This window comes from Dasypus novemcinctus, chromosome 8 (genome assembly GCF_030445035.2).
Source record: "Dasypus novemcinctus isolate mDasNov1 chromosome 8, mDasNov1.1.hap2, whole genome shotgun sequence".
NCBI lineage: Eukaryota > Metazoa > Chordata > Mammalia > Cingulata > Dasypodidae > Dasypus > Dasypus novemcinctus.
Genome location: NC_080680.1, coordinates 30,887,184 through 32,037,960, shown reverse-complemented (window position 1 = coordinate 32,037,960; position 1,150,777 = coordinate 30,887,184). Strand labels below are relative to the sequence as shown.

At 39.3% G+C, this 1,150,777-nt stretch overlaps 5 protein-coding genes, 1 long non-coding RNA gene, 4 other non-coding genes and 2 pseudogenes across 15 annotated transcripts; 7 read left to right on the top strand and 5 right to left on the bottom strand.

Moving 5' to 3' along the window:
* The first annotated feature begins 4,313 nt into the window (after nucleotides 1–4,313).
* Nucleotides 4,314–5,603, top strand: FOXB2 (forkhead box B2). The gene has a single exon (XM_023584395.2). The coding sequence runs from the start codon at nucleotides 4,314–4,316 to the stop codon at nucleotides 5,601–5,603; it is 1,290 nt and encodes a 429-aa protein (XP_023440163.2).
* A 31,558-nt stretch (nucleotides 5,604–37,161) lies between these two features.
* LOC101419937 (replication factor C subunit 5 pseudogene) lies at nucleotides 37,162–43,981 on the top strand (annotated as a pseudogene).
* Nucleotides 43,982–90,245: 46,264 nt separating this feature from the next.
* LOC101412919 (histone H2A.V-like) lies at nucleotides 90,246–90,632 on the bottom strand. The gene has a single exon (XM_004477522.1). The coding sequence runs from the start codon at nucleotides 90,630–90,632 to the stop codon at nucleotides 90,246–90,248; it is 387 nt and encodes a 128-aa protein (XP_004477579.1).
* A 101,192-nt stretch (nucleotides 90,633–191,824) lies between these two features.
* VPS13A (vacuolar protein sorting 13 homolog A) lies at nucleotides 191,825–484,917 on the top strand. 6 transcript variants are annotated; one of them, XR_011649379.1, is made up of 73 exons: nucleotides 191,825–192,127; nucleotides 228,920–228,963; nucleotides 229,445–229,487; nucleotides 231,937–232,032; nucleotides 232,283–232,384; nucleotides 237,318–237,427; nucleotides 238,168–238,227; nucleotides 240,890–240,949; nucleotides 241,169–241,246; nucleotides 244,779–244,836; nucleotides 249,168–249,295; nucleotides 249,503–249,609; nucleotides 250,361–250,532; nucleotides 252,013–252,075; nucleotides 252,547–252,676; nucleotides 253,543–253,637; nucleotides 253,977–254,119; nucleotides 269,059–269,248; nucleotides 269,332–269,446; nucleotides 271,164–271,300; nucleotides 273,035–273,167; nucleotides 275,633–275,750; nucleotides 279,470–279,608; nucleotides 291,016–291,100; nucleotides 292,582–292,727; nucleotides 293,137–293,293; nucleotides 296,372–296,451; nucleotides 297,567–297,626; nucleotides 297,845–297,998; nucleotides 299,583–299,699; nucleotides 299,779–299,882; nucleotides 315,602–315,769; nucleotides 317,252–317,556; nucleotides 324,579–324,726; nucleotides 328,259–328,409; nucleotides 339,703–339,830; nucleotides 340,260–340,429; nucleotides 340,972–341,189; nucleotides 343,530–343,762; nucleotides 364,315–364,407; nucleotides 365,839–366,195; nucleotides 368,245–368,346; nucleotides 369,770–369,928; nucleotides 370,105–370,360; nucleotides 373,262–373,422; nucleotides 381,799–381,902; nucleotides 385,141–385,423; nucleotides 388,557–388,952; nucleotides 389,224–389,328; nucleotides 389,454–389,600; nucleotides 402,826–402,954; nucleotides 404,019–404,152; nucleotides 411,296–411,425; nucleotides 418,214–418,446; nucleotides 421,388–421,541; nucleotides 422,117–422,263; nucleotides 422,476–422,557; nucleotides 423,468–423,537; nucleotides 425,180–425,285; nucleotides 431,061–431,174; nucleotides 437,198–437,343; nucleotides 438,533–438,614; nucleotides 439,419–439,532; nucleotides 440,226–440,301; nucleotides 440,389–440,552; nucleotides 440,857–440,902; nucleotides 440,994–441,117; nucleotides 450,965–451,079; nucleotides 457,681–457,867; nucleotides 466,166–466,251; nucleotides 470,935–471,058; nucleotides 477,849–477,923; nucleotides 479,770–482,703. XR_011649379.1 is itself a non-coding variant. In XM_058301627.1 (72 exons), exons 1-72 carry the CDS (start codon nucleotides 192,028–192,030, stop codon nucleotides 479,818–479,820), a joined length of 9,510 nt encoding a protein of 3,169 aa, XP_058157610.1. In that variant the 5' UTR covers nucleotides 191,825–192,027; the 3' UTR covers nucleotides 479,821–484,917. The 6 variants fall into 6 exon arrangements, 3 of the variants coding, with proteins under 3 accessions (XP_058157610.1, XP_058157611.1, XP_058157612.1); XM_058301627.1 differs by lacking the exon at nucleotides 457,681–457,867 and having other exon boundaries at nucleotides 479,770–484,917; XR_009186770.2 differs by lacking the exons at nucleotides 477,849–477,923; nucleotides 479,770–482,703 and having other exon boundaries at nucleotides 457,767–457,867; nucleotides 470,935–470,969.
* On the bottom strand, nucleotides 209,364–209,550 carry LOC111760264 (U2 spliceosomal RNA). The gene has a single exon (XR_002794010.2). It is a non-coding gene; the product is annotated as a U2 spliceosomal RNA (small nuclear RNA).
* Nucleotides 213,600–214,097, bottom strand: LOC101412489 (sorting nexin-24 pseudogene; annotated as a pseudogene).
* On the top strand, nucleotides 368,618–368,780 carry LOC111760260 (U1 spliceosomal RNA). Its single transcript, XR_002794006.1, has one exon. It is a non-coding gene; the product is annotated as a U1 spliceosomal RNA (small nuclear RNA).
* Nucleotides 484,918–486,325: 1,408 nt separating the features above from the next.
* Nucleotides 486,326–723,297, bottom strand: LOC101412058 (guanine nucleotide-binding protein subunit alpha-14). The gene is made up of 7 exons (XM_004477521.5): nucleotides 722,155–723,297; nucleotides 613,225–613,409; nucleotides 511,387–511,541; nucleotides 502,888–503,016; nucleotides 491,011–491,140; nucleotides 488,580–488,733; nucleotides 486,326–487,377 (listed from the first exon to the last, which is right to left on the bottom strand). The coding sequence occupies exons 1-7, from the start codon at nucleotides 722,276–722,278 to the stop codon at nucleotides 487,187–487,189; spliced, it is 1,068 nt and encodes a 355-aa protein (XP_004477578.1). The 5' UTR covers nucleotides 722,279–723,297; the 3' UTR covers nucleotides 486,326–487,186.
* LOC111760262 (small nucleolar RNA SNORA32) lies at nucleotides 709,022–709,146 on the top strand. The gene has a single exon (XR_002794008.1). It is a non-coding gene; the product is annotated as a small nucleolar RNA SNORA32 (small nucleolar RNA).
* On the top strand, nucleotides 709,951–710,071 carry LOC111760261 (small nucleolar RNA SNORA25). Its single transcript, XR_002794007.1, has one exon. It is a non-coding gene; the product is annotated as a small nucleolar RNA SNORA25 (small nucleolar RNA).
* A 48,447-nt stretch (nucleotides 723,298–771,744) lies between the features above and the next one.
* LOC101411610 (guanine nucleotide-binding protein G(q) subunit alpha) lies at nucleotides 771,745–1,080,300 on the bottom strand. Its single transcript, XM_004477520.3, has 7 exons — nucleotides 1,079,870–1,080,300; nucleotides 976,474–976,658; nucleotides 870,448–870,602; nucleotides 852,218–852,346; nucleotides 849,625–849,754; nucleotides 783,507–783,660; nucleotides 771,745–777,033 (listed from the first exon to the last, which is right to left on the bottom strand). The coding sequence occupies exons 1-7, from the start codon at nucleotides 1,080,003–1,080,005 to the stop codon at nucleotides 776,843–776,845; spliced, it is 1,080 nt and encodes a 359-aa protein (XP_004477577.1). The 5' UTR covers nucleotides 1,080,006–1,080,300; the 3' UTR covers nucleotides 771,745–776,842.
* On the top strand, nucleotides 1,031,480–1,056,462 carry LOC105744613 (uncharacterized). The gene is made up of 3 exons (XR_001117610.4): nucleotides 1,031,480–1,031,709; nucleotides 1,045,820–1,045,916; nucleotides 1,056,334–1,056,462. It is a non-coding gene; the product is annotated as an uncharacterized lncRNA (long non-coding RNA).
* Nucleotides 1,080,301–1,150,777: the final 70,477 nt, after the last annotated feature.

Below are 1,150,777 nucleotides of genomic sequence, written 5' to 3'. Positions count from 1 at the left end.
GTCCTGATTTCTACTTATTTCGTAGAAGGAAACTGAGGTTCAAGAAAGGAAATTAAGTCTCCAAGGTCATCCAACCGGTGGCGTCTGGGGTGGGGCTGAAAGCCACGCGTCCCTGCCCCAGGGCCGACTACCTCCCACCCTCTTCCCCCCCTCCCCCCCCCCCCCCCCCCCCCGCGGGGAGAGCGTTTGGAAAAGGTTCGCGCCAAGGACTCCGCTGGGGGTCAGGCGACAGGCGGGACGGGGTGACTGGGAAGAGTCCAACCGTAAGGAACCCGAGGAACCAGCACACCGGAGGTCACCGGGTTAGGAAAAAATCCAAGGAAATCGAGACGCGTGTGTGTCCCTTTGCCTTACTACTCCTAGTCCTGCACGTGGTCCTGTCCCGGTCGGTGACCTACGCTCCTCCTCTACGCTGCCAGCAGCTGTCCGCGGAAGCCTGCCGAAAACCTGGCCTAGAGCCAGATTTAGGAGTGCGTGGGACCCGCCGGAGGCCGGGGGATGGAGGAGAGAGAATTTTTAAAAACCCGCTCCTAAAGTTCCACATCTTTCTCTGGCAAATTTTACTCCCCTCCATAGAGGCAATTAAACGCAATAAAACCCTCCATGGGACCCCTCTCCCTAGCAAAGCTTCACCAACAATTGCCTAAGGGGTAAACCAAATACGCCTGAGATAATTGCACTAAACCCGGGGCAATGATTTGTCTGCCAGCGTCCTTAGCGCCAGCCAATATTTGGATAGTGTAGTGGTTGTTTAAAAAAAAAAAATTTTACACAGGAAACTTGAAACCGACTGGTTGGTGCCAGGGTGGTTACATGATCTGTTTTTCTAGAGCGAGGGTCTGCAGGCAGCTGGAGTGCGCGCGCACCGGCCCCCGCCGGCGCTGCTGCGCGCTTGCAAAACTTGCCGGAATTAAATCAGCCTCGGGGGAAGGAGGGGGAGGTTGGCAGAGCGCGCCCCCCACAGCGGTCCCTGCAGGGCTGCGGGGCCCTGCGCGGCGCCCGTAATCCCCCCGGATCGTTGGCGGCGGCGGTGGCGGCGGTTGTCTGCCCCCAGCCAGAGTGGGCGTGAGTCCCCGCGCTCCGGGTCTGCGCTCTCGGCCGCAGCTGCGGTCTGCATCGCCAGGGACTGGCTGCGACCTCAGTGTCAGCCAGCACTTTCTACTGGATTGAGCTCACCCTGAACGCTGCAGCGTGAAGCTCGGGGAACTTCGCTCGGCTATGGTGGCCCCCAAGTTGCGAGGAGCCGTCCCGCCAGCCGCACTCGCGGCTGCGGAAGGGACTGGCTGCGTCGAAACCGCGGTGACGGTGGCAGCCGGCTGCCGGCTCTAAAAGCTCACCCGAGGAACGCCGGATCACAGCTTTCGCACTCAGGATAGCGGGAGAGCCCTTGAAACGCCCCTCCCCTTGCCTATTGGGTCCCTAGACGCCGAGCAGCCCACTTGCCCAACAGGAACCCTACCAACTTGCTCCAAAGAGGAAGAGTTACTGCTCTTTGGGAGCTTGCGGCCACTCCCGAAGAAGATATTCTCGAGAGGGGTCAACAAAAGATCCCTTTGCGGGAGACGCGCGCGGGACCTGAGGCAGCAGAGCCTTTGAGCTGGGCGCTCGGAGCTCCCAGTATCCGTCTTACCACCGTCCAGGGCGGGGACGGGGCTATCCTCGCACCGCTCGCCACCGGAGAAGGGGCGGCCAGACCCCAGCAGGCTGTAGGTGTCATCGTAACGGTGGGCTTCTCCTCGGCTCCTTCAACTGTCTCAATGACCCAAAAATCCCCCCAGAAACTCCATTGACGGGGTAACAGTCCCAGCATGGAGTGACAGCAAGAGCATCCTCGTCTGAGAGGACCTCTTGCCTCAGGACAGACCCAGAGACTGCTCTTTTTCTGGGGCACTCTTTGCGCCCGTCATCTTAGCACCTATTGTACTCGTCAGCTGGCCTAGAATGACTGGCCCCAAAGCAGTACCCAGAAATCTAGCTCCTGGCTAAAGACTGACACTTTTTGTCTGCCCCGCCCACCACATTTGTGCGACCGGGCAAAGGTGCTTCCGATGGTCATCCTGGTTACCCTCCCTTGGTACAGCTTGGGAAGGGTCAGAAGCTGAAAACGCCGGATCTGATGTCGCCGAGGATGGGGAGATGGAAGGATCTTCCCAAGCATGCTGGGCCTTCTGCCTTCGGGGTTAGACACGTCAAAGAACTTAAAAACCAAGTGAGCCACGATCACTGTTATTGTTTCCTCAAATCTCTGAACTGGAAAGGACCCGTGAATTTTCCAATTTCAGACACCTTGTCACAAATAAAGAAACTGGGGCCCAGGAAAAGGAAGCGGGTGTTTTTGTTTCCCAACTGTTTTTCCTCCCAGCCTAAGGACAAAGGCAGCCTTTCAGGTTCTCCCTGCGTCAGTTGCGCTTCCCCGCTGGGTGCCCGGGTGAGTGCAGAGCAGAACCTGCTTCCCGGACCCGGGCAAAAAGGGAAACCTCAGGGCTGCGGGCACCGCCTTTGCCTCACAGGTCCACGAGGGCACTGTGGGTGATAATTTTGACTTCCTATTTCATTTTAACTGACTGCCTTTCCTTCGAGGAGCTCAGAAGAACAGCAGAAACCTAGTTCCGTCCCACCCAGGAAATGGGACCGCGGAGTCCCAGCTCCTCCCTCCCTCCCCAGCTCAGAGATCACCACCCCAGAGAAACACCTCGCCCTATCCTGTCTACCCGCTCCTGGAAAGTGCAACGGAGCTTCCGTCCTCCAAGCCCTTAGTATGCATTCCAATATTCCGGGTATTGTCAGCCTCTCCTAGACCGCTGTCCTGGAGCACGGCGAGAGCGTCTCGTGCCTCCCTGTACCTGGCGCAGAGCACTGGACCTTACAGGTAGTTGGCACGCAAATTGGGCTGCACTTGAGTTTTGACCAAGCCGCCCCGGGGTCTCCCACACTAGCCCTTCTCTCAACCCTCTGGGCATCGGGGCTTTTGGGCAAAAAAAGAGGCCTCGAGGACACGGTGCTGCGAACTTGGCTCCGAATAGCTAGTCTAGGAGAAAGGGAATATATAAGGGGGGGAGAAGCTCAGTGCCGGGAAGAGGGGAGAGGAAAGGAAGAAAAAGGTGAAAGGGCGGGGATGAGAAGGAGATGCAGACTAAGGGGAGAGAAAGAGCCGTGTCCTGTCCCTCTCCGCCGAGCGTCGCGGCCCGCGTGGGACGCAGCGGCGAGCCTGCACTCTGCGCTTTGCCCCTCCTTGCGGGCGGCCTGTGCCCTCACCCCACCCGCCCCGGCGGGGGCTGCAGATTCAGCTGTGACTGCTGGGCGCGGGGTGGGGGGCGAACAGCGGCAGAGGAGGGGCGGGGGAGCGGCACAGCGCCTTCTTGCCCCTTCTTCGGCGAGCGACGCGGCGGCAGACACTCTCAGCCTCGGTCATGTGATAGTCTCGAAGCGCGAGCTGCGGGGGTCTCGGCGTCTTGGGGACCATTACAAAACGCAACCAAGAGAGCGCGTCGCTGCCACAGCCGCCGCCGCTTTTCCTCTTGGAGCCGGGGCGGCGAGAGCGGCGCCAGCTGCAGCGCGGCCGGCGGGGCGGGTCCTGGCCAGCCCCGCGCTAGCCCCGCATTCGCAGACACCCCCTCCAGGCGGCCGCTGGCGCCCGCGGCCGGCACTCTTCCCCCGCCCCTCTGCAGAGCTTGCGGCTCCGCGGCTGCACAAACCCCCAACTTTCCGCCCGGGCGACCACCTAGAGCTCGAGTGTCTTCCATCCCCGGCTCCGCTGCGAGGCGCCGGCGAAAAAGAAGGCGCTGCGGAGGGGCGGAGCGGGGTGCCCCCTTACTTCGCCTCTCCCCTGCAAGAAAACGAGAACTCCAGCGCGGACTGGCTGAGCGCCTGGCCCCGGAGCAGCGCGCAGGGCGCACGCAAGTTCCGCCGCCCCGGCTCCAGGCCCGAGTTCCCACTGCCCAGTCTTTCCTCCCAGCCGCTGGGCCTGGGCTTCCCTCCCACCGAGAAAAAGGGAAGTGGCCAGAGGAAAAGGAAGGCGTGAGCCTCCGCTCACTATTCCGCCGCCAGCCCCACTGCCTCGCCTCTGACCGCCCGCGGCGAAACGCCCAGAGCGCAGTGGCTGGAGCGCTCCTCCCACGGCTGCGAGCGCCGGTCAGTGACCGTCGAGGCCAGAAGTTGCGGACGCCGAGACCCCAGGGAGCTCGGAGAAGGCGGGGAAACGGGGGTGGGCGGGCAGAGTGAGGGTTCGTGAGGGCAGTCAGGCCCCGGGAGCGGGGCGCCGGGCGACGCTGAGGCCCGGAGTGGGCCGGAGGGCAGCGAAGGCGCCGGGGGCGATGCCGCGCCCGGGCAAGAGCTCGTACAGTGACCAAAAGCCGCCCTACTCGTACATCTCGCTGACCGCTATGGCCATCCAGCACTCGGCGGAGAAGATGCTGCCGCTGAGCGACATCTACAAGTTCATCATGGAGCGCTTCCCCTACTACCGGGAGCACACGCAGCGCTGGCAGAACAGCCTACGCCACAACCTTTCTTTCAACGACTGCTTCATCAAGATCCCGCGGCGGCCAGACCAGCCCGGCAAGGGCAGCTTCTGGGCGCTGCACCCCGATTGCGGCGACATGTTCGAGAACGGCAGCTTCCTGCGGCGCCGTAAGCGCTTTAAGGTGCTGCGCGCGGATCACGCGCGCCTGCACGCGGGCAGCACCAAGGGCGTGCCGGGCGCCGGGCCCGGTGGGCACCTGCACCCCCACCACCCGCACCACCACCACCACCACCACCACCACCACGCCGCCGGGCACCACCACCACCACCACCACGCGCCCCAGCCGCCGCCGCCGCCGCCGCCGCACATGATGCACTACTTCCACCAGCAGCCGCCTCCTGCTCCGCAGCCGCCGCCGCATCTCCCGTCGCAGCCGCCGCAGCAACCATCCCAACAGTCGCAGCCGCAGCAGCCGTCCCACCCCGGCAAGATGCAGGAGGCGGCGGCCGTGGCGGCGGCGGCGGCGGCGGCGGCGGCGGCCGCGGTGGGCAGCGTGGGGCGCCTGTCGCAGTTCCCCCCCTACGGGCTGGGCTCGGCCGCCGCCGCCGCCGCGGCAGCCGCCGCGTCCACGTCGGGCTTCAAGCACCCCTTCGCCATCGAGAACATCATCGGCCGGGACTACAAGGGCGTGCTCCAGGCCGGCGGGCTCCCCTTGGCGTCCGTCATGCACCACCTGGGCTACCCTGTGCCCGGCCAGCTCGGCAACGTCGTCGGCTCCGTGTGGCCGCACGTCGGCGTCATGGATTCGGTGGCCGCGGCCGCCGCTGCAGCCGCCGCCGCGGGGGTCCCTGTGGGTCCCGAGTACGGGGCCTTTGGGATGCCGGTCAAGGCCCTGTGCCACTCGGCAAGCCAGAGCCTGCCTGCCGTGCCCGTGCCCATCAAGCCCACGCCCGCGTTACCGCCGGTGGCCGCGCTGCCGCCGGCGCTCACGGTCCCCGCGGCGGCGCAGCAGCAGCCGCCGGCGTCCACCCTGTGCCCGGCGACCGCGGCCTCGCCTGCTGCTTCCTTGCTGGAGGCCACGGCCCCCAGCGCGGCCGAGGGCAAGGGCGGCGCCCTGCACTCGGTGCTGGTGCACTCCTAGGGCGCACGGAGGGCGGGGCAGAGACGCCCTGTCCAGGACCGCCCGAGACGGAGAGGGCGCCCTGGTGAGACCAGACAGTGCCTGCGAGCCAGAGCCCTTGCGGGAAAAGATATTCCAACAGACAAACCCGAAAAGTGGATTCTCCAGTGTCTGAATAAATATAACATTTCTGGTGTCTGTGTTTATACTTTGTGGTACAATCAAATTAATGAAAACCAATTTTCAGGTAAGAATTTCTTTTGTAATTAATATAAATCAATAAGTTATGGGGGAAGGCGTGAAGGTGGTGGGAAAAGCCTCATTGGGTGACAGTTTGGAAATGGATTCCGACCCTTGTTCCTGGGAGCAGAAGCCGGCGGAGTTAAAACCTCCCGGGAAGAAATCCAACAGAGTGACGCCGAAGCGGGTCTCAGCCACCAAGTTTCTCTCCTCTAGTCTCTTCCTTCGCCAGCCGCCTTTTGGGACATTCAATACAAAATTGCTTTTCACTAAAGAAATCTCGTTTTAATTAAGAAGGTAAAGAGGGAGGGTTTTACACCGTCATATTCCGGCCAAATGGGTGAAGACACGGTGTCATAAATAAAGTCGCTTTGGAGCGGGGGCAACCCCACGAAAGATCTTTGGGGAATGCAGTTATGTGTCTCAGCTCTGACCCGGGGTCGGGAAGGATGGGAGAACCGCTAAAGCAATTAGTTTGCACAAAAGAGAACCACAGCGGCTTAAAGAGTAAAGCCCCAGATTCCAAAAGTAAAGTTCGGAAACGCATCCAAAGAGACAATAGAGGCGACTTTCCACCTGCAATTCGTTTGAATACCAATCAGATGAAACCGATAAGGAGCCCAAGAATAATGTGAATTACCATGATCCGTTCAGTTTGGATTTTTAAAGAGAAAAATCACTTGATCAAAGGACGTGCTCCTCTAATTCATGATTGCGAGAAAAACCTGCCACACTGCTGGGCACTATTGCAGGGGCGTTTCCTGGCGATTACCTTCCAGTCTCCTCGCGACCAAAGCGAGGTGATGATCCCGTCACCTTTGCCCCCTGCGATCGATTTGGTACTATTTCGTGTTCTTTTGGGGCGCGTATCTTTTTCAGGCGAATTCTTCTGTTTCAATTCAGGACTGGGAAAGAAACTTGCCTTGTTACTGTTGGCGTTGCCCCTTTCCCTTCTTTGGGCCGCAGGAATAGCACTTTACTCGCAACAAACGTTTAGGAACTAAGTGGGACGGGGTGGGGAGGAGGCAGCTGCCCTTTCCTTTAAGTCACCTCTGGTTTGTGTCCGCGCGGCGTTCGGGTTGTGACTTTGTGACTGGTTCGTATCTGCCGGTGTTGTTTGCTGTGTTTTCCATTAAAGCTTCTGTCTGGATGTGCCTGTGTGAAGGTGTTTCGCTTCCCAGGAGACAAAGTCACAGTTCGAGTGCCCACAGGTGGTTTAGGGGACTTTGCAAACCCCACCCCCGATTTTAGGTCTTAAATTCCGAACTTTAAATGGGTGAGTTCACAGGCGAGCCGCCGAGAGAGGCGAATTTCCTCCATAGCTCCTTTAATCCGTTGGCATAGTTGTCTTCTTTTCTACCTTTTTTTTTTTTTTTTTATCATGATAGTTCCTTAACTGAGCTCACGTTCACCTCGATGCTGGAGACTGAATTAGTAAACCTGGCAGAGTGATTTTTCTTTTCCTCTTCCCGACTGAGGTTCGTTTCATCGCGCCATCACCGCCATGGACCAACCCTTGCTTCCCTCTCCAAGGTCCTTGGGGGCGGCCCACAACTCGGCTGGGTTCGGCCAGGGTCTCGGTGCTAGCGGGCTGAGTGCCGGGCTGCGCCCCGGCCCCCTGAAGCCTGCGGACAGAGCCCCGGGGCCGGGAGATAGGCGCCGGGAGCCGCCACTGCAGCCGCAGCAGTTAATAACGAGATGCGCGCCAGGCCGCGGCCAGGCAGGACCTGTTGCGCGCCGCGCGGGGCGGCACCCTCGGGAAGGTTGGTCGTAGCCACTGCAGAAAACTGCGTGGCTAGCCGGTGAGAGGGTGCGGGCCGGGTGCAGGGGTACCCCACCGCGGCGGGGCTGGGGGAGCCAAGCCCTGGCCGCCGCCCTGCGCCTTTGGGCAGGGCTCCATCTTGAACCAGCCGCCCTTTGCGCAGCCCAGCCCAGCCGCAGCTTCCTCTGAACTTTCACCAGAAGGAAAGAGCCAACAAGGTGACTTGACATAATAATGAAGCCGGCGGGATTTTCATTGTATCTTATAATAGGTATTTCCATGCAACCTTTATTAAAAGTCCCATTGCTGCAGGCCTGTAAGTTTTGGCATCGCTTGGCATGCGCGCCTTAGCTTAGGCCACGGCTTCCTTGGACGCTCAAGCAATTAGGCGTGCTTCCCATTCTTCCGGTTTGGGACTCTGCAAGGTTTCTTGAGGAGTTTTCCTCTACATTTGTCTGAAGCTGTTGAAAGAAGAAAAAAAAAGGGAGAGGGGGAGACACTGATATGGGGTCACGTTTTTTGGGGACTTGGGAGTCTGGCTTCTCAGTCCACCCCCGGTGAGTTGGTGCCTGGAAGCCCTGGGCCCAGATCGAAGGAGAGCTGGATGCCCAGGGTTTCTTTAAAAGAAGATCTCTTTTTCTTTCCCCACCTGCCGGAGAGGGCCAAAGTGCTCTTTACTGGAGCCAGCGGTCCCGTTTCCGGGAGAGGGGCACGGCTTGAAGTGACGTTTGTCCAAGTGACAGCCCCTCCCGAAAAGAGAGGAGCGTGTGGGCCTGCGGCCGCAGCGGCTGGCCAGGATGAAGACTTGATCCTCACCCTTTCTCCCGACCCAGCCCTGCGGTGGAGCCCCTCCTACCACAGTTTTTGTTTTGTTTTGTGGTAAGGAGAGAAAGAAAGGAAATGGGAAGGCAGGGTAAGTTTAGAGGTCATTTCATCCTGGAGGGAGGCCTTAATACCCCAGGGAGGCACAGAGTTTGGACTGGAGAACATGGGAATTCATGTAAATAAACAAAGGGAGAAGGGCTTTTCGGCCAAAGCCTGGATCCCAAGGGAGGCCACATGTAAAGTACTTAGCACCGCCCTGAAGACCCTCTTGACTAAGATGGGATCTGCCCGTGACCCTTACTGCATTGTGAGGGACTTCATTCCCATAAGTAACCTCTGCCCGGGTTTCCAAGCCCGGAACCTGACTGAATTAGTCTTGGCAGACCTTTGGGAGATGCTGGAAATGGGAGAATTCCAGGCCCGGGCCCACTGCCCACCAGAATCAGATTCTTAACCCTTTGTGCCCAAACTTCCAAAGTCATTGGAGGCAGAATCAGTGCTTGTTTTAAACATGTTCATAGGATTCGAGTCATTAACAAATTATTGTCCTGACAATCATAAAACTATGTAGAGAACCACCAAAACTGATACAAGAAGAATTAATTAAGACTTATATTTTGGTAACTCAACTGAGTATCGATCTAATCTGATCCCACATGTATCCTCTCTACGGTTATATGTTGGAATGAAGGGAAAGTAAGTTCTGGACAAACGTGAGAGGGAAGTGCCTCATAAAATTAGGACAATCTCAGTTCACAATTTTAATAAAAATCACTCTTGGTAGACTAAGCACTGGTAGAGGCCAACATGAAATTATACTCCTTGCTTCTAGAATGATAGAAAAGACTGGAGTTGCTCACCCTGTATCCCTCTTAAATGAATACACAGAACCCATAGACATGTAGAGAGAACCAACCAAGAGGAAGAAAAGTTTTATTGTAGATGTTGCTAAAATAATGGTAGAAGAAAAACAACTTGTAATGACCTAATTGATTCTCTTTCCTGGGGAAGCTGAGAACAGAGCTAAGGGCTAAGGAAGGATGAAGGGATTTCAGCCGTGGTTCCAAGGAGACTAGGCCCTCTTGCAAAGGCCAGGACTGGCACACTTGGCATCTGGTGCTTAGGAAGCCTGTCAGTCAGGGCTGGCTCATGGTCAATTATCTCTTTAAGTAGACTGGCATTGGTCCAGCCAGGGAGGAGGTCTAGCTGCATACCGAGGAATCAGAGCCAGTTAGTTGGAAGTGGCACTGCTGAACTCCAGGCATCTTTTGCATTGAAGGGTTTGGAAGACTGATCAGCACCTCTCCTGGGATTCAAGGGTGTCACTTGCCTGCTTGGCTCTAGTACACAGAGACTCAAGACAGAAAGGAAAGAGAATGAATGCCTTTGGAGGAGAAACCTTCATCATCAAAGCCGCTGATTCCCCTTAAATTTTACTCGCCTGACAAAATTGCCATTTCTGATGCATGCAAAATTATGCAGAGATCCTTGTCAGTCTCAGTGAGATTAAGATGCTCCCTTGGAGAAGAATTCACGTTCTGCACTGTCCCCAGTTGTGAAATGGGGAGAAAAGGATCGTTTGGGGGCATGTTCAGGCGTGAATGATGTAGCAGGGGTTTGAAATGGCATTGCTGTTTACCAGGGGGTGTGTCAATGATTCTGGGCAGGGGTGGGGGGTGGGAGGTAGAGTTTGTATTGAAAATGAGAAATTAGGGAAATGGTTTCAAAAGCCAACCATAACCACTCTGTGGGTGAAAAGGCAGAGTGGGGATCCTAGTGTAGGTGGGAAGGACTTGCAGACAAAAGGCAAAGCAGTTTTTTCAAGTCCAATATTCTCATTTTGCTCATTCCAAGTATTTTCATTAACTTTAACTTTCAAAGCTGAAATGCCACCTTGTACCCTCTGAGAAAGATTGAAGAGATCTGCTAGGGATTTGAATTCAGTCTTAAACCACTGTTTCAGTGGTATGAGTTTGGCAAAATTCCAGAAGTGCTCTGTCCCAAGCACTTTCCCCCCTAACTATCCCATGTGTATTTTAAGGAAAATTTAAGCCATATGTTGTTCTTTCCCCCTTGCATCCACTTGTAGTTATATTGAATTTTAGCATTCTCCATGAAATTCAAATTCTGAGTTTTAAGCCATAATAGATTCATATGATCTCTACACAGTCACATGATATACACATATATCATTAAGCAGGATAAAAAGCTTTTGGGAACTTCAGTTGTATTATTACAGTAACATTTCTTTAGAATGAAAAGTCATACCAAGAATGCCATATTAAAAACAATTGCATGCAATTATCAAAAATTTTTAAAAAGCTAACTTAGTGACTCATAAATGTATTTTAAAAGAAAATTGCTAAGACCATATTTTTTATTATATTCTACTTGATCCGAATAGTTCCTTCCTGTCACAAGGTACAGGGTTTTTGGTGCACATGAGACACCCCAGCTTTGCTTGTAAGTCACCAGACCTCATTACTGCGACATCATTTTCAAAATGCCTTAGAATATGATTTCCCATCTGAGCCACTTCCAATTCTGTCAGCACCTCCACAGACAGCGTGTTTTTACTGGATGCTTAGTGAGAAGGGAGCTGGAGAGCTACAGTTCAGTCCAGCTGAACTCAGATTAATTCCAGAAGGGATTTACAATCATTAAAACACACATGAGGGAGGGAGGGAGGGGGGAAGAGGGGAGAAAGGAAGGAAGGAGGGAGGGAGGGAGGGAGGGAGAAAAGAAGGAAGGAAGGAAAGAAGGAAGGAAGGAAGGAAGAAAGGAAGGAAGAAAGGAAGGAAGAAAGGAAAGGTTTCTTAGCTAGAGAGTACAGTGCACTATTTAACTCCCTCAGCCTTATTTATAACCTAAAAAGCTAAGGCTTTAGTCTCCTGAAGAATTCATCCCAGGTGAGGATTTTGCTACATTAACCTTGTGGCAATTTATTTTATACAGATTAACCTAAATACCCAGAGGGAAATATTTAGATAAATTATGCTATTTATATACTATGGAATATTGTGCAGCCATTATAAATAATGTTTATGAAATTTTACTCATGTAGAAAATGTTTATAAACTCCCATTGAGGGAACAGTATATACAGTATGATCTCAACCACATAATGTACATTAAAAATGCACTGGAAGGAACCACATCAAATATTAACAGTAGTAGCTTTAGAGTGGGGAAATTATAAATAATTTTATTTACTCGTTTTCCATATGCTCTAGATGTTTTTAGGTTGCCCACACTGATCATGTTTTCCTTTTATAATTAAGGAAAGAATTATTCAAAAGTCTATCCAGTAGGGAAGTGGACTTGGCCCAGTGGTTAGAGCATCCGTCTACCACATGGGAGGTCCGCGGTTCAAACCCGGGGCCTCCCTGACCCGTGTGGAGCTGGGCCACGTGCAGTGCTGATGTGCACAAGGAGTGCCCTGCCACGCAGGGGTGTCCCCCGCATAGGGGAACCCCACATGCAAGGAGTGCGCCCCAGTAGGGAGAGCCCCCAGCACAAAAGAAAGTGCCCAGGAATGGTGCCACACACACAGAGAGCTGACACAACAAGATGACACAACAAAAAGAAATACAGATTCCCATGCTGCTGACAACAGAAGCAGACAAGGAGATACAGCAAATAGACACAGAGAACAGACAACCGGGGTGGGGGGAAGGGGAGAGAAATAAATAAAATAAATAAATCTTTTTAAAAAAATCTATCCAGCCAGTATAACTAACATTGTAACAAATTTAAATTTAAGGGGGTGGGGCATGAAGAATTGGCTGATTTAAATATATTTTAAAACCAAAGAGCAACAAAAGCAAATGGAGTGGTGGGGGGTGGGGAGCAGGTTATATGGGAACCTCTTATGTCTCTTGTTTTTTATGTTTTTTAATGTAACATCCCTTGTGATCTATTAATTTTAATTAAAAATTTTTTTAAATAAAATTAAACAAACAAACAAACAAATAGAACTGTGCCTTGCTGCTGTGCCTGACTGGAGTTCCAATAGAGCAACCCCTTCTGGAAGGAAGAAAAGGAGGCTGTCATTTTAAACTATGACCCAGGACAATTTCTGAGAAAAAGCGTCCCATAAACCAGAGAGGGAACATGTAAAATTGTTAAAGTTACAAAGGGGGCTTGCCAGAGAATATATCTCACATTTTTTATTACCTCTTATATTAGTTCTTCCCTTTTCATCTTTGGTACTTCATGAACTTTTTGTATTAATTTTTGAAATCATACAGATAATTTTTGAAGCCATATAGCTAATGAACACAAAGTGAATTGTATTCTACAAGCTTAGGCATTTCCTTCTGAATGAAGAATAATTGTGCCAAAAATAGTAATATAACTTTTCTTTTTCCTCATTGACAAACTTTTTGTGTAGTGACAAGATTTTCAAGGGAAATATTTTAGATACTATTTGTATGAGTTTAAGTAAACCTGTAGATGTCTTCCCTATCTACCCTATCTATAGCAAAGTAGCTTAATTTTTTAGAAAAAGCAAGAGTCTACAATTACCCAGAATATTGGGTAATTCGGGAGATTGACCCTATCTTGATTTTTATGCTAGAACTCTGACAACCTCCAAAAAAATGACTACTACATAATTGAGATTTGGGAGTTTAAATAATTTTGGAGAACTAAAATTGTTGAAATAATAAGACCAAATTTCTAGCCCAAGGGAACCAGAACATAATCAAATATATCCTGCATCGCTAACTTGGAGTACAAAATAAGATCCTATTTCTTTGATATACAAAAAGTTTGAACCCTTATCTCAGTTACTAATAGAAGGTTTCTTCTCCTCTTCCCCAAGTCAGAGAACCACATGAATTGACATACACAATTACTCCAGCCTTACAAAGAAAAAGAGAAAAAAAAAAGGAAAATCTAACAGTGCTAGCATTGCTTCTCAAACTTTAGGAGCAGAGGAATCATCTGGAGGGGTTTCTAAGACACAGATTGCTGAACCCCACCCTCAAAGATTCAGTAGGCATGAAGAGGTTCCTGCGATTCTGCTTTTCTAATAGCTCCCAGGCAATTTCTGGGTCCCTGGTCACACCTTGAGAAGCTCTGTGCTAAAGGTTTCCTTTCTCTGCTTCTGCTCTCGCTAGCACATGGGGGTTTCACCTCGACGATGGAAGCAATTCTTTTTTGTGAGGTCCCCTCAGCTGTAGCCATTTCAGTCCATCAGAGATATCCAAATAGCTTTGAACATCATAAGAAAGGTGTTCAGACCTCCATTCCTTTTTTCTCAAAAGCTCACTGGTGGGAGCAGATATGACTCAGTGGTTGAGCGCCAGCTTCTGGCATACAAGGTCCCTGGTCAATCCCCGACCAAGAAAAAGCTTGTTGGTGCCTATCAAATTTACCCCTCCCCTCCCCAGAACCTCATGAGTACTATATATTAATGCACAGAAGGAAAGCATAGAAAAACCCCATATGCCCTCCCCATTGTGTCACAAAAAGTCATAGAAAAGTAGAGTGGAAGAATAGCTTTCTCATTTCATCAGTGAGAAAACTGAGGCATAGTTACTTGAGAAGCAAGTAAGTGAAAAATAAACCCAGAAGTCAGTTCAGTCTTCTTTCCATTCCTGTATGTCATGGGTCTTGTCTTTCCATCATAAGCCAGCCATCATAAAAGCATTGTTTTAATCAATGGCCTTAGGGAGCTGTTATTTCACTTCTTTCCTTCAAGTGGTGCAATCATGATGTTTGTATACAGCCATACTTACAATACGTCTCATTCTTTAAGGCTGAGGCACTAAAGAGTGTGCATTCTAATAAGTGTTACCAGGATAGGAGGTAGAGTCCTCCGATCTTTGAGAGTTCATGACATGATCTAGAGCCTCATCCCATGTGCTGTGGCAGACTCACACTAAAAGTCCTTCTGTCATGTTTGCCAGGAATTTCTCCCTGGTTACCTTTCTCCATTCACTCTAGTCTTCCTACAGGTTGCTTACCTCCCCACTGTCTTCTTCCACTGTCTGACTCCCCAGCCCACTCCAGCTGCTTGCTTTGCCCCTCATCCTACTCCACTCCAATTCCTGTTAATTTTTTATGAAGTTAATTAATGCTTTCTGTTTCCCTCTTTCCAGACCTTTGACATGGGACTTCACCTTCTACATTGAAAGTAGTCTACCAAATTACTTTCCTACAGGAAGCCAGCCCTTTCCTTAAGAACTAAGCTGTTAGTTATTAAAGTCTCATTTTAAAATCCAACTGTATACACATATTCATTCTACAAACATTTATTTCAGGAACTTTGCCAGGTGCTAGGAATAACATATGTTCCCTACTGTGGCAATTATTAAACTATTGTCTCACATCTCCAAACCCACCCCTTTGTACTCTGCTCTGAGATACTGGAGCTGGGACCCTGCAAAGCACACTTCTGATTTGCCCAGCTGGTTAATTTTAGATCCTGGCAATCTGGGGCTCTGGAGGGAGACAGCAAGGTGAGAGGAGAAAGGGATTTGCTCCTCCCTGTTGTTCCCTTTGGGCTTCCTCTCCACTTGCCATCCTTGAGAGCATCACCCCCAGTCAGGCTTCTCCACCCTGCCAGCTGCAGTTCCTTCCTGTGGCAGCAACTGAATCCAACACTTACGGAACCAGCTTCATCATCCCCCTGTCAGAACCACCAATACCAGTCAGCAGGCACCCCCTGCAGTTCTGGGTTTAGCTTGTGGGCATCTGCTCTAAGTTTCTAAGTGTTAATAATTCTGACCTCTCCCCTTTGTTCTCTCTGCCCTAGGGTTTAGCTGCTTCCTGCAGTTGCTACTACAGTGATAACTTAGAGTTCTCTTTTTACCTTTTCAGTTATTAACACCTTTACATTTTGTTAACAATTCAATGTATTAAATTCTGTTAAAATACCTAGAGTGGTTGCTGTCTCTTGGCTGAACTTTGTCTACCCTCAAGGACCAGATAGTTTGAAGAGAAGATGGTCTCTTCTGGCAAGGGTGGATGCAAAGAAAGCACACGAGAGCATGGGAGGAGAAAGTTAAGGTTCAAATTTATAATATGAAAAAGCATGCATAGATATAGATGAGTTAATATATATCAACCAACAAAAAATGTTAAAGCAATTTCTTCATCTTTACAAATAAGATGTACTCTTTTTTTTTAAAGATTTATTTTTATTTATTTCTCTCTCTTACCTGCCCCCCCTCCCAGCATCATTGTCTGCTCTGTGTCCATATGCTGTGTGTTCTTCTGTGACCACTTGTATCCTTATCAGCGGCACCGGGAATCTGTCTCTTTTTGTTGCTGCATCAGCTTTCTGTGTGTGTGGCACCACGCCTGGGCGATCTGCCCTATTTTTGTGTGGGGCGTCTCTCCATGGGGGGCGCACTCCTTGCACATGGGTTATCCCTACGCGGGGGGCACCCCTGCCTGGCGTGGCACTCCTTGCACACGGCAGCACCACGGGTGGGCCATAAAGTGTTTTAGCAGTGTGCTCTTGTGTTATCTCTGCATGCATTATTGCCTCCTGATTGTGAAAACTTTCATCTGCTTACAGGTAGATTCTGTAATCTCAGCAGACCCCAGGAGCTAATTTCCCAGGGTGAAGCTACTCCAGGCCAAACTCATTCATCCTCATCCTCTAAGAATCAAGGAGCAAAAAGGATGCAATTCTTCATGGGAAGGTAGGAGGCTAGAGAGAAAAGTGGTGAAAAACTCACCATTGGGAGCAAACCAACTAATCAAATAAGTGGAATGGAAATAGGTGTTTTTCAAAATTTCCAAATTTGACAGTTTCTGCTTATAGATGTAATATGAGTATATGAAAAACTTTTGTAAGTATTTACAATAAAAAGGCAAGTATTTGTTGAGCTCCTACTGAGGTAAATGCTTGACAACCCAAATCTCATTTAATGTCACAGCTCTTTAATTTAGGTGCTTTTATTAGCCTCATTTTCCAGATATGAGAATTGAGGCTTAACAGGTTCATGTAACCACTCAAGACCATGCAGCCAGTAAGCAAAGGAGGAATGGGAATAAGAATTCAGGGTGTCTCAACCCAAAGCCAGAGCTCTCCTTTGGGATGGATGCTGGATACTTTTAGCTCTTTAAGAGCATCAGAGAAAAGAATAGTGAGTTGCAATGAACACACTCCAGGGACTTTTGCACCGTTTCCTTTGAGGGCAATAAAGACGTGTTTAGAAATAGTAACTTTGAGGAATGTATTCAAGTGCTTAAAAAAACTAAGTAGCTAATGAATGAGTTCAAGAGAAACTTGAGCAATATGGGGTCCATGTAAGATTTAATTTAGTTGTCAGAGACCAGACCGACACACTGCATATTACTTTGCTGATCTGATGTTGGTATGTGTGGAAATGTTTTCAAAATTTCTGAAGCTATTTATCATTTTCATTGTCAGTGCCTACTGGTATAATACCCAGCTCATGGTAAGTTCTTAGTAAAGGTTTCTTGAATCAAAAAATATTTTGTTTAACACTTACCTCCATCCTAATTTAAGAAATAGCCAACTGTGTGGCCTATCTGCCTAAATTGTTAATTTGAAGGAACTTAGGTGATTAACTCCTAATAAGCTTATAAGGCTTTAAGAGGGACTTAACAGAAATTCGGCTACTTTGCAAAGTCAAAGAGCAAGTTTGTACTCTAGCCAGGACTGAATCTCAAGCCTAGCTCTTATCCAGTGTTACATACCTCTTTGAAAAGTTTCTTAACTTCTCTGTTTCTCAACTTCCACATTTTTAAAGCCAGACAAATGAGACCTACTTCATTATATTTAATTTAAACAATAAATAAAATAAAATATGTTGACCACCAAAATTGAAATTCATATTTTCAAAAGCCAATTGAAAAAAAAAGAGAAAAAAAGCCAATTGAGAAATGTTTCTTAGTAATAGGAGACAGACTGAACAACTCTCTTAAAAATTAATATGATTCAGAAAAAGAAGCCAGCTGAAAAAAGGAAATTGTTTTAGACAATATATTATTGTAAAAACTAGATCCAGGCAATATTTCTTACAACTTTTCAAAGCTGTGTGATGATTTTAAAATCATATTTATAGAAACAATTTCCTGGATTTAAAATTAATTTTGGCATTATATAGTATATACTTAAAAGTAAGTTTTCCTGGTTTCAAAAATATTAAAAACATATTAAAACAAAAATCATAAAATGATTTGAAAGTTATTTAAAATGAAAATGAAATTTTAGACTAAATAATGGCAAGAAGGCAAAACTTGAAATTGACTGTAATTGAAAGTTCATGTGAAAATGTGGATTTACCCAAAGATGATGAGTAACTACATGCCATATAAATTATAACTGCTGTCAGCACCCCAGGCATATGTTCAATTCTTTCTCCCTCCCTCCCTTTCTCTCTCTCTCTCTGGAATTTGATTCTATTGAATTTTGCCTTTCCTTCAAAGCCCAACTTAAAGTCCAGTTTCTACAATGCCTGATATATTATAGGAACTTGAACATTTCCTTCTGCCTTTCTTCCCAGTTTTCCACCACCCTCCTCTAATCTCATTATTAATCTCTGCTTTCTTCATTCTTAGAGCTTGTTATGAGAACTGTAGCACAGCGTGCCTTGATTTGGACTGTGTATATCACTTGCTCTCTTGACAGAATGAACTGCAGGATTGGAGGGACTTTGTCTTTGTGGGAACCTTCATATTTGTCAGTGCATGTGTTTTCTATACAGCATGGGCTCAGTGAGTTTGTGCTTTTTTTTTTAAGATTTATTTATTTTCCCCTCCCCCACCACCCTGCTGTTTTTGCTGTCTGTGACCATTCACTGTGTGATCTTCTGTATCTATTTCTCTTTTTTGTCTTCTCTCCTTATCTTTCTCCTCTAGGATTCACTGGGATTCAATCCTGGGGACCTCTGATGTGGAGAGAGATTCCCTGTCAATTGCACCAGCTCAGTTCCTGGTCTCTGCTGTACTTCACTTTGACGCTCCCCTTTGTGTCTCTTTTTGTTGTGTCATCATCTTGCTGCATGACTCACTTGTGTGGGCACTGGCTCACCATGTGGGCACTCATGTGGGAACTTGGCTCACCATATGGGCACTCGTACAGGCACTCGGCTCACTGCATGGGCACTGGTTCACCGTGCAAGCATGCTTTCTCTTCTTCTTTTTCACCAGAAGGTCCCAGGGATCAAACCTGGGTCCTCCCATATGGTAGGCAGAGGCCTTATCACTTGAGCCACATCCACTTCCCTGTGTATGTGCTTTGATAACAGAATTACCCCTTTGCCTTGGTCTCTCAAAGCTGATTGCTACAGATACAGGAGGATTCTCTGTTGCCTAGCTCCATTTGTATCTCCTGTGCTCATATCATGCTCTGCAAGATGAAATTATGTAGAACTGATGGCCACTGACAGGACTCAACTTAAGGTATTGCAGGTATCCCAACGGTAGTTAGGCAACTTGCTCTGCTGCAGATTTAAATTGATCAGAAAAATCATTTTAAAGTTCTAATCCCAGATGTCTGGCTCTTGTCAGCCTTATCCAAAGGGCAACATGGCAATGAGAACGGCTTAAAGCTTGAATTCCATCTCTAAAATTTACTAGCTCAATCACTTTAATAATTTATTCTTTACAGACTAATATGAATCCCCAAAATAATCATATATAGTAGCTCCTAGTCTCCACTCCCATTCCCATTTTACAGGTTAGGAAACTGAGACTCAGAGGTTCACTTCCACTCAAGGCTACATGTTTGTGGCAGGATTGGTACTCAAGGCAATCAAATTCAATTCCACTCTTAACTTCAATGTTATATAATTTGGCAAGCTCCTTAGCCTCTGTTTCTCTGTTTGCTCATCTTAAAAACTAACAAATAGTTTCTACATCATAGGGTTTTGAGGTAGAAGACAAATAAACAGTAGCTCCATTCACCTGGAATTGTGCAACTTCATAAGCTAAACCAATCTGAATTAAAACTGTTGGTAGAAAGAAAGGAACATTCTATGTAATGCCCTTAATCTCATCCCCCGTTTTTCTGATTATTGGTTTCCCAGTAAACCAGATGCTTTGTGGATGCAGAATTGAAACTCCAATGGAGAGATGCCTTCATTGCTTCTTAGCAATTTACACACTTTTGCTGTGAGTGATAGAGGCCTTTTAAAAGAGTGCTTCCCACATTTTATTGACAATAGCTTTTTCTTTTACAAATAGAAACAATCGTGTGAATTTACATACCTATCAACCTGAGATGGGTTAGCTGTGTCTAACTGCTGGTCAGGAAACTCAAGTCTAGAAAGGAAACTGTCTTTAGTTTCACAAAGGAGAGGAAATCTTGTTGCTGCTTCCTACTGTGACAAAGAATGGATGTAGAAAGTACAAATGGCCTACACCCACACTACTGAATTCCTTACCCCTTTTCCACAGCAAATGATCAACATCCAAGGGCAATATTATTATAATGTTCATTTTTAAAAAATAGTAACGCGCCAGGATCATCAATTTTTGTTTCCTTTTTTCTCTTTTCCTCCTATGTGGTGATTTAAAGCCAATAAATGTATACTTTGATGAATCATTGACTTTTGATCTCTCTATCATTCAATCAAGACACCATAGCACCCATTCTATTTTGTAATGTATTTGTTGTGGAAGCAGAGAGAGTCAATGATCATGTATTGAAGGCCAGGACTCAGGAATATTCCTGAGAAGGAAAATTTTTTTTTTTTTTTTTAAAGATTTTATTTATTTATTTAATTTCCCCCCCTCCCCTGGTTGTCTGTTCTTGGTGTCTATTTGCTGCGTCTTGTTTCTTTGTCCGCTTCCGTTGTCGTCAGCGGCACGGGAAGTGTGGGCGGCGCCATTCCTGGGCAGGCTGCTCTTTCTTTTCACGCTGGGCGGCTTTCCTCACGGGCGCACTCCTTGCGGGTGGGGCTCCCCCACGCGGGGGACACCCTTGCGTGGCACGGCACTCCTTGCGCGCATCAGCGCTGCGCATGGCCAGCTCCACACGGGTCAAGGAGGCCCGGGGTTTGAACCGCGGACCTCCCATATGGTAGATGGACGCCCTAACCACTGGGCCAAAGTCCGTTTCCCAAGAAGGAAAAATTTATTAACGACTGGCTGGGTCCAGGGGCTCAGCTATTCAAAGCGAGCCCTGAATAGGATTTCTGCTTTTATGAAAAGAGGACTTTGCTTCTTTAGTTTCTTAGAGTTTTAAGTGTTTGTTTGAGTACCAGATAGACCTTGAATTAACATGTCGCCCACATTCCAGGTAAGCTTGAATTAACATATCATGTATCTTCCCAGTAAGCTTGAATTAACATATCTCCCACATTCCGTCTGGATGTAACTTTGAATACACTTTCAGTCTACATCCTTTCTGAAAATTAAAGCCTATAGGGTCTTCATTACTTAATTGGCTTTTTAGAAACTAGATACACTTGGATACAGTGTATCCACTTTTTAGAAACTAGGTACACTTGGATACAGAATTAGATAATTTTGAATTCATGCACAGGCTATATTATATTCCCCCCTGTGAGGCCAAGTTTAATTTTATTAAGGTTTGGCATCACTATTTCTGGAGTTATGAGGTAGGCCACTGTCTGTGTTTTTACTGCATTATTTATTAAAGAGTGTACTCTAGTTATTATTAAGGGGATGAAACAGGGAAGTATGATGGGAGCATGGGAGGAGTTTCTGCGGTTTGCTGTTTTGATTGATTACCCCACCTATCAATCCCTCAGTGGGGGCCCAATGATGAAGTCCTTGGGGAACATCTGGGGCTTTCCATTGCTCTCAGAAGAAGTCTTTGTTCTGGATAGCAGAGTCCTGGGGGTGGGGGTTTTCCAGCAGCCATCTTGGGGGTTACTGGTGTCCATGTGGACTCTTTGCCAGGTTCCAGATCTGTCTATTAATTCCCTAGCTTACTAGCCTGCTTTATTCTCCCCTCAAAGAGTTTACACCTTTAATCTTAAATGGGTGCTGAAGGGAGATGTTCTTTCTTCTGCAGCTACTTCCTGTTGGTTATGGACTGTAGTTCCTACCTGACAAAGTGTAAAAAACTCTGTTATTCTATTTTGGTTGGAGGAAGATGGATCTGGCATCCTGTATGAAGCTGGAGGAAGTTTTCATATGGTTAACAAGATTTGATTCTGGAAGAAATAACCTTAATTAGAATTTTGAGAAAATATGGTCTCACTAAGAGGACACTGGACCATAGTAGAAAAAGTCCGGTGCCTGCAAAGGTGGCATTTTCCTAAAGTTGGTGGGAAGCAGTATATATATGTTAACTTCAGAGAGAAACTGCAATAGACAACGGGGTTAGGTATAACTTGTCAATATTAGTTTTTATAGTAGAGGAGAGGAATGAGAAGAGGCATTCCTTTTTTTCAGTTAAGCTAAGGAGATAAAAAGAGGCAAAGTCTTTTAAAGGGAAGTCTGATTTGCCTTTTTTTAGCAATAGGCATTTGGGTTAGAGTTAAAGGAAACAGTTGATTTTGATATAGACACTACTTAGCTCTGTCTTTTGAAGAGGCATCTCAGGCTGTCTAATGACTGGCACTCATTTGTTCCATCAGGCGCTTCTGGTGAACCAGCACTTTTGGGTAGCTGACTTTATTCAGGGTTAGTACACCAAACTGGATATTCCTTTAGCTTTAATAGCTGTGGGAGTGATCAGAACGACAGAGTAAAGTGTTTGTATTTTGGCTTTATTTGAGCAACTCCTGATAAATTTTTTTGTTTTTACCAGGCTTTGTCTCTTGAAAACCCGTTTGGCTAAGCTGGTTAGGGCATCCCTCCCCAGATGAGTGCCTTGGTGAAGTTCATGAAGGACTTTTCACTGCACTGCTCCTGGCAGGTAGATCTGAGCATTTCCAACAAGCTACCCATCAGTTTCTAGGGTGAACCCCAAGCTAGCTGCCCTGGTTTGGTTACCTTGGGTACACTGTGGAGCTTTAAGAACTAGTACAGGTGCTGGAGTAAGGTGTAGGAGGGAAACCTGGGTTGAGAGTTTGACACACCTTTATTTTCACCTCAGGGGTTTCTAGTAATTGAGCCTGTAAGCCACTGGTGGCCCTGGGCTCAAGCACATTCTTTACCTGATATGCGGTGAAGACTGTGAGAGGTTGCCCCCAAGTTAATTTGATGGCTTTTTCAATTTGAAAAGCTGTTGGTTTCACTGCTTTTAGGCAAGGTGGCCATTTTTATTTTATAGACGTATTCATTAACTATTCAGAAAACGAAATTGATCAGGACTTTTAACACATGTTCAATGTCCTTTTGCATATGATTTACTAGAAGTATTCCCATAGTCACCAAATACATATCTAGAATAGGATATAGGTACAGTATTCAATACTAAATAACGTATTACTCAGTACATAAGTCTTTTCTTGAGCTGCAGTTAATACCTTTAATTTCAGGTTTGCAATACCATGCCGGTTATTTCTCCATGGGAGCAAGCTATAGTGCCAATTGTGTTTAAGTTCTACTTACAGTATTCTAGTATTCATTGCTTTACTTTGTCTGTTCTTCACAGAAGCTGCAGCACCATTGGCCCTAGAGAGAAACTAGGGAGCAGATTTTACTGGCCTGGTGCATAGCACTCTCTGGCACTATGAAACAGTGCCAGTCTGGAGATGATATCCATTGTACATTTGGCTGTACTGAGCCACTGTTGGCTGCTGCAGGAGTTTGAAACTGCAAAGGAATAGTTCCCATCCACTTCAGGAGCACGACCAGAGATGTAGTAGATACTTTTATTGTTTTAGGGGTCAGTGACCAATCTAGCCAATAACTCATATGGAGAAGTACCCTGCAGTGTATTGGATGCCCGGTTTGAATGCACAAGAGAGTTTGATAATGCTGAAGTTTATCTCTTGATTTTTATATATCTTTTAAACATTTTTAATACAATGTGTTATATATTAAAAGAACTTTTAGTACTTTGCTTTTTACTTTTATACTTTTACCATGAAGATGTTAATTCCACAGGTATTTTATTTTAGCAGTAGAGGAAAAAACATTTTCCTTATTTTTAAAATAAAAATTGAAGACTCTCAATGGAATCAAGGTAACTTTTCACAACCACCACTTGAATATGCACAGTGAGGTGACTTCCAGACGGGTTTTATTGTTATGAAGTTACTTTTTGCCATTATTACTAATTTAGATTTTTAATTAATAATGGCTTTTTAAAACTGGCCATTCAAATACCTTAGTTTGGAAGATGCTCTTACAAACTTTCTATACTTAAACACAATTACATAGACTGGTTAATTTACCTTAGATTACAATTAGCAACAGATGGATTTTACTTTACATATTTCAGAGAGGGCAGATTTACATTTTTTTAAAACTCAATTTCATTAAACACGAACATACAGTTTTTATAATTTTAAAGATCCAATACATATAATGTTAACCTATTAATCTGGCATCCCATAAACCAAAGAGATAACAGCCAAGCCAAATAAGTTGAAACGGTTATTGTTTAAACAAAGAATGTTGTTTTCTTTTTTTCTTCTTTCCTTTACAGGGGTTTAAAACCTCTTGTCTTTGATAAAATTTAAAAACTGTGAATAATCTTAGAAGCATACTGACTTCTAGGCTCTGGAATATAATATAATTATTTAACTTGCTTTAATTATAATTTAGTAAGGATTTTTTCATAGCTTTTAAGGACTTGTCCTTTACTTACTGAAATTCAGTAATAGAATTAGTAATTACCCTTATTTAAGGCTGTTAAAAGTTTTAAAATGGAGAACTACAGGAAAACCTGACTTCATTCCCCAGCCTAGAAGAGTCTTAATTCATCAAACCTGGCCCCTCCCTCAGTGCTCTTGCAAAGAAAGGCCCTTGGGGGCTGGTCAGGTTAAAGAGCTCAGAAAAAAAATTTTTTTAAACAATTATTTGTTAATTTGATATTACCACCCTGATATATGAAGATACATGCTGAACAAACAGGCAGACATGAATAGTTTGACACAAAAGTGCAACTTAGTTGCTTAAAACTTTCTTTTTTTTACAAAACAAGTTTAACTGTAAAATAACACTTGAAAGATTTCCCTAAAGGCTTTCTTTTGCTGGCTTCTCCAGACTGGGGGTTCTTGGTTTCCCCCCTTTGTAGCTTTCTTAATTAATGGCTTATAATAAAAATGTTTTCAATGCTATGATGCAATTTTGCTTTGCTTTAGAACCATAAGCAGAGGCGAGGGGTGGGCCAGACTTGCAGTAACCATAAGCAAAGGCAAACACAGTTTATAATTACCATCACAACAGTTGAAGTCTAGGGGTAGGTGAAATTAGTTACAAGATAACCATAATTAAAGGTAAGTTTAAGTTATAATTACCATTACTATAGTAAGCACTAGATAGACTTGAAGTAGCCATAAACGAAGGTAAATAAGTTTAAGAATACCATTATAATAGCTGAAATCTAGGTTACATCTACTCCACTATAATAATTTCAGTTATAATTATTTTTTTACTGTTTCATTTATAAAGGTACTTATACAATGATTTCAACTCTTAGCTTTTAGAAAGTTTTTACTTAAAATTAACTTGGGCACCTTTATTTATTAACTATGCAATTAAAACAATTTTATTAGTAACAACTTTGTGCAGTTCTTCCACCTTTCCAGCAATTAAATAAATTTCACTCATGAGTTATGCATTAAATCCACTAGTAAGACAGCATTGGCATTTAAAGATTCATTTTTAGGTTACCTTTCACCATTATTCAACTTGTAACAGGCAAGCCCCAAATCTGATTTCCTAGGCATAAGCAAACTGACAAAGTTAAATACAGATTTCAAAGTTGAACACAAGGTTATGCACAGATTAAAACAGAAGAATTTTATATTTAGCATTTCTAGGAATTCCTTGACCTTAATTGATGGCACATGAGGTTTTTTTTTTTTTTTTTATCACTATTCACACCTTTTATAGGCATGACTGAGTTTAAACTGAGAAGTATAAGGTTTATTTCCTCATTTTTTTTAAGAAGACATGACATGAGGTTTCTAGGTTTCAGATATATTTATTCCCTTTTTTTCCCATTTTTACACTGGTTTAACTGGATTTTAGGGTTCTACACAGAGGCTGTTTTTTGGCTATGTGGACCAGCAGCAGGCAGAACTTCCCCATACCTGAGAAGAGACTCCCATGGGGAGCCCGCTGGCATGCCAGAAGCTGTTCTTATCATTCTAGGAAGAGTGAAGAGGCACCCTTTCAGTCAACTGACCTGGCATTCTGTAGTTCCAGCCTAACCAAAGTTCACCATTTCACAAAATTCAATACCACCATCCAGAGGCATGAAAATATACACTGGCATCGAATAAACAGACAAACACTAAAGAGCCATGGCACACAGACAGAAACACAAAGCCCATCAATTTGACTCATAATTTCCATTTCTTCTGTATGGCCATTTTTGAGCTACAACTTGTTAATTATCGCAACCTTAGTGAGGGGAACTTCTAACAGGATTCTTTGTCTACCTTGCTGTTTACAAAACAAGCTCATTTGCAATCCAGCACCAAAACAAAGACCTATTTCTGGTCAAATATTTTCATTGCTCAACTCATATTCAGACCAAGCTTTATTACAAAAAACAATCCACTTTTCTGTCACCAAGATTTTCCAAACCCAGACCAATTTTTCAGGATGCATTCCACTGGAAAGCACTGGGATACTGACGTGTTATTTTCTATGGTGGCAGAAAGGGGGGGGGGGGGGGAGAGACAGAGAGAGAGAGACAGCAGCCAAAATAAAGGCACAAGCTGCAGGAGGCCATTTTTCCTTTTTTTAAAGTAAAGTAGCAAGCAGGACTTAAACCCATCAGTATCTCTCCCACTGTAGCCAAACCTTCACTATTTTAGTGAAGGTAAAACCAGATGCCAACCCCCAGTTAGTTAAAACCAAACATCAGGCTTTTTTCCTTTTCTCTTCAGACCTGGAGAAGACAGCTTCCCCTGAACTTTTGGAGGTACTAGGGTCCTCTTTGGGAGCTGATCAGGTCCCCATTCTATGTTTAAAGTTAGGCTTTCCTGACACTATGCTCCCTGGGGGAGTCTTACCCATCTGGAGTGCGGAGATTTTTTTGTTCTCAGGATTTCTTTTTAAACCCTTGATGTGTCCAGTTTTGTTTTGTTTTTTTTCCCAGGAGGGTTCCGGTGGAGCCCACAACCTCTTTCTGGACTAAAAGGAGTTCAGGGGTGCCCTGGATTGGGGATTGACCTGGGCCCTCCCAGCTTCCTTGGAGGTATCCAAAGGGGCAGCAAAATGCTACCATCTCTGGCCTTTGTTGAGATCCCTGATGAGCCCCCAGGAAATGTTGTGGAAGCAGAGAGATTCAATGATTGCGTATTGAAGGCCAGGACTCAGGAATATTCTTGAGAAGGAAAAACTTATTAATGACTGGCTGGGCCCAGGGACTCCTGTCCAAAAAGCTGAGCCCTGAATAGGATTTCTAGGGTCCCTTTTATACAGAGGATGTAGGTGCTTTTATGAAAAGAGGACTCTGCTTTGTTAGTTTCTTAGAGTTTTAAGTGTTTGTTTGAGTACCAGATAGGTCTTGAATTAACATATCACCCACATTCCAGGTAAGCTTGAATTAACATATTGCCTATCCTCCCAGTAAGCTTGAATTAACATATTGCCCACATTCCATCTGGATGTAACTTTCAATACACATTCAGTCTACATCCTTTCTGAAAATTAAAGCCTATAGGGTGTATGTTATTTAATTGGCTTTTTAGAAACTAGGTACACTTGAATACAGAATTAGATAATTTTAAATTCATGCACAGGCTATATTATTGAGAGAACATAGAGCTAGGGCCAGCAATTCCGTTTCTGCCTGTCTGGTACTGGGAAAACTGCAGGACTTCTCTGACCTTTAATTTCCTTATTTAGCAACATTACTTCCACAGACATTTAGCAAGTACTCTTTATGTAACACACAGTATGCTCAGGATTATGTGATGAGGATAATGACACTGTCTTGCCTATGATACACAATCTTGGCAAAGTGCCCAAACTGAAGCAGGCTAGTAATATAGGGAATTAATAGATGGATCTCGAACCTGGCAAGAAGTCCACATGGACATCAATAACCCCCAAGATGGCTGCTGGAAAACCGCCACCCCCGGGATTGTGCTATCCAGAACAAAGACTTCTGGATGCAAAGAAAAGCCCCGGATGCTCTCAAGGAACTTTATCAGGGAAGCAGACTTGGCCCAGTTGTTAGGGCATCCGTCTACCACATGGGATGTCTGTGGTTCAAACCCCGGGCCTCCTTGACCCGGTGGAGCTGACCCATGCGCAGTGCTGATGCGCGCAAAGAGTGCCCTGCCACGCAGGGGTGTCCCCCGTGTAGGGGAGCCCCACGTGCAAGAAGTGCCCCCCATAAGGAGAGCCACCCAGCGTGAAAGAAAGTGCAGCCTGCCCAGGAATGGCGCCACACACTGTGAGCTGACACAGCAAGATGACACAACAAAAAGAGACACAGATTCCCGTGCCACTGACAACAACAAAAGTGGACAAAAGAAGAACACGCAGCAAATCGACACAGAGAATAGACAACTGGGGTGGGGGTGGGGGGGAAGGGGAGAGAAATAAATTTTAAAAAATAATCTTTAAAAAAAAAGGAACTTTATCATTGGGTCCTCACTGGGGGATTGATGGGTGGGGTGATCAATCAAAACATCAAACAGCTGGAACCCCTCCTGCCATTAGCAAAGGGGTAGACTAATTAATAGTTTATAAAGCAAACCACGAGTCCTGAGGGCACCCTCGCCCTGCTTTCTTGCCTCTGGACCCATTCCTGCCCTCTGCATGCCGCTTTCACCATTCTTCCTCTGCCATGTGGCCATGCAAGTAAAACCTGGGCACGTATAACCTATAATGGGGAATTGTAGCCTGCAATCAGCCCTCTTTATCCCTTTCCACCTGCTTTCTCTCTACCTTTTTTTTAAACATATGATATCAATACAGCTTCTAAAAACAATCCCAAGGCATTATACTCTTGTATATTACTATCATTCTTGAAATAAATATAATTGAGGTTCCTGAATATCTAAATTACATGGTGGTGTGTATAGCATATCATGATTTATACTATTTCAAGGTTTAGAACTCTATAGCCAAATACCCATGTCATTTGATACAGTGATGTATCCTTGTGAATACAATCAGTCTGGATAAGAATCCAAAATAAGACTTAGATCAAAATTTTTAGATTGACACAAATCCAAATGGTTAATATCAGGTGTATGTATTTGTTTCCTGTTACTGCTCTAATAAATTAGCACAAATTTAGTGGCTTAAAGCAACACAATTTTAAACTCTTGTAGTTCTGGATATCAGAAGACAAATCCATTTCACTGGGTGAAATACATGGTGTTGGCAGGGCTGGTTCCTTCAGAAGGCTCTGAGGAGAGAATTGGTTTCCTTGTCTTTTTCAGCTTCAAGTAGTCATCTGTCTCCCTCCATCTTCAAAGCCTACTTTCATCATCATATCTCCTTCTCCTCTTCCATAGTCAAATCTTCCTTTGCCTCCCTCTTATAAGAACACTTGGGATAATATTTAGGGCCTCCTGCACAATCTAGAATGATCACTCCCTGTAGAGATTCCTAATCACATCTGCAGAGTTCCTTTTGCCATTTAAGGTAACAGTCACAGGTTCTGGGGAATCCGATGTGGCTGCTCTGGAGGGCCATTATTCTGTCTGCCAAAGCAGGTTGAAGTTGGCAGATAATGGATTCCTCTAGGTTCTTAGCTACATTACATAAAAGAATTTAAGAACATGCCAATAACTAACTGAGAAATGGGAGAAAAGTACAGAATTACACACCTAAATCTATAGATGTGGGGCTTCGAGGCAGAGAGACCCGATGGGCCTGTGAGATGACCTCTAGTAAACTATTATTTATTCCTCCCCTTCCTAATGTTGGAGGAGGGGCCTCAGCTGTTTGCTGTTTCTGATTGGTTACCACACCTGTTAGTTTCCCAGGGGGCCAATGGTGAGGCCTTTTGAGGGGATCCGTGGCTTCCCATTGAGCCCTAATGGGATTAAGGGGGTCTTGCAGGGTCTTGCGGGCTTTCTTCTTGGTGGTGGTGGTTCCCTCCAGGAGTCTCCAGGCAGGGTTTCACAGCTGCTCGTCTCCCGGCCATGTTTTCTGGCAGGTCTCAGACTCGTCTTCTTCCCTTTTCCTAAACTAACCTGCCTCAAGGTGAAGCACCCATTAATTTGAGGTTATACAGACCTCATGCACATTTCCTACCACGTGAAAATAAGACAATTTTTAATTTCATGTCTTGTTTTGTTCATCGTGGTGAGTTCCATGGAGAACTCCAACTAGAGCAGCTACCATTCAAGATGATGAGAAGCAGGAAAGAATAGAATCAAAGAGAAATTATTAACTAAAACATCCCACTCTACAACCTTCCAATTAACCAAGGACAGGATGATTTTCAATCCACAGGGATCCGTTGCTTGCTTTCAATTTCCGTCTCTAATTAAAAAGTCACTTGAAGCCAATGGGCAACATCCTTGTGCTGAAAAACTTGAGAAGTAAGACAAGACAAATGTTACTAAATGAAGATGTGTCAGTTCTTTTTGCAAGTGGTTGCCCCGGGAACAATTTTCTTCTAGTTTTTAATACTAATATAATATGAAAAATCAAATCAGAAGTCTAATTCAGAACAATTGCCTTAAAACAAGCTAAAAATGTCAAGAATAACTACTTCCTGGAGCTTGATGGGTTTTCAAATATCTGGACCAAATGTGTATAATCTGACTAGTCTACAGAACACCCATGGAGCGTGTGTGAAAGCCCCTAACAATCTGATTAGGGGTGAACAATAAAGATGTTTAAACTTACTAGGAAAATGGAAATCTATGACAAGAGAAAACTTCATTTGATCTTTGAACAAGATAGGGAGAGTTTGAAGCTTCCAAAGTTTAGGATTTCATCTCTTAAGAAAAGGGGGGAAATCTGACCTAAACAATATCACCATGGGTTTGAGGGCCTGATATCCTGCCCTAAGTGTCGATTACCCAAGAACGGCATGGAGAGGGGAAAATGGGTAGGGATTGCTGTCCTCGCTTCACTGAAAAGGCAGAGGTTTATACTGTTTATATGTCATGCACATCTTCCCATTGCCACTTTTAAAAGAGAGGAAGGCAATAAAGCTCAGATGTGCTATTTGTTTGTTTTAGGAAGAGTTAATCCTACATGGTTGATACTAAATGCAAATTCCAGCAGTTCAAGTGACAATACCTGGTGACTCCTTTATAAACCATTTGACAGAGCAGGCATGTATAGGAAATAAGGCAAAGTTTAACTTTTGTAAAATTGTACAGGAGGCTATTTTATTTTCAAGAGGCTTTATGACATGTGCTCAAATAATATGGATCAGCTAACATAAGGCCTTGTTTTCTACCTGTCTTCATTATTAAGCATGTGGTGAAAATGTTTTAAATTCCAAATAGTGCTGTTTTTTTGCTCAGTGCTAAGTATCCTTTCCAATAATAGCATAGGATATTGTACTTGACCGTCTCAATAGTTGTGTTCCTGAAATACAAATTACATTTTATAATATTGAATTGTAATATTCCCAGACTCACTACTATGTAAAGGAGCTAATATATGTATGTTTAAAGCAGAACATACATATATTATACATTATTTCTCATAATAGAAAAACTGAGGCACAAGAAGGATAAGTGATGGATGCAAAAATACCAGCAGACAATTGTAGCACTGAAAAGAGACACTAGACATTTGACTTCCGACCAGAACAGTGAAAAATACACCAACTTCCCTCTCCAAAGCAAGCAATTTTTAATTAATACTATTGACTGCAGATTTAAAGTATAAAAATTACAAAGAAAAAAGGGGCTTTTAAAAAAACCCTTTAAGACATTGTTTCAAGCACATATTACCTGGAAAATTACTTTAATTGTGTGCTTCATTGTGTCCTGTGTTGAACGAGCCTATTATCAATGGCTTTTGTTTTGTTTTATTATTTGATTGATTCTCATCCGATCCTTCTCCCTGGCAGTCAGGGGAATCATCGGTTTTAGATGGAGCATTTAGATTTGCTACTTTTTAACTCATGAATTAACTCTGCATTTGGGGAATCTTTGTGTAGCATCAAATCCACCCTACAGAATTCTGTGATTTAATTTCACTTATGAATTTAAAGGGCTTACAGCTGACTTCACAGTTAAATGCGGATTTACTGAGATGTTGCCCTCCCTGTGGCAGAGACAATTCCCCAACCAGCAGGACTTCGGCGCTCCCAGAGGAAGAGGGTTTGACCAAGGAGGATGAAATTAGCACACACACACAAAAACGTACCATCTGAGACTTTCAGAAAATGCAGATCCAGAGGGAAATCTTAGAGCATAAATTACTTTGAGGGTTTCTTTTTTTTTGCTAAATCTTAGTTGGAGTGATTTGTGTTCTTTCACATGCACAGCTGTGGAGTCTCTGGGGGAATTTCTTGCTCTTTTCATTTTTGCATACCAGCCAAAAACCAAAATCTAAGCTCCAAATGTAGTATCATAAGCCCACATCTGATACGGGTGGATTTCCCAAAGGATGCTGGAAAAGGAACAGATTAAAATCCAAGGGGGCATATTCTGACAACTAGGCTGCACCCTGGGTGGCGTGACGGAGCTGAAAGAAAGCTGAACAGGTGGGATCGAGGGCTGTGAGCTGTGGTTGTGATTGTTATTATTGTTTGTTTGTTTAGTTCTTGTTCTGGCTCTAAACATTGCCAAATTACTGTATCTTTTGTTATATCAGTTACACCGGTGAAATAAATATTTGTTGCATGAATAAATCAGTAAACAAACCTGAGATTATTTCTTGCTCTTCCTGTAATTACTAATGTGATCTCGGCCAAGTGATTTGATCTCTAGTCTTTTAATTTTTTTATCTGAGAAATTAGTCTAAAGTAGTTCTAAGGTTCATTCAATTTCCACTTATTATGGGCTGGGCACTGTTCTAAATATTTCCATGTACAAACTCCTTTCATCTTCACAATACCCTTAGAAAGTAGGTAATAATATTACCCACCTTTAACAAACAAGGAAGCTAAGACCCAGAGAGGTTAAGTAACTTGACTGATGTCATGCAGTTAGTGGCAGAACCAGGATTTAACTAGAAAGACTGACTCCAAAATCCACTTTCCTACCTATAATTCTATACTGCCTCTCTGAAATTCCATGGGAAAAAAGTGAGGAAGAGCATTTTTAATGTATTCCATCAAACCAAGCCTCACCAAAATGCGAACATTTGGTTTTTATTAGCAAGTAAAACATAGCCTATATTCTTGAACCCCAACCCAGCCTTAATGCTCAATCCTTCCCAACTTTCCTAATGCATCATCTCTTTCTGGGTTCCAACCTTTTATGACATCTCTTACTTTACCCCATCTCTCACCCTTATCCTGGTCTCTGTATGTGACTTGGAGATGACAGGAGAGAAGGCATTGCCCACATCATTTGGAAATAAGCAAAAACAAAAATCTGAGTATTGTACTTTGGGGTGTGCATAGAAATGTTCCAGGTGTCAGATGAAAGCCCAATAGAAAGGAGATGATGCATTTGAGTTCGAGTCATCAGGAGCGTTTATTTATAAAGGGACAATTTATGTGGGGTTTAGGGAGAACCAACGCGGCAATTAGTAGCAACAGAGCTGTTACCACCCTTAGGGAGGAAGTGGTTACCAGAACCGAGGAGAGAGTTGTATTGAGAGCCACCTTTGGGGGAGCAGTGACCTTGGAGGGAGGGACACAGCCAGCCTGAGGCTGTCCTCCAGGGAACGGACTAGGGCAATATACACCCTCACCTCACTTTTCTCCCTCCCTGTGATCTTCTGCCACAGGTGGTACTGGACAAACCAAATGGGAAACGATAAGGCAAAGGAGTCAGTTTGTGTAATCCACACAGGTTAGCTTTCTGGGGAAAGAAGTGTGGACAAGAATGGAAAGCATATACGGAGGAGCAAAAGAAAGATATCTGATGGACCTACCCCACTTGGTATTCACCAGAGAGAGAGCTGCTGTGTATCCAGGGAGGGTTAGACTTACCCAGAAATAAAATTTGAAATCCAACAGGTGGCCCCAAACTACTTGCCCAAGTCCCAAGAGCCCATAATTCATACCATCTGCTTTGGTTTCCTTTTCTAAAAATCATCTTTTATCTACAAAACATCTATTTTGTAAGAAATTTTGAAAAAAAAATTCTTCCTTCATGCTCTAGTCTGGAATCGAGAATTTAAAATTTTATAGTTTTTCCTAAGAACATTGTTTGGTTAAAATTTTCAATGGAGTGACAAATGTGACCTTCATCTCAAACCTATCCCTCCAACAGACCCTTGACCGAGTGGCAGTGTATAGTCAATTACTAGTTTTCTCATATATATATTGAGAACTTTCAAAGAGAAAGAAACAATGTGCACCCATCAGTAAAGCACCTAGCAGCTTCTAACTTTTCCATTCAAAGTACTCGTCATCCTTTTATTAGTGACTCCCCTCATTTTTTTCTTTAAAGTAGAGCAAGGTTTTTCTTTGTCTTTTCCACAAAAATTGAAGGGCAAAATGGTTAGGTGACTGCCTAAAACCATGCAACAGAAACAAAGGTGGGAGATGAAAGAAATCTAGGAGTCTAATTAATGTTAAACATCCATAATACCTCAAAAAGCAACTTCTGACACTAAGGTTCAGGATGATGGTTGACAGAATAGAGTGTCTACTGATTTAGAAAACAAATAGAATGTGAAGCATGCGTGTTGGAGAGCCCTTCAGTTTTATTCAAAATGAGCTAAGCAATGCTGCACTAACAAACAAACTAAAATTGGAGTAGCTTAACCCTGAGCCACTTCTTACTTTCACAAAATCTTCTGTGGCTCTAGCATCTTTTTAGGGCAGTTCCTTTATAAAGTGGTGAGTCAGGGATCCAGGCAGTTTGCTTTTACTTTTTGCTATGTCATCTGAAACATGGACATCCACATTGCCATAGCAGGGAAAGAGAACTTAAATCTTTAGCTCAGACATGAACACATCACTTCCACAGATCAGGACTCATCACACAGACCTGCCTATCTGCTGGAGCATATGGATATTTGGTGAGAAGTAAATATTTCTGTGACAGCCCTTATCTCTGAATAGTTATACAGGTAGAATGGGAACTGCTGGTATGAGTCAGGGAGGAAGGGCAGGAGGGACCCTTAGGTACATAAGGAAAGGATAATTTTAAGTAAAGGAGCCTTGTTCTCTCAACCTTGCCTTGGGTCTAAACTTCTTTTCAGAAAGAAGCTGAGAAATCGCTATTCTTATTCATGTAAATCATCACTGAATATTGCTATTGGAACAAATAGGTCAAAATGACAAAAGCACAGGTTTAGAATCAGTTACTATAGCCTCACTCTGTCATGTACCTTCAGCATGATCTTCTCTGAGCATCAATTTTCTAATCTATAAAATGAAGATAAAAATGCCTCCTCCTTAGAGAGATTGAGAGATGATGAGGGTTTTTTTGGTTCATTTGTTTGTTGTTTTTGTTTTTAGCAGACTTGGCCCAGTGGATAGGGCATCCATCTACCACATGGGAGGTCCACAGTTCAAACCCCGGGCCTCCTTGACCCGCGTGGAGCTGGCCCATGCGCAGTGCTGATGTGCGTAAGGAGTGCCCTGCCATGCAGGGGTGTCCCCCGCGTAGGGGAGCCCCAAGCGCAAGGAGTGCACCCTGTAATGAGAGCCACCCAGCGCGAAAGAAAGTGCAACCTGCCCAGGAATGGTGCCGCACACACGGAGAGCTGACACAACAACAAGATGAGGCAACAAAAAGAAACACAGATTCCCGGTGCCACTGATAAGGATAGAAGGATAGAAGCTGATAAGGATAAGAACACGCAGCGAATGGACACAGAGAGCAGACAACTTGGGGGGCGGGGGGGGAAGGGAAGAGAAATAAATAAAAAATAACTCTTTAAAAAAGTAAAAAAAATTTTTTAAAAAAGGGAAAATGAGCAGACACAGAAAGCACACAGTGACTGGACAGAGGGCAGACAGCAAGTGCAATGGGGGTGGGGGAGAGATAAAGAAATAAAAATTAATCTAAATATATACATATATCATTCAAAGGTAAAATCAACAGGACTTGGTGGAAAATGGGCTTAAGGTGTTGGGAAGAGAGAAGTGTCAAGAATAACTACTAGCCTTTAGCTCCCCCAACTGGATGAGCAGTAGCAGCAGCCCCTGACGTTAACCCTGGAAGGGGCAGGTTTGGGATATGGGAGGAAGATCAAGAGTTCGTTTTTGGAATTTTGATTGTTTTTGTAGTTAAATGGATAAGAATTTTCCCCAAGGTGTAAATTGCCTAGTGTAGTTCCTGGCAGTCAATACCCAGCCATCAATGAGTATTACTACTACTATGACGATTTTCAGGAACTTTCACAACCTGCCCCAAGTGAAACCATACTATTTCCTTGCAGGTATAATTTGCTGTCCATTTCCATCTATTCTATTTCCAACCTACCCATTCTTTTTTTCTTTTCTTTTTTTTAAGAAAATCTATTTATTCTCATTAGTTCACAGATCATAATATCACAGCAACTGGTTTAAGGAGGCCACACGAACATTTGTCCGGCCCCAAATGTAGACCATCTCAGTGGACTTCTACACAACAAGGACACCCTCTTCCCTTGTGATTCCGAAGCAAGGAAGCTGTTATTGACAGAGAGGTTTAACTGGCGGTTTGACACTTTACACTTTCATGATCAATTATAGTTTTACATTAAATTAGCTTGGCCATACTAGGAGATTTTCCCTTTCTTCATTTTCCACTTCTTGACTAGGCTAATCCATTTTGTAAACGTACACCGCTTCCGCACCTCTCTCAAGCCCTCACTTCAGGTCATCCTGGCTCTGCGCATGCTCCACAGTTTCCTCTCCTGGTGGTAAGGACCAGACGCTCCCTGAGGCGCTGCTGAGTGAGGTCAGGTTTGGGGGCTCAGCGTCCTCCCTGCTGCAGCCCCGTGACTGACGGCAGGGCCCACAGCCACCCGAGCCGCAGGGCTTGCCGTCTGGTCCAGCAGACCCGGCTGCAGAGGCGCAGCCGCAGGTGAGCCACGGGCAGGTGCAGCGGCTGCTGCTGGCCGCAGAGCTGCGGGCTGGGCCTGGGGACAGCTCTCCCCTGGGGCTCCCAGCTGCGGGGAGGAGCCAGGCGTGAGGTGCGGCTCGGGCTTCCATGTGGCATCACAACGATGTGGCAGCTCGGCTTCTGGAAGGGCGAAAGTCTTCTACCCATGACACGACGGGTTGATGCATCAGACTGGTGCAATGAGGAGACACAGAGAGGAGGCACAATGAGAGACACCGAAAGCAGGGAGATCGCTTAGTTCGGACGTCCCTTCCTCCATGCACAAAGCCTTTTCTTATTCCCAGTACTAACCTCCAAGTGGTCAATAAAGCCTCCAGCCTCTGAAATCCTGCAGAAAGTTGTTATTCTCAAATTTTGGATCTTGGCGTTATTCCAATTTATGCCACTCCTTAGCCAGAACCCCATATCATTCCAGCTCTCCCTCTGGGTTGTTTCCTCTTAGACAAGGGTTGGCTCTCCAGTCCCCATATTCCCTCTATTTTCCCTATCAGCTCTTCTTCCCATCCTCCCTTCCTTCCCTACAATCATTTCAATCACGTTTTTGTCAGCACACACAGTCCCTTTGCTTTTCAGTCTTTCTGTTACAACTATCTAGCAAAACCTATGCCTAGATGGATCAAATCATCCCCAACTCCAGGAATTTACCTAGGCATGTGAACACTGCTGGAGAGAAATTACGCCACAGTGAGACAGTCAGTAGATTGGTGCAACTGATTGGTTCCACCCTATTATCAAGTAATTCTTAAATTTCCCTGACTTTTAACCTGTAGCCTCCCCAGCCTTTAGGCTATAGGCATATGCTTTTGTTTTCACAGGCAAAAAATTAAGGCTTCTTAGGAGGCCTCCGCACCTCCTGAGGCAAACTCACAGACATACCTGAGTCCATACTTAGAACTTCATTTTCTCAGGTCATAAGGGATGAAAAGGTACCACCGTTAGAAAACTACCTGGTATATGAACAGTTTTCCACCACAACTACCACCCTCAGGAACTTAGTCAATTACAATTCCCTCATCTTTATCTTCAGCTTCTTCCTTTTTTTTAAGATTTTTTTTTTTTGCATTTGTATCTCTCCCCTCCTCGCTCCGCACCCCCGCCAGGTGTCTGCTCTCTGTCTCCATTTGCTGTGTCTTCTTCTGTTTTGCTTGCACTCTTGTCAGGCAGCACCGGGAATCTGTGTCTCTTTTTGTTGCGTCATCTTGCTGTGTCAGCTCTCCATGTGTGTTGCACCACTCCTGGGCAGGCTGCACTTTTTTTGCATGGGGCGGCTCTCCTTGTAGGGCACACTCCTTGCACGTGGGGCACCCCTACACAGGGGCACCCCTGCGTGGCATGCCACTCCTTGCACGCATCAGCACTGTGTGTGGGCCAGCTCACCACACAGGCCAGGAGGCTCTGGGTACCGAGCCCTGGGCCTCCTATATGGTAGGCAGACACTCTATCAGTTGAGCCACATCCGCTTCCCCAGCTTCTTCCTTTGTACAGTCTACCTCTTGTCATTATTTAAACATGCCCAATCCTCTCGCAGTTTTAAGTCAAAACAAAAAACATTGCCTTGCGGTCACACACACACTCAAAACACCTCCTTCTAGTCCTCCCTTTCTCTACCATCTCCCCTCCCCAGCCTCACTCTCCATTTTATTTAATCTCTCAGAAGTATTTGATCCTTCTTAATGTCATGTTCATGGCATTGTATTCATCTAGTTTTCACTTAAATTCTCTCAATCTCCACTGTGAGCTGTTCCTTAAATGACAGTGTTGAGTGTTGTCTGAGGCCCACTTCTCTTCTAACTCTGTGCATTCTCTTTGGGCAATCTTATTTACTCAACTGAACATTACAGTCTGTGGGCTAGTGGTCCCTAGTGCAAAACTATCGCAAGCTCCGATCTCCCCTTTCATATTCATTCAGCCATCTCCTGGACATTGCTAATTGGTTGTAACCAAAAGAAACTTCAAGCTTATTAAGAGCATTATGTATTCATCATTTTCCCCAAACCGGTTCTTGCTTCTGTTTTCCCTACTTCAATGTATGGCCGTGCAATTTGTTGCAATAGAAAGTTGAACATCACACTTTTGTCTTTCAGTTTCTGAAGGCAAGAATCATGCCTATTCATCACTATATCAAGAACCTAGGGCAGTCCTTGGTATATACTGGAATGAACTGGTAACTCCTTTCTCTCTCTTATTCTTCACACTCAATAAATCACCAAGTTCTGTCAATTTTTCTTTCTAAAACTCCCCTCAATCCTTCTTATTATCAAGCCATGATAATCTCCTTAATGACCTCTTAATTGATGCCTTTGCCTCCAATCTTGTCCTATAGCAGAAACTGCTAGAAATTCCCAATACCTTTTCTCCCTTCTCCCTTTTGGTAGAACTGAGCACGATGCCTCCCAGCTAAAGACTACACTTCCCAACCTCCCTGGCAGCTTGATGTGGCCATGCTACAATGTCACCTGGCCAACTCTGGTCAATGGAATGAGAACGGAAGTGATGTGTGCCCCTTCTGCACCACATCCTGGGGAGAAAGATGCTTGTTCTCTTCTTTTCCTTCTCAGTGGTCTGCTATGTAGATGAGATGGTGATGAGTCTGGTTCAACCAAGCAAGTGAAGAGGCACCCTAGGGGACAGAGAAGCCACAAGATAAAAGGAATCCTGTACTCCTGGACTCCTCACCCCCTCAAACATTTATGTGAGAAAGAAATAAATCTTTCTTGTTAAGCCACTGTTATTAGGCGTTTGCTAAAACAACCAAATGAACACACTAATGATTAATCCCCTTTCTTTCCCAGCCAGAACCCATTTTCTGCAATCCAACTCAAATGATAGTTTTACATTGCAAAGCTGATCATGCCATTCCACTTTGTCTTGCTTTTTGTAGTCTTCAGAGGGTTCAGCGCATGGTCTTCTTTATATCAAGCTCTCAATAATGTTGGTTGATGGTTGACTGATAAATTACAATGAAGTGCATTTTCTAGTGGTATCTAAATTACTAAAAAAATAGCTTCTAATTGTATGTGACATTATCCATAATCAGTGGATGAGATAGTGTCTTGAGACTTCAGATTCTGAAATCACCCGACCTGGGCATCACCCCTGCCAATTCCATTATTCAATGATTAATCAAAGGGTCAGCAAGGAAGAAATATCCATGTGTGCCAGTGGCCACTCTAAGAAAGGGAAGGAAGATATGAGAGAGAAAAAAGGAGAGAACAGGAGAAGAGGGGAGAAAAAGAGAATGCAACACAGAACTCTAATGAAAGGTAGTAGAAAGTCATTAAATATTTATTCACAGTAACTTGGTGATGTAGGTTGTATTTGTGGCCACTGCAGACTAAGCCATAATAATTTTGGGCATTGCATTTCTATTAGGAGGAGCACAGCAAATTTAGATTCATGTCCAATTAACATTTGTCAAGGCCCTACTGTGTGGCAAGAATTGTGCATGGGAAAACCTCCTGAAATTGTTCAGTGTTTGAAGTTCTACTTGCCCTCCAGAGAAGGTTTCTAGACTACGTGAGGTTTGGCAGAATCTTCCAGAATAAGACCATATTCTAAATTTCCTACATGAATCCCCCTTGAGATCTAATCAGTTCAACAACTACAGTTAGGTTAAAATGGAAACAGTGTCAGAAATTCCATCAAATTCAGAGCTGCCTCCTCCCCCAAATGTTTTAAAAGGCTTTGATAATCTTTCTCCTAGTATAAAGTATCTTAAATTTGGTAAGCATGAGTTGTCAGTAAGACTGTATCAGAGAATACCATCAATATGGCAGGTTTTATTTTTTTTCCCACAAAGCAATCCATTATACTTGTCATTTTAAAATGAAAGTCACATTTTTACTTGACATAAAAATAAATTGCATCAGACAGATAAAGGCACCTGGGCAAGGGATGACTTCCTCTGGGTTCCCGCAATTTCTTATTATTTTGCATTTATTTTCTCTTCCTTCTTTTTTTATAATCAAACTTTGCAACTCAAAATAAATGAAATAGATGTCAAAAGATAACAAGAATCATTTGAATCCAAAGTGTCCTTGTTCACTGTGAAGCTTTTATGTGACACGAGTTTTTGTTGTCTTTCCTGTCAATTGTAGTTCATATGGCAGAGAACAAGGCAACAAGCTTTAAGGCAAAGCAAATAATTCAAATGCATCCAATTCCTGAATAAAATGGAGGGTGCTTTTTAAAAATTGACCTCATCTTTTTCATATATACAACATAAAATTTCCCCCTTAAAGCACATTTAAATATATAATTCAGTGCTGTTAATTATGTTCACAATGTGCTACCATCACCACCATTCATCCTCAGTTTTAAGCCCATTCGAGTTTTGAAAATACCTGTTGACCTGAACAGAGGAAACACCTGAAGGCTTGAGGCATAGTTGATTTTTGAAGAAAAAAACATCTTCTTCAGGAATTTTTTAAGGTACATGTCAGTTTTCCAAACTAGCCAGACAGCTCATGTTTACTTTCACCATAAGTCTTTTGAATTCCTTTTTGGGGGGGCGGATCTCAGGTAAGTTCTGACCAGTACACACCTGCTTCTCTGGTGAGCAAAAGCACAAAACTCTGAAAGACAATGAGATCTCCAAATCTGGAAGATAAAATGTTAATAATAACAGCTGCTAACATTTCTTAAGTGCTTTCTGTGTAGCAAGCACTGTACTAAACCCTTTATCTAGATTATCACATTTTTAACCATATCAACACTTTGAAATGGGTGCTTTTACTCCTGTTTTAGAGATGAGGAAATGGAGACTTGGTGATATTAAGTTACTTGTCAATATTTCACAGCTCATAAGTGATGAAGTAAGGATTTGAATGCAATATGCTATTTAAATTCCTAATCTAAGAAAAATTCCCTTAGCATTTGGTATTTTACTGCTGGTCTTATTTTTACCATGTATTTATCTCATGTATACCAACTATACAGTAATAATAACAATAAAAGCAATAATAAAAGTATTTTGTTGACTACTACCATATATTCTTTATAGTCATTGTAATAGACAGAGTAATAACCTCCCACCCAACAAATAATGTCCACATCCCTAATTCCCAGAGCCTGTGAATAAGTTATTTTATGTGGCAAATCAGAATTTGCAGGTATGATTAAATTCAGAACCTTGAAATAGGAAGATTATCCTGGATCAGCCAGATGGTCACAATCTAGCCTTTAGATGTGAAGAATCCTTTCAGGCTGTGATCAGAGGAAGATGTAACTTCAGAAAAATGATCAGAGAGATATGACATTGCTGGCTTTGAAAACGGAGGACAGGACCACAAGCCAAGGAATATGGGTGGCCTCTAGAATCAGGAACAAACTAGGAAATGGATTCTCTCTTAAAGCCCAAAAAAGGAACATAATCCTGCCAACACTGATTTTAGCCCAGTGAGACCCATGTCAGACTTCTAACCTACAGAATGGTAAGATAATAAATTTGTATTGTTTTAAGTCATTAAATTTGTGGCAGTTGTTTCAGCAGCAATAGAAAACTAATACAGCCACAATTTCTGCTATAAAATATTCTACTCAGATTCTATCATCTATTATAATGAATCCTACATTGTTGTCTATTTAGGTTCATTTTCCAATTGTTTCTCCTTATTAGTTAAAATATTTTGAACATTTAGCCTTAAGTGTATCAATACATAAATAAAATGGACAGCATATAGTAAGCACTCTCTAAAATTTAGTTGCTATTATTTCCTTGAGATGGAATCCCAAAAGTGAGACAATTGAGCCAAAAGATACAAATATTTTGTTTTACATTTCTTGATGCATATTACTGATTTGCTTTTCAAAGAGATTAAACCAATCGATGCTGCCTTTCATTTTCAAAATAGCAAAAATTCTAAGGAATAATAACTGTAGGTAAGAGTGGATGTTTTGAGATGTCCTGTTGAATTGTGGAAAAATGGGACTCATGGGGGGATTGATTTTCATAATAATTGAATTTGGAGGATAAGAGTTATTTACAGTTTTTCCCAAGGGGGAGAACTTTGATTAAGTGATGTTATTTACATTGCCTTTTGGTAACAAGGGAGAGCATTTCATTGTGTGTTTTTTGTATGTGTTTTGTTTTATATATGTGGGAACTTAAAATTTAAACTCCGGAGAAGTATTATTATTGGTAGTATATTATTTGAGCCATGCAATGGTGTTATGTTCATGTAATATGACTAGTGAGCTAGACTGGACAATTTAGCAGGGCGTAGTTCAGGTGGGGAAAAATACAATAAATAGCTAGCCCTAACATTATAGCTTAATCTTATAGTTCCATTAATTTATGTCCTATTTTGATGGAAATTTCTGGAGTCCATCTCTGATATGGTCTTCTCATTGTACCCTAGAGGATAGGCAGAAGCAGTGATAAATTTTGGGAAGGAAACCATAGGAAAGTGGGGACAAGATATCCCTGAAGGCAGAGTTATCTCTCCCTTCAAGGTGGTCAGCCACATATTGGTTGATCAGACTAATAGCTAAAACTTATTAACTCCAATAAGTTTAGCTATTGGTGATTAATTGTGATTCAAGGGAATATTATATAGCCATTAAAATTATTGTGCATATTCCTTTTTTGCAAGAGTTTCATAATATGTTGGTAGAAAAAGTAGGTACTAGGATAGATTATCCAACTTTCGTTTGGAAAAATTTGGAAGGATATATACCAAAAGTTTACAATAGCAACATTTTTGTGGTATGAGTTCAGGAGAGGATTTTTTTACTAAATTTTTTAAACAATGAAAGTGAACTCATTTATGCTATTTAAAAAATACAATTTCTCAAAGTATAACAAACACTAATGTAAAGGTTCCAGAGTTAGGTTTCCATTAGTAACTATGCAAACACATTGGCAATACAACAATTACCTTAGAACCGTTTAGAAATGGTCATCCCCATTGTGACCCAAAGTGGGAATCTGGTTTAGCTTGAAAAATGCCAGCCACATTTTTTATCAGGACATCCTGAACACCCTTCAAAAATTTGTCAGTGAAGGTTGACTGCTGCATCTGCTTCTCGATGGTTCTCCAAAACATCCACCGTCCTAGCCTGTGCTAAACAACTATATAATAATAAAGAGTTCAACTCCATGGTCTTGGAGGAATAGATATTGTTCAAAGACCATTTCTGAGCTTTGCTAGAACAGGACAATCTTTAAGAAAGGCTTTAAATTGATGTTCTTGATGAAGCTAATGCCATGACTCAAGGTACTCGGAATGCCTGGAGCAGAGTGATTGTGATGTTTATGGAGAACTCAGTATTTTGCTTTATTTGTATAATAACTATCTGTCAAAGGTCATACCTGCATTGTAGTCCTGTTGTATGAGGTTCCAAGTTAGCTGTTTCACTCTTGAACTCATTTCCTCGATGAGACGTGTCACAGAAGAAGAGAAAAATGACATAAGCGACGATGGATTCTAGACCTACCATAAAGCTAAAACTACAGGCCTAAATAAAAAAACTCCTAGGAAAAAGAACTTAAGAGAATATCTTCATGGACTTGGGTTAAACAAAGACTTCTAAGAGAGGATACAAACAAGCACTAATCACAAATGATAAATTAGACTTCATGAAAGTTTAAAACTTCTGCTCATTAAAAGAGAGGAATGAGATTCCAAGGTGAAGAATTTTCTTGTTTATTTGCTTGTCTGTTTTTTGTTTAATATTATTATTACTGAAATAATGAAAATGCTCTAATGATTGAAATGATGAGTGCACAACTATGCGATTATACTAAATACCATTGATGGTAGCTTTTGGATGAATTGTATGCTTTATTAATATGTACCAATAAAACTTGTTTTTTTAAAGAAAAAAAGAGGTGATGGATTGGAGGCACTTTAATTCTTTCCAGTGGAGATATTTGAAGAGCTCTGTGACAGTTTGAAGCCGAGTGGACTCCAGAAGATCAAGCCCTTAGAGCTATGCCATTCCTGTGCATGTAAACCTATTGTAGGTAGGAGCTTTGGATTAAATGACCTCAGTTAAGGGCCTGTATGACCTAGGGTGAGTCTCATTCCTCTTACTGGAGTTCTTTATAAATGGAAGAATAAAAAGCCCCAGACAGAGGGAGAAAGCCACAGAGACAAAGTAAAACCTCCAGAAGTTGACAATTCGGAAAGAGGAAAAAGCCACAGATGGAGCAGTCCAAGGCTGAAGGCAACAGGGCCCGGAGAAGAGAAGAGAGAGGAGCAGTCTGGAATTGTGCTCCACCTCGTGCAAGAGCCCAGGGTCGCCGGCAGCCAGCCTTCCGAGAGAGCTTTGCCTGATGCCTTCATTCGGACATTTTTCCCAGCCTCCTAACTCTAAACTTTCAACCTAATAAATTCCCATTGTAAAAGCCAACCCATTTCTGGTATATTGCTCCCAGCAACTTTTAGCAAGCGAAAACAGGCTCCAAATGCCTTGCAGAGTATAATTATTGGGAAGGGAACAGAAGAGAGTGCAGATATGCAGGAGACACCCCCTCAAGTCTGACATTGTCAACATTTTGGACTGGATATTGAGTCAAGACCTAGCCACAGCCTATTAAAATATTATAACGGTGAAAACTCTGAAGAGGTTACAATTATAGGATAACCTGAGAATCACTTGTTTGTACAGGGAGTTGACTTTCCATCTCCAGTTCAAATACATTTATTAACTAAAATGGCAGGTATTGAATACAGCCTTTCTGTTGGCACCAACAAGAAGATTCACTCGACTCATTGCTGCTTTTCAAGTCACAAAAAAACTAGGTTGTTGCAGAGGCTTGGACTTCTAGCTACAATTCACAGGACCTAGCAGTAATTAGAGAACAAAGGACACCAGTATGTGATTGTATTGAGAAATGGAGTTCAAGGCTAGAGTTGGCAGAATTTTCAAAACTACTACCTTTGTGATGTAGCAGGGATATAGAAAGCAATATCTGATTATACTAGAATCTTATTTACTGCCTATATGTATTTTATGGAAAAAAGAACTTCCATCAGTCTTAAGGCTTTTTTAAAAAAAAGATTTATTTATTTATTTATTTCTCTCCCCTTCCCCCCTGCCCCAGTTGTCTGTTCTCTGTGTCTATTTGCTGTGTGTTCTTCTTTGTCACACTTCTGTTGTTGTCAGCAGCATGGGAATCTGTATTTCTTTTTGTTGCATCATCTTGTTGTGTCAGCTCTCTGTGTGTGCGGGGCCATTCCTGGGCAGGCTGAACTGTCTTTCGCTCTGGGCAGCTTTCCTTATGGGGCATACTCCTTGCGCGTGGGGCTCCCCTATGCTGAGGACACCCCTGCGTGGCAGGGCACTCTTTGTGCGCATCAGCACTGCGCATGGGCCAGCTGCACACAGGTCAGGAGGCCCTGGGTTTGAATCGCGGACCCCCCATGTGGTAGACAGACGCCCTAACCACTGGGTCAAGACCACTTCCCCAGTCTTAAGGCTTTCACTCTTCAGTTGCTTCGATGAAAGGAAATTGGTCCAACCCATTCTAGTTTGGAATATAAAGCTTTCAAGTCTAAAATGGTCAAGTGTCTCCAGACCCAAGATAAGCAAGAACATATTCAAAATTAAGTTTAGAAATATCACCTTTGGCACTGTCTATATCTACTGTGAAATACGAGTTACTGGATTTGTGACCAGAACTATTATATAATTAACCCATTTGTAATTTTTCTTTTCTCTTCTTAAAATAGAAGAGTTACCAGTAGCTCTCTGATGGTGGAGTGAAAGGCAGACAAGATAATTAAATTTATGTATAACTTACAACTAGCTTCCAGATGATATAATTTGGTACCTCTGATTATACAAAATTCACTTGCTTAATCCAAAGTACTTGAGACAAGCTGGATTCTAAACCTATAACTGTTGAGGAGAATGGATATTTTGTACAAACTTAGCAGCTTATTTTACAGCAATTATACTGCATTTATGGGTTTTTTTTTTTTTTAAAGATTTATTTTTTATTTTATTTAATTCCCCTCCCCTCCCCCGGTTGTCTGTTTTCTGTGTCTTTTTGCTGCGTCTTGTTTCTTTGTCCACTTCTGTTGTCGTCAGCGGCACGGGAAGTGTGGGCGGCGCCATTCCTCGGCAGGCTGCTCCCTCCTTCGCGCTGGGCGGCTCTCCTTATGGGTGCACTCCTTGCGCGTGGGGCTTCCCTATGCGGGGACACCCCTATGTAGCATGGCACTCCTTGCGCATCAGCACTGCGCTTGGGCTAGCTCCACACGCGTCAAGGAGGCCCGGGGCTTGAACCGCGGACCTCCCATGTGGTAGACGGACGCCCTAACCACTGGGCCAAAGTCCGTTTCCCGCATTTATGTTAGTGTTCTTGGCAATTTTTAAAAATTAGCAGGTTTCTTGTTGGTTCTGAGCGATGCTTTTCTTTCTTAGGGAGGCAGTTATGAAGATGCTGTTCTACACAATTTGCATTTTTATTAAAGCCTTCCTAGTGTTCATTCTCACACAATACTTGAGGTAAGTACTATTGTTATTTTCATTTACCTGTAGGGAAAATGGTTTAAGCAGTCCTTTTTTATACAGTAACCAAATGGTGGTGCCAAGCAGCCAAGCTCTCTGGCCAGCCCTCTTAACCACTAGTCTACCCAACCTCTCCACTCCAAAACCGAAAAAGTATTCATCATCCTTGAAAATTTTACAGATCATAATTATGCTGTTCATCACTACCAACTAAGTAACCACATCACATCCTTTAAGGGATTCTCTGGTTTTATAAAATGTCTCATTCTTGCCCAAGGCATAAACAGTGGGAGTACTGAAAGAAGGGGGTTTTCTCGCCAATGGAGATATGATGCCTCTACAATTAACAAAGACTGAAAGGTCCCTTTCTGAAGCGTTTGCTTGGGGGCCTAGAATTAAAACGTAGTCACTGAATCTTGTCTCTGGGTGAAGATCCCTCTCTAGACAAGCACCAGCTTTCTAGGTCTTGAGTTTCCTTTCCATGGCTCATCTGAGGCAGTCCCTGATGTAGACTCCCTGCCCTAACTTTCATACTGCTTCTCAAAACTTGATTTTTTTCCTTTTCCAACTGTGTATTATGAAACACTTTAAACATATAGGAAAGATGAAAGTATTTAAAAAGTAGTACAGGGAGCAGATGCTGCTCAAGTGGTTGAGTACCTGCCTCCCACATAAAAGGCCCTGGGTTTGGTTCCTGGTACCTCCTGACAAAAACAAACAAGTAAAACAAATGAAAAAAACAACCCAGGAAAGTCGATGTTGCTCAGTGGTTGAGCTCCAACTTCCCACAAGTCCTTCCACAAGGTCCTGGGTTCTAACTCCAGTCATGGTACCTAAAAAAATAAAAAATAAATAGTAAAATGAACAGCCATGGATCCATCACCTAGATGTTAACACATTTTGCTTTTTCTCTGAATATATCTATTTATCTATTGTGGTTTTATGACTTTATACTCCTAAATACTCAGCCTACATCCCCTGAGAAAAAGAAAATTCTCTTACTTAACCCTATGATCACACATATTCAAGAAAATCAGCAATATTTCCCTAATATTCTATAATACCCAGTCCAAATTCAGACTTCCATATTAGCTCCAAAATGGTTTTTCATGGCTGACTCTTAAATGAGTTTAGATTCTCTTAACATACAATTAACCATTTTAAAGCACACACTTCATTGGCATTTAGTATACTCACCCTGTTGTTCAACCATCACCTCTATTAGTTTCAAAACACTTTCATCAGCACAAAAGGAAACCCATACCATTGAGCATTCCCCATTCTTCCCTCTCCCCAGCCTCTGGGGGCCACTAACCTGTTTTCTGTTTGTAAGGATTTGCCTATTCTGGACATTTTGTTTAAAGGAATAATACAGTATGTGGCCTTTTGTGTCTCACTTTTTTCACTTAGTGTGTTTTCAAGGTTCATTCACATTATAGCGTGTTTCAGTACTTCATTTTTTATGGCTGAATAGTATTCCATTGTATGAATATACCACAATTTGTTTACCAATTCATCAGTGATGGACTTTTAGGTTGTTTCTGTCTTTTGGTTATTCTAACTAGTGCTACTATAAACTTTTGTATATGAGTATTTGTTTGAGTACCTGTTTTCAGTTCTTTGGGGTATATAACTAGGAGTGGAATTGCTGAATCATATGGTAATTCTATGTTTAACTTTCTAAGGAGCCACCAAACTATTTTCCACAATGGCTGCACCATTTTTACATTCTCACCAGCAATGTACAAGGCTTCCAATTTCTCCACATCCTTGTTCAAGTTTTTGAGATTTTTTTCACAAGTTTTTGAGATTTTTAATAAAAATTATTGCTGATTTTAAAAACAGGTATTAAAATGAGGTGTATGGGCGGAGGACTTGGCCCAGTGGTTAGGGCGTCCGTCTACCACATGGGAGGTCCACGGTTCAAATCCTGGGCCTCCTTGACCTGTGTGGAGCTGGCCCATGCGCAGTGCTGATGCACGCAAGGAGTGCCGTGCCATGCAGGGGTGTCCCGGCGTAGGGGAGCCCCACGCGCAAGGAGTGTGCCCCATAAGGAGAGCTGCTCAGCACGAAAGTGCAGCCTGCCCAGGAATGGTGCCGCACACACGGAGAGTTGACGCAACAAAACAAGAAACACAGATTCCCATGCCGCTGACAGCAACAGAAGTGGACAAAGAAGATGCAGCAAACAGACACAGAGAACAGACAACCTGGGTGGGGGGGGGGGGAAGGGGAGAGAAATAAATAAATAAATCTTGAAAAAAAATGAGGTGTGTGCATTGCATTTGGTTGCTCTATCACTTTAGGCTCTTTTAGTCTAGAAGAGTTGCCCCCACTTTTCCTTTTTTTTTTTCATGTCATTGACATTTTGAAGATATCAGGAAGTTTGTAGAAGGTCCCACATTCTGTATGTGTTCAATTGCTTCCTCTAAGTTTAATTAACTTGTTCCTCTAGAGCTACTATTTTCTGTGAAATGGAAAATTTTGATTAAGCATTTTTGGGAGAAATACTTCATAGGTGATGCTTTCATGCTAGGAAGACTCAATGTCAGGTGTGTCATTTCTTCTGATCTAAGTTTGTTCACTGGTTATGGTGGCAAGAAGGAGACATCTCCTTTATAAAGATATTCCCTTGGAAATTAGCAAGAATTCTGAGGTGTTATTCTTTGGCACCATTAAAACATACTGTTCCAAAACATCTTGTCACTAAAAAGTTGTTTGTTTGTTTGTGTTTAGGAGATACTGGAGATTGAATCTGGGACCTCATACTTGGGAAGCAATCACTCAACCACTGAGATACATCTGTTCCCCAACCACCAAATAGTTTTATAATCCATTGATGATTCTTGTCAAAACCAATTATTTCATAGGGTTGCAAATGATGATTTTTCTATTTACCATTTCATCTTCATTGGTTGGCTTGCATTCTGAAAAGAGCTAGAAATAATTCTCTTTCTCTATATAACTATACTATTTGATAAGTTTATGTGTTTCTTAATTTAAGTTTGCTTTTTCTTTCTAATTTTATTTTTAAAATAAAAATTTATAGTGTTCAAAGTTAAAAAGCATATGAAAATAGAGGACGCAGGGCAAGATGGGGGCTGAAGAAGGAGCTCCAGGAGTCAGCTCCTGTTGCAGGGCAGTTAGTAAGCACCCAGAGCTACTTCTAAAGCACCTGTCTGGGGAGCCCAGGAGACCAGAAGAGCATCCTGCAACATTCTCGAAAGAATGGAAGGAGACTTTCCGTCTTCAGAGAAGGTTTGTGAGTAGAGCACTCCATGCTATGGAGACTAATGCCCACCCTCCGCTGGTGGCGCAAGCCACCTCAGGAGCTATTCTAAGGCTGGAATTGGAAGCTCCATTTCCTAAAAAGAAGAGACAGTTGGCCACCAACTTTGGCTACTGATTAGTAAATTTAGCTAGCTAAAATATAATCCTAAGAACAGCTAAATTTGAACCTGTCCAAGTTAGAAAGAGGCCAGTAGCTGCCATTTTAATTTCGCCCCCAACATGAGGGGAAGCAAGGCTGATTGAAAATCACAGTGATGTGATAAAATCACAGGGACTGGCTTCTTTCCACCCAGATTGGATTGCAGCCCTAGCCTAGGCCTCTGCCCCACTTCTGGCATAGAGGAAGCTGACAGAACCTGCACCGGCCTCTGGTAACAGCAGGTGCTTCTGGCCTACACACACTGATTAGTTAGACAAGTGGGGCTTCATCCCCACACCCCAAAAGTGTTAACCCTATTGTTTCCTTGGCCTCTCTGGGAAACTCTCAGTGGTTTGGGCCTGTCCCACAGGAACTGGTTTGTTGAGCTCTTTGATTCCATCTCTACCTCTCCACCCCATAGAATAAGAGGGGTCTGGTGTTTCTTCAGCTTCTCAGGGCAATTTCAGCACTTTCCACCTGCCTAAATTTAACTGTTGGGTGCCTGTGGCTCCACTCCCACCCTTGACAGGACAAGAAGGGACCAGTTGTTCCCCTGCCTCTCTGGGTAACTGCAGATGCTTTTGGACCACACAGATTGAAAAGTCAGACACCTGTAGTTCCATCCCTGCCCTCAAGTAGGATGGGAGAGGAGCTGTGTTTCCTCAGCCTGTCTGGGCAATGGCAGGCATATTTGACCTACACTGACTGAACTGTTGGGTGACTGTAGTTCCATCCCTACCTCCTAAAGGGCAGAAAGGACAGTAATCCATCAACCTCTCATGGTAACTGCAGGTACATTCAGCCCTCATGGATTAGATTCTTGGGCACTTTGGAGGGTCCATCCCCACCTCTGGCAGGGGAGGAGGTGGGCCAGTGCTATGTCAGCCTACCTGGGCAACTGCATGGCATGGATTGCTGCCCAAACTTGCAGCTCCATACCCACCCATGCAGGAAAGGAAAGGGCATGAAGCTTTATCAGTCTCTCTGGGGAGCTATAGACTGTCTTGGCCTGCACAACTTTGGATTATTACACATGGCAGCAGTTCATACCCTACATCTGGCAGAGGATAAAGGTGGGATAAGCGTCATCAGTTCCTGGACCAATGTGGGCAGCTTTACAGTACCATCTACTCCTTGGCTCCTACTACACAACCAGCAAGGGACAAAGGGCAAGAAAGCCCTAATTAAAGAGAGAAACTGTGTCTAGTATATAAACATCTATAGAGTCAGATGCCAAGACACCAACAAAAAATTACAACCCATACCAGGAAATGGGAGGATATAGCCCAGTCAAAGAAACAAGATAAGTCTCAAGATGACATAAAGGAGTTGAGACAACTAATCGTAGATGTTCAAATAAATCTCCTTAATAAATTTAATGAGATGTCTAAAGAGATTAGATGCTGGGAAGACACTGGGTGGGTATGGAGAGGAATTTGAAAGCATACATAGAAAAATAGCATATCTTATGCAATGAAAAGCACAATAAATGAAATTAAGAATGAACTGGAGGCATGTAACAGCAGATTTGAAGAGGCAGGGGAAGAGATCAGTGAGCTTGAAGACATGGCCTCCAAAAGTGAGCATATAAAAGAACAGATAAAGAGAAGATTAGAGAAAATTGAACAGGGTTCCAAAGAACTAAATGATGGCAGGAGACTTGCACACATGCCTATTGTGGGTGTCCCAGGGAGAGAGGAGAGGAGAGAAGGGGCAAAAGGAATATTTGGAGAGGGGATGGTAGAAAAATTTCCAACCCTATTGAAGGGCATGTATGTCCATGTCCAAGAGGCACAATGTACACCCATCCAAATAAATCCAAATGGGCCAACTCTGGGACACAAACTAATTAGAATGCCAAGTGCTGAAGACAGAGGGAGGTTTCTGATTGCAGCAAGAGAGAAATGAAGCATAACATGCAAGGGATACCCAATGGGACTGAGTGCCAATTTGATGTCAGAGGCTGTGGAGACAAGAAGGCAGGGGTATGATATACTTGAGATACTGCAGGAGGAAAATTTCCAGCCAAGAATCTTATATCTGGCAGGATTGTCTTTCAAGGATGAGGGTGAGTTTGGAATGTTCACAGATAAACAGAAACAGAGCATTTGTAACCAAAAGGCTGGCTTTACAGGAAATAAAGGGAGTGCTACAACCTAAAAGGAAAAGACAGGAGAGAAAGGCTTAGAAGACAGTCTAGAAATGAAGATTATATCAGTTAGAGTAGCTAAAAGTATAAGAAGAGTGGTGAAAATGAAGTATGATGGATAAAACTCAAGGATCAAAGTGGGTGAGGTGAGAACTGCTTTACAGTATACATTGAATGTTGATGGATTGGACTTCCCAGTCAGAAGACACAGACTGGTGGAATAGATAAGAAAATATAAGCCATCTATACAATGTCTACAAAAAACTCACCTTAGACACAAGGATACCAATAGACTGAAAGTGAAAGGCTGGAAAAAGATATCCCACGCATGCAGTAACAAAACAAACAAACAAAAAAGCTGGAGTAGCTGTACTTATATCAGATGAAATACACTTTAAAAGCAAAACTGTAATTAGAAACAAGGAAGGACATTACACATAAATAAAAGGGACAATTCATCAGGAAAAAATAACAATCATAAATGTATATGCACCAAACCAAGACACCCCAAAATAAATGAGGCAAACACTGGCAAAACTGAAGGGAGAAATAGATATTGCTCCAATAGTGGTTGGAGACTTCAATACACTACTCTTAGCATTGGATAGAATATCTGGGCAGGGGATCAATAAAGAAACAGAGAGATTGAACTATATGATAAACAGACTAAACCTAATAGAGATAAACAGAACATTGCATCCCAAAACAACAGGGTATACATTCTTCTCAAGTGCTCATTGATCTTTCTCCAGGATAGATCATATGTTGATTCACAAAGCAGAACTCAATAATTTTAACAAGATCGAAATTATACAAAGCACTTTCTCTGATCATAATGGAATAAAGCTGGAAATCAACAAGAGGTGGAAAAAGGGAAAATTTACAAATATATGGAGATTAAACAATGCACTTCTATATAATCAGTGGGTCAGAGAAGAAATTGCAAGAGAAATCAATAAATATCTCAAGATGAATGAAAACAAGAACACAACATATCAGAACTTATGGGATGCAATGACGATAGTGCTGAGAGGGAAATTTATAGTCCTCAATGATTACATTTTTTTAAAAAAGTTAAAATCAATGACCTAACTACACAACATGAGGATTAGAAAAAGAACAGCAAATTAATTCTAAAGCAAGCAGAAGAAATGTAATCACAAAGATCAGAACTGAAAAAAATGAAATTTAGGGAAAAAAATAGAGTGGATTAACAAAACCAAAAGTTAGTTCTTTGAGCAGTATAACAAGATGACAAACCCTTAGCTAGACTGACAAAGAAAAAAGAGAGAATGCAAATAAATAATATAAAAAATGAAAATAGGCTATTACTACAGACCCCACAGAAATAAAAGAGCTCATAAGAGGATACTATTAACAACTGTATGCCAACAAACTGGACAATGTAGATGAAATGGAAAAATTCCTTGGAATGTACAAACAACCTACACTGACCCTAGAAGAAAGAGAAGACCTCAACAAACCAATCACAAGTGAAGAGATTGAAACTGCCATCAAATAACTTCCTAAAATGAAAAGGCCAGGACCAGATGGTTTCACAGGTAGAGTTCTACCAAGCATCCAAAGAAGATTTCATACCAATTTTACTTATTCAAACTCTTCCAAAAAACTGAACAAGAAGGAATGCTACCAAATTTATTCTATTAGCCAATATCACCTAATACCAAAGCCAGATAAAGATATTACAAAAAAAGAAAATTACAAACCCATTTTGCTAATGAATATGGATGCAAAAACCCTCAACAAAATAATTGCTAATCGAATCCAACAACACATTAAAAGAATTTTTCATCATAATCAAATGGGTTTTATACCAAGCATGCAAGTGTGGTTCAACTCAGAAATCAATCAATGTCATACACTCCATTAACAGATGAAAGAAGAAAAACCAGATTATCCTATTGATTGAAGCAGCAAAGGCATTTGACAAAGTACAGCATCCTTTCTTTTTTTTTTAAGATTTATTTTTTATTTATTTCTATCCCCTCCCCCTCCCACCCCAGTTGTCTGCTCTCTCTGTCCATTTGCTGTGTGTTCTTCTGTGACCTCTTCTATCCTTATCAGCGGCACAGGGAATCTGTTCCTTTTTGTTGCGTCATTTTGTTGTGTCAGCTCTCCGTGTTTGCAGAGCCATTCCTGGGCAGGCTGCACTTTTTTCGTGCTGGGCGGCTCTCCTTACAGGGCGCACTCCTTGTGCATGGACCTCCCCTACGTGGGGAACACCCCTGCGTAGCACAACACTCCTTGTGTGCATCAGCACTGCACGTGGGCCAGCTCCACACGGGTCAAGGAGGCCCAGGGTTTGAACCACAGACCTCCCATGTGGTAGGCGGACGCCCTATCCATTGGGCCAAGTCTGCTTCCCCAGCATCCTTTCTTGATAAACATACTATAAAAGATAAGAATTGAAGGAAACTTTCTCAACATGATAAAGGCCATATATGAAAAACTCACAGTTAATATTGTACTCAATGTTGAGAGACTGAAACTTTCCCACACTGCTGTGCAATATAGTGTTAGAGGTTCTAGTTAGAGCAATCAGGCAAGAAAAGATATAAAGGCATCCAAATCAAGAAGGAAGGAAAACTTTTCCCCTTCACAGATATGATTCTATACCTAGAAAGTCATAAAAAACTACAACAAAGCTGCTAAAGCTAATAAACTGTTTTAGTAGAATGTCAGGATACAAGATCAATATGCAAAAATCAGTGGTGTTTCTATACATTAGTAATGTACAATCTGAGGAGGAAGTCAGGAAAAAAATTCCATTTATGGTAGCAAGTAAAAGAATCAAATATTTAGGAATAAACATAAACAAGGATAATAAAACAATTGTATTCAGAAATCTGCAATGCATTGCTAAAAGAAATAAAAAAGACCTTAATAACTGGAAGAACATTCCTGCTCATGGATTGGAAGATTAATATCAATAAGATATCAATTCTACCCAAATTGATATACACGTTCATGGCAATCCCTGTAAAAATTCCACCAGCATTTTTTAAACAAATGGAAATGGAAAATATAATTTATGAAATTTATTTGGAAGAGTAAGGGGCCCTAAATAGCCAGAAACATTTTAAAAAGGAAAAGCAAAGTTGGAGAACTCTCACTTCTGCACTTTAAATCATATTACCTAGCTACAATGCTAAAAACAGCAAGGTACTGCCATAAAAATAAACACATAGACCAATGGAACCCAATTGATGGTTCAGAAACAGACCCTCACATCAATGGTCAAGTGATTTTTGAAAAGCCGTTCAAACCCAGCCAGCTGGGGCAGAACAGTCCATTCAACAAATGGTGCTGAGCGAACTAGACATCCATAGCCAAATGGGAAAAAGAGGACCCCTATTTTACACATTTCCCTAATAGCTAGTGATATGGAACATTTTTTTCATGTGCTTTTTGGTCATTTGTATTTCCTCTTTGGAGAAAGTTTATTAAAGCCTTTCGCCCATTTTTAATTGAATTGCTTGCTCTTTTTGAATAAGTTGTATGATCTCTTTATGTAGAATGGAAATCAAACACTTATCCGATATGTGGTTTCCAAATATTTTCTCATATTGAGTGGCTGCCTTTTCACCTCTTGATGAAGTCCTTTGAATTACAAAAGTGTTTAAGTTTGAGGGGGTCCTATTTATCCATGTTTTCTTTCTTTGCTTGTGCTTTCCACGTAAGGTTTAAGAATCCACCTCCTACCAAGAGCTCCTGAAGATGTTTTCCTGCATTTTCTTCTAGGAGCTGTATGGTTCTTACTTTTATATCTAGGTCTTTGATCCATTTTGAATTAATTTTTGTATAAGGTGTGAGATAGGGGTGGTATGCTGGTGAAGGGGTGTTGTATGGGAATTCTACATATGTGCATGATTGTTTTTTAAGTCTGCAACTTTTATAATAAGAATATATTTTAAAAACATGTGAAAATATATATCAGATATCTCACTTTCATCCCTTTCCCCTCTACTTCCAAAGTGACTATTTTTATTATTTTCTGACTTCCTTTCTGAGGTTTCATTTTGTAAAGTTAAATAAATACATATGTGTATTCTATATCCTCTCCTTTCTTACACTTAAAGATGGCCTTTTCCCCCATAACTTGCTTTTTCACTGAATATATCCTCAACTTACACCAAATCTATATAAAGAAATCTTTTTTATTCTTTTGAGGAGCTCTTTATACTGCTCCATTGTATTCCATTGTGTAGATGTCATAATTTATTCAGCCAGTCTCCTATTAATGGATATATGTGCTTTTTCTAATCTTGTGCTATTATAAATAATGTTACAATGAATAACCTTGAACAGATAAATAGTGGCTTGGAGCTATGAACCCCAGAATATATGCTTTTCCTTTGTGTCAGTGTGATCTCTTCAAGACGTTACTTCAGTTAAGGTGTCATCCAACAGAATCAGCTTGGGCTTTAATCCAAATTACTGGAGTTTTTGTTAGTGAAGTGAAAATCAGATAGAAAGCAAGCCAAGGGGGAAAGCCCAAAGTCAATGGAACCCAGAGAAGTCAGAAGAGACCGCTGTGTGCATTGATTGCCATGTAACAGAAAAGCCGAGGACCAAGAATTGACAGCAGCCAGCCCCAGAATGCCACGTCTTCTGGGAAAAAGCATCGCCTTGATGATGCCTTGATTTTGGATTTCTCCTAGCCACAAAACCCATGAGCCAACCCATTGAATGGTATTTGCTCTGGCAGCCAGGAAACTGAAACAATATGTAATTTCATATCTGTGGAAGTATGTACTCAGGGTAGATTCCTAATGGTGAAATTAGTTGGTTGAGGGGAATAGTCATCTACATTTTTGTTACACACGGCCAATTCCTTTTCATAGGGGTTGTACCATTTTGCACTTCAACCAGCAGTCAGTGACAGTGCCTGTTTCACCATAGTTTTGCCCCAGTGGAGTGTGTTGTCCAGTCCACGTAAAAAAACAGTATCTCAGTATATTTATAGTTTACATTTTTCCTATTATAAGAAAATGAAGCATCTTTTCAGGTTTAACAGACTTTTGAATTTTTTTCTGTCCATGTCTTTTGACCATTTCTGTAATGGCTTCTTTTAATCTTCTTCTTCTTTTTTGAACTATTTATTTCTACACACTTTTCTGCTTGTCTTCTCTTTAGGTGGCAACAGGAACCGATCCTGGGAACTTCCGGAGTGGGAGAGAGGTGCTCAGTCTCTTGTGCCCCCTCAGCTCCCTGGTCTGCTGCATCTCTTATTGTCTCTCCTCAGTGTCTCTTCGTTGCATCATCTTGCTGGGCCAGCTCTCCACTCAGGCCAGCTCGCTATGGGGACCAGCACTCTGCATGGATCAGATTGCCTTCACCAGGAGGTCCCAGGAATTTAACCCTGGACCTCACATATAGTAGACAGGAGTCCAATCACTTGAGCCACATCCACTTCCCTTTCTTCTTTTTAATAGTTTTTTACATAACAAAGAGATTAGCCTTTTGTCTTTGATATAAAATACAAGTATTTCACCCAACTTTGACACTTGTATTTTTTTTAATAAATGAATTTTATTGTTACGTATTAATAAAGCATACAGGGAAGTGATGTGGCTCAGGTGATAGGGACTCCTCCTATCATATGGGAGTACCTGGGTTTGATCGCTGGGGCCTCCTGGTGAAAAAAAAAAGAAGAGAAAGTGTGCCTGTGCAGCAAACCAGTGCCCACATGGTGAGCCAAGTGCCCACGCTAGTGCCCGTGTGGCGAAGCAAGTGCCCATGTGAGTGCCCGCGTGGTGAGCCAGTGCCTGCGTGGTGAGCCAGTGCCCACATAAGTGAGTCACGCAGCAAGATGATGACACAGCAAAAAGAGAGACAAAGGGGAGAGTCAAGGTGAAGCGCAGCAGAGAGCAGGAACTGAGGTGGCGTAACTGACCAGGAACCTCTCTCTACATCAGAGGTCCCCAGGATAGAATCCGGTGAATTCTAGAGGAGAAAGGCAAGAAGAGAAGATGACAAAGATAAATAGATACAGAAGATCACACAGTGAATGGACACAGACAGAAAATACATCAGGGAGGGGGAGGGGAGGAGGAGGGAAAGGGGAAGAAATAAAAAAGAACCACTGTGTTACAGCAACAGCACTGATGACATATAAATAAATAAACATCTAATTCTTCTTTTTTAAAAATAAATAAAGCATACAGTTCATCCAAAGTGTACAATATAATCACATGATTGTGCATTCATCACTTCAATCATTATTAGAGCATTTTCATTATTTCAATAATAATAATAAACAAAAACCAGACAAACAAGAAAATTCTTTATCTCTCAATCTCTCTCTGTTTCTTCTGATGTACACAGCTGCTATTTTTTGGCTATACTTGCACATTTATTTATTTATTTATTTATTTATTTATTTATTTATTTTTTTTTTTAAATTTTTTTATTTTTTATTGACTTTGTAATAATATTACATTAAAAATATATATGTGAGGTCCCATTCAACCCCACCCCCCCACCCCCCCTCTCCCCCCCCCCCAACAACACTCGTTCCCATCATCATGGCACATCCATTGGACCTGGTAAGTACATCTCTGGGCACCTCTGCACCCCATATACACTGGTTCACATCATGGCCCACACTCTCCTCTACTCCATCAAGTAGGCCCTGTGAGGATCTACAACGTCCGGCGACTACCTCTGAAGCACCATCCAGGGCAGCTCCACGTCCCGAAGACGCCTCCACCTCTCATCTCTTCCTGCCTTTCCCCATACCCTTTGTCCATTATGTCCACTTTTCCCAATCCAATGCCACCTCTTCTATGTGGACACTGGATTGGTTGTGTCCATTGCACCTCTATGTCAAGAGGAGGCTCAGATTCCACCTGGATGCTGGATGCAATCCTCCCATTTTCAGTTGTAATCACTCTAGGCTCCATGGTGTGGTGGTTGTCCTTCTTCACCTCCATCTTAGCTGAGTGTGGTAAGTCCAATAAATCAGATTGTAGGTGCTGGAGTCTGTTGAGGCTCAGGATCTGGCTATCACATTGTCAGTCCAGAGATTCAAATCCCCTAAATATATCTTAAACCCCAACATTAACTGCACCTCCAGCACATTAGCATGAAAGTCTTATGAAGGGAGATCCCATCTGAGTCCAGATTCATCACACATAAACACCATTTCCAAAGAGGGGCCATCTGCCCTGGTAGTTAACCCCATCGGCCATGACCATAACTCCCATGGGTCTCTTTAGCCCTCAAAGGAACCAATATCTGGGGGTTGTATCTGCTTTATCTGTCTCTCTGACTCTGCTCAGTTGTGCATGAGGGCAAACCTTCTGCCAGCCTCCAGACTCTTTTTTAGAAACTCGTAGCCATATAAACTCATTTCTCCTTTCCATTTCCCCCTTACTTTAGGTCAAACAGCATTTTAAAGTCATGGTATTTTATGTAGACATGGATATTCTGCTGATCCGCATTGAACCTTCCGTATAAGGTCATTTTCCAGTTGCATCATCAGTTGGTAGTTGATAGTGGTCCCTCGTTGCCAGGGAGGCTCATCCCCGGGTGTCATGTCCCACGCTGGGGGGAAGGCATTGCATTTACATGCTGAGTTTGGCTTCGAGACTGGCCACATTTGAGTAACATGAAGGCTGACAGAAGGAAATTCCCAGGCACAAAGTTGCTCTAGGCCTTGTTCTTATTTTGGGTTTATCAGCTCACAAGCATAGTCATTAGTATCAGGGGCTCACTGTTGAACCCTCACTCCCTCCCGGTCCCCACCACTGTACCTGGGAGACTGTCGCTGCTCCCCTAGGGACCACGACAGAGCACCACTGGCCAGGAACCCAGTACCCCCCCTACTGTGGTTTTTAATTGTTGCCACTATGAGTATATCCAAACATTACCATGCACCCTGGACATATGTTCTGTACAGCTCCCTGTCAGTCATATATCACCTGTCATTGGTATCCCATACCAGTATCCCTCCATTGCCATTGTTGAAACACTCTGTGATCCAGAACTCCCCGAAATTTGAAGCCCAATATAATGTCATGGTCCCTTACTAGGGAATGGCATATAGCGATGAGTTTAAAGGATAGATAAAGAACTTGGATAAAGTTAGATAAAGAACTTAGATAAAGAATGTTGACTTGAAAAAATTCCACATCCTATTTTTTTCTTTTTTTTTTTCCCCCCCCCCCCTAATTATTCAGCTTTTCTTCACAGGAGTCCTAGACCACAGCAATGTATATATATAATATACAGCACTCCCACACATCCACCAGAAAACCTTTTCCCTTCCACAGTGATACTCTTACGCCCTATTCATATCATATTTACTTAAATTGATGTACAGAGTCTGAGACATTAGCTTTCTAACAAGGTGACATCTGTGCTTACATTATGGTGCATTCTTTAGGATACACAGTTCTTTACATTTTTAGTTATCCTATGTTTTACATTATGGTTTACATTATCAGTCTGTCATCTCCTATATGTTATGGTGTAATATTACATGTTTTATATCCATCCTTGTGTACTCTCAAGAAACTCCTCTCTTACCCCCCATTTACTTTGGTTCCACACATTTAACGTCCATTTTCCCTTCCACCTTGGTGCCCTCAGTGATAGCCAACCTCCGTTTCCTGAGGAGCCACTTCCAGAGATAGATGGAATAGTGTTCAGGGCCTAACTTGCTCAACTGCCCCAATGCCCTGGGAGCCACCCTTTCTCTCGAGGGATACAGTTCCCTCTATTGGATGGCATTAGTCCTCCCCAGGATGTGGGTCCACCCCCACTCTCACTACTTGGGTTTCTACCCCATGGTGTCACCCACTCTGGCAGAATGAGCATTTAGACATTCCCCAGGAGCCCGTCCTGCATCAGACCCTCCCCTCCGAGCATTCTAAACAGGTAACCCTCTTTATAATATTTTGATATGATTTTCTCGGCATTTTACTCTCCACCAACACCTGACCCTCTCCTGGTTCATATGCTACCCCTCCCTCCCCCCACTTTTGGGCAACGTTACCCACCCGTCCCTCCCCAGCCACCCTCAAACCCGCAAAGCCCCAAGCAAAGGCAACCCCTTGCCCCCCTTTTATCTCTTCTTTGTGTTCATACTTACCACCATCTCGTCTTAAATTCCACCCCTGCAGACATCGGCTCATATCCTTCCTCCACCCTCCGATTTCCTGCAAGCCTATCGTTCAGTCTCTTGCTATCTAGGGCAGCTTGTTTATTTCATATCATTGAGGTCATGTAGTATTTGTCCTTCAATGTCTGGGTTGCTTCACTCAACATAAGGTTCTCAAGATTCATCCATGTTATCACATGTGTTTGTAGTGTGTTTGTTCTTACAGCCGAGTAGTATTCCATTGTGTGTATATACCACATTTTATTGATCCACTCGTCTGTTGATGGGCATTTGGGTTGATTCCAACTTTTGGCAATAGTGAACAATGCTGCTATGAACATTGGTGTACATATATTGGTTTGTGTTCTTGTTTTCAGTTCTGCTGGGTATATTCCCAGCAGTGGTATTGCTGGGTCATATGGCAAATCTATGGCTAGTTTTTTGAGAAACCGCCATACTGTTCTCTAGAATGGTTGGATCCTTCTGCATTCCCACCAGCAGTGGATGAGTGTTCCCCTTCCTTCACATCCTCTCCAGCACTTGTATTCTTCTGTTTTTTTCATAGCTGCCAATCTTGTGGGTGTAAGATGGTATCTCATTGTGGTTTTGATTTGCATTTCCCTGATAGCTAGAGATTTGGAACATTTTTTCATGTGCTTTCTTGCCATTTGTATTTCTTCTTCGGAGAAGTGTCTGTTTAAGTCTTTTTCCCATTTTTTAAATGGATTGTTTATCTTTTTATTTTCAAGATGTAGGAGTTCTTTATATATGCAAGTTATAAGTTTCTTATCAGATATATGATTGCCAAATATTTTCTCCCACTGTGTGGGCTCCCTTTTTACTTTCTTGACAAACTCCTTTGAGGTGCAGAAGGCTTTAATTTTGAGGAAGTCCCATTTATCTATTAGTTCTTTTGCTGCTCGTGCTTTTGGTGAGATATTCATAAATCCATTACCTATTACAAGGTCCTGTAGATGTTTCCCTACACTGCTTTCTAAGGTTTTTATGGTCTTGGCTCTTATATTTAGGTCTTTGATCCATCTTGAGTTGATCTTTGTATAAGGTGTGAGATGGTAATCCTCTTTCATTCTTCTACATATGGCTATCCAGTTCTCCAGACACCATTTGTTGAATAGGCCACTCTCTCCCAGTTGAGAGGGTTTGGTGGCTTTATCGAATATTATGTGGTTGTATATGTGAGGTTCTATATCAGAGCTTTCAATTCGATTCCATTGGTCTATATGTCTCTCCTTATGCCAATACCATGCTGTTTTCACCACTGTAGCTTTATAGTATGTTTTGAAGTCAGGTAGTGTGATTCCTCCAATTTCGTTTTTCTTTTTCAGTATGTCTTTGGCTATTCGGGGTCTCTTTCCTTTCCAAATAAATTTCATAGTTAGTTTTTCTAGTTCCTTAAAGAAGGCTGCATTGATTTTTATTGGGATTGCATTGAATGTGTAGATCAATTTTGGTAGGATAGACATCTTAATAATGTTCAGTCTTCCTATCCATGAACAAGGAATAGTCTTCCATTTATTTAGGTCTTCTTTGATTTCCTTGAACAATCTTGTATAGTTCTCAGTGTATAAGTTCTTTACCTCTTTAGTTAAATTTATTCCTAAGTATTTGATTTTTTTATTTACTATTGTGAATGGTATTTGTTTCTTGATTTCCTCCTGATCTTGCTCATTATTGGTGTACAGAAATGCTACTGATTTTTGCGCATTGATCTTATAACCTGCGACTTTACTAAACTCATTTATGAGTTCTAGAATCTTCGTTGTAGATCTCTCAGGGTTTTCTATGTATAGGATCATATCATCTGCAAATAATGAAATTTTGACTTCTTCCTTTCCAATTTGAATGCCTTTTATTTCTGTTTCTTGCCTCAGTGCTCGAGCAAGTACTTCTAAGACAATGTTAAATAGGAGCGGAGACAGTGGGCATCCTTGTCTTGTTCCTGAGTTTAGAGGGAAGGAGTCTAGGATTTCTCCATTGTAAACAATATTGGCTTTAGGTTTTTCATATATACTCTTTATCATGTTCAAAAAATTTCCTTGTATTCCAATCATTTGGAGTGTTTTTATCAAGAAAGGGTGCTGTATTTTGTCAAATGCTTTTTCTGCATCAATAGATATAATCATGTGATTTTTTTCCTTCAATCTGTTTATATGGTGTATTACGTTGATTGATTTTCTTATGTTGAACCATCCTTGCATACCTGGGATGAATCCCACTTGGTCGTGGTGTATAATTCGTTTAATGTGTTGTTGAATACGATTAGCAAGTATTTTGTTAAGTATTTTTGCATCTAGGTTCATTAGAGAAATTGGTCTGTAATTTTCCTTTCTTGTGATGTCTTTGTTTGGCTTTGGTACTAGGGTAATGTTGGCATCATAGAAGGAGTTGGGTAATGTTCTTTCTGTTTCGATGGTTTGGAATAGTTTCAGCAGGATTGGTGTCAGTTCTTTCCGGAATGTTTTATAGAATTCACCTGTGAAGCCATCTGGCCCTGGGCTCTTCTTAGTTGGGAGATTTTTAATAACTGATTCTATCTCTCTGCTTGTGATTGGTTTGTTGAGATCATCAATTTCTTCTTTTGTCAATATGGGCTGCTTATGTGTTTCTAGGAATTTGTCCATTTCCTCTAGATTGTCATTTTTGTTGGAATATAGTTTTTCAAAATATCCTCTTATGATAGTCTTTATTTCTGTGGGGTCAGTGGTGATATCGCCTTTCTCATTTCTTATTTTGTGTATTTGCATCTTCTCTCTTTTTTTCTTTGTTAGTGTTGCTAAAGGTTTGTCAATTTTGTTAATCTTCTCAAAAAACCAGCTCTTGGTCTTGTTTATCTGTTCAAGTGCTTTCTTATTTTCTATTTCATTTAGTTCTGCTCTTATCTTTGTTATTTCCTTCCTTCTTCTTCCTGTTGGGTTACTTTGTTGTTGTTTTTCTAATTCCTTCAAATGTGCAGTTAGTTCTTCAATTTTTGCTCTTTCTTCTTTTTTGATATATGAATTTATGGCTATAAACTTCCCTCTCAGTACTGCTTTTGCTGCATCCCATAAATTTTGGTATGTTGTGTTATCATTATCATTTGTTTCAAGGTAGTCATTGATTTCTTTTGAGATTTCCTCTTTGACCCACTGTTTTTCTAAGAGTGTGTTGTTTAATTTCCAAATCGTGGTGTGAAATCTGGGCTTCTTTCCCTTGCAAATCTCCAGCTTGACTCCACTGTGGTCAGAGATAATGTTTTGTATGATTTCAATCTTTCTGAATTCGTTCAGCCTTTCTTTGTGGCCTAGCATATGATCTATCTTGGAGAATGATCCATGTGCGCTTGAGAAAAATGTATATCCTGCTGTGTTTGGGTGTAGCGATCTATATATGTCTATTAGATCGAGCTCCTCTAATATACTATTCAGATGTTTTGTTTCTTTGGTGATTCTCTTTTGAGATGTTCTGTCCAGAGTTGATAGTGGTGTATTAAAATCCCCCACTATAATTGTAGATGTATCTATTCTTTCACTTAGTTTTTCCAGCGTTTGCCTGACGTATTTAGAGGCACCCTTGTTAGGGGCATAGATATTTATGATTGTTCGATCTTCTTGACAGATTTTCCCTTTGACTAAAATGTAGTATCCTTCTTTGTCTCTCACAATTGTTTCACATTTAAAGTCTATTTTGTCTGATATTAATATAGCTACTCCTGCCTTTTTTTGGTTATTGTTAGCTTGTATGATTGTTTTCCAGCCTTTCACTTTCAGTCTCCATGCATCTCTGGGTCTAAGATGTGTCTCTTGTAGACAGCATATGGATGGGTCATATTTCCTTATCCAATGTCCCAGTCTGAATCTTTTGATAGGTGAGTTTAATCCGTTGACATTCAGTGTTATTACTATCAAGGAATTATTTGTGTTAGCCATACTTTGATTGGATTTGTGTTTGTCATATTTTGTTTGTATATTTTTTTTTGTCTTTTTTGTTGTTGTTGTTGGTCTTATACTCTCCTCCAACTTTGCCTTTCCTGTTTTTTCCTTTCTTCCTGCAGCACTCCCTTTAGAATTTCTTGAAGGGGAGGTTTCTTGTTGGTATACTCTTTCAGTTTCTGTTTGTCTGCAAATATTTTGAACTCTCCATCATATTTGAATGCTAGTTTAGCTGGATAAAGTATTCTTGGTTGGAAATTTCTTTCCTTTAGTACCTTGACTATATCATACCACTGTTTTCTTGCCTCCATGGTTTCAGAAGAGAAATCAGCACTTAATCTAATTGAGCTTCCCTTGTATGTGATGGTTTTCTTTTCTCTTGCTGCTTTTAGGATTTTCTCTTTGTCTTGAGCATTGGATAATTTGACAAGTATATGTCTTGGGGTGGGCCTGTTGGGGTTTATGACTTGTGGAGTGTGCTGTGCTTCTTGGATATGTACATCTGTCTCTTTCAGTAGATTTGGGAAGTTTTCAGCCATTATTTCCTGCAACACTCTTTCTGACCCCTTTCCCTTCTCTTCACCTTCTGGAATGCCTATAATACGTATGTTTGAGCGTTTTGCATTGTCATTCAGGTCCCTAAATCCTAATTGGATTTTTTCTATCTTCTTATTGACCCCTTCTACTATCTGTTTGATTTCTGATGTACTGTCTTCCACGTCACTAATTCTCTGCTCTGTCTCTTCTAGTCTGCTGATATTTGCTGCAAGTGTATTTTTGATTTCTTGAACTGTGGTGTTCATTCCCATCATATCTGTTATGTTTTTGCGTATGTCTGCAATTTCCCCTCCAAGTGATGTCTTCATGTTGTTAACCTCTTTCATTACTGCATCAAATTTGTCGGTGATAAATGTTCTGAGATCTTTCATTGCTTGTGCCAAGTTTTGCTCCCCTTCGTGATTATTGGTTTGTTGATTGGATTCAGCCATGTTTTCCTGATTATTGGTTTGGTTCGTAGATTTTTGTTGCTTTCTGGTCATCTCTTTATTTTGACGAATTTAATCAGTTCCTTAGCTTCTTTGTCTGCTCTTGGAGGTTAATTAGTTGTTATTTTTGCACAGGTGTTATATCTTCTCTTTGTCACTTTTTTCTTCTTATTCTAGTTACTTGTTGTTGGTTAAGTTCACTTTAGAGGAAAGTATTAGTGTTGGGGAAAGGCAATTGTGTAAGCAAGGGAAAAGTGTAAAGTTGTATTGGTGATGTATGTTAATAAAGCAGGAATATGAGATCTGGAAGGATGGAGGTTAGATTCATGTAGATTGTATAGAGTTATAGCTGTAGGTAGAGTACCTTTTATGAAGTTGATGACTGAATTTGGGAGGAATATGGTATGAACTACACAGCTATTGTTTTCATGAGAGAGGGAAAAAGAAAAGAAAGGTAATAGTTTCAAGAGTGGATAATAGACAGAAAACAGAACAAAGGTATTAGAAATTAAGAGTTAGACACTTTGTGGATCAAAGAACGGGAGGTGGGGGGTGGAATATAGGAGAGACAGTAGATGATAGTGGATATCAAGATGCAGGGGAAGGGGGATAGTGTAGGTAGCCTAAATCAGTTCACACAGAAATGAGGCAGTGGAGGATGGGAAAACCCAGCAAATGTGAGGTGTTCCCTGTAGCACCTATTGTATACTTCCCTCCAAATCGATGTCCAGACACCTCCGGACCAGCAAAAATCCCAAAACAATCCGGTCCCAAAGAGTCTCCAACGCCGCCCAGCCGATTCCCTGCAGAAGACTCTAACAGGGATGTTCACTCAGCCGCCATCTTGCCCCCTCTCAGCCGCCATCTTGCCCCCTCTCTCAGCCGCCATCTTGCCCCCTCTCTACTTATTTATTAAACAGTTTTATTGAGATATAATCACATACCATACAATCTACCTAAATTGTATAATCAAGGCTGTTAGCATAAGCACAATGTTGACACTTGCCTTTGGATTTTAGTGATAACGGTGTTTGTTTTGTACTGTTTTGTTTATTGCCATGCAAAGTTTGTATGTGTGCGTCTATGTGTTTGAATCATCACATTTAGACTTTTCCTTTAGTGCTTCTAGATTTTAAGTCTTAGAAAAGTTTTCTTCCATTCCAAGTTGTAAAGAATTCACTCATATTTTCTTTTAGTATTTGCATGTTTCATTTTTACATGTGGTTCTCTGATCTGTCTGGGATTTATCCTGGTGTGTGGTTGTGAGATCCAGCTTTCTCCTTTCCTGATGGCTATCTGATTGTACCAACACCATTTATTTTCAAGTTCATCTTTGTCTCAGTGATCTGAGATCTCAACTTGTCATACACTCAACTGCCTAAGTACTTGGGCCCATTTCTTATGTTTCTGTAACTGCTACCCAGAATTCGATGCTTATAATTGTCACACTAGTTCCTTTTCAAAACTATTTTAAATGCTTTGTCTTAGTTTTCCAAGGTAGCTATGACAAATATCACACACTGCTTTGCTTAAAAATAGAAATTTATTGTCTCATGGATTTGGAGACTAGAAGCTCAAAATCAAGGTGTTGGCAAGACCACCTATCTCTTCTTGTATCTGCTCTTCCAGTTTCTGCTGACTTCTGGCTTCTTCCTACAGCTTTCTCTAATTCCATCTGAATTTCCTCTCCTCTAGCATTTCCAGTCATATGGATTAGGATCCATATTCAATTTTGTCATACCTTAACTAATAATAACATCTACAAATCTCCTACTTACAAATGGGCTCACATCTACAGGAACATGAATTATAACTTGAGCTTGTCTTTATGGGGAACATGATTCAATACCCAACACACTGTTAACTGTTTAAACCAATTTTATTTATGCAGCCTTTTATATTTGCCCTTCAGAACCAATCAAAGAGTGTTTCTCAGAAACTTTTCATGGGGCTGTACATAATATTAGCTTGTAATATTGTATCCATGTCTTGCTACTTTACTCTTTTAAGTTCTTAGTACTAGATTGCATCTCTATAGATTTCTGCTCAACTCGTTCCTTCCTTTTACATAAAGTAAAAACAAGATGTCTTACTGAATGTAAGCTACCTCAGAGACTACTATACCCATGGGGGTGGTAGAAATTTCTTCTGAGATCATAAATTGTAAAAATGGGTATATAATTTTCATAAACTGAATTGTATTTACTCTGGGCAAAGCTCCAAGAACCATGATCACAGCTTCTTCCTTCTTTCTTCATCTTGCTATAAATAGCAAGTTAGTCAACAAATCTATCTAGTCCAAGTTTTTACTGCACACTAGTACTTCTTTCTTTCTCCCCATTGCAAAAGCAAGTGATAAAACAATAGACTGTAGTTAAGTAAATGGGATTAATAGTTTCATGTGTTTAGATCTAAGATACAAAAGCTATCTTTTCTTATTGATGGAAACAGGGGAAGTTGCACAAACCTTCTACAGGAGACTCTGGTAAATTTTGAACTGTTACCCAAATGGAGAGGATTGCTGCTGGTAAACACATTCATGCAAACATTATACTTCTCAGTCTTGTTAGGAAGCTCAGTTTTAGATTTTGATAACAATTATCAATGGTTTCTAATTGATATTAGTCCTTTCGTCAAGGTCCCTACAGGGGTGTGCATTTTGTATTTCCTAATTACACTGATAGTATAACCTTAGGAATACAACAAATGTTTTCTTATTCAAAGTTAATGCAGATAACTCCAAAATACATGAAGCAAAACCTAATAGAACTGAAAGGAGAACTAGACAAATCCACTGTTACAGCTGGGAATGTCAACATCCCTCTCTCAATAATTGTTTATTAAGTGGACAGAAAACTTACATAGAATCAGTGGAATTGGAGCTAACTAAGCAACCCTTATTAATGGTGGCTGCTGCTTTACTTAGGTTCCAGTTGCTTTGACTACCAATCTTATTCCTATGCCTGATATCTGGCATAGAATGTGCTTAAGGTGGCCTCTCTGTTTCTGATAGGTTGAGAACTTGGGAAAATGAGAGTGTGAAAGCTGCATAACAGCAATCCAGGGTTTCTTAGTTTGCCACAGGTTGTTGATGCAGAGTACCAAATATGGGTGGGCTTTTATGATGGGAATTTTATTTGGAGTAAAAGCTAATAAATAGTTCAAGGCTCTGAAATGCCCAGGTCAAGGCATCATCAGAGATGCTTTGTCACCCGAGTCAGGTATGATCCTAGCCCCGAGCCACATGGCAATCAGGCAGAACAGTGGGTCTACCACTCTCTCTCTCTCTGTTTTCTCCTTGAACTCAGCTGTGGCCCATCAGTCATCTTTCCCTGGGCCTTGGCTCTTTGAGCCTTTTGGGGCTTATTTCCTTGAGCTCAGCTGTGGGTGAACCTTGAGTCCTTTCTCTTACATGGCTGGGTCAAATATGGCAGCTTTCTTTCTCTCTGTGTCTCTCTCTTTTTGTTTCTCCATTTATATCAGACACAGCAAGAGGGTAGAGACCAAACCTGACCCATGCGTCACTGATGTAGTCCAATCAAAAGACCCCACACCCACAGGAATGGAATAGTTCAAAAATATAATCTTTTTCTTTTGGGGATTCATAAAAGAACTTTAAACTGTCATGCAGGGTATGGAGAACATGTTAAACAATCAAATGGTCCTTCTATCTGAAGGCTTGTAGAATTTCCAAGACCTGTGCTGATTGCAGAAGATTTCAAGGGACATGTCCCATGACTACTGTATTAGAAAGCCAAAGGGGTATTGATGTAAAGTAGAAATATGTTGGCTTTTATAAGAGATATTTATTTGGGGTAAAAGCTTACAGTTACAAGGCCCTAAAGAGTCCAGCTCAAGGTTGTTTTCTCACCAAAGTCAGTTGCATGTGTTGAAGCAAGATGGCAGGCAAGCTCTGCAAGGGTTCAGCCTTGCTGTATCTCAGCTACAGGCTGGCACAGGGCTTGTTTCTTTCCAGCCTTCCTCAGCTTCTCAGCTGTGAAATATCAGGTGAATGGCTCACCTCTCTTCCTGGAGCTGCAGGATCACAGTTCTCTCCTCTGCCATGTCTATTGAGCTCTCTTCCTGTGTCTTCTTGAATGAGTATATTAGCCCACCAAGGGGGTGGGGACTCAACCTTGAATCACATCAGTCATACTGATGTGGTTCAATCAAACACCCTAAATTGATTTAATTAAGTAAACTTAAAACCTTTGAATCTAATACAATTAAAGAGTATCATACTCTTTAAGAGGAACAGGTCAGTTTACAAACATAATATTTCTTTTTGGGGAGTCACAAAAATAATCTCAAATTGCCACAACCACCACCACCATAAAGTTTCAGGAGGGCCACTTGGATCTACTGTGTTACAAGGACCTTCAAGGACCTCTTGACAAATCGAAGTTGCTCCCTTCCTTGAGGTCCTGGAAATTACCCACCAAGGACTTCAGGAATGAAAACCATTGTCTTTATTTAGGTAGGAATTTTCACAACACCAACAATGCCCAAAACTGGACAGGAGGAATATACCCCCCTTTTTTCCCCTTTATTTATTTATTTAAATGTGACATTCAAAAAATATCAGGTTCTCATATACCCCCCACCCCACCCCTCAACCCACTCCTCAAACATCAACAACCTCCTTCATCATTGTGGCACATTCACTGCATTTGGTGAAAACATTTTGGAGCACTGTTGGGCCACATGGATAATAGTTTACATTGTAGTTTACACTCTTCCCCAGTCCATTCAGTGGGTTATGGCAGGATATATAATGTCCAGCATCTGTCCCTGCAATATCATTAGGACAACTCCAAGTCCTGAAAATGCCCCCACATCACATCTCTTCTTCTCTCTCCCTGCCCTCAGCAACTACCGTGGTCACTTTCTCCATATCAATGCTACAATTTCTTCCATTACTAGTCACAATAGTTCTATAGTAAAATATCATTAAGTTCACTCTAATCCATATTTTATTCATCCATCCTATAGTCCCTGGGATGGTGATGTCCATTCCACCTCTATATCGAGGGGGAGCTTAGATTCCACATGGATGATGGATGTAATTCTCCTGCTTGCAGTAGTAGGCCCTCTCAGTTCCCTGTTGAGGTGGTTGACCATCTTCACCTCCCTGTTAGCTGGCCTGGGTAAGTCCAATGAACCAGAGTGTAGAAGTTGCAAGTCTGCTGAGGCTCAGTGCCCAGCTGGCACAGGGCCAGTGCAGAGATTCAAGTCTCCTGAGTATACACCAACTCTAGCACCAACCACAGGTTCAGTAAAAGTGACAGAAGAGGCATGTGTAGAAAGGTCACATCTGAGTCCAACTCCATCACACTCAGGAGCGCAAATTCCAAAGTAGGATCAGCTGACAGGGCACTGAACTCCAGAGTCATCTGCCATGACTATAGAACCTGTGGGTCTCTGTAGTCCTCAGGAGAACCAGTACCTGGGGTTGTATCTACTTTGGCTGTCTCTGGGGTCCTGCTGAGGTGTGCATAAGCATGACCCCTCTGATGACCTCCTGGCTCTTTTTTTGAAGACTCTTAGTCATATAAACTCATTTGTCTTTGCCATTTCCCCCTTTTATTCAAGGTCAAAAAGCAGTTTTTAACACATGTAGGCTGAGATATTCTGCTGGTCTGAATTGATCCTTTTATTCAAGGTCTTTTTCTAGGTACATTACCAGCTGGTGCTTGGCAGTAATCCCTCAGCACCAGGGAGGCTCATCCCCAGGAGTCATTTCCCACACTGGGGGGAAGGTAATGCATTTACATGCTGAGTTTGCTTAGAGAGTGGACACATTTGAGCAACATGGAGGTTCTCAGGAGGCAACTCTTAGGCACCCTGCAGCTATAGGCTTAATTGATATTTCAGGCACACAGGCCCATAAGCATAGTCATCAGTGTCAAGGGCTCATTGTTGGACCATCCATCTTTGTTGGTCTTTGCCATTGCACTTGGGGGATTATTGCTGTTCCATTGGGGAATGTGATAGAGCTCCCCTGGCTAGGAACTCCCTGAGTTGTCATTTGTAACTATAACTACTATGAGGATATCCAACATATATCCAAACATTTTTATGTACCCTACCTACATGCCCTGGAGAAATCCCTCCCAACCATGTGCTCCCCATCAATAACACCCTACACCAGTGCTCCTCCCCTATCATAGTTGAACCTCTCTGTGGTCCACAACTTTTTCAAAAATGAAGCCCAATATATTGCCAAATTCAATTAATAGGAAAATGAAATATAGTGGTGGGTTTAAAGATTAGAAAATAGAATACATACTAATTTTGAAAAACTAAAATAAAGTAAAAATAAATTGGAGTATTTAAAAATGAAAAATATTATAAACCTTTGTTTTTAACATTTTGCCTTTCATCACTGCAATAGATGTTACCCTGTATGTACAACAGTGGCAAGGCAACCTCCCTCATCCCTTCCCCGGTTTCTACATCCTTTCTTTTTTCTTTTGTTTTTCTAATTTTAATTTTTTTCTAATTTAAATTTTTTCTAATTTTAATTTTAATTTTCTTTTTTCTTTTTTTTCTAATTTTAATGTATTTGTTCTTTTTTTTTTTTTAAAGATTTATTTTTATTTATTTAATTCCCCTCCCCTCCCCCGGTTGTCTGTTTTTCTGTGTCTTTTTGCTGTGTCTTGTTTCTTTGTCCACTTCTGTTGTCGTCAGCGGCACGGGAAGTGTGGGCGGTGCCATTCCTCGGCAGGCTGCTCCCTCCTTCGCGCTGGGTGGCTGTCCTTATGGGTGCACTCCTTGCGCGTGGGGCTCCCCTACGCGGGGGACACCCCTGTGTAGCACGGCACTCCTTGCGTGCATCAGCACTGTGCTTGGGCCAGCTCCACACGGGTCAAGGAGGCCCGGGGCTTGAACTGTGGACCTCCCATGTGGTAGACGGACGCCCTAACCACTGGGCCAAAGTCCGTTTCCCTTCATGTATTTGTTCTTCAATGCCTGGCTTGCTTCACTCAACATAAGGTCCTCAAGATTCATCCATGTTATCCCACGTGTTTGTACTGTATTCCTTCTTATAGCTGAGTAGTATTCCATTGTATGTATATACCACATTTTATTTATCCACTCATCTGTTGAGGGGCATTCGGATTGATTCCAACTTTTAGCAATAGTGAATAATGCTGCTATGAACATTGGTGTGCATATATACGTTTATGTCCTTGTTTTCAGTTCTGCTGGGTATATACCCAGCAGTGGAATTGCTGGGTCATATCATAAACCTATAGCTAGTTTTTTGAGAAACTGCCAAACTGTCTTCCAGAAAGGCTGAATCCTTCTGCATTCCCAACAGCAGTGGATGAGTGTTCCCATTCCTCCACATCGTCTCCAACACTTGTAGTCTTCTGGGTTTTTTTTTTTTTGTTTTTTGTTTTTGTTTTTTGATAGCCACCAGTCTAATGGGAATAAGATGGTATCTCATTGTAGCTTTCATTTGCATTTCCCTAATAGCTAGTGATTTTGAGCATCTTTTCATGTGCTTTTTAGCCATTTGTATTTCTACTTTGGAGAAGTGTCTGTACAAATCTTTTGCCCATTTTTTAAACGGGTTGTTTGTCTTTTTATTTTTAAGATATAGGAGTTCTTTATATATGCAGGATATTAGTCTCCTGTCAGATATATGGTTACCAAATATTTTCTCCCATTGGGTAGGTTGTCTTTTCACTTTCTTGACAAACTCCTTTGAGGTGCAAAAGGATTTAATTTTGAGGAAGTCCCATTTATCTATGTGTTCTTTTGCTGCTTGTGCTTTGGGTGTGAAGTTCATGAAGCCATTTCCTACTACAAGGTAGATGCTTCCCTATGTTGTTTTCCAAGGTCTTTATGGTCTTTGCTCTTATATTTAGGTCTTTGATCCATCTTGAGCTGATTTTTGTATAAGGTGTGAGATGGTAATTCTTTTTCATTCTTTTGATATGGATATCCAGTTCTCTAGGCACCATTTGTTGAAGAGGTCATTGTCTCCCAGTTGAGTGGGTTTGGTGGACTTGTCAAATATCATATGACTGTATATATGAGGATCTATATCAGGACTCACAATTCAGTTCCATTGGTAAGTGTGTCTATCCTTATGCCAATACCATGTTGTTTTCACTACGGAAGCTTTGTAGTATGCTTTGAAGTCAGGAAGTGTGATTCCTTCAATTTCATTTTTCTTTTTCAATATGTCTTTGGCTATTCAGGGCCTCTTTCCTTTCCAAATAAATTTCATAGCTAGTTATTCTAGTTCATTAAAAAATGCTGTGTTGATTTTTATTGGGATTGCATTGAATCTGTAGATCAGTTTTGGTAGGATAAACATCTTAATAATATTTAGTCTTCTTATCCATGAACAGGGAATATTCTTCCATTTATTTAGGTCTTCTTTGAATTCCTTGAACAGTGTTACGTAGTTTTCTTTGTATTAGTCATTTACATCTTTAGTTAAATTTATTCCTAGGTGTTTGATTTTTTTATTTACTATTGTAAAAGGTATTTGTTTCTTGATTTCCTCCTCAGATTGCTCATTATTGGTGTACAGAAATGCTACCGATTTTTGCACATTGTTCATATGACCTGAGACTTTACTGAACTCATTTATAAGTTCTAGAAACTTTGTTGTAGAATTCTCAGGGCTTTCTATATATAGGATCATGCCATCTGCAAATAATGAACTTTTGACTTCTTCCTTTCCAATTTGGATGCCTTTTATATCTAGTTCTTACCTCAGTGCTCAAGCAAGTACTTGTAACACAATATTAAACAGAAGGCATGATAGTGGGCATCCTTGTCTTGTTCCTAATATTAGAAGGAAAGATTTTAGGATTTCACCATTGTGAATGATGTTAGCTGTGGGTTTTTCATATATATCCTTTATCATGTTCAGAAAGTTTCCTTCTATTCCTAACTTTTGCAGTGTTTTTATCAAGAAAGGGTGCTGTACTTTGTCAAATGCTTTGTCTGCATCTACAGATATGACCATGTGATTTTTTTCCCTTCAGTCTGTTTATGTGGTGTATTTCATTAATTGATTTTCTTATGTTGAACCATCCTTGCATACCAGGAATGAATCCCACTTGGTCATGGTGTATAATTCATTTAGTTTGTTGTTGAATACAGTTAGCAAGCATTTTGTTGAGGATTTTTGCATCTAGGTTCACTAGAGAGATTTGTCTGTAATTTTCCTTTCTTGTGGTGTCTTTGTTTGGCTTTGGTATTAGGGTAATGTTGGCACCATAGAATGAGTTAGGCATTGTTCCTTCTGTTTCAATTTTTTGGAAGAGTTTAAGCAAGATTGGTGTTATATTTTTCTGGAATGTTTGGTAGAATTCACCTGTGAAGCCATCTGGCCTAGGGCCCTTCTTAGTTGGTAGGTTTTAAATGACTGATTCTACCTCTTTACTTGTGATTGGTTTGTTGCAATTGTCAATTTCTTCTTTCATCAATGTAGGCTGCTTATGTGTTTCTAGGAATTTGTCCATTTCCTCTAAATTGTCCTTCTTGTTGGAATATAGCTTTTCAAAGTATCCTCTTATTTTTCTTTTTTTTTTTTTCTTCAAAGTATCCTCTTATGATAGTCTTTATTTCTGTGGGGTCAGTGGTGATATCCCCTTTCTCATTTTTATTTTGTGTATTTGCATCTTCTCTCTTTTTTTCTTTGTTAGTCTAGCTAAGGGTTTGTCAATTTTATTGATCTTCTCAAAGAACCAGCTCTTGGTTTTGTTTATTTTTTTGAGTGCTTTCTTATTTTCTATTTCATTTAGTTCTGCTCTGATCTTTGTTATTTCTTTCTTTCTTCTTCCTTTGGGTTTAGTTTGTTGTTGTTTTTTACTAATTCATCCAAGTATGCAGTTAGTTCTTCAATTTTAGCTCTTTCTCCTTTTTTGATGTATGAATTTATGGCTGTTAATTTCCCTCTCAGTACAGCTTTTACTGCATTCCATAAGTTTTGATATGTTGTGTTATAATTTTCATTAGTTTCAAGGTAGTTATTGATTTCTTTTGAGATTTCCTCCTTGACCCACTGTTTTTCTAAGAGTGTGTTGTTTAACTTCCAAATATTGGTGCCAAATCGGGGTCCCTGGCCCTTGCAGATTTCCAACTTCATTCCACTGTGGTCAGAAAAATTATTTTGTGTTATTTCAATTTTTCTGAATTCATTGAGGCTTTCTCTATGGCCCAGCATGTGGTCTATCTTGGAAAATGATCCATGTGTGCTTGAAAAGAATGTATATCCTGCTGTATTTGGGTGTAATGTTCTGTATATGTCTATTAGGTCCAGATCCTCTAATATATTGTTCAAAGTTTTTGTTTTTTTATTGATTCTCTTTTGAGATGTTCTGCCCAGTGTTGATAGTGGTGTATTAAATCCCCACACTATAATAGTAGAGGCATCTAGTCCTTCACTTAGTTTTTCCAGTGTTTGCCTTGTGTATTTGTAGGTGCCCTTGTTAGGGGCATAAATGTTTATGATTGTTCTTTCTTCTTGAAAGATTATTCCTTTCACTAATATGTAGTGTCCATCTTTGTCTCTCACAATTGTTTTGCATTTAAAGTCTATTTTGTCTGATATTAATATAGCTACTCCTGCCCTTTTTGGGTTATTGTTTGCCTGTAAGATTGTTTTCCTACCATTCATTTCAATCTCCTTGAATCCCTGGGTCTAAGATGTGTCTCTTGTAGACAGCATATAGATGGATCATATTTCCTTATCCAATCTTCCAATCTGTGTCTCAACAGTTGAGTTTAATCCATTGACATTCAGTGTTATTACTTTCAAGGAATTACTTATATTAGCCATATTTTCTTTGGATTTGTGTTTGTCATATTTTGTTTGATTTTTTCCTCTTTTTGTCTTTTTAGTTCTTCTTACACTCTCCTCCAACTCTGTCTCTCCTGTTTTTTTTCTTTCCTCCTGCAGTATTTCCTTTAGTATTTCTTGAAGGGCAGGTTTCTTGCTGGCATACTCTCTTAGTTTCTGTTTATCTGAGAATATTTTGAAATCCCAATCATTTTTGAATGCTAGCTTTGCTGGATAGAGTATTCTTGGTTGGATTTTTTTTTTTTTCTTTTCATACCTTGACTATGTCATACCACTGCCTTCTTTTCTTCATGGTTTCAGATGAGAAATCAGCACTTAATCTTATGGAGCCTCCTTTGTATGTGATGATTCTCTTTTCTCTTGCTGTTTTTAGTATTTTCTCTTTGTCTCGAGCATTGGATAATTTGACAAGTATATGTCTTGGGGTAGACCTGTTGGGATTATGCTGTTTGGTGTGCCTTGTGCTTCCTGGACATGTATATCCCTCTCCCTCAATAGGTTTGGGAAGTTTTCAGTCATTATTTCCTCCAACACCCCTTTTGTCCCCTTTCCCTTCTCTTCTCCTTCTGGGATGCCTATAATGCATACATTTGTGCATTTCACTTTGCCATTCAGGTCACCAAGTCCCTGCTGGATTTTTTCTATCTTTTTATCGATCAATTCCACTATTGGTTTGATTTCAGATGTACTGTCTTCCCCATCACTAATTCTTTCCTCTGCCTCTTCAAATCTGTTGTTATTTGCTGAGAGTATATTTTTGATTTCTTGAATTGCACTGTTCATCACCATCATATCCATTATCTTTTTGTGTATGATTACAGTTTCTTCTGTTTGCTCTCCAAATTTTTCTTAATTTCCTTAATCTCTTCCTTCACTTCATTAAATTGGTCCCTGATATATGTTTTGAGAGCTTTGATTAGTTGTTTGATGCTCTGCTCCTCTTCCTGGTTTTCAGTTTGCTCATTGGATTTGGGTATGTTTTCCTGATTATTGGTTAGGTTTGTAGTTTTTGGTTACTGTCTGGTCATCATTTTGTTTTGATAGGTTTATTCAGTTGATTAACTTCTTTATCTAGTCTCAGGGTTTAATTAGTTGTTGTTGTTTTGTATGTGTTAAGTCTTCTCTTTGTCACTCTGTTCTTCTTATTCTATTTCCTTGTTGTTGGCTAAGTTCCCTTGAAGGAAAATATTAAGGCCAGAGAAAGTAAAAGGGGTAAGAAAAGAAAAAGTACAATAGTAGAGTTGATAGTAAATGTTAGCAGAAGAACCATGTGAGATCTAGGAGAATACATATCAGACTCATGCAAGCTGTGTAGCGTTATAACAGTAAGAAAAGTGGAATACCTATAATGAGATAGTAAACTGAATATGGGGAGGATATAATATGAATTAAAAGGCCATTATGGTCAGAAGAGAGGGAAAGAGAAAAGAAAGGACAACAATACAAAGAGTGAATAAAAGATAGAAAACAGAACAGAGGTATTAGAAATAAAAAAAATTAAAAAAATCGGGGGCTAAACAAAGAGAGGGGGAATGTAAGAGAAATAATCAACAATGGAGGATAGAAAGATGTAAAGAAAAGAGGGAAGTATTGGTAGTCAAAATCAGTACACTCAGAAAAGAGGAAACACAGCAAATAAGAAGTGCTCCCTGCAGCATATAGTATTAAAAAAGAAAAAAGAAAAAGAGGAAAAAAACAAAAAGGGGGGACGGGGGAAGCAAGCAAGAAAAAGGAAAAAAAAGATAAAAGGACCATGGGGGAGATGTAGAAGAAGGAAAAACAGGAAAACAAACCAACATAAAAGACCAGACAAGGCTTCAAGCAAGGAATCCTTTTGCAGTTAAATAAACCACTTAGGAGTCTGACCTTTCCCTTTTCTCCCTTCCTCACTTCCCTCTCCCCCAGGGCAGCAGGAAATCTGTGTGATAGGTCCAGTAAGAGATTCATATGGGTCCCTGGTGAATTAACTCACCACAGAAAATAATGACTCTTAATTTCTTAAGAGAGAGCACCCATACCTTGCCAGGAACACTGTATATGCTACTAGAAGCCTGCAAAGCACATTCTACTGTCCCTCTCCTTTAGGTGTGCTACAGAAGGGCTAGTTAATTTTCTGACTCTACCTTCTCCCAGACCAAGTTTCTTGTCCCAGGGTGTTTAGGTAAATTTGGTTTTCTCAGCAGATTTGCCCCTCCTTTCTTCCTAGGCACTCCCCAAGCCAGGTGGAATGCTCCTCCAAGCTCAAAAAGAAAAGAAAGAGGGGGAACCAGAAAATTGAACCTGCACTTGTCAGGCACCTCTGCACCTCCCACCAAAACCTTCCCACTCCCAGGTTAGTCCAAGACTAGAGCACTAGGGAGATCCCAGATTTTGGGGAGCGCTCTATTTGGGAAATGGAAGCCCAGGATATTGCGGACTTGGGCTACGGGGGTCTATGGAATGTGGGTTACAGGGGTCCAGAGAACACAGACTTGGGGATCACACATTTGGGGAACATGGGGCTTGGAAACGCTGCCGCAAGACTATCAGTTTTCAGGGAATGCTGCAGCCCTCAACCCTAGGGAGAAGGGTTTTGCCTTCCCATAACTTTTGACTTTAGTGTTAGAAACCCACCATTTTACCTTTTGCAAGCACTACTTTTGTTGCAGTCTCTCCAAATCGACATCCAGACACCTCCTGCTTTATAGGAGGTTCCCAAAACAGCCTGCTCTGGCAATGTTCTGACCTCACTCAGCTTGTCCTTTGTAGGAGAGATTATGTGGGTGTACTCACTCAGATGCCATCTTGTCTCCCCTCTCAACCATATACCCTTAATGGAACATCTAACTCTGGTGATTATGAAGTCCAAAATCTCCCCCCTCTAAATTACTCTGGTTCAAATTCTTACATCTCAGAGCTGTTCCAGTTATTGGGGAAATAAGAGAACTCACGATGCATTCTTCTTCTCTTGTTGTTCCCACTAGTTAGCAAGTACCAAGAAGCAGGCCTGGAGGAAATACAGTGAGAGACAATGGCCCCATGTATGAAACATCTGGAAGAGAACTACTGACTCAAAGCTGTGATTCAGCAATGGGCCTGCAAGCAAACATTACAGCCCTAGGTTCCCACCAGAGTTGTTTACAAAGGCTAAACGTTTACAGAGGCCAGGTGAAATGATTCATATGCAATACCACTGAGGGTTTATGAGGAAAAGGGATAGAACTCGCACAGGTCAGGTTGTACCTTGGCAAATCAGTCCAGAACAGAGAGAATTGTGAAGATGAAAATGGGAAATTTGGTGATATTGACATTGAGCAAAAGGACAAGTTTCTTGACTGAATATTTCGCAGAAACATGTCTCTTCTACCAGTTTCTGGTATTGGATGCATATTCTAAAAATGCAGTGTAGACCATTTTGCCACCATTTGCATGAGCTTTCAAGCTTTGGATGGTGCTGATTTCTTAAACAGCTTTGAAAGAGGAAGTAAGGAGGCTGACATTTTTTTTAATAGTATAAGTACATGATTGACCTTGATCATATTTGACCAAATAACCTTTAAAGTAAATATATAAATTTAAAGGTGAGGGAGCATGTAAAGAGGAAGACTGAGGCTGCTGTGAGTCATCTGGGGCTGCTCAGACTTAAAAGCCATTGCATTCCTTAAATTTCCTTCTTAGAGTCTGACTTTTCTAGAAAATGGTAAGATCCACGTCGACTATCGACCCTTTGAGTAAACTAGGAGATTTACATTTTTTTCTGTTAAACTTGGGTAAATATAAGGAGATTAAAGACCTCTTCAGCTGTTGGCAGAGCCATTGTTCAGAATGGAACATACCACTTGCTTGGTGTATTTGACTGTCCAGCCTTCTCCTCTTGGAGATGTGCCAATCATAGTATATAAAAAGCAATAATAAAAATCTCTATGAGATTCCCAACTAAGAAGGCTGGGACTACAGAGGGGGACAAATAGCTTTTCATGGTTGTGGAACCTAAACAACTAAGTTTGCCAAACAAAATTGTAATGTCTGCTGCCTTCTTCCCTTAATAAAATATTTCAGTTTGTTTTATTATTCACTTCAAAGTCTACAAAGTCTACAATGTAGGAGAAAAGAAGAAATTGAGGAGGGAATCTCATTCAGTGTATTTTGTCTAAAGACTGTATTTATACCTCAAGCTTTCTAGGCTTAGTGTTAAATAAAGTGTTTTCCAACAGTTAGTCTGTGTTACAAACTAGGCCAGAGCCCTTCATTTTGGCTCTTGGGAGATTAACCAACCACTTGAATGCTGATATAGTGCTTAAAGAACTACAGACTTTAAAAGTCATGGGCTTGTAGCTTGCAGAGTTTTGAAAATAAATCTTCTCGCAGCAATCCCAGGCAGTGCAGCTGCCTACATTTTTAAAGGGCCAAAGTTTGTATTCATCCCAAACTATTTCCATGAATTCCAAAGTAAGACAATGGCATCAAATTATAGTATAGGAATTATTTTATTGGAAAAACTGTAAAGTCTATCATATTACTGTGCATTTATCTGCTCTATCTCTCATTGGTACAGAGTGAACACAAACACCATACTTGGTTTGGAGGCAAAAATTTGGTTGACAAATAACATTAAAGGAAATACTTGTTAGTGTTGTTGAAGATAGAGATCATTCTCCTTTCACAGACAAAAAATTCTGCTCTAGTCTTTGCTTATAGAAAAGAAAACCTAGTTAAAATCTCATTAAAGAACCATCCTAACATCATACAGGCATAAAAGAAAGACTTTACATATTAATTTGCAGAACAAAGCCAGCCCAAGCCCACAAACAATCTCTTAACACATTTGGCAAAGCACGGCTTTAACACCCAGTTATTCCTACAACCTCAGGAGTCCCGGGTCTCCCTGCAGTCTTCCTCCCACCCCATCCTCACCCAGCCTGCCCCCAACCCCTTTGCACCTGGACCCGGTTTTTGTGTGTGTGCTATGAAGAGGGTTATTTTGCCGTAGAGAGGAGGACTTTCATGACTTCAAACATGGACATTAGATCAAGTTTTTATCTTCTCCCATAATCCTGTCTTTGATGTCACCAGACTGAAACCTCTCAGAATAGAAAAGGGGAGCTGTGAAAAGAGGCCTAGTTAATTTATATGTTTAAGTGCTGCTGCCCTAATTCGCCTGGGTAGCATTTTCATTGTCTTCTGCTTTGCATCCTAAAGGCAGGCTTACACCAGGCAATTATGAATGGCCCCTCTGAACAAATAATTGAAATTCACAAGTTGTAGGGTACGGTTAAACAACGTCTGGGTTGGAGGTGTGAGGTCATACATCTTCCCTCTGGCGTTATTGAAGTTACAGGCACTTTCCTCATTGGGTGAGTATTTGCCTTACATTAGCTTTAATGACAACTAATCAGGTAAACGAAATACTAAGTAATCTAGGGATCTAGGGCTCCTTTATGCAGTGAAACCAGCAAATTCTCCAGGAAACATGGGGTTCCAACATGGTCACCCAATTTCAAAACTGGAGATGAATATAAAGTGGATTTAATTTCCAGGGAAGAAAAAATTATGTTAAGGGTAAGAAAAAAATGGCGACACGGGGAAATTCTAAGAGTTCTACAATTACAAGAATTCTTCCTCAAATACATTCACCTTTTCTCTTCCTCACAGACAGGCGAGTGTCATCTACACAGAGGGTTCATGGTGAATGTTTGGTGATGAGTCTATTTGCTCATGTATGTTCATTCTCACACATCCTTAGCTGACTAAATACAAATTAATTACTCCAAGCCTAATCCTGTCCTCTGCTATGCGTATCCAAATTGCTTAATACAGTGGCACATTCTCCAAGGAAAAGATTTGTGCTGGCATATAGAGCACAAGAGAACCTTGCATTAACACAGGTATTTGTTCTAAAGATGAATTCAGTTTTAAGGTAGCACAATACAGTAGTCTTGAATGGGCCCTGTTCAGTAAAGGTCTATAAAAATCTCTTCCTAAGGTAAGGGACTTCCATTTCTGAGGACGTCCTATCCCCAAAAAACTCCAGATTAACGGCCCCTGATATCAAATTTGGGTGGAAAATCCAATATATGTGACCAGGTCTGTTGTAATATTAATAATAAACATTGACAGGGAGTCTTGTCCTTCCTCCAACTTCCTAGTAAATGTGAGATACTGTAGAGTGAAATGAAAAAAAACCACAATTTGGAAAGCATGTAATGACAGTATCTTTTGATAAAACAAGTCAAATTTTCCAGAAGACTCCAAACTCCTTCAACCGTATCTATGTGAAAGATTTCCAAGCTTTCTACCAAGTTCAAGATTTGTTGTGTTCTTACAAGAGTTCCTAGAGTTAAATGTTAGAGCAATATTAATTCAGGTTCTTTAGAGAATCTCCAGAATCTTAATTAATATTGTGATCTTCTCAGACTAAATTCTATTTTCTCTTCTTTTTCCCCGGAAGAAATCTCAGAATTAAAAAGTAAGGACTGGACTTCTTGGACTTTATAGTCATATCTGCAAGATGTAGCCATACAGGTAAGCAAAGGTAAATAGATGCAGAGATAGGTGCTCATTGAAAAATTGTTTGTAATCATAAATTGGAAATAATATAAATGTCTGTTTTAGTTTGCTAAAGGTTGCCAATACAATATACCAGAAATGGGTTGCCTTTTATAATAGGGATTTACTAGGTAAAAGTTTACAGTTTCGAAGCTGTGAAAATGTCCAAAGCAAGGTATCATCAGAGATGCCGTCTCACCAAATTGCAGTTGAGGGTGATAAGGTATATGGCAGTGTCGTCTAAAAATGCTTTCTCTCGAAGCTCAGCTATAGGCGTTCAAACATATGGCAGGGCATAATAGTGGCCTGCTCTTCTCTCCTCGCCCCTTCAGGCATATCTCTTTCAGCTTTGAGATGGTCTGGGGCTTAGCCTCTTGGGGCCTCCCTGCTGCAGCTTCGGCTGTTCTGCTGACTCCAGCCTCTGGCCTCTCTCTCAGCCTCTCGATGTTTCTCTGTCTTTCTGCAGCTGTAGACAATCCTAGACTCCTCTCTTACATTGCAGGGTAAAATGGCAGCTTTCTTTCTCTGTGTTCTCTTTAGAGAAGACTCCAGTAAAAGGATTAGGACCTACCCTGGGTCCTGTAATCCAATCAAAGTTCTTTAACTGAAGCAATGTAATCAAAGTGATCTAATCAAAAAGTCTCTTGACTGAATCTAACCAAAAGACCTCTCATAAAAGAGGTTTACATGTACTAGAATGGGTTAGCTTAAGAAGATAATTTACTGGGGTCCACAAAAGACTCAAACCAGGACATGCCCATTTATAGAGACAGGTCAAATATGGTACTTCTGTGAAATGATTTTACCCATTAAAAAGGAGTTAAATTTAGAGATGATTTGAGAACTGTAAAGCCCCAAAGACTGAAAATATTACAGTGTGGTCCCAATATGAAATTTCAATTAAAGATAAATTCAAACAATAAAATTAAAAACTTCTTAGGAAGCGGATTTGGCACAGTGGGTAGGGCGTCCACCTTCCACATGGGAGGTCCGTGGTTCAAACCCTGGGCCTCCTTGACCCATGAGGAGGTGGCCCATGAGCAGTGCTGATGCATGTGAAGAGTGCCGTGCCATGCAAGGGTGTCCCCCGTGTAGGGGAGCCCCACACTGTAGGAGTGTGCCCCATAAGGAGAGCTGCCCAGCATGAAAGAAAAGTGCAGCCTACCCAAGAATGGTGCCACACACATGGAGAGCTGACACAATAAGATGATGCAACAAAAAGAAACACAGATTCCCAGTGCCACTGATAAGGATAGAAGCAGTCACAGAAGAATACACAACAAATGGACACAGAGAGCAGACAACTGGGTGAGGGGGATGGGGAGAGAAATAAAAAAAAAAAAAATCTTAAAAAAAAAACTTTTTCCATGGTCAAATCAAAATAGCTTCTGTCTAGATTTCTCAGATTCTGAGACTATCATGTAAAAGACTTTGTATATGCTCATGAAAGGTTTCTCTTTTTCCTTTATTATTTATTTATTTGACCCATGTCTGGCCAGTGCCCCAGGTATGTGCCTATCGATCTATTCAGAATTACATAGATCTATAGATATTTGTAGGTGACGTGGATTGAATTCTGTAACTCAATTTAGACATTTTCTTGGTCTTGGTCTAAATTTGGTGGGTGTGGATCCATTGTAAATAGGATCTCTTCAAGATGTTACTTCAGTTAAGGTATGACTCAGCTGAGTCAGGTTGGACTTTAATCCAGATTACTGGAGTCATTTGCAAACAGAGTGAAAATCAGGCAGAGAGAAGCCATGGAGAGCAGCCAGAAGCTGAAAGCCAATGGAACCCAGAAGAGAAAGAAGACATCGCCATGTGCATTGCCAAGTGGCAGAAAAGTCAAGGACCAAGGATCACCTGGCAGCCAACCCCAGAACACCAGTTTTCTTAGAGAAAGCATCACCTTGCTGACACCTTGATTTTGGACTTCTCCTAGCTTCAAAACCATGAGCCAATGCATTCCCATTGTTTAAACCAACTCATTGTATGGTATTTGTTTTAGCAGCCTGGAAACTAAAAAAGTAGAAACTGATATGTGAACTATATTAAGATAAAAAACAAAACAGGGAGGACAACATGTATAGTTGATGACATTTAGCTAAAAATATTAGTTTATTAATGTCCAGAAACATTTATAGAGGCACTGAGAGGCAACTGGTAAGAGTAGTTAACTCTAGGAAGTGGGACAGGATTGTGGTAAACATGAGGTAAAGGAATGTTCTTATATTTCACTTTACACCCTTTTTTACTGTTTTAACTTTTTAAGTTATAAGCATGTATTTCTTCAACAATCTAAAGAAAAATAGAAAGTTTGGGGAATTAGGTGAGGGGAAGTTCACTGGAAGTATAAAGTGAAGAAAATCCCATTGGTGTCGCTACAGCTGTCTTAGATGAGGCTCCCAGGCTTGGGGCTTTTTGATCAACCAACACTCAACTCATTTGAAGATGATTAAGAATCATGAAGTGAATTCTTCCAACTCCAATGAACAAAACTCATTTACTCTGATGCAAAAGTTGGGGGTTCTGTTCACAATGTCAAATGACCTTGGTTCTAAGAGGCAAAAGTTTTAATGATCCTCAATTTTCTTACAAAAAGAACTAGTGTCAGCAGTGGGGAGCAGAGGAGAGCAGAGAGTGGTTAAAAGATGCGCTGCCAGAGAGCCTCAGTTTGAATCTTGCCTTCAACTCTCACTTAGTGAATTGTGATAAATTACTTACTCTCCCTTTGCTGCCTGGCCCTCCTCTGTAAAATGGAAATACTAATAGTTAACATTTCAAAGGTAATTGGGAGCATTAAACAAGATGATGCAAAATGATGAGCACTAGGTAAAAGTGTTTCACAGTAATAATTACTTAATCAGGACTGGCTATTATTAAAGATTTTTGACCTCTAATTCCTGGTAGAAGTGATGCTCTCACATACAGAATCTGACCCAATCCTCAGAATAATTAGTCAAGAAGTTTAGAGACCTGGGTTACAGTCTATGCTGTTGTGCTTACCAGCCATGGGACCTTTTTATGTATGTATGTATATATGTATAAGAACAGTTTTATTCACATGCCATACAATCCATTCAAAGTTTATAATCAGTGGTTCCTGATATAATCACAGAATTCTGCATTTATCACCACAGTCAATTTGAGAACATTCTCATTGCTCCCCACAGAAAAAATCCCATACCTCTTATACTCCATATTATTGAAAGTTAGCAGTGGTACCATGGAACCTTTAAAACACATATGTTATTCTTTGGTTTTCTACAGATTCTGAATGTGCTCATTAAACAATTTGACCTTTCAAGACCCTCAATGATTAAGAGCCTACCATGCAGATAAACAGGTTCAGCACAGAGGATTCCCTATCAGGGCAGGGTGGGGCAGCCACCACAGGATATAAGATTCACAGCTGAAAATCTTTCCTTTGGTGAATTTACCAAGACTTAGATTCAGAAACTTGATTCATGTTTTGTTGGGAAGAATTCCCTTTAATCAAACTCTAAAACCTGATATATAAAATCAAACCATGGAAAATTTAATGTGGCACTGGTCCATGTGGGGGATCCATGAGGTCCAACTCAAGTGATAATTCATCCTATAGTAATTCCTCCTCCTTAGACCAAAGCAGCACCTTGGATCTCTGATAGTATAAAAAACTGCATCTTAGCCTAGGTAGGTTCAGAATTGGGCATTCAGCAGCAAATATTTTATGTGAGGAGTTATCTCACATTTTGTTTATCTATTCATTTGTCAATGGAACCTTGAATTGTTTCCACCTTTTTGGCTATTTTTAATAAAGCTGCTTTGAACATTGTTACATGAGCATTTTAGTCCCTGCTCAATTCTTTGGGATACATATTTAGAAGTAGAATTTGCAGGTCACATGGTAATTCTATGTTTAATTTTTTAAGGACCTGCCAAAATGCTCTCCACATGAGCTGCATCATTTTATATTCCCACCAGCTATATATGAGGGTTTCAGTTTTTCTGCATTTTTGTCAATACTTGTTATTTTCTGGGTTTTTGTTTGTTTGTTTGTTTTCAACAATAGCCATCCTAGCGGGTATGAGGTAGTATATCATTGAGGTTTTGATTTGCATTTCCATAGTAGCTAATGATGTTGAGCATGTTTTCATGTGCTTATTGGTCATTTGTTTATTTTCTTTGGAGAAATGTTATTTAACTCCTTTGTCCATTTTTTAATTGGGCTGTTTGTCTTTTTGTTTTTGAACTATAGGCATTCCTTATGCATTCTGGATAATAAACCTTCATCAGATATGTGATTTGCAACTGCCCGCTACAATTCCATAGATTGTCTGTTCATTTTCTTGATAATGACCTTTGACGTACAAGATTTTTAAATTTTGAAGTCCAATTTATCTACTATATTAGTCAGGATTCTCTAGGGAAACAGCATCAACAGGAGATATTTGTAAATAGTATGAGATTTTATAAAATTCTCCCATGTGACCGTGGGAATGCACAAGTCCAGATTCCACAGGCAGGCTACAAACCAGGGGCCCCGATGAAGGTCTGATGAAGGTCCTGTAAGAGTTCCCTGGAGACGTTGGCTGTCCAAAGACAAGCTGGAAAATTCTCTCTGAATGCTGAAATCACTTCCCCTTTTAAGGTATTCAACTGATTGGATAAAATGTCACTCATTGCTGATGGCAATCTCCTTTGTTGATTGTAGATGTAATCAGCCATCTATGAGTAAACTCACTGATGAGTAAAAGTCAATAATGTCCTTGTATTACAATTAGCCCAGTGCTTGCTTGACCAAACAACTAGATCAAGTTGACATATTAGCCTAATGATCTCATCTAATTTTTCTTTTGTACTTGTGCTTTTAGTGTCTTATCTGAGAATCCATTGCCCAATATAAGATCCTGAAGGTTTTCTTCTAGTAGTTTCATGAATTCAACTCTTATATTGACTTTATGTTTAGGCCACTGATCCATTTTAATTTAAATTTTTTTTTTGAGAGGTATCAGAGATTGAACCCATGACCTCATACACACAAAGCAGGGATCCAACTACTGAACTACACCTGCTCCCCGTGAGTTAATTTTTCTATATGATGTAAAGTAGTGGTCTACTTTTATTCTTCAGCATATTCATATCCAGCTTTCCCCGCATCATTTGTTGAAGAGACTATTCTTTTCCCCATTGAGTGGACTTGACCCTCTTATCAAAAATCAGTTGGCTATAGAAATGTGGGTTTATTTCTGAACACTCAATTCTACTCCATTTGTCTATATTTCTGTCCTTGAGACAGTATCACATTCTTCTGATTAATGGGCTCTGTATTAAGTTTTAAAATCAGTGGACCTGGGATATTTAAACAACAACTCCCACCAATCATTAGTTGAAGGCTGCTGGAAGTGGGGTGATGTAATTCCAAATATTTTGGCTTGCTGCTAAGGAGGGAAATCAGCTCCTGTGGTCAGAGAGAGTTCTCAGGCAAAGAAATGCAAATGCTAGCAGTTGTAGATTTGGATGCTGTGAGGGATATGGCCAGGGCACCCATAGCAAATGCTGCACGTCTTATTTATTTATTCCCCCCCCCCACCCCGCCGGTTGTTGTTTATGTTCACTGTCTGCTCTCTGTGTCTGTTCATTGTGTGCTCTCTGTGTCTGCTCGTCTTCTTCTTAGGAGGCACTGGGAACCGAACCCAGGACCTCCCATGTGGGAGGAAAGTACCCAATCATTTGAGCCACATCAGCTCCCTGCTTGTTGTGTCTCTCATTGTATTTCCTCATTGTGTGTCTTCATTGCACCATCTTGTTGCATCAGCTCGCCATGCCAGCCTGTTGTGTCAACTCATTATCTTGCTTATTTTCTTTGGGTGGCACTGGGAGCCAAACCCGAGACCTGCCATGTGGTAGGCAGGTACCCAACAGCTTGAGCCACATTTGCTTCCCATACGCGTGTCTTATATTATGATTTTTGAGTGTAGGCTTCTCTTTTTTTTTTTTTTTTTTTGTAGAAAATGGTTTAGCAATTCCATTTTTGTATAAAACACACGGTTTCCAGAAACCTAACCAAACCACACACAATTGTTGCCACATGAAAAGTTACTTTTATCAAACTCTGAATCTAAGAACATACAAATGTTTCATTATCATGTCTACGGTAATTGCCTACCCTCTTCCATTTAACTATTTTAGAAATTCCACATATCCCCATTATTTCCTCTGGCCCAGTTACAGTACAATTGACAGGGAAGAAGAGGGTTGGCCAAAACAATTCTCTAAACAGTTTTCTGCTGTCCCTTCTTTCCAGTCAGAGATTTGTGGGTGTGAGGGATCATACCATCCCCAGCTATGGCCGCCTCGATAAGAGAATCCAACTCTTCGTCACCACGGATTGCAAGCTGCAAGTGGCGTGGAGTGATAGGCTTTACTGTGCGATCCGTTGAAGCATTACCTGCCAGCCCCAGCTCCTCAGCAGTGAGATACTCCAGAATTGCAGTACTATGCAGTGCAGCAGGGGCACCGACCCTCCCACGGCTGGTAGTATGAGTCTTCAAGTGTCTGTGGATACGGCCCGCTGGAAACTGGAGTCCAGCTCTTTGTGAGCGAGATACTGCCTTAGCCTTCGCCTTTCGGCTTTCGTTTCCAGCTTTGCCTCCAGCCATGGTCTCGGTGCTGCTCCCGGCTTGCTGCTTTCACCCGTCAGCTCTGACGCGGTGCAGAATCCGCTCCGCCGGCCCGCGCGCTGCACCTGCTCCCCATCCCGGGCCGCCGCCTCCGTTATCGCAGCCCCCAGTGTAGGCTTCTTGAGAGTACGGGTTATGGTTTATCCAATTTTATATAAGGCATGTGGTAAATATATGCTTCCAGAATGAATATAATATAAATTCACAGTGTTCACATATGTGATTTTCTTACTAGATATAAGGTAAATAGGATACCAGCTTTCATATTTCAGAATGTGTTAGTAAGTAGATTAACTGTGTTTTTCTTTTAATTGAAGACACGCTTTGGCTTTCTTGCAATTAAGCACAACCAGATCATTAAACTGGCTGCATATCCTTGGATAGATAAACTCTATGCAGGTGGGGTGGATGCAACTGTTCTAGCCTGGGTAGTGCTTCTCAAACTCCAGTGCATACACAAAATACCGAGTGTCTCGTTAAAACCGCAGACTCTGATTTAGTGGGTTTGGGATGAGGCTTGAGAGTCTGCATTTCCCATCAGTTCCCTGGTGATGCTAAAGCTGCTGGTCCTCAGACCATACAAAGGCTTAGGTAATAGAATTAACTAAGTGACCCCTTGGGTTACTGGCCCATCGAATATCCTTGCTTTTACAACACCCCAAAGGCTGCAGCTCCACTTCCAGTGGTGCACACATCAGTCCCCAAGAGCCAGTTAAAAGTTCAGGAATTTTACAAGCCAGTTGTGAACATCATTGATAGCTTGAAATCAGCCATGGTGGGAATATTTATACTATGGAAATTAGCAAATGCTACAAATCAGGGTTGTTGTTGTTTTCCAGAGAGCTGTTTAATCAGCATATCCCTGCTGGCTGTTGCCACCCCAGAATACTACTCTGTCCTCAGGCATGTAACCAGAAGTTAGACTTTGAAGAACCTTTGGTTCTGAGTTAGTAGAAATTAAGGAGGAAATACAGGGATAAATTTTTATTATAAGTTATTTCATTCCTGAAAATGTTTCACCAAAGCAAAGTTTTCTGTTATAGAATTATCTATAAAAGTAGAAAGAATATATAATAATAGTTAACATTCATTGCAAATTACAGGTAAAAGGCACTATTCTAGGATCTTTATGAGGATTAGCTCATTTTATCCCCACAGTGACGTATGCTAGGAACTCTTCATATTGCCATTTTGCAAATGAACAAACTGAAGTGCATGGAGGTTTGCCCAAGAACAAAGTTAGGTTTCAAACCTAAGCCTTCTTGACCTCAGTAAATTCTTGACCTTGGTAAAATTTTTGCAAAATTTTTTAAGAAACAATAATCCCTTCTGGAGCAAGGAAGATTCAGCCATAATAGAATAACAGTTTTTCTTCTTCTTTCGTTTTTTAATCAGCTCTCACTGTGAGTGAAAAGTGCAAAACTAAAGTCAATTTGTAATCGACTTGACACCCACTCCCTGGAAGAAATCAGATCAGTGCTGAGGTCTGAAAAGACTTCCAGGCTCCTCCTGGGGAAGAGGTACCCTGATTTGGTTCTAGCGTTTTTCCTTGATCTCTCTATGCATCTTCCTAGTTGCACAGTTTAAGCTTAGGATAAAACTGCCACATCCAACTCCTCTTTCCTAACGTTCTTCATCTTCCGATGGGGATGACTAGTACCCCATCTGTCCTAGTGCCCTCAGTTGACTGGGAGGGCAATGCGAGGTGGTTATTCATTCAACAAACTTTTCCATGAGATCTCAAATTGCGTAAATTTTAGAAAATGTGTGATGTAAATATAAAGTATAAATCTTTTCATATACAGCTATACAAGAAACTTTGTTCAGTGAAATATCATAACTTTTACAATGACTAGCACAAAAATTGTTTTGTTGAATATAGTGGACAACATTCCTAATCTTATTTTCTTTTAAATTCTAGAATAGTAAGAATATCTCCTGATAAATAATTTACTTTGTGTTAACGTAGTATGAAATGAATGAAAAAATAGTGTGATTGTATTACTTCCATTTTAAGATCCAAGTGGTGTTTTTTTCATTAGTGTCAATATTCAATTTCACAAATAACTGCATAAGTGAAACAGAAATATTATCATAATAAAATTGGATACAAGCATTACAAAATAAAGAGGTTTTACAATTATCTGTTGCTTAGATTTCATTGTCAGTTGCACTTAAAATTCAGGCTAAAAACCTTTCACTTCAAAACAAAGTTCAACCTAGTTAAAGTTGGTTTTTGCAAACAAGCCTTTTTTCATTTAAAAACAGTTAAGCAGAATTGACTATCTTTGTAATTCTCCAGCTCCAAAATGCATATAAATGGCTCTCTAGGTGCTCCCTGTGTTGTGTTACAGAACCTACATCCTTTTCACCCCTTTTATAGACCCTTTTATGGCTATTAATTTTTAATTCTGGAGACATAGTCACTGTGTTTCTGGTTCTCTGGTGGGAGATAAATGTGATTTAGATCTTGTTTTATATGTGCATGAGTTGATGCTTCTGATTGTATCTCTTTCCCAAGAGAAAAATTGCTGGTTTCCCACAACCCTTTTCTTGTTGGTCATAAAACAAATATTAAATAATGGCAATAAGCGACAAAACTCCCGTAGTTCTCTGATTTTTAGTGAACTGATTGCTAATGAAATATGATGGCATACAGATAGAATTCAAATGATGTACCTAATATGTTGACCATACATACTACTTGAGCCCTTGAGACCTACTAGTGCATGTACAGAATAGGAACTATTATTTTTCAAGTCATATTTTTGTAACTTACAGACTTCTGGTATGTTCATGGGAGCATAGGAACTACACAAGTTGTCTTCTCTCCAAACTGGATTTCAGATTCCCAAACAAAACTGTTTTTGCCACTTAAGATAAACAAACCTTATAAATCTGTTACAGTTAATATGTTGTCTATTCCCTACCAGATATTTGATGTGAGGAGTGAAGCTTTTATCACCTTCAGCTCTTCCATTATTTTTAGGAATGAGTCTACAGAGTTAGAAGAGTTTAAAAATTCATGTCTTCATCAGATTCTGGAGTTTTTCTAGGCAGATTGTATTTTAATCACTGATTATTTAATTTAAAGAAGTATAATCAACTCAATGTTTTTATTGTCATTATCCCACAAATTCTGCAAAGATATTAGCTAAAATATATAGTATCTACCCTAAAAAACACCAGGAAAATATTTAAGTAGGTGTTAGGATCTAATTATAAGTGTGCTTGTATGTAGTGTTCTGTCCCCGCACCCAGCATGCACCATATTAAATCAAATAGAGAGCCTTCCACTGTTAGATACTTATTTTTAAAAAAGATTTATTTATTTATTTATTTATTTATCTCCCCTTCCCCCCTGCCCCTGCTCCAGTTGTCTGTTCTCTGTGTCTATTTGCTGCGTGTTCTTTGTCCACTTCTGTTGTCAGCAGCACAGGAATCTGTGTTTTCTTTTTGTTGCGTCATCTTGTTGTGTCAGCTCTCCGTGTGGGTGGCACCATTCCTGGGCAGGCTGCACTTTCTTTCGTGCTGGGCGGCTCTCCTTATGGGGTGCACTCCTTGCGCGTGGGGCTCCCCTACGCGGGGGACACCCCTGTGTGGCACGGCACTCCTTGCGCGCATCAGCACTGCGCATGGCCAGCTCCACACGGGTCAAGGAGGCCTGGGGTTTGAACCGTGGACCTCCCATATGGTAGACGGACGCCCTAACCACTGGGCCAAGTCCGCTTCCTACATAGACTTTTTAACCTTTCTAAAGACCCACTGGATATGGCCCTCGCTCTTCTCAAACCTTCACAATTTATTCGCCCCCCATAATATGTTATTATATTTCTTTATAGGAGCAAAAACGTTCACAAACTTTAGTGCAGATTTAAGAAATAAGCCAAAGCTAAGATTTAACGTAGGATTGCTTTTCGGTTTGCTACTGTGCTGCGTATTCACTTAGCTGATTCCAAATATGCACTTCGTTTATATCTATGCAATAGTAACTAAATTGGGTGATGAACATCCTGCAGAGGGAGAGGCCTTTCAGATAGATTCAAATATATGATTTGCAAAGAAGCATCAAAAACTGCTCTTCTGGAAGCAGATGTGGCTCAGGCACCCAACTCCCACATGGGAGGTCCCAGGTTCAGTTCCTGGTACTTCCTAAAGAAGACAAACAAAAACAAGCGGACAATAAACAGACATCTAGCAAAAACAAAGAACAGACAACAAGCAAACAGCAAGCAGACAGTGAGCAAAAACAAACAAAAAGCAAGCAGGGAGCAGATGTGGCTTAAGCAGTTGGGTGCCCACCTCCCACATGGGACATCCTGGGTTTAGTTTCGGTGCCTACTAAAGAAGAAATGAGCAGACACAGACAACAAGCAGACAAGGAGCAAAACAGACAAGGGAGCCATCTCAGGGTCAGGGTGTGGGGGATGTTAAAAAAAGTAAGCAACTGCTCTTCTATTCAGAGCTGCTCCACAATAGATGAATGTGGGGTGCATTATTATAAGAAAAAAATAAAATATTTGCTTTGACTGACTTATGTATCATTACAAAATATGAGAAAAAGAAGAAAGAGAGAGGAAAGAAAGAAAGGGGCGGGGAAGGGGAAAAAAGAATCCTTGAAATATTTGTGATGAGGTGAAAGAGAGCTGGGTTGGGGGTGTAAAGATTGGTAATTTTTATTCCATTTATGGTGTCACTTTGGGAGAGTCAGTTCACCTTTCTGAATGTGAGCTTATTGTGCTGAAAATAGGAACAATAATATCCGTCTTGCAGAGAATGGAAGCATTTTACATATAATTGCTTTGGAAACCATATACCTATGTAAACATGTTGATTTAACTTCTGTTTCTCTCACCTCCCCTGGGTAAGAAGTAAAAAGCTTTGTTTCTCAATTTAGTTGAAACCTATTTGTGATATGATGGTCTTGAATCATGTCCTAAAGAGATGGCAGTTTTAGGCATTCGTCCAGTCTGCTATGGATCAGTGTTTCTCAAACATCAATGTTTTCATTAATCACCCAGGGATCTTGGTAAAATTCAGGTCTAGGGAGAGGCCTGAGATTTTGCATGGTAACCAACTTCCAGGTAAGGCCAATGCTTGCTACCCGTGCTTGGTTCTTGATAATATTAAGAGCTGCTTCAACACTTCACACACTTAACACACATTATTTGTTGGATCAAAGCAGAGTTGTAAGTGCTGCTGTTGATGTCATTTGAGTTTTTTTCCACGGTGATAAATACATCCCCTGGGAATGATTGTGGCCAACAAAGAGGACTGTAAACTGAATGACAGGGTGAGGCAAGTAGGGAGAAAAGTGATCCACAGAAGAGTCTGCAGCTTCTCCTCCTCCTCTTGGCTGTCACTCATGATGAATGGCTCTATGCAGAAAGGTTGGACTCAACTGCAGTGGCAATTTGCAATTAAACTCCCTATGCATTCTTTCTACTTGCTTCATTAGCATACTGTCCATAATACATATCATAATTACTGTCCATAATTCATACCATATCAAGGTGGAGCCAAATCTTCCCTCTGATAAGTTGTTACAAACTAAAAGACTATGTCTTTTTATCAGGGAATTTAATTTCATATCTTAAAGCTTAAGTTTGGCTTCATAACATGAAGTTAAGTAATATAAGACAGACAGCTGACAAATTAAAATGAAAAGAACAGAGACAAGACCATGTTCACTAAAACTATTTACACACCATAGTCTCCATTCTTTAATCCATTCATTCATCCAACAAATATTTACTCAGCCCCTACAGCATGCCAGAAATTCTCTGGGCTCTAGGGATACATAAGTACATAAAATAAACTCCCTGCCTTGGTAGAGCTTACCGTTTGTATAAGCAAATAAATTCAGACTATGTCAGGTGGAGATAAGTGATGGAGAAAAAAGATAACACAACACACAGAAGAGAGGGAAAACAGATGTGGGTGTTCTATTTTATATGGGGAAAGGAGCAGAGGGGGCCTAAAGGGACTGAGTACAAGCTATATCAGTACCCAGGTAAAGAGATTAGATTATAAGGTAGAGGTTTCAGCAATTATCATGTGTGGCATGTTCTAGACAAAGCAAGAGACCCATGTGGCTGTAGTGCAGTAAGCAGGGGAAAGGTGGTAGAAAATGAAATAAGAGACTTGGAAGAGAGGATGACAAGAGTGATGTGGGAAACATTAGAGGGTTTTGAGAATAAATCACAATCCATCTTATAAAAGGACCTTGCAGACAGCTGTATAGAGATTAGACTATGGAGGGACAAGGGTAGAAGTAGGGAGACAGTTAGTGGATCATTGCTATAAAACAGATGATAGTAATTGGGACCAGGGTGGGAACCTTGAGAGGTAAGAAGTTATAGGATTCTAGAAATATAGGGTTTTTAAGTCAGAGATGACAAAATCCACTGATGTCTTAAACGTGGATGTGAGAGAAAAAGAGGAATCAAGAAGAACTCCAAGATTTTTTTCCCTGAGCAACTACAAGAATCGGGTTGCCACTTTAATGAAAACACTATGTGATAAAAAATGAGCCTAGTATTAAAATATTCTGAGCACTATTATTCTAAATTAAACTATAAATTCAATCTTAATTTGATAGGGAAAAGAGGAGAAAAAGTAAATGACACAAGTGTATATGAAAATCCCCAAATAAGTGATCCTCTTTAAAATATATGTGTAGCAGTTTGATGTGGTTATGAAATCCGAAAATAGATATTGGATTATGTTTGTAATCTGGCCTGTACCTGGGCATGATTAAGTTATGCTTAGGGCTTTGATTGGGCCATGTCATTTGGGCACCCCACCAAGGGGTGGGTACTCACAGATAAGAGGCATGGCAAAGGACAGAGTTGAGGGGTTTTGATGTTGGAGTTTTGATGTTGGAGTTTGATGCTGGAGCTCCAAGAAGTAAGCTCACAGAGGAAAGAGAAGCAAGCCCTGGGAAGAGAGGAACCCTGAGCCCAGGAAGAAGCAAGTCCTGAAAGAGAGGAACCCTGAACCCAGAGAGAAGCAAGACCCTGGAAAGGAGGAACCCAAGAAGCCTGAACCCTCGCAGACACTGGCAGCCATTTTGCTCCAAAATGTGAAACTAGACTTTGGTTAGGGAAGTAAATTAGGTTTTATGACCTGGTATCTGTATGCTCCTACCCCAAATACCCTTTATAAAAAACCAACTAACTTCTGGTATTTTATATCAGTACCCCTTTGACTGACTAATACAGTATGTCAATGATTCTTTTTTTTTTTTTGGACTAGAGAATAATCAGTTCCATTTAAGTTATTTTGTAAATAACTGACAAGTATTCCTTTAAATACACAAGTTTTCTTTAAAGTTTTTAGGTAATAGCCTATATTCTATTACATATATCCTTTTAAAAATCAGTACAATCTACTTATTTAGAACATCTGGTAACAATCAACAATATATATACAGGTCAAATCAATACATCAAAAGTATAAACAAAAAAAATCATGTCAATAGATGTAGGAAAAGTGTCTAGTAAAATTCAATACCAGTGACTCCACTTCAGGGAAGATTGAATAAATGTACTTTTCCTTATTTCTCTCATTAAAAATTCTGGATGTTATCTATAAAACAAATATCGGATGACTCTAAAAGGTGGAGAGCAGGAAAACTAATAGGGAGGAGATGATGAACAAACAACATACCAAGGAACCAAGAGTGCCTACAACTGCAAGCAAGAGAGCCCCATCTATCAGATGTATGGGATCAAGGGCCCTTCTCAGTTATTGGCAGAGTGGGCACCACCATCCCAGAGTCCTCAGGATTGGGAAATGAACTGTGGACTAAAATAAATCTACTAGTATTCTACTACAGACTCATTGTGATTCTAGCAATGGGAAAAATACCATTGTTGTGGAGGCAGTGATCCATGGATGTTCTGGGGTTAGGGTGAGGAAAAAACAGGTGTAACAGGGAGGCGTTTTTGGGACTTGGGAATCACTCTGAATGCCATTATATATCCAGCCATAACCTACAGAGTTAAATGAGAGAGTGTAAACTACAGTGTAAACTATAATCCATGCTTAGTGGCAATGTTCAAAAATGTGTTTATCAATTGCAATGAATGTACCACACTGATGAAGGATGTTGTTAATGTGGGAAAGTATAAGAGGGCATGTGAAAATCCTCTATATATTCTCTGTAACATTTATGTAATGGAAGTATCTTTTAAAAAATAAAGAAGTGAAAAAAATAAAAAATAAAGGGTAGAGAGAATAAAAGAGACTGGCTAAGTATATCAGGACATGATGGTGAGTTCCCTGGGTTTTCTTTTTGTCTTATAAATACCAGACTTGTAGCTGACAAGTGCTGTCACAGATGCTCATGTCACAGACAAAAAAAATAAAAAGACATCTCCAACAGAAACTTGTTTTCTCTACCCAAACTATCAAGAAAGGGGCAGTTTAATAATACAGAAAACTTTTAGGCAAAAGCCATCCTGCTGCACAGAGTGGAAGTAGCTCAGTGGTTGAGCACCTGCTTCACATGTACAGAGCCGCAAATTAAATCCCCAGTACCTACTAAAAAAACAAAACAACCACAACAACAAACTGCTTCAATCAAACACCACGAAAAACAACTGACCCGCCATCACCCTCACTAACAAAGGCCAAGTGGGGAGCCTAGACTTCCACCCCCATGAGACAGAAATAAGACATCTAACACTGCCATCATGATGGTATCAGAGAACAAATAGGGAGCTCAGACTCATCCCTACTGGCTGGTAATAAGGCCCTCCTCACCCCATCACCCCATGATGTCAATGTAGACCAAGTGAAGAACCTGGACTCCTACCCAAACCCAGCAGTAAAGAGAAACCCCTTTCCCTCCTCACTGGGGTAGTGCCAGGAAACATTAGTGAAGAGTCAGGATTTTTACCATTGCCTAACAGTAATGAGGCTACCCTTATTGCAGAGTTAGTGGAGATCCACATGGAGAGCTGCAAATTCCACCCCTACCCAACAGTAATAATAAGCAGCACACCCACCTCAATTATCAATAGAGGCTGAGTGGGGGGAATGAGACTTCTGCATCCACTGGTTAGTAGTGAAAGGGAATCTTCCCCCTACTCTGCTGGTGCAGTGTCAAAGAAAGTTAGCTAACACAGAAAGTTTAAACAAGATACAGAGTTTCATAACATAATATGAAAATGTCTAGGATTCAATAAAAATTACTCCTCATACCAAGAACCAGGAAGAGTTCAAACTATAAGATAAAAGGCAACAATAGATGTCAACACTGATGTGAGAGAGATGTTAGAATTATCTGAAAACCAAATGGAAAATTTAGAACTGAAAAATACAGTGATTGAAATTAAAAGCTCAGTGGATGGGCTCAACAGCAGAATTGAGAGGACAGAAGACTAGACTATTAGAAATTGCTTTGAAGAATAGAGAAAACAGATTGAGAAAAAAGTTAATAACCTTAGCTCTAACATCACATCATCAGACTCCTGGGAGAAAAGGAGCAGGACAGAAAAAGTACCCAAAGAAGTAATGGCTGAACAGTTCTCAAATTTGGCAAGAGACATGAGCCTAGAAATTAAAGAATCTGAGTGAATCCCAAACAGGAGAAACCCAAAGAAATATACAACAAGATACATTGTAAGTAAACTTCTTAAAACCCAGAAGAGAAGAGAAAAAATTTTGAAAGCAGCCAGAGAAAAACGTCATCTTACCTACAGGGGAAAAAAACAATTAGAATTATAGCATATATCTCTTCAGAAACCATGGTGGTCAGAAAAAATTGCATAATATTTTTCAGGTACTGAAAGAAAAGAACTGTCAACCAAGTCCTAAACCCAAAGAAAATATACTTCAAGATGAAGAAGAAAATCAAGACTTTCTCAGATGAAGGAAAACTAGAATCTGCTGACAGCAGATTTACCCTAAAAGAATGGCTTAAAGGAGTGCTCTATTCAGGAAAAAAAAAAAAAAAAAAAAGATAAAAGAAGGAAACTTGGAATATCAGTAATGAAAAAAAAATGGTAAGAAATATATGGTTGCATACAATGTACTTTCCTTTTCCTCTTTAGTTTCCTAAATTATGGTCATCATATTTATAAAATGATATGATGTGATTCTAAATGTATATAGAAAAAATATTCAAAACAATTATACTATAAATGGGGAATGGTAAAAGGATGTAAAGGGAAATAAAATTTCTATACTTCACTCTGACTATTTGCAGATGACATGACTGTCTACATAGAAAATTCCAAGATCAACAAAAAAATCTTCCTAAAACAAATAAGTGACATCACTAAGGTCTCTAGACACCAAATAAATATACAAAAATCAATTGCATTTCTATATAGTAGCAATGAATACCTAGAGATTGAAATTAAAATATACAATGCTATTTACAATTGCCCAATAATAAAGAAATGCATAGATATAAATTTAACAAAATATTTACAGAATTTGTATGCTGAAAGTTATACAACACTGTTGAATGAAATTGAAGAAGATCTAAATAAAAAGAGACATAGCAAGTTCATGGATCAGAAGAATCAGCATAATAAATATGTCAATTTTCCCTAAATTCCAGCAAGATATTTTGTAAATATGAAAAAGATTTTTATAAAATTTATATGGAAAAAAAAGGAACTAGAATAGCTTGAAAAAAAGTTTTGAAAAAGAAAGATAAAGTGGGAGAAATCTGTCTACCTGATTTTAGGACTTACTTTATAGCTACAATAATCAAGACTCTGTGGTGCTGTAGGTGAGATAGACACACATATGAATTGAACATAATAGAGAACTGAAACAGACCCACAGAAACATGCATGAATTATTTTTGGCAAGGGTCAAAACAGATATATTAAGTGAAAAAAGAAATGAAAGCATATTTATTTTTCTACATTTTGTGTAAAAATGAAGAAGCAATGTATTATATATTAAAAACTGAAATAAAGAGAAGCTAGAGCAGAAACTAATGAGAATTGTTACTTATAGGTGATCAGTGGGAGTACAAAAGTAGAGATAAGGATGGAGAAAGTCTTCTTAAGTATTATCTTTTTATATCGTTTTGACTTTTGACCCATGTAAGTGGTTTACATACTTGTAAAAATTAAATTAAATTGTAAAATTTGAAAAAAAGAAACCCTGACATTGAAAACAAACAGAACTTAACTGAACATAAATTTGAAAACATAACAAAACAGAAGAAAAAATTAAGTATTATTTGAACATAGATTCTGACTGAACATTCTTAATGTAATACATTCTAAGGACAAAAATAATTACAAAGTAATCTTGAACTTGACTCAGTTGTTAGTTGTATTGGTGGAGTAATTCTAGAACCTATAGAACATGTGTAAGATAGAACAAATGAGTAAACTGATGTTTTGTGGAACTAGGTTTCTCACTATGGGAAAAGAAGATATAGATATGAAAAGGGGGATATGAGAGAGAACACTGTGATGTTGGAATTGAATGAGAGAAATCAGTATAAACTGAGTTCCAGTACCAGTAAGCACGCCCAGACCTAGAACTTGGCTTCTAAATGCCTTCCTCACAAAAATGAACAGCGCTTCTTTGGGAAATGGCTAATTCCAGGTATAGGGTAGGAAAATTACCAAGTGATCTTGGCACACCTTTGCCCCTGGAACCCGCAAAAATTAGAGAAGTTGTACCAAGACTTGAGAGGACATGCAGCAAATACACGAGCCAGGTTGAAGGAGCACTTATTGGCCAAACTTGAGACAATTTGATCATCAAAACCAATAATTTAAAAAAGAATCTTTTAGTGTAGAGTGATAAACAAAAAATGAACGGCAGAAAGGAAATAACTTCTTTAGAGAACAATGCAAACTAATAAATATAGAAAGAAACATAGAATCAGAAAACCACTCTCATGCAACCACCTTTACATAATAAATGAGTGAGGAAAGACTCATCAATGAAACCAAAAAAAACTTGGCAAAAGGTTATGAAACAGGATATTCACACAATCCCAAAGTAACACCCCACAGAATCTTCATTAATTCTAAAGGAAAATACACATCTTCTCAGTGGAGAAATCTCAAGGACACCACCTTAACCAAGTGATAATATTGATATTGGCATTATCAATAAGGGTATACATCGACATTCTGTACTTTCTTGAATGGTATAATAGAAAGAATCCATTTATTACTCGTACCAAAAATATTTAAACCTCGGGAAGCGGACTTGGCCCAGTGGATAGGGTGTCCGTCTACCACATGGGAGGTCCACGGTTCAAACCCGGGGCCTCCTTGACCCGTGTGGAGCTGGCCCATGTGCAGTGCTGATGCGCGCAAGGAGTCCTGGGCCATGCAGGGGTGTCCCCCACGTAGGGGAGCCCCATGCACAAGGAATGTACCCCATAAGGAGAGCCGCCCAGCGCGAAAGAAAGTGCAGCACACATGGAGAGCTGATGCAGCAAGATGATGCAACAAAAAGAAACACAGATTCCTGTGCCACTGACAACAACAGAAGTGGACAAAAAGAAGAACACGCAGCAAATGGACACAGAGAACAGACAACTGGGGCTGGGGGCAGGGGAAGGGAAGAGAAATAAAATAAATCTTAAAAAAAAATGTAACCCTCATATAATCATGAGGAAATGATTTTACAGACTCAAATGATGGGACATTCTATAGACAACTTATCTGGACTTCATGTCTTTTGACATGAAAGACAAAAAAAAGGCAGGGGGTATTGTAATATATTTAAATAAGACTAAAGGAACATGGCAACTAAATGCTATGCATAATCCTTGATTAGATTCTGGATTTTTAAAAAGTGATATAAAGACATTTTTAGGGAAGCAGACATGGCTCAACTGGTAGAGCATCTGCCTACCATATGGAGGGTCCAGAGTTCGATCCCCAGGGCCTCCTGACCTGTGTGGTAAGCTAGCCCATGCGCAGTGCTGCTGCGCACAAGGAGTGCCCTACCACACAGGGGTGTCCCCGCATAGGGGAGCCCCACGTGCAAGGAGTGTACGCCGTAAGGAGAGCCGCCCAGCGCGAAAGAAAGTGCAGCCCACCCAGAAGTGGCCCCACACACACAGAGCTGATGCAGCAAGATGACGCAACAAAAAAGAGACGCAGTATCCCAGTGCCACTGGATAATGCAAGCGGACACAGAATCACACACAGCAAATGGACACAGAGAACAGATAACGGGGGGGGGGGGGGGAGGGAGGGAGAAGGGGAGAGAAATAAATAAAAATAATCTTTAAAAAAAAAGGCATTGTTAAGGCAGTTGATAAAATCTGAATTTGAATTATGTATTAGATAATATATCAATTTAAGAAAATATCTTGGGAGTGGTAATGGTGTTGTGATTACGAAGGAGAACTGATGTTGACTTATTTAAAGATGATGTATCATAATGTCTGCAAGGTACTATCAAATGATTCAGCAAAGAGTGTGTCTGTGAGTGTGTGTGTGTGCATGTGAGACAGAGACAGAGAAAAGAAAGCCATATGGCAAAATATTAACAGTTGGTGAACATAGGTGAAGGGCATAGAGGAGTTCTGGTTATTTATTGCTGCATTTGTGGTAGTGTAAAAACACATATATAATTTCACACTCCTCTTATCAAAAGGTGGAGTCTAATTTCTTTCCCATTGATTGTAGGCCTACCTCAGTGACTCACTTCTAATCAATAGCATGACATCTGAGGCTAGGTCCTCAAAGGACATTCAGTTTCCCCACATTAGGACACACTCCTTGGGAGCCCTGAATGGACATTAAGAACCTTGTCTACTAGGGTGACCAACTTTTAGAGAGTCAAAGCAGGACATGACAATGCAAGATTTTTTTAAAAAACGTAATTATATAGTATATATAATAAGTAACTATGCATGTGTGTGTTGTTACTTTAACATAAAAACATGAGTGTTGAAATTATTCTGTATTGTTTACTCTTATGCTATATAAATGCTATCATTTAAACAAAGCAACAATAGGATGAGTTAACAGTGGCAATAAGTAGTAATTACTAGTAGGATTAATTAAATAATATGAGAAAATGTATCAATAATTCACAATGTTTCTATCTGTCCTCTGATAAGCAATTTGTTGGACCCCTTTTTTTAAAAAAGATTTATTTATTTATTTATTTCCCCCCCTTCCCCTCCTCCTACCCTGCTGTTTTTGCTGTTCTGTTGTCTTCTCTTCTCATTTTCTCTCCTCTAGAATTCACGGGGATTAATTCCTGAAGACCTCTGATGGGGAGAGAGGTTCCCTGTCAATTGCACCACCTCAATTCGCAGTTTCTGCTGCACTTCACTTTGACTTTCCCCTTGTCTCTCTTTTGATGAGTCATCATCTTACTGCATGACTCACTTGCGCAGGACACTGGCTCATCACACGGGCACTCACACTGGCAGGCACTCATGCAGGCACTAACTCACCACGCAGGCATGCTGTCACTCATGTGGGCATTGGCTTGCCATACGGGCATACTTTCTCTTCTTCTTTTTCACCAGGAGGCCCCAGGGATCGAACCCAGTTCCTCCCATATGAGTAGGCAGAAGCTCTATCACTTGAGCCACATCCGCTTCCCTGCTGAGCCATTTTTTAACTTATTTTTAAGTTTTTCAGGTTATATTATTATGTACTCTTAAGATACATAAATGCAATACTTTTTAAAAGGAGAATGCAAATACAATAGAACCAATAAAACAGACACTACCTTTTTAAATAAAAATAGCAAAGAGTTGTTTCTTTCTGTCCCATGATACCGTAGGATATTTTTGCTCCTTTTGCTTCCTTTTCCAATAATACTTCACTGAACTGGCCAAAGCCTTTAAGATTTCCATCTTTTCTTTCATGTAGAGATAAAACTGATCACAAATATAAATTTTACTTTGACTTGTAACTCTGTTCTTATCAAGTGCACATGACACTGACGGCTGGTATCAGTCCAATGTGATGCATCAAGCTAAACATCCTCTCGATAAACAGTTGAGCATGGAATACTTAGGATTTTACTTAATAGCAATAGCAGGATTTAGATTTGTAGAAATTAGTTTTCAGCTCCCCCAAAATGCCCTTTTACTCTATATCTCTACGTTAAATTTGATAGACTAACTGTTGTCAATCAGGTCCTTTGCATCTATGAATTCATTGTATAGGCTATTCTTGTCTAAAATGGCCATCGTTTTTAAACACTCTAAAGCACATTAAATGTCATCATTCATTAAGTCTCTCCTTCTCAGGGAAAATGGTTTTAAAGCACAGAGCTAATTGGAACTCATGCAGTCAAAGATAGATTCCACATAAGTTACAGTTTTAGTAAAGAAATTCAAAAGGTCCTGTGTAATTTAGCTACCTTTTTCTGATGGCAACTAAAACTCACTGTATCCCACCATCAGGTACAGTTGATTCATCCCTTTCTAGGCTCCTTATGACTTCTTCAAAGATCAAAGAGTTTGGAGAAACAGCGAATAAATTTGTTTTATTATAATCTTTTTCTAATTTTCATTTTCAATGTATTTCCAAATAAAGAATGACATTCTTCTTGTCCCACAGTTTGAAAGTATGATTTTACAACAGGTCAGCATTTTACCATCATATCAAGGACGGCTATCGTATAGGTGCATGTCTCAGGAGTCCAGCTTCCTTCATTTCTATAAAGTAAAAAAACAAATAAACAACAACAACAACAAAAAATCACCTCAATATGTGCTTCTGCACATTTTGAGGAAACTGAAAAGTGACCAATAACTTTCATTATGAAAGCCTCAATATCACAGGTAAGCAAATCACACCTCTTTGTTGTGTATAAGGTAAGTTCTTTTTGTTTTCTTTCATAGGAAGTTTATAAATTGAATTGGATTTGCCAAAATACACATTTGCCGAGTCTGCCAAATATGCAGCAGATGAGCAAAGTCTAGATTTAATTTGAGTAACAAATCAATAACTTTTAGTTTTATGTCTTCTGTGGTTTCATTAAAATCTTCATTGAAGTCAAGAAGATGAGTTGAAGTACAAAGGACCTAAAAGCTAGGTCGGTTATATTTTTGTGGTGGTTCGACACATTTAGAGTTTATAATAATACTAGTTAAGGATTTATATATATTTTTACATTTGTCTAGCCAGTTGCCTTAATATTATTTTTTAACTAATAAATATTTTACCCATTGTGGTGACTTTGTACTGTGTCTATTTAGATAAGCTGGAACTTGTGAACTGTGCTTTCCATTACTTTTTTCTTCAACAAATGAGTTACTCTTTTAGCTCAGTTGATAAGCATTCAGAGATCTAGACTACACAGCACTAAATCAGATTCTTTTACAGTGTTCACCAGCAGATCATGAAGCACATGTGATGATAAAGCAAAGCGTTCTTTGATTTCATCCTGAAATTGGAATGAAAATGAAGTTCTAATTTTTATTCCAATTTTGTAATAAAAAGAAATCAATTCATAGAGAATGGCTTCACCATTAAAAGAACAATTTAACAAAACAAATGCAGGGAAGTGATATGGCTCAAGTGATAGAGCTTCCGCCTACCATATGGAAGGACCTGGGTTCGATCCCTGTGGGTCTCCTGGTGAAAAAGAAAAAGAGAAAGCATGCCCACATGACAAGCCTAGTGCCCGTATGAGTGTCCACGTGGTGCACAAGTAAGTCATGCAAGGTGATGACAAATCAAAAGAGAGACAAGGGGAGAGTCAAGGTGAAGTGCAGCAGAAACCAGGAACTGAGGTGGTGCAATTGACAGGGAACCTCTCTCCACATCAGAGGTCTCTAGGATCCCATCCTAGAAGAAAGAAAATGAGAAGAGAAAACAACACAGGGAAGCGGACTTCGCCCAGTGGATAGGGCGTCCACTTACCGCATGGGAGGTCGGCGGTTCAAACCCTGGGCCTCCTTGACCTGTGTGGAGCTGGTGCAGTGCTGATGCGCGCAAGGAGTGCCGTGCCACGCAGGGGTGTCCCCCATGTAGGGAAGCCCCACGCTCAAGGAGTGTGCCCCATAAGAAGAGCCACCCAGTGGGAAAGAAAGGGCAGCCTGCCCAAGAATAGCACTGCATACACAGAGAGCTGACACAACAAGATTAACAAAAAGAAACAAAGATTCCTGGTGCCGCTGATAAGGATAGAAATGGTCACAGAAGAACACACAGCGAATGGACAGAGAGAGCAGACAACGGGCGGGGGGGGGGGGAGGAGAGAAATAATAAAAAAATAAATCTTAAAAAAAAAAAAGACGACAACACCACAGACAGCAAAAACAGCAGAGTGGGAGGAGGGGAAGGGTGGAAAATAAATAAATCTTTAAAAAAACAACAAATGTACATGTTCACCTGCGTATTTGTTGAGACTTAAGTTGAGATTGGTTTTAGCCCAACAAAGTTTTTACTTTTTATGGATTCATATTTATTAATATCTTACATAATCTACTCCCATGTTAATTTATATAGGACTTTGTCATGTTTCTTTGCCTTTGGCGCTTTAGACATTCCAGTACTAACTAGCTCTTACCACCAAAGATAGATAGAAGAAATGAGAAAACTTGGCATAAGCACATCAGTTGTAACACAGTGTCTGGCACATAGTAGTGGATCTATATTTATGAGTTAGGTTCACTTATTTGAAATTTAGAGGGTTTGAAGAGGTGGAAAATGATGGTTAATGAAAAATTCTGGTTTATCTCTGGCTTTCAATTTTCTATTTCCTTGATTATGGACACACCTAAGTTAGTTCTGGCTTGTTCATAAATGACAACTGAAAACCTGTGATTAGCACATTAAATGTATTTCTAAAGCTACTGGTTTATTGTCGATAGGAAGAGATAGCTGTTGATGTGTTGGTTTAAGTGATGTAATTGTCACTCTCATCAAAGGAATCGTCTCTCATTAGATTTAGCCTCATTCTTGAGTAAGACATCATCATAAATATGATATAGGATTCATTTCAAAAGATCAGACCTATTAAGTCAGTACTGGAGACTGCTAGAAGATATAATTTTTAAGTACATTAAACACTCTTAAACATATGACCCTCCTTCCCCAGATACCTCTGAGAAAATGTAATTAAAATGTAGTCCATTTTGCACTATTTTTTTGACTGGAAAACTCATCAGATCTTTATAACATTAGAATATTGCATACCAGAGTGTTTGACTTTATTCCACTGGATTTGACAGTAAGTGCATGGTACTTATCTCTGCTTATAATGGAGAACTTGAAATGTGTGAAGACATGCTTCACATGATGAAGAAAATGTAAATGCATCTAGTTTAAGGGGAAATGGACTCTCTGCTAATTGCTTCAAGAATTGAGTGATTTGGAAGACCTCGGGAGAGGGTTCATTTCTCTGATTTGCATACACTTCGCTCTTGCTACCTGGCTTACTATAAATGCTTTGATGACGCTGTGTGTAGAGTGCTCCTCATCAAACCAGAGACTGAAGAGGAACCAGCGGCTCTGGGGACCAGAGAGCTTCTCCCTCTACAGAAGCTGCCTCTCCTTGATATCCAGCCCTTAGGAGAGCAGACTTCACATTTGATAAATGACCTGGTTTCCTTACAGTCCATTGTTACTATTATTATTATTATTGCCAGAAATTAATTGGCTTAATTTTCATGGTGGTTCCACTGAGCTTATTAATGAATGTAGCATTTTATGCTCTCATAGAAATTTTTATCTTGGAGAGCCTACTAATAAAAAAGGATAGAAAAAGAAGTAATTTTATCATTTTTATTTCATCCTAGAGCTTTTAACAGCTGGTAATGTAAATAATCCAGGACTCTTAAAACCACAAAATCAAATGCAAAGATGGCTGATAGCCTGCCTTCTATGCAAGTGGAGAATACAGACTCCCTTGAGGGGGATGAAAGGGTTTAGAAAGAAAAAGGTGAGAGAGGAAAAGGACAAAGAGAATGGAAATGGTGAGAAGAATATATCCATAGAAAATGGGGACAAAGCAGAACTGCAAAGAAGGGAATAAAATGAAGATGGAGACAAAAATTAAAAGAGGGTATAAAATGGGGACAGAAATAAGGATGAGAACAGAAACAAAGGAAAAAAGAGAAAACAGAGGAGGGGAAAGTATGTAAGGGAAGAAAACAAAGAACTAAAAAAAAGAAGAGCCTGATAACATAATAAACCTAACCTAATATAAAGCACAAAATATTTGTTACCACTAAGGCAACAACAACAATAACAACAAAGCTTTCTGTATTTTCCACAATTTATATAGAGACTGCAATAAGAATCTGACCTTGCATTCTAATACATGATTTTTTGAACTTCATAAACCTGCACTTTCCATATTGAGAACATTAACAATACTTGAGAGAATTAAACTAGCTCTTTCCATAGCAGGAAAAAAAATGTAAACAATGCCTTAAAGTAGCAGCTTCTAGGTATATATGGGGATAATCAAAATGTTAGGATTTTTCATTTATCTTGAGTACACAACCATGATTTGAAATAGTATAAAGGGCCGAAAAGCATGTCAAGGATAAAATGCACTTTAAAAATGAAAAGATTCACAAGGTTAACATTCATTTCGGAGAAATCTGTTAAATATGAATGTAAAAATGAATAAAATATAAGGTCATAGGCAAATTATCCTGTTTTCATGAACCTTGATCATATAATAGAAGTTACATTTGTTACTGAAATGTGAATGAAGACGGAATTCAAGATAAGATATTAATCATAATTAGAATGCCTATGACAGGTCTGTGGTGACAAATACTTAACAAGTAGTAAGAATGCTTATTCATAACAAACCTCTTAATTCATTAAATTCTTCATTAAAAGGGCAACCTCTTAATAAGTTCAACATAAAGTTGGTATAACATGCTATTTGCATTTTCTCTCTTTTTAGTTCCATTTTAGGGGTGTATTGTTAATAAATTGAGATAAATCATTTAAAACATATAATTACTTGGACATAGTCACATAGTAATTCCCTAAACAATTGCATGGTTATAAGTTGTCAGTGTGCATATTAATTTATCATACCCACCAGCCTCATCTTCATTGATTTGCTACGAGCTGTTAGAAAAACAGATTAAGGAGCACATGCTGCCCTTCTCTGAAAGTTTCATTGAGGCACAAGTAGGGCAAACACTGCTTTCCAATTAGAATCCTGCTGTTTGCCAGGACTTGACAATGACTAATTACAGTCCTAAATGACTTAATATGTTTGAATGCATGATTATTTATAAATACATTTTAAGAGCTGCAGAAAATAATTGCTCCTGGTTTAAATATAAAAGGCTGTTTTTTGTACAAAGGGCAAAGACCTGTTGAACATCATGAGTTAAAGGAAACAAAAAGTTTTAATGTTAATGTTAAAGTTCACTTAGGTAACCACTACCTATACAAAGGGGAAAAGAAGGAGTGAGTGACGTAGGATAATGAAACAGTAAGAGAATAAAAGTTAGGTTTAAATCTTAGCTCCATAGACTATAAAACCACAGAATTTTTGGAGGGCTTCACTGTTCTTAAAATATACATAGTTTCCTTCTTAGGGTTGATGTGGTAAATAGTTGAAACATGTGAGAAACTTTAACCAGTGTTTGGGACAGAATAAGCACTCAAAAATTTTAGTTTTTTTTAGCCTGTGTCTGGGTGACAGTAGAAATCATCAACTATATGGCAAGTCCTCCTAGCATAAAGCTAGCATAGAATTCAGGGATATATAACTGAATTGGATTTTTGAGACATTTAAGGCAATTCATTTGATAATCACTCACTCACTGATTAGCTTCTATGAGTCAGACATTGTGTTAGGCATGGGAAACATGATGAACCCCTTTGCCCACCACTGAATGGGGTTCCAGTGAATTGCAAGTCATGAAGATGATGAAAATAGAGCAAAGTTATTTGCCAACTACTTTTTAAACTTAAAACATTTGAAAACATTCAAACCATGTGTAATAGTAGAGAAAATAACTTAAACACCATATTTGCACCCCAAAGTTTAGAAAAATCTTATTTTTTTTTCTATATTTTATATACATTTCTCTGGTGTACAGACCCTAAGGTGGCCCACAGTGATTTCCCGACTCCTGGTGTCCATGCCTTTAGGTAATTTCTCTTCTTGAGTGCAGGAAAGTCCTGTTACTTCCTCTTAACAAGTATGCAGGTGATGGACTATCGCCCCCTGGGATTATGTTCTATTATGTAAGATTCTATGATAGCGGAAGCAGTGACAGATTCTTCTTACTGCCTTGATGAAGTAAGCCTTGATGTTGAGGAAGTACATATGGCAAGGAACTTCCAGCAGCTTCTAAGATCTAAGGGCAACCTGCAAGATGACAGCTTGCAAAATTCTGAGGCCCTTAGTGACACAGCCACAAAATGAATTCTGGTAACAACTTGCATGGGCATGGAGAGGATTCTTCCCCCACTGAGCCTCCAGATGAGAATACAGCCCATCTGACACCTTGATAGAAGTCTCATGAGACCCTGAACAGAGGACGCAGCTAAGCTATGACTGGACTCCTGACTTAATAAACACACGGTGTCCTAAGCCACCACATTTACGGTAATTTGTTACACAGCAAGAGAAAACTAATAAGCTTCAAATGGTATTACAAATACCTCAAGAGGCAGCAGACATGGCCCAGTGGTTAGGACGTCCGTCTACCACATGGGAGGTCTGCGGTTCAAACCCTGGTCCTCCTTGACCAGTGTGAAGCTTGCCCATGTGCAGTCCTGATGCGCACAAGGAGTGCCGTGCCACGCAGGGGTGTCCCCCGCGTAGGAGAGCCCAACGTGCAAGGAGTGTGTCCCATAAGGAGAGCCGCCCAGCGCGAAAGAAAGTGCAGTCTGCCCAGGAATGGTGCCACACACACGGAGAGCTGACACAAGATGACGCAACAAAAAAAAACACAGATTCCCGTGCCACTGATAACAACAGAAGCGGACAAAGAAGACTCAGCAAATAGACACAGAGAACAGACAACCAGGATGGGAGGGTGGGAAGGGGAGAGAAATAAATAAATAAATCTTTAAAAAACCCCAAATACCTCAAGAGACAGTATAGCTCTTAGCTTACCTGCACATACAAAAAATTTTAGAGGGGCAAAAGATTTATTAGGGACATTGCATCTGGCCTTTAAAAAAGGGCAAGGTTTAAATTATCCTCAGAGGGATTTATCCAAATCATAAGAATAGGCCCAAAATCTTCCCAAAGGATCAACCAAATGTTTAATATGTCTTCCTGGCACATAGATTAGTATGCTATCTAATCTACAGAATTAAAACCCATTTCATTATATTCCAGGACTCAAAAAACACACTCTAAATAGCTGTTTTCTTGTCTAAATAGTATATACTTCATACTCTGGAATTATCATCAATCATCTTGTTCTCTAGGACTAAGATTCTGATTATTTAAACATTCTTTTGCTCTATGATCTGTTTCTTTATGATTTTTCCCATTCTCCTCTGGAACTTCCTGTGTTAGGCCTCTTCTTTGCCTTTCCAGATTTACTCTTCACCCTTCTCCATTCTACTCTTCTGGGTCTCAGGAATTGACTTGGGAGTACTGCAGCGATGGGTGGCCTTTCCCATTGGCTTCCAGCTGTGATGATGACAAATGCTCCAGCAGGAAGTTAAGGTGAAGAAGAAGAGAGACCAAGGGAGAAAGCACATGCACCCCAACCGCCTGTACTCGCACTGTAGCAAAGGCTCACTTTGCCCCCTCACCCTTAGGATAGGAAAGGTGCCTGCCTTTACCAGTCGCAGGATACGACATTATCCTTCGTTGCTGTCCTTAAGCCTTATCTGCCTCTTCGTAAATGGTCTCTGCATTAACTTTGCTTAATTACCCAGTTTAATATACCATCTGTTTCTTTCCTGGACCCTAACACTCTTATCTAAGCAGAAAAAATTAAAGATAGTTTTTAAATTCCTTATGATAAAAATTTCAAGCATACACAAAAGTAGAGAAGCAAAATTCTATATGGAATCCTCTGTACTCGTCAGCCAGCTTCAGCAGTTTTCAACCCAGAAATCATCTGGGTTAAAATAATCCCAGAAATCATATCATTTCAGGGGCAACCTTTTACAAAAACATGGTTTCAGAGTTCAGTTTAATTCCTTTCCTGTTAGAACAGCTTGGGTTTAGGCTCTCATCAACTATTGCGCAGACTGCATCGGCCACTGTCTCCTATGAACACCTCTCAGTTTCCATTCTCTCCCAGTTTCAGCTCACAAGCAGTACTGTTCTCCAAGCTATTTCCTATACCAGACAGGTTTCTTGGTGCAGGCAGCAGAGAACAAGGCAGCTGAAGAAAGCAGAAAATGAAGATTGTCAAGAAACAGGATACGACACAAAGGAAGCTGCTGAAGAGCTGAGGGTGCCGCCAAGATCACAGCATCTCCAGGCAGTCTGCTCAGGATGCCACTCCAGCCCAGGTTCTCAGCTCACTTTTATGGCTGCAAATTTTCCCCCCCTCACTGTTTTATGCTTTTAGGAACAGTTTAGTATAGCACTTATGAGCATTTAGAAGTAGTCTGCCTGGATTTTAACCTCTCTGTGCCTCAGTGTCCTCATTGTTAAAAGAAATGTAATTCCTACCTCATTGGACTTCATTTGAAGTCAGTCTACCTAGATTGTTTAGTGGCACTAAATGTGGGTTTGCTATTATTCTCCTGGTCTCCCCCTTAAAATTCAGTTTCACACAGGAGCATTATAGGGTCTTGCCTTAAGTGCCAGGAACTGGGAGAGAGGATAACCCTTACTGGGGAGTTCCCCAAATAGAAAGAGTGTTTGAGTGCACAGTTTAAAAAGGACAACTAAATAACATTTCATCCTCATCAGTCAACTACACATGTCACTCTCCTACTTACAAGCCTCCCCTAGCCCTGCCAAGCCTATCAGGACTGTCCAGGTCCTTAGCCCAGCCTCATTTTCCCTGTGACGTACTCTCAGGCTCCGGAGGCACGCTTTGCTTTAGGCACCTTGAATGGCTCCCATCTTCCAAAGCCTACTGAGCAGCTATTGTTCTTACACCTGCTGTCACTACTATTGGAAACAGTTCCCTGGCCCCTCATGTTTTTCACCTGGCACATGCCTAGCTTTCATTCAATTCAGAGCTGTTCTGAAGTCATTTTTAGATTACTGTTCTGAAGTCATTTTTTAATTTTCCCTTTTTTTTGCTAGACTCCCATAATAACTTGTCTTAGGTTAAGTCTTAAATTTAATTTTTGTTTTTATCAAAGTAATATAGCATCTGGTTTAAGAAGTCAAGTAGGCTTATGAGGCTCACAATAAAAAAGCAGTGGTCCCTTTCCCAGGTCTCCCCACTTTAGCAATTCTAGTATTTTCAGTCTTTAGGTATTTTTGGATTGATGCCCAACAATGAAAGATGAGATTTTGATTTTCATGCCCACCACTGACAACACACATTTTTATGCCCCAACCAAATAAATTATATATAATAATTTTTATTAGATCAGTATTCAGTGTTTACATTATCATAACTATATAAATGCTTTTCATGTTGTAGTACACAAATTCTATGATTACCTTTCCTATACACTTCCTTCCTTCCCCTAGAGTTGCTGATTACATCATATTTTTGTCTGTATTTTTTCATTTCTATGAATCACTTGCAAGCTCATCTCCAATCTCTCTAAGTGAGGAAAGTTGATCTTGTGATATGTTTAAATACATCAAATATAAATAGGTTAGCCTTTTTTTTTCTTTCTTAAACACATCCTTCCCAGAGCTCAGCTTTCTCCTGCTCTATTACGGACTACTATTTTCTAGGCTTGCTGCATAGCTGTCATCCTGGGAATCTTCTTTTACCATCTTCCTGGAGATTTCCTTTATGCTTTCATGTCTTGTATCCCCATTTTGGGGGATCCCATGTCCCTTCTTACTTGGTTTATTTTCTTGTTTTGGTGGCTTACCTTTTTCAGAAGCTTTCTGATACTTTGTGAGAAGTTTTTGTTTGTGTACTATAGCAGTTTGATATGGTTATGAATTCCAAAAAATATATATTGGATTATGTTTGTAATATGATCTGTACCTGGGCATGATTGAGTTATGATGGCATGGGGAAGAACAGAGTTGAGGGTTTCTGATATTGGAGTTTTGATGTTGGAATTCGATGCTGACGACTTAAACTGGAGCCCCGGGAAGTCAGCATGCAGAGGAAAGAGAAGCCAGCCCCAGGAAGGAAGGAACCATGAACCCAGAGAAAAGCAAGCCCCAGGAACATAGGAACCCAGGAAGCCTGAACCCTCACGATGTCAGCAGCCATCTTGCTCCAAACAGACTTTGGTGAGGGAAGTAATTTATGCTTTATGGCCTGGTATCTGTAAGCTCCCACCCCAAATAAATACCCTTTATAATCCCCAGCATATTTCTGGTATTTTGATTCAGCATCCCTTTGGTTGACTAATACGCTTACACTAAAAAGTTTTCAGGATCTTCTCTTTACCCAAAGTATTGAAATTTCATATTCATATACCTTGAGATTGAATGGATGGATCTTTTTTTCATTCATTTTGCTGGACCTTTAATTGAAATTTTTCAATCTGGACTTATGTTCTTCAATTCTAGGAATTAAAAATTGTTTTGTGTGTTATATAGTGAATATTTGTGTGTGTGCATGTACATATATACATATATATGTATATACATATACATTTTCCATCATAATTTTAATTTGCTGATATTATCTACTAGTAAGATTCCTTTTTGATTAAAGTGATAAAAGCACAATTATGTGATTATACCAAATACCATTGATTATACACTTTGGATAGATTGTATGCTTTATTAATATGTATCAATAAAATCGATTTAAAATTTTGTTTTTTAAATGTAATCCCATCTCTCTTCTTTGTTCTTTCAAGAAGTTCTTGAAAGTTACTTAAATATAGGACTGCACAGGTTTATGCTCTATTTTTGCTTTACTTTCTGTGTTTAACATCTAGGATATTTCCTTGACTTTATCTTCAAACACTTCTTTGAATTTTTAATTTCTGCTATCCTATTTCTTAATTTTCAAGAGCACTTTTTGAGGACAGAATGCTTCCCTTTTATAGCCTCCTGTTCTTGTTTTATGGAAACAGTGTCTTTTCTTACTTCTCTGAGAAAAATAACCATGGGTTGCTTTGAACACTCTTTCTGCCAGAGTGTTTTATATCTATATCCTCTGAATTCCACTATATTTCTTTATTTTGGCCTCTATGTTTCAAATTTAAGACTTTCCCTGACTATCAGCATGAGGCTCTGAAATATCAATTGAAATCTGTGAACATGAATGGGGCTTGTCAACTGATCAGAATTTGGGTAGATTTGGGCACTCCCAAATATAAATATATGTAGAATTTTGTCCTTGGTTAAGTCTGTTTCCTCAGAAAAAATTTCTCCAATATTCCACATTGGAGTATATATTCAAATGCCAATATCACAGGCCTAGACTGGGAAGATGATTAAGAAGTTTCACTCTTCTGTATGTCAAACTTGTCTTGATCCCTCTGCTTTCAATATAGCACCTAGCACCTGTTCACAGTTGGCCCTGATGTTTCAAAGTCCAGGGCTTTCCTGATTCAAACTCTTTATAAAATATGCTGTCTTCCTCTAGAATGGCAGAAGTGTAGTTTTCTGGCTCCTTGGGGCAAAGTAAGTGAAGGATATCTAATTCAGCCCTGTCCAATAGAAATATAATATGAGGCACAAATATGAGCCTTACATGTAATTTTAAATATTCTACTGGCCACATTAAAAAAGTTTTTTTTTACATGAATTAATTTTATCAATATATCTTATTTAAATCAATATAACCAAAATATTATTATTTCAGTATGTATGTGAAATATATTAATGAAATGTCTAGCATTCTCTTTTTCACACTAAGTCTTCTGGTGTTTATTTTATGCTTACATTATGTCTCGGGAAGCGGACTTGGCCCAATGGATAGGGCGTCTGCCCAGCACATGGGAAGTCCGCGGTTCGAACCCCAGGCCTCCTTGACCCGTGTGGAGCTGGCCCATGTGCAGCACTGACATGTGCAAGGAGTGCCCTGCCACACAGGGTTGTCCCCCGTGTAGGGGAGCCCCACGCGCAAGGAGTGCACCCCATAAGGAGAGCCGCCCAGCGCGAAAGAAAGTGCAGCCTGCCCAGGAATGGCACCGCGCACACGGAGAGCTGACACAGCAAGATGATGCAACAAAAAGAAACACAGATTACTGCTGCCGCTGATAAGGATAGAAGAACACAAAGAAGAACACACAGCGAAGGGACACAGAGAGCAGACAACGGAGGGGGGGGTAAATAATTAAATAAATCTTGAAAAAAAAAGTACATCTCAATTTGGACTAGTCACATTTCAGTTCCAATGGCTATGTAGTAAAACTATTAAACCTTTAGCAAAAAACATAGGAGAAAATCTGTGCAGGCTTGGGTACACAGAGATTTCTTAAAAGGAAACAAAAAGCTCACACCATAAAAGAAAAAATGCATAAACTGAGTCTCCTCAAAATTAAAAAGCTTTCATCTTCAAAAGACTCAATTAAGAAAATGAGAAAGTGAGGAAACATTCACAATTCATATATTTAACAAAGGGCTTGTTTCCAGAATATGCAAAGAGCTCTTACAACTCAGTAAGAAGACAATTCCTTAGATGATTTTATTGCCTACAGTCCTAACATTTTCAGAGTTCTCTGCTGGGCTTAACCTACTTCTTTTGGGTTTCGATTCCTGTGGGTTTAGGTTTCCCCTTGCTCTGCCCTGCTAAATAACTTAACGCTGGTTACCCATCCTCTTTCAATTTCAAAAATTTTGTTATCTCCTGCACCTTCTTCCCATCTATTCTTTGTTCTTATGAATTTTTTACTACTTTACTATCATTTTCTTGAGGTTTCGAGAGAGTAGAGATAAATGTACATGTCTAATTTACCATGTTTAACTGGAAGTCCTTTCATAGATGTGTCCTTTACAAAATATTGTAATGTTTTTGTTGATCCATCTTTCCAACCAATTATGAGCTCCTTAAAGAGTAGCAATGTTATTTTATTCTTTTCTTCATCCAGCCCCAGCACAGAGTGGTTACGCAATAAACGTTTGTTGATTGAATTAATGAATCAATGAATATCCATTTAATATTTACAAATTTATTGTTTTCTTTTTCCTCTAGAATGTAAGGGATCTTGTAGATTTTTTTAAAAAGATTTATTTTTATTTATTTCTCTCCCCTTCCCCCCACCCCGCCACCACCCCAGTTGTCTGCTCTCTGTGTCCATTTGCTGCGAGTTCTTCTTTTTGTCTGCTTCTGTTGTTGTCAGCAGCACAGGAATCTGTGTTTCTTTTTGTTGCGTCATCTTGTTGTGTCAGCTCTCTGTGTGTGGGGTGCCATTCTTAGGCAGGCTGCACTTTCTTTTGTGATGGGCGGCTCTCCTTATGGGGCGAACTCCTTGCACATGGGCTCCCCTACACGGGGGACACCCCTGTGTGGCAGGGCACTCCTTGCGTGCATCTGCACTGCACATGGGCCAGCTCCACATGGGTCAAGGAGGCCCAGGGTTTGAACTGCGGACCTCCCATGTGGTAGACGGACGCCCTATCCACTGGGCCAAGTCTGCTTCCCCTCTTGTAGATTTTATTACCACAAAATTCCTATTGCCTAAACAATGCCTTTTCATAGTGAGAAAGATAGTTGAAGAATGAAAGAATGAATATATATATGTACACTTGTATAAGGTTGAACACATGTATTTCATTTTTTCATTATAGTTTACTGTTTTAATTTAATTACCAGGAATATACACATTATACACAATTTACTTCTAGAGACTAACATATTTCATGAAATTTTCTCCTCAATGTCCGTGACTGGGTTTATGTACTTTGTCAGTTTTACTATTCAGAAATTATTGCTGTGTCCTCAGTCACACTAATAAGTGGTAAATGCAGTCAGTTCATTAGCATGATTCAAATAATGAAACAACTGGTCATGAACTCAGAGTTCAATCATTACAGAGGTCAAAAAAGAAAGAAAAAGGAAGAAAGGACAAACGAATTTATCATATAGACAAGACCTTAGTTACTCGGTAATATTGTTGGGCATTCAAAGACTTATATTTACTTAGGCTATCTCAGGGCCTACTGTAGTACAATGGAACACACCTCTTAGCTATGCTAAGTTTAATTCATCTAAGTGCTGTTAAGAATCCTAATTTCTCTGCCAGCCTTCTGCAAGATCCTATCATGATTTTTTTCTTTGTAGTATTTCTCAGGAAAATGGGGAAAATACTGCCAACTATTCTAAGTACACATTCAATTTCATCCCGTTAAATCGCTTTTGCAGATGAAAGCCATTCTCTTTCATTCATTCACATAAACAAGTACCAAAAGGGGCCGGGGAATGAATCCAGGACCTCGTACATGGGAAGCCGGCACCCAACCACTGAGCCACACTGGCTCTGAAAAAAGTCTTGATGGTTTATGTATTGTCACTTAACACTGTTAAAAATTCCCAAACTCTATTTTCTTCATATGGTTTAAATGATAGATATATTTAAAAACACTTTGAGTAGTACCTTTCAAGCAAGAAAGTTTTCACGATTTTGCTTTCTTAAGTTAATATAGTGATTTAATTAGCATGAAAGTTCTAAAATCTCAGTAAGGTAAATTGGTCAGACAGGACAATTGAGATTTTAGAGTTAGATAAGATTTTGCTGGCTTGGTTTATCCTAAAAAGAAGTTGTTATATCAGCCATGCACAATTAATTTTAAAAATGGACCAGATATCTTAAGAGCTTATTGGGATATTTCAAAGATTTCCCAAACTATTTTATTTATGAGCTCGGAACCTATTCTTCCTTTATGTAATAATTTCTTCAATCCCAAACTGTAGTTCTCACTTATCTTGACTGTCAGGTTGTTTAAGATAAAATTTGATGAGTTACATACAAAGAATAAATCTTGCATCAAAAGCTGTCCTATTAGAATGTACTTGTAGAACAAGGTGTTTATAATCCTATAATACTGTATATCCCACAATTTTGGTTTAATCCCATGGTCACAATTTCTCTGGGCATACAGTATGTCTCTAAAGTATTGCCTTATTAAATTTGGTTAAGGGAAGCAGATGTAGCTCAAGCGATTGGGTTCCCATCTATCATACGGAAGGTCCCAGGTTCGGTTTCTGGGCCTTCCTGGTGAAGGCAAGCTGGCCTGCCTGTAGAGCTAGCACAACAAAGAGAGACACAGAGGGAAAAACAATAAGAGACACAACAAACCAGGGAGCTGGGGTGACTCAAGCAATTGAGTGCCTCTCTCCCATGTTGGAAGGTCCCTGGATCGGTTCCCAGTGCCTCCTGAAGAAAAGATGAGAAGAAAAGACAAGCAGACACAGAAGAATGCATAGCGAATGGACACACACAGCAGACAGTGAGCACAAGGGGTAGGAGGGAATAAATAAATAAAATAAATCTTTAAAAAAATCTGATCTTTTAGGGTTTAAATTTACTGACAATTTCTAATGAGCAAGAAAACCTATATCTAAAATGTTTTTCTTTGGTCTAGATAAACATATTTGCACTTCAGTTAACAAATTGCATGGTTACTTTTCTGGTTCTTTTCTCTTTACACAGTTTATTCTCATTTTCTTCTTTCAAAGAGGAAATTTTGGATTTTGCAGTTTTGCTATGTGCCTCCCAGAAGCTGAGGTAGAAATGTTATCAAAGCATGCATGGTTTTGGTTGAAAAGGAAGAATCCAGAATTTATAAATGCCTCAGGTATTTCTAATAAATTGGAGGTCACCACAAAATATGTTAGGATTATAAATCTAGCCTCTAAGTATATGATCCCTTTACCCAGTGGGAGCCTCCTGGGATCATTTGTCTGCTGTTCATTATCTTGTCTGCATTATTCAACAGCTCTGTTCTTGCTCAATGGGCTTCAGAGAGCTTTTAACAGCTGCAGCATCCTTCAATTTTTACTTAAATTCTCTTTCTCTTTGCAATAGGAAAAAAAAGGAAATCAGGAAAAGAATGAAAACCTGTCTTTGAGGCCTAAGAGCTACCTGGGTAATTGAACCAATGTCAGAACTGAGCTTTGTTTATTTATTTCACATTTACTCTAGTAGTGTTACAATGTATTGGGGGGGGCACATGCAAAAGAAAAAGCTTACATTTAAATATTAAGTTTACAAGAATATATGTATATATCCCAAAACATCTAAAGACTACAATGAAAAGGCAAAAACAAACAAAAATCACAGCATTTAATATCTTGGGGATATTAAATTAAGTTCTGTTTTAGGAAAGATTTTCTTTGTACACAGCAAACCAAGAGGTTTAAAAAAAATCATAAAGACTCTACTGCATGATTGAGAAAGAAAATGAGCTTTGAAGAAAGGGAGGAGCCAGTTTACTAGGTTACCCAGGTAAAAAACCTCAGCATTTGATTTGTTTCAGTTAGGACATACTTAGCTGGTCCTTCAAGTAAGGTGGTTTTCGGAAAGGTTGATATCATGTCATGACAATGATCCAACTAAGTAGGACTCTCTTGGATTTAACTAACGTGAAGCTACTGTTGTAAAATAAAGTGTGGTGTTGTATTTATCACCCAGATGATAGATCCAGTATAACAGTTTTCCAATGACCAAAAGCAGAGGACCTACTTGAAAATAAAATCACCTGATGAGTAATTGCTAAAAATAGGCAGAAGGACTGGACAGAACAAGCATTGCACTCACAAAAGGAGATGATAGAAGCACTAAGGTATTTTTCAAATCCTGACTAGCCTAAGTTATGTGAGATTCAGAAGACGAATTAATATTTTCTAATCAAGGCTATGAAGAAACACTCTGATCGGTTTGTACTGGTTGCAACTGTCTTAGGCAAGGAATATAAAAAAATCTTGGGTGAATGGAAAGCTTACAAATGAAGCAGCATTTTAAAATAATTCTAACTCATACAGTTAATAAGGAATTATTTAGTTATCCAACAATAATAATAATATGATTTGTAATTAGGTGCTGCATGAACCACACTTTTTTCTATTAAGGCTATGCTCTGGGCTAAAATATGCTCAGATTCGAAGTGGGGAGGAAGGAATACTTGTGGACAAAAAAAGACATTTAAACTTGCAACTGTGGCCCCAAGACCCTCTGATCTTTAGCAAGAGAATAAGGTCTACAGAGGTTACAGTCCACATCCAGAATGGAATGTCTTGATCTGTGTATAATAATAAGGGACTGCAATTTCCTAGCATTAGATCATCATATTAAAAACCAAGGGAGCTTTTCAGCACCACCATTTAATCAGATTAAGATCCTTAGTTTTGTGCAAAATACAGCTCGTTAGCCACCCAAAGTCTGAAAGCATCGCTAAAGTGTCATAGAAATGCTAAGTAGTCTCAGGCACCTGGACAATGCCTGACATCCAAGTAAAAACCAAAAACCTCCACAATTACCAGGATATTCATTACTGGAAAATAATCTAGATAACTAGATGAATCTATTATTGGAAAATGTCTAAACAAATGTCTGAAACTTCTATCTAAATCCTTGAAGTCATTTTATCTTGACATACCAAAGAACACTAAATGCTGTAAAAGTAAATATGATCTTTGTCACTTGCTTTCTAAGACACAACAAAAGTATAAAATCTATATACTGCCTCTCAAAATCATTTTCTGAATTATTAAACATCCCAAATCTGAAGCTGCTTCCTTACACTATTAAAACTCAGCATGTAAAAGCAGCCTTTGCTCTTGAATATCAGATCCAAATTTCCATTGCTTTATATATTTATGCCCTTTCTTAGCATAAACTAGACAGTCAACCTCATAATTCAGTGATTCTCATCAGTACCTCCCTTTGGTATGCAGTCAGCACAAAATGAAAAGTTTAAAATAGAGTGCATTTTAAAGCAGCTCCAATATCACCAAGTAGACACCTAGAGTGGCTTTGCAAAAATAATTTCAATGTGTTGTTTGGTTTTTTTAGTTTTTTTTTTTTTAAGATTTATTTTATTTATTTCTCTCCTCTTCCCAAGCCCCCCAACCCTCCCTGCCCTGTTGTTTGCTCTCTTGTGCCCATTCGCTGTGTATTCTTCTGTGTCCAGTCACATTCTCGTCAGGTGGCATGAGGAATCTGTTTCTTTTTGTTGCATCATCTTGCTGCGTCAGCTCTCTGTGTGTGCGGTGCCACTCCTGGGCAGGCTGCACTTTTCACGCCGGGTAGCTCTCCTTGTGGGGTGCACTCCTTGCACATGGGACACCCCTATGCTGGGGGCATCCCTGCATGGCTTGGCACTCCTTGCATGCAGCAGCACTGCATGTGGGCCAGCTCATCACACGGTCCAGGAAGCCCTGTGTTTGAACCCTGGACCTCCTATATGGTAGGTGGACGCTCTATCAGTTGAGCCACATCCACTTCCCAGTTGTTTGGTTTTTAATTTCACCTCTGCTAGAACAAAGTTTCAGATTTCTACTCTCAGGCCAAAGATAATTAGTCAATATTTTGGGAAGGCTGATTTCCATATTATCTGCTAACCAAGATAATTTGTATAACAAACAAACAAACAAACAAACCACACTCCCCTAAATATATAATTTACACCCAAACATCTATGAAAAAACCTTCAATGTTAAAAAAAAAAAAAGCTGTGCTATCAATTGTATATAATTAGGTAAAAAGAGGACAATAGGTAGATATTTTTTAAGTATTAGCAAAGCACATGATTTTAAACTAAATTTTTCATTTTTGCAGATTTACAAATTGCTATCCTTAGTTTCACCATTCACTCTTTAAAAAGGTACCAGGCTTGAGAGTAACTGAAGCATTATTGCTCATTTGCAATATTCCTTATTTCATGATGGTGATTTCTGCTTTAATCTGACTTCCAGATCAGTCCAAGAGAACCAGAGGAGTTATTTTTGGGTGTCCATGAGACAGTTCATGCTTCTCTTCATCTATTAACTTTTGGCCAGATAGGTATTTGTGTGTGAGCATCTTGTTGACAAAAATAGACATCATCAGTGTAAAATGAAGCCCAGAGATTCTGGCATGAAACTGTGGCTAAAGATGCTGCTAAGTAAAATTCAATTTCTATCCATAACATTGTTCACCCATGAGAAATAATTGTTTTTAAAAGGGAATGAGGCAGAGATATGGGAGCATTAGTCATGTAATATACTCATGATTAACAAACTATGGTCCCTGGGCCAAATCTACCACTCCACCTGTTAATTGGATGCCAAGTAAGATAAGAATGGTATTTAAATTTTGAAATCATTAAAAAAAATAAAAAGTAATATTTAACATGAAATGCAAATTCCAGTGTCCATAAAGTTTCATTGGAACGTAGCCACTCTCATTCACTTACATGTTGTCTATGGTTGCTTTTGCACAATGGCAGAATAGTTGTGGCAGAGTAGCCTGAAATATTTATTAACTAACTTTTTACAAAAAAAAACTTTTGCCAACCCCTGGATAGACTTGGGCTGGTGACAATATGTTTATTATTACATTTAAGCAGTTATAACACCAAAACATTTTAGAAATTCTGTTCATTTCCCTCCAATGCTTAGTCATTCATCTATTTTCATTTCATTTAAAGAAGGTTCTGGGAAGAAGATGTGGCTCAAGTAACTGGGCTCCCGTCTACCATATAGGACATCCAGGGTTCAATGTCCAGGGCCTCCTGGCGAAGGCAAGCTGGTCCATGTGGTGAGCTGGCCCAAGTAGAGTGCTGGCCTGTACGGAGTACTGCCCCATGCAGGAGTGCTGCCCCACACAGGAGTTCTGGCCCAAGAGACACAGAAAAGAGATAATAAGAGACACAGCAAATCAGGGAGCTGAGGGGCCGCAAGAGAATGATTGCCTCTCTCCCACTCCGTAAGGTCCCAGGATCGGTTCCCAGAGCCGCCTAATGAGAATATAACCAGACAGAGAAGAACACACAGCAAATGGACACAAAGAGCAGACAATGGAGGGAGGGGGGAGAAATAAATAAATAAATCTTTAAAGGAAGGAAGGAAGGAAGGGAGGGAGGGAGGAAGGAAGGCTCTTCTTCCTGAAGAAATATATTGCCAATGTCAACAATTTAAGATTTTATGATTGTTATAATAATAGCACAAAATGTTAGTGCCTTTCTTTTCCTTATTTTTTGTCTTTTTAAAAAGCGTATTTCTTTTTCTCTGCTTCTTTTTATATTTTATGTAGTTGCCCACTGTAATAGTTGGAAAATTCCACAACCCTTAGAAATGAATCAAAAATGTTAGCTCCTTCTCAGTTAGTGCCAAGAGTCCTTTAATATATATAGTTTCTCAAACAAGGCTGGCAAACGTGGCCACTGAAGCAGCTGTAAAAATGGAAATGCAATCACAGAAGGAGTTATCAGCCTTATGAATTGAGGCGTCTTGACACTACTTGACATTCATTCTCAATTACCAAGTTCAGGCTTCTTGCCTTCAATGAGCAGCTCTACAGAGCACCTCACTATAAATGAGTGGGCTCTGGGCAGCCATGATGGCAGAAGGAGCGTGCTTCACTTCTTCAAAGGACTTGGGTCAGCCAACAAGGCGCTAAGCATTAAATTATTTCTGACAGCAGCCACAGGCTATTAGAATGTAACCCGCCTCTCTCTCAGATGTTTATCTTTGAAGAAACCACTTCCATCTTTATTGTAGTTGTAAAGTCTGTTGTAATGGTAAAAATAAAAAAGACATTTAACCTGTACCTACACACTGGAGCAGGACTCTGGATGTATTAATTGCCTTCCCTCATACTTTCTTCACTTCTAAGTTATCATGTAAGACTTCTGGAGAGTTCACAATGGAGAAGGGCTGCCATGGAGTCTAATAGGATAGGAGCTAGGGATGTATCAGATAACTTGTCTCCCCATGAATACAGATGGAAATGAACAAGGAAAGCTGTGCTTTGTCCAGATATGTATGATTTTGTTGCAAAGTGTTTATAATAACTTCATGAATTATAAAATATAGAAATATCTAAGGCTTCTTTGGAATTTGACACTTGATAAAATTGAGCTGAAAGGAATTTATATTTTATATATTCATCTCTTTATTGAGCGTTAATAAATGTCAGACGTTGTGTTAAAAAAATACATATATGACTACCAATTGTGTTCAGTGCTATTAAGGAAAAGAACCTATTACTTTGAGAGTTTAACAGGAGTGATCTATGTTAGGCTGGGTGGGGGATCGGTAAGTGTCAGGCAAGGTTTCTCTGAGGAAAGGCATTTAAACCTAGATGTGAAGAAAGAGAAGGTATCAGCCAGGTAGTGTTCTGGGGCCAGCAGCCAATGGTGAGAAAGAGTGTGGTTCTTTCAAGGGAATGAATAATTCCACTGAAGTTTAGAGATGCATTCTGTAAATTTTGATCCCACAAATACAACCAACTCCTTTTCTCAGAGAGATTTACTGATAGAAATTGAAATTTTCTTTTTCAAGAAAGACAATTATTTCATTTGTAATTGTTCATTCAGTTTCCTAAATCATGTAGCTAATAGGAAAATGAAAGTTCTGGTAAGTGCCTGACATAAAGTCAACTAAATATTTACTATCTGAATTTTCTCAGCTGTTTTGGTATTATCAAAATGATAAAAAGAGGTTATAAGGTAAGGGAATGCAAATTTGCTTCTACTATCTGGGCCTGCATTACCTTGACTAAAATGTTTTGGTACTAGAAACTATTTACCCAAGAAAAAGTTCAAGAAGACACAAAAGTTCCAGGCTAAAGTTGCAGCTTTGTCTTCCATAAAATCACATTTGGGGGAAGTAGATGTGGCTCAAGCAAATGGGCTCCCGTCTACCTTACAGAAGGTCCAGGGTTCAAAGTCCAGGGCCTCCTAGCAAAGGCACACTGGCCTGTGCGATGAGCTGGCCCATGCAGAGTGCTGACCTGTGCAGAGTGCTGTCCCCACAGGAGTGCTGGCCCACATGGAGAGCTGGTGCAGCAAGATGACACAACAAAAAGAGACACAGGGGAAATGGATGTGGCTCAACCAATTGGGCTCCTGTCTACCACACAGGAGGTCCAGGGTTCGATGTCCAGGGCCTCCTGGTGTGGGCAAGCTTGCTCACATGGCAAGCTGGCCCATCGAAGTGCTAGCCCACACTGGAATGCCACCCTGCACAGGAGTGCCCACTGGGTGGGAATATTGCCCAGCACAGGAAAGCCACACTACACAAGAGTGCTGGCTGATGCACAGCAAGATGATGCAACAAGAGACACAGAGGAGAGAAATTAAGAAGTAGCAAAACAAGGAGCTGAGGTGGCACAAGAGAGTAATCACCCTTCTCCCACTCCAGAAGGTCCCAAGATCGGTTTCCAGAGCTGCCTATTGAGAATATAAAGGAGACATAGAAGAACACACAGCAAATGGACACAGAGAGCAGACAACAAGGGGAACGGGGTAGGGAAAAAATAAAGAGAAATAAATCTAAAAAAAAAAAGAGACAAGAGGAGAAAGAATAAGAGACACAGCAGATCAGGGAGCTGAGGTGGCGCAAGAGATTGATCACCTCTCTCCCACTCCAGAAGGTCCCAGGGTGGGTTCCTGGAGCCACCTAATGAGAATACAAGCAGACACAGAAGAACACACAGAGAATGGACACAGAGAGCAGACAAGGGAGGGAGTGGGGAGAAATAAAATAAAATTTTAAAAATTAAAAAGAAAACCACATATGGGGAAGTGGACGTAGCTCAAGCAATTGGGCTACCGCCTACCACATGGGAGGTCCATGGTTCAGTACCTGGTGCTTCCCAAAGAAGCTGGCATGATGGGCAGGCATGGCGAACTGACATGACAATATGACACAACAAGAGACACAAGAGGAAAAACATAACGAGAGACAACAAGGCAGGGAACAGAGGTGGCTTAAGCGATTAGGTACCTCTGTCCCACATTGGAGGTCCTAGGTTCTGTTCCTGGTGCCTCCCAAAAGAAACAAAGAAGATACAGCAAGTGCAAACAATGAGGTGCTGGGGAAAGATAAATAAATGAAATAAATCTTAAAAAAAAAAACAACGCATATGACAAGAGACTAATTTCTTTCTCTTTTTTTTGTAGTGATCTGATAAGTATATCACTAAGGAAAAGACCAACAATCCAATAGGAAAACTTGGAGGAGGGCTATATGTTGGTCATTTTTTTCTTTAAACACTTTAAATATTGCATTCTATTCTCTTCTTGTTCACTGGTTTCTGAAGGGAAGTCTGATGTAAGTAATTCTTACACTCGATCCTTTTATAAAGAAGGTGGAGGTTTTTTCTGCCCTGGCCTCTTTCGAGATTTTCTCTTTGTCTTAAATTTTCTGCAGTTTGAATATATTATGTCTAGATGTAGAGTTTTTGGTATTTATACTGTTTGGTGTTCTCTGAGTTTCCTGAATCTGTCGTTTTGTCTCTGTCATAAATTTTTGGACAGACTTTAGATCAGCTCATGAGAAATGCATAAAAAAAGTTCAACCCCTACTGTCGATTGAAGAAATTCATGTTAAAACCAATTGAAATACCATTTTTAGCTACTCAATCAACAAAGATTAAAACATTAGATAATGTAGAGTCATGGCAAGGGTGAGGAGGACTTTCACATATACCATTGGTGGAAATGTAAGCTGATATTCTCTATTGTGGAACAATTCAGTAATATCTATCCAAATGAAAATTCACATACCTCTTGACTGAGAAATTTCCATTAAAATTTTTTTTTCCTTATGTATATATCTTTCCTGGTTAAAAAAAAAAAGTAAGTTATGAAGATATTTATGGCAGCATTGTTTGTAAAAGAAAAAAAAAATAGCAGCAGCCCAAATATTCAATAATTGGGTTCTGGTTAAATAAAATACAGACTATCCAGAGAATGAAATCTTATGTAGCCCCAACAAAAGAAAGGTAATTAGTTAGTTGATATGAAAAGATCATAAAGATATAGTAAATGGAAAAAAGCAAAGGACAATGTGCACGATAAGATTCACTAGTGTTTTTCTAAAGGAAATATATATATATACACATAGGGCATTTCTGATCATTTATACAATATCAAACCATTGATAGTGTTTTTCTTCAGAGAGTGTGACCTAGAGATCTGAGGTGGGAAATAGACTAACTTTTGTACTGCTTTAACTTTTACCAGGTACATCAGCATAGCATCTTCAGCATTAGCATCACCATCAAGTATTTACTAGGAAAAAAAAAAAGATCTGTCAGTGTAGAAATTTCACTCTCTGAAGACTATTGTACCAGGCATTTATACTTCCAGTCTCCTCTACTGGGAGACCTTAGACCAAGGATTCCCTCCATCCAACCATTAAACATAACATCCCCTCACTTATTCTGAATCCTCTATGCCATGTAAATATCTGAAGATCATGAGCTGGTTAGTCCTGATAAGCTGGACTCTTTTCCCTTTTGGGAATCCATTTAAAACTTTCTCAAAATATGTCAATACATGTTCATTGGTATTAGTCAGTATTAGTCAGCTAAAGGGATGTTGATGCAAAATGCCAGAAATCTGTTGGCTTTTATAAAATGTGCTTATCTGGGGTAGCAGCTTACAGTTACAAGACTCTAAAAAGTCGAACTCAAGATTACTTTCTCACCAACGTCTCTTGCCAAGTGTTGAAACAAGATGGCAGCCAATATCTGCAAGGGTTCAGCCTTCCTCTTTCCTTTTAAGACTCCATGGTCCCAACTCCTTCTGATCTCAGCTGTAAGCTGTAGGGTTCACTGCTTTCCGGGCTCAGCTGCTCTGTTCTCTTCACAAGGTCAGCTTTAAAATATCAGGTGAATGGCTCCTATGTCTTTCCAGGGCCCCAGGATTAAAGTTGACATGTTCTCTCCTCTTCCATGTCTCTATTTCTCTGTGTATCTTCTTCTTTGTTCTTGATTGAGTTTTTATATAGGCCACCAAGGGGGCGGGGCTCAACCCTTCATGCCCTAATGATGCAGTCAAATCAAAGCTGTAATCTTGATTTAGTCAAGTACACATAAAGCCTTTGAATAAAAATCAATCAAAGGATATTATGCTCAGAGGAACAGATCAGTTTACAAACATAATCAGTATCTCTTTTTGGAATTCATGAATAATATCAAACTGCCACAATCTCATAGCCAGTAAGTCCAAAGAAGGAAATGATATCTGAGATATTGGGGTTTCTTCACAAACAGAATGACAGTTATTTTACTTTGCTAAGCTGCTCAAAGCAAATTCCATAAAATAATTGACCTTTTCAGTGGGAGTTTATTAGCTTATAAGCTTATAATTTTAAGGCTGAGAAATATGTCCAAATCAAGGTATCATCAGGCAATGCTCATGTATTAGTCAGCCAAAGGGGTGCTGATGCAAAATACCAGAAATCTGTTGGCTTTCATAAAGAGCATTTATTTGAGGTAGAAGTTTACAGTTATCAGGCCATAAAGCATAAGTTACTTCCCTTACCCAAGTCTATTGCCACATGTTGGAGTTAAGATGGCTGCCTATTCAGGCTTCTTGGGCTCCTCTCTTCCTAGGGCTGCATTTCTCTCCAGCTCAGCTGCTGTGCTTACTCTGCAAGGTCAGATGTAGAGTTCAGGCAAACAGCTCTGTCTCTCTCCCCAGGGCTTCTGCCATGTGTAAGGAGCCATCTCTATTCCTCTGTGTTCTCCTGTGTGTTCACTTCCTGGGCTCCAGCTCAAAAATTCTAACATCAAAACTCGAATGGACAAAACCAATCCAAGGTCCACAGGATGGAGGAATAGAATAGCTATAAGAGTGGACTTACTGATATTCTATTCATGAACTATTGTGGTTAGTAATCAAAGAAAATGTGGCATTGATGTGGAAAAAGTGGCCATGGTGGCTGCTGGGTGTGGGGAATGGGAGGAAGAGATGAGATGTGGAGGCGTTTTCGGGACTTGGAGTTGTCCTGGGTGGTGCTACAGGGACAACTACTGGACATTGTAGGTTCTCCCATGGCCCGCTGGATGGAACATGGGAGCGTGTGGGCTATGATGTGGACCATTGACCATGAGGTGCAGTGATGCTCAGAGATGTATTCACCAAATGCAATGAATGTGTCATGATGATAGAGGAGAATGTTGCTATGGGGGGAGTAGTGGGGTGAGGGGGGTGGGGGGTACATGGGGACCTCATTTTTTTTAATGTACTATTTAAAAAATGAATTAAAAAAAAAAACCTCCAACATCAAAAATTTTAACTCTGTCCTTTGTCATGTCTTTTATCAGCTAGTCTCCACCTACCAAGGGGCAGGGACTCAATACTCTACTAACGTGGTCCAATCAAAGCCCTAATCATAATTTATTCATGCCCAGGTATAGACCAGTTTATAGACATAATTCAATATCTATTTTTAGAATTCATAAATCATATCAAACATAAATCATATACAACTCTCTTCCCGAAGGCTAGCTGCCAGCAGTCCTGGACTCCTCTGTCACATGGCAAGGTACATGGTGGCATCTGCTGGTCTCTCCCTTCTTTTCTGAGTTTCATTGTTTCCAGCTTCTTACTTCCATGACTTTCTCTTTTTCTCTCCATATTCATTCCATTTATAAAACACTCCAGAAAGACTACTAAGATCCACCGTGAATGAGGTGGGTCACATCTTAAGATCCTACTCACCAAAAGATCCTGCTTACAGTGGGCCCGCAGACTCAGGAATGAATTAACTTTAAGAATGTACTTTTCTGGGGTACATACAGCTTCAAATCATATAACTGTTTTCCCAAGTAGCAGAATTATTCAATTGAGGCTTGGTGGGGAAAATGGGAGAGTGGAAATTTGCACAGGTGCAATTTGGACTAAATACTCAAAAGAATATTTTAGTCTGTAATCTGGTACCAAATGTGATGCAGATGGTTACTATAATAGAATGAGAAATGTCAGGGACAGATGATACAGTAAGGACAGGAAAATTTTGTAGACTTGAGCAGAGCCTGGAAAGATGGACAGAATTTTAGAAGAAGCAAAAGAATTTGTAGGCAAGAGAAACATGGAATCATAATGTCAAAGTCCCACTCATGGCAGGGCAAATATGACAGGGGCCTCAGCTCCAATGCTCCTGCCAGGAGTGTAAGGTCCAAGGTCAGACCAGTGGGCAGGACAAATCTCAGAGAGGCCACTGCAAGGCAATGGTGGGTGAATGATCACTTGGAGGAAAATCAGAGTTAGAGCTAGAAGAGCAGATCAAGGTTTCTGGTCTGATAGGCAAGGTAAGCCATAAATAAAACAAACCTTATAGTCAGAGGCTAAGTAATTAGAATAAGAGGTAGGGGGAAAAAATGAAAGTCAGTTTAAGGCAAAAATTCAACTAGAGGTCATGAGCAATTTGAGGGTTCAGTAACCCCATTTTTAGGTGATACCCTGGAACAAGCCCCCCAGGTTAAGGGGCTAGGTGGGATGAAGCATTTTATAATCAGACAGGGTCTTTTAGTAACACCCACTTGTTTTGCAGAAAAGGAGCTGATGTAAAAAGAGGCCGACTTCCCAACGTCATGTGATTTGTAGCTGAGTATGCAGAGCAAGAAGAAGGAAGATGGAATGACCCATTGTAATTTTGTTTGTTTGGAGCATTAAGGAAATTAGTTTAACTACAACTAAGTATATGTATAGGAAAATAGTGGGAAGTAAAGGGGTTCCTGATTTTGGGACCATGAAGCAGAAAGCATAGACATGATATAAGAAAAGAGCAACGACTTCAAAAGCCAAGAAGATGAAGGTATCCCTAGGAACAGAGAGGAAGATGCAGTCATCATGTTGTGTCGTGTGTGCGTATAGCTTATGTGGATTTTAAAGTTGAACAGAATTATTTTTTACATAGGTAGTGCTGATTGAGTCTCTGCCAAAGATACACCCTGAAGGGAGAAGATGGCAAAGAGGGGAAGAGAAAGAATCATTCCACTTTGTCGATAAAGGTACGTGTCAAAAATTTCCTTGAAAAGAGAAATAATTTAAGATTATCCTGTATGATTGTAACAGTATCATTCCGATATTTGTGTGTGTGTAAATGAGTTGATACTTTTTAAAGAACACACGAAAATATGAGCTATTTGTATTAAGGTAGGTGGTAATTACAAAAGTCTATCTGTAATGGCATATTGTTTCAATGGTAGAAAAATAAAATAAGTTCTTATGAGAGGGTCCTCTTGAGGATATATATGTATTTGCTCTAAGTAATAACTGAGGCTGGTAGTTGACATAAATAATTTTTAAGTTATGGTTGTTTTTTTTTTAAGACAGTATTGTTCTTTGATGATAAAAATGCTTACGGCAAGATCTGATTTAACTGTTAGGGACAAATTAATGCCATCTTGGTCTTCAGTTTCTATAGGGATTCAAGATTGTCTTTACTACCTACAACCACTACTTCTGCCCCCACTATTATTTCTAGGAATATATGTTTATATCATGTGATCACTGCAGCCATAAATTATGTTGTACTTTGTAAAACATTAATGCTGGTAGGTGATACATAGAGATCAGAATTGTATGAGTTTCTGAGCATTTACTTAATTTAAGTTCTAAATTTAAGCTTTCTAAATTTAAGTTCATAATTTTAGTGACTTATAAAGCTTAAGAGATTGCATGAAAGTCTTTATGAAGACTTTCCCAAACTTCTAGCCATTTACTTAGTTAACAACATAACTTTATGATGTTTTTAAGCATTTTCCAACTAAAACAAAAAAACTCTTAAGTTTTAGATTTTTTAGAAGTGTGAAGTTGCTTTATCTATGTATAAAACCCAGGAAATCTATAACATGCCAAGGAAATGCCATAGGTGAGGTCAAATGGACTGGGAGACCAGCTGAGATGTGACTGTGATTTAGTGGGGCAGAGAACGCTGAAGAAAGTGAAATTCATTGGAAATGAGAAGAAAAGAAAAACTGCATAGGATTAATAAAGTATCACCACTATTTGTAAATTATTACTATTTGTAAATATTCAGCAAATTATAATGAACCCTGGAAGAGTTTAACATAGGAAACATTATCATAACTTAGCTCTGCGACCACCAGTAGGTACTGTTTTCATGTGACACATTCTTATTTCACTGACCACAAATAGGTCTTTTATGATCAGAAGAAGATAATGTCCTATACATTTGACATTTTCAATTATTCGTAATTAAAAGGTACAGATTTCGGATTGAATTGGTTGGTATCATCTGAAATCTGCATTATTTAGTCAGACTTCAGTCACTGCCTCATTAAGTGATATATCTGGGAAGAATAAAAATGCCGATTGTGCCCATAACACAGTAAGTAAATAAAATACATTAATATTTCATTGATGATTATCAATAGTTCATGGGCTGTGTTGTGTTCTAAAATTTACAGTGTTTCCCCAAATATGGTCTGCCATCCTTTCAGTAGTTTGTTTTATATAGAGAAAATGAGATTTAGAGGGATAAAGTGGTAAGGTTGGAACCAGAATCTATTCCTTCTCTTTGCAAGCCGAATGTGTTATCCCTCAAACTATACTGATGTGCTAAAAAGCAGGCCTTTTTTTCTAGAAGTACGACTGTGTCTGTTCTATTTGGCAGAGTACCCACTGAATAACTCCCTTGCTTCTAAATGTATTCAGGACCAAGTTTCCAAGGTTGTTAAAACAGTACAGGGTATAAATCCATTCTGAATATTAACTGCATAATGTAAACTTAATCAAGTGACTTTTCTGACATTTGTTTGATGAAAGACACCACTGCTGAGCTACCAAATAAGCATAGGACATTAGTCATTGGAGCAGGGATTTTTTTAATTGAATATGCACTATAATAGCAGGATGAAGAAAACTTAAATAATTCCTACAATAGAAGGTAGCTTTTATCATTGGTTTCTCTATGCAGCCCTGCAATCATATTTTACATGGCTATACATATTTTTCCTTATCTCTACACAATTTTTCTAATCATATTTCAATGGTTGCATATTATGTTAATATATATAGTTGTCATTTTAACTATGGCATTATTACTTTAAGGTTTAATGTAATAGTAAAAATATGTGATTTCCAAACCTCATATATTTGAATTTGCAAGATACAAGCCACTAAAAACATTGTTTGTCATTTTAATAATTTCGGCTCTTGAAAATTTTGTAATCCTAATATACAAACTTACTTAATTCAGCTCAAAAAAATGTGAAAATGTACCTTGAAGGTGCAGATTACTTTTACTATAAATACCAAATATTTTGTATTTGTTTCATGTAAAATTTAAATCAATATTGCATGTTTGTTTAGGGAATGTTTCTACATTATTTCTGTGGCACATAAAGAAAATATGTCAACTTGGGTAAAACTAAAATACAGTGAATTTGAAATTTAAAAATGAAGCATATTCATGGCCACTATGTTATTATAAATCATATAATAAAATATCCAAAAATACCACATGGATATTCATGCTATACTGGCTATTTAATACTTCGATTGCCCCTTCTGCTTCTGTCTATAGAGTGTGCTTTTATCCTGAGGTCAAATCCCATGCGAGCACAATTTACAGAAGCAAATTTTATCCCATCAAAGAATAGTGTGTTCTGCCAAGCTTCTTCATGCCAATACAGATCATTTAGTGTATAATTGGCTGCGACTGGCACTCGCACAAGCTGTGACATTTTCCCACCAGCAATAAGATAGCATTGGGAAAGCCAAAGAAGCAATTACATGCTGCAGAAGATAACCTGATTTGGGAAGGAAGGAAACATAAGACAGGTAAACTCTTCTACTTGAAATAGGCAGTGAGGACATTACACTATCTGTCATCCTTCTCTTGTCTGCAAAATAGACCATAAGAAGTCAAGGAAAGAGAAAATACTGGCTTGGGAAATAGAGAAAGAAATCATTTGGGGTCTTCCGTTTAGAGAAAGAAAAAGGAAAAAAGAGAGAATATTAATTAAAGGGACCCAGAGCCCACCTAATATTAATATTAATGACCTTGACTTATTAAATATCATTCAGGTGATAAATTGAGGAGAAAGAGAAAATTAGAAGGTGAATGGAAGAAAAAAGAATGAAAGAAATAAGGTGAGATAGGGAAAAATGATCTTTTAAAAAGAAAATAGGCCAGAAGCATACAGGAAAATACAAAGCTAAATGAGGAGCTGTGGCATGAATCTATTATTTTAATGTTTGTTTTCTCTAATAATTAAATAAATGTAAACTAATATAGCAACAATGTATAATTTTTGCCTATCCCATTAGTAAAAGTTTGTAAAATGTTAATATCCAGTTTGGGCAGGTATGTGGGGAAACAGCTTTCTATGCTATTATTTTTAAAAAATAATTCCTCCCTAGTAAATACCGATGATACTTTTTTTACTTACTTATCCTCCTCCCCCCAGGCCATCTGCTCACTGTTTGAGCTTGCTGTCTGCTCTCTCTGTCCATTGGCTGTGTGCTCTCTGTGTCTGCTCATCTTCTCTTTAGGAGGCACTAGGAACCAAACCTGGGACCTCCCACGTGGGAGATAGGCACTCAATCACTTGAGCCACCTCAGCTCTTGGCTTTGTTGTGTCTCTTATTGTTTTTCCTCTATGTCACCTTGTTGCATCATCTTGCTACATTATCTTGCTCTGTCACCTTGTTGCATCATGTCTCTGCCCCTGCCCATTGTCCCTGCCCATCGCACCTGCCCATCACGCCAGCTTGCTGTCTTGCTTGTCTTGCTTGTCTTCTCTAGGAGGCACTGGGAACCAAACCCAGGACCTCCCATGTAGTAGGTGGGAGTTCAATCACTTGAGCCACAATTGCTTCCCCTCCTATGTTATTGGTGGAAATATAAATGAACTCTGTATGGTGCTAATGGGTAAAACTTTATTAAAATATTCATACCCATTGACTCAACAACTAGCCTTATAGGTAAAACATATATAAGTATTATATATATATACACACACACATATTCATATACATATATATGTATATACACACACACATATATGAAGATGTTCCTGCAGGGAAGTTTGTGGTCGCAAAAAATTGGAAAAAACCTAAATGTGCATCGCTGGAGCACTGGTTAAATAAATTATGGCCCATCCAAACAGTGAAAGTCTATACATAAATTTAAAAGAATTAAGAAAATTTTATATTAGTAGAATGCCCAATTCAGTGAAAACACAGCTATGGTTTTAATAGTATATTTATAATAAGAATAACCATAGTGAATAGTTAATATTTATTGAGAGCTTAGTTTTCATGCTACACACATAAGCCCTTCATGAGCATTGCCTCATTTCTTATAATCTTTCTTTTTCAATTCTGTCATCTATTGTAATTTCTGAGTATTCACTTTCCCTCTCTGTCCAAATCCATATTGCTTTTTTTATTAGAGAAGTTGTGAGTTCATAAAACAATCATGCATAACATACAGGATTCCCATATATCCCCCCACAGCCAGCACCTTGCATCGTTGTGGAACATTTGCTACAAATGATGAAAGAACATCATCAAAATATGACTGATAACTTAGTGTATAGCTTACATTTTGTGTTTCTTTCCTATAAACCACTCTGTTATTAAAACCATGTATTAGAGTTGTATACTAGTTATAGTTCATGAGAGAACCTTCTCATATTTGTACCAGTAACCACAGACCAGTATGCACCACAGAGTTCACTGTGTTATATGGTCCCGTGCCTTGTACAGTCCATCCAAAGTGTACACTCAGTGGCTCTCAGTTTCATCACAGAGTTGTGCTGTCATCACCTCCGTCTTATTTCATTATTTTTCCTTTTGGAAAAATCCCATATCCCCCCATTGTTAACGCTTAGCATTGATATAGTACCTTGTTTGTCATTGATGAGAAAACACTACACTATTATTGTTAACTATAGTCCATAAGTTACTTTGGTTGTATTTTTCCCATGTATCATCATATTCTTACCATCTTGTAATAGTGACGTACATTTGTTCTAATTCATAGAAGAACATTATTGTATTTCTACTATTAACAAGAATCCTCATCCACCACTGAGTTCACTGTGTTACATAGTCCCTAGATTATCCCCTGGCTTTCTTTAAATGGACATTTACATTCCTAGACTACCCCTTTCAGCTACAACCACATCTATAAATCAGCAGTGTTAGTTATGCTCGCTACAATGTGTTTCCATCAATATTATCCATTTCCACACATTTACAATCAGCCTTCCTAAAAATCTTACATGCATTAAGCATCAGGTCTCCCTTCTCAACTCTCACGCTATCTCCTGGTAACATACTCTAAAGTTTAACCCTGTGAATTTACTCATCATGTTTAGTTCAAATTTGTGAGACCGTGCACTGTTTGTCTTTTTGTGTCCAGCTTATTTCACTCTACATAATGTCCTCAAGGTTCATCCACGTTGTCATATGCATCCTAAGTTCATTTCTTCTTACAGCTGAATAGTATTCCATTGTACGTATATACCACATTTGTTTATCCATTCATCAGTTGATGGACAGTTGGGTTGTTTCCATCTTTAGCAGTTGTGAATAATGCCCCTCTGAACATTGGCATGCAAATGTCTGCTCACATTCCTCTTTTCAGTTCTTCTGAATATATTCCTAGTAGCAGATTGTCAGATCATGTGGCAGTTCTATATTTAGCTTCCTGAGGAATCACCAAACTGTCTTCTACATTCCCATCAACAGTGAAGGAGTGATCCTATTTCTCCACATACTCTCCAGCACTTGTAGTTTTCTTTGTGTGTGTGTATGTTTTTAATAATGGCCATTCCATAAGATGTGAGATGATATCTCATTGTAGTTTTGATTTGCATTTGCCTAATACCTAGTGACACTGAACATTTTTTCATATGCTTTTTGGCCATTTGTATTTCCTCTTTGGAAAAATGTCTACTCAAGTCTTACCCATCTTTCAATTGGGCTGTCTTTTTATCTTTGAGTTGTGTGATCTCTTAAAATAACATGGAAATTAAGCCCTTATCTGATATGTGGTTTCCAAATACTTGCTCTCATTGAGTAGGCTGCCTTTTCGCCCTCTTGACAGAGTCACTTTTAGCACAAAAGTGTTTAAGTTTGAGGAGGCCCCATTTATCCATTTTTCTTTCATTGCTTGTGCTTTCAGTGTATGGTTTAAGAAACCACCTATTACAGGACCTTGAAGGTGTCTCCCTACATTTTCTTCTAGAAGTTTTATGGTTATATCTTTTGTATTTAGGTCTTTGATCCATTTTGAGTTAATTTTCATATTCTTACAAGAATCTGATGATGTACATAGTATTTTTATCTGTATTTAACAGATGAGGAAACCTGAGACTCACGGAGGTTAAATAACTTACCCAAGGATGCTCATAAGATGCAGAGCTAGGTCCTGAACCAAGTTGTGCCTGGCCTCCAAGCCCAGGCTCTTAGCGGAGTGCCTGGCACTTATTGGACTCCCACATCCAGGCTATTAATATATATAACCAATGTTCAGGCTCCCAAAGTAAATAATGATCCAAGTTTTTAAAGAAAATGTAAAAAAAAAAAAAGTCAGGTTATTCACCAAACTGATATCCTTCTTCTTGAGGGGGAAATTATGGGTTACATTACATTCTACTTTATTTCTACAATGTTTCAACGTTCTTATAATTTAAAAAACAATAAAATATCTCAAATGCTTGCTTTCTGAAAGTTGATGGCAAAATAGCTCTCTAAAGTGACCGAAAATATCTCCTTACAATGTTCAGAGAACTTCCTAATGCAAAAATTCCCAAGTGCTAATCCATTAATTGAACGCATAACCACCTAAGGAATATTTTATTGTACACACGTATTCCTTGGGCCTCATACCCCATTCTAACCAGTTCAGTACATCTGGGGTGGGATTCAGAAATTTAATTTTTTAGAAACTCCCCAAGGGATTCTGATTCCCAGCAAGATTTGAGAATCACAGTCTAAGAGAAAACAATTTATGTAGATCAAAAAAGGAAAGAGAGAAAGTGCAACAAACGATATGTTAACTCTTTGATTTCATTTGGAGGTGGTTTCACAGGAAAAGGGTTTCTATGTAGTCAGTATATGTAAGGTGGCACATGCCTATATTCCTGCAAATGTGCCTACAACTTAGTTTATTCATCTAAAATATGGCAATAATTCATATTTACCATGAGGTGAAGTTTTATAACGGATTGATTTTAACAGTGTGGCACTGCTTCAGGTACAGATATCTAAATGAACCGAACATTTAAAAAAAAGAGCACAGAAACATATGCAAGCTTAGGTGGGGCTTTTGTTTATTGCAGGGGTGGCCGTAGATCAATGGGGAAGGATGGCATTGGGCATCAGGCTATGTAGCTGTTCAAATATAAAATCTTTACAGCAAAATGTCAAAGTTCTATATCAGTGGCAGCACTCAGGCAGAAGCTAGATAAACATTGACCAAAGACAAAAAGAAGGAATTTCTATAAAAAACTCTTGGGGGCTGAAGGCTAAACTAGGAATATTCCACCTGCCTTTCATCTGTATGATTCTGTAGTTCTAAGATGCAATCCATAGCAAAGTTGTCTTATAATAAATTATTTTAACCTCGCAAAGACTTTGATTATTTCAGAAATATGGCATTTTAGTATCTCCTTTTAAGTACAACCAACTTATACCTAAATTCTGCTGACATCTGCAGTAATTCCTCTGTCTCACGTTGGCACCCCTCTTACTTGCTATGTTGCAGTAAGTTTGTCATATTTCTCCCTTCACAGCTTACAGAGATTTTAGTTCACATTGTATAAAACTTTGAAACATGAAGAGGGGAAATAGTTGTTTGTAGACCTAATCCCTTCTAATGCCTGAATTACTTTATGGTATATGATTTCCTTTTCTCTTTGAAGACATCGATTTATTCTACACTGTTGACATAAAAAAAAACTCTCAAAAATAGTTACATTGCTACTGTCCATAAGATAATGATATAACACGAGTATTCCTAGTAACTTTTCCATTATTTGCATTTCCAGGTGCGTAAAAGGATGCAATACATTTTTAAATGAATGGTTTTAGGCAGATGTGAAAGAGTTCATAAAATAGTAATAGGAAATGTTAACCATTTTCATTATAAACCTGTATCTCTACTTAGACACATTAAACATATTTGCAGTCTTTTATTAAGAGCAGCCCTTAGAGTCAAGATTAAATAAATAATCCTTGTTTGGTGGTATACATTAAAGGTTTATGTCTTGGCTCTCAAGGAATAAGGCAAGACCTTTGTTCCTCTATTTATTTCCTATGGTCAGACTTTCAAAAGGTTAAACCAGGTCTAAAATGGATTAACCTTCTTGCTTCTCAGCTTGCGAAGTAATGAGTGAGGCAAATATAAATAACTTTCATTGTTTTTGTTGACCCAAGTCTAAGAAAATGCGTCAAAAACGTCAACAGGGTGTACCTTGGTTCCCTAGTCCGTTCAATACTTGCTGCCATCTGCTGGTCAAAAGAGAAATCGACAAGGAATGGACAAATGTGTAAGGAAGTTTACGATGTTTGTGGCAGGGCATTCGTAGACCGCAGGACTTAATTATCCAGAAACGTGCGTTTAAAAATACCGCCCACCCCCACCTCAGAGCCAGCCCCTTCCGACTTGCAGAGGGGCGGTGAGGGCCGAGGTGGCTGACGCGCTGCTCGCGCTAGGGTAGTATTTACAGTGGTCCAAGGCTCGCCTGCACCCTCATCTCAAGCTTCCCTTCCCTCACCTTCTGTTGCAAAGCTATAGAGTCCATTTCTTATTGTGTGGCCAAACATTTCCCAAAATGCTGACCAAGGAAAACTAGCTCTTCTTGATCAGACATTGCAAACTGGAAGTTCAATATGGATTGCAGAATTTAGACACAGAATTTTATGAAAATGTGGGTGATGGTTTTAAACTGAGGAGAATTCACATAAAAATATGGATTTTTAGCTTATCTTGAAAAATAGAAAAATCAGACCACACCACATGTCTGGAGCTGGGTGTGGCTGTACCCCTTAAATAAGGAAGTCCCCTCCTGCTTATCACAATTCCCACCATTTCCAATTATCTCTTCAAATGAAGCTGAAGGGTCCAGTTGCATTTATCATCCTTAATATATAAGTATTTTTTAAGTAGAGACTTTACTTTTGTGAGGCAGAGTTTTGTAGTTACCTACTCTTGCCCTGACCCCTTTTTTGTTAGTAACTGACATGTACATTATTAGGATGGCATGTATCCAACTAAAAACAAAATTTCCCATCATCTCTTGCAGTTAGTAGTGGCCAAAGAGATACATGTGGAGTTTATGGGCAGGACTTCTGGTAACATCCCACCCGCCACCCTGCACCCTCCCCTGATAGCTCCCCTGTCAGCTCGTTGTCTGCTTGCTATGTCTGCTCATTCATTAGCTTGCTTGTTGCATCAGCTTGTTGCATCGCTCATCTTCTTTAGGAGGCACTGGGAACTGAACCCAGGACCTCCCATGTAGAAGGCTGGCGCCCAACTGCTTCAGCCACATCTGCTCCCCTGGAAAGGTTTTAAGATAGCTTACTCAACTGCAAGGCCATCACTTTTTTGTCTTTCCACTTTTCCTTATTCTTCCTGCTCTGAGTGCAGACATGATGGCAAGAGCTTCAGCAGCCATGTTGGATCCTGAGCTGACATGAGGCTGGAGGTCAAGGGCCCAACATGGTGAAGAAGAAAGATAGAATGAACCTAAATCTCTGATACTTATGGAGCCACTGTAACAACTCTGGACTGTCTACCATTGTTTAGCGAGAGAACAATCAAACTCTATCTTAAGTCATTAATTTGGGTTTTCTCTTAAAGCAGCAAAATGCATGGTTACCTGATATACTATATCTCTAACAAAACTGGAACAATGAGAGATAGACTGACTGACAGGACAGTGTGTTTCAAGAACAATAGGAACAAGTGTATATTTTATAAAAATGAAGTCCGTTTCTTCATATTTAACATGAAAAAGTGTGCTTTAACCATACACCTGTCCTGATTTCTTCATTTTATTGTTATCTAGTCTTTGGAAACATTTGAATCCTTGACTCTTGCCCACATATTTCAGGGAAGATTTTGTGGTCAGATCAGTTTGGTTTCTCCTTAGAAAGTCAAAATACATGCTAGAAATCCTGAGGAAAGGAAACTTGTCTTATGCATATTTTAGCCTAGTTTTTCCCAAACTTATTGAGCATGCAACCCATTTTTTTGTTAATCCTTTATGGACATTTTGCAGAATTAATGTTATAGAAACACTCGGGGAATGCTGGTCTAATGATGCTTGCTCCCATTTGCTATTAATAACAGTACATATCAGCACTGACCAAGATAATATCTCTGCTTTTTTAAAAAGAGAGGAAAGATGCTGTTTTTAAGGATCATTCTATTCTGTCACTTTTTTACCAAAGCAATCTAAACCTCTTTGAAATTTTTTCCATTTACAGGTCACATAATAACATAGTAGGAAAACCCTACAAAATCAATGATAAAACTAACTGAAACAAATAAAGAGCTCAGCAGGGTACCCAGATGTAGAATTAATATGCAAAAATCAATGGCATCCATATTCACAAATAATAATCACTGGTAAGAAATAATAGATTAGAAAACCCCATTTACAATAGCAACAAAAAAAGATAAAATGCTTAGGAATAACCTTCAAAAATACAAAACCTATATGCCAGAAACCATAAAATGTTCTTGAAAAGCACAAAAGGCATGGAAAGACGTATCTAATTTCTTGGTTAGAAAAATAAAATAGTCATTCTCCCTCTTAAAGCTCTCTTTTACTTTTGCCCTTTTCCTCATCCCTGCTGCTGCCTTCTGTTGGGCACCAACACCTTTTGTTTGTTCGTTGTTCTTATTACTGGATCAACTTACTTATTGGTCTCCCTGTCTCCAGCCTTGTCCTCACATAACCTGGTGTCATCCCTCTCTTCTGAGTGATTTTTCTAAAAATCAAATATGGTTAGATTACTACCCCTGCCCCCTCCTAAAACTCTTTAGTAGCCACCCATTGAATTTAGGATAAAATCTAAACACTTTAAATGTGCGAGGTTCTCAGCCACACTGGCTTTACTCAGAGGCTCCTATGTGAGGCAAGCTCCTTGCAAACTCAGGTACTTCAAGAATACAGGACCCTGTGCTCACTATTCTCTTCCTCACCTTCTTTGCCTGGAAACACCTACTATACCTGTGGAGCTCAGTTTAATGTCACTTCCTCCAAGAAGCCTTCTGTGATGCTACAAGTCCGAGTTGGTTGACCTTCCCTTTTGCTCTCATTGTACTCTACCCTTCTGCACACCATATTGTGTGATGGGTGCTCGTTGCTTGTTTGACCAGATGACATCTTTCACTGAACTTTAAGATTCTTGAGGGCTATGCTATTCTCCATTTGTTCTCAGTACTTGGCACATGGTAGGTGCTCCATAGGTATTTCAAGAATGGGTGGATGGGCAGCGGACTTGGCCCAGTGGTTAGGGTGTCCGTCTACCACATGGGAGGTCCGCGGTTCAAACCCTGGGCCTCCTTGACCTGTGTGGAGCTGGCCCATGCGCAGTGCTGATGCGCAAGGAGTTCCCTGCCACGCAGGGGTGTCCCCCACACAGGGGAGCCCCACATGCAAGGAGTGTGCCCCGTAAGGAGAGCCACCCAGCGCGAAAGAAATAGCAGCCTGCCCAGGAATGGCGCCACCCACACGGAGAAGTGACACAACAAGATGACGCAACAAAAAGAAACACAGATTCCTGTGCTGCTGACAACAACAGAAGTGGACAAAGAAGACGCAGCAAATAGACATAGAGAATAGACAACGGGGGGGAGGAGAAGGGGAGAGAAATAAATAAATAAATCTTAAAAAAAAGAATGGATGGATGCATGGATGGATGAATTCAAGAACATAGTTAGCTGCTTATATCTGGAAATAGCCAGGTTTATATGGTGATAGCCTGATTTTAAATGAATCTAGATAGATGTTTATAAAGAGATAGCCAAGAAAGTAAAGGGGAAGGAAGATTAAGGATGGGGTATGTCAGTTAGGAAGGCTTTTAACTTCTGATGTTTATTTTGGGAAAACCAATAAGTAGAAAGAGATTGAGAATGGAGGAAATAGAGTATCCCTATCACAATTACCACCTTCACTGCTTAGTTCAACCACTCAAATACTGAAAAAAGAGCCAATTTAATATAGGAATTAGAAATGAAAATCCAGTAATGTAAGGAAAGAAACCAGTCTGGCAGTCTAGATGGAGTGAGATGGAGAACAGAGGACACAAGACACCCAAAGTAACTATTTGAATTAGCCTAATGGTCTGATTCACAGGTGAAAGTTTTATTCATTCATTCATTCATTCATACCATTACTGAATACTTTGAGGAATATGGAGGAGGTTATATTTTGGGTTTGACTTCAAATACAATGGAGGTGATATTTTATGGTTTCTATGGCATCTACCCTAGATCCCATGAATTCCATTTTTTAATCAATCAACTGAACATGTCCAAAAGCACAGACTTTGGAATTTTCACTAGTACAGAAGATAATAAGTTATTATAGGCTAACTTACTCACATACAAAGGAGATCCAAAAGAGTTGGATCTCTGTCAAAATAATTGATAAAGTTAATTTGTTTACTACAGTCACTTATATACCTCTGATATAATTTCCACAGGGTAATGTCTTAATAGAATATCCATCTATGTTGAGTGCTATATTGCAACAACTAGAAAACCACACATCTGTGGTTCTAGTCTTTTAACTACTAGGTACCTCAGCTTTCTGAAGAGCAGGGTTACTTATGCAATTAAACAGTTAGGTTATGAAAATCAGCTCAATAAAATTTTCCTCAATGAGTGTCTTTTGTTCCTTTGGGACAGGTGGTGTTTTAAGTCAGATGTTCTGGGAAACAGACTCTGAGATGGTGATTTGCATGCAGAAAGTTTACAAGTACAATATCTGGAAGGGAATGAATAAAGTAGAATTGGCAAAGGAGGAAGTCAAGCTGCAGAGCATCTGAAATGGAGGTCTCAGCCAATCCTACGAAAATTTCTGGAGCTGAAATTGCATGTCAGTGGCCGATGGGGTTAACTACCAGGGCAGATGGCCCCTCATTGGAAATGGTGTTTATGTGTGATGAATCTGGACTCAGATGGGATCTCCCTTCATAAGACTTTCATGCTAATGTGCTGGAGGTGCAGTTAACGTTGGGATTTAAGATATATTTAGGGGATTTGAATCTCTGGACTGACAATGTGATAGCCAGGTCCTGAGCCTCAACAGACTCCAGCACCTACAATCTGATTTATTGGACTTACCACACTCAGCTAAGATGGAGTTGAAGAAGGACAATCACCACACCATGGAGCCTAGAGTGATTACAACTGAAAATGGGAGGATTGCATCCAGCATCCATGTGGAATTTGAGCCTCCTCTTGACATAGAGGTGCAATGGACACAACCAATCCAATGTCCACATAGAAGAGGTGGTATTGGATTGAGAAAAGTGGACATGGTGGACGATGGGTATGGGGAAAGGCAGGAAGAGATGAGAGGTGGAGGTGTCTTTGGGACATGGAGCTGCCCTGGATGGTGCTTCAGAGGCAATCACCGGACATTGTAAATCCTCACAGGGCCCACTGGATGGAATGGAGGAGAGTATGGGCCATGATGTGGACCATTGACTATGAGGTGCAGAGGTGCCCAAAGATGTACTTACCAAATCCAATGGATGTGTCATGATGATGGGAACGAGTGTTTTGGGGGGGAGAGGGGGGGTGGGGGAGTGGGGTTGAATAGGACCTCACATATATATTTTTGATGTAATATTATTACAAAGTCAATAAAAAAAAAAAAAAAAGAAATTGCATGTCAGAAGTTGTCCCATTTCAGGACAAGCAGGCGCGGGCTTTTTACTCCTTCGCTAACCAGTCATGGGATGTGGGCTCCCCTGAGGGAGGCAGCTTTCTTCCACCCAGGGAAGTGCCAAGGAAAGGACTCAGCTAAGAGCCATCAGAGTCATCAGAAGCTGGTTGATGAAATCTCCAGTCTTGAAGGAGAGCCAGATGGTGCTCTCCAGCCGCATTATACATAGCAAGATATAAATAATGTGCTTCAAGTATTGCATATTATTCTTATTACAATTATTTTCACTTCCCAATGCGTCAGAACTAAGAATATTCCTGGCCTTTAGCTGTGTGCTTTTGGATAAAAGACTGGGCAGATTTACACCATTACTAGGATTAGTGGCTATGAACAGTCAAGCAGAGTAAGTAAAAAGCTCAATGTGTTCTGTCCTTTTAGGGGAAGAGAAAAATGACTATAGGACTAAACACAGATCATTCTAATTATGTAATTGGAGGGGCAGGTGTTCATGGCAGGCAGATACCAGTAATATGAAGCAATCAGGGACAAAGGAGTAGGTCTTTTCTCAAAGCAGGTGCCTCCTGTTGCCTCCCTGCAGTTTCCATAAGACTTTCCTAATCCTTGATGAGTCCCTTACCAACCATCAGTGATGACTGGCATGGTGCCCCCCTGGCTTTCCTTACAATGCTCCCAACTGTTCTGCCAAAATGATTTGGGTATCAAGGTAAAAATCACTATTACTTTCATTTGAGACTAGTGATAAGAGAAGTAGCTTGGTTTTGTTGTTGTTGTGAGCTTGCCTGCCATATAGGTGTTAATTACAGATTCATGTTAGTGCATTGATTTAAAACAAGGGAAATTGAATATAGCCGTGTTTTCTGTTGGTCCCATACAGTGCTCTGTAATTGCTTGCAGGGACTCATTTAATGGTTTCTGTAATGTGTAATGCTGAACATAACCCTGTAAAGTAGGTCATTTGGGAAAATAGAAATTTAAAGATTGAGAAGGAAATTATGGTTGAGTTCACAGTGATTAGTACTGAATTTTCTTAAATAATATTAGAAAGGGAAATTGTTAAATTGTTCATGAATTAAAATAAGTATATACAGACATATTGTAATTTTTAAAAAGGATTGGGACACTGAGGGCTGTGACCTAATCAAGATGGCAGAGTAGGATGACTCAGGGTTCTGTTCTTCCAGAGAAACTTTGAACAATCAGCAAGAACTGGCAGAAACCTCTTTCTCAAAGCTCCAGAAAGGTTAAAGGACCTAGTAACAGGGCAAGCACCGAATTTTGAAAAAGGCTACTTCATCTCCTGGTGCCCTGACTGGCTGACCGCTCTCCCACCCCTCACTAGCATGGCTCAGAACTGGCACATGCTCCCAGTACAGACAGACCCCTGGTTCCAGTTCCAAAAGGAGCAGAGTGATCTTTTGGAACATGTATGACTGGCCAAATCTGTTTGGTGATGGCCTGAGGGATTTGCCATCCCACAACATGCCCTGAGTATAAAAGGTGGCTCACAGAAGTTTCCTTCAGAATGCTGTAGGAGAGTGGTCAAATTGTGCTGCCTGGGAGTAGGATAGCTGACCGTAGGATATACATCCTTATTTATTTCTGTTTTTCCAGAACCTCTCCTCTCAAATCCATGAAATCTTCTTGATTCCCCCAAACAGTCTAGGATGCTCCTTATTCTAGATTTCTGTTGTACATTGGACATGTTTCCATCATGGCGATTACTATATTGTAAATTGACTGTGTCTCTTCTTTTGTACAAATTTAATGCTTCTTGAGGGAAAAGTATGTCTCTATATCTTTATATTACCTGGCACATAATTAGTGCTGAGTAAATATTTAATAAAGTAAAAATTGGTCTGGCTTACAGACTCCAGGGAGGATTTCTAGACATCAATATGCTTGCCAGTATTATGAGGGGAGATGAGACATGTCCAACCTATCCCCAGATATTAAACAAGAATTATAGAAATCAGTAAAACTTTTCTTCTATTGCAACCCTTTATTATTCTCCTTGAGATCATCTTTCCTCACTCTGCCACAACAATGTACATTTCATTAAGTTGACCCATATGAAATTGCTGATAAACAACTATATTTTTTACCTAGGAAGATCAACAATATCATATGGCTCAATCTAACAGCATCAGAAAAGATGGGAGGTGTGAACCTGCCAATGCATCTATCACTTCCAGAGGTATCAGCTAATCTCCTATAAGCTTTAGGCATATTCTCACATATAGAACCTTCTGCCTTAGAACCAAAGAGTTTCCATATGGACTCAGGTTTCCTTGGCATCTTTGCACTCAGAATTTCACTTGGCTTTCCTCCTACATGTACAATATCAATAGATTATCAAGATTACAAGGGGAAAGGTGAAGATAAAATGCAGGTTATCACTCGGTGGATTTGTTTGGTAGACAGGGACCTGGGTGATGTTAGAGGGCTGTTATTGTACCTAGTCTGGTGAAAGAAATTCTGATCAATATTGTGACATTAAGGGTATTGTAGAAAAAAAGAATGGAGAAATGTGTGTGTTTTAATTTTTTATTTTATAACTTTCAGCAATTATATATTTTTTTACAATTACATTTATAGGCAAAAAAGAGGGGAAAAAAAGTACAAAGAAGCAAGATCTCCCTACTCAAAAACGTAATGCTCCATTTGTGTTTAATAGAGCAGAGCAGCTGCTAGGCTCCCTTCGAACTGTGAACAGCAGTTTCACCGACATCGCTGCAGTGACCAGTCAGTGGTAGCAAGGTCAAGCATGGCGACATGAAGTCCCTGGCACAGTCATGAACCTCAAAAACATCTTTCTGCTACCAGGAGCAGGCAAGGAGGCAGGAGATGGGCTCAGTGTGACGGACTTTGGCAAACAATTTATTAAGGAAAGAGCTTGAGCCACCAGGATCCTTCCAGGAGCAGGGAGAACATGCTAGGATATAGGAATTCACCTGGTAAGAGCTCAAAAGAGTCAATTGTCACTATAAGCTATATTCTTCAGGCTACCTCCTTACCACAGGCAGGAGGAAAATGAGGAAGCATGGGTTACATGTGTAAAATATATTAGAGAAATCAGAGACCTCCTCCTGTTTGGCTGCTTTTATTTAATTTTATGGTCTTCTGAAATGTCTCAGACATTTGAAAAACCAAGTTGTGACCTCAAAGACTTTATTAAAAAAAAACCTACAAAAAAAAGGATATGATAGTCATCTTTGGAACTGCAGAACTTTATATTAAAAGATAGCAGGTTTAGGAAGATGGAGGCATAGCACACTCTCCTGGCCCATGTGTGTATCAAAACACTATGAATGATCTTCATATCACTCGTTTCTTAACGTGCAGCTTGCAAGAGTTCTCTCTCTTAGTTTTAAAGTTTTTTTCTTGATTTTAAAAAAAAAGTATGTCCACTGAATTAAATTCAGTCATTTCAAAAAACATAAAAGGAACACAAATATTACCCCTAATTACACCAATGGGAGATAACCACTGTTACATTCCAGTGTTAAGTACCCCCTGACTATTTTTTATGCAAATTCTCAGTGTTGAATAAATGTCTGTGAAGAGTCTAGACCACAGCAAGTGCTCAAAAAAGTCAGCAGTCATTATGAACACTGTTTTTCTACCCATTATTTAACTTAATAAGATCTTCTGAACACATTTTAAGATTTATGTCATCAATTGAATGGATGCAATTTACATGATAATTTCCTTATTATTGGATAATGCTATTTCCTACTTTTCTCTGTTATAAACTTTGCAGTAAACATCCGTGTTCTTGCATATTTGCACATTTATCCTTTTCGTTTCTAAACATTTGCTAGACTTAGGTATAAACTCCTGTTCCAACTGGTTTCTGGCTTGTTGCTAAAGCTTTCTAGATATTAATTTACTCATCTGTAGAAGGTGGTAATAGCATCTGTATACAAAGTTCTTATAAGAATAAAATACCATTGAGTATGTAAAATGCTTACTGCAGTGCCTGGCTCAGAGGTAAAATTCAATAAATGGTATATTTGCTGTAGAATAATCCACTAAAAGTGACCTTCATTGACTCAAGTTTAAAAACATTTTAAAGACTTTTGATATGCCTTGATTTCTGGAAATGGCTTTCCAGAAAGTATATACCAATTTCTGCTTCCAGAAATTGTCTGGAGGTTACCCATTTCACCATTTCCTTCAGAACAAGTGCTATCAGTACTTCGAAATCTTAATCATTTGATAGATGACATTTTCCTTTTTTAATTTGCATTTGTTTTGTTACCTGGAAATTTGAATGTCTCTCATATTTATTGGCATTTATATCTCTCCTTTCATGAAATATCTGTTCAAATTACTTGCACATTTTTCACTTGGAGAATTCTTTAGATTTATGAGTGTCTTATGTATTAACAACATCATAACTTTGAAAATCTTTTCCTCACTTTACCATTTGCCCTTAAGTTCCTTGGAATACTTGGCTTTAGTGTCATGCTTTGAAAATCTTCCAAGATACCAAGATTATATTATGTTATGATTCAACTACGTTTCCTCCTAATAATTGTATGGGGTTTTTTCCAACATCTGAAACTGTGGAATATGTTTAGATGTAGGATGGGAAGTAATTTTTCCTTTTTTTTTTTTAAAGATTTATTTTATTTATTTCTCTCCCTCCCCGCCCCTGTTGTCTGTTCTCTGTTTCTATTTGCTGCGTGTTCTTCTTTGTCCACTTCTGTTGTTGTCAGCGGCACAGGAATCTGTGTTTCTTTTTGTTACGTCATCTTGTGTCAGCTCTCCGTGTGTGCGGCACCATTCCTGGGCAGGCTGCACTTTCTTTCACGCTGGGCGGCTCTCCTTATGGGGAACACTCCTTGCACATGGGGCTTCCCTACACAGGGGACACCCCTGCATGGCACAGCACTCCTTGCGTGCATCCTCACTGCGTGTGGGCCAGCTCCACATGTGTCAAGGAGGCCCGGGGTTTGAACCGCTGACCTCCCATGTGGTAGGCGGATGCCCTAACCACTGGGCCAAGTCTGCGTCCCATAATTTTTCCTTTTGATGACTCAGTTGTCACAGCAGCATTTACTAAATCATTTCCCCCTCCATTTCCTTTGGTTCTTTTGCATTTTCTATCATATCAATATAATATCCAAAATGGTATTGCTGTCTTTCCCTTTGTGAAACTTATAGCTTTTATTCATTTTTATTTCTCTTATTGCATTGTCTTGAATGGAGCTGTCCAATAGAACAATAATGCGAGCCATAAATATGAGCCACACAAGTAATTTACAATGTTCTAGTAGCCACATTTAAGAAGTAAAAAGAAACAGGTAAAATTAATTTAGTAATATATTCTATTTAACCCAACATATCCAAAAGATTATAATTTCAACATATAATCAATGTAAAAAACTATTCATGAGGTATTTGTCTATTTTTGTACCAAGTGTTTTAAATTCAGTGTGTACTTTACACTTACAGTCCATCTCATCTTGGTCAAATCACAATTCAATTGCTCAATAGCCTCATGTAGCCAGTGACTACCTATTGGACCTAGACCTTTCTAGGAAAAAAATATTGATTATTAGCAGAGAAAGTAGACATACTTATTTCATTCTTGATTTCAGTGGGAAACTTCTTGTTAAATATTCATTGTTTTTTATTGAAAAATGTTTAAAATTATTTTAAGAGAACATCTTTCTGCTATTATTTCACTAAATTCTTTTTAAAAATCAAGAATAGATATTGAATTTTACTAACAGCCTTTATTTTTTTATTTTTTTAAAGGTTTATTTATTTCTCTCCCCTTCCCACCCTCCACCCCAGTTGTCTGTTCTCTTTGTCTATTTGCTGCGTCTTCTTTGTCCACTTCAGTTGTTGTCAGCGGCATGGGAATCTGTGTTTCTTTTTATTGCATCAGCTCTCCATGTGTGCAGCACCATTCCTGGGCAGGCTGCACTTTCTTTCACGCTGGGTGGCTCTCCTTACTGGCGCACTCCTTGCGTGTGGGGCTCCCCTACGCAGGGGATACCCCTGTGTGGCACGGCACTCCTTGCTCGCATCAGCACTGCGCATGGGCCAGCTCCACACGGGTCAAGGAGGCCCCAGGGTTTGAACCGCGGACCTCCCATGTGGTAGACGGACGCCCTAACCACTGGGCCAAGTCTGCCGCCCACTAACAGCCTTTAGATCTAAGACAATACTCATATGGTTTTATTCCTATGAACTATATTGGGAAAATGCTACTTGATTCTGCTTTTAAAAATAAATTGCTGCATTCAATTATTCTACATGTTTTATAGGATTTTCATTTTGATATACATAATTGTCATTAGTCTATAGTTTTAGTTTTTGTGATATTTTTGTCAGGTTTTTGTATCAAAGTTTGTTAATCAGGTATTTTGAACTGGAAATCTCTCTTGCTCTCTCTTTCTCTTGCTCCTTTACAGCAGTCAAAATAGAAAAGAATTAATCTATTCCTTAGAATATTTATAGTAATCAGTTTATAAAGCTATCTGGATCCAACATTTTTTTCGGGAGACAATTTGATAGTTTTTCCATTTCTTTCTTGGTTACAGGTCTATCTAGATTTTCCAATGATTTATTAATTATTTATTCAATAATTTAAAATGCTATACTACATACCTCTGTACACAAAATTATTTTTTTAAAGTTTTCTTCTTTAGGATCACATCATTGAAGTAGAATTACTGAATCAAAGAATATGTACATTTTTTGAGGAACTTCATGCAGTCTGATAATTTGTCCACTCTAACAAATATGTTAACTTTAATTCATACCAGAGTTTCTAATTTATAGCAACTATGGTTCTGAGTACTTTAATTTGTGTATATGGTAGGTGAAATAAGATACTTTTAGTGACTGATAACTTACTGGAGTGGAATTGATTGATAAACACTCTTTATAGATTAAGGATATTAGTTTTTTTTTTTTTTTTTTTGAGGAGAAAAGAATTTTGTTAACAATCTTGCAAGAATGGCTGTACTCCCTGGATAAAATGGCCAGTGCCAAGGATATTAGTCTTTTAGTTAAAATATCCGTTTGCAGATATTATTTTTCTAAATTTGTTCTTTGCATTTTATAGTATTTTATACTATTTCTTACACTGACTTCTAGAAGAAAGTGTAATCAAATCTGTGAAATGGTAGTTTTCCGATTTTTTAAAAAGAATTTATTTTATTCCTCTCCCCTTTCCCTGTTTTCAGCTCTCTGTGCTGTGTGTTCTTCTGTGTCCACTTGCATTATCCCGCAATGCTGGGAACTTGTGTCTCTTTTTTGTTGCCTCATCTTGCTGTGTCAGCTCTTCATGTGTACAGTGCCGCTTCTGGGCAGGCTGCCCTTCTTTCATGCAGGGTGGCTCTCCTTGCATGGCACACGCCTTGCGCATGGGGGGCCCCTATATGGGACACCTCTGAGTGACATGGCACTTCTTGTGTGTGGCAACAGCACTGCACGTGGGCCAGCTCATCACACGGGTCAGGAGGCCCTGGGGATTGAACCCTGGACCCTCCATATGGTAGTCGGATGCTCTATCAGTTGAGCCATAACCGCTTCCCTCTGATTGTTTTAATTTTTAAAAAGAGGTAAGCGTTACATGACTTTACTACCAAAAATTATAAAAAGACACATAATGAGAAGTATCTCTTCCATCTTTGTAACCTACCTACTCATTCTTCTTCCTACTACCCACTGGTAGATACCAACCTGAGTTTCTTAAACTTCTTTGAAATCTGCTATGTATCTACTAGCAAATATGAGTATAGGTTTGTATTCCCTACCTCCCCTTTTACACAAAATGTAGTATGTTACGTATTTTATTCTGTAATTAATTTTTCATTTAATTATACTTCTTTCCAGATCAGAGCACGGGGTATTCCTCAATCTTTTTTTTTTCACAGCTGCATAATATTTCACTGTATATATGTACCATAACTTATTTGACTAGTCATCTATTGATGGGCACTTGGATTGTTTCCAATATTTTGGTAACCAGACAATCTTATATGTTCTAATGAATAACCTTATATATGCATATTCCCTATGTGTGCAAGTATATGTTAAGGTTTAAATTCCTAAAATGGAATTTTAGTGTCAAAGATTATATGTATTTGCTATTTTGATATTTCCAAATTCCTTCCATAAGGATTGTACAATTTATATTCTTAAGCAGTGTATTAGCATGCCTGTTTACTCATCATCTCACTTTCCATCAGAGAACATTATTGAGGTGAGGAGCCCCCGCTTCTCTAGACAGGGGGCTCGGGGTGGGGAGGCGCAGGCGTGAGAGGACGCACAGTGGCTCGAAGGACAACTGCGGAGACGAGGCGGATGGCGCAGGTCTACTTTATTGAGGAAGTACAAGCAGTTTTATAGAGTATGAAGAGAGGGGATTGGTGGAGGGTGATTGGGTTCTGATAGGCTAGATTAGCTGTTGTTACCTTATAAGGGCATAGAAGCAGAACTCGTCTACTAGGCTGGTCAGTAGTTACTAGGGAGAGCTTAAATTTGAGAGGGCTGAGCTGGATAGCTCGCTGATAGGTGGAAGAGAGCAGGCGTGTCTTTACGAGGTAGGAGGCCCTGAGATTGGCCCAGACGGAGGTGGTGCGAGGGGGCTTGCGTGAGTTTCCCCTGCGGGGAGGGGTAGGTGCATACCTCGTCCCGAGGGGCCAACCAAGGGAGGCGTATTTCGTGCCTCAGACTTCAGAGGCGGCCAGTTCTGAGAGCCAAACTTTTGCATGCTTGCCCTCACATTATCAAACTGGATTCTTAACAAAATAGGAGGAAAAATGGTATCTCAGTGAAGTTTTAATTTGCATTTCTTTTATTATGACTTTTCATATGCTGAATGTCAATTTACATTTCCTTTTCTTTGAACGGTCGGCTCCTATCTCATGCCCATTTTTCACTTGAGTAGATCTTTTCAAAATCACTTTTTAGGAGCCCTTTATATATTAAGGAGACTGGATCTTTGTGATGTGAGTTGTTAATATTTCTTCTACTCTGTCATCTCTTGTTTGCGTAGGTGTTTTTTGCTTAGGTGTTTTTTGCCAGGCAGAATTTTTGTGTGTGTTTTTTAAAACTTTTTAATATGGAAAATTCCAACATGAAAATAACTGAAAAGAATAGTATACCCGGCACCCATCACCAACAAATATTAACTCAAGACTAATCTTGTCTCTTATGTATCCTCCACTTCCAGGGTCTTCCCCATTATTATGAAGCAAATTCCAGACGTCTTATTATCTCATAAAGAAATATTTCAGAATGTATTCTAAGAGATAAAGACCCTTTAAAAAACCATAGCCACAACATTATTATAATACTGAAACAATAACAATAATTCCTTAATATAATCAGATTATAGTCATTGTTCAGATTTTACCAACTGTCTAATAGCTTGTTCAAAAGCATTAAAGTCTATACATTGCAATTGCTGATCTGATTCTTGTTTCTTTACTCTATAGATTCATCTGCCCTCCCTCTTTCTCTCTCTCACTTATTTTTTCCTCCTGGCTACCTCCCACCCTGCGTCCATTTGCTGTGATATCTTCTGTGTCTATTTCTCTTTCTGTCTTCTCTTCCCATTTTCTCCTCTAGTATTCACTGGGATTCAATCCTGGGGACCTCCGATATGGAGAAAGTTTCCCTGTCAATTGCCTCAGTTCCTGGTTTCTGTTGTGTCTTGCCTTGACTCTCCCCTTCGTCTCTTTTTCTGTTGCATCATCATCTTGCTGCATGGCTCTCTGTGTGGGTAGCCAGGCATGCACTGACCCTCTGCTCGGGCATTTGGCTTGTCTCTCAGGCACTAGCTCACCATGCAGGCATTCCTTTACCAGGAGGCCCCCAGGATCAAACCTGGGTCCTCCCATAGGATAGTCAGAAGCCCAATCACTTGAGCCACATCCGCTTCCTCTTCTTTCTACTGTTTCTTGCAGTTTATTGTTGAAGAAACTGTCTATTACAGTTTCCTGCAGTCTGGAATTTTGCAGTACAACTGTGTTATATTCTATAGTGAATTTATCAATCTTTTCTTCTGTGATTTCTGAATTTTAAATCATAATACAAAGACCTTCTCACCTCAAGTTTATAAAAAATTTTCTCATTAGAGTCAAATATTTCAATGACTTTGTTTTTCACATTTAATTTTTTTATCCATTTGGAATTTCATATTCAAGTATAAGGTATAAGCTATGGATAACTTATTATATTTCAAGACGTCTACCTGTTTTTCCAAACATGATTTATTTCAATTTCATTTTGTTTACAAATAAAATAATCTAAATCTATGAATTTGCCTTTAAATGAAACTTTAAATTGGAATAATCTTGGAGGCTTAATAATACCTTTGTGGCCATGTATATAACATTATTTTATAAATGTTCTATAGATGTATAAAAATAACACACACAAACATACACACATATATATACATACACAGCTACAGCTATATAACTAATTTCTCAACTATGATATAACTCCTCAAAATCTTTATTTCATTTTGTACATTTTTTTGTTAGTCGGCCAAGGGGGTGCTGATGCAAAATACCAGAAATTGGTTGGGTTCCAGAAAGTGTATTTATTTGGGATGGAAGCTTACAGATACCAGGCCATAAAGCATAAGTTACTTCCCTCACCAAAGTCTATTTTCATATGTTGGAGCAAGATGGCTGCCAATATCTGTGAGGGTTCAGGCTTCCTGGATTCCTCCCTTCCAGGATCTTGCTTCTCTCTGGCTTCAGGTTTCCTCTTTTCCTAGGGCTTACTTCTTCCTGGGATCAGGGTTCCTCCTTCCTCTGTGAGCTTACTTCCCGGGACTCCATCTTAAGGCCTCTGCATCAAACTCCAACATAAAATCTCTAACATCAAAAACCTCCAACTCTGTCCTTTGCCATGCCTCTTATCTATGAGTCCCCACCCACCAAGGGATGGGACTCAACCCACTAATGATGTGGCCCAATCAAAGCCCTAATCATAACTTAATCATGCCCAGGTACAGACCGGATTACAAATATAATCCAATATCTATTTTTGGAATCCATAACCATATCAAACTGCTACAATTTTAATCTGTCCTTCAGAAAGTGTCTTAAAGCTTCTCACTCTGCTTGTGGTAATGTCAAGTTCTTCTATTTTATGATGCTATGTAATTTGGTGCATGAAGTAATATAATTGTTCCATCTTCTTTGTAGGTTGTTACTTTTCTCCAATTAAAGTTTTTTTGTAACCTTAACTCTAGTTTATTTGATAGTACTTTTAGCAACATGACTTCCCTTTTGCTGGCATTTTCTTCTTTTATCTTTGCCTATCCCTTTAATTGTAATCTTTCATGTCATTTTTTAGAGGAATATCTTATAATAATATAGAGCTATTTTTGTTCTTTGACCCAATCTGAGTCTAACAGAGAAATTGACCCACTCACATTCATTATACTGACTGATATGCTTAGTTTTAATCTTGCTACTTTATTTTATGATTTTGGTTTAATTTAATTTATTATTTTATCCTTTCAGAAACTAATTTCCTTTGATATAGTGATCAAGTTTTATTTGCATTTATTTCTTAAGGTAGAATTAGTAGGTTTATCTCCTATTTCTCCTACTTATTCTAATAATGGATACCTTCAATTTTTTGAAATATATTTGAACCTATTTTTCTTTGTCAGTGTCAAAAGAGAAATCTGAATAGTAGCAAGATACTCAGATTAGCCTCGGCTACCTTACCTAACCTATAATGTTCCTGGCTATAAATGGTATGAATTGCAACTCTTCATGCTTCTGTCTCCTCCTCTGTAAAATGTGAATGATACTTTACCTATTTCATAGGTTTGTGGTGAGGATTAAAAGGGCTATATAAAAAGCAGTAGGAGGAGTGCCTGAAATCTAGAAAGCTATATGAAAATATTATTATTTTAACATTACAAAAAATCACTGTTTAAAATATTGCTTCTAATAAAAAATGAGTTCTGATATACTGCTTTTGATCCTGGAAACATTGCATTGAGTATGAAATATATTTTTAGATTCTATTGGGGGTGTTAGCTGTGGACTGTGAAGGCCAATAGCAAAAATTCTTCAGATCATAACACTTCTGAGCACTAATAAGTACAGTAAGTATCTTCAGTCCCTGATTCTGTGGGCCGGAATCAGTTAAAGGCTGACACTTATGAACCCCTTTAAATTATTTATGAAGAGGAAGACATAATTGGTGAAAATAGTAATTTCTTAATGGACTACATAACAGTAACCTGTGGAGTAAATCAGAAGTCTGTTTTGGGTCTTTTTAGTGCTTTGTTACATTTCTTAGTTGTTGATCTAGGGTTTACAATATACATTTTTAACTCACCATAGTCTATCTTCACCAAATTTCCATTTATTTAGATCTTGTGTAGTTTAAGCATTCAAGTCCTATACATAGTTTGTTAGGTTTATACCTAAGTACTTTTTTTCTGAGAACTTATAATTGTTTTACATTTTAAATACATGTCTATGTGTTCCTTGCTAATATATAGAAATCCAATTGATTTTTGCATATTTATATCATATCCTGTGACCTTGCTAGATGCACTTATTAGTTCCAGGAGTTTCTAGTAGATTCCTTGGGATTTTCTACATAAATAACCATGTCTGAATATAGAGACAGATTTGTTTCTTCATTTCTGATCTGTATGCCTTTTATTTCCTTTTCTTGACCGAATACCCTGGCTAGAACTACCAGCACTATATTGACAAGAATGGTGAGAGTAGACATCCTTGTCCCATTCCTGTTTTTCATCATTAACCATAATGTTATTGGTAGTTTTTTTGTAGATGCTCTTTATCAAGTTGGTGAAGTTCTCTCTATTCTAATTTTTCTGAGATATTTTTAAAATCAAGAACGAGTTTTACATGCATCCATCACTTCACTTAAACAATTATCAATTCATGGTCAATCTTTTTTCCTCTATATCCCCACTCATTGCAACACCAAATATTTTGGGTCGAATCGCAGAAATGTCATTTCATTCATAAGTATTTTAATATATTGCAAAGTTATCTAGTTTTCTTTTCTCTTTAAAACAACCACAGTAAGGAAGGACTGTTGAACTTGTTATAATTTTTTTTTTAATTTTAGGGGCAGGCTTTTTTCCTTCAAATAAAAATATCCATATTGTTTTTCCTGATTATAAAAACAATACATGCTCCTGCAAAAACATGAAGAAAAGTACAAAAATGTAAAAAAAAAACCCAAAACCATAAACCTTAAAATTCCACTACCCAGTTATAACTACTAATAGTATTGTTTTGTTTTGTTTTGTTTTAGATTTATTTATTTATTTCTCTCCTCCCACCTCCCCCGTGTTGTCTGCTCTCTGTGTCCATTTGCTATATGTTCTTCTGTGTCCACTTGCATTCTTGTCAGCAGCACTGGGAATCTGTGTCTCTTTTTGTTGCATCAGCTCTCCATGTGTGCGGCACCATTCCTCGGCTGGCTGCACTTCTTTTGCGCAGGGCAGCTCTCCTTGAGGGGTGCACTCCCTGTGCATGGGGCTACCCTATGTGAGGGACACCCCTACGTGGTACAGCACTCCTTGTGTGCATCAGCACTGCATGTGGGCCAGCTCACTGCACTGGTCAGGAGGCCCTGGACCTCCTATATGGTAGGTGGCTACTCTATCAGTTGAGCTAAATCAGCTTCCCTACTAATAGTATTGTGCATGCTTTTTTACAAACCTGTATTTCTCCCCTTTGCTTAGTTAAGATAGATATTGCAGATGGCTTTCCATATTGAGAAATCTGTCTCCTGCTTTTGAGTGGGGCATAACATTCCATTGGGTGATGGTTTTTGTAACAACTTCATTATTAAGGCAAAAACATATATAGTCAAGTGCACAAATCTTAAAGCGTACAGCTGTGTATACCTGTGAAATCATGAATGGAAGACTTTTTTATTATTAGAGACATTGTAGGTTTATAGAAAAATCATGCATGCCCCTTTGGGGCTGCCAAAAAAAAGTACAGTGTTCTCATAAAACACACTATTATTAATATCTTGTATTAATGTGGTACATTTGTTTACAAATCATGAAAGACTCTTTTTATAAGTGTCCTATTAACTGTTGTCCATCATTTGGATGGAGGCCTTTTAAAAGCCATTTTTGTGAGGACTAAATGAGATTAAGTGAAGCTGCTTTCAGCGGAACTAAGGGAGGTCAAGGTCAAACTGCAGGAGGCTAAGGGATGACCATAGGCAGCAAGGGAGGAGAGATCCCAAGGGGAAGTGAAAGGTGGTGATGGTCGAAGGGGACGGTGGCATTTCTTTTACTGCACACTTACTGTAGAAACAGAACTGGTGGCTGGAAAATGGAGGTTAGTGCTTCCTTTGCATCTTCACTTCTATTGAGACTTCTAAATTTTGTTTTCGTTTGAGTCAATCAATTGAGCTATTGGGAACAGACAGGTGTTGTGATAAGCTTTTTGTAAATGCTGACTTTTAAATCCCTTCAGGGCTATTACAGCTGCACTGCAAAAATAAGTACTAGCTTTTAAACTACTCACTATACATCTCCTTTTTCTCTAAGACAGTGATGGAACCATGGCCTGTGAGTCAAATCCAAGCCTACTGACTGTTTTTTTTTTTTTTTTTTTTTTGTGGTATTTAGCTTTTTTTATTGTTGTCAGGTCCACGAAGGTTATGCTTCTGACTGCCATACATAATGTAACAGGCAACCATATGTTCCCTTTAGTTCAGATCTTATAAGTATTTTGCATTTTATGGGTGACTATGGTATCAACTTAGTATGTTTGGCCACTATATAGTATAAACCAGAAATAAAAATATAATACCCTTATGCCCCAAAACTGTATGTACATAACAAAAGCAGAAATACATTAAGGAGCAAAAACATTTTAAATAATTCTAGGAAACAATAAGATCAAGATTCCCTCTCATGAAAATAAATACAACATACTGTTAACCACAACTAGACAAGCATTATTGTACAAGTACTCCATTAGGTATAAGAAATAAACTGCTAAAGCCAAGTCTTGATATTATTCTCAATATCAAACCAGTTGAAGCCACTCCATTAAGTGCAATAGGCTACTGACTGTTTTTGTATGGCTTGCAGACTAAGACTTGTTTTACATTTTTAAATGGCTGAAAGATCAATAAAAGTAACATTTCATGAAAAAAAGAATGCATTTTTAATTTTGTCAAATGGTTTCTCCATCAATTGATATAACCGTGTAATTTTCCCTCTTTAGCCTGTTAATATGATGAATTACATTAATTGATTTTCTAAATATCAAAGCAGTCTTGAATCCCTAGAATAAATCCCACTTGGTCATGAATATATAATATGTAATATGTAATGTATAATGTAAGGATATAAAATTATTTTTATATATTGCTGAATTCTATCTGAAATTATCTTTTAAAGGATTTTTGTATCTTTGTTCATGAGGGACATTGGCTTATAGATTTCTTTTTTTGTTCTGTATTTGTATGGTTTGGGTATCAGGGTAAGAGTAGCTTAATAAAATGAATTAAGACAATATAGGAAAACGGATGTGGCTCAACAAATTGGGCTCCCATCTACCATATAGGAAGTCCAGGGTTCGATGCCCAGGGTCTCCTGGTGAGGGCAAGCTGGCCCATGCCACAAGCTGTCCCATGCGGAGTGCCGGCCCCTGCAGGAACGCAGCTCCACGCAGGAGAGCTGCCCTGTGTAGGAATGCCACCTCGCTCAGGAAAAGCAGCCCCTCACAGGAGTGCCAGCCCTCGTGGAGAGCTGGTGCGGCAAGATGATGCAACAAGAGACACAGAGGAGAGAAAATAAGAAGATGAAGCCGAACAGGGAGTTGAGGTGGTGCAGGAGAGTAATCGCCTCTCTCCCACTCCGGGAGGTCCCAGAATTGGTCCCCGGAGCCGCCTAATGAGAATACAAGCAGACACAGAGGAACACACAGTGAATGGACACAGAGAGCAGACAATGAGGGGAATGGGGGGATGGCAGAATGGGGGAATGGGGAAATGGGGAAATGGGGATGGGGTGGGGTGGAGCAATAAATAAATAAATAAAAATTTTAAAAAGAAGATATAAATAAATAGAGAGGCATACTATTTGCTTAAAAGACTCTTCGTAGTAGAGAAGTTTTTCCTCCTAAACTGACGCAGAGGCTTAATGTAATTCAAAATTTCAACTAAAATTATTTATAGGTGTGTGTGTGTATATATATATATTTAAAGTTTATTCTGAAATTTACACGGAAAAGTAAAGGAACTAGAATAACTAAAACAGCTTTGAAAATAAAGAATAAAATGGGGGGAAGCAGACTTGGCCCAGTGGATAGGGCATCCGTCTACCACATAGAAGGTTCGCGGTTCAAACCCCGGGCCTCCTTGACCCGTGTGGTGCTGGCCCATGCACAGTGCTGATGCGCGCAAGGAGCGCCGTGCCATGCAGGGGTGTCCCCTGCCTAGGGGAGCCCCACACACAAGGAGTGCGCCCCGTAAGGAGAGCCGCCCAGCGCGAAAGAAAGTGCAGCCTGCCCAGGAATGGCACCACACACACAGAGAGCTGACACAACAAGACGACACAACAAAAAGAGACACAGATTCCCGTTCCACTGACAACAACAGAAGCGAACAAAAGAAGACGCAGCAAAATGGACATAGAGAACAGACAACTGGGGCGGGCGAGGGGGGAAGGGGAGAGAAACAAATAAAATGAAAAAGAAAAGTTGAATCTTTAAAAAAAAAATTTAAAAAAAAGAATAAAATGGAAGGAATCAAGTCTATTGAATTTTTTTTAAAGATTTATTTATTTATTCATTTATCTCCCCTTTTCCCCCACTCCCTGCCCCAGTTGTCTGTTCTCTGTGTCTATTTGCTGCGTCTTCTTTGTCTGCTTCTTTTGTTGTCAGCGGCACAGGAATCTGTGTTTCTTTTTGTTGTGTCATCTTGTTGTGTCAGCTCTCCGTGTGTGCGGCGCCATTCTTGGGCAGGCTACACTTTCTTTCACGCTGGGCGGCTCTCCTTACGGGGCACACTCCTTGAGCGTGGGGCTCCCCTATGCAGGAACACCCCTGCGTGGCAGGGCACTCCTTGCGCCCATTAGCATTGCAGGTGGGCCAGCTGCACTGCAGATGGGCCAGCTCCACACAGGTCAAGGAGGCTGGGAGTTTGAACCACAGACCTCCCATGTGGTAGACGGACGCCCTAGCCACTGGGCCAAGTCTGCCGCCCCAGTCTACTGAATTTCAAGACTCATATAACTACAGTTTTCAAGGCTGTATGGTTTTGGTGGAGGGAGAAACACACAGGTCAATGGAACAGAACAGGAAACCCATAAAAAGACTCACAAAAATATGCACAACTGATTGTGGCAAAAGAAAAAAGGCATTTTGATAAAGAAAGGCTAACCTTTCAACAAATAGTGCTGGAGAAATTGGACATCCGTAGGCAAAAAGTGAACCTTGCCCACATCTCATACTTTATATAATAATTAACTAAAAATGGAGATGGAATTCAATATAAAACATAAAACTGTGTAAAGCGTAAAAAATAGAAGAAAATCTTCAAAATATTGAGTTAGGAAGAGGATTCTTAGACTTGACACCAAAAGGGAAAATTGAGTAAGTGAATTTCATCAAAATTAAAAACATTTGTTATGTGAAAGACCTTGATAAGAGGATAAAAAGATAAACTACAGACTTTGAGAACATGTTTACAAATCACATATCCAACAAAAGACTTATATCTTGTGTATATAATTTTAAAAACCTCTCAAACTTAACAGTAAAAAAGCAAGCAATTCCAATTAAAACATGAGCAAAAGGTAGGAAGAGATATTTCACCAAGAAAGATATATAGATGGCAAATAAACATGTGAAAAGTTGTTTCACATCATTAGTCATTAGGGAAACACACACCTATCAGAATGGCTAATATAAAATGTACACTGTCAACTGCTGATAAGAATGTGGAGAAACTAGATCACTCATATAGGGCTGGTGGGAATGTAAAATGGAACATCTACTCTGGAAAACAATTTGGTAGTTTCTTTAAAAGCAAACATATTACCATATGACTCAGCAACTGCACTCTTAGGCATGTATTTATACCACTGAAATGAAAACTTTTGTTCACATAGAGACTGAACATATATTTTTTTCTTTATCGAGAAGTTGTGGGTTACAGAACAATCATGCATAAAACACAGGATTCCCCATATGCCACCCACCACCAACACCTGGCATTGCTGCAGAGCTTTTGTTACAATTGATGACGGCTCATCGTAATAACTGTACTATTAATTAGCATCTATGGTTTAACTTACAGCTCCCTGTTTGTGTAGTATAGTTTTATGGATTAAAAAAATGGATTCTGTTACCATATTTACAATCTAACATTTCTCCTTTTAATCATGTTCAGATATGTATTTCAGTGCTGTTAACTAAGTTCACGTTGTTAAGCTACCTTCACTACCATCCCATTACCAAAACATTTCCATCACTCCAAACAGGTACCCTGTACATTTAAAGCCTCAGCTTTCCATTTTCTGTCCCTACCCCATCACCTGGTAGCCTATACTCTAGATTCTGACTCTTTGAGTTTGCTTATTCTAATTATTTCCAAATAATGAAAGCATAAAATATTTGTCCTTTTGTGCCTGGCTTATTTCCCTCAATGTTTTTTTCTTTAAGATTTATTTTTATTTATTTATTTATTTATTTCTCTCCCCTTCCCCCGCCCCCCCAGTTGTCTGCTCTCTGTGTCCATTCGCTGTGTGTTCTTCTGTGACCACTTCTATCCTTATCAGCGGCACCAGGAATCTGTGTTTCTTTTTGTTGCATCATCTTGTTGTGTCAGCTCTCCGTGTGTGCGGTGCCATTCCTGGGCAGGCTGCACTTTCTTTCGCGCTGGGCGGCTCTCCTTACAGGGCCCACTCCTTGCGCATGGGGCTCCCCTACACGGGGACACCCCTGCGTGGCAGGGTACTCCTTGTGCGCATCAGCACTGTGCATAGGCCAGCTGCACGTGGGTCAAGGAGGCCCAGGGTTTGAACCGCAGACCTCCCATTTGGTAGACGGATGCCCTAACCACTGGGCCAAGTCCGCTTCCCTCAGAATGTGTTCTAAGAGATAAACACCCTTTTAAAAAACCTTTCTGAGGAACCACCAAATTGACTACCACAGTGGCTGCACTATTTTTACATTGCCACCAGCAGTGAACAATGCTGCACCCTCTCCAACACTTGTTATTTTCCTTTTTTTTAAATAGCAGCTATTCTAATGGGTGTGAAATGGTATCTCATTGTGGTTTTGATTTACATTTCCCTGGTGGCTAATGATGTTGTGCATTTTTTCATGTGTTTTCTGGCCATTTGTATATCTTCTTTAGAGAAAAGACTGTTCAAGTCTTTTGCCCATTTTTAAAAGTTCAGTTTTTTTTTCATTTTGTTAAGTTGAGGAAATTCTTTCTATATTCTGGATATTAATCCTTTGTCAGATATGTGACTTCCAAATATTTTCGTCTATTGTGTAGTTTGTCATTTTACTTTCATGATAGTTCTTTGAGGAACGAAAGTTTTAAATTTTGATGAGGTCCCATTTCTTTATTTTTTCTTTTGTTGCTTGTGCTTTGGGTGTAAAGTCTAAGAAACCATTGCTTAATGCAAGGTGCTACGGATGCTCCTTCCAGGAGTTTCATAGTTCTAGCTCTTATACTAAGCTGTTTGTATAAGGTATGAGGTAGAAGTATTTTGTTTTGCAAATAGAGATCCAATTTCCTAGCATCATTTCTTTTTAAAGATTTATTTATTTTACTCCTCCCCTTTACTTATTTCTCCCCTTTCGCTGCCCATTGTTTTTGCTGTCTGTGTCCATTCGCTGTGTGATCTTCTGTATCTGTTTCTCTTTTTGTCTTCTCATTTTTTCTCCTCTAGGATTCACCAGGATTCTATCCTGGGGACTTCTAATGTGGAGAGAGGTTCCCTGTCAGCTGCACTACCTGGTTTCTGGTGCACTGCACCTTGACTCTCCCCTTTGTCTCTCTTTTTGTTGCATCATCATCTTGCTGCATGGCTCACTTGTGCAGGCCCTGGCTCACTGTGCGGGCACTCGGCTCACCACATGGGCACTGGCTCACCACACGAGCACTCTCATAGGCATTTGGTTCACCCTGTGGGCACTGGGCTCACACATGCACACAGGCACTTGGCTCACCACACGGGCACTGGCTCACCACGCAGGCACACTTTCTCTCCGTTTTCACAAGGAGGCTCCAGGGATTGAACGCAGGTCCACACTGGCTTCCTGCCAGCACCATTTTTTTGAGAAATAATGCTTTTCCAATTGTGTGGTCTTTGTCACATTACAAAATATCAGTTGCCCATAAATGTGAGAGTAGATTTCTGAGCTCTCAGTTCTATTCTATTTTTCTATGTTTGTCCTTGTGCCAGTACCATGCTGTTTTGATTACTGTGGCTTTGTAATAAATTTTAAAATCAGGAAGTATGAGCCCTCCAACTTCATTCTTCTTTTTCAAGAGAGTTTTAGCTATTTGGGGCCCTTTACCATTCCATATAAATTTTTTTTTTAAGATTTATTTTATATTTATTTCTCTCCCCTTCCGCCCTCCCCCACCCCCATTGTCTGTTCTCTGTGTCCATTCTCTGTGTGTTCCTCAGTGTCTGCTCCTATTCTTATCAGCGGCACCCGGAATCTGTCTCTTTTTGTTACGTCATCTTGCTGTATCAGCTCTCCATGTGTGTGGCGTGCCACTCCTGGGTAAGCTGAACTTTCTCTCACGCTGGGCGGCTCTCCTTACAGGGTACACTCCTTGCCCATGGGGCTCCCCTATGTGGGGGACACCCCTGCGTGGCACAGCACTACTTGCGCCAGCATCAGCACTGAGCGTAGGAGAACTCCACACGGGTCAAGGAGGCCCTGGGCTTGAACCGTGGACCCCCATGTGGTAGGCAGATGCTCTATCTGTTGAATCAAGTCTGCTTTCTCTCCATATAAATTTGATGATTGATTTTTCCATTTCTGCAAAGAAAATTGTTGGAATTTTAATTGAGATTTCATTGAATCTATGAATTGCTTTGGGTAATATTGACATTTTAATGATATTTAGTCTTCTAATTCATGAACACAGAATATCCTTCCATTTATTTAGGCCTTTATAAATTTTTTTTAGCAATGTTTTGTAGTGTTTGGTGTACAAGTCCTTTATATCTTTGGTTAAATTTATTCCTAGATATTTGATTCCTCCCTAGATGTAGTACAGTGTTATTCTGCCCTCTGGAGTTGCGAAATAGTTGTTTCAGACAGTTTCTACTTGTTTAATAGTTGTTTCAGTTGAAGGACAGAATCCTAGAGCTCCCTACTCCGCCATCTTCCCTGGAAATCCTCCATTATGATTATAGTAATTTGATTCAAAATAGCCCCAAACTGGAAACCACCTAATATCCCTCAATAGGGGAGTGGTTAAACAAAATTAGGCACATTGATACCATGGAATACAACTCAGCAATAATAAGGAATGAACTTTTTAAAAAGATTTATTTATTTATTTATTTCTCTCCCTTCCCCCCACCCCGTTGTCTGTTCGCTGCGTCTTGTTTCTTTGTCTGCTTCCGTTGTTGTCAGTGGCACTGGGAAGCTGTGTTTCTTTTTGTTGTGTCATCTTGTTGTGTCAGCTCTCCCTGTGGGAGGCACCATTCTTAGGCAGGCTGCATTTTTTGCGCTGGGTGGCTCTCTTTATGGGGCGCACTCCTTGCGCGTGGGGCTCCCCTACGCGGGGGACACCCCCGCGTGGCAGGGCACTCCTTGCACGCATCAGCACTGCGCATGGCCAGCTCCACACGGGTCAAGGAGGCCCGGGGTTTGAACAGCAGATCTCCCATGTGGTAGACGAACACCCTGACCACTGGGCCAAGTCTGTTTCCCAAGGAACGTGATACATGCAACAAACTGGATGATTCTCCAGAGAATTTTGCTGAGAAAAGCCAATCCCAAAAAGGTTATATACAGTATGAGTCCACTTACATTATTTTCTTGAAATCACAAAAATTATAGAAATAGAGAATAGATTATGGTTTGCCAGAAGTTAATGATAGGATGGTGATGGAAAGAGAGAGAAGTGGGTGCAGCTGTAAAAGGGCAATTTAGGGGCTCCTTGTGGCTAAGGAAATGCTCTGGATCTTGACTGTATCTATGTCAATATCCTGGTTGTGTGTGATATTGTACTATAATTTTATGGTTATACCATTGGAGGAAACTGGATTAAGTGTACATGAGCTCTCTGTATTATTTCTTATAACTACTTGTGAATCTACAATTATCCCAATATAAGAAGTTTAATTAAAAATCATAAAAACTTTATCCAACAATTATTAGCTTATGGAAGTGGTTATTATCCGAGGAATTTTTACCCCCCTGTGGGACATTTGGCCATGTCTGGAGATATAGGGTATGAGGCCAGGCACATGTATGTAGGACATTTTGCACAATGTCCTACAATGCACAGGAAGCCCACTCCCCCCCCCCAAAAAAAATTATCCAGCTTTAAAAGTCAATAGCGTGAAGTTGAGAAAACCTCGTATAGAGCTAATCATTTTCTACTGCAAGGAAATTCAGTCAATTTATTTTCAAGTGACTATTTAGGAGTAGCAAGTCTCAAAATTAGACATTTAATGGGAACTTCATTAAATCCTTTTTAAAAATGGCTTGGGTGACAATTTGGTGATACCTCTCTTTTAAACATTTCAGGCTAAAAATATTGTAGCTATGCTCTTAGTCACAGAACTTTAGAATCATGCTTGCCCGTTCATTTTTGCTTTAAAGCTGGCACAAAATGACCCCTTGAAGCACTCATGGTCTTGACAGAAGGTATATCCTGAGCCCACCTCTCTGTGGAGGTGTGATGACTTTCTTACCTTTCCTTATTAGGCTACTTAATCACAAAAGGAAGTCAGTTCTAACTCTACCCCATTCAAGTTTATCATTGCAGCATTTCACTGTGCACTTAAACAGTTAACACTTAAAATTTTTGTCAAAGCTACCACACTAATGAAAGTGTTAATAATAGGGGAAACTCTGTATATGATGGGGGAGCATATGGGAACGCTATCTTTTCTGCATGATTTTTCTGTAAACCTACAACTTCTCTAATGAAAATAAATAATTAAAAAATAAAATCAATAACAAAACAAAATTCTTGGAATGATACTAACCCTGAGCTCACAACCTTTAATACTTATCCAAAGCTTGGTTGAGAAAAACATTTTTGGAGAACTGTCTATTGGATATGTACCCTATCCATTTCTGTCCATGTTATTACATCTATCCTAATATAAAGACAGATCATCAGAAAAGTTATTACTTAAGCTGTAATATATGGCCTCCTATCCCATCCCATTAATTCATTCATCAAATATCAACTCGTCAGGTAGCATTGCTGGATGCCAGCGATGTCAGTGAACAAAAGGGGCAAGTTCCCTGCTTGCATTCCAGAGGAGGTTGGACTAATTAGTTGTTGCTATTTAATAAACCACCTCCACATGCAGTGTCTTAAAGGACAATTATTATTATTAGGGTTCACAAATTGCAAGGTTGAGGGACAGTTTAACTAAGCCAGCAGATGCTACTGGGGCAATTCTGGTGACTTGGAACTGCTCCATGTATTGCTCATCCTCCAGTAACTCAGATCAGGAGTTTTCTCATTGCAATGACACAGCTATAAGAGAGAGCAAGCCCAGCCATGCAAGCACTTTTCAAATTCTGCTTGCATCAGTTGCCAAAGCAGGTCAAAGTCACATGATTGAGGCCAGAGTCAAAGAGTAGGAAAGAACACCTAGAGTGGGAGAGTGCTAAAGAGAGAAATGGCAAAAATGGATGAAATGGGTAAAGGATAGGAACTAATGGTGAAATTATCAGAGGGAGACATAAAATAAATGAATGCATATTTATATGTATATATGATGAGAAGTAATAATGGTAAGTACTCTAAGGAAAAACAAAGAAGTCTATGTAAATAATGACAAGGGGTAGAGTTGGAAGTCAGGGGATGGTGATATTTTAGATAGAATGGTCAAGAAAAGCTTCTTTATTTAGGAGATATTCGAAGACAGAACTGAATCCAGAGAAAGATCCTTTAGGGAATTTGAGAAACAGAAACAAAAGGAAAAAAAGAAAAAAATAATGAAATAAGGGAATACACAAAGGAAAGTAAAACGAGGACTCAGCTGGTATATTAGGCAGCCAAAGGGGTGCTGATGCAAAATACCAGAAATTGGTTGGTTTTTATCAAGGGTATGTATTTGGGGTAGAAGCCCACAGTTACCAGGCCTTAAAGCATAAGTTACTTCCCTCACCAAAGTCTTTTGCCACTTGTTGGAGCAAGATGGCTGCTGATGTCTACCAGGGTTCAGGTTTCCTGGGTTCCCCTCTTCCTGGGGCTTGCTTCTTTTCCAGCTCAGGGTTCCTCTCTTGGCAGAGCTTGCTTCTCTTTCCTCACAACTAAGCTCCTCTGACTGCTTACTTCCTGGGGCTTCAGCTCAAGATTCCAGTATCAAACTCCAACATCAAAATGTCCAACTTTGTCCTTTGCCATGTCTTTTATCTATGAGCCCCCACCCACCAAGGGGTGGGGACCCAACACCCTACTGATGTAGCCCAATCAAAGCCCTAATCATAGTTTAATCATGCCCAAGTACAGATCAGTTTACAAACATAATCCAATATCTATTTTTGGAATTCGTAACTATATCAAACTGCTACAGCTGGAAACGATGAACTTGTATTCTCACCACCCCATATGGTTGTAAAACCATGTTTATGCATTTATTAAAAGCTTTCCCAGGACTGAAGAGACACATTAACTTCATTTTGCTTCTCACAGCATTTATCAGACTTCTACTAGCAATGATGACAATTAAATCTGTATCTTAGTCTGAGGCAGTCACTTTCATACTGCATGCATTGATGATTTTTATGCAATTAGGGAAAAAGTCAAATAATTTATATTAGGCATGGCCACTAGAATATAAATTGGGATTCTATACCTAAAAATTTGTGCCTTCTCAAAGACAAACTCCAGTGCTTGTCACAGCCAGGGAGTAGAATTAAACCTTTTTTGTTTGGGAAATGACCCCTTAACAATTTAATATTGGGGAAAAACCCAAACCAAACTTGTATTCTTTTTTTTAAGATTTATTTTATTTATTTATTCTACCCACTCCCCTCATTTTTTGGGCTTGCTGTCTGCTCTCTGTGTCCATTCAATGTATGCTCTCTATGTCTGCTTGTCTTCTCTTTAGGAGGCACTGGGAGCTGAACCTGGGACCTCCCATGTGGGAGAGGGGTGCTCAATCGCTTGAGCCATCTCTGCTCCCTGCTTTGCTGTTTCTCATTGTGTTCCCTCTTCGTGGCTCCTTGTTGCATCACCTTGTTCCATCAGTCACCATGCCAGCTTGCTGTCTTACTTGTCTTCTCGAGGAGGCACCAGGAACCCAACCCAGGACCTCCCATGTGGTAGGCAGGAGTTCAGTCATTTAAGCCACATCATTCACTTTCCCAAACTTGTATTCAATAACATAAAATTGCAACCAGTTAAGCCTTCCTTGAAAATGTATGAATCCGTATGAAAAGTAAGAAAATCCTTAGTATGCCAAAATTAACACTTCGGAGGATAAATCAATTCAGTATTTAAATTTGTTAAAATGCCATAAATTAACATAAATTTTGATTTTCTAACCATAGTTAAATTGAAAATATTTTAGTATTTATTTTAGAAAAAATAAAAATTAATTTATAATCACTATCATTTAAAAAGAATGTTTGTTTGGAATTTTGGTGATTAATTTGAAGATGAATTTTAAAGGCATTTGTGTTAAAATGACCACTAGATGGTGCTCTTTTCACCATGAGGGAAAGCTGAAGAAGTTTGGTGGCTCATGCCTGACTCAGCTAATTTAAAGTTAATGAAACTAAATTAGAGCATCTGACTCAGAATTCCCTTGGATATAAAAAGCATGTATAATCTAAAAGCAGAATAGATATGATAATTAATTGATGGCAACTACTTTTATTAGCAGTGGAAAAATACCATGATTACTTTCAAGGAAGAGATTCTGGGAATTTATGTACATGTTCTTTGGGAAATAAGATTTTATAAAATACGAACATTGGAAAACGTTAGACATTATCAGGTTGTATTTAATAAGTTATTGTGTTTTTTTTAATTTTTAAATTTTTAAAATTTTTATTCCCCCTGTTGTCTGCTCTCTGTGTCCTTTCGCTGTGTGTTCTTTGTCTGTTGTATTCTCATTAGGTGGCTCCTGGAACCCATCCTGGAACCTTCCAGAGTAGGAGAGAGGTGATCATTCTCTTGCATCACCTCGGCTCCCTAGTTCATTGTGTCTCATATTGTGTCTTCTCTGTGTCTCTCTTTTTGTTACATCATCTTGCTTGCATCAGTTCTCCATGTCGGCAGCACCACTCCTAGGCGGGCTACACTCCTGCACTGGCGGAACCTGTGTGGGGCAGCTTTCCTTGCATGCAGCAGCACTTCATGTGGGCCAGCTCACCACATGGGCCAGGAGCCCTGGGTATCAAACCCTGGAGCTCCTATATGGTAGGCAGAAGCTCTTTCTGTTGAGCCATATCCACTTCCCAATAAGTTATTGTTATGTTGAATTAACATTTGAAATGAAAACACTACTGATATACATGAGGCTCAAAATTGCCAATAACCTCTTTTTTTTGTAATTAAAATCTATCCTCTACCTGTGACACAATATGTTAATTTTGTAAATGTAAATTAAAATACATAAGCTATCTCTATATGACCCAGACAACTTTATTTATTAAAATATTGAGCATATCACAACTTCTGCATCACACCTGCGTGTGTGTGTGCCCATAGACATATCAGCAAGGGATTTGTTGTTCCCTCATAGCCCAACAACACATGCTATGATGTCAGTAATGATATGTCTTTCAAGATTTATAGAACTACAGAAACTTAGAAACTTTTTTTATATAGTTTGTAAAATATCTATTTACAGATCAGCATATTTCTAGGCAAGTAGCTATTTAAAAATGTAGAGCCATAAACTGGGATTGAAGCAGTCAGAAAATAGGAAATCTGAAGTAGAGTATTTCACTTTTTATGGAACATTATGATTCTTACTGGGAATGATTTTATACTGTGATAATAAAAGCACTAAAGTTAAATTCTTCAAAAAACAACAAATAATATGTACATATATTGAGTTAATGTACGTATATTTTAATTATATGTACATTTAAGCATTTGGTAAGTAATTGTTGACTTGAACTAAATTTTCTAAATATAAACATACTACTGGTAAACACAACATTCAAATTTGCTCATGTATATTTTTGTTATTAAAATCTATTCCCTATTTGTGACTTTTTAAGTGACAGACATCAGACATCTCTTTTGTAGGTGAATCAGAAGACCTTGGAAATTTTCCCTAACAGCTAAATTCAGTTGATCTTGTTCATTTTTTTATCTGTCTTAACATCTGTGTAGCTTTGATATTGTTGATCTTCTTCTCCTGTCTTTCTTGGATTTCTGTGTTACCTCACTCCAGTTACACTAGCTCCTGTCCTAGACTTTCTCCCTCATACTTATTTGGTTCATCCCCAAAAAGTTTTTCTCCACAGTCCAGTCCTTGGCCTTCCATTTTCCTTTCTCTACATTTCTTTACTCCAAAGTCAGAGCCACACATTGAGTATCAATGATTGCTTTTGTGTGGAGAGCTTTCACGTGCCCATTTCTTGTTTTAGCCTCTCAATGGAACCCCATTCCTTACTTCCAGCTTTTGCAGATATTTTCTTCTGAATTTCTGATTATACTCTGCACTAGATGTTTCCCCCTAGATTTCAAATCTCATGGAACCCATCAAAACCTAATTCCCCATAAGCTTCTATATAAACAATGCCTTGTTTTCACATTCCAGTTATTTGAATGACACAATCTTGAAATTATTTTATTTACCTCATCCTCCATAGTAAATCCATTTCCAATACTCAGAAATGCCACCTTTATGACTTCATGGCAATTTATGCCTTTCTATGCATTTAGACTGTCATGGCCTTGTTGGACTTCATAATTACTTCCTGTTTAAATCTCAACTCTGGCCTCTTGGCTGCTCTAACTCTTGGGCTTTCCATGTCACTCCATTCTGGACAGTGTCTGCTATGTTTCCATTTATATCCATTAACAGATGAGTCTGGCAGGGTACACAAGGCAAAGTGACAGGGGCTGGATTTAGAACTGCACACTGAGGAGACCCAGGTTCTGGCAAAGGGCTTAACAGAAGTACAACCTACATGGGGGTCCAGAATCTTGGGTTCAGCCAATGGTTCACAACAGGCAGAAAGAACAGAAGCAGAAAATCCAGAGAGCGGGTATTCACAAGTCCAGATTGGCAGAGAGTTCACATCTGGGAGGTCTTTCCAGGATTCTTTCAAATCCTGTCTGTTTTAGTCAGCAAAAGGGGTGCTGATGCAAAATACCAGAAATTGGATGGTTTTTTGAAAGGTATTTATTTTGGGTAGGAGCGTACAGATACCAGGCCATAAAGCATAAGTTACTTCCCTCACCAAAGTCTATTTTCACGTGTTGGAGCAAGATGGCTGCCGACGTCTGCCAGGGTTCAGGCTCCCTGGGTTCCTCTGGGCTCAGCAACTCTGGTTTCTCCATAAGGCCAGCTATAGACTGTCAGGTGAATGGCTCTGTCTCTCTCCCCGGGGCTCCAGCCTAAGACTTGAGCATAAAACTCCAGCATCAAAACTCCAACATTAAAAGCCCTCAACTCTGTCCTTTGCCATGCTTTTTACCTGTGAGTCCCCCCACACCAAGGGGTAGGGACTCAATGCCCTAATGACATGGCACAATCAAAGCCCTAATCATAACTTAATCATGCCCAGGTACAGACCAGATTACAAACATAATCCAATATCTATTTTCAGAATTCATAACCACATCAAACTGCTACACTGTCTAAATCAAGGTTTGCTCCAGAATGGTGGGAGGTGGGTGGAGTAGGGGGAGGAGAGAGAGGGGTGGACTGAACAAACAAGAAGGGGTGTGGTATCAGTTGGTTCAGCCACCTAACCCCACTGTCCCTGTTAAGAACAGATGCCCAGCACTTCCTAGGTATAGCCCATCTTCTGTAGCCTTCACCTTGAAGCACATCACACTTTGCTACCTGACCTCTTTTGATTATCCGAGCCTCTGGCCCTTGGACTCATTATCTATTTATAGTCTGGCAGTTGCTGTTAGTTCTGACACTTAATCCACTCCTCTGACCCTAGCCTCTGGCTTCCCTCCTTACAATTTGTATTCACTCCCTTTGATGACACTCTGAGCCAAACACAGCTCTCAGTGCAGACTCAAGTGCAGGTCCTGACTCCCTGCTCCTGAGGTTGAGGTATATAAAGAATTAAAAACATATAAAGTTAACTAGTGAAAAGGTTGAAAGGGAGCTCTAAAGTATCCAGGAGGTAGTTGGTACTGGAAGCAGATACTACCTCAAGGACTGAGTGAGCAAAGGGACAGGCTTGGAAACTGAGAAGAGGGTTTCTTGGGGCTGAAACTCAGACCCTGAAGGAGGGGGTGCTGCTGGACTTGTGCTGGTGTCTCGTAGTTCAGAGAAGCTCTGTGAAATCAAGAACCAAATTTCTGAGGAGAGAGCATGATGAGACTCATCCTGATATCTCTGAGACGGTTAGATGCTGATTCTGCGACTGTTGGGAAAAAAATGCAAAATAGATTCAGCTGTTGTAAAAGAACTCTTCCCCTTGAGCAGCTTACATTATATGTTTGTACATACACACACAATGTATATATACACACACATACATCATATATGTATATAAATATATATATTATATATGTATATATATATAATATATATATATGCTGGTTAGGTTCATATGTTAGCTTGGCAAGGTGATGGTTTCCAGATGTTTGTTCAAACAAACTCTGAACCAAATGATATGCTAAGGGCATTTCATGAATTTAAATCACCAATCAGGTGTTTGTATCTATGGCTGAATATATCTACAATCAGCCAAGGAGGTTGCCTTCAACAATGAAAAACATCTCATTCAATCATTTGAAGACTTTCAAAGGAGAAGTGGGGAAGTGGATTTGGCTCAACTGAGCACTACCACATGGGAGGTCCAGGGTTCAAACCCCGGGCCTCCTGACCCGTGTGATGAGCTGGTCCACGCACAGTGCTGATGTGCGCGAGGAATGCCCTACCACGCAGGGGTGTCCCCACATAGGGGAGCCCCACGCACAAGGAGTGCGCCCTATAAGGAGAGCCACCCTGCACAAAAAAAGTGCAGCCTGCTCAGGAATGGTGCCACACAAACAGAGAACTGATGCAGCAAGATGATGCAATAAAAAGATACACAGATTCCCAGTGCCACTGGCAAGAATGCAAGCAGACACAGAAGAACACACAGCGAATGGACACAGAGAGCAGACAATGGGGGGAGGGGGAGAAGGGGAGAGAAATTAAAAAATAGTAATAATAAATAAATCTAAAAAAAAGTTAGCTTGTTAAAAATAATCATAATAAAAAATAAAAGGAGAAGTGAAGACTTCAGCAGTCAGAAGAGAGAATTTCCATTTCTCCTTCAGCCAGCCAGCTTTTCCTAGGGGGAAGTCATCAAGGACCTTCATTGTAGTTCCTCGTTTGTAGCCACTCCTATAGAATTCGGACTTGTGCATCCTCACAGTCGTATGAAACTTATAAAAATCTCATAATATTTACAGATATATTCTGTTGCTTTTATTTCCTAGAGAAACCTGACTGATACAATATATAATGGGAGAGACAGATGGATAAAAATTAAGCATGGTGGCAAAATCTTTCAGAGAGTGATAAACGACATGCAGAAGACAACAGAGCAACGTGACTGCTGGCTACTTAAGACTGAGCAGTCAGGGAAGAGCTATTTGATCAGATGGTATGTATTTGGGCAGACAGCTGAGTGACAAGGAGTCAGTCATGTAAAAATGAGATTAGTAAACCTGATGGGCATTGGTATTTGGGATCCCTCTGGGAAGAGGATATTTAGAGCCAGAGGAAGGTGCTTGAAAATCACTAACAGTATATTCCTCATTCTCGTATCATTCCAGGGACCACAAAGTAATTAATATTTTTAACACATTTTAATAAGACACTGCATTCAATTTCTTCTCCTCCTTGAATCTTTTACTTTGCACCCTTTTTTCCTTTATTTTTTTAAATGATACTCAGGTTACAAAAGTGTTACAATAAAACAATAGGACATTCCAATATGCCCCTCCTACACTTTCCCACATTATCATTAGTGTGGTATATTTTAAAAGATTTATTTTTCCCCCTTCCCCTCCTCTTGCCCTGCTGTTTTTGCTGTCTGTGTTGACTTCTCTTCTCATTTTCTCTCCCCTAGGATTCACATGGATTTGATCCTGGAGACCCCTGATGTGGATAGAGATTCTCTGTCAATTACACCACTTCAGTTCCTGGTTTCTGCTGCGTCACGTTGACTCTCCCCTTGTCTCTCTTTTGATGCATCATCATTTTGCTGTGTGACTCACTTGTGTGGGCACTGGCTCACCAGCTGGGCACTTGCATAGGCACTGGCTTACCACGTGGGCATGCTTTCTCTTCTTTTTCACCAGAAGGCCCCAGATATCAAACCAGGTTCCTCCTATATGGTAGGCAGAAGCTCTATCACTTGAGCCACATCTGCTTCCCACTATTTTGTTTTAAGACCTTCTAATAGGTGTGTAGTGACATCTCATTGTGGTTTTAATTTGCATTTCCCTAATAACTAGTGATGTTGAAAACATTTCCATGTACTTATTTGCCATCTGTGTATCCTCTTTGGGAAATGTCTGTCCACGTCTTTTAGCAAAGACTTTGAGTGCTATATTGACATCTATTTCAGGTCTCTAACAATGCTGGGATCATGTTCACAAACTTCAGTTGGTTCTAATTCTAAGGAGAGAAATTAGTACACATGTATATTTAATTTTTCCAAAGAGTTATAAAACAGTATATAAAATAGTAGTTTTATGTTATGTCCCTCTTCACTAGATTAGAGAAATAAATTAAGTTCACATCTTTTTATATGTTCCAAGGGTACAATTTATTGTTAAATGTAAGATAACTATTTCCTTTTCTGAAAATCTCTAAACCTGATTTTCTTTAGACAAAGAGAATTTCAATTAGTAAGATATAGTGAGGATTTTATATTTGGTTCCTTGTAATCTTCTTCCCTTAAATAACTTTCTTACTGTAAATAATAAACAGATAAATGTAGCTGAGCGAGAGGGTTTCGTCCTCGCTCAGGCCCAAGAGTCGGGGGGGGGCTTGCTCCTGCCGAACCGCCGGCGGGGGGTGCTCCAAGAGGGAACACCGGTTCTCCAGGCGTGGGGGACGCGCGGTTGAGGAAAAACCACAGAGACCGCTTGAGCGCAAGAACAGGTCTGCTTTATTACGGAAGTACACTTAGCTATATAGGGTTGGGTAGAGGGAGGGGCGTGATGAAGGGAGGGTTGGCTAAGGGGCGGCTGTGGACAGGCTGAAGCTGATGGATAGACCTGAGGTAAGCAGTTACTGGGGAAGAGGGCAGATTGTGGGTTGGCAATATGGGCGGGACTGGCGGGAAGGACGGCGGGAGCTGGAAGGGGAGGAGGGGTGGAGAAAGGCGGCAACAATTGCTCCTTTTGTTTTTAAAAGGAAATAGAGGCAACAAGTTTTGGTGCGCACTGTGGGTGTGAATAACTCGGTGTGCGCAGCAACAAAAGACAAGGATTATGAGGAGGAGGAGGAAAAGGAGGTTATAAGGACGGGTACTGGAATAGGACGAGGGGTGGGGGGAGACCACGAGGACCGGCTGGCCGTGAGCGGACGACATAGCATCTGGCCAGGACGCACGTGCCCGCCATTAGGGTCGGCACACGCCGGCGCCTGGCGCGCGCCGAGCCTTGCCAGCGAAACGGGCCCGTGATGCCCCTGAATCCCTCGCCCGAGGGGGAGGAATAGTTGGGGAGAAGTGAGGGGAGGAAGACAAGAAGCTATAGGTGTGCGGTCTGGAGTAGGTGGCGCGGGCGGAAGGGGCGAGGTGGACGGCTGGGGGGGGACTCAGCGGTGGCGAGGCGTTGGTAGTGGACTTGTACAAAGGAGAGGACAGTAATAGTGCACTGGGTCATGGCATCCTCTGGCGGAGGATGGGCACATGTAGAAACCTATGGCAGCGGGGTTGTGTCCCCCCCACTCATAAGACGGAAGGTTCGTGCGTCCAGTGAGGTTGGCGACATCAGTTGTGAAAGAGGGGGCGGAGGCGGTTACGTTCGAGGCGAGGAGTCTTTTTTGTTGCCAGAGGGAGAGCGTCCAATTGAAGGGCTGGTGACTCGGGTTGGCGGCGGCTGGGAGAGCGAGGGAAGCCAGGACGAAGAGAACGGCTGCAAGGCTGTGTAGAGGCATCATCTGACGGTGCGGCATCTTGATGATGGCTGTTGCTGGATCCGGGTGAACGGGGCGACCTCTGGGCCGTATCCACTGTCAGTGTTATCTCTCACCGAAGGCATAGGGTGCTGATCATTCGGTGGAACTAGTGGGTCAGTGGCAGGCCGGATGCAGCGCCCAGGAATCCAGAGCGGCTGCGCCTCAGACTCTGGAAAGACACAAGCAAAGCCCCTCCCCTGTGCTAGGAGGGGAGCTGGATCTTGCCAACGATTTGTGGCAGGGTCTTTCCAATGGACAAGGGGAACTTGCAAGGGCTGCCACATGGGTCCCCAGTGCTTATGGGTGGGGGAGAGTCCATGGTCATCGAAGGTTAGGAGATTGTGATGAATGAGGCAGGCAGTCACGACGTCGGCGGGGGCCTTGTGGGGAGAAGAGGCCCTTTCTTTTTGAATAAGTAGCTTGAGCTGTTGGTGAGTGCGCTCGACGATTCCTTGCCCCTGTGGATTGTATGGAATGCCAAAATGATGCGTGATGTGATACATCTGCACGAAGCTGGCAAAGGCGGCACTGTGATATGCTGGTCCGTTGTCTGTCTTGAGATCCCATGGAATTCCCATGAACAAAATAGCTTGGCGAAGCGCCTGGACGCAGTGTTTAGCACTTTCCCCCGCAAGAGGGACTGCATAGCACAGATGTGAAAAGGTGTCAATTGCCACATGAAGATATTTGAGGCGGCCAAATGCACTGACATGAGTGACATCTAATTGCCACCTTGAGTTTGGGCGGAGGCCGCAGGGGTTAACACCCTGAGGCTGCAAAGGCCCAAGTGGCAACAATGGCGCGCAAGTCTGGCACGCGCGTACAAGGTGTTTGCAAGTTTCAATGGGAAGGTCTGGGAAGAGCTTCCGGATGGACCGCGCAGAGAAGTGGAATTGGGAATGCAGGAGCTTGGCTTGATTAACAAAGTCTCCAAGCCGCGGCCCGTCGGCAGGGTTTTCATGTAGGAGGACTGGGTTTACCTGGCGGCTTGACACAGAAGCATCAGCGAGGTCATTCCCTAGAGCCAGCGGTCCTGGTAGGCCAGAATGGCTTCTGATATGAGCAATGAACCAGGGCTGCTGCCTCGCCTCAAGCAGTCACTGTACGAAGGCGAGCGCCCGATCGATGTTTGAGTCACCTGGTAGGAAAGTGGCAAGCGGGAGGCTGCGACACACCTGAAGAGTGTATAGGCTGTCAGTAAAGATGTTGAGAGGCTGGTCTGGGTGGAGATTGAGGACTGCAGCGACAGCTAGAAGCTCGCCCACTTGAACAGAGAAGTCATTTGTGAACAGCAGTTGCTGTGGCTCAGGATTTCCAGGAGTGTATATAATGGCTGCAAATGCCATTTTTGAGGCATCTGTGAAGGCAGTGATGGCTGAGGGGATTGGGTTCCGCGCAGGCAATGGATGGAACAGGTTGGAAAACGCCAATTGAGACATTCCCTGCAGCAATCGGTGATGAGGATAGTGGTTGTCAAAGGAGCCGCGAAAGAGCTCTACCAGGCTCTGCATTTGGGCATTGTTCATGATGAGGGAGGTAACTTCCTTGGCATCTAAAGACCAGACAATGGTGTGTGGCGGGATGCCATACGTTTGTATGGAGAGAAGTACTAAGTCAGTGGCCAACGCGATCCAGGCCCTTGTAAAAGGGCAGATTTTCGGGAGTTTGCTCTTTGACGTATGCAGAAAAAGGAGAGGGCCATCTTGCCACAAGAGACCTGTGGGAGTGATTGGCGTTGGCAGAACTAAAGCCAAGATTGGAAGGGTGGGGGAGAACCGCTCCAGGCGACACTGTTGCAGGGCGGCGCTGACTTGTTGGACGGCTTCTCGAGCCTCTGGAGTGATGATGATGCTGCGAGTGGTCGCCGTTGGAGGGCTGTCCCTTGTCTGCAAAAGCTCGAAGAGAGGCTGCATTTGCGCTGTTGTGATGGGAAGCGCCGAGCGAAGCCAATTGATTTGCCCGCAGAGCTGTTGGAGCTCAGTTAATGTCATCTTCGGAGAGAGGTGGATTTTTGGGCTTGTGGGCTGGATAAACCGATGAAAATGAAAGCCTAGGAATTGAAAAGGAGGCTGGAGGTTTATTTTGTCTGACTGCACAGTAAGCCCGAGGCTGGAGAGGTTTGTTATTATCGCCGAGAGCAGATCATTGAGGAGCGCACTGGAGCTTGCTGCTAAAAGGAGGTCGTCCATGTAGTGGAGGATGTATGTGTGCTCCGGATTGAACTTGGAGTGCAGCGGCTCAACAGCATGGTTGACATACAGTTGGCACGTAGTCCGGCTGTTGCGCATGCCTTGGGGCAATACGCACCACTGAAATCGCTGAGCTGCGCCTTGGTTGTTGATGCGTGGAACCGTGAACGCGAATCGTGGACAGTCCCGGGGGTGAAGAGGAATAGAGAAAAAGCAGTCCTTGATGTCAATGGTTGCCGCATGAAAATGCTGGGGGACTGCGGTGGGATGCGGGCATCCTGGTTGAGGTGATCCCATTGGCTTAATATGTTTGTTGATCTCACGGAGGTCGTGGAGAAGACGGTATTTGCTGGTGTTCTTTTTGCTAATGACAAAGACTGGTGAATTGTAGGGACTAGTGGACGGCTCTATATGCCCTGCTTGTAGCTGCTCTTTGACGAGGGCAGAGAGAGCCTGCAATTTGTGAGCTGGCAAGGGCCACTGCTCGACCCAGATGGGCTCCTCTGTGTCCCATTCCAGAGGGATAGGGTCAGGTTTTGAGATGGGAGCAGTGGCCCCTAGAAGGGGGGGGGCAGCGCAGCTGAGAAGGCTTCTGTGGTGATTCGGGCCTTTAGCTGGCTGAGGACATCTCTCCCCCATAAGATGGTTTGGACAGACGAAAGGACGAGTGGGCGAATTTGGCCTTCGTGGCCTTCTCGGTCGCTCCAATGCAGAGGCTGGGATGTTTTCCAGGAGGTGGTGGCCCCAGTGGCGCCGATGACTTGAGGGCCAGTTTCCAGAGGCCAGTGATTGAACGCAGCGACTTCGAAGGGAACACAGGAGACTTCAGCGCCGGAATCCAGGAGCCCATCGAGCCATTGCCCATCGATTTTGAGCTCTAATGAGAGTCTCTGGCAACGCGTGATGGGCATTGTCCACATTATGGCTTGGGAATTCTTCTGAGGGCCTCTTGGGGGTGGGGCTGAGGCCTGCCCCGCTGGGAGTTTAAAGGCTGCTGGGAACCTTGGGTGGAACGGCAGTCGCGGGCTCAGTGATATCCTTTCCCACAACGCGGACACGGCGTAGAAGGGCCCCTTGGCCGTCGCATCGGCGGGTCTGAGCAAGGCGCTGGGCCTGGCTGGGAGCACTCGCGGACGAAGTGGCCGGGCTGGCCGCACCGAAAGCAGACGGAAGTGGGGCCGGATGAAACAGCCATGGCAGAGGCAAAGGCAGTAGTGAGTGTTCTGACTTGTGGGTCAACGTCACGGCAAGCAAGGACCCATTCGTGCAGAGCCTTGTCGCGTATGGGAAGGACTACGGCCCGGAACAGCGCAAGGCGCCCGTCAATGACTAACTCTTTGGCTAACGCAAATTGGGCATCCTCGCTGGAAATTTTCCGCTGACAAGCTTCCAGGACGCGGGCGACAAATGCTGGGAAGGTCTCATTGGAGTCCTGAAGCAGCTGCGTGAGCTTGGTGGGCTGCTTGGTGGAAACTAGAGAAAATGACCGCTGGACGAGGACCTTTACCCGGTGCCAAAACCCTGGGTCAATTTCGAGATAAGAACGAGGGTTTGCATAATTGTTGGTGCCCGTGTATGCTTCGGAGGGATCAAGGACGCCAGCCTGGGCATTCTCCACGATTTGCCGGTCAACAGCCGCTTGGTAATGGGCGCGCCATTCAATGAATTGACCCAGTGTTAAGATGGCACGGGCTAGTGCAATCCAGTCATATGGGAGAACGAGTTGGGTCCCCAACTCCTCAAGTAGTTGCTGCGCATAAGGGCTGCCAATCCTGTCTTCCTTTACAGCTTTGCGGAGGGTTCTGACCTCTTCCGCTGTAAAGGGTAGCCAAGTTTGGGGTCGCTGTGGCGTAGGCTGCGGATTCAGCAGATACAGCTGAGGGGTTGGAGAAGGTGTGGCACCGGGGACCGATGGAGCAGCCAAGGCAGGTGAAGGACTATTGCCGTACGGCGGCGGCAAGGGATAAGCGGAACACGGGTGAGAAAATGGCGGCTTAGCGACTTCCGGGTGACAACAAGATGGCGGCGGGACCCTTCTGGGTGCCGGCCAAGATGGCGGAGCAGCCACATCCGGCAGCAGACAAAATGGTGCGAGGGGCGTTTCCGGTTTAGCGGAAGATGGCGACCATGCAGTTTCCGGGCCCGAACCGGATGCTGACTGGGCAGGAAGAGGCGGGTAGAGGCGGGAGGAGGAGGATACTGGTGGAGAAGAAGCCGGATGCGCGCCATCTTGGGCAGAAGTGGGGGAAGAAGGCGGAAGTCCGCCATCTTGGGGAGTGGCAGGAGTGGTTTCTGTCTGCTGCGGGGAGCTCGGGCGGGGAGGTTCGCGCTCGAGAGCAGCAGCAAGTTGGTCAGACAGAGAGTCATTGTCGGCAGGTTCATCGGGATCACAGTCTAGAGGCCGTTTGGGAGAAACTTCATAAACGGCTTCGGTCGGAGCGCCAAGGAGACAGGCGCGAATGGCAACGAGAACGGGTGAGAGGCCTGCTGGGAAGGTGCGTTTCTCGTGCTCCATGGCGGAGGTGACTCGATCTATGAGTCGCGAGTATGTGTCCGGGCTCCAGAGTTGGCAGGTGGCGAGCCACGGATTAAAAGGGAGCAAGAGATCCCAGTACTTTTGGAGCTGCCGCAAGGAGACGCGGACTCCGTTGGCATCGAGCAGGGCAGCGAGGGCCCTGACCTGCAGCGCCTGACGCAATGACAAAGAGGCGCCCATGACGGGATAGGGACGGGACGACAGCGAGGGGTCCCTTGGGGCTCGTCCGGGCGAGGGGTCCCTACCTGGAGAGGAGGACGATCACAGCAGCAGCAGCAGCAGCAGAGAGGGGCCGGGGGAGGAGCTGCCACGTTGGGCGCCAGTTGTTGCTGAGCGTGAGGGTGTCGTCCTCGCTCAGGCCCAAGAGTCGGGGGGGCTTGCTCCTGCCGATCAGCCGGCGGGGGGTGCCCCGAGAGGGAGCACCGGTTCTCCAGGCGTGGGGGACGCGTGGTTGGGAAAAAACCACGGAGACCGCTTGAGCACAAGAACAGGTCTGCTTTATTACGGAAGTACACTTAGCTATATAGGGTTGGGTAGAGGGAGGGGCGTGATGAAGGGAGGGTTGGCTAAGGGGCGGCTGTGGACAGGCTGAAGCTGATGGATAGACCTGAGGTAAGCAGTTACTGGGGAAGAGGGCAGATTGTGGGTTGGCAATATGGGCGGGACTGGCGGGAAGGACGGCGGGAGCTGGAAGGGTAGGAGGGGTGGAGAAAGGCGGCAACAGATAAACTTTAAAAAACAGAGAAAATACACATTACCTAAAGTTTCACCATCTAGATGTAACCACTGTTAACATTTGGTAAGCATACTTATAGGTTTCTGTTTTAGTTTCCTTGTTGCTAAAGCAATACCATGTGATGGGTTGGCTCATGGTTTTGAGGCTAGGAAAAGTCCAAATCAAGGTGTCATCAAGGTGATGCTTTCTTCCCAAATACTGGGGTTCTGGGGCTGACTGCCGGTGATCCTTGGTCCTTGGCTCTTCTATAACATGGCAATGCACATGGTGTCCTCTCCCTTCCTTTCCATGTTCCTTTGACTTTTACCCTCTGAGTGTGCCTGCCTTTGTGACATTTTTTGTCTCTCTGTGACCTTCCCTATAAGGGCTTCAGTAATAGAATTAAGACCCATCCTGTGTGTGGTAGTTCGAGGCTGTATGTACAGCAGAAAATCACATTCTTACAGCTGGTCCATTCCTGTGGGTGTAAACCTGTTGTGGGTAGGACCTTCTGATTAGGTTATTTCAGTTGAGGTGTGGCCCAGGATGAGTCTTAATTCTTTTACTAGAGTTCTTTCTAAACAGGATGAATATGGAGAGAGAGATCAAGAGAAGCAGGGAGAAAGCCATGGAAACCAGAAGCTGAAAGTAATGAAACGTGGATGAGAAGGGAGAGACAAGTAGATGTTACCATATGACTTGTCATGTGACAGAGGAGTCCAAGATTGCCAGCAGCTGGTCTTGGGGAGAGAGCATCACCTGATGATGACTTGATTGCATATTTTTATGGCCTCAGAACTGTAAGCTTGTAAGCTAATAAATCCTCATTGTAAAAGCCAACCCATTTCTGGTATATTGCATTTTGACCGCCTACACTGGGCCATACCCTATCTGAAGTAACCTCATCTTCCATTAGTATAGATCTTCATTATTATTTTTAATGTCTGTATAGTAACCCATGTGTGTTTGTGTGTGTGTGTGCATGTGTATAATTTACTTAACCAGTTTCCCTTTCAATGGATTTTTAGGTTATTTACTTTTTTTTTTTTTTGCTATTACAATGCTTTGAAGAGTGTTCTTGTACAAGTGCCTTTTTGAGTTTTTATTTTATTTTCTTAAGGTAAATCTTTAGAAGTGGGATTGCTAAGTCAGAAGTCATGAATGTGTGTGCCTTTTAGAAAGATATGTATTTTAAGTTTAGAGCAGTGCTGTAGTGCTGTGAAGAAACATTACTAACAATTTTCATAAGATAAGGTAACACCTAGTTTCATGTATTGGAAGGAAAGCAGGATTGTTTTCCTAGGGCTATAGTGCCAAAGTGAAGAATGGTTTTACCAGAAGACCATTTGGAAAGATCTGGGTTTTTCCACAAGAAAAGGCCACTGTTTAAAAGAATGAATGTGGAGTCTCATATCTGGTTCCATTATCTCTGCTTTAACTTTTTGATAATTGACTCAATAAAATCATAATATTCATTCAACTGTCATTCCACAAATATTAATTGAGGAGCTTTCTAGGGCCCTGAATAAAAATGGTGAAACAACAAAACAAAACAAAATAAAAAACAACCCCAGTGTCTCTGCCCCTCTGGAGATTACATCTCAGTAGGAGAAACAGCAATAAATAAGACAAAAATGAGTAACAGTTTGGGGGGTTAGCATCATAAAGAAAAATAAAAACTCAGTGGTCAAAGAAGACTTTCATGATTAGTTAACACTCAAGCCTAGATCCGCAGGAAATAAAGATGCATGTCAATCAAGTCAAGGTGGGAGAGACCTTATATATCTGGTACTCTTGTTATTTTCCTGGTCCACTTTCAACTATGATCCGGGTCAAGGATGGTGTTTCAAGTGCCTTTACATTTTCTGTAGCAGTGCCACATCTGTGTAGAGTTAACTGGTATCTGGGGTAAGTGTACGAATATTGGCTGTCCTTCTCCAGATCATGAAGGCAGCAGGGGATCTTTCAAGGTTCTCAGTCTTTTTTTAATCTCCCTTCCAACAGATTTTCTTCTTTTTTTCAAGGATTGGAACACATAAACCAAAATTACATTTTGCTGTTTATGATTTTGAACCATTAACTAAGAAGGAGTGCAGGCCTCTGTGAGGCAGGGCCAGTTAGAATTGTCCTGTAAAACAGACATCTTCTAGACTGGTTCCTCCAGGGTATCTTTAAACGTGGTCTGTTTTAATGCTTTTGTTATTTGGCCTTCTAGCCTGCGACCACAATGCTAATTTTGCATGGGCAGTGATGAACGGACAAGCAAAACACCAATGACATTCACTTGTGGGCAGAGAGTTGGGATTAGGAGGGAAAACTTATTTAAGGTTACTACTAGCATGCCAAAAATTCAAATATGAAAATCTTATGGCCTGTAAACTAAATATGAGAAGCAAATGCTACTTGCAAAGTTAGAGATTTATTGTAAAATTGGATGATATTGCAGTCTAAAAGTTACTCAGGAAGATGGGTGTCGAGGTCTTCGTACTGCCAGGAAACTCTGTAGCCACCGACGGGACCAGAAGTGGCATGATAAACAGTACAAGAAAGCTCAACTGGGCACAGCCCTGAAGGCCAACCCTTTTGGAGGTGCTTTCCATGCAAAGGGAATTGTGTTGGGAAAAGTAGGGATTGAAGCCAAACAGCCAAATTCTGCCATCAGGAAGTGTGTCAGGGTCCAGCTGATCAAGAATGGGAAGAAAATCACAGCCTTCGTACCCAATGATGGTTGCTTGAATTTTATTGAGGAAAATGATGAAGTTCTGGTTGCTGGATTTGGTTGCAAAGGTCATGCTGTTGGTGGCATTCCTGGAGTCTGCTTTAAGGTTGTCAAAGTAGCCAATGTCTCTCTTTTGGCTTTATATAAAGGCAAGAAGGAAAGACCAAGATCATAAATTTTGATGATACAGCAGTAGTAATAAATTTTCATATGCCAAAAAAAAAAAAAAGAAAAAAATAAAGTCATTCAGAAGCTTATTTTTTCCCCCTTCAATTGATCATCAATTGAGTACAGCATTTTAATTATGATCTGGAGAGAGAACATGTTACATTGACATACCCCCAAATTTGAAACTTGAACTTTTTTTTTTGGTAGACGCTGGGCTTATTTCTTAAGGTGCAACAGAAACTTAGTTTAATGGGTGTATCTATTCTTTAACATGATGGCATTCATGTAGTTTTGCTTACAAGCTTCCTCAGAGTGATTACACACAAGGACTGAGTGCAAAATTGTATCTTTTAGTAATCACATGTTGTGTTCATAACACCACCAAACACTAGATAATTACAATAAATATCTTTTTTGTTCTAACACTTCCTAAAACAGAAGTTTTTTCATTGCTCTCCAACAATTAAATTCTTCTTCTAATTTTTCAGTCTGTCCCTCCTTGCCCTGACAATACTACAGGAATTTCCTGGATTGTAAAATTAGTATGATGTGTCTGCAAGGGACTTAAGATGTGTTTTTGAAGTGAATTCTGGGAATTCTCGTAACTTAAAATATTGTACTAGATAAAACAGTGGAATTTCATAACTGTTAGTATATATATACCTTATTGATATTAGAGTGGTAAGTGGTAAACTATCTCATAATATAGAACTTATCCTTTTTCTGGACATTTTAGCCTCTATTAGTTTCTCTCTACACATATCCTAAAGTAGGTTTCTAACATCGTCAGCCACAAGCAAAAGGACAGGGTGGAGCCCTTTCAGAAGAATTGCCAGGTTCTGATGTGGGCTATGGGTGGGAGGCTCTTCATCTCTTTGTAGATAACCTAAGCTGTCTGTGACTTGTGGGCGTGGGACAGTAAGAGGCTGCAGTCCTGCCCTTGGTGACCATGGCAATGAATCCAGTCCCAGGAAACAGTTTAGCAATGCAAACTCTATAAACTTCAAATATTCAGGGAAAATGCAAACCAAATGTGCTAAAAGCTTATCTAAAATGTATAAGGTCCATGCTAAAAGCTTACCTAAGATGCAGAGGATATACGCTAATTCAAACCTATTGAGCACTGAAACAAAGAATAATTTAACCCTTCTTCTCTGTAAAAATGGAACTCAAAATTCTTGTTCAGGGCTCGGGTTTGAAACAGAAAGCTCCTGAGTCCAGCCGTCTGTCAGTCAATAAATCATTTTTCCTTCTCAAAATCATTCCTGAGTACTGGCCTTTTTATACGCAAATAATTTAACCTCTCTCAACTTCTACGGAGTTCCAGCTCCCCTTTCTGCAGAGCAATAGCTGTGTGACATTGGGCAAATTCCTAACACCTCAGCTTCCTTCCCAGGGGGTTAAATGGGTGACTACTAGAGGCCCTTCAAATATAAAATTATTTAATAATGACTTATAAACTCACGTAAAAGAAGATTTTACTTGGTTTTTACCAGGCATTCTACTTTTGGGTAAACCTTAAATCTTTAATTTTTAGGAAACCTGCGTGATCAGGCATAAAAAGGTATTAAAATGCTGCTGACATTAGCCGAAACTCATCAGAGACATTCATTTGCCATGTTCAAAGGACATTCCTACGTCTTAAATTAAGTGATGACTTGTACTTCTCTAAACCTCACACCTAGCGTCTCTGCGACTGGCCTTTGGGCCTATTGCTACATAAAACCAAACAGGTGTGGACGAAAGAGCTCTGATTTTCCTTTATTTCAGGTAAGTCTGTGAAGGTTCAGGGATGAGAATGTAGTCCTGTCAGTACTCCTTCGAGGAAATCAGAGGGGAAACATGCCACTCTATGGGATAAAAGGCTGTTCTTCGTAAATGACTTGACCAAAAAAAAGGTCGTGCCCATCTCAGACACAGGGAAGGGGGGTGGAACTTTACTCCCCAGTTCACTCTTTCTCCCTACGATTTGCAGCTGGGAAAGCTAAGTCGACCGCAGATCCGACAGTCCGTGCCTGCCCTGCGCTCGGAGGTCGGGGCGGCAGTTCCTGGCGCCCATACACCCCCACTGGCCGGGGCCAGGAAGCTGGCGCCGCCCGGGGCGCCGCCTCCTAACCTGTAACAATGGGTGCGGGGGTGCTTCCTGCGACACCACAGCCCGAAGCCTCCCGCCTAACGCGAAGGTCCCTGCGCAGATCCGGTCCGCGCTCCGGCGCCAGACCCACGCCCGCACGCAGGGGAGGAGCGCCCCCGCGGGGCCGTAACCGCCGCACCCCCCACCCGCCGCCAGTCAGGACTTCGGTCAGCAGGAGTAGGGGGCGGGGCGGCATCGGGAAAACCTCGCAGCTCCGGGCACGCGCCCCGTTGCCAGGCGATTGGGGAGGAGGCAGGGCCGATGGGAAGAAGGAGTGCCCGGCCGCGCCAAAGGGAGCACGCGCCGGCGTTGGGGCCGCGCAGCCTCCCTCGTCCCTTTCGGGCCGGCGCGCCCAGGTTGGCTCTGGCTGCTCCACGCCCCGCCTCCGCGCTCGAGCCCGACCTGCGCACGCGTCGTGCGCGCGGCCGGCTCCTCCCCTCGCAGGGCTCGGGGCAGGGTTACGCGTCTAGCCGGAGTGAGTGCCTCAGTCCCCGCCGCCCGGGAGCCGGTGACCGGGCGATCTCGCGGGAGTGGCGCGCGGGGAGGCGCAGGAAGAAAGTGCAGGGGACGGTCGCCGTGCCCGACGCGGCTGAAGAAAATGGTGTTCGAGTCGGTGGTCGTGGACGTGTTGAACCGGTTCCTGGGGGACTACGTGGTGGACCTGGACAAGTCCCAGCTCACTCTGGGCATCTGGGGAGGTAAAGAGACCGCCGCCGCCCCTCAGTCTCGCCTTCCTCTCGGGCCCCTGGCGGCCCCGGCCCAGCTTCCTGGGGCCCCAACCCCCGCTCGCCACCTGCCGCCGCTTTTCTCGGGGGCTTCCGGGGCTCTGTTTTTTCTTTCCCGGGTGGGTGCGGGATGAGAAGGTCACGCTTTAACGAATGGAGAGGCCGAAGGGTCCTGCTTTGGGCTCCGTGGGTCTGGAGTGCAAATGCTGCCGACGCGCACTTACTTCCCCGGTCCCGAGCGGTCGGGTCTCAGCCGCTGGGCGAGGGGAAGCGACGAGAAGCCCCCCAGGTTTGGTTTCTTTCCCGTCGTTTTCCCCTTTGGGTTATGGCGAAGTTCCCAGAGAGCCCACGGAGTGTCGCACGCTGCCCCGCACGTGAAGGGCGGGCGCTGTGACAGGAGACGTCCTCCTCTTTCCTTCCCTCGCCGGGTTCTGGCTAAACCGAGGGTGGTTTCTCAGCTCCCCCTTCAGGCCGCACCGTCAGGACCCTGGGTTGCTCCCCCGGGTTCGGCTGCTAACAGACAGCGAAACTCGAGTGCACAGTTAACTCAAACGGTTGTGACTCGTTTGTAAGACTTTTTGTGGGTCAGAGTGAATTATTGAGTTAAAAAAAAAATTAGGTAGGCTTGTGCAACATCTGAGAGGAACAAAAGATGGAGGGATAAAGATACACTGACATGTGGGCTGACCGGAGTTACTTTGTGTCTGTTTACAGTGGTGATCAGGTTTATTTGAACCTTATTTTAAATGCTTCCATCCATCTTTGCATTATACCTTGTAAATACTTAATAGAAATTAGACTGCTTTTTATGAAGCAAATTTCGCATGCCAAATTTAGGATTAATTTTTTGCATGAAGAGTGTGTATATATATACACACATATGAAGTGTTTTTTTGAATATGCATATACTTTCAGCCTTCTAAAATACTTATCTTGATTTTTCTGGTTTATGAAATAGTGTATATAGGTAATTTAGTTTAATTAAGAAAACGTACTCTTACTACTGTTGGTATCTAGTACTATGAGGGTGGACTACAAGAACTAGAGACATAAATACTAGCTCAGCTTCTCAGACTATTACCGAAAACCTTCAGATTGTTTAATCTGTACTCTTCTCAGTTGCAGTTTAAAAATAATAGGACTTACCTCCACCCCCCTCAGAAGGAAGCCTTGAGAATTTGCTTGTACATCACATGGAAGCTCCAAAGAATGTGATTATCAACGGATTTAAAAAAATTGCATACAGTAAAATTAACTCATAGTGTTCACTTTTATGTGCTGACAAATGCGAAGAGATTTTTCCATTATTACAATCATGACACAGTAAAGTTCCCTCTCCCTCAAAATTTACTCTGCTTTCCCTTTGCAGTGTCCTACACACACATCCTACCCCCAAGTCCTAGTGACCTCTGATGTGTTATCCAACCCTTTGGGTGTGTCTTCTTTCACTTTCACAAAATGCATTGAAAATCATTCATGTGTTGTGTGAATTGGTATTTCATTCCTGTATTTTTGAGTAGTATTTCATTGAATGGCTGTATTGTAACTATCCATTCAGTAGTTGAAAGAATATTCTAGCGTTTTGTGGTGGTAAATAAAGCTATTATGTAAACATTTGTATATAGGTTTTTGTTTGATGTAAACATTTGTATACAGGTTTTTGTTTGAAAAGAAATTTTCATTTTGTGTAAATACCTTAGAGTCAGATGCTAGGGCATATGGTAAATGAATGTTTATAGGAAACTGCCAAACTGCTCTTCAAAGTGACTGTACCATTTTGCAACCCCACCAGCATTGTTTGGTCCAGTTGCTCTGCATCCTTGTCAACAGTTGCTTTTGTCATTAAAAACAATTTTTTTTTGTCATTCTAACAGGTATGTAGTAGTAAAGTGTGGTTTTAGTTCATATTTCCTTAATTATTAATAATATTAGCCATCTTTTCATGTAATTATTTGCCGTGCATATTTCTTCTTTGAAGTATTCAAATCTTTTGCCCCTTTTAAATTGGTTTGTTTTCTTTTTTGTTTCTTTTTTTTTTGAGATATAATTCATATTCCGTAAAATCCACCCTTTTAAGGTGTACAGTTCAGTGGTTTTTAGTATATTTATGACATTGTGCAACCATCACCATTATCTAATTCCAGAACATTTTTAATACCCCCAAAATAAACCTCATACCCGTTACCAGTAACTCCCCATTTGCCCTTGCCTTCAGCAGCTGGCAACCACTAACCTTTCTGTCTCTATGGATTTACCTTTTCTGGAGATTTCATTCAAATGGGAATTGTGCAATATATGGCCATTTGTGTTTGACTTCTTTCACTTGGCATAATGTTTTCAAGGTTCATCCATGTATCTGTGTACATCCATGTATATATGAGTACGTCATTCCTTTTCATGGCTAAATAATATTCCGTTGTATGACTGCACTACATTTTATTTATTCTTATTTTTTTTAGGAAATTGTTTTTCTTTAAAATTTATTTTTATTTCTCTCCCCTTCCCCCCCACCCCAATTGTCTGTTCTCTGTGTCTATCTCCTGTGTGTTCTTCTTTGTCCGCTTCTGTTTTTGTCAGCAGTACAGGAATCTGTGTTTCATCTTGTTGTGTCATCTTGTTGTGTCAGCTCTTCATGTGTGTGGTGCCATTTCTGGGCAGGCTGAACTTTCTTTCGCGTTGGGCGGCTCTCCTTACAGGGTGCACTCCTTGTGAATGGGACTGGCACAGCATTCTTTGCCCGCATCAGCGCTGCGCATGGGCCAGCTGCACACGGGTCAAGGAGGCCTGGGGTTTGAACCGTGGACCTCCCATGTGGTAGACGGACGCCCTAACCACTAGGCCAAGTTCACTTCCCTGTTTATACATTCATCAGTTCGTACATTCATCAGCTGTTGAGCTGTTTCTAAACTGGTTTCTTATTGTTGAGTGCTGAGAGTTCTTTTAAGTATTATTGGTAAAAGTCTTTCGTTAGATAAGTAACTTAAAAGTAGATTCTCCTACTTAGTCTGTCTTTCACAAAGCAAATGCTTTTAATTTTGATAGAAGTTCAGTTTGTCACAGTTTTCTTTTATGGATTATATTTTCGGGTTCTTATCTAAGAAGTTTTTGCCTAAACCCAAGTCAGGAAGATTTTTTTCTATGTTTTCTTTTAGAAATGTTGCAGTTTTATGTTTAGGTCTCTGGTCCATTTTTTGTGTATGGTATAGGTTGAAGGCTGAGGTTCGTTTATTTTTTCATTTTTATTTTTTTTACATATGCACATCCAGTTGTTCCAGCATTGCTTGCTAAAAAGACTATTTTTTCTCCATTGACTTACTTTTACACTTTAATCAAAACAAAACAAAAAGTAGACTTTGTGTGGGTTAATTTTTGGATTGTATTCTGTTCCAACAATCTGTATCTATCCTTTAACCAGAATCACACTGTCTTGATAACTGTAACTTTATAGTGCATCTTGAAAGCAGGTAATGTGAGTCCTCCAGTGTTGGTCTTTATCAAATGATTTAAAAAATCCATGTCGAGTGTTTTATGTATAGAAATTGATTAAATTTTGATAAATGAAGCTTTAAATAGAGTACTTTTTAAAAACATCCTTTGAGAATTTCAAAAGTAGTAACTCAATAAATTTAGAGGATTTAAAAAAAACATTTTTTTTGGAAAATTTTAATAATAGAAACTAGATGCTGCATAGGAAAAATTTTAAGAGGGTGGACTTAGTATTTTATGGTTTAATATCAGAATGACCTACTAGTTGCAAATGTGTGCTTTTGCTAGGTTTCTCTATTATAATTAAGTTAATTTCACCATTGGTATGTTAATAATACTCAGCAGGTACTTTGATCTCAAACTTAATAATAATGGGTAGTGCTCTAAGCATTTGTTTCTGAGATGTTTTGTTTTTGAAATCAGAATCCCTTTTCCCTTAGAAGCATTGTTATTTATGAATGAAGAGTTATAATGTAGCAGAAGAGTTATGATGTAGGAAAATAGTACTGTTCTACTGAGTTCTATATAGTAGACTGGAATCATCAATCCTGTAGAAGGAGACAACGAAATTGAGTTTCATTCCAGTACTGACTCTAGGGAAATTTTGGTGTTATGTATACTTTTTATACATTTCTATTTACAGTTCTCCACCCCTCCCCTGTATTCATCCAGTTAAGAAGGTCCATCATAGACTCATCCCCCAACTTTTCTAAGTTATCTACCACTTTGTGTATTTCCTTCAAGGGCTAGGCTGCATCAGAGTCAGCTGTGGATGCTTGTTATGAATACAGATTTTTGAACTACTCCCCAGAGATTATAATAATTCATTTATCTGTAATAGGATGACAAAGTTTTTTTTTTTCCCCCTCAATAAATGACACTGGAGATTGTGATGCACAATCAGATGCAATTTAAGAGGAATTTCAGCATGAACGTATTAGAGATACAGAGGAAGAAGCAATAGAAAGAATGGTTTGTGTGATAGGATTATCATTTGTAAGACGGGGAGTACCTGTGCGTTATAGCTCCTTATCAACTTAGTCTTCTACCTTCTTGCTCTTTTGTTTTCTCCAAAATTACAAAACCTGACAGCTTTTGCAATTTTTTTTATGTCTGACATCTTTATATAACACTAAGATGCTCAGATTTCTGTTGTTCTGTTTCATGATTTTAAATTGAGGTCAGTTTTACATAACATGCAGTTAACCATTTTAAAATGAAAAATTTATTCAGATTTAATGTGTTCACAATGTTATATAGTCACCAGTCTCTCTAGATTCAAAATATTTTCATCACCCAATAAAAACGCCTTGTGCCACTCTCTAGTCACCCTTTCTACTATCCTCTAGTAACCTCTAATCTACTTTCTTTCTATATGAATTTGCCTATTGTGGATCTGTCATATAAAAGGAATCAGTATGTGAACTTTTGTGTCTGACTTCTTTAAATTAGTATGTTTTTGAGGTTCATCTTAAGTTTTAGTGTGTATCAGTGTATTCCTTTTTATTGAATGATGTTTCATTTATTTTTGTGCCACAGTTTATGCATTCATCTGTTGATGGAATTTGGATTGTTTCTAACTTCTGCATATTTTGACTACTGCTGTAAACATTCTTGTACCAGGTTGTGTGTGGACATATCTTTTCATTTTTCTTGGATATATATACCTAGGAGTGAATTTGCTGGGTTGGGCAGTTTAAGTTTTTGAGAAAATACCAAATCTTTTCTACAGGGGCTGTACCATTTACATTCCATGAGCAATATACCAGGGTTTCTATTTTTTCATATCCTCCCCAAACCTATTTTGCATTGAAAAAAAAAATTAAAATGGTTCTAGTGAGTATGAAGTAACAACACTTTTTTTTTTTTGAGGTACCAGGACTAGGTATTGAACCTGGGACCTTGTATGGTGGGAAACCAGTGTTCAATCACATTGACTTTCCTGAGTTGGGTTTTTCATTTGTTTGTTTCTTGCTTTTTCTTGGTTTTTTTTTTTTTTTTTTTTTTTGGAGGCACCAGGGATTGAACTCGGGACGTCCCATGTGGGAACCAGTTGAGTTGAGGCACTCAACTGCTTGAACCACATCCACTCCCACATTGTGGTTTTAATTTGCATTTCCTAAATGATCAGTGATGTTGAGCATCAAGTGATTTGCTTATGTATCTTCTTTGGAGAAAGGTATATTCAAGTCCTTTGTCCATTTTTTTTTAAACACATCAATTTTATTGATGCATATTAATAAAGCATACAGTTCTTCCAAAGTGTACAGTCAGTGGTATTTGGTGTAATCACATAGTTGTTCACTCATCACTTCAGTCGTTATTAGAGCATTTTCATTGTTTCAATAATAATAAAAATAATAGACAAAAAACAGACCAAAAAGGAAATTCTTCACCTCTCAATCTCTCTGTTTCCCCTGCTGTACATAACTGGTATTTCTGGTTATTGTGCATTTATTTATTTATTTATTTATTATGGAGTTTTATTGCGATATATTCACAAACCTGATGATCTACCTAAAGTGAATCGTCAATGACTTTTAGTATAATCACAATGTTGTATGTTCATCAGAACAAATTTTAGAATTATTAAATTACTTCAAAAAAAGTGAAACTCCAGACTCCTTAGCAAGCCTTTCCTAGCCCTACATAATCACTAATCAAATTTCATCTTTATAAGTTGATTTATACATACATTTTATATAAATGGAATCATACAATGTGTTACACAATATAGTTTATAGTAACAGTCATATGGTATTTGTCCTTTTGTGTCTGGCTTGCTTCATTCAACATAATGTCCTCCAGGTTCATCCGTGTTGTCATATGCTCTAAGACTTCATTTCTTCTTACCACTGCATAATATTCCATTGTGTGCATATACCACGTTTATCCATTTATCAGTTGATGGACACTTGGGTTTTTTCCATCTTTTAGCAATTGTGAATAATAGTGCTGTGAACATAGGCATGCAGGTTTCTATTTGTGTCACTGCTCTCAGCTCTGCTTTGCCCATTTTTAGATTGTTACTTGTATTTTTGTTGAATTGTAAGAGTTCTTAGTATATTCTGGATAGTAAATTCTTATTAGATATATGATTTGCAAATATTTTCTTGCATTCTGTATGTTTTATTTTTCTCAGTCTTGATAATGTCCTTTACACAAAAGTCTTACATTTTATGAAGTCCATTTTGCTATTTTTTTTTCTTTCTTTTTTTTTTGCTTGTGATTTGGTGTCAAAACTAGGAATCCACTGCCAAAACTCAGGTTATGAAGATTTACCCCTCTGTTTTTCTCTAAGAGTTTTATAGTTTTTAACTCTCATATTTAGGTTGTTAATCCATTTGGAGTTTTGTGTTATGGAGTGAGATGTGGGTTCAACTTCATATATTTCCATTTGGCTAACAAGTTGTCCCAGCACCATTTGTTGAACAGGCAGTTTTTTCCCACTGAATGATCTTGTCACCCTTGTCAAAAATCAATTATAGATTTATGGATTTATTTCTGGACTCTTAAGTCTGTTTTATTGGTCTGAATGTCTATACCTATGTTAGTACTACACTGTTTTGATTACTTTAGCTTTGTAGTAAGTTTTGAAATTGGGAAGTGTGAGTTCTATTTTTTAAATTTTTTATTTCTTTCAATATTGTTTTGGCTAATTGGGGCCCCTTAGAGTTCACAGTGAATTAGAGAATAGGCTTTTTCATTTCTGCAAAAAGGCAATTGGAATTTTGGTAGGGATTGTCTTGAATCAGCAAATCGCTTTGGTAGTGTTGCTATGTTAATAGTTAAGTCTTTCAATCCATGAACATGGGCTGTCTTTTCATATACTTAGCTTTCCTTTAATTTCTTTAATTTCCTTTAAGCAATTTTTTTTTTTTAAAGATATGGATAGCTGGGATTGAACCTGGGACCTTGTATGTGGGAAGCCAGTGCTAAACCACTGAGCCACATAGGCTTCCCTGAGTTGGTTTTTTTTTTTTTTTTTTTGCGTGTTTTTTTTTTTTTTTTTTTTTTCCCAGGAGGTACTGGGAACTGAACCTGGGGACCTCCTGTGGAAGGCAGGTGCTCAGGCACTTGAGCCACATCCACTCCATCAGCAATGTTTTATAGTTTTTAGTGTACAAGTCTTTCACCTCCTCAGTTAAGTTTATTCATAGGTATTTTATTCTTTTGGATGCTTTTGTAAACAGAATGTACTCTTAAAATTTTTCAGATTGTTAATTGTTAGTGTGTAGAAACACAGCTGATTTTTGTATTGGTATTATACCCTGCAACTTTGTTCAATCTTTTTATTATCTATAGTCTAGTTGATTTGGGGGGATTCTATGGAATTTTCTCTCTATAGAATCATGTCATTTGCAAATAGAAATAGTTTTACTTCTTTCTTCTTAATCTGCATGCCTTTCACATTTCTTAATCTTGCCTGATAACTCTGGCTGAAACTTCCAGTACAGTGTTGAATAGCAACAGTGAAAGTGGCCATCTTTTTCTTATTTTTGATGTTAGGGGAAAAGCTTTCTGTCTTTAACCACCAAGGATGATGTTAGCTGTGGGGTTTTCATAAATGCTCCCTATCATGTTGAGAAAGTTTTCTCCTATTATTAAAGTGTTTTTAGCATGAAAAGCATGAATTTTATTAAATGTCTTTTTGCATTGGAGATGATCATATGGTTTTTCCCTTTTCTTCTATTAATACGGTGTGTTGCATTGATTGGTTTTCTTATGTTGAACCACCCTTGAATTCCTAGCATAAATATCCTGTGGTTATTGTGTATCATCCTTTTAATGTACTGTTGGATTCTACCTGGTAGTAGTTTGTTGAGGATGTTCATGTCAGTATTCATGAGGGATATTAATTTATAATATATTTTTTGTGGTATCTGTGTCTGGCATTGCTATCAATTAATGCTGGTCTCATAGTATTGATGGGAAATGTTCCTGCCTCTTCTATTTTATGGAAGAGTTTGAGAAGAATTGGTGTTTAAATATTTTGTAGACTTTACCAGTGAAGCCATCTGCTCCTGTACTTTTCTTTGTTGGCAGGTTTTTGATTACTACTTCTCTCTCTTTATTTGTCATAGGCCTGTTAAAGTCTATTTCTTCTTGGGTTTGTTTTGGTAATTTATGTTAAGGAATTTGTCCATTTCATCTAGATTAATTTTTTTGGTATACAATTGTTCATACTAATCTCTTATAACCCTTTTAATTTCTGTGATGGCAGTAGTAGTGTCCTTTCATGTACCTACTCACAATACAGTGCTGCTATAATTAGAATGAATTGGGACACATATGAGGGAAAGCGAGTCTGAATGAAAATCAAAGTGACAGTAGAGACTGGCTTCTTTCCACCCAGGTGGGGTTGCTGCCCTAGCCTAGGCTCCAGGTCTGCCTCCAGTAGGGAGGAAAATGGGAGGATCTGCTCTCAGGCGCATCTCTCTTCCCGGGGCCTCTGCCATGTCTAGTAAGCTGTCTCTCTTTCTCTGTTTGATCTGTGTTTCCCTAATAGCTAGTAATGGTCAGCATCTTTTCATGTGCTTTTCTGACCATTTGTATTTCTTCATTGGAAAAATGTCTGTTCAAGTCTTTTGCCCATTTTTGAATTGCATTTTATGTCTTTTTGTCACTCAGTTGTGTGATCTCTTAATATAACAGGGAAATCAAATTCTTATTGGGTATGTGGTTTCAAAATACTTTCTCCCATTAAGTAAGCTGCCTTTTCACTCTTGACAAAGTCCTTTGAAACACAAAGGTGTTTAAGTTTGAGGACGTCACATTTATCCATTTTTTCTTTTGTTGCTTGTGCTTTAGGTGTAAGGTTTAAGCGCCCACCACCTACGATCAGGTCTTGGAGATGTTTCCCTATGTTTTCTTCTAGAAGTTTTATGGCTCTAGCTTTTATATTTAGGTCTTTGATTTGTTTTGAGTTCATTTTTGTGTAATGTGTGAGGTAGTGGTCCTCCTCCTTTCTTTCGTATATGGATATCCATTTCTCTGAGTGTACATGTTGAATAGACTGTTCTGCCTCAGCTGGGTGGGTTTGACAGCATTGTCAAAAATCACTTGATCATAGATATGAAGGTTTGCTTCTGAACTATCAGTTTGGTTCCATTGGTCTTTATGCCATGCAGTCAATGTTGTTTTTACTACTGTAGCTAGATAATATGATTTAAAGTGTGAACGTGAGAGTCCTCCAACTTCATTCTGCCTTTTAAAGATGTTTCTGGCTATGTGGGGCCCCATACCTTTCCAAATAAATTTCATAATTGACTTTTCCATTTTGGGAAAAAAGCGTCTTGGAATTTTTATTGGGATTGCATTGGATCTGTATCAATTGGGTAGAATTGATATTTTAATGATGTTTAGTCCAAGTCATGAAAACAATGCTTTTCCATTTATTTAGGTCCTTTTTGGTTTGTTTTAACAGTGCATTGTAGTTTTCTGAATATAAGTGATTTACGTTCTTGGTTAAGCTTATTTCTAAATATTTGATTCTTTTAGGTGCTATTGTAAATGGAATTTTTTTCTTGACTTGCTCCTCAGAATGCTCATTACTAGTGTATAGAAATACTACTGATTTTTTTTTGGCATATTAATCTTGAATCCTTCCACTCTGCTGAACTTGTGTATTAGCTCTAGTAGCTTTGTTGTAGAATTTTGGGTCTTTCTTGGTATAGGATCATATTATCTGCGAATAGCAACAGTTTTACCTTTTTCTTTCCATTTGGATACCTTTTAGTTTTCTTCCCTGACTGTGTTAGCTAGAACTTCTTGCACTGTTTTGCACAACAGTGGTGACAGTGGGCATCCTTGTCTTGTTTCTGAGCTGAACGGGAAAGCTTTCAGTCTTTCATCATTAAGTACAATGTTAGCTACGGGTTTTCACTATATCGCCTTTATCATGTTTAGAAAGTTTCCTTCAATTCCTATCTTTTGGAGTGTTTTTATCAACAAAGGATGCTGGCATATGTCAAACACCTTTTCTGCATCAGTCAAGATGATCATATGATTTTTCTTTGATGTATTAATGTGATGTATTACTCTGGTTAATGTGGTATACTACACTGATTTTGTTATATTATGGTTACTGGAGAGGCTGGTGCAGGTCCCCCCAGTTTCCTCCCTGCCGGAGGCAGGGCTGGAGTCTAGTCTAGGGCAGCAATCCAATCTGGGTTTAAAGAAGCTGGTCCCTACTGTCACTGATTTTTCAGGCAGCCCTGCTTCCCTTTATGCTGGAGGTAGAGTTAAAAGGAGGCTACAAGCCTCTTTCCAGCTTGGACAGGTTCAAAATTTAGCTGTTCTTAGGACTGGACTTCAGTCAGCTGAATTTACTGATCACTAGCCGAAGTCGGTGCCCAACCATCTCTTCCTTCCCAGTTTTTGGGAAATGGAGTTTCCAATTCCAGCCAGGGAGTAGCTTTCAAGGCCTCTTGTGCCACCAGTAGGAGATGAGCAGTAGCCTCCACAGCTCATGAATCTTCACTTCATATGGGTAGTCTTCTCCTCTGTTCTTCCAGGCATGTCTCAGGATGCTCTTTTGTTCTCCTGAGTCTCCCAAACAGGTGATTTAGATAGCTCTGGGTGATTACCCACTGCACTGTAAGAAGAGCTACTTTTGGAACTCCTTACTCTTCCACTATCTCATCCCTTCATATATTCCTTTTTTTTTTCCTTTAAACAGATCAGTTATATTGATACATGTTTCCAAAGATTTACAAACAACCTTTTTTACCAATTCTACACAGGTTAATCCTCAGCTTTCCATTCTGTATCCTCATTCTGTTTTCTGGTGACCTTTTCTCGTCATTAACTCCACAAGTTTACACAATGTATTTAGTTCATAAAATACAGTATTTGTCCTTTTGTGTCTGGCTTGCTTCACTTAACATAATGTCCTCCAGATTCATACATGTTGACATTGCTTAACGACTTTGTTTCTTCTTACTGCTGCATAATGTTCCATCATGTTTATACACCACAATATGTTTATCCATTCATTGGTTGATGGACTCTTGGGTGGTTTCCAACTTTTGGCAATTGTGAATAATGCCACTATGAACATCGGTGTACAGATGTCTGTTCATGTCACTGTTCTCATTTCTTCTGAGTATATACCTAGTAGTGGTATTGCTGGGTCACATGGCAAGTCTATATTTAATTTCCTTAGGAATTGCCAGACAGTCCTCTGCATTGGGTGTACCATTCTGCATGCCCACCACCAGTGAATAAAGCTGTCTCTCCACATCCGTCCCAGTACTTGTAGTTTTTGGACTTTTTAGTAGTGACCGTTCTAATAGGTGTGAAATAATATCTCATTGTAATTTTGATTTGCATTTCCCTAATTGCTAGTGATAATGAACATTTTTTCATGTTTTATTTTTTTGCCATTTGTATCTCTTCTTTGGGGAAATATCAATTCAAGTTACACTTGAATTAATTGGGGAATTTTGTCTTTTTATTATTGAGTTGTAATATTTTTTTATATATCATGGATATTAAACCATTATTGGATATGTGATTTCCAAATATTTTCTCCCATTGTATGGGAGAAAGAGAAGAATTGCTGCCTTTTCCCCCTTTTGACAAAGTCCTTTAAGGTGCAAAAGTGTTTAATTTTGAGGAGGTCCATTTATCTATTTTTTATTTTGTTGCTTGTGCCTTGGGTATAATGTTCATGAAATTATCTCCTACCACAAGATCTTGAAGATGTTTTCCTACATTTTCTTCTAGGTGTTTGTATTAGTCAACCAGAAGGTGTCCTGGTGGAAAATACCAGAACTCTGTTGGCATTTATAAAGGGTTTTTATTTGGGGTAGAAGCTTAGTCACAAGGCTCTGAAGAGTCTGACTCAGGGTACCATAAGAGCTACTTTCTCACCCAAAGTTATTTGCCACGTGTTGAAACAAGATGGGGCAATGTCTGCCAGGGTGCCTTCCTTCTTCCTCTTAAGGCTCTGTGGTTCTAGCTTCTTCTGATCTTAGCTATAGGCTGGCATAAGGCTCATCTCTCTCCCCAGGGCTTGTTTCTTTCTGGCTTAGGTGTTTTGTTCTCTTCACAAGATCAGCTGTAGACTCTCAGGCTCATTTCTCTTCCTGGGGCCTCTGCCATGACTAACAAGCTGTCTCTCTCTTAACGAGCTGTCTCTCTCTCTCTTTCCATTCGTCTTCTCTGTGTGAGTGTCTGCCCACCAAGGGGGCATGGACTCAATGCCCTACTGATGTGGCCGAATCAAAGCCCTAAATTTAATCAAGTAAATGTAACCTTTGAATTTAATATGATCAAGGGGTGTCATGCTCAGAGTAACTGACCAGTTTTTTCAAACATAATATCTCCTTTTCTGGAATTTGTAAGTAATATCAAACTGCTACAGTGTTGTATGGTTGTCACTTTTATATTTAAATCCTTGATCCATTTCAAGTTAATTTTTGTCTATGGTGTGAGATAGGCAGACCTCTTTCTTCCTTTTGGATATTATGTTAGTCAGCCAAAGGGGTGCTGATGGAAAATACCAGAAGCTTTCTGGTTTTTATAAAGGGTATTTATTTGGGGTAGGAGCTTACAGTTAGTAGGCCATAAAGCGTAAGTTGCTTCCTGCACCAGTCTATTTCCATGTGTTGAAGAAAGATGGCTGCTGACATCTGTGAGGGTTCAGGCTTCCTGGGTTCCTCTGGGCTCAGCTCCTCTGGTTTCTCCACAAGGTCAGCTGTAGACTATCAGGCAAATGGCTCTGTCTCTCCCTGGGGTTTCTGCCATGTCTAAGTAACTGTTTCTATTCCTTTTTGTTCTTCTCCTGGCTCAGGTCCTCTCTTCCCAGGACTTGCTTCTCTTTCCTCTGCATGCTTACTTCCTGGAGCTCCAGCTTAAGACTTCAGCATCAAACTCCAACATTAAAATTCCAACATCAGAAACCCTTAACTCTGTCCTTTGCCATGCCTTTTATCTGTGAGTCCCCATCCACCAAGGGCAATCAAAGCCCTAATCATAACTTCATCACTCCCAGGTACAGACCAGATTACAAACATAATCCAATATCTATTTTTGGAATTCATAACCATATCAAACTGCTACAGATACAGATATCCAGTTCTCCTAGCACCATTTGTTGAATAGACTGTTCTGGCCCAGTTGGGAGGGCTTGACAGCCTTGTCAAAAATCATTTGGCCATAGATGTGAGGATCTATTTCTGAGTTCTTTTTCTATTTTTTTTAAAGATTTATTTTTATTTATTCCCCCCCCCCCACCCCTGTTGTCTGCTCTCTGTGTCCATTTGCTGTGTGTTCTTCTGTGTCTGCTTGTATTCTCATTAGGCAGCTCTGGGAACCGATCCTGGGACCTTCCATAGTGGGAGAGAGGTGATTACTCTCTTGTGCCACCTCAGCTCCCCTGTTCTGCTATGTCTTCTTATTTTCTCTCCTCTTTGTCTCTTGTTGCCTCATTTTGCTGTGCCAGCTCTCTACATCGGCCAGCTCTCCTGTGTGGGGCCGCATTCCCGCATGGGCCAGCACTCTGTGTGGGCCAGCTTGCCCTCACCAGGAGGCCCTGGGCATCAAACCCTGGACCTCCTGTATGGTAGACAGGAGCCCAATTGGTTGTGCCACATCCATTTCCCATCTTGTAATTTCTTCTTTAAACCACTGACTATTTAAGAGTATGTTGTTTAATCTTCATATATTTATGAATTTTCCATTTTTCTGTTAATTATTGATTTCCCTCTTCATTCTATTATGATCAGAGAAGGTGTTTTGTATAATTTCAATTTTTTAAAATTTATTGAGATCTGTCTAGTGACCCGATATACAGTCTATCCAGGAGAAGGATCTATGAGCATTTGAAAAGAATGTATATCCTGCTGTTTTGAGGTATAATGCCCTTTAATGTTTGTTAGGTCTAGTTCATTTATCATATTATTCAAGCTGTTTTTTAATTTATTTATTCTCTGTCCAGATGTTCTATCCAGTACTGAGAGTGGTGTATTGAAGTCTCCAAATGTTATTGTAGAGACATCTATTTCTCCCTTCATTTTTGCCAGTGTGTACCTAATGTATCTTGGGGCACCCAAGTTAGGGGCATAAATATTTATTATAGTTATTTCTTCTTGGTGAATCGCCCCTTTTGTTAATATATAGTGACCTTCTTTAGCCCTTATAACATTTTTGCATTTAAAATCTTTTTTGTCTGATACTGGTATCGCTATCTTTTTCCAACCTTTCACTTTCACCCAGTTTGTGTCTGAGGTGAGTCTCTTGTAGACAGCATATAGATGGCTCATAATTTAAAAATTCATTCTATCTGTCTTATGTCTTTTGATTTGGGAGTTCAAACCATTAACATTCAATGTTATTAGTATAACACCCATATTTTCCTTTGGCTTTCTGTCGTCATACCTTAACTATTGTCTGTGTTTTTACCCTTTAATTTACCCTACCTAATAATCTTTCATTTCTACACTGTTCTTCACGTATCTCACCCTTGTATTTTCCTTTAAGGTTGCAGCACTCCCTTTAGTAGTTCTTGTGACACAGGTTTTGGATAATATACTCTTTTTGTTTGTGAAGATTTTAAACTCACCCTCCTTTGTGAAGGACAGTTTTGTGGATACAGAATTCTTGGCTGCCAGTATTTCTCTTTCAGTACCTTAAATCATACCAGTTTCTTTGTTCCTCCATGGTTTCTGATGATAGGTTGGCATTTAATCTTATTGAGGTTCTCTTGTATGTGATGCTGTGCTTTTATCTTCCTTCAAAGTCCTCTCTTTATCACTCATATTTGTAGTTCTGAATAGTAGGTCTCTTGGAGTAGGTCTCTTTGGATTTATTCTCTTTGGGGTGAGTTGTCTTTCATAAGGGTTGGAAAGTTTTTTGTCATTCTTTCCTCAAATATTCTTTTTGCCCCATTTCGATTCTCTTCTCCTTCTGGGACACTGATACTGCATATGTTCGTGCATTTTGCATTGTCATTCAATTTCCTGAGACTGTTTCATTTTTTCCACTCTTTTCTCTTTCTTTTCTCCTGTCTTTTCCAATTCAGGTGTCCTATCTTTGAAATCACTAATTCTGTCTTTGAGCAATTCACATCTATTATGTGCTTGTAACACATTTTTTCAAAAAAACTTACATATTTACTCCCCCCCCCCATTGTTCATACTCGCTGTTTGCTCTCAGTGTTCATTTGCTGTGTGTTCTCTGTGTTAGCTTATCTTCTCTTTAGGAGGAACCAAACGTGGGGCCTCTCATGTGGGAGAAAGACACTCAATCTCTTGAGCCACCTCCGCTCCCTGCTTTGTTGTCTATCTCATGGTGTTTCTTCTGTGTGTCTCTTGTTGCATTATCTTGTTGTGGCAGCTTTCTGCGCCAGCCAATCTGCCAGCTCGCTGTCTTGCTTGTCTTCTCTAGGAGGAACTGAACTCAGGGCCTCCTGTGTGTAGGTGGGATCTCAATCACTTGAGCCACATCTGCTGCTCTCTAACATATTTTTATTCTCATCCATCGTGTTTTTCATTTGCATAAGGTCTGTACTTTTCTTTGCAGACTTTCAGATTGTTCTTTATGTTTACCCAATGTCCTTTTAATATCCTTTATCTGTTTAGCTGTATTTTCTTTTAAATCTTTGGATTGATTTAGGAGATTAGCTTGATTATCATTGATTAGCTGTCTTAAATCCTGTAGTTTGTCAGGATATTTGGTTTATTTCTTTGACTGGACCATCTCTTCCACTTTCCTAGGGTGGCTTGTAATTTTTTGCTGATGTCTAGGCATCTGAATATTTTGGTGAATTTACTCTGATTGTCAATTTCTGTCTCTTGCCTAGTTTTTTTTTTTTTTTTTCCACAGCTCTTCTTTGATTTTTGGTTCAACTTAATCCAAGTCTTTAAAATTGCCTAACTTGTTATTAAAATCAGGATAGGGACTCACTAATGGGGTGCAGATTTTCTTCCAGGGGTTGGTGCTAGAGAGAAACCTAAAATCAGTTTTTCTCCTTGCAGTTTCCTGGCCAGCCAGTAGATAGTGCTTATTGGCAAACCTTTCCAGGGAGGTGTTTCTGTCAGTGTCCGCTTTCCTGTGTTTCTGATCTGGCCACAACTAAATTCAAAGTGGGCTCTGCTGGCTGAATTCACTGAAGAGAAACAATCTCTGTCCCTGGATGCACCCTCCTTCTTGTCTAGTAATAGCTGGCAAGAAGGAAGACATTTGTTCCTTTGCAGTGAGTCAGGGGTTTTATCCAGGCTTAATGTTCTGTGGATAGGGGATGGGGCCCTTTCAGGCCACTGTGGGGGTTTAGTAACTCAAGTTTGTTGTTTCAAGTTCTTTGTCTCTCTGACCCTCGCTCTCCTTTGGGTTGCGCAGCGCTGCCCTGGTCTGCTGACCCCCAAAGCAGGTCCCTTGGACAGCTGTTGGCACTTTTGCCATTGTTATTGTGAGAGAATCTAGCTTTGCCTCCTACTCGGTCACCATCTTCCTGAAACACTCTTACTAATTCTGTTCTTTCTTAATGTAGGTTTTTGCAGCTATAAATTTCCCTTTGGTTACTGCTTTTGTTGTATTCGATAAGTTTTCACATGTATTTTTATTTTCATGCGTCTCAAGCTTATTGTTTATTTTCCTAGTGGTTCTTTTCTTTCATGCATTCATTGTTTAAGATGATAATTTTCTGGGTTTTCCTCTGTTATTGATTTTTTAGCTCCATCCATTGTGGTTAGAAGATACTATGTATGAATTTTTTTTTTTTTGGTGCACCACGTTCCTGGAAGTACTACAATACCAGGTCAAATGCATGGAGTGAACGGACAAGCCCCCATTCCCTCTCCCAGCTCCAAAAATCCATTTAATATATTGTCCTCGGATAGGGGACGTATCAGGTGTCAAACTGATAAGAACAGATACTCTGTGTATGATTTTGACCTCTTAAATTTACTGAGAATTATTTTATGATGTAACATATGGTCTGTTCTAGAGAATATTTCATACACACTTGAGAAGATGTGTATTTTGCTGTTGTTAGGTGTTCCATTATGTCTCTTAGGCTTAATTGGTTTAATAGTGTTGTTTAAGTTATTTTTTCCTTATTGATATTCTGTTTGCGTGTTCTTTTATTTAAAATGGAATATTGAAGTCTCCAACTTATTGTAGAATTGTCTGTTTCTCCCTTCAGTTCTATCAGTGTTTGCTTCAGATATTTCGTGGCTCTTCTTGGTATATATGTGTTTATGGTGGTTGTATTTTGATGAAGTGTCCTTTTATCAATATAGAATGTGTTTTTTATCTCTTTTAGCAATTGACTTAAGACTATTTTGCATGATGTAAATTGTGACAGTTCCAGTTCTTTCATGAATCCCCAAAAGAAAAAGATTGTTTTTAAACTAATCCATTCCTGTGGGTTTGGGGCTATTTTGATTGGACTACATCAGTGAGTTATGACACAGCTGCAGAAAGGTAGAGAAGCCCCGGGAGGCTGAGATACATGAGCCCTGCCTGATCACCACATGACAGGATGCCAGGATCACTAGTAGCTGACTTTGGTGAGAAAGAATCTCTGATGCCTCCTTGGTTTGGATATTTCACGGTCTTGGAACTATAAGCTTTTACCCCAAATAAAATTCCCATTATAAAAGCCAACCCATTTCTGGTACTTTGCATTGGCAGCCTCTTGGCAAACTAAGATGCTAATATAGCATCCATTTTCCCTGTGGTTACTATTTGCATGGAATATTTTATTTCATCCTTTTACTTTCAACCTGTTAATAGCTGTGGTGGTTTGGGGTTTTATGAATCACAGACATGTTCTTAAACATCATCCATTCCTTTGGGTTTGAACTCATTGTAAGCAGGACCTTTTTTTTTTAAAGATTTATTTATTTATTTATTTCTCTCCCCTCCCCCCCCTCCCCCGCCCCAGTTGTCTGTTCTCTGTGTCTATTTGCTGTGTGTTCTTCTTTGTCCGCCTCTGTTGTTGTCAGCGGCACGGGAATCTGTGTTTCTTTTTGTTGTGTTATCTTGTTGTGTCAGCTCTCCGTGTGTGTGGCACCATTCTTGGGCAGGCTGCACTTTCTTTTGCGCTGGGCGGCTCTCCTTATGGGGCGCACTCCTTGCACATGGGGCTCCCCTGCGCAGGGGGGCACCCCTGCATGGCACGGCACTCCTTGCCCGCAACAGCACTGCACGTGGGCCAGCTCCACACGGGTCAAGAGGCCCAGGGTTTGAACCGTGGACCTCCCATGTCGTAGATGGACGCCCTAACCGCGGGTCAAGTCCGCTTCCCAGGATGGGTCTTAATCCTATCACTGGAGTCCTTTATAAGTGGAATGAAATTCAGCCAAAAAAAAGAGAAAGCCAGAGAGAGCAGCGAGAAGCTGAATATCAACAGAACATGTAAGAGAAAGGGAGAGACCAGGACACCCCATGATTTGCCTTGTCATGTGACAAGCTAAGGACAAAGGATCACCAGTAGCCAGCCCCAGAATGACACAGTCTTCAGGGAGAAAATATTGCCTTGATGATGCCTTGATTTGTAATGTTTCCTAACCTCAAAACTGTGAGCAAATAAATTCCCATTGTTTAAGCTGAAGCCTTTCATGGTATTTGCTTAACAGCTTAGGAAACTAAATTGTCTTTGTGTCTAAAGTGAATCTCTTGTAAACCATATATCCCTGGATTATGTTTTTAAAATTTAAAAGGCAGATTCTACTAATCTGCCTTTTAATTGGTAAGTTTAATCCATTTATGTTTAAATTATTGATAGGAAAAGACTTAATTTCTACCATTGTATTATTTTTTTTCTAGATGTCTATTTTTTTTGGTTCCTCCGTTCTTCCAATACTGCCTTTTTTTGTGTGTTTGATATTTTTAGTGTACCATTTTGCTGCCCTTCTCATTTCCATTTCTCTATATTTTTTAGTTTTTTTCTTAGTGGTTACCATGGTGAGATTATAGTTAACATCCTCAAATTATAACATTTCTGGTTTGGATTGATACCAATTTATCTTGATTAAACTGCATTAATTCTGTCCCTGTCCATCTTCATTCCCTCTACTCTTTGTGTTGTTATTGTCACAAGTTACATTTTCATACATGTGTGCCCATTAACAAAAATTAATAATTTCTCCTTTATGCATTTATCTTTATGCATTTGTCTTTTATGCAATGTAGGAAATTAACAGGAGTGACAAGTAAAAAATGTTTTGATGATAGCTTTTATATATGCCTATGTAGTTGCCTTTATAAGTGATCTCTGTTTTTTTGTATGACTTCCAGTTACCCTTTAGTGTCCTTTCATTTCATCCAGAAGGACTGCTTTAGCATACCTTATAGGGTACTATACCTTTAGCATACCTTATAGGGTAGTTGTACTAGTAAAGAACTCCTTTAGCTTTTCTCTCTGTGGGAATGTCCTGATTTCTCCTGTGTTTTTTTGTTTTTTGTTTTTTTACAGGTAGCATATATGTTTTTATTCTTTACCACTCAATGTATGAGTGTGAGATATATGGTGGAGTTATCATAAATATATTTAGCTTACATTAATTCAATATATGAGGTCAGTGAAAAGGAAACAATAAGGCCAACAAAATTAAATGCTGTTGTAATACCATCTATTCAATGAATATCCCTGGATAAACCAAGGTGAGTGTTATTATCTAGTATACCCTCAGGAATTGTCAGTTCACATCTGCCTCTCAGAGGGCAAGCATCTTGCAGGGCTGTGTGTGATTCTCTTGTTTAAAGGTATGTACTTTTTATAAAATGGTCCCCCTCTCTCCCCAAAGAAAAGAAATCGAACATCTTCATTTGCTTTCCAACCAAAGAAACAGTCATTTCTTCCAACTTTGGGGAGAAAACTCATTGTGTTGGATATATAGATTTACAGTATGGCACATTTCTAAAGGACTTTCAAGGGAAATCTTGATAATACTGCATTTTACCTGATTTACTGATGTTAGAAGCTAATCTCTGGGTGTGATGGAACCTTATTGTAATTTAAATAAATATGCCATGATTTAAAAAAAAATGCCATGATACTACCAATATATTTAAATCCCAAATTAGTTTCTTCTTCATATTTAGCATAGTGTGTTTCTGTGAATTAAATACTTTCCTGATGCTAGTACTTAAGAATGTACTTATCACTAACATAGAAAACCTCAGAGTAGAAGGATTAGTGCAGACATTTACCACAGTTGACTAGTCTTAGTATGATTCAGGATATAACTTTGAATTGCATGTGGTGCTATTGAAAGAGTGAGTAACTTTGTCACACTTAGTGCTACCAGGGACCTTCTGTAGCCCCTTTTCATGGCTTTCTAAATTAACAGCTATATTCTATTTCTTAAACATTTGACCTTAACCTGACCCTGGTTTATTTTTAAAAACACCGTGTAGGGAGGCGGACGTGGCTCAATGGATCGGGCATCTGCCTACCACATGGGAGGTCCACGGTTCAAACCCCGGGCCTCCTTGACCTGTGTGGAGCTGGCCTATGTGCAGTGCTGATCGTGCAAGTAGTGCCGTGCCATGCAGGGGTGTCCCTGCGTAGGGGAGCCCCACGCACAAGGAGTGTGCCCCATAAGGAGGGCTGCCCAGCGCGAAAGAAAGTGCAGCCTGCCTAAGAATGGCACCACACACACGGAGAGCAGACACAAGATGACACAACAAAAAGAAACACAGATTCCCGGTGCTGCTGATAAGGATAGAAGCGGTCACAGAAGGACACACAGTGAATGGACACAGAGAGCAGTCAACTGGGGGAGAGGGGCAGGAAGGGAAGAGAAATAAGTAAAAAAATAAATCTAAAAAAACAAAACAAAAAAATACCATGTAATGGAAACATCCCTGCCCTGAATTAAGCCGTGACTGTGTTTTACCACTAGTTAGGACTGTTATGTTACAGAGTTTAGGTTAATTTGGTAGATACAGATTTTCTTTTCTACATCTTTGAAACTTGTTTCAGGATTTTAACCACGTAGTATTTCTATCTCGGCTACACTTGAGGGTAAAATATCCCATGGATAACTCCTTCAGTAATCACATTTGGAAAATTGCTGCCTACAGGCATTATATATGTATCCCTGAGAAACAGCAGCACTGGCTGGTGGGACAGTTTGTTTGACTTTTCAGATTCTGTCTCATCAAAAGATCCTTAACACTCCGCTTTTGGCAGAGAGAGCAAGTGTTGCACATTTAAGAAATCAAAATCTCTTTGGGAAGTTCTTCATTTTCTAAAATGACAGCCTGTAAATGTTTTGCAGCTTTGTTGTTTTTGTTCCAGTACTTTTGAGACCCATTTACTAACATGTTTAGCAGGGATTTCAGGAGTTTTTATATATTCTTAAGTTTTTTGTGCAAGGTATGAAACTGGCTTTTTCCAACAAAATATTTTCTTCCATTCATTAACACTTCTTTCTTAAACACTGTATCTCAGCTCCAAGTCACTCTTACTGTAGTGAAAGGAAGGCATGTAGACCTCCATGGCTGCTCCAGTCAACCAGCAGATAGAGGGCTGAAAATAAATGGGGGTTAGGCTCATGGCTGTGGCTGCCAGCCTCCCCTTACTTTACCAGATATAGAATTCTTGGCTGACAGTTTTTTTCTTTCAGCACTTTAAATATAGCCTCTTTCTACTTTCTGGTTTCCATGGTTTCTGATGGGAAATTGCCTGTTACTCTTATTGAGAATCACTTGTTTGTGATTGTTTGCTTTTTTCTTGCTTCTGAGATTCTCTTTCTCTTTTTACGGTTGAATATACTGTTGATGTGAATTTCTTTGAATTTTTCTGGCCTAAAGGTTCCTGGACTTTTTGGGTGTGTAGATTCATGTCTCTTTTTAAAAAAAAACAAATTTGGGGATTTTTTGGCCATTATGTTTCTTCAGTTTTTTTTTTCCAGACTTGTTATCTCTCATCTTCCACTAATATCATAATGCCTATGTTTGATGGTGTCCATAGGTCCCTTAGTCTCTGATAATTTTTTTTTCTTTGCTCCTCAAACTGGATAATTTCAGTTGTCCTGTCTTTAAGTTCTCTGATTCTTTCTTGTGCTTGCTCAAATCTACTTATGAACCCCTCTTGTGAATTTTTAACTTTAGCCATTGAACTTTTCAGCTCCAGAATTTCTATTTGATTTCTTTTATAATTTCTATCTCTTTATTGATATTACCTACTTGTTCATTTATTCTCCTGATTTCTTTTGTTTCTTTGTCCATGTTCCTTCAGCTCTTTAAAGATACTTATTTTAAAGTCTTTTTCTAGTTAGACCAATGTCTGGGCTTCCTTGGGGATGGTTTTATCAATTTCCTTTTTTCCTGTGACTGTTTCTTCGTATATTTTATAGTCTTTTAAAGAGGACTGGAAAATTGAATATTTTTAGGTGTTAACTCTGGAAACTAGATTTCCCCCTTTCCCTGGAAATTACTGTTGTTACTTGCTGAAGCATACAAGTTGTCTGTTTATTTAATGACTTTTTATAATACTCTTTGTAAAGACTATGTACTTTTGTTGTATGCACTGAAGTTTCTGTTCCATCATCTTTGCATTCAGCCAGTGATGGCTGAATTCCTTGATTTCCTTGATTACTGATAATGAATAAGAAAAGAAAAAAAAATAGAGAGAAAAGGTTCTGGTTCTTTAAATCCCCTCCACTAATGCCCTTTAAGATAACACTTCAGCCTGTGGGGGTTTAAACAGTGTTCAGCCTTTGGGCCAATTCTTCATTGAGTAAAAGCAGTGATCAAAATACACAGCCTCAGTTTGGAGGACATTGTCCTTATTGCCTACTCTGGCAGCAGCACAGCATGGCAGGAATGTGGGTCATTGTCACTATGACTGCCTGCCATGGGACTGGGGGCTATGAGATAATAGCCTTTATACAAAATGCAGAAATTCCCTGAAATTACCAGCTTTCTTCTTCATCAGGCTCTAACTAAGTACATGTTTACCTAGTCTCCAGAGTTTCAAAATAGTTGCTTTAGCCAATTTTCACTAGTTCATTAGTTTCCATGTCAGGACTAATTCCGGAATTTTCTTATTCTACCATCTTCTTTGATGCCACTCCTGCATATTCTGTTTTTGAAATGTTAATCTCTCAGCTTTCTCTTTATGATATGGTCTTGTATACAGGGGTCACTTACTGCATAACCCCTTTATATGAGGTGTTATAGAGGCAGGTGAGTTGCAGTCAGGACCCAGTTCGTGATTTTAAGGAGTTGCTTTTCTGTGACAAGAATACTGTGAGGGAACCAAACAAATGATTGTTACCATCTAATGTTAATTATCGGGATTCTAATTCCTTAAATATAACTTTTAACTCCAAGTTCTAAGGTATTTTCATAGGACTTTAGAGCTGAAAGGGAACAGTTTATTATGAAGTGTTAGTTATACAGCAATGCTGCAAAATACTACACTTAGTATTCATCTAGATTCTACATATTTTATATGTAGATTCTATATATTTTAATAGCTCTTTTGGGCTTTAATTGACATACAATAGAATGCACATAAAGTCTACAATTTGATAGTTCTGACACTTGTACATCTGGGAAACCATCATTACAGTCAAGATAATGAACATATATATCCATTATGCCCAAAAGTCTCCTTTTGCCCCTTTGAAATTCTTTCATCCTAGCTCTCCTTGCCACTCCACCCTTCTTATCCCCAAGCAATACTGATCTACTCTGTCATTATGTATTAATTTAAATTTTCTAGAAATTTATATAAATGAAATTTATAAATATATACTCTTGGATTGGATGCTTTCAATGTGGTTATTTTGACGTTCCTCTACGTTATACCATCAGTAGTTCATTCCTTTATATTGCTCACTGTAGCAGTTTGATATTATCGATGAATTCCAAAAAGAAATATTGGATTGTGTTTGTAAACTAGTCTTTTCCTCTGGGCATATTAAAGTTTATTGGGTTCAGGGGTTTTACTTCTACTTGATTAAATAATGATTAAGGCTTTGATTTGACCACATCAGTAGGATGTTATATCCCTGCCCCCTTGGTGGGTGGGGACTCGCAGAGAAACTGTACCACCAAGAAGGGAAAGGGGAGTCTTGAGCTGGAGCCCTGGGAAGTAAGCACACAGAGGAGCTTGGTTGTGAGATAAGAGAAGCAAGCCCTGGGAAGAGAAGAACCCTGAGCCTAGAGAAAAGCAAACCCCAGAAAGGGAGGAACCTAGGCAGCCTGAATCCTGGCAGGCGTTGGCAGCCCTCTTGCTCCAACATGTGGGAAAAGACTGGTAAGGGAAATAACTTAGGCTTTATGGCCTGGTAACTGTAACCTTCTACCCCAAATAAATACCCTTTATAAAAACCAACCAATTTCTGGTATTTTGCATCAGCAGTGCCCCTTTTTGGCTGACTAATACACTGACCATATCAAGTGATGGCAAGGACATGGAAAAACTGGGACTATCATATGTGGCTTGTGGGGATGTAAAAGGTACAATCACTTTGGAAAACAGTTTAGCAGTTTCTTAAAAGCTAAATATACACCTACCATATGATGTGATGCAGATATTCCAGTCCTAGATATTTACCCAAGAGAAATAATAGCAGATGTTCACACAGACTCATAGAAGAATTTTCAAGGCAGCTTTAATTATAATGGTAAAAAATGGGAAACAAGCTGAATTTCCATCAATAGTTTAATCCATAACTATGTTTTATCACTTGTCTATCCCAATTTATTGTATTTTTAAGTGCTTTTCAAAGTAAATTGGAGAGATCAATTCATTTCCCCCTAAATATCCAGTATGCATATTATTAATTAAAGTCCAGTATTTCAATAGATTTTTTTTTCCTTTTGAGGTAAAATTTGTGTGCAAGGAAATGCACAAATCTTAAGTGTATATTGATTTTGATAAATGGATAAACCTATGTAATCAAAATTTCCATCAGAATATAGAGCATGGCTGTCACCCAAAAATTCCTTCCTGACCCTTCCCAGTCAATCCATCCCACTTCCCAAGGGTAATTACTGTTCTGATTCTTTTCTGCCAAATATTAGTTTTGTCTGTTTTTAGACTTCATTTAAATTGAATCATATAGTACGTTTGTACTCGTGTTTTTGTGTTTTGAATTTGGTGCCTCCCAAAAAGAAAGAGTATGCTTTTGAACTAATCCATTCCTATGGGTGTGGGGCCCTTTCGACTACATCAGTGAGATGTGACTCTCAAGTTGTGTCTCTACCCTCTTGAAGGGGTTTTATATTAATGGAGACACAGAGGCTCGCTGAGAAAGGAAGCTTCTGTTTTTGATCCTGCCATGTGAGACAGGACTCAAGGATTGTTAGCAGCTAAAACTTAAGCACTAAGCCCCCAAGAGGCTGGGCCCGTGGAACAGCTCAAGGCTGAAGAGATGAGCCATATGCCTGATGGCCCACAGTGAAATTTGGGAAGAAAGCAGAGAGAAGAGGGAAACGGACTTTGGCCCAGTGGTTAGGGCGTCTGTCTACCATATGGGAGGTCCGCGGTTCAAACCCCGGGCCTCCTTGACCCGTGTGGAGCTGGCCATGCGCAGCGCTGATGCGCGCAAGGAGTACCGTGCCACGCAAGGGTGTCCCCCGCGTGGGGGAGCCCCACGCGCAAGGAGTGCGCCCGTGAGGAAAACCAGGGGAGGGGAGGAAATTAAATAAATAAAATAAATCTTTAAAAAAAAAAAAAAAAAGAAAGCAGAGAGAAGAGGCCTGGAAAGTGACAAGCAGTGTGCCTAGTCCACAGCTGAGCTCTGGATGATGGTAGATTCTGAAGGGGAAGGCAGGGACCGTGGCAGAGATTGGGTGCCATCTTGCTTCACTGCATGGCAGGCCCTCAGGATCACCAGTAGCTGACTTTGGTAAGAAAGCATCTCTGCTGATGCCTCAGTTTGGCCATTTCATGGCCTTGGAACTGTAAGCTTTTACCCTAAGTAAAAACCCCACTATAGAAGCCATTCCATTTCTGGTACTTTGCAATGGCAGCCAAAGATAACCGGTATGTTCCCTTTCATGTTTGAGGATTATTCTATATGTTAAGTATACCACAATGTGTTTACCCATTTTAGAGATGGACACCAAAGTGGTTGGACTATTATGAATAAAATTCTATGAATATTGTTGTACAGGTTTTCTTGTGGACATATGATTTTATTTCTTTTGGGTAAGTAAATACTTACGAATGGAGTTACTGGCTAATAACTATGTTTTATAAGAAACTGAAAGACCTTTTCCCAGAGCTGTTCCATTTTGTATTCTCACCAATAATGAATGAGAATTTTGGTTATCTCTAACTGTATGAACTTTGTTATTGTCAGTCTGTTTAGTTTTAGTCATCTGGTTGTGTGTGATGGTATTTTAATTTTTTTTTCAACTTATATACAACAAAAGCATTCTTTTTAAAAAATATATATTTTTAAAAGATGTATAGATTACACAGTGTTACATTAAAAAAAATCAAAAGCGTTTTAAAGTGTAAAGTTCAGTGAGTTTTGACATATCTGTATACCTTTATACCCTCTACCACAAGATTTCATCACCCCAAAGGGTTTTCTTGTTCTCTTTCCCAGCCAGTACTGTCCCTTTACCATGCCTTACCCTAGCCCCAATAGCCACTGAGCTACAGTCTCTGTAGATATTATTATTCTGGAAATTTTCTATAAATGGAATCATGATAATATGGTCTTTTGAGACTGGCTGCTTTGATCTAGCATAATGTTCTTGTTTTTTTTTTTTCTTAAAGATTTATTTTTTTTAAAAATTTATTTCTTTCCCCTTCCCCCCCAATTGTCTGTTCTCTCTACCCATTCACCATGTGTTCATCTGTGTCCGCTGCATTCTTGTCAGCAGCACGGGAATCTGTGTCTCTTTTTGTTGAGTCATCTTGCTGCATCAACTCTCTGTGTGTGCGGTGCCACTCCTGGGCAGGCTAGACTTCCATTCGCACTGGGTGGCTTTCCTTACAGGGCGCGCTCCTTGCGGGTGGGGCTCCCCTACACTGGGGACACCCCTTTGTGGCACGGCACTCCTTGTGCATATCAGCACTGCACATGGGCCAGTTCCACATGAGTCAAGGAGGTCCTGGGTTTGAACCACGGGCTTCCCATGTGGTAGGCGGACACTCTATTCATTGAGCCAAGTCTGCTTCCCAGCATAATGTTTTCATGGTTCTCCCATGTTGTAGCATATATCAGTATTTCATAGTTTTTATTGCCAAATAATTTTCATTGTATGGATTTACCATGTTTCCTTTATCCATTTATCAGTCGATCAACATTTGAGTTGCTTTCGCTCTTGGTTTCTATAAAGCCATTATGAACATTTCTGTACAAGTTTCTTGCATGGACATATGTTTTCAATTCTGGATATTACCTAGAAGTTAAGTTGATGGTTAATGTGGCAATAATAGGGAAGTGGATGTGGCTCAAGGAATTGAGTGCCTGCCTACCACCCGGAAGTCCCTGGTTTGGTTCCCACTGCCTCCTAAAGAAGATGAGCAAGACAGTGAGCTGATGTGATGGGCTAGCATGGTGAGCTGATGCAATAAGATTATTCAAGAAGATGATGCAACGAAGAGACACAACAAGGAAACACAATGAGAGACGTAACAAGCAGGGAGCAGAGGTGACTCAAGCCATTGGGCACTTCCCTCCCACATGGGAGGTCCCAGGTTCAGTTCCCAGTGCCTCCTAAAAAGAAGGTGAGCATATAATAAACAGACACAGAGATCAGACAGTGAACAATGGAGAAGTGGGGAAGAAATAAAAATCTTTTAAAAAATACATATGGCAATTATATGTTTAACTTTTTAAAAGATTGCCATTCTGGTTTCCAAAGCAGCTGTACCAATTTATGTTCTCACTAGCAATGTTAGGAGGCTTGCGAATTTTCCACATCCTCATGAACACTTGTTAATATCTTTTTGATTGTAGCCATCTTTGTTGAGTGTAAAGTGGTGTCTCATTTTGGTTGTGATTTGAATTCCCCATGAAGCCGGTGATGTTGAGCATCTTTATGGGCTTATTGACCATTTGTATTTTTTATTTGGAGAAATGTCTAATCAAATCCTTTGCCTATTCTATAATTAGGTTATTTATCTTTTTATAAAAACTGTTGATTTGTGAGAGTTTTTTACATATTCTAGATACAAGTCTCAGATATATGATTTGCAAATATTTCTCTGTTCTTTAGGTTGTCTTTTCATTTTGATAGTGATCTTTGAAACACATTTAAATTTTGATGAAGTTAAGTTTATCTGTGGGTTTGTTTTTTTTCCTGTATCATTGCTTGTACTTTTCATGTCTAAAGGTCATGAAGATCAGCATCTTATTTTCTTATAAATCTTTACTGTTTTAGCTCTGATATTTAGATATTTGATCTATTTGTAGTTAACTTGCATATGGAAGTTCATATTCATTGTTTTTTATTTTTGATGCTATTTTAAATGGGATTTTAGAAAATTCTTAGACTTTATAAGAGCATTTTTAGGTTTAGAGAAAATTGAGTAGATTGTTTAGTTTCCCATGTTCTACCACACCTACAGACAATTCCCCTTATTGTCATCTTTCATTAGTGTGGCATGTGTCATAATTGATGAACTGATAATGATAACATTATTATTAATTAAGCTCATCGTTACCATTAAGAATCACTCTTTGCCCAGTACAGTTTTATGAGTTTTGGCGATTGCAAAATGTCATGTATCTACCATTACAGTCTTATACAAATAGTTTCACTGCCTTAAAATCCTCTGTGCTCTACGTATTCATCCTTTCCCTGCTTCCCTCCAAAACCTTGGCAACTACGAACCTTTTTGCTGTCTTTATAATGTAGTCTTTTCCAGAATGTCATATAGTTGGAATCATATGGTACATGGTCTATTCATACCAACTTTTTTCACTTAGAAATATGTATTTAAGACTTTTCTGTGTTGTTTTGTGTTTTGATAGCAGATTTCTTCTTATCCCTGAATAATATTCCATTGTATATATGTACCACTGTTTGTTGGTCCATTGCATATTGATAGACATCTTGGTTTTTGGCAAGTGTAAATTACGCTCCTGTAAACATTTGTTTATAGGTTTTTATGTGGAGATCAGTTTTTGACTCATTTAGGTATATTCCTAGGAGCATGATTACTGCATAAATTATCTAAATTATCTAAGATAATTATCTAAGTTATCTTCCATAGTGACTGTACTTTTTGCATTCCCACCAATAATAAATAAGATTAGAGTTTCTGTTGGTCCATATCTTTGTGGCTTATGTTCTTCAGTTTTCATTCTAATATATGTCTAGTTGTATCTTGTCTTAATTTCAATTCTCTAATGGTATATGATGTTGAGCATCTTTTCATATGCTTATTTGCCGTTGGTATGTCTTCTTTGGTGAGGTGTCCAGATAATTTGCCCATTTTTTAATTGGGTTATTTGTTTTCTTATATTTGAGTTGTTTTTTTTTTTTTAAGATTTATTTTACTTAATTCTCCCCACCCCCTCATTGTTTGCACTTGCTGTGTCTCTTTATCTTCCTTGTTTCTTTAGGAGGTACCAGGAACCAAACTCGGGACCTCCAGTGTGGAAGGAGGTGCTTAAATGCTTGAGCCATCTCTGTTTCCTGCTTTCTTGGGTCTCTCATTATGTTTTTCTTCTTGTGCCTCCTCTCGCATCAGCCTGTTGTGTCAGCTTGCTGCAACTGTGTGTCATGTCAGCTTGCTGTCTTCTTTAGGAGGCACCAGGAACCAAAATGGGACTTCCGTGTGGCAGGTGGGAGCCCAAACATTTGAGCCACATCTGCTTCCCGTATTTAATATTTAAGAATACCTTGTTAATTTTGGATAGAAGTTCTTTATCAAATATATGCTTTGCAAATATTTTCTCCCAATCTGTGGCTTATCTTTTTTTTTTTTTAAGATACATATATCACACAAAATGTTACATTAAAAAATATAAGAGGTTCTTATATATGCCACTCTCCACACCCCCCACTCCTCCTACATCAACAGTTTCTTTCATTAGTGTGGTACATTCATTGCATTTGATGAGTACATTTTGGAACATTGCTATACAGCAAAGATTATAGTTTATGTTGTAATTTACACTCTCTCCCAGCCATTCACTGGGTTATGGGAGCATATATAATGTCTTGCATCTGTGTGTGGCTTATCTTTTCATTTTATTAACAGTGTCCTTCATAGAGCAGATGTTTTTAATTTTAATGAAGTTCAACTTTTCAATATTTTCTTTTCATGGATTGTGCTTTCGGTGCTGTATCTAAAAAGTCAGTGCCAAACTCAAGGTCACTTAGATTTTCTAAATTACCTTCTAGAAGTTTTATAGTTGGATTTTATATTTTAGATCTGTGATCCATTTTGAGTTACTTTTCATGAAAATTGTAAGGTCTGTGTCTTATGTTCTTTTTTTTTTCTTTTTTTTTTTTGGCATGTGGATGTCCAGTTGTTCGAGCACCATTTCTTGAAAAGACTATCCTTTCTCCATTTAATTGCCTTTGTTCCTTTTTTCAGAGATCAGTTAACAGTATTTTTGTGTGTGTATTTCTCTGCTTTCTATTCTATCCCATTGATCCATTCATCTATTCCTTCGCTATTACCACATGTCTTCGTTACTGTAACTTCTTAGTAAGGTTTGAAGTGAGTAGTGTCAGTCCTTCAACTGTGTTCTTTTTCAGTATTGTGTAAGCTACTCTGGGTCTTTTGCCTTTCAATATTGTAGCAGTTTGATATAATTGATGAATTCCAAAAAGAAATATTGGATTATGCTTGTAATCTGATCTGTACCTGGGCATGACTGAGTTATGACTGGTGGGTGGGGACTCACAGATAAAAGGCATGGCAAAGAACAGAATTGGGGGCTTTTAGTGTTGGAGTTTTGATTTTGGAGTTTGATGCTGAAGACTTAAACTGGAGTCACGAGCAAGTAAGCTCACAGAGGAAAGAGAAGCCAGCCCCAGGAAGGAAGGAACCTTGAAGCCAGAGTAAAGCAAGCCCCAGGAACGTAGAAACCCCGGAAGCCTGAACCCTCGCCAGATGTCGGAAGCCATCTTGCACCAAATAGACTTTAGTGAGGGAAGTAACTTATGCTTTATGGCCTGGTATCTGTAAGCCCCGAAATAAATACCCTTTATAAAAACCAACCAATTTCTGGTATTTTGCATCAGCACCCCTTTGGCTGACTAATACAAATATAAACTTTAGAATTAGTTTGTCAGTGTCTAGAATAAGTTGCTGGAATTTTGACTTAGAGTGCATTGAATGTATAGATCAAGTTGGAAAGTACTGACATCTTTACAATATCAAATCACCCTAGCCATGAACATGAAATATATCTCCATTTATTTAGATCTTTGATTATCTCTATCACAGATTTGTGATTTCTCTGTTTTAGAATGTACACATATTTTATTAGTTTATACCTAAGTATTTCATATTTTTGGTACTAATGTATATTCTGTGTTTCAAATTTCAAATAATTGCTTATTAGTTTCAGTAGGTTTATGTTGTTTTTTGGTATTTCTGCGTAGACAAGCATGTCATCTGCAAAGGCAGTTTTAGTTCTCAATTTTATGTATCACTTATTTCCTTTTCTTGTTTAATTGCATTAGGCAGGATTTTTAGTACAATTTAAATATGAGTGGTGAGAAAGGACAGACTTTCCTTGCTCCCTCTCTTAGGGAAAAACATCTAGTTTCTCACATTGTTTGATGTTAGCTGCCGCTTTTTGGAAAGCTCTTTATTAAGTTGAAGTGTCCCTCTATTTCTAGTATGTTGGGAGTTTTTTCATGAATGACTGCTGACTTTTTTTTCCAAATGCTTTCTCAGCAGTTATTGATATGGTCATATAAAATTTCTTCTCTATCCTGTTGATGGTATATGGATTATATCAATTGATTTTCAAGTCCCAAACCAGACTTGTATTCCTTGAATAAATCTGATTTGGTATAATTATTTTATATCTTGTTAGACTTAATTTGCTAACATTTTGTTGAGGATATTTGCATCTGTATTCATGAGAGATACTGTTCTGTAGTTTTCCTTCATTTTGTTGTCTTTATCTGTATTGTCTTTAGAGTAATATGTGACATCAAGGAATACATTAGGAAGTGTTGCTCCTCTTTTATTTTCCAGAAGAGATAATTGGTATAATTTCATCCTTAAGTGTTTGGTGTAATTCACCGTGAAACCATCTAGGTCTGGTTCTTTTTGTTTTGGATGGTTATTAAATGCTGATTCAATTTCTTCAATGGATTTAGGCCTATTCAGATGAGCTATTTCTATTTATGTAAGCTTTGTAAGAGAATATCTTTCTAGGGATTGGTTCCTTTCTTCTTAGTTGCCAATATGTGAGCATAGAACTATTCATAATACTGCTTTTTTATCCTTTTAATGTCCATGAGAGTAGTAGTAATGTCTCCTCTTTCATTTCTGATAATAATATTTGCCTACTTTATTCTTTCTTTATAAGATTGGCTAGAGTTTTATCAATTTTATTGATCTTTTATGGAAACTAACTTTTGATTTTCTTGAATTTCCTTAATTGATTTCCTGTTTTCAATTTCAGTGATTTCTGCTCTAATATTGCTTTTCTTCTGATTGCTTTAGATTTATATTACTCCTTTTTCTTTAGTTTCCTGAGGTTGAAGCTTAGATTATTTATTTTACACTTCCTTGTTGTTACATATATGCATTTAGTGCTATAAATTTCTCTCTGTATTGTGCCTTTGCTGCATCCCACAGATTCGGTAAGTTTTATTTTCATTTTCATTTGGTTCAAAATATTTTTAAATTTCTCTTGGAGTTCTTCTTTGACCCATGTATTATTTAGATGTGTGTTGTTTAGTCTCTAAATATTTTGGGATTTTCCAGCTGTTATTCCTTTACTGATTTCTAGTTTAATTTCATTGGGTCAGAGAGTATACCTTGCATGATTCTTTAAAATTTGTTTATGTGTGTTTTATATCCCATAATATCATCTATATTGGTGAATGTTTCATGTGATTTTGAGATTGTGTATTCTGTGGAAATGTCGGTTAGATCCAGTTGATTGATAGTACCCTTCAATTGAACTGAAATTGAATAATTTTACTAACTGTATGCCTGCTGGGTCTGCCAATTACTGATAGAAGGGTGTTGAAGACTCCAACTATAATAGTGGATTAGTCTGTTGCTCCTTGTGGATTTGTCAGTTTTGTCTCTCATGTTTTGATGCTTCGTTGTTAGGTACATACACATTAAGCATTGTTATATCTTCGTGGAGAATTGACACCTTTGTTTTCATATAATGTTCCTCTGTATCTACAATTTTCCTTATTCTGAAGTCTGCTTTGTCTGAAATTAATATAGCTACTCCAGGTTTCTTTTTCAATTTTTTTAAAGAGTTATTTTTCATTTCTCTCCCCTTCCCCGGCCCCACCCCCAAGTTGTCTGCTCTCTGTGTCCATTCACTGTGTGTTCTTCTGTGTCTGCTTGTATTCTTATCAGTGGCACATGGAATCTGTGTCTCTTTTTGTTGCCTAATTTTGCTGCATCAGTTCTCTGTGTGTGCGGTGCCATTCCTGGGCAGGCTGCACTTTTTTTTTGCGCTGGGTGACTGTCCTTAAGGGGCGCAGTCCTTGTGCGTGGGGCTCGCCTATGCAGGGGACACCCCACGTGGCATGGCACTCCTTGCGCGCATCAGCACTGTACGTGGGCCAGCTCATCACGTGGGTCAAGAGGCCCTGGGTTTGAACCTTAGATCTCCTATGTGGTAGGTGGATGCCCTATCTGTTGGGCCAAATCCAATTCCCCAGGTTCCTTTTTTTTTTTTTTAAAGATTCATTTTTTATTTTATTTCTCTCCCCTTCTCAACCTCCCAGTTGTCCGCTCTCTGTGTCCATTACGCTGTGTGTTCTTCTGTGTCCGCTTGTATTCTCAGCACCAGGAATTTGTGTCTTATTTTTGGTTGCATCATCTTGCTGTATCATCTCTCCATGTGTGCATCACCACTCCTGGGAGGCTTCGCTTTGCTCATGTGGGGTGGCTCAATGTGGGGTGCACACCTTGCACGTGGGGCTCCCCTACATGGGGGACAACCCTGCATGGCACAGCACTCATTGTGCGTGGCAGAGCTGTGCGTGGGCCAGCTCACCACACAGGCCAGGAGGCCCTGGGTTTGAACCCTGGATCTCCCATATGGTGGGCGGATGCTAAATCAATTGAGCCACGTCCACTTTTCTCCCCAGGTTTCTTTTGATTTATGATAGCATGGTAATCTTTTTCCAGCCCTTTAATTAATCTCTCTGTGTGTCTAATAGTTTATTGTTAGGACTTATTTTTTCCCCCACTGTCAGTTTCTCTATTCATTGGTGTATTTAGACCATTAACATTTACAGTGAGTATTGATATATTTGGATTAATATCTATTCTATTTGTAATATTTTGTATTTTTTGTGCTTGTTTTTTAAATCATTTTTTTTCTGCCTTCTCTGGTCTTAATTGAATCTTTTATATGATCCCATTTTCTCTAGTCTCATATCAAATATATTTGGTTTAAAAATATTTTAGTGACTTTCCTATAGTTTGTACTATTTAGTTTAAGTCTACTTTCAGATTAAACAGTGCTACTTCATGTGTAGTGCAGGTGCCTTAAAACAGTATTTATAATTCCTCCTGCCTGCCCCTTATAACTTTGCTTTGATTTATTTCACTTATCGATAAGCTATAAATACCCAGTACATTGTTGTTTTTATTTTGAAGTTCCCCATGAGATAATGAAGAATAAAGAAAATAAAAGGCTTTTCTTCAGTTATTCCTTCTCTATTGCTCTTATTTCTTTATATGGCTTTTCTTTTCTTTGTATAGATCAAAGTTTCTCACCCATATCATCATGTTCCTGTACTCTGAAGAAGCTCTTTTTAAAATACACATTTCTTGTTATGCAGGTTTATTGGTGACAAATTCCCTGAGTTTTTGTTTGTCCAAGAAAGTCTTCATTTTTCCTTCATTTTTGGAGTATGTTTTTGGTGGATACAGAAATCTAGGTTGATGACTTTTTTCTTTCAACAGTTTCTTTTTTTTTGTTTTAAAGATTATTTATTTCTCTCCCCCTCCCCCCCCCCCCGTTGCCCCATTGTCTGCTCTCTGTGTCCATTCACTGTGTTCTTCTGTGTCCGTCTGTATTCTTGTCAGCTGCACCCAGAATCTGTGTCTCATTCTTGTTGCGCCATCCTGCTGCGTCAGTTCTCTCTGTGTGCAGCTCCATTCCTAGGCAGGCTGCACTTTCTTTCACGCTGGGTGGGTCTCCTTATGGGGCACACTCCCTGCACGTGGGGCTCTCTTACGTGGGGGACACCCCTGCATGGCACGGCACTTCTTGTGTGCATCAGCACTGCGTGTGAGCCAGCTCATCACACAAGTCAGGAGGCCCTGGTTTGAACCCTGGACCTCCCATGTGGTAGGCGGATGCCCCATCTGTTGGACCAAATCTGCTTCCCTCAACAGTCTCAATATTATATGCTACTCTCTGCTTGCATGATTTGTGAAGAGAAGTCTGATGCTATTCTTATATCCTTGTTCCTCTGTAGGTACGATTTTTCCCCATTCTGGCCTCTTTCCAGATTTTTTTCTTTGTCTTTGGTTTTCTGCAGTTTGCATATGATATGCTAGGTATCAATTTTTGGTATTTATCTTTGTTGGCATTCTCTAAGCTTCCCAAATCTGTGGTTTGGTGTCATTAATTTTAGAAAATCTCAGTGATTATTCAAATATTTCTTATGTTGCTGTCTGTCTTCTCTTTATAGTATTTATTTGCATTACATGTATGTTATGTATTTTGTAATTGTACAACAGTTTTTGGATATACTATTCCTTTTCCTTTCTTTCTATTTGTATTTCAGTTTGGAACATTTCTGTTGACATATCTTCAAGCTCACTGATTCTGAATTATCTTTAAAATTGCATTTTTCAATTGCTCATTGCATGAGTATAGAAATATAATTGATTTTTGTATATTGATTTTGTATTCTGTTTCCTTGCTGAACTCATATTGTGTGTATAATTCTGATAAACATGTTTGCTTACTTTATCATTGAGCTACAACTACAGAGGTCAAACTTACATTAAATGAAAATCATAGTAGTCAAACACCCTCTTACACTGTTAATATATGAAGGTGAGGTAATCAGGTATCATAGCTGGCTTTTACTTTCCCTTATGGATATTATCTATAAGTATTTTTCCTTAGTATGGTTTATGAATTATACTTAATTTTTTAACATGAACGTTATTTGGATATTTAAGTTCAGATTTTTAATAATTTATTTTAGGAGCTGTGGCCCTAAAGAGTCTTGAAATTAAAGAAAATGCCCTGGTAAGTTTTGACTATGAAAAATTTGTAAAAGATGCTACATTTAGTTATTTAAAGTTTTTCCTGATTTACATTGTCACCTTAAATTATTTGTTTGAAAATGGTATTGAAAGTAATCATCACAAAATCTGAATTTTGCAAAGTGGACTTTTAATTTCCCTTAAAGTACAAACTGCCAGTGAAATATTTCTACTTTATTTGACATTTTAAAAGTAGTGATGATTCTTGTATGGGTAGTTTTAATGGCCTTTATTATCGTAGTACAAATTTCCCCATTCGTTATAAAAGGATCACACTCCCTTAATTTCATAGATATGTCAATACTGATGGAATTACATATGTATTTATTTAAGTATTGAAGGTAAAAAGAATGTGTAAGTTTACTTTTAAAAAAAGCAGTAGCCATCTATGCTGGGCTCTACATGTACTTATATATGTACTTATACATATTCATAGGCAAATATATATTATTTTCTTTTTGTAGAGTCAATTGGATGTACCGTTTAAAGTTAAAGCTGGTCATATAGGTAAGTTGAATGTCTTTTTTTAGTTGAATGTTAGTGTGTTACTTGAATGTCTTCCTTTCTGGACAGGAAAACACAATAACATACTTAGTTTCTCTGTTGGATGATATCATTAGTGCTTCTGAGTATTATTTGAAAATAATCATTGTATGTGTTCATCTAGGTAGAGTTCAGTTGCACAGTTTTTAAAATAACATGGGGTCCATATATCCTTTCTTCAGCAATTGATACTTGAGAAATTACATATTTAATAAGGTGTTCTTTTTATAACATCTTGAATATAATTGAGAGCCGAAGTGTTGCATCTAATAGAGAGCTTAACTGAGTTTCCTAGATTGTGAGTTATCATTGCTGTGTTCTGATTGGTCATGGAATATGTGTTAAGGAGTGGCCAACCCAACAGTGCAACTAAGGCCCATCCAAAAATAAGAGGAGGAATATGTCACCCATTGTTTTCCACCTTTTTTTTTTCAAATATTTCTACCTGGTTGTTAACATACATATGCTTAAAAATAATTTTATTCATACTTGACAATTTTTAAATTCTTTTTCCTTAGTCAACACTTAAGATGTCCCACATTTCCACGTTGATTTAACCTCATTTATTTTTATGATGGTGTAATAATCCAACAAATGCATATTTGGACATTGCAGAATAATTCCATTTTTCTGTTAGTACAGTGAATATCTTTAACGTGGTTTTAAAAAATTTTCCCAAAGGCATTGAATTTTACCATTATGATTGCTGTATTTCACTGTATGTAAATTTTACTTCAATTCCAGAAAAATAAAAAAATTATGTCAGGAGAGTAGATAGATGTGATTTTCTTTAGAGCCTGCCTCTGCCTTCCCTCTTCTTTTTTTTTTCCCCCTCATCTTGTTTAAAGATGATTTATGTTCATTTTAAGTGGTAATATAAGATGGTGGAAAGCACTGGACTAAACACCTAGTTCACAAGATAATCTTGTGAGGTTCAAGATGTTTGTGTATCTGGCATACGTTAAGGTCTCAGTTTGTCGATTGAAAGAAGCATGTATTTCCAAATGGGTGGTATGGTAGTAAAACAAATTTTGTCTACTTGCCATTATTGGGTATTGCTAGTTTTATTGTTTTTTAAAAATATTCCTCATTTAGAATGCAGAATTACATATATGTCAAATGTAAATACATATGTGCTATTTTAATAGTGGTTGTCTTTGTGAGGAAGGTTTTTGGGAGTAGTTTTCTTTATATTTTCTTGAATTTTTAAAATTTTCTACAAGGAGTCTGCATTTTACGATGACAGGAAAAACAGTTTAGTTAAAAAGATTTTGCAGTGTGAACAGTATATTAATATGTGTTTCCTTGATTACTTAAACTATTTCGCTACTGATATCTATCCTCTTGTTCTTTTTTTTTCGGATTATTTGTATGGGTGTGTGTTTTAAACCATTTGCTTGATACGTTTGTCAAAAAATCAACTATCATATTTTCACAAATTTGGCAAGTTAATTTTTGTTATATTTTGGGGTGTACAGAAATTTGAAATGGTTATCATGTTCTGTAATTTTAAGGCTTAGAATGTTATTTCTCTTTAGTGCCATATTGTTTGTTTTTCTCTTGATTGTCATGACATATTGAAATTTATTTCTTAATTGGGGGTTTTATAACCTGGAGTTTTGAGATATATAATGAGGTATGGATCTAAAGTGTTATTTTTCCCTTCCCAAATTAGTAACCAGTTATCACAACATATAGTATATATTGGCTGATCTTTCTCTTCTTCAATCATGGCAACTATTTCTAAATCTAGAGACACATAACTTGAAAAAATTTTTTAAATGTTTTAAAACTCTTTATTATGGAAAATTTCCAAATACCTAAAACTCTAGTATGAATAGTATAATGAACCCCATACATACTCTTTATGGTTCAAGAAACTTAATGCTTTTAAAATACTTTGCTATTGGATTGTAGTAAAAAGTTTTTATTAGTTTGAATAAATTTCTAATATTTCCTATGATCTTTGATATTACCATATGAGTATATATGTATGTATAACATATATGTATGTATTTATATATGAAAAACATATACAGACATACATAAAGTACATAATGGGTCTTTAAGAAAAGTACGGGTTTAGAGTAAGAACTTGGAAAATTCAAAGTTATAAAGGAATGTTGCTGAAAGGAAGAAGAATATTATCTATGTGGTAGGATTATCCGTAAATAGACATTTATAAATATTTAGCATATAGTTTTCTAGATTTTTCAATAATACTGATATAATTTCAAATCATTAAGAAAAAGGCCTGTTCTTTTTGTTTGTGAAATAGTTTTCTTTAAAGTGACTGAGCTCTTAAGGACTAAGTTCACTTTGTAATTTCTTCTAATGCCTGGTAGAAAATCAGCTGACAGTAAATGTAAATTGAATAAATAATATATATATATTTCCCCCCCAAAATATGTAGGTAATCTTAATCTTGTAATTCCATGGAAGAACCTTTATACTCAACCAGTTGAAGCTGTATTGGAGGACATTTATTTACTCATAGTGCCTTCTTCTAGTAAGTCAAATTTTTTGTGGATGGAAAACATCTTTATAATTTTATAACTGTATTTGTTCAAAATATCTTTGGGGAGTTTTTTGAGATGTTTTAATATTTAAGTTTGGTATTTGGTAATTCAAATTAAATTGGTTTTTACTCTAAATTTTCACTTTAAGTTTTTTAGTAATTTGAATTAGTGGTTATTTTCTATGATATTTTGCAATGAATATTTTAAATTGAAGGTTACTAATATTTATATTTCCTGTAGTAATAAAATATGATTCTTTAAAAGAAGAAAGACAACTTTTGGAAGCAAAACAACAAGAACTAAAAAGAATAGAAGAAGCAAAACAGAAAGTAGCTGATCAAGGTAAAGAAAACAAGTAAAATGGTAATAGGATAAATGGAAAAGACCTAATATTTATCATAATAGAATATTATTTATCTTGAGGCACTGAGATTACTTAACAATTATGAATATTATTACATGGGGCATTTTTATGTTATTTACCTGTGTTTAACATATTTACAGAAATTTTACCTTGTTATAGGACAAATAATATGTCTACTATATAAGGGTAGTGTTAGTTTTTACTATAGTAATTGATTTTCATTAAGTGTATTTTCTTTTTCAGTCTTTGCTTTTTTTATTCCCCTTATGTGAATTCTTTGTTCTTATGGAGATTCTTAGGCTCTTGATATATCTATATGTCTCCCAGTTTCATATTTACTCTCCAGCTGCACATACTTTCATATACAACCTAGACCACATGTCCATTACTTCAACCTCTTCTTTCATCAGTTGAAGAGGTGTCCTCCTGCAGAAATAGAATTCTTTTCCACCTGTGCTCTGGTCACCATCTTTAGCTTTTTTACATTCTGACACTAACTTTTTCCTCTAATAAGTCTTTGTTCATGGTGTGCAATTGTATTGTAGCCTTTCATATCTTAAAAAATAAAATCATTTTTCTCACCTACTTGTATATGCTATGCACTGGTTTTGTAATAAACAAACTCCTCTATTTTTTTTTAGAATTTTTATTTCTTTTTTCCCCCTTCCTCTCCTCACCCCCTGCTGTTTTTGCTGTCTATGTCCATTCGCTCTGTGACCTTCTGTATCTGTTTCTCTTTTTGTCTTCTCTTCTTGTCTTTCTCCTCTAGGATTCACCAGGATTCGATCCAGGGGACCTCTATTGTAGAGAGAGGTTCCCTGTCAATTGCGCCACCTCAGTTCCCAGGCTCTCCTGCGCTTCACCTTGACTCTCCCCTTCGTCTCTCTTTTGTTGCGTCACCATCTTGCTGCGTGACTCACTTGTGCGGGCACTGGCTCTCCACGCAAGCATTCACACAGGCACCCGGCTCACCACATGGGCACTCGATTTGCCATGCGGGTATCCACATGAATACTCAGCTCGCTGCGCAGGCACTTGGCTCACCGTGTGGGCACTTGGCTCACCACATAGGCACTCGACTCGCTGTGCAGCCATGCTTTTTCTTCTTCTTTTTCACCAGGAGGTCCCAGGGATTGAACCTAGGTCCTCCCGTATGGTAGGTGGAGGCTTTATCACTCAAGCCACATTTGCTTCCCAAACTCCTCTGTTAAATGTTTTACCTGTTGACAAACATTAAAGGAAATGTCACACATAATTCCTGGCAACACTTCTTATACTTCTCTTTCTTCTCTGTCACAGTTCTTTTATCCCTGTCTCCAATTTGTTTTTTCCTAAGCCTTTTTCTTTTAAAAGTTAACTTCATATATCTATTGTCTTGATAAGATAAAAATAATTTTTAAAGTGATAAAGCTCATAATTTAAAAAAAAAAAGTTTCTGAACCCTAGCTTAGTTTCTCTCCGTACACTCTAGCGAATTATTTTCAACTTTCAAGGTGTTTCTTTTCATGTTTTTATCCATATTGCTAAATAAGATGCTTGAACTCCTGCTTCTTGATTTAAAAGGTTTAGACATATAGAATTTCTTTTATGGCCAGTGAAGATCTACCTCATTCTTCTATCTTCCTGATAGACTTTTATTTTTGGTTAAATCAATATTCATTGTATTATCATGACTATATATAAATGTTCTGTACTGCTGAGCCAAATTGTATATTCTGGGTACATTTATTTCCTGGCACAACTTTGTTATATTCTAGGCAATAGTAATCGTATTGGGTATGGGTATGATTATTATGTATACTTTTTCTTAATTTCCCTGTTTTTGGTATGGTGATTCTCCTTGGTCTTCCATGTACATGGTATCTGAGTCTAGACCCTGTCAAGTTTATTTTCTCCAGAATAAACCCTTGCATTCCCACTGGGGTGGGAAAGGGATAATTGCTTGGCTGTATGGGCTGGAGAGGGAGGAGACTGTGATGTCTAACTGCTCATTATACAGATTTTAAAATAATCTTCTTATCATCCTCTCTCTCATCATGAACCCTACTTGCCATTTTTGTTTTGTGTGGTCTCTAGTTCCTGGATCTTTCCAGGGTTCTTTTTCTTGAATCACCTTGTGCTTCATTAACATCTGCATCTGTGGGCTTTTAGGATTCAGTTTAGCAGTTAGATTTAGCAGATTTTCTGCTAAATCTGCTAAATCCGTATGCTTTCTATCTTCCAAAATTTTGCTATCTCTTAATCTGTTCTTTTTCCTATCCTCTTTCTTTGGGCCTTGGGGGTTTACCTATCTTTTTCCCTTTACTTTTGGCTTAATGGGGTTTTTTACTAAGAAATAGAGAAATGTGTGCTATCTACCACATTTAATCGGAAGCCTCTCTTTATACTGAGGTATAAAGTGTAAATGTGATTTTTACTGCTATGTTTAAATTTCCTCTGATACCTTATTGTAATTAGGTTGAGGTTTTAACTCTTCAGCTTGATAGATAAAATCTCTTATAATTTAAATACTGCCTACCTCTTTAGCCTACCCTGAACATTTCTTTTTCCCCACTTACCTAATTTTTAAAATGTAATTTTATCTAATCTTTTTGTTGTTTAGTTTGCATGTTCTTTATCCTGGATATTAAACCTTTATCAGATATCTGATTTGCAACTGTTTTCTACCATTCTGTAGGTTGTCTTTTCACTCTCTTGATAATGCCCTTTGTACAAAAGTTTTTAGTTTTGGTTAAGTCCAATTTATCAATTTTTGTTATTGTTGATGCTTGTGCTTTTGGAGTTATATCTAAGAATCCATCACCAACTCCCGTGTCATAAAGGGTTTCCTCTATGTTTTCTTCTAAGGGATTTATGGTTTCATATCTTATATTTAGGTTGTTGATCCATTTTTAGGTAATTTTTGTATATGTTATGAGGGTAGGGTTCATTTCCTTGTTCTGCATGTGGGGATGCAGTTTTCCCAGCACCACTGAGCAAGAGACTATCCATTTCTCCACCCTTTTCTTATCTCTTCTATTCTTTGCTCCAGCCATATTGAACAACTTGTAGTTTACAGAATGTGCCAGATTCTCTGTGCTTTATATCTTCATTCCTGCATTATTCAGTATAAATTTGAGAGTTATCAGCATTTGGATGATAGTTAAGGCTATAAAGTATGGGTGGGACTACCTATAGTGGCAGTAGAGAATGAGATGTGAAACAATCCTAGGACTGAGTCCTAAGGAAGTCCAACATGTAATCGTTGTATAGAGAAGGAAGACAGACAAAGATAAGGAGTGGCCAGGTAAGTAGAGGAAATCTGGGAATTTCTATAGGAAAAGGGTGTTTTAAGAAGCAAGGAATGTATCAAATTCTACTGAGGTATCACTTAAGAAGTATTAAGAAATGTTCCTTTTATTTATGAAATGGAGGTCATTGGTCACTTTGGAAATATCTGTTTTGGTTGAGTGATAATGGCAGGGCTGTAGCAGCTCCATATTTTACAAAGCTGGAATCAGGGTTGCTAAGAGTAAGAAGAGCAGTGGGAGGATTTGTTGATGCTTTGTGGGGAGGTGAAACAGAGTTTGAAATAGTTGTTCTGGAGTGTTAACAAATTAGCCAGAGAAATTAATAAAGTTGATGATCGATTGAAGATGGTAATAGCTAGTTTACTGTAATTCCAGTCTGTCTTGTTGTGACTTTAGTGGTAGTCAACTGGCAAGGCATATGTATAGGCATGTTTTTATATAAAGTGGGTAGTTGGGTTTTATTCAGGACTGGGCTTTTATTGCCAGGAAAAGGAGAAAAAAGAATTGCTAAGGATATTAAGTTGATGAAATGATGTACCGTAGATTCTGAGCTGGTTAAGGAAGTCAGGAGGAAGCTAGTGAATAGGGAAAGAAAGATTTAGTAGTTAACTGAGTGACTAGAGGAACTGATAGACAAAAGATTTTATGAGGTACTGGTGGGATTCAAAGAGCAAAATATACTCTCATTTCTTCAAAGAACCTATATTTCATCCTCTTCTAATCTCTGCTTTACTCTACATTTCTTGATTCTATAGACCTTTTATATTCCAATATATTCGTTTAACTCTCATTTACAATTCCATTTTAGGTAAATGTGATTGATATCTTCTTCAACTTTCTTTTATCCAAAGCTAAATTAGGGAATAGTAGGTGATTTCTGGGTAATATGGATATACAAATGGAACAGGACTAGAAATATAAAGGAGGTAACTTTCATTGCTTTTTTGTAAGGGAGGAAGGGAAAGGATATTAACTACAAGTTATCAAGATGAATGTATTTCAAAAAAATTCAAGAAAATTCTTTATTCTTTTTATTTCTCTGTCAAATATTGAACCTAGAGGCAGTAAATACCTTCATTAAATGAAATAGAGATGGTGAATTTCATTCATCCTTGCTTGAAGGGAATAAAGGGGGAGGATCCTAAAATTTTCTTTTGTGTATCCATCAGAGAGAGAAGCATATTCAACTAATGTATACATCTAAGCATAGGCAACTTATGACTTTCACTAACGTTAAGGGAAATTCCTTCTTTGTATCTATAACTGGCTTTTCTAATTTAAATCTTTTGTAAATCTTACCTAATAATCTTTGTTGTTTTCCATGTCTTTATGAACTCAGGCATAGTTAACAGGAAGAGATACATTACAAAATTTCATGCCAATAAATTCTACTTGATTGTCTTTAGTGTCATTGAACAAGACATGGGCTTTTGAAAAATTCTCGCGTTTACTTCCCTTTGAAAATCTTTTGGTATGGAAGACTTGAAAAGCAGACTCTTAGTGTTCCATCTACAAATATATTTTTTTTAACGAGGCAACTTTTGTACGTTAAATCAATGTGTGGGTATTTATTGAGTACCTTTTTTAGTCTAGTTAATAAAAAGAATGTTTGCAATTGTAGAACAACCTCAGGAGGAGAAGCAGCACACCTTTGCAGAAAAATTAGTTACTCAGGTCATAAAAAATTTACAAGTGAAAATTTCCAACATACATATCCGCTATGAAGATGATGTAAGTATTTTAATAGGTAATATTTGTTATTATATTTGTATGTAAGCTATTTTACTTTTTATTGACACCTCCCCTGTTGTGATCAACCTTATTAAAATGCTGGGAGATAGAGGGATATAGTGCTAAAGATGTATAATTATAGTTGTAATTTGCAATTCGTAGCAGTGAGTGCTTGGTCACACTTTAATAAAAATGTTCAAACATTAGCTAATGAAAGAAAATGCCTTTCTTAAAATCATCTTTGATGAAAATACCTTTCTTATAATCATCTTTGATAATTGGGAGTTATAAATTAACAGTTATGTACTTAAAAAAATACTTGAAAATATCCTATATTTACCTCTTGATACCTACTGCCTACTTCTCCCTAATTTAGCTGTGGACAGAGCACTGGAATCAGTATAGCTAGACTTTAATTATTTGACCTTGATTCAATCATTTGTTCTCTCTAAAATCCAATTATTTGCTTCATTGTACAACTTTGAGGGTCAGTCATTTTTTTATGACCTATTTTTTTGTAGTCTGAAAAAATTATGCAGATGTAGTGTTATATAACAAGAAAACAATGGTACTTAATATTTTAATTTGTTTTAGGAAAAATATAGGAGTAAAAGTTATGCAAAGTAGTAAAATGTTTTCACATGTTCAAAATAGGATATTTCTGAGAAAGTGTTTTCTTATAAAGTGAATTTTGTCCAACTATTAAAAGTCTAAGTGAAATTTACATGATTTATTTTTAGATCACAAATCGAGACAACCCACTGTCCTTTGGTATTTCTCTTCAAAATCTCAGCATGCAGGTACTTTGTTTAAAAAAGAAATTTAACCATATTTAATTGTGAATTATTGTTAGTTAAACTGTGGGTTACTCTATATGTATGTCAGTGTCAGCAATACATTTCTTTTTTTTTTTAAGGATTTATTATTTATTTATTTATTTCTCTCCCCTCCCGCCCCCAGTTGTCTACTCTCTGTGTCCATTCGCTTTGTGTTCTTCTGTGTCTGCTTGTATTCTTGTCAGTGGCACCTGGAATCTGTGTCTCTTTGTTGCATCATCTTGCTGCGTCAGCTCTCCGTGTGTGCAGTGCCACTCCCGGGCAGGCTGCACTTTTTTCTCACTGGACAGCTCTCCTAATGGGGCGCACTACTTGCACGTGGGGCTTCCCTATGCGGGGGACACCCCTGCGTGGCACGGCACTCCTTGTACGTATCAGCACTGCACGTGGGCCAGCTCATCCCACGTATCAGGAGGCCCTGGGTTTGAACCCTGGACCTCCCATGTGGTAGGTAGATGCTTTATCCCTTGAGGCAAATCCGCTTCCCAGCAATACATTGCTATACAGGATTAATATAGAAGGGGTATAGACTAGATTAGAACTAAAGTTGGCAGTTTCTACTTCAAAATGTGGTGGATATTCAAACTCAGTTTAAAATATGCAGGTCTATTATTATGTGCCAATTATAATGTTACACACTTCTGCTTAAAAATCTTTTTCAAAATGAAAGTATTATGTTCATTTCAGAAGCTTTTGTAAATAATGAAAACCATAATTAATATTCTTCCTATGTAATTTTTGAAATGAGGAATTTAAAAAATTTAGACACATATAGCAAATTATGAAACATCTGCTTGCATCCAGAATGGACTCTTGTTGAATTTGTCATTTGATTTAAATTTTAAATATTTTGTTTATGGGAATAGAATTTCACAGATAAAATTGAAATTCCTGTTCTCTATTCCTACTTTCATCTCCCACTCCAGAGAAAAGTATGCTAACTTTCAATGGTTATTTTATATATTCTCTAAGTTCCTCTTATCACTTCATAATGTTTTATCGTGTTGCTCCATGTAATAATATTGATTCAGCTTAACTGCTGTATAGTATTTCGTTACAAGCTTTTACTTGTTATATTTACTGGGTTTTTTTGTAAGACTCATTTATTTTTACTTATACATGATTTAATGAATAAAAATTACATTTAATCTGTATGATACCATGATTCCACTTATTTAAATTTGAAATAGGCAGAGCTAATCAACAGATCTTACATTTAATCTGTATGATACCATGGTTCCAGTTATTTAAGTTTGAAACAGACAAAGCTAATCAGTGGTGTTTGAAGTCTGGATAATGGGTTACTTTTTGTGGGGATGTAGTGATGATAGGAAGGAAACTTCTGAGGTGCTGAGAACATTCTCTTTCTTGGTTTTTGTTTTTGTGCTGGTGTTTTAGTTTCCTAGGGTGCTGAAAGTAGTCTTAACAATGAGAATTTATTAGCTTACGTTTTGAGGCTGGGAAACATTTCCAAATCAAGGCATCATCACGGCGATGCTTTTACCCTGAAGACTGGTTGCTAGCAATCCTTGACCTCTGCCACATGGCAAGGCACGTGGCAGTGTTACATTTCTTTCCCTTCTCTTCCAGGTTTTGTTGCTTTCAGCTTCTTGATTATATAGCTTTCCAAGATTCATTTTTATAACATAGCTTTACTACAAGCAAGAAAAAAAGAAAAGCCAAATGAAAAATGTTACTCAGTAAAGGTCGGTGGGGTAGACTATGCCAAATGCTGCTAGTTGAGTGAAAAATAAGGATGAGAATTATCTATAGATCTTGAAATGGGAAGATTTGGTAACCATGTTAATAGTGGTTTTGACTATCACCTTTCACGGTCATTGAAAACTTCACAGTGAGACTTATTCATTTAGAAACTTTGGGGAGAGGAGCCCAGCAATCTGAATTGTAAAAACGTTCCACATGTTCCTATTACATGTGGGAACTTGTATGAGTGGTTCTCATACAAGTTTGAGAACCACTGTTGTAGTTCTTTCAGTTTTCAACACTAAATAAAAGCCATCTTTCTAAAATTAGGATCTGATCACTTTATTCTCCTCAGTGGCTTTTATAGTTCTTAAAAGTCCATAGTTTTGCCCTTAAAATATATTATAAACCATTTATAATTAACCCCACATAACATGTGTTTTCATCCCTTGTCTTTATCTGTTTTGCATTCTTCTCTTATACTGAACTACTTAAGTTCCCTATATATATCATATGTTTGCATACCTTTGGGCCTTTGCACCAGCTCTTCCTGCTTTGAATCACATTTTCTACTGACTTTAGCGGGAGTAATTTCTACTCATGTATCGTGTCTTAGGTTAGACATCACTTTCTCTACCACATGCCTTGAGTTTCATGTCCATGTCATGTTCTCCCCGCATACTATATATTTAACTTCTATGGTGACATTTATCCATTGGTAATTGCTTGTTTACTTGTTTGCTTTTTTACCAGCAATGATCTCCTTTAAAGCAGAGACTTTCTTGTGTCCACTAGTATTCTTTGGCTGAATGATAAGTTTTCTAGGGTGTTTTTGTAGAAAATGGGCTAGGTAGGAATGATAGATACAATTTATCATTCTGCCATTTTAAATGTAAGTGACATTTTTCCTCTTCCTTTTCAGACAACTGATCAAGACTGGGTTCCATGTTTACTTGATGAAACAGAGAAACTTTTTCGTAAGGTAAAATATACAAGTATTACATTTTGTCAACCCATGGGCTTGATGGAAGAGAGTGTTTTTAGAAAGGCAAATGATAATATATAGATAAGGATTTATGTGAATTTTGTTTGTTTGTTTACCTCTGTGATATGACTCACTTAATTCAGACTGCTAAACATGTTAAAGATCTTTCAAAAAAAAAGGAAAATGAGACATGTAATCAACTTGATATATTTTCAGTTGATCCGATTGGATAACCTTTTTGCCTACTGGAATGTGAAATCTCAGATGTTTTATCATGATTTTGATGAATCTTTGGTAAGTACATTTTTTTTAATGTGTATGTACATATTTGTACTATAGTTCATATAAGGCTTACTTCATCAATTAACATAATGTAGCCATTAGTCTTTGTTTTCTAAGCAAAATCTATTAGCATAATTTACAGAAATATCTACCTATAAGAGAACACTCCTATATCTTAATGCTTAGTTCTTAGATATTTTATGAGATATTATTTAAACCACTTTAATATTTTGCCTTAGCCTAGTCCTCCTTGTTTTATTTTTAATTTTCAACATGTTTCTTTTGGATATAATAGGATTTGGCAAGATAAAGGATATATGGACATAAATATAAATAAAAGCAAATTTTTCAAAATTTTTTATTAGAGCAGTTTTAGGTAACAAAAATCATGCAGAAAGTACTATTTCCCATCCTTGCTTGCTTGCTCACTTGTTCCCTCACTCACTCTCTCACATACACACAAAGTTTTCCCTATTATTAACATTTTATATTAGTGTGGCACATTTGTTACAATTGATAAAACAATATTATTACAATTATCCTATTAACTACAGTCCATAGTTTACATTAGGGTTCACTCTTTGTCTTGTACAATTCTATGATTTTTAAAAATCTTTATTTTTAAATAAATGTAATATATATAACCTAAAATTTCTCATTTTAAGCACTTTCAAATGTCAATTAAGTGGTGTTAATTACGTTCCCAGTGTTTTGCTACCATCCTGTTGTGCTACCAGCATTACCATCTACAGGCATACTTCTTTTTATTGTTCTTCACTTTATTACATGTTGCAGATACTGTGTTTTATTTTATTTTTTTAAACAAATTGAAGGTTTTGGAAGAAGATGCCATGTGTTTTAGTTTGCTAAAGGCTATCAATGCGAAAAATACCAGGAGTGTGTTGTGTATTAGTCAGCCAAAGGGGTGCTGATGCAAATACCAGAAATTGGTTGGTTTTTATAAAGGATAATTATTTGGGGTAGGAGCTTACAGATACCAGGCCATAAAGCATAAGTTACTTCCCTCACCAAAGTCTATTGTCATGTGTTGGAGCAAGATGGCTGCGAGCGTCTGCAAAGGTTCAGGCTTCCTGGGTTCCTGTGCTCCTGGGCTTACTTTTCTCTGTTTTCAAGGTTCCTTTCTTCCTGGGGCTGGCTTCTCTTTCCTTCATGAGCTTACTTCCTGGGACTCCAGCTTAAGTCTTCAGCATCAAACTCTAACATCAAATCTCACAACATCAGAAACCCTCACTTCAAAAGTTCCAAATCTGTCCTTTGCCATGCCTTTTATCAAGGGGTGGGAACTCAATGCCCTAATGATGTGGCCCAATCAAATCCTAGTCATAACTCAATCATGCCCAGTAATAGACCAGATTACAAACATAATCCAATATCTGTTTTTGGAATTCATAATTATATCAAACTGTTACAGATTGACTTTTATAATGGGAATTTATTAGGGTAAAATCTTATAGTTCCAAGGCTGTGAAAATGTCCAAATCAAGACATCAGTAGAGTTGCTGGTTCACCAAAGATTGACTGCTGTCAGATCCTGGACTCCTGCCAAGTGGGAAGGCAAAATGATAGCTGGTCTTTGTGTATTTCCTCCAGACTCACTTTCTTCCTGAGCTCAGCTGTGGTGTTGAGGCACATGGCTCCTCTCTTCCCTTCCCTCCAAGCCTTGTTGCTTTAGCTTCTGCATGCTCTGGTGATTCCTGCCTCTCACCTTTCTCTTGGTCTCTTGAGGTTTCTGTTTTTTTGTGATTCTAGCCTATCCTGGGGTCCTGTCTCACATGGCCTGGGTGAAACTAGCCATTTTCTTTCTCTGTGTTTTTGCTTTCAGTTCTTTGTTTATATAAGATATTAGCAAAGGGGCCAAGACACATCCTAGGTCACACCTCACTGAAATAGTCCAAGCAAAAACCCTAAAGCTATCTAATCAAAGGGTCACTTTATTGTGTCTAATCCAGTCAAAGGGTCCTACACCAACCGGAATGAATTAGCTCCAAGAACATACTTTCTGGGATTCACAAAAGCTTCAAACTGTCATACAATCTAGGACTTTAATAGCTAGAGAGAAGAGCTCAGTGCCTGGCTTCAAAGCTTCAAAGGACAGGCAGATGCTTTTGTTAGGGGCTAATGCTAATCCTAGGTCTCTTAAAGAGTTTTGAAAACTTCTGTGCCTGACATCTATAAATGGAACAACAAAACTTGGATGACAGCACATCTGTTTAAAACATGGTTTACGAATATTTTAAGCCCACTGTTGAGATCTACTGCTCAGAAAAAAAAAGATTCATTTCAAAATATTACTGCTTATTGACAATGCACCTTGTCACCCAAGAGCTCTGGTGGAGATGCACAATGGATTAATGTTGTTTTCTTGCCTGCTAACTCAACATCCACTTTGCAGTCCATGAATCAAGGTGCCATTTTGAATTTCAAGTTTTAGTGTTCAGGAAATACATTTTGCAAGCCTATTGCTGCCATAGATAGTGATTCCTCTCATGGATTGGTGTAAAGTCAATTGAAACCTTCTGGAAAGGATTCATCATTCTACATGCTATTAAGAACATTCATGATTCATGGGAGGAAGTTAACATTTCAACATTAACAGGAATTGAAGAAGTTGATTCTGATCTCATGAATGATGTAGAAGGGTTCAAGACTTCAGGGGAGAAATAACTACAGATGTGGTGGAAATAGCAAGAGAACTAGAATTAAAAGTGGAGCTGAACATGTGAATGAATTGCTGCAATCTCATGATACAACTTGAACAGATAAGGTGTTACCTCTTATGGATAAGCAAAGAAAGTGGTTTATTGAGATGGAACTCAGTCCTGGTGAAGATGTGAACATTGTTGAAATGACAACAAAAGATTTAGAATATTACAGAAAATTGATATATCAGTGGCATGGTTTGAGAAGATTGACTCCAATTTTGAAAGAAGTTTTATTGTGGGTAAAATGCTATCAAACAGCATTGCATGCTATGGAGAAATCTTTTGTAAAAGTCAGAGTCAGTCAGTGCTGCAAACTTCACTGTTAACTTACTTCAAGGAATTGCCACAGCCGCCCGGCCTTCAGCAACCACCACCCTGATCTGATAGCAAACATCCACACTGAGGCAAGCTCCTCCACCAGACAAAAAATTATGACTTGTTGAAGACTTAAATGATGGATGGCATTTGTTTTTAGCAAGAAAGTATTTTTAAATTAACCTGTGTACATTGCCTTTTTTAGACATAATGCTATTGAACACTTAATAGCCTATGTATTGTGTAAACATAGCTTTTTTAGACACTGGAAACCAAAAAAACTCCTGTGGTTCACTTTATTACAATATTTGCTTTATTGCAGTGTCTGGAACTGAACCTCCAATATCTCTGAGGTTTGCCTGTATTAGCAAAACTTTCCCTTCAATCTGAACAGAAACTCTCTACCAATTAAGTATTGAACTCCCCATTCCCTACCCTCATCCTGGTTCCTGGTAACCTGTATTCTAGTTTTTGATTGTGAATTAAAGCAAATTTTTTTTTAATAGAACAATTTGAAGAATGGCATTGTCAAAGAAAATGTTGTTCCAGAAGGTTATGATTCAGGTGAGTATATGTCAAAAAAATATATATAATTAAAAGTTGGTATAAATTTTAAACTTAACATTGGTAATATTGATGTGATATTTCATATTAAATTTTCTCATATATTGTTAATACATTTAAAATACATATGAAAAAGTTAAAATATTTTTTTCTACATAATTTGTTGTGGGGGGAGATTTTGGCTATTTTTCAAAACCATAGAAATGAAAAATGTGCAATATAATTTAGCCGTAATTCCCTGTTCTCTACCCTACCTCATCCACTAGAGTCTGACTGTGACTTTGCTTATTCTAATTATTTCATATCAGTGAAATAAAAAATATTTTTCCTTTTTGTTTCTGGCTTATTTCACTCAACATGTCTTCAAGGTTTATCCATGTTGTTGCATGTATAAGAACTTCATTCCTATTTATGGCTGAATAATATTCCTTTGTATGTATATAACACATTTTGTTTATCCATTCATTAATTAATGGCTACTTTCTTTGCTTCCATCTTTTGGCAGATGTGAATAATGCCTTATGAACTTTGCTATACAAATAGTTGTTTGAGTCGCTGCTTTTAGTTCTTTTGGGTTATATACTTAGTAGTGGAATTGCTGGGTCATGTGGTTATTCTATATTTAAATTTCTGAGGAACCACTCAACTGTCTTCCACAGTGATTGTACCATTTTACATTCCTTTTGGCAATTACTGAGTGTACCTGTTTCTTTACATTCTCGCCAACACTTGTAATTTTCTGTTTTTTAAATAGTAGCCATTCTAGTGGGTGTGAAATGATATCTCACTGTGGTTTGGATTTTCATTTCCCTAAGTGGCTAATGGTGTTGAGCGTCTTTTTATGTGTTTTTTGGCCATTTGTATATCTTCTTTGTCTATTCAGGTCCTTTGCCCAGTCTTTTCATTAGGTTGTCTTTTTGTTGTTGAATTGAAGGATTTCTTAATATATCCTGGATATTAAACCCTTATCAAATATGTGGTTTCCAAATATTTTCTCCCATTATGTAGGTTGTCATTTTACTTTCATGATGAAGTTCTTTGAGGCACAAAAGTTTGTAATTTTGTTGAGGTCTCATATATCCATTTTTTCTTTTGTTGCTTGTGCTTTGGGTATAAAGTCTAAGAAACCATTGCCTAACACAATTTCCTGAAGATGATTCCTCAATGAGTTTGATAGTTCTAGCTTTTATATTATAGTCTTTGATACATTTTGAGCTGACTTTTGTATATGTGTGTGGTAGGGGTCCACTTTCATTCTTTTGCAAATGAAGACCTAACTCCACAGCTCCAGTTTTTTTTTTTTTTAAAGATTTTTAAATTTATTTTTTATTATTTAAAAGGTTTTTAATTTACCCTCCTCTCTCCCAAATGGTTCTCTCGTCTGTCTGTCCATTGTTTGTTCAACTTCTCCAGGAAGCACTGGGAACCGAACTGGGGATCTCCCACATGGGAGGCAAGTGCCCAACAACCTGAGCCACACCCACTCCCTGTGGGCTGCAGCAGTCTATTGACTTGTGGCATCTGCTCATTTATGCATCTTCTCACTGCAGTGGTGTGACATCTAGCCAGCACTAGTTTTTGGAGAGACTATTCTTTTCCAATTACATGGCCTTTTGCCCTTTGTCAAAAATTAGTTGGCCATGAATGTGAGGGTTGATTTCTGAGCTCAGTTTGATTCCATTGGTCCCTGGACTCTCTCAGTGGTCTTGTCTTCCAGTTTGCTGATTCATCTTCTGGTTCTGGTCTGCTGTTGAAACCCTCCTAAGAATTTCTCATTTCAATTATTGTGGTCCTCCAGTAGCTCTGTTTTGATTCTTTTTTTTTTTTAAAGATCTGTTTTTATTTATTTATTTATTTCTCCCCACCCCCTTGTTGTTTGCACTTCCTGTGTCTGTTCATCTTTCTTGTTTGTTTAGGGGGAACCCAGGACCTGTGATGTGGGAGGGAGGTGCCTAATCACTTGAGCCACCTGCATTCCCTGCTTTGTTGTATCTCTCATTATGACTTTCTTCACGTGTCTCTTGTTGTTTTATCTTGTTGAGTCAGCTTGCTATGCCTGCCTATTGCATCAGGTCGCAGTCTTGTTCTTCATCTTTAGGAGGTACTAGGAACCTCTGTTCCCTGGTTTGTTGTGTCTCTCACTATGTTTTTCTTCTTGTGTCTCTTGTTGGGTCTTCTTGTTGTGTCAATTTGCCTGCCTGCCCATCACACCAGCTCTGTTTTCTTTAGGAGGCACCAGAACTGAACCATGGACTTCTCATGTTGTAGGTGGGAGTTCAATCTCTTGAATCACATCCACTTCCCTCCTTTTTAAAATATCTCTTTATTGAGATTTTCATATTTTTCGTTATTATTTTCCTGGTAGCCTTTAGTTCTACCTCTGTATTTTCCTTTATCTCCTTGAGCATGTTGAAAATCATTTTTTAAAAATCTTTGGTATGTCCACAGACTGGTCTTTGTTGATGTTTTTTGGATTTTTATCCTCTTCCTCTGGGTGGGCCATCATTTCCTATTCCTTTATCTTGTAATATTTTGTTACACACTGTACAGTATTTGAAAATGCTAACTCTGGGTTTTATTCTCTGCGATGTCTGTTTCTTGAGTTTGTAACCAGCTGGTGATATGACAGATTTTCTTGAATGCCAGCCCTCCTATCAGGAAGTTCCACTCTAGGTGAATGCAGTGTAGGCTCCTTTCTGTTTTTTTCTGGGTCTTTGTCTTGTCCTGGGCTTGTGCTTGCTAGTGGCCTTGTTTGAACGCCCCCTTTACGTCCCTGGAGACGACCTTTTCTTTCTCCTGGATATTCTACTGAGGGACTAAAAACAGGTAAGCCATTGCCCTAGATCTTCCATCTCTATTGATTTTTTACACTACTTCTGTTGTCTCAGGCTGCTTTTGTCTGGAGGGTAGATTCTGGGAGAGAAGGATCATAGAGGAGGAGTTCCCAGATCAGTCTTTCTCAGATGGAACAAGGCTAGGGATCCACAAAGAGGGTGCTGACTGCTCCAAATCACTATTGAAAGGTTTGGGAGAGCCATCAGGAAGGGCGCCAGGGGTATCTTATGTGGTTCCTCAAAGCTGTGCTTTCTTGACCTGCCAGCAAATACATTTTTACTATCTCATTATAATAGACTTCTATGGTTAAAATATTTTAAAATGGAGTTTATTTTGGGGATATTTTAAATAGTATGCTTTCTCTGACTCTTACTGACGGTGGGTTTGGTCCCTGGTGATTTGCTTCTTAATTCATAGGGAGTGGCTTTATGATATAGGAACCTCATACCCTGATTTTAGGTTAAAAATATTTTCAGGTCTCAAATGATTTATTTTTTTAAATTAAAAAAATTTTTTTATGTGCATTCAATATAAAGTAATGTTCTGTTTTCTGGCTCTATGAACTTAAGAGTTTCAGGGATAATAAAATGAATGATTTAATTTCCAAATATTCTGAGGTTGCCAGGGATCCTGACTTAATATGGTTTTGGATCATTTTTTTGTTGCTTGTTTCATGTTCTTGGTGATCCCTACAGTAGGTCCTGAATAGCTACTATCACTAACCACTAGATTTATTTATTTTTCCTACCACTTCACTGTAAGATCACAGAGCAAGATCTGTGAGCATTTATTTCTATAGAGTATTTTTGAATGCTTATAAGTATAAAAACTTAAATAGGAGAAATGTATCTTTATATAAATTAGTTTATAATTTAATAGTTGATCTCTGTAGATTTTGCTATTACTGGTTTCTCTCTACATGGTGCTTGTCCTTTTGGGCATTAAGTACGAAGGGTTGAGAGGAATTTTATCTTATTGAACCAGGCAGGTAATCCTGGATAAGCACTCATCTTCTCTCCCCTCCTTTTGTTAGTTAAAAGGGAGAATGAATACAGAGAAACTTATCAGAAAATCAGAAATTATAAATATATAATGAAAACCAAGGATTAAGTACAATCTTTTTTTTTAGCATTTCTATTTACATTTATTCCCTACAACTGTACCTTTATTAAAAATATTTTGTGGGACCATATTGCTTTTTAGAGACTTTTCCTGCTTTTTAAGATATATTGTTGTTTTGGAGGGAAGACCAGTTAGCCTTTATGGTACTTTTTTGGGAAGACAACATGAAATATAGGTAGGAAAAAGATAAAAAGAATCCTCACCGCTAATTAAGGGACTGACAATTCATCTGATCAAATTATGGCAGTGTGGACATCCAGGAATTGGTTAAAGGGTAAAAGAGAAATGAAAGTCATTGTTTTCAGCTTGATCCATCTAGCACTGCGAGATTCTTAAAATATAACTTAATTTTTTCAATTTTTGTTATTTTTCAGTATTTCGTCCCATATCTGCTAATGCCAAACTTCAGATGAATCATCGATCAGATTTTGACTTTTCTGCACCCAAAATAAACCTGGATGTTGAATTATATGAAATAGCAATTGAATTTAATAAACCACAGGTGATTTTTTAAATGAAGTTTTAAATTGTGAATTATAGTTTGACAAGAGCAGACCTAAGATTGTCAGTGTATTTCAGAAATTCATAATGTTATATGGAAACATTTCTTGCATAACTTGTAATGATGTTAATAATTTAGACTTTATATTCAATAATGGAACAAAAAATTCTGAAACATTTAAAAACTTTTACTATTTTCATTCCTTAGTATTTCAGTGTTATGGAGCTTCTTGAATCAATTGATATGATGAAGCAAAATCTTCCATATAGGAAATTCAAACCTGATGTATCTCTTCACTATCATGCCAGGGAATGGTAAAATGTCTTTTTTTAAAATTTAAAAAATATGGCACAAAACTGAATTTCTTTGATTTAAAAATAGTTTTTAAAGATACTTTTATATGGTATGATGCATACTATAGTTTGATTTGTGGCTAGAAACATGAAGCTGCTTATAATGGTAATGAAATAGGCTTAAGGAATTCTTTGTAATGGATTTTCGACTTGAGATGCTACAATACCATAGCTATTGTTTACTATAAAGGGATCAGTTTTTTGGTAATTGCTAAAAAAAAAAATGACCTGTCAGTTTGTTTCCTAGCAATGTTTTTTTCCCTATATTAGGCATAGTAAACTCTATTTTTTTCTAGTTAGGGGATATGAAGTTCTACCTTTCCACCACCCCCCTCAATTGAAAAATACTATAATTCCAGGCTTAAGCTATTCTCTAGTTTCTAGAAGCTGCAAATACTCTTTCAGTTGTCTAAAGTATAATTTACCAATTAATGTTATAGTAGGACTTGTGAAAAGTTATAGATATATTTAACAAAATTGAATGAGTTTGCTTATTTTCTCTTAGGGAGGTGGTAAGATTAATAATTAATGGATCAATGCAGAAAGGATTAGAAAAAAACCAACAGCCCAGCTAATAAATCCATTTTCATAGTCCCTGTATTGAAAGTTCTGTATTATAATTATGTATGTTGCTAAAGTAGAAGCAATATCAGTTATATTTTATACTGTTGGCTTATGGGTGTTAAATGTGTAGTTTTTGTTTTTTTTCTAGGTGGGCTTATGCTATAAATGGTGTTCTTGAAGTAAATGTTTGTCCCCGCTTACGGATGTGGTCATGGAAGCATATTAGAGAACATAGGCAAAAAGTGAAGCAATATAAAGAACTATATAAAAAAAAGTTAACGAGTAAGAAGCCAACTGGTGAAATTCTTATGTCTTTGGAGGTTAGCATTTAAAAAAAATTTTTAACAGTATTTTATATTGCATAAGTCTTCCTTAGCCTTTAGTGACTAACAGTTCCTTCTTTATTTGCTATAACTTTGACAAACCATTCTGTCTCTTTTACCTGGACTTTTTTGTACTCCTGTTTTACTTCAGTTAGAATTTCACTTCTCCTTTGAGCTTTTGAAATTTGAAATTGTTCTCAGTCTGGTAGGATTTGGGTTCATGCAAATAGTTTGAAGACTCATGTTATGATGTTTTTAACTTCAAAAGCTTAAAATGTTATCTGTCAGCACTTCATTTCTCCTGTGTTACCATCTGACTGTGCATTAATCACATATCTATCCTGGCTTCCCGTTTCATTCTCATTCTTATACCTTTGCTCATATTCCGTTTGCTGTCTCTCTTCTCTCTGCCTATCCCACTTCTGCTCATCTTTTAAGTCCCATTTCTTAAATGAAATTGCCTGAGTTTTCTGCCCAGTCAGAGCTCTTTTATTTCCCTCTTTATTCTTGTGTCGTTTCTAGTCTTTTACCAGTAATTTAACATTTAATTGTCAGTCTTGAGTGTTCTCTAAGTTTTAGTCTTACCAAGTAACGGACCTTTTAAAATTATGGAATACCTAGGTAGGGACTATTTTACAGATGGGTAATAAACAGCTTAGAGAAACTTAAGTGGAGTTAGACTCTTGAACAAATCAATGTAACCGTTATGAATCCAGGCGTTTCCATATAGGAAATCCCTAAAGATTGGGTTTTACTTTTATTTTCAAAGTGAGGTATTTCCTGAAGACCTAGGGATATTAGGAATGCTTAAGTTTAGAAATTTTTAAGGATGTTTTCAGATTTCCTTATTTACTTTGGATCTTAACCCCAATTCTCCAAGTCTGTTGGACAATAAAACCATGGGTTAAGTTTTCTTCTATATAATTCAACATTGTCATGATTATTTCTTTGGGGGGAAAAAGTGGCTTGAGCATGACACTCTTGAAAATAATCATGGGAATATATAGGTCTGGTAAAAGATTTAGCTTATCTTAGTTTATCTCAACAGCCATGACAGCGTTAAAAAGCATAAAATTTAAAAACAAGTTTTACGTGTATCTAGGCGTACTTGGAATATCATAATGACGTGTGAGCCTATACACATAATATGGCAGATTTATAATTGTAGTTGAACATGGCAATGCATTTATCCTTGGCTTTAGTTAAAATGCAAATAAATGACATTATAAATTATGTATGGTATCTGTGTTTATAGCTCTTGTAGAGTATATGCAAAATTGTATGATTTTTTTGTTCAAAAAGTTACTCTACCATTAATTTCCAGGATTATATATATGTAAGCATTGCTTCTCAGAATTTAACAGATGGTAATAATGGATGTTCTGCTTTCTGCTTCCAAAAATATTTCTTTTGTATAGCAATTTGATTATATATTAAAGATTTGTGAAGTTAACATGTTTAAAAAAAATATTTTCAGGAGTTGGAAAAGATCCTGGATGTATTTAATATAACTTTAGCAAGACAACAAGCAGAAGTTGAGGTAATTCCAGATTATCTTTCATTTTATAAAAATAAATCTAAACTCCATAATGTCATTAATATTGTGCTATTATGTGCTGTTTCCTAAAAGGGGCTCACAATTTAGTTTCCATGTGATAAGAAAATATGATTTATCGTTCTGCATATTGATTTGAATCAGATAGAAGTTTCTATGAGAAAAACATTCTTTACAAATAATGAGTTTATCAAATACTCAGAGGTCATGTGAAGGTGAAAAGCCAACGTTTGCCTGTGTGTGATCATCAGCTCTTTTAAACAGTGGGAGAATTACATGGTAATTGTAAAGTCTCTGTTTGGCAAAAGATGTAATTACTGTGTTCTGCTGTCAGTGTTTATATACTGTTTATATTTATTCACTCAACATGTAGGATTTGGAAATATGCATTTTTATTTTTGTAAATTGCTAAACAAAAGTTAATTTGTCATTTATTTGAAACGGCATTCATTTTAGGTAAAGAAAGCTGGATACAGGATTTACAAAGAAGGGGAAAAAGAAGCAGAGGATGATAAAGGATGGTTTAGCTGGATATGGAGTTGGTCAGAAACAAATACTGAAGAGCAACCACATGTTAAACATGGAAGTATGTTTTCTAGTAGTGGACACTTAATCATTAGATTACACAAATCATTAGATTTTGGTTGTGTAACTGTTCACCTGATGTGAAAGTCAAGTTTTGCAGAAAATTTTCTCTGAAATTATAATAAATATATATACATATCTGTATTGTTTATACTAATACTTATAAATAAATATAAAATTGATCATTGTATAATTTGATATAAAATGATATTAATGAAATGTGAAACAAGTAATCAAATGAAATAAACTTTTTTCATCTAATTAAGCTTTACAAAAGAGGTTTGTGCCCAAAGGATTTATTTGATGTATTTAGCAAGTAATTTTGATAAAATAAAAATTGCAAAATGGCATAAAGCATTGCCATTTAAGTTTTTGTTGAAATTGTTTCTTGGAAAGAGTTTTGTTTCCTGATCATCTAGTATAGATAATATATAACCGGATGGTTAAGATCACATTTTTGGAGGCTTAAAGATTTAGGATTGCATCCTGGATTTTAGCAGTCTGGCCTTGGTAAGATAAACTTGTTTATCATCTATAATATGGAGGAAAATTATGATATTAATATTATCTACTTTGTATGCTAAATATGTTGCCTAGTACAATGCCTTTAAATGCCTAATACACTTAACCATTTCTTTAGCTATTTCTTAATGCAAACATTCAGAAATTTAAGTTTATATACTTGGTTTTTACTTTTGGAGAATAACTTCTAAAATTGCAAATGCAATTTTAACATTGATTTGTAATTCCTTAAAACCATCATAAAAAGAAAGTAAATTTTGAATTTTATTTATTAAAGGCAGCTAAATTACGAGTTGGTTTTATTTTGTTATCAGTTGCAAACACAGAATACTATATGATTTGTAGGTCTTGAAGAAATGTTGACTACTGAAGAAAAAGCTAAGCTCTACGAAGCAATTGGCTATAGTGAAACAGCAGTTGATCCAACCTTGCCAAAAACTGTGAGATGTTTTCTTGCCTTATATCTGGGAGTTTAATGTTTGACATGCCTATTTTTAAGTCTTTCAGAAGAAATTTCAGTGATATATTTATTACTGATTTGAAACTGTTTTGTTCAGTAATCTTTCTGTGGGTCTGTAAAATATTACATTGGCTTTCGTTTTTAAGATGGAAAGAAAAATTGTCACCTACTTTTTGCTTTTATGTGGTGATTCTTTAGTAGGTAAAGGGTCATTTTTAGAGTTTTTGTGTTTTTTGGAATGATTGAAATATATGAATAGGAGTATCTGATGTGTTTACATGTATATGTTTTTCATTTTATTCTTCTGAATATTCTCTAGTATGAAGCCATGAAGTTTTTTGTTCACTTGAAAAGTATGTCCATTGTTCTAAGAGAAAATCACCAAAAACCTGAACTATTAGATATTGTAGTAGAAGAATTTAGCACCATGATTGTACAAAGACCTGGAGCACAAGCAATAAAGTACGTATTCATTTTTTTTTTCTTTTACTGTAAGAAAAAAATTTAAACTGTGAGTTTGGAAGTTAGATGACAATCTTAGTCTTTTATGAAGAGTATTAAGAGTTTAACAATATTCTTTTGTAGTTCTTTAGGAATTAGGTTTTTCTCCCAGTAATATATGAAATTGTTAAAATAATGCATGTTCATTAGAAAGCTGCAAGCTGAGGAAGTAGAAAGACAGTTAAGAAAAATATAGTGATTGTCAGCACTCACACCACATGAAAAGAAACACCTGTAACAATCTGGTTTGTCTTTATTTCACTTCTTTTATTTAACAGTTTTATTGAAATATATTTATACACCTTATAGGTCATGCATTAAAATGTACATTCATTCATTAGTTTTTAGTATATTCACAAGATGCTCAACTGTCACCACTATCTTACTTCCCAGAACATTTTCATCACCCCAAAAAGAAGCCCTATATATATTAGCAGTCATTCCCAATTTCCTTCTCCCCTCAAAACCACTAATCTTTATCTTTATGGATTTGCCTATTCTAGACATTTGTATGAGACCTTTTGTGGCTGTCTTTTTTCACTTAGCATAATATTTTAATCCATCTTGTAGCATGTATTGTACTTTATTCCTTTTTATTGCCAAAAAATATTCTATTTTATGGATATACCACATTTCATTTACCCATTCCACAGGTAATGGACATTTTGGTTATTTCTACTCTTTGGAAATAATGAATAATGCTGCTCTAAACAGTCATGTACCAGATTTTTTGTGGACATATGTTTTCATTTCTCTTGGGTCTATACCTAGTAATGGAATTGCTGGCTAATATGGTAACTTCTTTGTTTAACCTTTTGAGGAATTGCTGGATCATTTTTCAATGTGGATATACCATTTTGTATGGCCACCAACAGTGTATAAGGGTTCCAGTTTCTCCACATCTTCATCAATGCTTGTTATTAATATTATCTGTCTTTCTGATTATTGCCATCCTAAGGGGTATAAAGTATTATCTCATTGTGGGTTTTTTTTTCACTCTACCTTAATTTCTTCATCTCATTTACTATAATGTATAATTAATCTGACTTTTTTTTTTAGAGAAGTTGTGAGTTTACAAAACAATCATGCATACCATACATGATTCCCATATGTTGCCCTACCACCAATGCCTTACATTATTGTGATACATTTGTACAACAGTATTGTTGTGAACAAGGAACATCATCATAATATTACTGCTATCTGTAGTCTGTAGTCTATAGTTATATTTGGCGTTTTTTCTCCACAAACCATTCCATTATTAGTTCCGTATATTAGTATTTTATATTTGTTATAGTTTATAACAGAATGTTCTCATTTTGTACTGGTAACCACAGTCCACCATCTACCATGGGTTCACTGTGTTGTATGGTCCCTAGATTATCCTGTAGCTTTCTTTCAGTTGACATTAATCTCCCTAGACTACGCCTTTCAGGTACAATCACATTTATAAATCAGCAGTGTTAGTTATGCTCACTATAATGTGTTATCATGAACTCTTATCCATTTCCATACATTTACAATCACCCTTATTAAGCATTCTACATACATTCAGCATTAGCTCCCCCTTCTCAATCCACATTCTATCTCCTAGTACCCTATACTTAAAGAGTTTACTCCGTGAGTTTACTCATTGTATTTAGTTCATATTAGTGAGACCATACAATATTTGTCTTTTTGTGTCTGGCTTATTTCATTCAACATAATATCCTTAATGTCCATCCATGTTTTCTTATGCATCCCGACTTCATTTATTCTTACTGCTGAATAGAATTCCATTGTATGTATACACTACATTTTATTTATCCATGCATCAGTTGATAGACACTCGGGTTGTTTCCATATTTTAGCAATTATGAATAAAGCCACTGTGACCATTGGTGTGGGAATATCTGTGTATGTCCTTATTTTCAGTTCTTTGGAATATATTCCTAGTAGCAGGATTGCTGGAACATATGGCAGCTGTGTATATTGCTTCCTGAAGAACTGCCAGATTGTCTTCCACATAGGCTGCACCATTTTTACTTTCCCACCAACAGAGGAGTGCTCCTATTTCTCCATATCCTCTCCAATACTTGTAGTTTTCTGGTTTTTTTTAGTAATGACCATTCTGTAAGACATGAAATTATATCTCATTGTAGTTTTGATCTGCATTTCCCTAATAGCTAATGGTGTTCAGCATTTTTTCATGTGATTTTTTGGCCATTTCTATTTCCTTTTTGGAAAAATGTCTATTCAAGTCTTTCACCAGTTTTTAAACTGGGTTGCTTGTCTTTTTACCAGTGAGTTGTATGGATCTCTCTCTATAACATGGAAATCAAACCTTTACAGGGTATGTGGTTTCTGAAAATATTCTCCTTTTGAGTAGACTGCCTTTTCACCTTAACAAAGTCATTTGAAGCACAAAAGTATTTTATTTTGAAGAGGTCCCATTTATCTATTTTTTTATTTCATTGCTCATGATTTGGGTGTAAGGTTTAAGAAACACCACCTACCACAAAGCCTTGAATATGTTTCCCTACATTTTCTTCTAGTACTTTTATGGTTTTATATTTAAAACTGTTGATCCATTTTGAGTTAATTTTTATATAAGTTGTGAGAGAGAGGTTCACTTTCTTTCTTTCTTTTAGATATGGATAACCAGTTCTCCCAGCACCATTTATTGAGTAGACTGGTCTGATCCACCTGGTTGGGTTTGACATACTTGTTGAAAATCACATTGAATTCCAAAGTAGGGCCACTGGCACGGTACCAAACTCCTAAGCTGTCTACCCTGCCTATAATGTCTGGATGTCTCTGGAACCTCAGGGACCCTGCTATTTGAGGCAATATTTACTGTGTCAGTCAATGAGATCCTTCTGAGACATTCATAAGTGTAACTTCTAGAATAACCTCCAGACTCTCTTTGAAATCTCTTAGCCGTAAAAACTCATTTTCCCCCTTTTGGTCAAGGTTTTTTTCTGGGTGCATTGCTACTTGGCACTTGGTAGTATTCCCTCTGTGCTAGGGAGACTACCCCTGGGAGTCATGTCCCACGCTGGGGGTGGGGGTGGGGAAGGTAATGTATTTATATGCTGAGTTTGGCTTAGAGAGAGGCCACATTTGAGCAACAAGGAGGCTCTCAGGAGATAACACTTAGGGAGCATGCAATACTTGGCTAAGTTTCAATTTCAAAAGAAAAGGTTCATAAGTACAGTCATCAATACGGACCCATCACAGTGGTCAATCCTCCTTCACTGGGTACTGCCCCTGTACTTGGGGAATTCTTGCTGTCCCATTAGAGAATGTGGCAGAGCTCCCCAGGATGGGAATTTGATATTCTTTCAGTTATTGTGTGGATCTCCACCTGCTGTGACAGTGCCCCATGAACACTTGAATTCATTCATATGCCTTAGCAGTATGCTGCAGGTGAACCGCCTTCCATGCATCCGCCATCACTGACATCCTGCACCAATGATTCTTTCCTGCCACAGTTGTGACTCTTCTGTGATCCAAAACGTCTTAAAAAATGAAACCAATAAAATAACTGAATAACATTAATAAGAAAATGAAATAATAATGATAGTTTTAAAAAGAAGGAATAAAAATTTAAAAATTAGAGAAAATTTGAAATAAAAAAATTTTTTGACATTGTCTTTCATCACTTTACGATCTGTTGCCTTGTATGTGCAGTGACATTTTCTTCCATATATTCCTCTAGTCTTACTTTTTTTCATTTTATCTTCAAAGGAGCTTTAGGTTACAGAAAAGTCACAGAATATAGGGGATTCTCATATACCCAGTATCCTCCTTCCTCCCTCTTTTCCCTCTCCCCTATAAATACATTATTCATTTGTTACAATTAATGCACATATATTGAAGCATTGCTACTAACTATTGTCAATGATTTACATTATGGTTTACATTTTGGACCATATACTTTTATAAATTATGATGAAATTTAAAATGGCCTGTATCTATTATTGCAAGATCATGTAGAACAATTACAGTGTCCTAAAAATGCCCTATGTTCTATCTGTTCTGTTCTTCCCTCCTCTTCCCTTTGGGACTTTTGGTAACCACTAAGTTTCGCTTTTTGAAGAATAAGATTCATAGTTGCTTGCAGTAATATTGAGGGCTTGACATAGTGGTCTGTTTTCTTTTATTAGACACCAGCTATGTTCTCAAGAGACTCTTGCCCCTCTATTTGAGAACACAGCAGGATTCCCCAGGATGGGAGTTTAATATTTTCTTGTTTATTGTTTGGGTCTCCACCCACTGATACACACGCTTTGGCAAGATGAACACTTACATTTTCCATAGAAGCCTCTCCCTCCCCACATCCAGCACCCTACAGCAGTAACCCTCCCCCACTGTATTTGCCAAAAGAGCATTCTCAATGTTGTAGTTTTTAACAACAGACCTGCACATCCCCAGAGTTTACCGGTTCCTTCCCAACCCTTCCCCTGGTTCCATGGATAATCCAACCCAATCATCCACCCTGTCCTCCTCACAGACCAGCACCACTGAACCTAATAGCATCACTGCACCTGTGTCATACCCATCCATTGCACAACTACACCCTTCCTCCTTATCATAGTTTTGCCCATATGGGCATTGGCTTACAACTCTCTACTCCCATTCTGTCTCCTGAAAACCCCATTCCAGACTCTAGCTCTGTGAGTCTCTCATTTTGCTTAATTCATATCAGTGAGGTCATGTAATATTTGTTCTTCAGTGCCTGGCTTGCTTCACTCAACATAAGATCTTCAAGATACATCCATGTTATCCCATATGTTAATACTGCATTTCTTCTTATAGCTCATTAACGTACAATTGTATGTATATACCACAGTTTGCTTATCCATTCATCTGTTGATGGATATTTGGATTGTTTTCTAGCTTTTGACAATAGCAGATAATGCCCCTGTGAACATTGGTGTACATTCATTTGTTCATGTCCCTGCTTTCAATTCTTCTGGATATATATCCAGCAGTGGGATTGCTGGATCACATGGCAGTTCTATAGTTAGCTTCCTGAGGAACCACCAAACTGTCCTTCACAATGGCTGCACCATTTTACATTCCCACCAGCAGTGGATAAAGGTTCCCTTTCCTCCACATCCTTTCCAACACTTGTAGTCCTCTGTTTTTTTAACAGCCATCAGTCTAATGAGTCTAAGAAGTCATGCTTCCCAGTGTGACACAGTTGGACTAATTTGTGGTTTCCCTACACATGGCTCTCCTGCCCCTTCTATTTGAACTTACAGTTAGTACTACATTTGATAGGTGTATGTTCCAGAGACTTAAATCTTTGGGCTGTCTGTGTGCCAGTTGGGCCCTGAATCTCAAGAGTTGTACCATCTACTCTCTAGTTCATTGGACTCAGCCAAGACAACTGACAAGGAGATGATGATGGACAATGCCCATCCCAAGGAACAGAGAGAATGTACAACTGCAAGTAAGATAGTCTCATCCATCTGCCCCATGGGATCTAAGCCCCTTTTCAATTGAGGCAGAGTGGGTGTCAACATCCCAGCATCCTCAGGATTGGGGAATGATCAATGGACTAGAGTAGACTTACTGTTACTCTACTATAGACTTACTCTTTTTCTAGCAATGGAAGAACTTTTATCATTGATGTGGAGACAGTGGCCACTAGAGGTTCGAGGGGAGGGAGAGGGAAAAACAGGTATAATATGGGGACATTTTTGGGACATTGGAATTGTCCTAAATGACGTTGCAATGATGGATGCAGACCATTATGTATATATTTTGTCATAACTTACAAAATTGTGTGGTACAGAGTATAAACTGTAATGTGAACTATAATCCATGGTTAGCGGCAGTGCTCCAATATGTGTTTATCAATTGTAACTAATGTATCACACTAATGAATGATATTAATGTGGGAAAGTATGGGAGGGGTAGAGAGTGGGGCATATGGGAAGTGCACTATATTTTTTATTTAACATTTATGTGATCTAAAGTATTTAAAAATAATTTCTAAAGTATTACAAAAAAAAGAAAAAAACAAAAATCACATTTACCATAGATGTGAGGGTCTATTACTGAACTCTCTTTTATTGGTTAATATGTCTGTCTTTATGCCAGTAGCATGCTGTTTTTAACCCTGTAAGTAAAATGATTTAAAGTTAGGAAGTAAGAATTCTCCAACTTCATTCTTTTTTTAGAGATATTTTTAGCTTTTTGGGACCCTTTACTCTTCCATGTAAATTTGATAATTGACTTTTCTACTTCTGCAAAAATGGATATTGAAATTTTTATTGGGCTTACACTGAGTCTTTAGATCAGTTTGGATAGAAATGATGTCTTTATGATATTTAGTCTTCCAATCCATGAACATAGAATGTCCTTCCATTTATTTAGGTCATCTTTAGATTCTTTTAGCAATGTTTTGTAGTTTTCTGAATATAGGCCTTATATGTGCTTGGTTAAGTTTATTCCTAAATATGGATTCTTTTAGTTACTACTGTAAATGGAATTTTTTTTCCTATTTCCTCCTCAGATTGCTCACTAGTAGTATATAAAAATGCTATTGATTTCTGTGTATTAGTTTGTATCCCTCAACTTTGCTGAACTTGTCTGTTAGTTCTAATAGCTTTGTTGTGGATTTTTCAGTATTTTCTAGGTATAGAGTCATATCATCAGCAAATCCTGAACGTTTTGCTTCTTCCTTTTCTATTTGGGTGTCTTTTATTTCTTTTCCTTGCATAATAGCTCTAGCAGTAATTTCCAACACAATATTGAGAAACAGTGGTGACAGTGGACATGTTCCTGATCTCAGAGGGAAGTTTTTAGTCTTTCACCATTGAGTACAATGTTAGCTGTGGGATTTTCATATATGTATTTTATCCTGTTGAGAAAGCTTCCTTCTCTTCCTATCTTTCTGAGTGTTTTCATCAAGAAACAATGCTGTATTTTGTCAAATGCCTTTTTGTGTCAATTGAAATGGTAATGTGATTTTTCTTCCTCAGTTTATTATTGTGGTGCTTTTATTCCTGGTGTCTAATGATGTTGATCATCTTTTCATATGCTTATGGGACATTTGTAATTTTCCTGGATGCATGTTTATAAACCCACCTTTTAATTGGTATTTGTCTTATTGAGTTGGAAAAGTTCTTTATATATCCTGAATACAAGGCCTTCATTAGATATTTGACATAAATATTTTCTTTCATTCAGTGTTTTTTTTTCTTCCATATTCTTTATGGAACCTTCAAACTACAAACACTTTTAGTTTATCTGATTTTTCATGTGTTGCATGTGCTTTCATCGATGACTAACCCAAGTTAATGAAGATTTATTTCTGTATTTTCTTCTAGAGTTTTATAAGTTTAGCTCTTACATTTAGATTTATTATCCATTTTGAGTTAATTTTTGTGTATGGTATGAGGTATAGGTCCAACTTAATTCTTTCACATATGATGTGCAGTTGTCCCAGCACCATTTGCTGAAAAGCCTATTATTTTCTTGCCTGAATAATCTTGAGATCTTTGTTGAAAATCAGTTGACCATGGATGTATGGATTTTATTGTTTGATTCCAAATTCTGTTTCATTGGTCTTATCTGTTCTTATGCCAGTACTATGCAATTTTGATAACTGTAATTTTGTAGTAACTTTTGAAATTGGGAAATGTGAGTCCAACTTTGTTCTTTTTCAAGATTGCATTGACTATTTTGAGTACCTTGAAACTTCTGTATAAATTTTGGCATTAGCTTGTCTATTTCTCTAAGAAAAAAAAATTGCCAATAGGAATTTTGATGTAATTTTAGGGTACTGCTATCTTAATGATGTTAAATCTTCTAATCCATGAATATTGGCTACCTTTCTATTTTAGATCTTCATTAATATTTCTATCATATTTAGTAATTTTCAGAGTATAAGTTTTACACTTATTTGGTTACATTTACTCTTAAGAATTTAATAGTTCTTGATGCTACTAAAAATGGAATTGTTTTCTTAATTGCATTTTTGGATTGTTCATTGCAAGTGTTTTGAAATACAATTAATTTTTTATAGAGTTGTGGGGTTTTTTGCTGTTTTAAGTTTACAGAAAAATTGCACAGCAAATACAGTTAGTTTCCATATGCCCCCTCTACCACCTCTTACCCACCATCCTTCACACAATTTCCCTATTATTATTATGTTGCATTTGTTACAATATTGATATATCATACTTTAGGGCTTATTCTTTTTTTGTAGAGCTAGATGGTTAATGTCAAGTATCCACCATTACGGTGTGTTCTCTGTTCTGTCCCATTGATCCATTCATCTGTCTGTTTTGCTAATACTGCAGTGTCTTAACTATAGAAAGGCTTGAAGTTTAGTAGTGTCAGTCCTCCCAACTTTTTCCTTTTTTAAGATTGTGTAACCTGCTCTGGGTCTTTTGCCTTTCAATATAAACTTTAGAATCAATTTGTCAGTGTTCAGAATAACATGCTGGCATTTTGGCAGGGATTATGTTGAATGTATAGATCAAGTTGGGAAGAACTGACATCTTCACAATTTTGAGTCTTCCTATCCAGGAACGTTGACTATCTCTCCATAAATGTAGATAATTTGATTTTTTAAATCAGAGGTTTGTAGCTTTCCTTATTTAGATTTTGAATATATTGTGTTAGATTTATACCTAAGTATTTCATATTTTTAGGTGCTAATGTACATGGTTCTTTGTTTCAAATTTCCAATTCCAACTGTTCATTGTTGGAATGTAGGAAAACAGTTGACTTTTGTATGTTAACCTCATATCCCGTAACCTTGCTTTAATTGCTTATTAGTTTCAATATGTTGACTTTTTCCTATTTTTTATGTAGACAATACAATCATTTTCTGTAAACAAAGATAGTTTTATTTCTTCCTTCTCAATCTGTATACCTTTTATTTCCTTTAGTTGTTTAATTGCATTAGCTAGGATTTTTTCTAGTATGATTTGAATATGAGTGACAAGAAGGGACTTCATTCCTTATTCCCTGTTCTAGTTTCCTTAGATTCTCCAGCAAATAACATGTAATGGGTCAGCTTAAACAATGGGAATTTATTAGCTCACGGTTTTGAGGCCGGGAAAAAATCCAAATCAAGGCATTAATAAGGTGATGCTTTTTTCCCGAAGACTGGCATTCTGGGACTGGCACCCAGCAGTACTTGGTCCTTGGCTTCTTTGTAACATGGCAGAGTACATGGTGACCTCTCCTGACCTCACCTTTCTCTTCCAGGTTTTGTTGAATTTCAGTTTCTTGCTTTCTGTGGCTTTTTTCTCCTCTGTCTGAATTTCATTTCACTTATAAAGGACTCCAGTGATAGGATTAGGCTTGCCCTAATCGAGGTGGGCTACAAGTTAACTGAAGTTATCTTTACCAGAAGGTGCTATTTACAATGGATTCACACCTATAGGAATGCATTAGTTTTAAGAACATGTTTTTCTGTGGTGTATATAAGTCCAAACTTCTGCACTATCTTAGGGGGAAGTGTCTAGTTTCTCAGCATTAAGTTTGATGTTAGCTCTAGAATTCATCAGTGAAACCATTTGGGCTTGGTTCTTTCTGTTTTGAAAGGTTATTAAATTATTGAGTTCATTTCTTTAATGATATAGGCTTATTAAAATTCTATTTCTCCTAGTGTAAATTTTGTTAGATTGTGCCTTTTAAGGTATTCTGTATCTCATTGGTGTAGTCAGATTTGTGGGCAAACAGTTGATAATATTCTTTTCTTTATCTTTTAATGTTCCATGAATCAATAGTGATGCCCCCTCAATTGTCTCTCCTTTTTTCTTTTTTAAGCTTCATTAGTAGTTTATCAATTTTATTGATGTATTCGAAGAACCAGCTGTGTTTTTTTTTACACATACATATTTTTTAATTTGAAAAGTTGTAGGTTTATGGAAAAATGATGCAGAAAGTAAAGCTCCCGTGTACACGCTTCCCCCTATTTTAACACTTGACATTAGTGTGGTGCCTTTGTTACAGTTGAGGAACAAATATGGTAATTGTAATATTCACTATTGTACTATTAACTATAGTCCTTAGTTTACATTAGGGATCACTATGTTATATAGTCCTTTTTAAAAAAATTTTATTCTAGTAATACATATACTACCTAAAATTTCCATTTTAATGACTTCCAAGTATACAATTTAGTGGTGTTACATTCAAAATCTTGTGCTGCCATCACCACTGTTCATTACCAAAACTTTTTCATCACCCCAAATGGAAATGCTGTACCAATTAAGTTTTAACTCCTCATTCTCTTCTCCCACCCTGTCCCCTCATAACCTGGATTCTAGGTTCTGACTTGCATGGATTTGCATATTTTAATTATTTCATATAAACAATATCAGACAATATTTTTCCTTTTATATCTGGCTTATTTCATTCAACATGATCATGTCTTCAAGGTTCATCCATGTTGTAGCACATAATAAGAAATTCTAGAAGTTCACTCTTTTTGTGACTGAATATTCTACCATTGTATGTGTATACCACATTTTGTTTATCCATTCTTCTGTTGATGGATATTTGAGTTGCATCTCTCTTTTGGCAATTGTGAATAATATTGCTGTGAATGTCACTGTGCAGGTATCTGTTTGAGTCCCTGCTTTCAATTCTTTTGGGTACCTACAATGATATTTTTTAAAAAATATTTTCTCCAAGGTTACTTTAAGGCTTACGATATATCTTAACATTTTAAAGAGTATTTTTGATTTGTTCTTATTTAACTCATATAAGATATAGAAGCTTTACTCCTATATGGTTTGATTCTCTCTCCTTTTTTGTGCTGTTATTGCTATATGTATTAAATTGTTACAGCCTGCCAAATAGATTGTTATAGTTGTTAATTCACATAATCTAATGACTTTTAAATAAGCTAAGAAAAGAAAGGAGAGTACAAATATGTTGTTCATTTATTTCTTTAATATTAACCTTCTTATATATCAATTTTGGTCCTTTTCATTTCTTCCTATGCATTTGAATTACCATCCTTACTCCAATATAACTGAATTCCCACCCTTGTTCTTTGTTTTTTAAAAATTATTTCATATATTACCTTTCTATGTGTTTTGGGTCCCCAGATACTTTTCCTGACCCTTTTCTTTCTCTCTTCTCTTGATTTTTCCATTATGTGCATATTGGTACACTTAGTGATGTCCCATATTTCTCTCAGGCTCTGTTTATTAATCTTCATTATTTATTTTCTCTTCTGATTGCATAATCTCTATTGCTCTGTCTTTGAGTTTGTTGGTTCTTTCATCTGCCATGTCAGATTTACTGTTGAGCCTTTCTAGAGCATTTTACACCTCATTCTTTCCAACTCTGGAATTTACATTTAAAAAAATACTGCTATCTCTTTACTGATATTTTCTTTTTGACAAGTCATTGTTAGTAATATACTGTTATTTAAACCTTTAAACATAGGCTCTTTTCATTCTTTGAAAATATTTATGATAAAACACTTTGAAGTCTTTATCTGTCGAGTCCAGCATTGGACCCTAATTGGTGTCTCTATTGTCTGTTTTTTTCCTCTGTGTTTGGGTCACACTTTTCTCTTTCTTTGCATGTCTTCTAATAAATATTGTGTTCAAAACAGGATATTTTAGATAACATAGTGTTATCCTGGGGCTGGCTTCTTTTTCCTCTGTGAGCTTACTTCCTCGTGACTCCAGTTTAAGTCTTCAGCATCAGGCTCCAAAATCAAAACTAACATTAAAAGCCCCCAACTCTGTTCTTTGCCATGCCTTTTATCTGTGGCAATGCCCTAATCATAACTCAGTCATGCCCAGGTACAGATCAGATTACAAGCATAATACTATATTTCTTTTTGGAATTCATCAATATTATTTAACTGCTACACTCCACCTTCTGAATTCCAAAAAGACTTTACAATATTGGAAAAAAAACCTTAAATCAGTAACAGTGCAAGTGCTAATCATATCAGAGTCAACTTAAAAGAAATACAGTTTGCCTTGGGGCAAAGTCCTCTGAAACTTACAAAACAATTTATCTGTTTCCAGTACACAAATGGACAGACATAGGATAAACATTTTCATAACAATAAGGAGAAATTGGGAGGGAAACATGAGTCACGGGTCCTCTACAGTTCAGTAAACCTGCAAGGCAGCCTCCATTTAAACTAAAGATTGTTTCTTCTCTTTGGGGCGATATGAGGACCCACCTTTTCCACATGCTTGACCAATGACCATTTTCTTGGTTCCACCCTCATCAAGCATCTGGGTGTCGACCAAGCTCCAGACCTCTCCCTCCAAGAGTGTTGGGGTGATTGCCACACGTCACCCAATCTTTGGGTTAGAGTCTTAATCCCTCCAGTATAATGATGTGAAGACATCATTCCCCTTAACCTTTGGCATACAGGCTCAACCCTCTCAGAGCAATGAGTTGACCACCTGGCCTTCCCTAACCTTTGGGGGACAGGTCCACCCCTCTCAGACCTGTGGGGTGCTGACCTTAACTGCCCTAATTCTTGGGTATGTACTCTACCCTCTCTGTACCCTGGGGCAACAAAACTCCCCTAGAACATTGGGCAGGAGCATCCACCCTCTTCAACTGCTGGGGCAAACTCGCCCCCTCTGTACACATGGGTGGGGTTCCTCTCTTGGCTCAAGGTGAAGTTTTAATTCCAGATCTCAGCTTCCATGATTTTCCTCTTAAAGCTATTTCTCCTTCAATCTCTCCTTTCCATGTCCTTTTTATTCCATGCTGACGGTGGTTTTGTTCATACGGCTCTCTCAAAAACCTTGTTGGTTTAGCATGCAGGAAATGGCTCCAAGCTATTAGACAATAAGACTTTCCACAAGTCTTTCTGACATTAACTGCATCTTCCATCCTGATTTACAAGTTCCAAGTTTAGTTAAGTTTTCCAATGGGACACTTTGATCTGGGAGCCTAATTTCCAGAGGCTTGAAATTTTCAGAATCAGTTTCTGTTTTCTTGTGCCCAACAAATCAGTTCTCAGCTTATCTCACTCATCTAGCATTTTGCTATAAGCTTCAAGGAGACAAGCTGTATTCTTCAAGTTTACTTTGGAAAGTTTTTCAGCTAAATGCCCAGGCTTGCTATTTTCAAATTCCATAAAGCACCAGGAGTTAATCTTGCCAAGTTCTTTGCAACTTTAAAACACGGATCGCCTTTCCTCCAGTTTCCAATAATAGTTTCATCACTTACTTCTAAGGCATCATAAAAAGTCTCTTTAGCATCAGTATTGCTATCAACAGTCTCTTCAAAGCACTGTAGGTCTTTTCTTCCAAGCATCTCATAATTCCTCCAAAAAATACCCCTTACCCATTTATAAAATCGTTCCGGCATTTCGGTAATTGCAAAAGCACTTCCCCACTCCTCGGTACCAAATTCTGTATTAGTCAGCCAAAGGGGTGCTGATGCAAAATAGCAGGAGTTGGTTGGTTTTTTTTTTTTTTTTTAATTTTATTTTATTTATTCATTTTTAAAAAAATACTACATTCAAAAAATATGAGGTCCCCATTCACCCCCACTGCCCCCACCCCACCACTCCCCCCACAGTAATACTCTTCTCCATCATCATGACACATCCATTGCATCTGGTGAGTACATCTCTAGGCATCACTGCACCCCATGGCCTGTGGTCCACACCATAGCCCACACTCTCCCACATTCCATCCAGTGGGCCATGGGAGGACATACAATGTCCGGCAATTGTCCCTGCAGCACCACTCAGGACAACTCCAAGTCCTGAAAATGCCTCCACATCTCATCTCTTCCTCCCATTCCCTGCACCCAGCAGCCACCATGGCCACTTTTTCCACACCAATGCCACATTTTCTCTATTATTAACCACAATAATTCATGTATAGAGTATCATTAAGTCCACTCTAATCCTTACTGTATTCCTCCTTCCTATGGACCTTGGCTTGGTTGTGTCCATTCCACATCTATGTCAAGAGGGGGCTTAGATTCCACATGGATACTGGCTGCAATCCTCCTGCTTTCAGTTGTAGGCACTCTAGGCTCCATGGTGTGGTGGTTGACATTCTTCAACTCCATGTTAGCTTCCCACGAAATCGATGTCCAGACACTGGTTGGTTTTTATAAAGGGTATTTATTTGGGGTAGGAGCTTACAGATATCACGCCATAAAGTATAAGTTATTTCTCTCACCAAAGTCTATTTGAGTCTATTGGGGGAGGGGCAGTCTTTCTTTTTGTGTGAATTGGGGGAGGGGCAGTCTTTCTTTTTGCTGTGTGGCCTGTATTAACAGCTTGGTACTGTTTCCTCCCTCTTTGAGTGATAGTAGGGTGGCGAAAGCAAACCCCTGTCCTTTTGTACCTGCCTGGAATTGAGTTTTCTATAATATGCTGCTGGAATGTGGGGGATGAGAAATGTGGACTGCTTACCCCTTCTGTGGTAAAACTGAAGCCCTAGACTTGGAACTGAGGGATGAAAGAGCTTCCACATTCATGGCTGCATCCACCTGATATAGACCTTTTATAACACAGCACTGGGGCTCAGGATGGGAGAAGGTTGTATTCAAATGCCATAGACTGTCCCAGTTCTTATCAAGATTTAATATATTTTATTGAATAAATGTCTTTCTGTATGCCTTTAGGTCAATTTTCAGAGACTGTAATTTTCACCATTTGATGTTAGATTGTATCAGTAAGCACAACTTACATTAGCTTTTTATTGCTTTTTTCTTACATATAATAGAAATATACATGCGAATAGGGTCTTTGTGCATTAGTCTGTATCACTTCAGATGAAAAAGTTATATATTTTATTAGATGTTAATGCAATGGAGTACCAGGAAATGCAAAGTGAAATTATTTTCATTTGTTTTTATTTTATCATTTTCAATTTGAAAAATGCTTTAAAATTTTATTGTTTGCTAATTTTTGTGCTATCTTTTTTATGCAGATTTGAAACCAAAATAAACTCATTTCATATTACTGGCTCATCAGATAATTCAACAAAACCTCGCCTTCTGTCTTCATTGGATGGTGCTAAATCCCTCTTCCAAATTATATTTGAAATAAATCCATTAGATGAAACTGTGGATCAAAGGTGTATCATAGAAACTGAGCCTTTAGAAATGATATATAATGCAGTAAGTATTTTCTAATTACCAAGTTTTAAAATTTCAGTTTGCTTTGAGTTTGTATCTCATGTCAGTGATGCTTATTTTAACAGAAGACAGTCAATAGTATAGTGGAGTTCTTCAGACCTCCGAAAGAGGTACATTTAGCACAACTGACTTCAGCGACTTTGACAAAACTTGAAGAATTTCGTGATAAGACAGCTACAGGTAAATACCAGTATTAATTTTGGTGAACTAAATACTATGTCTTATGCCAAGCTTTTATTTATGTAAATAGTCATTTTAATAACGTTTAAATTTACTGTATTTCTAGACTGAATATAGTTTAATGGAAACTAATTTGATACTTTTATCTTTTAAAGACATTTACAACAATAATCATTTATTCCACTCCAGGTTCATACCTAGTATTCACATTTAAGTTCATTGCAAAATTTTGTTTAGGGTTTTTGGACCTTTGTTTTGTGACCATCTTCTCTCTGAAAGAAGATTACATTAATTATTTCAATTTGTCATATCACATACCCAAAAAAAGCAGTTATGTCTTTGCTTCCTTAATAATGAAGTTCTGCTCTAATTGAAATTAAAAGTCCCTACTTTAAAGCAGTAAACTTTTCCCCCAGTACATTCCAAGCATTTAATTGTACTGACATTCTTACAGTTTAGTACAGTTTTTACATTTGTCTTTGGTAATATGCTCTTCCTTTTGTGCATTTCTCTTTAAACTATGAGATCATTGGAGAGAACATTCTTTAGCTACTTTTATTTTAATTCTTAGCGCAAATTCTCATTGGAGCAATTTCCAGTTATATTGGCAAAACTTTAGTTTTAGAACCCAGTTTTTGGTAAGTGTGAGGTACATCTTTATTTGAACTCAGTTTGTTCCATTTTGGCTGTCACAAAATCTGACATGAAATTGTCACTTTTTTCCTCCTGTTTCTTTTATAGTCACCGTATCCTTGTTGATAAATACAGCTACGTCTCATTTTTATCTATTCTTTGCATCTTCTCTCTCTCAAGAGAAAATATCTTATCCAAGTAAATCATGAATTCATTTCATGCTTTGGTAAGACCTTTGGTAAATGTCGAATTAGTTAAAACATTCTTTTGTTATGCTGTCTTACCTCTCAGTTTTACAATACACATCTTGAATACATTATTCATTTTCCCTTTTCCACAGAGAGGTTTGCTTTATATTCCTCAAAGTATACCTGTTTTTCTTCTCTGGTTTTTACTCATTTTTCCCCCATTGTTTTCTACATATATAGGTTTCAAATTTGAGTGCATATAAATACATTAACTTTAAGAGCCTCGATTTACCCCCCATTTTTTGTTAAAATCCCAGATTCCATTTATAGGCCAAATTCTGTTTATTGGTAATAGAAGTCTTAAGCATACAGTCAGGTATCTTCTCTAATTCATTCCTCCTTTGATTTATAGAGACTGTTATTCATTATAGTTAAATATAAATATGGTAGAAACCTACCATAGTTATTCAGATTTAGAATTTATTTTCTAAGATTTGTTTTCCTGAGCTTTTATTTTTTTACCTGTAAAAAATTACCAATATAGTAAATATCTACCACATAAAGTTCAAATGTTACAGAAGTGTTTTCCTTCTGAAGGTAATGACCTTTAACAATTTGATGTATATTCTTCCAATTCTATTTTTTTCTCTAAATATATACTACCATTTATTAATAATAAAAATGCTAAATTATAAAATAATTGATAATACTATGTAATACTTTTATAATTAATTTTTAAAATTTAATATATTTTGGTTATTTATCCAACAAGTTAAGATTTACGTATTTGGAAAGAGCCTCATGTCTCTCTTATAGCTTAAGTCTTTTCTTTCTTTGTCACTCCTTCTGGGTAATTTGTGAAAACTGTTCATTGTGAAGATTTAAATTTCTTACAGGTCTACTGTATATTATTGAAACACAGAAAGTTCTTGATCTCAGAGTTAATTTGAAGGCTTCATATATTATTGTCCCACAAGATGGGATTTTTAGTCCTACATCAAACCTACTTCTTTTGGATCTTGGTCATCTCAAGGTATGTACTTGTAATATTTTTTTTATAACATGGCATTTCAAGGTGTGTTCTTGTTTTAAATATATTTTGTTCTTTAAATGGTATATTCTAGTGTGTTTAGTTTTTAGATTTATGGTAGATATTGACATTTGAGAATTTCTCCTTTCTGTGAATAAAGTGAAATTTCATTTAATAGTTTTCCTTCATTTCTAAAGGCAGAATGACCATTTGAACTCTGCAGCTCAGGTATGAGCATATGAATTACATATATATACATTTTTGGAGTTGTGCCTGAGGAGTTTATTTGCTTTTCTGTTCAAATCTGTTGCTTGATTGATTAAAGTATATAGAGTGGGAAGGAGTTCTGGAAGTAATCAAATATATCTTTCTCCTTGGAATTTTTCATATGTATAATTCTTTAGATATTGGTGCTTTTAATATTTTTGTTTTAAAAAGTCATAAATTGAGAGATGATTCTTCTCACATTTAACAAAGTGATTTGCCTTTCCTTCAAATTATGTTCTTTTTTTCCCTTCCCCAATTTTGAGTAAAGAATAAAGTATTTTCTGTTTTCTAGATCTCCACTGTTCATTATGGTAGCCACTAACCCCATATGGTTATTTAAATTTAAGTTAATTAAAATGAAATAAAGCCAACAATTCATTTCCTTAGACACAGTAGCCACATTCATGTGCTTATTGTCATAGGTGACTAGTGGCTACTGTATAGGACAGAACAGACATGGAACATTTCTGTCATTGTAGAAAGTTTTGTTGGACAGCACAGCTCTGGATCATTAAATGTGGAGGAATAGCTGCAACAATAAAAAAATCCAAAAGGGATAGCTACTTAATAAATATGTGCCTTTCCTTAATAATGACATTCTGCCTTATTCTCTTTTTTACTCTTCATTTGATAATTATATAGACACCTCTGAATATATATTTATAAGAAAATGTATGCAACTAGTTATTCATATTTGAGGTTGGTTACTGAATTGTTTCAAGGGCTGTGTGGTATAATGGAATGAGCATAAGATCAGGATTAAGGGTATCTGTCTAGTTACGTGACCTTGGGCAGTTTGCTTAACTTCTTGTCTACGAGTCACTATTTTTCAAACAAGAATAATCATTCTTTGTCTACTTCATATGTATAAAGGGATAAATAAGATCTTTATATACTGCAGTGGAATCTCCAGGATGTTTAAGTGACAAAAGTTGTATACATAGTATGCCAAGAAAGGGGGATACAAATATAACTTGCCTGGTGTTCATAAATGATAGAATTAGGATTAAAATGTAGCTAACCTAGTATTTAATCCTGGATTCTTCTGCTTTTTTTTTATTTAAAGATTTATTTTATTTATTTCTATCCCCTTCCCCCCCCTTCTGCTTCTTATTATAAAGTTTATCTTAAGGTCCTTCATTGTGCCATAGAAATGTTTTATAAGCTAAATTTGTCTCTTTATCTTGCTTTTAGTGAAAATTCTTATCAGATTTTAAGAATTCCTCTTTTAATATAATTAAATGGGTATAGAATTTAATATGTAAAATTTCACTTTATAACCTGGTCTTCTTATAAATGGATAAAGATCTAGGATCTGTCCTGGATAAAGATATTTCTAATAGCCTTACAATGTATGCCAGCTTGTAAGTTTATCCTCTCCTATTAAATTTTTATATTGTAGTCTGAAATATAAAAACTTAAACTTTGAAGTATTTTGGATAGTCTAAACTATTAAAATTAACTTTAAAGGTGATAAGTAAAAGTCGTTCAGAATTACCAGATGTGAAACCAGGTGAGGCCAATCTTGAAGAGATAATGCATAGAGCTTATGATTCCTTTGATATTCAGCTTACGAGTATACAACTGCTTTACAGCAGAGTTGGTAAGTATGAAATATATCATTTATTGATTGATTTTGCTGAAATGGTGAATTAGATTTTTAGACACTCTGTGGAGATGTACATCTTTAACATGATAGAACTTTTATATTCTTGAATTAGAAGTGATATCCTACAGTACATAGGACAGTTCTCTAGAACCAAGATTTATCCAGCCCACAATGTCAATACAGTTAAGAAATTCTGATCTTGTCCACAGTTTTCCAAACTTTGGCCAATTTTGGAAAACAAATGGAACATATTGAAAATGATATTTGTATGGCATACTGGGATAACCAGAAGAGGCTGCTCAAGTTCTTTAACAGCTTCAGGCCATAGACAGTCTCACAAAGACTGAAGAGTATCACTATTCTAGGCACACTTTTACTCTGTTAACTATTGTGAACCACACAGTCATCTCTGCTCCAGATTTAGTATTTTTAGATGAGATCAACAAAGCTAGAAATTCACTTTACAAAGGTTATTAAATTAATTAGTTGACTGAGCTCACCTTGTCTAGTTCAGCCCTCTTTCCCCTGATTCACACTGCATAAATAAGTATTAGTGAATGTTCAGATAATTCAACGGTTTGGTTGGAGGCTGTCCTTAGAGATCTTGCTTAATAAATATATGATTAAATTTTAGTTATCTGAGCCTGTTGGTATAAGCAGAAGCAGCAAGAATCCAAACTATTAGCTATTAGAAATATTAGTTTTATATGACTGGAATATTGTGGTTTTATTTCTCTGTTTGCTTTAGGATAATGAACTTAGCTTCTATTTTTAACACATTCCAGTTGGTATGAAGGAGCACAGATGTATAGTGGGTGGCAAATGGAGATTGTTTTTAGAGGAAATCCATAAATTCTTTTTCAGGAATTAAATTACTGTATTTTGGTATGTTTGATGCATTTAGTTGCTAGTTTTTGAAGTCTATGGAATCATACCTAAGTTAATGTTTAATATATTGAGATGCTTTTGGGAAAATATTTTTTAAACTATTTTTATAGTTGTTTGATGATTGTTTATTAAAAGGTTTCCACAGAATTTTTTTGAAAAATAAGCATTAAGTATTCTTAAAGGATTGCATCTTTTATTGAGCAGGGCTTTTGACATTGTGGTTACTTTATATAATTGTTTGTCATGGACTCTCTGATAAATAATGAAACACATGCTTCCAAGTATTTTTTTTTTTTGGTTAACTTTCAAATTCACAAAAATAAAAGAACAGAAAAAGGCAGCTCAACAAGTGATGGAGACTTTAGTCCTGAAAAATTCCTTTTCAGGCACTTTTATCTCTTCTAATTCCAATTCCTAACTCAGTTGTTCCCCTAGTGTTCAGAAAATAAAGAGATGAACACAGATTAGTTAAATGACATAGTCACGATCTCCTTATTAATGAAAAAAAGAGGGAAAAAATGCTTAATCGTATTCATATCTCACAAAACCAAACTCCATATTCCTTTTTTTTACCTTTAGAATTTATATAGTACCAACTTCTGCTTTTGCTACAAAAATATTAAAATGTTCTTGTTAACTATAGTCCATAAATTACACCAGCTATATCTTCCCATGTATCACCATATTCTTAATACCATGTAGTAGAAGAGCATTTTTCTTTATGCTATTAAGCACAGTCCTCATCCATCTCTAAAATCGTTGTTATACATTCCCGGTATTATCCTTTAGCTGTCTCCTTATCTCCTACTCCAGAAGTCTAACTTGTCCCTGGCCTAGTTTTCCTTGACTGAGGATTTTATATCACTCTTAGAATTATTAGGTTCAAATGAAGTAATTTATATGAAAATGCATTGTATTAGTCAGATCCCATTAATCTTGTTATACATTTTAAAGGTTTATTTTCTGATTATAAAGTAATACATGCCTATTGAAGAAAATTACAGACAAAACAAAAAAATGATCATCCTTTATCATACTGCTTAGACATCAAAACTGTTTATTTCAGTTTGTAGCCTTTTATTAGTGTTTAATTCAATACCTGTGCCTATGAATGTATGTGATATGCCTGTGCAGTAATTATATATGTATATATGTTTGAAATCATTTTTTCCATGATTTATATAGTTTTATATCCTGATTATTTCTAAAGAACCTCACTTTCCCCTATCGTCTTCATTACTGCTTTATAGCCATGTTTGGGTCAGGTTGGTGTGGTGAATGTCAGTGAATGTATATATTTGATTAAGGCTGTGGTTTTTCTTTTCCTTTGGTAAGCATTTTCCTATTAAAGTATGTCAAGTATTGTGAAGCAGAAGGAGGATAATGATGGAGGAGAAAGGAATTTATTTGTAGGTTGTGTGTACCTGGGAATGTAGCTTTAGAATTAGCTAGATATGGGAAAATTTCCCAAATAAGGGAGTTTGTGACTGTGAAGTATTAATAGTAATTTAAAATCTTATGTGTTTTTCAAATTTTACATGTAATAAACACAACCCGTTTTCTGTAAATAGGGGATAATTGGAAAGAGGCACGCAAACTCAATGTTTCTGCACAGCATATTTTGGTACCTATGCACTTCAATGTGGAACTCTCTAAGGCTATGGTTGTCACAGATTTAAGGATGCCCAAGTATGTATTGTCTGTCACTATGACTGTAGATTTTCTCAGTAATTTTGTAGTTAAATAAGTGCCATATTTCATTAATTCTTAAGATGATAATATAAGGTATAACATTAAATTTTTGCTTCACTAAGGAGACTCTTCATAAAACTGGGTCACCAAAGGATGGCACCCTTATTGTAAGAATAAAAAAGAAATAAATGGTGAAAGGAACAGCAAATGTGGAAGGAGAAAAATTCTCCAGGAAATTAGTGTTGAATTAGCTGTGTGGTCCCAGAACAGCTCCAGCAAAGAATTTTTGAAGTGCTGTTGGATTATTAGTACTGCAGGGCAACTGGCAGAAGTAATATAAATCTTAAGTACTGGACTTCAGTCATGTCTCTAGTGATTATAATCAGCCATTAAGTATTATTATTTTAAAGATTTATTTATTTTATTTCTCCCCCCCATGCCCCACCCTAATTGTCTGTTCTCTGTGTCTATTTGCTGTGTGTTCTTCTTTGTCTGCTTCTGTTGTTGTCAGCGGCATGGGAATCTGTGTTTCTTTTTGTTGTATCATCTTGCTGCATCAGCTTTCTGTGTGTGCGGCGCCATTCCTGGGCGGGCTGCACTTTCTTCCACGCTGGGCGGCTCTCCTTATGGGGCGCACTCTTTGCACCTGGGGCTCACCTACTTGGGGACACCCCTGCGTGGCACGGCACTCCTTGCGTACATCAGCACTGCGTGTGGCCCAGCTCCACACGGGTCAAGGAGGCCCGGGGTTTGAACCGCGGACCACCCATGTGGAAGACGGACGCTCTAACTACTGGGCCAAGTCCACTTCCCATTAAGTAATATTAATTGCAATTTCAGAAATATTAAAATGTAAAAATGAAGTGGATGAAATGAGATTATCTGGTTAGATTAATTTAGGTAGTATCATATACTCATGATTTTTATGATTTATATATTTATGTATTTAATCAATAAACATTTATATATTTAATCAATCTTTATTGATTAAATCAATAAACATTGGCAACAGTGTCTTGCTAAATACTTATTTTGAAGTATATATTAAAACTTCTTTATGAAATATACCTTTACTAACCCCTAAGATTCTTAACAAGGTTCTCAGTTTTAATTAATCTCTTAATTCTTAAAGTGAACCCCTCCTTTATTTTGCATACTAACCTGAGACCTGGATAGCTCTCAGACTCTAAGGTTGTGGAAGGGAGAGATCTAAGAGAGACCTATGCTCTTCTTTGCTGATGTTTTAATTCGTGGTGACTTAATCCACTAGCAAACATAGTCCAGAGTTGTTGTTATTTTTTTTTTTGATGTACTGTGGCCGGGGATTGAACCCGGAAACTTGTATGTGGGAAGCCAGCCCACAATCACTGAGCCACATAGGCTCCTGTGTCCAGAGTTCTAAATCTCATTTTCCTGGTCTCCCTTCTCCTAAAAAATCAAAGTGGAATCTGAGAGTATTGAGGCAGAGAGATCAGAAATTTGGCTTAATGAGAGAGAAGGAAAGAAAGTCATCCTATGCATTTGTTTTTTTTTTTTTATTATGTAGCTGTAGTATAGTTTGATGTCAGAGATAAGACTTAGATTTTGTTGTTTTTTCCCAAGTACCTGACACCTGCCCATTTACTGTTGTCTAATATTTCTTGTGAAGATTTCCAGTCTGTGATGATAAAGACAAAGTTGTATGTGTTTTCTATGGTATACACGAGTGTGAATTGATTTTTTTCACACTCTTGTAATTGTATATACTTTCTTGTTTTAGTAGGTAAGTATGCTAGAATTTAGAAAGTTACAGGGTACCAGAAAAAAAGGTGATATTCCTCTAAAGGAAGAAAAGAATAACTTATTTTGCTTTGGGTTTGCTCTGTCAGTATATAGTTAGCAAAAGCTTAAGTCCTGGATGCAGAGAATTTGTATATTTTAACAGGAATTATACTAGCGGAATAAAAAATATTTATATACATAATGGAATGTGAGAGTGTAAGGTATAAATTCATTGTTAGGGTAGATAAAGGGCTAAAAAGTAAATATTTTAGCCTTGAAGGGCATACCGTTTCTGTCACAACTACTCAACTCTGCTACCGTAGCATGAAAGCAGCCATAAACAATACATAAATGAATGGGCATGGCTGTGCTTCTCTAAGTTTATTTACAAAAATAGGCAGTAGGCTAGATTTGTCCCACATGCTGTAGTTTGCTGACCCCTGGTCCAGTACATTGCAGCCAAACGTGACCAATAAAATTAAAAAACACCTAGAAATTGTGCTCTTAACGATGCTTAAATGAGTATAGAATAGGACTAGAGAAATGTAAGTAAAAATAATCACAAGCCAGAAACCACAGTGATTGAAGAAGATGAAATCTTATTGTCATTTGTTTTAAATTTTGTAAAGTTGTGAGCAATAGAAAATGAATATGGTATTATATAAAATCCTGGAACTCTGCAAGTATCAGGCACCTTCATTTGAAGTTTCAGCTGAATAAGTTTAAAACAAATTAAAGGAAGTCCTGTGTTATTCAGCAGGTAGTATTCTTTTGGTGCTTATCATCCTCAGGTGACATATTTAAAGAAATTCAAATTTATTAAATTAATTTATGGTACTGATCCATAATGTGTAAGTAACTATTTTAAACTAGTATGTATGGTATTATTTCCAAATATTTTGGCTATTAGAGGTAAAAGAAAGTTTGTAATTTTCTGTAGACATTCAGCTATGTTTTTAGAAAGATAATATTAGCAATCAATGTGAATAAATTAGAAAAGTAAGTTTCAAAAAAATCCAGGATACCAATAATGGTGAATAAAACTTTCTCTCTTTTTAATTCTTTTTTTTTTAAGGTTTAATTAATTAATTTCGCTTCTACACCATTGTTCTACACTTGCTGTCTGCTCTCTGTTCGTCTTCTTTTTAGGGGACACCAGGAATTGAACCTGGGATCCCCTATGTGGGAGGGAGGCACCCAATCATTTGAGCCACCTCCGCTCCCTGTTTGTTGTGTCTCTCATTATGTTTCTTTGCTGTGTCTCTTTGTTGTATCATCTTGCTGCCTCATCTTGCCATACCAGCCCATCACATCAGCTCGCTGTCTTTCTTGTCTTTAGGAGGCACCGGGCACAGAACCCGGGACCTCCCATGTGGTATGTGGGTGCCCAACTGCTTGATCCACATCCACTTTCCTCTTTCAAATTCTTTATCTTGAATCTGTAAGCAAAGGAGACTGCCAAAGCAATGAAAAGATAGATTACTAAATTGCTCAGATCTAATTGTGAATCATGGTATATAATGTCTGGTCAATTTATCTGAATTTGCTAAACCTGGGTTTCCTTACCTATAAAGGGAACAGAAATAGGTTATCTCACAAGTCATGAGGATAATTTATGACGATACATTGAAAGTTCTTTGCTTAGTGCCTATCACATAATAAACACTTGGACTTTATAAATATTGTCAGCTCTATTTGACACACAAGAGAGGGAAAATAAATGTAATGACATTAGAAAATAATGAGGTTAGCTTAATAATGAGACTGGTCAATATGGTAAAATAAATACTGAAGTAGAGATTGGGGGGTAATTTGACTTATGGGTTATAAGGATAATTTTTGGTCCTTAAAAATAATTTTGATTATATTTGGATGGGGGAACAGTCTTCTTTTTAATTAATGCAGTAAATCAGAATGAAAGTTGCTTTCTAATGATTCCTGTCTTTTTTAAACAGATTCAAGATTTTTGGAAAATTACCTCTTGTTTCATTACGAGTTTCGGATAAAAAACTTCAAGGGATTGTGGAATTAGTTGAAAGTATTCCAAAATCTGAACCTGCCCCTGATATTCCTGTTCCTGTTAAATCATTTCAGGTGATGTTGTTTTCAAAATTAATAGAAACATAAATTAAAAAAGAAACTCCACAAATAGTATTCAAAACAGCCAGAGAAATTTTGGATAAAACAATTTGCAATTATTTTTGAAAAGATATTTTAAAATTACCTTTTGAAAGAGAAATCAATGACATGGTTAAAAGTGTGAATGGTAGAGAAAGGTATAAAATGTTAAGTCTACCTCTCCTCCCTTTCCAGCTGCCAGTGTCTCTTCTTCTGTGGTATTACTAGTGTTTCTCTAGTTTTTCAGAAAATGTTTGTGGCGTATACTAGTACACATAACACATACAGGTGCATGTGTATATAGATATATTTATGCACATTCTTATGTATCTTCTACCACCTCCTTCCCCAGGATGGCTCCCTCTTCTGTCTGTTGTTTCAACTTGTTATCTCCTTGCTGTGTCTGCTCACAGTGTCTGCTCATTGTCCATGTATCTTCTTTTAGAAGGTGCTGAGAACTGAACCTGGGACCTTCCATCAGCTCCTGCTCATTGTGTCTGCTTGTTGTGTCAGCTTGTTGCATCTGCTTGTCTTCTTTAGGAGTTATTGGGAACTGAACCTGGGACCTCCCATGTGGGAAGTGGTCACCCAACTGCTTGAGTCACATCTCTCCCAATTCTTAAGTATTTAAAAATTTACATAAATGGGTTCATTATATTATTTATTACTCTGAATCTTTATTCTCTTCATCATCATCATATTATTGTACATCTTAAGGTTTTTCCATATCACATAGAGATCTTTCTTTTCTTTTTCATGGTACTGAATTGTGAATTTTGCCTAACATGTCTCCTTTTATGGACATTATATTGTTATTGGTGTTTGCAGTTATAAAAAAATACTGCTTAGAACTCCTTTGTACATGTATTTGGATATACTTCTAGAAGTATATCCATGAGATAAATTCCTAGAAGTGTAATGCTAAGTAAAATACATTAATTTTAAATTTTGATGAATTTTACCAAATTTCCCACCAATAGTGAATGGTTATTTGTTTCTCTTTATTCTCACGTTTTTTTTTTTTTTTATTCTCACTATTCTGGAGTATTTGTAGACATTAAAATTTATTCAGTTTATTCCGAGAAAAAATCTTTTCTGGTTTTGATTTGCTTTTCATTATTAGTAAGATTGAATATATTTTCATAGGTTTATTGGCTATAGAATTTCTTTTTTTTCTAACTGCTGTTCATATCTTTTATTCTTTTTCCTGTCTTGTTATGATTTTTAAGGGAAACCAATTTAAGAAATTAGCTCTGTCATCTACAACTGCTTTTTTCCAATTTGTTGGTTTTTTAAAATTTAATTTATATTTTTTTATTTTTGCCATACAAAAGCTTTGGTTTTTTACATAGTGAAAGTTATCCAGTTTTTCCTTCTTGATTTCTGGGTTTTGTATCATGGCCTATCCTTTTTCCACAAGAATTTACAGAACAAATCATAACCTACTAGTTTTTTCTAGTATCTTATTCTGGTTTCTTTTTACATGCTAATTTTTTTGTTTTGTTTTTATTTTTTTAACAAATTTTATTAACACATAATAATAAAGCATAAATCCATCCAGAGTACACACCAGTGGTATTTGCTATAATTGCATAGTTGTGCATTCATCGTTCCATTCATTTTTAGAAGATTTTCATTATTCCAGTAATAGTATTTATAATAGTAATACTGAAAAACAAAAATCAAGCAAACAAGCTAAACTATCATCTCTCAATCTCTCTATGCTTCCCCTGCTGTACATAGCGGCTATTCTGTTTCCTTCTCTCTAGTATATTTGCATTTATATTTTGTAAAAACAGTTTTATATATGGGATATAACCATATTTGTATTTTACATGAGGCTTCACTATGTTATACAGTCCCATGTTAAATTTTTTAGCTTTCCTTCTAGTTATATACATGCCTGTAGGCTTTCCCTTTCAACCACTGTCATATATCCATGTAAGAGCCCTGCTAATCAAAAATAGCATGATGTGCTCTTATTTATTTCCAAAGATTTACAAAAAACCTTTTAACCAATTCTGCACAGATTAACCATCAGCTTTCCATTCTTTACCCTCATTCTATTTTCTGGTGACCTATATTCTAATTATTAATTCCATGAGTTTACATAATAGATTTAGTTCATAATAACATGCTAAATTTTTTTATCTTTTGAAATAATGTGAGACTTACAGAAATGTCGCTAACCCACTATAGGGAACAGTTTATCCTAGATCATTTGAGAGTAGGCTACTTGACATGATGTCCCATTATCCCTGAAACGCTAGTGTTCTGAAATATCTTTTATTAGGCTATTGTTCATCTTTTTACTTTTTTTGTGTCTTTTGAAGAGCAAAAGTTTTATGCTTTAATGAAGTTCAGTTTATCTACATTTTATGATTGGAACTTTTTGTGTAGTGTATAAGAAATCTTTGGGAAGCAGATGTGGCTCAAGTGATAGAGCTTCTGCCTACCATTTGGGAGGACCCAGGTTCAATCCCTGGGGCCTCCTGGTAAAAAAGAAGAATAGAAAGTGTGCCCACATGGTGAACCAGTGCCTGCGCAAGTGAGTCACACAGCAAGATGATAATGCATCAAAAGAGAGACGAGAGTCAAGGTGAAACACAGCAAAAACCAGGAACTGAGGTGGCACAGTTGACAGGGAACCTCTCTCCACATCAGGGGTCTCTAGGATTGAATCCCGGTGAATCCTAGAGGAGAGAAAATGAGAAGAAAAGACAACATAGACAGCAAAAACAGGAGGGCGGGAGGAGGGGAAGGGGGAAAAGTAAGTAAATAAATAAATCTTAAAAAAAAAAAAAAGAAACCTTTGCCCAATTCATGGTCAAAAAGATATTTTAAGTTTTTCATTCTAAAAGTTTTATAATTTAAAAAGTTTTATATTTAAGTCTATTTTTTTTTTTTTAAATAATGGTATATAGATAGGTTGTGATGTATTTTGCATCTGGATTTCTAATTTGTTTCAGTACCGTTTATTGAAAGCACTTTCCTTTATCCATTAAATTAACCATATATGTGTGGGTTTGTTTTATTTTCCAAAGACCTGTATATCTATTCTTTCACCAATACCATAATGTCTTATTTACTATAGTTTCATGGTAAGTCTTGAAATCAGGTAGGGTAAGTCCTCTAACTTCTAGTTTTCCTAAAATTGTTTTCTCTAGTTCCTTTGCTTTCTCATAAAAGTTGTAGAATCAGGTTGCCAATTTCTACAAAAATTTCTGCCACAGTTTTGCTAGGGATTATGTTGTATAACAGATTTAGGAACCCTTGAATTGAACAATATTGAGTCTTCCAATCCATGAACATAGTTTAATCTCTCCATTTATTTAGATTTTTAAAATTTCTTTCATAGTGTTTTACAGTTTTAAGCATACATATGCTGCATATTTTGTTAGATTTATACCTGTTTTTCTTTTTTCAGATGTAATTATAAATAGTACTTTTTAAAAAATATTCAATTTCCAGTCATTGTCAATATATAGAAATACAATTCATTTTGTATATTGATCCCTTATCCTGAGTCTTTGCTAACCTCACTTATTGTTTTTAGTAGCTTTTTATAAATAGGGGATTTTCTGCATAATAATTGTCATCCAGAAATAGAAACCATTAATTTTTTCCTTTCCTCTCTCTATGACTTTTTTTAATAAATTTTTTTATTTTTATTTTTTAAGGAAACTTAGATTACATAAATGTTACACAAAATATAGGGGATTCCCATATGCCCTGCTCCTTAGCCCTCCCACATTTTCCCACATCGACAACATCCTACATTAGCCACAGTGGATGAACACATCTTGGTGCATTGCCACAAAGTGATGATTATAGTTTACATTGTAGTTTACACTCTTTCCTGCACAATTTTTGCAAGTTATTATAAGATATACAGTGGCCTATATTTGCCATTCAGAGTAATTCCCAAGTCCTGAAAATGCCCCCAAATTACACTTACTTTTCCCTCTCCTTCCCCTCAGAACCTCCAGTGGCCACTGTCTCCACATCCATAATAAAAGTTCTTCGATTGCTAAAATCACAGTAGGTCTACAGTAGAACAGCTGTAAGTCTACTCTAGTCCATTGGCTTTTCCCCAATCCTGAGGATTCTCTGATGGTGATGCCTACTCCACCTCTAATTGAGAGGGAGCTTCTCTATGACTTTTATTTCTTTTCTTGCCTTATTACATAGTTAGGAATTCCAGTATGATATATAGTAGGAGTGTGAGAGTACACGTCCTTTCTTTGTTTCTGATCTTAAGGGGAAAATATTTAGTCTTTCCTTATTAAGTATGATATTCTGGGTGGGGGAGATTTCTTTTTAAGTTTCAAGTGGAGAAGAGTTCTTTCTGTTCCTAGTTGGCTAAGAGTTTTGTGTCCTGAATAGATGTTGAAGTTCTGTAATGCTTTTCCTGCATTATTGAAATGATCATGTTTTTTTTTTTCTTTTTTCCTGTAATCTGATTAAAGGGTGAATAATAAATAGTGAATGCTGTTTGAACTGGCCTTGTATTCCTAATGTAAACCTCACTTGCACACATGATGTTTTATCCTATTTTGTATGATTTTAATCTTTTTAAGTTTATTGATACTTGTTCTCTAATGTAACATAGGGTTTAGCCAAGAGATTGTGGCATTTGCACTTGAAAAGAATGTGTATTCTGCTCTTTAGTGGTGTGTTCAGTATATTTCTCTTAGGTCTAGTTGGTTGATAGTGCTATTTAATTCCTCAATTTCCTATTGATCTTCTGTCTCCATATTCTATTCTTTATTGAAGGTGGAGTATAGAAATCTTCAACTATTGTAAAACGATTTCTCCTTTCAATACTATCAATGTTTGATTAATATATTCTGGGGTTCTATTTATAATTGTTACAGCTTTCTTGATGAATTTACTCTTTCATCAATATGCAATGGCTTTTTTGTTTTCTTGTAACAATTTTTTGATGTAAACCATATTATTTCTGGTCCCCAGCTCTTTTCTTGTTACCATTTGCCTGGGATATCTTTTTCTGTCCTTTCATTTTTAGTCTGTTGTGTCTTTGGATATAAATTCAGTCTTCTGTAGCCAACAAATTGTTGAATCATATTTTTATTCTGCCAGTCTTTCTCTTTTGATTGGATAAGTTTAGTCTATTTACATTTAAAATGATTACAGATAAGGAAGGACTTTCTTCTTCTGGTTTTATTGTTTGTTTTCTTGTGTGTTATCCCTTCCTCCTCTACCATTTCCTCTCTTACTGCCTTCTTTTGATTTTATTGTGTTTTTTTTTTCCTTGTGTCCAGTTTTGATTCCCTTCTCATGCTGTTTCTGTATATTTTTAGTTTTTTTTTAGTGGTTTCCATGGGGATTACAATTAACATCTTATAACATCTTATATTTGTAAGGAAGTATTATAATGAACTAGTTTGAGTTGGTTCCATCTAAACTTCAATAATATGCAAAAACTGTGCTCCTATACAATTCTGTTCCCTTTTATCTTCTTGTTTTCAGAGATTACATTTTTATACATTGTGTGTCCCTTAGCCTTTATTCACTATTATTATTTTGTCTTTTAAATCATGTAGGAAATAAAATCAGGTACAAACTAAAAATAAAATAACACTTGCTCTTATATTGATCTGTATAAGTTACTTTACGAGAGTTCATTATTTTCCTATGGTTTTGAGTTATTGTCCAGCATTCTTTCATTTTGAACTTGTATACTTACTCCTTAGTATTTTATAGGGCAAGTCTCCTGGTAAAGGGCTTTCTTTGCTTCTATTTATCTGGGAATATCTTTATTTCTCTTCTGTTTTTGAAGGATATTTTTTCAGATATAGAATTCTTGGTTGACAGTAATTTCCTTGAAGCACTTTAAATCTATCATCCCACTATCTTTTGGCCTCCATGGTTTGTCATGAGGAATTGGCTATTAATCTTATTGAAGTTCTCAGGTACATAATATCACTTTTCTCTTGCTGCTTTCATCAGTCTTTCTTTCTTTTGACTATTTAATTGTAATGTGTCTCAATATGGGCCATACTTGCTTGTTTCTTTGCATACATTACCACAATAACTTATCTGGAGAAAGGAAGTAGGAAAGAAAACTACAGCCTAGTATATTTCAGGAAAATGGATGCAAAAATCTTTAAACATGTATTAAAACTGAATAATACATACCAATAATATTTAAGAAGTATAATTCACTAATGCCAAATGGAGTTTAACCAGGAATACAAGGTTGGTTTACAAATCAATGTTATTAACCACATTAATAGAGTAAAAGAAAAACTATGTGATCATCTTGCCAAAAGTGCAAACAGCTTTTGTCAAAATCCAAGAAACACCCATGATTAAAACTTTCAAAAGACCTAGAATAGGAGGAATTACCTCAATCTGGAAATGGGCATCTAGGAAAAATGTACAGGTAATATCATACTTAACAGCAAAAGACTGAATGCTTTCCTCCTAAGATTGGGAACAGTACAAGGATGATTTCTCTCCTTTTATTCAACTTTATTCTAAATTTCCAGGCCCTGCAGTAAGGCAGTTTTAAAAAGGGAAAAGAGGGAAGCAGACTTGGCCCAACGGATAGGGCGTCAGCCTACCACATGAGAGGTCTGCCCCCTTGACCCGTGTGGAGCTGGCCCATGGGCAGTGCTGATGTGCGCAAGGAGTGCCCTGCCACACAGGGGTGTCCCCCCGCATAGCGGAGCCCCACACACAAGGAGTACGTCCCATAAGGAGAGCCGCCCAGTGCGAAAGAAAGTGCAACCTGCCCAAGAATGGCGCCGCACACACGGAGACCTGACACAACAAAAAAAAACAGATTCCCGGTGCTTCTGATAAGGATAGAAGTGGTCACAGAAGAACACACAGTGAATGGACAGAGAGAGCAGACAACTGGGCGGGGGGCAGGGGGAGAGAAATAAATAAAAAATAAATCTTTAAAAATTAAAAAAAAAAAAAGGAAAAAGAAAAGCAATTGGAAATAAAGAAGTAAAAGTATCTATTTGCAGATGACATAATCATTTATGTAGAAAGTCCTCAGAAGTGTACAAAAATACTCTTGTGATTGGTGAATTTAGTAAACTTACAGGGTATAATATTGATATAAAAATCATTTTATCTAAAAATGAAATGAAGAAAAACATATTCATAATAGCATCAAGAAGGATAAAATACTTAGGAAAAAATTTGACAAAGAGTACAGCCTGTACTAAAAACTAAAATATTCCTTTGATAAATTAAATAAGACCTAATTGAATAGTGTGATAAACATACTGAAGAATGGGAAGAATCAATTTATTAAGATGTCAGCTATCTTCAAATTATTATTTAGATTTCTCACAATCCTAAATAAAATAACAGCAGACATTTCATGTGAAAAACATCAAGCTTATTATGAAATGTACATGGAAATACAGAGAACAGATAATAGTCAAAACAATTTTGGATAAGTGTAAATTTGGAGGATTTCTACTATTTGCTTTCAAAACTTCGTATAAAGTTACTGTAGTCAATACTGTGTGATATTTGCATAAAAATTGATATATAGAACAATAGAACAACAGAGTCCAGAAATAGATCCAAACATAAATGGTTAGTTGATTTTTGACATTTTTGACAAAGGTGCCGTGATGGCTAGGTTCATATGTCAACTTGTCCAGGTAATGGTGCCAAATTATTTGGTTAACCAAGTGCTGGTCTAATTGTTACTGTGAGAACATCTTGTGGACTTAAATCATTGGTAAGTTAATTGCATCTATAGCTCCTCACATCTATCATCATCTGATAAGATTGCCTTTAGCAATGAGCAATGTCTCATTCAATCAGTTGGAGGCTTTAAAAGGAGAAGTGATGATTTCAACTGTCAAAGAGAGAATTTTCATTTCTACTTCAGCTAACCAGCCAGTTTTTCTTGGGGGAATTAATCGAAACCTTCATCAGAGAACCCTGCTTGCAGCCTGCCCTGTGGAATTCAGATTTGTGTATTATCCCCACAGTTGCATGAGAAAATTTTATAAAATCTTATGATATTTACAGATCTCTGCTGTTGGTTCTGTTTCCATAGAGAACCCTGATAAATCCAGGTGCCAAGGTAGTGAAGTGAGGGAATGATGATCTTTTCAACAAATATGCAAAATAACTGGGTTTTCATGTGGAGAAAAAATGAATCTCAACTCTTACCTCCTACCAAACAGAGAAATTCACTTGAAATGTAACATAGACCTAAATATAAATGTTTAAACTATAAAGCATTTAGAAGAAAAGACATAAGAGAACATTTTTGATTCCTTGGAGTAGGCAAGGAGATCTGAGGATGCACAAAACACAAACCATAGACAAAACCAGGATAAGTTGGACTTCATCAAAGTTTAAATTTTCACCTCTTTGAAAGGCAATGTTGGGAAGCAGATTTGGCCCAGTGGATAGGGTATCTGCCTACCACATGGGAGGTCTAAGGTTCATACCCCAGGCCTCCTGACCCGTGTGATGAGCTGGCCCACGTGTGGTGCTGATGCGCGCAAGCAGTGCTGTGCCACGTAGGGGTGTCCCCCATGCAAGGAGTACACCCTGTAAGGATAGCCACCCAGCGCAAAGAAAGTGCAGCCTGCCCAGGAATGGTGCCGCTCACATGGAGAGCTGACGCATCAAGATGACGCAACAAAAAGACAGATTCCGGGTGCCACTGACAAGAATACAAGTGGATACAGAAGAACACACAGCGAATGGACAGAGAGCAGACAACTGGGTTGGGGGGAGAAGGGGAGAGAAATAAATAAAAAATAAATCTTAAAAAAAAAAAAAGGCAGTGTTAAAAAAAAAGTAAAAGCAAACTGTATACTGGAGATAAATATTTTCAACATACGTATCTGACAAAAGACTTGAAAAAACCAACAGTCCAATAAGAAATGGGAAACATGCACATGAAAAGATGTTCAACTTTATTACTCATCAGGGAAATGCAAAGCAAAACTCCGCTACATATTTCTTAGAATGACCAAATATAAAAAGAATGATATTATCATATAAAGATGTTGATATGCTAGGATTTGGAGCTCTCATATATTGTCGGTGGTACTGTAAAACCATAACCACTTTGGAATATAGTTTATCAGTTACTTATAAAGTTAAACATACATTTATGATTTGACTTAGGAATTCCATGCTCAGTTTTTACCCAAGAGAAATGAGAACATGTGCTCTTTAAAAGAATTGAAAAAAACTTCAAAGCAGTATTATGCATAATAATAAATCTGAAAGCAATCCATTTGTTCATCAGATGGTGAATGGATTAAAAAAAATAGTAGTATGGCCATACAAAAAAAATAAAAAATAACTATATGTGTTTTTAGAGGAAGTAAATATTGATACATGCAGCAACATGACTGTGTGATGATTAGGGGGAACTTTCCACAAAAATACTTCCGGGTATGTTAGAGAATGGAAACAAGGAAATTGTTAACTTGGTTCTCTAAAAGACTAATGAAACCTGTGTTTTGAAACCTAACAAATACATTATAAGAGAGGAAAATAGTAAGCCAATTTGTTTTATGTACAAAAATTTCAAAACATTAACAATTGAAATGCAGACATAATAGTGGTTACTTTTCTCAGGGGTACCCAGTGATTAGGTGGATGATGAGGGAGGCTTCTGAGTTGCTTGTAATATTCTATATCCTGATTGAGGTTGTGGGTCTACAGGTGTGTGTGGCTTTTGAAAATGGATTGAACTTTATATTTAGGGTTTATTTACTCTTGTGTAGGAGGCTGTATTTCAGTAAAAATATTACCACCCTCCACTCCACAAAATGAACAGGATTTCAGGGAAGGTTAGACATAAACACACACAAATAAACTTAAAATAATTAGGAATTTGTGAGACTCAAAATGAGTGTGAAATTGCCAGTGAGTTTGGCAGCATTTAAAATAATTGAAAACAGTAAGCATTAGTGAGGATATACAGCCAAACACACTCTTATTTACTGCTGATGTTAGTATAATGTGTTACATCCACTTGTTTGGTAGTACTTAGTACAAGTGAACATAGGGAAGCAGATGTGGCTCAGTCGATTGTGCGCCCATGGAGAGCTGATAGCCTGTGCCCGCAGAAAGCTGGCAAAGCAAGATGGTACAACAAAGGGAGACAAGCAGACACAGAAGAACATGCAGCTAATGGATGCAGAGAGCAGATAGCAAGCAAGCGGTGGTGGGGGGGGGGGGTATAAAAAAAAAGTGAACATAAGCTATTCCTCTCTTTGATATATACAGCATAGTAGCTGTTGCACATGAGCAATGGAAGCATGTTTAAGGATGGTTGTAGAGGTTATAAACCCTCTGGGAAAAATACCCATATTCTTTGACAATGTTGTGGATCAATAACTAGTGGTATATTCATCAACATAATATCATATAGCAATAAAAAGGAATAAACTATCAGAATAAATACATTGTAAGGATACATTGTTTTGTGAAAGAAGAAAGTACCAGGAAAATGTTTGCAATATTCTCTTTTTCTCTAATTCTGAAACAGGTAGAAATAATAATACATTATTTAGAGAATCACTCATGGAAGGTTAAAAAAAAACACTAAGTAAGGGTACAGAAGGTGGTCAGGAAGAGTAAGTATGATGCTTCTAAGCCAGGTTATGATAATGTTTTTATTTCTTGGCCTGGGTGGTAGATACAGGGTGTCTTTTTATTATTTTGAAATTACGTTGTGGGAAGTGGATATGGCTCAGGTGACTGGGTTCCCACCTACCACATGGGAGGTCACTGGTCTGGATCCCGGTGCCTTGTAAAAAAGACAGCAAGCTGGCACCTCCCTCCTACATCAGAGTTCCCAGGTGCCTCCTGGTGCCTCCTAAAGAAACAAGACGAGCAGACACAGCAAATGAAAAAAACAGTGGGGTGGGGAGAAATAAAGTAAATCTGAAAAACAAAGAAAAAAAACTATGTCGTATATTTTAAGTTTGTCATATTTCCCAGAAAGGTAAAACTGTAAATTTACTGAAATATCTTTTAAAAAATTAAAAAGGAAACCACAGATTCCCCAATCCTAAAGGACTTAAACATTGGGTCTTGTGGCTGTTTCTCAAGGGTGCCCTGGAAGTGGTATCCTTATTTATTAAGATGTTGAGTTAAAATGTATCTGAAATCTTTTTATACTCAAAGATTGTCATCAAGGAAATTATTTTAACAATTTTACAGTTTATAAATGGCATTTAATTTCTGAAACCCACTTTAAAGTGCATATTTTATAATTGTCTAATTCAGATCTGTCTACTCAGTTAATTCGGATTGAGTGGTTTCATATTGTCTGCTTTTGTTGAAATTGTCTTAGAACTTTTAAATAAAAGTCTTTTTGCTAATTGATAGTGAATTACTTTTCTTTCAGATTCAGTCATCCACTTCTTTTGGAACATCACAGGTTTCACAGAAAATGTTTCCTCTCTTGGAACGTCCGTCCATTACTGACGATGGTAAAATGAAGCTGCTTAAGAAAATTTTCCTTATTACATGTATATTATAAAAATAATTGTCATTTTGAGGCATATTTTATTCAAATGGCCATATAAGAAATTCCTGGCAATAGCAGATATTTGCAGATTTTCATAACCTTATTATTAAAATTCCTTTAAAACAAAATTTGGATATTCCTTAAGTTGATTTTAACTTGAATTTTTTTTTAACTTAGTAAATTAATCATCATTATCCTGCTCTGAGCTTAGAGAACTCATGAAACTGTGTAGAGGTCTAATGTATAGTGTGTTGTGATTTATTTGAATAATTTTGCTGTAGAAAATGTTTTTTGTTTGGTTTCTTAACTTTTTGAATAAACTTTTATAAAGGAAAAATTTAGTTCTTAATACCTACATTTATTTATCGAAACTTGTAAATTTGTGAATATATAATATCTGCTCTTTATTGGCCATATTGGAAAGAAAAATAAATGTATTTTTCTATCTTTTTAAGACTTCAAAAATTGCTAAATGTTAGAACACAGAAATTGCCATGTTGATCCTCGATTTTCTAGAGGATGTTTTTCCTGTGTGTGTGGTAGCTGGTGAAGGGGAGGGAGATGTTATTTGTGAGGTTACCTACTCTTACCTTCTGCCTTAGATTAGTAGAGGTATGTTTCTGATCATTTTAGTTTTCTTCAGTCATCTTTCTTTATGGCATTAGTAAGGGTTGAATGCTTTTTGCTTTTTGTTTTTTGTTTTTGAAATGTACAAGATTTTACTCTCAACACCTAGAAATTTATTATCATATACTTACAGAAAAAAATGAAATAGCACATGATCTCAGTTTGTTTCAGACTTCAGGACTTGCTCTCTGTTTGCAGAGTTTACAACTAAATCCTGTTACACTATACAGGAATTTTTTTTGAGGAACCAGGGACTGGGAACTGAACCCTGAACTGCGTATGTGGGAAACTGGCCCTCAACCACTGAGCCACATCGGCTTCCCTGAGTTGGTTTTTTCATTTGTTTTGCTTGTTGTTTGTTTTTAATTTTTCAGGAGGCACTGGGAACTGAATCCAGGACCTTCCACGTGGGAAGTGGGCACTCAACCCTTTAGCCGCATCCATTCCCCAGTGCTAGATTTAATTGTAAACTAAATTACTATACATACATTATCATGTTCCTTTGAGTATTCATGACAAATATATTTATTCATCGATATTGTTACTAGGTGTAAAATTTCTTAATCAGTTTTTAAATAGAATAATGATTTTTAAAGGTGATGTTCATTAAGCTAAAGATTACATTTTGTAATTTTCCATGCATTTTTTGGTCAACAAGCGTATTATTTGTTCAAAGGAATCTATACTCTATTTAATTTTCATTTTTAAAAATAGACCCTTAATGTTTTAATGTTCATCTCTATTTCAGAAAAATTATAAAAATGTTATAATAAATTGATCATTTCGATTATTGACTTAATGTTCTATGAACTTTAGACTCAGAGGAGGAATTTTTTGATGCACCATGTAGTCCTTTGGAGGAACCTCTTCAATGTCCAACTAGAGTTAGACACAGAAAGTTTCAAAAGGAGGATTGTTCCAAAAATATGACTGAGTATAAAATAAGATTTGAATTACCAGAGGTATGTATGATGGCAGAATTAATGTGGCTTATTTAAATAGTTTGTCATTTTTCCTCTTACAACTTATTTGTGTCTCATTGCTGATAGGCACGATTGTTTTCACCCTGTTTGAGCTAAATCCAGAATTTGCTGCTCTTTTTTCCTCTCTCTGTTTTTTACTTCCTTAACTTCCTCAGTCAAGAATTAGGTATTTACATGAGAATTGTAGGTATTTAATACATATTTATTGAAAATGATTATATAATGTGTCTGTTATATGTGTCTGTATGTAAGACCTCTCCTAAATATTAAATACATATTATATGCATTCACATCATATGTATACCTTGTATATCCTTATAAAATCACCAGCCACATAAAAAATGTTCTTTTTTATGTAGTGGTATTTTCTTTTTTCTTTCTTTTCCAGGTTTTGATTCAGTTTTATCACCTTGTTGGAGATTGTGAATTACCTGTGGTAGAATTTGATGTTTTAGGATTAGGGACAGAAATTGAGCTTAGAACATTTGATGTGAAAGCAAAAGCCTTTTTGAAAGAGTTCTGCTTAAAATGCCCTGAATACTTGGGTAAGAATCTATACTTTTAAAAATAAGTATAAATTAATTTAATTGTTTGAGCACCTACTGGAGACAAGGCTTTGTATCAGTGCATTTGCTAAAACATTCTCAGAGCAAGATTACGTTATGAATTAATCTTTAACTCTTATTTTATAGTTGGGTATCCAGAGGGGTAGACCAGAGAGCAAATAAAGATAATTTTTTTTTCATTAGGGAAATTAAATATTCATGGTTCAATATTAAATATACCCAAGTGAATACTAGAACACGGAATTAGATTTTATTGCTGCTGTCACAATTTACCACAAACTAGTGTTTTAAAACAGTACCATTTATTATTTTATAGTCTTTAGGTCACAAGTTTAGTATTAAAATTAAGATGTCAGTAGTGTTACATTCTGTTTTGGAGGCTCTAGGAGAGAATCCATTTCCTTGCTCATTTGAATATTGGCAGAAGTCAATTCCATGTAGTTTACATTTCCATTTCCTTGCTGATTATTAGGGGAAGGCCTCTTACTTCCTAGAGGTCTTTTTCTGATTCTTGCACATAGTTTCCTACATCTCAGAATCAGCAACAGGGTGTCCAGTCCTTCTTATCTTGCTATTTCTCTGACCCCCTCTTCTGCCTTTCTTTTCTACTCTTAAGAACTCCTTTGATTAGATTGGATCCCATTCCTGAGATAATCCAGGATAATCTCCCCATTTCAAGGTCCCTAACCTTAACTACATCTGCAAAGTACTGTTTGCCATATAAGGTACCTATTCTCAGGTTTTGGGGGATTAGAGCATGGACATTTTTAAGTGGTTATTTTTCTGCCTATGACAAACACTGTATGTCTCTGAATCAAAATGAATATATGATATAATCTTAAGAAAATATTTATTTAGAGTTAGGCACTGAGGAGGACACTGTTTATATTTCTTCTTTTGCTCTTTTGGGTTTTTCCTTGAAAGTTCTGAATGATAGAGGGAATTGTTAAGGTGGCTAACTAATAGTTTGAAAAAACTCCTTTGCAGCATAATATTATATATGATGTAGAAGTGATATTAAAATTTTTTAGAGGGAAACGGACTTGGCCCAGTGGTTAGGGCGTCCGTCTACCACATGGGAGGTCCGCGGTTCAAACCCTGGGCCTCCTTGACCCGTGTGGAGCTGGCCCATGTGCAGCGCTGATGCGTGCAAGGAGTGCCGCGCCACGCAGGGGTGTCCCCCGCGTAGGGGAGCCCCACGCGCAAGGAGTGCGCCCCATAAGGAGAGCTGCCCAGCGCAAAAGAAAGTGCAGCCTGCCCAGGAATGGCACCGCCCACACTTCCCGTGCCGCTGACGACAACAGAAGTGGACAAAGAAACAAGACGCAGCAAACAGACACAGAGAACAGACAACCGGGGGAGGGGGGGAATTAAATAAATAAATAAATCTTTAAAAAAAAAATTTTTTTTTAGAAAAATTAAAGGTTGTAGTGCTTAATCTTTCTTTTTGAGACAAAAGGACTGTAATTCTTATGTATACATAAAAGGTATTTATTTTTGGCTGTCCTAAATTCCAGTGTACCTTTGAATGACTTACTAATGTTTATAGTTTATTCATTTTTAATAGAAGCTATCATATAAAATATTTTAGATCCACTTAGGAAGTTCTCTCCCAGCAGTTGAAATATTGAAAATAAGGGAGTTATAGAACTAAGCTAAAAGTGAAAATTTAAATATTAATTTACCTATGGGGAATTAAGAAAGGTAAAGAGTATTCCTATAAACATCTCTGGGATTTAAGTAGGCCATCCTTTCTGGGAACCCATTCTCAGGCAAGGAAGTCAGTTTAGTGTCATGAAAACTTTCTTTCTATACTTTGGAGCCCTGGATCAAATCTGATCTCTGTACTTAAGGATGCATATTAAGTAATGTGGCCTGAAGTTTAGTCTGTGGATATTAGTTATGCATTTTGGATCCATATTCTATACTTGTGCTGAGACCTTGAGTGTGGTAAATTATATTTATGGTTGTCTGTGCCAAGGAAACTATCATACATTGTTATACTTTTTATAGCAATAAAAAATTTGTGATAATAGGAAAAAAATAGTGAAATAACTTTCAGTTTCCCGTAGATATCCAGAGATACTAGATCAGTTTTAAATTTTTTGTTTTGTTTATTTGTTCTCCCAGTTGTAAAGGTTAGGAAAACCCTTGCTCACAGAATACAGGATATACAATTATCATAGCATCTATTTCTCTAATGTACTTGCTTCTGTGTTTTCAGAGGGAGTGGGAATAGTACAATTTCTTGCACAAAGTAAATGATTAGTAAGTAGTTGTTGAGTGAATGAATGTGTGAAAAAAGTGGAATCTTCTTAGGAATTGATGGTTCTTAAGGGTCTAGTACTTGCAGCAGAAGGCTGGGATATGTGCGAAAACTTTTTACATTTGGAGGATTCTGGAATTTATTGCATTTTTTTCTCAAGGAAAGTGCAATTAGTATGTAGTCTTTTCTTCCAGAATCTAGAAATTAACTTTTTGCTGTCATAAGTAATTTAGTGATAATAATTTTAAAGGCTTTACACAAAATACTGTTCCTCAGCAGTTCCCGTTTATTTTCTTAGATTGTGAACAGAACTAGTATACAATCTCTGAAGACTGATTATGTGTTCATAGGCTTTATTGTAATCTAAACTAGTATACAGAAAAACTTAATTTCTCATCACATACCTGATCTATCTTCTCAACAACTGACTTTCCAGGGACTTCCTAGCTATTTCTGTGCCTCAGGGCTAGAATTCTCTTCATAGCCTTTCTTTGTTCCTAGTAGTAGCCATTCTGATTTTTCTTTTATTCCTACTTTTCCTTTACCCCTGCCTGGCGATAGTGGGGTTTGAAACTTTAGATTTGTGGCAGATGATAAATGAAAGAAATTGCTAGTAGTAGGTAGAATTTTAGAGTTTAAAATAAGAGGGACCTGACTTGGGTAAGATAGAATACAAGACTCAAAGCAGACATAGGAAAGCCTTCTTTCTCCACTCTATATTCATTTATATTGCTTACATTTATTTTCAATTAGTTTTCCTATGAAAGGATATCTTTAATATTTAATTTTAGATAAAAACAAGAAGCCAGTTTATATAATTACAACACTTGATAACACAATGGAAGATCTGCTAACACTGGAATATGTGAAGGTAAGCAGTTCCAGTTACTTTTGTTTGATGTTCTAAGTACGCTACTGAAATAGTATAATCAAGTTCTGTAAATTTAGTAATATTCTGCATTGCTTTCAATTGCTTAATCTTCATTCAAATGTGATCTCTGTAGCTCCTAAAACTTTTAAGTGTTTTTTATCACCCTCAATTAAATAGTTGTGATTTTTAAATACTTCATATAGCAAAATAATAAGAATCTTATGTTGTAAGTAGGAATGACCTACTGTTTGCTTTTTTTCTCTATCACGATATTAAAAAGAAAATTTTTTTTTAGTCTTAATGGACTTTATTATGATATGTGCTGTGAGATGGGACTTTCACTTGGTTTCCTTCCCTTGTCTAAAGTTACTTAATTTTCCTAGTCAGTGACTCCATTCCTTTCCTATTGGTATAAGATATCCATTTCATCACATAATAAGTTTTTTTATGTACATTGGTCTATTTCTATTTATTCCTTTTTTCCATCAGGACAATTATTTCTATTTCAATTTATTTCTTGTTTCCACTAGGTCAATTATTATTGTGTAACAATTTATTAATAGTAATTACAGTTTTATATAATTAATATTAATTATTGTAATTTAATAATTACATTTAAGGCTATTTTCCTACCTGGTATTGATATAGATAAGCACTTTTGGCTTTTTGTTGTTTTGTTTGCATTAAGTAGCTTTTAGATTCCAAAAGAGCTATACATCTAACGAAAACATGGGTATTTGAATACTTCGTATATGATTTTTGTCATAAATTTTTGCATTTTATAGGACAAATTAGGAAGGACCTTACAGATTTGTTGGTGACTGATTGTTCTCTATGCTTATAATATTTAGCATTTTCACTCTTGATAATAAGAATGAAAATATGTAACATTTATTCAATGCTTGCTTTGTGCCAGAGGGCCCCATATTTACCAAATTTATTTTGTTCTGGTGAAGCCATTTTGCTTTTTTAGGTAATTTTGTATGTGTGCGTGTGTATGTATATATATATATGAACAACTGAAAAATTATGTGAAGGTGTACTAGGACCATTATGTAGTTGTATATACATATGTATTCCTAAAATATCCTAACATATGTTTTCTCTTTGGATAGGCTGAAAGGAATGCATCGAACTTAAAAAGTGCCTATAACAATGTTGTACAACTGGTTAAGGTATGAGTGGAAAATAATGTTTTTGTTTGATGTTGTATCTCTCTTTCGAAGTTGATGTGTTACGAGAATTATTTCCTAGCTAGGATTGTAAGATCCTTGAGGATAAAAATGGAATATTATGCAGTATATCTTTTATATTACAATGCCTATTATCTTATGCAAAGCAGGCAAGCAAATATTTACTGACCTATTACTAAAATTATCTTTTTGTTCTTTAGGTGAATTTTTCCTCTTTGGATATTCATTTACATACTGAAGCACTTCTGAATACAATGAATTATTTTAATAATATCCTTCCACCGTCGGAGGAAAAATTAACCCCAGTTTATGTTGCAGAGAATGAAGACAAAAGTGATATCATTAAAAAAAAATGTATGTTTTGTTAATTAAACTTCACATTTTTTTACCAAGTAGATTAATAAATTTAGGCTCTAGCATTCTTATTGATGTACAATATTGTCTTCAGAATTCTAGTTCCTAGATTAAGATCTAGAAGGAGGGAAGCTGATGTGGCTCATCCAATAGAGCTTCTGCCTACCATATAGGAGGTCTAGGGTTCAATACATAGGGCCTCCTGGCCTTTGTGGCGAGCTGGCCCACGTGGAGTGCTGCTGTGTGCAAGGAGTGTTGCCCCACACAGGGGTGCCCCCTGTGCAAGGAGTGCAGCCCTTCACAGGAGTGCAGCCCACCCAGGAGTAGTGCTGCCCACATGGAGAGCTGATGCAACAAGGTGACGTAACAAAAAAGAGACACAGAAGAGACAATATGAGATGCAGTGAACTAGGGAACTGAGGTGGAGCAAGAGAATGATTGCCTCTCTCCAACTCTGGAAGGTTCCAGGATGGGTTTCTGGAGCCTCCTAATGAGAATACAACAAACACAGAACACACAGTGAATGGACACAGAGAGCAGACAAGGGGGGGGGGGGCCGGTGTGGCGGGGGGGGAATAAGAAAAAAAAAAAGATCTAGAAGGATTCCTTGTATACCAGTTTAATTTTAGAAAATAATGGTAAAAGAGACTGATTACTTCTAAAGAAAATGTGGTTTTTATCATAGAATTGGTTTTAGTTGAGTATTCTGCTGTAGAATAATTTGATTTAGATTAAAATTCATGCATTTAACATTATTTTAGAGGAGAAAAAGTCACTAACAAAAGGTTGAGTTACATCAGTGTACTTTTTTCCCTGAATACTTTTTAAAAAAAAATTTCTCTCCCCTTCCCCGCCCCGCCCAGTTTTCTGCTCTCTGTGTCCATTTGCTGTGTGTTCTTCTGTGACCGCTTCTATCCTTATCAGTGGCACCAGGAATCTGTGTTTTCTTTTTGTTGCATCATCTTTGTTGTTTCAGCTCTCTGTGTGTGCGGCGCCATTCTTGGGCAGGCTGCACTTTCTTTTTGCGCTGGGTGGCTCTCCTTATGGGGCGCACTCCTTGCATGTGGGGCTCCCCTACGCAGGGGACACCTCTGTGTGGCAGTGCACTCCTTGCGTGCATCAGCACTGTGCATGGGCCAGGTCCACACAGGTCAAGGAGGCCCGGGGTTTGAACCACGGACCTCCCATGTGGTAGGTGGACACCCTGTCCATTGGGCCAAGTCCGCTTCCCCTGAATACTTTTTAAGCAGTGAAAAGTTGCAGTTTTCATAATATATATATCACCTAGTAATCATTAAATCTGAAGATTTATGATCTTGCAGTTTTAATTTTTTAGTTTCAAATGTTTAGACTTCTCTAGGAAGACTGCTTGTCTTTTTTTAGTTGATTTTGTTTGCCTTTGTTTCATTAGATTTGTTTGTCTTTTAGGTAGGGAATATCTCACTTGCTTTCAATTCAGTTGAAAATCAGGTTTTTCTCTAGTATTGCCATTTTTTTTGTTGTGATATTTCATTTACTTTATAAATATAGTGAGGTTACTACTAAAACTTTTCCTTGTGTTTTACACTATGATATTTTTTGTAGCTTCTAAACTATCCAGGAATGAAGATATTATCACCTTGCAGATTTTAGCAGAATTATCATGTTTACGGATCTTTATTCAAGATTCGAAACGTGAAATTTCTGAAATTAAGATTGAAGGTAATTAAATTCAGAAAAACATTAATTCACAACTATTAAATGAAAGAAAAGGCACCTAATCATCCTTTTCTTCCCATAGGACTTGATTCTGAGGTGATTATGAGGCCATCAGCAATGGAAATAAATGCAAAACTAAGGAATATAATTGTTTTGGATTCTGATGTAATGGCTATGTACAAAAAGGTATGAGTTCCTTTTTATTAATTAATAGTATATCATTAAATGTGTTTATCCTTTAAGACTGGTTGTAGGTATAAGTTACGTGGAAAGTTGTATGATTTTGGCAATTTTGACTTATTGGAAAATACATGGACTCTGGAGTCAGACATAATTGCATTCCTATTTCCCCTCTGCTCCTTACTAGTTGTGTGACCATTAGCAAGTTACCTAATACTTATTTCTTCAACTGTGAAATGAGGATTACATTATCTCATAAATGAGATAAATAATGCTTTTGGAACATAGTTGGAGCAGGGGAGGAATTAATGCATTTTCACTTTGTTACTTTTCTTCAACAACTGTGAATTTTGTAATATGAAATATGAAAATATTTCAACATTGGAGGATTTCAAGTCAGATTGAAGAAATTAGTGTTTTTTGTTTGTTTTTTTAGTTTATTTTCATGGCTACTTACTGTTACAGCTGTTATAATATTGTGAGTTCTTTGAACTGGATGGCTAGTGGGTGAAAATCTACTGTGAACAAGGCAGAAAGGGTCCTAGCCTAGATACTGCTGTGAAGTTGGACAGGTAATTTTTGAACAATGAGGCATCTAGTTAAAATATTTAAGGGAGTGAAGAGATTATCAAATACTGGTATCACAATAAGCTGAGAGCATTGGTGGGGGCAAGATGGTGTCTGAGTGAGTGCACCTCATAATCTCTCCTGCAAAGAAGCAGCTGAGTAGGCTTGGAGTCCTGCTGGACCAGGCTGTTTCAGGTGTTTTCAGGGCAGGAGGTGTCTGTACGTTGATTTGGTGGGACAGTGACAGAGGAGATTCTTGCAAGAGGTAGAATTTTTGGGTCTCTTTCATGGAGGTTGGGGTTGTGGAACAGACCCTTCCCCCTGGGGCCGGCGGCTTGGCAGCGGCAATTTCTAAAGGCTTTGCTGCGCTGGGGAGTTCCCAAGCCCTGAGTGGGCTGTTTCGGGGGCTTGCAGGGTGGGAGGTGTCTGGAAGTCGATTTGGTGAGACAGTGACAGAGGAGATTCTTGTGAGAGGTGGAATTTTGGGTTTCTGACTCGGAGGTCAGAGGTTCTGGATAGAGCTCCTTGTCCTAGGGCTGGCAGCCGGGCCGCAGCGATCCCTGGGATCTTTGTCATGTGGGGAGTTGCCAAACCCTGAGCAGGCTGTTTCGGGGGCTTGCAGGGCAGGAAGTGTCTGGATGTCGATTTGGTGAGACAGTGACAGAAGAGATTCTTGCAAGAGGTGGAACTTTCAGTTTCTGAGACAGAGGTCAGAAGTTCTAGGCTGAACCCTTCCCTCTAGGGCTGGCAGCCCGTCCGCGGCAGTCCCTGAACTCTTGTAGTGCAGCGGCGCACCCAGCAGGCTGTTTCGGGGGCTTGCAGGGCAGGAGGTATCTGGATGTCGATTTGGTGAGACAGTGACAGAAGAGATTCTTGTGAGAAGTGGAATTTTGGGTTTCTGACATGGAGGTCAGAGGTTGCGGGCGGGACCCCTTCCCCTAGGGCTGTCGCCCAGCTGCGGGGATCACTGAAGGCTGTGTTGCGCTGTGGTGCTCCCAGGCCCCCTGTTAACTGGATGCATGGTTCCCAGGTCTGTGTCCCCTAAACCCTGGTGGCCCACACTCCAGAGATCACTCACCTTGAGTCTGCAATATCACAGACTTCCCATCCCTGAATCCACCGCACCCTGAGGCCACCTGAGGTCTTTGATTACCCTAGCCCTCAGCTTTTGTGTTTTTCCTTTTTATTTTTTCTTTTTGTCTTGTTTGCTAATATTGCACTGTCTCCTGGTCTTTTCTCCCATTTTATCCCTCAAGGTCCTTTTTCATTTATTTAGTTTTTTTTCTCCTTATCTTTTTCTTGCTTGTTTCCCTCCCTTTTCTTTGCCCACCCCCTTTTTTTCTTCTCTTTTTTTTTTTCTTTTCTCTCTTTCTCTTCTTCTTTTATTATAATAGGTGCTGCAGGGAGCGCTTCACATTTGCTGTGTTTCCTCATCCTCCATTTCCTCTTTTCTGTGTGAATTGATTTTGGCCACCTACACTATCCCCTTTCCCCCACATCTTGCTATCCTATATTATCTACTGTTTCTCTTACATACCACCTCCCTTTTTTTGGCCCCCAAATTGTCTGACTTTTAATTTCTAATACAGCGGCACGGGAAGTGTGGGCGGCGCCATTCCTGGGCAGGCTGCTCTTTCTTTTCACGATGGGCGGCTCTCCTCACGGGCACACTCCTTGCGCGTGGGGCTGCCCCACGCGGGGGACACCCTTGCGTGGCACGGCACTCCTTGCGCGCATCAGCACTGCGCATGGCCAGCTCCACACGGGTCAAGGAGGCCCGGGGTTTGAACCGCGGACCTCCCATATGGTAGACGGACGCCCTAACCACTGGGCCAAAGTCCGTTTCCCGAAAATGCTGGCTTTTTAATTCATACTATATTCCTTCCCATATTCAGTTGACTATCTCATTATAGGTACTCTACTTACTGGTAAAACTCTACACAACTTACATGAGTCTAATATTCATTCTCCCAGATCTCACATTGTTGCTCTGTTAACATTTATTACCAATACTACTTTCCACATTTTCTTTTCTTACTCATTTTGCTTTCCCTGGCCCTAATATTTTCCTTCAAAGTGAACTTAGCCAGCAACAAGAAAATAGAGTAAGAAGAACAAAGTGACAAAGAGAAGACATAACATTTACACAAGAACAACAACTAATTAATCCATAAGACTAGACAAAGAAGCTAAGGAACTGATTAAACCTGTCAAGATAAATTGATGACCAGACAACAACGAAAAACTACAAACCAAACCAATAATCAGGAAAACATGGCTGAATCCAATGAACAAACTAAAAACCAGGAAGGGGAGCAGAACATCGGACAAGTAATTAAAGATCTCAAAACATATATTAGAGACCAACTTAATGAAGTAAAGGAAGAGATTAACAATATGAAGAAAACACTTGGAGAGGAAATTGCAGAAATAGCAAAAAGATAACAGATATGATGGAGATGAACACCACAGTTCAAGAAATCAAAAATACACTCTCAGCAAATAGCAGCAGATTAGAAGAAGCAGAGGAGAGAATTAGTGACGTGGAAGACAGTACATCTGAAATAAAACAGATAGTAGAACTGATCGATAGAAAGATAGAAAAAATCCAGCTAGGACTTAGGGACCTGAATGACAATGCAAAACGCACAAACATACGTATTATAGGCATCCCAGAAGGAGAAGAGAAGGGAAAGGGTACAGAAGGGATGTTGGAGGAAATAATGGCTGAAAACTTCCCAAATTTATTGAGAGAGATGGATGTACATGTCCAGGAAGTACAATGCACCCCAAACACCCTAAATCCCAACAGGCCCACCCCAAGACATATACTTGTCAAATTATCCAATGCTCAAGACAAAGAGAAAATTTTAAAAGCAGCAGGAGAAAAGAAAACCATCACATACAAGGGAGGCTCCATAAGATTAAGTGCTGATTTCTCATCTGAAACCATGGAGGCAAGAAGGCAGTGGTATGATATAGTCAAGGTACTAAAAGAAAATAATTTCCAACCAAAGAATACTCTACCCAGCTAAACTAGCATTCAAAAATGATGGAGAGTTCAAAATATTCACAGATAAACAGAAATTGAAAGAGAATGCCAACAAGAACCCTGCCCTTCAAGAAATACTAAAGGGAGTTCTGCAGGAAGAAAGAAAAAAACAGGAGAGGCAGAGTTGGAGGAGAGTGTAAGAGCAACAAAAAAGGCAAAAAGAGAAGGAAAAAAACAAACCAAATATGACAAACACAAGTCCAAACAAAATATGACTAACAAATAATTCCTTGAAAGTAATAACACTGAATGTCAATGGATTAAACTCATCTGTCAAAAGATTCAGACTGGGAGATTGGATAAGGAAATATGACCCATCTATATGCTGTCTACAAGAAACACATCTTAGACCTAGGGATTCATGGAGGTTGAAAGTGAATGCTTGGAAAACAATCTTACAAGCAAACAATAACCAAAAAAAAAGGCAGGAGTAGCTATATTAATATCAGACAAAATAGACTTTAAATGCAAAACAATTGTGAGAGACAAAGAAGGATACTACATATTAGTGAAAGGGACAATCTCTCAAGAAGAGCGAACAATCAAATATTTATGCTCCTAACAAGGGTGCCTACAAATACGTGAGGCAAACACCAGAAAAACTAAGTGAAAGAATAGATGCCTCTACAATTATAGTGGGAAATTTTAATACACTACTATCAACTTTGGAAAGAACATCTCAAAAGAGAATCACTAAAGAAACAAAACTTTGAACAGTATATTAGAGGAGCTGGATCTAATAGACATATACAGATCATTACACCCGAATATAGGATATACTTTTTTCTCAAGGGTACATGGATCATTCTCCAAGATAGACCATATGCTAGGCCACAAAGAAAGGCTCAATGAATTCAGAAAGATCGAAATCATACAAAATAATATCTCTGACCACAGTGGAGTGAAGCTGGAAATCTGCAAGGGCCAGAGGCCCAGATTTCACACAAAGATATGGAAATTAAACAGCACACTCTTAGAAAAACAGTGGGTCAAATAGGAAATCTCAAAAGAAATTAATAACTACCTTGAAACTAATGAAAATGATAACACAACATACCAAAACTTAAGGGATGCAGGAAAAGCAGTACTGAGAGGGAAATTTATAGCCATAAATTCATACATCAAAAAAGAAGAAAGAGCAAAAACTGAAGAACTAACTGCATATTTGGAGGAATTAGTAAAAAAACAACAAAGTAACCCCACAGGAAGAAGGAAGAAAGAAAGAACAAAGATAATAACAAAACTAAATGAAATAGAAAATAAGAAAGCACTTGAAAAGATAAACAAAACCGAGAGCTGGTTCTTTGAGAAGATCAATAAAATTGACAAACCTTTAGCGAGACTAACAAAAAAAGAGAGAAGATGCAAATACACAAAATAAGAAATGAGAAAGGAGATATCACCACTGACCCCAAAGAAATAAAGATTATCATAAGAGGATACTTTGAAAAACTATATTCCAACAAAAATGACAATACAGAGGAAATGGACAAATTCCTAGAAACACATAAGCAGCCTATATTGATGAAAGAAGAAATTGATGATCTCAGCAAACCAATCACAAGTAAAGAGACAAATCAGTCATTAAAAACCTCCCAACTAAGAAGAGCCCAGGGCCAGATAGCATCACAGGTGAATTCTAAAAAACATTCCAGAAAGAACTAACACCAATCCTGCTGAAACTCTTCCAAAAAATCGAAACAGAAGGAACATTACCTAACTTCTTCTATGATGCCAACATTACCCTAGTACCAAAGCCAAACAAAGACACCACAAGAAAAGAAAACTACAGACCAATTTCTCTAATGACCCTAGACACTAAAATCCTCAACAAAACACTTGCTAACCATATTCAACAGCACATTAAACGAATTATACACCATGACTAAGTGGAATTCATTCTGGGTATGCAAGGATGGTTCAACATAAGAAAATCAATCAATATAATACACCATATAAACAGATTGAAGGAAAAAAATCAAATGATTATATCTATAGATGCAGAAAAAGCATTTGACAAAATATAGCACCCTTTCTTGATAAAAACACTGCAAAAGATCGGAATACAAGGAAATTTTCTGAACATGATAAAGAGTGAATATGAAAAACCCACAGCCAACATCGTTTACAATGGTGAAATCCTAAAATCCTTCCCTCTAAGATCAGGAACAAGACAAGGATGCCCACTATCACCTCTTCTATTTAACATTGTCTTAGAAGTACTTGCTCGAGCACTGAGGCAAGAACCAGATATAAAAGGCATTCAAATTGGAAAGGAAGAAGTCAAAATTTCATTATTTGCAGATGACATGATCCTATACATAGAAAACCCTGTGAGGTCTACAACAAAGCTCCTAAAACTCATAAATGAGTTTAGTAAAGTCGCAGGTTATAAGATCAATGAGCAAAAATCAGTAGCGTTTCTGTACACCAATAAGGAGCAAGCTCAGGAGGAAATCAAGAAACAAATATTATTTACAATAGTCAATGAAAAATCAAATACCTAGGAAGAAATTTAACTAAAGATGTAAAAAACTTATACCCAGAGAACTACACAACACTGTTCAAGGAAATCAAAGAAGACTTAAATAAATGGAGAATATTCCCTTTTCATGGATAGGAAGGAAGACTAAATATTATTAAGATGTCTATCCTACCAAAACTGATGTACACATTCAATGCAATCCCAATAAAAGTCAACACAGCATTCTTTAAGGAACTAGAAAAACTAGCTATCAAATTTATTTGGAAAGGAAAGAGGCCCCGAATAGCCAAAGACATATTGAAAAAGAAAAACGAAATTGGAGGAATCACAGTACCGGACTTCAAAACATACTACAAAGCTACAGTAGTGAAAACAGCATGGTATTGGCACAAGGAGAGACACACAGACCAATGCAACCGAATTGAGAGTTCTGATATAGATCCTCATATATATAGTCATATAATATTCAATAAAGCCACCAATCCCTCTCAACTGGGAGACAATGGCCTATTCAACAAATGGTGCCTGAAGAACTGGATATCCCTATGTAAAAGAATGAAAGAGGATTACCATCTCACACCTTATACAAAAATCAACTCAAGATGGATGAAAGACCTAAATAGAAGAGCCAAGAGCATAAAGACTTTGAAAAGCAGTGTAGGGAAGCATATACAAGACCTTGTACTAGGAAATGGCTTCATGAACTTTACACCAAAAGCACAAGTAGCAAAAGACCAAAAAGATAAATGGGACTTCCTCAAAATTAAAGTCTTCTGCACATCAAAGGAGTTTGTCAAGAAAGTGAAAAGAGAGCCTACACAATGGGAGAAAATATTTGGTAACCATACATCTGCTAGGAAACTTATAACCTGCATATGTAAAGAACTCCTGTATCTTGAAAATAAAAAGATAAACAACCCATTTAAAAAATGGGAAAAAGATTTAAACAGACACTTCTCCAAAGAAGAAATACAAATGGCTAAAAAGCACATGAAGAATGCTCCAAATCTCTAGCTATCAGGGAAATGCAAATCAAAACGACAATGAGATACCATCTTACTCCCATAAGATGGCAGCTATGAAAATGCTGGAGAGGATGTGGAGGAATGGGAACACTCATCCACTGCTAGTGGGAATGCAGAAGGATCCAGCCATTCTGGAGGACAGTTTGGTGGTTTCTCAAAAAAATAGCCATAGATTTGCCATATGACTTAGCAATTCCACTGCTGGGTATATACCCAATAGAACTGAAAACAAGGACACAAACCAATATATGCACACCAGTGTTGATAGCAGCATTGTTCACTATCGCCAAAAGTTGGAATCAACCCAAATGCCCATCAACAGATGAATGGATAAATAAAATGTGGTATATACATACAATGGAATGCTACTGGGCTTTAAGAACAAATACACTACAAACACATGTATTAACATGGATGAATCTCGAGAACCTTATGTTGAGTGAAGCAACCCAGGCATTGAAGGACAAATACTACATGACCTCGATGATATTAAATAAGTAATCCAAGCTGCCTCAGAGAGCTAGAGACTGGATGATAGGCTTACAGGAAATTGGGGGGTAGAGGAAGGATGTAAGCTGACACCTACATGGGTGAAATCTATGATAAGCTGGAGGTAAGTATGTGTACAAGGAAGAGATAAAATAGGGGCATAGGGTTACCTTTGGGTGGGGCTTTGTGGGCTTGAGGGGGGCTAGGGATGGGAGGATGGGTAATATTGCCCACGAAATTGGAGGGAGGATGGGGCAACATACGAACATAGGAGATTGTCAGGTATGTAGTTGAGAGTATAATGCTGAGAAAACCTTTTCAAAAATATAATAAGGAAAGTTACCTGTTTAAGATGCTTAAAGGGGATAATCTGACCCAGGACAGGCTCCTAGGGAATATGTGAATGCTCATTTTGCCATAGTGGGTTACGTCATTGGATAGAGACCCATATAATGAGAGTGAAGGTATACCCACATCCTGGGGAGGACTGATGCCCTCAAATAGAGGGAATTGTATCTCTCAAGAGAAATGGTGGCTCCCAGTGCATTAGGGCAGTTGAGCATGTCAAGCCCTTAACACTGTTGCAAGTGTCTCTGAACATGGCCCTTTAAGCAATGAAAATTGACTGTCACTGTGGGACCTAAGGGGAGGGGGAAAGAAGTGTTGAATAGATGGAACCAGTGTAACTGTGTGGGCAATAGAAGTGTTCCACAAGAGTACGCAAGGATGGATATAAAACATGTAAAATTACACCAAAAATATATAGGGGCTGATAGGCTAAAATGTAAATCATAATGTAAAACATAAGGTAACTAAAAATTTAGAAAATTTTATAGTCTAAATTATAAACCACAATGTAAACACAAATGTTACCTTGTTTGAAAGCTATTGTCTCAATATCTGTACATCAGTTTCAGTAAATATAGTATGAATATGTAAAAAGTTTATTGCTGTGGAATTGAAAAGGTTTTATGTTGGATATGTGGGAGTACTGTATATCGTATATATGAATTACTGTGATCTAAAACTCTTGTGAAGATAAGCTTAATAATTAGAAAAAAGAAAAGAAAAAAATAGGACATAGATACTGAGGAAAAGACGGAAGTAGTTGCCTTGCCAATTTGCATACAGGGCAACACTTATTGCAGTGATGGAAGGAAAAACATCAAAAACAAAGCTTTTGCATTTTTAAATTTTTTGTTAACCCAATTTATTTTACCATAATTTTTCCAAATTAATATGTATTCTCTATCTAACCTTTAAACTCATCACTATATTCCCTTTTACTATTAATGAAATCTGGCAATATATTGGGCTTCACTTTTCAGGAAGTTTTGGATCACAGAGAGGTTCAACAATGGCAGCGGAGTACTGGTGTGGGATGTTATTGATAGGGGACACATGGTTGGCAGGTAATTCTCCAGGGCATATATCCAGGGTACATAAAAATGTTTGGATATTTTCATAGTGGATAAATTAAAAACAACAACTGAGGGAGTGCTGAGTTCCTAGCCAAGGTAGCTCTATCACAGACCCTAAAGGAACAGCAACAATCCCCCAAGTGCAACAGCAAAGACCAAAAAAGAATGAAGGTCTAGCAATGAGCCCTTGATACTAATGACTGTGCGTATCAGCCTGTGCACCTGAAATAAGAACATGGCCTAGAGCTGCAGGGTGTCTAAGAGTTACCTCCTGAGAGCCTCCGTGTTGCTCAAATGTGGCCAGTCTCGAAGCCAAACTCAGCATGTAAATGTGTTTTGTTGTCTTCCTCCCAGTGTGGGACATGACTCCCGGGGATGAGCCTCTCTGGCACCAAGGGATTACTACCAAGTACCAGCTGATGATGTAACTAGAAAATGACGTTGAATAAAAGGTTCAACTCGGACCAGCAGAATATCTCAGTCTGCTTATAATACCAGGAGTTAAAAATGCTTTTTGACCTGAATCAAGGGGGAAATGGAAAGGACAAATGAGTTTATATGGCTATGAGTCTCCAAAAAGAGCCAGGAGGTTATCAGAGGGGTTGCCCTTATGCACACCTCAGCAGAGTCCCAGAGACAGATAAAGTAGATACAGCCCTGGGTATTGGTTCTTCTGAGGGCTGCAGAGACCCACAGGTTCTATGGCCATGGCAGATAGAGTTCAGTGCCATGTTAGTTGTCCCTTCTCTGGAGTTTGTGTTTCTGTGAGATGGAGCTGGACTCAGATGCGATCTTTTTTCTCAAGCCTCTCCTGTTACTTTTACGAGAACTGTAGTTGGTGCTGGGGTTTAATATATACCCAGGGGACCTGATTCTCTGGACTGACCATATGATAGCCAGACCCTGAGCTGCAACAGACTTCAGCTCCTACACTCTGGTTTATTGGACTTACCACATTCAGCTAACATGGTGTTGAAGAAGGTCAACCACCACACCATGGAGCTAAGAGTGCCTACAACTGAAAGCAGGAGGATTGCATCCAGAATCCATATGGAATCTAAGCCCCTCTTGATATAGATGTGGAGTGGACACAGCCATTCCAAGGTCCACAGGATGGAGGAATAGAATATGGATGACAGTGGACTTACTGATACTCTATTCATGAACTATTGTGATTAGTAATCAAAGAAAATGTGGCATTGGTGTGGAGAAAGTGGCCATGGTGGCTGCTGGGGGTAGGGAATGGGAGGAAGAGATGAGATGTGGAAGCGTTTTCGGGGCTTGGAGTTGTCCTGGGTGATGCTGCAGGGACAGTTACTGGACATTGTATATCCTCGCATGGCCCACTGTATGGAACGTGGGAGAGTGTGGGCTATGATGTGGACCATTGACCATGATGTGCAGCAATGATCAGAGATGTGTTCACCAAATGCAATGAATGTCTCATGATGATGGAGGAGATTGTTGCTATGTGGGGAGGAGTGGGGTGAGGAGGGTAGGGGGTATATGGGGACCTCATATATTTTTTGAATGTAATATTAAAAAAATAAATACAAAAAAAGAATAAGATTAGGTACTTATTAATTCAGGAAGTCATAATTTGGAATGTAGAGGGGAAAAGGGCGTTAGATGAGTGGGCTTAACCAATAATTCAGACAAGATATAGTGATGAATTTATTGAAAAACAAAATCCTTCTTCCTTAATTTTCTTATTATGCCTTATTAGCTTGAGGTTAAAAAGAGTCTCAAGATGTCAAATGATATGACTCAAAGGAATATAAGTTTTCTGGAAGCCATGGTTTGATTTGTTTCTAATATTTTTTTTAGAAGTTAGAGTATTAAAACCTTTAAGGAGCAGATTGTTCATTTTATTTGTCATATCTATATATTAACTAAAGAACACAAATAAAATGATCTACTAGAAGTCATACAAGTAGTTAGCAGTGGAACTGATGTTATAAACTAAGCCACTGACTCTTTTCTCTTTAATATAGCTACAAGCTTAAAAATTCAAGTTACTAAAAGGTTGTAAAATGAAAACAGTCTTTTTCTCACTTCTGTATTTTTTACCCTAATTCCTTCTCCTATTCCTTTACTTTGATTCCAGTATACACATGCTTTTTTTTAACAAACTACCTTGTTCCATAATTCTCCACATGTCAAAGAGCTAGAGAGACATTAAGTTTTTTGTTTTGTTTTGTTTTTCTGTCTGGTTGCGTCATTGTCTTTTTGGTGCATCGCTTAGATGGCCTCTCCGTCCTGCGTGGGGACCTGTGCTTCTCCTCCACTCAGGTCTGGGACGCCTTTTTTCTTTTTTTTTATTTGGAGGTCCCGGGGATTGAACCTGGGTCTCCCATATGGTAAACGGTAGCTCAATTGCTTGAGCCGTAGCCGCCTCGTGAGACATAAGGTTTTGCTCTTAGTCTGAACTTGCTGATCATTGTGCCATGACATACTATTGTGGACTGAATGGGTTTTTAGATACACTAATATATCAAGCCCCTTAGCCTTCTGAGCAGTTGTGTAAAGACTTGCATACCTGGAGTTTTCAGACTATTTTACTCTTATCCTAGAGCAGCATTTTCTATTACCCTAGTACCACTGTGCAGTTACTGTCATTCTCTGTGTGTATTATAAGGTGAAAAAGATTGGGGAATCACCATTCTTGCTGACCTGACATTCTCATGAAATAAGATATTATAATAAGTTAGTTTCTTATCTTTTCTATAAAAAAAGAGTTTTGAAAGTGAAGACTTAAAAGAAAATCCTGTTGTTGTTTTTTTTAAAGATTTATTTATTTTATTTCTCTCCCCTTCCCCCCACCCACCCTGGTTGTCTATTCTCTGTGTCTGTTTGCTGCATCTTCTTTGTCCGTTTCTGTTGTTGTCAGCGGCATGGGAACCTGTGTTTCTTTTTGTTGCGTCATCTTGTTGTGTCAGCTCTCGGTGTGTGTGGTGCCATTCCTGGGCAGGCTGCACTTTCTTTCGCGCTAGGTGGCTCTCCTTATGGAGCGCACTCCTTGCACGTGGGGTTCCCCTATGCAGGAGACACCCCTGTGTGGCAGGGCGCTCCTTGCGCGCATCAGCCCTGCACATGGGCCAGCTCCACATGAGTCAAGGAGGCCCGGGGTTTGAACCGCGGACCTCCCGTGTGGTAGACGGATGCCCTAACCACTGGGCCAAGTCTACTGCCATATGTGTAGTACTTTTATGTCTTCTTAGTGAATTAATCCTTTTTAAATTATGTAATGTAAATTATGTAAATATTCTTCTTCTGAAGTCTTCTTTGTCTTAAATTAATATAGCCATTCCATATTTTTCTGATTAGTGTTTGCATGGTGTTTCTTTTTCTATCCTTTAACTTTTAATGTGTCTTTATATTTAAAATGGGTTTTTATAGACAGCATATATTTGAGTCATGTTTTTTTATTCAATCTGACAATCTTTGACTTTCCGTTTGTATTTAGACTGTTTTTAAAATCAAATTGAAGAAATTGTTGATTGATTAGCTGGATTAAAATCTTCCATTGTTACAGTTGTTTTCTGTCCTCCAGTTGTTTTGTTCATTCTGTTCTTTGTACCTTTTTTCCTTTTTTCCCCCCCTGATTATATTCATTCTATATCATTTCATTTTGATTTCCCTATGAATATATACCTTTAATCACAGTCTACCATCAGATGTTTCTTTGTAGTTTCAAATATAGTATAAGGATCTTATAGCACTATAATTCCAGTTTCCTGTCTTTCATGTGCGTCTGTCCTATGTTTTACTTTTGCATATGCTGAAACAATATATACTTTGTTTTTGGTTTAGATAGTTTTCTTTATTATGAATAAAAATTTTAAAAATATATTTTAGGTTTACTTTCTGGAACTCGTTTCTTCATATGGATTCAAGTTTCTGTCACTTCAATTTTTTCCCTGGAGAACTTCTTTATCAGTTCTTGTAATACAGTTCTGCTGGTGTTTTAATTTCCTAGGCTGCTCAAGCAAAGACCATGAAATGCATTGGGTTAAGCAATCACAGTTTGAGGCCGGAAAAATGTCCACATCAAGGTTGTTATCCAGTTGATGCTTTCTTCCCCAAAACTGTAGTTTCCTGGGGCTAGCTGCCAGTAATTCTTGATCCTTAACCTGTCACATGGCAAGGCATATGGTGGTGTCTCCTTGTCTCTCCCTTCCATTCCAGCTTCTGCTAAATTTCAGTTCCTTGCTTTTGTGGCTTCTTCTCTCTGTTTCTGAATTTCATTGTTTATAAAGTACTCTAGTAATAGGATTAAGTCCTCTCCTGACTGAGGTTGGCCACACTTTAACTAAAATAACTTCAACAAAAGATCCACTTTCAGTCAATTCACATCCTGAGTTGTTTTTTTTTTTGGTTTGTTTTGCTTGTTATTTTTTGTTGTTGTTTATTCGGAAGGCACTGGTAACCAAACTCAGGACCTCCCATGTGGGAGGCAGGCACTCAGCTGCTAGAGCCACATCTGCTCCCCCAAAGATATTCTTAATTTCTGTTACTTTAATATTTCTTTTTGACTCTTTATTCTTGTTTTCATATCTCTCTTGATATTGTCTATTTGTTCATGTGTGTTTCCTACCCTTTCCACTAGAATCTTTTTATCATATTAATCATAGTAATTTTAAATTCCCTGTCGGTCTTTCCAACATTTGCATTTTATGTAAGTCTGGTTCTGTTGCTTGCTTTGTTGGTTATTTCTTGATTTTATTGGGATGGCTCATAATTACTGATTGAATGCCATACAAGTGTAGAATAACAGAGACTGTGCTAAATAATATTCATATGCCTATTTTCTGTCAGCCCATTATCCTGGGAGGTTGAGTCAATCTAGTAGAGAGGGGAGTTGGCTTTGCATTTTCTTATTTACTATGGTTACCTTCAGTGCACCACAGACTTCAAATTCTTTTGACTCTATATTATATTTAGGGTAGGGTCTGTGTTGCTTGAAAGGGGAGAGAGATAGTTTGCAGTGTTTCAGCTTCATGTTCAACTTTCTGCCTTTCTTCTGTTCCTGTACCTCTGATGGTTCTCTTTCCACATTTTTGGTTCTTTCAGTCTTAGAGACTGTTGCTATCTTGTTTCTCAGTGCTCACTAGAGAAAAAAGCAGGACTTGTAGTTTCAGTCTAAGCCAGGCCTTTTTCACTAAGCCTCAAGATTTTGGTTATCCTGCCCTTCCTTCCCATGGCACCCACCTTCATATCTTTGGAGGATTCCATGTGGAAGGGAATATTCTTCCATATACCTAACTGAAGGGGACTCTAATAGTCTAGTCACAGGAGGGTTTCTGGTTCTTACTGCAAGTGTAGAGGGATTTTAATTTAACTGTATCCTTGGAGCATTGGGTCTTCACCTGTCTCCTGAGGGTGATGTAGTTTTCTGCCCTTTCCCCTGTGTCTTAAAGCTTTTCTTCTAAGAGGAGAGTAATTCTTGTGGGGCTTTGGGCCTTTCTTGCACTGGAAGCTTTCTCCTCTTTCAAGCTTTCTCTTTTCTTCTGCCCTACTTGCTGTCTTTCTCATGAGTTCCCATTGGAGGCCCATGAATTGCCTGAAAGTGAGTGTGGACTCTTTTGGGGCTATAGCTGTCAGGGAGCCTATGACTCACATTAGCTCACAGTTAGCTTTTAGTAATTAACTTAAAATCTTGGTTGAAGTCTTCTTAACTTTCTTGTATGGTACCTGATGTCTGTTTTTACTGTCCTCTTGTCCTCTATCCTCAGATGAGCTAGTCAGTTCTCATGTTCTATCTCCTTGATAGTGCCTGTTTTTCCTTAGATTTAGTCCACTTGGTTGTCCTTTGAATTCAGATCTCTATTGGTTTCAAGAAAAGTTATGAATTTTGTAATTTCTGCATTTTTTGTTGTTGTTGTTGTTAGAGTTCAAATGGCCTTCTTCCCAGGCAGAAATGGAACCTCTAGACTCTCTTCAGCCTCATCATGTACCTAAGCCTTCAGAGATTGGAATTAATTGGCGTGTTGATGGCTTTTCAGCTCCCCGTCCTTTCTTCTAGCATTTAGGAGACTGGAGAAAACTGTAAACTAAGTTAGTTAGTACTCTCTCCATCTTTCAGAATTTTCTTAACAATTCACATCTGCTTTTATCCCCACTATTTCTTAAACTGGTATTTCAGAGATTGAGATTTTAAACCATTGTAGGTAATTCTTGGTTGGCAATTGAGATAGATATTCACAAACTAATAAGGAACAGAAGTATAGAGATGAGACCCCTCTTTTAGGTACCTTTTCAGGTACCTCAAATCAAAAGAAATAAATTTCAGTAGGTACAGTATTAGTAGAAGATAGTATTTTTCAAACTTTTTTGATAGTGACCCAAGAAATGCATTTAAGGTGACTGTCAGTCTGCAAGTATACACACTAACTGAAAATATTTATGCCAGTATTTTTTCTTCTGTTCTCTGTTTAAAAAATTGCTGAGCCAGATCTACTGAACTGATTTCATGATCTAAAAAGAGAGCTGCCACCACCAATTTAAAAACTTTGCAGTCTAAGTTCTACTAAGGAATTAAAATTGTTTCCTCATTTGTACTTAGCCCGAATGACTGAAAATTTTCCAAATATGTGTTTTTTCACCTTTTTGCTCTATTTATTTTTGTGCTGAAGGCACATCATTTCAGCAATGAATTCTAAAAATTTAATTTTTCTCTCTTTAAGGCTGTTTATATCACTGGGAAAGAAGTCTTTAGCTTCAAAATGATTTCTTACATGGATGCAACTGCTGGTTCCGCATATATGGATATGAACGTAGTTGACATTCAGGTTAATTTAACTGTTGGCTGCATTGAAGTAGTTTTTGTCACAAAATTTCTATATTCTATATTGGTAAGTATGGTAATATTCTATTTTTATTTTTATACTGGTTGTAAATTGCTGTGTATCAAACATAGATGAAGAATAACAAGAATTCTTGTCTTGAATTTTTTTGCATGATTTTTCATTTTTTTATGGGTAACATTTATCAGAATGACTAAAATGTATAGTGGCCTATTTATATAATACCACATGGGAATATTCCAATTAATTGAAATATATATATTAAATATTAAAAATATTAATCACATGTATGTATGTTAATTGAATCCTTCATTTTGTACATTGTTGATTTAAATCTTGGTTTTACCTCACTTCTCACTCTAACTTAAAAAAGCTTAGTATATAATTGAGTTTTGTTTTGGCCTCAGGTCATCATTAAGAAAATTATTTTTCCTCTTGTTTTTCTCTTGCTGTAAACTGACATTTTTTCCTGTGAGTGGCATACTTGTCTCTATGACTTCAATATTTATTCCTCTATAATGCTGTCTCCAATTGTTTTTGTATAGAAACAACATAATCAAATGTAAGGATCTAATGGAATAAGTATGCCAACTATGGCAATAAATACTAGCAAAGAGAGTAAATATATATTTGCATATATTTGGAGCATGTATAATCCTCTTTTATTATTTTCTAATTTCAAGTTTATTCAGAATGAGGTTTCTGGTTTCATTATCTTTTTAATTGAAGTTGAAATATGGTTTTTTTCTATAGTTGTAAATTCTTTTTTTGTACACAGAAAAGTAAAAATGGACAAGTATTTCTTGCCTGAATTATTTTATAATTCATAACCATGTTATTGATTGCTTTCTTGATAGCTTTATACTTCGAAATTATTTAATATGAAATGTCATTTTTTTCCTCTGAACATTGAAATAACTATAGGTAATTATATTTTATGTCATTGTAAGTTTTTTCCCCTGGAAATGAGAACTTAGAATACTTGATTTAGAGTTCTTGAAGAACCCTACTTTATATTTTTTTATATTATAATATGTATATATATTATAATATGTATATATATAATATAAAAAATATATTTTTATGGGTAACATTTATATATGTATATATATTATATATTATAATATGTATATATTATAATATGTGTATATATGTATAATATGTATATATGTATATATTATAATATGTATATATATAATATAAAAAATATAAAAGCTTTTTAAAATTATTTTTTGTTTTAGAGAAGTAGGTTGCAGAAAAATCATGAATAAAATACAGAGTTCCCTATATACCACCCTATTATTAACACTTGCATTAGTGTGGTGCATTTGTTATAATTGATGAAAGAACATTTTTAAAATTGTACTGCAATACAGTCCATGATTTACATTAGGGTTCACTGAGTTGTACAAGCCTATGGATTTTTTTTTTTTTTGAATTTTTAATTCTAACATATTTACTACCTAAAACTTCACTTTTTTAACCCTACATTCAAATATATAATTCATTGCTGTTAATTACATTCTGTAGGCTTTTATAAACAACTTTCAAATGGCTAAACAAGCCTTGACTGAGGCAACTGTTCAGGCAGCAGGAATGGCTGCTACTGGTGTAAAAGAACTGGCACAGAGGAGTACCAGAATGGCATTGGATGTTAACATCAAAGCCCCAGTTGTGGTCATCCCACAGTCTCCAGTTTCGGAAAATGTTTTTGTTGCTGATTTTGGACTAATTACAATGACAAATAAATTCCATATGATAGAAGAGAACCAGAACAGCCCTCCACCTGTTATAGATTTGATAACAGTAAAGCTGAGTGAAATGAGACTATACAGGTAATCTTCACACAAGTATATATTTATGGTGTAATCTTTTTTCTACCTTGTTTGCAGCTAAGTCTTCTGTTTACAATGGAATTTTATTTTATCATTTTATTATAATTGCACTAAATTTTTCGGCTCCCTCTCCAAGTATTTTTTTGGCTACTTCAATTTTAGTCTGATAGCTTAAAATCCTGAAAGTGTTTTGAAAATTGCTACTCAGGTAATGAGGAAAACTATACAATTTATTATTTGAGGAAGTTTATTTCTACTTTTTTTGTAGCTCTTTATGAACTATCAATCTATAGAAGAGATGGGGGACTGTAATATACTAGATTTCTTCATTTTGCAAACACAGCTTACCAGCTTATCAGTTTTGTGCTGTGAATTTGATGCTCTAAAATTTTTTAAAAGTAAAGAGTACAATCTTATGTAGTCATTGAGCGTTAGATTAGTAATTAGAGAAATAAATGACTATCCAGATAGTTACAGAGCTTGTTTAAAAAAAAAAATACATATATATATATATATATATATATATATATATACATACACACACACACACACTGTGTATTCTGTGTTTCTATCCTACTTCTAATCATTTGTGCTGGATTTAATGATGCTAAATTTAGTAACTCTAGGTTTATTTCTGAACCCTCAATTCTCTCCCATTGGTCTAAATGCCAGTACCACACTGTTGTGATGACTGTGGCTTTGTGGCAAGTTTTGAATTTGAGAATTCTGAGTCTTCCAGTTTTGTTCTTTTCCATATTGATTTGGCTGTTCAGGGTCCCTTGGGATCCCTGTGAATTTGAGGGTTGCCTTTTCATTTCTGTAAAGAAGACTGCTATTATTTTGAATAGGGATTTCATTGAATCTTTTGATCACATTGGATAGTTTTGACATCTTAACAATAAAAAGTCTTCCTATCCATGAGTATGGGTTACATTTATTTAGATCTTTTCTAATGTTCTTTCAGCAATGTGTTGTAGTTTTCAATGTACAATCTCTTCACCTCCTTGGTTAAATCTTGGTTAAATTTATATGTAGGCATTTTATTCTTTTAGATGCTATTGTGAATGGAAGTGTTTTTAAAATTTGCTTTGTATTATTCTTTGCTTGTATATGGAAACACAGATTTTTGCATGTTAATCTTGTACTCTGTAACTTTGCTGAGCTCATTTATTTGCTCTAATAGTTTTCTAGTGGAGTTTGGATTTTCTATATAAAGGGTCATAAAAATCTGTGAATAGAGATCATTTTACTTCTTTTTTTCCCATTTGGATGCCTTTTATATCATTTCTTGCCAAATTGTTTTGGCTAGAGCTTCCAGTACATTCTTAAATAGCCAGTGGTGGAAGTGGGCATCCATGTCTTTTTCCTGACCTCAGGGGGAAGACTTTCAGTCTTTCACAATTGAGTATAGTGTTAGCTGTGGGTTTTTCATAACTCTTTACCATGTTGAGTTAGGGTCCTGGTATTCCTAAATTTTTGAGTGTTTTTATTATTAAAAGGTTTTGGCTTTTATCAAAATGCCTTTTCTGTTGCAATTGAGATGATCATGCAATTTTGTCTTCCTGCATTTTATTAATATGGTGTGTTACATTGATTGATTTTTGTATGTTAAACCACCCTTGCATTTGTGGGATAATTTCCACTTCATCATTGTATATAATGCTGTTAATATGCTGTTGAATTTGATTTGCTGGTGTTTTGAGGATTTTTTGCATCTATATTCATAAGGGAAATTGTTCTGTAGCTTTCCTTTCTTGTGATTTCTTTATCTGAGTTTGGGATCAGAGTAATGTTAGCTTCATAGAATTAGTTAGAAGGAGTAGTCTCTTTCAGTTTTTTGGAACTGGTATTCTTCTTTGAATGTTTGGTAGAATTCACTATGAGGTTGTCTAATTGCGGACTTTACCTTGCTGGGAGGTTTTTGATTACTGACTCAACCTCATTACTTGTTATAGAGCTGTTGAGCTTTTCTATTTCTTCTTGAGTCAGTTTAGGTAGTTTGTGTATTTATAGAAATTTGCCCATTTCCTTAACATTTTCTGTTTTTGGTGTGTTTTTTTTGCATACAATTGTTATAGTATCATCTTACCCTTTAATTTCTGCAAGATCCCCACTTTCATTCTGGAATTCAATTATTTGCCACTTTTTTTTTCTTGTCAGTCTAAAGGTTTGTCAGTGTTATTGATCTTTTCACAGAACTAACTTTTGATTCGTTTATCCTCTGAATTTTTTTTCTTCCTCTATTTCATTTATCTCCTCTCTTACCTTCATTTCTTTTCTTCTGCTAACTTTAGGTTTAGTTTGCTGTTCTTTTTCTTTCTAGTTCTGCCACATCAAAGTTAGGCTATTTATTTGAAATCTTCTTTTGTAAGAGGCGTTTTTAGACATAAATTTCACTTTGAGTACTGCCTTCATGCATCCTACCAGTTTAGGTACTTTGTATTTTCTTTTTTGTCTCTAATTTTTTCCCTCAGATTTTGTTTATAGTAAATTCTCCCTCATTTTTGAAGGACAGTTTTGCTACGTGCAGATATTTTGGCTGGCAGTTTTTCTAGTTCAGCACTTTAAATATGTTTATGACTGCCTTCTTGCCTCCATGGCAATGATTTAATTTTTTCTCTTGCTGCTTTTAGTATCGTCTCTGTATCTTTGGTCTTTGACAGTTTAATTACAGTGACTTGGTGTGCTCTCTTTGAGTTTATCTTATTTGGAGTTTATTGCACTCCATTTCTGCACCGATTATGGAAAGTTGTTGGTCATTTTTCCTTCTAATATTCTTTCTTCTACCTTTTCTTTCTCTTCTCCTCTGAGACTTCCATGATGTATTTGTTGATACCACCACTAAGATGTGCTCTTTGTCTCAGTCACTCTCTTTTGCCAGACCACTCCGCTCCACTTTTCTGTTCTATCTTTCTGTTATGGCTCTGTTCCAGTACTCTATTCCACTCACCTTTCTGCTTCACTGTTTTTCTTTTCTTTTTTGTGTGTGCTGTTTCTTCATTCTAATTTAGGGGACTCAGACATCTGCCCTGAGCCAGTTTTCCTCAGCACTTTTTGGAGCTGATGTACAAAGACTCTCAACATTTTTGTTTAGGACTGGCAACCCATCAACCCACACTTTGAATATATACAGGCCACCAGTCTGCCTCTGTGGGTCACACAAACTGCTATGCAGAACCAAATTGGGGCAGGGGCATAAACAAATAAACTTTTCCCATGCCTTTCCTGTTTTTAAGTTTTCGTTTCTTTTGTTTTTTGGTTTCTGATCCAGCATTTGTTGAGTTGTTTACCTTTAACCATCTTCCAGAACTCTTCAGAAAGTTGATTCTGACAAATTTTGTACTCAAGGGGGTGCCATTTGCCAGGGATATCTTATACTGCTATGATATATCTTCTTCTATTTCTTTTACTTTTAGCTTATTTTTGTCTTTATATTAGAGTGAATTACTTGTGGATATCATATAGCTGGATCTTGCTTTCTTATCCATTCTGATAATCTCTGCCTTTTAATTGGAGTGTGTATTAGCTTGGGGTTCTCTAGGGAAACAGAATCAACAGGATACATCTGTAAATAGGATGAGATTTTATAAGATTCTCACATGTGACTATGGGGATGCACAAGTCCAGATTCTCCAGGCAGGCTGCAACCAGGGGCTCCAATGAAAATCCAATGAAATTCCTTGATGGGTTTCCAAGTGATGTTGGCTGTCCAAAGACAAGAACTGGGAAATTCTCCCTGAATGCTGAAATCACTTCCCCTTTTAAGGAATCCATCTGATTGTACAAAATGTCACTCATGCTGATGGCAATCTCCCCAGTTGATCATAGACGTAATCAGCCATTTATGCAGTAAACTCATTGATGACTGTATTAGTCAAAGGGGTGCTGATGCAAAATACCAGAAATAGGATGGTTTTTATAAAGGGATTTATGTGTTAGCTTACAGATACCAGGCCATAAAGCATAAGTTACTTCCCTCACCAAAGTCTATTTTCATGTGTTGGAGCAAGATGGCTGCCAACGTCTGTGAGGGTTCAGCCTTCCTGAGTTCTTCTGGGCTCAGATTCTCTGTTTTCTCTACAAGGTCAGCTATAGACTATGAGGCTCTCTAGATTTTGCCTCTCTCCACAAGGTCAGCTGTAGACTATCAGGTGAATGGCTCTGTGTCTCTCTCTGGGGTTTCTGCTGTGTCTAAGGAACCATCTCTGTTCCTCTGTGTTCTTCTCCTGGCTCATATCCTCTCTTCCTGGGTCTTGCTTCTCTTTCTTCTCTGTGCTGACTTCCTGGGGCTCCAGCATAAGACTTCAGCATCAAACTCCAATATCAAAAGTCCAACATCAGAAAACCCTTAACTCTGTCCTTTGCCATGCTTTTTATTTGTGAGTCCCCAGTGATGTGGCTCAATCAAAGCCCTAATCATAACTCAGTAATATGCCAGATTACAAACATAATCCAGTATCTATTTTTGGAATTCATAACCTTATTAAACTGCTACAACGACTAAAACTCCTACAAAGCCTGTAAATGTTCTTGTGGGTTTTTTTTTATTATTTATTTCTCTCCCCTTCTCCCCTCCACCCCAGTTGTTTGTTCTCTATGTCTGTTTGCTGTGTGTTCTTTGTCCACTTTTGTTGTTGTCAGCGGCACGGGAATCTGTGTTTCTTTTTGTTGCGTCATTTTGTGTCAGCTCTCCATGTGTGCAGCGCCACTCCTGGGCAGGCTGAACTTTCTTTTGCGCTGGACAGCTCTCCTTATGGGGCGTGCTTCTTGCACGTGGGGCTCCCCTGAGCAGGGACACCCCTGTGTGGCATGGCACTCCTTGCGCGCATCAGCACTGCATATGAGGCCAGCTCCACACAGGTCAAGGAGGCCCAGGGTTTGAACTGCGGACCTCCCATGTGGTAGACGGACACCCTAACCACTGGGCTAAGTCCGCTTCCATTGGCTGATTAGTAATTTGGCTGTTTGCTTCCTTAACCAAACAACTGGGCATAGTTTCCTGGCTGAGTTGACACATTAGCCTAACTATCATAGAGGGCTTAGACTATTCATAGTTTTGTGATTATTGGCAGGTTAGGTTTGAGCTATCATCTCGTGATTTTATGTTTTCTCATCTCTTTTTTGTTACCTTTTCCCACCTTTCTTTGGATTAAATGAATATTTATTATAGTCTATTTTATCTCTGTTTTTTGGCTTATTAATTATTATCCTTTTGTTAATTTAGTGATTATGTTAGAGTTTATATTGTTACCATGAACTTGCTATCTTCAAGTATTATTGTATCATTTCACATATAAAAACCTTCCAATAATGTATTTTCATTTCTCCCTTTACAGCCTTTATGCTATTATTATAATGTGTTTCATTTTTACAGCTTTATAAAGGTCACTATACCCTTCATTACTTTTGTCCAGTCAGGTACCTTTTAGAGAGATTTAAATAATAAGAAAAATACCTTATGTATTCAGCATATAGTTACCATTTATGATGTGCTTTTTTCCTTTATGTAGATCAGATTTTATCTGGTATCATTTTCCTTACACCTAAATGATGTCCTTTAACAGTCTAGGGTAAGTAAGTGAGGTAATAGAGAGATAACCAGTTTTGACAGATTTTGAAAATAGAACTAATAGTCAAGCATCTCTTGAGAGTCAGCACTATTATAACAATCATATCTAGACAAGATTGGCTATAAATATAAGTCTTGCCTGAAGCCTCTCCTACTTCTGAACTTTCTGGTTATATAAACCAATAAAATTCCTTTGCTGTATAAAGAAAAAAAAAATCTATGTAACTGCCTGTTAGTCCAAATACCCTCTTTCATGGACATTATTAGGATACTTTTTCTTATATGTTGACTTGCATTCTCTATACTTTATACATATATTACTATATTTCCTTAAGACCATATATTATCTTAGACATTTAATTACGATTGTTCCCTTTGCATATTGGTTATTTTCTGTTCAAGTTTGTTTGAGGCTGTGCTCTGATCACCATTGTATTCTTTTTTGGGGGAGGCACTGGAACTTGGGAAATGCTTTATCAGTGCTGTATAAACTAGATCTCATCTGTTTATCTTGATTTTTTTGTTTTAAGTTTTATAGGATGATATTCTCTGACCTTGTCTCAAGTTTTTACAGAATGCCTTAGTTAGTACTTTTAGATTCCTCAGCTTACTGCCATTAAGAGAAAATTGCAATCATGTATGTTGGCATGTATGTTTAGAGTGTCACTCTGTAGTCACTTTATAAAATGGTATAATATGAAATGTTTTTATAGATCCCTGATGAATCCCTTATTTCTCTCTCATTGAGAAAAATTTCTCTAATGATAAATTCATACCTTAGTTTAAGGATTTGCTATAAATCAAAATGTAAGTATCTTATTGAGGAGTAACACTTTGAGATTTTCACTTGAAGGTACAGTGGAATCTTCTGTGGTCACATTTTTTCACTTAAAGGGATTCAGTACTCCTTCCCTTTTCTTCATTCTTGAGCATCAGTCCTTCTGTATTAGTGTTTGGAAAGACAAATGAGGTTCAACCTAATATGAAATTGTTAGTATCTAACTATTTTTGATCTACAGAAAAGAAATTTAACATGACGCAACTCTGTTTCTTACAAAGTTAGGGGACATATGGTGTTCTGCCACATATCTGAATTAAAAATGTTTTTATGATGAGGTAAGATATAATTCTCATTTTAAGAGTGTTGTCCAACATATGTATTTTTGCCACTTTTTAATGCATTGCAAAATCCTATTTTAAATTTCTCTATAATAGTATTTCTCTATACTGCGATACTTCAGTTTGGAGAAATCACCCAGTTATTTACTGGTATGGGACAGCTCTTGTTATGACATGGAAAGCCTGCTAGGATTTTTTCCTTTTCTTGTCACAGACAAAAAATTACCAATTTTTACCTCTTGTATATTAAATGATAAAGTTGATCTTCATTTTTCGTATTGTTTTTACTGAGTATATATGAAACAATTCAAAACAATTTTATTTCTAATTATAGGTCTCAATTTATTAATGATGGATATCAGGAAGTACTGGATATACTGCTGCCATTAAATCTTGAGGTGGTTGTCGAGCGAAATTTATCTTGGGAGTGGTACCAAGAGGTACCTTTTTTTAATATAAATGCACAGCTAAAACCCATGGAGGTAATTTTTTGAATGCTTATTGATTTCTTTTTTGTTGGTTGAGAAACATTACTTGGGGGCACAAGACATTTTAGTGGAATAAGTTGTATATTATTCACCTTGGTCACAATTTAAAATAGCAGCTATATTACCCTAGAATTAATTTAATGTTCTCCATTCAAGAAATTTTTGAGTGCCTACTATGTACTAGGCCCTATGCTAGGTTGGAGAAAGAGCTGGAAGGAACATGTGATACAGTACTTGCCTTCATAAGTTTAGCAGTCTAATGCAAGGGCTGGTAGTGATGATGGTCAAGTATCCATGCATGGGAAATAGACAGTAAATAAATAAACAGATACATAATTAAAATAGTTATAAGTTGCAGTAAATTTTATGAAACAGGTTACAGGAGAGACCATGATAAGAGAGTGAGGTAGTAAATCAGTATTTAGTTGACGTTTAATCTGAGACCTAAATTAGGATGAGAAAGATGAAGACATGTATTAATTCAGGGAAATACTTAAGTAGCCGATGCTGAATGTGCAAAAGCCCTGTGGTAGGAAAGAGCTGGGTGGGACTCAAAGAAGGCCAAAGGTAGACAGACATGAGATGATGTTAGAGGATAGGAGCTAGATAATGCAAGGTCTTAGCACATGATGATTGTATCAAGCTTGGAATTTATTTTAAATCCAGTGGAAATATACTGAAGGACTTTTAGTAGTGGACTGATGAGATCCTATTTAAGTTTTATAAGGATTGCATTGACTTCTGTTTGGAGATTGGATTGAAGGTCTAAGGGTAGAAGTTAGATCCCTTAGGAAGACATTTCATTAGTCCAGTTGAGATAAAAGTAGGTTGGAATAGGGCCATAGCCAAGAGATATAGCAGATTTAAGATATAATTTGTAGCCATAAGCAGGCTATGCCACTGGATTGGGAAGGAAAAGAAAAGAAACAGAGATGATAGATGGCATTTAAAACTGTAGGAATATATGAAATGATCTGGAAAGAGAGTGTAAATAAGGAGAAGAGTGCAAATGGGTCAGTTTAGCTTTATCTCCCTGTAGCTTTACATTGCTTCATAGATCTTTAATTGAACTATTCACAAGTTCTCTCTTGACTGGATGGGAATCAAAACCATATCACATGCTTTGCTGTTGTGATAGCAACATATATGCTGGGAGGTTTCTTCAATAAACCTATGTCAGAAATCCTCTTTCCAACCCCCTATTCTCAGTTTCCCTCTGAGTCTCCCTATTCAAAAAGAGAAAACTATCATTTGAGAGATTTAGACTTTTAATTAGAAACTATATTGAGGGAAGCGGACTTGGCCCAGTGGTTAGGGCGCCCGTCTACCACATGGGAGGTCCATGGTTCAAACCCTGGGCCTCCTTTACCCATGTGCAGCTGGCCCATGTGCAGTGCTGATGATGCACGCAAGGAGTGCCCTGCCACGCAGGGGTGTCCTCCGCGTAGGAGAGCCCCACGCGCAAGGAGTGCGCCCCGTAGGGAGAGCCACCCAGCGCGAAAGAAAGTGCAGCCTGACCAGGAATGGTGCCACACACATGGAGAGCTGACACAACAAGATGATGCAACAAAAAGAAAGATTCCCGTGCCGCTGGCAACAGCAGAAGCAGACAGAGAACACGCAGCAAATAGACATAGAGAACAGACAACTGGGGGAGGGGAGTAAGGGGAGAGAAATAAATAAATAAATAATAAATCTTAAAAAAAAAAAAAAGTAAGTATATTGAATATTTAAAAACATGATGGTGTCAATTTAAAATCTTTTAAATTCTGGTGTGTAGGATATGGATTCCTTAACATATAGGACCAAATATATAATTTATCTTGTTAAGATAAATAATTGAAATCCCTTTATATTGGTAAGACAATAGATAGAAACCTCTAAAACATAAGTAGCTTGAGTTAGGTGCACATGGATTTAATCTTAAAACACAAGATTAGTATATCACCTTTGAAATGCAATCAGAACTTGCCTAATACACATAAAACTCACTTTTTGTGGGATTATCTCCTTAGGATTCTGACAGCCAGAAATACAAGTAAATTGAAAAAAAAAAGTTTTGACATTTAGGAATGAGCCAAAATGGATTTTATTTATTTATTTATTTTTATTTTTATTTTTCTCCCTACCCCCGCCCCAGTTGTCTGCTCTCTGTCCATTCGATGCAGGTTCTTCTGTGACCACTTCTATCCTTATAAGCGGCCCTGGGAATCTGTGTTTCTTTTTTTTTTTTTAAGATTTACTTTTATTTATTTCTCCCTTACCCCTCCACCCCGGTTGTCCGTTCTCTGTGTCGATTTGCTGCATCTTCTTCTTTGTCCGCTTTTGTTGCTGTCAGCGGCACGGGAATCTGTGTTTCTTTTTGTTGCGTCATCTTGTTGTGTCAGCTCTCCGTGTGTGCGGCACCATTCCTGGGCAGGCTGCACTTTCTCTCACACTGGACAGCTCTCCTTACCGGGCGCACTCCTTGTGCATGGGCTACCCTATGCGGGGAACACCTCTGCATGGCAGGGCACTCCTTGCGCACATCAGCACTGTGCGTGGGCCAGCTCCACACGGGACAAGGAGGCCCGGGGTTTGAAAAGTGGACCTCCCATGTGGTAGACGGACACCCTAACCACTGGGCCAAGTCTGCTTCCCTGTGTTTCTTTTTGTTGCGTCATCTTGTTGTGTCAGCTCTGAGTGTGTGAGGCACCATTCTTGGGCACACTGCACTTTCTTTTGCACTGGGTGGCTCTCCTTTGTCCTTGTGCACGTCAGCACTGTGCATGGGCCAGCTCCACATGGGTCAAGGAGGCCCGGGGTTTGAACCACGGACCTCCCATGTGGTAGGCGGATGCCCTATTCATTGGGCCAAGTCTGCTTCCCAAAATGGACTTTAAAAATATTAAATATAGCAGTTACTCATAGGTCTTTTTATACAGTTGCTCTCAAGACAGGCCTTACACTGTTGATTTTAGGCTAAGTTGGCAACATATGGGATTCGGAGTTAGCTCTTAGAGTTACTTCCTTGTTTGAAGTATGTTGGATTTGAGCATGTTATTTAACCCTATAAGACTCAGGTTTTTATAAAATCAGAATTATATTCTTTATACCCAGGACTTTTGTGAAGTAGAAATAAAATTTTGCATGTATACTAAAAATAGTATATACAAATGTAATGTATTATTTTGACTGTTCTATATTTGTAAATTGAGGTTTTTACTAACGAAAATATAAGTAGCTAGATGATTACTTAAGATTAAAATTTATTTCAAAGGTTTAAAATTACCAGATGCCTTGGAACATTCATAATAATACAGTTCAACATTGTAACTTTATTGGTGCTAGCATCTAGTTCTGTAATTCACAAGATAATTAAAAATCATATGGTCATTTAGAAAAATAATATTCGGTTAGTAGAAATCTTCATTGCATTAAAAACCACTTTTGAAGAAGACTGAAAGGGAAGTCTTTCTTCATATGAGTATTTTAATAACTGTATGAAGCAGCAATACTAAAATAAGCATATTTTATTTTTTAACAGTTTATTCTTAGTCAAGAAGATATTACAACTATTTTTAAAACACTGTATGGCAATATATGGTATGAAAAAGGGGATAGTGCCTCGCCTGCTGTAATAACAGACCAGTCTAATGTTACCAGTGGACTTCCAAATGCTTCACACCATTTAGGAGGTATGTACTTAACCTTATATTAGGTTTCCCCTTCCTCCCTCCCTCTCTCCTTTCTCCTTTTAGTTTTGGAGAAAGTAGGATTTATAAATCTTTTTCTAGTCAGCTAATCCCATTCAGGTGTCTCTAAATTGCCTGATATTAGTTATTTTGTTCATATTTTTCCTTTGAAGTTTCTAGTCCTATTGCATCAAAATTCCTTAGTATTTGTTCTCATTTCACTAACTTCTCCATAAGTTCTTTTTTTCCTTCAGTTTTTTTAGAATAAAATTTTATTGAAGTTTATCATTCATATATGAATATGCATAAACAATAAATGTGTAGTAAAATTTGTGAATTTATAAAACAAACATGCATATCATACAAGGTTCTCATATATCTCCCTTGCAATTGTTATGAAACATTTGTTACAAACTCTAAAAAAGCATTGTTAAAATATTACTACTACCTATAGCCAAAATCTTACATTTGGTGTATTTCCCCTTAATCCACCCAATTATTAATACCCTATATTAGTTTTATGTATTTGTTACCATTTAGGAGAAAATGTTTTCATGTTTGTCCTGTTAACCACAATACTTCATCTACCACTGGATTCCTTGTGTTACACAGTCCCGTGCTTCATACAGTCCACTCAGAGTGGCTTTCATCACAGAGTTGTGCGGTCATCACTTCAGTCAATTTTAGAACATTTTCATTACTCCAGTAAGAAAAATCACATACCCTTATACCTCTATATTGTTGTCTGAAGGGAAATTTTTAATAAATTGTTTTGCAAGCCAGAAATGTAGTAGTATCTTATGCCTTAGAAAGCCTGGCTGTAAGGAATTCTAAGTGAAAAATTGAGCTGTTGGCTCTGATACATCCACTTGGATTTTTGTGTTGTAAAAAATAGGTTAAGAAATACTTAACCTTTGTAAAATCTAGGTGCTGGGTCATTAGGTGTCTTTTATTTTCATCACTGAAAACAAATAAAAAACCCCAAAATAAACTAAACAGTCCAAAAGATAAGTGCTGACTGAGGTCATATTCTAGGGTATGCCATCTAGACTGAACACAATAGACCCTTCTTAAGTTTCTTTTTTTCTTAAATCAATTTTGTTAGTGTGCTGAGACCAGCTCAGCAATAGGTTTGCACAAAGGGAAGGCAACACAGAACTTAAGAAATAAAAGGGCAGAAAGAAAGACAAAAGAGAAAAAATAAGACCAGCTCAGCAATAGGTTTGCAAAAAGGGAAGGCAACACAGAACTTAAGAAATAAAAGGACAGAAAGAAAGACAAAAGAGAAAAAATAAAGATGGGACCAGGGGACTCAGCAGCTTCTGGAACTGAGAGCCTTGACCCTAGTTTCCACAACATATTTATTAGAAATTACAAAGCAGTAGTTATCTGTGTTTACTTTCAAGGCTGCTTGTTATTAAGCTGCAACACCTGCAATACTAGGAAACAAGCCATACAAAGTTCAAATGCTTCTCATGCAGTTTTGTGCTGCCCAGACAGCGTTCCATCTAGTTAAGGCTGGTGTTCCTAAGCCCACACTTTTTATCTGCATTATGGAAACGTTTCAACTTCAAGCCAGGTTCCCACATTCAAACTCAAGCTATTTTCCCACATTAGTGCATATTAATAAAGCATAAATTCCTCCAAAGTGTACACTGAGTGGTAATTGGTATAATCACATATTTGTGCATTCTTCAACCTCATTCATTCTTAGAGCACTTCATTATTCCAATAATAATAATAATAAAACAAGAAGCAGACAGAACTCATCACCTCTCCATCTCCCTATTGTTTCACCTGTCCTTAGGTTATTTTCAATTTTTGTCTTCCTTCCCTCATTTATTTCCTTATCCCTAGTGTAATATATACCCTATGTAGAATGTTTTATATTGATAGTAGTAGTAGGAAAATATTAGAGGTATTAAGAAGGAAGGTCATTAGTGGATGATGGATTTAACAATTATCTGGCAAATAGGAAGATAGATGGAAAAGAGAAGAAGGGAACCATAACTCAAGAAATGGTCTACATCCAAAGTTAGATGCAACCAGTGATGGTGGAACATGGCTGGGATCTTAGTTCAGCATCAGCACATAGAGTTTTGGAAATTTGAGCTGCTGTGATGATATTACTTCATAAGAATTAAGTTCTCCTTATTCTGACATTTTGGGGGAATCCCATGCTAATGGTTGACTTTCATCCTACCCATCTCAAAGTGAAACCTTCTAGTTCATAAGACCCATCCTTACAAAGCCCTGAGATATTACACAGCTTTTCCACTGGTAGTTTTTCTAACAGAGAAACAATTCTATATTTACAATATTATAGGAAACCCAGTACTTACTAGTTAAAATAATCATCCCAATCCTTTGTTAAATATGAATGGTCAGACTAGTATCAAAGCTATAAAGAAAATCAATAGAGACCAAGCATGAAGAAACCAAGATAAACAGAATAGTGTTTCTACTGGGGATAACAGAGAAGAATATAAGCAAACTTGAATTCCAATTTATATTCTCAGAAAATTTGAAAAGATAATATAAGAACTGGACCCTATCCATCACCCCCAACAAAAAAGATTCAAGAATAGGTACGAGTTCTTGAAAATCAAAAGTATATTGCTGAAATTTAAAAACAATAAAAGCAAGGAATGTTATGTACTGAGTTGGAAAATATGGTTGAAGAAAACTCCCATGACTTAGAAAAACCCACAGAGAAGAGAAATGAGATGATTGAGTGATAGCACGGAAGGTCAGAATGTCTAATGGCAGAAGAATAAGTATTTCAGAGAAAGAACGGAAAATAGAAGAAACTTTGAAAGAAATAATCAAGGATCACTCCTCAGAGCTAAGTGAATATTGGAACAAACTCTTCATTCAGATGTAGAGTCCACTGAATTCCAAGGAGATTAAAAATAAGCAAAGACTCCCAATATAGACACATTTTCATGAAATGACAGAACATCAGGATTTTTAAAGTTTTAGAGAGAAGAAAATAAATAACTGGCTGCCTATTAGAAACCTAGTGAAAGTTTGGAATCAAATTTTTGATCAACAAAACTGGATGGCTGAATGGTAGAAGACAATGGAATAAATATATTCAAAATTCTAAGGAAAATGATTTTGAGGCTAGGATTCAATGCACAGGCAACCATCACCCAATTGTGAAAATTAAATCTCATATTTGCAGTAACTCAAAGTTTACTTACCTCATACCCATTACTAAAAAATTAGTTTGAATATAATTCCAGCAAAACGAGGAATCTAGGAAAGAAGAGAATGTAGGTCCGAAACCAGTGGGCTTAGTAAAGGAATGCTTTGGAGACGAATCCCAGGATTATGTATGTTTCTGAGCTAGGAAGTAATTGGTCTCCTGCTGAGACCAGTTCAGCAATAGATGCAGAACTTAAGAAGTAAAGGACAGAGAAAACAACACAAGAGAGGAAATAAAGATGGGACCAGGGAACTCACAGCTTCCGAAATAGAACCTCGACCCTAGTTTCCACATCATATTTATTGGAAACTACAAAGCAGCTGTTTGTCATCAGAACTGCAACATCTCTAATAGAGAACAGGTCATACGAAGTTCAAATGAAATTTAAACTATTTTCCAACAGTCTTCATTAAAAAGGAATTCAGCTTGCTTTCAAATAGAATGTCTTGAAAAAAATAGCATGAAATTCCTTATATAGAATGAAAAAATAATTATATAATTTAAGTGATATGAGGAAGAGACATCTGTTCCTTTTTAAATTTTTTAAAATTTATTTTTTAATTATTTTTTAAAAGATACTTAGATTACATAAATGTTACATAAAAAGTGTAAGGGATTCCTATATGCCCCACTCCCTGTCCGTCCCACACTTACCCACATTAACAATATCCTTCATTAGTATGGCACATTTGTTACAATTGATGAAAACATATTGGAGCATTGCCACTAAGTGTGAATTATTGTTTACATTATAGTTTAAACTCTCTCCCACACATTTTTGTAGGTTATGACAAGATATATAATGGCCTTTATCCATCACTGCAGCATCATTCAGGACAATTCCAATGTCCTGAAAATGCCACCATATTAGACCTAGTTTTTTTTTGTTTTTTTGTTTTTTTAAAGATACTTAGGCTACATAAAAGTTATATAAAAAATGTAGGGGATTCCCATATGTCCCGCTTCCCATACCTCCCACATTTTCCCACTTTAACAACATCCTTCATTAGTGTGGTGTATTTGTTACAATTGATGAACACATTATGGAGCATTGCCACTAAGCATGGACTAAAGTTTACCTTGTACTTTATACTCTCTCCCACCCAATTCTGTAGGTTATGGCAAGATATATAATGTATTTATATGCTGAGTTTGGCTTAGAGAGAGGCCACATTTGAGCAACAAGGAGGCTCCCAGGGTCTCTGTTGTTAAGAGGAAAGAAATCTGTGCATCATGCAAAGTGAATGAAGTGGACTAAATTTTGCATGATTTGAGTCATTGTTAGAATGTTAGAAAAATAAAATTTCTTTTATTGAATGATTTACTGGTTGTGACATTGTAGCAGTGGGGAAAGTATTATAAAAAACTATGCGTCTCTTCATTGAAAAATATTTACATAATCATAGTTAAATGATGCATGGCAGAATTACTATGTAAATAAAATTTTAGATCTTATGAACATGGTGATATAAAAATATATGCAACTAACCAGAGCTGACAATAGGAAGATGACAGGATAGGTGGAGGAAATGCTAAAGGCATTGATATTCTCAGCTTAGATTGTGGGTAGTGAAAAGGTAATATGTGAAATCAATGGAACAAGAAATACAGATTTCCATATATTATTTAAATAATTTTCTTCTGGAAGTTTTCACATACACTGAAGAAAAGGGTATAAGGTGATAAACCCACATGCACCTATCACTGACTTTCAACAGTCGGTAACATGGGTTTTTTTTTTTCTTTAAATTTTTAAAAAAAATTTCTCTCCCCTCCCCACCCAATTGTCTGTTCTGTGTGTCCATTTTGCTGTGTGTTCTTCTTTGTCCGCTTCTGTTGTTGTCAGTGGCACAGGAATCTGTGTTTCTTTTTGTTGTGTCATCTTGCTGTGTCAACTCTCCATGTGTGCGGCACCATTCCTGGGCAGGCTGAACTTTCTTTCCGCTGGACGGCTCTCCTTATGGGGTGCACTCCTTGTGCATGGGACTTCCCTATGCGGGGACACCCCTGCATGACAAGGCACTCCTTGAGCGCATCAGCACTGCTCATGGGCCAGCTCCATATGGGTCAAGGAGGCCCAGGGTTTGAACCACGGACCTCCCATGTGGTAGACAGACGCCCTAACCACTGGGCCAAGTCCGCTTCCCATATGGTTTTATTTTCTTGCTACTATAGCCTTCTTCTTACCCCTGCCGCACCAGATTATTTTGAAGCAAATCTTAGATGTGCCATTATTAATTGCTATAATACTTATCTATGAGTAATCAGGACTTTATTTTTTAGCAATTAGCAGTACTTCCTTAAAATCATGGAATATCCACATAGGATTTAGATTTCTTTTAAGTATCATAAAATGTGTCTTTACAAGATTTTTTTTTTTTTAGCTTAATGATTAATGGTGTAGTAGTCTGCTAAAAGGGTGCTAATGGGTAGTAGCAGAAAGCTTCTGGCATTTATAATGAGGATTTATTTGGGGCTAAAAGCTTACAATTCCAAGGCCAAATCCAAGGTATCATTAGAGATGCTTTCTCACCAAAGTCAACTACTTTTGAAATCCTGGTGTGCTGCCACATGGTGAAGCAAGATGAACTTGGATCTCTGCGAGGTTTCAGCTTTCTGGACTTCCTCTCTCAGGCTCAGCTTCTCTGCTTTCTTCCCAATTTCAGTTGCAAGCTGACATTGGGCTTGTCTCTTAGAGCTTCCTCTCTTTCCTGGTATAAGGCTTTTTTCTTTCCAGGCCTTCTGTATCAGTCTTGGCAGGTCTGCTCTTTTCCTGATTTCAGCTGTAAGGTATCAAGCAAAATGACTCCTCTCTTCCCTGGGCCTCAGCTGTTTGAGCCTTCTCCTTTTTTTTCACATGGCAGGATCAAAAATGACAGATATCTCTCTTGTATCTTTCTCTCTGAGTAAGTCCATTTATATCAGACCCAGCTAGGAGATGGGAACTTAGCCTGACATGGTCCAGCAAAAAGCCCTAATCTTAACAGGTAATCTAATCAAAGGCAACTCAGCTGACTTTGGTGCAGTCAAAGGGTAGCATACCAGAGGAATAGATTAGTTTACAAACATAATCTTTCTCTTTTTGGGATTCATAAAATAATCTCAGACTGTCACAAAGGGGTTCACCAAGATGATATAACAATTTCTAAAAGTGTACACACCAAATAATGGAACCTCAAAATATATGCAACAAAAATTGACTGAACTAAGGGGGAAAGTAGACATACAGAATCATATTGGGGATTTTAACATACCATTCTTAGAATATAGACAAAAAAAAAAAATCAAAGAATATAGAATGTTTGAACAATACTAACAATGAACTTGACCGAATTGACTGTAATATAATACTGTACCCAGTATACACTTTTCTTTAAGGGTTCCTGGAATGTTCACAAAGACCATATTCTGGGCCATCAAGTTTTCTGATCACATTGAATTAAATTAGAAATCAATAACAATAGGATATTTTAAATGCCTGAAATATCCAGACATGAAACAACTTTTAAATAATTTAAAATAAACGATAAGTGGAGCAGGGTAGCTCAGTGGTTGAATACCTGCTTCACATGTATGAGGTCCTAGGTTCAGTCCCCAGTACCTCCTTTAAAAAAAATGATAAGGGATATTAGAAAGTTGTTTGAAGTGATTGAAAATAAACATAAAAAATCAAAATATATGGGATGTAACTAAAGCAGTGCTGAAAGAAATTTGTAGCTTTAAGGAATTATATTTAGAAAAGAAATTTTTATAATAAAAGATAAAAACTTCCAACTCAAGAAACTAGAAAACAAAGAGCAAATTAAAATAGAAATAAACTGGATGCTTTAGTATAGATGAGAATAGAGATAAATGAAAGAGAAACTGACAATAAAGAAAATTAACAAAGCCAGACTTTTTTTTTTGGAAAGGTGATTAAGAGTGATAAAATGAAGACTGATGAGAGAGAAAGGAGAAAACACAAATTACCAATATTAGAATTAAATAGATCACTACAACTCATCACCAGGATAACGGATTATTTTATGAATAATTTTGTGACAAATTTTACAATTTGGTTGAAATATACAGGTTTCTTTGAAAGCAACCTTTATCTGTTAAAGGAGTTAAATTTGTAATAAAAAATAAGTTTCCCACAAAGAGCATTCATGGCACAGGTGGTTTCACTGGCGAATTGTATTAAATATTTAACTAAGACACATTACTTGTATTAAATAAACTCATTTGGAAAGATGGAGGAGAGAGCACTTGCATTACCCTGATACAAAAAACAGAATGGCATTTCAAGAAAAGAATATTATATCTCATTATCCCTCATGAACTCTGACATGCAAATGCTTAAAGTCATATTAGCAAATTGAATCCAACAATGTATAAAAATATTTCACATAGACCCTGTGAGGTTTATTCTTGAAATGCATAATTTGATTGATATTCAGAAATCAATTAATATGACTCTCCATATTAACAAAGTAAAGGAGAAAAATCATACCACCTCAATATATGCAGAAAAAGCATTTGACAAAATTCAGCCTCTGTCATAATAAAAACTAGAAATATCTAAAGGGCATATACTAAGTGGTGAAATGTTGAAAGCTTTCCCCATAGTATAGAAACAAGGCAAGGATGTCCACTTCTTACCCATTTACTGAAGGTCATTGATGGAGCAATAAGGTCAGGAAAAGGATGAAAAGGTCTAAAGAGTATACAGGAAGAAGTCAAACTCTTTATTCTCAGACAGCATCATTGTGTAACCCTGAGAAATCTCAAAAAAACAAAACAAAATAACAACAACAAAAACCCTCCTAGAACTAATAAACAAATTTAGTATTTTAACAGGATAAAGGTTAAAATAGAAAAATCAATTGTATCTGTAACAATCAAAAAGTTTTAAAAATACTATTTGCACTAGCATCAGAAATGTAATATTCTTATGAAGAAGTTTAACATTCATTCAAGACCTCTGACAAATATCAAACACTGATGAGAGAAACTAAGGGAGGCTCAAATGTACACCATCTTTCTAGATTGAAAAACTGAGTATTGTTAAGGTGTTAAGTCTTCCCAGATTGATCTATACATCCAGCATAATTCCAGTCAGGTTTTTTTAGTAGAAATTAAAAATTTTCCTTTGGTATTTATATGGAAGTGCTAAGGATCAGGAATAGCCAAAAACAATATTGTGAAGGAGAAGAAATACTCTACCTAATTTCAAAACTTAGTATAAATCTACAATAATTGAGTCAGTATGGTATTGGCCTAAGGATAAACAAATACACCAGTACAACAGTGTATAGAGTCCAGTAGACACAAAAAAATACAGTCCGTTGCTTTTCAACAAAGATTAGTCATTAATGAAAGGGTAGTTGTTTTTTTTTTAACGTATGGTGCTGTCAGAACTAAATGTGGGAAAGATGGAATCTTGTGCCTTCCTACCTTATGTAAGATTAATTTGAGATGGATCAAACGTGTAAATTTAAAACCTAAAACTAAGTGTCTGGAAGAAAACATTAAAAGAATATCTTCCTGACCATTGGGTAGCCAGAGATTTCTTAGAATGGATACAAAAGCACTAATCATAAAAGAAAAACATTATAACCTAGTTTTCATTAAAAAACTTAAAAACTTCTCATCAGATCATAGCATCAAGATAATGAAAAGACAAGCCTCAGCCTAGGAGAAATATTTGTGATATATGTATCTAAAAAATTTCTTGTATCTAGAATACATAAAGAACTAAAAATTAATAACTTTAATAAAACAAAATAATGACCAATATATTTGCTCCTAAAAAAGGATGATATACAAATGACAGTTAAGCATGTGAAAATTATTTATTAGGGAAATACAAATTAAAACCACAATGAGAGTCAACTTCACAATTTACTAGAGTAGTTAAATTTTGAAAGACTGATAACACCAAATGCTGATAAGAATATGAAACAATTCTTACATTCTGCTGTTGGGATTGTGATGTAGTATGGCCACTTGAGAAAGGGTTTGTCAAACTCTGACATATCAATTCCAGGGTTAATTATTGTACACATTCCCCTTTCCCGCCATTTGAGTGCATGTGTCCACAAAAGGACTCATTTAAGAATATGTACAGATTTATTTCTAATAGCCAAACTCTGGAAACAACCCAAATGTTCAGCTGTAGAAGAATGGGTAAATTGTTTTTATTTTCATACTGTGTAATTTCATAGAATGGATGACTACTTAGCCATAAGAAAGAATAAACTTCTTACCTGCCACAATATGGATGAATCTCAAAAATAATATGTTGACTGAAAACCAAACCATAAAAGAGTACAATTTATATTACTCCATTTATGTGAAATATAAGAACCAACAAAAATCTATGGTGATTGACGTCAGAATAGTAGGGAGGTTGGGGATTGACTGGGAAGGAGTATAAGGGAACTTTCTGGGGGTGACACATAGGTTCAGTATCTTAATTGGAGTGTTAGTTGAAAAGTTTAGATAGATCACTCTATGTAAATTTTATCTCAATTAAAAGAAAGTCACCTAGCATGGTGGTCCTTGTCTCTGCAGTTGGGTAGAATGAGAATGGGGAATTGTGTTTTCATTATTAGCCTTTTTTTTTTGTAGTCTCAAATCTCTTTTTATCGTATTATTACAGTTTTTAATTTAAGAAATCTGAGTTTTGTTACGTACATTTACATACTTGGATCAATTTCTTATATCAAGGTTGTATCACTTAGCTACAAGGTTCCAAGTAGTCGGGCTTTTGCTTTTTACACAGTGGTCTCTGTGTGTTCTCCCAACAAGAATCACTACAACAGTTTGTGCTTTCCATCATAAGAAAAACACTGTATTTTAATTACCTGTTTATCAGCCTGCCATTAGTCTGAGAACTCATGGTGCAGGGACTGGCTCACCTCCCCTTATAGAATGTCTGGTACACGTAGCTACCAAATTATTAGCTAAATGAGTAATGAATAATCATTCTATTTAAATGGTCGAAGTACATTTATCATTAATAACCTCCAAATATCCTATAGTATGATTTAAAATTCTCAAGTTTAAACAGTTGTAACAAGGCTTTGTGCCAAATCATTTCTTACAAATTACAACTTTGAGACATTTTATTATAAAAAGTTGGTAATCGTAGGTAAATTTATATGAACTTAAAATTCATCATACATTTACTTCATTTCTTAGCTTGACCTTCTAGTAAATCTTTAGCTGCATGGATTTTGGCTGCTAAATAAGGAGGTCCTCCCTTGTCTGGGTTTTAAGAGCATAATTCATCGATGAGCATTTCTTATTTTTCCTTTATTGGCAGTAGGGCTTACACCTAGTATTAATGCTGCCTCCCATTTTGTCATTTTGGGCTCAAACCCACCTTTGTAATAGCCACCACTGAAGGCAGATTTGGGGAGACTTTGAAAAACTTGTTTTACTTGAGGCTCCATATGCTTCTTGACTTGCAAAACATAACGGCCTGCAAATCCTGCAGCAGCAATAGTCAGTCCAACTGCTATCACCGTACTGGCCACAGCTCCGGCTTGGCTCTCCTGCCTCCTGTGGGAGTGTGGTTCATCCCAACCCAAAGGCCACGGCCACCCACGCCTCTACCAAAAAGTGACCATTTATTAGCCCTTTTAATATATACCATTTGCATATAATATTTGATTGAAGATATAAAATGTAGAAAAACAAAATTTGGATCTTTCTGTTTAACCGAACAATTTAAGACATAGCATCTAAAATATCTTGGTTGGTTTATTTTTTTAAATAAAATTTGAATTCTAAACCATGTGCCATGACTCTATTGTGTATTTTACACATGCTGTTTTTACTTAATCCTCAAAACAAACCCAGTGTTTGGTTCTCTTATTCCCATTTTAAAAAGGAAACAAAAGCACCAAGTACCTGATTAATAATCCCAAATTATGATGGAGTCCTAAACTGGAGGTTACCGAGTACAACATTTGAATTGAAAATTGAATAACATTTTATTATACCCATTAAATGAATTCTGCTAAATCTATTTCAAAGTTTTAATAAGCTACCTCTAGTGATATACTTTTTTATTCAATGTCTTTAATTTTTTTCAAGGAACAACTGTAGTGACAGCTGCCGTGGTAGAGGTGCATTCACGTAACTCTCAAGTTAAGACGACACTAAATATGAGTTTTAGAACTGACTACCTCACCATGGTATTGTACAGTCCAGGTCCTGAACAGGTAAGTCAATGAGGAAAAGAAAATATATTTTCACTTGGTTGAAAATTATATAAGTAAATATTTACTAAAATAACAATTGTTCATATTTCATGTGTATACTGTAGTATCTATTCCTCTGAGAAAAATGGTTGACCCTTTCACATTATACTAATATAAAATATTTTAACCATTTCTCATTTAAGCGAATTATCCTTCATATAACCAGTTATATGAAAAATAATTCATATAACCAGTTATATGAAAAATAATTTTTTTAAAGTTGAAGTTACTGTCTGTTTTTAATGTTTTATTAGAGAACCCTTTGGAAATAGAGAATTTTGATGTTTCATATAATATAAGCAGAAGTGACAATTTGCAGTAACTCATATCTTAAAATATGCAAGAGGTCTATGTTTTGTATAATTTTTGTATTGATTTCCTTTTCTATAGACTTCCTTTACAGATGTTCGGGATCCTTCTCTGAAACTTGCTGAATTTAAATTGGAAAATATTATAAGTACTTTAAAAATGTTTACAGATGATTCAACATTTTCTTCCTTCTCATTAAAAAATTGCATTCTAGATGATAAAAGGCCTCATGTCAAGAAGGCAACTCCTAGGTATGTATTGTAATGGTTTTCTGAGTTTTTATATTTTACAGAACTTATCTCCAAGTTTACATCTTCATTTTCTGGGTATATTCTAATAACTTCAGAGCCTCAATTCATATGAGTCATGGTACTTAGCCAACATTTTAAATGACATGGTTAATTGCTATTCTTGCTGGATGATTGAAGAATTGCTTCAGTAAATAAAATAATCAGTGCATTTAAATTAGGGAGAGTATATTTCAAATTAATCTACATTCTCTAATGTAAATTTTTATGTTAACTCGTGCAAATTGTAATGGGAAGTGCATGAAATACAAAGAAGAAAATATACCAAATTTCAAAATTCGAAGAATTTCTTAAAGGCATACTTCTTTATTTGTGAAACACTTGTGCTCTACAAAGTTTTTAAGTCCATTGTTTATAGTATTTTGTTGATCTTGAGAATACTGGTTTGCTGTCAGTGAAAGGGATAAGAGGTCTCACTGAATTGTATTATATGTTTAGTTATTTCTAAAATACTCATGCATAAGAAATATTGTTTTGTCTTTCAGAATGATAGGACTGACAGTTGGGTTTGACAAAAAGGACATGATGGATGTAAGATACAGGCGAGTCAGAGATGGTTGTGTGACTGATTCAGTCTTCCAAGAAATGTATATTTGTGCAAGTGTAGAATTTCTGTTGACGGTTGCAAATGTCTTTCTTGAGGCCTACACCACAGGCACAACTGTTGAAACCAGTGTTCAAGCATGGCCTTCTAAGGAAGAAGGTTAGCTATTGATTTTAATACCTAATATCTGTATTATTGAAGTACTGTAACATTACTTACCTTGATTAACCCTCTTCATGATATCATGCGCCTTCCTCCCTCATGATTACCACTTGGGTAAGTGCATTATTTAGTTTTCAGAGTAAGAGGAAAACCTTAAATGTTTACTGGGTGGGAGGATGCACAGTTTGAATTTTTTTTAAAAAGCATGAATATATGTTGGGTTCAAAGATTATGATACCTGCATTAGAATAAGTACTGTACTTTTATTGTACTTTCTGCAGGCAGCAATTTGAAATAATATGTTAACAGAAGAAAATAGGCAGGAGAATAATGAATCCACTATTCTTTTTTTTTTCCTTTTTCCAACATCATATTTCTTTGTTTGTTTATTTTAAAGAAACTTTAGATTACATAAATGTTCAATAAAAAATATAGGGGATTCCCATATGCTCCACTCCCTCCCCCTCCCACACTTTACCACATTAGCAACATCCATCATTAGTGTGGCACATTTATTACAATTGATTGAAATATATTGAAGCATTGCTGCTAACCATGGATTATAGTTTACATTATAGTTTACCCTCTGTCCCACACAATTTTGTAAGTTATGACAAGGTAGATGATGGCCTGTATCCATCATTGCAGTGTCATGCAGGACAATTCCAATGTCCTGAAAATGCTCTCATATTATACCTATTTTTCCCTCTCCCTCCCTATCAATGATAAAAATTCTTCCATTGCTAGAATAACAGTAAGTATAGTAGAGTAATAGTAAGTCTACTCTAGCTATTGCCCATTCCCCAATCTTGAGGATTTGGGGATATGGTGATGCCCACTCTGCCTCTAATTGAGAGGGATCTTAGATCCCACGGGGCAGATGAATGGAACTCTTGCTTGCAGTTGCAGATTCTCTCTGTTCCTTGGGATGGTCATTGTCTATCATCATCACCTTGTTAGTTGTTCTGGGTGAGTTCAATGACCTGGAGAGTAGGTATAATTCTGTTGAGATTCAGGGTCCAATTGGCACATGGATGGACCAAAGATTTAAGTTTCGGACATATACTTATCAAGTCTAGTACTTACTTACTATAGGTTCAGATAGAAGGGGCAGAAGAGCCATGTGTAGGGAAAAGACAAATAGTCCAACTCTGTCACACTGGGGAGCACAAGTTCCAAGGTAAGGCCGTTCCTTTTCATAATTAAATATAGTGTTTTAATTTATAGTACTTATTTATTTTTTGTTATATTTATTTCTGTTTTAACATTTGGTTTTTATATTATATTTTTACTTATTTCATTCATTGTGGCATGGTGGGAAGAGTGTCAGTTGAGAGTTGGAAACTATTAAATTTCTATTATTTAAATAATGAAGATTTTTTCCCACATTTTGTAGTGTTCTTATGGCTACAACTTCTTTACATCTTTATTAAGATTCCTTTGGGATCTAATATTTTCTTTTCTTTATTTTTTAAAGGAGCTTTAGATTACATGAATGTTACATCAAAAATATAGGGGATTCCCATATACTCCACACCCTCTCCTCCCCCTTCTACACTTTTCCCAATTAAAAACATCTTTCTTTGTTATGATACATTTGTTACAATTGGTGAACATATATTGAAGCATTGCTAATAAGCATGATCTGTAGTTTACATTACGTTTTACACTTGGTACTGCACAATTTTCTAGGTTTTCACAAGATACATAATGGCTGTATCGTCATTGCAATATCATGCACAACTATTCTAATGTCTCAAAAATTCCCTTTGTTTTACCTATTCTTCCCTCCCCCTTCCCTCAGAACCTCTGGTGACCACTGTCTTTATATTAATGTTACAAGTTCTTCCATTATTAGAATAATAATAAGTCTACTTTAGTTCATAGTTGCATTCCATCCTTGTTTGTTCATTCCTCTATCTTGAGGATTTTGGGATGGTGATGTCCAATCTGCTTCCAATCGAGAGGGGACTTAAATCCCATGGGGCAGATAGATGGAACTTTCTTGCTTGCAGTTGCAGATAACTCTTTGCTTCTTGGGATGGGTGTTGTCCATCATCATTCTTTTGTTAGTTGTCCTGGCTGAGTCCGTGAACTGGAGAGTAGGTGTTGTCTGCTGAGATTTAGGGTTCACATGGCATATGAACAGCCAGAAGATTAAGTCCCTGGGACATACATTTAATGGGTATAGTGCTAATTATAGATTCAAATAAATATTCTTTTTTATTAATTTTTACTCAGTATGAAAAGAATATTTTCCCAAAAAAATTATTCGTAAGTAATGGCAAATATTTATAAATATTTAAAAATACTAATTGTTTTTTATTTCTCTTTTAGTACCTGTACAGGAATCAGAGAAATGGGAAATTAATATTATTATTAAAAATCCTGAAATTGTGTTTGTGGCTGACATGACAAGAAATGATGCCCCTGCCTTGGTCATGACAACACAGTGTGAAATTTGTTGTAAAGGTGACCTTGAAAGTAATACAATGACAGCTGCAATTAAAGATCTCCAAGTGAAAGCATGCCCATTTCTTCCAGTCAAAAGAAAAGACAATATCACTACTGTGAGTTTACTCTTTAATTCTCTGCTTAAGTGTATATTTTATTTTGGATTTGGTATGTACCACTTCAGGAAATTAAAACTATTTACATACTTTCCAACCTTTCTCTGTAAAATGTCTTTTTTTGTTTTGAAAACCTAATATAGATTATTATTACTCTAGCTTTGAAACTCTTTTTCATACTTTCAGTTGATTTTCATTGTTCTCTCTCTCATGTGTACCTGTTGGAGTATTCTCACTAAAAATTGTTTTCATTTTCAGCACTTCCTTATCAGAATCTAACTATGACTTTCTATCAAGTCAATTCCAACTGCTCTTTAGCCTTGATTATTACTATGTTGTAATTTCAGTTTCAATTATTTTTAATCTTTTATTCTCCCATCTGGACATTTTTGGTCACATATGTATTTTTCTTTTATCACTGTGACTTAATTTGAACTATGACCATTTGGTTTGGCTCACATCACATTTATATTTTACTCTCATGTAATCCCATGACCTTCTTCCTCTTTATAACTATGCTTAAAATTCATTTCTTAAAAGACATCTTTTTAAGTTAACTCTCTGATTCCTGATACTCTTAAAAGTACTTAGAAGCCATTTAGGCTTCTAATGGAGTAATTGATGCATAAATATATAAATATTACCAAAATCAAAATATAAGCTGTTTTTTTTGTTATAAATAAATACATATCTATTGGTTCGGATATAGGATAGAAGTATATTGTTGTCGGAGTCACGGACCCGAAGGGTATCGGGAATGAAAGACAAAGAGTGATTGGGATCAGGGCATCGCGAGCATTGATTCCTCAAGCTCATCAGACAGGTTTATTAATCTCAGGGGCTTCTTTATATACCCCAAGCAGTTGTGAGAACCAACAACTATTCTAGCTAACTATTCCCATTACCTCATTCACTGTGCACACAGTGCACAGTGGATAAGATAGTTACCAAAGCTCATAATGTTCTATTATACTATTGAAACAAATATACTCATTAATCTTGTTGCCCGGGTTACTTGCGATATCGAGTCTGTGTTCTGCTGGAATGTTATGTTTCCTGGAGAGATTAGCCTGCACATATATCTCTAGGGGCAGCATGACCCAGTGGTCAGAAAGTAACTTGCTTCCATGGAAACAACATGCCTTTGTTTCCCACATTTCCTCTTTTTTTTTTTAGTCAGGGTGGCTGTGCCTGTCTTAGGTTGCCCTCCTCTGAGAGTCTTACCCGTCATTGACTACCAGCCAAGCACTCTGACCATGGGGAATTATATCAGGGTTTTAGCAAGTACCAAATTATTAGCTTGTCCCATCGCGTCAACATGGTACAGTCTTCGGCATACTTCTCGTCCCAGGCAAGCGACAACAATGAGCAACAAGATTAATACACAAAATCCTATTCCTAATGCTGATAAAAAATGTTGAGACTTCCACTAATCTACTGGATTAAATTTATTAAAATGAGAAATTAAATCATTAACGATATCTTTATCTTCAGCTACATAAATCTGATTATGATACATTTCTAATATCTTTTTCTGTAATTCTTCTATTTATAATGACATATTACCTTTATGACCTATCAAATGATTTTTAATCTTTTCCCAATCAAATATAGAATTATTATAAGCAAGTGGAGTAATACAAAAGTTACTTTCATTCCAATCACATTTCAATCCCCTAAGCAGATTTAAGTTCTCTGTAATATCACATTTTAGATATCACTTTTTAAGAGTTCTTTTGGAATCCATGTTGCCTGTAACATGCAAGCTTGTGCTTGGAAACATTTTTATTAGTTATCAGCAGTCAGTTAAGATAACTTGAGACAGACCGTTAACACACATTTTTGGATTATTACTCTGTAAGATTATACTGAGACTTGAAGTTCAGGAGTAAACTATTGATTTAAAACTGAAAATTCCTTTTTAAACCTTGATAAAAATTTTGTACTAATTTTATTATCTTGGTTAAATAAGCCCAATTATAATTAGCATGGAAACAAAACAGAACACCAATGTTGTCACGTTTTTCTCTTTTTCCAGTGGCTTAACTCTATTAACCCCAACTAGCCCACAGCTACATTGTCATGTAGACAGCAGGGGGGTTGCAGAGTTGCTGCCAGAATAGTTTCCTTATCTTAGTTAACACTTTAACAGAAAGCTTTCTTACAAGCCTGATTTCACTAACAAGGACTTTATTTAGTATCTTTGCCCGTTTTAAATCTTTCAATAGTTTAAAAGGTCTTGGCTCAGGATGAAACTCGACACCCCCTTGCAAATTATTTGTATCTGGTGGTATCGCATGTAATGTTACAGGGAAAGCAGATAATAATTGTTTAACATAAGGCAAAGCATCGGCAACATCTGAAAACATTTCTAAATTAGGCTTAGTAACAGAAGGCAATTCAGTAGGTGCAGAGGGTTGTACTGGATACACAGAAGATATTTCATTAGGACACTTCACTGAGCTTTTGTCGATGAAAGGGTTAATATCAGGATGAGGGGGAAAACCTGATGGTTCCCATTCGCCTCAAGCTCCTGTTTTTGTTCCAATTTACTTTCTTTCATTTCAGATTTACTTATGGGCTTAGAAAATATAGTAATTTCATCTTTCCTTCTTTAGACTGTAAAGGATCTAAGGTGGCAGCAATTTACTGGCACAAAGCCCGCACAGATAAAGGAATGGATTCCCCTCTTTGATATACTCTTTGTAAAGCTTTCATTACACATTTCCACTGTTTCAAATTTAAAACATTACGCCCCTGAGGCTGAAACCAACCATAATACTTTTGTATTAAAGCAAACAATTCTATTAACTCACAACTTTTTACATGCACCCCACTAGCTTTCAATAAAGTTTTTAACACTTGCAAATATGCTTCCACACGTCCCATTTGATTACCCATTACCCTGATGACTTTACGGAATTGTTACTTTCTTACTTAATCTTGAAGACTTGAGTCACTCTGCTTTGGACGTCACACATGACCCTCGATGAGGTCTTTTCTTAAGTTCCCGATACTGATATGGAAGCCTCACTAACTTCTTCGGGCCCCATGTTGGGCGCCAGATGTCGGAGTCACAGACCCGAAGGGTATCGGGAATGAAAGACAAAGAATGATTGGGATCAGGGGATCGTGAGCATTGATTACTCAAGCTCATCAGACAAGTTTATTAATCTCAGGGGCTTCTTTATATACTCCACGCAGTTGTGAGAACCAACAACGATTCTAGCTAACTATTCCCATTACCTCATTCACTGTGCACACAGTGCACAGTGGATAAGATAGTTACCAAAGCTCATAATGTTCTGTTATATTATTGAAACAAATATACTCATTAATCTTGTTGCCCGGGTTACTTGCGATATCGAGTCTGGGTTCTGCTGGAATGTTATGTTTCCCAGAGAGATTAGCCACCTGCATGTGTATCTCTAGGGGCAGCATGACCCAGTGGTCAGAAAGTAACTTGCTTCCATGGAAACAACATGCCTTTGTTTCCCACATATTGTCATTTGAAAGACAGCAAATGTAGATGGCTCACCACCACATCTAATTTCTGGTTGTGCAAAAGGAGAAAAAGAAAGGAGCTAGAAACTGGAGGACATACCAATTCTTATAGGTTGTGATTTGGGAATTTTTACATATTGCTTCTATTCACATTCTTTTTGACTTGAACATAGCTGCTTCGCCACACTGAATTGCGGTAGAAGTTGGAGAGTTTGATCTTTTTTCTGAACTTCCATATGCTTAGATAAGACTTTCATTACTATAAAAAAGGAGAACAGGTATTAATTGACAATTAGAGGTACCTTCCACAGTCCCCCTAAAGGTTTCTTCCTTTGTCCATATAAATATATCTTCACACAGAGTCCAACTTGGGCCAATTTATGGTAGGGCATTTATAAGAGGTCTCATGGGCTCCTGTAGATGATGTGTAGCCTAAGATTGCTTCTTTGTAGGAGACTCCATAGCAGCAATAGTGAAAATGACATATAATAGAAAAGGCAACAGTATGGCAAGGGTGGGAGAAGGAGGAAGAGAAAAATGTTAGTTAAACAAGGATCATCGTGGGTGTGGTTGGAGACAGGTAAAAATGATACCAGTAGGAAAATAATTCCAATAATTGTACAAAATTAAGTTGAACTATATGCAATGTATTATGGACATTGTCTACATATAATGTCCCTTTGACATGAATATGTTTAATGCTAAGAACCAGCTGCATTTTCAATCCTAAGTAACTTAACTTGACTTGAATATATAGAAATTTCATAAGGACCGAAGCATACTTTCACATTTATTTTGAGGAGGCTTAAGTAAAACCCTTAACTGGACCAATACCAATTGAAAATTTTGACATTATAGGAAAGCATTCACACATATTTATAATAGTATTTTTGGTTTTTGTTTTGCTCTTGTCTTCCTCAAGATGAGATAATTTACATTGCAAATCTAGGATTTTGTATTGTAATATAGTCATAATTCCCTATTCTTGAAATTCAGAAAAAGAGTATACTAAATTTTTAAGTCATGTACCAATTGATCTTGCTGATTTATTAGAATAATAGTAGATTTTGTATGATTGACTTTGTATGATTTCTTTGAAAGGGTGTGTTGTATGTCACTTTTTTCCTGGTTCATTTTCTTTGTTAGTGTGGCAGAATTCTAAGAAATGACCTGCAAGATTTCTACCCCCTGATATATGTGCCCCGTCTAACCCCTCCCTAGAGGAAGATGCAAGACCAGTAAATATGATTAGGTTTCTAATCAGTTAACTTTGAGATAACAAAAGGGAGATTATCCTCAGTAGGTATAACCTAATTTAAAAGAAGGTGAAACATCAGAAAGATGCTCTTCTGGCCTTGAAGTAGCAAACTGCCATGTTGTGAGAGGGACATGTGGGAAGAACCTACTAGCAACCTCAAGGAGTTAAAAGCAGTCTCTGCTTGACAGCTAGCAAGAAAATCGTGATGTCAGTGTTATGGCTAGAAGAAAATGAATTCTGAATACCTTAGCAGCTTACAAGCAGCTCTTTCACCTCCATGTGAGAATGCAACTAACTGGCAGTTAATTTCAGCTGGATTCCTGACCCACAAGAACTGCAGGATATTAACTGTACAGTTTTAAGTTGCTAAGTTTGTGGTAATTTGTTACATAACAATAGAAAATGAACACAGCTTTTCATACCAGAAGTAGAATGCCAGTGTAACAAATATCTAAAATGTGGGAGCAACTTTGGAACTGATCAGTGGGCAGAGGCTGGAGAAATTTTGAGGCGCATAATAGAGAAAGCCTAAATTGTGTTGAACAGACTCATGGTACATATATGGTTGTTGAGGATGCTGCCAGTGAGGGCTTAGAAGGAAGGTAAACAACATGTTAATGGAATTTGGAGGAAGGGGGCCCCTTGTTTATGTAATGGCAGAAAGTTTTGCAAAACTGGGTCATGTAGTTATAAGGAAAGCAGAACTAGTAAGTGACAAACTTGGATAATAAATAGCTAAGGAGTTTTCCTTTGAGAGTGTTGATGGTGTTTGCTGCCTGGTTTCTTGCTACTTAACAGTAAAATGCTGGAGTAGAGAGATAGGTTGAGGAAAGAAGTATTAAAAAAAAATTAGGACCTAATGATTTTAATAATTCTCTTCCTTTCCAAATGGCAAAAGATGTTAAAAGTCAGAAATGGCTGCCCAAAGTGTAGTATAGAAAAAAGATTGTGTTACTGTACAGTCTTTTGCTGAAACATCAGAAAGATCAAAAGTTCACAGTATTCATTCACACAAGGACTGTTTGAGAAGATTAATGTGTTTGACAGATCTCAATAGAAAGTGTAAGGTACCATCCCTCTGCCTTTTCAGCAGGAGGCCAAGAGTACCATCAGCAGTAGACCAGATTGGGATTTTGGATTCTGAAATGATGAGAGTCTAAAGAAATTTAAGGCTTGAGTCAGAGAATGCTTTAGTTGAGATATATGATGAGCTATAGATTTGGAGGATAAGGTTTCAGGGATTTGAGTTCTAATAGAATGAGATTGATTCTTGAGAACTTTGAGAAGGCATGAATATATTTTGCATTTGGGAGGGACAGGAATTATTGGAAACTAGAGAGCAGAATTATACGTATCACATTTAGGAAAAATATAGTTAATTTCTTATTATATTATAGAATTATTTAGTAAGTCTTACATATTTATAATTCATTTCTAAACTTTTTTTTCAATTTTTAAAAGATTGAAGTATATTACACATGAACATACATAAACAATAAGTATATAATAATAGTTGTGGGGAAACGGACTTGGCCCAGTGGTTAGGGCGTCTGTCTACCACATGGGAGGTCCGTGGTTCAAACCCCGGGCCTCCTTGACCCGTGTGGAGCTGGCCCATGTGCAGTGCTGTTGCGCGCAAGGAGTGCCGTGCCACGCAGGGGTGTCCCCCGTGTAAGGGAGCCCCACGTGCAATGAGTGCGCCCATAAGGAGAGCTGCCCAGCGCGAAAGAAAGTGCAGCCTGCCCAGGAATGGCGCCGCCCACACTTCCCGTGCCGCTGACAACAACAGAAGCGGACAAAGAAACAAGACGCAGCAAATAGACACAGAGAACAGACAACCGGGGGGAGGGGGGAAGGGGAATAAAATAAATCTTAAAAAAAAAAAAAATAGTTGTGAACTTACAAAACAAACATACATAGCATCATATAGGACTCTCATAACTCAACCTACCACCAATTAAACTAATGATTAAAGAGCATTGTCAAAATATTGCTACTAACTAAATAATAATAATACTAAAGTATTTTCCCCCAGCTCACCCTATTATTATTATCATTTTTGTATAATTTATATGTGAACGTACATAAACAATAAGTGTATAGTAAAAGTTGTGGACTCACAAAGTAAACATGTATAACATTATACAGGGGTCCCATACATCAACCCTCCAATAACACCTTGTATTGTTGTGAAACATTTGTTGTATAGATTTTGAAAGAATATTGTCAAAATCTTACTCATTATAGTCCTTATCTTTGGTGTATTTTTCCCCAAACCCACCCTATTATTATTTTTTAAGTACATTTTTTATGATGGAAGTTGTAAACTTATAGAACAATCATGCACATGTGCAGAATTCCCAAACAGTGTCCATCTATCAACACACCACACTGTGGTGGAACATTTGTTACAGATAAAATAATATCATCTGATTCTAACTATGTCCATAGAACACATTCTCCATACTGCCCCATTATCAACACAGTATCTTTGGTGTAGATGCAAGCATATTACATTATTACTCCTAACCACAGTCCATAGGTCACGCCAGTTGTATTTTTCCCATGCTTCTCTATATTCCTGCCCTGCAGGAGTGATGTACATTTCCTGTAGGTCACAAAGGACACTCTTGCATCTGTACTATCAACCACAATTCTCATCCACGTCTTGGTTTACTGTGCTATTCAGTTCCTAGATTATTCTGTCATTCTATCAATTGGCATTTATATCCCTAGACTACCATTTTCAGCCACCTCCCCATTTGTAAACTAGCTGTTACTCACTAATTGTTACCATCCAATCTGCACATTTCCTCACTTTTACATTAAAGCTAATTAAAACTTCTACATACATTAAACATCAGTAGTCCATTTCAGTCCTCCTCTTATCTCCTTTAAGAATCCACCACCCACTACCAGGGCTTGAAAATAGTTTCCTACAATTTCTTCTAGAAGCTTTATGGATTTTGCTTTTATATTTAGGTTTTTGATCTATTTTGAATTAGTTTTTGTATAAGGTGTGAGATAGGGGTCCTCTTTCCTTCTTTTGGCTATGGATATCCAGTGCTTTAAGCACCGTTTGTTGAATGGACTGTTCTGCCCGAGCTGTGTGGGTTTGACAGGCTAGTCAAAAATCACTTAGCCATATGTGTGAGTCTGTTTCTGAACCATCACTTTGGTTCGCTTGATCTATATGTCTGTCTTTTTGCCAGTACCATGCTGTTTTTAGCACTATAGGTAATATAATTTGAAGTCTGGAGATGAGCATTCGTTTTTCCTTTTTAAGATGTTCCTGGTTATTCAGGACCCTTTACCCTTTCAATACATTTGATAACCGTGTTTTCAGTTTAAAAAAAAAAAAAAAAGCTGGTGAAATTTTTACCGGGAGTGTATTGAATCTATATATCAAATTGAGTAGAATTGATGTCTTTATGGTATTTAGTCTTCCAGTCCATGAGCATGGAATGTTCTTCCAGTTATTTAGGCCTTTTTTGATTTCTTTTAACATTGAGTTGTAGTTTTCTGAATACAAGTGCTTTACATCATTGGTTAAGTATATTCCTATTTGAGTTTTATCTGTCATATTTTATTTTCCCCACTCTTTTGACACTTTCAGTTACTTTTATTGATGTAATCTTCATTTCTAGACTCTCTTCCAGGCCTTTCTCTCCTGTCTTTTCTTTTCAAGCTGTAGCACACCCTTTAGCATTTCCTGAAAATCTGGTCTCTTGGTTAGAAATTTTTTTAGTTTCTATTTATCTGTGAATATTCTAATCTTGCCCTCATTTTTATTTTTATTTTATCTTTTTTTAAAAGATTTTTTAAGAATTTATTTCTCTCCCCTTCCCTCCCATTGTTTGCTGTTTATGTCTGTTTTCTGTGAGTTCTTCTGTATCCACTTGCATTCTTGTCAGCAGCACTGGGAATCTATGTCTCTTTTTGTTGCGTCATCTTGCTGTGTCAGCTCTCTGTGTGTGTGGCACAAGTCCTGGGCAGGCTGTGTTGTTTTTTTTTCCTGCTGGGGCGGCTCTCCTTGCGGACGCCCTCCTTGCACGTGGGGCTCCCCTACACAGGGGACACCCCTGCGTGTCACAGCACTCCTTGTGTGCATCAGCACTGTGCACGGGCCAGCTCACCACATGGATCAGGAGGCCCTGGGTTTGAGCCCTGGACCTCCCCTAAGGTAGGAGGATACTCTATCAGTTGAGCCAAATCTGCTTCCTATCGCCCTCATTTTTGAAAGAAAATCTTGCTAGATATAAGATTCTTTGCTGGAAGTGTTTTTCTTGTAGTATCTTAAATATATGCTACCATAGTCTTCTTGGTATCTATGGTTTTTGGTAAGAAATCAGCACCTAATCTAATTGTGTATTCCTTATATATTATACATTGCTTTTCTCTTGCTGATCTCAGAATTGTCTCTTTGTCTTTGGCATTTGACATTCTGATGTGTATGTATCTCAAAGTTGGTCTGTTAGGATTTTTTCAGATAGAAATATGTTGTGCTTCTTGGACATGGATATCTATGCCCTTGGATAGGGTTGGGAAATTTTCTACCATTATTTCTTCAAATAGTCCTTCTGCCCCTCTTCCCTTCTCTTCTGGGACACCCATGACATGTAGGTTTGCATGTTTTTTGCTGTCTTTAAGTTCCCTGAGATACTGTTTTTCCATTCTTTTCTTCATCTGTTCTTTTGTATGTTCACTTTCAGAGGCCATTTCTTCAAGCTCACCAATCCTTTTTTCTGCCTCCTCAAATCTGCTATTATATGATTCAAATGTTTTTTTAATTTTATTTATTGTGCCTTTCATTCCCATAAGATCTGCTATTTTTCTTTGCTTTCAAATTCTTCTTTGTGTTCATTCAATGTCTTAATATCCTTAATCTCTTTAGCCATCTCATTGAATTTATGAAGGAGATTTGTTTGAACATCTGTGATTAGTAGTTTCAAGTCCTTTATGTCATCTGGAGCCTTATCTTGTTCCTTTAACTGTTCCATAGCTTCCTGTTTCTTGGTGTGGATTGTAATTTTTTGTTGGTTTCTTTGCTTCTGGCTTACTAGAGTATTTATTCTGGGTGCAGTTTTTCTCTTTAGTTTAGGGCTTCTTGCCCTTTCTCCCTTGCTGGTGCGTAATAGGAGCCAAGCATGTAGTTGGTGCTATAAGCTGTGGTGGCTCAAGCTGCTCTCATTGCGCTAGGGACTGATGAAGCTTCTCCCAACTTACTCCTTTGCCAGGGGTAGGACAGAGTCACAGCTGTGTGGAATAATCCAGGTTGTGCAGGTTGTGCAGTAGTTGCCCAGAGAGACTGGTGAAGCTTCATGCCCCTTTCTCCTCTGCCTGGGGCAGGCATGGAGCTGCAGGTGTAGACAGCAGTCTGCAGTGCAGGTCCAAGATGACCACAGTTGACCCAGTAGACTTCTTATTATTCATTCTGTGCAAACTAAAAGTACCTGCAGTTACCTGGATAGGCTGGTACAGGGCCCACCAGCTTCCTCCCTGCCAGAGGTGGGACTGAAGCCTAGGCTACGACTGCAGGCCAATCTGGGTGAAAGAAACTGGTTCTTCTCGTCACTGTTTTTTTTGGTCAGCCAGGCTTCCTCTCAGGCTGGAGGGGAATCAAAATGGCGGCTAACAGCCTCTTTCTGAAGTGGAAGTATTCACACCCTAGCTGTTCCTAGGGTTATACCTTAGCCAGCCAAGTCTACTAATCAGTAACTAAAATCAGTGGCCAACTGTCTCTTCCCTCCCTGTTTTTGGGAATGGAGCTTTCAATTCCAGCCACAGAATAGCTCCTGGGGCAGCTTGCGCTTTCAAAGTAGGACAATTACTGGCCTCCATGGCTTGGCCAGTAATTTGCCAGAGAAGCTGGCGCAGGTCCCCTCAGCTTCCTCCCTCCCAGAGGTGGGGCTAGGGCTTAGGCTAGACCTACATTCTGATCTGGATGGAAAGAATCTGTCCCCACCAGCACTGTGATTTCAGTCTGACCTGCTTCCCCTCATGCCATTAGCTGTTCTCAGGATTATACTTTAGCCCGCTGAATTTACTCATCAGTAGCAGAAGTTGGTACCCATCCTTCTCTTCCTCCTCCATTTTTTGGAAGTGGAGCTTTCAATTCCAGCCGCGGAACAACTCCCAAGGCAGCTTGTGTCTCCAGTGGAGGATGGGCACCGGCCTCCGTGGCATGGAGTGCTCTACTTATCAGTCCTCTCTGCAAATGGGCAGTCTCCTCCTTCCATTCCTTCAAGGATGTGGCAGGATGCTTTTCCAGTCTCCTGGAGCCCCCAAACCAGTGCTTCACCTAGCTTCAGATAGCTCTAGGTGTTTACTAACTGCCCTAGCAAGAGCTGACTCTAGGAGCGCCTTAACTCTGCCGCCATCTTGCTGGTTCCCCTATCAACTTTTTAAGCTTTTCCTGTGTGGATTAGTTTTTTTTATTTCTTTTTTTCCCCTCATTTTTGATTGTAGCACACATAACATAAAATTACAATTTAACCATTTTTAAGTGTACAGTTTAGTGGTGTTAAATACATTCACAATATTTTGTACCCATTATATCTACTTCTGGAACATTTTCATCATCCCAAACAGAAATTTTGTGCTTGTTAGTCAATAACTATCTGTTTTTCTCCTTCCGACAGCCTCTGGTAATCACTATTCTACTTTCTGTATCTGCGAATTTGCTTAGATACTTCATATAAGTGGGGTCTGAAAATAATTGTTGTTTTGTGTGTGACTTACTTCACTTAGCATAATATTTTCAAGGTTCTTCCATGTTGTAGTGTATATCAGAATTTCATTCCTTTTTATATCAGTCTTCCAATTTTACAATGGAAAAGAAGACTATGATAAAATTTTATTTGAGTGCTAAAATAAAATACAGTGTATCATACAAGTTGTCTGGGTTTTTTCATACTGAGAATGCTGTTTACTTTAATATTTTTCCTAGTATTATTGCTAAAAATTTATTATAAATAGTAAATAAAGAGGATCAGAGAGAGTATGTTATAAAATCACTTGTTTTTTAAACTTTTTTTTTAATTATTAGAGAAGTTCTAGTTTACAGAAAACTCACACAGAAAATACAGAGGTCCCATGTGTCCCCCCCTCCCATTAACAATATCTTGTATTAGTGTACATTTGCTACAATTGATGAAAAAATCTTATTATAATATTAACTACTTTCCATAGTTTATATTAGAGTTCCCTTTTGTTTACAGTCCTCTGGACTTTTAAAATTTATTTTTATTCTAGTTATTGAGTAACTTACATACAAACGAAAATTTTCCATTTTTACCATCTTCAGATATATACTTCTGCTTTGCAAATTATTTTCACAGTGTTATAGTACCATCCCCACCATCTATTACCAAAACTTTTCCATCACCACAAATAGAAACTGTACACTCTAAGTATTAAATCTCCATTCCCTACTCCTATCCTGGTCCATGGTAACATATATTCTAGATTCTGACTCTGTGAGTTTGATTATTTTAATTATAGAATTTTAAGATCAGGAAGTGTGAGTCCTCCAACTTTAGCTTTTTTTTCAAGATGGTCTTGGCTATTTGGGTCCCCATACACTTCCAAATAAATTTGATGATTGGCTTTTCCATTTCTTTAAAGAAGGCTGTTGGCATTCTGGTTGGGATTGCATTGAATGTACAAATCACTTTGGGTAAAATTGACATCTTGACAACACTGTGTCTATTCCATCATCAAGGAATGTCCTTCCATTTATTTAGATCTTCTTTGATATATTTTAGCATTGTTTTGTAGTTTTCTGTGTGTAAGTTCTTTACATCCTTGATATATGAATTTATTCCTAAATATATTTATTTTGTTATGTGCTATTTTAAATGGAAATTTCTCCTTAATTGCTTCTTCAGATGGTTCATAACTAGGGTATAGAAACACTACTGATATAAGCCATATTGCTAAATTCACTTATTAACTTTAATAGCTTAGGTTGTAGATTGTTGGTATTTTCAATATGTAGGATCATGTCATTTGGAAATGGGGGAAGTTTTACTTTTACCTTTCCACTTTGGATGCCTTTTTTCTTTACCTTGCTAATTTCTTTGGCCAGAACTTCCAGTACAATGTTTTGAATAATAGTGGTGAAAGTGGGAATCCTTGTTTTATTCCTGATCTTAGAGTAAAAGCTTTCAGTCTTTCACCATTGAATATGAAGTTAGTGGTGGTTTTTTCATATGTACTCTATTATGTTGAGGAAGTTTTCTATTCCTAGTTTTCCAAGTGTTTTTCAAGAAGGGGTGCTGAATTTTGTCAGATGCATTTTCTGCATCAAGATGATCATGTGGTGTTTTTCCCATCATTCTGTTAATGTGTTGTATTACATTAATTGATTTTATGTTGAATCATCCTTGCATGCATGGGAAAATCCTACTTGATCATAGTGTATAATTCTTTTAATGTGCTGCTGATTATGTTTGCTAATATTTTTTTGAGGGTTTTTGCATCCATATTCATAAGGGATATTGGTCTGTGATATTCTTTTCTTGTGTAACTTTACCTGGCTTTGGTATTAGGATCATGCTGGCCTCATAGAATGAGTTGGGAAGTATTCTGTTGTCTTCAATTTTTTGTAAGAGTTTGATCAGGAATAGTGTTAATTATTCTAGGAATATTGATAAAATTCACCAGTGAAGCCATCTGATCCTGGGCTTTTCTTTATTGAGAGGTTTTTGATTACTTTTTCAATCTCTTTATATACTTGTTATTGGTCTGTGAAAAGCTTTTATTTCTTCTTGAGTCAGTGTATGTAATTTTTTTGTTTCTGGGGATTTGTCCATTTCCTTTCTAGGTTATCTAGCTTTTTGGCATATAGTAGTTAATAATATCCTCTTATAATCCTTTTTTTTTAAGCAAATCAATTTTATTGATACATGTTAATAAAGCATACAATTTTTGGTATTTGGTATAATCACACAGTTACGCATTCATCACTATAATCATTATTAAAGCATTTTCATTATTTCAATAATAATAAAGAACAAACAAGAAAATTCATCACTTCTCAATTCCCTGCTGTACATAGATGCTATTTCTGGCTATTCGTGCACAGTTATTAACTTGTCTGTTAAGCCATTTTATTGAGATATAGTCACATACCATATGATCTACCCAAAGTGTATAATCAGTGACTTTTTTTTAGCTGTTAAAAAGTCCTTTATTGTAAAATTGTAAAATAATTAGAAAAATAAATTGAAAGAAATTGCAAATTTGAAAAGAGAGTGCAAGGCCAGGTTAGATTTAATATAATCAATTATAAAAAATAGCATAGCAGCAAACCTTTATAAATGTAAATATTAGTTCAAATATAATAGAAATGAATTATAACATTCTAATTTTTATATTACAGCTCTAACTATTGGACATAATAATCTCTAAGAATGAAATAAATTATTGGTTTAGTTCTTTAATTTCCATTTAGGCTGCAATTCTTTCTTAGATAATCAAATTCCTATTTGTAAATTCTTTACATCTTATTGGAATGAGTTACAGCAGGTAATAGTTTACCAACTAATAATTTTATGAAGCAGAAAAACTCAAAATCTTGTTCAGTAGTAGTCATGCTAAATCATTATTGATCCATATAGATTCTTTTAGAGTACGAATAAGAAAGGATTAAAGAAAAATGATGTATTCAAAAATATATCTTTTCTCCACTCCTCCTCAGTTAAAAGCAAGTGCTTATTTTGTATGAAAAAAATTACAGAATACTGATCCCAGGAACAATTTGCCAGTTGTGCTGAGTAATTATTGTTCATATACTATAACGTTATTTTACATTTATCTGATCTACTCCAACTCTTTTTTGGTTACTATTTGCATGCAATACCTTCTTCCAACCTTTCACTTTTAACCTATTGTGTTCTTACATCTGAGGTGGATCTCTTACAGACAACATATAGATGACTCATATTTTTTTTTATCCATTCTATCAGTCTATGTCTTTTGATTGGATAATTAAACCATTAACATTTAGGTTTAAGTAAAGACATTATGTATTTCATCCCTTTAGTCTTTTGGCTCTCTGTTGTCATGTTGTTCCATTGTCCATCTTCTTATCCTTTAGTTTACCCTTGTTTTAGTTACCCTTGTTTTTTCCTTTCAGAGCGCAGCATCCCTTTATTATCTCTTGCAAATGTAGTCTTTTGGTAACATATTCTATCAGTTTTTGTTTGTCTGGGAAGACTTTGAACTCACCCATTTTTGAAGGCCCGCTTTGGCAGATACAAAATTCTTGGCTGGCAGTTTTTCTCTTTCAGTACCATAAATACATCACACCACTTTCTTATCTCCCCCATGGTTTCTGATGAGAGGTCAGTGCTTAATCTTATTGCATTTCCCTTGTATGTGATGCTTTGCTTTTCTCTTGCTTCTTCTGGACTACTGTTTCATGTTTGTCATTCTGAATAATAGGTGTCTCAGGGTAGGTCTGTTTGGATTTCTTCTGTTTGGGGTGCAATATCCTTCTTGGATATTGATATTTATATCCTTCATGAAAGTTGGGAAGTTTTCAGTTATATTTCTTCACATATTCTTTCTGCCCCCTTTCCACTCTTTTCTCCTTCTGGGACACCAATATGAATGTTTGTGCGTTTCAATTCCCTGAGGCTCTGTTCCATTTTTTCCTTTCTCTTCTCTTTCTGTTCTCCTATCTTTTTTAGTTCAGATGTTCTGTCTTCAGAATCACTTAGTTCTGCCTTTAAGCAATTCAAATCTGATCTTATGTGCACCAAATGTTTTTTTATCATCTCCTCCCCGCCCCCAGTGGCTTGCTTGCTGTCTACTCTCTGTATCCATTTGCTGCGTGCTCTTCTGTGTTTTTGCTTGTCTTTCTTTTTATTGCATCACCTTGCTGAGTCAGCTCTCTGTGGCGCTTGTGGACCGGCGGTTCTCCGCAGCACGCGGGCAAGCCTGCCTTCACAAGGGATGCAAACCCAGGGCCTTCTATATGGAAGATGGGAGCCCACCTGATTGAGCCACAGCTGCTTCCCTGCAGCTAATGTATTTTTAATCTCATCCGTGGTGTCTTTCATTCCCATAAGTTCTGTTACTTTTCTTTGCAGGCTTTCAAATTGTTCTTTATTCTCTCCCAGTGTCTTTTTAATATCCTTTATTTATTTGGTCATATTTTCTTTAAATTCTTTGGAGTCATTTAGGAGAATTATGTGATTGTAACTGATTAATTTTATTAAATCCTGTATCTCTTCAGGATATTTGGTTTGCTCTTTTGGCTGTGCCATGTTTTCCTTTTCCTAGTATGGCTTGTAATTTTTTTGCTGATGTCTAGGCATCTGAATATGTTGGTGAATTTACTCTGATGGCTAATTTCTCTCTCTTGCCTATTGTTTTGTTATTGTTTTTTTCCCACAGCTTGTCTTTGATATTTGGTTCAACTTATTTCTAAGTCTTTAAAATTGCCTAACTCAAGTTTTCAGAATCGGGCCAGGGACTCACTAGCAGGGTGCAGACTTTCTCCCAGGGGTTGGATACAGAGAGTGCCAACAGTTTTTGTCCATGCAATTTCCAGAGCAGCCAGCAGATAGCATTAGTCAGTGCACTTTTCAATGGAGGTGTTTCAGTCTCAGCTTTCCTGTGTTCCTGTGTTGACTCTCCAGATTGGAGAATCAAAGTGGGCTCTGCTGGCTGAACTCACTGAAGAAAAGCACCCTAATCCCCCACCCCCTTATTGCCTTGAAATAGCTGACAGGGAGGAAGATGTCTGTTCTCCTCTCAGTCGGCTGGAGTAAGCAAAGTGTTTTACCCCAGCTTAATATCTTGGGGGTGGGGGAGAGGAGCCCTTTCCTGCCACCACTGGGGCCTTGGTAACTCACGTTTGTCATTTTGGCTTCTTTATCTCTCTGTTCCTCACCCTCTTGGGAGTTGTATATCACTATCCTGGTCTGCTGCCCTGAAAGCAGGTCCTTTGGACAGCTTTTGGTTCGCTCTTTGTTATTTTTGTGAGAGCATTCAGATCTGCCTGTTAGTCCATCACCATCTTCCCACAAATTCTTCTTATAATCCTTCTAAATTCTTTGGGAGGCATACTAATGTTTGTTCCATTCATTTCTGACAGCAGTTATTGGCATCCTTTGTACTTTTTTTTTTTTTTGTCAGTCTCACTAAAGTTTGTGGATTTTATTGATCTTTTCAAAATCAACTTTTCATTTTGTTGATTTTCTGTTGTTTTTAAATACTGTATTTCATTTATCTCTGCTCAAATCTTTATTTACTTCCTTATGATTATTGTATTTAGTTTGCTTTTCTTTTTTCTAGATCCTCCAATTGTAAAGTTAGGTCTCTGATTTGAGATCTTTATTCTTTAATGTAAGCTTTTAGAAGTATAAAGCACCGCCTTTGCTGCATCTCAGAAATTCTAGTATGTTTCATTTTCATTTTCATTTGTCTCAAGATGTTTCCTAATTTCCCTTATGATTTCTTCCTTGATTCGTTGTTTAAGTGTGCATTGTTTAATTTCCACATATTTATGAATTTTCCAGTTCTCCTTCTTTTATTGATTTCTGGCTTCATTGCATTAAGGTCAGAAAAGATACATTGTATGATATCAATATTTTTTAATTTATTGAGACTTGTTTAGTGACCTATTATCTGGTCTATCCTGGAGAATGATCCATGATAGAAGGTGTATTTTGATATTAGGTAAAGTGTTCTATATATATATATCTTAGGTCTACTTGGTTTAGAGTATTGTTCAGGTCTTCTGTTTCCCTATTGATATTCTGTCTAGATGTTCTAGGCATTATTGAAAGTGGTGTATGAAGTCTCCCATTATTAATCTTAGAAACATTATTTTAGCTGAGTACAGTGGCATGTGCCTATAGTTCCAGCTACCTAGGAGGCTGAGGCAGGATTGAAATCTGTCAATATTTGCTTCATGTATTTTGTGACTCTGTCATAGGTGAAAATATATAATTGTGTCTTCTTGATGAATAGACCCCTTTATCAATATATAGTTATACTCTTTGACCCTCATAATAGTTTTTTACTTCCTAGTTCATTTTATTTGATATTAGTATAGCTGCCAAGCTCTCTTTTGGTTATTATTTGCATAGTATATATTTTCAGCCTTCTTGTGTCTTTTAGGTGAGTTTCATGTAAAGAGCATTTGGTAAAATCATGCTTTTTTATCCATTCTGCCCATTTCTGCCTTTTGATTGGAGAGTTTAATCCATTTACATTTAAAATAGGTACTGATATATGCAGGACTCTCTTCTGCCATTTTGATATTTGGTCTTTGTAAATCATTTTACATTTTTTGACTCTCAGTTCTTCTGCTTTCATATTTATTTGATTCTTGGTACTGTATCATTTTCCATTCTTCCTCACTTTTTTCTGGATATGCTTTTCATCTTTTTTCTTTGTGGTTACCAGAGGGCTAAAATTTAACATTCTAAATCTGTAACAATCATCTTTGAGCTGATACCAGCTTAACTTCAGTAGCATACATACACACTGGTACTATATCCTTCTGTCTCCCACCTTTTTGTTATACTTGATATATATTTTGTTTCTGCATATTATGTCCAAAATCATAGATGTATCCTTGCTTTTTATGTATTTGCATTTTAGAACCTGAATGCAGTAAAAAGTGCAGTTGCGCACCAAAATATATATTACAATAGTACTGGTACTTATAAATTACCTAAATGGTTATCTTTACCAGAGCTTTTTGTTTCTTTATGCTGCTTTGATCCACTTTCAGTGGTGGTGTGTGCTTTCCTTTCAGTCTGAAGGTCTTCTTTTAGCATTGCTTGTAGGGCAGGTCTAGTGATGTCTTCCCTCTTATTTTGTTTATCTGGGAATATCTTAATTCCCTATTTTTGAAAGGAAAACTTGCCAAATAAGTAATTCTTCGTTGGCAATTGTTTTCTTCTGGCACTTTAAATATTTCATACCACCCCATACTTCCCTCCATGGTTTCTGATGAGAAATTAGCAGTTAACCTTATTGGGAGTCCCTTATGCATAATTTGTTGCCTTTCTCTTGTAGCTTTCATGACTCTTTCTTTGTCCTTGGCATTTGACAGTTTGATTACTCTGTCTGGTCATGGTTGTCTTTGAGTCTATCCTGTTTGGGGATAATTGCATTTCTTGAATACTTGTGTCTTTTGTTTAATTTGGGAAGTTATCTGCCATTATTTTTTTTGAATATTCCTTCTTCCACTTTCTTTATTCTTCTTCTGGAACTCCCATATTGTGCATTTTGGTCTGCTTGATAGTGTCCCATAGGTCTACACACTGTATATTTTAATATTTTAAATTGCTTAGTTCTGGGATTTAGTCCTTGAAATGTCTGTTCTTTAAATTTGTATCCAGCTTTGTTAGTCAGGGTTCTCTAGGGAAACAGAATCAACAAGAGATATCTGTCAGTAGGATGTGATTCAATAAGAGTCTCTCATGCAGCCGTGGGGATGCACAAGTCCAGGTTCTGCAGGGAAGCTGCAGCCAGGGGCTGCAGTGAAAGTCCAGTGAAGGTTCTTGATGAGTTCTGGGAGATGCTGGCTGTCCAAAAACGAACTGGAAAATTTTCTCTCAATACTGGAATCACTTCCTCTTTTAAGGCATTCAAGTGATTGGGTTAAGCATCACTCATTGCTGATGGCAGTCTCCCTGACTGATGTAATTATAACCAGCTATCTATGATTTACCACTGCAGTAAAGTCAATGGTGACTAAAGTCCGTAAATGCCCTTGTATTACAGTTTAGCCCAATGCTTGCTTGACCAAACTGGGCACAATTACCTGGCTAAATCGACACAATTGCCTAACCATCACACCAGCTAATGATATGATAGCAATTTCCTTGAGTGCCAGGAGCTAAGAAAAAGAAACAGACCAGAGCAAAATGCACCTTTCACAGTCTTAGCAAATTAGGTCTGCTCTGGCTGGTGGTTTCCTTCCAAGCTTAGCCCTGCTGTCAAGATCAGCCCAAGGTTAATGCAAAGTATAGCGTCTTCTCTGTCTAATCAGAGCATAATTGGAACTATGGACCCTGCTTCTTTTCCTGGGTCTATGCTTGCCATAGGAATTCCCCCATTCAGTTTATAGGAGTTCAAATGCCCCGTCTACTCCCCTTGAAACAGACCTTCATCTCTTCCTGGGTGCTCTACTATACAACTTAATGCAGGCAATACTTTCCCCCTGGCATCTTCAACTCATTTTCTGACAGTGTTTTAGCTGTCTGCAAGCTGTTTCTCTGCTTCTGGACAAATTCTGGGAGGGAGAGTTTGTAACAAGTTTCCTGATTCATTCTTTCAGACTTCCACCAGGAGATTGGCACTGACATATAGCTACCCTTGTATGTGTGTAGGGGTTACTCTGCTCCCTCTAGAGTAGTGTCAGGCACCCACAAATGGGAGCACAGGCTGGCTCCATACTGCACTGATTAAGGGTTATAGGAGTGACTAGCAAGGGCACTATGTGCTTCGCCTACTATTTTTCAGGCTGCTTTTTCTCAATTTGGCATTTACCCAGTTACTGCAACTTTATTTTCTAGAGTTTTGACAAAGATGACTCTGCCAGTTTTGGTAGTTTTCACAGATTCTCGGGTGTGGGGGTGGCACTCTGGAGCATCTTATGCTGGTATCATCTTGATTGACCAGAAGTTCTGAGACAAAATAAACAGAAGTTATTTTGACTAAATTGTTCATTTAGCCTAGTTATTCTTAGAAAAATCTTTAAATAGAAATATTTTAAGAATGATGTTAATTTAGTAATACCGATTTTTCTCTCATCTAGGTTTTGCAGCCCTGTGACTTGTTTTATCAGGCTACCCAGATAGGTACAAATCCACAAGTGGTTGATGTATCAGTAAAATCCCTGACACTAAAGGTAAGTTAAAATATTATTGTTTGGGGAGCAGATGTGGCTCAAGCAGTTGAGTGCCTTTTTCCTACATGAGAGGTCTGAGGTTCGGTTCTTGGTGCCTCCTAAAAACAAACAAACAACCAGCAAAACAGATGAAAGGGCCAACTCAGGGGAGCTGATGTGGTTCAGTGGGTGAGCACCAGTTTCCCACATATGAGGTTCCAAGTTTAATCTCTGGCCCTTGATACCTAATAAAAGAAATAAAATTATATATATATATATATATAATTCAATTGTTTAGTGTACTTCTTCTGTAGTTGATAATATCTGGAAACAAGTATTATAATAAGTCAACTGGTAAATAAGGAAAATAAATGGAGATTTGTTTTTGAAAAAAATGCTTATAGGATGCAGTATTTACAGAATTATATTTAGTAATAATACATTTTATAGTGAAAGCTGTCCTCTATTATACTTTTGGTGTGTGCCCACTTTTTTAGTTAATAGGTAACTTCCCTGTAGTTGGTATGGTTGGAATTACACTTGATCATTTTAATGTCTAGAAGGTTCATGTAAATATTTTACCAAATTGATATTAGTTACAGTAATTAAAATTTTTTGTAGCCAGTAAATTGTATCTGCTATTTCATTGTAGTAATGTTAGTTGGTTTTTTAAAAATTTATTTTATTTCTCCCCATCCTCTCATTGTTTGCATTTGCTATATCTGTTCATCTTCCTTATTTCTTTAGGTGGCACTGGGAACCAAACCCAGGACCACTGATATGGGAGGGAGGCACCTGATTGCTTGAGCTACCTCCTTCCCTGCTTCGTTGTGTCTCTCTTATTATGTCTCTTGCTTCGTACCTTGTATCAAGTTGCTGTACCTGCCTGTTGTGCCAGCTTGCTGTCTTTAGGAGCCACTGGGAACTGAACAAGAAACCTCCCATATCCTGCCATTAGGCAGGAGCCTAATTCCTTGAGCTCACATCTACTTCCCAATTAGTTCATTATTAATTCCTTGTGATCCTTCAGCAGATGTATTTATTTTATTTTATTATTTTTTAAAGATTTATTTTATTTTTTTATTTCTCTCCCCTTCCTCTCCACCCCCTTGCCCAGGTTGTCTGTTCTCTGTGTCTGTTTGCTGCGTCTTCTTCGTCCGCTTCTGTTGTTGTCAGCGGCATGGGAATCTGTGTTTCTTTTTATTGCGTCATCTTGTTGTGTCAGTTCTCTGTCTGGGCAGCGTCATTCCTGGGTAGGCTGCATTTTCTTTCGCTCAGGGCGGCTCTCTTTATGAGGCCCGGGGCTTGAACTGCGGACCTCCCATGTGGTAGACGGACACCCTAACCACTGGGCCAAGTCTGCTTCCCTATTTATTTTTAAGTATCTTTGAGACTATGTATAGTTTTTTTAAATTAATTTTTTGTTAATTTAATTAATTTTTTTCCTTTTAGGTTTCACCAGTTATCATTAATACTGTGATTACCATAACTTCAGCACTTTATACAACTAAGGAAACTATCTCAAAAGAAACTATTACTTCTACAGCACTTTTATGGGAAAAGAAGGATACAAAGAATTTAAAAATGTGGTTTCTTGAAGAACCAAATGAAGCTGAAAAAATAGCTCCCACAACTGAATTGGTACCCAAAGGAGAGACCATAAAAATGAATATTGATTCTATATTTATAGTTCTTGAGGCTGGAATTGGTCATAGAACAGTACCTATGCTTTTGGCAAAGTCACATTTTTCAGGGGAAGGGAAAAACTGGAATTCCTTAATAAATCTCCATTGTCAGCTTGAACTAGAAGTAAGCATAAATATATATATATATATTTGCACTTTGCAACAAGTAATAATGCCACAAAAGGAATACTACAGGAATATTATTTATACATTTAAAATAAGCTACTTTCAAATATGTTGCTTGAAAAAACTTTTGAATGAATGTTTACAATTTATAATTAATTGAGCATATATATGGTTTAAATTGCTAGATGATTCACTTGATATAGTTGCTTTTATGTGTGTATTAGTTTTACTTTTAGTATATATAGACAAAATAAGTTTATATTTCAGTTCACTTTATCATCTTTAAGTTTGGTATTAAAAACAGTTTTGATTAGATTTTAAATTATTTTTAAGAATTAAAATGGAATACCTTTTTTCTTTAGAAGGATATAAAGTAGATTTCTGAAAATATGTAAATTCCTTCTAAAATACTAATACAGAGAATTAAAAGGATATGCCTTATACTTTTATGTAATGGAGAATCTTTATATTCACCTGTGTATACACCAAAATCTTTAAATTTTCATTAGAGTACTTTAAAAACAGTTTTGTTTTTCTTTTTAGTTGAGATTATTTTGGAGGTATTTGAATTGAACCAACATATTTTTTTTGTTTCATATTTTTTCTACACATAATCATCCCTAGGGATATTTTCATACAAGTTAGAGTTTACACATATCAAAAAAGTAATCTGATAGTCTACTTTATAACAGTATGAAAATTTATGAGCTTCTATAATGTTTGTGGTAATACAAAGTTATGTACTACTATAGGTCTAACTGATTATGACTAGTTTTTAATTTTTCAAATTTGCTAGAAGCATATATTTACCTATTGTTATCTTAGTAATTTTGCTCTATGAAGTTGAGGATCACTGAATTTGAGAATACTGGCCCAATATCCCTGGGGGCTTATGCCTCTGCAAGCCTCTGGTCGCAATGTTTATTAGCCAATGAATACCACATTGTCTTATTATGTGTGCGTTTCTATTTAAAAGCACCTTATGTCTTTTGCTTCCTATTTAAATTTGTGCATGTTTCTCTTTTTGTTTCAACAGACTTCTATAGACTGTTCCATTTAACCCAATCTAGAAACAGTGTCATTGTTTTAACACTTCAGAGCAACATTTTTACAGTCTCTAAACATAAATTTACTCAAATTTAATCAAATCACTTTGAGGATAGGTAATTGGAATTCATTAAATCATGTCTTGATTCAGTAACAGTGAATTCACTGTCAACAGCATTATAGTCATGCCTGAATGAAGTTTATATAACTCATGTATTTTCTCCATAAGGCACTTCACACATTTTTGCATTAAGGAGCACTGGACAGCACTTTACCAGTCTGCTTAGGGACCATTTTAAACAGCAAAATCACCAATAAAAACACAGAAATGCAAAAAATGTGCCACTAAATGTACTACAAAAAGTGCATTTGTTTACAGTATGATGTGAAGTAAGAAGGCAAAGTGTTGCCTTGTTTGACCTAAGCTGGAAATGTGTATATCAGACAACTCAAATGTTTTGCTGCTGTGCACATGCCCATGAATACTGATTTTGAGGTTATAAATAATGGTTTTGGTAGGCAAATTTGCAAAAATGGAATCCACAGATAATGAGGATTGACTGTATCCATTGTTCTGCAGAGGATTTCATCTAGAATGCCAAGAATTTCAAAGCATTCAAATAAATAACTTCTCATTGAATGATTCGGTACTTCCCTTCAAAGGGCTTTCAGTCTGTTGAGGAAGACAGACATGTTAAAAAGTCAATAATACTTGATGGGTGAACACAGTATTTGATGCTTAACCTAGTCTGGAAAGATGGTTAGAAATAGAGAGTTTTATCTGGACAAAATTTTTAAAAATAAATAGGGCTTTTGAGGTTACCAGTTGAGGAAAGTATTTAGGGAGTGTGCATAAGCAGTTAATAAATAGCATGCGGAACTATTTTCATGTAGAAGAAATAACATAGCCAAAAGGCATGGTTGTGGGAAACAGCATGGAAGATCATTTTAGAAAATGTCAGAATGTCTCATTTTTTAAAAATTTAAATTTTCTTTATAGGTACATTATTATAATGAAATGTTTGGTGTATGGGAGCCTTTGCTTGAACCTTTGGAAATTGATCAGACTGAGGACTTTAGACCATGGAATCTTGGATTCAAGGTATATTGAAGTCTGAAAAAAAAAAGAAAAAAACTTCAAAAATTGAGGATTTCCACACTACACTAGATACTTTAGTTCATTTTAATCACAAAGTTTAAGTTTTTTCTTTATGAGGCTTGTCCTATACCCTTCTGTTTTAGTCAACGAAAGGTGTGCTGAATGCAAAGTACCAGAACTCCATTGGTTTTTCTAAAGGGTATTTATTTGGGGTAGAAGCTTATAGTTACAAGGTCCTGAAGAGTCCAACTCAAGGTACCACTGAGGTAGTTTCATACTTACCTGGCAGGGGAGACATCAGGATCATGAAGGTAGTTTTCCCAGGGCGAGACTGATCATTGCAATGGGGACCAGCTGACCCCTGCGATTTCCTTCATGGGGGAAACTAAACTGCAATAATTTGTGTTGGTGGGGGACTGCATCCGTGCTTCCCCCCCACACACACAAAAAAGGGGTAGTTTCTTACCCAAAGACTGTTGCCACATGTTGAAACAAGATGGTGGACGATGTCTGTGAGGGTTTAGCTTTCCTCTTTCCTCTTTAAGTCTTCGTGGTCTCAGCTTCTTCTATTATGTTCAGTGTCTCCATATCTTTTTGTGTAGTTTGTTATCCTGAGTTTCCTTTGTTCTCTGAGGGTATTTATAGAAGGAGGTATATTATTATCAGTTTACAATATATTGTGAATTTATTTAATCTGGAAAATTGGAGCCTTTCATTTGAAGAAATTTTGTTTCTGAAGAAAACTGCAGATTCAACAGTAATGGTTTAGTCAACCTGCAGATAAAATTTCAGTGGCTTAATGCCAGTTAAAGTAACAGGAAAGTTGGCTAGTTGGCATGACCAGCTTTTTAAAATTAGACCTTTACATTTGATTTTTTAGACATTTCAGACAAAGGATTTGATGAAGTAACTCCTTTGGTGGTTTTAAGGTCAGTGTATACACTGAATTTTTTAATCTTGAAAAGAGGTATTAATTCTCATGAATCCTAAGTTTGCCGTACTGTTCTGTAACTAATTGTCTGACATGGTAAGTCCCTAGGTTTTTAGTTCTTTGTTATAGTATGATCAGTAGACTAAGTGACCTCTTTTCTCACTCTAAATTTCCATGTTACTGTCATATAGGTGCTTCTACTTTCCATTCAGATGCCACATGCACTTAGTAATTTTAGTTTTTTTCTTCTGATTTTTGCAAACCATTTTAGTATCACCAAGGATCCAAATGTGTATTCCCTATTGATTGCCCCTCTCCTGTGTGACCTTTTGTTGGCTGATTTCCCAGTAATTCTAGTAAGGCAGTGGAACTGATAAAATTCATTGCTCCATCTAATGTTAATGTTTGAATTTGTCTAAAATTTGTTTTTACCTTGTAAAATGAGCTATGTTGTACCCATAGGAATAAATTTTTCTTAAATATTTTTCATTTTAGATGAAAAAGAAAGCAAAGAAAGCCATTGTTGAATCAGATACTGAAGAAGAAAACTATAAAGTTCCAGAATATAAAACTTTAATCAGTTTCTATTCAAAAGACCAACTAAACATTACATTATCCAAATGTGGCCTTGTAATGTTAAATAATTTAGGCAAGGTAAGAAAATAAATTTTAAATGCCGGAGTACTCATCTGAATTGACCCTTTTTTTTGGTTAAACAATAAATTTACTGTTGACTTAGTTTTTTGTCATGTGTCCATTAGTATTCTTGTCATTTAGTTTCTCACATTTCATTTCATCATACTTTATTTCTGATTATTTTTCCTTGTTAGGCATTTACAGAAGCTGCCACTGGATCTTCAGATGTTTTCACAAAGGATCTAGCACCATTTATGATTTTAAATTCTCTTGGACTTACTCTTTCTGTTTTGCCAAGTGATTCCTTTAGTGTGCTCAACGTTTCTATGGCTAAGTCATATATATTAAAAACTGAGGAGAGTTTAAGTATGGATTATGTCCGAACCAAGGACAATGATCATTTCAGTGCAATGACCAGCCTAAGCAGCAAACTTTTCTTCATTCTTCTTAGTAAGTGATATATTACTTTCCTAGAGTTTTAATTTCTTTTAAATTAATTGTTCATGTCATTTACTCACTAGGGGTATCTCATGGGTTTTTATTTCCTTCCTGTTAGGTTGGGATTATTTTTTCCTTTGCAGTGCTTTGGTTGCTGTTGTCAATATATTGTTATATTCTAAATTCTGACATTCTTTATCTACTCACTTAACTAGAGCATTGTAATTTACTGCTTTTTGTTTTGGAGAGGAAAAATATATCATCCTCACTCAGATTTTGCAGACTGTAGCGGCTGTTATAACCACATTTAGTATAGCTCAGTAGTATTCTGCCAGTTTTGCAACTGAATGAATTAAAATTCAAGTTTGAATTCATGAAGATAGTGTAGTAGCAGAGAGAAGTTGGGTGTACAGAGTATTGAAGGCCAGGGCATACAAAGGCATACAACCTAACAGGGTCCTAATTTGTGTGTTTCCCATGTTTCCACCCTGTGCCAACTCTGCACAACACTCACTTAGCCTTATGCTTCGTCCATCTCCCGCCGTATCTCTCGTGGGAGCTTATGGCACCTCTTAGCCATAGCAGGTTGGTACAAACCCCTGACTTGGAAGAGGGTCCCTTTGCAGGGAGGCCCCCCAGACTGCCCTTGACCATATGAAGTCGCCACGGAATTGCAGATCAGGGCTCTGCACTGGCCCTGCAAAGTGATTTTCTATATTTCACTGAGTCTCCACAATCATAGGCACACAACCACCCCCTTTTCCTTTCTCGGACCTAGAGAGAAGATGGTTTCCTCCCTTTTTTCAGGAGTACTGGGGACTCCTCTCGAGAGCTGATCAGGCTCCCCTTCCGATTTGGAATTAGGCTTTTCCCACACTATGCCCCTGTGTGTTTTATCCTTCTGGTGTGCAGAGCTTCTTGCTTCGTTCTCAGGGTCTCTTAAACCCTGTGGAGCCTCTGTTTGCTCAGAAGGACTCCAGCAGAGTCCACAACCTCTTTCTGGACTAAAAGGGGAGTCCAGGGGCACACAGGGCTGGGTTTCGCCCGGGCCCTCCTGGCCTCCTCAGAGATGTCTGGGAGGGGCAAACAACTGTTGCTGCCTCTCATCTCTGCATAATTCCAGATCAGCCCCCAGAAATGTAGTAGCAAAGAGAAGTCGGGTGCACGCAGTATTGAAGGCCAGAACACGAGAATTCTGAGAAGGAAGATGATTTTTTTTTTTTAAGATTTATTTATTTATTTATTTATCCCCCTCCCCCCACAGTTGTCTGTTCTCTGTGTCTGTTTGCTGTGTTGTCTTTGTCCACTTCTGTTGTCAGCGGCACGGGAATCTGTATTTCTTTTTGTTGCGTCATCTTGTTGCGTCAGCTCTCTGTGTGGGTGGTGCCACTCTTAGGCAGGCTGCACTTTCTTTCGCGCTGGGCAGCTCTCCTCATGGGGCGCACTCCTTGCACGTGGGGCTCCCCTACGCGGGGAACACTCCTGCGTGGCAAGGCACTCCTTGCACACATCAGCACTGTGCATGGGCCAGGTGCACACGGGTCAAGGAGGCCCGGGGTTTGAACCGCAGACCTCCCATGTGATAGGCGGATGCCCTAACCACTGGGCCAAGTCCGCTTCCCAAAGATGATTTATTTCGACTGGCCGGACTCAGTGGACTCTTGTCCTGATAAAAACTGAGCCCGAATACAATTTTTGGGTCCCTTTTATACAGAGGATATAAGAGTGGGGAGTCAAACAGTGCTTGTATGCAAAAGGACTTTTTTTTAGTTTCTTCAAGTGTTTATCTGATATTAGATAAGTTATTTCCTCCAGGTAACCTTGAATTAACACATATCCCCCACATTCCAGGTAAGCTTGACACGTTTGGTTTGCATCCTCCCTGAATAGCCAAAGCCTATAGAGTTTATATTTCTCAATTGGCTTTCTAGGCTTTTTTGGATATAGAATAAGTTTGAATTTATGCACAGCCTATATTAATAGTACATTTGAAATGTTTTTTTGTTATCTGTTGAGATGGAAGCTTCTTTCCTTTATCCTTTCTGCTTCCTGGACGTTTTTCATTTTTATGAAGTGATGAAAATAAATTCTTAAATTATCAGAGTACCTAGTCTTTTGGAAGTTAAATAGTTTCAAAGCCTCACCACACAATTTCTTATTACCCAGACATTCAAATTGCTATTGAGAAAGGCAATTGGAAGATTAGTAAGATATGGGGAGAAGAGTACTAAAACTGATAGTGCTTTGTCCTCCTCTATGCAGCAATGGCTGGCCTTCAGGGGTTTTCAGAACCTTGTCAGGGAACAGTTCTTAACAATTTTGCTTTTGTTTATTTTTGAGCTAACATGTTTATGGATGAGAGGTGGGTTTATGCAAATAAGTAATTTTTTCCTAATACAATATTTGTCTTTTAGACAAATATCCATAAGACTATGTTTGGTCAAACCCATGATATAATTTAAAGTGTCATAGGTAGTTGGAAAAATTAAAAATGGAAAAATTGAAGATTCCTTGATAATTGCCTCTTACTGCCTAAAGATATTAGGCTCTGGTTGTTGTGACAGCCAACAAGAAATCTGTATTCTTATATTTTATAATTATTTCTCTCATTATTTTGTCACTTAAAAAGGTTTGTTATTGTCATTTTAGCTTAAACTCCTGAAAGAATTTTTAAATTTTAATTAATGGAAAAATGTTTTCTTTTGTTTTTGATAAAATGCTCTGATGAATACTGTGGATGTACATTGTGGCTTATGAAAGTATTCGTTTGTATAGATTATATCCAAAAATTTCAGTTACTGTTATTCATAAATTTGACAGTCATTTGGTATTTCTGGTATTAACATGTACTTAAAGTTAATATACAGTGAAATATCACAAAAATTTTAAAACATGTCTATATATTTAATTCAGCACCGGTTAACCACTCTACAACTGATAAGATTCCTTTAACAAAAGTGGGACGACGTCTGTACACTGTAAGACACAGAGAGTCTGGAGTTGAAAGATCTATTGTTTGTCAAATTGATGCAGTGGAAGGAAGTAAGAAGGTAACAATTCGCTCTGCAGTGCAGGTATGAAATGATACAATTTTTGTAGGACCACAATGTGCATGTTTGTGTACTAAAAAAAAACACACACACAAAACAAAAAACTAAAGCAAGTTATTACAAAAAAAAAAAACCAAACTGTAATAAAAAGTACAACTAATATAAAAAGGAAAAATTTTATGGGGAGAGTGGATGTGGCTCAAACAGTTGAGCATCTGCTTCCCACATGGAGGTCCCAGGTTCAGTCCTCAGTACTTCCTAAAAACAAAAAATGAATGAAAAAACTTAATTCAGGGGAGCTGATGTGGCTCAGTGGTTGAGTGCCTGCTTGCTACATACGAGGTCGTGGGTTCAATCTCCAGTCCCAGTACCTAAAAAAAAAAAATTTTTTTCCCCCAGTAATTGCACCACTCTAATATGAACAATGGTAGGATTCTGTTGAATATATTTATTGTATATGTTTAGAGGACTACTTTGTAAAATCTTTTTGGAGTATTATTTTGTTAAAAGATAAGGTACCCATCAATATTTTTATTTACATCTTTGTAACTTGTATATTGTCTTTTTCTGTAAATTAGACAATGTAATGAGAAAATTTTTATAGCTTCATTGAGATTTAATTGACATACAATAAATTGCAGGTATTTGAAGTGTACAACTTGATGAGTTTTGACACAAAATGATACCTGTGAAACTGTCATCACAATCAAGATAATGAATATATTTAACACTGCCACATGTTTCTTTTCTCGCTTCCCCATTCCCAGGCAGCCACTCACTGCTGTACATTGGTTGCACAGTCTAGAACTTTATATAAATGGAATATCATACAGAATGGTGTCTGGCTTCTTGGACTCACCATAATGTTATTGCATATATAAACTTTTGTGTGTCATTACATGCAATTACATGTTGTTGCTATGTCCTATTATATAGATAAACTGCATAACCATTTTGAATGAATTTTTGTACATGCTTTGAGTGTGGCTGAGGTTCCTTTTTTTTTTTCCCAAAGTCTTTTCAGTCATCCCAGCCAAGATTTATGCTTTCCTCATTAAATTGCCTTGTCACCTTTGTCAAAAATAAACTGAACATATATGTGTGGGTTTATCTCTGAATTCACTGTTCTGTTTCATTGATCTATTCTATTTATCATTAAAGCAGTGCTATACTATCCTGTATCATAAATCTTGAAATCTGCTAGGGTAAGTTAGTCAATTTTGTTCTTTTTGAAAGTTGTTTTGGCTATTCTAGGTCCTTTCCATCTCCATATAAATTTTAGAATCAGTTTGTCAACTTTTAGCCAAATTTTCATGGGGATATTGACTCAGATTGTATTTAATGTGTAGATAAGTTTGGAGGAGAACCGACCTTATTTACAGTATTGAGTCTTTCAACCCATGAACACAATATATGTCTCCATTTATTTAAGTCTTTAATTTCTTTCAGCAGTGTTGCATATTTTTTGACAGATTTGTTTCATGTTTTCAATGATAGTGCAACTAAATGTTTTTAAACATTTAATTTCTGGTTATTCACTGCTAGTATGTAGAAATGATATTGATTTTTATATATTAACCTTTTATTCTGTACCCTTGTTAGATCTATTCTAGTATCTTTTTTGTAGGTATAGACAGTTATGTCTGCAAATGAAGATTTGTTTACTTTTTCTTTTCTAATCTTGATGTACTTTAAAAAAAATTTTATTTCTTTTTTTTTTCTAAAGATAAATACATCACACAAAATGTTACATTAAAAAACATAAGAGGTTCCCATATACCCCTCTCCCTCTGCCCCCTTGTTCCTCCCACATCAGCATCCCCTTTCATCAGTAAGGCACATTCACTGCATTTGGTGAATACACCCTAAAGCACTGCCACACTGCATAGACCTTAGGTAACATTGTAGTTCACATTCTCTCCCAGTCCAACCAATGGGTTATGGCAGGATATACATTGTCCTGCATCTGTCCCTGCAGTATCATTCAGGACAAATCCAAGTCCCCAAAATGCCGCATATCACACCTCTTCCTCCCTCTCCCTGCCCTCAGCAACTCCCGTGGCCACTGTCTGCCCATCAGTGATACAGTTTCTTCCATTGCTAGAGTCACAATAGTTCTATAGTAGAATACCAGCAAGTCCACTCTACTCCATATTTTATTCCTCCATCCTGTGGACTCTGGGATGGTGATGTCCACTCTACCTTTAAATCAAGAGTGGGCTTAGATCCCACATCACTGATGGATGGGATTCTCCTTGATGTGCTTTTTTTTTTTTCCTTTTAAAGATTTATTTCTCTCCCTGCCCCACCCTGTTCCACCCTTTGTCTGCCCTCTGTGTCTGTTTGTTGTGTGTTCTTCTGTGTCTGCTTATCTTCTCATTAGGCAGCTCCAAGAACTGATCCTGGGACCTTCTGGAGTGGGGGAGAGGCAATTACTCTCTTGTGCCACCTCAACTCCCCATTCTGCTACATCTTCTCATTTTCTCTCCTCTATGTTTCTTGTTGTGTCATCTTGCTGTGCCAGCTCTCCGTGTCTGCTGGCCTCCTGTGCATTCCGGCATGGGCCAGCACTATGCGTGGGCCATCTTGCCACATGGGCCAGCTTGCCCTCACCAGGAGGCCCTGAGCATCAAACCCTGGACCTCCTGTATGGTAGATTGGAGCACAGTTGGTTGAGCCACACCCATTTCCCTTGATGTCCTTTTTTTATTTTTTTAAATTTTATTTTATTATTTTATTTTTTCCTTTTGTACTGGCTTGAACCTCCAGTATAATTTGAATAGAAATAGCAAGAGCAGTTGTTTTTGCCTTATTCCCAGTCTTAGGGGAGAACGGATTCCTACTTTTACCATTAAATATGATGTGAGATGTAGTTTTCTTATGTAGCTGCCCATTCTCAAGTTGTAAAAGCATTTGCTTTTATTCCTTTTTTGCTGAGAGTTTTTATCAGGAATAAATATTGGATTTCATCAAATGCTTTTTCTGTGTTTATTGAGTTGGTCATATGGTTTTTCTTGTTAAATTCACAATATTGCAAATCATGTTACCTGATTTTTTCAAATGTTAAATCAGCTCTGCATTCCCAGGATGGATCCTACTTGGTCATCAAGTATTATTAACCTTTTCACATCATGTTGTATTTGATTTGTTAAAATTGTTAGAATTTTTTCATTTATGTTTATGGGGGATATTGCTCTAGAGTTTTCTTATAATTTAGTCTTGTGGGAAGGTTTTTAACTACAGTTTCAAATTATTTAATAGGGCTACTCAGGCTTTCTAGTACTTCTTCAGTGAGCTCTTGCAATTTGCCTTTCATAAAACTTTTCCAGTTCATCTAAGTTTATATTTATTGGCATTAACTAGTTCATAGCATTCCCTAATTATTATTTTAATATCTGTTGGTTTGTAGTGATATCATTTCTCTTGTTCCTGATATTGGTAATTTCTGTTTTTCCTCAATTTTTCCTGGTCAATTTATCAATTTTATTGGTTTTCTTAAAGAAATGCCTACATTTAATATTTACCAGCACGTTTTCTAGTTTTCAGTGATCTCACAGAACAAATGTGCAGGTGATGAATTCTTTTGAGTGTTTATTTCACTTCTATTTTAAAAGATATTTTCACTGAGTTTCACTAGAATTCTAGGTTGGTAGGTTTCCTTGCTCTCTGTAAGATTTTGGCATGGCAGGGTAACGTTGTTTCTGACCAGAAGTTTTGACATTCTCTTCTTTGTTCCTCTTTACAAAATGTATTGATTTTTTTCTGTAGCTACTTGTATGATTTTTGAAATAAATTTGGTTATGATACATGTTAGTATAATTGTTTTCATGCTGCTTATGTTGGGGTTTATTGAGCTACTTCAGTATATGGGTTTTCACTTTTTGCCAACTTTGGAAATTTTTTTGCCATTGTTTCTTCAAATATTTTTTTCTGATTTCCCCCATCTCCTCTCTTTCAGGGACCACATTACGCACATAATAGTATATGTTGTTTTCATTTTTTATTAGCTTTTTTTCCTTTGTGGTCTTTTCTTTTTTTATAGTTTCTATTCCTATGTCTTCACTTTCATTAATCATTCTTTTTCACTATCCAATCTGCTATTATTTCCATCCAATATATTTTTATCTCTAAATGTTCCAATAGGATCTTTTTTAACTTTTATGTTCTCTATGTCACTCTTTAATATCCTCAGTCTTTCCTCTAACTTTTTGAACTTATGGAAATAAATGCTTTACTGTCCTTGTCTGTTTTTTCTGTCAAGTGTGTCATTTTGTTTTCTTTTTATTATGAGAATTTTTTCATTCTCTTGTGTGTGCTAGTAATTTTTTATTGGGTATCTAAAACTGAGAATTTTACCTTGTTGAGTATTGTATATATTTGTATTCCTTTAAAAGTATTCTTAAAGTTTATTCTGAACATGATTATGTTAGTTGGAAAGTGATTCTTTCAGTGTTTGTTTGAAAACTTTTTACGTAGGACCAGAGCATCCTTTAGGCTAGGTTAATTTTGTCTTACTAGTTTGGCAGAATTCCGAGTATTCTACCCTGTGCTCTCTATACTAATACAAGGTTTTAGGTGTTGCCACTTGGCTGTGGGAAAAGGAACTTTTTGTCAGCAGTGTGTGCCTTTTATGTGGCTCTTTACTAAACCTTAGATAGTTTACTTACATGCATGCATGTGCTGATCATTACTCAACTGAAATCTTGGAGCAGAGGTTGTCCTTTCTCAAATCTCAGGATTTCCCTCTCTGAGCAACTCTTGCCTCTCTGTGTGTCTCTTTCTTCTTTCATCCAGTGCACTATCAATTTCACTCACATTGGCCTTTTCAAATCTCAACTCTGTCTCCTCAATTCAGGCAGACTGGGATCTGTTTAACTGCTACCTCCCTACTCTCCAACCTGGAAACTCTCCAGGCAACAAGCTAGGGAAATCACAGGATACCTAATTTTTTCCCTATGTGACGCGTATTGTCCAATGTCTGAGAACTGTCATTTTATACATACACATATAAGTTATACATATTTATTAATTGTTTAAGGTGGAAAGATATCTGGTACCTGATATTCCACCATGGCCAAAAACAGAAATTCCTTCTCTTTCATTTTGAGTTAAAATTAACTGTTTAAAAAAATGACTATAAGGCAACTCTCATTCATGTTGGTATTTTTTTCTATTTCATTAAATAGTTAAACATTAATATTGATGTTCTTAAAGGTTCTACTTGTACAAATTAAAATACGTTTTGATCAAATGGGTGGACACTTCATTTGGAATTTAAAATACATTACATGTAAGATTATCCACTTACGAAATTCTTAGTTCCCCTTACTCAGCATGTTTTATATATTGGCATGGTCATTTAAAAATTTAAAAAAAAAGATTTCAGTAAGAGATTGAAAGATTATAATAAGATTCTTTTATTAACTAATTTGTTATTATCTATTCCAAAGGTAAATATAAGCATTTGGAGGTTTATTTAATGATGTATATTAATCATATAATATTTACTCACCACTTTTTACATCACTGTTATGTGCCTACCATGTATAAAATATTCATCCTGCACTCTCAATTAATCTTTAAATAAATCATGTGAATAGTATTAATTCTCTTTTTCATATGCAGAAGCTGAAGTCCTAAGAAGTTCAATAACTTGACCAAGATATCTTTTTATCTGGTTTTTTTCAGGAAAGCTTTTTGGAATGCAGGTCACTGAGAAGTGATGTTTTGCAGGGATAAAATTAAACAGATTAAAATTTATTTCAAACAAATCTATTAGCTACTTATAACATTGTGTTGGCTGTCATTTATTCACTATAGCTTGTGACATACAAACCAATTGAGAAGTCCAGGTTATTAACCATACTTTTCAGTATCAATAAAAGTTAGAGACAATATAAATATCTTTTTGTAAAGGATCAGTTAAGTGTTCTACAGAGACCATAGAAAATAAGAAAGAATTCTTAATGATAAGGGAAAGTGTTCAAGACATATTGCGTAGAGAATGTCATAAAACAGCGTATATACCATGTTTTTGTATGTGTACAGATAAGCAAAAGACTTTAAGGATAATCATCAAAGTGTTCTTTATGAATAGTGATGATTTTTACTTTCCTTTTTGTGGTTTTTTTTTTTGGTATTTTTAAAATGCCTTGTGTACAAATTCAATACTTTTGGTAGTCAGGAAGATGGTGTTATTAACTATAATAAAGATTTGCCCAAGGTAATGCCTCTAATAAAGAGAAATGACGGGATTTGGTCTCAGGTTTGTTTCACTTTTCAGTCCAAATTCTTTCTAATTTTACACTGCTTGTTGTGTGGTTATAGATTTGGGGGTTTCTTCCATTAGGATTGCTTAGCTGTAGTATGCTTTCATACAGATGCTTGCTGTCTTCTCTCCCACCCCCCTCCCCACCATCTCTCCAGGTTTATTCCCCTTCCTTTTTCTTTGGCCTTGTCTCCAAATTCCAAATCACTGTTTTATTTTCTACTTCCATCCAATTTGGTAGAGAAAACAACAGAACCAGAAAGAAGAGGAAACAAACACAAAAGACACAGAAAACTTTAATAACTAAATATCTTCATTCTAAATAGGCACTATTGAGTAGCATGTAAATAACCTCCATTTACATCAGTGTTAAGTGGAATGTAAAATCTATTTGAAATTTTATTTATAATCAGTAAAAGTGGTGATAAAACTTCTACTTACGCTCTGATTTTTTAACAAACTGAATGTTGATCACTGATTTGGTATGGATTCCTTTCAACATTATTCAATGTTACTTTTTATTTTGAGATGTTTATTATAATAGACTTTTCTAGCCACACCTTAGAATATCTCAAGTGTCATTTTAGACTTTTTGCTTCAGATTTTTAAAAATAAGGTGTAAGTGAAGTTGAAGTCAACTATTTGTCTTCCTCTTAGTCCTCTTTCTCGCCTCCATTATCCCTAGAGGTGCATTTTCATTTTTACTAGGTTTTTGCAAAATTATTCTCCAAAGTGATTTTATTAGTTTATTATTAGTTACCACCAGCAGCATGTGAGAGTTCCTCTTTATTCACATGCTTTTCAACTGTTGATATTACATGTTTTTAAAATTCTTTTTAAAATTTTTTAAAATGTTTTTTTGAATTTTTAACTTTGAAAATATAATTCCAAACATACAGAATAATTACAAGTATAGTACAAAGCCGTTGTATATATCCTTTACTCACATTCAACAATTATTTACACTTTGCCCTGTTTTTCCCTTTATACTTTTGCTTTATTATTCTCAATCTCATTTCCTCTCTCTGTACACACACACACTCACAAATATTGTCTTCTGACTCGTTTCAGAAAAAATGGGAGAGACAGCCCCTTTTTATCTAAATACTTCACTATGTATTTCCTAAAACAACTTCTGATTTTTTGTCAGTTCTGTTGGTATGAAAAGACACCCTATGATTTTAATTTGTATTTTTTTAACTACTAGGGAAATCGAGCATCTTTTCATTTGTTTTTAGTTATTTAATTTTCTATCCTTATGAATCATTTGTTTTTATTCTGTTCCCATTTTCTCTTGATTACAACTTTCTTAATAGCTTTTATGAATTCTTTGTGTCTACTGGATATGAATTCTTTGTTGAATATCTTGCAAATATCTCCCGTTTGTCATCTGTTTTTCACTTTATCATACATTTTTTATTTTGATATAATGTTTTTCTTATGACTGTTTTTCTATTTGCATCTAAACAAATTATTTCCTGTAAAATAAATATAAGAAAAAATATATATATATTTTAAATTTCTCTCCCCTTCCCCCTCCCCACCCCAGTTGTGCATTCTGTGTCCATTCGCTGTGTGTTCTTCTGTGTCTGCTTCTGTTCTTGTAAGCAGCACCAGGAATCTGTGTCTCTTTTTGTTTCGTCATCTTGCTGCATCAGCTCTCCATGTGTGCGGTCACTCCTGGGCAGGCGGAACTTTCTTTTGTGCTGGGCAGCTCTCTTTATGGGGCACACTCCTTGCCCGTGGGGCTCCCCTATGGGGGGAACACCCCTGCGTAGCATGACACTCCTTGCGTCCATCAGCACTGCACGTGGGCCAGCTCCACATGGGTCAAGGAGGCCTTGGGTTTGAACCGTGGACCTCCCATGTGGTAGGTGGATGCTCTATCCATTGAGCCAAGTCTGCTTCCCAGAAAATACTATTTTATATCCCAGAAGGTTTAAAGTTTTGTTTTAGAGACTCCTTTTCTTTAAAAGTATGGGAATTTTCCTTGTAGTGTTTTTATTTCTAATTTTTATAAGCAAGATGAATATTACTGATAGTTCTTTTATTTGGTTATTTAGATGGACATAACTTTGAAATGCTTTTAGATTATTAGATTAATGATACTAAATATTGTGTTTATTTCCCAGATTAGAAATCATTTTTCTATCCCAATGGCTTTTTATGAAGGAGATGTTTTATTGGGAACTGCTTCACCTGAAAATGAATTCAGCATACCATTAGCATCATACCGGTGATTTTTAAAATCTTTTTGTTTGCACTAAGATCTTTTATTGATTTTTAGTTTTTGATTCTGTATGGATATTAATCTTTAATTTTGAAACTTTGATTAGATCTACCTTGTTAACCTATCATACTTTTCTTATTTAGATTTCAGAGCAGTTAGAATTTGTGTGAGTGAAACATCATTTAATGTATTTAATTATACCATGTAAATTACTTGTGCTTTTACTAGTGAATATGATTATTGCATGTTTACAATATAACAGTCCTTACCATGCTCCTATGTCATGATTTTTAAAAATGTCTAAGTGAGCATGATTGGTGACTTTGGAATTTATATATACAATTAAGTTACACTTTTTACTTTTTATTTTGAAAGAAGCTTTAGATTACATAAATATTAAATAAAAAATATATGGGGATTCCCATGTAACTCTCCCCATCCCTCCCCATCACACTTTTCCCCATTAACAATCTTTTTCATTTGTATGATACATTTGTTACAAATGATGAGCACATATTGAAGCATTGCTACTAACCATGGTCTGTAGTTTACACTTCGCAACGCACAATTTTATATGTTTTGGCCAAATATATAATGACCTCTCATCTGTCGTTGCAGTGTCATACAGGATGATTCCAATGTCCCGTGTTACACCTATTCTTCCCTCTCCCTCCCCTCAGAAAAAATTCTTTTGGCCACTGCCTTTATTTTAATGTTGCAAGTTTTTCCATTGGTAGAGTAATAATAGGTCTCCTTTAGTACATAGTTGCATCTTCCCCCCTTGTGCTTGTTCATTCCTCAGTCTTGAGGATTTGGGGATGGTGATGACCACTCTGTTTCTGATTTTGAAGGGGCTTGGATCCCATGGGGCAGATGAACGGAACTGTCTTCTTGCAGTTGTAGATACTTTGTTTTTTGGGATAGGTGTTGTCCATCATCATCCTTTTGTTAGTAGTCCTGGGCGAGTCCAGTGACCTGGAGAGTAGGTGTTACAACTCTCCTGAGATTCAGGGTTCAACCGGCATATGAACAAACCGAATATTTAAGTCTCTGGGACATATATTTAATGAATATAATGTTAATTATAGATTCAAATGAAATGGGGAAAAGAGCCATGTGTAGGGAAATTATAAATGACTCTAACATGAGTTAACATTGAGGAGCATATATTCTAAAGTAAGGCCCACTAACGGGGTGCCGAATTCCTGAGATTGTCTGCCTAGCCTATAATGTCTAGATGTCTCTAGAGCCCTCAGTGAGATCCTGAGATGTGCATAAGTGTACTCTGGAATGACCTCCTGACTCAGAGTTTTACTTTTTGAAGGCTTTATAATAGAATTTTTTGAAATTCCTTCAAAAAATATAAAGTATTTTATCTTTTTAACTATATGTTTATCTGTTAATTGTTAAGGTTTAGAGCTGTAAACAGATGTACATAATGCATTAATCTTAAACATCTAAAGTAGTCAGATTAAACTTAATATAAACTTTTATGCTAAGTAAAGATGAAGATTATAACAATACTAAGGGCTAGCCTTATAAATATGGATTTAATATAATAAAGCATTGTTCGGAATATTTAATCTGGAGTTGAAAACAATCTCTTCTACAGTGATTAAACTCTTGAAATTAAAATCTTCCCGAGAATTATGCATACTTAGTTTGTCTAAGTACTATCTCAGGTGGGATTTTAGTGCTTGAAGGCACCTAGCTTTTTAGTTACGGTTTAATTGCAGTGTATTGTACATGATAGAAAATGAAATTTGAAAAATAGTTTAAAGTTCACGTTGACGTATACTTGCTCCCTCATTTTCTTTCCCCCATTTTTGTATATTTAATCCCCATGTATTAATATCATGTCTCTTCCTTCCTATTTTAGAAGATTTGTTGTTCTTAAGTTTCAAGACCATTTATTCCACATCTTCTCATTCAGAACTTCTTGGGATTAATCATCTCTTTCTCTCCAGTTTTCTCTTTCTCATTTATATCTTAAACATTCCTTTAACTTTGCATATTTCTCTAACTCAGATCTTCTTTTCAGAACTAAACTTTTTTTGGGAAAATTGTCACCTTCGCAATATGCTGCACTCTGGCTAGAAAGAGGGGACCACATTCTCATGCCCTTACTTGGTCATATATATGGTATTTTGGTACCTATCAAAGTGCAGTAATCTTTCAACATTATGATTCCTAACTGTGATCTCTTTGAGTTTAAGGAATGTCATACTCATTTTTGTATTTCTGTTTTTGCCTTCTCATTGGTACATTATCTAGTGTTTTGATGAACTAGAGTGTATTGGCATTAATTTAATTTGTAGAAAATTGTTTTTAAGTACTAGAAGAACAGAAAGTAGAATGAATGTAAAGGTAGAATAGGCTTAATTTGGTGAAATGATTTGACAAATAATTATATAGGTGGGTTATAGGAAAGGAAAAGGAAAATTATTTCAATGTCCATAGTATCTGTAGCTGGAACTCTCTGACAAGGGATAGGAGAGAAAGTAAGTTTGGTGTGTTTATTCAGGAAAATTTAAGGTACCATCAGACATCTTTACAAAACTATATAGTATATATTTAAGACTAGAGCTTAGGAAAATAATCAGGGCTGCAGATAGTCTTGACAAATTACTCATCTGTAAGGGACAGTGTTTATTCTTAGATCCAGCTTTGGTTAAAAAATTATTAAACCTAAAAATATAATTGAAATATTAACAGAGCAAGTGAAATTTAAATGTAAAGATTAAGCATTTGTGATACCCAGTGATTTTATCACCATTTTATTGCAGCTGCTTCTGCAACTGTGCCTGATATTTCAGTAAAATGTAGTATCTGTTGAAAGGTTTCACTTCATTAACTTTGAAAAGCTGGTTATTAAATTTTTCAATAGAAATATTTTTTCAGTATATGAACCTAATCATGATATGTCCCTCCTAATAGGACCACATATCCAGGAAAACCAGCTTCTTTCAATTAAGTGTACAGAACATCCCTGATAGTTGCATATGGTTTGCTTTGTGTGTCTGACCTGTAAGATACTGTTGTTGTTTTTTTAAAGAAACAAATTATTAACCTTGTAAACACACTTTTAATGCTGTAAGTATATATGAAAATATCAACCCATCCATCTAATCTGTCTCTAAAAGAAACATGAAAGTATAAAAATTTGTTATACTAGTATGGAAAGATATAGTTTTCTTATCCTAAAGCTATAATCATATAATTTAATATGTTTTCTTTTATGTAGGTCCCTTCTTTCACTGAAGCCAAGAGATGAGAGCTATCACGTGTGTAAAGGAATTGACTTCGAAGAAATTATAAAAAATGATGGAGCTCTTCTAAGGAAGAAATGTAAACCTATAAGTCCTTCTAAGAAACCATTTATCATTAATATTGTCCCAGAAAAAGATAATTTGACTTCTCTGTCAGTGTATTCAGAAGATGGTTGGGACTTACCATACATAATCCATTTGTGGCCACCTATTCTACTCCGAAATCTTCTTCCTTACAAAATTGCTTATTATATAGAGGTATTCTGAATATTTTTTAAATGCCTTCCTTTTGATTTTATAACTTTAGTTATATAAAATAATATTTTAAAGTTCTAATAAAAATTATAGTTCTGCTAAAGAATAGGAGTACACAGACACAGAAATCAGACAGCAAGCACAAACAATGAGTGTGTGTGTGTGGAAATAAATCTTTAAAAAATAAAGAATAAGTAACAGATATTCTTCAAATGAAAAAAAAAGTGTTTTAATCATATTGTATATTAAAAAAGAATTTTAAAAAATATTTTTCAAGGGTACATAGTAACCTTAAAAGCAACCATGAGAATTAACATTGAAATAATATATGCTAGACTTAAACTAAACTAAGATCAAGCACTATATGACATTCTTTTAGTACTAATTTTCTAAAAAGATAGTATGTCCTATGAGATAACTTTTCTTTTAAATGATCTTTGCTTTAACAGACTAGGTCTGGTTCCTTCTTGTAATAACATAGGAATTTCTTCATATTAAGATCTTAAGTAAAAATGAAAAAAAAAAAGATCTTAAGTAAATACTCCATTTGCTGTGCTTATCAAATGAAATGAAACAAGTTTTCCATTGTAGTCTGTTAATAGTTTATTTTACTTAGAATTTACTATATGTTTGAAATTATCTCCCAAAAACTGTAAAGCACATATACATGCATACCCCTTCAAGAAACAGTTCCACATCTGTGATTCTACTCTAACAAGAAGGAACTAGACCTAATCTGATAAAACAAAGAATTGCAAAAACAGTTTCCATATACGTTTCACTTAGCTTTTTCCTGTTAACCTCTTGCACAACAGTAGAGCATATATCAAAACTAAGAAATTAACAAGACTATTAATTAAAACATTACACTCAGATTTCATCAGTTTTTCCACTATCATCCTTTTCCTGTTCCAGGATCCAATCTAGTATCCCACATTACATTTAGTTGTCTTGTTCCAAGAGTCTTCTCAAACTTAGACAATTCCTTAATTTATCCTTTTCTTTGATGATCCTAACCTTTTTGAAGAGTACTCATGAGTTATTTTATAGAATATCTCTCAATTTTGGATTGCTTAATTTTTTTTCTCATGATGAAATTGAGATTTTGTATTATTGGGAAAGACTTCAAGGTGGTAATGTACAGCTCTTGGTGCATCCTCTCACGGAGTGCATGATGTTGATACGTATTATTGGTGATGTTACCTTTGATCACTTGGCTAAGGTGTATCTGTCAGAATTTTCCACTGTAATCTTAACTGTTTTTCCCTTTGCCTTTACTAAATATTTTAGAATAGACACTTTGAAACTATGCATGTATACTGCTTCTGTTTCAACTTTTGCCTACATATTTTAGCATCCATTGATGGCAATTGCCTATGGCAGGTGTTACTATTGTGTTTAAATGGTGATGTTCTTTTTCCCTCATTCCTTCTACATGCATTATTGGCAATTTTTCTGTAAGGAAGAGTTGCTATTCTGCCCCATTTAAATATTCAGTTATTTATGTCAGTGTGGACTCACAGGTAATTATTTTATTCTTTGTTTCTAATTCAATACTATATTTTTTATTTTGTTTCTCAATGTGTTCCAAATTTGGCCATTGGGAGATTTTTCAGATTAACTCCTGTGCCCTTTTAATAAGCATCCATCTCTTTTATGAGTACTTCTTGACTTCCTGGTACCTCAAGATATTTCAGGCTTACCTTGTATTTTCCCTAGTTCAGCCCCAGAATCAATCAGTTTGCCAAGGAACTCTGATTCCTTTTCTTGGAGAATGGTATTTAGAATCAAGAATTGAGTGCTGGGTATGCTCCTTGCTACACCTGTAGTTGCAAATGCAGTTTTACTGAAACTGCTTGTTCTGCTTTTTTATTTACATTTTGCTTAGATTTCTTTTCTATCCTTGAAATTCTTTTCTTTGAACCACTAGAGTGGCAGAATTGTTCTACATGATTGATAGTCAGTTTTATTCCTACAAGCTTGTGTCCATTTCTGCATCTTAGCTTATGCTTTGTCTTTTTCCCCAACTCTCTGTCCTGTGAAATATAAGTGTGTTGTGTGAAGACTGTACATTCATTTCATCTCATAAACATTTAGCGAGCATCCACTGTGTGCCAAGTGCAATGTAGAAACTGAGGATTAAAAAGTAAACATGACCCCTGCATTCACAGAACACAGTACCTGGCTCATATTCGAGGTTATATTCTAGTCTAGTGGGTGAGTCAAGTAAATAAAGGTCATTTATTGTGATTATCCAGATAAGAAACATAACTTTCTTCATATTACCCAAAGTTCAAACATGTAGTAAATAGAGAATGTTTATTAAAAGGTCAGGGGATCAGAAAAAGAGTAGAGATGCTAGGAAATCTGGTGAGATACCCACATATGCTACTTGCTTAAATTCCATTGTCACAGAACTTTCAATTTAATTCTTACAGGTATCCCATTTTGACAGTTTCCAAAGAATGGTGGTGTGATATCAGATTTTAGAAAGACAGTTCAGCTATGTTGTAGAGAAGGAATTAGAGGGGGGCAAGATGAAAGAGCAGTTAGGAGGCACAAAAAGTGAGAGATCACAGTGACTTAACTAACATGAACTAAGGTGATAGGGGGTGAAGAAAAGTGAACAGTTTTGAGAGATACATAAGATGTAATATAAACCTTTATTAGAAATGGGGATGAGGGATTGTTAAAGATCAAGAATGGGAATTAGTATTGCTTATTTTGGATTACCATCAATTTCGTATACATTTTTCATAATTTTGTAGTTTTCAAAACTAAAATCACTGCTGTATATGATTGTTTCTTTCTTTGTAAATTTACTACTTGCAATATTTTACAATGTTCGTAATTTCCAGTAGCATTTCACATTATACTATTCAATATAATCTTTACAATAGTTCTTTAAAGTAGGTAATTTTAAAATCTACTTGACAGATTACTGAATCTTAAATCTCAAATATTTTACACACATTCACATAGTTGGCAAACTTACAACTTATATTTAAGTCTTCTAACTCTGAGTGTATTATTTGTTCTTATAGAGATATTTTGTGTAACATATTTAGAATAATTAAATATAATTTATGGCATATTATTATGGATCGTTTTTTAATTTTTTGTATTTTTATTGTAGGGGATTGAACATAAAGTTTTTACTCTAAATGAAGGTTGTTCAGCCCAGATTTTTACTGCAGAGATGGATAAAGCCAAGCTACATTTAAAGTTGCTTAATTACCTTAATCATGATTGGAAAAGTGAATATCATATAATATCTAATCAGCAGGACATTGGTTTCATCAACTTTACCTGTGTTACAGAAATAGAAAAAACTGATTTAGATATTGCTGTCCATTTGACTTATAGTATTGGCCAGGTAGTGGTGGCATTTCATTCTCCTTATTGGATGGTTAACAAGACTGGTCGATTGTTACAGTACAAGGCAGATGGAATTCATCGAAAACATCCACCTAATTATAAAAAGCCAGTTCTCTTTTCTTTTCAACCAAAGCACTTTTTTCATAACAATAAGGTATGTACATTTAAAATTTTTTCACTATTCTTTAGCTATTTATCACTGCCTTTTGTTTTGTTTTTTAGAGTTCTGAAGAAAAAAATATTATGAAACAAGTAGAAATACTTGTTAAGCATTTGAGGTTGAAAAGATTAGAATTTAATATTGGGAAAGATATTCAGTGTATTAACAATAATAGTTTATGCTAAAAGAGTAGAAAATTTGTTACTTTAGGTAGGAACTTTTAAAGTTACCTAAATTGAAATATATTTGAAATATTTTTTTCTAGGTTCAGCTTATGGTAACTGATAGTGAATTATCAGATCAGTTTTCAATTGATACTGTTGGTAGTCATGGAGCTGTTAAATGTAAAGGCCTGAAAATGGAGTATCAAGTGAGTTAATTCTATGCCCATTAAAAAGCTTATTTATGTTGTGCCTGTGTGTACTATTTGATTGATTTTTATAAGGATGTTATGATAATTTAACTTTTTGAACTGTTACTTTTTTTTTCTCCAAGGTTGGTGTCACTATAGACCTCAGCAGTTTTAATATTACCAGAATTGTGACATTTACTCCTTTCTATATGATCAAAAACAAAAGCAAGTATCATATATCTGTAGCTGAAGAGGGAAATGATAAATGGCTCTCTCTTGATTTGGAACAGGTAGGTAGATGAATTTCAAAAATGTACCTCTCTAGATTTTCTTCATTTCTTAACATTAGATACCTGAAATGACTATGCCATATTTTAACTACCTCCCACCCCCAATTCTGATTGAGTTACATGAACTTTTATTGAGTATTTATGATATGCCAAGCTCTAGATAGTTAATTATTGAAAAATGTACTTGCGTTGCCATCTGGGAATGCATATCTTGATAAGGGAGATAGAGGTTCAATAATTACTAACCAGTTATGATAAATATAGTAGCAGAAAATTAAAGAAAATGATTTATTTATCCAGTCAGCTGCTAGGACTGCCTCCATAGTATAGATTAAGCCTGATTTCCATTAAAGTTATTTGTGGAAGGTAGAAAGACAGAGTGTAATTTTCATTCTACTCCATCATTTAGCTCTTAAACCTCTTGATAAAAGGTTTCTGAAAGACTTTCTGATATGATAAGTATTTTAAGACAGTACCGAGTTCTTAACATGTTTTACTTTTTAAGAACTTTTATAGATTTCCTTTAGAGCTGGTTTTGGAGGTAAATAACATCAGTTTGTATTTATCATTCTCTTTATTTTGTGATCTTTTTTCTTGATAATCCTAGATTGACAGGTGTTTTTTTCCTCAACATGTAGATTTTACCCCACTGTCTTCTGATTTCCATTTTTGCTGAAAATTCTCCTGTGATTCTGTCATTTCTTTGGAGATTGGTCATCTCCTCTTTCTCTCTGGCCATCTTCAAGGTCTTTTCTTTGTCTTTGATATTCTGCAGTCATACTACTATGTTTCTAAGTGTGTGTGTGAGTCAGCCAAGTGATGCTGATGCAAAATACCAGAGATGGGTTGGTTTTTATAAAGGGTATTTATCTGGGGTAGAAGCTTACAGTTACCAGGTCATAAAGCATAAATTACTTCCCTCACCAGTCTTTTTGCCAAGTGTTGGAGCAAGATGGCTACTGACATGTGCCAGGGTTCAGGCTTCCTGGGTTCCTCTCTTCCCTGGCCTGCCCTCTCTCCAGGCTCAGCTGCTCTGTAATCTCTGCAAGGCCAGTGGTAGACCATTAGGCAAATAGCTTGTTTCTCTTCTGGGACCTTCTGTTTTTCCTTACAACCGGACTCCTCAGTGGCTCCAACTCAAGACTCCAACTTCCCTTCTCTGCAGTGCAATTTCTCTGTGAGTCCCTGCCCACCAAGGGGGCAGGGATGCAGCATCCTACTGACGTGGCTCAACCAAAGCCTTAATCATTATTTAATCAAGTAAAGTAAAAGCTCTGAATCCAGTACATTCTAATACACCCAGAGGAAAAGGCTAGTTTATAAACAATCAAATATTTCTTTTTGAAATTCATCAATAATATCAAACTGCTACAGAGTGGGTATATTTTTATTTGTACTACTTGGAATTCTTTGTAGATCTTTGGCTTCATGTATTTCATACTTTCTTTAAATTTGCAACTATTTTCTCTTTAAATATTTCTTTTCCTCCATTCTGTTTTCTCCTTCTGAGGCTCCAGGCACTTGTATGCTAGACCTATTTATTCTATCTTCTGTGTCATTTTTTGTATTTTCCATCAGGTTAAATCTTTGCTGCATTTTGAATAAATTCTACACATACAATTCCTTTCACAAATGCTCACTTTTACTATGTCTAAACTGCTATTTAAGCCATCCACTTTTTATTTGAGCAATTAATATTTCTCATTCCCAGAAGTTCACTCTCTTTTCAAGTCTACCTGCTCATTCATTTTTTCAACAAATATTTATTATGTATCTTTTGTTGGAGTACTTAATAATATCTTACGTTTCTCTGAAGCTCTTTTTCCTATTTCTTCTTTCTTTCTCTCCCTTTTTTGGTTTGCATAATCTCTCTTACTCTGTCTTCAGGTTTGCTGATTCTTCTGCCACCTCAGCTTTACTGTCGAACCCCACTAGTGAATTTTCCATTTCAGTAATTGTACTTTTCAATTCTAGTATTTCCATTTGTTTTTTTAATAATTGCTGTCTTTTTAATGATATTTGCTGTATGATGAGACCTCATTCTTACACTTTTAGTTCTTTAGACATGGATTCCTTTAATTCTTGAACATATTTAGAACAGCTAGTTTAAAGTCTTTGTCTAGTGAATCCAATGTCTAGAATATATCAGGGACATTTTCTATTGACTGCTTTTTTTTCCCTGTGTATGGGTCGTAATTTCCTGTTTTTTGTGTGTCTCATAATTTTTGTTGAAAACTGGACATTTTAAATAATATTTCAATCCTGGAAATCAGATCTTTCTCCTCACAAAGGAATTCTCTTGTCTCCATGCCTAGGTTATATAAGCATGTCTACCAGCATTTTGAACAAAGTGATAAGATAGGGGAGGTATATTGAGTCTCTAGTTCAATTTATACCCTTGTTTTCACCACGTTTCACCCCTCCCCCAGCTATGCCTGATATCCCTAATTCAAAGCCCTTAGGCTTCTACCTTTCCAAAATACAAATCAATCTTATTCTTGGCTCTATAGATTGAGGAAATGACCTGAGAATTAACTGCTTCTTATTTAACTTTCAGTCAATACCCTATTTTCAGCTCTACTTTATTCCCTGTACTTCATCATACCTGGGTTTCTCAATTCCTGATCATCTATTCTCTTTGTATATTTTACACTTATTCTTTTGCTCCATTCTCATGGGATTTTCAGGAAGTGCAAGAGATTAATTCATGAATAAGTTAATCACTTATAACTTCAACTCCTCCCCTTCTTTTTCTGTTAATCTCCTCCTTTGAGGCAAATATTTAGTATTCTTATACTTGCCTTGGAAACCTCCTTTTGGGATTGACTTTGCCTTAGCAGAAAGACTCACTGAGTAATTTTTTATTATTGAGTTGTAAGAGTTCCTATATATTCTAGATACTAGACCCTTATCAGATATGTAATTTGAAAACATTTTCTCAAATTCTGTGGGTTGTCTTTTACTTTTCTTGATGGGGTCTTTCGAAGCACAGAGTTTTCAATTTTGTTGAAGCCCAGATTACCAACTTTTTCTTTTTTTTTTTGCTTGTGCTTTCAGTCATATGTAAGAATCTTAGGCCAAGTCTAGTCATGGAATTTTACTCCTATGTTTTCTTCTAAGCAGTTTTATAGGTTTATATTCTTTTTTAAAAAAAGATTTATTTATTTCTCCCTACCTCCTCATTGTTTGCCCTTGTCGTATGCTTGTCTTCCTTTTAGGAGGCAGCAGGAACCGAATGAACCCAGGAACTCCCATGTGGGAGGGAGGCACTCAGTCACTTGAGCCACCTTCGCTCCCTACTTTGTTGTATCTCTCTTTTTTTAAAGATTTATTTTATTTCTCTTCCCCTGCCCCCGTTCCCGCCCTTTGTCTGCCCTCTGTGTTCATTCATTGTTATGTTCCTCTTTGTCTGCTTATATTCTCATTAGGCGGCTCCAGGAACTGATCCCGGGTCCTTCCAGAGTGGGAGAAAGGCGATTGCTGTCTTGCGCCACCTCAACTCCCTATTCTGCTACACCTTATTATTTTCTGTCCACTGTGTCTCTTATTGCATCATCTTGCTGTGCCAGCTCTCAGCGTCAGCCAGCACTCCTGCGCTGGGCAACTTTCCTGTGCTGGGCAGTATTCCTGCACAGGGTGGCATTCCAGTGTGGGTCTTCACTCCGTGTGGGCCAGTTTGCTATTGTAGGCTACCTTGCCCTCACCAGGAGGCCCTAGGAGCCCAATTGGTTGAGCCACATCTATTTCCCTGTTGTATCTCTTATTATGTTTTCCTCCTTGTGTCTCTTATTGCATCAGCTCACCTGCCAGCCCATCACGTCAGATCTCTGTCTTGCTTGTCTTCTTTAAGGAGGTGTCAGGAACCAAACTTAAGTCATTTGAGCCACATATGCTTCCGTATAGTTTTTATTCTTATATTTAGATCTTTGATCCATTTTAAGTAAATTTTTGTATGTGGTGTGAAGTGAGTGCCCAACTTCATTCTTTTGCTTGTGGATATCCAGGAGTCTTAGTACCATTTATTGAAAAGAACCATTTTTCCTTAATTGAATAATCTTGGCACCTTTGCCAAAAATCAGTTGTCATAGACATGGGGTTTTATTTCTTGTGCTGGTACTGTACTGTCTTGATTATCACTGTTTTGTAGTACATTTTAAAATTGGTAAATGTGAGCCCTCCTGCTTTATTTTTCTTTTTTCTTAATTGTTTCATCTTTTTTCTGGGTCCCTAGCAATTCCCAACGTAAATTTTAAAATTAGCTTGTCAATTTGTACAAAGAAGTTGACTGGAATTCAAATAGGGATTTTATTTAATCTGTAGGTAAGGTTGCAGAGTATATCCATCTTAAAAATATTCTGATCCATGAACAATATGGGATCTTTCCCCTTTATTTAAATCTTCTTTAATTTCTTTCAACAGTGTTTTGTAGCTTTCAGAGTATATCTTTTGCTAAATTTATTCCTAATCATTTAAGTCTTTTTTATTCTATTGTGAATGGAATTTTTTTCTTAATTTCATTTTCAAATTGTTCATCATAAATATATAGAAATACAGTGGCTTTTTTTGTTTCTTGGTTTTTAGGAGGTACCAAGGATTGAACTCAGGACCCTCGTATATGGGAAGCAGGTGCTCAACCACTGAGTTATATCAACTTCCCAGTGACAGTTGTTTTTTTTTTGTTTCTTTTTTTATTTCTCTCCCCTTCTCCCCCACCCCCAGTTGTCTGCTCTCTGTGTCCACCCACTGTATGCTCCTCTGTGATTGCTTCCATCCTCATCAGCGGCACCGGGAATCTGTGTTTCTTATTGTCGCGTCATCTTGTGTCAGCTCTCCATGTGTGCGGTGCCATTCCTGGGCAGGGCGCACCTTCCTTCACTCTGGGCAGCTCTCCCTATGGGGCACACTCCCTGCGTGTGGGGCTCCCCTGTGCAGGGGACACCCCTGCATGGCACGGCACTCTCTGCACGCATCAGCACCGTACATGGCCCAGCTCCAAATGGGTCAAGGAGGCCCAGGGTTTGAACCGCAGACCTCCCATGTGGTAAGTGGATGCCCTATCCATTGGGCCAAGTCCGCTTCCCTGGTTTTTTCATTCATTTGTTTGTTTTGTTTTTAGGAGGTGCCTGGGAAGCAAGTGCTTAACTACTTGACCTATATCCACTCCCCCAGTTGTATAATAACGTTGTATCCTGCAGCCTTGCTAAACTCATTTATTAGTTCTAATACCTTTTTTTAGTGAGTTCCTTAGGCTTTTTTATATACAAGATCATGTCATCTTTGAAAAGAGATAATTTTACCTCTTGGTACCTTTCATTTCTTTTTCTTGCCTAAATTCCCTGACTAGAACCTCCTGTATAATGTTGAATAGATGTGGAAAGAGTGGACATCCTTATCTTATTCCTGATCTCATGAAGGAAAGCTTTCTGTCTCACCATTATAACTGATGTTACTTATATGATGGGTTTTCATAGATGCCCTCTATTCAACTGAAGAAATTTTCTTGTGTTCCTAGTTTTAGTGCTGTTTTTTCCCCATCAAAGTGTGTAAAATTTTGTCACATGTTTTTCCTGCATTGTTATCATGTATTTTTGTTTTATCTTTTAGTAATGTATATTATGTAATTGATTTTTAGGTGTTAAATCAAACTTTCATCCCTAGGATAAATCCAACCTAGTCATGTTGTATACTTCTTATTATATGTTGCTGGAATGAGTGTGTTAGTACTTGTTGAAGATTTTTGTGAATGTATTCATAAGAGACATTGTTCTTATGATGTCTTTGTTTGATTTGAATATCAGAACAATACTTGTCTCATAAAATGATCTGGGAAATATTCCCCTTATTTTATTTTTTAGAATAGTTTGTTGAGAATGAGGTGCAGTTCTTCTTTGAATGTTTCATAAACTTTAACTGTGAAATTATCTAAGCTGGGGCTTTTCTTCATGTTTTTTGATTACTGATTCACTCTCCTTTATAGGTCTGTTCAGATTGTCTCTTTCTTCTTAAGTCTGTTCCAGTAATTTGTCTTTCTAGAAGTTCATGTCTTTCTCAGAATTTATCCTTTTCATCTAAGTTATCTAATTTATTAGCATACAACTGTTCATAGTATTCCTCTTTCATATATTTTTATTCCTTAAGGTTGGTAGTAATGTCCCTGTTTCATTTCTGAGTCTAGTAATTTAGTCTCATTTTTCTCTTGATCAAACTAAAGGTTTGTGAGTTCTGTTTATAATTTCGAATAACCAACTTTGCTGTCATTGATTTTCTCTACTTTGTTCTATTCTCTGTTTCATACTTTTCACTATATTCTTCATTATAGCCTTCCTTATTCTTGCTTTAGATTTAGTTTGTGTTCCTTTCTCCAGTGTCTTAATGTGGAAGCTTAGGTTATTGAACGGAGACTTTTTCTTGTTACTATAGGCATTTATAGTATGAATTTCCCTCTAAGCACTGTTTTATGTGAATTCCTTACGTTTTGGTATATTGTGTCTTCATTTTCATTCATTTGAGAGTATTTTCTGATTTCCCTTTTGATTACTACTTGACCCATTGGTTAATTAGGAGTATTTTTGTTTTAGATTTTAATTTCCATGTGTTTGTGAGTTTCCCAGATTTTCCTGTTAATTATTTTTTATTGCATTCCATTTTGGCCAGAGAATGTACTTGTACTATTTCTAACCTTTTAAGTTTATTGGGGTTTGTTTTTGGCCTAATGTATGGTCTATAAGAATGTACTATGTACACTTGAAAAGACTATATATTTTGTCGTTACTAGGTAGAATGTTCTATAAATTTCTGTTAGGTCTAGATGGCTTATAGTTTTCCCTGTTCTTTTTGTTTTTTCTGTCTAGTTATTCTATCCATTATTGAATTTGAGTATTGAAGTCTCCAGTTATTATTATTGAATTGTCTTTTTCCCTAATTTCTGTTAGTTTTTTGCTTCATGTATTTTGTTGCTCTGTTGTTGAGTACGTGTATGTTTAAAATTGTTCTATCTTTCTGGGATTAACTGTGTCATCATTATAAAATGTCCCTGTTTATCTCTGATAGCATTCTCTGTTAACATTTATTTTGTATGATTTATTAATAGTATAGCAATTCCTTTTCTGTGGTTATTGTTTGCATGATGTATCTTTTTCATCTTTTACTTTCTACCTGCTTGTGTCGTGTGGCTCCTCTAGCAACCTATAGTTAGGTCATGGTTTTTCATATGGTTTGGCAATTGCTGCCTTTTTATTAGATTGTTTCATTCACATTTAATGCTATTATTGATACAGTTGGAATTGTGCATGCCATCTTACTTATTTCCCATGTCATTTATCTTTTTTGTTTCTTTGTTCCTTTTTTATTGGTTTCTTTTGTATTGAGTGAATATTTTCTAATGTAGCATTTTAATTCAGTTAATGATTTCTTTAATACACTTTTTTGAATTTTGTTTTAATTGTTGCTTCAGGTTTTGCCAGATACAGGCAAACTTTGGAGATACTGCAGGTTTGGTTCCAGACCACCACAATAAAGTGAACATCTCAATAAAGCAAGTCACATGAAGTTTTTGGTTTTTCAGTGCATATAAAATTATGTTTGCACTATACTGTAGTCTATTAAGTGTGTGGTGTGATAGCATTATGTCTAAAAATAAAACTGCATGTCATATCATTAAAATCTGACACAGAAACACAAGCTGTTGGGAATTGGCACTGATAGAATTGTTTGATGCAGAGTTACCACATACCATTAATTTGCATAAAACACAATATATCTCTGAAGTCCAATACAGCAGAGCACAATAAAACATATATCTTTACATGTTATTATCAGAGTCAGCTTCATATTTATACTAGCTGAATTCCAGCAATATATTAGAAACTTTAGTCCCATATAATTCTCTCTTTTTTTCCCTTTATGTAATTGTTACATGTATTACATCTTTTAGTGTTATAATTCCAACAATGCACTGTTTCTTTACTACCTGTCCTCATTCCTTGGCCTATTACACTGCTCATCCCATACATCTCCTTTGTGTTGTTAGTGGCAAATGTATTACATTTTTATGTGTTAAAGGCATAGCAATACATTATGTACATATTATTTTATACAGTTGCTTTTAAAATTAGTTAACTGGAGATAGGTAAAAATATGCATTAATAATTTCTTTTATAATTACTTGAATAACTTTACAGGTGCTCATTATTTTTTCATAGTGGATTCATGCTACTATTTGAGGTCTCTTGATTTCATCCATAGTAACTTCTTTTAAGAGTTTGGTAAGGCAAATCTGCTAGCAGTATCATCTCTCTGTTTTTATCTGATAAAGTCTTTGTTTTCCTTTCAATTTTTTTTGAGTTTGTTAATTTTATTTAATTCATATTAATGGGATCATACAATATTTGTCCTTTCGTATCTGACTGATTTCACCTGGCATATTGTCCTAAAGGTTCATCATGTTGTCACGTGGATCAAGATTTCATTTCTTCTTGCAGTGAATAATATTCCATCATACATATATACCACATTTTGTTTGTCCATTCATCAATTGATGGACTCTTGGGTTGTCTCCCAAAAACAACAATAGAGAGAATTAACAAAACCAAAAGTTGATTCTTCAAAAAGATCAAGAAAATTGAAAAACCCTTAGCTAGAATATCAAAGAAAAAAAAGAGGGAAAATGGAAATAAATCAGTACTGAAAATGGGGACAATACTACAGATTTCACAGAAATAAAAGAGATCATAAGAGGATACTATGGGGAAATATATCTAAGCATCTCATTATGATGATAAGTATACTCTGATGGTCAGTTTTTCTCTGTTGCTTAGGATTTTATTGTTGCTTGTTAAGGCTCTTGTTTGATTCTTAGTTCATCTTATACTATCTCCTTAAAATTGCCTGTATTTAACTGATCAGAACAGGGCCAGGGACTCATGAATGGGTTGCAGACCAGTTCCAAAAGGCCCTGGAGAGAGGGACAGGAAAGACACCGTATGGGCCATGATGTGAACCATTGTCTATGAGGTGCAGAGGTGCCCAAAGATGTACTTACCAAATCCAATGGATGTGTCATGATGATGGGAACAAGTGTTGTTGGGGGGGGGGAGAGGGGGGGTGGGGGGGTGGGGTTGAATGGGACCTCACATATATATTTTTAATGTAATATTATTACAAAGTCAAAAAAAAAAAAAGCCTCTTTTCCTTTTCCTTTTTAAAAGAATTCCCCACCACTACCATCCTTGAATTCCTGGGGTTGCACTTTCCTGGCCTACCTGCAGATGGTGCTCTTTGGCAAACCTTTCACTCCAGCCCTAGTGGTCAGTGTATTTTATCCAACCTCCACAGGGTGGTATTAAAGCAATGTCCCCAGGAATTCCCACAGTCCATAGTCACCAATCAGAAGCCACACTTGGCTCTTGACTGTGCTGGCCCTTGACTGTGCCTTCTTTTTTTCCAGGGAGGGAAATCTCCACTCCCCTCTGCCTCAGCAGCAGGCAGTCCTGGGTGGTCCTGAGGTTGCTTGCGTCAAGGATGTGGGATGCGAGCCCTTCCCTGCTGCAGGGATGATTCATTTTTTTTTCTTTGACTTCTCTGTCTCATTCCACTCTCTCCTGGATGGTGAACAGCACTTCCTTGGTCTGCAGATCTCTAGAATATTTGTATCAGACAGTTTCTGCCTTTCCTCTTGCTGTTTTTGAAAGAGAGGTGAGCCCTGCATGTCTTTATGTCACCATCTTTCCAGAACTAAACAACTGCTTAGTTATAATAATGGAGTAATAAGTTGGTCAGATACAAGATAACCATCTTGAATAAAAGCTTTCTACATGTCTTTGCTCTGTTTTTTTGCTTCTTCCCCATCACGTGTTAGTGGCACTTGTGGCCCAGGCCCCTTTATTCAGTCTCTCACAGACTCACTGTACTATAGCTGATTTTGGTTTCCTCTCAGCTCTGTTCCCCCCAGGGCTACCATCCCTCTCACCCAGGTCTCCACCTGCTTTCAATCTTGAAAGAAAACTTTGCTGGAATAGGACTATTAATTGAAAAAAAATTGTCAATTTTGAATATCATTTTATCATTTTCATTGTTTCTGCTGGGAAAGTCAGGTTTTAATTGTATTGGAATTTTCTTTTAAGCGATGTGTTGTTTTTCTTAAGTTGATTTCAAGTTGTCTCCTTGGCTTTAACTCTCAGCATTTTTATTATGATGTTTCTGTTTGTGCATCTCTTTGTGTTTATCCTACTATTTCCTGAATGCGTAGGTTATTGCTTTTTGATAAATGTGGGAAATATTCAGCAGTTACTTCTTCAATAACTTTTTGCTCTTTTTTCTCTCCCCTCTCTTTATGGTACTCTTATTATATGTATGTTACTGCCCTTAATACAGCCTCACTTTTTTCTAAAGGTCTCATCATTTTTCTTCATTCTTTTTTCTCTCTTTTCTTCTGATTATATGATCTCTGTCAACTAATCTTCACATTTGCCAATCTTCTCCCAGTTCAGATCTACTCTTGAGGCCCTTTTAAAGTGTTTTTTTTTTTTTTAATTGTGTGTTTGTATGTGTGTTCACACTTGGGAATGAATCTAAAGAATTTTAAAATTTCAGTTAATTTTCTTTTCTATCCCATCGTTTTCATTTATTTTTTAAAAACTTCTTTCTATTAATATTTCATATTTGTTGCAGCATTGTCACCATACCTTCCTTTACTTTTTTAATCAAACTTTACTTTAGTTCTGAACATGTTTATAATGGCTACTTTGAAATCTTTTTCTAAGTCCAATATCTAGTTGTTCCCACAGATTGTTTTGTTGCCTGCTCTTTTTATTTGGTGTATGAGTTGTTCTTTCATGTTTCTTTGCAGGTATCATAAATTTTTTGTTGGAAACTGGATGTTTTCCATAGCATATTGTTGGAACTCTAGGACTTGGTATTGCTATTTGCAACTGGATGAACTATTAATGAAGTCTATTCCCTGCCACACACACACACACACATTCATGCGAGTCTTATGTTGCTGATGAGGCAGACACAGCTTTTGCTGTGCCTGTGCATTCTGGGATGACAGTGGTACTGCTGGGCTGCTCTTCCATTCTTTCCCTGACCACAGTCAGCTATTAACTCCACTAATTGTTGGAAGATTATCTATTGTTTAAAATAATGCCTTGGGCCATAAATTCCTCTAAAACTAATTAATCAAATTGAAGCTCCTTGAAGAAATAATATTTGAGGTCAGTGCTTATTTGTTCTGACCCTAGGTGGGCTCCTCTTAGTTCTCCTATTCCCACATTCTTTCCCACAAACTAGCCTACAGCACAGAATCTAGACCTGCAGACATTAGATTCCCAAGTCTCTCTCAAGTCCTTTACCACAACTTCCACTGTTTTTGAGTCCTTGTAGGATTAAACTTCTCCAGGCTTTGTTGCAAATGAAGTTATTTCTTCTGGGAAGAGATTAGGAGCTATCTATTTTATGGCTTTCTCTTCTACCCCCAACCCCTGGCAGGATCTCTGAGCCAGCGCTTGGGAGCTGGGGTTCAGGTGATGACATGGTTTTCTCTGAGTAACACCCCCACTCTAGGAGCTGAGTGCTGGGGGTCAGGGATGAGCAGCAGTAACCTGTGGTTCTCTCAGCTTGCCTACCTAGCATGAACCACTGCCTCACAAGCTGGAGGAAATTACTCTTAGGGTTCCAGTATTCTCTGTATCCCATGCCCAAAGCAGACTCTGTTCTGTGAATGGGGATTGTGCAGAAAAAAGTAGCTCCCCCTCTTTACCACACTCATCCAGGACTTAGCCTTAGCATCAGACAGCTGGGGGCAAGCTGAAATGGTGATGTCCTGCTCTTCTGGGAAGAAAGCCCTCAACTACAACTGGGAACTAAAGGAAAGGGAGCCCTGTATTCTTGGCTGTGCAAGTCTGGAAAGGAGCTCTCACAAAGCTGGGAGGGGTGAGATTTAAAAGTAGCTATTATAAACATGTTCAGAACTGAAGTAAAGCTTGGTTAAAATAATAAAGGAAAGTATAGTGACAACGTTAAAACAAATAGAAAATAAAAAATAAAACAAGTAGCCTTGGTTCAAATACTGTACTTGCCTTTCTTGCCAAATTTTTATAGATTATCTTGAATATATGTTTCTTCTTTTGCTTTTTGTCCTTAGGAACATTTCAAGAAACTTTACATGATATTCTTTTCTTTTTTCATTATTTCCTCCAGTTTCAGTAGGTAGCCAGTCAGCAGAGCTCCTCAAGCTGTCATGATGGAAGTCGGTCTCCTAATGCAGTATATATTGCTAAACATAGATGCTTTTTTTCTTTTTTTTTAAGGCTGAGGCTACCAGAAAGTAATACGCTTGAGGATGTTCATAAAGCACATCATTTTTAGTCCTTTTTCGGTTCCTCATGGGAAATAATCATGGACTGGTGTTGCTATTTTGACTCTCCTGGATAAGTTCTTCCTAGGTTTCAGGAAGCCTTGAGTTGGAATATTCCAAGTCTCTTATCCCATATCTAGTTGATAAATTACTTTGTATGGTCGAATAACACTGCCTTTTTTATTATTGTGTATTTGTTACAGTTCATGAGAGAATGTTCTCATATTTTTACTTTTAAACACAATCCATTGTTCACCACAGGTTCAGTGTGTTATATAGTCCCCTGCCTTGCATAGTCCATCCAAAGTGTACATTCAGGGCTCTCAGTTTATTATTTTACCTTTATCTGACAAGGACTCTGGATTTAAAATAACTGTTCTGACTCATTATTTGTACTTTTTTTTTTTTTCTTTTTTTTTTTTACTTCTGCCTATATACCAAGTGATACCAGACTGATTTTGATTTTTGGTACCTAGATGTACCCTTGTTTTAAAATGGTCACCTGGTTCCTAACCTGGTTCAACTTATGTGCTGATGCTGATATATATATATATATATTTTTTTTTTTTCCCCTTCTTTTAGATCTGGACCACATTAAAGTCTTCTCCCCAGCACTCTACTTACCTTAGCTTTTTAACTTATAACTGCTTTTATTCTTCTTGCCCACAATGATGACCTGCATCTTGTTGAAGATGTATAGCTGTTTCTCTAAGCAACCTGATAAACAGAAAAGAGCTTTTCTTAAAAGTTTATATTAAAGTGAAACTTTTAAAGTTTACTTAAAGTCTACTCTTGGCTTATTAATGATACAGGTATTTACAAAGAAAGCTGTTTATCTTAATATTTATGCATATATATAATATATTTCAGTGTATCCCCTTTTGGCCTGAGGATGCTTCTAGTAAACTTCTCATTAAAGTTGAAAGGAATGAAGGTCCTCCCAAAAAGATATATTTTAACAAGCAAGAAAATTGTATTTTATTGCGTCTGGATAATGAGGTAAGTGGGTTTTATTTGTGTGTCATTTCAAGAAGCTAAAATATACTTACTTTTGTTTTATTTCTTTCGAATGATTCTATGGTGATTTTTTCCTTTTCTCCAAAAATGAACAAACTTTTTTTTTTTGTAAAGGGAAAAGTTACCTGTATTAGCCAAAGGGGTGCTGATGCAAGGTACCAGAAATGTGTTGGCTTTTATAAAGGGTATTTATTTAGGGTAAAAGCTTACAGTTACAAGTCTCTAAAGAGTCCATCTCAAGGTACCATCAGAGGTAGTTCCTCACTCACAGTCTGTTTCCAGCTGTTGAAGCAAGATGGAAGGTCCTGTCTGTGAGGGTTCATCCTTTCTCTTCCCTGTTAAGGCTCCATGGGTCCAGCTTCTTCTGATCTTAACTGTAGGCTGGCATAGTGCTCGTCTCTCTCCCTGGAGCTCATTTCTATGGGCTCATCTGGTCTGTTCTTTTCACAAAGTCAGCTGTAAATTATAGGCAAATGGCCATTTCTCTCTTTCCAGGGCCTCTGCTATGGCTATGGAGCTGTCTCTCTTTTCTCTGATATCTGCTTCTGTGTCCTTGATTGAGCGTCCATTTATATAGCCCACCAAGGGGGTGGGAACTTAAACTTAGTTGTCCTTAAGACATGGTCGAATGAAAGCCCTAATCTTAACATAATTTAATCAAAGGTATCTCAGCTGAATCTTATACAATCAAAGTGTATCACACCCAGAGGAATAGACCAGTTTAAAAACATAGTCTATATCTCTTTTTGGAATTCATAAATAATACCAAACTGCCACAGTACCCAAGGGGAACAGAGACATAAAACAATTTAATTGTTACACAAAAAGTTAGTTGGAGTACCAGAAATACTAGCATATGGCACATCTTGGATTTTATCCATCAACATAAAATATTTGAGATTCAAGGTGACCCAGACATTCATTATAAAGTGTTAAATTGCTTTTTGAATTTTTAAAAAATTATTAATTTAGGAATAGTTTTATTATTGAATGTTAATATTCTTGTGGAAATTATCACACTGTAGAGTATTTTCTTTTCCTTCTAGCTTGGAGGCATAATAGCTGAAGTTAATTTGGCTGAGCATTCTACAGTTGTTACATTTTCAGATTATCATGATGGAGCAGCTACATTCCTGTTAATAAATCATACCAAGAATGATCTTGTTCAGTACAAGCAAAGGTAAGAAAAGTATAACAAATACTGTAACTCTTGGTTTTAGCAGCATCTATATGAAAAGATACTGAATTTATAATGATTTCTTAAGAATATAAACAGTGATAATAACATTATGGCTATGTCATACAATGTCCCCATTTTTAAAGAAATGTACACTGAAGTAAAAAGGAGTAAAAAATGATACAATTTCTAAAATTGACTTTTTGAAAACATTTATTGAGATAATTGACATAACATTAAATACCATTTTTTAAGTGAACATTTCAGTGATATTTAGAATATTTACAATTTTGAACTACTAGCACCTCTCTCCTAGTTACAAAACGTTTCCATCAGTCCAAAGTAAAACTCCATACCCATTAAGCATCCCTAGCTCCTGGCAAACACCAATCTGTATCTGTCTCTAAAATTTTACCTATCCTGTATATGGAATCATACAATAATATGACATTTTGTGTCTGGCTTCGCTTACTTAACGTGAGGTCTTCAGGGTTCATCCATGTTGTAGCACATATCAGTACTTAATTTCTTTCTAAGGTTGAATATAATATTCCATTGTGTGTATATATATATATGACAATTTATTTATCCAGTCATCCACTGATCAACATTTGAACTATTTCCATCTTTTGGTTCTTGTGGATAGTGCTATTGTGAAAATGTGTATGTGTATACATATATATATTTAAGTACCTGTTTTTAATTCTCTTGAGTGCATACCTAAGAGTGAAATTGCTGGGTCATAGATAATTCTATGTTTAATAGAACTTGCTTTAAAATATTTTTTTTTAGAAAGGGAGGGGGGAAATGCAAGCACTGAAATAAAAGTGTCACAAAACCTTGATAATTATTGAATCTTGTGAGGAATATGTCAGGATTTATCATGGGAGTAACTAAATTTTGTGTATATTTGAAATTTTTCATATTTTCAATAAGCATATGTAAATATTGAAACCAGAGTATTTTCAGGCAATGGATGCCTTTTTCTCACTGAATTAGGTGAGAAAAGGACTCCTACACTTTTAGCCACAGTAAATTCCATGATTAAATCTTGATGATTCAGACTTCTTTTAAGATGTTTCAGTTTGATGTAATGTTGTATCTTTCTAATGCCACTGTATTTTGTGTAACTGTTTATTCCTCTGCTTTGGTAATCCTAGGCTCTTTTGAATTATCTGCTTTTTTGGTTTCCACCGACTGTTTGTATGTAGACCTATATTTACCAGAGCAGTTATACTTTCCTTTCACTGCTAAGTGTGTAGTTTCTGATCATTGATTAAAATCACCAGGCATTGAATAAGGACCTACCCAGGGATGGGCTCTCTCAAGTACCTAGAATGCCTGAATAGCCTTTGCTAACCAGCATTCACAGAATTACACTCTACAGAAAATGACTGAGGTTCTTTCCTCAATTCTCTTAAGGATGGCATATAACTAGTAACATTCTAGATACAGAGGCATTAAATTAATTCTTAAGTACTTTGGATGGCTTGGGGCATTATATCTTAATTCTTTTGCAAATGTGGTTTAGGCTAACCAAGGAGAAATTTAGTCTTTTCTTTGACCTTTATCTTACAATTTTCTTCACAGTACAGTTCAAATGTAAGATTTTAAAGATCTTATTTACTGCATTGTTATAAATGTATAAGTAAGGAATAAGGGGAATACTGCAATGTGATTCTGCGTTAAAAGTTTGAAACTTAAGTTACAATCTTAACGGAAACATAAAATTAAATATCTGAAAGAATGAATACTGGATTTAGATTTAGATTTGAAGTTAGTTCTTAAATCAAGAACCTGAAACTTTAGTTTAGACCTAAGAACATTGATTTAACAGACTATTGAGGGAAGCAGGTGTGGCTCAAGTGATAAGGCTCCGTCTACCATATGGGAGGACCCAGGTTCAATCCCTGGGACCTCCTGGTGTGAAAGAAGAGAAGGTGTGCCTGTGCAGCAAGCCAGGGCCCGTGTGGTGAGCCATGCAGCAAGCCAAGTGCCCATGTGAGTGCCCGTGTGGTTAGTCAAGTGCCCTCATGGTGAGCTGAGTGCCTGTGTGAGTGCCCACTTGGTGAGCCAGTGCCCACACAGCAAGCCGTGTCTGTGTGGCGAGCCAGTGCCTGTGCAAGTGAGTCACACAGCAAAATGATGACTCAATGAAAGAGAGTCAAGGGGAGAGACAGAGTGAAGTGCAACAGAGAACAGGAACTGAGGGGATGCAATTGACAGGGAACCTAGGATTGAATCCCTGTGACTCCCAGAGGAGAAAGACCAGAAGACAAAAAGAGAAATAGATACAGGAGATCACACAGTAAATGGACACAGGCCACAAAAACAGCAGGACACAGGAGGGGGAGGGAAAGGAAAAAAAGACTATTGAATCCAGCATCAGTCTGACAGGTTGCTATTGTTCTGACCACTCCTTTTTATCTCCTTAGTTTCGTTCTTCCACACTCCTTAAATATTGCAAGGTGAATTCCTAGTCCTATGCTGTTTATATTCTGTATGATCTTTGTATAATCTCATCCATACCAATGAATATTTCAGTTATCTCTTGTGTCCTGCCAGTCTCCAAATCTTTACTCCAACCTAGGTCTCTCTCCTCATTATGACAAAGAAGCATGAACTGATCCAAAGCTGACCTCATTATTTCTCTCACAACATCTGTTCTTTCTCCTTCTTATCCTTTCAGTGAATATCAGTGTCATCTACCTCTGTCATCCTAGATTTCTCCCCTCTTTTTATATTCTCCTCCTCTCTAATCTCTCCAGTCATTATTTTAGTGCAGGCTCCCATCATTTTTTTAATCTATTTAAGTAGACTTTTGAGCTATGTATCTCCAGTCTTATCCCCTCTAGTAAATCCTTTTTGCCACCAGAAGTAGGTTTCTAAAAATATTAAATATAATTGTATCTCTCTCCTATTTAAAGTTCCTCAATAACTTCCCATTTCTTTTAAAATAAAATGTTCCTGGGCTACCATTCTAAACTCTTCTCTTGCTGTTGCCTGTTTTCCTATAATTCAGACAAATTGAAGGCTTTGTTTCCTGAATGCTCTGGGTTCTTCCATGTATACCTTTATAGGTATTCCTTTTTGCTAGGAAAACTTTACTTCCCGTGTGATTCCTGTCCTCACCACCCCAATCTACATACCAGTCTTCCGTAACACCTTTGTATACATAGATTATAGCAGTTGTCATTTTCATGTTTTCATCTTCTTGTGAGTTTAAGATATGCACACTTAACGTAGTCGATATTCAGAATAGTTTGGTTAGTTTTTCTTTTCTTTGAAGTCCCATTACTCACCTAGAATAGCCCAGTAAATTTCTGCAAAAGGAATAGTCTGTAGTAAATTAAATAGATTAAATTTTATATGAATTAAAATATTTCTAAATATCTTTAAGCAGATTTACCTGATAATCAAAAAAATTTACATTTGATTTTTTTCATGGAAATATGAGGATTTGTATCCTCTGACTTCCCTTTCATTGACTTTTTACTGACAGCTTTTAAAAATATAATTATTTCCTGCATATAAAAATAATAACTGTTTAGTATTTTTTAAAATCTTATATTTATAGAAATTTGTTAAAAGACAGCCACAATCGCTGTAATCTCATCATTTAATTTTTTTTTGAGGTTTATTATGGTTTTTTTCCCCAAATTCTACTCAATTTATTCATTTTTTAAAAAATATTACATTAAAAAAATATGAGGTCCCCATTCACCCCCACCGCCCCCACTCCACCACTCCCCCCACAGTAATACTCTCCCCCATCATCATGACACATCCATTGCATCTGGTGAGTACATCTTTGGGCATTGCTGCACCCATGGCCTGTGGTCCACACCATAGCCCACACTCTCCCACATTCCATCCAGTGGGCCATGGGAGGACATACAATGTCCGGCAATTGTCCCTGGAGCACCACCCAGGACAACTCCAAGTCCCGAAAATGCCTCCACATCTCATCTCTTCTTCCCATTCCCCACACCCAGCAGCCACCATGGCCACTTTTTCCACACCAATGCCACATTTTCTCGATTATTAACCACAATAGTTCATGAATAGGATGTCATTAAGTCCACTCAAATCCTTACTGTATTCCTCCTTCCTGTGGACCTTGACTTGGTTGTGTCCATTCCACATCTATGTCAAGAGGGGGCTTAGATTCCACATGGATACTGGCTACAATCCTACTGCTTTCAGTTGTAGGCACTCTAGGCTCCATCCATGGTGTGGTGGTTGACATTCTTCAACTCCGTGTTAGCTGAGTGGGGTAAGTCCAATAAACCAGAGTGTAGGAGCTGAAGTCTGTTGAGGCTCAGGGCCTGGCTATCATATTGTCAGTGCAGAGATTCAAATCCCCTAGATATATCTTAAGCCCAGCACCAACTACAATTCCAGTAAAGTAGCATGAAAGTCTTGTGAAAAGAGATCCCATCTGAGTCCAGTTCCATCACGCAGAAACACTAGCTCCAAAGAAGGGCCAACTGACATGGCAGTGAACCCCATCTACCATGACCATAGAACCTGTGGGTCTCTTTAGCCCTCAAAAGGACCAGTACCTGGGGTTGTATATACTTTATCTGTTTCTGAGACTCTGCTCAGGTGTGCATAAGGGCAATCCTTCTGACAACCTCCAGACTCTTTTTTAGAGACTCATAGCCATATGAACTCATTTGTCCTTTCCATTTCCCCCTTACTTTTTAGGTCAAACAGCATTTTTAACTCCTGTTATTATATGTAGACAGGGATATTCTGCTGGTCCGCGTTGAACCTTTAATTCAAGGTCATTTTCTAGTTGCATCATCAGCTGGTACTTGGTAGTGATCCCTCGGTGCCAGGGAGGCTCATCCCCGGGTGTCATGGCCCATGCTGGGGGGAAGGCATTGCATTTACATGCTGAGTTTGACTTCAAGACTGGCCACATTTGAGTAACACGGAGGCTGTCAGGAGGGAACTCTTAGACACAGTGCTGCTTTAGGCCTTGTTCTTATTTTGGGTGTATAGGCTCACAAGCATAGTCATTAGTATCAGGGGCTCACTGCTGGACCCTCATTCCTTCCTGGTCCTTACAGTTGCACCTGGGGGACTGCCGCTGCTCCCCTAGGGACCACGACAGAGCCCCCCCCCCCCGGCATCACTGTTAATTTTTGATGCATTTCTTTTCACAGTCTTAATTTTTACTACCATTTATGTATACAGGTGTGAATCTTGTCTTTTAACAGCTATTATGACTATGTAAATTTGCTTCAAAAATGTAATTTTTAATGAATGAATGATATTCCATCATTTAGATGCATTATAATTAAACAGTACTGTAATGTTGAGAATTTCGTTTGTTTCCAATTTGTTAGAATTTTAACAGGAATCTTTAACCCACTTGTAATCATTATAAAAACTAATTTATTATTTTGTGTCATGTATTTTATTTTTGTAAGTATGGATTTTCTTCTAATGATTATTTGGAAAATACATATGCTGTTTCTGTTAGCAATAGTTACTTTTTGGTTCTTACAGATTCTCAAATCATTTTTACTCAATTTACAAAGTAAAACAATGTCTGCTAACTTACCCATGAAAAATTGAGAATGATTTTACATTTTTCACAACCTCTCTTTCCAAATGACCAGTTTCTGGTGAATAAAATAAGGAATTTTTGACCCAGATTAATATAAAATTTTTGGTTTTTTAAAAGTATGTATTATTTTTTCAAGACTTTTTGACATTTGTATTAATGTGTAACATAAGTTGACTTCTTTTAACTGGTTTAGTTTCTTACAACCAGTCCTTTAGTAGATCTTCACCCCAGTTCTTAAAATTTTATTTTAAATTATCTCTGGATTGGTTGAAAAAAGTCTTCACCTAATTTTTTTTTTTTTTTTAAAGATTTATTTATTTTATTTAATTTCCCCCCCCTCCCCTGGTTGTCTGTTCTTGGTATCTATTTGCTGCGTCTTGTTTCTTTGTCTGCTTTTGTTTCTTTGTCCGCTTCTGTTGTCGTCAGCGGCACGGGAAGTGTGGGCGGCGCCATTCCTGGGCAGGCTGCTCTTTCTTTTCACGCTGGGCGGCTTTCCTCACGGGCGCACTCCTCGCGCGTGGGGCTCCCCCACGCGGGAGACACCCTTGCGTGGCACGGCACTCCTTGCGCGCATCAGCGCTGCACATGGCCAGCTCCACACGGGTCAAGGAGGCCCGGGGTTTGAACCGCGGACCTCCCATATGGTAGACGGACGCCCTAACCACTGGGCCAAAGTCCGTTTCCTCACCTAATTTTTTCAGGAAGAATTTGTTAGTAATGTGTTATATAATTGCTTGTTTGAAAATGTCTTACACTTGCAAATTAATGACAACTTGGTGTAATTTTTAAGTCATAACTTTTTCCCTCAAAATTGTGTAGATTTTGGTCCCTTGTTTTCCGGTGTTTAGTATCATAGAAAAGTCTTAGAACAGCTTCATTTTTATTCCATTATGGGCAATTATGATTTTCTAGATACTTATAGAGCAGGGGTAGGGGAACATCTCTGTTTTCTTAAAATTTAAACATTTTACAAAGATATATTAGGATGGATGAATTCTCATTTCATTAATTTTGCCTGATACCCTGAACTCTTAATATGTAAACTTTAGCTCCTTTTCAGCTTAGGAGAACTAAATTTCATTAATTCCTTTGTTTTTAACTTCTCTAATGTTTATTTTTCTTTCTGGGAATCTTTTTGGAAGTTGATTGAAGTAGTTAACTTCATATCCCATGTCTCAAGATTTTTAAAAATAATTGAGCTGTATTGTTTTGTCATAGGAAAATCAATACTTAAGAAAAGGTTATCAATTAAATTCTTTTAACTTTAGTATAGAAAAGATAAAATAAGGAAATTTTTTCTTCCATAATTGATTTGTATTAAAATAAATTTGGCAGAGTAGTTTGAAAGACTGAAAGATCATTATTTCCTAAGTAGGATAACTATTTCCCTAAAATATTTTCATTATTTTCTTGGCAAACTCTTTTTATGTTATATTAGGGGAAAATTTCTGTCTAATCATAATTAGAACTATCACAAATCTCAATTATAAGGCTAAAATAATGGATTTTTTACACACTTATATATTTTCATTTATTTTAATGTATATTTTTGCTGCTTATGCCAGTTCTCTCCATGAAATAGAAGACTCCCTTCCTCCTGGAAAGGCAGTATTTTATACATGGGCCGATCCAGTGGGCTCTAGAAAGCTGAAGTGGAAATGTGGAAAAAGCCATGGAGAAGTAACGCAAAAGGATGTAAGTATCTAGTTATTATCATGCTCTCATTAGCCTTATTTTTTTAAAAAGGTATGCTCTTTAAGTCTTGTTTTAAGGACTGTTTTTGTGCATATAGTTCTAAAAATCAGCCAAAGATTTTAAAAGCAGTATTCAAACTTTAACATAACCAAAAATGTTAAAAATGGTAAATAGTCTTATGTCTACATAATATCTGCTTCTAATTTATTATAAAGAGTAAAGCAGTGTTTAGAGAAGTGCTTTCAGCATTCATCTCCTAAGAAAAGTTATTTTTATTTCCTGCCTCTCATTGGTCAATGTTTCTTTCAAAATGTCCTTGAAAAAGTGAGCTTTTAGAGGTGTACCATTTTGAAATATATTGTTACTTTTTGCATTTATTGGTTTTAGTAAAAATTCAAAGTGCCTTACATTTGTTTCTGTCAACATCTGTGTCATTCAAAGACAATGATGAATTATACTGATGATGTCTTAGTTTGCCGCAGGGCTACTGATGCAGAGTACCAGATGTGGGTTGGCTTTTATAATGGGAATTTTATTTGGGATACCAGCTTACAATAATGAGGCCATAAAATGTCCAAATCAAAGCACCATTAAATATGCTTTCTCACCAAAGTCAGCTACTAGGATCCTGGCATCCTGCCACATGGCAATCAGGCACATGGCAGGACTTGTCTCCTCAGCCTTGAGCTATTCCTTGGGCCCAACCCTTTGGGGACCTCTTTCTGTGCCTCTGCGCTCTGCTGATTCCAAACTCTGTGCCCTTTCTTAGCCTCTCAGATATTCTCTGCCTTTCTGCTGCTAAAGGCATATCTGGCATCTTGTTTTTCTCACATGGCAGGTCCAGGATGGCAGCTTTCTTTCTGTGTGTGTCTCTTTCTGTGTCTCCATTTATATAAGACCCAGCAAGAGGGCCAAGACTTGGCCTGAGTCATGCCCCACTGATGTTAGTCCAGTCAAAAGGGTCTCACAGGGAAGGAGACTTGGCCCAATGGATAGGGCACCCACCTATAACATGGGAGGTCCACAGTTCAAATCCCGGGCCTCCTTGACCTGTGTGGAGCTGGCCCATGCGCAGTGCTGATGCACGTGGAGAGTGCCGTGCCACGCAGGAGTGTCCCCTGTATAGGGGAGCCCCATGTGCAAGGAGTGCGCCCCATAAGGCGAGCTGCCCAGCACAAAATAAAGTGCAGCTTGCCCAAGAATGGCACTGCACACACAGAGAGCTGACACAAGATGATTCAACAACAACAAAAAAAGAAACACAGATTCCTGGGGCCACTGATAAGGATAGAAGTGGTCACAGAAGAACACACAGCAAACACACAGCAAATGCACACAGAGAGCAGACAACTGGGGGGGGGGGGAGAGAAATAAATAAAAAATAAATCTTTAAAAAAAAAATTCCAAAGTAGGACCCACTGGCAGGGCACCAAACTCCTGAGCTATCTGCCCTGACTGTAGTGTCTAGATGTCTCCAGAGCCCTTAGGAGCCCTGCTATTTGTGGTAGTATCTACTTTGGCAGGCAATAAGATCCTGCTGTGATAAGCTTAAGTGTAACCTCGGAACGACCTCCCAACTCATTTTGAAGTCTCTTGACCATATGAACTCATTTGTCTTTATCTATTCCCCCTTTTGGTTCAAGGTCTTTTTACAGTTACATGGCTAGTTGGTGTTTGGTAGTAATCCCTTGGCTCCGGGGAGGCTTATACCTGGGAGTCATGTCCCATGCTGAAGGGAAGATAATGTATTTATATGCTGAGTTCTGTTTAGAGAGAGGCCACATTTGAGCAATGAGGAGGCTCTCAGGAGACAACTATTAGGTACCTTATAATACTAGGCTAAATTTCAATTTCAAGAGTAAAGATTCATACGCACAGTCATCAATATCAAGGGCCCATCAATGGACCATCCTCCTTCACTAGTCATTGTCCGTGTACTTGGGGGATTCTTGCTGATCCATTAGAGATGTGGCAGACCTCCCCAGGATGGGAATTGGATATTCCTTCAGTTATTGTATGAATTTTTATCCACCGTGATGATGCCCCATGAGTATTTGAACACATTTACCCAGTGTCTTTTTAGACTCAATTAAACATTCTGACTCTGAAAATTACCATAGGCTGCAATTTGTAACTGCTTACTCAGGAGGATATAGGCCAGGCAACAAGCCTTCCAGCTGGGAGCATTAGTCATTCCTCTTGGATGGAAGTCCTTACAGCAGTCCAACAGTTTAGAAACTAAATTCAAATAATGGCTTCAGTGTGAGGGAACCCAAGTTTCACTTGGTTGAGTTAGGTGCCACTCTGACTTAGAAGCCCCCTACCCTATCATAGTAAATAACTCTTGTAACAACCCATGAGCATAGCTTATAGGTTCTCTGCAAGGGACATAGAAGCATCATTACATTAAGAGAAGCAAAACTGTAGTTTCCTATCACATTGTTATAATGTATTCTTGACTTTTTTAAAAATCTGCTGTAAATTAAGTACTTATAGTACTTCTCTAGCAATGCAAAGACTTTAGAACTCTTTGACTCCATTTTGCTTCCTTTTAATTGTATAGTATTATGGATTTTATATCTAAATATATGATAAATTTTATAAAAGTTATTTTTTTCTACAATTAATATTCCATTTAGATTCACCTGCATAGTTTTCCTTTTTGCTGTTTTTTATTCCTTTCTGCATCTCCATGCTTCTATCTAGGCTCACTTTCCTTCTCAAGAATTTTTCTAAAGCCACTCTACAGCTGACAAATTCTGTAAGAATTTTGTTTGTCCAGAAATGTCTTTATTTTGCCCTTTTTTGTGTGGTGATTTTAGCTGGAAGTCCAATTTCAAAGTTGACATGTTTCCCACCTTCTCTTTCCCTGGCTATTTTCATGGTTTTCTCTGTTTGTTGGCTTTTATCAGTTTTACTATGGTGCTTCTAGGTATGGTTTTCTCTGTATTTATTTTTTTGATTTTTTGTGCTTCCTTATATAGTACCTTGAAGTTTTTTATCTGACTTGGAAAATTCTCAGCTATATGTCTTCAAATAATGTTGAGAAGTTTTTTATCTGACTTGGAAAATTCTCAGCTATATGTCTTCAAATAATGTTGATACCTGCTTCTTTCTCTTACCTTAGAATTCTACAGGTACTATACTGACAACTAAGTAAAAGTCACATGGGACATTATAAAAAGGTTTTCTGTATTGTTTTATTGTTTTTCATCCATGCCTCTGTACGGGTATTTTTTTCCGATCTAACCAGTATACTTCTTTTGCTGTATCAAATCTTTTGTTAAACTCATACTTTGAGATCTTTAATTTCAGTTACTAAAATTTTCAGTTCTAGAGTTTCTGTTTTTGGAAATTTCTGATCCAAAATTCTCTATCTTGTTATTTAATTCCTTGAACATATTAATCAGTTATTTAAAGCCTATATGAGAACTGTTATATCTAGATCTCTTGTGGATCAGTTAGTATTTTTCTCTTTTTCCCCTTAGTCTTCACTCAAATCTGTTCTCATTTTTATATTTGCTTATTTTTTAAGTACTGGATATTGTATATGAAAAATTGTAAAGATAATTTGAGGCTTTGTAGGCATTCCCTTTCTCTTTTTTTTTTTTTTTTTTTTGTGTGAATGGTTTTTTTTTTTTTTTTTTAATTTTTTTATTTTTTATTGACTTTGTAATAATATTACATTAAAAATATATATGTGAGGTCCCATTCAACCCCACCCCCCCACCCCCCCTCTCCCCCCCCCCAACAACACTCGTTCCCATCATCATGACACATCCATTGGATTTGGTAAGTACATCTTTGGGCACCTCTGCACCTCATATACATTGGTTCACATCATGGCCCATACTCTCCTCTATTCCATCATGTAGGCCCTGTGAGGATTTACAATGTCCGGTGATTACCTCTGAAGCACCATCCAGGGCAGCTCCATGTCCCGAAGACGCCTCCACCTCTCATCTCTTCCTGCCTTTCCCCATACCCTTTGTCCATTATGTCCACTTTTCCCAATCCAATGCCACCTCTTCTATGTGGACACTGGATTGGTTGTGTCCATTGCACCTTTATGTCAAGAGGAGGCTCAGATTCCACCTGGATGCTGGATGCAATCCTCCCATTTTCAGTTGTAATCACTCTAGGCTCCATGGTGTGGTGGTTTTGCATTTGTCAGGCAACTAGTCTAGAGGAAGAATGCTGTAATCCAAGTGCCAGTTGAAATGATTTGAAACTGGTCTTCTGTCCTTATGAGGACAGGTTTATTTCCAGTTCACGCTTGCACCTAGGGTTTGGAATTCTGCTAAGGTGTTAACCTCTTCTCTTCAGCATGCCCTGTACTCCACTGTTTGTCCCTTCATTCCCATGAGACTATCCAATATCTGCTGAATTTTATGCCTCTCAGATTCTGCTTCCACTTTGAGAATTGAGAATTGACTTTTGGAGAAAGTGGCTCCAAATGCCAAACTCACCTTTATTGGCTTTCTTGCTTTCTCAGTTCTTGGCCCCATTGATTTTCACTGCCTTTTCAGCTTTTCTGTCTTTTCAAACATATGTCTTACGTTTTATATTTTGTCCAGCTTTTGTTTTTAGCAAGATGGTTGGTCAAAAACCACCTGTCATTAATGCCAGGAGTGAAAACTCATGGTATATTTTAAAATTAAACTTTCTTTTTAGTGAACAGAAATTCTTGGGCATTTATTTGTTGAGTATCCGGTAGACTTACCGAACTCTTTCATTAATATTATTTCTATTTTCCTTTCTTTGTAGACAGTCATGACACTAATAATTAAGAGTTTTGTTTTCTCTTTTCCAATCCTTTCATCTTTAATTTCTTCTTGCCTTCCTGAACTGGCTAGGACCTCTATATACTATTGAATAAAAGTAATAATTGCAAATAATTTTGTCTTTTTTCTGATCTTAAATTAATGTCTTTGATATTCATCATTAAGTATGATCCTTGTTGTAGGGTTTTATTTTGGGTTTTCTGTTTTTTGTTTGTCTTGAGATTTCCTTTAAGAAGTTAAAGAACTTTCCCTCTAGCCTTAGCTTGCCGAAATTTTTTTCAGTACTGGATATTGAAGTTTATAAAATGTTTTTCCCACATAGCTTCTATTTTACTTACATAACATTCCTTTTTGTGCTTCAGATCTCCATCTTGGCTCACTTTCTTTTTGCGACTGGTTAACTCTTACTGTAGAATTTCCTTGAGTGAGTCTGTTGATGATGAACTTTGGTAGTGTTATTTTTTAGTAAGTATATTTTGTATGCCTTTTTTCATTGAAGGATATTTTTATTGAATGAGGAATTCTGGGTTTACTGTTATTTGCTTTTAGCACATTAGTGGTATTTTTTTCATTGTTTTCTAGTATTGATATTGAGGAATCTGGTGGGAGTGGATTGTTGTTTTTTAGTGTAATAGTGTTGCCTATAATTGGCCTAACTTTTTAAATTCTTGATTTTTGGATTTAACCAGGAGAAAAGATTGTGTTTTAATCTAAAAATAATCTTACTCATTTGATCTGTTTATTAGTAATTTTGTATTATGTGATAATTGAAGTTTATTATCTGAAATTCACTGCAGATAAAAAGACTTCTGAATTATTTGGAAATGAGATATTAATTCCAAGGTAGTTTTAGTGCTGTATATTTTATTTTACAAAGTATTTTAAGTAACATGACTATTCTTAGGTACTGATTTTATGCTAACACCTCCACTTTTAATCTCTGAGTTGTAACATGAACATGTACTACATAATTTCCAATTGATTAGAATATTCACTTAATAGAAATTCATGGCCAACTGTTTTAGTCAGGGTTCTCTAGGGAAACATAATGAACAGGAGATATCTGTAAATAGTTTGAGATTTTATAAGATTCTCTCACTTGACCACAGGGCGGGGATACACAAGTGCAGATTCCACAGGCAATCTGGAACCCAGGGGCTCCAATGAAAGTCCAGTGAGTTCCTTTAAGAGTTTCTGGGAGACGTTGGCTGTCCAAAAACTAGCTGGGAAATTCTTCCTGAAACTGAGATCACTTCCCCTTTTGAGGCATTCAACTGATTGGATAAAATGTCGCTCATTTGCCGATGGCAATCTCCCTGGTTGATGCAGATGTAATCAGCCATCGAGGCAGTAAAACTCACTGATGACTAAAGCCTATAAATGTCCTTTTATTACAAATAACCCAGTGTTTGCTTGACAGAACAACTGGGCACAATTACCTGGCCGAGTTGACACATTAGCCTAACCATCACACTGACTATTAATTATTAGAATTTTGCTATATTTATCTTGTATTGGACCTCAAGATCCTTATATCAGCACAATGCTTGTATAAGAGCTTGTACCAGAACTGATCACATAGTGAATATCCATGATTTTTAGAGCGTGCAACTGAGGTGTTAGATTATTTATTATTTCTGATTGAATTTGCCACAGTCTTAGAGTAAAGCAGAGAAAATTATACTTTGTGTTAATGATTAGCTTTATTAATGTTAATAATACTTTGTGTTAATGATTAAAGACTAATTAGATTTCAGTAAAATGTTAAAATAAAGGAAATTAAACATTTGACCTATCTTCTTGATTAATAACTCATAAAAATAGTATTAACTAACATCAAATGGTTACTCTGGTGTAAAATTACTATATTAATTATATATTCATTTAATTGCCACCCCAGTCTTATGAAATAGGTGCCATTATTCTCATTTTATAAGTGTGGAAATCAGATTTCATGTTGATTGGAACTAAATACTAATTCTTTTTTTGGTCCTTTTGTTTTAGGATATGATGACTCCTATAAATTTGGGGAAGAAGACCATTTATTTAGTTTCATTCTTTGAAGGCTTACAACGCATTATATTATTCACTGAGGATCCAAGGGTATTTAAAGTGACTTATGAAAGTGAGAAAGTGGAGTTAGCAGAGCAAGAAATTGTGGTGGCCTTACAAGATGTTGGAATTTCTCTTGTCAATAATTATACAAAGCAAGAAGTAGCCTATATTGGCATTACAAGGTTAGATACAATCTGAATAAATTTAAACAATCAGTTCTTAAGGAATGATGGTTATTATTAAATGATTGTAATATCTAAAGTAATTTAGTATAATTTATTTTTTACTATTCATTGGTACAAAGGTAATGCTACCTAAAAGTTCTTTGGTAATTTTTTTTGGCCTTTTGAGATAAAGACATAAAATCAAATTCATAAATTCCTCATTAAGTTATTAATCTCCTTCCAGCTCTGTTAAAAGTTAGGTTTATTCAGCTTGCCAAAAGTAGTACTTTTAAATTTTAATAAGTCATAAAATATGCTTAATTGTTGTCCTTTACTTCCTGTCACAGTGTGGGATACGCTATAGATATTCCATAAATAGTTTTAGGGGATTGAAAGTAGAGGCCATCACGTTCTAGCTTGACCGTGGCACTTGAAGCTTTAATAAGGCAATACTATATCATTCTCCATGTAGGGTATCATCAGTAATACTTTCCTTTCTCTTGTGCCCTTATTTATAAACACTTGAATTAGAATTAATTTCTATGTATTAGTGCCTACTTTGAGAACATTTCTTCTACTTTATAACCATGGTAATGTAGTTTTATTTATTTATTTGAGATAAATGCTAGAACAAATAATAAAAGGAACACGATACAGATTTAAATTTAGTTTTCTATGTAAATTCATCTGACTGTAAATGTTCCTTATCTTTTGTTGAATAGAATCAATGCTATTTTAAAATAAATTTTTATAATTATTTTACTGGAATTTAAAAAGGCAAGATTTCATTATTTAAAAAGATCAAAAAAGGAACAGATTTTAAGACTGTTATGCCTATCATTTCTTTCTCCTATGCTAAATGTACTTTTCTGAAAATTTATTAAGTGAATATAAAGTTTTGGAAGGAATAAACCCAGATAGAATAGAGAGAACAGTAAGAATGAAATAACTTCAGAGTAGATAGATTTAATTTAATTCTATATTTATGCCTTTCAGCAATGTAAGGTCAATAGATTTGTTCCATTCACTAACTCTCTTAGATTACTATTTCATAGTTTTTCTCTCCTCAAACCTCCAATATCTCTTCTCTCTTTCTCTCAGCCTGCATTCTACTTCATTAAGAAAATTGAAACTGTCAAAACAGGACTTCCAAAACATAACCCCTCCAAATACCACAACTTCCTACCATACCCATGTACTTCCCTGTAGTTGCCATTGATATACATATATGTTTCTACTTAAACAAATTTTTCTACTTCTTGCACCACATTCCATTCCTTCTTGCCTTGACATTGGGACATTGATCCAACAGTTCTCTTCTCTCTCTCTCTTACACCTGCAATTTTTGGCTCTGTACTGGATTATTCCCATCAATGTTATGTCTCTTAAAAAAAATTCTTTTGAGCCTACTTTTCCTAAGTACTGCCCATTTTTTGCTTATTAGGTTTATAGCCGGACTCCTCCAAAGTGTTGACTGTTACAAAAGAGTTTTAAAATGTTAACATCCAGTAATCCTTTTTCACCCATTTTCTCTTAAACCACTCCAGAAAGGCTTTGTACCCAATACATTATACCATGAAACTGGTCTTGTCAAGATCACCATTGATCTCTGTTACCAAATCTAGCGTACACTTCTCATTTCTCATATTACTCGACTGCATATTTGACACATTTCTCCTTGATACAGTTTCTTTCACTTGATTTCCAGCACCATCTTGATTTTTCTTCCTGTCCCAGCATTCCCAGTGTCCTTGTTGGCTCCTTGTCTTCTCAACTGCTTAATATTGGGTACCTCGAACCTCTCAGACTTTAGTCCTCTTTTCTTCTATCTGTTTCAGTTTTATGATTTTAAATACCACTTCCATACCCAGAATTCCCAAATTTATATCTTTGGCCAGACCTGTCCTCCCAACTCCAGACTTGCATATCCAATTACCTACATAAAATCACTGCACAGATATATAAGTGATTTCTTAAGTCTTATATGTACAAAACCAAGCTCATTTCCTCCTCCTACCTAAAACTGGTTCTCATCTGACTCTTATGACAACTGCATTCTTCGTACTTGCTCTTCCCAAAAACTTTGTAATCATCTTTGATTCCTCCCTCCCACACATCAAATCTAATCCATTCAATAGTTCTGCATTGGCTCTACCTTCAAAATAACATGGAATCTGACCACTAAACTTCTTTCCTGTTACCACCTAGTCAGATGGAATATATCCATCACCATTTCTCTTCTGGTTACTGCATTAAGCTCCTAACAGGTTTTCCTGCTTCTAGCCTTGACACCTCTCTTTCTTTCTCCTTATACCACTAAGCAGTGTATTTTTAAAGCATTAGTCAGATCATGTCACTCATCTTCTCATAATCCTTTTATAGTTCCTCATCTCACTTAGAATAAAACTCAAAATCCTTATAATGTCCTATAAAGTTTTACATTATTTGCTCTTGCAATACCTGTACCTGTCTTACTTCATCATTTAAATCCTCTCCTTGCTTAATGTATTCAAGCCATGCCAGCCTCCTTGCTCTTCTTCACATGTGACAGGTGTGTTCCTGCTTTAGAGTCTTTGCTCTAACTGTTTCCTCTACCTGAAATGTTCCTCTCCTCTTATCTCTTACAAAATGGTCTCACTTCCCTTCAAACTTGCTAAAATCTCACCCTCTTACTGAGGCCCCAGTTGACCACTCTGTTTTAATAACGAAACCCCCACCACTTCACATATCCCCGTACTCCAGATCCTCCTTTTATCCTGGCTGATTTTCTTCTTGCAAAGGCATTTTTATCTTCTTCTATATTCAGATTTACTTATTACTTTTACTATTTATTGTCTGTCACTTCCCAGCTAGAACAAAGCATGAAAATTTTACTGAAGATTTTATAATTCATGTGATAAACCTGTTAAAATGAAAACATGTATAAATTAGTCCCATGATTTTTGCTTTTATATGTAAGTTCTGATGTTGTTTGGGAGACAAAGCCCAAGAAGAAGGCAAGGTGGAAACCACTGAGTGTAAAGCAAACTGAGAAGTTAGAGAAAGAATTTAAGGAATATACTGAGTCTTCACCTGCAGAAGATAAGATTATTGAGTTGGACACTAACATTCCGGTAATATTTTTAGTACTTATTTGAATTTTTAATCTTCATCTGTTATAATTACATGAATTACAAGTAAATTTTAAAGGAAAGTTAGGTTGCCTTACAAAGCAAATTGAACATAATTAATCCTATCAAATGTACTTCATATAAAGGGGTGCTTATCTATTAAGTTAGCACACTTTCTCTTCAGATGCTAATGATCTGTTCCTTGGGGTTTACAAGAAACAATAAATTATTTTATTTTTATTATATAAATTTGTTCATTTTATTTTTAAAATTGCTTTTATTTTGTCTTTTATTAATTTTAGTAAATTTATTCAAAAAGTGATGTAGCCCAGCTGTAAGGATTATGTAAATATGTGACTTTTATGGAATATGGATCTGAACGTAATCAAATATTTCCCCTACTGTTTTAATTAATATTATCCTTTTTTTTTTTAATATTAAAAGGTGTTTGGGGGCGTGGTTTTTTTTTGGTATAATTTCTAATTTCAATCTATTATGGATAAACATAATTTCAAATTATTATGGATAAACAGAAATTTCATGGTTTTTTTGGTGGGGGGGTGGGACATGTTTTTCAGGTACGCTTAACTCCTACTGGTAGTAACATGAAAATTCTGCAACCACATGTAATAGCTATCCGAAGAAATTATCTTCCAGCATTAAAAGTGGAGTATAGCACATCTGCACATCAGTCATCATTTAGAGTTCAAATTTACAGAATACAGGTTAGTCTTCCTGAAACAGTAGGCAAATAATATTCTGAAAGAAATATAGTTAGACACTGAATATATTCCTATGGTCTGTTTTATCTAGTTCTTCAGTTTCAGAGTTGTACTAGACTTTTAGATTCCTTATACTTCTTAAATCTCGTTATTCTAGTTAGCTAGTATAATTAACATACTAATATACTGTCCTGTTTTTTTTTTTATTTTCTTAGATCCAAAACCAGATACATGGTGCTATATTTCCATTTGTGTTTTATCCTATTAAACCTCCCAAGTCAGTCACTATGGATTCAGGTTCGTTTTTATTTTTTGATCGCCATGAAAACAGTTGTATTAGCTATTTTATTTAGTTAACTATAAAAATATGAAATGAAACCATTCTTAAATTTCATTTCTGTAGGATCATTGGAAAATTAAATTGCTTAAGAAGGGCGAATAAGGGTTCAACTGACTTTATCAAAACTGAGTGAATATGTACAAAAGATTAATTAGAAATATATATTTAAATTTTATAAATATTAATTGAATAAAAACCAGATTTTTCATTTGCAAAATTCTGATTTCATTAGGACCTATGAATAAATAGTGAGAAAGTTCAAATATAGAATGTTTTCAAACAACAGAAATTCTTAATGTTCTCCAGTTGGAATAACTGACAAGTCCTTTCTTCTACACTCATCTTTCCTGTTGTTTTTTTTCTTTCTTGACTGTCCTTCTTCTCCCCACTTTACCTTCCCCCCGTTATTATAGTGCACTCCCCTTTGCTTTGCTTCCCCTCCCACATCCCCCTATTCCCCACCCCCACCCCACACCACTGGTTCTTAACTATCTAGAATGTGCTCTTAATATTCAGCTTGGAAGCTTTTTTACCTGTGTATATGCCCAAGCCCACCTGGAGGTCTGGAGCAGGACCCTCACATCTTTATTTTTACTTAGGTTTCCCTGATGATTATAATGCTTACTTTCATTTTTAAATCTCTAATTAAAGAATTAGTTGCCCTTACAGTGAATACAAATAATTGAAAATATAATCCTGGAGACTAAAATTGAGATAGTAGTGAAGCTTGCAAATAGTAATTTAAATTGGCACTCATGATTTAGTAAATGAATTTATTGTATATTGTGATATACAGTGTATTGCAAGAAAATGTTCATCCTTTGCTTAATGCATCATGTGATTAATCATGTTTATTAACCTTTACAGCACCAAAACCCTTTACAGATGTCAGTATTGTTATGAGATCTGCAGGGCATTCCCAGATATCTCGTATTAAGTAAGTGTCTTAAAAGGTTTGTTCATTTTCATTTAAAATTTTGATTTAAATATATTGTTAATTATACTCTTAAAATAAATTTCAGATGAATCAAAGATTTATTTATTGTTTATTTATTTATTTCTCTCCCCTTCCTCCCCTGCCCCCAAGTTGTCTGCTCTCTGTGTCCATTCACTGTGTGTTCTATGTCCGCTTGTATTCTTGTCAGTGGCACTGGGAAACTGCATCTCTTTTTTGTTGCATCATCTTGCTGCGTCAGCTCTCCATGTGTGCGGTGCCATTCCTGGGTAGGCTGTGCTTTTTTAGTTCTGGGTGGCTCTCCTTACAGGGCACCCTCCTTGCACGTGGGGCTCCCCTACGCAGGGGACACCCCTGCATGGCATGGCACTCCTTGCACGCATCAGCACTGCGCGTGGTCCAGCTCAACATGGGTCAGGAGGCCCTGGGTTTGAACCTTGGACCTCCCATGTGGTAGGCAGATGCCCTATGCATTGGGCCAAATCTGCTTCCCTCAAATTTAAATATACAGATTAAAATTATAAATGTCATAGAAAAAATCTATTATTTTATAATCTGGAAGTGTCAGAGAGTTCTAGATGAAACGTATCTAGGTATTAACTGTGTATTTTTCTGGGATATGGATATTTTATTGTTTTCTTTTTTGTTAGTATATGTCTGTAGTGATGTATACTATCTAAGGAATAAGGTAGAAATATTTTTTTCATATTAATTCACCATCCAACATTGACAGTGATCACCATCTTTTTTTTTTTTTTTTTAAAGATTGATTTATTTATTTAATTTCCCCCCCTCCCCTGGTTGTCTGTTCTTGGTGTCTATTTGCTGCATCTTGTTTCTTTGTCTGCTTTTGTTTCTTTGTCCGCTTCTGTTGTCGTCAGCGGCACAGGAAGTGTGGGCGGCGCCATTCCTGGGCAGGCTGCACTTTCTTTTCACGCTGGGCGGCTTTCCTCACGGGCACACTCCTTGCGCGTGGGGGCTCCCCCACGCGGGGGACACCCTTGCGTGGCATGGCACTCCTTGCGCGCATCAGCACTGCGCATGGCCAGCTCCACACGGGTCAAGGAGGCCCGGGGTTTGAACCGCGGACCTCCCATATGGTAGACGGACGCCCTAACCACTGGGCCAAAGTCCGTTTCCCACCATCTTTTTATTACTCTCTTACCTCTTACTTCCCCTACTCCATCACCAAGATAAGCACCATCCTTAATCCCTTGCTTGATAAAATAAATAGTTTTATTTTGGCTGTGTGTATGTGTCTAGACATAATATTATATAGGTTTTGTTTGCTTTCAGTGTTTTAAAAAATTGTTTCAAGCTGTACAAAGGCTCCTGGGACTGGTTTTTTTTTCATTCAAATTTTTTACTAAAGTTTATTAATGTTTTATGTAGCTATAGTCTGTTATCACTGATGTGTAATTTTTGTGTGTGTGACTATATACCATAGTTTATCCATTTTCTCTCTATGGGCATTTGGGTATTTCTAGTTTTTTGCTATTATGAACAATATTGCTCTGATTATTTTTTATTCACTCATTTAAAAAATTTAATACTTTTTTCCTCATTTAGTTATCTTAATGCAGTTAATCCACACTTTTCAAATGTTTTCTACTTTGTAATATAGGTATTTCAAAGTGTTGATCCAAGAAATGGATCTCAGGTTAGATCTTGGATTTGTCTATGCTTTAGCAGAACTTATGGCAGAAGCTGAGGTGACTGAAAAAACAGAGGTAAGACTTACCATCGTAGTGCCTAATGGAAAGGATTAAGGAAAGGAGAGGACTAAGAAATTTAATGTTATTATAAATTCTTGAAGGCATCAAAATGGTTTTGGTTTAAAATTTTAAATATTTTAGTATGCTATTATAATGATACATTGGTAGATTCCTTTTATCAAATTATGGAAGATAGGAGGACAAATAACAGCCTTTGCAAGGTGAGTTAGCAAATAGGAGGAAATGTTTTGGGCCAGCAATAGAGGGGAGAGTGTAATTGGTCATGTTCACATCACTGCTAGTCTTATTTTTCTTTATTGTCTTGGGTTACTTTGTAGGCTTTTGCTTTGATTAATTATTTAGAAGTTTGGGTAAGACTAGGATATTTGATGGGAGAAGGGGTAAGGCAATAAAAGATAATTATCTCTTCATGTCTGATCAAAAGACTATAAAATCACAGCAATAGAGCAGCTGAAATATGGTCTCTTTTTAAAACATACCCTCTGTAGCAGTTTGATGTAGTTATGAATTCCCAAAATAGATATTGGATTATGTTTGTAATCTGGTCTGTACCTGGGTATGATTAAGTTATGATTAGGGCTTTGATTGGGCCACATCATTAGGGCTTTGAGTCCCTACCAAGGGATGGGGACTCACAAATAAAAGGCATGGCAAAGGACAGTTGAGGGTTTCTGTTGTTGGAGTTTTTTTTTGTTTTGTTTTGTTTTTTAGGATTTATTTTTTATTTATTTCTCTCCCCTTCCCGCTGTTGTCTGCTCTCTGTGTCCCTTCGCTGTGTGTTCTTCTGCATCCACTTGATTATCTGATGGCACTGGGAAACTATGTCTCTTTTTTTGTTACATCATCTTGCTGCATCAGCTCTCCATGTGTGCAGTGCCACTCCTGGGTGGGCTGCACTTTTTTCACGCAGGGCGGCTCTCTTTATGGGGCGCATTCCTTGTGTGTGGGGATCCCCTACACAGGGACACCCTGCATGGCAGGGCACTCCTTGGGCACTGCAGCACTGCATGTGGGCCAGCTTACCACATTGGTCAGGAGGCCCTGAGTATTGAACCCTGGACCCTCCATATGGTAGATGGACTTTCTGTCAGTTGAGCCACGTCCACTTCCCTCTGATGTTGGAGTTTTGATGTTGGAGTTTGATGTTGAAGCCTTAAGCTGGAGCCTCAGGAAGTCAGCATGCAGAGGAAAGAGAAGCCAGCCCCAGGAAGAGAGAACCTGAGTCAGGAGAAGAACACAGAGGAATAGAGACAGCTCCTTAGACATGGCAGAAACCCCAGTGAGAGAGACAGAGCCGTTCACCTGATAGTCTACAACTGACCTTGTGGAGCAATGGCAAGTCTAGAGAGCCTCATAGTCTACAGCTGACTTTGTGGAGAAAAGAGAGGAGCTAAGCCCAAAAGAACCCAGGAAGCCTGAACCCTCACAGCATCGGCAGCCATCTTGCTCCATAACTCTCTAGGATCACTTGCTTTCAGCCTGAAGAACTTACTTTAAGTCAAGTCAGCAACAATTTTCCTCAATTTTTGTTTATCTGGTGATGTCTTCATTTCACCTTCATTTTTGTAACACAGCTTTGCTAGATACTGGATTCTTTTCTCACATTTTTTTTCTTTGAGCACTTGAATGTTATCCCACTGCTTACTCACCTCCTTTATTATTTTTTTTTAAGATTTATTTTTTATTTATTTCTCTCCCCTTCCCTGTCCCCCACCCAGTTTTCTGCTCTCTGTCCATTTGCTGTGTATTCTTCTGTGACTGCTTCTATTCTTGTGAGTGGCACCAGGAATCTGTCTCTTTTTGTTGCGTCATCTTGCTGCATCAGCTCTCCCTGTGTGCAGCGACACTCCTGGGCAGGCTACACGTTTTCTGTGCTGGACGGCTCTCCTTATGGGGCACACTCCTTGCGCATGGGGCTTCCCTACATGGGAGACACCTCTGTGTGGCACGGCACTCCTTGCATCCATCAGCACCGTGCATGGGCCAGCTCATCACATGGGGCAGGAGGCCCTGGGTTTGAACCCTGGACCTCCCATGTAGAGGGCAGATGCTCTATCCGTTGAACCAAATCCGCTTCCCTCCGCTGATTATCTTAATGCATTTAACTTTTAAGTGATGAGTTATTGTTCATTTGCTGCTTTTCAAGATTATGATGTGTCTGTCTGACTTTCTAGGTGTTTTTTCAATTATCGCAACTTCGCTGAGCTTCCTGGATGTGTAGATAACTGTTTTTCAATAAATTTTGGGAGATTTCAGCCACTATTTCTTAATTTTTTCTGCTCCTTCCTCTCTCTTCTTGCTCTCTGGTACTCCCTTCACTCATGTGTTGGTGTGCTTATTGGTGTCCCATATTTTTTGTGCCTCTATTCATCTTCATTCTCTTTTTCTCTGTGTCCTGTGGCTTATATAATCTCTATCCATCTTTCTTCAGTTTGCTAATTCCTTCTTCTGCCAGTTTAACTCCACTGTTGGGCCCCTCTAGTAAAATTTTCATTTCAATACTGATTTTTCAAATCCAGAATTTCCATTTGGTTCTTTCCTAAAATTTTCCATCTCTTTATTAATAATATCTCTTTGCTGAGACATTATTATCCCTTCCTATATGTCTTTAATCATCATTTCCATCACTTCTTTCAGCACATTATAATGGTTACATTGAAGTCTTTTTCTTTTAAAGCTGACATCTGGTTAATCTCACAGGAAGCTGCTTTTGCTGCTTTTTTCACTAGTTTGGTTTATGAGTCATACTTTCCTGTTTCTTTGCATGTCTTAGTTTGTTGGAAACTGGGCATTTCAGATAATATAGCAATTCTGAATACTGGTCTTCTCCCCCTCTGGGGTTTTTAATTTTTATTTGATTTGTTTAGTGACTTAAAGTATTATTTTAGTGAAGTCTGACCAACCCACCACTCCTAGCCTTGCTGCTCTGTTACGCCTCTGATATTTTAGGGGAGGTACAGCTTTGGGCATGCCCACAGACACCCTGAGATGACATTGGTTTTGGCAGCTCTCTTTTCATCTTTTTTACAACCAGTCCCCTGCATCTAATTGCCAATTGATTGTTCCATTGTTTTCAACGGTGTGTTGGAGTATACATTATTCTACAGCCAACTCTGATCAGATTTGGACTCCTTTGAAGGAATAATTCATATCTGCCTTTGATATTTTTTCTGATTGCAAGAGGGCTCTCTCTGTTGTCTCTTTCCCTGGTTTTCTCCTGCAAACTAGCTGACCTCAATTTTATCATGTATCTTAATTGAATCTACAGCTCTCTTCCCAACTGCTTTTCACCATATCCTCCATTACTTTTTCTCTTTCCTTCCCCTGCCCTACTGTTTTGGGTTTTTTTTTTTTCCTTTTTGTGTGATCTTTTGTATCTGTTTCTCTTTTTTTTGTCTTCTCTTCTAAGATTCACCGGGATTCAATCCTGGGGACCTCTGATGTAGAGTTTCCCTGTCAATTACAGCACCTCAGTTTCTGGTCTCCGCTGCACTTTACCTTGACTCTTCCCTTCGTCTCTCTTTTGTTGCGTCATCATCTTGCTGTGTGACTACTTGCACAGACACTGGCTCACGGCATGGGCACTCAGCTTTTGCTGCACAGGCACGTGGGCACTGGCTCACCGTGCAGGCACTGGCTCGATGCGCAGGCACTCACCTCACCACATGGGCACTTGGCTCACTGCATGGGCACTCAGCTTGCCACGTGGGCACTGGCTCATGGCACAGATACATTTTCTCTTCTTTTTCACCAGGAGGCCCCAGGGATCAAACCCAGGTCCTCCCATATGGTAGGCAGAGGCCCTATCACTTGAGCCACATCCACTTCTCCCTCCCTTATTTTTGAGAGCACCCTTAATGGTGAACATCTCCATACTCTGTTACAAATGAAGTCAGTTTCTTTGGGGAAGAGATTAAAAGCCATCTACCTACTTTTCCTCAAGGCAAGATCTCTGAGCTAGCTTCTTGGTGACTATAGGAGCTTGAGTGCTTCAGGAAGGAGGGCATCTTTGAGATCTTCTCTTCTTGCTTCTCTGGTATGAAACTACTGCATTAGGAGCCAAGACAAAGTCTGTCAGAGCCTGAATATTCTCAGGGGTGCTGCATCAAAGATAGACCAGCTATTTCATGGGTGGGGGCTAAGCAGAAGAAAGGAGCCCCACCTCATGACTGCACTTCCCTGGAACTTAGCCCTAGAAACAGGTAGCTGGAGGCAGGATGAGAAATGCTTAACATCCTCATCTTCCTGTGAAGGAAGTCCTCTGACTAGGAGGTGAAGGGGAGAGGGAGTCCTATGTTCATGGGTGCAGCAATCTGGAGTAGAATTTTCTGCCTCACTTAGCTTAGAAGATGGAGGAAGAGGGCAGTCTTAATTCAGATATCACAGCTTTCAATTGTCTTACTGAATTTTGTATTGATTTCTTAAATAGATATTTCTTCATTTGCTGTTATCCCTTTAGGACCATTCCCAGAGTCTTTAAATTGTTTTTTTATTGTTGTTAAATAAAACAACAGAGCTCCTCACAGTGTCATGTCAGAAGTTCATCTCCAAATATACTTCTTACAAGGCTGTCAGTTTAATATATTATTAGTAGGTTCACAAAATATGAATATAAAAGGGCCAATTCTTAACACATAGAAAAGCTTAGATCTGTGGGTGTTTAGAAAATAAGTGTTGATTATCAAGAATGATGTACTAATTGCATCATGTGAAATTGTTAGCACCTTCCCCCACTTTGATTATATTACTGGTATTTAGATTTCAGTAAGGCATTTCCCAGATAGCTCCAAGAGGACCAAATAAGTGTGTTTAAAGAAACAAATATTCCAAAGAGAATGTTGATTAAAATGGATTAGGGGAGCTTGGTAATATAATCTATAGTAAAATGAAGATCTGTATGAACTTATAGTAACATGAAGAAAAGTTTAGTGGCTTCTTATAGTGGCCTGAATGGAAACCCTAAGAGGTGTGCTTATCAATTTGTGAGTGGCAGAGAGACCTCACAAGTAGGGATAGTAATTTTCTTTGTGAGATGATAGCTTTCCCATCATGAGAAATGTGTTAAGTATTGTTTTAGTTTGCCAAATGGCTGCCAACACAAAGTACTAGAAATGTACTGGCTTTTATAAAGGGTATTTATTTAGTTTGAAAGCTTACAATTTTAAGACCATGAAAAGTCCAACTCAAGGCACCGTAAGAGGTGCCTTCTCACCCGGGTTAGCTGCCATGTGTTGAAGCAAGATGGTGGGCAATCTCTGCCTGGTTTCTGCCTTCCTCTCCAGGCTATACCATCTCTCAGAGCTCAGCTGAGGGCAGCCAGGCAAAGTGCTTGTCTCTTCCTGGGCCTTTTCTCTCAGGCTTGGCTGCTCAACTTTCTTGCCAGTTTTACCTGCAAGCTATCAGGCAAATGGCTCATCTCTCCCTAGGGCCTCAGCTGCTTAAGCCTTTCCTTTCTGTCACGTGGCAGAATACGAAATGACAGAGATCTCTTTTCCAGTGTGTCTGTCGTTTATTAGACCCAGCAAGAGGACAGAGACTCAACCTGAGTCATACCTCACCAAGGTAATGCGATTGAAAAAAATGTCTTGCACCCACAGGAGTGGACCAGGCCACAAACATAATCTTTCTCTTTTTGGGATTCACAAAATAATTTCAAACTGCTACAAGTATGTATATTATAGAGGAATTTTCTGAAATATGTGGAGTATTAATTTAAATTGCTCATGTAGATTGGTCTCTTCATTTCTTAGCATTTTGTGTTCTTTATAGGTTGAACTTTTTCATAAAGATATAGAAGCTTTTCAAGAAGAATATGAAACAGTTTCATTAGTAGATACATCACAAGTCAGTCTCTATGAATACTTTCATATATCTCCTATCAAGGTAAGGTAAAAATAAGTCATTTTCATTGTCCTTGCTAATCTAGGTAATAAATAGCAAATTGATTTAATCGGATGTGGGCAGTATAGAAATTAAATTATGCTCTTTAATAGAATATAGATACTGTATAGATAAATAACAATTGGTCCTTTTAATTTTTTTTCCTTCTAATAATTTTTTAAAAGATTTATTTATTTATTTCTCTCCTCTCCCCCCCAGTTGTCTGCTCTCTGTGTCCATTTGCTGTTTGTTCTTCTGTGACCGCTTCTATCCTTAATCAGTGGCACCCAGAATCTGTGTTTTCCTTTTTTGCGTCATCTTGTTGCGTAAGCTCTCCAGGTGTACAGCGCCATTCTTAGGCAGGCTGCACTTTCTTTCGCGCTGGGCAGCTCTCCTTATGGGGCACACTCCTTGTGCATGGGGCTCCCCTACACGGGGGACACCCCTGTGTGGCATGGCACTCCTTTTGCGCATCAGCACTGTGCATGGGCCAGCTCCACATGGGTCTAGGAGGCCCGGGGTTTGAACCACGGACCTCCCATGTGGTAGGCAGTCAGATGCCCTATCCATTGGGCCAAGTCCGCTTCCCACTAATTATTTACCATGTGAAAATAACAGTGGAACCACCTATAGCACATGTTTACATCTTAACTTAACATTATTTTATCTTAGTTTTCCTTTTAGCTATTTGGGGCAATTTTCAAGATTTGTATATTAGGTATATATTATTTTTCAAATTAATTTATAAAGTAGCCTTGATTTAAGAATTAGATATCAGGGAAGCAGATGTGGCTCAAGTGATAGAGCTTCCGCCTACCATATGGGAAGGCCTGGGTTCGATCCCTGGGGCCTCCTGGTGAAAAAGAAGAAGAGAAAGTGGTCCCATGTAGCAAGCCAGTGCCCCCCACAAATGTGTCATGCAGCAAGATGATGATACATCACAAGAGAGCCAAGGGGAAAGTTAAGGTGAAGTACAGCAGAAACCAGAAACTGAGGTGGCACATTCAACAGGGAACCTCTCTCCCCATCAGAGGCCTCCAGGATCAAATCCTGGTGGAGGAGAGAAAATGAAAAGACAACACAGACAGCAAAAACAGCAGGGCAGGAGGATAACCAGCAAGATGGCGGCCGAGTAAGGAGCTCCTAGAGTCAACTCCTGCTACAGGGCAGTTGGTGGACACCCAGAGCTATCTGAGCTAGCTGAAGCACCTGTTTGGGGGCTTTAGGAGGCCAGAAGGGCATCCTGAAACATCCTTGTAGGAATGGAAGGAGGAGACTGCCCATCTGCAGAGAAGACTTGTAAGTAGAGCACTCCACACCATGGAGGCTGGTGCCCATCCTCCACTGGAGGCACAAGCTGCCTCGGGAGCTGTTCCATGGCTGGAATTGAAAGCTCCACTTCCCAAAAACAGAGGAGGAAGAGATGGTTGGGTACCAGCTTTAGCTACTGAATAAATTCAAAGGACTAAGGTATTATCCTGAGAACAGCTAGTGTTTGAGCCTATTCAGGTCTGAAAGAGGCCAGAAGCCGTCATCTTAACTCCATGCCTGGCTCGAGTGGAAGTGGGGCAGATTGAGAATCCCAGTGCTGGTGGGGACTGGCTTCTTTCCATCCAGGTCAGATTGCAGGTCTAGCCTAAGCCCCAGTGCCACCTCCGACAGGGAAGAAGCTACAGGGACCTGCTCCACCCTCTCCAGGAAATTGCCAGCCAAGCTCTGGATGCCAGTGATTGTCCTACTCTAGTGGCGCAAGCTGCTGTTCTGTGACTGGAGCTGGAAACTCCATTTCCGAAAAACGGGAGGAGGAGATGGTTGGCTGCCGATTTCAGCTACTGATTGGTACACTCGGATGGCTAAGGAATAACCCAAGGAACAGCTGGGGTGTGAATCTGTCCACATCAGAAAGGAAAGAGGCCAGTGGCTGCCATTTTGACTCTGCTCCCAGCCTGAGGGAAAGCCCAGATGACCAAATATCATAGTGACAGTAGGAACCAGTTTCGTTCACCCAGATCAATCTGCAGCCCTAGCCTAGGCTTTAGCCCCACCTCTGCAGGGAGGAGGCTGGCTAGCTCTGCACCATCCTGTCCAGGTAACTATGGATACCTTTGGCTGGCACAAACTGAATAATCTGTAGGCTTTCAGGGCAACTGCAGTCATCTTGGACCTGCACTGCATAGACTGCTGACCACACCTGTAGCTTCATGCACCTTTCTCATCAGTCTCTCTGGGCAACTACAGTCTAGGCCTGCACGACTTGGATTATTCCACACAACTGTGACTCTGTCCCTACCTCTGGGAAAGAAGAAAGTTGGGAGAAGCTTCACTGGTCCCTGGGGCAATGAGGGCAGCTTGAGCCTGCATAGTTTATAGCACCAATTACATCCTTGGCTCCTACTGCACAACCAGCAAGGGAGAAAGGGCAGGAAGCCCTAAACTAAAGAGAAAAACTCCACCCAGAATAAATACTCTAGTAAACCAGATGCCAAGACACCAACCAAAAGTTACAATCCACACCAAGAAACAGGAAGATATGGCCCAGTTAAAGGAACAAGATAAGCCTTCAGATGACATAAAGGAGTTGAGACAACAAATCATAGATGTTCAAACAAATCTCCTCAATAAATTCAATGAGATGACTAAAGGGATTAAGGATATTAAGAAGACACTGGATGAGCACAAAGAAGAATTTGAAAGCATACATAGAAAAATAGCAGATCTTATGGGAATGAAATTTAAAAATCACTGGAATCATATAATAGCAGATTTGTGAAGACAGAAGAAAGGATTGGTGCACTTGAAGAAATGGCTTCTGAAAGTGAATGTAGAAAAGAACAGATGAAGAAAAGAATGGAAAAAAATGGGCAAGGTCTCAGGGAACTAAACAACAGCAAGAGAGGTGCAAACATACATGTCATGGGTGTCCCAGAAGGGGAAGAGAAGGGAAAGGGGGCAGAAGGTATATTAAAGAAATAATGTTAGAAAATTTTCCAACCATATTGAAGGACATAGATATCCATGTCAAGAAGCATGACATACTCCCATCTGAAAAAATGCAAACAGACCAACTCCAAGACACATACTCATCAGAATGTCAAATGCCAAAGACAAAGACAGAATTCTGAGAACAGCAAGAGAAAAGCAATGCATAATATATAAGGGATACCCAGTAAGATTAAGTGCTGATTTCTCATCAGAAACCATGGAGGCAAGAAGACCATGGTCTGATATATTTAAGATACTATGAAAGAAAAACCTCCAGCCAAGAATTTTATATCCCGCAAGACTGTCTTTCCAAAATGAGGGCAAGATTAGAATATTCACAGATAAACAGAAACTGAGGGAATTTGTAAGCAAGAGACCAGATTTTCAGGAAATGCTAAAGGGTGTGCTACAGCCTGAAAAGAAAGGGGCCTGGAAGAGAGTCTAGAAATGAAGATTATGTCAATAAAAGTAACTAAAAGTGTCAAAAGAGTGGTGAACATAAAATATGGTAGATAAAACTCAAATAGGAATAAACAACCAATGACGTAAAGCACTTGAATTCAGAAAACTGCAACCCAATGTTAAATTTAAAAAGTCCTAAATAACTGAAAGAATATTCCATGCTCATGGATTGGAAGACTAAGTGTCATTAAAATGTCAGTTCTACTCAAATTGGTATACAGATTCAATGCAACCCTGATAAAAATTCCACCGGCATTAGAAAAATAAATTGAAAACACAATTATCAAATTTATTTGAAAGATAAGAGGTCCTGAATAGCCAGAAACATCATGAAAGGAAAAATGAACCCTCATCTCCAGACTTTATATCATACTACCAAGCTATACTGGTAAAAGCATGGTACTGGCATAAAGACAGACACTTAGACATCAATTTGAACAAAATTGATGGCTCAGAAATGGACCCTCACTTGTATGGTCAAGTGATTTTCTACCAGCCTGTCAAACCCACACTACTGCAGTGTGTTGGGAACGCATGAGAAAAATACAACTGGAGTGAACTATGGACAGTGTTTAGTGGTAATATAATATTCTTGCATCTATGCCAAATATATACTGTGTTGGCAATGGGGCAGTATGGAAAATGTGAGACAAATGGATACTATGGACATTGTAACAATCAGATGATATTATCTTAACGTGTAACAAATGTTCCACCACAGTGTGGTGTGTTGAAAGAGGAGTTTGTTTGGGAATTCTGCACATGTGCATGATTATTTTATAAGTCCACAACTTCTTTCATAAAAAATATATTTAAAAAATAATAAAGGGGTGGGCTGGGGGGGAAACACAGTCCATTCAGCAAAATGGTGCTGAAAGAGCTGGATGTCTATAGCTGAAAGAAGGAAAGAGGACCTCTGTCTCACACCTTATCTAAAAATTAACTCAAAATGGATGAAAACCTAAAAATTAAAGCAAGAACCATAAAACTTATAGAAGAAATTTTATAGGAAAATATCTTCAAGCCCTGGTGGTAGATGGTGGATTCTTAACCGAGATAAGAAAAGGACTGAGATGGACTACTGATGTTTAATGTATCTAGAAGTTTTAATTAGCTTTACTGTAAAAGTGTGGAAATGTATGGAGTAGATGGTAACAAATAGTAATAGCTAGTTTATAAATGGGGATGTGGCTGAAAAAAATGGTAGTCTAGTTATGTAAATGCCAATTGACAGAATGCTAGAGAATAATCTAGGAACAGAATGGCACAGTAAACCAAGACATGGATGAGAACTGTGGTTGATAGTACAGATGCAAGAGTGTCCTTTGTGAGCTAGAGCAAATGTACATCACTACTGCAGTGTGTTGGGAACGCATGAGAAAAATACAACTGGAGTGACCTATGGACAGTGTTTAGTGGTAATATAATATTCTTGCATCTATGCCAAATATATACTGTGTTGGCAATGGGGCAGTATGGAAAATGTGAGACAAATGGATACTGTGGACATTGTAACAATCAGATGATATTATCTTAACATGTAACAAATGTTCCACCACAGTGTGGTGTGCTGAAAGAGGAGTTTGTTTGGGAATTCTGCACATGTGCATGATTATTTTAGAAGTTCACAACTTCTTTCATAAAAAATATATTTAAAAAATAATAAAGGGGTGGGTTGGGGGGGAAACACACCAAATGTAAGATAAGGACTATGATCAGTAGTAAGATTTTGACAATATTCTTTTGTAATTTGTAACAAACATCTCACGACAATGCAGGGTGTTGGTGGAGGGTTGATGTATGGGACTCCCCTGTATGAGTTTATGCATGTTTGCTTTGTAAGTTCACAACTTTTGCAATACACTTAATTGTTTATATATGTTCATATATAAATGATATAAAGATAATAATAGGGAGGGTTGGGGGAAAATACTTTGGTTAGTAGTAAAATTTTGACAGTGCTCTTTAATCATTAGTTAAAAAGGTTTAACAACAATGTGAGGTGTTGGTGGTAGGGTGAGCTATGAGAGTCCTGTATGATGTTATATATGTTTGTTTTGTAAGTTCACAACTATTACTGTACACTTATTGTTTATGTGTGTGTGGGTGATATATTTAAATAAATTTTTTAAAAAATAGGGCAGGAGAAGGGGAAGGGGGAGAAATAAATCTTAAAACAAAAAGAATTAAAGATCACAATGGAAAAAATGTAAATTAGTTCTTAACACAATTTCTGTGTTAATTATGTAATACTTGAAAATTATACAAGCATATATATCGTATCTATATACAACATAAAATGGTTTTTATCAGGCTTCACATGAATTTTAGTAGTTCAAATGTACAGTTTTTGAGGTAAGAGTTTTCAGCAACTTCAACTTCTAGTTTTTAATATTATTAATGCATAATCTTAAATTTTTGAATTGCAAATTTCATAAAAAGAGCTATAGTATTATTTCTACTTACATGCATAATTCAAGTAAATTTGAAAATATGGTGTAATGAATTTAAAATTGATGTTTAAAAATTAAATTGTCAATATTAAGAAGATACTTAAAATATTTCTCTCTTTATCTCTTCAGTTGCATTTAAGTGTTTCACTAAGTTCGGGTAGAGAAGAAACTAAAGATTCAAAACAACATGGTGGACTTATTCCAGTTCGTTCTTTAAATCTTTTGCTGAAGAGTATTGGCGCCACTCTTACAGATGTACAAGATGTAGTTTTTAAGTATGTGTAATATTCAAATATATAAATTAATGAAAAGTATACTTTCTGTAAAACTCTTTAGCTGAGAGTGTAAATATGTTGGAGATTGTAAGCAAAATTAAGTTTTTACTCTAAATGAAATACTATTTAAATATTAACTATACCAAAAATACTTCTTATAAACCCTTAACTAATAAATAACAGAATAATTGTTAGATAATTTCCTTGAGCAAGACCATGGACCATGCAAGTTTGTGCATTATGTAAGGATACTGTCTTTCTGACCTAGGGAAGGATTCTTAAGATATATGTACCCAAAGGTATGGTGCTTGAAAGATGTGCCTTAGAGGCCAATAGGATCCTTCAAGTGTTTGTGACTAGAACAGAATCAATGTGGTGATAAGAGAAATAAGGGGTCAGATTAAAGTTGTAGTCAAGAATTTTCATTTTATTGTGAGTCATAACGGGAAGCTATTAGAGTATCTAAACAAAAAGACTCAAAGGTCTGAGACTATAGAACAGAATGACCTTTTCAGATAACATCTAGAACTGATTCAATTGAGAACCAGTATCAGGACTTAATGAGTCAAGTAAAAGGTAGCTAAACCTAGATAAAATAAGATAAAAGTAAAATAAAATAAGTTTGAAGACACCAGAAATAAGGATACTAATTTTGTTGACTTTGAATCCCTTAGCATAGAACTTCCCAGTTACTGGATTGGGTAAATGCTGTGAATACGTTACAAGGACACTGAGCTGATTCTTCAGCTCTTGGGATGACCAGACAGGACCTGAAGCAACTGAGCCCTGTCATTCTTGAGTAACCTCTTCCATTTACCTCAATGTGTCAGATATTTTTTACATGGGCCTTGACAAACAGTTGTGAAATACTTCTATAGTGGTGGATAAATGGGCTTCAGGGGCTCTTAGAAGCCCTTTAAGTTATATGAAAAATTGTGTATATGAGTGGTTTATCTGATAAGAAGATCCAAAGCATGTATCAGATTCTTACTGTTTTTTTGATCAAAATGTGCAGAGATATATGTAAAAGAGTAGATTTTTTTTATTGATGTGAGAAAATGTACTAGAAGGCAAAGATGAGGAGAAAAAGTTTCTAGAGAAAATTAAACCATTTGTTAATGTTAACATTCTTTCTCTCTTCATTCGCACACACACATACATATGTGTGCATTTGTTTGGTTTTTTTCAGGCTTGCATTTTTTGAACTCAACTATCAGTTCCATACAACACCTGAACTACAGTCAGAAGTAATAAGACACTATTCAAAACAGGTTCGTCTGAGATTATCTTACAAAGGGACAGTGTGATATAGACTGGTGAAATTTATATGTGTACACATATATATAATGTAGATTTAGAAAAGCAATAAATAGTCATTTTTAAAAATATAAACATGTTTAATAGGAGGAAAAAATTGAGTCCAAGCAGTATTTTGATTTTCTTTCCAGAAATCATTTTCTGGGTCAGTGTGGACTATAAATAAATAAATCTTTAAATAAAATATTAATTTACCAGATTTATTTTGAATTTAAAAGTGGGTTCAGTGAAAACTATTAATTAGTAACTAGTTGATGAGCACAGGGCATTTTCCATGTAATTGATTTCTTTAATTAGCTATATAAATTATTTTAATGGAATTCACTTTGGAAAGATTACTGTATTTTATGGTATAACTTAAAAATTATCTGAAGCAACTGTGGCTTAGTGGACAGATCACTGAGCATGTTCTCAGTTTGGGCATTTACTAGCTCTGTGACCCTGGGCATTATTTAACCTGTATGTTTCTCCGTTCTATAAAATCACAGTTAGTAATAACTTTCACACAGAGTTGTAAAAATGAACATATTTTAAATATTCTAAAGCTTTATATATGTTTATTGTCATTATCTCCAATACTATAATACCAAATTGCTTTTTTAAAACGAAGAATTTTGATGAATAAGGTGAAAGTGTTTAGTTGTTAAAGTTGGTGATAAGAATGTTGGATTGAAAAAACTAGATCTGCGTCCTGAATATCCATAAGAAAAAATATTAGTTTTGATTATATTGATTAATGTTCATATTTCATTTTTTAGGCCATTAAGCAGATGTATGTACTCATTCTTGGACTTGAAGTTTTGGGAAATCCCTTTGGCTTAATCAGAGAATTTTCTGAAGGTGTAGAAGCATTTTTTTATGAACCTTATCAGGTAAAATAGTTCTCTTAGAGTTGTGTGACACATCAGCTAATATTTTTGAACTGAATGATAATGGATTCCTGTTTTCAACTTGAGGTGTTGGTGTAAATACATTTTGGAAAACATGCAAAAAAAAAAAACACATTTTCCTGCAAACAAAGGTAGTTTTGGGGGTGTGTTTAATTTTTGCCTTTTCTCTCAAAATTTAACCTTAAAACTTTGCTAAGATATACTGGATTTTAATGTTGTGTTAGATTATAAGAGGTAGATAACTTCAAGCTACAACATAAGGAAGATCACTGTGTTCTCTTGCTTTGCACAGTTGTAGGGACCATAAAAATAACCACACAAGCTTGAAACTGTGCAAAGCATTTATTTATTAATCACAGAAAAATTGTTCTGTGACTCTTAAAAATTTTTGTCAAAATTTTAAACCTTGCTTATTCTTGGTTACACATGTATAGGGTAATGAAAAAGTATAGCTCAAGAGATTGAGTGCCTACTTTCCACACATGAGGACCTGGTTTCAATGTCTGGCTATTTCTAAAAACAAAACAAACCAATGAAAAATCCAACCCAGGGGACCCAATGTACCTCAGTGGCTGAGTGCCAACTTCCCACGTTTGAGGTCCCGGGTTCAATCCCCAGCCCTGGTACCTAAAAAAAAGTAATATATACAACTTTATATTCTTTTTGATCCTTTAGGGAGCCATTCAGGGTCCTGAAGAGTTTGTGGAAGGAATGGCACTGGGACTAAAGGCACTAGTTGGTGGAGCAGTTGGTAAGAAAAATAATGCCTACCAAGTATTATTGTGCTAGAAAGTAATGACATATTTGTTTTTATTAAAAATACTGTAATTTCTGCTAGGTGGATTAGCTGGTGCTGCCTCCAAAATCACCAGTGCTATGGCTAAAGGGGTAGCAGCTATGACTATGGACGAAGACTACCAGCAGAAGAGAAGAGAAGCTATGAATAAACAACCAGCTGGTCTTAGAGAAGGCATCACTCGTGGAGGAAAAGGCTTGGTTTCTGTAAGAAGTTTCACAGTTAGGGATGTTTTAGGGTATATCTTTTAAACCTGCATTCTGTGAATAAGAAAAATAGACATATAATTCTCACTTCTTAAAGTATTATTTAGATGGTAGAACAGTGGGTGGTATATATATAAAATGTCAATAGCCTCCAAAATCTTTGTTTAAATAAAATATGTAGGAAATATATTAATTCCTGTGGTATCTAGATAGCAAACTCCATAATTTTTATGTAAGCCAGAGTTGGTTCTTTAAGGCATCATGTGAGAGTATTGTAAATTTTTCAATTGTGCTTTCTTTCTAGGGTTTTGTAAGTGGTATAACAGGAATTGTGACAAAACCAATTAAAGGCAAGTATAGTAGTACTTTGGATTATGCATATTACCATGTCTTTCCAAGTTATTTATTCTTGTTCCGTGTGTTTAAAACTTTCCCCACTAGGAGCTCAAAAAGAAGGAGCAGCTGGTTTCTTTAAAGGTGTTGGGAAAGGTTTAGTGGGAGCAGTGGCAAGACCAACTGGAGGCATCATAGACATGGCTAGCAGTACATTCCAGGGAATAAAAAGGTAAAAGCAAAGATATTGCTGTGTAATATGAGTAAAATGCTTAGGTAATTAGAAATTAAATAAATCTGCCATTTTGTTTGGGGCACTGAATTATAAGCACTATATATAGTATGGCAGGTTTCAAATGATCTCCCTCATTCTTTTTTTATACTTTTTAAGTTGCCATTACATGATTTCAATTTTATAAAGTTCTCTTTTATTTGTTACTAATTCCCAGCAGCCTTGGCAGGAAGGGTTTGTCATGTTAGGCAAGCTTTTCAGTTATCTTGTATATTTGTCATCCAAAGGGGTGCTGATGCGAAATACCAGAAATTGGGTGGTTTTTATAAAGGGTATTTATTTGGGGCAGGAGCTTAAAGATTACCAGGCCATAAAGAATAAGATGCTTCCCTCACCAAAGTTTATTTTCATGTGTTAGAGCAAGATGGCTCCTGATATCTATGAGGGTTCAGTCTTCCTGGGTTTCTCCCTTCCAGTGTCTTTCTTCTCTCTGGATTCAGGGTTTCTTGCTTCCCAGGGTTCCAGCTTTAGCATCAAACTCCAGCATCAAAACTCCAACATTAAGAACCCTCAACTCTGTTCTTTGCCATGCTTTTTATTTGTGAGTCCTATGATTCACCCTATGACACAAGAGGTTTACATAATTACATAATTACTTAATCTAGTAAACCTATGAGTGATATCAAACTGCTGCATACACTACTGTAATATATTTCAATCAAGATATAGCAGTTTGATACTATTGATGAATTACAAAAAGAAATATTGGATGATGTTTGTAAGCTGGTCTTTTCCTCTGGCATATTAGAATGTATTGGATTCAGAGGATTTACTTCTACTTGATTAAATAACAATTAAGGCTTTGCTTGGAACATATCAATAGGATATTACATCCCAGCCACCTAGGTGGGCGGCGACTCACAGATAAAAGACGTGGCAAAGGACAGAGTTGGAGTTTTGATGTTGGAGCTTTGATGCTGGAGTCTTGAGTTGGAGCCCCAGGAAGTAAGCGCACAGAGGAGCTTCCTTGTGAGGAAAGAGAATCAAGCCCTGGGAAGAGAGGAACCCAGGAAGTCTGAATCCTGGCGGATGTCAGCAGCCATCTTGATCCAACATGTGGCAAAAGACTTTGGTGAGGAAAGAAACTTATGCTTTATGGCCTAGTAACTATAAACTTCTACCATAAATAAATACCCTTTATAAAAACTAACTGATTTCTGATACTTTGCATCATCACCCCTTTGACTGACTAATACAGTGTAACAAAATATGTCATTAATAAAATTAGTAAATATTCTGTCTTCCTTTTTGAAGAAGAATAAATAAAATAAAGAATGGCATTTTATATTGTTCATGTCAAACTCAGCTTGTTTTCACTCTTCTTTTATTGGTCTTATTCTGTTTTAAACTGTTAAATCCATTCTCCTTATTTCTCTTCATTTTTGCAATTAATTTTAAATATGTTCCCTCTTCCTCCAAATTAAATTTAGCCAAGACTGACATTTACTGGTTGCATTATTGTTTTCTCTGTCCTAGAAATTTATGACACATACTATAAATAAATAAATTCATTCTAAGGCCTCATTTGGAAAGTTGGGTGGTTATATCCCTAACCTTTTTCTTTTCTGTTTCCTCTTGCTTACCATTTGATACAGATATGTATTGTCTGTGGGGATAAGATTGTCATCTTACAAGCTGCTTTTCTTCATAGTGTACAACATAATTGAGTATTTATGTTTTTATCATTTAGAAATAAAATGGGAAAAAAGGAATCAATCTCTCTACTTAAAACTTTACTTTTATAAATATATGCTGAATCAGATTCATTACAGATGTTCAAAAGTCATCAAAGCATAAGAAATTCAAAACATATAGGGAGTTATACAAGCTTCTGCCAAGAGCTGCCAGTATTACCTAGTATTTATCTCAAATACGGTTAATTAAATGTTGACTATGTAATAAAGATATGCAAAGGTTTATAGTAGGAATTTACCCAAAGTAAAATTGAATATAGATTTCAAAAATATTTGGTTTTAAGGATGCAAAATTTTATATGAAAATGAAAAAAAATCAATAAAATTAATTGTCTTATTGGACACACTTGAAACAAAGAAGTTTGAAAATAAAATGGAGTTCCAACTTCATTTATGAGCTGAAATGTCTCATAATAAATGTGTAGAAATGCTAGGCAAATTTTTTACAAATTTTGGAATATGACTAAACTCATAAAATGAGCTTAGGGAAGGGGAATTTGACAGATGTTATAAACAGAGAAGGGACTATGAATCAAAGAGGTAAACGCATGAGCTTTAATATCATGGAGGCTTGGTTTTCTATTCTGGAATAAGCAGTGAGACACTTGGGTCTTTATCAGATAGGGAGTGACTTTTAAGTTCATGTGTCAACTTGGCTAGGTTATGCTATCTACTTGTTTGGTCAGGCAAGCACTGGCCTAATTATTACTATGAGGATAGTTCATGGATGTAAATTATCATTCAGTTGATTGCATTTATGGCTGATTAAATTACAAACAGCTGAGGAGATTGCCTTCAACAGTGAGAACATCTCATTCATTGAATTGAAGACTTTAAAAGGAGAACTGATGATTTCAGCAGTCATAAGGGAGAATTTCCATCTCTGTTTCAACCAGGCAGCTTCACTTGGGGAATTCACCAAAACCTCATTGTAGTTCCCAGCTTGCAGCCCACTTTACGTAATTTGGACTTGTCAATTCCTTTAACATATCTTATCAGTTCATTTTCCCTGGAGAATCCTTATAATATACCAGGTGTTGGTTCTGAAACCATTGTAGAAAGCCAGTCTTAAAAGATAAATTAGAAGGTAAAAAAAATCTACCTACTTGCAAAGGGAGACAATAGGAAAACTTAAATTTGTTTGTTTGAGTTTGAGAGATGTAGTCTTCCCTGAGATGGTGAAACTCTAGGCTTGAATCTAAACATAATCTGGGGTTGAAATGTAAATTTCCCTTTGGGTCCAGTATCCATCAAGCTGAGGACTTTGTAGAATATGACAGTGTCTGGCATAAACAAAGAAATACATGTCTTCTATAAGGATCCTCCCATAGTCTGTGCAGCATAGGATTTCCATATGGGAAACATAACAATAAAGAACAAGGTTCTTCAAAGATGAAATCTAATTTAAAAAATTAGAAAACACATAAGGAATTGACTTGCCAAGGACCACAGCAGAAACAGGAGAGGACTTAAGAAGCTTTTGCAGTAATCTAGGTGAGAGATGATGGTTATTTAATCACTGGACTAGTGGTTGTTTGAAAAGGTCATGTTCTACATCTATTTTGAAGGCAATGACAACAGATTTTGTAGATGAATTGGGGGTGTATATAAAAGAAAGAGAACAGTACAGGGTGACTCTAAAGTTTTTGTCTGAACTACTAGAAGGATAGGGGTGTCATTCCTTTTATGGAAAGTGGGTATTAGTTCTTTCATTTTTAATGTATTAAGCTTAAGATGCCTCTTAGACATCCAAATGGAGATGTCAAGTGGTTGTCGAATATAGAGAATTGAAGTTGAAGAGAAAAATCCAAGCTAGAGTTAAAAAATTGAGATTCGTGAGACTGTAGTGGATGTTTAAAGCTGTGAGTTTGGACGAGATGACCTATGAAATGAGGACGGAGAAGAGAAACAAAAGAGAGCTAACCATACTAACATTTAGAACTTGGGAGAGTAAGGAAGAACCAGCAAAGGAGACTGAAAATGAAAATCAGATATGGCATTTATAATGGAAATTGTTCTCACTTCCTGACCATTTGCAGTCCCCTCTGCTTAGAGTACTCTTCCCCTAGTTGTAAGTATTGCTCACTCCCTTTGTTCAAATGAAACCTTCAACTTACCCCATATCTCTCTTCCCTTAATTTTTTTTTCCCTTAGCTCATTTCTATTTAATATACTACATATTTTACCTTATTTGTATGTCTCTCTAACTAGAATGCAAGTACCACAAAAGCAGTGTAGTCTTATTTATTTATTTAAAGATTTATTTCTTTATTTCCCACCCCCCTTCCTCTTCTCCTACCCTCCTGTTTTTGCTGTCTGTGTTGTCTTCTCATTTTCTGTCCTCTAGGATTCACCAGGATTTGATACTGGAGATCTCTGGTGGGGAGAGAGTTTCCCTGTTAATTGCGCCACCTCAGTTCCTGGTTTCTGCTGTGCTTCACCTTGACTCTCCCCTTGGCTCTCTTTTGATGATCTTACTGTGTGACTCACTTGCGCGGGGCACTGGCTCACCATGTGGGCATTCATGCAGGAACTGACTTGCCGCATGGGCACGCTTTCTCTTCTTCTTTTTCACCAGGAAGCCTCAGGGATCGAACCCAGGTCCTCCCACATGGTAGGCAGAAGCTCTACCACCTGAGCCATATCCGCTTCCCCTTTTTTATTTTTAAGTGAAATTTTTATTGATATAATTGTAAATTCACATGCAATTGTAAGAAATAATGCAGAGAGTTCCCTTGTAAACTATGTTAGATTCCTGTGGCCTTTTAAATAAATTTCCACAGATTTGGTGACTTAACAGAAATTTATTCTCTCACAGTTTTGGAAGGCAGACATTCAAAATCAGTTTCACTAGCCAAAATAAAGATTTCAGCAAGGCCACATTCCCACCAGAAACTCTAGGGACAAATCCATTCCATGACTTTTCCAACTTCAGATGACAACTGGCATTCCTTGACTTGTGACCATGTTACTCAAATCTCTACTTCCATGGTCTTATCACCTTATCTTCTTATGGCTGTGAAATCTCCCTCTGCCCTTCTCTTATAGGATACATTGTGGATCCACAACCACACTCAAAATACTGAACTGTTCCAGAACCACAGAGATATGTTGCCCTTTTATATAACCATGCCCACCTCCCTTCCAATGCCCCCATAATCTGTAATACTGCTTCTCTAATAAAGTATTTTATTAATTGAGATAAAATTCACCATTTAAAGTGAATTTACAATTTAGTAGTTTTTGGTATATTCACAAGGATTTTCAACTGTCACCACTATCTGATTCCAGAACATTTTCATCACCTCTAAAAGAAACCCTGTGTCCACTAGGAGTCACTCAGCATTTCCCCCTTCCCAGCCAGCAATAACCCCTAATCTACTTCTGTCTCTATGGATTTGCCTATTCTGGATAGTTTATATAAATGAAATCATACAATATGTGGCCTCTTGTTTCTGGTTTATTACACTTAGTATTATAATGTCTTCAAGATTCATCCATGTTGTAATATATGTCAGTACTTCTTTTTATGACTGGTTAGTATTCCATTGTTTGAGATATACTACCTGTAGCAGTTTGATATAATTGATGGATTCAAAAAAGAAATACTGGATTATGTTTGTGATCTGATCTGTACCTGGGCCTGATTGAGTTATCATTAGGGCATGGAGTACCCACCCAGTCCCCACCCCTTGGTAGGTGGAGACTCACAGATAAAAGGCATAGCGAAGAACAGAGTTGGGGATTTCTGATGTTAGAGTTTGATGCTGAAAACCCAGGAAATCAGCACCCAGAGGAAAGAGAAGCCAGCACCAGGAAAGAAGGAACCTTGAACCCAGGGAAAAGCAAGCTCCAGGAACATAGTAACCCAGGAAGCCTGAACCCTCACAGATGATGTCATCTATCTTGCTCCAGATAGACTTTGGTGATGGAAGTAACTTATGCTTTATGTGGCCTGGTATCTGTAAGCCCCTACCCCAAATAAATGCCCTTTATAAAAACCAACCAATTTCTGGTATTTTGCATCAGCACCCCTTTGGCTGACTAATACAGAATTTGGTACCAGGACTGGGGTAGTGCTTTTGCAATTACCAAATGCTGAAATGGTTTTATAAATGGATAAGGGGTATTTTTTGGAGGAATTGTGAGATGCTTGGAAGAAAAAACCTACAGTGCTTTGAAGAAACTGTTGATAACAATGTGGATGCTAAAGAGACTTTTATGATGCCTCAGAAGTAAATGATATGTCTATTATTGGAAACTGGAGGAAAGGTGATCCTTGTTTTGAAGTTGCAGAGAATTTAGCAAAATTAACTCCTGGTGTTCTATGGAAGGCAAAATTTAAAATGGTGAGCCTGGGCATTTAGCTGAAAAATTTCCAAAGTAAACCCGGAGAATGTGGCTTGGATTCTGCTTGCAGCTTATAGCAAAATGCTAGTCGAGAGAGATATGCTGAGGACGAAACTGTTGGGCTCAAAAAGACTAGAAGCTGATTGTGGAAATTCCAAGCCTCTGGAGATTAAGCTCCCAGGTGAAAGTGCCCCATTGGAAAGCTTAACTGAACTTGTAAATCAGGATTTAAGATGCAGTTATGTTGGAAAGAATTGTGGAAAGTCTTACTGTCTGATGGCTTGCACCCCTGTTTTCTGCATGTTAACCAACAGACTTTTTGAGAGAGCTCTATGAACAAAACCACTGTCAGCCTGGAATAAAAGGGACATGGAGAGATTGAAGGAGAAAGAGCTTTAAGAGGAAAACCATGGAAGCTGAGATCTAGAATTAGGACATCACCTTGGGCCAAGAGAGGAACCCCACCCTTGTGTACACAGAGGGCAAGTTTGCCCCAGCAGTTGAAGAGGGTGGATGTTCCCACCCGATATTCTGGGAGAGTTTTGCTACCCCAGGGTACAGAGAGGGTAGAGCACATTCCCCAAGGATTAGGGCAGTTAAGGTTAGCAACCCACAGGTCTGAGCAGGGTAGACCTGTCCCCCAAAGTGGTCAGCTCATTGCTCTGAGAGTGTTGAGCCTATATGCCAAAGGTTAGGGGGAGTGTTGTCTTCACATCACTGTGCTAGGGGGTTAAGACTAACTCAAAGATTGGGTAAGGTGTGGCAATTACCCCAACACTCTTGAAGGGAGAGGTCTGGAGCTTGGTCGACACCCAAATGCTTGATGAGGGTGGAACCAAGAAAATGGCTGTTGGGCAAGACCGTGGAAAGGGTGGGTCCCCATATGGCACCAAGGAGAAGAAACCATCTTCTTAAGAATAACCCTCAGACTTTAAAATCGAATGGAGGTTGCCCTGCAGGTTTACTGAACTGCAAAGGACACGTGACTCATGTTTGCTTCCCAATTTCTCCTTATTACAATGAAAACGTTTATCCTATGTCAGTCCATTTGTGTATTGGAAACAGATAAATTGTTTTGTAAGTTTCAGAGATCTATAACAGACAGGACTTTGCAGCAAGACAAACTGAGTTTCTTTAAATTGATTATAATATGATTTAGCACTTGCATTGTAGCGGATTTAAGGCTTTTTTGAATATTGTAATAACTTTTTGGAATTCAGAGGGTAGAATATAGCTGTTTGATATAATTGATGAATTCCAAAAAGAAATACTGGATTATGTTTGTGATCTGATCTGTACCTGGGCTTGATTGAGCTATCATTAGGGCATGGAGTCCCCACCCAGTCCCCACCCCTTGGTAGGTGGAGACTCACAGATAAAAGGCATAGTGAAGAACAGAGTTGGGGATTTCTGATGTTAAGAGTTTGATGCTGAAGACCCAGGAAGTCAGCACCAGGAAAGAAGGAACCTTGAGCCCAGAGAAAAGCAAGCCCCAGAAACATAGGAACCCAGAAAGCCTGAACCCTCGCAGACGTCAGCCATCTTGCTCCAGATAGACTTTGGTGACGGAAGTAACTTATGCTTTATGTGGCCTGGTATCTGCAAGCTCCTACCCCAAATAAATGCCCTTTATAAAAACCAACCTATTTCTGGTATTTTGCATCAGCACCCCTTTGGCTGACTAATACACCACCTTTGTTTACCTGTTCTTTCTACTTTTTTACTATTATCAATGCTGCTATGTGTATTCATGTTTGGCCATGTGTTTTCAGTTCTTTTGGGTGGAATTCTAGGAGTAGAATTTCTGGGCCATATTGTAACTCTCTTTAACTAGGTAAGTGTATTAGTCAGCCAAAGAAGTGCTAATACAAAGTATCAGAAATCTGTTGGCTTTTATAAAGGATATTTGTTTGGGGTAGAAACTTATAGTTACAAGGCCCTAAAGAGTCCAACTCATTGTACCATAAGAGATACTTCCTTACCAAAATCTGTTGCCATGTGTTGAAGCAAGAGGTGGATGATGTCTGGTAAGGTTCAGCCTTCCTCTTTCTTAAAAGAGGAAGAGGGTCCAGCTTCTTCCTATCTCCATAGGGCTTGCCTCTCTTCCTGGGCCTAGTTTCTTTCCCAACTCAGCTATTCTCTTCTGTTCACAAGGTCAGCTGTAAACGAACAGGCAAATGGCTCCTCTTCCTTGGGCCTCTGCTGTGTCTATGGGGCTCTCTCTCTCTTCTTGCGTGTCTACTTCTGTGTTCCTGATTGAACGTCTGTTTATATAGCCCACCAAAAGAGCGGGGACTCAACCCTGCTCACCCTAATGGTCAATTCAAAGCCCTAATCTTGATTTAATCAAGTGAACATAAAGCCTTTGAATTTAACACAATCAAAGGGTATCATGCCCAGAGAAAAAGAGTAGTTTAAAAACAAACTCTTTTTGGAATTCATAAATAATCTCAAACTGCCGTAGTAAGGAACACTCAATTGTTTTCCTCAATGGCTAACCCCACTAACAATGTAGAAAGTTCCAATTTCTCCACATCCTCTAACACTTTTCTTTGCTCTTTTTTTCATTATCACCAACCTGGTGGGTACTTTTTAATTAGAGAAGTTATAGACTTATAGAACAATCATGCACAGAATACAGGATTCCCACATACTGCCCTATTATTAACACCTTATATTGGTTCATTGTAGTTTTGATTTGTGTTCCCTAATGACTAATGATTTAAGGATCTTTTCATGTGCCTGTTGGCCATTTGTATATCTTCTTTGGAAAAATGCCTATTCCAATCTTTTGCCCATTTTTAAATTGGATTATTTGTCTTTTTATTTTTGAGTTATAAGAGTTTGTTATATGTTCTGGATGCTTGACCCTATTTTCTCCCTTTCTGCAGTTTGTCTTTCACTTTCTTGATAGTGTCTTGGATATATTCATACATATAGATATATTGTGTGGTAGGCTCCTAATAAATATTTGTTGAATGAACAAATAAATAGATTAGCCATTCTCACTTATTACAATAAAAAAGTTAAATAAAATATTCAACAATTCATGTATTTGTTTAAAATAGTACACATCACCCCACGTAGAGTTTATGAGGAATGTAAACATATTTGAACATTAGAAAGCCATGTAATATAACTTATAACATTAATAGACTTTTAAGAAATAAATCTTATGATCACGACAGTGACCAGAAAAAAAATTCTTAGTTAAAATTCATTGATCATTCAGAATTTTTTAAAAATAGTAACAGTAACTAAGGACCAAAAAAGCAAAGTAAGAGGAGAAATGAACTTTCTTGGCTTGATAAAAGATGTCTTTAAAAAACAAGTAAAACAAAAAGGTAGCTTTATGTCTGTACTTCATGGAAAGTTTTAGAAACTTTTACTTAAAGTCAGAAATGAGACAAGGATGCCGGCAGTCTTTTGTATTTAGTATTGTACTGGGGGAACTAGATGGCATATTAGGACAAGAATAAAAATAATTGTTTAACTGGGAAAATGAAGTAAAACTGTTATACTTGCTGATTTTTTTTAATCTTGAAAGTAAGAAAATCTATAAGCAAACTTTATAGTTCTGCATTTTTCTAGAGAACATTTATTTATGACAAAAAAGTTTAAAAAAATAGCATAGTGATGTGATGTTCATATTTTAGCTAAAAGAAAATCCCTTTAAGTGTATTTTATAGTGTATTTGAGGTTTTAAACAAATTTTAAAATAAAGTTACATTTTTTTCCTATAGAGCTACAGACACATCTGATGAAGTGGCAAGTCTGCGACCCCCTCGGTTCTTTAATGAAGATGGAGTTATCAGACCTTATAGGTTGAGAGATGGTACTGGAAATCAAATGTTGCAGGTGAAGAAATAGCTTATATATTAAGATTAGTTTAGTTGCATTAGGTTTTTTTTGTTTTTTGTTTTGTTTTTTAGTAACTATATAGTGCTTTAAATATATAATATATAATAGATTATTTGGGGTTTTATATGTTTTGCTTAATTCCATGTATAAATTTCTTACATTTACTTAGATATACATTTACATTTATTTACTATAAGATTTTTTTTTCTTTTTTACAGGCCTCAAAAAGTTTGATATGAAAACAGTTAATGCATGACTTTGCAAGTGAAAGCCAACAGTAGATTTTAGTCTTAAATTTACAAACTACGTACGGCTGTTTCAGTATTTTGGGTACAAAGAAAAGCTTTTGGTAACTTTTTATGTAGGACTTATAGTGAATCTGGTCTTTTTATAGGGTATTCTTAGCTCTACACTGGATTTGTGAGATTTGTTGAAAGGCGATGTTCTTATATACCCTCATAATTGGTGGTGCTTATTTAATTAGGCAGTTTCTGTTCAGATTACTTATATTTATCAATCCCCTGATAGTTCTATAGTAGATATAACACTCATGTCAAATTAGGTATGAATGAGGGGAAAAAATCAGAACCACTGCTATTGTAAATTATTCTTGGGTTCATATGCTTTCCAGATATTTCTTTTAAAGATGCTAAAATGGCCATGGCCCTTGTGCTTTATTCTTGTATAATCTATATGTAAAACCTTGTAGAATTTGATAAGCAGTTCACATGAAAACCAACTCTTTTAGTAAGGAAAATTAGTTTTGTAATAATAGTTTGAGGATAGACTATTTTATCTGTTTAACAACTTTCTTACTTGGTAAATTGGAATTTTTAAAATATGAACTATGGTGTAGGTAACAGTAATCATACACTAGGCTATACCGTTTTAAAAGCATTTTTGTGGTTTCTGTACAGAAACCATTTGTTTGAAAATATACAAATAGTCATTATATTGTATAGACTTGAAAATATTAATGGTAATAATACTCTGTGGAGAGTTGGTCCTTCCTTCAATAGCCTTGATATTTTAAAATGTTGTCATGTTTAATGTTCAGGGTAAAAATTTAAAGCTTTAATATTTTTCTCCACTGCAAGTAGAGCATATAATTTTACATAAAAAATACTTACAAATTCTTCTCTGAGTCTTCCACCTATTAAAATAGAACATTTCCATATATTTAATAGACAGTATGTTGTAAAGTGATTTTATACTGTGTTCAGAATGTTTCTAAAGCATCAAAATAATTGCATCTTGGTATACAACTAGCAATCCAGTGAGAGGCTGTACTCAGGAGCACTTGTGCCATCTCCACAATGACAGTATATCATTGTCTCCTGTAGCTAATATAGTTGAAACACATTTCTACCTTCCTCATTAGAACACAGTTGGTATGTTACATTTTATAAGACTGAATGCTAAATAATTTTCAACTGGCTTTTTAAAAAACTAAAAATATTTCTTGAGAAGCAATTTTAATAAATTTAGGATGAAGAGAGGATGAATGGTGAGGAGAGTTTGAAAGTACATCCTCATTCTTAGGGAACAGGTTAGGAACTGATTTGTTGTTTGGTGCATGTGATGCTTTTTGAATCAAAACCCTGTTGCTTATATTTGGAAATATATGAATTACCAGTACTGTGGAAAAGGAGTTGATAGCATGTAAACAGGATTTAAAATGCCCCTGCCTTGGTTTAATCTAAGTAATTTAATGATAGTGTCCTTAGAAAATGAGAAAAGCTTCCAAATGCTTCCCCTTTTTTCTCATTTTCTAAAAAATAGGTGCTCTCACTGTTTACTAAATTATGTGTCCACATGTAATAATTTTAACATAACAAACTCTTTTGTTGTATATCTTTCTATCCCAAAAACAGCACATTATTGTGCCTTCTAGGTAGTCCATGAAAGTTGCCTACTAGAGATATATAGAATGATCATTTTAATTTGTTCCTAGAATACCTTATTGGTATCATCAAACTGTTTTATACATTGAGTTAAACCAAGCAATTAACTTTAGTCTTATTTATATTAAGTAATGGAATATTATTCCCATAATTACACCTGAGTCACAGTTTAAAAATCTGCTTTGAAATTTTTCTGACTTCTTAAACACAATTCTACCTGTTTTCCAAGCAGTTTGCCATATTTAACTAACCTTTGTGCTTCTCTTTTCCTTTACCATGCTTACAGAAAATTCAGGCCTACAGGGAGTGGATTATGACTCACAGTAGCAGTAGTGAGGAGGAGGAGGAGGAGGATTAGTCAGATCTGAACTGTTAAAATTTATATGTTCTTTGTTGTTTTATTTGGAATGTTTCATTAACATGTTTGTATGACCGCTACCATAACAGCTTGTGTCCATTTTTAGGGAGGTTAATATTTTTTCCTTTTAAAATGTTTCCTACACATCTTCAAAAAGCAAAATATTTGCATTGTTTGGGCACGAGAAAAGTGTATTTTACATCCAAATTAAGGCAACTATATATTATAGCATTTGCTTGTATATATCTTAAAGCTTTGTAATACAGTTTGTCTTTGAGATTTAAAATTAGATTTGAAAACATTTTTTAATGTTCACTAATTTTCTTTTATTTTAGATTATTTGCCCATTTGTTAGCAAAACGTCTTTCTTAATATTCTCTATGTACATTTTCTTGGCTGTAATGTAATGCCATTGTGTAAAAAAAAAGATTAAGATTAGCCAATGTTTTATATTTATTTAGCATTTTTAAAATATTTTTGTCAAATTTCTTTCAATAATAATAAACTTAATATGAAACAATCAATTTGTTTTTCTATTCCAAAATTGTATAGGTTGTCAAACTATTATTATAAAAAGTATTCATGATTTGTCATGGAAGATTAGATTAGGTGAAATAATTTACAATCTGAGAATGAAAAAAAAAAGATTCTTAGATTCCTTTGGTTCACTTTTTATTGTTTTATTTTATATTTACATATATATTTTGTGAAACAATGACAAAAGATGTTTTTATAGTCAATTTATTTAACTTATATAAGTATGATACATTCCTATTATTAAAAGTTATGACTTAAGTCATATTAGTAGGAGAATTTTTATAGTAAACATATGTTTTTTCAGAGTAATGGGAAAAATATCTATTTCTCTGAAAGATCTATGATCAAATCTATTTTATGTTTTGAATGTATACTGAAGCTTTTTAAAATTTTCGTATTGTATGAAACTGTCTTGTCCTGTTTCCTTAGTATATCATCTGTACTAAAAGAAAAACCTCTTAAAAAGGAATGACTATTAGTAATTATGTTATTTAATCCCTTATGATTACTGTACTTTAGGATCAACAAAGGAACTATTTACTTCAACTTATGTTTAACTTTTTTCTTATATTAAGCTTATATTAGGTTATAGTAGATAATTGGTTTAACTGTTGAACTTTTTATTTAATTTGTTCAGCCCATTGGTTCTGAGTCTCTTCTCATTCTTTGGTTGACCAGGTTTTTATTTCTATAAATCATTAGTCTTTGAAAATGACTTCTAGATTTTAAAATATTGAACTTACAAAAAACAGCTAAAAATTATATCTTCTTTTAAAATTTCTGTCTGCCTAGCATTCATTCCATATAAATAGAAATCAACATCTTGTATACTAGGATTAAGAAATATGTGAATATCCAAGAATTTGATTATTGCTTTTATCACAATAGTATTCTGATCTTTTTGTAATAAGTAAATAAATAAAAACAGTGACTATTAAGATAGTCATTATTGTTATCAGAGGTTGAATTTGTATTTGTCATGCTGCTACTGCGCTCTCCCTTGCCATAATCAAACAAAACCTGCTGCTTATACTAGAAGCTAGAAGGAACACAGCCTATTGAGGCATATTTTGTATATCTGAGAAAGAAAAAGTCTGAAAATGTCTTCATTAGCTTTTACATTCCAGCTTTGCTTAGGTGCAAGACCTTTCTAAAAGGAAAAATGTTAAACTACTTGTTTGCAAGATGTTTGCTGAGTTTGTAATGGTTGATTAGCGTCTACTTGATATTGTGTAACATTGAAAACTGGCAGGAGGGAAAATTTGTGAAACTCCTGAAATTGGGGACATTTATCACTATGGATAAATAATCTAATTTATAATAGCCTATACATGAAATTAAATAGGGGCTTACTTTAGATAAAGATATAACAAATGTAAATCTAAAGTAATGTTGCTAACTTGCAGTATTTCTTATACAAAAGGAAAATTAAATTTTAGTTTATTTCTGTATTTAAAATATTTAGGATTTCATCAGTTTTACCTTTTGAATTAGTCCAAAACACATATCACTGATAATTTTAAGGTCATGTTATTAAAATTTATAGGTGGAGCTATTGTAAATCTGTGACTTGGGACCTCAGTGTTCAACATGAAAAATATGCTACTGTATCTACATCCCAAGATCACAAACACTAAAGAATGGCTCCTATACATAGAAGTCACTATAGTTGTTTGCCTGACTTAAATCCTATGATGAAGTTTTGTGTTAATTGATGATGGGAAGAGAACCAGAAAGAGCCATCCCACCTTGTTGTTGGGTACTTTGTCTAGTGCACCCTCAAACCTCAGTTTTTGTCTTACAAATTTTCTTGCAAATGAATTTATTATAGCTCAAAAGCAATAATGGTCCTATTGAGTTTAAATAAGATGTTAAGTGTGCACACATTATTCACTTAGATCAAGTAATAATTATGATGGGTATATAATAAGAATGTCAGTTTCATCTTTCTATACTTGTACCTTTTAGATAAATGGAAATCATTGTTAAAAGTTTGAAACTGTTAGTCTTTAATTTCAGTGGATGTATCTTTGGATTCATGAAGTGCAGTGAGTACAGTCAACATTATACATTATAAAAAGTCCTGAGTCAAAGGATAGTAAAATACAAGATTTCAAATAGGTCTGTATTAGGGAGTGAGAACAGTTTATGATTTTTATATATAGGGATTTTTGGTTTCTTTTGTTTTAATTTGGTAGACCATTTTCATATCCATAATTATCTCTCAGTCAGTGCAATGAATTTATTTGGCAATTCCATATGGGCCAATATGTATAACAGTGGCATACCTTAAAATATTAGCTTTTAAAATAAATGTTTACTCTATTTGTAAAATTGACTTCTACCTCCTTTCATTGTGTAAATGTTCTAAACAATTGGTCACAAAGAGTTCTACTAAATTGCATAATTCCATTTCTCTGGATCTAATTTGGAAACCCTCAAATATGTGAACATCAAAATATTATAGGAATTATTTGAGTGTTTTTTTAAATAATCAGGATAGCCAGAGATTTGGTTAAATATATATAATTTTTCTTAATTGTATATATTTTATTTTATATTATAAATGATCATTTATTAATAACCTTTCAACTACATTGTCTACAAAGATTTTCTTAATGTACAGGATAAAAATTGAGTTTCTGTGAATAAGATAAAGCCGAATCCTCCTTGTGAATAAGTTTACTGACATTGATTCTTATTCTACAATTTTGGCATTGTACTGAAGAATAAAATATAATTTTACAAATTAAAGTAGTAGATTATATTCTGTTTTTTAAGCAATATTATGCCCATTAAAGTAGGATACTGTAGAAAATAAAAAAATTATTCTTTTTCTCCCCACCATTTTTAGTGTATTAGGTGTTTCTTTCTTTCGTTTTTTTTTTGTGAGGTAGTGGGACCGGGAATTGAATCCTGAACCTCATGTGTGGGAAGCCAGTGCTCAACCACTGAGCCACATCTGCTCCCTGTGTTTCCTTTTTAAATTTTTTATTTAAATGGTTATGATCCCAACATTCATTTCATTTTATACTTTATATCTTATTATAATATTTCATAAATTTATTAACTTCTAAAATTTTTAAAAGTATCCCATTCATAAAGTAACTCCCAATATGGGAAACCTAGTACTTATTTCTGGAGCACATAAATAGCCAGCAGGACCTTTTTATTTTTATAGTTGATGTAGAGGGCTTTTCTTTTTCTTTGAACAGATTACTTTTGACTTACATCTTTTTAAATAATTTCTTTCCCTTACCACAATATAAAATCTCTTAAATTGAAGTGTGCATGTGTCCTGCATTAAGTATGCTTGTTGCCCCGGGTGGGTGATCCTGTAGGGACAGATGCTGGACATTGTATGTCCTGCCATGGCCCACTGGGTGGACTGGGGGAAAGTGTAAACTACAATGTAAAAACCATTATCCATGTAGTGCAGCAGTTCTCCAAAGTATGGTCACCAAATGCAGTGACTGTCCCATGATGATGAAAGAGGTTGTTGATGTGGGAGGAGTGGAGTGAGGGGGATGGGTATATGGGGACCTCTTATATTTTTTGAATGTAACATTTTTTTTGAAAAAAGAAAATAAGTAATATATTTTTTAAAAAAGGTATGCATGTTGACAACTGGGACATCCCATGGAGGTATTATATTCTTAATGATCTTGGATATTTTTTAAATTTTGTAGATAAATCTGTATTGTCTTTTAATCTCTTATAAAAATATCATAGTTGTCATTTTATAAGTTGTTGTAGAAGGGACGCTGTTTTTGTTTGTTGTATATTTCTTTTCTTTCAGACATTTATAATTAGCTTCAAATACTGCCTTAATAGCAATTGGAAGATAACTGCCTTCAGTCGACGTGGTCTTTCCCTTTACTTCAGGAGGACAATTACAACTGATATGGAATAAAGGGCTTACCATAGGCAGTCAGATCCACCAGAGTAGTGCTGAACATTCTTCCTGGCTTCATCTGAAATTTTGAGTAAGTGAATGAGAACTAGGAGACAAAGGCTTATTGGATATCACTCTTCATTTTGCAACTCTTCCTCTCCAGAATACTACTTCTGAATGGGATGAGAAAGCTGAAGAGAGCCAAATTATTTTATTCAGGCAAATTAGAGTTCTTAGTATCTAAGACAAAGCAGATCATATGGAAAAGGAGACTACATATCCAACTTAGATACCATTCTCATCCCTAATTAAGTTTAGCAGTATTCTCTTGGAGAGGCTTTTTCACATCAGTTTTGAAGCTTCAGGCTTTTGAACATTTAGTAGTAAGTCCCAAACTTTTTTTTTTTTTTGGACCAAATGATATGCTTCATCCCATATAGAACCTTCCAGTATTATTCAAAAATACTTTTGGGGAAAAAAATAATACTTTTTGAATGAGACTTGACTATAGTTATATCTTCCTCTGGAGGGGATGATTTCACTTGAGGTAGAGACTTCCTCTCAATTCTAAAATGTGTTTATTAAGACTCTTGGAATGTATTCATTTGAATGAAGCTCATTTGATTTCTAAATCTCTTTCAAAAGTTTGTCTTCCTTACACCCCTTAAATTTGTAAATATATTAAGGAAAGATAAATATTAGAAAATTCACTTCATTTTAGTATTAAAAGAAATCCCACATTTTAAGCTCAAAGTAGTTTGAACTTGAGTCTTTTCTCTTACCAAGGACATACAAATAGAGCTAAAATAGGTCTGCAGTAATTATTAGTTTAAAAAGCCTTAATTAACTAAAGGTGTGAAATTCTAACCCTAATACTCAACTCATGACTTCTCTTTTGATGTGTTAACTTCCCATGATTACTTTGAACATAAAAGAGAAATAGCGGATCCTGAGCTGAGTAAGGCTCAATCAGATTTTGTGTATGTGCTCAAACAATAATGTTAGGAGACTTTAGTATAATTTAAGAAAATTCTACTTTTTATTTGCCACATGTCCTATGAAAGAAAGGATCTTCTCTTGCCAAATGAAATAATTCGTTTTCATACAGAATTGGATTGAAGACCTCTTTCATTCATTTAAAAAACAAAATTTAATGTCATCTATGAAACAAAGAAGCACTATGTATACTTTTTTTGTTAGGTAACAGTCTTTAGTTATAAATTCAAATGAAATTAATACCCTATTCACTTCTGATGATTAAAGAGCTCCATAGAAAATATTGTGGAGAAATACACATGTAGACATTTGGTGGCATTTTGAGTCTGAGGCAGTCATTTTAATTAGAGATCTCATGAAGTTACAGTATTGGAATATAAATATGGGAAGCTATATGTTTGATGTAAGGCTAACCTTTCTATAATAAATTGCCAGTCAAATTTGAAATACAAAATTGCCAGAAGCGCAAAGTGCTTAATTATATAGGTATAATTGAAATTTTGCTGGCTCGATTTAATAGCATAGTTTGTATGAATACAAAGAAAATTTCATTCTGCAAGTATTCATTAAACTCCTGTTATGTATCAGACCCTCTTCTAGATATTAGGGTTACATCCTGAAGAGAGCAGTCAAGATTCCTGCTCATCCCTCATGAGTTTATAATAGTAGTGAGGGTTATTATTACAGTGGTTGAGGTGCCACTTTAGAGGCCAGCCCTATATCAGATCTTGCTACATGCAAGACTGTAAGAATCGTTGGACTCCGGAGATGTATAAGACATTCCCCATCTTCCAAAGAGATAACAATCTCTAGTTATTACATGAAATAGAAGCATTGCAAGAGGTATGATACAGCTGGTGGAAAATCTGAATCAATATTCCAGTGAGCTGTTAAAATGGGATCCCACTGCATTGACTAAAATATATATAGTACTGTGCTAACTTATTTTGGTAATAAAAATTGAGATACAGCAATACCCTGTGGCTCAGGGCCTGGATTTTTGGCCCAAGTAAACCTGAGTCCATTCCAGCCTCTTCCTTTGACTAGCTTTATAATCTGGGGACATGTATTATGCTTGTCTGACCTAAGTCTCTAGACTGTAAAATAGAGTTAATAGTAGTGCCTATCTTTGGGTGGTTTCTAGAGTTAAAACATATGAGGTAACATAATTATTATGAAAGTGCCTAATAACTCAATAAAGATTGTATTGTATTTATTCCAGATGCCAGTTTGTACTTAATTCTTGGTCACCATTATATAAATCATAAATTTCTCATGTGTCTCTCTTTGCCAACATAAAAGTGTCTTTAAAATCTTACCTTTTTCCTTTCCAGTTAATAGAAATTTTAGTTTAAATACTATCCAGGGAGTAGGTGTAGCTCAGTGGTTGAATGCCTGCCTCCCATGTATGAGGCCCCAGGTTCAATCTCCAGTACCTCCTAAAAATAAAAGAAAGAAATACAATAACAGTTTCCACACACCAATTAATAAGCAGTAGAAACAGTAAAACCTCAGAGATTTGGACACCTGTGAATTATACAGTATTTTAAAAGAAATGTTTTTGTTTCCTAGTATACATAGTATTATGGATCAATAAGTGTTCAATAGTGGTTCTCCTGTAACTGCTTTAGTGAGATTTTTGTAACTTTATACTTACATGATTCTTTATCCATGCGCTTTTGCCCTACTTCTGGAATTAAGTAGGTTAATTAATGATGTGTTATCAGTGCATGTGATTATATCATGAGCATAATTCTACCCCCTCTCAAGACTCTTTTGGTTGAACCAGTTAATGACAATTTATATCTCTTATGATATAATAGTTTCCTTTTTTTCATTTTATGTCAGAGGGTTATGTTCTGGTTTCCTGGCCTGTCTAAGCTATTAAGATAGTCTATGCTATGGCTAACAATTGAAAAGCTCTTTAGCAGTGTAGGAGACAAAGTTATGAAGGGTTAAGTAAAGGTTAATTCTTCCATCAGATTTGATGACATTTAGTAATTTTTTAAAAATCAGTTTACTTCACAAAATAAGCTAAGCACTTCTTCATGCTTCTGCCAGTTTATTATATATGAAATCACTGAGCTTTGCGGTAATGAAGTTCTACTATATTTGATCACAAAGCTTGGTTGACTATCTTTTACCTGGTCTTACCCTCAAGTCTCTCATATTCAAAGTGAATTCGCAAAATGGTTCCCTAAACCTTTATCAGGTAACTATAAGGAAGTTACACTTACTTACTTCATAAATAATTGAGAATTGATGGCATTTACCATTTTAATTTAGTTACTTCCCTGTAATTTGTTGGTTTTAAAAGGAAGTGTAATTGATGAGTTGAATCTATTCATAACCCTTTCCCTTTGCCCCATCATTCTCCTGATCATTCAAATTAACCAGTCTATAAAGCCATTTATTTGTAGATTTTCTTCCTGGATATCATTCTTACTCTTCCTTTATTGTACAATTAGATTAATTTCATGTTCATTTTATCCCCAACATTGCTATCTTTTTTAAAAAATCTCACTTCTCTGAAGTAATTTTGTCTTGGAAATGAGTTAGATGTTGGTGAAATTTTGTTTACTTAGCTAGCTGAAGTATACATTCATGTATCTTTACTTGATTTCTTAAATATATGTCTGCATGAATGAATAGCACTTTATATTGTATGGGACTTAAGCCTTACATGTTAGTGAGTTGTTCCTAACTGTCCTTTCCTAATATGCTTTAATTACTCAGAAATGTTTGTTATGAAACTCTGCTATTTCATGAAATTTGGATTTGATATTTATTAGCATTGTTTTCTGCATTACTGTAGTTTCCAGCTTCTGTTCTCTTTCTAAAGTATTGGGACTTACCTGACAGGAAATATGGATGAGAGTAACCTTGAATCCACTGTCCTTCAATCTCCTCTATTTTTCATGTATTTCTAAATATGTGATTATTTCATTTGGATATTTTTTATATCTAATAAACTAAGGTTTATGTACTCATCTTTTCTCAATGCAAACAGTACCCTTTTAACAGTAACCATATATTTTAAGAGTTGCCTACAGATTTTGGCAGTTATATGTAATGAATTCAATTTCCCTTGTTTTTCTCTGTTTCTTTTAGATAGTTTTCAAACAATGGTAGGTGATTCATGTATACATTTAATGAATAAGGTAAAAATCATTTTTCCTTTAACTCTAAAGCATATAAATGAGGCTACAGTGTCTAAAGTACTGGCTATTGTTAATCCCTTATTTCAGCCATATCTTTGTCATTAGGCAAAAGCCTTGTACAGTGATTGTTAGCCTTGATTTTGTTAATTCTCCATTTACTTTAAAGGGTTTTACCAACCATTTTAGTAGAAACATGCATTCTTAGCATGTGTTTGGGATAGGGAAAGATAGAATATTAACACTAAACTGTTTGAGCATTGTTGACCTAAAAAAATTCAGCTAGCCTGAGCTGCCTTTAAAACCTCCTTTAAAAACCACCAGCATCCAGGGATATGGAAGACATTTAATTTACCATGGGGAAAGTATGGGTGACATTATTAGAGGAAATGTTGTTTAGTGGGAAAAGCACTGGAAATAAAAGTAACCAATTTTCTGAGGCCTAGTTTTGCAACTGACAATGTGACTCCTAAGCCACTTAACTATAATCTTATTTAATTATACAAGGTTGTTGTAAAAATTAGATGGCTAAGATACGTATCTGATCGTCTTTTTTTTCGTGTGTAAAGAAAGACTTGTTTGGAAAAACTATAACATTCCTTTCAGGTCTAAAATTGTTTATTTTTTCCCCTGAAATAATGTGTAATGATTCTTTGAAATGTTTGTAATACATTTATAAAGTCAAATAATAAGGAACAAAATTGTCGCCAAAGACATGGCATTTGCAGTTTCTTTATACAACATGATAAAAGATGATCATGGTTGATAAGCTAGCATCTCTCTTGATTTAGTTCCAGATATTTTAGCTTCTGCTTACAATGCTGTTCTTATTCCAAATACATACGCTTGTAATAGAGAGTGACCACTAAAACTTTGCTCTGTAAGGAGATATCTTTGAAGTTTATTCAAATAAATGAACACTTCAGTAACAAAGGATACAGTTTATTATAATCAAAGCAGACTGCCATGGCCATAATGTCCAATCATCTTTCAAATGTTGCATTTAAGCTGTGTGATGGACTCTAGAAGGTATTACATGAATTACTTTTTTTTATCATTTTGTCCTGGAAACTCTTGTGACTACTGAAGTTGATTTAATTGCTTATATGCTCAGAGTAGAATAAGTTAAATCTTAAAAGTAAAAAGTAAGGAGAGACCTGCTGAAATGCAAAGCCCAAACTTTGAATGAGATGAAGATAGGTACTTTGGGTTGAATCATGGATTTTAAATTATTAGATGGTTATTATCCATGAAGTATAAAGACTTGACTTGTAGTAGTGGTCGTGTTTTTGAGAATATCAACATTTGTATTCTTTATTTTTAAATTTGGCTTATAGAACAAAAGAGAATAAACACAAGCTAATTTATTTTCAAAGACAAAAAACAATGATAAACAAAAGGATGCAAAGTTAAAAATAATGGTCTCACTCCTACCCCACAATTACCTTTCCAAAGCTCAGAGATATATACTGTTAACAGATTGGTGTGTATACTTCCAGAAGTTTCCTATGTTTATGCAAATGTGTGTATATTTGTTTCCTCTCTTCTCCCTTCAGTTCATTATGTTCTGTAATTTAATTTTTTCACAATATGTTTTACACATCTTTTACAGCAGTATACACAGATCTACCTCTTTCTTTTCCATGACTTCATAATGTTCTATTGTATGATTATACTATAATTTATTCAACTAGTTCCCAATTAATGAGCATTTAGATTTTTTGCTTTGATATAATATTGCCATGAACGTTTTACGTGCATGTCTTGGCTGGAATTGCTGACTCAAAGGACATGTTTATTTTTTATTGATAGGCATTTTATTTTGAGTTAAGTTGGACATTTTCCCATGTTTACTCGTTAGATATTTTTGCTTATGCTGAATACCTGTTCATATCCTTTACACATTTTCCCGTTGGTTTAGTCATTTTTCATCTATTGGTTTAGTCAAATTGCTAAAATTCTCCATACTATGAAATTAGCTCTGTATCTCATATTGATGGATATTTTCCCAGTTTGTCCACTGATTTTTGTGTTGTTTTACTTTATTTCTGTTTATTTGCTTATTGTTTTGCCATTCAATAGTCTTTAATTTTTATGTATTAGCAATTTTTTATGTTAGTTTATGGATTTTGTGATATATTTAGGCTTTTTCCACTTCAAGATTGAAAATATTTGCTTTGTATACTAAAATCGTTGATCCATATGGAATTAATGTGATATGGAAAGATAGGAATACAGCATTAGCCAGCTATTTAATAGCTGCCAGAAGCACCATTTGATAATATATGCTTTTATCCACTGAAATGCTTTCTCAATTTCATAAATCCTATATTCAGATATATAGGATTTTATAAATTCATTTAGACATTTTGGGCAATTTCTGGAAACTATATTCTTTCCATTGATTCTACATATAAAACTTCTGCCAAGTGCCAAACTTTTTAACTGCTGCAGCTTTATAAAGTGTACGAATGTGCGTTAAGATAGTTTTTCTCATTCTCCTTTCATAATTTACTTGGATAGTCTCACATTTAGTTTTCTAGATAAATACTAAAATCATTTTGTCAAATCATTCTCACCATCCCCCCCCTCAACAAAAAATATTGGGATCACATTGAAAATGTGTGTGTGTATGTATATATATAAACTGGGGGGTAAATAACATCTTTGTAGTAATGAATTTTTATATCTAAGAACAAGACACATTTCCATTTTTAAATTTTCTTTTCTCAGTAGTGTTATAAATCTTTTATCACATAAAATCAGTACATTATTTTATAAACACTAATTTGGAAAATGGAAGAAACAGTCCTGTTTAGAAGAGTAATAAAAAAGATGAACATTTACACATGAGCTTAATAAATAAAGTGACTGGTTTTTATGTGCTTGGTTTTTCCAGATATACTGCCATCTGCAAATAATTTGTGCCCTTCCTTCCAGTATTTGATGTTTCTTTCTCTTAATTTATATTTTCTTAAAACTTGATATAATTCATCTAGTTCTTCAAATTTTTGCGTAGTTATAAATTATGTAATTCTTAATTCCTCTGAATCTTTAGTTATGTCTGTAACTAAACACATTTGTAATCCAATGTATTTTTGTTTACTTGCCCTACCTATGAGACAATAAATACTAAAGATATTTTCTCAATATTTTATATTTGAAGTTAGAAAGTTCTCCCATGTAGTTAATCTGTATTGTTTTTATTTTACTTCTGCTGTTGTTGTTTTTTTTTTTACTTCTGTCTCCAGTAGAAATGAAGACTATTCATATCAGTTTCCTAAACCAGGATTATTGTGAAGTCACTGCTTAACTTTCTTCTAAGCTAAATAATTGTGGTTTGTTGATACAGCTTCATGGAACACAAATTTCTAAACTCTATATTCTTATTCTCTTTTGGAATTTCCTCAAGATTTCTAACATTTTGGCTGACTTCTTAACATACCCCTACTTAAGAGATTTACACAATTGCTTGCCTTTAAAAAAATCTGTATAGCCTACTATATATTTGGGTAATGAAATTAACTCCATCCTCCGAGCAAATAATATATAAAAAACGGAATAAAAATGGCAAACATGTATTTCATTTATATGGTTATCTTTCTATTTTCTGGAGCAACAAGTAGTTGACAGACAATGTTGTAGATGAACAACGTTTCAGCAGTCTTGAAAATAAATTTACAAGTAAAGGCTGTTCTAGAGACTAAGTAGGCCTGGAGATTCCCCTATTTGTCGAGAAAAATCTCTGCCCCTTTTGAATGAACTGAAATATTGACAAAGAAAAGCATGTCTGTAGAGTAGATAAGGAATTTCCAGGGAAAAGGTAAGGCCAGGGGCTAATAGTGATTTGTGTGATAAATATGTTTACATGTGTTTTTATATAGATGTGATCAAACACTAATATATTTTCCAAGATAAAAATAATATAATAGTTCAATAATAACCTCAATAGGTTCAGTTTAAACTTTGTAAGAAAATAACAGTATCTTCTAAAAGTCTAACATCAGATGACTGCAGTGGAAGAATCTTGAATAAAGCAGTACATGTAGATGCTTTTAAAAAGGAAACAAATGTTTTGTGAATATTTAGTCAATTTTTTGATGATATGCGTATCCTTAGTGAATAAAATATGTTAATGGTTTTCCCCCATTAAGAGATGGTGTTTAGAGTACTGTAAGGCATCACTTGCATTACAAAGGAATATTCTCAATTTTTCCCCTTTACTCATTTTTTAGGTCATGGAAAATGGAAGATTTGCAAAGTACAAATATTTTGCCCATGCCATGATCAATAAAACAGATATGTTAATGATAACCAAAAGGTAACTTGCTTCATTTTTCTCTAATGTAATTTGATGAGTTAACTGACAGCCACTTATGAGATGAAGCCATTGTTATTCATCTTTTGTTTTCAGATAGTCACATTGATTCCTGCTAATTCTGGTTCTTTTATCCTACAAGCCTTGATTCTAAAACCTTACATAGGGAAGTGGATGTGGCTCAAGCAATTGGGCTCCTGTCTACCATATAGGAGGTCCAGGATTTGATCCCCAGGGCCTCCTGGTGAAGGCAAGCTGGCCCGTGTGGAGTGCTGGCCCACGCAGAGAGCTGGCACAGCAAGATGACACAACAAAAAGACACAGAGGATAGGCGATAAGAGACGCAGCAGACTAGGGAGTTCAGGTGGCTCAAGAAAATTATCACCTCTGTCCCACTCCGGAGGGTCCCAGGATCAGTTCTCAGAGCCGCCTAGTGAACCTACAAGTGGACACAGAAGAACACACAGTGAATGGACACAGAGAGCAGACAGAGGAGGGAGGGGGAGAGAAATAAATTTTTTTTAAAAGCAACAAACCTTACATAAATACACAGCCCTTTGCATGCATGCAGATAAACACAGAGGCATGTACAAACATTATATAAAATACTAAAATAAAAGTACTAAAATTCCCACAAAGCTATTCTATCAGGGATCACTCCTTTCCCTCTGAAAAAGTACATGATATCAGGTTATCCAGAAGGCAACAGTCTTCTGGTGGTGCCTACTCACTAGAATACATATATATTCACCCACATAGGTAGACACAGTAAAAAGCAGATAATTTCCATATGAATATGCCCAGCTACAGCCAATTCTTCAGGTAGACCTGTAGACAGTAGAAGGATATGTGATAAAATACACCGTGGTGCATAGCCTCAGAGGGGCAAGTGTTCACAAGCCTTATAATTGTTCATCTGGGGAAAGGAATGACGTGTAGTATGGTGGGCATTTCTGGATGGCAGAGAGTAAATATGTGGCTGAGGGAGAGCAGTTATGGCTAGATAGAAAGGAGTGGTCAATAAATTTGGTTTTGCTCACTATTAAAAAGGTAAAATTATATAAATATTTTGGTGCAAGATGACTATTGTACTTAGACAGTTTTCATGTTTTTAAACCTAATTTCTGAGTCTAAAGTTTCTCACTACCTTAATTTTATTTTAGAAGTAACACAAAGTATAGAGAATCCACAATATTTTAGAAGGTATACATTTAAAAGCAAGTCTCCATTCCATCCCAGATACCCTGTCCCTCTGTTCTTCTTCCCAGAAGCAACCACTTTTACCTGTTTCCTTTATATCCTTGAAAATTTTTATGCTTATTCAAATTTACCCATATCTAAGTGTATTTTAATACTTATACAAATATACTTTTTTATTTTTATACTTGAGGTCTGTAAGAAAGAAAGATGACTTACCAGAATTAAGAGTCAGTTGCAAGCTGGTTAGCTTCTGAATCTTGCCACGTATTTTAAGTTGTCTTCTTTCACATGTTGGACCTCTTTAAATGAGGCTACATGTACTTTTCAGAGTAAGGGAAGCACATTAGTTGTTGATTGAAAGGTAAGTTTACACATAGAATTTCCTTTTTTCCAACTCTCAGGTTTGAGGATAAAGGATCTTTGAATCAGGGGAGAGAAGTACTAGGTACCTGCTAGAAGATTAGCCTGTCTTTTTCTGACTATGGTTTAATTATGTTTCTTGAAATTGTACCCTATGTTTGCCTGCTGAAATTTACAGTAATAGGGCTTGACTTTACTCATGAAAACCCCAAGCATCTCAACATGTTGGTTCTGTGTTCAACATGACTGGAAAAGTTTCTCTTCAATGTAGGTTGATAAAATATGTGCCCTGGAGCCTTAGTAATAAAAACACGTATTTCAAAGTGTTAACTACTTGAAGTTCACCAGAATACTGTCTGGTTATTGGTTCTGTAAAATTTCCTGTTTCTTATAAGTTTCATCAATATTTGACTTCAGTTTTCCTAATTCAGACATTTTTTGCTACAAATTTCCCTCTAGGCATTGCTTTAGCTGCATCTCGCAAAGTTTTTAACTTTTTTGTTTTAAATAATTTCAAACTTAAAAGGACAAATACAGTGTAATACAAATATAATACAAAACAGTGCATTGAATTCCAGTATACTCCCTAGCCATATACTCAGATTTACCAACTCTTTGCCACATTTATTATATCATTCTATTGATCTGTTTTTTAAACAATAAGTATTTAAAAACATCATGCTCCTTTAACAATACTTCCATGTATATTCCCCTAAGAACACAGATATTACTTATGTAATCAGTTTACAGTTATGAAGTTCAAGAAATTCAACCATATAAAACATGCTGTCTATATTCCAATTTTTTTCACTTGTCCCAGTAATATCCTTTTGGGCATTTTCTCCTTCATTAATAGGTCCAGTGTATTGTATTTAATTGTCATTGTCTCTTTAGTCTTTCATTTCTTTAAAAATTGTGGTACCATAAATTTCCCATCTCAATCACTGTCAAGCATAGAATTCCGTGTCATTAATCACATTAAAATGTTGTGCTACCATACCCGCCATCTATTACCAAAACTTTTCATCGCCCCAAACAGAAACCCATTAAGTATTAACTCCTTATTTCCCCTGTCCTCTTTCCCTTGGTATCTTGTGCTCTAGTTTCTGTCTCTATAAATTTGCATATTTAGGTGAAATCATACAAATTTATAATTTTGCATCTGGCTTATTTCACTCTGAAATTTTCCAGGTTCTTCCATGTTGTTGCATGTGCAGAAATTCATTGTTTTATAGCTGAATAATAGTCCCTTGTATGTATATACCATATTTTGTTTATCTAGTCATGTGTTGATGGACACTTGAATTGCTTTCACCTTCAAGATATTGTGAATAATGCTGCTATGCATACAAATAGCTGTTGAAGACTCTGCTTTCTGTTCTTTTGAGTATATAACAAGAAGGGGATTGCTGACCCTTATGGTATTTCTTATATTTAACTTTTTTTTTTTTTTTTTTTTTTTTTAATTTTTTTATTTTTTATTGACTTTGTAATAATATTACATTAAAAATATATATGTGAGGTCCCATTCAACCCCACCCCCCCACCCCCCCTCTCCCCCCCCCCAACAACACTCGTTCCCATCATCATGACACATCCATTGGATTTGGTAAGTACATCTTTGGGCACCTCTGCACCTCATATACATTGGTTCACATCATGTCCCATACTCTCCTCTATTCCATCATGTAGGCCCTGTGAGGATTTACAATGTCCGGTGATTACCTCTGAAGCACCATCCAGGGCAGCTCCATGTCCCGAAGATGCCTCCACCTCTCATCTCTTCCTGCCTTTCCCCATACCCTTTGTCCATTATGTCCACTTTTCCCAATCCAATGCCACCTCTTCTATGTGGACACTGGATTGGTTGTGTCCATTGCACCTTTAATATTTAACTTTTTGAGGAACCACCAAACTGTTTTCCACAGTGGCTGAACCATTTTACATTCCCACCAAAAAAGTACAGGGGTTCATATATCTCTAAATCATGGTAAGCACTTATTTTCCATTTTTTAAATAGTAGCATTTTAGTGGGTGTCAAGTCGTCTCTTGTTTTGATTTGCATTTCCCTAATGGCAAATGATGTTGAACATCTTTTCATGTGCTTTTTGACCATTTGTGTATCTACTTGGGAGAAATATCCAAGTCATTTACCCATTTTTTAGCTGGGTTGTTTGTCTTTCTGTTGTTGAATTTTAGGAGTCCTTTATATGTTCTGAATATTAAACTCTTGTCAGATAAATGGTTTCCAAATATTTTCTCATTCTGTAGGTAGTCTTTTTACATTCTTGATAATGTCCTCAGAAACGCAAAAATTTTCATTTTGATAAGGTCCCATTTATCAATTTTTTATTTTGTTGCTCACACTTTCAGTGTAAAGGCAAAGAATCCATAGCCTAATTCAAGATCCTGAAGATATTTCCCCATGTTTTCTCCTAAGACTTCTATAGATTTAGTTCTTATATTTTGGTCATTGATCCATTTTGAGTAATTTTTGTATATGTAGTAAGATAGGAGTTGACTTTCATTCTTCTGAAAATGAAGATCCAATTTTCCCAGCACCATTTATTGAAAAGTTTATTCTTTCCCCAATGAGTGGACTTGGCACCCTTTGTCAAAAATCGCTTGGCCATAGAGGTGGGTTTATTTCTGAACTCTTAGTTCTGTTCTGCCAGTAACACTATTTTGATTACTCTCTGATTTGTAATAGGTTTTAAAATCAGGAAGTACGCATTCTCAAACTTTTTTCTTTGACAGGATGGTTTTGGTTATTCTGGGCCCCTTACCCTTCCATATGAATCTGATGGTTAACATTTCCATTTCTGCCAAGAAGGCTGGTAAAATTTTGATTGAGATTGTGTTGAATCTGTAAATCACTTCAGGTGGTACTGACAGCTTAATGATGTTAAGTCTTCCAATCCATTAGCACAGGGTAGCATCTCATAGACTGACTGATGTTATATTTTCATTTTATTTAGTTCAAATATTTTCTAGTTTCAATTCATTCATGATGTAGAATATGGTCTGTCTTATTGAATGTTCCATGTGCTCTTACAAATGTGTATCTTGCTTTTATTGGGTATAAATATCTCAATTTTAAGGGGGTTCTTTTTTATTGTTTTGTAGTGGTGTATTGTTTGTCACCAAAGGGACATTTGGACAACTTACATGTGAGTGGCAGTATAGTTTTGATGAGTTTACCAAAGAGCCATTCATTGTTCATGGGAGAAGATTGCGCATTGAAGCCAAGGTATGTTGGATAGATTTTTTTTTTAGATTAGAACTGAAAATAATGCATTGAACTAGTCTTCCTTACTTTTTATAAATTTTTCACCTCTTTTATAGATGTATAATCTTGACATGACTTAACACTTGCTCTCATACTCAGATGTAAAGAAAAAAAAGCTACGCCCAGAAAAAATGTGCTACTTTCTGTGCTAGGACATTGGTAGTAGCATACCTGGGCCTTCATTTTATATTCAGTGACAGAACTGCTGTCCAAGATACTAAAATGAAATACCATTTGTATACCTCAAATCCCTAATAGTCCCCCATGTTTTTCCCTAAAAATAGTCCCCCATGTTTTTCCCTAAAAATCTAGCCAAAGAACACTTGAAAAGTTAAATCTCTTCCAGTGAACTGTTGCTAGTTCTTTTTTTTAATTGCTTAATATTTTATCTTCCCAATTTGAGTATAATTTTCTTGAAGGCAGTAACCATTTCTCACTCTTCTTTGATTACTAGTAGTTAGTACTTGGGTATTGAGATAAACCATAGTGAATTGCTGGTGATTTTTAAATCAGCAGAGACTCAATATGCATTTCAACCTTTAATGAATGTACTAAGTGGCTTAAGTGATAGAAAGGACTGTAAAATAATGTATTTAGCCTTAAGGTATTTGACCAGATAACCTATGTGTAGGGCCACCTTGACACTGGCTATATTAGTCGGAAACATTTTGTTTTTCTGGTGACCCAACTGAAGTAAGTTTTGTTTTTGTTTTGTTTTTGAGAGATTTTATTGGCTCATGTAACTGAAAACATGTAACTTAGATATGTCCAAATAAAATCATTAGCAATTATTCTTCCTCCCTTTCTCTGCTCCCATATACCCTCCTTTGCCCCCCCCCCCCCTCCATCTCTAGGTTCTACTTTCTTCTCTGTTGCCTTCATTCTCACAGGCTATCCTCTGGTGGTAGGATGGCCAGCAAAAGTTTCAGGCTTATATCCACTAGCTCAGCAGAGTGAAGGCCTCTCACTGGGTCTCACTGGGTGACCTTTGGTCACTTACTCATTTCTGAACTAATCAATTTGACCAGTGATGGAATGGGCCATTTGATCAGGCGTGGCTCATGGAATTACCCTGATGTTAGCAAGAAGGTGTGGTCAGCTCCATTTGAGATATTTGGAGTGAGAGAAGATAAGAAATAGTTACCCCCAAAGGAAAACCAAAGTTATTAACAGAAGAAGAAGCAAGGGACACAGGCTGGGAAAAACAAAGATGTCTTCTGGGCTAGCCTTTAGAGCAGAACTGCCCATGGGCCTTGTGTTCAACAATGAAGACCATATCTCCAGTCCTATCATTCATTCCAGAGACATGGGGAAGCTCTTGAATAGACTGAATATTAGTTCTTGAGGATCCTAGACCAACTTACTCATTGATAATTTCTCTAATTCACTCAAGAAATAAAAGGCCCTAAACCATATATGAAATGATAGATAGTAGATATTAGCCTTTTCTCTAGCCTTTACTGCTTTCTTGGCTCTTTAATTTACATAATTACATAAACATATATAAGCAATAAGTAATAGTTGTCAACTTAGAAAGCAAACATACATAAAACATCATACAGGGCTCTCATATCTCACCCTACCACCAATACCTTGCATTGTTGTGAAACATTTTTAACTAATGATTAAAGAGCATCCTCAATATATTTCTACTAACCAAAGTATCTTACATTTGATGTATTTCCCCCCCCCCAACACACCCTATTGTTATTATTATCATTTGTGCAGGAACATACATAAACACTATGTGTGTAGTAAAAGTTGTGAATTCGCAAAGCATAACTTACATAACATCATACAAGGATCCCATACATCAAACCACCAACACCTTGCATTGTTGTGAGACCTTTGTTACAAATTGTGAAAGAGTATCATCAAAATATTACTACTAACTATTGTCCATATCTTATATTTGGTGTATTTTTCCCCAAACCCAGCCAATTTTTTAAAAATATTTTTTTATTACAGAGTTTGCAAACTTGTAAAACAATCATGCACATGTGCAGAATTCCTATATAACACCCCTCTATCAACATACCACACCATGGTGGAACATCTGTTATAGATGTGAGATAATATCATCAGACTACTACCACTGACCATGGTCCATAGCATACATTTGGCACACTTTTTCCATACTCCCCCATTATCAACACAGTACATCTTTGGCATAGATGCATGAATATTACAGTATTGCTGTTAACCACAGTCCATAGGTCACTCCAGTTTTATTTTTTCCATGCTTTTCCACATTCCCACTGCCCTGCAATAGTGATGTACATCTGCTCTAGCTCACAAAGGACACTCTTGCATCTGTACCATCAATCACAATTTTCATCCACCTCCGGGTTTACTGTGTTATTCAGTACCTAGATTATTCTCTAGCTTTCTTTCAATTGACATTTACATCCCTAGACTTACCATTTCCAGCCAGCCACATTTCCATTTATAAACCAGCAGTTACTTACTGTAATGTGTTACCGTTAACTATATATTTCCACACTTTTACAGTAAAGTTAATTAAAAATTCTACATACGTTAAGTGTCAGTAGTCCATCTCAGTCCTCCCCTTATCTCCTTTAAAAATCCACCACCTGCCACTAGGTCTTGATGAAGTTTTCCTACATTTTCTTCTGGAAGCTTTATGGTTCCTTTATAATTCGGGTTTTGATCCATTTTGAGTTAATTTTTGTATAGTGTGAATAAGGTTCTCTTTACTTCTTTTGGCTATGGATATCCAGTTCTCTCAACACCATTTCTTGAAAGGACTGTTCTGCCTGAGTTGGGTTGGTTTGACAGGCTTGTCAAAAATCACTTGACCACAAATGTGAGTGTCTGTTTCTGAACCATCAGTTCAGTTCCATTGGTATCTGTCTGTCTTTATGTCAGTACCATGCTGTTTTTACCACTGTAGCTAGGTAGTAATGATTTAAAGTCAGGAAATGAGAGTCCTCCAACTTGCTTTGCTTTTTCTTTTTAAGGCATTTCTGGCTACTGGGGACCCCTTACCCTTCCAAATAAATGTGATAATCGTGTATTCCATTTATTTTTAAGATGCTGACAGAACTTTTATTGGGATAGCATTGAAATCTATATAACAACTTGGGTAGAATTCACATCTTAATTAGTCTTCCAATCCATGAGCATGGAATATTCTTCCAGTTATTTAGGTCTTTTTAAATTTCTTTTAACAATGCATTGTAGTTTTCTGAATACAAGTGCTTTACATCATTGGTTAAGTTTATTTTTAAATATTTGATTCTTTTAGTTGTTATTGTAAATGGAATTTTTTTTTCCTGACTTCCTCCTCAAGTTGTTCATTGCTTGTGACTTTTAAAGTCTATTTTATCTGATATAAGTACAGCTACTCTGGTGTTTTTGTTTCATTTTGTTTTTGTTGGGGTTTTTCGTTTTTGGGTTTTTTTTTTTTAGGTTTTTTTTTTTTGGTTACTGCATTTATGTAATATCTTTTTCTAGCCTTTACTTTCAGTCTATTGGTATCCTTAAATCTAAGGTGAGTCTCTTGTAGACAACATGTAGGTGGCTCATATTTTCTTATCCATTCTGCCAGTCTCTGTCTTTTGATTGGGGAGTTTAATCCATTAACATTCAATGCTGTTATTGTAAAGACAGTTCTTATTTTGCCCATTTTGACATTTGGGTTTTATCTTTCATTTTTTGTTTTCAACACTTTTACTTAATTTACTGATATAATCTTCATTTCTTGACTTTCTTCCAAGCCTCTCTCTCCTGTCTTTTCAGAATATAACACTTTAGTGTTTCCTACAAAGCTGGTCTCTTGGTTACATACTCTCTGTTTCTGTTTATCTGTGAATATTCTAAACTTGCTCTCATTTTTAAAAGACAGTCTTGCTGGATATAAGATTCTTGGCTGGAAGTTTTTCTTCTGCAGTATTTTAAATATATCATATCCCTGTATTCTTACCTCCATAATTCCTGAGGAAAAATCAGAATGCAATCTTATTGGGTATCGCTTATATGTTATGCAATGCTTTTCTCTTGCTGCTCTCAGAATTCTCTCTCTCTTTAGCATTTGACATTCTGATTAGTATGTAAATCGGAGTTGGTCTATTCGGATTTATTCAGATGGGAGTACATTGTACTTCTTGTACATGGATGTCTATGCCCTTCAATAGGGTGGGGAAATTTTCTACCATTATTTCTTCAAATATTCCTTCTGCCTTTTCCCTTCCCTTCTTCTGGGACACACATGACATGTATGTTTGCACATCTCTTGCTTTCATTTAGTTCCCTGAGACTTTGTTCAATTTTTCCCATTATTTTCTTCATCTCTTCTTTTGTACGTTTGCCTTCAGAGGCCATTTTTTCAAGCTCATCAATATTTTCTTTAGTCTCCTCAAATCTACTGTTATATGATTCCAGTGTATTTTTTTAAAGAGTTATTTTATTTATTTCTCTCCCCTTCACCACCGTTGTCTGCTCTCTGTGTCCATTCACCGTGTGTTCTTCTGCGTCCACTTGCATTATCCCGTGGCACTGAGAAACTGCATCTCTTTTTTGTTGCATTGTCTTCTGCACCACCTCTCCATGTGTGCAGCGCCACTCCTGGGCAGACTGTGCTTTTTTCACGGAGGGTGGCTCTCCTTGCAAGGCACACTCCTTGCACGTGGGGCACCCCTATGTGGGGGCGCCCTTGTGTGTCACAGCACTCCTTGCGCATGGCAGCACTGCGTGTGGGCCATCTTACCACACAGGTCAGGAGGCCTTGGGGATCAATCGCTGGATCCTCTATGTGGTAAGCAGATGATCTATCAGTTGAGCCACATCTGTTTCACCCAGTGTATTTTTAATTTGATTTATTGGACCTTTAATTCCCATAAGATCTGCTATTTTTCTATGTATAATTTCAAATTCTTCTTTGTGCTCATCTAATATCTCCTTAATAATCTTAATCTCTTTAGTCATCTCACTGAATTTATTAAGGTGTGTTTGAACAGCTCTGATTAGTTGTTGCAACTCCTTCACATCATCTGGAGACTTATCTTGTTCCTTTAACTGGGCCATATCTTCCTGTTTCTTGGTATGGATTGTAATTTTTTGTTGGTGTCTTGGCATCTGGGTTACTAGATATATTTATTTTTGGTGCAGTTTCTTTCTTTAGTTTAGGGTTTTCTTGCCCTTTCTCCCTTGGTGGTTGTGTAGTAAGAGCCAAGGATGCAGTTGGTCCTGTAAGCTGTGGAGGCTTAAGCTGCATTGCCCCAGGGACTGATGAAACTTCTGTCTTTCCCATTTGCCAGGGCTAGGGACAGAACCACAGCCATGTGTAGTAATCCAAGTGATGCAGGCCTAGACTGTAGTTGCTGGAGAGACTAATGAAGGCATGCCCTTCCTCAACTGCCTGAGATAGGGATGAAGTTACAGATGGCAGCAATCTATGTCGTGTGGGTCCAAAATGACCACAGTTGCCCTGGTAGACTTGCAACTATTTAGTCTGTGCCAGCTGAATGTACCTGCAGTTACCCAGAGAGGCTGGTACAGGTCCCGCCAGCATCCCCTCTGTCAGAGGTGGGGTTGAAGCCAAGGCTAGGGCTATAATCTGATCTACATTGAGTGGAAAGAAGCCAGTCCCTACCAGTACTGGGATTTTCAATCTGCCTACTTCCCCTTATGTCAGGGGCAGAGTTTAAATGGCGGCTACTGGCCTTTTTCTGACTTGGACAGTTTCAAATTTTAACTGTTCTTAGGATTATACTTTAGCTCACCGAATAACAAACCAGTAGCTGAAGTTAGTGCCCAACATTCTCCTCTTCCCCCATTTTTGGGAATTGTAGCTTCTGATTGCATCACAAAATAGCTCCTGAAGCAGCTTGTACTGCCAGTGGAGGATAGGCACCAGCCTCTGTGGACTAGAGTACTTTACTCCCGAGTCTTCTCTGCAGATGAGCAGTTGCCTTCTTTCATTCTTTCAAGGATGTTGCAGGATGCTCTTCTGGTGTCCTGGAGACCCCAGATAGGTGTTTTAGATGGCTGTGAGTGATTACTAACTGCCCTGTACCAGGAGTTGACTCTAGGAGCCTCTTACTCTGCTGCCACCTTGTTTGTTGTATCTTTCTCGACTTTTTTATCTCTTTCCCTCTCCAAGGATAGCACTTCCTCTTATCTCCTTGATTTCTTCTCCTTCCACCTCTTCTGAGGCCTTTTATCAGCAATCATCATCTTATTACATGACTGGCTTAAAATGTCACAAGTTACATAGACACACACATTCATATGTATGTGTTGATGTGTATGTATGTATACACACAATCGCAGGTGTGTTTATATTGTTTCTGAGCAAGATTCAATCATGAGACCATGGCCAGCTATCAAATATGGTCTGAGAAATTATTTGGAGAGAAAAAACAGTGGCACTGCTCCTGTCCTTTGTGTCAACCTTTGTGGCTTTAGCAACCAAAGTCTCTTCTTCAGCTTTAATGATAACGGATGTGTTAGAATTTAGTCTTGTTTTTTCTATATTCTTGGTTCCCCACGCTTGGCTTTTTTAAAGATATATGATTTGTGTAAGATGGATGCTTTAAGGATAGATTTATAAAACTGTATACATTTATTTAAAATTTATCGTATTTCTACAACTGGATTTCTTTTTTTTAAATTTTTTATTGAAGTTTAGCATTCATGCATGAGCATTCGTAAACAATAAGTGTATAAGTTGTAAACTTATAAAACAAACTTTTTTTAAAAATAGATTTTCTTATTCTGTTGTTTACAGGAACGGGTAAAGTCTGTATTCCATGCCAAAGAGTTTGGAAAAATAATTAACTTCAGGACCCCAGAAGATGCTAGGGTAAATATAATGAATCTTTTACTTAAATAGATCTGAGCTTCTCATTTCAAAGTCATGTAATTGGACTGTTTTTTAAGGCAAATAATTTTTATTTTGTTTTTGTTTTGGCACTTTTAGTATATGTCACTAGATGCTTTTTCCCCAAAACTGATTTTCACTAGATTGAATTCAGCAAATCAGATTGCTCCATGTGTTTCAAGTCCTAACTGTAATACTTTTTTAAAGCTCTTAAAGAAATGACTTCATTCTAGTGTCAACCTACCAGCTCCCAGCTTAGTGATTAAAAAAAAAAAAAATTCCTTAATGCATCGTGGGACAAAGGGAACTAAACCAGAAGTCAGAAAACCTGGATTTGAATCCTGGTTCTGTCCCTTCCTGACTATAGAACCTTGAGGAAGTCACTAAACCTCAGTTTCTTCAAAATGGGAATGATAGGAACTGAAAAGCATTATACATCTTTAGGGTAATAGCAATTACAAGGATGTTCACTGTCAAGAAAGTGAAGATTATGAACTGAGTATCTGACTTCACTGATCAAAACTAAGACTTTATTCCTGCTACTGTGAATTGTACCCACTGGGTCTGTGAAACTTATAATGAGAACATAGTGCTCTTTTACTTGATTACTGGACTTCTTGCCAAGCTCAGAACATGTACCCAGCTTCCTGCCCTCATACTGCTCTCTCCATTGGTCCTGGCTCAGTATGATCCTTGCCAGTTCACTTGTCATATCTGGACCCCAAACCAGGGACCTCCCTCATCCACACACACATATCTTGAACCAATTAGCACATACATTGCAAGTTTTTATCTAGACATGATGATATGTAACACAACACTGACATGCTAATAGTAGAAAACTAAAAGGAGTTCGAGTTATAAAGAAAGAGGAATTGAATAGCTAGAGCTTCAATATGCATATCACCTGAAACAGTAGAGCATGATAATAACATGGCTTTTAGGCCACCTTCTTTCATGTTGCCAAAGAGCATTACCACTTATTTCTGTTCCTTTGTAGTAAGTTTTCCACTTAATACCCGTCATGACTTTATTCCTGAAGATTTCTTTTTATCCTTCTCCTGTTCTGCTGGAAACATCCGGAGAAAGCTACTGGCTGTTTTCTTTCTCTACTTATAACCACTCCCACCAGGTTCTTCCTAAATTAAAGAGCCTAAGTATCTCTACTAAAGCTTTTCATAGTGGAATAACCCTGGTATCTCATTCAAGGCTTTTATCTGTCATACAGACCGAGTAATAATGGACATTGTTGATAGAAATGTTTGCACTACATTGTGTTTTATTTTTGTGATTTCAAATTATTTTAGAATAGGAAATATATTGTGAGAACGTGTAAAATGCTCAAGAATATTGCTATGCTGCTATCCACTATAGAATTGTATGTAATTCAATCAGTAGAATCTTATATCTGGAATCATGGAGGCTTGGTAATACAGAATTGACAAGAGAGTAGAAGGGATTTTTCAGAGATAATTTTTATACCATGCCAGAGTTATTCAATTCACTTCCAAAATTATCCTCTCTTTTACTGTTACTTCTTTTACTTCTTATTTTACTTTCATTCTGAAGGTGAACATCCAAGTTCGAAGAACCTTAGAACAACATTATTGCTATTGTTAAATTGTACCCAGTCACATTATCCCTGAGCCATTTGGTCCATTTAATTGAATGCAATCTCTTGTACAGGATGAATTGTTTGTAATGATTGAATAATTGGTATATACATAACTAAACTGGAAAGTCATCTTTTGGATTTCTTTTCATTACATTTGGATTTCATTGCAAGTTCATTGAAGTAAGCAAATGTTGGTTTATTTCCTTATAACAGTGGATCCTCACAAAGCTAGAAGAAGCAAGAGAACCTTCCCCAAGCCTCTGATGGAGAAAACTAGCTGAAGACACACAACAATAAATCAACACAGCTTCCAGCATTTATCTTCCAAATCCTCTTTAGTACCCATTCTAAAACCTGTTTGGGAAGCATATTACAAAAGTAGTTTTAAGTACCTATATGCCAGATGTTAAAAAAAAAAATCAGGTAAATAGCTATGTGATTAAAATATGCCAACTTTGGCAATCTATTCTATTAGTTTTCTTAGCTTGAATCATGCATCTGGTTAAAATTCTAATTCTTTCAGAAAAGTAGAAACATTTATTTTATGAATCTTAAATACTTGCTCTGGGTGATTGTCTTCAGCGGTGGAGAGGTTGCCCAAAGTTAGTTTCCACATGTTGCCAAGTTTAATATTCCTAGTTCACTTTTTACACTTCTATCATGCTTTCTTCAAACTGCCTGAATGAGTGATGGGTAAATGAGCCAATCAACATTGCCTCAGTTGTATCAAGAGAATTTTGTTGGTGGTTTCTTCTTAAACATGATGTTCTTTTTACTGAAAAAATATTTTGCTATTATTTTCCTTATTTTTTAAAATAAAGAATAGGTTTGAATTATGTGAAAATTCATAACATAATTATGAAAAAAAATCTTTTTTATATAATATGATATAGACTGAAAAATACCCCTTCATTCCTCACCTTATGAAAAAGGCTTGAAGAAAGAAGTACCATACCCAAAATGGGAAAGCTCCTCTTAGAACTTAGAATCTAGGAATGCTTCCTCTCCTCAGGCCAACTCCATCGGTTCTACTTGATTTATCCAGGCCATGTTTTTAATAGACTGCTGATTTCAAAGAAAAATTCCTGAAGCCTTAACAATACTGACTTTCCATTCATTCACTGGTAATATGAAATAAAATTCTCAAAATCTTAGATAAAATGAGTTATGCTCTAGAACAGACAGCTCCCCTCACAAGTGAATATACCCTGAAATCTAATACCGCAACATGTCCTACTGACATTATACTTGAAAATTTCTGGTTTGCTTTTTCTACATTTATTCAAGTGAGAATCACTTTTTTCAGTGTACAGCCCATCAGAACAAAAATCATGGGCTGCACAAAAAATAAGGCCTTGAGTTGGTCTTTTTTATGGCCAAGATTTTTGCACCTTAATATTAATGTACTTTTTCATGTGAATGGGACTGAATATATGATTGTGAAACATGAAGAAAATGATGCAGTATCTTATTTAATTATTGAATAATACAGAGTATTTGATGCATGTTGTATGTGCTGCCAAATAAGTATATACTGTTTTTGGAATTGGGGATTCCGTATAGTCAAAATGTTGTGAAATTCCTCAAACCCTTGCTTTGTTGTAAAAGCTAAAGTAAACAGCATGCCAGATTGTAATTGTATTTATTTCTGACTAAATCCTGCCTACTAAATACTATTGCTTTTCCTCTGAAAATACAGTTTATTATCAGTAGTTTTCTTCAGAATTTTTTTCCTTTTCTTAGCATAAATTGAATTAAAAAATTATAAGTTTCAAACCCTGTAAGAGTGTGTCCCCCTGAAAGTTCAGAGTAACAGACATTTTCTCTGTTGCTGAGCTCTTCTAATTTTGCATATGTCAGAATAAAACCTAAGATCAGAGGTAGTCAGAAAGTTCAAATTGTCCTCATCACAGGTGTTATTTTACTGGCATTCCGTTCAGTGCCACTAGACAAGCACCTCATTGCCTAATTCAGTTTCATGATTTCATCTTTTTCAGAGAAAGTAAAGATCACAACTCCTTGGGTACACAGTGGTGATAGGGAAAAGCGTGTGTAAGCATAGAAACTCTTTTACTATTCTCTAAAGGCCAGCATGAGTGAGTTCTATAACTAGTACACATACAAAGCCAGTGTTTTCTTATCCATAAGAACCTAGAAATCTTTTTTCCCATTCTTCCTCAAGCAGTCATCTACCCATCAATGCTTCCCCATCACTTCCTCTTTTTCCAAAGTAGAAGGACCATAATTTCAGGAGCTGTAGTTTATCAATTGTTTTAGAAGGTTGCCTTCATTTAAACAAAAAACTAAGAACATCAGTATATCACTAGATAATGAGTCAGTCTTTTTAACTTAGCATTTTATGATTTATTTATAAACACATTATAAAATGTGTTCGAGTCTATATTCCATTTTCTTCAATGTTAGAAAGTCCAGAATCTTAACTGTATTTGAAAACAATCTTCTATGAATTATATTTAACTACATTTAATAACTCTCTGCTTGAGACTTTAAGCTGTGTTGGTTGTTTGGTAGTTGCTACAGAATGAGTATTATGTCCTTTCTCTCAGTATATTATTTGCTATAGTCCCAGGCTCTTAATTCTATTACAGCATATATTCTGGTCCATGATAATTTTGTGAAGCCCAAGGCAGAATGTTTGTTTCCTGCCAGTTTTTCTCTGGAAAGTATGACATTAGAAATAGCAACTTTGAATTCTGATACAAAAAGAAGCTTGTGATTTCTTCACATTTTCAAAGTATTCTCTCTCTGGAACTTCTGCAGTGATTTCCCCATTGCCTTCAAAAAAGAATAGCGTATGAATTTGTTACTTCTTCCCTAGGGTAGCAAGACTCATTTTAGTATAGCTGTTTTCTGATCCCTAAATAATCATTAACACCTATAGGTAGTCCTTCCTTGCCCCTTCTCTCCTCCATAATCCTAATCCATCCTAAAACTATCACTCCAAATAAGAAATTTTCTCTGAGTTTGTTATCTTTTCTATCATAATTCTCTCCCTTGATTTTCTGATAGTGAGTAGTAGCAATAATATTATCCCAAAAATTATCTATGCACCTGGCTCATCTCAGAAACATCCTGCAAAATGGTGTCCTAGTCCTATCTGGTTAAAAAAATAAAATCTTTACCTCAGGACTGGATTTTCTGTACTTTAGTTATTCCGTCATCAATTGCCAATGTTCTTCAGACTATGCCCAGTGCTTCCTGCATAGGCCCCTGCATTGAAACAACTGGGGCAAGTTACTGGGTCAGTTTGCCTATAGGAGCTGAAAGTGTGTGCCAAATACACTGAAAGTGGAAATCTGGCATCTGGGGCAGGGCGTTTTCATGATATTGCCAACACAATTCAGAAAAATCTGAATTCAACCAAAATCCTTGAAGACAGTGTTTTTCAACCAGGTCTTAACCCATTAGTGAGTCATAAAATCAATTTACATACTCATGACCAGCATTTCTTGAAAGTGGAGTAGAGGAGAAAACAGCAGAGAGCATTGCATTTAACAAGGGTTTCCTGAAATATTGTCTTAAATACTGTAGGTACTGTGTCAACTGAGTCACAATTTAAAATATTTCCTATTGTGAATTGCAGTTTTTAAAAAGTCACTGCTCTAAGTTTTTAGGCCATTAGTGATTGTTGGGACAGTCTGGATTATGTGGAGCCTGATCTGAGAAAAGGAGCAGCAGATGAACAACCATTCAGGCAGTCTTCCAGTTTGTCTCTGGAGTGAAAAAACAGGGTAGCTCTATTTGGGCTTATAAAATGTTTTCCTTTCCTAGTGTGTATCAGAAATTCTCATATGAGTCAGTGTGATCAGACAAAAACAGAAATATGGTTTTCTTTGGTGCTATAGTATCACATACAGCTCCTTTACAGATTCTAAAAGGGGACCCATTCACTCTCCTGTCTCATCCTTCGAAATACACTTCCTAAGCTCCTTATTGCTAATGCTAACCTATAAAATTAGCATTAGGAAGTTAAAGTTTTATGATTCTTGTAATCTGTGTTTTCAATTATTGGCCAGTCCAGATATTAGTGCAAACTTTTTTCCATGCTTTTCTTCCACATTTGGGATAAAAGTAGTATTTGTTTCAGGGCTAACCAAAATGCAGTCCAGTACATTCAGTGAGAAGATGCTGGATCCTACTCTGACATAAACCTTATTCAAACCTTTTTTAAATTGAAACTCTTTTTTCACTTTCTCTTTTGTAAAATAAATTGTTCCATGTCTCATTCAAAGAAATAATTTGTCTGTTTCAAAATTATGGATTAGTTCTACTTTTTAAAAATATTATGGAGTTTTCAGAAAAATAATTTTAGTTTCTCAAAGGGCTACTCAAGAAATGTAACTTCAGGTTTTATAGGTTGATATGTATATTTTAAACATTTTTATTACTTTATGCAAATACAAATTAAGTAATTTGTATTATAGTTTAACACTTGCTATGATAGACATCAAACTAGCAACCAGAAAATCCCTGTCACTAAACACCAATCATTTAGAATTGCTCTGATACCTCACAGTAATGTGTTCCTTCTAATGATGTACTTGTAACAAGAAACCCTATAAGAATGGTATAATACAATCTATATGTATATATGTAATATACAATCAAAAATATACTCAAAGTAGTATATAACATGTTAGAAACCCCCATTTCCTTGGTATTCCATCATATTGTCAGTGTTCCATTAGTTAACCTAAAAGTTCCCAATTTGGGGGCTGAAATACATTCAAATAAAAACGTAGCCTGGATATCACTGAAATTTTCTCAGTTTTGTTTTATAGCCACACTCGCAAACTATCAGAAATTGTATCTAGGATTTGTTACAAGGTCAGATTCTTATAGATTTTTTAAATATGATCATCTCTGTATGTGACCATGTGTATTAGGTATAAAAATGAATTTTGCAGGTAATGTGCACTTTTAAAGTACATTCTCTTACTAATTTTTGTTTTGATCAAAAAGTTTATGCTTCTTTTTGAATGCTTATTCTTTGGTGGAAATGTGGTCATTGACAATGACCTTTAAAAAAAAAATTTTCTGCATTACTGCAGTATTTCCTTCACGTTTATCCTCGTATCTCTTATGTGGGCCTCCTATGTGGTCTCTGCCTTGGTTTTGTGTATTCTGGTAAAGTAATTTATAAACACAAACTTTTACAGTGAAGTTCTTTCTTTTGAAACTGTGACAGGCTTTTTTTCCCCCTGAAAATTGGTTGGCCATGCTCAGTAATGACTTTTTCTAAACAATGATAATTATTTCTTGGTATAGGTAGGTTTGGATTGCCTGTTTAACCATGTATACCTTTTTCAAATAAATTGAGTCACAGATTTCTCATCTTCAGACTGTCTCTGTTTTTTAACTATTGAATAGTACTAGAAGCATTATCAACAACCTCCCTCTTGCCTATCTAAACCACCCCTTTGGAGCCTGAGTAACTGTGGATAGCTAACAGATTAACCAAGGTCCTGAATTTCAGTCAAAGCTCATGGCACTCAGCCCACTATGATCACTTCCTTGAGTGATAATACTTCCAAAATTCTTAAACAACAAACTGTGCCTGTCAATCTCAGAAAACTTCAAATGGATCATTTCCTCAGTAAGTAATGAGTATTATTTGGAAGATGGATTTCTACTTGCAAAAATCAGTATGGCTGAGATAATATAATTCACCTCCTATTTGGAGAGTTCAACCTTTCCCTGACTTGAAATACCTTATAATTACCAAACTCTTTTTTAGTGATTTATTTGACCACCCTCCTACTACTAGAGGTGACTGAAAACAATCATATACTTTTCGTGCTTTTAAGTGTTGGCCAAAGATAAGTTAAAAAAAACAACTAATGTTAAAGTACCTGGAATAAAAAATTCCATGTTGTTTAATTTCCCTGATTATTGATTCAAATTGAGCCTTTTTATATTTTAATTGGCTATTCAGAACCAATTCATAACTTTAGCCCTTCTGGTGGTGAGGGGAGACAAGGGGTGTTTCCTTTTTGTTGTTGCTGTTTGTTGGTTATGTTTATGCATATTCTGAAGAGCTGGTCCCCCATCTTTTTATCTTGTACAAAATTATCTGACTTTTCCTGGACCTTTACTGTTCCAGATCAGTTTTAACCTCAGTTTGTCAAGCTCCACAAAAATTACTGCTACTAAATTCAACTCTTGAGTGAGGATTAGCTTTTAAAGCTTGATGTTGCTATGGTAGTCACTAGATATAATTCCTGTCCTTTCTTCTGTTCTTTAATAGCTTGCACTTAGAATTCATCCAATAGAATGAAAACCTGACAAATCTACTACCTGGCTGATAAAGGCATAGTGCAGCTATAGGATGCTGATGCATTGTTCTATAATATGTGAACAACTCAGGTGTATTTTATAGATTGGTTTGAAATAAGCCATATCACTAAATCCCTAGTAATGTGTGCTTATATATATACACACATACGTGCACTTATACATATGCGGTATTTGTGTATATGTACATGGGTGCACACCTTCATATAAAAAGAGGAAACAAAACCATCTTGGGTTCTTAGTTTGAAGCACTCTTTACTTTGCAGGGGATTCTGCCTTTGCTTTACAGAGCTAGCTGCTAAAGGATCTCTTCCAAAATAACATGATAGAATGCAGACTTACCTCAAAAGGATGAAATTTAGGAAAGTTTCTAAGTTATTAACTATGAAGATAATAGCGTTTTTCTTTTTAGGAGAACCGCCATCAACCATAAGCTCAAAGAAACACAACAAAATTCAACGCTAATGGTATAATGTTATATTCTTAGCCTTCTCAGAAAGGCACAACATACATAGTTCAAGCCACAAATCTGTGGTGACCACAGATTTGGCAGGGGTTACATTTGTTAAATAGTTGGGACTTTTAGCCAGTTCATAAGTTTACAAGACCTTGGAATATACATTGGAATACACACACACGTATATTTTATACCAATGCAACATAGATGTTCTCAACCCATTTACCATATGTCACCTTTGGCTCCAATGTGATCAGATTGTGGCAAAACTAAATTAGACTGATAAATTCATTAATTTGGCTTACGAAGTTAACATTCAGAAAGAACTATGCCGTTTTCAAAAAACTTTGGTGGCATGGTAAAGAAGTCATACTTCAGCATGAGAGAAAAATACTCAATAAAAATATCTCTAAAATGCAAGATTTAACAAAAAGCTTCAAACCCATTAATATTCTTAAAAAAGAAAAGGTCACCCAAATTAATCCTCTCGAGGTCTTGGGCATGATCTATAAATTAACAGGCCTCTTTAGGTAAAATATGTGATTTCAATGGGTTATTATTAAACACTTAAAAAAAATAAATCACAGTAGCTTTTAAAATTCTATAAAATCTCAAATTCTAAAACTACAGTCTTAAAGCCAAAAGTCAAGAAAAGAACTATAAAAACAATCTGAGAATAAGGACTTTAAAAAGGTTTTTGTTAACTCAAATACTTTCCATTTTTGTCCCTGTGGCCTGTATGATATACTCAGTGCCTGGCACAGTGAGCCAGGCCACATGATGTCAGAAGCATTTGCAGATAAAACAAAAGTTTGTAAATCACATCTTCTGTTATGGCAAAGGAGAAGGCAGCAGCTTTTAAACTAGGTTGAATTCCCTCAGGTTTAGTTGTAGAATTGTATCTTTGACAGCAGCAAACACAAAGCGGATATTCTCTGTGTCTGTGGCACATGTGAAGTGGGAATAGATGACTTTCTCTTTGTCAGGATTCTGGTCTTGATAAAGCTTCAGGATAAAGTCTCTGGCAGCTTTGACATCCTGCTTTGGTCCTAGTCATGAGTGCAATTAGAGAAATAAAAGAAGAAAGATACTCATTGTCATGTCTTTCAAATCATTTTTAATATACTCCTATTCATTTTGGGGATCCTTCTTTGATATAATTTTATTTCCAGGAGTTGGTTTACCTAGGGCATTATTTTTATTATGCCTCATTATTAATCCATAAAGTAGTATTTTAAGGTGTCCATTGATATCTGAAAATTGTACTTTGTTATTTTCTTAAAACGTGTGTCCCAAATTTGAAGAGACATAATTCTTAACTCATACAGACACAGAAGTGGGTTAGGAGAGAGAAAAGGAAAACTTTGAGAATAAACATTATTATGTTTTCAAGTCTGATGTTAAAGCTTGAGAGCTCCATACTACACAATGTGGTTAATAAAAAGTAAATGGAGAGTGTTAAAACACTAATCCTCTAAATATCAATGTCAAACTTAGTAATATTTGAGATTTCCTTTACCAGAAAAAATTAGCAATAGGCCATAAACTCTCCTGCCTTGGATAAGTTATGTATATAAAGAATTTTAAGGGAAGTGGATGTGGCTCAAGCAATTGGGCTCCTGTCTACTACATAGGAGGTCCACGGTTCTATGACCAGGGTCTCCTGGTGAAGGCAAGCTGGCCCATGTGGTGAGCTTTTTTCTTTAAAAAAAAGGAAAAAGAACTTTAAGGTCTGCCCTGTGTCTGGTAAAGGAGATGCTACACTTTAACCTGCACTTAAGAAGTGCCAGGTACTCTGACTGGTACTGCAAATGCAAAGATAAATTGGGCACAGAGCTGATTGGGAAGATAGCTGAGTGAACAGACAACACTACACAGTGTGATGAAGGCTAAGAGAGAGTATATTCAGTCCAGGCCACAAGGGAGTACAAAGAAGGCACAGCTAATACAGATTATAGGTGAGAGGCAGGAGTGTGAGGGCAAAGATCAGAAAGACTACAAAGGAGATGCTGGAGAACAAAGTGGAATTAGCTAAAGGAGTTCGTAAATGTAATGAAGCACTGAGAAAGCATGTGTGGAGGTGCTGAGGTGAAAACACAATGATGGAGAGTGACTGGAGCTTCTATTCAAAGGTAGGGAATGGTGAGAGGTTGTTAGAGGCAGACGATGAAGGCATTGTAAGCCTTGGTAAGAACTTTGGATTGATGTCAGGGAACTTGACAAAACATCCACAAGATGGACTCTTACTTACCTTTGTATTCTGGGAAGTAGCTAATTAGATGAGAGTACATGATTTTCTCTTCTAAAAGGTCCTTCTTGTTTAAGAACAAAATTACAGATGAGTTCAAAAACCAGGGATAGGTAATAATTGTTTTAAATAAGGCCTTGCTTTCTTCCATGCGATTCTAAGTGAGAAACAAAACACAGAATAAACTAGATAGTAAAAGCAGTACTTTGGGAACAATAGGCCAAATTGCCTGTTCCTTCCATCTATATTTTTCTCACCAAGCTGCAGTCTCTTGGTCACAGTCTTGCTGAAGCTGGGGTGCAGGAGGAACCCCACAGGGCTAGCCTGCTGCTTCTATTTTTCCCCATTCCCACCAGCTCATGAGTTACACCTTCCTACTGCCTCCTGGTTCTCCTACACAGATCTCTCCTGTAGTCCCTAACTAATGCTACAGAGCTCCTTCTCTATGCCGTGCTTTGCATGCATGTAATACAGGTGAGCTCTATAGAGGAATAGGATCCCTGTTTTTATAATGAGCAGAAAAAGTAACCTTCCCAGACCTGAACAACAGTGGAACCTAGCTAAGGTTATGTAGAAGCACAGTACAATAATAATTTGTAAACATTGACAAAATATTAAATACTCCTAATTTATGGAGAGCAGATAGAATATACAAATCTTATCTGGTAATTGTTCTTGATAGGATACTGCTAAGTATTCCTAAGAGAAAGGAAATAAGGTCTTCCTTTCAGAGAGACATTGTCAGGTTGAAAAAACATCAAAACCCAGCACATCTGCTCCAGAAGGACATGCCATAAAATCTCTATTTCCCTATAATTCCCAGAACCCTGGGTTCTTTCTCTCTCACAATATGTTTTTGGGATTAAAATCCAGGATTTAATTACTAGAGTGGGAAACCCTCACTCCAATTCTGTTTTGAAAACTTATTTAAAATTTATTATGACATTATAAATAATGATTTCCAAGGAAATATATGGGGAGAAAAAAGTCCTAGACAGCATGATGAGTAGTTGCAGTACAGGAGTGGTTGCAACCCAGGAGGTAGAAGTCTAGATGGGAATCATTTAATTTTTCTCCAAATACCTTGTGATTTTTATGGGAGGAGAAAATTTTAATTTCTAAGCACATCAGGCTTAGATATTGGCCCCTTGTACACTGACAAATCCTTTGAGTCTCCTGAGAAATAGCATGATAATTCCTAAGACAAATTTGGAGATGTTAATAATTTTTCATATTGATAACTGGATGCCTTTGTTTTTTTTTAAAATCTGCCCACTTGGAAGGGCTGGGTGGTAGCCAGGATAACTGTTCTGTGCACAATGACACAAGTAAATGGGTTAATCCTCCACTAATTAGATAATGTCACTGTGCTCCTCAGAGAAGAGTCTGCTTTCAAGAAATAAAAGGTACAATTTATTCGTAGTTATTGCCTAATCCTGTGCAGAATTCTTTATTGATTTACTTTCATGCCGTGGAAACAAGATATTTTTATAAAAGGCCAAAAAGTCTTGGGCAAGTTAAGCAGAAAAGACTTTGGGGGAGACCATGGGTATCCTGTAGAAAATACCTCTAACCCCTGAAAGAAGCGGCCATGCCTGTCCTCTTTACCTTCTAGGCAGATCTGCGATAACAGCTCAACCCTGCGAGCTCTAGGAAAACTCTGCAGGGGACAGAATGGTTGACTGGGACACATCAGTCAGCGCTGCCTTGAGCACACCCCTCTCTGAGGACGTAAAGGACCCAGGGGTACTCAGAAGAGCTCCCAGCATCTGGCGTCACCCCTCAGGCCAAATCAGCTAGCTTCCTGTGGAGGCAGGGATGTCTGTGCGCATATCAAGTTTACTAAAAATTGTTTCTCAACCGTGGTTCCATATTAGAATCCCTGGGGAGCTTGGAAAGCCAACAATTATGAATCTCTGGGATAGGGTCCATAAGATAGCATTTTTTAAAATTTCCCCAGGGAATTCCAATATGTAGTTAGGAATGAGAACCACTACTTTTGAAAGGTTTTCAGCCTAAACAGTGTACTAGAATTACCTGAAAGCTTTTAAAAATCCCCATGCCCAGGCCATCCCCAGTACCAATTAAAACAAAACCTCTGAGGGTTTTCAGGTAACCCAGGGAATTCCACGATGCATCTAAGTTTGAGAACCCGGATTCCAAGTCAGCGATTCTCAAACTTTCATATATATTTTAATGACCTGGGCTCTTGTTAAAATGCAGATTCTGTTTTGGTAGGTCTGGGTTGATTCAGGAAGTACAGTTTTATAAGAAGTTCCCAGGTGATGCCTATGTTGCTAGTCTCTGAAGTCCACTGTAAGGAGACAATTTAACCTAAGGAATAGGGCCTATTGCTAGAGCTGGCTGGTTTCTTGGAAACTGCAGAAATAGATCTCTGTCTTCCACAGCTATTTAAAGTCCCTACCCAGCATACCTCATTGTCACATTCAGCCAGGACCTGGTCATATTCACTCAAAGCAACCAAGAAAATAATGGAAGTGACACTTTCAAAGCAATGAATCCATTTCCGCCTCTCAGATCGCTGGCCACCAACATCTACCATCCTGTTCAATAGAAAAAGAGAGTATCAAAGGTTGGAGTACATAACTGGGGAAAAAATGGATGGGGATTCATTATACCATGGAAATTGGGCTTTGGGGGATCCTTAAAAATATTTAAGACTGAAAAAGTGTTCTGAGATTAAAATGTTAGAGCACTACTACTTCAGGCAATGAAGAACCACTGGATGTTTCCTAGCAAAAGAACCACAGAATAGAAATGAAGTTTCTAAAGACAGATCTAGAGATGAAAGGTTCAGCCTGCTTGGAGAGACAAGTTAGGAAATGCCTACAGTAGCCCAGGCAGAAAATACAAGTATTCACTTGGGGTTTGCTTCAACAACCATAGGATCCCAGGATACTAGACACAAAACGGAGGTCCAAAATAGTCATCTAGTTCCACCTGGCTTTCTTTAGACCCTGGTCCATTCTTGTTTTCATAGCTGCTCTAATTTTTGCACAAATCCTTTCTGCATTAGCTAGATCCCACCCCTTCTTCCCTATAAAGACCCACGTTACCTTTATAAAATATGGAAATCCAAAGCTTTTATCTGTGTCTTTGGGAAAGATTTCAGGGAATGACAGCCAAGGCATCCAAAGCTCAAATGCCCCAGAGGTCAGGCAGTGTATGTAAATGAACCAAAAGGGCCTGTCCTAAGTAGAAAAACAAGCAGAGTGCTGGGTATCCTTTTAAAGGGATGGCTGTTAAACACTGCAGCAAACCACAACCACTGGTAGACAAAAACAGGCTCACTATTACTAGATCCTCTAACTTCTAGGAAAAACTAGGAGCCAACTGTTTTACATGAAGCAACACAATTTTTAAACATCAGCTTAAATTTCTTTGAAACACTGAGATCCAAAGAGGGTACATCTGAGGGTACATCTGGGCTAGATGCTGCCCAGAAGATGCCAGGCCATACTTCTGTGACTGATCAATCCCTGAGTTTACTGGACCAGTGTGGTCAAGTGGCCCACAGACCAACCCCCATGACTGTTGTCAGGAAAAGTGCCGAGAAGAAAATAAAAAACAATGCTGCCCTTGAACTACGTCATGGCAGTGTAACCACAAGTGCAATGGAATGTTCATGACCAGCTGTCCCACATCACAGGAAGAAGCAGGGAATGGAGCTAGAAAGGAAAAGTGAAATTGTCAAGAGGCTAGGGATTCAATTTCCAAGACCAGAATTCTCCAACTGGAAAAATCCCACTGGAGCAGAGGGTACATCTTAAGCTGTAAAATAATAGAAATCATTGGTGGGTGACATCGAATTCATTCGCCAAACTCCAGAAAATAAAATGAAACTACTCATCAAACCCTGAGAAAGAAGAAATTTAACTTTTTTTTTTTTTAATCTTGGGAACTTCTTATTATGAGGGGTTTTGGAGATTGCCAGTAGAAATTGATTCTGAAAAAGGTTTACATAAATTCATGGGCCACAGGTACAGAGGCTACTATCAAAACTGGGGATATGCTCACCCAGATGGAGAATATCAAGGCATCTACACCAGAAGGCTCCCCCAATATTACGGTTCTGAAGAAGCAGTGAGGGGTATACAAACAGGACCTGGATGAGGGAGGACTGTACTTTTGTTGTTTGAAGTAGAAAGTCTGCATAATAATTTTTAGGGGAAGTAATGGATATAAATTTTCAATGCTATGTACATGTACCATATTATTATTTTTTACTATACTTAAATGTATTGAAGATCTATTTAAGTCATCCTAAAAGTAGTTCTTATATATGTAAGTAGAAATCCATATATTTTTACAGTTATAAATAGTGTGTGTAATGTGATTTTAATATACTTCTTAAAATTAATTCTTATCCTCTTTTAAGAAGGACAAATCTTAGAGAAGGAAGTAGAGGAAAGAGTGATATTATTCCTCCTTAGGGAAAAAACACCAGTAGTCAATTCAGGGGCAGGTCACAGAAGTATACATCTGTGTGCATGTTTGTACATACAAAAATTATTCCAGGCAAAGTAAGAAGACTCCCCTCTAAGGGTAACAGAAAGGTAAGTTCCCCTCCTTTCTAGGATTTGAGACCAGCTACTGTTCTAACTAGCCTGTGATAAAGAGGGCCATTCTCCCCTACAAGTCATAACCCCTGCTTAGAAGTAACACAAGTCATTTAAAATTCCATTTGCGGGCCCCCGCCCTGATCAAAATGGTAGAGTGAGACACTCCAGGCTCTGCACCCACCACAGAAGTTTTAAACAATCAATATGTGGCAAACTATCTTTCTCAAAGCTCCAGTAAACAGTAATAGGTTATAAATAAGAGGCTAAGTGTTGAGTCAAGAAAAAGCCAACTTAAAAATGGTAGGATCCATGAGGTGCAGCGGTGCTCAGAGATGTATTCACCAAATGTAATGAATGTCTCATGATGATGGAGGAAGTTGTTGTTATGGGGGGAGGAGTGGGGTGAGAGGGGTGGGGGGTATATGGGGGCCTCATATTTTTTGAATGTAACATTAAAAAAATAAAGTGAAGGCAAAAAAAAATGGTAGGATCTCATATTATCCTTGCTGATTCCTCCCCCATCCCTGTACCAGTTTGATGTGGAGCCAGCCAGCCTGCACTCCCAGTGTGAGTCCCTGGTCGCAGTTCTGAAGGGAGAAGAAAGATCCTCATGTATATATTGGGTATGTGTATGTCTATGCCACTCTTTCTGGTGGCAGCCTGAGGGACTGAATCAGGACCCTTCTCATGGACTTGCCATCACAAATCCTACCTTGTGCCTGGAGATCACCTATAGAGCTCTCCTCAGGAGAGCTGTGGGAAAACAAGTATATTGCAGCAGCCTGGGCTAAGTACTGCTGATGGTGGGACCGAGAATGTGGCACCTAGACCATAAGGAAATGCAAAATGTCCTAGGGGGAAGGGAACATTCAGATCCACGTAAACAAGGGAATTCCCAGGGCCATGTGTGCATGCCCAGACAAGACACCACAGAAAAGACTGGAGAGGACTCTATGCTTTTCTCTAGGCTATTCTCTAAACTGGTTGGTAGGGCAGCTAAGTTTGGAAGGACAGCACTCAACAGGCCAATCTGTGGACTGGAAAAGGTTTTTGTGGGGGGTTTTTTCTTCTTTTTTTCCCTCCTTTACTTTGGTTAGCTCCTGGCATTCAAGAAAATCTCTCTCATAATAGTAGCTGGATACAAACTTTTTCAAGGAACAGACACCACAATGTCTCAATTGTAGAGAAAACATGAAAATGGCAAACTGTCCAGGTTGCAACAAGACATTATAAAACATATAAAGAAACAGGAAATAATGATCCATGCAAAGGAGCAGGATAAAGCATTAGAATCCATCAAAAAGGAGGACCAGACATGAAATACATCAAAGACTTTTAAAAAGTCCTAAATATACTCAATGAGCTAAAGGAAAACAAGGACAAAAAACTAAAGTAAATCAGGAAAACAATAGATGAACATGAGGAGATTATTAATAAAGATAGGAATCTTGAAAAGGGACCAAACAGTTGAATACCACAGTAACAGAAATTAAAAATTACCTGGAAGGCTTCAACAGCAGATTGGACTTGGCAGGAGAAAGAATCAGTGAAGTTAAAGATCAGACAGTTGAAAGCATTCAATCTGAGGAATAGAAAGTAAACAGAGCCTGAGCAACCCATGGGACACCCTCAAGCACAACAGTATACACATTGTGGAAGACCCGGAAGGAGAAGAAAGAAAGAGGTGGAGAGAATATTCAAAGAAAGAGTGGCTGAAAATTGCCCAAATTTAATGAAAGACATTACTATACACTACCAAGCTCAGTGAGTTCCAAACAAGATACATCCAAATAGACCCACACAGAAACATATCATAATTAAATTATTGAATGCCAAAGTTAGAGAATTCTGACAGTGGCAGGAGAGAAGCAATGTATTACATACAAGGCATCCTCAACAGAAACTTCTCATTGGAAACCATGGAGGCAAGAAAGCAGAAAGACCATATATTTAAAGTGCTGAAAGGAAAAACATACCAACCAAAATTCCATATCCAGTGAAATTGTCTTTTTAAAATGAGGAAGAAAAAAAATGTTTAATAAATAAAAATAAAAATGAGGAAGAGATTAAGATATTCCCAGATAAAATCTGAAGGAGTTCATTATCACTAGACTAGCCCTACAAGAAATACCTAGAGGAAGTTCTTCAGGTTGAAAGGAAGAAGACACTAGATATTAAATCAAAGCCACATGAAAAAGTAAATATCTTCCAATAAGGTAGCAACATGGGTAAATATAAATGCTGGTACATTTGTATATTTTATCTGTAATTCCCCTTCTTACATCCTACAGGATCTAAATGACAAATGAAAAAAAGTCAATGGTTTTTTATTCATACTGTATAAATATGCAATTTGTGACAAGAACTACATTAAGTCATGGAGGGATTTAGGAATATAGTTTGTGTTTGCAATTGAAGTTAAGTTGAAATCAAACCAAACTAGATTGCTACAGATTTATTATGTTAATTTTAAGCCCATGGCAGCTACAAAGAAATTATTGGAAAAATAAGACAAATGGAAAGGGGGAGAAATTTCTAAAGGATTCACTATAAAAGATCAACTAAATACTGGGCAGTAAAATAAGTGAATCACTCCTATCTCAGAGGAGATATTAAAAGTTTTAAAAACCAGAGGTGAGGAATGATGGAAAACTCGGACACAAGGCATACAAAAAAAAAAAGGGTAAGAATGGTGAGAATTATGAATCAAATTAGTTTTATGTTTCTGTTACATGTGTCTAACTTTCTGTTTCTGTCTGTTCAATGTATATTTTCATATCTCTGGATGGCAATATCAAATTAACACATGAAAATTCTTAAGAGAGCTCTATTCAACTTGCTAAAAATTAAATAAGTACACATATAATTGTAAATGAGTACTCCTGGAGTCCCAAATTAGAAAAGTCAAGCCTCTGATACTCTTTTAAACTTACAAGTTAAATACTCAGACTTTGGCCAATTAATTTTTCAGGATGAAAAGGTCATATAGAAATCTGACTAGAGAAAGTATTTGAAAGAAAAAAGAAAAACTAAAAAGCTTTTAGTTTTTCCTTCAGTCTTTTTATCACCTATCCCTACCTCCACAGCTTTTACCAAAATGTTGACTGAATTCAGGCCAAGACCAAGACAGTCAAAGAAAGGAAATAAACTGGTTGGGGAATCTATGGGGGAAGGGAGTTTCCCCAACCAATTTCTGGATGTAGAAAAATGGGGGAGATGTGAGTTTAGCTTAGAATTCTTTCTACTAGGCTGGAAATTCCAAATGAGAGGAACAGAGCGAATATTACAGAATAAACCTTGGTTTGCATAATTTGTCCTATAATTCCCTAACTGAAATTTTTCACAGCCTTAGGATAAAAGTAATTAATAATACAATTGCCTAATTTCAGTAAAGTAAAATGTCCTTGAAACTATGGAAAGGTTTTTCTAGATTATGCTTAAAATGAATTAAACAATAGTACTATATTCTCTAGAGCCTGATAGTATGCTTTTGACATTGTTCAAAATTTTAGAATATTATGGAAACGGGTTTTATAACCTCTTATGGAGGAAGAAAAAACCATTTCGGGCATAAACTACCATTGTTTCAATTTTATTCCACTGGGTATAATTTCTCTAGGTTTATACACATACTAATAAATTAGCATTATAACCCTTTGCTCTTTAAGATGATGAAAATTGTAAATTTGCATTTAATGAAATTAAGTTAAAGAAGAGAATATAGTTCTGAACTAAAGTGAAATGGCTAGTTTTTCACAGAACTGAATGAGGGCTGTAAGATGAGACTTAAATGGATATGGAAAGTAGTAGAAGATCTGTGGAAATGAATTATATTTGTCGTAGTCAATGGTGACTATAATTTGATAAGCTTGCTTAAGGGGGTATGTTTTTGTCCTAAGATAAAAAGGCTAGTTTTCATAGAATGAGAGGCAGAAATATGTAGGACAATACCTGAATGGAAATAAAAAGTGTTAGAGGGTTATAGAAGTAAATTTTGTTTGTTGCTGACTATAATTTAATAAGCTTATTTAATGGTGAAATTTTGTCTTAAGGTAAAACAATTGGTTTAAATGATTATAAAATGTAATAGGAAGTTATAGATTGTAGGAAGTTTAGAAATATTTCCTAAACTGAGGGATTTCAATGTAAATGACTGATTTCTAGGAAGCCAGTATTAAGTAGAAATCTGTGAGTTGATATTGATAACAAAAAGTGTAACTTCATAGCAGAGAAACCTTTGAGAAGCCATCATCATCTGTTGTGATTGATACTAACTAGGATTTGATGAACTTTTTTCTTGACTGGTACACTCACCCGTTGATGGTTACTTCAGATTGGCCTCACCCTTGTGTATACTTGCTATTGTGATGGTTATGCTAAATTTGTCCCACCTTTGTCTATGCTTGTACCAAATTGGTTTTACCCTTGTATATGAATATTCCTATTAAAATGTTAACCACTCCACCATCCGCTTTGCAGTCCATAAGAAAAATCTTATAACTGACTCTCCTTCTGTACCTACCTCATCCCCAGATGCCCTGATCTCTAATGATTGTCTTGGGCTTGTAAGAGCTTTCTGACTCACATGGGTTATGGACTCAACCCCCATCCTGTTCAGCCCCTTAATGAATGAAGGAACCTGAGCCAGCCCCTCCCCAATTACTCATTAGCATAAACTGCTAAACCTGGATATAAACCTGGAGGCAGTTTTTGAGCCCTTAGGCCACTGTCCTCCTTTGCTATGTGCAAGCAAATCAGCTCTTTGAAACCCTGATAACTCAGGATTGGTCATTAATGAAGTACAGTGGGCAAGAACCCGCTTTTACTTTGTATTAAATTAGTTAAGAAGATAACAATTATAAATGTGCGTAACAACAGAGCCCAAAAATATATGAAGCAAACATCGACACATATGAAGGAAGAAATAAATAGTTCCTCATTAATGGTTGGAGACTTAGATATACCACTTTCAGTTATGGATAGAACATATAGACAAAGACCAGTAAGGAAACAGAGGACTTGAACAATACTATAAACCAGTTAGGCCCAATAGACAAACACAGAACACATCATCTAACAACAGCAAAGCACACATTCTTCTCCAGTACAAACAGAACCTTCTCTAGGATAGTCCATATATTAGGTCACAAAACAAGTCTCAGTAATTTTGAAAGATTAAAATAATAGAAAGAATCTTCTATAACCATAGTGGAATTAAACTAGAAATCAATGGCAGAGGGAGAACAGGAAAATTCACAAATACGTGAAGATTAACAATAGACTCTTAAACAACCAATGGGTCAAGGGAAATTAGAAAATACCTAGAGACAAATGAAAATACAACATACTAAGACCTTTAGGATGCGGCAAGGCAGTGTTGAAAAGGAAATTTGTAATTGTAAAATGTTTACATGAAAAAAAAGAAATATCTCAAATCAGCAGCGCAGCTTCACATCTGGAAGAACTAAAAAAGAGTAAACCAAATCCAGAGTGAGAAGGAAGGAAAAAGTAATGAGATGAGATAAATGCAATAAGAAACTAGAAAAACAGAATCAGTGAAACAAAAAGTTGGTTCTTTGAAAAGATGAATGAAATTGGAAACATTTAACTAGACTGACAAAGAAAAAGAGTAAAGAAACATAACTAAGGTAAAAAAAATGAATGGGGGCTTAACAACATTACAGAAATAAAAGGATTATAGGAGAATACTATGAACAAATATACACCAACAAATTAGACAACATATTGAAATGAACAAATTCCTGGAAACCCACAGACTACCTTAACTGAATCAAGAAGAAGTAGCTCTGTCTCTGGAAGCAGATATGGCTCAAGCACTTGAGCTCCCACCTGCCACATGGGACATCCCTGGTTCAGTTCCCAATGCCTCCTAAAGAAGACAGCAAGCTGGCACAACAGGCAGGCATGGCAAGCTGAATGCAACAAAATGATGCAACAAGAGACACAAGTAGAAAACTAAAATGAGAGATGCAACAAAGCAGGGAGCAGAGGTTTCTGGTACCTCCTAAAGAAGACAAGCAAGACTGTGAGCTGATTTAACAGGCAGATGCAGCAAGGTGATGCAACAAGATGACACAATAAGAGACACAAGAAGAAAAACATGAGAGACACAACAAAGCAGGGAGCAGAGGTTCCCAGTGCCTCCTAAAGAAGACGAGCAAGCTGACACAAGATGATGCAACGAGACACAAGAAGAAAAACATAATGAAAGACACAACAAAGCAGGGAACAGAAGCAACTGGGTGCTTCCCTCCACATCAGAAGTCCTGGGTTTGGTTCCCAGTGCTTCCTAAAGAAACAAGGAAGACAAACAGACACAGCAAATGCAAACAATGAGGAGGTAGGAATAAATAAATAAATAAATCTTTTTTTAGAAAAGACAGGATAGCTCTCAACAGACCAATAATAAGGAAAGAGATTGATTGAATAAGTAATCAAAAAACTCCAAATAAAGACAACTCCAGGACCAGATGGCTTCACTGGTGAATTATGATAAACATTCCAAGAAGAATTAACAACAAATATTCAAAGTATTCAAATAACTGAAGAAGAGAGAAGACTTCCTAAATCATTCCATGAGGCCAGCATCACCCTAATACCCAAACCAAATAAAGGTAACTCCAAAAAAGAAATGTCAAAGGATTTTATGCCATTTTCTAGTGGAATTTATCCCAAGAATGCAAGTGAGGGTTCACATATGAAAATCAATGCCATACATAATATGAATACAAAGAAAGAAAAACACATTATCATCTCAATTGACACGGAAAAGGCATTTAACAAAATCCAGCATCATTTCTTTTTAAAAACACAAAACTAGGACTACAGGGAATGTTTTCAACATAATAAAGGCATATATGAAAAACCCAAAAGTAGCATCGTCTTCAATGGTGGAAGATTGAAGCTTTCCCCTAAGATCAGGAACAAGAATGCCACTGTCACGACTATTATTTCAACATTATACTGGAAGTACTACCCAGAGCAATTAGGCAAGAAAAAGAAATAAAGTTATCCAAATTGGAAAGGAAGAAGTAAAACTCTCTGTATTCACAGATAATATTATCATATATATAAAAAACCCTAAATATCCACAACAAAGCTAATAGACCCAATAAATGAATTCAGCAAAGGGTAGGGTACAAGATCAATATACAAAAGTTAGTCATGTTTCTATACACAAGGAATGAACAATACAAAATGGAAATCAAGAATAGCAACTAACAAAATCAAGTATCTAGGAATATATTTAACCAAGGACTTGTATACAGAAAACTACGAAGCAATATCCTGGATTGGATCATTAAGATGTCATTACTATCCAGAGTGATTTACAGATTCAACCAATCCCAATCAAAATTCCAATAGCCTTCTTTGCAGAAACAGAAGAGCCAATTATCAAAATCATATCAAGGATATGGGGCCCCAAATAGACAAAGCCATCTTAAAAAAGATGTACAAAGTTGGGAGACTCACATTTCCTGATTTCAGAATTTATTACAAGCTACATTAAAAATAGCATGGTACTGGCACAAGGACAGACATATAGACCAATGGAATCAAATTGAGAGTTCATAAATAAACACACATGACTAAGTGATTTTTTGAACAAGGGTTCCAAGTCCACATTTAACCAAAACTATAAAATCCCTAGATAAAAACAGGCGGACCTCTTCAGGACCTTAATTGCCCTTCAGACAATGGCTTCTGAGACTTTACACCCAAACCATGAACAACAAAAGAAAAAAATGGTAAATTGGACTTGATCAAAATTAAAAATTTTTGTGCAAAGGACATTATCAAGAAAGTGAAGAGACAACCTACAGAATGGAAGAAAATATTTGGAAACCATCTATCTGGTAAGGATTTAATTATCTGGAATATACAAAGAAATCCTACTACTCAACACAAAACAACAAACAACCCAATTTTTTAAAATGGGTCAAGGACCTGAATAGACATTTTTCCAAAGTAATTATAAAAAGGGCCAAGAAGTGCATGAAAACATGTTCAACATCAATCACTATTAGGGAAATGCAAATTAAAATGGAAATATAAAACCACAAGAAGATACCATTTTACACCCACTAGAATGACTATTACAGAAATGGAAAATAACCACTGTTGGGTGGGATGGAGCAAAATAGGAACCCTTGTACATTGTTAGTGGGAATACAAAATGCAGCCACTGTGGAAAACAGTTTGACAGTTTCTTAGGAAGTTAAGGATAGAATTGCCATATGTCCCAGCAACCCCACTTCTAGGTATATATGCAAAATAACTGAAAGCAGGGTCCCTGAGATATACCTGCATAGCAATGTTTATATCAGCATTATTCACAATATAGTCAAAAAGCAGAAGCAACCCAAGTGTCCATCAATGCATGAGTGGATAAACAAAATGTGGTATATACATGCAATGGAATGTTGTTCATCCATAAAAAGGAATGAATTTCTGATACATGCTACAATATCAATGAACTTTGTAGCACATATCAGAAATTCATGTTGAGTGAAATAAGCCAGACAGAAAAAGACAAATATTGTTTGCTCTCACTTACATGAAATAACTAGAATATGCAAATTCATAGAAAGTGGAGCACTGGGGACAGGGAAAATGGGAAGTTAATGTATAATGGGTATAGGTATCTTGGGTTATGGGAAAGTCCATGGCGATGAGCGTAGTGCAATATTGTGAATGCGGTTGATCCTATTGAATGGTATGGTTGGGACGGGTTGAGAATGAAAAGCTATGGGGAAGCAGACTTGGCCCAATGAATAGGGCATCTGCCTACCACATGGGAGGTCCGCGGTTCAAACCCTGGCCTCCTTGACCCGTGTGAAGCCAGCCCATGCGCAGTGCTGATGCGCACAAGGAGTGGCCTGCTACGCAGGGGTGTCCCCCGCATAGGGGAGCCCCACGCGCAAGAAGTGTTCCCTGTAAGGAGAGTCGCCCAGCGCAAAAGAAAGTGCAGCCTGCCCAGGAATGGCACTGTACACACAGAGAGCTGACACAACAAGATGACGCAACAAAAAGAAATACAGACTCCTGGTGCCGCTGATACGAATAGAAGCGGTCACAAAAGAATACACAGCAAATGGACACAGAGAGCAGACATTGGAGGGGAGGGGGGAGAGAAATAAGTAAAAAAATAAAACTTATTAAAAGGAAAGAGAAAAGCTATGTTGTACATATGTTTCCATAATTGGAAAAAAAACCAAACAACTAAGGAAATAATTAAGCATGACCCTGGATTGGAACTAATAATGGACGAGAAAGGCCTAAAGGGACTTTTTTTGACATTTGAAAAACTAGAATATAGACTGTAAGCTTTTTATAAATGTTAAATTGCTTGAACTTGACAACTATACTTAAGGTTACGTAAGAATACCTTTGTTCTCGGGAAATGTCCTTGAAAATGTGTTCAAGGAGCATGAGGTACACAATTTCAAATGCTTAGGAAATGAATGGCTGACTGAATGGATGAAGAGAATCATATGGCAAATGTGGCAAAATGTTAGAAATTGGTGGATCTGGGCATCTAGGTGGGGGGGTGTTGGAGTTTTCTGTATGTGTTTTGTATTTATTTTTGTAACTGTCCTATAAGTTTGAAATGATTTTAAAATTTAAAAGTTGTGGTTTTTTTCAATCCATTTAGGGACTTCCAAGTCTAGATAGACATATTCTTAATGTTAGGGAGACAGTCTTACCGAAAGATGATGTTTTCCAAGTTGAAAGGATACTCGATGATGCCAGTGGTGGGCACTCGGACACGGAGCACATCTTGCTGGGTTGGCACAAACGACGGCATGGCGATTCGGTCAATGTCAGTCAGGTAACTGTGACATGAGAGAAAGGGGCTGAGACTCCTTTAGGGAAGGATGAAATGCCCCTCCTATGGAAGGGAATTCACTCCCCACTCACGGAAACCCCCACAGATGCACTGATCCCATTAATAATTGACACTTTATTGACAGAAGCTTTGGGCCAGGCCCTCTGCTGGCCTTCTGCTCCTGGGTTCTGGGCAAGCCCTGATCAGTCTATTTGGCCAGTAAGAGAAATGGTGGAGCTGGAAGGAATAGGATGTTGGAAATGGCTCTCTCTGACTCCCCATCTGTTCTCCCTCTCAAAGTCTTTCTCCTTCCCACTCATCCTCATCCAAGAACATGAGATGATGTAAATGCACTTCTCTAATGCTTGTGCTCAGTGAGTTAAATAGAGTTCCCAAAGAAAACATACATGCATAAACGGGGAATTCTTTTAAAATAACACACAAAAAAGGTTTCCTGCGAAAGACATTGGGAAACTAAACATCTCCTAAAATAACCCAAACTGTGCCTGGAATTATTTTGGCAATATACTAAATCCCTGTGCTTAAAACATTTCACTTTTTCTGTGTAGAATCGAAGATGCTTTTTTTTTCCACTTTAGCTTTAATTCAGGCCCTGGCCAACAATGGAGTTGGTGATTCTAAGACCCCTGCAAAGGCTGACTTGCCTTCTCCCAGCACAGATACACCCCATCCTAAGTGGGCCTGGGGCAGTCCCAGTATCAGGAGCTAGACAGGTCAGGATGAAGCCAAGCCAAGAGGTAACTGGTAACCCCCACCCACCAGGTGGCCCTCTGCTCAAAAAGCAAACCATGGGGCAGGCTTCTGTTAACACCCCTCCCTCCTGCTTCCATGCATGTTTCCCGAGCTTATTGCAGTTACTGTAGGACTTTGATGCATGTGATTTTTTTTTTTTTTATATCTCTTTCACCTCACCAGACTATGTTCCATGAGGGCAGAGAGCATGTCTATTTTTGGTCATATCTGCAGTTCTTACTGCAATGCTTGGCATGTAGCAGGCACTCATCAAATTCTTGTTAAATGAGTGAACAACCAAATAATCCAACATTATCTGAGAAGTGCTTTTATCTCTATTTTCAGTTTGGTTCAAGCAGCATCACTTAGTATCTCTCTTGTAGAAGGGATGAGTTGGGCAGTGCACTCAATAAGAAACCTGCTCTCTAGAAGTTCATAATACTAAGAAGAAAAAATAAAGAACTTGGTAAATGGAAGATGATGTAAGATGAATAAGATAACACAGTCCAATTCAGAGCATTTACATGTGTCCAGCACTTTACCTACTTTATCAGTATCCCCAAAACAACCCTAAAAATGGTCATCACCAACCTTCTTGTATATCTAAGTAAACAGGTTCAGTAAAGGCAAATGATTTGCTTTAAGATAGAAAAGGACAACATAGGAAACTGGCAAGCAGACAGGCAAAACTCAGACAGGCAAAACTACCAAGTATCCTGTATGTGCCAGCATTATTCTAAAGGAGGAATTGGCAAACTTTTTCTGTAAAGTGTCGATAGTAAATATTTTCAGCTTGGGGGACACATATGGTCTCTGCCACAACTACTCAACCTTGCTTTTCTAGCACAAAAGCAGCCATAGATAATTCATAACTGAATGGGTATGTTTGTGTTCCAATAAAGGCTTATTTACAAAAACCAACCCTAGTTCTAGATGATGGGAAAACAGCAGTGACCAAGGCAGGCCATGCTCCTTCCCTCATAGGACTCAGATTCTAGGTCAGGGCTTGTAAGCAAACAGTAAGTAAAACTTTAGAACTAGTTTCAGATAGCCATAAATATTTGATCCATGCATGTCATGATCTTTTCTTTCACCTACCATTCTCTACAACTGCCTCACAACCATTGGTGAGCTGTGATTATTTGTCAGGGACATCAAAAGTGGTTTGTTACTTATAATAGTACCAGAGGGGATAAATTTTAATATCAAGGAAAACAGATTTGAGTTTCTCCCTATCATCACGTTTTTCTCACACATTTGCCTCTCATTTCTTTCTATGAATGAAAAAGAACTGGATGGAGTCCCTGAGAACTTGTGGAGAACTCCAGGTAGCCTGTGGGTATGTCACTTATGTGACCCCTGCTGGGATTTGTGTCATCATATTAGAGGCTGTTCCAGAAAGCTCTTAGGAAGAAGAGATACTGGGAGAATGTCACATTTGCAATGAGACTTGAGTTTCATGATTTAGGAGATAAAGTGGTGAGACAGGCATTGCGGGCTGACAGCCCAGCAGAAGCAAAGGGCAGGAGGTAGGAGCGAATGAGGATGATTTGACTGGAGCATTGGGTACGAGGGACTGGAGGTTGGCAGGAAGAAAATCTAGAAAAGGTGGCTGTGTCTGTTTGGGAGAACCACACGAAAGCAAAGTGAGGCCTAATCCTCTCGGAGACCATGGGCAGTGTCTAAACTGAGGAGGGATGAACACAACACAGTCCTTGAGAAGGAACAGTGCTGCCGCTGTGCTCCAGAGGATGGACACTGAGAGGTTAGGAGCAGCTGCCTGGAACAGGCCAAGCAACAGGGGCTTAATGTTAGGCTTTGGCCGTAGGTAGGGAAAGGATTGAAAAGACAATGGAGGTGAAACGGATGTGGCTCAACCAATTGGACTCCTGTCTACCATAGTGAAGGCAAGCTGGCCCAAGTGGAGTGCTGGCCCATGTGGGAATGCGGCCCCATATGGGAATGCTGCCCAGCCCCGGAAAGCTGCCCTATGCAGGAGTGCCAGCTGACATGGAGACCTGGTGCAGCAAGATGATGCAACGAGACACAGAGGAGAGAAAATAAGAAGACGTAGCAGAACAGGGAGATGAGGTGGTGCGCGAGAGCAATCACCTCCCTCCCACTCCGGAAGGTCCCAGGGTCAGTTCCTGGAGCCACCTAATGAGAATAAAGCAGAACACACAGCGAATGGACACAGAGAGCAGACAAGGGGGAGTTGGGGGATAAATAAAAATAAAATAAAAGACAATGGAGACAGTGGCCACGGAAGTTGCTGAGTGTGGGGAGAGGGAAGAAGAGATGTGATGTGGGGGCATCTTCCGGACTTGGAGTTGTCCTGAATGATATTGCAGGGACAGATCTGGACATTATATACCCTGCCATAACCCACTGAATGGCCTGGGAGAGAGTGTAAACTGCAATGTAAACTGTAATCCATTCTGTGTAGCAGTGCTCTAAAATGTATTCATCAAATGCAATGAATGTACCACACTGATGAAAGAATTTGGTAATGTAGGAGGAGTGGGGGGGGGGTAAAAAGTGGGAGTATATGGGAAGCTCTTATATTTTTTCATGTAACATTTTGTATGATCCATGTATCTTTCTAAAAATTTTTTAATAAAATAAATGAAAAAAAAAAAGAAGACAATGGAGTAGAGCAACAGCTTCCACGTCTCATTATTTGACTGTGTCTTGCCTTCTTTTTCCTTGATTGCTTCAAAGGGACACAGAATTCATTGCTAGAATTGGAAGCCACCTGCTTGAAATGGAATCTTAAAACTTTCATGTAGGCGGCGGACTTGGCCCAGTGGTTAGGATATCCGTCTACCACATGGGAGGTCCGCGGTTCAAACCCCGGGCCTCATTGACCTGTGTGGAGCTGGCCCATGTGCAGTGCTGATGAGCGCAAGGAGTGCCCTGCCACGCAGGGGTGTCCCCCGCATAGGGGAGCCCCACGCGCAAGGAGTGCGCCCCGTAAGGAGAGCCGCCCAGTGTGAAAGAAAGCGCAGCCTGCCCCAGAATGGCGCCACACACAGAGAGCTGACTCAGCAAGATGACGCAACAAAAAGAAACACAGATTCCTGTGCCGCTGACAGCAACAGAAACAGACAAAGAAGATGCAGCAAATAGAGAGAACAGACAACCAGGGTGAGGGGAAGGGGAAATAAATAAATAAATCTTAAAAAAAAAAAAGTTAAAAAAAACCTTTCATGTAAACCCCTATTTGGCCACTAGCTTTGCTAAGTGCCTTCATTCATTCAAGTAGATCTTTCCAGTCTTTCCATTCCAAGCCTTTAAGAACACCTCAAAGCACTCCCAGTTACCTACACCAGAGTTTCTAACTTTGGTGACATTTTGCACTGGATAACTCTTTGTAGGGGCCATCCTGCATATTTTAGGGTGTTGAGTTTCACTCCTGGCCTCCACCCACTAGATAGCAGTTCTCCTAGTTGTGACAAACACAATGTCTCCAGACTTTGCCAAATATCTGCTGGGGTGGGGGATGGGGAGTGTGGAGCAAAGTCACCTTGGTTGAGAACCACTGTTCTAGACGGAGAAAAAGCAAAAGTACCTCAAGTTTTGCCAGTTCAGGAAGCTGGGCAGTTTTCTGGGTTTACGAGAGCCATTTCTTTTCCTGTGGCAGCTCTGTCCACCACCCTGGCCAACCCCCAGACTCTCTTAATGGACTTGACCTAGTTTTCAGAGCTCCACTGAATTCTGCAGCAGCTCTGGTAAGCATCTCTCCCAAATGGACATATATCTCAATTTTCCCTGAGACAGCCTAGTGCTCTTTCCTCCTGTGAGGTCCTGGGGATTGGCTGGGCTGGGTTTTATATATAAAAACAAGGGATGGATATCTTGGCAGACTTTGAGATGTCCCTGATTCCCCAGGCTGTCAAAAGTAGCTTGCCTTTCTCTTTGGGACACTTCTTTCCATCCCTCCTTTATGCTGAACCAACACCTTACTGGGGACTGCTTTTATTTCCTGAGGATGCTCTCTTGCATCTAAATGTTCCTTCAGTCAGACTAGTTATCCCAACCTGGATTAAGAGCATTAAACAGCCTGAAAAAGCACCAAAGGGAGGATCGTGAAACAGCAAAAGGTAATATTTCCAGTCTCCTTTTCTGCCGATGGCCTTGCTCAGGCAATAAGGGTAAACCACCCCCTCAAAGCTAGTTTGGAGGGTGATACCAGCACCTAAAGGAAGGGGGTGGGTCTTAGAAGAGGATTTCAGGGCCCTCAGAGGATGGAAGATGATAGAGGCAAGGTAGAAAGAGCTGAGCTGCAGAGGCAGGGTATCAGATAACTTTTCAAGGAAGGACCATTTGCCCAGTAACCTGGCTAAATGAGGCATTGCTGTAAGAATTCTTAAAAACAAAATTCTGCAATCTCTGTGGCATAGTTAGCATGTAAGACCATCTATTTCTTTTTGCCTTAAGGGACAAATGATTTAATATTAGAGTTTTATGTCGGATAAAGATACCACAAGAAAAGATATTTACAGATCAACATATTCCTTATGAATATAGATGCGAAAATCCTCCACAAAATAGTACCAAACCAAATCCAACATCATATTAAAAGAATTACACACTACCATCAAGTGGAATTTATCCCAGGAATATAAGTGTGGTTCAACATAAGAAAGTCAATAATGCCATATACCACATTAATGGAATGAAGGAAAAAACCACATAATTATCTCAACTAAACAAAATTCAGCACCCTTTCTTGATTAAAAAAAACAAACAAAAAACATTTAGAACACTAGGAATAGAAACTTCATCCCCATGATAAATGGCATATATAAAAAACCCAATAATGAAAGACTGAAAGCTTTCTCCTAAGATCAGGAACAAGACAAGGTTGCCACTGACACCATTGTTATTCAGCATTTTACAGGAAGTTCTAGCCAGAGCAATTAGGCAAGAAAAAGAAATAAATGGCATCCAAATTAGAAAGGGGAAAGTAAAAGTTCTCCTATTCACAAATGATAGGATCGTATAATAGAAAATCCTAAATTATTTACAATAAACTCACTAAGCTAATAAATTAATTCAGCCAAGTGGCAGGGTACCATACCAACATGCAAAAAATCAGGGGTATTTCTATGTACTGGGAATGAACAATCTGAAAAGGACATCAAGAAAAAAAAAATCCATTTACCATAGCAGGTGAAAGAATCAAATACCTAGGAACAAATTTAACCAAGGATGAAAAGGACTTGGATATGCAAAACAACAAAAAATTGCTAAAAGAAATTAAAGACCTAAATAAATGGAAGGACATGTCATGTCAAGTCCCCCCAAAGTGATTTACACTCCCAATCAAAATCCCAACATTCTCCTTTGCAAAAATTGAAAAACCAATCATCAAATTCATGTGGAAGGATAAGGAACCCCAAATAGCCAAAGCCATCTTGTAAGAGAAGAATGAAGTTGGAGGACTGATATTTACTGATTTCAAAACTTATTACAAAGCTGCAGTAATCAAAACACCATGGTACTGGCACAAAAAAGACATATAGACCAATGGACTCAAATTTAGAGTTCATAAATAAAGCCTCACATCTATGGCTAAGTAATTTTTGACAAGGGCGCCAAGTTCACTAGATGGGAAAAGAATAGTCTTTTCAATAAGGGGCACTGGAATATCTGGATATCCACATGAAAAGGAAGGAAAGTGGGCCCCTACCTGATGCCATATTCAAAAATGAACTCAAATGGATCAAAGTCCGAAATGTAAGAACTAAGCCTATAAAACTCCTAGATAAAAACATAGGGAACCATCTTCAGGATTTTGGATTAGGCAGTTGTTTCTGAGAGTTTACACCACAGAATGAACAACAGAAGAAAAGAATTGACAAATTGGACTTTATCAAAACTTTTGTGCAAAGGACATTACTAAGAAAGTGAAAAGACAAACTACAGAATGAGAAAATATTTGGAAACTATATATCTAATAAGGGCTTAGTATCCAGAATATATAAAGAAATCCTACAACAACAACAACAACAAAATTTAAGAATGGGCAAAGCAATTGAATATACTTGAATAGACATTTCTCCAAAGTAGTTATAAAAAATGACCAAGAAGCACATAAGATGTTCAACATCATTCACCATTAGGGAAATGCAAATCAAAACCACATTGAGATACCCTTTCACATCCCCTAGAATGACTATTACTAAAAAACCCCCCCCCCCAAAAAAACAAACAAACAAAAAACCCGGAAAATAACCACTGTTGGAGAGGCTATGGAGAAATAGGTACCCTTGTGCATTGTTGGTAGGGATATAAAATGGTTCAGCCACTGTGGAAAACAGTTTGGCAGTTCCTCAGAAAGTTAAGGAGAAACTTACAAGATGACTTGGCAATCCCACCTCTAGATATATACCCAAAATAATTGAAAGCCTGGACTTGAACAGATATTTGCACACAGATGTTCATAACCACATTATTCACACAGTTGCCAAAGGATGGAAGCAACCCACAGGGTGTACATCAATGGGTGAATGGTTAAACAAAATGTGATATATACATACAATGGAATATTATTCAGCCATAAAAAGTAATGAATTTCTGATACATGCAACAACATGGATGAACCTTGATGACATCATGTTGAGTAAAATAAGCCATACACAAAAGTACAAATATTGTATGGTTTCACTTACGTGAAATAACTAGAATGTGCAAATTCTAAGAGTCAGAAGTTAGAATATAGATTTCCAGTGGCAGGGGTTGGGATGGAGAACTGGGAGTTAACCTTTGGTACGGAGTCTGTTTGGGGTAATATAAAAGTTTTGATAATGAACGGTGTTGATGGTAGCACAAAATTGTGACTATAATTAACACCACTATATTGTATACTCGAAAGCTATTAAAATGGGAAATTTGTTTGTCATATATAGGTTATCACAGTAAAAATAAAGGGAAAAACATAGGACTGTACTACACAGAGTAAATCCTAATGTTAATTGTATAATAATATTGGATCATCAATTGTAACAAATGTACCACATTAATGTGAATGGTGAGAGTAGTAAAATGGAAACTCTATTGTACTTTCTGCATGATTTTTCTATAAACATACAACTTCTCTAAAAAGTTAAAAAAAAACTAGAGCTAGTGCGTAGGCCTTGGGAGATGGTCAGCAAGGGACTGAGCCTGCTTCATCTGCTGGGGACTCAGTACCTACCGCTCCCACTAGAGAGCAGCAGGAGATAAGCAACTAACAAGACGATGGCACGCACTGCTGGTCTAAATTTTCTGATTTGGAGGCAATTGGCTCTGCAGAGAAAGAGAGCACATGAGGAGGAAAGTGGAAGCCTGAAGCAGGCATATCCTGTTTAAATCAGGTAATTACAGCAACCCAGCTAAGATCAATCCCACTGACCTATCAGCCAGTTTGACCGAGCCTCTCGTTGAAAATGAGAACACGGGGAGAAAGGGTGGCTGTCCGCGCGGGAGAGATGGGGGGCCACAGGGTGACTGAAGGGTTTTATAAGGTTTTAAGATAAGGCACCAAGAAAGAAGAGGGGGCTCCACCCACGCCACCCCCGCAGCCAGATTCTTCTTTATAACTGAAAGCACGAGGTTCAGGCCGGCGCCCTGCGCTCACTATTTGGCGGAGTCCGAGAGCTGGAACTCCCTCCTCCGGTCGTAGCACTCCTGGATGCCCGCGTCCTGCCAGAGCTGCTTGATGGCCTCCACCTGGCTCCTGGATAAGGCGCAGACCTTGTCAACTTGCACTTCTCGGATTATCTGGGCATTTTCCTACTCAGAGGAAAGAGAACCTTCATTAGGCAAAGGAAAGGAAGCCAACACACAGGTGGTTTAGGGACAGCACTCGGTCCATGGGTTAAGGAGAATCACACAAGATAGGTGCAGGGGGCGTCCTCCGGGGGGCTGCTCATTGCCAGCCCCTCAGCAGCAGCCACTGGGCACAGGCGACCGCCCTGCTCAGCTCAGCCTGCAGCCTGGGGTCCCCGGCAGTAACCCTGGGGCCTTTTTCACCAGGATTCACCATTCAGTCCTGAATAGAGGCTGCCTGGAACTACCACCCACGCTTACATACTTTCCTTCCTTTCTAAATAAGAATGATTTGAAAATCTCCTAGCCGAGTGAGCGATTTTCAAATGACCTTTACTATTATCGGTGGCATACCCAGGGTGAGGGTGTGGACGCGGTCCACCTCGGTGCAGGCAGTAAGGAGATGAGTCCCCTTAGAGAACTGAAAAACAATATTAACACGGAGTAAATGTCAGGCTGCTTTTCAAGTTTAAATGATGAAAGGTTCCTTCCCACCAGGTGGACCACTGCCCTTCCCCCACGGTACACTCTATGCTGTATTATTATTATTGGCGTGATTCTTAAATAATGATTGCTCTATAACTACAATAGTTGTTAAGATCATTATTACTATGTTTATACCATTACTGCAGTTACCATTTATGGGCTACTTCCTATTTGCCCAGGGCTTTACATACATTATCTTACTTAATCAATGGGAATCAGCTTGAAGCCAGAAACCTGTCCAAACCTCAGAAAGTGAAAATGATACAGTTGGCCTGAATCCACATGCCCACATGTTGGCACACAGACTTAGCACCTCTTTCTTGGCTGCAAGTTGCTGCAGACCAGCAAATCCTGATGTGAGACACAGCCCTGCCTCTTCTTCCATCTCCCCCATCTCCCATCTCTCAGCATCTCCCAGCAATTAAATCAGGCAGAACGGGTTATTCTCTGCAGCTGTGAATCAGCCAAGTGCCCACTTGGCAGCAGCTATCTCAAGTGCGTATGGTAGCCCTTGAAAAGTTACACTTGTCCTGTATTGTTAACAGTCCAACAGGAGGCTGGAGAAAATGGGGGTCATATAGATTCACTTGGCTCAGGGCAAAACCTAGCCTGTGACTAAATCAATGTGACTTTGCCCCATATCAGTCACAAAAGTAAAAATAAAGTGAGGGGGAGTCTTCAGTCAAGGTATACGCAGGACAGATCAATGGGAAGTTCCCTGAACCAGGAATCAGAACCCTGTGTTCTAAGTAGTTGAGCTGGGACTTTTAAGGACCCTAAGTTTCCTGCCTTAGCATCTTCCTTTGTAAAATGAGCCAGTGATTTTCAGGGGAAGTATCAACCAAATGTAAACGGAATTAGCAGATGCCTAATAAATATTTCTTGTTTGGAAAAACAGGAAAACATCGACATCCTTTAAACAATGATTTATAATCCTGCCCCACTGCCACAATTTGCATCATATGCCCTATTCTTAGCCAAAGAAATAACGAAGAGTTAGCACACAGTTTGTACGGAGAAGGGCTGTCTCCCATCTCCTCTAGCCACTCTCCCTCCTCCATGAGAGCATCAGATGGTCTCTGTTCACCCTGGGCTCACTTCCCTCTGAAATCAAGGGTTACTACTCTGAGTCAAAACACCTGTTTTCCTATCATCTTCATAACAAGTCAGGAAATGCTGTGACGGCAGAGCCAGGGTATTTGTCCTTCTATACCAGAACCCAGCACAGCACCTGGCAAATGGTAGGACTCTTATTAAAGCATGTGCTCAATAAACATTTGTCATGCATTGAAAATATACCTATCTAAAGTAACACTTTGTCTCTTCCAGGGAGAAACTTTAAAGAGCCAGTGAGTAATTCACCACTTTCTCTTTCATTTGCCATGGTGATCTTGGAAGCATGTGATAAGATGAAGCCTCTATCACCAGAGTTCCTAAGCAACTACAATGAGTCAAGGCTCTCTAACAAACCATATTGGGTATATAGCATGAGTGAGAAATCAACCTTTATTGTGTTAACTAATCTGAACTTTGGGACAGCTTGTTACTAAAGTACAAGCTATTCTATTCTAAATGATACATGTTCTAATGGATAAACCCAGCCTTTGGCTCTTCCAGTCAAGAAGGAAAGTGGATTCCAGTGAGAAGCCACAGAGAATGAAGGCTTCTACGTAGGATACTGGAGGATGGGGATTGGAGAGAAGATAAAGACTTGAGTGCTCAGGTAATCAGGGGAGCTTAGCTAAGAGAAGAAGACATACTGCCAAGTGAGAAGAGTTTGGGGGGTCTATCTGGAAAGAAGAGGAAAACTCAGGCTCCTTGAAAAGCCCAACAATAGGACTCAGGTTTGGAGCAGCTTTAACTCAAGCGGCCCAGAAGTATTCTAAATCCAGAGGTCTCTTCTGTTATTGGCTCCTTCTGACAGCATTTGAGCCTTTCAGTCTTTTTCCTTTTATAAGTTATTTTGAAATAAGACATGCACGAATGAGGGGTAAATGTTACAGAGTTCTCCTATGCCTTTCAAACTTGCCCAGATATGAACATTCCCTTGCTCCATCTTTCACCACCTCTCCTTCTGTGTTGTGCATATACATATACACACTCACGCACAGCTACATACATGTATTTTCTTCTGAGATAATTGAGAGTAAGTTGAAGACACAATGCTGCTTTATCTCTAAAGGCTTTGGTAAGATTTCCTAAACACTAGGTCATTCACTTACATAATCACAGTGTAATGATCAAAATCAGGAAATTAAGGTGGACACATCATTATTATCTATTCCTCAGACTTTATACAAATTTTACCATTTGTCCCAGTAATCTTCTTTATCTGGGCCAGGACTCAGGATTCCGGTTGCCTTTAGTTGTCATGTCCAGATAAGTGTTGACTTAACTGGGAAGGTTTTTCTGTCAGAGAAGTTGATTTTGTCATTGAAGAAGAGTGGTGTGATTTTAGGCACAAGTCATTACGATGGTGGCTGGTATCGAGAGTGGCACAGAGACCACAGCTGAGGCAGTATCAGCAAGGACAGAAGAGCAGGCACAAGAATGATCTGTACCTTTACTCAAAAACATTTATTTATTGACGCCTAGAGCACGGATGACTTCTGAACACCAGCGATAGTATCCCTGTACAACTAACAGCAGGTTTTTGTGTGCATTCCCTTCTGGCGTGGTTAGTTTCCTGTCCAGGCACCTGACACAAGGACACGGGCATACTCCAGCTACCTCTGCAGTGAACACCTCTCTCAGACTGAGGCGTCTCTCGTACAACGTGGAAAACATTTCGTGCCATTTAATACCAACGTCTTCATCTCATGGAAAGAGGGGAAGAAAGGTTGGGAGAGGGTCAAGATTGGGTGGTCCTCCTTGGTAAGGGCATGTGGAGTTGGAGGTGGGTGGGCAGGTCCTGGGTGGAGAGGTCCAGAACTCAGGCAAATAAAGCGGGTCTGTACTCATAGGAGAGTCCCGAGGCTGGGGACATAAATGGAGTTGAAATCGCCTGACAGATTTGTTTACACGAAAAGAAAAGAAAAATCAAGGGCCTAAATGTAACGGGGCAAACCTAACAGGTATAGACACACGAGCACGTTCTCAAACCCTGAGCTAATATCAGGACTTTCCTCTTTGCCTTTCTCAAGCAAACCACCATTCTCACCGACCTGAAGAGTGAACACAGGAAACACGTCCTGCATGTGTGATTCAAACATTCCCAGAGGAACAGTAAAGGGAGCAGCTTCGGCAGCAGCGCCGTGTGGTCACCCACGTGGACCCGCAGCCCCGGCTGACAGGCCCGTGGAGCACTGGGAGCCCTCTGGCTGGGATCCGGGCCCTGCTGGACAGCTGCCCACCTCCACAGACGCACAGGGAGCCTTCGCTCCCGTGACCGCCCCAGGAGCAACAGGGCCCAGCAGCTGTCCCTCCACGGCCGACCTTCTACTGACTCAGGGGGTTTTTCCCCCAGAGCCAGGGAGCTAGAGTTCTTTTTTTTTTGGGGGGGGGGGGGTCAGAAATTAAGTATTTTCATTAAAATGTGTATTCATTAGCATATTCTAGCTGATTAAAGCTTAAATTAAAAATACATCATGTGTGTACCATGGTACGTAGTACTTATAAACCTCCTGAGCTTAGTGAAAAGAAGTGGGATACAGTTATATGATAAAGGGAAGTGGATGTGGCTCAACTGATAGAGCATCCACCTACCATTTGGAGGGTCCAGGGTTCGATCCCCAGGGCCTCCTGACCCGTGTGGTGAGCTGGCCCACGCGCAGTGCTGCCACACGCAAGGTAGTGCTATGCCATGCGGGGCGCCTCCGCGTAGGGGTGCCCCATGCGCAAGGAGAGCCACCCCACGTGAAAAAAGCACAGCCTGCCCAGGAGTGGCGCCGCACACACAGAGAGCTGATGTAGCAAGATGATGCAACAAAAAAGAGATGCAGTTTCCCAGAGTTGCTGGATAATGCAAGCGGATGCAGAAGAACACACAGCAAATGGACACAGAGAACAGACAATGGGGGGCAAGAGGAGAAAAATAAATAAAATAAATCTTTAAAAAAAAAAAGATCTGATAAAAATGAAATTTCTCTCTGATCCTGAATTTGACTTTCATATAATCACCACTACTCACTTTAACAAATACACAAAGATCCACGATTATTCTACATATTCTAAGTCAAAATGATGAAGTAAAATTTTCATGCTCTATAACCAACAACTTTAAAATGTCTCAAACATGACCTTGTAAAGAAAATACCAGGAAACTATGCTAGAGAAAGTTTTTCCTGTACAAAATAAAGAAGGGTCTTATGCTTCTGCTAAAGGCAGACTAGGAAATTTGGATCAACTCTCCTAAGGACAACAAGAAATGGTGGACAAAGTATTTTCAAAAATATGCATGAAGTATTAGAAAGCTAACAAGATAGTAATCACTGCTGGGCCAGAATGTAGAAGAGGATGATGCCCACGGAGTTGCTTGTCTTTCCCCTGGGCTTCTGCCTAGTCTGGGAAAGACACCTGTGAGTCGGAGCAATTCCTTTGTCAACGTGACAGGGCTAGGGTGACAGGTTAAAGTTTAAGGATTGGCAAGAGCAAAAGACCTCTGGTTTTGGGTTGGGATTCCCAAGGGCAGCTTTTAGGGGGCTGCAATTCTGCTTGGAATCATCACAATCTCAGAAACTGAGTAGCCCCAGACGCCTGGCAGAAGAAAAGGAAACTCCTCTTTGGAGTTTCGAAGGTAACCGTTTCCCTACCCTCAAAGTACTTTTTCAAATATGTGTCCAACACACCATCAAAAATAACCAGGCATGAGAAGATAGGACAACGAAAAATGGCAAGTAAAAAGATGGCAAAAGCTATACCCTTAAACGCTAACCAAAAGGAAGCCGGATTTGCTCTATTCGTATGAAAGTAGGCAAAGTAAAAAAGCATAACTAGGGAGAGAGAAGGATACTCAAACGACAAGTTCAGAAAGACATAACATTTCCAAATTTCTAGGTAGCTAATGACATAGGCTCGAAATACATAAAGCAAAATTTGACAGCTCTTAAAGGAAAAACAGATAAATCTTCGATCTTGGGGAAGAGTTTAACATAGCTCCTTTAATAACTGATAGAATACATACACCTAGAGTAAAGGCAGACAATGGAGACAGCATGACCAGCAAATTTGGCCTTATGGACACATACAACTCGGCACTCAAAATAACTGTAGGATACACACTTCCTTCCAAGCATACCTGTAGTATTTATAAAAATGACCATTTGCTTATTAAGATTTCATATAAAAATGTGATTTTCCAGCTTCTCCAGCAACTCTTAGCTAAAACAGGGACATGCTCTCAATTGCCCACCCTTGCCACCAACCCTCCCCACTCACTCTGCAGATATTTGAATACTTAACCACTGGTCAAAGCCAAGATTTTTCCACAAAGAGGTAATCTTCCACCACCCTCTGAATAGAAACTGAGCTTTTCTAACCCAATTCAAGATTTAATACCTGTTGAATCTTTTCCTATAAATGTCATTTATCCTCCACTTTTTATCTTCCTCTGTCTCCTCATCTTTTCTCTAACAAAACTAAATAACAGAGTTCACTTGCCCCAAACTGTTGGCTGAAAGGCCAAGTTATGAAATCTTTTCTTATTGGTCAAAATTTCTGTGAGTTCTGCTAAGAAAAAAGAAAATTTTAAAAATGTTAAAAAGTTCTTCCCAAAGCTCCTGTGGTAAATTATTTTGGTACAGATACCTGCAGTTACAATGATTGTTAATAATGCCATTGAGAGATAGGATGTGTGCCCTTGTACCGTGTCAACTTGGCTAACCTGCAACTCTATTTCCCACAATTCCCTTCCCTGGACTCTCCTGGTTTAGGGTGGGCTACAAGAGAAATCTGAAGAGATCTGGAAGGCAAAGTGAAGCAGCAGTCGTTAAGCTCTGAGGGTCACAGCAGCCCGGCTCCTACCTCGACCTTCCCCTTCAGCTTCTCCAAGTCCTGGGTCAGCTTCTCCATGTAGGGCAGACCCGCATGCGGGTCTGGGGCAAAAGCCTCCAGCCTCTTCTACACGTCACCTTTGTTGCTGAGATCGGATTGAGCGAGATGCAGGTTCCAACCTATCCTCATCCTCCCGAGGCCCACTTTGCCTTCGTGGGTTCTGGTTTGTCTTTGCAGGTTTCAGTTTGTCCTCTTTCCGCTCTGTCTCACATCTGCTTTTCTTCCTGCCTGCTAACCCTCCTTCCTGGAGAGACCCATCGCCAGACACACGCAGAGGCAAGAGCCTTCCAGTGACTTCTTCACAGCCACAACAGTTAGACAAGTTGGAATCCCGATCATAAAGCCCTTATTCCGTGTCACTCTTAGTGGCTCTGATACCCTGATCAAACCCAAACCGATACACCAGCAATTCCATTCTGACTCATACACTTCTACTTGGGGGCAAAATTCCCTATAAGCTTAGCCCAGGGGTGAGGAGCCTCAAGTGGGGCACTGGCAGCCGGACACATTCCTCCTTCAGGAAACGGGATCACACACCTGCTCCGCGCCGTCGCTCACACGGGCTGCTGGGAGTAACGGCAAACAGGACCATGTCCCCGCCCTTGTGGATGTCAGAATTACAGCGGTACATTTTGGTGGGAGCTACAACAGACTCACCCACAAAGGCTGAGGGATCAAAGACAAGGGGAAAGTTCAGTTGGGAGTGGGGGTGGGGCGGCCTGAAGGAGGTAAGGGGAAGGGGCTGTGTCCAGCATTCTCGCTGTGGGTGGGGACTCCCGAGCGCACCTGCCAGCGATGGCACGGCTACAGCGTGGAGGCCAAACTGGCTCTGCGATCTATCACCTTTCTTTCTTTTTTAAAGATATTTCAGTATCATTTTATTTATTTATTTATTTTTTTAAGATGTACTTTATTTATTTCTCCCCCCACCCCGCCTCGTTGTTTTGTGCTCAATGTCTCCTCTCTGTGTTCTTCTGTGTCTGCTTGACTTCTCTTTAGGAGGCACCAGCAACTGATCCTGGGACCTTCCAGAATGGGAGAGGGGTGCTTAATCTCTTGTGCCACCTCAGCTCCCAGGTCTGCTGCATCTCTTATTGTCTCTCCTCTGTGTCTCTTTTTGTTGCAGCGTCTTCCTACCCCAGTACTCCACATGGGCTAGCACTCTGCATGCGCCACTCCTATCACCTTTCTGTGAGGTGCTCTGGAAAGCAACTGAACCCTCAGGTCCTAGGGCTGAACCCACTCAAGGTGTAAGACAGCAAGCAACATCCTGGAAGCCCCCCGACCAAGCTGGGGGCAAGAAAGGATTGAGTATATTTGGCCAATTGAAGCTGCCTTTCAGAAAATCACTTGTATGGGGTCAAGCTGAACTGCATATGGCCAGAGGTCAGATAATTCAGGCAAGTTATATAGCAAGACGGGGGTTCAGACCCTGTCACCGTCGTATTCTCCCTCCTCTGCTCCCTCCTGCAAGGAGCTTTTTAGCCTTGCAGCACTTCATCATTTCGCTATACGCCTGTTTATTTTAGCAAGAGGAGAGCTGTCTCTTTTGTACAAGCACCTATCTGGAGAAGCTGCAGCACCTGCTGCTGTGCGGGACGCCAGGGTCTGTGCCACAGCCCACCCAAGTTCTCCCCAGAAGGGCCCACAATGACTGTATGCACAGCCCTGATGTCAAGAAGGGCAGGAGAGAACGAGAGGGCCCCAGGGAAAGGCAGAGAGGCCAAAAGGGAAGGAGACCAGAGATGCTGGGCTGGAGCTCTTAGATCACAGTCCTCTCAGCACGTTCAGGTATAAACACTTTTGCTCCCTCTGCTGGCTCTGTGTAAAGTCACAATCAGCTGCAAGAAATAAGGTTTCTCTGGTATTAGAGTGCCCACAGCCCCTCCAGACGACGCTGTGTAACAAAAGCTCACAGTAATGAACTTTTCAGTAATGAGCTTTTCTCAAGTCAAGAGCAGGTTGGTTTCAAATATGTGTTTGAAATGTCAGTTGTTAAGAGTTCAAATGATTTTTTTTCAGTAAGATGGAGACTACTATGGGTCCACCAAATCCTGTTTTATTTTCCTACTGGGCCCCTGGGTAGTGCTGTACTTCCCAGCTTCCCATGCCGTCAGGTGAGGTCCCATCACAGAATTCTGAGAGATGGCATTGAGGCTAAAGTGATGCTTGCTCCCAGCAGGCCTGGTTTTTAAGAACCTCCCAATGCAGTCCTCCACTCTTTCTTTTCCCATTTCTTAACTAAAAGGAGAGGCCAAGAGGAAGTGGAGCTTTGAGAGAAAAGGAGCCTGGATCTCTGAATGATTGTGTGGAGCCAAGTCACCTGTACCCAGGATCCAACTCACAGTGGATTGACATGCATGTGACCGAAAAATAGTTTTAGTTTGTTAAAACGCTGAGGTTTTGATGTTGGTTTATTAACAATAATACCCAATTTTTTTCTTTATTAGAGTAGTTGTGGGTTTACAGAACCATCATGCATAAAACACAGGATTCCTATATACCACCTTATTAGTAACACCTTGCATTATTGTGGAACATGTGTTACAATTGACAGCACATTTTAATAACTGTGCTATTAACTACAGCTCATGGTTTACCTTAAGTGTCACTGTGCAGTGTAGTTCCATGGATTTTTTAAAAAAATTTATTTTGTCACTATATATACAAACTAACATTTCCCCTTTTAATCACAGTCAGATATATATTTCAGTGCTGTTAATTACATGCACAATGCTGTGCTACCATCAACACCATCTGTTACCGAAACATTTCCATCATTCTAAATAGGAACCCTGTACAATTTAAGGCTTGGCTTCCCACTCCCTATCCCCGCCCTGCTAACCTATATTCTAGATTCTGACTCTATGAGTTTGCTTATTCTAATCGTTTCAAATCAGTGAGAGCATACAATACTTTTCCTTTTGTGTCTGGCTTATCCCACTCAGCATGACGTCTTTAAAGTTCATCCATGTTGTTGCATGGATCAGCACTTCACTCCTTTTCATGACTGAATAATATTCCTTTGTGTATACATACCACATTTTATTTATACATTCTTCGGTTGATGGACACTTGGGTTGCTTCCATTGGTTGGCAGTTGTGAATAATGTGGCTATATACACCGGGATGCTAATAGATGTTTGTGTTCCTGTTTTCATTTCTTTGGGTATATTCTGAGTAGTGGCATTTCTGGGTCATATGGTAGTTCTAACTGAGCTTTCTGAGGAACCACCAAACTTTCTTCCCCAATGGCTACATCATTTTACCTTGTCACTAGCAATGAATGACTTCCAATATCTCCACATCCTCTCTGATACTAATTTTCTTTTTTTTTTAAATTGTTGTCATTCTAATGGATGTAAAATGGTATGTCATTATGGTTTTGATTTGTATTTCCCTGATAGCTAATAATGTTGAGCATCTTTTCATGAGCTTTCTGGCCATTTGTATATCTTCTTTGGAGAGATCTCTATTCAAGTCTTTTGCCCATTTTTAAAAATTGGGTTGTCTTTTTGTTGTTAAATTGAAAGATTTCTTTGTATATTCTGGGTATTAAGCCTTTATCAGATATGTGGTTTCCAAATATTTTATCCCATTGTGGAAACTGTCATTTTGCTTTCATGATAAAGTCCTTCGAGGCTCAAGAGTTTTCCACTTCGATGATCTTCCATTAATCTATTTTTTCTTTTGTTGCTTTTGCTTTCAGTGTAATGTCTAAGAAACCATCTTCTAACACAAGGCCCTGGAGATGCTTTCTTTTGTTTCCTTCTAAGAGTTTGATAGTTCTAGCTCTTATATGTAGGTCTAGGATCCATTTCAAGTTGATTTTTCTATAAGGTGTGAGGTAAGGCACACATTGTTTATTTGTACCCTGACAGCAAGTGAGGACAAAGAGCCTGGAGCAGTGCACTGGAAGTTTTATGGACCAGGCCTGGACACAGGGGCCTTCACTTCTGGACACCATCCACAGTTACATGGTTCAACCCGACGGCAAGGGAGGCTAGGAAATGCATCTTTCTGGGTGCTCAGGTGAAAAGTGAAATGGGATTTGGTGAATATATTACATTGACTCTGCAACACACATATTATCATGGACTCTTCTGTTTCACCACAATGATTTCTAGGTTTGTAGGGTACTTATGTGTACTTCTGTATAGATCAGTGGTCAGCAAACCATGTCCTGTGGACCAACTCCAGCTCAGAGACCTTTTTTTTTAAAAGATTTATTTTATTTATTATTTCTCCCTACCCCCTCATTGTTTGCACTTGCTGTGTCTGTTCATCTTCCCTGTTTCTTTAGCAGGCACCAGGAACTGAACCCAGACCTCTGATATAGGAGGGAGGTGTCTAATCACTAGAGCCACCTCTGTTCCCTGCTTTGTTGTGTCTCGTTGTGTTTTTCTTCTTGTGTCTCCTGTTGCATCACTTTGTTGCACCAGCTTGGTGCATCTGCCCACCATGTCAGCTTGCTGTCTTGCTTGTCTTCTTTAGGAGGCACCGGAACCAAACCAGGGACCTCCCATGTGGTAGGCGGGAGCTCAATTGCTTGAGCCACATCTGCTTTCCTCAAAGCCCTTTTTGGTTGTTGCTAATTTTAAACTTTTTATTTTTAAATACTTTCAAACTTACAGGACAGTTACAAAAACAATACAAATGCCATATGGACAACCCCAACATACCCCTATCCCTCCGGATAGCCAGATCACCAATTTTAACATTCTGTCACATTTTCTGTATCATTCTCTCTCTCAATATCTCAAGCTACCTATCTATCCATCTTTTTATCAACCCATTTTCTGAACCACAGACTGTCTAATAAAGCTTTATTGGAACACAGTCCCACTGTATCACATTGTCCTGCTGCATCTACACTACAATGGCATTGTTAAGTCATCACAAAAGAGACTTCTTGGCCAGCAAAGCCAAGATATTTGTTATCTGGCCCTTTACAGAAACTTTTGGGAAGCAGATGTGGCTCAAGTTATAGGGCTTCCGCCTACCGTATGGGAGGACCTGGGTTCAATCCCTGGGGCCTCCTGGTTAAAAGGAAAAGAGAACAATGTGCCCACATGGTGAGCCAGTGCCCGCTCTGTGAGCCGAGTGCCCACATGAGTGCCTATGCGGCAAGCCAGTGCCCACACGAGTGCATCACACAGCAAGATGATGACGCAACAAACGAGAGACAAAGGGGAGAGTCAAGGTGAAGCACAGCGGAGACAGGAACTGAGGTGGCGCAAGTGACAGGGAACCTTTCTCCAAATCAGAGGTCCCCAAGATCGAATCCTGGTGACTCTTTGAGGAGAAAAACAAAAAGAGAAGTAGATACAGATCACACAGCGAATGCACATGGACGACAAAAACAGCAGGGTGTGGGAAGGGAGGCAGGAGGGGAGGGAAAAAAAAGTACAAAGTACCTGTGCGATATTTTAAAAAAAGAAAAAAGAAAATGTTTGCTGGCCCCTGATACAGACAGATAATTTCTAATGAGCATCTATGTAGAACACAGCTGGAATCTTAGCCCTCTCATTCACTGATTCATTGGGCATACAGTTATTAAGCCCCAACTTTTTGCCAAGCATTATGCTAAATACAAGGAGACGACTCTGAAAAAAATACTACCTTTCCCTCAAGCTTCCAGTTTCCACTGGAACGATGTTAAGAAATGAAAAGGGTATGGAAAAAAGAACCCTCTAAAAATTCCACTTAAGTGAATTTCCTCAACTCTTTGGAATTTTCAAAGGGCAATGCCCACACCTAATTTAGATAGTGGACATTCCCTACGACTGGAAGCAGATTGTAAATACCAAACAAAAACACCACCCAGTGGAAAACGTTGGAATTGTTCTCTTTCACAAAATTCATTTTCCCATTTCTTTTTTTCCCCTCTTAATTACTTCCTTAAGCAGGTCATTTCATTCTGTGCTAGATCCCCTGAGGTTTAATATTACATTGTTTTACAAAGTTTATGCTGTGTCAGCCAGCAGAAACTAGAGCCAAGTGATCAGACTTTTCCAGAGAATCTGAACTCTAAGATCAGCTGGTCCGAGAGTAAATGGACATTCCTGTATTCTTCCTGGGGTGCTGCTGTCAAGGGAAGCCATGGGCAAATATATACATGCATACATATCGATATCCATCTCTATCCATCTACATTGATATTCTCTAAGGCAACTCCAAAAAAAAAAAATCCCCCTTGTAATACAGGTTTCATATTTAAACAAATGCAAATAAAAGGAAATGCCAGATTCAAGCATTAGCTCAGTCACACCACTAGACAGGTGCATCCAAAGCTGAGCTGAAGAACAAATATTAAGAAATAAGGTTCCTGGGATGGCACTGAGCCAGAGCTTTATCTGTATGTCTCTCTTTAAAGGCCACCTTAGGTCCAGGCATATTTCTAGAAACTCCCTGTTTGTGCCTCACAATGATTCAGACGCTTTCCCTCCTCCCTCCCCAGGCATGAACATTAGAAACAGCAGAGGACTTGGAAAATCAGGAGGATTAAGTGGTCCCAGACACACTGGAAACTAGGGTTGGGAGGAAGGGCATTTGGTATTTCAAGGCCCTTTGCATTCTCAGGGTATTTGGCCCAGGGATGGCAGAATTCTGGGACTTTGGAATTCTGTTTCCCAGTGGGTCAGACTAAATTAAATGCTCTTCTGTGCCTCCGCCCTGGATTCTTCTGGCTCACTGGGCTTGAGTCTTGATTTACACGATGGGATACAGCAGGGTAAGATGAGAGGGCTCTTCTTGTGTCTAAACATTTCTGTTCACTAGGGCACAGAGTCAGCCCCAGGCAAAATATAAAGGGTTTAGCACAGTGTCCAGACTCTCAGTAGAAGGTAGCAGTTGTCATCCTCGTCCTCGTTCGCTTTCCTTGGGTCTGCCTAATGCCTGTACCTTCACACTGCCTCAAAATAGTTAAGCAAGGGAAGCGGATGGAGCTCAGGTGATAGGGCCTCTGTCTACCATATGGGAGGACCCGGGTTTGATCCCTGGGGCCTCCTGGTAAAAAATAAGAAGAGAGAGTGGGCCTGCGTGGGGAGCCAGTACCCCTGTGGTGAGCCAAGTGCCTGCACGAGTGAGTCACGCAATGAGATGATGACTCAGCAAAAGAGGGATGAAGGAGAGCGTCAAAGTGAAGCACAGTGGAGACCAGGAACTGAGGTGCTGCAATTGACAGGGAACCTCTCTCCACATCAGAGATCTCCAGGATTGAATCCTGGTGAATCCTAGAGGAGAAAGACGAGAAGAGAAGGCAAAAAAACCCCACAAAGAACATAGAGACAGAAGATCACACAGCGATTGGACACAGACAGCAAAAACAGCAGGGCAGGGGAGGGGAAGAAAAAAAAAGTTAAGCAATACTAACCCACTTGTTAGTGATTTAGTTTAATAATAGCTTAAGCCCCAAGTGTGTCTGCATTTTTAGAAAGGATGTGTAGAGAGGAATGGACTCCTGGAAGAATAAATCCCAAGTATCCAAAGATCAACCCATGCAGATTTTTTTAGATCCTAGAGATTCCCGGAAAACCATGAGATCATCCTGGAGGCAGCTGTCAGCTGTGCTTCTTGGGGCTGTAGAAACCTGCTGCCACATTCCTACCATCAAGCCCTCCGGATTCAGCTGGGGTTGGGGTGGGGCAGAGGAGAAGCATTTGATCTGCAAGGTGACTGCTGGGCATGGCTCCAGGTGGCGAAAATCCTAGCTCTGGTTCAGCCCTTTCCCACGTTCATCATTAGGTAACCACAGAAGGCACTATTTGGGTGGAGTGGGAAGGGGAAGAGAATGATGAGAAGCACTGGGAATTTTGAGGCAGTGATACACATCAAAACATCCTTTGATAATTCCACATTCCCTTGGCACTGGTATACCCACCTCAAGCTTTCACACCTAATGGAACACAGCTGCCAACACCCTTGAGAAGTTAAGGGACTCAGAATATGATCTCAGCTCATCTACCAATAAGGAGCTTTAGATAATTCATCCTGACTGCAGGGCCTAGATTTCCTCATTTGTAAAATGGGGTGGGAGGGAAGCAGCTGTGGCTCAATCAGCTGGGCTCCCGTCTACCATATGGGAGGCCCTGGGCTAGCGGACCGGGGCCTCCTTGTGAAGGCAGGCTCACCTGCACGCTGTGGAGCGCTGCCAGTCCGGGCGCCGCAGAGTGCCAACTCAGCGAGGTGACGCAACAACAAGGGAGAAAAGAGGGGGGGGAAAAAAAAACATAGAAGAGCACACAGCAAATAGACACAGAGAGCAGACAACAAGCAAGCCACAAGGGAGGTGGGAATAAATAAAATAAATATAGACACAGAAGAATGCACAGTGAATGGACACAGAGAGCAGACAGCAAGCAAAAAAAGCCATGGGGGGGGGGAGCATAAAAAATGGGGTGGGAAAGGGTATATGTGTGATCTTTGCAAGAATAGCATTCTATAATGCTGAAGAATGCTTTCTTTAATTATAAGGTTTCATCAACATTTATTCTTGTGAACACACTTCCTTCAAATTATAAAGGAAAACACATCCACCAAAAATGTTCTTTGTAGAGAGCCCCAAAGCAATCATCACACATTTTAGGGAATGAGAGTGAATTATACCTATTTGAGGACGTAAAGAATTGACACCATTAAAGAACAAGGACCTCAAGTCCATGAAGTTGGAATGTCCTTCCATTTTTTGAAAGTCTCCTTAACTTTCTTTTATCAATGTTTTATTGTTTTCTGAATACAGGTCCTTTATGTCCTTGGTTAAGTTTATTCATAAATATTTGATTCTTTTAGTTGTTGTTATTAATGGAATTTTTTTCTGATTTCCTTCTCAGATTCCTCATCAGTAATGTATAGAAATACCATTGATTTTTGCATATTAATCTTGTATCCTGTCACTTTGCTGAACTCATCTATTCTAGTAGCTTTGTTGTGGATTTTTCAGCATTTTCTAGATATAGGGCCATATCATCAGTGGATAATGAAAGTTTTACCTATTTCTTTCCTATTTGGGTACCTTTTATTTCTTTAATTTAGCCTAATTGCTCTAGCTCGCACTTCTAGCATAATATTGAAAAACAGTAGTGACAGTTTTTCAAGATAGTGGGCATCCTTGTCTTGTTCCTGATCTCAGCAGGAAAGCTTTCAGTCTTTTACTGTTGAGTACAATGATACCTATAGGTTTTTCATATATGCACTTTCCCATATTGAAAAACTTCTTTTCTTCTTTTCTAAGAGTTTTTATCAAGAAGGGTTCTTTATTTTGTCAAATGCCTTTTCTGCATCAGTCAAGAGGATCATGTGATTTTTCTTTAATTTATTAATGTGGTTTATTACACTAATTGATTTTCTTGTGTTGAACCACCCTTGCATACCTGGGATAAAACCCACTTGATCATGGTGTACCATTTTTTAAGTGTGTTTTTGGATTCAGTTTTCAAGTATTTTGTTGAGGATTTTTGCATCTATATTCACTAGAGATATTAGTGATTTACAGATTCAACTCCTAGAAGAAAATATAGAAAAACATCTTCAAGATCTTGTGGTAAGCAGTAGTTCTTAAACCTTATACCCAAAGCAGGAACAACAAAAGAAAAAAAAAGATAAATGGAACCTCCTCAAAATTAAACACTTGCATCTCAAAGTATGTCAAAAGGGTAAAAAGGCAGTTACTCAATGGGAGAAAATATTTGGAAATCACATACCCCAAAAAGGTTTAATATCCATGATATATAAAGAAATACTAAAATGCAACAATAAAAGACAAAGACCCAATTAAAAATTGGGCAAAATACTTGAACAGATTTTGTCCAAAGAAGAAATACAAATGGTGAAAAAACACAGGAAAAATGTTCAACGTCACTAGCAGTTATGGAAATGCAAATCAAAACTACAGTGAGATATAATTTCATGCCTATTAGAATGGCCACTATTTAAAAACTCATAAAAACTACAAATGTTGGAGAGGATGTAGAGAGGTAGAAATACTTATTCACTGTTGGTACAAATGTAGAATGGTACAGCTACTGTGGAGGACTGCTTGGCAGTTCTTAAGGAATTTGTATATAGACTTGCCATGTGACCCAGCAATACCACTACTGGGTACATATCCAGAAGAACTTAGAGCAATGACATGAACAGACATCTGCACACCAATGATCAAAGAGGTATTGTTCACAATTGCCAAAAGATGGAAACATCTCAGGGATCATTGACTGATGAAGGGATAAACAAATTATGGTGTATATGCATGATGGAGTATTATGCAGCTTTAAGGAGAAATGAGTCATGAAGCATATGACAACGTGGAAGAACCTGAGGACATTATATTGAGTGAAGCAAGCCAGACACAAAAGGACAAATGCTGTGTGATTGTGCTATTATGAACTAAATATATTGTGTAAACTCATGGAGGTAATATGTAGAATATAGGACACCAGAAAATAGAATGAGGGTAGAGAATGGAAAGCTGAGAACTACTTTGTGCAGAATTGGTAAAAGGTTGTTTGCAAATCTTTGGAGATGAATAGAAAAGGTGAAAACACATCATAGTGTTTGTAACTAACCGAAGTATTATATGGTATGACAGGGGTTGAAAGGGAAAGTCTAAGGCCATGTATAATCCTAGAAGGAAAGCTAAAAAACGTAACATGGGACTGTGTAACATAGTGAAACCTTGTGTGAAATACGAATATGGGTAATATTGCATATATAAGATTGTTTTTACAAAATACAAAAACAAACTAGAGAGATAGAAACAGCATAGCAGCTATGTACGGGAGGGGACGCATAGAGAGATTGAGAGTTGAGAAGTTTTTTTTGTTTATTGTTATTGTTGGAATAATGAAAATGCTCTAATAGTGACTAAAGTGATGAATGCACAACAATGCAACTCTACCAAATACCATTGATTGTATGCTTTGGATGGATTTATTAATATATACCAATAAAATTGATTTGTGAAAAAAAAAAAAGAAGAATCAGGACCAGTTACCACACAGAACTAAAGAGGTGGGAACATTTCTGTTGCTGGGCCCCAGGGCCAAGGCTGCTCTGACCCTGGGTGTCACAGGACGCGCAGCTCTACGTGCTGGCCCTTCTCTCTCCTGTTTCACACACAGCTTTAGAAGAACCAGGAGGACAACATCAAAGGCAGTTACCCCAAAAGACACCATCTCCCTCAAATCTTTCCTCTCCTTGCACCTTCATCGGTAACCCTGAGGGCTGCAGACCCCCAGGCCCACCCTTCCACTCCAGCAGGACTGGGCCAATACATCACAAAGCTGCCCCCTCCCCTGCTCACAGAACCACGGGAGACTCTATTGTGAAGGAGGTGAAGGAACCCTGTTGGGATCAGTGCAAAGGGTCCCTGTCTTTAAGCATCTCAAAGTTTTACAAACAACCAAGTTTCCTAATATATTCTTTTTAAAAAACCCTGACTGAGCAACCAAGTGAACATGTCTAAGTGACAGGCATGGCCTCTTAGAGTCCCCACAGTCCAGGAACACTGTATTCCCTAGCAGATGGCCAACTCACCACATGGTGGTATCCCGCCAGGCCCCAGGACACGCAGCCACAAATCTACAGAGCCTGATTTGGGAGAGCCACTAACCAGAAAGGGACAAAGACCAGTGCAGATCTAATTAAGACATTACTTGATCCAGAATGACTGAGAAATACCCTGGGCTTTTCTGCAAGTGTGGGATAGATATCCAGGCAAGCAGCAGTCTCCAAGGCCTCTGAAGTCACCAAAGCCTTTACATTTGATGTGGGAAATGTAAGAATTTGCTTTGCAAAGCATGGCTGCACGCCAGAGCCCGGTGGAGGGTTTATCAGTCATGTCTCTGCTCTCTCACCCATATCAAATGTTGAAACAAATGATATTTATGGACAATTTTTCTGCAGTATGCATATTCTGGCTATGTCTTTATCAGCATTTCCCAGAGCAGGTGATTATATAGAACACTACTTCACAAAATGTTGGTATTGAAAACAAAATTCCTCATCCAAATAACTTCGTCATCCAGGTTTTTAAAACCACAGAACTTCTCAGAACTTGTGTGTATGTTTATGTGTGTGTGTATCCCTCATGCACAGAAATCTTAGTCTCTTGTTCATCAACGTACCCCAAATGCTTAGAATGGTGACTGGTACATCAACACTGTTAGAATAAATAAATGAATGTTCCATTAAAATCTTTACACTTAGTCAATAAAGATAAACTATATATAAGTCAAGGAGCAATGTGCATTCACGGGATGCAACAGTTCATGGATATATGCAACTATGCACATCAAGTTCTTAAGAATTTGGTCACCTAGAAAGAGAATGCACACGTGCATAATAGGGAACAAAAGGAAACTACAGCAGGCTCTTATCAACAAATGCAACGTTTAGCGATTACTTGCCAAACTGAGCAAACATAGGCAGTCATAAGTCTGTAGCTACAAGACATACAACAACATCAAGTGGGGAAGTCCAAGTAGGTCAGAACCTTGAATGTGCTAATTTCATTATGAGTTTCCAAAGAGGGGGTTTAGGATACACTACTTGCCAAATTCATGTAGCTTAAGTGGCAGATGGGCCCCATTTTCCTTTAGGGTATAACTGCCTCAGACCTCAGCTAATTCCATGGCTTGTGAACCTCAGAAGCACTTCCACAGTTTCTGCTCATCCCCAGGGGTTAAATCTTCATGGCTCAGTATCTTCTTCATTTGCACAGGCCCAAAACTCAGCACTTCTCACTCTGAGCATCCAATCTGTTCAAAATTTTGGGTTTCACCAAGAAGGGCCACACTGCAGCCTTCTACCATCTCAGCTGTTCCCTCTTCCCTCTCTACTTCTCAGCCACCGCTCCTGAATCTTTGGCCTTTAGGGGCTCCAAATTCTTCACCTTGTCTTAAGGGAATCACTTCCCCTTTCCTCTCACCCCCAGGCATAGGGGAAGAGGGCTGGGATTCTACCCCTAAACTTGCAAACCTAATCCTGCTTTCAAGATCCTCCTTTGCTTTTGGATGGTCCACCACCCCTTTTCCTTCCTTTGATTATAATTGTCTTGGGGAAATTACCTTTCTCTCAACATGGGAACCCTGGAGAGTCTGTTGATTGAGGTCTCCTGCTCTCTGCTGGCTAAGTGCCAGCCCACTCAGACTTTACCGAGACTTTGACTCTTCAGCAGAGTTATGAGATAACAGGAACAACAGGGGGATAGGAGCAGAGCAAATTGTTGCATAATTTTGTGGCATGGTGCGATCAAAGCTTTCCTTGGTAGTGGCACCCCAGCAACTTCAGGGACTGAAGTTGGACTTCTCCTAAATTCCATGACTTCCACTACAGCCTTTCCATTCTTCTACTTACATTAGCCAGCTTATTTCTGTTGCTTTGAACCAAATAACCTTTCTCCCCAACCAGAACAGACGCCTTCTCTCTAATACAAATAGTTGGGTCTGTTATAAAAGTTTTCCTCTCCTCATGGTACATCTATTAACATGTCCCTCTATTAATTGTTATATTAAGGGTACTTTAGGAAATACACTTGATGTTCTAGGCTTTATTTCTCTATCTATCCAAAAGCTGTGGACTTCAACCATATGGTCAGTATTAGTTTTCTTTTGCTGCACAACGAAAATTCACAAACTTAGCTTAAAACAAACCCTTTTATTATCTCACAGTTTCTGTAGGTCAGAAGTGCAGGGGAAGTGGATTTGGCTCAACTGATAGAGCGTCTGCCTACCACATGGGGGGTCCAGGGTTCAAACGGAGGACCTCCTGACCCATGTGGTAAGCTGGCCCACACGGAGTGCTGATGTGCTCAAGGAGTGCTGTGCCATGCAGGGGTGTCCCCCACGTAGGGGAGCCCCATACGCAAGAAGTACGCCCAGTAAAGGAAAGCCGCCCCGCACGAGAAAAGCACAGCCTGCCCAGGAGTGGCACCGCACACACGGAGAGCCAACGCAGCAAGGTGACACAACAAAAAGACACAGATTCCTGGTGCTGCTGACAAGAATCCAAGCAGACACAGAAGAACACACAGCAAATGGACACAGAGAGCAGACAATGGGGGGGGGGGGGGGTAGGGAGGGGGAGAGAAATAAATAAAAAATAAATCTTAAAAAAAAAAAAGTGCAGACAGAGCATATGTACCTGGGTTCTCTGCTCAGGGTCTCAAAAAGCTAAAATCAAGATGTTTGCCAGGTTGCATTCTCTGCTGGAGGTCAGGCTCCTCTGCCATGCTTATTCGAGTTATTGGCAAAATCCAGCTCCTTTTCATCAATGGTAACAAATGTTCCATACCACTGCAGGGTGTTGGTGGGGGGACGGTGTAGGGGAATGTGTTTTATGCATGATAATTTAGTAGACTCACAACTTCTCTAACAAATAAAAAAAATTCAGTTCCTTGCCGCTGTGGGACAGATGTCCCATTTTCTTGCCAACTATCACCTGATGGGCCCTCTGTGCTCCTAGCCATGGGGGTTCCTCACAGCACGGCAGCCTGCTTCAGAGCCAGCAGGAGAATCTCTCTGACCTCTCGGTCTCTTTTAAAGGGCTGATTAGGTCAAGCCAGCCAGGATAATCTTCCTTTCGATTAAAGTCAACTGATTAAGGACCTGAATTACATCTGGAAAACCCTGTCACCTTTTTCAATATAATGTAGCCTAATCAGGGAGTGAGAGCCACACTCAGGGGGAAGGGGTTATACAGGGCGGGTGGGTGTGGGCAGGAGTCTTGGCCCCACACTAGAATTCTGGCCCCCATATGGGCTTGCTCACAGCTCTGAGGAGCACAACCGCCTCTTTTCCCCCCTTTGGCCTAGAGGAGTGCCTGTGACACCCACTGTAAAGCCGTGGTTGGGGCTAGGCTATGACATCATTAGCATTTCCCATATACTGCCTCACATAAGAAATGCTAGTTTTTAGAATTAAGGACTGAGAACAAGTACGTGTCCCTGAGAGTGGTAGGTTTTGCCTGATGGTCCATCAGAATCCTATTAGTGAAACTGATCCTTTTTTTTTTTAGGAAGTACCAGAGGTTGAACCCAGGACCTTGTACATGGGAAGCAGGTGCTCAGCCACTTGAGCGCTCCCCTATGGTTTCATTTTAGCTAGTGGTAAGCACAGAAACAAACATTTGGCTAAGTCTAAGCAACTCAGTACAAGTTTATGAAGACTCATGTCCTATAATAACTATGTTCTATTCCACCAGCACCCCCAGGCTTTTACTTTTACCTTAATTCACAAATTTTTCTGGCAATGGGATTTTTTTAAAGGTACATATTCTTATAACCTGCATCCAATGTTTTCTGTAAAGAATAGGGAATACAAATGATTTAATGAAATAATAGCAATAGCTAATATTAGCTGAGCCATTATTCTGTGACCACCTGGTATAAGCATTATCTCATTTGATCATTCTGACAACCCTATGAGGTGAGGTTGTTTTTAATGTCCCTATTTATCAGATGGGGAAACTGAGGCTTAGAGATGCTAGGAGGCAGTAAGGTTGGAACAGTCATTCTTGCCTAATCTGCTGGATGCTAGAGCCACTGGTCTTAATCAACATGCTCTACTGATTTAAATACATTCCCATTTGAAAGGGAGGAAGAAGTGCTGGCTGCGGTTGCCTGTGACCATTGAGACAAGTTAGAGGTCACGCTACAAGCGGGGAGAACCAGAGGAACGGTTTTCTACGCTCCTAGTCTGGCAGCTGCTCGTCTGCCACCTAAAATGATGTTCTTTGGAATTCAGAACGTAATCGCCAACCTCCTTCTCAAAAGACAGGGAGGGAGGGACCATACATAAGATTTCCAAATAGTCACCAAGTAACTAGGAGTAAAATGGGTTCACCTTAAAAGAGAATGTGGAAAATGAGAATTAGTAATGCCCAGGCCTGGTATTCTTTAACCCTTACTCTAAAGCAGGGGTTCTTAACCAGGGGTCTGTGAGCTTGAATTGAAATTTTTTAAAAAACCACTTTTATTCTTGAGGGGACATGTTGGTACAGGCGTGATACATTTATTAAATAATACAAAGTATGGTGTGGACTTGTAAGGGGTCCGTGGTTTTCACTTGACTGGCAAAGGGGTCCAGAGGGGAACAAAAGAGGTTAAGAACCCCTGCTCTAAAGGATATTGCTTATACAACAAAGTTCCTAAAATCAGTGAAGAACTGTTGAGGGTAGTTTATGTCAGTATCAGTGTGATGTTCATAGGAAAATAAGCATCGTCGATTAGATTACATACTTACCTAGGTCCACAAATAGCCATGCCTGGGACAGCCGGGCCTTGGGTTGAGGTTGCTCGAATGGGGCAGCTGCCCTACCTGCAAGGCTACTGACAGTGAGGCAAGAGCCTCGAGGGCCCGCCTTTATACTGCACACCTGTACAGTTTCCAGCAGAACGGCTGGATTTTATCTTGAAGTCAACCTCAGAGTTCATATGGAAGGAAAGACCTAGACAATTTGTTTGAGAGTGAGAGAGAGAGATTGGATAGTTTCATGGAAGGCACATCTTTGCTGCTACTTTCTAGCTAGTAGAAGATTAACCACCAACAGAGTCCCTTGGAGGAGAGTATCCTATAAATTAAAATGTTATTGGTATGTCCTTTGAAGTGTATGAAAATTCACGAGAGGTGAAGTTTCTTCCACTAGTCATAAAGCAAATGAGCAGTAAATGGACTGAACCTAAGCAGCCGCGTCCCCAAGCTTTCCATATTACGTCATCTGTGCTCTGAGAGCTAGCTCTGCATGGCTAGACAGGGAGGCCCTTCCAGAGGGGGAAAGCAGCCCAGGAGGCAGCCTGTTTCTCTGGTATGTAAGGAACTACCTGAGGTTTTCCTCCTGTTTTCCCTGAATTTTAACCACATGTTTCCTGTGGATGGGACTTCCATTCCAAAGCATGTTCATCTGGGCTATAGACCCCCTTTCCTTCCACCCTTTAAATGCCCAGAACATGGTCCAATGAGGCCTAAAATCAGACTCTGTGGTACTTCTCTCTCCACACTAAAGCTTATTTCTGAAAATAAACCGACATGCAACTCCCAGAGAATCACCCAACAATATCCCTTGCTCTGTTTTTGTTTGGTTTGGGTCTGGGTTTGGCGTTTCATCTCCTCCATTCTTTTTTCCATAGCCTGAAAAAGCTTCAGCATACCACAACAAATATCTGGGTCACAGTTTGCTTTGAGGATGAGCTTTCGAAATGGGGGTTTTTACCCTGGATGTGTTTCTGGTTCCTGTTTTCCTTCTGAGGGAGCCGCAGCATGTCTGCCCAGGAGCAGCGTTAGGACAGTAGGCTGCCGGGAGTCCCTAGGGGCCCCCTCAGCCTCCGTGGTCCCGTAACAGCCCAACCCTACGATCTGCAGAGCCTGCATCTGGGTTCTCTCCGGATGGGACTGGGGAGAAGGAACTGTCCCTAGGGAGGCCCTAGACTGGCCCACATCCTCATCTCTTAACCGTTACCCACTTCTCTGTAGATAAAACCAGGTCCACGTGGACAAAGGGGTCCCCCGAACTCCCAGGAGCTGGAGAGACCTGTGAGAGCAGTTGGTGCTTTCCTCGGCAGCACACGTGGCCCAGCAGAGTGGGGGCCGGGACGGGCTGGCCACGTGGACACAAGCCTGAGGTGTTTCTGACGGGGTGTGGACTGGTTGAGAGAGACCCTACCACGACTGAGCTTCAGTTCTGAATCTAACTAGTCAAGGTATCTAAGGCTCATCAGAACAGGGTCGCCAACATTCAGATGATTTTGAATTCCAGATGTACAACAAATAATGCTTTAGCATGCCCCGTGCATTTGAAAAGAACTTACTACGAAAGAAAGCACCTTTTCAGTTTACTCTAGGCCAGGGTTCTTAACCTTTTTTGTGCCACGGACCCCTTTGCCAGTCAGGTGAAAACCACAGACCCCTTACTAAGTCCACAGTCTACGGTGTATTACTTAAAAAATACATCACACCTGCACCAACACATCTGCCCAAGAATTACGTTCTTTTTTAAAATGTCAATTCAAGCTCACGGCCCCCTGGTTAAGAACCCCTGCTCTAGTCCTTCATTGTAGTAGGGTCTTGGTGTTCTGTATCAGGGGCTGTTTGCCAACACCAAATGCTTTTTCCTGGCTTTCGGAGCAAATTTGGCGTTTGCAGAGGGGAGAAAGAGAAAGCAGTGCCCATCTACCCCGGAATGATTGCTCTGCTGTGCCAGTGTTCTAGAAATTCACTTCTCTGCAGAACCGAAGTCCTTTTTTTCATAACGGGGGGGGGGGGGGGCGGTGTGCCAACCTTTGCGCCCCTTCATCCAAGACTCCAAGCCCACCCCCAAGGGACTCTTCCGGCACCAACATCCAGCACTCCGGCCCTCGTCACGCTGCAGCCTTCGCACAGGGCCTGTTATGCCCCGGCTGCAAAGTCTCGGGGCTCCTCCTGACTGCAGAACTCAAGTCACGCCAAAGGCGGCCTTCTTACTGCGTGCGCACGCGCCCTGGAGCTCAGCTGCCTGCGACCCCGCCGCCTTCCCAGCTTCTGGCCTGGTTCTTCCCATTGCGCCCCTCCCCGCTCCCATGATCCTTCCCACTGTTTCAAGCCTGAGGAAACCGGTCCACTCTCAGCCCCTCAACTCCAAGGACCGCCTGCAAACCCTCTCTTGACGTCTTCCTCGGTCCAACCAAAGGGGGTGCAGGGGAGGGCTGCGCCCGGATTTCTTCTGCTGTTTACGAAATATTAGCAATGCCTGATCCCTCAACAATTTCATTTATTTTTTTCCAAGTGTCAGATCAGCTTCTCATTAGCCAAGCACAATAACGTGTCCTCATTCCACCCCAAACTCCCCTGCCTTACAGGTACAAAGCTTTCTCACAACGCACGGGGCTGACAAAGTGCCTTTTTATGCTCCTGGCATCACAGGGCCGCCCTCTGGCAGGCATTGCCATGCTCCGCCCCGTACCCCTCCCTCACAGGGGCCCAGGCTGGCGGGACCTGGCCCCGAGCCTGCAGGGGTCCCGGTGAGGCCCCCAAGGAGCCATGGAGGGGACGCCCTGCGGCTCACACGGCCCTGCCGGGAGCGCGCTGCACCCCGACAAGTCCGGTTCCTTTTCTGCTTTGGGTTCCCTGATGCTGTTTCCCAGACGCTACACAGCCCCTGTCAGAAAGTTCTTCGGAACCAATTAGCTTTGAAACTCTGGGTTGAACATCCTGGGCACGGGGGGCCGGGGAGCGAGCCTGCGCCACCGGGAGGACCGCTCCAAGCAAATCTGAGCAAAGTCCCTGCAGCTCCGCCTAGGAGCCCCTGAGGGGGGGAGGGGCTTGGGGACGAGGCCCACACGGCAAGGAAAGTGAAGGGACGCAGGGGCCAAAGAGCACAACAGCCAGGTCTGCCACCCTACCAACCCCAGGCGGTGCCTGGGAGGGCGGAGCGGAGGACAAGAAGAAAGTGAGTCGTCGTCATCTTAAGGCTGTGGGGCGCGGACCGCCAGATCCAGCGCCCCTGACCTCAGTGGCTCTTAGGAGTAAAAGCACTGCTCTCCATGGGCCCGCAGGAGAAGCAAGTCAAACCAAGCCAGGGAGAGTGTAAATGAGCTCCAACGTTATATATATATAAATATACATAATTTTTAAGACATAATTTTTATGTATATTTATATACATTTGTATGTAAATACAAATTTGGCTCAACTGATAGAGCATCTGCCTACTGTATGGAGGGTTCAGGGTTCAAACCCTGGGCCTCCTTGACCTGTGTGGAGCTGGCCCACGCCAGTGCTGCTACATGCAAGGAGTACTGTGCCACGCGGGGGTGTCCCTGCGTAGGGGAGCCCCACACACAAGGAGTGAGCCCTGCAAGGAGAGCCGCCCCGTGCGCAAAAAGCACAGCCTGCCCAGGAGTGGTGCTGCACACACAGAGAGCTGATGCAGCAAGGTGATGCAACAAAAAGAAACACAGATTCCCGTGCCGCTGACCAGAATGCAAGTGATAACAGAAGAACACACAGCGAATGGACACAGAGAGTAGACAATGGGGCAGGGGGGAGGGGAGAGAAATAAATAAAAATAAATCTTTAAAAAAAAATTTTTTTTGGGGGGGGTCCAGTGGGCCCTGCCCTGGCTGCCCCTCCCTGAGGGAAGCTCGGCCCGCAGCCACCTGCATGCTGCAGGACACAAGTAAAATGTCACAGATCTCCCCTCAGGGAAACAACGTACAGATGGTATCACAGATATCATTTGCTCGAGGCTGTACGCTTCCTTCCTACAGTAGCATCACCAGACCCCACTGGAGTGCTTCATGTGACCCTAGAAAAACTCTGCTATGCAATGCCTGTGTTCTGAGACCCTACAGATGGCCCCTCCACTTCCAGACTCTTTGCAAAGCATATCTTCATTCTCCAAACCGCTGCCTTCGGAGACCCTCCCCTGTCGGTAAGCCCCAATAAATAAAGCTTATGCCTGACACTGAACCAGGTACGTTCTTTGGTCTTGCAGTGGCCCCAACTCTGTGCCCCTCAGGAACGGGGTTGGAGCATGTATATATAAAAGATATAGAGCATGTACATATATAATGGATAGAGTTCCACTGACCCAATAAGTCGCAAATGCCCAGCCTTCATTTATGTCAATGGGCCAAAGAATTATCAGATCCTAACTGCAGAATGAACGTGTACGCACTGTTTTCCCCAGGCCTTGGAGGCAGGGCTAGAGGGCGGCACACACTGAGACTCGCTTGGGAGCTGGCTGGAAATGCAGAATCTGTCCCCTCACCCCCACCTCCTTCCCACTCACTCAGAGTCTGCATCTCAGCAAGACTCCCCAGGTGGTTCATTTGCATATTAAAATTTGAGAAACCCTAGAATAAAACAAGGTCTTGCCCTCAAGCGTGATTCTTAAAATATTGATCTGAAGTAAGTATTATCTTCTTTTTAAAAATGGGAAACTTGGGCTCAGAAAGATAGGATCATTTTCCCGAGGTCACACAGCTTGCAAACAATCCGCAGGATTTAAATTCTGACTCTAAACTCAATCTTCTTAACTACACAACATTTACAGAAAGGGCAAAGTGACAACATAGGACACACTTGCATCAAAAGAATCAGGAAGCAAACTACAGTCCTCGTAGTTTTATACTCTCTTTTTATTTAAGGATTTTTATAATATATACCCCAAAAGCGTTTCTTTTAAATCAGTCTGCATTTCCATTTTAAGACAATGCACAAACAATATTACAACAGCAAACTGAGGATGGCTAGTGAGATAGGGAATCAATAGATGGATCTGGAACGTGGCAGAGAGTCCACGTGGACATCAGTAACCCCCAGGATGGCTGCTGGAAGACCCTCTCCAAGATTCTGCCATTCAGAACAAAATTTCCTCTGGAAGTCAGGAGAAGCCCAGAATATTCCCCAAGGACTTTATCATTGGGCCCTCACAGGGGACTGGTGGGTGGGGTAATCAATCAAAACAGCAAACAGCTGCCATTAGCAAAGGGGTGGAAAAATTAATGGTTCAAAAAGCAGGTGCAAGGCCTGAACTCACGCCCTCTCACCTTTGGACCCCGATCCTGGCCGCCTTCTCCCTCTGCATGGATTAACACGCTCTTAAACCTGGGCGTTTATAATCTATAATGGGGAATTGTAGTCTGTGAATCAGCCCACTTTATCACTCTTCAGCGCCTTCCTCTCTACCTGGGACCCATGATCTGTTATTTCCTCCCATTTCTCTTCCCTCCCTATCTGAATAAATTACTGGCCTAACTCACCCAACATGCTCTTGAAATTCATTTCTGCAACATAGCCAAGAACCTAGACAAAATCTGGTAATAAAACCATCTGTCCCTATAAAAGGTACAGGGGATTGTTATTCTCCTGAGCAAGTTAAAAAAAGCCAAAGAACTTACACATTTCTTCTGTGCTATGTGCTACTTTACTTTACTTTTTGGTTTTTTTTTTTTTTTTTTAGAAAATGCTACTGGGGTATCATGGAAGGAGATGAGAAGTATTAAATCATGTGGTTACTGCTATAGGTCTTTTAGGATGAGACCCCCAGCTAGGCCTGAAAAGCTGAGATTGCCTAACTGTGAATTCCTGCTTAGCATGCTGGAGCACAGCATGTTTGAGGCTCCTCTTCAAATAACTGTTGACGAGTAAATTTTATTCAGAAACTTGACATGTTATTCGGATGTCCACCCATGCCCTCCAACAACTCTCTGCCTGGTATGCACGTGTCCAGCGAGGCTGCTCTGGCCCCTGGCTGTGCCTCAGGTGAGCAGTGATCTTTCTCTGTGAGCTCACGGGGGCTCAGTTCTGGCCGCTGCAATAAGAGGTGCAGGGGCTCGAGCCCTGTGTGCTGGCTGCTCTCAGCTCCCTCCTGAGATATCTGGATGGAATCTTTCCAGAGGTTCCCTGGCTTCCCTACATTCCTCCTCTTTGGTTAGGAAAGACTCAGCTCGCCCTTCCTGTAGCCCTTCTTCAGCCTTTCAGGGTTCAGGGAGAACTAGCAGTCTCGACTGTGACTTGTGGGTGTGGGACGGTAAGAGGCTGCAGTCCTGCCCTTGGTGACCATGGCAAGGACTCCAGTCCCAGGAAACAGTTTAACGATGCAAAGTCTATAAGCGTTAAATATTCAGGGAAAATGCAAACCAAATATGTTAAAAGCTTATCTAGAATGTATAAGGTCCATGCTAAAAGCTTACCTAGGATGTGGACGATATATGCTAATTCAAGCCTACTGAGCACTGAAACAAAGAACAATTTGACCCTTCCTCTCTGTATAAAAGGAACTCAAAATTCTTGTTCAGGGCTCGGGTTTGAAACAGAAAGCTCCTGAGTCTGGCTGGCCGTCAATAAATCATTTTTCCTTCTCAAAATCATTCTTGAGTCCTGGCCTTTCTATATGCAAATAATTGAACCGCTCTCCACTTCTACAACAAGGGGAGTGGGGTTTGGAGCACCAAGCTTTTAAAATCCTCTGTTCCTGTACAAAACACGCCATTTTGGAAAACAGAATTGGATTGGATCCTATATAGTTTCTAGAGTAAATGACAGTAGAACATAGGAATCAAAAAACCCTGACAGTAATAGATAGGTCTCTTTTACTCTCTGGACTAGAAAAGATAGTACAGATCCCGACTGTAATTGCTCACAGCTACAATGCACCTCAAACAGGTGACACTGGGAAGCGGATTTGGCTCAACTGATAGAGCATCTGCCTACCATATAGGAAGTCCAGAGTTCGAACCCAGGGCCTCCTGGCCCATGTGATGAGCTGGTCCACACACAGTGCTGGTGCACGCGAGGAGTGCCATGCCACACAGGGGTGTCCCCCACACAGGGGAGCCCTATGCGCAAGGAGTGCGCCCCACAAGGAGAACCGCCCTGTGCAAAAAAAGCGCAGCCCACCCAGGAGTGGCACCACACATGGAGAGCCAGAACAGCAAGATGACACAACAAGATGAGACACAGATTCCTGGTGCCGCCGAGAATGCAAGCAGACACAGAAGAACACACAGCGAATGGATGCAAAGAGCAGAAGCTGAGGGGTGGGGAAGGGAAAGGGGAGAGAAATAAATAAAATAAACCTTAAAAAAAACAAACACAAAAATCAGCTGACACAATTTAGCAAAGCCAGTAATAGTTCTCCAGTGAAGATACCCATGACCCAAGGCTGCTCATGAAAAAGGTTCGGAATCAGTTCACTCTGATAACATAAAAAAAAGAGATTGCATTCTATGTGGACTGGTCAGTTCTTAGACAGATGCTGACCTTTGCTTGAAAAAATATCCCTGAGAAGCACAAGGCAGAACAAAGGCCAAGGAGATTATATCTGAGAAAATGTACCTTTATCCTTAACCTTTATGTTTTGACTCCAGCCAAACATTTCTGTCATTTAGAAAGTGTGATTAGCTTTTACGTAAGTTTTTTAAAATTCAGCAGAGAGCATGTTTCTCAACTAATATAAAAAGCAAGTAGAGATGCCTCAAAAAATGATTATTTAGTTTCCAGGTTAGGAGTGGGTAGTAGTAGAATAATGCTAGTTTAACGGTCCAGTGAGAACGCATGAGCTCTAAGGCCAGGGAATCTCAAGATCAGACAGCAGCTTGGAAGTTGAACAGAACCAGTCTAACTGATGGCTAAAACTCAGAAGGAACTTGGGGTCCATCCTGGCTTCATGTAGTAAAAGTACATACATGAATTCCTCTCTTTTATACAATAGCTTTTTACACCAGCAAGGAGAAGAAAAAGAAATATATAATTATACTTTTATCATTACCTACATAATTACTTTTACCAGAACCCTTTTTTTCATGTGGATTGGAATTACTGTCTGTTGTCTCTAACTTCCTTCAGAACTACTTTTAAGAAAATGTTATTAACCATGAATTCTCTCATTTTTAAAAAATCTAGGGATGTGTTTCTCTTTTTTTATACAATTTTGTTTAGATGTTCTTCACTTAGTATGTGATTCATCTGAAGTGCACAACTCCTTGCTTTTTAGAATGTTCACAGAGTTGTGCAACCATCACTACAATCAACTTTAGAATATTTTTATCACCTCCAAGAAAAATCCCACACCCTTAGTGGACACTCTTCTTTCCCTTCTAACTCCACCAGCCCTGGACAACAACCAATATACTCTCTGTCTCAATGGATTTGCCTATTCTGAACATTTCATATAAATGGACTCATGCGGACCACAATATGTGGTCCACAATATGTGGTCCTTTGTGACTGGCTTCTTTCACTTAACATAATTGTTTGAAGGTTGTAGCATGTATCTTTTTACTGTCAAATAATGTCCCATTGTATGAATATATCACATGTATTTATTCATTTATCAGTTGATGGAGAATTAGATTTTTTTCTTTCTTTTTAGCTATTTTGAATAATGCTTCTATGAACATTCATGTGCAAGTGTTTTTGTAGACATGTGGTTTCATTTCTCTAGGGTATGTACCTAGGAGTAGGATTCCTGTGTTATATGGTAACTCTATGTTTAACTTTTTCAGAAATTTTCAAACTGTTTTCCAAAGCAGCTTCACCATTTTCATTCCTATGAAGGTCACCTTCATTTTTGAAAGATAGCATTGCTGTTTATCAGATTCTTGGTTGGTTTTTTCCTTCTTTCAAACCTTTAAATATGCTGCCTCACTGACTTCTGTCCTTCATGGTTTCTAATGAGAAGTCTGCTACTCATTACATTGGCATTCCCTTGTATGTGATGAATAGTTTATCTCTTGCTCTTTTCAAGATTTCCCTTTATCTTTGACTTTTAACATTTGGCTATAATGTGTCTAGATGTAAATCTCTTTGCCTTTATCCTACTTGGGGTCCTTGAGGTTGTTAGGGATGTATAATAGTGTTTTTCGTCAAATCTGGGAGGTTTTCAGCCATTATTTCTAATATGTTCTATATCTTTCTCTCTCTCCTGTCCCAGTACTTTTATTATGCACATGTTGGTGCACTGAATGGTGTTACACATTTCTCTGAAGCTCTGTTCAATTTCTTTGTTCTTTTTTTTGGTTGTTGTTCTTCAGATTGCACAGAAAGATCTGTCTTCAAGGTATCTGATTCTCTCATTTGTCAGTTCAAATCTGCTGTAGAGTCTCTGTAGCAAATTTTCCATTTCAGTTATATTTTTCAACTCAATAATTTCTACTTCATTCTTTTTAAAATAACAATTTCTATCTCTGTTTTAAATTATTGTTATCACATCTTCCTTTAGTTCTTGATGCATAAGATTTTTTAGTTCTTTGAACATATTTATAATAGTTGCACTGATATCTCTGCTAAGTCCAACATCTAGGCCCCCCCAAACCTTGCATTTTCTTCCTGTGTATGGATCACCTTTTCCTGTTTCCCTGCATGTTGTTTTAGTTTTCTTTAACTGTTCAAGCAATACCATGCAATGGATTGGCATAAACAATGGGAATTTATTGGTTCACAGTTTTGAGGTAAGGATAAGTCATCAAGGTGATGCTTTCTTACCAAATATTGGCATTGTTGAGCTGGCTGCCAGTGATTCTTGGTCCTGGGATCCACTGCCATATGGCAATGCACGTGGAAGCCTCTCCTGGCCTCTCCCTTCTATTCCAGGTTCCACTGACTTTCAGCTTCTAGCTGCTCCCTCTGTGGCTTTCTCTCTGTCTTTTTAAGCAGTAATAAAACTGCTTAAAAAGACTTCAGTAATAGGATTAAGACCCATCCTGATTGAGTTGGACCATACCTTAATGGAAGTGACCTCACCAAAAGGTTCTACTTACAATGGGTTCATACTCACAGGAAAGGATTAAGTTTAAGAACATGTTTTTCTGGGGTTCCAAATCAGAAAAACCATCACACATGTCTCATAAATTTTTTGTTGTTGAAAACAGGTCGCTTTAGATCAAGGGTTCTTAACTAGGAGTCCACGGACCCAAGAGGTCCATGGAAAAATTTCAGGGGGTCCATGAGCTTGAATTGAAAAAAAATCAACATATTATCTTTATTTTCTAAGACCTCTAACTGAAATCTAGGATTGCCTTCACTTATGAATATATGCAATAAATAAGTTATAGTAGTATTCATTTCACCTGATTGGCAAAGAGGTCCACAGAACCAGAAAAGGTTAAGAATCTCTGCTTTAGATAATAAATGCAGCAACTCTGGGTATTAATCCCTCCCTCTTCTTAGGTTTAGTCTGGTTTCTTTGGATCAGCATAAGCTGCTTTTAATCAGAGGTTGTGTTTAAGCCTCCTTAGCCAGTTAGAGTTTACCCTCTGTCACTGGATGTGTGAGGCTTGGAGCCTGCTTCTACATTTCAGAGTGTTAACAATTTTGCCCATGTTTATCCAGGGTCCAGGGACTAGTAGGTCAGAGGGTCTCTCTGGGCACCCCTGAGAGGGTGCAGCACTAGGCATGCACACAGTTGTCCAGATCACCAGAAACATGTGTGATTTCATTTCTAAGCACTGCTTCCTAGGAGTCATCCCTGGGTCAGAGTAGCTTATTGTTTACCCAATGTTTGGTCAGAAGTTGAGTTTAAGTCCCGTGAGTCCTCTAGAAAGTCTTCCACATTTTAGTGATAGATTTGTGTGGCCTGGAGAATTCTTTCAAGTCTCCCACACCTGCCTCTGAATCCTCCTTATTGGGTACAGTTGAGAGCAGGCACACAGCCTTCTGCACCCCTTAGGATGACTGTGATTCCAGGAGGGCGAGTCTTTGCTTTCTCATTCCGTTTGTCATTTTGCTTGTTGCGAGTGGTATTGTGGAACTACTGGAGTTCCCCACCTTAATTGCTCACCATCATGCTCTCCATTGTTTTTGACAGTGCCCTTAGGCATGAAATTCTCCGTGTTATATTCCAAATAAAGTCAGTCCTCTTTGGGAGAGCTGCCTGCAGAGCCCTCCACCTTAACCGCCTTCATCCCTCCCAGTCAGAACCTCTGTGTTACTGTGCCAGAGCTTGTGCTGAGATTTGCAGCCCCTTTTCCTCTGCTCTATATGAGGCCATTGTATGTGGGCGTGTGTGTGTGTGTGTGTGAGTGAGAGAGAGAGAGAGAGAGAGAGAGAGAGAGAGAGAGAGAGGTGTGGATAACCCCTGATCTTGTTGTCTTGCCCCTCCTAGCATGGAACTTCCGACTCTATGAGCACAACGGGAAGGGGGAAATTGGGGCCACTATATTCTTGGCCTATCATGCCTGGGGCAGCGCCCTTGCTTCTCAACCACACATGCCTGAATAGCGCCTCAACACAGGACTGGAGAAGATGAGATACCTTGGCAGCCTGCTTCTCTCAAAGTTAAAATCTAGTCCTAGACTAGAAGCTGAGGGGAGATGCAGCCTCCATCTTCTGGGCTGCATCCTCCGTGTTTTGTCACATGTTTCTGTAGGGAGGGGCATGGGAACGGATTATGGCTCAAATACTACAGACTTTCGATGTCCTCACTGATTTATAGTACATTTTCTTTTCTTTTTTTTTTTTTAAAAGATTTATTTATTTCTCTCCCTTCCCCCCCCACCCCAGTTGTCTGTTCTCTGTATCTATTTGCTGCGTCTTCTGTTGTTGTCGGCGGCTACATTTTCTTTTATGAATGTTTCTCCATTTGCTGTATGTCCTCGGGTTCAGAGACTTTAAATAGTTATGTTTTGCTGGTTTGCTCTTAATAATTTTCACCAATTAAATGGAGAGAGGGTCTACCAAGGTGCTGACACCACCATTCTGAAAGTCCTAAATCCTCTCTTCTGGTTATCTGCACAGCATCAATCCAGTTCTCCTTTACACTACTATCGTAGGCACCTTCAAAGATCTGAAGTGGCTCTACTGACCTTGCACCATGTTTATTATATGGGGTGGACATTGCTAGTATTCCTCAACATTTCAAGTGCTTCTCTTTTGCCAAGATAATCGTTCCCTCTGTGGTCTGCTGTGGCCAATCAAATGCAAGAAATTTGTCACTTCCAGTGGAATCATTTAATTGCTATTGCATGCTTCTCTATTTTCCCTTCCCTGATGTATACAACAAACCCTGGAGCTTCATAATAAACTGACAGCTTCATAAAATGGGGAAAGCTCTGTTATTCTGGGTCCTGAGTGATAACTATGTGGGACAGAGACTTCATCCCTCCAGTTGAACATGTGGTGTGAGCAGAACATAAATCTTTGTTATTCTAAGCCAGAGATTTTTGAGTATGTCTGTTTCTGCACATATCTTAGCCTATGCAGTACCATTTTTCTGAATTCTTCTGAATTTCAGGAGATGCCAATTAAGGTGATGTTTGCCTATAGTACACGTATAAAATCTAAGCCCTTTAACAAGTACACAGGATGCTCCATAGTCTGTGTCCTGCCAATGTTTCAGGCTCACCACCTCCTAGGATGCTTTACCTCACCCTTTCTTTTCATGTCCTAGGGAACTGCATGTGGCTCCCCACCACCATAGATGCTACTGGCTCCCTCCCTTCCTTCATCTGCAAACCACCATCCATCCCTCCAGAATCAGCATGTGAGAAGAGAGTAAATGAATGCAATAATGCATTCCTGCTCAAGTCGGATAAAAAGAGGAGCAGGACAGAAATAGTCTTAAGATGAACTGTGTTTTTAAAAAGAATTCTCCAGACAAATTATTTCCATGCATGTGTCACAGATGTATTCTAAGCTTTCTGCAAAGAAAGGGATTTTAAATAGGCCAAGGCAAAGATTTCTCTTTTAGTAGAGACATTTATAGGGGGAGAAAGGGGTGGCTTAGTAATCTATTTAGATTGATAACAAGAAAAGTCTGGTTAAAGATTATTAGGTTAGTCAGTCAGTTAGGTGGACAACTCTAACTTCCCAGAAGTTCTTAATCATTTAGAAGAATCAGAAAATTGTTCAAGCATTTAATCAGGAATGTGAATTACTTTCCAGAAGAAGGCTGTGAACTATATCATGCAGAAAGTTCTGCCACAGACTAGGTTTATGCAATTTTTCTTTCTCAGGAGGCTATAAAGAGACAGTCTTGGTCTGATTGGCTATGGTTCAGTCACCAGTTTCCTCTTCAGAACTAAAAAGCATTCCTGGATTTTGTTTTCATTCATTCAAACATTTGTTGAATACCTACTGGATGACTACGTCCTGATGTTATAAAGATAAAATGAAACTCCCTGCTCTTCAGGGAGTTCACAGCCTTTTGTAGAAAAAAATATGTTCATACATAATTTTATAAAAAAAAAAGAAAACTGTTCCTGGTAACTGTATGTTCAGAAGGCTATATGGACACTGTAGAGGAAGCAGGGAGTGGTCTTTGGATTCATGGCCAGGGCAGGAGAACGTAGGAGCACAGAATAGGCTTAATGAAGAATTATTTATGCTTTGAAGGACAGCAAGGAGTTACCAGAGTATGTAGACACTGGGGATGTGGGAAAAGCTCCGGAGTCTAGCATGGACATAACATATTTAGGATGCCCAGTGTACCTGGGAGGGCATGGGGAGTCAGAGACTGGAGGGCCAGGAGCTTAGATTGAGCCTTCAGTACATCAGGTGGCATGAAATAATACTAGTGGGGTGTGGATGTAGCTCAAGCAGTTGAGCACCTGTGTAGTAGTTAGCCAAAGAGTGCTGATGCAAAACATCAGAAATCGGTTGGTTTTTATAAAGGGTATTTATTTGGGGTAGAAGCTTGCAGTTTACTACGCCATAAAGTATAAGTTACTACCCCCCACCAAAGTAAGGCCAGGTGGTCAACTCATTGCTCTGAGAGGGTTGAGCCTGTATGACAAAGGTTAGGGAGGATTTTGCCTTCACCTCACTGTACTAGGGGGATTAAGTCTTTAACCCAAAGATTGCATAAGGTGTGGCAACGAACCCAATGCTCTTAGAGGGCAAGGTCTAGAGTTTAGTACACCGAGAAGCTTGATGAGGGTGGAACCAAGAAAATGGCCATTGGGCAAGCCTGTGGAAAGGGTGGGATCCCAAGGAGAAGAAAAACCATCCCCTTAAGAATGACTCAGACTTTAAAATTGAATAGAGGATGTCCTACATGTTTACTGAACCATTCTGGACCCATAACTCATGTCTCCCTTCCAACTTCTCCTTATTATAATGAAAATGTTTGTCCTTTGTCTCTCCATTTGTGTATTGGAAGCAAATAAATTGTACTGTAAGTTTTAGAGGTTTATAGGGTACGGGATTTTGCCCCAAGACAAACTATATTTCTTTAAACTGATTGTGATGTGATTCTATTCTTAGCATTGCTACTGATTTGTTTGTTTGTTTTTTTTAATATCATAATGTCTTTTTGAAATTTGGAGGGTGGAGTGTAGCAGTTTGATATGATTCATGAATTACAAAAATAGATTTTGGATTTTATTTGTAAATTGGTCTGTACCTGGGCATGATTAAACTATGATTAGGGCTTTGAGTGGGCCATGTCAATAGGGTGCTGAGTCCCAGCCCCTTGGTGGGTGGGAACTCACAGATAAAAGGCATGGCAAAGGACAGATTTAGAGTTTTGATGCTGGAGTTTTGAGCTGGAGCCCGGGAAGTGAACTACAGGAGAACACAGAGGAATAGAAACGGCTCCTTAGACATGGCAGAAACCCCAGGAAGAAAGACAGAGCTGGTTGCCTGACAGTCTATAGCTGATCTTGTGGAGAAAACAGAGGAGCTGAGCCTGAAGAGAAATGATCCCTGGGAAGACAGGGACCTAGGAAGCCGGAATCCTGGCAGACGTCAGCAGCCATCTTGCTCCAAAACATGCCAAAAGACTTTGGTGAGGGAAGTAACTTAGGCTTTATGGCCTGGCAACTGTAAGCTTCTACCCCAAATAATTACCCTTTATAAAAACCAACCACTTTCTGGTATTTTGCATCAGCACCCCTTTGGATGAATAATACAGACTGCTTCCCACATACAAAATCCTGGGTTTGATCTCCAGTACCTCTTAAACACAAACTACAAACAACAAAAAAAACAAAAAAACAAAAAACAACTTGGGGGAGCTGGTGTAGTTCAGTGGTCGAGCACTAGCTTCTCACATACGAGGTTCTGGGTTCAATCTCTGGCCCCAGTACTTCACAATAATGATAATAATAATAAAATAGGAAGGAGAGTGCCTTGACTGGAGAACTCTAGATATTAATAGTATCTTCAGTGGAAATAAACCGGGGAGAGATGATCAGGGTCTGATCCAATCAAGGAGCAGAGTCTACCACGTTGGCTGAAGAATCCACCCTCATGGATTCAATGAACATACATTTCCTAGGAAAGAGCTTACAGGCGACTGGGGTATTCACACACCTAAAAATATAACTAATTTATAAGATTGGAAGTGGCAAATGCCTAAGAAAGCCATATCTAACTTTAGCTACAGAAGTTCCAAAAGTATAAGACATACTACTAATTGGAGAGATCAAAAAAGGTTTCAAAGAGTAGCCTTTGAAATAAACATGAAAGAGCAAGAAGATGAATGGTGAGAAGGGGAAGGCATTGAAGACTGAAGAGTTAGCAAAGATCTTGAGTAAAAACTAAAAAGAGAAAAGAATGGAAGGTATTGAGGTTTGGTCCCAGTGAGAGATTAGATGGGACAGAAACATGAGCCAATTCATGGAAAACATTGTGTGCAATGGAATTTGGGCTGAATTTTATAAGCAACAAGGAGCTGTTGAGAGGGTTTGAGCAGGAAGGTGATGTGATCAGAGCAATGCTTGAAGGCTGGTCTTGTAATAATTGAACACGGATTGAAGAAACTGATGAACAGTAGCCACTCTTGCCATCTGAGTCATTCTGGAGGGGGCAGGAAGGGGAGAGGGCAGGCTGGGGAGGGTAGAGGGGCCTTGAGAATGCAGGGGGAAGGGAGGGTGTGCACATTAGAAGGAAACCAAGCTGACAGAATCAACATGACCCATTAAAGACTAGATGAAGGCGGCAAGGGAGAGGAGGCTGTTGACAATAGGGAAACCTGGGAGACTGTCAAACAGTATAATGGCATCATTATGAGAAGCTGGAAATTTTAAAGGAAGAACAGTCTAAGTAGGGGTATTAGGAGGTTCCATTTGCTTTATATTACGTGTCAAGTGTCAGGGATGTATTTTCAGGGAGATGTTCAGAAGGGAGATGAAAATATAGGAGAAAACTTAGGGCTGGGCCTGTAGCTTGGTAAATCATTCACTAAAGCAATTCATCACATCACGAAGAAGGATGAACTACCCACGCCGGCTGAATATCACATCACACCAGGTGTTTAAGGATGTGTAAAGGTAGTAAAAGAGATCTCTTCCCTCAAGTATAATGGGAGGAGAAAGTACATACCCACAAAATTATTATAAGTTTAAACAAATACACAAAAGACAAAGTAATGTGCTGACTGCGTCAGTAAGTAAGATGCAGTCTATTCCACCTGTCTTCCCATGTACTCCACACGTTAATAAAGTTAACACCACTGGGGAAGCGGCTGTGGCGCAATCAGTTGGGCTCCCGTCTACCATGTGGGAGGCCCTGGGTTCACGTCCCGGGGCCTCCTTGTGAAGGCAGGCTCACCCACACGCTACGGACAGCTGCTGGCCAGGACACAGCAAAGTGCCACCAGCATGCAAAGCACCGCAGAGTACCGCTCAGCCCGCAAGCGCTGCAGAAAGCTGACTCAGCAAGGTGACACAACAAAAAGGAAGACAAGCAAAAACAAAAGAGCATGCAGTGAATGGACTCAGAGACCAGACAACAAGCAAGCCACAAGGGAGCGGGGGGAAATAAAAGAAAAAACAAAATACAGACACAGAAGAATGCACAGAGAATGGACACAGAGCGCAGACAGCAAGCAAAAAGCCATGGGGGCAGGGGGGAATAAAAAAAAAAATTACCACCACTGGCTGAAGCACCAAGAATGAGATTTGTCTTCTTCTGGGTTGTAAAAAGTGCTGAATTTGTCAGTTTGTCCAAGTGAACCCCAAATGACTGACAGATAAAACACCTCAACAAAACTGTGCTCTAGGATTTTCACAGAAAAAGTGTCGTAATTTGGAAAACGGATAATAACCCATCAGCACTTTTCTGTTCAGGCTGTTTTAAAATGTCATCACAGGAAAATACGTTAACAATCTGGTGCCATACAATTCCTTATGTGCAGCTTTAATTCACATTTTTATTAACTAAGAGCAGAATCCTGATATCATCAGTTTCACAGAATCGTCCACGGAATGGCCTCAATAAAAGTGAGGGAGCACAGTGGGAAACGCACATGTATCCTTAGCCTTCCTCTTCCAACTAGAAAGTTCCACTTTGTGCAGCACACTCCCTTCCTGTCTTGTTTCCTGTCTCTGGTCTAGAAATTACAGAGTTTAACTTTTTAAAGCTACCAAAAAGATATTAAACATCTGTGGCGATGTCTCCTTGTGATGCAATCAATCTAGTATTTTTAAACTTCTTTTTCTTTTTGGCATATTTAAAATATTGAAGAACATGATAGTTTGGCTCTTTAAATATCCAAAAGGAGGGCTATTTCACTTTAAAGAAGGGGTCCTAGGGGACTAAGGTGGAAAACTCCTTTTAAAAGGTAATTTAACCTAAAACAAGAGATCTCTTTAGCAATTTTAAAACTTTCCACAAAGGAAAGTGTAGGCCCAGATGGCTTCACTGGGGAATTCTACCACTCAGGGAAAAATTAATATCAATCCTTCACAAACTCTTCCAAAAATAAAAGAGAAGGGAACACTTTTCAACTCATTCTATGAGGCCAGTTTACCTGGATACCAAAATGAGACAAAGACATGACAGGAAAATAAAATTACAGGCCAATATCCCTTATGATTATAGACACAAAAGTCTTCAACAAAAAAGACTAGCAAACTGAAACCAGCAACATATAAAAAGGATTACACACCACAACTAAGTGGGATTTATCCCAGGAAGTATGGTAGGCAGAGTAACGGACCAATATCCATAGCCTTACCCCCAGCACATGTGAACATATTACCGTATATGGCAAAAGGTACTTGGCAGATGTAATTAAGGGAAGGGGTGATTATCCTGGGTTATTTCAGTGAGCCCAGTCCAATCACATGAGTCCTTTAAATCGGAGAACTTTGCCACTGGATTAGAAAGAGGAGAGGGGAGGAGAAGGGGAGGAAAGTGAAGCCCTCTGTTCCAAGCTCTGAGGACGGAGGAAGGGTGTCTAGAGCGAAGAAGTGTGGATGGCCTCGAGAAGCTGGGAATGGGCCAGCTGACCGCCCACAGGACATGAGCTCTCAGTCCTACGACTGCAAGGAACCAAGTTCTGCCAACTTCCTGAGTGAGTAGGAAACATTCTCTCCCAGAGCTTCCCTGAAGGAACACTGCCCTTCCAGCTCCTCCATGTCAGCCACGAGAGACCCATGTCAGACATCTGACCAAGGAACTGTTAGATAATAAATTTGTATTTTTTAAGTTCCTAGGTTTGTGGTAATTTGTTATAGGAGTAATAGAAAACGAATACAGGTCATTCTGGAGGTAACACTTAGCAGGTCTGAGCCAGACGCCGCTAACGACCACGGTAAGAAAGCCACAAACGGAAGTCCAGCAGACACGCGGGCAACGCCTGCCCTCCAGCTGTCCTGGACAACTAACAAAACAATGATAGCCCAAAAGAAGGAGTAGCTTCAACTGCAAGCAAAACAATTCCTTTCCCTGCTCCATAACACATATGTCCCTTCTCAGCCCGAAGCAGTCAAAGTGGACATCATCCCAAATTCCACAAGACTGAGAAAGGAACAAAAAAAAGAGGAGGGTGTAAATGCTTACTAAAGCAGTTGTATTGTTATTGTAGTTGTTGACTGTGTTAACTGAATAATGTAACATTGATATTAAAATATTAATATTAATAAAAAAGAACAAAAAATTAATACAGCAAGATTGGTTTAACATTCAAAAATCAATTAATGTGATATACTGTATTACTTAAAATAAAGGCCAAGATCATATGATCACAAGAGATGCAGAAAAAGCGTCTGACGAAGTCCAAAGACTTTTCTTAATTAAAATGCTCAACAAATTAGGGATAGAAGAAAACTTCCTCAACCTGATAAAGGCATCTACCAATAAAACACACAGTCAATGGTGAAAGGCTGCATGGTTTCTCCATAAGATCAGGAACAAGACAAAGCTACTCTTGATATTTTTATTTAACATTTTTCTGGAGCCTCTAACCAGGAAAATTAGGCAATAAAGAGAAATAAAAGACTTTCAGGCTGAAAAGCAAGAAGTAAAACTATCTCTATTTGCAGATGACATGATCTATGTAGAAAATCCTAAGAATTTTATTAAAAATTATTTAGAACTAATAAATTCAGAAAGGTTACAGGATACCAGATCATTACAATAGCATCAAAAAAAAAAAAAGGTACTAAAGAATAAATTTTAAAAAGCAGTGCGAGAATTGTACACCAAATACAAAACACAGTGTTGGAAGAGATTAAAGAAAATCTAAATAAACGGAAAAATAGCCCATTTCATGGATCAGCATATTTAATATTGTTACTCCTCAAAATGATCAATATATTCAATGCAATTCTTATCAAAATGGCTTTATTTGACAAACCAGTCTTAAAATCCATATGGAAATGCAAGAGACCCAGAATAGTCAAAACAATCTTGAAAAAGAAGAACAAAGTTGTAGGACTCACACTTCCTAATTTTAAAACTTACTATAAAACTAGTGTAATCAAGATAATGTAGTACTGGCATAAGGATAGACACATAGATTAATGGAATAGAATCGAGAGTTAGAAATAAACACTTTCATATATGGTTAATTGATTTTTTAGTTTCAAATATTTATTGGGCTCCTTTTATGTGCCAGGCATGGTACAGGGTGCTGGGATATAAAAAAGAATAAGACAAAGTTCCTCAAGGAGCTAACAGTCTAATGGCAAACTACAAGGCAAACTGAGACACAGAGTCGTAAATGACTTATTCAGCGAGGTATAATAGAAATGGCTAGGTACCTGGAAATGTGGGAACAGAGTTGGGAAGAGGGTAGGGTGCAGCTCCTTATAAGTATATAAAACCTCTTTGAACAGCAGGTTGCAGGCTTACAGAAATACACTGCAAAAGTTGCTTGCAAAGACCTTTAAAATAGTTTCCAATTCTCAACATCATTGAATTCATTTCTCTCAATGAATTAAGTCATTACCTAATGGCATTTCTGCACTTAGCCGGAAAGTGACCAGGCGGGTGAGACACCACAATATGTAGGCCACCTGAAATCAAGAAACATCAGACTCTGATTTTAGCACTGCGAATCATATTAAAATGCTTTAATTATATTCATGAGTTTTAAATGTGTAAGCACATGTATAACACTTATACATGTAGAAGCTTGAAAAGTCTCTCACATTTGGAGGATTTGAATAAGTAATAGACACCACAGAAATTAGAGAATTTGTCAGTTATTAATACTTTCCATATGCACATTGTTTTGTCTGTATACGGTAAAGTTTTACTTATTCATTTGTCATGAGTAATCTAAACATTATACAGATACCTGCAAAAACATCATATTCAGATTCATTGTATACTGCTGTTCAATTTACAACAGCTAAAGGCAAACATGAACCAGGGCAAGGTAATTTCTTTTTCTATCATACACATTTTCCTTGAAGAAAAAGGGTAGAGGCTACAAAGAACTATCCATTTCAGGTCTGATCATCTGTTTCAGTGATATTCTTTGTGAAGAAGTTAGTTCAGTAGGCAAGATGTCTTTTTCACTGACAAAAAGCAGTGAATAATAAAAAAATTGCTTTCTCATGCATAAACCATAATTATCCATGGATCTGAGCAGAGGACTGCACAGAGATACTAGTGCTCTGAATGCTGCTGCCTTAAGAAGGTTACTGTCTGGGAACAAGACAACATCGGAAATGGTTTATTGCTCTGAGAATCAATTGGATGCATAATTCATCCATTTGGACATCACCCCAAAAACTAGTATGTGAATTCTCAAATACTATAGGTAGTCAGTGGCGTACTTCAAGTAATTCTTCACTTTGCTAAGGATGGTCAATTGATTTTTGACAAGACAACTCAATAGAAAAAGAAGAGTCTTTTCAACAAATTGTGTTGGGACAACTGGGAATTTACATGTAAAAGAATGAAGCAGAATCCTTACTTCACATCATATTAAAAAAGTAAGTCAAGATGGACTATCATGTGAAACGTAAGAACTAAAACTAGATAACTTTTAGAAGAAAGCAGTGGAATAAATCTTTATGACCTTACATAGGCAATGGATTCTCTTTTTTTAAAGATTTATTTATTGCCCTCCCCACCTCATTGTTTGTGGTCACTGTCTACTCTCTGTCTATTTTCTGTGTGCTTACTGTGTCTGCTCATCTTCTCTTTAGGAGGCACTGGGAACCAAACCCAGGACCTCCCATGTGGAAAGAAGGTGCTCAATCACCTGAGCCACCTCAGCTCCCTGGTTTGTTGTGTCTCTCACAGTCTTTCCTCTTTGTCTCTTTTGTTCATCAGCTTGCCTCCCCTGCCTACCGTGCCAGCTCGCCTTCTTCAGGAGGCACCAGGAACCAAACCTGGGACCTCCCAAGTGGTAGGCAGAAGCCCAGTTGCTTGAGCCACATTCACTCCTCAAGCAATGGATTCTTAAATGTGACATCAAAAGCAAAGCAACAAAAGAAAAAAACATAAATAGAACCTCATCAAAACCTTTTGTACTTCCAAGGGCTACCAAGAAAGTGAAAAGGCAACCCACAGAATAGGTTAATATATTTGTAAATCATATACTTGATAAGGGACTTCTATCTAGAATGAAGAATTCTTACAACTCAATAATAAAAAGAAAAATAACCTAATTTAAAATTAGACAAAGAATTTGAATAGACATTTCTTCAAAGAAGATATACAAATGGCTGGTAAGCACATGAAAAGATGCTCAATACTATTAGCCCTCAGGGAAATGCAAATCAAAAGCACAATGAGATTCCACTTACATTCACTAGGATGGCTAGAATCAAAAGGTAGATAGTAACAAGTGTTGGTAAGAATGTAGAGAAATTGGAACCCTTATACATTGCTGGTGGGATTATAAAATGGTGTTAAACATAGAGTTACAATATGACCCAGAAATTCCACTTCTAGGTATATATCCAAGAGAATTGCATATGTCTATGCAAAGCATGCTCATGAATATTTATAGCAGAATTATTCATAATAGCTAAAAAGAAGAAACAACTCAAAGGTCCATTACTGATGAATGGATAAACAAAATGTGGTATAGCCATAAAAGGAGATATTATTTGGCAATAAAAAGGGACAAAGGAGGAAGCAGATGTGGCTCAAGTGATAGAGCTTCCACCTACCATATGGGAGGACCCGGGTTCATTCCCTGGGGTCTCCTGGTAAAAAAGAAGAGAAAGAGCGCCTGCATGGCAAGCCAGTGCCTGCACAAGTGCCTGTGTGGTGAGCCAGGGCCCACGAAGTGCCCACGTGGTGAGCAGTGCCCGCACAAGTGAGTCATGCAGCAAGATGATGGCTCAACGAAAAAAGAAGCAAGGGGAGAGTCAAGGTGAAGCAAAGCAGAGACCAAGAACTGAGGTGGTGCAGCTGACAGGGAACTCTCTCCACATCAGAGGTCTCCAGGATCGAGTCCCAGTGAATCCTAGAGGCTAGAAAATGATAAGAGAAGACAACACAGACATCAAAACAGCTGACACAGACAGCAAAACAGTGGGGGAAATAAATAAATAAATAAATAAATAAATAAATAAATAAATCTTTGAAAAAAAAGAAATGAAGGGAATGGCTGTATTTCGAGCAGTTAAGTGCCTGCCTCCCATATGGGAGGCCCCAGATTCAGTTCCTGTGTCTCCTAAAAGTCAACAAGCAGGCAATAAGCAAAAAAAATAAAAAGGAAAAAAGGAATGAAGTACTCGCATATGTTACAAGGCGGATGAACCTTGAGAATCTTATATTAAGTGAAAACATCAGTCACAAAGGACCATATGATTCAGTTATAGTAAATGTTCAGAATAGTCTAATCCATAGAGAAAGAAAGATCAGTGGTTGTGAGGGGCTGCAGAGATAGGAGAATGGGGAGTTACTGCTTAATGGGTACAGGGTTTCTTTTAAGGAAGACAAAAGTGTTATTAAAAACACTGAATTGTATACTTTAAATGGGTGAATTGTTTGGTATGTGAATTATAACTCAGTAAAACTGTAAAATAAAAAATGAGAGTTTATAAACAGGCATCAGAGGACAGGAAGGATGTAGAGATCTGGTCCATGGGAAAGCCAGGTGAAGGAAAAAACCAAGAGTGAATGAGGTTGGTGCCATCAGGGCGCACACTCCTCCTGCTCAGTTATTCAGACGTGAATTCAAGGCATGGATTGTGGCTTTCTCTACTCCAGTGTTTCCCAAAGTGAGCTTCAGGCAGCTGCAGCAGCTGCACCTGGGAACCTGTCAGAAAAGCAAAGTCTCAGGCCCCACCCCAGTCTTAAAAATCAGAAACTCTAGGTGTAGGATCCAGCCACCAGCGGTAGAATAAGTGCCCCAGGTGAGTCTAAGGCACCCTCAAGGTCGAGGACCTCTCAGAAGGTAGGAATGCCATTCCCACGGCGTTTGTGAGAGGCCATGCAGGCCCGTGGGCAATCGTCCAGCGATGGAACGTCAATCACAGCACAGAAGGGCACAATGCAGACAGGCAGCCTGGCCTGACCAGGGAATTTGCTAATTTGCTAATCACCCAAACCCAAGTCAGGATTGGTTTTATAAAAATAAACTCTCCTTACCAAAAAAATATGGTCACCAGCACCAGGATTTGCAAAGGCTTAAATGGGTGATAGGACTTACAACCTAAAATTTATCCCAGGATGTAGGGCTCAGATCCTAAGAGAATGGCTCTGCTCTTTCAGTAAAAGAGTGGAGGGAGCAGAGAGAATTTGACTTTGAAGGGAGTAAGTAGACTGGCTCCAGGGGAGGACCTGGAATTGAGTTTGGGAATTTCTCTCTTTCACTATTCTTTTTTTTTTCTTTTATATCCTCCTAGGGCCAGGACGTGGATGAGGCAAGTGGGGCATTTGGGGCACACAAATTAAGGGTGCATGCATGCCCAGGTACCTGCAGGCCCCATGGGCCTAGCAGAGCCTATACCGTACATCTAGCCTTGGGAGGCTGCACCTGCAGAAGAGACCGCTTAGGCTCTGGCAGCAGCTCCATGCCGTTAGGGGGACTGGGTTCCTGATACACATAATTGGTCTTGAAGCAGCAGTGCAGGTTCCAGTTGGGCATGTCCCCTTAGCTCTGTAAAATTCTCACCTCCTGAGGTGAGTCATGACAGGAGCAGGCCCAAGAGAGGCTTTCAAGCTTGAAACTGAGTTTTTGAGAAGTAAATTGGTTTGGGAGAAATACATATGCTTAATAAATATAAGAAGAAATGCTCCACTTCATGAATCATTTAGAAAATGTGAATTCAAAAAATAAAATTTAGCTTAGGAGGTTTTAAACAGGGGAGAGATGTGGTTGGGATACTTCAGAAATGAAAGAATTCGATACCAGTGGCCAACTGACCAAGCTGGTGATACAAGATGCTACAGGGTTCCATTTCCCCACAGAATCGCTGAACAACTAGCGAAAACCAACAGAACTCCAGAAAACAGCTAAAGCGTTGCAGTAACTGGGCAAGTGCCAAGTTGAAAAAAATGCACTTTAAAAAACCAAGGAGAAGCTTATGGTGTCCTTGCTGACCCTTCCTAGCATAGGATGTCACAGGTCTAGGCTCTCAATATGGGTCCCCAGCCCTGTTTGGTGGTTGCAGACTAACCCCTGTGCAATCCCAAGAGGAGAAAATGACCTGGAGATGTATAGAAGTAAGGACAATATTTTGGGGAATGGAAAGCAGATGTCAAATGAATGAGAGCTAATCACTTAACAGAATAGAGAAAGAAAGAAACTTCATACCTGCCAAGAGAGACACCTGAAAGAAGCAAGTGGCTTCATACTTCGGAATGACAGAGAGGCTACTTGGTTGAGGGGCTCATACTTAGAACAGAGGTGCCTCTGAAGGCAGTGGGGTTGGCTGGTGGAAAGTCTCTATGAGTAACTGCAGGGTTCCCACCCTCCAGAATCATTCCACCTTGATAGAAATCTAGAGTTTTCTCCCTCAGGCAGAGGACACAGGAGCACCATATATAGTGTGTGTGTGAGGGGCGTGCATTTTGAAAGCAGATGTATTACATGAAAACCTACACACTGAATGGTGAGCTCTCCAGCCTCATTCTCCTGCTCAGGATCCTGGAAGCTGGACCTAGGATGGGAACATTCCTCTCTGGGCAAACAGACCCGCCCAAGAGGAAAGGTATAGAATTTCAGGCATTTGAAATCTCCTAACAAAATAGTCAAATCACCATTTAAGCTCCCAGACATGACTCAGAACTTCCTATCATCATTTATAGATCCTTACCTGAAGAAACAGCCAGACAATACAGATCCAGTTTACATTCCCACCAGCAATAAATCCACATCTTCTCCAACAAACAAACAAACAAATAAATAAAGACAATGCAGAGAACAGAACAATTGTATAAAACCTTATCATTTATATCTTCAGAAATAAGAGGAAAATCTTTAGAACAAGAACAGAGTGCTAAAAAAAAGGGAACATTTGGCAAACAGAAATTTCAATAGATAGGTGGAGAAAATTAGAGCAATTCTCCCAAAAAATATACTTCAAAATGAGAAAGATGTAGAAAAGAGGAATGCAATAAGAAAATTAGAGGATTAATCTAGACAGTTTAATATCTGGTGGATAGAAATTCAGAAAGCAATAGAAACAATGGAAAGAGAGAGACTTTTTCAAAGGAATGCCAAATAAAAACATCCCAGAATCAAAGCACATAAAGGTTCAGATTGAGAGGGCTTTGGAGGACCCAGCCCAATGAATGAAAACTACCACCTCAGTAACAGTAGGGATAGAGAAGATGCCAAATTCTTTGAGAACATAGATCATGTACAAAGAATAAAGAAATCAGGGGAAATGGACTTGGCGCAGTGGTTAGGGCGTCCGTCTGCCACATGGGAGGTCCGCGGTTCAAACCCCGGGCCTACTTGACCCGTGTGGAGCTGGCCCATGCGCAGTGCTGATGCGCGCAAGGAGTGCCCTGCCACGCAGGGGTGTCCCCCGCATAGGGGAGCCCCACGCGCAAGGAGTGCACCCCATAAGGAGAGCCGCCCAGCGGGAAAGAAAGTGCAGCCTGCCCAGGAATGGCGCCGCCCACACTTCCGTGCGGCTGACGACAACAGAAGCGGACAAAGAAACAAGACGCAGCAAATAGACACAGAGAACAGACAACCGGGGGAGGGGGTGAATTAAATAAAAAATTAAAAAAAGAATAAAGAATCAGAATGGTATTAGATTTCTCAAGAGCAAATGCAGGGAATTGGATGTGGCTCAAGCAATAGGGTCTCCACCTACCATATGGGAGGTGGGTTCAATCCCTGGGACCTCCTGGTGAAAAAAAGACGAGAAAGAGTGCCTGCACGGTGAGCTAGTTCCCACATGATGAGCCGAGTGCCCATGCGGTGAGCCGAGTGCCCACGCAAGTGCCCACATGGCAAGCTGCGTGCCCACGCGAGTGCCTGCGTGGAGAGCCAGTGCCAGCGCAAATGAGTCACACAGCAAGATGATGACACAACAAAAGATAAACAAAGGGGAGTGTCAAGGTAAAGCGCAGCAGAGAGCAGGAACTGAGGCGGCGCAATTGAGAGGGAACCCCTCTCCACATCAGAGTTCCGCAGGATCAAATGCCTGTGATACCTAGAGGAGAAAGATGAGAAGACAAAAAAAAAAAAGAGAAATAAATATAGAAGATCACACAGTGAATGGACACAGACAGCAAAAACAGCAGGGTGGGGGAAAAGGGAGGGGGAAGGAAAGCAATAAAAAAAAGAGCAAATGCAAGCTATGCTAGAATAATGCCTTAAAAATATGGGGAAGGGAAGTTTTCATCCTAGAACTCAATACCCAGGTGAATACTGATAAAATATAAGGGTAGAATAAGCATACTTTAGACATTCAAGAGCTAAAAAAAGATGAACTGCCATGCCCCTCTTCTTAGGAGGCTATTGCAGGTTATGCTTCAGGCAAAAAAGGAATGAACCCAGAAAGAAGATATAATGCCTGGAACACAGTAAAGAGGTGAAGGGAAGTTTTGTGATCCGAGCTGTGAGCTGCACAACAGAACAATCATTCCTGCTTGGAGAAGGAGAATGGCGGGCTTGGCATAAGATGTATCTGAGGGATAAAAATGAAATTTATAGATGATATGAAATATAATCATGGTTATATTTATGAATATTCATATAATTCTAATATAGAAAGTGATACATGATTTTACCCTAAAGTATTATATAAGGAGACTAAGAGTGTGTGTGTATGTGTGTGTGTGAAAGGGTTATAAATGGTTTCTATAATAGGATACAAATCAGAGTATTAGATTAAAACTTCAAAATATGGAGGTTAACAAAAAAAATCCCAAAACTTTGAAAACGATCACTTCTGTATAGTATAATCAGAAATGTCAGGGGTTGCTCTTTTTCATTTTAAGTCTTATAGTATAGGATTAAAAATATTACGTACGTGTATTACTTTGATTTAAAAGAATAAAAATACTTGAGCAGTTGAAGAAACCTAAAATAAAAAATTAATATTTCTGAGCCTCAGCTTATTGATAAAATGGGAATAGTATTATTTTGATATTTTTGTGATTGCTAAATAAGCCAGTAAATGAAAGCACACTTTGTAAACCACAAAGCTACATCCAAGAGACATAGAGGGGAAGCAGATTTGGCCCAACAGATAGGGTGTCCGCCTACCACATGGGAGGTCCAAGGTTCAAACCCCGGGCCTCCTGATCAGTGTGATGAGCTGGCCCATGAGCAGTGCCGATGCACACAAGGAGTGCCGTGCCATGCAGGGGTGTCCCCCACATAGGGGAGTCCCATGCACAAGGAGTGCACCCTGTAAGGAGAGCCACCCAGTGCAAGAAAAGTGCAGCCTGCCCAGGAATGGTGCCACACACATGGAGGGCTGACACAGCAAGATGACACAGATTCTGGGTGCCGCTGACAAGAATACAAGTGGGGAAGTGGACTTGGCCTGATGGATAGGGCATCCGCCTACCACATGGGAGGTCTGCGATTCAAACCCCGGGCCTCCTTGACCCATGTGGGGCTGGCCCATGCGCAGTGCTGATGCCCACAAGGAGTGCCGTGCCACATAGGGGTGTCCCCCATGTAGTGTAGGGGAGCCCCACGAGCAAGGAGTGCGCCCTGTAAGGAGAGTGGCCCAGTGTGAAAGCAAATGCAGCCTGCCCAGGAATGGCGCCGCACACATGGAGAGCTGACACAACAAGATGACGTAACAGTAACAACAACAAAAAAGAAACAGATTCCCGGTGCCACTGATAAGGATAGAAGCGGTCACAGGAGAACACACAGCAAATGGACACAGGGAGCAGACAGCTAGGGGGGTGGGGTGGGAAGGGGAGAGAAATTTAAAAAATAAAATAAATAAATAAATAAATAAAACCTAAGATGAAATAAAGTTGGCTTTAAAAAAAAAAAGAATACAAGCAGACACAGAACACACAGCAAGTGGACACAGAGAGCAGACAACGGGGTGGGGGGCGGGGGGAAGGGGAGAGAAATAAATAAAAATCTTGGAAAAAAAAAAGAAATGGGAACAGGAGGACCATGTTACTTTTTTATTCATACCTAATACAGATAGGAGCTATAGAGTTCTATTCCAACGCACGTCGTATTCTGTACTCATGCACACACCACATCCACTGCTTGTAACTGAGCCGTTCTCGTTCATTAAAATTACTAAATAAAAAATTACTAAATAAAATTTAGTAAATAATTTAGTAAATTTTAGTAAAAAAAAATTTAGTAAATAAAATTTAGTAAAAAATTACTAAATAAAAAATTACTAAATAAAAAAATAAGCAGTTTTACTATTAGCCATCTATCCATTACGATTTTAAAAGCACTACAGCATGAGAAGCACCTGACCCTAAGCCAGCCTGAGCATGATCTCATCTCTTTTTGGAGCTTCAGATGGTGCTTCCAGGTCTCAGTCTTGTAGAGTCATTATTACGAGCATTATGAATGGGCTGAACAAACCCACGCTGGGCACTGGAGCCAGTTAATACAGAGCTGGAAAGTCTAGTTAACATCACAGTTTACACCAGCAATGCCATCTAAAAAGGGGCATGGATAACTTGGAGGATTTGGAGAAAAAAGACAAAGCGGTATATTTTAAAAGGTGTTCCACAACACCCTCTATCAGTCCTGCTCTCTGAAGGAAAATTCCATGATCAAACATACTTGGCAAACACTGCAGAATTGTGCTAGGGAGTTGTCAGAAAACAGATGAGTTTTAGTTTGTCAAACACAGTACTTATCAAACATATTTGACCATGGAACCCTGTTTTATATTTAACATTTATTTTAATCCAATTGTGGGAACACACTTTGGGAAGTGTCGATTTAAAAGAGCTGGAGCGGAGGGGATGTAGCTCAGTAGTTGAGTGGCTGCTTTGCACATACGAGGTCTGGTTCAATCCCCAGTACCTCCTAAAAAAAAAAGTATTCCAATGTACCTCTCTATACCTTGAGCATGTCTGAGTGTGTACTTCCCCCTTTGTTAAACTCTATTCTAACTTTCTCATAGAAAAAAGAAGCCAGAAATTCACATCTACAAGGCACTATTTAACTTGAATATTTAACTTAAAAAGAGAAAATGAAAGAGAGTAGGGGAAAAAAAAACAAAAGACACCAGAAAGGGGCTCCAAATTTGCAAAAAATGATTTTATAACGATTGGAAACTCTTACATCACTTGAAGAGAAAACATGAGAAAATGGGGACTCAAAAGAGACTTAGGTTAGACCAAGAGAAGAACTATGTAAGATCTCATTTTGTAACAAAAGGGAGTGGGCTGCTTTAGAGGAGTAAAAAATTCTCCTTTTTAAAAAAATGAAATGTGGTAGGCGTGGCTAATTAGCCAAGGAAGGATTCTTCTCAACTACCATGGTATAGAGTTGTTGCTGGGAAATGCCCTTCTTGGCTAATTAGCCCCCTCTGCACAGGAGATAACCATGGTGACAGTGGGAAAAGCACAATATATTACAAATGCTACTAAATCCCTAACTCACAACTTGGAGGAAAGCTGCCTGACTGGGTACATGAACATTGCATGACTGAGAAATAAACTACCATGTTGAGGCAATGAAATTTGCGAGTTGTCTGTTCCAGTAGCAAATATCAGCTACCCTATTTGACAAATATGGCAAAATGGTTGTGACAAACCTGAGTCATAGGTACAGAGGTATTTATATTCTCTACTCTTCGCTGCATGATTAAAGTATTTCATTATAAATAAGAAACCAAGATGCTCGACATCTTCAAGCATGCTGAGAAGCCCACTGCAAGACAGAGTTTGGAGGAGGAAGGAAATGGGAGGGAGAATGGGTATAGAGGAGTGTCAACTGCATTTTAATGCTCTATTTCTTTAAAAAGTTGTTCTGAGACGAGTTGAGGGCTATGGGCTCTATGAAACAATTAAAAATCTTATTGCTTAATCAATTGGCTTTTGGCCCAGAGAGGATAATGTTTCATGAAAGGAATGGGGAATGTGCCCAATGCCGAGGAGGTCCTGGATGTGCTCTGTGAGGAACAGCTCCCGGGCAAGCAGGAGCTCCGCTGAGCTCTGCTGGGGAAGTGCTCTAGGGGAGGTAGCATATCCACGTGGTCCTTGAAATCTTTTATTGTATTCTCTGAAGATGAGTAAATAGGGAAGGAATTCACTGGTTTTCCTTCCTCTGGCAAACACTGACATTTCAAAGCATGATGGTGGAAAAGTACTCCTTTTGAAACAGTTGTCTTTTAGGAAACTGTCATGTGATCTACCTACAGAATGATCTAAACCTGCAGGTACAAGAGCCAAAGCTTTAACAAGACATAAAATAGGGGTTCTTTAATTGTTACTAACTGCCTTCAAGAAGAGTTTCACGGGAAGTGGATGTGGCTCAAGCAACTGGGTTCCTGTCTACTATATAGGAGGTCCAGGGTTTGATACCCAGGGTCTCCTGGTGAAGGCAAGCTGGCCTGTGTGGCAAGCTGGCCCACGTGGAGTGCTGCCCTGTGCAGGAGTGCTGGCCCACGTGGAGAGCTGACACAGCAAGATGACGCAACAAAAAAAAAGACACAGAGGAGAGATAAGAAACAGATGCAGCAGACCAGGGGACTGAGGTGGTGCAAGAGAACGATCGTCTCTCCTGCTCCAGAAGGTCCCAGGATCAGTTCCCAGAGCCACCTAATGGGAATACAAGCAGACACAGAAGAACACACAGCAAATGGACACAGAGAGCGGACAACAGGGGGTGGGGGTGGGTAGAGGGAAGAAATCAATCAATAAATCTTTTTTTTTTTTTTTTAAAGAAGGGCTTCTCAAATGTTCCTGGATGCCCTCCGGGGCCAGGGTGAGTGGAATGACTGTGGGTGAGTGTGGCAGCCCCGCCTCTACCTGGAAGGGCATCGGCTCCTTTGACAGCATCAGTTCCCCTGCAGTCACGCTGGTGCTGAGATGGTGCTTGGAGCTCACCTCCTTCCAGTGACTTCTCATTTTACATGACACCAGTGACACACCCAAGAAAGTTAGATCGGAAACTCTCAGAGCTAAAACTACTTAATGACTGGCTTCCATATCTGGCCTCAAAGACTGCTTCTTCCACTCAGCAAGTGCTAACCGAGCACCCATCTGTTAAGGCCCAGGGCCAAGGCTGGCCAGGTGCAGAGAACTAAAGTGCATGGTGTAGTAGGGACACATTGACTTAGATCTGCCAAGTATGAGGTACCAATCTGTATGGCAAGAATTCAGGGGCATGTTTTTCAGTCAGGAGGGAAAATCAGAGAACTTATCCTGGAGGACGTGGCATTTGAACTGAACCTTAGAGTAATAATGCGCCTCTTCAGGAAAGGTCAAGTTTTGTGAATCAGCAATGCACTTGCCATGGGCTGGGATTAATCCACGTTTTATGTCCCACTCATGTTATCCTTTCTGTTTTTCATGGAATAGTTCAAGCATACAGAAGCATATAAAGAATATTATAACTGATGCTCTTATGCCCAGTAACCTGTTTTGTCAAATCATGATATTGTATATGACATTTGCCTCAGGTCTTAATATCACATAGAAGCTTTCTTTGTATCCTTGATTTCATATTCCTCTCTTTCTCTCCAGCAGTAAACTGTCTCTTGAAAACGGCCCTCATTTTTTCTGTTTTTCCTCTGCTTATTCTTCCCTCCATGGCAAATGCTGTTAATTGACTAGTTGTTCTTTCCCATGAACCACAGAAGAGTTCTCCACTTAGGACTACTCCAATTGAGTAAGGCTGGCTTGAAAGAAAATCTGCTGGCCTTGCTTCTAACTCCAGCTTTTCCCAGAAGACTTGGTACCCAAGAGGCTGAGGAAAGAAAGAACTGGGTATGATCTTTGCCCTTTGGCTCCTCAAGTTGTCCAGACACTGATCTAGGCCTCAAGTTGGCACTCTAGAAATTGCATCTCTGAGGAGACAAAGGAAGCACTAGACCAACAGGCAAAAATCCTAGCTCCTCCAGCTCCTCCAGCTCCTCCAGCTCCTCCAGCTCCTCCAGCTCCTAGCAATATGACCACAGCAGGACCCTTAGGCTCCCTGAGGCCAGGTATTTACTTGCAAAACCAGGACACCACACCCTGACCTGCAGGCCTACTGGAGCCAAGTTGGGTGTTCTCTGTATACTTCCTCGGCACCTTGAACTTACTCTGTTAGAGCACCTCACAAGTGTGTAATAATTATTGACCATGTACTAGGTGCACAATAAAATTGGATGAATTAGACTGATCAAACATTAATATATTTTATGAGCTAACATCTATACCCATACAAATATATGTGTTACCTTCATTGGCATTGGCCATCAGTACCACCCCACTTTGGTATTAATATTTTTATCTCTGGATGTGGAAATGCCTCTGCTATGGTGACTGATCCCTCAGCTTCAGGGCTGAAACACAGGCACCGCCATTTACTTGACATAGCAAACTAATTAACCTTTGTTTCTCACTTTCCATCTGTAAATCAGCCCAAATGAAAACAAGCTCGACAAGGGCAAGGATTCCAGTGTGTTTATTCACTAATGTTGCAATGTACCTTGAATAAGGTGGGGCCTGTAGCAGGAACTCAACCTAGATACTGAAGGAATGGCTACCAGACTTACTTCTAGGGTTATCGTAGGGGTGGTATGGCTTAATGTGTGTGGAAAGTGCTCAGCATGGCGCCTGGAGCAGCACACACTTTTAAAAAATCTTAAATACTGATTTTGATTAGAATTTCATAGCTCTGAGAGAACGCCATATCATTCAGTCTTGATTTTGGTCTCATAGTCCCCAGATTCCCCTGGGCTGAAGGGTGCCAGGAGCTTGACTCTTCCTGCAGCTTAATGAGCAATCTCAGAGCTCTTGAGGGGACTTCACTGGCCCTCCTGGCTTTATGTGGTACAGTGTCTTGGAGAACGAGATGAAAAGACAGACCACAAGGCAGTGGGCATCTGCCCTAGCACTCCTTCACCTTCATCGCCATTCTAGAAAGGTTCCTGGACATACAAGTGTCCAGAAAAATCTACCAACTGCCTGAGAAATGCTAACAGCTCCGAGGAATTCCATGAGTGGAATGATCAGACATTTTGGTCTTGTGTCAGGAAAGCAAATATCAAGCATGTTTCAGGTTGGGGTGAAAAATCCTACTATGTGGGAGAATTCCACAAACATATTGGAAGCATACAATAGTCTTAAGAGAAGGGTAATTTAGTCTTGTGGTTACCCAAATCCCTTTTGGCATTGCCATATTGGGAATACCCACTTCAGTCCACTGATCTTTTTAAATAGCACTACAATTTTTACAAAAGTTCATTGTAAAACGGTGGAAAATACCAGAAGAATGATTAAGAATCATAAAAATTTCACCCCCAGAGATGACCATTGTTAACATTTTGGTAACTCTCCTTTGGTGTTTTATAATTTATACACTACATTTTAAAAATCAAACTTGTGACCATATTGTTAAAATTTGAGTATAGTGTTTTTTTTTCTCACTTAGATTGTATACATTTTACCACATTACTAAATAGACTTCAAAAATTTTTAGTTTTTTTACTCTGTTGTGAAATAAGGCATGCATATAAAAGAGACTACACACCATATAAGTACGTTTAAAAATAAGAATAAAGAAAATAAACACCCTGGGTAGTACTTAAACACATATATGTACCATAATTTAAACCTTCTCCTGTAAAACGTTCTGAATTTTTGTGAAAAGCCTCTGATTATGCCATTAGGATGAATTTTTGGAAGTGAACATACTGAGGCAAAGGATATGTAATCACTTTTTAAAAATTAAACTTTTGGTATAATTTTAGATTCACGTGCAGCAGTGAAAAATGAAAAGAGATAACCTTTCACCCTCTTCCCCCCAATGGGAACGTCTTCCAAAACTATAAAATGCAATATCGCAACAGGATATTGACAGGTACAGTCAAGATACAGACCATTTCCATCACGAGGATCATTCCCGTTGATCTTTTATAGGGAAAATCACTTCCCTCCTGCCTCAACCCCCTTCTTTAGCCCCTGATGACCACTAATGTGTTCTCCACTTAACAACTTTGTCATTTCAAGAACACTGCATAAATGAAATCCTGTAGTATATAACTTTTGGGGGTTGGCTTTATTTACACAGCATAATTCTTTGGAGTTTCATCCAGGTTGTTGCATGTATCAAAGTTCCTTTCTTGGTAATACTGAGGAATATTCCATGATATGGCTGTACCACAGTTCATTTAACTAGTCATCCTTGAAGGATATCTAGGTTGTTACAAGGTTTTGACTCTTACAAATACAGCTGCTATAAGCATTCATTTACAGGGAAGGGAATGTGGCTCAAGCAGCTGGGTGCCAGCCTACCACGTGGGAGGCCCCAGGTTCCCTGTGCCTCTTGAGGAAGAGGAGCAAGACAGCGAGCTGACATGCCGGGCTGGCGCGGCAAGCAGATGCAACAAAATGACAACACAAAAAGATGATGACGCAACGAAATGATGATGCAACAAGATGACAAAGAGACACATTGCAGACAGTGAGGGCAAAAAGAAAAACAACGAGGGAGGAGAAATAAATGAGTAATTTTTTAAAAACATTCATTTACAGGTTTTTTTCATGTGCAAACTTAAACCTCATTTCTCTTGGAAAAATACTCAGGAATACAATTGCTGGGTTATATAATAGTTGTATGCTTAGCTTTTTTTTTTTTTTAATCATCCCCCTTGCAGTTTTTTGTGTGCTGTCTGCTCTCTGTATCCATTGACTGTATGTTCTTCTGTGTCTATATTTTTATTTATTTTATTTTCCTTCCCTCCTTGCAGCTTGCTTGCTGTCTGCTCTCTGTGTCCATTTGCTGTGGGCTCTTTTGTGTTCTCGCTTGGTCTTCCTTCTTTTTGTTGCATCTCCTTGCTGAGTTGGCACCCCACGTCATCTGCGGGCCAGGCAGCTCTCCAAAGTGTGTGGGCAAGCCTGCCTTCACAAGGTGGCCCAGGACACAAACTGAGGGCCTCACACATGGTAGACGGGAGCTCATCTGATTGAGCTACAGCTGCTTCCCTATGCTTAGCTTTTAAAGTAATTGCTAAACTGTTTTCCAGAGTAGCTGTACTATTTTATATTCCCACTAGCAATGTATGAGTGATTCAGTTTCTCCATATTCCTACCAGCATTTGGTGTTTTCACTGTTTTTTTTAAAATTTTACTTATTCTGATAGATGTATAAAGATATTTCATCATGGTTTTAATTTGCATGTGCTTATTTGTCACCTATATATCTTCTTCAGTGACATGTCTTATCATGTCTTTTCCCCATTTTCTAATTGAATTCTTTTTTTCACTCTTTCATTTTGAGAATTTTTTATACATTCTGGATCTAGACCTTGATTGGATATGTGGTTGGCAAATATTTTCTCTCATTCTGTAACTTGTCTGTTCATTCTCTTAGGGTGTTTTGCAGAGAAAAAGTTTTTAGTTTGTTCAATTCCCATTTATCAAATTTTGCTTTTATGGACTGTGCTTTTCTTTTTTTGAAGATTTTATTTACTTATTCCCACCTCCTTGCCACCCACATTCACTGTCTGCTCTTTGTGTCCACTCACTGCACGATCTTCTATGTCTGCTTGTCTTCTCATCTTCTCTTCAGGAGGCACCAGGAACCAACCCTGGGACCTTCTGACATGGGAGAGAGGTGCTCAATTGCTTGAGCCACCTCAGCTCCCTGGTCGGTCGTGTCTCTCATTATCCCCTTCTGGGTCTCTTTGTTGCATCATCTTATTGCACCAGCTCGCCACACAGGCCGTGGGCCAGCTCACAATGTGGGCCAGCTTGCCTTCACCAGGAGGTCCTGGGAACTGAACCCAGGACCTCCCATATGGCAGATGAGAGCCCAATCGCTTGAGCCACATCTGTTTCCCTGGATTGTGCTTTTGGTGCCGAGTTTTTTGTCTGTTGTTTTTTTTAAAGATTTATTTTTTATTTATTTCTCTCCCCTTCCTCCCCCAACACCCCTGTTGTCTACTCTCTGTGTCCATTTGCTGCATGTTCTTTGTCCGCTTCTGTTGTTGTCAGCGGCACAGGAATCTGTGTTTCTTTTTGTTGCGTCATCTTGTTGTGTCAGCTCTCCATTTGTATGGCGCCATTCCTAGGCAGGCTGAACTTTCTTTCATGCTGGACGGCTCTCCTTATGGGGTGCACTTCTTGCACGTGGGGCTCCCCTATGCGGGGATACCCCTGAGTGGCAGGGCACTCCTTGCACGCATCAGCACTGCGCATGGGCCAGCTCCACACGGGTCAAGGAGGCCTGGGGTTTGAACTGCAGACCTCCCATGTGGTAGACGGATGCCCTATCCACTGGGCCAAGTCCAATTCCCTTGTGCTTAGTTTAAGAAATCCCTGCCCATCCCTATGATTTCTTTCTAAAAGAGTTATAGATTATGATTTACATTTAATGCCACAATCCATTTGAAGTTAATTTTTTTGTAAGGCATGAGACTTAGGTCAAAGTTCATTGTTTTGCCTATGGATATCTAGTTGTTACAGATGCATTTGTTGAAAGGGTAGGTTTCCTCCATTGAATTGTTTTTGCACCTTTGTCAAAAATTACTTGATTATATTTGTGTGGGTCTATGTCTGTGTTCTGTATTTTGAACTATATGTTTATCCCTCCACCAACACCACACTCTGGATTACTACAGCTATATAATCATTCTTGAAATCAAGTAGACTGGTTTCTCCCACTTTATTCTTCTTTTTCAAAAATTTTTTAGTTCTAGTTCCTTTGCCTTTTCATATTATAATGTAAATGGTATGGTCTTTTTAATTTCACTGTACACATGTTCATTGCTAGTATATAGAAATACACCTGATTTTCAAATATTGTATCCTGAAACCTTGCTGAACTCAGTTATTAGTTCTAGGAAAATCTTCCTTGGGATTTTCTACAAAGACAATTATGTCATCCACAAATAGGGACAGTTTTCTTTCTTCCTTTCAATATGTAGGCATTTTATTTCATTTTCCTGCTTTGTTACATTGGCTAGATCTTCCAATAATATGTTGAATAAGAGTAGTGAGAGTAGACATCCTTGCCTTATCCTTGATCTTAGAGGGAAAAACTGAATGTCTTTCACCATTAAGTGTAATGTTAGCTGTTGGCATTATTATATGCTCATTATCAATTGAGGAAGTTCCTCTCTATTTCTATTTTTCTGAGTTTTTTTTTTTTTGTCATGATGGGTGTTGAATTTTGTCAATTGCTTTTTTTGCAAGAAGTGATATCATTTATTTTCTTTTTTAGCCTATTAATATGGTAGATTAAATTGATTGGTTTTTTAATATTGAATCACCCTTGTATCCATGGAATAAAGCTCACTGTATCATGGTACGCAATTCATGTTATATATTGCTGAATTGTATTTAATATTTTGATAAGGACTTTTGCACCTATATTCTTCAAGTATACTGGTTTATAATTTTCTCTCTTTTTGTATACTTTTTTTATCTGGTTTTGGTATCAGTGTAATAGCCACTTCATAAAATAAATTAGAAGGTGTTCCTTTTTTTCTGTCAGGCTTGCCAGAGGTTTGATTTTATTGATGTTTTCAATGCATTATCTCTTTGTTTCATTCATGTTCTCTTTTGCTTTTCTGTTTTCAATTTCAATGATTTTCCTCTTACCGTTATTATTTCCTACCTTTTGCTTATTTTAAGTTTATTTTGCTGTCCTTTTTCTATTTTCTTGAGGTGGGAGTCAGGTTTTTAATTTGAGAATTTCCTTTTTTAAAACACATGCATTTGGGGAAGCAGACTTGGCCCAGTGGTTAGGGCATCCGTCTACCTCATGGGAGTTCCGCGGTTCAAACCCCGGGTCTCCTTGACCCGTGTGGAGCTGGCCCATGCACAGTGCTGATGTGTGCAAGCAGTGCTGTGCCACGCAGGGATGTCCCCCGCATAGGGGAGCCCCAAGTGCAAGAAGTGCGCCCCATATGGAGAGCCGCCCAGCGTGAAAGAAAGTGCAGCCTGCCCAAGAATGGCTCCGCCCACATGGAGAGCTGACACGACAAGATGATGCAACAAAAAGAAACACAGATTCCCATGCCTCTGACAACAACAGAAACGGACAAAGAAGATGACCCAGCAAATAGACACAGAGAACAGACAACCGGGGCGGGGGGGTGGAGGGAGAGAGAAATAAATAAATAAAATAAATCCTTAAAAAAAAAATATATATATATATATATATGCATTTAATGCTATAAATTTCCCTTTCAGCACTGCTTTAACTGTGTCCCACAAATTTTGTTAGGTTGGATTTGCATTTTTCATTCAGTTCAATGTATTTTATTTCTCTTGAAACTAACTTCCTCTTTGCCCTGTGGGTTATTTGGAAGTATCTTGTTTTGTTTCCAAGTGTTTAGAGATTTCCTGTTTCTTTCTGTTGTTGATTTCTATTTATAGTCCATTGTGGTCAGAGAAAAAATGCTGTATTATTTCAGTACTTCTAAATTTATTGAGGTTTCTTTAATGCCAGATTATGGTCTATGTAGATATCTTTCATGAATACTTGAAAAGAATGTGCATTTTGTTGTTGTTGGGTGGAGTGTTATATTAGTGTCAATCAGATCCTGATGGTTGATAGTGCTGAATTCTTCTATATATTTGCTGATTTTTGGTTTATTTGTTCTATCAATGTTGAGAGAGGAGTGTTGAAGTTTCTAACTACAATTGTGGGTTTGTCTATTTCTCCTTTCATTTCTTTCAGGTTTTGCTTCACATATTTTGAATCTCTGTTGTTTGATGTGCACACTTTTAGGATTGCTATATCTTCTTTGTGGGTTTACTCTTTTTTTTTCATAACTTTTTTTCCTTCCCCTCCTTTTCCCTGTTCTGCTGTTTTTGCTGTGTCCATTCACTGTCCATAGATCTTCTGTATCTATTTCTCTTTTTTGTCTTCTCATCTTTCTCCTCTGGGATTCACCGAGATTCAATCCTGGGGATCTCTGATGTGGAGAGAGGTTCCCTGTCAATTACTCCACCTCAGTTCCTGGTCTCTGCTGCACTTCACCTTGACTCTTACCTTTTATTACATCATCATCTTGCTGTGTGACTCAGTTGTGTAGGCACTGGCTCACCACACGGGCACTGAGCTTGCTGCACAGGCACTTAGCTCACCACGCAGGCACTGGCTCGCCACGCGGGCACTTGCATGGGCACTCGGCTCACCACTCAGGCACTGGCTTGACACGCAGGCACACTTTCTCTTCTTTTCACCAGGAGGCCCCAGGGATTGAACTCAGGTCCTCGCATATGGTGGGCAGAGCCCCTATCACTTGAGCCACATACACTTCCCACGGTTTACTCTTTAATCATTTTATTATGCCTCTATATATTGTTGGTAATTTTCTTTGCTCTGAAATCTACTTTATCTGATATTAATGTATTCATTTTGGCTTTCTTTTTGATTAATGTTTTCATGATACATACTGTCCCACCCATATCATTAGATATGGTTATTAAATGCTTTTTAATACACTTTGCCAGGAAGCGGACTTGGCCCAATGAATAGAGCATCTGCCTACCACATGGGAGGTCTGCGGTTCAAACCCCGGGCCTCCTTGACCCATGTGGAGCTGGCCCATGTGCAGTGCTGATGCGTGCAAGGAGTGTCCCCCGCGTAGGGAAGCCCCACATGCAAGAAGTGCACCCCATAAGGAGAGCTGCCCAGAGCAAAAGAATGTTCAGCCTGCCCAAGAATGGCACTGCACACACGGAGAGCTGACACAACAATATGATGCAACAAAAAGAAACACAGATTTCAGGTGCCGATGATAAGGATAGAAGCGGTCACAGAAGAACTTGCAGTGAATGGACACAGAGAGCAGACAACTGGGGGGTGGCGGGGGGAGGGGAAGTGAGAGGAGAGAAATAAAAATAAATAAATAAATCTTTTTAAAAAATACACTTTGCCAATCTGTATTTTAGTTTGTGCACTTAAATGATTTACATTTGACATTGATACATTAGAGCTTAAGCATGTCTTTTTGTCATTGTTCTGTTTCATTTCTGTTCTCTTTTTCCTGTCTTCCTGTAGGTAACCTGAATAATTTTTAAGAATTCCATTTGTTTTATCTATAGTGTTTTTGAGTGCATTTTTTATACAGATTTTTTTACTGGTTGTTCCAGGTATTAGTCTACTGGATTTATAATTTAATGAGTTTGAGTGAATGTAGGAATCTCACCTTTTTTATAGTCCCTTATACTTTTGTTTATAGTGTAAGTGCCTTAAATATTTCACCTACATATATTTAAATCCACATCAGGGAAGCAAATTTGGCTCAATTGATAGAGCGTCTGCCTACTATATGGGAAGTCCTGGGTTCAAACCCAGGGTCTCCTGACCTGTGTGATGAGCTGGCCCATGCTCAGTGCTGATGCATGTAAGGAGTGCCGTGCCACACAGGGGTGTCCCCTGCATAGGGGAGCCCCATGTGCAAGGTGTGCACCCCTCAAGGAGAGCCGCCCCACGAGAAAAAAGTACAGCCTGCCCAGGAGTGGCGCTGCAAACATGGAGAGCTGACACAGCAAGATGATGCAACAAAAAGAAACACAGATTCCTGGTGCTGCTGACAAGAACGCAAGTGGACACAGACAGCACACAGCTAATGAACACAGAGCTGACGGTTGGGGGGGAGGAAGGTGGCTAGAAGGGGAGAGAAATAAATAAAAAATAAAAATCTAAAAAAATAAAACAACATCAGATACTTGTAATTTTTTAATTTAACCATTGAACAAAATTTAGGAAACTCAAAAGGAAAAGGAAACTCTATTGTATTTTCCCACATTTTTGCTTTCTTCCTTCCTGATTTCCCAAACTCCCATCTCTTATCATGATTCTTCTTTGTTGCTTTTTAAAAGTTTGGCTATAATATGTCTTAGTGTGGAATTTTTTTGTGTTTCTCCTGTTTGGAATCTGCTCACTTTAAATCTGTAGATTTATGGCTCTTGCCAATTTTGGAAGTTTTCAGCTATCATTTCTTTGAGTATTTTCTCAGCCCTGACCTCTTTCTCCTTTCCTTCTGGAACCCCATGGCACAAATGTTAAATATTTTGTTATATACCCTCAGGTCTATTATTGTTGTTTTTAAAGTCTGTTTTCTCTTTGTTGTTCAGGTTGAGTAATTTCTATTATCCTATCTTTCAGTTCACTGATTCTTTCCCTGTCCTTTCATTCTGCTATTGCATCCTTCCATGGGATATTTTGCTTTGGTTCTTGTATTTTCTAGTTCTTGAATTTCTACTTGGTTCTTCTTTACGTATTTTATTTATTTGCTAATGCTTTCTATTTTCTCATCTGGTTTAAACATGTTATAATTGCTCATTGAAGTATTCTTATCATGTCTGCCTTAAAATGTTTGTCAGATAATTCTAACACCTCTAGTTAATTTGTTGTTAACATCTATTAATTGTCTTTTTTGTTCAGTTTGAGCTCTTCCTTGTATTTGGCATAATAGAGTGATTTTTTTCCCATTTAACCTGGATATTTTGCATATAATGTTAGGAGAATCTGGATCTTATTTAAACCTTTGGTTTAGCTGGTTTACTCTGACCCTGCCCTTGTAAGGGAAATAAATGCATCACCTTGCTATTGCCAGGGGCTCCTTGGTCTCTTCTGATATCGAGCCAGTGGGAGAGAAAAAGACACCTCCTTGCTGCCCAGCAGGAATGAAAGTCCCAGCTCTCTACTTGACCTTCCCTGACACCACCTAGGTCAAGGGGTTGGTGTCACAGCCTGGTTGCAGTCTGATGAAGGTGTAAGTCTAGGCTCCCTTTTGAGTCTTTGCTGGCATATCCTGGGGTTCAGCCAAAATTTGACTGGAGTGGGGTGGTTATTGCTTAAAAGTTTTCTCTCTTTCTAGACAGCCCTAATCTGGTACTTTGGTTAGAGCAGAATTTTGCTGTTGTTTTTGTTTGTTTGTTTGTTTTTGGTCTTTTCCAGTTGCTGTTTCCAGGTCACTGTCATCTTCAGTTCCAAGTCTGGGATATATGTGGCAACAAGAAAACTCAGGAATCTTACCTCTGTGTTGTTCCTTGAGTCCTGGGGACACTATTATCTTCCTATTCTCTCCACTTTTCAGAGTCTTCTTACATACAATGTCTATGGGCTATCATTGCACTTAGAAGAAGGAACAGGGAAAAGTATGTCTATCCCATGTGTCTGGAAGTGGGAATCCCAATTTCCTTTTTTTTTTTTTTAAAGATTTATTTATTTATTTAATTTCCCCCCCTCCCCTGGTTGTCTGTTCTTGGTGTCTATTTGCTGCGTCTTGTTTCTTTGTCCACTTCTGTTGTCGTCAGCGGCACGGGAAGTGTGAGCGGCGCCATTCCTGGGCAGGCTGCTCTTTCTTTTCACTCTGGGCGGCTTTCCTCACGGGCGCACTTCTTGCGCGTGGGGCTCTCATGCGGGGGACACCCTTGCGTGGCACGGCACTCCTTGCGCGCATCAGCACTGCGCATGGCCAGCTCCACACAGATCAAGGAGGCCCGGGGTTTGAACCACGGACCTCCCATATGGTAGACGGACGCCCTAACCACTGGGCCAAAGTCCGTTTCCCCAATTTCCTTTTAATGTAGGAAGGAGACCTGATCTGTTCGGAACACCAGTCCTCATGGATTGATCCTCAGAAGTTTTAGAAAGAAATAAAGATGTAAAAGGTATGGAGCTTAGATGGAAGGCGCTCAATAAATGCTTTCATATTTACTGAACCAATGGTGTAAAAGCAACAATGATTTCTACTGAGCTTCCTATAGAAATATAGAAGACCTTGCTAAAAGAAAAGCAACTTGGAAAATATATGATGTTAATGCTTTCCCCCACAATTTCTCTGGATGTGAACTATGTACATGTTTTAATTTCTGTAAGTATCCTATGGAAGTATAACAAATGTGTGACTTGACTGATAAAACACACAAAGACATTGCATCCCATAACTGCCAAAACACTAGAATTCCAATACAGAAGGCAGTGGAAGGGATGTGTATAAAAACAAGCAGGAAAAGTTACCTCCAGCAAGATCTTACCACCTCTCTAAATGACCAAAAGTTATCCCATCTAACAGGCTTCATTGCCCACTTTTGTTAAGTTTCAATTTGAGAAGTGAGAATTTAAATGATTCCCATCAGGGCCAATTTAAGCAATGAATAATAGAAACAAATCTTTTTCACCACCTCTGATCAGAATTTCTTTTCAAGGACCCTTATAAACAGTGCAATTTTAAAAAAGCCTTAAATATTTGATCATTTGTTTGAGACTATAAAAACCATGTCTTCATTTCATAAGATCTGCTTTGTGGTGAACCTGCTTCTTCTCACAGAGTTTCAGCTTGCAAGGTAACATTTTAAGACTGCACAGAATTTTCTCCTGGAGGATAAACACCAAAAATGTTTAGAGAAAAAAGCTCCTCAGAAGACTCATTACAATGACCACGCTTTCAACCTGTTCCTAACTAAAAGAAACAGCCTGCAAAAATATGGTCTTCCTTTTCAAATAAGAAACAACCCTTGGGAAGTGGCTGTGGCCCAATCAGTTGGGTTCCCATCTACCATAGGCCCTGGGTTCATGTCCTGGGGCCTCCTTGTGAAGGCAGGCTTGCTCATTTGCTATGGAGTGCCTGCATGTGCCATGGAGAGCCAAGTCAGCAAGGTGACGCAACAAAAAGGGAGACAAGCGAAAATGCAGAAGAGCGCACAACGAACAGACACAGAGAGCAGACAGCAAGCAAGCCGCAAGGTGGGGAGGGAAAATAACAAAAAAAATACAGACACAGAAGAACACACGACAAATGGATACAGAGAGCAGACAGCACACACAAAAAAGTCTCAAAAGGGGGATAATAAAAAACAAAAGGAAACATCCCCATATTTATGGCACCTGAAGGCATCCTCAGTTAGGGAAGGCCGTGGCTCTGTTGGGCTCCAGGATTCTGGCAAATTCTGGCAGACTTAAAATTCTAATTCACTGCATCTTCTAAAGGTAAAAGTCTCTGATTATCAGTATTCACCACTGCAAGAGATGATGTGGAATTACAAGTATGAGCCCAAACTGAGAATCTCAAGGGAGAACCACTCCCTAATTACAAGGCAGGTTTTAGATATATTATTGGTCACTGGCAATTAACCCACGTCTGCTTTGACAAGAGTGGGTCTGGCCAAGTTTTGTGGACAGATTGAATTTGACATATATAGACACAACCTGATGAATAAAGAATATATATTTATAATAAACCTCTTTTTAAAGTCTAGGCTGAATAAGAAATATTATAGTGTTTATATATATTTGCTGTCTTTCAATCTCTTCAAAGGAACTTGGCAAAAGCCTCTTTGAAAAATAGCATGAATAATCAAATTATGAATTATTCAAAAGCCAACTCAAGCATTAGTTGCCTCTCTCCCTTCCCAGTTACATTTTGCACAGAGCTCTAGGCCAGTGCTTACTGTACAATATAATAATTACTAGCCTACATGGTTGATTCTCTCTTCTTCTATCTCTCCATGGACCGGAAATTTTTAGACATAGGACTGAGGTGTAGTTCATCTTTGTAATCTGAGGATTCAGCACCATGTCTGAATAAAACTTGTAGAAAGAATAAAAATAAATGGGTGAATGACCAAATAAACAAATAAGGAATAAGTGGACAAGATTTTGAGTCACATGCTCTTTGTTAGTCAGAAATTTCCAGATACGACAAATGCTGGACATGAACTAAAACTCAGTTTTCCAGGAGAGAGAAAGGAATACAGGAAAGCAAGGCACAGCAATTTTTGCCATATTTTTACATAAAGCTTTGAAGTACACAGCTCTATATGAATATATGACAAGCTGGCAAAACAGCATTCTTCTTTTAATCAGGTAATAGATTGACATTTACAAATACATTTTCTTTACTTTTTTGGTTTTTGCTTTTTTTGGGTGAAAATAAAGCAGAGCAGCACTGTCCAATAGAAATATAATGAGTACCACTTATGAAATTCAAATATTCTAGTAGCCAAATTTAAGAAGTTAAAGGAAACAAGAGGAATTAATCTTTATAAAATATTTTAGAAGACTTTTGGGAAGATGGCAGACTAAAAAGACACGGGACTCTCTTCTCTGTCAGAAAAATAGCTACAGGACAGGTTACAATGGCCTGGAAAAGGATCTTCTAGGGTTTAGGACACCAAGCAAAGGTTGGACACTGCCCAGAAAAGAGAGGGACAAAGGAGGGAAATTGAAACATCCACAAAGCTGTGAGTAGAAACCAACTGCTGCTACTGCCTTTGCCCTTCCCCACACTAAAGCCTCTGAGCTGCCCAAGACAGGGGGTTCCAGGGAAGGGCAGAGAGAGCAACACAGGCTAATGCTAACTCATTCTGACCCACAAATTTGGCCTGCTGTGTTCCACCAGCCTTTCCAGGCCAGGTGGAAACATACCATTGCTTACCCTGGGCAAACTGATTGTTGACAATGCAGAGGGGAGTGGAATTATTTCCTACCTGGGAGATGGGAGGGGGCTGCCAGAGAAGGCTGGAGAACTGTCTCTGAGAATGTTTGAATTACAAGGCTCTTAGCTTCCAGGCAGGAACCTCTATCACATTGCTCCAGGGTCAGTGTAGCAGCAAACACACTCCCGACCAGACATTGAACTGAGAGGGCTGCCAAAGGGCACCATCTGCTGGCAGTCTAAGGAAGTGCATGAGAGAAAATGAACAAGAGAGGCTGTTTAGGCCTTTATTGTCTCCCTCCCCAAAAGTTCTAGGAAGCAGGTCTATAACCCATTACTGGGTCCAGAGCCCAGTTTTGAGCAACTAACAGGGACAAACCCAACAATCCAAAGAGATTCTTACAAAAGAGATAGAAATTGGGCATCTGAGTAAACTACCATCCTAATCAGATGCCTAGACATCAGCAAAAAATTATGAGCCATACTAAGAAAATGGAAGGCATGGACCAAGAAAAGGAATATATCAAAGCCCGGAAAGAGATGCAGGATTTGAGACAGCTAATTAATGAGATGAACAAAAATTTCCAAACTGAAATTAATGAATTGAAAGACAATATAGCTAAAGAGAAAAACCACCTCAAGAAGACATTGAGCAAGCACAAAGAAGAATTTAAAATCCTGCATAGAAAAGTAACAGAGCTCATGGGAATGAATGACACAATAGGTGAGATCAAAAAGACATTAGGGGGAAGCGGACTTGGCCCAGTGGTTAGGGCATCCATCTACCACTTGACCCATGTGGAGCTGGCCCATGCACAGTGCTGATGCACACAAGGAGTGCTGTGCCATGCAGGAGTGTCCCTCGTGTAGGGAGCCCCATGCACAAGGAGTGTGCCCCATAAGGAGAGCCACCCAGAGTAAAAGAATGTGTAGCCTAAGAATGGTGCCGCCCACAAGGAGAGCTGACACAACAAGATGACACAACAAAAAGAAACACAGATTCCCGTGCCACTGACAACAGAAGTGGACAAAGAAGAAGACACAGCAAACAGACACAGAGAACAGACAACCGGGGTGAGGGGGAGGGGAGAGAAATAAATAAATAAAATAAAATAATTTTTAAAAATTAAAAAAAAGACATCAGGGGCATACTACAGCAGACTCAAAATGATAAAAGAAAGAACATGTGATACCAAAGACAGAACAGCTGAAATTGAAGAAAGAAATGAATGGAAAAAAATGAGCAGGGCTCATGTTGAATGACAACATGAAACACAACAACATATGTTTCACAGGAGTTCCAGAAGGAGAAGGAAAAAGGGGCAGAAAGAGTATTTGAGGAAATAATAGCTGCAATTTTCCCAACTCTCATAAAAGAAATGAATTTACACATCTAAGAAGCACAGCATACTCCAATCAGAATAAATCCAAATAGACCTACTCCAAGACACATACTACTCAGAATGTCAAATGTCAAAGATGAGAGAAAATTCTCAGATCAGCAAGGGAGAAGCAAACCATAACATACAAGGGGTACCCAGAAAGACTTAGCATGGATTTCTCATCAGAAACCATGGAAGCAAGAAGACAGTGGTATGATACAATTAGGATATTGAAAGAGAAAAACTGCGAGCCAAGAATTCTTCATCCAGCAAAATTGTCCTTCAAATATTAAGGTGAGTATAAAATATTCACAAACAGAAACTAAGGGAATTCATAAAAAAGAACCCACCTTTGCAGGAAATATTAAAGGAAGCCTTATAACCTGAAAGAAAATGACAGGAGACAGAAGCTTGGAGGAGAGTATAGAAGAAAGAATAGCAGAATGGATAACCAAAAGAGTAAAAGACAGACAAAAACATGATGTAACATATGAAAACAAAAGAAGAAAATGGTTGAAATAAATAATGCATTTACAGTAATATCACTGAATGTGAATGGGTTAAACTCCCCAATCAAAAGATATAGGCTGACAGAATGGATAAAAAAAAATCAATCATCCATATGCTGCTTACAAGAGACTCATCTTAGACCCAGATACACAAATCTGCTGAAAGTGAAAGGTTGGAAAAAGATACTGCACACAAATAGTAACAAAAAAAGAGCCGGGATATGTATACTAAATCATACAAAACAGACTTTAAATGCAAAAAGTATAAGTTATAGGAGATAGAGAAGCCATTATATATTAATAAAGGGGACAATCCACCAGGAAGATATAAAGGTCATAAATATGCACCTAACCAGGGTGCCCCAAAATACATGAGACAAACTCTGGCAAAACTGAAAAGAGAAATATACTTGTCTACAATAATCATTGGAGACTTCAACACACCACTCACATCATTAGATAGAATAACTAGACAGAAGATCAACAAGGAAACAGAGAACCTGAGCCATATGATAAACATATCAGACCTAACAGACATATTACAGAATGCTGCATCCAAACTCAGCAAGTATACATTCTTCTCAAGTGCCCATAGATGCTTTTCCAGGAGAGACCCCATGTTAGGTCTCAAAACAGCTCTCAATATATGTAAAAAGACTGAAATTATACAAAGCACCTTCTCAGATCATAATGGAATGAAACTGGTAATCAATAATAGACAGGAAAAAGGTAAATTTGCAAATGTGTGGAGGCTAAACAACACTCCTAAATAATCAGAGGGTCAAAGAAGAAATTACAAATGAAATCAGTAAATACATTGAGACAAATGAAAACGAGAACACAACTTATCAAAACTTATGGGTTATAGCAAAGGCAGTTCTGAGAGGGAAATTTATAGCCCTAAAAATCTACATTAAGAAAGAAGGAAGAGCTAAACTCAAAGATTTAACTGAACAACTAGAGAAACTAGAAAAAGAACAGCAAACCAATCCCAAAGCATGCAGAAAGAAAGAAATAATAAAGATTAGAGGAGAAGTAAATGAAATTGAGAACAAAAATACTAAAGAGAAAATCAAATCAATAAAACAAAAGCCAGTTCTTTGAGAAGATCAATAAAATTGACCAACCCCTAGCTAAAGTAACAAAGAAAAAGAGAGAGAAGATGCAAATAAATGCAATCAGAAATGAAAGGGGGGAATTTATAATACAATTGAACCCACAGAAATAAAAAGGGTCATAAGTGGATATTATGAGAAACTTTATGCCAAAAAACTAGACAACCTAGACAAGATGGACAAATTCCTAGAAATGCACAAAAAGCCTTCACTGAAACTGCAAGAAACAAGAACTTAACAAACCAATCACATTTAAAGAGATTGAATCCATCATAAAAAATCTCTCCCCCAAAAAAGCCTGGGACCAGATGACTTCACAGGTGAATTCTACCAGGCATTTTGAAAAGAATTAATACCAACCCTGTTTAAACTCTTCCAAAAAATTAAAGAGGAGGGAAAATTACCTAACATTTTATGAAGCCAACATCTCCCTAATATCAAAGCCAGATAAAGACACTACAAGAAGAGAAAATTACAGGCCAATCTCTCTATGAACATGGAGGCAAAAATTCTCAACAAAATACTCACATATTGAATCCAACAGCATATCGAAAGACTTATACATCATGACCAAGTGGGATTTATTCCTGGTATGCAAGGCTGATTCGACATAAGATTAATCAACATAATACACCACATTAACAAATTGAAGGGAAAAAAAAAATGATCACCTCAACTGATGCAGAGAAGGCATTCAACAAAATCCAGCAAACTTTCTTGATAAAAACTCTTCAAAGATAGGAATAGAAGGAAAATTCCTCAATATGATTAAAGGCATATATGAAAAACCCACAGCCAACATCACACTCAATGAGGGAAGGTTGAAAGCTTTCCCTCTAAGATCCGGAACAAGACAAGGATACCCATTGTCTTCACTGTTATTCAACATTGTACTAGAGGTTCTAGCTAGAGCAATTAGACAAGAAAAAAAAATTAAAGTCATCCAAGTAAGAAAAGAGGAAGTAAAAATCTCACTGTTTGCAGGTGACAAGTTCCTATATTTAGAAAATTCTGAAATTTCTATAACAAAGCTAGTTGATCTAATAAATGAGTTCATCAAAGTGGTAGGATTCAAGATCAACATGTAAAAATCAGTAATGTTTTTGTACACTAGTATTGAACAATCTGAGGAAGAAAGCAGAGAAAAAAATTCTATTTACAATAGCAACAAAAAGACTCAAATACCTAGGAATCAATTTAACCAAAGAAGTACAGGACCTATATGCAGAAAACTACAAAACGATGCTAAAAGAAACCAATGAAGATGTAAACAAATGGAAGGACATTCTGAGTTCGTGGATTGGAAGACTAATTATCATGATGATGTCAATTCTATCCAAACTAATTTATAGATTCAATGCAATACAATCAAAATTCTAACAGTTTACTTTACAGAAATAGAAAAGGCAATTACCAAATTATTTCGGAAGGGAAAGTATACCTGAATAGCAAAAAGCATTCTAAAAAAGAAGAAAGACATGGGAATTTCACTGTTTGACCTTGAAACATATTACAAAGCTACAGTGGTCAAAATACCATGGTACTACATGGCTCTTCTACCCCTATTATTTGAACCTATAATTAGCACTACACTTGATAAATATATGTCTCAGAGACTTAAATCTTTGGTCCATCCACGTGAGAGTTGAGTTCTGAATTTCAGCGGAGTTACAACATCTACTTTCTAGTTCATTGAACTTACCCAGAACAACTAAGAAGGAGATGATGCTGGACAAATGCCCATCCCAAGGAACAGAGAGTGTCTGCAACTGCAAGCAAGATAGTTCCAACCATCTGCCCCATGGGATCTAAGCTCCCTCTCAATTAGAAGAAGAGTAGGCAGCACCATCCCCAAATCCTCAAGACTGGGGAATGAACAATGGACTACAGTAAACTTATTATTATTCTACTATAGACATTATTATTTTAGCAATGGAAGGACTCTTATCACTGAAGTAAAAGCAGTGGCTACCAGAGGTTCTGAGGGATGGGAGAGGGAAGAATAGGTGTAATATGGGGGCATTTTGAGGGGCATTGGATTTTTTCTACATGAGATTGCAGTGACAGATACAGGCCATTGTATATTTTGTCATAATTAACAAAATTGTGTGGGACAGAGAAAACTATAATGTAAACTGTAGTCCATGGTCACTAGCAAGGCTTCAATAAGGGTTCATCAATTGTAACAACTGTACCACACTAATGAAGTTATGTTGTTAATGCGGGAAAGTGTGGGAGGGGGAGGGAGTGGGGCATATGGGAATCGCTTATATACTTTTTAATGTAGCATTTATGTAATCTAAAGCTTCTTTTAAAAATCATTAATTTTAAAAAATGACATGGTACTGGCATAAAGACAGACATATTGATCAGTGGAATAGAATTGAGGGTCCAGAAATAAACCCTCACCTCTATGGCCAACTTGTTTTTGACAAACCTACCAAGACCGTGTTAATGGGACAAAACAACTCCTCAATAAACGGCATTGGGAGAACTGGATATCTATCACCAAAAGATTGAAAGAGGACCCCTAACTTACTCCCTATACAAGAAATAACTCAAAATGGATCAAAGATCAAATATAAAATCCAGAACCATAAAACCACTTGAAGAAAATGTAAGGAAACATCTTAAAAACCTTGTGGTAAATAGTGGTTTCTTGGACCTTACACCCAAAGCATGCAACAAAAGAAAACAGAAAAATGGGACTGCCTCAAAATTAAATACTTTTGTACCTCTCAGGACCTTGTCAAAAGGGTGAAAAGGCAGCTGACTTAATGGAAGAAAATATTTGGAAATCACATGTCCAATAAGGAATTAATATCCATGATATAAAAAGAAATGTTGCAACTCAATAAAAAGACAAACAACCCAATTAAAAAATGGGCAAAAAAACTTGAATATACATTTGTCCAAAGAAGAAATACAAATGGCAAAAAAAAAAAAAAAAAAAAACCACATGAAAAAATGTGCAACATCATTCATGATTAGGGAAATGCAAATCAAAACTATAATGAGATATCATTTCACACCTGTCAAGAATGACCACTATTAAAAAGACAGAGAGGGAAGTGGCTGTGGTTGAATCGACTGGGTTCCCATCTACCATATGGGAGGCCCTGGATTCATGTCCCAGGGCCTCCTTGTGAAGGCAAACTGGCCTGCGTCCGCAGAGACCTGACGGCCTGTGCCTGAGGAGAGCTGGCACAGCAAGATGACCCAGCAAAGGGAGACAAGCAGACACAGAAGAACGCACAGCGAATGGACACAGAGAGCAAGCAAGCAACAAGAGGGAGGGGAATAAATAAATAAAAAATAAATCTTAAAAAAACACAAAAGACAGAGAACGACAAGTGTTGGAGAGAATGTGGAAAGATAGGAGTACCTATTCATTGTTGGTGGAAATGTGTAATGGTACAGCCACTGTGGAGGACTGGTTGGCAGGTCCTAAAGTAGCTGAAAATAGATTTGCTACATAACCAGCAATACCACTACTGGGTATATATCCAGAAGAACTGAGAGCAGTGACACTAATAGACATCTGCACACCTATGCTCATAGTGGCGTTATTCACAATTGCCAAAACTTGGAAACAATCCAGGTATCTATCAACTGACGAGTGGATAAACAAACTGTGGTGTATATACACAGTGGAATATTATGCAGCGGGAAGAAGAAATGAAGTCACAACGCATATGACAACATGGATGAACCTGGAGCACATTATGTTGAGTGAAGCAAGCCAGACACAAAAGGCCAAATAATGTATGATTACGTTACTATGAACTAAATATATTGTGTAACATATCGTATGATTCCATTTATATGAAATGTAAATATAAATCAATTCATAAAGATGAAATTTGATCAGTGGTTATGTAGGCTAGGAAAGGTATGTAAGGGGTGTGGAGTAATGAAATAATTCGAAACTTTTTTGTGATGATGAATACACATCATTGTGATTACACTAAAAGCTGTTGGATAGATCATAGGGTTTGTGAATATATCTCAATAAAACTGCTTATTAAATAAATAATTGCACAAGAATAGCCAGAAACGGCAGCTTTATACAGCAGGGGAAACAGAGAGAGATTGAGGTGAAGATTTTTCTTGTTTGTCTGTTTTCTGTTTATTATTACTATTACGGAAACAATGAAAATGCTCTAATAACGATTGAAGTGATGAATGCACAACTATATGATTACACTAAATTCCAATAATTGTACACTTTGGATGAATTATATGCTTTATTAATATGTGTCAATAAAATTGATTTGTTAAATATTTTATTGAACTCAATATATCCAAACTATTATGGCTTCAACATGTAATCAATATAATCCTGAGGCTATCAGAGTGGTTAGAGATGTACCATTTCTCATATGTCATATCAAATCTTGTTTTGGAAGTAAAAAGGGCACAAATTCTTAGTGAAAAGAAAAACAGTATGTTTTATCCCCACTTCACAGTGAAAGAATTGAGGTTCCGAGCCTCACATGGCTAGTTCGTCTTAAGGCCGTAACTAAAACCCAGGATGCTCACTTGAGCATACCTGCACTTCCAGCTCACCATCGTCCTTTGAAATCAAAATCCTTAGTAGCAGGGGAAAGCTGCCTGAGAGTTAAGTAATGAAGAAAAAGAATCTCTCATTTTAATATGCTTACTCAACTCCTACACAAAAGTCCAAATGGCTTGCTGGGGTGAGAAAGAGGTTAGGTCACAAAAGGAAGTTATTTCCCCAACTTGAAAGAGGTGTTTGGTTCTCTTCCAAAGGCAGGAGGACCTTTTAAAAATAAATCAATTCCTCATTTTAAGAACCACCATGTAGAGCATGTATGTTAGATCAAATGCCGCGTCTGAGGAAATGTCACCATCAAAGCCAAGTACAGCACTGAACCCGCCAAGCAGGATAAAATCTTACCGGAATTCATAAAAAACAGCTGTCCTGCTCTCTATTTTCATTGAGTCTAACCTTATGTATTACTTCTTGTTTAAGTAAACACACAAAGCATTTAGCGACTCTAACAGTAAGAAAACCAGATTCTTAAAAAAAAAAAAAGCTTCCTCTCGTCCTCTTACACACCTCGCTCCTACTTAGTGGGTTTACTCGTGTGAGAGCTTTAAATTTTGGAAACACACATACACCCTCTCTTTATTCCCCATGTCTGTCCCTGCCACCACTGTTTCCTCAACCCCAACCACCCCACCAAGAAAAGAAGGACAATAGCTCCAGAAGGTACGTTTAGCACTGTCGAAAATCAAAAGATACGAACCGATTTCTTTAATTTTTTAAATGATTTGTGGTGTTTGCATCATAAATCTGAAATTATTTTGTGTACTGAAGGATAGGGCAAATGAGTAAAAATGCTGTTAATCTTGGGAACCAGAGTTGACACTGTGGAAGAAGAGAGCTATAATAAATATAGACTGGGGCAAGGTGGGGAGAAGTGTCATGTTGGCTCTGAACTGGAGACTGATTAAAATGTCGATCTGAATGTATGTGTATACCTCTGTATGTATCTGTCTAAACATGTATTTGAGTGTATGTCTGTTATTCCCAGTTCTGAAGTGTGAAAAGTCAATGAGCCAGGGGCAACGAGCACATCCAAAATAAAGATCTTGGTTTCTGGCTACAATTCCCTTAGAAAAATGGCTGTTTCCAAAACTGGGACAGGGGAAGTAAAAAGAAGTCTGAAACATCTTGTGTCAGAAAGCAAGGAAGGACTCATAGAAAAAGGGGGTACACAGGGGCAGCTCGGCAAGGAAGGACTCACAGAAAAAGGGGGCACACAGGGGCAGCTCCAGGGGGCTCTCGCTGGCTAAGTGCCATCATCCAAAAAAGTCATTAAGACGATGGATTGAAATAAAAAGGAATAAATGAAAACCTAGTATCTTCAAAGAGGAGGAAGGAAAACTTCCTGTACAGAAAAGTGCCACCTAACAACTGTGAAGGAGAAGATGTTTAGAAATCACCATTTTGCAAACATCTCTGTAACAGGTTTTATTGGCAGGGATCATCGGTGGGTGTTAAACCACTGGCTGGTAGGTTGTTGGGGAACAACAGTCCCGCCCACGCAGTGGCAAGGGATGTCCCCTCAGATTACTTATTAATCGAAAAGGGAGAAGGTACTTTTCCAGCAAGATCTGGCAGGAGCCACCTTATTCAAGCTTAGCATCCACAATAATGGCACAAACTGGCTTTAAGTGCCTGTTAGAATGCCCAGGGGGAGAGACACATCGCCACATTAACAACAGCTTATTGAGATAGATTAATAATTCATACACCTACACACACCATACAATTTAAAGTGCACAATTCAAAGATGTTTACTATAAACACAGAATTGTGTAGCCATCACCAAAATCGATTTTAGAACATTTTCATTCCCTCAAAAAAAACCCTGTACCAATGAGGAGTCACTGCCCACTTCCCTCAACCTCTTGCTGGCGTATCCCCCACTTCCAAACCTAGGCAACCATCAGTCTCTTTTCCGTCACTCTAGGTTTGTTTACTGTGGGCATTTCATACAAACAGAATTACACACCAGGTATGGTCCCTGTGCCTGACTTCTTTCACTTAGCATAATGTTTTCAAGGTTCACCCATGCTGAGCACCTATCAGTATTCCATTCCTTTTCATCGCCGAATCACATTCCATGGTATTGCTGTATTGTACTTTATATATCCATTCTTCAGCTGATGGGCATTTGGGTTGTTTCACTTTTTCTCTACTGTGAGTAATCCTGCTGTAAACATTCTTTTACACATTTTTGTGGGCTTTTTTTGTTGTTGTTGTTGTTTTGTTCTTTTGGTTTTCAGTGCTCTTGGGTAAATACCTAGGAGTGGAATTGCTGAGTCACACGGTTACTCTATGTTTAACCTTTTGAGGAAATGCCAGACTGTTTTCCAAACTGCTACACCATTTTAGATTCACTGTGAGGTATGTATTTTTTGCCAAAATGTTTAAATCTAATTATGAGAAATCAAAAAACAAATCCAGATTGTGGCAGATTCTACAGGACAACTGACCTGTACCTTTCAAAAATGTCAAGTTATTAAAGAAAAAAAGAAAAAAAAGGAGGGGTAGGGTATATGTCATACTAAAGAGAAGTGGCAAATATAAAGCAGCAGACCTAATTTTCCTGGCTTTAAAAAACAAACATCGGGAAGCAGACTTGGTGCAGTGGATAAGGTGTCCGGCTACCACATGGGAGGTCCGCAGTTCAAACCCCAGGACTTCTTGACCCGTGTGGAGCTGGCCCATGCACAGTGCTTATGTGCACAAGGAGTGCCGTGCCACGCAGGGGTTTTCCCCACATAGGGGAGCCCCACGTGCAAGGAGTGCGCCCCCTAAGGAGAGCCACCCAGCGCGAAAGAAAGTGCAGCCTGCCCAGGAATGGCACTGCACACAGGGAGAGCTGACACAACAAGATGACGCAACAAAAAGAAACAGATTCCTGTGCCGCTGACAACAACAGAAGGAGACAAAGAAGAACACGCGGCAAAATAGACACAGAGAACAGACAAATGGGAGGAGGAAGGAGGGGAGAGAAATTTTTAAAAAAACATGCAAAAGCTATAAAGGACATGGAGACATCTGAATGTTAAAACAGATAATAGTACAGTTACATAGTAAGCTTTCTTGGGTATCGTGATTATATAGGAGAATGGCCTTGTTCTGAGGAGATAAATGTTCAAGTTAATTAGGGTGACTTATGATATCTGCAGCTTGCTTTTATTTACTTAAACTATATGTGTGTGTATATGTGTGTGCATGCAAGCATAGGCAAATAGAGGAAGAGAGAGGGAAACAAATATCACAAAATGTTAACAATGGGTGGAGGGTATATGTCTTAATTTCCAGGCTGCTAAGTAAGACAAATACAACACAATGGGTTGGCTTAACAGGAATTCACTGGCTCAAGGTTTTGGAGGTGGAAGACTTGCTTCCTCCAGGGGTCCAGGAGCTGCCTGGCCAGCAATCCTCGGTTTCCATGGCAATGTCCTCTCCTTTCTCTTCCTGTTCCCTTGCCTTCCTGCTTGCAGCTCCTCCCCCTGGCTGTCTCTAGAAGGCCTCCAGCTGTAGACCAAGACCCATCCCGATCCAGCTGGCCACACCTTAACTAAAAATAACATCTTCAAAAGGTCCTGTTTGCAATGGGGTCACACCCACAGGGATGGATTAAGATTAAGAACATATTTTTCTGGGGCTCATAATTCAACCTACCACAGAATGTAGCTGTTCACTGTGTTAGTTTTTCAACTGTGTTTCTGCTTTTGAAACTTTTCTTTTAAAACTTGAGGGCAAAAGTTATGTAGGGAAAAAAAACAATAAGAAATTCCCCATCCTACAGAATTGAAAAATAGAGAAGAGAGAGAAACTTTTCAGACATCTCCGTTTTTCTAGTATGAGCTTAAATGGCTGACAAGCTGAAGTTAAAATATTCGGAACCTTGTTTTAAGACTCATGTTTAGATCCATGATAGGTTGACATGAAACAGAACCCTAAAAAGAGTCTTTTCTAATTTCTCCCCTAACGTGCCTTGGGCACATGACAAACTCTTTTGACCTAAGTTTGCTAACCTGTGAAGAGATCTGGGTTGACCTACAAATATGTGAGGGTCCATTTGAGTTCTGAAATTCTACTCTGCAATCATACTTCTTGGGTAGGATTCAGAATGACTTTCCCTTTCAACACATATTTATAGAGGTGGCACTTTAGGGCTTTTTCTTCAAAAAACTTCAGATGGAAAGAGGGCTTTATTTTGGTATTAATCTTCAAACCCACTTAAACAGATGAACCCAAACTTGTTAGGAACATCCTATGGTCCTTTATGCCAAAACACCCAGCCTTGGATAGGTCCTGCGGCACATTTAGGGTTTGTTCCCAGTCAATGGCCTCTGGCATATCACCAAGGAGCCAGGCTGCCATCCCAACCCAGGATGCCCCTGGGACTGCCAGGGTGGCAGCAATGGAATGTTCCCTTTGGCCCTTTCTATATCAAGCTCCTAGGACATAATTAGGAGCTTCTCCCAAGATAGATGTGTAGGGAGTTAGGCTGGAAAGTGTCCACAGAGAGAATTAGGGGAAAGAGCGGGAGCAGACTGTTGCCTGGAGACAATTTGTGATTCTAAGAGATTCTAAGAACTAGCAAAAGTGAAGGAGGGGACCCAAGTCTCTCCATTGTAGCACTGCCCAGTAGAGTTGAATCTCAACCCTCAAGACTGCAGGTTTCTCAGAGCATTCAAGAGGTATCTTCCCATCTCAAAAAAAAAAAAGTTTATTTTTTAAGGCAGGAGGGAATAAAGGTTTAATGAACATTTCCAAGGGTTTGTTATGATCTTATGAATTCACAGGTTTCTCTCATTTGTATTTGCCAATTCTAAGACAGGACCTCCATTCCTCCCCAGGTCAGATCTTAAAGATCTGCTAGTCCAGTTCTGTCACTTTACAAACAAGGAGCCACATTCACGGAGGGCCATGACTTGCCCAATTTACCCAGCTAACTAGGACAAAGATGCAATTCCAACTCCTGCTTTTCTCCCTGAAAAAGACTTGCTCTGGGGAAGTGGATATGTCTCAAGAGATTGAGCTCCTGCCTACCACAGGGAGGTCCATGGTTCGAGTCCTGGTGCCTCCTAAAGATGACTGTGAGCTGCTGCGATGGGTAGTTGTGGCGAGCTGACTCAACAAGAGACACAAGAAGGAAAAAAACATAATGAGAGATACAGCAAAAGCAGGGAGCAGGAGTTCCCAGAGCCTCCTAAAGAAGATGAGCAAGACAGAGAGCTAACATGACGGGCAGCATGGCAAGTCGGACGCAACGTGATGATGCAATAAGAGGCACAAGAAGAAAAAACATGAGAGGCACAACCAAACAGGGAACAGAGGGGACTCCCTCCCACATCAGAGGTCCTGGGTTTGGTTCCTGGTGCTTCCTAAAAGAAACAAGGAAGACTAACAGATACTGCAAGTACAAATAATGAGGGGGGTAGGGAGAAATATTTTTAAAATAAATCTTAAAAAAAAAAAACAACACTTGCTCTAAGATCCCAAGAGTGCCCAGAATATGCCAAAGTTCGTAACGCTGCAGAGAAAACAGATGACACCCCCCTTTTCCAAACAGGTCCCATGCCCCAGCTCTCCTGAAGAATTAGAACGAGGGCGTTACTCAGTGAGACAGAGAAATTGAAAGTGCAATATCCATGTGCTTTTTTTTCTTGGAGGACTGGAGAGATGGTGTTCAAAGCCTCTTCTTTGTCCTCCTGTGTCTTTTCCAGTTGAATTAAACCAAACTCATGAGACAGGTCTGGAAGTAGGAAGAGACTGGCGCAGAGGGGGTCAGGAGTGTTAAAACTTGTAACGGCGTTTGAGTCAAAATCAGGCCAAATCCCAAAGCAGCCACGGGCCCCACAGGCCCTCGGGTCTTCTCTTCTTCTCCTGGCCTTTGGCCCTCCCTCCTTCAAGCCCACCCACTCCCATTTCTGTCTCTCTCAACAGGAACACCCATACCTGGGGCCCCGGTGGGCTGCTGGTCTGACTAAAGTAATTCACATCCAGGCCTGCGTGAAGCATAAACACGAGTCTGGAGCTTGCATTTTAGGAGTGCACTTAAACCCAAACATCCAAATACTAATACAGGGTGTTAAGAAGCGGGTGGGTTGGGGGAAAATACACCAAATGTAATATACAGGCTATAGTCAGGAATATTCTGATGATGCCCTTTCATAGTTTGTAACAAACGTTTCAAAGCAATGCAAGGTGGTGGTGGTGGGGTGAGGTAGGGGAGCCCTGCAGGATGAGATGCACGTTTGCTTTGTAAATTCACAACTTTTACTATACACTTATTGCTTATGTATGTTCATGCCTGAATGATAGACTTCAATATAATTTAAATAAGAAAGAATGCAGTGAAACCATAAGGCCTCTAACTGGTCACGTGACAGAAGCTCCCCAAAGGCACGGGGTAGAAGCACAGGAAATGTCTGCTGAGTGAACGCTGGAAGGACGGCGCCTGTGGGTGCTTCTTGCCTGCGGGCCCTGCCAGGCTGCTACCTCGGCACTGCACTCGGACCTGCACTGACCCTGGAGCAGGCCCCTGCCTCTCGGGCCCCTGCTCCTGCCTCATTTGTCAAGTGTTTCCACTCCCATGTAAATATGGACTCAGAAGCACACATATGTGTACATTTTGTATACATATGAACATAAAAATATTTCCAGAACATAAATATAGGATTTATTTGCAAAAACATAAATTATACCCCTGATGTGGGCTATGGGTGGGAGGCTGTTTGTCTCTTCTGTGGATAACCTAAGCTGTATGTGTCCTGACCTGTGGGTGTGGGACAGTAAGAGGCTGCAGTCCTGCCCTTGGTGACCATGGCAACGACTCCAGTTCCAGGAAACAGTTTAGCAATGCAAACTCTATAAACTTTAAATATTCAGGGAAAATGCAAACCATATGTGCTAAAAGCTTATCTAGAATGTATAAAGTCCACGCTAACGGCTTACCTAGGATGTGGAAGATAAATGCTAATTCAAGCCTACTGAGCACTGAAACAAAGAACAATTTAACCCTTCCTTTCTGTATAAAAGGAACTCAAAATTCTTGTTCAGGGCTCGGGTTTGAACCAGGAAGCTCCCGAGTCCCGCCGGTCATCAGTAAATCATTTTTAACTTCTAAAAATCATTCCTGAGTCCTGGCCTTTCTATACGCAAATAATGGAACCTCTCCCAAATTCTACAACACCCTTTTCCTAAACTAAGTTAATAATGTGGATTTAAAGTAGTTGTTAAAGAGAATGGATATTAGAGCCTTCTTTTTCCATGATAATCTGTTTCCTTGCTACCTTGCTTTGGTTTAAGCAAACTCCTTTCCCTCCTTTTCTCTTAAGTGCAAGCATTGCAGGAATACCAAAAGAAGCAATGTTTGCATTAGTGATTTAAAAGCCACAATATGATTGCAACATTGTGATTGCTAAATGAAAATTTGGGACTTCTGAAGCAGACCTAGTTGCTTATGTCTGTCTCTTTGGGAAGATCAGGGAATTTTTTTTTGCTCAGACTTTTTCTGTGATCCAAGGATGCTAAATTTTGGGGCCTCTTTGTCTTCTGTCCTCACGTTTGGAGCAATTATTAGGGTGAAATTGGATGGTATGAGAATTGTAATTGCCTTGAGCTGTGGATTATGGTATGTAACCCCAATTACGTCTCTTGACTATGTGGAAGAATTGGTAGGGCAGCAAAAATGAAAATGGTTGTCAGGATGGTGGAGTTCCTGTAATTTAAGTGCATGCACCTTCTTGATAAAGTTTACATTTACTAGTGTTTTTCATTTCTATACCTTACCTCCATCCTTTCAGAATAATACACATTTTTCATTTGTAAGTATTTCAACCTATTTTATTTATTTTTAAAGATTTATTTTTTATTTATTTTTCTCGCCTTACCCCTCCCCGCCCCAGTTGTCTGTTCTCTGTGTCCATTTGCTGCATGTTCTTTTCATCCGCTTCTGTTGTCGTCAGCGGCACAGGAATCTGTGTTTCTTTTTGTTGCGTCATCTTGCTGCGTCAACTCTCCGTGTGTGCCCATTCCTGGGCAGGCTGCACTTCTTCCACGCTGGGCAGCTCTCCTTACGGGGCACACTCCTTGTGCATGGGGCTCCCCTATGCAGGGGACACCCCTGAGTGGCAGAGCACTCCTTGTGTGCATCAGCACTGTGCATGGGCCAGCTCCACACGGGTCAAAGAGGCCCGGATTTTGAACCGTGGACCTCCCATGTGGTAGACAGATGCCCTATCCACTGGGCTAAGTCTGCTTCCCTCAACCTGTTTTAAGACTTGCTAAAGTATTTTAATTTTTTTCATTGGCAGTACTTTGTGATTATATTAGTGTTATTCATTTAAGTATATTCACAAAAGTAACTCAGCTCTTCCAGGTTTTTAAATACTTTCGTGTGTCTTTACACACTGTTCTATCTGCTCAACTCACTCTGCTTTCTTGAGTAATCTAGTTCTTTGTCTGCTGACATAGACATTACCTTGCAAAAACTTCCCTAATTATCCCTTCTCAATTTTCCAGTCTGGTTCAAACATTACCGTACAAGGAAGGGTACTGGGTGTGGGCTCCGAGTTGGCATCCTGGGGTAGCTTTAATTTTTTTTCAAACTATTTTGAATATTAATATATTTATATAGCCCCAAAATGAAAACGTTGAAAAATATTAAATAAAAAAGTTACCAACCTGGAAAAAGAAAAAAAGAGGATGGAGGAGTTTGGGTCACTTGTTTCACAGGTACTACCTGTAAATTCTTCAATTGCTGATATTTATTTATTTTTAATTTTTATTTTTTAAAAGATTTATTTATTTATTTACTCCCCCCTCCCCCTTTCCCCTTCTCTGTGCTGCTGTTTTTGCTGTGTTGTCTTCTCATTTTCTCTCCTCTAGGATTCACCCAGATTTGATCTTAGAGACCTCCGATGTAGAGAAAGTTTCCCTGTCAATTGTGCCACCTCAGTCCTGGTTTCTGCTACACTTCACCTTGACTCTCCCCTTGTCTCTCTTTTGATGTGTCATCATCTTGCTGCATGACTCACTCGTGCGGGGCATTGGCTCACCACGCGGGCATTCGTGCAGGCATTGGCTCATCACAAGGGCACTTGTGCGGGCACTGACTTGCCACACAGGCATGCTTTCTCTTCTTTTTTCACCAGGAGGCCCCAGGGATCGAACCCAGGCCCTCTCATATGGTAGGCAGAAGCTCTATCAATTGAGCCATCTCTGCTTCCTGCTAATATTTATTTTTTTAATTAAAATAGAGTAGATAGCATTTTCTAATGCAGGGAAATAAAAAGAAGAAAACTAAAGTGACCCATACATAATTATTCTACTGGGACAACGTCTATTCATATTCAAAAGCAAACCAGATATAATAAGAGAAAAATTCAAAATTTACATGTGAACAAAATGAAACGTGTAACTGGCCCTCCCTACTGCAATCTTCCTCAAAGGTAACCATGTTTATAGCTCATTGTTGTTCTTTCTTGAAAAAGTAATATATAAGTAGGGATCTATTTAGGTCATTTTTTTTCAAAAGGATCTTACTACTTTTATATACACAAACACTGCTTTCATATTTTGGTAATCTTTCCACTACTGTATATACAGCTATACATTACTCTTGTCAAAAAATCAAAGCATCTGAACACTCTCCATCTAAACTAATCCCACTTATACCACTGTCAGAATAGACTCTTCAGATTTTATTTATCTATCCTGACTCTCTGACATAGGCTAGAAGGTCATTGTCATGTTTTGGCTGTTTAAATTTGCAAAATAAATTTGAAATCATCTCTGGCTTGTTTACTTCTCTCCTCCAGGGAAACAAAATTTTAAAATGTTCTCCACACAACCATTTCAAGTCCATTCAACTGAAAGCTCTTCAATCCTTAGACTTCATCCAGCAGAGGTGCTAATCCTGATATTTCTATTTTGTTTTGTTTCTGTTTTTTGGTTGTTGTTTTGTTTTGTTTTTTTTTTTGAGGTACCCGGAGTTTGAACCTGGAATCTCATATGCGGGAGGCCAGTGTTCAACCATTGAGCCACATCAGCTCCCGTGAATTGGCTCCCTCGTCTGCTTTACTCCTTGTTTTGGCTCTTTGTCTACTCATTGTTTTTACTAGTTGTTTGTTTTCTTTAGGAGGCACCAGAACTGAACTGAACCCAGGACTTCCCATATGGGAGGTGGGCACTCAACTGCTTGAGCCACATCTATTCCCTATTATTTTTTTTTAAAAGATTTATTTACTTATTTATTTCTCTCCCCTCCCCGACCCCCACCCTGATTGTCTGTTCTCTGTGTCTATTTGCTGCGTCTTCTTTGTCCGCTTCTGTTGTTGTCAGCGGCATGGGAATCTGTGTCTCTTTTTGTTGTGTCATCTTGTTGTGTCAGTTCTCCGCGTGTGCGGCACCATTCCCGGGCAGGCTGCACTTTCTTTTGCACTGGGCAGCTCTCCTTATGGGGCGCACTCCTTGCGCGTGGGGCTCCCCTACGCAGGGGACACCCCTGCGTGGCAGGGCACTCTTTGCGTGCATCAGCACTGCGCATGCGCCAGCTCCACACGGGTCAAGGAGGCCTGGGTTTGACCCACGGGCCTCCCATGTGGTAGACAGACGCCCTAACTGCCGGGCCAAGTCCGCCGCCCCCTATTATTTTTTTATTATCTGATCCCTTTGTGGAAATATTGATGGAGATACACTGATCATTTTATGAGCTAAATGGATTTCAGCCAGACAGAAGGGAATTAATGAAAATGGCCAGGTGTAGTGATTCTGAGGCAGTAAACTCTCCATTCATTCCATTCAGTGCTTTAGTAATCAAACCTTTAAGTGACAACCCAGGACTGCACGTGGCCTTCCATTACCCACGAAGAGTAACAGCAAGGCAGGGAAGCAAAGTGGCTGACGGCTCTGCCTCGGAACACAGTTTTCAGCTCTGACATGTAATAACTGTGTGATGTTGGGGAGTTATTTATCCCCATAAACCTCAGTTTCTATATCTCTAAAGTGGGGGCAACTATAGGCTCCATATTGAAGAAATGTCTAGTATAAAATGATATTATTTTCAATAAAGCCTGTCCGATATTGCTTGGCACAGATTCACTTTCATTTTAGTCCCCAGTAGTATTTGCAGCCCTAGCTATTAGGGAGCTCAAGAAGCATAAGAAGAGACACGGTTCTAGGTTCCAGATATGGTTATATGACTCGGGTGACAGAGAGCGCTAACGCTTCTTCGGTACATGCACTGCTTTTGTGGGGAGGCGTGTCAATGGGCTAATGCCTCTGCTGCTGTAAGAGGCCATCCTGGGGGCGAGGCCTGCAGCCTTTCGGATCTAACGCCCTGATGAGTAAGTCAATCCCGTTCTGGAGCTTAGGAGATAGGTCTTGTGGCTCCAGTTACCAGCCACGTTCTCTCCTTTCAGCGTCATCACTAATAAACATGATATTTTGGTTGCCACATTTCTTACTTCTTTGTGTTATTTCCTAATCACTTTAGAACTTGGTTGTGAAGAGAGTATTATTGACTGAGTCTCTCTTCTAGCTCACAAACAAGCCATTCTTCCCTTCAGCACCATTTTTTCTTTGGCCCTGTGGGATCCCAAACAGCTGCCTGCTGACTCAGCTAGAAAGGGGCCCTCACGGTGGAGCTTTCACAAGAAGAGACATTTGCAGTTCACGAAACACTCCTCAAGAGCTTATCTCGCCCATGCCCAAGCTTTCCACTCTGGATTTAGAGCCTGAGACCATGCAAGGCTTTCCTGATTGCCCTGCAACTCAATAGCAATAGCTAATTTCCAAAAATTTCTTTGGAAAAAGGAAAAATATGTCCATGTGGACTCCTTTTTGCTTTCTGCCCAGTATCACAGTCCCAAAGGTAAAGAGGCAAGTTCAACATGATATCGTGTAGGAGATCAGCTGAGCCATCCCCTGAGATTGTGGCTTTCACTCCTTGGACAAGGTCTCAGACAGTTTTGGACTTACTTATTTTCACACGGGCTTTAATGTCACCTCACAAACAGTGATGGAGCCCAAGGGGATGCAAAGATAAATAAGGCAGGATTCCTGAAGTTAAAGAACTCTTAGAAGTGGAGCAATACATAAAGAATTTTAATATACTATGGTAGTATAAGGTATTACAGGTACTCTGAAAAGAGTACCTAACCCAAGAGAGGCTGGAAGGGGCAGGTTGTGACAAAGTTTTCTATGGGATTGAATGTCCTATTCAAGATGAATAAATAAAGTTAGTTATTTATGAGTGTGAGGGCAATAGGTGCCAGAACGTCCCAATAAATGGAGAACATGACCATATAGAGAGGCATCAGCTATACAGGAAACTACAATCCAATAGGGAGAGGAGATGAGGCCGGAAAGTTTGTCAGAGATGTTAGACGTTAACATGAATGCCCAATAATGCCTAATGGTGATTTCCACCTAGAAAACCCAAACCACATACATGGTAGTCACTTCTTGAATGAATTAAATGAATGGTACAAGATAAATGAAAAGTTGAGTCCAAGAAGAGATAAAATGGACAAACTACTCTAGAATCCTAGGGCTTCAAGGATTTAATTATTTGTTTCCTTTGAAGATGAAATCCCTGTTCTCTGAAGGCTTCCTGGGTTCCCAAGTCCTCAGTGACTCTGTCCCCATCGCCCCCAGGGCCTGTGTCTCCTGCCTGTCATAGGTCTCATCCCACCCCTTCCTTCCATGACTCTTTCCCACCCCGACTCAGCTCCTCAAGGGCATTGCTGTATCTACCCTTGTTTCCTCTAGCTCTCAGACAAAGGTGGTGAAAAAATAGGTGCTTGGTGATTGAACAAAATATATAAAATTATAAGAATCCTAGTTTCAATCTTTATTTAAAAATGGGATTTTATAACCATCCTCATCTCTCTAAGCTTACATATGTTTTCTTAGGCTGAATTCATACCCCCTTTGGTCCACTTTAAATACTTTCTTCTCTCAAGGGTACATGCTACATTGCTGAGTATCACAAATGAGGCACTTAAGACCCATTCATCCTTTTCCAGATGGATAATTCCAAATCCTCAGGTCCTTTCTCAAGATCACCTGCTATGTTCAGAGGGAATTGTGCAAGGAGTGCCTCATCGTCCATCTCTCCCAACTGGCCACATTACCTCTTTTTACCCCCTCCTCTTCCTCTCACTGCCTTGCTGTGTCTCAGAATGAATCACTTCTTTATTAGCTCCAGTCTCAACTGAACCACTCCTTCCCTTCAGCAGGTGAGACCTATTACTCCTGGAAGAAGTTCCGAGGAGTTTTCCCTTCTTCACAATGACAAAACCCAGCCCCCTGCTTTTGGCTGCACAGAAGGGAGTCATGAAAGCCATCAAGATAAGGATGGGGGCCATGATGACATTACAAGCAGCAAGTGCTCAAAGATCTCATCAAAGATTCTTTCTCCAGTCCTTTAGTCTTTTTACATCCTCAGTTTGAAAGGAAGCAAGCTACCTAGAGGACACTGCATAAATTCTTCCTCATCCTCCTGTCCCTCGGGCCTGAGGTTTCTGAGGACCTTCTTGCCCACAGATGCTTGTTCTCCAGATTGGAGATGTGTGAGCAGGTGGAGACATCAGCCTCCACAGGAAGTGGGACGATTCATTCAAAACCTAACTATTAAGAACCCTCTCTCTTCAAGACATCAGATTAGGCTAAGAAGACATGATCATAAGTAAAGAGGCCCTTCTTTGACCTCAGGAAGTGTATGGAGATGAATCTGCAAACACCTGTTTGTGGAACATGGATTTCTTCATTGCAAGCCTGGTTTATGTGTCTTTCCAGTTCTCATCCTTGTACAAATGTACCATATTTGAAAAGAGCACTGCACTTGATGTAGTGTGCTTTTTATCAGGAAGTTCAATAAAGCATCTTAGCTCTCAAAGAGAAGATTTGATTTGGTATAAAAAGTAAGCTTTTTTCCCCCCAGGATACAGCAAAATATGATTTTTTGCTTTTGAGGGTAAGTTTCCTATAGGTGTAAATTTTTTGTAGTGTCACCAGGAACCAACATAGACTTTAACTGTGGAAGGAAATAAACACATTAAGAGCTCTGGTGACGTGTCCAAAACTTGAAGATTTAAACGACAGGACAAGAATTCAATTTTTCTTCATCTGTTGTCCCATCTAGTACACCAAGCGCAAACTTGACCTTAGAAAGAAAGACTTTCTTATCTGGCCTATGTGGCAGTTTGAAATTCTTTTATGAATCCCAAAAAGAGAATGATTATGTTTTTAAAATAATCCATTCCTGTGGGTATAAGACCTTTTTGATTGGATTTTGTCAGTAAGGCGTGACTCAGGGTGAGTCTCAGCCCTCTTGCTGAGTCTGATGTAAATGGAGACACAGAGAGGGACACAGAAGAAGGCAGCCACCAAATTTGATCCTGGAATGTGAGAGAAAGGATTCCATTTTCACCCACAGCTGAGCTGCGAGGAGAAAAGCCTCTGAGAGGCTCAAAGAACTGAGGCCCTAGGAGAGATGAACCATATGCCCAGTAGCTTGCAGCTGAACTCAGGAAGAAAGCAGAGCAGCTGACTGATAAGAGACAAGACCTATGCCTAGTTGCTCATGGCTGAGCTCCTTAAGACGGTAGATTCTGGAGAGGAAAGCAGAGACCTCGGCAGAGATGGGTGGCCATCTTGCTTCACCATATGGCAGGACCCCAGGATCACCAATAGCTGATTTTGATGGGAAAGGATCTCTGGTGGTGCCTTGATTTGGATATTTCATGGCTCAGAGCTGTAAGCTTTTACCCAGAATAAATTCCCTTTATAAGAGCCCACCTATTTCTGGTACTTTGCATCAGCAGCCTTTGGCAAACTAAAACAGGATAATCACTAATATTGTGGAGGGCTTTCCTACAAACTAATCCAATAACTAACATGATGATGATGATGATGATGATGATGATAGTAAAGCACCTAAATGAAGCCTCCATGCACCTCAACCGGGAAGACATTCCATATTAAAGTGAGAGACAATATGATGGGCAAGAATTGTGGGCTTGGGAGAATTGGTGGACGTTGGCCAACCATAATGGGCTCCTTCATCTGCCATCATTCAACCACTCCTACTGCCCTTGGTTTGAAAGGAAGGGAGTGAACTCAGGAATCTAAATACAAGCAGAGTTTTTCCTACCATCTTCAAATTCTTTGCAACTAACTCCACCTTGAATAAACAATGAAATGATTAGAAGACAAGTATTTTTTAGAAAATTCAGAAAAATCAACCATCTTCCTACCCTCAATAAACTGTACAGTCACACACACACACCAGTAAAAACCCTCCTAACCTGAAAATGCCCAAGTAAAATCAGTGTGCCCAGACAATGCCAAAATATTTTAAAATTTGATTCAGGGGCAATACAAAGCAATACAGACAATATGAAAGCTATTTACATTACTTTAGATGACTCTTAATTAAACCTGACAGAATTTAGGTGTCAGAAATCAAAAATATGTGAGATAAAGTATCTCAAAGCTCCCTGAAAACATTTTACTTTTTTCACTAACACTTTATTTTAAACTGTTCTGGTGCCTATTGAATAGGCTTTTATCCTAAAGGCAGGTTTATTGCTAAAGAATCTTCTAACAATCTGTTTTTGTTAGATTAGTTACTTTCTTAGTTTTCCAGCTAACACAAATACCATACAATGGATTGGGTTAACAATAGGAATTTATTGGTTCATGGTTTCATAGACTAGAAGGCTTGCTTTCTCCCTGGGTATCTTTTGACTGGCTGGTAATCTTTGGGGTTCCTCGGCCTTTCCAAGGTCCCTGGCAGTGTTTTCCCCTTTCTCTTCCGAGTTGCTGACTCCCAGCTTCTACTGTTGCTTCGCCCTGTGGCTCTCTCTATAAGGCCTCCAAAAACAGGACTGAGACCCCTCCTAATTCAGCTGACAACAATTTAAAGATAACATCTTCAAAAGGTCCTATTTACAATGACTTCACTCCCACAGGAACGGATTAAGATTAAGAACACATTTTTGGGAGGTACATAATTTAACCTACTGAAGTTACTGTATCCCCTCTATGCCTCAACGCTCCAAATAACAGAAATGATGCTTTCTAGAATATTTTGCCTAGGGTAATATTGCAGAGCTCAAATCAGTTAAGAAAATCTGTCTCTAACTTCAGAATTACCAGAGGAACACATGGATTCCTTGGCAGGACTCTAGTACAAACCTGTGGGGGAATGCACCTCTTGGTGCATGCTTATGCCATCCATTTACTGGTTTAGTAACTGGGTGTTTAGAGGAGGCAATTCTGAGAGGAAAGGTAACAGGAATACTTCTATTACCTCTCTACCATCAAAAAATGAGAGTGCAGGATTCTGGATCTAACAAGAATATTATCAGCATCACCAATGATGATACTAGCCCTCATTAAAGATTTTTGAGTCATCATAGCATTTCACACAGTACCTTTTATAGTTTAGGTTAACATTAGAGTTAGCAGAGTTAGATACAATTTAAAAGACTTAGGACAAATATTTCATGTATGTTGGATTGATGGATGACAGATATTCAAAAAATGGATGTTCATACTTGTTTCTGGATTCTTTGTAATTTTGTGGAATTTCCTCTTTTCAACAAATTTTGGATGTAGTAGGTTCGTATATAGTCATGAGGTATGGGGTGAAATGAACATCTCCATGGCCAAATCAATCTCATTACAAATCATTGGCCCCAAAATCTCATTTCCCAAAGCCAAGATAAAAGGGTAGTAGGTGGTCAGATTCAGTTGTAATGGCAATTAAGGACAAAACAGTTCTTCTTCATTCCATTCTTTCTAATTTTCCAAACGTCTACAATCTAAGCTCTGATTATAGCAATTTTCACACTAAAGTAAACACTGATTAGAGAACTATAGGGATAAATGGAACAACTCCAGTCTAGGAGCTTGGTGGAGAATTTATTGTTGTTGTGGTGTTGGTATTCAGTCACCAACTAGAACTCCAAGTTCTTAGTAAGGGGAAAAATGTACCACGCAATTTTTAATATCTAACTGAACATGGGAAGTAGGGGCCTGAATTTGACATTTGCCAGTGAGCCAACCACTCTGAGCTAAAGCCAGAGTCTGAAAATCAACCTCACTGTTCCCAAAGCTTCATGCAGACTCTGGCTTTTCAAATCAGATGAGGAGGTGGGTCAGAAAACTATATTTAAACAGATATTTTAAAAATTAGAAAATAAGAGTACCTTAAAATACTTCAAGTCTTGAGAAACTCCTCTATTAAAAGTGACATGAATTGACCATTTCCACTTTATTGTATTTAAATTACCTCACATGAGTCATTGACCAACTCTCCTGATTTCTGAGAATAAAAAGTTAAGTTGGAGATTTATCTATTAATAGATATGAGACTTTAAGACTCTTTTCATTAAAAAAAAAAAATGCACTCATGATGTAAAGGACCTGTATGCCAAAAACTACAAATGATTACTGAAGAAACTGAAAAAGACATAAATAAATGGAAAGATACTCCATATCCATTGATTGGAAGAATTAATATTAAGGTGTTAGTACTACCCAGAGCTATACATTTAATCCAATCCCAATCAAAATTCCAACAGACTTCTTTGTGGAATGGAAAAGCTATTCATCAAACTCATATGGGAACACAAGGAACCATGAATATCCAAAAACATCACAAAAGAAAGAACTTTGGAGGACTCATATTTCCCAATACAAACTTACTATGAAGCTACAGTAATCAAAACAGTGTGGTACTAGCACAAGGACAGACACATAGACCAATGGAATAGAATTGAGAGCACAGATTTAAACCCATACATCTATGGCCAACTGATTTTTTGAGGAAGGTTGTCAAGTTCACTCAATGGGAGGATAGAACAGTCTCTTCAACGTACAGTGCTGGGACAATGGAATATCCACATGCAAAAGAATGAAAGTGGATACTTACCTCACACCATATACAAAAAGTAATTCAAAATATATGAATGAGCTAAATATAAGAACTAAAATTATACAATGCTTAGAAGAAAATTGAAGGAACTATCTTGTGTTAGGCCATAGTTTCTTAGACTTTACACCAAAAGCATGAGCAACAAAAGAAAAAAAAATAGATAAATTGGACATCCTTCAAATTAAAAGCTTTTGTACAAAGGACATTTCCAAGAAAGTGAAAAGATTACCTAGAGAATGGCATAAAATATTTGGAAACCATATATCTGATAAATATAGAGAATATATAAAGATCTATAACTCAATAACAAAAAGATAAACCATACAATTAAAAAATGGTAAAGGATTTAAATGGACATTTCTCCTAAGAAGATATACAAATGGCCAATAAGCACATAAAAAAGATGTTTATTATCATTAGCCATTCGAGAAATGCAAATCAAAACCACTGTGAGAGCTGAGAGGTGTAGCTCAATGGTCGAGCATTTGCTTTGCATGTATAAGGTCCTGGGTTCAATCCCCAGTACCTCCTGAAAAAAACAAAAAATAAGCCACTATGAGATATCATTTCACACCCACTAGATTGGCTACTATTAGAAAAAAGGAAAATAACAAGTGCTAATGAGGATGTGGAGAAATAGAAACTTTAGTACATTGTTTGTAGGAATGTAAAATAGCACAGTTGCTATGGAAAGGAGGTTGGCAGATCTTTAAAAAGTTAAGCATAGAACTATCATATGACTTAGCAATCCCACTTCTAGGTATACACCCCCCAAAATTAAAAGCAGGAACTTGCACAAATACTTGTATACCAATGTTCATAGCAGCATTACTTGCAATAGCCAAAAAGTGGAGGCAACGTATGTGTCCATCAGCAGATGAATGGATAAACAAAATGTATATGCCTTCCATGTATGTGGGTAAAATGGAATCCCTAAAATGAACTTCGGATACATGGTACTATACAGTTGAACTTGGAGACATCATGCTGAGTGAAATAGATCAAACTCAAAGGACAGATATTGTATGATTCCACTTAGAGGAAATAGCTAAAATATGCAAATTCATAGAGACAGAAAATAGACTACAGAATGTAGGGGGAAAGAGAATGGGGAGTTAACTCATGTTGGGTACAGGGTTTCTGTCTGGAGTGATGGGAAATTTCTGGTATGGATGGTGGAGAGGGTAGCACAATATTGTGAATGATTGATCCCACTGAATGGTATGCTTGGAAGTGGTTGAGATGGGGAAATTCAATGTTGTATATATGTTTCTACAATTTAAAAAAAGAGAGAGACTGAAGAGACAATAACTAAATGCAAATCAGGATCCTGGAATCTGATAGTGGAGAAGGAAAAGCCTAAGAGGATATTATTGGGACATGTGAAAAAATTGGAAATAGACTGTAAACTTTCTATCAATGTTAAATGTCCTGAACTTGATAGCTGTACTGAATATGGGTACAGAATGTGAATATCCTCGTTCTTAGGAACAATACACGGAAGCATGAAGAGTTTAAGGAGCACAAGGTATACAACTTACTCTCAATGTTTAGAAAATAGATAAAAAGATGGACAGGCAGTGAAATAGAGAGAAAAACAGAGAGAGAGAGGATGAATGATTTGACAAATGCGGCAAGTGCTAAAAGGTGGTGGATCTGGGTATCTGGGTGGTGGTATGTTGGTATTCTCTGTATGGGCTTTAGATTATTTTTGCAAATGTCCTGTAAACTTGAAATCATTTCATTCTAAAATGTTTGTTGATGGAAGCAGACTTGGCCCAATGGATAGAGTGTTCGCCTACCACATGGGAGGTCCATGGTTCAAACCCCGGGTCTCCTTGACCCATGTGGAGCTGGCCCATGCGCAGTGCTGATGCACGCAAGGAGTGCCTGCCACGCAGGGGTGTCCCCCGTGTAGGGGAACCCTATGTGCAAGGAGTGCACCCTGTAAGGAGAGCCACCCAGCGTGAAAGAAAGTGCAGCCTGCCCAGGAATGGTGCCACACACACAGAGAGCTGACACAACAAGATGATGCGACAGAAAAAAAAACAGATTCCTGGTGCCGCTGATAAGGATAGATGCGATCACAGAAGAACACACAGTGAATGGACACAGAGAGCAGACAACTGGGGGGAGTGGGGAAAAGGGAGAGAAATAAATTTTAAAAAATAAAATAAATTAACGTTAAGAGTTTCTCAATTTCAAAGAGATTTGATGCTACCTGATGAATTACTATTTTAATAAATACCTGTTAATGACAAGTCAAAATATATAACTACTTAATCTCCTAATGTCATGTCTCAACTCAGAAAACAAAATTATAAGACATTTTTATTACTAAAAACCTACATTAGGCATTACCAAGATAACCTGCATCCTAATTTCTTTTCTTTACTGATCAAAAATTAAAATTTTTCCATGGTAGCAACAGTAGGAAAAGGAGGGAGAGAAGGTACCACTGATGTGTCCGCAAGAGAATATGATACAGCTCCTTTCTCTGCCCTCCTCCTTCACTGAAAGCCACTCAGCCTGGTGCTGTGCTAGGCTCTGGAAAGACTCAAAGAAACCAAATGCTCTCAATTCAAAGCTGCCACCTGGAGATGTTATCAAGGCTACTGTTGTGTAATCTAACTAAGGCAGCCCTGCATGGCTGAACAAAACAAACATCCTCAGTGCTGACCACTCAATTTACCTTTGGGTGGAGATTAATTGGGTCATTCAGCAGAAAAAAATTGCCAGAAGACTCCTGCTGGTATCAAATTGGTTGCTTGGAACCATTTGGAAAGGTTGACCGGAAGGCAGTATCTAAAATGAACACCTCTAAATAATGCTCAGATACATGTATCAGTGGTTCTCGCCCCTGGCTGCACAATCAGTATCACCTGAGAAAATTTTTTGTTTTAATCACTCCAAATGCACAGGTTGCATTCCAGGGCACTTAATTTGGAATCTCTATGGTGCACAGAGGTGCACCTGGTGAATCTGGGTGATGCACTGGCCATCAGCATAAAAGCTCCCCAGGGGATTCCAATGTGCAGCCAAAGGGGTGAGCCACTGTTTTAGACTTTCTGTTGACTGATAAACTCTGCATTAGGAGAGAAGGAACTCAAGGGCTTGAAACTCAAGATCCTGGAGGATGACAAAGGCATCCATTAACACCTGCAAAGCTTCTAACAGAGCAGGCAGAGGCCCTGAGAGTCGATTTCTGACTCTGGAGAGTCAGAAAAAAAAGACTCTGTTGTGGTTGTGTTGTGGTTGGCTGGTTGGCCCATGTTCACAGACTCAACTGGGATTCTGAATTCAGCAAAAGCTTCTAAGGGAAGAGGGAAATGCTTTCTGAAGGGAAATTCAAACCTCAGACTTATAGAAACACTGATGTCTAAATCAGGTACTTTCAGTGGAATGGCAGCAAAATTATCCTCTTTTGTTTCTTTTTGTTGCTGTTGTTTTTATTTTTGAGATGAGTCCTTACAATTAAATTTGGGTAAATTGCAGACAAATACAATGTGATATCAGTGGAGTTAAGAGTTACTCAAGCCAATAGGGCAGGGAAGAAGGTGGGCTCAGCTGCTGAGATTGTAGACCACCTTCTTTTTTCTAGAAATCACTACCTTTTGAAAAGCCTGGCAAGCCTATTCTTTGCCTTTGGGAAATTCTGTTTCTAAATTATCCAAGCAGATTCTGCAGAACCTTTAAGGGGATTAATAAGATTTCCCTCACTGCAGGACAAGACTAGAATTAGAATTGTCCAAGTTCCAGACATTGCAAACTGCAAAGAATACAGAGCTCTGGGGACTTCAGTGAACTCGTCACCAGTAAACGTTAGTTATAAGCTAACTCAGACTTAGGAGCTTTGTCACTTTGAAATATTTATTTGAAAAATCATAAATTCTAATGTGCACACATAACACACTCTGGTGGAACTTTCATAAAAATTAAAGCTTATCAACAGAATGAGCAAATATGTATGAATCATTTCTTTAAAAAAAAAGGAAAGAAAGAAAGAAAGAAAAAGAAAGAAAGAGAGAAAGAAAGAGAGAAAGAGAGAGAAAGAGAGAAAGAAAGAGAGAAAGAAAGAAAGAAAGAAAGAAAGAAAAGCAGGCAAAGGATAAGAAATAATCTCAGGGCCATATCTTAATTGAAAAAACATGTTGGTTAAAACCCAAATGCTGAAGTAAACTTCTGATAAATTTCCTTTAATAAGCCGCCTTTTAACTAACAGGCAAAGATTTTCAGCCACCTACTTGAATAATACTCTCACTAAAATTAAGAATAAATCCCTCTATAGTCACTTAATTCCCTTCTACATACTTTTAAGAAAGTATTTCTGGCTCTGAAAGAAACAGATCATTGGAAAAAAATTCTCAGTAATAAGAAATGAGGGAAGGATTGCACCACTATGGAAATAAAAGCTATTTAAGGTTTTTTCTTATTCCTGTCTTAACCAATCAATACTTTGTAAAGAAGATAGCGTATTATGCTTCTTGTACTAATTGCTTGAAGCTCCTGGAACACTAATAATTTTTTTAGCATACTCAGAGTGCAGACCCACCTTGTCACATTTTTATGGCCCGAATCAGAACTAGGCCAGAGAAAATTATGTGGGAAACAATAGAGAAGGATGAGATGAAAATGGCCTAAACAAATAATAGAAGCTACAATGAGACCATGTTTTGGTTTTGAACTTGTTCTGGTACTAACCTTCTATTTCTCCACTGCCTTTTACTTTGTAAAGCACTTCCTTTTGCTCATGCTGGCTTGTGAAGTAGAGGGAGCATGTGTTATCTGAATTTGATGGATGGGGAAATAAATAAAAGACCAGAGAGGCCATCGGGCATCCCCTAGGGCCATGGTTGGCCCACTATAGTCCTTGGGCCAAATCCCCTTATGGCCCGTTTTTGTACAGCCCATGTAAACAGTTTTTACATTTTGTAAATAAAGTTTACAAACCATACCACACTTTTCCCGCTGGCATATTATATGTGGCTGCTTTTTGTGCTCTAGCGGAAAAATGTTTACTCCTTAGACTTTTGGAGGAAAAATGTGTCGACTCCTGCCCCAAGCCCACAGGGGAGCTCTGAGCAGAGCCCAGATTTTTGGGAACCAGCCCAGTGTTCTTTTCACTCAATCTTCTGCCTCTCCATAAGCCGTTTCAGAATGTGGTTCATTCCAGGCATACGTTTGAGGGATGAGAGGAATTTATGGAGCATGAATCTAAGCGCTGGCAGTAGAAGGAAAGAATGCCTTGAGATAGGAGGCAGCTTCCGCAAACCAGGGCCCAAGAGGTCTGACTGACAAAAGCAAGTGGACAAGGCCTTTTGAAGAATAGTTAAGATCAAGAGGAAAGGAGAAAGTGGTAGGATGCCAAACCCCATAAGCCTTTTTAGCTTAAAACATAAACAGAGTACCTCGAGAAGGCCTTGAAGACTGGGTGGGGAACCAGGGGGCTTGATTACTAAATCTGATTGGGCTTTACAAACATGCCGCTAAATCAGCAGAGCTGGCTTACATTTGAACCTTTTCTTCCCAGCAGGTCTGTTTACAAGTAGTTTTCACTTGTGACTGCCAAGCCTCTCCCAGTCACCCCACCAAAACTGGCAAACAAAATATGTTTTACAAAGGAGAGGAACTGACATCACCACAAAGGAGATCCTCTTGTACCTCATCTCGGAGATAATCTTAAATCTCACCAGAAGACCTAATTCTTAAAATATATTGTGTAAGACAACTAAAAAAACAGTGGTGTACTTTCAAAAAATATACAACGCGTGTGCCCAAAACCAACACAAATGAATCATTACCATCACTTCAAGAATCTTCCAAAGGTTCCGTATGTCACCTTCTGGACCGTAGGAAACTTACCTTTGGAAATTTTTCAGTTTAACATTTCCCCCACCCATCCATTTTTGTTTTTATTTTTGGCATAATACTATTGAAGGTTGAGACACAGACAAGATATGTTCCTTCATTTCCTCAAGATGGTGAGGAAACAACAGTAAAGGCATGAGGTTCTACACTTAAATGTATAGGTAAGTCTATAATTTGATGCATACTCTGTTTTCCTGTGTAATTCAGTTACTTAGTATTAAAAAATTGAAATTGATCAATTGTTTTGAAATAGTTTATACTTCCTATACATAAAATACACATTCATGCTGTTTCCACAAGTTCATGATGAGGTTGCCCTTTTGGTCCACACTAAATTCCATGCCATGCTGGCATTTTCTTAGCTAAATTATTTTTTAAGATTTCCATGATAGACCCATCTTCTATAGAATTTCTCTTTTTGTCATCATGTCATGTTCTAATGGGATCAATTATTTCAAATATACTCTTTCTAATCTAGATTCTTAATAAACCCAGACAGTATTATGTTTCTATGATTTGAATTCCAATGTAACACATAAATTTTTACTTGCCTCCTCCTCCCACGCTTATACCTCATTATTTTCCTATCACCCTAATCAGATTTGTAGTGTAAATAATTGGTAGTGATAGGTAAGCAAATTCTAGCTTAACACCATCATTTTAGAAGACTACTTTGCTAGTTGGGTTATAAACATTGTTCTCATAAGCTATCCCTTAGTTTCCAAGAAGGGCTAGCTCCCAAAATAAACAAACAAAACCAAATGGTTGCTCTGACTAGACAACAGGGCATTTATGAAAACAGTTCCTAAGACTGGGAATTCTTGAAAAGCTGGTCATCATAACCCCAAAACCACCATTGCTCCATTGAAGAAATTAACTCCATATCTTAGCTGAAAGAGAAAATATGTATTTTTCCCTTTTCTCCACACCTGAAATAAGCAACAGAATGACTTATAACATCACACTGCCCACCATGACAGAAATTCTGCAGAAATAAGAACACTAGAGCCAGTTAAATTCATCAGAGTGAGGCTGGAAAACAAAGCTGCTCTCTCTGCATGCCTCTCAAGTGTCTCCACTCAGAAATCTGAGCTCAAGAGCTTCTTTTGGTGTCTTACCAAAGGATTCAGTAGTTCTTTCTGCTTAAAGACATGCTAGCCAAAGTGGAAAGACAGGTATTCACAAATGATGCAAACATCCCTGAAGCACTTTACCTTATTCTGCTCACACACGTATTGTATCCTTAGGTTGTCCATCGCTCTGATCATGGCTTGCATGGCGGTGAATATGTTTTGGTATACCAGCTTTGTGAACCCCTTTCTGTCTTCATCACTGTAACCACTCCCATGGATAATTCTCATCTGCTTGATAAAGGTGCTTTTCCCACTTTCACCAGTACCTGTATAGAAAACACAAAGGAAAAACTCAATCAGCAGGCTTCAAAGGGAACACTCTGAGAAAGGAAGGCTGTTCTGCCTGGGTTGGCTCCAAAGCTCAATGAACACGTTGACAGTGTGGCCTTGAAAAGCACCTGTCCAATGCTTCTGCAGTTTCAGGCTGCAGAGTAATATCGGCCAAAGACCCAGGCTAGAGGGGTCCTTTCCCTGGACCCTGCAGTTTATTTATTTATTTGTGGACCCTGCACTTTAGAAGGTCTGGAATATCACACACATACACACACATACACATGATGTGCTAGGGGACACGTGAGCCTCTCTGCCACTTGGGGAAATCCTAAACATCAGCTCTTGTGATTAACACTGTCTAGGCCCCAGGGAAATGCTTTCCCACTTCTCTTGCCCAAATTCCTTAAAATAGGCAACTGTGTCTGAAAGCCTTCAATGTCTGAGGGTTTTGCCGCTGCTTTGCATCAGCCTGCAGGGAGGATCTGAGCAGCAGAAACACTTCGATAAAAGAAAAGACTAATGAATCTGGCAATTCCTTCCTTTCAGATATCTGACCATAACTGATCCTTGTACAGTGAAGCAAACTTTCCCAGTTGTGTTGAGCGTCTATCTTTTTTATTCTCTTCACATTCCAATTTGCAGTTCAGGAGCTTCTCAAAAAACTCACAACACTTGCAAATGGCAGCTGAGGAATTTCATTTTACAATTTTAAACTATTCACATTGAACTTAAAATTGAATATATGTAGGTCCAGGCATAACATGTGTGACATATGATACCAACAGTTTACATTAATGTTAGTTCTACATGTTTACCATCTTTTAGATGGTAAAAATTGCAATATAAGTGACAGAGATTTCTATGATGGGATTAAAACATCTTCTAAAATTATCTGTGAAAAAGAATTATGTTTATCATGTGTTTGGATCATGATATAAACAATTCATGGCTTATTTCCAAATCTGAGTATTGCTTTAAGAATTTTTATTGACAATTTAGGTTTACATGCTCTCAGAAGAGCAAAGTTTCTTCAAATTGATATTAATGAAAAACTATCTCAGTACAAAAATGACTGAAGGAAAGTTGTACATTTTAAATGGGTGAACTTGATAGTATATGAATTATATCTCAATAAAGCTTTAAAAAAGAAAATTTGTCTAACAGCATTTATATTAAAAGAGCACAAGATATGTGAAAATGCTAATTAGAACAACATAATTAATGATTTTCCTATAATGAAGGCCAAAAATTATGGGATATGAAATGATTTATTATAAATTTTCCTATTTTTTAGTTATTCACATTTCTTTAGCTCACCAACTAAATACCAGACTGTGCAAAACTTAAGTCCAATCATCTTTGCTACTTTGCCAACTTTCAGTCCTATAAAAATGACAGTTGTACACATAACATAGTTACAAAGACATGTTTGTCAGGGTAGGAAGGTAGAACATATGTATAATAGCTCATTAGCTAGATTACTTGCAACCATTTAGACTTCTGAGACCTTGGCCTCCATTTGTACTCTTACTGAGGCCCTCAAATATCAGGGTGAAATCTGTTACAGGGGTCTTGGGACACTTATGAGACTGGCTCAACTTCAGCATGTCAATAATTGAGATAAAAATTGTTAGTATCTGGTAAGTGGCAATTTACGAGTCTTCCTTGTAAGAAAAAATGTGCCTTCAGATTGAGCTTTCAAAAAACAAGCCTGTCTTTTGGTCCATCTCCCCATCCTCAACACAGAACCCTTAATAGGTTTCTCACTCTGCTCCAAAAGAAAGACAAAACTCAATGGCTGAATAGGCAAAAGCCCCTACCACCTTCTCCTGCCTCTTCTCACCACGCATTTTCTTTTACCTCTATGCTCTAGCTGCACTGACCTCCTTTCAGACCCTCCTTTCTAGGAGCCTTTAAACTCTCTGTCCTCCTCTTGGGAAGGTCCTCCCTTCTCCTGCTCCCTTTCTTGGCTCAATACTCATTCAAGCGAAGCCTTGCCTGGCCTCTCTGATGAGGCAAAATCCCCATATTATAGGTTGTCATAGAAACCACAAATTATTTTTTGTAGCACTTGTTCCAGCTGCACTTTTGCTCATTAATGTGATTTTCCATTTAACATGTGTCACCCTGACCAGATTATAAATTCCACATTTGTTTTAATTTGCATCATCTCCCTTGTGCTGGGGACAATGACTGACACTTGGTATATACATAAGTATTTGGAAAATTCATGAATCCAAGTAATGATAAAGAATTCGCTATACTCACTATTTCCACCATGGATATGCCATCTCTCAACCACCCAGTGTGCTTTGTAGGTAGAACTGACTTCAATCATGACATAAACAGACATACACATACTCAAAGCCTAGAAGAAGTCTTATCCTGATTCTCTGTGACCCTTTATGGGTTAATCACCAGGTAATGGGTAACAATGGCCAATATTTGAGTTCTTACTACAGGCCAGGTCCTCTATACAGTTTATTTCCTCTAACCTCACAGCCACCCAATGAGGTGTGCACTATTATCTTTATTTTATGGATAAGGAACCTGGGACTTAGATTAGTCATCTCTACAATATCACATAACTAGCAAGAGAAAAACGGATTTCCTCAGGCAATCAGACTCTAAGGACAGACTGTTATTCAGGAAGAAAGTCTAGGCCATGACTGAAAGGATTTAGCTATACTGGTGCTAATGAGGACAAATTTGGAGTTTACAGACACATACTGAACTCTGACCCTGGTTGGCCTGCCATCTTGTAGGCCACATGGCTGGTGTGTGAGGAGGAAACTTCAGACAGGCAAATGTCCCTCACCAGCCATCTCACTTCAATCTGCAGGGACAGGAAAGGTAGCTGCTGTCTTCCCATGTCAGAAATGGGGAAGTTGGCTGGGAATCAATGAGAGGCCCAGGTTGGGCATAAACAGACCTGGGGCTAGAAGCCAATCTGCTGATGCCTTGGCGTCCAAGTCTACCACAAACACCACCTCCCCTGGAAAGACTTATCTTCCACCGTGCCCCTGACAGGTCTATGCCCTTCGCAATCCCAAGGTGTCTGTGGGTACCCCAGTGGCAGCATGTAAATGTCCCCTAATTAATCGTTTGCAGACATGTCTCTCATGACACCCTTAGTCCAATGATGGTAGAGCCTGAGAATCACGCATTTGGGTTCCATGAACCCTCTGCCTGACACATAAAAAGCACTCAAAGAATTTTTAAATGAAGGAAGGAAGGAAGGGAACTAATGTAATAAGTCACAGTTTTCCCTTCTAGGTCTTATATCATGGACAGCGTCAGAAAGATGCAATATGGATTGTACAAGGATGACTGTGATGAGGCCAAGTGCCCCTGGAAGCCACAGTTTCACTATGACTCTTAGCTGCCCAGAACCCAAATGACAAGGAGGATCTGTAGGAAGGCCTAATACAATCAGCGTTTGGTCCAAAGCCCCAGATCAGATTAGATCTTGTGAAAGTTAATTTTATGGGTCATCTTGGCCAAGTAATGGTACCTGGTTGTTTGGACCAAATACCAGCCTAGTTGCTACTGTGGAGGTAGTTCATAGATGGGATTAGCATCTATAATCACTTGACCTGATTACCTGATGTATTAGTCAGACAACGGGGTGCTGACACAAAATACCAGAAATCTGTTAGCTTTTGTTTAGGATAGAAGCTTATAGTCACATGGCCACAAAGCATAAGTATCTCCCTCATCAAAGTCTGTTGCCACATGTTGGAACAAGATGACTGCCGATGTTCAGCCTTCCTCTTCCTCTTAAGGCTCTGTGGTCCCAGCTTCTCCCACTATCAGCTGTAGGCTGAGTTAAGTCTTGCCTCTCTCCCTGGGCTTGTTTCTCTCCAGGTCCAGCTGCTCTGTTCTCTCCACAAGGCCAACTGTAAACTATCAGGCAAATTGCTCATCTCTCTTCCCACGGCCTCTGCCCTGTGTCTAATGGAGCCTTCTCTCTTTCTCTGTGTTCTTGTCCTGTGTGTTTACCTCCCAGGGCTCCAGCTCCAAAACTCCAACCTCCCTTCTCTGCAGTGTGGTTTTTCTGCGAGTAGGACTCAACATTCTACTGACATGGCCCAATTAAAGCCTTAATCATTTTTTAATCAAGTAAAAGTAAAACCTCTAAATCCAGTATAATTGAATAGGCCCAGAAGAATAAACCAGTTTACAAACATAATCCAATATCTGTTTTTGGAATTCATGAACAATATCAAACTGGTATACCTGATAATCAGTTAGCTCAAAGATTACCCTCCATGTCTTGGGTAGGCTTCATCCAATCAACTGGAGGACTTAACAGCAAGAACTGAGGATTCCAAAGGTCAAAAGAATTTTCTGCTTCAAGACTTCAACATCAACTTCTACTAGAATTTCCAGACTGATAATTTTTCCTAAGGTATTCAGACTCAGGACTCCAATATCACCTTCATGGGAATGTTCAGCTTGCTTATAGATTTACTTATAGATATATAAGTAAATCAAATACCCTGTTGGTTCTGTTTTTCTGGAAAACCCTGTCTGATAGAGATTTCTAGTTTTGCAGAATTTGGGGAATCCCTGCTTCACCTCCTGAATACGATACGATCAATATTACCATGGTAACGCCTATCTCACTCCAGCAGGATTGAGCTCTGGCCCAGTACTACCTTTCCCAAGCAAGCATTAATATTTCTACATCTTACACATGAAGAAGCTGAGGTAAAAAGAGAGATTCTGTAAACTACCTCAAGGGAAGTTTGTGATTTTAGCTCTGAAGCCAGAAAAATCACTCAAGACTCAGCCCCAAAATTCTAAACCAAGATGGAGATCCTTCTTGGTAATAAGGACCACTCACTTGCAAGAGGTTAAAGCCAATCCCATTACCAGATCCAAATATGCAACAACTTTTTTTAAAGCCATTGAATTTTGCCCTAGGACATTGATTATTTCAAAAAGAAAATGTTAATAAGTGATTTTAAGGATTAATAAAAAGAAGATATAAATGCATGTGTTAAATGCCAATATTTGAAAATATTCCTCCATTCTATAGTATGGTTATTTGAAGAATAAAAGACCAAGCCACGGGAAACGGACTTTGGCCCAGTGGTTAGGGCGTCCGTCTACCACATGGGAGGTCCGCGGTTCAAGCCCCGGGCCTCCTTGACCCGTGTGGAGCTGGCCCACGCGCACTGCGCGCAAGGAGTGCCCTGCCACGCAGGGGTGACCCCTGCGTAGGGGAGCCCCACGTGCAAGGAGTGCACCCATAAGGAGAGCCGCCCAGCGCGAAGGAGGGAGCAGCCTGCCGAGGAATGGCGCCGCCCACACTTCCCGTGCCGTGCCGCTGACGACAACAGAAGCGGACAGAGAAACAAGACGCAGCAAAAAGACACAGAAAACAGACAACAGGAGGAGGGGAGGGAAATTAAATAAATAAAAATAAATCTTTAAAAAAAAAAAAAAAAAAGACCAAGCCAGGAGCAAAACAGGGAGGTTAAAGGCAAGAAGAGAGATTGAAAGACACACCACCAAGGGGCTGAGGTTGAGAGAAATCGAGAGAGGCTCAAGTGTAGGGAGGGCCCCGCAGCTCTCATCGCAACCCAGTTAGTACGTTATCTTTTCCGGAAAGGCAAAACTAAGAATCAGAGAGACTCAATAGCTTGTTCAAGGTCACTCAGGTTGCAGGTGCTGGGGCCTGAGTCCAGATCCAGGTAGGTCTATATTGGTCCATGCACTTCCGATGTTAACACCATGTGCTAGTTTTACACTAGTATTTCCCCAAATAAACAACCCAAGTCCCGCTCTTATCTGCTTAAGCTCATCTTCCCTGGGACTGAGATTCTAACATCTGGGTCTTTGTCTTTAAGCCTTCAGAACCACGCTCTAAAGGAGATGGCTCCAGCAGCAGGTGTGAGTGGTGGGCAATGGCACTATCATGCTCTTGGCAAAGACAGCTGTGACCAGGGCCACAGGCACCAGGTGATATCAAGTTGAGGATCTGTGTTTCCTCACTGTACTCAGCAGAAACTCAGCTCTGGAACATGGAGTACAATGACTTCATTTATTCAATAAGAGTTAGAGAAAAATCTAAAGGATGTGATTTTTAAAACAAAAATGATTGGTGATTTGAGGATTAGATGACATCCTTTTACATTCCACCTAATGACATGGCAGAGCCTGGGGTTTGGGTCTGCAGCACGGGCCCACTCTGCTTTACCTCTTTGTGAATACTCTCTTAATTGCCCCCCGACAAAGTAAACATGCTGACGGGGGCTCCCCTACAGCCACAACCACCAAGACGAGGAGACTGAGAGCCGCCCTGGAGCAACTGTGTGGGGCACCAGGAGGGAAAGCCTTTTGGGTGAGAGATGAACTTAGGGGGGCTGGTTACCGAGGCAGGTACTCAGGTGGGATGGGGCAGTCACAGCCCAGAAGGTCTTTCACTCCTGTTCCCCGCACTGGGAAAATGCAGGGCAGGGAAAGGAATAAAATTATAATTCTGTTTCTAGATTATGTTCCAAATATAAATAAGGGAAAAGACTCTTCTCCTAAATTTATTTCTTGCTTCACTTTTTATATTTTAAAAAATCCAATGATGGCTACAAGTCTTTTTAAACATTCCTCATCATGAAGGGTATGCTGTGTTTGAGGTATTTGGCTTATCCTCATCCTATACTAAAACTGCCCTGTGTAATAAAATCAAGGGATAGATTCTGGGTAAGACACTCTGACTTGCAATATTCTCCAGAGAACCTAATGCTTTTTTTTTCCCTGCTGGAGACAGAACTGCTTCTTAAAATTCCCTCCTTCCTTATGGTACAAGGCTTGCAAATTCTTTCACATCCTCTGTCTGCCAAGCTCTTCCCTGGGTCCTATACCTCGCCCAGCTCCCTAAACTTGGGTTATTTTCTTTGACAGAGTAGATGCCCAACCACTGGTTAAACTGAACATACTTATTTTGTGACCCTGTGCGGTTAGCATATGCAGGTAATCTGCCTTCTACTTTACATTAAAGATCCCTTCCACCAGCTTCCTGCTTACAGTGAGTAAAGGGTATGCATCTTGCTGGGCAGGGAGCTTCCCCACTTGCTCCCAGAATTTACTCAGTGTTTCCCAAACTTCAGTCATTACTGTTATCATACCATATGCCAACTCTATGATTATTTAATATTTGTCTTTATTTTTTATTTTAAATAAGCTTGTTATGGAAGGAAACTTGAATGTCATAAGTGGAAAACCAGTACCATTTGCCATGAATAATTAAAATAACTTGTAATAAAATCAATATGACTTCAGTGATAGTCCAACTAAAAGCACTGTGCCTATCACTACAAATTATGGATACCACAATTTGAAAGCACACTATGTACAGATTAGTGTCCTCTTTATGTGAAATGTATCTTTTCCTTCTCCATCCTTAAAAGGGCTTCTTTTCCCCCGGGGTAATATGGAAGCTTCTGAAACTCTACCCATGAATCTCATCTAGACACAAAATAACTGAAAGAGTTGAAACTCGTGTAACTGAAAAATTACCAACAAAATGTCTTAACCATAAAATTCTGGGAGTGAGAAAGCAATGAGGCTAAAGTTTCAACTAAATTTTAAATACACAGAAAAACTCATGAAAAAGGGGGAAAAATTTTAAAACCAACAACAAACTGTTGCTTTCAGGAGCCAGGACTGGTGGCCAAAGCAAAATAAATTCTTTCCAAGGGACAGACCAAGGACATCTCAACAGAAAGCCAATTGTTCTACAAACTAACCTACAATTCAGAAACACCACCTCCGTGAGAACCAAAGTGAGCAACTTATGAACCTTCTCAGATGGGAGCAACCATCTCCAATCATATGATGTCTTCTGAAACTCTTTGGAAAGCCATTGTTTTTAGTTCAGTTTTATAGAAGACAATGTAGTGTAGCAGTCCAAACATAAATGAGAATACAATTCTGAATGTTGGTCACACAGTCTAAATTATCTATGCAACCAACACACAAAAGTTGTACAGACATAACCAGTGTGCCCAGTCAGTTGTCTAAGGACAGGGACCTTGTTTCTTTTGTTCCCTGGTATCTTTGGATAAATATAGAACAGATAAACATAAACACAAAACAGAACATTGTAGGAATGTAATAAAAATTCATGAGAGGGTATTTATAGACCGCCAGGATAATTACAGTTTGGGAAAGCTCTAAGGAAGTGGGTTCGCTGAGGGCTGATTGGATAAGTCATTGGAGGAACCAGTTTCACACAGAGGCAGGAACCTGCTCCTGCCTTTTCTGATGAGGACGTGTAAGATACCGCAAGGTAGCCCCATGGGAAGGTTCAGCTCTGATAACAAGGTGTCCTGGTTGTGGGGACGGATGAGTTAAGAAAATTCCTCTTGGAATCTTCAAGCAGGGGCAGTCCTTGGCAGCAAGGAGACCTGCCCGGAAGAGAGGGCCATGACTCTGGGGCACTCTGGGGGTTGGGCTTAGATCTTGACCCATCTCAAGGGCAGCTGACCTTGGACAGTAACCAAAGCACTCTGTGGGCGCTTCTCCACCGAATGTGCTGGAATCCTAGTGCATATTATTTTAAAGATACCAATTTATGAGAGAATCTGGTTAACATTGGGGAAAATTCCAAATGATTCCCTACACCAGAGCAGAGTAGAATCCTCTCTGTGGCGGATGGAAGACTCTTTAAAAATGTTCATCTCTGGGCCACTCGGTTCTAGCAATCTGACTTGCCCTTGCAAGAGCTGGGAATGTGTATTCTTAGCAAGCACTGGCAAGGTCTGACCCACCGGGTCCTACTGACTGGGAAGCCCTTTTCCCAGGCCCTTCCAAGGGAAACCTCCACTAACTTTATGTTACCCAGTTCTAGAATGTTCAAGCTTCTACATCCAGTCGGTTTAGCTGGTGATTTTTTACATTAAGTTCCTATTTCCTTTCCACAGGAGATATCCCTGTGGGAGCTCTAGTTTAATTTCCAGGCGGAAAACATGTTTACAGCACCATTAAGATCCACTTATTCAAGTCAGTCCCGCCGGCTCTGCCCAGCCCCCACATCACCGTCCCCACCATGTCACCTTCCCGGCCTCTGTTCTTGCAAATAGAGGAGATTCTGTCTGCGCCATAAAAAGAAAAGCAGCTATGTTCCAGGCAGCAAAGGAGTGGAAACAATTAGAGATAGGGTTCAAGGCCCTTGCCATAACAAAAGAGGTTGATACAAGGCTTTCGAAACAAAAAGGGAAAGCTGAAAGAAATTAAATGATGAGGCTCCGTAGACAGTTTGAGAATTTTTTTTAAAGACAACAATGGAGCAGGATTCAATAGAAGCTGTATTCTACACGATGGTTTTTTTTATTTATTAATCTGCAAAATTACTTTTATTAACTAGCCAGGAAGAGCAGAGATTCCAAGTATTTCCTGCTACTTTTCTGTCATCTTTGGGCCTCGTTTTGATCAAGAAAGTATTTTCAAGACCAAGCTTGATTTGCAAGTGGTTCTTTTATAATGGAAAGCCAAAAGATCATGTGTGGTTAACAGTTTTTAATCATGAAGAATATTTGAATAATTTTCTAATTTGAGATATCAAAAGTAATATACTTCTCATGTTTGTCAAAAGTACAATTCAAATTTCAAATTCAGTGATGCTATAAGGCTCATTTTTACTCTAACTTAATTGGAGCTATTTATCTATACAACCAAATTTCTATTACTTAAGTGCGGTATTCTTAAAATGTAGAACATTCAATACAAATGATCCAGAAATCTTTGTGACTGACTAAACATTGTAGTTGACCTTTCCACAGAGAGTTACACAACTTTGCTTATTCTATATCAATAGCTCATCTGTATAAAATTCCAGAAAAGTAACAAAATGTACAGACTCTTAAGAAGCAAATGCTTGTTGTGATGAGACTATTTTGGAAAGTGCCCTGGACATCAGTTATTTTCCTTAAAAATGAGTGACCCACAGAAAGGCTAGGGAGGACCCCTCACAAATAAGCTCTGTGGCTTACCACTAAAATATTAGCGATTCTGTTAGAAGCACAACTCATTTTACTTCTAAGGAGGGCCATGAGATCACTTTCTGCTCTATTAGATTCTGACTCATAATTGTTTTACTTTCTAAAAAAGCAAATTGTAAGCATTTTCATAAATGGTTTTAGAGTCTTCCACAGTTCACTGCTGCTTCTGCAAATGAACACCTTCCCTGTTCTTACAGAAATGTTCACCAAGGAATCTTAACAGCAGGCACTGGTAAGACTTGGCTCCTCAACCTTTGGAAGAATATGGGGAGTGATAGAACGCTAGAATGCTTAACAGATGAGTGAACCTAAGGCCAGAACTCATCCTTGCACAATAGTTATGGATTTTGATTTTGGTCATGTTTTTTAAAAAAGAGACACAGAGAGGGAAAAGGAGTAGAGAAAAGATAAAAATTACTTAGAGGCAAGGGAAGAATCTCTAAAAAGAGACAATTAACTTAAAATCCTTAAGTCTCAATCAGGGTAGACAAGGAGACAATATAGCATTTTGAGACATTAAAGAATTTTGCTGAAACACCAGCAACTATAGAGTAGCTGACCCAGTCCCCTAACCATCCTTCCCCTACTCCTAAAGGCAAAATCAACTGAATATAAGTGAAATGTTAATTTTTAAAAGTAGTTACTAATGCAATTAAATATAGCATCAGATAAAGAATGAAAACAAGAGAATTCAAATACCATATAACTTTAAAAGTACAATACACTATTATCCACCTATCTTGGGTAGTTAAGAAATTATTTTCAGCATTCTGGCAAGATACGAAATTAGATTTAATATATATACACACACAAAGAGACACTGTTTTTCAGTCTACTACTGTAATCAAACTATGACTTTGTGCTTGAAATGCCCAGTTTAAGAACCCATGGATAATTAATAGCAAGATACTGGCAAGGTTACTTCAACCACTTTAAACTCAGACCATGTCATGTCCTGTCTTCCTTTCTCTACTCCAGGAGCCCTGCTGACCCCTGCCAACTCCTCCAATTCATCCTGCACACATCTCCAGCATCACTTTTTCTATGAATCCTCTTGAAATCTCAGGAAAACTCATTCTCTTCTCCCTGTTACTATTCTATAATATTATTTATATTCTATTATTATTGCATTTTTCACAAATTGTAATTATGTTTTTATATCTTCTCATTAGTCTGTGAGACCCCTCCAATCAAGAACTGTCTTCTCTGCCTTTAAACCTCAGCATCTTGGACAAAACTTGCTTTTGACAAGGTGCTCAATAACTGGCTGAATATTTGAAGACTTACCTATTTCCATCTTACATAGCACTCTTCACCTAACACCACATAGCCTTGGAATCTTTCTTACCATATAATGTATGTGAATGTACCAATGTAAATGAACCTTGCTCTCCTTCTTCAACTCTCCTCTCAACCCCCAACTCAACCAATGAGTTTGTGCCTAATCAAGTCTTTGGATTTCTCATCAAATGGTCTTGAGTAGGACTGTATCCTCTAAAAGAAAGAAACTTCTTTTACAGCATACAGCTGTGAACCAAGGGTTCACAATCCAATTCAGAATATGCTTAGAGTCTTTCCAATAATTATTTATTGAACATCTATTAAGTGCCTCAGCTGGGCACTAATTCTACGGTAAGAGCTGCCACCCAAGTAAGAAAGATCATCCCTCCAATTATCTTTGCTCCAGGCTGAGATTCCATTTGAGATTCAGTCTCTCAAGAACCACAAGTTCCAGAATTTTTCAATGTGTCTTTTATTGGGATTCAAAAATTTCCTTAAATATATTTCTTTTTAAAATATCCAAGGGGCAATCTAATGAGTCATGACTGGTCATAATCTCCAGCACCACTCATCAAGATCTCTCTATGTGGGTGGGAATGTATTTTCAAAAAGAGGCTGGACCCATCATCTCTAGGGTAGGTTAAGCATAACGGGATGACTGTATCTTCTAGTTGCCCAGGACAGTCCTAATGTATACCTATTGTCCTGAGGAAATTATTAACAGCACCCTTTTTCATCCTAAAAAGTGTTCTGGTTTGGACAATAAGGCATATATATGGTCACCCTAAGTATAACTCTGGCTTATTAGGTAGGGGAGAATTTTCAGTCCCCTTCCAGCATTAAAATTAATTCACTGTTTGAACATACAGTCCAAGATAAGAAAATCCATGACCAACCAGCTTTTCCTTTTCATATAACCTCCACTTTGAACAGAATTCAGCTTTTCAGTAAGAAAATTATGGGAGTTGCTGACATGTTTCTTGTATTGGGAGGGTGTACTTTTTGATCTTGTTAAAATCCGAGCTGAACAATATAACCTAACTAGCTGCTCTGTTACAGAGAGTGGGGGAAAGCACAGCAAAAGAGATCATCTAAACTAAAAGAAATCTGTATATAAGATAGCCATTATTTGTATTAATCATATCACCAATGACATATTTATGATGAAAAAAAAAACTTTTCTACTAAAAGCCAGTTTGATATATCTTCCGAGACTGTAATTAAATGTAATAGAAATTCTGTTAAAAGAAAAAAAATGCAGAATAAGATCTTTTCTTCTTTTACCAGTTATTATTATTGCAGCAAAGATGTCTCAAGAATTATTCCTTCAAGGTGTAGGGAAGCAGAGGAGAATGATTGGATTAGCCTAATTTACCCCAATATACAGATATGTTCTTATGGCGTTTTCCTTTGGAACAATGGAGAATGTGGTATGGCCACGTAGTATACTATGGCACTCTATTTTTGGGATGAATATTTTTTTTCTTGGAGTTAAAGGGTCTATACATGCTGGAGTTCCTAGTTAACTCTATGACCTAAAACAAGTTACTTAAATTACCTGAACCTCAGTTCCCTCATCAATTAAGCGGGTAGAATAATACTACCTCCGCCATCTATTTCTCCCACAATTTCTTGTAAGAATTAAGAGTACTTTAAAAGCACTTTTGGGAAGCAAATGTGGCTCAAGCAATTGGGCTCCTGTCTGCCATATAGGAGGTCCAGGGTTCAATGCCCAGGGTCTCCTGGTGAAGGCAAGCTGGACCATGCAGAGTACTGCCCCGTGCAGGAGTGCTGGCTGCACAGGAGTGCTGGCCCACTTGAAGAGCTGGTGCAGCAAGATGACATAACAAAAAAGAGATACAAAGAAGAGATAATAAGAGAAGCAGCAGATCAGGGAGCTCAGGTGGCGCAACAGAATGATCGCCTCTCTCCCACTCCAGAAGGTTCCAGGATCAGTTCCCAGAGCTGCCTAATAAGAATACAAGCAGATACAGAAGAATACGCAGCAAATGGACACAAAGAGCGGACAGTGGGGTGTGTGTGTATGTGTGAATAAATAAAGAAATCCTTAAAAAAAATAGCACTTTTAATTCTAGAAAACATGCAACTATACAAATAAATCTTTTTTAAAAATAAAAGGACTTTTGGGAAGCAGACATGGCCCAAAAGATAGGGCATCTGCCTACCACATGGGAGGTCTGCGGTTCAAACCCCAGGCCTCCTTGACCCGTGTGGAGCTGGCCCATGCGCAGTGCTGATGCGCGCAAGGAGTGCCCTGCCATGCAGGGGTGTCCCCCCGCGTAGGGGAGCCCCACACGCAAGGAGTGCACCCCGAAAGGAGAGCCACCCAGCGCAAAAGAAAGTGCAGCCTGCCCAGGAATGGTGCCGCCCACATGGAGAGCTGACACCACAGGATGATGCAACAAAAAGAAACACAGATTCCCAGTGCTGCTGATAAGGATAGAAGCGGTCACAGAAGAACACAGAGCAAATGGACACAGAGAGCAGACAACTGGGGGTGGGGACGTTGGGGAGGAGAAGGGGAGAGAAATAAATGAAAAAATAAAAAATAAAAAAAATATAAAAGGACTTATAATTCTAGAAAATATTAAACTATTCCTTGTCAGTGATAAGGATGATAACTATGGAAAGAGAGAGGAAGAAGGGAATGTGGTGTTTTGGAAGAGTGAATGGATTTAGGAAACAAGGTTAGAAACAAGAATTATAGCTGTGAAACAGGAACTTGGTGGTGTGTCTTATAACAATGCGGAAGTTAGTAAAGGTACCTGTTTGGGAATGATTACTGGCTCCACTCTCAAGGAGCCTTGATATAATAACTACTGGTAGAATTTTTACAAAAATGAAGAGGGGCTTCCTACATATAGTCTAAATAGCAAACTTTTTATTAGCCTCCAGCATCATTCCCACTTAGCTTCAACACCATCCAGACTGTTCCTAGAGGTGTTTATGGTTTTTTTTTACAGTCCCCCCTCACACTTATGTTCTCTTTGAAGAAATATCCTTAATTAAAGTTACTTTATTAGGAATAAGTATAGGTAAACAATCAGGTTAACAAGTTTCTGCATCAATGTAGAAGCATTGGTTTAATTTCTTCATTAACAACCCCAGAGTTGGACTCAGGAAACCAATTCCCATGTTATTTTGTCAATACATTGGTAAACTTTTTTTTTTTGTTTGAATGTTTTTTGGTGGGTGTTTTTGTTGTGTAGCTGCTAAAACAAATACCATACAAGGGGTTGGCTTAACAACAGGAATTTATTGGCTCAAGCTTTCAGAGGCTAGAGGACTTGTTTCTCCTGGGGTTGGTATCTTCTAGCTGGCTGGCAACCTTTGGAGTTCCTTTGCTTTTCTGTCACACAGCAATGCACATGGCAGCGTCTTCTCCTTTCTCTTCTGGGTTCCATTGGCTTCAAGTGTCTTTCTTCTCTGGGTTCCCTTGACATCCAGCTTCTTGCTTCTCCTTTTCCATACCCAGTTTCCTTTGCTTATAAGGACTTCAACCATACTGGATTAAGGCCCACCCTCATTCCAAGTGGGGCAACCTCAACTAATAACATCTCCCAAGGCCCTGTGTGTGTCCACATTACAGGGGTTGCAACCTGAATGTGCCTTTTGTGGAGGACAAGATTCAATCCCCAAATATGGAGTATACATTCTCTATTTTGACACAAATTCTTCACACTCTACACACTCAAAAAGTCCTTTTTGTCTTACACCTGGGCCTTTCACTCATTTATGGAACCTGCTGTACCCCTGAAACATTTGAGTTTGCCAGCCCTGGACCCCATGATCTCCAACATCCTACAGTACTGAAACCAGTCTTCCTTCTCCAGCTAGGACCATCACTTTACTCCATTTCACCAAAATTTCCCTTAATTGACAATTACGGACTAAAAATTTTCCCTTGTTAATCAGATGTTTTGTAATTATTCTCAGTTCAGCTTTTGTCACCCCCACAACTAGATTAAAAATATCTTTGTGTTTTGTATCCTCCCACAACGTCTAGTGTAACAATCTGCACAGAACAAACATTCAAATGCTTCCTGGCTGAAAAAAGAGAGGGCCAGTGAGACTACACCCTGATTATTTTCATTCCCCAGAACTCAATGCAGTACTGGCCCTAGAGTTGGGCAAGGAGTCACATATTTCAGATGGCCTAGTTCTAGCCATTTTAGTCATCTCCCCACCCAATGGGGTGAGGAGGCCATAGGGCCAAGGGGACACATCCACTCGTAGTTCATGCCCTCCCCCAAGGTCATGTTCTAGGAACTTGGGGCCCTGGAATTTTACTGCTCAGATGGCCCCAAGCCCACTTCCAGGGCTTATGTGGACCCTTCCCCAGTCCATCCTCCTAAAGGCCTATGTGCCACTGGTATGCACGTCCCCAAGTCTGAAGGGTGGTAAGGCATAGACATAAGTGAAGAGGTGTGGACAGGACTTGGATGTGCTGACCAGAGGGCATATAAAGCCCTTTGCATTGTGGTGGGGAAGTGGGAAGTCAGGGGCTTCCATCTTCACTCTTTCTGGGCCCTGCAGCAGTTAAGGGTTTCCTGGCTCAATATACACTCAGGATAGGAAAGGTAAACATCCACAGCAAAATACTCCTTTTCCCACTTTTCCCCAGGGTTCACTCCCCTAGCCTGGATGTATTTTATTTTATTTTATTTTAAAGATTTATTTTTTATTTAGTTCTCTCCCCCTTCCCTCCCCCCCCCCCCCCCCCCCCCCCGGTCAGTTGCCTGCTCTCTGTGTTCTTCTGTGTCCGCTTGTATTCTTGTCAGCAGCACCAGGAATCTGTGTCTCCTTCTGTTGCGTCATCTTGTGGCATCAGCTCTCCGTGTGTGCCACACCACTCCTGCGCAAGCTGCACTTTTTTTGCACGGGGCGGCTTTCCTTACGGGGCACACTCCTTGTGCATGGGGCTCCCCTACGGAGGGGACAACCTGCATGGCACGGCATTCCTTGCACACATCAGCACTGCATATGGGCCAGCTCACCTCATGGGTCAGGAGGCCCTGGGTTTGAACCCTGGACCTCCCATGTGGTAGGTGGACACTCTATATGTTGAGCCAAATCTGCTTCCCTGTATTTTAGTATAGATTGACCTAGGAGAGAAACATCTGATTTTTAGTTATTTGCTGAAAGAAGAGTTTTTTGAAACAAAAAACTATTCATCTTCACCCAGTACTTTTAAGAACTGAAGGAGACTTTGCAAACATGTAAGAATGGTATATATTATTGATTAAATGTGCTAAGGTTCAGAAAACAATTTGGAGTGATATCATGTGATCATATGCACATCAAAATCCACCCTGAAATAATCCTTATCACAGTATATATCTAGTTCCAAACACATGTATTATCATAAAATGCATTCAAGTTAAGCATTACAGTAAGAAATTGTTTCTTACTAATTAATTAAAATACTAATTAAAAATGCATTTAAAATATCTTCAAGTAGCCATTTATTCGCTTTACATATACCCTCCTATAATCCAACTGTTGCCTACTTGCTGAAATCCAAACAGAATTAAACGGGAGATGGAAATTAATTAAATGGGAGATGGCCTTGGCAGAACTTTGCCAAGGTCAGGTTTTCAGTAAGGAGAAACAAGATAACATACAGACTACCATGTGCATATTTAAATGGTCACTTTACGTATTCATTCTCATACACTGGAATTTGGTGACACCAGGTGTCAAGATCTGACTTAGGATACTGTGGGCTCAGTTTCCACTTTAAATCCCCTATGGAAATGAAAATTCAGTTCTGATTTTCCTGGTGAGAACACTGAATATTTCTGACAAGTCTGCTTAGTCTTCTCTTGCCCCACACCCATACATGGATGAACTTCTTCCCGTCATAGATTTAAAAAGAAAAATGTCAATGTTTTTGGCAGATTAGCCAAGAATTTTCATTATACTTTATACTGAGCTCAAGTACTTGCATACCCAGGGATGAGCCTCCCTGGCACCGAGGGATCACTACCAAATACCAGCTGAAGATGCAACTAGAAAATGACCTTGAATTAAAGGTTCAATGAGGATCAGCAGAATATCCCTGTCTACATATAATAACATGACTTTAAAATGCTGTTTGACCTAATGTAAGGGGGAAATGGAAAGGCGAAATGAGTTTATATGGCTACGAGTCTCTAAAAAAGAGTCTGGAGGTTGTCAGAAGGATTGCCCTTATGCACAACTGAGCAGAGTCTAAGAGACAGATAATGTAGATACAACCCCAGGTATTGGTTCTTTTGAGGGATAAAGAGACCCACAGGTTCTATGGTCGTGGCAGATGGAGTTCACTGCCATGTCAGATGGCCCTTCTTTGGAGCTGGTGTTTCTGCGTGATGGAACTGGACTCAGATGGGATCTCTTTTCACAAGATTTTCATGCTACTTTACTGGAATTGTAGTTGGTGTTGGGGTTTAAGATATATTTAGGGGATTTGAATCTCTGGACTGACAATATGATAGCCAGGCCCTGAGCCTCAACAGACTTCAGCTCCTAAACTCTGATTTATTGGACTTACCCCACTCAGCTAACATGGAGTTGAAGAAGGTCAACCACCACACCATGGAGCCTAGAGTGCCTACAACTGAAAGCAGGAGGATTGCATCCAGTATCCATGTGGAATCTAAGCCCCCACTTGACATAGATGTGCAATGGACACAACCAATCCAATGTCCACAGAGAAAATGTGGCACTGGTGTGGGAAGGGTGGCCATGGTGGCTGCTGGGTGCGGGGAATGGGAGGAAGAGATGAGATGGGGAGGCATTTTCGGGATTTGGAGTTGTCCTGGGTGGTGCTTCACGGACAACTACGGGACATTGTAGATCCCCCCAGGGCCCACTGGATGGAACGTGGGAGAGTGTGGGCTATGATGTGGACCATTGACTATGGGGTGCAGCGATGCCCAGAGATGTACTTACCAGGTGCAATGGATGTGTCATGATGATGGGAGAGAGTGTTGCTGTGGGGGGAGTGGGGAGTGGGGGCGGTGGGGTTGAGTGGGACCTCATATTTTTTGAATGTAATATTTTTTTTAAAATGAATAAAAATAAAAATAAAATAAAATAAAATAAAAAATAAAGAGTCACAACTTTAAGAATTTGCCTGATGTTCTTTGACACAGTTTGATGGGCATTCTCTATTCATTCTTTTCCTCCTCTTCTTCCTCATTCTTCTTGAAATTCTGAACTTTCTTGGGTTCCTGGAGGCTTTGATTTCCATTCATCTACTAATTCTTTTACAACCTAGACTCTATCCTGAAGATAAGCAGGGTCTTTAAACTTTCTTCATCTAGATTGTGACATCTGCTCAATCACAGGCTAAGATAAAGTGCACCCTTCTGTCCACCCCAGCCTGGCTCCTGCTCCTGGAGAAGTATGTCTGCGGAAAACACAAAACTATTCAATAGACTAGAACAATTTGTATTTATTGATATATGTGCACCCATATACTCACCCACCCACCCTTCAAGTGTCCCCAAATTAATAAGCCATCAGGTTCTAAACCTGCCTCTGGCTTGAAGCTGAAGCCTCTTTCATTGACTTCTAGAGTCTGGCTAATGCCAGCCCCACAGGAGGAAATACAGTGAAAACTACACGAAAGAATATTCTCCTAACAAAACCAAGTAGCATCTTTGGAAAACAAGAAACAATAAGAAAAAGAAGATGGCAGAGTACTCTTTCCTTCTAAAAGGGTAAATTGTTTTTATTCTTCTTGGATTATTTGGTAGAGAACTTCTGCAATGATTTTAGAATAGCAATATTTGCACTACAGCCTTAAAAGAAAGAAATTCAACACCAGAAATCAATTATTTCCTAAATTTTCAAAAATAAAATAGAAAGACTCTATGATATTCAGATTTGGGGTGGTGGGGGTTGTTATTTGCTTGTTTGTATTGTGAAGCGTGAAGGAGAGTTGAAGGGGTAAGTGGGGAGAGATGTGCAAATCTGAGAAAAATATTCATACATTAAAATAATGAAAGGAAAGTCATTTTGAGCCTCTGAAGGTTTTTAAAGCTTTGGTTTCTGGCACAAAGCAAAGACTGCTGATTAACTTCCCTATCTAGAGTTGAGCTGACAATCCTCTATTGTGCTATTGGAACTGTCTATCTTCCAAGTTATACCAACTGGTGAACTCGATTATCTTTTCTGTTATGGTATGTTATTCATCATAATTACATGCTGTTTCTTTAAGTGTTCTAAGACACCCTCACAAAGATTGATTACTCTGTGGTAAAGAACAAAAACAAACAAAAAAAAACCCCCAAATGCAACAAGATTAACCATCATAGCTCTATTTAAGCCTTACTGCACCAGAGAAACAAGAATTTAAAAATCACGATTATTTTAACTTACTTTTTTTAAAAAAACACTTCAGATGTTTGGGTTCCTGTAACCAAATACAATTAGCCCTATTAAGTACCACAATTAAAATGCCCATAACTATCGTATTCTAACTTATTTTCCAACTAACATGAAGCAATGGAAACCTTGCCAGCTAATGGCCACCAGAATGCACTCCGACAGGAGAAAAGAAAGGTGGCTCAAAAGGGTTTTCTAAAGATTGCGATGTGCTGCATCTTTATGAGCCCCCTGATGAGAGGATCCATTCCCATTTACCTAGTGATGAAATGACCTGCCTGAAAAACGCATCTGGGGAAATAAAGTATATCAAAATTCCAAAATAGCTTTATGAATGCCAACAACGCTCGTGTTATTCAAAGAAGCTTCATAAGCATGTATCATTAATGAAATGATGATAGTTCAATGACTAGTATTGCCCAGCCCCAATTCTTATATATTTCAATGCTCCTTATGCAGTCAGTACCTCTGCCTAAGACTCTGCAAGAGACTGAGAAGGTAGAGAGTAAGGAAAGGCATGTTCATGGAAGAACGGTGTGTGCCAGGGCCTACACCACCCATTTATAAAATGGCACCTCCATGAACGATGTTGGAACTAGATCTCAACCACATGGGAAAAAAATCAGGTTTGAATGGCAGTAAATCCCAGATGAATTAAAAATTTAAATGTAGGGAAACGGACTTTGGCCCAGTGGTTAGGGCGTCCGTCTACCATATGGGAGGTCCGTGGTTCAAACCCCGGGCCTCCTTGACCCGTGTGGAGCTGGCCATGCGCAGTGCTGATGCGCGCAAGGAGTGCCGTGCCACGCAAGGGTGTCCCCCGCGCAAGGAGTGCGCCCGTGAGGAAAGCCGCCCAGCGTGAAAAAGAAAGAGCAGCCTGCCCAGGAATGGCGCCGCCCACACTTCCCGTGCCGCTGACGACAACAGAAGCGGACAAAGAAACAAGACGCAGCAAATAGACACCAAGAACAGACAACCAGGGGAGGGGGGGATATTAAATAAATAAATAAATCTTTAAAAAAAAAAAATTTAAATGTAAAAAAAACTAAAATGATCAACATACATCAAGAAAATAAAGGTGAATAGTTGTTAATATTGCATTGGGAAACTCAGATTATTTTAATGCAAAAAAGGGTAAAAGACAGCATAAGGGGAAAAAAACATGAAAAGACAAAGGCCGTGCTAGGGGAAAAACTTTTCTATCATAACCAAGAGTATATAGTCTTTATTTAAAGAGCTCTTTCAAGTCAATTTTTAAAAAAACATCAGTAGAAGAGAAAACATAGGAAATGCAAGGACGGTTCACAAAATTAAAATACCAGTGGGCATGTGGAAAATATTTGACTTCATTTACAACAAAAGAAATGCAAATTTAAAAATGATATATATTTGCTCAGCTAAAGGGACAAAATTCCATGTTGGTAGGAATATAAGAAAAGAGACACCCATTCCAATTTATTCCTGAAGCAACAGTGCCACAACATTTTGGAGGATAATGACAATTTGGAGGATAGTGTTTTAGAGGAGAATGATGTTTAAACATCACTCACAAGGTGATATTATCTCATCCAGAAATTCCAATTCTAGGATATGCAACCTAAAGAAATAGTTGGACAAGTGACCAAAGGTATATTTAATGGCACAGCTCTCACAGTACAATATGCAATAACAAAAAATAAATGAGAACAAATTAAATACCGGCTAAATCAATGAACTGAGGTGACTCAATACAATGGAATAGTATATGGTCAATAAAACTGATGCAAATGAATACTCACTGACACAAAATTATGTTTACAGTACAGTAGATGAAAACATAATGCATAAAAACCTACTGCTCTGGAGGGAGTGCAGGAGAGGCTTAGAAGGTTGATTGCCAGCTCTGAGACTATAGGTCTGCTGCCTGACCATGCCCAGGCCTCAATGTCCTCAGCTCTTAGACCAGCCTTAGCAGGTAGAAAACCCTCCCTAGCTGTTAGTGTTAATTTAAGGTGAAGCTGATCTAGAGTATTTTTATGCATGCACACTCAAAATAGACATTAGAAGTTTATTCACCAAATGTTAATAACAATTGTTGGGCAATAGCGACCCAACGTCTGTTTTTATTACTTATCCATGAGAAAGTAAGCAAAATTCTATCACCATTTGGTCATGGGCATATCATATCTATTGGTTCTCAAGAAAATTCAAACCTAAGAGTTTTCTCAAAATAAAAAGACAAAATCTTAGTATCAATTTTACCTGTCTGTCTATCCTCAACTTGAGTGCTTGGAATCCTGTAGGCAACTCCAACCCTGAAGTTAGTTGTTTTATATGAATTTATAATTTTTAAAATATCATTGAAAACATTTCGGATCCCAAGATAATTATATCAAAACATTCTCTGAGAAGCAGATGTGGCTCAAGTGATAGAGCTTCCACCTACCATGTGGGAGGACCTGGGTTCAATCCCTGGGGCCTCCTGGTGAAAAAGAAGAGAAAGTGTGCCCACGCAGTGAGCCAAGTTCCCATGTGGGTGCCCATACAGCGAGCCAAGTGCCCACGTGGTGAGCCGAGTGCCCGCACAAGTGCCCGTGCGGTGAGCTGAGTACCCATGTGATGAGCCAGGGCTCATGTGGTGAGCTAAGTGCTCACACAAAAGCCAAGTGCCCACACAGTGAGCCAGTGCCTGTGCTAGTGAGTCACACAGCAAGATGATGACACAACAAAAGAGAGACAAAGGGGAGAGTCAAGGTGAAGTGCAGGAGAGACAGGAACCGAGGTGGCAAAATTGATAGGGAACCTCTCCCCACATCAGAGGCCCCCGGGATCGAATCCATGTGAATCCTAGAGGAGAAAGAAGAGAAGACAAAAAGAGAAATAAATACAGGAGATCACATGGTAAATAGAGAGAACAAAAACAGCAGGGTGGGGGAGGGGAAGAAAAAATCACACATGGGGAAAAAATATTCTTTGACACGATTTTTGGCTGAAAGGTATGCATTTTAAAAAATTAAGTACTGAACTGCATTATATTTCCTTCTTAAATCCTCAGAAAAAATATAAGTATTGTGCTCTAATTGCTCACAGGCATAAAGCTTATAATTCTATGTTGGGAGCCAAACTGGGATCCCATTTAGAATTAAAGATAAAATCTTGTACTTGAGTTACATGTTGTGACTGAGTTTTCTTTTTAAAAGGGCAAATGTAAAAACAATACTTTTTACCCATCTGACTAACAAAAATTAAAGTTAGATAAAAAGTTGGTGAATGTGTAGGGAAAATGAAATTTTCATACATTACTCTTATAAACAATAAATTACAAAGATGCTTTGGAGAAAATTTCACAGTATTTACAGAAATAAAAATATTCATATCCTTGATTGGCTAATATATGATATTTGATACTGTATAATTATTAACTTTCTTATGATATGATATGTATGATAATGTATTGTGGCAATAGAAGAGAATGTCCTTGTTTATAGGAGATGAATGCCAGAATATTTAGGAGTGAGATCTAAAATTTTCCAAAATTTCAGCAAAAAATATATTTGGGGAGAGAGAACATATAAGGCAAAAATAAACAATTAAATTGAAAGTGGATAAAATATAATATTTTAGGTTATATGTTACCAGAAAAATGAAGAAAAAACACTTATAGAACTGTACAACACAAAGAGTGAACCCTAATGTAAGCTAGTAGTTTAATTATAATAATGTTTCATTAGTTTTAACAAAGATAGCACACTAATGCAAAAAATTCATAAGGAAAATAGTATGCGGGGTGGAAGTATATGGGAACTCTGTACTATCTGCATGATTTTTCTGTAAACCTACAACTGTTTTATTATTTTAAAAATATTTAGTGAAGCAGACATGGCTCAACTAATAGAGTGTCCACCTATCATACGGACAGTCCAGGGTTCAATTCCCAGAGCCTCCTAACCTGTGTGGTGAGCTGGCCCACAAGCAGTGCTGCCACGTGCAAGGAGTGCCATGTCATGCAGGGGTGCCCCTGCATAGGGGTGCCCCACATTCAAGGAGTGTGCTCCACAAGGAGAGCCATCCAGGAGTGGTGCAGGGCACACGGAAAGCTAATACAGCAAGATGATGCAACAAAAAAAGATGCAATTTCCTGGTGCCACCTGATAATACAAGCAGACACAGAGCAGACAATGGGGTGGGGGGGATTTAAAAAATAATAATAATAAATCTTTTTAAAAAATTTAAATAGTAAATATTATTTACAACTGTTCTAATATTATTTAAATATCTAAGTATGCACAAGATTTACTCTTGCACAGTTGCATAACTCAGAATGATATGGAGAATGGATTCAAAGAAGTCATGGTGGATGCATGAAGGTAGGCGCTTCCAGGGTGGGGCAGATAGTGAGGGGCAAAAAGAAGGGCCACACAGGGACTGACAGATATTACAGATGAAAGCAATCCAATTTTGAACATGCCTGGGACAAATGTTTTGAGTTTTTTTTTCTGTTTTTAACTTTAACTTAATGGATCAAACATTTTAGAAAAGAGTAAATGGACTCATCATAACAGTGAACATTTCATCAAGGTGGCATCACATATTGCATCTTCAATTGTGTGTTAACAAGTCCCCCAAGGCTTCCTCTTCTATGTAGCCCAGGTCAGCCACAACTGCATGCTCAGAATCCTTCCCCTTCTCTCTCTCTCCCTTAACCAATCCCAGACCTGTTTCCCAAATCAGAAGTTTGTTTGGAATTGCCTTATAAGTAACTAATGTGCTGTACATACATCCTGTGGGACACTTTTTCATCGCGCTACTCAAACAGATTCTCCAAGGCAATGGTCCTCTGACAGCTCTTCATTTTGAAGTGAGCTATGACAGATTTTTAAGACAACCAATGGGGTGTGAGAATGCCCCTCCACAGCAGCCCCGCCCCTGTGCCTGGTGCCAAGGAGGCATGCAATACATGTGTACTGAAAGAATGAAGGAGAACAAAGGAGAAAGGAGAGAGAAAAGGAGAGAGGAAAAAATGAGATAAAAAATTAGAAAAAGTTAGGAGAAACCACTAATTAACTCAGTGGGACTATGGTGGATTAGCAGAGTTGACACATCTCCCAAGTTCACTCTACCCATGAGCAATTCTGGCCCACTGAGAAAAGAACCAGGACATGGTATGCATCAACAAAATCAAAGTGAAATGACAGAAGACCACCGTGCTCTTTCCAATTTTTTTTTAATGTTCTTGGGAAAGTACAGATATTTTGTTGAGCTCATACCATACCATAATTGCTCAAACAATATTTCATTAAGAACAAAAGAATTGTTAGCAAGGAATACTGAATGGGAACATTTTTGGCAGGGGATAAAACCATCTTTTCGATGACAAAAAAAGTATGAGGGGAAAAACAAGAGAGGCCTAGATAAATGGTACAAGGAAGTCAGCTAAGTTTAAAATTTCACAATGATCTGTTTTTTCTGTAATAGAACAAGGGGTACAGTGTTTAAAAGATGATAATTTCATAGAAGAAAATGGTACCATAGAAGGGTAAGTTACCTCTAGCTTTCATTACTAAACTAGATAATCTCTAATCAAGAATGAAGAGGAAATAGTCACTTTCTAAAAAATGAATTTTTAAAAATCAGGGTATCATTTGCCTAATATTTTTACCCTAGCAATTTATACATCAGTTTTTGAGAATCTGAAAGGATCTTGGGGGTGATGATTACCTAACACCCTGAGGATAATGAGCTCAGAAAGGCTAAATGACTTTCCCAAGGCCTCACAACCATTCACAGCCACAACCCAGGGCTCCAGCTCCAAGTCCCATATTTTACTCCTATTTTTTCACTCCTAGTTCTTCTCTGAAACCTGTCTCAGTTCCCAGTATTCTGGGACTTCTGTTAAGGAACAAATTTTAAAAATATATAGTTCTTGAAATAATTGAGGATATTTGAATACAGATTATATATCTGATACTCTTAGTACCAAATCATTGATATTCTCTGGTGTGATGATGGTATTTTACGTAGAAGAGTGCTCTTAACTCTTAGGAAATGACTTTTTTTTTTTTTTTTGAGGTGCCAGGGCCAGGGATAGAACCTGGGACCTTCCATGTGAGAAGCAGGTGCTCAGCCACTAAGCCACATTGGCTCCCTCCGGAGTTTTTTCCTGGTTGTTTTTTTGTTTTGTTTTTTGTCTTTAGGAAGCACCAGGAACCAGACCTGGGACTTCCCATATGGGAGGTGGAAGCTCAACCACTTGAGCCACAACTGCTCCTAGCAAGTGTCTTCTAACTCTTAGACTAATGCTTAGCATAAAACCCAGGAAGCTAGAATTTGCTTTTCCCTCCATTGGCTAACTCATTATTATACTAACAAGCATCAACCCTTTTCTCATTTTCCCATCTATCTAATTTCTGCCAACCAAATGGGGCCTTATCCAAGGATGTGTCTTCCTGGGGAAACCCCTCCTCTTTTGCACTGCTTCACCTTCTCCCTTGCGGGGACAAAGCCCAGACAACCCACTGACAACCACGACCTGTCTTTGGAGGGTTTCAGAGTCTGATGAACTAGGACATTTACAATTCACAGTCAAGTTTTTTTGGAAAATAAATTATCCACATATTTCTTGAATTGATTCTTTACAAAATCCTATGAGTCTGTAGATATTTGTGGAATAGCTGCTGATGGGATTTCATTTGAAGAGGTCAGCAGCTGTGAAAAAGTAACAGCCAGTTTTAACATTATGAACTCAAAAGACTCGGAAATCACTTGAATGCAATTGAACAGGGGAGATTAAGATCCAGTCCGGGCGTGGCTTTGTGCTTATATCCTGAAGACACCATCCCATCTCTCATGGAAGCTGTGTGGGTAGGCAAACACATAAAACAGATCATTTAAATAGAGTTAGGAAGTAGTGGGTGTAAGTGTCAAATGAATAGAACAGGTAAGTGTGTTGGAAAGTAGAGGGAGAAAAAGGAGAGTAAAGTAAGACTTAACAAAGATGGCACACCTCAACTAATGAGGCGTGAGGCGTACGAGCAAGGAGAGTATTTCAGGAACACAAACTCAAGAGTGCAACAGAAAGATCACGCACAGGGTCTGGAAGGCCAGGGAGGTGGGTGGGGCAGGGCAGGGGGAGGGAGGAGAGCATAGAACCCTGGGGGAGACTTATTTTAGGCAGCAGAAAGTAGCCTGAAAAAAGGAGGCTGAGGGCCAACTTGAAGAGGCAGTGAGTTGAACAACTGAAAAGAGTTTACTGGCGTGGGGCAAAAGTCCCATGTGAAGGAAAGGACATGATGTCCTGCTATTAAACTTCTGCCAGAAAACTTGCAACAGGAGGTTCAATACTTATTGTGTGTTTTGCTCAACCTACATTTGCAACCATTTTTGCTGTCAAAACCTAAACTGTCTATAGTTATTTTTCAAATTGAAATTCCAGTTAAACCACTCCCCTCCTAGTATTTACTGGGAGGTGTAGGCCCCTGTCTTTGAGCAGCTTTTCCTTGAACTGGTCATCTTCAGATCACGGGGCCTCCTTCAGGTCTTAACTACTTCCTTCCAGCCCCAAAGTGAGATCCCAATATCCAATTTCTGGGTCTCTAGGACAAACGTGGGTGCCTCTTCCCAAGTGTCCAGTGACTTCGGAGTTTGTAATAAAATGACCCAGCCTTTGGGTTGTTTGCACAAATGCAATGATTTAGTGGCAGGGGATTAAAATATCAACCCCCCTCACTATGCATGCTGCACAGCAATTGTCAACCTGGGACTAAGCGCAGATGAGAAGGGATTCACGGAGCTAATGAACGCCATTCGGCACAACAATGGGACCTAATGTGGAGCCATTCTTCTCCTCGGAGCATATGTCATATGTTATCATTAGGAGGGAGCACTGAATCGTTTCCTTGGGATGCGAGTCTGTTTCCATGGAGACAAGAGAGTGAGTCTTTAAATACCAGGACAAATGAATGAAGCATTCACTAAATCAGGTAATTTCAGGGTAATTTTAAAGCCTAAGAAAAGACAGATAATGACTATAAGTCTTGCCAAGCATTTATTTGTCTCATTTTTAAGTGCAGAAGAGGCCAAGGAAAGAGAAATGTAAGAGCTGCATTCCAAATCAACATTGTTTCCAGATCGAGTGTAAAATATGCCTGATTCTCACAGGGTCTTGCCTTGTCAAATGAAATTACGTTGATTTCACCCTGGACAGCACCTACATAATTGTCAAGCAGAGCTATAGCAATGGGAGAGTTGGATTTTTTTTTAAATGAGATTTTTCTTACCAATCCAATTGAAGTGGTATTTCCTAAATACCAAAGATGTCTAACCTCATGTTTTCAAATGGTGGCAATGAGCTCGTGAATTTAAGTGAATAAGAGTTTAGATCTATAATTCTTTCTCTTGTGGATTACCTGTTAGACAATTTTCTGTGGAATACAATTTTGGGGTCTTGCGGCATCACATGCTCATCTGTTAGAAGCCATCTAGAATTGCTTTAAAGAAAGACCATCCCTGGTGTAACAGGCTCTTTTGGCCAAACTCCACAAGAAGCTGGACAGCTATGGATTAGGAAAAGTCTTGTTAGGCACTGGAATTTTTGCAAAGACATGTTAACCCCGTTGAGGTAGGGAAAGGTAGAAGGGAGATAACTCACAAAGAAGGAGGACCAACAGAAAATTACCATCAGATAATACCTAGAAAATCAGCCTCCCAAGGCCTAGTGCCGGAAGATTCCAGATGACAAAAGGCCGCGTGTCACCTGACCACCACACGCTTCACCAACCCCTCCTGGACAGTTCCCATTCCAGCAGGAATATGGAGCCAGTAAACAGCACCCCCAACCCCAGCAGGTGCAGCCTGTGCAACTCTTACGAGCACGCCCGCACTCTGGAATGTTCTTTGGCTTTACATTAAATTCTCCTGCTATTATGTGGCTAGTGCTTGAATTCTCTCTTGCGACTGTGTCAAGAATTGTCCTACCCTAGGTTGAGGTCTTTCTCTAAGACCTCCCAGGGCCACTCTGACATCTCCATCACTCTGCTCATTTTATCTATCTTTACAATATGGCTCTGCACTTATTCAACAACGAAAGACCCTCACCATTCAATATGCCTCAAAGTACCTTTCAGATTTTTATCAGTCTCCTAGCAAGAAATATCCAAGGACACAGAGTCTGCCCCTTCCTCCATGTTAGTGGTTCTCAATCCTGGCCACACCTGAGAACTACCCGAAGAGCTTAAAATATAAGCTGCACCTAAAATCCCTAGAGGTTTTGATTCCATTGAACCAGGGTGGAGCCTGTTGCAGCCAGAGTAGAGAACTATCATCACCCATGAATTTTCAGGATGGTTCAATCCATTAAGCTTATTTTTAAAGGCATTTATTTATAAATGAGTAAATACAAATGGAAAAAAAACAAGAAAGACTCCCTCCCCACCCCTTCCCTTTGTTTCGAGAATTTTCTTTTGAAAACATATCATTGTAAAAACTTTCACTACCCTTTGGAAATGTATGTAAATTCTTTTTTAAAGCTAAATAAGTCCTTTCTCTGCTCACAACTCAGGAGTGTCTTTCTCAAGGACCTCATAGTCCCCATTTCCAGGGGTGTTCAACTTAGACATCTGACTTCAAGTTAAACTATCTACCTGTCCCAGAGCTATGAAAACCTTTGTTATTCCTTTGGATAGAGGCAATTAAATACAAATGCCACCCTAATTACCAGGTGAATTTCAGGTGAACTTTGTGTAAGAAATGGTGTGATCAAGTCCTCGTACTTGAGGACTAGTATTTTTCTCGAGAACATGTATGGTATTTGTCTACTTTCCTGTATAAAAGGGTGGCTTTGCCTTTTTCCTTTGCAGATTGTCTGTGATGCATCACATTCTGGTTTAATGTTTATTCAATAATACAAATATTTTTCTTTCTCTTTACCCTTTGTAGAGAGGTTTTCTAGGTTGGGAGAGGGTTTTATTATATTTTTCCAAAAACATGAAAATATTTCTCTTTTTTAAAATTTAAGATAAAACTTAGAGTTTGTAAAGATAAAATTTACAGATAAAGTTTAGTCCTGCTTTGGCCAATCGCCAACCCTGTCTTCTCCCCACATTAGGCATTCTTCCAGATCGTCTTCTATTCATAAATACATGTATTAACTGATACAAATAAATACGTACATGTACAAATATGCATATTGTATACACATATACAAACATGTGTATATAAGTATGTACATATGAAAATAGGTTTCATTGTAAAAAATAATTTTAACTCATTTTTCTGCTGCTTTGTTTTCACTTAACGATGTCTTTAATCTCTTTCTGTGTAGTACTTCTCTGCCTCGTTATTTTTAACTGCTACGTGCATAGTATAAATGGCTCAGCTGTTTTGTTGTGTGTTTGGGTGTGTGTGTCTTTTTAAGCAAATCTTCTAAATCCATGCTGTCTGGTATGATAGCCGGTAGCAACAGCAGTGTGGTTATTGAGTACTTGAATGGGGCACGCACAAACTGAGATGTGCTTTATCTGTAAAACATATACTAGATTTTAAAATACTTTATACAAAACAAGAATGGAAAATCCCATTAATAATTTTATTACATATTGATTTTATATTGATGGCATGTTGAAATAATAAGTTGGATATCTTGGGCTGGATAAAATATACTATTAAAATTAACTTTACCTATTTTTATTCATGCAACTGTATAGGATATGAGAAAATACAAAATGACTTGTGGCTTCCATTGCCTTTCTCTGGAAGAGCACTGCACTAAATGATAGGCAGTTAGGATATTTGCAGTTCATTTGACACACCAAAAAAAGTGCCACAGTGAATACCCTTACACATCAGTGGTTCCAGCAGGGTATGGATTTTGCCCCGAAGAAGACATTTGGCAAAATCTGGAAGCATTTTTGTCACAACAGAGAAGTGCTACTGGAATCTCGTGGGTAGAGCCCAGGGATGCTGCTAAACCTCTACAGTGCACAGGGCAGCCCCCATGACATGGTTATCTGGCCCAAAATGTCAGTGTTAGGTTGAGAAACCCAGTTACATATGAATTTTCATCCACAGATGAGTGTGGAGTGTGGTAGAGAAAAGTCATGGAATTGCCTATGCACTTCGAAATCTTACAGACACCCCCAAACTGCCTTCCAAAGTGGATATGCCAATTTTCTCTCCCATCTGCAATATGTGAAAATTTAAACTTTAAAGAAAAATAAATAAATCTGGACTGGAAAGTTTGCAAGGCTTTAAAATGTCCGCTAAATATTCTGAGTTTCTAGTCTCACCAACAGGCATGAGAAACAACTCAAAGTCCCAGAGTTTTAAGCCCCATAATATTTAGAGGTGTAATTTAACCCCACCCTTTTAAAAATTAAATCTTCTTTGACCCCAGAACATAATTCATTTTGGAACCTAGCATTGTTAATTTACAGCTAGTTAACTAACAAGTATATTTCTCTGCTTTTCGACTGTGGTCAAAATTTGAATCTTGGGAGAGACAGCTGTATGAGTCTGAAATGCTAGGTTACTTTTTCAAAATTGCTTTTATTTACCTTACAGCCAGGGCTGTAAAGTACTGCCTCTCCTCCCAACCATCACCACCACAGTAAATGCTGCCCTTGAATGACCTTCATGTGTAGTAACTGATAATACAAATCATGTGCCTGGGCCAGGTGTTTGTTCTCAAACATATTATATATTTATTACAGATGATCTTGTCAAACAAATCAGCAAGGAGTACATTAAACATCTAAATCTGCTGTGCAAATCCAGAGGTAAAATTTATATTGAAATTGCACATTTGCATTTATTTACCTAGTCTTTTTTTTTTTTTACAAAGCAGGATTATTTACCTTTTCCAGTTTTCAATTTCCATGTTTACAAAAATGCAGATTTTAGCTAAGAGGGCTCATGTTCCAAGTTTTTGCATGACAAGTCAAATAAAGCTATTTACAGCAATGACGCTATTTAGGAGACTTGTGACCTTTATACGCCTCCTCTGTTGTGAACTCCTAATAAAGAACAAATTTTAATTTTCTTCCTGGAGTGAATTTGAATGATGAATTCAGTCTCTGTATGAATGAGAGCACACAAAACAATATGAGTGCTGGGAACAATGAGGACTACCTCTGACAACGCATTTTCTCTCCATGTGTTTGTAGAAGTATGTTTTCTGGGGCAGTTTCTAGAGTACAAGTATTCAAACTATGATCAGCGAATGTTTGTGATGACCCTCACCATGCCTTGGTCTAAACTAATATTCATTGATATACATATTTTCAGCCTAAAAGAATCTAGATAATAAAAAGAAAAGAGGAGAAGGAGAAGGAAGAGGAGGAAGAGAAAGATGAAACACAAGACGATAAACTCCCTGAAGGAAGAGAATTGCCTTTCTTGTTTATCACTCCACCCATAACCTCTAGCACAGGTCCTGGCACCCCTAACATAATTCAATATTTGATTTAAGATGGAGGAAAAGAGCTACTGAGGTTAAAAAAAGGAAAAAGTACAGTGGTTAGACCAAAATTTTGGGTTAGAAGCACAAATGAGGACTTAGCAAAGTTGTACTTATTGGATGGGATGTTGGGGGGTGGGTAGAGCCCACCTCAACCATCACGCTGAGGAAGAAACGCTGACTGTGCCACGAGGTGGGGTGGGGGTGGCAGAGTCTCAGAGTCAGGGGGCCTCTCCCTTGTTCTGTTCCTGCCCATCCTTCACGACACTGAGGAGCAGACGGGCCTGGCAGAGGGAGCAAAGATGCAATTTAGACAAGAACATCAGACTTCAGAAAACCCTAATGGGGTTCCATTTGGAGAAAGAATCCTATCACTCTGGAGATGAGCAAGATTCTCTGCTACTTGACATTTTCAGGTGGAACCCCAAATCAGAGAAGTTTTGTCAGTGCCTAGAGGAGAGAGCCTCCCATTTAGCTGAGCTTGCTGAGAGACCCAAGTCCCATAAGCTCTCTCCTTTATTCTGTTAAAGGGCAGCTCCTAAAAGTGAAGATGGCAGAGAATATGTTGGGATAATTGAAGCTAGCATTGAAAAACTAAAGAGGAATGGCAAAAAACAAATTTGAGAAAGATGAGGGTCACATTGTTAAGATCTCAGAATACCCTCTCAAGGTGAGCAGCTGGACCCTTGGTCTGGGTATCAAAAGTCTTGAGGAGGGGAGTGGACAATGATCAAGTCTTTGCCTTAGAAAGCTTATGTTGGCAACCTCCAGTCAATAAGGCTCACTGAGATGACAAAGGAAAAACCAAGTGCACTCCTCTGGCCACCCAAAAACCTCCAAACTCATAAATATGCTGAATCAAAGTCAACAGCACAAAAATACATTGTCAAAATTGGAAGCAGGAAAGGGACTTCTCAGCTGCCATCAACAGAAGGAGTTAAATGTCAGAGCAGCGGGTCAAGAAGCCGAGGGGTACTGTATCAGGACAATGACCATTAGAACGGGGCTTGGAGGTTTTAACAACCATCATGGAGAGGTGGGCCCAGGTCACTGCCCTGCACAGAAAAGGAAGAGAAATTGAACCTCATGCAAAAAAATGGAACTAGAAAAACTCCTCCCAATGGAGGTGAGGATTAGGACAGAAGCTTGGAAAGCAGAAGTCAGAAGGAAGACAAGTTACCAATGCAAGAGCTTCTGAAGGAAGAACATGGGAACACTGGGAGATGGTGCTGCCTGGGAAGTAAAGACAGTGTCAGGGAAGGAGGAGCGCTGGTGGTACTGAATACGGGGAAGTGTATGAGATGAACACTGAGCTGACGCATTTCACATGGTGATTAGGATGTTACCCAAGACCTCGGAAAGAACTGTGTCAGTATAGAGGATGGAAAAAAGAAGGTAAGAGGTAGCACACGCAGACTTCTCTGAAAGTTTTTTCAGTAAAGGGAAGAGATGGGCTATTGGACCCTTGAAGGGAGAAGCAGTTCAAAGGAATTTCTTTTGAATAAGAGCCATTCAGAGGAAGTCAGAAAGAAGAGAGAGTCTCAAGATCAAGACAAGAAGGAGGATCAATGAAAACATAAGGTTTAGGAAATAATGATCGCAGAGTTTTAGTCAAGGTAAGAGGTGCTGGCCTCTAGCAGAGGTTCAGAATCATACTCATGAAAGCTATTTTGGAGAGGAGTGCAGGTGGTTGAAACCATTTGAGCAGGTATGGAGCTGTTGCTGCTGGAATTGAGGGGAAGAAGTGCACAAGGACACTGCTGAGTGGCAGGGAGGGCCTGGCTGTCAACAAACGGCCATAAATACCACCTCATCTGCGGTGGCTCCAAACTCCCAGATTGTCCAGGGGTAGGTACACACACACAAAGCATCAACAGAAGGTCAAAAGTGATGAACTGTGAGGTTCGGAATGGGTATGGGATAACATGAAACTGAAGCCGGAGGGACACACTAGGGAGCTAGGCAGAGGCTGGGGAATAGAGACCAGGCCCAGAACAAAACCCCACAGACCAAAGTCTGATCTGCCCCACTTACATATCAAGCTGCTAATGGTCAAATGATAAATAATATTGCCATTTTTATTTATACCTAACAGCTTACTCATATAGCAAGTTAAGCATTATGTCAATTTACAAGTAGGGAAAATGTGGAAATATTAAAAGTGGTGTAGCCTGTTTTCCTTCTATCCTTTTGCTTTTCAATTCTACTCATTCATTTAACCTTTCTGGTGTTCCTACAGTATGCCAGGTCCTGGTGAGATAGGAATATAGAAAATAGGAAAGAGGAAGAGAACACAGAATGAACATTTTATTTAATCTGAGATTTACACCCACACTTCCAAAAATTCAAAGGGAATGAGCTTGAGGCCTTTGTTTATAGATAGGTTGTATTAGTTTGCCAAAGGGGTGCCGATACAAAGTACCAGAAATCTGTTTTTATAAAGGGGGTTTATTTGAGTAAAAGCTTACAGTTCCAGTGCTGTAAAAATTCCAACTCAAGGCACCATAAGGGGTGTTTTCTCATCAAAGCCAGTTGCCACATTTTGAAGCAAAATGGCCGTCCATCCCTGGCTGGTCGCTGCCTTCCCCTTCAGGCTCACCCTGTCCTCTGGAACTTTGTGGGCTCAGCCTCTTGAGGCTTCATGTTTAAGTGATCCTGTAGTCCTCTCTCTCCTGGCATAAGGCTTGTTTCTTTTCAGGCCTCCTATATCAGTCTCGATTGTTCTGCTCTCTTCCCAGTTTCAGCTGTAAGCTATCAGGCAAATGGCTCGTCTCTCCCTGGGGCCTCAGCTGTCTGAGCCTTCTCCTTTCTGTAACATGACAGGATCCAAAATGACAGAGCTCTCTCTTCCTGTGACTGTCTCTCCATGTAAGTCCACTTATATCAGACCAAGCAAACCTGAGCCATGCCTAATCTTAACAGGTAATCTAATCAAAGGTCCCTCAACTGAATTTAATACAATCAGAGGGTATCACAGCCAGAGAAACAAATTCGTTTACAAACAATCTTTCTCTTTTTTGGGATTCATAAAATAATCTCAAGCTGCCACACAGGCCAACAAAATAGTGACTGGTCCCCTCCTTCAGGGCCTGGAGGAAGGTCACTGCTAGTCAGAAGAAAGTCAGTTCTCCTTGATTTTGATACTAGTAAGTTGCAACACAACTTTTCACTTCAAGCATATTTATATTATGTAAAGGTTGGTATTTAAGCAACATTGAGGAGCAATTGAAAGAGATTAGTGACTGAAAACAAAGGAATTGGGGGACTAGGAAGGCCCATGGAAACTCGGTAGGTAAAGCAGAAAAGTCAAGTCATTTTGAAAATTACAAGTTGGTCTTCATTGCTGATATTTTGGCCAAGTTATAAGGAATTGAAGAATGGACAAGAAGTGTGTTTTCACAAGGAAAAAAAAAAAAAAGGAAAAGGAAATGAGGCAGGTTAGTATAGTGAAAGGGGAAAGGCAACTGATGGCCGACAGACAACATGGCCGACAGACAACATGGCCGACAGAGACCCCGCCTGGAAACCTCCTGAAGGGAAGGCGGCCAGAAAGACCCCAAGAGACCCTGGCCATGAAATCCCATTTGAAACTCTTTCCAGAAACCCCAGATAACCCCAAACTGGCCTCCTCATTGGGCCCTTAAGAGCTAACAGGTGGGGATTGTAAGACAACCAATGAGAACAGCAAAGAGCTGGGGCCCCTCCCCAACATTATGAGAGGAGTAGGAGTTTTAAAAGACCTAACCTGGGCCCCCACTTGCACATCTCCCCCTGTAGCATGCCAACAATCCATATCGCAGATTGTGTACTGTTTTTTTCTTGCTTTTTAATAAATTCTTTATTCCCTTGCCTACCCTGTGGCATGTCCTTAAATTCTTTCATGCAACATAAGCCAAGAACATAGAAGCCCAGAACCCAGAGACTTCCACTAGCAGAAGGAAACAGAGACTCAGGCTGTAGGGAAGATGGATCATAAAATGCATCAGTGAATGTATTTACACAGATATAACACCCAAAATATTATCCAGACAAATCTTACATCTTCCTCTTTTTTGAATTAGTCCTGCCTTTGGACATTTCTCTTTCCTCCTCTCTTCCTTTTATAGGATGCAAGAAAATATGTACATTGTAGTTATACAGAATATGTAAGGAGACACTCATTTCAAGTAGGCCCTAAAAGATATCTTAGAAGAGGCAGCTTTGTTTCTATTCAATAAATTGGTCTGTGACCTGTGATCCACAGTTTTTAAAAATATTTATATCACAATCACTATCTGTAAGTCAGAACTGAAATTAAATAGCTACAAATAAAAAATCAAATTAGCTTGAATTAGCCAAGGTAATGGAGTCTATCAAGTAAATTAAAAATTTTAAAGCAATAATTAGCCAAGAGGCATTCCATCTCATGCCTTGAAATTCTTGCATAAACCTGCTATCTGCATGTCTCCTGGGGACTCTGCACATTTTTAAATGATGTCAGGCCAGATCCAATTTAAAAGGTGAACATAGGATGCTTCTGAATGGGTTTGGGTCATAATTTAACGAACGGCAGAAACAATTTACTAAATGTTCCAACCAGGGGCTTCATGGAGATAATACTGCAGGTAGATAAGCACAGGACTATAGAAACAGGTAATTAGGAACCACAGGTATAAGCCACGAATAATAAGCTAACAACACACTGTGGGTGCTAAATAAATATTTAGTCATGTTGTTACAGCTAAAATTAGATTATAGATCACTTTAACACCCTGCTTGAAAATTATTTTTCTCAAACCTTGAAAGCTTCAAGGGAATAATCTAAGTTTAATTTTTCTGTATAAAGGATGTTGGGACTGGAAGAGAGGAGAGCATTAAGAGCGAAGCTCTTGGCTTTAGCTGGGATAAAGTTGACCTATGTTCAAGGCAAGGAATATAAATAAGTTGACACTGTTTCTTCAGGCTCTGGGGCAGACTGATGGAGGAATCAAGGAAGGGAAGGGATGAGCAGTAGATGAGGGGAGAACCTTTCATCAAAACATCTAAGAAGGGATTATGGCGCTAGAGATCACGTCAAGAACAATTTAATCTCAAAGACAGTTATTGGTAAATAATAATAATAATAATAATAATAATAAAGATTTCTGGTACCATCTAATCACCATCCCTGGTTGTTGTTTTTTTTAACTGCCTGCCTCTCTGTAGTCATTAGACTGGAGATTGTATGGAAATTTAGGGTTGGCATGCTCCTACCTCCTTTTTAGAGAAGAAGGGAGTTAGAAGGAAATTCAGGTCACAGTCAGCTCAGTAAAAGAGGGGGATCTGAAGGAAATACAGGGGGGTAAGTTGTCATTGAATAGGAACAAGGACAAGGCATTAAAATCAATCTCAGCAATGAAACGATCAAATTTGACCTTAAAGGTATTGAAAGTGCAAAGAAAAAGGCAAGGTAAGGTCTAGAGAAAGCACTACCTTCAGTAGCTTACTTTTGAATTAAAGAGGTTTTTTTGTTTGCTTGGTAATTTCGAGTAAAATAAAGGGATTTGTTTTTTTTAGGTTGCCCATGGATCTGGAGAGGTGGTTAAAAATAAGCACTAGTATTCTAGCTAACAATGAATAATAGAAATAATATTTATACAACCCCGAATTCATATATAGTGTTTCTCCATTTTCTCCTCTCACATTAAGATGGCTGGGAACATAAAGATTTTCATCAACTGACACCCTCAGGAATATGCATTAATTTTTGAGAGTCTCATTACATATAAATAACAGTAGCGATCACTTCAGACAAGCTCTGAAATCTCATTAGCCTAACACAGAAAGGTTTCTTAAGTTACACTCATGTAGGTCAGACAGCTCTTCTCCATGTGGAGGTTATGCTATCTGTGACACGAGGTCTCCAAAGTGGTGCAGTAAAGGAAGAGAAAAGAGCACGAGCTCTTATGTGCAATGACCCAGAAAGGACTCTTTAGTCCAGGGGTCTTTAACTTTTTTGTTCCATGGACCCCTTTGCCAGTCAGGTGAAAACCATGGACTCCTTACTAAGTCCACACTATGCTGTGTACTATTTAATAAATATATCACATCCACACCAACATGTCCCCACAAGAATGTTTTTTTGAATTGCCATCCAAGCTCTCAGACCCCTTGTTAAGAACCCCTGCTCTGGTCATGCAGCACCAACGTGACTGCAAGGGAGGTGGGGAAAAGGAGAGCTTGAAGAAGCTGAGCACTAACTCATCTGCCGCACATTCCCAACTTGCAAGAGAAGAAGGCGGTTGCTGGGGTCCCATTTGATTTCAAATCCAGTTATAATCCAAGTTTCTCAATTTGAAGCCCAATGTCATGACCAATGGCCTCCTTCTAGATACATGGGGCTCCTATCAAGATAAATTTTCCTAAACTTTCCACATTAAAAAAAAATGTTTATCAACCCTTGTAAATTAGAGTCACCTGAAGTTTTTTTTTTTTAAACTGCTAATGTCTGTGCTCCATTACAGATTAGTTAACGATGTCTAGGGATGGGCCCAGAAATGGTTTTGTTTAAGCTCCCTGGGTAATCCTAATAGGCATCTAAGGTTGAGAACCTCTATTTTAGAAGTAAGTCCACCTCATTTCCTAGAAATTGGCACTTTAAAAAGTATTAGTGGGGTGAGGGTGGGGTTGGAAGCTAAATCAGGATATTAAAGTTCATCCAGTGATTTTAATGTGTAGCCAAGGGCAAGAACTACCATTTTGTGGCGCCACAGCCATCACTAAACTTCCTTGTCAGACCATGGTGGCAACAATGAAATTTGGGGCAGGGGAAGCCACGCAGGTGGTGGTGTCCGCGGTCCTGAAATATCAACCGCATGCGTTTTGGGAATTGGCGCTTTTTATTGGTAGCTTGAAATAAAACAAAATCTTCCACTGCTGAATATTTAGAAACTACTGCAAAATGCAGCACTGCTGCCCTGTTCTCAGTTCTCTGTTATGGCTTTTTAAGGGAGAGATACTGAGGGTTGAATAGTGTGGGGTAGATGGGAAGGAGAGAAAGACTTTAAAAGAGGGGATGTTTTACTGTTTGCTCAGAGATCAGATAGGGTAAAGATTAAAATAAGTATGACTGACACTGTTGGAAAATCCAAATATTTATTTTCAGCTGATGATTACTGCCTTGAATATGTATTTTTTAAAGATTTATTTATTTATCCTGCCCCACCACCCCCCTCATTGTTTTGCAGTTGCTGTCTGCTCTCTGTGTCCATTTGCTGTCTCTGTGTCTGCTTGCCTTCTCTTTAGGAGGCACAGGGAACCAAACTCAGGACCTCCCATGTGGAAGTGAGGCCATCATCTGAGCCACCTCAGCTGCCTGGTTTGTTGTGTCTCTCGTCTTTCCTCTTTGTGTCTCTTTTGTTGCATCATCTTGCTGCGCCAGTTCACCTTCTCCAGGAGGCACTGGGAACCAAACCCGGACCTCCCATGTAGGTAGGTAGAAGCCCAACTGCTTGAGCCACATCTGCTGCCCATCCTTGAATATTTTTAAAAGTTTAAACTACAGGATTAAAAAATTAAGACACTTTACTCTCCATAAAATTGAAAGTGTAAAAGTTTGTCTCTTTTCTTTATCTGCTTAAGAAGGTAGAAGCAACAATGAGAAAGAACCTGTTTTCCTAGAGTAATATCTACATCCTGTTTCAGGATACTACCACTGAAGATTTCTATAGCTTTATGAAAAATAAGTTAACATGGTGTTTGTATAGTAAGGGAGTTGGCCTCCAAAAAGAGGTCTGGCCTTTGTCCAGTTCTTGGGGCTAACCCTTACACCCTAGACATTTCCATGATAAGACTGTCTGGTTATTTATGGTGGGCCCCAGACCACACCTGCTGTTTATGCTAGGGAGAAGAATTAGATTAGGGCCAGCCTCACTCGTAATCTTAGGAGACCAGATCTTAGGGAACCAGAAAGACCAATTAAGGAGTTGGGGCTTTGAGCTACCTCATATCCAGCCAACCTCCAGGGAGGGGAAGAAGCTGGCAATAGACTTCAAGCACACAAGCAATTTAATCACACCTAATAGTGAAACCGTACAAAACCTCAGGACTCCCAAAGCTTGGATGAGCTTCATGATTGCCAGTATATACTGATGTGCCAGGAAGGTGGCACGTCTTGACTCCACAGAGAGAGGAGACCTGTGAGTGTGAAACCCTCCCAGATTTTGCCCTATGCATCTTATTTTTATCCTTTTCACTACAATAAAACCAATTCTAAATATAGCACTCTCCTGTATTCTGTGAGTCATTCTAGCAAATTATTGACCATAAGGGGCTGGTGGGAATCCCTGTACTTGTAGCCAGTTGGCTAAAAATGTGGATGGCCCCTGAACTTGCAGCTGGTGTCTGAAGTAAGACCAGTCTTGGCACTTAACCTGTGGAGCCTGACCTAATTCCAGGTAGTCAGAATCACGTTGCAGTGTTATAACCCCAATAATTAGATAAGGAAAGACATTCATGTTTCCCAAGTTTTCCTTCACATTCCTTACATCATTATCTCAATTAAAGAATCCAATAGGCAATTTATTATTTCTCCATGGTCTAGAAACATACTCTCATTCCCTCAAAGTTTTACGGAGATGCTGTATGTTCCATGACTCCATCCAACAATACCTCAGTAACTAAAGGGTTGAGTTAACTCTATTAACCTTCCCAAATTATGACCGTTCACAGAAAGAGTAAATGTTTTCCAGAGTAAATGACATTAGGAAAGTATGAGCTTGATGTTAAGTTAAAAATGTCAAACATTTGACCCTCACCTTATCAGCAAATATGTCAGAAACATATGCTTCTTCCCTGATATTTCTCATAATTGAGTGGTATGTGTATGCACAGAAACCTAATAAATCACACAGAAATATCCTTTGGAATAGTTAGTCCTTATGCAAGTAATTGGAAAGTAAGGGCTTTAGGCTAGACACCAAGGTGCTTATTCAAACAGCCAATAGACTGAAGAATTAGCACGAAAAAAGTCCTTCATTTTATATTTAAAAATTACTCAAGAACTCACTATAATTATTACACAGCTATATGAACTTGGCCACATCTGAATTTATTTTATTGGGGGAAAGTAAAGCACCTGCCCTATACTTTAACACCCTAAACTTCAAAACAATTTCAGATAAATCCCATTTCTCCCTCAGTGAATATTCAGAGTTTTGCCAAACTCAGTGTAGCAATAAAACACAGTGCAGCTCTCAGATGTTGGCTTTAGCTTATCTTCTCATCCATGCAGACATTTAATGAGTGGATCTGGTAGACTGAAGCCTTTTTATTTCTTTTCACTCTTTAAAAAATTTATTGAAGTATTTCATTTGTACATAAACATACATAAACAATAAGTATATAGTAATAGTTGTGAACTTAAAAAACAAACATGCATAACATCATACAGGGACATCATACCTTACCCTACCAACAATACCTTGCATTGTTGTGAAATATTTTTAACTAATGATTAAAGAACATCCTCAAAATATTACTACCATTTTGTGAGACCCATGTATCTTTTTAAAAAAGGACAATAAAAAATCTGAAAAAAATAAAGCTGGAAAGTAAAAAAAAAATTACTACCAACCAAAGTATCTTACATTTCATGTATTTTCCCCAACCCACCCTATTATTATTATTTTATATCATTTATATATAAATGAACATGAACAATAAGTATATAGTAAAAGTGTGAAAACCTATAGAGTTGATGGTAACACATTATAGTGAGTAACAGCTGGTTTATAAATGGGAATGTGGCTGAAAAGCATAGTCTAGGGATGTAAATGTTCATTGAAAAAGCTAGACAATAATCTAGGGACTGACTAACATAGTCAACTCAGAGGTGGATGAGAATTGTGGTTGATGGTCCAGATACAAGAGTGTTCTTTGTGAGCTAGAGCAGATGTGCATCACTATTGCAGGGTGGTGGGAATGTGGACAAGCATGGGAAAAATACAACTGGAGTGACCAATGGACTATGGTTAACAGTAATAATGTTTAATATTCATGCATCTCTAAGCCAAAGATGTACTGTGTTGACAATGGTGAAGTATGGAAAAGTTTGCCAAATGTACGCTATGGACCTGGTAATAACCTTATGATATTATCTCATAATCAATAACAAATGTTCCACCATGGTGTGGTATGTTGATAGGTATTGTATGGGAATACTGCACATGTGCATGTTTGTTTTGTAAGTTTGCAACTTCTGTCATAAAAATATATTTAAAAAATAATGATTGGTGAGTTGGGGGAAAATACACCAAATGTAAGATAAGGACTATAGTAAACAAAATCTTACAGTAGTAAGATTTTGATGATATTCTTTCATCATTTGTAGCAAATGTCGAATAACAATGCGAGGTGTTGGTTGTGGGTTGATGTATGGGACCCCTGTATGATATGCATGTTTGCTTTGTAAATTTACAACTTTTAGTATACACTTCTACTGCTACTGTCAATAATAATGATGACAGGACAGAGAATATTTGGGCATATTATATGTGCCAGGAACTGTATAAAGTGCTTTACATGAATTAATTCATTTCCTCTCCTATAGCAACAATATGAGATAGCAATATTGTGTCCATTTTGTAAATGAAGAAATCGGCACATATACTAAGTGATGGAGCCTGGATTCCAACCCATGAGACTGACTTCAGAGCCTGAGATTTTTGTTTGTTTTTTTTTAAAGATTTATTTATTTATTTAATGATTTATTTATTTCCCCTCCCCCCCACCCTGGTTGTCTGTTGTCTGTGCCTATTTGCTGCGTCTTCTTTGTCTGCTTCAGTTGTTGTCAGCAGCACGAGAATCTGTGTTTCTTTTTGTTGCGTCATCTTGTTGTGTCAGCTCTCCGTGTGTGCGGCACCATTCCTGGGCAGGCTGCACTTTCTTTCACTCTGGGTGGCTCTCCTTGCAGGGCACACTCCTTGAGCGTGAGGCTCCCCTATGCAGGGGACACCCCTGCGTGGCACAGCACTCCCTGCCCTCATCAGCACTGCACGTGGTCCAGCTGCACATGGGTCAAGGAGGCCCGGGGTTTGAACCACAGACCTCCCATGTGGTAGACGGATGCCCTAGCCACTGGGCCAAGTCCGCCGCCCAGAGCCTGGGTTCTTGACCACACACTACATGATGATTCTCTCCAGCAGTACAGAGTTAATGAAAGCTTTCTTTTTCATATTTTGAATAACAAGTGTAGTGTGATAAATAATGGATTCTTTAGAAATGCTTGAAGAAATAGTACATCAGAGAATATTGGAAATAAAGGCTATTGGGTATCAGTGTAGTATGATTGTTTTAATTCTATCATAGTTTCCTTATAATTGTAAATCTCAAGGAAAATAGATAATGAATATTTGTTTCTTCCATTTGTTTTTTGCAATTTGTATTTTTGGTAATACTTTTCTGTTTCTGTGTTCCATTGACTTTTTTTCTTTTTTCTTTTCATTTATTGAAGTATATCACTCATACATCAATTACATAAACAGTAAGTGTATGGTAATAGTTGTGAACTTACAAAACATACATAACATCATACATGGCTCTCACACCTCACCCTACCAACAATACCTTGCATTGCTGTGAAACATTTTTAATTAATGATTAAAGAGCACTCTCAAAATATTACTACTAACGAAAGTATCTTACATTTGCTGTTTTTTTCCCCAACCCACCCTATTATTATTATATCATTTATACGTGAACATACATAAACAATAAGTGTATAGTAAAAGTTGTGAACTTACAAAAGCAAACATGCATAACTTCATACAGGGTCTCATACATCAACCCACCACCAATACCTTGCATTGTTGTGAAATATTTGTTACAAATTATGAAAGAATATCATCAAAATCTTACTACTAACTATAGTCCTTATTTACATTTGGTGTATTTTTCCCCCAACCTACCCTGTTACTATTTTTTAAGTACATTTTTGTGACAGAAGTTGTAAACTTACAAAACAAGCATGTACATGTACAGAATTCTCATACAACACCCCTCTATCAACATGCACACTGGGTGGAATATTTGTTATAAATTATGAGATAATATCATCAATTACTAGGTCCATAGCATATATTTGGCATACTTTTTCCACACTCTGTCATTATCAACACAGTACATTTTTGGCTTAGATGCATGAATATTACATTATTACTGTTAACCACAGTCCATAGGTCACTCTAGTTCTATTTTTCCCATGCTTGTCCACATTCCCACCACCCTGCAATAGTGATGCACATCTGCTCTACCTCACAGAGGACACTCTTGCATCTGTACCATCAACCACAATTCTCATCCACCTTTGAGTTTACTGTGTTAGGCAGTCCCTAGATTATTCTCTAGGCTTTTCAAATGACATTTACATCCCTAGACTAAGCTTTTCAGCCACATTCCCATTTATAAACCAGCTGTTACTTAATGTAATGTGTTACCATCAAATCTATACATTTCCACACTTTTATAGTAAAGTTAATTAAAACTTCTACATACATTAAATATCAGCAGTCCATCTCAGTCCTCTTATCTCCTTTAAGAATTCACCACCTACCACCATGTCTTGAAGATATTTTCCTACATTTTCTTCTAGAAGTTTTATGGTGCTTGCTCCGCCCATCCCCATCTGATTTCATCACCATATTTTTGGTGAGTCACTTCACCATGCGGGGGCCTGTGCCTCTCTGCGCCAGGCACCAAGCAGGTCTGGGATGCCTTTTTTTTCTTTTTTACCAGGAGGTCCTGGGGATCGAACCTGGGTCCTCCATATGGTAAACGGGAACTCAACTGCTTGAGCCACAGCCACTTCCTGGTTCTTGCTTTTATACAGGTTTTTGATCCATTTTGAGTTAATTTTTGTATAAGGTATGAGATGTGGTCCTCTTTCCTTCTTTTGGCTATGGATATCTAGTTCTCTCAGCACCATTTGTTGAATGGACTGTTCTGTCAGAGCTGGGTTGGTTTGACAGACTTGTCAAATATCACTTGACCATAGATGTGAGGGTCTGTTTCTTAACCATCAATTCGGTTCCTTTGGTCTATGTGTCAGTCTTTATGCCAGTACCATGCTGTTTTTACCACTGTAATGAGGTACTATGATACAAGTCTGGAAATGAGAGTCCTCCAACTTCATTTTTCCTTTTTAAGATATTGCTGGCTGTTCAGGATCCCTTACCTTTCCAAATAAATTTGATAATCATGTTTTCCATTTATTTTTTAAAATGCTGGTGGAATTTTTATTAGGATTGCATTTAATCTGTATATCAATTTGGGTAGGATTGACATCTTTATGATATTTAGTCTTCCAATCCATAAGCATGGAATGTTCTTCTAATTAGTTTTTTTTTTTCTTTCTTTTAAGAATGACTTATAGTTTTCTGAATACAAGTCCTTTACATCATTGGTTAAGTTTATTCCTAAATATTTGATTCTTTTAGCTGCTGTTATAAGTGGATTTTTTTTTCCTGACTTCCTCCTCAAATTGTACATTACTAGTGTCATTTAAAGTCTATTTCATCTAATACAAATATAGGTACTCCTGGGTTTTTTGTTTGTTTGTTTCACTGGTTGGTTACTGAATGCATAGAATATCTTTTTCCAGCCTTTCACTTTCAATCTATTGGTATCCTTAGGTCTAAGGTGAGTCTCTTGCAGACAGTATATAGATGGCTCAGATTTTCTTATCCATACTGCCAGTCTGTGTCTTTTGATTGGGGAGTTTAATCTATTAATATTCAATGTTATTATTGTAAAGACAGTTCTTATTTCAACCATTTTGACCTTTCGATTTTATCTGTCATATTTTATTTTCACCACTTTTTTGAGACTTTTAGTTACTTTTACTAATATAATCTTCATTTTTTAGACTCTCTTTCAAGCCTCTCTTCTGTCTTTTCAGACTACAGCTCATCTTTAGTATTTCCTGCAAAGCCAATCTCTTTGTTACAAACTCTCAGTTTCTCAGCTATTTGAAAGACAATCTTGCTGGATATAATATTCTTGGCTGCAAGTTTTCCTCTTGCAGTATCTTAAACATATCATACCACTCTCTTCTTGCCTCCATAGTTTCTGATGAGAAATCAGCACTTAATCTTCTGGGGTATCTCCTATATGTTATGCACTGCTTTCCTCTTGCTGATCTCAGTATTCTCTCTTTGTCTTTGGTGTTTGACATTCTGATTAGTATGTGTCTCAGTGTTGGTCTATTTGGATTTATTCAGATGGGAGTAAATTGTGTTTCTTGGACATGGATATCCATGTCTTTCAATAGGATTGGGAAATTTTCTACCATTATTTTTCAAATATTCCTTCTGCCCCTTTCCCTTCTCTTCTCCTTCTGGGACACCCATGACACGTATGTTTGCATGTCTCTTGTTGTTGTTTGGTTCCCTGAGACCTTCTTCAGTTCTTTCCATTCTTTTCTTCATCAGTTCCTTTGCATGTTTGCTTTTAGAGGCTGTATTAGTCAATCAAAGGGGTGCTGATGCAAAATACCAGAAATTGTTTGGTTTTTATAAAGGGTATATATTTGGGGTCAGAGCTTACAGATACCAGACCATAAAGCATAAGTTACTTCCCTCACCAAAGTCTATTTTCACGTGTTGGAGCAAGACGGCTGCAGACGTCTGTGAGGGTTCAGGCTTCCTGGGTTCCTCCCTTTCAGGGTCTTGCTTCTCTCTGGGTTCAGGGTTCCTCTCTTCCCAGGGCTTGCTTCCTCCTGGGCTCGAGGTTCCTCTCTTCCTGGAGTTTGCTTCTCTTTCCTCTGTGAGCTTCCTTCCTGGGGCTTCATTTTAAGGCTTCAGTATCAAACTCCAACGTCAAAACTCCAATATCAAAAAGCCCTCAACTCCGTCCTTTGCCATGTCTTTTATCTGTGAATCCCCATTCACCAAGGAATGGGGACTCAACATCCTAATGACATGGCCCAATCAAAGCCCTTATCATAACTTAATCTTGCCCAGATTCAGGCCAGTTTACAAACATAATCCAATATCTATATTTGGAATTCATAACTATGTCAAACTGCTACAGAGGCCATTACTTCAAGCTTACCAATCCTTTCTTCTGCCTCCTCAAATATGCTATTATATGATTCTAGTGTATTTTTTATTTCATTTATTGTGCCTTTCATTCCCATAAGATCTGCTATTTTTCTATGTATGCTTTCAAATTCTTCTTTGTGCTCATTCACTGTCTTCTTAATATCTTTAATCTCTTTAGCTATCTCATTGAATTTATTAAGGGGATTTGTTTGAACATCTATGATTAGTTGTCTCAACTCCTTTATGTCATCTGCAGGCTTATCTTGTTCCCTTAACTTGGCCATATCTTCCTGTTTCTTGGTGTGGATTGTAATTTTTTTGTTGGTGTCTTGGCATCTGGCTTACTAGACGTATACTTTCTGGGTGCAGTTACTCTCTTTAGTTTAGGGCTTTCTTGCCCTTTCTCCCTTGCCAGTTGTGTAGTAGGAGCCAAGGATGTAGTTGGTGCTGTAAGCTGTGGAAGCTCAAGCTGCCCACATGACCCAAGGGACAGATGAAGCTTCTCAAACTTTCTCCTTTGCCAGGGATAAGGATGGAACCACAGCCATGTGTAATAATCCAAGTCATGCAGGCCCAAATTCTAGTTTCTTGGGGAAACAGATGAAGCTTCATGCTCCTTTCTCCCCTGCCTGGGGTGGGGATGGAGCTGCAGGTGTGGGCAGCAATCTATGCTATGTGGTTACAAAATGACCAAAGTTACCTCAGTAGACTTCTAACTGTTCAGTCTATGCCCCTGAATGTACCTGCAGTTACCTGGAGAGGCTGGTACAGGGCCTGCCAGCCTCCTTCCTGCTAGAGGTGGGACTGAAGCCTAGGCTAGGGGTGCAGTTCAATCTGGGTAAAAGCAGCCAGTCCCTACTGTCAGCATGATTTTCAGTCAGCCCACTTCCTGGGGGTGGAGTCAAAATGGTGGCTACCAGCCTCTTTCTGACCCAGACAGGTTCAAATGTTAGCTGTTTTTAGGGTTATACTTTAGCCAGCTGAGTATACTACTCAATAGCTGAAGCTGGTGCCCAATCATCTCTTCCTCCCCCATTCTTGGGAAGTGGAGCATCCAATTCCAGCAGCAGAATAGCTCCTGAGGCAGCTTGTGCCTCCAGTGGAGGATGGGCACCGTCCTCCGTAGTATGGAATGCTCTACTTATAAATCTTCTCTACAAATGGGCAGTATCCTCCTTCCATTCTTTCAAGGATGTTGCAGGATGTTCTTCTGGTCTCCTGGAGCTCCCAAGAAGGTGCTTTAGGTAGCTCTGGGTGATTACTAATTGCCCTGTAGCAAGAGCTGATTCTAGGAGTTCCTTACTCTGCCACCATCTTGCTGGTTGTTGACTGAAGCCTTTTGATAGATTCAAAATCTGTTGGGCACCCCACCCTGCAAGGCTGTCATCAGTCAGGCAATACTTCAATTTGCCAAGAGGGCTTTGAGCTAGTTTACCATCAACACAATTATCTTTTTTAGCCATACCCTCCTTGGATTTCTGATGCCCCTTATCTATTATATATTAAACACTCTGAGAAATAGCAATCTACTGACCACATTCAAAGAGGGCTCTATGGAATCTAGGATAAGGAAGACAGAAAAGAATTTGATGGAAGTGTTTTGGAATTGCCAGACATAATATTAGCCCTCCAGGATGCTGTTCTGACTTCCTCAGACTCCGGCAGATCTCAGCACCCCAAATGACTCTCTCTCTGCTAGTTATGCAGCTCGGCAATAAACTTGTTTTTCTTCAAATGATCTCAATGCTCTTGTTCTCCAAGGAGTAACATTTTTGAGAGAAGTAAACAAAAATTATAGGGATGGGAAGATGGGTCAGATGGCCCAAGCAATTGGGGGGGAATGAGGGGGGGGAACATTTGAACGTAGGAGATTGTCAGGTATGTGGTTGAAATTATAATGTAGAGAAAACTCTTTAGAAAATATAATACGGAAGGTTACCTGTTTAAGATGCTTAAGGGGGAGCATCTGACACAGGGCAAACTTGTAGGGAGTGTGTGAGTCCTCATTTTGTCATAGTGTGTTATATCATTGGATGGAGACCCAAACAATGAGAGTGAAGGTATACCCACATCCTGGGGAGGACTGATGTTCTCAGGGGGAATTATATCTCTCGAGAGAACTGGTGGCTCCCAATGGGTTAGGCAGTCAAGTATGTCAAGCCCTCAACATTGTTGCAAGTATCTCTGAATATGGTTCTTCAAGTAATGAAGACTGATTGTAGTGGTGGGTCCTGATGGGAGGAGGAAAGAGGTGTTGAATAGATGGAATCAGTGTAACTGTGGAGCAATAGAAGTATTCCACAAGATCATGCAATGATGGATATAGCACATGTTAAATTACACCAAAAATGTATAAAAGTCTATAGGTTAAAATGTAAACCATAATGTAAAACATAAGATAACTAAAAATTTAGAAAATTGTATAGTTGAAATATAAACCATAATGTAAACTCAAATGGAACCATGTTTGAAAGCTATTGTTTCAATATCTGTACATCAGCTGCAGCAAATATAATATGAACATGTAAAAAGATCATTGTTGGGGAAGGGACAAAGGGTTTGAGGTAGGATATGTGGGAGTACCATATATTGTATATGTGAATTGCTATGATCTAAAACTTATGTGAAGACAAACTTAATAATTAGGAAAAAAAAAAGAAAGGAAGGATGTAGACACTGAGGAAGAAATGGAAGAAACTGCCTTGCCACTGTACATACAGGTCAATACCTATAGCAATGATGAAAAGCAAAATGTCAAAAACAAAGCTTTTTCATTTTTTCATTTTTTGATACCCCAATTTATTTTCCTTTTATTTTTCTAAATTACTATGTATTTTATATCTACCCTTTAAGCCCATCACTGTATTCCATTTTACTATTAATGGAACCTGGCAATATATTAGGCTTCCTTTTTGAAGAAGTTTTGGACTACAGAGAGGTTCAACTATGGAAGGGAGGAACACTGGTATGGGGTGTTAATGGTAGGGGGCACATGGTTGGGAGGGAGTTCAGCAGGGCATGTATATACAGGGTACATATAAATGTTTGGATGTTTTCATAGTGGTTTCAGTTAAAAACAACAATTGAGAGAGTGCTGAGTTCCTAACCAGGGGAGCTCTATCACATTCCCCAATGGAACAGCAACAATCCCCCAAGTACAATGGCAAAGACCAATAAAGATGGATGGTCCAACAATGAGCCCTTGATACTAATGGCTCTGATTATTAGCCTGTGCACCTGAAATATAAACTAGGCCTAGAGCTGCAGGGTGCCTAAGAGTTACCTCCTGAGAGCCTCCATGTTGCTCAAATGTGGCCACTCTCTAAGCCAAACTCAGCATGTAAATGCATTACCTTCCCCCTAGCATGGGACATGACTCCCGGGGATGAGCCTCCCTGGCACCAAGGGATTACCACCAAGCACCAGCTGATGATATAACTAGAAAAAGACCTTGAATAAAAGGGTCAACTCAGACCAGCAGAATATCTCAGTCTACATGTAATATCAGGTGTTAAAAACTGCTTTCTGACCTTCAATAAAAGGAGGAAATGGAAAGGACAAATGAGTTTATATGGCTATGAGTCTCCAAAAAAGAGTTGGGAGGTCATCAGAGGGGCAATCCTTATGCATGCCTCAGCAGAGTACCAGAGACAGCCAAGGTAGATGGAAACCCAGGTGCTAGTTCTCCTGAGGACTACAGAGACCCACAGGTTCTATGGTCACGGCAGATGGCTCTGGAGTTCAGGGCCATATCAGTTGGCCCTACTTTGGAATTTGTGTTCCTGAGTGTAATGGAGTTGGACTTTGATATGACCGTTCTACACATGCCTCTTCTGTTAGTTTTCCCAGATCTGTGGTTGGTGTTTGGGTTGGTGAATACTCAGGAGACCTGAATCTCTGAACTGTCCATGTAATAGCCAGGCCCTGAGCCTCAGCAAACTTGCAACTCATACCCTCTGGTTTATTGGACTTACCCTGGCCGGCTAATAGGGAGGTGAAGAAGATCAACCACCACATCAGGGAGCTAAGAGTTGCAAGCAGAATAACTGCATCCATCATCCATGTGGAATATAAGCCCCCTCTTGATGTAGAGGGGGACTGGACTTAACCATCCCAGGGTCCACAGGATGGTGGAATAGAGTATAGATTAGAGTGGACTTACTGGTATTCTGCTGGGGAACTACTGTGAGTAGTAAGGGAAGAAATTGTCATGGTGATGTGGAGAAAGTGGCCACAGTAGCTGCTGATGGTAGGGAGAGGGAAGAAGAGATAAGATGTGGGTGCATTTTCAGGATTTGGAGTTGTCCTGGGTGGTGCTGCAGGGACAGATGCTGGACATTGTGTGTCCTACCACGGCCTACCGGGTGGAATGGGGGAGAGTGTAGACTACAATGTAGACCACTGTCCATGTGGTGCAGCAGGGCTCCAAAATGTATTCACCAGATGCAGTGAACGTGCCACAACGATGCAAGAGGCTGTTGATGTGGGAGGAGTGGGGTAGGGGGGTGGGGGGTATATGGGGACCTCATATTTTTTTAATGTAACATTTAAAAGAAAATAAAGAAGAAAAATTAAATTAGATTTTAAAAATACCCCCTCTCTCACCATTAAGAGTTGGTGTTATGGTAGTGTGAGGACAATCATCACCTGAACCCACAGACTAGTAGGTCAAGAGTGATGAAGTGAAACAATGAATGACCATGAGAAGATTAAGTTTTGCCTTGCTTTTAATTGTGGACTGTTGGGCATATCTTGCATTATTGACTCTGTGGTTTAGGTCTCTCACATAACTCTAGAAAACTATATGTCTGGGGCCAATGACAGTTTTATATTGCTTGGAAAACTTGAACTTGTTCTACACTGTGCTTCCAACATGACTCAACTGTTGGAACATGTACAATGGTGAAAAAAAATCAGTCTATAACCCGAAAGAACAAGTTTGGTCACATTTTTGCTTTAGATATAGATTAGCACAAGCTATCCTAGAACTCATACAATTTTTTTAAAAATTGAGGATGAAGAAAATGTTTTCATTCAAATAGATACAAAAATCTTCAGTTTGAAGTGAGGACTTTTCTTCCAATGCTTATCTCACTTATCATCTTATCCTTATGAGATTTCCCTTCTTGTAGCTTAAGTGAAATCATCAAGCACCTCATTTCTGCACACATTCTGTCCTTATAAGGAAGGAGGTATCAAACACAAAGAGGATTCATTATCAGGAAACTGTGGGGACCAACTGGGTGAAAGGGACAGTAAGTGGACCTAAAATGCTCCAAGAAAACTAGAGATGGGTAGTTTTCAAAAACTATGCATCCTTCTGAACTAACAACTCTCATCCAAAACACAACTTCATTGGCCCATAGAAGGTTGTGGCCCTTATCTCAGGCTATAAGGCAACGTGGACCATGTTGACTGGGGAAACTCCTGGGTTGATGCCCCTGTCCTCAGCTCTGGGCCATCCGGGTCTGGGAAGCTGAGAGTGATATACAGAGGAGGGATGCAGATGCTCTCTTTAGGCTCTCTCTCGGATCTGGAGCCTCAGTCCCACCCTCTACCACTCCTGTAAAACTGGGATACCAGACCAAGTGGTTGGTCCTCAGGCACTCTGGACACATTAGGGGTCTTCTGAATGAAAAGGAGGAGAGTAGAATTGACAACAGTCTTTAAGTGAGAATACTTTGTGCCAAACAAAACAGCTTACTTCCTCATCTACCTCAACTATCCTCCTCTGCCCCAACCCAAATACTATTGGAACTGGAAGCTCCACAAAGAAGGGGTAGCCCAAGCCCAGCCCTCTCCCAACAACAAATGATGAAGATTTGGGACTGGTGACCAGGACAGTTAATTTCATGTGTCAACTTGCCTAGGTTATGGTGTCCAGTTGTTTAGTCAAGCAAACACTGGCCTGCTTGTAACTGTAAGGATATTTTGTAGATGGATTTACGTCAGTTGATAGCATCTAAAGCTGATTGCATCTATAATCAACAAAGGAGATTGCCCTCAGCAATGATGGGAGTCTCTTCATCCAACCAGTTGGAGATCTTAAAGCCAGGACTGAAGATTTCAGAAGTCAGAAGGGAGAATTTTTATCTCAACTTAAGCCAACCAGCTTCTCCTGGGGAATTCAATATCACTTTCATCAAGTTTCCAACTTGCAGCCTGCTCTATGAAATTCAGACTTGCTAATTCCCACAGTTAAACGAGCCAATTCTTATAATAAAGACATATATATACATATGCATATATACATATATATATATACACACACACACACATACATACACAGATATATATATTTACACATTTGTCAGTTTTGTTTCTCTGTAGAACCCTGGCTAATATAGTGACCAATTGCATGATCAAATTGGTACAGGTTCTTGTTTCATTACTGCTTGGTTATCTCAGGGGTACATTCAATTTACTAAGAATCCAGTTTCTCTAGTTTCGTAAAATTATATAAGTTTTGCTAATTCAGAGAAAATCTTGATACCTGCAGTCCTGATGTTGGACTTTTCAAAGACCTATTATTACTCCTTCAACTGTTTTATTTTTTTAAGATTTTTATTTATTTAATTAATTTCTCCCCCATTCCCCCCTCCCCGTCTGTTCTGTGTCCACTCACTGTGTGTTCTTCTGTATTTCCTTGCATTCTTGTCAGCAACACCAGGAATCTGTGTTTCTTTTTGTTGTGTCATCTTGCTGTGTCAGCTCTCTGTGTGTGCGGCACCATTCCTGGGCAGGCTGCACTTTCTTTTGTGCTGGGCAGTTCTCCTTACGGGGTGCACTTCTTGTGTGTGGGGCTCTCCTATGCGGGGGACACCCCTGCGTGGCAGGGCACTCCTTGCGCGCATCAGCACTGCGCATGGGCCAGCTCCACACGGGTCAAGGACGCCCGGGGTTTGAACCCTGAACCTCCCATATGGTAGGTGGCTGCTCTATCAGTTGAGTAAAATCTGCTCCCCTCCTTCAACTGTTTAATGTTACTTTCCACATCAGGATATGACTCAATCCCGGGTTCCCCCCAACCTCCCCCAGAGACAGACATTTCAGTGGCAGTGTCACTAAAAGAAGAGGGTTGAACTTACTGAATTTCTTCTGTGTCTGCTGTCCAATCTCTTTAAGTCAATGGCAAGTACTAACTTGTTCAACTGTGAAGTGTTGTGACAGAAATTATTGCTAAGAGTAGCCTGTTTGCCCTTTCCAGTTCTGCACTTTCCTTGCAACCAGTGATTTGTTTCTATTTCTTTGGGACACACTGCAATCCAATCACTTATTCACTGGAAATCTATTAAGTACCAATTACAAACCAGGCCTTCCTCTAGCAATTTTAGGAAGGTTAGAAATAGTTTGGGTAACCTTTGTGGCTTTTTTCATTCTCATTTAATATACAACATGCAGCTAGGGTGATCATTTGTCCTCGCTTGCCTGGGACAGTCCTGGTTTGTCGCTGTTGTGCTGGCATAGCTATAATAGCACCCACTTCCATTTTCCAAACTGTCCCAGTTTGAAATGGTAAATTATGTGGTTAACCTACAGATAACTAAATCTACTTGTAGTTCTCACAGACGTTGTCTGGAGTAGGGGAGGGAGAAGGAGACTGCATGTTAACAGAAGCCACATGAAACCTTGGTTTTGTGCTAGGCTGTTAAAGACTGAGGGAGGAAACCATGAGGCCTGCTGCCACCTTTTACAAAACATGTGAAATCAGTTCTCAGAGGCAGCGACTCTGCAGCCAGATTTCCTAGCACTGCCATTTCGTAACTCTGTGCACATGGGCAAGTTATTTAACCCTTCTGTGCCTCAGTTTCCCCATACGTAAAAGGAGGATAATAGGATCTACTTCATGAGTTGTGAAAATAACATGAGTTAATAGAGGCCAAGTGTTTACAATAGTGCTTGGCATATAGTAAGTGATGTAAAGTGTTGCGGCTTGGTTTTGTTTTGCTTTGCTTTTCCACAAATAATCATCCTGGCTCCAGATCCTAGTCCCAGACAACTAACTGCACATTGGGTAGACAAGGGGGGCGGGGAAGCCCAGTGCCACAGGATATTTGGGACAAAAGGCCTTGGTTTGGTTGTTGGCAAGTTCAGCCCCATCAGTTCTTCTCTTCTAGGAAATGAGGGCTTGATGAACAAAGGCAGGGCAGGCACTGACAGGGAGCTCCTGCTCCCCCAGTTGGTCCAGTCACAGAATCCTTAGGCCCCAGGGTACCTGGACCCCCTGAAGAAAGCAGCCTCGCTACCCACATCCATGTAGACCCTCGTTATAATCTCATATCACCCAAGACCATCTGTTGGTGGCTCTCCTCTGACTCTTCAAATACAGAGGGCACGTCAAGTGGAATTCACAGAGGAAGAGGCACTGGGAAGGTCTGGGGCCCCAGACCTTGTGGTCGGTCAGTCAGAACCTTCTGTTTCTAACATCCTGCTTTCTGACTGCAGCTTCAGCTCCCTGGAGCTTATGAACACCTTTGTTTCCTTGAAGCCAACATAATTCCTCATATCATTTTTTCCCCCTCACATCATTTTGGCTCCTGGCTTCATTTTCATTTCCCCACAGGTGGATCGTGTGTTCCGTTATTTTAACACCCCCTTCGCCCACACTTCACTTTCACCTCCCGGTGTTCTTCCATCCAAGGCACCCACAGCTTCCAACCCTGCGCGACGTTACCATTTCCCGTCTCCGCTCTGCACTAAGCCCTCAAGAAAACTGCAGAACATTTCAGAGTTCTGCTGCTTCTCAGTTGCAGCTGACAATGTCAGCAGGCCCTCCGGGAGATCTTTTGCTCATCTTTGCTCACTTTCTTACAGGCTCACCCTGTAGTAGCCATTCCCACCGTTGTCCACTCACCAAATACATCCCAACCACGCACACACACACACAGAGCTTTGTACTTCAGGCATACGCACACATCCTGGTCGGAGAGGCCCTGCCGTGGCCTCTGCTGTAGGCCAGCACTAACACCAAGTCGCAAGCCTGTTTTGCATAAGCTGCTACATAGGTAATTCTGGATTTCTTGTTCTTCTCTTCAGTCCACCAGGCACCATTATTTAGCTTTTCAAACACAGCCCCCTCTGCTCCCTCATACCAGCTGCCACAAAATTAAATCATTCACTTGACTCTTATCACTTGACACTTCCCACATATTTCCATTGTTGCACAATGTATCTGTGATTGCCTAATCATCTGTCTGCATATCTGAATTTGCCACAAGACATTGAGCTCCGTAAATTCAGAGGCTTGGTTTTAATGATCTTTGTATGGGTACTGAGTATAGTCTCGAGGAGGTGCTACAGCAGGGACAGATGCAGGACATTATATATCCTGCCGTAACCCACCGAATGGACTCAGGGAGAGTGTAAACTACAGTGTAAACTGTTATCCTTGCGGTGCAGCAGTGCTCCAAAATGTATTCACCAAATGCAATGAATGTGCCATCATGATGAAAGAGACTGTTGATGTGGGAGGAGGGGTGGGGTGGGGTGGGGGGTATATGAGAACCTCATATTTTTTAATGTAACATTTTTTTGTGATCTATGTATCTTTTTTTTAAAAAAGGTACTTAAATTTTTAAAATTTCAAAAAAAAAATCTACAGAAACAAACAGCAACCCAAAAAACTATCAATTGAATTGGTGGAATCCGTACTTTCTGACTGGTAAGACTGGGTTTTCACGGCTTTATTTAACCATGTCAAGTCAGGATGTCCCCCGTCCCATCCCCACACACACACACTCACACACTAATTTCTTCAGTGTTGGCTGCTGAGGTTTGTGTCCGTGCAACTGCACAAAAAAGGATGCTCAGAGATTTCCCAGCAGTCTTCACTGGTGCAAGGCATAGGAGTCCTAACATATACAAAAGCTTCACCCCATCTCTAATTGATCTAATTCTCCCAATCAGCTAAGGGACAACAAAGCCTTTGTTCCCTGAATCTGCTCAGGAAACAGCAGCAAGATCTTTAAGACTGAGTTTAGCTTTGGGGAAAGCCAAAAAGGAGAAGAAAGAAAGGGAGACAAGAAAGCATTACTTTTATACCTGAGGTCATTAGAGCTTCAGCTCCATGGACAGATAAACAGTTAAGTGGGCAGATAAATAGCAGGCAAGTGGGAAATGAGAAGAGACTCTGGCAACGAAAAAAGCCCAATTTCAGGACTTCAAAACAAATGTCACTGATGTAAATTCATGAGATCCCAGCAAAGTTTTGTTTGGGGTTTTAAATTGCTTTTTAATCTTCTCTTTGGATGAGGAGTTGGGGGCTTTTCTCTCTTTTTTTCAGTCTTTTCAGATTAGTTTTGACTCTGACTGAACCCGCTTCTGGGTACAGGTATGGAGAGAAGCAAACACCTTGACTGCTCTGTCTGATGTCCACAAGGTTATGGTGAGACCCAGCACTATCTCCTCGGATGCCTCCTCCCACCTGCTAAAAAATGAATGAATTTGGTCGCTCTCTTAACCAATGCTTCTAAAACTTTGGAGCAGGCAAATCACCTGGGGCTTTTGTTAAAATGCAGCTTTAATTCAGCAGTTCTGGGGGGCGGGGGGGGGGGGGCTGCAATGCTGCAGTTTAACAAGCTCCCAGGTGAGGCTGGTGCAGGCCTGGGGGCCACACTCGGAGTAGAAAGACCCCAACCCTGTCCCAGTGGACCCCAAGTGGGCCCACTGGGGGCAAACAGGACCCATGGGAAGAGAGCATAGAATTCTATTTGTTCGTTTCTATCTAAAAACTTGCCATCTAAGCAGAGGACAGGGACACAAGAATTGAAAACAACGGGAACAGATACATCTTGTAAGAAATCTATCCATTAATTGCTGCTACCCGGAATCTCAGAATGTCTTTTTCATAACTGTATTGTTCAACTTTTCCCTCAGTTCAATGAGTTCTCTGTAATAGTTTCCTATTTCTGCTGTAACAAATTACCACAAATGTAGTAGATTAAAAGAATGTGTTTTTAATATCTTACATGCCAGGAAGTGAGACATCCCCAAACCAAGGTGTTGGCAGGGTTGGATCCTGCTGGAGGCTCCAGGGCAGGTTCCCTCTACTTGCCTTTTCCAGCTCTTGAGGTCACCTGTATTTCTCAGCGCACAGCCTCCTTCCAGCAGAGGCTTCACTCTGACCTCTGCTTCTTTCCTCACAGCTCCCTTTCTGACTCTGACCCTCCCACTTTCCTCTCATAAGGCCCCTTATGATTACATAATCCAAGATACTCTCCCATCTCAAAATACTCAACTTCATCACATCTGCAAAGCCCTACTGCCATGCAAGGTAACATATTCACAGGTTTGGGGGATCAGGGCATGGAGATCTTTGGGGGGGTGTGCATTATCCTGCCTTCCAGAACCCCACATCCCTTCAATGAATTCCCTTTCTTAAGTGAGCTAGTGTCTGTCACTTGCCACCAATGAAACTCAACCAATAAAACACTTTCTACTACTCAGCATTGTATTTTGAATGAATGGAGAACATGATTTGGTGATTTCTTGACCATGAAGGAAGAATGACTAAGGGGAACTAGGAAGTTTATATTTTACCACAATGCATTCCCCAGGAGCAGCAAGCAGATGCTTAATAAACGTCTGCAGGCTGAATGACTGAAAGGATGGGGAGAGATGGAAAGTTTAATCAAAGCCCTGACCCAGGGGGTATAGAAGGGAGGAGTCAGGAAGCAGGAAAACGTATTAAATAGAAAAGTCCAAGTTCAAGCCGCAGGTGAGCACATAGAGGACAAGATGCTCACTTGCCTTCCCTGTCGGGGGACCCTCTCCCACTGGCAAAGCTTGGCTCTGAATGGGAGGCTAGCTCAGCCTCAGGAGGTCCTTCTGATGTCCCCAGTTGGAATTAGCAGCTTCCTCTCTTCCATGAACATACTCTGAATGCTTACTCTGTTGCTCTGAACTATTATAGTAAGTGACTTCTTCAAAGTAGGGAACATGTTTCAGCCTAAAAATGCCTGGTACACAGTGGGGGCTCACCTGGTGGCCACATTGAGAAAATGAAGTGCCAGCAGAGCAGAAAAGAGAGTGTTTGTTTTCGACATTAGTATTCTAAGGCATCTGCATTTTTATCTCCTTTTCATCTCAATAAATATATTTTTCATATGAAATAAAAAACCTTCTGGTGCCCCAGGAATCTACTTGTGTTCTGTAGCTTTGAGGACCAGTTTAGCAAAACCTCACCTTGGTTTTCAAAGGTGTATTTCTTGCAAACCCTGCTGTCCTGATGAACAAATAATCAATTGTCGGGCCAGTCTGACTTCCTGATAAGTCAGGTCGTTTCATTTGCCTGAGCCTTTTAGGACGGTGTCTGCCTTAAATAAACTGTTAGTATTGCCAATCCATTTGCCTTTGACCTGGAAATTTTATTCACGCCAAACAAGGTGAGCTCGTTTTTTTATTTGGAAGTCAAGGTTCCTGGAAGAGCAAAGAACATTCTTTGTTCAGTGTGTCATCTTGGGGTTCTGGAATCACTTGTGCTTCATTCTCAAAAGCCTCGAATTGAGTCAGCCTTTATAGGTGCGTGTTTGTTGAAAGGGGAGGGAGTTGTTTGCTCGTCTGGGGTGGAGAAAGCAGCAAGGGGTGCTAGATATTGCCTTTTTCCTCTATTCTCAGGTTATAACCTTTAGTCAATACACACTGTTACCTAAAGCAACACTGATAGCCGGAGTTGCCTGCTAAAGCACCGTCTCCTGGATGGCCAGCATTTGATTTTAATTAAGTAGACCATCCAGAGTTTGTGCCTCCACTATCAAGAACTTGACTTCTAAAAATGATGTTCTGTAGGTTAGATCTTTTATAGTCAGGTAAACTTCAGATAAGAGTAAAAATCAATGCCCCATCCCTGCATAAAGGATAAGAATACCAGTTACTTTTATTCTGACTCAGAATGGATATGAATAAACCATCTCCGTTTTAAAACAGCATCATTTTTCTAGCCCTTTGTGGTCTATTTCTAAGCAATATTTCCCTAGAAATAAAGTTCCCAGGCTCAGGCTTTTTACTGAGGGAAAGAGGTATACCCACACTGTTGAGGCAACGCAGGGAAGGTACACAATGCCGTGACCTGAACTCGTGTGTGCTGTGCTCAGCTTCACATTTTCTACACACAGTGGAACTGTCCCTCCTCTTTGCTTCTCTGCCAGGGAAATCTCATGGCATGGTTATCAGATGTCCCACATTTTCCGCGACAGCTCTCCTTCCATATACTCTGTCCCACAAGTCTGCCTACCATTGCCTAGACGTGTGAACCAATTTCTGCTTCAGAATGAGAGGCAGATGCAGCAAAGCACAGGCGAGGGCGGCAACCTTTTCAGAGACCCATTTACCCATGGGGACAAGCAAAGCTAACTCACAGATCACATGCATTAAATAAAATAAGATTATGCACAGAATTATTAGGATACAATTACCGACATAAACATCCCCTGCAATCAGCTCATGTTCAGAGCACAAATAAATTCTAGGACTGAAGCGGATCTTAGAGCTTATTTTATTTACTTTTCAGGTTAGAAAACCACAAGGCCAACCATCCAAGTAAGTACGATGACATACCACACACATTAAAACTGATTTTAATCATTTTAAAGTGCTCCTGCCATAGGTCAGTATGCCAGCACTGGCTCTGAGGCAGAAGATTCTTTCTTAGGAATAGGGAACTTTAAAAGAATCGGTAAACTTCAGATTGCTTCATATTTCCTGATAGATGGCGAATGACAAAGTTATTGTGCTCTGAGAGACGAGCCTTGCTGATGTTACATTGAAATACTGCATTCCTGAGGAGAACAGTACTGAGTGTACTCTACCCATAGCCAGTGCTTCTACATCAAATTACTGTCCTTAATATCAAACCCTCCTGGTCAAACTGAATGTTCCATCCTTGCACTCAGATCATTGAGTATCTGGCGAGAAATTACAAGAAGAAACAGTTATTAGTTTTTAAAATGATAAATCTCTCTACTTTTATTTTTGTCAGGGTACACCAGAGGGGCTTCCCAACCAGGCTTTAGGATCACATCCTGACCCTACCTGCGAGCTGTAGGACCCTGGGTGTCTCCTTTGTTTCTCATGCCTAAAGTGAGAATAATTAATAATAGTGACCTTTAAATTCCGCTCACCTTTTGTTAGTGAGAAGGTTTAATATATGTAAAGCATGTAGCACAGTGATGTGTAATACAGTAGCAGAATGCCACGCCCCCTCTGACTTAATGTGCCTTTTAGTGTGGGCCAGATTATTTTCTTCCATCTGGTAAATCTATTCTCCTGCTCAAAAACATCCGGCTCCCCATTCTGAGAGGATAAGGTTCAAACTTCTTGTTTTGGCATGCAAGATCCTCGGACCTGCTTTCCCAGAATGTCCCTCCCACACTCAACAGTTCAGCCTTTTGTGAACCACTTAAGTTTCTTGTTCATGTTGAAAACTTTCCCCTCTCAACCTGGAGGGCTTGATTCCATCTTTTAACACTTAAGTCAGAGGTGTGAACCAATAAGAGTTATGCATGTGTGTGATATTTGTGTGTGTGGTTTACCCTCATGGGATCTTAGCTTATTTTTATTAGGTGTCAAAAATTGGGAGACTTCATCTAAAAAAAAAAAGTGGATTCTAGAATCTCAGGAACTATATAAGCTATGACTGCACTCGGTCTACATTTCCAAGTGGCAACAAATGGCCTGACCTGAATACTGGCCAAGCCTTTGGGGAAGACATGCTTTCTCCAGTTTACTTCAGTCACCACCACTCCCTATAGTCTGACTCCACCCTGCTTTACTTCTGCAAGTTACCTGCTTTGCCCTCTGAAGGCATTTGAGTTCCAATCCCTAATCTAAATCTTACCCATCCTAAGCTCAAATACTAACAATTTCCATAAATTCTTCCTTGATTCTCCTATATTCATAATGTCTTTTCTTTTTTTTTTTTTAAAGATTTGTTTATTTTATTTAATTCCCCCTCCCCCGGTTGTCTGTTCTCTGTGTCTATCTGCTGCGTCTTGTTTCTTTGTCCGCTTCTGTTGTCGTCAGCGGCACAGGAAGTGTGGGCGGCACCATTCCTGGGCAAGCTGCGCTTTCTTTCGCGCTGGGCAGCTCTCCTTGCGGGGCGCGCTCCTTGCGCGTGGGGCTCCCCTACGTCGGGGACACCTCTGCGTGGCACGGCACCCCTTGCGCGCATCAGCACTGCACATGGGCCAGCTCCACACGGGTCAAGGAGGCCCGGGGTTTGAACTGCGGACCTCCCATGTGGTAGACGGACGTCCTAACCACTGGGCCAAGTCCGCTTCCCACAATGTCTTTTCTTCATCTCTTTCAGCTCCCAGGTCTACATTTGTTACTGCACTTGCCTCTGGTCCCCTTGTAGAATACATGTTCTTGCTTTATTGCCCTTTGAGACAGAGCCTATAACTGGACCATGCCTGGCTTAGCACCAGGCACAAGCAGGCATTTGATGAACAGTTTTAATTGAACAAAAACCAGGTATCTAATCGTGGAGAGATCGATTTTCACACAGCATGCAGATTTTTCTTCCTCAGCTGGGCTCGGTGTCAATCATCATTTCCTCCTCTTAGAAAAATGCATTAGCAGGATGGGGAAGTCCCCTAGGGAGGAAGAGGGAGTTGAACTTACAGGCCTGATGGCCAATTTTGAATTTTGTCCTAGCTTCATTTGCAAGGGGCAGAAATCATTAAGCTCTCTAAGGACAGATGTGCTATAAATTCTATATTTAGTTAGATCTTTATTTTGTTCCTTGTATTGGTACAGACGTTATTCCATTCAACTTACACAAAAAATCAAGAGGTGAGCAAGGCAGTGTTATTATCCCCAATTACAAAGGTGGAAGCCAAAGCTGTACTTTGCATGAACAAAATACTCTCCCTAATGGCTCCTGTTTTTTAAACAGATTTATTTATTTATTTCTCTCTCCTTTCTCCCTCCCCCCCGCCCCACAGTTGTCTGCTCTCTGTGTCCATTTGCTGTGTGTTCTTCTGCGACTACTTCTATCCTTATCAGCGGCACCAGGAATCTGTGTTTCTTTTTGTTGCGTCATCTTGTTGTGTCAGCTCTCCTTGTGTGCGGAGCCATTCCTGGGCAGGCTGCACTTTCTTTCACACCGGGCGGCTCTCCTTACAGGGCGCACTCCTTGCGTGTGGGGCTCCCTTACGCGAGGACACCCTTACGTGGCAGGGCACTCCTTGCACGCATCAGCACTGCGCAGGGGCCAGCTCCACATGGGTCAAGGAGACCCGGGGTTTGAACCACAGACCTCCCATGTGGTAGGCGGACACCTTCTCCATTGGACCAAGTCCGCTTCCTGCTCCTGACTTTTGAAGGCTGCAGTGGATGCAGGACCTGGGGCAGGACCAAGCAGCAAGGCTACTCTGACGTCAGTAGCTGGAAGGCCAGCTGCATGGCCGGAGCTCAGCTTGCGGCTGTCACAGCACAGCCTGCAAAGAATCACACTCTCTCTTTTCTAGAGCGTCTCCCTTTCAGTCATGCTGTTCAACTACACATTGGCAATACAGAGAAAGGGTGAAAAGCAAGTCCAATTTGTACTTACTGTGTTTTGTTTTGTTTTATTATCTTTTTTTTAAAAAAAGATACATAGATCACACAAAATTTTACATTAAAAAATATAAAAGGTTCCCATATATCCCACTCCCCACACCCCCACTCCTCCCACATGAACAACTTCTTTCATTAGTGTGGTACATTCATTGCATTTGATGAATACATTTTGGAGCACTGCTACACAGCATGGATTACAGTTTACATTGTACTTTACACTCTCCCCCAGTCCATTCAGTGAGTTATGGCAGGATATATAAGGTCCTGCATCTGTCCCTGCAATATCATTCAGGACAACTCCAAGTCCTGAAAATGCCCCGTATCACACCTTTTCTTCCCTCTCCCTGCCTTCAGCAACTCCTGTAGCCACTGTCTCCACATCAATGATATAATTTCTACCATTGCTAGAGTCACAATATTCTATAGTAGAATACCAATAAGTCCACTCTAATCCATATTTTATTCCTCCATCCTGTGGACCCTGGGATGGTGATGTCCACTCCACCTCTAAATTGAGAGGGGGCTTAGATCCCACATGGCTGATGGATGGGATCTCCTGCTTGCAGCTGGAGACTCTCTCAGTTCCTTGGTGTGGTGGCTGACCATCCTCACCTTGTTAGCCGACCTGGGTGAGTCCAACAAACTGGAGAGTAGGTGTTGCAACTCTGCTGAGGCTCAGGGTATACTTATTTTTTAAAAGCTTGCATTAAAGTATTTTGTCCTGTTCCCTCCTAACAAGCAGATGAGATCTTACTTGTAGCCACCTTGTAGTGCACAGCTGTTCCCAGTTTAAAAAGTATTTGGTAGCACCACTTCATTTTTGCATCAGAATCTTAAAAAATCAGGCCTGACTTGCTGGATTTCTACATAGTAGAAGTTAAGGATAGAACTGGGTGGGGTAGGGGGTGGGGGTGGAGATGACATCACTGCACAAACTAAATAAACTGGGAACAGTTACAGGGAAAATGAAATAATTCAACAGCAAATCAAGAAAGCCTCAGAGTACAGGGCTGGGTGTTAAGAAACTGGAACGGGCCCATTCCTTGATCCCAGGCTCATGTTTCTCCAGGTATTCCGCTCTACAAGTCCAAGGTGGAGACATGTCTGCCTTCCAAAGAGGGCAGAGTCAGGGTTTCAGAGGGGCATCAGCAACCCCAGCCTCTCTACACTGACCCAGCATGATGGGAGGAAAAGGGACGTTTCCATGGACCACCCCATTTCTTTGGCTCTCCAGGTGGCCCTAAATAAGATAATAGCTAAAAACAAATCAAAATAGTCCCCTGGATTCTGCAGAACCTGAGCTGAGCTCACACTCAAAGCTAGAAGCCAGTCAGTCTTGGTAAAAATGTATTCCTTCCCTATCTATTCTGAAACGGGTTCTATACACAATTTGAAAACTCACTCCTCTCACGGGAAGGGATGGAAGATGTGCCTGCGTAATGAGAAACCTTCTTCTGAAGGATAACTGAGCTTGTAACTAGCAACCCTTTCTTAAGACTGGAAGACTTGGCCTTGACCCTGCCAGATTTACTCGTTTCAGGTCCATGTAGTCCATCCCCACTGCGAGCAATTGCTTTTGCTTGAAGTAAGAAAATACTAACGTGTTATAAGAACAAAGAATACCACAGGCCCCTGGGAACAGGAAATCACCAGGATTTTGTATGTAAATGTGGGGAATTGAGCTAAGCCTTTGATTTTGCCTCTCTGCCTGAAATACTATTCCCCAGAATTTCCACCTCATTTCAAGATCCAGCTCAAAGGCTGCCTTTTGGATAAAAATCTTCTCTGTCTAGAGGAGAAAGCACCTCCAAACTATCAGAATGCTTTACACCTCTCATTTGGCACTCATAAACTGCCATGCTTCCCACAACGTATGTATTTGCATTCTCTAACCTCTTGGCATGGTCCACTGGGCACAGCTGGTGCTGGATGAATTTCTTGTTAAATTAATGTCTAGATTTATTCCTTGGCTTGGCTTGCCAAGGACTTGAGGAGACTAAATGAATGAATTGCACAAGGAAACGTGCCTTCTCTACCCCATACCATCTAGTACAGCTTCCTGGGCACAAAGGATGATCAATACATTGTTAAAGACAAATGCCATCCATGCTTCTTCTCAGCACTTTATTCATATTAATAGTAAATATCATTTATTGAGTGCTTTCCATGTATATTGTGCTAAGTGTGGTACAGACTCACTCCATGTTATGGGTTGACTTCTGTCTCCCAAAAAAACATGTTGCAGTCCTAACCTCAGTATCTCAGGATGTGACCTTATTTGGAAACAGGATCACTGCAGACAGAATTAGTTAAAGTAAAATGAGGTGTTACTGGAGTAGGTGTCCTTGTAGGAGAAGATAGATGCCACGTGAAAAAGGACATGTGAACCTGGAGGAGGCAGAGATTAGAGAGACGCAGCTATGAGCCAAGGAGCACCAAAGATTGTCGACAAACACCAGAGGCTAGAAAAGGCAAGGAAGGTTCCAGGTGGTGCAGGGCCGTGCTGACACCTTGATTTCCAACTTCTGGGCTCCAGAAGTGTGAGACAATAATTTTCTCTTGTTATATCATCTGGTTCGTGGGATTTAAAATGCAGCCCTAGGAAACTAAGACACTATCTTTTGCAGAAGACAAAACCAGCAGCTATTTAATTGCTCCGAGCCTGAGATGCACAGTTAGGAAGAGACCGGCTGAGTTCGGGCTCAAAGCTGCTGCTTTTCTTTTGTCTTACACATTATACTACTCCCTTCCGAACCCTCGTTCCCAGGACAAAATGCCAATTGTGTGATTATAGAACACCGCGCTTCTCATTTCCTGCTGCTCTCAACTAACCCACCACTCACTATCACTTGACAAGCCTGTGAATGTGATAAAGTAAAACTACGGCACTGGAGACAGGAAATGAATTTTACTGTGGCAAAATTCAAATTGCCACCATTTTGACAAGAGAGAGATAGGAAAGGAGCACTCAAGGCTTTTAGGGATGTTTTCAAAAGACAAGTACCTCTTCATGGACCAGACCTTTTTAAAAAAAAAACTCCCAACAAGATGGGAGTTCTTTGGAAGGCTGATGTTTATCTCCCAGGATGGGGAGAATGGAGATGGCACATGGGCCCTCGTAGATCTGCAGGGGGTAGCTGCTGTTTGCCTTACACACCTGGAGTCCATGGACACAGTACTAAGTGCTCTGCATGGGAAGAGGAAAAAAAACCCCAAACCAATGCAAGTCCTTCTGAACATAAAAATGCAAAGTCATTTCATGTTCTTCTGCATTCTGACACCCTTTTGAGTGCCAGCCTTACCTACAGACCATCATAGAGAGATAGCTTCACTAAACAAACGTCATTCACTGCCTCAAGTATAAACATAACCCTTAGAACTGATAAAAAGACAGTTACCTTAATGAATTAAATTAGGTAATGTTAACTGAAGCGATGATAAGGACTTTGAAAACAAAGACAGTGTTTGACATTCATTTCTTTGTTTCCCTCCAGAGTCTTGTTGCACATCTCCACTTACATGGTATTGCTCAACTCATACTTGTTGATTGTTTTAATGTAGGATTGGAAATAGAGACATGATTAAGAAATTGAACAAAGGTTCTTGGTCTCGCCTCTTGTCCCTCCCCCAGCATCCTAACGGGAGCTTCTGATGCTGTTGTATGATATGCAGCAGATTAAATGTCTGCTGGGGATATAGCTCATGTGGTGACATGGAATAGGAACAGGAACAAGATATTAAACTGATCCCAAAATATTCTAAAAGGGGGAAAAAGAAGTTTGGGCGTTTACTACCTCATTTTGTCTTGAATTTCAAATCTGGTTAAATGTGTTGAATGACGATTTCATAGTTCTTGGTAACACTTTGTTGAACTGGTCCACATTCCTCACACCTAATTCAACCCATCAAACATGATTGGGCATGGGAATGTCAGTTTTGTTTTCAAAATTCTTACCCGTGCCTGTAAAACAGTCTTAAATAAAATAAGGTTATTGGAAGTTAAAAAAAAAAAAATTCATTCTACCTTTAAAGTTATACAGTGTATATTCGAGGCCATTTAGTTACAGCCATTTCTGCTAAATTGGCTCATCTGTGCTCCAGAGAAGTTCAGGCTGGGAGACCAAGAGGGTTTTCAATGGTACAAATGTGGGCAGGATGGTTGGTTCCTCAAAAGTTCCTGATCCATCTTCTTTGGTAAGTTTCTCAAAGGTTGGTCTTGCCTGGTAGGCCCTCCTCTGTGGTCTTCATGGTAGGGTTTTTCCCCCCAGGATACAGAAAAATAAAATATCTAATAAAATTCTTTCTTTTAACTTCTGCCAACAAATTTTTCTACTAAAAAAAGTTTTTTTTAATGTATGGGAACATTTTCCTTTCGTCTCTATAAAAACCTGGCTGCTATATTACTTAGCCCATTTAGTCATTTTATGTTAATTTAGCAAAATTTCATGCAGTTGAGCAAAGAACTCTGTCTTCTAGGGACTTCACCACCTACAAAATTTGAAACTGACAAGTACACTCCCGACTGAGCCATCTTTGCAATGCTTCAGTGCCTGAGGTTGTAGTTGTTTCTATACATTATCTCCCCAGCCAGACTGCACCTCCTTGGAGCTGTCTTTGGACACCCCATGTATCTCTTCTAGCACCTGGCATATTGCCTCACAGACCATGCCTCCTGACCATTAACACTTCTGAGTAAATATAAGATAGTACATCTCAAGCTCAGGAAACCAAAGGATTTCCCAGCACAAATTTGGAGATTCCCTTGATCCTGACACTCAGGTAAAAACAAGGGGCCAAGATAGAACCACTCTTCAAAGAGGTTTTACTAATCCCTGATCCAACCATGAATGGCATGCAAAGTATCGCCCAGGCTCTAGGCAAACTGCCAAGAAGGCTTCTGTCCCTCTGGGTGTATATACTTTGATCATGCTGCTTTAACAAGTGGTCTCCAGGAGTCTGCTGCTTAAGTGAAAAGCCTGATCGACCAGTTCATTCAGTGCCATATTCATACATTACTTGTTGAGCACCTATTCACATCTAAATAATAAACCCTGAGCCTCTGCTCTCAAGGGATCACAGTCCATTAGGGATGACTGGCATGCAAATACCTATTAAGCAATGTAAGAAATAGGAAAATTATGGGTGCACCAAGTACTACATGCATTCAGAGAAGGAAATGTCTCGGTTGAGTGTCAGGAAATTTTTCACAGAGTAATTGATATGAGAGTTAAGCTTCGCAAAAATGAATGGGATTTATTTTTTTACCAGCTGTAAAGTAAAGAAACAGCATTCTGGATGGTAGAAAACAGCATTGGCAAAAGTAAGAGCATGCCGGTAACATCCACTGTTATTAGCATCTTGGTTTGAGTTTATTCATTGGTTAATTAGGTCACTCAGGTCAAGTGAGTAAACACCGCCCCCCACACACACACCGGCCCCAGAACAAGTGAGAGTCAGAGAAGAGAGAAGTTTTGAATGGGGGCAGGAGGAAGGCTGGGTCCTCTCTGATGGGATATTGTGCATCCTTAAAAGGCACCGTGGGCTTTTCACACTCCACATATAGGGTCATAAGTGGCGGTGCACCCTTTGTGTCCTCTCCCCTCCATTCCTGCAGGGGGCACCTTTTTCTAATCCATTTGCTCAGAGGAGGAAGCTTTTTCTAATTCTAAGGCCCTGTAAAGGCTAACTGCAGTTCTGCGGGCAAAGAAAACTTAACAAACATGTAGAAAACAGAGGTGAGGTGGGACGAGGCCATCGGTTTTCTAACTTAGATAAGCCTGGCCCTGACAGCTCAGGAGTGGCCAGCCCCAGGGCCCTTGCACGGTCAAGTTCATATATGCCAGTCAGCTGTGCGCGGGGCATCGGGCCGCCTTCCATCTAAGGGATACCTTCTGGTGAGACATCCCTTCTGGGCCCAGCAGACCGAGTCACGTCAGCCTTCAAGTCTACAGGTGTGCCTCTCCCAGGACATGGGTGGCTAGTGACAGAAATGAAGGAAATTAAACTTTAAGACCTAGCAAGATATTAAAAATAGCCAGAAAAGGGATGAATAAACAAAATGTGGTATAAAGACAATAATGAAATGTTGCTCAGTCATTAAAAGAATAAAGTAACACCTGCTCTAGTAAAAAGAAAAGGAAATTAATGGGAAAACTTGAGAAATTTGAATAAGATCTGTAGATTGGTTAAAGGCATTGCATCAATAGTATTGTATCAATTTCCTGGCTTTGATCATTGTACAATGGTTATGTAAGATAGTAACGTTAGGGCATCTGAGTGAAGGATTTATAGGAACTCTCTTTACTGCTTTAGCAAAACTAAGCCTTATTTTAAAAAATAAGCATAAAATTATTTCAAAATAAAAAGTTAAATGGAGATGCAGATGTAGCTCCAGCAGTTGAACACGTGCTTCGCATGTACAAGATCCCTGGTTCGATTCCCCGTACCTTCTAAACACAAAACAAACAAATGAAAAAACCAACTCTCATTGGGGAGCAGATGTAGCTCAGTGGTTAAGCTCCTGCTTCCCAGGAGTGAGGTCCTGGATTCAATCCCAGGTACCTCCCTCCACCCCCCCAAAAAAGAGTAAAGCACTGGTACATGCTACAACCTGGATGAAACTAGAAAACATGCTAAGTGAAAGGAACCAGACACCAAAGTCCACATCCTGTATCATTCCATTTACATGAAATATCCAGAATAGGCAAATCCATATAAACAGAAAGTAGATTACTGGTTGCACGGGCCTTGGAAAAGGGGAGTATGGAGTGATGGCTCAGTGGGTATGAGATTTTCATTTAAGGGGATGAAAATATTTTAGAACTAGAGGTGGTGGTTGCACAACATTATGAATATACTATACTAAATGCCACTGAATTACACACTTTAAGATGATTAATTTTGTATTATGTGACTTTCACTGTAATGTTTTTAAAAAACGCTGAATAAAACTGCTTAATAAATAATTGTGCAAACATAGCCAGAAATAGCAGCTATATACAGTAAGGAAACAGAGAGATTAAGAGGTGAAGTAGGGAAGTGGACTTGGCCCAGTGGTTAGGGCGTCCATCTACCACATGGGAGGTCCGCGGTTCAAACCCCAGGCCTCCTTGACCCGTGTGGAGCTGGCCCATGCGCAGTGCTGATGCGCGCAAGGAGTGCCCTGCCACGCAGGGGTGTTCCCGCACAGGGGAGTCCCACACGCAAGGAGTGTGCCCCGTAAGGAGAGCCACCCAGCGCGAAAAAAGCACAGACTGCCCAGGAATGGCGCCGCACACTTGGAGAGCTGACACAGCAAGATGACTCAACAAAAGAAATAACAGATTCCCGTGCCGCTGACAACAGAAGTGGACAAAGAAAACACACAGCAAATAGACACAGAGAACAGACAACTGGGGCGGGGCGGGAGAAATAAATAAAAATAAATAAATATTTAAAAAAAAAAGAGGTGAAGTAGTTTCTTGTTTGTTTTTTGGTTTGTTTGTTATTATTATTATTGAAATAATGAAAATGCACTACTAATGATTGAAGTAATGAATGCACAACTATGTGATTCTAACAAAAACCAATGATTATACTTTTTTAAAAAAAGATTTATTTATTTATTTATTTCCACCCCTCCCCTGCACCCCCACCCCAGTTGTCTGTCTATTTGTTGCATCTTGTTTCTTTGTCCGCTTCTGTTGTCAGCCGCACAGGAATCTGTGTTTCTTTTTGTTGAGTCATCTTGTTGTGTCAGCTTTCCATGTGTGCAGTGCCATTCCTGGGCAGGCTGCAGTTTCTTTTGTGCTGGGCAGCTCTCCTTATGGGGCACACTCCTTGTGCATGGGGCTCCCCTATGCGGGGGACACTCCTTGCGTGCATCAGCACTGCGCATGGGCCAGCTCCACACGGGTCAAGGAGGCCCAGGGTTTGAACCAGGGACCTCCCATGTGGTAGATGAACGCCCTAGCCACTGGGCCAAGTCCGTTTTCCTGATTATACTCTTTGGATGAATTGTATAATTTGTTAATATGTATCAATAAAATCATTTAAAAAAAGAAACAGTTAAAAGAAAAAAATTTTAAGCATCACAAAGTACCTTAATTTAAAAAGCAAAGAAACAAAATTTCCCTTTCTGTTTTAATTAAAAGCTAGTTATAAATAGTCATGAATGTCCTTATTTAGAAGCCTTTCACAACTGTGTAGTTAAACTGGAAACCCTGACTTGATGACCATGTCCAAACTTTTTATCAACATAGCTGAGTAAAATGAGAGAAGAAAGCTAAAGTACATCCCTTTTCATCCCTATGATTCAAAATGGTAATTAAAAATTAATGATGGTCAGGTCCCTATCCTACAACAGACCTCAAGCAGTTTTAGGAAGAAAACACTTTCATCGTAAAGATCATTTTTCTACCTGTTTTGTCTTGGGAAACTTTGGGAGCAAGTGGATTTCTCCTTTTAATACTACCTAGAGTATACAGGTAGGGGTAAGAGGGTCCCCTTGACAGAATAGAGAAACTTGTGGTCTATAGTTTCTACTTCATGGGTCCAAATTTTACGAACTCTTTAACATGTGTCACCTGGCACCACAGGGGTTGCTGAAACAAACTCAGGGAATTCCTCTTAAGAGATTCAAGGGTAGGTTAAAGAGCAGGACAAGGTACCCGAGTGTGAAAAATAGATTATGCATGACGAAAAGAACCAGTGCTCTTTGGCAAGAGAAGGCAAAGGAAGAAACTTCTTCACCCAAGATTAAGCAGCCTTGGGAAGTGGATGTGGCTCAACAGATAGAGTGTCCACCTACCATATAGGAGGTCCGAGTGTTCGATACCCAGGGCCTCCTGGCTCGTGTGGTGATTGGTCCACATGCAGTGCTGTTGCATGCAAGGAGTGCCCCCCATGCAAAGAGTGGCCCCTGCACAAGGAGAGCCACCCCGTGTGAAACCGCAGCCCGCCCAGGAGTGGTGCCATATGCACGGAGAGCTGACACAGCAAGATGACACAACAGAAAGAGACACAGATCCCCAGTGCCGTCTGATGAAAATATAAGCGGACACAGAAAAACACATGGCGAATGGACACAGAGAGCAGATGGGGGGTAAATAAATAAATAAATCTTAAAAAAAAAAAAAAAAAGATTAACCAGCCTCTACCATCATTGTTGACAGACAAAACCCTCACTTATTCTAACGGAATTAATGTCCTTTGAATAAAATTCTCTTGCCTTACATACAACATGTTTTAGGGATTCAGATTCCTAATATTTATAAATTGGGAAAACAGCACACATTTTTGGAACAACAGAACTTTATTCTACCTAGAAAGATACATTATTTTTAGGAGTTGGAAGCTCAACAGAAAGGGACACTGGGTGAAAATGAAGTGAGGTTAGGAAAAGCTATTTAAAAAGGACTAATCATGATTAGTGATTAGATACTATTAGCTCATGGAAGCAGCCCTAAGGATCTCTCTGGAAGAACAATGTACAAACCACCTTCCACCTAAAGCAACTTCTATCTACGCAGGTCCCAGAGCTGGAGAAGAGACCCCAAGCCATCCCTACTCCTGTTATTACAGTCGAGCCCCAGGTCTCCTACAGTCTCCAGGGAAAGCAGGAGGAACTCAGTAGGCTCTCCAGTACTGTCCTGCGTCTGTGCTTCTTTAGTGGGGGGCAATGTAGGACAGCACGGGAGCTGAGCAACTGAAGGCAGGGTGTTGGAGACAGGAAGCCTAGGTGGAAGCCCCCCTGGTTGGAAGGCTTACGTTCATCAGATGATATTAAGCCCTCCACTCTTGGTAACATGGTTTCGCTTGAATGTTTTCCAGGATCACAAATGAATCTGCTTTTCCCCAGTGGCTATTCCGTCAAGGTTACAAACTGATGACCAGGCACCTTTTGCTCAGGCCCACACTGTTTTAGATTCTGCACATCTTTCCACAGGCTCCCTGCTCTTTGGCCTGCCTTCCTCACCGTTGCTCATCACAGTCATCACACATACACCTTCCTGCCCGCTCCTGCTGACGTCTGAGTTTGGCCTTTCTCCCCATTCATGATATAGCCTGAACAAATAAATGAGCACTGCATTTGATCACTGCCTGCCATAAAGCGTGAAACATGCTCACAGCCTTTGTGTGTCAATGAGGTTCAAGGTTGGATCTTTTTTTTTTCCATTTTTCAATTTATAGATATATTTTAGGAGGTACCTGGGATTGAACCTGGGACCTCACACATGCAAAGCAGGCACTCAACCACTGAGCTATACTTGCTCTTTCTGGAAGACATTGAATCTTTCTGGAAGACATTGAAATCACTCACCCTCATGCCAATTCTCTGTAACCTCTTCACACTACAATCTAATGTTTTTTTATTTTCTGCCAACATGGACAAAACAAATAGTAATAACTCATTCAAGATTCCCTGACCCTACAGCAAATGTAACTGTCAGTGAGTTTCAATGAATGGTGTGAAAGAAAGCCTTACAATTAAGTATGCAAGCAACCCATTCTGTGCTGTGTGTAGGGTTATTCAGTCTACTAGTGTGTCATGAGTTATCACCTGCAGACGCCTGGGAGAGACCTGGTTTGTAACATCTGTGCTTGGTCTCCGTTCCCATTCGTACCCACCTGTGATAGTCTCTCCTCCTCTCTAACATGAACCACAGCCCCTGCAAAAAAATCAGTTCCTAGTGTGATTCTTCTTGTAAACTTGTCACTTGTAAACTTTGGATTTATGGCTTCTTCCTTAATGCTCAAACTACACTCTGAGTTTTCCCAATTTAGGACACTTTATCAGGGTCGACCTCATGAGCATGTGACCTGTGCAGTTGTACAGATCCCTGTACTTCCAAGGGCCTAGTGCTTTGCTGCCATATTGAAATTCTTCATTTTTGCACAAGGAGCCTCATGTTTCATTTTGCACTGGCCCGGCCAATTATGTAGTTGGTCCTGAACTTTATTTAACCTACCATTCAACTCATAAAAAGCCCCATATGTCCTAGATTATATTTCTTCCTTGCCAACAATTTATTGCCTTTTTTAAAATAGGGCAAGCATCTGGTCATGTCAGGGTCCCAATATATCAGTGATTCTCAAAGTCTGGCCCACCAAGCTCTTCATGGCAACTGGCAGGCTCGTCCTAATATGTGTCATATGGGCATGCTTATATTCTTCTTGCATGAATAATTATGTCTCTATTAAAACCAGACATCACCTCATTCCATTTCAGGAGAAACACTCTTCCATTTGCCTATACCAGTGTGATAGTTTTTGTGTGTGGAAAATGGGAAGGGGGGAGGGTTGGCAGTGATTTGGTCTGACGATGTCTCAGAGCCACTGATGCGGACCCCAAACCACACCTACTTGCCTGATCAGGAAGGACCCCCAGCTCTCATAGCATCTCTGGGGGAAGGAGGCCAAACTGAGTCAGAACTCGAGTACCGCCCCGGGTCTGTGCTTCTTAAACTGGGGGAGAGCAACCCAAGGGCAGCCAACGGTGTACTGGGGTACACGGAAGCACAGGGAGATGAAGCCTAGAGAGCCAATGCCACTCCACAGAATGAATCTAGACTGTTATTTTAATGGGGGAGTAAACTTTTTAAAGCATAATATAAAACCTACATTAATATTTGTAAATGTAAACTTCAGAGATGTTTCCAGCTGAGATGCCATTGCTTGAGTTTATACCCTCAATGCCCAGGGTTCCCCTCACTGTCAAGGATGCTTTGATGAAAAAAGTTTGAGATGTTCTGCTCTGCTGTGTCTAAAACCACAGACAAATATGACAAGATCCCAAAGCATGAGGAGGTCTACACTTTGTGTTTATAGGAAAGCAGTTATTGGGAGGTGAATGTTCCCAAGACCCTATAAAGATTTCCATACTTCAGAGCTTGAAAGTGAGCCTCTCTCATTTTGGGACAGCCCAAGGTGAAGGTCCAAAGTTATCAGAGTAGGGTGGGAATCAAGGTTGGGGCTAATACTTTCACACATTGTTGCTAATCTTCTAGGTGACTAATCCTCTGGGTGAGTCTGGCTAAGTGGTCCAGAGAACCAGCTCATCACTCTCTTAAGTTTACATTTCCATGGCTACAGTATGGAAACATGGTGAGATAAACCCCATCTGACTTCTCTCTCTTTGCTGACCACTTGGCAGTCTACTTTTCAGTTCTTACCAAGGAAGCAGAATGGCATGGAAGCAAAAATATCACCCAGAGTCTAAAAGTCCAACATAAGTCATGCTTCCAACATTGGTTTGTTGTGTCTGAGTTAATGCAAATGCAAAATGGAAAAGAATACTTGTCCTGACTATCTGTGGGGTCAGTATGAGGACCAAATCAAATCAAGGAAAGCACTATGTAAACTATAAGATGCTAACAATTATTATATCACTCTTTCTACACTTATCATTCATTTCAGCATTGTTCAATAGTCCAATCCTCTCATGTTTGCAGTGAAAATCCATCCTTGAGTTTCTACATTTTCTTACCACCCTACTGCCATGTCCAGGGAATTCACTACTACAGTTTACAAGCAAATGCTTCACCTTCTAAACATTGATAAAATTCACATCTGTATTTCAAACTGTTTGCTATTATAATCCTGCATACCTTGCTTTAATTTCACTTTAGCTTGCAACTCAACCCTATAAAATGATCTAAATACCTCAATATTAATTGTTTTCAGAGTTATTATTTTAATTGAAGGATTTAAATATAAATATCCAACTGAAATATGGCGACTAAGGGAAGACTTGCTCCTTTACTGTTTACAAATTTGTCAAAATTTCTATTGGCAAGACCCTATCGTAGCCCTTGGTTGTGTTAGCTAAAGAGATTACTAATCAATCCTTGGGTGGAAGGATGAGCACAGGGGACTCACTTCCTCAGGCTATAAGTGCTTAGAATAAGATGTTAACATAGAGATGATATTCCATACGCCATTTCCCCCCCTCAATTCTGAACAGATTATTATTTTCTGAGAAGGCCTGTTTGTACTTTCTGCCATGTGCTTGGATCTGAAAAGGTCCCTAAATCCTTATAATTTATACCTCATTTTATTTGAGTAAGTTGGTGTGGATTCTGTTCCTTGCAACCAGAAGAGCCTTCCCTAAAACCATCATGGGTCCCAACTGGCAGTGGGAGAAATTAGAGGTCCAGTAGCTATATGATTGGCCCAAGGTCACTTAGCAATAACCACACTCCAGAATTTAAAAGGTCCGATTCCCTCCCTTTCTATTAAAAAAGTGTTTCATTCCACAAATTCTGAAGAACAGGCTTAAAAATCAATAGCCCTGGTTAACACGATGTATTGACTTAAGTCCATGCCACGCTGTAAATGCACAGTAATGGAACCTTTCCTGAATGCAGAAGTGAGCAAGCAGCAGAGGGATGGAGGAACAGGTCTAGGGCTCTAGTGAGAGAAAGAACAGGCAGAGGGTGAAAGGGTGGTAGAAGAGGAGGCTGAAACCCCACATAACTCAAACAGGATGGTCAACCTCACAAGTAGTTTAAGACTCAGTTTGGGAAGCGGACTTGGCGCAGTGGTTAGGGCGTTCGTCTACCACATGGAAGGTCCGCGGTTCAAACCCCGGGCCTCCTTGACCCATGTGGAGGTGGCCCATGCGCAGTGCTGATGCGCACAAGGAGTGCCGTGTCACGCAGGGGTGTCCCCCGCGTAGGGGAGCCCCACGCGCAACGAGTGCACCCGGTAAGGAGAGCCGCCCAGCGCGAAAGAAAGTGCAGCCTGCCCAGGAATGGCGCCGCCCACACTTCCCGTGCTGCTGACGACAGCAGAAACAGACAAAGAAACAAGACGCAGCAAATAGACACAGAGAACAGACAACTGGGGGGGGGGGGTTTAAATAAATAAATAAAAGAAATTCATTATTTAAAAAAAAAAAAGATGACACAACAAAAAGATACACAGATTCCTGTGATACACAGATTCCCGTGCTGCTGACAACAACAGAAGCGGACAAAGAAGATGACGCAGCAAATAGACACAGAGAACAGACAACTGGGGAGGGGGGGAAGGGGAGAAAAATAAATAAATAAATAAATAAATAAATCTTTAAAAAATAAAAAAAAAAGACTCAGAGTTTTCTCTCCTTGCATATATCCAGACCTCTATATTTTGAGGCATAATGAGTCCCTATCATTTCCTCATTGACCAGCAGAGATCTTCAGAGACCAGAGGCATTGTCAAAATATTCTTTTCCTTCCTTTCCTCTTCCTTCCTTCCTTGCTTGCTTGCTTGCTTTCTCAAGGATAGAGTCAAAGCAGAATGTTTATTTCACATAATAGCCACTGACTGTTGCCTGAATGCTAATTTGACCCTGAGACCTAGCACAGTGTCTGGTACAATGAAATGTTCAATAAGCATCTGTGGAACTGTCCAAGAGGCCAAGATCCTTGTTTTCTGGTGACATTTCTCATGTATCTTTGTGTCACAGAGAAGGCTCAAAGGAGAATTGTTGCATGAATGTTGCCATGGGATTTTCTCCTTGTCATTAACCGCAGATGAAATATGACTGGTGAAGACCCTTCCTGTAAGACAGGAAACTCAAATCATGGGAAAGAATCCACATCAATTGGAAGCCAAGGAGCCTGGGTTCTAGTTCTGATTCTCCTCTAATTAACAAGTTTCTCCTCTGTGGCCCAGGTATTTCAACATGAAAAAAAGTTGAACTATATGATTTTTAAATTCCTTTCAAATTTTATGATCCTATTACAAGCAACATTATTTTTTCACTCCAAAACAAAACTGGATAAGACTACCCATTGGCAAGAAGCAATTTTTGATAAGTTTAATATATTCTGTTGAGAGACTTTTCTCCTTCCTGTTAATTAGGGGAGAAAACACTCAAACAATGAAGCAATTCAGGAAATGTTTGTCAGAGCAAGATGAACTAAATTCTTAGGTGGGAAGCCATGAAATGGAACAGACACTGGTTAAGTGCTTTACTTGTCTCCAAAAGGAAGAATGTTGTTCTGTCCTTTTAAGGACTTGGCTCAGGAGAAGGCAATCTAGTTGATGTGGAAATATCAGCAGCAATTAAAAGTTATCATTTTCTAAAATGGGGGAAAAATTTGTCTCCACCAAAAACATAAATGCTGAGGGAATAAATTTTCAGTTGCTAGAATAATAACTTCATTCTTAATAAATCTTTCTATTTTTAAAGTGCAAGTATTTACAAATCTCTAAAGTGAAGCAACATTTCTCCCTACAAATCCATTAAGTTGGTTGTTATTTTTGGAACAACTAGGTAATAAACATTATCCTGTAGTTACACACAACCAGAATCTCAATCACTTGGAATCTTTTTTTCATTAATGTGTATAGCCCCCTTCTTTTCAGGAGGTAAATGGCCAGTATCATTAAGACAAGCTAAATGAATATCAAGAATGAGATCTCAATTTTCAGGTGCTGTGTGTCATGCATATTGGAATACCCCACCACGTCACAGCAAGGCTCAAAAGAGAATTGTTGTATGAATGCCACCATTAAATGGTCTATAAAGGGCTTAATTCGTTGCAGTTCTTGAGGGAATGGTTTTCCTATTATATATTGTGAACACAGAAAAGCTGTGAGTCTTCAAAACTTCGAACTACCTACACCTGTCTTTTCTTATCTGGAAAATAATGAATTTGGATTGAATTATTTGAGATTTTATTTTGCTTCAACAGTCTATGATAAAAAAAAAGACAGATTACCATAGAGGTGGAGTATGAGAATTTCTAGTTAATCACTGGTTCATACAGACAAGAGATAAGTGACATGCTAAGAAGGCATAAGTAAGAAGTCAGAATAATAAGATGGCAGAAAGAGAATAGGAAAGTGGTTGTTGATGAATCGTGAAAATGGAAGCCACCATCATTCAATGAGCAGTGAGAGGGGCTGGACGGAGCCACTATTTGAGGCAGATGATTCAAGTAAGCATGTATGGGAGTGGTGGTGGCTTAGTGACGATCCTTGAAGAGAGCATGCCAGGTCAAATCTGTTCAGGTATGTCTTGTGCAAATTAACATCATCTGAGAGAGGAAGCAATAAATCATAATATCAATAAAAATAGTTATCCTTATTGAGCAGTTACAATATATCAAAAGCTATGCTAAAGAAGCATGTGTGTGTGTCTGTATTCTTATTTTACAAATAAGGAACTAAATCGAATCCCAAAGAAGTTAAGTTACTTATCAAGGGTCACACAGATAGTAATCAACAGCTAGAATATTGATACCAAAAACTTAGCTAACCTGGAAGGGTAGGTAGCTACAAACACAATCTGTATCTAGCAAACTTTCTCAAGTTCCTTGAATCTACAACAAGGTAAAATGTTTAAAATAAATAAATGGAAAAAAAATCTGATACAAAAAGCTAAAATGCAAACAAATAAAAAGACACAAAGGCAGAGGAGAGTCAAAGACTCACTCATTCGTGGGCTAACCTTGTAGAACATGCATTGATGAGAAAATTCCACCAATATTATGGTATGTGCTTGTGATCTGCAACTAAATGGCTCCCAGCACTTTATCTCTTATCCCTTTTGCCAAAAGCTGCATCATTAAGAGTTTTAGTTTTAATCCATTAGAAAACATGTTGGAAATGAGAGTACATATTCCTTAAGGATTATCTGCTATTTCTTCCATGCTGGAAGGGAACAAATGGAAGCTAGTAATGTATTTAGGCAATGAGAGCAGCAAAAATGTTGTTACCGTACTTCCTGTTTAAAAATAGAGTGTATTAGTCAGAGAGAAACGCTCTGTAGCAGTAACAAACAAACCCACAAATCTCAATGACTTAAAACAGTGAAAGTTTTTCACTTGCTCACGTAAAGTCCAATATGAGCACATGTTCATGATCAGGCAGCTTGTCTCCATATGGTGAGGGTACAAGGCACTGTCCATCTTGTAGCTTTCCCATCTCTAACAAATGGCCTCAAAGAAAACCACAGGACATGAAGATGTTTGTGCATGGGCCAGGCCTCAAAGTGGTGCACAACACTTCTGCCCACATTACAATGACCAAAGCTAAACACATGCCCCATCTCTCTCATTGTTTCTGTCACATAGGGTAAGCCAAACTACCCCAAGTTCTCAGCTTTTAGGGGATCCGGGCCAGAGCCCCCCATCCTAGTGACTGCAGCGTATTTCCTCAGAAGATCCCATCTAACTTAATTTTGTCACTGTGTCTCAGTCAAAGAAACACTATGAGGCACCTAACACATACTTAATTCTCCAAAACTTTCTCAGTCTCTACAAAATGCCAAAGGGGAAGTATATTCTTAATTCTCAGAATGTATCCTCAAAATGATCTCTCCTTATCACAGTTCCTCTTAATATCTTTCACATTGAGAATAAATTCCCTGAAACTCCCCCAGTCTCAAAAGTCCCTCCAGAAAATCTCCTTTGCCATCCAGCCCCAAGACTCCCCCTCTCTTTGCTTTCCTACCTCAGTTTTCATCGAGATCACCTTGGCCTCCCTTGCTTCTTTAGCATTCTCTGTGCATCACCCATTGCCTAGACCCTCCCCATGGGGAGCCTAGATACTGAAACAGCTCCAAGAAAGTTTATTATAAATCCCAGAAGTATTTAAAGCAGCAAAAGCCAACTTGCCTCCTAAAGGGTAACAAAGTAGGAAAGATCAGGATCTTTAAAAGTCTGATTTAGCCACAAACCCCCCCTCTCTTTGTCGGTCTTATTCTTCTCTGAGAGGTTCTTGGCCCAGAAAAAGCCCTCAAAATGCCTGTGGGATGAAGGCAAATGGTTTAAAAGCAATACTATCCGCAGAACCTTCACACATTAAGAAAGGTGACCAGAAACCTGATTCCATCAGTCTGCAAATCAGGCATTAGCCTTTTAGAGGAGAAAAAAAAATCGCCCAGTGTCTCTCAGAAATTATGACAAATTAATTAATCAGAAAGCCAGGACTTTTTTTTTTTAAAGGGAAATCAATCTTAAAGGGACATTTATTTACAGTTAAGAATATATCTCAAATGCCTTCTCTCTTCTTTTACATACATAACACCCATCTGGCAAGGTCCTGCTCAGTTCCCACCATCTCCAGGGCTGTTGTTGTCAGCGGCACAGGAATCTGTGTTTCTTTTTGTTGCGTCATCTTGTTTGTGTCAGCTCTCCGTGTGTGCGGCCCCATTCCTGGGCAGGCTGCACTTTCTTTTGCGCTGGGCAGCTCTCCTTATGGAGCACACTCCTTGTGCGTGGGGCTCCCCTATGTGGGGACACCCCTGCGTGGCATCAGCACTGCGCATGGGCCAGCTCCACACAGGTCAAGGAGGCCCACTAAGACGAAGATGAGGAATCTCTCTAGCCCCAATTTCAACCCTGGCATCCACACTTGTATAGACATATCAAGCTGAAAATGTCTAAAAGCAGAATTGTGATTTCTTTCTTTTTTAATTTCTCTCCCCCCATCCCCCCCCGCCCCAGTTGTCTGTTCTCTGTGTCTATTTGCTGCATGTTCTTCTTTGTCCGCTTCTGTTGTTGTCAGCAGCACGGGAATCTGTGTTTCTTTTTGCTGCGTCATCTTGTGTATCATCTCTCCGTGTGTGCAGCGCCATTCCTAGACAGGCTGAACTTTCTTTCGCGCTGGGCGGCTCTCCTTAAGTGGTGCACTTCCTGCGTGTGGGGCTCCCCTACGCAGGGGACACCCCTGTGTGGCAGGGCACTCCTTGTGCACATCAGCACTGCGCATGGGCCAGCTCCACATGGGTCAAGGAGGCCCGGGGTTTGAACCGTGGACCTCCCATGTGGTAGACGGATGCCCTAACCACTGGACCATGACCCGCTTCCCAGAATTGTGATTTCTTATCCCCATAATTCCAACCCAGCCCTCCCAACCCGTTGCCCCCTCATTCTCACCCACTTCAGTAAATGGCACCTCTATTGACAAAACTGCCCAGACCAAACCCCCAGAGGGCATCCTAAGTCTGTCCTTGTATTTGCCATCCATCAATATATCCAATCAGCTCTACAAATTTAACCCATTCGATTAAACTCCCTAATTCCTATGCTAATCCAAGTCACCATGACACATCACCTAGACAAGTACACAGCATCTTAACTGGGTCTTCCTGCCCCCACGTGCCCTAAATGCGCTCTATTCTCCATCCACCCAACAGAGCTTTTAAAAAGCAATCAGATCACCTTTGTTAAGTAAAATAAAATGGCCACCTGCAGTGCATGAAGACCCTTTTTTGAGAAGGACTTTTCCAGAAGACAAAAACAATTGACCTTTAGGGTTTTTCCAGAAGACAAAAAATTTGACCTTCAAGGTTTTTCCAATAAAATGAACACACCCTATAGAGTTGCTGATAAGCAAAACCTGGTGATAAAACTAGGTCCACTAGAGAGTTCATCAGAATGGACAAGCATAACATACTAATCAATGTATCTATGCTCCCCACTTTGTAAAGCTCCCCTATGTAAAAGAGAAATTTAATGACAGCCAATCACAACATTTTCTCACTTGCTTCCACATTTGCCCTATATGAGCTTCCGCCTTCTACTCCCTCAGATTTCTGCATGGGATGCTGCCCAGTTCACAAGTCACTCCTAAATTGCATGAAAAGTTGCTCTCTTATCACCTCCCTCTCCCCTTCATTACACTCTGTGGCTTCCCATAGCAATTAAAATGAATCCAAGGCCCCACCCCGATCAAGACTGCAGAGTGAGACGCTTCAGAACACTGTCCCCTCACAGAGGCTTTGAACAACCACCAAGAAATGACAGAAACCTCTTTCTCAAAGCTCCAGAAAATAGTGAAAGGACTGCATAACAAGGGGAGCACCAAATCAAGAAAAATGCTACTTAAAGGAGATAGGATCTCCTGGTGCCCTGGCTGGCCCCTCCCTAGGGCCTCACTGACCCATGCAGGGAATGTGTGTCTGACTCTGTTTAGTGGTGGCCTGAGGGACTCGCCGTGCCATCATTGCCCTGTGCAAGGAAGGCAGCTCACGAGCTCTCCTGCAGCATGCTGTGGGAGAGCACTCGAGAGACTGCCTGGGGCAAGGGATTGCTGGCTGTAGGATGGACAGTGCAGTACCCAGGACCCTGAGGAAACTGTTTCCTAGGGAAGAGGGGACATTCATGTGGATAATGGGGACATTCCCAGGACCACAGGGACATGCTTAAGACAAGATGCACATGCAGAAAAGATCAGGGAGGCCAGGACACTTTGACCTGGAGCTATTCTCTAAGCTCATTGTATGGATATGATCTGAAGGAGAGCACTCCCACAGGTCAATCTGCAAAGCTTGGGAAAGGTGTTTTTTAGGAAAGTTCTGTCATGATACTAGCTGGATACAAGCTTAAGGAACAAACACCTCAGAGCCTAAATTCCAGTGATAACACATAAAAATAACATAATGTCTATGTTTCAATAATAGATTACAAAACATACAAAGAAACAGGAAGTGATGGCTCAGGCAAAGGAGACAATGAATGCATTAGAAACCATCAATAATGAGGACAAGACCCAGGACGCACCAAAGACTTTTAAAAAATGGTCCTAATTATTCTCAAGAAGCTTAAGGAAAACATAGACAAAGGACTAAAGGAAATGAGGAAAATGATAGATGAACATAAAAAGAACATAAATAGAGAGAAATTATGGAAAGAAACCAAACAGAGGTGAAGACCATAGCAACAAATCAAAAATTCCCTAGAAGGGTTCAACAGCAGATTGGAGCTGGCAGAAAAAAGAATCGGTGATCTTGAAGATAACACATTTGAAATCATCCAGATAGACAGCCAGATGGATAGACAGATGAGTTAGTAGAACAAAGGATATATACATAGAATGATATGGCAAATGTGACAAAATATTAAAACTGGTGGATCTGGGTATCTGGGAGATGGGGCATGTTGGAGTCCTTGTACAGAGTTTGTATTATTTTTGTAACTGTTCGGTAAACTTGAAAGTATTGCAAAATAAAAGTTTAAAATTATAAAAAGGGAAATGGATGTGGCTCAACCAATTGGGCTCCTGTCTACCATGTAGGAGGTCCAGGGTTCGATGCCCAGGGCCTCCTGGTGAGGGCAAGCTGACCCAGGCAGCGAGTTGGTCCATGCAGAATGCCGGTCCATGCGGGAATGTTGCCCTGCACAGAAGTGCCACCCAGTGTGGAAATGCCACCCAGTGCAGGAAAGCTGCCCCGCACAGGAGTGCCGGCTGATGCTAAGAGCTGGCACAGCAAGATGACACAACAAGAGACACAGAGGAGAGAATAAGAGGACATAGCAGAACAGGGAGCTGAGGTGGCACAAGAAAGTAATCGCCTCTCTCCCACTCCGGAAGGTCCCAGGATCGGTTCCCAGAGCTGCCTAATGAGAACACAAGCAGACACAGGAGAACACACAGTGAATGGACACAGAGAGCAGACAACAGGGGGAACAGGGGTAGTGGTGAGGAATAAATAAAATAAATCTTTAAAAAATAATAAAAAATAAATACAATGGAACACATACTCCCACTTCTCCAATCATGCTTCCTATCATGCCCCCTCTCACTCAGCACCAGGCATAATACCTTCTTCCTCAAACTCCTGAAGCCCATTTCCACCTCAGGCTATCTTCCTAGGCTAGCAGCTGGCCCACTCCCTGATATACTCTTTTCTGGGTCTTCACATAGCTGGTCCCATCTCTCTCTAATCTCCCCTCAATGGTCACCTCTGCACAGAGGTCTTCTTATCAAAATTAGACCCCCTCACTCCCCAGGTCTTCAGTCTCCACTCTTGCACCCCTCACCCTGCTGTATTTTTCTTCTGAGTACTTACTATAACCGAAATCATACTGTGTATCCATTTATCATCACACAAGGCACAGAGGCCTTGACTTATTCTCTTCTGAGTTCCAGAGGCCTAGAACAGCACCTGGCCCAGAGCAAGCACTTGGATATTTGTTGAAGGAAAATGGCATTTTTTCTACCCACTAAAGCAGGATCACTTTCTGAAAATCCTTCTTGGTATGCACACCCTATCTTGACACTACATTGGTTCTGTGATTCCTAAAGAATAATTTTGTTGTTGAATTCTTATCTTAGAATGCATTCTCCATGCTATTTAAGCAAGAAGGAAACCAATAATTTCAGGGTTAAACCACTTAAGGAGTACAGATGCTTCTCGTCACAGATTTCTAGAATTTCAGAGCTGAGGTTTTAGTGGTCACCCGTCCCTATGGTCCCATTTTCCAGTACCTATCAAGAGTTCAGAGCTGCACCACCCAACAGAGGAACCTCTAGCCTTGAGCCCTTGAAATGTGACTAGTCTGAATTGAGATGTATTTTAAGTGCAAAATATTTATCTCATTGATAAATTCTATTATTGATTACATGTTGAATGATCATATTGTGATGTATTGGACTAAATAAAAGAAACCATTAAAATTAAGTTCTCCTGTTTCTTTTTTACTTCCTTAAATGTGTCTACTTGAACATTTGAAAGTACATGTGTGGCTCATATTTGCAGCTCACATTCTATTTCTATTGCACAGCACTGGATCAGAGAGATTGAAAGACTTGCCAAAGCCCATCGCACAGTAATGAAAGTCCCAGGAGCACAGGCCAGACTGCTTCCCCTTTCCCAGACTGACCAGGAGTCCTTCCAGTGGGTTCAGAACCAGGGGCAGTAGAAGGAGTGGTAAAAGTGAGGAATCCTTAGAGCCAGACTTCCCAGCCGATCAAATCCCAGCCTCACACTTGTTAATGTGTGACTTTGGGCAGGTAATTTCAGCTTTCTTTGCCTCAGTTTCCTCATCAGTAAAATAGATATAGTCTATCACATACCTTAATAACTTCTCATAAGGATTAAATCAAATAATAGCTATGAAACCTTTAGAATGGTGTCTGGCCTACAGTCAGAGCTACATAAATTTACTGCTATTGTGATTAGATTAAAGGTTCATATGCTTTAAAGTAGGTTGAAGGCTAAAAGATTTTTAGCTACCAACTACATAGTGTTAGTTCAAGAGTTATTTTTATGGCAATAGATAGTTCTATGGTCAGAAGTTGCAGTCAGATCACTAGTTCAATACATTTCTGTCCTTGACAAACCTGTTCTGATCTACTAAGATTATTGTACACGTAAAGCCTCATATTACATGAAAATTCAAACACAGTAAGAGAACAAAGGAATATGGAGAACACTATTTCTACCATTTATCACCAAGGCAAACAGCAGCCAGATTCTACTTCCTCAGTTACACTGGCAGATATACCATACACACACACACACACACACACACACATACACACACACACACACACACAGAGTCAGCTTCTGCCTTGAATGATCAAGGCCACACAGGCTTCCACTATGGTTGCAGGGTTATCACAGAAACTTAGGGCTGGAAGAATTTCAAGATTGCAGAACCAGCCTCCTCATTTTACCACTGAGGGTCCCCAGTGATTCTGTGACTTGCCCAAGGTCACGTGCAAATGAGAAGGCGCACTGGATCTTACATCAGTGATTTCTGGCAATTAGTCCACAAGGCTGTAGAAGACATCCAGCTTTTTCAGGTAGCTGAAAGTTTAAAAGGAAGGGAAAACCAATTCATTACACTGATGATGCAGCAAGCATAGTAAGGAATGTTTGGAATTCTGAAAAAAATACAAATTAGAAATCGTATTTCTAATTATAGCTCTAGCAGATATTATAATATAAGTAATGTGTGCTTTGAGTTGTCCAAACCATCATAATAATAAAACAACAAAAACCTTTCTGTTTTGACCAACATGTTTCTCCTTGAAGAGAAAGACGACTTTAAAAGGAAATTTCAGATGCTCGAGATGAACACTTCTTCTAAACAAATGAATATACTTTTCTTGTAAAGTAAGTTCCCAGCCATATTCTGGTCGGCACCAAGCTATAACTACATTTTAGATAGAATTGGTTTAATTATCCTAATGAAAAATTCCAATTGCTATTAAGTGCTGATTACAAATTATTTGGTTAGTGTGAGTATCAAGAGGGGGCATACATGTCTAATTGATGGATACTACCTTAGCGTCCAACTGTATCCTAATGCTCTTATGTCAAATAAATCAAAGTGCCTTCTCATTTCCTCTGCCTGCCCCATCCCCTAACACAGACACAAATTAATCTATTAGGAAAGGGAAGTCTTTACTTCTTCATTACCCTAATTGAATGGCAATTTGAAAATGGTCAGGGAAAGTTCAAGCAGCTTTCTCACGCATGAGCTACTTACAAAGAGTCTACAATTTCACAGAGCCTAATACAAAAGCAGAAGAGAAGAGATTAAAAGAGGGAATTTAGTTAACTTTTAGATATTTTAGAACAAAGAAGGAGCATTTAAATCCAAATATGCCAGCTGGTTTTCAGTAGGCTTCTGATTTGTGAGTAGGACTTTATATCTAATTCAGTCTATTTGGTTTTGTTCTTTAATGCATTCTCTAAATAGCTTAATATTTCTGTTGAAAGGGAAGGAACACATGTAAATAATATCAGACTGATAAGATGTGTTCAAATACAGGATGCCCAAAGCAGAATATAGGCAAGTATTAAGAAATGACCTCATTTCTCTCATTTCATGAATCTGAGATCTAAGTTTTTCTTTTTAAAGTTGTGGCAGTAAAAGAATACTCTCTGGTTCATTGGACTTACCCAGGTCAGCTAGCAGGGAGGTGAAGATGGTCAACCACTACACCAGGGAACCAAAAGTGCCTATGATTGCAAGCAGGAGAATTGCATCCATCATCCAAGTGGAATCTAAGTCCCCTCTCGATTTAGAGGTGGAGTGGACATCACCATCCCAGGGTCCACAGGATGGAGGAATAAAATATGGATTAGACTGGACTTACTGATATTCTACTATAGAACTATTGTGACTAGTAATGGAAGAAATTGGAGCATTGATGTAGAGAAAGTGGCCATGGTAGTTGCTGAGGGCAGGGAGAGGGAAGAAGAGATGTGATGTGATGTAGGGACATTTTCAGGACTTGGAGTTCTCCTAAATAATATTGCAGGGACAAATGCTAGATATTATATATCCTGCCATAACTCACTGAATGGACTGGGGGAGAGTGTAAACTACAATGTAAACTATTATCCATGTGGTGCAGCAGTGCTCCAAAATGTATTCACCAAATGCAATGAATGTGCCACACTGATGAAAGAGGTTGTTGATGTGGGAAGAGTGGGGTAGGGGGTGGGGTATATGGGAACCTCTTCTATTTTTTAATGTAACATTTTTTGTGATCTGTGTATCTTCAAAAAACATACAATTAAAAAAATGATGGGAGTGGGGTATATGAAACATCTTATGTTTTTTAATGTAACATTTTGTGTGATCTATTAACTTTTTTAAAAAGATAACTAAAAAATAAAATTTTAAAAAAACTGAAAAAAAAAAGCTAAGGGCAAAACAGAATGTGTACTATTTTATTAGCTATGACACCAGTTCAGCTGCTATTTTAAAAGGGTCCAGTGACACAGAATGTAGAACTGATATGGCAGCTTTGTGGAAGGAGGGACCTGAGTCCTTTCTATCTCACTGCCTTTCCAACCTCAATACCCTATGTCAGTCTCATCATAAAAGATGGCCACTCAAGCTCCCACCACCAAGTCAGAATCCTTCCCCCAAAGGGAAGAGAGCCTGCTTTCCTTTTAAGGTCACAACTCAGAAACAGCCCATATCACTTCAGTTTACATCCCATGAGCTCTAACTTAGTCACAAGGCCACACCTAGCACCAGGGCAAGTGGAAACAGAGACTTTCGCTGGGCAACTGTGAGTCCAGGTAAAACTTCCAGTATTACAGAAAGAGAGAACAGATACTGGGGAGAGGGCTAGCAGGCTCTGCCACAAATATGCTGCTTTTTATGGAAGAAAAACAAAACAAAACAGAAAGGTAAAATATATTGAAAGTCTTGCTCATATTTGTTCATAAAGAAAATGTGCAAGTTTAAGAACCAAATAAAATAAGATGAATCCAATAAATTATTAGTTCTAGAACATCAGTCCACTGTTCAATGTTAATGAAGTTTCCATTAGTCCAAAAGTGAAATTTTTTTTAGTGAGTTAGTCATAAACCTAGGGGTTTTTTTTTTTCAAAGCATTATCCTTCCTTAAAAATAAGCCCTTTCTATTTTTTAAAAAAAAATTTATTCATTTATTTCTCCCCCACTCCCCCTTGTTGTCTGTTCTCTGTGTCTACTTGCTGCGCATTCTTCTGTTTCTGCTTGTTTTTTCTTTAGGTTGTACCAAGAACCAATACTGGGACCTTCTGGAGTGGGAGCGAGGTGCTTAATCTCTTGCACCACCTCAGCCCCCTCCTTTGTACTTTTTGAAGTTAAAGTGTCATTTACTTACGCAATAATGCTGATTCCAAATGGCAGTATATTTGTTCCTTCAACAAATATGTACTGAATACCCAGGCACGCTGAACCACACGAATGTTGAGGATTCACTGGTTACAAAAGTCTCTACACCCATAGAATTTAGAGTCTAGCAGGAAAAACAGATCAGAAATAAAGTTTCACACAAGGATAAGTGCTACTTTAAAAAAGAAATGTTAGTGGTGCCACGGGAAAATATTCTGGGGGCACTTAATTTGGATTGGGGAATCAGTGAAGGCTTCTAGGAGGCAGGAATATTTAAGATGCATTCTGAAAGCAAATAGAGGTTAGCTAAAAGACTAATAAGAAGAGTGTTGGAAAGTGGATGTGGCTCAAGCAGTTGGGTGTCTACCTACCACTTGGGAGGTCCCAGGTTCAATTCCCAGAATTGAACAGAAGATGAGCAAGACAGTGAGCTGATGCAGTGAGATGATACAACAAAGAGACACAATGAGGAAAACACAATGAGAAACACAATAGGCAGGGAGCAGAGGTAGCTCAAGTGATTGAGCACCTTCCCCCTACATGGGTGATCCTGGGTTTGGTTCCCGGTGCCTCCTAAAAAGAAAATGAGCACACAACAGACAGACACAGAGAGCAGACGGAACAAACAATGAGGAGGGGGAGATAAATAAAAATAAATCTTTTTTAAAAAAGTGTTGGAAGCAGGTGGGTCAGCATGTGTAGAGGCCTGAGGAAGAGTTTGACCTACTGAGGCTGCAGCAAAGGGGCCATGGGGAATACTGGCAGAGAGCTCGGCAGGGGACAGACAGAGGGTCTTTCAGGCACAGAGTTTCGATTTGTATCCAAGGGCAATAGAAGGGTTTTAAGCAGAAAAAGAACAATCTAATTTACATTTTTAGAAGGGCACACTTACTATAACATGGAGAATGGACTTGGGGTTAGGGAATGGTGGAGGACAAAACTGTTCAGGCAAGACATGGGGGGAGAGTGATGCCCCAAAGAGGATAGTGAGAAGTAGATACAGCAGAGATTTGCCCCCTTTGGGGGTAGATTTTGATGAGACATTGGCTCTGGGAGGTGGAAGCAGGACTATGGCCCAGGGCTCTGGAGTTGAACTGCCTGGGTTCAGACCTGGGTTTTACCTGAGAGCGTTCAATTAAAGTGCCTCATATGGCAACTGGATGTATCAATGGTGCTGTTTTAGTATTATCATTTCCGCTTTTAGCGTTAGCTGCAGTAGAGGCAAAAATCAAGAAGACTTGCTGGGTTTGTTTTGAGCACCTGGGAAGTCAGTGGTACCATCTATTGAGGTTGGAAATGCGTGATTGGGAGATGAGAAGATGGGAAGACAGTGAGCTCAGTTTTGGATATGTTAAGAAAGACGTTGTTAACCGCAATAAGTGCTTTTTTAATTCCTTTCAGATGAATATGAACAGAATATGTTTAAAATTAATATTCTGACTTGGCAAATTTAGAAATGGATATCACCGTTTTGGTTCTTTTCCCCAATTTTTAAATGCAAACTCAAAATTCTAAAATCTGAACACCACCATTTTTAAATGAGAACAACAATTACAAATATTTATTTCAACAAATGCAGCATCCTTCCATGTGGAGCTTATTATGTCTTGTCACTCCAAACATCCCCATTTAGTGCAATATAAGGCAATTATTTCTGCTAGATGCACAAAAAGAGGTCAATTTCCTATGAAATTTGACAGATTATGGTATGGATCTTAATATACCAAACTAGGTCTTATACTTTGGAGGGGTTAAGTTCTTGAAATAACTGCTTTTCTTTTTAGAGCTCCCATTCTCTTTTTTTTTTTTTTGAGTTACCCGGACTGGGGATTGAACCTGGGACCTTGCATGTGGAAAGCCAGTGTCCAACCACTGAGCCACATCGGCACCCCTGAGTTGGCCCTTTCGTTTGTTTGGTTGTTGTTTTGTTCTTATCTTTGGGAGGCACCAGGGACAAACCAAGACTTCCCACGTGGGAAGCAGGCACTCAACTGCTTGAGCCACATTGACTCCCTCCCCAATCTCTTTATTCAGAAAATTAAGTGTGAGATGAACCTCTAAGATTGTGAGGTCTAATTCCCTAATTATATACACATATAGTACGTATTCAGAAAAGTTACAGAAAGATCATGATGAGAAATGGTTTTTTCAAATTATTTCAGAATAAAACAATAAAGAAGAACAACTGGCAAATTTCTCAACTGCATTCAGGTTACATATCAAAATCTTATCCTGTTCAGTTATTAGAAGAAGTCTTTAACAAAACACAAGGGAGAAGCAGCTGTGACTCAAGCAACTGAGTTCCCGTTTACCCTATGAAGGACCTGGGTTTGATCCCCAGGACCTCCTGATTGAAAAAAAAAAGAAAAAAGCATGTCCCAGACCTGCATGGTGAGGTGCAGGCCCATGTGTGATGGGAGAAAGGCGCAGGCCTCCGTATGGCAAAGCAATGCACCAATGATGATTAACCAGACAGGAAAAAAAACACACACAAGGAAGGAAAGTGGATGTGGCTCATGTGATTGAGCTCCTGCCCATCGCATGGGAGGTCCCTGGTTCCATTCCTGGTGACTCCTAAAGAAGACAGCAAGCTGGCGTGAAGGCCAGGCAAGGCAAGCTGATGCAACAAGATGACACAACAAGAGATACAAGAAGAAAAACATAATGAGAGCACAATAAAGCAGAGAGCAGAGGTTCCTCGTGTCTCCCAGAGAGGACAAGCAAGATAGCAAGCAACAGGGAGGTGTGGCAAGTGGCACAAGATGACACAAAAAGAGACACAAGAAGATGAAACATGAGAGACACAAAAAATTCAGGGAACGGCGGTGGCTCAAGCAATTAGGCGCCTCCCTTCCACACCGGAGGGCCCAGGTTCAGTTCCCCTTGCCTTCTAAAGAAATAAGGAAGAGGAACAAATAAGGTGGGGGGGAGGGGGAGAAATAAATAAAATAAATCTTGAAAAAAAATCACAAGGAATATATTTTCCAAACCTCATATCATTTCTGGGCCCCAGGCTCAATTTTCATGTCCTGATCCCACTTATCCAGATGCAAGTACATATTCAAAATGGGTAATTAACCAAGATACACAACATCTAAAAAATCAATTCTGGTATTTCCTAATTTTTCTTTCTTTAGGTCCAACCCATGCCTGTCTTCCTTTCAGGAGCCTTCCTAGACTACCTCATGTAACAGAGACAACCATCCCCTGTAAGAAACTCTTCGTGCTGCTCAGCCAGTACTTAAGGGAAACTGCTATAATATTGAGAGGCGTACATATTCTTTCTACCAGTATTTGAGCTAAGCTCTACTCAGCACTGCAGGTTCAATGGTGAGCAAAGCAGACACAGACTGCCCTCCCAGAGTTCAAGGTCTTGTATAAAACTCTTCCTAGACTTATTAATTGCCTGGATGTGGCTCACCCATAGTCACTGAGACATAGGAGCAACCATAGGCTACATTGGAGTTTCGACAACATTTGGCTACTTTTTAAAAAATTTTAAAACCTTCTTTATATATGAAAGGTCAATTATTTCAACAAGAAACTCTTTTCAGGATTTTATATGGTGAAATCTCTTGAAATAGAACTCAGTTGGCTATTGGCAAAACACTAAGATTTCTTTTCCAGTCTAATTTCAGCACTTAAATTGATTTCATAAAATTGATGGTTACATCCATAACTACAGCAGTTTTGTTTTATTTTAAATATGTACTATCTGGTAAGGGAGAAAAAATAGAGAAAGTAAGTCATCTTTGTCCTTAACTCCAAGACTTAACTTTTCACACAAATTAACACTTGAACTTGAGATACCTTTTGAAATTGATTTGTACATTTACTCTGGAGGTCTTTGCTTTCCTGAAAAGCTATAAACTTAACCTTGCCCATAAATTTCAGGGAAAACTGAAATTTTTCAAAATTCAAACCACTTATGGAAGGGGTTTCCATATCCTATCAATGAGCCTGTAAGTAATTTTCTTTCATTTTCTTAAATTAGGAAATATTCTAATTTGTATATCCAGTCTACAGTTAAAATTGTTATTTTTTATTGTTATTGTTCTCAATCAGTTCTGAGAATGAAAAGTGGAAGAATGGGCAGCACTTCTCTTTTGTGACCATATTCTAGGAAACTTGAACTTTTATTGCTATTTTTTCTCTTTTTATATATGCAACAGTTTATTCAGGAAAAAAACAACAAAATTGAAATGAAGAACAATGCATTAAGTACCTGGCCCAGTTTTATAACTGAGTAACAAGAGGAATCTGGGCAATCCTGAGCCTTGGTTTTTCCATCTGTAACATGGGTGTGCCAACATTTATTCACTGAAAAAACTTGGTATTTGATATTCGTCTGGTCTGTATCATTTCTGATTAGCCAGGCATCGGTTCCCAGCCAGCTAGTGCTTATGCTGTACCAGTGAGCAAAATTAATAAATTGTGCAGGCCTTGGTTCAGGTGCCAGGGATAAAAGAGCAACAAGACAGACACAGCCCTGCTCTACACAGCTTGTGACCTAGTGGGTGGCTGACAGAGCAGCAAGCAAGTATGAAGGTAAATGCTATGAAGAAAGAAAACAGAGTGATGGAATTGAGCAACCAGGAGAAGTGGCCTGAGGATGACCCCATGTGGGAGAGGAGGAAAGGCCTTTCAGAGAGACTAACTTCTGAGCTGAAACCTGAGCAGAAGAAAGAACCAGCCATATGTGGTACAGTGAACAGAATTTGAGCCTTGGGACTAGAAGAATCCGCCATATACTCAGAGTGAGAATGGAGGACAGAAAAGATTGTTCCTTGGGAAGCGAACTTGGCCCAATGAATAGGGCATTTGCCTACCACATGGGAGGTCTGCGGTTCAAACCCCAGGCCTCCTTGACCCGTGTGGAGCTGGCCCATGTGCAGTGCTGATGCATGCAAGGAGTGTCGTGCCACACAGGGGTGTCCCCCGCATAGGGGAGCCCCACGTACGAGAAGTGCGCCCCATAAGGAGAGCTGCCCAGCGCAAAAGAAAGTTCAGCCTGCCCAGGAATGGCGCCGCAGACACGGAGTGCTGACACAAGATGACGCAACAAAAAGAAACACAGATTCCTGGTGCTGCTGATAAGGATAGAAGCGGTCACAAAGGAACACACAGCAAATGGACACAGAGAGCAGACAACTGGGGGGGGGTGTAAGGGGAGAGAAATAAAATTTTTAAAAATCCAAGAAACAAACTATACCAATATTAAACGTGTCAATATTTAAAGATTATTTTGGCTTCCTTTTCATTTCATGCTCCTGTTGAATGAAAGCTCCTATTTCATTTTTCTTCATGGTTGCCTTTACCAATCCATTTAGAGAAGATTGTACTTTTTCCTTCCTTTAAATTATGTTTCACATTTTTGTTGTAGATTTTGTCATTTGGGGCTGCCCAGCATCAAAGAACACTTTTCTTTGGAAGGAATTCTGAGAAAAGTTGGAGGCAGCCCACCCCTTCCCTGGGAGGAGCCCATCCCTTCCCTGTGATAGAAGTCTAAAACTGGTAGGTTTTTATTTAACACTTAAAATAAATAGCTGATCATTACCAAGGCTTTTAGAATGCAGTTTCTGATTTGCTGTGGAGTTAACCATAAAAACAACAACTCTGTGCTAGGCTTTCTTTTTGCTACCTTGCTGGCATTCAGCCTAATGGGAACATTCTGTTTCCTTGTGTTCTTTCCTTTTTTTTTTTTTAGATTTTATTTATATATTTATTTCTCTTCCCTTCCCCCCTCCGTTGTCTGCTTTCTGTGTCCACTTGCTGCGTGTTCTTCTGTGACCGCTTCTATCCTTATCAGCGGCACCAGGAATCTGTGTTTCTTTTTGTTGCATCATCTTGTTGTGTCAGCTCTCTGTGTGTGCAGCACCATTCCTGGGGAGGCTGCACTTGCTTTTGCACTGGGCAGCTCTCCTTACGGGGCACACTCCTTGCGAGTGGAGCTCCCCTACACGGGGGACACCCCTGCGTGACAGGGCACTCCTTGCACACATCACCACTGCACATGGGCCAGCTCCACACGGGTCAAGGAGACCCGGGGTTTGAACCTAGGACATCCCATGTGTAGGCGGATGCCCTATCCATTGGGCCAAGTCCACTTCCCCTTGTTTTATTTCAATACTTGCTTATATCAGCACTGATCAATAGAAAATGGAAACTAAACATTATTTTTCTAATATGATCTGTAATCAATGAACTATTACATTTTTTCATGTTATAAAGCTTTGAAATCTGGTAAAGCCTGCTAGACAGTACAGACTAGGCTGCTTGCAAATGTGCTTTACCTGGATAATCCAAATAATCTAAGTTATTAACCACGTGTTATGAGGTAGAGCTCACAGAAGGAAGCTGGCTCCAGAACCCATTCCTGGATATAACCTTCATATTCTTGTTAGAGTGTAGGGCTGCCTGAAAACAGCTGTGGATTCTTTTTAAGAGGTAGGTAGACAATGGGAAAGACATTTTATAGGTCATTTCAAAGAGGGCTTGTGGGACTGAAACCAGGAGCTCTTAACGCTGTGACCAAAGATTAAGGTTCTCCACAGGACGACAGACACTAGTGCTTTGTTTTTTTCCTGAGAGAGCTACAAGGTATAGCCAATTCACTGACGAAACTTCACGTTGGTGATGTGAAAAAGCAATTTTTTCCTAGGGCTATCTTGAAGATAAATCTTGTTTCAAGCTTCAGAGGAATTAAGTTGACTTAGATAATTAAACAGTGGAGTGATCACATGTTGAATTCCATAAATAAAAAAATTTATTAACTTATAATTTGCTAGACATAATAAAAATACTTTTGACACTGTAGAAAAAAATAAAATAAAATAAAATAAATAGCCCTCACTATGTCCCAGGCACTGTTTGAAACACTTTAATAATAATGACTCATTCTTTTCTCATAATTATAGTATCCACCCCATAGGGTTGCTATTCCCATTCAACAGATGAAAAAAATTCAGGCATATGCAAGGAGACAGCTCATCGGTAGAGAAACCAAGATTTTAAATTCAGGCAAGCTGGCTCCAGAGAATAAGCTCCTCGCCGCTGGGCCAAGCTGCTCTCCCAGCTCCCTGAGTTGGGCAGAGGCCAGTGGCCCGAGCTCAGCTGATCAGATGGCCTGAGATTTCGAAAAGTGACACAAGGATGCAAGAGCTGGTCAGAGATGATTTGCAGGGCTGCCATGGAGGTAAGCACACAGCACAGCGACAGCAGTCATTGGGGTGGTGGAGTGCCCTGGCTTTGTCCTTGGCAGCCTGGTCCAAACCAGTGTCCGCTGTGTCAACACTCCCTGGGACCCTGCCCTTTTGCTGAGCCTGTGCCCCAACTCCCACGAATTCTGTGAGTTTCCTGGTTCCCCTCCAATAAGTTATTCTCCTGCTTAAGTGGTCTGCAGCTCAACACCTGACCAAGCGGGCTCATAATGACAGTTAGGGCTCGCGCAGAGGCTTTTGGAGAGCCTTCCACCCTCTGAGTCCCTGGGTGGCTGCTGGCACACTTAGCTCCTTGTGGCACAGCATCAGGGGCAGTGGCTGCCTGGCTCATAGGCACCACCACCTCAGGTCATCCACTGTCTGCTGGCAGCATGTCGTGATGTATGTTCCCCTGGCCAGAACTGATAGATCTGGAGGACACCCAGCCCCCATGCCAGGACTTATTCTCCCATGGGGATAAGGAAAGTGGGCCCAGGGAGTTCCGAAGCTGGGAAGGAAGTGGAGCTAGGTCAGTGCCCTGGAGAAGATGTACAAACACCAGTGGCTGAAGGCCCAGAACTGCCCTGCTCCTTGTTCTTTCCCAGTTTTCATTATTCAGTTATTTTAATTCCATGAAATGGCCTTGTTCCCATCCTTCTAATGAAGCCTCTTTTTGCTTGAACTTCAGTCTCTGCCGCTAGAAGCACAATGCCTTTGCAACATTGATTGGCTAGCATCCCTTTTCTCTGCCTTTTCCATTTCACTACTTCCTTCCCTCCCCCACAACTCCACGTGCATAAGAAATCTTACAATAAAAAATTTCCCCTTCTGGTTCAGGTATTATGGAAAAAGAGGAAATAAAAAGCGATGTAGGGAAGTGGACTTGGCCCAGTGGTTAGGACGTCCGTCTACCACATGGGAGGTCCGCGGTTCAAACCCCGGGCCTCCTTGACCCATGTGGAGCTGGCCCATGCGCAGTGCTGATGCGCGCAAGGAGTGCCCTGCCACGCAGGGGTGTCCCCCACGTAGGGGAGCCCCACGCACAAGGAGTGCATCCAGGAAGGAGAGCCGCCCAGAGCGAAAGAAAGTGCAGCCTGCCCAGGAATGGTGCTGCCCACACAGAGAGCTGACACAACAAGATGACGCAACAAAAAGAAACAGATTCCCGTGCCACTGATAAGGATAGACACGGTCACAGAAGAACACACAGCAAATGGACACAGAGAGCAGACAACGGGGGGTGCGGGGGGAAGGGGAGAGAAATAAATAAATAATAAATCTTTAAAAAAAAAAAAGTGATGTAGACTAGAAACCTTTTTTTAAAAAAGTGAAAGGGCCCTTTGAGGGTTGAGAATTATTTTTACATTGTTTTTTGCCAAACTCCCTTGTCAGAAATTCCTGTTTTATATCTACTCACAGCTTAAGATTCCCTAAAGCCTCAAAACTTTTACCCTCCAACTACTGGCCTTAGAAATTTGATTGTTGAGGTACTTAAATAAATATTGATTTGAATCAGTAGATTTGATATCTTTGTTTAAAGTAGCTTTAAGCATCTTCAAATATAAGTGCAATCCTCAACAAAATACTAGCAAACAAAATCCAAGAGCACATTAAAAGAATTTATATCATGAGCAAATGGGATTTATCCCAGGAATGCAAAGGTGTTCAAAGGAATATTATTCATCCCTGAAAAGAAGTGAAGTTCTGATACACGTGAACCTTGAAGTCATCGTGCTGCATAAAATAAGCCAGACACAAAAGGACAAGTATTGCATGAGCTCACTGATATGAAACAACTAGAACAAGCAAACTCAGAGAGTCAGAAACTAGAATACAGGTTACCAGGTGATGGGGTGGGAATAGGGAAGGGGAATAAATGCTTAATTGGCACAGGGTTTCTGCTTGAGGTGAGGAAAGGTTTTGGCCGTATATAATGGTGATAGCAGTACAACATTGTGAAAATTATAACAGTGCTGGATTCTATATTTAAATGTGGCTAAAAGGGAGAAATTTTAGGTTGTATGGATATTACTAAAGTAAAAAGTCTTTAAAAGCCATAGGACTGTACAACACAAACTAATTTAAAATATGGACTACAGTCAGTACAATTATAATAACATTCTCTCATCAGTTGTAACAAAGGTATCACAGTAATGCAAGGCGTTAATAATAGAGGCAGTATATAGGAACTCTGTATTTTCTGCATGATTTTTCTGTGAACCTACAACTTCTCTAATAAAAAAATTCACATTAAAAAAAAAAAAAGAAAAGAAGGAAGCAAAGGCACAGTTCTCCACTAAAAGGACTGAGGCCCTTTGGGAAAATGGCTAATTCCAGATCTGGGGCAGGGTGGGTACAAGATGAGCCCGGAACATCTTGTTACACCAGAAAGTAAAGAAGTGCTTAAAAAAAAAAAAAAAAGATAGAGCATGTCACAGTGACACGTTGCCAGCTCTAACTGGGATTGCATGGCACAAATCTGGTACATTTTAGCACTAAAATGATTAAGTATAGTAATGCAATTAAAGCCATTTGGGAAAAAATAAAAACCAAACAAACAAACAAAAACCCACTAGAAATTCAAGAGTCCATACAGATAACACATACATGCATACATACACATACATACACATGTACATATAAACATAGGGGTTTGAGCTGAGTGCAAACTGGTAAATATGGAGAGTAGTGGAATTAGAAAATCATCATTTTGTAGTCATCGTGTTATACAAATTTTGATGAGGAGCAGGATATTTGCATAGTCTTATAAATTGTCTCCTGGCAGCCTGGGAAGGACACAGCATCACCTACCCAGTGTTTCAGCAGCGAATGCAGGGTCTGACCATAAGAAAATCACCAGACAAACCCCAAATGTGGAATGTTCTATTAGAAAAGGGGAAGGGGATCATATTCTTCAAAAATTCAACATCACAAAAGCAATGAAAGCCAATGGAAATATTCCAGATTTAAAGAAACTAAAGACGGCAGCGGTCTTGGCCCAGTGGCTAGGGCGTCCGTCTACCACTTGGGAGTTCCGTGGTTCAAACCCCGGGCCTCCTTGACCCGTGTGGAGCTGGCCCATGTGCAGTGCTGATGCGTGCAAGGAATGCCCTGCCACACGGGGGTGTCCCCCGCGAGGGGAGCCCCACACACAAGGAGTGCACCCCATAAGGAGAACTGCCCAGCGTGAAAGAAAGTGCAGCCTGCCCAGGAATAGTGCCGCACACACGGAGAGCTGATGCAGCAAGATGACACAACAAAAAGAAACACAGATTCCCATGCCGCTAACAACAACAGAAGCGGACAAAGAAGACACAGCAAATAGACACAGAGAACAGACAACTGGAGTGGAGGGTAGGGGAGAGAAATAAATAATAAATAAATCTTTAAAAAAAAAAAAAAAGCAACTAAAGTGACCTGAGTACTAAGTGATACCTGACTCTACACCAGACCATGTCCTGGAGGTGGGGAAATGCTGCAGACATTAGTGGACTAATTGATAAAACTGGGATGTAGATAATAGATTGAACAAAAATACTGTATCAAAGTTAAGTATACCACTGAAGTTGCATAACTGGATTGTAGATATATACAAGATTACCCCTATTTTTGGGAAAAATACACTGAAGAATTTAGGAGCCATGAATATATAATTTCTTCTCAAGGGAAGCAGACATGGCTCAACTGATAGAGCATCCATCTACCATATGGAGGGTCCAGGGTTCGATCCCCAGGGCCTCCTGATCCATGTGGTAAGCTGGCCCATGCACAGTGCTGATGCACGCAATGAGTGCCATGCCACGCAGGGGCGCCCCCATGTAGGGGAGCCCCACACACAAGTAGTGCACCCCATAAGGAGAGCTGCTCAGCCTGAAAAAGGCACAGCCTGCCCAGGAGTGGCATCACACACAAGGAGAATTGACACAGCAAGATGAGGCAACAAAAAGAGATGCAGTTTCCCAGTGCTGCTGGAAGATGCAAGCAGACACAGAAGAACACACAGTGAATGGACACAGAGAGCAGACAACAGGGGGGAAGGGATGAGAAATAAATAAAAATAGGGAAACGGACTTTGGCCCAGTGGTTAGGGCATCCGTCTACCACATGGGAGGTCCGCGGTTCAAACCCCGGGCCTCCTTGACCCGTGTGGAGCTGGCCATGCGCAGCGCTGATGCGCGCAAGGAGTGCCATGCCATGCAAGGGTGTCCCCCGCGTGGGGGAGCCCCACGCTCAAGGAGTGCGCCCGTGAGGAAAGCCGCCCAGCGTGAAAAGAAAGAGCAGCCTGCCCAGGAATGGCGCCGCCCACACTTCCCATGCCGCTGACGACAACAGAAGCGGACAAAGAAACAAGACGCAGCAAATAGACACCAAGAACAGACAACCAGGGGAGGGGGGGAAATTAAATAAATAAATAAAAAATCTAAAAAAAAATAAAATAAAATAAAAAATAAAATCTTTAAAAAAAATAAAAAATAAAAAAAAATAAATAAAATAAATCTTAAAAAAAACAAAAATTTCCTCTCAAACATTGAAAAAAAACCTGAAGAAACACACCAGTGAGAAAGAAAACAGGATAAAGTGTTATTAATAGGTGAATTGGGTAAAGGTTATACATGTGGTTTTTTGTTTTTGTTTGTTTTTTTAAAGATTTATTTATTTCTCGCCCCCCTGCCCCGTACTCCCTTGTCTGCTCTCTGTGGCCATTCTCTGTGTGCTCTTCTGTGTCTGCTTGGATTCTCATTAGGCAGCTCCAGGAACCAAAACTGGGACCTTCCAGAGTGGGATAGAGGTGATTACTCTCTTGCATCACCACAGCTCCCTGTTCTGCTGCGTGTTCTTATTTTCTCTCCTCTGTGTCTCTTGTTGTGTCATCTTGCTGCGCCAGCTCTCCACATTGACCAGCACTCCTGCACCGGGCGACTTTCCCACACTGGGTGACATTCCCATGCAGGGCAACACTCCTGCGGGGTGGTACTCCTGTGTGGGCCGGCACTCCGCGTGGGCCAGCTTGCCCTCACCAGGCGGCCCTGGGCATTGAACCCTCAACCTCCTATATGGTAGAAGGGAGCCCAGTTGTTTGAGCCACATCTGTTTCCAGTTATACATGTATTTTCGTACTATTCTTACTCTTTCAAATTTCCTATACATTTGAAATGGTTTCTAAATAAAAAATAAGATCAAAAGTATTTGGGGGTACAGGGAGAATGATTGCCAGGGGCACAGAGAACTGTCAGGGGTGATAGAAATGTTCTAGACCATGATTATGGCAGTGGTTACACTACTGCTCATGGGTTGAAACACATAAGACTGTATGATTAAAATTGGTGACTTTTTTTTTATGGAATTTTTTTTTTAAGATTTATTTATTTATTTCTCTCCCCTTCCCCCACCCCACCCCACCCCAGTTGTCTGTTCTCTGTGTCTATTTGCTGCGTCTTGTTTCTTTGTCCACTTCTGTTGTTGTCAGCGGGAATCTGTGTCTCTTTTTGTCGCGTCATTTTGTTGTGTCATCTTGTTGTGTCAGCTCTCCATGTGGGTGGCACCATTCCTGGGCAGGCTGCACTTTCTTTCGCGCTGGGCGGCTCTCCTTACGGGGCGCACTCCTTGCGTGTGGGGCTCCCCTCTGTGGGGGACACCCCTGTGTGGTAGGGCACTCTTTGCGTGCATCAGCACTGCTCGTGGGCCAGCTCCACACGGGTCAAGGAGGCCCGGGGTTTGAACCATGGACCTCCCATGTGGTAGACGGACGCCCTAACCACTGGGCCAAGTCCGTTTCCCTGGTGACTTTTACTGTACATAAATTAGTCTTCAGTAAAGCTCATTTGTAATGGTATAAAGAGTAAAAATTCATTATTTCAAAAGATTTTGTATTTCCTTAAAAGCAGAAAGAAGGTGGGGAGTAAGGGGAGAAGCATTTGTTTCTTAAAAGGTAGTGGGGGCCTCTAGCCACTGCAGTATTATGGATATTGGGGGGGTGGGAGGCATTGTGCTCTGGGGCCCCCTTCCAGCCAGGATGGACATGAAGCCACCAATAAAGCCACATCATCCCCCTTTCTGAAGTATATTAAGGCAAAAAAAATGTAAACATTTTTATATTACTATCCATTTTATAGCAAACACAGTAGTCACTTAAATAGTTAAGATAAAACATAAAATCTCAACAAAATCTTGCGCCTAAGGGGTTCTTCACATTGAGCCCAGACCCTGAGAGCACCCGCCTGCAGTCCCCCGACGGGCGAGAAGCTCCTGCCCGTGCACAGTCACCCGCACCCTCCCCTGTCCCTACTCAAATGAGTGCGCCTGTCACCTAGGCTTCCCAGAGCCTCCCTCACTCTTGTATGTTCTACCGTGAATCTCTAGTTCCTCATAATGCTTGTGAACTAGCCTCCTCCAATTCAGCCTTTGGAAATGATTCCAGGACAGAGAAAAAAATACCTGGCACTTTGGAAAAGCCTGTTGGGTTGAACCAAGCAAAGAAGAAGGGAACATGGGCATATTCCCACGCCTTTGCCTTTTCACAAAGCAGTTAAATTCTGGCACTTTCTACTTAGAAACCCACCCTATCTGTACCATCTCCTCTGGTAGGCTCCCAACCCAGGAATGTGATTGTTAGCTGTAAAATGGAATTTTGTTACAACCAATGCAATAAATCCTTTTGGGACCCAGATTTTCAACTCCTTCTTGTAAGTATAAAGAGAGTCTTTAAAATCAGCTTATGGCTCAGAAAACAGTAAGGGAAACACAAAGCAAAATATTTCTGTTAAAGCACAACCCAGGCAATTTGGGCAAACTGCCATGCAACCTCCAACAGCGCTGATCAACTAAGGTAGACAACGACCCCTTCCTGGTAGCTGAAGATACTCCATAATGGAGCGAGGATTGCTGGTACTTATTGAGCACTTACTGCCAAAGGAAGCCCAGGGAAGTCAGTCAAGAGCTAGAAAAGGGTAAAGCCAGAGTTTGAACCCAGGCAGTCTGATCTAGAGACTCTGCATTTTCACCCCCACACCAATGTTAGTTAAATATCAATTTCCCAATAAACATTCCTTCCAGAGAGTTCCCATGTGAGGTTTTCACCCCTAATTAAGCCATCAATGCTGCTGGACATCACCTGATTAACAAGTCACACTTCACAAAGCCTCAATTAGTCCTAAAATCAATAAGAGATCACATTCCCCCCATTTAATTTCTACTATCCATACACTTTCTCCCTACACTGAACAATACCCATCAGTGCTCTTATCAGAGGTCCTATGTGTTCTGCTTTTATCCAAAAAAATTGATAATGAGTTCCACTCCACTCATTTTAATCCTCTCCTTTATTTTTCCTCATGTCCTTCAGATGAGAAGGCATCATGCTGGCATCTCGCAATTACTGGCTCTAACCAGACAACAGCTTTTATCTTTTTCCACTGGACACTGATGCACACTATTACTAAGTACAAACAGGATCCTACTTCATCAAATACACTTCAGAAGGGTCACAGATGTGGCAGGGGAGGATCATTGGTATGGGGTGTCAGTGACAGGGGGATGTGTGGGGAGGGGTACATCTGGAACATGCCTCTATGGTATATGAATATATTCAAGTGGTAATTATCTCAGTGGGTGGAGTCCCACACAATAACGAAAAGAATACTGAATTTCCATCCTGCGAAGTCCTGCCACATTCTCTAATAGAGCAGCAAGAATCCCCTGAGTGCACGGGCAGTGCCTAGCAAAGGAGCACAGACCATTACTCCAGGACCTTGATATTGATGGTTGTACTATGAACCTTTTCTAGTGAAATTGAAACTTAGCCTAGTATTATATATTGCCTAAGGGTTACCTCCTGAAAGCCTCTTTGGTGCTTAAATGTGAACTCTCTCTAAGCCAAACTCAGCACATAAACATACTACCTTCCCCCCAGAATGGGACATGACTCCTGGGGATAAGCCTCCCTGGCACCAGGGAATTATTACCAAGCACCGACTAGTGATGAATCTGGAAAAAGCCCTGACCAAAGCAGGAAATATTAAATACAAATGAGTTCTCATGGCTAAGAAATTTCAAAATGAGTCGGGAGGTCATTCCAGAGGTTACACTTACACATGTCTCCACAGGTTCTCATAGACTGCCACAGTAAATAGTGCCTCAAACAGCAGGGTACCTGAGGGCTCTAGGGACATCTAGACACTACAGGCAGGGCAAATGATCTCAAGAATCTGTCAATGGGCCTTATATTGGAATATATGCTCCCCAATGTAACAGAGATAGACTCATTTATAATTTCCCTACACATGGCTCTTCTGCCCCTTTTATTTGAACCTATTATTAGTACTATACTTGTTAAATACGTCCTAGAGACTTAAATTTTCAGTCTATTCATTTGCTGGTTGAGCCCTGAATCTCAGCAGAGAGTTGCAACAACTACGCACCCTCTCATCAGACTCACCCAGGACAACTAACAAAAGGATGATGATGGAAAATGCCCATTCCAAGAAGCAGAGAATATCTGCAGCTGCAAGGAATACAGTTCCATCTGCATATCTGCCCTATGGGATTTAAGCCCTCTGTCAATCAGAGACAGGGTGGGCATCACCATTCCAAAATCCTTAAGATTGAGGAATGAACAAACATAAGGGTGGAAAGCAACTATGGACTAAAGTAGACTTATGATTATCCTAGCAATGGAAGAACTTGTATCACTGATATAAAGGCAGTGCCACCAGAGGTTCTGAGGGGAGGGAGAGGGAAAGGGAAGAATAGGTGCAACAACAGGGGGGCATTTTGGAGACACTGGAATTGTTCTACACATTGCAATGATGGATACAGGCTATTTTACATTTTGTCAAAACCTATAAAATTGGACAGAACAAAGTGTAAATTATAATGTAAACTACAGTCCATGATTAGTAGCAATGCTTCAATATGTGTTCATCAATTGAAGCAAATGTACTACACTAATGAAAGAAGTTGTTAATGTGGGAAAGTATGGAAAGGGGAATAGGAATCCTCTATATTTTTGATGCAATATTTATGTAATCTAAAGCTTCTTTAAAAAGAAATACACTTCAGAAACATCTTCAACTCATTTTGTTGCAAAAGCACGTTTCATTGTGATAGTTAGTGGCTTTGGCCGCCATTTCACGATCCACTTAGGAGCCCAACCTCCCATTTGCAAAATAGTGTTTTCATCTGAAATGAGGCAACTAAGCGGTGGGTCATCTAGTCCTTATCCTACAGAGTCAGATGAATCTGTCACTCAAATCGCATGACTTCAGACAAAGCAACATACACTTTCCCTGATTCCTGGTTCTTGTCTGTGTCATTGCCTCTTCCTTTATCTTGAGAAGAAATAGAAATGTGTCCCACTCCCTTGGGGACTGGAAGAAACTGGAGGTTTTAATGTCATTCTTGGGGTTCTGGAAACTGTGTTCAGAAGGAAAGTGATCACTGAGATGATGGATGTCAGTCAGTGGTGGGTGTGATGGAGGCAGAGGTCAGCAGTGCCCCAAGGAGGCAGAAAGAGAGTTAGAGCAAGGGCTGGGGGAAATAGAGAGACACTCGAGTCACCTGGATTAAATATGACTTTCCCGACAAACAATTTACCTATGAACATCCCTCCCCTAGCTTGAACATAATTGTAAACATTTTCCTTCAGACAAATAGGCTTATTACCAGTACTGTATGGCTCAGCTCACTGCTTTTGTACAAAGAGGCAGCATTTGTCAAGCTCCTATTATAGCTTTCAGACACTGTACTTCCTACACTGACACAAATCCAAGTATTTCCAAATGAAATAAGGTTCAGACTGTCCTGGAAAAGAATGCAACTAAAGCCAGGCCCACCCCTATCATTTGTGGGACTGGGGACAACTGTACAAATGAAGGCTGGTGTAATTACTTTCAAGTATTAATCAAGGTAGCAAACTGTCAAATAAACATCCCTTGACAAATGGACCAGTAGAACAACCTGGAAGGCCAAGTAAATCTACAATTCCCAGACCTGGGTGTTCTGTGCCAGGCATAGAAGAGCAGGCCCCTTACCACGGGGCCTCATGGGCACAAGTGTGGACCCCTAGCCCACATTTCCAAGGTCCTCCACGAAACCAGCAAGCAGTTGCTCCTTCAGGCACCCCTCTGGGATGGAGCCTGTCCTGCCCACTAGCACAGGCCCTGGACGCAGGGAAGTTTGACCAGGGAATTTCAGGGTCATCTAGAAGAAGGGGGCATGGACTCTGGGAGGGCAGCCCCTTGGACCTGCAGACTCACAGCCTGCGGAGGGCTAGACCCCGGCTCTATAAACTCAGGGGAAATAAGTGTCCAAGTATGAAGGCAAACGCCTTCTCTATTTTATCCTAAAAAGATCAACGGTTCTTTCCTTGAAGGTTTCCGTGAGGGTGACTCGTTATAGTAAAGATGAGCAAACAGTTTAAGAGAAGATTCTTGATTGGAAAGGAGGAAAAAAAAAGTTGAAATATTCCAGCAATCTAGAAAGATTTTGACAGCGGATACCCTTGTTTCCAGTTCTGAAAGAAGAAAAAGATAAATATTCCTCAAACGGGAAGTGGATTGAACAAGAAAAGAGCGCTGGAGTCAGAGGAGGAGGGATCCTAGATTTCTGGCATAAGTTGGGCAAACCTTAAACCGTTTTCTCACTGGTTTTGAAAGTGGGCCTCCTACCTAGATCTCTGCAGCGATCCCCAGGACAGCCTAGGAGCTAGCAGACACAGCTGGGGCAGAGGCTCTGATCCCGAGCACCAGCGCGCGGTGAGACAAGCCGGCCAGGGGAGATTTGGTTCTGCGGCAAAGAGGAGATCGCCGAAAGGAAGCCAGGGACGCGGGGTCGGAGGTCACAGAGTCAGGGGAGCGGCTAAAGGCCTGGGCTTCACCCCACGACTGAGCTGGTACCTGCTCTGCCTTTTCTCAGTCAGGGAACTCGTCAGTTCTCCAGGCCTCCGTTTCTAATTCTGTAAAACGGGGATGCGACCTACGCGCCTCGCAGGGCGGCGATGCCCCTAAGAACGCAGCAACCTCCGGCACGTGGTCAGTGCTTGGTGAGCGCCACTGCATTTAGAACTCGGAGCGTGGGGGCCAGCGCTAGAGCTGAACCCAAGACGTGCATCAGGCAGCCCCCACGGAGCCTCTGCAGAACCCCAAAGTCCAAACTGGGGTTCCGCAGGGGCTGTGTGTGCTGGGGGAGGGGGCGGTAGATGAAACTTCAGGGAGAAAGACAACCCCGAGCAGATGAGAAAGCGCACGCGGGCTCCAGTGTTACGACCCCTGTCTGGGGTCGGGAAATGGGGGCGTTCGAGGATCGCTCGACGGGGGTGAAAGAGAGGCGCCTAAGCCCCCAGTAGCCGGCATCCGCGAGCCTCGGTGGGAGGAGGACGCGGCGCTGCGCCCCGCTGGGCTCCCGGCGCTGCCAGCGACCTGGTGCGGGAAGCGCCCGGGAGGGAAGCGCCCCGGGCGCAGGGGTCGGGGAGACGCAGCCACTCACCCAGCAGCAGCAGCTTGAGCTCGCGGCGCGCGTCCTTCTTGTCGCGGCGAAGCTGCCGCTCGATCTCGGCGCTGATGCGCTGCGACTCCTTCTCCTCCGCCGACAGGCAGCAGCAGCCGGCCATGGCGCGCCCAGCGAGGGACCGAGCGACGCGGCCCGGAGCGCGGGGACCCTCCTCTCGGCCGCTCGCCCGGCCGCTCCGCAACGCGCTCGGGTTTGGAGAGAAAAGAAGAACAGTGACTTGAGTTTCGGCCTAAGAAATCTGGACCTCCCAGACTCAGTCCCTCCTCTGAGGCGGGGACGGATCTCAAGGCTGGCCCCCTCCGGTCCCGGCTCACCCAGCCTCACACTCCCTCGCGGGGAGGAGGAGGGCTGCCCGCTCTCGGGAGGGTCGTGCGCGCCCCTGCTCCGGAGCCGGACCCCCAGGCAGCAGGCGCAGATCGCTCGTAAAAAGTTGGAGCGTCGGGATCTCCCAAGACCTGGAGGTCGGGGGAAGGCGGCTGGCGCGGCGTTGGCTGGGGACAAAAGGCCTGGCTCGACCTTGCCTGCAAAGTTCCGAAAACCTCAGCGGTGACTGCAGACTAAGACCTCGTGGGAAGGTTCCTGCCGGCGCTGGTGGCTTCCAGTGGTAGGAGGAGGCGGAGTGTCTTGGACCTGCAGCCCTGGCGACTCCCCGAGTGGACCTTCGGGATACCCCAAGCCGATAGCACCGGGGGCTGAGGAGGAAGGAGCGGGGGGCCGCGCGTGGAGCTGGGGGCCTCTGGTGTCCAGGCGGTGGCGTCTCGGCGCGGGGAGGGCCGCCTGCCCAGGCTGCGGTCACCGGCGCGCGCTGGCTGCCAGGCCCTTCTGGCTGCCCAGATCCGGGTTCCGACAGGTGGACGAGTTTCGCCACCTCTGTGGGAGCGGCGGCGGCGGCGGCAGGCTGGAGGAGCAGTGCAGGGGCGGCCGGCGGGCTGCGGGAGTCAAAGCGCGGGGGTGGAGAGGCTGAGGCTCGTCCACCAGCCTCACCACCGCACACCCCTGCTTCCTAGCCTGGCTCTGTCCGTTTCCCGGACGCCCCAGCCCAGCTCAGGCTTGGCCAAGAGCCCTTGATCAGCTCGGCAGCCTGCCTGGAAGTCGCGCCAGGGCTGGGTTCGGTTAAATAAGAGAAGTGCAAGAGCGGAGAGTAAATATCCTCCCTGGCCCCTTCCGATTCGACCGGACGAGGGGACTGGGGGTGGGAAGGAAAACGGCCGGCTATTTTGCATTTTATGAGGAGAAGGACTCCAGCTTTGCAGAAAGGGCTGACGCGTTCCTAGCAGACTCTGGAGGTTCCTGCCCCAGTCCGAGGCCTGCCAGCGTCCAGCAAAGCTGTGTCCGCACCAGCCACTTGGCACCTGGAAGAAGGGCGTCGTGTTTGGGCTGCATTAATAAAAATTTTTCAAAAGTAAATTTAAATTTAAAAAAATTAAAGATAAAATTTTAAAAATGAATTGAACTCAAAGGCACTATAGAAGGCATCTTACAGCATTTGATTTTATCTTCCATGCAGATTTTGAGGCAGAGCTCAAGGGGTGGACCTGGGAAAAGCACAGAAGCAGAGGTGGAGATATGGAATTCTGTCCTCAGAAATGAATGTTCTTTTCCTTCTCTTCAAGTCAGCATATGCAGGGTAAACACTTCATGGTGTTAGGCAATTAGCTAATATTTCCTCTAATCAGAGCAGGCATGAGTGCATAGCTTTTAACCAGTTCTAACTGAGGAACATGTTGAGTGCAAGAGCTGCAAGTGTAATTTATAGAGAACTTGGCATTGTGATGCTATCTGGTTGCAAAGCTTTATTATTTGTTTTACAGTTTAAGGAATGTAGATGAAATGGTTGGGGGAAAAATACTTTGGTTAGTAGTAATATTTTGACAATGCTCTTTAATCATTAGTTAAAAAGGTTTAACAACAATGCAAGTTATTGGTGGTAGGGTGAGTTACGAGAGTCCTGTACGATGTTATATATGTTTGTTTTATAAGTTTACAACTATTATTATAAACTTACTGTTTATGTATGTTTATGTATGAGTGACATACTTCAATAAAAGAAAAATGACTGTGCATGCATCTTTAAAGGGGTGACTATTTCAGTTTCCTTGCCCGCATAAATTGATAATTACAGTGACCCCTACAGGAAGTCTCTTGGATATTTCTAATTGGATACCTGGCCCTGGCCATTTAGTCAGGTTTTTTCTGTGAGCTCTTACACATTAATTTACAATTTGAGAACAAGACCTTCTGGCTTTTCAGACTAATGGTTGTACCATGTTATTAGCATTTTTCAATGGTTAAGATTAGGGCAAATTTGATCTTCAAATTAACTAGAATAACTGACCTGCTGGACCTAAAGTTGCTAGGATTTCAAAAAGATGAAAAACATATATTGCTTATGGGAAAGCAAATCTGTGCAACTTTTCTGAGCTGGTCAACTTGGCATTATGTGTCAGGAACTTTAAACAGGTCCATCCCCTTCAACCAAATCAGTAATCCCTTTTCCCCTTAAGAAATAATCAGAGAGAAGCCACATGATTTATGTGCAAAGGGGGGGAGGGGGAGGAGGGGAGAGAAATAAATAAATAAATTTGTAAAAAACAAAAACAAAAAAGCAGCATAGGTTAAGTAAAGTATGCCACATCCATATAATGAAGAATTATGTACCTTTAAATATGTGAAAATATAAGTAACAAATGTGTATAACAAAGATATGGGGAAATGCTCAAAATACAGTGAAGAAGAAAGGCAATATATAAAAGTATAGGCGGTGGACTTGGCCCAGTGGTTAGGGGGGTCTGTCTACCACATGGGAGGTCCGGAGTTCAAACCCCAGGCCTCCTTGACCCATGTGGAGCTGGCCCGTGCACGGTGCTGATGCGCGCGGGGAGTGCCCTGCCATGCAGGGGTGTCCCCCACATAGGGGAGCCCCATGCGCAGGGAGTGCGCCCTGTGGGGAGAGCTGCCCAGCATGAAAGAGGGTGCAGCCTGCCCAGGAGTGGTGCCACACACACGGAGAGCTGACACAAGATGACAAACAAGGAGAAGCACAGATTCCCGTGCCGCTGGCGATAGCAGAGGCGGACAGAGAACAGACAGCAGGGTTGGGGAGGAAGGGAAGAGAAATAAATAAATAAAAATCTTAAATATATATATATATATGTATGTAAAAGTATAAACAATGTGATCCAAATTTTATTATGGAAGTGCACAGGCATTTTTAAAATGCTGACAGGAGATGTACAAAAAGGTAAGTCTCATTGACACATCAGTTTTTGGTTATTTTAATTCTCTGACATAAAATTCTTCACAGCAACTCATGTAAAGTTGCCTAGATCCTACTCTTCTCGGTTGTAAAATGAGAGAGCAAGACCATAATGAACTCAAAGGAATCTCCCAACTTTAATGTTCAATTATTTGTTTGATGATTTTCCCACTTAGAAGAAGGTATTAAATATAATCATAAATCTGAGGAGCAGATGTGGCTCAGTGGTTGAGTCCTTACTTCCCATGTAGGAGGTCCTGGGTTCAGTTCCCAGTACCTCCTGAAAAAAAAAAAAATTATGAACCTAAACATTGTTAATTAGCATTAGAAGTTAGTGAGAACTGTAAAACTGAGCTATCGCAAGTCAATTATTTTTATACTTTTATTTTTGATCAAATTTCTATTTTCTTTACTTTTAGGATCTGGGGGTGAGGTGAGAATAATCTTGTTCTGTGTTCATTTGACCCATCTTTCCATGAATGGGCAGTTTTGAGAAGAGTTCTCAGTGAAAGAGAAATCTGTTTTCCTCTGTTATTCCAAAAATTTAGCAATTCCATTTCACGACTCTTGTAGATTATAGTGCAGCCTGGAAATGAGTTTAGGATACCAGCCCAGTGTTGGGCTGTAAAGGTGAACTAATTGTCTGGTATGCCTCTCAGTGTTCATTGAGTTCCTTGTCCATGTTAGACCCTGTACTAGGGATTCCGAGAATAAGACAATTCCATACTTTAGGTAGGCTATATTAGAAGTAAGAAGTGAGACTGATTTGGTAATGATTGGTTGGTGATGGCAGCACAACACTGTGAATGTAATACCATTGAATTGTGAGTAGTTAAAATGGAAAGTTTTTGTGTTATCTATATGTTTACCACAGAAAAGGTGAAAAAGAAGAAAAAGATTGAGATCCTGAGATCTGAACCCACCCCTTCCTGCTTCTTCTCAGAGAGCAGACGGTGAGCATGGAGCCACTTGCATCTAACTTCTCCCTCCACTCAGCCTCATCTCTGGTACTCTCCTGGAACTCCAGACAAATGTAACTACATGTTCTCCCCACCTCCAGGCCTCTTCCAGGAATGCATCTCCCACCCCACGTAGAGTTATGTACTTTCCTCTCTAAACACATTTCTTCTGAGAAACTGTCTCTACCCCTCGCCAATTATAGACCCATCATTTGCTGCTGTCTGAGCACCTTCTCTGTGTGTTCTTCTCTTTGACATCTCCACATCATGCTCTATTGCAGCTGTTCATTTCTTCTCCTAATTGGGTTGCTCAAAGGTAGAGATTTTTTCTTGCTAACCTTGGTCTTCCTAAATTAGTAAATTTTCATTGACTAAGTAAAATTAAAACTAAGAAGAAATAGTCTGAGATAAGAGAAGTAAACTAGAAGAGAGACAAGAAGGTTGTTGTGGTAGACGACAGTGAAATACCAGTAAGAAAGCCACAACAAATGAATGTGTGATTTAGGAAGGACTTTTGTACATAAGCTGACCCCAACCTATCCTCTCATAGGGAATGGCTGCCCATTTCTAACTCAGGATTCCAAGGAAATGTGCAAGTAGAGAGTTGAAAAAATGTGGTTCTCTTTTAAAATGTAGCATCTTAGGACTTTAATAACCAAGTTCTCAAAGCTAAAAGAGCACTAATACTAATGTACCTACACTGCTCTTGGGCAGTGCCTTTCAAACTGCAATGGTGCCCGTTTGAAGGTCACAGATAACTTTCCTGGGTTGTGGTCAGCATTTTATTTTTAATAAAAAAGAATAGAATGGAAGCAGAAAATCCCAAATATGCTACATGTGTTATTGTTTCATGAAACTTTTGTTTCAATCATATATGTGATGAGTACCAACTCAAAACTGTCTTAGTTTGCCAGGGCTGCTATGACAAATAACACACAATGGATTGGCTTAAACAACAGGACTTTATTGTCTCATGGTTTTGGAGGCTTGAAGTGCAGTATCATGGCATTGGCAGTGTATTAGTCAGCCTTCTTTAGGGAAACAGAACCAGCAGGAGATATCTGTAAATAGCATATGATTTTATAAAATTGTCTCACATGACTGTGGGGATGTCCAAGTCCAAATTCTGTAGGGCAGGCTGAAAGTCAGGGATTCAGGTAAAGGTCCTCAATGAGTTCCACAGGAGATGCTGGCTGTCTGAAGTATAGATGGGAATTCTCTCCCCAAATGCTGAAATCACTTCTTTTAAGGTCTTCAACTGATTAGATGAAATGTTACCATTGCTGACCACAATCTCCTTAGTTTATTGTAGATGTAATCAGCCATCTATGCAATCAACTCACTGATGATTCAAGTCCATGAATGCCTTTATGTTTCATTTAGCCCAGGGCTTGCTTGACCAAACAACTGGGCACCATTTCCTGGCCAAGTTGACACATTAACCTAACCATCACAGACAGGCTTGCTTTCTCTCAGGGTCTGTGGGGTTCCAGCAATCCTCTGCCACAAGGGGTTCTCTCTCTCCTTATGTCTCCTCCTCTGATTTCTGCTGCTTTCTGGCTTCTACTGGCAGAGTGCATCTCAATTTCCTTTGCTTATAAAGATTCCAGTCATATAGATTGAGGCCCATCCTGATTCAGGTTGGCTTCTCTTCATCTAAAGAGGATTTCAGAAGATCCTATTCACAAATGGGTTCACATCAACCTGACTCATCTTGACATATTCAAGGATACTATTTACACATGGGTTCACACTCATAGGACTCGGGGGTTAGGACTTGAGCATGTCTTTTGTGAGGGACATGATTCAATCCCCAACAAACTCTTAAGCAGACTGATCACTGGCCCAAATCCCAGATGGGTTGGTTTAAATGATCCCCAACTTTCTATTTCATTTTCCTGAGTCCATAGTCCCATTTTTTAACTTAGTGTGCTCTCTAAAAAGTTTTGAGCCCACCCCCTGCCCACTGCCCAGTCATCTCTAGTTTTGGATAAGCATAGTAGATGAAAGTCAGGGCATTAATGGGCTTTTAGATGGATGGGTAACACTTGTAGATATTGGCTAGTTGCACTCGACACCTATTTTTCTAAGGCAATCAAGACACCAGAGTTTAACATGTTGCTCCAAAATATCCTCTACCTGATACCAGATACTATTCATTACATAACTTCTATGGAAAAGGCTAGCATTATAGACAATGAAGCTGCCTTCAAATAGACAGGACTTCAAATGGGCAGGGATTGTTATTATTTGTTATTAAATCAGATTTTTGATAATGATAGGTATCTCAAAAATTTAAAAACTAAAAATCTTTAAGATGGGAAACTTTGGGATTATTTTTACTTGTTTTGTTTTCCTCTTTGCTTCTTCCCCCCTCTACTTGCATCCTCTTCTCAAATTAACTGATGCTAACAATAGTATGTATTCTTCTGTATTTTGTCATGCACTTATGATCATTTACAAGCATAAACACATGCTCAGACATATATCAACATACACACAGGGGTTTTGTGCTCATTAGTTTTACTTAAAACATGGGTTCCAGATTTTGCTTTTCATATCTAACAGTACCTTGTTGGAATCTTGCTAAATAAACTAGTATAGCTCTGATTCATTCTTTTTAATGGCTACATAATAGTCCATGGCATGAAAGGACCATATTTTATTCAACCTTTCCCCTTTGAAGGGCATTCATTTTTGTTTCCAGTTTTGGCCAGACAAACAAAGCTGTAATAAGCATCTTTGTACATAAATCCTTATGTCCTAGTGCTTTTATTTCAATGGGATAGATTCCAAGAAGGGAGATTGCTGGGTTGAAGGATATATACATTTTTTATTTTAATAGAGGTGGCCAGAATCTTTTCCAAAAAGATGAAAACATTTCACATTTCCAAAAAAAATATGAGTATCCATCTCCCTACATCCCCACCAGCAGTAAATATTATCACTCAATTTTTGGAAGCCTGAAGGGAATGAAAATAATATTAAAGTGTTGCTTTACTTTGCATTTCTCTGACTAATCATGAATTTGTACATGAATTTGTTCATATGCTTGTTAGTATTTCTGTGAATTGTCTACTCATGTTCTTCGCTCATTTTAAAAATTGGGTCGTCTTTGTCTTTTTCTTGACAGTCTTTAAGAGCTCCTCAATATAACATATCAATTCTTTGTCATCTGGATTGCAAATTTTCAAATATATTGTTTGTCCTTTACCTGTTTTAATGGAATGTTTTACCATACACAAGATTTTATTTTTACATAGCCAAATATCTCTATTTTATTGCATAGCTTTGAAGTCCCAGTCTTTGTCAGAAGTTCTCCCTATTTCTAGATTGCATATGCACTATCCTCAATTTTCTTGCAAGCATTTCTATTATGTTGTTTTGACATAGAAATTTTTAATACATCTGGTGTTTATTTTTGTATAAGGTGTAAGAAAGGAGTCCAATTTTATTTTCTTCCAGATGGATAGCCAGTTGTGCCAGCAGCATTTATTGAACACTCTTTTTCCCAGTGAATTAAACCTCAATTTTTGTCACATATTACATTTGCATATTGACTGAGATCTACTTTTTGTAGTCTGTACCATACCAGCGAACTAACTATTCCTATATCAGTACTACTTAGATTTAATTACAGAGGATTGGTGGAATGTTTTGATACCTAGTAGGACTGATCAACCCTCAGTCTTACCACTTTCTTCTTGGTTAGTGTTCAGACATTTATTCTTCCACATAAATGATAATGTCATTTAATCAATGACTTCTCCCCAGAACTTCAAACCTTAACCTTAACCCTTACATCAACTGCCCTCTTGACATATTGGCTTGCATGTCTAATAGGCATCTAGATTTAAAGGTTCAAAACCAAACTCTAAATTTGCTTTCCAAAATTTATCTTCCTGTTATCTTTTCCAACCCAGCACCACCAAACACAAACTGATTGCATCTTTACTCCACCTGCCCACACCCAATCTGTGAGTAATTACTGACTCCTCCTTTAAAACACATCCTGAATTTGTTTGGTAACCACTGCATACAGCCTCCAGCTTTTGCATTGAGCAGCCTGCAGATGTCATGTACATTTAACCTTTGTGAATGGGTTTTCCTGGATAGTCCCCTGCTGTGTCATATGTGGCCAATCTGATATGTTCATTCCTATTTTTGTTTCCACCACTTCTGACTAAGCCCCCAGCATCTCTCACCTGGACTAAAACAATAGCTTTGTCACTGATCTTCCTGCTTCTACTCTTGCTTTTCTAAAATCCAACCACCATTGGACAACTGGAATGAGCTTTTAAAATTCCCAAACATATCACATCATTTCCTAGATTAAAATCATCTCATGGATTTCCATCAGAGAATAAAGTAAAATCTCTTTGTTCTGGACCATGAGTGCCCACGTGAAAGGTCCATTTCTGCCTCTCTAATTTCATATCCTAACAATTCTCCCCCTTGATCAAATATACTTCACCCACACTTGAACCTTTTAATTCTTTGAACACACCCCAGGGCCTTTGCACCATCTGTTCTGCTATCTCCAGATCTTGAAATGTTTCGTTTCCATTTGTCATGTAGTTCTCAACTTATAAAGGTGACCTATTAAGTACAGGTCTCTCTGATCACTTGGCCTGAAATAGCTGCTCCTTCCTCCCAATCCACTCATGTGGATATCATACTCTTGTATCTTCAATGTAGCATTTGTTACTGCCTGACTCATCTTGTTTTTCTTTATCATCTTTATTCCTTCCCCTCCCCCTCACCCACCCTGCTGTTTTTGCTGTCTATGTCTATTTGTTGTGTGCTCTTCTGAATCTATTTCTCTTTTTGTCTTCTCTTCTCCTCTTTCTCCTCTAGGATTCACCGGGATTTGATCCTGGGGACCTCTGATGTGGAGAGAGGTTCCCTGTCACTTGCGCCACCTCAGTTCCTGGTCTCTACTACGCTTTACCTTGACTCTCCCTTTCATCTGTCTTTTTGTTGTGTCTTCATCTTGCTGCATGACTCACTCGTGTGAGCACTGGCTCACCGCATGGATACTCGGCTTGCTCTGTTGGCACTGGCTCACCACATGGGCACTCAGCTTGCCATGCAGGTACTGGCTCACCACACGGGCACTCACGCGGGCACTTAGCTCGCCACACAGACACTTGCGCGGGCACTTGGTTTGCCGTATGGGCACCCACATGGACGCTCAGCTCTCTGTGCAGGCACTCAGCTCACTGTGTGGGCACTCGGCTCACCACACAGGTACTGGCTTGCTGCGCAGGCGTGCTTTCTCTTCTTCCTCTTCACCAGGAGGCCCCAGGGATCAAACCTGGGTCCTCCCATATGGTCAGTGGAGGCCTTATCACTTGAGCCACATCTGCTTCCCTGTTTATCATCTTTCCCACCAGAAAAAGAAGTTAACCTCCATGGAAGGAATTATCTTGACTGTCTTATTCACCACTGTATCTCTGGGGCCCAATCAGTATATAATAGTGCTTAAAGGTATTATTTGAATGAATAAATGAATAGCAGCAATCCCAAAGGATTGTTGTGAAAATTAGAAAAGATTATATGTTTATATAGCCCCTTGCCCAGAATAGTAAGCACTAGTAGACAGTACTTTTTTTTATTACTATCATCATCATCACATCATCAAACACTTCATTTTCAACACAACAGATAAATTCATAATTACTCTTCTCTTGTGGGGAGAGGAAGGAAGAGTTCACTTAGCACAGTCATTTGAATAATTCTGACTGTCTGGGAGCAACTGTGGACAGGAATAATGTTCTGAGGCTTGCCAGCAGGGGCAGAAAAGTGGGCAGATACCTTGCATGGCCTGTCTGGCCCAGAAAATATTTTAGCCATTGAGTCCTGTTGAAGACAAATGCTGACTTTAAATATCTGAATCAGATGTACAGTGTTTTCTTTTCTTTCCTTTTTTCCTTTTTTTTAAATTTAAAATTTTTACTTTAAAGAAGTTTTGGATTACATAAATGTTACATAAAAAATATAGAGAATTCCCATATGCCCCACTCCCTCCCCTCCTACACTTCCCATATTAACAACATCTTTCATTAGTGTGGTATATTTGTTACAATTGATGAACACATATTGAAGCATTGGAACTAACTGAGGGCTATACAGTTTCTATTACAGTTTATACTCTATCCTGCACAATTTTGTAGGTTATGACAAAATAAATGATGGCCTGTATCCATCATTGCAGATCACGCAGGACAATTCCAATATCCCTAAAATGCCCTCATATTACACCCATTCTTCCCTCTCCCCCACCTCAGAACTTCTGGGGGCCACTGCCTTTAAAAGTTCTTCCATTGCTAGAATAATAATGTCTATACTAGAATAATAATAAGTTTACTTTAGTCCATTGTTCATTCCCCAATCTTGATGATTTGGGGATGGTGATGCCTTCTCTGTTTCTAGTTGAGAGGGGGCTTAGTTCCCATGGTGCAGATGGATGGAACTATCTTGTGTAGTGTTTTACAGGTCATTATGAATGGAGCAAACACTAGAGGAAACTGCAAATATTCCTCCCAAAATATAGAATCAGTATCTTTCTGCATGATTGGCAAAATATAAAAATGTAGTTAATATCAGTTAGAAATGTAGAACTGAAGGTAAATATATGGTTGCCTTCTATCTTCTTAAGTGGCCAAGTCATTCCTTGGTGGTCTGTTAAACACATGGAAGTCCATCTACCCCTTTTTAAATGTTACTGTGGTGAATTAAAGATGGCTAAAAATTCTTTGACACTCTTTCCATTGAGAGATGGAGTATATGGTCCCTCCTTGTGAAATGGACAAGCTATTTGAAACTGGGTGGTTTGTGCTAATGGACTATTGGTCGGGGACATGACTTTGTGCCAGTTTCCAACTCCAAGTCATAAGAAATTGGCAGCTTCTGTTTTCTGTCTCTTGAAACACTCCTGGAGCCCTGCGACCCCATGTAAAGAATCTGGACAGCTCACATGGAAAGGTCCTGACACTACCTGGCTGAGCTCATCCTTCCAGACATCTTCACCAAGGAATCAAGAACTTAAGTCAAGCTATCTGGTTCCTCCAAACCAGCCACCCACTGAATACCACCAAGTGTCCCCAGTCAACACACTAGGAACAGAAGCACCAGCCAACCAAGCCTGCCCTAATTTCTGGCCCACAGATCTTGATGTATATTAAAATGATGTTGCTTTAAGCCAGTAAATATTAAGGTGGTTTTTGATGCAGCAATAGGTACCCTGAAGGCTCTGGCAATATTTCATATAGTACAATCTAAATCAGGTTATTTCTGAACTATCCACAGGGTCAAGAGAACACAACAAAACTGCCACAGGAAGGTCCGTGAAGCAGCCTGGACAATACAAAAGAGGGTGGTTAGTGCCAGGGAAGGCTGAATTACCTCTCTCCATCTTTTTTGCCTAGGTTTTCTTCTGAGCACTAGTCTCGTGTAGGTCTCTCCCAGCATGGTGGCAAGATGGCTGCAGAAACTCCATGCCATAAGTATCTATTGCAACCCCAGCAGAAAGAGAACTCCCCCTTCCCAATATTCCAGCAAAAATTCCAAGATTAAATCTGGTTAACGGAGTTTGAGTCAATTGCCTGTCCCTGAACTGATTGACTTTGGCCAGGAGAACAGAATACTTTGACAGATCATGATGAGATAATAGACCCACCAGTCAAGGATGGAATTAATTTGAGTAATTATCTTATTTAGCCTAATATATTCAACATATTATCATTTACTCAATATTAAGATTACTAATAAGATTTATTTCATATTAAGTGTTAAATTACAGTGGATATTTTGCATTTACAGCCACCTCATTTTCACTGGCCATATTTCAAGTGTTTGACAGCCACCTGGGGCTGGTGGCTATCCAAATGGACTGAACAACTGTAGAGATTCATCGTTGTATAAAAATGACTGGGATGGGATGGGATAGGATGGGATAGGATAGAAATGGTAACTTGAAACATGTAGGGTAAGAAAATCTGACTTTCTGTGGCCCTGGAGTATGGTGGTGAAACACATGTATCTCCCTGAGGGGGGCAAAGAGGTAGGTAATGCAACAAGAAAGGCCTGAGGCAAGGATATGGGGGCCAAGAAAGGACACCAGCAAGGAACATAGTACTAGAACAGGGAAAAGCATCTGGACCTCTCAGCAGATGCTTTGGAGGACAAACCCAATATAGATTAAAAGTAGGATGCAGTGCTAGAAGCCAGCATGGATAGATCACAGTCTTGGGCCAGACGCCACCTTGACTTCTACCCACTTCCTTCCTTTAGAACTTAGAGAAAAGAAAGGATATTTTTTAAAAATGAGTTGACTGAGAAAGATCTGATTTGACTGAGTTTACACTGAGTGGACTTATTTAAGTGTGTGGAAGGGAGCTCAGGAAAGTAAGTACATTCAAATATAAAAAACAAAGTAAGGGAAGCGGATGTGGCTTGAGCAATTGGGCTCCCATCTACCAAATGGGAGGTCCAGGGTTTGCTTCCCAGGGCCTCCTAGTGAAGGCAAGCTGGTCCACGCAGTGAGCTGGCCTGAATGGAGAGCTGGCCCACACAGAGTGCTGGCCCATGCGGTATGCTGGTCTGTGCAGGAGTGCTGGCCCGCGTGGCATGCTTGTCCCCATGGGGTGCTGACCCATGTGGAGTGCTGCCACACATGGAGTGCTGGCTCACATGGTGAGCTGACCGAAGCAGAGTGCTGGCCCGTGAGGGAGTGCTGGCTTGAGCAGAAAGCTGGTGCAGCAAAAAGATGCAACAAAAAGAGACACAGAGCAGAGACAATAGGAGAAGCAGCAGACCAGGGACCTGAGGTGGCACAAGAGATTGAATACCTCTGTCCCACTCGAGATGGTCCCAGGATCAGTTCCCAGTGCCACTTAAAGAAAAGACAAGCAGACACCAAAGAACACACAGCGAATGGACACAGAAAGCAGACAGCAATCACAAAACAATGAGGAGAGGAGTGGGAGAAATTAATATTTTTAAAAAGCAAGCGAGCTAGCCATATTGGACACCTGAGGTTATGTTACTGGTCTGACTATATCATACCCCCAAAGAAGGCCCTGCCATGCCTTCCCATTTCACTCGGCCTATACATCGACTCATGGAAATTCACTCTTCTTCAAAAAGGGTTCCTGTTAATCCCGGTCCACAGGAGGGATTGAAAAACCTGGTGTTCAGAAAATATAGGCTCACTCCTTTTTTTTTTCTGGCCGGTAGGACAGTTTGGCAGTGGAGCAATTTACTGCTAGGGAATACTTGGTAATGTCTGGAGACATTTTTGGTTGTTACATCTGGGGAGGGAGTGCTACTGGCACCCAGTGGGTGAAGGCCAGGGATGCCGCTAAGCATCCTACTATGTACAGGACAGCCACCACCCTTCTCCCCCATCACCACCGTAACCAAAACGAGCAGCGCAAAATGTCGGTTGTGCTGGGTTTGAGTAACCCTGAACTGAACCAGCGTGAGATTCTTGAGAAGAATCTGAAGAGAGAAAAGCAAGATTTTCCTTCTGTGTTGGAAGAAAGCCTATCAAAAAAAGAACAGGCAAGCCCTGCCTGGGCTGCACACAGCAGTTTCTATGGTGCTGAGGGAATTGAGTAATGTCTCAAAATACCAGGTCTGGGGACAAGACAAGAGGCTGAGCCTGCCCTAAGGCTCCATGTTTTACTTCCCTCATCCTACTCGTCCCTCTCTTGTCTATCCCAACACTCTTCTCAAAGGGTGAGGCAGGGGCTGAGGTAGATAAATGGAGCTGAAAAGCAGTTGCCCTGACTTTGTTTCCCATGGCAGCAGGCACCCAGGAAGAGATGGACAGGATAGTTTAATAAGCCTCTTTTCTCACTCTGCTCACACTGTGTCCTCCTAGAGAGCAGGGCTTCTCAAACTTCGTATAATCTAAAAATCCCCTGATGATCTGGTCAAAGCAAAGGACCAGCTTCCAGAAATTCAGAGTCAGCAGGTCTGTGGTCTAGGGTGACCAGCTCATCCCAGTTGGTTTTCGATTTCTCCCGTTTTTGCACTGAAAGTCTTGTGTCACCTTATGATATTCTGGATGGGGCCCAAGATTTCACTTTTCTATCAGGGTCCCAGGGGATGCCCATGCCTCAGCAGACCGCACTTGCAGAAGCTAAGCCCTACCAGGCCTTCCCACTTCACTCGGCCTTTGCATTGACTCTTGGAAATTCATTCTTCTTCAGATAGGGTTCCTGTTACTCCCTGTCCACAGGATGGATTCTAAAGCAATTATGGTAACAATCCTACAGCAATGTGATGCAATTGAGGGTTTGTTTTTTTCTTGCCAAAATAGTTTGTTTCCCTTGGGACAGGAATTACATGTTTCACATCTTTCTCCTTGCCATGGGAATCCATGGAACCAAACATATGGAAGATACTAAACAGATTTGTTGAATGAACACAGCTAACATCTACTGAGCACTTAGCAACCAGGAACTGGGCTAAACACTTCACAGAGCTTCACTCATGTAATCCTGACAACAGCACTGTGTGGGAAGTGCTGTTATTTCCCCATTTTACAGATGAGGAAACTAAGGGTTTGTAGCAGTTTGGTATTATTTATGAATTCCAAAAATAGATATTGGATTATGTTTGTAAATTGGTCTGTTCCTCTGGGTATGTCAGATTGGATTCAGAGATTTCATTCTTACTTGCTTAAATTATGATTAAGGCTTTGATTGGGCCACATCAGTAGGACTAACAGAGAAAACTACATAGCAGAGGAGTCAGTTGGAGCTTTAACACTGGAGCCTCGGGAAGTAAATACACAGAGAAGCAGATAAGTGAGGGAAGAGAGAAGGCTCCATTAGACAAGGCAGAGGCCCGGAAAGAAAGAGGCCTGGTAGTTTACAGCACCCTTGTGGAGAGAGCAGAGCAGCTGAGGCCAGAGAGAAATGAGCCCCAGGAGAGAGACAAGACTTATCCCAGCCTACAGCTGGTATTGGAAGAAGCTGGGACCACGGAGCCAAGAGGAAGAGGGAGCCTGAACCGTTGCAGACATCAGCAGCCATTTTGCTCCAACATGTGGCAACAGACTATGGTGAGGGAAATAACTTAAGCTTTATGGCCTGGTAACTGTAAGCTTCTATCCCAAATAAATACCTTTTATAAAAGCCAATGGAGTTCTGGTAGTTTGCACCAGCACCCCTTTGGCTGACTAATATAGGTATGAAGTGGTTATATGACACAGTCACAGAGCTGAAAGGTGAAGGAACTGGGTTCTAAGTCCTGTCTGATATTAGAAACTATATTCTTAACCACGACACTGTGTTACCTACAATGCACAAACAGGTACATAAATGCCACTGTGTTCAGGAATCACTACCATTTATTTAGAATATATTTTGCTTTGTTCTTTGGAGTCTATGTGCCTGGGCTGTTTGTGTCAACTTGGCATGTGTATGGTATCCAGCTGTTTGGTCAAGCAAGCATTGTCCTGATGGTTACTGAGAGGGTATTTTGTGAATTTAAAGCAGCAGTAGGTTGATTGCAACTATGGCTGATGACATCTACGGTCACCTAAAGAGAATGCCTTCAACAATGAACGAAATCTCATCCAATTAGTGGAAGGGCGCTCCAACACATGGCAATAGACATTGGTGAGGGAAGTAACTTATGCTTTATGGCCTTGTGACTGTAAGCTCCTACCCCAAATAATTACCTTTGTATATACCAACAGATTTCTGGTACCTCGCACGAGGACCCCTTTGGCTGACTAATATACTGGAGTTCCCAGCTTGCAGCCTGCGCTACAGCATTTAGACTTGCCCATCCCCACATTCATGTAAGCCAATTCCTAAAATAAATCTCATAATATTTACATTACACATAATATACAGACATAAAATATAATGAATTATATAATTTTTTATATACTGTTTCCCTGGAGAATCCTGACTGATACAGTGTTGAGAATAGATTCCCATTGTTTTCCTGGGAATAATGCTGCATGCTATAATTTTAAATTTGACTCTATACTGATTCACCAAGTTATGTGGCAATTTTCCAGTCCAAGAAAACATAGGAGGACATGATCTGAGTGAGGGACAAGTTTGTCTGTTCAGGATCTCTTTGAGAGATACCCGTTTCTCATTTTATGAAAATCTTGTCCAGTCCATGTGGTTTACAAGGGACTAATACAATGGCTTCTGGCATCAAGGATGGAGGCATAACCCAGGCCTGGCCAATGAGAGCAGTCCATCTCTTCACTCACAGAGATTGGTTCAGGGGTGTGCACATGCCCCAGGCCTGGCCAATCAGCACACGCCATCTCTTTAACCTCAAAGTGGTCCAAGTGCTGGCTAAACAGAACACTTCCTGAGACATTCTGGAGCTCTCTGAAAGAAGGTATTCCTCTTTCTCTAGGACATCTAATTTGAAAATATGAAATAAACCGAGGCTGCTGGTGGTCATCTGCCAATAGAGCCACCGTTTCTGCCTGAATATATTACCAACATTAAAGTACGCAGACCCAGGAGATGGGGAGAGAGAGAGAATCTTGATCATTTGATTTGAACCTCTGAATCCAGATTCCCAGTTGCTTGAGTCCATAAATTTCCTTTTTTGTTTAAGCGAATGTAGATGGGGTTTCTATCACCTGCAACCAAAAGAATCATGGCAAAGGTACCTAACTGACCCAGGTGAAAAGTGGAGATGGGTGTTAGACAGCAGGTAGGAAAAACTGAATGCCCTGGTTCCACTATTGATTATTTTTAAATGCTCGGATATTTCGATACCTACTTTATTTCCTTATGTAAGAAAGACTAATGTTAAATGGCCATCAGATTCCCATCACAAGAATAAGCTGAACATGGACCAGGAAATAGTTACACTCAATAGAAAGGAGCAAACGGGCCTTTTAGGGTTGGCATGAGGGTGGTATTTCAGTTTGACGTTCTGCCAAAACTTCTCTCCCAGAAGATCTTGATTGTGACTGCAGTTAATTTAGAGATCAGTGGTCAAATAGGTTAAAAGAAAATGTACTAGTAAACTATTTAGGTGCAGCAAATTTACAAAATTTTCTGAATCTATGTAGTAAGAATTTTTATCTGCTAAGCTTCTCCTGAACCACTTCTTGCAATCCCTGTCTCTCTTTATTATAGACTCAGCTGGTTATTAAGAGCCAGCTTGTCAGAAAGACCTGTACATGAACCAGGACTACATGGTTGGATCTGAAGAAATAAAATAAATACAGGTATTGCTAATAAGGCTTAGCATTCTAGCACTAGCGCTGTTGAATTTTGAAGAGCAAAGGGATTCCAGTAAATGATTGCATAATCGAACTAAATGACTTCTCTCCAGCCTGGGTATCTTTTCTGTTTTCTGTTTGGATGATTATTTAAAAGAGTGACTTGGCTTTCCTCTGGTCAACGTCTTTTTGTTATTAATGTTGATATTGTTATATAATTGATTATTCTTCTTTTGGCTCTGTATTCATTGCGTGTGTGATACACTCCCCAGGACCCTGACTTCCCTAAGTGCCTTATGAGGAACTGGCTCCGAAATGAGCTGCTTGCCAGTGCAAACACGTCTGACAGGTTTAGTGGCCCCACAGAGCCTATGCATAGCTGAACCGGCCACGCACAGGCCTTTCTCTAGGGGCACGCGAACAAGGCTAGGACTATTTGTGATTTCAAACGCTGAATTTGGCCTCAAGATTTCCTTCCGAACTACCCTAATGCTGTCAGTCAATCCATTCTTTTTTTTCCTTCCTTCACAAATCATAGAACTGAGTAAGATTTAATCTCTTTCCTGATATAAGTGACAGTCCCATCAGGGAGACAAGTTCTTCAGTACACGCATGACACACCCTGAAAGTGCTTGTGTGTGTCCACCAGGCTCTGTCACCACAGAGGAGGGCAGTTTTGGGAGACAGTGACTATTTCCTCTGTTACAAACATCTTCTTGCTAAGTATACTAGTGTATAACCTCTTGCTTGGAAATGGAAATTTCACTTCTAAATTAAAGGGAAAATCAATTCTTCAGCTCTGTGTGACTAATATTTTCCCTGCTTTTCATTTGCACAAATTTCAAACATACAGAAAATCTGCCACAATACCACAAAAGCCCATAAACTCTTCACCTAGATCTGTGAATTAACATTTCTTCCCGTATTTGCTTTATCTTCTCTCTCCTTCTCTTAAAATATGTACTGCTGAATCACCTGAAAACCAGTGGCAGAGCTCATGGCACTTCTCTCCCAAATAACTCAGCCAGTATTGCCGAAGAATGAGGACGTTCTCCCACAGAGACCCAATATGGTTAACACACCTAGGAAACTGAACAATTCCATATGACTAGTGTACGATCCATATTCAAATTTACCCAGCTGTCCCAACTATACATCTTAGAACTGTTCTCTTAAATCCAGAAACATGATCAAGGTTATGTGCTGCATTTGGTTGTTTATTCTGAGTCTCTTTAATCCAGAACAGTCCTCCTATCTTTTTCATTTTTGATGCCATTGATTTTTATGGACCAGTTCAGGCCACTTGCAGAATGACCCACAGTTTGTATTTATTTGATGGTTTCTTCGTTATTTGATTCTGGTTAAAAACTATTGGCAAGAACACTGTTGGCCACTTTGGTACATCTTATTTTATTGTATCAGTAGGGCTGTAACAAACATGATTAAAATTTCATACACTGAAACAAATCAAAAGCAAGAAAAGGGAGTAGGTTTCTTTTCTGATTGGTAAGAAGGAGACCAGTGGTTTAACACCTTACTGCTCGGAAGTATGACTTGCAGACTTTAAAATGCAGAATCGTTGGCTCCTCCCCAGACCTACTGAATCACAATCTGCATTTTAACAAGTTTCTTGGGTGATTCCTGTGCACCTTAAAGTTAGAGAAGCACTGATTTAAGATACTAACTAAAGGAAGAGTTGTATAGATGGGTATCTGATGCTGGGTTTTCCAAATCAAAGCACAATTAGTGGCAAACACTATTAGGTTCCCCCATAATATCCACCCCCCATTTTTCTTGATAAACAGGTCCCCAATTTGTACCCAGCTAAAAAGTTACCTTTTCCATCTCTCTTGAAGCTCAAAAGTGCCATGTGACACCGTTCTGGCTAAGGAGATGGAAATGAAAGTCAGTGGGGGGAAATTCTAGAAAAGAACAGATTCATCTGGCACACACATGTTGCCCTCTCCCTTATTTCTTCCTGATAGATGGGTGGATACAGAGAGGGGAGTGGAGGAGCTATTTGTGACCCTGAGGCAGCAATCTACATGCTGAGCCTGCTGAATGGAAGGGGCCCCCAAAAGCTCTCTCTCCCTCTCTCCTCTTTTATGATTTTGTCCATTAATAGACCAAAATATGAAATCTATTCCTTTCCCAATAGTGACGGCTGGGCGTATTCCAGAGGGTTATCATAAAAGGAGCTAGATTCCTGCTACAAGAGCATTTTAATGTAAATTCTTGGCTCCACGGCTGGCAATGGTTTGCTGCAAGGGCAAGACTCTCCCTGATTAGCAAAAGAGGGTGAACACAGACCCTATTTGCAAATGGATTTCCTTCTCATAAGACAGCAATTCTAGGCTCTTTGGGTGGCTCGTTATCTTTGATAATTTCTTTAGAATTTAGGGTAGAAAAAGAAAAGAAATATGTATGTGTGTGTGCATGTGTATGCCTGCACACATTGTGGCATATAGCTTTCCAAATTATTATGCATATTGTTTTTAAAATGACTTGAGGGAAGCAGATGTGGCTATTGAGCTCCTGCCTACCACATGGGAGGTCCTTGCTTCGATTCCTGGTGCCTCCTAAAGAAGTCAGCAAGTTGGTGTGATAGGTAAGTTTGGCAAGCTGACACATGATGACACAACAAGGGACACAAGAAGAAAACATAATGAGAGACACAACAAAGCAGGAATAGAGCCTCCCAGTACCTCCTTAAGAAGACAGGCAAGACAGCGGGCTGCCATGACAAGAGACACAGGAGGAAGAATATAACGAGGGACACAACAAAGCAGGGAACGGAGGTTGCTCAAGTGATGAGGTGCCTCCCTCCCACATCGGGGGTCTCGGGTTCAGTTCCCAGTGCCTCCTAAAGAAACAAAGAAGACAGACACACAAGTACAAACAATGAGGGGATGGGAGAAATACATAAATAAAATAAATCTTTAAAAAATAAAATAAAATGATTTGAGAAGGTTTTGCTTCTCGGCTTTTATCACTATTCAAGACTGACCACTACACAGAAAAAAAATTTTAGTATCCAGAACTTAGCTTCTTCTCGGCTAGGTATAATTGATCTCTGAACAGAAGTAATATATTTAATAAAAGCCCTAATGAGGTTTCATGTATCTTGAAATACACCCCCCACCCCATAATATATTAGTAAGTACCTTGTGCCCAAAAAAAGCTTTATAAATATCTGGTAAATGAATCTATTTGATAAACGTTTACTGAAAACTCTATAAGGACTGCACCAGGCCACAGCGATAGGCAACTTTTTCTGTAAAGGGCCAGGAAGTAAATGCTTTAGGTTTGTCAAATAAAAAAACAAATCTGGACTTGGTAAGAAGAGGCTTTATTCAAAAGGATTATTGTAAGGAGGAAAGAGACACTTGCAGTAGAGGAGGGGACTGTTGCAATAGGAGAATGCTCTAAGGTCAGCAAGCATCTCAAGAGTTAGGCAAAAAGGTGTTTGTTTTTAATATAGAAAGGGAAGAATTATGTGTAGGGAAGTGGGATGAAAAATCTGAGTGATCAGATATTAGATTTGAGAATATTTTAGGCTGAAGCAGCTGATTTTCTGGGAAGTGCCCTTAAAGGTCAGGGTTTAGGGGAAGGAGAGAAATTTAACCAACGTTTTGTTAAAAAGACTTTTGTTCCAATTGATCAGCGGGGACAAGCAGTTCAGCTAATCCCTTTTGAGGCAAGAATGGAAATTTAGAAGGTCTGTGTCTGTCCTTGTCATAGGAGAACAAGGGGGCATCCGCGAGTCTCATCTAAGTCATATGGGGAAGGGTGGTTCTTTGCTAGAAGCCACTTTCCGGAAGAAGGTGATGATTTCTTACCTTCTTTGTCTTACAGAAACACAGAGCTTGGATAAAGTTAAACATTGTCAGCCTTTACTAGCTGAGTCAAAAGCAAATATTTTATAAAGGCCCTTATATAACCATTTAAAAATGCAAAAACTACCCTTATTTCACACCATATAAATAATTAACTCAAAATGGATCAAAGATTTAAATGTTCAAGCTAAAACTATACATCTCTTAGAAGAAAGCATACATATAAATCTTTGTGAGCTTGGAATAGGCAACAGTTTCTTAGATATGGCACTAAAAGTGCAAGCAACTAAAGAAAAAATTGGATTTCAACAAAATTTAAAACTTTTGTGCATCAAAGAACACTAGTACGAAAGTAAAAAGGAGATCCACAGAGTGAAAGAAAATATTTGCAAATCATATATCTGATAAAGGTCACTCTCCAGAATATATCAAAGAACTCTTACAACTCAACAACAAGAAGAGAAATGATCCAATCACAAAATGGCCAAAGGATTTGTACATACAGTTCTCCAAAGATATACTTATTTTTTTCTTTTTCTTTTTTATTTTTTTTATTTTTTTTATTGACTTTGTAATAATATTACATTAAAAATATATATATACGAGGTCCCATTGAACCCTACCACCCCCACCCCACCTCTCCCCCCCCCCCCCCCCCAGCAACACTCACTCCTTCCCATCATCATGACACATCCATTGCATTTGGCAAGTACATCTTTGGGCACCTCTGCACCTCATGGTGAATGGTCCACATCATGGCCCATACTGTCCCCCATTCCATCCAGTGGGCCCTGTGAGGATTTACAATGTCCAGTGATTGCCCTGAAGCACCATCCAGGGCAGCTCCATGTCCCCAAGATGCCTCCACCTCTCATCTCTTCCTGCCTTTCCCCATACCCATCAGCCATCATGTCCACTTTTCTCAATCCAATGCCACCTTTTCTATGTGGACATTGGATTGGTTGTGTCCATTGCACCTCTATGTCAAGAGGAGGCTCAGATTCCACATGGATGCTGGATGCAATCCTCCCACTTTCAGTTGTAATCGCTCTAGGCTCTATGGTGTGGTGGTTGTCCTTCTTCAACTCCATCTTAGCTGAGTCCAAAGATATACTAATGGCCAATAAGACCATAAAAAGATGTTCAACATCGTTAGTCATTAGGGAAACACAAATCAAAACTAAAATAAGATACCATTTCACACCAACTAATATAGCTATTATTTTAAAAAACAGAACATAACAGTATTGGCAACGATGTGGAGAAACTGGAACCCTTACACATTGCTGGTGGGTGTGTAAAATGGTGTAAACACTGTGGAGAACAGTTTGGCATTCCTCAAAAAGTAAAACATTGAATTACCATATGACCCAGCAATTCTACTTCTAGGTGCATACTCAAGAGAACTGAAAACGTTTGTCCACGCAAAACTTGCACATGAATGTGCATAGCAGCAGTATTCATTTAGAATAGCCCCAAAGTGGAAACAATCCAAATGGCCAACAGTGGATGACTAGATAAACAAAACGTGGTGTAGTCATACAAGCAAATATTATTCAGCCATAAAAAGAAATGAAGTACATGCTACAACCTTGATAAACCCTGAAAACACACTGAGCAACAAAAGCCAGTCACAAAAGACCACATATTGTGTGACTCCATGCTTTTGAAATGTCTGGAACAGGCAAATCTATGGTGACAGAAAGTAGATTCATGGTTGCTGAGTGATCAGGGGAGGGGGGAATAGGGCGTGACTGCTATCAATACCGAGGCTTCTTTCTGGGGTGATGGAAATGTTCTGGAATTAGATGGTAGTGATAGTTATACAACATTATGACTATACTAAAAACCACTGAAGTGCACACTTAAAGTGGTGTTGTTTATGTGTGTGGGCTTTATCTCAGGAATTTAAACATTTTAAAAACTCTTTTTAGCTCTCCAGTCACTCAGAAAGAGATGGTGGGCTGATTTTGGCTCTCAGGAGGCAGTTTCCTGACCTCTAATCTGAACAAGAGAGGTTTCTTTTTCACATAAAACAAGACTCAATGAAAGTGAGCAGGACACCGCTGGGATGAGGTCACGCAGGGTTGAGGCACGCTGTTTGCTGTGTAGGTCGTTAACAGGTCTGTGCCCATCATCTGCTCTGTGTAGGTCGTTAACAGGTCTGTGCCCATCATCTGCTCTGTGTAGGTCGTTAACAGATCTGTGCCCATCATCTGCTCTGGGCCAGGCACCATGCCCCAGGCACACCTAGGTGACAAAGGCACCTCCCTGCACAGAGCTCACTGCCTGTTGCAAGAGATCCTGTTGATTAAATAAATCAATGACTTGATTAGGACTAAAGCTTCATTGCAAGGAATTTTAAGTGAGGACCTCTAAAGCCAACAAGACAGAACAAAAATAAGTAAAATATTTTTAAACATGTATTTTTATTTAAAGGAACTTACCCTGTTGCAAAAACTTCAGAAAATGCAGGGAAACAAAATTAGGAAAACAAAGTTTTCTCTTCCTTCAGAAAGGAATTGCCAATATTTGGGGGATATGTCTGAAAATTTGACTATTTACTTTTATAATTCAAATATCACAGAATCTCCATGCGGCCCTGCCCCTCTGTAATACTGCAGTCAAAGAAATAGCAGTTTGCTAGAAAAACAGAATTAAACACAGTTCCTAACTTCTACGGTCTAATTTAGGTCCCTCTCCGTATCCCCGAATCTTCCCTTTTGTGGCATGTAGTGGGTGGAATGGTGGCCTCCCACAGGTGTGTGTACCTCCTCTCCTCCGGAACCCGTCAGTGGATTCATTTGAACAAAGGGTCTTAGCAGATGTAATTAAGTAAGGATCTTGAGATGAGATCAGCCTGGATAATCTGGGTGGGCCCCAAACCCAAGTGTCCTTATAAGAGACACAGAAAAGGGACACACAGACGAGAAGGCCATGTGGAGATGAGAGCAGAGATTAGACTGATGCAGCCAGGGTCAAGCAATGTCCGGAGCCACCAGGAGCTAGAAGGCAAAAAAGGCTTCTCCTCTAAAAACCTCTGGACGGGGGGAAGCAGATGTGGTTCAAGCAGTTGCGCGCCTGTGTGGCATGTTGACATTGTTATGAATTCCAAAAATAGATATTGGATTATGTTTGTAATAATCTAGTCTGTACCTGGGTGTGATTAAGTTATGATTAGGGCTTTGATTGGGCCACATCCTTAGGACGTTGAGTCCCACCCCTTGGTAGGGCATGGCAAAGGACAGAGTTGAGGGTTCTTAATGTTAGAGTTCTGATATTGGAGGTTGATGCTGAAGACTTAAGCTGGAGCCCTGGGAAGTAAGCACACAGAGGAAAGAGAAGCAAGTGCTGGGAAGAAAGGAACCCTGAACCCAGAGAGAAGCAAGACCCTGGAAGGGAGGAACTCAGGAAGCCTGAGCCCTGGAGACGTTGGCAGCCATCTTGCTCCAACACGTGAAAACAGACTTTGGTGAGGGAAGTAACGCTTTATAGCCTGGTATCTGTAAACTCCTACCCCAAATAAATACCCTTTATAATGGCCAATCAATTTCTGGTGTTTTGCATCAGCACCCTTTTGGCCGACTAATACAGCCTGCTTCCCACATGGGAGGTCTCAGGTTTGATCCCCCATGCTTCCTAAAACAAAAATAAACAATAGCAAAACAAATGAGAAAACCAGCTCAGGGGAGCGGATGTGGCTCAGTGGTCAAGCGCCAGCTTCCCACATACGAGGTTCTGGGTCTAATCCCTGCCGACGGTACCACAAAAACAAATCCAAAAAACCTTTGGATGGCGCACAGCCCTGCTGACACCTTGGTTTAGGGCGTTCTTGTCTCCAGAACTGTGATAGAATACATTTCTGTTGGTGTAAGCCATCAGATTTGTGAGTCCTTTTCCAGTGACTGGTGTCCTTATAAGAAGAGGGAAATTTGGACATAGACACACACAGAGGGAAGACTGCCATGTGACACTTAAGGCAGAGATGGGCGTGCCACATGGACCTGCCAGGGACTGCCAGCAGCCATTCGAGGCTAGAAGGAGAAGGAAGGGGCCTCCCCCAGCACCAGCAGCGGGAAGACGCCAACACTGGGCCATCAGTCATCAGAGCTATGAGAGAATACATTTCTGATATTTTAAGACACCAAGTTCACAGTACTTTGTTACAACAGCCCTTGGAAGTTGATAGAGTCCCCTCTTCTGATGGCTTTTCTCACAAGAGTCAGCCCACCTCTGGGGTCCTAATACAATTCCCACCTCATTACCTCTATATGCTATCTACTATTTTAAAAATAAGGATTTACCTACATTTTAAAATTGCATTTTCTCAATAATATGTTATGGATGTCTTTCTGTATTACTCAGTATAGATTAATATCATTTTTAGCAAATGCATAGCATTCCACTCTATAGATGCCCTATAATTTTAAATAAAATCCCCTATTGTTTGTTTCCAAAATAAACAGGGAAATTGCAACCATATACATATATTTTTATATACCTGGCTGATTGTTTTTTTGATATATTCCTGGAAATAGAAATGTAAGTATATACATTTGAAATTTTAACAAATGTTGCCAGGTCATTGTCTCAAAAAGGTGGACCCAATTTGCATTTCCTTGAGACACGTGTGATGTTTCCTATCCCCCATCACTTGCCTTGGCCATTATCAGTGTTTTTAATTTTTTACCAGTGTAATTGGTGGAAAACGATATCTAGTTGTTTTAACTTTCATTCTTTGATTACATGTTTGTAAGTCATTTATATATATATATATTTTAGTGAAGTGAGATAAAAGCCGTACGGTGAAATCTGAGACATCATGGGATCCACACCCAGCCCTGTTTGGCAGAGCTGCCAGCACCCCAAGGACACCCTGACACAGATCACGGCAGGCGGTCTCCCTCCCTGAGAATTCAGGGTTGTGACCAAGTCAAAGGTGCTAGTCCATAGAGAGATTGGGAACTGCAACAGGTCAATGCAGGAGCTGAGAGGAAGGCACATTTGCGCACGGGTGTCGAGACTGGCAAAGTGGTCTGCAGAAGTGGGGGAGGAGGAAGAGAGGGGAGGAGGAAGCGAGAAGCTGGACATCCAGAGAGAAGAGTCCAGTGGTCTTTGAGGTAGGACTTGCATGTGAGCACTTGGTCTACCTGTGACAATCTGATTCCTATATTCTCATAATAAATTCTGGTTTTGGTGGGCAAGTAGCTGGGTGGTGTGTCTGATGCTTTCTGTTTGATATTCCAAATCCACTTTCTACTCTTCTCCCTTTTCATTGTGCTCTGGGAAGGGGCCTTTGTAGACTGCTTTAGCACTTTCCCTTGCCCTGTAGCTTCTGGTCAGGTTTAGCGGATGGGGATCCTCCTCAGGATATCGGGGAGAGGGAGAAAGAAGTAGATCCTGCCTGCCTCTGGCTCCCTCCCTGTGGGGTCGTGGGGGTAGGCTCCCCTCCCACCCAAAGCCTGCAGCTCCTGTCTCTGGCCTTCTACTGTCCTTCTCTCTGGGTTCTAGAAGCTGCCCCCTTCCCTTGTCCGTTCAGGCCTAGGGTTGATAACTAATCCTTGCCGTTGGTAACTGTGCTAGCCCCAGATACTAGGCTGTCTCTTGTTAGTCTCCCTTTCTCTTCCCCAGGTCTACCTCTAACACTTGTGGGCAATGAGCAAGAGGACACCTGGAGACCCCAGGCCTTTGGCCCGCTGGCTTTCTCTTCCCACCCCAGTTCCCTCCTGCACCACAAGGGGCTTAGAGGCTGCACAGTCCCCACCAACCCGTTTATCCCCTGGACCAAGGGCCCACCCATTGGCAGTGCTCTCTATGCTCGAAAACTGGGGAAAGCGCCCTGGAAATGTGCAGGAAAGTTTTAAGGTGCGGGTATTTGAAGCATGGTCGTCTCCGCCTTGATCCTATGACCACTGACCCTGCAGAGAGGAGGGCAGCTGCGGTGGGACCCAGGGTGGGGCATCCTTGCTGGGGTTTAAGGATAGCTCGGATTTACCCACACTTTTAAAAACACTCCCTTTATTAAACTCTTTTGGTTAACCCATTCGAGAGCCTTCCTTTCCCACTGGAACCCTGACTGAAGCAGCTATGCTTGTAGCATTTGCCCTAAGGTCCCAGCTGACCCTGAACGCTTTCCTGAGCACTTCCGTGTTCATGATCTCCTTTGGTTATCACAGCACCCTCAGGTTGGCTGCAGGATGAGGGCTGGAACCAGTCCTCCCCCGTCCCTACTGGGCACTCTTTGTCTCAGGGAGGGGCCTGCTGTAGAAGCAAATACCCGGAGTCAAGGCCACTGTCGGTGCTGGAAGGAGTCTCGCCATGATGAGCCAAATGCTGAGGATGGGATCCAGAGACAACAATGAAAGCACAAGAAAGGCTGCTGGGCATGAAAGCGATCAAACTGCATGTTTTATTTGCTTAATGGTTTCTGAAAAAGAATATGGCATTTAATTGTTTCTTCTCAAATCTTGTGTGGATACTTTTAAATGCAACCAATGAGATCATCTAACAGAGAATCCCTTTTGCCTTCCATTTGCTGTGGTTCGTATAAAAATATACCAAGAACAAGTCATAACTCCAGTCACAAAAGCCCACATATTGTATTCCATTGATAGGAAAGTCTCAGAATAGGCAAATCCATAGAGACAGAAAGAAGATCAGTGGTTGCCAGTGCCTGGCGGAAGGGCAGAGGACGAAGAGTGACCGCTGATGGTAGGAGGTTTCTTTTTGGGGTGATGAAAATATTCTAAAATTAGATTGTGGTGATGGTTTCACAATTCTGTAAATATATTTAAAACCACTGAATTGTGCACTTAAATGAGTGAATTTTATGCTGTGTAAATTATATCTCAATAAGGTTTTTTGAAAAAGAAGAAACATTACTATTCTCTACTTCATAACTCGGTCTTCCTAATGTCAAAAGAAAATAAAAATCATTTTTATTTAATGCCACGATGTGCCAGTCATCATATTAATATCTTTAGATGCCTTATAGTGTTTAATTCTCCCAACATTACTATGTGGTAAGCATTTTTATTATTATTCCATTATACAGATGAAGAAACTGAGGTTCCAAGAGATCACATAGTTTTCTCAACATTACACAGCTCCCTGAGTGGGCGCATTGCTGGGGATCAAATCCAGGTCCATCTCATCCCAAAGCCTTGGGCTTAAATATTTAGTTTATTCTCTTATCATTTGTTTGTTGTTATTATTGTATGTATGGTAAAAACCAGTTACTAAAAACAGGCTTCCTGGTTTCTGAAATAACCTGAGACACATGTCTTAGTGAAGCAGTTACTCATCATGACAGATACAATTATTTTGTCAAAGGCTTTCTTTGCAGGAGGCAGAAAGGCTGGACCATGTCCCTAGAGACTAAATGCATCAGACAATAGAACCCTCCTGCCTCCTGCCCTGTCCAGGGTTTTTATTTGAAAACCAGACTAGAAAGACCTGCGGGTCTGCCTCAGTTCACAGCTCCTGCTGCCTGGTTGGATAAAATCGTGTCCTCAAGGTCTCTCTGAGCTGGATGCTTTGTCCAGCCTTTGCCTATGCTGGAAATCCTCCAGATTTCCCTGCATTTGGTCTAAGGTAGTGCTTTGGAAATCCCTGGAGGGCTTCTCCTAGGGTGTACTTTTAAATCTGCTGGTTCTCTTTTCCCTCCTGCAAAATGGAGACTTGAGTTCACAGTCTGTAGGAGGTACTGTTTGGCAGAAAGTAAAGCTGTCTTAAATCTCCCCATATTTGGCAATACGTTTCTCTCTCTGCCTTTCATTTCTCTCTTGTTTAGAAGATTTCCAATTGCACTTCATAGATGGATTTCAGCTGGCCCTTTTTCCCTTTCCATAAACTTGACAATGATTATTTGGGCTATGTCTCAACATTCTTCCTTGACCTTCAACCACAAAACACGCTTAAAGGAGTGAAATCAACTGCTAAACCACACCAGAAACTCTCTAATGGTAATTCTTTGCCAGGGTTTGGGAACACCTCTGTAAGAAAGTTCCCCACTTGACCCATTTCAATGCCAGCCTTTCTATTCCTCTGTCTATAGAGTTTCAGACATTTAGGTTGTTTGAAGGCAAGCTCCTTTCTTCTTGTAAAGTTAAAAAGTGGTATGTGTGCCTTTAATCATTCCTATTGCCTCACAACTGTGTAATGCAGCTTCCTCCCAGTAAAAGAGACAGAGTAAGAAAAAGAGACAGAGACAGACAGAGACAAAGAGAACGAGATGAGCAAGGAAAAAAACGGGTTTGAACCCAGAAACTAAGTTCATTAAAAAACAGTAATAATAAAATGTACTACGATGAGGAGGACAGCAGGAAAACTGAGGCTGTGTCCATCAACAGCAAACCACCCAGTAGCTGCTGAATTAGAAAACTCATTCCAGTACTAGTTGCTTGGCCAAAGATTTGAGGAGGGGTGTGTATATAGTTTGGTTGGAAGCTCAGAACAATTAGATATATTTGATGTCATTGACTAGTCCTTCCCTTGTCCCACTTACTGACAATCAGCCTCTATTTTCTTAGTAAACATTCTCAGAGCCACCATTCATTCTTTTTTTATATATATTTTATCTCTTATTCCCAAGAATATTTCCATGTAGGATAACTTCTTGAAAACACTAGACAACAGGCACAGTATTGTTTCTGTTTGTCCTTGGGGTTACATATTTCTAAGAGTTAAATGAAGTCTATTTGGTTGTATATAAACAAATATAAGAAAGCAGACTCACTGTTCATGGGGGGGGGGGGGGGTGAAAGTTAAGTGCAATTTGACAGTGAGGGACTCTGAGAACAGAATGTTTCAACCAGACCTCCCAAGTGATTGCTTTCCCATATATCTTTTCTTGGCACTGAGCAAACATTTTTAAATTGCTGGTTGTTCACTGGGTTTGACAATAAATCCAACCAGGATATATTTAATAGCTATGTAGAATTTTGATGGAAGTGTCATTGGGCTCTCTGCTATTCCTATAAAACCAAACTTATTTCAATGTTGTCACTTCCTTTCCTACCACAGTAATAAAAGCAAGTGTCAAATTAAAAAGACCGGGGGGTAAATACAGGAAATGAATGGGATGACAGAAGAGTAGAGCTCTTTTATTTTGGAGACGAGGAAACTGAGGCTGAGAGAGATGAAGTGACTTACCTAAGGTCACAAAATCAAGAGTGGTCCAAGAGGAGGGGACATCATATTCAATTGTTTGATGCTCTCCAGATCCCCATATAGAGTAACTGTGTCTTTCATGCCGACTGAAGGCAGATCAACACTCAAACCAATGGCTACAGGTATTCCGACAGATGCAGGGTTGGGCTGCAGGTGTCTTGGATAATGAGCAAGAAAAGTATTAAATAGTCACAGTAACAAGGGGAGAACCAAAAGAGAAGGCCTGGCAGTAAACATAGTGACAGAAAGGGAGTAAGGAGCAAGCCGGGTCAATCCCAGCAAGGTCTCCGGGATCCCAGTCCACAAGTCAGCCATCTCTTAGTCCCTCAAAGTATGGGAAGCTAGGAATTATAGAAAGGTCAAAAAAGACTTTATGTCATTGACTCTCCACCTTGACCTCCCATTAGAATCACCTGGGGAAATTTTTTAGAAAATTGGGATGCCCTGGCTGCACCCCAGCCCAATTACATGAATGTTTTCAAACACCCAGGTGGTTTCAATGTATATGCATGGCTGAGAACTGTGCTCTACTTTAGTCCACTCTAGACCTATTGAAGGAAAGTTAGATGTGGCTCCTCTCTAAATTCCTGAGGCTGATGTCATGCTTTCTCTCTAAAATTCCTTAATGCTGCTGTTAAAAAAAGGCTTTGTTGGGAAGCAGACTTGGCCGAGTGGTTAGGGCGTCCGTCTACCACATGAGAGGTCCGCGGTTCAAACCCCGGGCCTCCTTGACCCATGACCCGTGTGCAGCTGGCCCACGCGCAGTGCTGATGCGCGCAAGGAGTGCCCTGCCACACAGGGTTGTCCCCCCCGTAGGGGAGCCCTATGTGCAAGGAGTGCTCCCCGTAAGGAGAGCCGCCCAGCGTGAAAGAAACTGCAGCCTGCCCGGGAATGGCACCGCCCACACGGAGAGCTGACACAGCAAGATGACACAACAAGAAGAAACACAGATTCCTGGTGCTGCTGATAAGGATAGACACGGTCATAGAACACACAGATAATGGACACAGAGAGCAGAAAATTGGGGGGGGGGGGGAATAAATAATAAATAAATCTTTAAACAAACAAAAAGGCATTGTCAAGAGTATGACATGTGCGACCTGCTCCCAAATGTTCAGAAAATAGATCAATATAGAGATTAGATAGATAGATATAGATAGATGATAGACAGATAGATGATAGATAGATAGATGATAGATAGATAGATAGATAGATAGATAGATAGATAGATAGATAGATAGATAGATGATAGAACTACACGGCAAAGGTGGCAAAATGTTAAAATTTGTGGATCTTGGTGTCTGAGGAGGTGGGAGTAGGTGGGAGTTCTCTGTTTAGGATATATATGTATATATATGCAACTGTCCTGTAAGTTTGAAATTATTGCAAACTAAGAAGTTAAAAAGAAAGAAAAAAAAGGCTTTGTCCCCTCTTGTTCCACTGATGCTCTTTGTTAGTAGTTATACAGTGACATCATACTGGACATTTGTTGAGTTTAAGCTACCCAAATATTGACCTTTTTTTTGTTTGCTTGTTTCAATTAACTATTGCTACATAAGAAATCATCTCCAAACTTAATAGTTTAAAACTGTAATGACGATTATGTCTCACGGTTCTGTGGGTTGTCTGGGTTTGCTCACATAGTTGCATTCAGCTGGAGGGATGACTGGGCTCACAGGTGATAACTTCACTCATAGATCTATAGTTGGTGTTGGCTGGTGACTGGGGCACTTTGGATCCCTTTCACGTGGCCTCTCATCCTCCAGTAAAGACGGCTTTCCTACATGGAGGTCCAGGTCAGCATTCTAGGAGAATAATTCTTGAGGTCAAGCCTTGGAAACCACATCACTTCACTTCTGCTGCATTTTACGGGTCAAAGCAAGTATGGCTGCCCAGAGAATGCATCCCACACCTAGAAGGAAAGTAGTTGACTGAAGGCTGAAGCTCCCATATTTTAAAATTCAACAAAGGATTTGAAATTCAAATGGATTTTAGCAATGGGTTACATACCGGATATTTTTCCCCCACCCTGAGATGGTTCCCTCGTCTTTCTGCTTGTTGTCTCTGCTTGTTGTGTCTGCTCATTGTCTCCACTCAACTTTCTTTAGGAGGCACTGGGATCCGAACCTGGGACCTCCTGTGTGAGAGGTGGGTGGCCAACTGCTTGAGCCACATCTGCTCCCTGCTCGTTGCATCTGCTCATTGCATCAGCTTCTTGAGTAAGCTCATTTTTTTTAGAAGGCATCGGAAACTGAACCCAGGATCTCCCGTGTGGGAGGCAGGTCCCCAACTGCTTGAGGCCATATCTGCTTCTCACATATGGTATATTAAGGCAGACCTGTTCCTGGGTGACAGGGGACTCCCTTCCTGGCCAACTTTGGCTGAAGGATTCCCGAACTTCTCTCCCTCTCCTTCACTTGGTATTAGAGTGAAGCTCTCGATAAGCTCTCCCAACATTCCTCCTTAATTTCTTTCACAGGGGTCACTTCCCCTAGTAAAAACCTTGCACACGTCGTCCTGTCCTGGCTTCTGTTTCTCAGGGCAGCAGCATTAATTAATGTAGCTGTTTACAAAACCAGTCCGGGTCCAAGGGGAGAGGAAATATGCTAAACCTGTTGATGGGAGCAGAGCAGCCAAGTCACCTGCGGGGCAGCAGGAGAGGAACTGTTCTAGCCACCTCTGAAAACAGCCTGTCCTGGTTTGATCTTGGTAAATGTCTCAGCCCAGATGTTTTGGGTGAAGTTGATTCTGTTCCCAGCTCCAAGGCGGGCATGTGGCTCAGGTCTTGCCAATCAGGGCATTGCATGACACCAGCCAATACGATTGATCTGTGGGTGGGTCTGTGACCGCCCCAGAGCCGACAAGAAGCAGTGAGAGTTGACTGGTGCTCTTGGAAGAGAGGCCGATTACTCTCCTACTGGGCTTAAACTAGGGAATATGTGAGGCTGGAGTCCCTGGAACCCACCTGTGGATTCAGTGTCTTAACTTCTCTGAAGTCCAGACCCATCTTTATTTGCTTTCTACTGCTGTGTGACAAATTGCTACACATGAGTTTAAGATAACATATATTGGGAAGTGGATTTGGCTCAACAAACAGAGCATCCACCTACCACATGGGAGGTCCAGGGTTCAAATCCCAGGCCTCCTGACCTGTGCGATGAGCTGGCCCATACGCAGTGCTGATGCGCGCAAGGAGTGCCGTGCCACTCAGGGGTGTCCCCCCGCGTAGGGGAGCCCCATGCTCAAGGAGTGTGCCCAACAAGGAGAGCTGCCCAGTGTGGAAAAAGTGCAGCCTGCCCAGGAGTGGCGCTGCACACGCGGAGAGCTCGTGCAGCAAGATGACACAACAGAAAGAGACACAGATTCCCAGTGCTGCTAGCAAGAATATAAGTGGACACAGAAGAACACACAGCAAATGGACACAGAGGGCAGACAATTGGCGTGGGGCAGGGGGGAAGGGGAGAGAAATAAAAATTAAAATTAAAAAATCTTAAAAAGAAAAGATTACACATATTTATTACCTTGTAGTTTCTAGGGGTGAGGGCATTACTTAATGATGTCTTCAGCTCAGGGTCTCACAAGGTTGAAAATCAAGATGTCAGCAGGGCTGGTTTCTCACCTGGAGGCTTGACTAGGCAAGAATCTGCTCCCTGGATCACTCAGGTTGCTGGCAAAATTCATTTCCTTGCAGCATATAACAGGGCCCTGGCTTTTTGCTGGCAGTCAGCCAGGGCCCAGCATCTGGGAGCAATCCATGGTTCCTTGCCATGTGGCCCACAGCATGGCACTGCACCACTTTAAAGCCAGGAAAGGAAAGCCTGCAAAAAGGGAGATCTGTGTCATGTAAATTACCATGTGCGTGACATCTCATCACCTTTGTCATGCAAGGTAACATAATAATGGAGAAACATCCCACCACTTTTGCCCTATACTCTTGGTGAGGAGCCAGTCACAGGCTCCACCTGCGCTTGAGGGGAGGGGATCATACCAGGCAGGACTCATCGGGTGTGGTGGCCACACCGCCCCAGGTCCCGACTCTGCAGAAAGGTGCAACAGGTACCAGCTCACTGGTGCAGGAATTCTCAGACTCTGCCTCCCATTTCCTCTATCTGATCCTCTCTCTCCTCAGAGCATCCCAGTATCTGTCTTATTGATCCACACTTGGCAAGCCCTTGACAGTGAGTGGACATTTAGATTGTATTTGGCTTTGTCCTAAGATGTGCCTCTTGGATCTTAGTCCTAAATCCCCCTACCAGATGCTGCCTCCCCATGTCAGCCCCAGCTCCTGAGATGTCTGACTCTGACTAGCGTGCATTAAGAGGAAGCATGTGTTTTCTCAACTAAAAAAAAAAAAAAAAAAAATGATAGTGAGCTGGAAGCAATGGCTGCGGGGTGAGGGAGGGGGTTGGGAAGACTGGGGGGTAGTCCCGTGCCACCGCCTCCACGCGCTCCAGTTTCTATAGCCTTCACTACGGGCCACGCACCTTTCCAGTACATTAACGTGTTAACTCATTTAATACTCAGCCCGATCTCATGAAGTGTGTGCCATTACGCCAAGGGCACAGGGGAAGACCTGCGGCACGGGTTCTGGGAAGGCAAGCCCACAGTGAATGTTCTAGCTCAGTCCTCCAGGCTCGACTGGGCCAGACTTAACGTGCTTCCAGCATGTGGACAAGGGCTGCTCTTGTCCCGCTGAAACAGAAACTAGGGGCCCGCACTGGCCGTTCCTTAGGCCGGTTCCATGCCTGGCCATGAGGGGTGGCGGGGGCCTTGGCCAGGGCGCCGTGTGATCCTACCCTTTTTTTTTTTTTAAGATTTATTTTATTTCTCTCCCCTTCCCGCCCCCCGCCCCACCGCCCCAGTTGTCTGTTCTCTGTGTCCATTTGCTGTGTGTTCTTTTTTTTTTTTTTTTTTTTTTTCCGTCCGCTTCTGCTGTTGTCAGCGGCACAGAAGTCTGTGTCTCTTTTTGTTGTGTCAGCTCCCCATGTGTACAGCACCATTCCTGGGCAGGCTGCACTTTCTTTTGTGCTGGGCGGCTCTCCTTACGGGGCGCTCTCCTTGAGCATGGGGCTCCCCTACACGGGGGACACCACTGCGTGGCAGGGCACTCCTTGTGTGCACCAGCACTGCGCATGGGCCAGCTCCACACAGATCAAGGAGGCCCGGGGTTTGAACCGCGGACCTCCCATGTGGTAGACGGATGCCCTAACCCCTGGGCCAAGTCCGCTTCCCTGATCCCACCCTTTTTAAGATGTCTTTTTCTTAACTCGGCGCTTGCCCTGTAATTGCTCTTTTAACTGTTTTCTGGAACTTTGTGACAGCTGCTTCTGCCAGTTCTTGCTGGTTGCTCAAGCTTCTGTGGAGGGAAGATGCCCTGAAGCCTCTCACTCACCGTCTTGGTCAGAGTCTCCCCTTTTCTCTAATGTTCAAGGTAACGCATTGGCACTCCACATGGTTGCTGGGTCTATAATGAAAAGATATCACAGGAAACAGTTTACCCTGAAGGACAGAGCGTTCAATATTTGGATACACCAGGAGACTCTAAAAGACAGTAATCAAAGAATGGACGCTCTTTTCTGTGTTTCATCAGCTGAAGAGAGAGGTTGACACGTTACCAACCCCAAGGGTCAGGTTTGGGGCAAGCGCCACCGTTCCCCGGCCCCCAAATGACTACATGCTGATGCAGATCACACGAATCAGGGACCCCCCCCTCCCCCCGGTCTTCCCACCACAGGCCTGGGGGCAGCACCTCCGCCAGGGCACAGGTGTTTGAACAGGTCGCAGAGATAACCATCCAGGGGAAGATGCGGCAGCCAAGTGAGAGCGGTGCCCTCCCTCCTCAGAGCAGGCCAGCGCCAAGTAAACGGCGCCTCCCGGGTATCAGAAGGTTGGCCTTTGAGGGTTGGTTTGTGAATTCTGTTGGCCCCTGAGGGAATTAAAAGTCCCTTCTACGTAATAAAGACCGCTGAAATTGAGACCCTGCGGTCCTGGCAGAAAGAGATGAATGTGTGTCCTTAGAAGATGTGCTTAGTTTATAGGTTGAGGCGTAATGCAACTTCCAGGCTGGTGGAAATGCTGAGGAGAAAGCAGAGGGCCACGCTCTCCCTCAGGGGAGAGGAGAGCTGATTCTCCCTCACTTCTTCCCCACACAGGATCCCTCCATGGACAGAAGGTTCAGGAAATTTTCCAGATTCTGTAACAACTTGCTCTGACGGCCTGGGAGAAAGAGATGGTTGACAGAAATGACTATTCCCCCTAATACAAATTCATTCCTTTAAGTTGCGCTAACGCCGTAGTCCCTAGCCGTATGTGACTATTGCATCCTTGAAAAGTGGCTAGTCCAAATCGAGTTGTTTTCTAAGTGTAAGACACATTCAAGATTCTGGAGATTTTGTAAGGGGAAAAAAAAGTAAAATATCAAACTAATGCTTCTTGTGTTGATGTAATAATATTTCAGACATATGTAGTTTAATAAAAATATAATTTCAAATTAATTTCACATTTTTTGTTTCCTTTACTAACTAGAAAATATAAAGGTACATATGTGACTTGCTTTGTATTCCTATGGAACATAGGAATTCCTGTTTCTTTAAATAGCAAAAGTTTCCAAATAAATCAATATTTTTAGTAAAAATTTTTTATTTTGAGAAAATTGTAGATTCACACGTAGTTGTAAGAAATAATACAGAAAGATCCCATGTACACTTTACCAAGTTTTCTCCAACGGTGACTCCTTATGAAACTCTAGTGCAATATCACAGCCAGGAGGCAGCCAACACAGAGAACATTCCCTCACCACCAGCAACCGTGTTCCTTTTTACAGCCACCCCCAGTTCCCACCCACCTCCCTCCCCCCTTAACCCCTGGCAACACGGAGCTGTTCTCCACGTCTATAGATTTGTCATTTCAAGAATGTTATGTATGTGGAATCATAACTCCCCAGACCCTGTGACTATTTAGTTCTTTTGTAATTTTTCTTCTTCCTCCATGTTTGTCAGCTATTATAATAGCTGAAAATATTTATCAAGCAATTACTATGTGGCAGACACAGGGTTAACCCAGTTAACATGCACGCCAATCTTTAGCTGTACTATTTTCTTCAATGTACAATTAAATAAAGTGAAGTTTAGAGAGGTCCACACACTGATTTATCAGCCACAGAGCCAGCAATCCAACCTGGGTTCCCTGCTGCAGAGCGGAGCTCCTCTTAAGGAAGCAGTTACACTTAGCACTGTATGTCAAGTAAGAGCCAATAGCTTTGAGAAGCCTAAGATTTCAAGCTTTACTATATTTACCTTGAGATTTCTCTTTTGGCTTCAGAGATTACTTTTTCTTTCCAATTTGAGGGTGTATACTGTATAGCTGAGGTTGCCAGAGATATGACTGCTCATGACAATGGTTATATGGGATTTGTCCCAGCTTGAAGGACACAGAGAAATGATGCCTTCCCCCAAGATAAGTTCCCAGCACTCACAAGAGTCCCTGACATATCCCAAAGGGCCTCTTATGCTCTGTGAATTGAAGGGATCACCGTGTTCCCCAAAGTTCTCTCAACAGGGCTGAATTAGTTCTAGGAAGGAATTTTAACCACAATTTCACTTAGTCTTCTTAAATGTTACATTCATACCTTTGAAGATATAATCCATGTGAAACAAAGGTGAAGTGAGACTTGTTTTGGACAGGGAACAAACAAATCTACATCTGGTTTCCAGATTCCACGTTGGTCAGCCCTAAAAATCCCCGATGTCACAGCGCCCTCCACCTGTGGGGCTGGGTTTCATTAGAAATGAGAGGCGCTGCATGAAGAGGCGCCTTGTCATCACCGTAAATACGTTTCTGACTGCTTCTCTGACTTTTGCGCTCTTTTCCATGAGCCCCTGTATTAGCCTGTTTTGGAAGATGATAGTCGAACTGCATATGTTGAACACATGTTTGCAAATAAAACTGGCAATAATTAGATTCCAGCTTTCTGCTCCATAGGGAACTGGGAGAAATTTGAAAAAAATCGACAGATTTGGCTAAGATCCCACCCATCCTCCCCCAATTCCAAACAGCTAGATTGTTGGCTGTGCCAGCTCGGGGAATGGTCGAGTATTCAAGATGACTGATTTCAGTAGCTAAGAGGCAAAGCAGGGTGGAAGCAACATGCCAGAGGAAAAAAGGGTGTTAATTCTGCTTTCCACTTGAATATTTTATTAATTAACCATTATCAGAAAGGAAAGGGTTATAAAAGCAGCTTACAGGTTTAGCTAAGGGTAAGGAGGAGCCAAAAATTAGAAATCAATGTACACTTAGTCCATTTGGTATTTCATCATCACTCACACGCACTAATGCTTAAAGAATGTTCTTCACATAGTTTGCTGTCCACATGAGTTTATATTCTCAAAACACATCTATCTAACAGAATTCATGGCTCCCAGCCCCTACTTTTGGAAAGTCTTGAGCTGTTTACCATCCACTACTCCATCTGCAGGAGATTCAGGCTAAGGCACAATTCCTGCTCTCAAGAGTCCTGAATGACACCATGCCGAGTGAGCTCCTTGGTGAACTCCTGGGCCACCGCCCTGCTGCACACTGGTCTAGCTGGACTATATATAGGAAGCAAGATGATGTTCTGGGTGGCACTCAGAGAAGCCTCAAGGCTGTGTCTGATTTTGGGCCCTTAACCTGACAGAATATCTGGATATCAAGTTTGGGGCTCAGTATGTTGTAAGGAGAGCTGAGAGGTGTGAGTCAATGCCTCTGAAACCAGAGGTTTCCTTAATCAAACGGTTAGCTCTACCAAGAGGATCTGTCAGGAGTTATCTGGAAGGTGCTAAGAGGTACTTTCCATGTGACACAACTCATTGACTGGTTAGCGCCACCTGTGTTCTGACAGGGGTCTCAGCAGTTGGTATTTTCACATGTCGCCAACCGTGCTCATCAGAAAAGGCTTTTAGACCCTCCATCAGTTTCCTACTGCTGCTGTAACAAATTTAGCACAGGTTTAGTGCCTTAAAATAGTACCATTTTATTATCTTGCAGTTCTATAATGAAGATGACTTACTAGGTCTCACTGAGCTAAAATCAAGGTATGGGCAGGGTTGCAATCCTTTCTGGTAGCTCTAGAGAAGAATCCCTTTCCTTGCCTTTTCCAGCTTCTAGGGGCTGCCTACGTTCCTTGGCTCGTGGCCTCTTCCTCCATGTTCAAGTCCTGCCATGTCTGGTCAAGTCTTTCTCACATCACACCACCCTGACTCTAACTTTTTCTATCTCCTTCTTCCATTTTTAGGGACTCTTGTGGTTACATTGGGCCTACCCCAATTATCTAGAATAATCTCCCTGTTTTAAATTCAGATGATTAGCAGTTTCAATTCTATCTGCAAACCTAATTCCCCTTTGCCATGTAACATATCATATCAACAGGTTCTGGGGATTAGAATGAAGATGTTTTTGGTGTGTGGGGGTATTTTTCTGCCTATTCTAGACCCCCACTGCCCTTGGAAGTTCTTGTCATCAAAGCTTAATAGTTTATAACTGTCTTCCACCCTGTTCCCATGAAGGCTCTGAGAGACTGCCTTGAGACGCTCCAAATATTAGTCTAGTCTGATTCCCTAACCACTTCTTTAACATCCTCTGGTCCTTTTTGTTTTGCTCCGGGCTTTGGAAGAATTTCCTTCCTATGGGAGACACAGTTTTGTTTCTGAGGCTTGACAAACTGGGTATAATATACCACACAGTTCCTATTACACCTCAGAAATGAGAATAGCACAAGAGAGAGACAGGGTCTGTGGGAGAGAAGGAAGGGAATGAGAGGAGAACTGAAAGTCTACTTATGGACACCTTCTCTTCATCCAAATGCGGTGTGCATTTATTCAGTCAGCAAGTATTTGTTGTGCGCCCAGAAATTTATACTCAGAATGCCAGGAGGAAAAAAATGCCAGGTCAATGATCAAGTTCCTTACAGTCTAGTGGGAGATACAGATATTAATCAAATAGTCACACAACCATAGATAAGGCTGCATGTTTTAACTAGTAGTACAATGAGAAATGCAATTATATATAGAATAGAATATAATTAGGCAATTTGGTCTACATAGAGAAGCCAGAGAAGACTTCCCCAGGATAGGAAAATAAATCTGAGAGAAAGAGAGGAGTTAATTTAGTGATGTATAGAGAAGAATACTCTGGGAGAAGGGACTAGCAAAGGTCCTGCAGCAGGAAAGCATGTGAAAATGAGAGATATAAAGAAGACTGTTATTGTGGGAGCACAAAGAACTAAGGTAAGCTTGCCTCCAGCTGAGTCTGGTGAGAAAATTAGGGATCATACCAAGCAGGACCTTGTAGGCCATGTTAAAGGGTTTGTCTTTATTATAAGAAGAGTTTATTTAAAGGGTTTTTAATTGAGGGGGAATTATATAATTGAGAATTATATGAAATATCTCTCTGGTTGCTGTGAAGAAAACAAGTTTCAGGGCCACAGAATGGACATGAGTAGACAAGCTAGGAGGTCATTGCCATAGTTCAGGTGAGAAGTTTTGGTAGCTTGAACTACGATAGTAATGGTAGAGATAGAAAGGCATTAAAGAAATATTTGGCAGGTAAAATCATAATGACATGAAGTCATGATGTTATAATGACATAATAATAGATTAGATTTGGTTAGTATGGGACAGAGATGATAGAGGGAATACTGGGTAAGAACAAGTGTTAGATTTTGTACATGCTGACTTTGAACTGTCTTTCATCTGCTAGGAGATACCATGTAGCCAGTTGCATATATGCTTTTAGAGTCAAGCTCACAGATACTAATCATAGATATATAGGTGATAATTGAACTCTCTCTCCTGAGAGAGTTTAGAGAAGAGAAAAAGGGCTAGGAGTAAGACCCCAAATTCTCTAACACTTAATGGCTTGAACTGTAAAGAAAGGCTAGGTAAACAGAAAAACAGAGAATTTTGTAACAGAAGTCAAGGAAAAGGTTTATGTCAAGAAGCCAAATGTAGTCCACAGAGTTAATACTTCTGAAATGTGAATTAAGGTTTGAAAAATATCTGCTGTGTTTAGAGACACAATGATCCCTGATGAGCTCAGTGAGGACTGTTTGAATGGAGTGGTATAGCCAGAAGCTTAGCCTGGAGGGGTTTGAGGAGTGAGTAAAAGTAACAAATAAAAATAGAGAATATTGACAATTCTTGTGAGAGATGGTAGTGAATATAAAAAAGAAGGTAGAATGGGATGCAGCGATGTACTTACTGGGTGCAGTGGATGTGTCATGATGATGGGAGTGAGTGTTGCTGGGGGGGAAGATGTGGGGTGGGGGTGGTGGGGTTGAATGGGACCTCATATTTTTTTAATGTAATATTTTTACAAAATGAATAAAATTAAAAAAAAAAAAAAGAAGGTAGAGTGGTAGTTAAATGTGAATTAGGCCAAATCAGTTGATAGTATTGTTCCAGTCTTCCATATCCTTACTTATTATCTGTTTATCAGTTATTGAAGAGGGCAGTGAAATCTTCATTACTGTTTTTGATTTTTTATATTTTTTCTTTTAATTCTATCAATTTTGTTTTACACAATAAACTCTTTCCTAGACTTTCATTATGAAATTCTCCCTGCTTTTCTTCTTCCCTAACCTTTCTTTACAAATCTTCTAAGCTGTTTTTGGATGCATTTGTATTTAGAATAGTGATGTCTTCTTGATGTATTGACTTTTTTCTATGAAATGTTCCTCTATATCTGATAATATTCCTGAGGTCTCCTTTCAGCTATTAATATAGAATATAACCAGCTTTCTTTTAATTAGTTTGTGAATTTTTATCTTTTTCCATCATTTTATTATTATTCTGTGTATTTATATTTATAGTGTATTTGTTGTAAACAGCATATATTGGGCATTGCTTTTTTTAATCCAATGTGATAATCTGTCTTTTATTTGGAGTGTTTACACCATTTACATTTAATATAATTAGTGATATGGTTGGGTTTAAATCTACCATATTGCTATTTGCTTTTTATTGGGACTTTTCTTTGCTTCTTTCTTATCCTTCTTTTTCTGCCTTCCTTTTTTCCAAGTGTTTCTAAGTACCTTATTTCCATGCAGGAAATGAAATCTAAGATGGATAAGAAGAAAGGTGATTAAAGGAGATGACTTGGAAGAAACTAACATGGTGAATGGCCTGAAGAAACTCATTAGTCACAGGATAGTTCAATGGAGATTATTGAATAAACTATTAGGAATCTAAATTGTAATCAGATGTTTGAATTAGCAATTTGGAAGTGGAGAAGCTACAGATCCAGAGAGTGGAACTGGGTGGAAATGGGTGACTGAAATGAAGCAGAGTGGGTCATTGGAGATGAGGATGCTGAGGAGCCAAAATCCAGTCTGTCAAACTGGGTTTTCCATATAGATACTGAAGTCGCTTAGGATAGTGTCAGGGAAGATTGGTAGATGGCAGCAACAGGGAGGGTGCAAGTCATGTTGGTTTTCCAGATTATAGGTTAAATTTTTGCAATGCCTTCATAAATTTCTCTATTCTTTTAACTATCCTAATCATACCATCTGATAAGGCTCATGCTCCCCCGTTGAAAGACCTATGAATATTCAGTATATATATTTTAATGGCTTTTAAAACCTGGACTCCATCGCCCTGCTTTTTTACCTTATTCTCCTTAGTTGAGGTCTAGGTTTAGCCATATGATTGATATATGGTCAATGAGATGTGAGCAGAAAGTTCATAAGGACTGTCTGGGAAACCTCCTACTTTCCTGACACAGGTACCTCCTTCTCTTCCTTCCATCTTCTCTTGAATATGGTAATGATGGTTGGAGTTGCAGCAACCATCTTGTGACCCCAAAAAGATGCTCTGAAGAACTGTAGAGACATCAATCCTGTTGTAGTTATCAAACTACTATCAGCAGCATTTACTCTGGATTTCTTGATATGTAAAGCAGGGAAAACCTGCAGACTTTTGCTTGCAAAAATATTTCTAATATACATGATAAATGGCAAGAGTAAACTCAAATACATGGTGCCATAGTAGTAAGTTGGCCTCTTCTGGTGGCCAAAAGTCTGCCCCCTCAGTCCACACTACACTGTTTTGCCCCTTGACCTCTTTGACCCAAGCAAGAGTACAGATTTCAGATCAGCAATGCCTAGGACTAAAACCATAGGAATTGATCATTTTCTCCTCTCTCTACTCCAGGATGGTGGCACATATTTAGTGGATTATGCAAAACATATCTATAGTTCTTGACACTCCAATTTACCTCTAATGCTATCAGCAGATTCCCAAAAAGTTTATTGAGAAATGTCCCATTTAAAGTAATAAATCTAGCTCTAAAAGAGCATCAACAAAGGAACCTGTCTTCTCTTCCCTGCCTCCTCACTAAACAATCCTGAAAGTGTTCTGAGGGCCCTATCTTTTGCAATCTTGGAGAGACTGAGAAGTATCAGTAAAATCAAAGGGCAAGAAGCTAGGAAGAGGTCTCAAATTACCGTCTGAATAATTGAGATTGGGGCATATTTTAAAAATTTTAAAAATGATGATAAAATGTAACAAAAAGGCAGGTAGCTAATTGGAATGGGAAAAGTTGACTTCGTTAAAGATTTTCCTGGATCACTGATATCTCAGAACCATTAAATTAAATTCTCCGTGCCTAATTCCACTAGGTTTTTCCCACTGAATTTTATTCCACGTTCCAGACACATGGACACATATTCTTTTGTATGGGTGTCTCTGAATAATTTTTGCCTCAAATATATTAAGCCATTACTGGATTTTGTTGTTGTTGCTATTTTCTTTCTTTGATGCCCAGCAAAAGTGTTTGGGCAAAAGAAATCTGGTCTTACGAGATAATTTGGAATCCTGACAGTGCTTTCTGAAAGGATAACAACATTTGGTTTTGAATACAGTTTTATTTCACTTTGAACCATCTCAAAATTTACAGGCATTTTAACTCCCACTCAGAAACTCAATTTTTTTTTTTTTTTTACAATCTAGTCCAAGGACTTAGTTAGTAAAGTAATTAGATAGCTAAATGCAATTTAAGTACATTCCAACATATTTTAGAAGAATATATTCAGACATTAATACTAATGAAATAGTGTATGAGTTTTTGCATTGCCAAAGAGTGTCTCATTTTAAAGTCTTGTTTCATCAAGACTCTTTCATTGAAAGAGGTCCCTTATTTTTTTCTTAAGGACATACCTTTACCAACTATCAAAAATTAAAGAACTCTTATTATTATTTTTAACGAAGGCAGATATGTTCTTTTAGAACATGGCCTAGATAATGTTCCTTTGTTTTTGTAATAGTTTTAAATATCTGTTCTCTTTTCCCTAATTTTCTCCCAACAATTAAATATCACCATATGTGCCAGTTTTCTGATGGAATAGTTTTTCTTCTCTGCCTCTAACTATGACAGCATCATTCTCTGGCCCAAGGAATAAGACAAAAATGTATTGGTGTCTCCAAGAAAGCAGCCAGCCTGACATATCTGGAATTGATTTGTCAGGGCTGGCACAATGGCTTGTTTTGTAGCCATTGGCAAGGGCTGGGGCAGGGAGGAGTAAAGAACCCCGCGGAAAAGAGTGAAAACAAGGTTGAAATGTCTGGATCACTTTTCCTCAACAATTAAAAATGACAATTGGGGAGCAGGTGTAGCTCAGTGGTTTGAGTGCCTGCTTCCCATGTAGGAGGTCTAGGGTTCACTCCCCCATACCTCCTAAAATAAAGAGAGAAAAAAAATTAAAGAGTATCAACTTATCTTTTTAAAAAATACTCTAGTGGTAGCTTCTGGGAAACATGGAATAGTTTCTCATAAATATTGTATCGTTTTTTTCCTTACATACGCCCCACTGTGGACCTCTGCAGCACATTTGTTCCAGGTTGGGGCCGGGCGCTAGTCTTGTCCCTTAGGTGGCCGCAGTTGGAGACCACTCAAGGTAAAGCGTTCAGCCTTAGTTGTGAGCGGTCCATTTCCCCGTTGTCCCCGAGAGGTCCCTGTGGGTGCCTTGACACACGTAAGCCACCCCTGGATGGCCTTGGTTGGGGTTGACCCTACAGCAACCTGTGTAAAGGGGGGAAGTTGGAAGGGGAGAGAGCCAATGAATGGGGAGTTAATGAGCCGGTTAAGGCTGAGGGCAATTGGGTAAAATCCCGGTGGGGACCCGCCTAGGGCCTGTGTGGAACAAGCCTCCAGATTGCCCACCGAGGGGCAAGAAGCTGGGTTGTTTAACCACCAGCTCCCCGTCCTTCACCACCTGAGCGCCACTGAGGCCTTCACTCCTGGCTTCTGGCCAGTGGGCAGAGGATGCTAGAAGGTGGCATCTGACCTGACAGGGAACCGCGTGCGGTGACCTCCCGTGTGGCCCAAGGAAGGACAGAGCACCCTCAGGAGAACACAGTGCTGCTGTGGTATGTTTCTGGTGTTCTGGGAATCCAAAATTCATAAGCTAGCAACCTACACTGAGAAAACAATTTAGGAGTGGAAACGGTAACATCTACCAGTAATTGTGCACCTAAGATGTGCAGGCGGGGCTTTGTAATTTATATAGATTTCATCCAGCTCCACACCTTCTCTGAGAACTTTCCTCCCTGTCTCTGCGAGAAATATACCCCCTCATCTCTCAGAGCCATCATAGCTCCAGCCTAGTGCCATTTGCCTTAAAAAAAAAAATCGTAATAAGGGAGTAGATGTGGATCAAGTGGTTGAGCGCCTGCTTCCTTACATGGGAGGTTCCGGGTTCAGTCCCTGTTGCCTCCTAAAAAACATAAACAAAAAACAAGCAAACAAATGAAAAAACCAGTTCAGGGTTGTCAATGTGGTTGAGTGACGGCTTCCCACTTATGAGGTCCGAGGTTCAATCCCTGGCCCTGGTACCTCAAAAAAATAAAATAAAAAAAATAAAAAAAATCCTAACAGCAAGTCTGACGATGTACTCATGTGTATATCCGTGCACACAACTTCAACAAGTCAAACCATTCTACATGTACACCCTCACCTGTACAGAGATGTTGTTTAAAAACTTAGATCTCCTCACCCAAATGATGAGCCTTGGTATGAAGCTTCTTTGTTCCCGATTGACCCACTCGGTGATGCTGAGACATAGAACACACGCCCACATTCACAAGGTCATGGGCCACGCTGACGCCCAAACTGATTTTGCATTCTTGCTCCCCCCACTTCAAGTACCTGGCTATCCGTTCTGCCATTCCTTTTGAGAGTTTAAATGTTTTGTCTTCCTGGCAAAGCTGCCACTTCTTCAGGAGGGTCACGAGCAGTGTGCCGATCTGCTTTTTCGGTAATTCACTCCAGTCATAAGGGAGGAAATGCATAGGCTGTGGATGTAATAAGCCAGATATGCTGGTGCCACCTACTTTTCCCCGCGTGTGCTGAAAGGCACTGTCTGAAGCGACTGGGTGCGGCCGGGCGGAGGCGCACTGCAGCCCGCTAGTGCTGGCCGGGGAGAGCCAGCTGCTAGCATCTCTTCACACCTGAGTTCAGTGATAGCATATTGGTGGATTAAAATTGGCCGTGGTGGGAGTGTTTACAGCATGGAAACCAGCAAACACTCCATATCATTTCCACAACCCTGCTCCCCACCCCAAACATGAACCATTTGGAGGGTTATCGCTGGGGTGGGCGCTTTTGAAACACATAAAACAGAGCAGGTCCTCTTTTGGCTAATACAGCTGGAATAGCCATGGGTGCTCCGGCCCTTGACACGGGCACTTCAGGTGCACCTGGGCAGGTCCCTTGACTGGACAGAGTTCTGGCGGGCAGTGCTGGGGTTCCCAACATGTCCCATGCAGACGCAAACCCAGGCTTGCCAGCATCCCGGCTACCTTCCTGGCAGCAGGGTACACTGTGTGTCATTTCCACTTGCAGACCTGTAGCGTTGGCTTCCTTGCCAGGCTGTTTTTTCCTGGTGCTCTCATTTGTAAAGATGCTTTAAAGATTCACCACACAGCACTTCAGCAAACTTGGGACAAAAGTCCCACAGATCCTTAAAGTAGTCCATCTCTATGGGGTTGGCCCAGGCCTCTTAGCTGCAAAACTACTTCCTCCAGAGCTTCAAGGGCTCAGAACTGGGCTGTGGAGAGCATGGCCCCTGGTAGCCCTGCCACCTAGCACCCTGTTATCGTGGCCAGGTGCAATCACACTCCTACTTAGAGAGGGTAAGTTGCCTTCTTTCACCCACAGGCTAATGGGACAGAAAAAAATACTCTGGCCTTTCCATTCTTGAGGAAAACAGGAAGAGAGAAAGGCCAGCACAGATCACATTTCAATAGTCTTGAGGCTTAAGAATTCAAGGACAGGAAGAACCCTTGTAGAACTCTCTAAGCACCTTAGGATTTTTTTTTTTTAAGCCGGTACCAGGGATTGAACCCGGGACCTTACATAGGCAAAGCAGGGGCTATATCCGCTCCACCACCTTTGGTTTTAAAGATACCTACATTTTATAACAAGGGCCTGTTTTGCAGGGACTCCCTTAAATGAGCTACATTCAGTTCTTTGTAATAGCTGGAGGAACCACATTTTAATTAGGCATGACCATGAAACAAATGAGCAATGGTTAATGTGTAGGTTAAAAACAAGAAAGAGAAAAAAAAGAAAAATCAGTCAGAAACTCATCTTTAACTCCTGCCTTCCAACCTCCTATCCTGATCAAATTTTAAGAGCTTTAAGTATGGAGTAACTGGTGAGCATGGCTGTGACTTAAATTTAGGCAATAAAAGACAAAAAGCAAGAAACTGGCTAATCTACCAAGAGAAGTTGCTCTAAACACATAATCAAATGAACTACTGTTCCTCCTCAGCATCAAGTTCCATCCCCACCGTTTGGCTATGATATAACTGGTCTCTCAAGAGGCTGGCCTTAGGAAACAACCTAAAGGAAGACGAGTGAAAAATGGGAAGCAGGACAAAGAGCAAGGCTGAGAAGCATTCAGACCGCTAGTATTTTATAGTTGTTGCTTTCAGAAAGATAGGACATAAAAAATCTGATTGGGGCAGGCTTGCCCTCAGTCAAAATGTCAAGTTAAAATACTTGTTTTAAACGATGTTCAGAGAGCTTGTGCTTGGATTTCATGTTTCCTCCGGGCTCAGGGTCTCCGAGATGATGACATGGGCAGACCACGGTCCCAGAGTGGTGGAGGCCAGAGGTGAGTGCTGTGCGCTCTTCATACCGTGTTTCCTCGGCAGAGGGGCATCCTGCTGACAAGGGCTCCAGGCCTGTGCCTAACAGCTGTCCAGTCACAACACGCCTTTCCTGGTGAGACCAGGCAGAAGACAGCACCAGATCCTGCCAGAGGTGGTCTCCATAGCACGTGAGAAGAGCCTCCACCCACAGGCTCTTAAGCCTTTAGATACTTTCCCTAAAGTTTCTGGATGAAATAACATTCTGAAAAAGCAGAACTTCCAAAGCTAGGGCTGAGCTGCCAGTTGGACAGAATGTATGGCTAGTAGCAGGAACAGGTTTTGCTTTTGTTAGGGTTTTTAATTCCTACACTGGTACCTCTTTTCTAGAAAAACACTTCCCGCCATTACCCCAACCCTACAGAATTCCTACAGTAGGAAAGCTAGCTTTTAGCTGACCTCAAAAGCCAAACGGGTGTTTCTAAAAGCCGGAGATAAAGGACCCCTAAGCCAGTTCCTTTTTTCCACGTGGAGCTGACCTGTTTATGACCAGGGCTGAAACCAGGAGTCCGTCTTTGGTCCAGTGTGCTACTTAACAAATCAGAGAGAAAATGTGGGAATTCTTTCTTACTAATTACAAGACTGCCTCAGGCTGAAGAGAGGAACTCTTATAAGTCTTTGTTGAGTAGCTATTTAAATTCTGAAACAACTGATGGCACTCTAAATTAGGGCAAGAGTTTTTAAAAAAGCAATTTTAATAAATACTATCAATATGAATATTTTCACCAAGAAGACTGAGATTTCTGATTAAATTCAGAAGGGCAACAATTTATTTTTGTTTACTTAGAAATTATTAAACCTGTCCACTTTGGAAAATGCATGTGTGGTATAAAATGTCGTATGGAAGAAAAGATTCATTCCAGTTCTCAAAATAAAAAGCAGGGGCTTAGGCAACTTTAAGAGAAGCAAAAACTCAAGAATGAAGAATACTGAAAAGTTATGGCCAAAAATACTGTATTTTTAACCAGCAAGATCATTGGGGCATTATTATACAACATTAGGTGTTTTTTGCAAAACTAGTTCCCATCCCCAAACAACAGACAATACATGCATGACATTTTTAAGAACAGTAAATATGATTCTTTTAAATACTGCAAGTTAAAAATGTTCTGACAAAACTCCCTACATACATAGGTCTAGTAAGGGTTTCCAACATGATGACAGGTGAGGAATCCAGCAAGAAGTTGCATTTAGAGAGTTCTTTGAGGAAAAGAAATCCACCAAAAACATGGGTTTCAGTCAAAGTAACCTGGACAGATTTACATAGTAATTTTCCATCTTTCTTTCCTAATCTTCTACTGAAGAAGGCCTTCCTGTTATTTTTTCCTTTTACTATATGAAAGTCAGAATTCCTTTTATCCCAATAAATGTATCCCGATTTTACCCAATAGCTGTTTTTTTGTAACATGTAAATGTCATTTACTATTGGGCTTAAATCATGTAGGAAAATGGAGGATACACGGTAGATAAGAAAGGTAAGGAAATTAATATTTAAGCACTTACTATGTGCTAGGTATGTATGCATACTTTGGAAATACGATTCTAGAGGCATGAGTGTTTGTGAAAGGGCAGTGGTAATTGGGAAGACAGCAAGAAATGGTTTGCTCTTCTGTGAGAAAAACAAATGAAATGACAAGTTTAGACTCTGTACTACATATCTACTAAATAGCAGGTGTCTGGCTCCAAAAATCTCTAGCTAATCATACACAACTAAGCCATTTCTTTTCCTTATTTGATGGAACCAAAATGAAATCCCAAAGACTGAGTTATCAGGACAGATCTGTTAACACTACATATGCTGGAAATATGTAGAGATAAACACAATATTACGTTCTGATTTTAAATTTTTGGTGTTTCAAACCAAAGATACATCTTTGGAAGAAAACATTAATGCATATGAAGCACACTTATTTGTATCGAGATGTTGTTAATTACCAATCCAGTGGTTTAAAACCCTTTTTTTAAAGAAGAGCAGCAGTGCACATTACAATATTTGGGTACACTTTTATTTTTATATGGGTTAATGTTCTGCTATACTTCATTTCATTCGTCATTCTTTCTGAGAACTGAAAGCAAAGGGAAACTGAGGGTAATTTGAAGGTTTTTTTCAACCAAGATCTGAGTCTTGCAGTACTCATTATGCAGCCCTTTCTTCCCATTATTTTTTTTTGCAAATAATAAAGTCATTTTGACCAAAATCCAGCATAAATAGCTTTTCACGGGTTCCTAACCTAAGACAACTAAAATTTACAATCAGGTGGCAGTATAAATTTTGAAATTACAGTTCATATACCTTGACAATCAAGATAGTCTAAAGTACAAAAAGTAAATTGCCCTTTAGTGGAATTACCTTTTCTTAAATATTAGGCCTGCTAGTTAAATCTACAAAAAAGAAAAAAAAAACGACAAGTTTAACGTGTTCTTCAAATACCTTCTGTAGATGTCACCGCTAGTAAACAATGTAGGCAGGTCCCTAAGGAGACCCCCTCCCCCCAGTCTATTCATAACACTCAACAGAACTCTTTTTATGGAAATGTTACAAAGATTTGCTCGGGGTGCTGATCGATTTATTTTTGAATGGGTGTGTACTTCCCTTTGTTTCAGATTTGAGGCACAAACTTCTAAATTTCATCGCTGTAAGGCATCTGTAGAAACCTCCAATTTACAAATAAGGACTTCTCTGTGGGTTGGGACTGCTGTGTCATGCAAAAAGGGAAAAAAATCATCTGTAAACTGATACACTGCTATGTGTTGAGTGAGTCATGAAACGGCTGCTTGCCTTGGTATGCTGAAGAAAGTTTGTTGCATTTTTTCCTGTTTCTGTTTCTGAATAAGACATGCCCAAGTCACCTTAAAACTTGCCACAGGCCTCAGATCTAGAGCATCGACATAGGAGTCCAGTGGCACACGCTTGCAATCACAATATAATATAAAGCATGAGTAAACTTTGTTTTTATACAAAACTGAAAAGAATCCCTTCCCCGCCACCCCACCCCCAGCCCCTTCAATAAAACCCCGAAGAAACAAAAAAGGAAATCCTTTAGCTTCGATTGACTAGTGTGGATCCAATTACGTTTCTATGCATCACTGCAGCTAGGGTGATCAATTCTTTCCTTTCTCAAGAGAAGGGATCTTGTCATGCACCCCAAGAGGAACAGTGAGGCCACAAACCTCAGTTCTGCATAGCAAATTCCATCCCAATTCATAAAGACAAATATAACAATTTTTCCCTGTTTTGCTCAGCTGCTTCCAGCTTTGAGATCAGGCTTAATCAACTACATCTACTATAGCTCTATTAAATAGAATATCTTGATTCCCTAAAACTGTAACACTTATGATCTTGTGATGAGGTTTTCTCTATACACACTGTAGGCCTTCAAACGTTGTTTGCTTATTTTATTTTTTTTTTAAATTTTTTTGTTGTTGTTGCTGCACCAGATTTAAGACTGCCCTTTCAGGCAAGCAGTGGTCTCTAGGTGTTAAAACATTTCCTTAGTGGATCACAACAGCTTCTAAAACTGCCTTTCTAATAAAGGCCATCAGAGAGGTAATACTAAACTGTGCATTTGCCAAATAAGAATATGAATTGTATAAAAGCTCATATTCCAATCCTAGGTCAAATGGCAAAAGTTCTACAAAGTTGGTTTCCATGTTTGTATAAAAGCTTCGGCTGATTTTATGTATTTTGCTATGAAATTACCTTTGGGTCTTATAATCAGTATACCTCTACTCAGGAATGTGCAAATGATTTTATACAGCACGATGCTAGTACCGCTCTGTACAATAGTAAGGTTTTTTTTTTTCGTTTTTTGTTTTTGTCTTCTTTTCTAAATGGAAAAAAAATATCCCTAGTCAGAAATAAACTGACAAATTTACATTCTCCTCTCTTAAAAAAGTAAATAAAATAACATTATTCAAAATGTGAATTAGCTATAAGACATACAATACAATTACATAGATACATATCAATATAGCACATTCAATCTGCCAAAAATTAATGATTACAAAGCCAGTACGGATGCTGCAAAATTCAGAGAGAGATGTCTGTACAATGATTAGAGCATTTGTAATTGCACTATACCTACAACCAGTCTGCCTGTTAATTAAATTACAGGTGCTTGCTGAGGAAGGAAAAGAAATCTCCGTGGTTTGAGGCTAGGAGAGTAAAGAACGAGAACATTCCATTATTATTTAGTAACTTTGGTACTCATCTAATAAATCATTGATTTTCTCCCTCCCCTTTCTTGTTCCAAAAGAATGATTTAAATGGAAGTTTAAACTAGTGCCAACCAGTACTGTAGTTAAAAAGAGACCAGCATCATGACCTAATGTTAACTTCCAAGCAGCTTTAAAACTAAACATGATTATTTTTTTAAATCCTATTTCAACTTAAGCTGCTTGACAGAAGCTCATCAATACATGTGCTGTATTTTTTGCATTTGTTGAAAAATTGCACATACAGAGTTCCAAACATCTCTCCCAATAGGTTCAGTTACATAAATGCATGTTCTATAGAACATGGAGAGGTTGCTTTCGAGTGAAGTCCACAATTCCCCTTCAGTTCAACTTAACCAGTCACCATTTCAAGAAGATGCCAAAGGTGGTAAACTATGAGGAACTTCAGGTTTTGCAGATTAAAAGTTTCAGAATAATACTATAAACCAATGTTCTTTGCAGACTTACTCCACCTCAAAGAACATAATGAGAGAATAAAACTGGCTTCAAATAAAGAGATATAAGCAGATTTCATGTTGCACCACATAGCACACTTTTCCACACTGCTGATTTGGACAGTAAATATGGAACATAGACACTAAACAATGTGATCTGAAGGGCAAAGAAAAGAACGGACCATGAGAATCAAATTTACAGTTACCAATTGTTTGGCAATTGGTGTTTCAGGTTCATTCTCAGCCAGTCATTTTTGGCTTCACAGTCTTTCTCTCTTACATTTTAACATACTGGCTTTTATTTTTTAACTTCTTATTAATATATATATATTTTTACAAAAAGCCAGCTTTGGCAACACATACCCATAATAACAGTTATTTTTAAATTGTGGCCCAAACACTTAGGAAAAAAAGGGGGGTTGGAAATATTTGAACCCCCCTCCCCATAAAAAAAATTAATAATTTGCTAAAAGGTTCTGGGCAGCAGCCATTGGGAAAATGTAGTGTCTGTTGGCATATTTTTGGCATCTGCAATTTAAAGAAGAGAAGGTGAAAGAAAGAAAAAGAAGGAAGAAAGGAAGGACAATGGCACATGGCATTCTGAAAGAAAGGACTCCTTCTGTGTCTCTGCCCTTGCCTTACTGACTTCTGTGCCTTTCTCTGAATAACTAAGCTATGGCTAAAGGTGAAAATCCAAAAGAAATGACATAACTGTTAGATGAGCATCCATTGTCCAAGTCCACAATGAGACAAGACAATATGAAAAAAAAACCAAAACAACTTTTTTTTGTATCCAGAGCAATACATTTAAAACCATAGTATTAATACTTATAATCCTTCAGCAAAAACTACAAACTGTTAAATTAAGCTGATGCATGATGGCTTAAATCGAGTGGCATTGTCCTGACTGAATCACTCAAGAGAAAAACTTGACCAAGAAAGGAACTAGGATAAAGGCCATTGTAACCTGGGAAAAATCAGGAGGGAGGCATGGGCTTAGGTAAAAGGAGAATCAACTCTGTTTTGTGCAATAGAAAAGAAGAGAGAGAGAGAAAGAAACAACTCATTTCTTTGTGAGTACATGACTGAGAATTTAAAATACATTGAGTCGCAAGGTTTTGTGTAAAAAAAAAAAAGAGAGAGAGGAAATGTGCTGGGACTGTACTTCAGCATCCTCTGTTTTTCCTCTGAATAGTTTAAATAAAATCATAATATTTACTACAAATTCTGCGGACAAGCTCACAGAGTCCAGGACGGCAATAAATTAGTATTATGCAAATTTTTCCCCCACAGAAATACAGTCCCTCTTGTAGTATCTCTTCAATAGCCCACCAGGAAGGGAGGGGCGGGTGTCAGGAGGCACGATTAGACTAGGTTGTACTCCTTCAGGTTCAGCTGGAGGATGGTGTCCTTGACGGCAGCGAAGACAAAGCGGATATTCTCGGTGTCTGTGGCGCACGTGAAGTGGGAGTAGATAATTTTGTCACTGTCTGGGTTCAGGTCCACGAACATCTTCAGGATGAACTCTCGAGCCGCCTGAGCATCTCTCTGGGGTCCTGTGGGGCAGGGGAGGAGAGGGACCGCTGGTTAGCTAAGTCATTAGTTCATTCCTTCAACAAGTATTTACTGTGTCGCTACCCGAAGAGAACACATCTGCCCTGCCGACTGGAGCTGCCCGGATCGCCTGCCCCAAAACGACCGCGCAGTTCCTCCTGTCAGTCGCTTCATCTGCCCGTCGAGTTCACCATCCCTCCATCAACGAGACGCAGCTAGGGGAAAGCAGACCGATGGCTCAGAGGCCAGGCTGAGCTTGGGCCGAGGCCCAGGGCAACAGGGCCCTGCAGGTTCTTCAGCAGAGGAGGGACAGCATACTTCTGTTGGCCTGAGTTAATGGTGCTGCCTTCGGCTGTACGGCAAGGGTCCACACACACGCACAGTTGCTTCCGGCTTGCTTGCCAATCTGCCCCCGGAAGACCCTAAATTACTCGTCATCTTACAGTCTTCAGACTGAAAGCTCTGCCTTGTCCCTACCACGGGCCTCTGCAGTCTCACTTCTAGAGATCACTGGTGTCTCTGAGAACACTACATTTAGATAGTATTCGATTCGCTGTGATTATTAAAAATGTGCCTTACACATTTTACCTTACGTTTATTGAGGGTCTCTTATATACCAAGCATTGCTCTAGATCAGGGTTTCTTAACAAGGGGTCGGTGTGCTTGAAATGAAATTCAAAAAAACATTCCTGTGGGGATGTGTTGGTGTGGGTGTGATGTATTTATTAAATAGTACACAGTAGAGTGCGGACTTAGTAAGGGGTCCATGGTTTTCACCTGACTGGCAAAGGGGTCCGTGCAACAAAAAAGGTTAAGAACCCCTGCTCTTAGATGCTTTGGAAAAGGACGGTGCTGTATCGATCAGTCCTTTATAAAAAACCACTTTGGCACCACATACCCATAACAACAGTGATTTTTAAACTGTGGCCCAAACACTTAGGAAAAAAATAAGAGGGAAAAAATGTTTGGAATCCCTCCCTTTCCCCCCTCAAAAATTTATAATCTGTTAAAAGGTTCAGGGCCGCAGCCACGGAGGAAATGCAGTCCCCCAATACATTAAGTGAAAACATCACACCACCACCCACTTCAGCATCGAGCACCACCTTGTAACAGGCTTTGTTCCACTATACATCTGCATTCTCTCCTACTTTTTTCAAGTTAGTTCTATACCCAGACAGAAGGTGTTCCTGCTATGACCTCGTCTCCTGCCTCTACTTCCTCCTCTCTGGCAAGACCCCCCCAAGCACCCACGACTTGGGTTTCCTCTGTCTCTTCTTGTTACCTACTACCTGGAATAAAGACATCTTTGAGCTTGACTGAGGGCTTGCATGCCATTCCTAACCAAAGGCATCCTGAATTCCAGCCAACTAGGAAACTTGTCAAAACAATCTTATTGGAAATGGGGAATTACTGCTATAAGCTTAGAGCCAACACTGCCAGAAGGGAAGGGGAGAGCCAGGAAAACAAAACAGATTATGCAAAAAGGGGGAAATGGAAAGGACAAATGAGTTTACATGTCTATGAGTCTCCAAAAATGAGTCTGGAGGTCATCAGAGGGGTCACGCTTACGCATGCCTCAGCAGGGTCCCAGAGACAGCCAAAGTAAACACAAGCCCACGTACTGGTTCTCCTGAGGGCTACACAGACCCACAGGTTCTATGGTCATGGCAGATGGCTCTATGAGTTCAGGGCCATGTCAGTTGGCCCTACTTTGGAGTTTGTGGTCCTGAGTGTGATGGAGTTGGACTCAGATGTGACCTTTCTACACTTACCTCTTCTGTTATTTACCGGACCTGTGGTTGGTGCTGGGGTTGGTGTGTACTCAGGAGACCTGAATCTTTGGACTGTCCATGTGACAGCTAGGCCCTGAGCCTCAGGAGACTCGTAATTCCTACCCTCTGGTTTATTGGACTTACCCCGGCCAGCTAACATGGAGGTGAAGAAGGTAAACCACCACACCAGGGAGCCAAGAGTGCCTACAACTGCAGGCAGGACAATTGCATCCATCATCCATGTAGAATCTAAGCCCCCTCTTGATAGAGGTGGAGTGGACATAACCATCCTAGGGTCCACAGAATGGAGGAATAGAGTATGGATTAGAGTGGACTTACTGATATTCTACTATGGAACTATTGTGATTAGTAATGGAAGAAATGGTAGCATTGATCTGGAGAAAGTGGCCACAGTAGCTGTGGAGGGTAGGGAGAGGGAAAAAGAGATATGATATGGGGCATTTTCACGACTTGGAATTGTCCTGGGTGGTACTGCAGAGACAGATGCTGGACATTGTATGTCCTGCCATGGCCCACTGGGTGGACTGGGGGGAGTGTAAACTACAATGTAAACCATTATCTATGTGGTGCAGCAATGCCCCAAAATGTAGTCATCAAATGCAATGAAAGTCCCACCATGATGAAAGAGGTTGTTGAAGTGGGAGGAGTGGGGTGAGGGGGGTGGGAGGTATATGGGGACCTCATATTTTTTGAATGTAACATTTAAAAAAAAATAGAAAGAAAAAAAATGTTCAACAACAATACAAGTTATTGGTGGTAGGGTGAGGTATCAGAGTCCTGTATGATGTTATAGATGTTTGTTCTGTAAGTTCACAACTATTACTATACACTTATTGTTTACGTATGTTTATGTATGAATTGATATACTTCAAGAAATTAAAAAAAAAAAAAAGATTATTTAGAGTTGTGCAACCAACAAAAGCAATGCTTTAATAAGGTGCCCGGAACTGAAATGCTTGTCAATGATTAAAAAGGCTGGCACCATACTGCATCAAAAAGTGCCATCATTAAAAATAGTAAGTAATATGAATTCAATGTCCTATCTTTTTACAATGTACTGATATATTACTAATTCCACAGCAGTAATAAAAAATATTGAAAACCAGAGACAGATTGTTAGAGTGGAAGAAGCCTCTCATTTTCATAAAGAACAGCATATTTCTGGCTTCTGAATGAACTTCTATATGATTTTATACTTAGCCTATTTGGGAAAGAAGGGGTACTTTTTTTTCCTTTCTTTTTTTTTTACCCTAAAGACTATCAAAACTAGACTGAAGTGTACTTGGAGTGTGCTGTTTTTTAAGCATAAATTATATTATTTCAATAAACATCAAATACAAAGAAATGATTATAGCCATCATAGCAGGAACAAAATTCCACAGTCCTCTATGAACAATTTTGCAATTCAAGTCCATGTGGAAATGGTAATTTCCCCTTCCAGAAATGAAACATAGAAATGACATTCATTATTATTAAGATCTTTTAAATGCAGAAATGTGGAAGTCTGAAATTTATAATACTATAAACAGTTTTATTATAAAAACATTGCTGCAGAATGGACCTAGATTTTTCTGTCTTAGCATCTTCTAAGGGCTCCAAGTCTCTTGAAATGACAGGTCTGCTTTGCAAAGAACAAAATCAATGTCTTTTCTTTTTCAGCAGCCAAATTTCCCACATTATTGTGTATATTAACACTAAAAAACACTTCCAAATTTCAAGACATTCACAATGGGCACACGCTGGAAGGCAGTGTTTGTAGTGATGCAGAGTTTGGGGAAATTATTGGACAAAGGAAATATGTAAAGAGATTGGGAATATGTGGCAGAGAGAAAACAGTAACACAATTGTAGAAAATAGTCTTTGGTGCAGAAAAATCAACACCATGTAGTGTTGGATATGTCTCCTGCAGCAGAGAAGCCTAAGTTTCAGTGGGTTTAAGCTCTGTGGGGTGGGCTGTGCTACATCCTTCCTCTGTCCTCTGGTGCTGTAATGAAAAACTTGGCTGGCCTTTGTCCTCAGTTCCTGGGGAAGCAACCTCTGAATCTTTGGAGTCTTCTATCTTTTGTTCTTTATGGTGGGCCCAGGATCATAGTTCATATGCTAATGGCAGTCTTGGGGGCTGCCTCCCCAGAAAGACCAAGTACATGGTGAGGGAGTTGGGGCTTTGAGCCGTGTCATATTAGCTCACCTCCCTGACTTCTGGAAAGCAAGGGGGCTGGAGACTGAGTTCTACCAAGTAGGCACTGATTCTATCAATCATTCTTACATAATGGAACTCTGCATAAACTCAGGACACTTGAAGCTCTAGTGAGCTTCAATGACTGAAAAGCATATCTCAGTACTAGGAAGGTGATGTGCCTGACTCCATGTGGAGAGGAGACAGAAGCTTTTGGTAGAGACCCTCCCAGACCTCACCCTTTGTAAGTATGGTGCTTTGAGTGAGTTCTGTGAGTCATTCTAGCTAATTATCACACCCAAAGGGATGGTGGGCAAATCTGTAGCCAGTTGGTCAGAAGAGCCAGTGGCCTGGGCAACCAAACTTGCGACTGGTGCCAGAAGGGCAATCTTATAGAAGACTGCCCCTAACCTGTGACATCTGCCTGACCTGGTAGTTAAGAGTCAGCAATGAATTGGATTGAGTTCATGCGGTATTTGCAGTTGGTATCAGAGGTTATATTGTGAAAACTGTGGAAGTTTTTGACATTCTTTGTACCTCCCTCATGCAACCACATTATAAAAACTTACGGACCAACAAGGTGGGTGTTATGTGTGATGTGGTCATTTCATACCCTGATTCCCACCAAGTTCTGAGAAAAATTAAAAAGAGTCTCTTTTTCTAGGTATGTGTGGCAAGCAAGTGTGTGCTCAGGTCTAAACCAGATGCTGTCTGCCTATCTGGTTTATACGGATCCTGTGTTGGAAGAACTAGTCTTCTGTTCTGGGAAACAAGTTAACTATACATGAAGTTAATGCCTTCCATAGTTCCTGCAGGAACAGAGAAGTACAGTCCTCTGAACAGAAGGAGCTAAAGAGAAAACACTGTTTAGGCTGCTAAGTACTTATTTTTAAAAGAATAGTAAAGTACTTGCTTGGGAAAAGGATTGTGTATACCTGGCTAACTAAAAAAGGGTACTATCTCTAATGCCTAATAACATCCTCAAATACTACATTTTCTGTTTACCAACTTAAAAATCTTGTATGTGTTGAAGAAGGTAACTTCAGCTCATTATATGTGAAACATCCCTACCCACAAGCCAGCACTCACCAAATGCATAAGGGATGAGAAGATGAGACACTTGATCCCTGATGTGTTTGTATCTTCATAGAAAGCTATGAAGTCAAACCTAATCTTAGATCTTCAAGGTAATTACTTTTTCTTTTTAGGGAGATTTTAGAAGTAGGAAATCATTGCTGCACTGATATCCACCCTGAGTACATGTTGATAATGTAATTGAAAAAGCGTCTTTTGCTGTTACACATACCTCCACGGGAGGTACTTTGTGGGTGTGTGCTCACCTGTGTGTCAGGTACTGTGCTAAGTGCTTTACAGAAATGATTTAATTAAATTCTTTTTTACGTAAGAAGAAACTGAGTAAGTAAACTTCTTTGTAACACAGCCGGTAAGTGCCAGGGCTGCAACTCTGAGACATTCAAAGCTTGTGCTCTTAACCACTGCTACACTATCTTGACTAGAGTTCTTTGTGAAGGACCAAGTCATAAATATTTTCAGCTTTGAGGGCCATTAGGTCCTTGTGCAACTATTTAACTCTGCTGTGACAGCACTAAAGTAGTCAAAACAACATATAAACCAAAAGGCGTGGCTGTGTTCCAATAACACTTTATGTATAAAAACATACCTACTGGCCATGCTTTGGCCCCTAATCTGGACTCAAGTCTGTATGGGGGTGGGGAGTGGATATGTATTTATCCTATAACACAAGCTCTTACAGGACAATGGTGGTGACTCTTTCTTTCACTTGTTTTTTGGTGGATGTGGATGCACTTCATAACCAATCAATCAATAAGTATTAATTAGAATGGTTTGCCCATTTGGTTCCTTAGGATTTTGCAATCTTGTTGGAAAGAAAGGTTTGTTCATAAGAACACTGTAAGTGCTGCCATGAACCCAGAGAAAAGTTAATATTTCCTGAAAATTCACTATATGTCAGGCATTAGGATAACCTTCACACATATGTTAGCTATCATAGTCTACAAAAAAATGATCCTATGAGTTTGGTCCTATGGGCTAGAGAAGCTAAGCGAATGGATCACGGGTCAACAGGAAGTGTCAGAACTGGGCAGACCGACATCAAAGCATGGATACTTGACCAAAATGCTGTGTTTTCTCCCCAAGATGGAGACAGACTATAAACGCGTGGAAGGGAGATACCAAGGGGAACAAGATGATTAATGTACAACTGGCCAAAACTACTGGATTGTTCCCCCTTGTGATATGGCTATTTTAAAACCTATAAGAAGCTCTTTTCTTTTTCTGTAACTTTCAGCTTTATTAGGGAGTGAATGTTTGGGGTTACTAAAGGGCAAGGGCAAACACCAACCACAACGCGTAGGCTTCTGAGAGCAAAGGCTGCACTGGAGCTTGTTCTGTTAGCTCCTGCATCCATGCTGGGAGGCAAAAAGTCCCCTCAGCTACTGGGCAGCTCTGAGGAGTACTGACTTACCATCATATTCTGGGAAGTAGTCAACTAGGTGGGAGTACATAATTTTCTCCTCTAGAAGGTCTTTTTTGTTTAGGAACAGAATAACTGAGGAATTCTGGAACCAAGGATATGTGATAATTGTCCTAAAGAGTGCTTTACTTTCCTCCATTCGGTTCTGAAAAAAAAAAATAAAAGAAACAGGGATGAATTACATGATTACTCAATCTGTGAATTGTCTTCTTTTCGTAAGTCCAACCCATCTTCTGTCTGCATCCAATTTTTGTAGCCTTGGGCTGGGCTGTAATGGCTTTTATCAGGATTTATAGGCAAGTGATTCATGACACATATTGGCTCTTTCCATTATGCAAACTCTCAGGTTGACATGCGGAAGAGAATAATGACAGTAAATATGATCTACTGAAATAACTCTTACAGTTAAAGGAGAAAATAATAGAAGCTGAGGGAATCATACTGTATCTGGCACAAAAGTCATAGATATCAACCAAAAATTATTCATGACTAGATACTTAAGATTTGAATTAAGAACTAAACACTAGGCTTCACCTGCATTTCCTAAAGTGTATGGAAGGCTTCACCATTAACTCTACTTTAAACAATTAAAGTATCTTCATTCTTTGCCCAAAGCATAAGTATGGAAAAATACTTAGATCATGCATCTCTTCTTCATCAGAGCACACTTTGTCCCTACGGTCCACTATAATTTTCATACAGAATTGTGGAGATAGACATATTAATTACCTGGAGAGTACCGTAATATCTGGCATTGTCTGCATTTATAAGGGGTCTCACTTGAGGCCATACTTTCAAGTCTATCTTTGATAACAGAAAACCTAAATGGAACCTTGTGGAAATTTGCCAGCTTGTTCTTATAAATGAAGATGCTAATTGAGGCTCTCAAATGACCCAAATCACTTCTGTCAAAAACTGTACTCATCAGTCAAAAGCTCAGGAGCCTCAGCCTCTCTTCTTTCCTATCTCCTTCTCAGTTCTCTCCCCCACCCCACACCCACTCTCCTCTCTAAGTCATTCCTACCCTCTGCTCACAGAAAAAGGCAGCACATTTAAGGAATTCTCCTTTCCCTGAGGATGAAAAAGGCATGGTATATGGCTGCACTTTCTGGACACACAGCCAGACTACACTTCCCAGCCCCTGTGCTTAGCTCTGTGTGAGGCAATGGAAGAGTACAGGGAACCGAACCCATGCCCACTGCTCATGGCAGGATTGAGCCAGAGCCTACCATTTCCCTGCTATCAAGAGCGGTTCGGGGTGGCCTCTGAGTCCAGGTCCTCACCATCAGAGCACCCCATTCTTAGGCTTATGGTAAACCATTTAGCCAACTGCCTCAAATGGTCCAATTAGCCCCAGGACTTTTTTTTTTAATCCGTTCCCCCCGACCCCTGCGGCTTTTTGCATGCTGTCTGCGTTCTGTGTCCATTCCCTGTGTGTTCTTCTGTGTCTGTATTTATTTTTATTTACTGCCCACCCCCCTTGAGGTTTGTTTTGCTGTCTGCTCTCTGTGTCCATTTGCTGCATGCTCTTCTGCGTTTCTGCTGGTCTCCCTTTTTGTTGGGTCACCTTGTTGAGTAGGTGCTCCGTGGAGTGCAGGCTTGCCTGCCTTCACAAGGAGGCCCCGGGACGCGAACCCAGGGCCTCCTACATGGTAGACAGGAGCCCAACTGGTTGAGCCACAGCTGCTTCCCAGCCCCAGGACTTCTGTTGGGGGCTCTGAAACCTGCTTTCCTGAAGAATGTGAAGGAATCATGTTGTCCCAGGATCTTCTAGCAGTCAGCCTGAACCACAGGAGGGACACCCATAGTTAAGAGGCCAACACCGATAAAGAAGCTAAGCTGAGAAACAAATGAAACCAAACAACCAGATTATTCTCACATCATTTTAGCTGCTTGGTCAAACCATGCCTGAACTTAGTCATGTCTCTAGACTTCTTAATACATCAGAGAATAGGTACCCTTTGTTTTTAAAGGTAGTTTTAAAGCTAGTTTCAGCTGGGTTTTCCTGTTCCTTATATATAATATTTCCAATTTATATACTAGGATACATTTCCCCCAAAACTTCTCCAAGGCGATGAATGAATGATGGTTGAGGGATGACCATTAAGACTGGGAGGTTCCAGCTGTGACAGCTTCTGCTCAGATTCTGCCTTTCTGAAGTAGTGTTCCCTGTTTCCCAGCGCAGACTTACAAAGGTCAAACCTCTTGAAGAGTCTTCGGCCACTGTTCTGGGAAGTCTTTGGGAAACTCAGCGCAGCAAGTTCACTTTTTCAGATCCTGAATATGTCTTACTTTTTTCTTCAGTAAACTATGCCAATCCAAATCAAGCTGAAAAGACTGATGCTTTTCAAAAGCAGGTCTTTACCAAACCTGGTAGAGTGAACATTACTAATCCCAACCATTTAATTTAATGAACTTAATGCCTGCGGTTGCTTAGATAATTAAATACTGGTGAAACATTGGGGCTGATATATTGAAAGGTTATTTCATAGTTGAAGGGATGATATTTATTTCATTGCATACATTTGTCTTTTATATAAATGACATGAACAGACTTTAATATCTGTACTAACTACACACTTTTTACCTGGTTTTCATAGCCTGTGGTAAAATTTTAAGTTCTGGAAACAATATTCACTGGGAAATGATGTCTAGTAGCTTGAGATTTTATAGGTTTAAAATGTCAGGGCTGAAAAAAGGAAAGGCCTTACTAAGAACTAAAAGAATTTAAAAAGAATCTCAAGAAGGTGATTTAGATAGTGACATCTGTGGCAGAGGGTAACTTTTTTCCTTTTTTATTTCCTTTTTTTCTTTATAGCTACAGAAATGCTACCAAGTCACACTGTGGTCTTTGGAAGCCCTATGTACAGAGCAGGTGTGGACACCGTGGCATCAGATGATGAGTCCCCAGAAGAAATACTTGTCATTTGTTTAGCATTCTCCAGAAGGGGTGTGATGGGTTTCCAACCGCAGGGGCGCTATTTGTGTTTGAAATCCCTGAAGGTTAGGTGGCCAAGCCTTGGGCGGAGACAGAAAACAGGAGGCAAAGGAGGCAGCTGAGGTCTCTCTGCTTAGGAGTTTCAAGGCTGGACTGGAGCCCCTGAGCTGCTGGGCCTGGCCCGGGGCAGCGGCCGGGGTCTGCTGGGAGAGAACCTCGTGCCGGCCAGCACTGTTCCAGGAATGACTGCCGAGGTGGCTGTCCCTTGGTGGCCACTCTGAAGGCACAGCCCCTGACTGATCTGGTCCCACTGAAGCTCTGCCCTGGTACACAGTTTGGGGTCACTCTTGGATATTTCCCTTTTTACCATGTTCTGTGTGAACTGGACAAGGGGCTGAGTAAACTGAGGCTTGAGCTAATTTAGGGGAAACCTGGAGAGCCATGCTCCTCAAAGTGGCAGATGAATCGCCTGGGGATCACGGTAAAACCTGGGTTCTGATTATTCAGCACAGGGTGGGGTCTGAGATTTAGCTTTTCTAACAAGCTCCCCAGGCCAGGTGGATTCACAGACCACACTTTGAGTTGAAAGGTGCTGAAAGCCTGCTGAACCAGGAACAACAAAGAATGAAGGCGATTCTCTATCCCAGGGGTTCTTAAACCTTTTTTGTTCCACGGATCCCTTTTGCCAGTCAGGTGAAAACCACGGATTCCTTACTAAGTCCATGCTATACTGTGTATTATTTAATAAACATATCACACCCACACCATGCCCCTATAAGAATAATGTTTTGTGAACTGAAATTCAAGCTCTTCGCCCCTTTGTTAAGAACCCCTATCTATCCCATTTATATAAGACACCCATGTGGATAAACAACAGTGTCTGAGTCCTGCAATAAAAATCTAATGGAGCCAGCTACATTCTTTTTGTTTTTCCCAGCTAAGGTGAATTAAGATTCTTACTTTTATTTGATTTGCTTTCCAGTGCCCAGTGAAAATTCTTTATGCCTCCCCCACCCCCATGGGAAACTATAAACAGATATGCTCTGTATCAAAACACTTGGGCTAAGCCCTCATGGGAAAAGAAATGAGATTTTCATGATGCCTCACAAGGTAATGGAACGTGCAGGGTGTGAGGCATAATGTACTTCCCGCAGGAAAATTGAAATCTATGAGAGGGCAGCATGTCCCAGGAGATTTTGTGACACTTGCTTATCAACAATGCTCTTCGTGATTTGCCAGGGCATGAGGTCTCAAGCAAGAAAACAAACCAGCCATTTGAAAGACATGTGTGACTGATGATACAATGGCAATGAGGTTTAGTTTGCCGTTGAACGTAGGTTTAAACTAAAGGCAGTTTTGGGGGAGTGCTAAGCACATTCTTCCTTCTCTTGGGGTTTTAACCAGATGGGAAATGTGCAAGAGTCAAAGAGTACAGTATCTAGTAAAGGCTTTATTGTCCCAAACCCAGGCTCCTGTGTGATGGGCCAAAAAGGCTCATGAGTCCTCATCATGCCTGCGTCTAGTGACCTGAGAGGACCCATCTCTCCCAATGAAGGGTGCTCCAAACAGGTACCTGCGCTGCAGGTGAGAAAGCTGGAACTGAGGGAGCAAGGACCAGGATACGCTGCCGATGTCCCCCACACAGGGAAGAGCAAGCAGGCACAGAGCCGAGTCAGGCCTGGAGCCATGGACTGGGCATGGTTGGTGTCCCATGGTTACACATCCTGGCACCTTAAGTGACAGATTCGCCCAGCCATCTCCCATCAGGGAAGCCACTCCTCCCAAGGGCTGGACCCAGGATAGGATGCCTTTGTCCCCATTCCCAAGGCACACTTTGAAATCACAATTGGAATGGTGTGACCGGGGCGTGTCCTCCCTCCAGGGTCAGAGGAAAATGCCCCTGTCCAGGCGATCAGACGGGTCAGACCACCTAAGTCAATTCTCAAGATCTATTAATCTCCAAAAAAATTGCTTCTTTAGGCAAATCCCTCACCAAAATCCTAATGGCTAACCCTGCCCCCAGGGTAAAGTCCAAAGTTCCTCAGCCTGGCTCTCACAGCCTGGCATTGTCCGATCCCAGAGAACATTTTCAATTTGGACACCTACACAAAGGCTGTCCTCCCCAGATCAGGGGGCTCAGTTGTCACACACACATGCTGCACTTTGGTCCACCATCTGGAATGCTCTTCTCACTCCCCACCCTTCTAAGCTCAGATCAAGCAACCTTTCCCCAAGCTCCATGGGGCATTCCCACCCCAGCCCAAGAGCACTCACTGTCCTCTTACTATTTGTCCATCATTATATAATGTTTATATTATATAGTTTACATTATAATTTACATTATAGTTTACACTCTGCCCCATGCAATTTTATAGGTTATGTCAAAATATGTAATGGCTTATATCCATCATTGCAATGTATGTTATGTCAGAGGGTGGAGACCCACACAATAAACAAGAAAATATTACGCTCCCATCCTGGGGAGTCCTGCTATGTTCTTAAATAGAGAGGCACGAGTCTCTCGAGAACATAGGCAAAGCATAATAAAAGAAAACAGTCCACTATGCCAAGCCCTCAATATTACTGAAATTAACCGTGAATCTTATTCTTCAAAAAGCGAAACTTTGTGGTTACCTAGGTCCTGAGGGGAGGGATGGGGAAGAACAGAAGTGATGGAACTATTTGTTTTTATGGTGGCAAAAACAATGGAGGAAAGCTTCCATTTGGGGTCTTGGGCCATATCCCTGGAGCTGGCCTTTTCCTGAATCAGGAGAGGGGCTTTGCACATGAGCCAAAACGGAGGCAGTGGCCTCCTCTTACCTCCAGACAAATCCTTGCATATCCCTGTTCTGGGCTGCCCGCATCCCAGCGTGGGAAACAAGCAGGCACTGCAGACGCAGCAAGTGGTTTTAGGAGTGACAGAGGCTGGAGTGCACACGTGCTTCACAGAACTTCACATGTTTGCACCATCCCTGCCCCCACTCTAAAACCCAAATGAGGAGAAACTGTTTCGCATATCACCTCTGAAAATTTTCTTGTGTGATGCATGAGTTTTAGAGACCTAAGGCCTTGATGTGACTAATGTTGTGCAGAATTTTCACAGAAATCTTGAAAGGGTCTTAGGTTTAAAGTCTTCTGGTTTCTGCCTTGCTTTGCCTTGCCTTCCTTTCCTCGCAATCTCTCCTTCATCGAGCTTTCCTTTCCTTCTAATAAACTCTAATTCATCTATTCCTGTTCAGTTCAAGGCTTTTCTTTTAAGCCTTTCCTGGCCCACACCCCAAGCAAAGCTTCCCTTCCCAGGTGGCCCTGACCACCTTTATTTCTCCCTTCTGGACCATCACAGGGACTTGCAATCACCCATTTATACCCCCCACCCCGTATCATCTTCCCCCCACCCCGTGTCATCTTCAAGACCTGGGCTATGTCTCCAACATGCTTTCTTTTTTTTTTTTTTTTTAAAGATTTATTTTTATTTCTTTCTCTCCCCCTCCCCGCCCCAGTTGTCTATTCTCTTTGTCCATTTGCTGTGTCGTTCTTTTGTCCGCTTCTGTTGTTGTCAGCGGCACGGGAATCTGTGTTTCTTTTTGTTGCATCATCTTGTGTCAGCTCTCCGTGTGTGTGGTGCCATTCCTGGGCAGGCTGCACTTTCTTTGGCGCTGGGCGGCTCTCCTTACGGGGTGCACTCCTTGTGCGTGGGGCTCCCCCACGCGGGGGACACCCCTGCGTGGCACGGCACTCCTTGCGCGCATCAGCGCTGCACATGGGCCAGCTCCACACGGGTCAAGGAGGCCCGGGGTTTGAACCGCGGACCTGCCATGTGGTAGATAGACGCCCTAGCCACTGGGCCAAGTCCGTTTCCCTCCAACATGCTTTCTTCCCCAGCACCTAGCAAAGCCTCAACACTTAATGATAGACAAACTAGCAAGAGGACAGTGAGTGCTCTTGGGGTGGGGTGGGAATGCCCCACGGAGCTTGGGGAAAGGTTGCTTGATCTGAGCCTAGAAGGGTGGGGAATGAGAAGAGCATTCCAGACAGTGGCTCAAAGTGCAGCATGTGTGTGTGACAACTGAGTCCCCTGATCTGGGGAGGTTAGTGGACATGCTTCAATATGTGTTCATCAATGTTACAAATGTATCACACTAATGAAAGATGTTGTTAATGTGGGAAAGTGTGGGAGGGGCTGGGATGGGGCATATGGGTATCCCCTATATATACTTTTAAAATTTATCACCCCCATCCTGCAGCTTGCTTGTTGTCTGCTCTCTGTGTCCATTTGCTGCGTGCTCATCTGTGTTTTTACTTGTCTCCCTTTTTGTTGTGCCACCTTGCTGAGTCAGCTCTCCACAGCCCTTGCAGCCCGGGTGGCGCTCCGCAGGGTACGGGCAAGTCTGCCTTTACAAGGAGGCCCCTGGACGTGAAGTAGACGGGGAGCCCAACTGATGGAGTCACAGCCACTTCCTCTCTCTATTTTTTACGCAACTTTATTTAATCTAAAGTATTAAAAAAAATTTTAATGTATAAAAATATAAGGGGGCAGTGAATCCACTGACTAAAGTGGAATTATTATTAGAGTTATTATCTTGTGCTAATTTGTAACACTGAATTAAAAAACAAATAGTGACACCTGTCATAGCAATTCTTTACATAAAAAAAATCACCAAAGGGTTCCAAGGGGGCAAAGTTTCATGTCTGTCTACTCTGCACCCTGCTGCCATCGAAAGCGAAGCCTTGGCTCCATAGATCCTCTTTCCCTAATCCTCCCTGCCAAGTTGCTACTTCCTCCTGCAAAGGTCAGCATTAAACCAGAGATTTGAATATCTGTTTTAGTAAATTTTGCTACTTTTCATTATTTTGCCAATAGATACGTCCTCTTTTTGCTCACAAAACACATTTTTTTTTACATTCCCCAGAAAATCCAGCATGTAGCACTCACATGCAAAACTATACTCTTAAGAAATACACATGCAGAATGTCCAATTGCCCCAGCACAGCATGTCTGATCTATTAGCTGTTTTCAGCTGCTACTCAACATAATGTGGATCCTGAGAGGAATCAGGTTTTATGACCTTTACAAGCCATGGAGATGCCTGTTTAGGATGGGAGAGACACAGAGAGGCTGTTTGATCCACAAACTTAGTAGCCAAGGCAAGAGGGTGGTCAGCGGGCAATCTGCTAAAAAGGAAGGCTAAAACCACGTGCTCTACTTGAATGTGGGAGGACCAGATAAAAAAGAGACAGAGTGGACTGAAATGACGGGCTGCTCAAGGGAAGGAACACCACCTATTTTATAACTCCTTACAGGATCAGCCCAGATCCTCCGAGTTACAAGGTAAGAGTGTCTGCAGCCTGCACACTCAAACGTAACTTGAAACACTAGCAGCTGCCAGCGCTTCCTTCCACACATGCGCATGACAAAAAGTGACCACACCACGTACCATTTTGCTTCTGGAATTGATCAAAGAAAAGCAATCATATAGGGATTTTATGTTTCAGGAATTCATCGAAGACTATATTTAAAATGCCACCGTTCACCCTTAATTGCTATGACAAGCATCACTATTTCTTCTCAGTCACAGCTCACTAAGGATCTTATGAAAGACTTTATTAAAGGTCATTATTATTTTAAAGAGCAAGACTGCTTGACTTGCTTTTTATGTAATGATGATGTAAAATTTAAATAAAAATGATAATTTGCAGCTTTTCAAACAGTGAACAAATGAAAATTTCAATTTCCTGACAAGGACTTAGGAGCACATTTTTCTCAGGTATTTATTTCATTTATGTTAAGTCTACCAAGTAAATAAATGTGACATTCTAACAGGCAAGTAACCCCAAAGCCTTATGAAAAAAAAAAAGCAAGCCAGGTCTTCTGCATATTTCTTTCCTCCCTCGGTTATTTAGGAAAAAGCTTGGTGTGTTTGACTTTGTATCTCCAGCAGGACCACATTGTTGGGTGTCCTATCTGAGTCAACACAAGGAGAATTCAAAACACCTTCTGTGCCTTCTATGGTGAGAGGGAGACAGGAAGAAAGGGGTGGTGGTGGTGATGGTGTGCTGTAGAGAGAAGAAAAGGCAGGGGGTCTGCACGAGTCTGATGTCTGGCACGAGGGAGGACACCCTGATGCGGCAGTGTTGCCCAGTGGTGAGGGCCAGAGCCCCTGGTTTGAAACAAGGCTCTGCCTCAGATACTTGGTGTGACCTTGGGCAAGTGTCTGATGCTCTCTAAGCCCTGGATTCCTCATATCTTTCACGGCGAGAGTGCAACCCACCTCACAGGGTTTACGAGGAAAGAGTGAGCCGATGCGTGCGAAGCACCCGATTAAGAACTGAGCACAAAGGTAACCACCAACTTTGAGTTCACTGCTCTATGTGAGAAGCTCTTGGTGAGGCAACTTCCCTCGCATCTAATTTCTGGCAAAACTGTAGATCCGGTGAAATGTTTCCATTCTCTAGAAATTGTACAAAGGTAATCTACCCGTGATTTCAAATACAGACATATTTGCTTTATAAGAAACTGGAAAGTCATCCAGGTTTCTGCCAATTTTGCTCACTTAAAAGTGTTCCCACTAAAGATACTCTATCTGTTAAAGGGAGAGTATCCTTAAAATCTCTAAAAATGCTTTTGCTTTCTCTCAATACTCTCAACCCCAGAGCAGGCAAGAAAACAACAGATAAAATATATAAATGCAGTGGTTGGAATGAGAAATAATTAAAGACATCTTTCTAACCAACCTACTTCTGCTATGCAAATCAGACAAGAAGGGAAATGATAGGGACACCAAACTCAGCTACACAGGTATTTCCTCCATAATTTCCTTAGTATTTGCAAATCAGGGAGCAGATTTTTTTTGGCATACTCTCTAAGCTTCAAGGCAACTTCCGAATGTTTAAATAGTATAATTTCTGCATATGCATAAATGAATCCTACCTACACAGGATGTTTAGTGAAGCAAAGAAATAGAACATATTTGCCTATTACCTCCAGGTCGAAGGTTTCTCGGCAATGAGGTGAGATCACAGAGCAGGACTCTGCAAGAGAAGGGGGAGGAGGAGAAGAGGAACACATCCTCAGACTAAGGAGAACACAGAGCCACAACCTCTGCATGAGGAAGCAATGCTCTCTGATCAATGGAGGCCACAGCTGCAGAACTGGAAAAGAGGACTTTAGTACTTTTCTGGTGTTTTTGTTCAGTCAAGTGACCAAATAGCCTCCTTTCAAAGACTAAGTCACAGTGGACTGCTCTTTCCACCTAGCAGCTACCCTCTGCTCCACAGCCTACCTATTTTAGCTTACTTGTCAGTGATCCATAGCCAAGCCCTTAAAAGTTATTATATGAAGTCCTTCTCTTTTCTCACAACATTCCTCATGTCAGGATTCAGATGCTTGACATATTTATTTTCATTAAAGTGACTTTTCAATTCATTGAGCCTTTGCCCCTTCTTTTTCCTATACTCTTATCACCTTGACTTCATCTTCACAGACACAATTCTGTCATTACCTCCAGGGAGATCCACTAATGGCTTGAGAGAGGGCATCATCACCTTGTTCTTGGATGTGACGTCTCATGGTCTTTGACCAAAGAAAAAGCACCCCTCCCCTGCCAAACACTTGCAAAATTAAACATCCTACGTGCTGTCACCAGTTGGCCCAAGTCACTTGCACTCTTGCACCATAACTCTTCTCTTTCCTACTAAATGTCTAGGAGCCAGATAATTAGCTGGTGCAGTGGGCATTTCTTCCAGCTGATGACCAGAACTGATGACCAGATATCCCCATAGTTCATATTTCTCTAAACTGATGCTGTAATTTCTTTGTTACCATTGGGGCTTTGGAAAAGACTGATTTACCCTTGGAATTTAGACAAAACAATAACTTAGCATTCCAACCTGTCATATACTCCTTGGGATATGTCCCCATTCACATTAAATAATATTTCAGCAACAACCAACCAAGTGGCCATGGGTATTGCGTTGAGCCATCCATCAAAAGAGCCAAGGAAACAGCTACTATGGAATTTGGTTGATACTTGAATGGGTGGACTCTAATTTTGGATTCTTAGGGATCCCTTAGCACTGTGCCAAGGAGTCCAAAGGCATGAGTTGCCTGAAAAAGCATATGTTCCCATCCCATTCTAGGTCATTTGCTTGTTGGAACACAGATCACTGACTGAAGTCTGCTGAACATCTCTTTGCTAGATTTAGTCAGACCTAGGCACAAATGAACTTAAAACAGACAACAAAGAAGAAAATACCGATTATTCCCAAAGATACTAATGATTCCTGTTTTCCTTGAGAGACGGTGATAAGGCACAGTGACTATTTAATGCTGGCTCCAGGGTACAAGTAAGTTAGAGCCAAAGCACTCCATCTGGAACCCATATGTTTGGAATTGTGAAGAACAAAGAATCGAAGTAATGGCAATGTGGTAATTCGAATTAGATGTAAATGTACTATAGTCAGTTTTAATTCAATTTGAAGTGTTTAGCACTTGCACCTCTATACAGTTGTGTGCAAACTCCTTCTCGTTGAGTGAGCACTAATTCAACAGTACCCCATTCTCTAATGACCTGAGTTTCTGAAATTCTGATCCAACCTCAATGCTAACAGCAGCAACCCAAAGAACAGAGCTATAGAGTACATATTAGTTGGTTTTACCCAAGCTACCCCTGTATTCATTTGCTATACTTTTTTACTGTTTACAATAAAGTTTAATGATTTTTCCATTATAAAATTAATATCTGGTCATGAGAGAAAATTGAACAAATAAAAAAGAAAAAGGGAAAAAATTCCCATGGTTTTATTGTTAACAAAAAACTTTCAGTTTTTGTTAACTTTTAATTTATTTTTTCCAGTCTTTGAATTTTGCAGTTTCTGGGCTTGTTTTATGTATCAAAAGCTGTCTAAAAGAATTTGCTGAGATGATGGAAAATCATTTTTGTATCTGTGCTGTTAAATTCAGTAGCTACTATCTATATGTAATGCAACTGAAGGATTGATTTTTAAAATTTTATCTAATTTTAATTAATTAAAATTTCTAGTCATATGGGGCCCACAGCTTTTATATTGGACAGTGCAGTTTTAAATGATTGTGATCATTCTGTATATACAATTTTATATCATATATTTTGCTTACCATTATATCCTCAGCATTTTTGTTTTAAAATCATAAATATCTGAATTGCTTCACAAAGTTAGAGTGAGCCTAATTATACCCCTTCTGTAAAATCCTGTGTTTTTTTTAGCACTATAATAAATAGTGCTATAATTTATAATTTTGTATACAAATATTTTCAGAGTTAAAATTTTCTTTATAACAGTATGTCAAAGTTTATGATGAATTTTAAGGCTCTCGATAACAGACTACCCAATAACTTTCTACAAGGAGTGATCTAACTTATTATGTACCCTCTGGTGATGTGTGAACTTGCTCATTTTACTGTTCCCTCTCAAGCAGGGAGTTCTGTCCTTTCAAAAATCTTTTTCATATTCAATTACATGTGACATGGAATGACATGTCAAATGACAAATAAGGTGAAAAAATGATAGCTCACTGTCTTGGTTTGGATTTCTTTGAATACCAGTGAAGTTGAACATTTTCCAATGTCTGCTCACCTACAGAATTTTTCTCTTGTCAATTCTCTGTTCATGTCCTCTGTCGATGAAAACTATCTGCTCATGTCTTTTGCTCTTAATATTTTTTATAAGATTTATATGTATTTGCTTATATGCTGACGTTATTAACCATTATTTAAAGTTTCCCTGGGAAGCAGATGTGGCTTAAGCAACTGGGCTCCTGTCTACCATACAGGAGGTCCAGAGTTTGACCCAGGGCTTCCTGGTGAAGGCAAGCTAGCCCTGTGGTGAGCTGGTCCATGCAGAGTGCTGCTCTACATGGAATACTTCCCCGAGCAAGAGTGCTGCCCTATGCAGGAGTGCTGGCCTATGTGGAGAGCTGGTGCAGCAAAATGACACAACAAAAAGAAACACAGAGGAGAGATAATAAGAGATGCAGCAGACCAGGGAGCCGAGGTGGTACGAGAGAATGATCACCTCTCTCCCACTCCAGAAGGTCCCAGGATTGGTCCCAGGAGCCGCCTAACGAGAATACAAGCAGACACAGAAGAATACACAGCGAATGGACACAGAGAACAGACAGGTGGGGGGGGGGGTAAATAAATAAATAAAATCTTTTATAAATAAATAAAGTTTCCTTATTAACCTTTTGTCTTTTTGAGTTTTGGGTAACTCAGAGAAAGTTTTTGTTTGGAATCAGATTAAAATAGCTCTGATATTCCTAAATTGGGTCTTTCCTCACCAAAAAGGAGTTCTACTTCATTACAAAAATCAATTTTCAGTTTCCCAATGGGTCTTTTACTTATAGAGCCAATTCAGTTTCTTGTACTAGCTACCACAGGCCATAGCTAAACCTGTGAAAGCATTTGCATGCTGTACTAGCTGTCTACAAGGAGCAAAGTGTGTGAAAGCCAGCTTTTGTTTCACTTGTCCACTTCTTGATTCTACAGTTGATTAATAGTGACTTGGCCAAACTGCTGGAGACTTTGAATAAAGAGAAATAGAAAGACTATGGAGATGTAAAGATAAAGGATTAAAAAGAAAACAGGTTTGGATGATATAATTAAGTCAGGAAACCCTCAAAAGCTAAAGGTCCAAGGAAGATCTAATCTATCAACACAAACCAATCAAGTATACATCATTACATCAAACTGAATTGGAACAAATTCCTGGTGTGTTTTGGCAGGAAAAGTCTAAGTCTAGACAAAAGAGGGCTGAGGTGAAACAATGTAAAAAAGTTCAATATATTTCCTTTTTTGCTTCAGAGTATTCCCCCTTCCCCAGATGGCTCCCTTGTCTGTCCGCTTGTTGTCTGGTTGCTGTGTCTGCTTGTTGTGTCCACTTGTTGTCTCTGCTCATCTTCTTTCAGAGACACTGGGAACTGAACCTGGGACCTCCTGTGTAGGAGGAGGATGCTCAATTGCTTGAGCCATACCTGTTCCCTGCTCGTTGTGTCTGCTCATTCCTCAACTCATTGTATCAGCTCATTGCATCTGCTTGTTGTCTTTAGGAGGCACCAGGAACTGAACCTGAGACCTCCCAAGTGGGAGACGGGAGCCCAACTGCTTGAGCCACATCCGCTCCACCTTCAAAGTATTTTTAAGGATGGGTCAGTTTGGCTCCCAAAACATGTAGTAGCCAATTCTTTGGCCACTTTGATAGAGTGTTATCATTGGAATAAGAAATTAGTTTGCATTTTTCAAGAGGCTCCACTTGAATGGATGTGTCCACAAATCACATATAAAGTTTTTTCCCATTCAGTAACTCTTGGTTTCTAAGTCTTTTCTCTTCTCTTCTTTTACCCTCCAAAAATAGTGGGCAGATGGCTCAAATTTTCAGCAAGAAAGATCAGATGTAGGAAAAATGGAGAATTAACATAGGGAATCAGTTTGGAATTGAAGTACAGCAGTAAGCATGTAAATTGATCAATAATTAGAAAATTAAAAAGAAAGGAGGTTTAACCTACTGACTTGAAATTTTCCCATAAAGAATACATAAAATATTCTGAATATAAGTTTCTTATAAAGTGAGTTTGGTGCATTATATTCCTAAGGCTACATTACATTTTTAAACAGCAACAATTTGTCATATAATTACTAGTTGTTTTTTTAGGCTTATTTTCAGAAACAATACATGATACCATTTTGCAGACTTTAAATGTATCTTTGCCTCTATGAATGTATTCATTTTACATAGAGTTTGATATTAATGAAAACAACATATATTTAGTGCTAATATATGCCATACATTATTCAAAGTACTTTACTGGATAAAAAGGATTGGCAAGCTTTTCTATAAAGGGCCAGATAGTAAATATTTCAGTCTTTGCAGGTCACACCATCTTCACTGTTAACTACTCAACTCTGCTGACGTAGCAGGAAAGAATTCATAGAGTATACATAAACAAATAAGCATGGTTATATTCCAATAAAACTTTTGTTGGACACTGAAATTTGAATTTCATATCATTCTGATGTGTCAGAAAATATTCTTATTTTTCCCAAACATTAAAAAATAAAAAAAATCATTCATAGCTTGCAAGCTGTATAAGAAGAGATGGTGGGCTATGTTTGGCCTGCGGGCCGTAGTTTGCTGACAGCATTCAACTGTTGCAATAACTCTAAGTGGTAGGTACTACAGGATGCCTATTTCCTAGGGGAGGGGACTGATAAAAAGCAAGTTATTAATGAAACACAGTTAGAAAGCAGCTGTGTTAGTTTGCCAAAGGGTGCCAATGCAAAGTATCAGAAATCTGTTGGCTTTTATAAAGGGGGTTTATTTGGGGTAAAAGCTTACAGTTCCAAGGCTGTGAAAAGTTCAACTCAAGGCATAAAAGGTGCTTTCTCACCAGCTGCCACATGGGGAAGCAAGATGGTGGGTGATCTCTGCCTGGTCTCTCCTTCCCCTCTGGGCTTCCTTTCTTAGGCCCAGCTGCTCCACTCTCTTCCCAAATTCAGCTCCCAAGGGTGTCAGTTGTTTCAGCCTTCTCCTTTCTGTCATATGGCACGATCAAAAACCACAGAGCTCTCTCCTCCTGTGTCTGGGTGCTCACTTGAATCAGACCCAATAAGAGGGCAGGGACTCAGCCTGAGTCACACCTACTCACGTAGAGGAATCAAAAGCCCTAAATCAATCTTAACAGGTGATCTAACCAAAGGCCCCTCAACTGAATTTAATGCAATCAAAGGCTATCACACCCAGAGGAAGAGACTAGTTTACAAACATAATTCTTTTGGGGATTGATAAAATAATCTCAAACTGCCATAGCACCTAAATAATTATCACAACTATTTGAATCATAAGCAAGAGTCTACAATTTTGTGTGTGTATGAGTTTATTTCCTTATAATTTATATACAGAGAATTTACGATGCATGAATAAGTAAACGTGGAAATACAAGGCAAAATAGTCATTTCCTCTATAAATTTGTTGTACTATATTTTTAATGTCTTTTAAAAATTTTATTTATTTTTTACTCCCCCCCATCTTGTGGCTTGCTTGCTGTTTGCTCTGTGTCCATTTGCTGTGCATTCTTCTGTGTCTGTATTTATTTATCCCCACCCCTTGCAGTTTGCTTGTTGTCTGCTCCCTGTGTCCATTCGCTGCACGCTCTTGTTTTTACTTGTCTCCCTTTTTTTGGCGTCACCTTGCTGACTCAGCTCTCTGCGGCGCTTGCTGGCCTGCGGTACTCCGTGGTGCTTGCGGGCCAGGCGGCACTCTGCAGCACCTGGGCAGGCGGGCAAGCCTGCCTTCACGAGGAGGCCCTGGGTTCCCGACCCAGGGCCTCCCATATGGTAGACGGGAACCCAACCGATTGAGCTACGGCCGCTTCTCTGTTGTACTATTTTTGAGCCTTAATTTTCTCCCTAATTGTCTTTTCTTATAATTCTTGGTTAGATATTTAGTTCCTAAATTTATTTTCCCTTTCTTTAGGAAAAGCATCCTTTTTGTTTGTTTCCATAGCACAGAGGATGAAACCTACAAAATAGATGCAATGCTTTAATTCATTTGCTTACATTTTTACTGTCAGAGCAGTAGCTCTATCTGCCCAGATGTTGCACATACGTGAAAGAGCCTTTCCAGATGTTTTAATACCATACACCTGGCATTTTAAAGTGATAAAACTATTGTGAAACAGACCTCATTTGAAAATGAAGATACACTTTTCATGCCATTTTAAGAAGCTTTTAAAAAATAATTCTACAAAAATCCTTAGTTAACATGAGCCTATTTATAATAATCCAAGTCTCTACTTTTATTCCCTGTTGCTCCAATGACTGACAGAGTGAAGGGAGGCAGGGAAAATAAATACAAAAAACTCAGACCACTCAGGTTTGGTTAGAGTACCTAGTAAAAGGTATGATTATGGGAGTTTTTGTAAACTATTGGCTAAAGTCATGTTGTATGTACTATCTGTATTTATTTTATCTTTGTTCTATTACCAGTAGTTTTATGTTGCTGGTGTCACCAGAACCAGCTCCTGACACCTTTCAAAAGCAATGTTTACAGTCTGCTTAAATACACCCGTGTCCCTACTCTGACAGACTTATTGGTGGACAGAACAAATTCACATGAAAACTATAAAGTGCTCAATTACATTTTGCATTGCATTAACAAGCTTTGAAAAACAATAGGCGTATTTTCTTTTTAACTCTAGCATTCCATATAATGTGCATGTGGCAGTGATTGATATGGGAGGTGGAAAGCATATTATACAATTTAAATAAAGCATTTACACCCATAAAAAACTGAGACATGGTTGTAAAGTGTCAGAAATGAAAGTTTCAGTACTTTGCCCTACAAAAGATTTTTCTTCTCTTTATTCTTTATTCTGATAAAAATGTGACTGATACTTAAACACTTTCTAAATAAAATGTTTTTTATAAAACATTTGTGATATACTACCTTGTCAGTAAATTGGACAGTCAGACAAATAGGAGGAAAAAGTACCAACATCCACTACATATAGAAAATTGTACTCAGGGTGTTATGAAGTTCGTCTTTTCCAGGAGCTGATAACCAAGTGAGGTCAGAGATAAGCTTAACACAAATAAACACCTTTAAATACAACAACAACTACAAAAACATTAAAATTATGCCAAATCAACTCCTGCTATAGTGAAAGAAAGCAGGATGAGTGGGGAGGTAACTCAGGTCCCATTAAGAAAGCTTTGAAGGACCTGATGGAAGATTTGAAACGATAAGCACATGAGCGAATGCCAGTGATGCACATGGGAACACGGTCAGGTATGAGCAGGGAAAGCTGGGTCTGTGGCACCAACACACAGATGATATCACGAGGCATCAATAGGGAAATCCAGTGAGAGAAGGCTCCTGTAGTCACAAAAGGGTGTTTCTGATTTAAAACCCTAGAGGTGAAGTAACTCTTCAGGTATCTGGACAATATAATTGTGTGGGCAAATTTATGAACCCACAAGTACAACTGTGCTGGAAACAAGTATTTGAATAAGGATAAAAGAAAAGGGAATAGAACTAATTCAGTGGTTGAAACAGACCAAATGAGGGGACTAGGCACAGGAGACCTCAAAACTGCCCCAGAGGCAGCAAGGCAGTCTGAAGTTCAGCTACTGAGGCAGGACGCAAGCTTGCTGCCATTCAGTGATGGCCGAGGTCCACTGTGATGGGCTCTCTTCTGACTGGTTCATATCTTTGCCTCCCTCGTTAAACATTTTTAAGTGTCTATGGTTTTCTACGTTTCATTCAACTGAAAGCAGAGACTCTGACTGTTCTCAGTATGCCCTCCCACCTCACACATACTCATTTTCTTTAAGATTGAGTGATTAAGGAGCTGTTGCCCCAGATCCAACTCTCAACCACCCAGAGGAACTGAAAGTGGAAGGAATTTAGGGAAACCGTGACTACGAGCTCTTAATGGTTGTGGTAAGAGATCATATGTGTATATCTGTTTCCACTGACTGTAGGAACATAACAACAATTAGGATCAGAGTGCATGGTGAAGATTACACACAGCCTAACTTAGCATGTTGTTGTTGGTTTTTTAAAATTGTATTTTAAAATTTTTAATTTATTTTTATTTATTCCCCCGCCCCCACACAGAGAGAGAGTTGTCTGCTCTCTGTGTGTATTCGCTGCGTATTCTTCTTTGTCCGCTTCTGTCGTTGTCAGCGGCACGGGAAATCTGTGTTTCTCTTTGTTGTGTCATCTTGCTGTGTCAGCTCTCCGTGTGTGTGGCGCCATTCCTGGGCAGGCTGCACTTCCTTTTGCACTGGGCGGCTCTCCTTACGGGGCGCACTCCGTGGGGCTCCCCTACGTGGGGGACACCCCTGCGTGGCACGGCACTCCTTGCGCGCATCGGCACTGCGTGTGGGCCAGCTCATCACACGGGTCAGGAGGCCCGGGGTTTGAACCGCGGACCTCCCATGTGGTAGACTGAAGCCCTATGCATTGGGCCAAGTCCGCTTCCCTCCCCTATATTTTTTATGTATCATTTGTGTACTCTATAGCATCTTTAAAGGGAAGTGGATTTGTCCCAATGGAGAAGAATACGCAGCGAATAGACACAGAGAGCAGACAACTGGGGGGGCAGGGGGAGGAATTAATAAAAAAACAAATATTAAAAAAAAAAGGGGGGGGGGAATCTAACTTAGCCATGAAACTTTATTTTTAAAGTCCCTCACTGGTGATCACAGATCATCTTGCCATGCCATAGGTCCAATATAGACTGCTATTCCCTTACTGGTAGGAGAGGTCCTGGTTTCTATGCAGAGCATCAGATGAAGGCTGGTTTTGCATTCAGGGGCCACGCTGACTAAATAGTTAGTGTCACTGAACCTTGGTCTCATCGCAGGAACTGAGGCCAAATGTAGGAGCAACTCATTCCATTTCACATCCTGCATTATTTCTCCACCTCCTTTCACTGAGTGAAAAGCAGCTCAGAGCCTCTTGCATGATTTATATTTTGTTTTCTCACTTTCTTCTTCCTATTCCCACCCACCCCTTTTTTGGCTGAGCATCTACAACCACATTTTCAGAAACATTTCTGATTTGCCTCTACTGTATAATTCCATAGCATTTGTCCCTAAAAGTGACCCGGGCCCTAGAAGGTTTAGAAAGTCTCAAAGGTAGGATCTGTAGCATTTAATCCAAAGCAGTCTGATGAAAGAAAAAATGGAGCAAATTTCAAAAGGCATTGTGGCTGCAAAGGAAGCTTTCTAATGATCTAAATTTTTTAGAAAATCACATAATCAAGGATAATTAGACAAAGTAATGAACTTGTAAGAATTTGTACTATGCGTCATGCTTAGTAGGTACTCAAATAAATTCCTAAGTAAATGTGAAAACTGAAAATGACTCAAGACTTCTGAAAGATGCCAAGGGTAACTTGGATTTGAAATAAATGTTTAGAAACTTTCAGGAAAAGACATATTTATTTACTTCATTATGTTCTCTGAGACCCCCAAAAAATGAAACAACAAAAACTATGAAAGAAATGAGGAAACAACTCAAACACAGTGTTGGAAGATTATCTGGAAAATGAGGTGGTATCTGCACTGATCTCAGAAAGGATGCTGAAAATGAAACACTCTTCCAGATTTCAATTGGGTTGACATTTATATGAGTAAATGACAGGATCTGAAGACACTCAACAATAATCCTTCACTCACAAGAGAGGACTAGAGGTGTACACTGGCTCTCGGAGCGGCAGGAGTGACCCAGAGGAGGTCTGATTCCATAACGCACAGCAATAGAAGAAGCAGAACTGATGAGAGGAAAAAGTTATACTCCCCAAAACTAAGACTCCTAACTCAGAGAGGAGTCTGGGAGAAGAAAGGGAAAATAATCACCATGAAAAAATGGAGATAAACATAATCACCACAGAACTGTGACCTTGAATGCTTCAGGGTAAGCTGTTTTCAATCTCCTTTAGTGCCTCACTACTGTAAAATACGAAAGAATAGTAAACCTTTGAGGAAAATCTCCAACATGAAAAGAGACTTATGCAAAGAGGGGGAAAAAAAAAGAGAGAAAGAAGTCAAAAGAGGGAAACGGACTTTGGCCCAGTGGTTAGGGCATCCGTCTACCATATGGGAGGTCCGCGGTTCAAACCCCGGGCCTCCTTGACCCGTGTGGAGCTGGCCATGCGCAGCGCTGATGCGCGCAAGGAGTGCCGTGCCACGCAAAGGGTGTCCCCCATGTGGGGGAGCCCCACGCGCAAGGAGTGCGCCCGTGAAGAAAGCCGCCCAGCGTGAAAAGAAAGAGCAGCCTGCCCAGGAATGGCGCCGCCCACACTTCCCGTGCCCCTGACGACAACAGAAGCAGACAAAGAAACAAGATGCAGCAAACAGACACCAAGAACAGACAACCAGGGGAGGGGGGAAATTAAATAAATAAATAAATCTTTAAAAAAAAAAAAAAAAAAAGAAGTCAAAAGAAAGATCAATGCAGGAAATGGAAAATAACTCTAAAAGAAAAAAAAAAAATCCTCAGAGAGACAAGAGATTGAAATCCCTAAAACAAAAACAGGATACTGACTTAAAGGGGGAATAGTTGGAAAATAAAAAAGAGTACCTACAGTTAAAAAAAAAATCCATGAAAGCAAAAACAAAAGATGGTTTGAAAAGCAAAGTCTAAGAAACTTGTCAGGGAGTAAAAAGAAATGGAAAATTAGAGTAAATGGTTCAGAAAATTAAAGAATCAATTAAGGTAGTTTCCATCCAGTTAAAAACAAGTTATGGAAAGAGAAAACAGAGTTAATGGAGAGGAAGAAATCCTCAAATGAATACTAAATTAAAATTTCTCATAATGAAATCTCTAGCTTAAAGGGCCCTGAAAAAGCCGAGGAGGAAAAAAAAAACCCTGCATCAACACATTATCTCTAAATTTCAGAATACCTAGGGTAAAGAAAAGATCCTCAAGCCTTCCATAAAGAATAGGACCTGCACAAATGATAAGGAGGCAGAAGAGCTGTAAATTCTTGAAAGGGAACATTGGCAGACAATGGAACAATAATTCAGAATAGTTTGTATCTGAGAACTCTATACCCAGCTAAAATTCCATTCAAGTTTGAGGGCAGAATATGGACATTTTCAGACATGGATGGAATTTAAGCAAACAAAAACTATCTCTATTGTACCCTTACTTAGAAAGCTACAGGAGGATATACCCCCATAAAATAAGGGAATACACCAAGAATGAAGACAATACAGGATCCAGAAACAGGGAACTCAATACAGGAAAGTAAAGTGAACTCCCAGGATGATGGTAAAAGCAAGGTCCCAAGAAGATAACTGTGGAAGACCCAAGAGACGAGCCAATCCCAATTAGAAAAGGAAGATAAAGCATTCCAGAAGGTGATCTTCAATTAGAAAAAAGAGAAAGGAAGAGGAAAAAAAGGAACTGATATATTATCTGATATATTGACCACATATCGAAAGATTCTGCAGATGTGTTGGTGAATTAGGAAAGAATCAGCTAGATATACATAGAAAACAAAGCAAACAAAAAATGTGAGGCAATTATTAACTCCAGTGGGGGAAAAGTTGACCAATATATCAAGTAAAATCCCAGTTTACTACTTATTTCATCAGTGAACAATACTTATTTGTCATTATGGTATAAATACTGAATTACCAAAAAATTGTGATATAGTTATGTTGAAAGGATGGGGGAAGGGGAAATGGAGGGGGAGCATTAGAAAGCATGATCCTTACCACAATAGTAGAGGCCAATTCACTTGACAAGTCAAGAAAGAATGGTATAAATACAATGTTTAGGGATATGAAGGAAATAATAGAAACCCAGAGTTAAGAGTTGAGAGCAGTGCCTCTGGCTATCAGGGCGGTGGTAGAGTAGTGGGCAAGGAAATGCTATTTTTTGTTACATGATTTTAGTTGTTTGACTTTGTAACCCATTGCTTTGATTTTTAAAAAATTAATTTTTAAACTTTTAAAACAAGGAAGTATTAGTTCATATGAAAAATTAAAATTCTGGGAAGATACACAGCAAACTGCTGGCTCTTACCCAAATTAGGGGATAGGGAAGCGACAGTGAGGATGTGGAGGAACGTCTAAGAATGAACATGTACCACTCTGGTTATTAAAATGACACGTAAAAATTGACAAATATATTTTAACAAACTAATCCATTTATTTTATAATAATAAAGTAATATAAAAATCAAAAGCAAAGATAGCCAAGGAAAAGACTACCGTGGGATAGTTTCATGCATACATAGTTGACAAATGTCATAGAGAAAACCAAAACCTTTTTTTAACTCTTACTTTGACACTAAATACTACTTTGTTGAGAAGTCCCTTTATACTAAAAAGTCATAGAAGATAAGAAAGAAAATAAGAATTATAGAGTCAAGGAGATTAAAGAGCATACACTAATTGCTCTAAGTGAGATCAAGTCTTTGTAGCTGGAGACATGACATACATCAACCTGGTTTTAGTTATTACTATTTTCATGAACATTAGTTTATAAGATTAACAAGGCAACTGGAGAATGGGTCCAAAGACCCTTAATTCTGATGAGGAACAAGTACAGAATGGGAGAAAACATGGAAAGAAAGTCAGGCACTGTACTGGGAAAACCCTAGGCGTTATGAGGGCAACACGAAGTACCTGTACACAGCACCTCCTGAACAACAGGAAGGATAGGTGAGATAGAAACAGAGACAAACCTTCCTAACTCTAGGAATAGGACTAGACCTTACACTTCCCGTGTGAGAACTCATTCTCTGAGCACTGCTCTGTGCCAGGTTCAGTGCCAGGTGATTCGTGTGTTGCCTCAATTAATCTTCACAACTTTGTGAGATAAAGCATGTTTCTCCTGTTTTGTAGATGAAGAGATATGAGGCCCAATTTTGGATTTCCCTGAATGGTATTATATGATTAGGATTTTTTAAAAAAGTATTATGCAAAATAAGCAATAGGCTTAAGATGTTGGGTGGACATTCCTCTCACTTCATCAAGCAGGACAATGTGGGAGACAGGTAGTCAGGAGACCTTAGTTCTCACCCAGCCCCAAGGTCTCTTCTTGAGAAGTCATTTCATCTCTTGCTCCAGCTTCCTGAGCCAGATGCCCATCTAACCAACATTTTAAGATGAAATATAATCCAAGAAATACTAATAGAATATTTTCAATGGTTATTTTTAAATAGATTACTTTAACATTTACCTTTTTATTTTTAATCTACATCTCACTGCACTTTAAAGAGTATCATTTTTAAAAGCTGTCATTTTGAGGCGGTGAAAATCTAAAACCTAGGCAATGACAGTATAGCAAATGTCCAGTACAGTTAATGACCAAAGCTCTCCTAAAATTACCCTGGAAAGATAAAAGGATTCACTGCTATTATGCAAAAAGGAAATAGATGTTCCTAGCATTCACTCCTCCCACGACACTCCCAATTAACTTTCTCTCTTTTTTTAATTTTAATTTTTTTTTTAATGTTTTGTTTGTTTGTTCTTCCCAATTAACTTTAAGGTCAAGTGCCAAATCTCTGTAGAGCATGTTGCCTTAAAGTGAGCACTATAGTAAATGTCAGGCATAAATTGCCTCCCATTGAGACAATTGTGGAGGGTGACAGGAGAGTGGGTCGGTTCCAAACAAAAGCCTAGCTTAGCACACTATTAAAATTCATGACTCTAGGGCTTGGGCGGGGAGGGGTGTGTGTGAAAACACTGGGTAACAGGAAAAGTTACTTATCCTTTTTTGCTGAAATTCCCAGCTCTCTCTAGTTCTACAGAGAAAAAGATATGGAAATCAATGTCTCAGGAAGCTCATGACAGAATGTTTAATAAGTTGACATTGGCTCACTGGGGTGGGAGTCACAAGTACCACAAGGTTTGCACACCAGCCAGAGCCACTCGCAGATGCTGTTGTGAGGCCATTCTTAAGTGTTATTATAGGCAGATTCCACCAGGATAAAAAAGCTGAGCACAGGGATGGAGTGATTCCTTGGTAAAGGCTGGAGACAAGTTAAGGGGAGATCTTGGGGGAAGGCATGTTTCTAGCTGGGAGCCTAGCTTCTGACAGCCACCTGCTGACTATATCTAATACCCATAGCTTCAAGCTCTGACTACAGACCCATCTCCCTTCTCTGCAGCTGTCAGCCTCAGCATTTGCGAAGCGCATGTTCTTCACTCTCCACTCTGTGTTCAAGACATCAATACTTCACATGGCTTTGGCATTTTCCCCTTTTCCCTGGATGCCTAGGCTGCCTCCCTGCTTGGAGACAGGGAAGACATGGGATTGCAACCAGCTGCCACTGGGGGAAGAGGTTTGACTGTACAGAGGCAATGAGTGGATACCAATTAGACCTTCACAAATTGAGGAATTCTGGGCATTTGCCCCACTGTATCCCTTGTAACTCTCTTAACCAGGTAGCAGAACATTTTTAAAGGAAACAGGCAAAAAGCTCTAAATATGTTAGTAGGTCCTTCCCATCCTTTTCTCTTTGTTTGGGTTTCTCGGGAATGTATAAATGTGGGAATACGTTTTTAATGAGAAATTTTGAAAGAGTTAGAAACATTTTAGAAACATTGATTTACATAAAAGATATGCAAGATACATATCATTCTTATCTAGTCACTAATACTAGGTTTCCTAGGCCAAGAGCCATTGGTTGATTTCCACTAACTATACAGAGTTGAAAGAAATAAAATGGCATTTGTTTTAAATAGTGCTTTCAAACTTTATTGATCACAACCAACAGTAAGAAAGTTTATACAGCAACCTAGTATATTCACATACAGAAACACACATACAGACATACAAAGCTAAAACTAAAGTTTCACGAAATAGTGTTTTTCTTTATAGTAGGCAATGGACTCTATTCTACTTAATTCCATTCCCTTTTTCCTATGCTATTCCAGATTCTTTTATTAATACTATGGATAGTCTGTATTTCCTCACTAGTTTAGACTGTCTTCTCTTCAATCATACTACAAGAGCAAGTGTTTTTCAAGACTGGGCTAAAAAGCCTCTGTAGCCAAATGAATACACAGTTTTTAAATCTTATGGTACATGTGCTGACTGGAAAAGAATATTTGATTAGTCACATCTTTAAAGCGCCCGATTTTATGAAGGAAATTTTCTATTCCTTTCCATCAATATGGAAAAATTCCTAACCATGGACTACCAACTTCAATGATACTGACGCTTGTATTTGTTATAGGACTGGACCCTCAATCTTTTTTCTTTCTTAAGTGTAAAATATGAAAAGCAAGCAGGCGAACAAACCTACCTCTTCCCAATAATCTTAGTCCTAAGGGAGACTTTTTAAAAATTAGCCAATATAGATGGGGTCCTCAATAAGAGTATTTTAAGTGTGATGTGGTTTAATCTTGAGAAGAATTGTATAACATAATCCTTCTCATTGTGATTCAAATATGAAGAAGAAATAATATGCATTGGTTATTTGCAAGATGGCACATAGAGGCTGATCCCATACCTCTACCCTTCAGCCAAAGGGAACAGCTCAACTTGCCCTGAATATGCCGGTATTTTCGGGCTTTATGCCTTTAGTTCCACCATTTTCTCTGATGGAATATCCTTAACCCTCATCTTCCTTTTTTGAAATTTGGCCTACTTCAATTCTAGGCCTCTTTCTTGAAGCCTCCCTAATCATCTAAGCTGGAAAAAAATCTCTCCCTCTTCTGAAATCAGGTATGACTTGTTAACATCACCCTTATGATATGAATCCCTCTCAACTTTTCATTATAGTTATTTATGTAAATGTTATATTAGCCCTGATAGACTGTGGGCTTCTTGGAGGGTAAAGGCTGTGTCTTATTCATTTCCATCTCCCTCCCAACACCCTTGCCATGACAAGTGATCAGTAAACTTTTTTGGATAAATGAACAGTTTGAACAAAGGTGAAATGGGTATACATCTAAAACAGTGGAGGTAATGCTACTCTAAAGTGATTTAAATACAAACTGACTTGTGAGTCTAATAAATGGTGGCCTATAGCAGTTTGATATAGTGATGAATTCCAGAAATAGATATTGGACTATGTTTGGAAACTAGTCTACCTGGGCATGATTAAATTTTGATTAGGGCTTTGATTGTGCCACGTCAGTAGCAACAGATAAAAGACATGGCAAAGGACAGAGTTGGAAGTTTTTGATATTGGAGTTTTGATGTTGGAGTTCGATGCTGAAGTCTTAAGCTGGAGCCCGGGAAGTAAGCACAGAGAAGAAAGAGAAGCCAGCCCTGGGAAGAGAGGAGCCCAGGAAGCCTGAACCCAGGCAGATGTTGGCAGCCATCTTGCTCTAACATGTGGCAATTGACTTTGGTGAGGGAAGCAACTTATGCTTTATGGCCTAGTAACTGTAAGCTCCTACCCCAAATAATCACCCTTTATAGAAACCAACCCATTTCTGGTATTTTGCATCAGCACCCCTTTGGCTAACTAATACATGGCCTGACACTGTTTTGCCATTTTTTAGTTTTTCTCTTTTGATGTATTCCTTTTACAACTCTTTCCCCTTTATATATTAAACTACATTCATCCCATAGAGTCAGTAGAATTCCATTTAGCAATTATAGGTAATGAAAGGTGCCCCTGGGTACCTGTTTTTAATATCATTCCAGGAATGGGAAGCCATAATAATAACCTACCTTTTCCCCAAACCGGTGTCTAATACCTGAGCTTGGAAGTAACCGCCCAGCCTTCTTTGTGGACTTGCCTTTCTAAGGTCTGCAATAATTTCAGCATTCTCTGGGGGATATTCCAAAAGAACAGAAAAATTTTGGAGTAGGTTGAGTGGCTTCCCTGGTTGAAAAAGTGGGTTGATGGGAGCAGATGCAGCTCAAGCACTTGAGTATCCACCACCCACATGGGAGGTCCCAGGTTTGATTCTGGTGCCTCTTAAGGAAGACAAACAATGAGCACACATTGAGCAAAAACAACAAGCACAAACAATGAGCAGACATGAGCAAAAACAATGAGCAAAAAACAACAGGCAGCAAACAGACCATGGAGCAATCTTGGGGAGGGGGTGTGAGGAGAAAAGGTGAGCCTGAGATAACCCTGTAGTAGGACTAACTCTGGGTGAGCCTAACAGGTAACGAGTAAAATGAAGAAGCAGATGCTGTAATCTTCATTAAGAAACTTATATGCGATCTTTTAAGATAGTTCAGTTTGTCTCTTACAGCCCAGTAAATCACATACAAGGGACTCCTAAGTAAGAATTAGTGTGGATTTCTCTTCAGAAACCATGGAGATGAGAAGACAGTGGTATAATACAATTAGGATACTGAAAGAGAAAAACTGCCAGCTGAGAATTCTTTATCCAGCAAAACTGTCCGTCAAATATGGTAAGTATAAAATATTCACAAACAAACAGAAACTAAGAGTTTGCAAAAAAGAAGCCGCCTTTGCAGGAAATATTAAAGGAAGTCTTAGAACCTGAAATAATGACAGGAAAGAGGCTTGGAGGAGAGTATAGAAAAAAGAATAGAGAAAGGATAACCAAAAGAGAAAAAAGACAGACAAAAATATGATATGACATATGAAAACCAAAGAAGAAAACAGTGGAAGTTAATAAAATATTTACAGTAATATCACTGAATGTGAATGGATTAAAGTCTCCAATCAAAAGATACAGAATGGATAAAAAACTGACAGAATGGATAAAAAAACCATGAGCCATCCATATGCTGTGTACAAGAAACTCAACTTAGGCCCAGGGATACAAAATGGCTGAAAGTGAAAGCTGGAAAAAGATACTCCATTCAAATAGTAACCAAAAAAGAGCTGGGATAGCTATATTAATATTGGACAAAACAAACTTTAAATGAAAAAAAGTTATAAGAGATATAGAAGGTCATTATATATTAATAAAAGGGACAATCCACCAGGAAGATATAACAGTCATAAATATATCTATGCACCTAACCAGGGTGCCCCAAGATACATGAGACAAACTCTGGCAAAATTGAAGGGAGAAATAGACATCTTTACAATAATCATTGGAGACTTCAACACACCCTCACATCATTAGATAGGACTGAACAGAAAGAAGATCAATAAAGAAACAGAGAACTTGAGCAAGATGATAAATGAGTTAGACCTACCAGACATATACAGAATGCTGCATCCATACTCAGTGGGTTATATATTCTTCTCAAGTGGCCATGGATCTTTCTCTAAGATAGACCTCATGTTAGGGCACCATGCAGCTTTCAATAAACATAAAAAGACTGAAATTGTACAAAGCACCTTAGATCATAATGAATGAAACTGGAAATCAATAATAGAAAGGAAAAAAGTGAATTTGCAAATGTGTGGAGACTGAACAACACATTCCTAAATAATCAGTGGGACAAAGAAGAAATTGCAAATAAAATTAGTAAATATATTGAGAAAAATGAAAACGAGAACACAACTTATCAAAACTTATGGGATACAGAAAAGGCAGTCTTCAGAGGGAAATTTATAGCTCTGAACACCTGTATTAAAAAAGAAGAAAGAGTTAAACCCAAAGATTTAACTGAACAATTAGGGACACTAGAAAAGGAAGAGTAAACAAATCCCAAAGCAAGCAGAAGGAAAGAAATAATAAAGATTAGAGTAGAAAAAAATGAAAACGGGAAGCGGACTTGGCCCAATAGATAGGGCGTCTGCCGACCACATGGAAGGTCCGCAGTTCAAACCCGGGGCCTCCTTGACCCGTGTGGTGCTGGCCCATGTGCAGTGCTGATGTGCGCAAGGAGTGCCGTGCCACGCAGAGATGTCCCCCGCGTAGGGGAGTGCCACACACAAGGAGTGCACCTCGTAAGGAGAGCTGCCCAGCGCGAAAGAAAGTGCAGCCTGCCCAGGAATGGTGCAACACACACGGAGAGCTGACACAAGATGACGCAACAAAAAGAAACAAAGATTCCCAGTGCCGCTGATAAGGAAAGAAATGGTCACAGAAGAACACACAGCAAATGGACACAGAGAGCAGACAACTGGGAGGGGGGGTGGGGAAGGTGAGAGAAATAAATTAAAAAAAACTTATAAAAAAAAAAGAAAGAAATGAAAACAAAACAAAACAAAAAAAATAGAGAAAATCAACAAAACCAAAAGCTGGTTCTATGAGAATATCAATAAAATTGATAAACCCCTAGCTAGACTAACATAGGAAAAAAGAGAGAAGACACAAATAAATGCAATCAGAAATGAAAGGGGGGCTCTTTCCCTGCCCCCGTGGAGGTACAACGGAGGCGGAGGCTTGGGGGATTTCAAGATTCGGCTCCACACTAACCCACCGCCAAGGCCAAGGAAGGCATTATTGTTGTAGATGCAATGGATGTTAACACTGCATTACAAGAGGTGCTAAAAACCACCCTCATCCACGATGGCCTAGCACATGGAATCCACAAAGCTGCCAAAGCCTTAGACAAGTGCCAAGCCCATCTTTGCGTGCTTCATCAACTGTGATGAATCCATGTATGTGAAGCTGGTGGAGGCCCTTTGTGCTGAGCACCAAAACAACCTACAAAAGATAACATGAAACTAGGCAAATGGGTAGAAATTGACAGAGAAGGGAAACCCTGTAAAGTAGTTTGTTGCAGTTATGTGGTTGTTAAGGACTAGGGTAAAGAATCTCAGGTCAAGGATGTCACCAAAGAATATTTCAAATGCAAGAAATGAGCAAATGAAAAATTCTGCTCTCAAAAAAAAAAAAGAAATGAAACGAAACGGGGGAAGTAACAACTGTACAACTGACCCCATAGAAATAAAAAGGATCATAAGAGGATATTATGAGAAACTGTGCCAACAAACTAGACAACCTAGATGGAATGTACAAACAACCTCCACTGACGCTATAATACAAGAACTCAACAAACCAATCACATTTAAAGAGATTAAATCTGTCATCAAAAATCTCCCAGCAAAGAAAAGTCCAGGACCAGATGGCTTCATGGGTGAATTCTATCAAGCATTTCAAAAATAATTAACACCAAATCCTGTTTAAATACTTGCAAAAAATTGAAGAGGGAAAATTACCCAATATATTTTATGAAGCCATCATCACTCTAATACCAAAGCCAGATAAAGATACTATAAGAAAAGAAAATTATAGACCAATCTCTCTAATGAACATAGATGCAAAAATTCTCAACAAAATACTTGCAAATCAAATCCAAGACTTATACATCATGACCAAGTGAGATTTATTCCTGGCATGCAAGGCTGGTTCAACATAAGAAAATCAATCAACATAATATACCACATTAACAAACTGAGGGGAAAAAAACCACACGATCATCTCAATTGATGCAGAAAAGGTATTTGACAAAATCCAGCATCTTTTTTGACAAAAACTTCAAATGACAGGAATAGAAGAAAATTCCTCAATATGATAAAAGACATATATGAAAAACTCATAACCAACACCATATAATCAATGGGAAAGGCTGATAGCTTTCCCTCTAAGATTGGGAATAAGACAAGGATGCCCACTGTCATCAATACTGTACTATTCAATACTGTACTAGAACTTTGATTAGAATTTGTAGTAGGAGGGCAATTAGACAAGGAAAAAAAAAATTGAAAGCATCCAAACAGGAAAAGAGGAAGTAAAACTTCCACTGTTCACAGATGACATGATCCTGTACTTGGAAAATTCTGAATTATCCACAACAAAGCTACCTGAGCAAATAAATGAGTTTCAGCAAAGTGGCAGGATACAAGATCAACACACAAAAATCAGTAATGTTTTTGTACACTAGAACTGAACAATCTGAGGAGGAAATCAGGGGGAAAATTCCACTTACAAAAGTAACAAAAAGACTCAAATACCTAGGGATTAATTTAACCAAAGAAGTACAGTACCTATAAGCAGAAAACTACAAAAGAGCGCTAAAAGAAATTTTAAAAGACCTAAACAAATGGAAAGATATTCCATTTTCATGGATTGGAAGAATAAATATCACAAAGACATCAATCTTACCCAAACTGATTTATAGATTCAATGCAATACCAATAAAATTCCAACGGCCTACTTTACAGAATTAGAAGAGACAATTTTCAAATTCATTTGAAGGGAAAGTATACCCACATAGCTAAAAGCATTCTAAAAAGAAGAGCCATGTGGGAGGAATTTCACTGCATGACCTTGAAACATATTACAAAGCTACAGTGATCAAAACAGCATGGTACTGGCATAAAGATAGACACATTGATCAGTGGAATTGAATTGAGAGTCCAGAAATAAACCCTCATGTATAACATCAAATGGTTTTTGACAAACCTACCAAGTCCATGTTAACAAGACAAAACAGTCTCTTCAACAAATGATGCTGGGAGAACTGAATATTTATAACCATAAGAATGAAAAAGGACCCCTATCTCACTCCCTATACAAGAAATCAACTCAAAATGGATCAAAGACCTAAATATAAAAGCCAGGACCATAAAAGTACTCGAAGAAAATGTAGGGAAACATCTTAAAGACCTTGTAGTAGGTGGTGGTTTGGACCTTATACCCAAAGCATGAGGAACAAAAGAAAACACAGATAAATGGGACCTCCTCAAAACTAAACATTTTGGCACCTCACAGGACTTTGTCGAAAGGGTGAAAAGGCAGCCAACTAATGGGAGAAAATATTTGGAAATCACATGACTGATAAGGGTTTAATATCCAGGATATATAAAGATATGTTACAACTCAGCAATAAAGGGAAAAAGGACATGATTAAAAATGGGCAAAAGAGGGAAACGGACTTTGGCCCAGTGGTTAGGGCGTCCGTCTACCATACGGGAGGTCTGCGGTTCAAACCCCGGGCCTCCTTGACCCGTGTGGAACTGGCCATGCGCAGTGCTGATGCGCGCAAGGAGTGCCGTGCCACGCAAGGGTGCCCCACGCGCAAGGAGCGCCCGTGAGGAAAGCCGCCCAGCGTGAAAAGAAAGTGCAGCCTGCCCAGGAATGGCACCGCCCACACTTCCCGTGCCGCTGACGACAACAGAAGCGGACAAAGAAACAAGACGCAGCAAATAGACACCAAGAACAGACAACCAGGGGAGGGGGGGAAATTAAATAAATAAATAAATCTTTTTTTAAAAAAAATGGGCAAAAGATTTGAATAGACATTTGTCAAAAGAAGAAATAAAAATGGCAAAAAAAAAAGAACATGAAAAAATGCTCCACATCACTAATGATTAGGCAAATGCAAATCTAAACTACAATGAGATATCACTTCACACCTATCAGAATGGTCACTACTAAAAAGACAGAAAACCACAAGTGTTGGAGAGGATGTGGAGAAAAAGGAACACTTACTCTCATTTTGTGGGAATGTGGAATGGTACAGCACCATGGAGGACTGTTTTGCTTGGCATTTCCTAAAGAAGTAGAATATAGACTTGCCACATGACCCTGCAATACCACTACTGGGTTTATAGTCAGGAGAACTGAGAGCAATGACATAGACAGACACCTGCATACCAATGTTCATAACGACATTATTCATAATTGCCAAAAGTTGGAAACAACCCAGGAATCCATCAGCCAATGAATGGATAAACAAACTGTGGTATATTCACAGGATGGAATATTATGCAGCTGTAAGAAGAAATGAAGTCATAAAGCATATGACAACATGGATGAACCTAGAGGACATTATGTTGACCAAAGCAAGCCAGACACAAAATGACAAATACTTTATGATCGCATTACTATGAACCAAATATATTGTGCAACATATGGTATGATTAAGAAAAAATTTGTATGTGTCCAGGACATTTAATTGAGAATGTATGTTTTTATTCAACTATTTTCTTTTTCTTTTTAAATTATTAATATTTTCAATTATTAAATGTACAAAATAAAGTAAAAAAAGAAAAAGCTTTGTGAAGAAAAAGGCATGAATAACTGTGGTTTGTCTAGACAGTACGTAGAAATTTTATAATGGGGAAAGAATGGGGTGGGGAGCAGTGGGAAGTGGGCTAGAGATCTAGGGGCATAGAGAGCTGTAACCTCGCTGAAAGCAATACTGCCACCCTGTGGTTACCAAGAGTTAGAAGCCATGTTGGACTCAACAGCTCTCCCTTCTTCTTAGTTAATAAACAAGGAAGATCTTTCACTTCCTGTAATTTCAATTCGATGGCTGTTGCTAGGATAACTAGGAAATGAGGCAAGGAACAGAGAGGCCTCAAAATAAAACAAAACAACAAAAAGCAGGTCACGGAAGTGAAATTTTTATATTAATTCTAACAGGAGCCGTGACCTTGCCAAGGGAAATGTAAAAATGAATTTGCAGTGAGCTGCCACTGTCTTGAAAAATGATGGTTACAGGTACACCCTGCCCATGAGCAGGCCGTGTGATAAGACTCATGTATCACAGTGCTCAGAAATGCTTCCCTTTGAATGGGATGACAAAATGACCTTCCTTAAGTCTTATCATGCCCATAGCGGGAAGGAAAACCTCATTTTTTTAAACCTGTAGTCACTTGTAAGTTAATCACTCTGGCAGGTGTTTCTCTTTGCAGTTGAATTGTGAAACAGATAAAACAAAAATAAACACGGTGGATTGAAGTCTCTAGGCAAAACTGTGGATAACATACCTCAGTAAAAATGGCAGGAACATTTAAAACCACTGCAGAAACTTTAAATATTTAAAATTAAGAGACATTCCAATGAACAGCTCATTAGGAGCCTTGTTAGAAAGTGACTCTGGGTCTGTAACAACTAAGGATGGTTTTTATTCACATGTTGCAATAATTTGCACTGGGCAGGTGAAGTAGGCACTCAATAAATGTTTGCTAAATAAATGGAATCGCTGAAATGAGAAAGTTTTGGTGGGATCGAACAAGTGCTTTAACTCTCACTTTAAACTCTCACTTGAGCATTAAAGAATAAAGCTGGAAGAGAACGTTGAGCTCATCTAGACCCACTCTTCTTTGGTTTTAACTGACCCACCCAATTGCAACCTGCAGAGGTTAAAAAACTTTCTCAAAAACCCGCAAAGCATTTCTAGTGAGGCCAAGACTAGAACTGTTAACACCAACCATCAGTCCCTAGCTCTTTATTTCCTTGTTTTGTTATGCAGATCTGTTTATGCTTACTGTGAAACCCCTGATCAAGGAATATTTGTGCAAGCTTATGGGACATCTACAGAAGTTATTTTGCCTATGAATTTTGTGGTATTTCCTCCCAAGTGATTTTAAATTGAGGGCAAGTTCAAAATTAGCATTCTTAATATGTGAAAATTCAGTTGCCTTCCCTGAGGATTTTTTAAAAGTAAATGGACAGTAGGGAATTGAAGTCACATTACTCAGACCTCCACCTGAGGCACACGTTCAGTGTGATGGCTGGAAGTGGTACACCCATTCATGAGGAAAAAGGTTTCAGGGTAAGAGATGAGAAGGTGCATTGCAGCATTTGCCTTTACTGTCGTCTAACTTGGAGAAGGACCTAGTTTCTTAGGTTTAAGATGATAAAAAGTCTGTTTGTAAAATAGCCAGTCGTGCTCACTTGCCTGTGGATGGCTCTGTGGGTACTGCTGCTTCAGACCAACGAGAGCAAAGGCTTAAGAGTTTCTCTTTAATTAGAGAGCAGATAACCTTTCACAGATTAAAAATGCCTGAAGTCAGATAGGCCCAGATTTAAATACACACGAAGAATCTTTTTGGGAGGAATCTCAGGAATGTGTTGATATAATTGGGGGTGATAGGGAGAAGAACTATAGTCTGATAATTTAAGGCAAAACTCATGCTGTAGGTAAAATTACTCTTTTCCTACAGAGAAATGTAGAAATACTGTTTTAGTGTCTAATGATCATATTGATGTTTCTTAAGCATTCTTCCTAAAACTATTATTGTATAATATGAACAACTAAAAAGGCATTAGATTGTTTCCTTTGAAAAACCAGTCTATCTCAATTAATTAAAAGTTAAGGAGACTGTGGGACATTTAGAAATATTAAATTACTTTGTGTAATTACCAAATGCAGCAATAATTTCCTAATTTGAAACAGGAAAAGCAAAGTCTCCCAGAATGCTCTGTTCATGATGGTATGTTTAAAATCGCTTCCTCTTCTTTGTGTGCTGGGATTGATCCTACATCCCAGAATGGAGAAAGAAAACCTCTCTTAAAAAGTAAACCAATGGTCTTCTCTGTGTAAACCCTAGAAAGTAGATGGAATATGTTGGGAAGTATTGAGAAATAACGCTGAAGGAGTGTGGAGAGGCCAAATTAGAAAGGGGCTTTCAAAGTCCTTGTAACTTCAGAAAGCCACTGTGTCTAGAAACTCTGCTGGTAAACACCTACCCATTATTAGGCGCCAACTGAGGCATGTCTTCTTCAGGACTGGATTCACCCAAAATGGGGTTAGGTACCTTTTCTCTCCGTTCTCACAGCACCCATACTCACTGCTAGGGAAATGCTTTGTTGCCACACTGCACTATAACTACCCGCTTACTGTAGTGTCTCTTCTGTAGGCTGGGAGTTTCTGATGGACAGGGACACTATCTTGTTTGCTAGGGCATCCCAAACATTTAGCACTGTTCCTGGGACACTCAATAAATAGATGTGTTATATATATATTATCGTATGAACATTCATAGCAATTTTCTAAGTCATAACAGATATTTTATTTTAATGATCCCAACGCAAATAGCAAAAAAGCTCTACTGAGCTGCAGATGCCCTTGTTCTGCCACAGTCCCAAACTCCCAGCCCTGGATATATAAAGAGAACCTTAGTGGCTGATACAATGAAAACGGTGTCAACCAACATGGTCTTTGACAGGTGGCATGTCACGGCCAGTAAGTGATGCTTTCTGCTTTCTATGTGTCCTATACAGGATTTGGGGTAAACAGGTGACAGCAGGAGTTGATAACAGGGAAAGACAGTTTCAAGACATGACAAGTAGGTCAAATTAGAAGACGTAATTTAAGGGTACATTACAGCCTGAGTTGAAACCATGTGTATGGTTGTGGATTTCTGAAAAGCTGAAACTGCAGGCAGTAACTTGAATGCAATTCTGGTCTGTCCCTATGGAAGAGACTATTCACTGACCATCCAAATGTGTTTCTCCCCATCTCCTCTAATAACAAAAATGTAGCCAGAAAGATGACTTCCCAGCCAGATGATATGCCCAAGCATTCCTTGAAATTATAAACGGTCAAGGGACTAAATTCTCACAAATACAATATGAGCAAGTGATGTGTGGTGTTTCCGTGCCTGTGATTTAAAACATCAGGCATATATCCACCATGCTTCCCTCTGCTTTCTACCAAAAGAAATCTGTATGTGGCAGCAACCTGGCTTCAAACACCACCATAGGAAGAGCGGACCCATGATCTGAAGGAACCTGGGTCCCTGACTGTCTGTGACGGGTACATCTGCTCTGCTGAATGGGATTCCTTCCTTAAAAGAGAAATGAACATTTGTATTCTTTAAGCCATTGCATTTTCAGGACTTTTTGTTACAGCAGATGAGCTCACACTAATACAATCTCTAAGGAAAAATTTGAACTGGGAGGAGATGGTGGCCTCATTTCTCCTTCACATTTCTGGGCTTCAAGTATTCTTATCTGTTAAATGAGAAGGGTAACTGAAATCCTTTTTGGTTTTAATACTCTATGATTCATTGTTATTCTTGTTCCCAGAGGACCTATCCAATTCCACCCTAATCAGCACTCTCCTCCCTCAAGTTTACTTTCACTGTCCCTTATCAAAGCCTGCTCTATAGCTTTCATTTACACTGATAACAATTTGTTATCTCTACTCAGAGCTTTTGCCATTTACTGGGGATCAAAGCCTTAAATTAAAGGATTGAGTTCACATTTGAAAGTCAGGTACCAACCTGAGTTGATGAGATTTTTGAAAGGCAAAGACTTCCCATAAAATTATTCCAGTGGAAATGGAACCTTCAAGTTAAGCCCTGTTTGTATTAAACATAAACATGTTGAAATTTTGTTATAACTGTCTTCCAACAGACCTGAATCTATCCCCATGAGCACTACAAACAATCCCTTCTTCCCCTTTTTTTTTAACCAGCAAAAGAAACCTCAAGGACTTATGATCATGGTAAAAGTTTCTCACTTCTGGCTACTCCACTATCTAACCTTCACTAGATCTGCAAATATTTACCAACTTACTACCAGGTTAAAATCCCTTCCCATATTTCTACCATTACTTCCACATGCACTAAGCCATGTCCTCCACCCTCAGCTTATAAATAATTCCTATTAGGAAGGAAAATACTAATATGACTTTCACAAATATATCTACAAAAGAGCTCGGTATCTGGTCTTACCAGTTCAAGTCTCTAATCCTTCCCAATATAAAAATATCTGCTGTAATAATTTCTACCATTTCCACCAAGCCATCAGCTACCAACACAGAGCTCTCACTATTAACTTGGATACGAACTTGTATAAGAACCCCTACTGGCATATCTATCATTTCTTCAACTTAACAATAGCCCAATAACTCGCTCCTGTAATACTAAAAGCCCTCCTTTGGTTTCCCCCAAAGAAGTTTAGCTTCTCCCCAACATGTAACTAGCATGTATATTTCAGCCGCTTTGAAACTTTCTAAGTTTGCTAAATCCAAATATGTCCCCAAAACTAACAGCAAAATTCTAATAAAATACAAATATCAATCATCCCAACTATACCATTACTCAATTAAACACTTGTATATTACATAAATTTAAGGTAAGTCAGAGTCAAAGAAAACTTTATCTGCAAACTTCAAATGCAAAGGATTATTTCCCTCAAGCTGTGGGGATAGCTTTAATTCTTTGTGTGCCGTTTCATGCAAAAACATTTTATCCTGCATTTGCTTTCAGAGATTTATTTTTATTCTTCTTCAAACCATTCTTTTCTTTAATTATCCTTGCCTCTAATATAGGTTGCACATATTTTTTACAAGATTTTCCTTAAGGTTACTAGCACAGGAATCAATATGTAACAGTTAAAACACCAACTAAATTAAAAGCCCTGAACACACACAAACAATACTCAATTTAAAAAGTACATAGATATTTAGATGATATAAATAACAACTCTGTGTTTAAGAGCTTACTAAATATCGAGATACTAATTTCTAAACTAAATAATTGCAAGCTTTTACAATGAAAAATATATGTGCATGATAAAAAAAATTAGTGTAAAAAAATATACAAAGAAGAGTGGAAATCTCTCCCATTCTAGATCATGTCACCTTCCCATTTATTCCTTTACCATTTCAGGAAATTTTTCACGTGTATACAAACATGTAATATGTATTTACGTACAATTTTTAGATAAATGGAAGTATGCTATATGTATTGTCTATACTTTGTATTTTTTCCCATTTAATATATTACTTTTGAGACTGTTCTAGATCAGCAAATGGAGATCCAGCTTATATATATTTTTTAAGGGACCTGAATAATTTTTCAACCAGTCCTTTGGATCTTTACTTTTTTCCCCAGTATTTCCATCTCTCTACTTTTTTTTTTTTTTTTTTTAGGTACTGGGGCTGGAAATTGAACTGGGACCTTATACGTGGGAAGCCAGCGCCCAACCACTGAGCCACATTGACATCTCTGAGCTGGCTGTTTTCATTTTTTGCTTGCTTTTTTGTTTTTAGGAGGCACCGGGGACCAAACCCAGGATCTCCCATGTGGGAAGTAGGTGCTCAACCGCTTGAGCCACATCCACTCCTGTCCACATAAGTTTCTGTACAAATGTACCAAAATAAGTTGAATTGCTGAGGCAAAGTATGTATACATTTAACATTTTCAAAGATTTCCAAAATTGTTCTCAAAAGAGATTGCTGCATGTTTAATTTTTAAAAAATTGTCATGTTTGTAAAGACTAAAAATAGCCCACTAAAACAAATATACAAATAAAAATAAATAAATGGACTCAACAGAATGCCCTCAGGTTATGAAACAATTTGGATATGTACAAAGCCTCTAAAGACATACTTTCTTTGCAAACTTCTGTAGAACCATGTGAAAATAAACATTTCAGATTCCATAAGTCAGCAACATAAACATTCAAAACAATACCATGTAAATTTTGATATTGATATAAACCTAATGCCATTATGTACAGAGCAAAAAAGAAAACTTACAGCTCTCCAACAACTTTAAACATTCTAGCAATTATTATGTTTTGAGTTTTCAATGAATAATTCCAAAGTAGATGTTAAATAAAAATGACAAATTCAAAATCTTTTCTACAGTTATGATAAATTCAATCATGAAATTTGAACTCTTTTCATAAGGCATTTCTCAGAAAACAAAATGGCATAATCCCTGTCAGTCAGAGTTCTGAAAAAACATGTTTTCAAGTTATATTTCAACATTTAAAAGCCCATGTTCAGTTCAGTTCCCTTAATCAACAACTACAGAAAGTGACAAAATCACTGCCTCCCCTCTTGCAGACCATATGGGCAAATCTATAGAGTGGAACAGAGACTGGAATCAATTTATGACTTTCCCTCTTCAATATGTGACCCAGGAAAGCATGCCCTCAGTCCCAGGATAACTTGGGAAAAGGCCAGACCATTATACAGACGTTTTGTTAATATCTGGAAGAATGAAACAAAGGAAACACTAATGCCAGAGAAACAAGGGCTGGCTGGGAAACTTTAAAAAGCTTTGAACTTTCCAAAGCTCAAGGCTGCAAACTATGTATACCAAATAAGATGATCTGTGAAAAGAAGCAGGATTTTAGCATCACTTAGAACTATCATTTCTGTGACTGTAATACTACATGTGCAAAGCCATTTAACTTGTTTCCCCTCCAAATTCTGTTTCCTGTGAGACTATGATTTTGCCACCTGTGATTTTGCTAACTGCTGTATTTTTCAGGAAAGTAACTCTGAGTTTGGTGAGGGATTACTGTATTGGGATAGATCAAATGTGAAGAGATACCATTTACATTCATTACAAGAGTAAATAAAAACTGTTACTCTGAACATTACTGAGCTGTACAAACACAAAGTCGAAAATGTCCTGTCTGGTGGGATGATTCTGTAAACAGACAGACACGGAGTGAGAGGCAAAGCACATTGGTAATGCACAGGCAATTTACTTAGGGAAAAGACAGGTGAGAAAGTGTGTGTGAAAATCTGTAAATGATTAGCAGCCTTGAACACTGCAAGCTGCTCTGGGAAGCCTATATAAATATTCCATATAAGTGCTATTTTCGTACTTTCTGCAATGCATTGCTATAAAATAGTCATATTTTGTTGGTAGCTGTTTTAATTGCAGGCTTACGTATTATTGGTACCGTAATAATACCAATAGTAGTGGAAGTCAAAAGTTGCAGAAAGGTTAAGAATGGTTCACTAGTATGTAGATTTTATCCAATGCCATGAGACAATAGGAATTTCCACTCATTTTATGGTTGAAAAACAAACACAAAGTTATGCCCCAAACCAAGAAAGTAAGACGGAGTCAGGAAAATTTCAGGCTTTCCAACCTAGAGTTTAAGGACTGAATTTTATACATTAGAGAGCTGGAAGACTCCTGAGGATCATCTGCTCAGATTTGATTCAATCTCTTAATTGAAAGATTAGGATACCCAGACTTGGATATTTTCAAGTGAATTCCCAAGTTTAATGGAAAATTAGTGGAAATTTGTTTTCCTAATGTAGTTCAAGGAACTATATCCACATTTGTAGCTACATTACTTGTGGAAAAAACTATCCTCCCCTGGGCTCTAGTCCACTGTATGATATCTCTGGGAAGATTTGTTTTAATGTTAAAAAGTGGCAACTCAGGGAATCAGATTAAGTATGATACGGGGAGTCAAAAGCCCTGATTTCTAGGGCGGGCTTCACCAGTTACTAGCAAGACGAGTCGCTAAACCTCACTGGGTCTTCAAGAGATGGTTGGAACAGATGGACACTAAATTTCAGGGCGAGCATTATCTAAGCGTGACTACTTTGTCCGAACTAAAATAAATACCATTTTTTTGAGAAGAAACAAACCAGGACAACTTGGGAATTTACCTTCAGCTTTAGGCAAGTATTTCAGGTTGTAGTTAGGGTACCACCTAGTGGACATTTGGCTGACTTGAATAGCCAAGAGTAATGACAATTTCAGTTTACACAAGTGCTGGGAACAATAGTTAAAAAAAAAAAAATTCAAAGGGCTGGAAGGATATGTACAGCTCATAGCACTTATTTTTCATGACTTGAGGAAGGGCCCACAATAATTATCAGCATATGAGAATCTACCTTCTTATAATTAACCCGACCAACTACCATTATTAGGTATGCTAGAAAAATAATGCCATCAAAAAATGGCTTATAGGGAAAACAGATATGGCTCAACTGATAGAGCATCTGCCTACCATATGGGAGGTCCAGGGTTCAAACCCAGGGCCTTCTGACCCGTGTGGTGAGCTGGCCCACATGCAGTGCTGATGCTCACAAGGAGTGTCATGCCACACATAGGGGAGCCCCACATGCAAGGAGTGTGCCCCATAAGGACAGCCGCCACACACGCGCGGAAAGCTGATGCTGCAAGATGATGCAACAAAAAGAGACAGATTCCCAGTGCTGTAGACACAGAAGAACACACAGTGAGTGGACACAGAGAGCAGATGGGGAAGGGGATAAATAAACAAACAAATAAATAAATAAAGTGATACATATTGATTGTCAAAATGCTGGGAAGCACTGAAAAGCACAAAGAACCAACAAAGCATGTAAGCACATGACAAACAAACAAACAAAGGCTATGGATGTGAAGTAGAAAATGAATTCTCTATCTTTAGAGAAGAAAAACTCTTCTGTGTTTCCTTGAAAACGTTTAACTTTCCCTCATTCTCTTTGGTGGTTTATAGTCCACATGTAACCCATCACCAGTTTATAAAATACATTCTGAGAAGAATGAATTGTTATTGGTAACTACTGAAAAACCTTCAAAGGGGAATGTGTACCTTTAAGAACCCAGGAGAAAGTATAATCTATACTTAGATTATATTTATAATCTAGACTGTAGTCCATGGTCAATAGAAATGCTTCAATCTGGGTTCATATACTTATACTCTATACTATACTATACTATACTATACTATACTATACTATACTATACTATACTATACTATACTATACACTTATAATCTAGACTGTAGTCCATGGTCAATAGACATGCTTCAATCTGCGTTCATCAATTGTAACAAATTACGACACTAATGAATGATGTTGTGAATGTGGGAAAGTGTGGGAGGGTGTGGGGCATATGGGAATCCCCTATATTTTTCATGTAACATTTATGTAATCTAAAACTCTTTTAAAAAATAAAATTATAGATATAAAAAAAGAAGCCTGGAGAAGGAGAACCAACAACTTTGTCCCTTGTGATTTTTTACTGATAAATATGCAAATTTGATGGGACTTAAGTTGTTTTTGGTTTTCTCTGAGTTTGATTCAGAAGCAGAACTATGTTCCGGCTTTCCAGGCTGGGCTCAGTGTGGGGTGGGTTGGGGGTGGCAGATGAGACAACTGTTTAGATGCCTGGGGTGCGGGGATGCATCCCTGGCTTCTACTAGATACCAGTAGCATTCCTCCAACTATCATAACCAAAAATGCATGCAGACCTTGGCAGATGTTCCCTGGGGCCATAATCGCCTACTGGCCCCCCTCCGGTGAGAAGCACTGCTCTAAAGCATGCCATGTAGATGGTCAGTGCCTCTGCCAACATGCACCATTAGCTATTCTCGACAAGGAGTTTATAATCTCACAAAGGAATTCAGATCTGCACTGAAACAATCAGAATACAGTAGAAACCAGGATGTAAGATGAAGTGCTCAAAAGTGCAAGCAGTAAGAGCAACTCTTGTCAGATTTCCACCAGAAGTTCCCTGAGCAATTTGATAAAAGGGACTAAGAATCCTGATATATAAAGAGTAGTCTCACTTTTTAAGATGACAAAGAGGCTTAGAGGAGAAAGGACAACACAGAGGTCCACTGGTCTGTTTTGACAGGATTTCACATACAAAACCTTTTACCTTCTTTACATCCTTTCACTTTATCAATCCTGACACCTTATCAAGACTTAAATCTCAGGGAATTGCCCCAAGATATCATCCAAATAAAGGCATTTATGCAGTTTTACTCCTTAGGGTTGTAGTTCTTATCTCTGAAACTCAGAGATAAGTAGTAAATTTTCAAAAAGGAATATTTTTTAACTCCTGGATTAGGAATCATCATCATCGCTTTTACTATGTGTCAGGAACTGTCCTAAATTCTTTACATATACTAACTCATCAAATCCTTACAAAATAATCCCAACAACCCTCAGAAATATGTACCATTATCACAACTATTTTAAAGCTGAATAAACTGAGGCTCTGAAAGTTAATATGCCCCCAGTCAAAGAACTAGAAAGAGGCTGATCTGGGATTTGGAATCCACCCAATCTGGCTACAGAGTCTGAAATCTTAAACAATGTGCAAAGTTGCCTGGTTAACTTGAACAAAGCAAAGCACCAGGACGTACACTTTCGTTGAGGCATACCTTTATTTGGAGAAATGTTTTCTCTCCTTAGATTTTACATTAAGGACTTAGCTCTTTCGCAGGTTCTATCTCAGCAGTTAAATCACTTGGATGGGTCCTAAACCAGACTGGCAGACTTTGAAGGCTAAGGGGCACTTCATTTATCAATAGTATTGGATGAGGATGCTTACGATGCTCCGGGTCACTCCGAAAACCCTGGTATTCGCATCATAAGGATTTTTTTGCCTCTAACATTATTTGTGGGTCTAATAAAGTCCTAAATGGCGTTTGTGATTCCACAGTAAATTCTTATTAAACTCACTCTGATAATAGCCCCTGCCATTCCATACAAAGTGGAAAAGATGGTTAAGATGAAGAATCCTGTACCAATGCAGACCCTGAATAGACAACGTCCTATGTGTCTGAGGAGACAGTGGAGAGAGCCTTTGTTCTTTCAGCCCCACTGGAGTTCCACCCAATATTAAACAGCAAAAGCAAATGTTCTAAGAATCAACTGGCTGAATAACATAAAAACGGGTCTAGCTCCTAGAGAAAAGAAATAGAAATTGCAAACCCCTCTCAGCATTCACATACCTCTATCTCAGGCTGGAAGATTAGATAAGAATGCATGCATTTCTAATCTACTCAGACGATAATACTCAGAAAAAGAACACAGACACAGATAATTCCAAGTAGAATTATCCTTTTCTTTTAGTATAAAGGATAAAGAAACAGAATCTTAACAGAAAATATGTATTTGTGTAGAAAAACAGCAACAAGATCTAGTTTCTCATCAAGATAATAGATAATTGGTTAATGGGACTGAATAATCAGCAAAATGACTGACACAGTTTGAGAAATTTCAAATTAGTTTTAGAATTTAGCATATGGTCTGGAATATTAAGAATTTCTAAATTAAGTTCAATGTTTATAGTTGTACGAATCACTCAAGAATGTTTAAAATTTATGGTTTGTAAAAAAAAATTATCAACTCTAAAAAGGCACCCTCCAGATAAGAGAGGAAAAAACATCTAATCATGAACATTCACTGATTGTCTAACAATGAAAGAACAATTTTTATCCAGTGAGAATTTAGTTCAATGATAATGTGTCCAATGCCTAGAGGATATATGGAAAGGCGGGTAAATCTTTGTTTCACTTCCCATCCCAAGACCCAAAAAACACACTCTCAACCGAAACCAAAGACCAAAACCTGCCAGACTAAACAAAAAACAAAAAACAAAAAAACAGGGAACTTATTATCAGTGTACAAACAGGCCTTTGTCAAAAAAGATCCCTTCCCCCCTCCGGGGGTTTTCGCTATTGTCCTTCCCTTTGGAAGTAGCTCTACTTCTATGTGAGCTAGCATCTGAAATTCCAACCTCATTAGGCCAATGGCTCAGACTGCCCTAAATTGTAGCCCTGGCATTTTAGGAGCTTTTCCTCTTGGTATGACAAGTCTCAGGGCAAGATCTCAGGCCTTCCCTTTTTAGGAGGAGAGGAACCAAACAGCATGAACCACTGGTCATTATGTGAATGGTGAATTACAAAAAACAAACAAATTATGTATATTTTGTGTTTTGGGTTGAATTGTGGTCCCTAAAAAGACAAGTTCAGTCCTGGTCCTATGAATGTGACTATTTGGAAGCAGGGCCATTGAAGGTGCTATTAGGTAAGAAGAGACCAAACGGGATTAGGGTGGGCCCTAATCCAACATGACTGGTGTCCATACTAGAAGGGGGAGAGGAGGTAAGAGTGAAGCAGGCTAGTACGACAGGGAATCAATGGATGGATTAGAACCTGGCAGAGTTCACATGGACATCAGCGACCCCAAGGTGGCTGCTGGAAGACCCTCCCCAAGATTCTACCTTTCAGAACAAAGCCTTCTTCTGGAAACCAGGAGAAGCCCTGGTGATCCCCACAAGACTTTATCATTGGGCCCTCCTGGGGATTGAGGGGGGGTTAATCAATCAAAACAGTAAACAGCTGGAACCCCTCCCCTGCCATTAGCAAAGGGGTAGAATAATTAACAGTTTAAAAAGGCAGGCACAGAGCCTAAGTGCTCTCGCTCTCCCCTCTCTGCTCTCCTGCCTCTGGACCCAGGTTCCAGTGGCTTCTCCCCTGCTTGGATCACCATGCAAGTAAAACCTGGGCATTTATAACCTATAATGGGAAATTGTAGCCTGTAAAGCAGCCCTCTTTATCAGTTTTCAACCTCTTCCTCTCTACCTGGGTCCCCTGCTCTGTTATTTTCTGATTTCTCTTCCCACCCTTCCTGAATAAATTACTGGCCTACCTCACCCGATGTGCTCTAGAAATTCATTTCTGCAGCATAGCCAAGAACTTAAACGAAATCTGGTAACAAGAGGAGAGACACAGGGGAGAATGCCAGGGGATGTCCAGGCAGAGCCTGAAGCCCAAGGGTTGCCAGCTTTTTCTGTTTCCTGCCTGCTAAAACAAACTCCACACAATGGGTTGGCGTAACAGAAATTTCTTGGCTCAGGGGTTCAGGGACTGGTAGGTTTGCTTCCTCGTGGCCTGATATCTTCTGGCTGGTCGTCTTTTCGGGCTCCTTGGCTTTTCTGTCATGTGACAATGCACACGTGGCATCTTCTCCTTTCTCTTCCAGGCTCCGTTGACTTCCAGCTTCTGGCTGTTCCCTGTGACTGTCTCTGTCTGAATTTCATTTTGTTTATTAAGGACTCTAGTAATCTAGATTAAAATCCAACCTGATCAGTTGGGCCACACCTTAAAGGAAGTAACCTCCTCAAAAGGTCCTATTTACAATGGGCTCACACCCACAGGAAGGCAGTAAGATTAAGAGCATGTTTTTCTGGGGCGCATAACTCCAAGCCACTCTAGCAGCAAACCACCAGAAGCTAGGAAGAGTAAGGGAAGGGCTTCTGGTCTCCTGAACAGTGAGAAAACACATTTCTGTTGTTTAAAGCCATCCAATTTGCTGTACTTTGCTAAGCAACTCGAGGCAACTGAGACATCTTGTATCTGTGCCAAAGGGACTCTTAGTGAGTAATGGGCAATCTGGAAATTAATCGCAAAGCACAGATAAAATTGTTTAAGATTTGAATTTTTCAACTCATGAAAAATAAAACTGTCTCCCCACCCTTCTTCCATAGTTCTAAATTAAAACAATGTTTTTTTGGAGGGATTACTGGGTGGGTGGGGTCTACTCATTATCTGCAGTTCAAGGGACAACTCTAAGAATGAGAAGAGTAAGAAGCATCAGCACCGGGACACTATTATGTGAGAAACACAGTTTAATGAATACGTAATCTGAGTGCAAGCCCTTTAGAATTCCATGCTGTCTCTTTTAGCAAGTTGACAGCCTATTTAAGGCATGGGGGTGGGGGGGATGAGGAGATGGGGGAAAAAGGGGCATACATTAAGCTCTAAGTTTAGGCTGCCACAAAGTCAATGATTAATTTTGAGTGTCCTCATTGGGCACGTCAGCCTGGCACCAGTGGGGAAGTGAGGCAGCTATAATCATCTGCAAATTATAGTTTGTATTAACATGCTGCAAATTAATCAGGAAGGGCATGTTTGGTGGTTTGTTTGTTTTTTTTAAAGAGAATTAAAACTAAGGCATCAGGTGAAACTAAGTTTCAGAGAGAATTAAAGATATATTCCTCCTGTAAGTAACACATGCCCCATGGACACAAACAAAGGCTAAGGATGTCTACAGCTCTCTGGGTGTGGTCAAAAGTGAATCTAACAGTTTAGTGTTTAACATTTAGTGGGCAGGACTTGCTAAGAAATTTGCAGAACCCAATGCAAAATAAAAATGTGGTGACCTTTGTTCCGAAATTGAGAATTTCAAGATAGGGACAGCAGAGCATTAAACAAAGTGCAGGGTCCTGGGCAACTGCCCAGGTTGCCTGCCTGTAAAGCTGGCCCTGCTAGTAGAAGAAACTCTGTATGTTAAACGTGAAAACTGAGTTGAACCTACCACTGCAGCTGTTCTGGAAAATTATTTTTAACTGAAATCGAGACAGAGAAGGGAAAAAATAAATGCCCCTGTCTCCCCAAACAAAACAAAACAAAACCCCAATCCTGTTACTAACTTGTCTGTCCTTTTCCAATAAAAATCTTTTACTTTTGGACCAAGTGACTCATCTCAGGGGCCATGAGCTGGGGGAGGCAGGCATTCCCACTGAGGGGCAGTATCCTATGACGGAGTTCATAGCACACAGCTATTATAAGACAAAGGTGACCAGCTGGCAGGTAAGAATCTGGAAAGGTCCTTTCCAGTCAGGATCCTTGTGCTGGAGATTGCCATCTGGTCACCCAAATCTATTCTCCCTTTCTTCCATTGCATACATGTGTTGGGCATATGGCTAAGCAGCTACTCTGCATTTCCCAGCCTCCCTTGCAGTGAGAGGTGGCCAAATGACTATCACTTGCCAGTGGGATGTGTGTGGAAATGCTGTGTACCACTTCCGGGACAAGGTTTTTTAAGAAAAATGTGCCTCTTTCACTTTTTCCTTCCCCTTCCTCTGATAAGATGCAGTTGATAATGCAGAGTCACAAGACAGAAGGAGTCCATGTTTCTGAATTACATGTGGAGGAAATCTGGTCACCAATCAGGCATACATACTTTGGATAACTCTGAGAGAGAAATAAATGTCTATTGTGTTGAGCTATTTGCCATTTTGGAGTCTATTTATTACAGCGTTTCTGCCTACTCTAATATAGCTCCTGCTGTACTCTCCTCTGTATTTGTGTGATTGATGAGTACCTGTGGCACACTGCATTGTGTACCCCAGGAAAGACCTATTCTTAATCTTAACTCATGTTCTGTGGGTGTGAACCCATTGCAATTAGAACGTTTTGAAGATATTATTTTAGTTAAGGTATGGCCAGCTGAATCAGGTTGAGTCTTAATCAGCATTACTGGAATCCCTCATAAGTAGAAGAAATTCAGATAAAGAAAGTCCCGGGAAGGAGCTGGAAGTCAATGGGCACTGGAAGGGAAAAGAGAGGGCACTGCCATGTGATGAGAAAGCCAAGGAACCAGGAATGCCAGCCAGTCAGAATGCTCCTGACCCTAGGAGGAAGCAAGTTCTAGCCTCTGAAAGTTCCTGTTGTATAGCTGACCCATTGTGTGGTATTTGTATTGCAATCTGGAAACTAAGACAGCAACCGATTTCCTGTCAGTTGCCTTATGCTGCTGTGAACTCATTCTTCTTTCCAGTGCTTAGATTAGAGTAGGAATAAGAGCCTAGTAACAAGCAGATTACCTTCCTATTTACAATGGTGGTTTACCAGTGAAGAGCATTGTGCAGTGCAGACTTTTACAACTTTAAAAATTTCATCTCTGGGGAGTGAATGTGGCTCAAGTGGTTGAGTACCTGCTTCCACATGGGAGGTCCCAGTGCCTCCTAAGAACAAACAAGCAAACAAGCAAAAGACCGAACTCAGTGAAGTGGATGTGGCTCAAGTGATAGAGCTTCCGCCTACCGCATGGGAGGACCTGGGTTTGATCCCTGGGGCCTCCTGGTGAAAAAGAAGAGAAAGTGTGCCCACACAGCAAGTCAGTGCCCACGCAAATACCCGTGTGGTGAGCCAGTGCCTGCGTGGTGAGCCAGTGCCCATGCAAGTGAGTCATGGAGCAAGATACTGACACATCAAAAGAGAGACAAGGTGAAACACAGCAGAAACCCAGGAACTGAGGTGGCACAATTTATAGGGAACCTCTCTCCCTATTGAGGTCTCCAGGATCGAATCCCGGTAAATCCTAGAGGAGAGAAAATGAGAAGACCACATACATATTCTCTCTCAGATACATATGAATGTAAACATAATGGAAATAAAAGCTTAATGAAACAATCTGACTGTGATACTCTTTGACTATTCAATCTCACTCATGTTTTATTTATTTATTTTTTAAGATTGATTTATTTATTTCTCTCCCCTTCCCCCCCGCCCCAGTTGTCTGTTCTCTGTGTCTATTTGCTGCATGCTCTTTCTTTGTCCGCTTCTGTTGTTAGCGGCACAGGAATCTGTGTTTCTTTTTGTTGCGTCATCTTGTTGTGTCAGCTCTCGGTGTGTGCGGTGCCATTCCTGGGCAGGCTGCACTTTCTTTCATGCTAGGTGGCTCTCCTTATGGGGCGTACTCCTTGCGCGTGGGGCTTCCCTATGCAGGGACACCCCTGCATGGCACGGCACTCCTTGCGCACATCAGCACTGCGCATGGGCCAGCTCCACACGGTCAAGGAGGCCTGGGGTTTGAACCACGGACCTCCCATGTGATAGATGGACGCCCTAACCACTGAGCCAAGTCTGCCTCCCTCATATTTTCTTTAAAAAACAAACAAACAAAAAAACTGCTCATGACCCCACCATATGGAATTTACAATCCAATAATGGTTCCAACTCACTGATGTGACGAAGCCCACAATTTGCAAACCATTGTTAGTGTGACCACTGTCTGCCATAGAGTGTGCTCATCTCCCTTCCCTCAGTCTTTTGGAAGCACATTCTGCCTTTGACCACTGGGCCAAGGGTAGCTTAGACTGAGACAAACAGAGTAATACATCTCCCTTCCCTGGGACTTTTTGATATGGAGCTGAGTGGAAAAGCCTGTTTTCTCTTGGGTTGTTAAACTTGGAAGATGTGATTCAAGACTGGCTGAGATCAAGAGAAGCAGAGGGGAGAGAGAGATTTCCAAAAAGACCCTGGTTCAAAGGTGCCCCCAAAGGCAGTTTCATGCTGGTTCCACCTAGTACCAGTCACTACAGACTATACCAGCCTAGTTTGAGGCACTTTATGTCTTCTTTCAACCACAAAGTCATCACTAATATAAATATCATGATAAACAAAATAAGTAAGCAGACTACAAGGATGAATAGCTGTATCTTAAAGGGCATACTGGTTTCAGTCCCTTTTTATACTTTAAAATCTTTCCTCCCATTATTCTGAAAGGAATTTTCTAAATAACACCTTTGCTTTTAGTATTTAAACAAATACTTTGTTACATATTTTTATATTATTGAAGAAATATTAAGTCTATTAATTTGGCTGTAAGGTATAAATGCCAAGTCAAAGAGTTCTCTTAACTAGGTCTGTGAATTATCCACAGATGTTGACTTACAAATATGTTATAACAGTACTTCTTTCACCATTAAAAGTATTGATATATGACCTATTATTTACTTAGTTTATATGTGCTCCAGGAAATTTATGCCTATTATCTATTTTTATAATCCTCACGAGGCATTAAGACAAATAATATCCTCATATTGTATATTTAAAAGGAGGCTCAGAGAAATTAACTTGTGCAAGATTATCCAGCTTGAAATCAGTGGAGCTATAACTCAAACCAGGACAGTCTGACTCTACTTCTCTATTGTCTCTTCAGGGATAGTCTTGGAGTGGTATGTCACAGTTGCCCACATTCCTTAGAGAAATTCATGCTCTCATGTTTCTTTTTAAAGTGACAATTCACATTACATAAATTGGCAATTTAAAAAAATACTGTATTTCGTCATGTCTTCATAGGTTCACATGTGAAAACATGTTAAGAGATTTCACTGCAACAGATTTAACTGAAACATCGTAAGGTATCTGGAGAGTGGCAGTTACCTCGCCAGTGCCCTTAATCTTAACCTAGTCTTGCGTGGAGAACATTTCATGTAATAGGGACCTTTTACTAAATACTGAGAGTGGTGTCCCATCAAATCAAATGTGTTATCTATCTACAGAATAACAAAACCACAGATTTTAGGTTTTATAAAATGCAGATTCTCCCCTAAAAGAAAAATTCTTCTTTTTTCAAAAGAGGGAGAATCAGATGGCACTCAAGAAAGACCCCGGCTGACTAAATCTGGACAACAAAGTCCAGATTCTTCTGGCTTTTGGCTCACAGCATTTTCATTTGATTGTCTAAAATCTAGTGCTTTTATTTTGAGCTTGAAAGTCTCTGCATTTGCTCTAAGAGGAGTTATATCCTGGCCTTGAAAAACTGTTTCTCTTATTTCAGTAATCTCTTAAATTTGTATTATTTCTAAAGACTGTCTCAGTTTTGAAGATATTTTCAGCAAATTGACAGAAAATGGATGCCTCTAAATCCTTCTTTGATCAGCCATTTGTACTTATTTCTCCATTCACTCATATCTCCATCTTATACTTCCTAAAGCAAATAGTAAAAGCCTAATAGTTTATTATTTAGCCAGATTTAATTGATAAGCATTTTTTAATTCTTAGATTAAATTTTAAAGTATTTATTTCTTCTTTAATCTATAGTGTAATTTTTCAGGAAAAAAAACTAGAAAATATAGGTAACTAAAAAGAATAAAACATGAAAACAAAATTATTCTTAATCACAGTATCCAGAGGAAATCAGAGGAAACTGGATAAAACAGTTTGGCATTAACCTTCCCAGATATTTTGTATGCATCAATACAAATATATAAATGCCTGTATTATGGCTTTAAAAATCAGATGCTAGACATGCTATTCTGAAATCATTTATTTACAACATACCATGAAGAATTTTCTAATATTAATCTTACACCCCTATTATCATTCTTCTGTATAGTATTTTATTTTTTAGATATATTCTGATTTGTTTAACCAATCTTCTACTATTGATAATTTAGTTGTTTTCAATAAGTCAAACTATAAACAATGTTGTGAGAGACTACCTTCTACCTATCTTTGGGGTATGTTACCAATTAAACAATTAAAATAAATTCCTAGAAGTAGAATTACTGGATCAAAGGGTATAACCACCTTAAAGACATTTAAATATTGCCATACTATTGGCAGATTGTACCAATTTATCCTACAAGCAATATGTAAGAATGTCTACTTCTCTATAACTCTCACTCCTTTTATCTTTGTCATTCTAATCGGTAAAAAAGCCATGTCCACATGTTAATTATGTTTCCATGATTTTGATATGGTCAGATTTAAAAATTCAATTTAGGAGAAGCACTTATGGAATGAACTGAAAATTTTTTTCCTCCATAAAATTAATGAGCACACTGGCAAATATTGTGAAAACCAACTTTTTCATAACTCTGGAAATGAAGCAAAGGCCTGCAGCAATTCAAGCAGCATTTATTCAAGCAAAATAAATAAATAAATAAATCTTTTTAAAAAATGAATGCATGTAACTATGAACCTTATTCTTATAAAATTGATACTTAGCCTAATAATAGACATGTTCTAAGAGTTGCCTCCTGAAAACCAACTTTTACTCAAATGTGGCCTCTCTTTAAGCCAAACTCAGCAAATAAATATAGTACCTTCCTCCCAGTATGGGACATGACACCCAGGGATGAGCCTGCCTGGCACTCAAGGATTAATATTAATATCAAGTACCAACCAGCGAGGCATTTGGAAAAAGACCTTGACCAAAAGGGGGAGATATCAAATACCAAAGAGTTTTTATGGCTAAGAGATTTCAAAATGGGTCAGAAGGTCATTCCAGAGGTTACATAAACATGTCTCAGGCAGATCTCGCTAGGCATGCTCCTGAGGGCTCTGGCACCACACAGACACTATAGGCAAGGCACACAACCCTGTGAAACCAGCACCTTGTCAGTGGACCTTATCTTGGAATATATGACAACCTATTTCCCCAATGTAAGAATTAGACTCAGGAAGCAGATGTGGCTCAACTGGTAAGAGTGTCAGCCTACCATATAGGAGGTCCAGGGTTCAATACCCAGGGCCTCCTGGCCCTTGTGGTGAGCTGGCCCACATGCAGTGCTGCTGCACACAAGGAGTGCTGTGCCAAGCAGGGGTGCCCCATGTACAAGGAATGAACCACGCAAGGAGAGCCACCCCACGTGAAAAGTGCAGCCTTCCCAGGAGTGGTGCCCAGGAGAGCTGACGCAGCAAGATGATGCAACGAAAAGAGACATAGATTCCTGGTGCTGCCTGACAAGAATGCAAGCAGACACAGAAGAACACAGCAAATTGACCCAAAGAGCAGACAACGGGGGTGGGGGGGCGGGGGGGAGGGATGGACAGGGAGGGGAAGGGGAGAGAAATAAATCTTAAAAAAAAAAAAAAGAATTAGATTCATTCATAATTTTCCTACACATGTTTTTTCTACCCTATTTATTTGAGCCTATAATTAGCACTATACCCATTATATATATGTCTCAGAGACTTAAATCTTCAGTCTGTTCATATACCAGTTGAGCCCTGAATCTCAGAAGAGTTGCGGTCAACACCTACTCTCCAATTCATCAGACTCACCCAGGACAACTAACAAAATGATGATGATGGCCAACTCCATTTTAAAAAACAGAGAGTATATACAACTGTATCTTCCATCTGCCCCATAAGATCTAAGCCTCTTCTCAATCTGAGCCAGAGTGGGCATCACTACCCCCAAATCCTCAAAGCTGAGGAATGAAAAAATATAAGGGGGGAATACAACCATGGACAAAATAAACTTATCAATATTGTAGTAATAGGAGAACATGTAAAACTGATATAAAGATAGTGGACACCAGTGAATGTGGGTTGAGAATGGGAGCTAATGCTCAATGTATGTAGAATTTTTCATAAGGATTACTATAGAAGTGTGGAAATGGATGGGCTGATGGTAACGTATTACAGTGAGCATAACTAACACTAATGATTTATAAGCAAGATTGTGGCTGAAAGGGGTAGTCTGTGGATGTAAACATCAACTGAAAGGAAATTAGAGAATAATCTAGGGAATGAATAGAATAGTGATTGTGGCTAATAGTATAAATACAAGAATGTTCTTCTTTTACAAAGTGTTAAGAATATGGAAATACATGGGAAAAATACAATTAATGTACTTAGGGATGATAGTTACCAGTAATATAATACTTTTGCAGCAATGATGAAGATATTATATTAATTTTATGAGACAACTATAGGCAGGTATAAGAGAGTATGGGATTTTTCCTTTTGGGGTATATGAAAACATTCTAAAATCAACTGAGGTGAAGACATCATAATTCTGTGATGAAAATGAGAGTCACTGAATGTACACCCTGAATGGGGCTGTATAACACAGGGAATACAGTGATATAATATACAGTGGTGAAATACAGACTATGTTTAATAGGACAAATGAGAACGTTCTCTCACGAACTATAACAAGTATATAATATTAATGCAGGACGTGGCAGTGTGAGATTATTTTATGAATCCCAAAAAGAGAAAGATTATGTTTGTAAACTAATGTATTCCCCTGGGGTGTGATACCCTTTGATTGCATTAAAAGGGTCCTTTGATTAGACTACTTAATAAGACTGCTTTAGGGATTCTGATTTGACTACATCAGTGAGACTCAGGTTGGGTCCCTGCCACCTTGCTGGATCTGATATAAATGGACACTCAGACAGACAAGAAAAACTGGAGCCTGTGTATTTGATTTTGTAAAGTGAGAGGGAGAACTGCTTAAACACAAAGTCCCCAAAAGGCTGGGCCCATGGAACAGCTGAAGAGGAGACCAGCCCTGCTGTATGTCTGATGGCCTACAGCTGAACTTGGGAAGACAGTGGAATAGCCAAGACAGAGATAGAGGGCCTGGAAAGAGATAAACCCTATGCTAGCTTGCAGCTGAAATCAGGAAGAAAGCAGAGCAGCTGAGCCTAAGAGAGGAAGTCTGGAGGGGAAGGTAGAGACCAGGCACAGATTGCCTGCCATCTTGCTTCAACACGTGGCAGCTTACTTTAATGAGAAAGGACATCTTATGGTGCCTTGAGTTGGACTTTTCATGGCCTTGGAACTCTTAAGTTTTTACCCCAAATAAATCCCCATTATAAAAACCAACAGATTTCTGATACTTTGCAATGGCAGCCCTTTGGCAAACTAAAACAGGTTATTAAGAATCAGGTGGGTTGGGGGAAAATACACCAGATGTAAGATATGGGCTATAGTTAATAATAATATTCTGATAATACTATTTCATAGTTTGTAATAAATGTTTCACAACAATGCAAGGTGTTGGCATTGGGGTGCCTGTTTATGATATGTGTGTTTGTTTTATAAGTTCACAGCTTTCACTATACACTTAACTGTTTACGCATGTTCCTGTATGAATGATATACTTCAACAAAATTTTATTCAAAAAATAGAATGGATATATAAATTGTGGTATATTCATTCAATCTCTACAAAGCGATAAAAATGAAGGATTATAACCACACACAACATGGATGAATCTCACAAACATCATTTTGAGTGTAAGGAGTTGACACAACACAATTTATAATAATTCCATGTATATGAAGTTCAAAATAGGCAAATCTAATCAATGGTGTTAGAAGTCAAAACAACAGTTATTCATGGGGAAGGGGGGATGCAATAATGATTGGAAAGAGACTCAAGGGGGAGTTTCTGGAGTGCTGATAATGTCTATTCCTTATGGTGTAAAAGTGGTTACACGGATGTTCACTTTGTGATAATTCATAAATCACTTACAATATGTATAGTTTTCTGTATCTGTATGTGTGAATATTCACAGGCTGAGGGGGTGGTGTTCTAGAGAACAAACACCATTGCTTTGCCCTAAGGCTACACCAGGGGTGAGGGATACAGAAGTAAAGAGGCAAGTACAAGGGCTACAGCTCAGCTCCTTAGCCACCGGAAGGGCTAAGGTGAAAAAACTGACAGTCCAAGGGTTGGTAAAGATGTGAACAGACAGGAACTACCAGGCATTGCAATGGAGTACAAATTGGTACATTCAGTTTGGAAAATACTTTGGCCTTATCAATTAAAGTTGATACCCTATGTGCCTGCAATTCTACACCTAGGTGTAGATCTAACAGAAGTGCATACACATGTAACAAGACACCAGCATTACTTGTAATAGCCCCAAACTGGAAACAAACTGTGGTAGACTGAATTATGTACCACAATAAACATGTTCTTAGTCTTATTTTGCATTCCTCTGAGTGTGAACCCACTGTAAATAGGACCTCTTGAATTTGCTATTTTTAGCTTAGGCAGGGCACAAATGAATGAGGGTGTGTCTTAATCTGAATTACTGGAGACTTTATAGAGAGAACTGGAAGTTAGAGACATCACCATACAATGGGAGGCAAGGAGCAAACCAAGGAACCACAAGAATTGCCTGCAGGAGGCATAAGAATGCTGCAGATTTTGCAAGAGCAAGCTATGTTGATATTGTAATTTGGACTCTCCTAGCCTCAAAACCATGATCAAATAAACTCCCATTGTTTAAGCCAAGCTCTGTGTGGTATTTGTGATGGCAGCTCTGGAAAACTAAGTCACAGACCAAAAATCCATCCATCACAGAATGATAAAAAAAAAATTGTGGTATTTCCATACAGGAGAACACTATATGGCAGTGTAAATGATCTACTTTTATATTCTTGGAGATGAAATGAATTTGTGAAGAAAATACAAATATACCATCAATAAAGTGCATAAGTTGACCACATTAAAATTAAAACTCTTCTGAAAAATAAAATGGCAGCTGATAATTTCTACATGTGCAATGGCAAAAAATAATACCCAGAATGTATTTTTAAAGTTTTACAGAGCAATAAGAAGGAAGTGGCTGTGGTTCAACAGACAGAGAGTCTGTCTACCATATAGGAGGTCCAAGGGTTTAGTACCTAGGGCCTTCTGGCTCGTGTGGTGAGCTGGCTCATGCACAGTGCTGCTGTGCGCAAGGAGTGCTGGCCCACGCGGGGATGCCCCTGCGTAATGGTGCCCTCCCCCCCACAAGGAGTGGCCCCTGTGCAAGGAGAGCTGCCCAGGAGTGGTGCCACACACACAGAGAGCTGACGCAGCAAGATGACGCAACAGGAGACACAGATCTCTAAGTGCCACCTGATGAGAATACAAGTGGACACAGAAGAACACACAGCAAATGGACACAGAGAGCAGACAACGGTGGGGGGGAATAAATAAATAAATTTTTTAAAAAAGCAATAAGAAAAAACCAGACAAATCCATGGGGGGAGGGGAGAGGGGGGAGGCAGGAAAAGGCAAGGCAAGGTAAAGGTAATTTGCATCACAAACAACCATTAGCCAGTAAGCATGGGAAACATAGTAGAGCCTTCACACAATGAAACTATAAGACAGTTTAAAGAAATTATTTAGAGCCATGGTTAGGACCATGAAAATAATCTCAAAACAATGCTGAGTGAAAAAAACCCTATTGTAAAACGAAACCATTTTTGTAAAATTTATCATCAGGCATAATATTTAGAATCTCATATAACATACTGTTGATTGATACATACAGATAGAGTAAAAAGATGAAAACAAGCTGAGGAACCGTAAATGCCAAAATGAGGGCAGTGGCTTCTTCTGGGGAAGGAGAAAAATGAATTGGGGAAGAATTACTTAAAGTCTTTCATTGTATCTGTATCCTTTCATTTTTGTGAAAATAAAGTTTTGAAGCCAATATGTCAACATTTTAAGACACTATAATTCATTACTCTCCTGTATCACTGAAACAGTTTATATAAACAGAAATAAACAAATCTCACTTCCCTCACTATTCTAAGTTGGACTGTACATCAAGCTATACACTTACACGAGACTGTACTGACTCATCACAAACTCTGATGTTACGGCACAGACTTACACTGAGGAGAGTTTAAGAAACATCTTTTATGAACTCTAATATTTTGTTTACTGAAGAGCTATTATTGTAGATATAATTTGCTGCCCTCCCTCCCCTCACCAGCTTCTCTTTAATAAAGCTGTAGAAATCACTCTAAGGTCTCACTATCAGGAAAGCCTAAGCATCTTTTGAGAAACTACCTTGCTTTTATGTTAAAGACATACTGAATTTTGTAACAGACCATGATTATCTCCTTTTCGTTGGTTGCTAGGAAATGCTTGACTAAATCTGTGGACTACCACCAGGCGAGGTACATGATTGAGACTTGTACTTCAATTTTTATTTTCATCCTCCAATCCTTACTGTCCTCTCATCAAGATTTTTCAGGTGATTTATTTTATCCCACTGTGGATGCATATATGTAGATACACAAGCTCTACTAATAACTATAAAGGGAATTTTTGATAAGTTTTACTATATTAAAATTTATAAATCCCATTCATCAAAAGACACCATTAAGAGAATAAACACAAGCTACAAAGGGGGAGAAGATATTTGCAACACTTACGACAAAAGGTTCATCTCCAAAGAACGTAAAGAACTCTTACAAATGAATAAGAAAAAGACAGATAGCCCAAAGGAAAAATGGATAAAATTGGTAAATGGCAGAACTAAAAGTCAAAATACCTTACTGTATTTTACTTAAAATATTGTTTCAGTTATTATCTATAATGCTATCACCTGGTGACAACCACACTCACTGTTTATATCTTGGTCTTCGTAGAAAATCTTCCTTATTTTTTGGGGGGGGGGGTTAGCTGGGAGTAATAACTTTCCCTGTAAGAGGTGTGTGTGTATATATATATGTAATTAGTTATGATTACAGAAATTGCATTATAATAACATTATTCTGTAATCTGCCTTTTTCATATAATATAATTCATCTTTCTAAAAAGCTATTGCATAGATTATACAGTAAGGGTTCAGTATAAATTTTTTTAATGATGTCCAATTTACGTTTGCACAAAAAGCATCTAGGGGTACCTGTTTCACTACATCCTCACCAGCACTAAGTCCAGGTCTCTGGTTTCAAATTTATAAAACAGAGCTCAGAAAACTTTCTTCTAGCAGAAGAGAGGGAGTGTGAACAAAGCTAGAGGAGAAGGAGTATAATAAGGAGGAAACAGAAAAGGCAAGGAATGAAAGGTAGGAGAGGGAGTTTATAAAAGGGACAAGTGGCTAACCGTGGACAGTGGAATGAGGAAATGGGAAAGGGGCTAAATATAAAAAAGTAGGGCGTCTTTCAGGAATATTATTGCTAATCAGGTCATGAATCTGAGACAAGTGGACCAAAGTCTGCAGAGAAATATGCCGTTTCTGACTGTATAATTAAGAGTAGATAAAGGCAGGTTAGAGTGAATCCAATTAACAATCTTACAATCGAGACCAGATATCTTAACCTGAGCTCTTACTTGTAACCACTTATAAGTTTCCTTTAGATATTTCCTTTGGAGTTTGACTGGTTTCTCCTCAAATTTTAGTCAGTTTTCCCCCTCAAAGCAGAATTTTATCTGAAGAATATTCTCAAAGCTCACTTGGAGTTTTTAGAGCAGAACCAAGTACATGTTTCACACTTTTAAAGAAAATGTTCAAACTTTGGTTGCAGTTGGATAACTTCAAAATGGCTTCATTTAAAAACCTGGCAAAGGAGAGATATCCAAAGGAAATGCATACTTCAGACTGTTTAAAAATAGTTCAAAATCAAATGGATGATACTTCATCTTACTGATGAAGAATCTTTGGTTGGTCTACTAATATCTACTAGGATGTTCAAAGCTTAAAGGTAGAACAGAAGTATTTTAATTCCTTCTTTTACAGGGAAGGTTTACATTCCACTTCCTTGCTCTTGGCCACCTTTAACAGCTCCTCCTGTTTTTCCTCTGAGTATGTCTCTAACTTCTGGAAAATGTTTTTAGTAAGGGGAAAGAAAGCAGGTCTAGAAGGCCAGGGGATATGGCCCTGCGTGATCTTGGCCAGGGGTCTAGTCTCTCCATTCTTGTACCTTTGTGAGTATAATGCATACTGTGATGGTTAAGTTCATGTGTCAACTTGGCCAGGTTGTGTTGTTCAGCTGTTTGGTCAAGCAAGCACTGACCTGATTGTTACTGTGAGGATATTCTCTGGACTGAAATCATCAGTAAGTTGAATGCAGCTATAGATGATGACATCTATAGTCAAGTGAGGAGATTGTCTTCAACAGTGAGAGGTATCTCATCTGATCGGTCGAAGGCTTTAAAGGGAGAAGTGATGATTTTGGCTGTCAGAAGAGAGAACTTCCAACTCTACTTCAGCCTGCCAGCTACTCCTGGAGAAGTCACCAAAGACCTTCCCTGGAGTATCCAGCTTGTGCCCTGCCCTACAGCATTTGGACTTGCCCACACCACAGATGCATAAGCCAGTACTTAAGAAAATCCCATAATATTTACATATACCTCTTGTTGGTGACTAATACACATAAAATCAAATTTGATATGCCCATTTCACAAGAGGTCAGTGGTGTTTCAAATAAATAAAGGGCAAGCAAGTTTTGAACAATTACGAAGTGCTAAGGTATTATAAATATCTACTCTCTCCTTCTATTACTTTTCAATCAACTGAAAACAACTCCAAGAATCAGGTTTGAAGGATAAATGTTTGGGGACCAACATGGGGAGATCCATCTTAGTCCAAAGGTGGCCTGGAGAAGGGGGAGCTATCCGGATACTTTAATAAAACCTTAATTACAGTTGGTCATGGCTATTTCAAAATAATTAATATAGGTAAGAAGCTCATTTAAAGAGGTCATGGAGGAGAAAAAGGTCTAAGTCTTGGCGATTCTTTAAAGAGCTTGTTTTGTAGAACACTTAGTCATTGACACAATGGCTGAGAAAGCATCTTTGTGTTAGTGCTCACAAGTACATGTAACAGAAAACTAGAAAAATAAAGACTAAGGAACAATGTTTAGATACACATTAATAAGCGGAAAGCAGTTTTTGGATGCCTTATTGTGTGCACTGGGTTTTCAGGGACAATAAAACAATGTGTGCTTGGAGGTACTACAGCAGAATCGATGATTCGTGCTATGTGTTATCATAGGGAAAACAGCGCAGAGAATATACAAGGCAACACAGCTCTACAGTCCTGATTAGTCTAGCCCACTCTTTGATAATATATTTCATTCTTCAGAGGGGGGGAAAAAAGGAATTAATCCTTCACACTCTAGGAAGAATGAGTATCTAGACAGACAATAATTGAGCTACATGAAAGATTCAAGATCAGTGCAATAAAGCTTTAGAAATATTAAAAGCAAAAACAATAACCTAAAATCCTTTCCTTAGCTCTTTTTGGTAGTGCTCTGCAGTGCATTTTCCCCAGGACAGAAAAGGAGGCTGATGAATCAATCCATCCTCAGGTTTTTTTTTTTTCTCACAAATATATACCAACAGAGGCAGAGAGAAGTCTTCTTTGGATTAAAGTTATGAATATCAAATTTCAAAACCAAGAACAAAATGTTTTGGGAGTTCATTTCAGTTTTTTTTCCTCACAAAAACAGGAGATTTGGGGAAAATAGAATTCTGGCTTTCCTTAATGATTTAAAAAGGTGAGGCAATGGTATTTTCATATATTAGTACATCCCAGCATTAAAATATATTTTGACGGTGCTCCTTAATTACCAATAACGATGGCTGTGGTTAATGTGGCTAAAGGAATTAAGGAGCAGCATTTCTCTCATTATGCTTAAGATCATGTCCAATGCTACCCATTGGGCTTGACTTGAGCTCTGAGATAAGAACAAAATACAACTTGACTTTTATTTCACTAAATTACAACCTAGCCTTTAAATACATTCATAAGTGATAGGGCAGTCCAATGGAAAAATGATGGATTTATTATTTTAGTTTGTAATTATTCAAAAGTAGCATAATGCATCACCATAGTAATCAAAGGAACTGGACAATATTTTTAGATGTGCTTAGTATCCATACACTGAATGGCAAGTATATTAGTCAGGGTTCTCTAGGGAAACAGAATCAACAAGAGATATCTGGGAAGTGGACTTGGCCCAATGGCTAGGGCATCCGTCTACCACATGTGAGGTCCGCGGTTCCAACCACTGGCCTCCTTGACTCGTGTGGAGCGGGCCCATGCACAGTGCTGATGTGCGCAAGGAGTGTCGTGCCATACAGAGGTGACCCCTGCATAAGGGAGCCCCACATGCAAGAAGTGTGCCCTATAAGGAGAGCCGCCCAGCATGAAACAAAGTTCAGCCTACCCAGGAATGGCGCCACACACAGAGAGAGGTGACGCAGCAAATGACGCAACAAAAAGAAACACAGATTCCTGTGCTGCTGATAACAACAGAAGCAGACAAAGAAGAACACGCAGCAAATGGACACAGAGAACAGACAACTGGGGGGGGGAGGAGGGGAGAGAAATAAATAAAATAAATCTTAAAAAACAAAACAAAACAAGAGATATCTGTCAAAAGCATACGATTCTATAAGAGTCTCTCACGCAGCCGTGGGGATGCACAAGTCCAGGTTCCGCAGGCAGGCTGCAACCAAGGGCTGCAATGAAAGTCCAATGAAGGTTCTTGACGAGTTCTGGGAGATGTTGGCTGTCCAAAGACAAGCTGGGAAATTCTCTCTCAATGCTGGGATCACTTCCCCTTTTAAGGCATTCAATTGATTGGGTTAAGAGTCACTCATTGCTGAAGGCACTCTCCCTGACTGATGTAATTATAACCAGTTATCTATGATTTACCACTGCAGTAAAGTCAATGGTGACTAAAGTCCATAAATGCCCTTGTATTACAGTTAGCCCAGTGCTTGCTTGACCAAACAAATGGGAACTATTACCTGGTCGAGTTTACACAAAAGCCTAACTATCACAGCAAGTTACCGTGGAAACCTTTTAATTTTGAGATTCAGAACACTATAACCATGCAATGAATATACCAAACTAATGAAAGAAGTTGTTGATGTGGGAGGAGTGGGGGGTGTGGGAAGTAGGGTATATGAGAAACTCATATTTTTTAATGTAATATTTTGTGGGATCTATCTACCTTAAAAAAAAAAAAAGAAAAATATTAATGGAAAAAAGACATTATAACTTTATTCTAATAATTATAAAAATTTACTTTTACATAAAAATCTGACCTCTATAAGCAATGTCAAGTGAAAAAACGGAATAAATGATCTAGATAATTTGTAGAGATAAATGGAGAACCAGATTTATGCACTATAATTAGCTGATGAATTGCCTGAAGAATCTTTCTTTTCTATTTTGCTTATTTTAAAGTGATAAATTGATAAGCAGTAAATTAATAAATATGTCTTTATAGGTACAATGTATTTATCTCTAAAATTTTTATTGATCAACAATTGTCTTCCTCTATTATGCAAACAGTGTTATAAGAAATACAATTACTATGCTTTTTAAGTCATCTGTGTAATTGACAATTGTCTTAAATTTTATTCTACTGAATGGCAAACTAAAAAAGTGAAATGATGACCTATGTAACTAAGTGATGCCTGCTTTCCCCCATATTCCTTCTGACAAAAGGCTTAACTCTTTTATGAACTCCTTTAAGGCAAAGCTGATTTTTAAAAAATTGTTCATATCCCTTTTGATTCCCTGGTACCCAGCTTATAGTAGGCAAGCTCTCAAATTATTTTTTGTTTATCTAAAATTCAAAGAAGTCAGAAATATTGTACTATGTTGATTCCAAAATATGCAACATGTTCAAATTACTACCTCCAAGGATTATGGAACAATGAATGGTAAGATATCAGGACAGAGATAGAGCTATAACTAAAATTCCGATAGCAATTGCCTAATTTAAATTTTGATAACTGATTCTCATATATTTTAGCATGTTTTTTAGGCACTTTGCATTGAATCTACAGGGGACAACTGGCTAATAAACACACCTCATTTTTAAAAAGAAGCTCATGGGTGGATAAAGCCCACTTATACCTGCAACCCAAGGAAAGTTCTAAAATGCACGAATAGGTAACTCTAGGGTCTATCTGGGATATTAGTTTGCAGATCCTTATCAAGCCTATATACAAAAGAAAATGCTATGGAGGATTGCATATGTATTTAAATGGTGACATTAACAACTGCAGAAAAGTAAAAGAAAATATTTAAAAGGGCTGAGAAGTCAGGAATTCTTGCATATCTAAAAAATGCACAGTATTAAAAGTACATTTAGGGAAGCAGATGTGTCTCAACTGATAGAGAGTCTGCCTACCATATGGAGGGTCCAGGGTTCGATACCCAGGGCCTCCTAACCTGTATGGAAACCTGGCCTATACACGGTGCTGCCGCGTGCAAGGAGTGCCATGTCACACAGGGGTGCCCCTGCACCGGGGAGCCCCATGCATAAGGAGAGCTGCCCCGCATGAAAAAAAAGTGCAGCCTGCCCAGGAGTGTCACCACACACACAGAGAGCTGACACAACAAGATGATGCAACAGAAAAGATGCAGTTTCCTGGTGCCGCCTGACAATGCACGCGGATGCCGAAGAACACACAGGCAATGGACACAGAGAGCAGACAACGGGGGAAGGGGAGAGAAATAAATAAAATAAAAATTAAAAAAAAAAAAGAGTAGATTTTAAAAAAGAACATTTTAATATGACAGAGCTTATTTTAATCAGCTATTGCAGATATCAAGCTTTTTATTTTCTACATAATTAGAAGGATATTTAACACTTACTATTGGTGGTCAGTTTGCAGTCACTCCTTTTGACAGGTAATCAACAGTACCTTCTCTCCTCCACTCTCACACATACACACACACTGAATTCCAGATCAAAGGCACATTTCTTTCTGCCCCTTCATTATCCTCCATCATCAGCTCTGACTCATCTCAAATCTTTAACGTCCTCAAAATCCCTATTTACACTTGTCTAGTTTTTGTGTAATAGGAAGAAGCTTAAAATACCACATCAGTTTTTCAGACAGGCTTATGAAGGATACTTCTTCAACCCCTCAATAATTAGTAGAGACAAGCTATGCAACAACCTACAGAATTCCCTAAGAGCAGAAAGGCCACATCACCAAGGCACTTCATGACTCCACAACAATTTGATTTAGAGCCCAGCTGTAAAGTCATTCACATTTGCCAAGAGAGGTTGTAAATACTCCTGGGGCCCACCCATCCACACAAACAATGATTTAAACAAAATGAAAACACAACAAAACAGAGTGACTCACTCCAACACTCCCCATTCTGTCCTGAAGGAAGAAGGCTATAAAATGATCTGATGATTAGCCTAGGGATTTCTCCGTTATCTTCACTGATACCGCTGCACAAGTGTGAACGGTATCAAACAGGATCTAATTAGACTGGAACACACGAACCTGCTCATATAGCTGACACAAAAGCTTACTGCTCTGTGTGTACCATGTACAATAGGGTTATTTTCAGTCATTTCCAATATCCCAAACCAACCGTTACAGAATGGAAGAAGTCAACTCACCCCACACCCTACACCCCACCTCCATTCATTTGTTTGCAGCAGGTATTAAAATGATAATCTCTTGCCTGTCCAAAAAGCACTTACCTCATTGTCTGACTCCACGAGAACTTGGTCATATTCACTAAGCGCTACTAGAAACATGATAGAGGTGACATTTTCGAAGCAGTGTATCCATTTTCTTCTCTCTGACCTTTGGCCCCCTACATCCACCATTCTGCAAGGTTAACAATATTCATATTAATTGCATATAAAGAAAAAAATTATAAATTAATGTAAATATAGCCATGATTACAAATGTAAGAAAAATATTCTCTTTAAAGACAATGGTCATCCAAGTTAATTTAATCAATATTACGGAGCATCTATTAACTTTCGGTTAACTACTGGAGTCAAGACATTTTAAGTAATAAATCACTGTGGTTATTAGGGAGATAACAAATATGGATGAAAATCATAACTTCATTTTAAAAATCCCTATCTGTGCCAAGCTGAGTGGTGTGTTTTACTTAATCACAGTCCTGAAGTCAGAAACAGAGTTTTATTTGTGTCAAGCCCTGGTGGCAAATACTGAACTTCAGTTTCTTTACTTATAAAATCTTCATGTGTTTCTCCAGGATGCTAGAAATGGTTGGAAAAACATTTAAAAGATATAAAAAGCTATTTCAATATGGGTATGTGATCCTTCATCAGCCGGGTAACCACTTTAAGCTCTTTCCCCACCCAGTTTAGGTAATAATTTTGGACTGGTCCAGCTATGTTGAGTAACATGGTGCAATTAGCCTTGTGCACAATCAGCTCACTAACCTGCTAAAATGGAAGTGTTGTATAAAGCATTAAGATATTACCAGGTGCTACAAAGAGGCCATCATTTGAACTATTTCAAGGATTTGTTTTAACACATCAAGCCTGTGCCTAAGAATCAATATTGGGCATGAATTAATTTGAGTTATAACACATATATCTGAAAATATCTAACACAGTGCTTAGCACATCAAAGTTGCTTCAATTTGTTGAACCCATATCTTAACTGGAATGTACACAGCAGTCACAAGAGAAAATGCTCCCAAGAGAATGTACTGTTAGGTACAAAAATTGAGTAGGGTTCTTTAAGCATTTGTAAAAAGTAACAGTTGCTCCTGGTGTTTTCCTGCCTCACAGTATTAGACTGAAACCAAAATCAAGGATCTTTATTGACTGCTTCCTCTTCAAGTCTTCTAAGATATGGAAAAACCATCGAAGAGGCAGAACACAGATCCAGGGAGCTCCACAGAGAATAAAATGGAATTCTTAGGTCTTTAGAAATATTAAAATGCTGTGTCCTTCCAGATGCCATCATGCAGGTAGCATACTACTTTTATTTGCATAAAATCCTGATTCCATGAAATCCTGTCACACCAATCCTCATAAGGTGCTTTGGATGGTGATGGGAAATTATTATTCTAGGTCATTACTCATATTGTAGTGGTGAAAAATGCCCTCATTCAAAAGCGAATGCACAGAATCCATTGATTCTGAAGTAACGAGGAAATGAAAACTCCCCCGAAATGCTACGTGTTTTCTGAAAAGTATTCTGTATGATGGTTGTAAGAGAGAGGAAATTTGGACATTTCAAATTAAAGATCTCCAAATGCAATAAACCCAAAGTGTAAGTATTATAGAATGCTGAAGCTACAAGGGACTTTGGGGATCATCTAATCCAACTTGGAAATAATTTCCAAAATGCCACCCACTTTATGGTCATGTCTGTTTGAGACTGCTCAGTGACAGCCAGATGCAACCTGGTGCAGAGTGTGATTAGAGTAAAACACACAGTGTCCTGACAGGGAGTGACGGAGGGCCTGCTAAGCAGGGTTACATAAGCCAGCCTTCCATGGGACCCGCTCTCCTGATGAATTCAACTTGCTACACTTAAGAGATGTATTTTAACTGGTAAATCATTCCCGATAATTGGCTTCCTTTCTCAAAGCACCATGTGGTTTGTATTCTAATTAAAAGTACACCTGAGTGTAATGAGAGATTGACGGTATATCAATATTGTTTATTGTTTTTCTTATCTTTAAAAAAAGAAGAAGAATGCTTCTGGTTGAAGTATTACCCAGATAGAAGAGCACCAGTGAGAGAGGTGGCAATAAATTTCCACTCCATTTTGCTATATACATTTAGACTAAATTAATTAATCCATTTGAAAAATCATTTATATTGAAAATTTTCAAGCAACTTATTTTATGAACATAAAATTTCATATTTCTTTATTCCTACTGAAAAATTGTACATTGGTACTAGAGGAGTTGGAGAAATATCAACATTAAAGCCTCTGATAAAATACAACTTCTATTATTGATAGGGTTGGAAGATCATTCATATCTTATATAATTCCAAAATACGTACATAATCTTCATAGACAAAATGATTTAAAAATGTGTGATGAACTGATTTTGTTCAGCTACAATTTCATTAGTTTATTGGTGATTTAAAGTGAAACGAGAAATCCATCTGTACATCTTTCCTTTGCTTCCTCTTTCAGGGATACATTATTTCATTTGTATATCTAACGATAACAACATTTAGAAAGGCTATATTGTTCTAAAGCCTACAGACTATTTCAGTATTTCTAGAGTTCCCTGTTATATACTCAAGGCATAAGGCTGGGAAGTGGGTTTACGGACTCAGTTACTACCTGAAAATGACACTTTGTAAGTCAAAGGGGTATTCGATGATCCCTGTGGTGGGGACTCGAACTCTAAGCACATCTTGCTGAGTAGGCAAATAGGCAGGGTCGGCTACGCGGTCCAAGTCGTTAAGGTAGCTAGAGGAGGGAAGACACAATGAGAATGTCAGTGACACTACCACACCAAATCTGTCTGTGGAAGGGGTCGGGCACAAATGAGTCAGAGAGGAATTGAAGAAGAGAAAGAAAATATCAGAAGGCAGTCTAGGTGTTGGGGAAGCAGAAGGATAAAATCATCCTTCCATCATTCAGAGCAAGCTTATCCATTTTCTCTTGTTTCTTCTCTTCCCATCAATTAAAACTACCAAAAAGTTGGGGGATATGGGAAAAGAAGTACAAATTAGCTTCCCAACCTCAACCTGCTTTAGCAGGTCTGGGTGGTAAAGCAGGAGTTTGAAGTAAATAGATTTGGCTTATTTATACGAATTTTATTTATCTTAGCATAACAAATAGATGACAGAATTACACACAAAGTCAGGATGCATTTTTGATATCAGTCTTTTCTTGAAATGAATTTCCTTATTGCCCTCAAACAGGACAGTAAGAAACCATGTCTGAAATTCTGCCCAAAGCCTAAGTCATTTGTGATTAATGTGACACTACAAGGAGATTTCTAGTTATTGCAATAATAATGTCGGACAGATATTCTGAAGGTTTAAAATTGCCTCATCTTTACTTGAAATCTATCTGGTTCTATGACACTTTTCCATTCCCTTTTAAACACTACAGAGAGTTCTCACATACCATTCTCCCAGCGTCTTCCAATGATAACATCTTTCATAACCAGAATCCATAATCAAAACCAGGAAACAGACATACTATTCAACTACGGAACTTATTTGGATTTCACCAGTTTTTACTGATGCACCCACTTTTGTTTTTTTTTGTGTTTTTTGCAAGGAGTTCCATGAAAATCCGATCACATGTATAGATCTGTATAACCATCACTATATCAGGATGCAGAACTGTTCCATCACCACAAAGAGGAAACTCATGGTAATCAAAGACTGTTTCATTGAAAAAAATTTTATATACCATTCCCTTTTCATTCTCCGAAAGTACAAAAAAGTAAGTTGTGGCTCTGAGACTGCCTTAATTTGACATGTACTTTTATGAGACATATCCTCATGATTTCAAAGGACTACGCTTCCCTTTGCTCCCATGCTTAGAAAGGTTGGAGGACCAGATATGGTTTCAAAACACCCAATTACAAAGCATATACTCAAAGTAACTGACTTGTAAATAAAGTTTAAAGTAAAAGTGGAACCATTAATAGAACTGGAAAGAGACAGATCTTCAACACCTTCGTTCATGCCCAAACACAAGAGACAGTGAGTTATCATACACCTAACAGGGAATGTCTGGTGCAGGGATGTTAGAAATTAGCAATGGCACAAATATTTAGTTGGTTTGACCTTCCTAGGACAATGAGTATGTCTTACCCATCTCTGTTTCTGCCTCAGAACCAAAGAGTCCTTGGCAAATAATACATCCTGATTGTTTGCTAGCTGGATTTCCTATGCTGAGATTTAGTTTTAGCATTATTTAAAGACCATTCTTATCAGTGGTGCTTCCATATTAATGATATCCTTAAACTCGACACTGAATGCTAAAAAGAAATATTACATTTAATCCATAAGAGTCATGGAATCACAAAATAGGAAAAGCTAGGTATGATTTTAATAAAGAAGTAAAATTACTGCCCTTTAGGAGGTGTATAAGCTCTTTGTGACAATAAAGTACTACTGCAAAGAACTCATTAGTATTCTGGTGGCCTTATCCCAAACATATCAATGATTCTCTAGTCTGATAGGAACCAGCCTGATATCTTTAATTATTATAAAACTCACTGAAGGATGAAGAGGGGGAGGTTTGGAGAATATAGGCGTGAGGGATAGAAGGAAATATGAAAATGGACTGGACCTAAAATTTTAGGAATGTTCTGGGATGGTCTTGGAGTAATCTCAGTCTTTTGGTAGGGTTGACAAGCTCACGTGAGTTGACAAAGTAGCTTTCATCATACCTTAAATGCAAAATCATGGCTTACTCTGTATAGATGGAGTTTTCTAATTTGTTAATTCCTTGCTTTGAAAATCTTGAAATGAACATATATTTTCAAACACAAGGGATCACCATTTATTTAACTACTATATACAACACTCTATTCCAGAGGAATCAAAGAAGTTTAAATTTATGCTGGCAAGCAGCTCAGAAATATGCTGCCCAATAAATGATGTCTACTCACTTAACACCATACACCGAGATCACCAGAGAGGACTTGCTAAGTCTGGGACACAAAATGCTGTGGTAAAGAGAATTTGTGGTTTTCTGTTTCCGGACTATGAACCAAACAGATTACTTGTGTCCACTCCATTTTTAAACATTGATAAGTGTTTACACAGGAGAATTTACAGGATCAGCACACAAAGAGGGAAAACTACCTGTCACATTGTTCAAAAGGACCCTTGATCAGAGTCTCTCCAATTGAGAAAGATGAGCTGAACTCCCTGAAAAACATGCTAGGGTGAGATGGGACCAGGGCCCACACCTGCAACTGAAAACCACTTATAAGGGCTTAGAGGCTGCTCTTAAAAATTGTCAGTGGCCCCTTTCCGTGAATCGGCTGAAATATTAGCCAAATATCTAAAATGTCTGTACTGGAAGGACAAATTTGCAAGAATGATATTTTTTCCTCTCCATCTCCCGGCTCCTTGTCAATGACAGTGGAGTTTAGAGAGACTAACAACAATGGCATAAAAAGTGACTTACACCCAGTGCTGGCTGCTTGCCGGCTCTATTCTCTTCATTGCCCAGGAATCAACAGCATCCATGGCAAGGAAGAAATCATTAAAGACGTTTTATACATTTCTGATTAATGTGAAGGTAAGCTATAGTGATTGTTTGCAATTCCTTTTGCTTTCCCTCAATTGGATGGGAGAGAGAGGCTCGAGAGGCTCGCTTTACTAAGAGTGTAAAAAGTTGAATCTAGTTCAACAAAAGAAAAGGGCTGAAAGGAACCCTATGTAGCTCTGTTAGTTGTAACATACACCATCTAGAACCCAAACCAGACCCAAAGCAAGACAAAAGTAAAACAAAACAACAACAAAACCTTCAAATGAACAACAGTCACAAAACTCTTTATTCCTAGAGGAAGGTTTGGTTGACTCAGAAGCAACACCACGATTGAAGATATATTGCCATGTGTGAAACAAGTGAAACATGCAAACAACCAGGAGCTGCACAGCCCCTGCCAAGGAGGGGTCCCGTGCAGAAGCCCCTGCCTGGGTCAGCCCCAGCCTCCTGTGCCGCCCTCACGCTAGGCTTCCAGGAAGTGATGGGTTCTAGAGAACCTGTGTTTCGGTTTAGCTTGGGGCATAAGCCACTCTATTCCTTTAGAAATAGATTTCCAGCATGATCAGACTAGTGCTTCCTCCTTTGTTGATTCTTGTCACATTCTGAGAAGATATTGGAATAATCTCTTAATGAATTGTACTTTCCACAGTGAGCAGCTCACATAATGAGAAAAAGCTTTGGTGGTACAAGGGGGATGGGTTCATGTTGGATTATTCCACTCATTTAACCTTTTAAAAAGAAACACCAAGGACTGAACGAATTCATATTGCAGAGTAAATTCAGAAAGTTAATTATAGCTATAATTTGTTTGGTGGAAATGATTTTGAGTGGCTGCTGAGGTCATGCTCAGGGTGTCGCCATGGTGACAGGCACAAGGTACATTTCCAAGGCAATGTGTGTGTAACAAGTGGCTGGCAGTAGTTCTCTCCTGATGTCAGGGAGAGAAAGCTCCCCTGGTTTACCATGGGAGACTGTCTAGTAGACAAGGCATGTTTAAGACTGTGCTAGAAATGGGAGGTTGAGCTACTTAAACTAATCCCATCATTATCCCAATCCCATTATTAAAATCTCTGGGCCACCATAATGATTTTTCATTGCTTTGAGACAGTTAATAATTGGTGATTTAATAACTGATAAATGAAATAAATCTTGCATTTTCCTTCCTATGTTCGCTCAGTTACGGCTCTCTCCGCTATGGGGTCAAGGACCATGATTACCTTTTCTTTGGCTGCGTGACCCATACTTTGCTGAGTACCTGGCACATACCGGGTTCTCAACATGTGAACCAATTTAGAGCTACAGGGCGGAAAATGCTGTAGTGGTTAGAAAAGCGGGTTATACTTAGTAGGAAGGTTGTTAGCTACTCAGTTTTTATGTAATCTCTATCTGGGCTATTACTGGTCTGCTTTATGTAAGAACTAAATTCTGAATTAAAATGCCTCTGACAAATTTAAAGACGACACAGGCATCATTTATTTAACTTCATTTAGCAGATGTGCTTCCTGATCTTCTTGAGGTCCTGGCCACAAAATGATATAATTTATACTATTGGTTAGTATCTGGTTTTCACGCCTTGGAATGCTCTCTAAGCCAGCATTAGCTTTCTTTCAAGGAAGAAACTGGTTTCTGATGGTTTTTAGTGAAAAGCAGGGCAACAAGGAGACCCATAATAGAAGTTCCCCAATTTCTTCCCTAGCATGAGCAAAATGGTCACCTGGAATTCGACAGTACAGTTTGCCTATGACTGAGTTATTATAGTAGGAGCTGAGGGCATCAAGACTCACTGGCTATGAGCCCCACATGCAAGGAGTTTACCACCTTGTGGGAGGAAAAGGGTTATATAAAGACAAGGAATATTGAGATCTGCTTGAGATGGAACGAAGTTTTTATATTTTGGACAGTCATTTCAAATATTTTATATATTTGAACAGTCTTTTTTTTTTTAAGTTCATGGGTTGTTTTTATTATTATTATTATTATTGAAGTAAAATTTACATATAGTGAGATGCATGGATATTAAAATGCACAATTCAATGGGTTTTGATTGGGGTAATCACTACCCCAATGAAAATACAGACATTTCCATCAACCCAGAGATTTCCCTTCATGACCCTTCTTTTTTTTTTTTTTTTTAAATTTATTTTTAAAGGAGCTTTAGATTACCTAAATGTTACATTGAAAATATAGGGGATTCCTATATATGAACTTTCTAATCCTTTGTGGAAGAATAATCCACAAGACATCCTTCTGTAGTATGACTGATTTGCATGAAAGGCTGAAGGAAATCATGACCATTAGTTTAAAATTATACCACGTGACAGTTAAATTCTTTATACATTTAAGTGTGGTACCACCCCTAACTGCAGAAAAAAAAAAAAATTCAAAAATAGGATTTAAACCTCTACTTTAAATAGTTAAACATATATGAGAAATGTTTAAACTTAACTAAAAGAATATATTCAAATAAAATAAAATATGGCATTTTCTCTTTTGAATAAATTTAAAAACCATTATATATATATATTTTAGGAGGTACCAGAGATTAAACCCAGGACCTAGTACATGGGAAACAGATGCTCAAATCACTGAGCTACACCCACTTGCCTAAGAACATAACTTTGACAGTAGTTTTGTCAATGACACTTTTGGGTTGACCATCCAATTTATTTGATGCTTCAATGTGACATGTAATGAGAATTTCTTTTTAAAAATACTTTTAAAGTTTAAAAGAAAAAAATCTCACTACTTTTAACTGGAAGGATAATTGAAATATAAACTAAGAATAGCATAGAAATTCAAGTATTTTGTTTTTTAAATGAAGGAAACAGAATTAAATTTAGGGATATGATTTAGCAAGTAAAATATGCACATTTTGTCAGGGTTTAAAAAGTTTAATGAAAGTTAGAGGCATACAACTCTCAGCAATTATGCCAAAAAGGGAAAAGCATTTGTGGGAGGTAAGCGTAAAAAGAAATCTTTGACATTTGGTAAAAATCTGACCAACCATGATCAGATAAATGGGGCATTCAAAGCAGCGTGTGTCTGGGGTGTGGGTGGGTGTATGTTCAGGGCTCTTCAACTCTTGTGTAAAGGCCTCCGTGGAGTGGCTGCGGTTTGCATCTCAAGTTAAATATTAGGATAAAGTTCTGGCACAGAAAATGATTTTGAGTAGATGTTCATAATTTTAATTATTCAAAAGAAGGTTATGAAAACCAGGTCAACTTCATTAAAAAAAATTAAGAAGACCTCATTGTGACAGGAATGTCTTTGGGGAATGGAAAGCTAGACCGTGCCACGAGATCTTATTTGACACTGCCTAAAGCAGTGGAGGCTAAGGAGAAACCAGAAACACATGCTTGTGGTACAGCTGATGTATGAGCACAAGGATGCAAAGGAAAAAAAGTGAGAGAAGTAAGGAAAGAAAGAAATAAGAAATGAAGGAAATGAAGGGAGGGAGGAAGGGAGGGAGGGAGGAAGGGGGTAAGGGAGGAAGGGAGGGATGGAAGGGAAAAGGAAAGGTAAAAGAGAAGGGAAAGGAAGAAAAAGAATGGAGTGAGAAGCACCAGTTCTGCCACACTGCCCCCCTCCCCCAGGGGAAGCCTCTTGCAGAGGATTAGGGACCACGCCCCAGCCTGGTCCCCCTCATCTGACAGATCCTGGTGCTGATTTGAGCCAGGAATCTGGTGAGTTGCACGGGATCTCTCATTACACAAGCACCTTCCATCTCTTGAAGAGCTTATTTTGTAGAGTAGTCAACTTTCTTTTTCCTTTGTTTTCACCTGGCACACCATAACATAATTAGGAATCAAGGAGGTGCTGCATTTATTACAGGTATTCTGACCATAAATGATTTGTTCTTAATACAAAATTCCAGATTTAAAAATGAAGCTTTCCCAGTGGTAGCAGATAAAGTACAGTTCCATGGCTTATGAAAATGACTCAAGGGAAAATATTCTGAGTGATGAAAGAGAAGTCTTAAGGAATCAGATCCATTTCCCTTTGCCAAAAAACCAAATCAATCCAGAAAGTCAGACTTCTACAACTAAAGTGCGGGGAAGCGGAGGAGGCTCAAGCAGTTGGGTGCCCACCTACCACATGGGAAGTCCCAGGTTCGGTTCCCAGTGCCTCCTAAAAAAGAAGACAAGCACACAACGAACAGACACAGAGAGCCGACAGTGAGTGTAAATAACAAGGTAGGGAGAAATAAATAAACCTTAGAAAACAAAAAACTAAATTATATAGCTCAGAAAAACAATCCCATCAGTGTATTTAGTAAACAGCTTCAGCATTGTTTGTGCCTTATATATGGAAGATTGCTTTGAATGTCTTCCACAGTGTTAAGTGCAGAAGGGGCTGGGCAACGCAGGGTCACGGAGTCCCCAGGGCCACCCGGCTCAGAGCAATAGATTCACATGCCTGCTACTCAAATAAATAAATTGGCCTTGTTATTAAAAACAAAGGAGACAGATCAAAAGGAGAGCAGGAGAATCCTTCCTCGATTTGCCTCCTTGGCTTTATAATAAATTTATTCATCTTTGCCATGATAACTTTGAAAGCTGTTGACCAATTTTGACATAATTTTTATGAAAGCAATATCTTCCCGTCTGCCTGTCTTGAAATGCAATGGCAGTGCTTAATTTGGTTAACATATTCATAACCTAGTTATTATATGCATTTATTGGAAATCCGGTATATGTCAAATTCTAATGCAGTGTGTGTCAGATGTAGGGGAGGTAGAAGAGGGAGCTGGCACAAAATACGCTTAAAAAAAGAAAAAAAAAATATATATATATACCTCCTTTGCCCTTAGGGATGTCAAGCTATCTGGGAAGCAAAGATAGCACAAAGGAAACAATTAAGAAACAATTAAGTGCCAAATTGTGAGCTGCTAACTATGACTGCAATAAGAAGGCAGAGATGATTATGAAGTGCAGCCACCAGAGAACATGTAGAGGAGAGGTGGGGGTGGATCACACCTTAGAAAGGCTGTGAAATTTGAATGGGCAGAAAAGGAGAGAGAAGAAAGATAGGAAAGGCACAGAATTTATTCACTCATTCAACAGCTCTTCCTGAAAGCCTACACTAAGTTAGATACTGTGATTAGCACGGAGATAAAAATGCCACAAACTCTGTCCTCAAGGAGCTTATGCTCTGGCAGTGGAGAGAAGCAGGCTATGGATGACCAAACCACAGCTCAGATAGGATGTGGATCACAAGAGAAGTTCCAGGGAAGTGGTTGTGGCTCAACTGATAGAGCATCTGCTACCATATGGAGGGTCCAGGATTCTATACCCAGGGTCTCCAGACCTGTGTGATGAGCTGGCCCATGTGCAATGCTGCCGTAAGGAGTATTGTGCCACACAGGGGTGTCCCCCACATAGGGGAGCCCCACACGCCAGGGGTGCACCCTGCAAGGAGAACTGTCCCACACAAAAAAAAGCACAGCCCACCCAGGAATGGCATCACACACACAGAAAGCTGACACAGCAAGATGATGCAACAAAGAGAGACACAGATGCCCAGTGCTGCTGACAAGAATGTAAGCGGACACAGAAGAACACACAGATAATGGACACGGAGAGCAGACAGTGGGGGTGGGGGGATGGGAAGGGGAGAGAAATAAATAAAATAAATCTTTAAAAAAAAACAAAACACAAGAGAGGTTCCAGTGATCAGTAGGTCACCCATGAGTAAAGTTTGTAGATTTAAGCTGGTCTCCTGTTACGAGCACTTGGATATTGGTTCTGTAGGATCAGAAATTGCATTTTGGTGGTTTACCCAAGGATGATCGGGTCTGGGGGAGCTGGTCATACTACTTTAACTTACCAGGGACTAATCATAGATTGAAATTCAATTCATTACTTTAAATTGAGATGACAGAGTGACAAAGAAGAAGAACATCAGGGTCAGCCGATCAAAATCCAAAGGCTTCTTGGTAGACGGAGTCTAAAGAAAGGAAGGTGACTAACTCTGTGGGTTATATGTGATAGCAAGGCTCTGTTGGATCACCTGTGATGGGAGGCGGGTTCTCTTCTAGTCAGGTACGTGCTCTGTTAGTCTCTTCTTTTCTAAAGATTTATTTACTTACCCCCTCCCCCCCGCCCCACTTCGTTGTCTGCTCTGTGTCCATTCACTGGTACTCTTCTGTATCTGCTTGACTTCCCTTTAGGCGCATTGGGAACTGATCCTGGGACTTTCTGGAGTGGGAGAGAGGTGCTCAATCTCTTGCGCCTCCTCATCTCCCTGGTCTGCTGTGTCTCTTATTGTCTCCCCACTGTGTCTCTTATTGTCTCTCCTCTGTGTCTCTTTGTGTGGCATCATCTTCCTGTGCCAGCTCTCCATGCAGGCTAGCACTCTGCAAAGGCCAGCTCTCCGTGCGGACCAGTTCGCTGCACGTGCCAGCTTGACTTCACCAGGAGGCCCTGGGAATCAAACCCTGGACCTTCTATATGGTAGATGGGAGCCCAACTGCTTGAGCCACATCTGCTTCCCTGTTAGGCTCTTTATGAGAGCCTGCTAGTCCTATTTCTATTTCAAATCCTACCCCAGTCTCCTCAACAGCTGCAACGTAGCACCAGGCACCATGTTGGGGCAAAAGCCAAGATATATGCCATCAGCCTTGCTCTCAGAGGCCAGATCAACTGGTTACCCTTTCTAGTCACGAATAACATCTTTTCCCCCTGGCATTCAGGAACGCTGCTAGGTAATCCCATCTAGAGTTCTTTGCACCTCCCTTCCTAGCTAAAGCTTCATAATACAAAGCAATATTTAGGAAGGCTTGTCGAAGGAATCCATTCTCTCAGTCCTTTAAAGCTTATTACTGGAAAAATTCAGAGAATTCAGAACCCTAGGGTCCTAAGCTAGATTCCATCTAAATGATGGAAGCTAAGAGTACTAGTTGCCTTTCACATATTTATTGTTCTTCTATGGGAGTCAGCAAATTTTCTTGGTAAAGAATCAGATAGGATGTATTTTAGCCTTTGTGAGCTATACAGTCTCCTTTGCAATTATTCAACTCAGCCGTTGAGTGCAAAAGCAGCTATAGACAATTCATAAATGAATGAGTGTGGCTGTGTTCCAATAAAACTATTTACAAAAACTTTATTTGCTGCACCCTGTTCTATAGTAATTGCATCCCTGGTTTTAGCTGGGTACAACATCTCCCTGAGGAAAAAATATAGAAAGGAAGGACTGTGAGAAAGAGACCAAAACTACTGAAAGAGCAAATGTCCTACCAAAATGTAAGCGAACAGCAAAACTGACAAAGTGAAGCATGTCTCCCACACCCACTTTGCCCTTTGAGCAGAGTGAATGAAAGGGCAAACAGGTACCAGTGCATGCCCCTTCCCTCCTGCTCCTCTGTAATGAATGTAAAGAGCAGCTAAGCATATCTAAGCCTTGTCTTTTGACTTCCAACAGCTTGAAGCATTCGGAAAAGGGAATAGGACCACATCTTAGATCATCAGAGTTCACTGGGGAAGACAAATGCAGGCATTTTGTTTGTTTGCTTTACTACTGCAAAAGGTTTTTTAGAAGATGTGGCCCATTAGATAATAAAACAAAACCAAAAGTAAATATATAACACAAGTGAAAAAAATGACTTCCTCCCATGTTATTGTCACTTTCAAAAAAAATCAAACATTTTCAAGATTAACAACACTTTCAAGATCATGGCATTTTCAGTAATTTAGCTGTGTAGGGAATAATTCTCTCTTTTTTACATTTCTAGGTAAATCTGCGGGTGCCAGATTTTCACTTGACTACAAAAGGACGATGTCCTACAGATAAAGGCAGCCTGCTGTAATAGAATCGAAGGACTTGAGAATTTAGAAAAGAATTTAGAGATTATAGATCCTTGGACATGTCTGAGGAAGTGAGGCCTACTTAGTCAAAGTCCCAGAGGTGGTGAATGGCAGAGGGAAATGCAAATCCAATGGGCCTTGACCTAGAGTTCTCACCAGACAATGTCTGCCTCTGGAGCCATGGGGTAGGCTTAATTTTCCTTTAAATCATCAGATAAAGAGCAAAATCAGGATGGCTACATGAGCTAGCACCAACATTCTCTGGACAAAGTACTTGACTCTTCAGTTGGCAACTTTTCAGCAAGGTACCTCTTCAGAAGGATTGGCCAGAAATCAGGTAGATATGTTAGCCTTTAAATTTACTTTAACGTCAACATGGTACATAATATGTTAGTGCAGGGCCATAATTGGACTCACTTAAAAATGTAAGCAGGGGGTTAGATATGAACCCCAACACTGACTTATGCCAGAAAGTCACTTTATTCATGTACTTTGAACTTATGGGCTCTGGATCATGTACGATCATATTTCATCTACCAAATTCCCCGGAGGGAACTTCAATAAAGCAAGATTAGGGATTATTTGCTCTCTTACGGTGAACACAGATACAGCAATCTTTAGTTGAAAGCCTGCAGGGTGAAGACTTTCCTCACATATACCAATGTGACTGAGAACTGTGTTCTCTGGCTAATGTCAGGGAGCTTTTGGTACTGTAGGCAGTGAACTCATTTGACCTGATGTCTCAGTATATTAAAGCAGGTGGTAAGCCCCAGAAAAAAAAAAAAGTAAACCTACAACCATCTGTTTTCTGTGCTTTTTATCTAAAGATATTCAGCGCCCTCAGGTTTTGTTTTTTCTTTTTTAATCAATAACAAAAAAGTTAAAGAAATCTACAAAACTGTCCAGCATCTTAGAGTGTTTGGAAGAAAGCACTAAATTAAATCCAGTTGCAAACTAATCCCAAACTACTTTTCTGTCTTCTGGAATTTCCTATCTCTTCATTTCTACCCTTGCTTTCCTTTGAGTCATTTGACTGCTTTATATGACCAGAAAATTGGCTAATCAAAGGGAAAAAAGGGAAGCTTGAATCAGTTCATTGTATTCTTACTGGCTCCAGTTTGACTCTAGTGAAAAAGTTATTGGGTAAAGGGGATAGGAAAGAAAATTCTGTAGGTTGAAAAAAAACAAATGTTCTGTGACTTAGAACTTCTTCCATGTTAGTATTGAGGCTTAGATAGATGTAGTTAAGTTTTCAAAATGATAAAACCAAAGATCCATTGGTATGTTTTCCAGTAAAGTTCATATAATTTTCCTTCTTAGCCTTATAAATATGAAGCCACTTGTAGGCAACATTGATAGAGAAAGATTAATACTAATTTGCATCTTTCATGGTAAGTGATTTCTAAAACACTTAATAATAGATGTAAACTTATCTAGGGAAGCAGACTTGGCCCAATGGATAGGGCATCCGCCTACCACATAAGAGGTCCGTGGTTCAAACCACAGGCGGAGCTGGCCCACGCACAGTGCTGAGCACGCAAGGAGTGCCGTGTCACGCAGGGGTGTCCCCTGCATAGGGGAGCCCCACGTGCAAGGAGTACGCCCCATAAGGAGAGCTGCCCAGCATGAAAAAAAGCACAGCCTGCCCAAGAATGGCGCCACACACACAGAGAGCTGACACAACAAGATGACGCAACAAAAAGAAACATAGATTCCCGGTGCTGCTGCTAAGGATGGAAGCGGTCACAGAAGAACACACAGCGAACGGACACAGAGAGCAGACAACTGGGGGGGGGGGGGTGTTAATAAATAAATAAATCTTAAAAAAAATTTATCTAAATATCTATCTAACTTTCAAGTATCTCTCTTTCTCTCCTTCCATCCATCCATCCTCTGTGAGGTTGTATTTAACAATGTTAAAAGCCTGGCCTCTTGAGTCAGTGAATCTGAATTTAACTCCTTCTCTTTAGTAATTGCATGACATTGGACAAGATACTCATCCTCCCTGAGGACTGGTTTCCTCTTCTATTAAATGGGAGTGATAAAAACTAACTGCCTCTTTGAATAGCTTTGAGCAAAAATAATTCATGTAAATGACTAAGTACATAATCTAACATATGGTTAAGTGTTCAATAGCAGCAATTATTGTTTTTTGATAATATAGCTTTTCAGATCCCAGGCCTTCAAAATCAGTAGGAAAAAGGCTTGAATACTTTCAGCTCTAAAACTTCACAGTTCATCTATAATTGTCAAAAAGAGATGGTGCCTATACCATGGCCATTGAAATAGTTCCATGAAATATAGATAGGGTAATTTCCACTATCATTTGTGCAGGTCAAATATGAGCAGTCTCTGTTAGGCACGGAGGGTAGAGAAGAGACACACTTTAGTACACACAGTAACAGATATAACAGAGATGTGTACAAAGTGTTGAGAGAGATGTCACAGTGGCTTACTGCTTTTAAGTGTTGGGCAAGGCTTTCAGAGAGTGACTCTTGAATTGGGTCTTGATGGGTAAACAGGAGTTCATCTGATATGAAAGAAGAGATGGCTGCTTAGCCTCTGCCCTCAGTATTCATGGCAAGTGGCCAGTACTGAATCACACAAACAGTAGGGACTGGAGAGAAGAGCTGCTATGCTGCACCTGTAAGCAGATGTGCCTGGCAGCTTCAGATGCTTATACTGTTAGAGATTAGATATCTACGTATCCTCTGAATCTAAACTAAAAACTGCTGCTAGAGATAGCTCTCAGAGCAGTTGGTATTAAGTTCAGAAAGATTTCTGTAAGGTGGTGATATTATACAAGAAAGCAAGTCCAGAATACTGAAGTATTTTTTTTTAAAGATTTATTTTTTATTTATTTCTCTCCCCTCATCCCCCCACCCTTTGTCTGCTCTCTGTGTCCATTCACTGCGTGTTCTTCTGTGTCCGCTTGTATTCTTGTCAGAGGCATCAGGAATCTATGTTTCTTTTAGTTGCATCATCTTGCTGTGTCAGCTCTCTGTGTGAGGCGCCACTCCTGGGCAGGCTGCACTTTCTTTTGCGCTGGGCGGCTCTCTTTATGGGATGCACTCCTTGAGCATGGGGCTCCCCTACACGGGGGAGCCCCTACGTGGCACGGCACTCCTTGTGCGCAGCAGCAATGCGCATGGGCCAGCTCACCACACAGGCCAGGAGGCCCTGGGTATTGAACCCTGGGCTCTATTCACTGAGCCACAACCGCTTCCCATGAAGTATTTTTAAAGTTTTATATTATGAAGAAAAAAAAAAACCTACAATGAAACCCCACATGAAGTAAAGGAGACAAGATAAAATATAAGAAGATGCATCAGGGGAACATACACCAAAAAGTCAGAAAGGAAAAGGAATAAGGGCTATCTGGAATACAGTTTGAATTACTCTCTGAAAATGAGTTCAGTATTGGAAATGGGTGATGCATAATATACAGGATATACACCCTCACCAGTGCTACCCTGCAGTTCACAGAGCATCTGCTGTGACTACAGTGAGAAAGAGGTGGAACACAGCCCCAAACAAATGGATCCAAGAAGCTGGGAGGGTTTTCCTGGCTAAGAAGAAGAAAAGTGTCCCAGGACTAAGACCAGGAAGAAAGAGGAGACTCTCATACTCGGGCTTGCTGGCATTGGGATTGGAGGTAGATCAGCTAGGCAGTGGCTTGGGCACTGCTCTCTACAGAGCACTAAACATCCTGGAAGAAATCAGAAACATGGGACCTGCTGTCACAGGTTTCTACATAAAGTCCCTTATATAACCCCCAGGAGTAGATTGATTCTACTCCCCTTGAAGTAAACAAAGCCTTCTAGAGAAACTGGGGGGAAAATACTCCCTGAGGTGACCAGATGTCCCCACTTGTCCAGGAGATGCCCAGTGCATACTTGCTAGTTCAGTGTAAGTATTAACAGCAACTCTTTCTTTCTCAAAGTGTCCTGGTTTGGATGATAAATTATACTCTTGCCTTAGGCCAAGTAACAAATTAACAACTTAAACAAAAAGATTGAAGTATATACCTTCCCAGTAGGAACTGTATTTCAGGGTAACCAAATAGCATCAGTTGAGGAGAGAACCTTCTATTTCACAGAATACTGGTGAATAAACATAAACCAATTAGTAAAAGTGAATCATCAAATTTGTTCCTATATAATAAACTTTATTTATAGAGAAGGTTTGATTGCATAAAAGTTACATCAAAACTATGGGGATTCCTATATACTCCACCTCTACCCCTTCCCATATTTTTCTCTATTAATAATACCTGACATTACTGTGTGTGTGTTTGTTTTTTCCACCAGGAGGCCCCAGGGATTGAACCCAGGTCCTCCCATACGGTAGGCAGAGGCCTTATCACTTGAGCCACATCTGCTTCCCTCCATCAATTCTTGAAGAGGTGACGGAGAACTGGAAATCACTCAGTGACAAAGTAACATTACACAGACTGCTTTTGGTGGCAAGTAGAGAAATACGACTTTATATTGGAGGGCTTCACTACCCTAATACTGTGGTGAATCTTAAATTCACCAATGATGGGTAAACATGGTAGTAATGTCCCCTGGTATGACTAAGTATACAGCAAAACCTATAATGCATTCTAGTCACAATGTTTAACTTGAATCTAATTAGAACTGTAAAATGTAACTTCCATTTTGTACAAAATACAAGAGATAGAGGAGCAAGCTAAATCACACTAGGAGGTAGCAATCAGACAAATCCAGAAGATAGGACACTGTACAGGAAAACCTGGCTGATCCTTTTGACATGCCAGTGTAATACAAAACTCTGCCATGTTAAAAAAGGTGTAAGGGACATAACAACCAGATGAAATATGTGGTTCTAAAATCAAATGACCTCTATAGGATATTTTGGGAGAATATGGGAAATCTGACCAGACATCAAAATGATTAAGACATTTTTAAAGACGTGCATACTGAAAGTCTAGGGATGTATTGACATATTACAATTTAACTTTATTACTTCAGCATAAAAATATGGTTAAAAAAGAATTATGTTAGGAAGTAGATGTAGCTTAAGTGATTGAACACCTGTTTCTGGTTTTGATCCCTGGTACCTCCTAAAAAAATAAAACAACAAACAAAAGAAAAATCCAGCTTGGGGGAGCCAGTGTAGTTCAGTAGTTGAACACCAATTCAACCCCAAAAAAGAATTAGATGTATGCACATACACACACTGGTAAATACATACATTACTTACAAAATCAATTTCTCTTATAAATGTATATATAATTTTGACCATGAGGTTAAGGTCAAGTTATTTAAATACTCATTGGAAGAGGTTTCAAGATGCCCCTACATCTTGGTCTGGCTCTATCATAAGGGATATGCCCAAAGAGCAGATGAGTTTCTACAGTAGACTCAGGCTGTGCTGACAAAATTGTAAGATGGTGGCTTTCCCAGAATCAAAGTGCCAACAGGGGTCTGATGAAATTATCTTTGCCCTACGGCAAGCACATGTAGCAGCATCAATCTTCACACTGATTAATGGGTATATGATTAGAAAATCACAAATGTAAACTAATGGAATGCCATCAGAGACGCGATGGAGACTGATCTCAAGCATGCATCCATAATAGCTTATACAGTTGTCCTCAGTGTGAACAAGAATCTCTCCCAGGAGAAGGAGCCCTAGCCCTGATAAGCACATGATTATTAGACATTGGTACTCTGATTCCCCCACAGCAAACCCTCTCTGGAGGGAGAATGTTACAGGTAAACAAGTAGAGAATATGGTAGGCTAGAAGATGAAGAGGCAGGATTTAAGATAAAAGAAAAAGGTATGAGTTAGAAGGGAAACAATGAGAAGCAGAGGATTCATCAGAAAATGCCAGGATGGGCCTTACAACAGCAAAGTGAAGTGCGTAGTGGAAAGGAGCTCAAGGAGAACAAAGATGAGGGCAGAGGGGCGAACCAGCAGGTAGGAGAAGACATAGTGAGAGGGAATGGGAACAGGGGGTGAAACACTCAGCAACATGGGGAGAGAGAGACATTTGAAATGGCAAAGGAAACAGAAGGACAGAGGGGGCAGAAGGGAGAGAAAGACAGCTGGTCAAAGGTTGAGGAGGCAGAATTTGGAACAGACAAGAGATGGATCCATCTTTTTCATCTCTGTATTCCCAGAAACTCATTTAGTAAGAACTCAGGAGGAAGGGCAGGAGGGAGGCAAGAAGAGGGCAAGGGAGAGAGGAAGAAAGGGTTGAAGGGAAGTCAAGCAGAAGAGCAGATGAGAAGGATTAGGAATAAAAAGAGTAATGTGCAGGTGTGGAGGGAGGAAACAAAATAAAGAACAAATAAAGCATATATCTTAGAGGCACACAGGGAGTTAATGTTAGTTAAAATATGATAGACATGGTGCTCAAACACATTCTTTTGCACACTCCAGAATTAGGCATTCAAATTTACCATAAGAAATAAAGAAATATTTTGACCAAGCAAATGTTTCCGTGGCTGACCTGAATTTTAACTTACCTTACACAAATGTCTGGAACTAGGGTAAAAACGTGATCAACTTTATTGACTCAACAGAGCTGCACAGCTCTTAGATCCTCAGTGTGCTATGGAGTGGTATCACTCAGCTTTTGGGACTCCTTATATTCCCTAGGGACCTGTTCTCATCCTACAGGTCATTTTATCATATGAACTAGCCTGAGGCTGCCGAATATTTTCCACCCATTCTTCTGTCTGCCAAGAACCAAAACAAGAGGCGAGTGCTGGACTAATGTAGTTAATGTAGACAGAAATCTGGCTAAATACTACAAAAAATCCATTTTCCAGGCGCCTGATTATCTAGAATGTGGGCTACAATGATTACATTAATCTGATGATTGCCAAATATTTTTTCTTTCTGTTAGGCAAGATTTAATCTAGAGAACTAACAGATCTCTCTAGGATGCATCTTTCCCAGGGACTCATGATTTTGACTGACAGTTCATAAAATAATCCTGGAATGCATGCATAATTAGACTCACACACAATTTTGATGCAAAGCAAAACCTATCCACAAACTTAATAGTTGTCCTCCCAGAAAGCAGTCAAGGCTTTATATCTGCAAACTGGAAACTAGGAAGCCATACTTAAGTGTGTTTTTGTTTGCAGTTCTAATGTGTGTAGGTGTTTTCTAGCATATGAATAAGATGAGAAATCTGTATGAAAAAGTATTATTACAAGATTTCAAATCACAGTGTGTTTGAGAATTGCTAGTTTTCAATTTAGGGGGAGGAGGGAGGTTGGTGGGATTAGATTCCTAGAGTCCTTGGTTTGTTTTTCAAGCAAAAACAGCAAAAAATATTCTCCCTGACTCATAATGTCAGTCTCTTAAATTTTGTCTAGATTTATGAATTTGCCACAAGTTTAATATCTATACTTGCAACTTTGGAGTTTGAATCGGATAATACAGGCACAGCACAGAATGCCAGGGTTATGATAATCTGAGAGAACCTTCAAGTGAAGAAAGAGTGAAGAGAATGATCAAACGGCCTCCTGGATGAATACTCACTATTTGGTAGAGTCAGATAATTGATATTCTCGTCGTCTGTCATAGCACTCTTGGATTCCAGGATCATTCCATAAACTCTTTATTGCATCTACGTATGGATTCTCAAAAGCAGATACCTTCTCCACATCCACTTCTCGAACTAATTGTGCATGGGCCTGTTTAAAAAAAAAATGCAGTTTTAATTCCCTTCCACATCTCTGAAAGTTGTTTTTGGTTTGCACATTGTTTTACATAATTTAGGTGATCTCTTTCTATGTACACTGATTTTCAAACTGATTTATAAGAAAATAATACTTTTTTTCTTTTTCTTAGAGAAAACCCAATCTCAAATATCTACCCCTAGAGCAGGGTTCTTCATTTTTTTTGTTCCACAGACCCCTTTGCCAGTCAGGTGAAAACCACGCACCCCTCACTAAGTCCACACTATACTGTGTATTATTTAATAAATGTATCACACCAGCACCAACACATCCCCAGGAATAATGTGGTTTTTTTTTTTAGTTTAAATTCACCGACCCCTTGTTAAGAACCTATGCCCTGGAGTAAACCTTGAGGCTACTTAAAGTTGATTAAAGGAAACTGGAGAAAAGTAGTGTGAAACTCTCATTTAAAGAATGAGGATGTCATACTAAAAGTAAGACTGTTTTTAGGTGATTATTATAATCCTGAAACAATTAGTATTATTAAAGGTTAAAGAAAACCAGTAGAAATTCTCTCCTCTATGTTCATAGTTTATTATAATCAAACACATAATGTACTACCCAGCCTATGAGTTTTATGTGTATTTGTAGAAACTGGATCCATCAGAATTTTCAACTAATCAGGATTAGTTTCTACAGTTCATTTTTGGGATTGGGTGTAAAACCCTAGGAAAAAAGCTAATTATTAATGGTTTAATCTGAACAACAATAACAGTCCTCCCATCATACCTCAACCTTCGGAACATTTTTTTATATCTTCCAAAACTACATTACCACATTGAAGACTCTATTCAATTTTTTAACAATAAATTTTTTCTTTTATCTTTGTTATATCTACATTTAGCAGAAAATAGATGAACTTAAAAAAATTTTTTTCAACAAGATTGAAAAAATGCTTTTTAGTCAACCTTTCAATCAGTCAGAATATATCCACTGCCTAATAATCCCAAACTAGGTTTCACCGAATGCAATATGTATGCACACAATATACATACAAATACGCAAATGTAATAACTATCTTGGAATTTAGAGGAAGAGGGCTGATAATTGGTGATACAGTCCTGATTTTATACAGAAATAGCTGAACTAGTTTAGTGAATGGCTATTATGATCACATGATGGCCTAATTATACATTTTATAAAGGTTTAAGTAGATAGAATTTTAATAAATTTAATCCATGTTAGGCCTTGTCTGTGTCTGGCTCCCCATCTTTACCTTCCTTCTCTTCCCGTCAGGGGGGAAAGCCTCATGCCATAAGACTGACTTTTATTTAAATAAGGTTTTAAGAAACATCGTACACTGAGGCTGAATAAATCACCTTTCTTGCTAGTGCTGCTGTGACTCTGGAAGTCATATCTAGTAACTGAGAAGTCCTAGCTCCACCCTGAACCCCAATCTTGGAAAATGGATCCCAGGAAGCCTGCCTTGTTATCCCCCACCAGTGATCTACCTGCCTAGAGTCCATTCCTGATTCCAACTATAGGTGGGGCCCTACTCAATCCCAGTTGCTTGAAACTCACTTTTCAGAAATCAGAATTATCACCAGTGCTGCGCTTGCCTCAGTAACAATTACTACTCCTGATGAACTTCCTGGGAACCGAAGAGCTGCATCAGACCCATCTGCTCTGCCTTCTGCATTGGACCTACGAGGTCCTCCCCACTCTGCCAACCTCACCAGGTTGTCTCACGTCAGGTTTCAACCCCGCCCTTTCTGCCCTTGCTAACAAATATGAACTGGGTCTAACTCTTTGTGTCCTGAGATGTGACAACGATCATCCTTGGTATAATCCTAAATGAGATTCCCCATTATAGGATTCTCTTAAGAATTCTGTGGTTCCTGGAGAACATATGTAGAGTAGTTTCCTGCTGAATATACCCTAGTAACCTGTTTTACGTCTATGTTTCTTAATATTCTCTGATCCTGAGGAATTTGCTGAATCTCTCCAAACGTTACTTCCTGGTAGAGGACATACTGCCGCACCGGCCTCATGTGGCAATCAGTTCTAATACTATAGCTTGGTGGTTCTCAAAGGGTGGTCTGCAAGCCAACATCAGGGTCTCTAGGAATTTGTTAAAAACGGAAACCCTCAGATCCTATGCCAGATCTGCTGAACCAGAAACTCTGGGGGGTAGAGCCCAGCAATCCCTCTATTAAGAAGCCCTCCAGATGATTCTGATGCATGTATATGTTTGCAAAACACTGCAAACTATAAAATACCACACGGATGCAAGGTTTTATGATCATAACTGATTTGCCTGATTGGCCATAGAATTGCTGTTGGAAGCTAGAGAAGGGGCTTGCAGAAGTCATTAACAGATGGCCCATAAGGGTCAGGAAGACACTGAAATGGGTAAAACAGGCTGGGTATGGGCAATAAGGAGTGGTGGTAACTGTGGCACACAGTAATCCATGACCTAATTAAAGAGGGTAGCTGCATTTTAGCTCTAAAAAAGTGTTGCCATTAGGGATGTAGGCCCATTGTTCCAATTTTTCAAGGGATGCCCAAACTATGGATTTTTCTGTGAAATATCCCTAATTTTAAGTCTTGACCCTATCCAAGATAAAGTATATTGGTGCCTTTGTTGGACGGTGGGCCACTCATTTGCCACATTTGTTCTAAAAATTTCCTCCATTTGCTTCTAAGTTTACTTTGAGTACCAAGCCCAGCACAGAACCTGGAACATTGTAGTTGGGCACTGGCTGACACATGCTAATGAGTGAATAACGTTTCAGCACTTTTATACAATAATATTTACACAAACTATCAGACCATCCATAGGAAGAAATGGTTGAAATCCCTTTCTGAATTGGGTAAAAGTCATAACATGACATAGGTTAGTGTAGGTAGTTATTTCTAAAATGAACTTGACACTCACTACAAGTCCAACCATGTCATCTGGAAAGCTTTCTCTTTCTGTTTCTGGAGCAGCTTCTGCCAGTGAAAACAGTTTCAACATACCAGACACTTTTCACGATTATGATTAAATGTTTATTGGACACCCAATGAGGTGCTAGGCAATATAGCATTCACAGAATTAGACATAGTTCCTGCCAAAATGGAAAGAGACCGTATAGATGGCAACCAAACAAAGCACAGGATTATATGTCCTGGGAATAGGAATAAGGAGAAGTATTTGTATTTCCACCTTTTAATTCCAGTTGGCTATAAGGGTATTTAAAAAAAGACAACATTCTTAAGAGTGTATAAAGTTGTTACTTTCACAAACAGCCTGCTCCTGTAAAAATGAGACGACTTCCAATTGCCTGCAAACTCCCATAATGTCCCACCTTCATCTATCCCTGCTTGCTTGTCCTTATACCTGGAATACCTTCCCTCTTCCATTCCATACCTTCTCTAGCTTTTGTTCAGGGGCTTTAGCATGTCATTTCTTGGAGAAAACTCTTTGATTTGCCTCCTCTCTAAAAACCTATGATCCTTGCAGCCTTTGAACCACAGAACTTCTACATTTTTCTTTATGTTAATAGTTATATCTTGACTTATTCTTTAGATTGTATACCGAGGGAAGGGTTGTGGCTTTCTAACTCTAACTTCCTTTGGGGACCAGCACAAAGTGAATGAGTGTACAACAAAGTTTGTCAAACTTAATTGCACTTAAAAGGTTCATATAAAACATAAATACAATGCCAAGTCAAAGTCAGTTTCTCAAAGAAGTATTCCATCTACTACCAATTACCACAGAACAACATAATCCTTACAGCACTGATTTCAGGAGTTAGTTCACATGCATTCATGTGATATTTATTAATATCTTCTTCCCTAATCAATGTATAAGCCATTTCATTCTCATGGCCCAGAATACCTGATTCCTGGTAAATGCTCAGTAAACATTTGTTGAATGAATGAAAGATGCAAGGGAGGAGAGAAGAGTGGAAACTGTTTTAAACTGGAAATTAAGGCATCTACTCTTCTAGTCCTCGCTTTAGCCATAACACTAGCCTTGACACGTAGGAGAAATTACTTTTATAGAACTTAATTTTCCTTGTTCATATAATGAGTCAGTTGGACCAAGTTACTTCTCTAGGATCTAGCCATAAAACTGTGAAATTACGTATATATAATAAATACATCTGCAATGCAGAGAACACCAAGGAGTCATGGCACTGGCCCTCTAGGAGCTATATATTATCTGCTGAGATAAGACCTTACTATTTCAGACAATATCTGACAATATAGAGCAGAGCACAGTTAAGTACGTGAGCAAGAAAAGCTCCAGAAGAGTGAGCAAGTAGAACTTAGTCAGGACTGAGATGGTCAAACGAGAGAATAAAGGTGGAGATGAGGATGCTTAACGCTTCCAAGGAGGAATAGCAGCGCAAATAAATGTTCATGAGACACAGTAAACATGATGCTTTCTTTTGACTATGAAAAAGCTACTCTAGTGAGGAAGTTTCATGTTGATTCTTAATTCAAATTAACCTCCACAGTAAAAGTTATATAATATTGGTCTTAGCTACGAACCCGTAACTCAGCAGTCCACCTCCACCATCTATGAAAGAATATTGTCTTTGTTCAGGCCAGAATTTCTAAGTTATGTTCACTGCCTCCTCACATTGTTGTTTAATTCTGTCTTTGCTGTTGTGGAAAATGACATTCAAATATAATCAATCATAATTTGCATTCATGTAAGAGCTTACATCTGAGATTGTTATTTAAAAGTATGGCAGTGTTTTACAAAATATACACAGAATATTTTAATTGCCTATATAAATGTCCCCAACTGAAGTGGCTACAATCATTTCAATTTTTTAAAAAGTATTCTGTATATAAAGAAATATTTTTCAGTATATTAGAGTAAAAAACATGAATTCAGCTGTTTTTTATTTGTCCAAATGTCAAATTTTAATAGTAGAAAAATGACAAGAAATAACGCCAAATTAAACTACTAATGAAAAAGACTATGATGAAAAGATGTCATTTCTAATAATATTAGAAATAACAAGTCCATTACAACTGACTATCTTTTTTATTTTGAACACTGCAAAGAAAAGCAAAACAGGTATGGGCTAATTATAAAAATAAAATGTGAAACATAATTCTATTTCATTTTAACTTACAGTTGAGCTGGATGGAAATATTTAATGATGAATGCTAGCTTTCAGAATTCTTAGTAAGCTGGTGGCAGGCCTTAGAGGGAACATTGTGGAAACTAAGTAGCTACTCTCAGCAGTTTTGGCAGCGTTCTAGGGAAAGACCACATGAAAACCACAAGATGTGCAAATGTGGCAATGCCTTGTTTTCATGAATTGGTGGACATAAAAGTCAGGTCAATCGGAGATGTGTGGATATTTCCACGGTTGCCTCTGCAAAGGGAAGAACTGAGTTCTCACCATAGTGGGCCTTCCCATGCCCACAGAAGACCAAGCCTTCAGCTGAAATAAAAAAGATCTTAGAGTCACTTTGGAAGGATTTTCAAATATCAATTAACAGCTCGAGGTGGCTTTAGGATGGAATCTCACACCTATTCCAGTTCCTACACCCCAGAAGTGGTAAACTAAACGTTAACTTCCACGTTTGTCCAAGTCCTTAGACACAGGCATTCAACTCATTAAGACTCTTTTTGAAAAAAGCCTCAACACACACAAGGCCTCAAGGCAGAACCACCGTCAGATATCAAGGCACACATCTTCCCACTTTTTGGGGGATGGGGGTGGCAGGGCTTATTTCCATTTCAGCATTTGACTCCAAAGAAAAAATTATAATCTCCTAAATAAACTGGGGGGGGGGGCGGGGGAAGAGGGGATCTCAGCCTTGTTTTTACTCAAAGGAAGCACAAAGTAAAACGATGGACTCTGGGATCAGGTTGCTTGTTATTTAATTCCACTTTTACCTTTTAGAATGTGACCTTGGGCATATAACCTCTATTGGCCTCAGTTTCCCAATTACCTCACTTTACTAATCTGTTAAATGGGATAATAATAGAATTTATCTTAGAGGATTTAATGACAGAATGCACATAAAACAGTTAAAGGAGGGGCTTAACATATACAACTATTAGTTATTTAAAAAGCAAAAGGAAAGAAAAAAAAAAAAAAAACCAGCGCAGATAATGAAAAGTAAGCTACATACACCTACTAGCTTCTGTGAGTTTGGCAAGTCATCCATGTCTTAATTTGCCCAAAATGTGAAATCACATTCTGGAGGCCCTTGCTGAACATTGGCTCTCCAAGTCTTCAAATCTCCAAACACCCCTTAGCATAAAAGTTCCTATAGAAAAGTTGGACAAGAACTGTCATTTCTTAGATCGCATCTTCCTCTCTGACTTTATCACAATACCAGCAGCTGGCTTTTTTCAGGTGCGTTATACACAGAGCAACAGTTGTTGATGATGCATCTTTTTTTTTGAGTATCACTGCATAAATAACAAAGAACAGCAAAGTCACACTGAGCTGCTGCCGGCTGGGTTCTTGGTGGGTGACTCATTCCCTCAGAACAGCCTCTCCATACTTATGATTCAAACTTGTGGCTCAGCAAAATTATAAATTACTATGTCATATAGCTGTTTGAAGTGCCTCGTGAAGATTACAATCCTGTGCGTGGAATCCTTCGATGGTAGGGATCTACTGATTCTTCTTTGCCTGGCTCCCACATCACCTTAATCCTGATCTTAGATGGAGACAATGGAATCTCTCACTGGATAATTCAAGAACCAGAGGAGCAAAGAGGAGTAACTTCAACTATGTAGCATGATACCAAACCTGGCTAAAATCACAACTGTTGCATCCCAACCCTGTGTCATTGGGCAAGTAACTCAACCTGCCTGAACTTCAGATTTCTCAACTATAAGGCAAGGATAATAGTTCCCTATAGGGTTGTTAGAATCTAGCACAAGTATTGTAATTACTATGAAATCTTGTGGTATCTCAAAATTGCCATTAATAATTAATCATTTCAACAAACAGCTATCTACCATGTTTCAGACAATGCACTAGATACTGATGAAGCAGAGAATTTCTGTTAAGTAAAAAGTGCTATATAACAGAGAATTAGATAAGAATGCTTATTAAACTTTTGCATATTATTCTTTCATTAAGATTTTATAAATCAATTTACTATGACATTATTAAATTTGCTCTTCAGTCATTAGACTTTTATTCTTGATCTCCATTGTGGTACTCATCAAGGTAATAAATGACTACTAGGTATACTGCCTTTCACACACACAAAAACATTTGCTGGAAATACATTTCTCGCTTTGGTTTTTGTTTCACTATATGGTTCTATTTGCTTATTCTGACACAGTGGATTTTTTTCTTGGGTGGAGGAAATATTCTTTTATTGTTTAAAGCACTTTTTCTTTTTAAATAACTCCATCCCCTTCTTCACCCTACCTCTGTAATTTTCCATGTAAATATTCTTCCATTCATTCTTTGCTTACCATTTTCCTTTTTCACGTGCCATGAATGTCACAGATGCTTGATGCTGCATGCTCCAGAGTGTGTTGATTAATGTAATCACACAGGCCCATGACAAAGAATCTTACAGATCTTTCAGGTTTGTAAAATCTTGGGATGCAATTTAAAATTCATATTCCTTGAAATGTTTACTTACTACCTCCATGATTATGATGGTAATATCATAATATGGATATATATACATATTTATGAATGTTATGTAGACATAACCAGTTTATTTTCAAAGAGTTTATACAAAGTCATAATTGAAAAGAAGAAATTAGAAAGGGGGATTCTTTGAGATGTGCACATTTATTTAAGATTCAAAAAAAATCAGGGTGTATGTGAGTGCTTTCAAAGAACATTTGAAGAATGTTAGTTATTTGGGATTTTAATGATTGTTTATTCAAAAAATAGGTTCTAAGGTCAATGTCAAATGCAGGTGGAGAATGATGTTTATAAAAAGTGAAACAGTTGTCTCTACTGCAAAACTGTGAACCTTTAATAAGGTAATGAATGGTGCTAGGAATCCATGAGCACAGGTTAGGGTTGGGGATATTACTCAATCTCCCAAACTTGTTTGACTATGGAAGCCCTTTGCCCCTTAGTCAATTTGCAGGACTGGTGTGCTCATGGATCATATTTTGAAAAACACTGACTAGAGACAGACACCCCCAACAACCCACTGGGGGGTTGATTTATGTGAACAAAACAACGTGTTGGAGTGTATGTAGCTCAGTGGTCTGAGCACCTGCTTCCCACGTATGAGGTCCCGGGTTCAATCCCTGGTACCTTCTAAATAAAAAAAATATATATAATAAAATTTAAATACCTAGCTGACTGATTCTCCCCCTCCACACTGCCTGCTTTAAATGGATTCACATCATCTTCCTTTTTGAGATCACCATATTCTATGTGGTTCATTTCCTGATATTATGTCTCAGAAAAAACCTAATCACTTTAGCTCCTTTGTAATGTCTGTGCTCCTACAATCTTATTAGCCAGAGGAATAAGTCGTTGTTGGTTTGGAATTTTATTTTGTTTAACAACAGGAAGAACAGATAAAGAAGATGTACTTCCTCAACTCGGTAGACTTTAAAACAAAGCCTAAAAACAAATGAAACAGAGCAGAAAGCCAAGCTTCTTAATGAAGAGAGAGGCCCAGAGGCTACCAGGCATCCCACAGTTCTGCACAGAGGTATGTCTAAGCTTTCTGGGACCTCCAGCTGGAAACCTGACCACTGCCCAGTCAGGCGTGCAAATAATTGTGCTTCGGCTAACTGAAAAGGCTCACCCTCCCAGAATCCTAGGGGAGGAAAGGTTCTTAGGGAACACCTTGCTCAACTTACAAAGGACCGACAGCAGGGATGCCTATGAGCCCTATGAAAAAGAGTAATGAAACATTCAGAATACTGAGTAGGAAGAAGGGAGGGGAAAGAGAGGACCACATCCCACCAGGCATGCTTTATATGCCAATATTAAGTTATATCATTTGTCACTCCTAATAAAGATCCAAATTTCAGGATGATTATAAATAAGAAGCAACTGCAGGCAGCGGATTTGGCCCAGTGGTTAGGGCATCCGCCTACCACATGGGAGGTCCGCGGTTCAAACCCCAGGCCTCCTTGACCCGCGTGCAGCTAGCCCATGCGCAGTGCTAATGTGTGCAAGGAATGCCCTGCCACGCAGGAGTGTCGCCGGTGAAGGGGAGCTCAACATGCAAGGAGTGCACCCATAAGGAGAGCCGCCCAGCACGAAAGAAAGTGCAGCCTGCCCAGGAATGGTGCCGCACACACAGAGAGCTGACGCAGCAAGATGACGCAACAAAAAGAAACACAGATTCCCATGCCGCTGACAACAACAGAAGTGGACAAAGAAGACGCAGCAAATAGACATAGAGAACAGACAACTGGGGTGGGGGGGAAGAGGAGAGAAATCAATAAATAAATATTAAAAAAAAAGTAACTGTAAAAAGTTCCCTGGACCAGTGAGGAGAAACCAATAACTTTCTATTTCTAACCTTTTGAACTTCCATTATTTAATTTGTATAAATTGCAATGTTTTCTGGTTTGCTAGTTTTGTCTCCAATAATGTTAACTTGCTGAAATTTGGAGACAATTAATTTGTTAAATATTTTCAACTCCTTTTGAACAAAATGCAAAGTTTATAGGACTAGTTTTTTTAAAAGTCCAGTACTACTGGCAAACAGATAAATTTCCAAAGCAGTTCTTCAAAGGCTCAAATATTTCTAAAACCCTCTTTTAAGGATCAACAGAAAAAGCACTTCCTGCCAAATGCAAACTTTTAGCTTCATCACAAAAAAATGTTAAGTTCAGTTAGTCTAACAACAACTTTTAGTTGATTGGTAGATTATCTGCAGCTTGACACAAATACAACTAACTAATTGTGACCCATAACTTGTTCCACGTACGTTCCCGCTCCATAGGTTTCTTAATCTGTGCAGTGTTTCATCTTAATAGTTTGCTCTCTTCAGAGTTATATTCATATCATTACCAAAATGAAATACTTTTATCTTCAGTATTCACTTTTAAAACTGCCTTTACTATATAGCATTTGAAATAATGTTAGATGTTTGACCTTCATTAGAATGAACTTACAAAAACTTTTTCTTGATTCCATGACTTAAAAGGAGAAAAAGTCAACCATTTATTGTTTGCAAACTTTTTCCTCTGCTAGTGGAGCTAACATTTTAACAGCTATTACTTCTTTTTCTGTACATTCATAAGAAAATTTGGTATAAAGAACAAGCTTACTTATCTTGGAAGAAAAGTCATTTGATCTATATGAAAATTCATGCTTCACAGAATAATATGAAATGCACTTTCTGCTGCTACACAGGTTAAAATGTCATCTTGGGCAGTCTTCTGTAAATCACAGCATGTTTGAAGTAGATATAAACACTTTTTCAGCAGGTCTGTGTTTTTGGATTTTCTATGGTTGGTGATACCACTATGACCACAATAGTATGTGGTAAACAGCCTCAAACATTTTTGTATGGATTACTTATTATCATTAACTTTGAGAAGCAGAAATTTGGTACTTAGTTTCTTGATAAGTATGTACTTTCAGGTTGTTTTTAAAGTTTATCCTGGCTCAATGGATTTATAGCAAAATAAGTACATTATCGAACAATAAAACAAATAGTAACAGATGTATACCGTAGTAAAAAATAAAACCATTGTAGCAAAACCTTTGGCACTACTGCTCAGCTTCGATTTTCCACACGCATTGCACATATACCTAAAATGTAATTCCCCACAGTTCCCACTGACCCTGCCTACTAATGGTCTAGTGCCTTCTTGGCCCTCACAGCCTATAGATCAAAACGCAACCGTGACTGGCTGAAATGACAAGCGGATGGCAAAGGCTGGAACGGCACAGACCCTTCTACTCTGGAAGACTGGAAGGAGTTGGCTATCCCTAGTTACTCTTGTCTGAATTTACTCCATATTAACACTGAGTGCCCACATGCTGTGTTTGAAAGGCAGCTGTGATTCCATTGCATCTGGGAAGGGACTGAAAAAGAGTCTTTCAGCTTTAACCAAGTGTTAAGTAAGAAAACTGTCCGACAACACAGGCAGACTCTGGAAATCCAAAGTGAAGGTCTGTCAAATCCACCCTGTCTTATTTTAAAGCCGCTATTAATAAGAATACTTCATTAAAAAATAAAAATAAAAAACTGGGATAAATGCAAGTGTCTCAGGCAAACCGGGACTTATGACCACCCCATGTATGGGGAACTTGGGCCAGGGTCATCAGGAGACCCCAAAGCCAGATAAGGGTCTGCAGACCTACTTGGTCTAGTAGAAACAATTTTTTTAAAAGGGGGTCAAAATCTACAACTGAGAGTTTTCCTCATTAAAAAAAAACAAAAACAGATTTCCAACTTCTCTTGCTAAATACTGGTCACATGTTCCAAGAGGACAAATGGCTGTAGCTAATAGGCTATCAAATGCCCCTCACTACTGTCAAGAATAATGGGAGATCTTCCGTTAACTAATTTGTAACACTGATGTACAAAAATAAATTAAAAAAAAATAATGGGAGAAAGGATAACTCCTTATGAAAGTCAAGAATATTCTACAACCTATAATGTCATAAATAAGTAAATATGAGTGAGTGAGTGTATGAGTAAAGGGAGGGAGGGGAAGATGCCATGAACAGTACCTGGCCAGCTCCCGGCCGGCTCAGCTTCATATCACCTGCTAGTCCTCAAGTAATTTTAAGTGCCACCTCCTTCCTCTAAAACTCCCCACAAAAGTCTGTGCAATTCTTGTGTCTTTTGGTGATAAGAAGCTTATGGACCCTGCATAAGAATCACCTGAGAATTACTTTGGATCTGACTCCCACCACTGGGCATTTTCTCAAGATTCCTGGCCAGGATCCATTCAAAAATGTTATATATACCTGGGAGCCTCCAATGTTTCCCCCTTACCAGCCCCTTAATTTATGGCCAGGAGCATAAACTCTTAAAGTAGGCCAAACTTGGACACTTGTTATGAGTTTCAACATATGCTAGTCTAACCAAAGGGGCCAAGCACCAACGTTTGAGCTGCTGGGGGTGGTCATTACTACCCGAAGGAGAACGCACGGTGGATAAGGGCCTCTGGCTTTGGAGTTGAACACTGAGTTGAAACCCTGTTCCACTTACATCCTGGGGTGCATCCCAGCGCCTCACCTTCCTTATCTGTAAAGTGAGATTCGGATAATTACTTCACAGCATTGTTGGAAAGATTAAATGCAATCACTCAGAAAAAACCATCACAGTAACAGGCACACGATAACTGCTCAGAAATAGAAGCAATTTTAGTTTGAACAGCATACATGATCCAAAGTGAATGATCAGGAGACACCCCTACCAACCCTTTTTTTATGGGTGTCTACCTTGTATTCAGTGAACCAATCCTTCAGGGGCTATGAGCTTTTTCATATCTGTCCCAAAAATTATAAAAACAATCTCTGGTTTCTACTAACATGTTATGGCACTATCAGCGTTACCATGTAAGGAAATGCTATTTCAAATTCTAATTAAATTAGGGGTTATATATGATAATTAGAGTGATCACTAGTGATCATTTTATAGTTTCAATTGTTTTTCAATGATATGCATGCATCTTGTCCTCAAATGACATTTAGAAGTTTTTTCTCCACAGAAGAGCCCGAATCTTGTTATATTCATCTCAACGTTGAGTACTATGTCCACAACCTGACTGAAACTTTGGCTGAGACACCCAAATAAATGTGCATGGAGATTTTACCAGATATTACATATCCATCTGTGCTCATCCCCTTAAATTCTGATAGGCTTCCCATGAAAAGCTAAAATGATCGAGAATAAGCGATGAAGCACTCGTCATGAAACCAAAATCTGAACAAAACCAAATCTATCTTTACATACCTCAGAAAGACTCAGCAACTTGCCTTTCTTTTTCAGGAAGACAAAAATGCATTTTTCCCCTTTTATGTGTTCTTAGTTATAAATATATTTTTGAAAAGCTTTCATATAATTTCTAAATTTAGCTCTCACTTCCTTTTTACTGTCATCTGAGCTACAGTCCATGTCTGATAACATTCTGATCTTTACTCCAACGAACCTATATGGAAACGTCCTCTCAGGAGGAAGACAACCTTTTACTAACCTCTTCTGTGCCTGTAGACTAGGAGTGTACTGTACAGCACGAGACGACAACTTCCTTTCTTTCTCCAGTTTCTATGGACACCACCTACATATATTTAAAATATTTTAAAATTCCCTTTTTTTGGCTACCTCTCTAGAGCTTTAACATCCTTCATTAAACCAAACTCTTGCTTGGAAATAATTATGAGTTAAAGGAAAAATTCACCTTTTTCAACCTAAGGCAGAAGATTGCGGGGATAGGAAAAAAAAAACAAGCAAAAAAAAAAAAGGCAGTAAAGAGAGAAATGGTGTACTGGTATGAGGTGTAAAACAACTGCACACATATAGAAAGAAATTTCCTAATCATTTGGGTGGCTTAATTACCATTCTATGAATGTGCTCTTCTGTTTTCCATTCACTGAATATCAGATTTAAGAGGCCTGAATTAGTGTAGAGATTAAACATTTTTTTTATTATGAAGGGAAAACTTCAAGCAGTATATTCACCATTTCAAGTAGAAATAATCAGAATGTGTAGCCAGCAAAAGTAGCACAGGAGTATCACATCTAAAAAGGAACTCATTTGTCACCAACAGAAACAGTCCCTCCTTTAAAAGCTAATTCTCTACCTTCAGATGTGGCAAAGAAAGAATTTATAGCGTTGCCTGAGTCTTCTTGGAATCCAGCCCTCCTCCCCACAGAAGCCTTTCCACATATTCTTATCGTCTTGGAGTATCTATATAGTCTTCACAAAATACTCATTGAGCACCAAATTACATATCGCTGGACACTGCTATTTAACTGCTTCTTACGTGAACGTGAAAAATTTCCAACAACATTGCAAATTCGGTTACTGACATCCTAATATTTCTTGTATTTTAGCACAATGTTGGTGCTTAGCTCAATAAATATGTCTACAATGGAACTGATTTGTCGTTCCTCCTTTTGATGTATTTCTTGAGAAATGCTATCTGATGAGACTGAAGATAAGAAAGCATAATGAGCAAAGGTGGACAGAGGAAGCAGTCTTGCTCAGGAAGCTGGGAGGCCTGGCTGAGCCTTCAGTAGCAACTGGACAGGATTCAGACTTCATAAGCTACGTTTTTCCTTCTGTAACTGAGTAAGTGGATTAGATCATGGTTGGGTCCCTTGCCTTAAAGACTACACATACAAACGTAAGCTGGGGTGATACTGAAAATATTGGGCCAGTGGAATGGTGTGGTACTGGCCAATCGGAACAGAGCAGGGGCCTGGACTTTGGCTGTGTCTGGTGTCAGCCTTTAGCTCCTGGCCTGTGAGGGGGCCAGGAGTGTTCCCAGATAGGACCAGGGCCCTGGGGTCTCCCAAGGAGCTGGGCAAGGCTGTATGTTTTAATTTTTAACATTTTAACAATTTCAGTGTGTAAGGACAATACTAGTTCAGCCTATAAGAATATCTTAGAGGCATAAATGTGTTAATTGTATTAAAGAATTATTATTCTTATCTGATGGTGCACAACTGCTTCCAGGGCTGGCAATAAAATAACAATAGAAATTCCCACCAACACTATCAATGATATATCTTTTTTTTTATTCCACTCTCCCTCATACTTATAAGTCAACATTTTGGGGGGAAGCCATTCTAGAACTCCTGGCTTCTCCACAATAGCATTAATTCATCTTGCTACGAGGAGGCCAAACCCTGCAATCTTCCCTGCTTTGCTCAATGAATAAATCAGGTCTTGATTTCACAGATGAGAAGAGTGTTCATAATAAAACTCCCTGTGGCATGCAGCAGCAATAACTGTTCTGTCCAGGAACTTCAGGGCCCTCTCAACAGTTACAGCTCCACGGCACACCAGCAGCCCTGAGAGAGGATCAAAGGGAGAAATGCAAAGAGCGGACGCAGCCCTTCTACTCAAAGTGAGGTCCGCAGAGCAGCAGCAGCTTCAGCACCTCGGTGTGTGTGAGAAGTGCAGGCCTCATGCTGCTCTGCGGACTCACGGAGCTGCACCTGCAGTTTAGCAAGATGCACTGGAGAGCTGTGTGTTTATTAAAGTTCAAGAAGCACAGATGTAGAGCAGGGGTTCTCGAACTTGGCCAAACACGAGAATCACGTGGGGAGGTTTAAAAAACAGTGATGTCCCATCCCAGAATTCTCAGGAGGGGAATAAAGGATAGACTAGAGTAGGCTTACTGGTATTCTACTATAGACTTATTGTGATTCTAGTAATGGAAGAAATTATATCATTTATGTGGTGACACTGGCCACTGGAGGTGCTGAAGTCAGGGAAAGGGGAATAGAGGTATAATATGGGGGCATTTTCGGGTCTTGGAATTGTCTTGAATGATACTGCAACGACAGATACAGGTCATTATGTATCCTGCCATAAATAACCTACAGAATTGAGTGGAAAAGAGTGTAAACTACAATGTAAACTATAATCCATGCTTAGTGGCCATGCTCCAAAATGTGCTCATCAATTGCAATGAATGTACCACACTGATGAAAGTTGTTGTTAATGTGGGGAAAAGTGGAAGGTGTGGGGAGTGGGGTATTTGGGAATCCCTTATATTTTTTTATGTAACATTTTATGTAACCTAAGTATCTTTTAAAAATATATATATATATATTTTAAAAACAACAACAACAAACAACAGCGATGTCCTTGGAGATTGAGAAGAGGGTAGGACATCTGGGTTTCTAAACATTTCCCAGGTGATCTCATGTACAGCCAAAGCTGAGAACCATGGGCACTCACTGACCTTGGTCTCTGAAATAGGAGGCACCCAGTCATCCACATTTATGTGTTAATCTAAAAATGAGAAAGATATTCCATTCTCCCCCGCTCACGGAATGGAATAACAGTGGCCCCTCACCCGTCTGAGGGCTCCGTGTCCAGGAGTCCTGAGGCAAAGGGAGGTTCCTGGGAGCCTTTATTCCTTCCTTCACTTTCATTGTATTGTTACAAAGCTCTGTAGATGCTTTCCCAGTTAAGTAATTTACATACTCTATTAATGAAAATACTACAATCTTGACAAGTTTATAATAAGAGGAATAATCATGAAAACATTTTGACCACAAGAGGTTTTCTAGTTATCTGATGGCAAACTACTTTCAAGAATTGTATATCTTAAAGATGAGTTGCATATTTTTCTTTTATAAAATGACATGTGCTCCAAATATTCTGACCTTTTTTTTTTTGTCATGACAAGGGGCTGAAGAAGCAGCCTCTCTGGCAGATATTTTTGTAAAAATAAACATATTTAATCTATCCCTTCAAGGCAAAAGAGCATTTTAACAATGAGTGAGAAAGCAATTCCTAGGAAACTTGTGCTTTGGAAACAGCACTTTGAAATGGATGTTTGGAAAGGTTTCCATGGCGATGTGATTTTGCTATCAAAACCAATGTAAGGTGTTACGCTAAGAAAAAAAATATCCTATATGTGTAAACTTTTTAAAGTTGTGCAAAAATCTTTTAAAGAAAGCGTTTCAGTTGGGTTCTCTAAACCATTTGTTAAAAATTAAAATTCAACACCTTTCAATTAGTTTGCAAAACCAGCTGACTGACATCAGCAAAGATGGAAATTTACAGGTAAAACTTCACTGAAAACCCTTGTGTAATTGGTAAATAGGACTGAAAAATGAGTACCATAATTTAGTAAGCACAGTTAACAATGTAGTTCCTTCATTTACAGCCACATATCTTTGTGTGATGTCTTTTTATTTTTGAGACATTAAGTATTCAGCTAAACTGAATTTAGAACTGGACCACTGAATTACTGTCACAAATAATCAAATTTTAAAATATTAAATATTTTATATCAAAAGGACTCAAAAATGTTATCAATAATAATTTTAGTTAAGAGAAAATAATTTTTATTGATGGTGTACATGATCAAAAAACTTGTTCCATCCTCTGTTTAAAGGACTGTGCCGGGAAGCGGACTTGGCCCAGTGGTCTGTCTACCACATGGGAGGTCCACGGTCCAAACCCCGGGCCTCCTTGACCCATGTGGAGCTGGCCCATGCGCAGTGCTGATGCACACAAGGAGTGCCCTGCCACGCAGGGGTGTCCCCCGCGTAAGGGAGCCCCACACGCAAGGAGTGCGCCCCGTAAGGATAGTCGCCCAGCGCGAAAGAAAGTGCAGCCTGCCCAAGAATGGTGCCACACACACGGAGAGCTGACACAACAAGATGACACAACAAAAAGAAACACAGATTCCCGTGCCGCTGACAACAACAGAAGTGGACAAAGAAGACAACGCAGCAATTAGACACAGAAACAATCAACTGGGGCGGGGGGTGGCAGGGAAGGGGAGAGAAATAAATAAAATAAATAAATCTTTTAAAAAAAAACAGACTGTGCGGTGTGTTCAATTATGCCATTCTAATATCAGATTTCTGTAGTTAGAAGAGAAGAAATATCCACAGCATACAGTAGATGTAGTTGCTGGTTACCTTTGGATTAGTGGTGTGGAAGGGGAAATTGAGGAAAAAGTAGAAATTCTGTCCCAAAAAGTAAACCATGAAGAAACTTCTGGAGCTCTGCTAAAGATTTGTTTGGAGATCAATGATAAAAGTTTAATTGCTCTACTTATCAAGCATATAAATTTTACCATTCAAAGAATCTGGGGAGAGATTTTTTTTGTCTTGTCTGTTTATTCTCCCAGTGCTTCATTCTATGGTTTTTATATGGTAGATGCACAATAGATGCTATTTATAAAACCCAACTTTTTTTTTTTTTTGGTGGAAAAACTATACCAGATTAGCAGGATCCATTTTCACTAATGCAACACAAAACCAGCATTCATATCATTGATAATGTGTTCTGATAGAAGATCTATGGTCGTCAGCCACTGGGTGGTGGAAAAATTATTAATTAGTATCACTGTATTATAAAAAGCCTGTGTTAAATATAGTACAATGGAAAACTACTAGACAGTTCTGAGAACCAGAAGTCACCCACTTTCAATGTGTTAGAATTATTTTTTACACACTTCATGCATTAATATTTGATTTTGTTGCTAGAATCACTAAACATCCTGATATTAACATCATTGTGCCTATAAAATACCCATGTGATAGAATGGAAACTGTTATATAGAGATTACATATTATATGATCATAGAAGCACTGTTTCTGCTTTGTGAACATCTTCCTGCTTTTGTGAAATCTTACCCTTAAAAGCAAATCTGTAAGGAATGGAGGGATTGCTGCCAATTAGGATTTTGGAGCATTTTTATGTACTCTCATACTTTACTTTCAGTCTCCTAACAGTGTCTCGTGTAACCTAAACTGGATGTATGCAATTGCCCTAGCCAGCTTGCCTCTCAGAAGGTATTAACTAGCAGAAGACTCTTCTGCTGCCTCAGTGTCACGTGTTACTCTCACCTGAGGTGCCTCTGCCCTGGGTAAGTCTGAGGATATAGCACATGTAGGTCAAAGACATCCTTCAGAGAGCTTTAAAATGATCCCACACCCCAGGCAGCATTTGGAGCATTTTTTTTTCTTTTTTGGCTTTCTCATTGCTTTTCTGTTTTTCAATATGGGGCACAAAAATCTGAATTTTACTAAGACAAAAACTCTCATGCTTCTTAATGCTCTCTATTCAGTATTCATCACATACAATTGTTCTTCTCATTTTACTGAAAGTGTCTTTTGCTCCCTCCTTGCTGATTCATAATGGAGAATGGAAAACGAACAAAGCAAATTCAGGCTAGGCTTTAGCAGCCAGCACGTTTAATTGTTCCTGAAATCCAGATGTCCAATAATAAAGCTCTTGCTCCAATTACTCACAACGTTATTTGGTATGAAAATTATGGTACAGACCAGATATATCCTGCTCTGCAGAGTTATATGTATTATATAGGTGGGAACCCTAGGAGCTGGGAAGAAATTCATGTGGTGCAGCTGGAGGATGACTTGGGTAGGAGAGGCCTGGAGTCAAAGTACATGGCAACAAGATACTTTATCTGGGTACGTGAGAAACCACAGCATCTATAAAGTTAAAATTAACATTTGTCTTTAGAGAAGCACCAAGGAAAGCCCTGAAAACAGGATCTTGGGAGTACCCAAGTCTATAGTAACTAGAAGGTACTGCCAGTCTCCCTCCTGGTTAAAGTTAACTGAATGCACAGTTCTTAGTCGTTCTGAATTAGACTTCCTTTGACATTATTCCCCTCATAATTTATGGGGCATTATGGGGGAGATACTTTAATTCCTATCTAAATATCTACTCTGTGCATAGCACTGTGACAGGTACACTAGGAAATGCAAATGGTTAAGAGGCAGGCAATGAAATGAAGGAACCTGGAGGAGAATATGGACAGAGATGGGTTCAATTAAAAGGCACCCCTCAAAAATGCATATACCAGAAATATATGCAAATTCTTCTGGGAGCTATTCATACAGCACACTTCAAACCCATGATACTGCAGAGGAGGAAGCTCAGGGAGCACAAAACCAAGGGCTGTAGGAACTGCAGCCCGTCGGGCACACAGCGCAGTGTCCATCCACAGCAAGGCCTTTTCTGTTTCACACAAAGGTACCCTCCCCGGACTAAAGATAGGCCCCCAGGGAAGGCTCCAGCTGCCCCAGCCCAGGGATAGTTCTCTCTCCTCTGAACTCCATGTAGCATTTATAGCACATGCCACACAATTTAGCAGCTGATTACACACTGCCCTGTGCTGTTCCTATTTCATTATTTTTTTAAATGTCACCTTGCTAGCTAGACCTTCCCCTGAGGGGGTAGCAGCCTGCCTCTCCTTTGGGCAGTTCAGTCCCCCAAGGAGGCCCATTGGTTGCTTCCAAGTGTCTGGGCAGAAGTACAGAGGAAGCAACCGGTGGGCCCCAGCCACTTGAGGTTAATGTCATTCTCCAGGGTATGTGGCAAAACCTTTTTATTGCTTTCTAGGGGTTCTCTGGTTCTTGCCTCTGTTTGGCCATGTACAGACAGCAAAGGCAAACGTACATCCTAGGCTTCAAGTTTAGTTTCCCCTTCCTCAGATACTTATGCTGAAGAAAAACTTGGAATTCAGACGTTTCTTTGTAAAATATCTCTCAGATGCTACTACAATGGCTTTGGAGGGCAAACAAGCAAGCCCCCCGAGTTTCCTCTTTAGGTGGTAAATCTGGTCATGCCCCCCACCTATTTTTAATTCTGCATTCTATTACTAGGCAGACAATTTGCTTAATAACGCCAACTGCAAATATTTCATGTAAATCATACAGTTGCCACCCTTTCTTTTGTACTAACAGACTATATACAAGGAAAAGCTGATCCAATAGTTAAAGTATGAAAGACTTGGCTGTTGTAGAAAAAATATTTTCTTCCAACATCGAGGCAAAGACAGTTTCCAAAATTCCTACAGTCTCATAAAATTAAAACCACATGGAAAATAGTGTTGAGGGCTTTTTTCCCCCTGTTTTACATACAGAAAAATATTTAAAAATATGTAATTTACACATGTAGAATCTGGGTTTTGGGTACCAATGAATATTATCAGTTTTTAAAAAAATTAAATTTAGAAATTTCTGTGTTAAAACAGAAACAAGTAACAGCACATACTGACCTACTAGCACAAAATGATACATTTGTACTTGCTGAAGTAAGGAGAGCATTTTGAGATTTCTGTCCTACCCCTTAAAATACCTAATAGGTAAGTTTTGATGGAGGGAGCTCAGTTACAATATTTCACATTTCCTCATCTTTTCTCTCCTATAGTTTACACCATTTTCAAGAAACACTGGCTATTGAGAGATTACTTATAATACACAATGTGACCTGTTAAACAGAAGTGATATATTGCCTTTTTATTCAATTGTTTAAGGTCTGTGATTTTCAGCAGATATGATTTCATATCTTTAGGCTAACTACAATTCAGATTCCATGGCTTGGGTGGTTTATGGTACAGAATTGTTTAAATTGGGGTCTGTTCTTTTAAATAGACATGTAGATTATACTTTTTTTTTAAAAACAGAAAACTCTGGTTGATTTTAGAAAGAATTACAAACCTTACTTTGAGGACAAAGCCAGGCCCGTATTTGTTTAAACAGTGCTAAGGCGATCTGAGTCCCCGCATAGACTCTGTGGCAGGAACCAGGAGATGTGTGTAGGTACTGGAAAAGTAGTGAATTCTCATATGTGGACAAGATTATTAAGAACTTTATTCCTGTGCACCTGGTGATGAGGATGGTTTTCAGAATGGACAAAGTCCCTGCTTTCCCTCCCTACCTCCACAACCTGTCTGTTTTTTGTTTTGTTTTGTTTTGTTTTAATTTGTCTAGGGAGATGGGACTAGATCTATTTTTGGGTCCCTGAATTAATAGGTTTTTAATAGAAAACCATAGGCAAATTTTGTCAACCTTTTGGTTGAGTTTTCAGCTTCAGGTTAGCAAAACAACATATCACTGGGTAATGTAGTTCTTTTTCCATTAGTTAACTAACGATTACACTCCTGACTAAAAAAATAAAGAAAAGTATTTATGCACTCACTATAAACTCTCTTAGATTAAGATGACAAGTGAGGAACTGAAATCTAATAGAGTCTATGGGAGAGCTTTCAGTTAAGAAGACTTAAATTTCTGGGATAGGAAGATAACCTGTACAATGCCATCCTGACCCAAAATAGAGAAAATTTTTATATATCCTAAAATTATATATGAAGAAATATCTCTAGGAAGGACACCAAAATGACTTATCTTTGATCGAGCACATATTCTGTGACAGGCAAGCTAGTTCTAAGCTCTTTACATAGAGTGTGCAATTAGTCTTTAAACCACCATATAAGGTAGGTACTATTGTTAACCCCATTTTACAGCTCCAGGGAATTGTTAAATAACTTGCCCAAGGTCACTTAGCTTATAACTGGCAAAGCCAGGCAGACTGGCTCCAGAGTGCCTGTATCATAATGATATACTAATAAGGGAGCCAGGAACAAAAGTTATTTGTCTCTGTATTTTAGGTAAAGATGTTAGCAATTCTAAATTATTGGTGTAGTGGCAATGTTCCCAAAAATGACTGTAAAATAGTAAGATGGTTTTAAGGTATTACAAGAAAAAATATCTGAGACCTGAGCACGCACACTTAACTTACGGCTACAATAGCCAATATCACACCCAGACAGCTCTATCTGGGGAGCTCTGGGATTGGAATGGAAGCCAATTCCCCTAAATAAATCTCATTCCCAGATCCCTGTGATTATAACCCACCAGATGTGTTGAAGCTCCCTTCCCTAACTCCAAGAAAATCCAATATCCTTTTAGGTATTCCCTGACTACTAGTCAAATTCTTGAAGTTGGGGGAAAGAGAAAAGTGGTAGTATCTTCTTTTCAGATTTTTTTTTCACCAGTGAACTTTCCAGGCTAGACTGTGGATATGCTCACATAGATTCTCCAGAGTAGAGAAAACACCATTGTTCGGGTAGTGTTATTTATTCTGTTTGATTATCTCATTTCTCCTTTTAAATTATACAACAAACCTCCATATGGGCCTCTGTTTTCTCAATACTAATTATCAGAAGAAACTGGAGCAATATCTCAAAGGAACGAGGGAATCGAGCAAAAAGATTCTCAGGAGGCAAGAAGGCAGAGAAATGTAGTGCCCATAAGCTTTTCTTTCAAAAATAAAAACAAAACCACAGGATGTTTAAATTCAGCAGACTTGAGAAAAGAACTAGTAGTAAGTCCTGTATCTACTAAATATAGAACTAAAATTAAACTGGAAATTATGTTGACAGGACATACTGTGACTATTACTCATCTTGATAATGTAAAAATAATAATGTAACCATTGAATATTGAAAGGTCGTTAAAGAAGAGATGGAACATAAAAGTTTTCTAGTTTCCTATTTTTCACTATAGTGAGTAAATTCAAGCAACCCAAATTAAGATGTACAGTTTAAAAATACTATAATGATTTCAAAATTATGACCCTTTCCATAATCTTTTAGTTTTAAGAGTAATTGTTTAGGAACTAATGTCCTTTGTGAAGAAATGTGTATCTGAAATCCAGTGACTTTTTTTTCAGGCTCTCCTCAATTTTCTTCTATTTTTAGTTCAAGTAAAATTAAATTAAATAATTATATATACAATTTTATATTGTAAGACATGATAATTAGTCTTTCTATCAATCTATAATGATGTTCATCAAATGCTGATGACAGCTGTTTCTAAAGGGTGGGATTCTGAAAGACTTTTTGAAGTTGCTTCTTCATAATGACTGACTTAAAAAATAATGTTTCAAAAGAGCAATAAAATCATTATTAGCAAAAAAAGCATCAAAATGATTTGTAAGTATATTGACAAGAACAAAAAGCTACATATATAATGTTGGTACTAAAAAAGTAGATTATAAAATGGTAAAATACCATTTTTACTTAAAATCTATAATGCATATAACAAATTCTCCAAAGAAATATAAGAAAATATTTAAGTTATATCTAGGCAGGGAATATTGTGTTATTTTAATTTTAAAGTATTTATCTTTACCAGCATTTTCTGACTTATTTATGAACAACAGTATTAATCATGCAAATTGATATAAACAAATGTACACATCAAAAATAGAACCTCAACACTTTTCACTGGGGTGAAGCAGAATATTTTTATAGAAATTCTGAAGGAAAGATGATTTTCTAGAGAGCACTTGTGACTTTAATGAGGAAATAAAATCTGTTGTAAGGGAGGTGGATGTGGCTCAAGTGATCTGGCTCCTGCCTACCACACGTTCAGTCCCTGGTGCCTCCTGGAGAAGGTGAGCTGAAACAACAAGATAGTGCAACAAAGAGACACAGAGGAAAGACCATGTAAGATACAACAAACCAGGGAGCTTAGGTGACTCAAGCAATTTTAAGCACCTCTCTCCCACATGGGAGGTCCCAGGTTTGGTTCCCAGGGCCTCCTAAAGAGAAAACAAGCAGATACCGAGAGAGCAGACAGCAACTGCAAACAAAATCTGTTGAGAAAGAACTCTTCAGCTGAAAATGTTTAGGCTGAACTTAAATGACGAACCTCTTTACAATCAACTTTGGAGTCCATGCTGGCTGGATTGGAGACTGACTACCTCTTTGCCTTCTCTTGCTGCTCTTGAGCTTCTATTTCTCTTTCTCAGGCTCTATCTCTCTTTTTCCCCTAGGCCTGCTGGTGGATGGAACCAAGTTATTAGCAGCAATAGGAGCTAATAACAAAGGAATAACTGAATCCATTGTGACTATGTATTAACCAAAACTGGAAATCAGACTTGATTAAGACTGGGAAGACCTCCATCAAGAGTCTTGATTTGAACAGTAAAATGATATGGTCATTCAAATATTTCTTTCAGGCCATCTGTTTCATTAGCTTGTTTAGAAACATGATGGTTAAAGAAGGATTGATGTAATAATTTCTGAATGGACTCAAATTCGTTGTCCTTAAATCATAACCCCTTTTTCAACTTTATCCAGAGCTATAAGGTACCCGAGATCTTGAGGCTGAGTATATTGGAGAAAGAAGAGTGGAGAATTTGACACTTCCAAACCACAGTCTTCACATTCAGGCTAGAAGGTGTAAGAGCCCTCATTTGCTTTTACTTTAAATACAGTATTCCTAACAAAGATCACACTTCACTTTCCAATCATGGGCTGCATCACAGTTATTGAGAGACAGCTGTAGGCTCAAGCAATGCCTGCCCTAAAACATAGGTGAAGCTGTAACCTAAAAGAGGCTCCCTGAACTGGAAGGAACCAAAAGGCTAGGGAAGTACAGTTTTGATGGCTAGATTTGACTCTATTTTATTTGGAGGAAACATCTCATTAGATTTGGGTGTTGATTTAGTAGGTTAAAATCTGAATGTTAGTTTCACCTCTCTGATTAGAGTAACAGAGCCGGAAAATATATAAAGACTATGTATTTAATTAGAACACTAACCAAAAAACATGCCTTCCTTATTACGATAGCATCCTATGCTCAATTTATAATGACAGAGAGCTTTGTTTTTTAACACTTCTGAGATTTCTGAGAGGGCTAAGTTCAACTTTTGTCAGTTTTGTTTTCTTTACCGGCAACTGGAGTATAACCTTGCCAAATGACTCAGTGATTCATCTTTAATTTGTTTTCCTGTCTGGGAACCTGGACATTTTTCTCTGTAAGTGCTCAAGAAGTACATGTATCATTTTTAAAGAAAATGTTACCATTCTTCCTCTGCATTTTGGATGCACAGTGCACTCAGCAAATGGTTGACCAAATAGTAAATTTTTAAAAGACATAGCATTGTGATATAAAAAAATTCATGTACTTCCACAAAGAACATTACCTCCTCCCTAAAAAAAAAACAAAAAACAGTGAATGATTAGCATGGAGAGAGATGCAAAAATTCTTGTCTCTGTTCTAGTGCTTGGATTGCATGTTTGATGTAGACAAGTGCATTTTATGTTTCATCTTATCTTTGTTATATATAGTCCTATATTTGAGTCAAATATTTTTAAAAAACAACACCCAAAAGTATTTGGATGAACTATCAGCCTTCCATTATTAATGCTCTATTCTAGATCGTAACAATGTGCCAGTCTTGAGGGGAGGGGTGAAAGGGAGATGATTTGGGCATACACCTTGAGTTGGCAGGGGCAGTTCCTTATCTTTGAGCCCCATCATTGCAATTCATACTCTTGCTTTCACTTCAGGAAGCCTCTAGACTAGAGAGAGAGGTGAACAGGGAAGCAGGCAGGGAAAACAGGTCAGACGTGGTCACTCCAGAGCTCTGCACAGGGAATATGAGCTCTGCTCAGAGAGACACCTGGAGTGGGAGTAACATCACTCCTATCGGCAGTCGATGGCCGTAGAGCCCCATCCCCGTTACAGGTGGACCCCTAGACCTATGCCGCCTCCATTCATATTTTTTAAAAAGGGGGGACGTATAGTGCAAGTGGTTGAACGCCTGCTTCCCAGATATGAGGTCCTGGGTTCGATCCCAGGTAGGTATGTCCTAAATACAAACAAACCAAAAAAAAAAACAATTTTCACTGGGAGAGGATGTAGCTCAGTGGTTAAGCATCTGCTTCCTATGTCCTGGCTTCAATCCCTGGTTCCTCCTGAATAAAGCTCAGCCCAAACAAAATGGACTGAAGTGCACATGTGCACGCATACACAGAATTTTCAGTAATATTTTCTGTCCCGTTTGGGAGTTTATGCTGACCTATTAAAGAAAAAACCTCTCTACACATAACACACGCATGAGAGAACCTTTCTTAACTGCTTGTGTTGAGAGACAGACATTAAAAATAGACATTAGAATCATTTAAATAAAAAATTATCCAGCATCTCTCACTGGAGTCAAATTTTGCATTGACATTTCCAACAAGGGCAAATGAGAGGAAAAAAGTCCAAAGCTTTCAGCATATATTTAAAACAGCATGGCCACAGAGAAATGACTGTCAATGGAACAATCATCATTCTGCAATTTTCACACAAATAAATTGGGTAAAATCACTGCAATTTGGTATAAATGTTCCTTTCAGCTATACTTCTCAGAGTAGGCATTATATTTCATTCTAATGTTCTTTTTCCCCATTTTTGCCTCCAACTTAGTTGCATTCTAGACGTTTTATTTAAGAGGAATCTACAATAATCATTGTTTATTACTTGTTTTAGATTTATCAAGGTCATATACAACTATAAATGTCATTAAAGTCATAAATGAGTAAGTGAAACAAGTAAATTATGCCAGCTTTTTTAAAGACATAATTTGGCATTTAAAAGTCCTATCACATAAGACCATCAATAGTAAAACACTGACTAGGCATCATCCTTAACTTTTCATTTTTAAAGTACATGAAGAAACCAAGTCACAGATAAATTCTTAGTAAAAATGCTCTGTGGTTTCTTGGCAAGTAAAGCTACTACATCCTGTTTTTTAAAGTTGGGAGTGCCCTCTACTGCCCCAAAGCATGACTTCAGTTATGTTAATCAGGAAGTTCTACATGATGTATGCAAAATCACTAAAAATGAGAACAGCCTTTTCATGAATCTACAGGTATAAAGCTTAGAAATCACTGAATGACTATTTGGCCTGGGAGTTTCATTTTCGATAAATCAAATCCCCCTAGAGGGAGTTCTATGCCACAAGAAATTATGTTAAGCTGAACTTCCTGACTGCCTTTCCCCCACAGAGAGCAAGCAGCACAATTCAACAGGGAACTGGAACGTCCCCTCCGCCACTCCCTAGTTTTGGCTTTCTTCAGTTCTAAACCCGACAATTCTTATGGAGTGATGGTAATATCTGCTAGCCTCATAGTGGGGCGACAGCTACAACCCAGACTTCAGTGCTCTAATTGTAGTGAGCAATGGCAAAACTGAAACCATTGAATGAATTCCTTTTTATGTCCTCATCAGTCCCAACAGCACACTGAGCAGAAGGGCCCAGGCTCAACAAACAACATTCCTTAGCTAAGAAAATGGTCCAGTTTTCATCAAACCAGTTTAGACATGCTATTGGGTGGAATCTAGGAAGAAACCCGACTGATACTTGGGGGTGAAAAAGAACTGTGTTTTTAGAAAAGAGATTTTCTTAATTCTGATTTCTATTTGCTATGTTTTGGAGATGATGATTATGTTTGTTGAAGACTGAGAAACAGAAAAATTGAGAGTTAACCCCTGGGTTTTGGGATTCTCTCCTACCCCTTGGCTGCATCTGAGACCTCCAGTGTGTGGCCCAAGTCCCAGCTGAACTGCCTTTGGGGTTCCTGAGGCAGAGTGATAAGCCTGTGCATCTTTTGCAAGGCTCTGATAGGTATGCGCATTTTCTGCCAGGTTCCTAGGATTCCAGATGTAATCTCAATGCAAAGATATCCATTATTACAAGTACCATAGTAGCCATGAATTCCATTACAGCAACGGCCAGCTTAAAAGTGCCAAAGGATATTACCGTCCCAAAGGATATTACCGTCCCTGCTGTCCCATTCCCTCCATCCCCAATGAATGGGCTAAATCTACTGAGCTCAAAGCACTAGGTTTTATTATGGATATCTGCAGAAAGAAATATGCAAAAGTGAAAGTTGGATTAAGGTGTGTGTAATCTGTTCTTTAATGTATGACTGTCTTATTAATAACACAATTTGAGAGACTAAAAACTGGATTTTACTAAGGCTGGATGTCATGTATCTAAGATCACGAGTAACCTACCTTTAAACATAAGGATTTAATGTGCTGCTGAAACAAAGTATGTATCTTCTACCGTCTTCCTTCTCTCCTTTCTGGTCTGCTTTGCTCCCACCTGAAGGAGGTCAGGGAGTGTGTCCTGTGGGTATCTGGGGGAAGAGGATCCCTGGCAGATCCTGGCAGCAACCTTAAGCGGAAGGGAGGTTAAAGCATTCTGAGGACAGAGAGTAGGCTATGGAGATGGAGGCTATGGAGATGGGGGCTGAGTGAGCAAGCAGGAGAGTGATAAGGTGAAAAACACCACTGCAAAGTCGGCCCCGTTTTAATTGAAAATCAAGGCCGCCCTTTAAGAGTCATTTCTTTATTCCTCTCACGGAGCCCACCAAAATGATCCCTAAATTAACTGATGATAATCAATAAAGAGGGCACCAGCTGTAACAGCTATTAGATAAGAATTAGCAAACTGCCTTTGAGCAGAAGCAAAGGAAAGTTACAGCCAGTGAACCACTTATTCTGGAACTGGTTTTCCAGGTAGGAAAAAAAAAGGAAGTCTGTGGGGAACCTAAAGGTTTGTTTGGAAATGTAACGTACTTGTCATGACTGGGGTGAACTTGTAGACCCCTGCATAAATTTAGGTAAAATCTGAACCACCATTCTCTGCATGGGGTCGTGCTATGGCTTACTGAGCAGACTGGAGCAAACCAAAACCCTTAGCTTCCACTTGCAGTTCCACCTCAACTTTACAAGGTCTACTCAAGAGCTCTGGATGAGTTTGTGACTCAGAGGAGCTCTTTAGTGTGGTAAATTTCATTATCACACCAAAATCGTGCACAAACAAAGCCATTTGGCATAATTCAATTGGTGCCAAATCCCTCGCCTGCAACCTGCCAAGGAGACAGTGGCAGACACTTGTCCCAGGTCTGATCATGATTCCTTTCAGGGAAACTTGCAAAGAGCCTGGGTATTTGGGTTCTTAAGGTATGAAAGAGAGTACTGACCTTAGGTGACTGTGAGAGCCTGCTCCCTGCAGGCTGCGGTGCACGAATGGCAGAGAGCCATGGAAAGTACAAGAGCTTTCCCTCTACCGTGCCAAACGGTACCGTTCCTGAGCAAGAGGACTAATGCTCCTCATCCTCTTTCTTCTACCACCCCATCCGCTCCAGACCTTTCCCACATTAAAATCAAGTCTAGAAAAAAGATGCATTCAAACTGATTAAATGGATCTTTATTTTATTCTTTATATTATTTTTCCCAGGTAAATAGGAGTTTTAGCCAGATATAAATGCATAGTGTTAAAATAAGCCCATCAGAATACATTCTAATTGGAAAATTTCAGGCTTCAACCAGCTGCTCAGTGTAGAACGGACCCCTAGTATTCTTAAAATCACAAATTGTAGGCAGAAATTGGAATTGGAAGATGCAAACTTGAATCTCAATATACTACCTGCTATTGGTGTGCCCTTAGGCAAGTCTTTAACATCTCTGGATCTGCCTATTTTTAATGCATGAAATAAAATTAGAAATTAAAAAAATACTTAAAAATCATTTTAAAATGCCCCCCATCTCATTAGCAAACTATGGAGATTAAATAAGATATTACATATGAAAGTTTATAAACTTCAAAGTGCTAATCTAACATTACATTATTACTCTTTTTTTAGCATTTCACTACTGACTCTCTAGGAATATAACTCAATGAACTAGAGATCTGAAAACAATCCATTTTTGCATAAGCCCTTGGTTCCACTTTTTGTCAGAAAATCTAAAATGGTATTGCATTTCTATGTCCACTGGTAGTGGCTATTATTTATTTCCTGTAATAAGCCAGTGGCAAGTAACAAAGCAATTGCTGAGCCTAATTTGGAGCTGGACCTTCCTTTTTTAAACAAAATTCTCTGGTGGTGAATTCCTTCAGTGGATTATTTCATTATAAACTTGAGATGGAATAATGGAAATTCCTTTCAATGCATCTGACATCAAGACAAGACATAAGTTAAATTGGTAAACACATGCTGACAGCATTAGAAAATCTACCAAATTCCCCTGCAGACATTTTTTAAAGTAGTTTAATCTGAGGAAGTTTATGTCCTAATGACAAACAGCTCTCAAAGTTATGTTAAGGGACTTAATTTCAAGTTCCCTGCTTAATGATAAGGCTTGTATCCACCCTCTTTGTAATCAGAAAGATGACCTCCTCATGCAGAAACATTCAAAAAAGCAATTATGCTTACTCTAAAAAAAAAATTAAAGGTGTAAGCAATTTGGAATGGATGCACGGTAATTGAGAAGAGAAGTCACTCCACTTGAAAAAATAGAAAGTGGTAGCCTGGAGAGTCTGGCACAGGAAGACCCTAGAGCAGAAATGCCCAGGCTGGTGTCAATAAGAGGGTCCTAAAAGAATGTCACCATCAACTAAAGAAAGCTGTTTGTCTGCAGTAGGCGCTCCATGCCAGCAGATCAAAGAGATATGTGGCTAAGTGAAACCATAGGTCAGAGGTATGGAAAGGAGGCTGACGGCTCTAGGGAAGCACCACCATGATGGACATTAGCCTTTAGGAAATGAGGCCCATAGATCCAAAGATCTATGGAAGCTCATGGCAGCAAATACTGTGAAAGCAATTAGCACAACTGAAATATGTACCTAAATATGGTTAAAAGGAGAAATGTTAGATTGTATATGTAGTAATAGAACAAGTTTTCTTTAAAAAAAAAAAAATCCATGGAACTATACTATGGAGTGAACCCTCAGTTAAACCATGGACTTTAATTAATAGTACAATTATAAAACTGTGCTATCATAAATTGTTAACAAATGTTCCACATCAATGCAAGGTGTTTGTGGTGAGGTCATCTATGGAAATCCTGTATTTTATGCACAATAAACTTTTTTCTAATAAAGAAAATAATTAAGATCCTAAAAAAAAAAAAAGAAAATATCTATTGAACATTTCCTTGTGGGTCAGAAGGACCAGTTCAGCCATGAGTTCCTGGAATTCGAATTCCAACCCAACTAAAAATACAGATGTGCCAACAACAGCAATTGCAAAAATGATGTGATAAGTAGAAAAGAGGCTTATGTATATGAAAATGTGATGGAAGAACGGAAGAGAGCAACTGATGACAGTGGAATTACCAAAGAGGTGCTTTGCAGCCACCTCCTGACCAAGCAGGCCATAAGAGATTGAAATCATCATTGAAGAGGAACGCATTTCTTTCACAACATCAAAAATTGGTTCTCTTATTAATGTCAGTCAGTTTAAGGATCTGAAAGGCTTTCAAGTATTTTATTATCTGGACCTGAAAAGGTATGTTCTCCAGTCTTATTGGATTACACTTTAAGATTAAACAAATCTACATGCATATGGAAAAAATCATGTATGTGTTTTCAGTAATCACATTGGTGGTGGTGGTACTATTAGTACTGTTATTCTGAAATTGTTATATTTATATTGGGCATAAAGCAATTTTAATTCTATCACTCCCAGAATTCTCATCATGGGGGAAGTAGATTCAGATTACAGATGTACTACTAATAAATAAAAATTTTATAGTACTTAAAGAAAAAGCCAATCTAGATTGAATATTGGTGTGGACATGAGGAGGTGCGGGTAGCTGCTTTTAATTCCTATATTAGGAAATTTTTGTGCATATCAGGGCAATATTTTTAATAATTTATAAATGGTTATCTTTAGTAAATATTTGATACAATGAAAAAAAAAATCTATGAAAGAGTCCATGGGCCAAGAGCATCTTATAAATGTGTTGTTTGGCCATACTCAGTTGGTTTGTATGATATCATAAAAAGTCCTGAAATAAATTCCAATGTTGAAAAAGCAGAAATTTGGCTTAAAAATCCCCATTTTTGCCTTCTCTTGAAAATGAGGAGATGTGGAGAGTCAGGGCCCACAATCTCACAAGGCAAGAAAGGCCTGATTCTGAGTTGCAGCCCTTTTGATGCACACACACTTTCCAGGCTGGTGCAATCACTCACTCCACTACCTACCGTACCTGCACACCTGCAGGGATGTGAGTTTGCTTTGCCCAGCTAGAAGAACAAGGTTGAAAGACGGTGATTATGATAGAAAAAGACAGGATGGAAGGGATAAGGTCATTATGGGTGTGCAATGGATCCAAAGAGGGTTGGTGTGTTCCTGGGTACACCAGAGAGAACTGTCAGAAGGTAAATAATAGTATAGGATAGGGAACAGGGAAAAGGCTGAACTGTTCATGCCTCTAATTTTCTCCTTTATATGAAGAACAAATGCAGCAGAGAATAAAGCTCTTTTAACCTAAATATAGTGAATAAGCCTCTTTTCCTGGTTAATTTTCCCATAGACGATAACATCCTTAGATCTTCGTATAAGTAACATTTGTATAATGCTTTAGAGTTAGCAAAGAATTTAAACCCATTGTTTCACGGACACCTCCACCACAATTCTGTGAACTAAAACAGGCAAATATTATCATCATGTGTTATAGATGAGTAAACTGAGGCTCAGAAAATTTGCCAGGAATGGAATTCAGGCTAGACTTTTGCCACCACAACCTGTGGATTTGCTAACCCTCAGCAGTGAGCTATCCGGCGCCGAAAGGAACACTGGACTACTTCAAACCGCCTGGAGCTGAGATGTTACCAATGTCAAGCCAGTGAAGTAGGATTTTTTTCCCTTACTAGGATAATCTTTTCCTGAGCAAATCCATCCTCAAAACTCAGACCACCAGGGGTTTGCTCAGCCTGCTAAGCAGTGGTCCAGTTATGTCTAGAAACATCCCTTATTTGTTCATGAAAGCCCTACAAATATTTTGGCAAATAAATTCAGAATGCCGGAAGCGCTAATTATTAGGCAGAGACAAACCCACAGTAATAACATAAACAACAAAGTGCCTTTTCAGCACTGCTATTCAATGTGCCTTCCTGTTGCCAGTGCCACGAAAAACATGATGGGAATGGTCCAGAGGAGATGGAAGAGGAAATGACTTCTGTAAAGCCCACGTCCTGTGGGCAGTGTTGCCATACGATTTGCTACAGCAGATATCGAAAAGGAAGGGTGGGTAGTGTAATTTGCAGGGAGAGAAAAATGGCTTAAGGAAAAAAAAAGGGTCCCTTAAGAACATGTTTAAGGTGGAGCACTTACAATAACTCTTTAATAGATGGACTTCTTTTTAGCTTGGGAATAAAATGAGTGGAGAGAGAAAATGAAGCTTTTGCTCAGCTGGTTGTGAAGACCTGTGAACTAGCTCCTTGTCCAGACAAAAGCCCGAGCAGGGCTGCCTGTATGGCTGTGCACAGTGAGGGTCACCCAGGGGCCTGAAGTCCAGCCTGTGTTCTGCTCACCAAGCTGTGTGCCTCATCCAGCCAGGAAGATGTGCCCAGGGGCATGGAGACACTTTTTTTCATTTGCACAAAGGTGCACGCTAGCAACAGCCCTGAGCCCAGGCAAAGGTTTGCCCGTTTCAGCTTCTGGCGCATCAAGCCTAGCACATGTCAGACAATGCAGCCAAGCTGTGTATGACCTTAAGCAAACTACTAGTGATTTTCGGCTTTATTTCATCCACTGGGAGCAATGAGCACCTTCCCACCTGCCTTGTCTCCTTAAGGTGTTATGAAGCCATTGCCACAAGCCTCATTACGCTTCTTTCTTCACCATGCACAGTGACAACCACCACAGAGCTTTCACATATACAACCATCAGTCTTCCTCCTCATACAAGTTGAAAGTGAAAGAATAAAGACTGTGGGTTCAATGACATGCTAAATGGCAAAGGCCCACATGCCCACTTAAATAGGGCAATTTCTGCTTCCCCAGCAGATCACACACCTTCATGCGTCTGAATCCAAGCTACTCTTACAGATCTTCAAGTCATTTCACTGGTGCAACTCTCTTAACAAGCAACCCCATTGCTGGCGGCTCTGAGGCAGCATTTAAAACCTTAAATTGGCATGTCTCCCTGACAGACTGCTGGGATACAGACTCCCAGCCAAACTGCAGAAAAGCTGGCAGCTCGCTACCTCTCCTAGACTTGGCTTGGCCAGGGCAACACCGGAACAATTGGTCTCATTGCCTTCTGAGATGACAATTAATTAGTGTGGTGGGAACAAGGCGTGGTCTGCCCAGGGAGCCCAGCTGGTGCCCTTCCGAGGGCTGTGGCACTGGTCTCACGTCAGACCAATGCCTCGTCAGGCGACGCACACTGGATGGCTTCTGGCCTCCCATAAGGCAGCCTGGAGGGGCATGGGGCACCTTCCAAGGTGTTCTTTGTTAGAGGACGGAAAAAGGAATAAACAACAGCAATATTAAAAATCCAACTCCGAACAAGAGATAAATACCCAGTAACAAAATGCAATACGTTAGAGAAGACACCACTGTAGATATAATAAAGGAAAACAGAACAAATGTTTCATTGAGGAGTGCCTCAGAGCATGGCAAGAAGAACCTGCAGTGACAGGGATCCAGCCCCATTGAGGAAAATTCGAGCTCAGTGACAACATCCTCAGCATGCTTTATTAGGCACTAGTACCAAGTGTATTACTCAACATGCTGTGAATGAGAACGTGTGAGTCACAGCAGACCCCCCCTCCACTTACTCTAGCTGACAGCAAAGGACAGCACTTATTTAACTGGAGGAGAGGGTGACAGATGACTCCCAAGGGCTTTCCAGAGAGGAACATAATATCTTATGGCAGGGACAGGTAGATTAAAACAGGACTCTCAAGCAAGCATCCTAAAACTTATGAAAAAGTAAAACCAAGGAGTAATATCTTATAAAAGACTATACACACTTCAGAGTAATCACTTCTCCTGAGCTACAGACAAAGCCTTGATGGAGTAAGGTAGGGAGTTCATTAAGTAGCTGTGACAAGTCTAGAATTACAAAACCTTCATCTGACGCTGATCATAGAGATTCTAAAGAGGAAAACTGACCCCTTACCTGACAGTGCTGTCTGGTTCCTCACCTGGTCAAATCCAATTACAGTGGTCACCCACACTGCCCTCTCTACCTGTTCCCTGCCTGCTAGCACCCAGGATTTCCCCTGGAACTGCTCTGGCCAAATAATCAAATCCAACAGGCCCTTTTTGGGTCTGAAGTATTTGATAATACTGACTGCTCTCTGTTTAAAATTGTGTACTATGATTCTTGGATACTCCTTTCTCCAATTTCTATGATGTTCCACCTGGGCTTTTCAAATGAGCTCCGGGCCACTGTTTCCAAATGTCAGTTAGATGCACCTCCTGAAATCCACAAGCACTTCTAGCCCAGCAGGTACAAAACAGTGCTCCTTTTCTGCCTCCTCCCACAAAGCCGTTCTCCCTCGTTTTATCTGCTGGAGGAAATGGGGCCCTCATTCAACTCATTGGTCTCTGCTGGAAACAGCCCTGAGGCCAGGCAAAGGTTTGCCCGTTTCAGCTTCTGGCACGTCAAGTCTGGTACATGTCCTTGCCTTCTGCATTCCCTACTTCTACTTCATCATTAAGTATTGCTCAGTCTACTTATTTACCTCTTAGACTGTTTTCCCCCTCTCCAAGATCGAATTCCACTGCCTGGAACATGGACCCCATTCTGTCTTACTAGGACCAGTAGCTTCCTAGGATATTCAACTTCCTGTTTCAGGAAAACGCCTTTCAAGTTTAGCCTCCACAGTTAGCAGATTACCCCAGATGCACCACTGGCCTGTTTAAAATCCTCCCCTAGCTCCCGGTGTGCATAAAACAAGGTATTTCTGATTTGAACCCTGTGGCACTTCCTCACCCTCTCACCCTCCACTCTGTGCCTTTTATCTTAACTACTCGGGTCCCCTTCCAGTTCCTCATGTTTTTCCTCATGGCATTCTCTTCGCCTTGCACACCTTTTGTTCATCCCTTCAAGCTGCCCTTTGTCCTCCACGAGCCAACTGGAATGCCTCCTTTCCTCTGGAGCCTTTCCAGGGCCTCCCCCATGCCCATTCCCAGGTGCTGTCACTCCTACCTCTGTATCTCCATCTCCGTGTCTGTCTCACATAGGTATGTGAGTTCCCTTAGAACAGAGACCACCACTTTTCTCTCTGCCCCAGCTCCTATTAAAGTCTCAGAGCCTCATAAACAACCAGTTACTGTTCACTGGATAAAAGAGAAGAAATCGCCCTTCCTAGACATTCACAGATGTGTGTAAATTGATATATCCTCATTCCATACAAAGATGTGTTTGTGAATGCACACATATACATTCATTATAGCCAACAAGAACACTTCTAAGGGAAAAGGGACTGCAGCGAAGTTGTGTGGCATGCCTAAAATCTGAGGAGAGGGAAGCGGATTTGGCCCAATGGATAGGGCATCCACCTACTACATGGGAGGTCCAAGATTCAAACCAAGGGCCTCCTGACCCGTGTGATGAGCTCACCTGCGCCCAGCTGATGTGCTCACGAAGTGCCATGCCACGTAGGGGTGTCCCCTGTGTAGGGGAGCCCCACTTGCAAGGAGTGCACCCCGTAAGGAGAGCTGCCCAGCGTGAAAAAGTGCAGCCTGCCGAGGAGTGGCACGGCACACATGGAGAGCTGATGCAGCAGGATGAGGCAATAAAATGAGACACAGATTCTGGGTGCCGCTGACAAGAATACAAACAGACACAAAGAACACACAGCAAATGGATACAGAGAGCAGACAAATGGGAGATGGGCAGGAAAGGAGAGAGAAAAAAAATCTGAGGGGAAATGGTTGAAAGACCCAGGTTTTCCAGATAAAACACCTAAACAAGAAAAATCAATTGACAAAATATAGCATCCTTTCTTAACAAAAACACTACGAAGAATAGGAATTGAAGAAAATTTTCTCAACATGATAAAGGCCATATATGAAAAACCCACAGTTAATGTTGTACTCAATGGTGAAAGACTAAAAGCTTTCCCATTGAGATCAGGGACAAGACTAGGATGCCCACTGTCGTCACTGTTGTTCAGTATAGTGCTAGAGGTTCTAAGTAGAACAATCAGGCAAGAAAAAGAAATAAAAGGCATCCAAATTGGAAAGGAAGAATTAAAACTTTCACTATTCGCAGATGATATGATTGTATATCCCGAAAAATCTACAACAAAGCTGCTAGAGCTAATAAATGATTTCAGCAGAGTGTCAGGATACAAGATCAATATGCAAAAATCAGTGGTGTTTCTATACACTAATAATGCACAATCTGTGAAGGAAGTCAGGGAAAAAATTCCATTTACAATAGCAACTAAAGAATCAAATATTTAGGAATAAACTTAACCAAGGATACAAAGCACTTGTATTCAGAGAACTATAATGCATTGCTAAAAGAAATTTAAAAATACCTAAATAATTGGAAGAACATTCCATGCTCATGGTTTAGAAGATTAAATATCATTAAGATGTCAATTCTACCCAACTTGATATATAAATTCAATGCAACCACAATAAAAATCCCATCAGCATTTTTAAAGCAAATGGAAAAGAGAATTATCAAATTTATCTGGAAGAGGCCCCGAATAGCCAGAAACATCTTAAAAGTTGGAGGGCTCTCATTTCCAGACTTCAAATCATATTACCAAGCTACAGTGGTATAAACAGCTTGGTACTGGCATAAAGACACGCACACAGATGAATGGAACCGAATTATGGTTCAGAAACAGACCCTCACATCTACAGCCAAGTGATTTTTGACAAGACTGTCAAGCCCTCCTTGTTGGGACAGAACAGTTTATTCAACAAATGGTTTTGGGAGAACTGGATATCCATAGCCAAAAGAAAGAAAGATCCCTACACCTCACACCTTACACAAAAATTAACTCAAAATGGATCAAAGACCTAAATATAAAAGGAAGTACAATAATGCTCCTAGAAGAAAATGTAGGGAAACATCTTCAAGACCTGGTGGTAGGTGGTAGATTCTTAAACCTTACCCCAAAAGCACAAGCAACAAAAGAAAACACAGATAAATGGGACCTCCTCAAACTTAAACATTTCTGTGATTCAAAGGACTTCATCAAGAAGGTGAAAAGGCAGCCCAGTCAATGGGAAAAAATATCTGGAAACCACTTATCCAATAAGGATTTGATTTCCATTCTATATAAAGAGATCATACAACTCAACAATAAAAGAACAAGCAATCCAACTAAAAAATGGGCAAAAGATTTAAATAGAAATTTTCCAAAGAGGAAATACAAATGGCCAAAAAGCACATGAAAAAATGTTCCCTATCATTAGCTATTAGGGGAATGCAAATGAAAACAATGAGATATCATCTTATATTGCATAGAATGGCCATTATTAAAAAAACAGACAACAGGAAGTGCTGGAGAGGATATAGAGAAATAGGAGCACTCCTTCACTGTTGGTGAGATTGGACAATGGTGCGGCCTCTGTGGAAGACAGTTGCGGTTCCTCAGGAAGCTAAATATAGAACTGCCACATGATCCAGCAATTCCCCTACTAGGAATATATCCAGAAGAACTAAAAACTATGACACGAATAGACATCTGCACACCAATGTTCACAGTGGCATTGTTCACTATTATGAAAAGATAGAAACAACCCAAATGTCCATCCACCAATGAATGGATAAACAAAATGTGGTATATACATACGATGGAATACTATGCTGCAATAAGAAATGAAATTGGGACATATGTGATAACATGGATGAGTCTTGAAGACATTATAGTAAGCGAAGCCAGACACAAAAGGACAAATATTGCATGGTCTCATCAATATGAACTAAATACAAATAATAAATACATGGAATTAGAACCTAGAGTATAGTTTATAAGGAGGTAAGAGGAGGGTTGAGAAGAACTATGGATGCTTAATGTACATAGAAGTTTTAATTAATTTGACTGTAAAAGTGTGGAGATGGATAGAGTTGATAGTAACACATTATAGTGAGTAACAACTGGTTTAAAAATGGGATTGTGACTGAAAAAGATAGTCTGGGGAAGTAAATGTCAATAGAAAGAAAGCTAAGGAATAATCTAGGGACTGAATAACACAGTGAACCCAGAGGCGGTTGAGAATTGTGGTTAAGGGTACAAATGCAAGAGAGTGCTTCTGTGAGCCAGAGCAGATGTATATCACTATTGCAGGGTGATGGGAATATGGAGAAACATGGGAAAACTACAACTGGTGTGACCTACAGACTGTGCTTAACAGCAATACTATAATTTCTTGCATTAATGCCAAGCTATACTGTGTTGATAATGGAGGTGTATGGAAAGTGTGCCAAATATATGCTATGGACCATGATGATATTATCTCATAATCTGTAACAAACATTTCACCAGGGTGTGGAGTTGTATAGGAAATCTACACACCTGTATGATTGTTTTGCAAGTTCACAATATCTGTAACAAAAATACATTAAAAAAAAGACCATGAGTTGGGGAAAAATACACCAAATGTAAGATAAGGACGACAGTTGATAGAAATATTTTGATGATGCTCTTGCACAGCCTGTAACAAATGTTTCACACCAATGCAAACAGTTGGTGAAGGGGTGATGTATGAGACCCTTGTGTGATATTATGTACGCTTATTTTGTAAATTCACAATCTTTACTACACACTTATTATTTATGTGTGTTCATGTATGAATGAACTACTTCAACAAAAAAAAGTGAAAAAAATTAAATAAAAATGAAAAAAAAAAAACCGACCTAAACATTCTGGGACTGACAAAAAGTTCTTTTAATAAATAAATCTCTTCATAACAGGATGCCTACTGTGAAGACATGCCAGCTTCCCTACCCCCTCAAGGAATTTGAAATGTTCAGTGATAAAGTCTTCTGATGTGTCACTCAAGACCTGGGTCTTCTGGGTATTTGCGTGTGAGAGCCAAGGTCTGTGGCACCGAGAAAGTAAAGCTGCCTCCCTGCAGCGCTGTCCTGCCCTGGGGATGACTGCACACGCTGGCAGCAGCACGTTGTGGGGAGTTTTCTCTGCCTACTTTAACTGCTGTTGCTTTACTTTAGCTTGCTACAAAGAACCCCTCTTTTACTCTACTCCGTTGTTTTTCAGAAGCACCCGCGGATACCAAGTGAACTGGCATCTCCCCTTCAATATATTGTTGCAGGGCAAAGTTCTGTTTGTTTGGGGGCGGAGCATAAAAGAGTTTTCTCTTCCAGCTCTGCTGTGAAAATCAACAGACTCCTGTTCTTATCAACCAAGTGCGTACGTAAACAGAGCAGATACCAGTCAACAGAATATGAAGGAGATTTTGCTGAAGATTATTTTTAACAGGGATCAACTCCTGACAAGACAATCAGGAGTTCACACTTTATGAAAATGAAAAGGTTAGGAAAAAAGAATCCCAACTTCAAAACGTGGTGGCAGCGTTTGTTTACCTGCACCTAAGAGTCAGGCAAGGGTTACACTTTCAAATAACTGAATAGCACTTCCTCCTTGTCCTGGAAGGAACACGCTAGTCTGTACACACAGAGAGGCAAACACTCCATCCTGCCACCTTCATTTCAATAGGCAGGCCCACTGTGCCACCTGACCACGTCATGCACTCAAGACAGCCCCTTCTTTGCCTGGACACAGCTCCAAGGCTCAAGGGCTTTGGCAGAGCAATGAGGAAAGGAGATGGCAGTTTGTGCAGTGGTGGAATAACCATGGCAATGCACCACCAACCCACTCTGCCTGGCCAGGACCCTGGAGCTCCAAGGCTGCTGCCCTGCCCCTCACCCACCACGGGTACATTAACCAGCAGGATTCCAATGGCTCTGCCAGCCCTTCAGGCTCAGGAGGATTTACACGACTCTTTCCAGGATTGTATGCATCATCTCCAGGAAGCATCCATGCTAAACTCTGGAGTTATGTGATGACTCCTAGCACAGCAATCTTCCTCCTCATGTTATTCTCATTCTTCAAAACACAGAACTTTCTTGTAGGCTGCTCAGGATCTACTTTCTGACAGTGAAACCTCACAGTTTTATATTTGCAATTATATCTCCAGTCTTATATCTACAATTACACTTTCTCCATGGAGCTGAAGGAAATTGACATTGATCCCTTGTGTGTGTTTTTTTTTTTAAGATTTATTTTATTTATGCCCCCCCCACCGGTGTCTGCTCTCTGTGTTCATTCGCTGTGTCCTCCTGTGCCCACCTGCATTCTTGTCAGGCAGCACTAGGAATCTGTGTCTCTTTTTGTTGCATCATCTTGCTGCATCAGTTCTCTGTGTGTGTGATACCACTTTTTGCCCAGGATGGCTCTCCTTGCAGGGTGCACTCCTTGCATGTGGGGCACCCCTACGCAGGAGGTACCCCTGCATGGCACAGCATACCTTGTGTGCATCAGCACTGCACATGGGCCAGCTCACCACACGGGCAAGGAGGCCCTGGGTATTGAACCCTGGACCCTCCATATGGTAGGCGTTCCATTTATCAGTTGAGCCACATCTGCTTCCTTCGATCCATCATTAGTACTGATGGTAGGGCAGAAGCAATTTCATCTTCATTTGACCAGTGGGGAAACTGAGACAAAATAAGGTTGAAGGATTAATACCCTAGCAGCTAGTGGTGGGGGCACTAAAAATAATGGCTCTTTTCACAAATACATTCAAGCATGCACAGAAGGAGAAAAGACTTTACAGTAGGCCTTATATTTTCCCTCTTCTCTTCCTATAAGCATAGATGAGTAAGAACTGTTAGCAACCAAACTATGTCAATAGGGAGAAAATTTTAGTAAAGGTTACAATATATATGTCACTTTCCTGCTTTAAGGTCTTTCTACCCAGAAGAATGGGGAATTTGTTGGCAGCAGGTAGAAGTCAGATCTGAACTGGAGTTATGCTACTATATCGCATTTTGGATATATTATTAACTATTTTTAACTGCCTAGTCCCTCACCTGAAAACAGTGTGCCAACAGTAGTAACTTCAAAGGGCTATTACGGAGATTACATGAAATAATGTACATGAATATTATGAATAGGGCTAGCACAAGGTAAACGCTCAGTAAAGTTAGCTTTTATTATTATTTATATTAATAGAAGAATTTTCAGATCCTGACTGCAGTAAGAATAAAATTGTATTTCCAAAATGACTTATCATGAAAGTAAAGCATGGAAACCACTCTCTTAACCAAGAGCTCTTGACAGTCCTCCTGACAGTACAGTTATAGGTAGTCTAGATTTTGTGTCAAGCCCTGAGAAATCTTGGTCAACTGGCAGTCTGAAAAATAAACCTATGATATGCACAACTAGAAGTCACAGGTACAGACAAGCTGGTATAATACAAAAGAGCAGCTACTCTGGTGTGTCCTACTATTCCACTAAATTTTAATTTAGGATCTTTGAAAAAGATGATCTACTAAAAAACTGAAGGCACTATTTCATTAGGAAAAAAGCAATTACCTATTATCCACTCTGCCCCATTTCTAAGAACCTTTCCACTATTACATAAACCACCTAAATGAATTTTGGAGTGCCTCCGGCCAAGAGGACAGAGTTTGCTTGTAATCTGTTAATATGATAATGACAAGTCATTCTACAGGAAAAAGTGAGTCAGGGGTTCAAACTATTTTTGAATCTAAATTGGATGGCTCTCTTTCTGATTTTCACTCTGTAACCCAAAGTTAGAGCCACTATTTCATGTGGGTCATATGCCTCCCTTACATCCTGAATAATGTATAAGTTCTATGAATCAGACACATAAGTACATAGTATAGGGGACTTGTAGAGTTAGTTTTTGGAGAAGTACTGTTTTTTTTTTTTAATCATTTTTAGCACAGAGATGAATGTGATTAAAACACTATTAAAGAGGGAAGCGGACTTGGCACAATGGACAGGGCGTCCACCTACCACATGGGAGGTCCGCGGTTCAAACCCCGGACCTCCCTGACCCGTGTGGAGCTGGCCCATGCGCAGTGCTGATGCGCACAAAGAGTGCCCTGCCACGCAGGGGTGTCCCCGCATAGGGGAGCCCGATGCACAAGGAGTGCACCCCATAAGGAGAGCCGCCCAGAGCAAAAGTGCAGCCTGCCCAAGAATGGCGCCGCACACACGGAGAACTGACACAACAATATGACACTACAAAAAGAAACACAGATTCTCGGTGCCACTGAAAAGGATAGAAAGAGGTCACAAAAGAACATGCAGTGAATGGACACAGAGAGCAGACTACTGGAGGGGTGGGTAAGGGGAGAAAAATTTAAAAAAATTTTTTTTTCTTAAAAACAAAACAAAACACTATTAAAGATGCAAAAGCTGAAGAACACTGTCTCATGAGAAACCAGCTTCAAGGTTAGACCTGATGTAAGTGATATTCCTCACTTATTTCTTAGCAATTATAGGTCACACAAATTTCAAAATCAAAATTTTGGAAATACTTGCTCTAGAAATTATCCAGAAATGTTGAAAAGAAGACAGCACAGACATTACGTAGAGAGGAAAAAACCAAAACAAAACAGGTTAAGTGGCATGCTTTGGGAGTTATCTGTCTATTAATTGTTTCAGGTTTGGCTTGTTATGGACATGCTCATTCGTTCTTTCTAAATGGCCCCTGAAGCCAGAAACATATCAGCAAGACGTGCAAATGTCCTATTTTTTCTGCCCTGGGCTGCCCTACTCATTCAGGAACAAATGTCTGAATGTCTGAATGCCTTTTAAGGAGATGAGGCCAAGCCAAGCATTTTCACTCTCTCCATCCAATAACCACTGCCATCAAGAAATGCAAGCTCTACTGGAACACTGTACCTAATGAAATCCATAGGCACAAAGGTGCAGACAGTATAATTTGTAGGTTAGCATGGTGTCCAGGATAACCGCATCAATTCTGCTTTTCTATTAAGAGAGTATAATTACAAGATAAATGAACGGTTCACCTAAAAGTTCAATCTTTTGTGTGGAATAAGAAAGTCTAGCTTAAATGAAAAACATCTATATTTTCATAGAGCAAATAACCAGTCTTTCTGGGAGACAGGCATTTAAAAAAAACAACAGGAAAAGAGTGTATTTGACAAAGCTTTGCAAATATTTTATTGGTTTCTGTCTCTTGTCCCAGAAATAACTTTGGTAACATCGTAGGAAGGTATCGTTGTACACTTGCTCCAGCACAAATGAAATGTCACAGACTGGTATCATTATAAGAATGGTTAGATAGGAGTCTAAATGGAGAAACTGGTCTGAAAAATGGAAATATAAAAGGGAAATAAGAAGATGTAAATTCGTGTAATGAGGGGGAAAGCAGGAAAAATTAGGATTAATAAAGAATACAAATAAATTAAAAAGAAATATAGAGAACCCAGTTAAAGATCAAGTAACAGGTTATTTGTACAAGTCCCCTTTCACACACACACAAACACAATCAATAAAAGAGAACTAAAAATCCATTGGCTTCTTGGCTAGAGATGTAAACAATGTAATATCACAGACCCAAAGAATGATTTTCCAAGCTTATATTTTGATGTTGCTTGGTATCCTTTTAAAACTAGCTCATTATATTGGATCTTTTTTCTCCTTGTAGATTAAAATGAGGTCTATTTTATATGAAAATGTAGGACATGTCTATCATTGAAGCAAAAATCCCATAGTTAAACAGAGAAACAAATAAGATTGCCTATATCAAGAAAACAAATGCTATCACTAGTAACTTTAATCTACTAAAACACTTAAGGACAAAGATGTTGAGTTCTAATTTCCTGGTAAAAGTCAGTTCTACTACCTACCAATAAAAATGCAAGAAAATGAACTCTTAACTAAAAGCCCTTTCTCATTTGCTGTTAAATGCCATGATTGGCTATAATTTTAATGGCAGCTAAAAAGGAGGAGAATCAATCAAAAACCTCTACTGATAGTTGATGGTTATATTAAGCACAGAAAAACATTTTAATTCAGTTCTTGTTACACTTTATGCGTGCTTTGGTCTGCATATACACACAAACACACTCACATACATACAGTAAACCTTCTAGTGAAAGGAATAAGAAAATCACACTGATTATAGCTAAATTTCTGGCATAACTCTTGGCTCATGGCTTTTGGCTGACTAAATATTTGTTGAATGAATAAATAATCTAAACACCATTTATATTAGCTTTATACTTTGACATGGCTAGTGCCAGCTTTTCAATGAAAGGCATTCCTGGCCCTACACCAGTATTTTCATTTTCAGACTGGTATGGGCAGAAGCTGTGTTTGATGGATGTGGCTTAGCCTAGCACAATCCTCCAACCAAGAAGGTACTACGGGGCTCTGGGTCCTCGGTCTTAGGACCTCAGACTTTGCTTTTCCCTATGAAAGTCAAGTGCAATCAATTGCCCGGAGCAGGAGAGATCAACATTTTATTTTTAAAGAATTGGCGTGCTGCATATAGAAAGAACTGGGGGATTTAGAAATAAATACACATACATATCAATTATTGTTAATAAGAAGTTACATAGAATAGCTCAACCTTTTAACAACAAACTGAAAACTACGATTCTTTTTCTATAGAAAGTATAAGCCCTTCATTTTTTTAAAAAGTATCAGTATTTCACATCATAGACAACTTACAATGGGCAGTGCGTGACACCTAAATGATTGATTGCTTATGAAGAATATGCTAAGGAGATTGGACCTTATCCTGGACTTCTATTTATATGATTTTCTAAATATCACTTTAGAAACACAGATTAAACTCTTTCAACATGACTATGGCAGTAACAGAAAGGACAAAGAAAGATTACCTACCAAAATTAAGGAGGCTTCTTTACATAATTACTTTAAAAATTATTCTTATGATATACACTCTGAGAACTTTCTAAATGGATCTGAGTTCCTGCTCAGCAAGCAATCAAAAATTATTCCAGGGGGAAGCAGATGTGACTCAAGCAGTTGGGCACCACCTACTACATGGGAGGTCCCAGGTTCAGTTTCCAGTACCTCCTAAAGAAGATGAGCAAGACAGCAAGCTGGCACAATGGGCTGGCGGTGAGATGACACAAGATAATGCAATGAAGAGACACAATGAGGAAACAAAATGAGAGACACAGACACAGAGCAGACAGGGAGGGCAAAAAATGGGGGTGGGGGGGAGGGATAAATAAGCAATAAATCTTCTTTTAAAAAATTATTCCAGGAATAATTAGCCAGGTTGTGGATCAATTAGGGCATTTTACTTTTTCAGTATTCTACCTAGAAAACCAGTAACACAAAATAAACAAAGGACTATTTTAATATGACTCCTACCAGCAGTTCTTTTAGTTGAAAGGGAATTTTGTGAAGAGGGTGGGAATGACCTGTTGAATCAAGAGGTGTTAGTTCCATCTGGGTCCTCAAGTCTTCACAATTCCCTCTGCTTTGTACCCTCTTCCCCCATTATCATGGAAAACCGTGAGCTGGAAATATCTTGGTAATATGATCAGCACCACCTCTAAAACGACAGAGAAGCTGAGACTTTAAGCCAGGCAAGGAAGGAGAGTGAAAGTCGGACCCCTCAGGGCTCAAGCCTGGTGAAACACTCAAACCAGCAATTGGACAGATTTTCTCTATCACTGCTAACATTAGCATCTTGCTATCTCAGGCCCTTTTCTTTACCAAACATGGAATGTCTGTTGTGAAATTCAATCACTTTCAATGAGCATCTAGAACTTGACCTACGTTTCTTAACTTTGTAGGATCAGCGGTGTAGTTCCCTGAAACACCATATTAACAATATTAAATTTCTTATCTAGCCTTGTTTAACCCACTGGGATTCAGATCATATGTGGCAACACATTGTATTCCCATCTAAAAAGATGGGGGGGCGGGTAGAGTGAGAATTGCTGCCTTGAATGGTAATGGCTGGGACTAAAAGGAGAGACCTTTATATTCTTTTTAAAAGGCCATTTTATTTTCTCCTGTTTAACTTAATGAAAAAAAAACAATTTATAGATAAAGCATGTTGAGAAGCCAATAAAGGCTCTTTTTTTCTGGATCTGAATTTAGGTTACATATTTCACATAGCATTAGGCTTCCTTTAATTTCCTTACAAACTCCCCAAAAGCTTTTTTAAACAGAGCTGTCAGCTCTGTTTGTTCCAGGCCCTGATTTACAAAGAGCCCCTGGATGGGACCAAGTACCAAGTAGGAAAGTGACTGCAGCGTTTCCATTACAATCCTGCTTTAAGAGCAGGAACCAATGCTCCTTCTTGCTTGCCCCAACCGCTCTCTCTGCTCACCCCAGCCCTAGCAAGTGGCACACAAGAGGAGGAACCAAGATTTCAGGGAGGATGATGTTAAGCTCCTGCCCAACAAAGGAGCAGCTATCACAGCAGTCTGGTTTTTTTACTTTATTTTCCAGCACTAGGATTCTCAATCCAGAAAGAGGACTTTGCTCATGGAAGCTGGGGGAGCTTTTTAACATGGCCCGCAGCCTGCCCCACTTGGTGATCACTACTCCTCATTCACAGTCAAGAGTGACCCATAGAAGGGAGGGCCTTCTGCTGCTAAAATCAGCTGTCTGCAGGGACTACCACACCCTTATTCCTTCTCTCTCAATCAATCATCTGTTTTCAACATGCTGCTAATTCTTCAAAGGCTTTCTTGTGGCCTTTTCCTAGTCTTCATTCTCCTCTGCAGTATCTGACCCCATTAACCACGTCTTTTTTTTTCCAAAGGGTTTATTTATTTATTCCCCTCTCCCTTCCATTGTTTGCACTCGCTGTCTGCTCTCTGCGTCCATTTGTTGTATGCTTGTCTTTTTTTTTCAGGAGGCACTGGGAACTGAACCCAGGACCTCCCATGTGGGAGGGAGGCACCCAATAGCTTGAACCACCTCAGCTCCCCACTTGTTGTATCTCTCACTTTGCTTCCTTTCAGTGTCTCTTCATTGCATCATCTCATTGCATCAGCTTGTTGTGCCAGCCCATTGTGCCAACTTACCGTCTTGCTTGTTTTCTTTAGGAGGCACCAGAAACTGAGCCCAGGACCTCCCATGTGGTAGATGGGTACCCAACTGCGTGAGTCACATCCACTTCCCAACCACCTCTTCCTTCTTGAAATTGCTATACTGATCACCAAACCTCTCCATCCATGCCTCCTTCTCCCCTTTGCCTCTTTCTCTCCTCTTGCTGATGCCTATGTGTAATCATTCTCTGGGAATTCTATACCCAGCACACTACTGTTCTCTCCACATGGGCTCTCTTGACCACCCTGGCCATTCCACAAGTCACAGTTATCACCCGCATGTAGGTAACACCCAAGTGTTCTGGTGTCTCCAGCTCCTTCCCTCTTTAAAAGCTCCGGGACCTGCTCTGTAATGACCTGCTGGGCATTTTTACTCCTCTAAATTGGTAAGGCCTGGGGCACCTTGGGTCAGTTAACTCATTCCCTTTGTTTCCCTCTGATTTCCCCATTTCCTTCTCTATACTTCCATCCCATCACACTTGCTTTATTATAAAGCTCACCTTCTTGGACTGTTTTTGTTTGTTTAACTTTTAATTCCAGTAACATACATACAAATCAAAATTTCCTGTTTTAACCACTTTCAAGGGCACAATTCAGTGGTGTTAAATTAATCACAATATTGTGCTACTATCAATATCTATTACCCTACTTTTTTATCATCTCAAACAGAAGCTCTACGTCCACTAAGCAATAACATACTCTTATCATTACCCCCTGCCCCCAGCCCCCGGTAACCTGTAATCTACTACCTGTCTCTATGAATCTACATATTCTAGGTATTTGGTATAAATGAGCTCATACAATATTGCCCCACACATCAATCACAATAGCCGAGTCCTGCCTATTCCAACCTAAAATGGTCTCTCCATGTTGCCATCCCTAATTTCCACAGCCCCTGTGCGAGGACCAACACCTGATAACTCCTAGAAGAAGTCTGCTCTACCCCCCTTCAGGCACAAGGCCTAATATGCTGCCATTACTACTCTAGAACACAATCGTGACACTTCACACATTGCTGAAGAATAAAAAAATGAAACCCAGAAACTAAGCAAGGGTATCCTTACAGATCATTTAGAAGTTATCCTATTCATTCTCTTAATGGGTTTGTTTGTTTTGCTTTGACTACAGAAGGTAGATGTAAAATAATGATAAATTTAATAATTTCACGAAATCAGTTCCTCACTTTGATCCATTTATCTATTTGGCTATGCTGTGTAGAACAAAAAAACACATCAAGTTTAATAAGACAACAGTATCAAACCCAAAAACACTATTTTTAAAAAATCGCATCCATTTGTGTAATCACATCATTTGGAATCTTTGCTTAAAAGGAAAAAAGCAATGGTTGCCTTTAATTTAAAGATACCAACTGAACCCTGGCAACCATAAGAACCAGGGTCTTAATAAGATCCAAAATTCATAAAATTAGCTCTCATCTAAATGCTCATTTTATTTACAGATGTGTACAGGCTGTGTAACAGCACTTTTTAAATGGAAGGCAAGACTTTAAAATGGCATTTCCCAGTACTTTTAGGTTAGGGCCAGACATCGAGAATGCACTGAAGTATGAGGCTCTGTAGGATGGAGAGTAATTGTATGAACCTACCTTGCAGCTATTCTGCGCCCTAATAAAGGGAGGCTGCCACTGGCCTCTGCAAGCCACCTATCAGCTAGGAAAATTATAACATTTTATACTGGATTCAGTGAAGTATGTGGTGTTAAAAACATTTTCCCCTTGAGCAAAGGAAAAAAAAAAGGCCCTAAATAAATGCACAGACATCTATAATTTATTCTTTATATTAAGGGAGGCCAGAAAAGGAGTGATTAAGTAAGTGTGGTTTCATTCAAAGATTTTCAAAGGAGGCTGATTTTTTATTTGTCCATATTTAACAGAAGCCGTAACGTATTTCTCAGACTGAGATGTCAGAGCCAGGCTCCCCTGGAGCAGAGTGGCTCGGCCCACACCCATCGGGCATCTGCAGGCTGGCCGCAGAAGCTCAGCCTGGGGGGAGGGTCTGAGTTAGGAAGTGAAGACGAACGCTCCGACAGCTCACCCTTGTTTCCCCATCCTGGCCGGGCACTGCCCCAGGAAGGCCTTTCACAGGCATGACCTCTGATGGCACCAACAGCCTGGAGAAGCACATACAAATATCTTGGTTGATTGAAGAAGATACAAAGTTTGGGAAAAAGTAAGAAGTATGCCCAAGATCAGGGAGGTTGTTCTGGCTCTAATGCTTACCTTTTCACAGCCAGCGGTTCTCAATGGAGGCCGAAGGCCCTCTAGGCTGCCCCACCCCAAGGTACTTTGGGGTATATGGTTGCCACACTGACTGCGAAGCACCACTTTCACTGAATGGGTGGGGACCAGGAATTCTAAATGTCCGGCAGTGCACTCACACTTCCCACCCAAGGAAGGACTGTCCTACCCCAAATGTGACGTGGCCCCTTAGAGAACCACTGCGCCACGATGCTCTTGAAGTCTGTCAATGAGGGGAGAGAAGCCAACTGGGGAGGCCTCTGGAGGTCTCACCACTTAATGCCACTGACGGGCTGGGGTGATATGGGGGTGGCAGGAAACTTCCTGTAACTCTGGCGACACACATTAATCTTTTCTTAGTCACTAACATGTAACTGACAAAAGGTGGGACCATTTCAAGATTTTACTGAACACTTGAGGATAATGAAAAGTAAAAAAACTCAAATTGAAATATGACACTAAATAATATGGTTCACTTATCTAGCTTCCAGTCTTGATGATGGCTCATCAGTACCTACCACTCTGGAAACCACACCCAGACAGGTGGTCTCCTGGGAGTCTTAAGACCCAGATGGTCTTCAGTTCCTGTGTGGAGTATCTTCAGTTTGCCTCTCCGGATGCTCCCTTCCTTCACCCCTCTCAGTACACTGCACCACTGGGTCTCCTGGGCCGCCCTGCTTTCAGTTGGGTTCAGTCATTGGGACCCTGGGAGAGAATTTATTCCCCTGGCTACTTCCAGCTGAGGTTCCCAATTGAAGTCCATGGCTCCATCAAGACAATGAACTCTACACATTTCACACTCTCTAGGGGTAGGCAGAGTAATGCCGCCCTGCCCTGTCCCCAAATCCCTAGACCCTGAGAATGCTTCCTTACATGGCCAGGGGGAATTAAATTTGTTAGTCAGCTGACCGTAGAGAGCTTATCCTGGATCATCCAGGTGAGCCCAATGTATTGACAAGGTCCTTAAAAGTAGAAGCAGGAGGCAGAAGAGGAGGTAAGAGTGATGCAGAATGAGAAGGACTTGACCTGCTATCACTGGCCTGGACAATGGGAGAAGGGGCCACAAGCCAAGGAATGCAGAAAGCTGGACACTGGAAAAAGACAAGGAAATCAATGATCTCTTAGAGCCTCCAGAAAGGAGTGCAGCCCTGCTGACACCTTGATTTTAGCCCACTGAGACCTGTGTGGGACTTCAAACCTACAGAACCATAAGATAATAAAGTGTTGTTGTTTTTTTTAAAGATTTGTTTTATTTATTTCTTCCCCCCACCCCATTGTCTGCTCTCTGTGTCCATTCGCTGTGTGTTGTTCTGTGTCTGTCTGTGTTCTCATTGGGCAGCTCCAGGAACCGATCCTGGGACCTTCCGGAGTGAGAGAGAGGTGATTATTCTCTTGCACCACCTGAGCTCCCTGTTCTGCTACGTCTTATTTTCTCTCCTCTGTTGTCTCGTGTCATCTTGCTGCGTCAGCCGGCACTCCTGCATGGGGCAGCTTTCCCTCGCAGGGTGACACTCCTGCATAGGGCCACATTGCCACATGGACCACCACTCTGCATGGGCCAGCTTGCTCTCACCAGTTAGCTCTGGACATCGAACCCTGGACCTTCTATATGGTACATGGGGGCTCAATTGGTTGAGTCACATCCGTTTCCCAATAAAGTGTTGTTTTAAGCCAAATTTTTGGTAACCTGTTAGAACAGCAATAGGAAACTGAAACACTTGCTTTTCAGGTTCCTGTAACTACCCTCTCTCCTCCTTCCAGGCCCAGGGGTGGTAATAGCCTGTCTGTTTCCACATCACTGCATCTCCTTGGTAATTCCCACACCCCACCTCTGTAAATAGCCCCTTTATAAAGAAACTCTGTCCTTCCCGTTTTCAGTGTGCCCTTGCTGGATTCCAGGCACATACTCCCATCAAATCATTCAACTTTTTCTTGCTGAAAGAAAATAAATCCCCTTTCACTCTACACTGCAAATGGAGCAAAATTTATTAAAACCTAGCACTCTGCTGCATGTCAGTAACTGTTTATTAATTTATTTCTTTTAATGTGACAAAGCCCAAAAGGAGATCAATTTGCTATCCCATACTTCCTCCCCTTCCTGAAAGACCACTGAGGCCAACCATGAAGTCAAGAATTAGAATCAAGTCAGTTCAAAATGGTAACCCTTGGTTGCCTACTTTTCAAATATTGCTTTAAGGAATTACATGTAATTTCTAATTTTGAGACTATAGAGGCCATTCTCTCATTCTACCTATGCAATTTTGTGAAATTACTGAACTCATAGAGTAAGAAAGCTATTTGTGTCATATAATATATAGCCTTAAACATCAGGAACTTTCTGGCTATATTAGATGTTAGCATTGGTTGAAAAATGTTATTTCAGGATAACCCAATTAGACATTGTAAATACCTAACTAAAGTGTGGATGGGAGAAGGAGCTGTACAAGTAGAAAACAGCATTCACAATCTTGTAAAACCCTGAAATGCTGGGCAGAGATGGCAGAGCGGGCAATGGGCCATGGCAGGGAGTGTCCTAGGAACAACACCTGACCACAAAGTGCTCAGAGAACTAAGCTTCTGTGTCCTCTGAAAAGTCAATTGTTTCTCTGGATCACGGCTTTTTTCCCCAACCATAAAATGGAAATTAGATCACCTTTAATATTCACTCCAGCTCTTATGTGCTATGTATTGAGTTGGAAAGTGATACAAAATGATAAAAGAAGCATTGAGCAAGGTTGGCTCAATAGTTATTGAAGAATTACTGGGAAGTGGATTTGGCTCAATGGAGAGAGCGTCTGCATACCACTTGGGAGGTTCAGGGTTCAAACCCAGGGCCTCCTGACCCATATGATGAGCTGGCCCAGGTGCAGTGCTGATGTGCACAAGGAGTGTCGTGCCATGTGAGGTATCCCCTGCGTAGGGGAGCCCCAGGTGCAAGGAGGGCACTCTGCAAGGAGAGCTGCCCAGCGAGAAAAAAGTGCAGCCTGCCCAGGAATGGTGCTGCACACACGACGAACTGACACAGCAAGATGATGCAACAACAAGAGACACAGATTCCCGGCGCCGCTGACAAGAACATAAGTGGACACAGAAGAACACACAGTGAATGGACACAGAGAGCAGACAATTGGGGGGGGGGGGAGAGAAAAAAATAAAAAATAAATCTTAAAAAAAAAAGAAAAGAATTACCGTGTGCCAGGTGCTATTTTAGGTGCTTGGAATAAAATGATGATTGAGATACTATTCCTATTCTTGAGGAGCTTACAGGTGAGAGAAGGACTATACATTAAATTGTTAAAGTTGCTACATTAGATGTTTATATCAGGTTCAATGTGGATGCAAACAACTGTATTTCATTTTAATATTCCTAAGAGATAAAGGGTATCATGCTTGATAAATTCTGCTTCATGATAATTATTTACCACAAGCTGGTGAAACAAAGTTTCAAAACAAAACCAGAGCATCACAGACAAGATGGCTTCTGGTGAGAGCTTGTCAATCGTCACAGGCTGCCACGGCTGAGCAAATTATCCAACTATTAGTTGTACATATTAACCAATCTGATGGACAAAATAACTGAAGCAGAAGTACCTCACTAGAAATTCCACTGAAGCAGAAGTACCTCACTAGAAATTCCACTCAAGTAACTTCACAGTTGTATACTCAATGAGCTATAAAGGAATACAAAAAAGAAAACTGAGTAGTTTTTAAAATGCAACATAAGCATCACTACCTTGAGTTGAAAATGAACATACACCTAGAAATGAGCAGATATAAAATTTAGTCGATTTGTTTAAATTAAAAATAAAAAAATTTAAAATGGAGGCATATATTTCAAGAAATCTCCTTCCACTCACAAGCCTAAAGTTGGCTTTTTAAAAATTTTATTGATAGATTATAGTAACCTGAAATTTATTATTTTCTATTCTAAAGTTGATAAAAATTAATGTGTTATCTTTAGAGAAAAATACATGGTTTGCATCTTAACTAAGAATTGAAGGGTGATCTCTAAATTGAATTTTAAAACTGATGGTTACTGAGCTAGAACGATGTACCAATTGAAAATAGAATTCCTTCAGTAAAAAACCTGCATTCTGAACATCCTTCCCCTATCGCCCAACTGTGCAGATATCAACCTTTATCACCCTGCCTGCCTGCCACCCCCTACCCCCCTTTTAAGACCCAGCTCAAATCCCATCTCCCTATAAAAACCTTGCCTGAGCATCCTAGCCATCTGGGAACTTCCTTCTGCACTCAGATATAGCACTGTCTGTGCCATTCATTTTGGTGTCTCAAGAAGTAAGGAAATTTTTTTGATGGTTTAACTATTAATTTGTATTCCCCAACTAAAGGAAAATTCCATAGATGGTGGCACCAGATCCCAAAATTCTTAGTATCACAAATATTCTTTTTCTTTTTAAAATATTTCCAAACTGTTATTCTGTTCCTTGTAAACCATTTAAGAATCCTAAAGATCCCCAATAAGAACTAGAACTGCGCAATATATATGGTAGGTTCCTAATAAAGAATTTTTAATGCTATGGTTGATTTTAAATGATCACTTTAATATTATATTCCTCTGAAACAAACTTCAAAGTGTATGCATGGGGAAACATCAAGCAGTAGAAAGAAAGTATCCCTGGGCTCAAATCCATAGCGCTAATTAGTCCCAATCTCTATTCCCCCCCAGGAGGAAAATGCCACCTTCCTTTATGAATGAGAGGGAAACTGACAATAACTGGGGGTGGAAGCATCACTTGCAGGAGTATACATTCAGGAAAACAATCCCAATTCTAAACTGAAACCTTTCCCTCTTGGGACAGTGTTAACCAAACATATATGCTACATACAAATGTAGATATTAAGATAAGATTTAAATCTTAGTACCACTTTAATGTTAAAACAATTTCTAACTGCTCTTGAACACTTCCAGGATAAAATTCAAACATCCCAAGTCCAGCCTTCAAAATGCTCCTTAATTTGGCCACCTCCTCCCCATCAATTTTACCATCCACTCTGCTTCGACAAGGCCCTGACGTCTATCCGCCCTGCGCTCACACCCACGTCCTTCCCAACACCCTCCCGGCTCCCCCTAGCGCCCGGCCTAACCCGGATTCCTCCTTTGTGCCTAGTCTTTTCTTACCACTCAAGCCACAGGGAATACTGATAACATTTAGAATGTCTCCTATGGATGTGGATAAAACTTTAATGCATATATCACTATGTATGTAAAGATAAATTCTCAAATAACAAAAAAAAAAAACACAAAAAAACAAAAAATACAGATTCTCTTCTAAGTGGTATCTTGAAAAACAGGGACTCTGTCTTTTCAGTCTTTGAATAACCTGTAATTGCAACACAGCTAAAGGAACAAGAGTTCTGACTACGACCCTTCAACACTTGGCTCTTTTCAATAATTCTTTAAGGTAATATATGTTGACATGACAGTTATCAAGACTAGAATTAAAAATGATCTGGGTCAGAAGCTATGAGAGCTTAATCCGCTAATCGTGAATCTGAATAATTTCCTCTGGGGGTAACTGAGCTATCTAATATTGATAAACACATTGTTGCATATACATGAGGTTAAAGGAAGCATCTGTTTGAAACCTCAAAGAAAGTCTGCTGCCTTTTTTACCAACCAATGGCACAGGCTTTACCCAGACACGCTCCTCTCGAGGTAAATACTTGACTTCATAAAAAACTACTGATAACTCAAAGGACCACAAAGAGATGAATGGATAAACCGAGGTAGATCCAAAATGGAATATTACTAAGTAATAAAAGAAGCGACAACAAACTATTCATACACATAAGAACTGGATTATCCTCAAACACACTGAGTGAGGGAAACCAGATACAGATGATATATAGTGTATGATTCCATTTATATGGAATTCTGAGGGCAGGCAAAACTAATCTAGAGAGACATAAAGCAGATCAGTGGTTGCTTGGGGAGGGGGGAAAAGGACACAGGAGAACTTATGACAAAAATATTCTACATCCTGACTGTCATTGGTGGTTACACAGTATATACATTTGTTATAACTCATTGAACTGTACACTTGAAATGGGTACACTTTGTTGAATATAGATTATTTCTCAAAGGAAATTTTAAAAATGTTTAAAGCTTAGTTATGCTTCTATCTACTACAAATATCGTATTACAGGTTGCACCCCAGAAACTGAAGAACTAAAAATTAGTTGACAAAAGATAACTCAGTTTCTCTTTTCTTATAATTCCCTTCTATTTTCTTAAGCCATTGTCCTCTTTGTGTCCCAGAAGAGAATTACAGTGATTTACCTAACACAGCACTCTTCCCAAATCACCACTACTCATTGCCAGTATTGTGCTTAAGAGCAACGATCATAGTAGCTAGTGCAGTGGTCTGTTCAGATGCAATAGGTTAAGTGTAAAACTGAGCAAAATGCAGAAATGGGCTTAAATTTCTCCTGCTTTTCTAAAGCACAAACAGTGTTTTTGGTTTGATCTGAAGGGTCTTCAACAGCCATGGGCTTTTCTAAAAGATCTCTTTCAATATTTTCTTCAAAGGCAAGGTTTTCAAATGATGCTTCTTGGTGGCCTCCTCTCTCCATATCCTCACCATGCTTTACTCCCAACCTCAGACTCCACGAGCAGTTCCCATACACAGTGATAAGGACACGACAGTTGTGAACAGTGTGCTATAAATTATTACTCTTTTTTTAACCTAAAATAGAACTACAGAACTTTCCTACCTAAATGGACAAATATATGAAATCCATGGTTCTTTAACATCTGAGACCAATAGTCACAAGAGAAAAAAAAAGTCCTCCTGTAGAACACTTGGAGATATTTTCTGATTATCTGAGCACCATTTGGATTTTCTCAAGGTTGTATGTGTGTGTGTTTCCAGAAATGGTCATATGCAAAGAGCATGGACAGAGACTGAAAGATTGGAAAAAACATTGCTCTTCCCTAATTGTTATCTCATATGCTGAATAATTTTTTCTTTTATTCCAGGACTGATAAGGCATGGGTTTTAGGAGTTCTTCCAAATCAGAGGTAGCATGAGTATCCAAAATTTCCTGAAGGGCAATGCAATTAATTGTTTGTCAAAGTATTATAGCTACCTACTATATTATATATCAGTCAATGTTTCTTGAGCATCCACTGAATACTGATCTAAACAACTGGAACTATGTGAAACAAAGCAAATGCACTGTGGCTTAGATGCAAAGTCAGCACTTAAAGTAAAAATTACATGTGGTCAAATTTACCTGTGAAAATTCCCCAAATCACACTCAAGTTACTATTAAACTAAGAAGATCTGAGATCTTGGAAGCTTAAGAGCCAAACATTCATTTCTTTTGTTTCTGTTAGCATTTCAGCTGTGGCTTTTCTTTCCCTGAAGCAATAGATGTCCAAGGCTTAGCTTGAGAGGGGCACTACTACATGTAAGTTGAATTTGCCACGCTAAATACACGTATGGTATAGCTCTACCTTCTAAGAAACCTTTTCTGACTTCAGGAAGATAACAGCACAAACATCTCTATCATAATGAGGGACAGGTCACAAAGCACATTTAATATAATTTTGCATATGTAGTTCTTCTTGACTACAAGTTCACAGAAGGGGACAGTGAAGTCCAGAGAGATGGGAACAAAGCCCAAGGTCTCACAGAGAAACCTGGTCCTTACCTCTTACAATACACCACCCTTTGCATACACACAATGCACACACAGGAAAGGGTTTAAGTACACAAAGGAAGCCTTGCAATACACCTGGAAGTTTTGCAACTGATAGAGCACTCTCCCAGAGATAAGGATAATGTAGAAAGAAGAACAAAGTCCTAGGTGGAACCTGGCAGAAAGAAGATCTGGCGTGGAAGACAGTAAAAAGATATTCCAAGTCACAAGAATGTTTCCACAAAAGCAAGGAGGGAACAGCATGCAAATTTGCTTCACTGGAAGGAAGAATGTACTGAAAGGGTATAACAGAATAAAGTTTTGTGTTCATCCCCTGGGGTCTAATCTAGAGGCTGTTACAACACTTGAACACCCCACTTAGCTGAAGCTGGTTGAAGAACAGAAACAGAATTGCAGCAATGGTGGTGAGCAGATGTTTGCCAGCACAATGAAACATCCTTATCTGTTTTCACATGCAAGGTACAACGGCTGATACCCACTTGGTGGCTCCTAACAAAAAATGAAACTTAAGATATGTATTATCCTTTTTGAGGCTTGACTTTGCCTCTAAGGGAAATAAATGCTTATGTATTATTTAACATACATATTGCTCAGATGTCTATTTCTTTTATACTTATTGGCAGTGCTCCAAGAAGTTGAAAATTTCACCCCAAATGAAGGCGTATCAATGAATTAAATCAATAAGCTGTTCTTTTCTTACTGCAAATAATGCATTTAGGAGTTTGTTGGCTGACGCTTTTGCTTCAGTGGCAATTCCTGAGAGGTACAAAGTAAGGATGGAATGAGAAGAGAACAGGGGAAGAAGAAATAATGTCTGAAAAAGACAATGAAAACACTGCTTCATGTAGTAACCACTGCTTCTGGGCCAAGGGGATTCACAGTGTCCAAAACCAGATTTGTGCCTAGGCACTAAATAAATAAAGGACATGAACAAAACACCTTTTACATTTGTGTTCAAATTTCATGATCATGGGTGGTACTCACTGATGGATAGAAAGCTGTTATCCTTTTCATTGAGTAAGGAAAACAGCTGGGCTGCAAAAGGCAGATATTTCACCCATTATCTCTGGCTTGGACTTGCCTCAGGTGAATCCACCAAGGCAAAATCAAAATCAGTCTTCAGAGCCCTAGCCTCCCTTCTCCGGAAGTTTCTACCTATTTCTGTCCTCAGCAAGCTCTCCTGGGGCTATGATCCCCATGCAAGATGCTCTTCCTTCCACCCCCTCCTATCGCCCACTGGATCTAAATCTATTTCATCTTAACCCACTAGCCTTGGAGAGGGATTTGTAGATAAAGCAAGACCAGGAGACTCCAAAGAAAGGAACTGGTCATTTCGAGAAGCCTGAGAGAGCCTCTTGGAGGGCTCTTTCTCTTTGTCCCTTGAAGCCCCTGAACTTTGGTGGCTGCCACTTCTACTTACATTTACTGTGGCTGTGCTGAGCCACCCACCTGAAGTCTTCAACAGCCTTCTCAAATGAAGGCAAATTCTTGCCCAAGGACAAATGGGGTAGGGGGAGAGAGTGAGGCTTTCTACTCATCTCTCCAATCTTGTTCAGTGTGCTCTTCTGAGCTATTGAGGTTATTGAACATCAGATTATCTCGTTAGGCTTGAGTAAAGAGCATGCAAATTGCAAAGGGGAGAATGAGATGACCTCATCATTGCTTTAAATAATTAATTCTCTCACACCACTCCAAACTATAAGTGGTCACCTGGTTACCCTACATCCCAGAACTGCCTCCACTTTGTATTAGAAATGGATTCCTCTACACAGCTTCAGTGACTCACTTCTAACAAGGGTTATATTAACTCAAGTCTTTTCCTTTAGAACAACTGTAAACATACGTATAACGTAACTTTTACCAGGCTCAGCAACAATCAGCTGTGCTAACTATCCCAAAAGAAGGCAGGAGCCACTGGCCAGGCAGACAAGCTATTAAGCTGAGAGCCTGAGTTTTCACCACAGACAGGTTCATCTACTAATCTGCTAATGACTTTATGGATTTGCTTCCCGCAAAAAAGATCCCCAAGGAGCTCTCAACAATGGGAAATGCCTTGGAAAAGGTCCACTTTCATAGATCGGAGACAATTTTAGTGCCAATAAAGAGTCTCAAAAGCTGAGCTCATAAATCAGTCACCCTTTTCCTGGTAATTAGAAGTAGAGTCACAGAAGCCACAATGCCAAAAGCATCATTTTACACTTCAGTCATACATAAAAAGAGAACTTCTCAAAGTCAGGCCATGCTGTATGGCAGAGGTTCATGGAAATAAATAAAATTTAAAAATAAAAATAAAAGCCTTATTCTCCCCCCCCCCCCCCCCAATCTACCAGCCCCACTACCCATGCTACAATCAGGTTAGAGGGTTAATTCACCATTGCTAGTTTTCCATGGGTGGGGGAAAAAAAAAGAGTTTGACAGAAAAGTGGGAGAAAGTGAAGAGAAAAATGTACATACAGAAAAGTGCATTATATGTGGCAGAGTTTCCCCAAATCCAGACACCCACGTACGACCTGCACAATTTTCTTCCAAGTCTGAATACCACCAGTATTATTATTTACTTAATATCTTAAAAGGACACTTTATATCATGGCAACAAATGAAAAACAAATATCACTTGCCATAAATACCTCCCAATAAAAATAAAGTATAACTATTGATTTTCTTTATCTAGCCCACTGGAGCAGAAAGAGCACAGGGTTTCTGCGGAGCTGAGCCCCAGGGAGCACAGACACAGAATGCACCTCCCTGTATCTCATCTCCTTCCTTGGAGAACAGCACAGGATGCTGAGGTCCTAGGCCTATGGGCAGCAGTATAAGAGAGCTTTCCAGACAGGCCTGGGTTAAATTCCCAGCACCAACCACCACACAATGGAGAGCTCAGAGAACTGGGGCTACCGGGCAGAGCAGGTTACTTAATCACTCTAACTCCACAGCCTTGTTTTCACAATGGCTGTAAGAGACCAAATGAAATAATGTATGTAGAGCACTTAGTACTTCCCCTGCTCAATAAAAGGTACCCATTATATAGTTGCTGCTGTGGCTGCCTAACTCTAAAATGAGGATAAGCAAACCTATCTTCTTTATAGGAGGGCCCTAAAACCACTCTTGCTCAGCTAATGTTTATTAAGGAATTGGCTTACTCGGTGCCAGGCATTATGCTAAGTACTGGACATTAATTCTCATTTGATCTTTATCACCTGTGAGCCTCCCAATACTCCTATAAGGTAAGAATTGTTGTTATCCTTATTGTACAAAGGAAGAAAGTAGGACTTGCCCCAGGTCATTCAGCTATAAATCAGTGGCTGGCTTCAATTTCAGTCTCCGTAAAAGCAATTAATACCCGAGGAGAGTGTATGAGTGTGAGCAATCTCAACAGTGTGATTTGACTTTCAGTACCACTTGACCACAAAATATAACCTTAAAAGGCCAAAATTCTCCACATAGAGTAACTGAAGGAAAATCAATTGAAATAGATTTTCATGTCTAAATTTAATATAATAAATCCCTTAAAATGAATTTATTTTCAACCTACTAACCAAAAATTTCACATTCTTGGAAGCACTTGAGAGTAACTATCTTCATTACCAACACTGCCCATGATTAGAAACTCCTGTTTATGAATGGGTGGGTGCAGTTACTCTTACATTTTTCTATACCAATAATGCTTCTACAAGCCAGACACAAAAGGACAAATATTGTATGATTCCATTTATATAAAATGCAAATACAAATCAATTTATAAACATGAAATTTGATTAGTGGTTTTGTAAGGTTGGGGAAGGCATGCTAAGGGGTGTGGAGTTTTTCTTTTTGGAGTAATGAAATGATTCTAAAATTTTTTCTGGGGATGAATGCCCAAGATTGTGATTATACTAAAAGCCATTGATGATATGCTTTGGATAAATGATATGGAATGTGGATATATCCTCAATAAAACTGCTAAATAAATAAATAATGCTTCTAATGTTTATCTTGTGGAACACCTTTCTCTAAAGACTATTCTGTGATAGCTATTCAAATATCCTGTACTCTCATATAATTTGTTTATTCTACCGACTCCATTTCGTAGAATTTTACTATGAAGGTTATTATTTTTTTCATGAAATTTGTTTCAGTATCATGAATCCCAAGTACAATAGTCTTCAGCCTTGCCTGTGATGACAAACGTGGGTAAAAACCTGTTCGAAGGAGAGAGGGATTAAGAGGTGAAGGCTCAGGGGTGGGTTTTTTTGGTTTTTCTTTTTCTTTATGGGCTAATGAAAATGCTCTGCTGTCATGTGAGAGAGGAGTCCAGGATCGCTGAAGGCTGGTCTTTGGGGAGAAAAAGCATTGCCTGATGAAGGCTTGATATGGACGTTTTTCTTGGACTCAAAACAATAAGCTTTTAAACTAGTAAATTCCCATCGTAAAAGTTAAAAAAAAAAAAAAAGTTCTGGTGTTGACTTACTGTGGTGATGAATGCACAACCTTGTGATACACCAAAACCCACTCAATGTACCCTTTGGATTGATTGTATGGAATGTGCTTGTATCTCAATAAAATTGCTTTAAAAAAATAACAAATAACTTTTTAAAATCCTATCCATTCTTTTTGAGGGACACTTGAAATTTGGAGCTGAACTGCTAGCTGATAGACAAGTTAATGTATTTTCAAGCATGGATCCTGTACATTTGTTGAGACTGCTGTATTATTTTTCAAATTAGGGGACTCTGCCAAGTGGGAAAAAAAAATAGAGGGGGGTACTTTTCAGTATAAATGTTTTCCCTCCCCCAAAGGAAGCTTGAGAAGGGGTATGATTCAAAAAATTATTATAACCTAATTTAATTAATATTCATATAAGAATATTATGATAGCACTGTGTACTTAAAATATCAAATTCATAAGAATTTGATTGAATTGTATGATCTCTTATTGGGCTCGGTTAGCAGGAATAATCCATTTTTTAATGAGAGGAGAAAACAGGCTTAAACTACAAACAACACAGTTCACGAACAATGTCCACTCCTCTCTTTCACTGTAATTTTTTACTGCCCTACAGCTCAAGCTATTTTACACCCCATTAGTCTGTTCCAACTACTCCCATCCCAGAATGCCCAATGCCTTTTCAGTCCATTCCACAACCTCAAGAGGTTCATTTCTAACCCACTCCTATAGGCCAGCAGCTTCCCCGTTTTACCCGTTCACCCCACTGGATCCACCTTTCCCCTTAGCCTGGAGGTCCACGAGGGCAGGAACAGGGAAGGTCTTGTCCTCCCTTGTACCTGAATTCCTCTGTAGCACAGCTGTTAGAACACGGGGTTATGTCCAATAAATATCTGCTGAATGAATAACTGTCACTGTGTAGTCTCTACCTTGATTGCCATTTCACAAGGGTATCAAATGAAGAAAGGTTCAGCTCTCTGGTAGGAATTATACACAGCAGTGAAGGACTCTTTCTTTTTCTGGAAACCTCAAGAACTTTAAATTCAATCTAAGGAAAATGGCCCAGGGTAATGGCAGAAAGGGAAGGAGAAAGGGAGAGTTGGAAAATTATGTGCTTTTACTTCAAAAGGACCTAGGCCTAAACGCCACCGCTATGCCTTACACCTTACGTGACTTGAGCAATTTCATCTCCCTGGGTTGGTTTCATCAGCTGCAAAATGGGGATCGTAACACCTACTACATAGGGTTTTTTTTTCCCTCTGCCTTTTTATTTTTTTTAAAGGCACTGTACATAAAACACTAGTGCTCTCTTGTTGGGCCATAAAATGCACCTAAACTATCGGCTTCTTTGCTGTTCCCAAAGTCACTTTTCAACCTCTAATTATTTGATTTAAATAAATTACGGTAGTAAAGGTCCTGGGGAAAATGAAGAGGGTGAAAACTGCTAAATATGTGAAATATAAATTTTAAAGTAAAAAGCATGTAAGAAAATTGGGATAGCTTTTTTACTTTAAGATGAATAAAATGTTGTGTCTAAAAAACAATGACAAACTAAAAGCATCTGAAGATCTGGAAGACAGAGAAAAAGATGACAGCTTTAGCTATAATTTTAAAAATGCTTGTTTTCTTTCCTGTGTCAAATCATCCTTAAATTGTCCTTACTGGATGTTCATACATATCCTTGATTAATATCAGTTCAAACTTACTACAAGGGAAAATTCCACCTTTGATCAGTATTTTCTTGACAAACAACCACTCAATATCTAATACGTATTTGTGGACAAGGCCTAAAATAAAAAATACGCTTAAAAAATATACATTAAAAAATACATACATATATATATACACACACACACATATACACACACACACACATAATGCTTTCATTGATTAAAAGAATGTGTTCTTGCAAAGTAGCCACTTGAGGGTGAGGTATGACACAGTGCAATTCAATAGGAAGATTTAGGTTGTGCCACTAAACCTATCAGACCAGAAAAAAATCTCATCTAACCAGTTCACTAAGGTTGAACTTGAATTCTACCCTATGGGTTCTGACATTGTCTCTGGACTTCAAAAATCCCAGTCAGCTGTCTTTCTAAGTACTGATTTTCATGGTGTGTGCATTCTTACACATTCCTGCAAGGAAAATATAAAGTTCTGTGATTCATTTAGTGTCCAAGTGTACCACATAGCACACTGATGAGGAGAAAAATCGATTATCACCACAAGGAAAAGTGATAGGAAATTATCTCATAATTGATGGTACTTAGTAATGCACTCATCAATCAGTCCTTCTAACGATTAAGGAAGTTTAATGGAAATGCAGTGGCCCCGGGAGAGACCTGTTTGAGAAGAAGAGAACACAGCCTTGTGGACCGAATGAGCCACAAGTGGTGCTCACACCAACTCCACAGTAGCTTCCAGCAGCCTGGGAAAATGTCTCCAACCTATCAGGGCCTTAGTTTTCTCCCTGTATAAAATAGGAGAGAATTGAGAAAGATGTCCTGGCTGATCCTTTAGCACTTAGGGTTACATAATTTTTACAGTTCCACGAAACGGAATAAGCTATATCTTTTCTCACAGGCTTTAGATAATCTCAGGATATTGACATATTTCACTGGGCCAAATTTTATTTTGGAAAGCCTCCTCTGTTAATTTCATGGGACCCCAAAATTTATTTAGCTGTGTGTGAAAAAGAGACTGGCTCTTATTATACAGGACTTGCTGCTCCTTCTGGGACCATATTTTCTTTTAGTTATCCCCTGCTGGTGCATGTGACATGGGGTGTGGTTTTCCCTTTTAGTTGTATGAAAAGGGCATTATGCTTCCCAGGATTTGCATCTGAAGATGGTGCTTTGGAAGGACCATCAGCAAGGTAGCTGGTAAAGTTACTACATTCTGAATCCACTAGAATGTCGGCTCCCAAAAGACAAGGGCTGCTAAACAGTTTGTTCACTGATGTATCCCAAGCAGCCAGAACACTGCCATGGGACACAGCAGGGGCTCAAAACATTTTTGTGAATAAATGGTGTCACTCTGCCAGATTTTTAAACAGATGTAACAGTTGTTTGACCCTTTCAGTTATATGTTTTCTGCCCCTTATTGTCTTCCATTGGATTTTTCTGGACACCAACCAAAGTTGTATACAGCGGGCATATGCTGAGCACTGCTGCTGAGTGCATCAGCTACCAAGAATTATTTTGGTTTATTCCCATTTCTTTATAACTAATTTTAGGAAAAATAGGCAATGCAGAGATATGAGTTGATTTGGAGGTGCTTTTTCCCCTTTCCCAAGTATAGGAAAAATTATAAGCAAAATGAGAGAAAAGAATTACTGTTCCAGGTTTCTTATTTAAAAAATCTAGTGCAAACCTCAAAATTCTAGAAAAATAAGCCATCCTGGAAGGAATTTAGTAAAAGCTTTTGACCCAGCAAATGCACTTCTAAGAACTTGTCTTTATCTTACTCAAGTAAGTATAAACAGTTTTCAAGAACTTTATTTCAGCACTGTTTACATTAGTGAACAACTAGAAACCATCTAAATGTCCAACAATCAGGGTTGATTGTGCAAGCCATTTATAGCCATAAAATGGAAACTGTGCAGCCACATTACACAGGGCTGAAGGAGATGGTCAAGTGACATGAAAAGGTATTTACAGTGGGGTTCACTAAAATAATGTGGTGAGGGTTTTGGTAAAAGAGAGAAAAAGCATCGGGAAAAAGACTGGAAGGATATATTCTAGAAGGATTCACAGAGACTATGGGGAAGTAACATTAGGGAAAATTTTTCCCTTTTTTCTAATCTTTATTTTATAAATTATTTTTGTAATAAAGACATACTATTTTTAAAGTGCTTTTGTGCAAATGAGATATGTAAGAATATGAAATGATCCTGAAACTATTCGAGCATTCAAAAAAGTGAAACTATTCGAGCATTCAACTTATTAGTGATCTTCCCAACAACAAATCTATTGTTCTTACCACATACATACATCAAAGGTACATTTAACAGACAGCCCCTTTCTGAGAAATACAAACAAAACAGATTTTTGAAATCAAAATGCAATAACTTCAGCTTACAGCTTATTAACCCCAGAAGCTATTTTATAAAAGAACAGGAGTCATTAGTAAAACAAATTAAGATATTTAGGTGACTAGGAAAACGGAGTACCTGAAAATCTAAGAGGACATGTTTTCCCCCCCTGAAGTCCACTGGTAACTGAAGTGCAATTAAAAACGGCCATCTAGCCTTCTCTCAGGATAAAGGATACTGACTCTCCACAGACTTGCCTCCAGCAGCCCTGCCTCTACCAGTGTCCAGGGAAGGGGTGCTGTGATATATGTGCACAGGAGTCTTGGGACTGTTTCAACAGGACACCTCATGCCCCTGAATTCTCATTGTCTGGTTCAGAGAGAAGAAACAAAGAATCAGGGAAGGAAGCTTTCCTAAGTAGGCTGGGGAGTAGTGTTTCTTTTCCATCGGGAGAAAGAAGGGGCTGGATCTTCTCAGTGCTTTGATTTTAATATACTTGCTTCCACATTGCTTCTCTGGATCACTTATGGACCAGGGTGTGAATAGAAACTCTAGGATGTGAGGAAAAACTCCCTCCCTCCATACTTTTAAACCCATCACCTGACTTCCTCAACTTACCCCAACCCCAATTCCTGCTTATTCCTGCTCCGTGCCCGCCCCCCACTAAAATAGTTAAAGCGATTCATAAAGTAGAAACTAAGTTTAACACTGTCATAGGCTCCCAAATTCTTCTCAGTACTTCGGAGTTCAGGAGAAAGGTTTAACTGAAAACAAGAGCAAGACCGACCTATCAAATTTGCTCTCAAATTAGGCAAGGAGGGGAATGGGTGGAGCTCAGTGGTCGAGTACCTGCTTCACATGTATGAGGTCCCGGGTTCAATCTCCAGTACCTCTTTCAAAAAACAAACAAACAAAAAAAATAGATGAGGAGAGGGACTTAGGTAAGCAGATAAAATATAAGAATGGATAGCTCATCTAGGTAAGAAGAAAACCATGCAATAACTGCCAAAATAGCCAGCCAAAGAACCAGCTCAAAGCAAACCAGCAACTAACATTTCTATAGCTTCAGAAACACTCTCAGGGATTGTATCTGGAGGAGAAAAAAATACTCTCTTCATTAAATTGTGCAGGTGATTCCTCTAGCACTTACTTCTAGCAAGTTCCTAGCAGGGTAAGAAGACTTTTTCTCATCCAATGTCCCTTAAGAGGCAGCAGTCAGGGAAACGGACTTGGCCCAGTGGTTAGGGCGTCCGTCTACCACCTGGGAGGTCCGCGGTTCAAACCCCGGGTTTCCCTGACCCGTGTGGAGCTGGCCCATGCGCAGTGCTGATGCGCGCAAGGAGTGCAGTGCCACGCAGGGGTGTCCCCCGCGTAGGGGAGCCCCACGCGCAAGGAGTGCACCGCAAGGAGAGCCGCCCAGCGCGAAAGAACGTGCAGCCTGCCCAGGAATGGCGCCGCCCACACTTCCCGTGCCGCTGACAACAGAAGCGGACAAAGAGACAAGACGCAGCAAATAGACACAGAGAACAGACAACCAGGGGAAGGAGGGGGAATTAAATAAATAAATAAATTAATTAATTTTTTAAAAAGAGGCAGCAGTCATTAAATGGCCACATATCAGCGATCTCTGGTCAATCTGCTGGCCATTTTTGCCAAACTTCTTCTCTGTTCTGCTTTATTTCAGAGGAAGATAAAAGATAAATGCTTATGAAACCACAAGGGAGCTTTTTTTAAAGTAGAGAAAAAATGTAAAGCATGAATGAATGAAGCAAGCAGCAACAAAAGCAATATTTTCCATAGTAGTGAACGAGGAGTTAGGAATCTCTCAGATCTTTCTGACTACAAAGACCAGAAATGCTGGAGATTAAGGATAAAACTCCAGGCTATACCAACTGCCATCAATTGCTGCTCTGACACTCAACATTTCCCATTAGAATGGGGGCGGCCTGTTTCTGTCATCTTACAGAAAGGCTAGCATTTTAGTAACAGGGAATTTACTCTAAATTTCTGTGAGCATTCTCTGAACAAAAATTTTTCCTTTTACTATAGAAGGGCCACCATCCCAAAGACACTGTGAGTCAAGAAACTTGTCAGAAGCCAGCAGTTCCTACCAGGTGTCAGGGTTCACAAAGGGAGATTTGGAGGAAGGAGCGCTATTCCCTCATTTGGGACTTTGTATCATGGTTTAGTTCTTAAATGAACAGTGACTGTAAAGATTTCTTAAAAAGAAAGCTGGGAACTTTCACTGCCTACAATTTATGCTCCATCTTGAATTTGTTTTCTTTAAGGGCCCAAGATTGTAGTTCATTTCTGTTCTCTAAGCTTTTTTTTTTAAGATTTATTTATTTATTAATCCACCCCACCCCCACCCTCACCCCCATTGTCTGCTCTCTGCGTCCATTTGCTGTGCTTTCTTCTGTGTCTGCTTATATTCTCATTAGGCGGCTCTGGGAACCGATTCTGGGACCTTCTGGAGTGGGAAAGAGGCAATCATTCTTGCACCACCCCAGCGCTCTGAGCTGCTGCGTCTCTTACTGTCTCTCCTCTTTGTCTTTTTTTGTTGCATCACCTTGTTGCGCCAGCTCTCCGCATGGGCCAGCACTCCTGTGTGGGGCAGCACTTCTGCGCAAGGCAACACTCTGCACAGGCCAGCACTGAGCGGGCCAGCACACCACACAGGATAGCTTGCCTTCACCAGGAGGCCCTGGGCATTGAATCTGGACCTCCTTTACGGTAGACAGGAGCCCAATTGCTTGATTTACATCCGCTTCCCTCTCTAAGCTTTTAAGAGAGCAAAAATCATGTCAGTTGCTTCCAGGAAGGGAGAAACGTGTGTGTGTGTGTTTTAATGAGAGGAATTCAATAAATTCTTTGGTCAAAGTTTCTTACTCTTGAATCACTCCTCTGAAGGATCTTCACTTTAATGCCACATGGGAGAGAACCTTGTTTGGAGGAGTGGAGGGTGTTTTACAATTAGAGCATTCATTTACACAACTAATATGCTGTGCTTTCAAGAGATAAAGATAAAAGTAACATATTCAAAACCCCAATTTTGAAAATTTGGCCCTTTAATTACCCATGAGCTTGTCCTATTAGAGCTGGCTGCATTGCCGAGAAGAAAGCTCTTATTCTCTAAGCAGTGGCTCTCAAACTTTAAGGCACTTCAGAGTCACCAGAAGGGCTTGTAAAAACACAGATTCCTGAGCCCCACTCCCTGAGTTTCTGATTCAGTAGATCTGGGGTGAGGTCTGAGAATTTGCTTCTAACAAGTTCCCAGATGATGGTGATGGTGTTGGTCCTGGAACTGAACCATTGCTACAGCGCAGTTTTAAAACACTGGGTCCATCTAACTAACCCACATAATGTCAAAGCGGTCCTGGCAAGAAATACTGTTCCATTGACAAGTGAGCTGGTAATCGGACTTCCAGTCCCTACTATCAGGTCAAAGTTTCATTACTATCCATCACTGCTTGCCTATATGCAACCTCTGATTCAGAAGCACAGATATTTTGGGGGCAATGGCATGGCAGAAGCACAAAAGTTAACCGAGGGTGGAGTGCATGGAGCTCAGTGGTTGAGTGTGTGCTTCACGTGCACGAGAGTATCAGGTTCGATCGCCAGTATGTCCTAAAAAAAAAAAAATAATGGTGGGATACGTTCCTCCCTTTACTCCTTCTCTCACTTCAACCAAGCCCTCAGAAGCTGGGATCCCTAAGAGGCACCTAAGAATGAAAGCTCTATAAGCTAACAGATTTTGATTCAAACCTTTCCCTGCCATTTACCACTGGTTGTTTCTTGGCAAGTCTTTTAATCTCAGTAAGCCTCAATTTCCTTCTCTACAAAACTGAGACAGTAGTATGTATATCATAAGGCATGTATAAAGTGCTTAGTATGCTGCCTGACATATAGCAAGCCCTCAACAAAAATGGTGGCCATTTGCCTCTTTTCCTTTTTGTGGAGGAAGGAGGTTTAAGGAGGAAAAGAGCTTTGACATCAGCCATGCATTTAAATTTCAGCTCTACTATATATGAGCCCTGTGACCTTGGGCAAATCCACCAGCCTCTTTAAAGCCTTATCACAAAAATGTAGAAAATAATGGTACCTACTTACTGAGTTTCTCAAGACTAAATAAGACCATATAATAAGCCCATATCAAGCCCTCAAAAGTTAGGAATTATTACTGTTACAACAATAACAGAGGTGGGAGGGATTTTAGAGATAATTTTGTCCCACACCTTCCTTTTATAGATAAGAAATTAAAGCCCAGGGAAATGAAGAGTTGTCTCCAAGGTCCTGGCCCTTTTTCAACCTTCCCAGTGCTCACACGCATGAGTCTGCTGAAGGAAGGTTAAATTCTGCCGGTGCCTGGAGAGCCATCTCAGCATGCTTACAGAGCCAGGCAGTGCCGACAAAGGCAAAACGAAGAGGAGGATGAAGACCAAATCCCAAGAACAAACTGGAATTCTAAGAGAACCATGCTGAAAGATAAGGGCCCAGAATGTTTTAATGAACTATTTTCTATTTGTACAAGGGAAGGAAAAGCAAAAAAATCAAACAATAAACAAAAAACAGCAGGATCTTCCTTATCCAGCACAGATCTCCTGAGGAAAATTTAAAAATATCTATGTATCTATGTACTTTGTATCTACGTAGCTATCTATAAATCATATACATAGATATATAAATCATACATATTTTAAATTTCCCAATAGCTACAGCATTCTATAGCCTATAAAGCCTGCCTTTCGGCCTTTATGATATTGAAACTATCAGCCCCCAAATCTGAGGTTACCGTCCTACTAGGAAAGAAAAATCCCTTCTGGAACTCACAAAAATATTCATGATTTTGGAAACTTATTTTTCCCTAAAATTAAAAATGAGGTTGAAGGAACAGATCTGTAACATACTAGAAAAAGACTTTTAAAAAATGGTCCCAAATACGCTCAAAGACCTAAAGGAAGACATGAACGAAGAACTAAAGGAAATCAGGAAAATGATCAAGACGCAAAGAAAGAGATGGAAATTATGAAATGGAACCAAACAGACCTGAAAACTACAGTAACAAATTAAAAATCCCTTCGAGGGGTTCAACCACAGTCTGGAGTTAGCAGAAGAAAGAACTAGAGAACTTAAAGATAAGACAATTGAAATCATTCAGTCTAGGCAGTAAAAAGAAGAAAAGAATGAAGAAGAGAAAACAGAGCCTGAGGAACCTGTGGGACACCATTAAGCAAAGAAACTGACACACTGTGGGAGTCCCAGAAGGAGAAGAGAGAAAGGGGCAAAGAGATATTCAATGAAAGAATGAATATTTCATTTTTCATTAATGAATGAATTCATGAATTAATTAAGATTAGTATTCTTTCAATATTCAAAGACATAATGGCTGAAAATTTTCAAAATTTAACAAAAGGCATGAATATACAAATCCAAGATGCTCAATGAACTCCAAACAGGATAAACCCAAATAGATCCACAGCATATTATAATCAAGCTGTCAAATACCAAATATAAAGAGAGAATTCTAAGAGCTGCAAGAGAGAAACAACATGTCATGTACAAGAGATTGAGTGCCGATTTCTCCTGAGTTAACATGGAGGCAAGAGGGCAGTGAGATGATATATTTGAAGTGCTGAAAACAAATTGCCAACCAAGAACTTTACATGCAGCAAAACTGTCTTTCAAAAATGAGGGAGAGATTGACATTCCCAGATAAACAAGAGCTGAAGGAGTCTGGCATGCCTCGACCAGCCTACAGAAGAGGTTCTAAAGGAAATTCTGCAGGTTGAAAGGAAAGGACAACAAACAGCAGACTGAAGCCAAGTGAAAACAAGGATGTCTGGTAACAGTAATGACATGGGTAAATATAAATACCAGTACTACTATATTTTTGGTTTGTAACTCCACTTTTTACTTCCCACAGGATCTAAATGGCAAATGCTATAAAATTTCACGATAAATCAGTGGTTTGGGATGCCATGTATAAACACATAATATGTGACAAGAACTACATAAAGGTGGGGGATGTAGGGGCATAACACAGTTGTGTGCATATTATTGAAATTAAGTTCATACCAAAGCAAACTAGATTTAGGATGTTAAATTTAAGCCCCACTTTAACTACAAAGAAACTACCAGAGAATACGCAAGCTCACAGAGTACAGGTTGCCAAGGGTGGGGAGCAGGGGGATGGGGAGTTAACGTATAACGATTGTAGGGGTAGGGTTTCTGAGATGGGAAAGTTTTAATCGTGGTAGGTGGTGGGTGATATTGTGAATGTGATCAATCCCACTGAAACTGTATCCTGGGATTCACTGAGATGAGAAAGTTTTCATTTTACCTATGTTCCTTCTATTAAAAAAAAAAAAAGAGCAGCTATAGAAATCCTGGATAGGATCTAGCAAGGGAGGAGAAAAGGCTCAAAGGGACATTATTGGGACATATGAAAACACTGGAATATAGACTATAAACATTAACATTAAATTTCTTGAACTTGATAACTGTACTAGAGATGGTTATGTGAGTGAATGTCCTTGTTCTCAGGAAATGTACTTAGCAATAATAAGTGCTCAAGGAGAATGATGTACACTCAAGTGTTCATTAGATAGGTAGATAGCTAGATAGCTAGATAGATAGACAGACAGACAGATGATAGGAAGAGAGGGAGAGAAAAGGAGAGGGAGAGGGAGAGGGAGAGAGAGGGGTATATTGGAGTTTCTCTGTATGGGTTTGTATTATTTTTGTAACTGTCCTGTAAGTTTGAAAGTATTTCAAAATAAAAAAAAATTTAGAGAGATTTAAAGAGAGCTAGGAAGAAAGAGGAAAAAAGAAATGGATACTATAAAAAAGAGATATTATCTTGAGAATAATTATTTTGTTGAAACTAGATTCAATTTGATTCAAATTCAATGTTTTGATATTCTAAAAATACAAAAATCTTCCCTTTAAGGTTTAAACTTTTAATAGGATTTGGTGACCTAACAAAATGCTCTAATACATTGCCCCCAGCATTTAAAAAGAAAGTGCAATATTTACTTTGTTAAATAAATCTGGAGAAACCCATCAGAAAACATATTTACACAACTCTATTATGTTGACTTTTTTTTTAAGATTTATTTTTTTATTTATTTCTCTCCCCTTCCCCCCCAGTTGTCTGCTCTCTGTGTGCATTCGCTGCATCTTTTTCTGTGACCGCTTCTATCCTTACCAGCGGCACCGGGAATCTGTGTTTCTTTTTGTTGTGTCATCTTGTGTCAGCTCTCCATGTGTGTGGCGCCATTCTTGGGCAGGCTGCACTTTCTTTTGCACTGGGCGGCTCTCCTCACAGGGCGCACTCCCTCGGTGTGGGGCTCCCCTACCCTCATGGGGCGCACTGCCTGCGCCCTGCGCATGGGGCTCCCCTACGTGGTGACACCCCTGTGTGGCAGGGCACTCCGTGCGTGCATCAGCACTGCGCATGGGCCAGCTCCACACGGGGCAAGGAGGCCCAGGGTTTGAACCGCTGACCTCCCATGTGGTAGACGGATGCCCTAACCACTGGGCCAAGTCTGCTTCCCTATGTTGACTTTTAAGTAGTGACTATGCTGCTCAAGGAAAAAAAACGTCTCTTGAAGGCTAATTTCTAATTTTCCAATCACTTCTCTCAGAAAGTAGAAACATTATGAATTGCTACAGTTCAGAAAGAATGTACCATAGGCTCCTAGAATGTTTTGAATTAAAAAAAAAAAATGGATTCTGTTCTTAAAATAAAAAGGGCTGGTTAGCAGGAAAGATTTTGGTCGCTGGAACATTCAACTTTACATTGTTCAACAAGAGAGTGTTCACAAGACAAATGAAAGATTATATGACGTAAAACAAAATTTATTGTGAACTGAATTGTTGCTATACAATCAATCACAAGAAAGAAAATGCTGTGGAGGGGGATGACCCAATGAGCTTTCTATCTGTCTGACTGAAGCGACTGATAAGGCTGAGCAAAGCTACTACCACATTTGCCATCCAAAAAATAAAACAGAAGTAGTTCCCTAGAAAAGCTGAGGGGGGGTCTCCCACATTTGGGAAAGAGCATCAATGTAACAAATATAGGAATCACAATGATTCCACTGAGATATCAGTGTTACTGAAAAATAAGAATATACTTCCTCTGCTGCAAAGAGGATTTAAAGCAATTGTGCCTGTTCTTTTAGCCTATAATTGTGGACCAAAATGGATTTAATATCGTTTTTGTTTTTATTTAGCAAATAAATTACTTTTAGGGTACAGCTATTGACTATCAGTACCGAAATAAATCCTCAGATTGTTTCTTGTTTGTTCCTTTATTTCCTATACTTCTATCTGCCCCAAAGGCAACAAGGTCAGTTTTGCAACTCCCTATGTAGTGTTGGGTCCACAGACATAGGCAAGGGTGAAAAATGCTAGCTAAATTGGAGACATTTTGCCAGGGTGCACTATTAGTGTAACTGTCACAGCTAAAGTCTCAGAGAATGTCAATCCTATAATCCTCCCAGTTCAGGTAGGATGTTCGTATCCTGATATTCTTGAGGTCTTCTTTTGTACTTTGTTGAACTTTATTTCACAACTATTATCATTTCATCTGCACCCTTTCAAAAAGCATTTACGTGAAGCGGACTTGGCCCAGTGGCTAGGGCGTCCGTCTACCACATGGGAGGTCCGCGGTTCAAACCCCGGGCCTCTTTGACCCGTGTGGAGCTGGCCCATGCGCAGTGCGGACGCGCGCAAGGAGTGCCCTGCCACGCAGGGGTGTCCCCCACGTAGGGGAGCCCCACGCGCAAGGAGTGCGCCCCATAAGTTGAGCTGACAAGTGCGAAAGAAAGTTCAGTATGCCCAGGAATGGCGCCACACACACAGAAGCTGACACAAGATGACGCAACAAAAAGAAACACAGATTCCCCTGCCACTGACAACAGAAGCGGACAAAGAAGACGATGCAGCAAATAGACACAGAGAACAGAACTGGGGGAGGGAAGGGGAGAGAAACAAATAAATAAATCTTTAAAAAAAAAGCATTTCCTAGGTAGCTGAGGTGGCTCAAGCAATTGAGCAACTCTCTCCCACATGGGAGTTCCCAGGTTCAGTTCCTGGTGCCTCCTGAAGAGAAGATGAAAAGACAGTGAGAGCAAACAACAAGTGGGGGGGTGTAATAAATAAATAAAATAAATCTTAAAAAAGCAAGGCATTTACAAAGACTTATTATAAGCCAAGTAATGGCTCATGTAATAATTCTATTTCTCTGGGAGTTATTCAAGATCAGTAGTTCTCAAATGTGACCTGGAGACTCTGGGGATCACCAAGATGGGTCTGGGAGGTCTAACCACTTTCACAAAAATTTTAAACTGGTAGGTGCCTTTATTGCTCACATTCTCCCGTAACTGTGCAGTGGGGTTTCCAGAAGCTACATGACATGTGATAATGCCATCACTCTGACCGCTAAAGGAGTGTGTGCATATACGTGTCTGTGTTTTAATGGCATCTTAATTTCCATTTCTAATAAGGTAATTATCAAGTGGCATAGCCCACATAAACGAAAGCTCTTTGAGGTCCACAATACTTTTTAAGAATTTAAAGAGCTGAGGAGATTAAAAAGTTTAAGAGCCACCATTCCAGATTGCTGGCAACAATTCCTCCTGCTCCTCTACAGACTTCATACCAATTCTTCAGTGACTTCTCAAACTCTAATCCTTCAAAATAAGTATTCCCAGAGAAAACATCTAATTAAGAAAGCATAGCAATAATAGCTCAGTTAAACAGCTTTTCTGGGTGTGGTAAAGGTGAGGAGGAGGCAAATGGTTATTAGCTACAAGAAAGAAAACATTTTAAATGCCTGTTAAATGTCACAAGTTCCATAATACCTCAGTACAAGATGAATCTTTATAATTTAAACCTGAAAAATACTTATTTGGAGTTATTTTGTAGTTGGGATCCTCCTTGCCTTAGGGAAAAAAAAGTATCTCAATCAAGAAAAAGAGCTACTAAGTCTGTTTATTCTGCATTTGGATACTGGTTGAGAAGAATGTCAGTTTTTGGAAGGAATTCTTTGGCTGGGTTTATGATAATGACGAGGAAAATAATCATGCCTGTAAATCAAAAGAGCAGAGTAGACGCCTTCAGATTATTCGTTCAATAATTAGCCCACAAATCCCTTAAGTGTTCGATGCACCAAGCACTAAAGTCATTTTCTTCCGTAGACATAGAAATCAGGGTGTGTACAGAAGAAATCCCATTTTCAGCATGATATACAGATACAAATGAGAAAGTCAGAAAAATTTTATATTCTGACCATAAGCCCGACCTCCACTTTATCACTCTATGTCCTTTATGCCTATAGTTTCCTTTGAAATAAAGTATATCATCTCTTTTAAACTATACACCTCAATTTTTTATTCCTTCTACTTTACTTAGTCAAGATATATTTACTATATTAAACATTTCAAAAAATTACTTTATCTGGTTTCTTCTTTTATAAGGCTAGTTATTCATTTCTTATCTGCTTCTAGCATCTTGTCTTATATGCCTATAAATGTGGCATTCTAGGCACTTGCAGAATACTTTGAAAGAAAGGACCATTACCTTAATGCTTACTTCAGATCCCATGTTGTACTGCAAGTTCATCGCCATTTTACTTTCTATGTTAATCCCTTAAATATTAGGCAGAAATGTTTCTTACTTTTCTCTTCTCCCCCTTGTCATTTCTCTAATTGAGTTCTGCTTGCTGTATTACATTAGTTTCTCTCATCAAAATAAATCATTGTTTCTGCCTCAATGCACTACAATCCCCACATCTATTGTTTTTTCCAAAATCCTAAATTACCATAATCTAGAAATTTTAATAAATTGACATTTTACCCCATTTTGGAGAATTTGTATTTGATCTTTAGAATAACTTTTCAGTTATATGATATTGCTACTGTCAAAGTCACTTTGTAGTAATTTTACATATAAAAATTCTGCAGCATACCAAATCACACACATTAAATTGAAATAACCAAAACTACAGATTTGTTGTTCCTTTTATCTACTAGCCTACAAAGCACCTAAAAACCAGTTCTCAAAACAGATATTGGTTTGTTTGATTGATAGATTTTATACTTGACTTTTATTAAAAATTTTTTAAAAGATTTATTTATTTCTCTCCCCTTCCCTCCTCCCCACCCACCCCAGTTGTCTGTTCTCTGTGTCTATTTGCTGTGTGTTCTTTTTGTCCACTTCTGTTGTTGTCAGCAGCACAGGAATATGTGTTTCTTTTTGTTGTTTCATCTTGTTGTGTCAGCTCTCAATGTGTGTGCGGCGCCATTCTTGGGCAGACTGCACTTTTTTTTGCGCTGGGTGGCTCTCCTTATGGGGCACACTCCTTGCTTGTGGGGCTCCCCTACATGGGGGACACCCCTGTGTGGCACGGCACTCCTTGCACGCATAAGCACTGCGCATGGGCCAGCTCCACACGGGTCAAGGAGGCCTGGGGTTTGAACTGCAGACCTTCCATGTGATAGGCGGACGCCCTAACCACTGGGCCAAGTCTGCTTCCCTATTAAAATTTTTTATTCAAAATGTTTTCCTTTCCGATACATACAATATTCTCAGGACAATAATGTATTCTAATTCTGTGCCCAATATAAATATTTATTTGCCATGTATCTGAGCACTAGTTATTTGAGTAGGGAAAAGAGAATACTCCTAGAGTCCTCCACAAAACCTGCCAAACCCCTCTGAAACGTGAGATTTTGATGTAAGAGACTTCATACATTTACCTATGTCACCCAGCATTACTTAAACTGTGCCAGAGGAAAACATTTTATCAGTCATTTCCTAGATGCTCTTATTTCATCCTGGAAGTAGGTGCAGAGAACTAGGAGAATGAAAACATGTCATAAAACAGCATTGCACTAGTAATAAAAATTCTAACAAAAATGCATTGAGGATAGATGAACAGATACTCAGTACTTTAAAAAACTGCCATCTTTGTGCTAGAATCATTGCCCAGAGACTGATCAAATGGGTATAGCTCATTCAAAAGTCATCATACAAGAAAAGAATTTTTAATTGCCATAATTTTCTTACTTTCTTTGTCATTGTTTCAGAACTTCTTTAACTTTCTAATTCATTAACATACTGTTAAGGATAAGGAGGGGAAAAAACTGATTAGCTTTAATTTTCCTTATTTTGGTTTTCTTGCATAACAACCATTTTGCCCTTTTTTACCCTCAGGCACATTCTCAACTGAGCTATCTTGGCTAACCTCACTGACCAACCTCTTCACACATTCTCCCTCCCTAACTCTGTCTCTTGCTCCCTTTTGTAGCAGCAAATTCTTATCTTTTCACCATAAATTTGAATGGTTTCTGTGTATTTTTGTTGGGTTCTTTCCCTTATACGAAATCAGTTTGTTTTTCTTGGACAGGGATAGGGAAATGGTTATTTTAATTTAACATCTTAAAATCTACCATTTACTCACCTTGTCCTGACATATACCTTTGGAGAAAATTTAGCATGTAAACACATTTTCAATGCTTACTGCACACAGCCATTGCTTTGTCGGCTTTACGGGTGAACAGCATAACAAGAGCATTCACCAGAGATCCAGCCTCATGGCCCTTCTGAGAGGCCCACTCACTGTCCCTGGGGATGGGAGACAATGGTTTTCTCCTTCCACTTTTCTTCCCCTACGGGATCTATGACTTCAGAGTTTTGTAAGGCATCCTAGTTCTTATATATGAGGCCTTTACACCAGTAGTTATTTAACATACTAATAAGCCAGTGCTGTTCACTCTTTCAGCGTGATCTGGTTCTAGCATTTTTTAAAATTCCCTTCTTCTTGTTTCTCAGTTGTTTTTTTTCCCCTTCAAGCATATTTTAGACTGAGCAACTTTGGCCAACCCCTTTGAACTGGAGCTTGAAGCTAGATTATGGCATGAAAGAAGATGAGAAACGCCTTTAATTACTAACTTTGCCAGACCCTGCCTTTTCCAGAAGCCACGATTCTGTGCCCAGAGTGTCCTTTCTTTGCCTTCAAAGTGGTCCTGAGACCACATTTTGTTGTTATATGAAAACTTACTGGATTCTAGTTTCACTTGTCCTTCTTGGCATCTAAGGAATCTTAAATCTATCCTTGCACATAGATTGTTAACCTAGTGAGCTCTCTAAAACGTTAACTGCCATACTCAAGGACTCTGTCCTCACTTCCCATCTTAGCCAGACCTTCCATCCCCATGAGCACCCGTCCCCCGCCTCCCCACTCCTCCTGTAGCGCTCCCACCCAATACATGTGCACCTCTCGCCACTCTCCACGTCATGAAAAGCCCAAGATCTAAAGACAGTAAGGAGGCTCAGGGCTTTCTCCATACTGACTACATCTCACCGTCAAATGCAAAATCAACAGGAAGGACATCCTATTAGATTTCTCATAGGTTCAGTGCTGGTTCCATTATGTCCACACTGGTTTCTTCTAGGTCAATGCCTGTTTTCATAAACAGTGTTTAGAGCAATATATTGTTCTCTCTTACAAGAGTGCATTTCATAATCACAGTCCATTCAATGATGCAAACTCCCGCAGCGTTGAAAAGAGTGATTGTGAACAATAGTTATGAACAATGTTTTGTTAAAAACCAAAGCTGAAGAACATTATGGAATATCAAAATGATCTGGGTTTTATTCTGTGGCATTACTGATGTGGAAATCAAACATTTGCTCATCATTCTTACTTATATAATGGTTAGTTTATGAGACATAGATAAGAATCTATGTGGGGACTTAAAACATTTACAATCCCTTTTGGAAACCGGTTAATACAGACTTTTGTATTTTGCAATATAATAAAAAAAATACTCCAAGTTTTTTCTTAACCCTCTCAAACAGGAGTAAAATTGAGGAACAGTGGGTAGAAGAAATGCATATACATAGCACAAGGGAGCTGCACCAAAATAACAGAGTTTTATTGTTCCATCCAACAGCTAGTTATCTGAGGGTAAACTGCCCATTTTACAGATAAACTATGAGGTTTCAAAACATCACTCTGCCCCAGTGGGGCCCTGAGGTAAAGCGCTCAATAAGGAGGTGAACTAATAGGTCCTACAGGTACTTTAGGTGCAAGCCTTTAAGTAATTTTATGGATTCCTGTCTATTTGGCACCCTGCAAAGAATTCAAGGAAATCAGTTTCTTGCCTTGGAGCCCTTAGCTTAAGCAGCCTCTGATTCAGCAGAGGTGAAGTCCGGGGCTCTAGTCTTTCTCACCTGTCACCTTCTCTTCCCCACTCTCCTCTCAGTGCATTGTGCTCAGCTGTCATAATACCAGACATTACATAGGTACCTCCATGTACCAGGTGTGGGGTGAAGGCTTCAGGAGTAGACATTAATGGCCCTCACTTCTATATTAACTGTGCAACATAACAGTACTAATAAGTCCTTAAAATATCAAGTCCATTTTAAAAGGATTTATTTAATAGCAAAAGCAATATTCTAACAATAATTGATTTCACAAAATTATTCTGAGCGAATCTACTGGTATCTCACAACACGATGGCAAGAATAAGTAGCAGTAACTTTTTTTTCCTCTTTTCTTTTTTTCTCCCCACTCCCCATTGCTGTTTGTGCTCGCTGTCTGCTCTCTGTGTCCATTCACTGTGTGTTCTTCCTGTGTCTACTTGTCTTTTCTTCTCATCTTTCTCTTTAGGAGGCTCTGGGAACCAATTCTGGTACCTCCGGTGAGGGAGAGAGGCACTCATTTGCTTGAGCCACCTCAGCGCCCTGGTCTGCTGCATCTGTCATTGTCTCTACTCTGCGTCTCCCTTTGTTGCATCATCTTGCCGCACTAGCTCTCCGCGGCGCCGGCCGGCTTGCCTTCACCAGGAGGCCCTGGATATCGAACCCAGGGCCTCCTGCATGGTAGACCAGAACCCAATCACTTAAGCCACATCCGCTTCACAGTAGCAGTTACTTTTATTATCCATCACAGAAGTATTATTTCTCAGAAATGTTTATGTATATAATGAACTCTAGAGGAAGAACAGCAATGAACAGCTATGAGGACTTACCCTGTGGTAGGGACTCTGGTAAACAATATACGGGTATTATTTCATATAATTCTCACCCTGGGAGCTAGCAATCATCATTATTATGTCCACTGCAAAGAGGAAGAAACTGAAACAACAGAGAACTTAATTGATTTGCCCAAGTTCGTCGGTAGTAAGGGGTAGAACTGATATCCAAAATCTTGGTGGTCAGGGTGTGCGGCTGTACTCAACCACTGTAGCATCCAGCTGTTAACTGGAATTTGGGGATTAACTCTGGTTACAAGGATGGGGAGGTAGAACTCCCCTCTGAGACAACCTGCCCTGGCCTCCCACGTGGCCTACACATTGAGGACCTCCACAGGGCGAGGCGGTGCACACTAAGTGCAGCCCAGCACAGCCTTTCACATGCATTCTGTTTTTGGTTTGGGTAGGAGTAGACCTCTGGGTAACCTACCTTCCTCCTCCTGGGTAATGACAAAAAGCAATGAGGACTAGATAAAGGGAAACAGAAAACTCCTAAATTAGAAGCTGCCTCAATGTGTGTGTTTGGTTACAGAATGGCAGGAGGTACAATGAGGAAGTGCCCACAATGTTTCTAGACAAGTCTTGTTGCTATGCTTGCTGTTTTGGACAAGAGAGCTTATCAGAGTTTATCTCCATTTTAAAAGATAAAAATGTACAATCAAAGAAGCTGAACTGGAACATTTATAAATGACTTAATAAATTAAGTAGCTATTTCCCGCTAAAGAACTCAGAATTTTAAAATATTTACTGAGAAAAATTTCAAGCATATATAAGTTTGGAGAATGGTAAAATGAACCCCCATAAACCCTTAAACAATCAAGGTTTTGCCCTACTGTACTATTTGCTTCTCCTACTTCACCCCTTCAGATTTTTTTTTTTTTGCTGAATTTTTTCAGAGCAAATCCCATTTGTCCTAAGGCTGTTCATTTACTCCTATGTGCTTTAACAGGTGTCTCTAAAAAATAAGAACATTTTCTTATACAACCACAATGTTACTGTCATGCCTGACATAGCTAACAGTAATTTCTTGGTATCATGCCAGGCCTATATTCAAATTTTACTGATCAAAAAATAACATTTATTATTACTTTTTTTACAGTTGGTTTGTTCCAAACAATGGACAGACACTGCATCTGGTTGCTGCATCTCAAGTCCCTTTTAATCTAGAACAACCCCTTCGGAACCTCCTCTTTCTCCATGCCATTGACTTAATGAGGAAACTAGCTTCATTAGGTAAACCATTTTCATTTGTTTCATGCTTGCAAATATCTACCATGTACATCAGATCACACTGGATCTAGCTGGTACCTTCCAGCCTCAGAATAAGTTTTTCAGTTCCTTACTTTTTTATTCAAAGAGGAAAACAACAACACATGACACATCAAACAGGCAGCTGTGTTTTGTCTTCCAGAAGCGCTCAACATTACTAAGGACTAAACATGTCTGTTATTACAATGATACTTAATTACAATGGGAAGTACACTGAAGTTCTATTTGAGAGACTGGTAGGAACCCAGCCAATCTCCCCTCTTACCCCATTACAAAGGAGGCACCAGCGCCAAACCTGGGTAATTCTCCCAAGAACAGAGCTGCCCATTGTTAATTATGGAGTCTGGGGAATTACCAGGCCAGCAGACACTGTGGTGCAGGGGGAAATCAGTTTGCTATATCACAGAATGTGCTCAGCTCATTTTCTTTGTCAGGGTTTTTAAATTATTTATGATGAAGCTCCACTGCCTGTTTTGTAATAATAATGAAGTCTTAGTAACATGAACCCTCACTGCAACAGGGCACAGCTATTAAATCTTTGCTAAGGGCAGAGCAAGGGAGCCAGGGCTTCTTCTTGCTGGTTTCTCTCAAAAAAAAAAAAAAAAGTGAGAACCGAGCAGGTCTGATGGCAAATCCAACACTGTCAACGGAGGCACTGATGGCAAAATGACTCTGGCATGGCCTTCTTACTGTTATCTACGCAACTCCTTTCCGCCTCCCCCACCCTGCTTGCTGCTGCAGCAGCTTGGGGGCCCAAGGCTGGTAGCCTTGACAGCAGCCCCGAGCCAAGCTCCCAGGGGTGTGCCCTGAGGTTCTCCACAAGCTGTCCCCGTTTTACAGGCCTGCTTTACAGTCTACAGACTGAAAACCAAGAAAGATACACACAAGGGAAGATACACTCAAGATCTGCTCTGCTGGTGCAAGTGCCCAAGACGGCCGGACCCACGTTGCCAGGCCCAGTGTGCTGGGCCTCATCCTCCCCACTCCCCAGAACTCCGCATTTCTTCATTCAAACCCGTCTTTTTATTTTGCACTAAAAGAAAATTAACAAACAACTTAAAAGACTTTCTCGGAAAGACGGTGACCCAAGAAATCTTTCATTTGGAATAAAGTAAGCATAATGCCACTAATTGTGTATTTAAAAATAGTAAAATAAAACCAAGAAAACATATATATATAAACTATATATATATATGTTTTCTTGGTTTTATATATGTGGATATATATATATCCACAAGAAAAACAATAGAATAAGGTAATTAGCAAGTAGTAAGAAGGGCCAAGAAAGGAGGGTGGGAAAATTCATTCAGGATGATCACTTACCCTAAAGCTACCCAAGAGTGACATCCTTGGAGACAATGAAATAATACAGCCACTCTTAATTTCACAGAGACCAATTCTTCCATCATGGAATAGATAATCCAGGCCGTTTGCCCCCTTTCTGTCCAACCATTTCTCTATCATGCTATGCCTTACTTAGTGCTAATAAAAGGGCCGCTACGTACTTCCTATCACCTCTCTCCAATAGATTAAGGGTTCTTGGGGGACAGGGAATGTGTTTTAATCACCCCAATGCTTGGTACCCAGTAGGCACTCAATAATACCGTTTTAGCACAAAAGGTCCTAGACCTCTCCGGTCTGCCTAACTATTGCCCGTCCAGTGTATGTTGTCATTTTTATGATTGTAACACTTGTCACATTATATTATAATTGGCCATGTGCTTACTTATGCCCCCAGCTAGCAGGCCAGCAACTCAAGAGGAGCAATTCTATTACATTTATCAGTTATAAATGCTTAGCAATAGTACTCATGAAATATCTGGAATGAATGAATGAATAGGGCAAAGAATGAAATTTATGTCCCCCTGAAAAGCTACATTTTTCCCAAATGATGTACAGAAAGAAAAAGAAAAATTAAGCCTTGATCCCATAATTCAGAAATAAACCACCATTGAGTCTGTTGCATATGTATCTAGCATTTTTTTCTATTCACTTATAACAAACTATTTGGAGTTACTTCTTTCTTTATATATATAAAATGGGATATTAATAGCTTACAACTTGCTTTTTTAAAATGTACCAGTTATTTAATTAGGTTCTTTGCAAGTTCAGAAACACCAATTTGGGAGGGTAAACTCCATTTGTGAGAGAGAACACAGAATGCAGGTAGCCTTGGAGCTGAGAAACAGCTGTGATTTTTGACATAAGTCATGAGTCCACAGCTTTCTGATCAATCTTGCACAGCTCTGTAAGTTCATATTTTTTTCTCTGTGTCGAAGATCTCACCCTACTGGTATCTGGGTTCCCAAAGCATTTCACTGATGCTTACTTCAAGAAGAAGCAGTTTCATAAACCCAACTTGCTTTTTAAAAAACACAATTATAAATGTACCATGTGTACCTTTCCATATTAGTACATATTAGCTCTAATTCATTGTTTATTTCAGCTGCATAAGAGTCTAAAGAACAGCTATATCATAATTTATTTCCTTTTTGATGGATATCCAGGTCGTTTCCAATATTTCACTATTATAAACAATACTGTACTGAAACTCACTTACACACACACACAGATTGTAAGCGTGTGTGTGTGTGTGTGTGTAGCCTGTTTTATACCAGGCACTGTGCTAGATTCTGGAGTTCTAATGCTGATCAGGTACTATCCTGCTCTCAGGATTTCAGAGCTTGATGAGCATTTGCCAGAGAAGCACATAACAAATACAAAATTATAAAACGTTGCACATGCTCAGAACAAAAGGAATAGGGTCATATGAAAGCGCCTCCTAAACTCACCTGGAGGAATGGGCAGCAAAAGCCCCTGTGGGGAGGAAACTGCCCAAGTACAGAGGGCTGTTTCTGGCTGGACCTCAGAGAACATTGGTGTCTTTATACACTTTATGTGTGTTTCAGTCACACATTTATTTAACAAATTGTAATGAACACATATTATCTGCATGGAGCTGTGCTAGGTGCTGCGGATTCAGGGGAACAAAACAGATGTGATCTGTTTTGTTATCTCGAGAGCTTTTTTCCTAGCAGAGCACATTCTGAGAAGTGGAACTGCTAGCTGAAAGAGAACACATACTTTAGCTTTTTTAATATATACTGCCAAACAGTCCGCTTCAGGATTTGTTCAGCCTCTCCAAGACCTATTCATTCACCAAGTCTGCAGACTCCTCAAAAAGCTGTTTCTTCACTGAATCGGGTTCCCTGGGATGACGTGTTATTTTACGAGGTCAATGAGTGATCCTGGGTTTCTGAGTTATCCAAGACTGACCTGTTGTAGGCCAGAGGTGTTTTCTACATTCTGGCAGAACCACAAATATCCAAAAAGACACTTCATACTCCATCAGAAGACACGAAGATATTTCACTGCATTAGAAGCTTATTGAGAAAATGAGACTTGGGGTCTATCTGGAGACTTTACTTATTCATGATACCCCTGTTCTCGGTTATCATGGAAAACTGGGGGATTACTATACAGTCTCCCTACCCAGCAGGGCAGGCTGATACTATCTGCCTGTGTAAGACACTGGGTGCACAGCTCTGCTCAGCAGCCCTTTTATTCACCTCAGGTTCACTCCCTTTCACCAATTCCCAATTACCTGCACCTCAAGCAGTTTTTCTTTCACTATGTCTGCAACCCTGAAGCCCTCCGCTTCACTCACTCACCTCTCTCTCAAGAAATGACCCTGCCTACTAGTTCTGACAAAATTGATTAGGACTGTCTGCTAAGACCTGCGTTCTTCTCTACCTCGAAATTTTTAACTACCCGAATTCTCTTTTCACTTCCAACAGTTTCAAAGAAAAGAGTGGCCTGCTTTGCCACAATTTTTTTTATTTTTTGTTCTCTTTGATTGTCAACTGTTTCTCTTTACCAGCAACTTTCGACTGACCTGCGAACACAGTCAGGTCTCTTCTAAAGTTAAATATTTGAATCCCGCCTCTGGCGCCCCGCTCAAGTTGCCGTTTCCCACCCCCCCACACCCCCCCACTCCCCCCCACCCCCCACTCTCCCCCACCCCCCCGGTCCTCCTGCATACAGCGTGTACCACAGCTGCATTCGGAACACAGACTCCCGGCTCCGAGGCAGCCCCAGGGCAGTTAGAAAGCACAGCAGTGGTAACAGGCTTCCACTACCGGACCCCTGGCTTTGATCACCTCAAACTGCTTAACATGCCCCTGGACTGTCCGGTACTTTACTACTCCGTCCTCTGCTAATCACTTCCCCCACTCCCACTGATCTGTCAAAACCCTCCCCGCCCTCCAGCACCGCCACAGCCTGCATGTGGACGGAGCCATTCCGCTCTGCTCTTCCCAGGCATTTGGGAAACGTCTTTTTCCCACACTAAATGCCACAGTCCCTGGAGGCAGAGCCCACACCTAATTCACCTCTGTATTCCTCACAGGGTTTTTGAGTCCATGTGCTCTACAGCTTTGCAATTTCAGCATAGTTACCTAAGTTTTCTGAATTTGGTTTACTTATCTGTAAATGAGGTTCATGATATCCAGCTCTCATGCAAATGTAGTGTAACACACTAGACAAAGCAAGATGAAACTTGCTCTCAGGATTTTTTTGCACATAAGGCAAGATCTAGAAAAAATTTCCACCCATACGTCTGAGTGGGATTTTTTTTTTGTTTTTGCTCTTCATTAGTTTCTAATAAATATACTTCTCCAGATTAAAAAATGTCTTTTTCTTATATCTGAAACACATGTCTAAGTTTCAACAAGCATGCTTGTCAATAGTATCACTTTGGCTATTAGCGAAAGGCTAATAAGCTATATGGCATTAGCATTCTCCATAACCTAAAATCCATGCTGACTCACATGATGAAAACACTGCTGTACAAGCAAGACTGAAAAGAATATGCTAACAGGTTATAATATGAAAAGATGGGACAACTGGTATGAAATAGCATATGAGCTAAAATATTTACTTTTACATTACAAAGAAGAAAAAAAATGTGAGAATGTTAAAAATACTAAATAAAAGGTCTCAACTGTCTTTCAAACATCAGTAATCCACAAAATATTATCAATATTTTGACCTCAGACTTATAAATGGGTTTTTATAAAATCTAAAGTGGAGTAGAAAAATGATTACCTATTTGCTTCTGGACGAAACAGGATAAATTTGAATGAAAACTGCAAAATGTCTTCCAGGTTTGGCCTTAGTTGCAGTGAAGGGTGCACAAGCCAATCAGCCAGCCCAGCTTCATTAAAAAATCAGTCATGCTAACTGAATAAACTTATTTCACAACTTTCTTTTTACTTTATTTGCCACCTCCACGTGCAATCTAGGAGCTTCTGCTTTAATAATCTGCAATTTGACCCAGATCTTGGTGTCACGCACAGCTCATAACTACAGGAGGAAGTAAAACCCGTAGCTGTCATCAATCTCCAGGCAGACATGACGGTCTGCTGAATGGAGACAGGAGCACGCCCAAGGAGAGGGGGCCAGTGTCTCAGCCAGTCTGGGCAGGACCTGGAAGTTACCATGAGCAATGGGGTCAGAGGTCGTAAGGAGAGGTCAACTCAGCCCAGCAGGCCAGGCCCCATCTAAGACAAGGAGACAATGATAAAGGCTAAATTCTAGAGATGCCAAGGACCCCTTTGCGAATAATTATTTCACCTCACAAGTCCTCAGTTTTCTTATTTATGGAAGAGAGAAGACAGTAGCAGGACATAGGGGGAATAAAATGGGACACTTATGGGAAGCTCCTAGAACACCTGGTACCTAGTGAGTACAAACCAGGCCTGGTAAGAGAGGCTCCCATTAAATGATAATTCCCTTCTCCTGCAGGGGGCTAAAGGTGACCCTTCCACTCATACCCTCCCTGGTTTACAGGTAAGCAAATAAGTACACCTTGTGAGAAGTTGGGAGTAAAAGAAGTGAGAAGCAAAGTAAACCTGATGGCAACCTTTCTAGTCCAAACCCATCAGTAAAGCACAAGAGAATATACCTTATTTTTAAACGAGAGGAAAAAAAGTCCAAAGGTGAATTATTTTTCTGACTGCCAACTCCATGGCTGTATGACTTCTGGGAGGTCACCTAAAAATGTTGCCTCTACCTTCTAACACATGACTGTCAGGCTGCACATATCTTCTACATGTCTAGGAAAACAAGATGAAAATTCCTGTCAAATCTTTTTTGTTTTTGTGTTTTTGCTTTGTGTGTGTGTGTGTTTGAGGTACTGAGGGCCAAGGATTGTAGCAAGCCGGCGCTCAACCACTAAGCCATATAGGCTCCCCTGAATTGGTTTTTGTTTGCCAGCTGTTGGTTTTTTTTAAAAGATTTATTTATTTATCCCCCCCCCCCCAATTGTCCTCTCTCTGTGTCCATTCACTGTGTGTTCTTCTGTGTCTGCTTGTCTTCTCAGTAGGCAGCTCTGGGAACCAATCCTGGGAGAGAGGCGATCATTCTCTTGCGCCACCTCAGCTCCCTTATCTGTTGCATCTCTTCCTTGTGCCTCTCCTTTGTGTCTCTTTCTGTTGCGTCATCTTGCTGCGCCAGCTCTCCACACGGGCCAGCACTCCTGCGTGGGACAGCACTCCACACACATCAGCTCACCACACAGGCCAACTAGCCTTCACCAGGAGGTCCTGAGCATCAACCCTGGATCTCCTATGTGGTAGACAGAAGCCCAATTGCTTGAGCTACATCCACTTCCCTTGTTTGTTTTTCAGGAGGCAACCAGGAACCAAATCCAGGACCTTCCATGTGGGAAGCAGGCTTTCAACTGAGGGAGCCACATTTGCTTCTCAAACCATTTTTTAATAAAGGCAAAATGGAAATGCCCTTACAACAGTTATGATGGGATTACCTTTATACTTTCCAAATCCAGCTGGATAATTTGGCCCTTCAGCAAGCCTAATCAGACTTGCTGATTTAAGATAAAAAGCCTTGCCCTGCTGCCCGCTAGGTTGAATACTTTGCTGGAACAAGTTTGTGAAGATTAATGATATATCCTGCTTCCACTAGGACTGAAGCCTTTTCTCTCATACTACATTCTGGCTTACTTTTGCTCTCAGTTGAGGTAAACAGCCCTCTATGGAGACCAGAAAGTGATCAATTTCCAGAAGACAAAAAAGCTGGGTGATTGGGCTAATGAAAGATCACATTTGCTTATGTTTTATGAACAAAGTTCACAAAATAATTAGTGCTTAAGTCAAATAACTAGCAAGTCTTTTGAGGTTTAACCAAATTAAAATTGATGTACCCTAACATTCTCTTAAGTTTCTTTCACTCCAGGATGCTATCCTACATCGACATGCTTGAAAAATGAGGCAGGTATCCTGCTTTCTTGCATAAATTGCTCAGTACGGTGTTTATGATAGGATCTCCAAGAAGTTACCAGCTTCCGTACTGGCTCATTTCAAAAAAATATACACAAATACACACACAAAGTGTAAGGAAATGAAATAGACATAATAAAATACAGAATAATGAGATAGTATCAATAAGAAATTTTCTAGCTTGCCTGTGATTTTCTATTGCTCACCTAATCTCCCTCACAAAATAAATTCTTTATCAAAAACAAAAAATGTTGCACATAATTTTTCTCTATGTTCTAAAGAATAATAGCCTATATTTGAAGTATTTACTCTCTATCGCCAAGAAACAAAATCTGACCAGATATTAAGGATGATAACCCTCAATTTTTTAATGTAGAACTCTGGCTAATAGCGAGGTATCAAGTATGTCTAAGACATTCCTAAAATTACCATTAATAATTATTTAATGATTTTTTATTGCTATTATAACTGTATTAGCTATATTTACGACTATAAAATTGTCTCTAATGACTATTGTTACTGCTGTTATAATAATAATCACAGATTCACTTATTTAAATCAGAGCTGGTCCATCTTTCTCAAAAGGCACTCCAAAACTGGATTAGATTTTTGGGCACTTGGGCTCAGGTGTCTGCATGGTATGTAAGCTTCCAAGGTGATTCTAAAGCTTACTAAAGTTTGAAAAACACTGACTCAAACTTAGGGGAAATTTTTGCAGAATGAAAGGATAAAACTTCAAAATCCCTCTTTTAGAACCAAGAGCACAGCAATACTATTTACATGTCAGAAAACTATATGAAATAAGTTTACAGGGACACTGGGCAGAGTCTTGCTTATTCTCACTTACAGGTTGATGATGCACTTGAAGAGATTTCAAACTGAACCCATTAAATTAAAATGCCCCTTCCATATTCAAGGAATCCCTGACCAAAAGATCTTTGAAAGATTCCTACAATATATGCACTGCCATGCTTATCTGTGCAAAAAGAACCAACAGGACATTATGTTGGACCCTACTTTGAAAACAAGCACAATATACCAGTGGGAACTAAAGCATCTCTGACCTGGAGCTTGCTGACACCTACAGAGACATTTCCTCTTCATTACAACTACTTCTTAAATGAAATAACCAATGAAAATTATCATACCTGATATGTAATTAACATCTCCAGCAAAATGTGTGCTAATAGGCCCGATCTAATAATTTGAAAATGTCACAATCTCTGAAATGAATCTAGAAGAAATTCTATGGCCAAGCACTTATGAAAAGACCCACATCATTAGTTTTCAAATTGCAAATTAAAGTATCATTTTGCTATTAGATAGGAAAATGGTATCTAGATATCTATTAGAAAGGAAAGATTTAAAGGATTACTAACACTCAGAGTTGGCAAGGATATGGCAAAAACAGGCATGTTTACATCCTACACTGTAATGTGGTATGATCTTTCTGGATGGCAGTTCAACCATCTTTACCAAAAGCCTTTAAAATGTTTATATATTTTGACCCTGCAATTCTATTTTTAGGAAATTATCCTGCAAGGATTTTCATTACAGCAGAGATAAAAGTATATATGGTATATACCTGTTGGGGATTTAGCCCTGTCCCCCACACAAAGCATGTTCAGGTCCCACTCCCTAGTCCTGTGGGGGTGAACCCTTTAGTAAATAGGGCCTTGGAAGATGTTATTAGTTAAGGTGTGCCCAAACTGAATGAGGGTGGGTTTTCATCCAATACAGCTGAATTCCTCACGAGCAAGGTAAATTGGAAACAGGAGCAGCCCTGGGGAGATGCTAGGGATTAGAAGTCAATGGAACCTAGAAGAGAAAGGAGAAGACATCACCATGCGCATTACCTGTAATGGAAAAGCTAAGGAGCCCCAACGACAGCTGACCAGTCAGAAGATACCCACCCCAGGAGGAAGCAAGCCTTCTAGCCTCTGAAACCTTGAGCTTATAAATTCCTGTTGTTAAGCTAACCCATTGTATGGTGTTTATTTTAGCAGCACTGAAACTAAAGTAATGCCCAATAAAAGCCACCAGTATTTACATACAGGTCCACAATCCCTTACCTATAACCCAAAATCCAAACTGTTACAAAAAGAATTTTGCAACTCATTTATGGCAAAATGTAACCCACTGCAAGACTAATAAAGTCTTCATTTAGTCCACTAACGGTAAATATTAGTATATTTTGTTGCTTACATGTTAATGTATTTGATTACTGTGTACTACCCCAAACCTCAATGGGGTTTTACAAAATATGTAGTTTATTCTTCTCAACTCAAAAAAAAAATTCAATTCAAAAACACCACCAGCTTAAAGAGCTGTGGTTGAGGGATAGTGAACCTGCATTTATATGTGCACAGTACTCACACAGTATGTGAATATATCAGTATGTTTACAGTGGTTATCTCATGTGGTAAGATTACAGTGACTTTTACTTCTTTTGCTTTTCTGTGTTGTTTGAATTTTCTTTTTAAACACGTTTATCATTGCGTTTATAAAAATCAGTATATTTGTTTGGGAAAAAGAAAAAAGAATAGACTCCAACCATTATGAAAACATCCAACAAAATTTCTTAATTTCACAGCTTATAACTATGCTCGCATAGTATAGCGATGTGTTTTACAATTCACAGTAATTTTTCTGTTGAATAAGATTTCCAACCACTTCTTGATGTGCCTAAGTTATTCAAAGAGATGTCAGTTCATCATTCATAGTGGTACAGATAAGACATAATGGTTGTTCAAGAGGGCAGCAATAGCTCAGGCATCTCTGGCTCCTGGCAAAGATCTCTCCATGGGCAATGTCAGTCAACAAACAGAGGAAGCTTAACACTGCTGGATGTATCACTACAGGCATGACCTTGGAATGGCAGAATAGGGCACTAAGGAAAAAAAGTTATGAAAGGAAAAAAGAATAAAAATCCTTTAATGTAGAAACTTTGCCTTAACTGCAAATTAAAGAATTTTGTTGTGTGTCTAGTTTTTCCAACGAGACTGCAATTCCCCATAAGCAAAGGGCATGTCATACTTCCTTTGGCCCCAAAAGAATAAAAAAATGCTTAGCACACTAGAGGTTAAATAAACGAACTGTGTGTGTGTTACTCGAAGGACAAAAAAGAAGAAATAATGAGAAGACATAATCGGGAAACAGAAGTCAAATGGGAGGTTTTAAGAATTAAGTGGAAAAAGACCCATGTATAGTAGAGTCATGCAGTCAGCTCTGATTAAATTCTGATTCTTTCATCCCACATGTACTGAGCCCAGCTCATCCTACATGTTCTGAGCCCTGTGCTAGGGGCGGCATGGCAGCCAACAGAAGGGTCTTGGCTCTGGCCTTGACTGACTCAAGTTTGAGCTGGCTAAAGTGGAGGGAGACGGTCGGAGTGGCTGCAGAGAACTCCATTTACTCTCTCTCACAAGGAAGTCAAACGTGCATCCTGGTGCCAAAGGTGTTTACAGCATCTTTTGGGAATTACCAAGCCCAACTTTGGTTTTAAAGTACATCTCCATAAACTCACAAATTGAGTGCTTCAGAGCACACAATAGAGTTGCTCATCTGTCACATTAGACAACTACCTACCCCACACTTTTGAGCATATTAAAAATATCTGACACTGGGGGGGTGGTCTAGAAGTCCTTGATAAAGGTTGTTTCTCCCTTTTCCTTCCCTTCCCCTCCCTTTTCCTTACTGGCCTAGCTGTGGTCAAGGTAACACGAAGCTTCCACTCAGGGAAAAGTCCCTGCTCCTGGAGCTCAGGAGTAACAATCCAGGAACCCTCAGGTCCGCCCAGGTATTTACATTCTAGACCAACCATCTTAGGCCCACTGCCTTCTAGAAAACCACTGCTTTAAATCACCTTGCTGACAAGGTACCTAAAAAGGGGAAGCCATGTCTCATTCTCAGGTCAGAGCCTCTTCTACTCCTTTAAATCACCAGCTTTCTGCCTTTACCCAAAGTCCTGTACCTTTCTCCTGACCTAGTACTTTCTTGGAAGAATTCAACAACAACCATTTAGTGGACTATCAGCTCTACTGAGGTTATTATCCTAAACGTTCTGCATGTCTATTTTCTCATTAATGTTTACATCAACTAGATGAAGTATGTACAATTATTACCCTCTTTGTAGATGAAGAAGATACAGTTCAGAAATTCAAATAACTTGCCTGGTGCTCCATGGCTAGCAATCTATTGAAGAATAAGTTCTGTAAACCTTCTCCCAAAGGTCTGTCCACTGATAATTTCACTTTGTCTCTGGTGGCAGAGTCAGTTATTTCAAAGACGACCCTACTGAGCTTCAGAGTCCAAAATTAAGGGGTGAACAAGGCCGTGCGTGCTCTGTCTGAAATCTGAAGGGTAGAATTCTCCTTCCTTGCTCTTCTAGGTTCTGGGATTTACCAGCAGTCTCCAGCAGTCCCTGACTTACAGCTGTAGCACGTCCATCTCTGCCTTTGTCTCCAAGTGGTCTTCTCCCCTGTGTCTGTCTAAATTTCCCTCTTCTTATAAGGTCATCAGTCACACGGGATAAGGTCCACCCAAATCAATTTGGCCTTGTCTTAACTAATCACCTCCTCAACAACCCTATTTCTAAAGAGGTTCACACTCGCAGGACCGAGGATGAGGGCTTGAACATATCTTTTTGGGGGGACACAATTCAACCCATAACAGCATCTCCTGTGAAAACTAGAAAAGTCATCTCAACTGCATACAAAGCTTTGAAGAAAAAAAAGAAAAAACATGAGTCACTGTAACAAAGAAAAAGGCACGCCTTCGCTGGGGCCACTATTCTCCCCCATGGTTTGGCCCAAACTGAGCACCATCTGCTTAGGCCATCCACAGTGTATGAGTACTGGCCGTTTTGTGCCAGTGCCATACACTCTCAATTGAAGAATAAGTGCCTTCATACTGACATTGCACTTGGCTCTGCTAAAGCCAAAATTCTTAGAATTTCTGACTGCACTGCTAACACAAACTTTTCCTTATAATATAGAATAAAGGTCAGTTGAAGGATAACTGGATCCAAAGGCATTTTTAACACACTTGGCGAGGTATCTGTAGTATCCAAAACCAAACAGCTCTACACTCACATCCCCTCATCACCTGCACAGCCTAAAGGCCATAATATGACTAAAAGAGGTCAAGAGATGGAATATACCTCCAAGAATGCTTTATCACCTAAACAGAACTTTATTTAGTGAAGAGTTCTTAGTGAACTCTCAGCAGACAGTCTTTAAGTGCTTTACACCACCTTCCAGACATGCCACTGTCTGCTGCATTCAATAAAGCTTTCTTTTTAGGTGGAAACCATTCTACTTTTACCGCAGAGGAAGTGTGTACAATGAAAGAAACAGATAACCTACCAACCAAACTAATAAGACTATACATCTCAGCAGTGATACCAAGTTTCTTGATTTATGACAGTAATGCCCTCCTCTAAGCCTTTTTCTTTTTGAACAAAGACTACAAGTGTTAAAAAATTGCATAATCTTATAAAGCAGTAGTGGTAACAATGATAACAACCTAAAGGAAATCTGCTTAGCCTAATTAACTTCAAGAAGCATAAAATCAGGAAAACAAACTAGTTCAAAGTATACATCTACCATGTATTGGCCAAAATTATTTATCATAGTTTTTTAATGAAGCATTTTTTGAAAGGAAAGCATCATAAAATGATATGACACAGAGTGTCATTATTTTTAAAAGCCCATTTCCTTCCTGATACTCCTGTTTTGGCTACATGTCCATGTTCACTGATATGTTAACAACAGACTATTTTTAAAAACACAGTTATGGAACAGGTATAACTGTTTTAGAGAATAACAGCATAGTAAAGAATAAGAGCATGGTTTCTCTGAAAACAGAATTTTAGGCCTGACACACATGACATTTATGAGCAAAGCTGTTGCTTTGCCCAATACTAAGTAAGCCCTACCCTAAATTCCTACAGTAGCAAGACTTAAGTGTGTAACTGAAATTAACTTCTCCGGTGGGGTAAAAATGGTAAAGGAAAGTGCCAGCATTTCTCATAGCCTTGACAGAACCCTAAAGACTTCCTTAGGTGTTCACTTTCCTTGATTTCAACCAATATGTTCTGCCTCTCTAGTTGAAAATGAATACATTGTTTTAATTTTTTCTTCTTCTTTTCTTTCATTTATTCTAAGAAATACATTGCTCGACATCATAAATTAAAATTAAAATTTGTTCCTTTATAACTTAATTGAGCAGGAGACTTTTTATTGAAAGGAAAACTCTCAGTTGAGTGAGAGTAAATACACTGTTTTAAAAATTAAGGGGGGTGATGGAGAATCATACATTATATGGTTTAAAAGAAACAAGGCAAGAATTTTTCTGATGCTTTGCCAGGAGTTAACCAAAAACAGCAAAATGACCAGCTTCACAACTCCCTACTCAAATGTGCTCCCCTGTGCCATGTGTATTTTATGTGATGGCTGACAGTTCCTGGATATCCAAGGTCATTTTGAGCAGCTGAGAGGCTCTGGAGAAAAGCTGCTAAAGCACAGTTCTCTAAACTAAACACACTAAAACACACTCTGTTTGGGCAAATCAGTCATGTTCTTTAGAGCACTACACTTTTTATAATCAGGCAAATTTGTTTATGTTGACTAGCATATGTACTTAGTAAATATATGTTGAATAATTAAATGAAAGAAGAGTATCTCCATTTAACAATGAGTAACACATCTTCTTCCTAGACGAATTTAATTCTTACAACACACTGTGAAGTAGGCACAATAATCACCACTATTTACAAATAAAGGAACTGGAATTCAGAGATTAATTTGCCCAGTATCACAAAGCAATTCTGTTGTACAGCAGGTTTCAAACCAAGTTACAACTAACTCCAACAACTGTGATCTCACCTAGTATACCACACTGTACGTAAAGGCCAGCCTATTGTAAACAAATACTTATTGATTCATTCATTCAACAAACATGAAGTAAAAACCATGAGCCAAATACTATGTTAGGTTTGATAACATGGCCCAATTTCTGCCCTCCAGTGATTTTTTCCCTTTCCTGCCATTTTTTTCAATTTTATTGATACACATTAATAAAGCATAAATCCATCCAACGAGATTAATTAAAGGTATTCAGTATAATCACGACTGTGCATTTATCACCCCAATCACTCCCAGAGCATTTTCATTATTTCAATAATAATGATAACAAACAAAACTCATCACCTCTCAATCTCTCTATGCCTGCTATTCTTAGCTGCTATTCTTTTTCCTTCTAATATATTTGTATTTACAGTTTGTAAAAAAGTCTTATATATGCAATATCACCCATATTAGTGTTTTACATGAGATTTGACTATTTTATACAGTCCCATGTTAACAGTTTTTAGCTTTCCTTCTAGTAATGTACATCCTATTTTAAACAATGTGAATTACCCAAAGACAGACATATGAGATAAGCTACTTTCAAAAAGAGATGGGCCTTTTCAAACAAAGCAGGCTAGATACTCGTAAGCTGAAGAAACATTATCTGAAGATAGTCATCATATGTGTACGCCATGGAGAGGTTGCTGGTTATCCATTAATTTCATCCCCATACATTTAAATAGTACCCAAAGGTCACTTCTAATACACAAGACAATAATTGTATATGAGTGCTTATGCACATTTGCTTATGTGTGGATACATGTCTACTGTTCTGTCTATGCTAATACCCCTACTTCACCAAAACTGATTCCAATAATCCTCATTAGGCATAAATGAACGACAATTTTACATAATAGGATTAAAATCCTACATATAACAAAGGGCAAAATCAGCTTGCATTACTTAACTTCAGAGCTCATAATAAGCCACATTAGATAGTATACTTCCACAATAGCTGGAGACCAAAAAACAAAAAATGAAAATCCAGGTAACCCTGTTCAATCCTGCAGATATGCTACGGACAGTGACAGCATGAAATGAGAAAGGATTCTGGTGCCAAATAAGCCAAATTTGTGTGGTGTGGAGCAATGTCCTCCTAAAAAAATTAGTGGAAGAAGAATAATACAGCCCCATTTCACTCAGTCTAGCTCCTGCTCTTGCTAAAAATGCCAAAGGGAGAAAAACATGATCCCACTGATAACAACCAAGCCTGCAGCTCCATTACCCTTCCTAAATGAAGTAACTGATGAAAAAAAAACTGCCATGTTAGTAATCTAGGAAAAACAGAAGGTCTTGTACTGAGCTATGTAGCCAACATAGGCTAAAAAATAAATGAATTAAAACCTCAGGGAAGAGGAAGATGTTTGCTACAGAAAATAACAGTGATATTAGAATTCAGCCCAGGAAATCTACCCATTAAAATGCTTATGGGTAATTAAAAACTGTTCTTCCTTAAAGGTACCTTTAATTACAAGGGAACAAATTCAGCTTTCATGCAATATTGAAAAAAACCAAAGTTGAATGTTTTATACTGCCCAGTATTAAATCTTATCACAAAGCTTAGTAATTAATAAAGTGTGATACTAGCACAAAGATATACAAAATAGACTGATGGATCAGAACAGAACAGAGAGTCCAAAACAAACCCCTACATATACATTCACTTGATGTGTGACAAAGGAACAATGAAATGTCGTGGATAAAAGGATGCACTTTACAGTAAAGATGCTGGATCAATTAGCGATCCATATGGAAAAAATAAACCTTCACCTCCATCTCACACCATACTCTATAATGCATCTGAAATGGATTTTAGAGCTGAATATAAAAAAGCAAAACAATAAGGAATTTAGAAGAAAACACAAGACATCATCATCTTCATGATCTTGGAAAAGGCAACCGCTACTTAAAAGGACACAAAAAGCACTAATCAGATGGAAGAAATGATAAATTGGACTACATTTCAATTAAGAAATACCTTTAATTGAAAGTAGCCATTAAGAAAATGAAAAGTAAGCTGCAAAGTGGGAGAAGATGGGTGCAATACATTTATTCAAAAGACTCATCTTTAACATACAAAAAGCTCCTGTTTACAACAGAAAAATACAAAGGACTCAATACTTTTCTATATGTAAGTTATTTTTCAATAAAAATCACACAAACACAAAAAATTATCCTGACCTCTTGTGATGAAACAACTCAGAGTAATCCTATAAATAATATGGTACGCCTTGGGATTTTAGCCAAGAAAAAGGGATTAAAAACTCTTATATTAATCTTCTATTTCTACATGGCTGCCATGGGTTCAAAATGAATTTTAAAAACTGCCAAGGAAGAAGGATAGAGTGAGGACACAAAAATGTGACTAGGAAGCATTTGCAAGATATTTAAAGAGAAAAGAGATTATAGAAAGGTGTTTTCAAAGTTGAAATAGTTATCAGAGAATCAGTAGTGATACAACTCCCAACAAGAGTCCTGAAGAGAAGGGAGAAAGTGACAAACCAATCTCAGAAAAAGGGGTGATTGATACATCAAGTTGATCATGAAAATTCCCTAGATTCCTTTGGAAAGAAGAAAAAACTCTAAGATTTATGGAAGCAAGAGTAGAAATTTCTCCTGTGAAAAAATGCCTGCTGTCTTAGATGCCCAAGAGTGAACAATCTAATTAAAATCACCACCATCCCACTCACAAAACCTGCATCTATTGAACTCTTAACACTGTTAAAAAAACAAACAAAAACAAAAAAACCCTACAAGGATGTAAATACTGCTATCACTTATGGGATTTATATGCAAAGAAAGAAAATTTATCCATAGGGATGGAGACCAGTGTTTATCTTTTTCTTTCTATTTTTCCTAAAAATTTTTCGAGGTGCTCTAGGATGGACAAAGCTCAAGAAAGGTTAAGAGTTTCAAGTTATACCTTTCACCTCTTTATTAGAGTTTTGGAATCGGAGAATCAGCAAGAGGAAAAACAGTGTTGGAAAGGATTGCAGAGGTTGGTCTAGACCATCCCTTCTTGCATTATCCCAGCAAAACTGGCTTAAAGAATTTCACATGTTAAAAATACATTCTATTTTTGAACACATCCAGATAAGGAGATTTCTCTACCTCACTTGATATCCCATTTCAATGACTGTCACTCTCAGGAAAGTTTTCCTTAGATACCTCTCCTAAACCTCATCATGCTGTTTAAGTTATTTTCTGTTTATTTTATTCTTAATAAAGACAGAAGATTAGGGGTATTCATTTTCTCCATGGTAAGTCATCTTATTATTTCCAAATTTTTAAAAATAATCATTTATAAGACATTTTCACCTATTAATAACTATTCAACCTTTGAAAAAAATCCTATCATTAATTATTAGTATCTTCTTACCCATGAGGAAATTCAGGCTTAGAGGGTAAAGAAATTTGAGCCTAGGGAGGAAACGTGACAATCCCAGCTATTCAGTCCTTGGGCTCAAACTCAGCTACCGACTACTAAGTCACTGACTCATATTTCTCCAGGTTAGCTAAGAACCCTTTCTTTATGGTAAAGCCCAAAAGAAGAAAGGATAGACTTATTAAGTGTTTCTTATATGGAGGATCCATGTGCCATTCTATTGTCTAAACTGACAGGGTACTTTTGCAGTCGATATTTGTGATCTGTACCAGCATCATTCCCATCTCCCTCTGTACCCAGATTTCTCTCGGAGACTCTCAAATTGCCCAGCTTTTCACTGTTCAAAGAGACAGCAGAGAATCCAGGCTGGAAGAATCAAGCACCATTTCCCAATAACCTGAATCATAAAGGGTGTGACAGAGATCGAAAACTGCCAGAGTTCATCCATCCCACAGACGAGTTTCCTAGACCTGCCCTGGTTTCTAAAAACTAGTCCTTTAGTTTCCTCTCAATTCTCAGAGTGATGCTTTATTCCCACAAAAATCTTTTTCCTGCTTAAGTTAGCCAGCGTTGGTTTCTGTTGCTTACAGACTCTAGAGAGAAAGAGGGATGCTTATCTGTTTCGCTTTCTTGTGTGTGTTTTGTATACAGGTGGGAAAAATTAAAATGAATCAGCCTCTTGGCAGTTTTGCAAATTTGAAAACATGCCCTGATACTGGAAAAAGTAGTAGTTATTTGTTGTCCAATTGATCAAAAACAGGAATAAGTCGGCAAGTTCTCCAGAATCCCGGCTATAGTTTTCTTTTGGGAAAGTTAAGATGGCTTCTGAGATCCTGGATTTTTGAGGAAGTAGATAATTCCAAAAGCTGTAAATGTTTTTAAGGAAGTTCTTTCCCTGTGACAAGTTTTTTCTGGTAACTGTGCTGAGTTCAATGGATGAAAAAGCATTGTATCAGCTGCTTTTTTCTTTCCCAGGTTGGGAAAGGGAGCAGAGAGAGGTCTATCAATACTTGTGAACCTGATTTCAGTGTTCAGAGACATTATAAGCCAACTGTAAAGGAACACCAGGACTTGCTAGCTGGAGTAATCTGCTCAGTAGGCACATCTCTATTAAGCTCCTACAGGTGTGGCATGCTGTGGAGAAGACAAAGAATTATAAAATAAGAAGCTTGCTTACAGTAAGGAAGTTTGCAACCTGATTGAGAAAATAAGGCAAGAGTGTATGAAATAACAAACAGGCTATAAGGAAGAATGCCAACTTACAGGTGTAGGCCATAAGCACATAAAAATCCAAGGGTTCAAATCTTGTGATATACTTTCCAAAGTTGTAATTCAAGAGAGGTCCTAAGCCATGTTAAAAAATATGGGGCTTTATGACACTTCCTTTATAGTAAAAGCTGATTTTGGCAACAAAGTAAAGAATAATCAGAAGAAAATATCTGTCTATGATAGGAAATCATAAATTAACAGTCATGTCATTTCTTTTAGAATGATTGAGAACTCTCTTATTCGAATCCTTGCACCCAGTGGAGCCTTAAATGCATTTTTTGATATGGTCAGGTGGCAAATATTTAATCCCTCTTATCACTGATCACTAGTTATGTTAAGGGAAAAGGTAAAATAATATTTAGGAATAAACAAACCCTACCTCACAGTATATTCAGAAGTCCTAAAAGGTATAGGTTCTCTCACTTGGACTAAGCCTGAGCAGCTCACCTAAAAATATTGTTTGGCAAAGAAGGTCTAAAATCAATATAGCAGATTCACACTCAGGGAAGAATTCATCTTTATTTTGGTTCAAGTTTCCAATTTTATTAGCCCTGAACTGGCAATTCCGGGAGCACAGGCTGAGGTCTACGGAAAGGCAGGAGATGCCACACCACTGTCTGGCCCAGTGACCTAGGTCCCCTGACCACTGTACCATTCCCCCAGCAACCCAGAGGAACTCGCAGATCAATGCAGAATAAAAGAAATTCCAGTATTTTGGCAAGGCATTACTGTACTTAGAACCAATTTCACAGCAAATGAAAATATAAACAATTTCACAGTTAAGAGTAAGCCATGTAATTTGTAAGCTGGGTTTATAAAATATATGAGCTCAAAAGCAAGTACAAAGTCATGCTGGGCATATTAGAAAACATTTCTTTTTATTTATGCTATCATTTATAGATTATGGTCAATGTAAACAATAAATAGGTGAAGAGAAGCTTTTTCTTAAAAAAGCTAAATTTAAATTTTATATCATTAATGTCACTAAATAATATGAATCAAAATATCTGCTTTCGAGTAAATGCTAGGAAGATACACACCAAGTACCTTAAACGATTCATAAAATATAAAGCAGACAGCACTGTAACCAGAAATCTTCTAAGGATAATTCTTACCAAAACAATAAAATATTATCATTAAGTATCATCCTGAACACCAAAAAATTAAATTCGAAGTTCCTAAAGCCTGGACTCAAAACCCATCATAAGCTCATGTTAAACCACCTTTCTTTTCTTATTTTCCAGCCTTCCTCTATAAGAATTCTGCTCAAGTGAATCTTGCCAATTTACAGTGCTCCACCACATGCATATTCCTTTTTACTGAACACTTTTTCACTCTAGCCATTTCCCCCTTATCCCTCAAAATACCCCTCCCCCAGATAGGCCCTTCGACCTTTCTTGAATATGAATTTCCACCCAGCCCTGATTAAATGTCTCTGCATCTCTGACATTTATTTATTTAAATAATTATGGCATTTATTCCATTATGCAGAGAGAGAAGTTTAGCAGCTATGTGTCGATTTGAATTATCATTTCAACAACTTGGGGGCAGAAAAGAAGGCTTTCAGTTGTTTAATATTATAAATGGTTCACCTGCCCATAAAGCAAGTAATTTTTGAGTATCAACTATGTATTATACAAGACAGAACATCAGGAACAATGAGGAATACAAAGATGGATATGACATATGATTTACTTTCAAGGAGCTTAAAGTTCAGTCAAGGAAACAAGATCAATACCCAAATCACTATAATTAATATAAGCAGACAATTATAAATACCACCACTATGAGTTATGCTAAAGGAGAGTGGCATTGCTTAGTACCATGGGGGCGGGGGGGTTAGTGAAGAACTCTTGGGCAAAGTGACAGGAAGTGATCAGGAAGGAGAAAACATTACTTCCTTTATAAGCCTTAACAAAGGCAAGGAGTGGGCAGAGCTCAGATAGCTAATGGATAAAGCAAACAGTGATGCTTTTGAATATGTATATGTTGTAGAGAAAATGAAACAAATGTGAAAGTAATTATATTATGAATTAAAGGGGATTAAACATATTGAGGAACTCGGGGGTCAGCTCACATAAATGTCACTATATTAGTCTGCTAAGTAACCAAGAGATATGGGAAGATTTCACAGATAACTATGATATCTGAGAAAAACCCGTAAAAGTTATGATTTAGTTACAACTGTCAAATTATAACTGAACAGTACTCAATATAGTAAAGTCTAAATTTAATAACTGGTACACAGAGCTCCAACAACATGCATCATTAACTATTAGTCAAAGTATTATGTAAATAGGGCATAAATTTCACTTAGCCTTCTATATCTGTATAACTGTACAATAATTAACCTTCATAAGAAAATATGACATCAAGGCAAGATCCTGAAGGATTCTTCCAGATCATCCAAAAAAGATAAATTTCTGGTAAAATTTAAGTAGTTTGTATTACACTATATTATACTACACTAAACTATATTATAATGTATAAATTGGCAATATGTGTGTATGTGTGTGTGTATATATATCTCACACATGGTAACTCAGAACATCCTATTATCAACCAATTGAAGATTGGGAAAACTGCTTGTATTAAAGAAAACAGAACCCCTTCAACAGAACTTTCTCGCAATTGCACAACAAGCATGCCACCTATTTTAGAAACTCATTACACTGAGATTTCTTAGGGGAAAAGGAAAGCCCTGATTCTTTCAAATTCAAAGTGCTTAGATAGCCAAACAGCCTCATCTGGTTAGGGCACCATATTCCAGGACTGATAAGCCTGCCCAGCTCCTGCAAGTAAAAGCAGGAAGGATTATTTGTAGAGGGTCTCTCTTGCTGTCATCAAAATAAAACAAAAAAACAAAGCCACTTAAATTCAAGGAACTATCCAAGAAAAGGAAATGTCTGATTTAGAAACTTTTGGATGGTAAAAATAAGTGGAGGTTCACAGAATTGCTTTATTTGTGCTAATTTTTTTTCATTAAATCTGTTAATGAGTCACACTAGGCATGCCAATTTTTTGCTGTTACCTATGAACCCTGGTAAATGGAAATATTCTTAACAGTAGATAATTAAGAGTACTGCTGAAGTTAAGTTCTGATTGAAGGCCCTAAAATAATTGTCTGAAAATGCAGTATTTTTGTCCACAAAAAGTGGGACTTTACCAGTGTACTGTACAATCAGCATCTATAATCCCTAAGGAACAAAGACTGTATCCATCAGAGCATTTCCCAATTAAGAGGAAAGGAAGAAAGCAGACTATGAAGACATTATCAGGGATTCTGAACACATCTCTTCCCTCAGGACAGGCGCCTCTGCAGTCTGTCAGCTCCTGGGGATAGCTGGAGCCCCTGCCCATGAGCTTCCTGTAGGAAAATCACAACGTGAACTCACACATGGAGCCACCCTCCGATGTGTCAAACTTGTCTCTATGATCTTTGCAGGGTGAGGAGTAACAGCATGTTTTCACCTGAAAAACTAGTTTTATATTTCAACTAAGAAATACTAATGGATATTGGAAAAGTTTGCTTATTTTCTTATTAAAAAAAAAAAAAAAAACCTGAAAATTTAGATTTTTTTCCCCCAACTCTTTCTCATGTGATTTTTAAAGTTTCTATTACTTTTCATAGTTACAGGGAAACAGGTTTGGAAAAGGTTATTGGACCTGAAAGACAGGCCTATCTGGAGATAAAATTAAGCCTGTGGTACTACTCAAAGGAAGTCACAAAATCCAAAATCAAACCAGACATTATGGGCTGTTTTTGTTTCTTTTTCAACAAAGCACAAAGAGAGGTTGAAGCAAGGCTGCCGTCTCTTCACTGAATTCCCTCATTTTGATCAGTTTGTATTGTACCTGCAAACTATCTTAATATAATGTGCTCCCCCAAATTAAGAAACAAACATATATTTACTGTTGAACCTCCAAATACGTTTTTTGTTGATATCACTAAGAAAACAACTTCTATTTGGTATAGGTGTGACCTTAAAGATTCAAGGGAAAAAAAATTTATAAACCACTTAATGTTCATCCATAAGTCCCCTTTAGGATAAGATGAAAAATACACATCTCAAAAACCAACTATGTTGGGGGGAGAGGGGCGGAGAGGAGAGAAATAAATAAAAAAATAAATATATCTTTTTTTTAAAAAAACCAACTATGCAATCCAGACCCTTTAGACCATGTGTATTGTGGAGTGCTTTGCCAGCGGGTCACATGGAGAGCCACCCCTACCTTATTGTGCTCGTACTTGTATGGGATCTTGAGCGTGTCCATGGCTCTGATCATGGCCTGCATGGCTGTGAAGATATTCTGATACACCAGCTTGGTGAAGCCCCTTTTGTCTTCATCTGAATATCCAGACCCGTGGATGATTCTCATCTGCTTGATAAACGTACTCTTGCCACTTTCTCCTGTTCCTGAAAAATGGACAAAAACAGTGCATCAGATCACAACACCTTCTCACTGCCTCCCAGAAAATTAAGCTAGAAGCATGGCGTGGACTTGACAGCCCTGAAGAGCCACTGAGAGGAGCATCAGAAATTGGCAGCAGATCGGTGAGGAAATGCCACCAACAGTGAATACTTAGGAAATTACAGGGATGACTGGTAATCAATGAAGGCAAGGGGAGCACAACATTGTGAATGTGAATAATCCCACTCAGTGGATGCCTGGGTGTGGTTGAGATGGCAATGTTTACACTGATATATGTTCCCACAATTTAAAAAAAGAGAAAGACTGCTCTCTCTGCTTGGATCAGCCTCCATCTACATCTGGGGATTTTCTCCTGCTTCTGTTCTTCTATTTTCTCAATAAATTACTGGCCTAACTAAAAAAAAAAAGAAAGGGAGACTATGGCAATTAAATGCAATATATGATCATGAACTGGACGTAATAATCGACGAGAAAATGCCCAAAGGATATTACTGGAACACATGAAAAACTGGGATGTAGACTGTATCAATGTTAACTTTCTTGAATATCTAAGTGAATTTCCTTGATTTTAAGAAATGCATATAAAAGTAGTAAGTGTTTAGCAGATATATAGTTAGGCAGGCAGATAGATGGATAGGTAGAATGATATGGCAAATACCGCAAAATGTTAAAAGTTGGTGTATCTGGGTATGAGAAATGTTATTTGGAGTTCTCTGGGTTTTGTATTGTTTTTGCAACTGTCTATATATTTGAAATTATTGCAAAATAAAAGTTTTTTTTAATATAGGGATGAGATTCCATTTCAAAGACAGATTAGTTCAAAATAAACAAAAAACAAAGTGTCATTTCTTTGAAAGCCCCTCAGTATGGGATTTTGAAAGTGATTTGTAATCATGAATCTTACAAGAAACACAATGAAAACAGCATCTTCTGAACCCACAAAATTTCTAGATGAATTTCTCTTATTTTAAGAGATACAGAGAGCATAGTATAATAATCAGCCAAGCATCAGGATCATTTTTCTAGACAGAAAATATCAACTATATTTATTTCTAGTTTATTTTTTAAAGATTTATTTATCCCTGCCCTACCCCCTCTGAAATGGCTCCCTCATCTGTCTGCTCGTTGTTTGTGCTTACTGTCTGTTCTCGCTGTGTCTGCTGTGTCTGCTGTGTGCTTGTTGTGTCTCCTTGCTCTGTCAAGTTGCCTTCTTTAGGAGGCACTGGAAACTAAACCCAGGACCTCCCGTGTAGGAGGCAGGCACCCAACTCTCTGAGCCACAGCAACTTCTCCAGGCATCACCTAATCCAGGAAAGCCACAGTGACTCTTCTTCTCTTGGTCTACTCTCGACAAATAACAAGATGTAGAAATTTATTTTTATTGAATATTTTGCAACTCTAATATCTCATTCTTGCCTTCTTTAATATTCCTTTTCTGTTACCACAAGCCTAAGAAAGCAAGAAATGTCTAATGAGGAGAAGGAAAGATGAAGAGATGAGATCATTTCACTGAATGACAATGTATTTCTTCTACAAGTTAAAACTTTAACTTTAGACTTTAAAACTATGAATCTAAGAACTTTATTTTTCTAATAGGTGGCCTTTTTGGTATGCCACCTTATTTCTGAATCATATTTCTCACTCACTTTCAAACATCCTTGATAGTTCCAAAACAATAAATGTCTTTGTCTTCACCCAACAACGTAGATAAATAAAAGTACCTAATTTGGATATTAAATATGAAAAAAGAGGATAAAACTCAGAATGACTTTCTGATCAGAGCTGTACTATTGTTTCCTCTTTATAAAGGAAGGACGGAGGGAGAGATGGAAGGAGGGAGGGAGGACATCTGCCCTAATTTCATTTTGTTTCTCCGGTGGTTGGCTTTCATTATTATCTTTATGAACAATCACCAAAAACTCAAATAAGTGTTACAGTTTACATAGAAACAGTCTTAAATGACTGCAGATGTCTTAGTAAACACAGAATCCTCACAGTTTCGATGAAAGATGATTTCTAGCCCCAATAGTTGTGCTCTGATTCTTTTTTCTATTACTTCTAATAAAGTGATCTGGAATACTTTGAAATATAAATTTAACACTACAATGTGAATGATATCTGCCCATTTTACCAGGGTTAATCCAAACAAAAATATTTGTTTAAAAGAAACATTTAAAAACCCTAAGCATGAGTACCGCAGAAACATAGAAAGTATCTAAAAAGTGGCATTTTTAGTAGATAAAAATCCAAGAAATTGTTTCTCGTTAATTAATCAACAATTTATAAAATGAAACTAGTATCTTGACTGTCCCCAGCAATTAAAAGTATGCAGGAAAAAACTCAGGTTGTTTATTATCCCTATCCCAAAGCTAAAGGCTGACTCTGAGAACTCAATGCTCAGACTCTGATTTTATTATATAAATGCAACATATTCAAAGTGAAGGCAAAGCTTCATGTAAGAAAACATCTGTGTGATGTAAATATCCTAGGTAGAATGATGAAAGTAGTAAAGTATTATTCTGTGTTAAATTTGATTTAGCAGAAAAAGAAAGTACAGGGAAAAACATCAACAGCAAAAAACTCAGCTTCTTTGTTTAACAAGAAGTTAGATCATGAAGACAAATGAACTATTCCACCAAAGGTGTAGGCCAAGTTTCTTGTATCCTCCCTTCTATTTTTATAGAATTATACAATATTCTCAGTTTTAAATGGTCATTATAACAATCTACTCATGATTAGTATGAAAAAAAAATTTAGTACAACAAAAAAAGAAAACAGTTGTTCCAAAATTATATAAAACAATGTTTTTCCTAAGGCCACGTGAAAAATAGAACCTTCACATCAACTCTAAATAAAAGAAAACAGACTTTTCTACTAGTAGATACTGTTTCCCAAGACCATTGGTTTAATAATAATTTTAAAAAATATAATATTCAACCCTTACATGAAATGCCTTGGGGGGAGGTGCATTTTTAATAATTTGAATATACTCCAATCAACTCAATTAATAACTTTTAACAAAAACCAAAACACACAAGAGTATGAGCCCCATACAACCCATGCGTTCTCCTTATATAGTCTCTATGAACATTGCTAAAAAATTTCCCCAGGAAAGTTATTTGTACCTTTAGATAATTATTCTGCCTTTTCTTATCCCAGCTCATTAAAACACCCAGAACTGAGACTACTTAGGAATCATGCAATTAAAAAGGCCACTTCATTCAGCATGTAAAGTTGACTTTGAGAGATATTTTTCTTCTTCCCTAAGCATTAGATCACAATAAAGCATCGAGAGCAGTCCCCTGTTCATTTCACTTCTTCCATCACAGCAAACATGAAACATAAACTTAATATCCTACTATCATGGGAAGTGGATGTGGCTCAACAGATAGAGCATCCATCCACCATATAGGAGGACCGAGGGTTTGATACCCATGGCCTCCTGGCTCGTGTGGTGAGCTGGCCCAGGCACAGTACTGGCCCAAGCGGGGATGCCCCCATGTAAGAGTGCCATGCCGCCACCCCTCCCCGCTGCCCCCTGTGTGCAAGGAGAGCCACCCTGAGCAAACCGCAGCCCACCCAGGAGTGGCACCACACACACGGACAGCTGACTGCAGCAAGATGATGCAACAAAAAGAGACGCAGATCCCCAGTGCCACCTGATGAGAATACAAGCAGACACAGAAGAATACACAGTGAATGGATATAGTGCAGACAATGGGGAGAATAAAAAAATCCTACTATCGAGTGTATAACTTTGTAAGCTGTTTACATACACATATATTCTGCCCCTCTCTCACATACACACACACATACATGCAGACACACAATCCAATGCTTCCATTTTAGACTTGGCCAAGATCATTTCAATAAAAGGGATTCCTACATATAGGTTCTGCCACAAATTCAAATTCATATTTACGCTGGGTTTCCTAGTCACACTAAGCATCTTTCTGTTTACACTGATTATTCTGTCAATTTGAGCAATGCAATCTGCTAATACTTCTGTCCAATTAACTACTAAAGTCAGGACAATTTTTCTTCTACTACACCCTACCAAAGATGACCAGTTTTAATTCCAATAATACATTAACTTTTTTTTTCTTATTTTTTTTAATGTTACATTAACAAAATATGAGGTGCCATATACCTCCCACCCCCCTCACTCCACTCCTCCCACATCAACAACCTCTTTCATCATCATGGGACATTAACTTCTTAATAGTAATGAGTTAGTTTTTATTGTTGAAAAAAATCAGGAACTCATTAAGTACCTTCTTCCACATTTAAATTGGCTTCCTGAATACTCACTTATTAGAAGAGTTAGGAAGTTAATTCCTACATGTACAAGTATTGCTATGTGCCCTAAAAATGTCAGTTACTATGTCACTGTTCTAAAGAACGCTGGTGCTCCCTACTTCCATACAATGGCCCCAAGAAGCAATCTCTGAACACTGAATTATCAAGGATTTCAAGAGTCAACACGGTTCATTCTTTTTATCCGGGAAAAGAGCCAGAAAACACACTTTAGCAGGACCTCTCACTGAGGGAGACACACACCATTTCCACTTTTTTTTACATTAAAGAAAATTAAGATATGCCAAAACAGGTATAAAAACTTTAGTATTTAAAATTGTAAAATGGATATACTCATTTCACTCCGTGAATGCCTTTCATGACTGCATTTAGGGATATTGTCAAACCGTCAGAAGCCCACAACTGAAGCCCTTAATAGATGTGAAGGCTCACGCCAGCTGTCCCTGGCCCCGCCCCCCTTGACTGGACTGACCAGCAGAGACAGACTCCCTAAGAGCAAAGTTGAAGGTTCATGGAGCTGAATTATAAATTGAGTAACTGCACTGATTTGGGACACGAGTCTAAAATATGGACTCTCAGCACCACCAAAGTTGAACTTGGGCTACTTCCTTATAAACTTGGATAAAGTAGAAACAGAAATTTCAAGGAGGAATTTTGACCCACATACACTCATCAACACACACCTACAAGGAATTAACAACACTGTGCTAAAAACACGTTAATAACCCTTGGTTAAAATTCAACCCAGGAGCTGCCCACATTCCAGGCTACGTAGATTTTAAAACGCGTGTATTCTCAATACTGAGCAAATGCGGGTTTCCTCCCCAGGCATCTTTAAAGCCAATTCCTGAGACAGGCTGGTTTCAGAGAGAGAAAAGATTTATTTGGTTGCACAAGCAAGGAGGTCAGTCGCCTGAAATGGCCCAAAAACTCCCTCTCTGACCTGCAGAAATTCTAATATTTATATATAACATCAGGGTGCTAAGGAATAACTGGGTGCAGCTGGACACAGGTTCCTTTACTAAAAAACATTAAGGGGTTGAACAAGCTGGGGGTGGACCCCAAACCAGGGGGAATTACAGAATGTCAATCATTTGAAGAGATCAAGGTGCTGGGATAGGAAGTAACAGAGTAGAGGTCAGGCACAAGGTTTTCCAAAAGGATATTAAGCAGCAGATGGTGGAATGGTTACCAACCCAATAGTAAGCACACACAGGGGGAGGTTAAGTCTAGAGTGAGAGGGCTAGAGGGGTGAGACTTCAGTAATTTCGGGTATTAACCTTCTGCTATTTTATAATATGAAGCATCTATATAATGATTTAAGTAGTCATAATTATTTGTTAATTCTTTTTGTTTTCTCTTTTAATTTTTAAATTATTTTTTAAGTTAATCACATAAAATGTTACATTAAAAAACATGAGGTTCTCATATCCCACTTCCACCCCCCATCCCCATCAATTTTTTAATTGTATTTTTTTTTGAAGATACATAGATCTAAAAAAACGTTACATTCAAAAAAATATAAGAGGTTCCCATATAACCCCCACCCCCTCACCCCACTCCTCCCACATCAACAACCTCTTTCATCATTGTGCCACATTCACTGCATTTGGTGAATACATTTTGGAGCACCACTGCACCACATGGATAACAGTTTACATTGTAGTTTACACTCTCCCCCAGTCCATTCAGTGGGTTATGGCAGGATATACAGTGTCCAGCCATCTGTCCCTGCAATATCATTTAGGACAACGCCGAGTTCTGAAAATGCCCCCACATCACATCACATCACATCACATCTCTTCTTCCCTCTCCCTGCCTTCAACAACTACCTCGTGGCCACTAGCTCCACATCAATGCTACAATTTCTTCCATTACTAGTCACAATAGATCCATTATTTGTTAATTCTCAGTTACATTCTGTCTTCTGCACTTTTTCTTTCATTAAGGTTGGAATCTTGCACTGAACTGTTCTAAAACAACCAAGTCTCCACAATTTCTTCTGCTGAAAAGACTGACCCGCGAGGACAATGGCTGGGTGGGTATACTTGCCCCTTTCACTCCAGTAGGGTCCAGCAAAAGGTACTGGTCAGTTCTGAAAATATAACATATAAATTAACTAAATTCGGTGTCGCCAACTTTGAATACTGTAGGTTAAGTAGTTGTAACCAAGACTATTAACAAGTAATCCAATTAAATGTGTTTTGTTTTGTTTGGGGGGGAGGCCGGCAGCAAAATACACTGAAAATTCAATTATTTATTGAAAATATTTGAAAGATCATCTGGTCCTGCGCTTCTCAAAGTGGCATAATTTTCCCAGAAGAAACACCTCATAGTGTTCCAAGTAACTCAAACATACAAGAGTACTTTCTTGGATATCTATTTCACCATGGAGTATCCATTCTAAATATTTGTGTATTAAAAACTAACAGCTGTTGGTTGCACAGCCTTCTCAATACACTAAAAACCTTTAAAATGCCCAAGCTAAAATCTTAAATTTCATGGTTTGAAAATTATATGTCAATTTAAAAAATATTTTTAAAACTAACACCTGTATAGTTTGAAGAACAGGAAATTTACATAAATTTACATTAAGATTTTTCATGCTAAAACATTCTCCAGAGGTTACTTTGAGCCAACCTCCCCAATCTCCCCTATCCTTTGACCCCAGGAGTGAATGTTCACTCTCTCCTCCCTCTGGGTGTATTTCAAAGAAAAAGCTTGAGAAGCTCTGAACTCATTTATTTTACAAAGGAAGGGAAGAGACGGGTTCAAAGACTAACCTGGTTGACAACTAATGAGAAGATGTACTAGAATCTACCAAGGTTTCCTGTCTGTCCAGTGTTCTTCATCTTGTCCCCTCACACACTTTTTTAAAATAAAAAATGTTCCCTATTTGTAAAAATTATAGTCACTATCAAAAATTTGAAGAGTTTTAAAAATTGTTAAAATGTGAACATTTTTGCTATATTTCTTTCCAGTCTCCTTTTCTAGGCAAATGCACTTTTTCTGTTCTTGGTGCTTTTTATAGAACTAGAATAATACTGTATTCCAGTTTAACATATTGTGAGCTATTCCGTGGCATTAATTATTCTTCAAAAAAATAGTTAATAGTAGTTGTCTGAAAGGCCATCATAAGGATATGTGATAATTTTTTTTTAATTCTCCTGTTATAATACATTTTGAATATTTCTAATTTTTCACTTTTAAAAAGAAAGCTCTGATAAACATATCTCTGAACAAAAATATCTGCCTGAATCTCCATCTATTTCCTTAGGAGAGATCAAAGAAATGCAGTTGGGTCAAGGGTATCCTCCCTGTGGCAGGAGTTGACTCACTAGTTAGAACCTGTCTCACCACACTTTTATCACCCTACATTTTTTAACATATTTTTCAATTTTAAACTTAATACATTTTTAAACTTTAAATTTGAAGGCAAAAAGAAATCTTTGTCTCAACTTACATCTTTAATTACTTGTGAGAAGAAACAGATTTCATACTTTCTTATCCATTTCTATTTCTTCCATGAACTTGCATTTTTTTACATTTAAGGACTTAACTGTTTTTCTTACTGATTTTTCAGAACCATTTATATAAAACAAAATTTTAACAACTTTTTAATACTTGGTTACAAACATTTTCACAATTTGTCATTTTCTTTTAATTTGTTCATGAAATTTGGTACATAATGTTAAAATTTGTATTTAGTTCATTCATCTGAATTTTCCTTTGTGACTTCTATAATTGGGTCCAAATGTATACATTTTATTCTAGCTTTTATGGTTTGTTTGTTTTGTATACTTATGCTAAACATCTACACTTTATTGTGATGTGTGGTTGGAAGTGATTTTTTTAAATATCTTTACAACTTTTTCCCCCAAACCACTTTAAGGTTATACTGATACAGACCAAGTATATCTAAATTTAATGGAGTATCTACCCAAACAGGTGAGTTTTCTAATCCCCTGCTGTGCTCCCAAATGGTGTCCAATAAAATATACAGAACATACTGAGCCTCCTAAGGCATCTCAGTGACACATTCATTCTGTTCCCTCTTTACCTTGTTTCCCACGTAACGAGCAGATCAACATTTCTATCCCTAAATGTTAAGTATTTGCTCACTACCCATTTCTTGAAATGCCTTTCCAGGACAGAAGAGAAAATGTGCCAGGATGTTAAAGATTCTGCCCCCTTATAAGGTTATTTCTACTCACGGAAGTTCTTCCACATATGCTACCTATCCGGTTTCTGCTCTGCATAGCTGCGAGGAAGCTACCTGTTCCCTCTAACCCTGTGTCCTCAACTGTAAATACCACCACTTACGTTATAGCTTTGCTGTGAATTCCCAATGAGTTAATCCAAGTAAAGCACAGGGTCTGGTACATAGTGAGTACTCAGTGAATACTAGCTTTAACTTACAGTGCAAAATCAAGTGGGTAAATGATACAGGGCTGGGGGTGGGCTGTGGCATAAAAAAATCTCAGTAATCAAGATAAATCTTTTGAGGTAATTTTTTTTATCCCCCCTCCCCCTTTGTGGATTTTGCATGCTGTCTGCTGTGTCCATTAGCTGTGCGCTCTTCTGTGTTTATGCTTGTCTCCCCTTTTTTTTTGTTGCGTCACCTTGCTGAGTCGGCTCTCTGCGGTGCTTTCCGGCTGGGCGGAACTCAGTGGCACTTGTAGGTGAGCCTGCCTTCACAAAGAGGCCCCGGGACACGAACCCAGGGCCTCCCGTATGGCAGATGGGAGCCCAACTGATTGAGCCACAGCCGCTTCCCATCACACAGTATTTTTAAAAATCAAAATCAATGCCAAAAAGGTCATATGGAACAAAGTGTCACAATTTTAAATAAAAATGGGACAAGAAATGGTGCCATGATGAGCCATACTGCAGTCTGAGACAAAAGGAAAAATCAGTGATTTGAGGAAGGTTCTTTAAATTTTGTACCTGAGGCAAGTGCCTTACTCATCTTACCCTAATCTCTACCTGATTCTAACACCCCATCCTCCCAAGTAACTGAGACAAACATCTCCAGTATTCCAAAAGTTAAAGCCATAGCATTTGGAGATTTTTTTTAACTTGAATTATATATTTATTTCATTTACAAAAATAATTCTGTTGCATGTATATCTGATGCCAGACATTCCTTTGGGCATCACAGATACAAGACAGACACAGTTCTTGCTTTCACAATCGTAACATACTAGAATGAGTGGCAGATGATAGATGGATAAAGAGATGAATGGGAAAAATATCAGAAAGACACAGGTGCTCATCATTAAAGAATTAAAAGATAGTGAAACACAGTGACCTAGCAGTTACTTTGAATTCGGAGGCCAGAGAAAGCCTTTCTAAAGATGGTACAATTAACCTGAGATCTGAATATTCAAGATCCAACCACAAGAAATTTAGAAGGAAGCAGAATTCCAAGTAGCGGAGCAGCAGGCCTAGAGCCCCCCTAGAGGTGGCATGGTGGCCAAGGCTTAGAGGATGGTGTAGAGGGAGGAAGGAGATAATGTGCAGCCCTGGCTATGCAGGCAGAGGACAGGTCACAGAGAACACTGTATTCTAGGAAGAGTTTGGATTTTATTCTAAGTGAACTGGACAGATTTGGAGAGTTTCAACCAGGGAAGTGGTATGGTTTGATTTATGCTGAGAATGGACTGTAAGGACAAGTTAGTAGGGTATTCCAGGAATCCAAGCATACAATGATGGTGGTTTGGATGAGGATGGCAGGAGGTGTGATGAAGAGAAGAGAAAAGCTTCAGGATATATTCTGGAGATGAATGAGAAGTAAGTGGTACAGGAAAGAGATGAGTCCTAGACTTTAGGCTTGAGTAACTAGGCAGAATAGAGGTACTGTATTTCTATTTAGCAAAGTCAGAAGAGGAAAAGGTTTGGGGAAAGAGGGGTTTGTTTAGTTTGTGATGCTTAATCAAAAAGCACATTTTGTGCACCTATAATGTTCACTGCATTGATGCGGAGGATACACATGAAAAAGAAGGTGTGTTTCGCATCCTTTATTCTCTGGACCGCCAAGGCAAGGACAAAAACCATGACTGAGGCCTTTATGCTAATGGATGAGTCAGAGCAGACTGAAACACCTGGGTTATAATTTCACTTCCTATGAGATAATCTCCTCACGTAAAAAAGAATGAAACTGTTTGGCTGTTACATCATTTGCACACATTTGTTTTTATATTTTATATTTGTAAAGTAGAGGTACTGCTTGTTGTTAACAGCATTAAAAACCATTAATTACATTCCTCACAGGCAGGGGGAAAAAAAACCCTTCCCCTCTTATTTACAATGTACTCAATTACTGATTCAAATGAGTTGACTAAAAACTATAGTAGTCTTCTTTGAAGGTTAATATGTCAAGATTTTCTTCTCCTTTCATTCATGTGGTTCCACACTTGGAGCCTCTAAATATAATTATCTTCTGAGGTAGGGGAATTACAGTGCAAGAGGGAGTGAGCAAGCACTGTTCCAATTAAAAGAAGCAATGGTAATCTAGGATGTTGCACAAAATACCTGGGTATTCAGATTGCAGGATACTGTACACTTTTTGAGCTAACATCACCCAAAAATTTCAAGTGATAACACTGAGAAGAAGAAGGACTTGGCGTATGTTCCCAGTCTGCCTAGGAAAACATAAAACTCTGAAAGTGTCTGGGAGATACACTGTGTTATGGAAAGCCAGGGTTACTAAGTCTGCTCGTGTGGTATGGTTACTGACCTAGCAGAGACTTTCAGAAGTTCATACTGCACCTGAGATTTAGTTCAAATGAAAACTAAAATTAGAGAAATGTGTCCTTTTTTTAAAGGAAGAAAAGAAGTGTGATTAAAACATATACGGACAAGCAAGCAAATCAAACCTATGCATTGTTCACATTTTTTTAAAAAACCTCTCTTGGGGGAAAATGTTGATGTTGATCAAAAGCCACAGTACCTGCTGGGGGTCTCATTATTAGCATGAATATCACCCAGCAAGGACTCTTGAAACTAATCATTTTCTTATGACTAATTCGGGAGACTCAACAACTGTGGCATGGAGAAATACATTAGGAAATATTTGGGTTCTCACTTCCCCTAGAAGCATAAAATAAAAATAATTTTTAAGACTCAGCTTTTTAAAAAAGCTAGAACATTTACTATGGGGAGGAGCAGGAAGCAGTACCTTTGTACTCAATACTCAAAGAACCATGAAGACTGGCACACAAAATATCTTGCTCTTTATGGATTTAAATTACTCCAGAGCAATCCAATGACCCATCTTGTGCATGCACACGTGCTGTCCAAAGAAAAAGGAGCAACATTTGTAACCACCCATTAATGTCAAGACAACTTATCAGCCCACTAAAGAGCTGTCCTATGATTTGTTTTGTTCATTTAAAATTTGTCCTCTAATTTATTTTGCCCGATGGCCATATGTTTCTCTAGCATTCAAATCAGTGCCCGTAAAACATACACAACAATGATAGCACAGCGTCTTCCCTTCCCCTTTGCTTTTTATTTTCCAGAAATGTTATTGAGTCATATGTTAATGGTCAAGCTGATCTTCAAATAAAGAAAAAGTGCCTTTTTCTTTATTCTTAACTAAATTGCATATGAAAATATGCCATCTTCCTGTAAAGAGAATATATTCTATGCTCAGAAGGACCATGCCTAGAAATGTAAAACCAGCAGGCAGGAAATACGAAAGGACAGTATGCCAACCAGATTTGCTCCTTGAGGAAGCAAAATTAGAGAAAAGCACACTGGTACATTTTATTGTTTAGTAAGGCTTACACATATGATGATTTCCTACTGTTACACTGGCAAAAGGGAAGTGAAACCAATTACCCTCAATTTAAATTGAGTCTCTCATCTTGCTCCATGACCCATGGAACATTTCCAAGAAACAAAAATTAAAATTACTGGGGATGAGACATCATGATCCAAGATAAGGTAAAACTCTTGGGACAGGACTTGGTTTTAGGTCACATGGACTAACAAATGTCCAAATTACTGTGGTATAAACTGAGATGTGATTTCTCATAAACTGATAACACATAAACATAACATCTGAAGGTGGGTAATAAAAGCAGTTTGAATAAAAACAAAATGGTCAGAAACCAACCATCTTATGTGCAAGCTTTTCTCTGAAAGGATCAATCTAGGAAAAGGGAGAAAAGCCATTAAGATATCTGAGGTGGCTCAGGTGATGGAGCACCTCTCTTCCCCTTAGGAAGTTCCGGGTTTGGTTCCCAGTGCCTCCTAAAGAGAAGACAAGCAGTTACAGGGGGCACACGGCAAATGGACACAGAGAGCAGACAGTGACTGCAAACAATAAGGGGGGAGGTAAATAAATAAAATCTTTAAAAAAAAAAAAGACATCTAATGAAAACTGTGCATCACAAAGATGGTGCTTGTTTCTTTGAATCAATAAAGGGAGGGACACGGCAGCGGACTTGGCCCAGTGGTTAGGGCGTCCGTCTACCACATGGGAGGTCCACGATTCAAACCCCGGGCCTCCTTGACCCGTGTGCAGCTGGCCCATGCACAGTGCTGATGTCCGCAAGGAGTGACCTGCCACGCAGGGGAGCCCCACGCGCAAGGAGTGCACCCTGTAAGGAGAGTAGCCCAGGGCAAAAGAAAGTGCAGCCTGCCCAGGAATGGCGCTGCACACACGGAGAGCTGACACAACAAGATGACACAGCAAAAAGAGACACAGATTCCCATGCCGCTGATGACAGAAGCGGACAAAGAAGATGCAGCAAATAGAACAGACAATTGGGGTGGGGGGGAAGGGGAGAGAAATAAATAAATAAATCTTTAAAAAAAAAACCAACTCTGAAAAAAAAAATGGGAGGGACAGAAACTAAATCAAGTGAATGCAAAATAAATAAAACTAAACTAAAAAAAGGAAATCCTGAATTGCTAGGCCTTGCTAAATGGCATGACATTCCAATGCCATGACATCCCAGGCATTTGTAAAACTATGCTGCGTGCACACATACACAGAGCAAGGGCAGAGATTCAAAATCCAGAAGCTTTAACCTAATGTTGGCACTAGAATAATGACTTGCTGTTTCTGTTGTCTGCCTATGGCTTTTCCAAGCATACTCCCTCAAAATCACCATCAGGAAAGTAGGTGTGGCTCCAGTGATTGCACTCCCACCTACTACACAGGAGGTCCTGGGTTCGGATCCCAGTATCTCCTAAAAAGATGAGCAAGACAGTGAGCTGACAGGATGGGCTGGCACAGTGAGCTGATGAAACAAGACGACGCAACAAGAGACAAGGAAGAAAACATGAGAGACAAAACAAAGCAAGGAGCAGAGGTGGCTCAAGCAATTAGGTGCCTCCCTCCCACGTGGGAGGTCCTGGGTTTGGTTCCCAGTGCCTCCTAAAAAAAAAAAGACCAGCACACAACAAACAGACACAGCAAATGCAAAAAATGAGGGGGTAGGGAGAAATAAACAAATAAAATATATCTTAAAAAGAAAACACCATCAATTTTTTAAAAAGCCTATACTATATATTAAATGGAATGACTACTAGAATATTCTACATCTGGGTGGCGGACTTGGCCCAGTGGTTAGGGCATCTGTCTACCACATGGGAGGTCCACGGTTCAAACCCCAGGCCTCCTTGACCCATGTGCAGCTGGCCCATGAGCAGTGCTGATGTGCGCAGGGAGTGCCCTGCCACGCAGGAGTGTCACCCGTGTAGGGGAGCCCCACGCACAAGGAGTGCGCCCCGTAAGGAGAGGCACCCAGCGCAAAAGAAAGTGCAGCCTGCCCTGCCCAGGAATGGCGCCGCACACACGGAGAGCTGACACAACAAAAAGAAACACAGATTCCCGTGCCGCTGACAACAACAGAAGCGGACAAAGAAGATGAAGCAAATAGACACAGATAATAGACAACCGGGGTGGAGGGGGGGAATTAAATAAATAAATAAATCTTTAAAAAAAAATAATATTCTACATCTTACACACACACACATGAATTGAGAATATTGAGGTGGGGAAACTTCCCCTGGTCATTCAACCTTCTTAATAAATATTGCTAATGATGAAAGTGAGTAATTATTGTTTGAATTGTACCACAGCTAATGCCACAGGAATTTTACGTAGTATGGGTAATGGACTTTTTATAATGGCTTAATGAGATATAATTTACATATCAGGGCGGCGGACTTGGCCCAGTGGTTAGGGCATCCATCTACCACATGGGAGGTCCGCGGTTCAAACCCCGGGCCTCCTTGACCCGTGTGGAGCTGGCCCATGCGCAGTGCTGATGTGTGCAAGGAGTGTCCTGCCATGCAGGGGTGTCCCCGCGTCAGGGAGCCCCATGCGCAAGGAATGCGCCCCGTAAGGAGAGCCACCCAGAGCAAAAGAAAGTGCAGCCTGCCCAGGAATGGCGTCACCCACACGGAGAGCTGACACAACAAGATGATGCAACAAAAAGAAACAGATTCCCGTGCCGCTGACAACAACAGAAGCGGACAAAGACAACGCAGCAAATAGACACAGAGAGGAGACAACGGGGGGTTGGGTGGGAAGGGGAGGGAGAGAAATAAATAAGTAAATCTTTTAAAAAAATTTATATATTATACAAATTCATCAATTTAAAGTGTACAATTAAATGTTTTTTAATATATTCACAGATTTGTACAAGCATCACCACAGTCAATTCTAGAGCATTTTCACCTGAATAATGAAATTTTAAAGATATGTCAAACATCTAATTGGAAAAACATCAGACTGCTTAATTAGAATAATTGGATGCTAAATATGCTGCTTCTCTTTTTGTCCCACCATCCCTCCACAGTTATCCCTATTATTAACATTTTGCATTAGTGTGGTACTTTTATACAATTGATGAGACAATATTATTATAATTACGCTATTAACATTAGCTCATTGTTTACATTAGGGCTCACTCTATGTTATACTGTTCTACAGTCTTTTTATTTTTATTATATATTTTCTAGCAATTTTATTGAGATATATTCATATACCATACAACCCATCATCCCAAATTACATTCAGTGGATTTTGGTGCTGTGCATTCATCACCACAATCAATGTTAAAGCATTTTCATCACTCTGAAAAGAAAAGCCCCTCGCCCCTTGGCATTACCTCTCAATCAGTGAGGGAAGTTGTTCTCTACAAATGCTGAATGTATCCATCATACATTTTAGGGCCTTTTATGACAATGGCAGCTGTACTCCATGTTAGATGCTCCACTGGGCCAGAAATAAATTTCCAAATTATATCAATGCATCCAATAGCTAGGCTTGAGCCATATGCCTTCAGTTTGATCAGAAAAATTGTGATCTGAATCATGAAGGATTAGACATTCTTCTTCAAACCTCTAGAGTAATACTTCAGTCATTTTACTGAAAGTTCACTGAGATTTACGGAAGTTGACTAAGGATTTTGAATGAATACAATGACTGTCCCAAATTCATAAAGTAATGTCTTATAAATTTTACCACTATTGGCATAGTGTAAAGTATAAGTTAATTCCAAAATACGAAATAAAATCCCCCACACACCTTTTCCAACTGACCCAGAGAAAGCAATAATTTAAAGCACTGACAGAAAGCAAAGAGGGGGGGGGGAAAGCAAACCAAAAGTCATTAGCCAGACAATCAAGTGCGGGGGGAAAAGTAAAAAGATGAACTTCAATTTCCATCTCATTTAAAGTATCCAATTAGAATTAATAAAGATTAATATTTTATACCATAATATGCTGGGTATTTCATGACAAGACCATTGAACTCACTGGCATATTAAAAACACAACAGACGGTGACAAGTCTGATTTTCTTTTACCAAATCAAAGAAGTAATTCTGATAAAGTTACCTCACCCTTATGTACTCACTGATATTCTGATACTTAAAGATTAGGGTGGTCATAAAATTTATCACTCCAAATGGGTCACTTGTGAGAGTGAAATGTTACTATTAAAAATTATGCTAGGGGGGAGCGGATGTGGCTCAAACGGTTGAGCGCCTGCTTCCCACACGGGAGGTCCCAGGTTCAGTTCCTGGTACCTCCTGAAAAAAACAAAAACAAACAACAAGCAAAAAAAAAATGAAAAAATAAACTCCATGAAGGCGATATGGTCAGTGGTTGAGTTGTGGCTTTCCACATACAAGTTCCTGGGTTCAATTCCCGACCCCAGTACCTAAAAAAAATATGTGTAAACCACAGGTGTCATAGGCTATAGGTCTAGGCTATATGGTTGCCCTATCAGTGGGATCCTGGAAAGGAAGAGGGCTATACGAGATCATTTTTTTAAAAAATAGAAGATAAACAGTAAGGGTGAAGAATACAGGGCCTGGAATAAAAATTAATACAAGCACTGGTACACACTCCTGATATCCTGGAGGGTTCCATTACATAGTTAAGAGCTAGCAGTGTAACTCCCAGAAATCACATTTATCTCACAGACCCCAGCTTGAGACCTCTGCTGCCTTGCACTAAAGTGGAAGGAAAGGGGTTCACATCAGATAGACTGTGTCCTTTTCTATCCTAAAAGAAAAGAAGAGGCCTAATTTCATACTGGTGGTTGATCAGGTCACTTCATAAAAGCATTAATTAGTAAGACAGTACCACAGACTTAGGAGACCTGATAAACTTACCTTCATGTCAGCTCATGCCCTGGGATCGATTCTAAGAAGTATATGAACTCCCATAATAATGCATTAAAAATAGAATCTATCACACTAGGAGGAAATATTTACCTAAAAAAAAACAAAACAAAAAAAAAACACTACAAAGGGTTAATACTAAAAATATATGAAAAGCATTTGTAGATCATATTTTTTAAAAAAAAAGAAAAATCTTCCAATAAAAAAAGCTAGCAATCATACGAAGATTTTATATAACCAATTTATGGCTAGTATTAAAAGAATTCAAATGGCAATGACATAATACTGTTCGCTTATTAAATTAGCAAAGATTGTTTTTAAATGATTATATTCAGGATTCAGGATTCAGAAATCGAAGGGAAAACTAGCATTCTAAAAACAAATGGAGGAAATGCAAATAAATCTAGCTTTGGGGAAATTCAACAGAAGCTATCATGTCTTAAATGGTTGCATATATTCCTGCCCAGTATTTCCATGCTTAAGGACTTTTCCCAAGGAAATAATTAGGAATTGTGTAAATATTAGCTACAGAATTTATCATATAATTGGCTAAAAAAATTAATTAAATATTCAACAATAGGAGATGGGTAAAATAATGGTACATTCATATGATAGGAAATCATGCAACCATAAAAACATTTTATCATATTTAATTAAATTGGATAATGTTCATGCTATATTGCTAAATGGGAAAAATAAATTACAAAACCATATGTTAACTTCATACTGGTTCTTAGAAAATTTATACACATACATACATGCACACAATATGCAAAGGAAAGGGTAGGATGAAAGATTTACAATGAAGTTTTAAAAGTTACTATCTCTGGGGGGTGGATTGGTTAATGAGTACCTTTTGTCTTTTCTTCTTTACTAACGTATTTTGACTTCCTAAGACTCCAGTTTTTTGTGAGGATAAAAATGATATAAACTATATAAGTGTTTAAAAACTGCCCAAGGAACATAAAGGAATGAATGACTCTACTCATGAGCTATATGTAAGAACATGAACTCTAGATAGGGTAGTTCTTCTTCTTAATTCTTCATTGATCTAATCCATCACTTTGTTTTATGAGCACGATGATGCATTTGTAAAACGGTTGGCTGGACAGAGTATAAGGTGTGCTGGCATAGTGCATTAAAACCATAACCCTCACTTCATTTGAAAGAAGGAAAAAATAAAAAGGGCTTTCCCAACAGGTCTCATGGGAAATTCACCAAAAAGTGGGAAACAAATCAATGCCCATTAAATAGATTACTAACAGTCCTTGTTCTCAGGGCCTTGAACAAAGTAAATTTTCAAAGATAAAAGACTGAGCAAAAAAACCAAAACCTAACATTAAAAATGTTAAAAAATAAATAAGTAACACTGAAAAGAAATTTACCAAAATGTGCCCAGTAGCTGTTTGGATTGTGAGAATACAAGTAATTTTTCTTTCTATTTTACCATTTCTTTAATGACACTCATTACATTTAAATGACATTTTAAAGCAATCTTTGCAAGTCACAGGAATCCTCTACACATAAATCCAATCACTAACCAGCAGATACATTCAGTCACAGTGATTTGACTGCTGATGAGTCAATTTACCTATGTAGATTCCAGTTTCTTCAAATATATCAAGGAAAGGCTGGGAACACTTGATTGCCGAGATAAAGACATTTAAAGTGTCTAGCACAATTGAAGATAATGCTTTAAGAGTGATGACTTTTTGAATGGATAGCAACAGTATCAATGAATAAAAACAGCAGTTCCAGCTAGCACATACGGCTAATAATCTCAATAGCAAATATTTGGCACTGTAAAACCCTTGCTGGACCTGAAATGCTCTCAAACCAACATAGATTTGAAGATTATTCTAACCTATGAAACCAAAGAAAGGGCTTACCTCAAAGATTTTGGCTCATAAGCCAAAGTTGAGCTTCAAGATTATTTTAAAGCCAAGCTACAAACCAGAAAAGAACCCCAGAAATGTTACCTACATGTTGTCACATGTTCAGTGTGTCTTCAGAAAAGGACAATTATGACAAATCATATTTGTCAAAAATGATACAATGGCGGTGGACTTGGCCCAGTGGTCAGGGCGTTCGTCTACCACATGGGAGGTCTGCGGTTCAAACCCCGGGTCTCCTTGACCCGTGTGGAGCTGACCCATGTGCAGTGCTGATGCGTGCAAGGAGTGCCGTGCCACACAGGGGTGTCCCCGCGTAGGGGAGCCCCATGCGCAAGGAGTGCGCCCCATAAGAAGAGCTGCCTGGCACGACAGAAAGTTCAGCCTGTCCAGGAATGGTGCCACACACACGGAGAGCTGACACAAGAAGATGACGCAACAAAAAGAAACACAGATTCCCGTGCTGCTGACAACAACAGAAGCAGACAAAGAAGACACAACAGATAGATACAGAGAACAGACAACCGGGGTGGTGGGGAAGGGGAGAGAAATAAATAAATAAATAAATCTTTTAAAAATAAAAATAAAAATGATATGACATAGCGTTCAAAGAATATCAGGAGTTCTATTCCCATTTCTGCCATTAAAATGGCTGACCTTAAGCAAGTCACATGAATAGCACAGGCATAATTCCCTCATATACATATATATATATATATATATATATATATTATATATATATAAAGAGTCACACCACATGCCCTCCGACTCTATTATGACATAAATCTCTAGGACCAAGTCACCATATTCATACAAGGCCACACCTTATTGAAGCCTGATTCTCCCTCCTATGCAAATAGGAAAAAATTAATTTCTTGTTTTAAAAATGCCCCACATCATATTAGGCAACTATGAAAAGTAATGAATGCTTCAGAATATTCAATGGCCACTAGTTAAGGTTCATTCTATTTTAGAGGGGAAAGCAGCAGTGTGAACAAACGATATTTGTTTAAAATATAGTTACGCATATTGAATAGGCACATATTAACAATATAATATCTGGTTAGTGGCAATGTTAGTGGTTTATTAAAGTATTTTCTAAATTTTGTTATACTGAGCATATATTACTTTTTAATAAAAAATGAAATAAATAGCATCTTTTAGAATCATTTTGATAGGGCTCACAAATCTTTAGTCATACAAGGTAATCTGGTTCCATTCCCCTTACTTCCAAACTCATTTAGTCAAATTAATTATGAATTAAAAAGCTGTTTTATGAGGCAAGTCGTCACTGAACCCATTCTCCAAAGCTGTCTATGTACCATGAGGCTGCCTCACCCCATACACCCTCTTTAGCCCAGATACCAAACCATCCATATTCCTTCCCACCACTAAACTGACCATTCAGCAACCCACTCCAAGGCCCCTGTTACCTTCCGGTCAGGCCAGAGGGAAGATGTCTAGAGACAAACGGAGCTTTGTAGGGCCCCAGTCACATGACCCTCTTCCACTGAGGCACTGCTCCAACCTCTGTCAGACATTGCTATGCAAGAAGAAACGGGATTGCTCTTCTGACACTGATTTAGCTTGTCCTGTGTGGGATTAACCGAAGCTCAGATAATCAGGGACATGACATGTCTTTCTCCCTCTTTAAAGCAGCTACGATTCTATGACTACTGCTGTTAATGGGCTGAATGGTGTCCCCCAAAGCCAGACCTGTCCAACTCCTAACCTCGGTCCTGTGAAGGTATCCTAATTGGGAAGCAGGGTCTTTGAACATGTGATTAGTTAAAATGAGGTCAAACTGGATTATGGCCTTAAAAGAAGGGGAGAGAAGACACAGACAGACACAGCCAGGGAGAAGACGGTCATGTGAAGAACAGGCAGAGATTAGAGTGATGAGGCCATAGGCCAAAGAACACCAAGGGGCAGCAGCGACCACCGGAGCCAAGTGAGAGGCATGCAACATTCTTCCCTAGGATTTCAGAGCCGGCTGCCTTGCCGCACCTTGCTTTTAGACCTCTGGCCCCAGCACTGTCAGAAAATAAATATCTGTTGTTTTCCGCTACCTGAGTTTATGGTACTTTGTTACAGCAGCCCTCAGGAAACCAAGACACCTGCTTATAACTGGAGTGGATAATACATATGCAAAGTCTAACTACGTTATGACGCACCCAATTCCCGAGAGAATGTAAGTCAAAAGATGGCAGAGGAAGAGGGAGAGCCCTGTCATTGAGGCAGGGTGCTCCATCATGGACGCAGAGGGCCTCTCAGACAGCACGAAGGAGAATTCAGCAAAGCACCTGGGGAAGGACAAAGCATTATCTGTCAGCTTTCCAGTTCCTCGGAGTCTGTCTTCACAGTGGGACTTCCTTATTTGTTTGAAGTATTATAAATTCCCAGAATATCAGGCACACCCATACTGAAATGCAAGTACAAAAACACACTGCAAAGCCAAATACAAATGGTTTTAGGCTATTAATTGGGAACCATCCATCAGATAAGGCTGATTTTCTTCACTTGTTTAATGTGGCACCTTCACAAGAGATAAGAACCCTTTAATGAAAATCTATTTGCCAGGTTTGAAAGCTTAGCACTCAAAACAGATATGAAGTGACTGTAAACTTATTTTACTCAAAAAGGAAAAAAAAAGTAGTAATACGAGAACAGATTTTCTTAAATTCCACACTGCTTTGTTACCACTAAATTTACTGCCTTAGATCATGTTTGTCTGGGTTATGACTACATTCAAAATCTAGGCCAAAACTACTCTCCATATTTTATGCATGTAGCTTTTCAAGAAAATGTAAGCTGACCTTTATGTTTATTAAGAAGAGAGAAAAGGCTTTCCTACTTCGGGAAATGCTTTAAAATGCGAAAGTACCTAGGTTAGAGGTAAGCTGTATAATCAGGAATGAAAAACTGATCCTCTAAGGAAAAAAAAAAGTGGTTGCCCTAATTATGCATGGATGATCTAATTAAACTGTCATTCACAATTTCATTAAAGCTATTAATAAATTATAAATGGGAAAAACAGATAATAAACTTACAGGAGTGTTAAAACTTATTAAACAGTCAGGAACTGCTGGTGAAAACTCATGAAGAAGTATAGGACCTTTAGACCTGATGTAAAGGATCCTTAAAGGCCCCATCTAAAGAAGCCAGATCAACCTCTTCGTTTATAAATGAGGAAACTGAGGTCTACCGAAGTTAAGAGAATTGCCCAAGTTTACATCCTCTAACTAATCTTCCCACCACTTATTCAGTTGCGGCACTTCCTGACTACATGCGTGTCTCTGCCCCAAACAGAAAATGTCGTCGTTCGTTCCGTGCAGAAGGGTTAGGAATTCTAGAGCAGTTCAGAGACCAAAATATTAGAAGGAAAGTTAATTGGTGCAGAGTAAGGAGAACCAATGCCGTCACAGTAACATCACAAGCTTGTTTGTAACAACCACATTGTAGTTCAATTCTGATCTGTCTAGGAAAGCAGAATTCCTCGGAATTTCAAGGTGAATAAAATATCCTTATCACTAACCTGCCTGTTAAGAGAAGAAATTTCTCACTTAAAATAAGATCATACTGCATGACCAACCAAAGCAAGGGTAATTGCTATGTCAGTAAAGGATTTAAAATAAAAGCACATTGGGAAACGGACTTTGGCCCAGTGGTTAGGGCGTCCGTCTACCATATGGGAGGTCCGCGGTTCAAACCCCGGGCCTCCTTGACCCGTGTGGAGCTGGCCATGTGCAGTGCTGATGCGCGCAAGGAGTGCCGTGCCACGCAAGGGTGTCCCCGGGGTGGGGGAGCCCCACGCGCAAGGAGTGCGCCCGTGAGGAGAGCCGCCCAGCGTGAAAAGAAAGTGCAGCCTGCCCAGGAATGGCGCCGCCCACACTTCCAGTGCCGCTGACGACAACAGAAGCGGACAAAGAAACAAAACGCAGCAAATAGACACCAAGAACAGACAACCAGGGGAGGGGGGGAAATTAAATAAATAAATAAATCTTAAAAAAAAAAACAAAAAACACACAAAGACTCACACTCATATACAGGCACACATTGATTAAAAAAAATAATAATAAATAAAATAAAATAAAATAAAAGCACAACAAACTTCTTTTCCATATGAATCATGTGTTTCTTCTTCTAATGCTTCCACATTTCAAAGGAAGCCCCCAAAGTATCTAGGCAAAGGAAACCCCATCAAAAACAGGTAATGATAAGGCTACTTAGTCCCTTAATCCCAACTCTTGTGTTCAAATCCTGGATGAAGCCAGAGTCACTCTTGAAAGGGTCTGGTAGAAAAAAATGTCTGTTACAAAAAAATGGTAGAGAAAATCACAACTAAAATCATGCTCCTTACTGGCATTAACTGTGTTCATTTTTTACACATTAACAGCATACTTATAATGACTTTTTAAGTTATTTGCTAACTGACTGCTGGAACCCCACTGCGATTAAAGCCGGGGGTCTCAGGTCAGATCCCATCACTGTGTGATAGCTGCGGGGCACTGGGCAACTCAACTAACCTCTCACCTGCTTCGTCAACTGCAAAACGGGAGGTGATGCCAAGGAAATGCAGGTAAAGCATTTAGCAGAGTGCCTGCTACGCAGTAAAATGCTGTAACTATAATCATGGTAAATAAAGCTTCTCTCTTCTCTACCCCACACCACCCCCCATGCGCCAGGCTTCACCCAAGTCCTCCCTCAGATACCAGCCATGCTCCTTCAGCCCTCCAAGCTTCAGTATTTCCCATCTCCTTCCCCCAAACCAGGCCTTCTCCGCATGGTAATATCTCCCTCATTTCTGTCCTTTTAAGCTGGCCAACTCCCCTGAGGCCAGCTGGCTGCTCCTTCCACGTCTATTATGTGATTACATTTGGATTATAATTACTTAAGTAACAAGAAAGAAACTTATTTACTGGAATTGGAGGGAGGGCGTAACTTGGGACCATGAGTTAAGTGGTGGACCAGGGGGCTGGGCTACACTTCTCAGGGAGCAAGGGCTTTGTGTAGGGTCCTCACGTGAAAAGAAGGCATGACAAAATAGCAAAAAGACAGGGGTATAAGATATGACTCTGCCCTGTGCTGGTGACATCCCTATTTCTTCTCTGAAATTACTAAGCCTCATAAAATGGCAACTGTGACTGTACCATATATATGCACACACATGGAGGAAGGGCACACAGACAGAAAACTCATATTATCCTACCAAAAATGAGGAAACTGATGCTGAGTTTAGTAACTTGTCTCAACTCATAAAAATACTAAGTGGTAAAGTTGGTATTTGAACCCAGGTCTGGATAAACCTAAGACCTATGGAGTGTCACCTTATCCACCCGGCTGGAAGGCCAGACCTGAAGAGACCAGGCTGGGGGAGGTGGGGGGAAGAGTAGGGTGCAGGGTGGGGCTTCAGTCCCCAGGGCATAAATGAGAAAGAAAAAGCAAGGCAGGGCCACAGGCCTCTGAGGTCCCTGGGAATGAGGCTGACTTAACAGTGTCCTACAGTGGGAATTTAAAGAGAATTTAAATTCTGAAACTCCCAGGCGTAGAAATCCTCCTGGGGTCTTGGAATGAGAAGGCTGCAAGCAGAGGACACAGGTGATCCAGAAGCAGGCAGGAGCCCCAAGGTCAGCAGACCACACTCCGCCGGTCAGGAGCAGTAAGGGTGACTCAAGGTCGAAAGGTCCCTAGTTGGGGAAAGGAGACCACGAGAGCAAGGGGGCTCACCCAGGGTCATCGCTGTCCTGGGAAGTGGGTACAGGTACAGAAGTAGGGAAATATGCTGGTCCATCTGCAGCGCATGGGTGGGGGCTAATACTAGGTCCATCATAGCGGGGAGCTTCACTGTATTTTTAAAGAAAAATATTAAGAGACATTCAAATTCTCCCTGTGCGCAGGAAACTTTTCCACATTTTCTATATCTTCATTCACATTCAAACTCAAAGAAAACTATGCCTTGGCTCAGAATTCCAATCTCCAATTCCCTCTTGAATTCCCTGCAATCTGTTTTTTGTCTTGAACCCTTGAAAGGAACTACCCTCAGAAAAGATTCCAGCTTCATGTGGCCAAGTCTTACCCCATCTGGTGGAACCTTTCCTCACCCCAACCCCCACCCAACTCCTTCTTCCTGTACTTGATTTTTTACAGATGTATCTTCCCCCTTATTTAAGGAATCTCATCATATCTGGTTTAAAATGCGTATTGTAATGTTCTCACCAGGTTCCCTTCCTAAAACTTTGCTCCTCTGGAGGCAATTATAAATGATTCCATTAAGCTCATATTCATGTGTTGGTCAGCACCCAACTTGTCATCAAATTCTCAATTCCCTACAAAGGGACTTTCCCATTTCAGAGAACTACATCATTCCCTCTCTGCATTAGGTTAAGTTTGCTCACCTCTTCTCAGTGATTTTTTCTTGCTTTTTTTCTGTACTGCCACACTAGATAGCTGTTGTTACTTGATCCAAGAAAACACATTATAACAAATACACACTCCATTCTTTTTTTTAAAATGTTAATAGTGCTGAGACTGAGAAACTTTGATTTTTTTGGGCTTCTTTTTTAAGATTTTTATTTTATTTATTTCTCTCCCATTCCCCCAGTTGTCTGTTCTCTGTGTCCATTTGATGCATGCTCTTCTTTGTCCGGTTCTGTTGTTGTCAGCGGCACAGGAATCTGTGTCTCTTTCTGCTGCATCATCTTGCTGCGTCAGTTTTCCGTGTGTGCGGCACCATTCCCGGGCATACTGAACTTTATTTCACACTGGGCGGCCCTCCTTATGGGGCGCTCTCCTTGCGCGTGGGGCTTCCCTACGCGGGGGACACCCCTGCGTGTCAGGGCACTCCTTGCACGCATCAGCACTGCGCATGGGCCAGTTCCACACAGGTCAAGGAGGCCCGGGGTTTGAACCGTGGACCTCCCATGTGGTAGGCGGACGCCCTATCCATTGGGCCAAGTTCGCTTCCCTACTCTCCATTCTTGAAATCCACATGAGCAGCCATTTGCTCCAGCAAGCCTTGCCTAATTAGGTACACAGTTACATTCCTGGAATCATTTCTGTAACCTACTGTCCATCTATTCAACCTCTTGGTTATTTCAAACTCTGCTTTCTGATATATTTAAAACCAAATGTCTGCACAGATAAACAAGAAAATGCTTAAAAGTGGTTATCTCTAGGGAGGAAAGGGAGATTTTTCATTTTTACATATCTCTGTGCTATCTAAAATTTTTTATTATGTGCATGTGCATGCACTGTTTTTCAATAAACAAAAAGTCATCAGCTAACTACTGTAAAAAGATGTATATACAAGAATAGTCATTAGACTCTAATAACTGGGGGGGGGGGGGGGGGGGAATGGGCATGAAATAATAGGTAGAAACTTGAAACACCTCAATCAGTCAATAAACAAGGTCTTAAAACAATAAATGAGACCACATCTGAGGCATGTTAGTATAGAGAAAGGGGGAGGGTGGCTGAGGCCCAGCAGACAACACAGCAGGCAGACAACATGGCCCACAGACCACATGGCCACGAGGCCCTGTCCAGAAACCTTCTGAGAGATCTCATGAGACCCTGGCCTAAGAATCCCATTTGGAATGAGAATCCCATTCTGGGTCAAGGGAAAGCTGCAGGTTCCCTCAAAAGGCCTCACCCCTGGCACCTGTTAGAAGAGCAAACAGCTGGGGCCTCTCCCCTAACATTACGAAGGGGTGGAGGGAAGACTTTAAAAAGGCCTGACCTGGGACCCCGCATGTGCATTTCATTCTGCAGCATGCCTGTGGTCAGGGACCATGCACTTTTCTTGTTATCTTGTTTCTTAATAAATTCTTTACTTCCTTGCCTACCCTATGGCATATGTCCTTAAGTTCTTTTATGTGATATAAGCCTAGAATCTGGCAGCCCAGAACCTAGAGTTTTCTACTAACACATCTATAAAATAAAATACTGGGAAGCCACTGAAAATACTATGTATGTTGGCATTGAGACTGTCTACAATATATTAAAAACAGATCATAAAACTTTTTTAAAAAAATATTCTTTAGATAAGATTAAAAAACTGTAAGAGCAAGTATTTTATCCTGTATCTTCTCCCCAATATACTTTCTTTAAGGTATATCTATAAAATATGAATGTTGAACATGGTCAACTTTCTCCAGAAATATCTTTATTCACTCATTTTTTAAAAATAAATCTGCTGTTGCTAAAGATATGTTTGCACTCATCTTTCACCAGTGTCTTCACAGTTAGCTTACAAGTTAATCTTCTGGCATTAAAGCTTTAGTTATTTAGCTTTTATTGATACCAAGCAAGTGCATCTTTAAAGCAAATTCCTGAGACACCAGGGTTCCAAAGAGAGAAAGAATTTATTTGGTTGTGCAAGCAAAGGAGCATAGTAGGCCTCATGGCCCAAAACTGTCTCCTGGATGTGTAGAAATTCTAGTATTTTATAACATTAGGGTGCTAATGAATAATTGGGGTGGAGCTACTAGACTCAGGTTTCTTCATTAATAAACATTAAAGGGCTGAACAGGAAGGACAGGGGTAAGGGAGTAAACCAGGGTCAGTCACAAGGATTTGGGATAGAGGTATAGAGAAGGAAGATTAGTTATAAAGTCTTTCATACAGATACTAAGCAGAGGAGGATGGAATGGTTACCAAGCCAACAGTAAGCATAAACAAGGATAAATTCAATCAGAATTACTATCACAAAGGTAACCAAACATAAGGATAAGATTAAGTCTAGAGTAACCATAAACAGGGGTGAGACCATTCTTGCTAGCTACAGTAATTTCAGGTATTACTTTTGCTATTTTATAATATAATTATTTGTTAATTTTTAACCCTTGGTCACAACACCTAAAATATTATCTAAATGGTCAACCTCTTTGGACATAAAGCCTGATTTGTGCTCAATCCATGGTTAGAGTATGCCCCTCGCCTGGATCCCACATGCTTTCCTCTAAGGTGAGGAGGATGCAGAGATGAACTCCTTATGCCTCCCGAAGGATTCTCTAAACTCATTTTGCAGGAAAGACCATTAGAAAGTTTATCTCCATGTGTCATCAGATCTAAGTGATCTGAATAAAATTAAAGAAGTTCTACATGTCAAGCTTCCTAACTAAGCTTGTTCAGCATTTACTCTGCCCCTAAGACGAGTCAAAGCGACACAAAGTAGGTCTACTGATCCAAGGTAAGGCAGATGGCAGAAATTCAGGCTAAGATCTGGCTTCTATATCACAAAAAGCTCTGTACACTTTACCCTCACTCCTAGCTCTATGCCTAAAGGCCTTTAGATGACCATCAGGGTAACCATGAGTGGGCAAAAAAACAAAAGTCAAATATGTTCTATTTCCTGTTTGTTGAAAAGTTTCTTTGGGAAGCCGAAACTAAGAGGTTTAGGTAGTCTCCATATATTTGTATTTCTCTAAACCACTTAGGGTTGGATTGATTTAAAGCAGGAAAATATACTCAGTTTCTGTATTTAAGACAAAGGTTTTGCTGCTGTTGTTCTAAAAGTTATACTGGGGCCGAATATGACCTAACAGTGTTTTATGAAACAGAAAAGAGATAAAAGAAGATTTCTTAATTATACTTTTAAAGAACTTTCCCCCTGAGCATAATATGTAAAATCAAAAATGAAAATTCAAACAGCACAGAGGATATTTGTTTTATAAGAAATTCTCCCATCTCTCAACTTTTAATCATTCCATAACAGAACTATTGATGGCACACATAATAAAAATGAAAGTATGCTGGCAGTATTCAACTGTGCTTTTATTCCAAAAGACTCAAATCTATCACTATATTTTATTTTCAAAGTAGCACTAGTTAAGAAATAAAGGAAAATTAAGAACTACAGAAAAAAGTAGTTAAAAATGAGCTCATTTCAGCTTATAGAATTATTCTTTAAGATTAATTTCAATATAAAATAGCCATCATGCATTTCTTTTATAGAATACAGTGTCTTCCAAATTCAGCTTACCATGTGAATCAGAAATGTCAGTTGACTACTAAAGAACCTGAACAGCCTGTTTCACTCCTTCTACTGCTAAATAATTCATAGGTAAATGTCTAAGAAGTCCACTAATAAACAATAAACAAAAGCAAAATATCAGACTTCAAGCTAGTGACTTATGTAAAGACAAGACTGAGACTGGGAAAACATGGGGAAAACAAAAAACACCTTCCAAAGTAGAAAACAGAGAAATATTGAGTATTTTTGATAATGCTATCCAAAGGAGCAATTCTGCTCTATAATTCACTACATAAGGTTTTAGTATGCATAAAAATATTGGTTTTATGTTAGATTTCAGAAAAAAATAATACACTCCAATAATATTTGTATCATTTTGAGTTTCTGCATGCATCAACTCAGTTAAACCTAACAGATGGAAATCATTGCAGGCAATTTGGAAGTGAAGAAACAGGTACCGAGAGGTTATATAAGTCAGAGCACTAAGCAGTTGGCCTGGGAGTTAACGCCCAGCTTTTCTGAAATGTGCTCTCAGTGGGACCTGTTTCTGGAGATGGAAGGCCTGGGTGTATTTTCACACGTCCATGAGATGATTCTGACGTGCATCAAAGAGCAAGAACCCCTAATTATTCCCTGCTGTCTTTCAACAAAATCATCTCTGGGTGTTTATTGTCATTTCCATGTTTATAATATTAAAAAATGGTTTGTATGCTTTGAAAATATTTCCGTATTTTTAAGGCAAGATCCAAAACGTGGTGTAAATTAGATGAGAAAACAGCATCAAGGAGAGGTAAATTTCCTTCTTTGGCCTTTCCTTGAACTAAATCTAAAGTAGGCTGGCCTTGCAGGGTACATGCCTGAAAGGGTGAGCGGGAATGAGAAATTGCTTCAAAGGCCTGGGAAAGGGTCTTCCAACAGGTACTACCACGCAATGAATGAATCCCCACATACCCAGCAGCAAGTCTCCTTTTCTTCCTTAAAATAAAAACAAAAACAAAAAATGAACAGATAGTTCATCTACAACTGCTTTGTTAAGTAAAGTAATCCTCTAATGATATTTAATCTGTCTGTGTTTGAACAGATAACAAATGTTGTGGCTATCAAAACTAAGGAAGTAAAATGAATACAGCTGGCTGGCCATGAGACAGAATCAAGTAACAATTACAGCACACTGCACGAGCCACCTCGCCTAATAATACCTGGTACCCACAAAGACCTTAACTTCCAGCCTAACTTGGCCCCTGGAATTTACCTTCCCCCTACACATAGTAAATGTGGATGAAACAGCCAGTTAAACTATCTTTACTTAGTGTCACAAATATTTGTTCAATTCTCTATACCTACCAAAATAAAAAATCTGGTCACAAATATTTCATATCCCACTTAAATAAGTGGCACAAAATGTTAAGCTTTCTTCCAGAAAATGTTTATGATGTCTTTGAAATTACATACTGAAAATTGTTTCATTTCCTTATTGCCCTAGTTTATCATGTGCTCTTGAAAATCCAGTTTTACCCTTCACTTGCATGATAACATGAAATGGTAATGTCATCAAAGAGATAGGAGTTGGCTTGATTTCACTGAAAGGGCCCTGTAACTGGATTTCTATCTTCTCTAGAATATTTTGCCTCTTTTCTTCCTAATTTATTCAATTCAGTCATATCCAAAATGGTGTCTAGAGATTCCCAGTTAATGGGAGGTCATCTTTCTTTCATTTAATAAGTATCAAAGGAAAGACTGTGTCAAATGCTTTGTCAGTCTGGCTGCAGTGCTACCCGTAATAGGGTTTAAGAAGCCGAAGAACAGAGAGCACTAGAAATTTTAGAGTTATTTTCAAAAGCACTATGATACTTGATAAAACAGGAGAATGATAACAAGAACTGGGCTGACTAACACTGCTGAACATATTGAACTGGTAGTTGCTTAAATTCCCCCATGCCTCAGAATTTCCTGAACAGTTAATATCAAATCCTAATTAACTCCTATTAGCATTCAAGAAAGCATGCCTTATTTCAAAGAACATTAAAGCTAAAGAAACACAAAATTAGGATTCCCAGAGCCGGAAATGGCCTTCAAGATCCTCTACCTCAAACCTCTCATTTATTGGAGACGAAAAAACTGAAGCATGGAGCTGTTAAAGGGACCAGACTAAATCCACATTGCTAGCTAATGGCAAAACTAGGCATGGCTACAAAGTCTCTTGATTCTTGCCACAGCGCAATTAAAGCTGACAAATCACCTCCAGTGATTCCTGTGTTAAGACCACACAGTAACAAAACCTTTCTGAGAAAGACAACAGTGGCGTCCTGAGAAAAGTCCATAGTAGCACTCTAGATAACATGTTCCATTTTTATTAAATTTGTTCCTGACAATTGCATGATTTCTGTTAAACCAGGTCTCTACTATATAACCACAGAGTAATAGCTGGCCAGCTAATAAGCTCCAAATAGTTGAACATTCAGGCATGACACACTTTACACTACTGAGGATGAAAATGTCCAAATTCAGCAGCAATTGCTCCAAGATAAAAGTGGGGAAAGGGAGGCTTCTAGCTCTTTATTTCTTACTGAAATCACGAAAAAAGTAAAGCTACGTAACTATATTTGTTTCTACTCAAGTACAAAGCCATTTTGAGTAAGTAGGTTATATTAATGTAAAATGTGGTAAATAAGTCAAGAATTTTGCACAATAATCCTCAAAAACTTTAAATCTTTTTTTTATTCTGAATGAGGAAGACCGATGATACAGTACCTTCATTTGAGTACAGCTGGGGACAATATGGTAGAAATAAATGTTGGCTGTGTCAAAGAAAATAATATCCCCACAGATATGGCCTTTGTCCTCGGGGGCAGGCATTACAGAACTATTAGCACTGTGTACAGGAAGGGGCAGCACTACAATTGCAAGGTGAGCAACTAATGAGAAGTGAAGCCCAGGTGACAGGGTGGGAGAGCGCAGGGAATTTGCTTCTTCCAACTAGGTCAGATTCGCAGAGGCAGTGTAACTTCCAGGAGGGAAAGGTCATCTACCTGCAGGCTGAAGAGGTAAGGAGGCTGCACAGGCCTGGGAGCCTATCTCACTTTCCCTGGCATGAGGCTGGCCCCTCCCATCACAGGAGGAGGGAGCCTCAGGGCACTCCTGCACTGCCGTGGGAAGCCCACAGTGGGGCTCTGGGGCAAAGTTCCATCAGAATGAGAAGGGCGGGACATGCTTAGGGATGTTCCTGTTGCCACCTAAACATTCCCGCTGTCATGATGTCTGTGCGCTATGTCAATTCCATGGCATCTTCGGTAGTACAGTACTCTGAAGTTACGCTGCCTTTTAAATGGAAGGCATATTCTCACTAGATCAAACACTCTTATTATGAATCTATGGTTACCTTTACAAATATGCTTTAAAAATGATAAATTTTGCCTTTGTAAAGGAATTGTGGCCAAATTGCTTAACATTTCTAAGCACCAGTTTCCTCATCTTTGTAACAGGAATAGCAGAGTAGCTATTAACTGATAAAATTGTGGGAGAGTAAAAAGAGAAAAATGTAGTTAGCCTGGGGCCTGGAATGTAGTACACTTTCACTAAATGCTGGCAATTTTTATTTACTTTTCATTATTTTTCAAGACCCCTTCAAGGACCAGAATTTAAAACTCTATATATCAATCTACTTTGTCCATAATCAGTACTGGGCTGCCTCACCACTGTACCTTACCACCAACACAAAGAGAATAAATATTAGTTTTACCAACTGACCAACTAAAAGGTAATTAGAAAAGTACAGCTATAGCCCCACAGCAAAAAAAAAAAAAACAACCATACCACTAAAACTACAATAAATGACACTCAGATATTCTGGATTGCTTTGGTCCAGGCACTAATGTTTAGGGTTTCTTGTGGAGGTTCTAGAATTGTAAAAACATAAGATTGATATAAATGTTGTTTACCAACCAACTTAGGTTAAATTATTTGCTAAGAGAAGTATTTTTAAACTCGGCTATTATTTCTTGGCTGTCACTAAGTTCCTCTAGGGTCAGTAACAATCTAATGCCATTAAAGACCAGGCAGGTAAGGCAAATAAATGCAAGAAGCTATGTATGTTGGGCAATAGAGAGTGGTGGGGACTCTGGCCAAGAGAATAGTTTAATTCCACATAGAAAAAGATGACTGCAGGCTAATTTAAACCCATAGACTAGCAGTTTGCAGGCCCTCTTCCTCTTACCACAGCCCTGCCTGATAAAATTAGAATACTGAAAGAGAAAAATTGCCAGTCAAGAATTCTTCATACAGCAAATTGTTCTTCAAATGTGAAGGTTAGTTTTAAATATTCACAAATAAACAGAAACTAAGAGAGTTCATAAAGAAGAATCTGCCCTCACAGGAAGCATTAAAGGTAGCCTTACAGCCCGAAAAAAAAAATACAGGAGAGAGTTGCAAGAGACCACAGACATAGATGGCAAGAACAGCAGAAAGGATAACCAAAAGAGTAAAAAAAAGATGAAAATAAGATATAACATATGAAAATCAAGTAAAATGGTGGGAGTAAATGATGCATTTACAGTTATATAATTGAATGTGAATGGATTAAACTGCCCAATCAAAAGATATAGGTGAACAGAATGGTTAAAAAACCATGAGCCATCCATATACTGTCGTGCAGAATTGGCAAAAAGGTTGTTTGTTAATCTCTGGAAATTAATAGAAAAGATGAAAGCACAACAAGGTGTTTGCAACTAGCAGTGCTATTATATGGGTATGAGAGTGGTTGAAAGGGAAAGTCTAAGGTCATATGTATTACCAGAAGGAAAGCTAAAAAATGTCACATGGGACTTATAGCATAGTAAAACCTTATGTGAAATATGAATATGAGAAATATTGCAAATATAAGACTGTTTTTTGTTGAAACTAAACAAATGTATGTTAATGTTATAATATTTTAATATCAGGCCAAAAAAAATTTTTATGCTAAGTGAAAGAAACCAGATGCAAAGTACTACATATTATATGATTTCATTTATATAAAATGTAAATATATACCAATTCATAAAGGTGGAATTAGATTAATGGTTACCTGGTGAAGGAGAGAGGGATTGAGAGGGGACTGATGAGGGGTGTGGAGTCTTCCTTTTTGGAGTAATGAAATTATTCTAAAATTTTTTGTGGTGACGAACGCAGAACACTGTGATTATACTAAAAGCCACTGATTGTACACTTTAGATTGTTTGGTATGTGAATATATTTCAGTAAAAGTACTTTTTAAAAAACCCAAAGAGCAACGCTGCAGAATGGAAGCTGACTGCCATCTACCATATTACCTCCACCCTCCAAAAGCAGAGCAGGCGTGGATGATAAACAGATTTCTTGCCTCCTCAGTCAATACGTTTGATTTTCACTCATCCAGGCATAATGCTAAACTTGCTGACTCAGATGAATTGGAGTCATGATCTCTGATCATCTGAATATTACAGATTACAGTAGATATGCTTTGGTTTATTTATTATCATAATGCTTGAAGGAATCTCTAAGGAATCTCGGTTCTACTTAAAACGCTGTATGGAATCATCCTGCCCTTTCTTCTTCTTTTCAAATCTTTCTTTTTCTTCATTTTCTCTGCTCACTTAATTTCCTTCCCTTCTAACCCCCTCACAGATCAGCTAAAGAATTATATTGTTTGGTTACCACAGATACCCCTTTCTTTTCCTACTTCAATTCCTAACTTTATCTTAAAACAGTTTGCTTGGTTATTCTAAAAAAGGAATTTTAATACTTTGGAATATAATTTTCAAATATCATTGTAAAAGATTAAATAACCTAGCTAATTAAAGACTATGGATAATCTAGAATATAACTCTTCCCTCACTAACACTAGAGAAAGTAGAAAAAAAAGAAACTTAAGAGTTCATTTTCCTCATTAATATTTCATACCTTTCTTTTAAATGAGGTGCTAATGAACAGAAAAACCCTGGAAATCATTTGTACAAGCAACCATTTCATAAAAGATATATGTGATCATTTTCCGTATCAAAAATCTTTAATACATTTCATTTTTTGAAACATATAGTTAAAGACTGCATAACCAGTCAGAACAATTTAAAATACTCCTCCCTTTAAAAGTAATATCTGGTATTATTTTTATATATAAAATTAAAATAGCAAAAACAAATGCATTTAGAACTTACCTGATACTGCCAGAGCGCGTAGTTATACTCATTCACTTAAAACAAACAATGGGAAACAACCAGAAAACCAAATAATAATAATAGTAATACATGAAACAACTGTTTTAAGGCACTGGACAACAGGCACACAGAGAAGCAAATAAGGTACAAAAATTCCCAAAGTTCACATAGGGCTGTAATAATTCATGTCTCCAGCAGAAAGAAAGAATAATACAGGGGGCACTGGTAGAGTCGTCAGAAGGGATCTTATAGTAGTGGAGTTAAATTAATCATAGAATAAAGTCTGCTCTAAATTTGCCCTAACAATGCTTAAAAACAATCCTTAAAGTTATTGAAATGTTACCAAATAAACTGCATGACAAAACAAAGTCCACCCCTATTTAAAGGTGTTCAAAAAACCCAGCAACCAACAATGTAAAATTCACAGTCTGGCATTCGAATCTAAAATTGCCAGGCAAATAAAGAAACAGGAAAAGAAGACCTACAGCTAAAAAACTCAATAAAAATAGGCCCAGAAAAGACAAGGATATGTTTTTTTAATCTATAGTTAATAACATTCCACAAATTAAAGAATTTAGATGAAAACCTAGACGAATTTAAGAGAAAAAGGAATATATGAAACAAGACACAAATGAGACATCTAGATTTTAAAAGTACAAGATCTAAAGTTAAAAATATAGCAGATTAGAAGCTGAAAAGAAACTATATGTGAACAATAAAGACACAGCAAGAAAAATTTTTAAAACTGAAGCCCAGAGAGAGAAATGAGGACTGGAAACAAATAACAGAGTCATAATAATTTGTGGGACAATATCAAGTTATCTAACACACTTGAAATTTGAGTCTAGGAGAGATGAGAGAAGTTGGGACATAAAAACAAAAGATTTGAAGAAATAATGTCTGAAAATCTTCCAAATTTGATGAAAACTATACCACCAAATCCAAGAACCGCAACAAACCACCAAGCAAAAGAAACATGAAGAAAACCAAACAAGCCAGTTCATAATCAAATTGCTGAAAATCAGTGAGAGTAGAAATCCTACAAGTAGTAAAAGGGGGGGAAAATCACACTACATACAGAGGAAAAAAAGTAAGAATGACAGCAGACTTCTCACATGAAAACTATGTAAAGTAAAACTATAAAGTATTATCTTCAAAACTCAAAAGAAAAAGACTGTCAGCCTAGATACTCTATCCAGGAAAAGCATATTCAAAAATAAAGCCTTTTTCAGACAAATGAAAGAATTCATGGCCAGCAGACCTACACTATGAGAAGTATTAAAGGAAGTACTTCCAGAGAGAAGAAAATGGTACCAAATTCACCCTCAATCTCTCTCAAAGAAATGAAGACAGCTGAAAGTGATGTTTTTTCCTTATTTTTTAGTATCAAGATAATAGACTATTTAAACTTAAATCACAACAAATGGATTGTAGGAATGATAACAAATATAGGAGGAAAATATATGACAAAAAAATGGAAAAAGGAAATGGAGATATATCATTTTAAGATTCTAACACTACACCTGAAGATTCATAGTGTAAATCTCCTAACAACAACTTCTTAAAAAATGAAGAGATAGCCAACAGTGGATATAATATAGAATGATAAAAAAAAATTCAGAACTTCCGTGACTGATAAGACACACATCACTGTGCCAAGAGGGTGATACATCTGACTCCACATGGAGAAGACACAAAGTTTGTGTTTCAGCTCATCCCAGACATCACCCTATGTGTCTCTCTTTGGCATCTTCTATTATGTATCCTTCCAGTATAATAAAACTGTAATCAATTTCTTTCCTTATCACTAATTATTAGCATTGGCCGAGCATCTACCGTTCTACTGAAAAGGCCATAGCAATGGCACAAAGGCACATAACAAGAGGGTGCTATGCCTAGGCAAGCCCCTTGTCCCCAATTACCATGCAATATTAAGACTATGCTTCCAGAGAATTAAAAGCACACAATCTAAAGTCATATACCCTGTATTCAAATCCTGGGTCCAATGACTTCCCACAGTGTGACCTTGAATCCACACAGAAAGAAGTACTTCAGTAAGAAAAAACTGAAAAGGAGTGAGGCACTCCTGGTAGAAAAATAAACTCCTAAAGTACAGGCACATCTAAATAACAACTGATACTACAAAATTTGTAATTACAATGACTGTTCGTTGTGGCATTACAATACCAAACAACAATAGCATGTAAAACTGAAGGGGTTCTAAGTTAATGCAGTAAGATCTTCCCATTGTTGAGAGAAGATACAGTGATTGGAATATAGGAATTAAACATTTTTTTAAATCCTGCTACCCCCAAAACAATAGGTTGTAAGCAAACTATGATAGAAACATGTTAAATGTCAGTAAACAGATTAATGTAAATAAACCAAAAAATGCCATTAATCCAAAAGAAGGAAATAAAAGAGGAAAAAAAAACTGAAGAATGGGACAAATAGAAAATAAATTACAAGACGATAGTCTTAAACCTACCATCTCAATAATGACCTTAAATGCAAATTGGCTTAAACATTCCCAAGTAAATGGCACAAGACTGTCAGAATGGCCAAAAAAGCAAGACTCATACGCTGTTTACAAGAAACACTTGAAATACAAAGATACAAAGAAGAAAAGGATGGAAAAATACATGTCATGCTAGCACTAGTCAAATGAAAACGAGAGTGTGAGGCAGGTTAGTAAAAGGAAAGGGTAGATGATTGGGACCCGGCAGAGAACATGGCCTTGAGACCCCTCCGGAAACCCCCTTCTAGTAAGAACAAATGGAAAGACCCCCCCGAGGCCCTGGCCACGAGGTTCCGTTTGGAACTCTACTCATGGCCAGGGGAACCCCGGATAACTCCACACAGGCCTCCCCATTGGCCCCTGAGAGCTAACAGGTGGGGCAACCAATCAGAACAGCCAACAGCCGGGGTCGCTCCCCAGCATTAGGAAAGGGAAAAGGAAAGACTTTAAAAAGGGCCCCTGACTTGGGGCCCCACATGTGCGTCTCATCCAGGGGCACGTCCGCACCCAGGTCTTGGGGTTGCGTGCTTACCTCTTTTCTCATTTCTTAATAAACTCTTTACTCCCTTGCCTACCCTATGGCATGTCCTTAAATTCTTTTACGCAACAAAGCCAAGAACTTAGAAGCCCAACCCAGGGCATTCCGCTAGCAAGTGGATATATTAACATAAGATAAAGTAGATTTAAAGCAAATAGTATTTTCAGGAATACAGAAGATCATTCGTAATGGTAAAAGAACAGAATACTAAATGTTTATGTACCTAATAAAAGAGTTTCAAAATGTAAGAAACAAATAATGATAGAAATGTAGAGAGACATAGAAAAATCCACAATCATACTCAAAAATGTCAATATCCCTTTCTCAATATTGATAGAAATAGATAAAAAATCATCAAGGGTATAAAAGACTTGAACAACACTACTAACCAAATCAAACTGACATTTTTTTAAATACAGTTCTTTTTGTTTTTAAAGATATATTCATTCCTCCTCCCCCCTCTGGCCCCACTGTTTTGCACTTGCTGTCTGCTTTCTGTGTCTGTTCACTGTGTGTGTGTTCTTCTGTGTCTCCTTGTATTCTCTTTAGGCAGCAACAGGAACCAATTCTGGGACCTTCCAGAGTGGGAGAGAGATGGTGAGTCTCTTGCGTCACCTCAGCAATCTGGTCTGCTGCATCTCTTATTATCTCTTCTATGTGTTTCTTTTTGTTGCCTCATCTTGCTGTGTCAGCTCTGAGTGGGTCGGGTCTCCACTCAGGCCCGCTTGCCTTCACAAGGAGGCCCCAGGAATGAAACCCTGGACCTCCTGTATGGTAGATGGAAGCCCAATCACTTGAGTCACATCCACTTCCCTCTAATTGACATTTACAGAATACTTCTCCCAAGCACAATGGAATAAACATTCTTTTCAAGTGCACACAAACAGTTACCAAATTAGACTATATTCTACATTATAAAACCAGTTTCACAGAAGCTGACTTGGCCCAATGGATAAGGTGTCCGCCTACCACATGGGAGGTCTGCAGTTCAAGCCCCAGGCCTCCTTGACCCGTGTAGAGCTGGCCCATGCGCAGTGGTGATGTGCGCAAGGAGTGTCATGCCACACAGGGGTGTCCCCCACGTAGGGGAGCCCCAAGCGCAAGGAGTGCGCACCGTAAGGAGAGCCATTCAGCGCAAAAGAAAGTTCAGCCTGCCCAAGAATGGCGCCACACACAGGGAGAGCTGACACAACAAGATGACGCAACAAAAAGAAACACAAATTCCCAGTGCCGCTGATAAGGATAGCAGTGGTCACAGAAGAACACACAGTGAATGGACACAGAGAGCAGACAACTGGGGGGGGGGGGGGAGGGGAGAGAAATAAAAAATAAAATAAAACCAGTTTTATTAAACTTAAAAAGATTCAAATCATACAAAATGTTATCTAATCACAATAGAATTAAAATGAATTAAAGAAAGATATATAGAAAAATCCCCAAATATGTACAAACTAAAAAACACACTTCTAAATCACATGTAAGATAACAAAAAATAGGAAAATTAAAATATAATAGGAACTGAATAATAATGAAAACAGAACAAAGCAGTATGTAGAGAGAAATCAGCAAACTAGGAATAGAAGGGAACTTCCTCAATCTGATAAATAGTATCTCTGAAAAACCTACAGTTCTCATATTTACTGGTTAAAAACTGAATGCTTTCACCCTGTTATTTAGAACAAGAGAAAGATGTTCACTCTTACCACTTCTATTAACCCTGAACTAGAAGTATTAGCCAATGCAATGAAGTAGGAAAAAAATAAAAGGCATCCAGATTGAAAAGGAAAAAGTCTTTATTCACGGAAGACATGATCATCTGTATGCAAATCTAAAGAACTCTTTAAAAATCTAATAAAATGAATGCATTTAACAAGATTGTAGGATAAAAGACCAATATTCAAAAATTAATCCTATTTCTATATACTTGCAACAAACAATCAAAAATTAAACTTTTAAAAGTTGTTTACAATAGCATCAAAACTGTGAAATAGTTAGGGATAAATGATTACAGATATGCACAAGCTGTACAAAATATTTCTGAGAGAAATGAAAGAAAATCTCCATAAACAGAAAGATACATTGTGTTCATGGGGAGAACGACCAAGTATTAAAATGTCAGTTCTTCCAGTATTGATCTACAGAGATAACTCAATCCCTATTAAAATCCCTGAGGACCCTTTTGTGGAAATGAACAAGGGGATTCTAAAACTCATATGGAAATGCTCTCAAGTCAAAGCAACTTTGAAAAATAACAACAAATGAGGAAGCTAACATTATCTGGTTTTTAAATTTCTTAAAAAGTTACATTAATTAAGTGTGGTATTGGCATCAAGATAAACAAATAGATCAATGGAATAAAGAGTACAGAAATGGACATATTATATATATATATATTCATACACACACACACAACTGATTAGTGACAAAGATGCAAAGGCAATTAAATGGAGAAAAGAGTATTTTCAACAAATGGCTGTTTGTTGAACAATTGGATATACATATGTACAAAACCTTAATCCATATTTCACACCATCTACAAGAATTAACAAAATATTTTCTCCTATGTCTTCTTCTAGAAGTTTTATAATTTTAGGTTTTATATTGAATCTAGAAGAAAACTTTTGTGATCTTGGGTCAGAAAACAATTTCTTAGAAATAACGAATAGAAAAAGTAATAAATGGCATTTCATCAAAATTTAAAACTTCTGCTTTTCAAAAGACAAGCCACAGACAGGGAGACATTATTTGCAGAGCATACACCTGGACTTGTACCTGGAAAAGATTAAGAACTCTCAAAACTCAATTAAGAAAATAAGTTATCCAAGAGGGGTAATAGGCAAAAGCTTTGGACATGTTACCATATAAGATAAATGGATGGCAAATAAGCACATGGGGGGGAAGCTCCAAAACCTAGTCACTAGGGAAATGCATATTAAAACCACTTCACACCTATTAAAATGACAAAAGTTGAAAGGACTGATCATACCAAGTGTAGCAATGGGAACTCCCATAAACTGCAACTGGGAGTGGAAAACATTAAACCACTTTGGAAAACAGTTTGGCAGTTTCTTAAAAAATTACACCATGCATTCCAGTCATTCTACTCTTAGGTATTTACCCAAGAGGGAAAAAAGAATGCTCAGACAGCTTCACTTGTGGTAGCCAAAAACAATACAAATATGCAGCAACAGGTGAACAGATAAAGAAAATGTGGTATGTCCATACAGTGCAAAAAGAAACCAACTATTTATACCCACAAAAACATGGATGAATCTCAAAATATTTTTACTGAGTGAAAAGAGGCCAGACAAAAGAGGACACACTGCATGATTCCATATTTATGAAACTCTACTAAGTAGAAAATTAGTCTAGAGTTAGAGAAATTAGATCAGCGGTTACCCCAGGGGGCACAGGAACTGGGCAGAAGGGATTATAAAGTGGTTCCAGGAAACTTTTCGGTTTGGTGAATATGTTCATGATCTTGATGGTGGTGATGGTTTCATAAATGTATATGGAAGATAAAACTTATCAAATTCTACATTTTAAATGTGTACGATTACTGTATATCAATTATATCTCAATAAAGTTCTTTTTAAAAAAAGTTATAACAAACTCTAAGGGCCTAAGTTAAAATAAAAGAAAAACTTTTCATGCAATTAAGGATCTCACAGCTTTACTGAATCAGGTAGCACCCAATTCAGAGAGTAGAAGAAGCTGGGTGGGGGGTGGAGGGAAGCTCACAAAGGGCTAAGGCAGGAGCATGTGAGAAAATGTTCTGATTAGCTGACATTAAGTTTCCATTTTACTTGGGGGGGGGGCCTCTTAAAAAGTGAGGAGCAGATACACAATTGATTAGTATGTTAGGCTTGTCTATTCTGATAAACTATCTCTACTAGACCTAAACCAGTTTTATCATCATATGTTGTTTATCTGAAGTTCCAAAGATGCCTTCCATTTTCTGGGAAAGCCCCTGCGGGACAATTGCTTTTTCTTCTGGAAAAGCCCTTGTGAGAAAGGGATCTTATTCCTGTCCACACCCAATGCCAATGGCCATTTTATTTTACTTAGTTACATTTTACTGGAATATTACTACATATAAGCCAAATATTTTACTTTGTTTTTCTTTATAAGGAGATTTCACTAAGCTGAAAAGCATACTTTAAACATTTTAATGGTAATTATGATTCCTCAAAGAAATAAAATTTATTTTCCTTAGGCTTGTTTTACGGCAATAATGCCTAACTGCAGCAGAGGCACTGAATCATATTACTATGCAAAACTTCACCCATGGGAAAGCAAATAGTACATTAATAAATATTAAGGCAAAGTTTACTCATCATAAAGTCAGGAAATTCAAAGCTAAGATGCCCATTAAGGGTAAGAGCTAATGAATTTGTAAAAAACAAAGATATTCAGTCTGTGACTACCAAAATACTTCTTGAAATTTCAGTTTTAGCAATCTTTAGTCTGCAGATCCCACCATCCTCCAACACACTCTGCAGGTTCTCTCTCACCTCCCTTTCCATGCTACCTGCCTTGTCCACCAACTCTGATTCCTGCTGCAGGTCCTTCATTGGTCTGGTTTGGTTGGTCCATCAGCTACCACTTTCATCCCACTTCCTCAGTTTCTTCCAAGCTCTTTACTCCTCATCATTCTCCCCATGGGCTTTTCTTTTTCATTTCCTTTTTATTATTCTATTATTGCACTTGCTTTTCAAAACTTTCACCTTCATGGGAAATCTAAAGAAGGTGAGCAACCTTTATTATTATTATTTTTTTTTTAACTGAGTACCTCTTAAGAAAGGATGCAAGATAGGTGATGCAGAGTGAGAAGTTGTCTCAGTCCCTGGCACACTGACAGCTCAGATACTTCAACAACAGCTTCTCGGGCTAAATAGAAGGTTTCTATTCCCTACATCATCCGACCATGTTCACGCCACATCACCAAAGGCCTGGGCTCCCAGGCAACAGTTTTCTATAATTTAGTATCACCCATTCAGCCACCTGCTACACTTAGACTAAGCTGTTCATCAAAACCTGGGTCCCCTGCCTTGGTGGCAGGTCTCCATTTCAGCCTTCTCCCTTCTCAAAGGGAGTTCCCCTTCTTGCCCCATCTTTGCTACATACCTGAGGTGTGGACAATCTAAATCATCAAAGCAGTTTTAACAAGTTGAATTTTAAAAAGCAAAGGCTTCTCAAGTCCTTCTCTCCAAGAAAGTCCCTGGTCCCTATATAGATTAGCTCTCGGCCTCTCCAATTCCTGCCAGGGATAGAGAAGTGATGAAGTTTTGCTGGACCCAAAATGTGCCCAGAGGGAGAAGCTGACCTGAAATGTGATGCAGTCTCATGAGAGGCCTCTGCTGATCAATGGGGAGCTCTGGGGCTGGGCTCTCCCTTCAGAGTCGTCCCAAATTGGGACAAAGGGACTGAGCCTTTATATTGCGGGGTATGGGCTGTTCCTGGGAAAAGGGTGTAACTTTGGACAAGCAGCTCCCTTCAAGCAATTCTCTGAGAGGGACTTATTTAGGTCTGATAGTAGACAGTGGGGAAGGAAATAAGAGCCTCAGGGGATGCTGGGGAAAAGAGTTTCTGGGCTGCACCCTACAGCATTCACTACTTCTACCCAAAGAAATTCTAATACTAGAAGATACTATTCAAGTATCCTTAAATTCCACAGATGCACACTTGACCAAGAAAAAGAGCCTGCTGCAACTTTCTATTTGTGTATTTCCTGTACTTGAGCTGTCTTAACTATTGGAAACACTTCTATTCAAGGACCAGTACTGGAGTATATGGACTTGTACTGCAAAATATTTTAAAGGTCGTATGATGTTCACATATACTAAGATATCTAAACAACTCAAATGTCATCAACTGATGAATGGGTATATGAAATGTGGTATAGTCTAATGATGGAACAGTATTCAGCCATAAAAAAGAATGATGTTCTGATACATGCTAAAACATCAATAACCTTTAGAAACATTATGACAAGTAAAAGAAGAAGCACAAAAGGCCACATATATTTTAAGAGTCCATGAATATGAAATGTCCAGAAAACATAAATCCATAAGGCACAAAAAGAGTACTAGTGGTTGTCAGGGGTTGCGTGAAGGTGGAACTCTGGACCACCTACTAAGAAGTATGGGGGTATCTTTTTGGGGGTGATGGAAATATTCTGGAATTAAATAGTGGTGATGGTTGCAGAACACAGCGAATATACTAAAAAACCAATGACTTGCACACCGTGAAATGGTGAATTTTATGTTGTGTGAATTACAACTCAATTAAAAAAAGGTATCTCAAGAGCTGAGGCTGTAGAAAGGCAGAAACAAAGACACCAAGGATGCTATTTGCCAGCTATAAAGAATTTTAGAGTCACTTCAGATAAAATAAAATCCCGATGGGCTAAATGAACCACTAAATTCAAAAGATGCATTATTTTCCTCTTTTCTCTGGAGAAAAAATAAGAACTAAAGATTTCCTTTAAGTGTTTTCCAATTTTTATACAAATGATAATAAAGGTTATCAAGATGCCTAAGTGTTCATTTTCCATACCATTTCCTCCCTTTTGGACTCTGAAGTCTATCTGGAAGAACCTAATGCAAGAGCAAAGGAAAGAAAGTCATTTAAATTAGGCTATTAGACAAGGCAGTAGCATTCAATGTATTAAATGTATTTCCCAGACACTAGTTCAAATGCTTTCCATTTCCCAATCAACAGCATTGCTCTGTTCTAATAGATCTGACATCAGATATAATTGGCCTTCAATAACGTTTTATTCCAAATTAATCTTCATAAGCATACCAAACCAAAAGAAAGACACTGCTGTTTGCCACTAACAGGCCCGGCCTCTTAAAAGAGAGGACTAGAGCCAGCATTCCTCTGGGTGAGTAATTCCTAAGTGCAGGATTTTATGGGAAATCACCTCCCGTGGGCAAGTTTTATTCCACTCCCACAAAGCCTGGAGGAAGTGACATGGCAAGCACCTGCACCTAGAGCCTTCTCCCCAGCGATGCATGATTGCAGAGCACATGAGTTTCCTCCAAATAAAAATATTTTCAATGAATCATGGTAGGATGGCACTTTCTCCTTAAGGAAATTAAAGTGTGTTTAACTTTTTGAGGCTGGCCTTTGGTCTGCACATGTACTCCGGGTCTGTTATTTCTGAGATCTGAGCCACAGCGTAACTCCTTCATAAGGCAGCCAAACAGCCCATTCAATCTCAGCCCCTCAAATGCTCCCTTTGGCCTTGCCACCTGCAGGTGGGAAATACAACTGTGGCTCTCTTAATGACTTCACACTCCGGTGATTCCCTGTAATTTCCTCACACACCCAAATTACCATTCAGGGTCGTAAAGCAGCAATTTAAGAATTTCTGCTGACCTGAAAGTTTATGCAACGATTAAGGTTTCCAATTTAGACTCAAGAATTAGCTTGTTTACTGCCCAAGATCCTGCCTCCCTATACAATTAGTCTCATGCAATGGTTTAGTATTTCCCGATCCTGGAGATGTTAAACAGAAAGCCCTAAATGTCTGTGGGAGATGAAAAAATTAACTGAGAAGTGCAATCCGTCACTCGATGAAGAAGAAAAGTTGTGGAAGAGGGATTATGCCATAATACACTAAGTTTCCAATTTTACACAACAAAACAGTTTTCAGTGTCATTTCATTAACACTGGAAAGCATCCCAGCTTACTTTCTATCCATGTAACAGTGCAATCCTATGGATTTTCTAGGCAATCTAAAGGCACAGCATTCTTTTCTTCATGGGACATATACTGAGCACCTACTAAATGTAAGTGTTTTCTCAGCCTCAGTAGAATTGGGAAATTAGCACCCCTGTTTTCCAAACCACTGTCAAGATCTTCATGAGCGTCTAGACCACGCAAGGTTTGAGTTTTGTTATGGGAGCTGACGCAGTCACAAACCAGTCCTCTCTACTCTGCTCTAGCTGGGCTGTGTTTTGTCAACCCACATCATCTCTGCCCTCAACACAAGTGTCTTCCCCCGGTTTAATTTCCTACAGTTATCACAAAGCTCCCCAAGTGCACACACCAGTAATACAAGCACTTAGAGCCATAATCTAAACTCAGGTGTTGGCAGGGATTAGCCCTTCCCCAACTCTACTAACACACCCTTAAAAATATTACCTTTAAAAACACAGATTAGGGAAGCAGACTTGGGCCAGTGGATAGGGCGTCCGTCTACCATATGGGAGGTCCACAGTTCAAACCCTGGGCTTTCTTGACCTGTGTGGAGCTGGCCTATGCGCAATGCTGATGCGTGCAAGGAGTGCCCTGCCACGCAGGGCTGTCCCCTGCGTAGGGGAGCCCCACACGCAAGAAGTGCACCCCATAAGGAGAGCCACCCAGCGCGAAAGAAAGTGCAGCCTGCCCAAGAATGGTGCCGCAGACATGGAGAGCTGACACAGCAAGATGACATAACAAAGATAAACACAGATTCCAGGTGCCGCTGATAAGGATAGAAGCGGTCACAGAAGAACACATAGCGAATGGACACAGAGAGCAGACAATTGGGGAGGGGAGGGAAGAGGAGAGAAGTAAATAAATAAATAAATCTTTTTAAAAAAATCCACAGATTATGGTTTGGTTAAGAGGTTATACACACACAGCGGGAAAAGAAGTACATCACCTTTACTCTTTTTAGGGGAAAAAAAAGTGGTCATTCCACTTCCAGATACACCTAAATCTTACAGTAAATGTTTATGCATTCCTTAGAGCACTTGTATCCAAATCTCAGCAGAGAACGAAAAACACAAGAGGTGATCAATAATTCATTTTTAAACTTTGGGCCTAACAGTTTTGCCCCATTTCTAGAACAAGCAGGGTTTTCAGGGCTATCTCCCTAAATCTAGAACAGAGAATCTACTAAACGTGCTAGCTGAGATCTCACAATCAGCCCTTTACCCATGACTTTTCGTATTTCAATGGCTCCATCTTTGTCCAAAAGAACTTCTCTGCAGTGATGTAGATGTTCTTAATCTGCTCTTTAGTAACAACTACCTCCCTATACCTACTGAGCACTGGAAACATAGTATGAGTGAGGAAGGGAATTTTTAACTGAATTCTGCTTTAATTAATTTAAATGCACATTGCCCCATGTGGCTAATGGCCACTATATTGGACAGCACAGGTCCGGAGACAGGGTCCTGAAACAGGAGAGAGAGCACCATGGAAACAGATCTGGGTCCAAATCCCAGCTCTGCTATTTATTACCTATCAACTCTGAGCAAGCTATTTAAACTCTCTCACATTTCCCCAAGTGTAAAAGGGCTTCTTATTGGAAGAAATGTTAGGAAATTAAACATGGCGAAGTAAGTGAAGCCTCTTTTCAGTCTATGTTGGTTTCCCATTGATCAGAAGACAAAGATGCCTCCCCTGCAATTTATGCTCCTGAGTAGAAAACAACCAACCAACCAACCAACCACCCAAACTCTGGAAAAGTAGGATACCAAACTATACATAGTGGCTTGTTTCTAGAAAGTGGGGTTGAGAATTTTCCATTTCTATTTTATATACCTTTTAACTTTTTGAACATATTTTCTTATGTACAAATTTTACTTTGATTAAAAATAATAATAATTAAAGAGTGATACTCCAAAATTTTGGCTATCTCTTCTGGTACAACCAAGGCAGGGATGGTGGCAAAGGAGACACAACACTAGGGTGTTCTCAGTCCTTCGGACAGGAATATGGAATGAGCCATGAGTCTATCAGCCTCAGCCGTCAAGGCCAGCACCATATCCACCGAATGCCCAAGGCTCCTAAATGCAATGCCCTTAATTAGAATAACCAATTTAACACAGGTGCCTCCAAAGCTTGAGGCTCTCCTAATCCATCCCAGGCAAGGAGATGAGCCCTCCTGTGGTCACAGGCTAAATTATCATCAGGTCATTTTCTTTTATGAACATATCAGTAACAGTTATGGGTAAATGACATTCTCATACACTGTAAATTGAACATTTCTGGAAGGCATTTTGACTAAATGTGTACTTAAAAATGTCCATTACCTTTTGACCCTGTAATTACATTGCAGGACTTTGTCACAGAGGTGGAAAATATGATAATTAAGAAATGATGTCTCTATAGGAAGGATCACTCAACATTCTCAAAAGAGACTTGGTTAAATAAATTACTATATTCATAAAACGAAATACTATGCAACCCATAAAAATGATGCAGCTTTATTCTTACTGGAATAGAAAGATGTTCAAAATGTTATAAAATAGCATGCATAAGAGTACAACATTTAATAAATCAACCTATGTAACTTGAATATATATTTGTGTGTGTTTACCCATAAAAAAATGTTTAGGTGGACATAAACCAAAAGGTTATTAATGAATTTCTCTGGAGAATAGGAATTAAGATCATTTGTTTTCTGATTATTCATCTGTTACATTCTAAATTTTCTGCCTATAATACTTGTACAATATTAAATAATTAGGAAGAATAAATAAAAGGCCACTACTCTGTCAGTCAGTTTTACAGGTAAGTTCTGCCAAAACTATAAGGACCAGTTAATTCTTATACAATTTAAATCAAAAGTAGAGTGTGTGTGTGTGTGTCTCTCTCTCACACATATTTTCACAACACAGAACAGAAAAATTTTTAATTCATTTCATCAGGCTAGAATAAAATGCATGAAAAAAGTACTAAAGAGAATCTAATATATGAATATAAACATAAAATTGTAAGAAAAAATACCAAATTAAATTCAGTAGTCTATTATTGGAAAAACAGGGTTTATTCTAGTAACTCAAGAATACTTTGTTTTGCATCTATATCTAAATAAGTTATCACATAAATAAATCCAAGTTTAAAACTCAAATAATCTGAGAGAGATAAAGAGACTCTACTCTTGTTTTTAAATTGCTTCTATTAAACCAGGAATAGAAGGAACCATCTTTAATGTAATTTTTTTAGAAGTGTCTTCTTCAAACCTCAACAATAAAATATTAAGGGTATTCCCATTAAATGCAGGACCAAACTTAAGATGCCTATGATTGTGACCATCACTGAACCCTGAAATAAGAATTCTAGCCAAAATACTAAGAATTAAAATCAAAGGGAAAAACACTAGAAAGGAGACAAAAGTGTTATTATTTGGGATGGCGAAAGAGTTTTGCTTAAAAAAAAGACAAGCCAAACAACTAAAAATCTATTACATAAGTAAGAAAGTTAAGAAATAGTCCACAAATATTTATCAAGTATATACCATGGTAAATACTGAGGTGGGTCCTAAGGATAGAACAGTGAATAAAAACAGAGACCCAGGTCTCATTTTAGAGTCTTTTAGAGTTTATTAGGGAATAAAATTAAAACATATGTTTTTCATACTCCTTTTTATTCCCCCAAAGTAGGCAACATCAGTTACCATTTTCAGGCAATTCAGTTAATGGACTTCATAAGCCCACTTATAAATATACAAAAATCAACAGCTTGCTTATAATCAGCAGAAAAACAGTTACAAGATATAATTTAAGAACAGTCAAGACACTAGAGTAATCAAAGATAAAATATAAAATATCTAGAAATAAATTACAGGAAATGTGTAGGAATTACATCAATAAAAGTGCAAGATTTCACTAACTGAGGTTTAAAAAAAAAGAGAAGGCGTTTTTAAAAAAAGAAAGCTAGAGAAAGAAAGGCAAGACATACCACATTCCTGGATTGTATAAGTGTAAATTTTCCCCAAATTCATCTATATAATTAGCACAATCACATTCAAAATACCCATGGGATTTTTTTTAGAAGTTAACAGAATGATCCTAAATTTCATTTGAATAATAAATGTGTGAGAACAGCCAAGAATATTTCCTAAAGGAAACTGCTCTGAAAGAGAACCCATGATATCATCCATGCATTTTCAGACCCAAATGGGCTAGGAGCCTGGCTTACAGCAAAGCTCTCCCACCAGCGGATTCCCACCCAGGGCTGTGTGTGCAGCCCTCGAAGCTGGGGTGTATTTTTACATGCAGCCACTATGTGCCCTTATCTCTGTATAACCTCTCATTTCAGAGCCACTCCCACAAAAAAGGAGACCTCAGAAAGTCAGATACACACCGTGTGTGGTCAAGTGCTGTCAGCACAACGAATATAAATTCTTTAAGAAGGGTTCAAAAGTACACTAAGATTCAAGCTCAGTCTTGGATAGAAATGGAGGGAAGGGGACCCACTGAATGCATTTTCAGGGTCTTCATGTTCAAGACACAAGATTTCCAGGAAACACAAAAATTTAACAACTGATGAAAGTCTTTATTGGGCCATTATTTGAAAACAAGGTAAAATTTAATTTTCTCATATAAAAATGCTACAGATTTGGATTCCCATGAAAATCTGAGAGCCGAATCAATACTACCTAGTGGTAACACTAGCATCTCCCTTCATTTTTTTTCAATTCATTTTTATTTATTTCTCTCCCTTTCCCCCCTGTTGTCTGCTCTCAGTCCATTTGCTGTGTGTTCTTCTGCGTCCACTTGCATTATCTGGCGGCACTGGGAAACTGCGTCTCTTTTTGTTGCATCAACTTGCTGCATCAGCTCTGTGTGTGTGCAGCACCACCCCTGGGCACGCTGTTTTGTTTTTCTTTTTTTCAAGCGGGGCGGCTCTCCTTGTAGGGTGCACTCCTTGCACGTGGGGCACTTGTACACGGGGGTACCCCTGTGTGTTACAGTACTCCTTGCGTGCAGCAGCACTGCGTGTGGGCCAGCTTACCATACGGGTCAGGAGGTTCTGGGTATCGAACCCTGGACCCTCCTATGGTAAGCGGATGCTCTCTCAGGTGAGCCACGTCCGCTTCCCTCTCCTTCATTTTTAATGTTATTGTAGAATATAACCTATTTATCCACCCACTTCTCAACCCTTACATCCCCCAAATGCTTTCCAAGTCTATGAAAACTCAGCCTACATCAAGAATGAGAAGTTAAACATGCTTTATAGACTCAAGATAAAGAAACTCTAAGAGCCTGAAGAACTTGTCATGTGTAAGTGAGCTACAGCTGAGGCTGGGGCTGAGTTTTTAATTTCAAATAGGCACCTCCCCAACAACTCTCTCTCACACACACTTCAACATTTCCACAGCCATGAAGCGAGTAAGACTCAAAGTGTCATAAAGTGATGATCTTCTATCCCTGTGTGCAGTTAGCTGTATTCTGTTCTGAATCTGGAGGCAGACCCAAGCCTGACCAGACAGCTGTCCTTAACATTGTACTAGAGGGGCCAACAATAATAGCTAACACATGTGGTGCTTACCATGCGCCAGACACCGTTCCAAGGACTTTTTTTTTAAACCTAGGCCGTGCACTACTTTTTTTCACTCTTTATTATTTCTTTACTAGAGAAGTTGTGGGTTTACAGAACAACCATGCACAAAACACGGGATTTTATATACCACCCTATTATTAATAACTTGCATTGGGGTGGAACATTTGTTACAACTAATGATAGCACATTTTTATAACTGCACTATTACTAAATTCCACAGTTTAACTTAGGGTTCCCTGTGTAGTTCCACAGGTTTTTTTTGTTTTGTTTTAATTCTGTTACCATATATACAATCTAACATTTTTCTGAGGACTTTTTAAAAGGTACTTACTCATGTCATTTTTACAACACACCTTACGAGGCAGGCACTAGTGTCATCACCCACCCATTTATAGACAAGGAGATGTGACGCGCGCCCTCGCGTCACGAGGGCCACAGGTGTCACCAACGCCAGAACCCAGGGCTCTGCGCCAAGGTCTGTGCTTTCAGCTGCAGCACAGTGCAGGCCAGGGGGCAGTGCCATGCCTGCAGACGCAGGCTTCATCAACCTGTGCACACAACGTCAGCTACGAGGACCGTCAGTAATGATGAAACGTGCACGTGATGGTCGAACCTAAATTTCCTGCATAAGTTTTAATTAATACAAATTGTACAGCAAGGCTAATGGCCATCATTCCACTCGCCCCAATAATGATTCAAATAAAAATACTCAGGTAAATCCTTCCTGACCATCATTTCATGGTCTGAGATATTTCTGTACAATGTTTAGAATTACTCGAAATACAAAAAATCTAGCCTGAAAATAATAAAGTCCAACCATCATCTGAGAAATCATACCTCGGTATCAACCCACTATGAAAAACCCCTCTCTGAAATGATGGCACTGGTGTCCTCTACTGTTTCTGCACATATATCTTGTTTACCAAAACACGTTTCCTGCTGAGGCCATTCCAGAGAACCTTGCAAAATACTCTGTAAATGCAGAAACTCAACACAGAGTTGGAGACCTGGGATTCAGTGGAATAATCATTACAAATAAAATACTTTACTGCCACACATGCACACACACACAAAAAAAATCCAGAAACACTGAAGTCCTTTACATAAATCTTGTACAGCATTATATGATCACTGTGACAAGTGCCCACTGCTAGCAATTCCTCTAAATTTGCCACAGCCAACTTACATGAAGGCTTATTGGTCACCAGGAACTGAGATGAGTACTTTATTTGAACTGAGTCAGCTATACAACTGCCGGAAGAGAGTGGTCATATTATATAATCATTTCCATTTTACAGAGGAGGAAACTGAGGTCTAGAAAAATAAAGCTACTTACCCAAGATCCCATCACTACTAAATGATGGGGCTACAATTCTCTGCTTCCAGAGACAGGGCTTTCAACTGGCTGTCTCCCCAACTATTTCATACCTACCCTTCAACCCCCACTGGCTTAAATTTGACCAGCAGAAGGCTTTTACCTACAGCTTATTCCATTGACAGCCCCCAAATCTCATTTCCTAAACTGCAGGTTAGTGTAATGTTATCAGCCTTTTAATGAAGGGCAACAGAAAGAACAATCCTATAAAACTCTAGCTGTGATGAGGAAGAACTGTGCCTCTGTTTGGTGGTTTGTTTTCAAAGATATATTTTTATCCCCCCCGATTCCCCCCGTTGTCTGTTCTCTGTGTTTATTCGCTGTGTGTTCTTCTGTGTTTGCTTATATTCTCATTAGGCGGCTCCGGGAACCGATTCTAGGACCTTCCCAAGTGGGAGAGAGGTGATTACTCTCTTGAGCCACCTCAACTCCCAGTTCTGCTATGTCTTCTTATTTTCTCTCCTCTGTGTGTCTTGTTGCGTCATCTTGCTGCACCAGCTCTCCACATCAGCGGGCACTCCTGCACGGGGCGCCTTTCCCATACTGGGCAGCATTCCCACACAGGGCAGCACTCTTGTGCAGGGTGGCATTCCTGCGAGGGCCACCGTTCCACACTGTTCAGCTTGGTGCACGGGCCAGCTTACGTTCACCAGGAGGCCCCAGGCATTGAACCCTAGACCTCTTATATGGTAGACGGGAGCCCAGTTGGTTGAGTCATATCCATTTCCCTGTGGTTTGTTTTTAAGGACTACAAACTGTACAAGTGATAAGATTTACATGTTATGGGATTTGCTAGATAGTTCAACGCCCCATTTGCAGTCCACTGAAATGTTCATATATGTATGTATACATTTCATTTCATTCCAGTTCTATTTATTACAATTGTTTTGACTCTTCTTTTTTTGCCTACTTTGATTAATATTATGTTTTATTAAAATGATAGCATCCTTAATGCTTTGGGGACAAGACAGAAGTTAAATAAAGTGTCTTGGAGATTTTCAGCTCATTTCAACAATAAAGCAAAAGAACAACCGGGAGACAGGAGTTAAGAGTGCTAACCAGAGGCAAAAACTGGTGGCCCAGGGACTTTATCCAACCAACAGACTTGTTTTTAAAGTCTGGGCAGTTGTTTTCAAATTTTTTAATTAGTTGGCAACATTTAAAACCCAAGGGATTTTACATAAATATTCAGACTTCTTGTTTTTCTTGAAAAACTGGAAGCTCTGGCAACCCTAAGCCTGCTCTCCATACATGGCAACATTTGAAGCTGACCAGCAGCTTCAATGAGCAGCAAGAATTTGCCAGAGTCTCCACCCAGACACTGTCATTCATTTAAAGCCACCCGCCTGAATCCTGGAAACGTCTGACTTTGCAAGCCCTAGACAAAATCAACAGCAAAACCATTTCTGAGAGAAAACTGCAGCGATGAACACTAGGCAGGATTTTCCAGCAACTACGAGAACCTCGGAGTGTCACTTTTACCTCCTTTATCTCAAAAGATGGGATTATTTAGAAATTGGGGGGAAGAGTCAAAATTAGGCTGGAAAGAGACAAGAAAAGAGACACCCTGGATGACAGCACCTACTATTTAAAAAGTCTACTAAACCATGGTGCTTCCTCCAGCTGTTGACAACTCCCTTGTTAGTTCCCCCCACCCTTCTTCAAACTCCATTTCCCACCCTAGCCCCATCACTGCTCTGCTGCTCAGAGCATGACCCTGGGAAACTAAAGCTAGAAGCAAAAACAGCAATCAATTCAACATTTTCCAAAGGCTCAAACCCCACCCCAACCCCCTGAATTGCACGGTTCTAAACCATTCATTTCTGACTCCGTCCTCCTTCTGACACACCAAATGTTTACCCATACTGAACCAGAATGCTTTTAGTGTTTTAGTAAGTGCCACCCCTTACTCAGCTGACCATTCCCTAACAGGCAACCCAAAGACTCTCTCCCCTAACCGCCCACCTGGAGGCGCCATGAACACAACAATTCACCCCTCACAAGGTCAAAACAAAACCCAGCCCTTTCTTGAAAAAACAACCACCGTGGCCATTGTTCAACCCACAGGCATTTAGAGCGTTCCTGAAGGAAAGTCAAAATTTCCCCTTTCAGGAAGTTCCTGGAAGGAAGTCAGTGCCCTGAAGCTCAGCCACGACTCAGACCAGAGAAAACAAAGGCAAGGCAGGCATCTATTCCCCAGAATGGCTACAGCATCCTGAAGAGGAAGCAAGATCCCAAGGCAGCAGAAGCCCTAATGGTTCCTGCAGGTTTCTGGTAGCAGTCCTTTCACTTCTTATGTTTTGAAGAAAGGTATGTTTTGTTTTGTTTCTTTATCTTTACATTATCTGAAGACTTTTGCCACCTTTTTTTATCAGGATGAAACAAGGAAACCAGTTGAACACCTGGATGGGACTAGGGGCGTGAATCCTTTGTAACTCTACCCCAAACCTTGCCACTGCCCTGATCCTTTGGGAACTAGAGCCCTTCACCAGTGGCAAGAGCAGTCCCTGGTACCCTAGTAATAGTAGCACTGTGGAAACTTAATTAATGACACTGGACAACTGTCAAAATTCTTTTTTTTTTCTGAAATCATTTAAAAAGTAATGCATGTATGGTTAAAAAAAATTTTTTTTTTTTCTCCAAACGTAACCAGATGGTATTAAATGGAAAAGAAATGTCCCTGGGCCCATATGCCTCATTTTCATTCTCATTCATTGTTAACTACTTTTACTGTCCTTCTGTGGTTATCAGCTTAATAGGCTTATATCTCCTCTTGAGTTATCAATTTCAGGCAGCGTCTACTGACTTACTGCCGCCCCCATATCTAACTCATTCACACTTCCTTCACCTTTAATTCTTCCTGAGTTTTTTGGTTATGCTATTTTTAGTTCTCTAATTGGTTTGCTCTGTTTCTTATTTCATCATATTACAAAGTATTTCTTGTCGTCCCATCATGTAAGAGAATGGAATTAGCATCCGACAAAACCCTGGCCCTCTCTTCCTCCTGCCACTGAACCAGTGACTTCTACCAGCTCTCCACTCCCTTCAGGGTCAGGTTTTAACACCTTGGGTCATTTTTCCCTTCTGCAGTTATAATTACATCTTTCCTTGTCTTGTATGGAGATTAAACAATAAACTATTTAGCTCATTTACAATATTATGATTATGTAAATATTACTTCCTGCAGAACCAATAGCATTTGTTCAACCTGTGGAGAAGGACACGTACTCCTGGCTAAGTCTCAGGGTCAAACAGGTTCCTTCTTCTTAAACTCCATTAAATGCTCAAAATTATACCAACTTTAATTTGCTTTATTTTCACATTTTTTAAACATTTGAAAAGACTATTGGATTACCAACCCACTAGGCAATGTTTGTGTCTCTGTGCTTATTTTATTCAAACTATTTTTTTAAAAACAAACACTATATTTAGGTGAGCGGATATGACTTAAACAGTTGGATGCCTGCTTCCCACATGGGAGGCCCTGGCTTATGTCCCCAATGCCTCCTTAAGAACAAAACAAGCAACCAATAAGCAAAAAAAAAAATAACTTAGGGAGCTGATGTGGCTCAGGGGCTGAGCACTGGCTTCATACATACGAGGTCCCAGGCTCAATTCCCGGCCCCAGTATCGCAAAAAAAAAAAAATTAAAATTAAACTGTATTTACATGCTCCCTACTATCCAGTGTTCATCCCTTTCCAATACAGACACGCCCAATACAATGGGAGAGCACAAGGGAACAGTAATTGAGCTAAACAATTAAGCCAATAAAAAGAACCCTTGAGACGCAAAAGCTCCAAGGCCTGTACCCAAGGGGGAAGGTGATACCAAGTGAGAGTTGGCTCACGTAGCATGGCTATTGTTTCTTGTTTCTTTTTCCTATATGCAGGTTTGCTACATGATTTACCTTCTTGACTACCTGATTTTCACACACAGTATTAAATTATGTATTTGGTAATGTTACGAAACAGAAAACAGGCCACAACACCCACCAGAGAGAAAATTTCTTTTTCATGGGAGATAAACTTTCTCAAACAGGAGAAGTTATAGAAGAAGAAGTGTGATGCACAGTAAAATGAGCAATGGTTTTGAAGTAACACAAGGCTGAGTTTAAATCCTAGCTAAACTATTTTCCTTTTGGCGTAACCCTGGGAGAGTTACTTAAATTCTCTGAACTTCTGTTTCCTCATCTATAAAAAAAGAGGTAACAATACCGCCTTTGTAGGGGTTCTTTGAAGACTAAATAAAATAACATGTACAGAGCATCCTGGATAGTCCCTGTAACTTACAATCGGTGCTCAATAAACAGTTAACTCTTAGGTGTCCAGGATCAAGTGACTGTCAAAGTAGCTATAATAACTGAAGACCCAGTATCGAGCTGTATTTATTCAGGTCCTAGGAAGGGAGGAGGGCACGGAAGGATGGGGAAAGCAGGGAAGAGGACAAATATTATTAAGAATCTGGTCATGAAACTAAAGGAAATATATAAAATAAAGACATTTACTGCTAGACAAAACCTGGTCAAGGGTAATGTTACTACAAAATTCATCTGTAATTAGAGTCTTTGGAAGTAAAAAAAAAAAACACTTAACTTTGATTAAACTTCTGAACTTATTGAAATGTTTAATTTGGAAAGCAGATAAGGCTCAAGCAGTTGAGCACCCGCCTCCCACATGGGACGTCCTGGGTTCAGTCCCCGATGCCTCTCAAAAAATCAAAAACAACAAACAAGCAAAAAAAACAACTTAGGGCAGCCAATGTGTCTCACTGGTTGAGTGTTGGCTTCCCACATACAAGGTCCCAGGTTCAATCTCAAGCCCCCAATTTCTTAAAAAAAAAAAAAAAAAAAAAAAAGTTTAATTTATCATGGAAAAACTAAGAAGTAATTTCAAAAGACACCACTTTACTAAAAACTCTCTGATCCGTAATTTATCCAAATTTATGGTTTAAAAAGGAGAAAGAAAAAAGAAAGTCTTTGTGTGAATCACTCTATAAACTAGATTACAAAATCATGAATTCTAGAATTCTGGGAAGAGGAACACTCCTACACTTCGTACATATGTGAGAATCATACATAGAAACGTGTCACTAAACTTCCTCCCCAAAACCTCTCACAGTTACATGGATTTTACTCTTTGCAATCCAAACATTCTCTCTTTAATTTGCTTTCACTTGTTTAATCCATGCTCTACATCAGTGACTTAAAATGATTTCTAGCTAAACTGATATTACTAGACTCCTACATGCTTACAAAAATAGCTTCTATTTGAAAGTCAGTGGTGAGGTGTTAGGCACTAGACCACCATTTTAACACATGGAATTTTCCATATTTACTTAATTCTATTAGTCTATATTGTTAGGAGGAAGCTTTTTCTTTCATTATTTAACTGGCTGTCTACTGTATCTCCATAAGGCTAATACGAAGCCTGCTTTGTATCAGTACTCACTGCCAATATTCTGACATGTCATAGTATTGCCTTTAAAGAAACCAGTCAAGACAGGAGAAAATTGGTGGGTATTTAAAATGATCTTTTATTCACCAAAAGAATGGAAGAGAGTAAGAAAGAGCTATCAGTCTTTCTTGTCCATGAATGTGATACTTTCAGCTTCTTAGGAAAATCATCCCAACTTATAAAATACCCTCTGCACATTTCCATTGTAGGAGGCTATGCGCTCTAGAGGGTAATTCAAAGACAGTGCTTTCCTGCAGGGACGCCCGGCTACGGGATTCTGAGGCAGCAGGTGGGGGTGGCTACAACCAGCCCTGCAGGGCAAGTCAGAGTGAGGTGGGAATAAGTGCAGAGGTATGAAAATAGTATTTACTAGGAATCAAGTAAATTCTGGTCATCCACTATCTGGTTGTATTTTCTGCTTTACATCTGACTGAAAGCTCAGTGGACTAAAAGTGCTTTTAAAATATTCATCCCCTTTACCAATCTTACCTGAAATCTCATTTCTTCCATAGCTCACGGTTATTTATTTTGTATTCCTAGTCTTACCAGGACTTCTCAAGACCTTAGCCAGGTGTTCATCATAGCTCTGGGACTCTTTTTCCCAAAGTATAGAAACTAGAAAGCTGCTGGAGTTTTACCCTGCTGCTCAATTTTACCTTAATTATAATTCCACCTCAATTCCATCCAGCCAGTTAACTACCTAACCATCCATGAGAGTTATTACAAATAATGGAGTTATGAATTTAACAATTAACTGATTTGATATCTTTGCAGAGAGCTGTATCCTCTGCGTATAGCCCAGTGAGATAGGAAAGGCTCTTGTTATTTGATCCAGTTCCTGCCTGGAGGCTGGACCACATCTAAACCATCCCAGGAAGATGAATAGCAACCCAGTATCAATGACTGAAAGATTACACACGCGCTGCAGTGTGGCTACCATTACTGGTAGGAATTTCATACACATGCATTTTGTCTGTCTAGGTGCTCATGCAAAGTCTTCTCTACAGAACACTTTTAGCAAAGCAGTACCGCCATTATCAGGAGTTTTATAAAAAGGAAATGATTCTGGTTTCATAGGGAGGCGTGGGCTCAGATTCCATTGCTGACAAACTGTTTTAAAAAAAATAAAGTGAATCCTCTTATCTAAGTGGGCAGATTAGAAACCAATCAATTATGTAACAGCTTTATAAGCATTTGAAACCCCACAGCAATTTTTCCACATGGAGAATATGCCTTCTCATGGAGTATGCAGAATGTAAGACAGAGATATATAAAATTGTTGGATGATGGTGTAGAACTATAGAATTAGAATCATATCTTAGAATTATAATACAAACATTACTTAGCCTTTTCTGAGAAGTAATGTTAAACTTTTTGGAAGCTTCTTTGGGGTATTTTACAGCACCTTCATGTTTCAAGGTAACAAAAATATTATCAAATATTCATGGCGGCGTAGTAAAAGCTGCAATCTCATTAGATGAATCCTCTACCTGTATTCAATTTTTTATCCCGTGTAGAAGAAAATAAGAGATGCCAAAACCAATACAAGCATTTGCAGGATCAATGTGTTTTAGAATAAACCTCATAGAGAAAAATACATGAATCAGTCTCTAGTTGATGCCTCTTACATACTAATGCATGAATTCTTCAAATACTTACACTACCCAGCACTCTCTGTACTGATGCAGAAAGACAGAAGAAACGGTGCAAACACTCTTTACACAGAAATGGGCACTTTGTTTTTAACTTAGCAGCTGGTTCTACATAAAGCATGAACTCATGGATGCTAATAACATTTACATAGGATTTATTTATGGAATGCTGATCATCCATAACATCAGACTTTCACAGAAACCAACTGCACCAATGTTTAAAGGCTCTTATTTTATAAAGAAGCAGGGCAGAAATGAAGAAGGCTGACCTAATAGTAGCCCTGGCAAAAAATCTTCTAAAGGCATCATGTAGATCTGGCTGTTCAGTACCTCCAAAATTCCTCGATGGGTTGCCTTGGGAATCTTCACAACTTTTCGGTTGTCAGGATTCAGTGCCATCTCCGGCCAAGCCATACATCCATACATCGGTTAGGAGACTCCCCTCAGGCCTCTCCAAAGAGCCACTGGCCTTACTCCTCAAAGAGGGTGACTGTGCCCTTTGCTTCTTTCTCTCAAAGCCCTAATGCTTGCGGCTCTGGGTATGGGTAAGTTATGAGCAGCTGTTCTGTGCTCATGTCCTTGGACTATATGGAAACACAGCAAGTGTACTGGCAACCTGTACACTTTAAATTGTCATCACTGGCACATCTGGCCTTGGCTCTGGCATCCAGCAGGCAAATTTAGTAGCACAAATGAACATTCACTCTATTCTACTCTCCTACTGGCATAGATCCTCCCCGAACCATGTTAGGGCTCAGCCAAGAGCTACATGTATTGAGATCCTGCCACATGTCAGCCACTGTGCTTAGCTTTGGGGGCTACAGAAATAAAAGTGCCAGGCTTTGATCCACTTATCCAAAGACTATCTCCCTGTGTTGCATCGTGCATCTTTGCTGTTTGCAAACAGAATTTTGAAGGAAAAAATTCAGCTCTACCAAGCTGTTAGCCAGGTGGGGCATAGGCAGGAAGCTGACGACTCTCACTCGGATGAACTTCCTATGTAACGGTGTTTATTGTTGTAAACACCTCAAAGAATTGATGAAATAATGAAAGTAGTTGGAAAATACAGGATTCTTGAAAGGATAAATTCATTTTACTTTAATTTTCTTTAGAAATATTTTACATGTTAGCCCTTAGTTTTAAAATATCTTTTTCAAACACCTTGGGAAAAGAAAACCTCTCTTCACATGGCATCACAGTAACTTGACCCATAGAGAAGAGACAGGTAAATTACTAGTTCTATTCTAAAAAGAGATTAGGTCAAAATTTGAGGAAATCGAGCAGTAAGTAGCTTTTAGGCAATACATATAAATATAAGCTCTAGCCCTGCAGTGGACTTGTTTAAGCCTCTGATGCTCTCTGCCACCACAGAATTACCACAGTAACGTTCAAATGTGTGGGATGACACCTACACAGTGCCAGGGACCCGTGAGAGCCAAGCTGCGCTGCTAATCCCTATTTGGATCCTAGAGTTCCTTATTCAGAAGCCCTGGGCTGGAGCCCTGGAGTCCACAGTTTTAACAAAAGTTATCTCAAGGGACCCTGAGGCAGGTGCTCTGATGCAGGGGCTCATTAAGCACTGAGAAACTGCTTTACAGGGCACTGAGCAGGGTCAGGGGAAGAAACTCCCTGTCTTACTACTGAAATTGACAAAGAGACTGTTTTTGTTTCCTGGCTTCTAAAACAAATACCATACAACAGGATGGCAGGAATTTATAGGCTCATGGTTTCAGAGACTAGAAGACTTGGTGCTTCCTGGGGTTGGTATCTTCTGGCTGCCCAGCAATCTTTGGGGTTCCTTGGCTTTTCCACCACATGGCAATGCACATGGCAATTTCTTCTCTCTTCTCTTCCAGGTTCCATTGACTTCCATCTTCTTTCTTTCCCCTTATGGCTTCTCTCTTCCATGCCCAATTTCCTTTGCTTATAATAAGAACTTCGACCATGCTGGCCTATCGCGCACCCTCATTCAGCTGGAGCACACCTTAACTAACAACATCTTCGAAGGTCCTATTTACCACACGGTTCACACCCCAGACCAGGAGATGAACATGCCTTTTGTGGGGGACATGCCTCAATCCCCAACAGGGACCAAGTTCCCAAGTCACTAAATGAGCAATCCTCAAACATATATTCAGTTGTTCAAGAGCTAAGGGGAAAAGACAGAGCATTACAAAATTAAAATAGACTGTTTCAGGTCCACAATGCCATGGCAGAGAAATGACAATGCAATGACATGGACATACAAGTTTCTCTTAAATGATTTTTGAAAGAGCCTGTGGAGTTTTGTTTTTTGTTCTTCCTCCTATGGAAACCCATATCACATTATATAATGAAAGAAACTGCAAAAGCCAATTGTGAGCAGTTTTTTGTTTTTGCAGATAATTGTATTCCACAGAGTAAAGGATAGTTGTATACTATTTAAAACATTAAATACTGTTAACAGAGAACAAGGTGTAACCTTCACAGCATAATCAACTGGGTGTTGCTAGATTAGTGCAGGTATGCTTTTAAAAACCAGCCGCCATTCAACCCAAATTTAAATGGACTTTGATCTTTTTGACATGACATGCTCAGAAAGATTTTTCTTTCTTTTCTTTCTTTTTTTTTTTTGGCTGGTCAGTTTGATGTTCGTTGGAAGCACAGTCAGAAGGTCAAATTTACCCAAAAAGCATACTAGTGCTAGTATTTCCTAGCATTTCCTAGTACTGTTACAGTTTAAAGTCCCACATCAATATTTGCTTATTCTTAAGCCATGTAGATTAGAGCTGCCACCACCTTTTACCTTGTCACATAGCTGCTACCAATGCTACCGAGATATACTGGTCATAGGCGCTGTTTGCACAGACTCCCCACTCCCCGTCCACCGCCATCCAACAGAATCCTGTTGCTCTAAGCAACACTATTAGCCTAACATAAACAGTCATTCTTTCTCAAAGTAACCTTTGAATCTTACTGAACTTGCCAATATTGTGCACCCTGACACAAAGATTTGGATTTGGCATGCGAGGCTAACTGTGACTGTTGCTAATAAAACTGCACAATAACCTCTGTGAAAGCAAGGTCCCTCTCACCTAATCAAAGGTCAAAGCTTTCTCCCAGAGGTCTACTCTGACCCCTCCCACCCTACCTATTTTTTTTCTTTTTCTTCTGGGTTCTGATTGTGATTTTTAATTATTTATTTATGTGTATGCTGGTTACCTATTTCTCTTAGTTTATAAGCTCCACGAGAGGAGGGATCTTAAAGATTTCTCAAATGATGGAAGTATTCAAGATCAATGGTGCAAAAGACTTAAGCTCCGTGAAGCCAGTTACCAGCTCCACCATATGCACCTACAGTCTCGTGTGAAAATTTGAGCACCATTTTTTTCTCCTTCCTTGGTATACATGTTGATAAGCCTGACTTTGTTTTCTATTTTTCCCCTGTCATCATCATGTTGTTTGGGTAAAGCAAAATGGGTTAAATGTGTTCGATTCCATAATGTCAAAGAACACTACTAATTTCACATGAAGTTCTACCTTCCCAGCATCTGGGTTTAACATCAGCAAGCAGCACCACGCAATAACTGTCCATATTATTTTGTGTCTCTCTGGGTCTGCCGTCATAGGCACATGCTATCTTCTGGGTGACTACCTTAAGGACCTCTGAAATGCTTAAGTCAGTTAGGCTGCAAAAACTTTCTTACATTTAAGAACTATATCCAGTTCCCATGTTTAGAGGAAAATCAGAATAAAATAGTCTGAATAAAAGCAGATACTGTGATTCGCTTTTCTGGTGACAGAAAAGGACAGGACCACTAACCTGATACAAACAGCTAGAAGAGGTTTCGTAATTAATTAACAAATGTCCTTGTGAATATCTCTCAGCAGTCCACCTGCTTGATCACAGCCAGAGCTCTAATCTATGTATGAGTCATTCACTCATTCATCCAGTCAACAAACATTTACTAAAGCTTCTATGTTTTGTCAGATCCTGCTCTAGGTGCTTGGAATCCGGAGATACACAGAACAGACAAAGCCCTCCCATGGGGCTTCTAGTAGAGAGAGACCACATAAGCAATATGCATAAGTATATCTGCACGATGTAAAATACTGATAACTCCAAGGAAAAAAAGAAATCCTCATTCCTCATGGAGACTACGTAAGGAAAGGCGTTCTGGAAGGAAAGCAAGGAAAGGGCGGTACAGGACAGACGCATCTCAAGTACAAAGTTCCTGAGACAGAGAAAGGCTGGTGGTTTGAGGAACAGAAGAGAGGTTGGAGTGGGAAGTAGAGTCAATGAAGAGAAGGGAAGAGGATGATGTCAGAGGCATGGAGGGAGACAAAGACACAGACCCAAGAGGGCCCTCGATGATTTTTGCTTACACTCAAGAGTGAAATAGGAAGCCCTCGGGTCTTCAGCAGAGGATGGATACAGCTTCCTTAGACTTTAACCAGATTGCTGTGGTTGCTATAGGAGAACTACACTGCATGGGGGCAGGGCAAGAGGACTTCCTCTAATATGTGCTACACTGGAAATTATATAGCTTATGCTCTATTCTACAACTTAAAGCTATTTTGGAGCATATTGATTAATCCTCCACTATAACAGGATTTGATTCACTCTCTTTCTCTCAGTAGAACTGTTAGTTTCTCATCTCCTTCCTTTTGAAAAATTATGATATATTGGAAACACGGGCTTCAGGGTCAAGCAGCCCTGGTTTCAAGTTCCATCTTCTCCACCTTTAGGTTGGGAAGCATGGGACAATTTATGTTTTCTCCTTTAAAAAAAAATTAAAAAATTAAAAATTTATATCCTGCCTATTGAACTCAGTCCCGGCAGAGATACAAGTTATGAATAAATGATGGATGTTATCATTATTATGTTAGTGATGGTGACTGTAGACCCCAAGCTTTGTCAAAATTCCACATGCTGTAAAAAGGTATATGAAGAACTAGCAGCACCCTTCCTCATTTTCTAATCTCAACTGCCAGACCATCTACAGGAAATACCCTCTTCAAAATACAACGCTAGGGATTTTTTCAAAAGCTGGTTCAAGTCCAAATAGTCATACTTTGCTAGGATGTTACTTCATGAGATTTATCAAAAATGGCATAGTTACTCTAAGAAGATCAAAGATCAGTGTCACTACAGACTTAGAACTCCATTATTCTTGGTGATGAAGATAATATGATGTTCAATTCTGACCCTATGCCAGATGCTTCATAAGAATTCCTGGAGACATGCTCTATTTTGGAAAATTTTATAAATTCTTATTTTTCAGCAAAATGTATCTTCTCATTACAAATATAAACCAGGTCTTTTTTTAAAAAGTAACCTAGAAAACCAAAGGTTTCATTTTGGTAGACACATTTAACAATTTTAAAGTATACACATCTATTATTTTCCATCACCTTCTGTTTGGTTGCCTACCTAACACCCACACCCCTATACCTAAGCTGGAAAACCCTAATTCTGTTGGAGCACTCATCCCTCCCCTTTCATATTCTCAGTCTGGGCATGAATCCTGACTGTTCAAGACCATTACCACAGTCCTTGCAAGGGCTGAACAGGCCCACTGTAAGACTAAAGGAAGGACTGAATACTACTAACCTTGGTGGTGGGGAAGTTTTCCTTGCTCCTAAGAAGGAAACCTGCAAAAAGAGACCTTTCCCTGCTAATTTTGCCACACCTGGGTGTGGAGTTGGAAGCCCTGCAGCCCCAATTGCTAAGGGCCTAAAGCAAAAGACTCCAGAGGAGCTGGAGTCAGCGCCCTGAGCTGTGGCATCCAGAGCCTTCCTTACCTCCTGGACGGCTCTTTGTGAAAGAAACAGTCTTGCTGGTCAATTAGAATTGGGTGTTTTTGCTACCAGCAACCTACTAAAACATTGTTTTAATAGATGATTACAGGAAATGGATGTGGCTCAAGTGAGGTCCAGGGTTCAAACCCAGGGCCTCCTGACCCGTGCGGTGAGCTGGCCCGTGCGCAGTACTGCCGCGCACAAGGAGTGCCGTGCCACGCAGGGGTGTCTCCCGCATTGGGGAGCCCCACGCGCAATGAGTGGGCCCCGTAAGGAGAGCCGCCCAGCACGCGAAAGAAAGTGCAGCCTGCCCAGGAAGGGTGCCACACACACAGAGAGTTGATGCAACAAAATGACACAACAAAGAGAAACACAGATTCCCCCGGTGCCACTGATAAGGATAGAAGCAGTCACAGAAGAACACACAGCGAATGGACAGAAAGAGCAGACAACGGGGGAGGGGATGGAGGATAGGGAGAGAATAAAATATAAATCCTTAAAAAATATATATATACATACTCTGGTTTGGCAATTATTTAATTAAGTTAATAAAAACTCTGTGCCCACATATGTTCACAGTATTTTAATAACTAGAAGACTGGAAATACTTACTGCCATCTCTGAGCAGTGTTTTCATCTAAAAGTATCAAAAGCCTCATGGAATTATAAAAAAAAAATTTTTAATCATTCCCTTCTGAGACTTTTCCTGTGTCCTTTCCCAAAGCTTTTCACACCTTCCCCTATATTACTTTCTCAAGAATCCTGTGGGCTAGTATGGGTACATGGCTGTGTATATCTGTGCATACATGTGGATACATCTATACACCCATGCATTTGTAAACCTAATGTTATCAAATGCACTGTCCTTGGAGACAATATGTTAAAGTATAAAAAGGTGTTAGAATGCAAAATAGTATCTAACCATTTCACTAAGATGGCAGGCATTACTACAAAATGAATTCATAAAAATTAAACATAGTTATGGTATGCCAATAAGTAGTGTTTCCTCCCTTTCAGCACACAAAGAGAAACTACTTATTTGCCTGCTTACATGGACACACATGACCTAAGGATACATTCACTTCCATTGCCCTGTGTGACCTCCTTTATTTGCATGTAAGAAAATCTCTGCTGAAGTCACTTAGCTCAATGCCACATGCCTTTCCTTCAAAACGTATTTAATAGAGTCTCAAGAATTTTGAATTTCAGGGCAACTTATACATTCCAACTACAGCAACTGCTTTTAAGTACCCACAATAGAAGCTGCACAAGATGAAATAAATCTTGGTGATAAAACTGCTTTTACACTCATCTGAGAATACTGGCTGTTTACAGTTTACATGTCACTTTTCAGTCAGCGATCCCTTCAAAGCAAAGAGCACAGTTTTAAATGGACTTTGGAAGGCCAGCTGGCTTGTATGACTCTAAATTGGTCACTTCTTGAGATGTACACCAAACACTGACCTACTTCTTTCTGCTTACGCTTTTTCTTTCAGTGATGTTTCTTATAGCAGACAGAATAGGGAGTAAATACCAAAGTTACTTGGGATCTTTAGAGATGAAATAAATGGCCTCAACCACCAGAAAAGGTCTAAGGGTAGTCACAACAAACAACAAATACCACAGCCCTTAACTGGGACCAGTCTGCCAGCCAACACCAGGAGACAGAATTACTCGGAGGATCATCTCTACAGTATCCCATCTTTCTCTGTTGCCCCACTCATGACTTTTTCTACTCTTTTCAGAATTGCCTTTTCTCTTGTTTTACTTCTCTCCTAAATGTTTTCTATCATTTCCCCCAGCAAAGTAGAACCACACAGGAAACATTCAAAATCGGCTAGTCAATTGCTTTAAATTCCACAAGAAAATGAAGTTTTTTATTGAGTTTCTGGCATTTATGTCTCATATAAGTTTATTGCGGATTGGAAAGACTTCAATCACCAAAAGTTGTATTGTCTTATTTGCATAACTCTTACCTGAAAGGAGGATTACAAAACCTTGAAATTTATTTTTTAAGACTCTTGGACTATTGAATGACAGAAGGGTAAGAGTCTGCCCAAAGGTCGGAAAGTATTTTTAAAAATTCATTTAAAAATACAGAAAATTCTTGATCCAAGTAACCTCCACAAAAGATATGTAAATAATTTAATCTGTCTCTAAAACTTTTCAAAAGCTAGCAGATTATTTGTAACAAAAGAAAGAACGTACATATTTTAGATGGAATCATTTTTTAAATTAAATTTTTATCATTTTTCTATTCTAACTTCAATACATTTTTCAGCCTCTACAAAACATATTTCAACATTGTTTGCTTAAACATTCAGCTATCTTAACAGAAACTTTATATATAAACTGGTGCCTTTGTTGTGGATGAGAAACTCATTAAATTCCAAGCATATTTAATTTAGCTTTAAAAAGGCCCTAACTAAACCACAAAATTTATAGTTTGCCATCTCTCTAAGGCAGGAATCCACTTTAATATTCAATTCTTAAATTAATTGTGAGAAAAATACTAACAGTTAATATTATAATAAAAGTATATTACATCAGATATTCTAGTTTTTGCCTTCAGTATAAGCAAAACACCATGGCTGATTTACATATATAATGGTCTTAGGAAAAACACATATAAAAGTGCAGAGAGACTTATAATTTATTACAAGATATTTATTTTTGTAAGTTGACTGAAATCTTTCAACATAAAATAAGGAAAAATGACATTTCAAGTCTAATCTAGTTAAAGAACACGTCTTTAATATATTACTTGAAATGATTTCTGTAGAATTAAAATCAGTTGATAAAATGTTTTAAACTAGTGAGGTATGAAAAACATCTATGGTGAAATCCTTAAGGAGCAAGCAATAGTTTTTCCTTAATGAAATTGCGTGTTGAGTTTGTCTTAAAGGGGGTCTATCTGTGGGTATTTCTTGACACCAGGAATAGGTTACTGTTAAGGACTTAATTGGCCCTATCATTCTGTCTTCTCTCTCTCTATGAGAAGCAGACAAAACAGTTGCTAGTCTTTCAGAATGTGAGGGACAACATTTCATCCCTCCTTCCTACTGGGATCCTATCATCTCAGATTCATCCATTTCATGATGATTTCCAGCACCAACACCACTGACTCCTACTTCTCTACCCATTTATGACACACTTTGGTCACTATCAGCAGTCTGTTCTCAAAGGTCTTCTTTCTCCCAGGGCTCAACATAATAATCCCTAAGCTTCCCTTCTTGACTGCTAGCCTGAGTTACCTTTCTGCTTTCCCCCGTTTTCAAAATCATGAACTCACCTCCTTTAAGGACTTTTATAAAACTCCACCTGAAAAAATCCAAGACATTCCCATATTATAAGTAAAACTTTATTAGGATTTATTTGTTACAACAGCTATACCCTAAATGCAATGCTCTAAAATAAAACTTAACAGCTACAGTGTTTAATATGTGCCAGACAAATTCTAAGTACTCTACATATATGAACTCATAATTTAATCCTCACAGCAAACTAACACTATTAACATTCCCATTTTATAGATGAAGGAATGGAGACAAAGAGAAGCCTGGCATCCTGTCCAAGATGCTACAGCCAGTAAGTGGCAGACCAAGATTGAAACTCTGGTCCTAAGGCTCTGTAAGTCATGCTCTTAACCACTATGCTATATTTCATCTCTTAATTTTTTTAATACAGAAGGGTATTTGCATGAAAAGTGATGGTACAATTGGGGGTGGGGGTAAAGATAGGGAAAAGGCATCATCAAATCTTCAATGTATAAAATTAAGGTGAGCAGTGGGAGCATGAGGATATAGTCACAATAGTCTCATATGAAGACAAACTTGCTACGGTTTTTTCATTTCTAAAATTCATTAGAGACTTCGGTTTCATTAAAAATGACAACAGTTTGTTTTTATTTAGAAGATATGGTTTGCTAAATATAATTCCCTAGAAGTAAAAACCTAAGCAATCCACGAGACCAGTCCTTGTCACAATTTATATTTGTATGCAGAAAGGATAAAGAATTATTTTATAAAGGAGGTGTCACTCTCTTCACATCTAGCAATCTATCTACTATCACATGATAAGGAATTCATTAAAAGTTGTACCCTTTGGGATGGAGTACAAAGCATAGGTCTGGTAGGCTGCACACTTGACAACAATCAAGAGAGAAGAGCTCCTCAATATGCATCTAAATTACTGTGCAGTTCCCCAGGACAACTTCTTATACCTCCTACCTACTGCCCTTGAATCCTTGAATTAACAGGGACTTGTGGTAGCTTAGGGGGATTTTTTGTTTTGTTTTTTTTGGTTGTTTCTGCTAACCTTACAAATGAATGTGAGTAGAGTAGAAACAAAAATGCACTTATTTTCACTGGAAACATAGTAACAAATACTGTCCCTTTAAGTCTTTCATACCCAGGAACAGACAGTGGTTAGAGTCATTAAATCAAGATTTTTAAGATGTCTTGTCTTTGCTTACACACATAAAACTTAATATTGTACCACTTATATTTCACAGACAGAACCCACACTCAACCTATACTTCGCTCTGATCTCACTAAACTAATGTGTTTTTCACACTTATTAAGTGTTGCTCCCCAATATAGACATTAGTAATTATAAGACACATATTAAAGATCAATAATATTGTATAATAATGGTTAACCTTTGTTGAATATTTGTATTTCTAGGCCTTGTGCAAAATATTTAACATATATTTCTCATTCATCCTTTACAACAATTACTGTTGGTTAACCCCATTTTATAGATGAGGCAATTGAGACTTAGAACGATAAAGTGGTTCGCCTTTTATAACAAATGTTGGAACGATGATTTGAATCCAGGCTGTGATGGTGGAGCCCACGCCTCTGGGCACCATTCATCCTAAAGCATCGTTTGTGGGTTGCCTCATGAAAACATGTAGCAGTAACACTGAGGTAGCTTGTTTGGGTATTCCCAAGCCCCCGGATCATGTGGTCACCCTTTTCTACACAATGTAACTTAAAAGGGCTTCAGGCCCTCCCACATTCAACTAACACATTCACCCAACTCTCCCATACCTCCAGACAGTCTTGAGGGCTTTAGGTGATTGGTGACCTCCGGCTCCCACTTCCTGTTGCCACGGAATACTGTCTCTGGGTTGAGTCTTGCCTTCCAGCTGCTTGCTGTGCTCTTTCCCCATCAGAGCCTGGTGTCCACGCCTCATCAGGTGATACAGCTACAACAGGATCTCCTTCCTGAGGTCAGGAACTGCCCCACCCTAATTCCCTGTACAAAGGCCTCAACCAGGAGGCTGCTCTGCCACACCAATCAACGCAGCCCAGGCGGAGGGGACTCTACTCAGGACTAGAAGGGGCTGACATCCTCACCTGAGACTCAGACTCCCACAGCCATCATGCCAAGCTATCAGTCACGGCGCCCTGCAAGCAAGAGCAGTTCCCCAGGCACTGCCACATCTCACCCCAAAAGACGTCTGGAAGAGTCTCGTGCAAATGATCATTACACCACTAATAAATATGGTTAGTGACCTCTTTAGAAAGATGATAGGTTTGTACAACAAAGGAACTAGCACTGGAGAGAAGAACTCTATTTCCTTAACTGAAGGCATGAAGAGCAGACAGAATCAATTGATCAATTTCTCTCTCCCTTAAACACACTCTCTCTCTCACACACAAACACCCATACACACACACACACACACAGGCTGTGATCCAGGACCAGAACCCCAAGCTCTCCAAAGTCTGTGTCAGAACTAGTGGCCATTTACCGAGCAGGAAGGGCAGGGTCAAGCAGCTCGGCTTCCTGTTGAATGCTGCCACAGGCGTTCCCACTGAGAGTGAAAAAGCACTCCCAGTTCACAAGCAGGAGCTGACACCAAATGAAGAGAAACTCAACGATGGCAATGGCATCTCTTATGCTGTCGTTTCTGTCCAGAGCATCTGTTTTAATAACTTATACCATCCCTACTTTCAAAACACATTTCAAGTGAGTGTTTGGTTTCTGTAAAATACCCTGAGCACAAGCTGGATAAAATCATTGCCTAACACTAAACACCACCCCTTGATTCTTAGTAAATCTAAGCTCCAGTTAATATCCAAGAAAAAGGTTTAAAAATCCATATCCCTACTATCCACGTTCTCTTTTATTTTCTACATCTGGACTGTCTTTGCAAGCAGTGAGATTTGAATCTGACTTTATAGAAAATACAGATACCACTTCCTTTATGGAAATGCCCCCTCAACTTCGCTGATGAATGTAGTTCCTTGGAAATTATTTTCTACTGCATCAATATACATGCACAAAAAAGTACAACACCACAAAAAAAAAAACCAAAATATTAATGATTCCTAGAGCCACTGCTGCCTAAAATTACCAATATTATTTTGTACTCTATGAAACCAGAGAAGAATGTAATGTTTAAACTCTTAAGAATCACTGCAATAAGAGTTGAAGAAAAAGAATTTGTAACAGGAAGGCCATCCATCTGGCAGATCTACAGACTACCTGTAGATGTATAGAAATATTATCTCCTCTCCTAAAACGCAAACAGAATCAGCAAGCAAAATAATTTTGGCTTACAAGATTCAACTCCAATTATGTAACAAAGAATTTACTCTAACCAGGAAGTTATGGCCAGCCTGGATGGCTAAGAAGGATCTGAAATAGAAAGCAAATTTTACAGATGTAAATACTTCCTCTCTCTTCTGCTAAACAATCTCTTTAGCCTTGATGGACAAATGTTTCTGCATTTTTCTAAACCCAAGCTCAGTACTTCAACAGCAGATAGAGAAATTCATTCACCCAGAAGAGAGTTCTGCCTGTCACAGAAAATGTTCTCCAAGGGTGGAAAGATTACATAATGCCAATCTGCACAAGAACTAAGTAATTAGAGCTCCAAAGACAAAAATGGTATAAAGGCATCATTCTCTTGCCAGGTGACTGGACAAATGAAAGATTCAAGAAGACTTTGGGTAACTATTCATTCCAATAAATATTATTACACTGAGCCTAGCACTGTGCTAGGAGAAGAGAATTCATGGATGAAAAAGTAACAAAGAAATCACTTGTTCTGACTGAAGCTCTAAACCAACTCTAAAATCAAATTCCATATACTATCCTACCGAAAATCACCAGATATGGAAAACTGGAACTCAATACAAGTGATGAAAGAACAACTTCTAATAACATTGGAGGGGAAATATTATTAAAGCTCTAAATGAATATCTAGAATTCTTTGAGCTGAGATAGGTTAATCCCATCAGTTTTAGATCATAACTTAAGAAAATAATAAATTAATATGCTTCAAAAATATTCAAAGGACACATTAACAGAGAAATGTGGTTATAGAAAACCATCTAATAAAGGCACAAAAACTAGAGAACATAAACTATTAATTAATTAAATCTAATATATCACCTTAAATTACAATTGAAAGAAGTGATATCAACAATTCATGTTTGTTTGTTTTTTTCAGATTGATAATTGAGGGATGGTTTCTAGGACAATCAAATGTAGATCAAAAATAGGCCCATGATTTTATACCAAGTAGAATTTGGGGAAACACATCAGTCTACTGGTATGTCTGCTAATGATCCAAGAGTTTAGACATGGAAACAAAAGGAGTTTTAAGGTGTCTATATACATATCATTACAAAAGATTCTGTAGCAGATGCTATTTCACATTCATGTCTCAATGACGACTAAGTGGCCCAGAGATAAGGGATGGTTTTTATGTCAATTCAAGTGAAAGTGGTTGCCACTAAAATAACCACAACTGAAATAAAGCAAGCTTGTTTGATGATACACACAGAAAGGAAGAGTAAGAGAAAATGAATATATAATTACAGTGTGTCACCTTGGCTGATATGGATTACACCAACAAGCATAATAATTCTGCTAAGATTACATACCAATAATTAGCCTTCCAATGTGGGAATGATAATACATAGTTCCATTAGCATTAACTTAAGATTATTTTAGAAAGTAACTGTAAACCCTTGCTCGGATAGAGTCATAAACAGGAGACCAGAAAATCCTTACTATTATCTTTTAACTTGGTAGAACTTACTAAAATAGCCCTTTCTCTTTTTAAAGACACATCCTAAGACCATACGCAGCAATCATGTTCAAGAGCAAGTTAAATCCTGAGATTCAAAACATTTAATAACCGAAATAGTATATAGCTATTAATTAAAAGTCACACCAACCAATCAGAACAGAGGCACCAAACAACCTAAATATTAATACATGCAGTATTAAAAAACAAAATAACAAAATAATGCTGCATAACCTTGTTGTGACCACTGAATATCAGACCAGCATATAACTCTGTCAAAATACTCTAAATTAATAATTTAAATAAAGGCATTAATGTGGACAACTATCTCTGTAAAACAACAGGACACCCTAAAAAAAAAACAAGGATTTTGGCATTTAGTAAGAAACAGAAGGCGGTGCCCACCAGTGTTTGCTACCACACCAATAAATATTCCCAAATGGAGGATTATTAGAATGCACGTAGTAATTAGGTCAGATATTACAATCACAGCTAACCTCAGTCAGCCAAACTACAAAATAAAAGTAATTCTGAATTGGCATATCTTTTTGTACTTTTTTCCCCAAGGTGCTCTAAATTGAGTTGGAAAACCTAAGTTTTCCAATGGCCCCAGCTTCTGGCAATTGGAAGTTGAGACCAGAGGAGAAGGAAACAAGCATTTATTGAGTGCCCTGCCAGTGCTTGGCCTCAGCTCTCTTTATTCTTCACAACAACCCATTAAGGAAGATATTATTTTCCTTGGTTTACAAATAAAGGAATCATGGCTCCCAGGCCTTGACAACTTAAGCAAGTGTTTACAAGGCCAATAAATAGCAGGACGAAGAGTCAAACTTAAAGGAGCTACTCGTCCAGGTCACAGCACTCTCCAGGACACTCAAGATGTGTGCTTATTTCATCACAATTTTCTGTGTTTCAAATGAAATCACAAACGTGGAAGGGCACCATCAAGTACAATGACTGCCTATTTATCCAGGAGATAGTCGTTTCCCAATAATTGGCTTACAGTGGGAAAACCTGGTAACATTTTTCAGTGATCTGCACTTTTTTCTTTGCATTTCTTCTACTTTAGCAGTCAATTGCTCCATATAATATTATTCAGTAAGCAATGCAAATGAATCAGAGGAAGGCACATTTCCTCCCCAAATGTACTGTCTCATTGAGAAACAACCCCCTTATCACTTACTCCCCTAAAACCACCTCAAAGAGGGACTCTATGGAAAGAGACTATGCCAGCTGTCAAATGCTAGAAAGGAGCCAAATTCAACAGGATTGCGAAATGAATATTTAAAATATTTACAGATTCAAAGAGAAGAACACAGAGGAAAAGGGCAGACTGAAAGAGAATTTAAAAATCCTCATTTGGGTGTTGGTTTTACCAGCAAACCGTGGCATCTTCCAGTCTAGGCTCCATTCAGATACCAAATCATCCAACAATGGCTGAGATGTCCTTGAACTCCCTGCAGTCTTTTCTAAACTAGCCTTTTTCAAGGATCAGCCAGAAGACAGCTCATTCTTTGTGATGTTCCCTAGTCATGCCAGCTACACTCCTGCCACAGAGGATTGCTCTAACAGTGACTATACCTTTTGACCTATACAATATGACAAGAGGGAATGTTTGAAATTAGGACTGAAAGGAAAAATCTGACATCCAGTTAGCACCAGACAGCCCTTAACAATTTTAATTATTTGTTTGTTTCCATTTTGATGGCCTTATCTCTCTTCCTAGATCAGTAATTCTTTGAGGCGCAAGAGAAGTCTTACATTTCCCTGCCTTGCCTTTCAATAAACTGCAGTACAGAACTAGATCCAGGTCTTAAATAAATACTTTGTGGTGGTTCCATGTAAAACAAAGAAAAGTTCCATATCACAGAAAGTTTTTAAAATGCTGGATTTTATAAGTCAAAGGAAAAGTGAAATTTGGGAAATTTATTCAAAATGAAAAGGGCTTTAATGATTTAGAGGAAACTTAGCAACCAGGTCAAAGATTTGTTTTAAACTTCATGATGAGAAAACCAAGTTTTTGTCTCTCCTGTAGGAAATCCACCCAAATAGGAATCAACATCTTTAACAAAAGAAAATCCCTCAAGTAATGAAAAGAGAAGTACCTTCAAGAGGGAAAATTAGAGGACGTGGCACTGGGTGCTCTAAAACTTTCTCACCAAAACAGTTTCTCTTGAGCCCTTTTCTCTGTTTTCATCTTAAAATTAAACAGAACTCAGAAGTCCATGAAGGAGTAATTTTTGCTTTCTTCTATGGCACTCTCCTCTCTTGTACCTGTTCACCCTTGGCCTACAAGGACCAGTCCACAGTGCCTTTAGAGGCACAGAACCAGAAGAGAGGCGCTTTTTTTTTTTTGGTGGAATCTTTCTCTCAGACACTGAGATTAGGCATGTCAAACTGGCATTTGTCCCTGGACCGCATCGTTACCTGCATTTGCAGTACCTGACAAGGTGGAGGACAGTAGCAATTCATTCATTCATTCAGCAAATACAAATGCATGATGTGTGCTAAATGCTGCGAGGGAAAAAGATGAATGGCAGGTGCTACCTTCAGGGGTCTTATACTTTGGTATGGAGGAAGAGATGTGCATAAATAACCATAGTTACCAGGTGTCCAAAGCAGACTTCCAACCACCACTGTGCCTGAGGGCTCTTCTCCAAGCTAGCGATGGCCACCTGATAGGCCAAAGGTGGCAAGAATCAACACCCCCAAAAAAGCCCCCAACTAATGGCCAGCTTGGGCTGGCTCACCCCTCACCCCTCACGTGAGATAACTTTATAACATGCTCTACATCAAAAATATGATCTGTGGGTTGGTGCCAGCAGAATCCCCATCAACAGCTTTTTCACAAGATCCCCAGGTGACTCTCATGCACATTTAGTATGAGATTCTCTGTTCTACATCATTTCCCTGAGCTTCTCCCCAGGACTGAGCACCTGTTACCCACCATGGTAGCTGGCTGAATAATTCACCTTTATTAGCTGCCTTCCCTTAGCTATCTCCCTTCTCCACTCCCCTACCAGTGCTTCCTATACATACCTAATAAATGCAGACATAAAACAAAAATAAACTGTAACGGGAGTTCAAGAGACTCACACAATAGAGACCAGAGTAGATGCTGTGGAAGAGGTAGCACTTGCCATGGGCTTTGAAGAGTGGGTAGAGAGGGAGGCAAAGGCATGTTGAGGGAGCAGTGGGTCAGCAACTAAGATTTGATGATGGAAAGGGGAAGAAGGGTTAGTGACAAAGGCTAGCCAGACTATCAGATGCATGCAGGCAAGCAATAAAAAAATAAAAATAAAATAATGCTAGGAAGAAAGGGTGGAGTCAGAAGAATTGACAAATGAAAACATCTGGCAAATAATGGGCAGGAATTAATGGTTTGAAGAGAAGAAAACAGTACTCAGTAGAGTTCAAGAAAAGTAATCTGACAGCAATTTGAAAACCAGGTGGATGGTGGGGAGTTAGTGTTTACACTGGTCCCCCCAACTGATGTGTCCCTCTTGTCAGCTCAGCCCACTGGGGAGGCGGGGAACTGCTTGGCCTACTCTGCAGAAAGAAACCTAATACTAGCAGAAGGGCGAATAACGTCTACGTGTTCTACGTGTGTTAATCAATGGCTAACCCACAGCAGTGACCAAAATGTCTTACAAAGGTAGCAAAAAAATTATATCATCACTGTACATTTGGGTAGTGGTTTGCTGTTTTCAAAGACCTTTCACAAACATCATCCCATGAGCTTCTCCTAACAACCCAGGTCAGGCTGCAATACAAACATCCTGTTCCAGAACATTCCAGAGTAACCAGAGTAGCAACAAGGTTGAAACCTTCAGGCATTGTGGATGGGATCTGTTGGGGTCCTTAAGATCATCCCCAGGTTCAAGGATTCTCCAGGAATTCACAAGACTCAGGAGATAGCCGTACTCATGGCTTGGCTTAATACAGTAAAAGGATACAAAGCAAAATGAGCAAAAGATAAAGGTGCATGGGGCAAAGACCTGCAAAATCAGGAGCTAGCTTCCAAGAGTCCTCTTCTCTCCAGTAGTCACCCAGAAAGCACATAATTCCCCAGCAAGAAGCTGTGCCAACACCTATGAAATACTGTTTACCAGAGAAGCTTGCCTGAGCCTAGATGTTCAGGGTTTTTATTGGGGGTCAGTCAAGTAGATACCCTCTGCCTACCTAACACCTACCAAAATTCCAGGCTCCCAGAAGGAAAGCAGGCACTCAGCATAACCACACTGTTTGTATCAAGTTTAGGCACAGTGAGCCACTCTAATTGGTTCTGGGAATGGTGGAGAACCCTCCTTAAATCCAAATTCCCAGATGCCAGCAAAGGGCCAACCACGCAAGCATGCCTTTCTCAGGGCAGCAGTCATGCCAGCTATGTATACTCCTTTCTGTACAGGGTCACAGAATGTTGGAGTCTGAGTTCCAATCATGCTATTAATTTAAATGCCCTGACTTCTTAGCTGAGGCAAACTGTCATAGATAGGTATTTTGGAGAGGTTGAGTATGTTAAATAGGTATATAAGTTATAGGTATATTTGCCATTTCTACTCTGATAAAACTTGTTCTAATAATTCCAGGGAGTAGTAAGATTGAAAACAAATCCATTATGAATCTGGCTGCAATTATGTTAATAGAAAAGAAATACATTGTCCCCTCTCCCCCCCACAAGAACCCAGCTCAGTAAGACTATCTCCTTCCACTGATAGGGAACCAACCAAAAAACCCACACCTTTTAAACACAAAATATCTTAGAGAAAACACTCTGCCAGGCAATGAGGAGTAACCCTACTATTTCTTTTTCCCCCTGTTCACAGCACATGTCTAATTGGTACTGACAAAAAATAAATAATTTTAAATTCCAGGACTAAATCATTCCTAACCTTCATTTAAAGTACATGGTGTAGGGAAGCGGACTTGGCCCAGTGGTTAGGGCATCCACCTACCACATGGGAGGTCCACGGTTCAAACCCCGGGCCTCCTTGACCCGTGTGGAGCTGGCCATGCGCAGTGCTGATGCGCACAAGGAGTACCCTGCCACACAGGGGTGTCCCCCGCGTGGGGGAGCCCCACGCGCAAGGAGTGCGCCCCGTAAGGAGAGCCGCCCAGCGGGAAAGAAAGTGCAGCCTGCCCAGGAATGGTGCCGCACACACGGAGAGCTGACACAGCAAGATGACGCAACAAAAAGAAACAGATTCCTGTGCCGCTGACAACAACAGAAGCAGACAAAGAACACGCAGCAAACAGACACAGAGAACAGACAACTGGGGCAGGGGGAAGAAGGGGAGAGAAATAAATAAATAAATAAATAAATAAATCTTAAAAAAAAAAAAGTACATGGTGCTTTCCCCCTTCAGTTTATCATGCTTCCAGAAATCTACTTTCTGTAAATTCACTGCAACATTAGGATGGAGGTTGATACGTGTATATATGAGTGCTAACGTTAGATCTAAGTTGAAAAAAATACACACATATTTGCATCAAAGACAAACAGGTTTGAGACTTCCTTTCTAACTCACAAATAGAAAATTGTGCAACACAATACACAGTTTTCTTAACCTCAGAGATATGACCCTGGTTTGATGGGGTCAAAGAGCTCATGGGGCTCCTGGATGCATTTCTAGACCTCTCAGGAATACATTTCAATTTTTTTCTAGTGAGGGTTAGCATTGTGTGTTATTCATCATGAAAATGAGAAGACAAGCATTCTTTGTAGCCTGGAACTGTTTAACTTTGTCAGAACACTTAGCCAATGCAGTCTCCTTGCAGAGCAGTAATGACTATTCCAGTCTACATTCAGGGGCCAGATTACACTTGTACCTAAAAAGCACTGGGACAGAAACTAAGACTTTATGGTTTCAAGAGAATTGAAGTTTGCGCCTAACCTATTTATCACACAGGGACTAATTGGCAAGGAACAATCGTAAGGAAAAACCATGGAAATAAAAGAATTAGTACTAATATTTGCCCCTTATCTTTCATTTTCAGCTGGGAAAGAACACTTGAAAGCAGTGAAGTGGAATGCAAAAGACTCATTTTGCAAACAGAAGACACTTATGAAAATGAAAACCTTTAAACCAAAATACTTAATTTTTAATAAAAGAAATAATTTTATAAATACCATTTTAGGCACTGATAAATTTATTCACTGCATTTTCTTGTTCAACCAAGCCACCCACTGGAAAACAGGGAAGATGGGGGAAAAAATCAAACAGCCTCTGCACCATCTGATTTACCATGGGTTCTAAAAATTTATATGCAAGAACATATAAAGAGGGTTGGAAAGAAAGCCCTCCTAGCCATGCATTATTAATTTCAATTTCAACAGATATGAACTATGCTTCATTTGCTCAAAGTAAATGTCAATGCAACTATATTTTTTCTCAAAAGGAATCTTGATCACTGAAATAGCACAAAAAGCACATTTACAAAGAGGGCAGTTCCTAAAACAACATTTTGGTAAATCAGTACATTTCATCCAGTTCTTACCTTCTAAGATTCCATACATCTTGGAATGTGACCATAAGCAGTCAGGACATTATAAACAATCTGGTTTGGTTTCCAAGGCTAAAATCTCCAGAAAGGTATAGAAAGTCTTGTTAACCACAATTGGATTTAGTACAGCATGCCCTGTTGTAAATCCAGGTATAGAACAATTTTTTAACAGTATAAATGCCAAAATTTTTTCCAAACAATTCTAAGTGAGAAGGAAGGAAGCGAAAATTATTTTAGGCATTTCAATAGGCTATAATAATCAGGGTGAGGGGAAGCAGAGGTGGCTCGGGCAGTTGAGCACCTACCTCCCACATGGTAAGTCCCAGGTTCAGTTCCTCATGCCTCCTAAAGAAGATTAACAAACAACGAGCAGACAACAAGCAAAAAAATAAAATGAGCAGGAAGCAACTGTGGCTCATGTAGTTGCATGCCCGCTTCTCACATGGGAGGTCCTGGGTTTGGTTCCCAGTGCCTCCTAAAGAAAAAACAACAAAACAGACAATAAGCAAAAAACAAGCAAACAGACAAGGGTGCAGGGGAGGGTGTGTGTGTGTGTGAATATTCAGAGCTAGAAGAGAACACATTCTGGTGAACCAACTAATTAATTAAGAAATAAACGAGTGGTGGCAATGCTTTACAAGAAATGATCCCATTTTTCCAATAATGACACTAAGGTATAATTGAGGCAGCCAAAAGACTTACTGTACATACACATGGACAGAAAACAAGAGTTGCCCTCTAAAGAAGCTATGCTCAAATATTCTCATAGTCACCTTTTCTATTAAAAGTTCTAGAAAGAGGAGATAGCTTGGGCAGACCACAGTCCAGGAATCAGTACACCTGCTGTAGAGAAAGACCTTGCACCTGTAGTTGACGACAACCACATGGGCAGAATCCAGACTCAATCAAGACAGGAACAAGAGGGCAAGATTCTTCCTCTCTTTTTTTGGCTAAAGAATCAGATTACTTACTTTTAACTCCAACCCCCACCCCACCCCTACTATAATCCAACTGGAAGATCTGAATTTGTTTAACAACCATGCTCTGAATAATACAACTCCCAGTTAACTATCCAGTTTCCTAAGTAAGAAAATTTAAACATCGACATTGGCCAATGCTGTTCCAAAAATGTAGGCATGATGGAAGTATAGAGGATTGTACTGTTGGTTTTCTTTTTTCTAGGAACCACTTGCTTTCTGGGGAGAAAAAGAGAGATCACACCAATTTTGCCAAAGCAAACAGGTATGAAATAAAGTTTAGTATTCCGAAAATATTACCTTTTTTTCTAAATGGAAATTAGAATTCATAGAGGACAAGGGAATGAAAATGTTCCCTCCTTCTTTAACCATCATGGCCATTATGAACTGGCTAGCAACCTAGGTATCAGAATGTAAGGAGAGATTAAAACAGACCATCTGGAAGCAGATGTAGCTCAAACAGTTGGGCACCTGCCTATCACATGGGAGATCCTGGGTTCGGGTTCTGGTGCCTCCTAAAGAAGATGACCAGACACTGTACCCACTGCAATGAGCTAGAAGCCGCACTCCTGCAATGAGCTAGATGCCACACTTGCCAAAATGAGCCGATGCCTAAACAAGCAGATGCCACAAGCCAACAGGTGCCACATCCCACAAGGAACAGATATGGCTTGGGTCACTGGGCACATGAGTTCCTGGGGCCTCCTGGAGAAGGCAAGCAAACAATGAGCAGACAGACAAGAGAACCAAGGAGGGCTGGGAGACAAAAAAAAAAAAAAAACAGACTATCTACGATGGGCGTGCCAAGGGTGCCAACCATTCCACAAGGCCCTGATATGCAGGATGCCACTCAGTCAGACTAATCTGATTTCCTTCTACAACAGAGGAGACCTACAGATACACCCTCTTCTCTTGACTTCTCCAATCCCCTTATACCAACACAAGTTAAACACTGACCTCAAATTCAAGTAGTATATTTTTGGCTTTCTATCTGATAGGTTAGTGAACAACAAAATAATTACAAAAAACCTGAATCAAATGCAGATTCACATTGAATCTGTCCTGAAATCTAATTTCTTCAATATCTTTAACTCAGAGTCATAAAAATAATTCTTTTTCCTCATGTAATTCTTCAGGAATCTCATTGTAATAGGTCCATCTTCTTTCCTTTTAGTATGAACCAGGTAGCATTAACAATGTTAGATGTTAGAATTAAAGCTTAAATAATCTTGATCTTGGAGGAATGTTTCACAGAATTAGGATGAAATTCATAGGAAAAAGTTCTCTCAGGAATAAAATAAATAAAAGAACATGCGGGTACATGACAAAGGAAATGTGCAAATGTAGAGAACATGGTCTGCAGATCATAGATGACCATATGTCGAAAACAGGGATAGCAATGTAGTGCTGTATTAAGAAAAATAAACACTGAGTACTGGTACAGAAAGTGAAGGAGAGCTCTTTGCATTCAAAATTGCTGTCTTATTAGGATGATTTATTCAGACAAAAGACAAAGATTTCTAGAGTCATATTTATCTCAGTCTGGCAGTTGATGCAGAAATATTATCTACTCTGATTTCATCAAACCTAACCTCCAATGTTGACTTCAACTACAAGTGTTGCTGTTTTTTTTTTTTCGAACAAGAGACCAATGAGGATGATAAGGGGCAAGGTTTATTCCTGCCTTATAAGAATTGATCGAAAGACTCATGATGTTTCACAAAAAGAAGTCACTTCCAGGACTGTACACTTGGAGAGGTAGACATATTCCAGTATCTCAGGGTCTCCAAGAGATGGGATCTGAAGCTAGTTACCAAAAAAGCTTAATAAACATCGATGAATGAAAACAGAATTCCCCTTGAGGGATGATGTTTCTGCCATTATATGTAGATGGGAATGGAGCAATAACAAATTGGTGGATGTCAGAGGTGATTCAAACACATGGTGCAAGCTTGGACTTTAAAGTACATTCTTAATTAAGATTCTATAATTATAACACTCTATGAAAGACTTCATGTTTATTAATTATAGTCATCAAGCCGCAAACAGACATCCTGGAGAGATGACAAAGTGCTGTAAAAAAACAATTTTCTTTCTACCTATCAAAATGAATGACAGGAGCAGATATGGCTCAAGCAGTTGAGTACCTGCTTCCCATATGGGAGGTCCCGGGTTTGGTCCCCAGTGCTTCCTAAAAGCAAAAACATTAAACAAGCAAACAAACGAAAAAAACAACTCAGGAGAGCCGATGTGACTCAGGGTTTGAGCACCAGCTTCACACATACAAGGTCCCAGGTTTGATACCTGGCCCTGGTACCTGCACCCCCCAAAAAAAGAACAACAACAAAAGTAGAGAGAAAATCCTCATCTACATTAATAATAGAAAAGAACTATCAACCAGAAGGAATACAAATGGACCAAGTAAAGAGGACCTGCTGGGAGCCTACACATAGATCTTCTAGTTGCAAGCCTACTTTGCAACATGATTTATGAATACAGAAAAAAATATCCAGTAGGAATCCAAAACAAAAATCCCATAAATAGCAAGGCATCATTCTGAACAGTGGCTGGCTCATGCAGAAGAGGTGGAACAAAGAGAATTGGATGGAAGATACAAAAAGAGAGAGAGAGAAAGAAAAGAAAGAGGATACAAAGCTCAAAGACTAAAGCTGCCCACTGCCACAATGCCCTCCCTCCCACCCTAATCAGACAACTGAACAGCTAAAAATAGAATATATGCCATCATCTTCCTGCTCTCCAGTTCAAATATTAAGAGAAAGATACAAACAGATCCAAGACAAATAGGGAAGGGAGTCAATGAGATTCCACCCACACAATTTTCTGGACAAATAGTAGGGCCAGACAAAGTTTGGAACATTCCTAAGCAATAATGAAGAAAAAATACAGAAAATGCAAAAGGAAAATGAAGAGAACACTTTGGAAGATTGACTCTAGTAAACAAAAGACTCTAGTAAACAAAAAAAAAAAGTGGGCTACAGTTGCTTTACACTATCAAAAAAATGAATGCGGACTTGGCCCAGCGGTAAGGGCGTCCATCTACCACATGGGAGGACCACAGTTCAAACCCGGCTCTTTGACCCGTGTGTGGAGCTGGCCCATGCGCAGTGCTGATGCGTGCAAGGAGTGCCCTGCCACGCAGGGGTGTCCCCGCGTAGGGGAGCCCCATGCGCAAGGAGTGCGCCCCATAAGGAGAGCCGCCCAGTGCAAAAGAAAGTGCAGCCTGCCCAGAAATGGTGCCGCACACACGGAGAGCTGACACAACAAGGTGACACAACAAAAAGAAACACAAATTCCCATGCTGCTGACAACAACAGAAGCGGACAAAGAAAAACATGCAGCAAATAGACACAGAGAACAGACAACAGCGGTGGGGGGAGGGGGGTGAAATAAATATATAAATAATTCTTAGGGGAAAAAAAATGAAAATGAACGCAAACATGCACTATTTAAGAGAGGTTAAAAAATAGAAAAATTGAAAAGAAAATTAGGTGACCTGAGCAAATCACACAAGGAAGAGAACAGAGAAATGAGAAAATTAGGGGGAATATGATAGTTTGGTCGAGAGATAACAGAAATCCATTAAATGAATAATTGGTGTACCTGAAAAAGAAAAAGATTCCTGAGAAACAGAAAAAAAAATATTCAATGATAAACTAGGGAAAGGAAATCCTTGAACTGAACAAAGACAAAATATACAGATGGAATGGCTTCAAAGCTTCAGGATAAATAACAAAGACTATAAAACACTGAAACATAACCTGGTAAAGTTATTACACTTCCATGTTAAGGAAAAAGACAAAAACCCAAATTAAAAAGCAAGTCACAAAGAAAAATACTGAGGTTAACTGCAGACTTTTTCTCCCCAAATTTAGATGTCAGAAAACAATGGAGCAACAATGGCCTTGCAGCAAACAATGTGGCTAGAAAAGAGGTATAATCCAAGAATTCTGTTTCTACATAAGTTGTTGTTAATAACTGAATACCACAGAAAAGCATTCTCATACACACAGGAAATATATCATCCATGGACCCTTTGTGAGAATTTATCTGAAAGCATAACCCAACAAATTCATAGGTGATTGAAAATAAGAGCGTATGATTAAAGAAACTGAAAGAGGAAATGTCTGGTAATAAGCATCAATTTAAATGTAGAATTAATGATAAATATGTGTTTTAATTGCAGGCACAAACATATATATTATTAAAACTTTAAAAAACTGAATAATAAGTAATACATAACAATGTTTCAATGAGTTTCTTTGCGCTTAACTAGGAAAGAAAATCAAAGGATTAAAATTTTAGAAAGTCTGAAAACAAATGAACTCTGCATAAACTTTGAGAAACTTTAGCAGCATTTATCAAATGTTAAGGATCACACAGACTGCAAAACCATAAGTAAACGCTATACCTGCAAATATGGACAAAAAGCACTCAAGAAGAGTACAGTGTAAAGGAGAAGAGCAAACCACTTCAGGATTACGATGGCAGCTGCATGGAATTTGAAAAATCAGAGAGCTATAATCAACGGAATAGAGGAAAGGTGAATTAAAATTATGAGCATGGAAATGAACTTTAATATCATGTGTACCTCTCATTCTCACCTGACACAAATACAGTTTTTATATGACCTAAGAAAATTTCAGTTTTCTTTGTTTAGCCTTTCAATGACCATCAACAGGTTACAGGGACAGACTTGACAGAAACTACTTAACCCTTCAGAAAAATATCATTAGCCAGGGACAATTTTATGTTGTTCTTACAAGAGCTTTGTCGTTGGATACATTCAGTGTTGTCTCAGAACACTGTTAAATAAATAAAATTAAATATCTATATAAAGTAAAATATGTCAATGTTTTTACTAACCATTAAGATGCAGAGAATCATTTCAAACCTAGTATAGGTAACCTATCTATAGTACACAGGAGTAAAAAATTCAGAACATGAAAATAAAATGTGGGAAAGGAAAGAATGGAAGTTACATAGCTTGGGGGTTGGTAATCCAGCCTGCCATATGTTTTTGTAAATAAAATTGTATTTGAACATAGCCATGCCCATTCATTTACAGACTGTTGATGACAGAGTTCAGCAGCTGGGACAGAGACTATACGGCAGGGTCCTATACCGCAGGGCCTCAAAGCCAAAAATAAGTTATTATCCCCGCCCTTGACAGAAAGTCTGCTGACCCCTAGTATTATGAACAAGTTTCCTCACTGTACATGGAAGGAAGACAATAAATACTACTTCATCTCTGACACTGATAATCTTAGAAACAATTTAAAGACTACTACTAAAAGTTATATAGGTCACAAATAGTAAAATTAAAAACAGACTATACAGCTTTCAAATTACGAGAAGTGGAAAAGACAACAATAAACCCAATACAAACCAAACAGCAAAAGAGAAAAGATGGGAGTGAAGGAAAGAGGGAAGGAAAGAAGGAACTGCAAGGAAGCAAAAAAAGAATCAGAAGACATAAATCGATGCAAAAAAAGCCAACCATATCTCTTATATCAATAAATGCAAATAGAACCAACTCACCTGTTTTAAAGAAAAAGATTCTCAGATGGAGTTTAAAAAAAATTTTTTTTGAGAGCAGAAACAACAAAGAGATTAAGAATAAATGTTACATATATACAGCAAAAATTTTGGGAAATAGGAGAAACTACCAAAAACGCCAGGGTAATAGAAGAACTTAGTCATCTTCACACTCACTAGGATGGCTATATATTTTCTAAAAGGCAGACAACAAGTGGTGGGAAGGACTGGAGAAATTGAAAGAGTCATATGTTGCTGGTACATACGTGAAGTAGAGCAGTCACTTTAGCAAACATTTTGGCATTCCACGAAGAGTTAAGCACAGTTACCACATGACCCAGCAATTCCACTACTATATATATGACCAAAAGAAATGAAAACGTAAGTCCATACAAAAACATGTACACAAATGCTCATAGCAGTGTCATTCGCAATAGCCGAAAAGTGGAGATGACCCAGAAGCCCATTAACTGATGAATGGATAAATAAAATGTAGTATAGCCATATCATGGAATATTACTCACCCACAAAAACGAATGAAGTACTGATACATGCCACAACATGGACGAACCTTGAAAACATTACGCTAAGTAAAAGAAGTCTGTAACAAAAGACCACGTTATACGATTACTCCGTATGAAATGTCCAGAATTGGCAAATCTATAGAGATAGAAAGTAGATTAGTGGTTGCCCGAGGCTGAGAAGGATAAGGGGATTGTTTGGGGAATGAAAGTTAAGGAGTACAGGGTTTCTTTTGGGGATGATGAAGCAGTTCTAAATTGATTATAGTGAGGAAGCAGACTTGGTCCAATGGATAGGGCCTCCGCCTATCACATGGGAGGTCCACAGTTCAAACCCCGGGCCTCCTTGACCCGTGTAGAGCTGGCCCATGCGCAGTGCTGATGCGCGCAAGGAGTGCCCTGCCACGCAGGGGTGTCCCCCACATAGGGGAGCCCCACGCGCAAGGAGTGCGCCCCTAAGGAGAGCCACCCAGCGCGAAAGAAAGTGCAGCCTGCCCAGGAATGGTGCCACACACACGGAGGGCTGACACAACAAGATGACAAAACAAAAAGAGACACAGATTCTTGTGCGGCTGATAAGGATAGAAGCAGTCACAGAAGAACACACAGCGAATGGACACAGAGAGCAGACAACTGGGGGGGTGGGGGGGAAGGAGAGAGAAATAAATAAAAAATAAATCTTTAAAAAATAAATAAATTGATTATCGTGACTATTGCACAACTCTGTGAGCATATTAAATACCATTGAACCATACATGTAAAATCAGTGAATTATATGGAAAAATAAAATTATACCCCAGTAAAGCTGTATCAAAAAATAAGGAAAAAAAAAACTCTAAATCAATAAATCAAGGCTCTAAAAGACGATTACTCAAGGGAAGTGGATGTGGCTCAAGTGACTGAGCTCCCACCTACCACATGGGAGGTCCATGTTAGGTTCCCGGTGCCTCCTAAAGAAGATGAGCAAGACAGAGAGCTGAAGTGATGGGCTGAGGCAGCAAGGTGATGCAACAAAAAACACACAGAGGAAAACATAATGAGAGACACAACAAAGCAGGGAGCGAAGATGGTACAGGTGATTAGGCACTTCCCTCCCACAGGAGAGGTCCCAGGTTTAGTTCCCGGTGCCTCCTAAAAGAAGAAGACCAGCACAAAACAGACAAACACAGCAAATGCAAATAACAAGGAGGTGAGGAGAAGTAAATAAATAAAATAAATCTTAAAAAAAAAAGGACAATTACTCCATGTAGGAACAGAATAATGGTCTCCCAAAGATGCCCAAATCCTACTGTGAGTACATGGCAAAGAAGGACTTAAGGATGCTAATCAGCTGACACTAAAAAGAGGAAGATTATCTTGGATTATCCCAGTGGGCCCAATGTAATCACAAGAGTCCTTAACAGTGAAAGAGGGAGGCAGAAGAGTCAATGCCAAACTGATGCGCCACAGGGAAGGCCGAATGGCCACTGCAGGCTCTGAAGATGGAGTCAGCGGCTCATAAGGCAAAGAGTGCAGCAGCCTCTAGAAACTGGAAAAGGCAGCGAAGCAGACTCTCCCCTACAGTCTCCAGAAGGAATAAGCCCTGACAAAAACTACTTGATTTCAGCTCTGTGAAACCTATTTAGGACTTTTGACCTAAAGAACTGTGTTGTTTTAAGTCATCAAGTTTGTCATAATGTGTTACAAGAACAAGAGAAACCTAATACACCCCATAAAGAAAAAAAGAGAGATAAGAACAGGGAAGTAAGTACTAAAATAAATTAAAAGAATCACAAGATGATATTTTATATAACTATATGCTAACATAACTGAAAATCTAAATGAAATGGGCAATTTTCTAAAAATGTATATTACTAGAACAAAAGTAAAAAGTGATAGAAAATCTAATTAAACTAATAAATTGGAACATTTGTTAGCTTTGCTTTGTTTGGTTTCGTGAGGTGCCAGGCCCGGGGATTGAACCTGGGACCTCGAATGTCGGAAGTTGGCACTCAAGCACTGAGCTACATCAGCTCTCTGGAGTTGGTTTTATTGTTCGTTTGCTTAGTTGCTTTTTGTTTTCGTTTTTAAGAGGCACGAGAAACCGAACCCAGGATTTCCCATGTGGGAGGCAGGTGCTCAACCACTTGAGCCACATTCGCTCCCCGAAGCATTTGTTTTTATGATAAATAGGCAATTTAGAAAAAAAGAAATTCAAATAGAGAATGCATAGCAGAAATCAATTCAATAAAATGTAAATAAAGACAAGATAATCTTTTGCCCACCATACTGACAAAATTTAATGATAGCTAAAAAGTACCAAAAACAAACCACAAACATAAACTAGAGATGGGAAAGTAAACCAATACAACCTTTTTCAAATGTATCGCAATTTTAAATAAGTCTATCATATGGCTGATGAGCCAACTCTAAGTAGTTTATCTGAAGGGGACAATCATGCAAGTGTACAAACATGTATCCCTTTCAATAGTCAGCATGACACTGGTTATAGTATTTTTAAGGGAATCAAATGAAATATCCATCAGTTGGTGATAAAGGTTTAACAACCAGTTCTCCCAAGAAAAACAAGGCTCTGATTTCTAGCACTTGCCCATTTCTGCAGTGTAAATACTCTGACCATGGCTGATTTCACACTACCAAAGTGAAGTCACTGAAAGCAGAGTTAAGAAGAAATGTGTACAATCGGCTTTTGTGAACAGGTGCAAGGCAGCTGCAGCACACTAGTTTTTGACCCAAACATATGCTGGAACAAAACACCATAAACAGGATGCAAAGGATTTATGATAACATGAAAAGACATCCATTACCTATTACTGAGTATAAAAAAAATGATTACATAGAGGACAGTTTTTGTTGCATAACGTCAGTGTAAAAGTGTGAACTTATATGTGTATTTCATTTTTGTTTTCATTTTGAAAGAAGAATCAAGTAACAGTGATGTGTAACACACTACATGTGATACAGTTTCACCCTTAACGATGGTAGTCAATCAGTCTTTCATGAAGTATCTAAACCAGATTAAATTTTTATTTTAAAACACAAAAGCAAATATCAACAGATCTGGCTGCATAATAATTTAAACGTTCTGCATTCAATAATACCAAACAAATAAAAAGAAAAACAACAGACTGGGACTGGGGTTACTTGAAGGAAATATGACGAAAGGCTAATTTCAAAGATGTGTTCAGAGCCCCTAAATAGATAGCCAAAGGAAAATGAACAGACAAACTCACAAAATAAGTAACTGAACTAGAAACAAACATATGGGGAAGTGCTCAATCTCACTAGTAATCAAATAAATGTAAATTAAAATTACACACCATTTTTTGCCCACTAATTTATCGATACTCTCATACTACTGCTAGTGGGATTGCAAACTGTTTACAGTCATTTTAGAATCTGTTTTGCATATGTATAATACAGTCATAAATTTTTTCATATCCTCCGACCTAGGAATAACACTTCTTCTATGTATCTATTCTAACCAAATTGCATGTATATGTGTGTGTGTTTCAAAAGGCTATCTTTAAAAAGAACTTCATTAAAGCATTATTTTTTAAATGGAAACACTGGGAGATATATCCAAATATCCAAAAAAAGAGAGTAATTAAGCAAATTAATATATATCCTCTCAACAAAATATTATACAGCTATTTTAAATATTAATATGAAAGCTATTTAATCACATAGAAAATGCTTATAACATAACGTTAAATTATACAGTATGATGACAGCTATGTAGAAAAATAAAAATAAAAAAGACTAGAAAGGAATATACAAAAAAATGATTATGGTTCTTATATTAAATTGGTACATTCTGGATAAATTTATGAATAATTTTTACATCTTTCTTTCAAACTTTTTGTAAAAACTATTCTATTATTCGTGACATTTCAAACTCATGGTAAAACAAGACATGAAAAAATAATTTATTTATATAATACAGAATGGGCTGTCATTCTTTCAAAGACCAACATGAAAACAACATAAGGTATTTCTTAGGAATGTAATAAAATTCTTAAGTGGAATAATATAAATGCTTCTTCTTAACTCCAAGTTAGACTATTAACTACAACATTGTCTCTCATTATTAAACGTTCAAATTATTTTAAGTAATCATACCACCATAGGATGGAAGTCTCAAGTACTCTTTTTTATTTCATTTCAAAAAGAGAATAAAGTGTAATATGAATCCAAGTAGTAGCATAGTGCTTGAAGATACATTGTAAAATATAAAGAACAATATTTTTAATAGGAAAAAAATCACTGTGTGACCCAATGATTCAGTTCTAGGCATGCACAATGCATTAATTAATTCCAGAAAGGATACACTATAATTTGAGTAGCAAGTCACAGATAGACTCTATGGACTTAGACAAACCCTAGAGAAGAATCTCTATTCCCATAATAAGCATAGCCTGGAGAGCAAAGCCCTACAGAAAATATGTTTCTCAAAGGACACAGATGGTGATTTTTATGCAAATATATTTGGAATTAAGATTTCCCTAAAGAAATATTAATGAAGTCCTATAATTTGGTCAATTAAAATGCAACTCTTTGCTAAGAATTGTATGGATAAGGTAAATACAAACTATTTATCAGAAACTGATACAGCAACATAGCAGTATGGCTCCTTCACAGACAACAGGACACTTTCGGGACTCATCACTACAAGAGGTGGTACATGTCGGAAATTTTTTAGTCATTTCTAATGTCCTTTGGATAACATCTTAGATGGTGACCCAACGGATGATGGTGAAACTAGAGTGTTCGGAGGACGTCCCATTAGTTCCTGAACACAAGCCCCTGCTACCTTTGGCCTGCAGGTCCAAGTCAAGCCTGGCTCCAGGGTCAGTCAGTATATTTCAACTCATTAGTTCTTATACCATTAGGAAGTGACTGCTAAGGAAAAGAGAGGCTGATTTCACGTTTCTTTTTTTCTTTCAAAGTTTTGCCTACATTTTGGGTCAAGAAATTCTCTTAAGTCAGTTCTGTCATGGATAAATGTTCCGTTCTGAATGTTGGTCTTAATTGGAAAAGGGATTTAGGGACACTGAACAATCTTAGAAAATAGTCTACACACCTGGGTGTGGACAGCTGCCGCGATAGCCCAGAATGTGAACAGCAAACAAGAAGACACATCCAACTGGGAGGTACCTTTTCTCAATTAATATTACAAAGTTACTTCTCCATTACATGCCTTCACCTCAGGATGAACGCACCCTCAAGGACACATCTCCTGCTATTCCTTATCTCCTTAACACTTTGGATGGCTAAAAGGAGCTCCACGAGGGGAGAAGCAAGCTGGGTAAAAGCATATTTCCCGGAGGATGATCTCTCAAGAGACATTCTAATAACCCATTACCAGATTAGCAGAGTCCTCAATACAATAAAAGATGCATTTCTATTACTTTGAACAGCTTACAGAAGAAAAAAAAAAAGCCTGGAGGAGCTATGTTGTCAATTTCCAAGGTGTGGATGGCTTCTCTGGAAATGCCTTCTATGAGCTCTGTGCTTGGCCTATCCAACCTCCCTGCAAGGAATGGAAACAGCCCAGGCTTCTACACTTGCTCATCTCGCAGCCGGGTCTGGGAGAGGAAGGGCAATGGTGGGTGTGCCCCAGGGTGAAAGTTCAGCTGTTCCCTCTTTGGTCATAGAGAGCTTTCCACAGAATCTGGACAAGGAACACAGGAAGTTGTTTCCTTAAGGTTTCTCTGGTCATGCCTAGCTGAGGGTAGTTCACAGACCACAGCATTATATATATTTTTTAAAACAAAAAAGTACAAAAATTCTTTACTTCAAGCCATGGGTGTTTCCACCACTACTTGCTGTACTGGTTTCAATGAAAGCCCCAAGAAAAAATGGGCACAGTGATGGAAGAAGAAATGGACACAAACTGGTCCACCCAAGCCCAATGCTTAACTTTAAACCTTTCCTGGAAGGCCCTGGAAAAGGGACCCGGGAGCTCCAAACACAAAACAGCCCCCCAAAGGTGCTCCGCTTTGCTGTATAGGGCACTCCCAGTGTCCAAATCCAAATGGACAACCTGCTCATGGTCAAAACGGTAGAAATGGGTTAGGCAGCAGAGATTATTTAGAAGAAAGTGAGAAACAAGACGTAAAGCCCATCTGTAGCAATTTACTACAGTTTATGAATTCCAATAACAGATACTGGATTATGTAACTAATCAGTACCGGGCTGTGATTAAATTATGACTAGGGCTTTGATTGGGCCACATCATTAGGATGTTGAGTCCCCACCCACTAAGGGGTGGGGATTCACAGATAAAACTACAGGCAGAGCAGAGGAATTAGCTGCAGTTTTGAGCTGGAGCCTGGGGAGTAAGCACACAGAGAAGCACAGCAGCTGAGCTCAGAGAGAATCAGCCTTTGGGAGAGAGACAGAGCCAGTTGCCTGATAGTCTACAGCTGGCCCTGTGGAGCGAGGCAAAGCCTAGAGAGCCTCATAGTCTACAGCTGACCTTGTGGAGAAAACAAAAGAGCTGATCTGAGCCTGAAGAGAAAAGCAGGCCTGGAAGAGAGGAACCCAAGAACCCTGGACTCTTGCAGGCATCAACAGCCATCGTGCCCCAACACATGGCAATAGACTTTGGTGAGGAAAGTAACTTAAGCTTTATGGCCTGGTAACTGTAAAATTCTACCCCAAATAAATACCCTTTATAAAAGCCAACAGTATTTTACATCAGCACCCCTCTGGCTGACTAATATACCATCCAAGAAAAAAAGAAGAGTCACGGAATACAGCCTTAAGGGCATCTAAGAAAATACCCCGCCTGGGTAAGGCAGCCCTTGAGCACTGCCTCCCAGCTCTGCCTCTGTGCCTCCCAGGATATATCGCCCTTCCTGCAGGAAGCAAGAGACCCATGCTGATATGACAGGAGGTTTTTGATACCATTCCCTGTGAAGATGGTGAAACTATCACAGCATGCCAGGCGGCCTGAGGGGAGCTCCGGACAGACCAGGAAAGCCTCATCTGCAGGCCCTCCTCACAGCTCTGTCCAGAAGGGCGGGGCTGCCTGCAGGGTGCTCATTGTTATTACAAAGGAGAAAGAGGAAGGTAAGGAGTAAAGAGCAGTTCAGAAGGCCACCAGCCTGCAGGCAGTATTTCCAGAGTCCACTTGTCTTGGCAATGCCACTTTGTACAACCCACACTGCTGGAGAGGGCTGAGAACTCAAGTCCCTTCATCTGGGGGTGTGTTTGGGGAGAAATCGGAAGAGACTTCAAAACTGCGGAGGGAAAGCAGGGACAGTTTCAGAGTTTGAATGGCCCTTGGAGATCATTTCGTCCAATCTCTTAATTCTACAGGTGCCTATAGAAAAATAAACCCAAGGGCTAGTTTTGTGGGGAAAAACAATCAAGGAGGTAGGGCAGGAATATCTGGCTGCCTTTCAGCACAGGTTTTAGAAAAGATACACATACCTCAATCAAATTTGCAACTCCACAGGGGATATTTAATTATTTACCTAAACTTTCACAAAGCCAACCTATCACTGTTTTTGCATGATTTATCCATTTTCAAAAATGTATCAAAAAAAGAGAGAAAAGAGAGTTAAACACTTAACAAGTATCCCAGCATTCTTTTAAGGACATGAAAATTAAAATCCTGTATTATTAGAACAAGTCACAGGAAATGGGTCATCTCTCTAGGACAAAGGGAAAATTGCATTTGCTATCTGCAGAAAGAACCCATAATGTAATGAAGGAGCTCTGAAAAGTACAGGTCCTAAAATATCAATTCACTTAGCAAGAAAACATCTTTTATCTTTACCCTAAAAAGCAAAGAAATAAAACCAAAAAATAACTCAAACTGATTGGGTGTAATAAAAGCAAAGGCCACTGCTAAGGCCATCCTCCCTAACTATCAGTATGAAAATACAACTAGAAGGAGATGTTTTCAAGGCTTTTAAGTAACTGAAAGGACGATGTTCAAATAATCAAATGAGAAAGATGCACTATTATCCAGCACACATCTATAGCGCTTCTTTCAGCAAATGCCCCGCATCCTATTTTGAAACCCAGTGGCCCATGATGGATTACCCAGCATGGCTCACTACTTCTCAGCTGGCAATCCTGAATCAATCTCAAGTCCCTGCCCTCTGGAAAAGAAATGAGAACTTTGCATTTTGTTCAGTAACCAAATATTTTGCTCTGTGGGCTAAAGTAACTGCTACTAAAGAAAATTAATCACCCCAACACATATTCATCAAACCCTTTCTTTTAAAGTATTAAAGCTTCCAAATTCTCTTATCACTCACAGCCACCACAAGATGTATGACAGAAGCACCAGCTTGGAAGTTTCCCTAAATCTTAAGGATAGTGCAAGCCAGAGATTCAAAAGAACCCCTCCTAAACATTTGTTTAAGGAAGATGTAAAGAAAGAATAAATGGGCAAGTGATATTCACATGGAAGGGTTTGGGGGGGGGGGCCTTAACAAACAGCTGGAAGACTGAACAATGGAGGAGGGCAAGGCTTTGAAGGATTTCTCTTGGGAAATAACTAAACAGTAAATAAATGGCAGTGGAAGAAGCCAACTTCCACTTTTTGCTTTTCCTGCAGCAAAAGAAAATGTAGAAAAGAAATAATAAAGAGAAAATTTAAAGATGGGAGAGGTTTTAAAAACATAAATTATATTTCAATTTTTAGCAAATGATGATCAAAATAAACAAATTCTGGGAAAAGGTAATTATATTCAAAGAGGAAGAAAACAGACTAGCTGCTAGAAATATTCATGAAATTTATAAACATCACTATTCACTTCCTGCAAGAGTCTAAAAATCTCACTCTAGTCCTTTTTCTTTAGTTTGCGGATCAATTATTGTTCCTTTCTGTGAAGCTTCAAGAATGTAACGGCATTAATAACATTTGCGTTCCCAACCACACTAAATCCATTACATGCTTCCTTGAAACAACTACTTTATTCCTAAAGCAAATTGTTCATCATCCAAGATTAATCCTGTAATAAAGGTGCATGGAATTTTCAGATTTCAAAGTACTTGTGTGTGTAACAACTTTACATTTCAACAACTGGATAAACTACTATTATTGCCTTTTGAATCTAAAACAACAAGAATCTTCAACTGGATCATACTCACAAGAGAATGAATGAGGAAAACATGGAGACAAAGACAATTCAGTCCTTAACACAGCATTCCTTTCACTATGCCCCAGGTGGCCCACAAAACAGCACAGAAGAGTGGAAAATGGGAAACATATGGATGACACCCATTAGGAAAAACCAAGAAGCTTAAATTCACTTCCTCTAATGACTACACCACTGCTTTTAGGAATCGTGCAACCTACCAGCCTTCAACTGCTGACACTAGGAACATACTCATCTGAACAAGGCACTGGGCAATATTGAGATACAAAGAAGAATGAGCCATTTGCACTCATGGAGTTTCCGATCTAGTTAGAGAGCTGGAGCAAGTGGCCATAAATAGTTCTTCAAAGCAAAAGGCGAAAAAATGATACACTCCAAAAAAATAATACCTATAACCCAGGAGATCAAATTCTCAGGATCATCTGCTTTCCCTACTTGCATAATCCCCAGTAAACACTTCTGATGGCCTTCAGATTATATTTTACTCTTCTTTGTGAGTAAAGCCAATAGAAAAGCAAAACCAGGAAGTATAAAGTCAGAAGGATAAGTCAGAACAAGGTATCCACTAAAAAACCAACCAGAACTCGAAAAGTGATTTAATTTTCCTCTAGGCAAATAGGAAATGAAGAGCGTCTCACACAGCGCATTATTTGCACACAGTAGGTGTTTAATATTTGTTCATTTGAAAAGTAATGTAATTGTTCTTTCTTTTGGTATGCCCACTAAGAGAATAGGAAGCAATATTTCTTTCCAAATAGCTGACCAGTGTTTGTTGAGTAACTGACTTTGAAATATTTTCTTGATTTTATTTTTAGATATTAATTCTGTGCTTAAAATGTAACCATGAAGGCTTTAAAGCAACATATTCTGCATAATTTTAGAAATTATGGCTAGGTATAAAGGTCAAACCCAGAGTTATTTAACAAACTCAGTTTCTGGTTCTCAGCATCTCAGTATGGATGTTTATTTTTGTTTGTAAAGCCCAGATTGATGACCACCTAGGATTTATGAACACTTTTTCCAACAGCATGTTCAGTTCCTTTTTTTCTTTTTACTGCATGTTAGATGAGAAATCAGACAGGCTTTTACATATCAGTAATGTAACAAATCAAAGGTGCTTGTCAAACAACTTCCTATAATTTTATTAGTAACAGATGTTCACACGAAATACTGCTTGGGTCTGAGAATAGTTCTTTCTTTAATGTTATTCCATTCCGCAGAACAAGAGAAAATGTTCACTGTTTACTGTATTCAGTTACTGCCACAGATTTAATTACCAACAATCACACATTTTACCTTCTATTGCTAATTCACACTTCCCTAGGATTAATTCTGCAGAGATCTTAGCCTTGCTTAAAAGCCATTATAAAAGTTTCCCTTTGAAAAACGTCATTGCCCTCCCCCTTCAACCAGGAAATCAGACTTGAAATTTGTTGCTACAAATCCTTGTATTTCCCCCAACTCAATACAGAGAGAGTCCAGAGGAAACAGATTCCCTCCACCTTCTAAGTAAGGGAGAAAGCAATCCCAGCCTTCATAAAATGGCTTCTCTCTCCGGAGATGTACACTTTGAGCTCCATATCTTCCCTCTACAACACCCAATCAACATTCCCATTGATACCAACAGAACTATCAAAATACCCGTTTCAAGAAAAGTTAATATGAATTGTGGAATCAAAATCATCCTTGGAAAATCTTGTTAATTTCTTTTCAAGTGTAAGTTTGCTTGGATCATGAAGAAAAATCTGTTCCTTTCTTCTGCTAAGTTTAGCATAGCACGCAGCTTCACAACTGTGAAAGCTGCTTCAGGTCCTTAAAAATTCATCTGTAAGAGAAATCATAACTATATTTTATAGGCACCCCTGAAAAGTGAACATAAGCCATCTCTTATGAAGTGGAGCTGGAGTTTTTTAAATGAAAAATCAAATTTATTTATAATAAACAAAATGGCTACTAAATTATTTTTCTGATTCTCCCTTATAAATGTACTTAAAAATATATCTGAATAGATACAAAGGGAATATTTTCACTGTTCAGCAGGGTTTTCACTTGTGCCAAAGATCCCATATGAATAACATGTAAGCAGAGGATTGACAGTTATGTGGCAGAGCTAGACAATAAATCTACAGAGTTCAAGGCAAAAAATTTTACTCTGAAGGCTTTGTTATATAGTCAGAGCTACAGTTTTGATTTTTATGAAGGAAGCTCCCACTTCACTCTTCAGACATAAATTATAAGTACTTGTTTGCTTTAAAAAAAAAAAAAAAAAGGCAGAAATGCATGCAAATAAATCCTGACATTTAGAAACATATTCAACATTGGGAAGCTAAAAGAGTACCAAAAAATAAAACCAGGTGGTCGTTAAAGCAGACTCATACACCCCACATTTTGATATTTCCAGGGAGATGCTGTTATTAGGGCGGCTCCAGGGATACTTTCATTCTCCAGTTCTAAGCAGCCATACTGGAAAGCCATGGATATCTGGGTTAATTCAGATAATCAACATCCTCACTCTTCCTCCAATTACCTCTACCTGAAGGATAGTGAGGAGTGCTTTTATCTAGAACCACATGAATGAACTCCCCATATACAGTATCAACCTGAGCATTCCCAGCCTGTCTGGTCCCTTTTTGCTCTACCAGTGTAACATATATTCCTCAAATTAAAAATGGTCTAGCTGCAATTTTTTAAAGTCTGTATTTTATCACTGTGGAGGTTCTCATATTATTGTTTAAGTAAATCATAAAAAATCTATCGGTCACCACCTGTGCTCCAGAGAAAACCACTGAGAAAAACGTATGGCAAAGAGAGGATAGGATTATAGGATTGAACTATCTTCTGCACAATAAAAGAAAAAAGTAATCAAGATATGGGGAATGGTTTCTCTTTTGTTTTTTTGTTTTTTCTCTTTAAACTTTCATACTTTAGCTATGACTGTAATTATCATTCCCAAATTCACCCAGCACAGAATTGTAATTCACTGGTTCTATATGTGATGCAACATCTTACATTAACACTTCCTATCCTGGAATGCATTTGTAATAAATTGGTTCAAAGAGTTGCATGCAATTTTTTTAAAGAGGGTCGTGATTTTATCTGCCACAGATAAAAACATTCCATTTTTCTGTGTCTCTATAATTTACTTATTATTTTATGGTCCCAAATTTTATCAGGAGGATTATAAGTAAATTCATTTATTCAACAAATATTTATTGAGAACATTCTACATTGTGCTAGGAGCTGGGATTCAACAGTGAACAAAAAAGACAAAATCCCTACCCTCATAGGCTTACAGTTGAGAATAGAAAGAAAATCTACAATTATATATATAATTCTACCCAGAAGACCAAGAACATATATTCTGCCTTCTAAGATTGGCCTAATATCTTTGCCTGGCTTTTCTTATTGTTGTTTTTGCTTTTGTTTTTCTTAGGATGTACGGAAGATTGAACCTGGGACCTCGTCCATGAGAAGCAGGCACTCAACGACTGAGCTACACCTGCTCCCCATGTGCCTGCTTCAATACTCAGTGAGTAATACTATTACTCCATGAGTAATAGCTAAAAAATAAAGATCCTATAAACATGTAAAATAAGAGTAGTTTAACAGGAAAAAAATGTATCTTCAGTGAACTGAACAGAATTTCAAGATGAATATCTGGGAATGGAAACAAGGATTCAAAGCTACTTGTTTTATACAGACTTAAAGGCACATTAATATTAAATAATGTGAGGTATACAGCACCAACAGAAATTTTTAATGAATATTCTTGAATATCAATTAAAGGAAATATATTGTACTTTATACCCACAAAGTACATAAAGACATCAACCAAGTTTAAGTGTTTCCTTGTATATCTATTAAAATACAAAACAGAGTTTCCTTTGATTGTCAAAAATAAATACAAATGAATTCAGAGTGAATAAGCTAAGGAGAATAAGAAAAAAATTCAAAATTAATGTGATGTGCATATGCTAGTCAATTTTAGGGTTCAATAAAGAAACAAAAGAATGAAATTCCAAATATTTAACTACTGTAGAACAAATTTGGGACATAAGGTCATATTAGCTGGCTACAAGTCAAAATGGCCCAAATTTTACTGCCAGATTTTCATCTACCTAGGTAATCACTATTTTCCTTTTCTAATTTCTCAATAATAATATATAAAATTATCTAATTATATAAACAAATGCAGGTGTACATACTTATATCCCTGCCAAACAAATCCATTAAAATGGCTTCATGCTTTGAAGTAAAATTTACTTTGAAAACAGTTTTATACTGAATTTCGATACATAGGTGATTCCTCGATTTAAATAAAGTAGGTTTAAAATATCAGTAAATCTTAAAACTGTAAAAGGGTATAACTTCCTCTGACTAGATACCATTTAAATGAATGAAGGAACCAGAACATGAAGTTTACTCATCACCACAGCACATCAGGAGTTCCTCAAAGAGAACCCCTCCCCAATGCCTTCCCTTGTTCCACAAATCAACCATCTTTCCCTCCAAGACTCAGAAAATCGTGAAATCACACACCCATACACACACACCAACCTACATTTAGTGAACAATGTAACCATATACACAGTCCAAGTGTTGCAGCAGTTATCTCACAACAGCAACATACGGAGAACATAAAGCTATAGCAACACTTACATGTCTAGAAATCATGTTTCTGACAAAAAGCTGTATCATTTTTAAATCTTCCTAATGAATGTGGGTTCTAAATTATGAAATCCTACTCAAAACATCTAACAGGAAAAAAAATTTATCCATACTACCAGCACTATAGCCGTAAAATTGCTTTACTTTAAATTCCGTTCCTTAGAAAATTATCTCCAAGTCCATTTTAAAAGCACAGTAGGTTATTTCATTACACAGTAGGTAACTGAGCATCCATATATTTTCATTTCCCCAGAAGTCTTCCTCCTACCATTTCAAATCTCGGCCCGTTTGACAAACCCCCAGGTCTCTAACTCTTGATCTGCTGGAAAACCCAAAGCTGCCACATTTCAGGCAAAAAGCGTTGGCCTGAGGGACCTCAAAACCCCCAATTCATAGCTAAACAAACAAAAACTGTAAGCAGGCAAAATACAAAGGAAAAGAATTCTCTAAACAAATCACTCTAAAACACGTTTTTTTCCCTTAATGGTACCCTTAAACATTCTATAAATTTCTCCTGCCCTCTCAATTTTCTCCCCATGTTGGAAATTCAGACCACCTTGAGCCCTTAGAAAAAACTCATCTTCCAATTGCAGGTTTCCCCTCCCCTGGCTTCACTGCCTTAAGCCCACCTCTTTCAAGCAGTGCTTTGCCTTCTGTTTTTTATAAGCATATACACATTTACCTAATTGGGTTTCAGAATGAAGACATAAAGCATGGCATGTGCACTAACCATTTGTAACTGCCTGTGATCATTATATTTTGTTCCTTGTTGCAAATGATCCAGTATATAAGTAGTTCAGTCCCAAAGGCAATTTGTTCCTTTAACCAGGAGATGCAGCTGGAGATAAGAAAATGCATGCCCTCACACCCTGACAATACGATATTCTTTTCCTACAGAAATGTTTAGGAAACACATTTTTTATACACAGTTATCCAGAACACAAATGCAGACATTTTTCAGGCCTGTTACCGCAAAGCTGTTTGCTCTTCCTTCCACAATAGCTCAGAGTTATGTCAGACTGGCTTGCCTGTGAACCCTGATGGCCTGATTCTGAACATTCTCTCAGAGATAATAATCAATAAAATTCCTATTTGAGAAATGACATTTTCTTGCTAAGTTAAAGCACAATGTTCAGTTCATTTTTTTTAAAGATGAAGGAGAAATTTTCGCCGTGTGCTTCCCATTTTTCCTTCAAGCGCAGATTCTGAAGATATAAAAATTGCTGTCCGTTTTAAACAAACAAAAGGTTTCTATTTGTTTCCTTGAGAGTAACTGGGAGGCTGCACTGGCTTTCAGTAGTAACTATTGTGAATTCAGGCCTACATCTGGGTTGCCTCATTAAACAAAAGATACCCATCGCTGTCAACAACCACACAGCACAACGCTCCCCTATCCTTCATCTTTATGGAGGAAGGAATGGTGCAGACAAGAAACGCGCCCGTCACCATCCGATGGCCAAGAAACTCCTCGGGGATCTCTCCATTGGGTGGCCTGGTGGCTGGAGAACAGCCCTTCTATGACATGTGGGCTGGCCCCCCACCCGGTACATCAGTCCCCCTTTCTTTGGAAGGCCAACCGCTGGGCTCCCTCAACCTCACTCCTTGGAGAGTCCTCTGCCCACCGCTCCACCATTCACTCCTGACCCCAGGATACACTGATAATAAATAGGTATCCACGGACCCCACCGCATACTATCTCCCAGAGTGTCCTGGAACCGCTCGCCACCCGGGTCTCGTCCACACAGCTCCCCACTTCACCACCCCACGGGGCACCAAAGCCACCACACTGGAAGTTCAACCCTCTGCCCACCTTCCCACCCCCTCGCCTCTAGGGGAAGTGATTTTCCATTAAACAAATGCACAGCAGACAAACAAGCACCCCGAACGTACAGCCCTCGGGGATACGAAAGGGCACACGCCGAGACACCGGGCAGAGCAGCCCGACCCGTGCCCGTACGTGTGCGTGTGTGTGTGTGTGTGTGTGTGTGTACGCGCCCGCGCACCCCCGCGAACTGCTGGTGCGGGTAGTGGTCAGGGGCGCACCGGGCAGGGCAAGGGCTCGCCGTGGACGCCCAGGGTCTGGGGGCCGCGTTAGGCAGCTGCCCGGACAAGCCCAGGGTGGAGGGCGGGGGTCGCGGAGAATGAGCTAGAGAGCACCCGGCGGTCGACCCCGCACCGTACTCACCGAGCAGCAACAGCTTGAGCTCCCGGCGGGCGTCCCGCTTGTCCCTGCGGAGCTGCCGCTCGATCTCGTCGTTGATCCGCCGGGCTTCCTTGGCCTCCTCGCTCAGGCAGCACGCCATGATGGACTCCAGAGTCATTCTTCCAAAGTGCCTCCGCTACAGCCCCGCCGGCACCCCCTGCTCACACGCGCGCACACACACCCTCCCGCCCTCGCCCCCCCGAGGCAGCGGTGGCCGCGGAGCCCCTGTCACCTGAGCGCGGCCCGGACAAACTCCGCGAGCCGCGGCCACCGACGGGGCCACCAGGTGGGCCGGGGGCGCGGCGGGAGCGGCCGCCGGGAGCGGCCGCCTGGGCCGCTGGAGGAGCGAGGCGGGTGTGGGAGGCGGCCGCAGGCGCTGGCTCGGGGGGCGCGCTGGAGAAGGCCGCCGCGCCCGGCCTCGCTCAGACGCCCGCGCCTCCTACCCAGGGGAACTGGCAGCCCGCCTCGCCCCCCGCGCCACCGAAGCTCCCGAAGCCGTGCGCCCGGCGGCGACAGCACATCCACCGGGGCGTCCCCGCAGCGAGCGGCCGCCGAAGGCTCCCTTCGCCCGGCGCGCCCGCTCCTCGCCGCCGCCTGACGCAGCCCCCGGGCGCCCTCGGCCCTGCCCGCGTCCGCCGCCCCGCTCGCGCGCAAAGCCCGCTCGCCGGCCCCGCGGCCGCCGCGCTCCCCGCCTCCGCCGGCCGCCCAGCCCCGGGCGCGATTGCCAGGCGCGGAGCGGCTGCTCAGAGCTCGCCCTCCCCCTCGCCACACACACACACTTTCTTCTTTCTCTGAACTGGAGCACAGATCCGGGAGGGAGGCAGCGGCGGGAGGAGGAGGCGGAGGGGGCGGGAGAAGGGAATGGACGCGGGAGGAGGGGAGTGGGGAGGCGGTGCCGCCGGCCCCTCCTGCGCTCGCGGCGCCGCGCCTCCCAGTGCGGCTCCCGCCTCGCCCGCGCTGTGCCCCGCGTGGCGCCCGGCCCCTCGGGCCCTGCGGGCGCTTCCAGCTCCCGCGCCCTCGGCGCGGCCCGCGGGCTCAGCGGTTACCGCCGCCCCCGGCGGAGGCTGGGGCGGGCACCGGCCGCGCGCGCCGCCGACCTGCCGCCGCGGGGCCGGGCGCCCGGGCGTGGTGCAGCGGGAATATGGCGCCTCCGCCGGCCTCGGCCCACCCGCCCGGGAGCGCGGCCTCGGCCGCCGCGAAGGCGCGGGATTTAGAGCCGCGAGCTCACTGCACGGGCAGGCGCCGCCGACACCCTCCCTGGCTCCCCGGGCGGCGGCGCTCGTGCCCCCGGCTGTCTCCGCCCCGCGGGGCTGCTCCTGGACCACACGTGTATTTTTCTCGGTTCCTATGTCTAAAACGCCATTCGGTTAGGAAGTATCTCGCGTCACCTCTGACCCCAGTTCAGTCTTAAAAATAAGAGACCCTGAATTGTGGGGTGGGGAAGAGAAGGAATTGCCACTAGTTCCCAAAGGGGTTAAGGGGATGATTAATCGACGAAACCGTCCAGAGACTCACTTGAGTCGGAAATCTAAATCCTGAGCTGAAAAATGAAGCTGCCCAGGTTTCCAAGAGCTTCCTAAGGGGTTCCAACTTTTCAAGCCATTGAGGTTGTTTCTGGCTTTTATTTTTTACAAGTTCCTCCTTTTGTTTTGAAAAGGCTCAGGATGTTAACTTGCTTTACTCTCCTGGACGGAGGCTCATTTATGGATGGTTTCTAGGTAAATGCAAAATAATGTTGGATAAACTGAAAGAATAAAATAGAAAAATGCGAAAACACCACCCCAGCAAAATCCTGTTCTGGTTTTCTTATTTGTTTGTTATTCCACTTTTGATTGAAGCACTTTGCTTGAAAATTTTGTTTGAAAAATTTTGTTGTGATACACTACTTATAAATGGCACAAATAAATAAAACTTACTGAAGGTTTTAATTGGTCTAGTACCTTCAAGAGAGAAACCTATATTGCTTCCAGCCATGGTGGAACTTGACATCTTCAGAGTAAATTAGATTTTACAAAGGGAATCTCTTTTTCAAATTTTATATTTTTTCTAGGATGTCTCTGGTGGAACCTGCCCATCTGGAGTATAAAGTAGACTGTGCTATTGCTACAAGTCAAGAATGCACACAGGAATTTTGGATGGTAGGTGTGTGACTTCCTTCTTTCATTTGCTGTTACCTATACCCCACCGGTTTTTCTTTCTCCATCTCTAAGCCAGGGCTCAGATCAAATAAGTCATCAAGATATAAGCTCTGATATTTTCCATTCCCTTCTTAAAAAGATGTCAGCCTAGAAAATGACTAATTTTCACCATGGCTAGAAGAGCAGAGAGAAAACCTCACCCTTTTTACAGGTAAGCCTACAAAAGCCACTAGATGTGAAATTAAAATTTTTAATTAAGTGATTAATGAAATTAACGACTGAAATTCCATATGCAGACATTTAAAATACCTCCAGAGGAGAAACTTAATTATAAATTTGCATCTTTTAAAATACGTTTATGCTTGTTTCAGAGAGACACAAAATACCAGAAAATCAAATGACAGGAAGCTTCAAGTCTAATTTCCTAGCCAAGGATCCACTGAGACTTTTGAAAATGTGTCTCAACCAGGACTGTCAAGTTATCAGGTAATCCATTTTGACAGAAGGACTTATTATTTGATGAAAAGAATTAAACTGTTTCGGTAGATTGTAGATACAACCAAAGTCTGTTTTGTCACCCTTACATCCCCAGCATCAGGGACACTCCCTGGCACTCAATAAATATTTGAATGAATACCAAAAAAATCAGAAGCATCTTTCTTCACATGGTGGGAAGAAATCAGGAAATAAGGGAAGCCAATACTCTAGTGATTGAGCCATATATGGGTAGAAAGAAGGAAATAAGAGAAGAAAATTCTGTAGGCACCCAGATATATCCAGAAACCTTTACATGTGTATCTGGAAAGCATGCATATCAAGCAAATATTCTTAAGACCTACATCAAACAAACAAAATCCATGCAGGAACTACTGAAGTTGTTGATCATGTTCTAGAAGCATATATTCTAAAATTATGCAACTACCCATGTGCGTTAGTTTCCTGGCTGCTATGACAAGTGCACACAGAATGTATTGGCTCACAGTTTTGGAGGCTAGAAGGTTTGCTTCTTCCCTGGAGTCGGTAGCATTCTGGCTGGCGGGCAATCTTGAGTTTCGTGGCTTCCCCATCATATGGTGATGTCCTCTCCTTTCTCTTCTCGGGTCTGTTGACTTCCAGCTTCCAGCTCCTCCCCGTGGCTTTCTTTCCTATGTCTGAATTTCTTCATTTTATAAAGGACTCCAGTAATCCAGTTTAAGACCCAACCTCATCCAGTTGGGCTATACCTAACTAAAAACATCTTCAGGAGGTCCTATTTACAATAGGTTCACACCCACAGGGAAGCTGATTAAGACCAAGTACATGTACAACCTAAACTATAATCCATGCTGTGGGCAGTGCTCCAAAATGTACTCATCAAATGCAATGAACCTATCACCCTAATGAAAGAAGTCGTCAATGTGGGAGGAGTGGGTGGTGTAGGAGTGGGGTATATGGGAACCTCTTATATTTTTTATTGTAACATTTTGTGTGATTTATGTATCTTTAAAAAAAATGGTTGAAAAAAGACCAAGGACATGTCTAAATTGGGGGTACGTAACTCAAGCTACCACACAATGGATTATATTACAATATCCCAGTCCAATGAGTCAACAAACATTAATTCATTGTCTACTATGTCTAAATATCTAAGGTCAAGGTACAGGAAGAAAGATGAATAAAATACTGTACTGGCCCTCAAGAAGCTTATAGTCTTAAGGCATAATAAGGCTCTGGACAGCTATAATAAAAGATAAAATAAAATCAATTTGTATTAAAGTAGGGGTAGAAGTAACAGTATACGTGTATTTTAAAAAGAAGGAGTAATCCATTCTGTTTAGGAGAGCTAGAGAAAACTTCACAGGAAATGTGGCATTTGGATGTATCTTGGAGAATAAAAAGGTTTTCCGTAAATATATTTCTACATCCCATAAAAATCAAATAGCAATTCCAAATCACCCCAAATAGACAGTGAGATGATAAACCATTTTAAGAATTCAAGGTTTGGGGGGAAGGGGAGAGAAATAAATAAATAAATAAATCTTAAAAAAAAAAAAAAGAATTCAAGGGCAAGTACTAGATTAGCTGAAAAGCAAACCACAAAACCTCAGAAGCACTGGACTTCAGAGGTAACTACAAAAATGTGAAAACTGTCATGTCTTCTGTGGTATCCTAAGGATACATAGCCCACAATTTCTTTTGTGTACTGGGAGAAAAACAACTGTAAAAGGCATAGTTTGATATCTCAAGGAGTGATCCTGAAGGCATAGAGGGAAAAGACCTCCCTTGTAAAAGGAGCTCCCGGGGAAGGAAAAGCCTGCCGATATAATCCATGACTCCCAGGTAATATACGGCATCTCTCCTTTTGTTCCCACAATAGCAGTCCTGGCTGCCTCACAGCGTGCCCCGCCACACTGTGATGTCTGAATCTCTCCCCCATGAGTTTAGGAACTCCGTGAGAGCAGCTTGAACTGCTTCCTTGTCTTTTAAACTGTTTCCAGGGCATCTAAAAGAGTACCTACCTTAGAATAAATATTCAGCAAATGAATAAACGAGTGCCATTGCCTGCAATAATGACAAACACACCGGGAACTGCCAGATGCCTGAGGCATCCAAAACCCTTAAAGGCTTTTTAAGCTATTTGGGCAGTCGCATGCATGAAAAGATGCACAACAACACAAGGTGAAAAACTCCGTAGAGAATGGATTGCTAAGAGAGTTTAGAAGGAGGAACAGTTACCCAAGCCACTGCTCAAAGCAACCTGAAGGAATGTGAGTAGGCACCCAATGGTCACCCCAAAGACCAATTAGAAATCAGCCTGAAGCTTTGCAGATCCTATAAGAGCAGAAAAAAGAACTGTTCTGTGCAAAACTTGCTGGTACAAGTGGCCTTGTTCAGAAGGAATTGAAGCAGGCCCAGGGAGACTCAGAGAGCTGCAAATGGTGCCACCTAGAGAACAGTTTTTATAACAGCAAAAAAAAAATGATACTGCTTAAACAGAGCTGTCCAGGTGAAAGAAGGGGAGTTTCAAGACTAAACAAGTCCAAGTTGAAAAACCAGGGGTGAAACAGACAACCTTCTTCAGACAGAGAAAGATTCCCACATTGCAAAGCCAACAAGAAGACATTCTAGATGAAACAGAGTACCTCAGTTACATCTTTCCTTTACTGCCCTCAGAAAATACATGTAAGTAATCCTCTGACTCTAATCAAATGTATCTATTTTGTGCTCATTCAAGGTTAGCATTATCAGGGGTGCATTGAACTTCACAGTTTAAAGACCATCCAAGTCCCACTAGACTGGAAGGCCCTAAAGGGCTATCTAGATGGGAGCTAGTTTAAGCAGTGAATATCAGTATTTCAGCCAGAAAAACACTACTTACTAGTATTTAATGAATGAATGAGTAAGTTCTAGAATCAGAGAATAAGCTACCAGGTCACCCAAAATCATGATCCAAATCTTTTGGGGACCTAAAGGATCAAGGACGACACAGACAATGCCATAGTTTCCTTCCTGCCCTGGAATTCCTGTAAGTTGGAGCCAACTATCTCCCAAGAGTCTCTGACTGTCCTGGACTCAAACCTAAGACTTAGCGTGCACAATGATGGCCTTTGGCCTGAGGAACTCTTCCTTTTGACTCACACGGTGCTTATGAGATTTTTGAATGAGTTGCTGTAGCTTAACCATCAAGAGTTTCAGATAAATTTCTGACTTTCAGTTCCTGCTCAGTATCTGGCAACCCTGGGCCTATAGTCACAGTTGGCCATAGTTACCACAGGCCTGCTCTACTCCCCGTTAGTGTATAATCTAGACCAATTTATACTCCCCATGCCGTTAAATGCCTGTACCTGTGAGCCTCTTACCTAAGGCGGATCTCTTACTTAAGGCATTTATCAGGAAGGGGACTGGCTTGAGGAAGTAATCAGGTCAGATTGACTAAAGCAGTTGATTTCTTTCCCATTCTTTGTTTCCCTGTTTCAAAACCAAGCAATCATTTATTCCATTACATTCATCTGCCTTTGATGAATTCACATATAAAGCTCAGTAAAGGCAGGGGGTTTTGCCCATTTTGTTCCCTCCTGAATCCTTCACCTAGAACTGTGTCTGGGACACAGTAGACGTATAATAAATATTTGTTGAATGAGTGAATATTAGGTGGTCCAATAAAATAGGCCACATATTAACCACATGGTAGTCTGCCTCATATATATTTTTTTAATTTTCTCAGCCAGTTGGCACCCATCAAAGCTTGACTCCCTCTGAAAAGTGTCCTTTGGCCCTGTGCTTCAAAATGTTGCCTCAAATAGGTTTACCAGTCAAGGAAATTTTGTCAGCACTAAGACATCAAGAAAGCTGTAGACTGCAACATTCTTGTTCAAAACCCAGATGGAAAAATATATTAATTCCCCCTAAATCAACTTTATAGGCAAGTTGATATTCCTCTCACAAATTCATTTCAAGGCTCACGTCTGTTATACATTGGAGATCATGGCATGATATATAACCAAAGTTGTTAATTGCTCAATGTGTGACAAATTAATGAAACACAGCACATGTTGATGGAAATATATAAGTAATTAAAGTGTCTGCATTGCTGCCTTCTCAATGATTGGAATGGTCTTAATATTAACCTTTCAATTAGTTTTTATCCTTGTGAAATCTTCAACCTGCCATTCTGAATTTTATCGAGATGTTAAAAAAGCTAATAGCATCTCAATTTTAAATAATATAAAGTAGTTTATCCTGACCACAAAATTAAATATACAAATGTCTCTTCTTTTCTATCTCTGAGGCCTACCAAAATCTATTTGAGCCACAATATTTCCAACAGCCCCTTTCAAGTTTGTCAGTGTCCTTCCATCTTCCCAACCTTATACAAATGCTAAAGGGCCAGATTCAGGGTAAGTACTTTGTCAGTATGGATAGGGCCTGGAATAGTGTAAAGCACTCTTCTCAGGTGCAAAACGTCAGAGGGCCCCCAAATCTCAACATCAAGATTAATAAATTTTAATGTGATATTTTTAAAAAATCAAAATTAATGCAAAAAAAAAATTCCATTTTTTATTTTGCCTCAGGCTCCAAGATGGCTCAGCACAGCACTGTTACTAATCTTGTCTTTATTTAAAATTTTGATAATTTTTTCCTCATGGATTTTTAAAACCAATTCTGATGTTTTAAATATCACATTAAAACTATTGTTCCTTATTGAGTTTTCTGGCTCCCCTCTTAAATGTTGTGCCCCATCCGATGCCTCACTTGCCTCACCCTGTCCTGGCCCTGGTGTGGAAATTGTATATGAGTTAGCAAACAGATGGAGAATTAGTCACTCTAGGGAAAGAATGAGCTGTGGGGGGGTTTCTATTCTTTACATTCTAAGAACATATTTTATTGCTTCCAGTGGAACTGGGACAAAAGAACTGGGTTGAGAAGTCATTGGTTGTCCAAATGGAAGCAGTAGAAGCCTCCAGACTCTCCGAAAACACATGGTAACAGGAAAATCACACATAAGAAAATGACAAGAAAAAGGCAGATAATATTACATATTTACATATTTAGACTCACAGTTTGGCTTACGTTAAGAATCAAAGACCATAGAATGGGAAGTGGACTTGGCCCCGTGGTTAGGGCGTCCGCCTACCACATGGGAGGTCCACGGTTCAAACCCCGGGCCTCCTTGACCTGTGTGGAGCTGGCCCATGCGCAGTGCTGATGCGCACAGGGAATGCTGTGCCACGCAGTGGTGTCCCCCATGTAGGGGAGCCCCATGCGCAAGGAGTGCGCCCTGTAAAGAGATCCGCCCCATGCGAAAGAAAGTGCAGCCTGCCCAAGAATGGTGCCTTCCACACGGAGAGCTTGCACAACAAGATGACCCACCAAAAAGAAACACAGATTCCTGGTGCCGCTGATAGGGATAGAAGCAGTCACAGAAGAACACATAGCAAATGGACACAGAGAGCAGACAACTGGGGGCAGGAAGGGGAGAGAAATAAATAAAAAATAAATAAATCTTAAAAAAAAATAAAAGACCATAGACTAAAAAGACCTGAGAAGCCATGTGATCCAGTGACTTTGTCTTAAATGCGGGACCCACTTCTTAAAAATAAAACTTTTTGGAGTCAGCTAACAGATTTAATTGGTCAGAGGAGGTGAGCATGGTCAACTACCACACCAGGGAACCAAGAGAGTCTACAACTGCAAGCAGGAGAATTCCATCCATCTGTCATGTGGGATCTAATCCCCCTCTTGATTCAGAGGTAGAGTGGACATCACCATCCTAGGGTTGTCAGGATGGAGGAATAAAATATAGATTAGAATGGATTTACTGGCATTCTACTATAGAATTATTGTGTCTCTAGCAATGGAAGAAACTGTATCATTGATGCGGAGACAGTGGCCACAGGAGTTGCTGAGGGCAGAGAGAGGGAAGAAAAGGTGTGATACGGGGCATTTTCAGGACTTGGAGTTGTCCTGAATGATATTGCAGGGACAGGTGCAGGACATTATATATTCTGCCATAACCCACTGAATGGACTGGGAGAGAGTGTAAACTATAATACATGCAGTGCAGCAGTGCTCCTAAATGTATTCATCAAATGTAACGAATGTGCCACACTGATGAAAGAGGTTGTTGATGTGGGAGGAGTGGGGGTGGGGGTGGGAGTGGGATATATGGGAACCTCTTATATTTTTTTAATGTAACATTTTGTGTGATCTATGTATCTTAAAAAAATAATAAAAGAAAAAATAGTTGAGTTCATTAAATACATTATAAGTTAAATGAAAAGTGTTTAGAAAGTGCTATAAAGCTAAAAGGGATTCTTTAACCCTCTGTTAATTAAAATTGTACAAATGAAAGATTCCTATGAACATGTAAAAAAAAAAAAAACCAACCTATTGGAAAGCCAATCTATAAAAGGATAAGAGTGCAGAAATACTGATTGGGAAGGAATGTTATGGAATCCCTACATCTTTTCCTCCTTCCCCTTTCCTTACTCTATATTCAAAACCTGAGCTAATCCAATTGCCAAATTCTACAGAGGAGATAATAACTACAGGGTCCATAAATTGATCCAAGGTATACATATAGATAATGACAGAGGCAAAGACTAGAGTTTGGTTTCTTCACTCTCAATTTTCTTTTCCTGATGCCCCTTTCCTTTAAACTGAACTAGTCCTGGGGAAAGTAGTATTTGGCCTCCAAGTTTCCTGGTCTCAAAATTTGTAACTGTCTTTTTTTTTTTTTTTATCCTCCCCCTTGTGACTTTTTGCATGCTATCTCTGTGTCCATTTTGCTATACATTCTTCTGTGTCTGAATTTATTTATTTTCCCCTCCCCGCCTTGCGGCTTACTTGTTGTCTGCTCTCTGTGTCCATTTCCTGCCGGCTCTTTCGTGTTCTTGCTTGTCTCCCTTCTTTGTTATTGTGTCACCTTTGCTGAGTCAGCTCCACCCCATCTGTGGACCAGGCGGGGCTCCATGGCATGCGGGCGAGCCTGCCTTCTCAAGGAGGCCCCAGGACGTGAACCAAGGGCCTCCCATATGGCAGACAGGAGCTCATCTGATTGAGCCACAGCTGCTTCCCATAACTGTCTTTTTTTAAAGGCATCAATGCTTATTTAATCTTTTACCTATTCTTAAGAAGCCCATAATCTATGAATAATACATCAAAGTGCACTTCCAGGAGTATTTGCCTTTTCAATCCACTCAAAGATCCAAGTTAAAGCAGTGGTTCTGACCCCTGGCTGCACATCAGAAACACCTGGGGAAACTTTAAACAATACTGGATGCTGGATCCTCGCCCCAGACATTTGGATTTAATTGGTCAGGGAAGGTGCTTGATATATTTTTCTATTTTGTATCCTCCCAGGTGTTCCAATGTGGAGGTGAGATTGAGAAGAATTGAGTTACTGTAATAAAACAAATTATGTTTTTACAGGCCTCAGCCAGTAGGTAGATGATGTCGCAGTAATTACCTGGAGAATATTCCCGAGCATTCCAAGAAGAAGTAACACTAATTCTGCTCAAACTCTTCCAAAAACTTGAAAGAAGAAACTCCTTAATTCATTCTCTGGAGCCATCATTACACTAATACCAAAGTCAGAGAAAGATAACACAAGAAAAGAAAATTGCAACCCAATATCCCTTATGAATAAAAAGCAAAAGTCCTTAACAAAATACCAGCAAACCAAATCCAACAGCACATTAAAGCAATTATCCACCATGATCAACTAGGATTTACTTCAGGTATGTAAGGGTGGTTCAACATAAGAAAATGAAAGTAATACACCACATGAATAGAATGTAGGGAGAAAACCACATGCTCATCTCAATTGACAAAGAAAAGGCATTTGACAAAATTTAGCACCCTTCTTGATAAAAATACATTAAAAACTAGGAATAGAAGGAAACATCCTCAGGAAGCAGACTTAGCCCAATGGATAGGGCATCAGCCTACCACATGGGAGGTCCACGGTTCAAATCCCGGGCCTCCTTGACCCGTGTGGAGCTGGCCCATGCGCAGTGCTGATGCGCACAAGGAGTGCCGTGCCACGCAGGGGTGTCCCCCGCATAGGGGAGCCCCACGCGCGAGGAGTACGCCCCATAAGGAGAGCCACCCAGCACAAAAGAAAGTGTAGCCTGCCCAAGAATGGCGCCACACACACGGAGAGCTGACACAACAAGATGATCCACCAAAAAGAAACACAGATTCCTGGTGCCACTGATAAGGATAGAAGCGGTCACAGAAGAACATACAGCAAATGGACACAGAGAGCAGACAACTGGGGGGGGGGAAGGGGAGAGAAATAAGTCTTTAAAAAAAAAGAAGGAAATATCCTCAATATAACAGGCATATATGAAAAATCCACACCTAACATCATACTCAATAGGAAAGACTGAAAACCTTTCCCTCTTGGACCAGGAGCAAGACAAGGATGCCCACTATCACCACTGCTATTCAACATTTTACTGGAAGTTCTAGCCAGAGCAAACAGGCAAGAAAAAGATTAGGAAGAAAGAAGGAAAATTTCCCCTGTTTGCAGATGTCATGACCCTATACATAAAATAATCACAATAAAGCTTCTAGAGCTAATAAACAAATTCAAAAAAGGGGAGGAGTACAAAATCAACATGCAAAAATCAGTAATGTTTCTATACACTAGTAATGAAAAATCTGAAGAAAAAATCAAGAAAAAAATTCCATTTACAATAGCACCTAAAAGAATCTTCGCCGAAATGGAAATGCCAATCATTTAATTTATATAAAAGGGAAAGCAGCGACTCAGATATATGCACACTGATGTTCATAGTGGCATTATTCACAATTGCCAAAAGATGGAAGCAATCCAAGTATCCATCCACTGATGAATGGATAAATAAAATGTGGAATATACGTTCAATGGAATATTATTCAGCATTAAAAAGGAGTGAATTTCTGATTCATGTGACAACAAGAATGAACCTTGAAGACATCATGCATCATGATGCATGAGATAATCCAGGCACAAAAGTACGAATATAGTATGATTTCACTCTTACGAAATCATAGAGTCAAAATGTAAAATATAGGTTACCAGGGATTGGCAATGTGGGGTTAATGTTTAAAGTGCACAGAATTTCTATTGGAGCTGATTGTAAAGTTTTGGTAATGGATGGGGGTAATGATAGCACAAAATTGTGAATATAATTAACCGCACTTACTTATATATGTGTATGTGGCCAAAAAGGCAAATTTTAGGTCATATATATGTTACAAGAATACAATTAAAAGAAAAAAATTATATAGAAGGGTAAGGGGCACCAAGTAGCCAAAAGCATCTTGATAAAGAAGAATGAAGTTGGAGGACTCACATTTTCTAATTTTAAATCTTATTACAAAACTACAGTATGGTACTGGTGCAAGGACAGACATATAAAACAGTGGAATTGAATTGAGAATTCAGAAATAAACCCTCAGCTCTATAGCCAATTTATTTTTGACAATGGGGAAAGAATAGTCTCTTCAGTAAATGGTGCTGCTGAAAAAATTGGATATCCAAATGAAAAAGAATGAAAGTGGACCCCTACATTAGACCATATACAAAATTGGCTCAAAATGGATCAAGGACTTAAATATAAGAAACAAAACCTTATAAAACTCCTAAAAGAAAACATAGAGAAGCTCAGGATCTTGTGCTAGGCAATAGTTTCTAAGAATTTACACCAAAAGCACCAGCAACAAAAGAAAATAAAGATAAATAGACCTCATCAAATTGAAAACTTTTGTGCATGAAAGGACTGTATCTTTTTTTTTTTTTTTTTAGTAAGTACCGGGGATTGCACCCAGGACCTCATACATGGGAAGTAGACACTTAGCCACTCAGCTACCTCCACTCCCCAATGAGAATTGGTTTTTTCATTTCTTCATTTGTTTTGTTTTTAGGAGGTACCAGGGATCAAACCTAGGACCTCATTAATGGGAAGCACATGCTCAACCAGTTGAGCTGTATCCACTTCCCAAGGACTGCATCTTCAAAGAAAAAACACAAGGAGAGGGGAGGCAAAATGGCGTCTGAGTGAGTGCACCTTAATGTCTCTCCTGTGAAGAGGCGGCCGAGTGAGGTTGGAGTCGTGCCGGACCAGGCTGTTTTGGGGGCTTGCAGGGCAGAGGGTGTGTGGACATCAATTTGGAGAGAGAGTGGCAGAGGTGGTGCTTGCTAAAGGTAGAATTGCAGCTTACAAGTAAAGGTTGGAAGCTGTGGGCTGGCGGGATCCTTCCCCCTGCAGCCCCAGTGTTTCCTGAGAACTGTCAGTTGCACAGTGGCGTTCCTGGGCCCCGTGGTCCCCAGATGCGTGGTCCCCAGATCCGTGTCCCCTGAGTCCCCATAGCCCGTGTTCCACGGACCTATGTGCCCTGGGTCTGGAGAGTCCTGGGCTTCCCTTTCCCAAGTCCAGCGCTCCTGGAGGTTCAGGATTGCCGTAGCACTCCGGTTTTGGACTGCCTCCGTGGGTGGGAGGGATTCGGTGGGGTTGCAGTAGGGAGCCTGGCTAGTGTGGGTTCGATTTTCTAGTGTTTTCCCCCCTCTTTTTTTCTTTTCTTTCTTTATTTATTTATTTGCACTTGGAGGAGAATACCGGCTGACATGGGGAGAGTCTGGGAAGAGAGAAGTGGCAAATCTGCTGAGAAAGCCCAATTCACCTAAATACCCTGGGATTGGAAACTTGGCCTGGAAGAAGGTGGAGTCAGAAAATCAACTAGATCTCTCATAGCATACCCAAAGGAGAGGCACTGTAGGAGGTGCTTTCCAAACCTCCAATAGCATACTTGGGGTTCCTGGTGAGGTGTTGGTGCTCTCTCTCTGGAAATTAAGAGCATTGTTTTCTGTGTGGAGCTGATTCAACAAGGACCCACTTGAATCTCCTACTGGACCTCTCAGACAGCTTTCCTGCTGCCTGGGAGAGAGGGAAGTGAGGAAGGGAGAAAAGGGGGAACGTCAGATCCCTAAGCATTTTATGTAACTACAAACAGGGTTCCTAGGTTGAAAGTTTCCCTAGTATTTGGTTGGTTTTTCCTTCTTCTTTATCCCCCCAAGGCCCTTTTTTCTTTCTTTTCTCTTTTTTTCTTTTTCTTTTTCCTGCTTACTTCCCCCTTCCCTTTTGTCCCTTTTTTTCTCTTTCTTTTGTTCTCTGCTTTCTTATTCTTACATTAGGTGCTGCAGGGAGAGCTTCACATCCTCCATTTACCCTTTTCTGTGTGTATTATTTTGGCCACCAACACTGTTACCTTTCTTCTACATCTTTCTATCCTCCATCACTGATTGTTTCTCTTACATTACACCTTTCTTTGTTTGCCCCCCTATTTTTTTCACTTTTCATTACTAATACCTTTGTTCTGTTTTCTGCCTTATATTCACTCTTTATATTATTGTCCTTTCTTTTCTCTTTCCCTCTCTCCTGAACACACAGGCCCTTTAATTCCCACTGTATTCCTCCCCATATTCATATTTTTACATACTTTACTTTTCTTACTGTTATAACTCTACATACCTTACATGAGTCTAATATCCATTCTCCTAGATCTCACATGGTCCCTCTGTTAATATTTACTATCAATACTACTATTATTCATTTTCTTTTCTTACTCCTTTTGCTTTCTCTGGCCCTAATATTTTCCTTCAAGTGAACTGAGCCAACAACAAGGAAATAGAATAAAAAGAACAAAGTGACAAAGAGAAGACTTAACACGCATGCAAAAACAACTAAGTAAACTCCAAACTAGACAAAGAAGATAAGCAACTGACTAAACCCATCAAGCTAAAATGATGACCAGTCAGCAACAAAAAACTACAAATCAAACCAATAATCAGGAAAACATGTCCCAATCCAATGAACAGACTGAAAACTAGGAAGAGGAACAGAACATCAAACAAGTAATTAAAGATCTCAAAACATATATTAGGGACCAATTTGATGAGGTGAAGGAAGAGATTAAGAATATGAAGAAAACAATTGAAGAGAATACAGAAGAAATTGCAATCATACACAAAAATATAACAGATATGATGGTGATGAACAGCACAATTCAAGAAAACAAAAATACATTCTGAGCAAATAACAGCAGACTCGAAGATGCAGAGCAGAGAATAAGTGATGTGGAAGACAGTACATCTGAAATTGAACAGATAGTAGACTGGTCGATAAAAAGAGAAAAAATCCAGCAGGGGCTTAGGGACCTGAATGACGATGCAAAATGCACAAACATACATATTATAGGCATCCTAGAAGGAGAAGAAAAGGGAAAGGGGACAGAAGGGTTGTTGGAGGAAAATGGCTGAAAAATTCCCAAACCTATTGAGGGAGATGAATTTACATGTCCAGGAAGTATAACACACCCCAAACAGCATAAATCCCAACAGGCCTACCACAAGACATAAACTTGTCAAGTTATCCAATGCTCAAGACAAAGAGAAAATACTAAAAGCAGCAAGAGAAAAGAGAACCATCACATACAAAGGAGGCTCCATAAGATTAAGTGTTGATTTCTCATTTGAAACCTTGGAGGCAAGAAGACAGTGGGATGACATAGTCAAGGTACTAAAAGAAAAAAAAATTCCAACTGAGAACACTGTATCCAGCAAAGTTAGCATTCAAAAATGATGGAGACTTCAAAATATTCACAGATAAACAGAAACTAAGAGAGTATGCCAACAAGAATGCTGCCTTTCAAGAAATACTAAAGGGAGTTCTGCAGGAAGAAAGAAAAAAAAAACAAGAGAGACAGTTGGTGGAGAGGGTAAGAGCAACTAAAAAGACAAAAACAGAAAAAGAAAATAAAAAAGAATATGACAAACACAAATCCAAAGAAAATATGGCTACTATAAGTAATTCCTTGAAAGTAATAACACTGAATGTCAATGGATTAAACTCGCCTGTCAAGAGACTCAGACTGGGAAATATGACCCATTTACACGCTGTCTGCAAGAAACACATCTTAAACCCAGGGATTCAAGGAGGTTGAAAGTGAATAGCTGAAAAACAATCTTATAAGCAAACAATAACCAAAAAAGGGCAGGAGTAGCTATATTAATATCAGACAAAGTAGACTTTAAATACAAAACAATTGTGAGAGACAAAGACAGACACTACATATGAGTGAAAGGGATACTCTTTCAAGAAGAAAGAACAATCATAAACATTTATGCCACTAACAAGGGTGCCTCCAAATATGTGAGGCAATCACTGGAAAAACTAAGTGAAGGATTCTCTACAATTATAGTGGGGGAATTTAGTATACCACTATCAAATTTGGACAGAACATCTCAAAAGAGAATCAATAGAGAAACAAAGACTTTGAACAATATATTAGAGGAGCTGGACCGAATAAACATATACAGAACATTACACCCAAATACAGCAGGATATACATTCTTTTCAAGTGCACACGGATCATTCTCCAAGATAGACAACATGCTAGGCCACAGAAAAAGAATCAAAGAATTCAGAGAGAGAGAAATCATATGAAATAATTTCTCTGACCACAGTGGAATGAAGCTGGAAATCTGCAAGGGCCAGAGACCTGGATTAGGCACCAAGATTTGGAATTTAAACAACACACTCTTAGAAAAACAGTAGGTCATGGAAGAAATCTCAAAAGAAATTAATAACTACCTTGAAACTAATGAAAATGATAACACAACATATCCAAACTTATGGGATGCAGAAAAGCAGTACTGAGAGGGAAATTTATAGCCATAAATTCGTACATCAAAAAAGAAGAAAGAGCTAAAGTTGAAGAACTAAATGCACACTTGGAGGAATTAGTTAAAAAACAACAAACTAACCCCAAAGGAAGAAGAAAGAAAGAACAAAGATCAGGTAGAACTAAATGAAATAGAAAGTAAGAAGCACTAGAAAAAATAAACAAAACCAAGAGCTGGTTTCTTTGAGAAAATGAATAAAATCGACAAACCCTTAGCTAGATTAACAAACAAAAAAAGAGAGAAGTTGCAAATACACAAAATAAGAAATGAGAAAGGAGATATCACCACTGATACCACAGAAATAAAGACTATCATAAGAGGATACTTTGAAAAACTTTATTCCAACAAAAACAACAATTTAGAGGAAATGGACAAATTCCTAGAAACACATAAGCAGCCTACATTGACAAAAGAAGTTGCAATCTCAACAAACCAATCACAAGTAAAGAGATGGAATCAGTCATTAAAAACCTCCCAACTGAAAAGAGCCCTGGGCCAGATGGCTTCACAGGTGAATTCTACAAAACATTCCAGAAAGAACTAACACCAATCTTGCTGAAACTCTTCCAAAAAATTGAAACAGAAGGAACATTGCCTAACTTATTCTATGATGCCAACATTACTCTAGTACCAAAGCCAAACAAAGACACCACAAGGAAGGAAAATTACAGACCTATCTCTCTAATGAGACTTGATGTGAAAATCCTCAACAAAATACTTGCTAATCATATTCAACAACACATTAAACAAATTATACACCGTGACCAAGTGGGGTTCATTCCTGGTATGCAAGGATGGTTCAGCATAAGAAAATCAATTAATGTAATACACCACATAAACAGATTGAAGGGAAAAAAATCACATGATCATATCTATAGATGCAGAAAAAGCACTTGACAAAATATAGCACTCTTTCTTGATAAAAACAATGCAAAAGATTGGAATAGAAGGAAAATTTCTGAACATGATAAAGAGTATGTATGAAAAACCTCCAACTAAAATCATTTACAATGGTAAAATCCTAAAATCTTTCCCTTTAAGACCAGGAACAAGACAAGGATGCCCACTATCACCCCTCCTATTTAACATAGTCTTAGAAGTACTTGCTCAAGCATTGAGGCAAGAACCAGACATAAAAGGCATCCAAATTGGAAAGGAAGAAGTCAAAATTTCACTATTTGCAGATGATATGATCCTATACATAGAAAACCCTGAGAAGTCTACAACAAAGCTTCTAGAGCTTATAAATGAGTTCAGTAAAGTCGCAGGTTACAAGATAAATGCCCAAAAATCAGTAGCATTTCTGTACACCAATAATGAGCAATCTGAGGGGGAAATCAGGAATCGAACACCATTCACAAGAGTAAATAAAATGGAAACGAGTGTTGTTGGGGGGGGAGAGGGGGGGTGGGGGGGTGGGGATGAATGGGACCTCACATATATATTTTTAATGTAACATTATTACAAAGTCAATAAAAAAAATTAAATTATAAAAAAAAAAAAAAAAAAAGAGTAAATAAAAAAATCAAATACCTAGGAATATATTTAACTAAAGAGGGAAAAGACTTGTACACAGAAAACTAAACAAAGCTGTTCAAGGAAATCAAAGAAGACCTAAATAAATGGAAGAATATTCCATGTTCATGGATAGGAAGACTAAATATTATTAAGATGTCTATCCTACCAAAACTGATCTACGGATTCAATGCAATCCCAATAAAAATCAACACAGCATTCTTTAATGAACTAGAGAAAATAACTATGAAATTTATTTGGAAAGGGAAGAGGCCCCGAATAGCCAAAAACATATTGAAAAAGAAAAATGAAATTGGAGGAATCACACTACCTGGCTTCAAAACATACTACAAAGCTACATTAGTGAAAACAGCATGGTATTGACACAAAGATAGACACACTGACCAATGGAACCGAATTGAGAGTTCTGATATAGATCCTCATATGTACAGCCATATGGTATTTGACAAGGCCACCAAACCCTCTCAACTAGGAGAGAATGGCTTCTTCAACAAATGGTGCCTGGACAACTGGATATCCATATGTAAAAGAATGAAAGAGGATTACCAACTCATACCTTATACGAAAATCAACTCAAGATGGATCAAAGACCTAAATATAAGAGCCAAAACCATAAAGACCTTGGAAAGCAAAGTAGAGAAGCATCTACAGGACCTCGTAATAGGAAATGGCTTCATGGACTTCACACCAAAAGCACAGGCAGCAAAAGAACAAATAAATAAATGGGACTTCCTCAAAATTAAAGCCCTCTGCACTTCAAAGGAGTTTGTCAAGAGAGTGAAAAGAGAACCTACACAATGAGAGAAAATATTTGGTAACCATATATCTGATAGGAGACTTACATCTTGCATATAAAAAGAAATCCTATATCTTGAAAATAAAAAGACAAATAGCCCATTTAAAAAATGGGAAAAAGATTTGAACAGACACGTCTCCAAAAGATGATATACAAATGACTAAAAATCACATGAAAAAAATGCTCAAAATCCCTAGCTATTAGGGAAATGCAAATCAAAACAACAACCATCTTACTCCCATAAGACTGGCAGCTATCGAAAAATCAGAAGACTACAATTGTTGGAGAGGATGTGGAGGAATGGGAACACTAATCCACTGATGGTGGGAATGCAGAAGGATCCAGCCATTCTGGAGGACAGTTTGGTGGTTTTTCAAAAAACTAGCTATAGATTTGCCATATGACCCAGCAATTCCACTGCTGGGTATATACCCAGAAGATCTGAAAACAAGGACACAAAGTGATATATGCACACCAGTGTTCATAGCAGACTATTCACTATTGCCAAAAGTTGGAATCAACCCAAATGCCCATCAACAGATGAATGGATAAATAAAATGTGATACATACATACAATGGAATACTACCAGCTATAAGAACAAATACAGTACAAGCATATGTGATAACATGGATGAATCTTGAGAACTTTATGCTGAGTGAAGCAACCCAGGCATTGAAGGACAAATACTACATGACCTCTCTGATATGAAATCAGTAAACCAAGCTGTCTCAGAGAGCTAGAGACCAGATGATAAACTTAAAGGTAGTTGGAGGGTAGAGGAAGGTTGTGAGCTGACAGCTTCTTGGGTGAAATCTATGATAAGTGGGAGGTAAGTATTTGTACAGGGAAGGGATAAAATGGAGGCATAGGGATAGCTTAGGGTGGGACTGCGTGGACTTTAGGGGCACTAGGGATGGGGGATGGGTCAGATTTCCCAAGAAATTTGGGATAGGGTGAGGGGAACATTTGATCATGGGAGATTTTCAGGCATGTGGTTGAAATTGTGGTGCAGAGAAAACTCTTTAGAGAATGTAATATGGAAGGTTGCCTGTTTAGGATGCTTAAGGGGGGGGGGTGGGCATCTGACACAGGGCAGGCTTCTGGGGAGTGTATGAGTGTTCATCTTGTCAGTGGATTATATCAATGGGTGGAGACCCATACAATGAGAGTGAAGGTATACCCACATCCTGGGGAGGACTGATGTTCTCAAACAGAGGGAATTGTGTCTCTTGAGAGAACTGGTGGCTCCCAGTGGGTTAGGGAGTCAAGTATGTCAAGCCCTCAACATTTTTGCAAGTGTCTCTGAATATGGTCCCTCAGGTAATGAAGATTGATTGTCATGGTGGGCCCTGAGGGGAGGGGGAAAGAGGTGTTGAATACATGGAATCAGGATAACTGTGGGACAATGGAAGTGTTCCACAGGATCGTGCCATGATGGATATAGGTCATGTTAAATTACACCAAAAGTGTATAAAGGTCTAAAGGCTAAAATATAAACCATAATGTAAAACATAAGATGACTAAAAATTTAGAAAAGTGTATAGTCTAAAATATAAACCATAATGTAAACCCAAATGGAACCATGTTTGAAAGCTATCGTTTCAATATCTGTACATTAGCTGCAGCAAATATAATATGAACATGTAGAAAGATCACTGTTGGGGAAGGGACAAAGGTTTTGATGTTGGCTATGTGGGAGTACCATATATTGTATATGTGAATTACTGTGACATAAAACTTATGTCAAGAGAAACTTAATAATCGGGGGAAAAAAAGAAAGAAAGGAGGTAGACACTGAGGAAGAAATGGAAGAAATTGCCTTGCCAGTGTACATACAGGGTAACACCTGTAGAAGTGATGAAAGGCAAAATGTCAAAAACAAAGCTTTTTCAATTTTTTATTTCTTTGATACCCCAATTTATTTTTCCTTTAATTTTTCTAAATTTCTATGTATTCTATATCTAACCTTTAAACCCATTACTATATTCCATTTTTCTATTAAGGAAACCTGGCAATATATTGGGTTTCCTTTTTGAAGAAGTTTTGGACTACAGAGAGGTTCAACTATGGCAGGGGAGGAGCACTTGTGTGGGGTGTCATTGGTGGGATGTACACGGTTGGGAGGGAGTTCTCCAGGGCATGTATACAGGGTACATAGTAAGGTTTGGATTTTTTCATAGTGGTTTCAGTTGGAAACGACAGATGAGAGAGTGCTGAATTCCTGACCAGGGGAGCTCTATCTAAATCCCCAATGGAACAACAACAATCCCCCAAGTGCAATGGCAAAGACCAATAAAGATGGATGGTCCAACGATGAGCCCTTGATACTGATGGCTCCAATTATGAGCCTGTGTGCCTGAAATATGAACTAGGCCTATAGCTGTGGGGTGCCTAAGAGTTACATCCTGAGAGCCACCATCTTGCTCAAATGTGGCCACTTTCTAAGCCAAACTCAGCATATAGATGCATTACCCTCCCCCCAGCATGGGGCATGACTCCTGGGGATGAGCCTCCCTGGTTCAGAGGAATTACTACCAAGCACCAATTGATGATGTAACTACAAAAAGACCATGAACAAAGAGGTCAACTCAGACCGGCAGAATATCTCAGCCTACATGTAATATCAGGTGTTAAAAACTGCATTTTGACTTTGGATAAAAAGGGGGGAATAGAAAGGACAAGTGAGTTTATATGGCTAAGAGTCTCCAAAAAAGAGTCAGGAGGTCATCAGGGGGTGATGCTTACGCATGCCTCAGCAGGGTACCAGAGACAACCAAGGGAGAAGGAAACCCAGGTGCTGGTTCTCCTGAGGGCTGCAGTGACCACAGGTTCTATGGTCAGGGCAGATGGCTCTGGAGTTCAGGGCCATGTCATTTGGCCCTACTTTGGAGTTTGTGTTCCTGAGTGTGATGGAGTTGGACTCAAGATATAACCTTTCTACACATGTCTCTTCTGTCACTTTTACTGGACCTGTGGTTGGTGTTTGTGTTGGTGTGTATGCTCAGGAGACCTGGATCTCTGAACTCTCCATGTGTCAGCCAGATCTTGGGCCTCAGCAGACTTGCAGCTTCTACCTTCTTGTTTCTTGGACTTACCCTGGCCAGTTGACAGGGAGGTGAAGAGGGTCAACCACCACATCAGGGAGCCAAGAGTGCCTACAGCTGCAAGCAGGAGAATTGCATCCATCATCCATGTCGAATCTGAACACCCTCTTGATGTAGAGGGGGACTGGACATAGCCATCCCAGGTCCACAGGATGGAGGAATAGAGTATGGATTAGAATGGACTTACTGGTGTTCTGCTGGGGAACTATTGTGATTAGTAAGGGAAGAAATTGTAGTAGTGATGTGGAGAGGGTGGCCATGGTGGCTGCTGATGGTTGGGAGAGGGAAGAAGAGATATAGTATTGTGGCATTTTCAGGATTTGGAGTTGTCCTAGGTGGTGCTGCAGAGATGGATGCTGGACGTTGTGTGTACTGTCATGGCCCACTGGGTCGACTGGGGGAGAGTGTGGACTACAATGTGGACCACTGTCTATGTGCTGCAGCCATTCTCCAGAATGTATTTGCTGGGTGCAGTGGATGAGCCATAATGATGGAAGAGTTTGTTGATGGGGGAGGGGTGGTGTGGGTGGAGTGGGGGATATACGTGGACCTCATATTTTTTGAATGTAACATTTAAAAGAAAATTAAGAAAAAGAAATAAAAAGAAATGAGTTACAAATAAAATATTCAATTAAAAAAAGTAAAAACACAACTTACAGAATTGGAGAAAATATTTGGAAGCCACATATCTGATAAGGGTTTTATGTATAAAGAAATCCTACAACCCAACAACAAAAAGACAACTCAATTAAAAAAGGGCAATTCAAATAGAGTGGTAAGGATCTTAGAGTACATAGGCAGTGCTTAATAAAAGAAAACAGACCAATTTACAAAGCCTTCAATATTTTTTTTTTTTTTTTTTTAAAGATTTATTTATTTATTTAATTTCCCCCCCTCCCCTGGTTGTCTGTTCTTGGTGTCTATTTGCTGCGTCTTGTTTCTTTGTCCGCTTCTGTTGTCGTCAGCGGCACGGGAAGTGTGGGCGGCGCCATTCCTGGGCAGGCTGCTCTTTCTTTTCACGCTGGGCGGCTTTCCTCATGGGCGCACTCCTTGCGCGTGGGGCTCCCCCACGCGGGGGACACCCTTGCGTGGCGCGGCACTCCTTGCGCGCATCAGCGCTGCGCATGGCCAGCTCCACACGGGTCAAGGAGGCCCGGGGTTTGAACCGCGGACCTCCCATATGGTAGACGGACGCCCTAACCACTGGGCCAAAGTCCGTTTTCCCAAAGCCTTCAATATTAATGCTTGTACTTATGAATCTTATTCTTGTAATGTTGAAACTTAGCCTAATAGTAACTATTGCCTAAGAATTATCTCCTGAAAAACTCCTTATCAGTCAATCATGGTGTCTCTCCAAGGCAAACTCAATAAAAAACTCACTACTTTCCCTCCAGCATGGAACATGACTCCTGGGGGTAAGCCTCTCTGGCACCAAGGGATTAATACCAAGTGCCAACCAGAGATGCATTTGGGAAAAAACCTTGACCAAAAGTGGGAAACATTAAATGCAAAAGAGATTTAAAAATAAATTGGGGGGTCATTCCAGAGGTTAAGCTTGTGCACATCTCAGGCAGATTTCACTAACTGCCACTGTGAATATATGCCTTGAAATATATGATAACCTTTTTTCCCAATGTAACAGAATTAGACTCAGTTATACATTCCCTACACATGATTCTTCTACCCCTTTTATTTGAACCTATAATTAGCATGATAGGCATTAAATATATGTCCCAGAAACTTAAATCTTAGTCTGCTCTTATGCCAGTTGAGCCCTGAATCTCAGCAGAGTTGCAACCAACACCTACTCTCCAGGTCATCAGAGTCACCCAGGATAACTAACAAAAGGATAATAATGGACAACCCCCATTCTCAACAAAACAAAATGAAACAAAAAGTATCTACAACTGCAAACAAAACAGTTCCTTCATCTGCCCCATAAGATTTAAGCCCTCTCTCAATCTGAAGCAGAGCAGGCATCACCATCCCCAAATCCTCAAGATTAAAGAATGAACAAACATAAGGGGTGGGGGTGGGGGAGAATACAACCATGGACCAAAGTAGACATTATTATTGTAGTAATGAAAACCTTGTAACATTGATATAAAGATATTGGTTATCAAAGGTTCTCAGGGAAGATGGAGGGAAGAATAGGTGGAAGATAGGGCATTTTTAGGTCATTGGAATTGTTCTGCATGATATTAAAATGATGGATACAGGTCATTATACATTTTGTCAAAACTTATTAAACTGTATGGTACAAAGTGTAAACTGTAATAGAAACTATAGACCTTGGCTAGTAGCAAAGCTTCAATATTTGTTCAATTGTAACAAATATACCACACTAATGTAAGATGTTATTAATTGGGGAAAATATGGGAGGGGGAGGGAGTGGGGTATATGGGAATCCCTTATACTTTGTTGTAATTTTTCTGTAATCTAAAACTTCTTTAAAAATAAGTTTATTATATGAGAAAAATGGGCAAAAGACTTGAATAGTCATTTCTCCAAAGAAGATATACAAATGGCCAATAAGCACATGAAAAGCTGTTCAACATCATTAGACATTAGGGAAATGAAAATCAAAACTACAATGAGATACCATTTTACACCAAATAGAATGGCTACTATTCATAAAATAGAAAATAAGTGTTGAAGAGAATGTGTAAAAATAGGAAAACTTGTTCTTTGTTGGTGGGAAAGTAAAATGGTACAGTGGCTGTGCAAAAGTTTGGTGGTCCCTTACAAAGTTAAGTATAGAATTACTGTATGGGAAACAGACTTTGGCCCAGTGGTTAGGGCGTCCGTCTACCATATGGGAGGTCCGCGGTTCAAACCCGAGCTGGTCATGCAGCAGCGCTGATGCGCGCAAGGAGTGCCGTGCCACGCAAGGGTGTCCCCCGCGTGGGGGAGCCCCACGCGCAAGGAGTGCGCCCGTGAGGAGAGCTGCCCAGCGTGAAAAGGAAAGAGCAGCCTGCCCAGGAATGGCGCCGCCCACACTTCCCGTGCCGCTGACGACAACAGAAGCGGACAAAGAAACAAGACGCAGCAAATAGACACCAAGAACAGTCAACTAGGGGAGGGGGGGAAATTAAATAAAAATAAATAAATCTTTAAAAAAAAAAAAAAAAAGAATTACTGTATGACCTGGCAATTGCACTTCTAAATATATACCACCCCCCCAAATTTAAAGCAGGTATTCAAATATATTTGCACACCGATGTTCATGGTAGCATTATTCATAATTGCCAAAAGAGGGAAGCAACCCAAGTGTTCATCAGCTGATGAATAGATAAAAAAAAAAAAACAAGTGGTATGTACATACAGTGGAATATTATTTGGGTATAAAAAGGAATGAACTTGTGATACAAGCAACAACATGCATGAACCTTGAAAACGTAATGTTGAGTGAAACAAGACATGGAAGGGCAAATATGTTATAATCTCACTATTAGGAAATAATAAGAATGAGCAAATTCATAAAGTTAGAAATTAGGATACAGGTTATCAGAGGCCAGGGCAGAGGTAGGGAATGGGGTGTAAATGCTTAAATGGTGTAAAGTAGTTTTTGGGGTGATGACAAACTTTGGGTAATGGATCATGGTGATGGTAGTTCAACTTTGTGAATGTAATTTAGCATCACTGAATTATATATTTGATTAACGGGAAAGTTAGATTGTATATTTGTTACTAGAATAAAAAAAGTTTTACTGTTCAACAATGCTACTTTTTTTCACTGTTTCTTTTTTCTTCTGGAAAATATAGTTATTTTAATATGTAATGGGATTTTAGTGTTATTTTAAAATGAATTAATACATGCAGATTTAAAAAGAAAGAAACAACCACCCAAAGATAATTCTTGTTAACATGTTTTTAGTTGGTTTTTGGGTTGTTCCTATTCAGATGCATGGGTACTGAATTATTTACAAAATTTAAATCATAGCATACATACTAGCATTTACTTATTTGTTGTTGTTATATACACATATGTGAGTTATTTACAAAATTTGAATCATGCATACTTATTGGCATTTACTTCTTTTTAGTTGTTGTTATATGGGTGTATGGAAAACAATGCCCAGCTAGAACAAAAGGTTACACAATAAGTTAGTCTCCCCTCCACTCCCAATCCACCTCTCTCTTTCCCAGAGGCGACCAGTGTTATTAAGTTCTTTGACGGACTTCAAGGAATTTCCTATACATATATATCTTTTTTATTTCCACCAAAGGTTGCATACTATACAATGTATTCTGTAATTTTCTTTTCCTGAAAACAATATATCTCAGAGATGGGCCCATATCTTTTTGACACTGCATAGACTCTATTGCAGAGTCCCCACAATTTCTTAACCAGTCCACTATTGATGAATATTTGTTTCCAGGGTAGTTCTCCTTTTATAATAAATATTTATGTTTTCAGACTTTGTTCCTTCAGTGATTTTTTAAAAATTTATTATGTATGCTTCAAAAATTAGTTTAGTGGCTGCTGGGTGTTCCATTGTACGAATTTATAATTATCTATTTAAACAATACTGTATTGTTTGACATTTATCTTGTTTCCAGTTTTTTATCATTATGAATGATACTGCAATGACCAATCCTTGCATTTAAATTTTTGTGTGTATCTTCACGTGCCTAGAATAAATTCCACAAAGTAGAATTATCGGGTCAAAAGACATGCACTTTTTACAGCTTTTGATATATGGTGCCAAATTGTTCTCCAGAAGGTTGTTAGCCATTTACACCCTGACTAGCAATGTATTAAAGGTCCCATCCTCCCTCACCCATCTTTGCTAACTGCAAGTACTGATTTACAATTTGTGGGATCGGATGTTGGTCAAAATACTTGATTTTTTTCTAAATTGTAATCTTAAGCTTTTCTTCATCATTATAACCTATTGTGAGACTTTGTAAGTTCAGAGATCTTTATAAGCTTAGGCATCTATCTATAAGTCATTATAAACACTATTTTGATTGAATAATAAACCATTTGTTTTAAAAGGTTAAAAGTCATTTTATTTTAGAGAGTTCAAATAAAACCTATCATTCAGTGAAAAGTCTGCTTGGTAGTACATCGAAAATATTCCAGACCCTCTTTGAATACAAAACTAGCACACCTAGAGCTTGAGCTTGTTCTGTGTATATTTCCAAATTTGATTTGGAAGATGCTAAATACCCATTTAGCCCTTTGCATCTAGGGGTGTAGCATGCCCAAAGCAAGTAACAGTTCTACCAGCCAAATCTTCCCTTTCAATCATAGATATTCCACAGGAAGAATCAGATTTTGCTCAGCTTCATGAGGATTAGAACTCGTAAGTGACATTTTGCAGAAATCAGGGGAATGATGTTACCAATTACTCGGGAAAAAAGAAATTGCTCCCCAGAAAGATATGGAGTCATATTTAATATCTACCTGGTCAAGCCACAGGCTACATGCTGTGCATTTGTTCCTGTACTTGTAGGAGAAATCTCTAAATATAGTACAGTTGAATTGATTTTTAAAACTAAGAGGCAGATTAAGTAAGGGTAAAGCAATTTCCCAGGAACCTTTTCACATCATTCACTCCTTACATCTTTTTAAAGTCATCACAGCCCATTTCTTTTGAATGCTATGTCCTGCCAAGAGATTAATATCTGAAAGTCTGGAATCACTAAAATGCATGTAAATTATGGTTAGAATTTACCTGAAGTACATACCTTGGAAGGTTTTTCAGTAGGGCCTGCCTGGGGAATTTTGAGGCATGTGGTGGGATGTCAATGAGGTGGAGGTTGCTCAGAGGCCTGTTGTTAGCTCTGAAATGCCACCTGAGCCTTTTCCTTATGTCAAAGATATCAATTACAGTGAACACCTTTCTGCAAGGATAGGTGCAGGGCTGCCAATTCCACTGATGATAATTCCAGGACTATAGATTCTAAACTTATTCAAGGCAAGAGTAGAAAAAGAAAGGTTATCTGAGGCTTCTAGAATCGTTCTCTTTCTTGTTCCATGAAAAGCACTTCAATGCCAGACTGATCCAATATGGAAGGCAGAAAATTGGTTAAATGGCAGGAAAATTATGTGTCTCCTCAATGCACCATATTCAAATGATTTCAAGTATATGTATTCTAAGGCCACATCTGTCAACATAATAAAATAGACATGTATTTTATGGCTGCTGTTTTGTCACTGAACGACTTAACCTCAAACTCCTTGACTACTCTGGATATGGGATTGGACCAGGAGAGTTAGACAGGAGGGGAGGAGGAGAGAGACACACTAGTAATACCCTCTAAGACCTTACAAGGCAGAACCTGCTGACAGTTCTGTATTACAGTGTCCAAGATTACAGCCAGGAGTTTACAGTCCAAATAACTCCATTCATTCCTTTAGTCTTTTTTATTCACTCTTTTATTCGTCCAACTCCCAGTTTGCAGCAGTGCAGACACAAAGAAAGGAGGAAGAATTCTGTGAGTGAAGGTACTAGAGTCAGCCCTGGGTAAGCGGGTCACAAGGCAGGAAGGCTGGAGCCGGCTCTCATTCCTGGGACAGGTCAAGATCCGTGGAGACTAGGCTTAAGGGAGGTCAGCAAACAACTCAGGGGCGGGGATGGAATCTGGTGCACTGTCTCAGAGGGAGTGTCCTCATAGAGTGACCTGATGCTGATCCCTTGAAGTAGGAGGAGAACCAGGAAGTCCTGGATTGGTCCTGTGAGCTGGAGATGGGCCAGACCTACCCTGGGCACCAAATAATCCCATAGTCACATGTGCTATTTAGGGCGGGGCTCCTTAACCAGAGAGCCCTGGGCATTTCAGGGGGTCCGGGAGCATATCTTTATTTTCTCTAACCTTTAACAGAAATCTGGCATTTCCTTTACTTATGAATGTATGCAATAAATAAATTACAGTGGTATTCATTTCACCTGACTAGCAAAGGGGTCTTTGGAACAAAAAAAATTAAGAATCCCTGATTTAGAGCAATCTGGCAAAGGAGCCTGAGCTTGACCATGCTTTTTTTTCCCTTTCAGAACAGGAAAAGCCTGGTGATTTCCAGTTCTGCCTTAGGTTAAAACCAATTTCTAAAAACCTTAGATTTCTTAAAAGTTAACCATTCATAATTTTTTGTCTAATCATCAAGGAATTTTTTTGAACTGGCAAAAAAAAAAAAAGCCCCAAACCAAATGGATATATTGTTCCGAAGCTTTAGTCACATGTTAATTTTTCTGAGATAAATGTAGAAATTTTGAAATTATTAATATTGTTTCCAGGATTATATCATACATGTGCACAGAAAAACATTTCTGGAACCCTCCATAACTTGTTTTGTTATTTAGTAATTTTGTTAAATTTTCTCTTGAAAAATGGAAACAGACCAAATCAAACAAAACACAAACCCACAAAAAACCAGTTATGAAACATGAGGATGATCAATTGCAGACAGAGGCCAAAGTATAGTCATCTCTGTATCTCAGTATAATAGTTGAGACCATGTCCAAAATAGACACCAGGTTTCTAATCATATTTCATAACACCTTTTCTGATTATAAAGTAACACATGCTTTTTATAGAAAATTTGGGAAATACAAGAAGTATGAAGAAAGAAAATAAAATGACCAGAAGCCTAGCATGGTAAATATTTTCCAATGCAGTATTTGTCCATTTTCTATGAAAATATAAACCTGACTTTTTAAAAACATAGTTAGGATTAGATAATACATATTATTTTTAATATTTGCTCTTTTTTCCTTAGTAATATACTATATTTTTACTTATCTTTGGCAGATTTATTTACATACCCCAGAAAAAAAAAAACATGTTCTTAACCTTAACCCACATTCCTGGGGGTGTGAGCCCATTGTACACAGGACTTTTTGAAGATGTTATTTTCAGTGATGGTGTGGCTAACTGAATCAGGATGGGTTTAATCCTAATACTGGAGGCCTTATGAAAGAGAGAGTCACAGGGAGGGGCCAGAAGCTGGTCCCTAAAGAGAAAGGAAAGGACATTGCCATGTGACAGGAAAGTCAAGGAGCCCAGGGATTGCCAGCCAGAATACTACTGACCTGGGAGGAAGCCAGCCTTCTGGCTTCTGGAACTAAGAGCCAATAATCCTGTTGTTAAGCCAATCCATTGTGTGGTATTTGTCATAGCAGCCTGGGAAACCAAGACATTATCCTTAAGTATTTTATATGATGTTATTCCATCATATGGGAATTTGATTATTTATATTCCTATTTCTCCTATTGGTGCACATTTAAGTATGGACTTTTTTTGTCCTGCTATTGTAAATAACACTACTATGAACTTCCTTGTCTTAAATCTCTATGAGTTTAAGGTAAAATTTTGTATGATATACATATCTTTAAACATTTTTTAAAAATCTATTAAAATAAAAAACAAACAAACAAAAAAAACTCTATGAGCATCCCTGAAGTGATATTCCATAAAAAATGTTATCATTGAGACAGAGGATTTGATTCATATTATAAAATACTTTTAGGGACATGCTTCAAAGCTAGACATTTACCAAAACAGAGAAGAGATAGTCCTGTATTTTCATCTTAAATGGCCTAATCCCTACCATCCTGACAGACCCTGCTGTGTGAGCCTCCATTCCTCCCACCTGGCCAATGCTGATCACATGTGTGACTCTGGAAAGACCTCTACCTGGTAGTGCAGTAGGCAGAGAGCAGAGGGAGCCAAGACTCAGACCTAGTACCACTGATGGACATTGTGTGTGCATTAGAAGAGCCATTCCAGCTGTAGGCTGACTGTGAAGGCACAGCTGAGGATCAAATGCAGCACCCACTGGACCCAGTAGAATCTGTAACCATTCAGGACTATGAGCAGAAACAGGAGAAGTTAAAAAAAAAAAAAAAGAAAAATGTTTTAGCAAACTGAAGGAGCTGGCTGTGTGGAATTCAGAATGAGGATTGCGTAAGCAGGAGTTACATATGCAATCTGTCCATAGGGTTAGCCAAAGCTAGATTTCAGAGCCAAGGACCCAATCTGAAAGTACAGGAAATGGCAAGAGTTAGACAAAGAAGCAGGGAAGCCCAGGCCTTGGACCCTATGTACAGAGTGAGAAAAAGTCCTGATCAGGGCTCAAATAAAGGAATAAATTAACTGCAGGACAAATCCCATTTAGGGAAAGGTGTATCAGTTACCTTGGGTTAGGTTTTGCTGAAGTAACAAACAACACCTAATACATAAATGGTTTAAAATAACAGAAATTCCTTTCTCCCTCATGTTACATATCCATTGCTTGTCGGGAGCAGGGCTTGGATCCACATTGTCCTTTCTCTGGTATCTCAGGCTAACATCTATATCATCCACAGTTGTCATGGTGGGAAAAGAGGGCTGGGTTGTTCAGCATGAGCTATCAAATGCTTCTGCCTGGGAGGGAACTCAGTCACACCCACCCACATATAATTGACTGAGCAAGTCACATGGCCATTTCTAATCTCAAGAGACCATGGGCCTGGAATAGGGAGAACTAGAAACCTTGGCGAGCATCAGCAGTATCAGAGAATAGACTAATGTTAAGCTTTAAAGAGGGGAAACTGAAGGGAGGGAAGGCTCAATATTTTAACTAGAGATGGCCTGGGTCCCAACTTCTCTTTTATCTGGATCTAGGGTGGTGTTTAGATTTTAGTAGAGTGGTAGTCTTATTCCAGCTGAGAGCTTGAGAAGGAGCTGACATCATGAGTACTGATCCTGTGGGAGAATGTCATTAGAGAAGCTCACAGCAGCTGCACCTTGAGCACATGACTGAATAGGATGAATTCTAGAACATCAGGCTATCGGGGCGATTGCCTTACTGGTTTCTCAAGTTTGTGCTTTTAGCTAGTTGTTGACACTTCCCAAGTATGGTTGTCATAACTTAGCTTTCCTGGGAAAACAAAATCAACAGAAAGTTGGAAAACAGTTTATGTAAATCCAAATATGTAGCATTAAATGTCAAAGAGCTGAAAGACATCTCAGATAGATTTGGGGAAATCTATTTTAAGAAAGGTCAGTAAAACCTCATCCAGACATCTAAACCTGGTGGCCCTGAGAAAATGATGGAATCCTAGTTTCTGAGGATGCTTCCTAGACTTTTTCCAACTCACAAGCTTTTCTAGCATACCTGCTGAGCCCTTGGCACTGTGTTAGGCAGCTCCTGACCTTCAGGCAATGACGCCCTATGCCAGCAAGATGACAGGAGAAAGTAGCTACTTGCATCCCCAGGTATTCATGTCAAATGTAGTTCAAATTTTCAAGGATTTTATGAAGCTTCAGAAAAATGCTAATTTCACATTCAGATTAACAGGAAAGGAACTTGTGACCTTTCTCTCCATAATAAGTTTTTCTATGTGAAGAGATTTGCCTATGAAAAGACATCTAACTTCGGTGGAGTTCAACCTATCCAAAGTGGGGGAACGGGGATAATTAAGTAAATTCTGTGGAAATAATTTATTTTACTATAGCACCATGCAAATGTCATGTCAGGGCAAACAGAAAGAGTGAGCTATAGACGCTCTCCAACACAGGATACATTCTGGCTAATTAATAGTGTACAGTCTACAAGTCAAGCTTTCTAATTGATTTGCAAAAGGTTAGGGTTATCAAAATGAGCTTCATAGTCAACACTACACTTACTTCTTGTCTGGATTCTGATGAAGTACATGACCTGAATAAGTATGTGATCACTTAAATAGTCATGAGCCAAGAAATCAGTGCTGGCACATTTTAACAAAGTATGTGAAAATGAAGAGTCCTAGAACTTTACATTCTTTACAATGTTTTGTATCTCTGGTACCCTTTGCCAAAGTGAAAAAAAGTAAAAATGTTCAACTACAAGTACCATTATGAATTATTTCCTTTCAAAAGAAGACATATTATAATTAAAGTATTTGCCTTTTATTTAAATTTTTAAATGTTAAATACTTTTTCCAGGAAAACTTTTGTGATTAATATCTTGCAAAACTTTGGAAGTCTTTACAAATAGAAAAATACCCTCATAGCTTCGACCTGTTAGTGGTCAATTCAATTAATTCAACCAAAAGGAGAAAGTCTTATAATTTGTAATTTACTTTGGCAATTTATTCAATTTTAATATGACAAATATTGTTAATACTATAAAAATAAATTTTCTCATTTAAGAAGACCAAAGCAGGGATTGAAAATGGTATACCTGCTGTAATAGCTGTTGAGAAACTGAAGGCAGTAAAATGTTATCCTATATATCTTTATGTCTAATTAATAGAAGATCCATCATATTGCAGTTAGGACCCTCAACAAGATAAAAAGGCAGAAGCTAACATTTAAAGATATTTCTCTCCCCTCCACTCCCCTCCAGTTGTCTGCTCTCTCTGTCATTTTGCTGTGTCTTCTTCTGTGCCAGCTTGTATTCTTGTCAGTGGCACCTGGAATCTGTGTCCCATTTTGTTGTGTTGTCTTGCTGTGTCAGCACTCCGTGCATGCGGCACCATTCCTGGGCAGGCTGCACTTTTTTCACGCTGGGCGACTCTCCTTTCAGGGTGCACTACTTGAGCGCGGGGCTCCCGTACATGGGGGACATCCCCACGTGGCATGGCACTCCTTGCGCATCAGCACTGCACATGGGCCAGCTGCACACGGGTCAAGGAGGCCCGGGGTTTGAACCTTGGGCCTCCTGTGTGGTAGACGGATGCCCTATCCGTTGGGCCAAATCTGCTTCCCTGCTCTGTGTTTTATAGTTCATTGGTTTAGAGAAAAATATAAAGCTTAAAACATCAGAGAATTTGAAATATGGGCTAATTCTAACCAAGAAATCCAAATTTGAGTACTTTTAATGGAATAATATAATAAGGGTTTCCATAAAAATGTTATTATTTAAAAAGGTGGCCCTCATTTCTCATATTCTCAATTGGCCTTTTATTATTATTATTATTATTTTTAAGATTTATTTTTATTTATTTCTCTCCCCTTCCCACCCACCCCCCCGCCCTGCACCCCAGTTGTCTGTTCTCTGTGTCCATTTGCTGCTGTGTTCTTCTTTGTCCGCTTCTGTTGTTGTCAGCGGCACGGGAATCGGTGTCTCTTTTTGTTGCATCATCTTGTTGTGTCATCTTGTTGTGTCAGCTCTGTGTGTGTGCGGCACCATTCCTGGGCAGGCTGAACTTTCTGTGGTGCTGGGCGGCTCTCCTTACAGGGCGCACTCCTTGTGGGTGGGGCTCCCCTACTCGGGGGACACCCCTGCGTGGCAGGGCACTCCTTGTGCGCATCAGCACTGCACATGGGCCAGCTCCACACGGGTCAAGGAGGCCCAGGGTTTGAACTGTGGACCTCCCATGTGGTAGACGGACGCCCCAACCACTGGGCCAAGTCTGCTGCCAAGGTCACTGTTTTTGTCACAATTATGCTTTTAAAATATTCCTTTCTATGATTACCCCTGGATTACTGAATGCTGTGTGGTAATTTATGGTATTAGACAGCCACCTCTAGAAATTTTCAAGCAGATGATTTTCATATTATGTAACAGTGATTTGATCACTGATTTAGCGAGAGTCCCAAGTCCCCTCATTTTTACATTCTGATTAAATAATTTCACTGTCTTGAATAAATAATCCATATGCAGTCTGCAGATCTAATTTCTCAAGATTCTAATAAATGTTTGAATAGAAACCAGGGGCAAAACACTTACATGCATAAACTTAAGAGTTCTGACATTTATTATGATAAAACAGCATTAGGAAAAAGGAAAAAATAGATGCCGATGGCATTCATTTAACATAAATACATTTATTATTCTCTGTGAAGCCATATATGGGTATAGTTGCCATGACTCAGATGAGCTCAGCGTGGAAGCAGGTTATGACTTCAGCAGCAAGGGGACTGGGCCTGGGGAGGGCAATTCTACCCAATAACAGGTAAATAGTATGAATGGCAGTGTCAAGAGGGATGGGACCAATCCAGTCTTGATTTAGACTTGCTCACTCCAAGGCATCTGCTCAAATAGTGTTGTGAGTTGAATTATGTCTCCCCAAAAGATATGTCAAAATCCTAACCCCTAGAGCCTCAATATGTGAATTTATTTGGAAGTATGGCTGTCTAGTTAAAATGAGGTCATACTGGAGGAGCGTGGCTGCTCATCCAACTGGTGTCCTTATAAAAAGCAGAGACAACACAGGCCGACACTGAGGAGAACGCCACATGACAACGGAGGCAGAGACTGGAGCGTTGCTGCTACAAGCAAAGGAACATCAAGAATGGCTGGTCAACCACCAGAAGCTGGAAGAGAGAAGGAACAATTTTCCCTACAGGTTTCAGAGGAAGCATGGCTCTACCGACACCTTGATTGCAGACTTCCATCTTCCAGAACGGAGACAAGGCATTTTGGTTGTTTTATGCCACACAGTTTGTGGTAGTTTGTTATGACAGCCTAGAAAACTAAGATTGGTGGGTAGAAGATAAGCAAAGGGACTGCCTGGCAACAGTATTACTCAAAGGTACATGGGCTTGCAAAGCTTCTGAGTTTCAACAGAACGTTATTCATCAGCTGGGAATGTGAGGGTTGGGATTAACTTTTGAGAAGAAGGAACTGGACAGGGATGGGTATTTGGAAGGGTTCCAGGTAAATGGAATGGAATTGAGCCTAAGATCCCAGACACATGAGGATCTGCAGTGCAATCAGGTAACCAGAGTAGAAAGCCAGTCCTTTCTGGAAAGCAAACACACTAGCTTGCAGTCTGTAGCAGTTTGGTATTATTTATGAATTCCAAAAATAGATATTGGATTATGTTTGTAAACTGGCCTGTTTGCATATTAGATTAGATTGGATTCAGAGTTTTCACTTTTACTTGATTTAATAATGATTAAGGCTTTGATTGGGCCACTTCAGTAGGACGTTGAGTCCCTGCCCCCTTGGTGGGTGGGGACTCACAGAGAAAATAAGGTGGCAGAAGAGGAAGTTGGAGTTTTAATGTTAGAGCCCTGGGAAGTAAACACACAGAGAAGCAGATATGTGAGGAAGGAGAGAAGGCTCCATTAGACATGGCAGAGACCCCAGGAATAGAGATGAGCCGTTTGTCTGATATTTTACAGCTGACCTTTTGGACAGAGCAGAGCAGCTGAGCCCAGAGAGAAATGAGCCCTGGGAGAGAAATGAGACTTATCTGAGCCTACAGCTGATCTTAGAATAAGCTGGGGCCACGGAGCCTTAAGAGGAAGAGGATGCCTGAACACTTGCAGATGTCAGCAGCCATCTTGCTCCAACACATGGCAACAGACTTTGATGAGGGAATGAACTTATGCTGTATGGACTGGGTACTGTAAGCTCCTACCCCAAATAAATACCCTTTATAAAAGCCAACAGACTTCTGGTATTTTGCACCAGCACCACTTTGGCTGACTAATCCAGGGTCCCACTCCTGATATGGATGAGGTTCTAATGAATTCTCTGTTCTGGTACTGAATGACTTAGGAACTGCATAGGACTTGGCTGTCTGGGCTGGACAATTCCAAGAAGCCAGGGACTGACTCTAATGTTAATTTTATTTTCATGCATCTCTCTTTGACTGATATTAAAACACTAATTTAGTCCATAGAATAAAACGTGACTTGCATACTGTCTTGAGAGCAATTATTCCCATTAGATATCAGTTTTCTGGATCCAGCCTTGCCTGGAGGTATGCATTTTGAAATGCCAGGTATTTTCTCAAACAAGTTGGCAAGTTTTCCACCTTGCTGTTTGATGTTGCAATCAAGTAGTTGATGTTATAGATCAGGAGATACTCAAAACTCTATCCTACAGGGAATGCTGACATTGGCATAAAGCAGCTTGTTAAACTGGATACTCTATATCTCACATTCGGCCTGCTATCCAACTCTTATCCAGTGGGGAGATGCATCATCTCTTAAAATTATAGAATAGTTGAGCTGGAAGAGATGCTAATCATCTAACTTCACACTCTAATTTTGCATGTTTATCCAAAAAGACTATAAAATCCTAGAGGGTAAGGATAATGTCTTATTTATTTCTACCTAATCAATGTGACCCACCTCTTTGTACTTAGCATGCAAAATAATTTAGATTATTTACAACACAGCCTTCCCAAGAAGGAAGTTCTGTTTATTACAAGAATGTCCTTGATCCCTGAGTCCCTTAGGATGAGGCCAGCGACCCCAGGGTTTCTTCCTAAGTCTAAGGGGTCAATCTTGCTTACTATTACCTCCAAAAGCAGAGAGGGAAAAATGACCAGTTTTTTTTTTTTTTTAAGATTTATTTATTTCTCCCCCCCCCCCCCCCCCCCCCCGTTGTCTGTTCTCTGTGTCCATTCGCTGTATGTTCTTCTGTCTGCTTATATTCTCATTAGGCGGCCCCAGGAACTGATCCCGAGACCTTTCAGAATGGGAGAAAGGCGATAATTTTCTTGCACCACCTCAGCTCCCTGTTCTGCTACATCTTATTGTCTCTCCTCTGTGTCTCTTGTTGCATCATCTTGCTGCACCAGCTCTCTGCGTTGGCTGGCACTCCTGCATGGGGTGGCACTCACGCACAGGCCGGCGCTCCCACACGGGCTGGCACCCTATATGGGCCAGCCCAGTGCACGGACCAGGTTGCTTTCACCAGGAGGCCCTGGACATTGAACCCTGGACCTCCTATATGGTAAACAGGAGCCCAACTGCTTGAACCACATCCATTTCCCTCCCCAATAAGTCTTTTAGTTGTGTTATGGTGTCCTCAAGGAAGCAGGAAGCACAGTGGTCCAGTGTAAGTCCCCGTTTATCATAGTAGCCTGCCCTGGGCTCCATTACTCTCCAGGCTCAGATGCTCTGCTCTCTCCACAAGGCCAGCTATAGACTATCAGGGAAATGGCGCATCTCTCTTTCTGGGGCCTCTGCCATGTCAAATGGAGCCTTCTCTCCACCAATTCCACTGACTTCCATTTTTATGAACTTTTAATATCAGGGCTTTGTTTTGGTCTTGATTAGGATCATCCCAGTTCATCCCAGTGTTGCTTTAATAATTGTGAACCTCCAAGAGAAGAAGTCTGAGTCCTTTTCCCTAGGCTGTACCTTGGAAAATTTGCCCATGTCTCAGACTTCTTGTGATAGACAACATTATTTGTTCACAGCTTTTTGTTTTCTCTCTTCCTTTGCTATGACTTCACTGCGGGTGCAGGATGACTCCCATTCCCACGGCTGTCGGACTTGGCCTTGTGACTTGCTTTGGCCAAAGGATTAAGAGCAACAGTGAAAGTTTGTCAATGCTGAGGTGAGGTCTTATGAGTCATGCCAGCCCTTTGGCACCTCGCCCAAATACCCATAGAAAGAAGGTGTCCTAAATAGTTGTTTCTCCTTTAGGCTAGATCTTAGAATGAAAGGCATGTGATGCAGACCTGAAATTGACCTGTGACCCAAAGCCAAACCCAGCTAAACCAGTTAGCACAATAATCCCAGTACAGGCTAACAGACCTGCAGAACTATTAAGCAAGAAATAAATGTTTGTTGTTGTATGCCACTGAGATTTTGGAGGTTGTTTGTTATTTAGCATTATTGCAATAGTAGCTGACTAATGCACTTCATATACCAGTAAGCATGGGCATAATCGGGTAAGGAATCTGATGGAGTTTAGTGTACAGGATGTTTATTAAAGAGTTTCCTTGGAATCAATACCTGTGAACAGGAAAGAATGAAGCAGGATTGGGCACAAGGAGAAGTCAAGTGGCAATAAGGACCTAAAAATAGCCTCAGGTAACCCCAGGTATAAATGGTGAGGTTCTGAGGTCTAGGGTTAAGGCAACAGAAGAGATGGCAGGACATGAAGAAAAGAAGAGAAATTTTGGGAAACGGACTTTGGCCCAGTGGTTAGGGCGTCCGTCTACCATATGGGAAGTCCGCGGTTCAAACCCCGGGCCTCCTTGACCCGTGTGGAGCTGGCCATGCGCAGTGCTGATGCACGCAAGGAGTGCCGTGCCACGCAAGGGTGTCCCCCGCGTGGGGGAGCCCCACGCGCAAGGAGTGCGCCCATGAGGAAAGCCGCCCAGCGTGAAAAGAAAGAGCAGCCTGCCCAGGAATGGCGCCGCCCACACTTCCCGTGCCGCTGACGACAACAGAAGCGGACAAAGAAACAAGACGCAGCAAATAGACACCAAGAACAGACAACCAGGGGAGGGGGGGGAATTAAATAAATAAATAAATCTTTAAAAAAATATATATAAAAAAAAAAAAAAAAAAAAAAAAAGAAGAGAAATTTGTTTTTATTTTTGAGAGGGAGGCAGCAGATTGGGAAGTCAAGACAGAAGAGCCAATCAGGTAGCAAAATTATGCCTTTCTCAAGATGAAGAGACATTGAGATGGCCCTGGTGGTTGACTCCTGACATTCACCAAGATTGCTTCCATTGTGACTTGAGGTCTCTATTGCTTAAAGCAAATTGTGGGCAGCTTTTTGAAAAAAGAATAATTTAACATACCAAAACCAGAAAAATGTAGAGCACAATATTAGATACACCCAGAATTAACACCCGTCAACATCTAGAGGTATGTTCTTCCAATATTTTAATTTTTTAATGAAGTGTTAAGGGTACAGTTGGAACTCATTTGTGCTCCTTCCTTAAACCATTCTCCTCCCTCCCCAGAGATAACTGGCTGAACTTGATGTATATTCTTCCTGTTCATACTTTTATACTTTTACTATAAATATAAGCAATATATAATGGAATGAATATGTATCCATGTAGGCGCATATATATATAGTGGAATATACAGAAATAGTATTGTGCTGTATACATTGTTTTGCCAATTGCTTTTTCCTTTGAACTTCAGGTTCTTAAAATACAGCCCATGTTCATATATGTACATCTCTTTCATTCATTTTACCACTGTATAGTATTCCCCTGAATGACTAAACCTCCATTTATCCAGCCCTGTAATGAAAAATTAGGTCATTTTAATTTTTCCTCTTACAACCAATTACTGAACATCTTTGAAGAATTTCCATAAGGGAGATACTTTGAAGAGAAATGGCTACTTAGGTCATGGGACATTACTCCTTTAACTTTTTTGTTAACAACTTTAAAATGGTAATTTCCTAGTTTTAAGTACCACTTCCATTGGAACGTCCATTGCATTTCTTTGCAGAGCTTCTAGCATAGTGACTGACAAAGAGTTGTCACCTAATAAATATTTGTTGACTGAATGAATTACAAAAGAAGAAACAGAGGTCTAGAGAGGTAAAGTGACTATCACAGTCATATAACTTATGATAAATCCAGCTCTGGAACCCACATTTTTTCATTTCAGGGCTGCCCCAGCAAAATCCAATTAGAATTTAATATGCTCAATTTCACCTCAATTACAATGAAAAACTGAAGGAGAGTGTCATTAGATTACCAGTTGCCCTCCCATTAATTATTTGTTCCCATAAAATTGCTTGGAAACTCATGACTTATGAGCCCTTCACATTAAACAATAAAGACTAGAACTAATAAATTTCCTTCTTCAGGACAGACTTTTTTGAGGCCTATCATCTCCACCACTAACATGGGAGTTGTTTGTGTGTTCTTTAACAACAAAAAGCAAACTTGGACTGAACAATAGGTAAATGGTTGGTGGTTGGTGAGAGCCAGGTTTCTCTTTGTTGAAGTGAGAGTTTCCAGACAAGCAAGGGCGTAAGACTAGAATAAGCCATATAGTACTGGATTAGAGTTGAAAACATCAGAATGAACTCACATTTAGCTTTAATAAACATACAGATGGATAAGTATTAAAATAATTATATGAGTATACACAACTTAATATATACACAAATATTTCCAAGTTTACTCACTGAGAGGGCCTAGAAGCAATGACACCCTGGTAGTGTCAAGCACACCTAGTGCCCAGATCTTGGTTTCTAATACCATTCTTCAATAAAAGGAACCAGAGCTCCTTGAAGAAATGACTGATTGCAGGGGTGAAGCAGGGAATATACAACATGAGCCTGGAGTATTTTGTAGTACCCCAAACTAAGGAAGTACTAAGTAATAATAATAATAATAAACAAAAATGATGGGAGTATGTCAAAGGGACACAGGAGCCAACCAAAAGAGTCCCCAATGGCCAAAGTTGGAAAAATTTGAGCAAGAAAATAAGCAAGTTACTATTAGATTATAACACAAAGTATAAAATAAATATCTGTAAGTCCATGCTTATATAAAGAAATGATTGAACAAAGAATAAATGGGTAAGAATAACCAAATCTTCTGTGTAGAATTCCAAATAATGCACATAATTTATGTATGTTGAACACAACTCCCCACCCCTGTAGTGTGTGCTGCATATAGTGACTTTTTTCCAAAAAAGTACAGTGTGGGAAAGGGGAGGAAAGAATAACTTTACAGTAGAGAAGACTGACAAGCCCTACCTTAGCCAGGTGAGCAGGATTCATAGCATCAGAGATAAGTCATGTTGACAGCAGGGGTCATCGATATGTTATGATGAGAATCACATCATTTACCTCTGTATTCTTCCTCTCCCAAACCCTAATCCCATTCTAAGCATGAGAAAAACATCAGACAAACTGAACACAGGGACAGCCTATATAATAACTGATCAGTACTCAAGATGGTCAAGGTCATCAAAAACCAGGAAAGTCTGAGAAACTGCCCACAGTCTAGATGGACCCTAAGGAGACAGGATGGCCTAAAGTAAATGTGGTATGTTTGGTGGAATCCTGGGTCAGAAAAAGAACATTAAGTAAAAACTAAGGAAATAGGAACAAAATATGGACTTTAGTTAATAATAATGTCTCAATATTGATTCATTAACTGTGACAAATGTATCACATCAATGTAAGATGTTAATGGTACGGGGAAAGAGAGAGCATGGGGTATATTGGAAGTGTCTACCATTCTGCAACTTTTCTGTAAATCTAAAACTATTCTAAAATTAAAAGTTAATTTTTTAAATGTTAGGATTTAGAAAGGAAAGGAGGCAATTAGCTTTGTTTTCTGTCGGATTTTATATTATTTTATCCTCTACAAGGTAGAAAAGCAACTTGCCACCTATTTCTATTTTGTAAGTCTGTCACTGCAGTAAAAAGATACCTGATTGAGCCAAATGGACAACTGGATGGAAGGGTATCTCCCTTCTAGTACCTGTTTCTCTGGCTCTTCAGCTGCTTTGGGCAATGGGTTGAATGCCTTCCTGGGTAGAGCAGATTGCTAATTCTGCCCGGCCAATTCACAGCTTGAAGATCTCCTTGGCTAAATGGGGGAGAAAAGTTGAAGGGATCCTTGCCAGTCACTGTTTTGATGCTTCCTATGTGTTAAAGTGGCAGGAACTCATTTAGTTATTTTTAAAAAGAATATTCTCTGCTAGATATGTTTTGATATCTGTTCACATGCAAAAATTTCCCCTTCTCTGAGTATATCTTCGCTTCTCCATCCAAAGCCCTAGAGGTGGGCGCCTGCCATCATTTTCATAGTATGTGACCCTGTCTAGTTTGCTATTGATGATTGGCCCAATGGCAACTCCTGGGCATAGTGGGCCCATTAAGACTCCTTCCTGAGGATTTAAAATTGGGCCTCAGATTTCCACCTCCAAACCGGATTGGACAACCAGCAAGATGCTGGTGGAGTAAGGAGCTCCTAGAGTCAGTTCCTGCTACAGGGCAGTTAGTAAACACCCAGAGCTCTCTGGAGGTAGCTGAAACACCTATCTGGGGGCTCCAGGAGACCAGAAGAGCATCCTGCCACATCCTTGAAGGAATGGAAGGAGAAGACTGCCCATCTGCAGAGAAGATTAGTAAGTAGAGTGCTCCATACCACAGAGGCCAATGTGCATTCTCCACTAGAGGCACAAGCTGCCTTGGGAGGTGTTCTGTGGCTGGAATTGAAAGTTCCACTTCCCAAAACTGGGGAGGAAGAGATGGTTGGGCATCAACTTCAGCTTCTGATGAGTAAATTCAGCAGGCTAAAGCATAATCCTGAAAAAAGCTAAAATTTGAGCCTGTCCGAGTTAGAAAGAGGCCAGTAGCTGCCATCTTAACTCTGAACTTGGCATGAGGGGAAGTGGGGTGGACTGAAAATCACAGTGCTGGTAAGGACCAGCTTCTTTCCATCCAGATCAGATTGCAGGTCTAGCCCAAGCCCCAGCCCCATCTCTGGGAGGGAGGAAGCTGGGGGAACATATGCCAACCTCTCTGGGAAATTACCGGCCAAGCCTCAGAGAATGGTAATTGTCCTACTTTGGTAGCACAGGCCACCCCAGGAGCTATTCTGTGGCTGGAATTGGAAGCTCCATTTCCCAAAAACAGGGAAGAAAGATACAGTTGGCCACTGATTTCGGCTACTGATTAGTAGACTTGGCTGGCTAAGTTATAACCCTAGGAACAGCTAGGGTGTCAATCTGTCCAAGTCAAAAAGAGGCCAGTAGCCCCCATTTTGACTCCGCTCCCAGCCTGAAGGGAAGCCAGGACTGAAAATCACAGTGATGGTAGGAACCAGTTTCTTTCACACAGATCAGCCTGCAGCCCTAGATTAGGCTTCAGCCCCAACTCTGATAGGGAAGAGGCTGGTAGGCCCTGCACCAGACTATCCAGGTAACTGCAGGTACCTTGGGTTGGCACAGACTGAATAATCAGAAGTCTACCAGGGCAACTGCAGTCATCTTGGACCTGCACTTCATAGATTGTTGCCCACACCTACAGCTCCTTCCCTGCCCCAGGCAGGGGAGAAAGGGGCGTGAAGCCTCAGCAGTCTCTCTGGGCTACTACAGTCTAGTCCTGCTTGACTTGGATTATTCCACACAGCTGTGACTCTGTCCCTACTTCCCAGTAAAGGAGAAAGTTAGAAGAAGCTTCATTGGTCCCTCAGGCAATGAGGGCAGCTTGAGCCTCTACAGCTTGTGGCACCAACTACATGCTTGGCCCTTACTGCACAACCAGTAAGGGAAAAAGGGCAGGAAGCCTTAAACTAAAGAAAAAAACTGCACCTAGAATAAATACTCTATTAACCCAGATGCCAAGACCCAACTTATAGCACCAACTACATCCTTGACTCCAATTGCACAACCAGCAAGGGAGAAAGGGCAGGAAACCCTAAACTAAAGAGAAAAATTGCACCCAGAATAAATACTCTAGTAAGCCAGATGTCAAGATACCAACAAAAAATTACAACCCACACCAAGAAACAGGAAGCTATGGCCCAGTTAAAGGAAAAAGATAAGCCTCCAGATGACATAAAGGAGTTGAGACAACTAATCACAGATGCTCAAACAAATCTCCTTAATAAATTCAATAAGATGGCTAAAGAGATTAAGGATATTAAGAAGACACTGGATGAGGACAAAGAAGAATTTGAAAGCATGCATAGAAAAATAGCAGATCTTATGGGAATGAAAGGCACAATAAATGAAATTTTAAAAAACATTAGAATCATATAATAGCAGATTTGAGGAAGCAGAAGAAAGGATTGGTGAGCTTGAAGAAATGGCCTCTAAAAGTAAACATACAAAAGAACAGATGAAGAGCAGAATGGAAAAAATTGAACAAGGTCTCAGGAGAGGTAATGACAGCAAAAGATATACAGAACATATGTGTCATGGGTGTCACAGAAGGAGAAGAGAAGGAAAAGGGGCCAGAAGGAATATTTGAAGAAATAATGGTAGATTTGTATTAGTCAACCAAAGGGGTGCTTATGCAAAATACCAGAAATTGGTTGGTTTTTATAAAGGGTACTTATTTGGGCTAGAAACTTACAGACACCAGGCCATAAGCATAAGTTACTTCCCTCACCAAAGTCTATTTTCACATGTTGGAGCAAGAAGGCTGCTGATGTCTGTGAGGGTTCAGGCTTCCTGGGTCCCTTCCTTCCAGGGTCTTGCTTCTCTCTAGGTTCAGGGTTTCTCTCTTCCCAGGGCTTGCTTTTTCCTGGGCACAGGATTCCTCTCTTCCTGGGGCTTGCTTCTGTTTCTTCTGTGAGCTTACTTCCTGGAGCTCCAGCTTAAGGCTTCAGCATCAAACTACAACATCAAAACTCCGACATTAAGAACCCCCAACTCTGTCCTTTTCTATGACTTTTATCTGTGAGTCCCTACCACCAAAGGGTGGGGACTCAATGCCCTACTGGCACAAGAGGTTTACATAATTACTCACTCAAGTAAACTTATGAATCCAATATAATGTAATATGCCCAGAGGAAAAGACCAATTTACAAACATAATAGAATATTTCTTTTTGGAATTTATCAATAATATCAAACTGCTACACCACATCCTCTGAATTACAAGAAGACATTACAATATTTAAAAAAAATAACACCTTAATCACTTACAATGCAAGTACTAAATCATACCATAATTAATTTAAAGAAATACCATTTGTCTTGGGGCAAAGCCCTATGTGCTATAGAACTCTGAAACTTATGAAACAATTACAGCTGCTTCCAATACACAAATGGACAGACAAAAGATAACATTTTAATTACGATAAGGAGAAATTGGAGGGAAACATGAGTCACAGTTTCTCTATAGTTCAGTTGACCTGCAGGGCATCCTCTGTTCAATTTCAAAGTCCAAGAGTCATTCTTAAGAAGATGGTTTCTTCTCCTTGGGACAATATGGGGACCCACCCTTTCCACTGGCTTGCCCAATGGCCATTTTCTTGGTTCCACCCTCATCAAGCATTTGGGTGTCGACCAAGCTCCAGACCTCTCCCTCCAAGAGTGTTGGGGTTATTGCCACACCTTGCCCAATCTTCTTAACCCCCCTAGCACAATAATGTGAAGACAACATTCCCTCTAACCTTTGGCATACAGGCTCAACCCTCTCAGAGCAACGAGTTGACCATCTGGCCTTCCCTAGCCTTTGGGGGACAGGTCCACCCTACTCAGACCTGTGGGGTGCTGACTTTTAACCACCCTAATCCTTAGGGAATGTGTTCCATCCTCTCTGTAGCCTGGGGCAGCAAAACTCTCCCAGAACATTGGACAGGAACAACCACCCTCTTCAACTGCTGGGGCAAACTCACCCTCTCTGTACACATGGGTGGGGTTCCTCTCTTGGCCCAAGGTGATGTCCTAATTCCTGATCTCAGCTTCCATGGTTTTCCTCTTAAAGCTGTTTCTCCTTCAATTTCTCCTTTTCATGACCCTTTTATTCCAGGCTGACAGTGGTTTTGTTCATATAGCTCTCTCAAAAAGTCTGTTGGTTTAGCATAGAGGAAGCAGGGATCCAAGCCATTCGACAGCAAGTCTCTTCACAAGTCTTTCCTACATAACTGTATCTTCAATGCTGATTTACAAGTTCCAAGCTTAGTTAAGTCTTCCAATGGGGCACTTTCATCTGGGAGCTTGATTTCCAGAGGCTTGGAATTTCCAGAAACAGTTTCTGTTTTCTTTGTGCCCAACAGTTCAGTCCTTAGCATATCTCTCTCATCTAGCATTTTCCTATAAGCTGCAAGCTAAAACCAAGCCACGTTCTCTGGTTACTTTGGAAATTTCTTCAGCTAAATGCCCAGGCTCCCCATTTTCAAATTCTGCATTCCATAAAACACCAGGAGTTAATTTTGCTGAGTTTTCCGCAACTTTAAAACATGGATTGCCTTTCCTCCAGTTTCCAATAATAGTTTCATCATTTACCCTAAGGCATCATGAAGTCTCTTTAGCATCCATTATTATTACTATCAATAGTCTCTTCAAAGAGAGCTAGGCCTTTTGCATCACGTCTTTCACAATTCCTCCAAAAAAATACCCCTTACCCATTTATAAAACCATTTCAGCATTTCAGTAATTGCAAAAGCACTACCTCATTCTCAGTACCAAATTCTGTATTAGTCAGCCAAAGGGGGCTGATGCAAAATACTAGAAATTGGTTGGTTTTTATAAAGGGTATTTATTTGAGGTAGGAGCTTACAGATACCAGGCCATAAGCATAAGTTACTTCTCTCACCAAAGTCCATTTTCACGTGCTGGAACAAGATGGCTGCTGACATCTGTGAGAGTTCAGGCATCCTGGGTCCCTCCCTTCCAGTGTCTTGCTTCTCTCTAGGTTCAGGATTCCTCTCTTCCTGGACCTTGCTTCTATTTCCTCTGTTAGCTTATTTCCTGGGGCTTCAGCTTAAGGTTTCAGCATCAAACTCCAGCATCAAAACTCCAATACCAAAAACCCTCAACTCTGTCCATTGCCATGCCTTTTATCTCAATGCCCTAATGATGTGGCCCAATCATAACTCAATCATGCCCAGGTACAGACCAGATTACCAAGAGAAAAGCAATGCAGAACATATAAGGGATACCCAATAACATTAAGTGCTGATTTCTCACCAGAAACCATGGAGTCAAGAAGACAGTGGTATGATATATTTAAGATACAAGAGAAAAACTTCCAACCAAGAATCTTATATCTGGCAAGAGTGTCTTTCAAAAATGAGGGCAAGATTAGAATATTCACAGATGAACAGAAACTGAGAGAATTTCTAAGCAAGAGACCAGATTTTCAGGAAATGCTAAAGGGTGTGCTAGAGCCTGAAAAGAAATGACAGGAGAGAAAGGCCTGGAAGAGAGTCTAGAAATGAAGATTATATCAATAAAATTAACCAAAAGTGTCAAAAGAGTGGAGAAAATAAAATATGATAGATAAAACTCAAATAGGAATAAACTTAACCAATGATTAAAAGCACTTATATTCAGAAAACTGCAACTCAATGTTAAAAGAAATCAAAAGAGGCCTAAATAACTGGAAGAACATTCCATGCTCATAGATTAGAAAATGAAATATCATAAAGATGTCAATTCTACTCAATCTATATACAGATTCAATGCAATACTGATAAAAATTCCACCAGCATTTAAAAAAAATTGAAAACACCATGATCAAATTTATTTGAAAGTGTAAGTGGTCCTGAATAGCCAGAAACATATTAAAAAGGAAAAGCGTATTCTCTTCTCCAGACTTTAAATTATATTACCTAGCTATAGTGGTAAAAACAGCATGGTACTGGCATAAACACAGATAAATAGACCAATGGAACCAAACTGATGGTTCAGAAACAGACCCTCACATGTATGGTCAAGTGATTTTTGACTAGCCTTTCAAACCCACACAGCTCAGGCAGGACAGTCCATTCAACAAATGGTGCTGAAAGAACTGGATATCCATAGCCAAAAGAAGGAAAGAGGACCCCTATCTCACAACTTATACAAAAATTAACTCAAAATGGATTAAAAACCTAAATATGAAAGCAAGAATCATAAAGCTTATAGAAGAAATTGTAGGAAAATATCTTCAAGACCTGGAGGTAGGTGATAGATTCTTAAAGGTAAGAGGAGGACTGAGATGGACTACTGGTGTTTAATGTATATAGAAGTTTTAATGAACTTTAATGTAAAAATGTGGAAATGTATAGACTGGATGGTAATATATAGTGAGTAACAGCTAGTTTATAAATGGGGATGTGGCTGAAAATGGTAGTCTAGGGATATAAATGTCAATTGACAGAACAGTAGAGAATGATCTAGGAACTGAATAGCACAGTAAACAAGAGGTGGATGAGAATTGTGGTTGATGGTACAGATGCAAGAGTGCCCTTTGTGAGCTAAGCAAATGTACATCACTACTGCAGGGTGGTGGGAATGTGGAAAGGCACAGGAAAAATACAACTGGAGTGATCTATGGACTCTGATTAGCAGTAATAATATAATTTGCTTGCATCTATGCCAAAGATGTACTATGTTGATAATGGGGCAGTATGGAGAATGTGTGCCAAATGTAAACTATGAATTTGGTAACAACCAGATGATATCTTATTTGTAACAAATGTTCCACCACAGTGTAATGTATTGATGGGTGGATGTTGTTTGGGAATTCTGCACATGTTCATGATTATTTTATAATTTTACAACTTCTGTCATAAAAAATATATTTATAAAATAATAATAGGGTGATTTGGGGAAAAATACACCAAATGTAAAATAAGGACTATAATTAGTAGTAAGATTTTGATATTAGTCTTTAATAATCTGTAACAAATGTCTCATGACAATGCAAGGTGTTTGTGGAGGGTTGATGTATGGGACCCGTGTATAATGTTATGCATATTTGCTTTGTAAGTCCACAACTTTTACTATAAACTTACTGTTCATGTATGTTCATATATAAATGATATAAAGATAATAATAATAGGGTGGATTGGGGGAAAATGGTTAGTAGTAATATTTTGACAATACTCTTTAATCAGTAGCTTAAAATGTTTTTTTTTGTTTTCTTTTAAAGATTTATATTTTTTTCTGCCCTCCCATCCCCCCCTCCCCCCAGTTGTCTGTTCTCTGTGTCTATTTGCTGCGTGTTCTAGTTTTTGTCCGCGGCACGGGAATCTTTGTCTCTTTTTGTTGTGTCATCTTGTGTGTCAGCTCTCCGTGTGGGCAGCTCCATTCTTAGGCAGGCTGCACTTTCTTTCGCGCTGGGTGGCTCTCCTTACGGGGTGCACTCCTTGCACGTGGGGCTCCCCTACGTGGGGGGCACCCCTGCATGGCAGGGCACTCCTTACGTGCATCGGCACTGTGCATGGGCCAGCTCTACACGGGTCAAGGAGGCCCGGGGTTTGAACCGCGGACCTCCCATGTGGTAGACAGATGCCCTAACCACTGGGCCAAGTCTGCTTCCCTAAAATGTTTTTAACAACAATGCAAGGTATTGGTGGTAGGGTGAGTTATGAGAGTCCTGTATGATGCTATGTATGTTTGTTTCGTAAGTTCACAACTATTACTATACACTTACTTTTTATGTATGTTTATGTGTGAGTGATATACTTCAATAAATAAAAAAAAACTAAACTGGATTGACCATTTGAGTTGAGATGAAAACATTTGGCAGTTATGGCCTAATCAGCTTTAGCCATGTTGGTTTCCTGATGCTCTAAGCCAAGAGTATTCTCACTGATTTAGAGCAAATCTGTTTCTAGCAAGTACAGAAGAGGGCAAGAAAGAAAGTTAACATTTTAATGAGGTGCCAAGTCTTGTGTTAGGCAATTGGTATTTATCTTTAGAATATTTATTTCTTGGTAAAATAAAAATTGACCCTATAGTGTGCTCATGGATCCTATGCCCCGGTCAGAACCTTGCTATGGCTTCAGGACTTAAAACTTCTGTGTGCCCATTCAATGTATCGATAGAGTCAATTATATCAGCCCATTCTAAGTCATTTTTGGAATATTTACTGTCATGGACATGTGTTGTTTTTGCCTGCCCAGCATCCATTCATTGATCGTCTTGTACCCAAATTCCTGATTTTCTGCAGGGAAACTACCCTTCCTGGATTTAGTCATGCCTAAAGAATCTTCCTCTAGACTTTTCAGTTACATGAGTCAATAAAAATTCTTTCTGCTAAATCCAATTTGAGCTGGATGCCCACTTCTTGAAATTGAAAAAGTTCTGTTTAATGTTCTTACTAAAAGCACAGGTCGATGTTATCAATGATCTCCTATTATGTTCTCAATGATTTCATTTATTTACTCTGTAAACTCTTTGACTTAGCTCTAGGCTTCCTCTGTTTCCCCACTCTCCTCTCCTTCATTCAAAAGCATTCCTCTGAATAAAGATAGGTAGAGGAAGATTTCTTGGAAGATGGCGGTTCAGGAAGACATAGGGCTCTCTCCTCTCCCACCAAAATAGGTAGAGGACAGGCAGAAATAGTGTAGAAAAAAAAGTTCTGGAGTGTCGGACATGAGGGGAAAGCTGGGCACCGCCCAGAGAGAGAGAGGCAGAGGAAGGGAATCTCATCATTGAGACCCTGGGAAGACTACAGCTGCGGGAACCTGCACCCCTCCACCCTACCAGCAGAAAGCCTTGAATTCTCCAGCCTCAGGCCTGTGGCTATAGACCAAGGGGACTGCAGGGATCCACCTCCCTAGGAAACTGGAGAGAGAGGGACCCAGCCCAAGGCTGATTCAACTTTTGACCCACAAATTTGGTCTGCTGTGTCCCATGAGCCCTTCCAGGCCAGCTGGGGCCACGCTCTGTGTGCATTGGGAGCTGAAAAGAGATTAAAGAGATCCAACCCTCTCAAACACCCTTCCTACTAAGCAGGCCTGGTTGTTAAGGATGCAGAAGGGAGTGGAATTATTTTCTACTCAGGAAATGAGAGGAGGCTGCCGGCAAAGGAAGAACTGTCTTTGAGAAAGTTTGATTTGTAAGGCTCTTAGCCTCCAGGAAGGAATCTCTGCCACATTGATCCAGTATGTGTTGTAGCGAACACACTCTGACTAGGTTTTGACCTGAGACACATGCCAAACAGCACCACCTGTGGCCACCCAAGGAAGTGCATGCACGGGAATTAAAAGTATATAAGAGAGGCTTCTTCCTCCGGCCTTTACAACCTCCTTCCCAAGGCCCTTGGAAGCAGGTCCGCAAACCACTGCTGGGTCCAGGGCTCAGATATGAGCAATAACAGGGACAGTCTTAAAGACCTAGAATAGTGAAGCAGGCTAGGTAGGGAATCAATAGACGGATCTGGAACCTGGCAAGAAGTCCACATGGACACCAATATCCCCAAGATAGCTGCTGGAAGACCCTCACAAGTTTCTGCCATGTGGAAGGAGATTTCCGTAGGAAACCAGGGGAAGCCCGGGATGTTCTCCAGGGACCTTATCATTGGGCTTGATGGGTGGGGTAATCAATCAAAACAGCAAATAGCTGTGACTTCTCCCATATCATCAGCAAGGGGGTGGAAAAATTAATGGTTTAAAACGCAAGTGCAAAGACCTTTTGCTCTCTTGCCTTTTTTTAAAAGATTATTTATTTATTTATTTCTCCCCCCCACACACACTCTCTTGCCTTTTGACCCCTATTCTGGCCTTCATCACCCAGCCTGGATCAATATGCAAGTAAAACCTGGGCATTTATAATCTCTAATGGTAATTTGTATTTTTATAAATCAGCCCTCTTTATCATTCTTCAGTCCCTTCCTCTCTACCTGGGACCTATGATCTGCAATTTTCTCCCATTTCTCTTCCCTCCCTATCTTAATAAATTACTGGCCTAATCAATGGGGCTCCTTCTTGAAATTCATTTTTTGCAGTTTAGCCAAGAGCCTAGACAAAATCTGGCAACATATTTTGGTGCTGCCAACCGAGAGGTTATTGGTGAGCAAAACTATGGCCTACAGCCTCTTTGATGCCTTCCTTTGGTTCCCCATTTTAAACGGGTTCACCTATGAGCCCCCCAGGATGTAATCCCAGGAGGGAGAGGGCCAGGGCATGGGAATTCTCTGTGTCGTGCCGCACACCCAGGCTTATGAGATCTGATGCCGACTGGGAGGGCTGGGGCACAGAACAAGGGCCCAAAGCAGGGCCCTGCCAAGACAGGAGCTCCCCAGCCAAGCTCCAGGCGCTGTGAAGCCATTTTTTTCAAGCCCTTTCAGCAGCCGCTGGCCTAGGCCTCGGGACTGGCTTTCATTGCCTTCTCACACCCTCTTCCCTCCACCCCCGGCGGCAGCACAGCAATGACAGAAAGCTGGGGGCTTGCCCCTTCCTGCAGGTCCATGCTTGTGCAGGCCCACCTTCCTACCGATCACACCTGGCTACCTGGTCTGGGACGGGGTGGGAAGGTGGCAGCAGGCAGGGCTAAAGATGGGTGCCATGGGAGTTCGCTCTTCCAGTGGGGTCACAGGCCAGGGCTCTCATCATAATTAACCTTTACCCACATTTTAATTTCCTACTTCCTACTACGGAATTTCTCACTACAAGTTTGTGTTACCAGCTCACCAGAAGCATCTGACAGAACGCACGAGTGCCAGTCATTGGATGGCCTGAAATCCCATCAAAAGACAAAGCTAAGCAGTGTCTGTGTCAAAGTCAGCTGTTCCCTCTAACTCTAGCCCAAATGCCTACTGCTAGAGGGGAGAGCAAACCAAACACCCCTTTAAAAAACCTTGTCTGTTTTCATCTCCTTTAGCTTAACTAAAAAGGGCAATGCCTCTTCTCTCTAGAGTTAACCAACAGCATAAAATAACTGGAAATGTTGTTTATGTGTGATGAATCTGGACTCAGATGGGATCTCCCTTCATAAGACTTTCATGCTAATGTGCTGGAGGTGCAGTTAATGTTGGGGTTTAAGATATATTTAGGGGATTTGAATCTCTGGACTGACAATGTGATAGCCAGGTCCTGAGCCTCAACAGACTCCAGCACCTACAATCTGATTTATTGGACTTACCACACTCAGCTAAGATGGAGTTGAAGAAGGACAATCACCACACCATGGAGCCTAGAGTGATTACAACTGAAAATGGGAGGATTGCATCCAGCATCCATGTGGAATCTGAGCCTTCTCTTGACATAGAGGTGCAACGGACACAACCAATCCAATGTCCACATAGAAGAGGTGGCATTGGATTGGGAAAAGTGGACATGGTGGACGATGGGTATGGGGAAAGGCAGGAAGAGATGAGAGGTGGAGGCGTCTTTGGGACATGGAGCTGCCCTGGATGGTGCTTCAGAGGTAATCACCGGACATTGTAAATCCTCACAGGGCCCACTGGATGGAATGGAGGAGAGTATGGACCATGATGTGAACCATTGTCTATGAGGTGCAGAGGTGCCCAAAGATGTACTTACCAAATCCAATGGATGTGTCATGATGATGGGAACGAGGTTGTTGGGGGGGGGAGAGGGGGGGGGTGGGGGGGTGGGGTTGAATGGGACCTCACATATATATTTTTAATGTAATATTATTACAAAGTCAATAAAAAAAAACACATGATAATCAAATAGTGGATGGGAAAAAAAAAAATAACTGAAAGAAGAATACTGTTTCCCATCAACTTTGGGAAGATGCCACCTTTGCAGGCACCTGGCCTTTTCTACTTTTGTGGTCCACTATCCTCTTAGTGGGACCATATATCCTCAAAATTCTAATCAAGTTTATTTCTTCCAGAATCAACATCTTGCTAGCCATATGGAGACTTCATCAAGCTTCGCACAAGATGCCAGATCCATCTTCCTGCAACTGAGATAGATCAGTCAGAGAGTTTTACACCTTGTCAGGTAGGGTCTACTGCTCCTAACCAGCAGGAAGTAATTACAGAAGAAATACCGTTGCACTTCAGCACTCCTTTAAGAATAAAGGTGTAAACTCTCTGAAGGGGGAATGGAGCAGGCTAGGTAGGAAATCAACAGACAGATCTGGAGCCTGGCAAGAAGTCCACATGGACATCAGTACCCCCAGGATGGCTGCCAGAAGACCCTCACAAGGCTCTGCCATTCGGAACAAGATTTCCTCTGGAAGCCAGAAGCTCCAGATAGTTCCTAAGGACCTTATCACTGGGTCCTCCCAGGGGACTGATGGATGGGGTAATCAATCAAAACAGCAAGCAGCTGGGACTCTTCCCATGTCATTAGCAAAGGGGCAGAATAATTAATGGCTTAAAAAGAAGCACAAAGGCCTTTTGTTCTCTTTTGTCTTTTGACCCCTATTCTGCAATTCTTCACCCCTGCCTGGATCAATACGCAAGTAAAACCTGGGCATTTATAATCTATAATGGGAAATTTTATTCTATAAATCAGCCCTATTTATTACTCTTCAGTCCCATCCTCTCCACCTGGGACCTATGATCTGCTATTTTTTCCCATTTCTCTTCCCTCCTTACCTTAATAAATTACTGGCCTAATCAATGTGGCCTGCTCTTGAAATTCATTTCTTGCAGTTTAGCCAAGAGCCTAGACAAAATCCGGCAAAAACAGGTTGAATCAAAAATCAAAGAACAGCAGTAAGACAAAACCTCCTGCCACTAAACCCCAGAAAAGAAAGATAAATTAAGTATTAGAATAAATTCACCATCCTAATCAGATGCTGAGACACCAGCAAAAAATTATACACCATACCAAGAAAATGGACGAAATGGCCCAAGCAAAGGAATATATCAAAGACAAAGGTTAGACACAGGAATGAGATGACAAATCAACAAGATTCATACAAATTTCCAAATCAAATTAATGAGTTGAAAGATAATATGGCTAAAGAGATAAAGCACATCAAGAAGACAACAAGCACGCATGAAGAAGAATTTGAAAATGTGAAAAGAAAAGTAACAGAACTCATGGGAATGAAAGACACAATAGGTGAGATCAAAGCACATCAGATATAACAGTCATAAATGTCTATGCACCTAACAAGTGTGCCCCAAAAATCATGAGACAAATTCTAGGAAAACTGAAGAGAGAAATATACAAGTCTACAATAATCATTGGAGACTTCAACATACAACTCACATCATTTGATAGAACAATTAGAGTATTAACAAGGAAACAGAACTTGAACAACATGATAAATGTGTTAGACCTAACAGACATGTACAGAACACTGCATCCAAATTCAGAGGATTATACATTCTTCTTAAGTGCCCATGGATTTTTCTCCAAAATAGACTAGATGTTAGGGCACAAGGCAGTTCTCAACAAATATAAAAGGATTGAAAGCATACAAAGCACCTTCTCAGATAATAATGGAATGAAACTGGAAATCAATAATAGACAAGAAAAAAGTAATTCACAGATGTGTGGAAGCTGAACAATACACTCTTAAATAATCAGTAGGTAAAAGAAGAAATTGGAAGTGAAATTAGTAAATATATTGAGACAAATCAAAAGGAAAACACAACTTATCAAAACTTATGGGAGTGGGAAGCGGACTTGGCCCAATGGATAGGGCATCCGCCTACCACATGGGAGGTCCACGGTTCAAACCCTGGGTCTTCCTGACCCGTGTGGAGCTGGCCCATGCACAGTGCTGATGCGTGCAAGGAATGCCACGCCACGCAGGGGTGTTCCCCACATAGGGGAGCCCCATGCACAAGGAGTGTGCCCCGTAAGGAGAGCCGCCCTGTGTGAAAGAAAGTGTAGCCTGCCCAAGAATGGCGCTGCACACACAGAGAGCTGACACAAGGTGACACAACAAAAAGAAACACAGATTCCCAGTGCCACTGAAAAGGATGGAAGCGATCACAGAAGAACACACAATGAATGGACACAGAGAGCAGACAACTGGGAGGGGGGGGGAGGTGGGAGGGGACAGGGAGAGAAATAAATAACAAATAAATCTTTAAAAAAAAAACTTATGGGAGGGAAGCTGATGTAGCTCAAGTGATAGGGCCTCCGCCTACCATATGTGAGGAACTGGGTTCAATCCCTGGGGCATCCTGGTGAAAAGGAAGAAGGTAAGCATTCCTGTGCAGCGAGCCAGTGCCTGTGTGGTGAGCCAAGTGCCCATGCAAGTGCCTGCATGGCAAGCCGAGTGCCTGTGTGGTGAACCGAGCGCCCACATGATGAGCCAGTGCCTGCACAGTGAACCAGTGCCTGCATGGCTAACCGAGTGCCTACATGGTGAGCCAGTGCCTACGCAGGTGAGTCACACAACAAGATGATGATGAAACAGAAGAGAGATGAAGGGGAGAGTCAAGTGAAGCACAGCAGAGACCAGGATCTGAGGTGGTGCAATTGACAGGGAACTTCTCCCCACATTAGAGGTCTCCAGGATCAAATCCCAGTGAATCCTAAAGGAGAAAGATGAGAAGAGAAGACACAAAGAGAAATAGATACAGAAGATCACACAGTGAATGGACACAGACAGCAAAAACAGCAGGGTGGGGGAGGGGAAGGAGGAGGGGAAGGATGAAGAGAAGAAGAAAAAATAAATAAGTAAAATTGTTCTTTAAAAAAAACAACTTATGGGATACAGTGAAGGCAGTCTTGAGAGGGAAATTTATAGCCCTAAATGCTTATATTGAAAAAGAAAAAAGACCTAAACTCAGAGATTTAACTGAACAACTAGAGAAACTATTAATAGAAAAAGAACAGCAAACCAATCCCAAAGCAAGCAGAAGGAAAGAAATAATAAAGATTAGAGCAGAAATAAATGAAATTGAGAACAAAAAACCAATAAAGAACATCAACAAAACCAAAAGCTGTTCCTTGAGAAGATCAATAAAATTGGCAACCCCTTAGCTAGACTAACAAAGAAAAACAGAGAGATGTAAATAAATACTATCAGAATTGAAGGGGGGAAGTTACAAATGACCCCACAGAAATAAAGAGAATCATAAGAGGATATTATGAGAAACTGTATGCCAACAAACTAGATAACCTATACGAAATGGACAAATTCCTAGAAATGAACAACCAACCTACACTGATGCTACAAGAAATATAAGAACTTAACAAACCAGTTGTATTTAAAGAGATGGACTCCATCATTAAAATTCTCCCAGCAAAAAAAAGTCCAGAACCAGATGGCTTCACAGGTGACTTCCACCAAGCATTTCAAGAAGAAGTAACACCAATAACACCAATCCTTTTTTTTTTTTTTAAGATTTATTTTTATTTATTTTTCTCCCTTTCCACTTCCGGTGTGGCACCCTTCATGTGGTCAGGTTGTGCTTTCTTCATATGGGGTGGCTTTCCTTGCAGGACACACTCCTTGCACCTGGGGCACCCCTACGTGTACAGCACCCTTGTGTGGCATGGCACTCCTTGTGTACAGCAGCACTGCACATGGGCCAGCTCACCCATGGGCCAGGAGGCCCTGGGTACCAAACCCTGAACCTCCTATATGGTAGGCGGATGCTCTATCAGTTGAACCACATCCACTTCCCACCAATCCTTTTTAAACTCATCCAAAAAATTGAAGAGGAGGGAAAATTATCCAACACATTTTAAGAAGCCAACACCACCCTAATACTAAAGCCAGCTAGATACTACAAGAAAAGAAAATTAAAAGAAAATTACAGATCAATCTCTCTAATGAACATAGATGCAAAAATTCTCAACAAAATACTTGCAAATCGAATCCAACAGCATACCAAAAGACTTATACATCACAACCAAGTGGGACTTATTCCTATGCAAGGCTGATTCAATATAAGAAAATGAATCAATGTAATATGCCACATTAACAGTTTGAAGGGAAAAAAACACATAATAATCTCAAACAATGCAGAAAGGGCAGTCAACAAAATCCAGCATCCTTTTTTTTGATAAAAACACTTCAAAAGATAGGACTAGAAGGAAAATTCCTCAATATGATAAAAGGCATATATGAAAACCCACAGCCTACATCATACTCAATGGGGAAAGGTTGAAAGCTTTCCCTCTAAAATGGGGAACTAGACAAGGATGCCCACTATCACCACTGTTATTCAATGATGTATTAGAAGTTCTAGTTACGGAAAGTAGACAAGAAAAAAAAAAAATTAAAGGCATCCAAATAGGAAAAGAGGAAGTAAAACTCTCACTGTTTGTGGATGACATGATCCTGTACTTAGAAAGTTCTGATGTATCCATGACAGAGCTACTTGAGCTAATAAATGAGTTCAGCAAAGTGGCAAGACACAAAATCAACACACAAAAATCAATAATGTTTTTGTACACTAGTAATGAACAATCTGAGGAGAAAGCCAGTGGGAAAATTCCATTTTCAATAGCAACAAAATAGCTAAAATACCTAAGAATTAATTTAACCAAAGAAGACAGGATCTATATGCAGAAAATGACAAAACAATGCTAAAAGAAATTTTAATAGGCCTAAATAAATGGAAAGATATTCTGTGTTCATGGATTGGAAGAATAAATATTGTAAAGAAGTCAATCTTAACCAAAGATTGATTTATAGATTCAATGTAATATCAATGAAAATCCCAACAGCTTACTTTATAGAATTAGTAAAGGCAATTACCAAATTCATTTGAAAGGAAAAGTGCACCTGAACAGTCAAAAGTATTCTAAAAAAGAAGAGTGACATGGGAGGAATTTCACTTCCTGACCTTGAAACATACTGCAAACCTACAGTGGTCAAAACAGTATGGTACTGGTATACAAATAGGCACATCGATCAATGGAATAGAATTGAGAATCCAGAAATAAACCCTCATCTATACAGTCAACTGGTTTTTTATTTCTCTCCCCTTCCCCTCTGCCCTGTTGTCTGCTCTCTGTGTCCATTTGCTGTGTCCACTTGCATTCTTGTCAGGTGGCATCAGGAATCTGTGTCTCTTTTTGTTGCATCATCTTGCTGTGTCAGCTCTCTGTGTGTGCAGCACCATCCCTAGGAGGGCTGTGCTTTTTTTGGAGTGTGGCGGCTCTCTTGAGGGGTGCACTCCTTGTGCATGGGGCACCCCTGTGCGGCACAGCACACCTTTCATGCAGCAGCACTGCATGTGGGCCAGCTTACCAAACAGGCCAGGAGGCCCTGGATACTGAACCCTGGACCTCCTTTATGGTAGGTCGATACTCTATCAGTTGAGCCGCATCCACTTGCCTCAACTGTTTTTTTTTTTTTTTTTTTTTTTTTTTAACTATTACAATGCTTTTAATTCACTTCTTTGGCTGATAGACTGGCAGACATATTTCCATGTTTTTGTATGATGGAATAATTTTACCAGAACAGTCCTCCCATAAGAACTATACAACAAATAAAACATAAAATATAATTATTTAAAGTAATTTTGGGGCAATCAAGTCTTTTGAATTTTGGGGACTAAGTTACTAGAGAAAAAGAGAAAATCTTTAAGTGATACAGGCATTCTTTGAAAACATCAACTGTTTTTTGACAAACCTACTACGTTAATGTTAATGGGACAAAACAGTGTCTTCAACAAATGGTGCTGGGACAACTGGATATCTACAACCAAAAGAATGAATGATGATCACTATTTCACTCCCTATACAAGAATCAACTTAAAATGCATCAAAGACCTAAATATAAAAGCCAGGACCATAAAACTACTGAAAGAAAATATAGGGAAACATCTTCAAGCTCTTGTACTAGGTGGTGATTTCTTGGACCTTACACCCAAAGCACATGCAACAAAAGAAAAAATAGATAAATGGGACCTCTTCAAAATTAAACACTTTTGCCCTTCACAGGACTTTGTCAAAAGGGTGAAAAGGCAGCTAACTCAATGGGAGACTATATTTGGAAATCACATAACTGATAAGGGTTTAATATCCAGGATATATAAAGAGATGTTACAACTCAACGACAAAAAGTCAAAACACCCGATTAAAAAATGGTCAAAAGATTTGATAGACATTTGTCCAAAGAAGAAATACAAACAGCAAAAAAAAACAAAACAAAACCAAAAGCAACACATGAAGAAATGCTCAACATCACTAATGATTAGGGATATACAAATCAAAACTACAATGAGATATCATTTCACACCTACCAGAATGGTTACTGTTAAAAAGACATAGAACTACAAGTGTTGGAAAGGATGTGGAGAGATAGGAGCACTTATTCAATGTTTGTGGGAATGTAGAATGGTACAGCCACGGTGGAGGACTCTTTGGCAGTTCCTAAAGAAGTTGAATATAGACTTGCCATGTGAGTTTACAATAACACTGCTGGGTATATACCCAGAAGAACTGAGAGCAATGACACGAACAGACATCTGCACACCTATGCTCATAGTGTTGTTATTCATGATGAACCGATGAATGGATAAAAAAATTGTGGTTTATTCACATGATGGAATATTATGCAGCTATAAGAAGAAATGAAGTTGTAAAGCATATGATGACATGGGTGAACCTGGAAGACATTATGTCGAGCAAAGCAAGTCAGACACAAAACAACAAATACTGTATGATTGCATTACTATGAATCAAATATATTGTGTAACATATTATATGATTCAAGAAAGAGGGTATATGTACCCAGTTCATTTAATTGAGAAATGTATGTTTTTATTCAACTGTGTTTTCTTTTTGGTTTTTAATTGTTTATATTTTCAATTATTAAATGTATGAAATAAAGTAAAAAAACAAATCAGAGGCATACAACGCAAACTAGAAATGAAAGAAGAAAGAATAAGTGATAGAGAAGACAGAGCAGCTAAAATTTAAGGAGAAAAGAACAGAGAGAGAGAGAGAGAAAAGAATGGAAAATATTGAACAGGGGCTCAAAGACTTGAATGATAATATGAAACACAACAACATACATGTCATAGGAGTTCCAGAGGGAGAAGAGAAGGGAAAAGGGGGAGAAAGAGTATTTGAGGAAATAATGGATGAAAATTTCCCAATACTCATGAAAGAAATGAACTTACATGTCCAAGAAGCACAGCATATTCCAATTAGAATGAATCCAAAAGACATACTCCAAGACACATACTACTTAGAATGTCAAATGTCAAAGATAAAGAGAAAATTCTGAGAGCAGCAAGGGAGAAATAAACCATCACATAAAAGGGAGCCTAGTAAGACTCAGTGCATATTTCTCATCAGAAACCATGGAGGCAAGAAGACAGTAGATATGATTAGAATATTGAAAGAGAAAAGTTGCCAGCTGAAAATTCTTTATCTAACAAAATTGTCCTTCAAATATGAAGGTGAATTTAAAATATTTACAAACAAAGAGAAACTAGGGGACTTCATAAAAAAGAACCCACCTTTGCAGGAAATATTAAAGGGAGACTTTCAGCCCAAAAGAAAAGGACAGGAGAGAGAGGCTTGGAGGAGAGTATAGTAGTAGTAGCAGAAAGGATAAACAAAAGAGTAAAAACACAGATTAAAAAAAGATATGACCTATGAAAACCAAAGAACAAAATGGTAGAAGTAAAAAATGCATTTACAGTAATATCATTGAATGTGAATAGATTAAACTCCCCAATCAGAAGATATATCTGACAGTATGGATAAAAAAACACATGCCCTCCTTATGCTGCCTCACCTTAGACCCAGGGTTGCAAACTGTCTGAAAGCGAAAGATTGGAAGAAATGCTTCATGCAAATAGTAAATAAAAAAGAGCAGAGGTAGTTATTCTAATATCAGAAAAAACAGAATTTAAATACAAAAACGTTACAAGAGATACAGAAGGCAATTATATGTTAATAAGAGAGAGAATGCACCAGGAAGAAATAACAGTCATAAATGTCTATGTACCTAACCATTGTGCCCCAAGATATATAAGGCAAAGTCTGGCAAAACTGAAGGGAGAAACAGACTTCTCTACAATAATAGTTAGCAATTTTAACATACCACTCACATAATTAGATAAACAACTAGATAGAAAATCAACAAGGAAACAGAAAACTTGAGCAATATGATAAAGGAGCTAGACCTAATAGACGATACAGAACACTGCATCCCAAATTACTGGATTATACATTCTTCTCAAGTGCTCATGGCTCTTTCTCCAGGATAGACCACATTAGGTCACAAGTTATGTCTCAATAAACATAAAAAGATTGAAATTGTACTAAGTACTTTCTCATATCATAAGGAATGAAACTGGAAATAAATAGTAGATGGGAAAGGGGAAATTTTGCAAATGTATGGTATGGAGGCTGAACACACTCCTAAACCATCAGTGGGTCAAAGAAGAAATTAAAAAGTGAAATTAGTAAATGTATGGAGGGAAGCAGAGTTGGTCCAGTGGATAAGGCGTCTGTCTACCACATAGGAGGTCCATGGTTCAAACCCCAGACTTCCTTCACCTGTGTGGAACTTGCCCACACAAAGTTTCTCATACCATGTACACATACACATGCACACATGTTCAGGTGCACACAACTTTCAGTCTCACTTCTGGTCCATTAACCTTTTTAAGAATTTATTTTTACCCTTTGAAATATAACCTTTTCTTTTATTATCTATATGTATCTTATGCATATTATTTCCTCAAAGATAAGCTTAATAATAATTTTAAGTGCTAAATGATTTGAAATTAGACTTGAAGACAGCAGAATTGGGGGATAAAATATATTCATTGATTTTTTTCTTCTTTATTTTCTTTTAAATGTTACATTAAAAAAATATGAGGTCCACATATACCCACCACGCCCACTCCGCCCCTCCCACATCATCAACAAACTCTTCCATCATTGTGGCACATCCACTGCACCCGGCAAATACATTCTGGAGAACCACTGCAGCACATGGACAGTCCACACTCTCCCCTAGTCCACCCAGTAGGCCCTGACAGGACACATAACAGCCAGCATCCGTCCCTGCAGCACCACCTAGGACAACTCCAAATCCTGAAAATGCCCCCACACCATATCTCTTCTTCCCTCTCCCAACCATCAGCAGCCACCATGGCCACCCTCTCAACATCACTACAAATTCTTCCCTTACTAATCACAATAGTTCCCCAGCAGAACACCAGTAAGTCCACTCTAATCTGTAATCTATTCCTCCATCTTGTGGACCTGGGATGGCTATGTCCAGTCCCCCTCTACATCAAGAGGGGCCTTAGATTCCACATAGATGATGGATGCAATTCTCCTGCTTGCAGCTGTAGGCACTCTTGGTTCCTTGGTGTGGTTGTTGACCCTCTTCACCTCCCTGTCAACTGGCCAGGTTAAGTCCAAGAAACCAGAGGGTAGGAACTGCTAGTCTGCTGAGGCCCAGGGACTGGTCGTCACATGGACAGCCTGGAGACTGAGATCTCCTGAGTATACACCAACCCAAACGCCAACCACAGGTCAGGTAAAAGTGACAGAAAAAGCATGTGTAGAAAGGTTATATCTGAGTCCAACTTTATCACACTCAGAGACACAAATTCCAAAGTAGGGCCAACGGACATGGCCCTGAACTTCAGAGCCATATGCCTTGACCATAGAACCTGTGGGTCGCTGCAGCCCTCAGGAGAACCAGCACCTGGGTTTCCATCTACCTTGTCTGTCCTTGGTACCCTGCTGAGGCATGCATAAGCATCACCCCCTGATGACCTCCTGACTCTTTTTTGGAGACTCTTAGCCATATAAACTCACTTGTCCTTTCCATTTCCCCTATTTTATCCAAAGTCAAAAAGCAGTTTTTAACACCTGATATTACATGTAGGCTGAGATATTCTGCCAGTCTGAGTTGACCTCTTTGTTCATGGTCTTTTTGTAGTCACTTCATCAGCTGATGCTTGATATTAATCCCTTGGTGCCAGGGAGGCTCATCCCCGGGAGTCATGTCCCACACTGGGGGGAAGGAAATGCATTTACATGCTAAGTTTGGCTTAGAGACTGGCCACATTTGAACAACATAGAGGCTCTCAGGAGGTAACTCTTAGTCCAAAACTTCTTCAAAAAGGAAGCCCAATATATTGCCAGGTTCCCTTAATAGAAAAATGGAATATAGTGATGGGTTTAAAGGTTAGATATAGAATACATAGAAATTTAGAAAAATTAAATAAAAAAATAATAAATTGGGGTATCAAAGAAATGAAAAATTGAAAAAGCTTTGTTTTTGACATTTTGCCTTTCATCACTGCTACAGGTGTTGCCCTGTATGTACAACGACAAGGCAATTTCTTCCATTTCTTCCTCAGTGTCTACATCCTTTCTTTCTTTTTTTCCCCTTATTATTAAGTTTCTCTTGACATAAGTTTTAGGTCACAGTAATTCACATATACAATATATGGTACTCCCACATAGCCAACATCAAAACCTTTGTCCCTTCCCCAACAGTGATCTTTCTACATGTTCATATTATATTTGCTGCAGCTAATGTACAGATATTGAAACGATAGCTTTCAAACATGATTCCATTTGGGTTTACATCATGGTTTATATTTTAGACTATACAATTTTCTAAATTTTTACTTATCTTATGTTTTACATTATGATTTATATTTTAGCCTATAGACCTTTATACACTTTTGGTGTAATTTAACATGACCTATATCCATCATGGCATGATCATGTGGAACACTTCCATTGCCCCACAGTTAAACCCTGATTCCATGTATTCAACATCTCTTTCCCCCTCCCCTCAGGGCCCACCACGACAATCAATCTTCATTACTTGAGGGACCATGTTCAAGATACTTTCAAAAATGTTGAGGGCTTCACATACTTGACTGCCCTAACCCATTGGGAGCCACTGAATCTTTCAAGAGATACAATTCGCTGTTTGAGAACATCAGTCCTCCCCAGGATGTGGGTATACCTTCACTCTCATTGTATGGGTCTCCACCCAATGATATAATCCACTATGACAAAATGAGCACTCACACACTCCCCAGAGGCTTGCCCTGTGTCAGATGTCCCCCTTCTTAAGCATCCCAAACAGGCAACTTTCCATATTACATTCTCTAAAGAGTTTTCTCTGCACCACAATTTCAACCACATACCTGGCAATCTCCCATGATTAAATGTTCCCCTCACCCTATCCCCAATTTCTTGGACAATCTGATCTATCCTCCCATTGCTCGTACCCCTAAAGCCCACACAGTCCCACCCAAAGTTATCCCTATGCCCCCATTTTATCCCTTCCCTATAAAAATACTTAATTGCAGCTTATCATAGATTTCACCCAAGTAGCTTTCAGCTCACAACCTTCCTCTACCCTCCAACTACCTTAAAGTTTATCATCCTGCCTCTGGCTCTCTGAGACAGCTTGGTTTACTGATTTCATATCAGAGAGGTCATGTAGTATTTGTCTTTCATTGCCTGGGTTGCTTCACTCAGCATAAGGTTCTCAAGATTCATCCATGTTATCACATGTGTTTGTACTGTATTTGTTCTTATAGCTGAGTAGTATTCCATCATATTTATATACCACATTTTATTTATCCATTCATCTGTTGATGGGTATTTGGGTTGATTCCAACTTTTGGCAATAGTGAATAGTGCTGCTATGAACACTGGTATGCATATATCAGTTTGTGTCCTTGTTTTCAGTTCTACTGGGTATATACCCAGCAGTGGAATTGCTGGGTCATATGGCAAATCTATAGCTAGTTTTGTGAGAAATCGCCAAACTGTCCTTCAGAATGACTGGATCCTTCTGCATTCCCACTAGCAGTGGATGAGTGTTCCCATTCCTCCACATCCTCTCCAACAATTGTAGTCTTCTGATTTTTTGATAGCTGTCAGTCTTATAGGAGTAAGATGGTATCTCATTGTTTTGATTTGCATTTCCCTAATAGCTAGGGATTTTGAGCATTTTTTCATGTGTTTTTAGCCATTTGTATATCATCTTTGGAGAAGTGAGTATTCAAATCTTTCTCCCATTTTTTAAATGGGCTGTTTGTCTTTTTATTTTCAAGTTATAGGAGTTCTTTATACATGCAAGATATAAGTCTCCTATCAGATATGTGGTTACCAAATATTTTCTCCCATTGTGTAGGCTCTCTTTTCACTCTCTTGACAAACTCCTTTGAGGTGCAGAAGGCTTTAATTTTAAGGAAGTCCCATTTATCTATTTGTTCTTTTGCTGCTCGTGCTTTTGGTGTGAAGTTCTTGAAGCCGTTTCCTATTGTGAGATCCTGTAGATGCTTCCTTACTTTGCTTTCCAAGGTCTTTATGGTCTTGGTTCTTATATTTAGGTCTTTGATCCATCTTGAGTTGATTTTTGTATAAGGTGTGAGTTGGTAATCCTCTTTCATTCTTTTACATATGGATATCCAGTTGTCCAGGCACCATTTGTTGAAGAGGCCACTCTCTCCTAGTTGAGAGGGTTTGGTGGCCTTGTCAAATACCATATGGCTGTATATATGAGGATCTATATCAGAACTCTCAATTTGGTTCCATTGGTCAGTGTGTCTATCCTTGTGTCAATATCATGCTGTTCTCACTAGTGTAGTACTTTGTAGTATGTTTTGAAGTCAGGTAGTGTGATTCCTCCAATTTCATTTTTCTTTTTCAATGTATCTTTGGCTATTCGGGGCCTCTTTCCTTTCCAAATAAAATTCATAGCTGGTTTCTCTAGTTCATTAAAGAATGCTGTGTTGATTTTTATTGGAATTGCATTGAATGTGTAGATCAGTTTTGGTAGGATAGACATCTTAATACTATTTAGTCTTCTTATCCATGAATAGGGAATATTCTTCCATTTATTTAGGTCTTTTTTTTTTAAAATTAATTAATTTATTTAATTTCGCCCCCCTCCCCTGGTTGTCTGTTCTCTGTGTCTATTTGCTGCGTCTTGTTTCTTTGTCCGCTTCTGTTGTCGTCAGCGGCAAGGGAAGTATGGGCGGCGCCATTCCTGGGCAGGCTGCACTTTCTTTCGCACTGGGCGGCTCTCCTTACGGGGCGCTCCTTGCTCGTGGGGCTCCCCTACGCGGAGGACACCCCTGCATGGCACGGCACTTCTTGCGCGCATCAGCACTGCGCATGGGCCAGCTCCACACGGGTCATAGAGGCCCAGGGTTTAAACCGCAGACCTCCCATGTGGTAGATGGACGCCCTAACCACTGGGCCAAGTCCGTTTCCCTATTTAGGTCTTCTTTGATTTCCTTGAACAGCATTGTGTAGTTTTCTGTGTACAAGTCTTTTACCTCTTTAGTTAAATTTATTCCTAGGTATTTGTTTTTTTATTTACTCTTGTGAATGGTATTTGATTCCTGATTTCCCCCTCAGATTGCTTATTATTGGTGTACAGAAATGCTACTGATTTTGGGGCATTTATCTTGTAACCTGCAACTTTACTGAACTCATTTATAAGCTCTAGAAGCTTTCTTGTAGACTTCTCAGGGTTTTCTTTGTATAGGATCATATCACCTGCATATAGTGAAATTTTGACTTCTTCCTTTCCAATTTGGATGCCTTTTATGTCTGGTTTTTGCCTTAGTGCTTGAGCAAGTACTTCTAAGACTATGTTAAATAGGAGGGGTGATAGTGGGCATCCTTGTCTTGTTCCTGATCTTCAAGAGAAAGGTTTTAGGATTTCGCCATTGTAAATGATGTTAGCTATGAGTTTTTCATATATACTCTTTATCATGTTCAGAAAGTTTCCTTCTATTCTGATCTTTTGCAGTGTTTTTATCAAGAAGTGTGCTGTATTTTGTCAAATGCTTTTTCTGCATCTATAGATAAGATCGTGTGATTTTTTTCCTTCAATCTGTTTATGTGGTGTATTACATTAATTGATTTTCTTATGTTGAATCATCCTTGCATACCAGGAATGAACCCCACTTGGTCATAGTGTATAATTTGTTGTTGAATATGATTAGCAAGTATTTTGTTGAGGATTTTCACATCAAGTTTCATTTGAGAGATAGGTCTGTAATTTTCCTTGCTTGTAGTGTCTTTGTTTGGATTTCTTACTAGAGTAATGTTGGCATCATAGAGTGAGTTAGACAATGTTTCTTCTGTTTCAATTTTTTGGAAGAGTTTCAGCAAGATTGGTGTTAGTTCTTTCTGGAATGGTTTGTAGAATTCACCTGTGAAGCCATCTGGCCCAGGGCTCTTTTTAGTTGGGAGGTTTTAATGACTGATTCCATCTCTTTACTTGTGATTGGTTTGTTGAGATTGTCAACTTCTTTTGTCAATGTAGGCTGCTTATGTGTTTCTAGGAATTTGTCCATTTCCTCTAAATTGTTGTCCTTGTTGGAATATAGTTTTTCAAAGTATCCTCTTATGATAGTCTTTATTTTTGTGGGATCAGTGGTGATATATCCTTTCTCATTTCTTATTTTTGTGTATTTGCATCTTCTCTCTTTTTTTCTTTGTTAATCTAGCTAAGGGTTTGTCAATTTTATTGATTTTCTCAAAGAACCAGCTCTTGGTTTTGTTTATTTTTTCAAGTGCTTTCTTATTTTCTATTTCAAGTAGTTCTACTCTGATCTTTGTTCTTTCTTTCTTCTCCCTTTGGAGTTAGTTTTTTTTTTTTTTTTTTTTTTTTTAACTAATTCCTCCAAGTGTGCATTTAGTTCTTTAACTTTAGCTCTTGCTTCTTTTTTGATATATGAACTTATGGCTCTAAATTTCCCTCTCAGTACTGCTTTTGCTGTATCCCATAAGTTTGGAAATGTTCTATTATCGTTTTCATTAGTTTCAAGGTAGTTATTAATTTCTTTTGAGATTTTTTACTCCTTGACCCACTGTTTTTCTAAGTGTGTGCTGTTCAACTTCCAAATCTTGGTGCCAAATCTGGGTCTCTGGCCCTTGCACATGTCCACCTTCATTCCACTGTGTCAGAGAAATTATTTTGTGGGATTTCTATCTTTCTGAATTCATTGAGACTTTTTCTGTAGCTAGCATGTTGTCTATCTTGGAGAATGATCCGTGTGCACTTGAGAAGAATGTATATCCTGCTGTATTTGGGAGTAATGTTCTGTATATGTTGATTAAGTCCAGCTCCTCTAATATATTGTTCAAAGTCTTTGTTTCTTTATTGATTCTCTTTTGAGATGTTCTGTCCAAAGTTGATAGTGGTGTATTAAAGTCCCCCACTATAATTGTAGAGGCATCTATTCCTTCACTTAGTTTTTCCAGTGTTTGCCTCACGTATTTGTAGGCACTCTTGTTAGGAGCATAAATGTTTATGATTGTTCTTTCTTCTTGAAAGATTATCCCTTTCACTAATATGTAGTGTCCATCTTTGTCTTTCACAATTGTTTTGCATTTAAAGTCTATTTTGTCTGATATTAATATAGCTACTCCTGCCCTTTTTTCGTTATATTTTGCTTGTAAGATTGTTTTCCAGCCATTCACTTTCAACCTCCTTGAATCCCTGGGTCTAAGATGTGTTTCTTGCAGACAGCATATAGATGAGTCATATTTCCTTATCCAATCTTCCAGTCTGAGTCTCTTGACAGGTGAGTTTAATCCGTTGACATTCAGTGTTATTTCTTTCAAGGAATTACTTATAGTAGCCATATTTTCTTTGGATTTGTGTTTGTCATATTCTGTTTGATTTTCTTTTTCTGTTTTCATCTTTTTAGTTGCTCTTACACTCTCCTCCAACTCTGACTCTCTTGTTTTTTTCTTTCTTCCTGCAGAACTCCCTTTAGTATTTCTTGAAAGGCAGCATTCTTGTTGGCATCCTCTCTTAGTTTCTGTTTATCTGTGAATATTTTGAAGTTTCTGTCATTTTTGAATGCTAATTTTGCTGGATCGAGTATTCATGGTTGGAAATTTTTTCCTTTTAGTACCTTGAATATGTCATACCACTGTCTTCTTGCCTCCATGGTTTCAGATGAGAAATCAGCACTTAATCTTATGGAGCCTCCTTTGTATGTAATGGTTCTCTTTTCTTTTGCTGCTTTTAGTATTTTCTCTTTGTCTTGAGCATTGGATAACTTGACAAGTATATGTCTTGGGGTAGGCCTGTGGGGATTTATGCTGTTTGGGGTGTGTTGTGCTTCTTGGACATGTACATCCATCTCCCTCAGTAGGTTTGGGAAGTTTTCAGCCATTATTTCCTCCAACAACCCTTCTGTCCCCTTTCCCTTCTCTTCTTCTTCCGGGATGCCTACAATACATATGTTTGTGCATTTTGCATTGTCATTGAGGTCCCCAAGCTCCGGCTGGATTTTTTTCTATCTTTTTATGACCAGTTCTACTATCTGTTTGATTTCAGATGTAGTTTCTTCCACATCACTTAATCTCGACTCTGCCTCTTCAAGTCTGCTGTTATTTGCTGTAAGTGTGTTTTTTATTTCTTGAATTGTGCTGCTCATCACCATCATATCTGTTATATTTTTGTGTATGATTGCAATTTCTTCTGTATTCTCTTCAATTGTTTTCTTCATATTCTTAATCTCTTCCTTCACCTCATCAAATTGGTCCCTAAATATATGTTTTGAGATCTTTAATTACTTGTTTGATGTTCTCTTCCTCTTCCTGGTTTTTAGTTTTTTCATTGGATTGGGGCATGTTTTCCTGATTATTGGTTTGATTTGTAGTTTTTTGTTGCTGTCTGGTCATCATTTTAGCTTGACGGGTTTAGTCAGTTGCTTATCTTCTTTGTCTAGTTTGGAGTTTACTTAGTTGTTTTTGCATGCGTGTTAAGTCTTCTCTTTGTCACTTTGTTCTTCTTATTCTATTTCCTTGTTGTTGGCTCAGTTCACTTGAAGGAAAATATTAGGGCCAGAGAAAGCAAAAGGAGTAAGAAAAGAAAATGAATAATAGTATCAATAGTATTGATAGTAAATATTAACAGAGGAACCATGTGAGATCTAGGAGAATGGGTTAGACTCATGTAAGGTATGTAGAGTTATAACAGTAAGAAAAGTAGAGTAAATAAAAATCTGAATATGGGGAGGAATACAGTGTAAATTAAAAGGTCTTTGTGTTCAGGAGAGAGGGAAAGAGAAAAGAAAGGACAATAATATGAAGAGTGAATATAAGGCAGAAAACCGAACAAAGGTATTAGTAATAAATAGTCAAAAAAATAGGGGGGCAAACAAAGAGAGGTGTAATGTAAGAGAAACAATGATGGGGGATAGAAAGACATAGAGGAAACGGAATAGTG

Bases quoted from the DNA above. Each gene is read 5' to 3' on its own strand.
- LOC101412919 (XM_004477522.1), bottom strand. From the start codon at position 90,632: ATGGCTGGAGGCAAAGCTGGAAACGAAAGCCGAAAGGCGAAGGCTAAG.
- VPS13A (XM_058301627.1), top strand. From the start codon at position 192,028: ATGGTGTTCGAGTCGGTGGTCGTGGACGTGTTGAACCGGTTCCTGGGG. The intron at 249,296-249,502 runs GTGATTTTTTAA...TTCATTCCTTAG, and splicing joins TTGAATTTAATAAACCACAG to TATTTCAGTGTTATGGAGCT. The intron at 438,615-439,418 runs GTTCGTCTGAGA...TTCATTTTTTAG, and splicing joins TAAGACACTATTCAAAACAG to GCCATTAAGCAGATGTATGT.
- LOC101412058 (XM_004477521.5), bottom strand. From the start codon at position 722,278: ATGGCCGGCTGCTGCTGCCTGTCGGCGGAGGAGAAGGAGTCGCAGCGC. The intron at 503,017-511,386 runs GTGAGCGCAGGG...CTCATGTCACAG, and splicing joins CTCTCGGACTCCGCCAAATA to TTACCTGACTGACATTGACC. The intron at 487,378-488,579 runs GTAAGTAAGAGT...ACTCATGACTAG, and splicing joins CTACTTCCCAGAATACAAAG to GACCAAAGCAGGATGTCAAA.
- FOXB2 (XM_023584395.2), top strand. From the start codon at position 4,314: ATGCCGCGCCCGGGCAAGAGCTCGTACAGTGACCAAAAGCCGCCCTAC.
- LOC101411610 (XM_004477520.3), bottom strand. From the start codon at position 1,080,005: ATGACTCTGGAGTCCATCATGGCGTGCTGCCTGAGCGAGGAGGCCAAG. The intron at 976,659-1,079,869 runs GTGAGTACGGTG...TCCATTTTTCAG, and splicing joins GCTCAAGCTGTTGCTGCTCG to GAACAGGAGAAAGTGGCAAG. The intron at 783,661-849,624 runs GTAAGTGCTTTT...TTTTTTTTTCAG, and splicing joins TCGTGGAGTCAGACAATGAG to AACCGAATGGAGGAAAGTAA.